This window comes from Rhinolophus ferrumequinum, chromosome 17 (assembly GCF_004115265.2).
Source record: "Rhinolophus ferrumequinum isolate MPI-CBG mRhiFer1 chromosome 17, mRhiFer1_v1.p, whole genome shotgun sequence".
In the NCBI taxonomy this organism is placed as follows: domain Eukaryota; kingdom Metazoa; phylum Chordata; class Mammalia; order Chiroptera; family Rhinolophidae; genus Rhinolophus; species Rhinolophus ferrumequinum.
This window is the reverse complement of record NC_046300.1, coordinates 49,394,115-50,547,547: the sequence shown is the minus strand read 5'-3', so window position 1 is coordinate 50,547,547 and position 1,153,433 is coordinate 49,394,115. Positions and strand designations below refer to the sequence as shown.

The window sequence follows — 1,153,433 nt, the reverse complement described above, 5'->3', positions numbered from 1 at the left end:
AGATCCATTCATGTTGTCGCAAATGGCATTATTTCATCTTTTCTTATGGCAGAATGGTGATGGAAGGAGAACTGACTCGGGGTGGCGAACACACAATGTGATACATGGATGATGGATTGCAGAATGGTGTACCTGAAACCTATATAACTTTACTAACAACTGTCACCCCACCCTGATAAACTTTAATTGAAAAAAAAAAAAAGGCATTTGCTTGATTTTTGAAGTGATAATAGAGCACTTCCTTTATCCCAGAGAGTGACAGCCAAGATCAAGGTCCGCACAAGGTGCTATGGAGACATCTGTGATAATGGTAAGGCTTTGGTGCTCACCCGCGCTAAAGATTCCGCGGGGAAGTAAATGCCTGTACAAGAAGCTCTAAACAGTAAGTATGATGTCCAGGGTCCTCCTGGTCATGCTGGTATGCCCTGTCCTATGTCCCCTTGGGATGTGAACAAGATTGTCCTCTTCCAGAGAGGGCATGGATGCTATATTTTCCTTCCCTTCTTCCACTGAATGTGAGTATGTTGATTTTGGGGTGGGAGGAAGATTTTGATATGCAGAATCCCACCACATCCTCAGTCAGAGAAACAGATGTACCATATGATTTTGAGTGTGGCACCCAGGATTTGGGTCTAGTTCAAGCACACAGCTCATAAAAGCCCAGACAGTAAAAAGTGAAAATGTAAAAGATAAAAGGGTTGCTTTCACATGCTATAAAATATTGTTTAAAATCATTCTTAACCGTAGTGTTCTAACCTTTACATTTTTCATTTTTATGCATGGAAAAAAGGACTGTGCAGTATATTAACCAAGCTTCAGGAAATGAACATCTTCTAGCCATTAAAAGCAGGTTCTACTAGTTCAGTAATGGCATCTGAATCCCTCTGTTGGAGATACTGGACTTGCCATCATATGTGGCAATGCATTTGTTTCCTTGTGCTCAGGCCCCTCTAATGCTTTAATGCCTATAAGCAAATCCTGTGGCAAAGAGTCATACTCCACTTGAAATTTCTGACAGAAAGACATTCAAGAGTTCTATAACTTTAGAGAGGTTTGCTGTAACCGATTTCAGACAGCGACAATTGTGGAGACCCCTTGAATATAATTGAGGTTAGACTTGAACCTCTAAACATTTAGCTAATGCTGTTTGCCAGGTATCATTTAAATTAGTAACAAAGTAATAATGTTTAAAAAATAATAGCTTACATGTATTACATATTTTCTAAGGGTTCAGCCCTGTGCTTTTTAGATCTTCCTAACATACCTAGGGTACTGATGGACAGTTCCATTTTATAGGTAAGTCTTAGAGGTGAGGATAAGTTGTCCAAGGTCAAACTATGACTGAATTTTATTCCAACTCTGTCTTGGCACAAAAGTCCAATTCTGTAATCACTTTCAATACACTGTATTTTGTCCACTTTTGGCCCCGAAGTTGGGGGACCACATGCTCCCTTGTAAGGCAGTATAGTCACAGTAAGTTGATTAATCTGCCCAGGTTTTAGTTTTCTCATTTGCAAAATGAGGAAACGGAGGTAAACACCTTCCAAGAGCACCTTTTTCTTCTGGCATTCATTCCTCTATTGAACAAATGTTTATTTGGATTTCTACTATAAGGAAAGTCTGAATGATCTAATCATAATAATTGGAATAATGAAGTGTGATCCCCTGAGTGTAAAGAGCTCACAATCTGATGGAAGAAAAAAATTCACCAACACATCCTGAGAATCCATGGTAGTCTGTTATAATAGGTGTGTGTGTACACATACATATGTATGTATATATATACACAGCCATGCATATACATACCTACCTACACACACACACACACACACACACACACACACACACACACACAGTAGTTTGACTAAGTTGACATAAATACAGTCAAAATGAGGAAACAGAGCAGAGGCAGGGACTTAGAAGTTGGTTCATTTCGCACAAGCCTGACAGTAAGCTGCGTGAGGAGAAGGGGTTGAGACTGTTTCGAGCCCCATGAATCTGGGCCTGGCAGGCCAGTATGAATTTGTCGAATGATTGCATGCATGAAAATGAGATGTAATCTGGGTTGTAAAGGATCAGTGGGGATTCATCAGGTGGAAAAGAGGGGATAGGAGGTTTTTTCCAGGCAGCAGAAACAGCATGTACGTAAGTAAGGAGCATATACAATTGCATGTTGGGTTGAGGAAGGCACTGGAAGCTTGGGCTCAGAAGGAGAGCAGCGGATAAGGTTACAAAAGGTGATTTTGGCCAGGTTCGTGGTGGATTGAAAGCCGGGGGTTTGAGTAATATGTGACGCTGCAGTTGTTTTTAGTGGGGGCTTTTGGCTTGAGGAGAACGTATGGTACTACTTGTTTAGTAAACCTCTGCATGTCTTTCACAGCTTTTAGACCCCAAAAATGTAATACGATTACATAACAAATAAAAGGGTAACAATGGAAACTCCACTAGGAGAAGATATTACAGGTGGGCTTCCATTTTAAGGGGAACAAAACTGTTGCTAACCTAAATTAGAAAAGAATTAAGTATGATTGACATTAGGCAGATTTAACTTGAGCAGGGGAACCTGTTTGGATGCAGGAAGTCCTTTTGACTGTGAGGGTCTGTTGGTCTATGAGGAGAAATGAGAGTGAGAGTCAATGTGAAGTGTCCTTGGAAATGTGTTTTTTTGTTTGTTTGTTTTTTTGTTTTGTTTTTTCCCCTGCACATTAAGAGGTAGGATTCCATTTCCATACTCCTTGAATCTGGACTGACCTTATGACCTGTCCTGGAATAGAAGTGATGGAGTGACGATTCTGAGCCTAGGCTTCAGAAGGCCTTGCTTGCTTACATTCACTCTCTTGTAATACCACAAGGTGAATAAACCTGGGCTGGCTTTATGGTTGTCACACCAAACTGAAACCCAGCCAAGCTCTAGACATGTCACTGAGGCCATTCTAGTGCAGATGAGCCAGCCCCCAGATGACTCAGCTGTTGACACATGAGCAAGCTTAGCTGGGCCTAGACTAGTTCAGCAGAACTGTTCAGGCAACTAGAAGACTCATGAACAAGAACAGGTGCTAGCTGGTTTGAGGCAAGAACAAGGCAGCGAGGGAGGGAGGGAAGACAAATGTGGTAGGAAGTGGTGATGATGCGTTACCTCCCATCTAGCTCTTACTGTAGGACGAGTTAGGTCCTGGGCTACCCGCTTTACATACCTTATTTTACTTAGTAGTTCTTGGTTACCTCAAATTGACTCATAAATACATCAAGTCTCTCTGAAAAGGAAAGTTTGATTCCAAAGCTTTTAACTTGATTTGCCACGCTGCATGCCAGAAGGATTTTATACAAAGGTTTTGGAATCAGACAAATCTGGGTTTCAATTCCTAATTTACCTCTTACCATCTGCGTGACCTTGGGTAACACATTTAACACAAACCCCAATGCCAATTTCTGCATCTGAAAAAGGGTTAAATGATACCTCTGTCTCAGAATACTATTCAGCCATTAACAAAGAATGAACTCTTGCCATTTTCTACAACATGGATGGATCTGGAGGGCATTATGCTAAGTGAAATAAGTCAGACAGAGAAAAACAAATACTGTATCATCTCATTTATATATGGAATCTGAGAAAAACCCCAAACCCAAATTCTTAGAAAAAGAGGTCAGATTTATGGTTACCAGAGATGGAGTCAAGGGTTGGGGAATTGGCTGAAAGTGGTCAAAGGGTACAAACTTCCAGTGATAACTGGAATGTGTACAACTGGGGATGTAAATTACAACATGGTGGCTATGGTAACACTGATGTATGGTATATTTAAAAGATGCTAAGAGTATATCCTTAAAATTCTCATCACACAAAACAACAAAACCTTTTTTTTTTTTTAATCTATATGCGATGATAGATGCCAGCTAAACTTATTGTGGTAATAATTCGTAAGTCATTTCACTATACACTTTAAACTTATGCAGTGCTGTACATCAATGATCCTCTCAATAAAACTGAAATAAGAAATTAATATCTATAGCTCTTATTGTCGTGAGGGTTAAATGAGCTAACTTAATCTAAGTGCCCACATGAACCAACGCCCAAAAGTAACAGCTGCTCCGTCATTGCCACTTATGAACGTAAACAAGGTATAAACTGAGGAAAATACTTTTTCAGCAGACGTTCTCAACCGGTTCCAGTCTGTCCCCTGATGACCTTGTGCACGACCTTGTACATGGCGCATCTACTCCATGGGCATCCCAGGCTCCTGTTTATTTTCTTGTACCTCATTTTCTCTCAGTTAAGGAACATAGCTGAGAGTGAAAATGGCATCATAGGCACAGACTTCAAAGCACTCTCAGTTACAAAGAGTAAATGATTGCAAATTTGAATTACGTTTTATTACGGATTACGGCAGCAATCTGACATCGGTCAGGACCCAGTAGAATGCTGTATACCATGCCTCTGTAGGTGTAAGGAAGGTGCTGAGAGAACTCCCTCTCCCTCTCTGCTCTTTGGATTGGGAGCTTCCCTTGGGCACAGGCTATGCCAGATTCTTCTGTTCTTGGCATGTAGCTCGTTGTCTGGTGCATAAATAGTAATTGATAAATATTTGCTGAATGAACAATGGACTCCCCCACCCCAAGGGAGTGACAGAGTGAAGGTTTTCTCCCTTCAGGGAATCAGGGAGCCCCCTGGTATTCGAAGGGAGGAATTGGACAGACTGTCATGGTTTGAAGGGTAAACAGCAGGTTTCTGTCAGCAGTTTGACTGTCCTTCTGGCTTTATCAGCCCAATAAGAATGAAAGAAAGAGGCTTTGTTATCCAAGTGGACCATTACCAGTGGCTCAGTTCCCACTCTAAAGCGAGAAGGGGGGGTCAATGTTTCTTCAAGTTCCTGTCTAAAGTGTCTCTTGAATTTCAACTCCCAGAGTTTGTTTTCCTTATTGCAATGTCTCCTGGAGTAAAGAAGTGAGACAACAAGCATTAAATAAGTAAGTAGATAAAAACATAGAATATTAGGTGATGATGAATATGAGGCAAAACGTAAAGCAGGTAACAGGGATTAGGAATTTGAGGGGGAATGCAATTTTACATAAGCGGTTCAGACAAGGATTCATTAATAAGGTAACTTTGAGTAAAAAACTGAAGTGGGTGGGGGGTGAGCCAGGGGCTATCTAATGTTGTGTCCCAGGCAGAGGGAACAGCAAGTGCCATGGCCCTGAGATGGGAGCATGTTTAGCAAGGCTGAAGCTCATCAATGAGTCCCCTGTGGCTGGGTCAGTGTGAGCTGGTCAACAGCAGTAGGCAGTGATGGGTTGTCAGGTCACGGAGGGCCTGGTGGGCCGTGGAAGGATATCAGCTTCTGCTCTGCATGAGATGGGAGGGAATTGAGCAGAGGAGTGCTAAGTTTTGACTTGGGGTTTGGTGGACATTGAAGGACAGAGGTGAGAGTGGAGAGGCAGGAGGCCACCAGGTGAGGCATGGCGGTGACTTATAGGGTGGGAAGCAGTGGGATCCCAGATATACTCTGAAGGTAGAGCTGATAGCTTTGCTGGTAGCTCAGATGTGGGGCAAGATAGGGAACCCCTTAGAACGGAGTTCTCCCGCTCAGTGTTATTAGACCTGTTATATGTGGAGGGATGGTCACGATATCATCAGGGGTATAGATAGATGCCTACTCACCTTAATAAACCCTGGGGATTTGACTCAGTTTTTCTCTCGAAATCAATTCCATGTTTAGTACCATGTGTAGCTTCCATTGTATGTGCAGCATTCTACCAGCAAGTCACAGATGGTCAGCTGGAAAAGAACTTGGCGATCAAATAAGCCAGGGTGTCCCAAGGTGCCGGGGGAGGGGAGCTCCCTGGTACTTAGCCAAGAGATTTCAGGTGATACATAGCAATGGGTGTTTCCATATCACACTTGGAGAGAGCAATTTCTTTTTCAATCCTATGTTCATTATATATCAAGAAGCAACCTCAGCTTGGTGGTAAATTTTAAGTGCTTCTTGAACACTTCCTTATTTACCCTTTTAACCAAGAGCAATCAGGCCTTGGGCTCAGAGATGTAGCAGGCAACAGGATCTCAGTAAAATTTAACAACATGGTTTTGAATTTACTAAGTGTATTTATTATTTCCAAAGGCACATTTATTTGTGGACTCACATTTATTTATTTTTTGGGACTCACGTTAGTGTACTACACCAAATGACTCTAACATTTGATTTAAATAATTCCTAAAAGTGTTAGGATGATTGCAGATATTCTCTTGTGTGTTTGACTTAAAAAAAACAAAACACACAACTTATTGGTTTATACATTCATATGGAAAAGCACACATAAGTGTACAGCTTGATGATTTTCACAAAGTGAACATACATGTGTAATCACTGCTCAGATTAAGACAGTATTAAAAGTATCTCAGAAGTCCCCTTCTCTGTAACTCTTTCCTCCCCAAACTTCAACAAAGGAGATCACTATCTTGACTTCTAATACCTTAGATAAGCTTTGCTAGTTTTGAAATTTACTTAATTAAAATTATTAGGCATAAATTCTTTTGTGTTTGGCTTCTTTTGGCCATGTTATATTTCAATTTCATCTGTGTTGTTTATGTAACACAAATTCATTCTTCTTCATTGCCCTGTATTTATTATTTCATTGTTATTCCATAGTATTCCATAATATTCCATTATTCTATTAATATACCACAATTTATTTACCCATTCTATGGTGGATGGAATCTGTTTCCAGTTTTTGGTTAGTAGCTGTAGGTGACTATGAACACTCCTTTGCATAGCTATGCCTTTTTATTAAGTACCCAGTTTCCAGTCATTCCTGTAAGTGTAGTTATATCTCATAGTGGTTTGGATTTGCAGATTTGCATTTCTCTGGTGATTAATAGAATGGAGTACCCCTTTTTCTGTGTCATTTGGATACTCTCTTTCTGAAGTATCAGGTCAAGACTTTTGCCCATTTTTCCGTTGAAGAGTCAGTCATGTTTTTTAAACTTGAAGAGTTCTTTATATATTCTGTAGACCACGTTTTTAAAGGTAACTATGTTGTAAATACCTTCTTTCACTCTGTGGCTTGCTTTTTGATATGGTTGAATTTATAAATATTTTTCGTTATGTTTTCTTTTTTTGTCCTATGTAAGAAATCTTTGCCTAACCTAAGGTTATAAAGATGTCCTCTTATGTTAATTTCTAGAAAAAATTTGATCATTTTACCTTTTAAGTTCACGTCTATAATCTATCTGGAATTGATTTTAGCATATGGCATAAAGTAGGGGTCAGTGTTTGTTTTCCCATTGGATATATAATTGACTCAGCATCAATAATGGAAACAAAAAATTTTCTTTACTCTTTTGCAGTGTCATCTTTGTGTGAATCAAGTGCCTGCGTATTTCTAGGTTTGTTTCTGGGCTTTTCATTTTGTCTCTTTGGTCTTCTATCTAACCTTGAGCCAATACTGCATTTTCTTAATGAGTAATGATGCTGAACATATTTTCATGTACAATATTGGACATTTGTATATCTTTGAAGAAATGTCTATTCAAATTCTTTGCTCAGTTTTTAATTAGGTTATTTTTCTTTTTATTGTTAAGTTGTAAGAGTCCTTTATATACTCTGGGTACTACCGTTTTTCCCCCAAAATAAGACCTAGCCGGACAATCAGCTCTAATGCATCTTTTGGAGCAAAAATTAATATACGACCTGGTTATATTATATTGTATCATATTATATGACACGGTCTTATTTTACTATAAGAAAAATAAGTAAAATATTATTATAGTAAAATAAGACCGGGTCTTATATTAATTTTTGCTCCAAAAGACGCATTAGAGCTGATTGTCTGGCTAGGTCTTATTTTTGGGGAACACGGTCCAACATAATGACTCTATATTTGTATATATTGCAAAATGATTGCCTCAATAAGTCTACTTAACATCTATCACCATAATAGTTAAAAGTTTTTTTTTCTTGTGATGAGAACTTTTAAGATCTACTCAGCAACTTTCAAATGTGCAATAGAGTATTATTAACGACAGTTACCATGCTGTACATTATATCCCCAGGACTAATTTATCTTACAAGTTTGTACACTTTAACCCTCTTCACCCATTTTGCCCGCCCCACCCATCCCCAGTCACTGGCCAGCACCAATCTGTTCTCTGTATCTATGAGCATAGTTTTTATTTTTTTATTTTTAAATTTAAGATTCCACATATAAGTGAGGGCATATAGTGTTTCTCTTTCTCTGTCTGACTTATTTCACTTAGCATAATGCTTCAACGTTGTTGCAAATGGCAAGATTTTCTTCTTTTTTATGGCTGCATACTATTCCATTGTGTGTGTGCGTGTGTGTGTGTGTGTGCGTGTGTGTGTTTATGAATGACATATTTTCTTTATCCATTCATTCATTGATGGACATTTAGGTTGTTTTCATATATTGTCTATTTCTCTCCACATTGTTATGTCATTGTGGCACCTATTTTAGTTCCACATATATTTTACATGCCACAAAAAAGTATTAATATTTTGTGCAGTCAATATTTATTTGGTTTTATCCACATATTTGCACTTTCCATTGTCTTCATTCTTTTCTACATTTCTGTGCTTCCATTTCACCTCATTTTCTTCTGCCCTGAAGAATTTTCTTTAGTATTTCTTTAGTGCATTTCTGTTAAATATGAATTCTCTCAAGTTTTTTTTGTTTGGAAATGTTTTAATTTCATGTACACTTTGAAGACTCTTTTCACTGAGCATAGAATTCCAAGTTGACAGTTATTTGCTTTCAACTTTGAAGATGTCATTTCATTGTGCCATAGTTTCCATCATTTTTGTTTAAAAGTCAGTTTCCATAATTACAATTGCTCTTTTGAAGGTAATGTTTCTTTTCTGTGGCTGATTTCAAAATTTTTTGTCTTTGTTTTTAAGAAGTTTTAATATGATATGTCTAGTGGTGGTTTTCTTTATTCTGTTTGAAATTGCAAAGATTTTTAAATATTTAGCTCAATGATTTTTGTAATTTTGGAAACATTTTAACTAATATCTATTCAAGTATCACATCTGCTCAATTCTCTCTTGCTTCTCTTTCACGATCTCCAGATGCATACCTGTTGGAAATTTTCACCAAACCCCACATACATCTTAAGCTCTTTTGTGCAATAACCATAATTTTTTTTGTTGTTTTTTTTTGCTTTTGTTTTTTATGCAGTCTGGATATTTTCTGATGACCTATATTCAAGTTTACAGATCCTCTTTTCTACGTTGTCTAATCTGCATAAACCCCATCTATTGTGTTATTTTTTTGTTACTGTATATTTCAATTCTAAAGTTTTATTTTTCATTTTGTAAAGATTATAGTTCTCATGAAATTCTCCATCTTGTCATCTACTTTCTTGAACTTATTTAATCATGGATATTTTGATGTCTGTGTCTGGTAATGCCAATACCTGACTCACATATAGGTCTGTTTTTTTCTTGGTTTTTGGTTATTTGGCTATGTCTCCTGACATGCTTGGTAATTTTGGGTAAATGTTGGACATACTGTATGACAAACCGTAAAGCCGATTTAAAGCTCTGGGTTATGTTGTCTTCTTCCAGAGAAAATTATTAATATTTATTTTATTATTTTATTTATTTATTTTTTGCTTCTGTCAGGTGTTTTGAGTACTGGTAAATCATTTTGTTTCATCTGAATTTTCTCTGGCCTGAAATGGGGTTTTAGTCTTTGTGAGGGTTAAGCTATTTTTGCTTCACTCTTACTTCTAATGTGTAGCCCTTTCATGATCTTACGTTGAAGCATGAAGTGTTTACCAGGATCTCTCTCTTTGGTGGGCCCTAACTTCAATTTTTGTTAGCCTGAGACTGACTTTTAAGCCTCTGGGTCCTATGCAGTTTACAAATCAGCAAGTGCCTGCAGGTAAACAGTGCTTTAAATACTGGACTCATTTCAATGTGATTTCCTTCTCTCTTGGCTCTTAGCTCTTGAGGTCCTAGCTGCCTTAGTATCTCCCCAATGTCTTCAAACAGGAGTCCTTTGTTTTTATTTTTAATTTTTTTATACTTTATCCAGATTTTAAAGTTGTTCTTGGCAAGGGGGTTGGTCTGAAGGAAGCTAGTCTGTCATGACTAAAAGCAGGAATCCGTTGGACTTACTTTTGTCATTGCCTTCTATTTTAAGACCAATGATTCTTGCTTTCCTTTTATATTAGTAAAATACTTTCTTTTCTCAGTAAATGTATTTACAGATGCTCCTTCGCTTACTATGAGATTATGTCCTGATAAACCCATCATAAATTGAAGACACCATAACTCAAAAATGCCTTTAGTATATACCTAACATACCAAACACGATGGCTTAGCCTAGCTGGTTTCTATTGAATTTGTATTGCTTTCATACCATTGTAAAGTTGAAAAATCATAAGCTGAACTGTCATAAATTGGGGACTGTCTGTGTTATGAGGAATGTAGAAGTTGTAGCAAAAGGCAACAAACAGTATAATAAACGCGTGTTTCCCGTCCCAGTGTATAACTATATTCAAATAAAGAAGAGTTGACTTAAATGAAAGTAGTAAGTAAATAGCAGTACAGATGGTGCTTGGAAATGGTACAAATAGTGGTGATGAGGTTCAACTCGTTATATATAGAGAGAAATAGAAACCCACAAAAGTCATCGTCTTGCCTAAAATTACACAGAATATACATGGAAGGGCTGATACCATGATTTAGGTCTCTTGGTTCCCAATTCAATCCTTTATCTGCTCTAGCACAGAGCTCTGTCAGTACAGGGAGCTCCCTGACTTGCTCTCAGATAGATTTATTTTCTCTAGTTTATTTTCCATTTTGTCCTGAATTCTTCCATGTATATCCTAAAACTGTTTTTATAATTGTCTTTTAGTTATTAGATTATAAAAATACAAAGAAAGTATGTCTAGGCCTTATCCACAAGTGTGTTTTTGTGTGTGCGTGCGTGCGTGCGTGCGTGTGTGTGTGTGTGTGTGTTTGTGTGCTTCAAATCCCCATCAGTTTTTACTAGTAGTTTCTATATAATGTTTGAGCCCGTGAGATTCAGGGTGATTGATCTTCTAAATGCTTGGCTCCTTTTAAAACTGCATGCAAAAGAATAACCAGTTCTGTGGAATTTAGTGTTACTAAATCTCCTCTCCATTTGTTTAATTGTATTATTTGCCTGGGGGATGCTGTTTAAATGTAGAGCCAAGTCAGCTGAATGAAATGCGATCCTGGTACAAGAAAATAATGATGTGTCTCTTTTGCTAAATAACAGCCTCCCCCCTCGTCTCCAGATGCTGGGAACCACACCCTCATTTTTTTGGGAGGCAAGTGAGGGTGGTACCCGGCTTGGTCTTGGCTGTCAAGTGCATGGGCCAGGGAGTGGGCAGACCAATGCGAGGGGAACTGGAGCTTGGATTTGTGGAGAGAGCAGACACCAAGGACACTGTGAGTAACTAGAGAGGCAGAGTGACTGGCCTTCTTTCTGCTCTTGGATTTAGGCCATGTCTCACCCCGTGCCTAACCAAGCAGCTAAAAACCAAAGCTATAGGTTAGCTACTCAGTTTTGAAAACTGTTAACTTTGAGCAGATCATCTGCTTCCTTCTTATCTTAAAAGATCACTTGGACTTAGTACTTAAAATTTCTAGATTATGTTCTTTGACATGTCATTATGCAACCCTCCACAAAATACCTCTTGTCCATTTGACCTTCCCTTTTGGGGCTCTCTGAGGTCAAATGAGAGCATGACGTGAAGCAAAGACCACTCTACTAGTATTTACTGAGTGTCCACTCTGTGTCAGGCAGTAGTCTATGCTCTGGAGTTGTGGCAGTGAACAAAACAATGAGGCCTGCCATTGTGGGGTCGATATGCAGGAAGGGGTGGGGTAAGAAAAGACAAATAAGTAAAATATGAGAATGGCATGATGAATGGAAAGTGTTATGGAAAAAAATAAAATGGGGAAGGGAGATAGGGAGGGTTGGGTGGGGGTAGGGCTGTTATATCAAATAGAGTGTTCAGGGAAGGTTTTCCTGAGGAGGTGAAGGGGATGAACCATGGTTTGGGGTATCTGGAGAGGTAATAAGTGCCTGCTAAGCTGGTGGTCTTGAATGCTAGTGGGTGTCAGCATTGTGGTAACATAATCTTCAGTGCCCTGCTCCCAGAGGTCTAAGTCAGGGCCTGGCAATGTGCCTTCCTAGAAAGCTCCCTACGCAATTCTGACCTGAGTGTCAAAACCCACTTTTTTTGTTGTTGTTGTTACTTTGAAAGCCTATAAAAGAATTATTCCAAGGGCAAGTGATTTTCACGTTTCAGAGAGAAAAGATTTTCCTGTGGACTGCCATCTTATTGGCAAGTGCAATTTCCAGTGCTTGAAGGGGGGAAATGGGCAACTAGGGAGTACTTGCTGTGTGCTGGATACAGTCCCCATTTGCTGTCTTCTTTGATCCTCCTGACAGTCTCTGGGGCTAAGTGTCACATCAGCGCAGTGAGGCCCAGAGAGGCCAGGAGACTCAATGCTTTGAAGGAACGGATACCATGCTCAGTGCTCACCCGCTTCCGAATGAGCTTTGCCTGGAGAAGCCAGTGTGCAGGCCCCCTTGGGCTCCTCCTGTGCCAGGCTCAGCACCTTCATCAATCCGACCCCAGGTTTTGTGGAGGAGAGCTGGACTCTCAGTGACTATTTTTTTCAATAAATGTTTCTTGGAATAATTCCTGGGTGTCAGGCATTTTGAAAAACTGCTGACTTTCTGAATGGAAAAGGACCTCAGAGATCTTGTAGCTGCCCAGGAGTAAGAAAAATGTATGTGTTTGCCACCGTCTTTTCCTCTTCCCTCTATGGCCATGGGAAGCATCAATAGATGATGGTGACATCCTTTTTCAAAGAACCCGGATGCAACCTTGGAACCCTCTTCAACTCAATATACTAGTTAATAGATATTGATTCATTGAATGTGGCTCACAAAGAAGAAACTTATTTGCCATCTGTTAATCTGCACAATTCCTTCTTTAACACATCAGAAAAGCCAGGCTCCGTGGGGTCATAGCTTATCGAAGACACACAGTTAGTAGCAAAGTTGGATCTCATACAAGACCTCTGCTTTTTCTTTTAAACTAGACACTTTAGTGGTTAGGAATCTCATTCCTCAAACTCAGGTATGTAAGATGTAAAGTGATAAACAACCATCAACACTTAATTTCTTAATCAAGCCATTTGATCCTGGTGGCAGTGACATAGCATCAGCTTCTGTCTTTGGAGCAGTCCCAAATTCTGGGAGACAGCAGAGGACCAAGGCATGGGCCATCCTATGGTCCCTCCTTGGTCATATCTCTCTGTGCTGGCATCTACTGCTGTTACCCACCTTCTGGTCTTCAGTCGTCACCCTTCCACTGGCATCCGGTGCCCAAGTCCATGTCCCTCATCTAATCTGATAATTGGTCTGGATCCCGAGAGCTTGCTGCTAAGTTATTCTCTATTGCCTTTTGTAAAGTCCCTTCATATCCAACTCTCTCTCCTTTAGCCACTGGCTCTGTGCCCTTGCTATTCTCCAAGGATGTGGGGTCTTTGTGCTGTTTTTGTGTCCTTCTTGGATGGAGGGTATTTGGTGAAGTTGTCTTAGGTTTGATTTTTCCAGCCCACCTTTTCTCTGTGTTCTGTCCTTTTTCTGGGTCTCTACTCAGCCTCTGAGGCCCCAGATCATCTATTCTCAGACCCTTTATGTCAGCCAGCGGATGCTGAGGTCTCTTCTCCTTCTGCTAGCTTTCGGCGTGGGAAGGGGTCGGAGCATTGCTGCTGAGTCCCCACTCTAGCAATGCACTTACATTCACTAAATCCAGGTTCAGGCTTGCCCCCATCCCCCGCATCCACCCGCTGGGCCTTAACTATGTCCCAGGAGGGAAACTTTGACAATACAGGTCCGTCACCTCTTCTCCCACATCCATGGTTATATGGGTGACTTTTCCTCTCTCATCTCCCCGCACTGGGGACAACTAAATGTTTCTAGAATTCAAAAGCCAGGGACAAGATTCTTGTTTCTTTCTTGGTTGATTTATCTTGTCCTGAGACTGTGAACTCAGGGAGGCCTTCCTTGAAGAAAACGCCATAGGGACAGTAGGAGAGGGAAGAAAAAGAACACACTATTTCAAAACATTATTCCATCACGTCAATTTGCCTCAGAGGTCTAGATTTCAAAACTTGCCTACTGACTTTAATCTTGAGGTTGCCAAATTACAGCTGGTGGGCCGAATCTGGCCTGCTGCCTGTTTTTGTATGGCCTGCAAACCAAGAATGGTCTTTATAGTGCAAATGGTTACATTTAAAATCTTTGTGAGGTAACATCTATTATCTTCTATTTGCTTCTTGGTCCATAAGTTCTAAAATAACCATTCTACAGCCTTCTCAGAAAAAGCCCACTGACCCTGGTGTAGAGCACTGGGTGGAAGTAGGGACATTTTCTCTCAACTCTCTGAGGCTACTGGAGGAATGGACTATTACTGGTTTGTCTTTGCTTATCCACATTCCAGCTCCTTTGAATAAAATATCATTGACCAGTTGGCCTCAATTCCAGGTCAGTTGAAAAGGATAAAACTTCAAAAAAGCTGGTGCGGGAGAATCTTCCTAATAAAAAATCCCCTGCGGCCTGACTGTTGCCCTGAGTTGTCCCCAGGAGCAGCCGTTCCCTCTTTGGGGAGCTGCTTTCCACTAGCAGTGACGTGTGGAAAATCTACTATGGATATGAAGTTTCCTGCCTGTAAGCTTGCATTTTGGCATTGTCCCATGGAATACATTGGGAAACAAATGTGATTCTCACAATATGGTTCACCCGACAGGAAAATATGTCATTTGAGTCAATGCATAATATATGTTGCTATACATTTTTAATAAAATGAACAAATTGTTTCTGAGTATTTGGAAGACTTAATTCTTCATTTGCTAGTTCATTTTGAAACCAGTACGGTTCTGTGTATTACTCTGTACAAAGATGTGAAATTAACCGTCATAATTTCTTCTGCGGTCTGAAAGTTGAACAAGTTAATGTTTCACCCAAATTAGCTTCTTTCCCTTCACATTTGCTCTATCATTAACCTTCACTATTTGAGCCTGCAATAAAAATTACATCATGATCAAATTCAAGGAAAGGTTTTGTGTAAGCCATGCCTAACGCAGATATTTATTACTGGGCTTGAGGGGCAGGAGTCAGATTTATTTGGATAATTTGTTCACAATTTATGCTGTGACTATTTTAGACTCTTGAACACACAAATGCATGCTCTCATGTCAACCCATTGCCATAGTGATGGGCACATCAACTACACCCTGAGAGCTGGGTTTTGCTGACATCTGTAAACCGAGACCTTTGAGCAAATCTTTTTGGCACGGCCAATCTTTGCTCTGAACTGGGAAAATTCATCTCCTTAGTTTTGGTTAGGCCACGGGCTATACCAATTTGATTATTTTGACTTGCTTTTTGTGGAGTCAGTAGTGATGATAACAATAAAGATTAAATTTAAAACACATATAATATATGTAAAGGTCAAGCCTTCATATGTATTTTCTCTCTTGATTCTTGGGCACCATGTGGTCTAAGAACATAACTAAGAAGATAAACACCATTTCTGTTTAAAAGAAGGGAATTCTGAGGCCCAGAGAAGGGAAATGGATCAGTGGGGGCCACACAGCTGGTGAGCAGCCTGTTCCTCTGTCTTTTAGCTTTAAGCCCCCTTTCTATAATATTTCCTCTGTTTGTTTGATGGTCAACATTTGAGGGGTCCAGATGATCCCCGTTGTGGTTAGATAGCCTGAGTGTGTTTAAAGGTACCCGAGAGAAGAATGTTTTTGGAGTTTAGAATGGGCTTAAGCATCTTTGGTTCTGAATTTAGAAGCAATTTTACTTTTTTTGAGGTTTTAGTCAAATTACTTGAGGCAAATAGAACTTCTTTGTTCAAAGGAAATAGATGTTTTTAAAAGTCTTATAAAATAGACCCATAATGCTTTTTGGGACTCAAATAACTCTGTCCCAAAACATTTAAATAAATTAAATGTAAGTGGATTAGAAACAGACAGATTGTCTTTCCATGAACTACACCCAGGCCAGACACAGAAGGAGAAGCATGCAGAGAAACGTGTTTTGGGTTTCCTTAGATTCTGGCACTCACAAAGCTTAGCCTCGCTTCTCTTTCTGATAATAAAATGGAGATGAAATCTGGTCTTTTTTCTGAGGCGATTGCTTTGTGCCTTTCCAACATGCTTCTCTTAATGTGACCGTGTTTAACCTTTACCATATTGAATGGTGTTATCCTTCCCTTAAACACGTAGGCATTTAATGAGGCATGGTGGGGTGATGGTGTTTGACTGGACCATGCCCATTATCTTTGACATGGAAACCTAAAGGATGTGCATGTAACATCAATTAACAGGGAAATGTTGGGGAGGTTTTGGCGGGTTCTAAGTATGGTGGCTAAGAGTCAGATGGGTGGGGGTTAATCCCAACCGTCCCGCTCCCCTGTTACATAAGTAAGCATGCAATCTTTTTCAACCTGTTTCCTCAGCTGTAAAATGAGAATAATCATAGACTCACCCATTGTTATGAAATGGGGCAATCTTTGTCAAGTGTGTATTTAGCTGCAGGTATAGCACTTAGTAGGTCCCAGATAGCTCTTCAGTGACTTCATTATGGTGGATGTTGATTACTTTACTTCTTTGACTCTGTGGCCCTTTTCTTTCCTAACAGCACCTGATTTTCCTTCAGGGAGCTCCTCTTCCCCTACCACATGGAGTCCTGCTGGGATTGTCAGTTAAGCTGACCTTTCCTCAACAGACAACGGAGTAGGCAGGTGCCCTTAGGTAGACCAGGAAATTGTCTCTTCTGGGATTTGAGACTGGAGCCTAGTCACTCAAGGACTGAAAGTGGCTGAGTCTTAAGTGGTTTCTGCTGCCTGGGTCCCGAAGAGGCCCCAATCCCTGGCCTAAGGCCTTGTTGGTCAGCTTTTCCTTAGATCCCATGAACCGATAAGTGTGTGTGTGTGTACAATTAAAGTTTAACAGTGCCGTTGTTACTCAAGGTCTGATTAACTGTATTGCTGTATATTTCTTAACTGATAAATTTCATCATCGTGTTTTTCAGTACATGCGTTCAGTAAAGAACTTATTTTTAGAATTATAAATGTGAAACATAGTTTAAGGGAAAACAATAAAAAAAGCACCATAAAAGGAAAGAAAAAAATCATCTATAATTTTTAACAGGGAGAAAACCCCTCTTAACATATTTATAAATATGAAGTTTGTGTATTTTTTTATATTTCTGTGGAATGATTTTTATGAACATCTACACATTTGAAGATGACGTCAGAGGGAACAATGTATGGGAAAGTATTTAGGGTCAGTGTAGGTGGTTATTTGTGGAAGTTTTGCGTGAGCCAGTGACAGAATTCTTATAAGAGACATTTATGTTGAACTTAAGTGTGGCTCTGATGGTCACGCAGGTCATTCCGTTGTCCTATCTGCCCAAGGGTTCCACTCCTTCAATTCACTGGCCAAGTGGTAATCTGGTTGGCCAGATCCAGTTCTTGGGAAGTCAAGGTGATCCATTCCCTTCTTTGAAAGGTCTCTCCACCAGATGAATAACTGGTAGCATATGCTGGTAGCATAGAGAGCGGATGGTCAGGGGGTCAGGTGCTGAACACACTGAAAGCCAGACAACAGTGATAGGTCACCTCCTCTTCACTGAACACTGGATATGTTTTCTATACAACGAGGCCATATTTGACCCTGGAATGAGGTCCCAAAGGAAGCAAATAAACCAAAAAAAAAAAAAAAAAAACAACAACAAAAAGTCTTCATTACCCTTGATTTTAGACAGATGACCATTTCTTTGGTAGAACATTGAATGAAGGCTTGTGTCTAGAGTCCAGTCTTTACGAAATATACATTCAAATTCCAGAATCATCCTCACTTTGATGATTTCTCCCCTCTCCTATATACCCTCTTGGTGGGCAACTGAGACCAGACGTGCACGTAGCAATCTCACACCTTTCGTCTTGCACTCACTCCAGGGCAGATACACACTGGCATGCCAGCAGAAACCATAAGGTAGCTTGCATTTATTTACTTATTTATTTATTTAAAAAGAAATGGTGAAAAAAAAAAAAACCACAACAACCAAAAAAGCATGTTCTTTTGGGCAATCATAGTTGGAGCCTCTGAAGCTGAGTGTTTATGTCTGCAACTCCCTTGCGCTAAGCTTGGAGTTGTGGAATTCTAAATTGAAACCACAGACTCAGAGCCATTAGCCTCGGGCGCGCTAACCATGACAAGGCAAGTATGCCGAGTGGTCCACACTGGTAGGCGTGCGTCTGCCTACAGAACTGACCATAGTGATAGCTGTCACTCAACCAGTACAGATTCCATCCCATCAATCTGTTAAGAGGGTTCTTCGGTTCCTGTGCACGATCTCAGGGCACATCTTTACAGAGAACATTAAACTCAGTTTTATCAGGTATCTGTGTGGTTGTACTTAAAAAGACAACTGTGTTCTAAAGGAAGCTTCTCTTCTTTATCTCTTGGACCATAGATTTAATATGCTTCCTGTGCAGCACTTGTAAAAGCAACGCATATTACGTTAGTGAAGTGGCCATTTACATTAGTCATTATTGCACTTGTTCATGCAGCCCTTTAATAGAAATTGTTTTAAAATTAGCCTCACTCTCTGTAATTTGAAGTATTTGCAAAGATAATTTTATCTTGCCGATAAAATTTATTGTGGTATCCTTAGCAATTATAAACTACGTGAAAAGCGTTCAGTGAGATACATCGACCATGACTTCTCAGGATGCAGTCTCAGCACACATTATAGAGAGGCTGGGAGTTTGCAATCTACTGTGGCACACTGATTGTAAGTGTCTTGGAGCCAGATCACCAGGGTTCTGATCCAGGCTCTGCTGCTTGTTCACGTTGTGGCCTCACACAAGTCATTTCATGTCTCTGAGCCTTGGTTTTCTCATGTATAAAGTGGGGTTAATAATGGGATAAACTCTGGAGTCTGTGGTGAAGATGAGATAAAATATTATGCAAAGGCCTTACATGCCATAATCACTCAAAAAATATTACCTGTTTATTACAGTCGGCATTGCTGTGGTGGTATCCTTCCTACAAACTAGGGAGGGTGTGGACTATACAATAGAAGCTGACTGCTCTGATCTTTTCAATTTGTGCAATAAGAAAATATTTCTTTTCCTAAATATCATCCTCTGGGCTCCAGAAACTCATTTTTTATCAACTTTATCAGTCAGTGATATACTTTCTGAGACCACCTTTATGTAAGGAACTGAGCTGGGCTCTGTGAGAGCATCGTGGGCCTTCAACACACTTCCAACCTAATTGGTGAGTATATGGCATGTCCTCTAGTATGTCCTGTTGTAGGCCAATGGCGCCAGTAGCCAGCGCTTGGCAGCCCAGAGGAGGGAGCCATGGCCAGGGCTGGAGAGGTCAGTGGAAACTGCTGAGAGAGGAATCTTGGTCTTGAAGGACGTTTAGATTTTAGGCAGGTGGGGAGGAATAATGAAGGCATTCCAGATGGGGAACTCTACCAGAGGGAGGGGAGCCCAGTCAAGGTTTGGGTGAAAGCAAGAAATAAACTTAATGGTAGAGGTAAGTGTGTTCCATGAGAATATATGGCTGCAGGCATGGGTAGATCTACCTCTAAAAATGCCCCGAGGATACAGTTTTTCTTCTCTCTTTATCTGGAAGGGAAGCATTGTCTTTATCCTTTCCGGCTTAGATGGTAACAACGCTGACCAAGGGCTGATTGCATCTTGCTGACTTTGATTGAATCTTGTGCTTATATGTGAGCCAATCACTTTGGCCAGGGGAGTGAGATATAATTGGCCACGTGTAAGATTACAGTTAGTTAACCTAAGCAGGGGTGGGGGATCCCCAAATGCAAAATGGAAATTGCTGCTGACAGTAGCCGAGTAACGCAGGATTCCCGTGGGGGGAAATGCTCTTCAGCAGAGGAGATGTTCTCATGTCTAGGTTTATTCTCTTGAATTTGATACCTGATTTACAACAACATGAAAATCGGGAAACTTGTTACTTACCTTGGAGATACTGAGTTTAATTCTTTGTACCCTTTTACATTAAAAAATGTGCAATTGGGAACACTTATCTTCATCAAAATGAATTCTACTGGATTTACTTCAGGGCAAACTGTGACCCCTTCATCCCCTACGAGTACTTTGCTTTTTATAATACAAGGGACAGGATATGACTGAATAGGCCATAATTGCTGCTTTAAAGGTTTTTTTAGGACTGCAGCTAACTTATTTTCTCTGATTCCCTTGGTTCTTTGAGTAATTTTGGAGTTGGTTCTCTATGTTTTGGTAGCACTCAGTTTCCTCAAAGTTGAGGAAGTAGAGTTAGGGGTTTCAGAAGGCAAGCACTAATGAAAATAAGTGGACTGCGTTTTAAAACCAGTATTTTTATACTAATGAGAATTCTCCTATTTCCTCCTCCTTGGAAAGTCTTCATCCAGTTTCGTATTGCATGGAAAGTTCTGACAACAACTCCATGCAAGATGGGTTGAGATTCCTCTTTTGGCCGAAGGTGTGATAACAATGCCAATGATGAATCTGGCTGAAGCAAAAACTATCATCTATTGAGCACGATGTGATAAGGGTTTTAGGTTTATTGTTTCATTTAATCATCACAATTACCCTGTTACGTGCAAGCCGTTATCTTAGTTTTACAGATGAGGCAATGAGACTTGGAAAGGCTAACTAATTTGTTCGAGATGACACCGTTATGAGATGGAGCCCACCTTCCAAATATACCTACCAACTTGAACCTGTGTCTTTGCAGATTCTATAAAACGCTGTTTGATGGTGACCGTTTTGATTAGCAGCAGTCTCACTTGCCAAAGTCACATTAATGTTATTCATCATGTGATTGTGAGCTAAGTATCCTGACACACAACATGGTAGTGTTGGGGCAGCAAACATGGTAACCCAGAGCCAGGCTCAACTTTTCTCCAAGTTTTCTGTACATGCTCGTTTTGTCCTGCACAGCCCGCTCTGCAGTTACCTTTTCCTACCATAGTGCCACTGTTGGAGATGAATCCTGCGTGGTCTGACTAAGATTCTCCCATGGCTGTGTGGTGCGCTTGCTTGTCTATAGACAGCTACAGTGGTGTCCTTGGCAGATGTTGCCTCAGCCTCAGGCTGAACTAAACCAGCCATCCTTGGGGTGTCTTAGGTAACAACCTAGTCCCAGTTCCTAGTAGCACAGTACTTGATCTTTCTTTCTGCCACTTGAGAATGAGAACCCAATTTTATGGTAGCTGGTGTGCTAAGATCACTAAATGAATCAATGAGTGGATACATTTTTCCTTACATGTAATAACCTCTTAGGGAGGCAGTAGATACAGTGGTGAAGAGTTGCAGTCCTGCTAACTTGGTTTAAATCTTGTCTTCCCTATTTATAGCATAAGTAATTTGGGGCACGTATTTAAATTTCTGAGCCCCAGGTTTCCTCGTTTGTAAATAGTAACTTTTTTTTTTCTCTTAATGAGTTGGTTCTGAGGCTTCACTAAGAAAATTTGCATATTAAGTTCTCAATAAATGATAACTATTATTAATCAGTCCATTTGTGCTCCAGGCTAGTGTTATACAGCCAGTTCTGCTTTGATGCTTGTTTTATAAATTCACATTTGTTCCAATGAGATTGATATATTAGGGGAAAATACAAGCATAACAAAAATTTTACGTTTGAGTTTGCTGAATTTTGTTCAGGACAATGTGTGAACTCTAGAAACGGCACCCAATGGAATGAAGACATGGAGGAATACACAAAATGCACACACCTCAAACACCCACCATCCACCTCAGGTCAGCAGGGATGTTATGAATCACACTTTCCACATGTGGAACTATAACTTTCTGTCCAATTTCAGATAACCTCCTTCCACCACTACGCAACAATATCTCACAAGCTGCAACCCTTCCCACACCCACTCCCACAAGCAAATATCAGGTCTTTTTCAAGGTAAACTGCCATATTTATGGTAATGCTATGTAGTTCTCAGCCATTTAACACATGTAAAACTGTGTTGCCATTTTTATGAGGTTTCTATCTTTTTAAAAAATGTGTCATTGGTGAAGATTTTCAGTGTTGTGCTCCAACACTTTCCCTTCCCCCACATATTCCATGGTTTTTATTGCATAATTTTGCATAGCGTGGCGATTTTTTGGAATGCATATTCCATGTAATAGCAGGACCAATGTACTGGCCATTTATCTGTAAAACAATGCCCTTGTTCTCAAAGGGGGGCTTGCAGTTATGTAGGGTGAATTGTGCCACTAAATTGTAATTTAGATCACTGGCACCCAATCCAAATGGTAATGGTTGAACGGCAGAATGGGTATGCCATGCTGATCATGGCTGGGGCTCTTGCCCACTGGAAGCTTCCTTGCTTTTTCAGAGAAGCTCAATGGAAGCCATGGTTGGCATAGCCTTGTATGTGCTGACCTTTCTTCACAGAAACTTGCCAGCACTTTCATTTCTCTTTCGTTTCTCCTGTGCTTGAATCCCCAAAGACATAGGCATGAGATACCATTTTTCTGCTTGAATTGGCAGCGACTTCTAGTAGTAAAGATGCCTTAAATTGGCATAGTGTTTTAAGATTCTTTTCAATGTACTTTTACAATTCATTAGTCTACTTGATTATTTTAAATATCGGGGGAAGTTGGTAAGACCGTCTTCTTTACATTACAGAACATCTAGTGTGGGAAGAGCACATAAGTATGGATGGCCATTTTCCATTTCACGCCATGGCAGATATTATTAGTCAATCCTACATTTGCAAGCTTACTGAGCTTACATTTTTCTAGAGACAGTGCTCCACGTAGCTCCTACCAATAGGTTGGTTATAGGAAATGGTATTTATTTACCTTCTAAGATCTAGATCGTTGAGCTTCCTAGGGCAGAATGGATCTCTAGCTTCCATCACAGTAGGCATGAACGAATGTTTAATGGGGTGGATTGAATGACTGAGGAAACAGCAATGCAGGTTGTGTGATGTCCTCATGGTGGAATGTCTATATTTAAGACACGCGTTAGGCAATGCAATGTTAAGAATGTGCTGTTAGCTGTAACACCCTCAGGCAGCCGATTCCCTAATCGGGAAGTCACACTCCAGGGGAAGCGAGCCAACATGCCGATGAGAAAGCCCTTTGACTCTCTTCAGCTCCTCTTTCTCTGTGCATCCCGTGGGCTCTGGGGATTTGCATATGGAATGCCAGAGATGGGTTTCCCTTAGTGAAATGAATGGCTTGTCCATTCATGAGGGGTGTTAGAAATGGGCTCTCACAGGTAAAACTAGTGTAGTCAATACATGTGGATTAGTTGAAATATACTAGGGACAACGTCCCATCTTCACATTAAACAGGTTGTAGAAACCTACCTGGACCCTGTTCACTGGGGCTGGACCCTGAGGCGTGACCCTAAGTGACACTGTGCTCAGTCACTGGTGCATGGATTTCTGTTTATCTGAGGCTGACTATATGGGTAACACAAACTTGACTCTAGACTATTGGGGCGTCTATATTGGAGCATCTAATATTTTGAGTCAACCTTTCATGCAAGCTACGGTCAGCATGCCCGAGAAGTCACAGAGCTGGGATCTCACCAACTTTATAGTATAGGCTGCGTCAACTGTTTTATGCAGCCTTGCCAATTAATGTTTGTTTATAAAAGGGCTTCCAGGGGGCCAGATTTAGGCTGAAATTTGTTTTCAGTTGGAAGGATGCGGGGTAGGGCTAATCCTCACATTTAATTAATGGCAGTTATCTACCCCCCAAAACCTAATACTTCAGTAGGAGTAGCTTATGTCAGTTCAGAACTCCAAAGTCACACAGAAAATTAGGTCAAATCTGGAACCACCATGCATATCAGTGCTTTTCCCTTAGAACTGTATGATTCTTTTGTTTGTTTTAGTTTCAGGTGTACAAAGCAATATAATAGTTATACATTCACACCCCTCACAAAGTGATAACTGCCCCCCCAATCTATTACCCCTCTGATATTATATGTAGCCGTTACAATACCTTTGACTATATTCCCTATGCTGTGATTTTTTTTTTTTTTTAGAGAGCCATTATGGAGGGTTGTGCAGGTGGTGCACTGTACAAGAATTCCCCTCGAAGGGACATCATTTATATCACAAATTGTATATTTATTATGTTCATTTTCTGGCAAATATCAATAGAGTGCTATGTTCTAAAAAAAAAAAAGTAGTGATTGTGTGATTATGACAACTTTTAAACAAGTGGAAGTAAAGAGTCTTGAGGGAAAGGTTGCCTTCTTTTAATGTTCGCTAGTGGAAAGCTAGTGGGTTAATTTCTTTTAGCATGTCAATTAGTCTTTCCCTCAGGTAAATCAGCAGGAGGGTTTGTATTCCCTCACACCTAGTGCCTAATAGGACTCCAAAATTTGTTGAGTGAAAGAGCAATTAAAAGAGATAGAAGTTTATGTTTCTAAACACTCCTAAACGGCTGCTCTGTATAAGCAAAGAACTAAGATACAGGAATGTAAAACTCTTGAGAGCTGGGGTACTAGGTTGCGAAGTTAGGAAAATAGGTGGAAAAAGAAGAGAAGAAAGCATGAAGCCCTTAACATGCTTGAAGCAAGAGGATCTTCGGACCCTCCAGCTTCTCTAGCTAAGGGGCCATCTCTCCATCCAGGTCACACTAAATCCCTTCACCACGTTCCCATCTTTCAATTTGTCACAATTGGAAGATATTGTGTCCATTTTTTCCTTTACTAGGATGTGCACTCCATGCGGACAGGGATTTTTAACTAATTTGCTCAGTGTTGTATCCATAGACCTAGAACAGTATCCAGCCTTGAATAAATATTTGTGAAATAAGTGAATGCATGCTGAAGATTAGTGAAAAGCACACAAAAGACTGGAGATTTGAAAAGGAATCTTCAGAAGATCCCATCTGCTATGGTCTAGTTTGTTCATTCTTTCTGTTTTTGACGCATAGTAGAGTGGCTTCTAGATTTTGACTTCTTTGAATGAAGACTCTTCGTGAATTTGTGCACAAACTTTTTGCGGACATGTTTTCATTTCTATCAGGTAATTGTCTAGAAGTTGAATTTCTGGGTCATCTGATAAATGAATGCTTACCTTTATAAGCAGCTACCACACTGTTTTCTAAAGTGGTTTCATCATTGTACATCACCACCAGCAGTTCCAGTTGCTCCACGTTTTTGCCAAGAGCGGGTATTGTCAATTTTTAAAATTTTAGCCATCCTGGAGTAGCTAGTGGTATCTCATTGTGGTTTTAATTTGAGTTTCTTTATTGATGAGGATATTGATTTATGTCTTAATTGGCCGTTTGTATATCTACTTATGTGAGTTGCGTGTTTACATTTTTTACCCATTTTTTTCTTACTGGATTATTCATCTTATTATTGAATGTTATGTGTTCTCTGTATGTTTTGGATACAAATATGTTGATAGATATACATGTTGTGAATATTTCTCACCAGTATGTGGTGTATCTTTTACTTTTCACTGATGACTTTAAAAGAGCAGATGTTTTTAATTTTTATGAGCTTCATTTTATCCATTTTCCCACGGTTCATACTTCTTTTATCCAATCAAGAAATCTTTACCTATCCCAAACTTGTAAAAATTGTTTCCTAACTTAAGTTTTATAGTGCTAGTTCTTACTTTTAGGTCTATGAGCCATTTTGAATTAATTTTTGTTTATAGTCTGATGTAGGGGTAGGTGCTCATTTCTTTAAATAAACATATCCCGTGATTTTAGCACCATTTCTTGGAAAGACCATCCTTTACGTACTCATTCTTTTGTCGTAAATCAATTGTCCATATGTGTCTATTTCTGTTCTATTTCCATGTCTATATTTATGACCTTATCACACTGTCTTGATTACTTTCCCTTACTAGTAAGTATTAAAATCGGGCAGTATAAGCTCTCCATATTTATTCCTCTTTATCAAAAATTGTTTGGGCTATTCTTTTAAGTTTTAGAATCAGCCTATCAATTTCTACAAAGAGCATACTGGAATTTAGATTGTGATGACCTTGAATCCATTAATCTATTTGAGGGAGAAATGACATCTTAACAATGTTAAAACTTTCAATCTGTGAACATGACATCTCTCTCTATTTAGTTAGGTATTTTTCAAATTTTTTGTGAGTTATATTTTTTTAGTTTTAAGTATGTCCGTTTTATTCACAGATGTTTTGTACTTTGTAAATGGGTGTATTTTTTTCTTTTACAAAAATAGCCCTTTTATTTTAGAATCGTTTTAGATTTACAGAAACATTGGGAGAATAGTACAAAGATCTCCTGTCCATCTCTTACCTAGTTTTCCCATGTATTACCATTTTACATGATCATTTATGTCTTTGTCACAACCAGAAAACCAGCACTGGTATCTACTATTAACAAAACTCCAGCTTTGTTTAGATGTCATCAGTTTTCCCACTAATGTCCTTTTTCAGTTCCAGGATCCCATCCAATATACCACGTTGCATTTAGTCATCCTGTCTCCTTAGTCTCCTTTGGTCTATGGCAGTTTCTCAGACTTTCCTTGTTGCTATGACCCTGACAATTTTGAGGAGTATTGGTCAGGCGTTTTATAGAATACCCTTCATTTGGGATTTGTTTGATGTTTTTTTTCCCTCATGATTGGACTTGAATTTGGGGTAGAAAAAGCACAAATGTAAAGTGTCAGTCTCGTTACATCAAACGCTCTTTTTTGATTTTGAGCTAGGAGAAGGTTGGACTGTAGTTTCAAATATTTTTGTTTTATCTCCAGCAGAGCCCTTGAATCCCATTTTCGTGTGTCTCCTGTATTGATGCTTTCTTGGCAAAATTGAGGGTGTGGAACAGGGGTAAGAATTGTTGGGATGAGTCATTTGTTTGTGCATTTGGATTCAGTCCTGCCGCTCCATGGTTTCCATCGAAGGTTCAGCTGGTTTTCTTCTTATCGGCCCAAAGGATCTCTGTTTATGGTTGAAGCCCACTCCTGTCCCCCTGTATCCAAACTGAAACTGAGGCTTCACTCACTTACTAAGGCCTCTTTTCTCTCTGTAATCCCGTTATTCAAGGCTTCTAACTGCTCTGGAGTATCTCCTTAGACTAGTATGATTTTTAAATTTGTCTGGTGTTTTCTTGTTGTTAACACAAGAGAAATGTTCCATCATATCTTTCTATACCCTAAACAGAACAAAAGTTCCATACGTTTGGGTATTTTCTTTACCTTGTTTATTCTTTATGTTTTTTGTCCTTTCCTTCCTTTGTTGGATTGCATGATTTCTTTGCAATTCTTCTTTTATCCCAACTAGTTTGCATGTTGTGTATTTCTCTTACATTTTTATAGAGTCAATAAAATATTTTTAACGTGGTTGCTTAACTTAAAAATGAAGTATATGTCATGTTTTAACACTCATCACCCCTCTTAATTATATATTATTGTAATCTCATGTTTTTGTCTCACCCCTTTTATCCTAAAAAATTAGTAATTATTATTTACACACCCAGTTCTTGCTTTAGATTTTTCCCAATTTGCTCACCATTGTTTCTCTCATCCCACTCTCTCATAGGAGGCTCAGATTCCTTCTCTCTGTGATCCACTCTTTGATAGTTCTTTCAGCAAGGGACTTTAAGTGGTGACTTCTTGCAGGCTGTGTGAAACTATATTTATTTTATTCTTTGCTCTCGCTCTTGAATGGTAATTTAACTGAGGGGAAAATTCTAGGCTTACTATTTATTTTCGTTCACTATTTTTGGTATATAATTCAATTTTCTCTGACTTATACTGTTGTTTCTGAGAAGTTTCCTGCCAGTTAAAGTGCCATCTCTTTGTTCCTAATATATAACCTTCTGCCTACCTGCTTTTAAGATGTTCTCATTGTCTTTGGTGTCCTATAGATTTAATGTGAAGTATCTAAAAGTAGATTAACTTTTATTTAAGTTTTAATGCTTATACTCGTGTAATATTACCATGTACTGTGGTTGCATAATTTATGAACTGAGCTCATGTCAATAGACATTTAGATGTTTCTACTCTTTTATCACATCAAAATTACACCAGTGAACATCCTGATGTAATATCCTTGTACCTGAATAAATGTCATATTGTTTTAGTCACCAAAGTTTTATGATGTATTTTAATATCTAGGAATTTAATACATCTCTGCTATAGCATTACTCTTCTTTTAAAAAATGTTTTTCTTGCAATTCTCATTGAGCATTCTTCAGATTAATTTTAGGACAATTTTGTCAAGCTCCAAAGTAATGAGATGGCATTTATTTTATAGGCTAGTTTTGAAGAAAAATGGTATAATATTATGTCTTCCTATCCAAGTGTTTCTATGGTATATCTCTTAATTTATTTATCTTTACTTTGTACCACAGTATAATTTCATAGTTTATTTTAGGTAGGTCCTGAATGTGTCTCATTTCTTTATTTGTAGGTATCTTGTATTTTTAAGGATTTTTTAATCTGATTTTTTGGGGTTTTTAAAAATAGATATTGCATAAAAATTTATTTATTCTTGTACATTTATTCAGTTCTCTCTCTGGCTCTGTTAGCTTTTTTTTTGTTGTTATTGTTTTGTTTTTAAATTGATTCTCTTGGATTTTCCAGGTTTAAAAAACAACATATAACTTGCAAAAAAAAAATAATAATAATCACTATACTATTCCTTTCTAATACTTTTACTTTTTAAACAACTTTATTAGTTTCAGGTATACAAAATAATGTATCAGTTAGACATACCGCTCACAAAGTGATAACTCTCCCCTCCCCCAATCTACTACCCCTCTGACATGGTGTACAGCTGTTACAGTTCCACTGACTCTATTACTTTTTATGTAATGTAAGGATAGTGATATCACTACTATTCTTTAACATTCTGTACTATCTAGCCAATATCCTTTTCTTAACTTCTTTGGGAATTACAACATTTATTCAAACGACACAGTACTGCTGGTTGATGTAAGACATTTAAAGCACACATTAAAAATATATCCTCCTTCTTTTTGGAGTCTGAAGTTGAAAAAAGACTATAATTTTATTAAAGACTCTTTTAATTGTAAAATATATTATAAATACAAAATTTGTAAAATGTGATAGCACAGTATAAAGGAGAATAATGACATGACCCCTAAATTCCAACTACCCACATTAATTAAAACACACACACACACACACACACACACACACACACACACACACACTTCCACTACCTTCCAAGCTTTTTTTTAATACTTTCCTGATTTCATCTCCCTCTACCTATGGTAACCAATATTCAGAATTTCTCATTTCCTTGCTTTTGTTTATGGTGTGTCACAATTTACAAATCCTTAAACAATAAATCCATTAATTTGCCTGAATTTGAGCTTCATGGAAATGGTTATGTTGCTTGCATTCTTTTGTTTGCTTTTACACTTATTGTTTTTTGAGATTCATCTAGTTTAGTCCTTGTAACTGTTACATTCTACTTTGCATTGTAGAAATGTACCACAATGTATCTATCTATTCTGCTGTGAATGGACATGTAGATTGTGTCCAGTTTTTCACTTTTATGAACAATCTTGCCATATCATTTTTGTATATGTTCCCTGGTACATATTTGTAAGAGTTTTTTGAGGGATCATTTCTTGCAAGACTTTTCCAACCAGTGATTAGAATTGCTGCGTCTTGGTGCTTGAGCATGGTGACTTTACTGAATAATGCCAAAATATTTTTCAAAGTGGCTGTTCCAACCCATATTCCATTAACAATGTAGTAAGAATCTCATAACTCCACATCCTTACCTCCATTTAGTACTGTCAGACTTTTAAATTATTCCCAGTCCATTCATACATTCAGGGACACCCACTTCATATCTTGGCTATTGTGAACAATGCTGCAATGAACATATGGATGAACATGTCCCCTCAAAGTAGCATTTTGAAAAAAAAAAAAAAAAGTAGCATTTTGGGCTTCCTTGGATAAATACCCAGAAGTGAGATTACTAAGTCCTTCTTTGTCTCTTTATATCATTTGTTTTAGAGCCTATTTTGTCTGGTATAAGTATTGCTACCCAGTTTATTTGTTTTTGTTTTTATTATTGTTTGTTTCCATTTTCGTGATATAACTTTTTCCATTCCTTTATTTTCAGTCTCTGTGTGTATTTTGATCTGAAGTGAGTCTCTTGTAAGGCAGCATATGTATGGGTCTTGTTTTCTTATCCATTCAGCCACCCTATGTCTTTTGATTGGAGCATTTAATCCATTTACATTTAAAATAATTGTTGATAGATATGTAGTTATTGCCAGTTTTTAATTCATGTTTTTGATCTTTTTTTTTTTTTTCCCATCTTAAACAAGTTCCTCTAAGATTTCTTGTAATACTGGTTTGGTGGTGATGAACTCCTGTAGCTTTTTCTTGTCTGGAAATCTTTTTGTCCTTCGATTCTCGATGATAGCTTTGCTGGGTAGAGTAATCTTGGTTGTAGGTCCTTAGTTTTCAACCATTTGAATATTTCCTGCCAATCCTGTCTGGCCTGCAAAGTTTCTGTTGAGAAATCAGCTGACAGTCTTATGGGAGCTCCCTTGTAGGTAACTAACTGCTTTTAAGATCCTTTCTTTGTCTTTAACCTTTGGCATTTTAATTATGATGTGTCTTGGTGTGGGCCTGTTTGGATTCATCATGTTTGGGACTCTGCAATTGCTGGTCTTGTATATCTATTTCCTTCACCAGATTAGGGAAGTTTTCCATCATCATTTCTTCAAATAGATTTTCAATTCCTTGCTCTCTCTCTCCTCCTTCTGGTACTCTTATGATGCAAATATTGGTACATTTGATGTTGTCCCAGAGGCTCCTTAAATTGTCCTCATTTTTCTGGATTATTTTTTTCTTTGCTGTTCTGTTTGCGTGTTTCTGCTACCTTATATTCTCAATTGCTGACTCGATCCTCTGTTTCATCTATCTACTGTTGTTTCCCTCTAATGTACTCTTCATTTCAGGTATTGTACTCTTCATTTCTGACAGTTTTTTTTTTTTTTTTATGTTTTCTATCTCCATCATTATGTTTCCTATCTCTTTGTTGAAGTTTTCCCTGAGATCATTTGCATCCTTGCAAGCAGTATTTTGAACTCTGTGTCTGGTAGATTGCCGGTCTCCGTTCTGTTTAGTCCTTTTTCTAGAGCTTTGTTCTGTTATTTTATTTGGAACATGTTTCTTTGTCTCCCTATTTTGGCAGCCTCCCTGTGTTTGTTTCTATATATATTAAGTAGGGTTGCTACATCTCCCAGTCTTAGTAGAGTGTTCTTATGTAGTAGGTGTCCTGTGAGGCCCATTGGTGCAGTCTTCCCGGTTACCAGAGCCAGTTGCTGCAGGTATGTCCCTAGTGTGGGTTGTGTTTGCTCTCCTGTTGTAGTTGAGCCTTGGTTGCTCTTGCACATCATTGTATTTGCACATTGTAATGCTGAGCTTAGGGCTGCTCAGCCAGAGGTCTGGGACATGCTGAAACCAGACGCTGCTTGTTTGGGTTTTTTGAACCTTTGAGAGACTTTAGGAAAGTCTGCAGCCTGAGCCAAGTCAGGTGGTTTGTATTAAAAAACCACTGGAAGCAGCTTGGGTGTACCCGAAAGTTGGGGGAGCGAGGTCTCAGAATCACCAGGGAGGGGCAAATGAACAGCTTTAGCCAGGTTGATGGAGCCTCAGATATGGCATCTGCCTGTGTCTGCATGCTGAGAAGGGGGAAGCTAAATGAGGAAACACCAGCTCCATTGTCCAGAAGAAATCTGCCCCTCCAGCCCTCATCCTGAGACCAGACAACTCAGTTCCTCCTTGTATGTCCCTGTCATTGCCTTTCAAGCTGCTGCCCCAGTGCTGGAGCTCAGAGTGAGTGAGTCCATCAGTGAGTAAGTCTGTGCACAGGCCCTCCAAGAGGAACACCTAGGAGTGCAGCCACCCTCCATTCCACTCCCACAATCTCTGCTGGTTTTCACAGAAATTATGGGGACTTTTCTCCCCAGCAGTGGAACCCTGGGCTGGGGAGTCTCGTGTTGTTCAGGGACCCCTAGCTCCTCCAAGGGGGTCCCTGCAGCTGAGATATACCTCCCATTTTTAATGGTCGCATGCGGGTGTGGGACCAGCCGTTTTGTGTCTCTGCCCCGCCTACCAGTCTCATGGTGGCTTCTTCTGTATGTCTTTAGTTGTAGGGCTTCAGTTCAGCTACATTTCAGGCAATTCTCAATAATGGTTGTTTTGAAATTGTAATTTTGATGTGATCGTGAGGTAAACAGCGTTTACCTCCTCTGCCATCTTGACTGGAAAAATCTCTGATTTCTATTATTGTTTTTCTTTGGCCCCTTGTTTGTTTGTTTTTTTCTCCCGAATATATGCAGTTTTTCTATTTATCTTTCCTACACACATATTTTTTCACTTAAGTGAATATTGGTCAGAGAATGTAACACAGATAAATGACATCAAGTTTCTGGACTTTCAGAGGCTAACTTTATGGCATAATACGTGGCCAGTTTTTGTGTTTGAAAGAAGTGTGTATTCTCCAATTGCTAGACTTAATAGTCTATGTAATCCATTAAATCAGGATTGGTAATTGTCTTTTTCAATTTTTAATGATTTCTTGGTCTATTTGGTCTGTCAATTATTGAGAGAGGTGTGTTAAAAGATTTCTATTATATTTGTGGATTTACCCAATTCTTGTAGGTCTGCTACTTTTAATTTTAATATATAGCATATGATTGAACTTTTTAAATTCTAGCTCCGACTGGCAGTTTTGTCTTTTATCTGTAGACATTAATCCGCTTACATTCATTTGTGAATGCTGATACATTTACATTTATTTCTTCTGTCTTGTTATGTGATTTGTGATTCTTCCTTCTCTTCTTTTGCCTTCTTTTGAATTTTGTTTTCTTTTTCCTTTTTCTCTGCTACTTCTTTGGTATATGTGTGTTCCATGCTTATTCTTTTAGTAGTTACACCAGCAGTTTTAATAAGCATACTTAGCTTAATTAAATCCAAATTTAATTAATATATTTCCCATCCTTTTGGAAAATCCACAGTTTAGGGTAATTTAACTCCCAGATTACCCTCCTTCCAACTACTATTATTCATTATTTTGTTTCAGCTGGAGTTCTTTTACTATTATAGACCAGTATTTTTGTTTCATTTTGTTTTAGCTATTATTTTTGCTTTGCCCCATTCCATTTAGTGTTATTTTTTATTATTACTTTATACAATCATTGGATTTGCCCACGTATTTATCAATGTCTTTGCTTATTCTTCCTACTTTCATTAGACTTACATCTTGAATAATGCTTTTTTTGCCTAACACATCCTTTAGAATTCAAATTTTAAGGACAATTTATAGCTTAGTATTTTGTGGATAAACACTATGGTTTTTTTTTTTGGTCTTCATTTTACCATTGTTATTGAAAGAGAGTTTCATAAGATATTGATCTCTAGATTGATAGTAACTTTTCTCAGCCCACTGAATGTATTCCACTCCTTTGAGCACTCTTGTGGGTGAGAAGTCAGCAGTTATTCTAAAAGCTATTTCTTTGTAGGTAATTTGTTTTATAATATCATTACCTGCTTTTAAGATTGTTATATTTTCTTTGCTTTTTGGCAAGAAATGATGCATCTATGGTAAATCCTAAATCTGAAAATTGGTAACATGAGCTCTTTGATAGTACTTCTCCCCTATTCTATCTTTATCACCTTCCAGAACTTGGATTACATTTGTGTTAAACTTTCTCTATAAGAAAATTCCATCTTCTATGTCTCTTAATTTCTTGTGCTTATTACTCATATTTTTATCTTTGGACTACATTAGGAATACTTTCCTGTCTTCCATTTTATTAATTGCCTCTTCAGCTCAAAGGCTCTGTTTCAAATGTGGCCACATATTGCAACCTTTAATTGTTGAGCAGTGTACCTCCATTGGTAGAAATAACAGGCTTTGGGCCAGCCCTGTGGCTCAGGTGGTTGGAGCACCGTGTTCCTAGCACCGGGGTCACCAGTTCGATTCCCACATGGGCCGGTGGACTGTGCCCTCTACAACTAAGATTGTGAACAATGGCTCTCCCTGGAGCTCGTCTGCTGTAAGCAGCCAGAGGTCAGCGTGGGCTGCCGAGGGCTGCTGTGTGCTGCCACAGGCTACTGTGTGCTGCCAGGAGTGGCCGGCAGCCAGCGTGAGTGGCCAGCAGCCATTGGGAGCGGCTGGCAGCCAGTGAGAGCTGCCGTGAGCTGCTGTGAGCGGCCGACTGACGACCGGCAACCGACTGCCTCAGCTGGGAGGAACACAAGGCTCATAATACCAGCGTGGGCCTGGGAGCTGTGTCCTACACAACTAGACTGAGAAACAGCAGCTTGAACCGGAGTGGGGGCTGGGAGGCAGAAGAAGGGGGAAAAAAAAGAAACAACAAAAAAATAAATCACAGGTCTTATCATAAAAAGCAATGTCATTCCCTAGAGGAAGATCAGGGCTTTCCAATTTTTGAGCTACAGACAATAGATTTACTGAGAGAAATACAGGCTCTGCTTGGCGATACAATTACATCCTCGATGGATCACATGCTGCGTCACTTCATGCTTTTCCTACTTTCTTAATAGCCAACTCTTTGGTAGGTAATGCCAAAAGCCCAACTGAGTTACCACCAATATATATATCTGTAACTGGCCACATAAGAGGATGAAATCAACAATTATAAGCTTCATGCTTGCAGCAAAGAACATAATTTTATCATAATACTGATAACAATTCCACACGCCACCCATTTTGACCACTAGAAAATTATTTTTCTCCCTGGGGAAAAGACAGGCTTGTCTGGTCCAGTAGGCATGCTAGACTTTATTCCTTCTTCCCATGCATCTTTGTCAGATGTTGGAGGACTTCTTCTTCAGGTTGCTCTCCTTGGCACAGTACCCTTTTGGTGTTAAAGGTTATTAATCTGAACCTACTCAAAGGAATGGTTTATGTACCATGAAATTTGTAAACCAAGTAGATTATCCTAAGGGATTTTCTGGTCTGTTTTATAACTGCCAAAAAGACACAAAGCAGGAATAAAGTTCTGTAGACCCTTGATCCATTTTTCTTCTTTTGCTCTGTTTGGTGGAACATTTGGTCTTTAACTAAAAAGGTGGCTTGGAGTAGACCTTCTGAAGCAACTATTGGAGACATCCATAGAGGACAACATTCTGAATTGTATATAACTTTGGAGGTCTTTAGAGAGGACGGTGCCCTGAGCAGGGGTTACTCAACAAGTCAGGGCCAGGCTTATCTCATCATGCCCAGTGAGCACTCCTGTTATGTGCTTGATTTTACTTTTATTTATTTATTTTTTATTTGGGAAGGGGAACAGGACTTTATTGGGGAACAGTATGTACTTCCAGGGCTTTTTTTTTTTCCAAGTCAAGTTGTTGTCATTTCAATCTTAGTTGTGGAAGGTGCCATTCAGCTTCAAGTTGTTGTCCTTTCAGTCTTAGTTGTGGAGGGCGCAGCCCAGCTCCAGGTCCAGTTGCCGTTGCTAGTTGCAGGGGGCGCAGCCCACCATCCCTTGTGGGAGTCGAACCGGCAACCTTGTGGTTGAGAGGACGCACTCCAACCAACAACTGAGCCATCTGGGAGGCAGCTCAGCTCAAGGTGCCATGTTCAATCTTACTTGCAGGGGGCAGAGACCACCATCCCTTGTAGGACTCGAGGAATTGAACTGGCAACCTTGTGGTTGAGAGCCCACTGACCCATGTGGGAATCGAACCGGCAGCTTTCGGAGTTAGGAGCACGGAGCTCTAACTGCCTGAGCCACCGCCGCCGGCCCTTGATTTTAGTTTTAAATGGTCACTGTGGTTTTTGGCTGGTATGATCCACTTTCTTTTCCCCATCACCCTCTCCAACAGCAGTGATACAGCCCTCACCAAATGTAGTATCATATTCCTGTGACCACAATGATTGTAAAGGCCCTATGATTCAGTCAGAAACATACTGAGACTCTTGTTGGGGATGTCAGAAAAGAGGCACATCTGCTTTCCTACTAGACTAGAATCTACAAGGATGTAGGCAGAAGTTGTAGTGGCCGTCTTGATACCATGATGGAGAAGTCATTGTGAGAATGGAGCCAACACAGAGGGAGTAGGGCCGATAAATTGAGATGCAAGAGATCCGGGTGTTACTTTCTGAGCACTTGGATCCAGCCATGCCTGAGGTCATTCCTCCTTTGGCCTTTTCTGTTTCATAACTCAATCAAACCATGACAGAGAGTCCCAGTATATTTTGATCAAGCCAGCCCTAGCTTCTAATCAAGGGACCGCATGACTCCAGTTATAGACATTTTGTCAGAGGTGCTATGATGGTTAATTTTATGTGTCAACCTCACTGGGATATAGGATGCCCAGATAGCTGGTAAAACTATATCTGCGTGTGTGTGAGGGTGTTTCGGGAAGAGAGTAACATTTGAATCAGTAGACTGAATAAAGATCACCTTCACCAATACAGGTGGGCATCATCCAGTTTATTGAGAGCCTGAGTAGAACAAAAAGGTAGAAGAAAGGCAAATTTCCTCTCTTAGTTTGAACTAGAAAACCCATTTTTTTCCCCTGCCCTTGGAGATCTGTGCTCCTGGTTTCCTGGCCTTCAGACTCACACTGGGATTGATACCATCAACCCCTGACTCTCGGACATTTGGTTTTGGACTGAATTACACCACCAGCTTTTCTGGTTCTCTAGCTGGCAGAAAGCAGATCCTGTGACTTCTCAGCCTCCATAACTATTTGAGCCTGTTCCTGTAATAAATCTCTGCTTATGTATTTATTACCTACCTATCATCTACCCAGCTATTATCTATCTATCTATCTATCTATCTATCTATCTATCTATCTATCTATCTATCTATGTATCTATCTATCTATCTATATATCTATCATCTATCTATCATCATCTCCTTTCAGTTCTGTTTCTTTAGAGAACCCTGATAATACAATTGCTTAATTTTTATTAATAATAGTATTAGCCTTAAATGATGTACAGATTTGGTAGGGCTCCTTAAACACTGTCCTGGTTGGGAGATGAACTTTTGGCCTATTTTGAGTGTATCATACGATTGTAAATTATTTGGAGAAAATGATTCAAACAAATAAAAAACAGAGTACATTATGAGTAGCAAGAGGCAGTTTATGTTCCCCTAGTTTTATTATTCTTGGTTGATATTAAAATGCTCTTCCTGGCAGAAAGTTAGGAGACTTTGGGGTGAGCGCAAGCTGTGATAACTCTATGGATCCACTCATCCCACAAAGACTCTAATTTGACCTTAAATAAGAGAAAGAGAAAGTTAGTAATTACTCAGAGGTTGTTCTTAACAAATAATATGGAGATGATATGGGTCTCAAAATTAATGGACAATGCCAAAGCTCAAGGAACAAAGTGGACATTTAATCGTCAACAGAACAACTATAAGCTGAGCCCAGCTAGTTTGCATAGGAGAGCTCTGGACCCATCCTGTAGATAGGATGGGAGTTTCTCTCTAATTCTCATATTCTCAACCTCAGCACTAATGACTTTTAAGATGGAGTAATTCTCTGTCCTGTGCATTGTAGGATGTTCAACACCATCCCTGACTTCTACTGACTAGATGACAGTGGTATCCCCTGCCTTAATTGTGATACTTAGCCAAGTGTCCCTGGAAGGTAAAATCCCAATTGAGAACTAACGCTCCACCCAGAGTTCTCCTGCCTTTATCCTGTATCTGAAGCTAGACTGCAAACGAGATCTGTACTGGTAACTATAGGTAGTCAGGCACAACCTGTGCTAAATATTTATAAAGAGACTGTGTCATGCATCGAAAAGAACATGGACTTGAGAAACAGTCAGAGCTAAGTTCAAATCCTAGACATTCCCAGATGGGACATGTGATACAGTTGCTTAATTTCATTGAGTTACAATTTCCTCAGGTATAAAATGGGAATAATAATTCCCTAATCAAAATGGTGACTTGGATTGAGGTGAGACTTGTTAAGTATTTGTATGCTAAGTGTTTAGATTTGTCAGTTGTCTGTGTGTGTGTGTGTGTGTGTGTGTACGTGTGTGTACATGTGTGTACACATGTTTATGTGAATGTTTCTGTGTGTTGTGCCCCTGGTGCCAACCTTGGTCCTGCATGATTTATCTCTTGATGGATCAAATGCCTCTCACTGGTTTGGTTAAAAAAAAAATCTATCTATTCTTAGTGCTGAAGAGAGGACCAGGGCATAAATTGAAGGACAGGAGGAATATTGCCATTAAAAGATTTTGTTTTCACAGCCTGATTTCTCCCTGGCTTTGGGCTGGTGCCAGTATGTATGGTTTATATTCTCCATAAAAAGACAAGTTGCCTGCTGATCACAGTTAGGACTGGTTGTACAAGTCACTTCACTGCAGTGAAGTCATAGAGTAAGGATAAAGTAATAAAATGGAGGATTTTATTCATCATATTTCCTGGGGAACTGCTCTTGAGAAAAACTTTCGAGGATGGGGGCACCTGCAGGTTCTGGGCAACAGTGTGTGTGTGTGTGTGTGTGTGTGTGTGTGTGTGTTGTTATATTGATATCAACTATAATGTTGGCAGCTGACAATTTTAGTGCCATTTATATGCTAAGAATGGCACAAAGGACTTTATAAGCTTTCGCCTGTTTAGTTCTCTCTGTAACTAGGTAAGCATTACCGCATTCATAGAGGAGGAAATGCAGGAGTTGGGAGTTTGCCCAAGTTCACGTAGGTAAGAAGTGGGGCTGATTTTCACATTGGCCCTCTGAGGCCAGAGGTCCAGCCCAGATCACTGACAGCTCCTGCCCCAGCCCCTCCTGACCTCACAGTCCTGTCTGGGCTCCCACTGAGTGCCTCACTTGGGAAGGAGGAGTGCACAGCCCTAGTTAGCCTCTCACTGGGAAGCACTAAATAGCCACCTCTGGGACTGGGCTTAGGCAGGCAGGCCAGCGACTTTGGCAAGAAAGGGACTGGGCTCTAGCCTCAAGATGCACCTTGAACCAGTGGAGGTTGTGCAGCTGCCTCTGACTTTCCTCACAGTAACCGATGACTGGTCCCTCCCTCCAAAATCCTTGGGATTTATTTTATGTTTTCCTCAAAGGCTCTAGAGTGAGCGTGACGTTGGCACATAAATCTCAAAGTAGGAGGGCTAGTGGGAGGACAAGTCAGAAAGGAGAAAGCCCAAACACACACGGGAAGGGCGGCCGATTCACATAACCCCCACTCTGGGGCCGTCGAAGGCCAAGGAGGCCACCCCCAGTGGCTGCTCCGCAGGCCCAGGACGCTAGGGTCAGCCGGTCTCTGGCCCTAACAGAGGCAGAATCTCCAGCTGTTGTTTGAAAAATGAAAGGAAGAAAAAAGTTCCTGTCAGGTATTGCTGCTGCTCACTCATCTGTCAGAGTCCTTTTGCACTGACTCAGTTTCCTAGACATTTATGGAACCCACGCCCAGCAGGGTGGTGTTCAGGCAAACTATGAGGCCCACACACCTCCCACCAGCACTACTCCTCAGCTTCTCGCTGCCAAGGTCTGACAGCTCTCCACTCTTCACCACCCGAAACACTTAAAACAAACACAAAAATGAAAGAAATTCAGTTGAACTGGTCTGTGTATAGATACAGCCCTGAACTGTCAACAAATACTGGTAGTTAGAAACAGAGTAAGTCATTCAGAAGTTCGAGAACTTGGGAAACAGTTTTCATGAACTGGTCGCAGGACCCCTAACTTTCTACATGGGACACTGTTTGCCTCCTTCAAATCAGAGTCCAGTATCTCATCGCCCGCGAGGCCCACCCTGAACACCCTGTTTACAATGGTAAAACTGAACCCTTGGTGGCTCTTAACCTTCTCTGTTTTTCCCCCGTGGTACCTGTCACCTTATAAGGCTCCACATAACTTATTGTTGTTTGTTTACTGTTGATTACCTGTCTTCTGTCTCTAGAATATAAGCTCCATGAGTCAGGGGCTTTATCTATTTTGTTTAATCATGTCTCTCAAATACCTGGACCAGTGCCTGACACATGGAAACCACTGAAAAATATTTACTGAATGTATGAAGAAATGAATGAGTGAACAAATAAGTGGGCAAACCATGCTTGCCAAAGGGTGTGGCTCAGAATGTAGAGTTCATGCTTAGCTTTTCCCTCTCTACCTGAAAAGTTTAGTTGGTGAAGAATTTTGAATAATCAAAGCGGGCAATTTTGGAACTGATATATCTGGAAGATGGTGAACATCCCAGGATGGGGACCTTCACATGGCAGGGAGAACGAAAAGAAAGTCCAGGCCCCAGATGCCCAGCTGCTCCCTCGGCCCTTTAAGGCCCTGTACACCTCTGTGATACCAAGACTTTTGTCACATTATCTGGTGCTTTCCCCAGTTCCGGAGGACAAATGGCAGCCCTGTATGTTTCCTCAACCAGGTCAAGGCAAGGTTGGCACAGTGGTGGGCCTGGAGAGTCTTTTCCTGAGATCCGTTACATTGCGTTGGAGGAATGCACAAGGATAGGTGTCGCTTTGAGTCTTATTCTCTTGGTTGTTAGTAGCCAAACATCCAACTCAGACCAATTTAAGCAAAAAAAAAAAAAAAAAAAAGGAAAAGTCTAGGAGTATCTGCCTTCAGGTACAATTGGATTCAGGGCCTTAAATGATAGATAGCACTAGGAAATACCTTCTTCCCTTCTCCCTGCTCTGCCTACTGAGATACTGGTTTCATTCGTAGTCTCCTCAGTGTTTGCCTGGCTACTCTAAGCTCCCATGATTATAACAAGCTGAGAGTGAGAACCAGCTTTACCACCAGCTCAACAAAAGCCCAAGAACATTGGCTCAGAGCGGCTTGACTTAGACAACTCCAGAACCAATCTCCGTGGCCAGGGGAATGGAATGAGCCAACTGGTTCTGCGCTCTACCCTGAATTCAGGGTTTGAGTCAGTGTCCCTGGCTGCCAATAAATTAGGAGTAGGAGAGAAGTGGGTCCTCAAATGAAAATGGTCATAAAAAGAAAGAATGTTATCATAAGAAGGAAGAGTGGATACTGGGACAGAAAAAAATAACAAATGACTATTACCACGGTGTAAAAGGAAACCCATTTAGAGCAGAGAAATAGAATGGGTCCACCTCAGAGACCAACTCCAGTTGAGTATCAGTGGCTCTCTGGAATGCCATGTTGAGAAATAATCTGAGACCGAGCCAAGGAAAAACAGTGTTGTGATTGATTAGAAATATCTGCTATGTGCTCAGAAAACAGTTGGGTGCCAGATATTTGTTCTCCATTATTTAGGCATTAGCCAGTGGAAATGATTACAAATGAAAGCACGCAGAGAATGACAATTATTCTAGGTTGTGGTCAGTTTTGAGACCCACCGTGAGTTTATTTATTAAAGCCCTTGTTTCTTTATTATTTACATACCAAGTCAGGACAAAAAGTAGGGTTCCAGTTAACAAGGCAACTCATTGCTGTCAATGTCAACCTGTGATGATGAAGCAAGGTGACTTTTAACCTTGCCTTTTTCATTGGTGACATTGCCAAAACTATCCTCTATGTGGCCCTGACCAGGACTTGCCAACTGGCTGTCAATAGTAACTTGTTTGTTCTTTTCCCCTCTTGCTCAACAAATCTTGACCCATCCCCTATTTGTGACAGGCACTATGCTAGGCACTATATAAACAGATCTGGACCCTGTCCTCACTGAGTTTATGGCCCACGTGGGGCAGTCCTGCTGTCTTCTACTTCCTTAAAATGTCTCTTTTTATTCCTGGTTTGTTATCTGCAAAGAAACCACGTTCTGGTATATTCCATCCCAACCCAATGAATATCACCATAGATTTTCTGCCTGGAAATGTCACTACTCCTAACCTTGGGAAAGAACATCATGTGACTGAGGCAAACCTGTTCTTCCCAGGATGCACAGGGCAGGTGTTCCAAGAAGGTGTTTTTCAGCAAAGCCACCATTGGGAAGCATAATGATAAAGCTGGCGTTTCACAGGCATGGATCTCACTTATCACAGCCAGCAATCCTAATGGACAGGACCTGTCTTGCCAATAAGAAAGCCAAGAATCAGGGAAGTTAAGTGATTTTCTAAACACCACCAGGTAACAATGGTGGAGCTGGGATTCAAATCTAAGTTTGCTCATTCTGAGGACTAGGTTCTTAACCACTAGGAATTACCATGCCATGAGCTCCTGGAAATAGAGGTGGTGTGGTCGGATTTTACACATGACTCCACTGAGCTTCAGGGAGGATGAACAGGCACCTAAGTGTAGAGTCATTAGTGATTTTATTTATGTGTTCCCTCCTTGTATTAGTCTGCTTAGGCTGCTGTCATAAAATAGCAGATTGGGTGGCTTAAACAACCTAAATTTATTTTCTCACAGTTCTAGAGACCAGAAGTCCATGGTCAAGGTGCTGGAAAATTTAGTACCTGGTGAGAGCTCTCTTCCTGGTTTGTAGACTGCTGCCTTCTGGCTGAGTCCTCACATGGCTTTTCTTCTACGCATGGAGAGAGAGAGAGAGAGAGAGAGAGAGAGAGAGAGAGAGAGAGAGAGAGAGAATGTGGTTGTGCTCTGCTGTCTCTTCTTATAAGGATACTAATCGAATCAGATAAAGGCTCTACCCTTATGACCTCATTTAAATTTAATTACATTCTTCGTGGTCCCATCTCCTAAGATGGCCACTGGGGGTTAGGGCTTCCACATATGAATTTTGGGGAACACAAATATTTAGCACGTGGCAGTCCTTTTCTTGGGATTAAAGTTATCTTACAGGTTATGGAGAGATTATTATGCATAACGGGTGTCTCCAGTGGTGGATGTTAACTTTGCCAATAGCCTTATAGAAGCTTAAGACATTTTATAGCATAAATCATTGATTGAGCATTAATGAATTATAGGGAGTTAAGAATGTAATGTTTGTATTTCCTTTAAGAGGATAGGACCCAAGTCGAGGTTTCATTTTTATGCCTTTCCCATTTCTCATGTTGGATACAATGCCCGGGAGTAATTATCATCCATGTATCACAAGGCCTTCTCTTCTTTTTAGTAAAGATAACTCCTGATAAGTTTAACAATCGAGATTTAATTTTTCATCTTTGTAAGAAGTTTTGTAAAAAATAACCAGATGAGAAATGCTCATGTTGTCATTTTCTGCTCTTTGCTTAAAGGATTCTCTTTCTGTGTCTGTCTCTGTCTCTCTGTCTCTGTCTCTCTCTCTCTCTCTCTCTCTCTCTCTCTCTGTTGTGTTTACAAAAGTGTGTCACTATATTTATGGGACACTTTTGGATTGAGCTAGGTTTTCGTAGGTTTAGCAGACTATTGGAAAGTTTTCCTTTACTAATTCCTCATATAGGTGTCCTTCTGCCAAGTGGATCGTTGTGGGTCTAAGGAATTAGGGGTGTAGTTATTTCCTTACTGAGTTTTATAATCTTTTCCCAGAGCTTCCCATCCAAGTACAACATCCATGGTTTTAACGGAGGCACAAGCTTACCTGGAGGTGCCTGAGCTGTTACGAATTGGCCAGAAATGGCCATGAGGAATCAGCCTAGTGGGTCTGTATCACAGGCATTTAGGAATTTGAGGATGAAATTAAAATTTTGTAAGCATTATATTTCAGAACTGAAAGAATGTAAAAGCCCTGTAGGAAAGAGATTCTCTGGTTCCCTCCCTGAGCAGGAATGTCTGGCAAAGAAGATTTTGTGATTTTGAAGGGGCCACCTGTAAATGTTTCCTCATAGCAGGGTTGAAGATCATTATCCTGATACATAGTCACAAGTCCTAAAGAAGATAATCCTTTTCTTCTGGGTGAGTCCATATTTCTCATACTTCTGATGCCTTGGTGTCATGAGGGGAGAGGCCATCTGATGGTGAAATTTCTTCGGGAGTGGGTCATCATGGGTCTAGATGCCACATGATTAATTTCCATTTGGCTTTACGGGGAAGAAGCAATGGCTGGAGAGGAATCTAGGAAGGACCCCTTGATTGGGTCCTGTTTCCAACCCTCACACGCACACTGCATAAAATGGAATAAAGAGGTGTGGCATGATTCCAAGTGATAAAAATCCAAGACAACTGAGCTAAGCAAATTGGGGCTTTATAACCGAAAGCTATGAAAGTAACCGAAAAGTTCAAGTTTGAGAGTCGTATTGCTTTAGAAGAACCTGGGCTAACATGCTCAAATAGAGTCACTGTGAATCTGTATTCTCTCTACCTCTTGGCTCTGCCTTCCTTAGTGTTCTTTGCATTCTCAGGTAAGCTCTTCCCACGAGGAAGTAAGATGGACATCAACCACTCTGGGTTTCATTCTACCAACTCAGCAACACCAACAGAAAACATAAATCTCCTTGCCCATAATCCCAGCAAAATTCTCAAGGCTTACTCTCATTAACTTCTTTCCATTTATGGAAGTAAGGGATGGAGTCAGCCTTATTTAATCTACAAACCCTGAAAGTAGGGAAAGGATAATTTCATAAATGGAAATTTGGGGTGTTGTACCCAGAAGAAGAGGGAAGAGGATGACATCCAAGTCAAATCAGTGGGAAAACATCGTAGGTTACGTGACTATTACCATCTTGGAGAAACAAGAAGACTGAAAGATTTTCTATTGTTTTATGATGTGCTGTCATTTATTGATTCATTCATCAACGTTACCAAATGCCCACCATGTAGGAGCACCAGGTTAAAAATCCAATGGTGGGAAAGAAAAACATGGTCCTTGTTTTCTCGAATATCCCAACCTTGCAGGGAAGACTGGAATATTGCCCATTATAATCAGTGTGTAATGTGGTGATGCGGGAAATACATGCTGCTAAGAAAGTACATGGGCCAGCACCCATCTCCGTTTTGGAGGGAATGATGATTTATTTGAGACCTGAAGGTTGGGCAGGGAATTGCCAAGTTCCATTGTGGCTGAGGTGTAGGTGGGAGGGTCAGGAAGGAGAAGAGCAGTTCCTAACAGAGGGAACAGAATGTGCAAAAGCCTGGAAGCTAGGAAATTAGGAGTATTGGATGTCTGGGGAACTGAAAGAAACTCAGTATGTTCTGAGACTAAAGACCTCTCTGTTTTTCCAGGGGAGCTCTGGGTCAATGGTGGGTGATACAAGGAGGAGAAAGACTGAAGAAATTCGTTTAACTCCTTAATCCATTGGTCTGTCTTGTTACCTTGTGATCTGAGACCTCTTCTTGTCATTGCAGAACCAGATAGTGTAGCTCTGAATTCAAAATAGGCACGCCATACTTAAATATTTACAGATATATCATGAAACAGAGGAAGACATTATTTTGTTATGTTTTACTGTATAAAAATGTTCCTGATAAGAGAATTGAAGATGTAAGTTAGTACATGGAGTGCAATCAGAGCTATGTTAAAATAATATGACAAAAGCAGTGTATGCATTGAAAAGGGAATGGAATACACCAATACGTTAATAACTGGGTGATGGGATTCAGAGTGTTAACTTTTCATTTTTCATTTGTATTTATTACCCACAGTTTCCATGGATAAACAGGTATAAACAGGGGGGAGAACTAAGATAAAAACTCCACCAGTTAACCACCAAATATTTATTCAATCATGCCTTACAGAAGACAAGCACAGAGCCCCTAGTCCTAAGAACTTGTCCTCTGGCCTCCTGGAGAGCATTTGTGATTTCCAAATGCAGTGTGAGAAAGGAGTGCTTCAGCACCGATGGGAAGCCAGGGGCAGCTAGGTCTGCAGGGGCTTTTCTCTGCAGCCACTGTATTTTGAGTCAATTCTTAGAAGAAATGAGGGGAATCCCCCCATCCCACCCAGAGACTGTGGGATGAAAGGAGCAAGATAGAGCATTCTCCAGAAGGACACATCTTGTTTCCCCCCCACGGATTTCTCCATGGGATTGTCCCTATTTCTTACTGGACTGGACCTGGGTAGACATGATAAGGTCGGAGGCAGTGGGACTGACCAGGAGCAAAGGGGTCCAAACGTTCATCTTCTCTGGCCTGGGAGCCTTAACACGGCTATTACAAAAATGTCATGGGCAAGTGACAAACACCAACCTCAGCAGATGAATGGAACACCTAAAACAGGACACCACAAAGGACTTTTAAGCAACCTCAAGATCTGAAGATTAAAATTGGTAAAATATTATATCTGGGGTAAAATGTGTGCGTCACAGGACAATTCCTTATCCTTAAATAGAATCTGCTCATTGATCAATAGAGTTCAAGTGTGGGGTTGAGGACGGTACAAAAAGTAAAGCTAAAGCACTCATTTGCTTAATTTAAATAATGCAGGTGTGTGAGGAAAAAGTCTGCGTTAGTCAATGAATGAGAAAGCAGAGCTTTACTTCCTAGGGTCAAACTGACGTGCATTAAAAAAGAAATCCTCCCTTGAGACCTCAGCAATTTTTATAATTGTAGTCCAAAAGCTAAATGTTTTAGTTGAGGGGGAAAAAAACTGAGTTGAGTTTTCCAGCTGCGTGTCTGCTCTGCTAGTCAAAGACAGTAGGAGAGGGGGCTGATAAAAGTACAAATGGGCAGTGTTATCTTTCAGGCCTGGGAAGCTACTAGTGGCTGGTTGAACGGTTCCATTTACGATGATCTATCTATAGCAGCATCAGAAAAAGGGCAGATTGTCAGTTTCCCTTCAGCACTCTTGCCCTGGGAGAGAAGGGAGTAAAAGGAACACATCTGAAATCAGGACCTGAACAACACTTGGGGGATGAGATTGGTTCATTTCACCATCTTTGAAATTGTCACCAGACATCCAAACATACGACACTGGAGATATAAAAAAAAAGGAGAAGCCGAAAGAATCAATTCCTGGATGTTGGCTAGCTCTTCCTTCATGGGGCTTGAGGTCACTAGCCAGTGCAACGTAAGAGTGTGATTGATGCCAATGGTATCATATATTATAATAATAAAAGATGTTACTGATACCATAAGAGCTATTTTTATCTTGTTCTTCCCTTATTTTTCATCTGTATCAGTGTGGTTTATGTAAACCTGACACATTTGTGTATGTGAAACAGATGCAGGGTAAAGCACAGTTGTGTCTATTTGAACCATATTTTTTTAATCATAGACATGATTTATGAAAATGTTCTTTGCGTATGAGTTTTTTCTTTCTCTCTCAAACAAAACACAGTAATTATAAATCTAACATTCAATTTTTCTGGTACTCAGAGAGCTAGAAGAAGTAAAGTTTTTACGTTGCTTTGCCTAATCTGTCTTCATTAGGTGTTGTAAGAAAAACAGTATGTGGCTTTTCTGCAGATGCAAATTAGAATTTTAGGAAAGAACTCCCTACTCAAATGCATGATATGGAAATGGTCCTTTCAACCACAAGGAGCCACATCCCCTGAAATACATACTCTCCTCCCCTATGGTCTCAGGCCCTGCTTTCTCTGTGGTCCCATAGTGAATGGCACAAAGAAAATTTGGGTCTTTCTCAACCTGCACCCTCAATGGAGTAACTCACAGAGTTACTCCCTGAGACAGATGGAATCCAAGTGTTTCTTATCACTGCAAATGGCCCACCCGTCAGATTTCTCAGACCTACAACCTGCCAGTCTTCTCTGTGACCCTCACATCCAATCCATGACCGTGGGTTGGATAGAGTTTGTTTCCTTAATGTTTTCAAAACCCATCTACTTCTCTACACTACACACCATCTCCCTCTTGGACAGAGAATTCTCCTCACCTAATCTCCTGAAACCTACTCTTACTCTTCTTAAGTCCCCTTTCTTCTGCACCCAGTACGACGTGATGGGGCAAGTGGAGGGAGCAGTTGCCAGACTTTGGACAAGACCTGTGGCTGTAGGAAAGGGCTACCCATATTTACTCATCATTCATTCATTCATTCTACTGAAGGAGTTGTGGCCTTCAGTAGAATGAATGAATGAATGATGAGTAAATATGTCAATGTCTCTCTCTCCTCTCCTGTTTCCATATCCTCCTGGCACCTTCCTCCGACTGAATCCAACTCGAATAGAGACAGCAGGAAGGACCAGGGGATGAACGTTGCAGAGGTCACCTTCCTCAGGTACAGAGCAGGGAGGAGAAGGGTGGTGCGAGCAGGTAGTTACACATGCAGCTCTCTGCTTGGAACCCTTCCAGTGGCGTCCCACTGTGTAGCCGTGACGCCTACTGTCCCATCTCAAATACTGAGATATCAAAGTATTAGAATTAAAGAAAAAAAATGTAGTTTTCTTACTTTTTCTCACTGCAGGAAGAAGTTGATGCCGAGACCTGCTTTTATGAGCAGATTTGCTGAGATTGGCACATTGTTCAAATGGATACTGTTAAATTCATATGATTTCAAGAGCTTATAGGTGGTCTCTGTAGTCCTGCTTATGTATCTACTTTCAGCTCACCCACATCACCTTCATTCCCAAAGGAACGATCCTGATTCTGAGTTCCTTTCCATCAACACAGCTGGCCTGTCACCAGGCTTCATGGAAAGGTCAACTAGTCTGTTCATCCAAACACGGTTAATAGTTGGTTCTAGCATCCCTCTCGCCAGGTGAATGTTTGCAATACTAATTCTAAATTTAATGTGTGCATTGACCTTGCAAAAGTGGAAAACACTTTAAAAAACACACTTTTGAAGAAAATAATGATCTCTGTTTCTGTCATTTATTTTATGCATTGGCTTTGTTCTTTTTCTCTTTTTACCTTTTTTCCCCCTGCCCTCTCATCTGGTCTTTCTCCTCCTTTCTTTTTTGTTCTTTTACATATTCTCCCCTCTTCTGGACTTTTTCATCTTTTACTAAGAATAATATCTTACTTTCCTTTTTAAAACGTACAATGAAAAAAATTACCCATAGTTCCAGCCCTTGAAATGAACTACTATTAGCACATGGCATCTCTGCTTCTAGTCTTTCTTCTACTGTCCATGAAAGAACGTCCAGCCTAAGAAAAAGTCTTGTATGAATTTTTTTGAGCCAAAATGACAATTGCTGGGAAGCAACATCTCAGCGGAATGAGAAAATGCTCCCAAGAATGGCAGTTTTATAGCTTATTAGAATCAAAAGAAGAGACGTGAGGAGGGTTACATGAAATCCATTGTTGGTAGATTAAGGGGGCTGGAGAAAGCAAAACGGGGAAGTCTCTGGGATTAGATAAAAAGTAAAATGGAGAGACACATACTTCTTTTACATTGGTTGGTACAGGGTAGTTAATAATGAACATTTACAGCAAGTAGAGATGGTATGTGGGCAACAAGATAACAATGAGGGGTTCTACTGTCTGGCGCTCTGGTGGGAGGTTGTGCCCTGAGGGGTCTGGGAAAGGACATTACTCGGATATTTCAAAGGTATATTATCTTAGATGCAAAAAGACACTAGACAGGCTCATGTAAGGTACAGATTGACCTTTGTCAAGAAAGCTACAGGCCTAGGATGTGACTACCCAGTATGACTCACTTTTAGTTAGGAATTTTTATGTTCAGACCATCCTATGTGGTTACTTTTAGTCCCTGAGTTTGTAAGGCCCACCATGCAGGCCTCCACTAAGCTTGTCAGATTTAATCTGTGACCCCTTTCCTATCCACACTACCATAGGATGTTATAAGAAAGCCATTTCTGTCTCATTTAGCAAAGAACTCAGTATTATTTAATACCTGTTATCTTGGAGCCACTGCATTTTAATATCATGTAATATGTTAAAACATTTACTTGACTATCTATGTGGCAGTGGGTAAGTGCAAATGGGATTTGCAAACTTTAACCCCTCATTGGGAGGTATAAAACGGTTAGATAATTGAAAAGCTGAATTGAAAAGTTGAAGAAGCTGAGAGGTGGAAATAGAAGAAAAATCCTTTGAAGAAAGTTGTGAGCAAGCTGTGATTCTCACCTTATCCTCAATCCCCACCCCACAGTAGGTGAGGGGTACTTCCTCTTAACCCAATGGCACATGACTGAGGTTTCAAGCTCACCCATCACCTGGAGACTTTTGGGACGTGGAAGCTTGGACAAAACGTGGCTGTGGTAGGCTGCTGCTCTGGTAGGTGCAGGGAAAGGAGTCTGTTCTGAGCACCTCACCCTCCCAGAATTTGTTTCCTTTGGACCAGATGCAGGGCATACAAGGAGGGCTCCAGTCTGCCAGGGATGTTGGGACTCCAACAGAGAGACTCTCTGCATGGGGTGAACCCCACCAGGGATCCAGAGAAAACTGTGGAGTAGCCAGTCTGAAACCCTCGCCTGTCTAAAGACCTGGAGAGGAGAGATCCCCAGTGACAGAAGAAAAGCCAAGCAAACCGATTCCCCCCGACAGGGCTAGCTTTAAACATCTGCCTTGGCCAGAGAAAACCATTGTGAGGTTATACTAGTGTTGAACCGGAAGGAACTTTCCTGCCTTTTACCTCCCCTTACTGCCCCCCAGGCCTGGAGAAGTCAGAAATCCAGTGACTGGGGGCAGGAAGATAGGAGCAGGATAGGGAAATAAAGGATCTGCAGGCTTCTTCCCCTATTAGAGGTCCCAACCCGAGGCAGCCTGAGCTGGGAGGGGTGAAGCTTTACCTTTGAGTGGGATTTTGACTATTATATGGAACTGTACAATATTTATCAAAATGATACAATTGCTGAAACTGTAAGTGACAAGAGGACATTTTGTGGTTTCAGGCAGACCAGAAATTTTATCTTAGATGCAAAAAGACACTAGGCAGGCTCACTTAAGGTAAAGATTGACCTTTGTCAAGAAAGCTACAGGCCTAGGATGTGACTACCCAGCATGACTCACTTTTAGTTAGGAATTTTTATGTTCAGACCATCCTAGACTTTTTCCAAGAGGTCGGAAAGAATTGGCCCTACAAAGTGGGTTTGAATCGGTAAATAGGGGAAAGAATAGAGTTGTGTGCTGGCATCTAATTGACCTGCAACTCTTTATGAATATACTAATTTGTATATTGATTACATGTGTACATGCCTTTAAAAAACTACAGAAATTACATATGAATTCACCACCCCCAAACAAAATTAAAGCGTTGTATTTAAGCCAAAGCCTCCTTTAATTCCTGTCCCCTTCTTCATCCCTGCCCTCACACCTGTGCTGTGAGGTTATACCTTAGATTCCTATAGGGCATTTAACTATGTAAACTTTCCTGTTTTCCCTTTTCTCCTATCTCATCATTTGATCCTTGTGGCAATTCCTTGTAGTTACTAGGAGCAAAGAGAAGTATGAACCCCATTTTACAGGGGAGAAGACTGAGGCTCGTGGATGTTATAGACATGTCCATGTGCTTACATCTGCTTAGTGGCATCGAGTGCTCTTGCCTCAGGCCATGTTGCAATCATGAGGATGGATTGTTTTTTAAAGCAGTACATCCCCCAAGGACGTCAAGATTTGTCTTCTCCTCTTTCCTCCCCTCCTCCCTATCCTTACCTTCTAGAAAGGAATCTTTGCTGGCGTCTTTGGTATGCTGACCCTCTCTGCTGCCCCTGCATGCCTTCCCTGTTAATGGAAGGGCTGGCATCCCTGCACCTTAGTCATGCCCAATTCATCTTAGTGGACCGGGTCAGCCAAGCCAACATTTACTCAGGCCCGAAGCCATTGGGCAGAGTCTTTTACAACGGCAACAGCAACAGCCAATAAGGAGACCTGTTTAGTACAAGTTCCTTGCCTTTTGGCATTGGTGCCTGAGGTCTTTGGGATGAGTCCATGGCATTCCTTTGCAAGGTACAGTGACCATCTCTTGGGCAGCTTGGGAATTCCACAATTCAAATTAAGCCACTTGGTGTCGTTTAATGTGGCACTTAAGGCTGAAGCCACCCTGGGCTTCTCTCAGGATTTGGATTCTTCACCTTGTAGCTCAGAGTGGGCAATTCCTCATTAAACAGCCCACTCCATGTGGCCCTTCAGAAGAGAGAGGCTATAAAATGCACACTGGGAGCATTCAGGGGGAATTTATTCAGGTTGTTACCTTCCTTTCTTGCCTTTTAAAATTCAACTCAAAATTCCAACCAGTTGAGGAACTATAGAATCCATAGTTAGGGTCGCTATAAAACATATCATCTAAACCAACTGTGTCATCTGGGATGTCTAGGGGAAAACCAGGACAGGGGTTACCCCTGCCCTGGTGTGCCAACCAGTCTACTCCTTGGCTGAATTCATTCACTGCTTCCACGTACCCAATTTATTAAAAAAATTTTTTTTTCTAATTTCCCCTTCACTGAATACCCAAGGTATTTAATTGATGGATTTGTGGTTGGGATATCCTAGGGCTATTAGAATACTATCGTCTTTATGAGTAAAGCTTTGGGGTCAGACCTGAGTCTGAATTCTGGGTTTACCGCTTTCTATGAGTGAAATCCTGGCCAGATATTAATTACTTTTTTCAGAATAGGCAAGGGAGTGTAATGGTAAAGAGAAGGGACTCTGGAAGCAGAATGGCTGGGTTGTGAGCCACTTACTAAATAAGTGATAGGCAAACTATTTAAATGGTGCTCCAGTTTTCCTATCTGTAAAATGGGGATAAAATAGCACTTAACTTCAGCAAAGTTGCAGAATACAAACACCAACACAACAAAATTCACTTGTGTTTTTATATATTAACAGTGAACGATCTGAAAAGAAAATTGAGAAAATAATTCATTTACAATAGCATAAAAATACTTAGAAATAAACTTTAGGAAGCCAAAGACTTATGTACTAAGAAGTCTAAAATGAAAGAAATTAAAGAAAACTCGAACACTTGGAAAGACATACTCTGTCATGGAGTAGAGGACTTCATATTGTTAAGATGTCAATACTGCCCAAAGTAATCTATAGATTCAATGAAATCCTTATCAAAATCTCAATTATGTTTTTTTGCAGAAGAGAAAAGTCCGTCTTAAAATTCATATAGACTCTCAAGGGATCCCCAAATAGTCAAACCAGTCTTGAAAAAGAAGAACAAAGTTAGAGGTGTCACACTTCCTGATTTCAAAACTTACCACAGAGCTATAGTAATCAAAGTAATGTGGTACTAGCATAGAGACCAATGAAATAGAATAGAGAGCCCTCAAATAAACCCTTGTATATATAGTCAAATGATTTTCAACAAAGTTCCCAAGATCATCCATTGAGGAAAGAACAGTTGTTTCAACAAAAGATGTCATGAAAACTGGGTCTCCACATGCAAAAAAAATGCAGCTGGACCTTTACCTTACACTATATACTAAAATTAACTCAAAATGGATCAAAGACCAAAATGTGAAAGCTAAAACTATAAAACTCTCAGTAGGAAACATAGAAGAAAAGCTTCATGACATTGAATTTGGCAATGACTTCTCGGATACGACACCTGAAACGCAGGCAACAGAAGAAAAAAATAGATACATTAAATTCCTTCACAATTAAAAGCTTTTGTGTATCAAAGGACTATTAGCAGAATGAAAGGCAGTCTATGGAATGGAAAAAATATTTGCAAATCATATATCTGATATGGAATTGATACCTATAATACATAAAGAACTCCTACAACTCAGTAACAGCAACAAAAAAACAACTAACCCAATTGAAAAATGGAGAAAAGCCTTGAATAGACTTTTCTCTAAAGAAGATATACATATAGCCAATATGCACACGAAAAGTGTGCATTTATTATCACTATTTATTAGGAAAATGGAAATTAAAACCACAATGAGATATCACTTCATACCCATTAGGATGGCTATTATTTAAAAAACAACGATAAAAATTCAGAAAGTAACAAGTATTATCAATGATGTGGAGAAACTGGAACCCTTGTGCATTGCTGATGGGAATGGAAAATGGTGCAGCTGCTGTGGAAAACAGTGTGGTGGTTCCTCAAAAAATTAAACATAGAACGACCAAATGATCCAGCAATTCCACTTCTGTGTATATATCCAAAAGAATGGGAAGCAGTGTCTCAAAGAGCTATTTGTATATCAATTTTCATAGCAGTATTGTTCACAACAGACAAAGGTGGTAATCACCCAAGTGTCCATCAACAAATGAATGGACACATACGATAGAATATTATTCAGCCTCAAAAAGGAATGAAATTATGCCATATGCTACAACATGGATAAACCTTGAAGACATTATACTAAGTAAAAAAAGCCAGGCATAAAAGGAGAATACTTACATGGTTACACCTATGTGAAGTACCTAGAGAAGTCAGATTTATAGGGACAGAAAATAGAATGGTAGTTGCCATGGACTGAGGGTGGGGGTGGAATAGGGAGTTATTGTTTCATGATTGTGAAATTCCAATTTGGGAAGATGAAATTAGTTCTGGAGGTGGATGGTGGTGATGGATTGCACATCAGTGTGAATGTACTTAATGCCACTGGACCGTATACTGAACAAGGGTTAAAATGGTCAATTTTATGTTATGTATATTTACTACAATAAAAGAAATCACACTTACACGTAGTGTTTTTAGGAGGATTAAGTTAATAGATCTAAAGGAAGTCTAAAGCAAACTTTTCCTGTAAAGGGCCAGAGAGTAAATATTGTCGATTCTGTAGAATAAATGGTCTCTGTAACAACTATTCAATTCTACTGTTTTAGCAGAAAAGCACTCATAGACAATACTTAGACAAATAGGCATGGCTGTGTTCCAAAAACACCTTTATTTATCAAAACAAGTGGTGGACCAGATTTGGTTTATGGGTAGAAGTTTGCTGACCCCTAAAGTCTATAGCCTTTAGAAGAATTCCTGGCACAGAATCAGTGCTACTTAAGTATTAGACATTATTGTTGCTATGACACAGGATTGCTGTAATTAAATAAAACCATGCACACAAGCACCTGGCATAGGTATGTATTATCTAATTTACAAGTATAGCTTTTAAATCAGGACATACATACTAGGGATAGTTCATGCCGGGTTTGAAACCTGAGATGCAAGTGAGCACCCAGATGTGGCCTAACAAAAATAAGGCAGGGCACGTGAGTTCTGAGTGAAGTGTGTGTGAAGTTCCCTTGGATGGAGTAGGTGCCCCACAGCTTTGATGGATCCTGCCTTTGAACCTGTGATGTTCTTTACATTGACTGCTGCTTCACCTCATTAATTAGTGATCCATTGGCGTCATCACTGGCTGCTGATGGGCCTTCGTGTTTTACCTGACACCTCTCCCACACGCACAAGGCCCAATGCACAGAAGATGTTGGAAACGTGTGTCAGAAGGTGAGCACATCAAAGTGACGGGTGGTTTATCCGTATCTTTGGTGTCCTCGCCGTGTTGACGTCCATATAAGTGACTGGGAGATAAAGTCTCTAGTGTCTTGGGTGCTCTTATGGCAAAAAGCAGCCATTGAAAGGATGTTCAGTGAACACGGCAAGGTGCTCAGTGAGGCAGAGCCCCTTGAGGCACTGAAGCAAACCCTCATGTCCACACTTCAAGTCTTAAATCTGACTTGGCGTGAATGAGTCTGAAGTCTCTGGGACACTCACATACTGCTCATCTTGCCAACATCTGGGGGGAACATCTTACTCTCTTTGTTCTCTTTCTCTCTGAACTCGGTTTGGTAGTAGTGTTGGCAGGGTCTTCTCATTAGGAGAATGTTAGTGTGTAGAATTCTCCAGTTGGCCCCAATTCTTGATGTGTGTCAAACACACCAAGAGACATTTCCCTTCTCTGCTGTCCAGGACCACTTGGGGCCATGCACACATAGTTTCTGCATGAACACAACACTCTCCAACAACAGATGACCCCCCGCCCCCAGTCATCCTTAGCACAGGCCTTTTTGTTCCTTTGTAAGGACACGTCCCTGGGAGGGAAGAGGAGCCTGGAAATGTCTGCTGACATTAATGGCCCTCGGTCTTGCAGGAGCTGGACTCGGGGCCTGCTAGGTAGCCACAGAATCCACAGTCTCCCAGGTAAACTGTGAAAGCAGAGGTATGAACACATCAGGCTGCTGACGAGACAGAATGTCAGCCTTCCCCGGGTGTCTGCAGCTCAACCCTGGGGTTTGTGATTATAGGCAGCTTCCCGGCCAGCCTGTGGTAAACATCAGATCTCTGCTCTACTCCGGGATCAAAAACAAGTCACGAGGAACAGTGCCTTTCCACTGGAGTCATCTTCTGCCTCATCCAAAACACTTCACATTCGGAAAAAGAAAACATACACTCCGCAGACCTCCCCCTGACCCCTGTCAAGATCCAAAAAGCAGAGGGAGAAAAGAATGGGGACTGTTTGGACACTGACATTTGACTAGATATCCTTTCAGGAGAGCTAAATCCCCCAGAGAGACAGCAGACACGAACACAGGTGCACACACGTTTACCTACCTGATAAAATCAGGAGTCGTTGCTTATTTCTCCTCATATTGTTTCCTAAACTTTCATCTCATGTGGGTCCCTAATGGGTCTTCTAGATGTCTCTTTGTATTGGGATTCAGTTGTGATTGGTTTTCATATACTGTTATTGATATTTTTTGTTTTTCTCTATTATTATTGATATTTTGGAGGAATTAACAATGATGGTTATCTTTAAAAGAAAAGTCACAAAGCAGGTGTTGATTCGTTAAGTCAGCCCACACAGTCTCCATTTCACTTTGGAGGTTCTGGAAGGTAGGAGCAGGAGGTAGAGAGGTACGTGAAGTTAAAAAAACAAAGGGTCCAAACAGCGTGGGTCCTACATTTCTTACATGTGAGCAAGAAGGGGGTTGTTGCCACTCTTAATGCTGTGTAGTACCAGACACTCGTTCTACAGTGGTGAGAAAGATGGTGGTGGTGGCAGTGGTGGTGGCGAAGGACCAGAGCTCAAAATGAAGTTCATTAACAGAGCTACTGCTAGTCTAAAAGCAATAAGGGCCCCCCTGCACTGCATTCAGGGACCTTCTGATTTCCTAAATCTCCGTTCCCTGCTGGTTCGTGCTCCTGATGTATTGATTAGGGCAAGACGCCTTTCATTTTTCCACCGGAAAGAAATATATAAGACAACATTTAACTACAAGTGGGGCAATGTGACTAAGAGAAGATTAATGCATATTTGCCGGATAGAGTATTTCCCCCCCAGTGTCTCTGACTAATGAAGAACACACCAAGCCCTGAAGGCAAAGGGAAGGGCATCCAAATGTTCAGGATTTTATCATCACCACTTGGACATTACTGATTTATCACACGTCCCTGGGACTGGTATTAAATGCTCACCTCTGAGCTGAGTGTTCCAAGGAATGTGGGCTCAAATACATGGGGGTCACTGTTCTCTGTTGGTCTTTTCTGGAGAGAGACTTTCATAATTAACTCGCATCAAGTCTGGGCTCTGAGGAACCATGGTGGGAGCACCCACAAAGCACAGGAGAATGGATGGGACTTGGACCACAGGATAGGAGGAACTGGCCCTCCAGTAAAGGTTTGGAGGTAGGCATGGGGAGGAGGTGCTTGGTGAGAGGAGATGAGTCCAGTGTGATTGGAGTGACAGATGGTAGGAGGGGCAAACAGAGCAGTGGGGCAAACATGGCAGGTTGGCGAGGTTGGATTTTATAGCCTTTGAAGTGAGGAGACTTAGAAAGTTCCTGAGCATGAGAATGATAAAATCATATGTGTTGGGAATGGAAACCAGTGTAGTGTGGAGGGTGAACTGGGAGAGGGAGAGAGTAGCTGTGGGCTGGACCTAGATGTGGTGTGCCTAGATGTTTTTTAGGCAAAAATGTGTTGACAGCATTGGAGGCAGGAATGGATTTCACAGCTCATGTGGATGGCGCGGGGGGTGGGGGGTGTTCATTATGGGGCAGGAGTTTTGGGTGTTGGTGGAGTACGAGTTGTTGATGATCCTGCCATAGTTGAAAGCCTCTAGTCATCCATCTTAGCCCATGATTTATGAGGAACAGCTCCTGAGGGCATCTGGAGTCCTACCAGGCCTTCCCCATAACCTCTCCCTGAAGGACGTGGGCAGCTGAGACATCTGAGGAATGAGGCAGGATTGCATAATTGGATTTTTCACTTGGGCCCAACCAAAGTCTGGTACTTTCTGTGGGAGGGCGGTACTGAAAGCTTTGGAGATCTACCTTCTAATTCCATCAAGGTAGAGATTTCTGAGCTATTATGGTTTATCCTTGGAATCCTGGGCCCTCCCAAAGGAGAACAGGCTGCTTTGGGAGCAATGTCCAGACCAAGGTGGGTTTTGATCAGTAATTGGCGAAGCTCCCCATTCACTGCATTACTGGACACTTCCTACATTGATAGCTGCTTCATAAACATAATTATCTTTAATCAATTATGCACTCTAACATTTTATCACCAATTTACTGGTGATGAAACTGAGCTTGGAGAGTTTCTAAAACTTCTATTTCCTTGTCTTACTTCCTAGTTTTAGTAAAAATAAGTCATTGGTATTCTATTCTGTTAGTATTTGCCATTCTGTTTGCCTCTTTTCATAAATGAGCTATGGTTTATGGGTTTTTTTTGTTTTTGTTTTGTTTTTTACTTCTCTCTCTGACAGCTTTTAGGACTTTGTCTTAGTATGAATCTTTTTTTTTTCATTCATTGCTTGGGGCACTTGGTCAATCCTTTCAATCTGGAAACTCATGTCATTCAATTCTGTTGACATCTCTTGTTTGCTTTAGTCAGATATCTTTTTCTCATGGTCCTGCAGGTTTATGGCACCTTATATCCTTGACTGCCATTTTGGAAGGGTTCATTGGGAAGGAGTACATGGAAATAAATGTATTGTGCTCTTGGGCCCTCATTTTTAATGGGATGCTTTGAGCTATTGTCAGTATTTTTCTAAAACTCTATCAGAAATTGTTGGTTGTCCAAGCTAATGCCAAATAGGCTCGTTAGAAATAATAGACTAATCAGAAAGCATCATCCAAGGCCTAGAATAACGCCTGAAACCTAGTAAGTGCTCAATTGGAGAATACATATTATACTTGATGCTGTTCTTTTATTGCTCTAATGATCTCTCTCTCCCTCTCTCTCTCTCTCTCTCTCTCTCTCTCTCTTCTCTCTCTCTTCTCTCTCTCATCTCTCTCTCTCTCTCTCCTCTCTCTCTCTCCCTCTCCTCCTCTCTCTCCTCTCTCTCTCTCTTTCTGTGTGTGTGTGTATGTTTAGGGCAGTAAGGAGTCTGGTGAGAAAACGTAGACTTACAATACAAGCAGACCTCAGTTCCAATCTTGACCCTACCATAAACCAAACAAGTCCTGTAACCATCCTGAGGTTCAACATTCTCCTCTACAAAGTGAGAATAATAATACTGTGTGCAGAATTGCTGTGAAGATTAGATAGATGATAATGAGAATTTTAATATTAATTAACACCTACTAGTTCTCTCATAGTGTCATGTGCTTGACGTGGATTTTGTTAATTATTTCATATGAACAGCACTATGAAGTGGATAATATTCACATCCATCTTATAGGTGAGGAAAGGAGACTTACAGAAGTTACTTACCTGAAGTCACTCACTTCAGAGTGGTGAAGGCAGGCAAGATTCATATCCAAATCTATGGCATTTATCACAGAGCCATATAAATGATGGCTGCTTTCATTGTGTTCAACAAAATTAGGAAATGATGTCCTTATTGATTAACAATATAGGGTGGGTTTTTTTGTTTTTGTTTTTCTGCTTTTTTTGGTAGACATAATATATAAAAACAGGAACAAATAGAGAAGGAGTAATAAAAAGGATCCATTGGTGGTGAAAAGTAGGTGGACTCTTGAAGAGGTTATGCATACAATGTCTTCTAGTAGTAACATTCTGTGATTCAGTGGTTGTTACACTCCCTAGCAGTTTTCAAATTGTGTAGAAACCCAACTCAAACTGGTTTAGGCCAAAAAGGAGAATTTACTGGCTCGTGTAACTGAAAAGTACAGGAGTTTCTAACTTCAGAACTTCAGGTATAGCGGGATCCAGGTTCTCAAAAGTGATCTTTAGGACTCAGGCTTTCTCTCAGCTATGCTTTGCTTTGTGTTGATTCCATCCTCAGACAAGATGGCTGTCCACAGTTTCAGGCTTATATCAACTCTTCTCGCAACTCCTGTGGAAAACATTCCCCTTTTCATCTATTCTCAGAAAAGTTTCCGAGTTGAATCTCTCATTGGCTCCGGTGATCTTACTCCTAGAGCCTCAGTTGGAAGTCTGCCCACATTAAATCACATAAAATTGAGAGAAAGCAAGGTGGTTTCCCTAAGAACAATGAAAGTGCTGCATCTAGAGATGGTAAAATGGATGGTGAGCAGTCAAAAAAAGAAAGATGTTCCCATATGGAGCTCTGGGGAATCCCTTGAAGGGCTCTGGGAGTTAGAGATGGGGGTTAGGGGCGTTGAAGCAGGATGGAGAGGACTCAGTGGGACCCAGACACCCAAGTTGAGAACTACTGACTTACACAACCCCAGGGGGGCACTATTTATGTTGTAGAGTCTGTGAATAGCACACTTGCCCAAGACCCATTTCAACTAGAGCAAGTCAGTCCTTTTCAGTTTTACGTGGGCCACCATGGGGGATTTTAGTTAAATAAAGGTTGAAAAACACTGTATTCACTTAAAGGGATTGAATGTGGGGGAGGCAGGGATCCTGGGAAGTTGGCAGTATGAGATCTGTGAGTAATAGAAGGAAGTATCCATCTTACATTCCAAGTAATGGGCAGAGGGTTTATAAAAGGAAAGATGGAGGTGCTGGGAGAGGGATAGGATTGGTGATAGAAGCTAGATAAAGTGGTGGGCTGGGTATAGGCTGTCCTAGAGTGCCAATCTTGGGTGTCACCAGCTGGCTCAGGTGTGAGTCCATGCCCAGGCATGGACTTCCTGCATGGCTCTGCAAACAACCCAGGATTGGTGACATCTGCATTAAATTGGGAAAGCCCTGTTTTAGGATCTTAGAGGAGTTAGGTGTCCCCTCACCATCCCAGGAAAAATAAAGAACAAAAGGATATCACTTGCAACAAAAATATCAAGGATGCTTTGGAGTCACCAGAAGGAATCAGGAAACCGATGTCCTGTCTTCCCTCTTTTCTGCCCCTTAATGAGCCTGTGAGTAGCTGTGGTGTCCTTGGCCCTGTGGTCAGCACTAAAGGGGAAGATATGAAACCCACATGAACGTTGCAACAGCTATGACCAGGGCACCCTCTGCAGAACTTGCTCTTGGTCCAGTGCTGTGCCAGTACATGTTTATCAACCAACTCTCTGGAGGCGGGACGGCAGGGTGGAGTTCTGCTTTGTAGCATTTGCTAATTTCTGTGGTGTAAATACTTCCACCATGACTGATTTCAGGCTACCAACATGACACCATTGGACACAGAGTTGGGAAGAGATGTGCAGTAGCATATCATCAATAACCACAAGAGTATAGATAATAGCAAAAGGTAATATAATACAATATTAGGAAGTGATGGATCTTGAGTATTTATTTTCTTTGTTTGTAAGGTAAGTTAAGTATAAATATATATAGTTTAATTTCTAGTAACAACTGTGTTTAACAACTGGGTCACAGAATTCCAGAAAAGTTAACCATTTGTTCTTGGGAGTCCTTCTGGCCTAACTCTAGCAGAAGACTGCCTTGTTCTATTCATTCTCCTAGGTCCCAGGGGTTCAGAGTTTTTCTCTCTCTTCTTTGAGAAGCCTCACCCCAAGGCAAATCCATTGCCTAGACTTGTTTATTGGTCAGTCTGTTGGATGTGTTTTCTGTGACTGAGACAGGAAGCCTGGCTGCTCATTTCCATCTCCTCAGGGTAGCCCAGAAAGGCATAGAGAATATTTGATGAATGGATAAGTGCGTGAGTGAGTGAGTGAGAGTGAGTGAGTGAGCAGCTACTGGGTATAAAGGGATTGTGGAGGCTACAGAGATAAATCCTATGTTCCCTGCTCCACATTTCCACCACTCGGGATGCCTCTTGGTTCTAGCACCATCCTTATGTGTGATCATCTGTTTAATGGCTGTTTGTGTGGCTGGATCATCCTTTCAAGAGGACAGGGACTATATCTGGCTTTTTACTGTTGTCAGCATAGTACCTGTCACATACTGTGTTTTCCCAAAAATAAGACCTAGCCGGACCATCAGCTCTAATGTGTCTTTTGGAGCAAAAATTAATATAAGCCCCGATCTTATTCTACTATAAGACTCGGTATAATACAATATAAGGTAATATAATACCAAGTCTTATATTAATTTTTGCTCCAAAAGACGCATTAGAGCTGATGGTCTGGCTAGGTCTTAGTTTTGGGGAAACACGGTAGTAAATATTCAATACTTGTTGATTTTGGCTGACTCTACAAAGCTAATAATAATTTTTTAAATTATGTAAAAATACACAAATTGCATATCAGAAAAATATTCTCACATTGCAGATAAGGGTTGGCCCTCTGACCAACCCTTAATCCCAAATAGTCCCCTTCTGGCAAAGTGAGCACAACACTCACTATGGTATGTACCGTTTTAGCTGGTTGGTTGTTTTCATTTACTTACAAATATGGCTATGGAAATATATGGTATTGTTTAGGGATTTGTGCCCTTCACCCAGTTTCCCTCAGCAATTGCGTTGTGTACAACTACACAACGATATCAAAACTGCGCAATTACATTGGTAAAAAGCTTATGCCATTTTATCACTGTGTAGATTTGTGTCCCCACCATCGCAATTAAGGTACAAAATGATTCCCTCAATAAATTATTCTGATTATTAATTCCACCAACTACCCTTTTGTACTCACCTCTTACGTCGTTCCTCTATTCCCTGACTCCTAACCACTAGTGTTTTCTCATCTCTGTAAGTCTGTCATTTTGAGGCTGTTATATAAGTGGCATCATATAGTATTTCACCCTTCGAGACTATGTTTTCTCACTCAACATAGTGCCTTTGAAATCGAGGTTTTTTTAAAATCGAGTTTTTGTTTGTTTGTTTGTTTGTTTATACATAAATGACATTGTGCTGCACACATGATTTTTAACTGGACTATGTGTCCCAGACCTTTCCTTTCAGATGTTCAGCTGTAGCTAAGTCGTTCTAACAGTCATAGGATAGTCTGTAGAATATCATACTTTCCTAATTCTGCTACTGATTTTTGGCTGTGAATTCTTTTCCCTCCTCTCAAGAGGCTGCTTACAGGATTGCTTTCCTAAACTCCTTCACACAGAGAATGAGTTGGAATTGGGAAAAGGGTGCCCCAAAAAGTCCACAGAGGGTCTTAAATCTTTAAGAAAGGCACATGAACAAGCTCTCAAATCTTTTTTGCGTAACTCCTTTGCTGGGATACCTCCTTGTCTTCCTACCTACAACCCAGAAGCATGAATGAAGCCAGCGGCTGGGCGAAAGGGGAGCACAATGAATGAATGTCTTTCCAATCACCCACTGTTATCAGCGGATAAATCCCATAGCAGTGATTTCTGCCCCTAGTACTCCCTAAACACATAAACACATCAAGGGACCTAAGAGCAGGTGACAAAATGCCATTCAGGCTTTTTTTTTTTTTTTTTGCCCTCTTTATAGATAATAAGACCACCTCCTGTGTGGTGAGTGGGTGGAAAGGTGTCCCACAAGCATGTAGTGGGGTACTGATTCTGAGGGGTCTGGGATAAGGTAACAGGGTGGAAGTGAGACTCTGGGAACCCTCCTGCGAGCCTCACTGAGCCAACACGAGTTATGAGGTCTCCGCTCTGTCCTGAGGGAACCCTATCATGGTTTCCAGGCCAGAAAGCTTTGGCAAGCCCCAAACCCCAAACTCCAGTACCCAGGCGAGCCTGATTTGTGAATACTCCAGGCCTGAGCCTCCCACAAATTCCTTCTCTGCCTCCCCACCCTTCTCTTGCCACGCTTTGAGGCTTTTGTACAAAATTTGGGGCCTGGTATCCATGTCTGGGAGGCTCAGAACTTTATTTAGAGTTTTCTTATTCTTTGGGAGAATAAAACAGGGCTCATTTTAATAGACTAAACCAGGAATCTAAACTGAAAGCAGAGGCCATGTAAACAAAACCCTTTTATGTGGTGCCTCCAAATGAGTTTACTTTAACAAAAACAGGACAAGTAAATAAGCGAGGTTTACAAATATAAACTGCAAAGTTGCTGAAGTGTGAGATAAATTGTCTAAGGCCCTTCTGTTTAAATTCTATGGCCTGGCATTTCTCCTTTTGAGTTTCTATCAGACGGAATCTGGGGAGGAGAGAATGTTCCGTGCGAGAGAAAAGAATTTCCCAAAGTGGGGCCAACCAATGATCTGATTAGAGGACTTCCTGCAGAAGCCTGAGAGGGTCGGCCCCTCCTCCCTCCCAGGGTGCAGGGAGATGCCTAGCTGGTGATATCACCTGAATATCCCCACCCTGTGGAAGGGCCTCTTAGAAACAGCCTCTTCTGCCATCAAGACCCAAGAGAACAATGATGTGATGGGGGTGGGGGTGGGGTAGGGAGCTGACCTTTAGAGGGATGATGAAAAAAAGTCTATCAGATGTCATTGTTACTTGAGTGGAAATTTCCCTCCTTTATCCACCAAGAGGCATAGGGTGTGCCCAGCAGGTGGAATTCATTATGAAGACAACCGTCCTTGCCAGCGGGATTGGGGACCTGGCATTCAACCACTCTCCCAAGGAAAAAATCTAAACATGGCATGAGATTTCATCTGGGTGGTTCTGAGACAGTCAATTGGATCTGGAGGTGGGAGTAGGGGTCAAACCGGTACAAGTACTGCAGGAAAGAAGGCAGAGAACAGAGAAGGGGTGGTGGTAAGATGACCTGTGTGCCGCGGTGTGCTAGGAAATGTTTAACAACCAGCTCTTGGGGCTGTGGGTAGAGCCCTATTTGTCGTGTTTCTGGATTTTCATGGTGTAAATTCTTCCAGCAAGGGCAATTTCATGTTATCAACAAGAAGTCGCTTGGCTCACAATGTTCTTGAAAATGTAACGATTGGCTCTCCCTCACTGGTATGAGTTAGCGCCATCATACCACTACCTACGTGGTTAAGGAAGTGGGTCTTTAAAGGTTGAAGTAGGAAGTGATGGATGGAGAGTTATGTCTAAACCATTTTTCCAATATATATATATATGAAAAACCATATATATATGTGTGTGTGTGTATATATAGATATATACACACATATACATAAATACATAAAGCACTCTCTCTCTATATATATATACACATATATATATGCACACACACACACACACACACACACACACATATATATATATATACATGACTTAGAATATTTGTTTAATGTCTGTCTGCCCTTCTAGACTTGATGGCAGGACTGCATCTCTCTGTGTTACTGATGTATTCTAATATCTAACATAGTGCCTAACATATAAGAAGGTCTCAAAACATCTTTTGATTGGTCCAAAGGTCTGTTGTATACTGTAAAAGTGCTTACTATGTGCCAGGTAAGCCCTTGACAGGAAGTACTTAAGTTCATTTTCACAGCAGGCTTATCAAATTTTGATGGGTCTATCACATGTAGGGTTGACTACAAATAAGGTTGTCTAGGCTCTACCCCATATCTTGCCCAGGAATCTTCATTTAAACAAGCTTCCTAGATGGATTTTACACAAACTCAAATTTTAGAATCGCTTCCTGACAGGGTAGATCTTATTATTCCTATTTTATAGTTGAGGAAACTGAGGCTTGTGAGTTTCAGTAACTTCCCCAAGGTTGTACATTAAATAACTGGTGGGTCAAGGACACCAAGCTAGGTTTACCAGATGTCAAAACTAACCAGTAGGCTAGATGGGTTCCCATTGAAAAACATTGAATAACTGAATGACAGATCTCTCCATTGGTTGTTCACTGTGGGATTTAAGAAACAAGAGTAGAGGCAAGGGAAGCCACCAGAAATCAATTACACTAGTTTTGGAGTGAAGTAATGAGCCAGGTTTAGAGTAGAGATAGCGGACATGCAAAGTAAGAAAATGTCATAATGATTCAATGCTATGTATCAGGTACTACGTGAGTTTTACATCATAATCTCATTGAATGTGTATAACAACTCAACAAGAGAAATGTTGTCAACCATATTTTACAAAATGTGATTCAGAAAGAATAAGTCATTGAGTTTACCATTAGGAAGCAGAACAGCTAAAATTGGAACTCCAGTTTCTCTGACTTTATCCTCCTTGGTCCTGTTAAATTACGATTCAGACCTATGCACTGTGACTAAAGGGGATGGTAAACGCCACCCTGCAGGAGGGTGGAGGCAAGTCATGGGTAGTGGACTTCCTGCAAGTCCAGTGACAGGAGCTTTGGCAACGGTTGGAAGAAATGCAGTGGAGGACCAACACAGTTGCCACAACCACTGGAAAACACGAGTCTGTCTGTCTGGTTCCTGGAAAATGTCACTGTGTCTGAGGCGTCCCCAGCGTTTGTGTGGACACATGCTATCTGCTGGTGAAATGATTTTCTTATGGCTCTTCAGTACCCTAGATCTGCGTTTTATCTTATCTCCTGGCCATGTGTAGGTCAGCTGAAGCTGGGAGCATCTATTCTTAGAATTGAGGTAGTTTCCTTGGAGATAAAAGTCATCAGGGGTGATTAAAACTGCAGAATGAAAAGTAAGTGACTTCTGAAGAATGTTGTCGGTGTCACCTTTTCCTCCCTCTTCTTCTTCATCTTCCCCACTTACAATTTTGCATAGAGCTAATGACAAAGCTGTGAAAATAAAAGTCCTGCTGGCCAGCAGAGGAACATATTTGCATGGTGGGGAGGATGGAGTTGGAGAGTCTGCGTTCTTCCAAGAAGACAGCCGTCCTCAGAATCATCCTTCTTGAGTCCCAGGGTTTGGAATCAACATGACACAATATAATTAACAAGCAGATCCATGTCTGCTTTCCATAGAGGCTTTCTATAAAGAATGTCTGGGATTCTTTGGGTGGGAAGAAGATAGGACAGGAGGCTGAGGGTAAGGAGGAAGGGGCAACACCCAAATGACTCTTCCAAGGCCACGCTTTTTATTGGCCTGCTCCTGTGCTGTTCTTTCCTAAAGTGTAGGAGTGTGTGTGTTTGTGTGTGTGTGTATGTGTGTTTGTGTGTGTGTGTATGTGTGTGTGTGTGTGTGTGTGTGTGTGTGTGTTGGAGCGGGGGATGGCCAGTTTTCTTATATTACCATTGAGATTATAAATTGGTATAATCTCTCTGGAGGGCAGGTTGTTAAATGTCACATTCTTTGATGGTTGCCTACCATTGATTATTATAAACCACGAGGATTTTGGAGTGGTTTGTTACTGCAGCATAATTTAGTCCCATTATGACTGAAACCTTAGATAATGATTTACATTTAGGCACAAGGTATTTGTACCCTACAATAGAACCCTAAAATAGCAATGCAGCTCTAAAACAAGGAGCCAGCTTCACATTTATTGATATGTAAGGCTCTCCAAAATATATTTTCAAGTAAAAAACGCATGGTACCAAATAGCAGGCATGGCATGATCCCAGTTTGGTGAAGCTAGGTATGTAAACTGTAGGTGGCCATTGGCATCAAAACACTGGACCGCATAACTCCCCTTCCCCCCTGTGGCATCTCTAACAGGTGTTGTCTCTGTCTTTCCCCAGGCCCCTGGTTTTTAGGTGGACTGATTCTTGATTTTAGTTTCTCAGCCACTCTCATTTGTACAACACCATAAACACTCAGGAAGCCAAAGCCTATAAAATTCCGATCTTTACGCTTGCCTCGTGTCATACAACGTATGTGAAGTTCCCAATGCCATAAAGATCTCACCAGGTGCTGAGAGGTGTGGAAAGTGCTTTATGTTGATGCATTTGGGAGGACACCTCCCCCCAGCTCCCCAGGTGGCTTCTTTTCATCCTGCCATTCATCACTGTGTGTGGTTGCCTAGGATTTATGAAAAGACATATTCCATGTTTTACCACTTCATACAACTCTGTCTCACGTTGTACCCTAATACCACTACTGCCATTTAAAAAGTGAAAGCTGAACTCAATCTTTGGCACCCCCACCGCTCCTTAATGGTATTGATTGCTGGTGACTGGTGTGTGGCTTTACAGTGACTTTTCCAGCTCTTTGGGCATCATGTAGGCAACACGTGTGGTAGTTGATACCAGCGTTTGCTTGTGCAGCCAAGCATCTATTTATTAGTAAATAGGGGTCTTTCTAGCCTTAGGAAGACTTGAATTAACACTACTGTAATACGAAGACTGCTACTACTGTAATAGTAATCATTGTAGTTACTTGTCCTTTGTTGAACATTGACTGTGTTGGGCCCCACACTAAGCACTTCATGTGCGTTATCAAACTGAACACTCACCGTGTGAATACATATCTCTTTCAAGGAGTACAGTGATCATCTGCCCTCCACAGGTGAGGATGCTGAATATTAAGATGAGAAGTAAATGAGCTAGGCTCACTTACTTTGGAAGGGGTGATGCTTCCGAATATCGTGGGCTCCAGATCGTGACCTAGAATTTCTCCCTCTTGGTCCATGGTTCATTAATGGTGAGGGACATGCTTTCGGGCATCCCTCAGTCCCCACTGTGATATCCCGCTAAGTCAATAGTCCCTGGATCTGAGTCAGTAGAGGAAATGGGGAGAAGGGATCAAGAAATCTACCATCACATCATACACAAACCTCAGCATTGCTCTCTCTTGGTGCCTCCGGAAGTGAGGTTGAACAGAACCTGCCTGACTGCCTGTGAACCACCACTCCATTCAATCAATCAATCAATCAATCAATCCAGTACATCTTTAGCCCATTCCTAGCAGATATTACACATTATTACACAAGATGGCTTTCAAAAAGAATGCCCAGGGACCCATTCTTTCCCTCCAGCATAAATCCTTTCCTTCTTCCACATGCTATCAAAAGTGAAATGGGGGTAAAAGTGCCAATAACCTAACAGCCTTGCAGGCAATTGGTCTGTTTCTCTTTGGCCTAAAGTTTCTATCTCTCAAGAGCCAGTGTGGAAAGAATAGAGGAGACCATGGTTTTAGATAATTCCGCCTTCCCTCTAGCTTTGCAACGTCTTTTACGAGGACACTCATGCAGCCCCATTGGAACACCCCCAGTCTCTGTCCTACCAATGAAGTTAGAAAGGTAGTTTCCTTCTCATAGGACCAGGTCCAAACACCTTCGGATGGCTGGCAGCCTTTATAATCTGACCTGTTTTCAGCTCTCACCATTGCCACCACTTCATAACTATCTTCCTCTCTGTTAAACGTCTCTCAATTCCATCAACAAACCATATTTTGCCCAATTGCTGAGACTTCAGCTGTATAATTTCCCCTCCCCTCTTCCCATGGCACCTCCCCGTCCTCCCCTTCCCCCCACATACTGGATAAAATCAACTCATCCTTCAGGACCAAGAGGCATCACACTTCCCATGGGAAGCCTTGGCTGGCTACCACCCTCTCAAACGTCCTTGCCTGGAGCAAATACAACCTCATCCCATCTTCCCAATTCCTCTGTACCTTTTACAAAAATTACAGAGCTTATCACACTTTTTAGCTAGGTGACCCTTTTCTGATGATCTTTTCTATTCTTACAAGTCTATCTCTACATACTTGTTAGTGAAAGGAGTCTCTACCGGAGAGGAATTCTTTCCTACAACACCACTGGCTAGTTGACTACGTTGACTTTCCTATAAGGCCTCTGATGGAGGACAAACTGGTGGTTTCTATCGTAGGTGCGAACTGGATGGAGGAATATTTTTACATAAAGGTTTATTTGGTGCCAATTGATAGTGAGGTGGAGGGCATAACAGGATCCTGGGCTGTAACTTGCTTTTTCTGTTTTCCACCCCTTGAAATGTATGTGTGCTTCAATAAAGCTTTCCCTCTCACTTGTAAAGATAGAGAGATACCGATATATATATATATATATATATATATATATATATATATATATATATATATATATATATTTAGAGAGAGACAGAGACAGAGAGAGACAGAGAGAGAGAGAGAAGGGAGATTCCAGATTCCAGATTTACTTTATTTGTAGTGTGTCCCCAGCACCTTCAGTGACCAGCACGTGATAGACATATGTGCAGGAGGGAGGAGTTCACCTGCGCAGGTAAGTCAGCCATCCTCAATGTCCTAGGCAGACATTTCAGTTCTGTGGTCTTACCTCTGACGCTCCTTCCTCTGCAGGGAATATTTCTGCCCCTACCAGCCACTGCAGAAACTCATAAACTGGTTACCACTAGGCTCGTACTGTATTTGTCAATGCTGAGTTTTCCTCTCCATTCCTGCTAGTGGAAACTTTTGCTTTCCCCTGTCTCTCTATTCCCACACCAACTCTGCCCAGCGCCCACTCCCACCCCCACCCTCCCTCCTGGCTGCCTTTGTTCCTTTTATTTAAATGCATCACTTTTGGCAAAAGCAATACTCCTTCTGGCCATCCTCATGTTTCCATCGCTCTGAAGCTTGCCTTGCATATGTTACAGACACGGTGTCATCAAACACACCCCTGATCCCTGCCCCATTCTTTCATAAGCCCAGACCGCTGATGACCTGCTGGACCACCCCAGAACCCAGAACCCTCTTGGATGGTCTTGCCGTCGCTGTTCCCTTGAGAAGGATGACACAAAGAAGGCATTATGCCAGTCTTTGTCTGAGTAGGTCCCTCCCACCGTATTGCTGCTGTTGCCATAAGGACCAGCTAAGAAATGTTTATATTAATTCAAATGCTCATTGGGGGTGGGGGTGCAAAACCAAACAACACAGGCTGTGGAAAAGTTGCAGGTGTGCTGCAAGAAGAGGATTAACTGCTGTGTACAGCCTTGTTTCCCTGGCGACCACATGTGCTGCTCTCCTTAGAAACGCCTGGGTTTGGTTTGATTTGCTGTGCTGGGTTTGTCAGAGTGTGGGCCACTCCTGGATAGGTCACTGTGGTGAGTGACCATGGCTCTGTCTGGTGTCTGTCTTTGGCCTCTGTTTCTCTCTCTCTCTCTCTCTCTCTCTCTCTCTCTCTCTCTCTCTCTCTCTCTCTCTCTCTCTCCCCCTCTCTCTCTCTCTCTCTCTCTCTCTCATTTTTAAGGACAGTTTCAGCCTCTTAGGGGAGACATAAAGTACCCTATACAATGAGGAAGCTGCCTATGGAAAGAGCCTGCTGGGTATTCCGTGCTGCACCAGAGAATTAATTGAGTCCAAGTGGGCAAATATTTGAGCTCAATTATGGGCTGAGGCGTTTTGGCAGAGTAATGTGGACAGCTCACAGGATTCTCTTCAGTTGGTGCATGACAGATAGAGTGTTGTCATCCAGGAGCTGGGGCCATCTCTGGGAAGATCTGCTCCCTCCTTAGGCTGCTCTACCCAAGGCCCACACCAAGGTTTGGTCCCTGCGGAGTGATCCTGCATACTCTTCCTACTGAGGAGCATTCAGTCTCATTTGTGAGACTTTGTCCTGTCTGCTCGTCTTGGGTATAGCCAGTCTGGGTCACTCAATAAGCCCCTTAACAACATGGTGTGTGAGTGTGCCTGGGTGTTTGCATGTCCACGTGTTCACCGTGTGACTGACGTGCTTTGGCTTGAACAACTCTGCAATGTGACAAGGATTACTCTAGCCAGGTATAAACATTTGTCCGTGGCCAAGCCTATACAATGTTTCTTCTTTAAACTGGGATGTTCACTCCCAACTTGGTGAGACTTGGAAAAGAGCCCCAGTGTTCCAAGGGCAAGGGTGAGGGTCTCCGGGTCCTGTCTCCTCCTCCTCCAGAGAGAGACCTTACCATGACAACTTCAGCCCTCCAACCTCTTGTGGAGGGGGCTTCAAAGGGGCTGCCGCCTGGGGGGTCTCTTCACTCATCCTGAAGTGTCCATGTGCTAGAGCCTGCGGTCTTGGTTTCTGGGGGCTGAGTGGTGGTGGATGCTCCCGCACAATGGCCCCCAATTCTACCCCAGAAAGGAGCAGAGCAAAGGCAGCCTCTCCACAGGAAGATGAAAGCCCACTCCCCTGTCACCCCGACTGCAACTTCTGCCTTCCCACAGTGGTCGCATGCTGGAGGCTCAGTTCTTTGATGAAGCCAATGGCACAAAGAACATTGTACAGGGCTCACAGAGGCAGATTTAGGGCCAAGACACCTCTAGCCTCAGAGCCTGGGAATAAGAAAGTGCCGGAAACTGGGAAGGACCTTTCAGGAGCTTGCCTTTCTAAGAATAATTCCTAAGGACCACAGAAAACATTTGGGCCTCTCTTCCTGAGAAAGAAAGCTGTGTTATTTCATCCACACTATGATGGATTGTGCCCTTAGCAGTTGTAGGGGAATATAAGAGGAGCAGGGTTAACCTTCGGCGGCGTCCCCGCTGGGTCCCCTATCCTGGTCTCAATCTCCTGCTCCCTGAAAAAAAAAAAACTCTGTTGAATTCCAGACCTTAGTTCTGAGCAGTCTGTGATTTCTGCCTTCATCTGTACGGACTTCCCTTACAACTTCCCTCCTGACTTCTATTGTGGAAGCTGGGTCTCTGGAGGAGACAGGAGGAAACAGCCTGTGTTTACCCTCATCACCTCCAGGTAAACAGACATTAGCATTGTTGTATGTAAGGGGTCCTTGCAGTATTTTCTAAAGGTAGGTCTCCTCCGTCACCCCTTCTGGTAGGGCTAATGTTTTTGTTTTGTTTTAATGATCCTGCTGATCTCAATCTCCTGAATTCTTAGGAGCCACTAACCTCCCCTTGTTCCAACCAACTCAGTCTACTTCCTCGATGGAAGAGTACATTTAAAAATCACCCAAGTAACTTTTGAAATGCTGCTGTGGGTGACCCCACTGTCTAGGCCTACGGCTAGTTAGGAAAAGCACTCTCTTACCCTCCAGCAGCATCCACAAGTGGGAGCCCACCCCTCACCCCCCATTTAGTTCCTCTGTGCTTTGTTACTGGCACCTGCATCCTCGTTCCCCACACTGAAATGCCGACAACAGTGTCTGTGTTTAGCCTTTCCAGTAGAATGCCGTTTGCCCAATCAGACGGGCCCTGGTTAGGAAAAGGGGTTTTTCTCAGCGCTCAGACCCAGTCTCCAGGACTCTGCATTGGGTTTGGAGACCACAGATTCCAGAGAGTGAGGTTGATTCTCCTTGCTTTGCTCTCTGTGGTTATAAGTATACCTGCCCCACTTTCCATCCTTGTACCTGTCTTTCACTCTCAATTCCATTATTGTCTTCATAGTCTCATTAGTATCTTAAATGATCATTTTCATTAATTTGTGATCTTGTTTATTGTTCTTTATTTTACTTCTTCCCTCACTATGCTGGGAGCTCCATGAGAAACTTTTACCTCATCTGTCTTTCTTTTTTTGCTATTTTGTTATATAGAACTGGGCACGATGCATGGCAGGCCCTCATTAATTTTGAATGAGTAAATGAATGAAGCAAGAAAGCAAGCAGGATTAGAAATCTATGAATTCCCTGGCAAATGCCATGATTAATAGCTTCACTAATATCCCAATAACCATTTCCTACAGGAATTTTGTACAAACAGCATCTCAGAATGAGCTGAGAATACCAGCTCATTCTGAATACCAGAGTATTTTCAGATCGATATAACAACTTTACCCTAACACAAAGAACAATGCATCAGAAGCACACCAGGTGTGATTGAAGGGATACCAAGAATTGTATCTGACCCTCAGGAGACCTCCCAACCTTTCTGGAAAGGGGAACAACTTTCAACTCAGAGTGAGAGAATCCTTATCAAGGAAGAAACTTAAACTTGAATTTCCACTGAGGGATAAGAAATGGAGAGCAGTGTGGAGAGTGGGATGTCTTGGAGACCCAGATTTTCAGAGCCCTGAATGGAAGAAGAGAAGGCAGTGTGTTACAAGGTGGAGGCTGAAAGGCTACTTCCAGTGCGGGGGTCTGTCCCAGTACTATGCAGCCTGTGTGACAGAAATGTCCCTTGTATTAGCTTGCTGATTAAAGTCTAAAGTCACATTCCAGGCCAGCACGAGGCCCAGAATCAGACTCTGGCTTGGGTCCAGAAGCCAGTTAGGGTGTAGGGTCCGACTATGAGACATGGGGTAAAGAGGAACCTTGGACATTGGCCTGGAGAACCAAAGAGATGGTGTTGGGATAAATTTCAGGGATGGGTGACGGCATAGGAATGACCTAGACATACAAGGGTCAGCTGTGGAGGTGTGGGCTCCACGCTGAGAGATGGAGCCCAGGGGGTGGGGAAGGCAGTGAGGAGGTGCTCCCTGAGGCCTTGCATGGAGGGGTCAGTTTATGGGGCGCCTGTGGCTTCCCCTGTGGGTGGAGAGGGAGCTGTTAAAGGCACTGAGCTGATCTGCACAAATAAAGATTTCTTTCTGAGGCTCCTTGTGTGTTCTTCCTCCCCAGCAAGACCACCTCCCCTGGTGAACCTCCTCCTTGACCCATGGTGACCAGTGCATAGTTCTGAGTACACAAAGCACTTGGTGTAGAGGTGGACACCCCACAGGCGCTGGGGTCCTTCTTCCCAGATTTCTCCTTAGCTTCAGGGGACACCCTGGGACACTTTTCCAGGAGCTGAGACAAGTCACCTGAAAGCATTTAGCTGAGCACAGTGGTTGTGAAGAACTCGGGGGCGGTTTGAGCATTCAAAGGGAGATATGTTTGCTAGTGTATGCAGCCCCAAGATCCACGTTTTACAAGAGAGCTGGGCAGTGCCGAGAGGGGCCTCCGTGCTTTTCATATTTCGCCTCTCCCACACTTGAGGCCTGGTGGGCGGCTTTCACTTTAAACTTAGAAAACATTCCAGCCCTTGCCCGTTAGTGTGACTCCTGATACGCCTCATAAACTATTCATAAAACAAAACGATTCCAGCCTGAGTTGCTTCTCCGTCTTCCTCCTCCTCAAGGTTTATTTTCCCCAGCCTGTTCTGCCCCCTCCACCTTCCTGGTTAACCCTTGGGGGCCTCACTTAACGAGGCATTGCAGCCTTGCGTGGATAATGTGGACACAGCTCCACACGTCCTCACGTGAAACCCTAGACCTTCTCTCTACCTCAATCCCCCATGTGTGATCCTTGTCCTTCTAGACAACCATGGGCTATTCCCTTTCCTCCTGTTCTTCAGCATCAAGGACATTTAAAATGCTTTCCAGCAAGGTTGTCCCTCTTCTGTGTCCCCTTGCCCCAAGTACCTAGGTCCTCAGGAGGCCTGAGAAGACAGTTGGCTGTGTTGTCGTAGGTTCTTCCTTTGCCCACAGACACAGGGTGTCACTTTTAGCGAAAGGTCACCGGTGGTTACTCATGGGACTAGAAATGAAGAATGAAGTTGGTGCAGTCCCCATTTTTACCAACCATGAGTTTGATGAACGGGAGGTTTTGCTGTAAACCTGGGTTCAAAGCTTGGCTTGGTCATTGTCTTGCTAGAAGACCTCTCTAAGCCTTAGCGTCCCATCTATTCATTCAGCCAATAATTAATGAGCACCTACTAGTATGTGCCAGGCCCTGTTTTTGGCCCTGAGGACTCAGAGGTGATTAAGCTGATGAATTTCTGTCCTCATGGAGCTGACATCCGAAATGAACTAGGAACAACAGGATAACCTACTGCACGGGGGGTAAGTGTAAATTTCCCCTAGGTTGAGCCACATGAAATTACAATTTTTAAGGTCAAAACTGTAGAGTAGTGATCATTTCATATAAATCAAACCAACAGCAAAGTGCCTAGTACACAGTGGGTTCTCAATGAAGAGGTAGGAAATGCCCATCTTCTTACAAAGGGTTTATGTACTCCTCAACAAGAAAGAAACTGTCTTCCAAAAGTCTAGTTCATTTAGTGAAAAATGCAGTTGAAATCAGGTATTATTTACAGCTCATGTTTTTTTATTAAGTGTTACGAGCCCATGAAGTCTCGAGAAGCAGCTGACAGGAAGTAGCTTGTTGAGTTTTACCCTGCGTTTTAATGCTCCCGTCCGCCAGACCGTATGACCAATATTTCAAAATATGCTGATCCTTTTCTTGAGTAGATCATCAGGGCTTAAAACAGACTTTGCATTATTCAAAGCATCCATAGGGGAAGAGTGGGTGAGAAGGAAGACCCTCTGTTAAACATTTATGTCTCATCGCTGAAGGGCAAGCGTAACCCATCTTGACTAAAACCTCTCCAAAAGGTTGAAATAAATTTCATACAATGAATCTCTTTTTTGCCGTCCAGAAAATATACAAAAGCAGGTGTCTAGACTTCCTGGTGTGTGTGGAAAAAAAACAAACAAAGAAACAAAAAAACCCAAAGCCTCCGTTTTTAATGTTTGCTTGTTTTCAGGTGCAGTTGGGGTTGTTAAGAAAACATTGATGCAGCTTCCCAGGGATTCCCGAGTTGCTGAGGCATTTGGCTTTTCAGGACTTGAAGGCAGTCACCAACTGCTACTCCTATGAGTTTGAGAGCATGGGGCCCTGCAGCCAGAAGACCCGACTTTGAATCTTGACTTGTACTTTCTAGGAGTGTAATCGTGAGCAAGTTCTTTTTTATCTCTAAGCCCCAGTTTCTTCATTTGTAAATTGAAAATAATGGGGTTGCCTACTGCTGGAATAGTTTTGGAGAACCAGAGGGAGAGTGCTTATAAAGCATTTATTAAAGTGTTGGGCATATACTTATTGTTATTGCTAATACTGATAATCAATTATTGTTATTGCGAATACTGATAATATGATCAGTGTTATTGTTACTGCTAATAATGATAATATGATCAGTGATACCAGTGTTATTATTTGGGGGACGTTGTCAGTATCTGTACTCTCATCAAGACTCAAAGGCGTGCAATTCCTTTGTGATGATTCTTCTGTTTTGCCCAGGTTCATTTTCTGCCCTTCTCTGTTCAGCTCCACCCCCTCGGATTGGGTTACCCAAACTTCCCTTACTTCTGGGCTCCAGTTGACTTAGGACAGTGAGATACACCATGGTATGAAACATAAAACCAAAAGACTGTAAACATTCTTAGGTGGGACTAGATTTGGTTAGAACAACATCTTGTGCCGGAGACTTCCGTTACATGGCTTAGATGACTTTCAATATAGTCCCTCTAGCTTATGTATATGCAGAAGACACAAGTAGGGGAAATCACTTAATATAAAACAAACAAACAAACAAACAAATTCAACCTTCTACCTGCCTTCTTGAGAGATGACCATTGCTTACTATGGGGTCTTGCAAGCAACAATAATTATTTTTAAAGCAATTGCTTGGCTATTTTTTGGGCATCTCTTTCATGTTGGACTTTTTTTTTTTTTTTTTAAACCCACACTTCGAATCAACAGAAATGGCAAGGTTTTTCTTAAGAACCAAGAACATCTTTTGTTGGAAAAAATGTTTTCTGGATATGTTAAAGTACTTCAGAGTGTCCTTTCTTTTGATTGGCACAAACTAGAGATTGGGTTGCTTATGTGGCCCTTTGGCCTCCTGTGAAATTAAGAGGCCCATCTTAGAACCTTGACTGTCCTCTCTCCTTTTACTCCAGCCTCTCCTCTATTACACCCTTGAAGTTTACTGCTGCCACACCTCCCAGAGGCATCTGCTTTAGCACTCCCATCACTGGAAAAGATCAGGCAGACACCTCTCTCAGAGTTTCAGTTTCTGTAGGCATCAGAGCTGTCCTAAAGAACTTATCCTGCTGGTTCCCTCTCCTGCCTGGACCTCCTAGATCCAACCAGAACCAGGAAGCATTTAAGACCTGTTTGTCAGTGAAGGGAAACCCATGTGGTAGGAATAACTAGACTTCCATATCTGCCTAGGATATTTCCAGAAAGTTCCTTGTTGCTCACTGGCCAAGGGAAGTTCTGAATCTTGGAGAGTTCAGAGTGTTGTGACCAGGAGAATTTTGTTCTCCATACAGAATGCTTCTGAGTTATGACTTATGCTGTTTATGAAAGTTGGTAATATCTAAGGTCATCCACCCACTAGATCTGAAGAGTCTGCTTAACAGGCAGTGAGAAATTCCTAATGGAGTCAGAATAATTTATTCTTTTATCATAAAAAATTTATTAATCACCTTCTCCTGCACTGGATATATGATAACAAACAAAGTGGATACAATTTCTACTTTTAAAGAGTTTAGATATTAGAGCTGTGCTATCTAATACAGTAGCCACTAACCACAGGTGGCTATTTAAATTTAAACTAACCCAAATTAAATAAAATTTAAAATTGTGTTCCTCAGTCACACCAGCTCTACTTCAAGTACTCAGTAGGCACGGGTACTAGTGCCTACCACTTGGACAATGCAAAAATAGAATATTTTCGTCATTGTAAAAGTATTTTTGGACAGTGCTCGTTTGGAGAAGTATACAGATCAGTAAAAACCAGTTAATAAAAAGTATATTAAATGCTATAATGAGAAAAATACTGGCAGCTGTGGGAGCCCACAGGGGGCACTATAATTTTTAGAATCCTTGGTTGTAAATGATGGAAAACCAACTATCAGTTATTTATTGACACAATAATGTTGTGTAACAAACCACCCCAAAATTCAATGAATTAAAACAATAAGTATTTCTTTAGCTCACAAGTCTATGGATCAGAAATGTATACTGGGCTTAACTGGTAGTTCTTCTGGTTTTGGATGACTCACTTCCTTGTGTTGTGGTCAGGTGGCTATTGGTTAGGGCACGTTGACAACCAGGCCATGTATATCTCATTTTCCAGCAGGGTAGCTTGGGGGTGTTCTTATGGCAATAACAGAAATGTAAGAGTGAGCAAATTTCACCATGTGAGCACATTTAAAACCTCCGTTTGTGCCTGCTAACCTTTCAATGGCTAGGGCAAGTGACGAGACCTGCTCAGATTCAAGGGGTAGGGAAATGGACTGTGCCTCTTAGTTAGAGAAATTGCAAAGTCACGTGGCAAAGTCATGCATATGAAAAGGAGAATTAGAGATAGTGATGGATTAATCTACCATGCCTCTTCAAACTGGCTTAATTTTAGAAGGTCATTTATTGGCTTATAGAATTCAGAAGACTAAGCATAGTCTAGCTTCAGTCACGAGTGGATATAGGTGCTCAAAGTGGTGAATAATCTATCATAATCCCTCAGCTATGCTTACCACTGTGTTGTTTCTTTCTTAGCTAATCTTTCCCTGGGTAATACCAAAGGTGATTCCAAACAGGTCTAGACTTACCCCATCAGACTTCACAATCCAGCATAAACAGTTCTGGCATTGATCTCATTGGGCTGTCTTGGGTCATGTGCCCAACTATGAACCAATCACTGCACCCTGGGAAACTGAATGCTTTTACTGGCCAGATAAGTGCAGATCCATGGAGCCTGAGAAGGGAAGAGATAGATGGAGACCAGAAGAAAGATGGTTTCCTCAAGGATAACAGGCATACTCTTCCCACAAAAAGGGGACTACATGTCAGGAATGGAAATAATAAATGTCTGCTATAGGCAGACTTTGGGAGGAGGTGATGTGTGTGTTCCATGCCAAGGTGCAAATGAGGAAATACAGAACTGAGAGCCAGCACAGGACGCTGGAAGGTTTTAAAGAAGTTTCAGTCTGCAGTAGAGTGGTATATTCATGGTAAACTAAAGTGAAGAAAGGAGTGGAATGAAGGGAAGGAGAAGAAAAGACAAATAGAAAGTAGTATGAGAGAATGAGGGTGAAGAGAAAAATGGTGAAGAAAGAAAGCAGGGGAGAGAAATAAAAGAAACAGATAGATAGATAGATAGATAGATAGATAGATAGATAGATAGATAGATAGATAGATAGATAGAGACAGAGAGCAACAGAGAGAGAACAGGCTCTGAATTGTTTGTCCTGATATTTCAGTTCTGATTTTCTGGATTCTCCAATCCATGACTGTTCTCACACTCTTGCAAATCTTTCTGTCAGTTTCCTCAACCCTAAAGTAGGCACTAAAATACCTGTCCTGTCTGTTACATACCACTGCCGTTTCAAAGGATCTAAAAGATCCCAAAGCCCTGTAAAACATTATACAAGCATGATTGTTAGTAGGGCAAGAAGGCTTTCAAATAAGACCCCACAGATAGCACTGCACCACCAACCCCTTAGAGTCCATCTCTGGACCGACTCTTGGAAGACATTGAAAATAGGCTCAAAATATCAGTTAGAATCAAAGGTCAGACAAAGAGCTTCCCAGACAAGAAAAGCTGAAAAAGTTCATAACCGCCAATCAGTATTACAAGAAATGTTAGAGAGACTTCTTTAAAAGAAGATAAAAAATATGAATAATAAAATGGCAATAACTATATATCTATCAACAATTACTGTAGATGTTAGTGAATTAAATGCTCCAATCAAAAGATAGGGTAGCTGAATAAATAAGAAAATAAGACCCTTACAAATGCTACCTACAAGAGACTCACTTCAGATCTAAAGACACACAGAGACTGAAAATAAAGGATGGAAAAAGATTTTTCATGAAAATGGAAATGAAAAAAAAAAAAGGAAAACTTGGGGTAACAATACTTATTCCAGACAAAACAGACTTTAAAACAAAGGTGATAAGAAGAGACAATGAAGGACCCAGTAATACCAGTTCTGGGTATTTATCCAAAGAAACACAAAACACTACGTTGAGGGGACGTGTACATCCATATGTTCATTGCAGCATTATTTATAATAGCCAAGATATGGGTGTCCATCAGTGGATGAACGGATAAAGGAGAGGTAGTACATATATGCAATGGGATATTGCTCAGCCATAAAAGGAATGAAATTTTGCCATCTGCATAACATGGATGGATCTAGAGGTTATTGTGCTGAATGGAGTAAGTCAGACAGAAAAGACAAATGCCATATAATTTCGCTTATATGTGGAATCTAAAGAACAGAACAAACAAACAAAACAGAAATAAACTCATAGACACAGAGAACATTTTGATGGTTGCCAGATGGGAGGGGTTGGGGGGTGTGTGTGAAAAGGGGAAGGGATTAAGAAGTACAAATCGGTACTTATAAAATAGTCATGGGGATATAAATTATAAGCATAGGGAATACAGTCAATAACATTGTAATAACTGTATGATGTCAGATGGGTACTAGATCTATCAGGGTGATCATTTTGTAAGTTATATAAATGCCTAAACACTACGTTGCATGCCTAAACTAGTACAATATTGTATGTCAACTATAATTGAAAAAAATATTAAAAAAAAGAAAATAGACTTTAACATATCATCATTCCAAATTTTTCCCACTCCTTAGCAGTAAATAAAGCTCCAGTCATGGGCCAAAAGGTATAGCTCCATGAATTTTTACTTATGTGAATGTATAAATTGTTTATGCCTGTATGTTACCAACCAGAACAAGATACAGAACATTTCCAGCACCTTGGATGGTTTCATTGGGCCCATTACCAGTCAATACTCTTCCTAGTAACCACTCTTCTGGCTTCTATCACCATTGATTAGCTTTGCTTGATCTTGAACTTCACACAAATGGAGTAATACAGTATGTACTCTTTTATGTCTGGCTTTTGCTCAATATAATGACTTTGAAATTTATTCATGTTATTGTGTATACCAGTAATTTGGTTTCCCTACTGCTGTGTAGTATTCTATTGTATAAATGTATAACAATTTATCTATTCATTTGCCTGTTTATGAACATTTAGGTTGTTTCCAGTTTGGGGCAATTTTCAATAAAGCAGCTGTGAACGTTCTTGTACATGTCCTTTGGTGGACGTGTTTCTATTTCTCTTGGATAAATACCTAGAAGAAGAATTGTTGAGTTATAGGTTAGATTTAGATTTAGTAGGAATTACTAAATATTGTTTTCTAAAATAGTTGTATTAATTTATGTTTTCATCAGGGTTCTGGCCAGTAGTCCCATTGCCACACCTGTCACCTGGTTCCAAGCCTGATTTACTTTCTCTCTCATACTCCATGCTCATCTTCTCAGAAGAGAGATCTGGGTCCTGGCATGTTCTGGAATCTAGAAAAGGCCACCATGCCAACCCTTTATCACAAGCTGGTTTGAACCTAAAGGCAGTTTCTTTCTCCTCCCCTACTGCCTATCGTGCAGCCGGTCTTCTTAAAAGACTGTATGGTGAAACAAACATATCTGGCCACAGACTGGACCACTGGTATATCCCTACTGCGTGTTTGTTGACTTCCTAGTGTCTCAGACACCACCATATGTGCCCCATCATCGGAACCGCCATTCAGAACTTCGCTTAAATGTCACCTCTTTGAATAGCCTTCACTTCACCCTCATAGTTCAATTCTTTCACCTCTCCTTATTTTTGTCACAACTTGAAATAATATATACAGAGGGTGCCAAAAAAATGTATACACATTTTAAGAAAGGAAAATTGTATTAAAATTGTAATACTCAATATATACCGATAACAAAAGATGAATCTAAATCACGTTTGACTTCTACAATTACAAGAGGTGCTCAAAGTGGTTACCGCCAGCGTCCAGACACTTCTGATTACGGCGAACTACTGCTTGAACAACGTTGACCAAAGTGTCCTTTGTATACATTTTTTGGCGCCCCGGTATATATAAATTTGTCTAGTTATTTATTTTATGCCTTTCCTTCTCCTCCTGCCTGCCCCTCAACAAACTACAAAGTGCCTGGGCAGAAACATCATCTTTCTATCTTAAATGTCTAAAGCAGTATCCTGAAATACTTGTAAAAATGCTTAATATATATTTATTGAATGTTCGATTGGATTGTTTAGATTTTCTCTAAACCTGTCGTGTAAAACCAAGATCTTTCCATCAGCATTTATTATATGCTAGCTACTATCTGTTTACTATATGCTGCATACTAAGCCAGTGTAGATAAATTTGGTTATCTGATTTGTGTTTCATCATAACTGTATGAAGGTAGGAATTATTATGATTTACATTTTATAGTTGAGGAAAATGAGGCACAGGGAAGCTCAGTGATGTGGTGGCAGCCACGAAGCTTAGTCCAGTAGCAGAGGCGGGGCTTTAACCCAGGCCCGTCCACTCCACACCCACGTGCACTTTGGTGTGTGTTCCTAAAAGCTCTTGTTATTATGAGCCAAACATGGCCAGTTGAATACCAACGGCAGTTCCCATTGCACGGCGTGTGGCCCACTATCTTTCCTGATAGGTGGGCAGAAGAGGGTTAAAGAGGAGTTCTTATTTATGGTCGTTCTATGAATTTCCTGTGAGAGGCCACAAACACAGGAATAGAATATTAAAAAGAGCAAAGGCAAGGACACTAAGTAGGCCAACTGAAGGACTTTGGGGATCTGCACAAGTACCACTTGAAGAGAGAACCCTGGGAGGAGCTGAGGAACTTGGGCTTGACTTTGCCCCTTTTTTCCTGTGACCTTGGGCCAGATTCCGCACACATCTAAGCTTCAATTTCTTCATGTACACAATGCAATATAATAATCCCTGGTATATACTAATCACTCATAATAATAGTGGTCCTTATTTTCAATGTTAATACATTAATTTAGTTATTGGTATTTTTAATATGATAGCTACCAATACTAATACGGTGCACTGAATAAGAGACACAATTAAACTCCCATCTCCGCTCTAGGACTGCACTGCAAACACTTACCGTCTCCAATCCTCAGTGACTTTGTCTGAAATCTGGGCTAATCTGTACCTGCTGTGTATGGCAAACTTGCAGGACTCAGTGTTAGAAGGAGCTGAAGGTGTTTAGATGAGGTTGATACACGTGGAAAAGTTTGTCTTCTTAGCTGTAGTTGATGTGAAAGAAGGTAGTAAGCAAGGGAGGGCAGGGTCTAGAAGTCCCTTGCCCTCACAGACATGCCCTCCGCTGCTTTGAGACCTCTCAAGAGCTGTCGCCGTTAAAGGAGTGCAGGTAATGGTGCTCCGTGTCAGGGAGCATCGTGGGAGGGGAGAGTGGCTTTCACTTTGTGGTTGTCAGTAGAACCAGCTGGTTCTGCTGGCTGTAGATTATCTTTGTTTGGGCAGGTCCAGTCTGGTTTGACAAGGCAAACTACAGGTGAGCTTTTGGACAAATTCTGAAAGAGCCTCTCGTTGGGAAGATGCCATGGAATACAGCCGGCACCGATGGTGCAGGACTTTTCTTTAATGTCTAGTGTACCTCATGCTCAAAATAATAATTGAAATATATGCTGTTTATTACATTCACATATGTTTGTAATCAAGGTACAACTCTAGCGGATGAGAAGCAAAAAGCTATAATTTGCTGCTTAGCTTCATAGTTGTCGTACATTCATTTAAATAGCTTTATTTATCTTCTTCTCCATAAAGAACCTTCCATATTGCAAATTTATTGAATGGCTAATGGCCTAAAAGTATGGGGTTCATTATAGAGCGATGTATTTATTGCAGTGTTAATTAAATAAAAGCATTGTAATCTTTCCAAATTGAACAATTATGTTCATTTAAACATTTTAAACAGAAAAATCTTTTATACGCTAATTGAGTTGCATAATGAAAAGCATGTGTAATGGAAATTTAAACAAAACAAATACTGAAATAATTTGAACAATTTTTTTTTTTAACAATATAAAATGTCTACCTCCATCTTTATTAGAGATATACTAACGGCCAGCTTGCTTTCAGAACTGGTGACCTCTGCGCAGAGTGTATGGTTTCAGAGCCCACTGGCCACCCTCACATACCATCTGGCCAACCCTTAGACATCAGAGTTCTGGTTGGCTACCAGCCGCAGCCTCTGACACTCTGGCTGTTAGCCTGCATCCTGACAGGCTGGCTTGAGGCCTGTAGGCCAAGCTGACAGCCTTTTCTGCAGAGTCTGATGAATGGTTTCTGGCAACAGACAGCTATGTTCTGACTGCCTGTGAGAGCAGTACCTCATCTAAAACATGTATACTGTCTCTCCCAGCTTGCCTGAGGTCGGGGCTTCAGAAGTGCCTTCTGCTGCTGATTGTTTTACACCCAAAAGGGGTCTTTATTTGCTCTTGGAATTCCCATTCCCTCCCCATCTCTGTCAGGCTGTAAGGGGTTGGTGACAAAAAAGGTGCCATCGTCAGCATGAACGGGATTAGCTTTATTGGTGCACTCCAGTAAAGATTTTTCGCTGCCTGTATTTTGTGGCTCTATCCCATGCTTCAGTTATTTAGGGCTAAATCTTAATGTTACATTGAGACGGTAGGAAGGGGTGTGGAGAGAGAAAAACAGGCACATTTTTCAACTAGATGCTCATTTCCTGGTCCCACAGAGGATTTATGTGGGATCCTTGGTTTGCCCATGTCTCATTCTCCAATTCTCCACTTTTGAAATGGTCTTTACTTTAGCTAGACTCTATTAACGCCGTCTTGGAGACATGGCAAAATGTAGGAGAGTTGCTTCCATTTTCTGACACCTAGAGTTTGCTTGGATTATCAAGAGGCTTAAGGATAAGTCACTGTATTAAAACCTTCAATTACCGAGAGGTAGCAACAGTAAGTTGCTTTGGAAGCAAATTCCTGCTTGTCTTATCCTTAGGATGAAGTTTTAGAAACATGAGTATCTAATAATAATCCCCATACTGACTAAATATATTAATAAAAAAGGCTTATGGCAGCCTAAATGAAAAATGTATATACTCTGATTAGGCTTGTAACTCAGGCGCATTTTTCCTCTGACCCATTCATGAAAACTTGCCCAAAATGTCACTCATGCTGAAGGGATTTAAGTGGATCCCAAAAGAATGGAGAAAAATTCATAAGGTCAATTCATTATGCCCAAGGTGATGGTGGTAAGGTTAATTGAAGACAGGTGAATACTCAACATGGAAGACATATCTCTGGCTCCGTCAAAACTTGGTGAAGAGAGTCTCAAGCCTGGACTGTGTTCCTTAAGAGAGTCTCGTCATTGGCCTTGACTTTACAGATGGAAAGAAAGAGGCCATTCAAAGAAAAGCCATGTTAGTATGCCCCCTTATTTTCCCTTCCCAGCTAAGGCTCCAACTTCTAGTATAATCTTGGGGAATGGAGTGGGGTCTGTGCCATTGATTGGTGGGGGCATCGACACTTTAAAACAAGGTTCTACCCCTTGACTACCTTCTCTATGCCTCTCACAAACCACCTGCTGGTGCTTCAAGCTCACTTTTCACTTAACTTCTTTTCATGTATTTTGGCCATAGTCCTAACAATCATTGAAAGGCGCCATTTTGCAGAAGGTGATAGAGAACCAGCTACAGGTTGAGATGGTTTAGAGAGAAGGTCTGGAGATGTTGACTAGGGATCTGACTCATATTTTATTCCCAGTGTCATCACCATTTAGCTATGAGGTTATGCCTGGAATTTGCAGAGAAAGTTCTCAGGGCCTTGAGGAGTAAAACTAATAATAATAATAATAATAATAATAACAACAACAACAACTTACCTAAGATCGGGGAGCTTCTAAATGGCAGAACTGGGGTTTGTGTTTAGGTAGTTTAGATTCAGAGTTTACACTCTTAACTACTATTATATACTAGTTCTGTGGGTTCTTTGAACACAAACTCTGTTTTGAAGTTATTATTATTGATGAGGCTACTGATGATATGAACAGCTCCTTATAGACCTACACACTGTATCATACTCTATAAATTCTGACACACATTATTTCCGAACAATCCAGGAAGGTTGATATTTGTGCCACTATTTAATGAAGGGGCACACTGAGGTAGTTACTGAATTTATTCCCAGGTCATATAACCAATAAATGGTAGATTCAAGTCTAGGCCTGAGATTCATAATATTTATAACACTCTCCCCAAACACGCCAACCTCGACTTCTTACCTTTAAAGGGGAGAATTGACTGATTTAGGAAAAATGAAATCCCCACTGGGATAGTTCATTGGTCACAGCTACACAAAGGGTGGTCTCTTTCATGGGTACCCGGACCATTTGTTTTCAGGATTTCCAGAGCTGGGGCACCCCTCTATTGACATGACTAACTGGAACATGACCATATTATTTTGAGGAACAATATGTATGCTTATTCCTTATAATTATAGTCATGTTTAGTGGGCAATGCACTGTTCGACCAGCTTTGGGATAGAGTTAAAAACACTGCCTTGTAGGGTTAAGAATACCCGTCACTCATTTGCTCAGTCACTCAACATGTTTATTGAGCTTTTACTAAGTTCTAGGCACTGTTCAAGGTGCTGCTGACACCATGGAGAACAAGATAGGAAAAAATAGCAGCTGGCCTCTTGGAGCTCACATTCCAGTTGGAGGGACAGATTCTAAACTAACCAGTATAGATAAGGGCCATAAAGAAAATTAAAGCAAAAGGAATAATAGCCCACCTCCAGTGAAACCCCTCCAGCATCGATACCTTTCCCCTCATTCACATTCAACATTTCCATCTTGAAAATAGGAGTAGTAACCCCTGCTTAGTTTTAGTGTTGTGTGTGGTCTTTGTGCCAGGCAGCAGGCTGGCTGTTGGGAACAAAACCAACAAGATCCTGTGTACCTGGACATACAGCTTTGAGTGGAAATAATAATAAACGAGTAGAGAGAAAATAATTATAGCGTGTGTTAAATCTATGGAATTTGGGGTTCATCAACTTTTTTTTTTTATATAAGGGGTAGTATTTCTGGCTTTGAAGGCCATGTAGTCTCTGTCACAACTACTCAGCTCTACCATTGCCGTGTGAAAGCAGCCACAGACTGTGTGTAAACGAATGGGCATGGCTGTGTTCCGATCAAATTTATTTACACAAGCAGGTGGACTACCAGATTTGACCCTCAGGCCATAACTTGATGACTCTGCTCTAGAAGATAACAAGATGGGAACTACTCAAGAGATTCTCAGGGAAGTGTTCCTTGTGGGGCTTGACTTTTAAATGTCGAGCTAAGAGAAGAGAACTTAGTTATGGGAAGGAGCGTTCCAGGCAGAGAAACGGCAAACACAAGGCACAGAATGGGTAGAGAAGAAGGTCTCAGACGTGGTTGAAGGCTGAATGACAGGTATACCAGAGCTGTGAGGAGAGGAGAGGTATGACGTAGGCTGAAGAGATATGCAAGCACCCAAGCATAGGGAGGGAGGCTTGCAGGCCCTACATCAGAGATAGAGGTCTCTCATCTGTCTACTTAGATTGGAAGATGGGATATGAGCCTCTCCTTCTAGAACAAGGATCCCACTCAACCCAAAGAAGCCAATTTATCTATTTGTGCTTGGAGGGAACTTTTTTTTTTTTTTTTTTTGAGAGAGTGATGATGGGAAGAATATGCCGAGGGTCAACTTCATGAAAATGATTTCACCCATAAATCCTTGCAAAACCCCAATCAGTATTTTGGCCCAGTTTCCTTTCAACGATGGTTGTTATTTAGAGCTGATAATTGCACACAGCTATTATTATCCAGGATGGGGAAAACTCAGCGGTTCACAAGTTCAGCTCAGATAAGCACTTTAATATTTGGTTGCTTAACCTTCCCTCGTGAGCCAACATGATACTTCTACCTTCCCATCTTCCCTAGAGGCCAAGTCCTGAGCAGCAAATCCCCCAGCCTCTAGCCATTTATGTGGCTATTCTCGTTCCACTGTAAAACTGCAGTATGTTTTCCAATGCATTGTGTACCTTGCGTGTTTCTCTACGAGCCCACATGGTTTGGTTCTCCCCCTGCCACCTTTACACATAAACCCCTCCCTCTGAGCTTGCTCCTCGGCAGGTAGCTTCGTACTGTGGGGACTTATTTCTAATCACTGAATCCCTGAGAAGGAAGTGGTCAGAGCCATACAAGAGGTTTCAGAGCTTCTGAGAACTTTATTTTCTCCCTGGGCAGCACGGAGATCTGCTTTCCTGCCCTTTATGGGATTTCAGGGGATAGTAAAGACGTACTCAGCAAACAGTTTTCAACCTCACGTGTCCCATGTTTGTGACATCTGTCTTCTGTTGCCTGGGTATATTTTTCCTGGATTGGATGAAATTTTGAACAAAGACTCCTGCTTTTATTTCCGGAAATTTTGTGCGTCATTGTAAATCATATGTAATTATGTGCATAAGAACAAAAAAAAGAAATATTTGGGTTGGACTCTGAAGCTTTGATTTGGCTACTTTAGCCAGTTAAGTCCAATTGAATGGAGTCATTTTCAATATCCCCCTAAAGGTAGTTAAGTAATAGTAATGGGGTTTTCCCAAGGGGATTGACTGAGCGAGTTAGGTTCATTAAGGCAACAAACCAATTATCTGTAGAGAATGGATTGGTCCATTACAACATGGTGCAAAAAAACCTCATCTTTGATAAAACAGCAGAAGTAGCTGCTGCTGGCATGTGCGTGTTTGTGTGTGTGTGTGTGTGTGTGTGTGTGTATGTGAGTGTGAGTGTGTGTGTTTGTGTGTAGGATATTTTCATTTGAGTCAGCTTTTAAATTGTTTGTAAGGAGACACCCCACAAAATAGGCTGTGATATTGAGGGGCAGCTAGATTCAGGCTGGCAGAAGGGCATGTGCCCAGAAGGCACAGCCCCTCACTTGCAGAAGTTGATTTTCTGCTAGTGACAAGACTAGTTATCAGCTCAATGCACTTGTCTGCAGTGGTTTAAACCATCTCAGTGTATGTGGAATCAGAGCATATAAAGAACATTTCTTTCTGAAGCACCTCTTGGTTTGGAGTATGGGTTACTAGCCATATGAACTGATTTTGGCTAATTGGAGCCTTGCGGAACTTATTAGGAGGCAAATGGGAAGCTCATAGAGAGAGGAATGAGAACATAGAATGGTGAGCAGGTGTCAAGGGCTGGTGGAAGGGTCAGGACAATGGGAACAGAAAGGGAAGCAAAGCCACAGCCAGGTCTGTCTGATCAAATGAGTTGCTATTTGGGGGCCTGACCTCCTGCCCTTGAGTTCTGAGACCAAGGTTCAAAGTCCTGGGAGAGAGTTTGTCCTGTTTATGCTGAATCTATGAAAGATGAGTCTGACTCTAGCCCTTTGACTTCCATGGAGGAAAGTGGTACTGGAATTATACTCCCTCCGAGGCAAAATGGAGCCATAGGTGGAAGTTACTTCCTGGTATGATATTAGGGTAATTAGGAAATTAGTAAATTAAGGGGGAGAAAATAGGCAGTGAGCAAGCAGGCAGAGAGAGAGAGAGAGAGAGAGAGAGAGAGAGAGAGAGAGAGAAGAGGGAACTTTTGTGTGGTCTTTTCAGAGAAAAGTTCATAGGCAGATGTCTTGACTCAACACCTGCCATGTTTACCAGGACAGATTCCAAATCCTAAATTTCGAAATTCCTAAATTTCGTTGTCATTCAGTGGTTTTCTATTTTACCTTTCTGATAGTGGCAGTTGGGATTGGGGACTTGGAAGGAGAGACTGGGGAATACAGACAAGAATGGTTTGGTAACATTAAACCCTCAGGAGGCAATACATTTCATGCTAATATAACTAGTGTTTTCACATTTGATTCATTTTTTTTTTCATGGCTCTCTCTGGTCCACACACATCAATGAAATCACTCATTCATTCACTTACGATTTTATTTTCTATGAAAAATTTATTGAACACTGACTTTGTAAAAGGCAACCCTTAAATCTTGAAAAAGGGGTCACTAAGGATCTATGACCTCACCTCCTAGACAGGACGTCAGACCTCTAATCACCTATTATAAAAGGCAGAATGGAAGAAATGACAAAAGGACAGGAGTAAGAAGGAGAGATCATACCCAGTTAGAGAGAACAAAGGAAGACTGCCCAGAGGAGGTAGGATTTGCACCAGACTTTGGAGGATTAATATTATGTACCCTTAAAGCTAGGGAGACTCAGAGGTAATGCCTATACTGCAGTGATGGAGACGTAATCATGTATAGGTGTGTGTGCATATGTAGGTCCATCTCTATGGCTTCACATGTGCACTCAGAGAGGGGGATAGTCAACTTTCAACTGGTACAGCAAGGCACTCTGGGCACTGACCAATTAGAACTTTCACTGACCAGCTGAGCCCACCAACGTGTAATTAAGCACCAGCCTTACCTATGATATCAGTGAAATCCCTTTTGTACATGTTTAACTTCGTCAAATGAACCAGGTCCACTCAGATCAATTTTGGGCATCATTCCCTTCAGTTGGGTTATGCCTTAGGAGGGCATACGTTGGGAATTAGGAATCTGATGTTTTCTTATTCTGTTCTGTTTTCTGAGTGTATCTACTAGTATGAGCATCTGCCTATGTTGAGGGAAGTTCTGCTATTTACAAATCTATATTGTTTGAAGAACATGACCCTTAAATTCAGACCAACTACTTCCTGCGGTGCTGCCCTGATGATAAAGAAGCCTCTTTCCATACCAGTGGACAGATTGGCTGTGTTGCCCTCACTAACAGTATTCTACTCCACGCATAGTTCCAGGGATGAACAGGGAGAGGTCAATTCTTGTCAAGTTGTGCCTTGCTGACTTTGGAAACAAACGCCCTTGTCGTGAGCTTTATTGGGCACAGTCTGATACAGGCATGTAGGTAGCATAACAAAAGGCACAGATATATACCCAGGAGCAGTCCCCACCTAACGTCCTCCAGTGGACAGCAGCCATTGGTTGTGAGCCATTCTGGACTTTCTGGCTACAGCTGAGTGGAATCACATGGCATTTCCCTTTTTTTCTTTGCTCTTTACCCTTTGGAACCATCCCTTCACCTCCACCTATACCCTCCTCCTTATGTGACCCCACAACACCTTGCTATGTTGGTGGTGAACAAAGAGAAGAAATTGACCTGTGGCTTTCCTTCATGGCTGAGTCCACAGCAGCCTCTGCCGGTCCTCACTCTACACCTTACAGCTTCTCAAACTCTATGTCACATCAACTGAATGGGATCTTCTGGACTGCGTATTCACATAAGTAAAATAAAGAAAAATGTCGGTGAAGACCCTATGTATATCTATATCTATATATCTATATCTATATCTATATCATCTATCTATGTATATATAAATTATATATGTTCATTTATTTATAAGTGTGTGTATTTTTTTTTTTCTCATTGCTAAATGGAGTCAGGTGGTCAGAGCTTGGACCGATAGCTGGGATCTGAATCCTGGTCTAATCTTTAGTGGCTGTGATAATGAGCCAAAAAAAAAAAAATACAAATATGCCAAAAACAAACAAACAAACCTCTCTATGTCTCAGGATCCTCAGTGGTGGGAAGTATGAAATAATACCACTAACCGAATAGGATTTTTGTGAGGATTAAAGAAGTCAATGCATATGAAGTGTTTGGTACAAAATCAGTGCTCATAGTCAGCTCTTATTTTTATTATTTTAAGTGAGGACGGCGGTCATTGCCAATGATAGAGAAATAAGGGAGTTACTTGTCCCAGAGATTTGGGGTAGCATGTTTCTAGTGTTACCATGGCAAGGAGCATTTCACCCCCCAAGGAGCCACACTGAATTTTCTCACGTGGAGACCTCATTTAACATGGAGGTGAGGTGCTAGCACCCTCCATCCATTATGCCTGGTGGGAACACAGACTGGGAACATAAACAATTCTGGCCACTTCTTCCTGGGAAAACGTGTTTCATACTCTGCCCACTCAGCCTACCAAACAAGGCATAGTGTAACCTTAACGACAATTCTACCTGGGAAGGTGATGCTAGGGATCCAGAGTCAGGGTAGAGGGAGTAGAGAAAGTAAGACCTTCTGGACTAGTTGGCAGTGGTCATATCTGGGTTCTCAGGCCTGGCCAGAGACTCTGGCGGACTCAGATGACTGTAATTTGGATCAAGTGAGAAACTGTAGGTGAAAGGGCAAAGTGAAGCGCTGGGAGTTGTGTAAGCAATTATTGTAAAGAGCAATGATATAAGCAAGGATCGCAGAGCTGAGGATGGTAACCTGACTAAATTACCCTGTAGAGCGGCTGGGAACGGGCATTAGCTGATCCATGAATTCACCGATACTGTAAGCAATTATTTGTATGTGTGGGTTGTATAGCTCAAAAAGGGTTAAGATCCATTGTTATAAAGAACTGTGCACATTTAAGGTAGGGCTGTCTTTTAAGGCATGCTTTTAAAACAGTGCAGAGAATAGATTTTTGTTTGTTTTTAAATTATAAAATAACCTTGGACAATTCTCACTAAGCAGTGGAGTTTTAATCAAAACTTTAGCTAAAAGGTAATACAAGAAAAGATGTATACATTCTAGAAAGTAAATAGAACATCATCCCAATGTTGTTCAGGCTATCACACACCGCTCTCCAATCTCGGTGTAAGATACTGTGTTTTTCTAGAATAGAGGAAAAAAAATGTTGTATCAGTTCCTGTGTTGCAATTCCTTCTGGAATCCATTTTAAGAGACAAGCATTTATCTTATTGAACTATTAACACCATTTATCTCCAATTTATAAAATGTCTTCCTTTATCTACCTCCCTTCAACAGTCATAGTTATCACTCCCACAAACACATACATATCACTTATACAAAAATGTCTGGGAGTTATAGGATTTTTTATCTGAGGGCTTTCCTCATTGCTTGTTAAGCATTTCTTACTATCTAGTTATTATATTTAGTGTTCATCTTAGATGACAGACAGATCACTAAAATTTTAGTAATTGCCTATGAAAGAAAAGATCAGAAATCATTAGGAGGTTTCAAATTTCGTTTGTATCCAGCTAATTGAGTGAAATCTGCAGAAACAGGGACTAATTGTCTGTCCTTTGCCCCTCGGTGTGAACACAGATCTGGTTTCCAAAGGGAAAATTCTTGCATCAGAAATCAGTCAATGGTTTAATAAATATTTGATTCAGAAGCTCAGTTTGAACCTCAAGGGATCCAGTGTACAGAATAATTTGGATTTCTTCAATCTGCCTCTAGGTCATCCCAGGGACAAGTTGTGTCCCTCCCAGGGCGGCTGGCCACCAGGCTTTCCAAGCGTAGCTCTCATTTCTCTTTGTGAAAAATCTGGCTTGACTGTGTTTTCCAAACAGAATTCCCTTTCTGAAATGCAAATTCACACTCTTATTTCAAATCCAGGTGAAGACTCAGCACATCAATTCGCTTGTTTCAAGGCCAGGCATAGAGTAGCGACCTATCAAGTGATGACATTTTTTAGATGTATTGGGTCCTGAAAAGGTGTTTGAAACAAGAATCAAATTAAAAACTGAGTGGTTACATATGTGTAACTGACTCTGTTGCAAGCCATTGAAATGGAATGTATTGAGGCCGCCATTTGCTTCAGTTCCAGAGAACCTTTCTCTGCAAGCTTGACTGGAGGTGGGGCCATTTTCTTGGCTGTTTGGCTATGGTGTTGCCTGTTCTGTTTGACTTGGGGGCGTGGCTCGCCTTGGGATCCCAGTCCAGGGTTCCCATTTGTGAGAAACATGATCGCAGAGGTAATTATTTGATTGCTGAAATATTGCTTCTCAAACATGAACCCTCTCTCTTTTTTCCAAGGTCTGTATCTATTTTATCTAAACCTGCAGTAGTCATAACAGCCCCTCTCTTTTCTAAGGGAGAAAAGAGCTATCAGTTTTTCTCAGGCTTGAGCATTCTCCCACCTGTCCTCAATTTAATGCACAAATGAAAGCACATAAATCTTTGTGACATTTTGGCATAAAGCACCTACTTCAGATGACTCCTTTAGGAAACCCTGAACCCAGGTGTTTGGTTTTTGCATAAACTTTGCAAAATGAGAATTGTAACGCGACTGTGTGTACACACACATACATACACAAGCACCTCCCCCAAAAGGTGGTTGCACATGAAATGTGGAGAGCCGAAGGGATGTGGGTGGGGGTAGGGGAATAACATGTGTGCAAACTTAATATATCTTTTCCTCACCTTAAGTTGGACCCAGACAGTTAAATTATAATTACAGCCCCATCTGGAGGGGGAAAAGTACAGTCCTCCAGTGCTTCAAGCCTTTCAGCCATGGGTACTTTGTCAGGTAAAATAAACACACGTCCCATTTTCAGCCTGGGGTCAAACTCAACAAAAGCCATGAAAGATGGAACACTCATCAAGAACCAGATTGTGACATGGTCAGAATGACAGCACCAACAGGAAGAAGGAATAAAATGGTTGGTTGTTTCTTTCAAGCCAGAGGGTTCAGGAAGGCTGCTCAAGGCTAACCTCAAAAGGATATAAATCCTCAGCAAAACTCATGGTAGATTGGTGCTACTGCCAAGTCTAGTGGGTGGAATGGGACAGAGTCCTTCCCTGGCCGGACAAATTGGTCCCAAGAAGTGCAATGACCCAAGTGGGTCCATGGCTGACCTTGGAGTGTTTTAATTGGATCATCGCTGGTCACAAAATGGTGAGGCTGTAAAACCTCGCCAGAAACACTTGGTGACCGTGTCCCTTGGTGACCGTGTCCCTGCCCTGGGAAAGAAGCCAGTCTTGTTTTCTAAGAGAATGAAGGTGATGCAGGGAGGAGAGAGACAGAGAGAGGGTCCTAGGTGTATCTGAGTCCCTGATTGCATTCATCCTTAAGGCCAACTCATGCTACCATTTCCACTATTTCCACAGACCAGCAAATTCTCTTTTTTTCCCTATTCTAGCTCTAAGTTTCTGTTACTTGCTATCAAAATGGCTCAGTCTGATACATCAATCATAAAATGAAATTTATGAAAAGATTCCTTATGTTGGATCTAATAGTATCGATGTTAACAATAATAATTGCTACCATTTATTGAGGACTCACCATGAGCCAAGTCCTATCCTAAGAAGGAGAGATGACTGGGTGGTGAACATACAATGTGATATATGCATGATGTATTACAGAATTGTACACTTGAAACCTATTGTACACTTGTAACTTTACTAACCATTGTCACCCCAATAAACTTTAATTAAAAAAAAAAGTTATCCATATTCCTTCATTTAATCTTCACAACCCCGTGAAATAAAAGCAATTATTGTTCCTGTTTTACAGATAAGGATATTGAGGAACAAAAAGGTTGAGAGACTTGCCCAAGTTCTCCCTGCTAACCAGAGGAGGAGGTGAACCCCAAACCCAGGCACCAGAGCCCAGGCTTTTACCCACCCGCTATTCTACCTGTATGTAAGTCATGATGGTGGATAGCCATCACTCCCACCAACTTGCAATGCTAAGTATTCTTTAGTAAGGAGTAGAGTTAAAGCCAACGTATCCAGAGATCAACTCTACAAACAATTTTGTCTACGTCAGAGCCAGAACAGAGTGACAAGTACTGATCTCCTACCAATAGTTAGAGAGACTTCAAATTATTGTAGATTTCCATTTCCCCATCATTTTTTCCTTCTCTTTCCCTTGACAACTCTGTCTTAGGGGATGTGAGCACAAAGTGTCATATGTGTTGCAAGAAGAGGATGAATGAATGAATGAATGAATGAATGAATGAATGAATGAATGAATGAATCTGATAACCCTTATATCATCAGTGGTTCTCTCAGTAGTCCTCGGATTTGAGGGGGCATCAGGAACACCTGGAGAAGCTTGTTAAAACCGGGACTGCTGTGTTTATGATTTGGTTTCTGATTTAATGAGACTGAGCTGAGTTAGGGAACTCAGAAATGCATTTCTAAGAGAACTTGCATTTCTGACAAGTTCCTAGGCAATGCTCATGTTGCTGGTCTGGCACCACACTTTGAGAACCATTGCCCTTTGGCAACTGCAGCTGGCTGGTTTGTAAGCACGTGTGACACATCCAGTCAATTCAGGAAAATAAATCAGCCAATTTGATTGTTCAGGTACATTGCAGACAGTTTAGCCTATCGGGCCTGTGTTCCAAAATGGCCAAATCAAGGTGAGCATATTTCAGGGGTACTGAGATGTATAAAATGGCACACAAATATATTTTAAAATTTTATAAGCAAGAAAATATTAAACTATCTTTTTATTAACAGTTTATTATATCAAAATAACTTGAAGCAGTGCATTCCTATTTGTTGTTGAACAAAACTACCGCTCTTCATCTCTATATGATTGGTGCCAAGTGGTCACAAGTCTTGTATCGTATCTGAGTACTTCTCAGTGCAGGACTGTGTGCCCGCTTTCACCTGAAACTCGTCACAAGCATACAGTGGGGTATGATCTCACCATTACCATCCTGTAGGTTAGTAGAGATTTGTCATGCAAATGAGTTTGGGTGAGCTAGGCCAATATCATTTTACTCTCTTCATTTTAATTGCTTTCTTTAAAGAGACCAAAAGACGGACTTGACCCAGAAAGAGGAATTGTGAGTAATTTTGTCCTTGGGACACAAATAAATTCTTTGGGGATATCAGGCAAACATTAGACACCTACCTACTTTTGAATGCAACCTTCCAGTTTGAAAAATTGTCTTTCCTGAAATCTTTCTCTAAGCCAGCAAATATGTCACAGATGTACTTACAAGTTACTCTAACTGAACAAAATAGACATGAAGCAAAGGAATATCTTGTCTTTTTTCAAGAAATCATCTTTTATTATTATTATTTTTAAATTAAATTTATTGTGGTGACAGTTAATAATATCGTATAAGTTTCTAATGTACGATTCTATAATACATCATCAGGATACTACATTTTGTGTTTATCATCCATAGTCCAGTCTCCCTCTGTCACCATATATTTTGTCCCCCTTTACCCTCTTATTATTTGTTGGTGCAAGAGATTGGCCTGTAGTTTCTTTTCTTGTAATGATTTTGTCATGTTTTGGTGTCAGGGTTATGCCGACCTCATAAAATGAATTTTAAAATATTTCCTTTCTTTCTTTCCCTTCCTTCCTTCCTTCCTTCCTTCCTTCCTTCCTTCCTTCCTTCCTTCCTTCCTTCCTTCCTTCCTTCCTTCCTTCCTTCCTTCCTTCCTACCTTCTTTGGTTTCAGGTGTACAAAGCAACATAATAGTTAGATAGTTACACCCCTCACAAAGTGATAACCTTCCTTCCCCAAGCTACTACCCCTCTGACATATTATGTACCTGTTACAATACCATTGACTATCTTCCTTATGCTATACTCCACCTCCCATGACTATATATATATATATATATATTTTTTTTTTTCTTTCTTGTATTTGACAGCTTCAGTTGAACAGCACTTTTGTCAGGCATCTACAGTCTATGAAGAGATCTACCTGATAAGACCAATACCCATCTGGCACCTTACATAATCTTTCCAACATTGTTGATTATATTCCCCAGTCTGTATTTCATATCCCCATGACTATATTGTGTCTACAAATTTGCACTTTCTAATCCCTTCACCTTCTCCCCCATCCTCTCCCCATTCCCATCTAGGAACCAATGTTTTTTTTCTTCCATATCTCTGAGTCTATTTCTGTTTTGTTTGCTCATTTATCCTGTTCTTTAGATTCCACATATAAGTGAGATCATATGGTATTTGTCTTTCTCAGTCTGACTTATTTCACTTAGCATAATATTCTCAAGTCCCATCCATGTTGTTGCAAATGGTAAGATTTCATTCATTAAAAATACTCCCTTTCTTTAAATCTGAAAGAGTTTATATAAAATTGCTATTATTTCTGCTTAAATGTTTGGAAAACTGCACCCATGAAACCATCTGAACCTGGAGTTTTCTTTGTGGGAAGGTTTTTAGTTAAAGATTCAATTTCTTTAACAGATTTCTTGTTTCTTCTTGATTGAGTTTTAACAAGTTGAGTTTTACGAGGGATTTATCCATTTCATCGAACTTGTTTAATTTAATGCCATAAAGTTATTCAACACAACACATCATGATTCTTTTAATGTCTATGGGATCTGCAATGATGTGGCCTTTTAAAATCCTCATATTGGTAATTTGTGTTCTCTCTCTGCCTGCGCCCCCTTTTTTTTCTTGATCAGTTTTGCTTAGGGTTTATTTATCAATTTATCCATTTTTTTCAAAGAATCAACTTTTGGCTTTGATAGGTTTCCCCATTATACATCTATTGTCTATTTCTTTGCTTTCTGCTCTAATCTGTATCATTTTCTTTCTTTTACTTTCCTTGAGTTTAATTTGCTAATATATTTGTTGAATCGAAGCATATATAATTTACTTTCACTCTTCTTTTCTATTATATGCATTTAGAGCTAAAAATTTGCCTTTAAAGACTGCTTGAGCTATATCCCACACATTATGATATGTCATTTTTTTAATTGCTTAGTTCAAAATAATTTCTAATTTCCACTTTAATTAGTTCTTCAACTCCCAGGTTATGTAGAAGTAGGTTGTTTAAGTTCCAAGTATTTGTAGATTTTCTAGTTATCTTTCTGTTATTGATTTCTAGTTTAATTCCACTGAGGTGAAAAACATACTCCTTTGAAATCTGTTGAGATTTGCTTTTTGCTCCAACATTGTGATCTATTTTAATAAATGCCTCGTATATATTTGTAATAGAATCTGTAATTATGGAGTATAGAATTCTAGATAAATTGAATTAGTCAAGTCAGTAAGAGATTACTTCTTGAGAGAAAAAAATGAAAACTTTTCCAAAGTTTAAGGGATAAGAAAACCACATTGACTGTAGGCTTACTCCTGGAATTTTAGCACTGAACCTCTCAGCAACAAATCATGGATCTTTGTCTCAGCATCTGATGGCTCGGCATCTCTGTCTGGATGTGTAAAGAGCATTTCAAATTAATATGCCCCAGAGGTCCTCCTGATTTCCCCTTTAGATTCCTATCTCCTCATCTATGCTACCAGTGCCCAGGGGGAAAACATTCGAAGTTGTCCCAATGTCTCTCTTTTCCTCCCACCCACATCTTCAACAGGAGGTTGTGTTCCCTCTACTTTAAAATCTGATTGCTTCTCACAGCCCCCTACTACTCGCTGGCCTAAGGCATCAAATTGCTTGTTCTTTCATGGGTACTACTGTAGTAACTTCCTAATGTGGTTCTCTGTTCTTTTTCTCTTTTTCCTCCATCTCCAGAACCTGCCATGTCCTGCAACAGGGCACACAGATTTTGTTTCTCCCATAACAACTAGAGTCAAAAAAGGAAATCAGATCAAATCAATTCCTTACTAGAAAATAAACAAATATATAAAATTCAAAGGCTTTCCCTCACATGTAGAATAAATAAAATTCTTACTATGGCCTACGAGGCCCTCTGTGATATGGCCCTGCCTCCCTCTTGAATCTCATTTCCCACCCCTCTCTTCCTCGTCCACTGCTCCAGCCACAGTGGCCCTCTCGCTACGCTTGGAAAATGTCTAGCTCATTTTCTCCTCAGAGGCCTGGTACTTGCTCTCCTCTCTGCCTAGAATACTCTTCCTTCAGCTCTTTACACTCACTCGTCCATTTATCTGTGTGTTGACTCACAGGTCAACCCCCTGTGTAATACCCTATCCTACCTCCACTGTGCTATTGCTTGGTCTCCACTTCTCCGGAGAAAAGTGTCTTCATAGCACTTATTGATACCTCAAATTATTCATAAAGTCAATTGTTAGCTGTGTTTATCTATCTTTTGCACTAGAATATACTATTCTATGAGGTGAGCATCGAATTGCTCTGGTTTATTGCTGAAACCTAACCATGTAAATCAGGGCCTGGCACCTAACAGACACTCAGTAGACAGCTATTGGTTAGATGAATGTGTAGATGGATGCATGAAGGATGTTTAACCGAAAAAAAAATAAGTGTTTTACATCCATTTATATGTAATGATTAAACTCATCTTCCTCTAGGTAGTACTGTGCCGTTCTCATTCTTATTAGAAGGTTGGTTTATGCTCTATGTAAGGTTAAACTTCTTAAAATAATCTGTGGATCCTAATGGCACTAATTTGGGTTGGAGTTGACACCAATTAGTTTGAGTTGGTTTTCTTTGAGTATACAGAAGCTTCACAGTTTCCAAAGACTGTGCACAGACAATCATTTCTGAAACAGAAGTGTACTCTGTGTGTGTGTGTGTGTGTGTGTGCGTGCGTGTGCCTAAAAGCAACTGTATCATATATACCTAATCCATGAGTGGACTGGACTGTGGGCATTAGTGTTGATGGATTAGGATTTAAATATAGGGGAGAGTGGAGGAAATTTTAACTTAGGTGCTAATTTTTTGTTTTTTAGGGGAAGTGCTTTTTCTTTCTGATTTTCTGTAGAACATGGGAAACTTTACTATCCGATCTCCACCACTAGCAGGATAGGCTAGGCGTTTCTAAATATCAGCATTGATAATTCTCACCATAACCCTACAAACCAAGGATGGCTATTGCTATTTTCCAAATGTGGAAATTGACACACAGAGACAACATTTGTGAGATGACGTGGCTGAGAAGTTACAAAACCAAGACTTTTCCTGTTGTCTCTCTGTCCCCCAAATTGGGGCTATTTCTGCTGCAACGTATGTTGCCTCTCTTTTCATGATGACTATGGAAAATAATTCAAAAAATAATATTTAGGAGTTAAGAGTAAAACCTTTTTGCAAATATACATGTACTTGAGTCTCGTGTAGTAACTTATCCATAGCTTTTTATTATAACCAGGCAGATGTAGATATTTTAGAATTTTCCTTACTTATATGTCCTTATGTCTTCTCCTTTTCTGTGTACCTCACTAAATTTCTGCCAGCCTGTGGAAGAAACAAGATGTTTCCAATGATTTTCAGCATTCCAATATGGTTGTGCAATGAACTGTTCCCGTCTGATTGTTTTTATGTCATTGTGTGATGTTGTTTCAGACCAAAAAGCCCTCTGGGGTCTTGTCAGATGTTAGTGACCCATATTATCATATAGTGTGTGCTTTTACTTAATCCAAGTATTTGTTCAAATGTCCCCTCCCTAGAGAAGCTTTCCTAAGGAGACTATCGTCAGTAACTTCCCCTCCATTTACTTTTCTTCATAGCTCCCAACGCTACCTGATCTTCTATTGTACTCTTTAAAACTACCTTTCTCTTCCACAAAAATAAAATAACCTCCCCAAGGACTGGGACTTGGTCTTATATCACTGTCTTTCCAGGGCTCAGGAACATAAGAAGACCCTGAGAGACTATTTATCAAATGAATAAATGATGCCTCTGCCTGCCGCCCAACACAAGGCTACACTGAGCCCCTTGTGGAAGTGGGGACTGGACATCCCTGGCTTCGGAGCATTGCACAGCTATATGCAATCACTTTGTGCAATACCTTTTTCTGTGGGCACTAATTGACATCAATCAGTCAAGCTGAGGTTCAGGTCTACTAATCTGACTTGCATTCTAAACATAGGTTGTCACCCGTGTCAGGGTAGGATAGGCTGATGATTCTCAAACTTTGTTTCTACCAATTGCTACTACGTGTTCAGTAGAGGGAGACTTAAGAAATACCTAAGAAATTCCCACCTCTAAGGTTATAATGGTGGTCTCTCAATGCAGAGGATGAAACGATAGACTTTTCTCAACTTCTGAGCCTTCTGTTCTTTCATAATTTTCTTTTAAAATCTGTGGTGCTACTACCTATTCCACTAATAGATTCAATAGTAGCCAATGAATTTGCTAGAAGAAGTCTGACATGACCAGGCACCTATATATTGACCCCGTGTTTCTCCTGAGAAGGCTTGTTCAGGCCCTGGGAAGGCAGCAGCGAATGAGATGAAGTCCCTGCCCTCATAGAGATTGTTTCAATCTCATTGGAGAGAAAGACGATTAAACAAAAACAAAACAGGACAAGATTTACGGTTGAGTTGTTAAATTACATATCAATAACATAGCCATAGTTTAAGTTATAAAAATTGTCCCTACCGTGTTTCCCCGAAAATAAGACCTAACCAGACAATCAGCTCTAATGTGTCTTTTGGAGCAAAAATTAATATAAGACCCGGTCTTACTTTATTATAAGACTCAGTCTTATATAATATAATATAATATAATATAATATAATATAATATAATACCAGATCTTATATTAATTTTGCTCCAAAAGATGCATGAGAGCTGATTGTCTGGCTAGGTCTTATTTTCAGGGAAACGCGGTAGGTCATGCACTGGAAAAAATGGTATCAGTGTTTCCTGGGGTACTCCAGAGAGAACATGACTTCCAGATGTTCTCTCTCTGAGTGTGTTGGGAAGCGCTCATGTTAGAAAAGGGGTACCCTGGGCCCTTGGCTCGGGTCTGAGCCTGGTGGTTGGGGTCCATGATGTCAACCCCGCTATGGGTATTTTAGCTACAAATTCCACCAACCCCCATTGCATGTATTTGTTTACTTAGCCTGTAATAAATAACTTCAAATACAGAGATTCCATCTGAACACAAACAGTCCCAGGCTTTAGAAAACTCTGCAGCAGAGCTCTGGGAGTGCATGTGTGTTTAGGGTAATCATCTCCAGGCAACACTGGTGGGTCCTAGAAATTGTCACTGCTGTCATCTTCCTATGAAATCCTTCATCCTTTTGAATGCTCATAAATGGGCATTTTCATGCAGAGTACATCATTTTGAATTGAATTTCAATAACTCCTCCAGTGGCCGCCTGCCAGCCTGACAATGTCTGTCCTTGTGAAACGAGCCTCAGTGAGTCTGTTTGGAAGCATGCTGGCTTTGGTTCCAGCAACAGACGAGGCTGAGTCCAGAAAATATTTTGTGATATTTATTTTCGTAGCATGAATAAGCAAAACATTCAAGAAAGTGCTGATGGGTCTCTAATTCTTCAACTCTGGCTTAGAAAATAGAAATTCAGATTCTCTCTTCCACCTCCCACCACCACCCCATTCTCCTTTTTTTTTCCAATGGGGGCTGATCTTGCTGGCTTTGGCAGGAGCAGGGATGTGTTGAAATGCTATAAATTACAGTTAATGTGATATGGTTCTGTTTATCCTTGTCCAACACTGTTGAACCTACCAATTTTTCCCTTCTTGGCTTCCTGTGAATTCAGGCAACCATGGAATAGCCAGTTGGAAAGCTGGACCCTTTTCTTTTTCAGTTAGAGTAAAAGACAAGCATAACTGATGAATGCTGGCCCCAAAGAAAAGGTTTTTTTCGCTTTGACAAGACGTCCAGAAAAAACCCAAGACACTGCCCTATGTACTTCTAAAGAAAAAAGATTATGTTCTTGGATATAAGGAATTGAAAGCACGATTCAATTTTCTAGAGGCGATTCATACCGATAAAGTTGAAGTGGAAAATGTCAATGACTTCATAACTACGAACTGAATACGACAGTGACAGGTGCCATATTTGAGTTTCTCACTCACAACTGGAAAGATCACCCCAAGCAGAGAGTCACTGGCAGGGTCTCATTGCCTTACATCTAACTCATTTGAAAGGGCTGTCCCTTGACGGGCACGCCTCTTGGCTGCTTTTGACTCGGTCACTCTGGCTATCGTGGTGCAAAATGGTCAGTGTGACTAAATTGTTCAACTGCCAATCACTAGGTTTGTTAGAGAGATGTGACAGTTATCATACGTTTAGCAAAAGTCAGAGAATTGGTAGAGTTTTGTTTTCCTGTAAATCGAAGTTTTGAGAATGGGCTTTATTAGGGCCATAGAGTTCTTTTGGGAGGAAGTGAGAAAAATTCACAGATGTGGTCAGAACGAATACTTATAAATAATTGGAAAAAAGGTTCAAATTGAGCATTTACATATCTGGTGTGCTTTAAATATCGCACAATCCAATTTAGGTTTGATTAAAGAAACAAAACAAATAGCAATGATTTTAAAGAACTGTGGGGGAGAAATTTAAGAAAAAGATCTATCGCACAGTTAATAATTGGCTTTAAAAATGTGTAAGGGGTGGTTAGGAAAATGCGATGTGAGCTTAAGAGTATGGTGAGCACTTCAGAGTTGTCTAAAACAGAGACAGATGACATGCTGTGTTTGTGGAGAGAGAAATGAGCCCTCCACAAACATCCCCCTACGCTACACGCAACTTTTCTGTGTACCCACTCAAATTCCTTACATTTGCCTGGCGCGTTACATATTTGTATATATTCATTTGACAAACAGAGAACTTACGATTTGCCAGAGACTTTTAAGCACTTGTAAATATCAACCCAGCTACAACCTCATGACTAGCCCATGACTTAGATGATCGTATTTTCTTTTCACACAGGGAAATAGAAGCACCTGCAGGTTAAATAGTTTCATTCATTCACTTAAGCTCTAATTGACTCGCTGCGCTCTTATGGAGCCCTTGCTAAGCACAGACGCTGTACAAGGGGCTGGAGACACAGCAGGACTGGGACCTAGTCCCAACCTCCAAGGCAGTTTCGGAATGGTAGAGAAGACAGACACCTAAATAAGATCTCGTAATAGAAAATGGTAAGTAGAGTGATAAAAAAAACTATGTATAGGGGCGGCCAGATGGCTCAGTTGGTTAGAGCGCGAGCTCTGAACAACAGGGTTGCCGGATTGATTCCCACATGGGCCAGTGAGCTGTGCCCTCTACAACTAGATTGAAGACAACGAGCTGCCGCTGAGTTGCTGGAGGGGTGGCCAGATGGCTCAGTTGGTTAGAGCACTGAGCTCTCAACCACAAGTTTGCCAGTTCAATTCCCGCATGGGATGGTGAGTGGCGCCCCCTGCAACTAAAGATTGAAAACAGCGACTGGACTTGGAGCTGAGCTGCGCCCTCCACAACTAGATTGAAGGACAACAACTTGACTTGGAGCTGATGGGCTCTGGAGAAACACACTGTTCCCCAATATTCCCCAATAAAAAAAATAAAAATCAGAAACAAAAAACTATGTATAAAAATCCCCCCCTCACACAGCAACACCTTAAAGAACCACCAGCATTGAGTGTGTTTTGCATGTGTTGTACTGTGCTCTGGCCATACCACGTATTATCTCATTTCACTCTGACACCAACCCTATGGGGTATTCGTTCTTTCCACGAATGACACCCACTGAGTGTCATTCCTAGGGGAGACACAGTACCCACTATTATGAGATTGGAGTCTAGTCAGGGAGATTGACATTCATCAAAAATATCACGAAATATAAATGAGATGGTACAACTGTGGTAAGTGCTACCAAAAAAAGTGACACGGAGCTAGAGGAGGGCACAGTGGGGGGATCTCAGCTCATTGGGAAGGTCAGAAGAGGCTTTTCTGAGGATGTAATCATATGAAGGATGAAGAGGGATTAAGCAAGTGAGCTGAGAAAAGCATTCCAGCAAAAGGGAGCAGGATGGTGTGTGGAGAATTGGATGAATTCACTGAAATCAAGTCAGGAGAATGCAGTGATATGAGCAAGGTGAGGTCAGACCCAGAAGGTCCTTGTAAGCTACGTGGGGAGGGAGGCCATCCTCACCATGGCACTGCGAAGCCACTGAAGTGTGTGGCAGTTGGTGGATAATGGTGCTGATTGGCATTTTTAAAGACGACTTTGGCTGTTGTAGAGAATGCATTATAATGGGCCCAAAGGTAGAAGTTGAGAGATTAGGTCTCTAGGGGAGAGAGATGCTAAAGTGCTGCCTACGAGATGGAGAGAAGCACAGAGATCTGAGAGATTCTTTGGGAGGTAAACCGACAGGATTGTGTGTGGTGAATATGGGAATGGTTCAAGGATGAGAACACAATGGCCATTTTACAGATGAGAACACAATGGCCAGAGAGACATTGATTAACCCTCCCTAGGACAGACAACTGGTAAGAGAATCCATCTTCACTGGAGCCCTTTGACTGCTGAACTCAAGCACTTTTACCCTCTGTTCTGTGAGAACAAAGAAGAGGGAACCAGGAACCTTGGCTGAGGAAGCTGTACAAAATTCTAAGAAGGAAAGAATATTTGAACTGGGCTTTGCAGAATGGGTGAGAGAAAGGAAATGGGGGCATTTTGGACAGAGGAAATTGTATAAAAACAAGCAAGATAAGGAAACTTTGAGGAAACAAAGAAACTCTATGCCTCAGTTGTGGTGCTACCGTGTTTCCCCAAAAATAAGACCTAGCCAGACCATCAGCTCTAATGCATCTTTTGGAGCAAAAAATAATATAAGAGCCGGGTCTTAATATTTAATTTATTATTAAAATATTAAATATTTTAATATAACAAAAATACCAGGTATAATATAATATAATATAATACCTGGTCTTATTTTAATATAATATAAGACTGGGTCTTATATAATATAATATAATACCTGGTCTTATATAATATAATCTAAGACCGGGTCTATAATAAAATATAATATAATATAATACTGGGTCTTATATTAATTTTTGCTCCAAAAGACGCTTTAGAGCTGATGGTCCTGCTAGGTCTTATTTTCGGGGAAACACAGTAGTTACAAGAGTTCATAGATTCATTCAAACTCACTTAAAATAGGTCAATTTTAATAAGTATACCAGGTGCCCAAATCTTGGTCTCTAATATCTTTGCCCACTAAAAGGAACCAGGAATTCTCAGAGAAATGGCTGTTTCTGGGGCTACACGCAGGTTTTTACAAGATGAACCAAGAACATTTCGTTGTACCAGAAAGTAAAGTGATTTAAAAAAAAAAAAAAAAAGAGACATATCACAAGGAAATAATAGCCAATCTGAAGGGGGTTTTCTAAACCAAAGTTAGAAAACTCTGGGAAAATGTGGGCACCCAAATAATTAAGGACAGTAATGAATTATAAACTACGAGAAAAACAGGAAACTGTGAGTTCATACTTACCATAAATGAATAGGAGGGGAGATCTTATCTACAAAAGAAGGCTGACTGTGGACTGACACATGTGGAGGGAGTGCTGGAGCTGAAAAATCATCATTTTGCATCCACCATAATAAACTTTTATTCATGCAATGATCATCAAAAGACACTAAGTCCATGGAGATATTTTAATGAGGAGCAGGATATTTGAATGGTTTCAGAGAATCTTCCCATAAATTGCTTATTGGTTGCAAGGGACAAAGCAGTAACTACACAGTGGAGAAACTGGATAACACTTTGGGTGCTTGGCGTCAGCATCACCAGTAGGGCAAATGGCCATCGTGGGTCTCCAGACGTCATATTCATATTTGTCGTTCCAGTTGTTGAATTGAAATAGGACTAAAGCACAGGATATCAAGTGCTAAGTCTCAGACAAAAAAGAGGGGAAAAAAAATGGCCAATGGATTTATAGAAAAGGATACTCCCCCTGACTAATAAATTGAAGAATGCAATTAAAGCAATGCAGTATTGATGTCCTCAAACTGACATTATTTAAATGATAAGTGATTTCGCAAGGGCAAGGGCATGGAGAGAAGTAGGAACATTCATACGGTTTGCATGAGGGTAACTTGCTAAATGTTTTTAGAAGTTAATTTAGTGGTATTTATCTATGTTAAATCCCCTTACCCTTAGACTGAGCGATCTCAGGTCTAGGACTTGATCCTACAATTGCCACTAATTATATACAGAAGAACATTTGTTCCAGTGCTGTTTGTGGTAGAAAGCAATTAGCAACTGTACCAGTTATCTATTGCTACATATCAAATTACCGCAAATTTAGCAGCTTAAAACAACACACATTTAGTATCTCAGTTTCTGTGGATCTGGAATCCAGGCACAGCTTAGCTGGGCTCTCTGCTTCACAGTCTCTCACAGGCTACAATTAAGGTGTTGGCCAGAACTGGAGACTCATCTGGGACTCCAATGGGGAAAGATCTGCTTCCAAACTGACATAGCTGTTGGCAGGATTTCGTTACTTGTGGGCTGTTGGCCAGAGGCTACCCTTAGTTCCTTGCTACACGGGCCCTTCTGTAAGCCAGCGAGAGACTCTGCTAGCAAGAGGCAAGTTACAATCTCTTGCCACCTAATTGCAGAAGTGCTATCTCATCACCTTCACTTTATTCTATTGATTGACTAGCCAGCCCACATTTAAAGGGAGGCAATTACACAGGAGCACGAATACCAGGAGGCAGGGATTAGTGGGGACCATCTTAGAGTCTGCCCACCACGATGACCCAAATATCCACCCAGAAGGACAAGGTTGAATAATTTACGGAAGCACTACACCATGGGAAACACTTCCATAGTTCACGAAGAATGGTGTCAATCAGTACCTCTGTGCACAGACTTGGAGAGATTTCCCAAACCTATTGTTAAATGAATAAAACGAACAAAACTATTTTGAAAACAAATGTGATGCCATTTTGTAAAAACAAAATATTTTTCCAAAACAAAACATATATATGCATTCAAATACAAAGGAAGAAGCTTGGGAGGAGACCCGTCCCATCCACCGACGGTGGTTACCACATACCCAAGAGATGTAGGTTCAGGGTGGAGGTGGGGAATAATGAGCAACTTTCATTATTGAAAGTCTTATAAAAGTCTTATAAAAGTCTTATAAAAGTCTTATAAAAAACTTGGTCTTTTATTTTTAAGTGGGAATATATTTATGGATTGTATATTTGTTTCTAAAAAAAAAAAAAAAACACGAAAGAAAGAAAACCTTCAAGTGGGAAACTGGGGCTTATGTCCAAGAGTGTTCACTTTTGAAAACATAGCATGCTACGCATAAACGTGTCCCAGCAGTGCCTTTTCAGTGTGCACATTCTAAAGGTCTGCTTGGTTTTCCATTCCAGCTTTTTCTCAGATGTTTGCGACTACGCTTGGAACAAGGAGGCTAATAAGAGCTCTGTTGTCCCAGCCCCAGGAGCTGTTCTGGAAATACACGAATGAGTAGGGCTGCAACGAGCTGGCAGCTGGATCCTATCGAACACTCTTCTTTCTCAGACACAAAGGAAGAACCACAGTAGCCACCCAGAGCGAAGCCTGGTGCTGCGGGGCACTTCTGGGAGGCCACAGGAAGGCATGTGGGACAAATAGTCCCTTTTGTGGTGTGTCTTTCTGTCAGATCCATGACCCACTTTATCATCAAAAGATGAGCCCTGGCTCCTGTGGTGGAGGCGCAGTTCAAGAGCCACTGCTTGTTGGTGACCTTGGGCCAGCTGCCTCATTCCTCTGTATCCGTGACCATTTAGAAAATGGTCACGGTGATATTATTCTATCAGAGGTTTGCTGTGAGGATTAAATGAGCTGATACGTCCGAGGCACTTGGCTTATTGCCCAGAACATATTAGGCATTCCAGGAAGGCTAGCATTTGCTGCTGTTGTTGATGTTATTTATTGTTATCAGCAAAAGTTGGCGTTCACTAAGTCCTTACCAGTTTCCTGATCCCAGCTCTCTGATAAGTGTTTTACACGCATTGTCTCATTGAATCTCCCCGACCTTCCAGAGTGGAACCTATTCTTAATCTCCCCATTTTATGAACAGGAACTCTGAGAGGTTAAGTTAGCTCCCTAAATTCATAGCCTGGGAAGTAATAGTGCTGAGATTTGAGCTCAGGTTTGTGTGTCTCTGAAGCGTCTGCTCTTAACAATAATACCCTGTTGCTTCCTGGGCATTACCCCACACTGTATTGCTCTCAGGCTGTGGGGAAAGCTCCATCAGCATTAGAAGATGTGAGAATGGACCAGAATACTTAGTAGAGGACGAGTTGGGAAGCTCTGCTATGAAGACACGACAGAAACACGAAGAGAAATGGATGAATGAATAGTTAGTGTGGGAAACTGTCTACAACTTCCTCAGAAACCAACCAATCAAGGAGATCTAAAAGTCAACAAAGATAAACTGGATTTGACTTACAAATTTAACATGCTTGATGTGTGTGTGTATAAAATCTTTGTACTCAACAGAGAACATCCATTCTTGTCACACGCATAGAGTATTTACAGAAATTGACCAAGATTTCCTTTTCATCTGGTGGTGGACTCAGAGACACTGCCACAAAACTACAAGACCTCAGGAAGAGCCATTCCCAAGAAACTTTCTAGATTGCCTATTGCACTCCATGTGAGCTTCCAGATATGTTCACACATTCACACATGTCTCATTTCATTTTAATGAATGATGGAAATACCATCCTCATTCTACTTGTGAGGCCACCAAGGATTGAGCAATAACCTACCAAAGGTACACCATTTGCAAATCATGGCGCTGAGAAAGTGACCATAAGGGGCTTCCTTTTTCTCAGGTCCAGCAGCATTTCTCTTCCAATGAGCTTTGCCTGCTCAGGAGTCAGAGGTTCAATGAGAGTTTTATGGAAAAACATTTCTTGAGTTAAGTTTTCTGGACACCCTTCTTTTCCTCAAACTTGTTCCTGAAAGAAAGCTTCAGACTAAGGCTGCAAGCCTGACAATCAAAAAGACAGACAATGACAAGCGTTGGTGAGGATATGCAGAAATTGAAATGCTTTTACATTGTTGGTGGAAATGTAAAATGGTTCAACTACTTTGAAAAATAGTTGGCCGTTCCTAAAAATGCTAAACATAGAGTTAGCATATGACCCAGAAATTTCACTCCTAGGTATTTAGCTAAGAGAAATAAAAACTTACATTCACACAAAAACTTGTTCACTGATGTTTACAACAGCATTACTTATAATAGTCAAAAAGTAGAAACAACCCAAGTGTCCATCAACTGATAAATGGATAAAAAAAAAAAAGCTATATCTATACAATGGATAAAAAACAATGAAGTACTGACACATGCTACAAAGTGGATGGACTAGAAATTATCATGTTAAGTAAAAGAAGCCAGTAACAAAAGGCCGCATAATATACAATTATATTTATATGAAATGTCCAGAATAGGCAAATCCACAGAGATTGAAAGTAGATTTGTGGTTGTCTAGGGTTTGTGTATGGGTGGGATGGGCATGACTGCTTATGAATACTGTGTATGGGGTTTCTTTGTGGGGTAATGGAAATCTTCTAAAATTAGATTATGATGATGGTGGATAACTGTGCACTAAAAACTACTGAATTGTTAACTTTAAAAGAGAAAATTTTATGGTATGTGAATTACATATCAATAAAACTGTTTTTTTAACAGGGGGAAAAAAAAACAGCCTGACTTGCCAAGATGTCCTGCTTTTGAAAATTGAATGTTCACCAACACCTGAAATTTGCTATTTCTTATTTGAAAATGTGCCGAACTGGGGGAGATACTTCCAGTAGAGAAATCAGGCATTTGAACTTTAAAGCTTGAGAACCTTTAAATATGCCTTAAAGAATGAAATAGGTTTGGGCATATGCAGGAAGGATATTCTAAATGAAAGGAGCAATGTGAGCCAAGCCTCAGAGGTGAAAAGGCAGGAACTTGAAAAAACATTGACCAATGTTGTTAGAATTACGCTGAGAAGACATACTGCATTTTTGAACCATACTTACAAATACTCACAGATACGAACAGCTTTTGGGTAACTTTTATATTGGAAGTCAAAGGGAAAAAAAAAACACCAAAAAACTTAAGTGAAGTTCACTTTATAAGAAATATTGGTAGGCAACCTTTATTATTTCAAGCTAATATATCAATAATGGCTTCCATTGAGAAATTCAACATGATCTGGGGTTGCTAGGAACAGTTTTTAAAACATTAACTGTGAAAAACCACTTCGTCCTAGCACATCTATTCTCGGTAATCAGCTCGTCTCGCTTTTTGGTTGCATGGCAGAGTCAGGGTGGTCCCCATGCAGGGCAAACTCAGGGTGAGACAATGGCATGGGGCATTGCTCATGGCACACATCTGTCCTCTCTGAGAAGAACCTTCGTGGGGCAGGTCGCCAGAGCGATGACTGTCTCAGAGCTTTCAGGGGAGATGATTCATCCCAAGCCCCAGGCATACCAGAAGTCCTTTTATAGATAGTAAACAGCTTTCTAGATCCTCTCCCTTCTACAGACATGTCTCAGCGAACTTAATATCCATTATGTCTGCTGCTTTTTGTTCTCTGCTCAAATGTCCTATGATTGTCCATGTTGATCCATTAAAGGCAGCAATAAGAATAGAATATCTCAAGTTCTCATTAAAGTTTTACGTCTATATAAGGCTGGAATAAAGCTTATTCCAGTCTTTATTCCTGCTCTTCCAGAGACTGAATTCACAGGGAGAACACGGATAAGCCATCCATTAAAATGAAATCAGTCGGTGACTGAAGAGATCATGGATGAGGATAAACCCCTGACTTGCAATCTCTGAGGCCTTGTACAAGCAGAAGAGCACATGGATGCTTCAGGCGCGTAGGCAAAGGTGGAGGGAGAGCAGTGAGATACGTAGACTGAGGCTGAGAACAAAAACTATGGCCTCACAATCAGTCCCCGTGGGAGCAGAGGTTTGGGTTCCTCTCTCCAGCAGAGAAGAAGTGATCTCGGCCATCTGAAGGCTGGCAGCAGAAGCTGCTTCAGGAAGAAGGCCCAGTGGAGAATTTGGGAAGAGGGAGTGAGATGCGATGTTTAGTAGAACTAGATGGACCCCCCCGGCAGCCTAAACTCTGCTCACGACACCATCAAGAGACGTATGGTATGTCTGTGTAGAGGGGACAACAGTGAGCCATATCCTTTTTATTGCCAAAGTTTCCTAAAAGTCACGATCTGGCCTGAAGTTCTGCCGCTGGTGCGGTATCTGTGACCGATATCACAACTGCCACCACAACCACTAACAGATAAAGTCCACTTAGGAGGGCTTACCTGAGCCAGGTGCTTTCCCCAAATCATTTCTGAATGTCCTCACAGCCACCAGGTGACACTGGCTGTAAAATCCCAATTCGTATTTAAGGAGCATGAGATGTGGTCCCCAGAGCCTTTGGGCTGCAGTTCACATCCGATGTTGCCAGACATCAAAGCCCTGCTCCATCCAGGGCACCAGGACACAGGACAAAAGGGTTTATTGCGTTCTTTGATGGAGGAGAAGTGAATAGGATCCTCAGTGAGGGAAGGGTTGAAGAGGGGGTACAGAGTCGGGAGACCGGTGAAAAAGCAATTTTGTTTGAGTCATTCTACGCTTCTGTTCCCGTCAGTCGGTGTGAGGGTTCCTTCCTAAGCAGTAGCTGAACTGCCCAGAGTGCAGGATAGGGAAAGAGGAAAGGGGAGGCGAGTGTTCCTCACTCACATCTCACAGGAGAAAAATACGGTTTTCTCCGACTCACACAGACAGGTTCCTGGGGCTATCTGGCGATGGGGCCTCCAGGCAGGCTGATTTGAAATGCTTCCAAACGGATATCATGCTTCAAAGCGTCAGCCCCTGTGGGCCAGAAGCTGAACCTGACTGTGGCAAGGGGACAAGAGGGCTGGAATTCAGGCTGCCCTCCCCTCTCCCAGGCCCGGGAGGGTTTGTTTAACCCCTCTGGGGTGCTGTGTGCCTTCCTTGTCGAGGTGGTTTGTGGCTTAGTGAAGCGATATTTATAGAGTGCTCTGTGATTCTTGGGCGAACATTCGTTTTATAAATGAATGATCAAATTTATTAGCAATGAGTAACTAACCCGTCTACATTTATTTTGTTGATAATACAAATTTACAAGGTTTTAATTGCCAGTTTTAAAACCCCAAAAACCCACACATAAATACATGGGTAATAAAATATCTTCTCACTGTGCCCTTGACTTCCGTAGTGACATTAGGGCTTAGGAGGAGGGTCTGAAGGAGGTTTCAGACGTAATCCCAAACCTTGCCTAAAAGGACTCAGGGCCAGAAACAGTCTAATTTAACCTGGCTGGTGGGGATTTCACGTGTTTAAACCAAAATGCTCCTACTGATAATAATTATTAATAGTTCTCTTTATCATGCTTATGAATGTGAATAATAATCTCCTTTGATTTCTGCTCTGATCTCCTATAATGCCCTATGTCCTCATTACTCTGAGTGTGGTCCCCAGATAGCAGCATTGGTACCACCTATAGCTTGTTAGGAGTGCAGGATCTCAGGTCTTCCAGACTTACTGAGTCTGAACCCAGCCCGCATCCTAACAAGGCCCCAGGCAATCTGTGTGCACATCACAGTTTGCAATCTGCTGCATTCGGAGGTAGTTGTAATCTCTCCCATTTCACAGTCAAAAGATTGAGCTTCAGAAAAGTTCAATACACTGTCCATGGTCCCAAGGTCAAGCTGGATTTGAATCCCGTCTGTTGCGGTCAAAGCTCTCAACCGTAAGCCAGATCTGCAGGTGTGCTGAGTCCACACGAGAGTCCAGAAGCACGGACTTGCAAGGACAGTGCTGACAGTCCTGGGCCCCCAAAGCAGTGACTTCACTGGGCTCTGGTCCATGGGTTGTATACTCAGCTGTTTGTACCTTCATCCTTTAGACCTAGTCTGGGGAAAACTTGTGATGGCCAATCTCTGCACACAGTCCATCTCAGAGAGACCAAGGGACAGCTTGAAATTATGACCAAGGGTGGTCTCATGTAACATTTTCCTTCAATAGCAGAAATGACTGTCAGTTGACTTATTGCTTAAGAAAAAATAACCTATTTTAGAACAGTGATATGAATCCCATAAAGTCAGAGAATGTCTGAGGTCAAAGTGAAGTGGTAAATTCATCATATTAATAGCAATTTAACAAATATTTAATGATTGTTTACAATGTGTAAACTATTACTAAGGCAATATCCTGAATGCTGAGAATAGAGCGGGGGTACAAAATTAAGTCCCTGACTATAAAGAGGAAGAAAGTTTTTTTTTTTTTTAATTAATTGGGGTGACAATTGTTAGTAAAATTACACAGATTTCAGGTGTACAATTCTGTAATACATCATTTTTAAATCCCATGTGTGTTCACCACCCGGAGTCAGTTCTCCTTCCACCACTATATATTTGATCCCCCTTACCCTCATCTCCCACCCCCCACACCCCTTACCCTCTGGTAACCACTAAACTATTGTCTGTGTCTATGAGATTTTGTTTCTTCATTTGTTTGTCTTGTTCTTTTGTTGTTTTTGATTTGTATACCACATATCAGTGAAATCATATGGTTCTCTGCTTTTTCTGTCTGACTTATTTCACTTAGCATTATACTCTCAAGATCCATCCATGTTGTCACAAATGTTCCTATATCATCTTTTCTTACCGCCCAATAGTATTCCATTGTGTATATATACCACAACTTCTTTATCCATTCATCTATAGAAGGACAGTTTGGTTGTTTCCATGTCTTAGTCACCATAAACAAAGCTGCAATGAACATTGGAGTGTTTTTATGTATAAATGTTTTCAGATTTTTGGGGTAGGTACCCAGGAGAGGGATTGCTGGGTCATATGGTAATTCTATTCGTAATTGTTTGAGGAACCTCCACACTGCCTTCCATAGCGGCTGCACCAGTCTGCATTCCCACCAACAGTGTATGAGGCTTCCTTTTTCTCCACAGCCTCTCCAACACTTGTTACTATTTGTCTTGTTGATGATAGCCATTCTGACTGGGGTGAGGTGATATCTCATTGTGGTTTTTATTTGCATTTCTCTGATGATTAGTGATGTTGAGCATTGTTTCATATGTCTATTTGCCATTTGTATGTGCTCTTTGGAGAAATGTCTCTTCAGGTCGTCTGCCCATTTTTCAATTGGGTTGTTTGTTTTTTTGTTGTTGAGTTTCATGAGTTCCTTGTATATTTTGGATATTAGCCCCTTATCGGAGGCACTGTTTGCAAAAATCTTCTCCCATTCAGTTGGTTGCCTCTTTATTTTGTCGATGGTTTCTTTTGCTGTGCAGAAGCTTTTAAGTTTCATATAGTCCCATTCGTTTATTTTAGCTTTTACTTCCCTTGCCTTTGGAGTCAAATTCATAAAATGCTCTTTGAACGCAAGGTCCATAAGTTTAGTACCTATGTTTTCTTCTATGCAGTTTATTGTGTCAGGTCTTATGCTTAAGTCTTTGATCCATTTTGAATTATTTTAGTACATGGTGACAATAGCAGTCCAGTTTCATTCTTTTGCATGTGGCTTTCCAATTCTCCCAGCACCATTTATTGAAGAGGCTGTCTTTTCTCCATTGTATGTTTTTTGCTTCTTTGTCAAAAATTATCTGTCCATATTTATGTGGTTTTATTTCTGGGTTCTCGATTCTATTCCATTGGTCTATGTGTCTGTTTTTCTGCCAATACCATGCTGTTTTGATTATTGTAGCTCTGTAGTACAAGCTAAAGTCAGGGAGTGTGATACCTCCAGTATTGTTCTTTTTTCTTAAGATTGCTTTGGCTGTTCGGGGTCTTTTGTGGTTCCATACAAATCTAATGATTTTTTTGTTCTATTTCTTTAAAAAATGCCATTGGGATTTTGATGGGGATTGCATTAAATCTGTATATTGCTTTGGGTAATATGGCCATTTTAACTATGTTGATTCTTCCAATCCATGAGCACGGAATATCTTTCCATTTCTTTGTGTCTTCTTCAATTTCTTTTAAAAATGTCTTATAGTTTTCAGCTTATAGGTCTTTCACATCCTTGGTTAAGTTTATTCCTAGGTATTTTATTCTTTTTGCTGCAATAGCAAAAGGAATTGTTTTTCGTATTTCTTTTTCTGAGATTTCATTGTTAGTGTATAGGAATGCAATGGACTTTTGTGTGTTGATTTTGTAGCCGGCAACTTTACTGTATTCGTTGATTGTTTCTGATAGCTTTTTGGTGGAATCTTTAGGGTTTTCTATATATAGCATCATGTCATCTGCAAAGAGTGACAATTTAACTTCATTCCCAATTTGGATGCCTTTTATTTCTTTCTCTTGCCTGATTGCTCTGGCGAGGACTAAGGAAGAAAGTTTAAGAAGTAAGAAGATTGAAGCCATTCCTGGGTCTCTCCACCAGACCCAACAGGAAGTCACACTGATTTTGTGCCTTAAATACTGAACTGAGCAATGCAAATGTCAGCTACAGCAGGATTCATTCAATTCACGCAAAGTATCAGAGCTTGCCATTTCCTTCTATTATGGTGGCCTTAACTTATTATGCCGTCACCCTGAATGCATCCACTTTATGTAAGACAAGAGCTCTCCATTTGTTGGACTGAGCATTTTTTATGTCAGTCAGGATCAGATTCTAAGCATCAAAAGAGAAAGAAGGGATATTGGGGTACAGGGAGCCTGCCCCACTGGGCATCTCCCTTACAAGGTACTCTTCAGTATTGTACTCGGCAACCCCCAGACTCAGTTTGCCTACCTGTCAAATGGGTAAGTAAATATCCTCTTTATTGATGCACAAAGGAGTGTGACTTGGGTGACCAGAAAATATGTGGATGTTCTAGGAAATAGGTTGGCCTGTATTCTTACACACAGAACTTTCCTTCCTGAACCCTCTGGAAAAACAGTTTTAAAACAACGCTCTCCTTTAGCACAGTTATTGAAATCATTCAGAGCGCCTTCTGAGACCAAGACCTTCTAAATTTATGACCTGTCATGTGCAAATTTCCTCTAGGGGCAAAGTCCCTCTGCAAGGAACACCCTTCACTGAGTGCCATTTTCAAAGAGTTCATGGGAGCTGGGGAAGAGAGACTCACTCTTCCAATGGAACCACAAACAATGTGACCTACGTGGGCCAAACCCCATCCAAACCTCTAGAAACTCCCCCCGGAGGCTCTCTGGGGAGGGGGACAGACAGACAAAGACCCTTTACAATTGTCCTTTGTTTCTAATTTTATTACAAATTACTTTAGGATTATTGAATGAATAGGCAATTAGGGATCTAGTTTCATCTTTCTGGGTGTCCCCTTGTTAGATTCCTGAAGCCTAAACGAAACACAGGCCACCCAATAAACAAAACTTGGATGCCTGGGTCAGTTTACCTGACTCAGTCCTTTCACGAATTGAAAACCATAATCATGGAGCAGCTACTAGTTTCAGTTGCTGGACTTGAAAATGGGCAAATCCAGTGGGATCCCTGCCCTCAAGGTATCTTGGATAAGACAAGTAATAGCAAATATCAAACTTAGACAGTGAGGACAGACAGTGTCCCCTGGTTCAAACATGGATATCTGGCCTGCCCTTGCATATGGGGACGGGAGGGTTGTTTTGCATGTACAAGGATTTCCTAGAAAAGGGAGTTCCCGGGACAAGGTAAATGCCACAAAAGCTGTTTATACATATGGTTTAGAATTTCTCACCGTCCAGAATAAAGAGATACTTTTTTTTGTATATGTTCTTATTTTTTCTCTAGTACTAAGACAAACATTGTCCCCACTCCCAATAGAGCTCATACCACAATAGGAAAGAGAAATGGCATAACCACAAAACAATTATGTAGTCATTACTAGGAAATGACCGTGATACTATTTTCATGGATGTTTCTTTCTTTCTTTTTTTTTTTTTTTTTTTACTGAAAGTTGCAACTTCCATGTTTGTAAAATCCCCAGGAAGTCCAAGTCTCCAGAGTAAGTGTAAGTTCAGAGGACAGGGGCGTCTGGTTGACAGAGAAGGAGGTGATTGACTGGGTGATTCAGGGGGACCTCTCAGAGAAGGTAGCAGTTTGGTTAGGACCTGAAGAGTCAGGTCTTAGTCATGAGGGTTGTGTGTAGCAGACTTACAGGTAGACAAAAAAACATGTGTGAAAGCCTTAAGTGGGGCCACGAGCTGAATGTTTCCCAAGAACTGAAAGAAGGTCAATGAAGCTGCAATTGCTTTGCAGTAATGGAGGAGAGAATGAGCGGACCTGATGGCGGAAAGAAAGGGAAGAGCTAGATCACACAGGTTTTGCAGTCCATCAGTGGTCCACTGATATGATCTGCTTTAAATTTGAATAGCAGCCCCCTAGCAGCTGTTTGGGTAACAGAGCTTAGGGGTTTGGGTTGGAAGCAAGGGAACACTTGAAAAGCTGTTGGAATAGTAGAGACCAAAGATGGTGAGGGTCCTTAATGATGGAGCTGAAGAGAAGCAATTCAACATTTGTTTTGGGCATTAGAGTTTCTGGAACTTGTTGGTTGATTAGATATTGGTAGATATTTTCCCCCAGGATGCTACTAGGTTTTTGGCTTGAGATCTTGAGAAGATGTGTGGATCAGTTTACTAAGATTGCAGGAGGACCTGGTTGGGTGGGGGTGGTGGGGGAAAGGCAAAGTGCTAACAGAGGGACAATCATCCTGAAGGTGCAGAAATTCAGAAAAGCTGCCCTGGCCAACTTATTACTGTAGCTCTGTTTTTGTTCACCAGGAAAAAGCCATTCTGAGTGATCATTGATGCTGGACATGAGTGAAGGTGAAGGAGTCATGGCATTTCTGCCTTAGATATAGGACAATGTCTAACTCGTAGGGCTTGGTCTGTTGGCAAATCTGTGTTGAAGCCCTTCTCTTGCTGGGCACTGTTCTAGACATGGTCAAGGAGTGTTAAATGGAGTTGACAAGAACCAATTACAATGTTTTCCTTTAAGTTTTAATGCAGGCATCATCAGTGAGGCCCAAAAGCATTTTGTTTGTCTTCGAGTGGTAAATGTGCACTATTCTTAGATGATGAGAAATGTCCAAGGTGGGAAAACTCAGGCTTACTTTAGAGTCTGTAGTTTTATACATGTGGCAATTTCCAGCTGAATGGGACAAACATGAACATTTGAAACAATGAGATACATATTCTATGCACAAGTCTTTTCCACCACTTTAATACTTGACTAAAAGGAGCCTTTATTTTTGCACTTTGAAGGTCTTAGCGGTGGACTGCTATGGGTAATATTCTTTTGATGGGAACAGGACCTTAACTCCAGAGCTCATTTCAAATAACATTGGGTCCAAGGCCAAGTGCCTTGTGTCATTGGCCGGTCAAACCATACTGAGAATGCCCATTACAAAAAGATCTTTATTGCATTTTATCTCTTTAAAGCAGCAACCCTTTTTGGCAGCTGGAGCTGCCTTCTCTGGATCTAGTTAGTGGCTATAAAGGAGGCTCAGGTTTCTGGCAGTCAATCAGAACACAGGTGGAGCCGGCCTGTAGACCCAACAGCCTCCTGGCCTAGGCTAAATGGGGATTTAGTGGACCTCCTTGGGATTTGTCAGGGAAAAAAAAAATCACGTTTCAAGTGGAAAGGGAGTAAATCTAGAATTCAGGAAGGGAGAGGCAGCTTATAATAATAGTCTCTTACCTCTGTACTGGGCTTTGCATTTCACAAATTATATACATTATTCTATTTGGTTCTCCCTCCAAAAAATCCTGTGAGTTATATATTGTTATCCTCATTTTACAGATTTGGAGAGCAAGGCTCACAAAGAGAAAGTGACCTAACCAAAGCCACAGACTAAGAAATAGGACTCAAATTCAGGTCTGACTTCACGTCTAACTATCAAGAGCAGGCTTTAAGGAAAGTGGAAAGGAACTAAAATTTGTCGCAGTTTACCTTGTGCTAGGCCAAGGGCAGTGCTGGAGCACAGGGAAGAATTCAATGCTGTTTACAACTTCATTTGTCATAGCCCATACTACTTGGGGCCCGAGGTTTAAAACAAACAAACAAATAAATAGAAGCCAATGTCACAGGGATCAAAATTGATACTGGAATTTCCATGTGTCCGCTATCATCTTTAGTGAAAATGTGAGAATGATTTAGAGCGGGGTCAGCAAACTACAGCCCACGGGCCAAATCTGGCTGTTTTTGTAAATCACAGTTTGTTGGAACACAGCCACGCCCATTCATGTGTGTGTGGTCCATGGCTGTGCTTTTGTGCTGCAATGACAGGACTGAGTCGTTGGGACAGAGATCCACACAGCCTAAAATGTTTACTATCTGGCCCTTCACAGAAAAAAAAAAAAAAATTTGCTGATCCCTGATTTAGAAAAATTTTCTCATCTTGATTAGAATCACGGACTCATTCCTGAAGGCCTTTTAAAATAGGAATTGCAGTAAGGGATAGATTCCAAACTTACTGCAAATAGAAATTTAGTATTTAAAGTACTTGGATGAGATCTCTGGGATGTCCTCTGAATGCGAAGTTAGTGATGTCTGAGACATGGCATATATGTGTTTGCGAGTAGTATACACGGGGATTTATTTACAAGCTATCTATTAGTGTCACCTGCCATGGATGGAAAAATGGAGCAAAGAGTTGTTACAGGCTGAATGTTTGTGTCCTCCCTCAAATTTATACGTTGAAACCTAATCCCCAATGTGATGGTATTTGGAGGTGGGGTCTTTGGGAGGTGACTAGGTCATAAGAGCGGAGGCCTCAGGATGGGATCAGTACCCTTATAAAGAGATCCCAGAGAGCTCCCCTACTTCCTTTGCCATGTCAGGACACAGAAAGAAGACAGCTGTTGACAAAATAGTCAATAAGTGTGTTCTCACCAGACACCAAATCTACCAGTACCTTGATCTTGGACTTGTAGCCTCCAGAGTGTGAGAAATAAATATTTGTTGTTGAAGTCACATAGTCTATGGGGTATTTTGTTATGGCAGTACAAATGGATTAAGACAGCGGTGTATTGTTCAGGGCTGGCTAACTGTATAGAAACAACCCTCATATCTTGGTGACTTACTTTTCTTTCTCATGTTACAGTTCAATGTGTGGGAAGCATCGTGCTCCAGACAGTCATGTAGGGACCCAGGTGCCTTCATTGGTGTGGCTCTACCATGTTCCAGAGCCTCATGGACCTCCATCGGGTCCTTTGCATGTAGCCAACAGGAGAAAGAGGAGCAAACATCGGGGAACAGAGCATGAGGTTTCAGGCGCTATTCCTGGAAGGGACAAACATCCCTTCTTCCCACATTCTGTGGGGGAATTTGTCATATGTCCTTATGCAAATTGAAAAATGCAGTTTACAAGCATGCTGAAGATGAAGGAAACAGGGCTACTGGTGAAAAACTAACCAGATTCTGCCTCACTGATCTGTGGGGATCAGATAAAATGTTTTACACGCCCCTTAGTTCCGGAGTCTCCTTCCTTCCTCCTCTCCTTCTCTTTTTCCTTCCTTCCTTCACTGTTGTCTTCTCTCCTTCCTTTCTTCCCTCCTTTTTTCCTTCCCTCCCTCATCCTTCCCTCCCTTCCTTCCTTAGTTGCTTATAATCTGATATGTTTAGCCTGGTCCTTGGTCATGATAACTACAAAAGAAACATTAAAAACGAGTCACTGTCCTCTGATCTGTGTTTTTAATTTTACCTAAATTAATAGAGGAAAAATTAGAAACAAATAAATGCAAGAATCCTATCCCCATCACAGCAACAGTGATGCAAGCAGGAGCTTGGACACCAGGCTCCAGAACAGAATGGATTGGTAACATTTGGCTTACGTATGTGTGAGTTTAAAGTGGCATTTAATTAAAAAGTTGCAAGCTTGTGAAACAAAAGGTTTTGTTTGGCTCTCCCTTCTATGATCCCAGTTTCTAGGAAACAATAACTTGTGATTTATGGGTTCCCTTTTCACAGAAGTATGGAAGTTATATGTAGCTCATGTTCAAAAGAGAAAAAAAAATCCTGATGGTAACTCATTATCTGTCTGGCTAACAAAGGACAAAGGACAAATCTTGGAACATCTTTCTTTGCCATTTCATATTTATGACACATCCTGTTGGTGAAATGAATTCTCAAGGCAAGCTCTGGAGTTTATTATTTTTCGTCTTCTCAGGCTTCATGACTGCATCATGTTTTTAAAAATGCCAGGCCAGATGGAAGCTTTCTTCTTTTGGGGCTAGGAGTGGAAGAGAGACTTATGAAGCCATGGAAGATGAATCCTACCACACGCAGCCCACTTCTTAGAGGAACATGGGTATGTCTCTTCACAGTTCATGCCTTGCCTTATTGGGGTTTATTCTAAGGAATGTTCCGATTGGAAGTATAGATTGTTGTAGAGGTACTCGGAGCTCCTCTTAGAGTCCCTTTTTACCCCTTTACGGACATTTTACCATCTGATATTATGTGGGTCAGTGTGTATGATCTGTTTGTCTGTCTCCTTCAATGAACCTGTGAACTCAGAGAGGACAGGAGCCTTGTAGGGATTGTCCAGCGCTGCCTCCCCAGTGCCTGAAACAGGACTTGGCACATCACCTGCACTATGTAATATTAAGAGAGAGAAAGGAGGAATGAACGAGTCAATGAGTGCATAGCTGTAGGGACTAGATGACAGGCACGATTATCTCCCCACACTGCTGAGTCTGGAGGAGAAGAGGAACGCACCCGAAGACTTCGTGCCTATCCTTACCTGAGAGCACCCACCTCCCATTGGTCGGGATCTGTGGATTTGTCTTCATTAATCACTGAAAAATTCCCACCAGAATTTTAGTGACAAAATGGTGTTCCTCTGACTGAAACGCTGATGAGGGGAGGCGTCAATAAGTTTCTCATTTGTCCCTCAGGGAGAAAGTGCAGTGATTGTCTGTTTAAAGGCTTTACTTACTACAGTCCAACTCTAATCTAAGGAAATTGAGTCTCTGTCTTGGCGGGCTGTAGGGAAGGAACTGTTTTCAGAAAAACATTAGTTTTTCAAGATGTCACTTATGAGATTCCCTTCTGAAGATGTAGGAACCAAATCAGTAAGATGCCTGAGAACGAACATTTCACAACAGTCCGGGCGGCTTCTAAGGTTATTAATCGACCCTGGCATTGGGTCCCTGGGAAGGACTTCATCCTGTTCCTGTGAATTGATGAGCCTCTGCTTAGCCAACCCGTCCTCATTCCTAGAGGCCGTGAGATGTGGGTTATCAGCACAGTCCCTGGCAGGAATCACAGCTTCATGGTGGGAATCACCACTTAACACATACCAGCTATTGGACTTTGGGCAGCATTCTTTCCTTTTTTTAAATTAAAATTTATTGGGCTGACATTGGTTAGTAAAATTACATAGGATTCAAGTGTACAATTCTGTATTACATCATCTACATATCACATTGTGTGTTCTCCACCCAGAGTCAGTTCTCCTTCCATCACCATATATTTGACCCCATTTACCCTCATCTATCACCTCCCTCCCGCTGGGCAGGATGCTTAACCTTTGATGTCAGTTTTCTCATATAGAAAATGAAGACAATGGTGCCGTGAGCCTTGCAGATTGCTGAGAGAATTAGATAAGATAGTGCTTTCTGAAGGGTTCAGTATAACAGGCAGCACGTAATAGAAACTTCGCCCGTGTGATTTACTATTGCCATATTTATTGCTTTTCCAGCTCCATAAGGAATCCCAAGGATTGACGACCATTTTACAGAATATTATAGAAGTTGAAGTATCACATTGTAGGTTGAACTAGACAAACTAGAGTATCTTCAGCTGATAGAGTCTATGTCTCTTTGATTTTCTGCTCCACACTAGACAAGATTTTACTAAAAATTATGCAACATTAAAATCGCTTTTCCTAGCACTCCTGACCAGTCATGGCCTATTACATCTATTACACCTAACAGTATCGCTGTCAATCTCAGCAATTAGAGGGTTACCATGGGCTAAGAAGGACAACAGATCTACTGCACAGCAGCGGATGGCCTGAGTCCGATGCACAGAGCAGACATTACTAATCAATCAGGACTCTTTCTGTCAGTCACGTAATTGAGCACATCGCTCCAAACTGTCTCAGTTCTCTCAGTTGATTAGATAATGACACATATTTTCTTCCTAACTGAAGGAGGCCATGACAAGTACAAGCTCCGGTTCTGGTTGAACCATTAACCAGCTGTATGGCATTTAACTTTGCTTTTCTATATTATAAAGCTTGTATTTTATTAAAGCTCCAATAAACATTTCTTCATCTTCACACATCTATTGGGGGATTGACATGAGAAAAAAAGTCGAAGTTTTGTAGCAGCTTAACTCACATGGAAGGGCCTTTTCAGCACTAGAGAGAATTAGCACAAAATTCCATTTCGTGCTGTGTGGTGTGCCTGTTCCTAGAACCCTCAAGACAATTGTGACTTCTGAGGGGGTCTCTTGTTCTCTTAGTCACATTTGTCTTAAAACTGCTGCTTCTTAATGTAAGTTATTTCATGTACATTGGCCCCTGTGGTATACACTGACCTGGCTAAGGGTCTTTCCTAGCCTTTTTGCTAGATTTACACCCTCTTCCCACAACACACACCCTCTACAGGGGCTTTGTGAATATGGTAAGTTTGGGCAGATGGAGCTGGGTTTGCCATTGGCCAAAGCTGTTATACAAATCCATTTAGCTACTTATCACTTAGGTATTTTTTTCTCTCTTCCTCCTCCCCCTTCTTCTGCTTCTTTGTGAAGCTCACTGCACGACCTGTCAGAGTTCTCTGGCCCCCCGCACATATTCTCAGTGTCTTATCTTCTCCCCATTTCTTTCTCAGACACAACAACAAAAGTTAGAATCTTTCCATTTGAAATTCAGCCCTAATTCAGATCTGCCCCCTTTTCTCCAGCTTCTGATTTAGGCCTTATCTTCTTATATCCAAGTGGTGCCTTATTGTGCCTTAGTAGTGACAGTCCCTTCCCTAAGAAGAATTTTGGTAACAGTTATTAAAAATTATGTATACGTGTACTGGTGCGTACCGACACTTGGCTTCCTAATAACCTCTCTGTTCTTCCACTCTATCTCATTAATAAGAATGCTGATTTTTGGTTGGCTCATTAGTACCTGGTTGACAAAACTGCTTCCTCTAGTTTGTCTTGTAGCAATAGGCAGTGAAGTGAGTAAATTTGGATATAGGCTGAAGTATTGTGTGGGATTTGTGGGAAGTCTCCCAAAAAGAGAGAGCAGGTCTCTTATTCCTTCTTTCAGTCTGCTATCTGGAATGCTAACGAGATGGCTACAACTCCAGCAGCCATTTTGCACCATGAAGACCGGGGCCCACCCCAGGGCGGGTGAAACAGAGTGTCTGAAGACTTCGTCAAGCTTCCAATTTGTTCTCCGTTTGAAAATAAAACTTCTATCTTGTTTAAGCTCCTTTTATTTAGGCGTATTATATCAGAATACAATGCATTATTTTCAAAGCTTTCATCCTTATGCGTCTCTCAAACTTTACTCTAAACGCCTATGAGATGCATCCCCTGCACCCGCAATACACACATTCTTTTTTGTTTTTATGGTTGAATGGGGGCAGCTCTATCCTCACAGACAGGTGGATTAGATATGAGCCCTTTGCTTTCAAATGGTAGAACAGAGGTGCTCTGATGGGATACAGGAACGTGGGTGCTGTTGAGAATCTTCTGCCCTGAGCTAAACCTCTGACCCAGGCCAAGGAGGTTCAGATGGCTTCCAGGAGACAGCAGGCAGGACATTCCAACACTAATGTCAGCCTTAGAAAGAAGACAAATGAATGTGGTACTGAGGAAGGCAATGAACCCCGTTATTCCCATGATGGGTTCCTGGGGAAGCCACAGACAATTTTGTGGTTCAAATGACAGACGTCACCCAAAAGTTGAGGAGTTCACATCAACTGAAGTGCACATTTAAGAATAATCAAAACATAAAACAGATGTCAATATCAAAATATTGAGTGTGTAGTCCCAAAATTAAAGTCAAACATGAAAAATAAGTTGAACCAAAGCACACATTCTTTTCTTTTTCAAATATTTTACTGCTTTTCCAAATAAGAAGAGGTTAGGAAAATCTAAGAAATTGCCAGTATTGTGGTGAATTTACCACCACCTGGAGCTATATAAGAGTTTGCTGTAGGCTCTTTCATCTCAATTATTGAAACTCTGACCATTTAATGCCTCACAAGAGCGGTAGTTAAATGATTCTTGTATTCATCTTTGGGTGATGGAGTCTCAGTAGACTTCTGGATTTGCTAAATCTAGACATGCAATTTTGTGTGAGAGTCATTGTGTATTTACATGGACGGGAATATTGCTCTTGTTTTCAATCGGGTAAACAATGATAATATATGATCACAATGGGAAATACCCACTGCAATCTGCACAGATGTCAATTCTACCCTTATTTTCTGGCACCACTGGAATGCCAAGTGCACCATGCCCTCAACCACAAATGATTTCTATACCACTCAGAAAATAATACTCTTCCTGAGTAAAAGAGTGCATTTTAAAACTTTCAAACGGTACAAAGAGGACTTTAGAAGAAAGTAGAAATTACCCTAAATCCTTTTAAATACAGATAACCGTGGTTCATACATGGCACTCAGGTATGTTACTCACTAGTGTTGGCTTATGCTTTTGTTGTAATCTCTGTGAAGGTGGGAACTTTTTCTGTCTTACTCACTGCATCTTCTCACAATGCCTAGATGGGTGTCTGGCACATAGTAGGTATTCAAAATATTTCTTTTTGAATTTATGCTTTCACATTTGCATGCTTCTTTTCTTGCTTAACATATTGTAGACATCTTTTCAAGTTCATAAATGTAAATCGACAACATGATTTTTAAATGGCACACACTTTATTGGATATTAAATATGAAGTCTCGCTGTATGTGACACACATGTGCACGTGTGTGTCTGATTATCTTCTTAGAACGCATCCTTGTGAGGGAAGTTATTTGGTCAAAGGCTATACACATTCAAAAGTCTCGCAAATATTACCAAACTGCCCTCCAGAAAGTACATATGGATTTTCACTCATCAATTCAGAAGGCTCATTGATCCTGCATCCTCTTCTAACCTGGATAGTGACATAGCTTTGCCAATCTCATGGCTAAAAATGTTATTCAATGTTGGTTTGATTTGTATTAATGTAATTATTTGTGACCATGAACATCTTTCTACAAACTTATTGGTTCTTTATTGGCTAAACTTGTGTTCAGTTCCTGTATTTCTCATTCCTAATTTTGACTCGTGAGCTGTCTCTCTTATGGTCATTGTTTAGACTAACTACTGATTCATCTGTTTTACTGGGTTTTCCAAGTATTAGTTCTTGGATTTAGCACGTCCCTCTTTTTTTCTTTTTTCTTTTTCTGTTTTCTACTATATCAATCTCTATTTTACCATTATGAATTCCTCCCTTCTACTTCCTTATTTACTTTTTAGTGTTTTTTCCTATCTTTTTGAGGAAATACTCATCTTACTATCTACTATGCTTTCATTTTAATAACAAATGAATCTTTACCTCATTAGTTTTTGCAATATCCTAGAGAATTTCGGGTGAAATGTTCTTAGTTTGCTTTCCATATGTTTTGCATTTGTCTTTTTGATGTTCTCTATCACATTCGAGATGTTATGGAGGTTTTCTTTTTTTTTTTTTAATTTTCATTTGTTGGTCAGGAGGTTTGTTGTTGGTAGTGCTTGTTCTTTTATATATTTTGTGTTGTTGCATGTGATTAAAGAGTACAGACTGTACTATTTTTACTTTTTGGAATTTTTTAAAAAGTCATTTGGAACATTTTTGAAAATGCTTCTTGAGTTCACTACTATGTATTCTTGGACATAAAATAGATACTTATCTAACTGATTATATGATTTAAAGCCACTGCTATTGATTTGTGTTCTGCTTGACCTGATGTGTATAGAGAAGTGTATAAAGTCACTATCCCTAGGAAGTTTCTTGAAGTTTCTCCTTGCGTCTCCAGCAATTTTTATTTTGTACATTTTGATGTGTTTGCAGTGATTCTTTTGGCTTCTATATTTTGATAGATGGTCTACCTTGTGCCTCTTCATGGCCTCTCTGGAGATAAAAAGTATGTGATGGCTAATTTTATGATAGGGTCATCCTTCTATACAGACGAGGAAACTGAGAACCAGAAGTTCAAGTAACTGGTACTAGTGCGAGTGAATGGACAAGAGCCCACGGCCTTAACCGGATGCTATTGTTTTTTTCCACTATTTAATTCTATGAAAAATCTACCTGGTCCTTTTCTGTTATTAAGTGACTTTCCTATTCCACATAGATGCTTGAGGAACTCTCTCTTGATCATTTAAGTACAATCATTTTACTGAATTTTTTCTCAGCATTGGTTGATATCTATCAATTTTTTCAGGATCGGTGAGCCTTTTAGTGCATAGGCCCAGGTCTTCCTCATCTGCATATTTGTTTTATTTTAATAAACATCTTACTTTTATTTATGATTACCAATTATCCACTTGTCAGATATAAAAATGTATATAGTAAATTATTATAACATATACTTAACATACAGAATATTTATATTTATATTGTCTTTCCATCCGTATCTACCATTCTTCCTTTTAACATTTTAAATTTATTTGTCATTATATGCTACATTTCATGTATTTTCCAAATACTGTTTTCTGTAGGTGTGATTCTGCTCCTTCTCTGATGGATGCTGTTTTATGTCCTATAGAAGCATTCATTTCTTCCTCAGTTTCTTTCCTAAGCTCTGCTAAATCCTTATTCATCATATCATTATATTTTCTTACCATGTTTTGCCCATTTATTTCATCCACGTGCTTCAAAATTGATTTGAAAACTCAATACAGTTGTCATTTCTTTGGTTTTCATTTGAAATTTTTCTAAAATGCAACTCTTCCCTCTTCCTCTTCCCTTTCTCTGTCCACCCTTCTCTCACTCTTTATGCTGGATCCCTTTCCTTTGGTGGGGAAAAGGGTCTGGGGGACAGAATTTTCATGTAGAGACGTGCCAATTTTTCTTTTTTTTTCTTTCATTCTTTTTCCTATTATTTTTTTTTTCTTGTTTATTTTTGAAATTGTGGTTAGTCTGTCTTTCTGTTTGTCAGAAAAATTAAGGTTTACCTCAGAGGTATGCACTCTTTTCTTATAGCATGAGATTTGGGGTTAGAAGTTGATAATCTCTCAGCTTCCCAAGAAAGTCAGTCACTGTGAGGGGTGATGTGGATTCCATCCCAAAGGGTGGGTATCCTTCAGATTTCAAGGTTTGCCATCTGTCGTGTGAGCAGACTCCTTTACAGAGTTAGAGTTTCAGAGAAACCATGTAGCTAGCAGGCATTTGATTCAGGGTGGTTATTAGCATTTTCCTCCTTTCAATCTACCTCTTTTGCTGCCAGACCTTCGTTGCAACACTTGCTGTTAGGATATCATTGCTTACTTGGCTTCTGCCACCTGCTAGACTAGAGAAAACTATTACTAAATTTACCTACTTCTCCAACTCCACCCATGTGGCCTTCGGATATTATCTATGGGGTGAAGAAAGATGGCTCTAGAAGGCACATTGAGGAGCTTACCCCAGGGTGTCCCCATGTCCCCAGTCCCAATGTCTAGTCTAAGACATTGGTGGGTATTTTTTGAGAATTTCCTTGCTTGTTTTCAACCACTCTGTTCATCCTTTCTGTTTTGGTTTCCAGAATCTTCTTTACCTTAGGTCCCAATAGTTTCATACCTAAATGACATTTCTGGGTATTTAAACTATCACATTGGGACCATGTCTACTAACAATATCAATAATAATTTCTTTGTTATTTTCACTTCTTTTGATTAAGTTTTGTTCAGCTTAGAAAGGGGAAGTTTTATAACCTCCTAGGCTTCCTATACCTCTGCACCCATCTTTTTCAGAACCTTCCTCTCCCTCTATAATGTTGAACTGTGTCAGCTTTTGAAGACATTTACCCTCCTCTGCCTTGTATTTGAGTCATGTGTGTATGTGACCAGTGTTGCTCAAATCGACAGTACTTAAGGACGATTTGCTTTTTCAGTTTCCAATCCATGATAGACCCTTACCTTTATAAATATAATAAACATTGAATTTTTACAAATGAATTAAAAGTAAGACATAAAATGCAAATTTGAATTGTTATTAGATTCACCAGATATAACATGACTTCGTATAAAAGTTCCTAAATACTTTCTCTCAATTTCCCTTCTTAGTCATCATCATGGGTCACAAACAACCCATGGGCCAGGCACAGTCCATGGGGCCCCCTTTGAGTAGCTTCACTGTAAGCACCTCAAGGGTCACGGTCTGGCTAACCTGTGTGTCCTCTTCAGTACCCACCTACCACTATGCCCACAAAATATATACAGAAAAATAACTGTTGAGTATATGAGTAGGACAATAATCCTCCAAGTAGCAATAATAATTAATAATACTCTTGAGGTCCAAACTCTTAAGTTTATTCATGACCTTCACAACTTCCTTTTGCATTGAAAAGATGCAGGTGCTATTATTTGGATTTACAGCCAAGGCCCAGAGAAGAATGGGTCGACACACAGGAGGCCTTTTTATCCATGCTGTTTTATTTGACCCAAGGTATTTTTCCTCATATGCTATTTCATGTCTCTATAGGGAGTACAAAGCATGGTGTGAGAGACGAGGCAGGATATTAACCGGACCAAGGCCTGGTCCAGGTGTAAGCGTTCTGTCTTCTGTCCGTCACTTTATTTATCATCCTTCTCTTGAGGACTTTGTGAGGACCCTCCGAATCCCAGTCACACAAATGGACTCTCTGCTTGAGGAGCCTGTTATGATGAAATGCTTATTGGCAGTAATACTGTCCCTGAACTAAGAAATAACGATCAAGCCGATGCATTTTGGTGTATTCCTCTCCAGGGCACTGGTTTCCCAATTTGGAGAGAGTTGCTGCGGAACTGGGCTTATTTAGGATGGTCGCTGAGCTGAGAGTCAAACATCATCAGTAGGGAAACCACAATGAATAGGATGAAAGGAAGGGGCCTCACTTCCTGGTCAAATGGAGCCTGGCTCTAGCACCAAGTGTCAGTGCTTGGCAGAGAACTGAGCTGCCGTTGGAGACATACAGGAATGGATAAGCAGGAGCCTGCTCTTAACTGGATGGGAAGAAACACACAAAGAAAGTTTTCCATAAGGCAAAGCAGCCTGTGTACAGGCTGTCCCAGACCTGTACCTAAAGAGCTAGGGCGAGGCGGAAGAAGGAAAGAGTAATGTTTCAGGGCAAAGGGTCATTTCCCAGAGTATTGAAATATACTATCACTTAATACTGTAGGTGTCTATTCTAAATATTTTATCTGTTGACTTCCCTTGACTGTTTTCCATCCTTCCTTTGCCATCCCAGGTGGTAATCTCATTTTGCATTTTTCTCATATTTCTCATGGTTATATTTATAGCTTCTTTGTCTATGAAGTTGTCTACTGCTGACTTTCGATCAGAGTTGTTGCTAGTGTATGTGAAATGCATGGAAGAGTATCTGGCAAACTGTAGGCATTCGACCTATAGTTCACCCGTGTTTCTAGCTTTCTGGATTCCACTGTCTGGGGAAAGACTGTCGGCCGGTTATAAAGACTGTAAAACATCATGTTGAGCTCCTGTTAAGACAAAGATGAAAAAGTGAAGCCCTAAGCAGGCAAAGGGATGACCGAACCCAAGGTTAAAAAGTGACCAAATTGTGCAGAAACAGAACAGAAGGGCTGAATTGTTGACAGTGCAAAAAAATATTGTTATGGTTTTTCTTTTCTTTGAGATAGAAAGGGACTTTACCTCATGAGAAGCTTCAGGTGACTCTTTTCTAAAACTCTATAACCTGGAATATTATTTGATAATATTTGTTGATTTAATGGATGAACCTGAAGAAGTTGTTTTCATGTATGTCAACATTGCCCCCAGGGACATTGGGTCTGTTGGACTCAATGAGCTTGGATAGTTTAGAATGATTTGGTGAGCAAGCACTAGGCGTAGGGAAAAGTAACCAATCTGAAGTCTTTTGAAAGCACGAGTAGATTGGAGACCATTAGTGTAACTTGAACTATATTTTAGATGCAGTTTCAACACTAGATTTGATTTCATGGTTGAACATGAGAGTTACCACTCTCCAGACCAGTGGCTCTCAACTGGGGGAAATTTTACTCCCCGGGATCATTTAGTGATGCCTGGAGACATTTTGGTTGGGAGGAGAAGGGTGATGCTACCGGGATCTAGTGGGTAGAGGCCAGGAATACTGCCCAATATCCTACAATGCACAGGACTGTCCCCATGACAAAGCGTTATCTGGCCGTTTGAGCAAACCTGCTCTGACAGATTTCCTAACTTAAAAGGCAACAACTAGCGTAGTTCTTCCTAAAGGCTGAAAGAAAACTTGATAATTATCAGCTCAGAGATCCTTTGGACTCAATTTCCCAGGTGCTCAGATGACCTCTGGGCCTTTGAAATACACTTGCAGATGTGCTGGCCCCTGATCGTAAGTCCCTCCTCCATATACAAAGCAGGCTCAGGCCAAGTTCTTTATGTTCTTTGCCCTAGTGTTGCTAACTGTTTAGATATTGCCAAGCCTTGGGCATTGTCACAATGTAAAGCACTTGAGATTAGTGCAGTAATGAAGGCTGTGATCCGATTGGTCTCTCGGGGGTTGTGGAGGCAACACGGGGGCAGTGAAAGGGCTGTAGGTACATTGTATTAGGAGCTACAACAGAGCTAGCAAAACAAGGCTTTTAACACTCACTGTAGCTGTTCTGAGCAATGCCAAAGATGCCCCCAAGATGTATTTCAACGTGTTTGCTTATGTGTCAGTTGCATAGCACTTGGATGATACAAAGTCACCCCCCAGGAAGGATATACTCTTCAGTTCACATCCCGATCTGTGAGAGGTACTGAACCTTTTAGCAGTACAGTTCGGTAAACACTGATGGGGTTTCCACCATATTGCAAGAATTCAGATCCACCCAAATGGCAGAACAAAGCATGGCAGCATGCAGAATGTACAGGAGGTGAACTCAGCTCAGCCTGGGGCAGCAGAAGGAGGTGAAGAAGAGTTGCCTGTAAACAACCTGAGGAGACTCAAGGGATGAAAGGAGGGAAAGCTTACAGTGGTGATAGAGCCCAGGAGCCATTAGAGAGAAGGTATCTTGCCATTGACAGTGAAGGGTGAAAAGCCCCCATTGGCTCTGTTCTTCCTTTTGGCTTCTTGTGTGTTTCTTCCTTTCTTCCTTCCCTTCCTCCCTCCCTTTTGCTTCACCTTCTCATCTCCTTTCTTTTTTTTTGGCTACCATTTCTCAGAATTACAAGAGATGTTTGCCCTGAGCAAGCCCTATGCCTCCTCTTTTCTAATTCTCAGTAATGAGAATGCTGTGGACTTAAATCCTAGATCATCAAACTTACAACACCTGTAAAATAAAAACTCAAGCCAGTGAAATAATTATCAACTAAACAAAGCAGCTGCTCCAGTGGGAACTTTGTAATTGAGAAGAGAAAAAAGACACATGCATTAATATTATCAACATTATAACATGAAGTGCCTATCATGGACCAGGCCCTAAAAGAGACATTATTTATAGACATTATCTTTAATTGTCACACCACTCTTCAAGATGAGCCTGATTATTTCCATTTTCATGATGAGTTACTGAGGCTAAAAGATTGGGATAAGAAAGAACTAAAGAGACATTGGCCCTGAAATATATGGAATAGAATATTTGATTGGTAGTAGAAATCTTTTTTTTAGATAAAAATTTTAATATACTTATTTGAAGCTTTGAGGGTGATTGTCATAAAGAGAAAATTTGTATCATATTAAAATATACTTGCAACCCCATAAATCATATATTTTGCATGTAAAACTTGGTATATCTCATCCATCTTAATGCTTTAAAAACTACATTGTAGTCCATGAGTCCATGAGGAGACAGGAGATAAGAAAGAGTCATAAAACAAAAGATCTAAAGATCGCAGTAGCCATGGCAGATGGATGAATTTCTTCCTGTGGAATTTTCCAGTATAACCAAGTGATCTTGGGTCCCATAGCCAGTGCTTGCCCTTGAAATTGGACTTCAAGGAGTTGGAAACTTCTTACATGGTCTCTACCTATTGTTATTGATTCTTATTATTAATTGTTGTTAACAATTTGATGGGTGTTATTTAACTTTCTGAGACTTATTTCCTTATTTAAAAGAAATGTAGATTAACACATTAACGACCTTGTAGATTCATCATGAAGACTGGATATAAATGGACATAAAAATGTTTAGTTAGCACAGTGTCCAGCAGAGTAAGGGCTCAGTAAATGTAGGTATTATTACTGAAGTTTGCCTATCTATGGCTCACTAAGCCAAGAGAAATATGTATCTTGTCTCTCCGTGCAGTGGATTCTTTCATTTCTTTCAGAAAGGTAAAGTCATAAAATTCCAAGTTATGCTTAGCTATAGATTTGAAATTGCCCCCTCAACAAATTCAAATCAATTCCTAATATTTTTACAAACGCAATTATTCCAATAACTAAGAGCAATGCCAGGCTTTCTGCAGCTCTCCTCAAACTTACTTATCACGCCTCCTGTCACTCCCACAGGTTTGCTGTGGTTTTCTGAGCACTCAGGTAGAAAAGTGTTCTACCAAATGAAGTTGTATGCAGAGGGCTAGTATATAACATAGATCAATGCAGATCTGCTCTCTTTGAAATGAGGTGAGTGCCTGCTCCTACTCCGTCCCTATTTTGATATATTTGTCTCTGCATTCCAGGGGAACCCTGAGATGTTTCCAAAGGAACTTGAGGATTTCAGTGAATGGACCTTAAGAACCACTCATTCTTATGAATGAGAGAACAGTATCCCCTTCTCAGGAGGCCTTGGAAACAGTCCTGGCTTAGCTGGGAGAGGGAAGAGGAAGTAGAGAAGGATGGAATCGGTGAGCTCCTCCTAGTACCCACACAAAATGCGTGAGATCAAGTTCCCTGGCCTGGATCTGGCTCTACAGGACTCCACACATTTATATGGAGCCAGGGCATGTATTTCAGTCATCCATATGTCTCCAAATATTTTGATGCTTTGATAATTTAACATCACCCCAATGGTCCAGCCCTACAACCTTCCCTACCAAATACAGAGCACATTCTCCATCACCATATCTTTGTACTCGAGTTTTCTTTGAATAATGTCCACCCTTCCATTTCTGCCTGGATCTCTGACTCACCCGTCCTCCAAAGCCTTCTTTATGAGACCGTCTCCAATTCCTGGGGCCAGAATTCGTCTGTGTTTGTTCATTTTTGCCTCCCTTGCATTATTCTATCTCCCTGAAATTCCCGTTTTGCCTGGGGCAGTAATTTGCACAGATCAGACAGGGGAACTTCTCGCTGAATCAAACTAAATGGATGCTGTGTGGGTGAAGTTTTGGGTCAGCTGCCTGCGTTTTTCCCTTGGCATTGCTTCATTAGCAGTTCCTGCAAAGTCAAACGAGGGAAGGATCATTTCCAAAGAAAAGGGCAACCTTTTCATTTCTAATTTCCTTCCTTTTGGGTGTCAAATGGAAACCAGGCAAGATACAATCATTCAATTTAGTTCTTTAACGGCCCTACTTTTCATCTTGATCCTGAACTTCAGGTACAGTCTGTAAAATTTCTTTTTTGAGTGAGGCCATTTTCATCTCAGTTCTCAGTGATTGTAATGAACTATTGACCATCTGTTTGTTCTTTGAAAGTCAAACTAGCTGGTTTGGGTGACTCTTATCTATTCATAATCCAGCAGCGTTGTTTAAACCTGATATTTCCTGTGGAAATACTTTATTTTGGCTATTTCAGCACCTCTTGCCTGAGATTACAGAACTGTTGTTTTAATCAAGGGCAGGCTCATAGGAACTATTTTAGTGGATAAATTATATATCTACAAACATTTATTGAGAAATACATTGCATACAATGCAGAGTGTTAAGATAACTACAAAGATAAATACCATATACTACGGAGGGAGACAGAACCCCTGTCCGCAAGTAGCTAATCAAGCACAAGTCAAGAAATGCTGACACATGACTAAATAGAAACATTCTTCGGTTGTTTATATCCCACTTTGGGTTAGGAATTCATGGCATGTTACAAAGAAACATACAATACTGGAAAAGAAAAAAGCATGAGTAAGAAATATCAAGGAAATGGAAAACAAGGTCAACTAGAGCCAAAATTGATGCCAGTTCACAGAATATACCCCCTGGAAACTGGAGGAAAGCAAGGGCCATTTCCAATGTGTGCTCAAAGATAGCCTCAGTGAATGGCACGGTACCTGGCACATAATAGGAATTCAAAACCAAAGGATGCACTGAGACCTCTATAAACTACATCAAACCAACATTTAGAGAATCTAAAAATTTGAGGACACTTTCTCTGGACCAGACTATATTAAAAAGTTGGAAGCTAGAGACCCTGATGCCATATCTTTCCATCTGGGATGACTGTGTTTGTGTGAAGAAAGGAGCTGAAGGAGATATGTATTGCAGTCTTATTGCACTAGTCTAGTGGCTGTAACTTTTCTAAAGAATTTTTCTTGAATTGCATCTCTGTTACATTTTATTTTGATAGGAGTATTCCTCCCCATGTTTATGGTTTTCATCTTTCCAGCTGGAGGCATGTAGAGAGCAGGAAACACATATTCTTCATCTTTGCAAAGTTCCCTGTTTGTTGAGCATATAACATAATACGTTGGATGTAGGAGGCACTTAATCATGACTTTTAATTTTGTTTTATTTTATTGGATGTCAACAATAGCTAACTCAGTGAGAGATAAGATTCTGTTGTGCAAACATTGGTGATGTGCTATAAAGCCATGTTTACATATTGACAGCATATAGGGTTCAGAAGGCCAGTATGAAGAAAAGATAGGTTAATGTGTGTGTCTGATCATTCCATCAACGAGGTTTCATTCTTCGGAAAAATGATTCTAGACTTTTGTGATACCAAATTTGGAGTGTGGGTAGAGGGAATTAGGGAAAGGGGATGTGATGTAAAAGGCAATGGAATGTTGGATGCTGTTTTTGATGGAGAATATGAATGGAAAGAGAGAGAGGGAGAAGCTTTGAAGCAGCCATTGTGGTAAAAAAAAGAATAGAATAAGCAGGATAATTTTTAAACTAATAGTATGGATTCTAAATTAGATCTTTAAAAAATGTTCTTTAAGAGAGACAAGGAAGGTTAGATATATGATTTAAAATTTGTTATTAATTTTGGCTTCTGTAGCATGTTTGCTTGAATAAGAAATCACACTAGGACTGGATCACATGTTACCGAGGAAGTATTCAGGTTACAAAAAGTGATGCAGTTTTACTTCAAACACATACTCTTGGTTACACCAGTCATAATTACTCACTTTATGAGTTAGGAAGTTATGTAACCAGGGAGGCATACAATACAGCAAAACTCTTCACTCTTTTCTTTAATTTTTTAAAAAAGTAACTTAAAATGGCCATATTACCCAAAGCAATATACAGATTTAATGCAATCCCCATCAAAATCCCAATGGCATTTTTTAAAGAAATAGAACAAAAAATCATCAGATTTATTTGGAATCATAAAAGACCCCAAATAGCCAAAGCAATCTTAAGAAAAAAGAACAATACTGGAGGTATCACACTACAGGGCCACAATAATCAAAACAGCATGGTATTGGCAGAAAAACAGACACATAGACCAATGGAATAGAATTGAGAACCCAGAAATAAAACCACATAAATATGGACAGATAATTTTTGACAAAGAAGCTAAAAACATACAATGGAGGAAAGATGGCCTCTTCAATAAATGGTGCTGGGAGAATTGGAAAGCCACGTGCAAAAGAATGAAACTAGACTGCTATCTGTCACCATGTACCAAAATTAATTCAACATGGATCAAAGACTTAAGCATAAGACCTGATACAATAAACTGCATAGAAGAAAACATAGGTACTAAACTTATGGACCTTGGGTTCAAAGAGCATTTTATGAATTTGACTCCAAAGGCAATGGAAGTAAAAGCTAAAATAAACAAATGGGACTATATGAAACTTAAAAGCTTCTACACAGCAAAAGAAACCATCGACAAAATAAAGAGGCAACCAACTGAATGGGAGAAGATTTTTGCAAACAGTGCCTCCGATAAGGGGCTAATATCCAAAATATACAAGGAACCCATGAAACTCAACAACAAAAAAACAAACAACCCAATTGAAAAACGCGCAGAGGACCTGAAGAGACATTTCTCCAAAGAGGACATACAAATGGCAAATAGACATATGAAAAAATGCTCAACATCACTAATCATCAGAGAAATGCAAATAAAAACCACAATGAGATATCACCTCACCCCAGTCAGAATGGCTATCATCAACAAGACAATTAGTAATAAGCGCTACAGAGGCTGTGGAGTAAAAGGAACCCTCATACACTGTTGGTGGGAATGCAGATTGGTGCAGCCGTTATGGAAGGCAGTGTGGAGGTTCCTCAAAAAATTACGAATAGAATTACCATATGACCCAGCAATCCCTCTCCTGGGTATCTACCCAAAAAATCTGAAAACATCTACACATAAAGCCATGTGTGTCCCAATGTTCATTGCAGCTTTGTTTACGGTGGCCAAGACATGGAAACAACCAAACTGTCCTTCGATAGATGAATGGATAAAGAAGTTGTGGTATACATACACAATGGAATATTATTTGGCGGTAAGAAAAGATGATATAGGAACATTTGTGACAACATGGATGGATCTTGAGAGTATGATGCTAAGCGAAATAAGTCAGACAGAAAAAGCAGAGAACCATATGATTTCACTGATATGTGCTATACAAACCAAAAACAACAAAAGAACAAGACAAACAAATGAGAAACAAGAACTCATAGACACAGACGATAGTTTAGTGGTTACCAGAGGGTAAGGGGGTGGGGGTGGGAGATGAGGGTAAGGGGGATCAAATATATGGTGATGGAAAGAGAACTGACTCCGGGTAGTGAACACACAATGGGATTTAAAAATGATGTAATACAGAATTGTACACCTGAAATCTATGTAATTTTACTAACAATTGTCACCCAATAAATAATAAAAAAAAGTAACTTGAAAGCTTACAAAGTAATAAATTTCATTAGTCAATTTGAAGAGCAATAAGATAATATTTTTACCTAGCAAATTTGCAAATATTTTGGAAAATTTTGCCACATCTAAAGTGAATTCTGTTATAAGTTTTTAATAACCAAGCCCCAACTCCCCCAAGTTAAAAATTCATGCATTACTTGTGGGATTACAAATTGAACCTGAGTTCCTGAAAAATTACATGGCAATGCATATCAAGAGCCTTAAAACTATTTGTACCATTTGGTGAAATAATTATCCTAAAGCAATACTCAAAATGGAGTCAGAATAGGGATATGATATACCCATTAAAATCAGGTTTTAATGATTATGCAAAAAAGTAAATATCTATCTATCATCTATCTATTTATCTATCTATCATCTATCTATATAATGACTTCAATTTAATAAAAATACGTAGAGTTGACCCTTGAACAACACAGGTTTGAACTGCGTAGGTCCACTTATACAAGGATTTTTTTTTTCAGTAAACACCTGCACTGTTTTTGATCCACAGTTAGGAATCCCCAGATGAGGAGAGTCAACTGTATGCTTTGATCCATACCATTTTATATACAGGACTTGAGCTTCCGTGTATTTTGGTATTGACTGCGGGTCCTGGAAACAATCCCCCGTGGATGCCGAGGGATAACTAAGATGTTGGGGAGTCAAAAGTTACATGGGGATTTTTGACTGCACAGGGCAGGGGTGCACCTAACCCCGATGTCATTCAATGGTCAACTGTATAGTCGTACAGTCACATAGACAAAAGTTTGGAAGGAAGGGCTTCAAAAGTCAGGTTGTATTGGACTGTTAGAATTATGGATGAGGTTTTTTTTCTTTTCTTTTTTTTCTGCTTTTAAAAATAAAATTTGTATAGGTGGGTATGGCTTTTAATGTGACAAAAATAAACATTTGGTGGTGGTGGGGACTAGTTTGTAACCTAAGCAAGTCTCATTTACTTTGCCTAACAAAGGATTCTGTTAAATTTCCTACCAAAAATACTTGATAAGCAGACCTATCAAATAGATTTGTCACTGTTTCTTCAAAGGAGGATATCCTGTCTCACATTCATCCTTAGCCCAAAATAGCTCATTTGATTTTATCAGTCCTCAGCAAAACCCTTTTGTGAAATAATTTTTGCATTTTTGAACTCCATCGCTATAGGGCAAGATTCAGTACTTAATGGAAATCATCACACCATTAGAACTAGAGCTCATCTAACATGCTGGCTTTGAGGAGCCCCAAGCCTGACGTGCAGTGGTCACCTACAGCGTGTTCACTTGATCTGACGGCACTGGAGAGGATCGCAGAGGTGGGAACAAGACAAGAAATCATGATGTGCCCATAGCGGCCCTGGGATGGAAGGCTAGGAGAAAAGATGTGAGGACCTGAGTGGCAAAAGCAGGTGCAAAGATGAGTCTCCAATCGATGTCCATGGATGAGATATTGTCCTAAAAAATTAACTAATTATCAGCACCGAAATACCTCTCCTTGTTGCAAGACATGACCAGATCAGCCTCCTTCTCCTTGGCATCTGCTGTCTGAAAAATCCCTTGCAGATCTGTTTCTCATTAACTGTCTAACTCCTCTCCCACCTTATCTAAAATCTTATCTGCATTCGCTCTTCTGTGCCTCTTTATTTTGCTTTCTTTCTGTTGCTGGCATTCAAATCAAATTGCATTTGTTCATCATTAAAGACCCTTTTATCACTAGACTTCTCGGGAAGTTCTGACAGTTGGTGTTTATTCCCCTGACAAGTACGTTCTGAGGATGAATCGGATGTGGCTTGTCAGGCACTTTGAAGACAAATCTCCTGGCAGCGAGTGAGTTGCTATGAATCGTGTCCCGGCTTTGTTTCAGGACCCAAGTGTGATTCTGAGACAGGTAATGAAATGAGGAGCCATTTTATTTTTCACGTCTATTGGCAGGAGTAATAACAGTAAACACACCATGGGGATGCCTTTAGAAGTACAAGAGCTACAGGGATTCAGGCAATGATGTGCATTAAGAGAGACTTGTGAGATGCTGGGATAAAATACAGATGCTGAAATAAAACCTTTCCACCGAAATGGTAGAGGAAAAGCTTCCTTAGATTCCTTAATGAGTCATTTCTTGGGTTCATCTACAGTCTGCTTTTCACCCATTCACCAGGAAGTGTAACATGATAGGTGAGGATACAAACTTCCTGTTAGAAGAAAAATAACTTCTGGGGAATCCAATGCACAGCATTGTGATTATGGTTAACAACAATGTATCATATATGCTTGAAGGTGGTAAAGAGAGTACATCTGAGATCTTCTCACCACAAAAAGGAACGGTAATTATGTGACGTGATGGAGGAGTTAGCTAACACTAAGGTGGTAATCATTTTGCAATATGTATATAAGTATATCAAATCAATGCATTGTCCATCTTAAACTTACTCAATGTTACATGTCAATTATTATCTCAAAAAGCTGGAAAAAAATTGAAAGTAAAGAAGATGAAATTCAATGTTGCATGGCCTTTATCTAGCGAGGAGAGTCAGAGAGGGCAAGTGACAATCTCATGAACAGCCCAAAAAATATGAATAAAAAAACAAACCCAACGTTTAGAGATAAAAAAGCATTGAACCTTTTTATTATAGAAATTCCTAAATTTCAGACATCTTTCAGGTGTTTCTGAAATTGACAGTCCCTCTAGACTCCCTTTGGTTTGGCCCCTGGTGAACACACACCATCATGTATGTTTGTGGCCCAACTGTGGAAGCTCAGTGATACTGGTACTGTGCCCACCTCTACTCACTACTCCAGCTTTATCCAGAGAGACCAGCCCAGGGGCACATCGTGCCAGCTATACCATATCTTATTCATTCACTCAGCAGTCATTCATTCATTTGCTTGCTTGTTTAGGGTGGGAGTCCAGGGATGAGAGGTATCACCTTATTCGTGATTATTTTTCAAACTGTACCCATGCTGTGGATTTGGGCCAGGTAAGTATGTGATTTGGGTTCTCTCATGAGCTCGCTTTCCTGTCAGTGTTACTCAAACATAGTCAGTAACTGTGGCTGTTACCACAAGTGATAGCATCCCCCCACTCACATACTAGTGCAGAACCTTCCTCTGGCTTCAGTGCATCCTGGTCAACGGCGGCTTGTTAGACATGGTCTGTAATGAGGCCCAAGGATCTGGACTGGAACAAGAGTCCCAGGTGGTTTAGAAGCAGGCAGGCCCTTTAATTCATTCCAATATTGGCATAGTGATTAGGAAAGTGTTTTTAAAGTGAAAATAAGGGGCGGGGCAGGGGGAGGACTCAAGTTTTCCACTCTTCTCACTGTTTATTCTGAGAGCATTTCTCACACCAGGTCTTCAGCGTCTTTGTTCTAGTCATCCCTCAGGGCCATTTTTCTACAACCGCCATGCTCCTCAACCCCCAGGAATAACTCGCCATCTGTCCTTCCATCTGCATGTGGGCATTTCTTAACATGGACTTTGCCCTGCATTTCCTTTCTATGATGACCATAATACTTGAGATTTCTTTTATTAAATGTGAGATAACAGGATCACAGAGATCTGAATTCAAAACCCAGCTCTTTTATTTTCTAGCCATGTGACCCGGACAAGCGACAGAACTGCTTTCAGCCTCCTCTGTAAAACGAAGGTGACAGCGTTATTTACCTCATAGAGTTGTGGTGAAACATAAAAGAGTTAGAGCACGCTAATATGTGTTGAATGAGTAAAAGTTTAGCCCAGGGAAGACTCCCTGGGCTAACTAATACTAACTAATCATTGTCAATATTCTTGTTGTTGAATTCAGTAGGCATGTGTGCAACTTTTACTATGCTTATTATTGCTTTTCATTTTCTTCCCAGACAGAAGTGTTTTTAACTTACATTAATGTTTCCTCTTTGCCTTAATGACTCCCTTTTGGATCATTGTAAGTTGTTTCCATCGTCTCTTATAGCTTTTCCTTCAAACTACTTTGCTAGTATTTTTGCCTTTTCTCCCCCCTCTTCCAATTCAGCATATCCCAATTCTTGCCACAGGTGCTGGAAAGAGAACAGCACACTTTAGTAAGCAAGCGACTGTGACATGTGCAAGGTCCATGCTTTCCTTTCAATTAAAAGGCACTCAACTAGGGCCTCTTTCTAATCGGGAGGTAAATCAGCTATATTTCTGGGTGAGAAACAATCAGTTCCACTTACATTTTAGTTGCATTTTTACTCCCCCAGGTTCATATATGTTGTCTGCCACTTTCTTTTTTGTTATCTTGTGCTTATGTCATTTCCCCCCCTTTCTCCCCTTTACCTTCTCTATTGATTTAAATTAAGCTTGGTTGGTATTTCTTTGAAAAGAAAACACAAGCTTGCTGGGTTGGGAGGTTTTTCCAAGGCCTCGCTGCTCTAGTAAAATCCTATATACATAGGTCCTGCAAACTAACATTATTTTTGCTGTACAAACACCACATGCATGTTCTAAGACATGAGCCCTCTGTGCAAGATCCTTTCACACATGCAAAAACAGCTGACATGTCAGCACTTCCATAGAGTGAAAACAAAAGGATCCTGGTTCAGAACGGTCAGGGCTGTTCTACTGGGGTTGGTGCATGTCTTACCTTGAACTTCATCCCCAGCATGAGTGATGTGATGGTGGGTATTCCAATTTTATACTTTGTTATACATAGTCTGTTCCCAAAGATATGCCTCTAATTTTGAATTCCTCCAATGGAACCAGTGTTAGTTTTCTACTGATGATATTGAAATGATAATACCACAAATTTAATGGCTTAAAATAACACACATCTATTGTCTCACAGTTTCTGTGTGTCAGTTCAGGCAAGACTTAGCTGGATCCTTTGCCTAGAGTCTCACAAGACTTCAAAGTATTGGCTGGGGCTGTGGTCTCATCTGGGACTCGACTGGGTAAGGACTCAGCGTAGGCTCACTTAGGTTGTTGGCAGAATTCAGATCCTTGCTATTGTAGGACTGAGGGCTTTTTTTGCTGGCTATCAGCCAAGATATCATCAACCCCTAAAGGCTGCCAGCAGTGCCTTACTGAATGGGGTTCCACAATTTGACCTCTTTCTCATAGCTACATAACTAGCAAGGGAGGGAGGGAGAGGGAGAAGGGGAGAATGAGCAGGGGAGGTGTCTTAGGGACCAAAGGTAGGTTCGTTTTCTCCAATATCAGGCTCTGAACCAGGAAGAACTTTGAGGATTTAACCCGTACTGTCCAATGTGAATTATCTGCTTTACAGATTAAAAGACAAGAATGTCTGGCTTACAGTGCTTTTGTGATAACTAAATCCATAAGGTAGCTAAAAGTCCTTTGTAAACTACATAATAAATATATCTTAATGATGTAAGTTATTTCCATGCTTAGAGACCCAAGGGAACAAAGTGTATCCCATTTTTTAAGATTTCTATGTAAAGGAAGGAATATTTTAAATTTTGTAAAAATATAGCAACTCAACTCATTCTCTTTGAAAATGAGTCAAATATTCTAGAGAAAGTTACAGTTCTCTTGACGACCACTCTAATCCCAGCCCTTCTGCCGAAGTGAACATTGCATTCAGTGAATTATGTGTTTTTTTAACCTTTTAACATTTTAAACATTTATTTACAGATTACTACACATGTACTTAAGAAATATTTCTAAAGCTAGCTTAGAAAAGTAAACTAGATCAATCCTTGGATATGTTTTCCCATGCTTTCTATTATTGAAGTGTGTCTGAGTTAATTAATTTAATTAATTAAGCTTTAAATTAATCTTAGTTTTCTTTGTGCTAATGTAGAATGCTTTTTCCACTAATAAAATATTAATTGAAAAATCCTTGTGAAGTTTTGAAGTTCTATCCTAAGGAAATGGGGGATTGGGATCAAAATGTACACATTTCCAGTTATAAAATAAATAAGTCCTGGGGATGCAATGTCCAGCATGGTGACTATAGCTAATAATACCGTACTACACATTTGAAAGTTGCTAAGACAGTACATCTTAGAAGTCCTCAACACAAGATAAAAAAAAAAAATTGTAACTATGTTAACTAGAGTTACTGTGATGATTATTTCACTATATATACAAATATCAAATCATTATGTTGTATGTTTAAAATTAACATAAACTTCAAGTACACATAATACTACCACTACCACCACCACCACCACCACCACCACCACCACCACCACCACCACCGCATGGATGGAAAGAAAAACCCAGAGCTAGGGGAGTGTTCCATCTTGCACAAGGTGGGAGCAGCTGTGGGAGATCACAGAAGAGGCAAACAAGACAGGCAGCCTCATCTGTCTTCTGATTGCTGCACCAGAGTTTCTCAGTGGTGTGAAAAAACCCATGGCCTCTGTTCTCCCAAAGAGCACAAAGTTAACATGCCATCCAGAACGTTATTCCCCATATCAAACCAGCCCCTTTTAAAGGCCTGAAGAAGGTAAATTTAAATGTCAAAGAAATCCCCCACAAAAAAACAAACCTAGCATAACGTTACATGTCAATTATACCTCAATAAAAAGAAAAAAGAAAAGGATATGTATAAAGTAAAAAAAAATACTAATGTAACAATCCCTGTGAATTTCTGGGGATTTATCCTGATGAAATAACCACGAAAGCAGCAATAATTTCTGTAAAAAAAAAAAAATCTATCACAGCATTGTTTATAATGATGAAAGATTGGAGCGATGCAAATGTTTAACAAAGAAATTAATCATTAAATAATCACAATTATATATCTTCACACCCATGTTCATTGCAGCATTATTCACAATATCCAAGATATGGATACAACCTAAATGTCCTTCAACAGATGAATGGATAAAGAAAATGTGGTATTTATATAATGTCATACAATTCAGCCATTAAAAAAAGAAGGAAATTCTATTTGTGACAACATGGATGAATCTGGAGGGCATTATGCTAAATGAAATAAGACAGAAGGAGAAAGACAAATACTATATAGTATCACTTATATGTGGAAGTAAAAAAAAAAAGCCAATTTCATAGAAACAGAGGATAGAATGGTGGTTGCGGTGGGTGGGGTGGTTATAGCGTGATGTAGATAAAAGGGCAAGAATTTTCAGTTATAAGAATATGTTCCGAGGATCTAATGTTCCGCACGGTGATAATAGTTTATAATACGGTATTGTATAGGTATATGAAAGTTGCTGAGAGTAGATTTAAGCATCCTCAGACACACACAAAGAATTACCTATTTATGTGAGCTGGTGGATGTGGTAATTATCTTGGTAATTATTCTACAACGTATACATATATCAAATCATCACATTGTACATTTTAAATATATACAATTATATTTGTCCATTATTCCTCAATAAAGTGAAAAAAGTAATTACATAACAACATGAGTGGAACATTATAAAGTTACCAAAACTGGCATCTACAAAATTTGTTTTAACATATGGGCTGTATCCATAATATAATGTCAAATTTTGAAAGGAGCCTCTACAATTTAAATGCTGTCTGAGCGAGCCCATCAAAGTGCGTTTCAGCAGAGAGAAAATAAAACTAGATGATCATATGTTTGAGAACTAACAGTGGGTATAGAGATGGGGGGTGGTAGACTATGGAAGATTTTTGTTTTCATTTTTACAAATGTTTTCATTTTCCAAATGTTTCTATTAAGTGAAAAAGCTTGCATTTTGGCTTAACATTTTAATCAAAGTAATAGATAAATGTATTTTTAAAAGTCAAATAGCATCACAACACCTTAGGATGAAAATAGCAGTCCTCTTCAGCTTCTCATCTCATCCCTGAATCCTGCTCACAGAAAAACCGTTTCTTCTGGTTTCTAAATAACATAAATATATGCTATTCCTTTTTTTTTTTTTTTTTGCAGTTTTAGCTATTCTTGATTGAATTTCTAGAATAGATGAAGAGTTAGTTCTCCTTCCCCCTTCTCCCCACGCTATGCATAGGTCTCTTTTCTCCAACTTCCCAATATTCTAATATAATAATGCATAATTAAATACGTTTTATTATTGTCCTTGAAAGTGCTGTTTACTGATAACATATATAGTGTTCTATGATTATATTTTTTCTATAGAACTCTTGGTTTTTGTTGGAATTGATAATTGCCCTCACTTTTTTCCTCTTTTATTTTCTATCTACATAGCAGTCATTCATCTGCAAATTCTCCGAGAGAGTTATTTACCTTCTCTCACCATTCACATCAGCAATGCTAGAGACCAGTGCCGTTCCGACCCCTGATCTTTTATACAGACTCATTTTTATGACACAGGCTTTTAGGATGTTGTCTTTATTGTGGTATCATGAAACTTCATGATAATGTACCTAGTTGTGACTCATTTTGTATTCATTTTGCTGGACACTAGATCCCTTTTAATCTGAAAACTCATCATACAGATCTAAGAAATTTTTCTTATTATCGGTTTGAAAAAAATTTACCCTTTCAGTTCTCTCATCAACAGTCCTTTACATCTTATTGTTTAGTTCGTTGGTTTGACTTAGCTTTGTTTTTACTCTTACAGAAATGTTACAGTGAACAACCTTGGGCATATTTCCTTGTGCTCACTTGTAAATTTTCCTGTACAGTAAATATTACACGGTAAATACTGAGAAGCAAAGTAGAATTTCTACATCATAGGATATGCATATTTTTAAAGTTCATGCAAAAAAAAAATGCATGCTTCCAATATTGAAAAAAAGTCTTCAATATAATTGGATAATTTTGTTCACTGCTTAATCACAATATTTCTGTAACCCAGAGTCACATTTGCTTTTTATAATGCTCACAACTTCATTTTGACACTCTCCCCACTCCAGGTTCTGACTCTCTCTTCTATGGAGGAAAGAGCAGGCATAACTAGTTCATTATCCTAGCTCCGCCCACCACTCCCAGGCTGCAAGACATCAGCAAGACCCTCTGTGAACTTCAGTTTCCTTATCTGTGAAATGGGAATAATACCTACTTCCCAGTGCTATTAAAGGATTCAATGAGATGCTTTTAGCACGGTGCCTAGCACACAAAAGATATTTAAAAATATCAACTCCTTCTCCTTTATTATCTATTCTATGCTTTTGGAGTTAATGGCATTGTCTAGGTGGTCAGAGATGCAACTTAAATCCACACCACAACTGTAACTAGGATGTACAATGATCCTGACCAGACCTAAATCTACTTGTTGAAATCTAGATATTCCTTGAAGGTCCTCTAGGATCTATTCCAAGCCCCATCCCAGGAAACAGAGGCTGGAACAATCCCTTTACTGTAGGCACCCCACTCTGCATGTCCTAGCAACCCTGGTGGGGGTGGGAGAGTAGGGGGTGGTTGGGATTTTTCCCCTTCTACCCTGATGGAGCTCTGTATATTTTAGATCCATAACAGGGATCCATGGGAAGGGAGAATGGTTTCTAGTCCATTAATTCCTTGTCCTGTCTCCTTAGCCAATCCATTTTTATGAAGCTTCATGGCATAAAGTGACAATGAGCTAAATCATTATTGTTTATTTGATTATATCACAACTCAGATAACAATTATTTCCTGAGCACATGATATTTTGAGCCTTGCTTTGTAAAGGTTAAGTTCCCTTACTTCCTTTTTCTTCCAACCATCCTTTCTTCCTTTACTCCGTTACGACGGTCGGCGTCTTCTTCCTGTCAGGGTCCGTCCGTCACTTAATTACTCCTCCGGACTTGCTCCTGTACTAATTCCTGCCGTATGAACTTTCCCCTTCGCGTCCCTCCTTCCTTCCTTCCTTCCTTCCTCCCCTCCTCCTTCCTTCCTCCTTTCCTCCTTTCTTCCTTCCTCCTTCCTCCTTCCTTCCTTCCCCTTCCTCCTTTCCTCCGTTCTTTCTTCCTTCCTTCCTTTCCTTCCTTCCTTCCTTCCCTCCTTTCCTTCCGTTTATTCCTTACTTCCTTCCTTTTCCCTTTCCTTCCTTCCTTCCTTCCTTCCTTCCTTCCTTCCTTCCTTCCTCTCTCTATGGATAGTAAAATGGCATGCAGCTCTTGGTTTTTGCCTCTAGCTCTCTGTCCCACACCACTGCAGGGGGACAAAAAGTTGGGGGGAGAGTATGGCTGGAATCTTACCTGTTTAACTGCTCACATCTACACATATTTTCCCTTCGACCCTTGAACACTCCAGAATGCTCTTATGACGTCTGGCAAAGAAACCAGGTCCTCAGCCCCATGTTACAATTTCCATTAGTGAGCACCACTTCTCATGCTGAGGGGTCCTATCTGACACGAACAGACCAAACCAGAGCAGTTCCTGTAGAAGTTCTAGGCAAAGTCACAGGTCAGGATACATGGTGAGGACGGGTGCATAGTGACAATCGTATTGTGCATACTGACTTGACCGTATTATGTATTATTCTGTATTCCAGAATGTCTGTGTGTTTATCTGTGTTTCTTGGCCTAACAAACCCAGTGGTATAACCTTACAATTTCTACTGAGTATTTCAGAAAATGATTGAAAAACAACTTAGCAAATGAAGCCGAGTCCCAATTTAATGAACTGAAAGATCTGGTCTCCATAATTCATCACGTGGGAAAAACTTACTGAGTACCTACTATGTGTCAGGCATTGCATGTGGGGTTGGGAGCACCCGGTCCATGGTACATACCTCTTCCTGACTCTCTTTCTCAAATCCCACAGTCATGCCTATTTCTACCACTATGATAAAGATTTAAATTCTAGTTTAAGAAATATAAAAGTTATCATTTATTGAGCATTTATAATATACCAGGCACTATGCCAATTAGTTTGCTACTTAACATTCATTACTTCATTTAATCCTCAGATTAAATGAAACCCCTTGAGATAGGTGCTTTCATTATTTCCACTGTAACCGATGCAGAAACTGGGCTGTAGAGAGGTTAAGTAACCTGCCGACAAACAGGTAAGAAGTAGTGACACCAGGATGAGATCCAGCAAATCTGTCTTTAGTTTATGTCTATAGCGACCATCGGACTCCTGCCTCAAACACCCAACATCAGGGATCCTATTTTCCTTCAACACTGAAATTATAAGAATCCTGCTCAATCTTCGGGATTCTCAATTTTTTCCAGGTTCTTCTTGAGAGAGACATTTCTCGCAGAATGCCTATTTACCTCTTTCATGTAGTAACCAGCTGTGCCTGTTGCCTCTCCTGTCCCACCTACAGCCGGCCCCCCAATATGAACCCAGGCCCCTCTCTCACTTCCCTGAAGCCCAGCTAAAACCATGGATTTAACGGGAGATTACTAAAGCCTTTGGAAAACAGAAAGGGATTAAAATGCACATAGCAGAACCCCTCCACAGACTCCCCACAGCACCTCCTTCCTTGACCTCCAACAATCCGCCATACTGAAGGGGCCAGCTCATCCCAGGCCTCTGCCCTGGGCCCCCATTCTGCTAAAACCTATAGCAAACAAGCCAACCACAGAAATCTTCCCCTAAAAGGAAGCATAATCTGCATCTACGTCTCCATCCCCAAAGAAGGTTTTACACTATCGTGCAGAGCCTGTGGTCTGCAAACATCCCACATACAAAAGGGTCTCAGTTGCTTTTTGCAGAATCCAAATGCCCTTTCAACAATTGTCCATGGCCCGACCCCCACCCTCCCCCAGCAGCTGCCCACAAACTAAGATGAATTTAAGCAGCTGTCCCTAGACTCACAAGGACCCGGCAGGAAGCTCTAAAAAGGCCATTTTCCCCCCATTTCTAGCCAGAGCTTTCACAAACAAAACAAACAAACAAACAAATCAGGACTCAGTTTCATTCAGGATGCCCAGTTTTATATTCATGAAGTATTGTCAGTTCTGAAAACCATTTCCAATCTGTTATCTCCTTGTACCTGGGAGATGCGTTACCACGCTTGGGGACAACATTCTGAATCTTCTCATGTCCCTACACCACATTGAAACTAAGTTCAGAGGAAGGCATGGGCCTGCCTGCGTTTGCCTGTTTTCCTCGTCTTTTTCCCTGGGTCCTTTTCCTGTCCTTGAGTTACCTTCTCTTCGCTAAGGCAGGGTATTTGACTGGGTTTTGGTAACTCATAGGAATCTTATTTTTAAAAACCATGATGGCTCTTTTTATTGGATTTCCAGGACCTGATGAACATTCTTTTGCTAAGAAGCTTCTTGACCACAACTGGTGCTGGGCAGGTGCGCAGTTTTAAACAATGAACTTGCAGTTCAAAATGGGCTTAAACCAAATCCCACACAAGCAGGCATAGTTTTACACATTGAGATCATTCTGCTGTTCGTCCTCTCTGCTGTGTGTAGACCCAAAAGGCATTTAGAACCTCAAACCTGGGTGTTTCCTTAAACCACTCTCATACACTGGGATCACACATAAAAATCACTCGGGTTCCTCTTCATCTTTCACCTTGCTTCCAAGGTAAAGAGGGGGATAAAAGGTGTGTTTGTGGGTGGGGGTTGGGGGGAGGGTGTGGGCTGACAAATCATTACTAATTCATTGATCTGTTTCAAGGCAAGTAGTCGGAAAGGCCAGGCTCATCTTATTGCCACGTGCGGGCAAGAATTAAATCTGAAGCCTAATATTAACTCTGATAAAGTGACACTTAGGAGCCCATCTGTTCATGAGGAAAGACATGGTGGAGATGTATTTATGCACCCCAAAAGGTGAATAAATTCTCTTAAGCCAAAAGGAATAAAAAGTATGTTTTAAAGATCTCATCCCCTCCCCCTATTTTACATGCGTCTAGCCTTTTAAAAAAATCACCGAAACAAAACAGAACAAAACTTAGCAATAGTTCACTTGATATACTTGATAGTCCTGGATCTATTTATCTATGGGATAGTTAAAAGACAAGGCCAAGTTTTGCCTGATTATTCATATAAAGGCTGTTGTTTATATTATCTTCATTATGAATCCAATTCTAATGCACTTGTCCATCTCCCAGAGCCTGTCACATTGTCTAACAGCCTTTGATAGTCCCAGGTCATAGGGCACCTCATTTCCAATCTTTGCATTATCCTCCCGTGGCATAGGAAAGACAGCTGTAGTCTTTAGGAATTACCAAACTAATAGAAACAGCTCCCAAAGTGTGTGTGTGTGAGTGTGTGTGTATACGCGCATGTGTATGAATGAAAAGGATTCTCTTCATCCAATAGCATAACATCTTGGTTTAACGTTACCCGTGTAGGAAAACAGGAAAGAAATTAATGGATGAATTTATTATCACAGCTATTATCAAGTAACCACAAACCCAGGTCTGGTTTCATGACCAGCACTAAATCTATACTTGGCAGGGTTTCATCACCAATGGGAAATCTGACAAGCAGGCAGAGAAACCAATAGGATTTTAAAATGTTTTTTGAATTACCCTTTTAATATTCAAAAACCAGTTTATCTAAAACATAGCAAATCTTACATTTTGTGCAAACTTGTTCTCATGACTTCTTTCCCTACACGTGGTAAATTAGAAAAGCGTGCTCTAAAGTTGCTGACCTTTAATAAAGAAAAATAATCGGGGGATAGGAATGAGGGATCTTTTGCAAATCCATTCCTGGGTTTCTTCTGGCCTGAAATGCAAATGAGAGGCTCTCACATTTAGATGCAATTGTATGTGCGGGCCCCTAATCAAGAAAATAAATCAAAGAAGGAAGTCTTATATCTATGTAGAGAGAGGCTTGAATTAACATAAAGTTATATTGATTAGAAAAGGAAAACACATTTTTCCTATTTTCTATATTTTTTCAGCCAGTGAAGTCTGGCCGAAATATCTCCTTACACATTAAGTGAATCCAATGGGGACTTAGTCTGGCTGGAATGCTTGATGGAGTTTTGATAATGAAACCATTGCTGTGGCGGCATTTTATAATTTCATGTTGAGTCTTCAAACTTACAGCAAGCTAAATCACCTAAAAACATGACTGCTGTGCTAGTAAAACTCAATGACCAAAGGGCCCCCAAGAGGACTCCGAGCTTAAAATTTGCAGGATACATTTGCATTAGTTGTTTATTTGAGTTTCATGTCAACTCTCTGATGTAGATGATGCGGAATTGTTCTCCATGTTTTACAAGGGCGGAAACTGGCTGACAGAGGGCGAGTGGCTTGCTCCAGACCAACTCTCCCCGTGGTGACAGAATCACAGTTAGAACCGTGGTCTCTCATCACGGATGTTTCAAACACACAGAGAAGGTCTTTGCAATCCAGCCAGAAGGAACAACCCTCTGTGTAATTCATTTTCGTCACCCCAGCTTTTAGTCTGGGATAGGAGCTCAGAAAACAGTTGCACAGTAAATGAAAGCACCGACAAATTGCAAAGAAGAGAACAGAGCAGTGATGGCCACCGCATGCTCCATGCCTAGGCCTCCCCTCCATCCACCGCAGTGGACCCCATCGTCACTTACTTGGCTGGTTTCAGGAAAGCATGACCAGCCTCGTGTGCTGCAGACTTTGTTGTAAGACACAGGCCTACTGTTTCTAAATGGTTTCCACGGAGTCCAGTTCTCAGGCTTCAGGTGCCTGCTCACTCATGTGTGCTCTATGGGAACCCACGGTGACTGGACTAAGCTGGAGCTGTAATACTCATTAGCAGTTACTTCCACAGCATTCGCATTCAGCCAAACAGAAGTGCTAAAACACATTTGCACCTCAGTGACTATGGGTCCATCAGTTAAACGTCAACAGGAAGTATCAGACAGGGATTAACATATAATTCAAACTGCAACCAGAAACAGCACTCAGATTTCCTGAGACCTCAAGATGGGAGAGACAATAGCGATGCCCTGTTCTTATTTATTGCTCAACAAAATGTACAGATGGGATCCCATTTCTTGAAAGGGTCATAGGTCCAGCCCACACTCTGGAAACTGAACTTGTGTGCAGTAGATCCTGCATGTAGCTGGAATTTTCATTATTGATAGAGTTCACGTGGCAGGATGGACGTTCGAGGCTCTTTACCCGCCGCTGATTCCATTTTCGTTAGTATATTGCTAACCGTATTACCTCAGGGTAATGCTATATATTAGGTAATGAACCATAAGATAAAAGTGGGTTGTACAAATAAAGAAAAGTAGTCTGGGATGAACTATTATACATTTAAATACGAACTGAAACAATCGATTCCTTTTTTTAACCTCTAGACCATAGTCAAATGTTTTTGTTTAAGTGCCTTGTAACACAGATTATTTTAAATAACCTTGTCCTTGCTCAGTAGTCTAAAGCTTTGGCTGTATGTACCACCCAGGCACACTTATGCCCCAAATTCCAGCATGAGCTAAGAATATTATATTATAACTCACATATAAACCTCTCCCTTGCCCACCATTACAATTTTAAGTCCCAGGCTAAGACTGGGTCTCCAGTTGAGTACAAATTTCAGTGGGATTTGGAAAAATCCTTTAAATAGATTTTTATTGGTTTTTAAGAACAGGGTTATTTTGTGCTAATAATGGGCATACATTAGGCTTTAGATAATTGCTTTATGTAACTTAGAGTTTTGGCTTTCAGCTAAATAAACACTCTATGTGTTCACAGGTGTATTGTCCTCAAGGGCACTCCGCTTTTAAGGGTGGCAGCTGTTGCCAAGGTGTTGCTGATACAGTTCTGCATATAATTTATTGGAAACAGGTGCTGGCTCATGATGAAGATAGACAGGAAACTAAAGCAGACAACATGTTTAACCACCATTTAAAAAGTTCAGGTTCAGAGAGACAATGTGTCTGAGATGTCTGGGGGATGTTGCCAGCATCCCAGCACAAGTTTAAAAGCTCCTGCAGATCAGCATAAGGAAGAAATTGTACACGAATTTCAAGCAGCCCAGCCTAATGAGTGCCTGATGCTATGCTGCCAGATTTAATTGATTGCATGAAAAAAAATTGTAGTTTGTGGAAGGCTAGCAAAAAATTATAAAATACTTTCCCGAGCTAATTGTTAAAAATTACTTTCAAATGAGGTAATAACTGTTAGTTTTCAATTATCTGGACAGTGGATTAGCCTATTCTGTGTGTTCTTTCTGCTTAGAGTATTTGCTTTGGATGCTATCTGTGGATCCCTCAACGGTGGGAAGAGCGCAGGATGAGTGTCCACAGGACACCGTGCAGGGTGAGACAGGAGACAGGATCTGGTAACATGAGGACTGGATGTTCACCCTCTCCCTTTGGATATTACTCTCTAGGAAGCCATCAGCAGGTTTGGGGACGGCTATCAAGTTCAGTGTCTTGTAGCTCCATGGAGGAGCAGAAATGGCCTAGAGTCTCGGCACTGCAGGAGGGCTTTGCCACAGTAAAAGAAGAGGAGACATAGCAACTCATGCTCTGTGAGCCATTGCCCCGTAAGAGGCACTTGTGTATTTTCCCCACTAATCTCCAGTCTAATCGGTATGCCACATGATACACATGTCCATAGCTATGAATACTAAATTATAGCTGAAAAAGAAGTTGTTAAGAGTGCGTGCACAGTTTTTCAACCTCAAAAACCTAAATATCTTGGCCATTTACATGTTCAAAAAATACCCACAGGCATTAGACCATATTATGGACTAATGGCCTGCCAGATTTCATTTTTTGGAAAAAAAAAAATCTATGTTTGAGTTACAACACATGAATGTAAAAAAAAGCAACTGAAACAACAAAATTTGGTTAAAAACGTTTTTTGACCCCCAGGCTCAGACCCTGTATGTCAAAAATGTTGGCAAAACTCTATACCAACACCAGCGGGCATGCACAGTTTAATATCTGCTTTATGTGAAAAATCACTGACAATTTAATGCTTGCATTAATTTGAAAGAATTTTATGCAGTAGGTAGAAACCTTTTCATTACCATTCCTAATCTCTACCAGCCGTCTTGCTCCCTTCTCAGAGACAAAGTGACTGACAGGGCTGAAAAAACCAAATCTGCTGAAGTGCCCCTGCAGCTGCTTTTATCACCTTCCCAAAAACCCCATCCCGACTGAAATGCAGGAATTCAGTTTGCATGCTTCTCAGAGCCTTCAACGGAGGTTTAGCATAGGAAAGCAAATAGCTGATGTAAAAATAAACCTTTTATTTAAAAAAAAAAAACTTTATAAGGCCCCTTTATTTAGAGGGAGAGTCACTCAAATAAATACACCTTAACAAACTTATATAATGAATAATAATATATACTGTAGCAAGTGATGAAATGGAATCCCACAAAACAAGTGCTGAAATCTGATGATTGATTATCAAACCTATAGGATAAATAAACCTTCTCCAATTAATAGCTAGTCTTGGGGATGAGTTTCTATAGAAATGCCCCACAAGAAAAAGCACCAGTCACAGAGGTCCAGGGAGAGTCAAATTCGGAAGTGAGCAGGACTGGGCTTACACATAGCACTCTTTCCAGTGTAGTTACCAGCTTGAAAGTCGTAGTGAGATGAGTCCAACCCACCGATGGAGAAATATGCTTTCTCCATCTGAGCTAATGAATTATCCGGGCCATTTGGGACCCACGTGCCTAAGTATGAGAAGAAGCTATTTTTAATTTATTAAAAAGGGAATTGAGAACTAACTGGGTTTCCCTGAATGTGCTGCTTGCCAACAAAGCAATGAAAGCACCCATTCAGAGATTTTCATTCTCTAGCTTTGGTTTTCTAGCTTTGCATCCTTATTCTTCTCTCTTAGTCGATGTGGATAGCCCAGTCAAAAGCTTCTTATTGATTTTGGAAGGGAGCTGACTTCATGTCTGTAACCAGCCATGCTCTGATGTGTCAGCAGCAGACTTATGGGGAATAACATCTAATGAGAAATCCCAGATGGCCAGCTGCATGACTACAACTCTCCTTCCACATCATTCAGCAGGGTCTTCATTTGGAAGCAATGGAAGAAACGCCTATCCAGGGGTCCCATGAAAGCTGCTTTGTGACTGTGCTTTATCCCTGATCTTGAAATAGAGAACTTCCCACTGAAGAAACCATAATGTTAGGCAAATACTATGGACATCAGGGAGAATAAACCTTATACATCTGTTGGTCCATCTGACCGACCATCCATCCATCCATGCATCCATCCATCCTTCCTTCCATCCATCCATCCTTCCAATCTAATTGTGTCCGGTCTGCTTGGTTTCTTCTTATGAGGACATCACTAAGTCTATTCTCTTCTCGGGTGGTATATTAAATGTCTTTTCTATTTTGATGCTTTGACATCTTAGAGCTTTGTTGACACTGGAAGAGACTGCCCTCCCAGGGTTAGGTAATTCCTAGATATAGCAAACAACTCACCAGGTAGCGTACCTTTAATGCCCTAGAACCCAGCAAAATTATTAAAACCAGCCAATCCCAAGCCTGTTTAGCCTGCTTAGCCTGCTTTGCCTATTCTCACAAGAACACCCATAAAGTTTCTGGCCCACATTTTGCCCCTCACTCCTTCTGCCTCCTGACTCACCCTGGTGCTTTCCTATGTGGTCCTGCATGATGTGGCATGTCCCCTCCTTGGGAACTGTGAGTAACAAACTGTCTTTTCAATGGCAGTTGCTTCCTGATCTGTTGGTCTCCTCATACCTGAATATTAATAAAACCTTCAAACAGGTGGAATAAATAAATATACCTTCCTTCAGAGCCTCAACGCAGTTCTGGCAGAATGGAAGTAGCCGTGAGATCACAGGGCAAGGAACCTAGTCCTGACTACACCATATGCATAAATGAGTGGTTTTGGCTAAGCTGTTTGACCGTGCAGTTTCCACTTCCACCAACATGGACAATTTCCATTTTGCTAGAATTTTATAGAGGTCATATAGATTTATAAATGAAAGCCCAAGCATGTGATATGTAGGAACAGAGTTGAATCTGGTAAGTATCCCTTAAGTACTTTGTCCTTCCTTGCTCAAGTTGTATAACCCCACCTTAGAACACTCTTCCTGTGCAGGGTCTGCATTTTGATGGTGGGGACCACAGGGAAGCTGATTTTCATGCTCTCCGTGAGTTAGAGAGTAAAGGGTAGTGGTAGAGAGCCCTGAATGTGGAGTCAGATTTCTTGGGATGACTGCACCACTCACTGACTGTGTGGCCATAGGAAAGGTACTATTCTTCTCTGTGCCTTGGTTTCCTGATCTGTAAAACAAAGATAATTTCCCACTTCGTAGGGCTGTTTTGAAGATAAGTGAGTAACACGTAAAAAGTAGTGAATGCAAGCCAGGGAGAATAGGAGCAGGTAACCAGTAGTAACACTATTAAAGGTCGAAGTGCTAGCAGACTTCTCATAACTATAAACCTCAAAGCACCATCGCAATACCCTCCTTCTGTTGCCAAGGTGCCGTTTCTCTGGTCAATTGCCTCCCAGAGAGTGGGGCTGCCATGTCCACCGACTATCTCTGACTTAGACATGACACGTCTCTCAGCTAAATTTCAAACAAGAACTCACATATTAGGTGTTGAGAGAACTTCAAACCTAACCAATTTTACTGTTAGGAATGAGATTTGTAAAGCCCGTACCAAGTCCTGCAGGTGTATGAGATGACTACACTGGAACATCTGGATGGGATGTAAGCAACCTTATATTTGATCTGATTTCAACTGAGGTCACTTTGGGCCGCCAGACTTAATTGTCCTTCCATTTGATCGGAAACATGCAATTATGAGAGCTGGGCTTCTTCTCGCTTGCTTACTCCTTAATTCTCTCTCCCCCCCGCTTTCTCTTCCCCCCCAAGAAACTTTCTCTTGGTGGATGTTTTTAAAGTATTCTGGGCAATAAATAGTTCTCATAAATACTAGACTAATAACCAACAGATAAATGATTGGAACATGTAAATGCTGACGTCACAGAAGTACATGAACTTCAGAATCAATCTGACCTGCATTTGAATTTAAACTCCAGTACTTGTGCTTGACACTTGCCTTCCCTGAGCCTTGGTCACTCGTCAATAGAATGAGAGTGACAAACTGAGCTCACAGGGTTAGAAAGCCTGGCTGCATGACAGCTAATACTTACAGAGAATGTATCACTAGCCAGACACTGTATGAATTCATTTCAGCCGAAGCAACAATCCTACGAGGTGGTTATCATTGTTATCACAGTTTATAAATGAAGACCCTGAGGCACAGAGAGGGAAGGGGGTGGGAGGAACTGGAGCCAGGATTTGAACCCAGGAAGCCTGGTCCAGAGACTGTGTCCTTAACTACTCAACTCTGTGGTCTCCTAACAAGTTCTCCTCAGAGTGGTCAACACACATTTTTCTTGATTTCAGGTTGCTTTGGGGCCTCTGGGACAAGGAGTGTCAAGAACTCTCCCATCTTATCCAATCATTTTTCTCTTACAGCTCCACTGCCCACCCACCCTCACTGCCAAGCTCCTTCTATCACCAGCTCATATCTCTGAAAACACAACACTCCCTCTACTTCCAAATTCAGTCTTCAGGAGCTGGTAGAAATGGGGGAGTTCGAAAGGCCAGGGAGGGGGCTGAGCTGCCTAGAGAAGGGGCCCAGGGAAACTTGGAAGCAAGGCCGGAATGAGTCAATCAGTCAGCAAGTATTTATTTAGTGCTAGGCAGCTTGGGGGATACAGAGAAATTATAAGACGCCATCCGGTCCCTGGCCGGATTTCTGGCTGGGTTCCCTACATAAGAACCAGGTCCGGATTTGGGGCCTGCCCAGCCTGTGGAAGGCTGCCATGGCCTGAGAGACCGGCTGCCCGGAGGAGCAGCAATGGGTGCTGGATAAGAACAGGAGCTGAGAACAGACGGGCCAAGTCCCTTTCCCAGCAGTGCTGCACACCATGAGCGAGTCATGTCACTGTCTGGGCCTCAGTTTCCACAAATGTAAAATGGGAATAGTCTCCATCCTTGCCCAGTCAAAGTACAGAGACGTTGGTACATAGAAAGTGTTTAGCCCAGTTTGGAGCACATAGTATGTGCAACGAATGGGGGTTCTGATCAGGAGGCATGTCCTGCACTAGGCAGGAAAAAGAGGTATGCTCTGGAAGCCCTTGCGTTGGAATCTGACCTGCATTTCAATTTAAACTCTAGTATTTGTGCTTGACACGTGCCTTCTCTGAGCCTTGTGACAGCCTCGTGACAGTCATTGCTGTGGCAGCTGCTCAGCCCAAGTGTACCTGAGAGAGCTTCTCTTACATTTTGCCGTGGGGCTCCTCTGACAAGGTGGGGGTAGTAGGAGAATTCCTGCAAGCACCATTTGTGGCCCTGAGAGTGGGAGAGAGTTAACACCTCTCCGAGGATTCTTGACCAGCACAGGACAGACCTGGTGGAGAAATACTTGGCACTTCTGTCCTTCAGGTGGACAATTCTGAGGTGATTCTACATGGTTCCTCCAAAGGTCTGGCTAGATGGGATCACGCCCCACTGTGGCGGCCAGCTTAAACATCCCCTCAGATTTGCTTTCCCTCTACTCATGTTGCACTCTCCCCACTCCTCCTTGCTATCTCCAGGAACACTCCAGAATGAACCACCTTTTCTCAGACTCTGATTTGTTTGGGAGGAAGATGCAAAGACAGAGTACAGCGTTATGGCTAAGAGTTGCATCAGACTTGGGTTGGAACCCTGGCTCTCTCTGGCAATGGCTGTGTCAAGGAAACCAAATGTCTCTGATCCTGTGTTTCATCATCAGTAAAATGGGGAAATGTAGGGTACTGGTCTCGTGCAGTTGTTTTAAAGATTGGAGGAAATAATGCATAGAAAGCGCTTAGCCTGTGTTGGGTGCAGAGAGCTGGTTTCTCCAAAAGCAGAACTTGAGACCAAGATTCGTGGGAAAGTGATTTATTGGGAGGCAATTCCAGGAAAAGCCAGAAGAGCAGGAAGGGAAGGAAGCTAAGCAAGGATATCAAGCCAAGTCACACCAAGGGTAATTTTGGCTGAATTTCCCGAGGCGCTCTGGAGACAACGTGGACGTTCCTCCGAGGAAAGCAGCATCTCAGTGCAGTCAGGCCAGTGCAGACTATAGCAGGCTGAGGGCAGCTGCCAACAAAGAGACTCAGGTGCACATAAGAAGCAGTGTGCAAGGAAGCGATAAAGGAGGAAATAGTGGGACCCAAGGAAATATGGCAGGCACTGACCACGCAGCCACAGTATACTAATGGTGGTGGTGTTATAGTTACTATAATTTAGTTCGTTCAAAAAAGCCTTCTGGGATAATAGAAAAGCCAGGGTTTAGAGCCTGCAAAGCAACAGTGTCCCCCAGTCCCTCAAGCTTTTCCTTCCTGGACCTCACCTTCACTAAAGTTTGTTCACGCAGTGATAGCCTCTCCTGTGAAATACCAGCCCCCTGCTGTGGGCCTCCTGCCATTTGTCAACCGTGGCTCAGGATTTCTCATTTCCCAAGGCCCTCAGGAGGGATTCCCCGAGGATAGAAGCAGTTATACTTTCTCTCTCTCTCTGAAGCTTCACACACTCAAGATTCTCTGGTGGAGACTGGACTTGGGCGGGGTGTGTGTGTGGTGTGGTGTGTGTGTGTGTGACAAGAGGTGCAGTGGGGAGACCCGGTTGGAGTTGGAGTCTTCCAGGAGAGATGTGATGGCAGTCTCAATACAAGCAGCAACGGGAAGAAGAGTCAAGTGGGAGGGTTTGCAAGGTATTCCTCAATTGGTTGGCTATGAGGAGATGAGGCACACAGGAGACACAGAGGGGGCTTGCTGTCTATGTTTTCCACTTGGGCAAATGAACAGATGGTGGTGACATTCACGGGGAAGGGAATCAGAGGAGAAGCAGGTTGAGTGATGAAAGACAAGACCAGTTTGGAGCCCCTTTCCTTTGAAATGTATGAGGGACAGGCAAATACAACTGTTGTTCGACAGATGGTTCTGTGGGTCTGCAGCTCAGGGAAGGCAACTCAGTGAAGCTACAGATAGTAGGAGTTCTACCAAAAAGAGGCTAAGCTAGGACCTACCATCATGGATGAGCAGACTGGGCTGTGTCCTGGCCCACAGTGGGACCTGGGGGATGAGCATATCTACAAGACCCCATTGACTTGCCCGTCCAATGTGGAGGGCATGGACTTGCTCTCACATCACTCCCTTCAATGTCCTTCCACCATCTTCATGCTTCTGGCAACGGAGTTTTAAAAAAATATTGTTGACAAGGCATCCCTTTGGGAAAATGTGCTCAGGGCAGGGGGAGATACTGCTCTTCCTGCTTCCCAACTTTGCCCACCCAGTTTTGCCCCTGACACTTCTGGGGAGAATGGTCCTTCTTGGGTCTCTCTGGCAGAGAGCTCAGGTCCTGCTTTGCTCCCACACCTTCACATAGTAGTGAACTACTTCAAATTCCTTAGGATCTTCCTCACTCTCAAGACCTGGTTAACTTCTATGCTCATAGAGTACTATGACTTAAAATCATTCATCTCAGCTCCTATTATACTTTCCTTCATCTCATTATTTGGCCACCTTACTCATTACATTTCAGTGGCTGCTTCTACTTGTCACCATATTCCTAAGGTCTTGCATGGTGCTTTCTGACATAATAGAAATTCAATAAATATTTATTGAACGAATGAGTCCCCTCCTACTTCCTTCCCTACTTTTGATAACTTTGGTAACAAACTGGGAATAAGGATTCTCAACGATATAAACCATTCTACTTCTATGTTATTCTAATTAAAATCATACCAGAAGCATCCACAGCTTCTTGCCCCAGTTTCTCTGTTTGGTGGTATGTGCTATGGTATTCTTGGTTTCCACTGTGTTTGCAGTTTCCTGTTTGGCCCGTCTACCTCTCTCCAGGTTGCCTGATGGAGCCTATAGTCTTTTTTCAGTAGCTTTGGACATAGATGACCGAAGCCTATCCCCTGCTCAGCTGTCAGAGCCTGAGGAAATTTTAATTACAGAAAACATAGACATTACAGAAGACGTTTCCAAGCTTTTTAGATTGTAGGTCTCAACTGGAAATTTTCAAAAAGGTTGGCCATGTGGTGTATTCTGTATTACAGAATCCAGGCCCAACCTCTGCTCATGCTCCCAGTGTCTGCTCTACCAAAAAAAAAATAAAAAATAATAAAAAGTTCAGGACATTTTCACCCCAAAATGTCTGGAACCCTCATGGTAAACCTTCTCAAAATGTTCATGTTTATGCCAAAATTCAACATGCAAACCTTTTCCTTTATTCTCCTCTTTGAACACTTGTGTGGGAATAAGATCTTACGCTCTCTGAAGATTCCTTGAGGCCTTGGCCCGCCTCCTGTCAGGTGGTAATCACTACTTTAAAACATTGAGATTAGTGCAGTAAAAAAGATTTATTAATATTAATTCATTTTATAGCAGGTTATAATGTGAGCTGGAGAACAAACAGAGTATGGTTTCATTCCAATGCTTTACTGCAAACAAGAATGGGGTTGCATGTTGTGGAAAATATTAGTTGGAGATGCTGCTTTGAAAACCAATTTGTTTAGAAAGCTTTGGCTATAACTTGCCAGACACCCTAAAATTGTGGATAGTCTGTTCTGGAGAGTAAGAATCATGAGTTTTATAGCTGTCATGTTTTTCATAATCGGCAGCATTATCTAAAGAATTTTCAAAAATAATATTTTTAAAATGCAAACCACAAACCGCTAGCTAAAGTGCCTGGTATTAAGAAGGATGCGTCCTTCTCAAACTTTCTAGAGCTAGCTGTGATTTAAAAGGCTGAGTTGCCTTGCTGGCTAGTCATTTCTCCACAAGCCCAGTATGGTCTCCACCTTCATCCTTTCCCTGAAACAGTGCTTTCAGAAGTGACTGGAGTGTCAAATTCAACGGCCTCGCCTCATCATTCTTGCAGAAGTGAACATCCTTGACCCTTTCTTCCCTGACTTGCTTCCTTTGGCGTCAGCAAGGAAAATTCTGAAAGGCTGTGAAACCATAATTAAGATGACAGACTCTGGGTTTGGTCAGGTTATCAGGGTTCCAATCCCAGCGCTGCCCTTCACTAGCTGTGTGACTTTACTCAATATGTAAAGTGAAAGTAACAATACTACTCAAGAAGAATCAAAGATTCAATGTATATGAAGTACTTGGAACAGTGCCTGATACATAGTAATTGCTTAATTAACACTCTCATTTTTAAATTAGTAACATTACAGCATGGAGAGTAAGCCTGAACCTTACCTGGTAATTTTGTCTATGGTGCATTATTGAGGGAAAATCTTCCATTTTGATACCAGAGCTATCAATTTATCTCTTTAGGGTTTATGTTTTTGAGTCTTGATTTAAAAATCTTCTCCTATCCTAAGGTCATAAAGATATTGTCTACATCTTCATTAATTTTAAACCTTTAATTTTCACATTTAGTTCTTAGTCTATATAAGGCTTATTTTTATTTGGTGTGAGGTAGCAATTTCATTTTAATTTTCCATATACTGAGACTATCTACCCTTACCTTTCTCCCACTGATTCTTTTTTAAAGTATAGTTGACATACAATATATTAGTTTCAGGTGTACAACATAGTGATTCGACATTTCTATTCCTTATGATGTGATCACCACAATAAGTCTGGTAACCATCTGTCACCATAGAAAGTTATTACGATTTTCCCTATGCTGCACATTACATCCCATGACTTTTTTTTTTTTTTTTTTTAATAACTGAAGGTTTGTACCTCTTATTCCCCTTCACCTTTTTCACCCATCCCCCTTCCCTCTCCCCTCTGGCAACCATCAGTTTGCTCTCTGTATCTATGAGTCTGTTTCTGTTTTGTTTTATTTGCTTTTTTTTTTTTTAGATTTCACATATAAGTGAAATCATACGGTATTTGTCTTTCTCTGTCTGACTTATTTTACTTACCATAATACCTCCTAGGTCCATCCATGTAACTAATTAAAAAAGATATATGCATCCCTATGTTCACTGCAGCATATTTACAATGGCCAAGATACGGGAGCAACCTAGGTGCTCATCAATAGATAAATGGACAAAGAAGAAGTGGTATGTCTGTATGATAGAATATTAGTCGGCCATACAAAAGAATGGAATCTCTTCCACTGATTTGGGATGCCATCTCCATAACGTGCCAAGTTCCCAGAAGCACCAGGAGTTGAAGTTGCTCTAATCTGCTCTCTTGGACTACTGGCTTGCTCCTATTTTATTGCCATACTGTCTTAATTAGTAATTGCTTTTTAATATGTCTTAATACCTGACAAGAAGAATCTCCTTCTTCTCCTTTTCAAAATATTCTTTGCCATCCATGAAACTTTATTCATCCATACATAGTTTAGAATACATTTCCCCCCCAAAAAAGCTTAAATTTTTTACTGAAATTGCATTAATTTTCAGCTTAATTCAGGGTGTATTGATTGATATCATTTAAATGTTAAATTACTCCAACCTTGGGTGGAATGTTTATGCAGGTCTTCTTTCATGTCCTAGAATAAAATGTAATTTTTTCCCATAAACATCCTGTGTAGTCTTTATTAAATTAGCTGATAGATAATTCACAGTTTCAGTCATCATTGTAAATTTTCTTACTTTCTAATAGAAATTTGCTTTAGTAGGTGCACACTATTGGTTTTTATAACTTAATTTTGTTTTTGGCAAACTTGCTGAACTCCCTCACAAATTCTAATTGTTTTCTCCTGATTCTCATGAGTGTCTATGTAATGGAAATTTTGTCTTGTCCTTTCCAATCCAATATTTTGGTTATTCATTTTTATCATTTTACTGCTTTTCCAAATATTTGGAATAGCAATTGCTATATTGGTAAGTTTTGTTTTGTTTCTGAAATGATTATAAAATTTCTTTATGAAAATTATGTTTTCAATGTATTTGGGTAGATAAACTTTATCAGATTATTCTTAGTTTTCTAAGATGTTTTTCATAAGTGAAAAGAAAAAATCCTACATTTGTAATCTAAGATTTTTTTTTCCAGAAAAGAATGTTGAACTTGATCATTTGCTTTCTTTATTTTTATTGTGAACATGCAGTCTTTTAGTCTATTTTTAATGTGAATTATATTGCTAGTTTTTCTTATATTGAATCATCTTTGAATCATTTTAATATACATTTGGGGATAAATAGGTAATATTTTATTTAAGATTGTTAATCTAAATTCAGAAGTTGACTTATATATTTTGGACTCAAACTCTTTTCATCTGGTTTAGCTATTAAAATTATACTAGACTCATGAAATAAGCTGCCCAGACTTCCCTCATTTTCACCTTTCTAGGACAACATGTACAAGACAGGAATTGTATATTCCTTACCTTATCTGTGAAATATTCGGTGCCAGTCATTTAATTTCATATTGACCTCTTTCTTATTTCTTTGGATTTGTTCTTTTTCTACCAATTGTAGATGACCACTTAACGTATTTATTTTTCAAATTTCTTTATTTTCAGAATGTATTCATTGAACTCTAGGAACTGAGCTAGCTACATCCAGCAAAGGCTGACATGCACTGCTTTCATTGTCATTAAGCTGTAAAATTTTCCCTCTTGTTTTCTATTCTACCCTGATGGTAGATTTTTTTGTTTTATTTTTGTTCTTAGTTTATAGACACATAGATTTTTATTTTTAAATAATTCAATTTTATTAACTTTAAATTTTATTACATTGTAATTAGAGAACAGTGTCTGATATTGAGCCTTAGAAATATATTTATAGTTATTTTTGTTTCTAGTACATGATTTCTTTTTATGACTGATCTATTTATTCTAGAAAGATGTTTCTATACTATGTCTGGGTGCAAATTTTTTATAAATTAGTATGCATAATTTCTTAATTATTTTATTAATGCTTTCTATATTCTAGTTTATTTTTATTGCCTTTAGTACTTCAATTTCTGAGAGCAGTGTTTTAAATTTTTCATAGGTTTTTACTTCTCTCTCATTTATGTCATCAGTTGCTTTTGTATTTTGCTCTTACTATGATTGTTTCTGGATATATATATATATATGAACATATATATGAGTATATCCAGAAGCAATTTATATATATTCACAGAATCTGAATGGAACATCTCTCTTTATTTGCTATGATTTTTAAAAAATCTTATGTATATTAAATTTCCTTTTGATTCTTACTAGTGTAGTACTTTTATTTTCTGTCCTTTATTTTCCTTGATTCTCTGCCTTTTTATATGAAGTGTGTCTTTTTCAAACACTGTATAGCTGGGTCGCATTTTCCTTTTGTTTTAATTCAAGTTGAGAGTCTCTGTATTTTGTTCACTGTATATTTTATCCATTTATATTTATTGTAATGTTGAATACATTATGACATTTTTGCCATTTACCATTATAATTTTTTATTTAACATTTTTTATTTTTACTTTTAAGATCTCTCTCTACTATTCATTAGACAGTTTGTTTTAAAAGTTACTAATTCTATTTTTATTTTTCTATTGGTTAATTCCAAACTTTTTAGGACTCATACTTTATTATTTTTTAAACAATGCTTGTATCTTATCAATATTTATATATCCTCCTTTACAAGTGGCTAGTCCCCTGTCACCTACTTTGGTCTCTCTCAATTCCTATTTTTATATCATCCCTGTAGAAATCTGCAACTGAACTATTTAATTAATTTTGAGTTTATAGGATACAATGTTTCCTTTAAACTCATCTAAGTCCACAGAAGAAAATATCTTTCTCGTTAAACATCCTTTACAATTTAATTACATATTACATCTGGTGAATAAATTTATGAAAATGAAGTAAGAAAATTCATATAAATTGTTTAAAACAGCTCCTGGATTCCACTAAGTATTCTCACAACTGCTTAATAGTAATAAGCAACTTGTATAATGTTTAAAAATATATAATGACAGAGCTCAAAGGTTCCTTAGGCAACAAACAGTAGAGATATTTCTAACCTGATGATCTTCTCAGATCCTACAAAATTATGTGTAAAACTATATGTACAAGTATGTGTTACGCCTTTGAGTATACAAGCACATTTTCTGAGGATCATATCTTTCATAATATTCTCTATGGGTTTCATAACTCAAAGAAAGATTTTAGTTGAACCCACACATTCTCATTTTTAAAATTCCAAACTGAGAACAAAAAAAGAGAAAGCAGTTTGTCTAAGATGTCACAGTGAATTGTTGAAAGAGCATAGAAGTAAACATTGCTAGATGTTTAGTCCAGGAGAACAGTCACTGTCTGGCCATTTCAAAGTCGAATCTAAAGAACCTACTACTGAGTTGGCACAGAGTAGGCACTCAATGCATACTGGTTGAAGGAAAGTATATTTAAATGAAAATGTAGTTCCAGAATTAGGATGTGGCTGATCTAATTAGTTTCCAAGATGCAATGTACATGTCAGCACTGAAAACTGCCCATTTTTATTTGGCATCAATAGTTGCCAATATGGAGATGAGAGAGATTCTAATATTATCTCACAAGTATTAAAGCAGCCATGTAAAAATTGCATCAAAGAGGAATTACAAGAATTCTTGAAATAGAGAACATTTTTTAAGAACATAAACTTAAAAAAATAAAATGAAAAGTCTCAGCAAAGAAATAGAAAGTCTCAAAAAATAAATGAAAGATATAAAGAACTAAAAAAATACAATAACTGAAATTAAAACAAAACAAAAAAACCTAAAAAAATTAAATAGATGGTCCCAGTATCAGAATAGAGGGCACAGAGGAAAGAATCAGCAAACTTGATGATAGAACAATAGAAAATATACAATCTGGGCAATAGAGAGAAAATAGACTTAAAACAAATAAACAGACCCACAGGAACCTGTGGTAGTGTAACAAAAGATCTAACATTTATGACATCAGAGGAGAAGAGGGAAGACTCAAAGAAATAATGACTGATAATATCCGAAATTTGGCCGAAGACATAAGCCTACAGATTCAGAAACTGAGGGAATCTCAAAGAGAATAAACCCAAAGAAGTCCACAGAAAGACACATCAAACTTCTGAAAACTAAAATAAAGAAAATATTGTGAAAGCAGCAAAAAAGAAACAACACATTATCTATAGCAGGAAAATGATTCAAATGACAGCAAATTTCTCATCAGAAACAATGAAGGCTATAAGGAAGGAGCACAACATTTTTCAAGTGTTAAAAGAAAAGAATTGTCAACCTGGAGTTCTGCATGCAGCAAAAATACTCTTTAAAGAATAAACAGGAAATCATGACATTTTCATATGAAGGGCAGATAAGAGAATTTCTCACAAGAAGATCTACCTTAAAGAATGATTAAAGTAAATTGTCTTAAAAGAAAGAAAATTATAAAAGAAGAAAACTTAAAACAGAGAGAAAGAAGAAAAAACTACAGAATAAGTAAAAATGTGGGTAAATGCAATTCACTTTTCCCTCTCCTCTTGGATTTATGAATTATGTTTGGTAGTAGAAGAAAAAATTCTATCTCTATCTGATTTGGTTCTAAATGTACATATAAGAAATATTTAAAACAACTATGTTATATTAAGACAATTATAAACAGGGGAGGAAAAAAGGAGTGAAGTTTCTGCATTTCACTAGAACTGGTAAAATGTCAACACTTGCAGAGTCTAATAAGTTGTGTGTGTGTGTGTGTGTGTGTGTGTGTGTTTAATCTCAAGAAACCGTTAAAATGTTATATAATACAAAAATATATACTTAAAAACACTGTAGATAAACTAAAATCAGATTCTAAAAAATGTTCAAGTATCTGACAGGAACACATAAAAATGAAAACAGAAATGAAAAACAGAAAGTAAAGAAAACACAAAAAATAAAATGGCAGACTTAAACTCTAAAATAACAATAATTACATTAAATATAAGTGGTCCATAAGCAGTATTAAAACACAGAGATTTTCAGAGTGGCTTAAAAAATATGACCCAATTATATACTGGCTACACTTCAAACTCACTTCAAACATAATGTTATATGTAGGTTGGAATTAAAAGGATGAAAATTTTATATCATGAGAATATCACAAGAAGCATATTAATATTGGATATTAACTTATATTACTGACATATTAGCAATATATTAATATTGGATAAAGGAACATTACATAATGATTAAAGGACTGATCCACCAAGAAGATATAGGGATTCTAAACATGCATGCACCAAACAATAGACCTGCAATATGTGAGCAAAAGAAAAAAAATATAAAACTGAAAGGAGAAATAGTAAAATCTACAGTTATAGTTGGAGGCATCAACATTCATCTCTCAGCAATTAATTGGACACTAGACCAAAAAATCAACAACATCTTATTAGATGAAATAATAAGATCTAATCTACATTTATAGAACACTCCACCCATAAACAGCAGAATACACATTCTTCTCAGGTACCCAGGGTACATGTACCAAGATACACCACATTCAGGGGTATAAAAAAGCTTCAACAAATTTAAAAGCATTGAAATCATGCATAATTTATTCTCTGGCCACAATGGAATAAAAATAAAAATCAGTAACAGAAAGATAGCAGGAAAATCTCCAAACACTTGGAAAGTAAACAATATGCTTTTAAATAATCCATCAGTCAAAAATAAATCTCATGGAAAATTAAAACAAAACAAAATTTGTGTTATACAGCTAAAGCAGTGCTTCAAGACAAATTTATAGCACAAATTGTTTACTTTAGGAAAAAAAGGGAAAGTCTCAAATCAATAATCTCACTTCCTACCTCAATAACCTAGGAAAAGAAGAACAAAATAAACACAAAGAAAGCAGGAAGATAGAAATAATATAGATAAGAGGAGAAATCTATGAACTAAAAAAAAAAAAAAACACTGACAAAAGAAATCAAAAACTGAAATAAATATTCATGGATTGGAAGACTCAAAGTGGTAGAAATGTCAATTTTCTCTAAATTTATGTACAGGTTTAATGCATTTACTATCAAAATCTCAATAAGATTTTTTATAGATATAGACAAGATGACCCTAACATTTACATGGAAAGGCCAGTTGCTTAACTAGCCAAAATAATTTTGAATAAGAATAAAATGGGAGGAATCATGCTACCCAAATTCAGGACTTATTATACAGGTACAATAATCAACACTGTGTAGTATTGGTGGAGAGACAGACACATAGATCAATGGAACAGAACAGAGAACCCAGAAATAGACTCACATAAATACAGCTAATTGATTTTTGAGAAAGGTGCAAAGAGAATTTAATGATGGAGGGATAGTCTTTTCAACAAATTGTACCGGAACAATTGAACATCCATAGGCCAAAAAACAAAAAGCCTTGAATGATACATTGGGCTTCATCAAAATTAAAAACTTTCTTTCTGCAAGTTACCCTCTTAGGAGGATGAAAAGAGAAACTACAGACTTGGAGAAAATATTTGCAATTCACATATTCAACATAGGACTAGTATTTAGAATATATTAAAAACACTCAAATAACAAACAATCCAATTAGAAAATGGGCAAAAATATGTTGTTAAACAGGATGGACAGAGGCACTTAAACACATGAAAAGATGTTCAACATCATTAGTCATCAATAAAACAGTATGACACACCTATCAGAATTAGTAAAATAAAAAATAATAACAGCACCAAATGTTTCTGAGGATGTAGAAAAATTAGATCATCCATCCATTGCTAGTGGGAATGTAAACTGGTGCAGTCACTTTGAAACAGTTTGGCAATTTCTTAAAAAAACAAACATGCAACTGCCATCAACCCAGCAATTGCACTCCTGGGCTTTTTTTATCCCAGGAAAATCAAAACTTATGTTAACATAAAAACCTGTGCATCAGTGTTCATAGTGGCTTTATTCGTAATAGCCCCCAGCTGGAAATGACCCAGATGTCCCAATGGAATAAACAAATTGTGGTATGCCCATACCATAATACAAGGAATGCACTACTGACACACACTATAACTGGAATGGATCGCCAGACGTGAAAAAAGCCTATCTCAAAAGGTTACATACTACGTAGTTCCATTTGTATAACATTCTTGAAGTAACAAAATTATAGAAACTGAGAATAGTTTAGTGGTTGCCAGAGATTAAGGAAGGGGTAGGGGACAGCAAAAAAAGGTGGGTGTGGCTAGAAAAAGGCAACAAGAGTGATCCTTGCAGTAATGTAAATGTGCTACATCTTGATCTTCATTTTCAATACCCTGGTTATACCTGGTTATACTATTGCACTATAATTTTGCAGGATGTTACCATTGGGGGAAACCAGGGAAAGGGTACAAGGAATCTCTTTGTATTATTTCTTGCAACTATATATGAATGTACAATTATTTTGAAATAAAAGTTAAAAACAACCACAAATGTAACAACAGCCATTTCTCACCAAATAGAATTTAACTAAATTATGTTTGGCTTTGTTTAACCAAATAATTTACCTGAACTTAATTGGTTAGTTAAACCACCTAGTTTCACCCAGGCTTGCTCTGTTTCCCACCCATTGCTTTCAGGAAATAGGCACCTTCACCCTCTCCTGCCCAGCAGTCTTGGTCAGACTTCCTGGTAAAGTTCTTAGAGTCTTATTCCCGTAGTCATTTAGCACTTTTCCATAATGACTCAGTCTTACCCATTTAAATTAAGGTAATTAAGGAAACAAACACAATTCAATTTCATCAATTTGAAATGGTGAAGCAGTCATACCATCCTCAATGAGGTGAAACACAAGAAACAGAGAAGAAATACTAGTTTAACCAACCAGGGAAATGAAAGACCAGTCAAATAAGAGAAAATGCAAAAACAGTAATAATTCATTAAAAACTGTGGTTTGGTGAAATGTCGCCGTTCTTCACAAGAGTGAAGAACGTTCAGGAACATTTGTACAAAACGGCTATTTGTAACTGCAAGAAGTGGACTGCATACAACATGCTGTATCTTCCTTGGGTCCCCAGCCTGCCTGCCTCCTGAATTTAGCCTTGTCATAGAGCCATGGATTTCATCCACTTCTTGATTGTTTCAAACTCATTTTGTTGTAAGACTCATTTTATGCAGGGTTTTTATTGAAATTTTGCTCCTAGGCAACTGGCCATTTATTAGGTCACTGACATCCCTGAGTTTCCTCCCTTTACATATATGATCACATAGCTGCTCTGGCATGAAAACAATTGGCTGTGAGGTCTGGTGGGCAGGTTTTCTCAACTACCGCACGGCATGTTGGGTACATGCGAGTAAACGCTAGCTTTGACGGGCTAGGAGGATCAGCGCAAGAATTTCAATTTATTCATACGTTGCTATTTATAATTAACATTTTGTTTATAAAACTAAATAGGTTCTTCAAAGCACCTACCTTTCACCCCAGTCCATTAATAGAGACTTAATTATTTAAATTTGTCTAACGTTTGATATTTAATTGTGAAGAGGAACTTATATATATTACATACTAATATATATATAATTTATTTGATATTATTATGCATTGACCGAATACCTATATTTTCTTATAAAGCCAAACTGAGGTATAACTTATAATAAATGCTGTACCATGACCTTGTTATCAGCATAATTTGTCTTTATTGTTAGAAAACCTTATATGTCACAAGACGTATGTAACAAAGGGAGGGAGAGAAGATTTATATGCCCTCCAACAAATCAAACTCACATCATTTCTTGGAGGCCCCTTGACCTCTGCAGACTCATATGGTATCTATCTGTCCCCTGTCCACCAGCCATGTGGTCACTGGCTGTGCGCGGGGTCTACACTTGGGGTGGATATTGATTAATGAAGAGTTGACTCAGGTTCCATGTGTGACCTGACTGACACTGAGCCGTGGGGTCTCTGAAACTGTTGAGACGCAGTAGGGGTGTTAGTGGGTGTGGAGAGAAGCAGCCATCAGTTCTGAGAAGTTTTCTGTCTCTATCGTGGGAGCTGTTATTCCCACTGGGCAGATTGTATTTTCTGGAGGGTATGGCTTCATGGAGATAAGATGATTCCGGAAAGCTGCTGATTCTGTGAAGCTTGCTGAATTGTTTTAGGGAATAAGGAATAAATCCAAGGCCAAGGTAGCTGAGGAGAGTCCTTTCTCCACACCGCCTCTAGAACCCAGCACCACTGGGTCACCCCAGGGAGTGATGACAGAGGGGACATCAGCGATAGCCTCCCTGGCCTGGACCCTGATAATAAGGGGCACACTTGGCAGTGACAATAAACGAGAGGAAAGCATGGCGGACAGTACTTGACAGAGATCCCTCCTGGAGATGGTGTCAGACAGATGATTTTGTGAACACATGAGAGACAGAAGTTGGTGAAACTTGGAAAAAAATTTCAGGGTACTTTGGAGGCGCAGAACTGGAAGACAGCCATCACGCCACTTGGAGTCAGGATCGTAGTCACTTGGGAGTTAAACACAAATATGACCCCATTTTATCATTGCTGGTTGATGAGCCTTGATAATTTGGTATACGACTACATTTGGTTTATTATTTTTCAGTAGCTACAGTATTTCCAGAAGTTTTTAAGCAATAAGTCCAACCCTTGCAAAAGCCTTGCGGGGCAGATATTCTCCCCATTTTACATAGAGGACTTTCGAAGCTCAGTGCGTTTCAGTGGTTTGCACGAGGTTCCGCTAACTGGTTAATTGGCAGGTCTGTCCATTTTCAAAGGCTAGGCTGCATTTCTTCACCAGCTCTACACCAGATTTCCATCTCCAGGCTTGATTCCAAAGAACACAGGAATCCTGAGGATTGATGGGGATACCACACCTTAAATCCCACTTTGAAGTTCACCGGAGGGATGGCTTTGAATCAGGCTGGCCAGTCTTCATACCTCATCCTTCAGGGATGAGGGAAGGAGCATTTCCACGGAGTGGGGCGGGAGGAGTCTTCTAAGGGTGGTGATGTTGTGGGTGGACAAACCCACACTTGTCCACTGTATGTTCCTACTTGAGGAGAAGGGGCGTATACACTGGGGGTGAGAAGATCATGGGGGTGAGAAAGATTGCATTGTGCCCAATCAGAAGCTTCTGGAGGGTTGCCTGTCAAGTGATTCATTGTAGTTATCTCCAGAGTATGAGCCCCTGAGATGGAGGTCATCACCTCCTTGAGAGGAACAGATAACAAACTTGTTTCTCCCCAGACCTGACACCTGAAACTAATCTTAACTGACCACCCCTTCCTTCCCTTGACCTGGAAAACCGTCCTCATTGGTGGATATTGGGATTGCCAATTCCAAGGGCACTGTTTCTAATTTGCCTTGTCAGGTCAACCCAGACCAACTTCTTTGTGAAAGAGCTGCTTAGAACATTGATTTCTTCAAACAGTTTCATAGCAAGCATTGGCCATTCCCTTCAAAGAATGACATAATCACAGAAAAGAAGTCAGAGAATGGGAAATCGACATCATTTTTACTCCTTGTGTTGCAGGCAGTAAGAGATAGAGATTAGGCAGGGGTGACATGCAGGGTGTATCGCCAGCAGAGAAGTGGCAAAATTCATTTAGCTTGAAACAAACGGTTACCATTTATAATTAAACTTTCAAAGGGTTGTCCGCTGATTGAAAAACATTATCCACTGCTCTTGTTTCCAGTTGTATTTAGAGCTGATTGGCTAATTTAGGGGCAATCTGCCTTTGATATTTGAGTCCATCGTTCACTTTAACTTGAAACAGACATGCTGGGAGGAGGAAGTTGGGCTGGTGATGTGCTAATTCTTGTTTGTGATTTACCCCCGAGGAACTGTAAGAAACCTGCAACTTATTGTACATTATGAACTGAAACTGGAGACAGCCACATCTGGTTTGTTGGATACCTCTCCTCCCCTTTTAAAAAATAAAGCAGCAACCAAAAATGCTTAGGCTAGATAGTTTGATTATAATGGTTAATTTATCAGGGATAAAAGATTGGAGGCTAAGGTACCCCAGAGAGAGAAGCTGAGGATATTTGCAAGAAGGGTTATAAGCATCAGTAAGTAAATGGAAATTTAAAATATGGAAATTTAAAGTTCATATATAAATATATATATAGGAATATATACAAATATATATAGGAATATATATAAATATATATAGGAATATATATATGTGTGTGAATTTCTCAGAAAAATTATGCACTGAAATAAAACTTTTAAAAGGCTTTCATGTTTTGCACTTGAAAGGCCAAGAGACTCTGAACTGCTGTCGGATGTGCTTTTGGTACAGTTTTGGTCTCTAATGGGACCCCAGGGTCCTGAGGGAGAAGCAGGGGTTCTGGGTAAGAAGTGATCCGCTTGCTACCATGTTTCCCCGAAAATAAGACCTAGCCAGACAATAAGCTCTGATGCGTTTTTTGGAGCAAAAATTAATATAAGACTCTGTCTTATATTATGTTAGATAAGACCAGGTCTTACATTATAGTAAAATAAGAACAGGTCTTATCTTAATTTTTGCTGCAAAAGATTCATTAGAGCTGATGGTCCGGCTAAGTCTTATTTTCGGGGAAACACGGTAAGGGCCGCGTTATAATATCCATGGACCCCTTTCCCTGCTAAAAATAGTAAAAATTGCATTTTTGACTATATTGGTATAAAACAAATATATCAATATTATATATGAAAACATTTTAATGAATTCAGTAATCAAAATACATAATATTTTAAGGCAGTATTTTTTATTCTATTTTTTTCACTCAATTACTTTTTATTTCTCCTGTTTTTTTACACTCCTTGTTTTCCTGTTATACATGTATTTATCTCTTATCATAGTATTTTCCTGTGTCTCTTATTCTTAGAAGTACTGTTACCTTAGAGCAGGGGTGTCAAAACTGCGGCCTGCAGGCCGACTGCGGCCCGCAATCCATTTTTAATTGGCCCGCAGCAAATTCCAAAAATATATTTAGGTTTACTTAAATAAACCAGGTGAGGCAATACGTACTTCACCGCGAGTGAGTGGCCCGGCTGTTTGTGTATTTTACCGCATCTGGCCCTTGGTGAAAAACGTTGAAAAAGGTTTTAGAGCATATACAAGAACAAATTAGAGCATATACAAGAACAAATTAGAAATACAAAAAAGAAAACATTTTCTGCAAAATGATTTTTCGCGCATAGGACGTTATATTGTGTTACTGTGCCTGCTAAAGGGAAATATGGTCACCAGATAATAAGAATGAGAAACAAGAACTTTTTATCTCCCCTTTCTCTGCCATTTACGTTGATCAATTCACCTTAGATTACTTGCTATATGTAAAGGATCGTGTCATGGCAGATAAAACCTATTATTTCAGAGTTTGAAAGCACATGCCATTCTACATTCTAAGTTGGTGGAAAAGTAATTGCAGTTTAAACGGTTAAAAAAATTTGCAAAAAATGCAATAACCTTTGCACTAACCTAACAATAGCACAGACAGGCCTACTTTTCCACTAGTAGGTATCTGAGAAAACCTTTCAATTTCATAACAGCAGACTTAATAAAATGTGTAACTACCCTGTCCATTTCAGACCACACAGTTCATAACGTACATGTGGCCAGCTGTTTTGTTTTAAGTTACTTCCAGTGCCTTTTGGAAATAGGGATGTCAATTAAATAAGTCACCAAATAAACAAAGCGAGATGGTCAGTTTTTTGTTTTGTTTTGTTTTGTTTGTTTGTTGTTTTTTTTTTTAGATCAGTACAGTACTGCCAGCAAAGATGGAGAGTTGTAGATGTAAGGATCAGGGTCAGGAACATTCTGGATCATCTTTCAGGTTGGCAGAGAGAAAAGCCCAGTTCTGCCACACTCCATAAGGGCAATATTATTTAAAGAATCAAGATTAATGCCAAAACATCCATGATGAACAAAACACCAACATTTTAAATAAAGACGGGATCAGCTATATGCTGAAGCTTTTTGAAGCCCCAAGTTGCATATTTGGGACTCTTGGAACATAGATGAGTCACCAGAGAGGCTGGTGGTGCAGAGGGAAAAGTCTGAGTTCTGAGGAGTGAGAAACTTGAGTTCTGGGTCCTAGTCCTGCCTCTTTCTTCCCCGCTCAGAAGTGTTGGGTATGATCCAATCTTTTTCTGCCTCATTAACAGGATATTTCTAAGCAGTGATGGAGGAAAATATTCTTACCACTGGCAGAGCGTAAAAGTTGATTGTAGGTGGTCTGCAGATTACTATTTGTTTATTTTATTTTATCGTTTTTCATTTATTTTCATGTATATTTGGTTTCATGTATATTAGAAAATCTGAAACTGGCACAGTAATACCATGGTTTTGCAGATATTCTTGTTGAGGTGAAGAGTAAGTAAAAAAAGAAAACAAAAGGTGGATTGAAGTAATTTACAAATCAATATCTATTAACGAAATAGCTGTCAGAAACTCTCAAAGTGTTCTAGTGATGAACCAACGGAGACATGACAATGATTGAGGCAGGTTCTAGCAGTCACACTGCTGGCTTCCTGTCCCAGCTTCCCTCTCTCAAACTGCGTGGCCTCCAGCATCTTACTTAGCCTGGGTAAGCTCAGTGTGCTCAGATGTCAAAGGAGTTCCTAAATGATTGTACCCACTCCATGGAGCTGTAAAGATGAAATGAGATCATCTCAAGGATGTGGCCCAGATCTGGCACAAATTCAGAGCACAACCCACGTGAGTTCTGTTTAATTATTATCGCACTAGCGTATGTATTATTTGATTTTGCTACAGAGAAGATGCTTTGCTGTTACAGGGAGAAATAGCAATAAAGCTATTTTAACCCCATTTTGTACCACTGAAAACTGAATTGCGTAAACGATAAGCCAAGGCACTGGGAAAGATTAGAAAGAACATGGGCTTTGGAATCAGAAATAATTTGGTCTTGGCTCTGCCATTTGTCAGTGCAGTGTGTGTCCTTAGATGAGACAGATAACATGTAGCTGCTGTGACTCATTTGGAATTAAGCAGCTTACCAGTGCCTAAAAGAACGCTGTGAATATCGCTGAGGGAAAATAAGTTCACTTCACCTGGTTGGGTTTGGCAAATGCAATTTCCCTCCTTTCTCAGCCCTTCCCTCCCCGACCTTCCCCTCCTCCACCCTTCTCGCCTTCCTCCTCCTCTCCCTTCCCATTTCTTTTCCCTTCCCTTCCCTTCCCTTCCCTTCCCTTCCCTTCCCTTCCCTTCCCTTCCCTTCCTTTCCTTTCCTTTCTTTTCCTTTCCCTTCTTTTTCTTCTTTAGGTTTTTTCTTTCCATAACATTCTCCAGTTTCCTATCTTAGCCACCTCAATATCTTGCCTGCTCTGTTTTTTCCACTTGCCTTTGAGATGTTCCTTTGACTTTAATTAAACTCAAGAGCCTGGAAAATGTATTCAGTCCTGTCTTTAAAAAAAAATAGACAATTATAATTTCCAGGCCATTTGTTTTCAGCTCCTAGACTCTTTTTAAGCTTTCAGTGACTATAACCTCTTATTTCATAAACTTTTTTTTTTCTCCCTGTAGTCAACCAACTTGGCCTCAAGTCAATTATGCATTGATTTTTTCCCTCAATGCTAGCTATAAAGAGGCTGACCAGAATGTAAAGGATCTAGCAGCAATCAAAATAAATGGCCCCACAAAACTCTGTCCTTCTGAAAATGATTTTTCATTTAAGAGATGCTTTTGACTCTCGTCCAGACCAAAACAAAGCAAGGTCAAATTTTTTTGAGAATTACAATGTAGTGAAGCCCGGAATTTGTCGGGAAAATCTTTCATGATGAGATTTCCAGTTCATATTTCCAGGTGTGGAAAGTGTTTTCCCAGAAGTTTAATGACAGAGCCAACTGGGTAGGTGCTTTCCTGATTCAAACAGGTAAATAGATTTGTGGTCTTCCATCACACATGGGTTTTATTGATTCTACTGTTGTTAGTGACATGGGATTAAGAAGATGTTGAAATGAACTCACCATGCTCATGTCCTAGAGAGAAAATCCATGACTCACATGAATGAGTCTTAGTGAATATGCTTGGCTATAGGATTGTATATCTCCTGGGAACTTCGGAGCTTGGAAAAGAAGCTATGCCTAAAGAATGGGGCAAAGCTGTTTATGAAAACTCCAGCCATGATTTAGGAGCATATGAGAAGATGGTGAGGAAATAATGAGAAACCAAACAGAATTTCAAAGGAAAGAACATTTTCTGAGCTTCCACTCTGTGCCGAGCACTTTACAGACAGCATCTCATTTCATTGTCTTAAGATGTTGCCCAGGAAGGTATTGTCTCGGAGCCACCCCGAGCACAACCGCCACCCATTCCACAGCTGAGGGAAGCTATATACATTTGGTAGGTGGTGATGGCTGGAATTGAGATCAGGGTCTGAAACTTAATAATGTGTGCCTTTCTACCATCTCTTGCTGTACATATTGAAAAAAATCATAATTTTTTTTTCATTATTGGGGATTTTTTTTTATGGCTACAAGAAATGAAAACAAGAAAAATAAGAACTTGTAATTCTATAAAATATTCTAACCATAATTTGGATAGAAGTACGTCATCATGGTCAAAAGAAGAAGCTGTAGACTAACCCACACCTTGGTTCCATTACTGGGTGTGTTCTTTGGAGCTCTGTGACCTTGGGTAAGACAGGTGACCCTCGTGAAGCTGTTTCCTCAGATGTGAAAGGAAGTGCTAAGGATACCAACCTCACAGGCATTATTTAACAACACCTTATGGTTGTCAAGAACACAGGCTTTGGAGTGAGACAGCACCAGGTCTGAATTTCACATCTCCCACCTAATTGCTGTTTGTTCCTAGGCAGGTCATTTAACCTTTGATTCTAAATTTTCCTGGTCAGTAAAATGTAGATAATCCAAATTCCATTGTTTACAATGCCGTTAGGGTTGATGTAAAGATAAAATGAACTTCATTAAATGATGAGCCCAGTTCCTCGTAGATAATGAGTGCTCAGTAAATGGACACTAATATTATTCTGAGTTTAAATAAAGATTGCTTGCATAGTGTTAGTGTGGGGACAGAGCCAGGAGTACAGTTTCCAGGCTCTCAGCCGCACATGGAAAGGTGCTCATTCAGGTGATAAATGGCCATCAACTATGATTAGATGGCCATCAACTTTGGCTAGTTGGCCGTCAGCTGTAACCAGTGAGCCATTGGCTACTAATATAACTGCCGTGGCTACGCTAGCAGCAAATGGGGGGCTAGCAAGAAGGTGGTGACTGAGCTAGCAAGCGGCGGAGTGCGGGTCGTGGATTGCAGAGAAGTGGACAACAGGTTGCGGATAGTGTGGCTCCTGCTTCCTGTGTCTCCAACCCAGCCACCAGTGAGAACATAGTGGTATGTCTCGCCTATCTATGGCTCCATGGGTGTTCCTTTTTGGCCTCACCATGTCCTGCATTCTTATGTGGGGAGCAGGAGCTGAGACCCTGCATGACACCCAGCATGACAATAAGAAACCCAAATCCTAAGACACAGCGACATATATTGGTATTTAGCTGAACATTCTATGATTCTGGGGAATGAGGAAGCAAAGCATACAGTAGAAAATCCCATTTTCTGAGATTTTCTTTTGTGATCCTTTTGGCTTCAAACAAGATATTTTCCAACTCTTCTACTCAGTCTTAGAAGTAGAAGCCATTTATATGAGGCCTCTCAGAAAACTGATGTCATTATTTAAAAGGAAAATATTAGCATTTTGTTGGAAGCTCCTTCCAACAGGAGTTGGAAGCCCATGCGGGATGACAGGAAAACCCCGGGGGCAGGTGGGGGGTGGGGGTACAGGGATGGCTGAAGGGCACGCCCACAGGGAGGAGCCTGCTATCAGCAGTGTGCTCTGGGCACCATACATTGTCCCTCCACCCTTCTGAGCGCAACAGTCCCTGCAAAAGCCTTCAGTGCAACATCTTAATCATGGCATTCCTTCATATCACTCTAAATGAAAATAAACCGGGGGAATTATAAAAAATTTCAATATCACATATGTTGTGTCTAATTTAGAATTCACTATAGACTAAAATCAGTTTACAAAAATACTGTCTGGGTGCCAGGTACTTTCAATGAGATTCCCAATGTGCAAGAAAAACACAATAAACATGTTTTCTATTTGAATGCCAAACTTGAAGAGATTACCTTATTAAAAATCCAAATTCCCTTGTTTATATAAATGCCAACTGTTTATAAAATATCATAGTTCATAAATATTGTTTCCTCTTAGATCATCTCCTGTTTGGCCTATGCCTTCAACATGGTACCAGGAGAAATGTCAGAACTTGCAAAAACACTTTGAATATGAGAATAAAATGTGGGTATTTTTTTTAAATCAATGTATAAACTCCTGAGAACAATGGAGACAAGCCAAAGAAATGGACTTGTTTGTTTAGGAGCTTCCAATGAACAGAAAAATCTTCCAGAGGGGCTCCCAGCTAGGTGAAAAATGGTTGAAAATGGAACCAAAATTTAATTGCTTCTCCAGGAGCCAAGCCAGGCCTGGAGGATAGATGGGAGACAGTCTTTGAATCAGAGTATCTATACCGAAGGACCCTCAAGATGTGTGTGTGGTCTAGTGTGATCCCCTCCCCTCCTGGAATGTGTTTCTACTTCCTGTGTCTCCTGGCCCCTTCCCCCGACTCTAAAGCACCTGTGGGGTGTGGAAGTTTTGGCCCCAAGAAGGAAATTGCGTAAGAATATGGTCATTCTGGGCTTGTCTCATTAACAACCTAACAGTTAAGCCTGATCCTGTCTGCCAGTGTGGAAGGACATTTTGGGGGCACTTTGAACACCATGCGAATCAGTGGTTTTCAAAGTGTGGCCCCTGGACCAGCATGTATATCATCCGGACATGTGTTAGAAATGCAAATTCTCAGACCTACGGAATCCTACTCTCTTAGGTAGCTGTCTTCCCCCTGGAATCTGTGCTGCAATAAGCCCTCCAGGTCATGCTGACGCACACAGAAATTTAAGAACCTGGTTCACTGGGTAACCAAGACTGTTCCTGCCGGATCCTATGCTTCCATTTACTGAGTGCTTACTACCCTTTATATATGGCATTTTATTTAATTCTTCCTGCAAATTTTGTGGTCAGTACTAGTATTTTTCTATAGACAAATGAGGAAATGGACATTCACAGAGATTAAAGAGATGACTCAAAGTCATTCAGCTAAGTGGGAGGATCAAGGTTTAAATCCACATCTATCTCACAGCGCTCGTTACATTCATTAGGATCCTCCACACTGGAACTCCTGTCCCCCTGGAAATACCTGCCTTGTAAAAGGGAACTGCAAGAATACAGTAAGACCTGCCATAGACCATAGATTATGGACTTGGAGGAAATTTTAGAATTCACCCTTGTACTTATGTATAAATTCTCGGCAGCAGTATTCCCCAAGTGTGTTCATGGACCACTAGTTTCACAGAATATTAACAGCCAGTTACATACACATAGAGTTCCAGGGCCAGATAGGTTTGGGAAATGGTGCTTTAAATTTTGCTAAATGAGTTTTTTAGCAGCAGGACTTCTCAGTGCTATTAATAAATACGGTCAGGCACGCGGTCACTCTCTAAGCATCCAGTGTATGTGGCATGTCTTGTTTAGTTAACTACACAACTGTTTCTCACAAAGCATTTCTTGGATCAAAAGGCCACAGAGCAAGATTTTGGAAGGCCTGCTTGGGAATTCTCTATGTTGAGTAGAAACCTCCTCCTCAATAGCTTCCTGCCATTGCTACTTATTCTTTCTTTGGCAAGACTGAGGGACTCTAGTCCTGCCTTCATATCCAAGCTTTTTGAAGATATAAAGAGAAGGACCATATTCCCTACTAAGACTTGTTTTTCCAGGTTTCAATTCCCAGGCCTTCCAGCCATTCTTCAGTGGCCCTATTGCCATCCCCTTTGGGCTGGACTATCGCAGTAACCTCATAGCTGACCTTTCCTTTTCTGATCTTGTGCCTCTTCTAATCCCCACAGCAGCCAAAGCAGAAATACAGAAGGATCCTACCCTGTCCCTGCTTAAAACCTGTCAACAGCTCTTCACTGAACTTGGATTAAAATCCAGCTCCCTAAAATGACCTAAATTCCTCCTCCCTACCTGAAAGTTTAACGACGCCTTTCCTCCATGAAGCTCTATGTACGCTAGCCTTTCAGTTCCTCAGAAGGCTCTTTCTCACCTCCACGTCTTTGTCCTTGCTGTTCCCGCTGTCTGGAAGGCTCCCCCATCATTGTTAAGAGGCTGCCTGCCACTGACCTCTTAGGTTTCAGTTTAAACGTCACTTTTGCAGAGACCTTCCCAGAGGAGCAATCTAACTTCAGGGTCCTGTTACACTCCACCCCATCACTTCGTCTTTTCCCCTCATGGCGCAGCCCATGCTTCCTAATTCTATATTTGTGTCATCATTGGTTTACTGCCTGTATCCCCTGCTCAAAAGTAACAATCTTGCATATCCAATAAAGATCACAATGCCTGGCATATGGTTGGCTCTGAAGAGTTGGTCTACACATGTTGGTCTCCAGACCCCTCACATCCTCTCCCTCCCCGTGTTCAGATGTTGGTGTGCTCTGCCTGGGCTAAGTTAAGTCAAACTATCACCTCCCATTCCCTGGATATCGTACCTCAGTTCATGTAACCAAAGACCAAGTTAGGTTTTCCAGTGGCGCCTCCTACCTTGGACTCACATTAGACTTCCAGTAAGTCTTCAAACACACCCAGATTTCCCATGTTCTCTTATGTAGTATGACTTGCCCAGGCTAAACATATGCTATATAAACCCCCAGGCCTCAGCACGGATCCTTCATCACAATATGTGTCATCTACTTCTCTCTTTTTCAAGCATGAAGTCATGTCTCTTGCTTATCAGAGCCACTGATAACTTGCAGAGAGCTCGGTTGAGGAGTGAGGACTAGGTCCTTGAATTGGACCCTCAGAGGCCTCCCACTAGGTTGGCACCATCCTTTGGTGATAATTCCTCTTTCAGGTGAGGACTAATGGTGGTGTTTCAGATGTCGCATCACCCCGTGAGAGGAGTTATCTGAGTAGGCCATCTCCATAGACTGACATCCATGGTAACCACGACATCCATGATAGTTTGAACAGAGAAAAACCATACCTCCATTCTCATTGGCACTTTTATTCTACCCATTTGGGGTTACATATATCTTCCTTTCTTTTGCCTATCTTGGCACATATCCTCATCTCCATGTTCTGGACCTTTCTAAGCTAAGTGGATATGCCTCTTCTTCCACAAAGTCATTTTTTAATTTAAAATGCTCTCTGAATTCCCCTTCAGTGTTTCCCATAGGGACTGAATTAAGCAGAAGAGGAGGAAATAATGATTAAGATCATGGTCTTTAGATCCAGACAGAAGTGGATTAGAATTCTGGCTTCATCCATCATGAGATGTGACCTCAAGCGTTATTCAACCTCTGTACCAGCCTCAGGATCCTCACATACAAAATGGACAGTTCGAATGCACCTTTCAGAAATGGGGAGAGGATCTAATTGGCACTGTGCTTGGCAGGCTAAAAGGGGGCTGGGGTTTATTTGTTGTTTGTTTCTTGTTTGTTGTCTGTCTCTGTTATGTCTTTCTTCCGAAGCTAGCTTCTCTCAGAGAGGAGTGAGCAGACATTTCTGTGGAGGTCTCGATAGTAAATATTTGAGGCCTTATGGGCCGTGCAGTTTCTGTTGAAACTACTCAATACTGCCATTTAGTGTGAAGACATCTGAAGACAACACATAAACAAGTGGGCATGTCTGTGTTTCAATAAAACTTTATTCATAAAAGTGGGTTGTTGCCTGCAGGCTTGTCACACTCTGTCTTCGGACTTCACTTTTAGTAGCCTAATTGATTGCTTTTGCAAATTCAACTCCTGGTTTCCATGCCACTTACTTTTGGTCTGAAAGAGAGACAGCAACCTATGTAATTATGATCAAGTAATTTTTAGTTTTACTTGATGAATCTCTGTAATATTTGTGGGAAACCCTGCAGATAGTACAGAAAGAATGATCCCAGTCAGCCAAGAAAATAATCCCTTCTTGAAAAATGTCATGGAAGTGACAAAGCCAGTTTGGGGAAGGAAGACAGTAACTTGTCCAGTCAGCTGAAACGCAGCAAATTCCAAATTAGAAGAGTTTATGACAAGTAGCAGTTTGTGAAAAAGAATCAAATGTAGCTTGCTGGGTTTTTTGACTCACTCTGAATTCTATTCATTTACTAGGATTACATGTGGCTGCTTGTAGCTGAAATCTGACTTTAGTGGCTGAATCAAATACAGATATAATGGATGCAGCAGCCGGGGAGGTGGGGTGGTCAAGATTTCAAAGATCTTGGCTCTTCCTAGCTTCCTGTCCTGTGATCCTTAGAAATGTGATTCTTAACTTCATAGTCACAAGATTGCTGCTATGCCTCCAGGCACCAACTGCAAATTTCAGGCTTGAAAAAGGAGAGGCTGGAAGCAAAAGCACTGACAGAGTTGTCTGTCCCAGGAGTCTTATGTGTGTGGTTACACTTAGCTGCAAGGGAGTCTGGAGAAGTGGGTGTTTTTAACTGGATACGCTGATACATCAAACAAATCTGGGATTCTCTTGGTGAGGGGAAAAAGGAGAGTGGATTTGAGGAAGGTAACAGCAATGTCTGCCGCATTCTCCAAACTGGCAAGTCTGTGCTGTATCCTGGCTAAGAGGAGGGCTCTCAAATCAGCTTGACTCAGCCAGGTTTCCTCATTTATAAAGGGGAATCACAGTATCTCTCTCATAGGATTGTTCATAGAATTAGATACAATAATCCATGTAAAGTGCCAACTATTATTACCATTACTGCTACCACTCCCCCTCCCCCGCCACCTTCTTGGAAATTGCCTTTTTCTTTAAATTGTCTGATTCTGTAGCAGCACACCTGTGAACTTACCTAAGAAGGAGATAGTATTAGTACCACCTAACCTCTTACCAGTCATTCCTTTCAATATAAAACAATAGGCAATGCTTGAAGGCATTGAATAATTCTGTTTGCAAGAGTCTCAAAGGGACACTTGAAGTAGGTTCTGAAAAATGAGTAAGAATTTGCCGGGCAGAAAAGAGGGAACCAGAAAGGGTATTCTAGGAAAGGGGGGCAGCATGTGCAAAAGCATGGCGTCAAAAAAGAGCATTACATCACCTAGTGGCAACCGCTTCCAACTGCAGAGGGCTAGTGGACTTTTCCCAAGGGTCCCAAATGCATGACTGCGGGTTATTAGGAAATTACAGCATTGCCACTACCAAAGATGACCTCTATGTGAAAGGTTTATGTTTGTCAAATAAAGACAACCAGAAACTTGAGGCTATCTGTCCAGAAGATTTTAGATCACATTTTACTCTGTACTTGCCGTTCCTGTCCTGGAGTCAGTAGTTTTCGTTCACTATCCCGTTACACCATTCTGATAACTTCATGAAGTAAGTGTTATAATCCGCATTTCATGTGTGAGCAAACTGGAGTTCAGGCAGGTTAAACCATTGCTCAAGTTCACTCTAGCAAGAGCATTTGAACCTATGCCAGTTCTCGCAACTGCGAATCTGTCATCTCTCTCCAGGCAAGCCACCTACCCGCTCTGTCATCGTTTTTACATCACCGTTATGCAGGAGAGGGTAGCAAGTGTTCTCAAGGCTTAGAATTTTAGGGCTAGAAGAGCCTAGAGCTGCGCTGTGCCTAGCGTGCTAGTTAGGCACGTGTGCGTTCTGAGTACTTGAACGTGGCAGCATGGCTAGTGCAACTGATGAACTGAATGTGAATTTTATTTACTCTTAGTTAATTTTAGTTTAAAAACTGATACTCAGTTCAGATATTGGAAATCTTTTAAGTATGTTTGGAATAACTTGGATATGGGAATCTGCTTTTCACCCATACATATTGTGAAATCTAATTGCGGATCAAATATGAGTGATGAAAACTTAGCATCTGAAATGAGATGTGCTGTAAGGATAACACCCCGCCTGGATTTCGAAGATGTAGTACAAAAGCAATAATGTATAGTATGTCATTAATACATTTTTATGTTGATTCCAGGTTGAGATAATATTTTGGCTATATTAGGTTAAATGGAATATCTTATTAAAATTAATTTCATCGGTTTCTTTTTTATTTTTTAAAACGTGACTACCAGAAAATTTTAAATTGCTTGTGTAACTCACATTAGATTTCTGTTGAGAAGTGCTGTTGTAGAGAAAACATCTCACTTCCCAAGTGAGGAAATTGGCTTCTCTGTCTCAAAGAGAACTTGACTACTGCACAGGAACAGATCCCATTCACGCCTTTGTCTCAAACGGCACAACCTTGGGAAGTCACCATGCTTTCAGGGATCCATTTCTAAAAGCCTGGATGGAAATTTTGTCACACTCCAAGTGTCTATGACCCCATGAAAATCTTCAGATAGGTTAACCATCATAGGTCTACATTAAGAGGAAAATTGGAGATTTAAGATGTGATATCGAAAACTGATAATAAGTTATGCTTTTAGTAGTTTATAGACTTGATTCAAAAAGTAAATAAATTAATAATTATCCTTATTGGATAAAGTACAAGTGTACGTGTGGAGATACATATATATATGTGTGTGTATATATATGTGTATATATATATATACACACATATATATACATACATATATGTATATATGTATGTATATATATATATATAAAATGTATGCACATTTTAAGAAAGGAAAATACTGTATTAAAATTGTAATACTCAATAGAGACCAATAACAAAAGATGAAAATAAGTCGCGTTTGACTTCTGCAATGACACATTGCTACCGTAATTCAATTCAATTTCAAAAAGTAATACATAGATAACATCTCTTAAAATGTGTATATATTTTGTTGGCACCCTCGGTATACATACATACACATGCATGCATACATGCATACATACGTACACCCATATATATATTGCGTATACATATATATACAAGGTACTATTCGTATCTCCATATTTTAGACAAGAAAACTGATTAAATAGCTGCCCATGGTCCCTTAGCTAGTACGGGGTAGAGCGGAGACTCAGGCCATAGTCCGTTTGATCCTAAAGTCTGCACTCAGACCCACCGCCATGTAACATCAGCACCCAGAGACCCTACAGAGCAATTTCCTTCAACATGCCCTTCCCTTTCGGCAATCAGCTGTACACCCACAGACCATAACTGGGTCTGTGCTGAAATGACAAGAAAACCTGGGTGTCCTGAACGCTGCACAACAAGGTTCAGGGAACTTGGAAGTGGGAGGTTTGAATTAGCCTCCCAGACCAAAGGGAGTGCCGCCCATTTGTTAATTTGATTTTGTTTAGGTTACTGAGCCATGATTCATCCTTAATTGCATTGTTTCGAATGACTAAATAGTCTAAGTATTAACCAACTGCTAAGTGGTTGCCCAGCCTTAGTTTAACTAGGACACGTTCAGCTTCGGAGTCATTACAATCAAAACACTGTTGGCCCTCTGCTGGGTATTAGGTTGTCTGCCCACTGAGTGATGGTTCTGGTGCCTGGGGTGGCAGAGCTCCAGCAAATGTCGCTGTTTCGTGGGTGGGATTTGGGCCCCAGTCCCTTCATTTAAGGTTGAAAATTCCCATAGACGGAATGCCAGACGACAGACTAAGCTGATTCAACAGATAGATCTTCCTTCTGACTGTGGACCTTTGGAACATTCTTCCTTTGAAACAGAAATGTTTTGAAACATGATAAAGCACATTTAGACTTCCAGATTAAAGGTTTTCTTCTCAGAGCATGTTCTACTGGGCCTCAGATTCCTTCTTTACCAAATGGGGATAAGACATCGGCTCTACCTTTTACTCCACTAAGTATTTGAACAGAGAAAATGAAATGATCTCTTATAACGGACTTGGGACATATTTTTCAAACAGCTTATCAAAATGTAAAAGATTATTGGTGGAATATTAGTCTCTTCCAGTACATTTGTGGGTGTCATTAGTGTTTGAACATGAAGCATACCTATGTTTAATTCCATATCACACTTGCAGCCCCACAGTTAATACTAATAATTTCAAAATATTGCAGCCACTTGTGAAAGACTGAGGAACTGAGAAAAGATGGGAAGTTGGGCTCCACTGATGGTCAAGTTTCCAGAAACAAGGGTGAAAGGTGAAAGATTTTATCATGAGAATGATAGTGCCAGGTCAACGGGCAAGTTGGTTTGAGGGTATGGCACACTCCAAATCCTGTTTGATGCTTCTCACACTTCAGCACACACAAAACCCACCTAGAGAATTTATTAAAACACAGATTCCTGGGCTCAAAGCCCAGTTCAGGGGGTCTGGGGTAGGTGGGGCTAGAGACAGTCAATTTCTAACCCAGTCTTGTGGTAGCTGAGGTTGCCAGTCCATAGTCCATACTTTGGACAGGACTGACCTAGGTGAATCCTGCAGATGACCACAGCTACTAGGACCATTCTAACCAGCCTCAGACCCTTTGCAGACCTGGACAGCTGGCTAATGTCCCCAAGGAACTCCCTTATCCCAGAAATAGCCAGCCCCAAATTCTCCCTTTCCATTCATCCTGAGTGCAATGGCTCCTTGGGTGATCTCCCTGTCTCAGAATGCGCTTGCAACCACACATAAATTTACTTAAAAATAAGCACAGGCGCAAACATGCAAGAATCTGCTTAACATGAAGACTGACAGATTTTAGAATAATGTCCTTGTCCTTACAAACACCCCCATCCCAGGACGGACTGTAGAAGGCTTAGAAAGCAAAGCATGGCTGGATATTCACATCTGTGAGAGGGAAAGGGAGAAAGCCTCAGTCACTCTATCCCTCCTCTCAATCCTTTGCCAGCTCATTGTGACGGGGGATCTGTGAAAGGAGCCCCTTCGACTACTTCCACATACTGAGCTCCTTAATCAGGCTGGAGAGCTGCAGACACAGGAACATTCTTTAAGGAAGAACATCTGGACAGGGCAAGAAAGGGATTGACCGCAAGTACTGGTGGCCTGCTCCAGCTGTCTCCTAGGAATGGACATGTTCCCTTCAGGAGCGTTTGAGTAATGCAAGCATGCTGTACAATGTTTTCCTTTGAATTTGAATATAGGTAAAATGTCCTTAATTTAAGTCAACAAAAAGAAGACCCGCCACAAGGCACTATGACAATGAAAATTGATGAGGAATACAGTAAGTAGGAGAGAGACATTTGTAGTAAATGGCTACAACGTTAGGGACATCGGCTTCACGGTTGGTGAAGCATTTGGCTACGGGCTGTTTTAATCCCACATAGTGATAATATGCATATCTAAGTCCACTGACTCTCAGGATTAGCACAGTATCGTATTAACATAATACAGCATTAGCCTAATTTAATAAGGAAGTATTAACTCACGGGATTCCTTTCATGATGAGGTATTATTTCTATAGCCATTTAGTATTTTATTGGTCTGAGACAATGCAGTGCCAATTTGCTTCACTCACAAAATACACCCTAATAAACGTGGACTTCTTTGTTCTAGCTGTGGTTTCAGGACAGCCGTTGGACAGACAGAATAAAGTCTGGTCCTCCACAGATCAAACATCTGTGTCTGCATCACCATCACAGGCTCTTTGGTATGGCTGATGGTCTGTTTGCATACCTTTCTCTCTTGCCCAAGGGTAGTCAGATGGGATAGTTAAGGTCCTCCCACCTCCCAGATTCTAGGATTGAAAACAGCCATAACATGCGAACTGTATCCCAAGACTGGAGATGAGGTCACCCTTTCGGGCTCCTAGGAATCCCTGTGGAACTGGGCTTGCGTCTCACTTAAATGGAAAAGTACAAGCACAAAAGTACAAAAGAAAAATGTCGGCCAGGGTCAAGTCAATGTCAAGGCCCTAGAAAAATGCTGAAGGTCAGCACGGTTTTCCCAGAAGTTGGGTGACCCATTTCCCCAGAGTAAGGCGCCTGCTCTCCTGCCCACTACCTAAACACAGGGAGTCTAAGACTCAGAGAGAGGCCATGCTGGCTTTGAACATGAGAGATGGCTGTCACTGCAAGCCCTGCCTCCGGTTGGCTTCACCTCCCACAGGGACTCCTGCATGTGTTCTCCTTCCAGGTCCCTGATTCTGACCTTGGTCAAATTCTCATTAAGTCTTGCCTGCAATTTTGAAGTAACCTTTCAATTGGATGTCTTTGCCTCCAGTGTTTTATCTTCCGATCCAGCTCCTACTCTGTTACACAATAATCATTTAATAATACAGTTCTGAATAAGATTCTCCTCTGCTCCAATGCTTCCCATGGCTCCCCATTTCCTGTAAAACAAAATCCAAACCTTTCTGGTTTCTTAAGGTCCTGGCTACATAGTCCATCCTCCTCCACCTCCTAGTTCCTTCCAAGACTCACATATTTTCTTCTTCTGCCTGAGCAAATCCAGAGAGCTCCAAAAGTACAATGACTTTCCCCATCTCTGGGCCTCTGCTCATCTTGGTTCTTACTGCCACAAATACTGTCCCTTGTGCCTTTTTGATCACCATTCAAACTTCAAAGCCAAGTTCAGATTCCCTTCTTTCCAGAATATTTTCCCCATGCCACCCATTGAGAATTAGTCACTTTAGGGCACTTACATTTGGTCTCCTATTCTATTTATTGATGTGTCTGTCTGGCATCCCCAATAGACTATGCAATCTAAAGAAAAAGGCCCAATCTTTACCAGTTCTCAGTGAACCTGGCACATAAAATGCTCGTAGTAAATCTATGGGGCCACAAACATCGGTTCCTATTCCATAGAAATTATCCACATATGCCTGTCCAATCTTTGCCTGTGTAGATTTCAGTCAGTTCCCATGTTCTTCTGGACATCATCCGTGTTGAGTATTGAGATCATTAATGTAGTATCTGATGACTTTCTAGGTGTTCAACCATTGTTAGGCAGAATTGCTGAGACGATGAGAGGAAAATTTCTTTCTGTGTAGAAGATACACAGAAAGAAATTTTGGATAAATTCTGTTTAATATGAGATTGGCTTTGTGGCCACCCTGTATCATTATTTAGTATCACAATGTTGACCTTTGACCTTACATGAAATATGAGTAATGTGGTAAATACCGAAAACCTGGTTAATACCCAACGAGGCCACTTCAGTCTGAATCACAACTCTGCCAATACTTTCTAGCTGTGTGACCCTGGCTAATTTACCTTACCTCTATGAGTCTGTTTCCTCACTTTTAACATGGAACTGTAACAGTACCTCTTTCAAAGGCTTTTCTGAGGAAGAAGTGACATAGTGTGTGCATAAAACACAGAAGAGCACTTGGTAACTAATTGATGCTCAATAAAAGCTAGCTGCTCTTGCTGTTATTACTTATTATGGCAATTATTATTACTAATACTTTCCCTTCCTAAATTGCCACTCCATATATGCATGATTAGCTTAGCATGGATGGTTACAATAATCAACTACAAAGTGTTCAAATAAATGATCCCTGAATAGCTTCATACTGGCCATTTGCTAAATATCATGTCAATTTATAGTCTCTCTATAGTCTGTAGTCTTTTATACCTTTACATCTTTGAAAAATCATAAGTTGTTTTCAAATGAAGTTTTGCCTATAGAGATTCATGAAAAGTTTGAGGGGATTTTCCAGTCAAGATGGTGGAGTCGGTAAATGCTGTGCTTACCTTCTCTCATGATCACATCAAAATGTGATCTAAACTACAAAACAACCATCATTGAAAATCACCTGAAATCTTGCTGAAGAAGTCCTACATCTGCAGACACACAGAAGAAGCCACGTTGAGATTGGTTTCACCTGAAATTACTCCCTCACTAAAGCCCTTGCTTAAGACGCTTCATTTCAGGCTCCACTTATGAGGGATCCAACTTAAAGCAAACTACAGCGCTGAATAAATCAGAAGCAGTCTCTATCCACCGTCTGGGAGTTTGTTGTGGTGAAAGATACTGACAAACAGAAAGCAACACTCCCGCAAGCTACCTCAGTCAGTGGGCCTTACAGAGGCACACCTGTGGCAATAGAAGAGAGACCAAACAGGAGCATCTGGCAGCAGTGGCCTCACAGAAGTAATGAGCTTCTCATCACCAGAGATACTCAAGCAGAGGCTGCACTGCCACATCTGCTAAGATGACTTGTACAGTTTCTACCAACCAATAGTATAAGAGCGGGGAGATCCAAGGTGATGGAGTAGATAAACACTCTGCCTGCATTCTTCCATGAACACATTAAAATTACAACTAAGTCGTAGAACAATCAACCTGGAGAACCATCTGAAGTCTAGCCGAACAGAAGTCCTACAACTGAAAATATAAAGAAGAAGCCACCTCAAGACTGGTAGGAGGGGCAGAGAGGTGGTATGGGCTCCACACCTTCATGTGGGTGGAATCAAGAGGGATATTTCGTCTGCCTTGGTTCTCCCCAAGGAGCAAGAGACCCCCATACCATGCTCCCCAGCCCGGAGTACTGATGCCAAGAAGTGGAGCCCACATCTGGCTGTGGAAAACAGTGAGGATTCCGACCCGACCATCTGGGTGGGATGGAAAGCTGCGGCAAAACCCAGATGTCCTCTTAAACAGCCGGCGCACAGACTCACTCGTTCACAAGCACTCACCTTGGGCTCCAGCGGAGGGAAGGTGACTCAGGTGGCCTCGGCGACACACGGGGGTGCAGACGAAGGTGTGTGGCTTTGAGGGGAAGACTGGAGGACAGTTGCATTTTCCCAGTGAGGGGTTTACCTTCCCGCAGCCAGCAGATAGACGCCATCTTTCCTGTGTTGGGCCCACCCCCTCCGGCCAAATCTGAATCTGATTGGTCTGTTGAGCTCCACTGCTCCGCCCTGCTGACTCACTGGGAACCTGCTGCTGGAGGTACTTTCTCCACAAGCAGCCAGCCCCGCCCCGCATTGCACTCTTTCTTGGAAAACTATCAGAGTCCCTCAAGCCCCAGGGGAGCAGCAACTGGCTTCAGTGGGCCCTGAGACTCACTTCAGATTAAAAGATACACTCAGATAGAAAGTAAAGGAATGGAAAAAGATATTTCATGAAAGTGGAAATATAAAAAACCAAAAAAATCCGGGTAGCAATACTTATACCAGACAAAATAGGCTTTAAAACAAAGGCTATAAGAAGAGACAATGAAGGACTCAGTAATCCCACTTCAGGGTATTTATCTGAAGAAACCCAAAAAGCTACTTTGAGGGGATGTGAGCCTCCATATGTTCATTGCAGCATTGTTTACAACGGCCAAGATGTGGAGGCAGCCTGGGTGTCTGTCGATGGAAGAATGAATAAAGAGTAGGTGGTACATATATACAATGGAATATTGCTCGGCAAGGGAAGGACATGGGTTCTTGTCCTCTATGGCGGCATGGATGGACCTGGAAGATGCTGTGCTGAGTGGAGAATATCAGACAGAGAAAGACAGATGCAATGTGATCTTGCTTACATGTGGAATCTAAAGAACAAAATAAACAAAATAGAAACAAACTCGTAGATACAGAAAACATTTTGGTTGCCAGATGGGAGGGGGTTTGGGTGAAAAAATGGGAAGGGATTAAGAAGTACAAATTGGTTGTTACAAAGTAGTGATGGGGATGTAGAGTATAGCATAAGGAATATAGTAATATTGTAATAACTATATATGGTATCAGATGGGTACTAGATTTGTTGGGGTGATAGATGAGAGAGGATCGGGAGACAGGGTGAAAAAGATGATAGGATTAAAACGTACAAATTAGTAGCTACAAAATAGTCATGGGGATGTAAAGTAAGGCTTAGGGAATATAGTCAATATTATTGGGATAGCGTGGTAGGTGTCAGATGGTGGTTGGACTTATGGTGATCACTTCTTTAGGTGTATAAGTGTTGAATAACTCTGGTATACACCTGAAACTAATATATATTGTATGTTAGCTATATTTTTAATAAAAATCTTAAAAATAATAATAACAAACAAATGTTTGGGCTAGAGGGATGTTAGCAACTCTCAGTAAGGGCGAGCCGTTTTACTGGACCTGCATCCCTCTCTACACCTAAAGCAGACACTGATAATCAGTAATTGTGCCCTTTCCAATGACCCGAGATGCAACTTTCCACACCTTCCAACCCAGCTTAGGCTGTAGTCACTGATCATTGAGAGCTGACATCTACTGGGGGTGCCAACAAAATGTACATATTTTAAGAGACGTTATCTATGTGTTATTCATCAAAGTTGAATTGAATTCGGTAGCAGTGTGTAGTATGATGTTGTCTCAAAAGATGGAGTTAATCAAATGAATGCTGGTGTCATTCATTGTATTACAATTAAAAAAAAATTTTTAATTGGGGAAAAGTATGTTTTTCTAGGGCCCATCAGCTCCAAGTTGTTGTCCTTCAATCTAGTTGTGGAGGGCGCAGCTCAGCTCCAAGTCCAGTTGCTGGTTTCAATCTTAGTTGCGGGGGCGCCGCCCACCATCCCATGTGGGAATTGAACCGGCAACCTTGTTGTTAAGAGCTGAGCCTCCGGCTGCCCCTCATTGTATTACAATTTTAATAGCGTTTCTTTCCTTTCTTAAAAAGTGTACACATTTTTTTGGCACCATCTGTATTTTCCATCCCCTATCTCGTCCTCAGCCCTCATTTTCTAATTTTCTTCCCCCTCTTCCTTATGGTTGGCATTGCACAGAACTTCTCCCGGAAGCCCTTGGGAAGGCCCATGCTATAATAGTTGAAGTGTTTGCTGTTCTTTTAGAAGTCTTCAGTAACTAGATAGGTCACAGTTTGGACAGAAGTCTGACATTCTTATCTATTGGGATGATCCACTGGGCTCTCTTTAACTCAAAGAAAACTCAGCTCGAAATCTAGTTCAGCTGATTATTTGCATTAATGAGGCTAAGCAGAGATGGTCTGGGCTCGTTTTCAACTTTATGAGATTGACTTCAACCCATAAGTGCCACTTTAACTCTTAAAACACTAGACAGAAGGCAGCAGAGATGTTTTCTCCTTAGATATGAAACCAACAGGTTTCTAATAAAGAAGGAAACCAAGTTTGGAAGAATATTTGAAAAAAAATGTTGCTTATCTTTTTTGGGAAAATTCTATCGCCGTGTATGGGAAAACCCAGTGCTGTGAAGGAGTCACTGATACGTCCAAGGTACGCTCACCCTCAGGGCCATGGGGAGGGTTGGCATACTCACTGGCCTGTGATCTCTGAAAATGTCCACAAAGTCAAGCTCTTTCAGGTAACCTGACATGATCAAGGCCAAAAAGAGATACGACCCCAAATAGGGATTTCTAAACACTTCCTGTGGTACCAGGAACATGAGTCTAGAAAATGGTTTCCCTTTGCTTCGGCAAACTTAACAACAATGAATCATATTCTGACTGCACTCTGTAAATAAATGCCAACATTCACATTTATCGAACCACTCAGAGCCAGAGGAGGCTGTCAGTGCTGGCGTTATGGCAATGATTTGCCCCAGAGGAATCCCCAGCCACAGAAAGTCTGCATCCACTCGTGGATGCGTGTGCAATTGACAGTCACTTTCAGGATTTCCAGAAGAGGACAAAGAAATATAATAATAACACCGCTACAATCTTACTTCCCACTGAGGTGAGGATCTGACTTCCTCTACAGGTACCCTGCTTGGCTCCTGCCCTCCCCTTCCCCTGACTAATGCCTGCTCCCCTCTTAAGAGTCATTGCACTTCTTACTATCTCCAAGTCACCTCCTCTGTTACCTCTTGCCTCTCAAATCTGGTGAGTGAGCTCTCTCCATTTTTATACTTCCCCCTTATTTCCAAACTCCCTTGCAACACACTGCTCTCCTTAAAACACACCGGTCCTACTGACTGTTGTCACTCCATCACCAATACATTGCTGGAACATTGTAATTGTTCGATAAATACTTGTTGGGTGAATGATTTGAATGTAGCTATTTAGAGAAAACTTTAACTTTGGGGAGAAACATTGGTTGAGCTGCAGATCACTGAACTATCAGTCAACTCCATCCCCCTACAAAAGAAAGAGTACAACACAGAATAAAATAACAACATAGACATTCTTCTTAACATGTAGTCCCTTTGGAACTTTATAAAATGAATTTTATTTTTATCACCTGTGGTCAGAATTATCCTTTAATCGTATGCAGTTGGTCAAGTCTTCTGTACCAGGTTGTGCATTCCTCAATGACAGGGACTAGATATGTTATTTCACCCACAGCACCCTCTGAAGTAGAATTACTATATGTCTTCTTGCTAGAGAACTCTTGCCTCTGTCTCTCTCCCTCTTTGTACAAAGTTCACAGTTAAAAAGCAAATAAAATGTGAGCATTCCATTCTTTGGCTGGATCCATTGACTACATGGTGCCAGGTAAAGGGATTGGTGGTTTTTCAGATTGGTTTTGTTTTTTGTTCTCTGAATTTAGCATCATGTAAAGGCAAAGCATAGCCTAAAGGTGTACTTAAAATGCCGTTCTGTTCTTGAGCTTACTCAGACAGGCAATAGAAAATGGCATCCTGATAATTAATGCCCTTAAAGAAACTCAGCACAGGCTACCAACTGTAAACAATAAGTTATTAGTCAGGGAACATACTTGTAACATGAGCATGGAAATTCCCAGGAATATTTAGAGGGCAGGAAAGGGAAGATGCAAGATTATCAGGATCATTTTATTATCATTTTTGCTTGATCGTTTTATACATAAGCCAACTATTTGTCACCATCATCCCAAGCTCTTCTGCTAGCTTGGATTCCTCTTAATTCATTTATAAAACAAAAGTGTTGACTGCAACCTTTAAAATAAGTCCACATCTTTGTTTAATTATAGATTCTATATAAACTGTTTTAGCGTTAATGAAGGTATATAAAGAAAGAATAAAGAAAAGACGATTATCTTATTAAAATGCCAACTAAAACCAAGCAACCCTATTTTAAATGTACATTTATATCATGGAAGAGACTGGGTTAAAAATGCCCAAAGTCACAAAACTTTTTAAGATGATGCCAGGACACTGCAAAAAAGACAAAACTGGTTGAACATAAGATATGAGTGGTTGAAATATGGTTTAATTTTTTTCCTTCTAACTCTTTTTCCCCCTTTTGGAAACTGATAAAAGATTCTGTGTTTTTTTTTTTTTTTTTTTTTTTTTAAAGAGTTGATCTCATTTTTAGTTTGTTTTCTAAAAGTAGAGATGTCTTTACATGTGTTTAAAAGTATGTCTGTCAAACCTTTGGAGGACTTTTCAGAAGGAAGAAACCTACAATGCATATCTTACCAAATTGTTTGGGGATTTTCCACTTTTATGTGTTTGGGCATTTTTCCCTCTTAAACATCAAAACCTAATAATCGTGGCGGAAGGTTAAATATTTTCCATACTTGGTTTCTGAAATTTGTTCCTTACAAAGAGCATATGGGGGAAGAAAATTTACACAGCCAATCTATTACTGACGGTTAGCGCTGGGGTGAAGCAGTAAGATCTGGGAGTGGGGGCAGTGAAGGTGGGTTCTCACTACCTTTCCATTTTATTTACAATAAAAATGTACTCATGTGCCACTTGCATAATTTTTACAGCTACTTAAGAAAAAAAAGAAACTACATTTAGATAAAAAGTATCTATTTGGATAATTTAAAAAGTTACATGGTATCCCTGCTTTAAACATTGTACATAGGATTCCAGTAAGAAAAGGGTAGGGGCAAATTACGATCTGCTCTGCTGGTAGCATTCCCCCTCTGCAGCATTTCTGTACAGAAAGATTGAATAACAGAATGGGGAGAAGGAGGCAGAACGAAGAATCTGATATCCAGAATGAAGTTTTCTATTGAGAAAGGCTTTAGGAATTAACACTTTAAGTTATATCAAGATCACGTTGAATTCATTTTCCTTAATGCTGGTTTGCTTTAACTCAATATCCTTTAAAAAAAAAACAAAACAAAACAACACTATGCCTTCATGACATCATCAGTCCACTTCTTGGGGCTTCAAAATAGAACCTTAAAGTTTACATGTAACAATTAAATCTAAGAGAGCACCTTATTTAAATTCCCGACTCTCTTAGGGGCTAGGAATGAAATGTAATGCTAATTTAGTATAATAATTTGTTCTCTTTCCACCCAAACACACAATCACGGCTTGTGAAAGCCTCATCAACCTCCCCCGCGGCCTTACTTTTTTCATCAGGATGTGATGGAATTAAAAGCTGATTTGAAGAGCAAAGTCCAGTTGCATCCCAGATCCGGGTCTCCAAACATCCAGTGTCATGGGACATTTCATGACCATGGCACACCTATCATCTTATTTTCCAAAAATGGATATTGGCGTTAAACGGGGGTGGAGCTTTCTGTTCTGCCAGGATTTAAAACTATGTATACATAAAGCAAACAGCTGGTACAAGTCCTGTGTGTGTGTGTGTGTGTGTGCGTGTGTGTGCGCACGCGCGCATGTGTGATGGAGAAAGAGCTGGATCAAATGAATAGTTTCCTGTTCATAGCAGGACATAAGTTTCATTCCACAAAAGGAAATATAATTGATTCTGCTTCCATCAGCACATCAAGAGGATGGCCGGTAACTCACTTCCTCCTGGCCTGGACTAGGGGGATGGCAAGGCTCAGAGGAAGTGACCTGGGATAGGCCCTGGCTGGCCTGGGAAAGCACACACCCAAACAGCCCCTTGCCTCTCCTGGTCCCCCTGGAGTCTGTCGACATTTGAGTCCTGTCCTTTTTCCACTCTTGGGAGGACACACGATGTCCCTGCAGGTCCGGCAGTCTGGGTTTGATTAAATAATTATAAACTCCCAGCAGCAGATCTATCATTTATGTTCTGGAACATGCCAGCCTGTGCCTTTTGTGGCCATGCCAGCCAGTCATCAAGCCTCTCTCGTTATTGTCTATGAGAACACAGTGGTTCAATGTTTGTGCTAGTTCCTGGATTTTGGTGATAGAACGTAGCCCAGCAGTACGTGGCTGGTGCCAACCTCGTTACAGAAGTTCACAGCAAATCCTTTCTAAATTTATTCAGCCCACCACTCTGACACTGAAATTGCCTTTGATGAGCTTATGATCGGAGGCTTCTATTTTCCACTTCTAACTCTGGGTGATTACATATTCTAACAGCAAAGACGTCAAGTCCTGCTGTCCGTACATGAAGCATGGTGCGCTGGGGACTGGCTGGTTGGGGGAGGTAGGGGACCAGAAGGGTGCTCGAGCTGACGGTTCAGCCCACACAAAGAAAGCACAGAGGCCACCCCTTTCATCTGCTTAGTTAACATGTTAAAAATTTTCCACTTCCTCCACCGCTAAAGCTCAAAATAAAATTGTTAAAATAAAGCAAGAATATTTCAAGTAATATGTTATCTCCTACAAAAGCACAAAGGGAGGTGGAGGACACCACCTCATTGAGTTCAAGGAACATTTAAAGAGATATTTTTGGTTCTTGCCTTAATTGAGCCACAAGTGATCTCTAAATTGTCCCCGTTTAAAGAACCCATTATCAGCCATAACTTGGAAAATAACTGAAATGCCTGAATGGGAAGTCTCTACTTTTTGTGTATATGAATACTCTTGCTGACAGTAATTTACATGGTCAGGATTACCTTTCTGTTCCACTAATGATAACATAAGAAGAAGCTGGTAGAAATTATGATGTATAAAAATGTAGCTATGAAACACAAGCTTTGTTTTGGAAAGAGAAAGATGGGCCTTCTTTTATTTTGCATAGTTCCGTACAAAAGACTTCAGAAAAATATGAGTACACGTGGCTTACGTGTGTTTTCATTTTTGAAAAGTGATCAAAGTCACTCATCTATTGAAAGGAGTACAATGAAATGAGATAATAAAGATTAGTGAAAAGAAACTATATAAACTGAAGGGTACCAGACTCACAAAATAAAATTCATCAGTCACTTATTTTTCATCACTGTTTTTTATTTGCCTTTACATGTACTGAAATGCCATGGACTTGAATTAGTATGTGGATGAAATGTGAATCTTGAAAGAAGAATTACTTTATACAAAGGTAGAGTCGACTGAATGGTGTGTTTTGTTTTTACTGCTTCCTTTAAAAGGATGATTAAAATGTTTCCATTTAATGGAGAAAATGTAATATTCTATCATCACAGGAAAGGCTTCAGATATTATATTTTATTTTTAAGAGAATGGGTTTTAGAAAAATAAATACTAATGCAGGTTATTTAAATGTGTATAATTTGCCATCATTTTTCAAAATGAAAAAAAGTCCTGTTTAAAAAGATAGTTATTATTATTTTGTTTTTAAGATTTGAGATATAACTTCTGTCATTGGTATAATTTCTAGTGATATCACATTCACCCCAACACTACTCAAATAATGCTTTAGCTTTAATCTTTTTGAAAATGAGTCCGTTATTCTTTTCAATGAACTTATACTTCAAAAATAAATCGTTTCCAAATATCTCAACTTAAAACTATGTTATTATTCTACTGAGGCAAACTCAAGTTGGAGAAAATTCATAATAAAGACATTCGGGTATGAAATACGTAGTAATATATAATGACAGGTTCTTTGGGTGCATGTTTCTGGGGGTGGGGGAGGAAAATGGCTAGGAAAAAGCGAAACCTTTTAACAGACTAGCAGTCAAGAGATAGAAATACGATTTTGTTCTTCCTTAGCTTTATGTAGGAGTCCTTCCTTATGTTTGTAAACATAGAAAAGACAAAGAACTTTTAAAAGAGAATAAATTTTGCAAATGTAGAACTTTTAGGCATCTGTAAAAAAAAGCTGGTTTTTAGTGCTTCTGACTATCGTGCTTAAATAGAAATGCAGCCATGTGGGGGACTGTTTTTAGTTAAGGATTTTGGATGTGCTGATCAAGTGAAGAAGTAATCGGTAACTGGCCACTAGGGGGCCTACCCATTGGTCCTTTTATAAAACAGGGAACGTTAATAATAAACAAACTGCAAAGATGTACCCCAATATTTTCTATAATACATAGAAATGGCTGGTTGGGAAGTATTAAAACTGCCATCATCTGGTTATTCAGATAATATGAAACTATTGATTGAATTTTCCCCTTCACTGAACATAACTTTTAAAAAAAAATTAATTGCTGTTATTTTTGGTTTTGGTTTTTCTTTTTTTAGCTCAATTAATGGTTGTTGTATCTGCTTTTTATGTAATCTTATTTTGTTTGTTGATTTGCCCCAAAGTTCAAAGTTAGTTTAATATAATATAATTTAATTTAATATATAGTTTAATATAATTTAATTTAATATAATCCAACCAGTGCATTGATTCAGTTTAGAGGAAGAACCTGGGTCTGTTTACTCAGATGAACCTAACCAGATGTGCACGCTGGTCTGAGCCCATGTTCATTTCTTTCCACAACTCTCCACAATGTGCTTGCTGAAGCCAGCGAGGCCAGGGTGTAAGGTTCATTTGGCAAGCCTCTGTTGAGCACTTATTACGTCCTTATTATTGTGTACTATTAGGTGTTGTACTTGGTGCTGGGCTACAGCTGGAAACTAATGTGGTTTAGCTGCCCTTGAAGAGACAGCAAGAAACACATATGCCTTTAAAAGTAGGAAATCCTGAGAGGCAGAAAAAAGTGCTTTCAGAAACAATAAAATAAGGTACGAGGTGAGGGAGTCTGGGGGTGCTGTGCAGTTTTGAGGAGATTCCATTTGGTACAAGGGAGGAGGCCATGGGAGACTGGAGACCAGCAGGTGGGGTGGAGGATTTAACCTCAGGAGACCTGGGGTCAGGTCCTGCCTCCCTGGCTCATCACCAGCTGAGCCTGAGCTTGGGGAGGTCATGGACGTGCTCAGATTTCTCTGTCTCACCTGGATGTTAATGGTGCTGGCTCCTCCTCTCTTACCAGATTTGGAGAGAGTCAGATGAAGTGATTTATTTGAGGATGCTTTATAAAGGGACTTCAAAAGTTATTATGTGATTCGTCCAAACAATCAATGGTTTTTATTGAGTGAATACTCAATGAGAATGCTTGCATGGACAGGAGGGTTTTTTTGTCCCTAAGTTTTAAAATATTTAATGACTTATTAGCATGAAAAATGTTCCAATACATTAAGTTCAGAAGGTTTTTGCATGAAGTATCCTTTTTTTTTTTGTAATATGGATACATATATGCATAACAGGTCAGCAAGATATAACCCAAGGCTAACATTCCTGGTTAAATTATGAGTATTTTAATTTTTTCCTTTCTGCTTTCTGTACTTTCTGATTTTCTACAGTGACCCTGAAATGTTTTACAGTAAAATATTATGTTAATCAAGAAAAATAATAGAGAAAAAGAGATAATGATAAGCTAGGTGGAAAATTCCATTTTTAAGATGAAAATTTTCCTTGTAAATATTTTGTTAAACATTCATGTGAGGAGACTTTCATCAAATATTCAGATAATTTAGAAAATCCCCACAAAAAAGAATTAGTATCAAAATATTTTTAAAATTTAAATTGAATTTTCCCTTTATAACCTAAATATCTCTTTTACCTGTCTATTCACCCCCAAAGGGAAATCTATCAAAATAATGAAAGATATTTTCCTTGTAAATATTAATATATATCTCTTTATTGACTTCCATGTTAAAACACATTTCTGAAGGATTTGTTTTTAAATGGATAGTTCTTCTGAATGGCTTCTGCTTCCAGTTTGGGGCACATGAGGGTGACTTCGGCTAACTTATATCACCTTCCAGAGTACATTTGAACAGCACGCAGTATTTGAAATATGCTCCCAGTATTACCCATTCCACGTTGCTCTGATTTCGTTTTAAGGGGCGTTTTGTGGGTTTCCACCTTGCTTTCATAAGCTGTGTAACTTTGATCTATTTCTTTTCTCTATCTGAATTCCCTTGGTCACTTGAAATTTGTTTGACCTTCTACACTTTTGCTTATTTTCAAGAACACAAGTACTGAATTAATCAAGTTTGCTTGTTACAAATACAAACATGTCAAATAATGTCCAATCCCTTCTCTCCATTTTACCCTCTTCCTAGAGGTCACCACTGTTGCCAGCATGTTGCATGGCGTTTCTGTTGCTGTTTTTCTATGCATTTGCATTCAGAGATACATGCCGAAGGAAATGAACAGTTTGCCAGTTGTTTTCTCTTTCAAACAATGTGATACCATATTGTAAGGGTTGTTCCACACTTTTCCCCCCTCAAGATTCTATCTTACAGATCTGTGTAAGGATACATAGATTGCCATCATTTAAAAATATTCCTGTGTTTTAAAGACTAAATCCTTAGCCCTCTTTGGGTATCTCATGTTTGTAAGGAACTTATCTATCAGGTGATCAAAACATGCAACTTCAAAACAGTTTAGAATACGTTGGACCTCTGCTTTGTGCAGATGGTGAGAGGTACAGGGTATTACCCCTGCCCTTGAGGGGAATATAAGGTATTACTTAAAAGGGGAAAGGAAATAATAAACCCCAGGACCACTAACTCTTCTGCCATATCATACGTTTAATAGTAGAGAAATAAGCAAATCCACTCAAGAACAAAATAATTTAAACTTTAGGCTCAAAGACCTGGAAGATGAAAGGAACCTCAAGAGGTCACCTACATCTATCCTCTACTTTTAGACACTTAATTAGGATGGAAAATTAAGCCTGGGTGTGGGAGTGGTAAATGAACACCCAATGGAAACTAAACGAGACTAATATGTGGCCACAGACTCTGTTGTTCTGTTGCTCCCATTTCTTTCTTCTGCAGCTGTTTGGTATTTTGAGTTTTCTCCATAGCTTAAAGTAAGGAAAAGTCCTATTTTCGAATGAAAGACATGGTCAGTTTACCAATCCATAACAGGGAGGTGGACCTCGACTTTGTGGACATACCTAAGAGGTAGAAACTTCCTCACCGAGAGGGCAGGCTGGGCGAATGTTTGCACAGTCCTGAGACCTGCCTCCCTAGTGATGGAGCTAGAAGTTACCACAGTGTTAGAGATCTCGAGGGGGCGCTCCCACTCATCCCTTCACCGCAGTCTTTCCTTTATCCAGGTGCTCACGTTTCTCACAATACTGGGCTTGGGTTTCTAAGAGCCATCAAAAGTTACCCGACTTTGTGGGTATGTTCAATGTTCTCCTAAATTGGTTTGGTAAAGTAGGAAATAGGGTGCATGTTGTGCTCCAGGTGAGGTAGAAAATTAAGAGTAGAACTAAACTCCACCAAGTCAGCTGTAAACAGCCCTACCGTGTTCAGTCTGGCTCTAACGTCCCAAGATCCCCATGGGCAGACAGGGGGTGCCTGGATGACAGGTACCGGTCACGTGGAGCTTCCAAAAATTCTTCAACTCTGTCCAACACACACTGAGCTTTAACAGAATGATCATTGGAATTAAGGAGAAAGTTTTCCCCCTGAGACAATGAAAGTAATGTTTTAATAGATTGAACTATCAAAGATGTAAAAAATACAAATATTTCCTAATATATGGATCCAAAACACCTGAAGTACACAGCTTAAGAAGGACTTCTATTTTTTTTTAATTAAGCATATTTTAGATACAAGAAGATGAGCTTTTTTGTTATTTGTTTTCTATTTTTTTTTTTTTTTTTTGAAACATATCTTAGGCACCAATTATCGACATCACAGAAAGATCTCCCATGGGCTGCTTTAAAATACAATACCCCACTCACACATTTACATTTTCGTTCAAATTTTTAAAATGTTACATTTTGGGGTGGTTTTTCAAACAAATTGTAGTTAGGAACTTTGAATCATAAAATAGTAGAGCTTCATGTCATGTAGCTCCATTCTTGAAGGTTATGTCACAGAGACACAACAGGACATCTTAATAGTGCTGGGAATTTAAGATACATTGTTAAAACACATGCCAGCTAATAAAAATAGAGTAGAATCCATCTCTGGCTGAGAAAATTATCTGTTAATTCATTTTTGTTTTGTCTTAATTTGGACTTTTCTAAAAGCAAGTAATATTTTTGAATCAATGCAATACAATTTTTATGTGTAGTTATATTTTCCTCCTACAACACAGACATAGGAAATACTAATAAAAACCGTTCTTTGGGAGTTCACTGGAGCTCTCTTGCTGTACATGACCCTTACTTCTGAATGGAAAAGTTACGTAGATCTATTCCAGCTCTCAGACTATTCATATATAATATGTCATATCAAAATCAGTTATTCTGATTTACTCACAATAGTATATTTTAATTTATGAGCACATGATATTTATCAATTAGTTATATGCAAATAGGGTATCACTGAAATTTTACTCAAGGGGAAAACAATTCTCCCAGCCAGAAAACTTATACCAAAATCGTGTCTGCTAAATTTGTTGCAAAATATGGCTATGCTTTTGACATCAACCAAAAAAAGTCACAGATATACAAAGACGCCAGTTTGAATTTTCAGCATCTCTTGCTTTCTCACAAAGAATTTGTTACTTAGGAAATATAGTTTTGAAACAATGTAGAGTTTAATTTGAAGCAATTGAAAGTTTAATCTGTATCACTTGTAGGGGTAGGGAGGTAAGAGATGAATTTACTCCCTAAAATGCAAAACAGCTTCCTTTACTTTGGGCTCAGCTTAAGTCCCTCGAGTAGTGATCCACCGTTTGGGGACACACTTTTGCTCACACAAGCCACACACTTCATGAACTGTACATACTCCTCAGAGCTTTAGTTTTCCACACTTGAATGTCAACCCTTTGGAGATTCTTCTGTTACAGAGAAAGCCTGAGAGACCCTGTCCAGCAAAGGTGGGCTGGAGACCAAGTGTTGAGCCACAGCCCATGTCCTTCAGGGAGAGGGGCTAATGCAGGACTTTGAAGGCTGGGGAGAATAGAGTCTGGAAAATGCTTTGGAAAACAGCAAAGCAGTCTGCAAAGATTTTATTTTTATGTGTCTTTACAGAAAGCCAAATATTAGGATGTAATCTGACATTTCGATCTAATTCTGTTGGTAAACTCCAGATTTGGGAACATGCATCCTACAGTGGCAGTGTCGTTGGGAGCTGGCTTATAGAGAAGCGGTACTTGCTTAGAAGAAAATGAACTGTCAAAACAATTTGCTGTACGTTCACACTGTGGATTTCCACGAGAACGTAGTGGTAAGATTTTCTAGGTAAAAGGGTAAAAGAATAAATGGCAGACCAAGCTAAGTTTCCACTTTTTATCTACCACTGATGAGCTGTGTGACCTTGGACAAGTGAGCTAACCTCTCTGGTTCTGTTTTCTCATCTGCAAAATAGTGCAAATATTAATAATGAGGGTTCCATTCATGAAGGGTTTAATACATGCCAGGCATTGTTCTAGTAACTCAGTCCTCACAGAAAGTTTGGAGTTTAATATCGTTACTATCTTCTTTGTCCAGTGGAGGAAACAGGTTTGGATGAATTAAGGGACTCCAGCTCATACAGCTAGAAACTGCAGGATCAACCTTCAGGTCAAGCTGCCAAAGTCCAGAGAAAGTGCTCTGACCCACAGCGCCATGAGAGGCAGGTGAGCTTCAGCTGAGGACAGCCCTGGGTCCCCATTAGCCCTCCCCACCCCGTCACTTACAAGCCCTGCCACCTTGCTGAGGTGTGGAGCCTTTCTCTGCCTTACATTTTCCACATGTAAACACAGGATAATAATGGGATCTGCTTAACGACATTGTTGTAAAGATTAAATGTTTGTTAAAAACTCAGAACAGTGCTTGCTCGTTAAGGACTAGATAAGTACTTAAGTGCTATTATTATTATATTAGAACTCATATTCTTCAATAATATGAATTGGAGCAAGGATTAATTAATACATATAAATTACATGCCTGTATGTAATAATTACCCAGTAAATGATTCCTTCAGGAGATTTTTGTGCCAAGTGTACGCCATGATTTAGGTGCTGGAGAGACGCAGGCCACAGGGTGTGGGCACCTGCCACAGAGCTCACAGTTGAGTGGGGGCAAAGAGGAACGGTTTTAGTTTCCTTACCTCAGGGTATCGGAAAGTTGCCTCTCAGCAGCTGACTACACATGATTCTCAGCTTCCTGTAATAATGGCTCGTGTAATGGGGTAAATGGATTGAACAGCGTGCATGGACCCATCGCTGCCCCAGCCCAGTGGAGACAGTCCTATGGCGGACACTCTGTTTCTGCCCCTTGAGCTCCCTCTGTCAGAGTTCAGAGTGACTTAAAGCGTGGGAGAGGCTGAGTCAGTCTCCGTAATAAAATACTCAGTGTAGAGGGAGGAGGAGGAATGAGCGGTGCCATCCTCAGAGCACAGATAAGAGTGTGTGCACGTTGGATGTGTATGTCGTGTCCACTGGTATGTGTGTATTTTGTGAGCGTGTTTTCTGTGTGTGTGTGTGTGTGTGTGTTGGGGGCTGGGGTGGTTCCAGTGTAGCTGCAAGGTCTGAGGAAGGTAGAAGACAAGAAATGGGATTGCAGCAAGTATTGAAAGGACTCGTCTCTTCTTTCTTGTTTCTGAAAGACAGGAGTAAAGAGACCCCATTCCATTTTATTACTTTTGACTCATTAATTGTGTTTGTGCAAGCCATACTCCTTAGAGACCAAACGACCATGTGGTCTTATGGGGTCTGGAGCACCTATTGGCCAGAAGCTTTGCTAGGCCCATTTGTTCAATAAGGGCTGTCAGTTCCTGCCTGTCTTTGGCCATGCACCTGCGGCAAATGATGTCTCAGCTCTGGCCTGGACTCGGGGGAGCCATAGTCAGCAGCCAGCCGGACTGACCAGGGATGGAGGGGCAAAGCAGGTAGACGAGAGCTCAGAGGTCAAAAGAGTTTTCCCTGGAAGTCAGGCATGCTCCGCCACTGTCCTACAAGACTGCAGCAGGTTCACCCCCTGCTTGTGGTTCTTCTACGTGTACAGCAAGGAGAGGTGAGGCTGCTTCCATCGGCCCTTTCCAATGGAGGCATCCCTTGGAATTGAAGCAGGCTGGCTCTGTGTGACCAGATGGGGTTGTGAGGGATGGCATTTTGGAGGGGAGGGGTAGAGGGTTAGCAAGGGAGAATGAGAGACTAAAGCAAAGACAGGAGCCAGCCTGACTGGGCTGCCTGGTCCAGAGGAAGCAAGGACACGCAGGGGAGGAAGAATGAAGGGCTTTGGCTGACCTTCCCCACACCATGAAGACTCAGGTACATTCTGTCTCTGAGCACCAACTTTGCTACATGGTTTTGATTTTCCAAAGAGTTTTACTGGAACTCCAGCTCCTTGAGGGTTCCTGGGGTGTGTGGGTGGGCAGCGGGATGGTTGGAGCAGATTCCTGACCCTGTCCATTTGGGAAATGCATCAACAGATCCTTTGCAGGGGGATTCTCTGAGCCTTCTGAGCAGGTCTCAGGAGGGGGCTCTTAGACTGGCATCATTTTCCAGTCTTGGACCACAGTGGCCTCTCTAACATATGGTCACAACTACTGACATCACATGCAGGACAAACTGCACAAACACTAACCTGCCGAGGTTTCCCAGACTGCCCTGGTACGAGTCATACAAAGGCTTATTGAAAGCACTGATTCCTGGCTCCAGCCTAGACCTACTGAACCAGGAATTGTAGGGGAGAGGTCTGGAAATTTGAATTTCTAAACAAGCACCATGGGTAATTTTTATCAGTAAAGCCTGAGACAATCATGTGCATATTTACAGAATTACAGTTGTTCCCTATGCTATGTAGAAGAAACCAGCTGTCTTTCCTGTTCAGTGCACCAGCTATCTGTGGTGACTAAAGTTGGGGATGAGAGAGGAGGGCTCTGTCCCTGAAGTTGGTATGTGCAACATCTAAGCCCTTCCCCCTCCACACTCCCAACTTAGCAGCGTCAAAACCCTGTGTCTTTGAGGCCACAATGAGTTTAGGCAGAGTAAAACTACACTGCAGACACGGCCCCAGAACAGAAGCTTCCTAGGCAGGCTGCCTCATTCACCCTTCCTCACAGTTCTCACATTTCTCCGTGGGACACTTACCGGCTGCTTCTGGGTTCCTTACCATTTTGAACTCCTGAGGCTGGCATCTTAAATATGATTTCTCAAAGCACTCCCTCTCCTGAGATCAAATTTCCTAACAGAACGTATCAGCACCCTGGCAGGGGCTGCAAAGCAAAGTTAAACCTCTCCCACGGTGCAAAGGGCGGTGCCCTGCGTGAGGCTCAGGTCATCCCTGCAGCTGACTGTCAGGCGCTGCTACTGTGCCATCTTTGACCACCTGGGACAGTGTGGCCCTAACTCAGAGCTTACCATACAAGTTTCTACTGAGAACCTGTGAATCCTTTTTTTATTTCTAATTAGAAAATTAGAAATACGGCTGTACGGTTTTATTAGTTTTCTATTGCTGTGTAACAATATCATCAGAAACTTAGCTGCTGAAAACAGCACACGTTTATCATCTTACAATTTCTGTGGGTCAGAATTCCAGGCAGGGCTCAGCGGGGTCCTCCACTTAAGGTCTCACAGGACTGGACTCACAGTGTTGGCTGGGGCTCTCATCTCGTTTGAGGCTTGACTGGGAAGAATCTGTATCTGTTTCCTAGCTCATCCAGAGTGGGGACAGAATTTAGTGTCTTATGGTCATAGGACTGAGGCCTTATGTTTTTGCATGGCTGTTTACAGAGGCCACCTGTTTCTTGGCATGTAGGGTCTGCCAACATGACCACCTGCCACCTCGGAGACATTCGGGGAGAGAGTGCAGCAAGATGGATGCTACAATCTGATGTTACGTAACCATATACAGGGAATTACATGTATCCCATCACCTTTGTCATAGTCTATTGGTTAAAAGCATGTCATAGGCCTTGCCCACACTCAAGGTCATGAACACCAGGAGATAAGGCTCCTGGGGTTTTCCTAAGGAATTTGTCTACCATAGTAGTGGTCACCAATGGAAGAGTCAGCTCAACCCGAAAACAATACCTTTTCTCTAAGGACTGGGTCAGTCTGGGCAGCTATAGGTGTGCTGCGGGACCCCATACTCTGATCAGTCATCTGATGTGCAGGTAGAGATCCAGCCCAAAGTGAAGCGATCATATTCTTCCTTCCAGGATTTTGGCTTTGGGCTCTACTGAGAGCCAGTTAGTCTGGACTATTTCCTTTCAAGGAGAAGAGAACAATGAGTTGTTGGGCAATTTTTTCCAACACATGAATGTGGGAGAGAATGAAGTTGGAGCAAAGAAGAATGAAGTTGATCCATAGGAAAAAAAAAGGACATTAGACATGAAGAAAAAATGTGTCTGGGTTTCCAAAAGCTATCCAGTTCCTGATTCTAGTTTTTCATGTAGCCCAATGATTTTTGAGATTCAGAGCTTTCCTATATTCTGTCAGTAAATTCTCTATTTTGCTTATGCTTACTCAAGTTGGCTCCTGTTACCTGTGAAGGTCAAGAACTGTGACTAAGTTGAAATGTCAGAGTGGGCCTTGTTTATTCTTTACTCATAACCTATCCATCACCTATCTACCTACCAAGTACTAAAACATGTTTCTTTACTCCTTATCATACACTGTCATCCTTATCGTGCACTTAGCATCCACGCACTGTCATGGGTGCTGGAGTACAAGAGTAAATAAGACTCAGAGTTCCCATGCTCACCACTCATAATCCATAGAGGCACCGGTGTGTAAGCAGAGTTACAGGTGGGAGGTGCTGAGGCGTACCAAAAGGGAGCATTCACCTGAGTCTGGGGAAGAGATCTTCCAGGAGTGCTTCCTGGAGGAGGTGACTAAGCTATGATTCAAGAGATGAAGAAGAACTAACCAATTGCAGGGGAGAGGAGAGATGATTGTTCCAGACAGGGGAAACAGCATGTTCAGAGGGTACAGGAGCATGACAAGTCTGAGAATCAGAGAGCCAAGTATAGGTGAAGAGATATTTTATGGAAGTGGTGAGGAAGCTCACATTTTACATGCCTGTTCCTCAAAACGATTACCTCTTTGAAGATAGGGACCGTGTTTTTCAAATTGTTATTGTGAACACCTAGCTTGGCACTTAGGGATTTACTAATTAAAAATTGTGTCTAGGCATTTCATTTATATAAATTAAAATAACTCTTTTCGGTTTAGAGGGCCAGGACTTTTGACAAATGCATACAGCCATATACCCATCACCACTACGAAGACAAAATTTCACTCTAAAACTTCCCTCATGCTGCCATTTTGTAGTCGAGCCCTCTCCCCACTCCTTGCTCTTGCTGGTATTTTATATATGCAGTATTTCGTTTAATCGTCGCATCCACCTACCTGATATAGGTAGTATTGTCTCTTTGAAAGATGAGGAAACCGAGGCTCAGTGGATTTTTCTTCCTTCTTTCCCTGGCTTCATTCTGGAAATTGAATGACTGGTGTTTGTGTGTGAAGATAAGAGATCCCATTCTCTCAGGTTGCCAGGTAAGACACTCAGATGTCTCAGGTCACGCACAGGAAAAGATCAAGTCAGTTCAGAAAATCACGCCTTGTTTCCCCAGACTTGGGCTTTGTGCTGAAAGGATATAGGAGCAGAAAACCAGCATTATCTCTGGGTCAGGTCTGCCTTTCCTGGCCTTTTGCTGTAGGGCTAAAGGCACACATTTTACAGAGCCAATAAAATGCACCTTTTCAAGAAATGTTACGACAGCTGGCTTCCAGATCCTCTGATTGTTATGTCTTTTTCAAGCAGTATCATTAATTATTTTTAATCATCTCTTGATTTTTACCAAGAAGGCCATTATTTTTACAGGCAGTTCACTGATAAATTGGGGAGTGTTTTCATGTTGTTTTTTTCCTGTGGTGTGGTGTAACTTTCTTTGTCATCAATACATACGTCAAATCAGGCTAACCAGAGTATTTCCCCAGCCACAGCATATGGTTGGGTCATACAAACAGCCATCGTAAATCCTCCTTGACAATGGCCCAAAATGATATCGTGACCTGGTCCCCTTGGAATCCAGATTTATGAAGATCTGAATGTGAGAACTGAGTGTTAGGAGCATGGGTTTTTTAAAATGTGCCACGTGAGTACATCTGTCTCTTTACATGGCTACTTGCCTCCATATGTGGCAAGTGAATGAAAAATATGTGCAGAGGTATTTGAAAAATTCTTGAGGTGCCTCAATAAGCTTGCCTAGATCCCTGTGCAGAGTAAGCACCCAATAAATATTCATCAAGTGAGTGGATGAATGGATGGATAAATGAAGTGGAACTTGAGTGAGTTATAAAGTCATCTCATTTTTCTAGAAAGCAGCTCATACTGGGAAGGCATACTTGGTTGCCTTTCCAACACTGTTCTCCCTTTTCTACTTGTGAATGCACACCCAATTTTGTTCAGGAAGCCTTTCTATCCCCAGGGGTAGAATCTTACTCTGAGCCAATCAGAGCATGGCATTTTTCACGGAGATTGTGATTTGTCAGGGAATAGGCATGTGACCTTTTTTGGCCCAATTAGGATAAAGGGGATGACTAAGTTTATGGCATGGGGAGAAGTTTTCCATTTCGTCAGATGGAAATGGGGAAGGTAGAATGTTATTGCAGTTGATGCTCTAGAGTTTTCCCTTCCATGCCCACAAGATTCTGCCTGGGCTGCCCTACTTACATTATGACTTTGAGGGGAACCAGCTTTGGGTTGAGGCCAGTACTATACAGAACAGAGGGTGGAAGAATCTCATGCTCGATGACATAGTTGAGCTCCTGGACCTTCCTGGAGAACACCCAGATTCTGGACCACCTGTTATTTGAAAGAATAATTTCCTTCTGATTTCAGTCACCTTGAGTTGGGATTTCTGCTGCTCTTCCCTGAAAATGAGAAACTAAAGTAAAAGCTTGAAGTTGAGAAGGAAATAAGAAAGAAGAATGTTGGTTATTTAGTGTTGCTTCAATAAGTAATAACACCACCTCTGCATGTAGTGCACACACAAAACTCACTTAGATCCTGTCTCTCATTGCCGGTACCCAGGGGGCATAAGTGTTGTTATGCTGGTTTTACCCACTTCCTTCAGGTAAGACTTGCCCTTCTGGAAAAGAAGTCCTCCTGCTTGTCCAGTTGGGGCGATTGAAGATTTTTTCCCCTTACTGGTTTTGCATGGTTCCTTTGCAACACAGAGAAAAAGATGACTGCCATCACATACTCTACAACCCTTTCATCTTTACAGCCATTCATACGATTTTCCCTCTGGCTAGTACACAAAATTTAGAAAACAGTATAGCAAGTATCCCTTCTGCAGTTACTACAAGCAAGATGCCATGCAACTTATACAATAAATGTATTTCTTGCCTACAAATATCTTATCCTCTGGTTGGGTAGCATTTTAGACCGTGAATGGGGGACTTGAATTAATAGAAATAGAAAACTGTGTTACCCATTAACAATAGTATGTCACTAATTCTTGGGTGAGAGAAAAATAACAGTAACTCTCAAATCTAAATCCTTTTTGTCTCTTTCCCCACCATCATCTTGTGCCTGGAGAGCTGCAGTGGTTTCCAGATCTGCTTCTATCCTGTGTATTGTCTGATCAATTTTCCATGCTGAAGCTAGAGAGATCTTATGGAGAAGAAACAGAGACCATGTCATACCTCTGTTCTTCCTTCAGTTTCTACAAGACCCCGCATAGGCTGCCTCTCCGACCTCTGCAGCCTGGGCTCATATCGTGCCCCATTCGATTCTTTGTTTTTTTCCCTCTGGGGGATTTCTCAGTCCCACTCAGCAAAGACCTTTGAATATCCTATTTCCTATGCCTTCCCTCTCCTCTTCAACCAGTCAACACCTACTCTTTTTCCTTCCAATGTCAGCTCAAGCGTCCTGTCCCCAGAAAAGTCTTTTCTGACCTCCCCTACTGGGACAGAACATACCACAGGCTGTCGTAGCACCAGGAATCTTTCCTCTGGACTCATCTCCATCGAAGTTCTATAGTTTTTGTCATCATTTTAAACATCGCTTGCATCCTCCACACGCCTCTAGATGGGCAGGCATTTTATCTGTCTTTTCTCACCATTGGCTCTGCAGAGCTTGAAAAGTGTTTGGTGTGTGACAGATGCTCAATAAATATTTACTGAAGAAAGAATGAGTGTAAAAATGCAATCCACACTCACTTTGATCTAGGCACCATGCCATGAACCTAACCACCTTGTCATTTACTCCTCAAAACCACCCTATGAGAGAAGCTCTATTATTGTCCCATTGTATAGTTGAGTACACTGAGGCTTAGAGAGAGATAAAATAACATGCCCAAGGTCACATGTAGGTGACAATAGGGATTCCAACTAGACCCGTGACTTCAGAAACTGAACTCTTAACCACGGACCTCCACCACGTGTCACAGGTGAAAGAAAATTCTGAAAGTTCAGAAAAAGAAGAAGCTTGTGAGTGAAGGAGTTCTGGCTCATCTCATAAGACAAGATGGCTTTGGCCAGAGAGGTAATAAGTAAGAGGGTAGAAACGTATGGACACTGTGAATATAAAGGCACCTCTGAGTAAGGCTCCCCTCTGGGTACACGAAGTAATAAAAAAACAGACCATCCTCCCTGCAGATACAGCCCTACATTAGGACATGCAGCGTGATGAGCCAAACACTGGCTCAATTTCAAGTCCTACTTATCCCCTCACCTGGGCACTTTTTTTGCAGTGCACAAAGCATACAGCTGTATGCAGCACCCTGCAGAAATGGAGATTTACAGGCAAAAAAGCAAGAGGCGAAAAAATTCATTTGGCTAGAATAGATGCCTTTTGAAGAAAAGATAAAAATCAAACATTTGTGCTGTCTAATACAGTAGCCACGAACCATATGCAACTATTTAAATGTAAACGAATTGAAATTAAATAAAATTTAAAATCCTGTTCCTCAGTCACACTACCCACACTTCAAGGGGTTTAATGGCTACGTGTCGCCAGTGGCTACCACATTGGGCAGCCCAGATAGAGAACATTTTCATTATTGCAAAATTCAATTGCATAGCACTGGTCTAGAAAGCAAGCTGGAGCCATAGATTGTAAAAAGGAGCTCAGCCTTTATGCCATAGGCCATGGGGAGTGACAAAAGGGCTGTAAGTGGGGAAGCAATGGTGCTAGGAAGCGTAATAATTATTTATTGAGGGGTTCGGATGTGCCAGGTAGTGTTCCAAGTACCTCGCAAGCATGATCTCATTGGATCTTTATGAGCCTACAAGGCACATATTATTATTGTCCCTATTTTATAGGTGAGAAAATTGAGGCCCAGTGAAATTAAATAACCCTTCTAACTCCAAGAAGCTCTACTTTATATCATGCTCTTACTCGGTATCCAAATTAGTCCGATGATGGGAGTGGAAGATTGAACAAAGAAGAGGCTGAGGTCAGGGAGGCCAGTTCAGCAGCCCCAGAAGTATTCTAGGCATGAGATGATAATGGTTTCATGGGGTGTCACACGCCTCCTTTGTAGAAAACATGAGATGTTCCTGGTTCTTTGTTCCCAGGCTATAGTTTTCTATAGTCTCCCTCTCCTCCTCCCTAAACAGGAATTGAAATGGGCTACATTTTCTTTGGAACCATCTTTGCTTGTCTTTTTGCTCCTTGTGATGGTGCTTCCAGAGAAAATTGTGTTTGCATTAGGTTTTAACCTAATAAATTTTTATCCCTGGGAGGACGTCTCCCGCCTCATCCTGCTGCTGTGCCTACCCCTAGAGATCCCACGGCAGCTGGAGAGCTTGTGTGGGCCCCGCCACATGCTAACCCCAGAAACCCCATCTGGCATGTGGCATGTGGCAAAAGTCTTCCCTCTTCTCCCAGTTTCCCCAGTAAGTGGAAATGCACCAGTGGCTCCGCCTTCCTGCGGGGATGTGGGGTCTTTTTGCTTCTTTGGGGTTAAAGGTAAGCGTTCACACGGGGTGATTCTCTCTTCATTGTATGCGCCAGCACTCCAGAGTTTGTGAATGTTTCAGCTTTAGGTAAGGCCTGTCAAGCGATGGAGATAGATTGGCCTTCCCTTGGTCTTGTAAAGGAGCTGGTTTCCAGTATTTGGTTTCATGGATTATGGACTAGCAGACCCCCATTAACCCCATGGAGGAACTCTGTGAGAGAAACCGCTGGATACTGATCTATGTGTGACAGCTGGGGAAACTGAGGCATAGGAGGAGGGAGAGAATTTCATATGCATCAGAATTAAAGAACTAGAAAGAAAGCCATGGCATCCAGGTTGCCTGGTCATGCTTTAACCGCAACCCATACTTGCCTATTTAGTTACAACAAACACAAAAAAGATAAACATAGATGTAAGTTAGTCTAAACACCAAATTTTAGAAGTTTTCCCTCTGATGTCTAGTCAGCTATCCTGACCTTTATTGGAGGATAAACCGACAGCTGTGGACAATTATTTACTGTAAGTCAGAGACTGAAGAGCTTGGATAATGAAGTGAATGCAGCATTAGAAGGAGAGCAATGTGCTTGGTACCAGAAAGTTACCCTTATAAGTCAATTCTTAAATTCCAAAGATTGAGGCACCAAGTTCACAACAGAAGAGGTGCTCAGAAAGCCCAGGAGGTGTGGAGCAGTCAGCTTTGCTCATAGATGAGGGATGTTACAAAAATGCACCGCCACACCTGGACTTTCCTCAGCCTGGAATGGTCCAGGAAGATGCTCCATGCAGATGATACTGAGATGACATGTCCCTTGCTGTCCATAAAAGTGATGTACAGCTGGCTGTGGAGAAACCCAACCATCTCGGCTACTCAATAAGAAACAGATTTGGATTCCCTCACTCTGGCTGTCAGATTTTATAGTCACCCGATGGTCTCTGGCAGTGTGGCCTCTCAGCAAGAAGCTGCTGAAGGGGCGCTCAGAAACATTTGGCAGTCAAGAGAAGGACAAAAAAAAAAAAAAAAAATCTTTGCATAATTCAGGGGTGAGTTCAAAGCCAATAACATTTATACTCCATGCCAAGAAAGAATTTTAAAGCCAGTGAGGTGCCTCTAAGCTAATAAGGTGTTATTACCTTTAAGCGTATCCCTTTTGCCCTTTGATAATAAGCACTGTTTTAAAGCATTTGAAAATTCCATCCACAATTTAAAACAGGATATGTCACCTCTGCACTTTGAACTTTCAAGAGAAAAACAAGCCTTGCTTGAAGTTGATACACAGTTATGGGCAGGTAATGTCTCTCTCCTCCCACCTCTTTCTCTGTCTCTCTGTCTCTCTGTCTCTCTGTCTCTCTCTCTCTCTCTCTTTCTCTGTCTCTCTCTCTGTCTCTCTGTCTCTCTCTCTGTCTCTCTCTCTCTCTCTCTCACACACACACACACACACACACACACTTCTCCCTAACCTGTGCTATAATATAATGGAATCCGGCCACCCTGAGTGTGACGAGAGCAATGAGGCTAGTGACCAGCCCACAGCACAGGGAAAAATTTGCTGTAAATACTCACATCTTTTGAACGGAGTTCAGCCCCATGATGCCATTCAGAGCAAGCCCTCGGCCTGAAGGAAGAGAAGCTGAGCAGTCTGTGTTCTAGAATTTGAGAACTCACTTTCTCCCAAATTTAATTCTGAGTCTGAATTTGAAAACAATTGTAGTTTGTACATTATAAATGACAACAAGTAGAGAATGTCACCATTGTTCTTGGCAAAGGAATTGAGCATAATAGAGACAGTATAAGATCAAAACATGCCCTAAGAGCAGCGTCCAATGCTTGCTCTGCTATTCACTGTGTTACCTTGGGCCCGTCACTTAATTTAGGTCGTTGGTGAATCCTTACATGTCACTTAGAATCGTGACTTAGAACTGGAAGCAACCTTGGAGACCATCTTGTTCGATCAGTATCCCATTAGTCTTACCCATGATGAAGCAGTTAGTTAGAAGACTCCAGAATTCCCAATTCTCAGCCCTTCATTATTTCCATCAGAGTAGATCACAACAGGAGGGCTACTAAATCTTTTGCCAAATATACCAGCCCAAATTAGATAATATCTGAAAGTCAGTGATATTTTGAGGGTGGACAATAAAGCTTAAAACTATGGCGCTTAGGAGGCTAATTGACAGCTAAGAAACTGCTTCTTATCTGTCTCCCTCCTTCCAGGACTCAGTCTCCTTGTTTCTGGATTGAGCAGTATCATGCTACATTCCCTTGATTTCTGTATAAAGCATGATGTTTACCATGGAACACAAGGTTCTTTTCCAACTGTCCTACCCTATTCATCCAGCCTCAACTTTCACCCCACATATACTCTCTGTCTGGCCACAATGACCACCTCCTGTCACCTAAAATGTCACATAAATTCATCACCCCAGGCTATTCATGGTATTCACTATGCTTGCAATGTTCTTCCCCCTTTTCTACCTGGCAGATCCCTACTCATTATTCAAGATCAAGGCCAATGTTAACTCTTTTATAAGGCTTTCCCAGACATTATCACTAATTCTAATAATAGGAAAGTTGAGTACCTTCCTAATGTTGAGCACTGTGCTGAATGCTTTTAATGATTATCTCATTTCATTCACGAATCTTCACTACAAGTCTCTGAAGTATATACAATTATGATGCCCATTTTGAGAGAGAAAAACAAGTCTTACCAGAGTAAAAGAACTTGTCCAAGGTCACAGAGCTCATTACTGGTAGAGTGAGTTTCAAGTCCAGAATTGCCTGACTCTATAAGCAAGTTCTTCCCCATCTGTCTATCTGTCCACCTGACTCTCCCAATGAACTTTACTTACACTTTGGTTACATCATTTTCCCAGTTTAACTTTACGTCTTTTTCTTCCCTTCTAGAGCAAAAGTCAGGTTGTGTGTTATTCTGTTTTATATGTTTCTAATATTTAGCTCACTGCTTGGCCCACAATAGATGCTTAACATAAACGTGTATAAATGTGTTGAATGGAGAAATGGATAGATGGTTGCATGAATGGATGAAGGGAAGGAAGGAATCAAGGAACAAATATTCAGCTACCTCTAGGTGCATATTCTAAACAAGCTAACCTCTTCCAAGTACACCAGACATTGTTTTCCATAAAGAAGAATGTTAATGCTGCCTGGAAAATGTACCTAGATATTCAATGCATATTTCGTATTGACCCTGGACCTTATTAATGGCAGGAAATTCAAAGAAAAGTCAAGTCTACATTGCGTACACCTATGGCCACAGAAGAGGAGATTTAAAATGTTGGCCAAAGTAGAAAACATCTGGACCAAGTCACAGCTTTGAAGAATAAACATACATGTTCTCTGAGCTCAGTCCTTTTTGCTTAAAAAAAAAAAAATCCTTTATGTGCTCATCACTTGAGTACCACCATGCCTTTCGATATGTCCTCCAAGGAAGAATTCTCAACCGCTGACTTCAAATAGGTAAGCTTGCAGCTGCTACAATTCAAATGTTTAGACAACACCAACTAGCTTTTATTAGGGAGTGCATAAAAGATCTAGAGAAAATGAGAAAAGATCTTAGCCTCAGACAAAAATATGTAAGGCTCCAAACAGACATGTCAGGGGAGGTTCAGAAGTCGGTACCCGTGGCTCAGTGTTCAAATGGGCCTGGCCAGAAGGCAAGCCTCCCCTCAAAGCATCTGAGCCAGTGTGGTTATCATTCCATGTTTTCAAAGCCTGTAGAATGCAACAGGAGAGGCAAACGTGAGTTTCCAGGGAGGGACAGAGGTAGAATCAGAGTTCTAGGTGACAGGTTAAAAACAATCTCTTGCTCTGAAAGGCCTAACTGCTTTGAAGGAGCATAACATTTGGCACCTCTGTGGGATGGCACTGTCCAGCTATGTAGTCATTGCAGGTCAGTTTGTGATGGGAAAGCATCCCAGGACCCCACCTTGGTGTGCTCTTAATGTGGGAAGGCTGACTGCTCACCTGATTGTGGGAAGGCTGACTGCTCATCTATCTTGGACCCCAAAGATGTAAGTTCAGACCAAATTCTACAAAGAATTCAATTACTTAGACTTGGTATCCCCTCTAGATATCGTGTTTCCCTGAAAATAAGACCTAGCCGGACAACCAGCTCTAATGCGTCTTTCGGAGCAAAAATTAATATAAGACCCGGTCTTGTTTTACTATAAGACCCGGTCCTATATAACATTATATAAGACCGGGTCTTTGAAACTGGACAAAATCAAGGTAGAAAACAGCTTCAGGCATCCACCCAAAGTAAGGGCATATGCTTAAAACTAAAGCAAAGTCTTTGCTGAGATACTGTGTTTCCCCAAAAATAAGACCTAGATGGACAATCAGCTCTAATCTGTCTTTTGGAGCAAAAATTAAAATAAGACTGGTTCTTGTTTTACTATAATATGAGACCAGGTCTAAAATTAATTTTTGCTCCAAAAAGACACATTAGAGCTGATTGTCCGTCTAGGTCTTATTTTTGGGGAAACACGGTATCTCAGCAAACACTTTGCTTTAGTTCTAAGCATATGCCGTTACTTTGGGTGGATGCCTGAAAGTGTTTTCTATCTTGATTTTGTCCAGTTTCATTTTGGAAGAAGAGGCTTTTATAAATTAGTTTAATGTCCTGTACATATAACCACATCCTAACTATTAGAAATAATAATTGCTTTTTTTAATGAAAAAGACAGATATTGAATTTTTTAGAAGATGAATGTGACCTGTGTCCTGAGACCAACAGTAATGAATTAAGAGAAGAGTTATGTCAACATGAGAATGGAAGACTCCTGGGTAGGACTGAGGTTGAAGACACCATCTTATATCAAGATACAGTGAATCTGGAAAACAAACAAAGGGTATTTGTTGCTGGAGTATAAATGTTCTGTTCACTCAGGAACCAAGACCACTTCAAAGACCATTTGTTGGCTTGGCGAGAAGCTGTTGCCAAGGTGAAGAGTCCCTATGTCCCAACTGCCCATAAAAATGTCTTCAAATAGCAGGAAGGAGCTGTACAAAATGGCTGGAGTAGCCAGAGGAGGGAGTAGAGACTCAGGAAGTGGATGTGTCTCCCTGAGTAGCACTGATTGAGCCAGGAAGGTTTCCACATGCTGACTGGCCAAGACAAACACAGTCCGACACTGACAGGGAGGCGGCCATTGGGGAACAGCTGAACCACCACAGTCATGCACTCTCTCGAAAGACTGTCACCGCATAAGCGAAACCAGGCCTGTGGTTTCCTGTCATCCTCTCTGGGACACAGCTCAGGCTTGCAATGACTCATGGCCAATGATGTGCCAAGATTTCACGTCCCATCTCCCGTGAAGCCCAACCTGCGCAGAGCAAGGGCCATTCCCACCGCTTCCGCCTCCTGAGGAGCTTTAATGAGGGGATTAACGGTGGCCAGGATGTGAGTGGACATCCTCACAGGAGCAGCCCGGCTGTAACACTGGCCATGCACAGGCACGCAAGGACGAAGCGGGGGGTCAGTAAGTATCAGCTGTGCTGAGCCAAGGCTGCTGTGACTTAGCTTTGCTGGTTGTGTGGAGAGGAGGAAAAGAAACGAACATTTATTAAGTCAGGCCTCCAGAGAGATGGTGCGGTTTGGTGGTTAAGCGCGTGGGCGTCAGATTGCATCTGGCTTCCGAACTTACTAGCTGAGTGATCCTGGGAAGTTGCTTAGCCTTCTGAACCTCCATGGTCTCATCCAGAAAAAAAAAGGAGTAATAGTAGTATTTACTTCATCAGATGGTTCTGAAGATCAAAGGGAGATTATAAATGTAATGTTTGGTAAATGCTAGCTTTTCTCACTGTTCTTACTGCCACTGATACTTGTTTGGTTGGTAATGGAACTGAAGAAAAGAAGGAATTACTTCAGAAGGAATCCATATGCGTTCTTGAATAAAATGCTTTATGGAAGTTGAACCCTGGAGAAGTGGGAAGAGAGTCTACACCCAAGTTCAGGGTGTGTTCTGTGGACAATTAAGCCTAGGGACACTTTGGGATCTGTATGTACTTCCGGAGTAGATTGATCAGAGTGACCATCTCACTTTCCACCTGGCACCGTCATTAATAACCCAAATCCCAATCACATATGGGCCTGCTAGTCAATCCCAGCAAACACATATCGAAGGCTTACCACACGCCGGGCACTGTGGGAAGCACTGGTGTGGGTTCCAGTGCTGAGACAAACTACATGCAGAATGCCTGGGGGAGAGATTGATTCTGAGGGGAGACACCTGTGAAGTCTTCTTGGGAAGGTGTATATTCTGAGATTGGGTCGGAAAGGTTAATATGATGGGGAAGCAAACAGTGTAGATAAAGGGATCACCTTTTGCAAAAGCAGTAGTCTACAGTGCAAGGAAGGGATAAACTTGAAAATAAATTGGGAAGGTGGGAAAAGGCCACATTTTGTGGAGTTTTGACTATCAGGCTGAAAGACATGGATTCTGTTATTTATTCTGGGAAGCAATACGCAATAGGAACAAAAGCTCAGCCATTGATACCGAAATGAATTTGAGTCACGGCTCTTCCTCACGTGCATGGTGTGACCATGGAAAAACACTTCACCTCTGGACTTCAGTCTCCCCGCTGTAAAGCAGGGGTGACAGCAGTGGCGCACGCATAGGGTTGAGGATTTATGTAGGGTGCTCAGCACAACACCTCAACACAGTATACTTTTATTAAAAAATTGGCTGTTGGCTATCTATCACTGTTAGCAATCGAGAAGCTATTACAACACTATTTATTGAGGAGACCATCTTTACCCCATTGTATACTCTTGCCTCCTTTGTTATAGATTAATTGGCCATATACACATGGGTTTATTTCTGGGCTCTCTGTTCTTTTTCATTCATCTCTGTGTCTGATTTTATGAGAGTACTATGCTGTTTTGATTATTATGACCTAGTAGTAGAGTTTGATATCACGTAGTGTGATACCTCCCACTTTGTTCTTAATCAAGATTGCTGTGGCTATACGGGGTCTTTTATGGTTCCATATAAATTTTAGGATCATTTGTTCTAGCTCTGTTGAAAATGCCATTGGTATTTGGATAGGAATTGCATTGAATCTATTGATTGCTTTTAAACTAACGCAATCTGGAATGTCAAGTGTAATTGAAAAAAAATTTTTAAGCTATTATAAAAGCTTAACAAGGACAGTGGAAAACAAAAGGAAGGAATGTATGTACATTTCAGAGGCAGATGGAAAGGTTAACAGCCTATTGGGTGTGAGAAGTGAGAGAGGAGGAGTCAATGACGTCTCAAGGATTCAGGCCCAAGAAATGAGGAGTTTAAAATGGTGTTACCAAGGTAGGATCATGGAAAATGATCTGTTTTGGGTATAGTGAATCAAAAGGGGCTGGAAAACTCCTTTAGGTTGGTCTTTTCTGTAGAAATTTTAAATTCAAAAGTCTGAATTTCAGTAGAAGTGCTATCACAAAAGACTTAGACCGGGGATTGTGCATGTAGAAGTAAAAGTCAAGACTTTGGAATAATGAGATGGTCCTGTAAAGATCTTTAAGAGCAATAAACCTGCTGGAAAATAGACATTCTGAAAATGTGTATTTATAAGAGAGGATAAAGTAAGGGAAATAGAAGAAGAACTAAGCAGTTATTATGTTCCAGACACTGAGTGATGGGGCTTTCAAAAACGCTGCAGTAATCAGCTCTGCAGATGGAGAGTGTTCACGAGCATCTCAGGAGAGAATAGGGGAAATGCCAGTCTGTAAGGCATCGAGGAAAAATTAAAAGGGGAATATGGGTGTGTTTCATTTGTACAGTAGTTCAGAAGTTAAAGAAACATGACAGAGAGTGGGAAGGAGGTTAAAATCAGTCTAGCACATGGCAGGAGTAAGTAGCCACTTGAACAGATTTGTAAATAGAGGAAATGACCATTTGAGAAAATCTGTAGATGCACATGAAGAAAGAGGTTTTCGATGAGCTAAGAAGAAGCAGGGAAGTGTGTGAATTAAAGACTCAGGAGGGATGTTAGTTTTCGAGTAAACCAGGGCCACAGCTTACATGGATTCCAGCGCAAGGAAGAAAGACTGTGTTTTAAGGCAAAGAAAAATTGTATTTGGGTAGTTGGTTGATTGCAGTTTGGTGTTCCTTTCATTGTAATTTTTACTTTAATAATTTAATGTAAATAGTAAATTGTAAATTTTACTTTAATAATTTAATGAACTTCCATAAGCTATTAAAAAAAAAAAAAAAACAACGTGGGATGGGATTTTATTTCCTTAATTCTCTTGAGAGGCTGAGTCGGGGAGCAGGAATGAACAAGAGTTGATTTGAAGTCGTCAGAAGTCCAGGCTAAGAACCACATAAAATCTCAATAATCTGGTCACAAAAGGAGAATGCTCAGCAAGAGGAGGGACTGGGATTCAAATGAGAAAATATGTGTGTGACTTTGCAAAATTGATCTGTAATTAACTAGAGTCGATTATTTTTCTTTATCATACTTATGACATTTTGTTCCTGAAGCTGTTTTTGGAACTTGGTTCATGACTTAAAGAGAAAATGATGTCTGGGGCATGAGCAAATGGAAAGTTTGTCCTGTGCTTTATTTGTGCCGTTAGTAATGTGTGATGTAGAAGAAAGCAAGGCATATCTGGAAGTCAGTCCTTGTCAAGTACTCAGAAAAATGTGCCACCATAACACTGGGGGGACTTCATGGATTTTCCACTAAGGAAGGCCCCTTCTCCTCTAACTTTTTTTCCAGTGATGTCTCCAACATGGTTTTGAGTGACTCAAGCTTTGGAACTCATACCACTTCCCTTGTTATACACGTTTGCCATTTCCCAGATTTCATCATTAGGGCATTTCTTGAAATTCTGCCGAATGTGTTCCTTTTTTTCTGATTTCACAAAGGATTCTGTTTCAAGCCTCAGATGTCAAATGGGGACCCCAACTGTGAACAGTAGGGAATTTGACTGTGACATCAGAGTTTCCAATGGGAACCCAACTTTCCACCCTGATATCCAATTCCCTCCTTGGTTCAGGATTTAAGAATAATACACAAAAAACTTTGTAAATTATATAAATGTCTAACCACTATGCTATACACCTGAAACTAATATAAAATAATATTGAATGTCAAGTGTAATTGAAAATAAATAAATAAATAAATAAATAAATAAATAAATAAATAAATCCTGTGTTTTTTTTAAAAAAAATACAGTCTTCCAGACCTCACCAGTTTGCCACTGGTGAAGCCCATAGCAGCAGGGCCCCAGCTTGCCTTTGACGTTGACAGCCTATAGGGACTGTCAGCTAAGAACTGCCTTGGAAACTCATCATCTTTCCAAGACCCTGTTTTTAAGCAGATTAAAATGCTTTCCCCGTACTGGTGAAAGCCAGAGGTCCAGGTCAAGGTGAATGAGTGTGGGATTCTGAAGGAAGCTGGCAGAACTTCAAAGAAGGATTGGGTGGGACCTGAGTCCTTTCTTTGAAAACCCTTTTCCATTGTTTCCCAGGCTTTTTCAGTCTGACACATCAATGACTTTGCCTTTCTGTTCTCACCCTAGTTTCTACAACACCTGTTCAGTTGTCCATTAATTCAGTCATCTGATGCTGAGATTTTTTAGATGTTTGCATGTTCTAAAAGCCAATGAACATACAAACATACTGATCTATGCATGTGAAAAATGTCCATATTCATGCATACTTACCAACCAACAATCTTATCATAAGCCTTGAACTCATAATTCAACTTTCTCTTTATTCTGAAAGTACTTTGCTGTATCCCCCCACAACACTTAATACATAATTGGGTCTCCCACCCCAGACTACACACGCCCTGAGGACAGCAATTGTGTCCTCCTATTCATCTTTGTGCCCTTTCTCAGGCCTCGCACAGAACCTGTTGCACTTGAAATATTTGTTAAATGGCTAGTGATCCCTACAGGCTGTCTTAACCTTCCTCTTAATTTTAGCAAGTTATCTATTTATACCACAGCAAGTCCTTTCTGGAACTGAATTATTATTCTTGATAGGCCAGGAAAATATATATATATATAGTTGAGGTCATTGCTTCATAACTTAGATCAATATGGAAGCAATCAGGAACTGTGGACACAATAAATATAATAATACGAGTAATTATCACCATCATGAGTCACATTCATTGAATATTTACTATGTGTCACACATGTGTAATGTGTGCTCTGTCATATGTTATCTCATTTGGCTCTTAAGGTTGGACTGTCCTCGGCTCAGCCATGGTCTTCAGGTCTTCTCTATCTACACTACCCTTGGGGAGCCCACATGTCAGTTATATGCCACCGACTGCCAACTTCTCCTGACCTGACTTCTTTCCCAAATTCCAAATTCGTATGTCCACTGCCTGTATTTGGATATCTAATAGACATCACAAATTCAACATGTCCAAAACTCACTCCTGATCTCTCTGAAAAAGCTGTTCTACCTTCTGCCTTCCCCCGTCGGTGGCAACTGCAACCTTCTCGTCGCTCAGGCCAAAGTGCTTGGAGTCATCTAAATTCTACTCTTTCTCTCATGTCCCACATCTAATGCATTGGAAGGGAAATCCTACTGTCTCTATCTTTAAAATATTCAAAATTCAGCCATTTTTCATCACTTCCTCTGCTAGTCTTCCAGTCTAAGCCATGACCACCTCTTTCTTAGTTAGAGGTCTAGCCTACTAATAGAATGTTATGCTTCTACCCTTGTGTCCTATGGTCCGGTACCAACAAAGCAACCAAAGTACACATTTTGTCAGATCTTGATCATCCAGTGTTCCCCAGCTTCACTCAAAGGAAAAGCCAGAGTCTTCCCAAGGTCTTGGATGACTTGGGGTCCATTTGTTCTTTGACCTCATGTCCTAATACATCCTCCATTGTTCTCTTGACTCCTGCCATGTTTTATTCCTCGCTCTTCCGCAAACATGCCAAGCAGGCAGGCTCCCATGGTTGGGTCTTTGCTCTGCCTGCAGTGCTCTTCCCGTAGGTACTGCTGAGCTAATTCTTCATGCGTTTCACTTCTAAATGAGGTTTACCCAAACCACCATATTAATGCTATCATTTGCTCACCACCCAACACTCCCAATTCCCCTCACTTTTTCTTTATTCCACAGTGTTTATCACCTTTTAATATACTATATATAAGGTTGTTTGTATGTTGTGTCATTTGGTTCTCTTTCTTTCCCTTGTATAACACAAGCTAAGTGAGGGTACAATTTTAGTCTCTTGTTTGCAAGTGTCTGACTCACATAGTAGGCACTCAGTGTTGAACAAATGAGTGAGAAGTAATAGATGCTCTTGGAATTCAAATGAAATAATATATGTGTATGACTTTTCTTACTTATAACACTCAGGGTCCTTGCCTCAGAGCTCAAAGTGGCCTTAATGTCCAAGTATACCCCTTGTGCTCCATTTCAGACTCAAAAGCCCTACACCACCACCCCCAGTCCTCTAAATCCCTTTCCTACAGCCAGAATCTTTGCCTTGAGAAACCACTTTTGTCTGCAGAGAGTGGCAAGGCACCCTTCCATCTGCTTGAGACCAAATCCAATTAAGGATGGGAGACTTCTTTGTCAAATAGCTGCTTGATAAGTGGAAACTAGTAAGCTCTTACCCACACGGACAGCACTCCTGAAAAACTATTTCTTGAAGACAGAATTACAACCTATCACAATTCCTGGCAAGTGGTTATCCTTTCCTGCCTCTGATGCTCACCAAGGAGAATGCTGGGAGCTGGGAGTGTGCTTTCAAATACACAAGGGCAATGATGGAAAAAGAATGCTTACTTTTGGAAAACAAAAAGGAGTGTTTTCCATTCAGGGGAGAGGAACTATCTCCTGTTTTAGTAACTGCAGTTTCATTAATTGGTTACAGTCTAGAATTACAGTCTAGATTAAGTTATACCAACTCAACTCAAAGACTTTAAGGTCATTGAAGGTGAGAATTTTCTGGCAAGCTGTCCCGTAGCATCAGCAGACACTTAGCAGTCCAAGGTCAAGATGAGGAAGTGCCAAGCCACAGGGAGAAAACTTCTATAGCATCTTCTTTTTCTTCTTTTATTTAATAGACCTGAGCTTTGGGTGTTATCATCCCAATATCTTTCCTGAGTTTTGATAAAAGAGACTTGCTTAGGCTCGGTGAAGCATTCGTAGGGAGAAATCACATAGAATCCCAAGGAGAGTTGTCCTGATCCTTGACATCTCTACCAGAAACACACAAGAGGAAGTAATCAATAGTGACTTTATGGATCAACAGGCCCTACACGGAGCTTTCTTTCCTCAAGAAACACACCTCAACGTCGTTACTTTCTAGTTTTTCATACCCATTCATGATGTGCTCTCCCCAGCAGGCCCAGAGGAATGGTTAAGCATTGATTCCATTAAATCGTTTCTACCTACAGTCAGTTGTTCACTGCAATCCTGCTATTATTTGATATGCGTCCCCATTTTTGGGGGCATACATAGAGTACTGTCAATAAAGTCTTTGTAAAGAATCCTGTCTCTCCCTTGGCCTTCTTCTCTTTATTATCATCTCATTTTTATTATTTTTGGAGAGTGAGAAGTGTTTGAGCAAGGGGTAGCATGAGGGTGTCCCATATTATCTATCTACCTGCTTTCTCTCTGTCTTTATGGCACCCTTTAATTTCAGGTGTTTGCCCTCTCCATACCCACTCTCTCCTCCTTTTTATCTATTCTCCATACAATAACCAGAGTGATATTGTAAAGGCTCAGATATGCTCATGTCCCCCCCATTGCTTAAAACCTTTCAAAGATTCCCAGTACTCTGACCCTCAAGTGGCCTCTGTGCTCCTGGGCCTTCAAGTTCCTCGTCTCATTTTACACTCCTCTGACACATATTTTCACCACTTTAGCCACCTTCATCTTTCAATTCATGAAGAATCTAGGCTCTGTGCCCCAAAAGGCCTTTACCAAGCTATCTTCCTGCCTACGATTTTCCTTTCTGCTTCCATCCTCCGCATCTGCCTCCATTCCTAGTTAACTCATTGTGAGATTTCAGCCAAAGCATCATTTTCTCAGGGAATTCCTTTACCCACTGAAATCCTCTCTCTCTAACCCTGGCCATGTAAGTGTCCTGCTTTGGTACTGTCATGCCACCATGTGCCAAGCCTTTATAGCACTGCTCTCCTGTTTATCTTGGTTATCTAGTTTTCACAGTAGACATGGAGCTCCAACAGAAGTGCTTTTCCCACTATTGTATCCTCCGCACCCAGTATGTTCCCAAGAATAGTACGTGCTTAACAAATAGCTATTGAGTAAATGAATTAGTAAATGAGTAAGTGAATAAAAGAAATATCTCATTAAGGTATTTCTTACTTCATAATTGAGGTAAAATATGATTAGGTCAACTTGCGAAAGAGAAAATGGTCTACTAATGTATTAGTCAGGGTAGGTTATCACAGTAACAAAACAACCGCAACATTTCATGGCTCAAACACAAAGGTTTTGTTGGGTATATGAAATGGTCTAGCAAGGCAGTTTCTTACATGTGCTTACTCCATGATCCAGGAATTGCACTCTTGAGCATTTATCCAAGAGAAATTAAAACTTATTCAAACAAAAACTTATACACAAATATTCATAGCAGCTTTATTCATAATGGCCTAAACTGAAAACAACTCTAATGTCTTTCAACTGGTGAATGGTTAAACAAACTGGTCCGTCCATACCATGGAAAACCACTCAGCAATAAAAAAGAATGAACTATTGATACTCACAACAGCTTGATACTCACAACAGATCTCCGGAGAATCATGACGAGTGAAAAAAAGCCAATCTCAAAAAAGGTTATATACTTGGTTGCACAACATTGTGAATGTAATTAATGCCACTGAATTGTACACTTAAAAATGGTTAACATGGCAAATTTTATGTTATATTGTATAATTCCATTTACATATTCTTGAAATGTAAAATTTGTAGATATGGAGAACACATTAGTGGTTGCCAGGGGTTAGGAAGAAGGAAGAAGAGACGGAGGTGGCTGTGGCTATAAAAGAGTAGCACCAGGGATTCTTGTGATGGAACTGGTGTGTATTTTGACTGTGGTGGTGACCATACAAATCACACATGTGACAGTATTTCATAGAACTAAATACACACAAGCACACCCACAAAGGAGTGCGTGTAAAATCGGTAAAATTTGAATCCAATCAGTGGATTTTATCAATGTCTTTTTTTCTGGTTGTGGTATTGTATTACAGTTATGTAAGATGTTACCATTGGAGGAAATTGAATGGAGGGTATGTGGAATCTCTTTGTATTATTTCTTACAACTGCATGTGAATATACAATTATCTCACAATAAAAAGTTAAACAACAACACCAACAAAGGGTTATTTCTCACTCGTGCCACATGTCTTACTTGGTACAGCTGGGGATTCTAGTCCATGTGGTGGCACAGGCTATTAGAGCCTCCACCGTCTGGGATCTCATCAGTCACCTCCTCAAGGGAAGGGGACATAGCAAGCTACTCCCTGGCTCTTAAAGGCTTCCACCTGGAAGCGACACACTCATGTTTCATTGGCCAAAGCCAGTTCCTGTGGCTCTCCTAATTTCTAGGAAGTAGGGAATTTCAGTCCTGCCATATGTCTGGAAAGAGGAGAATCAAAATATTAGTGACAACGCTAATGATCATAACTGTTGTATAAGATTATATAAATGGTTAAAATATTGATAAAGCATTTTTGCATTTATCTCATCATGTGACCAATGAAACAAGTGACTTCTACTTAATGATAAATCAAATATAGGGAAACACGAATATGAATATTATACTTGTCACTGTGGACAAAACTGTATTGTGCCTGAGTTTACTTTTTAGAAAAAGTGGAAGCTTTCTGAAAAAACAAAATGAAATGCTAAAATATAAGTGCACTCATGTAACAAAGAACATTTCTCCTTAGCATTTGCTCTTACTTCCAAATGTATGTGGAAAAGAACTTCCCACTAAATTTTCATGGAAGTGGTGCTTGTAAATGACTTTCAGCTTTTCAATCTGAAGGCACAAATGGCAAGTTTAAAATATAATTCAGGTATGTATAAAAGTTTCTACATGTTAAGGGAGGACATGTGTAGGGCATCCGAAAGGGTGGGCATGGGTGGATGAGACTGAGATTTCAAAAGACATAAGTGAGGGACAAACACCAGAAGGGCCAGGAATTTGCTAAGAAAAGAAACATGGTACCATTAACTGGCAAACACCCAGATTGCTCCTGAAACGACCAACTGAATATTGTAGTTGTTAAAGGTTAAATCAGGTATTTTGCTATTTGGAAGTATGTCTAAAATATGGTCTTTGACTTGTACTTTATCAGAAGACAATTATATTGATCAACTTTGTCAGAAGACAATTAGATTGATCAGCTAATTAGGAATGGGGTCAAAGGGAAACCAATTTTTTTCTTTTTTTTTTTTTTAGCATCCATTACATGGGGTCACTGCAGAATGCTCTTGCACCATCAGTAGCACCCTAATTTACAAGTGCATGAAGAGGTAGAAAAGTGAAGTCGTGCATCTAGAGCTGCTATTTGCACCTAGGACTGCGTGACGGCAGAGTCTGGTTCTTTCTGGTGGACCATGCTATACCCCTCATTTATCATCAGTTCCCTTGGGGCAGGACTATGAACAAGAGCCTTAGGACTCTGCTGAGTCTCCTTTTCCAGACTCTGTTCAACTGCTTCTTTCCATGACCTCTAAGCTCCAGCCAGAGGACACCTCTCACAAATGCAACCTTCAAAGTCCAACCTCTGTGTCTTTGCTAATATTATTCCTCCTGCCCTATCTTCCTTATGTACCACAAATCTTACCTATTCTGCAGTTATTAGCTCATGTGCTGCATCCTTCAAATCTTCCTACATCATTGCCTTTAAATCTTTCAGATACAAGGCAAAAAAGGAATGAATGAATGGACAAATGGCACTTTCCCCTAAAAGTAATTCTTCATCCTTTCTTTCTGTCCATAGCATTTGCTGTTTTATATTCTATTGGAGGTTAGCAGCTACTTCAGTTCACGTTAGAAAACATTAATTGACTTCTTCCTATTGCAAAGCTCAGTGCCAAGTAGGGTAAGGAATACAACAGTGAGTGAGACTCAGCCTAGACCCTGCCCTTTAGGTGTCTCAATGTCACACAAGTAACAGAAACATTTTGTGAAATGAACTTGGATGCACTTGTGTGCCCCTGCCAGACACTCAACAACTTGAAGGCGGAAGTACATTTTCAGAGAGAGAGCGATGTGACTTCATGCCTTTTCTAAGAGTGTCTGACTCACATCAACATCCCTCATCAAGAGCAAGCCCAGTTCAGAATGACCCTATTCCTAGCCAGGCTCCGGGACGAATGGCCTCATTGCCCAGGATTGCAAATAGCCTATTGCGGCTTCAGCTGGTCCGAAATGATAAGGTTAGAAAACCAAACAATATCATCCTGAGTGTTCATAAAAATAAGCAGAAATTAGAGAAGCCTTAGCATTCTTAAGAGTTATTATTTATTATTATAACCTTGCTCATTTCAAGAGTGATCCCAGAACATTTTTTAAAAATTATAATAAAATAAGATGGCAACATAATACTACTATTTAAAACAAAATCACAGATTAATACCAGAAAACTCCAGACTATTCCATTTAACTTCATGTAGGGGAGTCTTTGAAATTAGGTTAAGTGACTCCAGCCTTTTTATTTATAGAAACAACTGGGATGTTGGTCTGAGAAGTGAGATATCCAAGTTTTCAAATAAACTCAAGTCACAGAGAATTGTAAATAATGAAGAACCATGTGGATGAAAATAAATCTTTTAAATACCCTGTCTAATTGATAGGAAAAGCATTCCATATTAGATAAAACCCAATAAAATGAGTTAAAGACAGGATGTAAAAATTATATATATATACACAAAATCCCAAAACCTGCACCACCATTCTGTATCCTGAAGGGGGGAGAAATAAATGAGAAAAAAAAAGTTGCATTTCTATAATTGAAAAAATGAACAAGAGCCTTAGGACTCTGCTGAGTCTCCTTTTCCAGACTCTGTTCAACTGCTTCTTTCCAATGAACAAGAGCCTTAGGACTCTGCTGAGTCTCCTTTTCCAGACTCTGTTCAACTGCTTCTTTCCAATGAACAAGAGCCTTAGGACTCTGCTGAGCCTAAATATCCCTTCCACGCCCGCCCTAAGAGGAACCATAGAAAAGAAGCAAAGAGAACAGCCGGGCTGAGTGCCCAGCTAGCCAGGAATGTTCCTTTGTTTGAATGAGCAAAAGGCGCCCCCTCAGGGTGGATACGGCACTTTGAACACAGGGTTTGGCATCGAAGAGCCTATATGCTGAAAAAAATGGTGCCTTGGCCCCCCCAGGGAAGACAGTCTCCTCCACGGTTAGGGTCAGTAGAGTCAGTAAAATAGAGAGGGGATTTTTTACACAGTTGAGGATGTTGGTTTAATAACTCTAGCCTCCACCACCAGTGTAGGAAGAAAGGAGAAAGACTAATACTGTCTGCATTGCAATTGCCTTCTCTTACTCTCTGCACGTGCCATTATCGTGATTCCTAATATCGTTCTGAGAATCATTTATTCTTGTTAATAATTGCAGAAACAACCATTTGGAATCTTTGCAGCTTTGGCAAAGGCAGTCAAGGAAACAGACATCGTATTTAATTCTCTTTTGAGAGTAAGTGGAAGGTGCTTAATCACCTTCATGAACCCGTAACTCCTCTCTCGTATCAGAGATTCCACTCAGGAGGCCCTGTATCTTCTTACAGCTGACAGGCTACAAATCCTGCCCTGGACTGCCCTACTGCTGCCTTTGAGAAATAGCACCAGCAACTTGTGTACGCCATGTTTCCAAACGTTGGGTTCTATTTATGGAACCCATCCGGAACAGTTCCTCCTGATTTCAGAAAATCTTTCCTGTATCAGAACATAAGCACCCCTCTTGGGGTCAAATGATCTGATTCCCATAGGTGTGAGCAATGCAAAGAGAAGCCCATTTGCTTCTCCAGGGTTTTGGTCTTGATGACCAAGAGAAATTTTGAGAAATCACTATGTAGAAAGTAGTGGATTGGGCATTTAAGAACTATCTCTTGTAATGCTCAGAACAATCCTCTGAGATAGTTAATACCCTAATTTTATAAGTAGAAGAATAACCTTAGAGTGATTATTTGTCCAGGGCTCTATTTCTCCTAAGCACACAAGAATTCTAGTCAGCTTGACTCTAGAAAATTTGTAATTATCAACTACCTCCCAGGTTAACCATCAGCCACAAAAAGCAGAGGATGGCAGGATCCCTCTTCTATCACGCCCTTCTCTCCAGTGAGCCCTCTGGCTCCCATAAGTCAAAAGAGAGCACTCTCTAATTTTTCACAGAAATGAAACAAACAATCCTGAAATTTGCATGGACCCACAAAAAAAATAAACAAAAATAAAACAAACAAACAAACAAAAAACAAAAAATAAAAAACTGATTAGTCAAAGCAATCTGGAGAAAGAAAAACAAAACCAGAGGCATCTCACTTCCTGGTTTCAAACTATACTATGAAGCTATAGTAATTAAAATAGTATGGTATTGGCATAAAAAGAGACACACAGATTAAAGGAACAGAATAGAAAGCCCCAAAATAAACACACACATATATGGTCAGTTAATTTATGACAAATGAGCCAAGAAGATATTATACAATAGGGGAAGGACAGTCTCTTCAATAAATAGTTCTGGGAAAACTGAACAACCACATACAAAAGAATGAAACTGGACCCCTATCTTAACCAATACACAAAAGTCAGCTTAAAATGTGTTAAAGACTTGAATGTAAGGTCAGCAACCATAAAACTCTTAGAAAAAAACATAGGGGGTAAACTCCTTGTCATCTATGTTGGTGATGATTTTTTTGGATCTGACACCAAAAGCAAGGGCAAGAAAAGGAAAAATGATTAAGTAGAACTACATCAAACTAAAAAGCCTCTGTACAGCAAAGGAAACCATCAACAGAAAAAGACAACCTACAGAATGGAAGAAAATATTTGAAAATCATATATCTGATTGATAAGGAGTTAATATCCAAAATATATAAAGCACTTATACAACTCAATAGCAAAACAAAACTAAAAACAAACCAAAACAAAAAAATGAACTCATTAAAAAATGGGCAGAGGAGACGTTTTTCCAAAGAAGACATCTAAATGGCTAATAGGTACATGAAAAGTGCTCAACATCACTAATTATCAGGGAAATGCAACCCCAAACCACGATAAGATATCACCTCGTATCTGTTAGAATGACAGATATATATTCCATATATATGGAATAACAAGTGTTGGCAAGGATGTGGAGAAAAGGAAACCCTTGTGCACTGTTGGTAGGGATGTAAATTGGTGCAGCCACTGTGGAAAATAGTATGGAGGTTCCTCAAAAAATTAAAAATAGAACTACCATATTATCAAGTAATTCCACTTCTGGGTATTTATCCAAAGGAACAGAAACCATTAACTAAAAAAAGATTATCTTCACCCCCATGTTCACTGCATCATTATTTATAATAGCTAAGATATGGAAACAACCTAAGTGTCCATTGATGGGTGAATGAATCAAGAAAATGTAGTTTATATACAACAACATATTATTCAGTCATAAAAAAGAAGGAAATCCCGCCATTTGTGACAACATGGATGGAATTTGAGGGCATTACACTAAGTGAAATAAGTCAGACAAAGAAACACAAATGCTGTGTGATATGACTTACATGTGGAATCTATTAATAAAACAAAACAAAACAAAAATGCAAAGATGCAGAGAAGAGATCGGTGGTTCCCAGAGGCTGCGTATGGGGGGTAGACAAAATGGGTGAAGATGGTCAAAAGGTACAAACTTCCAATTATAAGATAAATAAGTCGTGGGGATATAATGTAAAGCATAGTAACTGTAGTTAGCAGTACTGTTTTGTATATTTAAAAGTTGCTAAGAGGTAGATCGCAAAAGTTCTTATCACAAGAAAAAAATTTGTAACTGTGAGGTGATGGATGTTAACCTATTTTGGTCATCATTTTATAATATATACATATACTAAATCATCATGTTGTACACCTACAACTAACACAATGTTACATGTCAACTATATCTCAACTAAAAAATATCACTCTCTCCAGTAAAACCGGGATCAATAATATTGGTTGAGCCCATTGACTTGATATTTTACTCTTTCAGATCTGAGCCATAACCCACTTCTCGGTGCATGCTCTGGAGGCATTTCAGGAAGTAAGAGAGGATTCTCAGAGCAATTGCAATCAACCCAACATAGATTGTTGAACAAATGTAGGACCTGGAAATTCTAGTTTATTTGCTTCCCCTCTTCTGTTACTTAGGAACAACACCAGAGATTAAATATGACTGTACTAAGGAAAAGTGGTCCCTGGCACCATTTTCTCTCAGACACATCAGGGTAAGTTTCTATTGCATCCTCATTTGAGCTAATCTCACAGGGGACAATTGGTGGTGGGGGCAGGGGATGATCCTGCTTGCTGAGTGTCACAGCCCTCCCAGAGGCCAGCAATGCTTGGGTCCTTGTGGGAAATTCAAGTGTTTGCAATTCCAGCTGTGCAATGGATGTTATTGTCACTTTGTCTTTCACTGATGTGAGATAGCTGAGAAAATGCTACACTTGTCATCCTTCCTTTCAAGGGGAAAAAAATGTCTCCATTACAAGGCTATCTATAGTTTGCCAATGTTTTCTCAAGGAAGGGAAAAGAGGACACGTTGAAAGACATGGCTGCCTGTGGACACTGCTGAGTAAATTTCGGCCAGTTTAGCATAGTCATGAAGCTCCAAAAATATATTTTTTTTTCCTGGTTCAAGGGAGAAGGAAACAGTTCTACCACTCTACTAAAGATGTGCTGGACTCGACAAAGAGGAAACCTACTCTTGCTGCTTTGCTTTCAAGTGTTTCCATTGGCCCAAATATCTGGGTGATTACAAGTAATTTGCTTCAATTTAATTTATTTCATTCAAATTCATGGAAAAAATGCCTGTCATAGGCAATGGGAAATAATTAAGACATTATACTAGTGTTGGGTGTTCAGAAAGCAAAGACTCATTAACTTACACGTCAATGTTGAGTTACAGTGTTGTTGAACTCACAAGTATGACAGAAATTCTAGGAATGAGATGACCACATGAGTCCCTGTGATACCCCACTCTTTTAAGTTCCTTGCCTTTCTGCTCCGGTCTTCATCTTCTCTAGTACTCTGCTGCTATCTCTTGAATGAATTGATTTTGCCAACTTCGAGGATCCTCCTTATTAATCTATTCAATATGTGCATTCCCTTTGGAAGAAATACAGTAGTCTTGTGTGCGTTTCCTATCTGCTCCTAATTTCCTATTCTGTGAATTATGTCATCTAGTTTTTGTGCTGTTGCCAGTGGGAAAAGGCTGTCTAGATCAATTTGGTCAGACTGCCTCATACTCCTAGAAATACCAATTAGATCACCACAAAGTTGACTCACTCCTAGGAAGACCAACCCCAATTTCCTGTACTATTCCTCGTTGTTTAAACGTTTAGCCTTAGAAAGGCTCTTAGATAAGTCATTTGACTCACAATGCTTCTTTGAAGATCTAATACCACAGTAGGTCAGATTTGTACACATCTTGCAAACTCAACAGAAATAAGCTGAGATACTAACTCTAGCAAGAGATCTCTTCTGATTATGGAGGGTGGGTGTTGAACCAGGAGGTAAAGATTTTGATTTTCACACTTCTGAATTTCATCAGAGCAGCTTCAGATGAGGTGGAAAATGTTTGTGATGTACAGGCTTATTAGATTAGAAAGTAAAGGGTAATATAATGCCTACATCTATCTACACAGCAGTGAAGAGTAAAAAGAGCTTCATGTCAAATTACCTGGATAATGTTTCTATTATTTAGCGTGATGTCCACGGGCAAAGCACAAAATTTGATCATTTTGAGAAGTATTTTAATTCAATTTTGTCCTCTTGGCAGAGTCCAGGTAAGAGGACAGAAGATTGATTCATCCAAATCTCCCTCCAACCCCAACATCCTAGGAGGTCACACCTATAATCTAGTCACACCATCCAGAAGAAACTCGGAATACACAAGTAAGTAACATGAAATGTTCAAACACACTTTGTAGATGAAAAGTATTTTCTGTTTTGTGATACCTTACAGATATCAGGTTCGCTTTTAAAAGATTGGTGTCTTAGAACATTTTCTACATCAGCACATATACGTTTTCCTCCTTTATTTTAATAAAAGATCTATCTCCTTTTTCCCCAGTATCAGGGAGAATTGTTCCAATTTTTCACCATTTACTATGATGCTTCCCATAGGTTTTTGCAGACTTTTTTATTCAATTAAGGAAGTTTCTTCTGTTCTTATTTTGCAAAAAGGTTTTAGCAGGATAGGTGTTAAACTTTATAAAATGTTTTTTCATGCTTCTATTGAGTTGATTAAATCAATTCTTTGTTTTCTGTTTATGTGCTGAATTACATTGATTAATTATGTGCTGAATTACATTAAAACACTCTTGCATATGTGGAAAAATTCTTCTCAGAAATACTATATTATCCTTTATCCTTTTCATACACTACTGGATTTTATTTGTTAATATTTTGTAATATTTTTTACATTTATATTCATGAGAAAGTCTGTTTTCTAATTATTTCTTGGAAATCCTTGGGTTTTGGAATCAATTTATGCTGGCCTAATAAACAGAATTACACAGGATTCCTTTTTTTTCTATTTTCTAGAAGCATCTGCACAAGATTGGTTTACCTTTTGCTTTTGAAATTTTTGGAAAAAGTCACCAATAATGTCATCTGTGCCTGGAGTTTTGTTAGTGGGAAAGTTTAAATAATGAATTCAATTTCTTTAATAGATAGCAAACCATTCAGATTTTTGTTCCTTCCTTTTGTCAGCTTCCATAATTTGTATATTTCATGGAATTTGTTCATTTCATCCAAATTTCCAAATCTATTGGCCTAAAGGTGTTTGTTCTATCACATTCTTTTCTTTTTAATGTCTGTAGAATGTGTAGTGATGTCCCCTCTTTCCTATTAATTTCTCTTTTCCTTTTTTCTTTCTTCTTTCTTTTTCAAAAATTATTGTTAGTGTAGGTTTATCAACTTTATTACTCTTCTCAAGGAATTATTTTAGGATTTATTTATTTCTTCTATTATACTTATGTTTTCTATTTCACCGATTTATTGTATAGCTTGTAAAGGAATTTTTACCGGTTTTCTTTAAGCACAGAGAAATAAAAATTAAATAATTCAATAAAAGAATATACAAAATTTTTATACTGAGGCAGACCTTGTCAAATTTTAAGATAAGGTGATATATGCATATTTTTCAAAGTAGTACAAAAAAAATACAAACTGAAAAATGAAAGCTTCTTTCCCACACTCACCCAAATGCTTCTCTCCAAATATAAACGTATTTTTTCCAATTTCCTGTGATTCTATTCAGAAATATAAAAATATTCTACATTTATCTGCTTAACTCTATCTAGATATCTTTTATAATTTTTTTTAATTAACAGGATTGTACTCAGCACAATATATTTTACTCTATTCACTTAATAACGTATCTTAGACATCTTTTTTAAAAAGTACATATATATTTTCATTGTTCTCTTTGGAAGTTGTATGGCATTCCATTATGAAACTCTACTAATTTTCACTAAATATGTATTAATTTTTGAATCATTTTCAAAGTATTGCATGCACATGGCTGAAGTGCAAAAAAAAAATTATAGAAGGACTCATAAAAAAAATTAATGTTTCCCTACTTCTCCATACCTCCCCAATTCCAATCCTTAGATCAAATACTTTTAATCCTTTTAGCAATTTCTTCTCTATAATTCTAAATTATATAATAACTTAACTATTCCTTGATGTTTCAACTTTGGATATTTCTCTTGAATTCCTGACCTTAATTTGCAATTTGGTGGATCATAAGAGTAATGCAGAATAATGAGAACAATAATATCAGAAGTATTTAATATCGTGAAAAAGAAATTCTTGGTCCCTGCCTGTGGTAGGCAGAATAATGGTCCCCCAAAGATGCCCACATCCTAATCCGTGGATCCTGTGAAAATGTTACTTAAGATGGCAAAAAGGACTTTGCACATATGATTAAGGTTCCATAACCTTAATAAGATATGGAAATTATCCTGACTTCTCTAGGTCGGCTCAATCTAATCACACGAGTCCTCAAAAGTGTAGCTCCTTTCCCACTTTCAGATGGAGAGATGAAACATGAGAAGGACTCAACTTGCTGTTGCTGGCATTGAAATGGAGGAAGGAGGCTATGAACCAATGAATTGGGAAGTCTTTGGAAGCTGAGACTGGCCCTCCACTTATAGCTAGCAACTGGCCGTGCAATCTCAAGGAATTGAATCCTGCCAACAACCCAAATAAGCAAGGCCCAGACTCTTCCCTAGAGCTTCCAGAAAGTGAGGCAGCCCTGCCTGTATCTTGATATTAGCCTGGTGAGACCCATACCAGGCTTCTGACCTACAGGCCTGTAAGATAATAAGATCTGTGTTGTCTTAAGCCACTAAGTTTGTGGTAATTTGTTACAACAGCAATATAAAACTAATAAAGCACCCTCGCGTAGCTTACAGTCCAAAGGTGAAACAAAAAACTAAATTGGAAGTAACAATACAGTGAGGTATATTTTATGGGGTGTGGATGATGTGGCCCTGGCTGCACATTCAGAAAGACCCTCTAACCTAAAATTGATTTTGTTGAAAATGATGGTCATTTGTACAGTAAATGATGTACAGTAAATGATGGTCATTTGTACAGATATGGTCATTGTATAGTAAGTCCTCATTGAATATTGTAGATAGGTTCTGGACTCCAAGCAAAATGATGTATAATGAAACCAATTTTACTATAGGTTAATTGATATAAACAAAACTTAAGTTCCTAGGGCATCTCATCAACATTATAACGAAAGGACGTTGAACGAAACAATGTTTTTTGAAGACCTGCTGTGGTATGAGTACATCTGTGTGTATTAAATAAATGATTTGTTAAATGTAAACATTTAAATAATACAGTTGTGTTCCCCCTTTGAAGCATTTGTTTTGATATATTGCACATCTCAAAGAAAGAGGTCTGAGCCTCTCTCCTTAGCTCTTGGTGTTGAAAAGAAAGTGTGCCTCCTATGTAAGTTGAAGTGAATGGGGATGAGACATGTGAAAGGAGGCAGGGTTGAGCAGAGCCGGGTGGAGGTGAGACGGTGTGTTCCACAAGGAACGAACGACATGTGCAAAGGCCAATAGTAAAGTATAAATCATGGGCACAGAGGACCTGAGGGGAGACCAGAGCATCTGGGCCAGTGGGGGGCAACCGTGGCACTGGGGAAGCAGGTAGGGCATGTTGGTTCCTACCTACGGGCTATGCTTGGAGTTTGAACCTCACCCTAAGGGCAATGGAAAGCCATGGAAGGTTTAAGTAGTGAGCGGAGGGGAGGGCTGTGTAATGGGAGCCACATACTTGTTTCCTCTCTGGCATGATTCCCTGGTTGTAATACAATGTTCCTATTACGGTAGCTGCCCGTTTCCTCTGTGCATCTTGACCCTCTCCTGGGAAATGCTCTTATTTTTTTTTCCATTTTCTTTTTGACTCGTTATTTTAAATATTTTCAAAATATTTCGTTATTTTAAACAGAAAGAAGAGCACGATATCATTAACATCCACAAACCCATATCCTATATTTAACAATGTTAACATTTTGCCATTTCGAGTCATCTATTTTTTCTTTTTCCTGATGTTGGAGTAAATTACAGACAAGAAGACATTTTATCCTAAAATAGTTCAGTAAGAATCCCAAAGAAGGATATTATTCTACATAACCGCACATCAGTATCGTCCCTAACAGAATTAGGCCTATTATCATCTTAGCTTAGGCAATATTCCCACTTCCCTCATTGTCCCCAAATGTCTTTTACAACTATTTTGTTCAGTCTAAGATCAAAAGTCACGGATTTTATTAGATTATTATTTCTCTTGAGTCTCTTTTAATCAGAACCGTTAGGCACCACCACCCTTCCTTTATTTTCCCAAGACATTTAAACTTGTTAAAGAGATCAAGCCACTTGTCCTGTGGAATGTCCACTTTCTGGATTTGTTTAATGTTCTTCATAGTATTGATAAATTTGTTCCTCTGTCCCCTCTTCCCTGTAACCTGGTTTTAGAATCCTTTAGCACTTTCACCCTGAATACGTCTCCAGGGATGTGAGGTACTTCTCACTGCCTTCCGTCAGGGGCACGTCATGTCTGGTGGCCCCACCATGACATATGTCAAGGTCAATCTCTACTTAAGGCAATGACAGTGATGCGTTTTACATTTACGACCTGCAAATATCTGGAGGCTAACACATTGGCACCATGTGTATATCTACTTTTCCACCAACAGTGTGCCTAAAGATTTTTGTACCCATTCTTCATTTTTTTTGAAAAGGTTATTCCATAGGGGTTGCAAAACGGTCATATGTTTTTCGATCCAGAGATGAGCTAAACCATGACAGTGATCAAATTCTTTTGTTTGGAGGGTCACCTAATGTGGAAAACCTCAAGTGTCCCTCGTTTTCTTTTCCTACAGTTCTGCCTCTCTGGGTGTTGTCTGGAAGAGGCACGTTCAAGGTTGTCAGGCCTCATGTCCCTCCCTGCAGCCCAGGCGTACACATACACATACCTAGCCAACAACTAAGATTGGTTTTCAATGATTGACAGAATTACAGCCAGACAGCCAACTTCTAAGAGCAGAAGGTGTTCGAGGCAGCAGGAAGCACGAGGCCTGCACAGGACCTTCTCTTGCATGCACGGCTCTGTCACGAGGGCAGTCAATTACCCATCTCCTGTTTTTTTCTTTTTTTTTTTTTATGGGGTCACCCAGCCGAGGAGGAACCGTGGGCAGGAGGTTCATTCAGCCTTAAGGTTATAGCAAGAAAAGAGATCTTAATTTTCATTCCAGAGATTTATCATGACCACTAGAAATATTTCCAATGAAAGGCAAAGGAAGCTGAATTGACATGGTTTCTCATCCAATCAATGTCCCTGACTTCTCCTCCCTGACACAAGCACTTGGCAGAGCCACCCAGCACTTTTCTTGTGAATGGAGACTCTGTTAATTAAATACCACTGGCTTCCGGGAGACATTTTCTAGGCAATTATTGATTCTAATTCAACCTGGTGGAAACGTTCCCCACATTCTTGGGAGACCTCCCTGAGACAGCGACCTTTCCCCCAATCTTTTTTTGCTTTTACTATTTTTTTAACCTTCCTCGTGCATTTGGAAATGATACAATCCTCTAATAAAACCAAAATGAAAATAACTGGGCTCCTCAGTGTATTCAAGTATTCGTTCATTTCCAAAAGTGGAGGCATTTTATCCTTTGGGCCGCTTTTATCCCCTTTGTAAATTTAGATTGTATACCTATTGGCTGTTATTTTCTCCAGTTTCCCAACCACTAAACAGTTATAAATACAGGGATGCAGCTCAGGGGCCTTTCATGTGGCTCTTTTCTCTGGAAAACCACCGGTTTGGCATCCATTGGCTCCGCATGTTGGTCTAATATTCTGTCTGCTAAGGTAGCACTGCGGTTTAGCAAAGGGAAGGGGAAAATATACAGGGGAAGTGGAATGCCACACTATGGTGTAAAAGACTTGTTTTGAAAATCATTAAAGATACATCAAGGTTCACGAGGTCTTTGATTTCAGAACCAGGCACCAGGGGTCAGATGGCTGAAAACCCCTGCATATCGTCAGCACCATTTTGTGGGTCTTTGCACTTGTGCGTTTTCCTGGGGAGAAGGGTCATGACTTTCACCAGATCCTGCGAGTGGTTCATGTTCCAACTCACTCATGATTTTCGGTGCTCAGGAAGATACAGAAAAACGTATTGTATAGAAAGAAACTAAAAAACAAAATACACCTTATCGTATGACCTCCTCGGACAACAGCCCTGGTTCAGCCTGCTGTCCTCGTGTATAGAATGATAGCTCCTTTCAACTTTCAAAAGAGTCCTCCCTTGGATGAGCTCCCCATTTATAACCCTGGTTCCCAGTCTGTTGGCCTAATCTTACTCCCCTCTGCAATTCGGCGACACCACCCTTTTCCTAGTTCATCTCTTAATGGGACTTTCAACTAACCCCAGATCACGTCTTCTTGGCTCGTGGTCTGGCTAACTGTCTGGGAAATGGTAGTAGTGCTCCAGACTATTAGATCATAAAACCCCGCAGGGTAAGTCGGGCACAGGACCTGGCACACAGACAGGGCTATGGGAGGATGGTTCAGTAATGCTGTCCTGCCCAGAAACCGCCTCAGGAGGGTGCGAGTCAGACCTGTCGTGGGGCAGGTGGGGGGGGCACGAGAGGGGAGGGAAGGGGGAGAACAGGGAATGAGGACTCAGGTCAGGCCTCCTATTCACAAAGGATAACACTTCCAAACCAAATATAACCTTCTGGGCAGGGAGGGGGATGCAGGAGACTATATGAAAAGTTCTTAGGTACCATGACACTTTTATTTTTCAATGTTTTAAACATATAAGGAATCTGAAAAAATGCAAACATCCCAGGTCACTCTCAATCTCTGGAAAGCCCTAGACCCAAGATAGCTATTCACTCATTCAAGAAATATTAGTACGCACCTATGGTGAGCTGCACTCTGGGAACTCATTGTGGAGCAGAGCAGATGTGGGTCCTGCCCTCCCCAAACTCCCAGCTTATACTTGTGTGGGGTGTACAGAGGTTTTAGAGATGCTGCCAGATGCCAAACCTCTAGGACATTGTATGCATTTAATAAATCATCGTTATTAATATTATCCATCTCCGAATTTAGCACAGATGTTATCCATCTCTGAATTTCTCTTTACTTTGAATAAACAGGTTAATATTGTTTCTTTTTTTATATCCAGAAAATAATTGATATTTGATTGCTGGTGCCCTACTTATAAAATGAGAACCATCGGAGAATTACAAAGAATTGGTATTGCTAGAATGATACATTTAATAGGCTCGTTTCTATTCTCTGAATATTTAGACAGACAAATTAGGAATTAAGAAACTTATTTTAATTGAGATCTATATATATCTCCAAAAAATCAAATACAAATGTGCATGTACATGTGCAAACACACACACACACACATACACACACACACAAAATAGAAAATAAGACAGACACCCACACATCTTTTTCATTAGAAATATTGACAACAGAGGCTGGTTTCTCTTAGAGAATGTTACAATTACTTAAAGAGCTTGACAATTACTATCATCATATAAAATACTTCAAGGATTTTCGCTTGATTTTCTTGGTGCGTAGTAACTGTGGCTGCTTAATTAACCCTTACCTTTAACACCAGAAGTGTCACTTTGAAAGAGGGATGGAAAGGGGTTTTGAAAACATTATTCTCTGCAATTTATCTTTCTCTTTGGAAATAGTCACTTCAATAATAAACCCTGTCTGAAATGCGTTGCCTGCACTTGGTGAAAGCACTTTGGGAGGTCACGGATTTCACAACTCTAGTCTCTGCACACTGCAAGATCCTTCCTAGTCCGGTGTGATAAATCAACTTAATGTCTCCAATTACAGCTCGGGAATACGAGAGACAATTGGTTCAGAAGGAGCTGGCCCCTTTGCAAATTACGACCTTTTTATTTATTGTATATATCATGCTTGCCTTTTAGGCATTTTTATTTGAGGTGTCTGTAATTAATGATATGGTTCATTAGTTGGAGAACAGCTCACGCAGCTTGGCAGCACAGTAGTTCACAGCACTGTGGGACTTAACTAATTCCACATGGCTTCAAATATTTCCCTAATAGGGCCTTAGCAGGAATATTTTGAAGTGTACATAGCAAATGACATATTTCCAACCAAGAGTCCACAGTGGAGGTGTGGTATGCTGGATGGTGTTGTTTTTAGCGGATACCTAATTAATATCACCAGCTGCTTTTATTACTCCCCCGCTTTGACATCTATCAAACTCAGGTAATGGCATTTTAGGTTATTGATTAGAATGTTTTGGGGCTTGAGCTACTGAGAGTACACTGAACACCTGCAGCAGTGTGAGAGAGTTAAGTACATTGTTTTCCTTTGTATTAAACGCAAAGGACAGCCCAACCAGAAGGAGGAAAAGCCTTACGGGGCCCCATACTGTGAGGGGTGCACTGTTCTCAACGGACGCCAGCTCTGGCTACACATGTCAATCACCTGCAGAGCACTCAAAAACTCTGACCCTATTACAGAGATCAATTTAGTTTGTAGGGCCCAGGCATAAGTATTTTTTAAAAATTTCCCCAGGGTTAAGAGCCTCAGATATATTTTCAGGCCTGAGCCATCTTTTTAAAGCATTAGTTGGATTAAGCCTTGGTGGCTTCCCACTGTGTTCACGTGTCACATAAGCCTCTTGTGCCCTTGCATCCCTTCATGACCCAGCCCAGGACCTCATCTTCTATCACACCCACTCCCCACTCCCCTGGATGTACCTTTTACGCTGTTATTTCAACTCACAGAACTCTCATCTGCCCCAGGCCTCTGCGCACACTGTTCCCTTGTCTCAGGAGCACATTCACCACCATTTTGCCAGACTCGTTCGTGTTCATTGTTCAGGTTCCAGCTTAAATATCACCTAGCAAGGACATCTGTTCCTCCCAAATTAGAGTACATATGTCCCTGTGACTCTCCCAGCAGCCTGACTTTCCTTCTTCTCATTTCATACCACTTGCACTCGAGCATCTGTTTGTGTAACTCTTTGTACTACATCATCTCTCTTTCAAGAATATAGACTCGCCCGGGACTGGGCCTGCCTGGCTCACTGCTGTATCCCTCTAATCAGGACTTCATGTGACAAAGAGGAGATGCTGACAGAATGAATGAATGCCTAGATGAATGGCTGACATGTCACAAAATGACATAGGATTCAGAGAAATTGAACCTATCCTATGGAAAAACTTACAAGATATGACAATTAAGTCGCGAACTCATCCTAGAAAAAGTGCTACATACCTCACTGCTGAATATCACTACGGTCACCCTCGAAGTACTCCCCTTGGGAAGCTATGCACTGACGCCAGTGCCTTGTCTACCCTTCAAAGCAATTTTGGAACTCTTTTTCTGGAATGGCCGTCAGAGCTATCATCATATTACCCTTGATGTCCTAAATGACATCAAAATGTCTTCCTTTCAATATTGCCTTTATCTTCGGGTAAAGAAAGAAGTCATTGGGGGCCAGATCAGATGAGTAGGGAGGGTGTTCCAATACAGTTATTTGTTTACTGACTAAAAACTCCCTCACAGACAGTGCCATGTGAGCTGGTGCGTTGTCGTGATGCAAGAGCTCCTTCAGGACCATTTTTGCACACACCTTTCTCATGCCAAGATTTTCAGATAAGATTTTCCTGTTTCCACTATCAATGTTTACTTGGTCGGCTATGCTTCTCACAGTCATCTGACAATTTTGACGCACAATTCCACGAAATTTTGCAATGTTTTCATCAGTTCTGCTCGTTACTGGCTGCCCTGACCTCTCTTCATCAGTGACGCATTCTCTCCCCTCAGAAAAATGTTTAATCCATTTGTACACTGCTGTTTTCTTTATGGCATTATCCCCCATAAACTTGGACTAACATGTCTCTGATTTCACTTCCACTCTTGCTTAATTTAACAAGAAATTTAATGTTTGTGCATTGCTTTAATTCAAACTCAGACATTCTCGTGACAGCACACAAAAACACGCAACAACAATAACGAACGCCACTCAGCAAGACACCGCCACATGTCGACATGAACACAGCTGTGAGACACTGAAAGGTTATGAAACCTTACCGAGTTATTTGTACAGTGCTGCCAATGTAAGCGCATGGTGGCCAGTTTGCGAACATAATTGTCAGACCTTCGTACAAACTTACCATGAATAGTAGTCATATAGATTAAATGGTGACTCATTTAGAAACAATATGCTTTTATAGAGTAAGATTTACTCTCGGAAAGCTGAATGGAAGGAAAGTGCTGTTTAGAAATTTATCAAATTTTAACATCTCTGAGTTAAGAAATTTTAATACAGCTATTAGTGTCTCAGCATTTCAAATATGAGAAATAGAAAAGTAAAGGTTTGTGAAAATTTGTTTTCACTGTATTTATCCTCCAGAAATCTCACAAGTCATAAAACATGTAATATTAAGTTAAAGCATCTATTTGAGTAGTTCATGTCTCTCTTTGTGATATTTCTGATCATTTTAATTTCACCTCTAACAGTCCTTTATCCTCCAATGGGAATATAATGATAAAGAACCAAGAAGGTGAATGAAGGATTAAGGGTTAATTTAATACAAAAATAAAATAACTCTGAGGTTTGGGCACTTCCCTGGGAAGATGATAGAGATATAGAAATAGATACAGATGTAGTATTTAAATAATAAATGCTTGCACTTAGTTACAGTAAGATATGATAGCTGTATCCTTCATCTGAATTCTGGAGAAGATTGCCTAACTTTGCAAGAAGTGCCATGGATCCGGAAGGGAAAAACTAGTGTTCTAGCCTTGGATCTGCCATAACAGCTCTGTGACCTTGGACACACAGCAGAGTGAAGGCGGTGGAGATAGTAACATTCAAATCCATACCTGCCTCACATGTTTTTTGTTAATCTTTGAGATAATTGGTCTATCAGGAGGAAAGACAAAATCTCATCAATTCTTCTTCTAGTATTCATCAAGAATGGACTAGGGATGGAGGAGAAGAGGGAAGCAATTGCCCTAGCACCTGGAATCCTCAAAGTGTTAAGTTTAGCCCATGGTTACGATGAATTCAAGTCTCCCGTCTGCTAAGACCAACTAGGGACAAGCCTTCAAGGAAAAGTCCTCCTATGTCACTTGATGACAAAATGTTTTCAAGAGCTACTCCCACCTTTGATCTCTGCCCCCAAAGAACCCAAAGGAAACTCTGGAATTATTTCACTGAATTGCAAACTGAACATTTCCCAGGTCACAGATTGTCCATTTGAGTGTCATGCTTCACCCATGTGTTTTGGCCAAATGTAATGTACCTTCTAAAATTTTGGAAAACTAAAATGATTGATATCAGCTTTTCCAATGGTTTCAAACTTGATTCCTTATTATTACAGTTATTTAGATAATTTTCTTGATCTCCACAAAAAAGTGTGAAAAGCAGATGTAATTTTCCCTCCAACTTATGTTTGGGGAAATTGAAATCTCAGTTCCCTCTAGGAAAGTCAGCTTTTCTAAAGGACTCCTCTTCATGCTCACCAATGATTCTCCTTTTCAGACCTTTTTTTTTTTTCTTTATTGGCATAAATCACTATGTGTGATTGTTGTATTAGTTTCCTTACTTTTTCGTCCATATCCCATCTGGACCTGTGTTGTCCAATCGGGCAACCACCAGACACATGTGGCTATTGAGCACTTGAAATGGGGCTGGTCCAAATCTGGATATGCTATTAATGTAGAACGCACACTGGATTTTAAAGAAGTGCTCGCAAAATATACCTAATTAAAATTTTCTTAGAGTGCCATAATATTTTAGGCATATGGGGTAAATAAAAGATACTATTGCAATGAATTTCATCTATTTCTTTTTTTTTAATGTGGCTATCAGAAAATTTTAAATTGCATACGAGGCTAGTATTTGTGGCCTGCTGTACAGCGCTGGTCTAGAGGGTATGGTCTTCAGGCTCAGGGACAAGTTCTGTCTTATTTACACCCATTCTTGCGCATCAGTTCTTGCACACTTGTTGTACACCGGTTCTAAGTACAGGGCCTGATGCACGTTTGATGTCCCTACACCCCCAAAACAAAAACACTGGTGATTGAATGAATGAAGCAACAACCACATCCAAAGCTTTGTAGGAATTCCCATTATGAATTCAAATCTAAAAGCTGCAAGCTGTTAAGTAAACTCGTTAACTAAAAAGCTTTAAACCATTGATTTTAGAACTTGTTTGGGGTGCATCTGTCAGATCACCACTTGTTTGAGGCCTCTTTTATGGCACCTCAGAGCATCCATGGTGATACTCAGAGAACACAGCCAGAAAAATGGCTTTCAGCCTCCCTTTGTACATCTCGATGTGTTTCTGAGAGGACCCAAAGCAGACTGAAAAAGATAAGCCTTTCTCTATAGATGGACTATAGTCTTGTAATCTTGATATGTTATTATAAGGTCACTATCACAAACTACTAGCCAGATGACCTAATTCTTTTACTCATTGTTAATCCCTCTGGCTTTAGACCTTGGCAAGTCCCTGACCCTTGATGTGCCCAAAATTTCCTCCTCCATAAACAACACACAACAATATTTGAGCTGGGTCCTTTATTGGGTTGTTGTAAAGCTCTAGTGAAATGTTAACCAGTATAAAGATTTTTTTTTAGAATAAACAACATGTCTTACATAGTAATGAAAAAGGAAAATAAATAAATACGAGTACCTTCGTCAGTAGTAAATCCCAATCATTCTGCATACACAGAGGATATTCAGAAACTTTTTCTGAGGGCTAAAAACAAAACTTGTTTCTTGAAGGGAATCTCACCCCCTGCAATTCCTTCCCATATGTTTCCAAGAAAATGATGTCTTTGAAGGTAATAAAGAAATTGTCGGGAATGCTCAGCGCACAGTGGATGGACACCAGCTGGCAGAGGAGCTAGCTGGTGTTGCTGTGGGTGAGATGGGAAGAACCGGTTCCAGCCCCTTCACCAAACTGACCACCCTGCCGGGGAAGCCATCCCAGCGATTTGGAAGGTGAGTTCCTTACCTTCAGCTTACTCTATATATCTTAAATGTAATCCAGCAATGTTTAACAAACAAGACTGTTCATTGCCCTGGTTTGTTCTTTGTAATTCATTTTAGACACAAATCGACAACATGAATTTGTGAGAGACTATTGGGTATAATTTTAAGTACCCAGATTTTTCAAACAAAATTGCCAACATAAAGATTGGTGTGCTTTGCCTATGTGTACATGTTAAATCTGGCAATAGATGCTATGCTGTTTCCAAGATCTTCAACATGTGTGGCAACATTTCAGTCTCAACACCAAATAAAAAATCAGACAGAGGGAATAGATAAATATATATGTAAATTCTTTCCATAATGCAGATATTTTCTGGCTCAAAGTATTGTTTGTTAATGAGGATCTAACTTTCCTAGGTGTTCTATTAGAGAAAACGCTTCATTTGTATCCCTATACCTTTGAGGACATTTTTGCTGCCCATCCCCAGGTAGTGTGCAGTCCTAAGTCTACCTGAATAGTCCAGGAAGAGTAAGAATTATTTTTCCTAAGAATCTGTGACTCTGTTAGAAGGGTAAGCTAGACACTAGCCCTTTGTGGATTTCAGATATTTTGGCTGATTTGTTTGTTCTGGTATAATTCCACCTAAAGCTCTTGAATAATGAGCAAAGTTACGTTTGTCAATTGATGATATTGGAATAGCATTGATGCTATGTTCAAATATCTCAGTCTTTGTCTAAGACAACTAAAACATCTAACGATAACTGTTTCAAGGGTTTAAGGTTCTTCCTGGACCCTTTTCTTCAGCAAAGTTATTTAAGAAAATCTAAATGACTCTAAAATAATTGAGATGATTGAAAGGGTCCCTTTCAAATTAGATGAGCAGGCATCTGGATTAGACTTGGGATTCTCCAACCCTCAGTGGCAAAGAGATGGTGAATGAACATTTTATAATGCAAACATTGTTGCTTACCAAGGGGTATGTCAATAATTTGCACTAGACAAATACAATCAGAGTGAATGTTTGGGGGTGATATAAAGGTCAAATAAACTGATTTCAGATCTTTGGTCCTTTATTTCTACAATTGCCTCATTTCTTATATAAGTGTAAGATGACTTAGTATATATTTAGTGCATGGATACATATAAATGCATTACCCTTCCTCAGAGCTAGTACCCCGACTACAGTACAACACTGAACTCAAGCTAGATATTCACTGTTTTCTAGTCACATCTTCAGCAAGTGGCAAGTGGACTTTGGTCTTCTCCAACTGTGAAGAAATGAGTATCCCTAAATCCAGTCTTTTCTTCTAAGCAGCTGGTTCAACCATTAGCTGTCATGTAATATTTACTTTCCAGATTTGAAATCTAGGTTGTCTCTGACTCGTGTCCTTAGCACAGTAAATAAGGTTATTTTCTCACATCCCCCCGTTTTTGTGATGTCCCCTGATCTGGACCTCAGTAATGTTCTCTATTTCAGGTTTCCCTTCGGCTTATTTCATGACCATTCTGGGGCTGCTTCTTCAGGCATTGTTAGTGGCAATTAACCGCCACAGTCCCCTGTGCCATTTTTGACCCATTGGCCCAAACTGAGTCTCTCATTAATTCTGGGCCCTCTCTTTTCAGAGAACAGTGCTGCCTCCATTGTCTCTCTGGGCATGGCTTTATAAACTTGTGAGAAAGCTAGTTCTGTCTTAATCTTTATTCTGGAGGCTTTTTCTTTGGCTGATGGTAATCTATGATGAATATCTTGCTTTTGCTGAAGGAAGCTGGCTTCTGGGCATGGAACATTTATCTCTGTTTCAAGGTTTCACACCCCTTTGCAGTAGTCTTTTCCAACTGAATTGGCAATGTTCTTATCGTCAATGAAAACAATAAAGATTAATCATTGGTCCCTTCATGGTCTTTGGTAGATCATTAATCAACAGGGCTTCTGCATTGTGCGGCGTTATTGGCCCCAACCTGCCTATTTCCATGGGGCAGATCAATCATTACTGCTTGCGGAGAGTACACTCACTCTTCCCCAACAACGAGACTCACATACAGCCATCTGCCCTGGCTCTCACTCTAATCTGAGCAGTTTCTTTCATAGGCACTTTGACTTGCTACCTGCTATAGAAAGAGCGTGCTTTAGGGATGAATTAATGAGACATTGTCAGTGGTGTCTGGCACATGCTGAGCTACTCTGGATCTGATTAGGGTATGTGTCACCTACGCTTACGCTTTAAGTCTTCTTAACTTTTAGACCAATTCTATTATTTCCAATAATCAGAGTAGAACGAGCTCCTTTTAAGGGAGGGCTTGTGACTTGCCCTTTCTGCGTGTACGTAGTGCTACACTCACCTTTCCGTTTGTGTATCACAACAGTCCTGTGAGGGGTGTGTACTGCTGTGGTGCCCATTTTGCAGATTAGAAAGTCAAAGTAATGAAGCAGTAAAGTCATTTGATCAAGACCACAGAATTAGTAGTGATGTATTTAGATGTGGTTGAAACAACAGCAAGTCACAAGACATTACAACTGAACCTGGACCTCCCCTGGATTAACCTGTATGATTAAGGCAGTCTTACTGTTCTCATACATTCCTGACATCTCTGTCCTCCTTCCTTTCTGTAGGAGAGTAAGGAGCCTCGATCACTGTCACCCTTCTCAGCTAAAGATATTAAGCCAGTTGACTCTGAGCCATCTGCTCACAAAATTTTGTCCATTGCATTGGGCAGAGAGAATTTACACCCAACTGTTTCTCAGGACACTGAATTTCATAGATGGTAATGAACCTTAGGGCAGCTTTGTTCCAGTCATTCACATACAGTTAACTTTTGAAATGGGCACTGGCCCCCGAGTGCCGAAAAGTCAGGAAGATGCTTGTGTGGGTTTCTTTAACCCTTTGCCACTAATAAAAATTTTCATCTGTGATCAGTTTAATATTGTATTTTTTTCTTTTCTTGTCTTTCTTTCTTTCTTTCTTTTTTTTTTTTTTTAAAGTAAAACTGGTAATAAAAAAGCTGAAATGTCATCCGGCCAATAAACTCTTTGGCCAGTCTTCAAAATCACCCAATAAGTTAAGGAAACAGTTAATGTATTAAACAGAGTGTAGGAAGTGGACATAAATTAACTAAGCTTCTGTATATTGTTTTAACTTTAAACGATATTTTGAAGGCTGTAAGCACCCAGGAAAGAAAATAGCCTAGCGAGATCCATTCCCCTTCACCAGCTCTCAGACACCCCGTATCCCAGGAGAACTTAATTAAGGTCTCTTATGTTACTTTCACATTTGCCACCTCCACACTGACTCTGTTCAAAGAAGTTCTGCCCCAATGATGGGTCAAGGCATGAGCGAGCATAAATTACCTGGTAAGCCAGCAGCTCCCGGTCAGAATGGCGGACCTCAGACCAGGCATGCCTTTCACCCCTGAGAATCCCAGGGGGACCCAGAGCCTCTCCTGCCTCTGGTCCAGGAACTAAAGCCCAGGACTGAAGCAAAGGAGAGCATGAGAAAGGATGTGCACAGCTGGGAGCCTGTGGGTCCGGTGGTCACTTTCGGTACGTGGCCCAGGGCACATGCTTAGGGAGAAGGGAGACACCTTTCGGATGATAGGCCATGAAAGTTGGGGACGATACTCTGTGGAAAGACAAAGTTGTCCTGCCTTGTGCAACGATCTCAGATATGCTGAAACTCCCTTAGAAAACTGGCTGGAGGCTACTACTGAGGCTTGCTTTTTTCATTTACTATATACTTATTTCACAAATAATACATGTTCCTTGTTGAAACACTAAAAAATTCAAATGAGCAAAAATGAAGTACATAAATACTACCTGAAGTCTTGCCCACCTTCCTGTTCCACTGAGATGACCTCTGTCAGCATTTTGCTGAATGCCTTTCATGTTTTTTTTGCTTTTAAATGGGGAGGAAATACATACACTTTCACTCCTTCTTCACACACAAATGGAATCAAATGTTTTAAATGTTTTTCTCTTAATATAGCTTAAAACATCTTTCTATGTCAATTAGTATGACTTGCTTCTAATTTCGGTCAAAACGAGATTGGGATGAACAGGCCTCTCCTTACCATTTGTGAATCTGGAACCTGTTCCACCCAAGAGAACACATGAAGGCTGACATAGCATGTGTCTAAATATTTTAAAGTTGTGAAGCCAGCCTACAAGCTGTTATATGAAAAATATTTTATCCTCCAATCTTGATAAACGTGATTTTATAAGAACCTGACTGGTCAAGTTCAAATGTAGACTGTTCAGACCCCTTGGGTTCCATGCTGGAACACAGCAATGCCAGGTGAGCAGGCCCCTGGCCTTTGTACCCTCCAACCAGTCCCAGCGAATCCTGTACAATATGGGGTCTCATGTTCAAATTTTGTCTACACTGCCTGAAAAGAGCCAGCCCTTAGGTCTAGGGATGAGCCCACTGGTGGCCCAGTCTCCCTTTGGGAGGTGGACCTGGGAGCTCAGGGCCTTTCCCAGGTCCTGTGCACCTGAGGTGTGGTCTCGAGGAGGGGGCACAGGGTGGACACGCTCCCTCAGTGCGGGTCTAGCTCATCCTGAAAGGAAAGGCAAGGCTGGCTGGAGTGGGCCAGAGGAATCCCCTAAAGTCTGAGGCTCATGGAGGGTGGTACTGGTGACTGGCATCATTGCACTGATATTTATATACTTCTCCAATGATTTCCACAGGTTAGAAGTGCATTAGCTGAATCAAAAAGTAAGGCGTTTGTCGTGACATTCCTGAAACCTGGCTCTACCTCACAATCCCACCAATAGTACAGGAAAGTGCCTCTAAGTACAGGCCATGAGCACATCGACCTTGAGTAATGTAATTCTTTTCCATTACTACCAATTTGATTGATAAGCACGACATATTACTGATTCAACTCACATCTTGTTACTTAATATGAGATGAATCCATTGTCACATCAGTATTTCAACTTCCGTGAATTAACTAATCACATCTTTTGTCTTTGTATTGGATGGTTTCATTTGTTCTATTTGGGCTCTCGATACATTGAAGATATTAGCCCTTTGGCATACCCATGAACAAACTATTCTTGAGCTAGGTAAATTATGTTTGCTCTTACTCTCCTTTTCTGGATCTATTACCTCTCAAAGATGAGTTCCAAAAATGGACCATTTTTAGAAATCAATAATTCTGGACTCCATGACCTGGTTATGTAGGTCAATTCAACTTAACAAATATCTGTTCATTACTTGTATGTGCTTGGCAGAGTGACAGACAGAATTCTACAATTGTATTAAAAATTATATAGGCTCAATATTAAAACAAAATGGAGTTACTATTATAGGAACATGAGAACACCTTGGAATTTACCACCATCCCCTGCTTATCACTAAGGAGATGATGTCCTCTTAGAGGCAGAGGGTTGCGTGCCTAAATGTATGGACGTATGAATTACAGATAAGTATAATTCTTGTTTGGTACCCAAAGCCATGTGTGCTGTATTTTCTTGGGGTCTATACAATTTTCAAGGATAATTTCAATTACATGCAATTTTCAACTTAAACAATGAAGTTAGCCCTGTAATAATGTGACATCATTGTACACCAATTACTTTTAGAAAAGCAATAAAATAATAATAATAGGCACAATGTCAACACATTGGAGGACATGGAAGAGGGACACAATGATTCTTATTGATGGACCCCCATGAGAAGCCCCCATGAGAAGCACTATCTTGAGAGAAAGGTATTTGGTGAGTTAGAAATACTGAATGTTTATTAAATATAGCTGTGATGCCGTTCCCTGTGCTAAGTGAATTGTATTATCTCATTTAATCCTTGAGACACTCCTGTTATGAGATGCGTGCCTTTAAATAATTGTATTATCCCCATTCTACAGATAAGGAAATGGGCAATGACAGATTAAGTAAGCTGTAAGAGGTGGCATAGACAGTAAGACAGTGGATTTGTTCCACTGGGCTTTGGAGCCTGCTTTCTTATCTGCTACTCTGATCTCTACTGCCTCCCATGATAGCCTCTGACATTCTGGGCAACCTCGCTACCCGGAAGCAAGGTGTAGAGATGGGGCGATACAAAGTATATTTGTGAAATGGACCTGTAAATCTAGAAACGGATGAAAGGATGATAAACACCTGGAATTGTGCTGCTACAGCCCTTTCCAGGGCACATGGTGCTCCGTCCTTCTGAAAATGCATTCACCATAGACTCCGTCTCAAAACCTCCCTCCATGTTGTCAGTGCCAATCAGGAGAAGTCATGCTATTCTTGGGCTACAACCAAAGTTCTTTACCTGAGTCCAAGGATTATCTGGGTCCAAGTTTAGAGAATATGGTTAAGAGTGTACACTTATACAAACGTGTTTATTCTCTGAGAAGACAGTCCATAGCTTTCAGCAGATTCTCAGTAGAATCTATGTCCCAGGATAGATTGTAAACCACTGGTGAGGATTGAAGAAATTTTGGGGTATATCAAGAGATCGCTATAACCAAAATTGGGGAATAAACTCTGGGGTCTTTAGTTCATCAAATATTTATTGAGTTTATGCCATATGCTGATCTTCGTGTCGGGGGCTGGTGGTACAAAGAGTTGGAAGCCAATTGAGTAGGGAAAAAAATGGGGGGTGCTAAGAATTTGGGGCTTTATTCATATGCAAAGAAGAAGAATGGTTTTGTTGTGTGATGTTATGATGTTGTGTGGTGTTGTAATTTTATGTTGTATGGTCTTCATCTGCTTCTGCCTCATAGGAGAGAGCTGGTAATCAGCCATTCCCATAAAGCCATCACCCGAAAGTTCAGGGTGTATGTTTTGATTCCTTTTTGGGACATGGCAGGGGTTACTTTGAACAGGATAAGGAACCATGCCACACTGAACTTAAGTCAGGGTTATGGAGGCTGAGAACTCTCTATCTTCTGAACCAGAATGGTCTCTCACTATTTGCATGCATGCATTTGAACACATGTTCATTCGGGTTTATGAGAGAGAATGAAGGCAAAGTTATCTGAAAACATTAATAAATCTACTGTTGTCTAACCCCCTCATTACTCACACTGGGAAACTGAGAGGAGAAAAGGGAAGAGAAGGGCCATGTGGTAAGTCAACATTAGGGCTGAGACTACAATCCAGATCCCATGTTCCCATCCCAGGGTCCAAATAATAAGAATTCTGTTTACAATTTATGAAGTATGTTCATATCCTTAGTATCCATTAATCCAGATGCTGTTTTCTTACAAAGCCCTATGGATCAGTCCCTCCAAACCACAAGCTAATGGAATTGCCCCCTTGTCCATAGGTGTGGATCTCTGTGGCTTCAAACTGGGCTTTGTGTGCCTTTGAGGTACAGAAGTACATCTCTTGGAGTGTGTATGCGCAGGGAGTTTTAGAACAATCTGTTTCCATAGCCTCTACTATACTCACGGCTAAAGCTGATTTAGTTGATAATATGCCAACAGTCGAGATAGGTCTTAGTTTGTTTGAATTCCCCCAGCAGCATGCACAGTAACAAAGATTCTAGTGCAAAGAGTTAATTTGGAAGGTGAACCCAGGAAATACCTGTAGGGGAGTGAGGATCGGAGATGGGGAAGGAAAGGCAGCCTATGAAGAGTGTGTCGTCCAGCCTTAATCCTGCTGGGGGATCTCTGGGAGCCAGGGTAGCACATGATGGAGATGGGGACTGTATGGATGGAGCAGGCTTCCTGTTCCAGAGAAAGCTCTCAGGTGAAGACATGGAGCATCAGTAGTTCCCAGAAAAGCATCATACCAGTTCACTTTCCCACCTGCCCTTTTACAATCACTCTTTTGCTCCATTACAAAAGAAGGGCCTCTCTCTCACCCACCCAGTTTTTACTGTGGTCCTCTGCCCAAGGTGTACAATGTCCCCGCATGCCAAACAAAGGGACAACTTAAAGGGCTCAAACGTTGTGTCCACAAAGCCTTCCTTCCTGAATGCACTGTAAACCTACCCCTATTCATTTCATTAAGAGATGTATTACCGATAGAATTGTACATTTTCTTTCATAAGATTTCATCGAAATGCATAATATGTTTATATTTTCATTATGTATTAGTACTACATAATGACAACTCAACCCAGAATAATTTTTTTATTTATAAATTTAAGGTCACAGGAGATTCTAAATTCTAATTTATATGCATATTTATGTCACAGAGTATTATGATAGGTAATCGTTAAGGGATTTTCAATCATAGAAACGTATTACACTGATATAAAATTCTATAGGAAAAGTGAATGGAATACCATTTCAAGGAAAAATGTGTAATTTCTCAAAGAACTTGTTCATTTATATTTTAAACGGTGGGTTTCAAGGCACCAATGCATTTATATTCCATTGGGTGTATTTTAAAATGGTAAAATATTTCTATAATAAAATTTCAATAGTTCCAATATGCTGCAACTATTTAAACATGTTGAGAACTGTTAGTTGTGAAATAAAAAGATGAAAGATCATACGTAAGTTTTCAAAGCTCTTTTAGGGAGGGGCATAGGAGCAAGGAAGTTGAGAAATGACCTGATCTTGGCTACTTTTCGCCTTCTTTGTCTCCATTTAGGCTAGTGGTTCCCACCTATCCCATACTGGTGGCATATTTGTAACCTTTGTATGGTGAAATGCAATGCATACAGAACAGTGTATAAGTGATTTATCACTAAGTGAAATTACAGGTAACCATCGCCACATCAAGACACAGAACATTCCAAGCCGCAGAGGCCCACCCCATGCCTGAGGAGACCCCGAGCTTGATCTTTAAGGAAATCATTTCCTTGCCTTCCTTTATGGTTTTGTCAGTTAAGCATGCATTCCTAAACATTACAGTTTCGCCTGTTTTTTTCTCCCTGTGCTTTATATAAGCAGATCCATATAGCACATATCCTTTAGGATCTAGCGTTTTTCACTCGACAGTGTGGGTTATTCATCCATGTTGATTCATTTTTGTTGATATATTTAATTCATTATCATAGCCCTACGCCAAGTATTCCATTTTATGAATATACCGCCATTTATGTATCCATCTTAATGCCGATAGACTTTTGGGGTTGTTTGTATCTCTGGAGTTATGTGAATGACACTTACATGAGCTTTCCCGTGCTCACACTTCTGTTGAGGATATGCCTAGGGCTGGAATTAGGGGGTCATATGGTAAGGATAAGTTCAGGTTCAGTAATCAATGCCAAGATGTTGTTAAAAAAATTTGCATTATTTTTTACTCCCATTGGCTGCACCTGAGAATTCCCATTAGTTCTCACTGATTCTGATACTTCCTATTATTATACAATTTCTTCATTTTAGCCCTTCTGATGGATGTGTCATGGCATCTTCTTGTATTTTTAAATTACAGTTCCTTGTTTATGAGAAAAGTTGAGCACCTCTTTGTATGTTTGACCTTTTGGATATCCTCTTTGATGAAGCGGAGCTTCTTGGCCATTTTTCTGTTTGGCGATCTTATTTATTTTAAGATTTCTTTCTATATTCTCAATGCAAACTTTGTCAATTATATGTTGTCAATGTCTTCTGTTTTTTATGCTAAATTTTCATTCTTGTAAGGGTGTATTTTGGTGGAGTGCAGAAATGTTAGTTGTCAGATTAAAAAGGTAAAAGAGCATATATTAAGTTTTCAAAGTTCTTTTAGGGAGGGGTATAGGAGCAAGAAAATTTAGAAATGATCTGATCTCAAATAGTTGTTGCCTTCTTTGTTTTTAGGGTTAGCTTTTTGTGGCCTGTTTAAATAACCACTCCCTACTCCATGGTTATGAAGATATTCTCCTATATTGGTTCTAGAAGCTTTATTGTTTTACTTCTACAATCTACCTAAAATTGATTTTTGTGTATGGTGATAAAGGAGTAAAGTCTTTTCTTTAACATGGAAAGCAAATCGATCCAGCAGAACTTATTGAAACTGTCCTTTCTCCACTGATTTGTAGAGTAAGTTTGTCCTAAATCAACTGTCCACATATGTGGAGGTCTGTTTCTGGCCTCTTTTTTCTGCTCCAGTGGTCTATTTGGCTGTTCTTGTGTCATTACCACCCCATCTAATGAACCACAAATTTAATGTTGTAGAGCTAGTCTTCCCACTACTTTCTTCTTCATTAGGATGGTCTTAGCTTTTCTCCTTTGTTGCTTCCACAGAAATTTCAGAATTAACTCGTCAATATCCAGAAAAATGGCTGGGATTTTGACAGAGTTGAATTGACTATATAGATTAGAGTGAACCTCTGTAAAGACTAAGCCTTGAGCTCTATAAAACATCTGCCTTCCTCCAGTTATTTAGACCTCCTTTAACTTCAGTAAGGTTTTATGATTTTCGATGTGAATGTCTTGCACATTGTTTGAGCTGCCCCCAGGTAGTGGATGCTTCTCAATGCAATTATCAGTGGTAAAATTTTTAATTATTTTTGTAAAGTTTTAAATTATTTTTTCAGTATTTCCATAATTTTAGATAAGAACAACAACATATTTCTTTCATATTATCCTTGTATCTAGTAAGCTTGATAAATTATTTCTAATGGTTTGTAGATTCTTTTGGATTCTACAAATATATATTTATTTCATCTGGAAATAATAATAGCTTTTTTTCTTTCACTTGTTATACATACTAATTATTGATCTTGCCTCTTTGTACGAACCAGGATGTGCAGGATAACGTAGAACAAAGTGGTACAAATGGGCATCACTGTCTTTTTCCCCATCACATAAGAACAGCTTTTAACATTTCACTATTGATGACAACATATCTTACATGCCTTTGGAGATACTTTTATTAGATGACAGAAGTTCCATCCTATTTAAAGCTTGTTAAGAGTTTTTAATCATAAAAGGGTGTTAAATTTTACTAAACACTTTTCCCACGTATATTGAGATGCTCATGTGCCCCCATTTATTCTATTAACATAGTGATTTACACTGACCGGTTTTCAAGTGTTAAAACAACCTTGAACTCCTGGAACAAACCCAATTTGGTTGTGATGTGTTATGCTTTCCGTAATCAGTAGATCTGGTTTGCTGATATTTTGCTTAGGATTTTTGCATCTATGTTCATGAGAGAGGCTGACCTATAATTTTCCTTTCTGTAATGTCCTTGTTAGGTGTCGATATCAGGTTATTCTGGCTTCATTAAATGGGTTACAAAGCATTTCCTGTTTCTATTCTCCCTAAGAGTTTGCATTCCATTTTTCTGTCCCTTTGGGTGTCATTCTGGTTTTCTCACGGGGCCTGTCTTCCACCTTACTTTTCAGTTGTGTTGAATATGCTATTAAACTGTTCATTTCAATTACTCTGTGATTCAATTTTAGTTTCTATTTACTTGCTTTCTTAGTTTCCTATTGACATTTTCAGTATTATCTTTTTGAACCATAGCATATCGTTGAGGATCCCATTATCTAATACTCTTTGGATTTATTTCTACTATCTGTTATTTCTGTTAGGTTTTGATTCCATTGTCCTGTCTCCTTGCCGGGGAAGGAGAATCAGACCAAGGCACAAGACCAGCCCAGACTGATGATGTGGAAAAATAGACTCCACTGCTTGATGGGAGGAGCAACAGTCACATGACAAAGGACAAGGATCAGAACAGGGACAATCCATCTGCATTTCAATGGATTAATTTCTAATTCCTAAAATAGTGGGAATTAATCATGCTTGCCTTTCAATTTCTACTCATCTTAGAACGGAGTCACATTTTCCTTTTATCCACTCTCATACCACCACTTCTTCCTCCTTTGTAACACTTATCCCTATAATAAATTTTAGATTTATATGGGAGTTTCATTGATTAGTATGCATCTTTAGCACCCCCTTATCCATTAATAGCATTTTTAATAAGTCACAAAGTATAAAACGGCAGCAACTGGACTATGATACCTACTCTGTATCCCCTTCTAAGTCAGTGCATAACATGTGTGAGGTGCATAATAAATATCAATGGAGTGAAAAATAAAAATAGAAATTGGAGAGCTGACCATGTGAGAAAAGTACCACTATGTATTCCCATTTTTCAGACGACAAAATTTAGGCCAAGGGAGATTACAGAGCTGGTTAGTGACAGCTCTGCAATCTGTCTCATTATAAAATCCGGCTGTTGGCCACTGCACATGCTGCCACACCTCCCGGTTTACGTACTTTGAAACAGGAAAGCCCCGCAGTCCAGAGCAGGCATTTTCACATAAGGCTCATTTGTGGATTAGAATTGGTTTTTTATGAAAGATAAGAGATTTGAACTGCTGCTGGCCTAACAATCATTACACAAGCCATTTAAATGCTTCTTCTTCTTCTTTTTTTTTAAGTATGTAATACCAACTGAGAGATAAACCAGATTTATTACCTTGGTGGCACAGGGGGCAGAAAATGGCCAATTTGTCATCTCTTTCTTGTTTTTGACTCACCAATGATTTCATGTGGCAGAGGCAGTTTACATTCAGAAATTTCCCTTTCACACCTGTCAGATCAGTTTCTCGGGATCATTAATCCCTAAGACTCAGGGCAGGCACAGAGCTGGCTGCTCACTCAGTTTGTTCTCAGGATAAAGTCAGTGCGGGACAAGGTGAAGATGGCCACAGTGTGGTTTAGTCGGCCAGTCTGACAGAACAGCTGCCCAGCCCAGGCTCGATACTACAAAAACTGACAGAACCAAGCTCGATACTACAAAGTCCTATTATGGAAAGCAGCCTTGACTGAAATAGTCTTTCACTGAGGTTTGGCTTTGGAGTCAAAAGACCAAGTGTGAGTTTTAACTATGTCTTTTACCAGCTGGGAGACCTTGTGGAAAGTTACTTAATCTCTCTGAACTTCCATTTTGTCATTTGTAATATGGGATGGGTGATACCTAATCCATCAGCCTCTGAGGGTTAATTTAGAGAATCATAAAATATTAAGGTTCTTCGTCTAAAGGAGTGTTGTTTTAGCCTGACCGGCATAATTCCCTCTTCTCCAGGGAACAGTGCACCACATTTCCTCTGGAGAAACACTATTCCTTGACAATCGATCTATGGGTTTCAGGTTGGCTTCCATTCATGGCTCCAGGGATAGAAGATATAATTCAGGCCTGGCCAACGAGGAAATTCTATCACCCTGACCACACTCCAAAGTGATTGCTTCATAGACAAGCATGTGACCAAATGTAATCAGAGTGAACCCAGGACTTGAACCCAAAAGGGTGTAGGTGGGGAGTTGCTTTCTATTATCTTGCCATCACGTGGAGCCTGGGCATGAGTCCAGAAGAGATGACAGAGAACCTGCAGATGAGTGCCAGGTCTTACTGACATCATTTAAGTTCCTGGATTAAGCCACACCTGAAGGCTGTGTACCTGGACTTTTTTTTATTATTTAATTCAATGAATATCCTTTGTCAATCAAAAGTGCTAGTTGAACTTTTTAAAAGAAACCTCTTTATATTATTCCCCCATTTCACAGATGAGAAAACGAAGGTTCAAAGATGAGTCATAGTCACATGTCTCTAAGCACATGTGAAATGTAAACTGCCTGCATAAAAATGGAGCTTGTCATTGCCAGGCCCTCTTCTCTGTACTTTTCCTCACTCTTGTCCCCCTGCTATGTTTTTCTTCTCCCTTCGTTCCACCAAAGGAAACCCATCCAATGTTCCTAGTTCAGCTCCTGTCCTCTCAGGATGTCCTCACTACTTTGCCTTTTGTATGTCTCATGCAGATCAGCCTGTCTCACAAATGCACAGCTTTCTCTCAGACCTGTTCCTCTTTTGAAGTCTTGATGCCTTGAGAAGATTGCCTGAGTTCCTCAGATGTATCAGAGTGATCTAAACACCATAATTCTCAGCTCCTCATGTTCACATTAGGTTCCTTTCTTGCTGATAGATTAAAACGTACTTGTCACTAATTTAAAATGATTTTTAGCAAAAAAGTGTTGATTAAAAGTTAATTTGTGAAGAGCACAACATCTTAGTATAGTAGGAAGGTATATTCAGTCTGGTCTTTTTCCCATTGTTGTCATGAGTTTTTCTATTTCTGCTGCCAGAAAAAGAGAAGCTTGGTCTCTGTCTTGCCTTTTTTTTGACTAATAATGCTATGGAATTTCAAAGTAGCTTGCCAGTTTTGCGTTTTAAAAAATACTAATGGCAAAAATGATCTAGGTAAATTGAACTATAAAAAGAAACTACAAAAAAATGGAAGAAATAAAGGTGACCCTCTAACTTCAGGATGGAAGAGGCTTTCCTCACCCTAGGGACAACTACAGAAACCAAAAAGAAATGTAGAATTTTAAAGAGATATGTATGTATACTAGGGACATTAAAAAAAAAAAAAAAAGAACACTATAAGCAGAAGTAAATGACAATGACAAATGTATGTGATAGGTGGAGATTATAACTTGCCAACAAATTCTTTAACCAATAGAAAGTGAACAAAGGACTTGAAACACAATTTTACAATAAAGGGGGGCTATTGATGGCCAATTCGCAGAGTCAAAACACATACATTTACACATGGACTCAGAGAAGCCAATTAGAAAAACATATGTAGTCATTTTTTGCTTCTAAAATTGAGAAAAAAATATGTTAAAATGATATCTCTGTGGATCAAAATACAAAGGAGTGAGCTCCCAAATATGTCCCCTGTACAAACAGCAGAGGGTGATTTAACAGGAAAAGTCAAATGAGAAACGTGCATTGCCTTTGATCCTTTAATGTAGGAATTTATCCTGAGAAAATAATCAGAAAAGATTCCTTTATAGAGATGTTGATTTTTATCTCAGCCCTTTATAATACTGACATAGTGGGGCGGACAGGTGGCTCAGTTGCTTAGAGCGCGAGTTCTGGGCAATGGGGTTGTTGGTTCGATTCCCACGTGGGCCAATGAGCTGCACCCTCCGCAACTAGAATGAAGTCAATGAGCTGCCTCTCAGCTCCCACGTGGCCAGATGGCTCAGTTGGTTGGAGTATGGGCTCTCAACCACAAGGTTGCCGGTTTGACTCCTTGACTCCCACAAGGGATGGTGGGCTGCGCCCCCTGCAACTAACAGCGGCAACTGGACCTGGAGCTGAGCTGTGCCCTCCACTACTAAGACTGAAAGGACAACAACTTGACTTAGAAAAGTCCCGGAAGTACATACTGTTCCCCAATAAAGTCCTGTTCCCCTTCCCCAATAATAATAATAATAATAAAACCCTGATATATTGAAAATAACTTAAAAATCCACCAACTGCACACTGGTTAAGTTATGATAAGTGGTACACTCCCATGATAGATACGATTATCGAAGGTGATGAAATAAATCTGTATGCACTGATTGAGACATATGTTGACAATATATCGATGAGTTAAAAAAAAGAAAACGAAAGCCACAAAATCTGCAGGATCTCATTTTTCTTTTTAAGTGCTTGTATTAAATACATGGAGAATAATGGGAACATATATAACAAGGTGATAATAGTATTGATTTCTGGCTTGAAAGATCATGGGTGAATTTTCTTATTTTTGCTTTTCTGTATTTTCCAAATTCTGTAATAAACATGTTACTTTTAAAATTAGAAATATTTTTAAATGTAAGCAGCATGCCTTTACACTTATTTCCACCAGTGTATCTGATACCTGGATCTGATACATGGCATCCAATAGGATTTATATACCAGTGAGCTTGCATCATATGCCATCGTATGGACCACTTGGGCCACCTCTGTTTCACCAGGATTGCTATTTTCTGGTATAAAGAGAGATTTGCTTAGTACCTACTCCATTCATCCACCAACTGGGCACAAGCACCATAAACATTGTCATTTCCCAAATGGAAGAAGGTATGGCTTTGAAGAGCGGCGCCTTTAATCAGACGAAACATCTCACTTTTCCCTAGTCATTAAACGGACTTCAGAGACAAAGGCCCAAGGCCCTCCATCTGTTCAGTTTGTATAAAGACAGTCAACTGATGCTGAACACTGGGGATACCGAGTGTTTATATTAGAAGTAATGAACTGAAAGCAGGGCATCTAATCCTTTCCCTAGCCAGGAGGTACTTCCAACATTTTAAAAGTCTTTTTAAAAGAGTAATAGAACTTTATAAGCATATTGGTCCTTTCATCTCCCAGAAAGTATACTCAAGGCATAATTCAGACCTTTGCATTAGATCATATTAAGCCTAATTTGGTTGTTCAGCTCAACAAAGAGCCTGGGGATCTTTAGGAAGTTGTAAGAGTAATAGAAGCTAAAGAACCTGACTTTTTAAACAAACATGCATCTTTCCCATATGATAATGACTGTGTTGAATGTACTGCCGGGGGGTCTTGCCAACATATTGGAGGTTGGGTAATTCCAGCAACAAAGGATGTAGGGGGAAGAGTGCACTCAGTGGGTGTCTCCCCTGGATTTCCATTTTACTAGGAGAACTCTTCTTCCTCCTTTTAAGTTTCTGGACAATGGCCACGCTCATGAGCTTTTGGTGAGCTAGGTGTATATGGTAACCAATGGCCCCAAATTTCCCAACTGGCTTGCTCCAGGGACCTGATATTTGATTCTTAAACCAAGATGATTTTCATCATTTTGTTTTTCACCCACATCTGAGATCTCAGATAATAAGTCATGATTCGATTCTTTCAAAGAAAAATTTGATGCACAAACATCACCAGCAGGTAAATCACTTGTGGCAGGCTAGATTGGGCATAGGTTCTAGAAGGAGGCCTGGGTTCAAATCCCAGCACTCTCATTACCTAGCTGTGTGTTCTGGAACAAGTCACTTAGCCTCTCTGAGCTTCAATTTCCTAATCTCTGAGGAGAGGGGGATGGTACTACTTGCCCAGCCTACCTCACAGAGCGGGAAGAAATGAGATCATGAATGTGGAAACACTTTGCAAACTACAAAAAACTACATATTCTGACTATCGTGCCAAGTTTTGTTGTCTTGCCAGCTCCTTATGCAGTCAAGTATCAAGTATCAGAGACTGGAAGAGTAACCATGAATTAGTCACAGAGATGCTCAGAGCTGAGGCCGAGAGCCCTCGAGAAGTGTCTCTGAGTATACTGTAAACCAAAGTCCCACCTGCTGTTCAGAGTCATCAGTCACCTTCCCAATAGTTATCTCCTAGGATGATGTGCCTTGTTTGATGACTAAGAGTTTTGTTGCAGTGAGTATTGCTCAAGTTCACAAAAGCTGGCTGCTCTGCTGGGACAGGGAAATCTTTACAGAGAGATTCCGTTGGCTAATGGGTTCTTCTGAAGGGGACTTGGCCAGCAGCCACCCTCATCCACCTCCCCTCCCAGGCTGACTCTGTGTCTATTAGCATGAAAAATGGGGAATTGATTGGACTTATATCATCCATAAGCTAGCTTAGCTGAATGGAGATCATTTGTCTAGTGCATATATTCCCAAATCCAAGGGAGGCCCGCCATTCTCTTTTCCAGTGAGGTCATCCTCCCTGTCTGCAGCTTTGACATCTAGCTAACCAGGACTCTCACCACAGGCTGCATGTTAACAGATAAAACGGCCTTTCATCCAGGAGTGACGGGCCAGCTTTGGGGATTTTCTTTCCCTCTTCTCTGTTCTGTTCTCTTATGCTATGATCTCTGCTTCAGCTGGGTCGATAAGACCCTTAAGCCTCAAGCAGAGGCACTTCTCTTGGCCCTGAAATGTTGCTCCCCGTGCCGGCCAGGGAACACATTTTCCTTTATAACTCATTTTGAAGCTTTGTTTCTCATGTGGCGTGGCTCACAGAAAACTTTTCTTTCATTGACGGGGATCCTTGTGACTCTCAAATGAAAACATAGGATTTGATCAAAAGGGATCGTCAGCCATGGAACCTCTGGTGGTACTGTATTAAGAAAAACCACATACGCCTGAACTAAGACAGAAAAGCTCATTATGTCGGGAACCTGAAAAGTGCCACGTTGATCTCATTGCTCTAGGTCCCCTGTTGGAAGAGAGATGCATTATCTTTCAACAATGTGCGGAATAATGCTGACGCCTGCTTGTAACCTTCACAATATCCCTACCCACTGGACACGCTCAGTCCCGCTTTTCAGATGAGGAACTTAAAGCCCAGAGAACTTAAGCAGCTTGTTTAAGGACACACACCCAGCTCATACTCCTTGCACTGCTCTCAAATGTCATCGGGTTATTCATTTATTCACTTAGTTCACACCCACTGAGCAATATATGCTGGGCACACTTCCTCGTCCTGGGAGTTTAGTGCTGAACAAAAGGACCAGATTCCTGCAGAATTGAACACGCAAAAGACACACACAGAAAATTTCATATGTTGGTAAGCACTTCAAAGCCCTGACAATGAGGTTATGGGATAGAAAAGAATGGTGGGGAGGATTGGCTCCTTCTGCCAGGGTGGTCAAAGCCACTTTGGAAGGAGAACGTAGATCTGAGACTGAAAGGTAAGTCAGCTATGCCACCTTCTGCTGAAAGAACCCAGCAAGTGCAGAGGATCTGAGGATGGGACAGGAACAGAAAGAAGGTCTTTGGGCTGGCAATGGAGAACAGGGTCAGGTGGGAAGAGATGTACTTGAAAAGGCAAGCAGGACCTGATCATGCTCTTGCAGTATACAATCAGGTGCTTGCATTTTATTCTGTGTGGATGGGATATCATCTCATGGTTTTTGGTAGGGGACTTATCTCCTGTTCTAAAGACATCACCCTGATCTCTTCAAAAGATAATGGCTCTAAGCTGGGTGAGAATGGCGTCCTTATTTTGGGGCTGCCTACAGAGAAACACCAGCATGCCAATATGATGAAGAAGGCATCCACACAGAGGAGTGGCATGGTGAGATGTTAAAGTCTGGGCTGGGTGAGGAGGGTATCCACCTGGAAGGGTAGCCTGATTTGCATGGTCAGAGTGAGCAGGCCTTCTCATGGGTTAGCTTGATGCAGGCTGTCAGAGCCCAGATGGGGTTAGGCAGTGGTGGTGATGACAGATTGATTACATACAGAGAATAGATCAAATAAATAAATATATTGGGATAATATCTGCCAAAGGGAGTTACATAGAAGGGGAGAAAACTCTAGTTTTCTAGAACCATGAACCCTGAGGTAGTGAATTGAAACTGGAGCTATTGGAGGTGTGGACTCAGATTTCAATATATATATATATATATATATAGAGAGAGAGAGAGAGAGAGAGATAGATAGATAGATGGATAGATAGATAGATAGATAGATAGATATGGAAGTAAATATAGATGTGTATATGTTTATATATGCATATGTATATTTATGCGTGTGTATATATTATGCATGTGTTCATGCTGTGTATATATTATGCATGTGTTCATGCTGTGTATATATTATGCATGTGTTCATGCATAATACATATGTATTACACATGTGTATGCATATATGTGAATGCTCATGCATGTGTGGACATAGTATACACATGTGTGTACATATGTTTGTATGCATGTATGTGTCTATAAATACATTTATATGCATACATTTCTTCCCTAGCTCTGCCTACTGACAAGACTTGGTAACAACACGACCCCAGTGAGCACACTTAGCACTTGGATCTTGGCTTCTACATACCATTCTCCTCTGAAAGGAATATGGCTCCTTGAAGAAATGACTGATTCCTGGGATAGGGCCAAGAAAGTACAAGGTGAACCTGGAACATCTTATTATGCCAAAAGGTAAGTGCTTAAAGAATGATGGGAAAGGCGAGACGGACACTGGAGACAGCTTGAACTGGCCAATCTGAGGTTGATTACATATCAAAATAAATAAAGATAACTTATTATAATCCATTGTATTAAATAAGAGACTGCTAATCTACGCTGATAAAGATAAATGAATAAGTTGAAAGTTTGATGAGAAATAAGCTGCATACATAGTTTCAATATACCACCTCACAATATACCACCTCACAATACACCACCTCACAATACACCACCTCACAATATACCACCTCGCAATATACCACCTCACAATACACCACCTCACAATACACCACCTCACAATACACCACCTCACAATATACCACCTCACAATACACCACCTCACAATACACCACCTCACAATATACCACCTCGCAATATACCACCTCACAATACACCACCTCACAATATACCACCTCACAATACACCACCTCACAATATACCACCTCGCAATATACCACCTCACAATACACCACCTCACAATACACCACCTCACAATATACCACCTCACAATATACCACCTCACAATACACCACCTCACAATACACCACCTCACAATATACCACCTCACAATATACCACCTCACAATACACCACCTCACAATACACCACCTCACAATATACCACCTCACAATACACCACCTCACAATACACCACCTCACAATATACCACCTCACAATACACCACCTCACAATATACCACCTCACAATACACCACCTCACAATACACCACCTCACAATACACCACCTCACAATACACCACCTCACAATACACCACCTCACAATACACCACCTCACAATACACCACCTCACAATACACCACCTCACAATACACCACCTCACAATATACCACCTCACAATATACCACCTCACAATATACCACCTCACAATACACCACCTCACAATACACCACCTCACAATACACCACCTCACAATACACCACCTCACAATACACCACCTCACAATATACCACCTCACAATATACCACCTCACAATATACCACCTCACAATATACCACCTCACAATATACCACCTCACAATATACCACCTCACAATATACCACCTCACAATATACCACCTCACAATATACCACCTCACAATATACCACGTTACAAAAAATGGAAAATTGTTATTTTACAGTTTCTACCTTAAGCATTTATTCAAAATGAACATTATCAATAATTGGACAAACTGAAATTGTGTGCCACCTGATAGGATGCAACGAGAATGCAGCATCGCTTCTCTGATACTCGTGCCAAAGGTGCGAAAAATCAAATCATGACCTGAATCTGATTTTGAGGGAACAGCAGACAAACCCAAATTAAGGGCATTCTTCAGGACAACTGGCTGCCAATCTGGAAAAGCAGCAGAGTCATGGAACTTAAGGAAAGACTGAGCAACTGTTCCAGACTAAAGGAAAGACTGAGCAACTGTTCCAGACTAAAGGAAAGACTGAGCAACTGTTCCAGACTAAAGGAAAGACTGAGCAACTGTTCCAGACTAAAGGAAAGACTGAGCAACTGTTCCAGACTAAAGGAAAGACTGAGCAACTGTTCCAGACTAAAGGAAAGACTGAGCAACTGTTCCAGACTAAAGGAAAGACTGAGCAACTGTTCCAGACTAAAGAAACAGTTAACTCTAATGTGTGATTCTGAAATGGATCTGTTTTTCATAAGTGATATTACAGTGACTATTGGTAAAACTTAAATGGGATTTGAGAATTCGCTGATGGTGGTGTTTCCTCGTTAACCTCCCGATTTTGATGGTTTCACTGTGGTTTTGTAGAGAACATCCTTAATCCTAGGACACTACAGAGTGATGGGACATCTGGTTGGCAACTTACTCTCAAATGGTTCAGGGAAACGTTTCTTTGTACCCTACTCACAACGTTTCTATAAGTTGTGTTTGTTACAAAACATTTTTAAAGTAAGGAAAAACTCTGTCACTGCACAAGTACAAATGTTTTTCCTTTCTTTAAAAAAAATTTGAAACAATCACAACTTACAGAAGAGTGGCAAGTGAAATACAAAAATCCTTTTAAGGTATATAAATGTTGAATCACTAGATTGTATACCTGAAACTAATATAATATTGTATGTCAAATACTATACTTCATAAAAACAAAAAAATTCTGAATGTTAAATCAACCTAAGTTGACACCATTTCTAACCAGCACAGAGAAATTCCACATATGATCAACGTAAGAAGTTTTAAGGTATAAACACTACATCCTAGGTCTAAGGGCAAAAACTAAACAGATTCACCTACTAAAGCTTTAAAACCAAGCCACCAAAACCACAAGGTGATCTACTGGTAATTTAAATGCATGGTACACTAAAACTTAACACTATTCAGAGAAAGATAACAAAATCTAGGACATCTGCAATGTACCATCCACAACATCCAGTGTACAAAAATTACTAAACCTGTGAAGAAATAGTAAGATGTGACCAGTCAAGATGAAGATCGATCACTAAAAACAGACCAAGATATGGCCCAGATGTTACAATTAGTAGATAAATGTATATATACATATATATGTATATATATGTATATGTATTATATATTACATATCATATATATGTTAATGAGCCTAAAGCAATGTATATAGTGGACAAAGAAATAGGGGAATTTTTGCATAAATATAGAAACTATATAAAAGAAGTTCAAGAAATGGAAAAATCCAAAGGATAGCTTCAGGCAAGGTTTAATCCAGGATCTCCCTTGCTCTATACCATGTTTCCCCAAAAATAAGACCTAGCCGGACAATCAGCTTTAATGTGACTTTTGGAGCAAAAATTAATATAAGACCTAGTCTTATTTTACTATAATATAAGACCTAATATAATATAATATAATATAATATAATATAATATAATACCCAGTCTTATTTTACTATAATATAAGACCCAGTCTTATATTAATTTTTGCTCCAAAAGACACATGAGAGCTGATTATCTGGCTGGGTCTTATTTTCGGGGAAACACGGGATTATCATAGCCTCACAGTGGCCCTCCTAGCCATTCTAGGGAGTTAATTTATGTCTACAGAAATTCCTATCCTTACACCATCAAGTCCAAAGGGATAGAAAATGTCTATGTGTAGTTCTTGCTCATCCTAGATGTCACTCTCTTAGATGGGATCACATGCTTCCCCTGAAGTCAATCTTTGGTACAGTCATTGATGGGGAGGAAAATTGGTGGTTTACACCAATCAAGGCCTGTTCCTAGAGCTTGGAGTTGAGTCAACTGCCCATAAATTACCTAGATGACAATGGGCAAGAAGTGATTTTTCAAGGAGAAATAAGGATATTGTTTTATTAGAACAAAGGTGAATGAACACTGGGTAAAAGATAAACACACGTGTATGTTACATTAGGATAGATAGAGACACTACTCTCAAGGAGTGTATTGCATTAAAAAATGCTTTGATGAAAAAGGGCACAGACTGTATGCAGCATGTTAATAGCTATATCTCTGCCACCTAGAGTGATACTGGCACATAGAAAGATTTCAATAAAAATTATGGAAAAAATTAGAAAACTAGGACTGTACAAAAAATTTAATATAAAAACATGTGTTCATAATCCCATAGTCCAACGATGATCACTCTTAAAATGTTGGAATCATTCCTTCCTGTTTTCTTCCTATGTAATGATGCATACAGTTATTCATATTTGGCAAAACAATGTTTACTTGGATTTTACCTTTTTTTTTATTTTTCTACTTAATATTGCATCATATACATATTAAAAGTCATGAAAATCACTTAAAAACACAATTTTAACAACTGTTTAACATGCAATCATAAGGATTCAGTATAATTTATTCAAATAGTACCTGATTAAGAGATATTTAGTTTGTTTCTACTTTTTCACTATCACAAATTATGGTACAAAGAACATATACATACAAAGTATGTATATGTCTTTAAGAAATTGCGAGCTATAGGTATGCTTTTTTGTGATCACTCACAGTCTTTTCCCTATATTGCATTCTTAAGTTTTGCTGCTTGATTTATTGTGCTGCTGAGGATGATAGAAAAAATTGGGAAAAGTGAAATGAGCTGAATTATTTTTTTAATTTAACTTTTGTAAGATTAACTTAAAAAGAAAAGACAAGAGGCCACTCAAAGAGAAAATGGGGAGGTTGGGAGGAGCAGGCTGAAGAATGGAGATGTTTTGGAGAAGGAGATTTAAGTGTGAGCACCTATGGTGATGCATGGGACTTTAGAAGATGGATGCTTAAAGAGGATTCTTCACTTCACTGTGTATTGCATAGATTAATTTCCCCCTTTGCTATTTCTCTAAGAGTCTTCATAAAAGCATCATGCTATAATTCAGTTTTTGGAGTTGGATTTATTTTTCTTTTAGAGGTCTGAATTTGACAGGAGATGAGAAAAGCACTCTCCTTGTTCTACCTTTTCCAGTTAGCTATTCGTAGAAAAAGCTGCAGGAAGTAGAATTATTGAGTCAGAAAGTATGCACTTTTAAAAGGCTACTGTGACATCTGGAAAGGGTAGAAATATATACTTCACTAGTAGAGAATGAAAATGTGTTGTGTGCTCTTTTGATAGATGCTCTTAACATTTTGGGAAAGCTAAAGTTCATGTGAATGTCTTTCCAGGTATTTTAGTATGGAGGATGGCTTTTATTGACAGATGGCAAATTCTAAAGTGGGGCATTATGTGTTTCTTGATGGTCTTGCCCATCCTGGTTTGGGCCAAGACCAAGAAGGAAGGTCAAGAACATATGATAGCTTCCATAGTTGAGCTGAGCCTGGACTGCACTGCTTATACACTTGGATTCAACTATTTTTGTTTTCTGGGGACATTCTGGATGGTTATCCTGAGAAGAACCACATTAAACCACCATTGGGGAGATTTTTCTCAAGAATACAATGTGGATGTGTTCTACCAGCTATTCCCACACTAAGGACAGAGGAGGAGGGCTTTGGGGAAAGAGTCCACCTGCTCTTCCAAGAGCCCAGGAACGCCTTATTCTGAGTGTGCTGATGTTGAGAAATACAGCGCATCCTCTGAAACAAAGAACCACAGAGCCACACTGAGAATTCACCTTGACTTGTTTTACTGTCATTTCCAGTGCCTGAGCTTTGGGAATCCTAACAATTCGCAACATGTCAATGAGACCCACATATCCTCCTGTTTTTGGAAAAGGCCAAGCAAGACAGTGTGTTCCATTTTGCCGCCTAGGACATCTGAGTCATTAAACCTTTCTCTAAAGTAAAACCCCAACTAGGAATCTATGCCCCCTTCTAATCTAAAACAGCTGCGCCCCAAGGTTTCCATCTTGAGACAAAATGCTTTGGTGCTCTTGGAGTTCTTAGCCAGGACTATTCTTCCTAAGACTGCTTCTGAGTCTTGCTTACCGCTAAGTGCTTCTTGTAAAATATGGTAAATGTAGGGCCTCAGAAATGCTTTCTTTAGGGGAGGGAAGAAGAAAGCGTTGTGTGAGATAGACAGCTGAGCACACATAATGATTGCCATATGTCAAAGGATTTTGAGCCTTTAAAATGGACTTGGGCAATACTTTGCTAAGTGTTCCCATAAAACAACTGCTTTTATAGGTTTCTGAGGTCTTAGCAATGGAAAACATGGATTCCTGATATTTCTGTATCTTGTTTAGTTTTACCATTCTTTTGTTCCAAGGACTTGGGGACTATCTCCCTTTGGCACCAACCAGAATCTGATCTATTTCATCCAATATGGCCCATGAGTTACAATGAAGCATTTTTCTCATGATATTCCCCATTTTATTTAGCCTTTTAAAAGCTGGGAAAATTGCCCTTTAAGTAAACCTGAGAGCCCTTGGAGCAGAAGTTTATGAAAATCAAGACCAAATGAACCGTTTATCTGGCTTCCCGTGTCCCTCTTCAACTTCAGTGGGAAGATGAGGTGATTAATTTGATAATGAGGCAAAAAATAGGTGGGAGGAGCATATATAAATTAATAACTTCCTTTGTATATAATCGCTAATGCTGAAAAATTCCCTGTGAAGGCCTCCTCACAATCTAAAATGTCTCTGTTGGCTTCAGCATCTTAGAAAGAAGCAAAGATTCTTTCAATGGCCCCAAGGGAGAGGTTTGATTAAACTTTTCAAATCGGAGAAATGGAGTGCTCTGTCCCCAAACTCTCCCCATATACTTCTTTGCAAATTGAAAACTGCAGCTTTCTACCTAACAAAGACTAAGGCTTTGTGTGTGTAAAGGAAAATTCAACAAAGTCCTTGTTCTCCGGAACTTGTTCTGGTTTCAGAGACAGAAATAAGAGAGGAAACAAATAAGATGGCTATTTACTTTATTACGCGCTTTTGAGGAGATAAACGGGAGGGTGAGCAAAAGGGTGATTCAAGGGAAAGTTTCCTCTTGAGGTGGAGAGATCAGCAGAGGTCTCTCCAAGAAGCTGATATTGTACTGACACCTGAAAGACAAGTTAACTATGGCAAGGACATTCTAGATAGATGGAACAAAAGGACAGGAGTCCAGAGGCTACAAAGGGCTTGGCAAGGAACAAAGAATGCTGGTGTGGCTAGAGCAGAGTGAGCAAGGGGGGGAGCATGAAATGAGGATGAATATGCAGAATGGTGGGGCTGCTGGCGACACCCTGCTGGGCCTTGCTGGCCCTACAAACGAATTTGCATTTCAGCAAACTCTAGATAATATTAGAGCCTTCATGGTAACCTGAGTCTAGAATGGATCTTTGTGCCCAGGATTTGGACAGCCATGTGCCAACAAAGGAAATCTGCATCATGAGAGGGGCCAAAATTATGAGTTTGGATAAGGAAGTAAAGCATAGCACAAAAAACACCATTTAAAATTGTCCCGTCTCACATAGCCTTATGTCATATCAGATTCTGTCCCAACCTCTCTAGCCAATATCTTTGTTGGTCTGTCTCGTGTTGATTGTGCAATGTAAATATTAGACAACACAAAGCAAATACAAGACAAATTGATTGCAAAATGAAACTGCAAACTTTGCAAATGATGCAAAATTTCTTGGAGTTCTTGAAAGTTGAAGAATCAAATTAGCCATACCCAAAGACATGGACCAAGGAGGATTGGGCAGAGTTAAACCAAAAGAGAAAACCAACCACATTGAGGATATAATTGGAGCTTTAAAAGAGAATGATATGAATATCAAAGATTAAGAGAGACCCATGGGAAATGTGACATCCTTGAATAATTTTGAAAGAGAAAGAGAGAGAAAAGACAGTTTATAATAATGTTGCAGAAGTTCAAGGCAAGTTGAATTTTGCTATTTATACAACTTTGTCAGAACAACTGGAAAAAAACAAAAACAATTCATACTGAATTTCTCCTAAGAGGGCAGAATTTTAATTTATCCCTGTACTCTGATCTATTTTGTTAAATATTAACTAAAATGAGCTTATTTTCATAATTGCTAGCTTTGTTTTTGAGTTAAAACCCCAATTAACAGCTTTTTACAGTTTATTTTGAAAACGTAGGCCCTTTTTTTGATGGATTCATGTTAAGTAGCATTTGTCCAGCACCCATTATCTTCAGATAATGAAGACCTACTGTGCACACAGTTAGGAATCTGCTGCCTGTACTTAGTAAGGTGGCAGCTCTGAGTCACTCACTAGTGCCCAAGTACCTTGAATTACTTCTTGAAGAGAGAGATGACTCTCCTGAGTATTCATACTCTCCCCTGATCCTTCACCATGTATGAGGTGCCGTCTGGGAAAGGAAGAAAGCTAAGTCTAAGACCCACTGGCTTCAACCAAGTGAGTTAATCGGCCATAGTCCAGCCAGCAAAGGAAGACACATCTCCCCAAGGAGAAATAGTTCTGCTTAGCAAGAGCTTTCAGAAACTACATTTAAATTTTCTTTGTCCCAGGAATTTTCAGATGTCTGGATAACAGTGTAAAGACTTCCCAGATGGAAGATGTACTCTCTTCAGGAATTACAAATATGAAATAAGTACTGGAAATTCCTTCCCACACTGCCTTTGAGAATGTCTGTCTGTGGACACCTCTTCAGAAACTTCCTGAGTCAGAGCCAAGAGCTTAGGACATGGTGTCCAAGAGACCTGGGACTGTATCCAGGCTTCTCTACTTCCTTAATCTGTGATCTTGGACAACAGACTTACCCCTTCATTTAGCTCAGCTATGAAGCTGGGCATAGTAATACTAACTCCCTTATAAGGCAGTTGTGAGAAGTAAGGCAGACACTGCATAGAAAGTGTTTAGCACTCTGCCAGGTCAGGAGTAAGCTATAATATAATGTTTTCTACTAGTAGTACAGCAACAATACCTGACAAGAAGTTACACCTGACAATTCTACACTCTGTATCACATTTTGAAAAATGAAGATATAAAACAACTGCAAGGATTTTGTGGTCACAGTAGTTTCTTCTCAGCTCACATTGCAGATCATGGAATGCATTGTGCACCGAAGCAAAACATTTCAATTTGATTGCATAGGTTAGAAAAGCCTTGGAAAAGTTTTAATTAATGGTATAAAAGAACTAATTATAATAATAATAATATTAGCTAACATTTACTGAATGCTTATTATATATACCCGGCACTGTTTATACCACTTTTCATATAATAATTTATTTAATCCTCACATAATCCTAAGAAGTGGGGACTCTTATCATTCCCCATTTTACAGATTTTGGAACAGAGGTTAAATGGAAGAGCCAGGATTTGGACGAAGGAAATACGGTATCAGAACCAGTGTTTGTATCCACTAGTGTGTAGTGTCGTATAGGTGTGTCATCATTCTATTAGCTTTAAAAGGGTTGGATTGGAGGTAAGGGCATGGATGAGGCTGTTGAAATAGTCCAGAATAGACATGATGAAAACATGACCGAGGCTTTGATAGAGGATGTAGCAGGATTTCAGAGACCTGGATGCAGGCAGAAATGAAACATTACTTGGTTTTTGACAGAACCTGAGGTGGGTGATGAGAAGAAGATTTAAAAAGTTAGTTCCTGCTTTGGTTGACCAGTTGACTGAATTGAAAAGATTTATTAAGAAGTAGATCTGGGATAGGGGAAAAGAGAATACAAAGTTCAGTTTTGGACATAAGAGATCTAAAATCTTTGGAAACATCCACACGGAAAAAAATGTGAGAAAATTTTGTAAGCCAGATAAATGCCAAGAATTCTAGGGAGAAAGCAACATAGTTTACCATTTAAAAAAAAAAAAAAGACAACTCACAGAATTTGAGAAAATATTTGCAAACTATATATCTCAGAAGGGACTTGTATCCAGGTTATATAAAGTACTGCTACAGCTCAACAGTAAAAAGACAAATAGCCCCATTTAAAAAAAAAATGGCAAAGGATCTAAATAGACATTTCTCCAAAGAAAACATACAAATGTACAATAAACACATGAAAAGATGTTCAACATCATTAGCCATTAGGGAAATGCAAATCAAAACCACAATGAGATACTACTTCACACCCACCAGGATGGCTATAATAAAAAGAACAGATAGTAACAAGTATTGGCAGGGATATGGAAAAATTGAAAGACTCATAGCAATGGATACACCGAGTTCTACCCTATATTTCTTCCAGATGACTTCCTTAAAAGACTCAAGCTATCTATGATTCCAGAAAAATTTCCAATTCTCATAAGTGCTAGTAACCCACAAGCAAATGAGTCAAATTAATTTTAAACTGGCAATTTCAAATATTTACAAAGTCTGTCTAATTCCCATCATGTTTAAAAGTGGTGTTCTGAAGGACTTGCTGAGTCATGATTGCACAATGGATCCAAGTGGTAGGTTACTGGTAACTGGAAAGGACTCAACTCAAAGTAATCAAAACCCAGGATCATATGAGTTGGCAAAGGTTGCACTTAATTCTGGTCGGTTTAAAAGTTTTCTTCTAAAGTCCTTGTCCTTTCAAAAACAGCACGTTTCACCTTCCCCACACCAAGCTCTTTTTCTATCATCATCAGATCTTAGAATAACTTCATTCTTTCTAAAACCAAAAAGCCATCCTAGTTCCAAACTACGAATCATTAGGAAAGGTTCCATGGCGCTTGTCAGACCTCGTGCCACATTCTTTCACTGAAATGGGTTTCATACGCTTCCATGGGGCAATGGTCTGCATCCACTTAAGATGCTTACCATGTAGTTGGGAATTTTTATGTGAGATTTGGAAAGGGAGCAATGTGAGGTTCAGTCAGGGTCCGCTCTGCTCGCACTGTGTCTGCGGGCAGCCCGGATGGAAAGCACAACGCCCGGCTCTCGTATGAATCCTGGGAAGATAGGGTGAGTCCGAGCATGACTATAAGCTAAGGTCTTTGAGCTTTATTGGATGGACGTAAGGGAGCCCCTTAAGGTTTTTATACAGAAAAATGAGATAATCCAAGATGATTATTAGTAAAATTATTTTGATTGTATAAGATCTGTACCATGACTTTGAATACTGAATAATATTAGTAAGTGCTTCCTGTGTGCCAGGCACCACCTTTACACTTGACCTACAGGAAAGCATCTACTCCCTACAATTGTCCTGGAAGGACAATTGCCCTTCCCTGTTTCCAGATAAGAAGACAACATTTCAGATAGGTTAAGGAATTGACCCAAAGCTACTCGGTTTACTCAGTAAACTACAAATCCAGGACTCAACTTCTTATCTTATCTAATTCAAAGATTTACTCTGCACATCCTTCCTACTCCAAAGGATGGTGCTGAGGCAGCAGGGCTGGAAGGCGGTCCCTTCAGGGAAGGGTGACAAAGGCTTGAAGCAGACAGAGATGGGGGGGAGGCACGGGAAGGGCCAGATGTGGGAGACGCAGCAGGAGAGGGATGCATGGGACGAGGTGATTGACTGAAGGGGCCTTGAGATCTTTCACTCTGTTCCAACCACTGTGTGAGCAATGGGATGACACAGAATCAAGGGTCTCCCCTCCTCTCAAAGGATTTCCTCTCTGGTCCTAGGATAAAAGCCATACAGTCAGACATCAGGGCTGAGTTTGCTGCACGGTGGGCACAAACAACTGGAAAAGATGATAAAAGCTGGAAGGATATGTCAGATTGCCTCCTGTCGACTCGGTGTAGGGTGTGGGTAAGATGGAGTGTTTTGAAACCAGACCAACTGCTTCACACCCTGCCCTTGTCACTACAGTGACCATTGCGAACAAAGTGCTTAGTGACATGCTGAGTACATTATAAGCACATAACAAATGGTGCTTCCTGTTTTCTTTTTGCTTCTGTCACTATTATTTCTTTCAGGACTGGACAGGTTTGCTTTTCTTTGCTTTAATCCAGAGCTGTCTTTCCAAACTTTTAGCATCACTGGAAAATAAACCCCACTAAGAAAGAGCTTTCATTTTAGACAAAACCTTGGAGATTTGGGGAAGGCATTTTAGATGATTCCTTCTTCTGAGCCCCAATGGTGTGGGGTTCACCTCCACTATCTATGGATGGGTTAAAACAGGATGCAAAGAGAATTTCCAAGAAAGGAAGAAACAGGCCATGTACAGAACAAAATAGCCAGGTCTCGTGTAGATGAAACATGGGATAGAGGCAACCTGCACAAGCATCTCATCCATTCTCATGCACTGGTCAGTAGAACAGAGTGGACAGTGTTGAGGCTACCAAGATGTAGACCTTAGCCACCTGACTTCACCTAAGGCATGTGGACTTAGTATTCTCTTCTGTAAAATGGGAATAAAACTAACCTCATAGGGGCCTATTGAGGTTAAATTAAATGTTGGTATGGTGCCTGGAATATAATGAGTGTGTAAAAATGGCAGCTACTGAGGGGGATCCAAGAGGGCAGAGTAGAGAAATTCTGTGCTTGCCTCTTTCCATGATCACATTAAAATTACAACTAAATTATAGAACAATCATCCTGGAGAACACTCTGAAATCTACCTGAACAGAAGTCCTATAACTAAGGATATAATAAAGCCACATCGGGACTGGCAGAAGGGGCAGAGATGTGAAAAGGGCCGGCCACACGTCTGTGTGGGGCAGTTGAGAATCAGGAGGAATATCTCAGCTAATGAGGTCCACCCCCCAAGAGGAGGGAGGCACCCCAGTCCCACACTGGGCTCCCTGGCCTGAAGTACCAGTGCTAGGAAGAGGAGTTCCCAAAGCTGCAGTCCCAGGAGCTCCTCTTAAAGGGACTGCACACACACTTACCCGCTGACAGACTTTGCTTCCTCTGAGCTCCAGCTCTGGGGCAGTACCTCAAAAGGTGTCAGCGACATAGGAAGCGGGAGGAACTAAATTGTCTCTCTTCAGGGTAAGGGCTAGAGGGGCAGCTTTCTTCCAGATGGAGGAGCTAGTGGAACCCTTGTTACTGGGTTGAGCCCCCCCCTCACCCCCCAGTGTGCAAACACAGGTGGCCACCATATCTGAGTCTCCATCAACCTGACTAATACCACTCATTCTCCCCGGGACCCTGTCCTGCCCAATTTACAAGGCACATCTAAGCTGTTTCCAGTGGCTTTTCTGCATAAACAGCCTGACTTGGCTCATGCTAAAGACTTTCCTAAAATCTCTCAAAGGTTCACAAATCCCAAGCAAGCAGCATCTGGCTTTGGCATGTCCCGTACCTCTGGCTGAGAAGCCTCAAGCCCAGCACTAGTGACAGCCGGCCTTGGTCTGTGGCTTGGCCTCTCAAGGCACTTCCAAGCCCAGTGTGGGTGACAGCCATCTGCAGATTGGCTCTTTCCATGATCATTGGCTCATGCCAGGTGGCTGGGGGCAAGGTACAGGGTGCAGCTGAACTTGGCTTGCAGTGGGGCCCCTCTTAGGAGGCCAGGCCTGGAACTCCTGATGGCCAGCTTTGGACCCAGCCAGAGCAACACCCAGCCACCTCCAGGGAAGACATACCCAAAAGGCAGATTGGGGAGGCGCCAGAGCCCTGCTAAAGTGAATCCTGATCTGTAAGGTCAGCCCCTGCACCACAACTCCTCCACTGTAGTCATAGCCAGTCCTCACAACCAATCAGCCCAAGGATGAGTCCCTTCTATTGATGTGCAAACAGCAATCAAAGTTCAATTGCAAAAGAAGGGCACACACAAGAAACACATCTGGAGCACCCACCTCAGGTGACGAGGGAGATTGCGCCAGTAAGCTCCATAACATACTTATTACATAAGGCCACTCTACTAAGACTGGGAGACATAGCAGCCCTACCTAATACATACAAAACAAAACAAAACAAAACAAGGCAGCCAAAATGGGGAAAAAAGAAACATGTCCCAAATAAAAGAACAGAACAAAACTCCAGAAAAACAACTAAATAAAATGGAGATAAGCAATCTACCAAATGCAGAGTTCGAAACACTGGTTATAAGGATGCTCAATGATCTCAGGGAGAACTTCAACAAAGAGATAGGACACATAAACATGGAGATAGAAAACATGAAAAAGAACCAGTTAGAAATAAAGAATACAATAACTGAAATGAGGAATACATTAGAGGGAAGATACAGCAGAGAACTGAATCAATGATTTGGAAGATAAGGTAGCAGAAAACACCCAAACGGAAGAGCAAAAAGAAAAAAAATTCAAACAAATGAGGATAGTTTAAGGGGCCTCCGGACAACATCAAGAGTACCAACAGCTGCATGGTAAGGGTACCAGAAGGAGAAGAGAGAGAATACGGAATTGAAAATCTATTTGAAGAAATAATGACAGAAAACTTCCCTCACCTGATGAAAGAAATAGATATACAAGCCCAGGAAGCACAGAGAGCCCCAAATAAATTTAACATATCATTGTTAGCATCTGGGCAAACCACATGTGAGGTGATCACCAACTTGACCCTTCTAGATCACCACTGGCTTGTCAACAGACACTAGCATCCACTTGGAAATCCAACCAAACCATATTGCCCAAAGTAGCTATGGCCAGAAAACCCCTTTCTCATTCCAGCCAAGACAGGTGGAAAGGACCAATGTAGCCCAAACCAGATCCTGTCTCACCTGTGTAGCCTCCACAATAGAAAAAGCATCCCACACTGAAAAATCATTGCAGCTTCCCAAATCTTTATACGACCCACTCTGATTGTGTTGCCTCAGGCGAGCCCTTTTTTAGATTACAGAATTCAGTGCCCCACTCAGTGCCCCATCCAGCTGTATCCAGTTAGTAAACTTTGTAAGCCAGTAGAGGCCTCCTCATGAATTACCCACCTTCCAAATAGGAAAACTACAGAATGTACACATCCTCGTGACAGGAGGGCTGGAACTTCATTTGGCATTAAAAAGATAAAACTCTAGGAGATCCAAGATGGTTCAGTAGATAAACACTGATTAGAGGGAATCAACAGTAGGACACATAAAATTACAACTAAATTATAGAACAATCAATCTGGGGAGCCATCTGAAGTCTGGCTGAACAGAAGTTTTATAACTAAGCATATAAAAACGAAGTCACAAGAGACTGGTCGGAGGGGGTTGAGACACAGAACCGTCCCCAAACCTCGGTGTGATCTCTCGGCCATGGAGATTCCCCATGAAGGAGGAGCGAGAGACCCCCGCCCCACACCAACCTCCCTAGTCCAGAGTACTGGTGTCAGGAAGAGTAGCTTCCACAATACTTGGCTGTGAAAAACAGTGGGGATTCCAACCATCTGGGTGGGATAGAAAGCAGCAGGAGACCCAGATGTCCTCTTAAACAGTCCGCACACAGACTCTCTCACTCATAAGTACTCACCTTGGGCTCCAGCAGAGGGACAGTAACTTGGGGCGGCGTCAGAGGCATACGGGTGGCAGACTGAGGTGTGTAGCTGTGAAGCAACGGTTGGAGGACAGTCACCATTTTCCCTGTGTGGAGTCCTTCTCCTGTGCAGCCGGCAGGTGGGTGCCATTTTTAATATGTTGAGCCCTCCCCTATAGGCCAAATCTTAATTTGATTGGCCTGGTGAGCTCCACTGCTCCACTCTGCTGATTCACTGAGACTCCTCCCCACCCAACTTGCCCAACACCAGAGGCACTTTCTCTGAGCAGCCAGCCCTGCCCACATTGCACTGTTTCTTGAACAACTATTAGAGTCTGGCAGGCTCCAGGCACGCAGCAACTGGCCTCTGTATGCTCTGAGACTTTTGCTGAGTAGCTCCAGGCTCAGGACTGGCACCAAACAGTCTACATTAACCTGCTGACCACAACTCTTCCCACTGCAGTTACTCCCTGAGACCCTGCCTTCCCCAACTTGCGCACTGCACAAGGCTTTATTGGGGCTGAAACTTAAGGGAGCCGGCAGGTGGCAGCAGGGTGTCCTGGCGTTTTGTGGAGCTACCCCAGGCCCACTACAGGTGGCAGTCCTCAGTGTGGCCTCTCCCACATGCCTCCAGGGTTTGCACAGGGAGCAAACAACTGTAATCACTTCGTAGCTCCTATCAGGTAGTTCCCAGTGGGTCATGGCAGTGGCTAACCTGGGCCTGCACAGGAGCCCCTCTGAAGAGGCCCCAGAACCAACATACTTGGATGTTGGCTTCAGATCACAGCAGAGCACCTCCCAATTACTACCACAAGTGGCACAATTTGAAAGACACACCCGGACGGAAAGTAAAGGGATGGAAAAATATATTTTACGAAAATGGAAACGAAAAAAATTTAAAAAGGCTGGGTAGCAATACTTATACCAGATAAAATAAACTTTAAAACAAAGGCTGGAACAAGAGACAAAGAAAGACCTGGTAATCTCACTTCAAGGTATTTATCTTAAGAAACCCAAATGCTACTTTGAGGGGACATGTGCATCCATATGTTCATTGCAGCATTGTTTACAATGGCCAAGGTGTGGAAGTAGCCTGGGTGTCTGTTGATGGAAGAGGGGATAACGAGGAAGTGGTACATATATACAGTGGAATATGTATATGTGGAAGGGCATGGGTTCTTGCCATCTGCAGTGGCATGGATGGCCCTGGAGGGTACTGTGCTGTGTGGAGTGTAAGACAGAGAAAGATGCAATGTGATTTCGCTTATATGTGGAATCCAAAGAACAAAATAAACAAACAAAACAGAAACAAGCTCTTAGATACAGAGAACATATTGACGATTGCCAGATGGGATGGGGTTGGGGGTGATGAAAAAGGGGAAGGGATTAAGAAGTACCAATTGGTTGTTACGCAGTAATCATGGGGATGTAGCATATAGCATAAGAAATACAGTCAACAATATTATAATAACAATGTATGGTGTCAGGTGGGTACTAGATTTGTTGGGGTGACAGATGGGAAGGCGTTGGGGAGCAGGGTGGAAAAATGAAGGGATTAAGAAGTACAAATTATAGTTACAAAATAGTCATGGGGATGTAAAGTGCAGCATAGGGAACATAGTCAATACCATGGTAATAACTACGTATGGTGCCAGGCAGGTACTAGACTAGTCAGGGGGATCACCTCTTAAATTATGTAAGTGTCTAACCACTGTGCTGTCCACCTGAAATTAATGTAAAATAGTATTAAATGCCAATTGTAATTGAAAAAGTTGAAAAGGCGGCGGGGGGAATGTTAGAGAGAATAATAAGTCTAAATTTCTAGGTATGAAACAAATAAATCATGGGGACGTAATGTACAACCTAGGGAATACAGTCAATAATATTGTGATGGTATGGTGACAATTGGTTGCTGGACTTATCATGGTGATAACTTCTTTAGGTATATAAATGTTGAATAACTATGCTGTATCCCTGAAACTAATATAATGTTTGTCTGTTATTAATAAAATTTTAATAAAAATCTTAAAAATATAAAACAGTAGTAATGCTGGTGCCAGCATTACAGACAATATAATGCAATATGGCCTCATGAAATTGCTACTTACTGAGTCTCTGTGATAGCACGTGGAGAGGAAAGGAAGTGACATGGTAAAAGTTGACATGGTGGCAAAGTAAACAGAACATACACTGGGGTCCATTAAGGTGGCATTAAATTCTGGCTTTCTGCATCATTGCCTGTATGCCTTGGCCAAGTAGTGTAATCTCTCCGAACCTTAGACTTGTAATTTGCAATGTGTGCCTTCTCACAGCGTGTGCCAAAATTAGTGTAAGGAGTGATTTGAAATAATTATTGTGAAGTGCTTTCCACAGTCATCATTCAATAAATGCACCCGTCTCTACCCCAAGCTTATTGCTACAGCTTGGAGATTATGCGGTAGCTGAATAACCGAACAGCACATTTGGGGACAATATAGAATTACATAGAAATACAAGGACAATGTGATTATCATTTAGTAGTCTTGATGCTACGGTCAGTGGTGAGATGTCGTGCCATGGTGACAATATCTTCTTAAAAACATGGCACTGAAATATTTACCTCTCATCAATCGTTTCTTCTTAACCATTTGGAGCTAGGATAATTACAGTACGATGTTGTTTGGCACACAATTTGGTGGTAGGATTTTCGTTAAGATACTTGGCAGCCTAACATACCGGGACACACAATATTATAGTTTAGAGCCACACAGCATGGCGCAGGCTGAGGGAAGTAACTGAAGACAACCAATGCTGGCAGCGGCAATGTGATTTTGTGCTTTGCTTTATTACATGTAATTGTGGGAACAGAAATGACAATATACGGTGCGGAGCTGCATTATGTCAGCCTAGACCCTTCACCTTACAATCTGAGTAGCAGTAATGCTAGCACACTATAGTTATACGCTTTCTATTTTCAGTGACATGACTATAAAGACATTAGATTATATGAGGGTACCTACAGTGTTTGAAATAGTGTTAGTTTGTATTATGTTAAAGTAAAAATTGGGCAGTCACATTTATACTGTAGTAGCTCCAATATCAATAGGGCTGACACTCTGCCAGGATACCCGTGTATTGCTAATTCCTCATATTAATAAACCACCCCCCACAATACGATTTATCAAAGCCTTCTGTTTAAGAGGTTCTATGCAGAGAACTTCGCCTCATCATTTCATACACCTGCTATTATTCCCATTTCACTGATGAGGAAACTGAGACTCAACAAGCAAGTTACCTGAAGGTGCTATAGACAGTAAGAGGCGGGGCCTTACTCCACACATTTTACCCTTAACCATTACAATACTATGTACCATGGATCAATAGGGACCAGTGCAACATGCCGTGGTTCTGCACTGCAGCAGAACCTGGTCCCCTCAATTAGGGAGTAAGTCAGGATGGCAGTATTTCTAGTTCAGGATACTATAATTCAGCAGCATTTGACACATTAAAGGTGATATCCAATAGTAGATTTTAATGATATATTTGTTAAGTAGGATTAGAAACAGCTTATTATAACACTGTGGCTACATATTTACTGCATTCAAAATACAGTACTTTCTACTCATGTGTGCAATAAAGGTAATGCAGGATGTTTCAAACCAGGAGTCAGGAAAGTTACTTTCCTTCCTGTGCCCATGTTGCTTCATCCCTAAAATGGAGACAGTAATTGCATCTGCTCCCTCAGTCTGTTGTAAAGATCACATGGGTTAATCAAACCAGTAAGCATTTTGAATGGCACGAGGTGAAGAGTCAGATCTCAGTAAATGTTCATTGCAAGTTTGTGATTGTTGGTGGTGGTTTGATTTTTATTACATGCCAGACACTGCTCTAGGAGCTGGAGACAAAGCCACAAACAATATCAGAGAGATCTTTGCCCTCGTGGAGCTACAATACAGGAGGAGAAAATGAACATAAATTATTCCAGATACAGGCTTAAAGAAAAAATAAAAGCCGGGTAGTACAACTGTGGGAGAAGGGCTGCTTTCCCAGGGTGTCTTTGAGGAAGGGATATTTGAGCTCAGCACGAAAGGTAAGAAGGAACAGCTTCATAAAAACCAGCATCTGGAAGCTTCCAGATAGAGGGCACAGGTATAGGAAAAGTCCTGGGTTTTCAAAGACATAGGCTGGCTGGCAGAATTCAGTGAGTATGGGACAGAGTAGCTAGCACGAGGAAGGGCCAGCAATGGAGACAGAGCCCGGGCTGAGACCCTGTATGGCCCACAGGTGCCCAAACTTGCCTTCATGTTACCATCATGGGGAGTGTTTGAAGAATATGAATGCCTGGGTCCTGCCCTGAAAAGCCAAGAGTTTTGCAAGTTCCCCAGGTGACTCTAATGCACAGAAGAGTTTGAGAACCACTACTGGACTTGAAGAGGGGGTCTGTATATTCTCAAATTGCAGTGGGCAAAGGTATGATCCGATATTTGTTTTAGAAAAATTGCTCTAGCTGCTGTGTGGAGAATGGACCCTAGAGTAGGGATTGGGGGTGGGGGGTGGCACAGTGCAGAGAGCAGAGGAGAGGAGACCGATGAGGACGCAGTGTGAGGGAACTGGTAATGACTTGAAAGAAGACGGTAGCAGTGAAGGGATGGGGAGAAGTGGAGGGCGGAGCTCATGAAACTCTGAGGGGGAAAACACAGACAAGGGGGGCTCCAAGGTTTTGGTGGGAGGAGCTGAGGCAGTCGGGAGGAAAGAGTATGGTAGACAGGGATCAAGATATCTGCTTTGGACACATTAAGTTGGAGAAAACTATTAGATATCCAAGTAGATAAATGGAGTGGCCAGTTGGCTGAAGTCGTTTGAGGGAACAGAATCTGAGGTGCTAGGTGGGAGGGTCATTCACATGAAGGTGACATCTGACAGTGCCATTGGGTCAACAGTACGATTCAACTATGCTTGCTGTCCTGACGTCACAAAACAATGCACTAAAAATGATGCCACTCCACTGTTTAGAATGAGGGAGGGAGGGAAATTATAAATATTTCTAGTGCACATATTTTCCGTATTCACATAAAATTATGGGCATTACAATGTAATATACTTGACCTATTGTTGCCAGTTCTGTAGAATTTCAATGGAGAATGGCAGGTCCTGTGAGGTTATTTTTGTAAAAACATGACATGATTGTTTTGTGTAAATATAACGCATTTTGATATTTGTGTGAGCAACAAATGAAATCACTTGTTTACTTAGTGCACAGAAGTGAACAATACCACTGACTACAATCGTCACAACTCTACAGTCCCCGTGTTGTTAAAATTTTGACAGCTTGGCAGCTGATAATATTGTTACATTGTTAAAAACACTGGAGACATAGTAATTTAAAGAAGTACAACATTGTAGTATTGTTATTCCTATAAATACTGCAATCACTTTGGTATAAAGTAGTACGATAACATCAGTTTTTGTAAAATATCAACAGCATAATGTGGCTTTTTTTAAAAAAGAGGTTAAGTGGTATTCTCCATATGGCTTTTAGATGTCTGCTCTACAAAGCAAAGCATTCTCGATTTTACCTAGGCACGGAAACTCTTCTACTTTATTTGGTAACCATGATACAATGGAATCTATTTTCTCTGGTTCAGGATCCAGTGTTTTAGGAAGGCTTACAGGTCTGCGTAGTGTCACATCTTGTAATATTTGAGATCTAATTTCATCTCTTGTTTATGGGGAAAGCCAGAAGCCAAATGCTCCAGTAATAAGTTTGAGAGCCATTTGTAGTCATTGTTCTTTTCCTTCTTCAAGTCTTCTCACAATGAATTCCTAGGATTTATGACTTCTTTATTTCTGTTGCCAAATAGTTCAAACCTTGAATATTATGGGAGCGTGTGTTCTCATCCATATTATGATTTCTATTGAAGTTTAGTTCAATAAAATTCAAGATTCTCTGTAATAAATTCTTCCCATGTAGATGATATTTTTATTTCCTTCTGTAAATATTTTTATAACTGAGAGTGGAGCATCAAAACAATTGTTAAATATTTGTCTAGAATCTGCTTTAGAGCAAAGTCGCTGCCAACAACCATCCTTTCCTAGTGTCTGGAATGGGTAACATTTTCATGCACTTTTCAGTCTGTACCTTCAGCAATGAAGTGCCAATAAAACCCAAACAAGGAGATTATGATTTTAATATACTTTATTTAAAAAGTACACAGTTTTAAATTTGTTTCGGTGGGTATCAAGCAGAAGGGACACTGCCCACTTGCAGTCTCGTTTCTGATGATGGGTGGTTATCATGTAGCAAACTCACATTTACATGACCGGCAAAGTAAAAAGGTAACATTATTGTCAACATATCTTTAAGAGTTTATATCACGCACAGTTTAAATTCATGAGATGCTGATGTTTGGACTATATTTCATGTCTCCTATGTCGCACCATATTTGTGTTCACAGTTTATCCATAATTTAGCATGCCAAGAGAACATTTCTGTCCGTGTCACCTCGAGAAGAGCATCAAAAGCAGAGGGAACAGGATAAGGACCATCTTGGCCTGGAGACTCGGCGCACCCCCACATTCCCTTGCATTCTCCTACAGGGAAAGGCAGGGTTGGTTAGAGCTGAGATGGATGTCAAGGTGCCTTAAACTTTCTGAGGTATCTTGTGTGCCCAGGCCTGCCCCTGCTCTTCAATTGTATGAACAAAGTATTTTGGAACCTAGATAATTCCGGGACATGGAAATGTCTAACTTTCATCAAGTTAGTGATGAGAATCTCTGGTTTCAGTTGCTAGCATAATATATTCAGAATTACTCTTTGCATACTATTAGGTAGAAGATTCAAGAGGTGAGGGACTATTGGTGGAGATGTCCATTGTGATTGTATTGTAAAAGGAAAATATTGGACTTCTAGTATTTTCCTGTCAGAATGTACGTAAAATATCACATTTAAGGAGCCTGATCATTTCAGAGACTTGGCTATGAAAGTTTTTGTGTTTCTTCTTTCTTTTCAGTTTGGAAGGAGGGCTGTTTTACAAACATGAAATCATATTATTTATTACTTTCTGCAGCACGCTTTTTATCTATTGACTGATGGAAGTTTCTCCAACTCCGTTATTCTAGCTCTGTTTCATTCAGCTATTTTCTTATTGATGGGCATTCATTTTCTCATCTGTTCTTTATTGCTACAAAGAATGCTGAATGTAGCTCCTCAGCAGACAATGATATTTGCCCCCACCTCTGCCCATGGTAAAGACACCCAGGAGTGGGGCTACAGACTGAAGGGGCAGTTTTGTCTTAGATGGCTATAACTAGATAGTTCATTGTTACCTGTATATTCTGATCACCCCAAGGCTTGTATCTTTCATGTTCTTGGTTTATTTTTATATGTAGTAACTTGACTTATTAGTTTAAAAAGCTCTTTATAATTTGATTTATAAATATTTTTTTCAAGTTTTATAAATTGGCTATTGACTTTAAGTTATTTATTTTTTTTTTATAGAAAAGTTATAATTTTTGCATAGCTAAATAAATCTGTTTTTCTTCCATAGCTTTCCGGTCTGGGATAGAAAGTTCTCTCCAATTCCTATCATATATTGTAAGACTGTTATTTTACTGTTTAAGTCTAATCTATATTCTTCCGTTTGACTTGAACCTTTGTCATATGTAAGAGTTTCTATTCTGTTCCACTGACCTCATCTTACAAGGTCTAGAAACTTACAGAAAAAATGCTAATTTTTAAAATGTTTTTCTTGTATCAAGTTACCAAAGCAAATTGTCTTATTAATTCTAGAAGATTTCTGCTCTAGTGACATTGTCTAAGTACACAGTTCTGGTTTTAAAAGAAGTGATTTAAGTGTTTGGGGGACTGTTGTTTGTGTTTGCATTTCACATAGAGCTTTTATTAGGGGTGATCAATGAATTTTATCAAAGTCCTTTTCAGCATATATTTGGATAATACATTGCTGTTGAATTCCCCTTTGAATAAAGAAGCGAACATTCTTAGTAAGTTCCACGTTCTTATTGGTGCTATACTTACTTGAAAATCTTTTCTAAGACTTGGATAGTTTAAATAACATCAAAATCACTTGCTATTTAAAGATGACTCATCTGAGTCTGGTGGCATTTTTAAAAAACTGATACCTTCCCAGTTTCCCTGCAGTAATTGGTCTAGGCAAGCTTACTATTCTTCAGGGTGGGTGTGGAGTTAATTTTTAAAGCTTTTGTTTTCGCTATACTCAAAATTTTTTTTGCCCATGGTACTGCAGAAGGTATTCTCTCATAATTCATCTAAGTCTGTAGTCAGCTCACCTTTCTCACGACTAAACTGAATTTTCCTCTGATCGTCGCTTTTAGTGTAAATGCACTGCCTTTATAGTTGTGACTTCATGTGGTTATGGGGTTTAGAGTCTTACCATTCCACCTTCAAAAACTGTGACCCTTTATCTGATATTGATATTGCTACTTTTGCTGTACGTGAATTTCTTGTAAATGAAAGGCTATCTAAAAGTAAGCAGGGGAAAATAATTTTAGCCATAATTTGAAATAAATAAACCAAGAAGAGCAGAGCCAGTTTGTGTGTAATAAATGGAAAGTGATAAAATGACAGCACATCCACAGTAGGGAAGAAAGCAAAGAGGTTTTAAAATATATAGATAGATAAAATAATAAAAGACGATTAGCACAGATGAAATAAGAAGGCATTGAGGGGCTGAAAGTAGGGTACCATGAACCTTCCCGTATATTCTTCTTTGATTTGCCTGAAAGGGATTGTTTTTTCATGAGTAAATTTACTAGTTATAGTTCTTTGACCATGGTGAGATTCTCATGGCAAATCAGATGGGAAAAGGAGAAAAGGAAAGGTTTTCTGACTTACCTCAGGATGAAAGCCATGGCAAGATTCGGGACGCCTTCTGATCTTCTGGGCCTTTAAACGTTCACACTTAAGAGATTCGTTATGTTGACTGTAGTTAAGGCATATTTCCAAAATGTTACTTTCCCTCACTCTGCATTTCAGAGGTCAAAACTTGGTACGAAACTCCCTTACCAACGTCTGTCTCTCCGGCAGTGGAAATGATGTCATTTTCCCCTCCCTAATATTTCTCCCCTTACTGTTGACCCCCCTTGCTGGCTTCAGCCATAGTGGCTGGACCTACGCACAAAAGGATATACCTGATTTCAATGGGTGCCATCGTGATTGGGGCCACGGACTCACAGAGGCAGCTGCTGTCCACCACCACCATGAAGAGATTGCTGCTTGGGATTTGCTGGATGACAAAGGACCTGTTAGAACAAGAGGCCCAGTCACAGTGAGTGACCATTTACCATTCCTCAAGTAAAAAGCCGTTTGGAAAACTTTTTCCCCGGGGAGTAACTACTGTAGTAACTGGAAAGCAAGTTTCAGAGACCGCTTTACTATTAAAGTTGCCTCCTTCCACGAGGCTCTTCACTTTAAAATACCAAGCTTCTCTAAGAAGACCATAGCTTATAACCTATAACTATAGCCATATACAGCCCACAAAACTCACCTTGGGAAAGCTAGACTTTTATAGGTATAAAACAGTAGAGTCAAATTTGACTACATCACCTCAATTTCCAAGGTCTAAAAGGGATGACTTTTCCAAGCTCATTCCTTCCTAAAAACATCATCAAAAGTTGCATTTGATGTTCCTCTCCAAGTGGATGTTTCTCTCTTCCTTGCCTCAAAGGTAGACTGATGTTGTGTCATATTGAAGAGAAAAGAGGAAGTGAACTTCCTAAACTGTTCCCTGTACCGCTCTTCACAGTGTCTGCCCTGAATACAGGTACAATGTTTTGATGAAATTGACGTTAGTCCTTTATGAAGTTCCACTCTTCTAAGAGTACAACTTCTGCTGGTATAAGGCTGGATGGCAGCTCCGACATTACATCCTTAGCACAGCTAGTTCAACTGAAGTAAGCTTAATGACATCTGCTTCTTACAGGACCCAACACAGTGAAATGACAAAGTAACACCACCATAAAAAATACTCCTTTAACAAGAAGCGCCACTGATTCGTTCGAGGAAAAACTAGAGACCAAAATCTCATATTCTTCCAGAGCCAGCAGATTAGCTAACTATTTAGCCCCAGGCCTAGAACCCCTGTCACATAACTTTTCATGATATTTCATTTAATTCAATTTAGTTGGATGTAAGAGACTATAACCTAACAAAATGTTCACTTTCTCCATAAATTTTATCATTATTCATCTTTCTCTCAACAAATTTGTTCTATTCTCTAGAGTGTATCACCATGCTTTACTAAAATCATCCACTGAAGAAGAATCCTGCTTTGTGAGAAATTACACAGAAAGGGAAAGGAGCCCCCTTTTAATTTTACCTGTTACTACCTCATATGTTGAATTATATAAGAGTGCCTCTGAGATTACAACACAACTGGCTTCCTTTTTACAAATGTCCAGTGCCTGTTCATCTAATATCCTATGGCTACATGTTTTTTTGTTTGTTTGTTTGTTTTCTTTTTGCCTATAACAGGGAACAGGGCATGTCACTGCTCAACAATGTTTCCCCTGTGCCTAAACTATTACCCACACTCTAGGAAACTTGTTCTCTGCCCTTCCCATCCTTCTTCAAAACTATCCTTGGCTTGAGGAAAAAATTCAAACTTGCTGTCTCAACAAAACTTTAAAAATCTCTGCTTTACCTTTCCCTTTTAACAATAGGTGTTCATCGGAGAATCAATGATTTCCATGTTGGAGGCAAGTTAACAGAGTCTCAGAGAAATGCAAAACCAAGATCACACAACTTTAAAGAACAAATGGTTGACTTGAAAGTTAAGCCAAATGAATCTACCAGATAAACAGTAAAGGAGAAAGAGATTAAAATATGAAATAGAAACTCCAATGGGGGAGAATATTTTCTGATTAAAATAAAATTCTTTTTTTTCTCATTAAAAGGGTCCTTGAAGCATGAATGAAACTTCAGATCATGAAAGATATAGATAGACCAATCCTAAAAATCTTCTGGAAACGAATTACTTAAAGAGGAATGAGAATGATACAACTTCTCAATGGGAGTGCTTAAAAAGAAGAAAACAGAGCAACATATTTAAAGTTTTAAGGCAATGGAAGAAAGGAAGAAGTATGTGAGGTCCACAGGAAAATTGATTCTAAGTAACTGTAGATAATGATAGAAAATTATGTTTTCAATTTTAAGGATAATTACTTTTTAAAAAAATCCATGAAAAATGAAAACCTGATCAATCCAAGATAGCACGGTAAATAACACACACACACACACACACACAGAGGGAGAGAGAGAGAGAAAGAGGAAGAAGGAAAAGGAGAGAGAGAGGGAGAGAGAGAGAGAGAAAGCCTAAAATTATTACCAATAACAATAAATGTGAGGTGATTAGATCATATGCTAAAAGGCAGAGACGCTTAAATTTGGTTTATAAAAATATCAGTATTATATTTGCAACAGACACTCCTCAAACACACTGACATGGAAAAGATGTCAGGATGAGAGATGTCAGATGACAGGAAACGATGTACCAGGAAAATGCTAACAACAAAAGAGTGGAACAGAAACAGGTTAACATTATTATGGGAATATTCAAAGTGAAAATCATTAAATATAATGAGTTCATACTGCAAATAGTATAATGCAAATAATTTTTCATATTAAAAATAGTATAATAGTATAAAAAGGAATGACATGAACTTTTGTGATCATAGTGTACAAATTGATAGAAATATTGAAGTGATTGATGAATGCGTGATCCATTAAAATATAGAGCAAAAGTTCTTCAGATTGAAACCATGTAGAATGCAAGTTATACTATTTTTGAACACAGAGAACTACAACACGTTCCAAAGAACAGAAAGCATCAATTATATCTTCTTTACAGTAGGGTACAGTTAGAAATTAAGGGCAAAAAAATATAAACAGTGGAAATCAAAGATTAAAAACATATTTAATTAATCCTTGAGAATTTGAGAACAGCCCAGACTCAGATCCGTGCAGTATGATCTTAAATATTTTTATTGGAAAAAGAAAAAAAAAAAAAAAAACGTTTGCAAATAAATGAACTAAAATTTTGAATTGAGAAGCTGGAAAAATAAGAACATAAAGCTGCACCAGTGCCCTATACTTGGTCTTCCCTCTGGTACACTGAGCTGTACAAAGCCCAGCTCTCACGCTTCTGCAAGGATGTCACCGATGGAAGAGACGAGAGGTGATTACTGCACAAATAGTCTATTAGCCATTCCCTTCAGTTTACAAACATGCTGTCATATCTCCCATCTCAGGAAAAACAAACCTTTCCCTTAACCTTATCTCCAGCTACTGCCCTGTTTCTCTGTCTTCCTTTATAATACAACTCCTTACAAGAATTATCCACAATCTGTCTGTTTACTTTCTCACTTCTCTCCTTCTTTCACAAATCGACTCTAATGAGGCTGGAGTCCCGACCACGTCACAGAATCAGTCTTTGTCAAGGACACCACCTTTCTTCTCAGTCTCCTTTGCCTCTGTTTCCTCCTTACCTACTCACTGTCTGCCCCTCACAACAGACTGTGGTTTCCACGGGAGGGAGGCTGCCTCTATCTGCCCATGGTTATCTGTTATCTCCAGCACTTAAGAGTTGTGCCTGGGACACAGCAGATTCTCAGTAAATATTTATAGAATCAACGACAGGATTACTTCACGAAGATAAAAGCAGACGAATAAAATGGAAATAAAAACGTGAAGATAACTTAAAGAACCAATCTCTGGTGGTTTAAAAAAACATCGGCATAAATCAACTTTTGACATTCCTGGTCAAAAAAGAAGTCACAAAGTCACATTAAAACTCAAAAGATATGGAGACATTGAAAATATTTTAAGTGACTATTATGTATATTATTGTAAACAATTCAAAAACTTGGAGCAAACACACCTTTGGAGACAAAGTATAAATTATCAGCATTTGGCCATGCTATAAAAAAACAGAAGCAGACCAAATGCCATGAAAAAAAACCTGAAATGCTCATTGAGAATCTACACCCAAGTGAATACTACCAAATCACCCAAGGAACAGATACCACTGTGTTCATAGAAAACCCACTGACCAACTATTAGAACTAATAAAAGAAGTCAGCAAGCTGACCAGTTACGTAATCAGCATATAAAACCACAGTTTCCCTGACACTAGCAATAACCAATGAAAAAATATTTATGAAATAAAGGACCATTGATAGTATCTACTAAAAGACATTTATTTATGAAGAAAATGACCAAAATTTACTGAACAGAAAAAGACAAACTACAGATTGGAGGGGAGTACAATGGTTGTGGAAAGGAACACATATATTAAAGATGCAATTTCTCCTTCAGTTAATCTTTTAATTCAAAGCAATCTCAATCAAAATCCCAATAGGATTTTTAATGGAATTTGAGGTGATGACCCTAAGATTCCCTCAGAGGAGTAAATGTAAAGAATAGTATGGACAATTGCATAAAGTTGGGTTTTATAAAAAGGGGATGAAGGAAAGTTGGTTGCCTTAACCAATGTCAAAATCCATGAGAAAATTTACAGAAAAAAAACACAGGGGAACAATTGATATATATGTACATATGTACGCGTGTGCGTCTGTGTATATGTCTACATAAGTGTTTAATTTCACTGAAAATTAGAGAAATATAAATTAAAATGAAAATAATGAAATGAACTGTTCACCAGCACACTGGCAAAAATTTAAATCTGTGGTAATAGCAAATGGTGGAAAGTCTAAAGAAGTGAATATTATTCTACACTGCTTGTGGGAAAGTGAGCTTTTATAACCATTTGTTGTTATTACGATTGATACTATCTTTTTCAGTAGTTTTATTTCTCAGTAAGAGAAACTCTTAGTCAGGATCCCAAGATGTCATGTAGAAAGATGCTCTTGGTAGCACGGTTCATTGAGAAAAGAGAAAAATGAAACCCACCTGAATGTCCATCAATAGAGGAATGACTAAATATGTAATAGTATGTGCTTCTTAGGTTTACTTGGCACCAGATGAAAGGAGATCTCTACTTACTCTCATGAAAGCCTATCCAAAACAAAGTAAGTGGTAAAATAATGTTGCAAAACTATACATAAAGTATGAATGTTTAAGAATATGAGTATTTAATTCTGCTACAGAGAACAAGGAAAATAAATGGGATGGATAAGACTTATCAGATATATTCGAAATAGCTAGCAAATCAGTAAGCATTTCATGGTTCCTGTTAGACATAGAAAGAATAAATGGACTAAAATAGTAGAACATACGTGAATTGAACACAAATATAAAAGAACAGAACATATGAAGTACCTTCCCATAGCTAAGAAGCAATTGAAAGGCCAAGTTAAATTAAATATTTATAAAGCACAGACATGTCATCTCCAGACTGATAGCTCTCACCTATGTCATTGTTCAATCCACTCATTGGCAACTCCTATTCTCAGCCAGAGACACACAGGTACAATTCATGGGTGCTCAGCAGGTTAGAGGCAAGCTACAAACTGGCGCTCGCACCTCTCCAATGTAACAAGTCTGTATCGCCTCCACGTACCTTCTGTCTGCTGAGCCCACATCCCCACCCTCGGGTCTGATCCTTCTACCACGTCATCAGTGGGAGAGAGAGCAAGAGAGGAAGGGAGAAGAGGACTGGAGGGCACTGGAGGGGGAACGAAAAGACTGCTGAAACACTTGTCAAGGGAGGCTGGAACTTAATCTGTCATGTTGAAGTTCTTTGTAAGGCAAAAGTGCTCATGTATTCTTAAAACATTTGTAAAACGGAATCTGGGCTAGGGCAAAGAGTATTGATTATCTCATTTTAGATAGAGAAAACTGGGACTCAGAGAGGATAAATAAACTCAGATAGAAGCTATATGAATAAGACATAATTGTGCCCATTTTAGAGACAGGTAAACAAGAGGCTAAGTAACTTCCTAGAGTAAGAGGGGCGGAGCTCAAGCCTCCAGAGCCCAGGCTATTGTGGGAGCAGACCTCCTATACTGGAATTCCTAGCACTCAAGCTCCCTGAGGGCAGATCCAGAGTCATTACTCCATGCATACTCCATGCTTAATGACAAGTGCAAAATATTACTGTTTTTCACACGTGCACCCTCTTAGCGGAAGGCTCCCTAAGCGTTCTCACTAACGCACCACAGCAGACTTCTCTTTTTTCCCCCTCAAATCCTAGGAGATGAAAAGCCCTGCCTGCAGCGATACTGAAAGGAAGGAAAACAACCCCCTACAAAGGATTTGCCAGCGGAAAGATTAACTGCTTTTCCATATTTTAAAGACTTACTGTCTGCTTATTAACATGGTGCTTCGGAGGGGTCTGGGCAATGTTAGCTGTACATTTATGTGCACAACGTGTATTTATGGCCCAGGGTGCAGGGTTGAACTTCATAAAACACACCTCCATCCAGCTGGGCCCAGCAGCCAGACTGACATCACCGTGCAGAGGAACCATGGCCTGGTGGGTTTGCCTGGGGGCCCAACACCGCAAGAGGCAAATGCCTCAACAGAGAATCCCAGCAGTCATTCCTAAGCAGGGATAGGTCAAAATGCGTGAAATAAATTAGGTCCTCGAGGGAAAGAGAGAAGGGAAGAGGGAAGCGGTTTTGATGTGTCCATTGCCGGAACTGAAATAACCCAGTCCTCTCTTTTTCATTCACTACAGACTGAGAAAGACTGGAGAGAAAAAAATGATGGCATTTCAAGACAGCCTCCCCTGCTGAGAGAATACTTGCCGCACGCTATCTACCAAGAGGGGCTTTGCCGACCAGATGAGGAAAGCAACTGTGCTGCCTCCCTAGCGCTCCCCCTGAACAGATATGCGTCATGGCAAGGACCCAGGGATAAGATTCCCAGAGGACCCCAGGATGCACATTTGGAGAACGTGGCTGGCTTGCCTTTATTAATTGGGTACAAAACTGTGATTGAAAAATAACTGGGGCAGTAACAGCAGAATCTTCAAACATTTTGAAGTCTGTCGCTCTTTAGATTTTTCACCACTTATAAATTTTCCAGATTTTATCCAAAGGTGAAATAAAAGACAATGAGTAAGTCACAGGGAATTGATTTGAATTTGGCACCGATCCTGTTCTATCTTATACAATTCTCCAGGGGGGTGGGGTGGGGGAGCTGGGTGTGTCGTGGTGACTCGCCAACAGGATCCTATTCTCTCTGAAGACGGGGAGATGCCTGTCCTCCTGCGTGTACCCCAAAATGCCCCACACTGACCCAGGCCCATAAGTTGTGCAGAGCAAACATTTTGGTGACCGGATGTTTAAATTCAAACTAGAAGTTATATATTGAAGGTGTGTTGCAGCATAACTCTATAGCCATGCTACCGACCCGCATGGGGCAGTAAGAGGGGAACACCAGAACCGACTCAGGCTCAGTCCGAACAACGTCAATGAATGAATAGCAGGGCCTCACGTGTTCACCCCAAAAGTGATAGGCCTGGGAAATTTCACAGGTGAATCATGTTAGCATGCCAAGGCACATGTACTTCTGAAATCTTTAAACTGTTCCAGAGCACAGGGAAAGAAGAAAACTATTTCCCATTTCCTTTATGAAGGACCCTGATATGAAACCTGACCAAGATTATATTTCTTAAAAAGCTACGGAATATCTCTTTTAATGAATATTGAGGCAAAGATCCTAAATGAAATGCAGCAATTAGACTTCAATAGGATATTGAAATAGTAATAAAGCATGCCCCAATGAGGACTAACCTAGGGATTCAAATGAACAAGCTTATTGAGTCACCTTAGTAGAAATAGAAACGTGAAATGATTCTTTTTTTTTTTTTAAGTCTCTGTTTTCTACCCTACTATGTTGAATTCCTGCTTTTTCATCTTTAAATGATATCTTCTGTAGATTGCATAACTTACTGACAACTTTAGTTCATAAAATTAGTCAAGTCTAGTTTAATACTCCACTTTCATTATCTAATTCAAATCTTTACACTTACTGTTCTTCCGTCAAGCTTCTACGTTCTTGCTTCTTCAGAAGTTTGTGGTAGGGGAAACGGGGCAGTAAAGAGGCAGAATTTTCTACTTACCAGGCCATGGTGCAATTCTCTCACCATGGCTCGATCGACCTTTGGTGCCATTCGTATGGCCCAGCATCCAAATGGTTTTCTTGTAAGGTTATCATGGATTCTTCAGAGGACGGAGAGCTTTTCAACATGGCCCCAACTTGACCCCCATGCAGTTACTGTACAACTCCTTGCCCTTGGTGTGGACCTCACCTGGAGAGCAGCCCTCCTGTGAGCTTTAAGCAATATGATAGCTATCTTCCATACTGGCCCCCTGACCTTGAGAAACAGGCACATTTTCTGGCCCAGCCACAGGCCATTTCACTGCCGCCCCTTCTCTAAACCTTGCCCTCTTCCTTCAGGTCCCTTCCGCTGCTCAATAGGCACAAGCATGTATCAGTATGTCTGCCACCTAGCAGGTATTTAACCAGTGCTGGACTTCCCTTCTTTCAAGCAACCCAAAATATAGAAAAAAGTCTCTAAGAGCATCCCTCCACTGCCCTTCTGGCTCCCAGCAGGAAAAAGCACCCCTGGAGGGGAAAACCTCTTTCTATGAACCTTGATCTCTTTTTTGTTAGGCCTCTTACCAGTCTTCACATGGCAGACAAAAGGTGGGCCAGCTGTCTACCTTCAAATAAGCGTGGGGGTGGGCATTGGTGAGGAGGATTTCCACATCTAAATCAGTACCATTTAAAGGCTGTTGTCTTTAGAACCTGTGGTGTTTAGTGTCATTTTGTCTTCACCTCAATCTGGGGCTACAAGGAAACCCCTACGTGACATTCTGTCCGCGTATTCCCAGTAAATCTATTTATGTAAGACACCCTATAAAGAGTTGGGAAAGAGCCGGTGCTATGGGATCTGTTCAATAGGTGCCTGAAAGACATTTGATAAAAATCCCATACCGGAAAACAATGCTGTAGGGAACAGAAATAGGCACTGGATTGTGGACCAAATTTAGCATCATGCCTCAGGATAAAACCCTCAGAATTAATTAGAGTCAGAAGAAGTGGAGGCTCACTCCCCCCTCTATTATTCATTATTGTTCTAAAACTGCCAGCTCATGCAATTAAACCAGAGAAAAGAGGGATGATTCAATGTTGAAACAAAGGAAGAATTCACAGGTACCTAAAACTTGCCCCTGCCCCAATCCCAATAATTATTTCCTGTTTCCTAGTATCTCCTAATGGTGCCACCATCTATTGAGTCACACAAGCCAGAGATCTTGAAGTAATTATTCACATGTTCCTCTTTGAACATCACCATGTGCTGATTTGACCATCTCCTTACGACCTCTCCCGTCTACCCTTCCATCTCTCATCCCTCAGGGCCAGCTTTATGGGCAAGGGACTAATGCAGTCACACCGGAAGCTACACTCCAAAGGGCTTCTCATGTGGCATTTACTGCTCTGCAGGCAGGGTAGGCTTGACAGTTTTAATTTTAACTTTGAATTTGTGTTTTACAAGTGAAGTCCAAGGGACAAGGGAGAATTCATGGGGAGTGGGATGGGGAGTAGGGAGGGAGGGGAAGTAGGAGGTTCTTAGGTGCCTGGCTCCTGCCCCAGCCCAGCCTCCAGCCCTGGCAGAGGCCTAGGTGCAAGCATGGGAGCAGCATGGCAGCAGCTGGCAGCATCGCAGCACATTCAGCCTGTGACTTGACAGGGGTGATGCTCTCATTCACTCCCGATCCAGGTACCAAGTGTGCCCTGATGCTAACATAGAAATCCTTTGTTGATTGGCCATCCACCATGAGTGGGGGTGGTGAGCCTGTGGGAAGGGAAGATTGAGTCCTCTTCTCCAGAGAGGACATGGCACCTCAGTCCAGTGACTAGTGGAAGAGAGAACCCAGCAGCCACTGGGCTGGCTGCACACCCCACTGAGTAATAGGCGTAGGACCCGGGGGTGCCTGTGAAGGCCTGCATTTAACCCAATGAGGGTCTCTGTGTCTAAGTAATGGAGCACAATATTAAATAGAAATGCATTTCTTATGACAGGTCAAGAGAGACCACAGAGAGAAGGCAAATGTTTCATCTTTTAGTACCTTTAGTGATACCTTTTTCCTGCTTTTTGAGCAAGCATCCCACATTTTCATTTTGCACTAGGCCTGCCAATTATGTAAGTGGCCCTGCCAACCTGCATCATTCTTTGCAAACTTTCCACCTGGTTTCCCTGCCACAGCGCACTCTCTATTCCTGAAGTGGTCCTTCCGAAGTGCAAGGCTGATCACTCCATACCCCCTTTACACCTTTCCATGGGCTCCTTAACATCTGCACAGGGATCTGAACCTTAGTGAAGCGAAGAAGGCCCTGTATGATCCAGCTGGCTCTCTTTCCACCCTGATGCATTCAACTTTACAACCCCTAAGCCACCTCCCTTCCCAACAAACAGGCATGCTGACCTACTGTGGGCCCGTGAATGCATTGTGCTGCTTCTCCTTCAGTGCTCAACCAACACGGAGCTCTATTTCTTAGTCTGGGCTGCTCAGGGGAATCACCGAGGAGCTTTTTCTTTCATTTTGTTTCAACTTATGTGCTTGGGCCACACTTGTAATAAATTACATTAGACTCCATGGACGTAGGGCCAAGGCTTCTGTATTCTTTTAAGCTACTCACGTTGACTCCAATGTGCTGCCATGGCCTACTGGTCTAGAGCAGCCCTCCTCAGACTTAACATGCTCACAAATGACCTGAGGATCTTGTAGAAACGCAGATCGTTCACTGGGTCTAGGGCGAGGCGCAGTGATTCTGCCTTTCTCACCTGCTCCCAGATAACGCTGATACTGCTGGTTCAGCGACCAGCAAGGCTCTGCGTGTTGCGGCTACCTCTTTCCAAACCCTTGGAGAACCCCAATTCAGTTCTGAGAGACATATGTTACTTTCTCCGTGAAATACTCCCTCACATACGGAGGAAGCATTCTGCCCTGGCGTGTTGTAGGTACGTGTGTCACCCATGTAAAATACACACACCTCTCAGCGCATGTGGAATGAGATGCTCACGGTTTTTACCACCTTGTACTGCACATCAGCGAAGGATGGAAGGATGGACACCACCAACCCACTAGGCTGCATCAGGAATGCTCTGAAAACTAAGCTATGGAACGGGTAGGAAATTCTCTGGTGGTAACCCCGGGGAACACATGGAACAATTATCCTCTAAAGCAGGAGAAACAAGATTCAACAGAGGCCCCTCTGGATGTCAGGTAGGAGGCACAGGTCACACACATTTAGAAACCATGAACAAAACAAAGAAGAAAAGAAAACAAACATACAATGGTGTCCCAGTAGGAGCTCAAATCAAAAGTCATGAGGGCAGATGCCTCAAATTTCAGGAGTTGATTGGCCACCAAGGTGCTGCTTCCCCATGGGCCCCTGATATAGCTTATTCTAAGGCTGCTGGTGGTAGAGACTGATTTATTCAACAATACAATACTGTGAGGAAGCCAGTTGAGGTCTTCTCTGCTTCCCTTCCTCCTTTCTTGTTCCCTTCCTCTCTCCCTCCCTCTCTCTCTCCTCCCCCATCCCTCCTGTCTCTTTCTAGATAAGCAGACAGAGAACTATTTAATTTTTAAATTTGAGTCATTTTGTCTTCTACTAGATTTCTGAGATCAAAGCACAGACCTTTATTATATATATATATATATATATATATATATATATATATATATATATATGCATCAGCTCAAAACTAAAGCTATTGAATAATAATGGAAAAAGAGTGAAAGATAATTCAAAGTAGCAGAAGCTCCCTGGCCAATGAATTGTACAGAACATAAATAGTGCGAGGTTTAAGCAGCCAAGAATTCTTTATTCTGACAGCTCTTCAAGATGGAAACCTATTTGCTTCTGGTTGATTTCAGAAAAAAAGAGGAGCCTGCCCTCTATAGCAGTTTTCTTTGATATCCAATCTCCCTTCTTTGGTACCAATATCCTACTCTTCGTTCAAGAATCTACCCTTCCTCCAGGCAGCCTGGTGCTTCTAAATACCTAGCCCTGTGCAGTTATGTTACCCGGACCTAAGTGATTGGTACAATTCCTTCCCCTAAAGAAAGCAGCTGGTTCAGAGATGAGCATTGCACCGAAGTTATTCCAACCAGACTGAAACCCAGAACTCTTATCTCTACCCCCAACACACAAGAACAAGGAAGCTTTTAGCCTTAAGACCCACTGACAACTTTCCTGTGCTGATGAATGGAAATGCCTACTGGAAAACGCCAATAGAAAACTTAGGTCTTGGTCCTAACCTTTGGGAAAGTAGAAGAAACTGTACCTGCAGCTTGCAGCTCATCTTTTCATTTTTATTGTTTAAGCTTGCTTGATTTTAGCCGTTATTTATAATGAAATGACACTAGGTGATGCTCTCTTAGATTCCTTATGAAGGCCATCACGCTACCTGATCAAATTGCAGTTGGAAAACTTAGGCTTTCGGGACCTGAGCCCTAGAAGCCATGGCTCCTAGGTGTACCTTGGATGGCCCCCCAGGAACCGGACTGCTGCAGGCCTCTGTTGCTCCACTTCACTAGGTAGGAAATGTGCCATGTTTCCACAGTGAAGAAGTGAGATTAAATGGGACGAACATATTGTCTTTGTTATACTTATTTATTCAAAAATATATACAATGGACACATTATGAAGTTCCATTTGTGAGTTGTTGATGGGTAGAACACACAAAAAGCTCAAATGATGCTTTACCTGCAGGCCACAGTGTCCTGGGGGTGGGATTTATTATATTGTAGACAGAAAGGGTAAAAAAAGAGCCATAATAATGACTCCCACCCATCCTCAGCCCCACCAAGGATTTACTGAGGTTTATGATGCTGATCCATAGCTTGAAAAAAATTTGGCAGGAAGTTCTTTGGCATATTAGCCCAAGGCAGGTGGTAAGGAATGGTATTTTGTGTTTGAAATTTGGGGGGTGGGGAGAGTCCCACAGAATAAAAAGCAATAGGGACCTAGTTTTCCTTCTCATCTCAGAAGAAGAAAAATCTCAAAAGAGCTGACAGCAAAAGATATTTTCAAAACTTGGCTATTATTTTAGCTTTTCAAAGGTTTTTTCTTTTTGGTAGTAGTGTCTTCGGTAAAGCCTCTTCATTATGACATGAACCATTTTCATCTAAGCCCTTAAGAAAAGTAAGGAATTTGTTAAATATTTTCACTGGAACTATTAGTGTCTTTTCTTATAAATAATGGGAATAAGAGCTAACATTTATGGAGTGTTTACTTAGTGCCAAGCACTTTTCTAAGCAGTTCCCCTTTAATCTTCACACCAACTCAAAGAACTATCATCTTCATTGTACAGATGAAAACACTCAAGCTTTGAGAAGTTAAACAACTTTTCCAAATCCTAAAACTCATCAAGTATCAAAGTATCAGAACTCTACACAACGAGGCTTATTTGATTCTAAGCCTTTGTTTTAACCACTAAGCGATAGCTAATCACCACCATCGTCCCCATCACCATCCCTATCGTAACAGTCATCACCATCCACTACTTACATTTACCACATGCAGTCATTGTACAAAGGTGGTTTTTACCTCAAACTGACTCGTTTCACAACAACTATAGGAGGCACGTAATACCATTCCTAAGTTATAAAAGAAATACTCAAGACATAGGGAGCTTAAACACTTTGGTCCCATCTTGACTTAAGATAGCATATGTAATAGAGATCAGGACCCTAGCCCGAATTTACGCTGTCAGACTTTACAGCCTGCTATCTTATCCATTAAACAATAAAATCTCATGTGGAAAAGCGTTTGGGCAGTACTAATGCAACAATTCACTGATAAACTGTGACCAAAGAATCTGTCCCTAGATTGAAGGTGGCAAGCTGACATTGCCTGGGACTCAGTTACAATCTCCCACTTTCTAGTGTTACATTGTCTTCCACAATCCCCGTGTGAATTGTCAGGTTCATTTATCGAAATAGAACAGCATCATAACAAACCATTAGGAGGCCTGAACAGACCTCAAAGTAGAAAGAATTCACTAGGGGATTAAAAATCTAATTTTAAATGATCTGGCAAAGTCAGATTCTGACCGTCAATAACTGCTTGCTAAAAGAGTGCACATCTTGCATTACATGAAAAAAGCATTTTGCCTGGCCTACTATGTGAAGGGCAAGAAAACAATTAGGCTAAGTATGAGGCCAGTTTTGCATAGGAAAAAAGAATGGAAGGGAAGATAGAGCCATTTAAATACTTCTACTTATCCCGCATTTTACAGATGAGGAAACTAGGTAACTTGCCCAAAATTTTTAAGTGAATGAGATCTGGAGTGGGGATTCAAATACAGGCCAACTGGCTTTAGAGTGTAAGCATGTAACTTCGCTGTTTCAGTCCTGAGATTACAGGTTATTTTTACTTTTTTCTTTATACACTTCTGTATTGTTAAATTTTCTGCAGTAACTAAGAATTACATTTAATAAGGACAAAGAACCATGTAATACTAACTTTCTACTCTTTAGACAATAGACGTACAGATTTATAAAACAAAGTCTCAGGGATCATCATTTTGCTCGACAGTCTCAGTTGCTAACTACCAGAAAAACTAAAATCAGAGTGAAAATTGTTAAATGAAGAAACAAGGAAGTATCTGTTGTCGTCTTCCATGTGTTCAGTTTGACTGCATGTGCTTGAAACCCACAAAGGAACCCTCTCTGAGCCTTTCTATAATATCAGCCTGGTCTACAGTTGAAACTCAATACATTTTCACGGATTGAATTAAGGAAGGAATGCATCCGTGCCTTTTGACTTTAAACTTTCTGAATAATATATCTTGTAGCTTTGAATCAGCCTCCTTAGGAGAAAGTCAGAAAAATCATGTAGTTTGCTATATTTTGGGATCTTATTTCTAAAACCAATGCTGCTAATAATTCCCACCACTATTAAATAGTCTCTTATCATAAAACAGCTTGATTACTCATTTTGAAGAGTATATGTACTGAGGTGGAGACCTATAGCCATAGGGAAATTTGAAGAGAGACAAAGGTATTACAGTGTATCAAAGACAATGTTGTAAATTACTCTTCACACAGATTTTTGTGATGATTGATAATATACTCCAATACAGAAACAAAAGTCTCCTAGAACAAAACTCAGAACTCTTCTCCCATATTCACACAGAGAATATTGATATGGAGTTCAGGGAGGAATAAAAGAAAAGAGGTGGATGATAACAGGAGTATTAAAAGTGGTTCAAAATGGAATGGAGTGAAGCTCCCAGTGTGAAATTAACAGGCAAACCACCTTGGGAATTATCCCGTTCCCTATCTCAGTCTTAGTTTTACTTTCTCAAAAGTGATTTCTAAGGTCCTTTCCCAATCTAACATTCTGAAATACTTGGCTTTCACATCATTGTTTCCTCCTTGCACAAACCTCTTAAATTTCTCCGTGCTAAGATAACAGACTTCAATTAGTTGTTACTATCATCCTCTCTTTCCTTTAGATTCCTCCACTGTCAACCCTAAAAAGAATCGTTTTTTTTTTTTTTATAAAAAAGAGGTACTTAGACTTAAAAAGTTAAAGTTCAAAAATTCTGAATGTTAAAGAATACCTATCTTTCTCAAACCATTCCCAAAAACTGAAGACAAAGGAATGTTTGCAAAAAACATTCTATGAAGCCAACATTACCCTGATACCAAAACCAGACAAAGACACTATAAAGAAAATTACAGGCCAATATCCCTGATAACCATAGATGCAAAAATTATCAACAAAATATTAGCAAATCAAATTCAACCACACGTTAAAAGGATTATACACTATGCTCAAGTGGGATTAATTCCATGGATTCAAGGATGGTTCAATATCTGCAAACCAATCAATGTAAAATACAACATTAACAAAACGTACAATTATATGCTTATCTCAACAGACATAGAATAAGCATTTGACAAAATACAACATCCATTTATAATTTAAAAACCCTCAACAACGTGGGTATAGAGGGAACACATCTCAGCATAATAAAGGCCATAATGACAAACTCACAGCTAGCATCATACTCAACAGTGAAAAACTAAAAGCTTTCCCCCTAAGATGAAGAACAAAAATTCAGGAACAAGACAAGGTTGCTCCCTCCCACCACTTTTATTTAACATAGTATTGGAAGTTTTAACCACAGCAATCAAATAAGAAAAAGAAATTAAAAGAATCCATATTGGAAAGTAAGAGGTAAAACTGTCACTATTTGCATGTGATATAATACTGTCTATAGAAAATCCTAAAGATTCCACCAAAAAACAAAAACAAAAAAACCTATTAGAACTAATAATTTAATTCAGTAAAGCTGCATGATCCAAAATCAATATACAGAAATCAGTGGTATTTCTACACACTAATAATGAATTATCAGAAGGAAAAATCAAGAAAACAATCTCATTTAATTACATTAAAAAGAATAATTTACCCAAGAATAAATTTAACTGGGAGACAAAAGACCCGTACTTTGAAAAGTATAAGATATGGATGAAATAAATTGAACACAACACAAGTAAATGGAAAAATATACCATCTTCATGGATTAGAATTAATATTGTTAAAATGTCCATGTTACCCAAATCAATCTACAGATTCAATGCAATCCTTATCGAAATACCAGTGGTATTTTTCACAGAAATTGAACAAATAATCCTAAAATTTATATGGAACCACAAAAGACTCAAGTAGCCAAAGCAATCTTGAGAAAGATAAACAAAGCTGGAAGTATCTTGATCCCTGATTTCAAACTATACTACAATGCTATAGTACTGGCGATAAACAGACTGGCACATAAACAGACACATAGATCAATGGAACAGAATAGAGAACCCAGAAATAAACCCATGCTGACTGATATGGTCAATTAATCTATGGCAAAGAAGACAGGAATATACGATGGGGCTGAGGGTAAGACAGTCTCTTCAATAAATGGTATTAAGAAAACTGGACAGATATGTGCAAAAAAAAAAAACACTAAGCTGGACAACTTTCTTACACCATATACAAAAACTAACTCAAAATGGATTAAAGACTTAAATGGAAGACCTGAAACCATAAAACTTATAGAAGAAAACATAGGCAGTAACTCTTTGACATCAGTCTTAGCAATATTTTTCTGAATATGTCTCCTCAGGCAAGGACAATAAAAGCAAAATAAACAAATGGGACTATATCAAACTAAAAAGCTTTTGTACAGTGAAAGAAAAAAATCAACAAAAACAGAAAAGATAACCTCCTTATTAGGAGAAGATATTTGCAAATGAGATATCCAATAAGGGGTAAATATCCAAAATATATAAAGAACTCATATAACTCAAAAGCAAAAAAAACAAATAAACCAAAATTATCCGATTAAAAAATGTGCAGAGGATCTGAGCAGACATTTCTCCAAAAAAGACATACAGATGGCCAATAGACATATGAAAAGATGCTCAACACCACTAATCATCAGAAAAATACAAGTCAAGACAGCAATGAGATATCGTCTCTCACCTGTCAGAATGACTATATCAAAAATCAACAAATAACAAGTATTGGTGAGGATGTGGAGAAAAGGGAACCCATGTGCACCGTTGCTGGGATTGCATATTTTAGCCACTATGGAAAACAGTAAGGAGCTTCCTCAAAAAATTAAAAATAGAACTACCCCACAACCCAGCAATTCCACTTCTGGGTATTTATCAGAAGAAAATTAAAACACTAATTTGAAAAGATATATGAACCTCTACGTTCACTGCAGCATAATTTACAATAGCCAAGATATGGAAGCAACCTAGATGAACCTAGATGGTCATCGCTAGATGAATGAATAAATAAGATGTGATATATATATATATATACATATATATATTTCCATTATCTATCTATCTATCTATCTATCTATCTATAGATAGATAGATAATAGAATATCTAGATAGATAGATAATGGAATATTACTCAGCCATAAACACAAAATCTTACCATTTGCAACAACATAGAGGGTATTATGCTAAGTGAAATAAGTCAGACAAAGACAAATATTGTATAATTTCATTTATATGGGAGGTAAAAAATAAAACACAAACGAACAAGTAAAACAAAAAAAGACTCAAGATATATAGAACTAACTGAAGGTTGCCAGAGTGGAGGGATGTGGGTGAATGGGTGAAAAAGGTGAAGAGGAGTAAGAGGTACAAACCTCCAGTTACTGCAAAACAAACAAAAGAACGAAAACAAAACAAAACAAAAAAAACCCCAGTAAGTCACAGGTATGTAGTGTACAGCACAGACAACACAGTCAATATTATCATATTAACTTTGTATGGTGAGAGACGATTACTAAACTATTGTGGTGATCACATAATAAAAAATATAAATGTCAAATCTATATGTGGTAACCCTAAAACTAACATTATATGTCAACTATGCTGTATAAAAAAAAAACATTCTGAATGTTAAATGAATCTAGGTTGACACCTGTATACCATTTCTAACTAGTAAAGAGAAATTCTATACATGATCAAGGTAAGAAGTTTTAAGGTATAAATACTATATCCCAGGTCTAGGGGCAAAAATAAAACACACTCACCTACTAAAACCTTAAAACCAAGCCATCAAAAGAGCAAGGTGATCTACTGGTAATTTAAATGCACGATACATTGAAAACTTAAAATTTTTCAGAGGAAGATAAAATCCATGGTATCTACAATGTACTATTCATAATTTCCCGTGTACCAAAATTATTATATATGTGAAAAAATAGTAAAATGTGACCAGTCAAGATGAAAATCAGTCACTAAAAACAGACCAACATATGGCCCAGATGTTAGAATTAGTAGATAAGTATGTGAGGATATATATATTTTTTCATCTTGGCTGGTCACATTTTACTATTTTTTCGCATGTATAATAATTTTGGTACACTGGAAATTATGGATAGCACATTGTAGATACCCTGGATTTTCATATATGTATATATGAAATGAGCCTAAAGCCATGTATACATTGGATAAAGAAACAGGGGAGTTTCAGCAGAAATATGGAAATTATGTAAAAAAAAGCAAATGCAAATCCCAAAACAGAAAGAATAACATATCTGAAATCTAAAATTCATTGAATGGCATTAAAAGTAGATTGTACAGAATAGAAGAAAAGACCAGTAAACTCGAAGCCAACTCACTAGCAATTATTCAAATTGGAAAACAGAAAGACAAAAGATGAACAAAACTTCAACAGGCAATGACACAGTATCAAGCAGTAACAAACATGTGTTTGGAATCCCAGAGTTCAGTAAAGAGAGACTGGGCCAGAAAATATATAGAAGAAATATTGATTGGCCTAAAATGGGAGAAAGAAATTGGGAATACATTATCATAAAATATGTATATTATACAACAAACAATGTATGACTATTTGAAAGTAAACCATTAGTAATTAAAGATGTATGTTGTAAACCTTAGTACCACCATTTAAAAAAGTGTTTAAAGAGGTATAAATCATAAGCCATTAGCAGAAAATAAATGGAATCATAAGAGAATATAAAAAGGTAGTAGAAAAAGAGGAAAAAGGAAACAAAGAATAATTCAGATGGAAAACAACCAGGAAGATGGTTGATTTTAAGCCAAACATATCAACAGATACTTTAAAAATAAATGGCCTAACATACCAATTATGAGATAGAGATTAACATCCTGGATAAAAAAGTAGGATCCAACTATATCCTGTCTATAAGAAACCCTCCAATTATAAACACATAGATAAGTTCAACGTAAAAAGACTAAAAGAAATACACCACGAAAATACTAAACAAAAGGAAGCTGCGATGACTACATTAACATCAGACAAAGTATACTTCAGAACAAGGAATACTATAAGTATAAAGAAGGATATCACAAAATGATAAAGGAGTCAATTTACCCAAAAGTCATAACAATCCTAAATGTGTATGTACCTAACAACCAAATATCAAAATAAAAGTAGCAAAAATTAATAAACACTGAAACAACAACAACAAAATAAGGCAAATCCACTATTACAGGTTAAGACTGCAACAGTCTTCTTTTGGTCATCAATAGGATAAGTAGCATAAGAAGACAGAAAATCGTGAAGGATGCAGAAACACTTTACCTAACTGACATGTTTAGAACACTCCAGTCAACACAGCACAATATATATTTTTTTTCAAGTGCATGTGGAACATTCAGCAAATTAGATCTGGTTATGGGTCAAAAAGCAACTCTTAGCAAATTAAAAAAAATTAAAATTATACAGCGAATGTTTCTAAACCATAATGAAATTAAACCCCAAACCAATTAACAAATATTTCTGGAAAATCCCTAAATATTTGAAATTGAACAACCCTAAGGTCAAAGAGGGAATTGCAGGAGAAATGAGAAAATATTTTGAAAATATTTAATGAAAAATAAAATACACAACACAAATAAAAAATGGTGGGAAGCAGTTAAAGAAGTGCTTCCAGAAAGATTTCTAGTATTAAATGCTTATATTATAAAAGAAAAAGAAAGGTCTCAAATCAAAATTCATTTTGCATCATAAGAAACTAGGAAAAAAAGAAAAAAATTCAAAGCAAGGAATACAAAGAAAGCAATACAGCTAAGAGGAGAACAATAAATATGAGAACAAAAATCAAATGAAACTAAAAGCTGATTCTTTAAAATGATCAACAAAACTAATAAACCTCTTTTTTTCTATTACCAAGTTAAGAAGAGAGAAGACACAAACTAATAAAACTATCATTAATGAAAAAGGGACTGTCACTATAGCTCATATAGATATGAAAAGGATAATAAGGGAATACAAAAAACCAACAATGTGTCTATAAATCTGACAACTCAGATGAACTAGACAAATTCCTTGAAAGACACGATCTACCAAAAACCTCTCAAGAAGAAACAGAAGTTTTTCAACAGTCCTATATTGATTAAAGTTACTAAATTAGTAATTAAAATTTTTCCCATAAAGAAATCTTCAGGCCCAGAAGTCCACCAGGGAATTCTATGAAACATTTAAGGAAGAAGTCATAGATTCTACAGAAAATCTTTTAGAATATAAAAGAGGAGAGAACATTTCACATGTCTTTTTAGAAGGCCAGATTATCCTGATACCCAATCAAGACACAGTACTACAAGAAAAGAACATTACACATCAATAGACCATATTAACATAGAGCAAACATGCCTCAACATATTAGCAATTTGAATCCAGCAATATATGAAAAGAATAATATATCTTGACCACATAAGTTCTACCCCAGGAATGCAAGACTGGTTCAACATTTAAAAACCGATGTAATACACTATATTAAAAGACTAGGGTACCTAAAACCACTAATAGCTAATACTAGACTTAATAATAAAATTCTAAATGCTTTCCCTCCATGACTGGGAACGTGACAAGGTTGTCTGCTCATACTCTCCTATTAAACATCACCTTGGAGGTCCTAGTCACTACAAAAAGGCAAGAAAAGAAATAAAAGTCATGCAGCATGGAAAAGAATAAATATAACTGTCCCTAAACACATATGACATAAGTTGTCTATATAGCAGATCCTAAAAAGCTACAGAAAAGTAAGCATGATTAATAAGCTTAGGAAGGTGGTAGAATACAAGATCAACATGGAAAAATCAATAATATTCATATATAGTAGCAATGAACAACTGGCAATTAAAATGAAAAAGTATTTAATATATCATCAAAGGAACAGCAAAAACTTAAGCATAACTCCAACAAAACATTTAAAAAATCTGAAAGCTGAAAACGGTAAAACACGGATGAAATAAATCAAAGAAGACCAAAACCACTGGAGTGGTATACCATGTTTATACACTGGAAGACTAAGCAGTGTTATGATGTCAATTTTCCCCAAGCTGAGCTATATAGTCAACACAATTTCAAACAAAATCCCAGCAGAATTTTTTAAAAAGTTGACAATTTCATTCCAAAATTTACATGGAAAGGTAAATGAACTAGAATAGATAAAGGCATTTGGAGAAAGTGGAGGAATAAAAAAAAAGGTTTAGAGATTCTTGTTTCCTGATTTCCAGACTTAATAGAATGCTATAACAATCAAGATGGCTTGATATCAGAGAAGAGAAACCCATGTAGATCAACTGAATAAAATAGAGTCCAGATATAGACACATACATGTGTGGTTGTTTGATTTTCAACAAAGGTATAAAAACAATTCAGTGGAGAAAGAACAAGTTTTTCAACAAATGGTAATGGAATAAATGAATATCTACATGCAAAAAAAGAAAACAATCTGAATTTGTACTTCACACCATGTACAAAAAATAATTCAAAATTGATGACAGATCTAAATGAAAAGTTAAGAGTATAAACTTTTTAGAAGAAAGTATAAGAGAAAACTTTTGTGACCTTGGGTTAGGCCAAGATTTCTGAGATATGAAACAAAAGCACAATCCACTAAAAATATTGGTTAATGGGATTTCGACAAAATTAACTGAGTTCTGCTCTGTGAAAGACACTGTTAAGAGAAAAAAAAGACAAGTCACACTCTTGAAGAAAATATTTTCAAATCACATATTTCCACGTATCTAGAATACACAAAAAATTATCAACACTCAAAACACTCATTTAGAAAACCCCAATGTAAAAAAGCTGGGCAACATGTAACAAACAACCTGATTTAAAATGGATAGAGGAACGGAATAGATAGTTTTCTAAAGAAGACATACAGATGGCTCACAGGTCCTCAACATCACTAATCTTCAGGAAAATGCAGAAAGAATATAGAGCATTCTCTAGAACAAAGAACCTCCCAGGTAAAAGCAATGTGTGCAATTCATTTGGTTCTGCTTCATACAAACCAAAAATAAAAAGACACTTTGAAACAATGGGGGAATTCTGGATATAGACAGGGCATAATATTTAGGAGTTATGGTTAACATATGATAATGGCATTGTGATTAAGCTTTTTAAGTCCTTATCTGTAAGAGATACACTATAAAGTATTTACAGATGGAAAAAGCTATGCTGTCAGGGATTTACTTTAAAATGTTCTAGCAAAATAATAACAGTAGTACTACTAATGATTTTAATAATCATACGGCGAATGTACATGAGGTTAAAATGAGATGGGATCGGTAAAATGCTGGTAATTGGTGAAGCTGTGTCATAGGGACACATGGGTCCACTATACTGTTCTTCTCAATTTTATGTTTATTGCATTATCATAAACAAGTTTACAAATTAATCTTTTCCAATGACCATTAAAAGGTAAAAAAAAAAAAAAAAAATGTGTCAAGTTTTTTTCTTAACTCTGACACTTTTTACATCTTTCCCTTAAGTTAATTTCCAAACTATCACTTGTGAGAGATAAAAGAATACCACAGTAATACAGGCTAGGACATTTTCTGAAGATAAACATTATTGAGAAGGTCCTGACCATGGGACTCTTTATTCTTTGGATACTAAGGACAGAGAAATGAATGCTTATGCCTCTTTTAGGTCTCCCTATGGTTCTATTTTCAAGAAATGTATTTTGGGAAGGTGCCAGTAGAATCTTTCAGGGTAGCCAACATGTCGTTCCTTTCTCTTCTTTTAATTGAACGGGCAAGGATTTAGCCTCTATTTCACACACCCAGTCAGACATCTGACAACTTCCTTTCTCTATGGCACATGGCTCTCTAGTCTAGACCATCCAACTAAACTTCCTAGCTAAATAAATGTACCTGCAGGTTAATATTTACCTATTTGGCATTATGTCTTAGCGTTACATATCTTAGCATTATGTCCAAAGCATTTAATCTCTTATAACTATCTTAATAGTCATGACTGATTTCTATCTCATTCAATCTGTAATGGAAATCATTAGCTTAATAGAGTGGTTCTCAAGATGGGTTTTATAAAAGTATTCTGCCAAATATTGATGCCTGTTTGGTGAATTCCTGGTTAGAAACAGCTCAGTGGGTATGTTTACTATAGGACTTCCCAGAACCTTTAACAGGCTATAATGAATTCTAACTTTCTAAGAGGAAAAAGGAATAAATTCGTTTTAATCTAGGCATATACTACATTGCATATCTTTGGATATTCTCATACACATATACAGCATGTGATTTCATGCCTGTAGATGTATATTCATATTTTATTTTGAATTTTTTATTGAATTTTATACAGCATTTTATTGAATTTTTTTGATGAAGAGTCACATGTGCATATACAGCATTTCATCTTATACCTGTGAATACATCTTCCTACAGCAGCACTTCTCAAACCCACCGGACAAATATGGCCTCAAGACACCCAGGCTATGTCTCCAGCATAAAAATTTTAGGATGAAAAAAGGTAACTGGTATATTCACCTTAATAACTTAAGGGGACAAAAGATAAAAGGTTTAAAAGAAAAGGGACACACTCATGACCTTAGTTGGTACGGACTTTACTATGGTTCTTCCAGGTACTATGACCAAATTTTCCAACCTTAACGGAATTTGGTTGCTTGAGGTTTTCAAGTCCACTTGGACAAAATAGCCCAACTTTTAGAAGCAATTACTTTTTCACTGATGTTAGTGAGAAGAAAGGAGAGTCTTAGAAAATAGGCAAAATAAGCTGTTTTGGGGATGAAATGACTTTTCAGGAGCGTCATACAACTCGATTACAAGATCAAGGGCAAGAGCCCAATTTATCTGATTTTTAATCCCTGGTGTTTACCACAGTGTATGTCACCACAGGTGTGCACAGTGAACAAATTAGTTCATAAGTAGATGCATTTAAAAATATATATTTACTTTGATCTAAAAACAGCAGGGATGTACCTTATAGTATTTTGCTTTAAAACAATGTTAAATACTAGGGAAAAAAAAAGACTACTTCAGAGGGGAAAAGTGGCATGACAGAAGACAATTTAGAAAAAGAAATAAAACATATACTGAAATGAGAGGGGAAATGTCTGCCATGATGTACTAAACAGTTAATTTGTCTCATCCTTCAAACATCACTGTACGGTAATCTGGAGGAATTCCTTCCTGTTTCCTTTCTTCCCTTTCTAAATTGAAGGTGATACCTGACATCCTGTATCACCTGGCTTTGTTCTATAGTGGGGCACATCCCTCGCAGAGAGGGATTACCTGCTTTCTCCAAGATCCTGGGACACAAGTTCTGAAATTCTTCCTCCTCAATTTGCCAGTGATGTCTGGGCGGATTCTGTTCAGGTTTTCCTGAAGCTCTGATTCACAACTCATTTATGATTATTCATCCCTTTTTCACTGTCACTCATTTCCCACAAACTCAACTTTACACCCTGGGTCGGTGATCTATCTCTGAGCCCAGCTGCATTATAACAACACCTCCTATCCTGTTTCCCTGAAAATAAGACTAGCAGACAATCAGCTCGAAAGTGTCTTTTGGAGCAAAAATTAATATAAGACCCAGTCTTATTTTACTATAATATAAGACCGGGTCTAATATAATATAATATAATATAGTATAATATAACATACATAACACCAGGTCTTATAATAATTTTTGTTCCAAAAGATGCATTAGAGCTGATTGTCTGGCTAGGTCTTATTTTTGGGGAAACATGGTAGTTGTGGTCCTGAACACACATTGGTGGGACCTCATTACGAACAACTTCTGAATCTTTGAGGAGGCTACGGTGCAGATGAAACTTTTGGCATTACTTTACCCTTGGTTTCTTCTTCTTTTTTTTGTTTTTCTGAGTTATTTCTGGCTTCTTCTTAGTTTATGCCAATAAGAAAGAAAGTGAGAGAATCAAGCTTTTGGCAAAGAATTGCAGGAAAGTACTGTCATGTCCTATTGTATTATATCCTAGGAGATCCTGCAGAAGTCTTCCAGCCTGGCTGTACATCAGAAACACCTGGGGGATCTGGCCAAAAATACAGATTCCCAGACTCACCCCCTGGAAACTGGGAAGCAGTAGGTTCAGGGGGAGGCCCAGGAACCTACATTTCCATAATCGCCTGGGATGATTCTAATGAGTCCCCTCCTGTGTTAGAGACCTACTGATAAATGTTCTGAAAGAAAAGTAATGTAGAAAAATGACATCATTTTAAAAAGCGGGGAAAAAAAAATTCTTGGCTCATGGTGACCATCTAAAAAATGAATCATAAGGGATGCTCTAATAACATAAGATGGGAGATAATCACAATATGGCTGGCTAGCCTATTATATGGTTTACTGTCTAAGCCAAATGGTCTAATGAAACTGTCCACAGGTACAGGTGCCCTCAGAAGAAGAGGTGCCCCCAGAAGAAGAGCCATCATTTTGACCTTGTCCAATTTTACTTTTAAAAACAAGTGGAGACCACGGTTCAGGAAACACCTGATGGATTGATGTTGTATGTACAACAGGAAATTTAAGTGGAGAATTCAAGCTCATATGCATTCAAGACCTTTCTCTTAATTCATCTCCATCACTAGGCCAACGTATGTTAGCCTCTAGCCTCGTCCATGTGTGAATTACTAGATGCTTATCTGAATTCACCGCTTCACATAACATGTAGAGACATAGCATTTCTAGAATTATCCTAAATGCCCAGACCATTCAACTCTTCTTTCTCTAGCCTGCACAGTTTCCAAAGACAGAAAACAAGATTGTACAGTATCTGTTTTGCCTCTGTTCTTAAAAACCAATTCAGTTTTCAGAGCTTGATAGGCATGCATTTGAAGCCAGAGTTCTTTACAATGCAGAAATGACATAAGAATAGATGAATAGGCCAGCCAGGAAATGGCTGGAATCAATAGCATTAGCATAATTCATTTGAGAGATTTACCATAGACTAACATAAGCATTGTGGAACACACAGGCCTGCTCAGAGAACTGTGTGACTTTTTATCAACCTTGAGCACTTTATCCTGTTTTAATCAAGGTTCATTAATCTCAACAATTTTTCATGTTGCTTTAATTTTCCTGATTACTTGTACTTATAGCCATGCTCACACATTCAAAAAGTGTTTCTGAAGCTCATTTTTCTATAACCCCTCAACAAGCCTGTGTAATGTCATTTTACTGTTGCTTATTATTAAGTTGAAATAATTAACTTGGCACCCTGCTAGAAGTCAATACCTTTTTTAAAAACTGGGCTTAAAAAAAGAAAATGTAAGGAAGTTTATAAATAATTACTAACAAAAGCTTTAAATGTATAAACCTGTCTATCACTACTGTATTTTTTGTTTTTCTTATGTCTTAGGCTAAATTACAAACAGAAGTCTCCTATCTCCTTAACATGAGAAATAAAAATTTACATCACTTACCGTTCCACTCTCAGTTGGCACCATATTTTCCTGGAGAAGTCTTTTGGAAAATAACTTCTTATTATCTGTTCCTTATAAAAGTTATATCTTATCCACCCCACCGCCCCAATAAGCAAGAGAAAAAGGAATCAAAATAAACATTTATATCTATATTATGTAACTACCATCATCAAGATTTATCTTAACAAAGAATGATTCCCAACTTCTAGGAATTAATACTAAAAATATCACTACATAGTTTGAGGAGTAAAGAGATTCATCTATGATGGCATCGCTTACATAGCAAATATTACAAACAGGTTAAATGGGCTGGTTAAAGAAACTAGCGTATCTGCATACTGTGTGGTAATTTTTCAAAATTATGTTGCAGAAATATTTAAGGGCAATGAACTACGCTATGACATTTCAAGTACAAAAAGCCATGCTATAAAACAATATTTATCCCCATAAAAAAAAAAAAAAACCTTACAGAAAACAGGAATGAGAGCAAACACACTAAATTTTATCAGTAGTTTTACTCCTCGATGATGAGACTGTAGGTAGTTCTCTACCATTTTCATAACAGCCATGTATTACTTTTGTAATGAAAAAATTGTTATGATGTGCAATGTTTTTGATGCAATAAGTAGGACAAATAGTTAATATTCTTACTATAGAAAGTCAATATAAAAAAAAGAGACTAACAACATAAGACTAACAACTTAAGAGAAAAATGGAGGTAAGGACATAATTAGAGAGTACACAAAAAGAGAAATATAACACATATAAAACATATTCAACCTCAGTCATTAAAAGAAAAATTAAGATAACAATGATATTCTATTTTTCATCTGTCAGATTGGCAAAGGGCAAAACATTTTGATAACACACTGTGTCGGTAACATATTCTCATAAATTGGTAGGAGGGCAAATTGGTTTAATATCCCCAAAGTGCATATTTGCAGGATCTATCTAAATTACAAACATGCATATCCTTTGACCCATCAATTCTAGCAATTTATCATACGGATAAATTACATATTACACAGGATATTCCTTTCTATTTTGTTTCAAGTAGCCAACATTTTGAAACAACCCAAAAGTCCAATTTGGTGAAATGAAAACATCTTCCAAAATGGAATCTCAGGTAACGATCAAAAAAAAAAAAAAAGACAAATCTACATAATGATGTGAAGATAGTTTTGGATGTATCAAGTGAAAAAAAAATGAAGTACAGTGTATATAGTATGTTATCATTCCTGTAAAAAAAAAATGAGTGGTGAAACCTTCAATATACTTGTATGTGTACATTTGCATCAGGCCTCCCTAGGACCTGGAAATAATGGTTGTCTCTCTAGAGAAGTTGCAGGGGGTTACGGGTAGGGGAAAATTTAATTCTCATTACATATTCTTATGTACTACACAGTCAAATTGCTTGCCATGTTTGTGTATCACACTTTGTATATTTATTTATGTATTTAGTCAGTCAGTTAACAATTATTTTAGAAGTATCAGCTATGAAGAAGAAGCAATGATGCAGAGAAAGATCCCTGAATAGTGGGGCTGTCCATTGGGCTTTGGGTTTGGCATCAGCTGCTCCATTCCTTCGGGACTTCAGGTAAGCCCCCTCCCTTCTCTGGACCACCTTCTCTTTTCCTAAGGAAAATCACAAAGTTCTCTTTTGGCTCTTGGGAATCTGAGCTTCTAGTTGTTTTCAAAACAGATACTTGTTTTCAAATATCACACTAAATAGCAGGTGTCTCAGATACTAGAATTACACCCCACCACCCCTCCCCTGTTGCTCACGCTTTACAAGGTTATTATTCTCTTGGGAAACTTTGCCTCAATCAACAATTTTCTGACCATGATTTTATACAGGAGGTCCTAGGTTAAGCGCTAGGAATATAGGAATTAAACAGCACAGGTCCCCATCTACAATGAATTCGATATAAGACCTTCCAGCCATTGAGTGCCAACTAAATGCTAGATGCTGGAAGAAACCTTTTGTATAATTGTACCTCGTGATGTGTACATCAACCTAACCCCTACGGGCACTATTAGCATCATCTTCATTTTACAGACAAGCAGTGGGCAACTAAAAGGAGTAAGTCACTTGCTGGCAAATATCACCCAGTGAAGAAGTAATGGCACTGAGAACTCAAACCCAAGCTTGTGCAACACCAAAGCCAGAATCACTTTTTACCACTTGCTAGCCTATTTCACCTGATTTGGTAAGGGAGGAAGAGAACTAAAGAGATGCTTAGACAGTTATGTGGTAAGTGCTATGAGAGAATCCCCAAGCAGGTCTGATGTAGATCTGCGGGAAATGTATGGCTCTTGTCAAATTGGATGTTTGTAGATTTCTTCCCAGAGGTCAAGTCGATGGTGGAATTGTCAGTTTCCAAAGCAAACCCTGATTGTGAGATGAACTCATTCTGACATGTGGCTACATAGGTGACTTGGTACCGTGACAGAGAGGCATTTAACTGGATGCCATAGGAATTCTGTATCAGGCTTTGGAATCAGGCAGACCTTGATCCCACTCAGCTCTATAACACTGGTCAGGAGACTTCAATTCTTTGAGCCTTAGATTCCTACTTGGTGAAATGCACACGAAATGGAAAACTGGAAAGACACATAAATATGGAAATGGACATGATGTTCCTGGCAAAAATTAGGCATTCAATAAACAATAATCACATATGAATTCTCATCTAAGCTTGGATTTACCAAAATAATCTAACATTGCCAGGGCAATCTACTTCAGTAGAAATGGAATCATTCATGAAATATATAATTTGTTTTCTAAAAGTCAGTGTAGCAGTTTTTGTTTGAGAAGCATCTGATAAAATGACTCTCGCCTGAGAATTTCTCCCACATCCTTCCGACTTTGATCGTCTACACCTCTAATTATTGTGGATCATGAGTGATTCTGATCCTCTTTTTGTACCCTCTCCACCTATTTTTCTTCCAAATGCACAAAGAACCTTGGTCATTAGCCAGGGGCTGATGCGTCTATTGAGGTCCTTGGCCTACATCTTCCTAGGCACGAAAATCATATTGAGATTAATGCCTGCTTCTACCCTAGGTTGCCAAGGGGTCTTCTTGTAAAAATCATGAGTTATCCTAAAAAGGTGGGAGTGCAGGTCACCTGAAGAAAAAGAGAAATTCCAAGTCCCAAAGAAAAGCTGATCATTAAAACATGACTTTGCTTCTTGAGTATACAAAATATGCCATGAAAAAGTGGTTTGTGTCTAGAAATTTTAAGTCTATATTCAATATACTGCATTTCAAGCAGCATTTCTACTTTGATCCTTTGAGCTCCTTTAATACATCAGATGGGTTTTTAATACCCATAGGAATATATAAAGTCTTTCCAAGTTAAACAAATGGAGGGCAAGCTGGAGAGTTAATAAACACACATCTATAGGGTTTTGGCAACTCGCTAAGCCACTTCAGGTGCAGCACTGGGCAGCCCAAGGGAGGAGCACAGACTGCTCTTTGAGGTAGGGATGGTGGGCGTCACAGCACAAACAGCCATTGGGATGGAGACAATACACCGCAGAAATGCAGCTTGCAAAACGTCAATAGTGTGGATACAGCTCTGCACTCCTCCATTCCACATGCAAATAAACATTCTAAAAATATTCCTTGGCTCTGCTGGTCTCCTACCCTCCAGCATGGAAGAGGAAAGCCTCACTCTGTCGAGAGCCCGGCCAGACTTACATGTGCTCCCACCCTGCTTTCCCACACATTAAGAAATGTACAAATGGGAAATTGTTTGTGAGACTAATTCATGTCAGGTAGAGACCTGCCTAGTCATTATAGACATACGCCCCTCTCATTTTGCATCATGGACTTGTGAGGGAAAACAGTAATTTACAACATTTCCTGTACTAAAACCTCTCCAAACACTGCTTATCAAAGGGCAAGTAAAGATAGCAACACTTACACAACAACGGCCATTCTATCTGGAACCTCAAAGTTGTAATCATCATTGCGTCTGGAAATAAGGGCACTTTTTTTCCTGTGAGCATCTGAGAAAGAGAATCAGTGAAGTCCTGTCTCCAGGAAAGGGCTTCACTGAGTTGCGAGTCAGAAGAATTGGTAGAAAAATCAAAAGTTTTTCATCTCAATTATTCTAGTGCTTTTGGACTGTTTTCATCTTTTGACACTATTTCAACAATTCAAAATAAAACTCCCAAGATAAGCATTTACCTTCCCCTGCCCTTTTTAAAAGTTTAAAGCCAAATGTTTTAGCAATGTACAACACTAACAAGACTCTTCATTGTAAAAGTTAGTATTGAGTTATTCAGACCTGATCCCAGACCCATAACATAAAAACGTAGACTGGATGAGTGACATGTCTTCAACATTGCATGGCAAATCATGGACAGCTTTTAGATTAGATAGAGTCATATTTTAAATCTTCTGTCATGGAAAGAAACCACCCTTAGGATCCAGAAGTTACTCGTATCATCTTCTGAGATGCAGAACAGGAAGCAAAAATACACAGGGTGAAGGAGGCTGTTTCCTGTACCGTGGCATGGGCGTGACACTGTGAAAGTCAAAGTGACACGAACTATTTTGATTTGGATGATCCATAGCACGTTAGCAGCCAACATAGCAAGGTATAAGTGGTTAAATGACACCAATGGAAAACCTGGAGGAGAATAAATGGACAGCCCTCAATGTCCAACGGGAAGAATTTGAACCTTGGTGTTAATCTCACTGCAGAATGGAAAGTTGCGTTGTTTAGAAGTGAACTAAACCCATTGGAAAGGGCCAATGATGATTTCATGGGAAACTGAATAACATTTATTTACATGTTTCAAACAAGATTGAGTACAGTAGTTTGGCAAGAGTCTATAGAGCAGGAGATACAAAAATATTTCAACAAATTAGTGTATGCTTGCAAATTAAGTGGTTAAAACCTGTTCTATTTTAACGCCTACAAATTATATTGTTCGTGACACTAATGTACTCCCACTGGCAAAGTCTGTGTCTAATTTGTGCCATGAAATATCTGATCACTATTGAGTATGTATAGTCCCTAATTTAGAATTTCAAATTTTTTACGGACCAAGAGCTCAAATAGATCCAGGAAGTGGTAAAAATCCAAGATCTACTTTATCTAGGACAGTTTCATTGGAGCAAAAACCTCACAAACTACTTTTCCCGACTGATAATATTAGTTGCACCTTCTAGGCTAAGAAATCCAGAAGAGGCGACTGACTGGAATTCTGTGGTTTTCCTATATCCGTGTCAACACAGACAGGTCTGTGCATTGTGCTCTATAAAAATATTTGGGAAGCATTTACGCTGTGCTGGGCACTGTGCTAAGTAGGAGGATTATACATTTTTTTAACCCACATATAGATCGTATGAAGCAGGGATTATGCCCCTTGTGGAGATAAGCAGACTGAAACCCAGAATGTTTAGATAACTGGTTAAAATCTTTGCTCTGTTAAGTGTGGCAGCCCACACTGTAGTCCAGTCCCAGAGCCCATTCTCTTAGCCATTATTTAGGGAAGACACCATGTCCTCATTATTCAATGGGTCCATTTTACAGGTCATTTCCAGAAGGCCCTGTTGATAAGAACACCTGCAGGACATTTGCTGAGAATAGTCTGAAGATTTGTGGTAAATGGCCCACCCAGTGTGAGACCTCAACAGGAAATTGGAGTAGTTTGTAGGAAAATGGAATCCCTGAACTATGGTTCTCTGAACTGTAGCCCACGAAACATGTCAACACAGCTTCGAGACCAATTACTTTCTTTCAGCTTAGTAGATAAATGAAAGGCGCGTGGGGAAAAGTGATGAGAGAAGAAAAGTGTAGCCACAGCTTTGGGGGCTTCCAGAAAGATGAGCAAAACTTGTGTTCAGATCCCAAAGCGAAACTGATGGCAACATAATTTTTATGAAAAGTGATGAGTGATAGTACTAAAAAGAGACACACTCAAAAAAAATATATATCTGATTTGCCTTAAAAATTAATACCTTGCCAGCATTGAAATGTGACAAGATTTTTAAAGCTCTAGCATTGCAAATGTTACATATTTAATTTTATTTTTGATTAAATTACTTTTCTTAACTGGCTATAAGTATTTAAGTTAGCAATTGATTTTCATTCCAAGGAAACCTTTGTGGATTCTTTTCTCAGCGAAGGTTGAAGGGGTATCTAGAAGAAAAGCAATGTATTGGAAAATAGTAAAACATTACATTCTTTTTAGATATCCAATTTTGTTAAACTTGTTGACAGTCACAAATGCCCAGAAAATATGGGCTGAGTTGTTTTTGATTGCTGTTTGAGTAACAGATTAATTTAATAATCAGTGGGATATTGAATGACGAAAATTATTGGTTAAAGCAGCCAAACCACCAACCCTAATGACATTCTTATGTAAATTCATATTTTCTTTTAGGCTCCTGCATTCTTAATAAACCCTATATTTTTGAAAATTCTCTTTAAAACATTGCATACTGTCTCTCTGTTATAATATATCTGTCTATCATATAGACAGATAAATGTCCACTTTTGGAGTCGCCAATTTATATGTTTCTATTTAGAGTAACTGAGTCACCTCGTGATGTATTTTCCACATAAACCCATCAAGTCATTTTGGAAATAGGACACAGAAAGGGAGTTGGGGGCAGCCAGTCTTCAAAGATCGTTGGAGACCAAGAAGACTTTTACTATTCAGCTAGAAGCACCTGAGATGGTTCCCTGAGTTATAGCAATGTGTTTAGGCACCAAGGTCATGTGATTTCTTCTAGGTGATGGGAAGACTGATAATGGCAGGCTGAGAGCACACTGCAACATGAAGCATGTCCCCGTGGGATTCTTAGGGATTGTTGCTCTATGGTTTGCCATTACTTGTGGAGGGAAGTAATCGCTGCCTTGAGAATGGTTTGTAATGGACATAGTTTTGTATGTTCCATTGTGGGAGGCGAGATGTTTTTCTTTGAAAAAGATCTTAGTGCGTAATTTCTGAAATACTGTAATTTTCACCAAACTCAGTTTCCAACTCACTTCTAGCCAAATGCTGTAGAGTTGTGTTATTTTTGAATGGCACTGCCCCTGACCTGAAGTTACCTACAAAACTGATCAAAAATTAGTAATTGTCTTAGAGAACTAGTCCTGCAAAATCTCATTCTTTCCAGGCAAAGATTTACAAATTTCTACACGAATTAGCTGTAAAGCAGACCATGCAAATTTGGCTTCCTGGTTGCCACCAAATGTGTTGGCCATTATACTGAAAGATCTCCTGGCCATCAAGAAGGGAAAGATGACAAAAGTCAGTATTATTTTTCTCCTTAACATAGTGCATTCTAAGAATACAAAGATCATATGAAATGCAAAATGTTATCTTCACAAATGTTTTGGTAAATACTCAGATATATTTTCTAATAAATTTTACTTCATAAAATGGAGCAATGCAAGACAGAAAGACAAGAATAAAAGGGTTCACTCCTTCTCAAGCTCCCAAAGTGACTATTTTTATGAGCCTATTTTTATGTGACAGGAGCATGATACCATAATTTTATAACAAAGATTTTTGGATTCGAGGAAAAAAAAAAGTTGTGAATTGATTTCTCATTCAACTAGTGACCCAAACTGATCTATCAATTTCTAATCCTCAAAAGATAACCTTTCTGTTGTTCCCACTGGTGTCCTTCAACTTCCTTATGAAATCATTTGACTTCAGTATCTGAAGTCCTTCAAAGGACTAGTTCTCTTTGACAGGATTAAAGGGGCAGCACAATTTGGTCCTTTTTCATTCCTTGTCTTCTCTCTCTTCTCTCCTCAGCCCCAACTCTGTGTTCCAGCTTCCCTGAACTTCTAAGAATTTGTTGAACAAACCACAATTTCTCTTTTCTACATAAGGCTCTTCCGTCTGCCTGGATACTCTCACCTGCTAACTCCTCTGTGTGTTGGTGGTCTTACATTAGACGTCACTTCCAGGAGGCCTTTCCTGACCAACCCAAGGCTTCCTTCTATCTCCCATGTAACCCTCTCTAACCATGGAGTGTTGATATTGCCTGGTTACTTGTCTGTAAACTCCATGAGGATAGGGATCATCTGTGACTCATTTATCACTGTTTCCCCACAGGGCAGCCCAGTAACCTGGATATAACAGACAATCAAGAAATGTTCACTGACGTCCTTAGCTATCTTTAATTTTTTCCCTAAGGCCCTATTTTGTTATCCAAGTGAATTCCTTAGAAACTTCCCTCAAAGTCAGTCATACGTCTGTCCTCATATCTTATGAACCAAATCGCCATCTCACAAGTTGACATTAGAAACAAGTAAAAGCAATCAATGATGTGAGAAATTAATAGAGTGGTTATCTTATGGTAAGTGGGGGTTGTAATTAGAAGGGGGCTGGTGGGGAGCTCCCGGGGGGGCTTGCAATGTTCTTTCAGTTCTTAACCTGAGTGCTATTTATATAAATGTGTCCATGTTGGGAAAACTCATCAAGCTGCAAACATACAATTTGTACATTTTTCTCTATGTGCTATACGTCAATAAAAAGCTTATGAAAAAAGAAAGGAAAAGCACAAGTCCTTTTTCCTCTCCCCATTCTGATCCCTGAGCCTTTATGGTTTTGCTTCTGTAGAGTATGACTGAGCTGCTGGGTGGTGGTCTTGAAATAAAGCTTTGAAAGGAAAATCCTTCAAAGCCTGCGATCTTTCCACTGCTGCCAGCACATTGTATAAGGTCTTACTCAACTTCTCGACCTCCTGTGAGTCTTCAACCCAGCATGGAATTCAAGATTTGAAACAGACTAGTCATGGTGGGTGTAAACACCTTCAAATCAACTTCGTATCTTCTTTATCCTTGGATTTCCGAGGACCAGCAGTTTCTGGGCCATAGCAGGCATGCAGTAACCTCTCACTGAATGTAAGGGGGTTTTCTCTTTAGTTTGAAATCGTTAGGTTGCTTATTTTAATCAAACTGCATTCATGTCATTGGTTTCTAATTATGATTCAATAAGGGAACATATTACTTGCCCTAGCAATCATCTGTCTTGGTTCTATTTGTTTTCTCATTTAAAATGGAAATAAGAAATCTAACTTACTCCACCAAATACAATCGCCTGTCATTCTCTAAAAGATACTGGCCACCTCATGGCGTTTGTAGTTATGATGATTCGGGATATAATATCCCTCTGGTCAAAAACGTTTGCAATCATTATGGAATCAGTAGAGTCTACTTCACAGAGTCATGAACTGTTAACAATCCTTAAGTCATACATGAACTTTGATCATCTGAGATATATACATATATATGTGTATATATATATATGTGTGTATATCTATATCTATATATCTATCTATATCTATCTATCTATCTATCTATCTATCTATCCATATATATATATATATATGTTGTACCTTTTGCCACAGGGAATTCTAAAGCAGTGAAGTGATGTTAGACTTACGGAAAGGAAAATTCACATTTCAACAGAATGGTTTATGGCTAAGTTTGTGTGGTATTACGCTTGTATTAAATGCAGCCATTGACTGAGTACTTACTCTGTTCTAGGCATTATGCTAAATTCACAACATAAATTTTCCCACTTCATTCTTACAACAAACCTATGATATGCCTACTATCATTATTCCCCAAATTACCCAGGAAGAAGCTGAGTTTCAGAGTGTGTTGGTGCTTGCTCATAGTTACACAGTTAGCAACTGCTGGAGTGAGAACTCACACCCTGAACTCTCTGATTCCACAGCTCCTGCACTAAACCACAACCCTTCACTGCTTTCTTGTGGTTGCTCTCAAAAGTCTTCTGTCAGAATAGTAAAATATAACATGGCAGATTGGGCGAGTATGGAAGCCATTCTGCTTAAACACTCAGACATGCTGGAAATGAAACAGTAAAACAAAACAAGCATGTTTAAACACACACACACACACAAACTTACAAGAAAAGATACCAAATGCCAACTTGTACATTTATAACTAAGTGTAAAAAGCTGATAATCTGGGACTCTGAAATCAAACTTTCAGCCTAAACTACATGCTGCTTAGAAAAAATATTTACTATAATTATATGGTACAGAAACTCCTGAATACAAAAAAATTACATAACAATTATTCCCAGACATTCAGTACCAATAGGATATATCATTGAAGCCCAAATGTAAACCTGTTGTGAAGAGAAACTCAAGCTCTATTCTGCTCTCAGAAAAATAATAATTAATGGTAAACATCAGTTTATAGTAAAAAATGACAAAACACATGAGCAAATTATCTACCATGACAGAAAGCAGACACAAGAAAGAAGAGGATCAGTACTCTCAAAATTTAAACTACTAAAACAATCTTAAAAGGCCTTTATAACTAGCTGTAGGAAACTTAAGAATGAGGCTTTCTATAAAAGAATACACAGATTTTTAAAAGAAGCAAATAAACCTTCCAGAAATAAAAAGACATCCATATTAAAAACTCAATGGATTCTTTAAGCTGCAGCAGACTAGACACAATCAAAAAGAAATTAATGAACTCTAGTATAAGCTGAAGGAAATTATCCAGAATAAAGTATATAAACAAACAGAAATAAATTTATATCTAGACATACTGCAGTGAAACTTCAGAAAATTAAAGAAAGAGTAAACAGTTTACAAGCCATCAGAGAAGGAGGAAAAGACAGACTATTTACAAAGGTGCAAAACTAAAAGCCAGAAGACAATGGAATAGTATCTTTAAAAGATTTTGATTTACATAGTATGGAGTTAAATTATTCCTGCAGAGTACATTTTAAAAATGTGTTTTAGACAAAGAATGAGAGAATTTACAACTCCCAGATCATTCTTGAAACAACTTCCAAAGTACTATAAAACAAAAAAGCAATGGTTTATAAAAAAGCAATGGTGAGTAAACAAATTGGTAAACATTTCATTTATGATAGGCAGAAACAACAGTAATACAGTATTTAGTGGGTTTAAAAGCACAAAAGAACTAAAATGTTAGAAAATATCACATGAAAGAAATGGGAGGTAATCTAAATTGGAGGGTTGTAAGTTTTTTGTCCTGGAGGAGAGAAGAGATCCTGACCAATTAAAATATGTCAAAAAAGTTAAGGCTAACTACTAAAAGAAAAGACTATACTTCACAAACTAGTAAGGAAAAAAAGGAATAGAGAAAACTCAATAAATCCAATAGAAGGCAGGCAGGCAGGCAGGAAGGAAGGAAGAAAGAAAGAAAAAAAAGGAGAATAGAGCCCACATAAAACGACAATAGAAATAAATCCAAACTTTTTGGTAACCACAAAATTTTAAAAGATTAAATATAGTAATAATAGAGATATTTCAAATCAAGTTATATTCTATTTTTAAGGTAGAATCCTAACACAAAATGATTTAAAAAAATTGAAAATGGAGGAAAGGAGGGAAATATTAGAAAGTGAAAATATTAGAAAGCCTAGAAAGTGTTACCAAAAGAACTACTGTACCTATGTTATTTGCAAACAAAATAGATATTAAAGCATAAAGCACTTTCATTAAAGAAGGTTATTACATAGTGATAAAGGAATGGTTTATTAGAAAGCTATTATCAATCCCAAACAGAGATGTCCATGGTAATAACGCTTCAAAATATAAAAAGCAAAATGCATTGAATGACATGAAGGAGTTGAAAAATCCCTAAGCTTAGTAAGAGGTTAAATGCCATTTAAAATAGACCCCATCCCTAAAAAAAAGAAAATTTTGAAACACAATTCACACACTTGAACCAACAAATACATACTAATATATTAACCCCTGTACCCAGTTATTAGAGAACGAAACTGCAGTTGCTTTCAAAAATACACAGACAAGTACTAGAATACAAAGTAAGTCTCCACACATACTAAAAAATATATGTTATGCAGACCACAATGTCATGTAATTAGAGATCCATAAACATAAAAAAATAGTCTCAAAATCCACATATTAAAAAATCTTAAAATACTATTTTAAAATTTACACATAAAAATTTGTGAAAATTAGAAAATTGTTAGAGCTACATAATAATGAAAGCCCTATGTATTAAATTTATGGTGATCAACTGGAATGCAGAAAAAATTACATAAATATATAAACTATATTATACATGAGTGGAGCTGAAAAAGCTGAGTGGTCAACAAAAAATGTTAGGAAAAAAACAACAACAGAAAACCCCCTAAAACGTAGAAGAAATGTAATAAATACAGATAAGAAGCAAAATAAATGAAATAGAAAATCAAAGAAACAACAGAGAATCAGAAAAACTAAAGGATAATTCTTTGAAAAGAAAAAGAAAACAAATATATCTCTGCTAGTGTGGAGAGGGAAGGAGGAAAAAAACATGGGAGGGAGGGAGGAAGAGAAAGAAGGAAGAGAGAAGAAGAAGAAGAAGGAGAAGAAGAAGGAGGAGGAAGAGGAGGAGAAAAAGGAGAAAGGGAGGGAAAGATTGATTTAAAAGGGGGCAAAATCACAAATATGACAGCATTTCTAATCAAAAAAGAACACTATTAACAAATGCATGTAACAAAGTTGAAAAGTGAGATGAAGTAGACAATTTTCTAAGATATATAATCACCAAAATCAATTCCAAACCCCCCCCCCAGAAATTCCAAAGAGATATGTAACCACTAAAGAAAGTAATTTGGTAGTTGAAAATTTACTCACACAAAAACAAAGAAATAAAAACCTATCAGTTACTGATAGCATTATGGGTAAGTTTTACTAAATCTACAAGAAACAGTTAAGTTGTTGTTATATACAGTTATTACGGAAAGAGGAAAAACTCTCCAAGTAATTTTGTGACAATAAAATCACCTTAATAGCAAAACCAAATGACAGTACAAGAAAGAAGTATAGCTCACTCCCCTTTTTGAGCACAGATGCAAAAGTTCACAATATAATGTGAGCACATGAATCCTGAAATATGGTTTTTCATAATAATGACCGTCAATATCCATCCTGGGAAAGCAAGTATGTTTTCACAATAGACAACCCATCTACTACTAAAGATATTTATATTAATACTATATGTATTTCATGATTCTATGAGATCAATTTAAACTCATAGAAAAATCAATTTAACTCAACATATTAACATTAAAATTATTTTAGGAATGAATATAGAAAATGTCTTTTATAAAATTCAACATCCATTCAAATTTCAAACAATAACAACAGCAGCAAACACTCTTAAAGAGATTTTCTTTGACTTAATAAATGGTTAACTATCAAAGACCTCTAGTAATTTGGGACATGGATAATAGTTAAGGCTGCACAACACTGTGATTGTACTTAATGCCCCTGAATTGTACACTTACAAATAGTTACAATGGTAAATTTTTTATTATATTTTACTACAATTTAAAAAACCCTACAACAAACATCATACTTAACATGGAATTATTAGAAGCAATTCCTTTAAATTAGGAACAAGACACAGCTGCCTACTCTCACTGCTTCTATTCAACTATGTATCCGAAGTCCAGTGCAATAAAACACAAAACAATAGTTAAGAATGGAGATCAGAAAGGAAACTTTTTACAAGTGATATTACTATCTACACAAAAAGCCCCAGAGAATCTACACAGAAACTATGAGATCTAAAAGAACATTTCTTGGATATAAGGTACTCAATGTACAGAAATCAGTGATGTTCTCATATGCTAGCAATTACCAATTAGAAAATATAGTTTTAAATATATGCCACTAATGATAGCAAGAAAAACTATAAGCTGTCTAGTTATAAATCTAACAGAAAATTATAAAACTGTATTGAAAGGCATAGAAAAAGATATATGCAAATAAATAGATCCAGGTAGTTTATCAGGGAAAAGGTTTCATATCAAAGATAGCAATTACCTTCAAATTAATACATAACATAACTTATAGCAATTTTAATGAAAACCCTAGATCATGGGAACTAATAAGCTGATTCCAAAATTAATATGAAAGAGGAAAGAAGAAAGAAACACCAAGACAACTTAGAAGAAGAATAAGGAAAGGATATTTGTTCTCCTAAATATAGTCCTATTATAAAGCTATAATAATTAAAGAGGCATGATGTTAACATAAGTACACTGACAAACCATAAAACCTGGAAGCAGATCTGCATATAGATGGGAACTCAGCCTATGGCACATGTGTTGTAATAAATATATTGGAAAATAAAGACTAGTCAATAAAAAGTGCTGGTTAAAAGGCCGACTATATGGAGAAGGACCAAATTAGACCCTACCTCATGCCACACACACAAACAAATTCCAGAAGTATTAAAGTCTTAAATCTGAAAGGCAAGCCTTTAAAGCACTCAGAATAAAAATATATGGGAATATCATTATGACATTAGGGCAGAGACTAATTTCTTAAACAAAGAACGAAATGCATAAATCATAGAAGAAAAGAAGAAGAAATTAGACAACATTAAAATAAAAGCTAAAGAAAATTTCCGTGCATCTAAGGACATATATAAATGTGAAGAGACAGAAAGTCACATATGCAAAGTTATGCGACTGCAAAGAAATCGCACCCAAAAAACAGAAAGAACAGCCAAATCAGTCCAAATAGATCCACCACCCAACAGAAAACTGCCAACAGGAATGAAAAGGTCAGGAAATCCAAACAAACAAACAAACAAAAATTAAAAAAGAGATCCATCCTCATTAGTAATCAGGAAAATGCATATTAAACCACCAAGAAACGTTTCTAATATATTAGATTTCAGTGAATACTGAAGCTTTGGTGCCTTCAGTAAAGATAAGGACTTTCCGAGAACAGAGAGCTAAAATTGCCATCAGTTGAGGAAACGCCAATTAAGACTATTTCCAACCACCAACAAACAGGACTAAAAATTTCCTATATTCAAGGATGCATTCTTACGCATTTTGAATGCTTCCCAAACTCTAAATGATCCAACAAAGCCAAGTGTTTTTCTTCGGAGCTGGTGGAAATACTTCCTCACACAAGAGGGCAGCCATGCTTCCATCTCTCAGAATGTAATCCCGTGCATGCCAGTGGCATTGGCCCATCTGGGAAAGCTCTACACTGAGGAGGAAGGTGGGGGCCTTACTTGGAGCAGTCTTCACAAGCAATGTTCCCTGAGGTTTCCTTGATGGTGCGCTCAGAGACAAATGCTGGATATTCAGTATCGCAAGGTTCCAGGGTCTGTTTCAATTTCTGGGCTGTAGGGATAAGAAAAAAAAAAAAAAAAAGAAGAAAAAGAAAACGTAAGGCACAGGCTTTATTGTGACTGGCAGCCCATCCCATAGTAACTCAGAACACAGTTCCGCTCCTCGTGCTCTGTGATTTTTCTAGGCACAGCATAATGCATTATTTTCTAATTAGTCAATGATTTCATCTGCCAAGCAACTCTATAAGCTATAATTCCTCAAGCAGTTGTGTTGGCTTGATCAGCTATCATTTATGCATCATAAGAATTCTCCTTTCTGGGACATCAGTCATCGGGTCTCTGACCTCAGACTTACTTGAACTTAGCAACAAACACATATGTATATCTAAATAAATGTATAAAATATAAGTTACACCATATTATTTAGGGTGAGACAAAGGTCATGATACAATTGCATGGCTTTATTACAGAAACGAAATTGAAATATGGACTAGTAAAATACGTCATGTCTTTGAACCATAGCCATGAGCCTTATCCTACTATTATGAAGTTCCTTGTCCAGTAATACAGCACTAAATAACCCTGGTATGTAACTGAGTACATAGTAGGCACTTGGGAAAGGCTTGTGGTTGATTAAATTATTTAAACAAGTTATGCCCAGTGGGCAACTTCCAAAACCTCTCTAAGTCTCAATTTTTTAAATTTGTAAGTTGGAGATAATATAGTTCTTCTGTCAGAGTTGATGGAAGGGTGAACAGTAAAGAACCAATATATGATGAGTACTTAGCACAGTGCCTGGAACATGAGTGCTAAGTGTCTAATAATAATAGTAATACTACTAAACAATAACTGAAACAATGCTAGCATTCTAATGAAGCCATTGAGACTTGAAAATGTGAGGATGACAGATGCCACAGCACAGTGGCACAGTGGTTAAGGGTGAAGGCTCTGAAGCCAGAGAAGCTTGGAGTACGCTTCCCTGCTCCATTGCTTCCAACTAATCCTCAGTATTCTCATCTGTAGGAGATGCTACTGGTACAGGTATCTTCACTTGGAGGTCTACTTCTTCACATTTTCCCAGTAGAATGCTCACAGCTTTCCAAACTCTGCACAACGTTTCTGGCTGATGTTCATATAAACTATAAACATATATTTCTAAATATGTATTACCTACCCTAAAGGTCATATGCACACAGATAATTTATAACTGCACAACTCGATAGGATTTTAACAAAATGATGTGTGGACAAAGTCTCATGTTATACTCGAAATGCAGTTGGTTGGATGTCAGCACCACGGGTACATGCTTTGTGGCCTGTGCATCTGGAAGCCCACTGGCATTAAGGGAGCCGTCACAGGGTTACCGAAAGCAAAACAACTGTTTGGTAACAATCAGATAACCATTGCGTAATCAGGAAACCATGCTCTAATAAGCATTTATGTCATAATGTGATTGTTTTTTATAATATAGGCTTTTCCCTGAGCTTTAATTATTTTGAGGAAATTAATTCAGTGTTTGGGATTGAAGTGCAGTACATTGTAATTTTTCCTATTTAAAACAAAAGGAAGTAGACTTTTAATCAGTTTTTTTTTTTTTTTTTTTTTTTTTTTAATGCAGAACATGTGATTTTCAGGAACCGGTCACTGACACAAACAGGAGGTCCCCATGCTAATTCACACGGTTTTTCTAAGGAATCAATGAACTAAAGCATCATAGCTCTCAACAGAGTGACACACACGCACACTTTCACACACACGCATGCACACACACAATCTTCATGAAATGCTAGCTGTTCTAGTGTTACCATCCACATGCCAGGAGTTGGGCTAATTGTGTACTAGTTAAGAGCTGAACTTGGGGGGTTGTGCATTTGCTCCTGCTGTGTGATCGCAGATGAGTTTTTAATCTCTCTACACCTTGTGTAGAGAGTGTCTTCACGTGCAAAATGGGAATAACAGTACCAACTTCACAAGGTCGTCTGAGGATCAAATGACTTGATATGTGAAAGGGCTGACACATTGTGAGTGCTATTTGAAGGCCTGCGCTTATTGCCACCATGACTGCTACTGCGCATGTCATTTCACCGAAGCCTCAGACTGTTGGCCTTGCCAAACCATGTCTTTTTGGTTAGAAAAGGCACGCCAATGGATGCCTCCCTGACTCCTGACTCCACTGATGGTACGACGCTGATAGCTGTCAGGCTCCCCAAGGGCCACGTCCCAGACCCTGTCTGTCCCCTTATGCCCTGCAGTGCTAACTCAGAGGAAGCACACGTCTGCTGAATAAATGAGTACTTCTCCTGAACGGTGCTTTTCAAGCAAATCAAATGGACAAAGGAAATGTGAGACTCTCAGTCCGTGATGACAAACTGCCTGCCTTCAGGTGGAGGGTGAGGTGAGTCTAGGTGGCCCAAGCCCCACAAACAACACAGAGAGGCCTCGGTGGGAATACAATTCTCTTCCCAGTTCTTTTCCAATGTCTCTGATTTTGTCAGGATGACCCCTTTGCTTTAGGCTAGGGAGTTTTTAATCGTCTTTCTTTCATTTGCTCTTCTATTTTTTTTTAACCTCGGGAGGCTAAACATAAAGTTGGGAAGCTTCCTTTTATTTAATTGTCAAAAAGTGAGTCGGATGAAACGAAATAAAGATTAAATAAATAGCATAGATTATAAGTGAATACGGCACAAGCATGCAGATAGCCCAATGATGGAAACAGCTAAATTTGTTAAGAAATTATTATGTACCAATGATGTTCTGCTTTACATGAATTAATTTATTTAACAGTAAGACAGAAAAACAAAAACTATGAGGTAGAAACAATTGTTACCCCTGTTTTGCAGATTAGTGAATGGAGGAAAGGACTGAGTAAATTGCCCCAATTTATCCAGTTGAATATGTGGCAGAGCCAAAATTTGAACTTGGGCTGTCTGGCTCCAGCACAGATATATTTAACTGCTCTGTGAAGTTTGGCCAATGAACGAAAGGAAGAAAGGTCTTTAGGGCAGGCTGAGATAGGCAGCATACGTGATTTAAACAAGCCCGATAATTGCACCATTTCTAATTCTAATTATCTGGGCCCAGTTACCATGGAATGAGTCCAACAAATTCAATGGCAAGACTCATTTGGCTCTGATCCTTTCTGGAGATGAAATTTTTCACAGATATCTGTACCACTGGCATCTCCTACAGATGAGAATACTGAGGATTAGTTGGAAGCAATGGAGCAGGGACGCGTCCTCCAAGCTTCTCTGGCTTCAGAGCCTTCACCCTTAACCACTGTGCCACTGTGCTGTGGCATCTGTCATCCTCACATTTTCAAGTCTCAATGGCTTCATTAGAATGCTCACATTGTTTCAATTATTGTTATTATTATTATTATTATTATTATTAGACACTTAGCACTCATGTTCCAGGCACTGTGCTAAGTACTCATCATACATTGTTTCTTTGCTGTTCACCCCTCCATCAACTCTGGCAGAAGGACTATATTATCCCCAACTTATAAATTAACTTCCCCCCCTTTGACAATTGAAAGCTACCCATACTGATGTGGTGAGAAACTGTTGAGTCTATTTGCAACATGACTATAGATTGGCTAGAGGTTGTTTGATGTGCTTTTGGGGAAACACATGAATTATCATATAAAACCATGGCCACATTTAATCTAAATAACATGGTTTATTATGAAGACCTTTCTTTGTCTGGAATATTACGGAAAACACCACCTATATTTGCCAGTCAGTACTATCTAGCCTTGGAATTTCAAACCGATGACTAAGGCTACCAGCGATCCAATGGTACCGTTTTAACTCTTAGGCATTTAAAATTCACTATCTGACATAGGTCACGGAGCTCAATGAGGCTGATTCTTTCCTTTTCCAGAAAGGAAAACTGGGGTTCAGAAAGCAGACGTAGCCTGCCTTGAGTCCCACAGAGAGAGACTACTCACCTCAATCATAACTGACTTAAACAGCAAAACCATCACAGCCACCACCATCCCAACCAACACTCACTATGCGCTTACTATGTGCCAGACAGCACGCGAGGCCCTTTGATGGATAGAATCTTTGCCATCACATAGTGAGCAAGGCCCTGCTGCTATCATGTTTCACAGATGAAGAAACTGAAGCTCAGAAAAATGAAGATGCTTGCCCAAAGTCACACTGCTGTTAAGTGGTGGGGCCCGGATACATACCCAGGTGGTGACATCCTGGAGCCTATGCTCTTTGTCATCACACTGTTTTCCCTTCCGCCCCAGTTACACTGGGTGCAAAGCTGAAGCCACCGTGACCTATCACTCACTCACTCACAATGAAGCACCCACACAATTGAATATCTTTAATTTTCCCTTAGCAACAAATGTCCCTGATGAGAATAACTGACTTGGGTTCACAGTAATTATGTGCAGACAATGGGGAATGAATAGAGTTGCCATTTGAAAAGCTTTCCTCTTCTTTTGTCTCTGTGAATGCACCCCCATTCATAACCGGGTGCCAGCAAGCTCCATTCTCTTTGTGCAACTTCGCCAAAATGATACCTTTGTGATAATCAAGCAGAAATGGGCTTCCACAGTCCCCTTCATTAAGGAAATGAAGCAGATAAACAGTGTAATTATGGATTCCATTTTTAGCTAAACAAAGATGTATGTCTCAGCTCAGGGTCTGTATCTCGTGAGGGAATGGTAAATTTAGAATGAAGAAACCTGGCAAGTCAATATAGTTACGGTGCTTGAAACTTTTCTCTCCTCACACTGGGTTTAAGATTTACGTTTACATTTAACAAAGACATTCAGGTGACAGCAGCCCCACAGATGAGTTTATTCACTCTCATTTGATTCACTTTCTTCATCTATTAAAGGGAAAAAGTCATAGCTGTGCCTAGCAGAGGGCTTTAGGCCTGAATGTGACATTCTCGGGCAACAGCCTGCCCAACGTGGGGGCTCCCAGAAGGCTAGTTGCCTCTCTCCCCACTGTCTCGTTGAGGTGGCGGGTCTTGGTTTAGGTCTGAGCCCATTATCTATCTGTCTGACTTAGGAGCTTCACAGAAAGGTTCAGTGACAAATCCTAGCAGTCCCCACCTGTCAGATATGTTGAAGGAATCTGAAGGTAATCTGGTGCCAGCACTCTGGAAATGGAAAAGCACTATATGTTGACACACTGCATATCAATGATATAATTATTTGACAAAGTTTTTCTATAGTCTGTGGGGAAAAGGTCTCACGATGTGGCAATGGCATGAGACAACTTGGATTTTTTCAAGAATCTTTTTACAAAGCTTTCAAAAACAGAAACAGAGAACTGAGGCATCACATTATTCCTCGAAGCTAAAATTTTGTCCACTGTTGGTCTGGTGGACAGGGAAGAGGGAGAGAGGGGATGTGAAATTTCAGAATGGGGAACTTCGCAAGTTTCTGTAACCATCAATGAGTGCAGAGACCATAACCTCCTTCCTTATTCGTCATCGCCTACCCCATACTCCTTGGTTGACACCAGGGTTTCTCAACAGTGGCTCTACAGTAGTGCCCCCATACCCATGGTTTTGCTTTCTGTGGTTTCAGTCATCCGCAGTCAATCATGGTCCAAAAATACTAAATAGAAAATTCCAGAAATAAGCAATTCGTAAGTTTCAAATGGTAGGTAGTATGATGAAATCTCATGCCCTCCGATTTCACCTTGCCTGAGACAGGAATCATCCCTTTGTCTGGTGTACCTATGCTGTAAACACTACCTGCCTGTTAGTCATTTAGTGGCCATCTCGGTTTTCAGAGAGAGAGAGACCACAGTCACACATATTTTATTACAGTATGTTGTAATAATTGTACGTTTTATTATTCATTATTGTTGTTAATTTCTCAATGTGCATAAATTATAAATTTAGGTATGTATGTATAGGAAAAAATATAATATATGTAAATGTGGTTTGGAACTATCCACGGTTTCAGGCATTCACTGGTGTCTTGGACCATATTCATGGCAGATAACAGGCGACTACACTATTGACATTTTTTTTTTCTATTGATTTTCTGAGTCTGATAATTCCTTGTTGTCAGGGCTGTGTGTCGTAGGATGTTTAGCAGTATCCCTAACTAGATGTTAGGAGTGCCTCCCTCCCCAGGTGTAACTCACAAAAATGTCTCCATATGTTGCAACGACCAGTGGAAGGCAAAACCACCCCCAGGTTGAAAGCTACTGGTTTAGGCAAAGGTCACAGGTACTCAACAGAGACTTAAAAACTAGCTGTCACATCTAAAGGACCAGAACAAGGGTGTGGGCAGGTGCCTGTGTTGGCAGATCACGGGGAAGGTGAGCGGGCCCAGGTGAGAATGTGGGAAGTGGGAACGAAGACTGGCATGAAGAAGGAGGGCATCCTCAGACTCACCGTCACAGCCCTTCGGCCAGGGAGGGGCAGGCTCACTGGTGTGAAGAGGAATGCCCAAAAGTAAAGCACTGAAGACAACCAGCCTGCTGCCCTCAGCACTGAGCACACTCCTAACAGCCAAGTGCCTTCCGGAAAATACGGCCACCACCCAAACACAAGCACCACCCACCAGGTGTAGAGTCCTTGAGCTGCATATGTCTTGCCCAGGACTTTGCATGCACTGTGGAATTCATTTCCCACCACTGCATTATGTTATAAGCTGACCAGCGAGGAAGGCAAAGCCCAGAGAGACCACATGATTTGCCCAGAACATCACAACTAGCAAGAGGCTGCCTGACCCCAAAGATATAGCTCATTTCTAGGTGAAACAGCCACTCTAGCCTCCCAGAGCTCAACGTACAATGCAGAAGGTGGAGTGGCTTGTCCCCCGGCATGCTGCAGAGAGAGCAGCCATTTAACCAACTTGCAATACATTCTCTTAGCCTCTATTAACCTTCTTTCTTCCTTTTATCTCTTTGAATCTCATTTATCTTTTCTTAAACCCCTAATAGGAAAATTGTAGAAAAGCTGGTCAAAAGAAAATTAAAAAAAAACAAACAAACAAAAACCCACAAGTACCCGTTTAGTAGGTTCCTTCTCATCTCTTTTTCAAATCATGTGCAATTTTAAACAACAGCAGGTTCATGCCACAGGTAAAATTTTCTTTGGGGTGCATGATAGTCTTTGCTTCCTAATTTACATGTTGGTCTCTGCTCGCTGACTTCCCATTGGCTATCCTGACTGCTGATACTATTTAATTCTACACACTCCTCCCCCAACATTGAATGCTTTTGGAGGGTACGTCCAGTTTTGTATATTGTTTTTTCTTGTTGTATTACTTCATTTCATGAGCACTTTTGATCTTGATAAAAAGTCTTCAGAAACAGAATCTTTTAAAAAGTTTTCTATGCCCTTCTATGGATGGGCTGTCATTTATTTTTAAATGTCCATGTTGTGCATCATTTAAAGGTTTGCCAGTATCTGCGATCCTTAAGTCTCAGGTGACGGTCACCCTGTCACAGAATCCCTGTTCCCATCTCAGTTAATTTCCTTAAGCTCTATTTCTAAAAGTGGGATTGTGGGCATTCACTGTCACTCAAAGGTGCTACCAACCCAAGAGGAAGAGGCAAGGGTCAGCCCCTGCCTGGAGGGTCACCAGGATAGTGTGTGCGTGTGGATGAAAGCAGAGCATCTGGTTCCTGCCCCATGGGGCTGCCAGCCTCCCAGGATCGAGCCGACCTCAGACACACGTGGATCACTTTCATTGTTATCAGAGGCTGCTCCATGCTGGTGTACGCATGCGTAGAACTCTCTGCATGTGTTACTCCATCTCATATTCCAACTAACAAGAAATGAATGAGTTCCTGCAGTTAGGCAAAATGGGTCTAGTTGTAAGTTGCACAGCTATGATGCCAGTGACGCTAACGATCACGCCTGGCAAAAGAAAGCTGTGTTAGGGCATTTAGTAAGCAAAGGTGGCTCACCCGCTATGCACTGAAGAGCAGGTCGGTGTGACGGGATAACACTGGTGAAGACACAGCTCCTGCCACCAAGAAATTCTAGCTCGGTGTGAATCAAACAAACGGAGTCAATAATGCTGAGGAATAATGGCTGGGAAATGGGTGAGTTGACTGGGACAGAAGCAAGACAGATACGTTGCTAATGCTTCCTGGGAGAACTGAGGGAATTCTCAGTGACTGGGGTCTTAAGGGAAGAGAGAGCAATGTCCTGCTGAAATACAGAGGGTGACCAAAACATGTATCCACATTTGAAGAAAGGAGAAAACTGTATTAAAATTGTAATACTAATATATATATACCGATAACAAAAGATGAATCCAAGTTATATGTAGACATTTTTGGGGGGCACCCCCAGTATATCCAGCACCTGGGAGAATGCTGATATATTACTAAACTACCTCTTTTTAAATGGCGGATAATTAAAAATCATCATCGTGGGAGCGGTCTGCTTGTGCCTGACATCCCGGGTACAAAAAAAAAAAAAAGAAAGAAAAAAATCAACATGAAAAAATGCACAAAGGAAAGAAAAAGCAGAGTGTATCTGAGAAACAGCAAGTGACTTAACAGGCGGGGGTGCCAGCTGGGAGACAAGCCTCATTAAAGAGCATTATTTGTAGGGCATGGGGACTCGAATATTCATCACGATTGAGGTCAATGCTGTCATCACCACTATCATGAATTAATTACAGCCACCACTTTCTGAGAGCTTACTGTATTCCAGTCACTGTGCTCAGCATGGAACACAATTTATCTCATTACACACACACACAAATGATGGGAGATAAATATTATTTATTATTTTGCTCTTTGGCTTCCTGTGGGGAAACTGAGCCTCGTCCAGATCAACTAACTTGCCACAGACCAATCTTGGAGCCAGGATTCAAATTCGTACCGATCTAACCCCACATGTCATGCTTCGAAGCTTCTACTCATTACTTGCTCAACTCATTGAAGATTTTTGTGCAGGAAAAGTAATATGATCAGATTTATGTTTTGTGAGAGTGATTGTCAAAAAGAAACAAAAACAACAGCACAGTTATCTCTTCCTTCAGGCTGAAAACAGCAGAGTGTCTGTCTCCCTTAGAGTTTGGCAGTGCCCGCAAGCTTTTTGGAGACTTCACCTGTGCAATGTATGACTGGAAAGCCTTAGTTAAGGAAACAGGTCAAAGTGTATATTCAACACGGGCTGAATGAAGCCTGGGGAATTTTTGTCAGACTGGATGGTGCTGCACCTAGCACAAAGAATGCCTTTTGAGACAGAGCTAAAAAATCATCACTTTGTCCTGGGTAGTTTTATACGAGCACATCCCTGATGAAAAGTAGCTAGTGAACCCAGGGTTTATTGCTCTGAGCTTAGAAACAGAAATCCGTTGCTGCTTACCTTTAGCTGTCATATCTGAGTGCCACCAGCTGCAGAGGTTAAATTCCACTAGGAACCTGAACAGGTGATGGAAAAGCCCAAAGTTACTTGTTCATCCACACCCTGAATAGAACAGTGACATCTTGTTATTCAGCAACGCTCACTTCGTTTGAAAGAATAACATCAGAATCTGGAGATATTAACACAGTTGGTCCCGGTATCATTGAATTTTCACCGGGCTTTATCTTATGTGTGATAGAGTATTTTATCACCAATGCCAACCAAATCCTGAAATCAGGTTTACCTGATAGACTCAAGGACACTGCTGAGAAATATTCCGCTTTATAGGCAAAAATAGTTTCTAGTTAGAGTCTGAATCCATAGTAAAAGGTCAACTTCTAAAGGGCTTCCTCTGCCTTGGTTCAGAAATACAAATAGACTATTCTTTACTAGACTATGATCTGCAATAATAAAGGATGCTTTCACACCTTATACTGCAATGCAAACTTGTTTAGCCGTGTGTGATGGTGTGTGTATGTGGTGGCAGGGGGGCAGATGGGACAAACTTCTCTTTATAAAGTTATGCCACAATGCAAATTTAAAAAATTAAACTTTCTCGATTGCTCACTAAGAATGCAAAAATAATATAAACCATCCTCCAAATAAATGGAGTCATACCAACATTCAGCCATTTTCTTTTTTCCAGGGACATGGCTATCTATAGCAACTAACTCTCAATGAAAATCCCACTATTACCTGTTACTGTATTTTTTTGTTTCTTATGTATATGCAGAACTTAACTCCCCACTTGAATTTATAACCTTGCTAAATGTTAAAGCAATAGAAAGGCAATGTTCATCAATGTCTGTCCGTCAAACACTTTCTCCCTTAAACCCACAGAATTGGAACCTTAATGGGGAAAATAAGAAGAAGAGAATTTGGTGCAGCTTGAATGACCTGGTTTCTATGCCTGTCCATTTCTCCCTTTTGTGTGACATAGTGTTTCTGTAATGTGTCATCTGGAAGTCAAGCCTTTCATCTTTGTGCCATTTCAAGTCTGACCTAAGTCACAGACGCATCCAGCTCCCTCCGAACAGGACCGAAAGTTGACAGGGTAAACAATTAAATCACACCTGAGAAAAGCCCCCAGCCCTGGCCCATGACTACGCAATCCCCACTTCTATCCGTGGCAAGACATCCAAAGTAGCGCAGTGGACAGCCCTGGCAATTTGTTCTTTTGACCACAGGCCACCCAGGCTGCATTAAAAACAGCCAGACATCTATGTTAAATTTAACAGTAACCACAATACATAAATTTGGTTTGTGTATTGCAAGCTGTTAGTCTGCTAAACAATTACATAAGGGCAAAAGCAGTGACCATGAATAACTTAATAAAAGATAATTTTTTGGTCTCAGCATTCAATATGCTGAGATTTTCAATGAGGTTATCTCGGAGTATTATGACTCTAATGGTTATTGAAAGCATAAAGCAGAGACTCCCAATGCACTTAATCATACAAAAGAAAAGCGATAATATTTTCAAAAAAAAAAAATGTAGCAGTTGTACTTACAAGACAAATTCTGTCATTATCCATTTGACTGCAGCAAGGAAGGCATTATAAGGCTGAAAAGAAAAATTTAGTTTATTAAAAAAAGGATCAGACACAAAATGGAGTTTAACTTAAGGCTTTACATAAAGACAATGTTATTCTTTTAGAGAGATTGATATCATGTTAAAAAAAACAGTGAAGCTCTAGCTAAAAGATGAAAATGGCTGGATACTGTATCCCAAAACTAACATTTTAAAACTTTGAACTCCCCTGTAGTGAGATGTGATTTACAAGTAAAATAAACACGATCTAATACAGGGGTTATCTCTGGGAAGAAAAAGGAAGTTCACCAAAGGATGCTTAAACCTTTACCCTCTAGGGGCTAATATTTCACAGCCTAATGTTGAGGGGCTGGAATCATATAACTAATTTCAAATGGTAATTTACAAGGCTGCCCCTCAGAAAGGTGATTCCCTGTTCTCCATCACTGTGTGTCATTCATTGAAATAAGCAAGAATTGCATATACTTGATTTTAATGCCTTCCATGAATTATGTATGATGCAAGCTGCCTTTTCTCACACTTCCATATTTGGACTTGAAAAAATGATAACCATATAAACATGTGATTTTATCCTTGCAAAAAATCCCCTTCGCTCTATAAAAGAAGGCATTGACAGCCTAATCTTTATTTCAGAATATTTTAATTAAGAAAAGGAGTTGGATTGTTTACTCTGTGATATTTCCTATGTGGATAATTCAATTTCCTGGATTCTGGAAAATACCAAGTCTTCCCCTCAGTTAGTTCTTTGTACTTAGGTAGGCCAGATATGTAAGTGGTGGGCAGATTTGAGAGACAGGCAATGACATTGGCAAAGCCCAGGCTCCAGATGGCAGGTTCAGAAAAATCTCAGAACCTTTTCTGGTTGTGTTTAGGTACCAGAGGACTGAAATGCCTAATCCTGGTTTCTTAAGTGATGGCTGCTTAATTTTACCTTCTTAGCATTTTGATGATAAGGACTAGAACTAGGATTGGGGGAGGGGGGACATCCAATTCTCAATAAAACAAGAATCAATTTATACACCCCTAACTATTCTTGAAACATCCCTATTTCAAGCCAGAAAGTAAACTGAACGACAAATATCAACTGGAATTACTCTCAGTCCACCCAGATTTCAGACTGGATGTCTTGCTCTCATTTGACTGAGTGTATCACCATCATTTCCTGAATCACAGAGCCCTCCGGATTAGGGTCAGATAAAGACATGAACTATTAACTATTTCCTATAATCAAATGCAAGCTTGTAGGCCTGTGGTTTTGACATTTTGAATCGTAGGGCATGAAAAATAATCATCTTTCTTTCAAATGACCCAGATGGTCAGACCATGGGACAGTTTGTGTCTTTGTAACTGCTGGGAAGGGTAGTGACATTTCAGGGGTTCTTGGTAGTGTGAACCTGAGGGAGGAAAGAAGAATAAAGGGATTATGGAGGTGGGGAAGGGCAGGGGCTGGGGCAGCTCGCCCTGAGGCCAGAGGGAAGGGCACTCAAGCATTTCCTGCCAGACACTGGCTCAATGTATGGATAAACAAAGGGATTATGTAAATACAGGATTAAAAAATTTAAATGCACATTATCATTCAGAAGAATAAAGCCATTGAGCTTTTAAGCCTAAATGATGAAAACATATCTTGGGAACATTTTAAGTCTGGAAATATTCATGCTAAGGTTTGGAAAATTGAGTTTGGAAAGACAGGTTGATTTCCACTAAAAAACAGTGGTTTTCAAAATGTCCAATTCTTAGTTCCTAGTTGCTTTGTAAATATTTTCTAGCTCTGACTCATTTCTTGTTCCTTGAGTGTAGGAGAACTGTGCTAAATATTTGGTTTTTAAATAATCCCCTTGCAAGATTGTACATCCGCAAATGAGAAGGTGTGTGTATTTTACAACCAAAATGACTCTCAAGTTTTGTGTTTCAAACCAAATTTTAGGTTAATTTTTAGAATTTACAAAATAATAACATGTAAGGGTTATATTTATACACATTATGTCGGACTATATTGAAGTATCTATATCTATTTTTTTGTGTGTATGTATGTTTTCAAATTATTGGTGGTCAAACTTACATTGCTTACACATTGTAAATTCTATTTTTAAACTGGGAGTAAATGATAGTAGTTAATTTCCAGCAGTCTGAAAAGCCATTTTCTAATGCTACAATAGCTGTGTCGACCGATTCTCATCTGTGACACCAGCCATGGAAGCAGCTCCAGGGAAAATGATGTTGAAACTCACTCAGCAACAGCCTGATGAAGGTCGAGAATCTATGATCAAAATGTGGATTTCTTCATGGGCTAACAGCTCTATTACAAACCAAAAGGACGATTTCTGTGGGACCAAACCAAATTGTCTTTTATATAAGACTAAGAGAATCCACAAAACTTGCCCCTTTATCTGTCCATCAAAAGGGGGCTGCTGTATTCATCCATCAAAGACTTTAGATCTGTTCGTCATTCACATAATTGCTGAATTTGGGTTTAGACAGAAGTGACTTTTCTTAACCAGTCAAATCAGGAAATACTTTTAAACATTCATGGTTTTGAAAAAGATAACTGGATTGCCCCAGAGGAAAAGATATGCTCACACAGAGACAGATGGAAAGGTGCAGCCGGTTTCCGAGTGACTGCACTGTACTTACGTCAAGTAGCCCACGGGCACCATCGCTGCTCTCCTTGTTGGCTCTACACATGGCTTGATAGTCATAAAGGGTAATTCTGTAGGGAAGAACGGAAAGGAGCTTCACTAAAGGGGCAAACACAGGAACCAAATGATGCCGTGGACCAACCAGCAAGGTCAACAGTCACTAACACTACCATCCAGTGCAGCAGTGACAAACACAAATATATGCCGACCCAACGGGGATGGCAAAAAGGTAAAGGGGACCAAAGTTTTGCCACCCTCAAAATGTGCCTTTTGGGATATTGATTTGAAGCTGGTTATTAAGAAGCACAAGACTCAGAAAGAACCTTTGACCCCTCCCCCTTCCTGTCTAATGGAATTCAGATTGAAAGGCCTGCTTTAGGAGGGGCCTTTTAGCATATTTACCTTAGCCTATTTGAATTAAGCATAACAGATAGGAAGGATCCACCAAACATTTGTTCTACAGGGAAGACCCCCATTAGTCCTGGTCTACCTAGCAGGAATTTGTTTGCCAACTGTTCCCTCATTCTCCTCTCCCTACCTCCCTAGTGAACTACCTACTTCCCCCTGGAAGTCCTAGACCTCTGCCCCTTCTCCTGTCTGGAATGGCATGGAAACCTCAACTGCCCTATGCATTTCAGGTCAAGTTCTTAGGTCCTCCTGGATGCACATTCATAGAATAAACTTTGGACGTTTTCTCCTGTTAATCTGTCTCTGTTAATTTGATTATTAGCCTAGCTAGAAGAACTTAGAAGGTGGGAGGAAAGTTGTATTTTTTTCAGCCCCTACACCAGGAACATGGCCAAGTCCTGTCCTGGAGACACAGTCATGTTGCACTTGTGTAAACTCAGAAGAAGCTCAAAACGGTCCTGTCTTGATTAGCGAGATACTGAGTAGCCTTTCAGAGACAACAGACCAAAACCACAAGTCACGCAGCTGTGTAGGCACAGAGACGAGACCTTTGACCTCCAGCTGCACCGGGAACCAAAGTCTTCCCCACCCTTTCCCCAAGCAACCAAAGGACGGGGACATCACCGCAACATGAACAGCAGCACCCTTTGAGAAGCAGAGGGTCCGTTGTCCAGGAAGACCCTGTGCTACGGTAACAATTTTTTTTAGCATAAATGGCCAAGCTCCAAGTTCCTCCAATTAAAACTGGCCCTGCCAGCACTTCCACATACCTGTTTCCCCTGTACCTTTAAGAACCTGCTCCATCTCCTGCATCAGGCAGTTGGACTTCTGAGCTTTAGCTTCCCGTTCTCCTGGGGGAGCCATTCATAATAAAATAGCCAATCTTTCTCCACTGCAATACTCAGTGTTTAGTGTTTGGCTCTGCTAGCACCAGGTAGACAAACTCTTTCTGGTTTGTAACACTTGAAGAATAAACGAACAATGGTATTGGGGAGGAGAGGAGGAGAACCCCCCCCCCCCCAAAATTGATGAAATAATCATTTTGGTTTGACAGGAATGATTTGCATGAACCAGGATACTCTACAGCAGGGGTGTCCAAACTTTTTTCAATGGTTTTCACCAAGGGCCAGATGCGGTAAAATACACAAAGAGCCAGGCCACTCACTCGAGGTGAAGTACGTATTGCCTCACCTGGTTTATTTAAGTAAACTAAATATATTTTTGGAACCTGCTGCGGGCCAATAAAAAATGGATTGGCCCGCGGGCCGCAGTTTGGACACCCCTGCTCTAGAGGGACTATGCTGTTCTGAACTGGATTCTGGGGTCTGGCTGGAAGCCACCTCGGCCATGTCTCCAAGGTCACACAGAGCTGGGAAGGGCCATTTCAGATTAAGGAATGGCGGGATTCTGTCTCTCACAAGCACTAGGAGACATGCCTGGCCCAAGATCAGCCCAGCACTTTGGCAACTTGTTGGAAACCAGCTGGCTCATTGGTTCAATTCCCACTCCCAGTCCCACCACCACCATACTGAGTGTATTCTTACTTTTGAAAACAGTGCCGTTTATGAAACAAGAAAATGTGCATTTTTTTCTCCATTGGTGATAAGAGTATAGCTTTTCTCCCAATTGTGACGTTTATTCAGTTGCAGAGAAGTTCTACTTTATCATTGCTCCAGATATTTCAGTTTCCCATCAACCATTTTACAAAGTAGAGGAGAATGGCAGTTTCTGGGAGCAAGTTAACAGCTTTTAGATGGAGCAAACACCTTATTCCAAAGGCGACATCTGTTACATTCTTCCCCCCAGCTCCCCTTCCCACTGTCTGGGCACCCCAAAGGACAGACACTTAAAGTCCAGCCTGAGTTACATAACAGCTGCCAGATGACATGTCAACACTGCAATACTACATGAACTTCCACATGACTGGAAAGAATTCTCCCCGCAGGAATTCCTTTCTAGAACAATACAACGCTTAATGTGGAGCATACTTAATGCTGTGCTGGAAATGGACGACCAGCCAAGTATCTGGGTCGGGGAAGTCCCCGAACACCCTTCTCACAGAAATCACTGACAGAGTCCTGATAGTAACCCAGCCACAGAGTCACCTGCAGACCACAATTGGTGTCTGCCTGGCCCAAGCCCGCCAGTCTGCAAACACATCTATGGGATTTCCACGGGGGGCCCTGGAAAGGCTTTCCAGGATTTGGCAAGAATTATTGTTGGCTTCGTCCTTTTCCTACTGCCCGACTCTGTCTCTATAGCTGAAACTTGGGCCAGAGCCGGGGTGAGAGGCACACGGGTTGAGTGGAACATGCGTGTGCGTGGGGTCTTGTACATGTGGATACAGCCTGCCTTGGTTTCAAAGGTTGGTTCTGCCATTTATCCAGGGTGAACTCTTGAGCAGGCGGCTTTCCCTCTTCTGAGTCTCCCTTTTCTCACTTGTAAAGTGACTCACAGAGATGTTCTGAGGTTTAAATGATTAGGTATGTAAAAGTGTGCGGACATACTACGACAGAAAGCCTAATTTTGTTCTTTGTTAGAGTCTGGGCTCTTAAAGCTACACTGTTCCCAAAGGCTCAAATGACGAACGGCTGCATGACCTAATAGTTAGAAGGCCAGCTTTGAAGTCTGTGACTCCTGAGCATATATCCTTACTCATCAACTTATTACAATTTTTTTAACCTTCTTGGTACCTCAGTTCCCTTATCTGTAAAATGGTGAGAGTAATGGCTACCTTACAGGGGAATTGTGAGGATTAACTGAGATTACACATGTGTTGCATTTAGCACAGGGCACGAGACAGAGGAAGCATTCAACAGAAGGCGGAGCTGCAGCTGCTGTTGTAAGTTATTAGTACGGTTTTCATTGCCATTATTAATTAATGGGGGTGCTGTTCAATGTAATAGGAATTGACTCAGAGTTTACCCGGCTGGTTGGAGGATGGACAGGCCTCTTGGTTTTCTTCGCTCACTGACACATATGATGAACTGTAAAATTCACACATTACTGCAGTATACTCATAAGGCACCTTCAGAAGCTGTGCTGGGGTTATCAAGAGACGATGCAGGGAATTCTGTCCCTGGGCTTCTTAGCTGAGGACCATGATAACAACAACTGATGTCTATCGAACTCTATTCGGCAACCATGAGCAAGGTACTCTTCTAAACGTGTCCCTACAAGATAGTTCTAATCATCCCCATCTTACAGAGAGGCAAGGCAAGTCTCAGCCAGTCTAAACAAGGTACCCAACTCCACATACCTAACAAGTGGCAGAACCAGAATGAGAAGGGGGCCAAGCTGTTTCTGCCTCACTGTATCTTCTGCTCAGCCGCAGTCTGACAGATAGAATTCAGCCCTGTGCCTCATCCTAGAGTCCGGGTAGAATGTCCCAGGAAAGGTTGCCCAAGATAAGGTCTCAGAACCAATGTCCAGAATCAACTTGCAACCCAAGCTGAGGGGCCAGGCTGGACCAGCTGGCTGGGCTAGTGAGAGCCTCTTGCCATCTGACAGTCAGATGGCAGGAAGCTCAGGATTCTCCTGGGATCACTTTCAAAGGCTGTAGTTTACATGTTGGGGCCAAACTCAATTGCTCTGCGGCAGCCTCCAGGCCAGGGTTCCTGCCTTTCATTTTACCTGGAAGCTCTCCTGATACCATGGTTGCTACGGAGGTTACAAAACAAGTCTGCCCTGTCTTCTCCACACTTAGACAGCTTTAACTAGATGTTGCAGAAAGAGAGACTTCCAGATTATTCCCCTTTTTGAAGAGCTTTTGTTACTGTTTTAAACAACTCCATTTTGTGGCTACCTGCATCCTGTTTGGCTGACTATAGTTAAAGAACATGATAATTGCCTGCTTTCATTCGGCTCTAAAATAAGCCCCGCGCATCGGGCGCAGCCCAGGATTGGTGCTGTGCTGCTGCCCTCAGCAGGGGGAGTTCCTTCTTATACAGATAATACGCCTTCATCCCCATGACATCACCACCGGGCAGCTTCAACCCCTGGACCTTATCATCAGCATCTCTGTGCTCCCTAGACAGGTCTCTTTGAAACTTTGACAGAAGGCAGATATGGTCTCTGAAGAAGCAGCTCAAAGCGGTACATACAAAGCCTGGACAACCCTACACGCTCCTGGACCTGGCAGAGCCTGAGACGACAGGCCCATCGCATCAGGGCTTGTTGAAAGCCATTTTGCTGATTCTGTTCTTTTCCAACTCAACAAAAATCACAACCCACAAAAACATTTCTTCTAAGAATTAGAAGGTTGAATTTCAAAGGCATGAGCTCAGCTTCTTTAGGCTTGTTAGTAACTATGGCAACCAGCATTTATCAAACATCTACTCTGTGCCTGTGAGGCCAGGTACCTTACCTGTAATAACTCAGTGAGTTAAGTCACTTTGGCTAAACAGTATGCCTAAAAACCAAACCTGACACCGCTTAATGATCAAAAATATAGCCCTAAAAGCCGGACAGGGAGGCATCTGACATAGAGGCCCATTGTGGGACACATTTAAGCCATTTTAAATCTACAGTTATGAAAAGCAAAGTGACTCATGAGGGTAGCATGTAAAAATATGTATTCTTTGTTGATCTGTAAAATGTGTTGTCTGGGGCAGCTTTCAACTTGCAAGTGATAGGCTACGGGGCAGGAACAGAGGGTATTCTCAACAGAGCAGCTGTGGCCATGGGAAGCCTGACTCATTTTTGACCTCTCAGAAAGCCGGGGAAGTGGAAAGCTCAGTCTTTTGATGTGAGTGCTAATAGAAGATCCAAAAGATACTCTGCCATCTCTCCTTTTTGCGTTGGTCGCCACAGCAACTTCTTACAGAAAATGCACTGCTCTGGAAGATGAGAGCAGTACATCGAACGCAGCAGAGATGTAAGTTTACACAACCCTGGCCTTGCTGCCTTTGAATGCACTGATAGGAAATCACTAGAACAAATCTAGTTTGAGCACCCATCATTAGCAGAGAATAAGCGTCATGTGGCTGCACTGGCCCGGAGCCCAGCACCCAGGATATTGGGGCCACTCAGGGTGCAGTGTGGCACCAGAGAGAGACAGGAGCTGTGAGAAAAGCCTCACTTATTCTATAGATGAAGCAGGTCTGTGAGCACCAAAAGCTTTTCATCGACAGGTGCTGATAATATTAAAAGAAAGAAAAAAGGTTTCAGATAGTAATCACATCGGCACCTCACCCAGGTAATAAAAGCAGTAACAGGAAGAAATAATCAGTTACTTTGTGCCAGCGGTGTAGGCATTACCTCTGATGCCAGGGGCATGGTTATATCTGAAGGCTCAGACAGTGAGCCTGCTCTAGGGTTCTTACAGCACTAAGTGAGGGGCTGGGATTTCAGTCTAGGTCCTGCCTTCTGTAAAGCTGTGCATTTCAATACTTCCAAAGCATGGATTCCCCCTGGATATCCTGCTCCTTCGGGGGCTCTTGGGGATAGGTCTCAGCAGAAGAATCTGGAAACTGGGATATAAGCTCACTCTCAAATGCTAAGGCCACTTGTGAGTATACAGTTGGGCATTTGTTTAAAATAGCAATTCTCACTCCTGCCTGCCCTTTAGAATCATAACCTGGGGGACTTCAAAAATTGTACATACATGTTGATGCCTGGACATCATTCCTCCCCCCAAGATTTCATTGGTCAGGGGAGCAGGTATCAGTTATTATTATTATTTTTTAATAGTTCTGATATCCAGCCAGGGTTGAGAGCCATGAATTTCAGAAGGTGATGCGCTCCACTTGCCAATTATATCTTGTGTGTTTTTGTTTTCTCCCCTCTCAAGTTGACTGTAAGTGCCTTACGGAGAGGAACCGAGACTCAAACAAACCAGTACATCGTCCCAGGGCTGAGGACCAGTCCGGACACGTGTAGGAGTGTGTTATGGGCGGAAGTGTGTCCCTGCCAATGCCCATGTTGAAGCTCTTACCCCCAGTACCTCAGAAGGTGACTGTATTTGGAGGTGGGGCCTTTAAAGAGGGGATTACGTTAAAACGAGGCCCATAGGGTGGGCTCCAATCCAATATGACTGGAATCCTTGCAAAAAGAGAAAATGTGGACAGAAAGGCCATCTGCAGGTCAAAGACAGGGGCCTCAGGAGAAACCAAATGCTGGATTTCTGGAAGGCACCTGGATGCTGGACTTCTAGACTCCAGAACTGTGAGAAAATAAATTTCTACTTAAGCCACTCGGTCTGCGGTACTTTGTTACGGCAGCGCCAGCAGACTAAGACAGAGCGCTCGCTCCACTCACCAGCCAGGTGGGTGCCATCTACAAACCTCAAGGATGAACAGAGTTTCTAACTTCCCTGGAGGGCAGCAGCGATTTGCTATGAGTGCTCCAGCGCTGAGAAGAGAAAGTCCTCTGCTAGAACACGGCGCTGGAGAGCCTAAGAAGCTTCCAACATCAGAATCACCTGTGTCCCGTCTCTGAGCAGAGCATTGCTCTCCCAGCCACGTCAGCTTCAATTTTGGGTCAAAGGAGAACATGGATGCCCGGGGGCACACCTAGCTGGCCGCTTCTTTGCCCACTCACCTGCCCCTTCCACCAATGTTAGCTGTACTCGTTCAACTGAAGGGGAAAATGGAATCAGGATTAAGCCCCCATAGAAAAGATTAAATTTCTCTTGCTTCTTTGTTTGAGTAAGAAGTAGAAGGAAACGGCTGAATTCCACTTAAGCAATGAGTCGATGCAAAACCCATTTGAGGCCAACAATGTGCGTGCTCGGGGAGCTTCTTTGCACTCTGCCAACGTCATGAAGCCACGTGTACATTTCACAGCCACTGCACCACGGCAATGCCTGGGCTGCCCTTAGCACAGTGTGGGGCCCGTAACCGAGGCTCACGGCTTCCGTACCTAGGAGGCTGGTGTTGCTGTTGTCACCGAGTCCAACCCAACAGGTGTTCCTGCTTTCATTGTCTAGGGGCAGGCATCATGGTCAGCCCAGTTAGATGGTGGCTCTGACCATCTGTGTCCAGGATTACTCGGGACAGATGGGATGTGGGGAGACCTAGGAGGTGTGAACACAGCCTTATCCTTGGAAGATTTTCAGAGAGGATATCACAGGAAGCCAGGTGCACTGTGGAAAGGACTTGTGTGGTCTGAAGCAAATGGGGGAACACTGGATGTGGCAGAGACTATCAGAGTTTCCCAATATCCATTCTCTTCTTCTGCCAAGCGGGACCCTGGCTTCTCAATATGCATGCTTCCCAGGTTCCTTTGTAGCTATGTGAGGCCATGTGATTAAGCAGAAGTATTGCATGGGAGTAAATCCTTTCATAAATAAAGCTTTAATTAATTAATAAAATACACTTATTACAAAATGTTAATAAAGAATTGTAATTGGCCTTTTGGGCCTCCCTGAAACCTCCTTCTGCCAACATTGATTGCAGATGCGAGGGCTGGATCTCAGGAGCTATATTGGACCATGAAGTAACCTTGAATTTAATAGCCAACTTGGAGGAAGGTAGATAAAAACAGACATGATCATACATCCAAAAAGATGTGGCCATGCATTCCTTCATGTAAAAGAGAAAAAAGACGCTTATATTCTTTAACCCCTTGTTATTTTGTGATCTCCTATTATTTCTAGTAGGACCAGCTAGTAGTTGATACGTTGGACTCCACATTTGATTGAGAAACTTTCTTTCACTATCTCTTGAAGCAAAACAAGCATGGATGTAAACAAACATCTCTGCAGAAAAGGCTTTAATTGGTGCCAACTCTGGGAAAAGATGAGTGGTGATTAACAGACCATGGTGTGGAAGCGAGAATCCACGACACATGAGTTCAAACTTCATCTTCCTCACTCACTGCTGTGGTGAACTTGGACAAGTTACAAAAATGCTTGGAGCCTCTACTTCCAGTTCCACTTTTGTCAACTGGAAAGAGTGACAGTGGTTTCTTCCTGGAGCTGTACGGGGACTAATTAAGGTAAAGTACGTGAACCGCTTGGAATACTGGCTTGCCTGTAGTTAGTATTCAGTAAAGCAGGCATGCTGTAATTATGAGGAAGATGCTTTTGTTGTAATCGGGCATCCTCAGGCAGCACTTTTAGAATTTTAAAGAGCGGTCCATTGGAATCTCCACGTCTCTGCACTCCAGAAAGTTTGGCCCAGAAACCCAGTTGTCCGAGCCAATCTGTCTTCTTGTTCCCTTCAACGCCACCTTTGACAAAGCATACTTCTGTGGACATGGTCCGGTCAACAGGAAGCCAAGAAGCCATTACATTCATTACATGAGTTGTTGAGTATTAGACATCAGTGGGGCAGTCGGCATTAAAGGAGAGCAGACATCCAAACATAACAGACCTCTCTTTTAACACTCTCTAGACTGCAAGGCCGGGGCATTCACTGAAATGTAATGTGATTACCCAGGACAGGGAAAGCTCCCAGTCACCCACCGTCGTGCCAGGGCAGTTCCATCATATAGAAACAAGGGTAGACAGGGTCCAACTCTTGATTTCTACCTGATGTGTCACCTTTTTTTCAGAAAGGCAATTAAAATAGCAGAAGGAGCCACCACAGGCAATTCCACACAAGTCAACTATGCTAATAAATGTATGTGTATGGGCCGAGGTGAGGGAGACATTCCCCAGGGCCCGAGGGAAAATACGAATGGTCTTGGAGAGGTGAGAGCTCAGGCATGTTGCACCAATGACAAAACAAAGGATACAGAACCAAACAGAAAAGGGGCACGGCCAAGAGAGATAGGAACTATCAGTAGCTCCCAAAACCAAAACAAATTATTAGCAAGCGGTCCGTTTCTCTGTAAGCCAAAGGCCAGGTGTGCCCAATTGGTCTTTCCTTCCTCAAGCTTAATTAGATACACAAAGAACAAGGGAAGACCCCTTGGCAGAAACCACAAGAATGTTTGCTAAAAGCATGCGTTATTCCATTTAGCCCTCACTTGCAGGTCGATGAATACTTTTTTCATTTCTACTTTGCTGCAGAGAAAATGGAAATTTAGTGAGTTACAGTTGCCAAAGTTCATTCAGGCAGCTCCGAAGTGGGCAGCATCTCGACAGGTATCCAGGTACTTTCAACTTCGTATTTCTTGACGTTGGCTATAATGAGAATCACGTGGATGTTTTGAAAAAGCATCAATGCCTGGGCTTCACCCCCGAAAGAATTGAATGTGAATCTCTTGGGGCGCATAGGTGTCTGAAAATCTTCCCAGGAGATACTAACAGACGCCAGGCCCATAGGCCCACCCCCAAGGTTGTGCTGTGGAGGTAACTGCTATGCAGTAACCACATGTTGGGGGACATTAGTAGTGACTAAAAAAAAAAAAAATGTAAAAAAAAGATCTCAGACTTTTGGAGCTCTGATCCAAGAACTAATCTTATGTCCTTTTTGCAATAGCTTTGTAATTTGCAAAGCATTTTCACATCTTGTTTTAGTTGATTCTCACAAAATGCCCCTGAGCTCTGCATTTTGGTGATGAAGAAACTAAAGCTCGAACCCAAAAGCATCTATCTGTCCAAGGCCGCACGGTGGTGATTCTGGTGCTCAGCCTGAATCTTCTTATTTCAAGGCCAATGTGTCAGAGGCCCTCTCAGGGACCTACCGTACCTAAATACTCGCCTATGACTGGCTATATATAATTTTTCACTTCTCCCTGCATATTCGACATTGAAATTGCATCACTGGAGGCAGAGAAAAGGGGGAAATAAATGAATCCAATAAAAATAGTTTTAAATGAGATTTTCTCTCGCTAGTTGTAAGAAGGGCAAAGTCACTGCTAATGACAGCAAAGGGTGTCACTCACAGCGTGTGAATTTTGGGAGATGTGACAGTAAGGCTCCTTCTATACATGAACATGGGTGAAAAGAAAAAACAGCTAAAATCAAAAACCCTACATGAGTCACAACTCAGGGAGTCCACTTACTTTCCATGACAGGAATGAAGAAGCATTTGAAGCTCTCCGTTTGAAACCCAAAAAGCTGACCAGGCATTTGGTAACTTAGGAGAAAACACGTGAAGCCTGGGAATGTGACTTGGTTCAACGATTTATCAACTTCAGCTAAAAGCAATCGGGGTGATCTTATCACTCAGTGGCCTCCCATCCTGAAAGCTCTGCTTGCCCAGATAAGACATCGCTGAGGCGTCTTCCTTAGCTGCCCTTCACTTCTCAGACAGAACTGAAGGAACCTCCAGGGACTGCACAGTGCTATTGTACAGAGAACTAGGTCAAGGGCAGAAACCAGAAAATTCTCTCTGTGCTCAGACTGCAGGATGTTTGAACTCAGCTCTGTTGCATAGAGACTTAGGGCAAGTTCTGAACCTTTCCCAGCCTCATCATTGCCATCCATAAAATGGGTATACTCATACCCAGGCCTGGCTTCATGGGCACATGGCCTGTGTAATTGTACAGAAGCCTGCACTTAGAAGGGCCCCATGCTTGGTTTAACGCTCTGCTGCTGCTGTCTTGGAATTCTTGATACTATTTGAACAAGGGGCCCCCTATGTTCATTTTGCTCTGTCCTCTGCAGAATGTGCAGCTGGTCCTGTTTATATCTGTCTCACAGAGTTGTTGGAAAGGATTTCAAGAGGTCAGGTCTCAGGTGCCACCCAGGCCTGGTGTGTGGAAGGGGCTCTGGGTAGGTAGCCACAGTGATCGTTATTTTCCCACTGCTGAAGTGACCAGTGTGTTACTTGGCCCCTGGATGCTATGTCGTATGCAAGCTGGGTGGACAGAGTCAAGTCAGAGACTCAGCTAAAGTGACAAAGTGGGACCACTCTGTCTCTTAGATGGTTTGCACACGCTGCTGCAGAGCCTTCTCAAAGCTCCCTCAAGGTGGTGATGTGTTCACACCCGTCAGTGACTCTCCTTCCTTCTACATGGCCTTGCAGACGCAGAAGTGGATGTTCTTTCCCTCTGATGGCACTACTGAGTGGAATGGCCGTCAGGTCACCAGGAAACAATCCAGGAAAGAGTCTGCTACCACACAGACAAGCATCAGAGAGAGAGAGAGTGAGAGAGGCAGCAAATATACACCAGGAGAGGGAGAAAAGAGGAAGGTGGATCAAGGAACGCAATGTTCTCCTCTTTGAACTCTGTCTTTCTGGAGAAGATGATTTGTAGGGCTCTTGTACACGAAACTCATTTCTTTAGGGCTGGGTGTAAGCAGATCAAGTAAAAAGACCTTTGTGCTACTTGGGCATTGATCAAGATGCTGAGATGAAATGTCTTCTCAGTGAACCGTTCTCAAGCTTTACCTGGGCCCAGCCATGTCCCCAGAGCGACTCAGCCTCTGTGTGTCCTGTGTGACACGGCACAAGATTTCTGTCCCAGAGCGTTGTCAGTTACTTCTGGCTGCATCCTGTCAGTGCTTCTTCAGGACAGATCTTCTCTTCATGAAAAGACTGTCAACCTAATGCTGTGAGTAAGCATGGCACGCTGGAAAGGACAAGGGCGTGCAGGTCTGATTTCAATGAGGACGGCAGGACCCCGCTAGGAGACCCCGTCATCAGGTGTCCTGGAAAGTCTGTTGTGAAATGTGTGAGTGCTGAAGAAGCCTGGTGCCAAGCCGAAAGCAAAGCCAAGGCTGAGCAAGGCTCTACAACAACAAAAGTCACAGCAGCAGCTAGCAATTATTGAGTCCTTAATATATGCCAGGCGCTGTGTAAGAACTTTATGCTTATTATTATCTCATTAACTCTGACAGCAATCCATGGAAGCAATTATCATCATCTTCCTTTGCCCTGTAAGGAAACCAAAGCTTGCAGAGGTAACTTAACTTATTCTAAGTCATGCAGCTAGGAAATGTCAGAGCTTGGATTTGAACCCAATCCATCGGACTCCAAAACCCAAACTCTCCTTGCTCTTCTTAGCCCCAGGAAGGGGCCCCTTCAAAGAGGCCCAGGAGGTGTGTCTATTAACTCCCACATGACAGCAGTTGTTGTTCAAATGGAGAAAAGTCCCCAGCTCTTCCCTCTTCTCAAATGTGTTAGCTACTCTCATAGTGAAAGAAAGTTCTAGATTCATGCCAACCATACTTTACCCACATTAAGGAGAAGACTAGGAATTTAAAATTCCACTACAACCTTTTTTTCCCCCTCCCAACAAACTATTAAAAGAAATATCCAAGAGGGAAAAGGGGGGAAAAAAAAGATTTTGTTCAAGAAGTTGAAAAATATGCTTTCAAATGAGAAACATGTGTGTGATTATTCCTCATCTTTTGTCTCCCCCCACTACCAAGTTGAAAACAAGCTAACATGATACAAATGTACACATCCACATAAAGATATGAAAAACCAGTGGTGCCCTGGATGGCAGACAATCCAGAAGCTACCCTGGAAAGCTTTAAGAAGTTCAAGAAAACTCCGTAGCAACCCAAGTCCAGCTCCAAGCAGAGTTTTCAAGCATGTGTACGACTCCTGGCAAAAAAAGTTAAAAACCGTACTTGAATTTTAAAAAGGGAATTGAGCAGGAGTGAACAATCTGCTACAGGGCAGGCCTGAAAGCACGTGTGTTAGAGATTGCAGGAGTGCTGGAGTTATGCCATTTTTTTTAAAAAAAAATATCATTTCTTGTTTTCCCTCCTTCTGGCACAAACAAGCTATGGAATCTCAAAAATTGGGTCATCATTTTTGAATTCCCTGCTTTCAGCACAGTGCTCAGTTGGTCTTGTTGACTGGCTTAAAAGTCTGATTTCCTGAGCTAACACTTCCTGGCCATTCAGCTGCAGGAGAATAATAAATGGGGAGACTGGCTTTCCCACTGGCAGCCAATGTACAATGGTTCTCACAGGCGAGCTGGGGTCCATCCTTGTATTTCCTGCTATTATGTATTTAACAGCATCCAATATGCCCATGAAAGCAACACTTCAAAGGCTGCCATTTCCTGGGAGGCCAAGAGAAGGGAGACAAGTTGACTCCCAGAAGACATCCCTGCCGTCCTCATCTCATGGGGTGATGGCTTTTCCCATAGGCAGTCGTGCTCTCAAGAGCATGGCTGGCCTTCCTGGGGAGGGACACTATAAGGAAAATGTCCTCCACAAGTTTTACTTAGGATCAGTGAGAGCTCTCAGGACCCAGCTGAGCAGTACACGCCACCAGTGGAATTTGGCACCATCTGGGTTTTCTTCTAGCAGCAGATGTAAACTTACCTCCATCTGGGAGCAGGTGTTGAGACCTTTCACTTGATTTTCTAAAATTATATCAACAAGTCTCTAAATATCACTTTCCATCCCCGAATCCCAGATTTCTAGCAAGCTTCCCTGGTTTGTCAATGTGAGACAAAATACACACTCCTTCTTTCTGACCAAGTGAAAACGTTTCCTCCTCTTTTGCACTCACTTGCTCAGACTGATATATAATAATTGTGTCCCAGTGCAGGCTCCGCTGTTGGCCTCCAATAAACTCTATGCTGGGTGAACAGGAAACTCATTGTGAGCTGTGTTTCTAAGACTCTTAACACTCATGCAAGAGGCATCAAATTTCAGCGAGATCTTCTGGAGCATGAACACAAGTACAAACCAGCCACGGGGTCAAGTCTGGGCTTGCTTTATTTGACCTTGGTTTGTTTTATTTTATTTAGGCAAACTTTCTCGGGGGGCGCAGGGGACCATAAAATCCTTACCTTTTAAAGGAGCCCATTGTTAACAATTTGTTCATCACAGCTCCTTCGACCTCACCAAAAAAGTCTCCAGTCTGCGAGGAAGAAAAGAAGACCCATGAGGAAGTGTAGATAAATAATGTGCCCAAATACCAGAGAAGAAAAAGAAAAACGGACATAGTCTGTCCTGGAGCTGACAGGAGCAAAGGCAGGTTTTCAGGACTACTGTTACATACTATAAGTGGAAAAGGTCTTAATAGTCATGGGATAACAGAGCAAACTAGGAAGCAGAGGTGGATGTCCCACAGTGCATGGCAGGGGTGGGAGGGAGGGGATTTGCATGTGTCACGTGCTGAGAGCTGGAATTAAAACACCACACACACACACACACACACACACACACACACCACTACCCTTGGACGGAGTAAGCATTAATCTGCACTCAGTCCCTCGTGATTAAAACTACTTCATACAGACAGAAACAGGCTGTGAAAGGGCTTCCTAAGTAGTAATAAAAAAGAATTGTTTATAATTCCTGGATGACCTGTTTAGGGAAATATAGCAGTCCTCTTCATCGGCCCTATAAATTTCTTACAGTTGAGAAAACGTCCTTTTTCAGGATCACTTTCTGAGGAACACTCCCGTTTTGTCCACAGGCAGTTACTATGACGACCAGGAGGAAGCCAGTCTGGCTGCTGGAGGAGACAGCGTGGCCAGTCAGGGTTCCAGTGGCCCACTCTGACTCTGGGGCTGTCCTCCAGGCCTGTGAGGACCAGCAGTCCCTCTTCATCACCAGGATGATGCTTTTGCTAGTCTAGTTCATGGTGCTGGCCGAGATTGGTAAACTGAATGGTGGAAAAAGGATGAACATCCTCGAGCTTTGCTCCAGGCTCCCAGAACCACTATGAGCAGCATCTCGTTGGGGAGGGTGTATGCGGTACGGGAGAACAGAGTGGGGGCAAAGCCTCCGTCTGCCAACACCCTGGAACGGGCCAGTGTAGACCAGTACAGAACCCCTCTCTCTACTGAGGCTGTTCTGAGGTTTTGTAGCTTATGTGTGGGTGGGTAGAAGAAAATTCTCTAAAAGCCTGAATTAACACATTCCATACCGAATCCCGATTCCATTACAAACGAGTGACCTCAACCACGCTCCTTGGAGTTTTAGGGCAGAAAGACCTACATGGACTTTGCCAAAAAGTCAAGAAATAGAGGTGGAAGTAGGAGGAAAGATGGCACTGACCCTATTTCACTCCAGGGGCACTAAAACCTCTGGGAAAGTCTGTGGGCATGTGCTTTCCCACCAAGAAGGACATTGGTATTTCATGTGTGTAAATATACCTGTGTCAGTGGAACTGGTTGTTAGATGAAGAAGAATTACCCTAACTGGGGTGCAGGAGATCAGACATCAAACAGGCCCAGGCAGAGCAGGCCGGCGGGTTCCCTGGGCAGCGCGCTAGGCGTATTCCACAGAGAGACAGCAGGGGACAGAGGCCACGTGCAGTGGCCATGGCTTCATCAGAGCCGCTGTTGCTGTGCTCCGTGTTGTTGGCTAGTCCAGCACTCACCACCGAACCACATGCGCCACGCCCTTTCTCCCCCAGGATCAGGTTCCTCTCTCTGCCTCTCACCGTTATGGCAGGAGGACTGAGTTCCTCCTCACAGGTGACTAATTTGAGTTCTTGCTCTATCAATGACTCTTCTTTTTTTTTTTTAAAAAAAAAAGCGGTAATGTTGGTTAACAACCTCATCTGTTTGAGGTGCACAACATTATAATCTAAATCTGCATATCCTATAGTGTGCTCGTCACTGAAAGGTCTAGGTTCCATCTGTCACCGTACATTGACTATCTCAGTGTTTTTCCTCCCAGCCAAACGGGCATATGACCATAGGCCTATGGACTTGCTACTGCCTCAGAGTCTGGCCTCGTTTCATGGGCTTATTCCCCATGTTCTACTAGTAACTCTCCAATGTCCACTGATGTTCAGTAGCTGAGGACATGGGGTGTCAGCAATTTGAGTCTCAAGCGTATGAGTTTTTTCACCCACCAAAGGCACACTTAAAAATCCCACAACAATCTTCTGGATAAGAGAGGAAACGAGCACAGTTCCACATGTTACCTGGGGCCAGTGCTTGTAAATGAAGGAGCATTAAGCTCTGACCCTCTGGAGCCACAGCAAGGACAATTAACTAATTTATGAAGCATCAATGGGCCTATTGTACTGCTGACCACTAAAGAATTTTAAATGGTTTAAATGGGACTGCGTTATAAAATGTTAGTATCCTCAAATACCAGAGTTAGGAGGAGGTTGACGTAGTCAGCCATCCTCCTTTTACAGAGCCTCCAGATGGCCCGGACAGGGTAAGTGAAGTACACAAGATCCCAACACCAGTTAAAAGGAAGCGAGCTCGGCCAGAAACCCTCTCCCTTCTCCTCTATACTAATACCACACTGTTAAGCACGCCTGTATTTTACCTTCTTTTAATATGCTACTTTAATTTATAATTGCCAAAAAAAAAAAAACGAAAAAAAAACACACACACAAAGGTTTAAAGGAGAAACCCATGTTTCTCTATTAAAATACTATTGATTTTAACTTATTTATAATTTCTAAATACAGTGGAGATTTCTGTGCTCGGCCCTATAGCTTGTTTTTCTTCCATCTCTTTCCCTCCTGCCCCCACAAGTCTCAGTCAAATGAAGGACATTCTTTGTCTGTCTATGGATCCCTGTCCTTCAGTGTTGAGAGCCCAAGTTAATCTTTGAACTCAGGTAACTGATTTTCAAAAAGCAAAAACCATAAAGAATAATTATGTTGGATATATATCTGTGTCTGTGTACATAAAAATTATATATATATGCGTGTATATATATATACACATATATATATACACACACACATATATATGAAGATAAATTATCAAAAGGAGGAAAACTCCTTAAAATTGCCCAAACTCTTTAAGGCACCTCTACCCTTGAGGCAAAGAGATTTATAAATTGAACATTTTATGAGTGAGAGAGCAGACCCTGAGCTCTACAGGACCCCCCCGCCCCCCACTAGGAGGTAAAAACTCTTTGGGGCCTGCTGAGAAGTAGGCTCTGACATTCTTAGAAGGATGGAAATACGGTTTTATAATCTCCTGCTATTACCTCTTAAATATCAATCATTGTCTCAAAGTTTTAACACCATAATTTGTTTTCCTTGACCCAAGCACGTTGTGAATGCCTTACTCTGAGTTGGGAGAAATTTCACACTCACCTGTGTGTAGTCTTCAGACACCAGAATAAATCCATTATTGTCTATGAGGTAACAGTTCACAGTCTAGAAAATAAAAATACCCCAGGTTCAACTCTGTATCCTCAGACTGCTTTTACACAAAATGACGTACTTCCAACCCGAGCGCAACCTATTTTAGGTTGTTTTTGGGGAATTGGAAATGCCTCTGGCTGTAGGAGGTAATGCCAGGGTGAAGCTAACCCCACTGTTAACGTGTGCAGAACTCACCAACAAAAGTAAAACACCAAGCAAGCCTGAACACCCCAGATTAGGATAAGAAAGACTATACATTAAAACAATCATTAAGTACAGTTTGTCTTCGTTTTATTTTCTTTATATGACCTGAATAATATTCCCCAGGAACACAGCGTTCAGAGGCCCCGAGCCCATATTCGTAGCAGTTGAAGTGCAGGCTGTTTGGAAAGCAAAACGCCAGTACAGTGTCATTACTCTAATGATGTATCAATGAAAACACCGCGACAGCTCAGAAGACCATCAGGGGACCAGGTAATATTTTTTAATTTGTTCATAGACTTAGGCGGTAGGGGGAGGGTTAAGGGGCCGACTTCTGTTAAAGGGGCCCCTCAGGCCTCCTAAAGGTTTTCAAACTGTGTTTTTAATTGGGAGCTGGATTTGGAGGCAGGGCTGTTAGCTTTTGGTAGCTCAGACTTATAAATTGTGGAAAGCAAGGTAACCCCAAACCTCTGCTTCCCCCACACTACTTTAATCTCAAGTGAATGATTTGCTACAGGCTAAGTTTTAATTACAGTGCTGTGGAGTTTAAACTTAAGGTTTAATTCCGTCCTTGATGTAACTCAGTTTCTATTTATTGCAGCTTTACATACCAACTGCAACATTTAATTTGTAACATATCTTTACCCTGAGCTAAACTCCCCCTCGCTCCAGGTCACCACAGGGCTGGTGTTTTCTGGGACATTTACCTATCCACGGAGTTGGTTTTAGTCAGGCATAAAAAGTACAGCATTGAGTTGATCAGAAAGATTCATCTTTATTACTACGCAGTGGTGGCGGATCAGCAGAAAATGAAAAACCCTGCTAGTGACTTTTATAAAAGATTTGGCTGCTTTGATGAGCAATGGGATGTCTCTCAGTTATTCAAGACGGCCAGATCAATGACTTGGGTAACTTGGTCACACTCTTGCTACCTGAAGAAGCTCTTAGCTGCATGGATACTGCTTTGGCCCTGGTGGGAATTCTGACAAACTCCATTCTCCGTTTTTTGGAGATAGCATTATGGAAGGAATCTCATAGAGCTGTGCTGTCCAATATGGCAACCAAGAACTACATGCCAACTTAAATTCAAGATTAAGTTAATTAAAATTAAAATTAAAAATCCAGTTCCTCCGTTGCACGAGTCACATTTCAAGTGTTTCACAGTAGCTGTAGCTAATGATTATACTTTTGGACATTTCCATCCCTGTAGAAAGTTCTTTCAGACAGCAGTGGGTTTGTTTTGTTTTGTTTGTTTTTTTTTTTTTAGATTAGTACTCCAATGAGTTTTAACCCGGTTTACATTGGGTCATATTAGATCAATCCATATCGTCGTTTATTTGAATGTCATGATCCTCATTTTCCAGGTCTAGACACTGAAGGATACTCAATTCAATCAGGGAATACATGTTGAGTATGGGAATGGCCTCTATACTCAGATATTGACTCGCTAAATCCTCCCAGGTGTGTAGAGAATCAAAAGTCATCATAACCCACCCCTCATTATAAAATTGGTTCCCACTCAAACATCCCTAGCCAATAAATAGTACTCTTTATATTAGACCTATATCTTTGGTCAGTATCTCTGTTTGTCTAATATTATAAACATTGGACAATACAAGGCAGGTGCAAAGGAAATAGATTATAAAGTCAATTGAAAATCTTGTGAAAGAGGCAAGATTTCATGAAGTCCAAGAGAGTGAGGTTGGAGATCAGCTCTGATCACAGAGGTAGCCATTGGCACATTAGGATCTGTCAGATGTAACACATGAAGAAAGAAAAGAAAAAAATCACCACAGATAATATGAAAGAGGCTTCCAAAGAGAATGAGTTCAAAAGCAAGGGACTAAGAGAAGCTCCTGGGATAAAGTGATCAAACTGTACCATATTTGACTCTACTGTGATCATTCTGAGAATTCTGAGTAAAGAATTCTATATCATTTATAATTTTATAATTTTATCAGAAACATTATATAATTGACCCTTGAACAACCTGGGTTTGAACTGTGCTGGTGCACTTATATGTGGATTTTTTTCCAATAAACACTGTAAATGTATTTTTCTTCCTTATGATTTTCTCACACTGTCTTTGCTCTACCTTACTTTATTGTAAGACTACAGTATATAATACATATAACATAGAAAATACGTGTTAATCGACAGTTTATGTCAGCAGTAAGGCTTTCCCTCAACAGTAGGCTGGCTATTAGCTAAGTTTCTAGAAAGTCAAACGTTTACACACAGATTTTCAACTGTGTGTGGGGTCGGAGCCTCCAACCTCTGTGTCGTTCAAGGGTCAACTATCCTTTCAACTCCCAAACCCCACTAAACTTATTTCTTTGTTTGTAGAATTAGAGTACAACTGCAATTATAACCTAAGTTTCTTCAATGAAATACATGTATTTTCACAAGTTCCACTTCATTTAGAGACAACGCTTCAATGAAATGTTTCATTATGTGCTGCAAACAAGGACCTCTGTGCTCCTTATACGGACGAGCAGTGGGTGGAACGGAGGGCGGCTGGCCACTACTTGCCTGTCAGGTACCTGCCCTTGCTCCCCGCTCTCTTCTGGTGTGGAAGGAACAGAGGTGAGAGTTCAAGAGCAGGAGGTAAGGCTGTTTTAACTCAGAACTTGGAAAACCAAGCTGTAGGAATAGGAAGATGACAAGTTGGGAGAACACCAGTGGAAAACGATAACACCAAGAAGTTTTTCTTAAAACATGTGATCCTTTCTAATAATATGATGACTGAATAGGCTGAATAAAGCAATAATACTACCAAGAAGAAGACAAAAGAAGAAGAATGGCGGCTACAGGAGGACATCAGCTCATGCAGTTCTTACTTTTCACAACATCAAGTAGGGATTATCCACTTGGACAGAGGAGAAAACTGAGGCCAGAGAGGTTACCTTCCCCAAGGTCACACAGTGAAGCAAGTAGACAGGAGCCCAGTGCTATGGGACCCCAAAGCTCACGGCTTCCATGGGCCAAGTCATGTTCTCAGCAAAGACAACAGGACACAGTTACAGTCCTGGGGGTCCTGCTGGCTCCTGGAAGGCTTTTCCTGTTCGAGAAAAGTCATCCCTTAACATACATAGAGCTAAGGACATATCTCATCTGCCACATGTCACCAAAGGAAACATGACAAATGACAGAAAAACCTGCCAGACCCGTTAAGACACCTAGTGTCTGGAGTGTCATTATTATGGCTGAAAACAAGTAAGTAAAACCAACAAAAACCAACTGGTGTTTGGGGTCATTTGGTAAAGTGGTATCAACCCCAATTTGAGGTCTCTGGACTCCCCAATTGCATTATTTTTCAATTAATATCTGAAACCAAGAGACTTAGTCAGATACAGCTGAGGGGGATTTTCTGTACGTCCCCATCCCTTGCTAAGGAACAATCTATGGAAGAAAAAAAACACAGAAAAAAACATTATAAGCTACCATCTAAAAATCCACTTGATGATCCACTCATTTTGGTCTGATTGTTCTACATCCTACCAGCTGGTGTCGGGAAGAGGAACAGGAGGGCTGCCCAAGGTTGCTGGAGGTCTGCACGCATGAGCTTCCCTTTGCTCCAAAGGTGCCTCACCTTTGCTCCAGCACAGTGGGCCTGCTCTCCCGGGTCAGGACTGGGGAATAGCATTTACTTCATCTGCACTGAGTACCGATTGGCATTTACTTCTTGGACCAAGCTTCCCTTTAACATTTTTTTTTTTGTTTTTAATTTACTTTTTCTTCCTTACATTAGGATTCCATGGAAGGACCTTGGTGGCAGAGAAGATGCCGTACTGTATTTATTGATGAGTAAGTTTGAATTTCAAGGTTACACAGATAATCCAAAGATCTGGGCACACTATTGAGCAAAAAACAGATACTGCCAACATTATAATTTGCAAATCACTGAGAAAATCACAAGTCAAAAGCGAGGATGCTGTGTCATTGAAGTGGACCTGGATCGCTGACTCTGAAAGATGGTATTAAGGTTTCAGAGGCAATGCTGTTGTGTTAGGTAAATTTAGTCACCACGATGACTTCCTGAACAGACCTCCCTGCCAACAACTGCTTGGATTAAATTATTATTGGGACGTGCAGTGGAGTGGAGTAAGCCCGCTGGAATTAGGGGAGCAGAGCACTGGATTATGGAAAAATCAGGACAGAATTAGCCAGATTCCTGTCTGACCAATTGTTTTCTCTAGTCTCTTTACTAAAAATAATATTCAGTTGCCCTCTCCACTCCCCCTCCAGTAAAAGGAAACGAAGGAGATATTTTCTTAGCTTTCCCTCACTATACTACTTTTCCTCCATTATTAAGCCAAAACTCTGAGAAGGTGTCTGCCCATCACCCTGTTCCAAGAGTAGACTGACAGGCTAGAGAAATGGAGCCCTACGTTTTCACAGCTGTTGGAGACACTGACTCCACAGCCACCTTTGACAAAACATCTAGGGATGTGGTTGTCTGAAAAATGCAGAGATAAAGACAGAGAGGGAGAAAGGCAGAGAGAAGTTGGTTTTTGTTGTTGTTGTTTTTTTTAAAGACATCTTTCTTCAACTATTTGATGATGCAGTATTGCTCAGAAGAGTCCGATTCCAGGTCACAAAGGCAGAACAGGCAGAAGTCAAGGTGAAAGCCCAAAACCAGGCCATGGAAATTGGGCAGTCAGACAGTAAGGAAGGGTACCTGGAGGTGAGAAACAGAGCACCAAGCTTGTGTTCTCTGGAAGAAGGTATTAGCCCCGAGGAGGCTAAGATACTAGCTTGAGAATCAGAGACTCTGATATTTGCTATCAGTGTGACTTTGCACAAAGTCTGTTAACACTCTGAGTCTCAGTTTTCTTATCTGAAAGATGGAGATAGCAATAATTATTTCATGAGGTTGTTGAGAAGATTAAGTGGGAGGGTGAGTGCAAAGTGCTGAGCACAGTGTGAAGTGCGTAGCGGAGAGTAAGCCCTCAGAGAAACTGTGCTGACATCCTGTCAGCAAATGATGTTTATTGGTCACCTACTATGTGCCAGCTTTATAAGCATCCTAATGTTACACATTTAGAGTTTCTCAGAGAGGGAAGTTGTTCCACAATTCATAGCAAAAGGTTGTGGAGGCAGATTGGTTGCCTGTTGTTTTCATGTGTGAGGAGAAAGAGAGAGGAGAGAGAAGGGAGAAGGGGGATGGCTGGGTTCTTACACCTGACGGTGGGGCTTGAGTCTCTGCATCTCAGGCACACAAGGTGCCACTTCTTGCTACCTTTTCTCCAAGTCTCACAACCAGACCCCTAATAAAATGATTGTGGAACAGCTTGGCCCTTACTTCACGTCACTTGGTGTATCTTTTCATCGTAGGTCAACCATCATGCCAAAATTCTCTCTTCTTAAAAATAATTTTATTTTCCAATGAGAGTCGACATACAATATTATATTAGTTTCAGGTGTACAACAGGGTGACTAGACAGTTATAGAACTTATGAAGTGATCACCCGATAAGTCTAGCACCCATCTGATAACTATACATAGTTATTACAATACCATTGACTATAACCCCTGTGCTGTCCTTTACATCCCAGTGACTGTTTTAGAACTGCCAAGTTGTACTTCTTAGTCCCATGACCTTTGTGACCCATCCTCCCAACCAACCCTCCTATCTGGCAACTATCAATTCATTCTCTGTATCTACGAATTGTTTCTATTTTGATTGTTGGTTTATCAAAATGCAAAGAGGTCACTTTGGACAGAAGTACCGAGTAGGAGTCACCTGTGCCCTTGCCCTCAATAGCTATTCCAATGACCCTCCAGCCCCCACTGGCTGGGCTGGGTGATTCCAGAGATGGAGGCACCTGGCTACCTGAGTTAGCCCTTCCTACAGCCTGTCATACTTCAAGGCAGCATTTCAGATTCCACAGGAAACGCCCAAAAGGCCTTACAAGTCTAATCACTACCAGTAGTCTCTAGTCCTTTGGAATCAGAGAAGATGGCAATTGAATTTGAATATGAAAATCTCTGCCCATTCCCTGCCCCCACATGTCCTCCAAAGGCCTCAGTAGCTGAGAACCTTCTTATTGTCCACTCTTTTTGCAGAATGTTGTGTCCTCATCAGAAGATGGTGGCTGTGGAAAAGTCATTGGGAGGAGAGAATGAGAGGTTGAGGAGACAATGGTTCCCATGGATCAGACTGACACCAGAGGTGGGCACGGCCTTCTTTCTTCCCTTCCTTCTGAATGCCACCCAGGTGTCCATAGACCACAATAAACCTTTGCTACGGCAGTCCCTTGCCTGTGGTAATCGACGCCTGTAAAGCAGTTATGCTCTGGGCATTGTCTTCAATGTCATGCCCTTCTTTATCTTCAGTGACTTAAATGTTACTCCTCAGAGAAGCCTTCCCTGAGCACCCCCTATTAATTCAATTCATAGCACTTACTACGGTTGATAATCACACACGGCATCCCCCCTACTAACCACTTAGCTCCTGGAGCACAAGGAGCCATTTCTGACTCTGCTGCCCATTGGCTCCCCAAGGGGCAAGAGGTAGCAGGCACATGAGAAAGGCTCAGTAAACATGTCTTGAAGGAATGAATGAGTATATGAAGTACTGCCTCTACACTCTGCAGTTCACGCTCACCCTGGGTGGACTGGAGCTCCTTGAAAATCTTGTCGCTGCCTGGGCCAACCAAAGATGCATATCTACAAGATGGGAAGACATCTGGACAGACAGACTCCACCCACCAGCCCAGGGAACTCCAGCCAATGTCCAAGGAGTCCACTGGTGGGTGAGACAAGGGGGCCAGAGTGGATCCAAGGCAAAGCGTGTCTGATAAATCTGAGGGAGTTGGGCCAGGTCTTCCGTGCAGAGAAGGCATAAGCATGTGAAATTAATGAGCCCCCACACCTGTTTTTAATGGGGACCTGATCACTTGAGGGCAGTTGGGGGAGAAGAGGGACACAGTCTCAAAGGCTTAATTAAAAGTTATGAAAGTAGAATGACACATGGAGAAAGTCTGCCGAGAGGTTGGAAAGGGGCCTCAGTGGGATGGCAGGGATGGCTTTTCCATCTAAAACAATGTCAACTGGTTGCCTGAAGCCCAAACTGAAGAGTCAAAACGGGAAATGGGTGGCAGTTACGAAGTGTAAAATGAGAACAGCTGAGTATCAGGTCAAGTTCGGCAATCAGAGCAGATGCGATGCTTAACTTTCAAAGCATGTGAACCTTTAAAAACGACATTTGAATGGAGGTTTATCCCAATAGCTGCTGAAGACAATCATTAGTAGTGAGGACGACATCTTACCTTGTACTTATAACATCCAGGGGAAATGGACAATTGCCTGAAGTGCACATTGCTGTTTGAGGGTTCCGATTTAGGAGAACCACTATGCTAAGGGAAGAAAATTTCAGCAGACATTTTTGGTTTATAGCTAACATTTATCAAGTGCTTGGCAATTGCCAGGAGCTATGCCGTGCATTTTTCATATATCATCCCATTCATTCCTCATGATTACTCTGGGAGGTGGCTATTTCTATCTCCATTGTAGTGCTGAGGAAACTGAGACACAGAGAGGCTCAGAAACTTGCCCAAGGTCACATAGCCTATTACTGTCAGAGTCACGCTGCGAAGTAATCTTAGCTCCATAGCCTGCACATGTAACTACCTCTGAAATCAGTCATTGAACAACAAGCGCATATTAGATGTTTCTAAGTGGGAATTCATTCCCACTTTTAAAAAATATGCAAATTTTAATTGTGAATTTGATGACTATTCTAGTTGTCATTTGCCTTTGTTTTTGTATGTCAGGATCCACAGGGGCAGAGTGGGTTGTAGGAAGATTATTGCTTTATTCATCAAACTGTTTAACCAACTATCCATCTGCCATCCAACCTACCGATAGCGAACCAATCAAGCAACCAACCAACTAGCAACCCACCCAATAAACCAGCCAACGAATTAACCAACCAATCAACCAACTATCCAAACCACATCTATTGCACCAGTCAACCACCATCCAGTCAGTCACCCAACTACCCAACCAAGTATCCTCAGTTCTGTTACCATAAATTGGGATTAGTAATTGTACCTTCACTGTACAAGTGAAGGGATCAATCAATATTATTATTGATCTGTGTTGTCTTGAGCTGAGTACTTCCATATGACAATAATGTCGCAAAGGCAGAGGACAGGTTTGAAGCTACTTGTCTATTCTACAGATGGCATCCCCAAACTTACTGAAAGGGTGTTGGTCATAAAACATCAGGCGATGCTCCTTCCCAAAAGAAAATTATTTTTGATCTGACAGTCAGAAAAAGTGGGGCTTCTGCTGAAAAGCTGATTGACTGGCTTTTACTTTTTGGATAGTGACTCATATAACAATTATGGTGTTTTTTTTTTTTTTAAACTGGCTGCCAGATCTTTGGGGACTGTGCATTGTAGCTTCCAACTTCTTCCCTTTAATACTTCTCTACTTATTTTGCCATTGCCTACTTTTCTGAAATATACTTCTACACTATGTTTTCTGTGTTGAAATTATGTTTGGCTAGGATTTCTTAAACCCCTGTGGTAACCAGAAGAAATATAAATAAATGATTATTTATAAGTTCCAGTGTACTCATTCACTAATGTTTAGCTAACACAGAGAGAGAAAGGCCACTGGAGCCAAAGTAAAAGACCACTACACATCTGCTTGCTCTAAAACATAGGGCAGAGGGTGTGTAAAGACGAAAGCTGTAAAAACGTAAGTATGATGGGCAGACTTATGGCAGGGGTACGTTTTTGTCTTCCATTGCTCATGTGTGGGATTCAAATTCCTCCTCCCAAAGGAGTAAGAGAGAGATAAAGAGAAAGAAGAAGGGAGGGAAGGGGAGCTGTACGAGAGAAACTTGTTCCAATTTTCAACTCGTAGCTCGTCAACTCATTTCGTACATGACATTAAGCAAATCATTGAATTTCTCGGATCCTTAATTTCCCCCTCTGCAAAACAGGAGAACCATTCCTACCCATTTCTCTAGGTTGTTATGAGAATAAGAAGATAACACATGGGGGGGAAAGCTTTGAGCATTGTAACGTGAGCATCAAATGGCAGTAATTTGTATTTTTCTCTTTAAAATGCCAAAATTCCAACAGTGCTGTCCATGGGACATTAAAAGCACATTTCTCCAGCTCTCATAAATTACCTGATTGGAAGGAGAAGGGGGGAAAAAAAAAAAGAAAGAAACAAAGCAAATATTCTTGGGTTTTGGGAGATTGGTCCAGAGCAATCTGTCAGACCTGGCTCTGTTTATGGCCGCATTCCCTCTGTGAAAAAGTATCCTCTGTCACCTCACCTTGGCCAAGAGGCCTTCTTACCTCATCATCGCAGCTGATGGAGCATTTGCCATCCAGAGAGGCACACTGTGGGTGGGGGGAAAGCAGGGAGAAACGTGTTATTTGGACATCCCAGTGTCTGCTAGGCTGCCACTTAGTTACTCAAGGAAAAGCTAGCAGAGTCCTTGCCTGTTATGTAAATCCCAAATTTCATCCAAAGGGAATGATCCAAGGTGAGTCTCACCTGCCCTCTCTAGGATTAATACAAATTCCAAATAGTAATATCATAGACAAATTGGGGCTGGCGGACCTCTTTTTCATTTGCATTCATGTTGTTTGCAATATTGATATCTTTTTAAGATCTCATTTTTTTTAAGGTCTCAAGAAATACAATTCTGTAATTATTTTTCAATTAATTCATCGCCAGTAACTTTTCAAAAAATAAACTCCTCGCTGTGTTCTTATAGTTTCCTAAAGTATCTTCATTTAAGAAATGATATTATCATCCAGACATTTAGCACGGAAGCAACAAATGTGTTGTCATTTCTGCTGAATTACTGAACAAATACCACTGCAACTACTTAGTACAGACAGCATAGTACTAGGGAAGAATGCTCCAGATTCTCCAAGGCAAAGAAGCCCTCTGGCCTAAGAAGGCAGATGCAGGCAGAGCCAGCTCTAGTTATGCAAAGGCCTTCAAAAGTGCGATAAGGAGATTCACAAATAAAGAACCAGGCAGCAGAAGACGAGAAGAAAGTCACTATGAAAATTCACAAAAGTCTCCAGCATTCAAAAGGAAAATGCATCCCCTGGAAAGCCACTATGTTGATCTCACAATTAGAACTGTTTACAGGAGCAAATCTCCTGCTCTCCCAGCATGTGATGTCTAACATGCTGACAGCCCTTTATTTTGCAGTGAAATGAAAGGTAACCTGAGCAGCCGGCAGTTCATTTTACAAACATTCATCGGAAATCTGGCACTTGTAGGCTCCGGGTACCCAAATGTGAACACCTGTATAATAACAGTGCTGCTGATGCTTCAGTGTGCTGATTATAACTTACCTGTCTGCTGGCAGTCCAGAACTTCCTTTGGAAAAATTCAAGTTTCATCTGAATGCCTACAGCTGGGAGACATTATAAATAAAACAAAGCATTAGAGATCCCTTACACATTTTTTTTAAGGTTATCACTGAAAATTATCTGTCACGGCAAGAAGCTGATATAAGCTGATATCAGATAAGAACATGTAAAAACTAAATTTACAGTGACGCATACAACTGAGACATTTTATCTTTCAGGTAAGGAATTCTCACAAGTACCTGTACTCACGGAACTCGACATAGAGCAAAACAAGCACAGTGCAGACAGTTCTTTAGAGACATATTACTGGGGTATTTCTAAAAGTCATACACTTGTGGCTCCCTCCCACCCCCGACACAAGCTAAAAAGAGGAATAGAAAACAGATATTCAGAAGATCACTGTTTCTTCAGAATTCCTGTTTTAGAAACTTGCATTTCTATAACACATTATACATGTGTTTGTGAGATATGAAATTTGAAAAGCGCTTGTCCTGAGGCTGGTATTTGGAAGTGAGTCACTTTGCTGTGATGTGACTTAGTTTTACTGGCCCCCAGGATTCACATCTCAATGAGCTTCTCTCCCCAGGAACTCTGAGGGAATTATACAATTCTGTTTGCGAAAAGCTCCCTAAAGCAACAGTGAATGCTAGTTCTAGTGAAAGAATCGTACAGAAAGGGGAGAAGTTAAGAAAGTGACTTGAACTTTGGGACGTGGAATTTGGTAGAACCTCAGAACTGTGACAATATGTCTCTCCGTGAAGCCAAGACAACATAAACAACTATTAAAACCGATGCAAAAGTGCTCGAGTCAGGGCTGAAAACTTGTCAGACGGAGAGAAAACTTTAGAGGAGTTTGAAAGAATGAGACTCTGTGCTGGAAATACTGGACTCCCTGTGGGATACCATTTACCCTGGGGCAGTTTTGCAAACTCCAGTCCTCTGCACACATCCTCCCCAAGTTTTGCCATATCTATATACCACCAGTATTGTTATTTATCTTTCCATGTTTTTTTTTCTTTTAAGTATCTAAAGTAACTTCGACTTAAGTAATACAATCTATCAAAAGAAATACACAATTACAAAAATCATGTTCACTTGATACTCTTAAAATCTTGCATGCCACCATGTTGGACTCCCCAATTGGGTAATCACTGCTGTGTTGGCTACAGGGACTTGAAGATTCATGATGGTCCTGGGCTGTTACCTGTATAACTATCCAGCATGTTCCTATCTCCTAAAGAATTGTTAAAGCAAGGCCTGAGAGTCAAGGCTGACTGGGGTCTATATATTTGCAGAGACTCATCCTCTATCTTTGCACTTAGAGTGTCAGACTCTAGGAAAGGACTAGCGCTCCGCATGGCTGCTGTTTGCAGAATGGGAAGTCTCTGAGATGAGCTATTTCTGCACTCTGGCCCCATGCTGCTTAGCCCTAAGCATCCTCCGCCCTCTGGACCACAAGCTCCCCAAAGGCAGAGACCTGTTCTTGCCGCCCACTGGATCCCTGCACCCAGCAAGGTGTGAAGCACACAGATGACCCATCTGTAAACGCGAGCTTTCTAAAAAACCTTTCAGTTGACGTTAGAGTCAGTAGTCAGAGAGAGAGAGATGGAGCAGTAACATGAACATGGATTATAATCTCACCCAGATTAAGGTTTTTCAGTGGCAGTTCTCAACACATTAGAACAACCTGGAGACGTTTAAGGGAAAGCACCCTGCGCTGCTCTCCACCTCCACACCACAACCAGTTAAATCAGAATTTCTGGGAGTGGCATCTAGGAAAGGGGTGTTTAAGAAAAGCACCCCAGATGACCCAAATGAGCAGCCAGAGGCCAGCACGGCTGTGCTATAGGCCTTAGTGAACTGGTCACCCAGGACCTACCACGATGTGGACCACTTTATCAGATGAAAACATGAGATCTTCTTCCCAGCCCCGGAGAAAATATCAGAGAATACCCAAAGGAAGCTGATTTCAGAGCCCGAGGGCTGTTTACTGCATTTTCAGGTGAATCTTGTCGTCCAAAATGCCTGACAGGCGTCATCCCTGCTGGGATGAGCCAATCAAGGAAGCTGTGAACCAGGGTGAAGGCCGGGTTTTCTCAGATCCCGCAGCAGGCAGCGCTAAGAGCCGGCCCTGTGCTTTCAAGAAGGGGCTTGTATCTCTGGTTCTACCAAAGATGGGGAGGGCAGAAGAAAACTGGCTCCAGAGCTGAGGGCCTCAAAACCGTCTTGAAATCCAACCATCGGTGTCTCAGAGGAGAGTGGTAACTGAGTTTCTGCCTCTTTCTCCGTACATCTCTCTCTGCAGCTCCCGTCCTGCATCAGGCTCCAGGCTGGCAGACAGAGAGTATTTCTGAGGCTGTCTCAGGGCCAAGGCCAGCAGCCATGGCAGGCTTTGAGATTCTACTGGATAAAAGCAGAGGGATCTCTGAAAGAGTCACCCCGTGGTGACGGTTCTGTGGTGTTTCTAGCCCTAGCAGCCCAGAGCAGCCCCTGGCCCATCGATCATCTGCTGACTTTCTCCATCAGCGACCCGTGCCCTTTCTGGTACCCCTCCCCTTCTGCGATGGAGCCCTGTTTTCACCTCCCTAATGAAGCTGGTTGCTCCCTCCTGGGTGTTTATCCATCTCACATACTTGCAGCCTGCTATCATCTGCCCCTTTCAGTCTGTACCCCAGCTCCTCAGAGCGCTTTAATCTTTCCTCATGACTCAGTCCCTCCGTCCCATTAATCACGCGGCTGCTTCTCTCTGATCTCATTCCAACAGGCTGCATCCTCTCCCTGGTCCTGATGCCCTAAACTAGACACTGCTTCCCTCTCTCCACACCCACTCTTTTGTCTGGGCCATGGGGTTGATGCCAGAGGGCTCGCACACCGTCCTGACTGCAGTGGGTCCTCTCAGTTTTGCCCTGGCCTTGTTTTTGCTTGCTGACCCCCATACCCGCTCCAGGAATTCTGGCCCCTGGCTTTCCACAGCATGTCTGGGTTTGTAGTATTTTCACCTACAAGTTAATATACTTCTTTATGCTTAAGAAATTCACAAGCCAATTGGTGTGTCAACTTCAGGACTATCTGTTCAGTGGCCTTCTCCCAGCCTAGCTCCAAGCTGGGTCCTAAGAGGAATGAGAGCAGACGCTCTCTCCTTTCCAGGTGGGAAGCAGCCACATGGTAAAGAGGACATCAGAGGCATAAACAGAGAAGCGTGGAACACAGAGGGTGGGGTGGCCTTAGCCTGGAGCAATTGGTGAGAGCTTAGTGAAAAGTAAGGCATGGAAATCTGACCCGTAGGAAAAGTAAGAACAGAAGAAAAGGTATTCCAAGTGCAGAAACAGCACAGGCAAATGATGAGAACTTTTTGAAGACCATTGTGTCTTCTGAGGCTTAAAAGAATGGAAATGGGGGATGTGCAGGCTGAGGTCAAATGGCAAAGGGTCTTGAATGTCAGGCCAAGGCATCTGAAGACTATCCTGGAGGCCAGGGGTTGGCTCAAGTGCCAAATCCAGGTTCTTTTTGTAAATGGAGTTTTATTGAAACACAGCCACACTTGTTTGTTTGCACACTGTCTATGGTAAAAAGGCAGAGCTGAGTAGTTGCAACAGAGACTGAATGCCCCGCAAAGCCTAAAATACGTACTACTTGGCCCTTTACAAAAAAAGTTTGCTGACTCTTGCCGTAGGGCCTGAGGAACCATTTACAATCTTTAAGTAGAGATGTAACAGGACCTCAGATCTATATTTTAGAAAGTCCATGATGAAAGCCTTGAAGAAGAAGTACTAGAGAAATGACAGGGACAGTGGGTGACGAGGACAATGAAATGAGTTTTTGGCAGCCACAGCCACTTGGGACATTTGGCTAATTAGCTCTTAATCATGAAAATGATGTAAAGTGAAAAAAAAAAAAGCCAGAATAAAAATTCCCCCCACAAACAAACAAAAATGCTTAAGAATATCCAGACCAGCTCTATTCAGAAAAACAAATATGAGCTTCCACAAACAGAAATTTATCTTCCTTTCAGGATTTTCCATTGTTTTGTCCCATATGTTATTTTTTTCCTTTTTTTTTCAACTTTTATCAGAAAACATCATTATTTCAGCAAGTCCCACTCTCTTCCCCCTCTCCCAACATATTCCAAATGGAACCTGAGGTATTTGTCATGCCCGTCTAGTTTGTTCTTTCAATAACATTTCAAGCCATAACAGTATGTTCTGATTCAAGTCAATCTTGCTAATTTAATAAGGAAAACAAGGACAGAAAATACTTTAGTGAAACCCAAGTCCCAAAGAGAATGCAGAAAATAAAAACACCATTCCTGGGTTTGAAATTTTTTAGACAGTCCAGAAAATCATCAACATACTTCTCCTGGAGTTGGTGGTGTGAGTTACTTCCATTTCACTAGGAATACTCCCAGGCTCCCTGCTAGGAACCTTCCCCACAAGGATAGAGACAGAGTCCCTTTTCCATAATGGCATCTGGTGGCATCTTAACTCACCTCCCAGGAGCAGAACAGACCCTTGAGATCCTTCCCAATGTGCCAACACATATTGTGTGGGCCCCTTTGACCCCAAGACACTGCAGTGGTCTTTGGAAACCAGCAAAACAGCAGAATCACTGTTATGAAAATTACCATCCCAAAGATCCCCAGAGCCTTTTACGTGAAATACGCAGGCATCTGGAACACTGACATCTCCTTCGGTTATTGAGGCTACTGTTCCTGTAACTCACTCCAACACTCTAAAAGGGCCTGAGTACAGATTTTCAGCACAGCAATACAGACCACAGACTTTTCATTAACTACGTAACTTCCAGACTCCCTCTTTCCCCAACTTTCTAACTTCCTTCCTACCTATTACTTATTTCCCCTTCTTTCCCCCCATGTTTATCAGAAACCTGGTATGTGCTCGGTGGCGAGTGTGCTGAGATAAAACTATGAAGGATGCAATAGCCAGGGCAGGGACCCGGGGAGGGCAGTCAAATCACTAAAGACAGGATGGCACTTCCGCATTCCCAGAGCTGATGGAGACTAGCACACGGCATCATCCAAGCACCAAAACAAACAGGCCATTTCATTCGCAGAATGGCAATGCTGAGTGTACCTGAATCGAGACACACAGCCGACCTCAAACGCTCCTGTCCTGTGATGTCCAAATTGATGGCCACTAGCTATATGTGGCTGCATAAATTAAAATTAAATGAAATGAATAATTTAGTTCCCGAGTTGCAGTAGTCACATTGTAAGTGTTCAATAGCCACACAGGGTTAGCGGCTACTCCCCTGCACCAGGCAGCTCTAGAACATTTTCACTGCAGCAGAGAATTCTATTGCACAGTGATCGGTGACAACAGGAGAAATCACAAAGACGTGGACAAAGACGTGGTGAAGGTCAAGTTCTCCACAGACCTGTCCTTGCCACCCACTCCCTGGAGGTGGAAGAAACAGAGATAACTTAGGTATGAGGATTTAGATCAGCTAGAACTGCCAGGGTGAGAAGACCTGGATTTGTGAGGGGAAGTTGGTAATTAGTTTGCGAGAAACCCGAAGAAATCAATGCAATATGCTCAATGTGGCTACCACCCCCAAGATTTATTTATTTTGCTTTAGAAAATTTGAGAATACAAATTACATTTCCAGTGCTATTATATTCAAATGCATTCAAGATGAAATCATGCATGCATCTCATATCGGTTAATAGACGTACATTCAAGTGTAATCAGAGACTCACCAAAGAACAATGTTACATGTAAAATTAGAAATAAAATAACTTTTTTCATATTGTATTCACTTAGCAATCATTTTCCGTGGACTTGGCCTCCAGTTCCAACATACCCCTAGCAGCACAAATCCCGTTTGTAAAATAGCGCTCACCACGCCTGGCACGCAAGCGTATACAAACACCCCTGCTCCCATTTGTCCAGTCCTCCTGCCGCACAGTATGTTCACATACACATGGAGAGCTCATGCAGGAGACAGAAAAACAATCCTGCCGCCAGCAACGAATCATGGCCAGGAATTTTTGTTTTGTTTTACCAGGAGAACTAGTTGTGAACCCAGTTTCTAAGACTACAGTTTCATCATCTTGGGTACATCACTTTACCTATCTGTCTCTACAGAGTCACACTGGCTTCAGCTTATGAGCCGAACTGTTGTGGGATGGGGATAATTGACACAAAAGAAAATGATGTGTATTAGAACACTCAAAAGGCTTGTCGGTGTTGCCAGAATCATGTTATAAATCACTCCTAGAGTTTTTATCCTTTATTCTTGTATTTCACCACCAAGTATAGCTTTCTTGCCGATACATTGAGACTGAACAGAAAATTCCTCCATGATAAATTCATACTGTCCACTGTTAGCAATGTCCTTTAGGGTGTAATCTTGATGGGTAAACACTCTAAAAAGTTAGTGTACTGAAGAAGGAAAAAAGATGATATAGTAACGGCAACATGAAGCGGAAAACGGATGATGGTTATCTTTCCAGCTGGGCAAGCTTTTGAGAATGGATTTTGTTCGCCTTCCAGGATTAATGAAAGATGTGCTCCCCTCTTCAAACCCTGTCCCTCACCCCTTCTGAAACTGTGATCATTTATGCATATTCAGGACAAGGCTAGACGGGTCAGCGTTGAGAATCCAGAGGGTTACTGTTCAGATACTGGTACTGACAACAACGTGTGCTCATCAGCCAGGCTACCTGGACACACAGCTTCTCAGCTGAGGGGCCACTGCTGGCAGCGAGTGGACAATTATTTCATTCTAGTGCACAGGCAGAGAAACAGACCCCAGAGCTGCCCTGAGCTGGCTTGGTTCACAAACAGGAGTGTTTTCTTCTAATAGATTCCCACCCATGGTGAAGGATATAGTAAAAAACTGTACCTTTATTAGAGGAAATAAAACTATAATAAGTTCATAAATAAAATACCAGTTAAGGATTTCCTATGTATTTCATCAGTGGAATAATTTTTCTTCAAACCCAAATTCTACAAATAAATGCTGGCCATGCATTATCTCGTGCAGAAAACAAGCCCCTCACTGGTCATATTTCTCAAGCAGGGTCGTGGCTGTTTTTAAAGGGCTGGGATAATAATCTGCCACCCCGTCCTCAGACCCGCTTTGACAGTCAAGTCCCTGAATTTCCACTCCTTTGTGCATGATGGCATGGAATGGTGGAGGTGACAGTAACAAGGCCTGGCATATTTAGATTCCAACTTGCCTTAATTAACGGTCAACTCTAATAGCTGCTAGCCAAGCCACATTTGTTTAAATGTTTCTTCTGTTTGTTTTCAAAACAGTTAATTGCAAGTAGAACTAACAATGCAGCTGAATGTCACTTTTTTGGAATATTTCACGATTAACTGGGGGTTTGGAAGAAGGCCACTATTCTGGAGTGTTGAGGAGGAGAACTCTAACCTTCCTTCCATCAAATACGAGCCCATTCCAGAGGTCTGCTAATGTGCAGGATAAATGACTTACCACATGAATAACAATTTAAAATTGTAATGTGAATTATGACATAGCTCATCTGTTAAATATTTCATGTGAAGATTTTAATGAATTGCATGATGGAATGTTGGACAAAAAAGACAACTGAAATCCTGGGACTAATTTGGGCGAAACTGAGAACAGAGTATCCTTGCGAAGATGAGGGGAAAGAAAAGGCAGCTGCACTCACGTCCCCCTGGGTGTCAGACTGGCAAGTCCAAAGGCTTTCTTATAAGATTATAGGGGAGGGAGAATGATCAGCAACAGCCTTTTGAAAATTATTTAGATCAAAGCAATATTCATTTATTATAATCCTGGTAAAGCCCGCACATTAATCTCCAAGGTATGGTATTATTTCAAAAATTCGGGGAAAAAATACATTCTCACAGCAGCAGACTCACCTCCTATTTCAGCCTATGCCAAGCGAAGAAATACAATTATAAAAGGGGAGGAGGTATTTTAAATACAGCCCCCTAACTGATTGCATACTTCATTTCTGAAGTGTTCCCTGTGGTACGGGGGCGGCGGCGGGGGGAGGCAGTAATCTTTCTTATACATGCTTTTAAGTCACAAAGAGCTACATGATACATGTCCGTGGTGAGAGAGAGGGAGGAGAAGCAGGACTCCTTATCACTCAATTGACAACGCGATAGCAGAAGATTTTCTTTGAAGACGCATAGCTGTGGAAGCCCATTTTAATCTAAAACCTTCCCCACCCACCGTCTGGAGCTGGCTTCTGGGAATGTGTGTCGGAAGGCCTGATCCATTTGCCTACACATTTCTTTCATAATCACTTTGTTTTTGTCCTGTCAGAGTTTCTTGGGAGCGGTCACCTTTGGTAATATATAATAAATGACAATTATGCACGTTTCCTCCATTTGGGTTCTAATTATTTGACAGAATCAACGTTGAAACGAGTTAGCAAGACTGTGGAATGGAATAATAATTTTCTTTTCACCCCCGAGCTAATCTGGAAGCATTTTTCCAGACTACATCTGAAGAAACATATATTCCCTCAGCTTTCTGAGGCCAGTGGAGCTGGCATCGAAAAGTTTTTGTCAGATCATTTTATGCTCAAAAAACTCTTCAAATAATATTATTTCAATAAAGTTTTCAAGCCAATACATTTTTAGAGTCAATTCCCATCCTTTCAACCTTTCAGAATAAAACATTTAAGCCTCAGGCTTCGTTGTATTTTAATCAGGGTTACACAAATCAATGTCCATTAAGAAACTATAAGCTTGCAAATTATAGCTCCCCAGTTAATAATTTCTTATTAGGTCACCACCTAATAACAGTTACCAAAGAGATTATAACAAAATCAAGAGTCAGATTTCCAAACATTTCAAAACCCATTAACAGAATAGTCATATATATTTGCCAAGCACCTCTGAGCTGGATGTTTGTGACAATATTTAGTGCCAAGGAGCACTAAAATAGTCATGTGGGTGACTCACGGAGCTGGAAGGATGTGTCCAGCTCCTCTGATTCTGCAGCTCACGTTCCAGGGCACAGAGAAGCAAAGGGACTTATCCAAGCACACTCAGCTCATTTGAGGGAGCCTGAGTCAATTCCAGAGCTCCCAAACTCAGATTCCTCCAGCCCTGGGTGGGAACTGGCATGACTGGGAGCTCACCTTGTCTGTGCTGGTGTAAAGGGAGCAGCTCAGCTCAGCTCAGCTGATGCCCTGTGGGAACATGGTCTGGATACTGTAAGTTATTCTGATGTTGCAGGAGGAGCTCAAAATGTTGATTCAACATGTAGACAATTCACTGAAAAATTCACAGCACTCCGATAGGGTTACCAGACAAAGTACTTCTAATTTGCTAAACCTGGCAACCCTACAGTGAGGGTCACGTGGCAGGGCATACCCCGGACAATGACCTCTGTTGCATGCTTTGCCCTGAGAGCACTGAAATAGCTTGTCTTCTATAAATATCAGGACTGGGAACCAAGGCTGCCTCCAGCTACGTGAGCTTACTATTTGTTTCAGAAAATTCTTACCTAGAGGGAAAAAACTATAAAGGAGTAAAAACACTTCGTGATTTACTTGAGAAAATCCTCTCAAATCAATTTATCTGAACAACAGACTGCTTAGGACAACAGATGGCCCACCTGGGAAAACTGCTCACTTTTCAAACAACTATTGATTTGTTAAGACTAGCCAATCACATCTTCCCACGGAGACACCTGCCCAGAACCCGGAAACCTTGCGCTACCTGCCTGACCTTCTAAGGACACGACTAAGACGCTGGGAATGTGCTGTTCTCCCTCACGGACTGTGCTTGCTCTACGGAGTATTCTGTGATCTTCTTGTCCACAGTCAAACCTACTTTAGTTTTCTTCAGAGCCTTTATCAATATTGGGCATTCAATTACATTATGTGTTAATGATTATGTGTCATTCTCACCTGACTAGAGGTAAGGTCCTTGAGAGCAGGGGCTGTTTGTCTGTATATGTAGTTTCTACACCTAGAAAAGTGCCCAGCTCAGGCAGGGACTTGTGACTACATGTCGAATGCATGACTGAGGCTGTGCTGATGGGGATATCAGCTATTCTCAAACAGCTTTCTCTCTCAACAGACCTACCTTCGCCATCCAGGTGGCATGGGCTCTGTCCTGAGGGAAATGGAGAGCCACAGAAAGATTCTCAGCAAGGAATGGATGTGAGAAGTGAGCAGATCTGTGCCGGTAAAGGTGGTGGGCTGCATGCTTTATGTGTGTGTGGGGAGGTGGGGGGCCGTTAGGAGTTGGGAGAATTTGTACAACCAGGTAGTTGCTGACGGACTTCGGCTGCTCAAGGGCCCGGAGATGGGCTGGAGAGGCGTGGGAGTCCTCTAACCCCTCCGCACTGAGGAAAGCCTGGAAGGAACCCTGAATTTTGCCATGGTGTCAGTCTCATCTACACTTTGCCAGACACTGCCCCTTGCCCCACTTCAAGGCTTTGTTTCAGGTTGGTAAATTCCAACAGGTTTTGATTTTTCTTGTGAATCAAACACGTTTCCCTGCTCACTAGCTACATCTCAGAATTACTTAAGACCTATGACATGGTAAAAATTATTTTATAAAGTGAGTCACGGGCATTTTATCACATAATAATGACAGTAGCATTGATATTGACATTGACTAATAAACGGGGGTTTATTAAACCCCGACTATGTGCCAGGTACCTGCTAGATGCTTTATAACGCACCCTCCCTCACGATACCACGCAAGGTATGTCGTACTCCCAGCCACACTTTAGACACGAGAAGACCAAGGATCAGAGGAGTAAGTGACAGGCCTCAAGTCTCCCTACCAGGAAGTGATCTTCACCCTCATTTTCACCTCATAGAGAGAAGTCAGAGGTTTCCACAACTGTGAGTTCCAGCAAGCTCGTCATGTTTTTCCTGTGACATAAAATGCAGACTGGCGGTTTCAGGATACATTACACATCATTCTGTATTTAAACAACCCAGAATATTCGCACCGATTATAAGAATATTCAAATTGGTTCTATCTTTTCCAGACACCAATGACTAATTAGTTTAGGCGATTGGGGCATTACCTTAAGATGACTCTGAGAACACGTTGCTTCTCTGGAGGTAGAGTTAGGGAAGTATTCAATAAAGAAGCAGGGCAGGTAGGAGGAGTAGGAATTCATGAGGACCTCGTGACCAGGTGAAGAGGGAGGATGAAGAGAGCATGTGAGGCCACCTGCAAAATCCCATGCTGCGAACGAGCTTGGAGAGTCTGAGAACGGCAAGACCACCACCTGCACGGCTGATGCAAGTAAAGAAGCTGCACTTCCCTAGTTTCTGTAAGACAACGGCCAGGACCTAATGAGGAGGTTTAAACAAAAACTGGTGACCATTCTTGGGATAGCTCGTCACTAACAGAATTTCCCTTTTGATGGTGGGTCAACAAGACCATCATTCCCAACCTCTAGCCAGAGTCTCCATTTCAAGTGACCATAGGAAGGACAGACAAGAGAAACTGGCCAGGGCAGGCCATGTGCCTGGGAGTGTGCTCACGCAGCGGGGCAGCCTGCGAGGGCCAGTCCAGCATGCTATCGGGCCTGGTTCCCTCTGGCCATCTACAGATCCACTCAAAGTCAAACACCTGGGTGGCAGATGTGTCCGGCCCAAGCAGACCTGGCCCAAGGCAGATCCTCCCAGAACAGCTGCACATGAGGTGATTATGAGCTGGAAGGGAGAAGTGAATGGGGAAGCATTAATGAGAGGGGTAGACCGCCTTTTGGAATAAGGAAGCCCGTTTTTTCCTCCAACCTCTTGGAATCTCAGGAGCTGGGAATATTTGGGAATCAGGCTTGGAGTGAAGGATACCAGTTTTGTCCCCCAATTTAATCAGGCAGATGCTGAGGATGGAAAAGCCGTCTTTCGTTATTAAGTGATTGCTCCCAAACACATGCTTGGCGACAGCCGAGTCTCTCATCTGGCTTCCTGAACGGGCTTTCCGAACAGGCTGCCCTGGTCAGATCTCTGTGCATCGTGAGGGTGGGCAGTGGGAGCGGGGCTGGCAGTGTCCACACCCAAGAGCCCTCGGTGTAGACAGAGGCCTTCGTGGTGAGCCAGGTGGCCTGGCCTCAATACCCTCAGCTCAGACCTTTATCCTTCCACAAAGGCTCCTGGGTGCCCAGCAGGCTTTCAATAAAAACTGAATGAATGAATGAACAAGCAAATGCACCGTATCCCAGGCACTCGGCAGTTAATCAGTTGCCTCTCATGCTTTTCTTTGAGGGATAACAGTTTGAAACACAGTTGTTACCAACAGTCTTCCCAGAGTTTCCTGGCACCCCCTGGCTCCTGTCCATTCCCTCAGCTAAAGCATTCCATGCTGAGGGCCTCAGGGAAGGGAGGGCACAGAGGAACTCAGAGAACAAAGGAGTAAATTCTGGATTTTTGTGTCTCAAGAGCTGAGGCCCCAGGAGTCAGGGCTGAAGGGATGACTGGAGAACTGCCTGGGCCAGTTCCTGCCCTCCTCACCTGGCCTCCAGCCACGTAAAATGACCACACAGGAGAGGTGATTTGACTGGGAAAAGAAGAGAATCTGAGGAAAAGACCTGCAGGTGTCTACCTTCTGCTCCCACCCGGGGTCTAAACCCAAGGTCAAAGTGGATGGTGTGGGGGTCTCCCAGGGCTGAGGGGAGTACTCTCCAACACACACTCCTCTTTCCAGCAGGCCTGAGAAGTAGCAGGACACGGGAGCTTGGCTTCTTCCAGCCCTGCTACTGCTGGGAACAGACCGCTTGGCCCAGGCCACAGACAGACACCCCAGCGAAAGCTCGCTGCAGGCTTGTCAGTGAGGTCCAGAGACCTGCCCACTGACCTATACATGGACTGACGACAGAGGACCAGAGGGGACTGGCTGACTCAGGAAATGTCTGCACGATTAGATGATTAAATGCCTGCACGATTAAATGATTCAATGCCTCCTTCCACCCTTCAGCCTCACGTGGGCTCTGGGGAAAGGGAAGAAAGAGACAGTACATTCACCGAAAGTTCTCTCCCACCAGGATGATCGCGGCTTCTGATATAAATTAATTCTAGTTCAGATAAAGCTACATTGATGACCCACTTGAAATGTGTGGACTGAAATTAGTAGCGCTGTCTCAGTGGTGACCCAAGAATAGAAACAACGGAGCATTTAACAAAAGTGGTGACCTCAGGAGTCCAATCAGAAGCCATATCCTAGGCCTTTCCCCACATCCACTCAAGGCCAGCCCTGGACAGAACCCAGGGTCGTGAGCACTGAGAGGCATCGCTCTCCTCATACAGTGATTCAAACAGCCTGCCCAGTCCTCTGCCTGCAACGGCCGTATGTGCAGGGCTCTGAGGCAGCTGGAGCGTCCCAGCGGCTTTCTCCATAGGCAATGCGGAGCAATGGATGCAAAAGCTTTATCATTAACTTCTCCCCTGCTCGGTGGAAACTGGGCCTTCAACATGGGCAAAAGTCTCCAAATGGAAAGAATTATGGGGGGTCCTCTGCGGCCCCCCTGTCATGACCAGTGCCGCTTCTCTACCCATCACGTGTGCTGGGGCCTCAGCAGTGGCCCCTGATCTTGGCCCAGCGCTGCACGAGGGGTGGGGAATTTCATGAGGCTTCACCTCCATAGGTAGGGAGCCTCAGCAGTGTTTTGAGGCCCCACAATTATAGTAATTTCTTAGTTGCCATCTGTATCTCTTTCCATATACTTATGTCCAGATTGAAAACTGTCACACAAACTTGGGTCTGGGTCCTGCCTGTCTCATGTATGGACAGTGCGGCCTTCCAGTCCGTTTCCTCCTCTGCACAATGGAACAGGAATCAGGCATACCTCAGAGGGTGGCTGCGTTAAGACTCATTAGCTTCAAGGAGCGAATGCGTGTTGTGAGCCTAGCACAACGGCAAGCATGTAGTGAACATTCAATAAATGTCACATGTCTACACACACAGGGACAGCTATGCACATAAAATATGTGCCATATTTAATATATCTATTTCCCTGTAGCTGAGTCTCCGCACAGTTTTTCCAAGTCTGATGCACTCTGTGTCACTCGCCAATCTGTCTGCTAAGTAGCCGAGGTTCCTCTATCAGAGAGAGGCCTCAGATTAACTGCATTTGCTGGCTAGCCCTCTTATAGATTCCATGTTACCTGCAGGAACACTGCGCTTCAACCACTGTGGAACGGTTCATCTTTTTTGCTGCACCTGGTGTAATTGCAACTACCCACCACATTTCCGACTCTGCTGAGAGCTTGCAAAATCTGAAGCTTTTGTAAAATCCTCACAGGTCGATATTTTCATTGTCACCTCTGTTTTACAGCTGAGGACATGGAGGTTTCTGAGTGGCCCAGCAGGAGGATTCAGGATAGAACTTTCCAATTTGGAAGGTAGGAGGGACTCTAGGGAAATGAGGATTTGAACCCAGACCTTTCTGACTTCAAAGTACAAGTTGCAAAACAAATATCTACCGTGTTTCCCCAAGAATAAGACCTACCTGGACCATCAGCTCTAATGTCTCTTTCGGAGCAAAAATTAATATAAGACCTAGTCTTATTTTACTATAATATAAGACTGGGTCTTATTATATTAATTTTTGCTCCAAAAGACGCATTAGAGCTGATTGTCCAGCTAGGTCTTATTTTCGGAGAAACAGGCTAAAATGAATGATCTAAAGAGAGTCACCTAAAATCACTGAAAAGGAACATGTATTTAATGAGCCTATCCCTGTAAAAAGACTAATATGAGATTGATAAATCCACATGTTTTCTCACAAACTTTGCTTTATGTGTGCATTTTCATTTCCAACGTCTGTGAACTGATCAGTTTCCCGGAGGCCAACAAGAGCTCCTCCTAAGATGCTCATGGCACCTTTCAAAGCCTCCAGCCTTCATGCTCGCTGCCTCTCTCTGAAGACAGAACACAGGAGGGGAGGCTCCTGGGAAACAAGGCACTGCCCAGAGGAAACCGTCGATTGTGGGGAGTCCTGCAGAGTAGAGAGATCCTTTGTCTCTAAGGAGGCAGGTGACATAGAGAAGACATGGTCCAGGGCACAGAGGGCTGCAGGAGTTGGTCCCAGACAGGACATGTAGGGCACAGCCTGGGCCAGGCACCCAGCTAGCATTATCCCACTTTAACCTTTCAGCAACCTTAGGGAACAAGATGTTCTCACCATTTAAAAGATAAGACGCAGGCCGTTAAGTGACTTCACTAGGGCCACATGGCTGCCAGAACTTGGTGGAACGGGAATTTCAGACCACAGACTGACTCAGAAGCCCCCTGCCCTTTTCACCAGTGGTCCTCAACGGGGCTGCATCGCCCCTTAGGGGGCTGTTTTGGAAGTCTGTGGTTTGTCGCAATAACTGGAAGGCCGATAACTCATGGGACAGCCCCCAACAAAGAACGGTTCCATGCCCTCAGTGCCAAGTGCTCGCCCAGTACTGAAGTGCTTGGAAAGAATGATCCGTATCTAGGGCTTCAACGGAACTCTGTTTAAATCTAAATACAAAGTATGCCTTGCACACGGAATTTTCAAGAACTGGAACTACAGCCTTGTGAAAGAGAGAGAGGAGTACATTTTGTTTTGCCTGCAACTTGACTATTTCAGAGAATTCCATCACCAAGGAGACATGGTTTGTGGTTGAGATGTCCACACAGCAGCGTTTATGGAGATTTCATGCAAGCTTCTGGCTAGTTCCTTTTGTTTCCTCTTGTAGTTGTGTCCAAGCATTTACACACTAAAAATATATATTATCCTATGATAAACTACTCTCCTTTTATTTCTTGATATTATAGTCTATAGATTTTTTTTTTTTTGGCAGCATGCAGAGAAACAGGTTATAATTTCTATGTATTTCATTTTGGGATGGTAAAGGGGATGTTATGAATTATTATAAACAAGGGGTCCTGGGTGGGACAGGAATGAGAACTGTCCTGGCTTCAGTTTCTCTTCTGCCCCTGAGTCTGGTGGTTATTCTCTCTTTTCTCCAACACCCTCCCCCCCACGTCCGATTTTGTCTGTGGCTCCCCTGCTCTCATCTTGCCTTGAAAACATAGCTTTGGCTGAGCCAAACCTCACATGTCGCCGTGGCTTCCTCTGTGCTTCGCTTCCCGTTTGTTTTGGCTTCGATCAAGGTGTAAGATATTGGTATCTGAGGCGCAGCTTAACTGATGGATTTCCCATCTCAGAGGCGAGCAGTAAAGGAGCAGTTCCCTCTGTGCTGAGAGAATTGAAGTCCACTACGAGGAAATCCTTCTCTTGTGGCTATACTGCTAGAGCCTGGAGCTGGGCAAGTCAGCTCTGCTGTTGGTGTATTTTCTTTTATCAAACAGCATTGTCTTTGAATTCCAGGCAAGCTGTGAAAGGGAATGTGGGGCCTTGCAAACGGCTTTTCCTTGCACAAAGCATCTTAATTATAATTATTGTCAGCACTTATGTCATTGCCTTGGGAGATGAAGAGGGAAGCAGGGAATACTATGCAATTTCACAGCACACACCAGTTCCCTACAATGAGGAGGGGGATTGCAGAGAGTCAAAGAGCTAGGAACAGAGCCCCCAGTCGATTAAAAGGGGCCTTTGTAGTGGCTGCATCTGTACATTAAAATAAATCTCTCCTAGCACTAAAATAACATCTACATTCATTTGGGCCAGTGCCACATTCAGCATTTAAGAAATTTGACAAAACGTTGCTTGAGCATGTTGAAGTTTGCCAGCTCACAACAAAACAAGAAAGCTACCTCGGCCGCATGGAAATACTTCTCCCTGTTCCCTACTTTCACTTATGACTCCCATTTTCCGGCTGCACTTAAAAGAAAAAGACTGCCCTTTTTTCAGGTGCCAACCACTTAACATGGCCCTGAAATGGGCAGCAAATTGCCGCAGGAGGTGGTAAACTTCAAGAGGAATCTTTTTCTTTTCCCCTAAAGGAAACTGCTAGAGACGCGGCGTGCCTGATAAAGCCTTTAATAGCTAGAGAAACATTATTTGGGGTGGCCCTCAGGTAGACTAGACATGAATAATGCCTCGTAAAAATAATTACTTCTACCCAGAGCACCAGATGAGTTCGGTGGGGGTCCTGCTTCCAAGAGAACTGCAGGCAAAAGAAATCTTCCATCTTAGGCTCCAACAGGATGTACCTGTCTGTGGCAGAGACAGTGGTCACTTCGGTGGCGTGTGCCCCTTCAAAACCAGTTTTGAATTTTTCGGAGATGCTAACCAACAATGTTGCGAGACTTTTCAGGCTGCTTTCTGCTGCGTTACAACACAATTAGGCCTGAAATAACTAACCAATCCACTTGTTGAGAATGTTGTAATGGACCCCGAGCCCAACGCAGTCCATTTGGCTGTGGCATAGGTGGGTAGATTTGCAGTGTAGGAATCACGTGATTGCAGGAATCACGGCAGAGAGGGCCATCAAACCCAACCTATTAATTGCACAAATCAGTAACAAGAAGCTCAAAGAAGTTAGCAATTTGACTGAGATGATTCAGACATGACCTAGACTAATTCTAATTCCAGCTGTGCTGGAATAACAGATAGCTGTGGCTATTGCCAGCTGGGCATGCGTGCCTTCTTTGTTGGGAAGCAGAGCCCCACCCCCCTTGCCCACACCCACACCATTTCCTTTAGGGAACTGTCCTGCCTGCAGTTTCAATCTGTGTGGGTTGTGTACGGTTTGCCCCCTATGCAGTAGGCACCGGAATGCATCCTCCCCTCCTCTGCCATAGTGACGGGCACCTACCCGAGCTTTGCCAAAGCCTTAGGACTTTGAACTGAAACTTTCAGGAAATAAGAGGATTCTTTCCATTGAGTTTGCCAAGTTGGGCAGATGAGTGCTGGGGGCACTGCTTGTGAATAGGGCTGACAGAGCTGACACAAGACAAGTAAAACAGGAGGCTAAGAACCCTGGTGATTTCAACCGAGCAGTGGATCAACTGTACCTGCAGCTTTGGACTTTTTACAAAACAATGAATTGCCACCCTCCTCAACCATCCAGATAATTAACTTCCTTTCATTTGCTTATTTTGCTTAAGCCACACTGAATTTGTTTTTTGTTGCTTGCAAGGGATGGCATCCTGACAATGGTAGTCTAGGTTGGTGGCTCCTGCCAATAGCAGAAGGGCAACTTAGCTTCATGAACAGAGATCCATCATACAAGCCCCTCCATGCACACAGCCAAATATGATAGCTGATGACAGCACTGGCATGGAAGGCAAGTCTGTGGCATGCATCCTCACCTTCCTGACTTCATGTCAAGCAACACTAATGAAACCTGGTGCTCCTTGCTAGGGAGCCTCACCCAGTGCAGCTCCCCAGGCAACCCTGGCCACACGGCCGTCGTTCAGTGGTGCCAGGTCAGCATGACCACCCCGGTGCTCATGGTAGACTCTTCATAGGAAACATGGTGCCTTTTCCCAGACCAGCTGAACACACACAGGCCCTTGAATTGCTCTCAGGAACCACACTGTGGAGAATGAAGAAGGCAACCATGTGCACCTCCATGAATGGCCTGGTCACTAACCTTTCAGGACTATTTCATTTCTTCCCATTGACGATTATCAAGAATTTTGCAGTTTTTACTGAGGCAGCATATGATTTGATCCAGTGAGAAAACAGCTCAGCTTGATGGACTCTCAGTATCAAGAATTTTGCAGTTTTTACTGAGGCAGCATATGAGTTGATCCAGTGAGAAAACAGCTCAGCTTGATGGACTCTCAGGAGTTTACCTCGAGCGGACCTTAGACTCACACCATATCTAAACTTTCCCAGGAAATATGTTTCCAATCTCACCTCCAAGACAACCAGGGGAAGTGGGGGTGGGCTGGGGCACATAGGGTGCCACTGTAGCTTGAGGTCATAAGAAGTTCCAGGGTACTGGTGGGTGGTATTCAGCTGGACATCACCAACTCCTCGTTGGGTGGCCTGTCCTTCATTGAAGAAAAGAAGCTAGGGCTGCATTTCCCAGAATCCCCAACCGCCACATGTGGTTTTCGGTTAGAGTTAGCCAGTGAGAGAGCTAGTGCTAGATTGACAGGGAAGAGACAGAGGCATGTTGCTCTGGAGGCAGTTGCAGGTAGATGTGTTGGCAGAAGTGAAGTCGGAAGCAGCTTGCAAGCGAGTGATTGAGAACCATCTGCATGGATGCTTCCCGACCCACATTCTCCACCTTTCCGTCATTATAAAAGCCTCTGGTTCCTGCCAAGTCCTTAATGCCTAGAGTAGCTTCTGTTCCTAGGATCAAGACCTGACTGATAGGCTCAGCATCTCCTGTTTTCATGGGGTACAGCCAGAGCAAAGGTTCCCTTGGCACAATGCTAGGTCTCCACCATCTCTGCACTGTAAGTAGGGTCCTTCCCCAGGGCACCAGGCCATTGGGCGAGGGTACCTAGCACTCAGGATGCTGTGGATCCATGCTGCTATCCCACAGACACTTTATATCTTGCAGGTCTTTGGCGAAATGCCTCAGTGATTCATTCAAAGTCCTACCCTGCATTGGTAGCCTATCCTGACTCTGGGACTCCTTTCCTTTCTCTCTGTCCAACATGTCCTAGCTACAACTTTTTGTCCCCCTTGTTTCCTGTATTTTTTAGGTTTGTCTTAGCACTGCTTGAAAGATTATTCCACCCTTTTTCTGTTCCTTAGTCTATTGAAAAACTCAAATGGCAGCATAGAGTAATGAATGGTTGGCTCTGGATTAGAATCCAGGCTTAATCTCCCTCCGCTTGGTTGTAAACGCTAGGTGATAAGTTAGATCTAACACAGTGTCTGGCATATAGTGAGAGCTCAATAATTGTTAACATTGGTATTATAATATTCCCCTAGAGTGGAATATCACTCTCCTTAGAGAGTTCCAGAGAGGATTAATGATGACCCTTCTGCCAGTTGGAGTTGGCAATTTACTGTCCCCTCCCCAGCAACAGGTGCTCAGATCCATAAAGTCCCCTTGGAACTATCTTAGTACCTCACCCTTCTCTTTCTCTCTCTCTCTCTCTCTCTCTCTCTCTCTCTCTCTCTCTCTCTCTCTCTCACTGTTCCTATAACAAAACATTGAAACCCTCCTTGAATAACTGTTGCTTAGATCAGGCAATAGCCAAGAGCTGCAGGTTCTCTCCAGGTAACTCGAATCCTCTTTAATGCACTATGATAAAAGGCAGATTAATTGTTCACAATGCCTAACTATTTATTTATTTATTTATTTTTTTATCAAAAGAGTATTACGATTACAGTTAAAGCTCATTCACACTTGAGCTCTGTGCCTTAAAAGTAATCTCATTTGGGGACTTACTGGTCCCAGAATTTTTCCTTTTTTCTTCATAAACTGCATTTGCTTCCAAGGTCACATTTCTTAACTTTTATCTTTTCCTTTGTTTCACATGTTTAAGAAAGGGTTGGAGTCTTTTCATTCAATGGAGAAGAGCAAAGCACTGCATTTTTCTAGCGTTGGGCAGACTACTTGCTCCTCATAGGTTTGGAGCTGGTCCCCATGCAGTTTACCTAGCCGCCGTTGTTACCTGGTGTTCTGGAAAAAGGCATTGGTGCAGGCGGACCTCCATTTCCTCTTTGTTAAATGAAACGCTTAATTATGCTTGTCCGTTGGAAGGGTTATTTCTAAGAGGCTTCATCTTCTCTCCTGCTGTTAATGCTTCCTCACATTGCCTCCACCTTCCACGTACCTCCTCTTGCTCCACCTCTCTTTATTCGACAGATGCTGACTATCTTCTGTGTCATGAGACACAGTGAAAGATATGATGGGCACAGCCCAGGGATTCTCTGGGCTTAAAATCTCTTAAGGTGCACAGATATTACGCAACCAGTGACCATTGTGAGTGTTGTGAAAGCCAGGTACAGGATGATATGGGAGGATAAAAGGGTGCCCAACCAGGCCCTGGGGGTCATGGGAGAAATGATAGTTGAGGCTAAGACCACGAGCCAGAAGTCTGAAGAACTGAGAGGCTTTTGGTACATGTACATCAATGTGTATTGCTTTTTATATGTTTAGAAGCTCCCACTTCTATTTATGGTACCTTAGAATCAAGGGAACGCAATAATGACGCAGAGCACAAATTTTCCTGCTGTTTGGAAATAGCTGGGTGAATGGGAATGGTGAAGACCTCTGTGAGGAGAAGGAGCTGGAACAGTGGAGAAAGCCCCTCTCTCATTCCAACAAGGAGGACCACCCATCATCTAAAGGGTACCCTGGCCCTCCCCCAGCTTGGCTGCACTGCCTATTGACTGCCCAGCGGGAGTCACTTCTGTACATGCTGCAAACCCTGCCTGGTCTCTGTCTGTCTCCCCACATCCTCATAATGTACCAGGACATCTCTAATCTTGAGTAAAGGAAAGGGTGGCTCTAGACATCTAATAGAGTACTGATAGGAAAGCATTTCACACCTACATTTGTGGGGAAGAGAATGACCAAACTGGACAAGCTTGAGATTCCATTGGGCTAGGCTAAGAGTTAGTGACACTAACGTTTGGAGATGTTAAATTACTTGCCCAGGTCACAGTGCTAATAAATGGGAGAGCATGGACTCTAGGCCTCTTCAAAGACTCTGTTCTTTATGACTATATGCCTGTAAAACACTGCCCTTGCTCTGCTGACGTTCACAGGCTCCTGGGAGAAAGACAGATACATGCCTGGACTGGGTACAGGAAAGCAGGGTCAAATAAGAGGTGGCATCAGGGGACAGGGACAGCTGGCCTCACTGGGCCACTTTTAAGGCCAAGATGTTATAGAATATTGCTTAGAGAGCCAGATTTCCTGGCAATTCTAATCACTGCCACAGTTGGCTAGAAAGCACAGATTAGCAGTTACCAACACATATATTCTGCTGTACATGGCTACAAATACCTTTTTTTTTTTTTTTTTTTTTATGTTCCTGAAAACTGCTAATGTCCAGATGAAGGAGGGGTGAGGAGCTGAACTGGGAAAATGAAAACCTGCATGCTCTTTGATGAGACTCCCTAGTCTCCCTTCCCCTGTCCAGCTCCTAGGCTGGCAACCAGGCTTATATCCCCCAAGCAAGCTTTAGAGTTATTAACATCCCTCCCACCCCAAATAGGCTGGGTCTCCATTGATTCACCCAATAATAAAGCCCATTTGTGGGGAAATTTTCAATCAGCATTTTAGTGCCTCATTCTTAAATAAGAACTAAGGCTACACATACATGTGGAGAGCCTTTGACATGACAAAGGACAAAAACAAACAGAAAAATAAATGAATTACAGTTAACAGCACAGACAGTAAGAAAAAACAGTCGATATATTCAGAGAGATCAAAGGAGATATTGTGTCCTTGTAACAAGAACAAGCTGTTGTAAAAAAGAACTCTTGAAAATTTAAAAGAATAGAGTCAAAATAAACAAATAAATTTAACAGTAGAAACAAGTTGGAAAAAGAAAATCTTCCAGAAAATGGAATAAAAAGACTTGGAAAAATAACATAAGAAAATTTCCTAGAACTGAAGGATATGTATTTCTAAATTAAAGCAGCTTGCAAAATGCCCAGCACAATTAATGAAGGGGACCCACGGCATCGAGGAATTTCAGGACACTAGAGCCAAGGAGTACACTCTGAAAGTTTCTGTGATGGAGTTTTGGCAAACGTGGTCATATCAAAGGATCTGGAATTAGAAGGGTATCAGATTCTTTAACAATAATAGTGGAATTCAAAAGAAAATGGAGCAACACCTTACAATTCTGAGGGATAATGATCACCAGTCCAGAATTCTATACCCAGCTAAATGATCAGCATGTGTAGGAGTGGAATGAAGACATTCTCAGAGGTACAAGGACTGAAGGAATGTTATCTCCCTTTCTTAACCACTGGTGAATGTTTGTGAGCAAAATGGGTAATTAAGTCAGGAAAAAGGAAGACAGGGCCTAGGGGAAAGAGGGCTAAAACAGAGGAAAGTGATGTGAAGGGATGTCTTAGGAGTCCAGCTAACCAACAGGCCTGTAGAGCAACTGTCCAGATAGAAAAGGATTACAGAATGTGCATGGAGCAAAGTCTCTCCAGAGAATGATAAAATAGGCAAAAATACTGACTACTTAGAAAACAGTACTAATGGGCATTTGAGATACCTGATGAAACACAAGGGGGAAAATAGTAATGGGTAAAAGGTAAACTAAACAAATGAAAGGACGGGAATTTTTCAGTCCAGGGAAAAATATCACACAAAAAAAAACATACAATAGCACTCTATTTAACATAGTAGGGAACATATATAGATGGTCTTAACAATATAATCACTGTGTAATTAATCAAAAACTCATAGGTATATAGCTGTGTTGGTGAAATAGGGAGAGGACTTGGAGGGCTGCTGTAAAAAGTCCAAAGCACCCACCTATTAAAATAAGTAAATAAGTCATGCCTGAAAATAAATAAAACATAGTAATCTCAACTTGCTAATGAGAAACAGAGATGCTAAGAAAGGTGGAAGCTGTTGTCTGAAGTGGGACTAGGGTTTGAGAGCAGAGTGGGAGTGGTGGGTAGGAACCTGCTTTTTATCTTTGTAAGCTTTTTTGCTATAAAACCAAGTTAACTAGAAATAGAAAGTGAAGCATTAAAGGGGAACAAATAACCAGCAGATTCAATCAAGCTCCTGGCACCAGACCCTGGCCCGCACCTACTTCTCACCTTGCCTATTTGTCTCTGTGCCCAAATCAGAAGGTGGGCACACCTGGAAGGTGCAGCCACTCTGGGAGGTGGATGGGAGAACTTAGGGAGAAGTCAGTTCCTGCTGACTTCTTGGGTTAGGGTTGGAATCATTGTGTTCTGTCTGACACTCCTTAGCATTTGTCTATCCAGAAGGTGAACCTCAGGCATGCTATGGCCCCATACATCAGGGAGGGACCAAGGAGATATGAGATGTGCAGACCCATCTGTGCAGGGGTGCATTTGTGAGTCACTGAGCTGTCACAGAAGTCTTTCTACAGATGCTTTGGGATACCATGGCTAAGGTACCAGTGATTGCCAGGCTCTTGCTAACAATCACGCAGTAAACCCTATTTGAAGTTCGTACATGACTGGGGACACATTTTTTTGCAGTAAGGAAACTGATCCCACAAATGCTACCTGTGATCTTCTCAGGGTGGAACATAATTCCAAATAAATCAAGTAGGTTTGCTGAAAGACAGCTGTCTTTGCCATTCCACCAGGCTAAAGTTTATCCCATGGTGACCAGTTTCCATTTTTACTACAGTCCAGACAGGTGCAGACTGAGCTGTGGAACTGCACAGTGGGGAGGCCAGACCTTGAAGCTTCTGCCCAGGGTCCCAGGGACACTCACCCCAGCTCTTGGCTTAGTGCCCTTTCCGCTAGAGGTCAAAGGCATCCATTTGAAACTGCATAGCTAGAATTCTACCAAAATCCCATTAGCAGGAAGAAATTATTACCTTAATAAAATTTAATCTTGTAATGTCCCACAAACCATTAAATATTATGGGTTATTTTCTCTTGTCACACAAGACAATGAAAACAATATGGGATGTTGTTTGGGGAGCAATGATACATACTGAAAACTCCAAATGTCACTGAGACTTTATTTACTGCTCACCCACATAATCCCAGCATTATGGAAATGATGAACAATGAATGGAGGGGGGGAAAAAAAACAACAGACAAAACTGGAGTCTTAAAGCTCTACTCCTGTGCCAGTAAGTAGTTTGAAAATAGTGTTCGTCAGGATCCATATGTTTTCTGCATGTGGAAGAGTACTTTTACACAGGGGGGCTTACTTCATAACTGAGATTCTTTTTCATTTAATTCAGTCATATTAGATTATGGGGTTGATTATGATCATATCCACAAATCAGTATTTTAACAGAGTTTCCATGGAAACACTATATGCCCCTGTTTTTTAACTTTTTGGACAAGGCTTTGCCTGTTTAACAACTTGAACAAGTTTGACGAGGACAACATGTTTTGTTTAAGTTACATTAACTGGGGCCAATATTTCCTAATTGCATTACCAGGAGAAACATTCACAGCATTGCTTGTACCATGGAAAACCTCCCCGAGCCCAGCGTTCGATTGGCTTTAATCTCTGGAGCACAGGAAACATCCCAGGATTGCCTTGTCTTATCAAGTTTTAAATGTGTTAACTGGTTTTACATCTATGAAATAACCTCCCTTATTAAATGACAAAGTTAGTCTTATTAAGAGGATCGGCTTTTATGGCTATATCCATTTATTTCTTCAAAGGCAGACACACAGATACCTTTTACTCCCTTGCTAGAGAACTGAACTCATTGTGCACAAACACATATCCTTTTATGTACATTCCATCCCCAAAGGAATCCCTCCCCCAAAATGGTGAAACAATTAAAATCAAGCGCAACAATATTAAGCACAGAATAAATGCAAAAGTGGCGTCCAGGAAACATTCTTGTTTTTCATACAACATTTTTTTTTGTATTCACACCCACACAACCAGAGACTTCCAACAGTCCACAGTTGGGGAGTAGCCTGTAGCAAAGTTTTGGAAAATGCTGCACTTGAAAAAAAAGAGTTGGGGGGGGAGGGGGGTGAAAAAGGCAGAGAGAAGGGGGTTTTAGGGACTGAAGTCAGAGTTCACCCTGACACCATATAAAACATATGGCCCGAAGCTCTGTGAGATGTCTGCGTCTGAAATGCTGGTGGAGCTTAATAAAATATCAGTGAGGAATAGTTTAATTTTACAGCATTAGGCACCGAGGCAGTAATTCGAGTGGGGTGAGCTGTATTTTAATACATCAAAGTATACTATACTACAGGGAAGCTGAATATATTTTTAAAAGACATACATTCCCTATTCGAAATTACTTGACTCAAAAACTTCCCTTTCTGAAGGAGGATACATAGCAGGCAGTCAGTCTCCCATGAGCTACCCGTCTTACTTTTTAAACTGTGGACATATCTCAAAAGCTAGCTGATCTGTTTGCAGGCCAATGTCTTTTATTCGGGGCGTGAAGTTGCGGACGGAGACTAGAAACCAACATGGTGAGTTATGTGGTTCTTTCCTGACTACGGAAGTCCAGCTGTCTAGTGGGATGGCCATCAGGTCGGTTCTACCCTCTCCCTCTTCTACCCTCTTTTTGGGCTACTTAGCGGTTCAGATCTGAGTTTGGCACCCTCTCCTCTGCATTAGGACCTAGAATTCCTCAGTGTGAAGGGAGCAGTGATTTCACTTCTATTTTCTTGCAGGGCATGCTCTGTCAGGAGTCTGGAGATTCTAAAGCAAGCGTGGCCAAGGGGCTTTGTTCGGATGGCTGTCCAAGCACTCCACCAGGCAGAGGGGCAGGAGCAGGTCCACGAAATGCTTTGCTTCTCCTGCTACCGGTCTAGAGATCAAAGGGAGCTCTCCTCTTCCTGCCCAGCTCTGAAGAGACAGCAGGCCTGCAGGGGCAGCTTCTAAACAGGGAGCAACCATGACAAATGTGTCCGAGATCTGACTGATAGCATCGTTCTGGGGGTGGACCAGATTAGTGCTAACTCCACGCACAAAGTGCCCTGCTTCCCTCACTGCCGGCCCCAGAACCCCTTCCCTAGCTGTAGCCACAGCAAGCAGTGTCGGGCTCCTCTTCTCCCGGTAGCCCTTGGCCTGGAGAGCCAAGGGACAGTGACGATGTAGAAGGGCAGAGGTCCCATGGGTAGGGGTGGGAGTCATTTCTATCCCAACTGTTTTTCCTGGGCTAAGTCTCTTTTAAGGCCCTTCCTTTGCTTTTCATCTGATGAAAGGGGAGGGGCTGGGAAACAAGATAAAAGAACATAGTAGGTGAAAGGCTTTGAAATCAGGCGGACACAGGTTCAAGTCCTAGCTCTACTAGTTACAAACTCATCTCTGGCAAGTGACTCATTCTTGCCAAGCAGATGTGAACTAACAGTTCTATGCCTGGGATGGCAGAAGAATTCAGGACTGTTTCCAGGTAAAGCACCCTGTGTGTGAGATTTTCTGCGTGTTTTGTGAGTTTCAGATGTTTGGATTCAGCCCTAGGAATTTAGGGACTTACTGTGTTAGAGCAATTGGATTTCTAGACAGAGGAGCTAAACAGAGAACAAACTGCCAATTAATAGTGCCAGGTCACCCCAAATGTGGTGGAAGCATGGAGAAATAAACGGGGGCCTAGATTCACAGTTTCCTCTTTGTTCCAGTTTATGGTCCAACATTTGTTACCCTTTCAGACTGACTTCTTCTGGACCGAACACTTCAGTTTCTTAAGCCAGTGGACATGCTTTGCTGGGAGAGTTTCAGAGACATAAGCTACATGAGGTTCCCGGCTGACCCACTGCTCCCAGCAAGCCCTGGAGCTCTAATCACAGGAGCTCTACCTGGGGATCACCCCTGTGCCCAAAGTCAGAAACTTGAGATGCCTGTGCCATCCTCCAACTTGTCTGGAATCATATTTCTAGGGCAAGCCATGGGTTTCTTGTGCAAATGCACAGACCACAGCTTAACTCCTTCAACACTTAACTCCTAAAATTGTGTATCTCATTTTTGAAGGCCATTAAAACAACAACAACAACATAAGTAACAACCCCGAAGAATTAACTTATTTTTATCATTGTGGAAAAATTACCATGTTCACGAGGACAAGAAGAAAACATCAAGTTTGCATCAAGATGCAGAAGTTGGGGGGACAGGTGGGGCTCAGTAGCTTTCTAGCACATAATTCAAATTCTCCCCTCAGCAACATGGCACTTAGCTTTGTAGTCCAGATTTATGACTCAGATTTGCAGAGGACAGGCATCTACTTCAGGAACAGAAACTCAGATGATGTTAGCGTGATGTCTGCTGTTGTCTGCCTCACGCACTGGGCTGGACCAGATTCTGAGGCCACGCTGGGCTCTGTGGGCTGCTGGGTGGGGCTGTCTTGGTCTACAAAGTAGGTAATCTTGGTGCCCAAGCACTCTGCCGTCCCTGGCCTGCTGTGGATCGTATCCACAGTAACACGTATGTGGACATGCAGGAGGGAAAGTTCTGTTCCACCACCCTCGCCTCCAAGCACCAGGAGGGCTGGCTCTTCCTAAACTGCACTTGACTGGCACACCTGTGTGGGGAGGATGACAGCTCCACTCTGACACCCCTCAGGCAGGTGTGGAGTGAACTTGCTCACCACCGTGAACTGTAAGCAAATGCCCAGGATTTGATAAATGTGTACTGAGATTTTGTAATGCTTGCAAAATTGCAATTCTCTCTACATCTGTATGGAGGACAGCGAGATGCATCGCTCTAGGTATGGTGAGATGGTGGAGCTGCCAAAGGACACCACCTGGGAAGTGTCAACACCTCCCAAAGTATATTACAGGGTGCGGTGCAGCATTCTAATCCTGACCCCAACACCAGACAGCAGTATTCTTGCAGAGGTGTGTGTGTGTGTGTGTGTGTGTGTGTGTGTGTGTGAGTGAGAGAGAGAGATTTTCAATAATAGTAATACAGTTATAGTGGAAGATAGGGGTGGGGGACTTAACAACCAGCTTCTTCACCTCTTCTCCAGCATCTTCTCACCTGAGCGCCCCCCTCAGCCTCTGTGCTATAGTCACACTGGGCTTCCAGTAGTTCCTAGGGCACAGTGGCATCTCTCCAGCTTCTCAGCCTTACACAAGCCATGTCTTTACCCAGAATGATCCTTGTCCCTTCCCCTCCCTGTAGTAAATTCTAGCCCATCCTTCCATTGCAGCCTGGTTATAACATCCATAGGGATGGCTGCCCCAGCCTCCCAAGTCAGATTCCCTAACTGGATCCTCTTACGGAACCAGGAACCTCATCTTCTTAGCACTTTTCACAGCTGTAGTTTTCATACATTTGTGTGGCTGTATCACGAATGTCTATTTCCTCGCTAGATCCTAGGGGCCATTTGGATTGTAGGGCCATCCATTTTGCTGTTTCTTAGTTTCATGTCCATAGCAGTCCCAAACACAGAGCTTAACAGTTAAGGAACACAGTAGATGCCTCCTTAATAAGAAAAGTAACACTGATTTTCAGAGATGAGATGAGTTGGGGTCAAGAATGAGAGTCCCTCTAATATATCTTATTTTTATATAAGGGTGTTTTCACCTTCAGGAGAAATTTAAAACACCAATAAGTAGAGACACGCCAGTCGCTAAGAAGTAAACACCTACATTGCCTATTTTCAGGAATGTCTCAGTGGATTTAACAATCGTAGCTCTTCACACACAGCAGCAGCGCACAGCTGCATTTCCAAATGTCTTCATGGCAAGAGCAACGCGGGGCCATGGGTAGAAACTTATAAACATCAGCTGTAGCAGTGGAGAGCAGTACACTGAGTTTATTTTCTCCTCGGCCCTCATTAGAATCACAAATGAAATGTTGACAACACATGAAGGAGCCTGCTTGTTGAACACAAATGTTTCCACTCCTATCAACCTCGAAACTCTGATAGTCATGCTTCATGATGAAAGCTAAACAGCCCTGGGGAGGTGACTACATGTTTTCTCTAATTACGCAAGGATGGGGAAAAGGGCCCCTACCAACGAGGGACTGACTAGAGGAAAGCTGGGTAGGTAAACCTTTAAAAATAACAGCACAAGCATAGTAGGTGGCCCAATATGGGATTCTTGGACTAACGGATGAGAACATTACTCATCCTTTGTACCAAAATGGGAAGTTTTGCCCATTATAAACCAGGATGGAGGCTGCATCAAAGTCAACGCAGGACTTTAATTTGCTAACAAAAGTCCCACATGAAGGTTGCAGTCACATGACACCAACAGCCAACCTTTTTTTGTGTGTGGGACTATTTTGATGACAAGCAGAGATATGTAGAGCACAAATTCACTTAGATTGCAGCTGATTCTAGGCAAATACACATTCACACACATGCTTTATAATCCAAAAAGATGGGGAACTCTGTCACACAAGCAAAATGCTCCTTTGCATTTAAGTCACTGGTTTTGTGCCAACCCAGATTAGTGCAAATAGATACAGCCGAAATGCCTAGTTGATACAGACACAATAATAGAGAAGATACTAACTAATGTATGTTGGCATGTGCAGAAGCATTTTTTGCTAAGATTCTTACATAAAAGTATTATTTAACTCTCCCTGAAAATCTGCCAGTTTTGCCAGGGTTCTTTTGTACAGATGATTAAATTGAAGATCAGAGAGGTTAAGTAACTTATTCAAGGTGATACAGCCAGTAAATGATGGAGGCAGCATTTGAACCTAGATTGTTTCATTCCAGTTTCCATGCTTTTATAACAGGAACACTGGTCTAAGATGAAATGGTGAGACAGATGAACGCTGCAATAACAGAAAGGATTCCTACAGTTCAGGGTCTGTAATTGGTGGGTTACGATGTAAGTCCTGCTTGAGACAATTGTGTTTTCCAGAACGTTTTCAAGCTACATGTATCAAAGAGCTAATATAGTGCAAACTTTAAAGAGAAAAAGGCACAACACAGATTTATTATTGCATCACAATACACATACACTAAGCTATAACTTGAAAATATGAAAACCACATTGTCATTTATTTCAGAAACTGAACTATCACGATATTATAGAAGTACAAAAGCAAATAAAGATTCACCAAGAAGAACCGCACAAAACATTCATTTCATGTGTAACATGAGTAAACAATCAAACATAAATTTGATTCCAATTTATATTTTTGGGGCAGGGACAAAAGTAGTCAATCAAAAGATCTAAGTAGAATGAGTCAGGGTGAGTTGGCCAGGCTTCCTATGCTGCCATGTTTCTTGATCTTTCTGTTTCTTTCATTAGCTTTATATCAACCGGCATCTGTCTATGTTTACTCTACCAGCTGCATGAGCTCACTAATTACCTTTAATCAGACTTATCTGAAATGCATCTTCATCTTCACATACATCCTGTATGCAGACAGACTGAGTGCTGAAAGGCTGAGGTTGGGAAGACATTGGAATGGGAAGTCTGTACTTCCTCTAACCTTGACAGTGCACAGTGGATGGACCAAAAAAAAAAATAAATAAATAAAAAAGCATCTAGGTCTGCCTTTGCTACCAACCCAAGGACTTCTGAGACTTGGTTTCAGAGCATTGGACAGTGTCAGTATCCAACAAAGTCATATGTAATCTTTTCACGGGTAACAGATTCAAGGGGATGAGATGATCAGCATAGAATCTGATGTAATAAATAACGATTCCTAAATAGCACCCTACAAACTGGTTAAGCTCTTTGAAGGCCAAGGGCCAGCAGGCTATGTCTTTTCTAGTTCCCCAGCACCTCGCTCAGATCTGGGCTCCATGGACAAGTGGTCACTGAAAAGCAGTCTCAGAAATTTTGGCCACTGTCTTCCTTAGTTTTAGGAGGCTTGGAGGCCCATATTTCATATGCACGACTCCACTAGTTTTATCAGATATCTGAAGGCCAGGTGAAGGGAGTTTAAACTCCACAGATAGTCCGATTAAGTAAACTGCTTGACTGTAGGTAGTCCTTGAATCTCACTTTTCACCTTAGCAAAAAGGCAAGCAAGAATGAGGAGGTGCACATATCCTTTCCACCTTCTCATTAGAGAAACCATATGGCAGTCTTGATTCGCCATTGAATGCCTCAAAAGGAAACCACGTTCTAATCTTCTGAGTTAGTTAAAGCTCCCATACAATTATATTTGTAGCTTACTGTCAAAAAGAATGGATTATATTTTAAAAAAAGACCTTAAGACATAAAATCCATAAAACGATAGGTTCCCTGAATATTGTACCTAACAATCCATGTGTTTGCAATAAATATGCTGGAGATCTTGGGCAAGTTACTTAACTTTTCTATGCCTCAGTTTTGTCATTCATTCATTCATTCAGCATTTATTTAATGAACCTACTATGTGGTATTGTACAAACTATAGGAAGAAGTATAAGAAACCATCTTAAGCGTATAGACTAGTGAGTTGTCGTCACCTTTAAGCGAGATATTGCAGATAAAATGTGGAGGCAGAGACAGCTAATGCCCTCCAACATGTATGATTCCTCATTCCTCTTTTTTCAAGACACATACCTAGACTACGTTTCCCAGCCTCCCTTGTTGTTAGATATGATCATGTGATTTCGCTCTGGTCAATGAAATGTAAACAGAAGTGACAAGTACCACGCCTGATCCCATTTTCTTCACCCATCAGTCAGCTGATGGAGAGGGTTCTGAGAACTAAGAGGAGGGCATACTGAGAAGAGAAGGAGCCTGAGTCCCTCAATAACTGCATGGAGACTGGCCTCCTGTCAAATTGAACTGGACTGTGCTAAGAACAATAAATAAGCTGTTGTGGTGGTAAGCCACTGAGATTTTGTTACAGCAGTTCCATGACTTTAACTAATACAAATTCTTAGCAAGCACTACATAAACATGACTGACATTTTAAAATATAATCCTAATTCTCTTGCTGTTTTATAAGATGAAAGATAAAAGAAAAGGAAGGTGGAAGGAAGGAAATAATACTGAGGCCCTTTAAATAGCTCTGCATAAATTTTATAACTGGGTGCCATCTAGTCATCCACAATTCCTAAGAAAATGTTTTCCAAATGCCATATTTTCTCCACAGTCAAATAAAATTTCTGAGTGGATCTGTGGTCCTGAGGGCTTACTTCCTCCTGTCTTGGGCCGCAGCTGTCACTCGGCTTGGCCGCCTCCCTTGCATCAAATCACCACACTACCTGCTTTGGATGGGGACCCACTGGCAGGAAGGAAGCACTTTGCCATGATTTTACCAAAGCCGATGTTAAAACTGGGAGAAATGCTTATATGCATGATATAGTTTGGTCACATGCGGAGATCATTTGGCAGAGAAAGATAGATGTCACCTTTGGGGCTACTCCTTGTGGAGTAAGAGAAGGTGAACTCTAGGAAGCTCCATTTACACGTATAACTCAGCTAGTCACTGGAAAATAAGCCATCTCAAATATTCCGAGAAATAAAATGCACCTCTATTTGCTACTTCACCAAGCTATTTTGTATTTTTAAAATTATAGATGTAGTAACACATGTTGGTTATAGCACGTTGAACATACAGCGGTATAAACAGAAACATTTCATTTTCCTTTCTTCTTCTTAAATTATCCCTGCCTCTGGGTAATCAGGATATTTCATCTTCAGACAAATCAAGGTACATTTTCAGGGTGACCCCTCCACTTTTTTTTTTTTTTTGCAACAGAAATGGGATTACACAATGGGTGTTCCTATTCACATTGCTTTATTTGACCTAACAATTTATTATGGGTATCCTCCCAGGTGAGTGTATTTAACTCTAACATATTCTTTTAAACTAGCTGTATAACACTACCTGGGAGAAAAAGGATTTGAAGACATCATCAATTTTAAGAATGAATAATTGTTGATTTTTTTCTGGGGGTGGGGGGAGAGGAAATGTTAACTAGACCAATTTATATTAGGAAACATTCTGACTTAACATGGACACACGTGCATAGGAATATACAGAATCTAGAAAAGTCTTGAAATCTGAGGGTCATGGTAACCACAAACTCGGAGAGTGTGTCTGAAGCAAGTTTCTGTGTGGGAAACGGGACTCTTTGACCAGGTCTAGGTACCAGGCGCCCCTCACGGTGGAGTCTGCCCCTCTAGGGAGTGGCTTGGCCTGACCTGATATTTGGCATCTTTCCTTGGTCACTTTTTTGCATGCAGAGTTGACTTGCCACTTCTGGGATCTGGTTCCTCAGGGGAGGGAGGGAGAGAAGGCACTGCAGGCATTAGCATGTGGATCACGAACCCTCCCTTTGTTCTCTGGGCTCAGGTCAGATGGAATAAATCAGCCTTCGCAGGCAAAGTCCTTCGATGTTCAAGTGTGCACTGCGCATCTTTTAATCACCGGTTAGTCAGCAGGGACAAAAGAGAACCAAAGCACCCCTTTGAGCAGTAAGTCACGGCTCCCAGGAACCCACTGCTGCGGGGGTTCTCTGTGCGTTCCCAGGGCATTCACATTTGAAGCCGGAGCAGCCGACCCCGACTCTTTGAGGTCCAAGAATACACACTGCTAATAGGAAATGCCATTTTTGATCACTTTCTTTTCCAGGTCTCTACCAGACCCGTGCTGTGCACTTAACACATATCACTGATCCTTCGTGTATCCAATGAGGTAGGTATTGTCTGCATTCTACAGATGAGGAAGTGGAGGCTCAGAGAGATTCTGGGGTTTGCCTAAGACCACACAGCTTTAGGGTGTAAGCAGCATGAACGAGTGCTTCTTCATTTAGCCACCCAGCCTGGCCTTGCAGGTTTCCTGGCAGGTGTCCTGGCCTCTTACACCAGCTGTGCTGTCAATGGATTCATCTTTTTCAGGCCTCTGAGTCCACAAGATGTGGACCCTAGTTGGGCCATGCAGGACACAGCTAAATAGCTCGCTGTAACCCAAAGAGACACTCAAATTCTTTGTTTGTCCAAGGACTCCGAAAGTCTGTAAACACAGGGCCTTTTAAGTTCACTCAGGTGTTCCGACCAGAACGGCAAGATTTTACACATAAGAGGGCCCGAAATTCATCCAAACCCAGCTCTCTCATTTGAGAGATGAGGAGACAGGGTGGTGGGTGCGCCCAGCTGGGTGGTGGAATTTGGGGGTGGGTAATAGGTGATGGAAGTGGAAGAGAGACAACAGTGGCTATGGAATGGGCCAGAGCAGGGTTTGCACACTACGGCCTGTGGGTCGATCCAGTCCTCTCCACTTGCTTTTATTAATGTGGTTTTACTGGAGCACAGGCTCGCCCTGTTTTGATGGATTGTCTATGGCTGGCTTTGTGCTGTTTCAGAAGTTGAGTTGTTGTGACAGAGACAGTATAGCCCTCAAGGTCTAAAATATTTACCACTTGGCCCTTTACAAAAAAATGTTTGCCGATCCCTGGGAAAAACAGAGGCACACAAGTCCATGTGAGTTATTGTAACTTCCCGGTTCTTAGAGCAAGCTTTAGGTTCATAGGTGTCTGTTATATTATGACGAGTAAATGGCTGAAGGATTCACATGGGCCATGGTAGTCATGTGTCATCAAGGAAGGATTACTATTAAATTCTCTGCACTGAAAATAGACAGGATGGTGGGAGGGAAGGGAGGAAGGGTGGAACCATTTTGCCCTTTTTAGGATTTAAACGGCCCTTGGTCGCCTCCACCTGACTTTCCCCCACTGTATCCCCCATGCTCAAAGAATGCTGGAGAGAGGACAAAAGATGGCAGGCTGAGAAGCAGGTTTTTCAGGAAGGGGGCAGGATGAGAACAGTGGGTCCTCTGAGACATGAAGGGGCTTGGCCAAAAGAGAAGAGGGATCCCAGAGAGCAGGGCAGTAAGGATAGTCACAATCTGCTTTTTCATCTTCATTCACAAGGGGCCTCTTCCCTTGGTACCTGAGGGGACAGGCTTCCTGGTCTTTCATCAGGACCTCCCTCCACCTGTCAAGTCAAGGTTGCCCTTTGAAAGCTAGCAGCACAAAGTCCTGGAAGACATTCTCATGGGTGACGGTTAACATATGGGATCTGACAACTAAGTTCGCGAACTCATCCTAGAAAAAGGGCTACATACCTCATTGCTGAATATCACTACAGTCACCTCCGAAGTACTCCCCTTGGGAAGCTGTGCACAGATGCCAGCACCTAGTCCACTCTTCAAAGCAATTTTGGAACTCTTTTTCTGGAATGGCCATCAGAGTTGTCATCGTATGACACTTGATGTCCTGAATGTCATCAAAATGTCTTCCTTTTAATATTTCTTTTATCTTCAGCTACAGAAATAAGTCATTGGGGGCCAGATCAGGTGAGTAGGGAGGGTGTTCCAATACAGTTATTTGTTTACTGGCTCAAAACTCCCTCACAGACAGTGCCGTGTGAGCTGGTGTATTGTCGTAATACAACAGTCATGTATCGTTGGTGAAAAGTTCAGTCATCTTACTTTTTCATGCAGCCTTTTCAGCACTTCCAAATAGCAAAGTTGGTTAACTGTTTGTCCAGTTGGTACAAATTCATAATGAATAATCTCTCTGATCTCAAAAAAGATTAGCAATATCGTTGCAACAAGTTCGCGAACTTAATTGTCAGACCTCGTATATTAAGGCCATGGCATGCATTGTTTAATCTCGGGAACAATCTTGTGAAGCAAGGACTACCCTGATCCCCATGTTAGAGCTGATGCCAGGAAGCTCCCAGTGGGCAAGTCATTTGTCCAGAGACATTGAGCTGGTAAAGGGTGAAGACAAATTCCAATCCCCACTCCTCTGATTCCAAATCCCACACTCAGCTGCTCTGTTGTACCATCTGGGGCCAGGGAGTCCACTTCATGCTGGTTCAGGAAAAGCACATGTTTTGTCACCTTTATATGTAGTCACCATGGGCACACAGGACGTTCTAGTATGTTGAAGGGCAGCTTCAGGCACTGACACATCACCTTAGCAGATGGCAGAAGATTTGCACATGTAAAGAAATGTTCCAGTCCCTGGGGAAAAGTTCCCAACAGCTTCAGTTAGGGAACAGTTACAGTTCATCGATGCCTGACGCTCACAGGGGCAGCTTCATTGTTTTATACGTGAAAAATCAGGGCAACGATGAAAGATTGAGAAGTATTTCCAAAGTCATGTGAACCGAAAGGTCAATGCAAAGGGGGTGGGGGTGGCGTGGGAGGAGGAGGTAAGGAGAAAGCAAAGACGCAGCGGAGAAGTATTTGTGGCACCAGGGAGAAGAGGCTGTGATGTCCACTAAAGGAAACCATGGCTATGAATTTCAGGGCATCAAGACCCTGTCAACACAGCTAATCCCCACGGATGTTGGCTGAATAAGACTTCGATGACCAAACAAGTGCGCTGTGGAAACCGTGTCAGCCTCCAGCAGGCCAATTTGTCCTCATATTACACACTCTGCTGGCTCTGTCACTAGACCCCCAGATCGAGGATCCACAGTGAGCAGCCCCCAACCCGACAAGGGTTGACACAGCATGGTTAATAAGTCAACAGAATTCAGAAACCATGACCGGATTAAGAAGGCAGTTTTATTTTGGTGCCCTGGACTTCAAGCAGATTAAATAATCAAAAAGGCTGAGCCACCGGGGTCATGTCTGAATGCTACAGCTGTTCACCGAGGTTTGACAAACATTCTTTCTGTGGCTGGTCGCCTGAATGGGAAAGGCAGGGATGATCTCGGGGAGGTCAACACTTTCAGAAAGAAGAGGGGCACAATCAAAAGACCCTCGAAGGGAAAACAATCTCAGCCAGATGGAGACAGGGGAAGGACGGCTTAAATAAGTGGTCTCCTGAAAGCAAAATTGTTTTCTGTATGGAAGAAAAGCACAAGCAAGATTCAGAAGTGAATGAAAAGCTGGATTCCAAGTTTGCCATGCCCTCGGCTTGTTGATCTGCAAATTCATAAAGGTGGGCTACGGGTTCAACGAGGAAGCCTGTGGAGACTCAGTCATGAAAGGTGAGCCGTGATAAATCCCCTTGTGCCTTAGAAAAGTTCCGTGAGAGAGGAATGGGATTCCCCTCAAAAGATGTCTGTGGGAAACTTATTTTCAAGGTGTCTTTTTCAAAAGACCAAACAGATACAGAAAATGTCTCTGATGAGAGGATTTATGTTTGTGCAATGTTGGGTCAGAGGAAGGGTGTGGGCACAGAGGTACCCAGCCATGATCAGATATGCAGTTAGCATGTCATGGGCCATTTCATAGAAAATACTGTGGTTCAGGTTGGAGTTCATCTATCATCCGCTTTGGAGGAGGTGGAAATGGGACAAAAGAAAGAATGAACAAACTGGCTGCAATCTCAGAAAGACAAGCCTTTCCTTAATAGATTCGTGGGTTCTGGGGAAAACATGTTCTCTCATTTAAGATTTGATTTCCTACAACTAGTTAACGCTTGACACCCACAGCTATAGTGCAGGGTGTCGACTCATCTCTGATGGGTAGACATTTGGCTTTGAAAGGAGTTATTTATGTTACTTGCAAACTTATAGACAGCAAAACAAGGATTTCACTCTTTTATATTTTGGAAGAGGAAAGGCGACTGCATCCCGTGAGCTAAACTAAACTGATGAGAACGTCCTTCAGCAGGCCCTCCAAACATCTTCCCTATTGCCCCAAAGCACCGATCACACCAGTAGAGAATTCAAGGAAGAGGCTCCAGTGTATTTGACAGCCACATTTTCCCTAGTTAAGGCCGAAAACAAACAAACAGACAAACACAAAAGTCTCTTTCAAGACCATTTTTATGAGTAGATAATTATCTTGAGTTTCAAATATTATTGTGTGGCCTTGTGAATTCCTCTACCAATTTAACCAAATATCCTTGACAGATGTTTGCCATATTTTGAAATTCAGTCTCAGGAAAAAAGGAGGGAGTTTCATAGCTACTGTGGAGAATGATCTAGCAGAATCTAAGAAAACTCAGCCTCCACCCTGAACACTGTGAGGGGCTCCCGGGAGGCTACAGACCCTCTTCCGTATTTCCACATGGCCAAGGCGTGCTATGCAAGGACGCTCTTGGTAGTATCATTTGTAACAAAGAAAAACTTCACCAACTCAAATGCTCATCAGTAACGGAGCGCCTAAGTAATAAATGGCATGGTCTCACCATGGAATATTCTAAGCATTAAAAGGAATAAATTAGTCCTCTGTATATGAACATGGACAGATTCATTGTGAAGGAATAAGCTGCAGAATGAAACATGCTGATGATTATATTTATGTAGGTTTTTTTTTAAAAAAAAAACCAGTATATTGTGTGTGTGTGTGTGTGTGTGTGTGTGTGTGTGTACGCACATGTGTGTAAAAGTGTTTGACAGGCAGTAAAGCACAGTCGGTAAGAACTCTGACAGACTCTGGAAGCAGACTGCCTGGGTTAAAATCATGACTCTACTAGTTTACTATACATGTGACCTTGGGCAAGTGATTTGAAGTTATTCTCTGTATCTCAGTTTCCTCACCTTCAAAATGGGGCTAATGGTAGAACCAGATTTACAAGGTTATAAGGAGTAAATTAATTCAAATACGTATATAAAGCAGTTAGAATAGTGCCTGGCTGAAAATACATGCTATTTGGTTATTTGCTATTGTTGTTATTAAGACTGTTTTTTAAAAAGCCTAGTGGAATACATTAGTAATGGTGGGAGTGAAGGGGCTTCTTGTAGGAAAACATGACTTGGGTGCTAATCAAGGGAGTTTAACTGTATCAGTGATGCATTGTTTCTTTGAGTTAGAAGAAAAAAGAGAAGAAAGAAGCATGACCACTCATGAATGATTGACAGAACTGTGTAATAGGAACCTGGGTGTTTATTATATTATTCTTATTCTGTTAATGTATTTTTACAGAATTCTTGAATGAAAAAGGGGACAATCATGATTCATGGAATTATTAACACCTGCAAAGATGGGCATCGATATATAGGAATGCTTTGAACCTGCCCTATCTAATATGGTACCCACTGGCACCATGTGCTATTTAAATGCATTAAAATTAAGTGCAAATAAAAATTCAGTTCCTTGGCTACAGTAATCATATTTCAGATCTCCGCAGCCACATGTAGCTAATGGCTACTGCTTTGGACAGCAGATATCAAACGTTTCCATCACCACAGGAAGTTTTGTTGGACAGTGCTGAGCTGGAGCATACTTTTCAGAAAAGTGAATATCTGAACTTCCTGTCACTTTTCCACACTTCTGGCCCCAGATAATTCTACAACGGGCGTGTGCCCCAGAAAGATTTTTTTTATCTTTCTATTTGATATCCTTAAGTCTTCCATCTTCTGGTTTCTGAGCTACTGAGGAAGTATCTTTTCCAAGGCCTCTGGCAATAGTTACCACAGAGTTTGCAATAGTTTTTGAAACTGGGGATGTACTCAGTCCAGGCCTACTCTGTAAAAGACGGTGAATGACAGAACCTCTGTTTCAGGTTGTGGAAGGTGGCTGGCACAGAATCACAGTACCTATGAATTCAAAGGGGGAACAAATGGTGGTGCCACTTACAAACCAGTTCCTATCCCAGTTTCTTTCTGTTTGTTATAGGTGAATTGCTCCTGCTTTCAAGTGTGATTTTCGTGCTCCAGGTGGTGTGCGCATGCCCAGAGAAGTGTCGCTGTCACTCATCCTCAAGTTCTGTAGACTGCAGCCAGCAGGGTCTGGCTGAAATTCCTTCCGATTTGCCTCCTCAGACTCTAACACTGCATTTACAAGACAACCAAATACACCAGCTTCCCGCTTTTGCATTTAGGTCAGTGCCACAGCTCACATCCTTGAACTTGTGCAACAATTCTCTTTCGAATCTGGCCCCTGGAGCTTTCCATGGACTTCAGCACTTGCAGGTCTTAAACCTAACCCAGAACTCCCTTCATTCCCTGGAAAGCAGACTTTTCCACTCCCTTCCACACCTGAGGGAGCTTGATTTGTCATCAAACAACATAAGCCACCTTCCCATATCCCTGGGTCAGCGTTGGGAGAACCTAACCACATTTGCAGTCCAACAAAACCAGCTTCAACAGCTCGATCGAGCGCTCCTAGAATCCATGCCCAGTGTGAAGCTTTTATTTCTCAAGGAGAACCTCTGGAAATGCAATTGCCACTTGCTCAGTCTGAAACTCTGGCTGGAGAAATTTATCTATAAAGGTCAGTAACGTCTATTTAGAAATCCCTATCTGTGTGTTACGAGCCTAGGATGAACTTCAGCTGTTCTCTGCATTAGAAGGAACGCTGAGGAGTGTGCAAGGGACCAGTGTAAGCTTTTCTCACGTTGATGCCATTTCACGGTATTGCAAAAGAGGCAAGTGAGTCATTAAAGGGTATTTAAAGTCACCTACAAATATGATTCATGGAGATAACATTCCACTTTTTGGTGAACGACAACATTAAGTTATGTATCTGGAAACTATATGCCTTTAAGAAGGATGGAAATTCTATTGCTGCCTGAATGACCACTCAACTCCAAAGTGGCATCAAATTCTATTTTCAAGTATGATCCAACTGGGGCATAGTATCTCCCCCTGGGATATTTTCCCTTCTTTGTCTGCTTCTACCCATTTGACAGCTATAAATTTTCTTTAAAATTATCCCTTTAGCTTTGGCAAATACCATTTATTGAAATTGGATGCAACAGGGCCACCTCTCTAAACTTACTTTTTCTTTAACCAGATGTCAAAAGCAAGCGATCCTAACACATGAAAGATGAAGGGCTCTGGAAATCACCCAGGGGTCAGCAAACTACAGCCGGAGGGCCAAATCCAGCCCACCTCCTGTTTTGGTACAGAAAGTTTAATTGGGACACATCCACGCCCGTTATTATTTAGTGTCCATGGCTGTTTTGCAGAATAAGGGCAAAACTGAAGAATTTTGACAGAGACTGTATGGCAAAGCTTAAAATATTTGTTATCTGGCCGTTTACAGAAAAGTTATCCAACCCCTTCTAACTCAATGCTAGCCTGTTATCAAAGGGAAACTGAGGCCCAGAATAATTCAGTAACTTGCCCTGGATGACAGGGTGGAAGCACAGATGAGAAAAGAACGAATGCTTTTGCGTGTTGGCCCTACGTTCTTTTCTCTACATCACAGTGCTTCCTTCCTCCTAACTTTCAAGCATCACTCATTCATTCCTATATTTGAGTGCCCCTTATGTGCCAGGCACCTTTCTAGGCACTGAGAAACGGTCACTGAACAAAAGATCTCTATTAACATGGAGGTTACATTCTGATAGTAGACACAGATGTTAAATAAAGTAACAAATATGTTCAGAAAGCTGTTCATACTAGGGAAACGATGAGGCAGCGTAAGGGGAGAGAAAGTGAGAGGGTGGGGGTTCCATTTTAGATAGGAAGAAGGTGACATGGGTGAACAGGACCTGAGCAGTAAGGAGGAATGAACCATAATTAGGGGAAAGGACGGCAGATGCAAAGGGCCTGGCAGGGGAATAAGCTTGCCTTGACAAAAGAGTACCTACAGCGGAGAAAAGGAGTGAGAGAGCAGAGAGAAGGCAACACACGCGTTCAGGGGCCAAGTCATGTAGGAACATGCAGAAGAGGCTGAGTGAGACATTTGGATTTTATTTTAGGTGAAATGGAAATCTCTTGAATTTTAATCAGGGGAACAATATGATCTAATTACATTTGTAAAGGTCACTCTGGTGACTCTGAGGAGAGCTGACCAAAGGCTGCAAAAGAAGAAGCTGGGGGACGAGAAAGTGTTTTGAGTCACCCAGGGAGGAGACAGTGGTGGCCCAAACCAAGGTGGTGAGAAGTGATCAATGTTGGGAGATATTTGGAATATTGAACTGATAGAAATTGCTAATGGGTTGGAGTGTGAAATGAAGAAAAGAGAGTAATTATGGGAAATTCATTTTTTTTTTTTTTGTCCTGCAGGAGTAACCAGATGAATGATGCCGGTATCTAATAAGTGGTAGACTGGGGAATGGGGGAAATGGGTGTGAGGAAGGTGGCAAATCAAGCATTCAGTTTGGGGCATGTCATGTTTGAGATGCCCGTTACATACCAAGGGAAGCTGTTGAATTTGTGGTCGTATATTTGAGGCTATAACTCAGGAAGATAGGAGAGCTACCGTGTTTCCCCGAGAATAAGACCTAGCTGGACCATCAACTCTAATGCATCTTTTAGAGCAAAAATTAATATAAGACCCGGTCTTATTTTAATATAATATAAGACCCGGTCTTATATAAAATAATATAACATAATACAGGGTCTTTATATAATATAATATAATATAATATAATATAATATAATATAATATAATATAATACCAGGTCTTATATTAATTTTTGCTCAAAAGATGCATTAGAGCTGATGGTCTGGCTAGGTCTTATTTTTGGGGAAACACGGAACAGGCATGAATTAGGGAATCAGCAGAGTCTGGATGGTTGCAGCAGTTACACAGAAGGAAGCAGGTTAGAGTACAACACGAGTTCAAATATGCAATATTGAATGAGAATGCCTCTCAACAATTTCATAGCAAATAGCTTATCACTAATTAGATGATCTTCAAGTTGACTTATAGTAGGGGTCATAGTATCTGGCAAACATATTTCTTATAGGAGGCTGTAAATAAAAGTGTTTACATCTAGAGTTGAAGTGGCATTAACTATTGTGTTCTGAACCAAGTGGTAAGCATCATAATAAAGATAGTTTTCATCAAAGAAGAACATTCCTTGGCAAAAAATAGTTCCCAGGTCCGGGACACTAGAAGCAACATGAGATGGAATGAAGTTCCCTCTACCCTGCCACAAAGTCGCTGTAATCTTTGGGCAGATTAGTGCCCCTCACCAGCTCTCCATGTCACAAGGTGGAAACTGACAGTGTTAAGCCAGAGAGTTCCTGACGTCCATTCTGGTCCTCAGATTCCATGACACAGTTCAACACTCCCTCATTGCAGAGCTGCCCAGCACAGAAAACAGCCTTTCTGGGGAGGAAGGTAAAATTGATTCGGCATAATAAGACCTGGGTGTCCCGAAATAACTAGAAAAAAAAATCAAAATACACACCAATTGAGGAGACGATCTGACTACTGATGTGTTGAATATAGGTAAAATAAGGGAGTAGATATTGGTCAAGACCTCATTTACAAAAAGATACATAAATAAATATGAACACTAATGGTATTAGTCAGGATAGGGTGATTGATATAACAACCATTTCAGTGATGTACACAGTAAAAGTCTGTTGCTCACTCAGGTCGGAGTCCAGGGGAAGTGGGGGTGGGGCTCGGTTCCATGTGGTCATTCAGAGAAGTAAGCCCCTTCTAGCTTTTGACATTGCCAACTTTACCCTGTGGCCTCTAAGGCTACCGTCCAATGGGAACGAAGTGTTTGAAGGATTAAGGAGGGGTTTTTGTAGCCTGGAAGTTGCATTCATTGGTTCCACTGGCCAGAAGTCAGTCATGTGGCCCCAACCTGACCACAAAGTGTAGGGACATTTCATCTTCCTGTCCTCCCAAGAGCCAAAAAAACACACTCTGATGAATACTTAATAATATCTGTCTCCTCCACAAAAACATGTGCATAGATTTTATAATTAGTATTCCTCTTTCTCCATTTGTAAGTAAACAAATCATCTTTATGCTAATAGCTAACTGTATTAAACATTTATTCTGGGTAGGTATTGTGCTTTATCCAGTTGAATCCTCAGAGTAATCTTAGGAGGGGAATTTCATTATTTTCCCCTCTCTCACTTTCCAGACAAAAAAGTAGAGGCACAGGATGGTGAAGTAACTTGCTTAGGTTTACACAGCTAAGTAATGGTCAGATCAAGCTCCAATTTCTTCCAAGATAGTGGTTAAGAGCTACTAGTAGCCAGATGGGGGATAATGAATGCCTGGCAAGTTGGAGCTTCTTCCATTGTCAGCTTCCATGAATCTAGAAGGGAGTAGGACCCTCAAGGTGTCATCAGCAGACTTTCCTCCACGGGTGGAAGGGTGGGAGGTGAACCCTGGCTGAGGACACAGCTGCACATGGAGCTCTTGGTGGCCACAACCCCACCCTTCAGCCATGTCTCAGGTTCTAGCCTGTGTATCTTCTTACCTCTGGGCCCAAAGGCTGTGTCCCTCACCCTAACATTGAGCAGCAAGAAGTGTGGAACTGGAGAAAGACATCGTCTAAGCCTGGAGCGACTGGGTGAGCCACCTCAGTCTAGCTGTAAGCCAGCTGACGGAACTGATAGAACTGCTGGCCCCATGGCAGGGGGTTTTCTTCCCCTGGTATATGTCTAGTGCTTGTTTGCTGGGTGTGCACCGTCACTTCCTCTCAAAGCCCCACACTTCATTTCTATCTCTCTGGCCTTCTGCCTTATAACAAACTCCCAAGCAGAGGCACAAAATGGTCCACGAGGCAGGAACCCTCCATCACCATGCAGCCTGAGGGTGCCTTGGGCTCATGGAGCAGCCACCCTGCACCCCTGGCCGCCTGCACATCAGCTCAGGAAAGGAGGAAATTCCTCTTTTACACCTTTTTGCTTTAAAGTTGCGACTTTTGACTCTGGGGATCCCTGAAGAAGCTAGGAGGGACCCAAGAGTCTCTAACAGTAGGCGAATCTGCTAGAAAAAAAGTGGCAGGAAAAAAAGGTGTGGGTTGAATTTTGCCATAGCCACTAACTCTGATATGACCTGGGCTACTGTAACTCTTGCACTGCAAACTGGCTCCAGCTACTAACAGAGCCGTGTAGGACTCGGCTCACAAACCTCAGATAGGATATGTGTGAAGGCAATCCCCAAACTCTGAAGTGCTATGCAACAGAAGGTTATAATTACATTGAAATGATGGTTTCCCACATGTGACTTTCTGGTATAATTTCATAATTGACCTACGGTGAGTACAAAGAATCTCCAATCTAACTTGGCTAAGAGTGGTGCCGGGTTTCATAGCCATCCTTGGGGAGGAGTTCATGGCAGCTGGAGGGAACTGACACAGGTCATAGGGGTGGGGTTCTGCCCAGGCAAAGGGCTTTAGTGAGGATCATTGTGTTCACTCTGCTTACCTCAGGACTCTCCTAAGAGGAGGAAGTAGAGACAGGCAGCGAGTGTTGTGGGAAAAACTGGGATCAAGGGGGAGAACTGGGTTTGGGTGTTGTTCTGTCCACTCATGACCTGGATGACCTTGGACAAGAATTACCCATTACAGCGGAGTTGTGAGGACTTACCTAACCGTGCTTTATATACATATTATCAAGTTGGATACAAATTTGATGTTTTTATGGCAACATTAGTCAGAGAATTCTATTTGCCTGAGGTCACATAGTAAGTTGGTGGTCAGATTTGGCCAGAATGGAATCTGTTAGTCCAGTGCCCTTTCTAGAAAAGAATTCCTAGGCACCCCAATCCTCCCCATAGTCTACATACTCGAGGAAATCAGTTGCTTTAAAGAGAATGGAAACTGGGTCTAATAACCCATTGGAAAGTTTGGTACTGGAAGTACTAACTGTTCCAAAGCCTGAGGAGATGCGTTAATTGTACGTAATCCCGTGCATTTCAGTAAATGTTACTGCCAAATCTTCAGATACATAGAACACCCAAAGACCATGACCTCTCCATTTGGCATCATGAAGACTGTTGTTAAACACAGAGCCTTTGTAATTAACATATAACATCACGACAAAGCACATTTGTCTGTTTCTGTATGTATGTATTTTAGATTTCCGATGGGAATTTGGTACAAGAGGTTTATCTGTGTGGAGCGGCTCATTAGGGGCATGAGTGGCAGGAATGCGTCGGCCACAGTGTCCCTTCTCATCAGCTTTTGCTGTGCTTTCCCCTCGGCATTTGTAAGGTAAAGGTGACTTGGCTTCGCATTCTTGGTCATACATAATTGCCAATTTAGTATGTGGCATTTTTAGCATTTGGCCAATTTAGGAATCCTAAAATCATAAAATATGGTTGTCAAGTTCTTTGACTCCAGGAGGGTAAAAAAAAAAAAAAAGGTATTTTATAAATTCCATCTGCCTAAGTTTTTACAGGCTGAAGATTTTGGAATTCAGTTGTATCAGGGTCTGTTATCATCCTTTTGCTTTTGTTTTTTAAAGGGGGAATAATGGACAGTGTCATCTGTGCCTCACCGGACACCTGGAAGGGAAAGGACCTCCTTAAAATCCCTCTTGAGCTGTACCAGCCCTGCCCTTTCCCGTTTCCAGGTCTGCAGGCCTCACAGCTGCAGCCGCTGGGTTCTGCCCACTGGGCTGTCCCAAGCCCTCCTGAGAGCGACAGTGCAGGGGAACCAGACCACGCAGAGTATGAGCTCAAACCCAAGCCCAGGCCAGCCAATCTGCGTCACGCCATGGCCACCGTCATCATTACCGGGGTTGTGTGTGGGATTGTGTTTCTCATGATGTTGGTAGCCACCATCTATGGCTGCACCTACGCAGCCATTGCAGCCCAATACCATGGGGGCCCCTTGGCTCAAACCGAGGAGCCTACGAAGACAGAAGGAAAAGAGCTGCTTGACAGCTCACCAGCCTGACAGCTTCCGACTCAAGCAGGAATAATCACTTTAGAGCAGAAGGAGGTGTCTGAGCAGGGCTGCCGTGTTCACTGTGACTGCCTCAGTTTGCTTTTTCCAGAAGAAAAAAATTAAAAGGATGTATCCATAAAAAAAAAGAAAGAAAGAAAGAAAGAAACAAAGAAAAATACTCCTGGGAAGAAATGTATGTTGAGATTTTAAAAATACCACAGGTGAAAGGGAGATGCTACTTGTGCTCTGTACCTGAGAAGTGATTAGAATTATTCTCTGTGGGAGAAGGTCATACACAGAGAAAGGGGATACCGTCTCTTTAAGGTACTCTTCCCTGCATGAAGTTGCTTTTACAGAGCACAGAAATCAAACAGGTGTGCCAGTCAGCATTCCTGGGAGCTTTATGGTCCACTGGAAAACTGTCCAATTTCGACTGCCTGGGAAGAAGCTGGTGATCTTATCCAAGCGGCACTGACTACATCTATAATTCAGTTCATGTTAGATCGGTGATAATTTTAGACGTTGTGTATGTTATATATTTAATGGGAGTGTCTGTTGGTTGAGAATTTCATAGCTTGCCACAATAGTCAGATTATGTTTAATGTTTTTAAATCATAAAACCATTTGGGGCTTTCTAGGCCATGAAGGAAGAGTAGGGTTCCCTGACTGGAGAATGGGACTCAGGCCCAGGGTCTGAGGAAGTTTTTGATGCAAGGGTAAATAACATATACACAAATACAAAGAGGATGGGGAGCCAGAATTTGGGGCATTTATTACTGAAAGGCCATATCTACTAGGCGACTGGAACCTTCCATTTATAAGTCTCACAGCAGGAATGAATTGAGGGTGGGCTGAGAGCAAAATAATGGCTTGTGTGTATCTGTATCTACACATACATAGTGCACAGAGTGTACAGACTTGTACAACCACACCCACACATAAACAAACTCGGAGCAATCAGTTTACCCACTAATGAAATGCAGCCGTGGCAGGGTGGAAGCCAGCAGCTGTTGACCACCACCCAGCTTGTCTACTCAACACTCTGGGATAGGAAGTAAGAAGGAAGTCTGAAGAGAGTGGGAATTATCTCGAGACTCAAGATATGTGGCAGCCGGCATCCCGAACATTATTTAGCCCGTGGTTTTAAAAAGTCAGGTGTGGCTTGCTTTACGCCACAGACGTGGTCCTGAGGAGTTGCATGCAAAGTGAATTTTTTAAAATTGAATCATCATTTTAATGCAGTAGGGGAGCTCACTATTTAAAGGAACCTTTCATGGAATCTTTCTGTAATGACAATAATTGGCTCCAGATTTATGCATTTTGTAAATTGGCATTTTCTCATGCTAGGTTTTCTTAAAGTGGAATCTATCTGCTCTCTCTCTCATGATGCCCCATCTCATACTTAGTCACCTGTTAGTATTAAATGACTTTACATAGAAGAGTTAAGGACAAGTCAAGAGCAGACAATGGCAAATGTAGGGCAAGCTGCTCCTCCAGAGGCTTTGAAAGACATTGCTAATCAATCCCAGAACTTTTCCCAGCTGAGCCTGGATGGACCACAGATGCCTTAAGACAGCACTGCAGGCAACCAGAACTAATCAACTGGAGTGGGTTCAAAGGATAAAACACATTTGCCATTCAGGGCACTGGCTCTGCATTCACTCCCTCAGGCCATGTAAAAACTGGTTTGAATCCTAAATCAGTAGTCCCTTCCCTAACCTGGAACAGGAATGAGAAGTCTACTCGCCCAGCAGTGTAAAGGGCCCAAGGGGAAAAGACCGATGAACCTAACACAGCCTACCCTGCAGGACACACCGGCGTGCCCCTAAGGATCACAGAGGCCATCTACCCCTGCCCACAGTGCTTCACAACTAGTGTGGGCCCCCCACATACCCGCAAGCTAATGATGGACCATCTTTTTGGAGCAGCAATTTGGCTAAATGATTTTTCTGGGGGAAAAGCATAAACTTTGATGTTAATGTTTTCTGCATATTAAAACAAACCTGGATATATTAAAGAGTAGATTGAAAAATGAGCGTGGATGTTAAGATCAAAAAGAGACCCCAGAGAAAGCCAGCTGTTGCATCAGCTCCATCCCCAGTCCTGGTGCGTCTTTTCTGGTCTGATTCGTGTGCCACAGTAGTGGGCAAGGCTGAGCAACTGGTCTAAGGATGTACTGAAACAAATCTTTCTTTCCCTTGCCCTGGCCAAGCAAGCAATATGAGAAAGGAAATTTAGAAGATCCCTTTATATGCCGTCTCCATTTCACCAAATGTTTCTGGAGCTTGCGCTATGTACCAGGCATAGTGAGAGGTGTTCTCGTGAGCATTTGTCATGTAGGCCTGGCAACCACCCCGTGAGATACTTGAACAGATATTACATAAGCTGATAACTACTGAGGCCAATAAGCGTGCTTCCTGTCACTGTGATTTGAGACAGCCAGTGCACAGTGCTCTGCCAGAGGTTTGGTGACATTGCAGGTCAACCCCATCCCCCTGCCCGCAGTGATTACATGAGAAAGCATCCAATATACCACAGAAAACCCTGAACGTGGCTAGAACCCTCACTTGTCAACACCCACGTCCTGTTAGATTTCTAAGTACAGATGATAACTCAGGCAAACAGATTCCTGCTTTATAAGTAGTCTTTAAGGAAAATGATTAAAACAGTGCATACGTATATTCAGATTTCTATCTTTTGCCTACAATCACCACAAACAGCAGTTGGCAATGAAAATAATTACTTACCCTGAAATGTCAACAGCTTCTCAGCACAGAAAAATATAAATCAAATTGTTTAGATTAACAAATGCAGACTTATCATTTGTTAATATGAGAAATGAAATGTTTTAACTGTAAAAAACATCGCAGATGAAAGACCCAATTTGCAGGGTATTCTGCGAGAACCACAAATTATCTTTCACAACCACTACAGCTCATGAGGGGTAATTTGCAAACGCCTCACAGATTAGTTTCAGCTGTTTATTACTGCTGTCATATTCATAGATTCCCCTTATAAAAATGCCCTTCCATCACAGAGCATTGCTGAGGGTACACTGTGAACAAACATCATGTTGACTATTGATTGTTTCTGAGAAAACCGTCTACAATATAGTATTTTTTCCCCATCATATTTAGTGGGACGGTATGATGACAGTCTGGTGACTTTTGCTTTGCCAGAGATCACAGATTCACAACAGCAGGCCCCCACGGATTCTGTAGCTGTTCTGACTTCAGGCCTATATGGACGCATTATGAAGAATGCACCCTGTCACCGAGACTGTGGAGAAAGAAGACCTAGTGTCACCTCTACCCCTGACGAACTTTTAAAATTAAAGCAAATATCTCTGACCCCGCGGGAAGAATCTCGTGTTTATGATGATAACATGCCAGTGGACACCTGGGTGTTTTATTTTCCCTTACAAAAATGAAAAACTGAAAACTGATTCACACTGTTTCCTCCCAAAGGTTCATGAAAATCAAACCTCATTACTCGAGTTAACCAAGTTGCCCCAAGAAATAAGACACTTCTGTCTTAGATCCTAAATAACAAAGGAAGTGGCTAAATCAATTTCTAAAATGATATATCTATAGCCCACGTTAATATAACTGCACAACTTTTAGAAACCTTTCTGTGGCAGATCAGGAAATAAATGTTTGCAGTTTGATCAAACCCACCAGGGTGTCCATTGTTAAATACTATTAGTCAGAAACCTACCAGCAAATGATATCCCACCCCCACAAGGCATCATTAGGCTGTGAATGATATGTGCAACTTCAGGGAACTATCCTGTTTTCCTTTTTGATGAAAATGCTTTATGATAATTATTTTTTATGCTCAAATTGCAATGAGGTCTCAAAGAAACCCCCATCCCATTCAGAGAAGCAGCTTCATAATCTACTAGTCTCCTCTCAGATGCTAGACTGGACTAGCCACCTACTTTTCACTCCGATGACACTAAATATTCATTTGGGTGAATAGGATGTCCCCTAGTTACAAAGGTCCATCAAAGAGACCCTGGAAAAGAACCAGAGGGTTGGGAGGTAGGAAGGTCCTTGGAGAGCATTTAGTCTAGGCCTGGCAAATTTCAGGATAGCTGTGACTAGCCTCCCTGCCCACTTCAGACACTGCTAATAGATGAGGACGAACTTATCTACTGAGCCCAGCTAAGGCCACAGACTCCTTGTAAATCTGTTTCCTCGGTACTCGCTACTGACCAACTGGAGTTGACATCTGAGATTAAACCTATTTGTTACCCTGATATAGTTTCATGTCCTTATTTTACAAATGGGAAATGGAAGCATAGAAAAGGAAAGGGACTTTTCCAAAGTCATACAGATAATTAATTGCAGGCATGATAAATGCAGTAGCAGGAGCATGTGGTTAGCATGGATGATACAATCCAGCCCCACCATTCTGCATTCATTCTGTGTGAACTACAACATGAAGACTATGACATTATTACAGTAATAGTGTGGATAAAGACAACTAGAGTACACCACCATAACATTTACTGAGCACTCAATTTTGTGCCAATTGTTTTCCAAGCATAATATATTCGTTTTCCCTAAGCCTCGTACTGGCCAAAACATTTGGGCTTATTATGGCCACATTACAGATGAAAACACAGGATGATCGGGTTTGAGTCATTTGTTGAAGGTCACACCACTAGTAAGAAGTGGAGTAGGAATTTGGATGCAAGTCTCTCCAAGGCCAAAACCTGGTCACATTTTGGGATATGAAAGGTCTGAAGAAGTCAGAGTTGGGATCCCCTTCTGGCACTGCCAGCACTTGCTTTAAAATATGGCAGACAAAGAAATCCAACCACCAACCAGTATGTCCCTGTAAAAGCTGTTCCCACCAACACCCAGGAAGCCAGCTGAAAAAGCCAAGGCAAAATGGGAAAATTAAGATTTTTCTATCACCCAAGACTATGCTAGGCTGGAAAAGATGTTCTTGGATGCAAGGGGAAGAAACTCCACTGCACTCTCTTGTAGCTATATGAGAAAAATGATAAATTAGATGCTGGCCAAGTCATAGTATTTGCCATTGAAATACTTATGAGTACAATGAGGTTCCTAGAAATTAGGAATACTGGTCAATGATATCCAAGTCTCAAGGAGGAATGCCCACTACCAAAAGTAAAATGAGACCTTCAGACAGATGAGAGTCTGAAGGAAGAGATTAATAGTCTACACTACTCATCCTTATGCTGCTATTCCTTTCTCTGAGAGAGTGGGCTTCAAAAACCAGAGGGAAACCACTCTCTCCTATATGTAGAGCATCTGAGGACTCCTACAGCACCTGCTATCAAGACCACTTGCTATCTTCGTCCACTAGAGATGAAGAATCTCTACAATGTAGCATATAACAGAATGATCAAAGGGAGGGAGGACAATAAGATATGTACACTCCAGGGACCATAGTTTTTATCTACTATTTCTTACAAGGAATGAAAACTACAGACTACTTTGGTTTATATAGGCTAAGCAGTCAGATCACCAAGCAGCAGGAGGTGGCATCCCTTACCAATCCTGCAATGCCACACTAAATGGAAGATATCTAGACACTGGACCTTTGTCTAGGGGCTGTGTGTAACAACTAGCCTTTCATATTAGTCTCCAAGTAGTACTCTAAAGTCAACAATAATGGACACTCAAGGGAGAGTGATTTATCCTGTTCATTGGTGAATACCCCATACTTTAATGATGATTAAAATTACGAAAGATACCTAACTTGGAGCCTATTAAAAGATACTTAGGACAAAAAGGAAGAAAGGAAACACTGCCCTCAAGATGCAGAAGAAGTATGAAAAATCTATTTTAAAACATATCCCAATACAACTTTTAAAGTTTCTGAGTGGATTTGGTGCATATTATATCCACTCACATTCCCTTGGCCAAATCATGTCATATGACTAAGTTCAGAGTTAATGAGGCACAGAAGCATACAACTCCAGCAGGAAACACTGCAAGTGACATGGCAATGGGCAAGGACGTGCCGTCTCCTTACAGGGAAGAAAGGAGTAAATAATTGCAAGCAATCAGAACATAATAATAAAATAAAATAATGGCTAGTAATAGTAAATCATAAGCAAATATGTAAGTGACAAATGAATAAAATATACCACAGTCATCATGAGAGGTACAAAAGAAACACAGCAACTATTGAATTAGTGATATAGAATACATCATATGGAATACTCCCAGATTATAGAAGGGGGAAAAAAGATGAAAACAATAGAAGATGATTGCAACAAAGGAGCAAGAGTGAAGAATCAATATGTAGATAACTGGCTTTCTCCATAAACAGATTAGAATATATCAAACAGAAGGAAAAAAACAATCTGCCAAGGTATTTTCCTGAGTTACAGAAAAACTCAAGTTATATAGATCAAGAAAGGCTTACCATAAAACAGATTAATGGAAAAAAAAATCAAAAGTTAGTCTAGGTTAGTGTGTGGCACATATAAGTCTCAATTAGTTTAAATCAGAGAAAAATAAATTAACAAATAGCTTTAGGTAAAATTTTCAAATTTAAAGAAGAAATTAAAAAAAAAAAATTAAACCTAGAAACCAAACAAATAAAGACAAAACTTAACAAGGAACCAAACTGAGATTGCAACGTTCAGACATGCAAGGACTCACGGAGCACAATAACTTCAGGAAAAAACTATCTATCTCAAGATACACTTTAATTGATTAGGAATGAATTATAAAAAGCTAGAGGAAAGGCAGGTGAGAAGGACTTAAAAATGTGTAAGTCATGCCATTAAAGTGACAGCAATAAGCACTAAAATCAGTAAAAGTTAGAGTTAAATCTCAGTGGTTTGCTAATATGGCTACAAAACAATACAAAGTCAATAATTTAACAAATTTCTAAGCACCAACCGCATGCATGCCAGGCAATTTTCTAAGTATAAGAAATGAAGGAGAGAACAAAAAAATATAAAGTATATGCCCCATGGAACTTAACATCTAGCGGAGGCAGAAGATAAACAAATTAAAAATATATTAGGTGGGAAAAAAGCAGGTGTGAGTGAAAGAGACTGCTGGGGATTTCTTTTTTTATATATGACGATCGGAAAAGCCCTTTCTGAGAAAATATTTGAGCAGAGACCAGAGGGAAATAATGGAACTAGTGATGAAGATATCTGGAGAAAAATTTTCCCAGGGAGAAGGCGTAGCAGATGCAAAAGCCTTGAGATAGGAGCAATGTTAGTATATTTGAAGAGCAACAAAGAGGCGGTGTGGCTATGTTCGAGGGGACAAAGGCAGAAGAAGAAGGAGATGAAGTAAGAGGGGAACTAGGGGTCAAATCAGGTAGGACCTTCTGGGTTGTGGCAGGAAGCTTTTAAGATTATGCTCAATGATTCCCACTTCCTGGTACTCATGCCCTTGTTTAATCAGCTCTCCTTTTTATGTTATTTTATTTTTTTCCCAAAGAAATATGAATGATGTGTCATTTCTGGGTAGAAGCATTTAAATGCTAGAATAAGGAGCCTGGAGTGTTGGGTTAATACCTGTAGGTATAAGATAGCTGTCCTTGAGAGTCACCTGTACTGATAAGTGTACTTTTTGAAAGCAAGAGACAAGCTTTTGTTGGGTTAAGTTGCTGAGCTCTTGGGGATTTTTGTTGCTGTAGGCTAACTTATGCTATCCTGACTAATACACCATCTAGCGCACTTGAGGGAAAAATGCCTCTAATAATAAATATATTTTAGTGGCCCAAATTATTGACAAATATTTTGTTATCAAAATTAAAATAAAAAACCTCTATTGAAAAAGAATCTATTATTGTCCCAGTAATTTAGTGTCAAAATCTTAGAATTATCTGTGATTCTTCAATCTTGATATTCATATTTAAAGACTGGCTAAGTTCTACTGATGTCAGAAGTGGAGAGTGGAAAGGCTGGAAAACAAGCCTGTGGCTCATATTCCTGTTTTCTAAGTTGCTAACAAATGTTTTGGGGTAAGAGAGTTAATATCTATGAGTCTCTGTGTTTCTACTTTTTGTTAATGAAAGTTGGGCTATGATATTAAAATTAATTTTCAGCTCCCATATTCTATGGTTTTTTGATATGTTTCTCAAATGAGAGTTTTGTTTTGTTTGGTTGTGCAATCACCTCTCCCTGAGGGTGGGCTGGATTCAGTGCCTTGCTCCTGACAAAAACAGAATATGGCAAAAGTGACAGGATAGCACTTCTAAGATTACATTACCAAAAACCCTGGCTTCCACCTTACTCACTCTCTTGATTGTTCTGATGGAAGTCAACTAACACATTGTGAACTGCCCAGTGGAAACATCCACGTGGCAAAGAAGTGAGGGAGGCCTCTGGCCAACAACTGGGTAGGAACTAAGTCCAACAACCCAGGAGCACAGAATCTTGCTGATCTCATGAATGAATGTGGAAGTATTTTCTCTGCTTGTTGAGCCTTCAGATGAGACCATAGCTATCAACAACATTTTCACTGCAGCTTCATGAGAGACCCTGGGCCACAGGACACAGCTTCACTGATCTCATGCTTCACCCAGATTCCCGCCTCACAGAAATTGTGAGATAGTAAATGTTTGTAGATTTAAGCTGCTGAGGTTTGGAATGATTTGTTCTGCAGCAATAGATAACTAAAAATGGACCATTGTGAAAATGAACTGTGGCTTTTAACTCTGGGTAAATTGGGAAGTCAATAGAGTTTTGAATAGAGGAGAGACATGATATCCCATACCTTTTAATATGATTGTTGTGTGTCCTATGAAGAATAGATTGAGGGGGCCAGAGGTGAAAGAAAGCAGGGGAACCAGGATGGAAAGCCATGACAACAATCCAGGGAAGAGATGGGAGTGACCTGACCCAGTGGGGTAGCACTGGAGGTACTGAGAAGTGGTCAGATTCTGCACATCATTTGAAGAAAGAACCAACAGGATTTATAGATACATTGGTTGTGGGTAGGAGCAAAAGGGAGGAGTCAAGAGTGACTTCAAGATCCGGATTCAAACAAAGAGTAAAAAAAAAAATGTGTTTTTGAGACAATGAGGAATTTGAACACTGACTAGGTCATAGGTAATTAGGAATTCTTATTTTTAGGTGTGGCAATGGCATTGTTATATTAAAATACAAAGAAGTCCTTATCTTTTAAAGATATATACTGAAATATTTACGGAGGAAATGATTTAATGACCAAGATTTGACTTAAAGTAATATGGGTGGGGTGGAAGTGTCCTGGGGTGTTGAAAGGCCATGGGGCTGATAGCTCCTGGGATTAGGTAAAGACATATGGCGTTTCTTTTTATATTTCTGTTTACTTTTGAGTATATTCAATATTATACAAATAAATGTTTTCAAAATGACTCCAAAGTTTGTGGACTTGTGAATTACTAGATAAGTAGAATGATCTAGATCAGCAAGGCTGCAGAGAAAGAGTGGAGGGTGAAGATGTGAATGGAACTGGGACTTGAACTTGGAATCTACTGCATTTGATTGTCCTATTTGAGGAGGAGTGGAGCCTTGGAGTGGTCAAGGAAGAGTCAAGTGAGAGAGACGTAGGAGAGGTAAGCAGCGAAGTAGGTGAACAGGCAAGTAAAGAGATACTTCAAGGAGAATGTGATCAACATGACCAGTGCTGCTGATGGACCAAGAAAAATGAACATTTCAGGCAGATGGGTGGCTTAGTTGGTTAGAGCGCGAGCTCTGGGCAATGGCGCTAACGGTTCGATTCCCACATGGGCCAGCGAGCTGTGCCCTCTGCAACTAGAATGAAGTCAATGAGCTGCCGCTCAGCTCCCGGCAGATGGCTCAGTTGGTTGGAGCGCAGGCTCTCAACCACAAGGTTGCCGGTTCGACTCCTCGACTCCCTCAAGGGATGGTGGGCTACGCCCCCTGCAACTAAGATTGAAAGGAGAACAACTTGACTTGGAAAAGTCCTGGAAGTACACACAGTTCCCCAGTAAAGTCCTGTTCCCCTTCCTCAATTTAAAAAACAAGAAATCTTAAAAAAAAAAAAAAAAAGTAAAATGAACATTTGAAGTTCAACTTTGGATTTGGTAATGTGGAAGTTATTGGTGACATGGATGAGAAATGTTTCACTGCGGGTGAAACCTGATTGGAATGGCTTCCAGAGAGAATGGGAGACAGGAAGTGGGAAAGGTATACAGCATAAAAGAGTGAGAAATGCATAACACAAATAAAATCACATAACAACAAAAATTATTGTAGCTTAAAAACCTGAATATATCAGCAGAATTCTGGAAGATGGTAGAAGAAGGCTAGTCAAGAAAAAGCATATAAAATGACCATGAACTACATTTTCACTTGGAAATTTCTTTTCATTTTCAAAGACAATTGTACACTGTCATCTGCCTGAGCCTGGTTACATATAATTTGGCCTTGAAGTAGGAATGACATTCAGACACTAATCCTGACCTCGCGCAGATCTTTTCTATTCTATGTAGTATAGAACCGAGGAGTTCTTGGGGAGTACAAACATTGGGAGGCTACGGGAATAAAAAGCCTTTGATCAGCACTGTCCCTTTCCCACCACAGACTGGCCAAAGCATTTTCCATGAGCAAGGAAGTCCAGGGACACACTGCCAAAGCTTATGCTCCCGCTACAGACTCTGCTCATGCCCGTCCCTTCTTCCCAGGGGGGAGAAATGCACACCAGCTCACTTATCCTTTGCGGTCCCTTCACTTAGCATGAGTCATATATATTCCTGTCTTAACGGAGATCAAAATCCCAACAAGGTCATGAAGAGATTTGCCTGGATAAAGTCAGCTAAATAAATCCCCAAATCTCTCATGAGCCATGAAAAAAAAAAAAAAATCTGAGAAACTGTTTTCCACCAAAGCATGTGAGAGCATTTCCAACGTTCTACCAAGTATTATGCTGATTACGTCGTTCAGAGGTTTATAAACCAGAGCGAAGATTAAGTAAATCACTGTCTTGACAATGAGAGCAAGCATTTTTAGAAAGCTTAGGATCTCTGGTTGGGATTTCTGTGTAACCACATATACAAAGACATTAGGTGCAACTGATGGGCACAGTCTGATACATGGAGTTCTGTCTTCAGCATCTCCTAATATAGACTCTGATTGAAATATCCACTTCACTTTTATAAGATAGAAGGATGGTGAAAGAAGTGAGGGAACAAGTCAGTGTTTTATTTATTTTTTTAATGGACTGTGATGTAGTTTCATCTAAAGCAGGGGTTGGCAAACTATTTTCTGCAAAGGGCTAGGTACTGCATATTTTTACCTGTGTAGTCCTCTATCCAACTCCCCAGCTCTGCCATTTTAGCAAGATGCCATACACAATATTGGCATCGCTATATTTCAATAAAACATTATTTACAAAAAGATGGTAGCTATTTGACAAGGTACTTATCTTCAAAATACATAAAGAACCCTTCTGTCTCAACAATAAAGAGGCAAATAACCTAATTTTAATACAGGCAAAGGATCTACATAGATATTTCTCCAAACAAAGATATGCAAGTGGTCAATAAGCGCATGCAAATATGCTCAGCATAATTAGTCATTAGGGAAATGCAGATCACTTCACATCCACTAGGATGGCTAAAATAAAAAAAGACAGATAATAGTACGTGTTGGTGAAGATGGGGAAAAACTGAGACTGTCATAGGCTGCTGATTGTACAATGGTACGGCCACTTTGGAAAACAGCTTGGCAGTTCTTCAAAATATCAAACATAGAGTTACCACATGACGCAACAATTTCACTCATAGGTCTCTACCCAAGAGAAATGAAAACATATATTCACACAGAAACTTGTACATAAATGTTTATATCAACATTATTAATAACAGCTAAAAAGTGGGAACAATCCAGATGTCCATGAAATAAAAGGCTAAAACAATTGTGTGTGTGTGTGTGTGTGTGTGTGTGTGTATATATGGAAATCTAATTTGTCAATAAAAAAGTATTAACACATGCTACAACATGGATGGACCTCAAAAACATAAGCTAAATGACAAGCCAATCAGAAAAGGCCACATATTGTGTGATTGCATTTATATTTCGTGTCCTGAATAGGCAAATCCATAGAGACAGAAAGTGGATTAGTGGTTTCCCGGGGCGAGGGTAGTAAGTGGGACATTAAGAATGAAAGTGTGGGTATATGGGGGGTTCTTTTTGGAATGTTGAAATTGTTCTAAAATTATATTGTGGTCATGGTTACATAACTTCGTCAATATACTAAAACCCAATGAACTGCAGACTTTTTCTTTCATGTTTTCGAATTTATTTAAAGAATACAAAAAAGTGCATCTGAATGATTAAAAAAAAACACACCAAAATTTGTTTTTAATTCATCATATGCTCCCGCACCAGGCCATATGCGGTCTAAAAGATGGCTCAAAGATATGTGCTGACTTCTGGACAAACTGTTTAATATTACTGAATTTGATACAAGAATATGTGAAGTTTCTATTTCTCGAGTGGTGATGGGCACCTCATAACTGCTTGCTCAGAACCACTCACACACCGTTTTCTCTCCCTCTCCCCCACACTCTTGCCTCAATGACACATAACACAAACTTGGGAGACATGAACTGTATACTTTAAACGAGTAAATCTTATAGTATGTGAAATATATCTTAAGAGAACTGTAAATAAACAAAACAAGACAAAATAGGTGGTAGCCTAGATTTGGTCCAGTGGGCTGTAGTTTGTCAACCTCTGTTTTAAGGCATAGGTACATAAAAGTGTGAGTTTCAAAGTTTTACTACGAAACATGCCAAGGTATTATAATGACATTTCCTATGCAAGTTTTCACAGAGAACAGCACATGGCAATAAGTGTGGGCTAGTGAGTGGTGGTGGATGGAACAGTCATTCTTAACAATACAACCACACCAATAATAATTCAGCAGCTAATCATTACTCAGCTATAAGCATTTACCTAGTACTTTATATATATAACAACATTGTATATTATATGAGTTGTGATAAAAAATATGGTGAATGTTTAAATAAAATAAAAATTATTACAGTAAAAGACACATTGCCATTAATCCCCCTCAAAATACTCCCCCTCGTTTCAAACACACTTATCCCACCGTTCTTGCCACTTTCTGAAGCAGTTCTGGAAGTCCTCTTTCATGAGTGTCTTTAATTGCACTGTCATGGCTGCCTCCATGTCTTGAATCAATTCAAAATCTTTACCTTTCATGGTCATTTTGACGCTGGGGAAGAGTCAGAAGTCATACGGTGCCAGATCCGGTGAGTAAGATGGATGAGGACACACTGTAATGTTTTTATTTGACAGAAATTGCCATATCAAAAACGATGTGTGACATGGAGCCTTTCTTTTTTGATCACAAAATATGGTGAATGCTACTGCCGAGTGCCATCCAACAAAAGACAGGGATCCTTCAATATGGGAAACAGTGTGTCTAACCTTAGTAACAGTGTGTGACTAGTTTCAACTTGTTCAGTGCAGTCAGTCAGGTGTGAGTTGAGAGAAAGTGTGTTTTAATATGTGCCGTAAATCATCCTCCATCATGACAACGCTCCATGTCATACATCACTTTGGTATATGGCAATTTCTGTCAAATCGAAACATTACGGTGTGTCCTCATCTACCTTATTTGCCGGATCTGGCACCTTGGGACTTCTGGCTCTTTCCCAAAGTCAAAATGATTCAGGACATCGAGGCAGCCATGACAGTGCTACTAAAGACACTCACGAAAGAGGACTTCCAGAACTGCTTCAGAATGTGGCAAGAACGATGGGATAAGTGTGTTCGATGCAAGGGGCAGTATTTTGAGGGGGATTAATGGCAATGTGTCTTTTACTGTAATAATTTTTTTTATTTAAACATTCACTATATTGTTTGATAATACCTTGCACATTAATTTATTTCTCTTACAGGAACCAAAGGGGCACCCTAAAGCCAGACAATCTGAGTGTAATAAATATTACACTATCAATTAACGATGAAACAAACATCCATCTCTTAAAAGCTAGGCTGTTAGAAATCCAACCAATCAACCTCATTTTACAAACATGAAAACTCTGGTTCAGAGCAGGAGCAGAGAATGGCTCTGTGCTCATTCCTAAATCCTTGGTTCACATAAGCTTTAATGTTCAAATCTCACCATGATCTTCAAAAAAAGGGGCCTTAAATTGCTGATACAGAAAATGCAAGCCAGGTATGAGGACGTTGTTACCCTAAAATTCGGCTGCTGATTTTTAGGGTGCGGGATGTCTTGGGGCTTTTGACTAAGGTTTATAAAAGGACAGTGACTCTTGGAAGTGAGTGTCCTGGAGAGTTAGCACAGAGGATCCAGTTTCTCAAAATTCTAGGCTATTTTTATTCCTAGAGCGGTAATCTTCACCATGACCTTGTCACTGGCTATTGTGGTATGCAGAACAGCTGTTCTACATGGCAAACTCTAACTCCAATTCTGTTGCAGACTTAAAATACAGTGTGATCAGTAGCTCCTCACTAATCCACTTCTATAAAGTGTGTTGTTGTCAGTCCTGCTGGCTTAGCTCTCCTTTTGCTCCTGCATTGCACCCATTTTTCAGATTACAGAAACAAATGCCAAACACATAAGAAGCCACTAATAAGACATATTGCAGAGGATATAAAGCATGAGTACTTTTAGGGCACAATAATGTTATATAATTTTAAAGTTATGGATATGCTGCATTTCCCTATATTTGTAATTCTCTGTTCTGTTGTAAAGGCCTTTAATAGTTAAATAAATAAATAAATACGTGAATAAATGTATAAAATATGAAAGTTGGTAAAAAACAAAAAAAAGCTGCACCTCAGGGGACATTTTGAGCAAAGGTTTGCCTTGGGCTCCCCTCCTCCCCCCGAGTAATGCGTCATGTGGTCACCTGCCCGTTAGTCCTGCTTTTAGATCATCTAAATACACCTGAACCTGAGAGACTCATTCATTCTCAGAGTACCCACCTGGAACATGGCCACAACATGTATGAGGGGTCTCGTTCAAGATTCTTGGAGAAGTCCATTCCCTTTGCCTGGAATGCTCTTCCCCCCGGTCTTTCCATAATGGCTGCCTCTCATCATTCAGGACTGTGCTCATGTCACCTCCTTCGGGAGGCCTTCCCTAAGGCCCTGCACCCCCAATCTGGAGAGGCATTGCCCCCACCACACACCCATATACACGTACGTAGGAACATGAGCATGCATCCCTGCCTTTACACTGCCAGCCGCAATTCATCTCTTTATCCTGATGTGTTTTCTACAGAGCATCTGCCACTACTGGAAATTCCTGCTTCTCTCCCTTCCTTCAATCATGCCATATTTGACTGTTGTCTTTTATCTCCCACACAAATGGAAGCTCTCCTTTGGCAGCAACATGGTGTCGCGGTGTTCTCAGGGAGCATTGCAGCATTTGGATGGAATGAGTCTTTATGGGGCAGCTGTCACCCCAGCTTCTGGGTGTAGGATACCAATAGGGCCCTCTCATTGAATAACAAATAATTCCTCCCCATTCTATAATGCCCACTGGGGTACTTGTTCACAACTGTACCTCCAGCACTAGGTATACAGCAGGTGCTAGATATATGTTTATTGAATGATTTTATTTAAAAAAGAAGAAATGAAACAAGATCTGTCTGTATATGAGCCTATAAGGGAAAACACTGAATTTGACAGAGCCAAGAGCTGGGTTTGCCTGTCAGTTTAATCCAGCATTTCTCAATCTTGCCCCTATTGACATTTTGGACGAGATAATTCTTTGTTGTGGGGCTGTTTGTGCCTGGCAGAATGTTTGCCAGCATTCCTAACATCTACCCACTAGATGCCAGTAGCATCCGTCCTAACCAGTTGTGACACTCAAACAAGTTTCTAGATGTTGTCAAATGTTTCTTGGGTGGCAAAACTGACCTCGGTCGAGAACTACTGGTTTAATCAATATGTGTTAATTTCTTCCAAGAAAAAATCACTTCCTTTACTCAGATCTAACAAACTGGAGGTTTATTCATGCAGACTGGATACAGACACCCTGACATACTAGTCAACCCCTATATACCAAATATGTGAAATGCCACCAAAGGAATGGTGTCAAACTGAATGTTTGCCCGTGCCATTTTACCAATGTTATTCATCCAATTCTAATAAAGGGTCCATGTTAAATAGTACTCTCAGTTTAAATAGCACATCGCTGACAATAACTAATGGTCAACGACGTTAATCAATCTCTTTCCTACTTAGCTGGTTAAAATGAAATCTTTTGTCCTATCATCAAACCTTTCTCTTCATCACACTGCCTTGAATTATGCAAATGAGACTACATAACCCACATTTTAAAAATTCATTCCAAGAAATGAATCTATTGTGGTCTGTATTCCTTGCAAAGGAACAGACCAGCAGATTAGAGCACCCCCGCGCCCAAATTTACTAAAAGTCATTGAATTTTGTACTTAAAATAGGTGAATTTTTGGTATGTAAATCAGACCTCAATGAGTCTGTTAAAAAAGAGTTTCTGTAAGAAACTGATGCCTAACGGACACATAGACCAATGGAACAGAATAGCGGATCAGAAATAAACCCACGTCTGTATGGTCAATTAATCTATGACAAAGGAGGCAAGAACATACAATGGGGTAAAGAATGTCTCTTCAATAAATGACATTGGGAAAACTCGACAGATACATGCCAAAAAATGAAACTAGACCACTTTCTTATACCATATACAAGAATTAACTCAAAATGCACTAAAAACTTAAATGTAAGACCCCAAACCAAAAAACTCCTAGAAGAAAACCTGGGCAATAAACTCTCTGACATTGCTCTTAGTAATATTTTTTATGGATATGTCTCCTTGGGCAAGAGAAACAAAAGAAAAAATAAACAAGTGGACAACATCAAACTAAAAAGTTTTTGTACAGCAAAGGAAACCATCAAAAAACCAAAAAGATAACCTACTGAATTGGAGAAGATATTCACCAATGATATATCTGATAAGGGGTTAATATCCAAAATGTATACGGAACTCATACAACTCAACACCAAAAGACAGACAGTATAATTAAAAAATGAGCAGAGGGCCTGAATAGACATTTCTCCAAAGAGGACATGACGGCCAAAGAGGACAGATGGCCAACAGACATATAAAATGATGTTCAATGTCACTAATCATCAGAGAAACGCAAATTAAAACCATCATGAGATATCACCTCACACCTGACCAAATGGCTATCATTAAAAAAGTCAACAAACAACAAGTATTGGCAAGGATGTGGAGAAAAGGGAACCTTGTGCACTGTTGGTGGGATTACAAACTGGTACATCCACTGTGGGAAACTGAATGGAGTTTTCTCAAAAAAAAAAAAATGTATAGAACTATCCTATGATCCTGCAACACCACTTCTGGATATTTTTCTGAAGAAATCCTACACACTAATTAGAAAAGATATATGCATCCCTATACTCATTGTAGCATTATTTATAACAGCCAAGATATGGAAGCAACTTAAGTGTCCATCGATAGACACTTGGATAAAGAAGAGGTGGTACATACATGCAATGGACTATTATTCGTCCATAAAAAAGAATGAAATCTCACCATTTGTGACAACAAGGATGGACCCAGAGGGTATTAGGCAAAGTGAAATACGTCAGACAGAGAAAGACCAATACCATGTGATTTTAGTTATATGTGGAATTTAAAAAACAAAATACGCAAACAAAACAGCAACAAACTCATAGATACAGAGCACAAACTGATGGTTGCCAGGTGGGAGGAGGGTTGAAGGAATGGATGAAAAAGATGAAGAGATTAAGAAGTACAAATTGGCAGCTGCAAAATACTTGCAGGGATGTCAAGTACAGCACAGGGAATATAGTCAATAATATGGGTACTAGATGGGCACTAGACTGACCGGGGAATCACTTCATAAGTTACATAAATGTCTCACCACTATGCTGTACACCTGAAACTAATATAATATTGAATGTCAACTGTAATTGAAAAAAATAGAAATTTAAACAAAAGAAACTAATGCCTCATGTCTATAATCTATATCTTTCTGTTGCTGATCAAATTCGCTATTCTAAGCATGACGTTTTATGCTTGGACCTCAGAAAAGACATCTGCTGATGCAGAGATAACCACTGGGCCAACACAGTTGCCATGAGGATGGGACACTAAACAGTTTTGTAGTCCTTAAAATATCCATATTGTTCTGTATCATATTACTATGGTGTGGAGTGGGGTTTTATCTGCTGAGTGCCTCTCTCAGCGTTTTAGTCAAGTACTGTGTTCCCATGGTCTGGACAGTACATTTTGTAAGCTGAAGTACCCACATATAGCAGGTGAAAATGAATCCCGTATTCCTTGAGTCATTTACTCAGTCAATACTTTTGACAAATTCATCACATGGCAGCCCTTGTACTTGGCACTGGGAATAAAAAGATAACTGGGACAGTCCTTACCTTGGAAATGTGTAATATTTATTTAAGAAATCAAAATGGAACATTGTAAGGATTGATTTTTAGATTCTGAAATGTTAAAATGTACATTTTTAAGTAAATAAAATAATTCAGAATGTATCATCTATTATTTTAAAATTCCAGAAATCTGGACTTCTTCACAAAAACTGAGGTGAGGTATTTTCTATTTGTCAGAGGAACAAATCTAAAAGGAGAACAGGGAGGTCAGGCAAACCCTCCAACGCGGACAGGGGTCCCCTGCAGAGTTTCGCCTTCTAACTTGGCTCCCTTCCTCCCCCTGTACATTGCTTTTCTTCTCTAGGTCATTTCCCTCGGGGCATGGTGGAAGCAGTGCCGATGACTACTGGTCCCTAGGGCCCTGTCTCCCCATCGAGAGGAAGGTGGAGAATTAATGCCATTATTTAGACAATTTATGGAACGCAAGTCAATAATAATTAAGGACCAAACAGGTTTCTACAAGTTCAATTCAATTTACAGAATTCTTAGAGGACCGATCCACCATGCTTCAGGCACTCCTCAGGGTTATGCCGTGAGGGACAGAAGATGAAAAGAACAAAGTCTTTGACGTCTAGGACCTCTTTTCAATTTACTTGCCCTGTATAGACGTGGCTTTCAAAGTAACTGCTATTTGCAGTCTCAGGGGCAATTATAGGGCCTGGTTATGATTCATTTATATCTAGAGTGCCTGGTCAAAGCAAGACGTGAGGAAATATTTATTGAATAAATGAGTGAATGAATAGATATGCTGCCACCTTGAAGATAAAAATGGGTTATTGCAAATTCTAGCTTTTTTATACTTCTTCATAATCAGGTATTTTCTTGTTTGTTTTCTCATGTTATCCCCGAGTCAACCAAGAGTAAGGTGAGAGAGAGAATGATCCCAATCTTATTTTAGATTGACCTTCAGAGACCCAAGACCACACATTTAACAAGCTATAGAGTCAGTGACAAATCTATGTGGACTTTACCGTCCAAGGTTTGCATTTCTAATCACAACAGAAAAATGGATAAGGGGCCTGACACACACAGAAGATTCCAGGGCTCTGGAGAGACTTGGTAGGTCAAAGAGAAAATCCTACCACTTCTTTCTTTGCAGTGGGAAAGCAATTAAGAAAATTCAGCACACGAGTGGCAGCTGGAGAGTTGGCAGGTTCCTCAAGAGAAGGGCTGTAAGCAAAGTCATAGGCCGAGAAGATGGATGGGGCCCATTTATGCACCGAGGCTGACACATAAATGGAATCTTGCCCAGTTTGACTGCCCTTTCTTCAAAGATGGCATTGACAGATGGTATCTAAATGTTTTTGTTTAAAAAAGAAAGCAAGAAAAAAGAAAGTAGAGAATAATACTAATAATAAAAACAAAACAAAACAAAACAAGAAACTCTTTCTACTCCAAACAGACACATGTCGCCAATGAACATGAGAATACCAGATCAGGTCTGGGAGAAGTGCGGGCCTCTCAAAGTAGTCCTTGATAATTATTTGCAAAGTTGTACACCTTTCCTTTCATATAAATTTCAATTTAACACAAGGATTTCATTGAAACCCCAAATGACTGCCAATTGGCTATCTCCCATCTGCGGTGGAAGGCACACTGGTGGGGGACATGCCTGCTCACATATTCCATCTTCACCTGCCAAAACAAGGCTTCTTCCCCAATTAAAATGGCCTTTTAAAAAATTTTAGAATGGTAAACAATGTCTACTTAATTTGAGGAAAATACACAGAAGAAAGTTATGGAACGCTCTCATACAGAGTCAGTGAAATTTGGGGGAAGTAGTGAAGACGCTGCTCAGCTTTCAGAGACAGAAAGGTCCTTCTGAGGTCATTCCCTTAGCGGTGCTGCATCTAGGGCAGCCTTCGAGATCAAACCGAGCAAATCTATTTAATCTTACATCTACCGAACACACTATAAAAAGGAAGGCTCATAATCACCAGTGTTACAAGGTAAGAACTAAATACAACTCCTCAGATAACCTTGCTTCTTTACCATGCTCTGTCGTTACCTTCTCAACATGGGGACCAGTTGACACATACTATGGAGCAATAAACAAGAGCATGTCTCTTCCACCATCTCAAGGTGGGCCAAACCTGCCTGGGGTCTCTGGCTAACTGTGGAACGCCATAGTAGATCAAGAAACCATCTGGAAAATTCCCATTCTTCTCCAGACTGGATTCGCAGTGCCCAGGCTGAGCCCACGTTTCACCCATACTCAGTCCCAAAGACATTTATTAAATCCGAGGCATCTGGAAATATTTGAGCATCGTCTGTAAAACGTGGACATAGTGGCTTGGATGACCACTGTCATCTTAGGGTCAGCACAGAGCATCCTTTGTGATGACGGAATGAGAAACCCAAGGAAAAGATTTTAAAAAGAAATTTCAAACAGACAGACAGCTTCGTCCAATCACGTCTTTGGCAGCTGCTGCATGTGGTACCAGCTCCAGAGAGATAACATGCTCCAGAACTAGCTGGCTGGTTCAGCCTGGAGGTAACCACATCTGACCTCCTTTAAGCACAATAAATCTTCCCGAGTTAAATAATGATCCTGTCTCCTACTTTCCTCAAGGAGCATGAGACACTGAGTGACAAAATTTAAAGACAACAGCCGTCAATCCTCAGAATCCTTATCTCTGAGCTGATTAGTTACAGGTCTGCCTAGTTCACGATGAGCTACAGGTCAGATACATAAGATTGTCTTCCTTGCCATACCCAATAACCCAGAAATAACCAGGGCACTGTCCCCAAATCTTTCAAACTCTGCTAATACAGTTATGATGCATAGGCTAAGTCGGAAATAAGGTGGAGAAGCAAAACCCAGTGTTTCCTAGCCAAACAACCACTTCAAACATGTCTGCTCTATTTGTATTCCTTCCCACAAACATTTGAGAAGACACAGAAGTTGATGTTCAAAGTCACCCTCCAGAACAACTTCTTGAGGGAGGCTGCTCCAAAACCAAACGACTCCCTTTGGTAAATCTAGCCAATATCAGGATGGTGCTTGGAAGGTCTCACCCATCCATCAACCAATGGATTCAACAATTATTTATCAGAAACAGGTGATGTGCCAGATACTCTTTCAGGCTCCATTTTTTTTCTCAGCAGATCCCCTCCAAAGAGAGCCTGCGGCAGTTTCCAGCCTTTAGGCCAAATACCACCAATGAAAGCTCCAAGCCAGCCACAGACACACTGACACTCCTGAGACTGAGAGATATGGAAAAGCCAGAAACAAGGTTTCTTTGACAATTCAAGACTCTCAATTGTAAAATGTTTTGGTTTTCTCCTTGTCCCAACCCGGCACCTGCAGATACATTTAACTCTAATTCCTCAGGGGGATTAGGGTGATGAAAATCTCAGGCTCTCTGGAGAAGGGCACATTACAGCTTGAGCTTGCCTACAAACAAACCCACAATTTCCTTGTAGACCCACTGTTATCCTAATGATGTGAAAGTGGGAGGCCATGCTTACTTTAAATGAGCATGCTACCTACTGTCGAGAAATACTCTTCTGCACACACCAACCATTTCTTCCTGGCTCAGAGTTGAAGAACAAAAGTCCTGGGAAAAATTTCTATTTTCATATCAAATACAACCAGCTGTCAGACCCTGGGATTGGAGGAGATGACACCAAGTCGAGGAGGGAGTAATTAAATTGCTTTTTCCTTCCAAAACCAACTTTCCGGCATACAGAAGTAGTTGACTGGCCACATAAGTGGATGCCATGCTTGCTTTATATTCATCGATTGAAATCCATTGTTTACCTGCCACCACGGGAGATTTCCGTTCATCCAGGAGCTGGATGGAAGTACTCGCTGTCACCACATTGCTTTTGTTGACTGTTCCTGTAAGAAGAAAAACGAAAAATGGAGATAGTTACAGTGCACATGTTCAGAGAGTAGTCATCTTGGCTCAGTAACCAATTCTGCAGATGGGACTGGGGATCACTGCCCCAGAACCCAGGGTTGGCCTACTCTGTTAGGCCACAGGTGCTGGGTAGCCAGTCCGCTACCCAGGTGAAGGAAGCAATGAACCAAGTTATGACCACCTACACTGGGAAACGTCCAGCCTGTTCTCATCAAAATTATTGACCACCATGGCGGGACCACATTTTTTTTCTAATTTGTGGTTACTAATTGCAGTGTTTACTTGTGTCAGTAATCATATTTATATTGCCTTTCTAAATATAGCTATGGGAGAGTTACATGAGAAAAAAGTTTTGAAATTATTTTACAATGCGTTGAGAACCTCAGCTCTGATTTGTTGGTTAAAACTTACTGACTTATAAAATTCTAGTCCCAGCCCAGTTTTTCTTAGCAAATCATTCTGAACAGGAATAGAGCGGGAATGCAATCCTTACTCCAAACTCTTGTTAAGGTGGTAACAATGTGGCACTAATATTAAGAGATTTTCAATTACTAACAGTGGTTCCAATACCCATGAATTAAAAGATGCTGAGCACAAATTCCTAACGCCCACAGTTAATCACTGTTACCCTAGTGCCTAACCTTATAAAAGGTGTTCAACGAATGTAAATTAAATGGAATCGATTGAATTGAGAAGCAGGGAGAAGGCAAACCTGAATTTGAATACACTTATGACCAAACCAATTAAGAATTTCCTTCTGGCCCAAGTCTAAACAGTAATGAAAACCAGCTTGTTTTCCAGTGTGTACAGGTATGCAACACACAGTAGAAAAAATGAGAGCACTCCACCACAACACTTGTACTTGGTGAGTTTTAAACATTTTTCCCTGAATCTAAAGGGGCCAAGAAATCTCTTCAGATATTATGTCATCCATAACTTTACCATGAAAAGGTCAATTCCTTTTCATTATGTGATTTCACTGAAAGTTCAATGAACACTCCACATGCCAAAAACCAATTAGGCAACAGCCTTAATTAATCAGAATTTGTTTCTTCCAGACATAATTCTTTGTAGGAAAAACCATGAATAAGAAAACAAATGGACGTGAAGGCCATCTCACACACACACACACACACACACACACCACACACACACACACACACACACACACACACACCACATTTAGGGATGCTTACATCTCCCACAGCTCCTTCTCCCTGTCCACTTTTGGGCAAACACCTCTCTGTCACAAAGGATAACTTAATGATTCTAATCCAGATATAACAAAAAGTTCTTTTTTTTTTCCTTTAGAGAACCATGAAACAGAAAGCATCATGAGATTGCATGATAAAAGAAGACATTATTACTGATAAGTTTGCAGCAGAATGAGAAAGTCCAGTTGATATTTTCAGCATAAACTGTGATAAGCATAATAAAAAGAATGATTTCTGGTCACCTGGAAATTTATGTCTGAAAAACATACACGTATGGGTGCGGGTACGCACAAGCCTGTCAGCAGAAGAACACAGACTCAAGAATCTCACTCCTAAAAGGAACCTAATTGATAATCTTGTCAAAAATCTTACCTAGCAAGAGAATTTCTACTATAGCATTTGCCTTTTCTGAATATCTTCATTAATGAGGGGTCCTCTTCTTAATGAGTCCATTCAACTAACTATTAAACAATTCTTGCCAACATGTCTTGTGCAGATTTCGAAGGCACTTTTTATGAAGGTGTTTTTCATTCATGGACATGAGCAAGTGCCAAGACTCCGGGAAGGGGCTTTGACACCAAGCACTAGGGAACCTCCATTCGGGTTGACTTAGGAATGCTTGTAAGAGGTTAATACTAAAGGCTCTGATATAAAACGTAAGTATAGACTGAACTGTGCCGAACATTCCAGATTTACAGAATTAGGTTTTACTGCTTTCTGAAATTTCTGCAGTGCACAGTGCAGAGCCATACACAGAATGAACACCAACAATACTGGATGCATGAGACAAGAAAAAGCAAGGACAATTAAAAGCATTTGTAGTTTGACTTGCTTCTCAAACTGATTGAAATAAAACAGTATGCAGTATTTTTTTGGAGGGAGGCAACCTTATTTGTTTTTTATAATATCATAAAATCTTAGGACTGGAAAAAGTATGGGCTACATGCTCCCCATTGGTTACCTGCCTTCCATCAGGATAGCACAAGGCTCTACAATTCTGAGTCCTTACTCCTGCATGTTGATTTTTAAAGCAGTTCAGTTCGGATGCAGAATTGGGGACTCCAAGTGATGTGATTTGCTGCAGGTTCTGAAATAGGATGTATGCCTGCCTGAACTTTCTCTAAGTAGAGCCATGACAACATTTTCAAAAATCTGAGAAATTTGTATTCAAATTCCACATGGGACACAATTAACAGTCCTGCTCTCTGAAATGCTCTTTGCACAATCTGGTTAAAGCAAAATCTTCATTCTCTTCGGGGTTGTTACACTTAGGGACTAGGTCACTGGTTCAGCACTGGGCCGATATTCAGTATTGGCTCCTGAGGCTGCCGTAACTCTCTGCAGCATCTGGGCAGCTCCCCATACTCTGCACGCAATGCCCAGGCCAGTAGGGCAGACGACAGCCCTGCCTCCAACGGGACACCCACCTGTGCTGAAGGGGATCGAGTAGACGAAGCTCCTGGGATCTGCTCAGCGGCTCTTCGGTACCAGAGAGGGAAATGGTCTGCGTTAAAAATATTCTCCTTGTCTCCAGCTCTCAGGAAGTCCCTTGAATGGAAAGGAATAAAGCATGGCACCAGTCCGCAAGGAAAAGACAGACACGGGTGCATCGCAACTGCCCTTGTTGCATAAAAATAGTGTTGGCCTTTAGAGCAAGAAAAAAAAAAAAAGCTTCCAGAAATCATATCAGAAGACCCAAAGGCATAGTCAGAAAGCTTTGCCTTGCCTTAAAATCCACACATGGACACATATCATTGGAAAGATCAACTACTTATGCAGATTTAGTCTTAGCAAGGGGTAAAGGAGGTAAAGTGGGCCATGTGGGGATGTGGGCTTCCCTTCTCTCTCTCGCTCTCCCTACTCTCCAGCCCAGCAGGACTGCTCTGGGTTTCCTCAGTAAAGCCCCCGGGCCCCCTGCCTTGCTGCCTGCTGCCACAGCGCTTTTCTCTATCCAGAAGGCTGCATGCACTGTGCCCCGCATCTGTTCCTGTCAAAATCACACTATTTTAAGGTGTGCCTCAAAAACCACCTACCATATTCATCCAGAGACACACGCAGGTTCTGGCCCCCGCTGGGGGCCCACAGCCTCGGTCACTCTCACAACCTTCCTTTTCCTTGTCCTTATTGGCACAATTGTCATGCCTCCATCCCAAGTCTCCCAAGATCACTGAGGAAAGGAGGCTTTGTCACCTTTTTGCATCTTCCACAGAACCTTAAACATACCGAAGCCCCAGTAAGTGCCTGACTTATCTCCCGACTCATTGTTTTCCTCTCCAGCATCTGAGTGCTTTGTCTGGCTGATATGGTACAAACTCAGGGTTGTAAATGACTGTCTGGTTAGCCCACAGTCTGCAGAGATCTTTCAGGAAGGGAGATCAATCAGGGGACAGGTATATGCGGAAAAGGCCACTAATTGAACCAGAAATGGCACTATTTCAATCCAGCAGTTTGCAGCATGGAGTTGGTTCATGGCGAGAAATACTCAGATATTCTATATGGTTTTTATATGCCAAATTATAACTAGTTGGTTATTAGAAACTACTTGAACTTGGCATCCAGTTCAGGAAAGTATAGTTTTAGGATATGGTCAACCAGTGATCCCTTGATAGCTTCCAAAGATGCAGGGCTCACTACTTTGAGAAGAAGCCTATGCTGTCAGAGGTTACCCTCAAAGTCTTAGACAGGACTGAAATATGCCTCCCCGTAACTTGCCCTAGCATGTCCTAAGTACTCTCCGAGGGCAGAGGCCTTATTTTTCTTGACATTCCCAGGGCCTAATATTCATGAGGCACCCAGTGTATGCTTAATGATCACAGAATAAATCAAACCTCATATCCAGATAAGAGCTCCTCAAGTATTAAACACAATTGGCCATGTCTTTTCTAAATAATCTTTCTCAATTCTTCCAGAAGCCCTCCTCAGTATGGCCACCAGCCTGTGTAAAGGGCTCTACTTTGTTCACATCCCTATGATAATTTGTGCTACTGCACCTGAGCATAGCAGACCGAAAATGGTCGGAGCTTCCTGCTTACATTTGTTTACTGACTCTCACCAACAGGACAATACTCCAGAAATTAAAATCTTATTTTGTTTTTAAGTTGGCAAAAGCACGCTGCTCTCACTCAGAAAACCAACTTGGGAGGCTCGGACCAGACTGAGGAGGTACAGACCTCCCTGTGCCACTCAGAATGCTGCACGTTTGGAGTTCCAGGATCGACGGCACAGACCAGCTCCCCTTGGCCCTGCTATATTCAGCAGTAATGTGTCCCCATCCTAAAATCATCAGGTTGCACGAATATTGAACTGTGAGCTTTTTCATTGTTTTCTTTAGGCCTGAGATTCTTCAGAAACCTGACTTGGACAGGTGTGTGACGGAGACTGTTGCCCAGACGTAGGTGGGATGAAACTGCTGCTGCCTCCCACACTCCGCCACGGGCACAGACATGACATGTTCACTCATGCACTTCTGTTCAGTGGCGAGATATGTATAACCGTATGGAGGAGGTGACCTTTTCATGCAGCAGTTAATGGTGCTTTAGACGGCCCTTTTCCAGTCACGGTAGGTGGGATGATAGCTTGGTTAGAGGTGTGAGGTGGTTCTGGCTTAGACTGATGGAGACATCCATGCTTTGGGGATGGCAGGCAATAGTTCTGGAACACTGCACATCTGGCTGGCTACTGCCTGCTGCCTCGGACCAGACCGGGCTGGCACCCAGGCCAGGAAGCAGGAGCCCGCAGCTCCTGATCTCTATTAGCTCTGTATGAATGCGAATGGGCCCATGACAATGACCAAGTAGTGATTCAGAAGGAACCAGGAAGAAGAGACCTGATTCTACAGAATCTCTGAAAATGTTCTTCAGGAAAATAGATCCTTCTTCTGTGTACTAGGGGCTGTTCTGGTGTTGTGTAAGACAGGTCTAGGTTTTAGGCAGAGCTGAATGACCTTGTGTGAGTTACTGGGGTCAGTTGCTGAGTTTCTAAGCCCCTTTTGCTCATCTACAAAATGAGAATAACAATAATATGACACTTACCAGGATACGATCAGAATTATACAGCACCATAGGTAAAGGGTCACGTAAACTGAAAATGGCTCGAACAAACACATGGGAATCTTAAAGGCCAGCAGTTTCTTTCATTATCTGCGGTTCAAATGGGAGCTGTGAAGGGCTCACCCCTTCCACTTAGGACTGTGGCGGGGAGAGGCTGACATCGCTGAATGTGTCTGTACGACACGTGATCCAAGAGGCCACACCGAAGGCTCAGGATAGATTAATATTGGGGATGATGACAGGTTACAGAGGCCACAAACTACAATTGAAATAGCTCCAGCAGCAGGTGGTGGGGATAGGAAATGGAATCCCAGTACAGGAGGCTGATGATAGTACAAGTTAGTTCCGGGGGGTGGGGGGACTTGTGTTACACAGTACTCCCTCAGCACTGAACTCTTCCGTGTATGCCTTCTTAAAAAAAAAAAAAAAAAAAAAGAAATTCTAAATGCTTTCTAATCATGGCTAAATAGAGTATATCCAAGTAGTTGGGTCCTCAATGGATATCATTTTCATTGGAGGGGGTAAGACGTCTAAGACCCTAAGACCATAAGACCACAGAACCCAAGTTGCCTCCAGGGACTGAGCAGTGCCTTTAAAGGGCATCTGGGTACTGGACTCGGTGACTGGGCTGTGCCCACTGTCCCTCTGGGTCTCTCTGGAAACACAAAGAAGCATTGTCAAACCCACATGACACCAGGACGGCCCACTCCTGAGTGTGTGGCTAAGCAGGCCCTCAGGCTCAGTGAAGAGGCACAGAGGTTTATCAAAACATGCACAAACAAATAAACAACAGACTTGAAACACTGATTCTTGGACAAGCAGGAATTCCTCAGCAGAGCTGTACAACAGCTGAACTCCCTGAAGCCATTTGTGGGGGGATGTGCTGTCCCCCCCTCTGGCGGCTCCCCCAGCAGCCGCCACCATCTCCAGAGTTCTGAAATGACTCACTCAAGAGGGTGGTAGGGGACCTCTGGGACAGTGGCCAGAAGGCAGCAAGCCTGAAGAACAAAGGGTTGTGGAAGGGCCAACAGGCAGGTGAACAACACACTACGGCCTCTGGGGTAGAACGGAGAGGACAGTGTCACCAGGCCTGGGGGGGGGGGCCTGAATTTTGTTTCTGCCAGTGGTGGAAGGAATCAAGAAATGAAATAAGGTTTCCTTTGAACCTCCCCTCTCAGGGTCTCACAGGGCCCCACAGAGAACCCTCCTACTCACTGGTTGGTGAGCTGCTCAGCCCCCAAACAAACAGGTTGATTCTCGAGAGGCCGGTACGAGTGCCAAGGAAGGCAACTTCCCCACCCTTGTCAGAATTCCTGAAACAGAGCAGCAGACATCAGGGGGATTCTTCCAGACAGGAAGCAGTAATGGCTTCTGTATTTTAAGGCTCATGGAATGTTTTACAAAATAGCAGTTTTGAAAACCTGAAAATTTAAAAGAACTGATAGAAACACAACACACACACCACACACAACACACACACACCCACACACACACACCACACACACAACACACACACCCCCCCCCCCAACACAAGAATACCAACTCTTGTCACTTATAAAAGTTTTTATCGTAATTCTTGCAAGAAAAGTTCAGAACTCCACGACAACAAAAGCACCATGAGAAAATGCACCTCTTATGCTGAATAAACACACCTTTATCTCAAGTTACCGGGTACAAGTTCAGAGAGAGAATGAGAATGAATTAAGGAAAGGAAGAAAATCCTTACAGCTAGCCTAGCATTTTGCATTCATGCTACAAAGTCTACTTGGTCCTGAGACCATTTGTGGAATCTGGCATGTCTAGGACTTGAATTCTTCACCATTTGGGGGGCACCAACTTATACCTTCAGTCAGAACATAGGCCTTATCCTCACCACCAACCCCAAAGAGATGAGTAAAGAAACGACTTCTTCAAACAGGCCTGCAGAATGCCACGCATAGAAACCCCGAGAATGGCCTGAGCAAAGAAAAGTCATTTCAACATTCACTAAAGATGTTTTTTTTTCAACTGTCAAGGCAAATTTTGTATGTTTGAGCATGTTCTTCAGGATAGTCACAATGCCTCCTTCTTTAAAAAAAAAAAAAAAGGAAGTGGTTTTTCTCAACAAATCCATAATTTATTCTACAAGTGGGAAGAGCACACTGATTCTTGAGTTCGTCTCCTTGCCCCAGATCCTAGTAGCAATTTGATTCGAAGCATTATCGATGTCATCTGCAATGTAAGCTCATTTGGTTACTTGATCTTTGATGGTAGTCGAAGTGGTCAGTACTACCGTTAAGTATTTAAGGGGTGAATAAAAACCAACACTATGCATTTGTTTCTGCTTGTGGCCTACACCAAATTGGAAAGCCAGGCTGCCCAATCAGTTACAGATGTGGACTAGAAAGCAAGCTACCATTTTGGAAATCTATAGCATGTGTTAGGAGTGAATCAGCAATCTTTGTACAGGATTTTGAGTTTCGTAGGAGCCTGAAAGAAACATTTCCATATCCACCAGGGATTGCAATCACAGGAAAGGATCTGACAACTTCCCAACATCCCAGGGAATAAGATCCATGTCCGTAAGCAGTCCAAACACACTCCACATATAACGAGAATGGCAGTCTCTCTTTGGCACTTCGGGCTCATGTATTAAACTATCTACCTAGCATCTCCACCTGGGAGACTTAGAGTCACTTCAAGTTTAACATGTCTAGAAAAGAACTTTTGGCCATGTCCGGTCCCAAACCTGCTCTTCTTTCATTGCCTCCTGTCCTGGGAAACGGTACCACTATCTACCCAGCTATTCATATCCTAAACCAGAGACTGATCCGTGACACTTCAGCTGCCCTCCCCTCGCACAGCAAACCCGTCATCCAGTCCTGGGGTCTTACTTTTGAGGCGTGCCACAAGTGTATCTCCTCTCCGTGCCCACTGCCAATGCCCCTGTGTAAGGGTCACAGCCCTGGAACGCGTGTAGGAGCCTTTACCCCCATACATTCTATTCTCCAGAGCAGTAAAAGGAGCTTCTTTAAAAATACACATTCAATCATGTCCTTTTAAAAACCCTTCAATGATTTCCAACACTCTGAGGATAAAATCCAGACTCTTACCTTGACTCCCAAGGTCCTGCCCCTGCGCTGACCCCCCTGCAACCTCCTCTCCTGGATATCGCATACCCCTACCCTCTATCTTTCAGCTCTGTTGGCCTTCTCTAAATTCCTCAAATGTGTCAAATCCCTTCTCCACTCAGGGCCTTTGCACCTTCTGTTCCGTTTCCCTGGAACTTCCCCGACCCTTAAGCCAGTTCCTGCTCAGAAAAACCTTCCCTGTCTTCCATCTCCCCTCTAGGTCTATGTCTTTACTTTTCCTTCAAAGCAGTTATCACAATTCTTAATAAGAGAAAGCACACTATATACCACAGATACCATGATGGCAAGGATCATGTTGAATTGAATCACCTTTCATTTCACCAACACCGAGCCCAGTGCCTGGCACATAACAAACATTACAATCACTATTTGATGAGCGAACGAATGGACGGAAATGAGAACAGAATGAAGAACAGATAAGATAGAAGAGAATATACAGCAGGGAAGGTACAAGAAGGAAATTTAGTAAAGAAGAGAAAAAGAGAGAGAACTGAATAACGTAAGAAGTGGCAAGATGCCAGGAATCCTTTTGCTTCTCATTTTTAATCTAATAAAAATAAAACAATACTAATAAGCTGCTGGAGCAGGTCTCATCCTGGTCTTTGACAACACCCTTCTCACTCCCCTCCCTCCACATCCTCCACTGCAGAAACAAAACCACAGGGTTATAGCTGACACCCTCATGAAATAGAGCTCTCACTTCCCGGTCCTCCTCACAGCCTCACCTGGCCCAGATCCCAAGTTCCCTCCAGACTGTGAAGGAGCGGGAGCCATGGCAGGGCAGGAAGCAAAACGCTCCTTCCGCCTCCCTCTCTCTCGGAAGTGTCACCCTACCTCAGCATACCAAATTTCATGTAATGTTAAAACTCAAACAAATTATATGTCAAACCCAGTAGCTTGCCATCCAAACCCGAGCTGCTAATCTGCTCTAGCTCTTGTGGTTTGGAGCTTTGAAGAAAATTAAAGAACTTTAACACCAGGCACCTAAAACAGTTTAGTTCTTTAAACTATAACCATATTTCGGACTGTTTGTGGGGAAATGGCCATGAAAGGGGGACACGTGCAAACCACTTACTCAGATTTGTTGAGGGCAAGGCTGGTCCAATAGGCTTCAATGGGTGCGCTCACCACGGCATCAAAAAGGACTTCCTGGATCAGTTCTTATCACCTGTTGGGAGGGACACACTTGAGAAGATAGCTTTGGCCGGGCCCCAAACAAGGGCACGACAGGCACACCCTGGCTCGTTTTGCAGTGTCCTGCAGGCGACTTCCCACATGGGGTGTTCATTGCTTTACGCATTAACCTCCCACCAGCCGAAAATCTGAAACAGCTCTGACAACCTGATATGCCCGCAATACAGGAGCCCCAAAGCGCTTGGATGAGATGATAGTAAGTGGGGAGTCTTGGGTATTTCACACTTTACTTTTCTGCTTTCGCTCCCCATCAAGTAGTTCACGCCGTAGCCCTCAGGCCAACTCTGGGATGCGGAGACCAAAAGGCAGTACTCTCAAGAACTTGGCTCCTCTCGTCCCCCATTTCTGTCCTCTATCCAAACCTGCGAGGCTTTGGGGCCCTGATTTTCAGCGGTTGTAAGAAGGGAAAGAGGACATGATAATTACGTAGCTCCTGGGTCTCTTATTTTGTGATTCTGCCCATTTAAGACATTTCCCCCCTTCATTTCAGAAGGGGGAATGAGTCCCTACGCAAAGGGGCTCTTGGTACCAGCTCTGTGGAAGCGGCTAAGGCATCGGGGGGTACCAGGAGTCTAGCAGGGGCATCGTAGAGCTCCCCAATCTCCCCCCAAAGGGGGCAACTAATTATCACACACACAGCAGGTCTGTCCTCACTTCGCCTAGGGCCCAAGTAGACAGTGGAGCTCTGTTATAAAAGTAAAAAACTGAAAAACAACTCACCACCAAAAAGATAATGGATAAACTGAAATACAGTCGTGTGATGGAATGCTACGTAGCAATTCAAACGAATGCATTAGCGCTAAATCGTCATCACAAATACACATCAGCAATGTAATAAGTGAAACGTAAGTTGTAGAACCAACACATATATTATACCATATCTAATATATAGTACACTATATATGTGTGTGTGTGCGTATATATATATATATATATAAATTTTATAGAAAATAATATACAAATATATTTTGTATATAATAATATACACAATAATGAAATAATCATATATATTGTTTACGGGTGCCCATGTATGTAGTAATAGTATACACGGATGGGTACAAATACAGGACGGTCATTCTCTGGGAGGAAAATAGGACTGGGCAGGAGCACTCAGGGACTTCAACATCATCTGTCATGTTTCAGTCCTTAATAAGCACCTGTAGCAAGTATGGAAAATATTAAGACTTGATAAAGCTTGGGTGGTACATCTAAATGCTTTTCACATAGTCTTCTTATACTTTTGTTTTCTAAATATGTCATTAAAAAGGTCAAAGGAAATTTAAAAATTGGGCTTATACGATGACCATCTGATCTTTTCTCTACCAGAGCATATCCCGAAAAATGGATCGACTCCATGAAGATGTGGTCAGGAGCCGAATAACCTCCTCCTACGTCTGCCAGGGTTGCTGTGGTTATTCTAGAAGGTAACGTATGGGAAGAACACTTCACATCACCTAATTAGTGGTATCTGTGAGGGGTACGGGCAGGGGCCATGCCCATCTTTGGTGAGTCTCTCCCTGCCCCATCTGTAGCTACCGCTGCTAATTATGCCAGTGCAGGGTCTGACCTTGCACTTGGTGAGCGTCAGGTCTGCTGCTGCTCTTCCAGCCCCTCTGCACCAGCCACCCGACATTTCTGACTCATTGAGCTCCCTCAGGGGGCAGTTGGAGGGAGGAGAGGCAGCAGATCATACCCACAAGAGGCAACGTGTCACAGTGGTGATCCCACCCTGGAGAGAACCAGAAGACCTTGATCATGGCCTTGAATGAGACAAGTCCTACTCCCAGCTCCCATTTACCATTTGTGAAATGAGGGGGCTGGATGAGCAGATGCGTACTGTCCCTTCCCAGGTGTAACATTTTCATCCTTTTCAAGTATTTGACTAAACGGTTCAGTAGGGGGCATAAATGCAATGCATAGGGTTAAACCAGGATTTGGTATTCTGCATGATTTTCTGTAACCCACATTCTTTCTCCTGTTCCTACAGGAGGCAGACATTTGGCTGGATGTACTATGATGCACAGTCTCTGGCAAAGCAAATCTTCCCTTGACACTGAGGCATAGGATGGCTTTGCGTTCGCTCCCCACGCCCGCCACATGCACACAACGCACAGGTGGAAGCACACTCACATTGGAGCAGAGGTTCTCTGCCTTTGAGGTACAGCTTAATAGCTTCTAACTGAGACAGATGGCGGTGCTCTGGGTGTAGGTCAGTGTTGCAGTAGGACCTGAGAACATGACATGGCCCAAAACAAGAGCATGTAAATATGCACAGCATCGTCTGCCAACTTGAAATCAAAGAGGGCACGAAATGCCAGCACTGAGGACTACTTAATTCTTACCATTCGTCTGCCAAGGACACATCAGGGTGTTCTAAGTCGTGCAGGCCTGGAGGTCACAAAGAAGACGTTCGTAAGTGCCACCTGTGTGGGGCACAGACACCCCCCCACACACACACACACCCTCCATCCTCTCGTGTGCTTCAAATGTTCTAGGTCAGGGCCATGGGGCGGCGAAGGGTAGACATCATCCCCAAAGATATCTGCCTGGGAAAAGGGACTCTGCACAAAGGAAACACGTTCTCCTCCCAGGCAGAACTCTCTCCCCACTTCCACCTCACTCAGCCCCCACTGCCACCTTTCCTGGCTGTGTATCCCAGGAAAGCCTTCACTCCCTGTAGAGAAATGACACAGCAGTGAGTCGTGGGAGAGAAGCCTAGCATGGGGGTGGAAACACTGATGTTGGAGCTCCTTGCAGCCTAAGCTGGGAACTGGGCTAGGCCACCTACTCCTGTGTGATGTTAGCCGGTTCCTTTACATTTCTAAACGTCAGTCTCTTCATGTGCAAAGCAGGAATAATGGTCAGTTAGTCCCTAACTGATGTGTGGTTGTGAGGGTGAAATTATAGGTTGAATGATATGAAACTGCTAATACTCAACTGTTTTGACCAGCAAAAATTGCTAGTAGTCACAGAATCCTAAGTAAAAACACATCATCAGTCTGGAAAGGTAGCTGGGAGAACAGGGGCCTTCAGGGAATTTGGGAGTTTTCCTAGACTGCCTGAGACCACCCCGACTCTGTGAAATCACTCTTTCCTTGTGTCTTCATTCTGATGGGTCATCAGCAGACATACAGTTCTGAGTGATGACCTCAGGGCCTCCAGTGATGCTTATAGCCTGTTTTAGGATGTCAGAGTTTCCCAAATGACCAAAAATATCTCACTGCACTCAGGGTTCTAGTTTCCTTCTCAAATACAAATGTATGAAATATAGCAAAATAACTGACCTAGCATCACACACTCCTGCTGGAGTTCACAGGAAGTAGGAGATAAATTAGATAGAATATCATCATATATTATCCAATTGGCCATCTCCTGGCTCCGACACCTACTGGTTGAATGATCTTGAGAATGTCACTTAAACTCCTTGAGTTATATTCACCAGGAGATGCAGGTACTAATGCCTAACTCACAGACTCCATGAGAGGATTCAATGGGGTCGTGATTAGTCCCTAGGACAATCCCTGCCTCCATCAGTCCTCTTTTCTTCCCCTCCCTCTCCCTTCAGTTCATTTATTTACTGAGCATCAACTCAGCCCTATTGTACAAAGTATTATCCCAGGCCCTGTGAATATAGCAGTGAATGAAATAAAAACCATTTCTCTCATGGTGTTTACTTTTTAGTGGCAGGAAAGAGATCTAAGTAAACAAATTAAAATGCGTAGCTTATCAGTCAGTGGTGAGGGCTATGAAGGAAAAGAGAGAATTGAGCAAGGATAGGGAATGCCAAGAGATGGGAAGGGCTGAGAAAGAAAGTTTCAATTTTAGCCATGGAAGTCAGGGAAAGCTTCCCTGAGAAAGTGACTTTGAAGCAAAACCCTGGAGGTGAGGGAGAGAGTCATGTAAGTAAGTGGGGAGAGTGCTCATGGCAGAAGGAATTGCAGGTGCAAAGGCCCTCCCGCGGGGTCTTATCTTCCTGGAATACTGGATTAAGGATGTCAATTGTATCGGTTTTTCTAGTTTCTGTTCTCATCAACTCTCATCCACAAAGCCCTCTCTGGCTATATTTCAGAGGACCTATAGATGATACCATGACAGAAAGATCTTTCTCATGGCTTCCTCACTGAGTTCCTAGGGCACCAAAGAAACTTAATTGTTCGCTATCTCTCTCACCTCTTATTTTGGTCCTCCTAACAAAATCACACCTCCTGATGCTTGATACCATGGACAAAAATGACATAAGCTCTACTTTATTCCACAATTACTGTGTCCTACATATAAAACATGCAGATAAAGTGCCAAGGAGATTCAGAAGAGGATGACTTCAGCAGGCACAACTACAGCCCGTCCCTTCACCCTCAGTAGCGACTCCTTACACTCTGAGGAAAATCTACCTGCTCACCATCTTTGTCATAGCTGGCACTGGCAAAGCCTATTGAAAATGCCTGCGTTCTGTGGGGCAGCATTCCTTACGGAAGGTCCTACAGCAGCGTGGTTGCCATTCCCCAGGTACTCCGTCTTTCTCCAGGAGCAGAACAGAACAATCATGCCTTGGCTCTTCCTGATGACAAGACCCTCTCCTAGTTCGCCCAAGGGGAAGCAGCTTTCTCAGGCTCTGTTACTCAGCAAAGTTGGCAGGATTAGAAGCCTTCTTATTTATAGAGGACCAACAGAGAGAGGAAGATCTGACCTCATTTGTGTGGATAACCAGACACTCTCCCCCTTGCTGAGAATTCATACTAATTTCTTGCATGGTGGTTATGGTTAGCTCTGAAATTCTCTCTATGTGACCTCTCAGCCTAACAGCTGTGGAACATACAGGGAGAAGATAGTGACTAAAGAAATGATCCAAAAGACAATGAAAATAACTTGCAGGCCCATGCCTTGAGGATTGACGGAGGGAATAGACACGAGAGGTAAATAATCCATTAATAATCTCGCCTCCTATTGTTCTAACCGTGGGCTATTTCCTCAGCTGACCTCAGATGGCTTAGACGTAAATGTTTTGCCTTCATAGGCAGTGATATCCAAAGCTAAACATGGCTCAGAGAGCCAGAAAATTCTAGAATTAAAAAAAGAAAAATTAAATACTCAACACATCTTGCCAAAGTCACAAAGTTGCCTGTTTTCTCTTGCATGTCTCTGGGAAGAGAGGCCACACAAGTGATTAGCTCTGCAGTGGGCACACTCTGGGTTCTGCCCCTGTCACAACAACCCCCTTCACTCTCACTCCTATTCCTTAAGATCGCACAATCTCCTGGTAGACAAAAGCTAACACCTGTGAAACAATGCGTGGAGAGTCAGCTGTACACCAGAAAGCTGTCTATGGAACTTGGCACCTCAGAGACAACCAATCCCATTCTTCATTCTCTGCTACATCTGAGCCACAAGGTGGTCCAGCTTCTGAAAGTTCCCATTCACTTATAACCCATTAAAACCTGACTTGTAACTGACCTTCCTGCTCTTGGTCATACTCCCTGAGGACACCCAGAAAGAACACTGGTCTGGTCCAACTCCTCTGTGGAGATACAAAATTCAACACCCAGACTGGGCAAGGGATATACTCGAGGTCACTCGGGAGTAAAGCCCTTCAGAGGCCAGCCCCATGTGAGCTGGTGATACTGAGGTAGGTAACTTCTCTGAGCTACTGGGTTGTTGGGAGATAGAAAGGACAGGAAGGGTGTGACAGCAATTCTAAAGTTTAAAAGACTATCCCAACTGCTACCGTTTACTGGGAGTTTGCAGTGCACTGATGCTTTATGAAGACAAGAGGGTCTGGGATTCGCAAGGTGCTATGTACCCCTCTGACCCATGGAAATCATCTGATTGATCCTATTTCCCTTTGGACCCCGGCTGCCATGAAACACAAGTGAAATTGTGGCTCAACTATGGAGGAGGCTAAGCCTTGCGTATTTTTGTTTTCATTTTTTTCCTTTGGCTTGAGGTTATACACAAATTCGTATTTCTCCTGGTGCGGATTTGTACGGACGAGAAGAATATAGTCAGTGGATGATTCCTATGAGTGGACTCAACAACTCTGTGAATTCAAGCAGAATGTAAATAAATGGAATCACAAGGAAGGCCACCACCTGTCAGAGCTCCCACCATTCTGAATCAGTCTAGGAAAGTGAGATAGCGTCACGTGGGCCATCAGTCGAGTCAAATGCCCAGGGATTGGACAGAGGGCTGGGCAGATGGGTAAGTTCTCCCTTTAACCCAGGGGTGGGCTCCGGGGCTTTCTTCCCACACTAACAGTAAGACTGATCAAGGCAGCGTCTTACCTTCTTCGATGGTTACATTCCCTCGGAAGAAATATTTCCCATGGCCTCTGGAGAGCGCCACACCTAAACTGTGCAGAGAAACAAAGCAGACCTTGAAATTCATGGCATTGACTGGAATAGACTTGTGGGCTAACTTTATTTTCCATTTTCACATTTCCATTTCATATTCTGTAAACAATTTTTCCAACAGTTTATTTTGAAAACCCCACTGATTATAGTTGGTGTTGGTTCTTCTTAGGTTCAATCAGCTGCTTCAAAGTAATTTTTCTGATTGGAAGTGCCAGAAACAATTGGCTGCGCTCATGTGTTTTTAAAGAGGTGTGGCAAACTGCTCAGCCCTCCAGCCAGTCCTCTCTTAGACACCCTCAAAGGGGTCACTTGCCCTGCTCTTCACTACCACCTTACGCACCCCTGCCCTACACTCAACCACAGATGGGTCTTTCCAGACCTTAAGAGTTTGGGACCAGGGCAAATTAATCCTTTCTCAAGGACAAAAAGGAAAACTTCTATCACCACTTAAATGTGGCCACATTATTGCGCTGTGGGCTTCTTGCTCAACCCTCTCCCTAATCTAAATAGATTTTTCACACTCACTGGCTTGCTTTAAGCTCCTTTCTGTTTCTGCCGAAAGTAAGAGAATATGTTTTGAAAACACAGTCTCTACACTTGGCAAACCTACGCAGTGGTCATGTATTCCCTGGATTGCTCTGGTTCCGAATGTAATCCAGCCATGACCCCTGGTAGTATCTGACAACAATACCATAATTTATTTTTCAGATTAATCTATCGTTGGTAAATTCTTTTCTCTCCTTGGCTCTGTGAGGCAGCAGCTCAGGAACATGAAGCAGCCCCAGTGAAATAACTTTTTACAAAAGGTGTTCTATACAACACTAAGCTAACAGTCGTGGGAGACTTTAGAATGCCACACACGTATCTGTAAGCAGGCGATGAGGCAAAGCCATTTTTCAGGACTGTTACAAAGAGAAATAACAGGATTCAAAGGTAGACAAGCACAGAAGGACAGTTCAGGGAAATTAAAATGGAAGCACAACATGGAGGAATGGATATGCTACTCCCAAATTTGAAGAATTATTATTATTATATATTTTTTTTGGTCATGGAAATAAAAGGTGAAATGGTATTCACTAGGCAGCAAGTTAGATGGTTAAGGACCCTGATAACCCTCTGAACTTGTCTTTCCACCCTTAGTTGGAACCCCAAAGCTTATTTGCTTGATAATGAGATGCAAAGCCATGACAAATTGAGTGAGTTCTCCTAGGTGAGCCTGAACCATCTTCCCCCTCTGGAAAACAAAAACAAAAGCAGCCTGGGAAAAGCCCCTTCCTCACTCTTTCCAGCCTTTTGGCAGGGTGTTTGGTTATCTTCAGATGATGAGCTCTGAGAGTGTCAGCAGGTTTTGTACAAACACAACTGATGGGTCTGATGGAATGTCCATGTATTATGGTCAGCTCTACCTGAAAGGAGTACCCTTGATGTCTGTATAATAGTAGTCATTTGTCATCACCAAAACCCGTTTCTAGATTGAAAAAAAAAAAGTCGTAGAGAAAAGAAAACATGGTTAGTCTGCTAGGTGAAGTTTTCAGAAATAAATAAAAATAAATGGACACACTATGATTAGGTTAACTACATGAATCTTGTTTGAGATAAGTAAAGACAAGAGAAAAATGATCTCAGCGAAAGATATTTATTCCAGATAGAGCTTTCAAAGCTAATTTTTCACAGCGGTTTGTTTTAAATTAAGCGGCAAGAATGTTTGAGAAAAATGTACCCCTTTGTCCACTGTCTTCTTCACCTCCATGGAAAACTTCCCAGTCTTTCGATTCACCATGGCGTTTCTTAACTAAAAGGATAAAAGAAAATGGTGTTAGTTCTTCCTCAGGTTACCATGTCATCTGGACACCTTGCATCCTCCAGCTCGGGAGCACATTTGATGGCTTGTATAAAGAGAGGTACGATGGCACTGGGCTGTTTCTCATTGAACCTCGGGTCCTTTTGCAGTAAGTCTGCACATTACATTCAGAACTCTAAAACAGGGCTTCTGAAGAGTAAACAACCAACGGCTGTTGTACAGGGGAGAGAGGCTAAGTACAATAAATAAATGACTTTCAACTTCAATTTGGGGTGCTCGTGTAAACCTCAGGGCAACAACGACAAAAAAGCCTGTGCAATGCTGATGAATCCTGAGAGGCAGAGAACCAACCCCCAGAAACCCTTGAACACACGCAAGAAGCAAGAATGTCTCTGGGGACAAGTGAACATTTTCAAAAAGGGTATTGGTTTGTCACGGAGAAATCATTTCTCAAAACTTAACCAAGTTAAAGATGTTTTCCTAGATAGTAGTTGAAAAACAAAACAAAACCCAAAAGCCAGCCACTTGGAAGACAGGGATATGACGAATATAGTATGAATAGTATGATTCGACTTCAAACGCTCTCTGAGAAATCAGGGCCAGTTAATGGCCTTGCGCACGCCGAAGGGCAGTGAACAGGGCGACCCTCTATCTGATTTTTGGAGGTCCCATTTGGAACACTGAGCCTGGCTCCCTCCCCCTCCCCCTGGCTGACCTCTTCTAATTATGTGTGGCCCTTCCCTGAGTTCAGAGAAGGACAGCAGACACAGTGATGAAAGATGTGCCGTCATGGGCACCAATGGGAGACGACAGGGAAGGTCATTTAATGGAATAGGAGCAAATGCTGACATGCCACAGCCTGTCGGGAAAGGCACTTTCCCAGTCCCGGCCCTTTTTATTTTTTTATTTTTTTTTTATTCTTTCCCTTCTTTCTTCTATCAGGAGCTTGAATAAGATCTGTCCGATAGAAAACTGCAACGCTTGCAAGTAACCTAAATTTGATTCGGGGTTGTCTAGATTTGCGTTCACGTTCCCATCTTCTGTGTGAGAGAGTAAAAGCATAATTTTTAGCTGGAGGCATGTATAAAATAAAACATATATTTTACTCTAGATATTTTTTAACAACACATAATGGGCATTTCTGGAAATATTTTCCCATTTTAACTTTTGTGGTTTTGGATGAGGAGAGCTGGTCCTAATTACGTCTACTTTCTAACTTTTAAGAACGGCTCGATTTATCTTGAACATGGTTTTCATTTTTCCTCTTTCTCGTGCCTGCCTAAAGCCATTTGGGACCTTCCCCCGTCACATACCCCAGGCAAGTCAGAGACTGGGTAAGCTCTCCCTGCCTCCGTGCTACCCCACCCCCAACTCCCGGTAGCACAGAACCAGCAGCGTGGGGGGATTCAAGGCCAGGGTCACCGATGCTTTCTAGAGGCAGATGCTTTCATGATTTATGTAGTCTCTCTCTTTTCTTCAATAGTAATGAAAATAGGCCACACCTATTGAACATCTACTTGTGAGGCAGGATAGCACTGCAGTTAAGAAATGGACTGGGGAGCCAAAGCTTTATGATATTGGACAAATCACCTACCCTCTCTGTGCCTCGGTGTCCTTCACTGCAAAATGGAACGAGTGACAGCAGCTATCTCACAGAGCTGTGGTGAGGATTGGGGGAGTTGATGTTTACTAGAGTGCCTGGTATCCCTTAAGCATTTGACAGATGTTAGCTACCCTCCACCATCATCATCATCATCGTCATCCTCACTTTTCTTTACTGTCAGACCTCTCCCAATAGCTTCATGAATCAGGATTCAAACTTGAGCTGGTTTGACACAGATGACCATGCTCTAAAACAATGTTTTTCAAACTGTTTTAACTGCGAGCCACGTAAGAAACACATCTTCTCTGATGATGCCCTCTGACATCTGCTATTGTAATAGATTTCATTGCTTTTAATTGCTGCTCATGAACAACTAAATGGATTTTGTGACTCTCCCCCAACTCCCCATGTTGAAAACTACTGCTTTTAACCACCTTTGGGTTAGTACAGACTGAAAAAGAGGCAGCCCAAGGTAAAGAGAAATAATCCAGGATATCAAGGCTCAAGTTTCAACTTTTACCAATGACACATACCACTGTCCTGTGACCTCTCTGTGGCTCAATTGCTTCATCTTTCACTCATTCTGTCAAAACTGTTCATGACTGAGGACTTCCAGACCCCCGTCAGGTATGGTATAAACTGTGTTTCTTAGGAGGCTTGGATAATACTGATAGATACTGAGCTCTTACTATGTGCCAGGCGCAGGTTTGAAAATGCTCAAAGTCATCTCCTAAGGTACCATTATTATCCCTGTTTTATAGGTGGGGAAACTGAGGCACAAAGTTAAGCCACTTGCCAAGGTCACACAGGCTCTCTGCCTTGAGCCCATGCTGTTACTTCTAAATCAGGAGAGAATGCATTTGGACAAATTTAAAGCATTAAAATAAAAATTGTGTAGTATGAATATGAAAATTATACTGTTATTTCTGGATTTTTTTTTTTTTAATCAACGAAAAAGTTTTAAACATTGACCACGCAGTAGTCGGAGGTGTTAGTGTCCCAGCAGGCTCTCTCACAGGCTATAGGTCCCGTGGTCTGGGATTGATGGGAAGGTGGTTTTCTGTCCTCACTGACAGAGTCTGGATGGCATGTGGGTTGGTGCTTTTTCAATAGACTGGCAAGTGAGAATACAGCCCTGTGAAGCTGGAGCCGTCCAGCAATGTTACTTTTCCATCTGAGGAGAGTGAAGCTTGAGAAGGGAGGGCAACGTGCCCCAAATCCTATGGTAAGTCAGTGGCACCACCAGTCCCGGGGTCTAGGTTCCAAGATGGTACCTGGAGCAGGAGCGAGAGTGGTGGAGAGTACCGTGCTGTCCGCCCAGGCCGCGGCAGGAAAGGTGTGGCTGACGGTGCTGCTCAGAGCTGTGAGAACATCGCTGGAATGTGCCACTGCGTCAGTTATAGCAACTGAAGAAATGAAAATGGCCTGGCAGAGGAAAATCTCCAAACAGTGTGGGTGTGCTCAGATGTGAGAATATTATATAGTTGTCAAAAAGTCACATGTGCAGATGTTCCACTTAACACACAGTCAAAGCAAAACAAATTAAAGTATCGATGGTATATCTTTGTTTCCCCTATCAGATATCAAACATCTGTCAGTGTGTTAATGCAGCAGACATTAAAGCAGCTTTCACCACAATGTGGTCGGTAAAAGAAAGGTCAAACCTCTCCAGGCCTCGCACAGCAATCTGGAGACTGGGATCAGGCTCCCCGTCTCCTCCCTCTGGCCCTGCATGATTCAGGTCAGACTTGCTTCCCCAGACCCCACAGTGAGTCTGTCTTCTGCATCTCCTCCCTGAAGCTGAATCAGTTTCCCTGACCATTCAAAGCACCCTCTGTACTAACCACCATTACAGCTGGTGGCCATGCTTCTGGTTCCACTGGGAACCTGCAGCTCTTCTCTTATGTTAGAGTTCCTTAAGGAAGCTTTCCCCAGAGATTCATCGATCACTGAATGTTGTGTTTATAATTACATAATGGTAGCTTGTTCTCCTAATGGTGGTTCAGCATCCACATCAGAACATGAACCTCACCTTCCCAAGGGGAAAGGTGGCACGCAATTCCAAGCCCCCCGTCACATGCAATCCTGGCGAAGCCACCAGATGAAAGGGGAAGGGAGAAGCACTGGAAAAACAGGTCTGCTATTCCCAAAGCAGCTTCCAACCAGAATATGAAAAGAGACTCGGCACCAAACAGCTACACAACAAAATCCTCTCTCTCTTTCCTTCAATTTAGGGTTTCAGGGGGCAGGTGGGCTGTGCTTGGTTTGGGGACTCCAGGGCTCCAGCATGAGATGCCGAGCTACTGGAACGGGTGTAAAGAAGAATGAACGAAATGGCCAAAAGTCTCAGAAGTACGCCTTAGGAGAAGAGGTTTATAGGGCTCTGGGAAGAAATGACTCAGAGGAATCTTTCCGTCAGAGTCATCCCAGGTAAGAAGAGAGCGAGTTGACCGGAGGGCAGGAGGGAAATAGGCTGACACCGTAACACGAGGATTTCAGTCGCACTGGAGGCAGAACCTGAAGGAGCTGTGTTCACAACACCATGTGGCAAGCATTGTTGAGCAGCTACGCGCCAGGCACAACCCATCCTTCCTGTACCCCTCAGGGAAGGATAACATACACGTGAGATAACATAACATACACACGAGGTACTGACAGAGAGTCTTCACGGACTTTTGGGCCCAGGGGCTCTGAGGTACACCAACGTGGTCAAGAGCTCTGGGGCCAGACTGCCTGGGTTGGAATCTACGCTCAGTGCTCTTGTATCATTTCAGCAATTCTCTGCCTCAGTTACCCAGCGTATAAAATGAGAACAGCAACAACACCAACTTCACTGGACTGTTGCGAGGAATAAACAAGTTTGTCCATAGAGATAGCACTTAGAATAAGTAGGAAGAATTCGATATGTGGTAATTATTTATATTAGCTTTTTTCTGTCTGTAGAAATAATCGTGCTCATGGTGGTAAGTTTGGAGATGACTGAAAGATAACAGAAATAAGATAAAAATTATCCGTAATTCCTTCAGCCATCTTTGGGAATTTATAACCAAAGGATAAACACCATTTTACAGATTTTTTTTTTTGTTTTCCTTCTAAGAGGTGATCAACACCAGTGAGTCAGACTGGGCTTTGCATGTTTCAGGGGCCCTTCCTGGCTCGTGGGTCCTCCCCAAATCTGTCCTACTCATTGTATTGTTGACATGACGTCTAACTCATCCTAGAGCCAGGAAGTCCCACCCATTCTCTTCTAAATGATTTCCAATTTTTTTTATTTTTTCTTATTTTAATTTTAACCAGTCTATTTTTCATGTGTATTAATAGTATGTGACTTCACTTCTTTTTCGGAAGTGCACAGGGTCTAGGTTATAAATATCGTCATTATTCAACAAAAGCTTTGTTGCCAAGGGAGGTGGGGTGCTCCTTCCGAGAGGGTCTCTGCAGCTAGGCAAACTCATGCTGATTCTTCCTCAATGGCTTTTGCCTGGCTGGTCTTTCCCAGATCTTGATCTAAAGCCTACACCCTCTGCTACTTACACACAAGCCCCAATGGCGGACATACGGACATATGGGATCTTGTGTAGACTTCACAAAGATGCTTTGCCTAGATTTCAGATTTCTCCAATCAATGGAGTGCGAATCCCCAGGAGAGAAATGGTGACTTAGGTTTTCCCAATCAAACATGCGCATCCTGAAGGAATTCACATTTCAAGTGGGTCATGCTTGCAAGGTGACAAGAGGATCAAACCAAAGAGACAACCCCAGACTGACTCGTGCGGAACAAGAGCATGGGACTTGCTGGAGATGTGGGAACCCCACAGGTAGACGGCAGACCCCAATCCTCAGAGTCAGATGAAGGGGAGGAACACGCCCAAAGCTGGGAATCTGAGGCTGTACAGCTCCGGCGAGAAAGGAAGAAACGGCAAGGATGCAAACAGCATTTTCCAAACCATTCTTAGTACAAGGAGCTATGACGTCATTAAAAATGAACTGGGGCACAGGTGATGACTAGAGTGAGCCATGCAGTAAATCTCTTCAAATAACAGGCAAAGCAGAAGTGAGTGTCAGCTGAGTGTTAACCAGCAGAGGGAGGGTTTCCTGGACGTGGGGACTCGGAAGTAAGAACGGGCATAATCAAGTGTGCCTTCCATGTTAATTAAAGTGGGGAAGATGAGGGAGGGTGACGTATGTTGACAAGGTACACGCCTTCTGGGGAAGAAAACAAAAAGGCTCGGGTAAGTCAAAATAAAGCAACAGATGAAGATGGAAGAGAAAGGAAGACAATGGCATCCACCCTTCAAAGATACACGACAGTGTGGCAACATTCATTAATGAGAAAATCACCTCAGGACTGACGATGCTGAGAATAACGCTACCGATGGCTGCCACTCACAGAATGCTCACCATGTCCGCACAACACTGGAAACACTTTTATATCCTTCAATATATGAACACATCTAATATTCAAAACAGCCCGATGAGGTAGATGCTATTTATCATCCTACTCGTTGCAGCAAAAAACCCAAACAAACAAACAAACAAACAAAACTGAGGCACAGACAGGTTAATCGCTTGCCCAAGACCAACAGCCAGCAAACAGCAGATTTGAACCCAGGAAGACTAATTGCTGAGTTGTGATCCTCACAACGGGGCTAGTCTGCTTCTTGGGATGAGCAGGTTGGAAAGGGAGGATGTATACATTACAGGTAGCATGATCGAAAGAATCTGGCATGAATCCTGACAATATTTAAAGGACAAGAAAATATAAAACTCTATCAGGCCATTAAGCTGACATGCTGTCAGGCCACTGGCATGTGGGCCGAAAAGTGCAGACGAGGAAGTAGCTTTGTCAAACAGAGAAGTTATTTTGTCTGAATTGGGGTTTTAAAAGACAGTACAGATGAAGAAGGAAGTAGGTTAAATTTCTGAAAGAGATAGGACGTCTGCATTTTTTAGGTGAGGAAGAAAATCAGAGATTTACACTTGCTGAGATGTCCAGCGAGAAGAGGATGTGAGGAAAATAAAAGCTACAGTGAGAGAAGTATAAAGCTGGCCATGTTTCTGGAAGGCATGAGAACCCAGCCTGGGACTTCAAATGGTTCCCGTCAACATCTCTTTGGAAAGCAGGACAGACAGAGGGATGGAAACAAAGCTGACTTGAGTATGAAACTTAAGAAGGGACCCTGGACAAATCAGGGAGGATGCAGGTAGAAGACAGGGCTTTGTCAATGCAGAGAAAGTGAAAAGCAAGGATCCAGACAGAAACACCTGGGTCGTTAGAATTTAAATAAGGATCGTCCGCCTGGATTCACACAAAGGTAGTGAAGGGACCCAAATTTTGCCACCCTGAAGCTGCCTTTTGGGATATTGATTTTAAATTGTTTATTAAGAAACAAGACTCAGAAAGAACCTCTGACCCTCCCCTCTTCCTGTCCGAGAGATTCAGACAGAGAAACCTGCTTCAGGAAGGGAGCCTGGGCTTAATCACCTTAAGAATCGTCACCCTCGCAATAGTCAGGAAGATTCCAAGCCTCTTAGCTAGATAACCCTGTGTCCCATCGTTTCCGAGCTGCCCAGCAAGAATTTTCCTGCCACGTGAGGTCTGCTCTTCCTCAACTACCTGTAAATCGCCCATTCTTGCGTCTGAAATCTCAGACCCCCATTCTCCCTCTTTTCTCCGTTGTCCAAAATGTTTCATATACCCAATGTTGCCTGGCTGTCGTCGGAATTGTCATGCTTACTTGTATGTGAATTCTCCATGCGCATGACTAAAACTTTGATGTTTCTCCTGTTAATCTGTCTCTGTCCATTTGATTATTAGCCCAGCCAGAAGAACTTAGAAGGTGGGAGGAAAAGTTTTAATATAGACATAGATATATATTTTTAGCTCCCAGAGCAACCATGTCTCACAAATCTGATTTAATGAGGAAGTATCAAGATGACTGACGGGAGTAAGTTGTGAGCATAGGAAAGTTTTTGAAACAGTACCAGAGGTTGAATCTGTGTGGGGAATAAGCAAGTGTGCCGTTGCAGTGTGGCTGCTGAAGGGGGAAAGGCGGTCACTGCCCACGAGAAGGGGTGGCCCACCAAGCAGTCCTGGCTGCCCTTCAGATCCTGGCTGCCCTTCAGATCCTGGCTGCCCTTCAGATCCTGGCTGCCCTTCAAAACATGAGTTCTGCCCATGAAATTCTGATAGGGGACTTCTGGCCCTGACTTCGCACAGGGCAGATCCACAGCCAGACTCCCCTGATAGTAGCAGGTCCCATCCACTAAAGAAGAGTCTGTATTAATGAGCTGCCGAAGGGACCAGAGCCCACCATGGATGGTTTCTGCAGACTGTGCAAAGCAGGCGGCGGGGTGGCTGTTTGCAACTGGTCTGACCAGCAGGAGAGTATAAAACTCCAAACTCAGTAAAAGGGCCCATTGTCTGCAAGTCCTCTGGTGGCCAGGTGTCGCTCTGGTGGGCCTCTCAGTCTGCTCCTGGGGCAGCCTCCAGGTACAGAAGTGGGTACAGTGGAGCTCCCTCCTCACCAGGCTAGAAAACAAATCACTTACCACATCATCTCGGTCTTCCCATTCCACCTCGGAGAGGTCAACGCTGCTATAGTTAGGTTTCCTTCGCTTTTTTCCTTCTTCGTACTAGCAGTGGGAAGAGACAGAACACACACACACACAAAATATTTCAATGAGATCACCAGCCGGGGCAACTTTTAAACACTCAAGTCTTGTTTTGAGGACAGAGACTATGAATGGAGGGATACCAGTGAGACACCCAGTTGGACGACAGTCCTAGGGGTTTTAATGGCAGGGATGCTGAGGCCAGATGCCTGTAAACATTTGCTCTGAGCTGGGAGAATATACGAGTCAACTCTTGGATTGATATGAATTCACCTAGTGGACTCCTTGGCTCTAAACACACCAGATGCAAAGCAGAGATTTTCTTCTCCTTGGATGGTATGTGTGTGGGTTGGGGGAGAGCCTTTTCCTCTACTCCAAAGCTTTAAAAACCACCCCTTCATAACACAGGAAAGAGCGTCTTACATATGTTTACCAAATACCTAGCGGTATTGCTCTGTGTTTTATAGTTCTCCCACCCCTACCTCCTGTCTCAAATATACTCCATACTCCTTGGCTAGGCAACAAAAAGCACTGATCTCTGCAGTTGGGTTCAACATCTTGGTAACAGTTTGCAGACACACACTCCCTCCTACCTGCCGTCACACTGGCCACAGCAGCCTTGAGCTAAGCACGGCTGCTTCATCCAGAGTAGGTGTGAGTGCTGAGAATCACTGTCACATTTAATGGTCATGAGGCCATTTCTCTGGGAGAGCTGACGAGTGCAGTAATAACTGTGGATGTCATTTTAGTTTTTTCCCCCCTAAATCACTGGTGTTAGTCACCCTGTAAGCCTACCATTTTATCAACTGGACATTCATGTGTCCGGACGTTCCTGTGTCTTGGGGCCTTTCCTGTTGGCAGTCGGGGTGTTTATAATGTAGGAAAGTCTGCCCTCTACTGCAGGCTAAGGAAAAGCAACCCTTTTACAAGTTCCTAAGCTATGGCTAAAGGCACATGGTGGAGGGGGGGCGTATATATATATGTATATGCACACACACACACACACACACACACTCACCGGGGGTGCCAAAAAATGTATACACATGACTTACATTCATCTTTTCTTATTGATATATATATTGAGTATTACAATTTTAATATAATTTTTTCCTTTCTTAAAATGTGTACACATTTTTTGGCACCCTTTGTGAATATATCTGTGTGTGTGTGTGTGTGTGTGTGTGTGTATAGTCTTTTTCTTTTTCACTTTTGTCTCTGAATTGATCATCTTTTGATTGAATTAGTAAGGCTCTATGTGAGATACAGTGTCCCTCTAAGTGTTTCAAGATCTCAAAACCACAGGTTACCATTTTGGACACTACTTGGCTACTATGGAAACAGGTGCTGAAGGCACACCAGACATGAAGGAGAAAATTCCTGCCAATAGGTTGACCCAAACAGGTCTACACTGGCCCCCAGTGAAATCTAGGGGACAGAGACCAGACAGTGAGTCACTATGGGGCCACACAGAGCCAGGGGGTGTTTCCTGCTCTCTTTTTTTTCTGCATTTCGACTGCATGTCAGGAACCCCGAGACATCTCTGGATTCTTCCCACCCCCAACACCCGGAAAAGACTCCTCGCCTCTAAGGAGCAGTGGGCCCTGACCACCCCTGGTCAACTGCCCTCCCACTCCTTTCTCTCAGGATTCCAATGAACAGACGTTCACGGTCAGTTTTATGACATCAGATCCACTCCAGATGAAGAGGAAGGGAAGTGGTTCCCTCAGAAGCTGTTCTAAATGATAGCAGATTCTCAGTTGGATCCTGTTATGGAAAGTTCATGTATGCATGCAAGTGCTGGTCCTCATGAGAGTCTCACAGTGAGGCGGCGTGATGGGGGAGGGGCACATCATGTTCAGACTCCTCCCGGGGAGGCGCTAGAGTCGGACATTCTTGGGTCATTGTTACCTGTGCTAATGGCTCCCAAACCCCATTTCAGTAAGAATGACGACTGAGAGCCGCTAGGCACCCCAGGAGCTCCTACGGGCCAGCTTCTGACTGAACTTGCACAAGTTCTCAGGTAGCCTGATGCTATGTCTAAACTGTCTTTTTGGTGAAAGTTCTTCCTTTGGTGGCTTCAAAATGCTCCTTCATTCCTTTATTCAACCTTCGTTTCCTGGACACCTAGTAAGTTTAAGGTACTAAGGCTAAACAGTCAATTAAACAGTGTTTCATTCTTTCCCAAGGACTTGTGTGCAGTTTATCACCTTTACTTCTGCCTCCGCAAGGTCAATTTACCTCCCGTCATGCATACGGGAAGATGGGCTCCAACAAGATAAATAACAAATTCAATAACAAGATTGATAAGATCATATAGCCAGTATAGGGAAGAACACCCTGGCCTACCTCAGCCCTGACCAACTTTTCATGGCTATATTTCAACCACTGTTAAAGATTTAAAAAAAAAAAGAAAAGAAAAAAACCCAAGTTCCAGAGTACCAAATGTTCCTTGATCCTTGTAACACTTTTGTAATACTTTTGTATGAAAAAGTGTCCACCTGTCTTTGGTAGAAGAGGAGAGCATAGAGATTCTGCCACTTTCTGGAGGCGTGTGAGTGAACAAGGCGCCAAGCTACTCTAAGCTTCCTTTCTCTCATTTGCAAAACGGGAAAATCAAGAGCACCTCCACAGCCAAGATAGGTTGAGAGGATTAAATAGATACTGTGTGTAAAGTGACAAACACATTTCCAGGCACGAAATAAACCCCTACTATGTAGCGAGCATGATTCCTGAGAGCTGCAACCTTCTTGGGGAACACACAGGCTCACGGTATACAACTAGTTGATGTCTCATTTCCATGAAACGAAGGGGACCCACTCAGTAAGTTTGCAGGTCACTTCTGCAAACCGTAGGAAGGCAAGCGATGTTTGTTGAAGAGAATGGTGTCAGACAATCACAAATATATGTCTTCTCTCGGTGTGTAACTTACATACCAAGAGTGGTGTACTCAGCACCAACTTGGGACTCAAGGCATTCTTGGCAGCAAAACTTATGCATGTGCTAAAGAACCCAAGTCCTTTTAGATGGCATCTGGCAAAAGTGGAATTGCAGTGAACCCTTGACTTCTGACCATTCCCGAAGGTCTTTCTTGGTTTTTTTTTTTTTTCTTTTTGTAACCACTCAAGAAATGCAGTATATTATACTACTGGTATTCAAGAAACTTGGAGAGATTGGAGAGTGAGGGAAAGTAAGATTTCCCAGCATACTAATCAATAAGCCAGCATATTCCAGCAAGTCTCTATAATTTAGTCTCATTGAAAGAAACAGACAGGACTGGGGATATTCCCTCTGGAACTGCATTTTAGGAATGCCACATCCCTAATGTCTGCTTCACCAGGTACGTGAAGCAGGTCTAAAACACTTTCCATTTGGGTCTTTATTAATGGGTTAGCGCCTTTAGAAGATAAACAGTAAATGTAGCAGAGTGATTAATTTGGGTGAGAAGAGGAAGTCGGTGGGCTGTTGCATGTATAATACAGGTTGAGGGTGATGAGTAAACTCTAGCATAATGACCCCAAATCCACCTTTATCTTTTCCTCCAGTAAGAAATTTATTAAATGGCTAGAGATCAGACCTTCTTTAGGAAGACACCTGTGCTGTGAATTGCCACCACCCAATTCCCCACATTTTCCACGGTAATCATTTTTGTTTTCCTACAGGGAACCCCGTGGACCCCGCTCTCAATATAGTTAGTGAAGGTTTATAGGTAGGAACATGTCCTGAGCATATGAAGACCCAGATTACCTCCAGGATACAGTGGAGGTCTAGTTCAGGTCTTAGTCCAGGTCTAGGGACATAACTCAGGCAAACCCAAATGAGACTCCGCCTGGAATGTTTTCCTGGATTTATCTAGAAAAAGGGGTTCTTCATCGATTGGCATCAGTAAGGAGGTAGGATGTGAACTTGAACTCTTCATGGCTACCTCTGCCAAAACTTGGAGAAGGCCTTTGTGAGAATGAAGCCAGTGCAAAGAAAACGCAGAACGGCTATGAAAGGAGTCCTGAAAACGTGGTGTGCCCTCCCGAACCAAGCAGCGCCTGCAATCCCTGTACTTCTGGATGTTTCATGTACCAATGCATTCTCTCCACATGACCCCCTTTCCCTTTGGAAAGATTCTTTTGAAAGGCTGGCTGGACTTCAAGCATAAGTAGTCAACAGAGTTCCAACTTGTATATATTTAGCGCCTTTATTAGTATTTTTTCAATAGACTACTTTAAAGGTACATTTTAAGTGAAATGTTCGCAAACTTTGGTACTTTTATGATTATTTATGAACATGTGATTTGCAAAATATCTCACTGTTAGTTAAGATAAATTACTGGGTTTAAGCACGGCTTATCCCCTGTACATGTTTTGCCCCCCGAGAGGACACATGTGTGGCCAGAGTGAGAGTGACAGAAAAAGAACTAACCCTCGAGTCTCTGAATCACAGGCCAGTTTTCCCCCATCCCATGGGATTTGGCCTGGGACAAATCCCAGGTCCACTAGCCTACACTCCCTCTTCCCCTGCGTGAGGCTCTTGTTACTGGGGCTGAAGCATCGTATATGGCATTTGTTAGTGTATCTGTAATCTGTAACTTCCTTTGAAAATGTGATTAACGAATTGCAAACGGTTTCCAAAGGTTTATAAACAGATACTTTGAGAGCCACAGGTAGGTCTGTAGTTTTTGGTGCCTGTTTTATGAAAAAAATATGTGAGGGAGAATTTAATAAGGAAAGATATTCTGTGCTATGAAATACTTTGAGGTGGAGTTTTAAATAAAGGCCAGATGTGGCGAACACACAAACCAGCCTGTGGCCTAGAAGGATGGGACAAGAGGGTATCCATCTGAGGAGTAAGCTGCAACCATCCAGGCGCATGCCTAAGTGCCAGAACCTTCCCTGCAATGCTTACTTGTCTGGCTGTGAGCACCCTTTCGTGTTCCATGCAGACTGACATTGGAAGTGTAATGGGATGGCCTAAGGTAATGGCCATGTGAGGGTTGGTTAGAAAAAACCCTAAAATGGCTTTGATTTTTCTGTGTTCTTTTGGGTAGGCACCACAGGAAATCAGCTACACACATCCATGTAGCCTCTGCAAAGCAAATATTGTGTGTGTTAATAATTGATAAACTGTACGTGCCGCTCCATGCTGCCAACAGGAAGGAAGGAGATGGGGGTGGGAGGCCCACCACTGGAGAGGAGGGAGCCTCGCCCAAAGCTAATGCCATCTGCAAAAGGGGTGTGGCCCAGGGCCAGGAGCCAGCCGTCGTCTGGGCAGATGTCTCTCTCCCAGGGCAGCCACAGTCCTCAGCTGGGAAACACCTTGGCCACATCCCATGAGGTTCTGGCCTCATCTTGTCTCAGAGGCCGAAGTGGCCGTTTCAGGAGGAGAACAGGAGGCACGTCTTCTTTCCTCCACACACAACAGAAAAGGCCCTAATGGCCACTGGGCACTTCATCCTTTCACTCCTTCATCCCCCCATTCCCTTACTTGCTCATTTGTTTACTCCCATCCCCCAAAATACTGTTGGACACTGACTATGAGCCTTGGAGACATGGAGAAGCTAGTTGAAGACGATGGTTCTCAAGTTGAAGATGACGCTTCACCACCGTGAATCTGGTCAGTGAGGAGAGCGGTTAAAAGCCAGGGCCCCAGAGTCAGGCTCACACGCTAATCAGGTTTCCACCGATAGGCTGCGTGCTCCCCTGGGGCTAGCGTGCACTTACTCGTCTATCGGATGAAGGTAACAGGTTTCAGCGCACAGGGCTGCGTGAGAAACAAACGGATACAAGTGTGACTGAGCACAGACTGCCCATGTCCTATCACACAGGGCTGAGACCACGGCCACTGGCCCACACTGACGGCTGATGCTGTCTGTCACTGACTTAGGAGACGCGGCAGCCCCAGCCTCATGCACTCATCCCTAGAGTACATTCACAGGATAAAATGGGTCTTAACAGCACAGTGGTCTGTGAGTTTTATTCCTTTAAAGGGGCAGCTCAACCCGATTTGGTGGCCAGTTCTTGTCAATGTCAAAGAGAAGATTCTCAGATAAGGATGGGGTTTCCTGGCCAGGGGGCCAGGCAGGCCTGTGACAGAATGATGGTCTCTTCCCTTTGAATTTACAAATTAGCACTCGTGACTGTCACCGCATGTCCAGCCTCAGAGGAGGGGGCCGTAGGGAAAGGGGCTCCCAGTGGCAGTATCAGCCACAACTCTCCTGGCTACAGTGTGAACAATCTGAACGTTTGCTGGTTTTTACGTTTTTTGTTTGTTTGTTTGTTTTCCTGATGGACCATGTAACAACTGCTCGTTGTAGAAAATTTGGGAAATATTGAAAAGTGCAAAAAAAAAAAAAATTGCAGTCACTACTACAATGCAGGGATCATCACTCGATACTCAATATTCTACCTTTCCCAAGGGGTAAGTACTTTGAGCAGTTACTGTTTTCAGTTTTCTACGTTCATTATTTCTCTAACAAGGAATTTATAAAATGTAGCGACCAATCTGTTTTGCTGTGTAAGTCACAGCCTTTAGCATACACACATACACACCTACACACACACACACACACACACACACACACACAAGCAGAGGTTTCCTGCTGGCCAGCTTCCCCCTCGCCTCTGTCACTTTCATGAAGAGTGTTTCTTGTGCCAGGCACTGTGCCAAGCATTGTACGTATCTCATCTAATTCTCACAACTCCAAGGGAAGGATCATCGCTTTCCAGGGAAAACGCAAAACCCAGGGATCACTTGGTGACAGGCTAATAAGCAGTGGAATCACGTTCAAAACCAACTCTGCCTGGTTTCTGAGCCTCCGGTCCTCACCGCCTTCTGCACTGCCATCCTTGCTGTGGTCTCCTTACTAAACGCAGGGCCTCAGCCCAGCTGGGATGGCATATAGCGGGCATGTCACTGGTTTCAGAACCCCTCTGGAAGTCATATCCCACCAGCTATTCGTGTCTCTGTTAACAACAGACTCATTTGGGCGGCCCTGAAACTGGCCTTGGTGGCCAAGGGTGCAAGGCTCAGTTTCAGATTTAAGAACAACTACAATATACTGAGTATCATGCCACACACCCAAGGTACAATGTGTATTACCCCGTAACCACTATCCAGTTCAGGGCCTCAGAGGAGCCTTGTAGGACCTGGTGATGCCGCTGCAGCTGTGATCCCCGTGGGCGTGGTGCTGGCCTCTGTGTGCGTGACCCCATGACAGACTTTTCTAGAGAAGATACGTGACGGGATGACCCAGACATCACGCCGAGAGACAAATTCTGATGAGTCTGTTCATCAGACGGGAGATGAAATCCTTCATGTTCACGGGAAGATGAAAAGCCCAGATACACCGGAGGGAAACAGGGCCGTGAGGGTGTGTCCAAAAGCAGCCGGAAGGTGGGAGAGAGGCAACAGGGCATGTTGAGACAACAAGCCTTTTCCTTTTTCTAAAAGGTACCATGCTCTTATTAATTAATGTTTTTAAGTGTCTCAAAGATGAAAAGTCCTACGTGCTCTCTTAGTGTGATTACAAAATCCTTTTGATCACTGTAAAACTAAAACAGCTTTGGTATTTTTTAAAGAGACATCAATTAACAGGCCGCTTTGAAAACCCAAGTGGCCTTTATCTTAATCAGTGTCCTCTGAGTCTCCGTGAGTCACACACACTGTGTGTGGGGAGGAGGTGGCCCAGCCCTGCCACCATTTTTGTAGGTCAAACATGGCTTACTACACAGTGGCTGGATTAAAATTCCCATTCTCAAAAAGTCAAGCTGTCCTATAATAGCAAGCTAGTCATGAAAATAAAAATCGTGTTGAGTGATTGGGGTGGGAGGAACTTTTTGTGCCAGCAAAAGGGCAGGGAACAGGGGATTCTGATGCAAGGGAGGACAGTGGCCTCTGCCTGCCGGCTGACTCAGGTAAAGGGGGGATGCTAAGAAAAGACCTCCTCTCAGCAGAGAAAAAACAAGTACACGGATACTTCGTGCAAAATCAAGATGCAAGTGGGCACCTGGGAGAAAGCTACTCTGGTAAATTAGAACACTTTGAGACAAACTCCTCTCCGAAGTTTCCTGAGCAAAGGTCAGATACAAGACAGCCTTCAGAATGAATTTCAAATAGCGTTACACTGAGTTCTTGAGCACAGACATGTTCCATATTCCGATAATATTCTATATTTCATATAAAGATTTCCAATACCACGGAGTTGTTAGGAGATTATATTGAGGGTAAAAAGAGGACCTCTATAATTTGAGAGTATGTCACATTTGACAAGCAACTTTTATTTTTTTTGGTTTTGCATTCATAGATCTTAAGGTGGCATTATTCCTTTGAGAGATTAACTATTTATCACAAGACCCTTGGGTATGTGGAAGCTGTCAGACCATTTTGAACAAGAGCTAGAACCGGTCAGTTTAGCAACTGCCAAGAGAATGCATTTCCTTATTCACTCAAGGGAAATCAGAAAATAGCATCAATCAACACTGGCACACACCTTTTTAGCCTCTGAATGATGCCGTGGAGTGAATCCCGCAGTCAGTAGCGTTCCTAATGCCTCCCCCCAGTCTCATCACTGAGAAAAGGAGTCCAGTCTGACTAGCTCCGCTTAGAGGGATGGCAGTCAACACCGAGAGATCTCTCAACTTCAAGATTTTTGTGCTAAATGACATGAAGGGAAGGAAGAGGACCGTGCATTTGCAAGCGAAGTACGAGGAAACAGAAATTCAAAAAAGAGGGAAACGAATCCTTACTTCAGAGCCAGCTGCCATGACCCTCGACGCTGCTTTATGCCTGTAACAGTATCAGCCCGTGTCAGACTGCTGCGCCTTCATCAACTGTGCATGTGTGTGTCCGTGTGTGTCATTTTATTTAGGGAGCTGCTTAACATGATACGATAACATTATTTTGTTTCTCTTTTCCTGCTTACATTTTTATAGATAATCGTGAAGGAGAGGGAGACACAAAGGGCTCCATCTTTATGGCCGTGTCGTCTCTGAGTTTCTCTGATCCTTCCAGCTAAAGTCTCTCTCCCTTCTCTTCTGGGTGGCCCTTGTTCTGTACCTCCCTGAGGACGCAACTTTGCAGCATAAACGTGCATGTGGCCATGTTTTCAACCAGACTGCTCTCTGCCCTAGTTATGCCTTGACGACCAAACTCAACAGGTTCTCACCCTTCATTGGTCCATCCAGACCACTGGACTGGCAACTGAGGAAAATGTTCAGTTTTGATTTTTTTTTTTTTTTTGGCGAGTGATCCTCAATTCTGCTGATGTGTCTTTTAAAAAGTGTTTCTGGATGCATGCTGGTCTGACTAAGGCCAAGAGATTTCTGATGTCATTCATGACTCATAGGAAAGCCAATGGCACCCTGGTGAGGCTGACTGAGTCCTCTGGATCTTACATTTGTCTGTGACAACAGGCATGTGGCAGAGGCTGAAACAGGCAAGTGTAATCAGAGAAAGAGGCCAGTGGGCCCGGCAAAGCAGGCAGGGCTCAGCAACAACCACATCCATTGTTTCTAACTAAGTGTCTCTTATAATCGAATCACATCTCTCTGTCCCTCTTGCCACCAACTTATCGTCAGCCACCATGATACCTGTCCCCTTGATGAGGGTGAGTGTTTCTAATCACCCTGCCTGGACCCCACCCCTCCAATTTGTTCTCTAGGACCCAGCCAGGCAGATTTTTCTGCTCCCCAAATCAGGTCATACCACTGGTCTGGAGTGCTCATGGCTCCTCATGTCTTATAGGATGATGGCCAACATTCCAGAATGCCACAAGTTCCCATCACTCTGACTCTGCTGGCTGTTCTGGCCTCTCTCTCTCACCACTTCCTGCTCTCAAAATACTCCCCAGCAAGGCTGAACCAGCTGTGAAAAATGTTATTATCATTCCTGCCTTCAGGCCACTGCACACACCACTCCACCTGTTTCCAACATTCTGCACCCCAACTCAAAGTCAAGTGGCCCCTTAGGGCTCAGCGGAGTCAGCTGCTCTGGAAGTCCTCACTGGCCCGTCCTTCCTGCACTCTCCTCAGTCTCCCATGGAAGCTCTATCTCCACACCCATCACACTGGACTGCCAATGAGTTGCTTACTTGCCTGTCTCCCTGACTGGGTCCCAAGCATCTTTGGAAAAAAGGCTATTTCTTGTTCAGCATCAAACTTACACTGCCTAGGAGAGGGCCTGGCAAAGAGTGGGTTCTCCATGAATACTTGATGAACGAGTGAACAGAGTAAATGAACAAATTAGGATGTGTATTCACTTAATGAACACATGGATAACACGTACTACGTGCCTGGTCCGTTCTAGGCATTTTGTGAACATACAATGAGTTCATACTCATTGAATCCTCAGAACAAGTCCAGGCAGTAGGCATTCTTTCTGTCCTCATCTTCTAGTGAAGGAAACTGAGTCCAGGGAGGTTGAGTAACTTGTCCAAGGTGACACAGTGGCAGAGCTGAGGTTGACCCCAGACATCTGGCCTCAGAGACTGCTCTGCTCCGTGGAGGAATGTGTACCAGTGGACCTGAGGTTGCTGCCTGGTGCCTGCCTGCGATGTGTCCTGCCAGGGAACAGAACAGGGATGATGGCAAAGTGACCTGCGGTCATGATCAACCACCTGCTCCCTGTAAATCCGCATGGAGCAGAGCTGAGCTCCAAATTACCTCTCAAAGGAGTGTGTGTGTGCGCGCGCGTGTGTGTGTGTGTGTGACTTATATCTGTATTTGAGCCTGGATGAAACAGGTTTCATTTAAGGAGTGGCCAACTCATATTACTCTCAAACCTGCTGCAGTACCAGGAGTCAGATAAATGCTTTCCCCCTCTCGGTTACTCCCAAATCCTCTTCCTGGAGTGAGGTGAGAAACTCAGACTTTGGGGGAGAAGTTGGCATTTAGGAGAACTAGAATATCTTAACTGATTCTAAGACACAGATTACAGTTCTGAAATCCCTCCCCGTCTTCACCGGGGAGATGCAATAATACTACGTGATGCCGGTCAGCTTCTGAATATCCCAGATAAACCCTCTACCTGATTTTTCTCCTCTTTCATCCGTTCAGCCTTCCCATTCCCAAGAAACTGAGCTGAGCTCACTGGGCAATCCCTTCCGCTTGGACACATGTCTGCCAAGCAGAGACCCTGCCTTGAGCGTTCCTCAGCATAGGGGTCTTTGGGCTCTTTACATGGAGTAACTGAGTGTGTGCATGTGCACACACGTGTGTCTGTCTTCCTTCTAGATGACAATCTAGATTTGTCTCTTGTCAAGTCTGGCTTCAGCTCTGTCTAGGTCTCTGTCTGTTGGACTTTGGTTTCATAGTCACTGGGTCCAAGTGGGAGAAGTCCCTGTGGCTCTGGTCAATGTCCCCTTGACTTGGTCTTCGGGAGATCCCCATCCTTTCAGGAAGCAACAGATTTCAAACCTGAACCCAGAGCTCCTGGGTTGAGGAATTTTGGTCTTGGCCAGCTGATGCACTCAAGTGTTCAATCCTGACAAATCCTCAGCCACAGACCAAAGAAATAGCAGCTATCATGTTATCTACCTGGTACGTATATATGTGTGTGTGTGGCGGGGGAGGGAGGCTGTCAGTAGGGCAAGGGCAGGGGTAGACCCTGCCCCAAGGAGAAAGGGGCAAGTGAGACTGCGATCCTCCAAGCAAAACCCTGCCTGGCTTAATGGAACTACTTTCTTGAGTCAAAATCCTAAATGTATTTAATGTTTCCCTGGCCCTGCAAACATCCATGGAGAATGTGGAAATGGCACCTGGGAGGTAGGTTCACAAACATACGTGCCTGTGGCAGAATTATGAAAGTTGAGTGAAGAGCTAATGGTTCCGGCACCTTCTCAATAAAGTGTAATGGTCAGTTCAGGGTGTGATGGGAATTAAACGATTGTCCCCAAAAGCCCATGGTCTCAACCTTTTTATTTGCATTCTTTGGGTCTTATCATTTAGGATTATGTAAAAATGACAGCTGCTTATAATTATTTGGAGGTTGGAGCTGCAATAATTAAAAACAGCTGCCTTTATCTTACCGCTACCAGACTTAACCCCGCGAAGTTGGGTCTACTGAACTTCAAAGAAGGAAGCAAGAAATAAAAGAAAACGCCACACATTACTAACAAATTTCTAGTGATTCATTTAAATGTATAACCAGTTATTCCAACAGCCTTCAAACCTTTAATTATCTTTTAAATATATATAATTTGGGCTTGCTAATTAGACAGCAATTTAATGCTCTCATGGGGATTCAGATGCACTGTCTTTCTGAAATGTACACTCCAGGAGGAATAATCATTGGCATTCAAAGGATTGAATTCTCCAGTTATTCAAATGAGTGTGAGCATCTCCACTGTGGAAATGATCTGAACGTTCTGCTGTCAGCCCCAGCTGTAGGTTTGGATGGGCTCCTCCACAGACGGAGGGTAAGGCTTGGTTCTCTCCGAGTCCACGTCCAACCCTCTGGAGGGAAACAAGTCAGAGCCTGGGGGAAGCCTAACATCACTCAAGCAGCTCAGTCAAGTCTCCTCTTAGATGCAGATGGCTCTGCTTTCCTTTTTGAAGGAGGGATAAACTTTCCCGGAATTTATAGTTAGGAAAGCTTTCATGTTCCCTTCCCAGGAGTTCTCCATGCTGGTAGGCCCGCTATCGTCTGGACAGTTAACGTTTTAGTTAATAACTCTCTCCCCACCACAGGCTGCTTGCAGAGGGAGGAGGTGAAGATTTCACTCTGCCTTGAGCTTCTACTTCCTGTGTAGTCCTACCCCCGTTGAGATGGGCCTTTAAATTATATAAAGATGTGCATCACATGGAGAAAAGCAATTGATCAATTAGATGACACTGGGCAATGATAGAAGGCAGCTCTCCCATCTCAGTCTCCCAACGTGGCTAGGGTTTGCATTCCTGAGCCGGGGCTAGTAGCTAGCAGCTGAGGCTCATTTTCCCCCGAGGGGAAGGAGGTGCAGACAAATCTATAGGAATTTTTAAGAGATCATTATTCAACACATTGCATGTAATTACATTTTGATGAGCTTTTTATTGCTAATTCATCATCCGAGATGGGGCACTCTAGATATGAAATTAATCTAGTAAAACAAAGGTCAGAGTGTGTCCAGTGAAAAGAAAAGCTTTGTCCGCATCCAATCCTTTTCCAAAACAATAAAGCAGCAGAGTATCCTCTCTCTAACCCAAATTTCCTTAAAGCGCCTTCCCGATTACTAACAGCACAAAGCCACGGCTTCCTGGTACTTCTAAGTGGAAGTGTGGATGCCCCCAGCCGGCTGATGTGAGGGGAGAACGTGCAGGGGTCTGAAGTAGAGGGAAAATGCGCCTGTGCCATCACGGCATCAATGCAAAAGTCTGTGTGGCTACACAGAGAACTGTAGTTGAAGCGTTAGAGAAAACCAAATTTTGCAAAGAAAGAATCAGTCCAATGAGTATCTTGGCATGAGTTCTTTCTGAAGCAGACCCAAAGACCAGGATTCAAGGGTCAGGTTTTTACTTGAAATGGGTTCCCAGCAAATGCCTGTAGGGACATGGTGAAATGACTCAGAGACAGGGAAAGGCAGACAGCCAACACAAGGTGCATCATGGAGCATGTCAGCACTGGGCAATGGGAGCTGAATCCCACTGGGGGCTCTGGGAGCAGGATGGGGCCTGGAGATACCCCACCTGTGAGGTAGGGGGCTCCCCAGTCTTTGGTGGAGGGGTGCTACTCCTGGCCCATCTGGCCTGCTGCATGCCTGAGAAGAGTGGACTCCAGAAGCCAGAGAACATCTTCACCCAGGAGCTGGCAGCTGCAAGCCAGGCTGGCATGTGTGGAAACGGTGAGGGCTGAGGGGACATAGGCAGGCATTCCCAGCAACTGATTTGGTAAGCATGTTCCCAAACAGGAATTGATCAATAAAACCTCCAGTCACTCTTCCTTGCCTTTTGGAAGTCTGTCCTAAATCTACCAATAGATTGCAGACATGACATGACTATCCTCACACCTTAGGGGCTGAGCATACACTGTGCCCTTTGCCTGAACCAGTCGCCACATCTTGGCACAGGGATTTCCCCGAGGGCTTCAGGGCTCAGCTTAACATGGCATCCCTAAGAACCCCTAAGAAGGGTTCTCCCTGACCATCCAACGAAGCGGGGTGCCTCTCCCCACTTTTTTTCCTCAGATCCTTGTTTTCTTTGGAGAGAGTTTATCCAAAATGTGTAGAATTTTTTGTTTGTTTACTTATGAGCTTTTAAAAACATCACTTCTCCGTGAGATTGCAAACACCAAATGAAGGGGGAATTATGTCCGTCTTGTTTTATCACTAGATCCCAGCATCTAACAGAGTGCTTAGCACTTGAGAGGTGTTCAATAAATACATGCCAGATGAGGGAAGGAACAGTGGGAGGGAAGGAGAGAGGGAGGGAGAAAGGCGGGAGGGAGGCTCCAGAAGCACCAGAATGCGCAAGTTACAGTTACCTACCCAGGTGTCTGAAAGCCCCTTGGCTGCTCCCAACTGTGCTGGACTGGATTACAAACTGTGACCTAAAGCTTACAGGCTGCAAACCAGCTCCCTGCAGCCTTGCCTAGCTACCTCCTCCACAGCTAGACACCAAGTCCTTTTATAAATTCTACTACTTGTCAGCATTTGCACCCTGGTGCCTAATAATATACTGTGTCATTGTGTGATCAATCTCTTCTATGTGGATCTTCTCTTCTCTTTATTTATTATTCCATTTCCTCTGCTAGGTACCTTACCAAGCCCTGGATATACAGGGTAGACAAAACACAATCTGTTCAGTGTCTTCAGGTTGCTTGCAGTGCAGTGAGAGGGCACATGTGTCAAAATATTTCTACAGGGTAGTGCGGAGCCCAAATTCTAAGGCCTGAGCAAGGAGTCCGGTGGGGTCTCTGAAGACAGAGACCTCTTTGCGTATAGGGGTGGGGTGGGGTGGAGAGGAAAGTTTTGTGGGGAGGGAGGGAAGAGGTACAGACTGTGAGCTCCCTTAGAGCAGAGGTCATAGCTACACCCAACAGTGGTTCACAGACCTGGGGAGCTCATGGGCGTATCAGTCAGGCTGCTCTGGTTGCAAGCAACAGATACCAGTTCTTAATAATCACTTGAGCAAAAGGGTAATTTGCTAGAAGTATAGATTAATAAAGGAACTGATAGAGCATCTTTTCCTCCTGCCCCGCCTTGCCTTTCCTTTCCTTTCCTTTCTTTTCCTTTCTTTCCCCTTACCTCCTTCCCTCCTACCTTCCTTCCTTCCTTCCTTCCTCCCTCCCTCCTTCCTTCCTTCCCTCCTTCTTTTCCCCCTCCTTCCCTCCCTCCCTGTCTTCTTCTTGTCTTCCTTCCTCCCTTCCTTCCTCTCTTGCTTCCCTTTTCTTTTCATTCTTCCTCTTTCCTTCCATTCTTCCTTCTTTCCCCTCCTTCCTTCTTGGCAGAGTACGGACTTAAGAAAAACCAACCTTCCCTCTACTCTGACGTTTGTATCAGTCAGGGCCCCTGCAGGAAGCACATGGCATAGTCAAGCTGGCTAATTAAGGAAAGTTTAATAAAGAGGCTATTGTAACGCTGTGGGTAGGGTGTAGAAAACGACAAAAAATGGTGCAGTACCCTGAAGCTACAAGCAGTGGGGACCTTTTCTCCCACTCTGCATGAAGGGACAAAGGAAGGAGCAATTACGGGAGGCCACAGAGGGAAAGCCACGCAGTGAGGGGGGCTTCGTGGCTTTAGCTTACGTGCAGCCCGTCCCGGAGGATACAGGGCTGAGTCTACACGGACCCCATTCTCCTCTCTTCCTTTCTTGTGGGCACCGCCCAGAGCAGAGGAGACACTGCTGTGTCCACACAGGTGTGCGTGTGTGGCCGCGAGCAGAGGGAAGGGGAGAGCTATCTGCAGTAGCAAGGGGAGGCTCTCGGGCTCAACTTTCATTTTTTCAAAGAATCTCATAACACAGCTTCGGAATTAAGAAAAGTTCTTTCAATTGAATAGATATTATTTTGTGAAAAATGACATTGTCCGTAGTCATTTTTTTTTTCTTTTTTCTGAAGACTGACTGCAATTTACCTTCTGACTGACAGCCCTTGGGCTAGGCATCAAGTTATCCCCTCTGAGATAAGCACGAACATGCAGGATGCTTTGAGGACAGAAGGAGGCAAAACACCTAAGGTGCTCAGCATAGAGCCTGGCCATTAACACCCTTTGCGACAGTTGCATTGTTCCTGTTAGTCCTCTACTGCTAAACCCCATATGCCCTAAGTGTCTAAGCACATACACAGCCACAGAACTCGGGGACCAAGAGGCTGTTGAGTTCTTGAGATTCACAGAATAGAGTGTAGCTCTCAACAAACAGAAACCCAGGCACCCCACTAACTTGCCTAATCCCCAGACTCAGGAGGTGTAAGTGTTCCCAGCTCAGGGCTGCATTGGTTCCATTGAAGTGTCCAGGTCGGGGCAGTTCAAACAGGGCCCTCAACAATTTCATCAAGAGGAAAGCATGCGGGGCTCTGTTTTCTCTTTTGCCAAATGATGTATTTCAAAAGGAACAGGCTCACTACGTGGGGGTCACACAGTCTTGTTTATTTTTTCTCAGAGAACACACTCCTCTGAGCAGATACATTTACTAAGCATCCGTTAATTCTTTCTCTTAAGCGGGATAGATTCAGACCAGGCCTAAGTTGGAGTCGTCTGGGCTCTGTTCAGAGAATGTGTGCTGGCAGGGACGGCATCTTTGGGACCTGGCACACGGCGGTGCCCGGGCGCCACCTACTGGGGAGTCTCCTTCAGTTCAGCAACAGCCTGGGCAGAAGGAGGGCCAAGAAGCTGAGGATTCTAGCATTTGGGAGCCACAGAAAGGTTTGCAAATAACGCTAGTTCCCCACCCTACACACCCTGACAGACTAGGGCAGCAGAATGCATCGTTCTGAGACCAGAGAGAAAACTCATGTCTGGTCTGGCCCGAGACAGCGGTCCTGGAGAGAGTGGGGGGCCCCTGCTAAGTGGGAAGAAATGTCCCCCCGAGTGGACTGTGAACGCAGCTGGCATGCATGCTACCTTTTCTGGGAAGCCCCCTGCATTACAAGGCACCTTCCTGGAAAAAAAGCAGACACTTCCCCTGTAAGCGCATAGATCTTCTTGGTCCCTCTGGCCCTCGGGGAGTGAGCTACTTGTGGGCAGAGACATCCTTCTACCTCTACTTCTATGTCTCCATTAGTTTGCACAGTGCTTGACTCAAGGAACACCTGATAAATGCTTGCAGACAAGCAGGAGGGCAGAGGAATGGCAGAAAATAGGTGGTATTGCTCAATCACGTGTGCTTCCATTTCTGCCCCTGACATAGGAAGGACTCAGTAAATGTTTCACGAGGGAATGTGTGGCCCCTGCACTTCTCATTTATTGTAAGAAATTGGTACCTAGACATTCAGTCATCAGCATCCATCAAACATCATCAAAATCATTCAATAAATATTTACTGACTACATCCTCCATGCAGCAGCAAACTCCCAGGAATTCACCAGGGACAGTAGGGGAGAGGATGAACAGAGACATTTCCCAAGAGTGCTATGGGAACCAAGGGAACTAAAGCAGGGGTTGTCATGGGGAGTGACAGAAGAGGAGAGTGGCTCCTTTGGCCAGGGAGCAGGCATACCTCTCTACGGGGGCGACACCTGAGATGAGACATGGGGGATGAGAACACGCCAGTTGTGGGTGTATCTGACCTGAGATTCCAGGTAGAGCGATGAGCAGGCACAAAGATTTAAAGCAGGAAGTTTTCCGAGAAACCAGCAAGACGACCTGCATGTGGCTGGAGCACAGGGGAGCATGGGCTGCCACACAAGCTCAGGCCGGGCAGGGAGGCGGCGACAGATGTAGCAGGGACCGGGCTTATGGCCAGGAGTTTGGGGTTTTCTCTCTATGCAAAGGGAAGCCACGCCATCTGACTGATATCTGTGAAAGCTCCCCTACCCCCCGGCTGCTGAATGAATCGTGCTGGGGTGGGGGGCAAAAACAGGTGCCCAGAGAGGAGCTGAGAGGGAGCTGAAGTCATCCAGGAGAGACAATACGGTGGCCCTAACCGGGGGTAGTGACAGGGAGAGGCAGATGGGCTTGGGGAGCGTTTTGGAGCCAGATGCAATGGGACATGAGGGTGGATGGTGTGGGGGAGGGGCCCAGGAAAAGCCACACCCACACCTGTTGAACTAACAAGAACCCTTAGCATTTGCATTGAGCAGTTGTGGATGGGAAAAAGAAATGGAGGAAAATTAACGGAGGCATTGTTGGTCCAAAAAAGAAAAACTATTAGAAAAACAAAAAAGAAAACTATTAGATGTGTGGGAGAACTTACATAATGGAGGATCTGCATAATGAGATAAAAATCACACTTAAACTTCCCATCAAAATTTTTTACAACCATCCAGTCTCCTCACATTGCCTGAGCCAAATCACTTGGACTTGGACGAGGATTCTAATAGTGCTGCTACCATTCAAGCTCCTATTTAAACTGATATTTGATACGCACCGTCTACTTAGCATTCCACATATATTTACATGTATCCATAGGCATATCCACTTAATTCCATATGAGAGGACTATGGTATAAGAATATTTATTAGCATGTCCACACGTCAATCCGTGTGTTCATTGACATTCTGCAAGAGTCCTTCTGTGACCCACGTGTAATAGCAAAAAGGCCTGGATAAATGACCTGCCTGGCCATACCTAAGAACAAAACAGCAGAATCAACGTTCACAGTGGGACAGGGACAGTCAGAGAGTGACAGAAGTAAAAGGCTGTTGACATCAGACAGAGTTCAGGCTGTGGAGAGCTAGTGGCTGGGACAACAGCAAAGTTGGATTCTAGAGGGAGTCGGAAGATTCTGCAATAGGTTAGGAAGATGCCACAGTGATTGCAGAGTTTGAGCTGGTTAAAGAGTTAACCCGAGTTTTACAGAACAACAGAAATGGTTTGGGTGTCTGAATATTTTGCTTTACATAAGCTGACAGCTCAGGCTCACCCCATGTGGCTAACGCTTCCTGCCCACTGGCTCATGCTGCACAGTTTGGTTCGGGACTGAACCCACACTGCTGAAACAGGCAGAGACATGTGGCCAAACCAGGGACATCATCTGCTCTGGCCATCGACTTGCTGCCCTGCATTCTGGACAGTTCCCCGCTTTCACTCTCTGAGAGGCCACAGCCTGCGAGGGAGGGGCCCAGGCCACAACAGAGGAGGCTAAGAAGCCACCAACTCTTTGCAGTGACTTCCAGGATGGAAAAGTGATGAGTGGTGGTAGTGGTGAAGTTTGTTGTCATGCACTTTAAGGAAAGAGGAGGTCCTACGATCAGTCCCATTTATCTAGAAGGGTCCACCATGTCTGGTCTCACTCTAGATACCTGTGCTATCACGTGGGGCTCGTCAGCACCTGAAATGTCGCTCGTCAGAACAGAAATGGGCTGTGTGTGTAAAATACATACCAGATTTCAAAGATAAGTATGTAAAGAATGTACAATATCACGTTAATAATTTTTATATTATTGTATATTAAAGCAATGTGATTGTGGATTTACTGTGTTCAATAAAATATATTCTTAAACTTAATTCCATCCATTTCTTTTTTGCTTTTTTTGGATGTGGCTACTAGAAAAATTGTAAATTACACAGGCAGCTCGTGTTTGTGGCTCACATGATATGCTTACTGGACCGTGCCCGTCTAGACAGATTCTAACTATAATCATCCCGTGATGACTCTGTTACTTATCCATGTGGCTGTAGAGACCAGGCCTCATGGTCAGTCCCACCCTCCAACCACTCTGCCTCCTATCTTCTGAAGAACCAACCAGCGTAGCAGAGTGAATTTCACACGTCTCAACTGATCTGGGTTAAGGCTCCAGGTTCTGGCACTTTCTAGTCCCCTCACCACCTTATCAATTGGTGCCTCAACTTCCTGTATGGAGCCTGGGGATATCTGCCTTCCTCGCAGAGAACCCCAGGACTTCAGCCTGGCACTCACAGTTGGCTACAATCAGACTCCAGGTGCCTACTAGACCCATCTTCCACCCAGGCCTGCCCTTACACACACCCTTCCCTTGAGCCTCTGGGCTTTCCACTGCACCTATATCCTAGGCTTGCTATTAAATGAGTTAACGATTAAAAGCTTTAACACATGTAAAACACTTCAAACAGTGCCTGTCACATAAAAAGGAATCGACAAATGTTTTTTTTTTTTTTAAAAAAAACACATACTAAGGCCAACAATAACAATCATACAAAAATGCATCTTCCTGAGTAGTGTCTACAGTTACTCACACTCCTTAAATATTAAATCTTATGCATCACATTAGACGTTGAGTTCTCTGAGGTGGGGCCCATCTCTGTACCGGCTCCAAGCAGCTTGCTCAGGCCTAGAACACAGTGGACACTCAGCAAATGCTGAAGGAATGAATGAAGGTTTCTCCCCGTTATCCCCAGCTCCTATCTCATCTACCACCACATCCAGCGGCCCAAGGGACTGGCAAATTTTCGTCCAGAATAGAAACCCACCAGCATCCTCCCCCATCTCCTGGGCTTGCAGACACAGAATGAACAGCCTTTGGCAGGTGTCACCATGGGCTTTGTGGGAACAAGTGCTAGGTTTTGCCTGCCTCAGACTCTTCTGTGGAGCCCTGCCTGCCCTGTGGCTGCTGGATGGAGGCCTTCTTCATGTTGTCTTGGTGATCTGACCAGGCCCACATTCCAGGCCCCCTTGGGGGAAGGAAGTCAACTCAAATATCCCTTTCTTCTAACATGGAAGGGGAGATGAATCACCAAAATATATATATTAAAAAATAAATAAAACAAAACTCTGATCATGCTAAAGATGGTGACTTCCCTCCATGCCCTATTGGGCAAAATGAAAAGAGAGATATTCAGGGCTCCACATTTTAAGAAAGATTCATAAAGCTCTCAAAAACATGGGAAGAATCAAGTGGAAAACAAATCAATCTAGACAGGAACTCTACGTAACTATACTTTGAAATAGTTTTAACCTGAATGTTAAAGAGTGGTAGAGACCAAGGGAAAAACTCCAGACATTTAATAACCACGCAAAAAATATTCTTCAGGGTCTAACTTGAATCCCACTTGCTGAGCTGCCATCCTGTTCCCCACCCAGAGAATAGGTACTGGCCCCCATCCATGAGACGGGGGCCCCTGGCCCCCTGGAAGATAGCTACATGCAGCTCCAGCCTAACATAGGACGCAGCACACCAGGCACCGGGTACATGTTTGTTGGGTCAATGTCACTTAGTGTACCGGAAGTCAAGCTGGTGGCAAGGATAGACTGGTTGAGAAACAATTGGAGAAAGAGTAAGGGTAGCCCGATTATCAACAGAAAAGAATCCCTGTAGCAGTTCTGCCAATTAAACCAAAGCGAGTCTGCTGAGTAAGGCCCCTACATCTGAGCTGTTTTTGGAGACATTTCATGATTCACACCCAAGTCATACAAGATTAAAGGAAATACTGGATAAAATCAAGCCAAACATTAAGTTCAGGGGGAAGATTTTATTGGACAAATTAGAAAAATATTGGTATTGTGCTTCAGAGAAACCCACCTCTTTCCTCTGGCTGCAGGGGCAGAAAAAATCTCGGTGGCAGACGGGGAGGGAATATGAGTTGTTTTAAGTGAGCTTGATCCATCCTCTCTCACTGGCCACAACCCCATACTCACACCCAACGTGCTAATCTGGTGGCCTTGGCCAAAACCAAGGGGAACATGCATTTATAATAAGGATTTGATTATGTGGCTGGGCTTGGGAGAAGGCGAGTCAGGTTTGAATGAGGATTCCCTGCCCGAATCCTCTGCAAGCCAAGGAAGCTGCTGGCAGCTGGTTGTCCTTAGCCACGCATGAGGGTTCTGACCAGGCTGGATCACGTCCGGTGCAGATATGTTTCCGGGGGAGGCTCCCAAATCACATTATCCCGAAGGACCCAAGGTAAGTGAACATGAAAACATTAGCTTTGGAGAGTCCTTCGTTCATTCATCTCTGGGGTCCCTACTATGTGCCGGGTGGACTGGTGATGAGGGAGAAGAAGGGAGAAAGCTTTCTGCTTTTGTCATTCAGGTGAACAAATGTACATGCCAGAGCCTGGAGTAGTCTATCCATGAAGATTGGCTCTTAACTAATATTCTTCAGTTACTGCAGCTTCTAGTATTATGCTTATTGCTGCCTTAAAAACAAACAACAAAACTTTGGTTTCCTCACATGGTAGAGCTCACATAGAAATTTACAGTACAGTTGTCTAACTGTCTTCTAGACCAGAGTTGGCCAAGAAAACTGATAATGTGTGTGTGTGTGAGAGAAAGAAAAAGAGAGAGAGAGGCACAGACAGGTTGAGCCAAGGTTTCACAGACTAAGTTGATGGAAGACTGAAATTAGCATTGCATGAGTCCGGGGACTCTGTATCTGTTCACTTCTGTATGTGTGTGTGTGTACAATCCCTCATCAATGTTTATTATAATAACCTGAACAAAGTGAATAATCAAGAAGTGTTCTTTAGCTCCTCCCTAAGCATCCACCACCACATCCTCCCAACCTTTATAGCAGCTGAGCTGAGATCAATAGAACTAATACAACACAAACGGTGCTGGGCTAACCACCACTGTCTGCACCATGTCCTGGGGCCTGCTTTGTCACACAAGGCTCTTTGGTGGCATTATCCCATTTACTCTGACAACCAAGCCGTGATTTATACACTATAGTTATGGCAGGACTACAAGGGAAAATGATGCTTAGAGAGGCTGTGTGACTTGCCCAAAATCACACAGTTCGGATGTGGCAGAACTAGGAGTCAACCTGTGTGTTGCTGAAGTTGAGTTCCTTCCACTTCACTGCTGTCTTTTTCCCAGAAGGAAAACATAAAACTCAAGGCACAGTCAACGTCCGCTTACTGATAACATTCAGATGGGTTAGTTCATGAAATCCTCCATGGCGGGCATCGCTCCAAACCTCTTCTAAAGATTGTGCGGCCTTAGGGTCAGAGACAGATAATTGGCCTGGCCATTCCTTCTGCTCTTATCACAGATCAACTGCAAAACGGTTCATACGGTTTGAGTTCCCACAGGTGAGATATAGAGCATTTGCTTGGGCCATTCCCTTTATGGGAACTTGACCTTGGCTACCACTTTTGGTGAAATCATTCAGTGCAATGATTCAACAGTGAGAAGAACAGAAATTACACGTCGTTGTGAATATTTCCACTGGTAGGAGATGATCGTGTGGACTGGTTGGGCTACTTTTCTAAGAGCCTTTCGGCGGCCCGCTCAGTGGCTATAGCTCTGGAAAGTGCATCAGATAGACTGTTCGCAAACAGATCATTTGCTGCACGAGCAGGAGATGTAAAAAAGCAGAAAGCCGTTGTGAGCTGAGTGTGCAAGGGGAGCAGCTCATTCCCACTGCAGCACAGAGAGGGAAAGTACCTTGGTGACTTCTGACATCTGCTTCCATTTCATTCCTTCTTTAAAGGCTGATAAATGGGAAGCTAATTCACTCACTGGCAGAAGATCCACGTTTGATTGTTTCATTTACCCTGTTCCACTCCAACTTGGAATCAATAAGCACTAGGAGCCCAGACTCAGCCACACCAAACACAGAACTCCTACCACTCCCAACAGACAACCCCTACTGGGTGGCTTAGAAATGGGTCAGACGCCAAGCTTTTAGACTTATATATGTTTTTAGACTTAAATGTCCTTACAAAGTCAGTAGCTTTTTTCAGTCAGACTTTTCAATAATTCTGAGTTACATTTGGAATTAGCCAGCTAGTTAACCCAATCCTTTTCTGATTAAAAATAAAAAAAAAAAAGATTGTTGAAATCAAATATTACCATAATTCCCATCTTAAAATGTGCATATGGGATCCACATGATGTGGCCATGACTCCATTAATACCAGGGCGATTAGAGCAAAGTTGGATGATGATGGAGCTCAAACATGAACTTTTCTAAACAATGATTCAAGCGAGAAGCAAACTGGTTCCCACAATGCTTCTCCCATAAACATTTGCATAGCAGGCACTGCCTCTATTTTCTAATCTCGATGAAAGAGAAAAAGGCATCTGGGTGGATGAGTATGTGTGAATATGTATGTGTGTGTGAGGATTGCTACAAGAAACAACCTATACATTCTTAACTTTCCAAAGCAGAATTTACTGTACTACTCTTTATACCTTTGTATCTGTTTTCAAATGATCTAAATACACACACACACCGAAAGCGACCCAAACCCATGGCAGTCACTGCCGATGCCCTTCCAGCATCCACAGGAGATACTCAGTGGACCAGGGCCTCCTATCCGACAAGCCTGGCTGCCCTTCAGTGTTCTCCTCAACACAGGGCTCTAGACAGCCTCTCCCCAAAGATGGAGCTGGACAACGATATCATGAGCTGTTCTAGGTTGGGCCTAACCTCACACACTTCAGAGAAAGTGCAAATGATGCTGAAAGAAAATGGTTGACACATCAGGTCTCCAAACAATGCTACGGCATATGGCTTAGGCAGGAAACGGAGAAAATCTCAACCATTTCAATGAAACCAAAAAGGTACTGTTGAATCCCTTCAACGCAGGAGGCACTGGCAATGTAATTTGGGGGCAAATACCATTGTAGTGAATTTCCAGGGATCCTGGGTCTAATTTGTTGTATCAAATGTGACCTGCAATAACTCAGTCTCAGGTTGGAGTGAGAGAGACCATTTGTCATACAAAGGTACCCATTATTATATGTTTCAAACTGTTTAGAGTTAAAAAAAAAATCCATATACTGGCAGATGTAAAATAAACAAACACATGCATATAACTAAATATGACTTTATATACAAAAGCAAGATAGTAAATATATTTATCCAATGTTATTTATGTATTATGTGTCAAAATACTAGTTATAAACTGTTAACAACCTTTAGGAGACAATATTATGAATTGAGCTTTTAAGGTAAAAACTGCTACAAAGTATCGCCACTGAAGAACTGAAGAAAATATCCTAAAATCATAAAAGGAGAAACACAGAAATAAGCATTCCTCTTACCAGTGGTCTGAGTTCTGGATGCGTCAGGATATATCCATTATTTGTGATTGCAAAGGCATAACCGTGAATCCCTAACTGTAAGAGGAAGTGAGAAAGAAACCTTCATTAGCTTGCTCCCTGGTGAATTCACAAGGCATAAAGCAGCCCGACATTTAGTAATTTACAGCTTAAACTTGGCATTCATAACCCTTATCAGCACAATATTTCATTAAAATGAATGCAAGGCGCTGATCCTTGACATTTGGTGGAAATGAAGACCTGTCACAGTATAAGCTCAGCAAATAGCACAATTTAAAATGTCACATCCCTATGTTGGCATCCAAAGGCCTTACTTTGATTTATTTAAAACAAAAACAATTACATTAAAAAAAAAGGAAAACAAAAAGAAAATGGCTAATGTTTCTGGAACGACGCTGTGTCCAAGTGAACAGAATTTTATCAACCTCAGTGTCTTCTATCTGTGATAAGGAAAGACGGGGGCCTGACTCTGACTCACATCCAGGCTTCCTATAATTCCACACCCATAGGGGCCATCTCAAACCTGCACTCTCCCAGGCAGTCATTTTTCATAATTCTTCAAGGATAAGAGTGTCCCTCCCCCCCAGCCTACGGAGGAGCCTGCCAACCCCTTTTATATCCTTTCCTCTTTAAATTGTGAGGCTGCCAAGCTTTTCCATGCATGCTTCCATCGACACAAAGCCTGGGTAATTTTCGATGCAGAACCTCACTTAATTTATGTTTTCTGACTAAATGGGACTATGGGAAATACTTTGAGAGCAATGAAATGTTTTATTAGCTTTAAAAAGTATGTAATCAAATTTAACACTGCACTTATTTAAATAATAATCCCAGCTTTTTGACAATATTTCTATTACACAGTTGACTGCACCCATTGGCTACAATAAATTTACCTACAAATCATTCATGTATTAAAATGGCCTGTGGCATAAAACTCATACTGATCTCTCCCTCTCTGAAGAAAGAAAATGTAACCCACTTTTGCCAGAGCAGTGAAAGGGGAGAAGAAAAAAAAAATCCTCTATTTTTTTCTGACAAGTTATTTCATAGTTCTGAGCCTTCACTGTTACTTTTCTTTAAAATTCTCTGCCACTCACATTCTCGACTATGATACTATTACATGATCCAGACAACAGAGTTTACAAACCAAGAATGACCCTGTCTGCTTCTTAGCTTAACGAATGTAACACTGACAATTAAAAGTTTCCCTTGCATTACACAAAGCAAATATGCACATGGTAGTCAAGGGCAACCGATGTTTTCTCCTGGAGTTACCTTGCACAGCAAGTTTTAATAAGATTCTACTTGACTCCAATGATAAAAGTGTATTTCGTTATGCTGTGAAAGATAAACCAGAGATTTCCTATCCTTTGAGATGTATATCGTCTCTTTCATCCTGTCTCTTGGAAAAATGTCAGACACAGCAAACACTGCATTACTTACCACTACTGTGTTCCTGTCTAATACAAACTGGAGGGGTCAAAAAGGACTCGGAGAGCCTGACTTTCTCCATTCAAGGCAAAAGTGGTATTTGATTGGAAATTCGAACTCAAAATGAGACCAAATGATATTTTACAGTCCGCTAATACCGTCCGTGCCTTCTAATGAAGGTTACTTCAGTTCTTGGTTTGCTTATGGGGAAGTAAGACTTCAAAGAAGGTAGGGTTCCTTGCATATGCTCCCTTAATGCCCTTTACTTTTCCTGTATAGCGTTTATCAAAACGATAATAATCAATTATTTGTGAGTTAGATTATAATAAGTAATCAAGGAATCCGTCAAAGCCTTTGATTATTTAAAGCCTGTCTCCCCATGAGAATATAAGTTCCACGATGACCAAGGTCATGCCATGTGGTTAAAAACATGTGGCCGGGTGGTTGGGATGGAGGAAAGAGGATGGGGGAAAGGAAAAAGAGGAAAAGGAGGAAGCAGGGAAACAATAAAGGACATTGAATTGAATGCAGATCCTCCAAGCCTAACCCGAACTCTGCTTCGTCCCCTGGAAACGAGGAGGCTAAGCTGACCTGCCCACCAATGTCCTATGCTTATTGTTTAAATGCCATTTCCACTTCCTTGTTGCTCCTTTATGCCTCAGCCTACTAGGATCTCCCTTTGCTGTCCCCTCCCCACGCCCACCTGCCAAGATGCCACCAGAACACCTTTCTCTACAGTTGAATCACCAAACCCTATGGAAAGCTCTCTCTTGCATCTTCCCGGTTGAACTAGCCAACTGCACCCTCTTCCTTTACACTCTTCATTCCCTCAGCTTCCAGACTCCGTACGCCTGCGTTTGCTCCTTTTCATAGGATTCTCATAGGAGCGTTGTCTCCCCCAGTAAGTTTCAGCAACCACGTGGATGCTGTTGATCTCCAGCTCTGTGGTCCAGCCGTGGCCTCGCGCCTCGGTGGCAGATCCACGTATCCAACTGCATGTCAGTCATCTCCACCTGGGGATCTCTCAGGCTGTTGGACTCACCTGGTCCATCATGGCAGCTCTTCCCTCAGCACTGCTCTTTCTGCTCTTCTCTCTCTGTCAGGGGCACTACCACCTGCCCACACTCCCAAGTTAGATAGGACAGTGTCATCCTTAGACTTGTTTCTTTCTTTCATCCCCAACTTCTTCATCCAAGTAATCACTAATTTTTCTTCCAGAAGTTACTCAGATTCAACTTTGCTTCCCTGCCATCCGTGAAGATTTAATGTAATAGATTTCCACAGTGGTGCTGCCTGCTCTTCCTGCCTCAAAGGTTGGCCCCATCGAACTCATCTTCCAGACTGATCAAAGTCAAAGATACCTCTGGCTCTGTTGCCCCCCTGCGTAAAACCCACTAAAGACCTCTTTCACGTGTAAGATAAAAATCCACGGACCTGTCCATCAGGTGTCCCTGGGGTCTGGCTCCTACGTGGGTACCCAGTCCTACCTCCTTCCCCTCATTGCCTCTCAGGGAACATGGCGGCAACAACAACCCCCCTGCAGTTTTCTCTCCTACCAAGACCTTCACTCACACAGCACTCGCGGCCTAGAGCACCGCTCCTTCCCATCTCCCCCTAGCTAATTCTCATCCATGCTGTAAGCTCAGCCTCAGGTTCATCACCTACAAAAAGGTTCTCCTGATCCTCCCATTGTTTCTTCCTTTGCAGACCGTGTTTCCATAAAACTCCAAGATTTCTCCCACGACTACCTTCACTGTTATGCATGAAAACGCTACACGTGACTTTCCCACCTCTCAGCTCAGCTGGCTGTCTTTCCTTCCCTTGCCTCATTCTAGATAAGGCAGTACCTCCCCCATCAGAATGGGCTTTGTGGGGAAGGAGCCATTTTACTGATCTTTGTCTTCTACGCCCTAAGCTTACTGTCTGGCACATGGCAGGGGCTGCGGTTAAGGTTTGTGTTTATTCAAGACATTCTTCCCTTTACCCAATATTATTTAATTCATCTTTAAAGTCTGAACTATAGTAAGTATCAAAAATGAGCCAAAAAGGAGAAGCTGATTTGCTATGGCAGGTGCATAGCCAGTTCTTCTCAAGCTATATCTGAGAAAGTCTTCCTGATGTTCAGAAACTATCTGGTTAAAATCCTTCCCGGGAGAACAATCTGAGAAAATGACATCAGAATTTTTTGTTGTTTGGTTGGTGACATATGGATATAACTTAATGTAGATGTAAGAAGAGAAAGTCTGAGCAAATCTCAAAACACACTCGGTGGATGAATCTCTCAGAAAACCAAAAGCTCCTAATATGACAATGTCCAACATTTGCTTTTGGCCACAAATCAATATCCTGATGAAATCTCTAATTTTTATTTCATCTGAAATAGAACCAGTCTTCCTGTCCATTCTAATGTGCCGTTCCGTGGAGTAATAGAGAACAGATCGGACACGAGGCGTTCCAGCACTTGGGGCTGCCAGAGGCCTTCATCCCGAAGCATGGTCTCCCGGAGACCAGCAGTCTTGTGGTCCAACAGCTGGGAAGGAGGTGCTTCCCTTCCAAGTGCAGGGGCTTTGGGCTAATGAAGTGAACCCAATTATAAAATGGCTTGTTACCTTAACAGAGGCCATGGTGTCTGGAAATTATTGCTGGGGTGTCTGGAATTCTTAATAAAAATTACAGGAAGTCTGATTGCTTATGGGAAAAATCTATGAAGCTAAGGGAAAAGAAAGAATTCTATCTTCTGGGAAAACCCCAAGAGCCAAGAGCTGACTCATCTTTACAAGGTGTTAATCAGGAGGGAAAGGTGTGATCCCCACTCTCCTCCCTGGAGCTCTCCTCTCCTGGATGAGAGGGGCCTGTCCCGCTATGGCTGTCCCTGGCTGACACGCACACCTTTTCCCAAGGCGTGTTATGGGAACCAGAGGAGGACTGACTGGGGTTTACGTATGTTCTATCTGTGTCTCCGGTTCCCGGCCCGACCCTTGGGAAAGCATAAAACAGAAGTGCCTGTATTTCAGGCATTGCTGCTTAAATTTCTGTAGTTGCTCTTCCTCTATTTTCTTGTTACACTGTGTTTCACTCATCTTTCACTAGATGAGTTACATTGAGAAAGTTATTTCAAGTTTCCTCAACTAAAAACGGGGCCAAGCTGTACCTACTTCATGGGAGCACAATAAGGATTCCAAGGGAATCGTGCATATAAAGCACTTTTACCATACCAGACACATAGTAAAAAGTTCAATACATGTTTTCTTGTTTTATTTTATTTGAACTCTTACTGTTATTGTTAATATTCTAACTATTATTTCAACTATGATTATGATTATGATTACCATTGTCATTTATTGTTCCTAATGGTTTTAGGGTAATAAATAGCAGCTAAAATCACGGCTTGCTAGCTGTGAGACTTGGTGAGATAGTTAAACTATCTGTTTCTCAGTTTCTGTAGCTGTAAAATGGGTATAATGGCAGTGTCTACCTATTATTAAACACAGCACTGCCATAAAGAGCTGAGCTTGTGAGGTAGAGGAAGCTTTGAGAGATAGATCCACAGGGTAATTGGTATCAGTGTCATATTATGTTCATACTTTCTTGATTTATTGGGCATATATCAAGTAGTGACATTGTACTTAGGTTTCTTCATCTTCTCACATTAAATAAGAGGCTTAAGAATTGTTTGGAATCATTGTGTAAGTGTAAGACACTCTTCCTTAGACAGTGAGCCTGCAATTCTGGGCATGTAGTTCTGGGGATTTGAATGAAATGAAGTGCACCTTCTTTAGGGAGCTCACCTCTCTCCTTCAGCCCTGTGCTTTCAGTCTCGGGGCAGCTATACCATTTCCAGCACTTGATAATGTGGGTTTGGATCAACCAGATGTCCTATCGGGCCTCTGGAAACTTAACCCCAACTGTGAAAGCCTTCGAGGTGGAAGAGGCTGGATGTCAGGGCCCTGGGTGGCAGTAGGAAGAAGGCCTTTCTCACCTCAACAAACCCGAACAAGAGAGTTTTTGCTAAGGAGGCCACCTTTTATGAGCCTGGACACCTGATTTTAACTTAGAGTTCATTTTTTTCTTTTCTTTCTTATGAAGGTGATTTTTGGACCAGACAGGAAGCAGTGGGTAAAGTCAAACCCTCTGGGGACTCTGAGAAGCCTGGGCTGCCAGGTGGGGGTGCAGCACGGGCGTACAGATGCTGGTGATGACACTGATGCCCAGACCGGAGGGGAGCCCCAGAAGGCAGGGGTACCCACCACCTCAGGATGAACAACCCCCATGGTCCTCACTCTGCAGCCCTCCATCATCTTCTCCTGGACTGTTCTGATTTCTCAGGAAAAATAGAGTGTAGAGCAAGATAATTTTAGGTGGCATATGGGCCTGGTATTAAACTTACTCTTAGTTACTGAGAGTCAGCCCTTTTAAAATGTCTTCTACCCTTCCAATTCTATCAAAAAGAAAGTTTCCATTTAATATACAGCTTTAACAGTCAACTTTACTACTACCTTAAAGAGAACAGACTCAAATTCAGAAACTTAGATTACAAAGCAATCATTTAATGCTATTAGTTTTATGATTTTTTTTTTTACAATTGCATCTTTTATAATGGCAAATCACACTGGTTTTTCTTTTTAAATGGTGCTATGGTGCTTCCTATTAAAATCTATTGAAGTGAAGAAAGTTTTGAGCTGATTTACAAATGAAATATTAAGTAAATAATGATACAGATGGTATATGAACACGGCAACAAATCACGCAGTGGTGTGTGAGTGGCTTACGTCTGTTACAAGCACGTGGGTCTAGGACTCATATGGACCTGGCTCAAAGTACACTCAGCACTTCCTATGCATGTGGCCCTGAGCTCTGTGAACACACTCCCTATGAACTTGAGTTTCCTTATGCATAGAATAAGTACAACAGCACTGCACTGCTCTGACAAAGCTCTGTTAACACGAAGTGGGAGATGCATTCTGCACGGCGTCAAGTACTCGGCCAATGTTATCTGCTAATAGTGTACCACGAAGCACCCTGTCTTGTGCCGCAAAATGGTGCTTTTTTTAAACAGCCATTTTCTGCGCCTCTCATTTTGCATCCAACCCCCTGTGGGGTGACCTGATCACTTTGGCTGCAGCCATCCGTTCAGCTGACTTGCTTGGACAAGAGTTTGCTGTGATGCCTGGTGACTGGCTAATCCACTCCCTTGTTCTTATTCCAACACTCTGTCAAAAGGTACGCCTATCCCTGTCATCCAACTTAAGAGTCCTGCCTAATGCACATGACCCTGTATCATAAGCCTTTCCCTAGGCGTGTCAAAAGTCTTAGAAAACCCCAGTTTTACTTTTTTAATTAGTTTCAGGTGTACAAAGCAACATAATAGTTATATCCCCCCATAAGTGATAGTCCCTCCATCTGAAAAACCCCATTTTTAAAGACGGCAGAGAATCCCAGCATGCACTCGCCTAGTCATTCAGTTAACCCATCATTCTTTTGGACATTCTAGGTTAGCAAAGGCCCAGTGGCTATGAAGCCCACAGGTACCTGAACCCAGGATGGTAAAGGTTCAGCATCCCACGCGGAGGAGGGCTGTGGGTACCAGGAGGCTGGAGGTCACGATGAATGCCCTGTACGCTGTTCTAAACTCCCAAAGCAGTGGCCTACCAAGGCCTGCCCTATCTTCTTTGTTCCAAAATTTCCTACTTCACCCCTTCAATTAGGTTCAAAGTTAAAAAGACAAACCAAAAAACAGAACAAAACAAAAAACAAAACAAAACAAAAAAACCTTATAATTCTCTTAGTTCTATGGATTTTAATTTAGCATTAAGTGAGAAATATTAATTTATACCTCATCACCTTTCAAGATAGAGGGAATACTTATTCAATAGAGTCAGAGGCCATTTTTCTTTGTGCCTCATTGAGTTTCTGTTAAGAGGTAACAGATGTTAGAGGGTCCACAGACTGGGGTGAGTCAGGAGACCATCAGAGAAGTTAGACCTGCGTAGACCTGTATAGACCTACTTAGATCTTCACAGACTGTTACTGTTTTTTTGTTTGTTTGCTTTTTCAAAGCATGCAAGAAAGAGAGTAGAAGGATAGAACGGCCTCTTTACTTTGTGTTTTTATCATTTCTATGGCAGGTTGTAATGTCCAAGATAATTTATCTTGGACATTTGGCCCTTGACTATTAAATAAGTGATGCAGTACCTTGTATTTGGGGATGGTCTTCAGAAGCTCTTTCACTGGGACATCTGTGCCAACCACGCCCAGAAGAATGCCCTTTGATCTCTGTTGCAAACAAACATTAAACAAAACAATAGTAAGTTAATTGGGTAGAAAAAAATAGAACCTTGTGAGAAGCCACATACCACAGATCACTGTCTGATGCCTTCTCCAAACGAACAGAGGTTGAGGATTAACCCAGATCTCCTAGAGGAAGCTTCTGTTACTCCCACCCCCCCCAAAAAAATGTATTACTAGACAAGAATGGCAGCTTCTCAGGCCAAACATTAACAACTACAATCTAAACACACCCATACCAAGAAGCTAGTTTTCTTCTGTCTGCTGAAAATAAAGAATGGATGTGCAGAAGCACTAAAGTTTCAGCAGCTAAGGACTGCGATCATTAATCAGTTTCTCTTATGGAAGCTTTCTACAGGAAAGACTTATAGTGTGTTAACTGCTTTCTCAATTTACACTGCCATCTGGTGCCCAGGAGAGAGAGACTAAATAGTCAGAGAAAGAAGAAAATAACCCTAACAGTTTTAGCAGTCAGTTGAAACCAAGAACTAAGGTGAAGGAAGAGGCCTCTAGCGTCCCAGTTTCCAAGGTCAACGTGATGTGCTGAAACTGTCCGATATTAGAAATGCCTTCCAGAAGAATATATTTGCTACTATTCGCTATCATTCATTGTTTCACCCACATTCAAGTCCACCCAGAACCTCACAATGTGACCGTGTCTGCAAAAAGCATCATTGCAGGTGTAATTAGTTAAGGATCTCGAGCTCTGAAATCATCCTGGATTTAGGATGGGCCCTATATCCAATGACTGGTGTCCTTATAAGAAGAGGAGAGGATAGAGACACATGAGAGAAAAAGGTCATGGGAAGACTGAGGCCAAGATTGGAGTTGTGCTGCCAGAAGCCAAGGGAAGTCTGGGGCCACGGAAGAGGCAGAGAAGGATTCTTCCCTAGAGCCTTCAGAGGAAGCATGGCCCTGCCAACACCTTGATTTTGGACTTCCAGCCTCCAGAATTGTAAGAACAAACTTCTATTGTTTTAAGCCACCCTGTTTGTGGCACTTTGTTGCCACAGCCCTAGGAAGCTAACACAAAGCTGTTAACTATAAATCATAGAACAGCTGTCCACCATAATCCAGCAGGATTCTCTCTGCGGTTTTCCTTCCTCTGGTTATTAAACCCTTCAATTTTGGAAAAGTGATGCACGTTGTAAAAACGATGCCTGCTTGCGTTCCTCTCATCTGTGCTTGATTTCATGATTCTAACAGAAGGACGAGACACGAGGAGAAATTATATACCTTCTATCCTTAAAATAAATAAATAAAGGTCACCATCACTTGAGTCAGAGGGGGTCTCAGAAAACCACCCTCCTAAAGCATCGAGCAGGAAGCACAGCCACTGTACTCACGGTTTCGTTCTGCTTACTAAACACGGGCATGGCGACAGTGGTCATCAGGACAAGACCCTGATCATCGGCGAGCTGGATGGAGAGAGAAAAGCCAGTTACCTGAGAATGATCTAGAAACCACAGGGCGGGAGGCCATCCTCCCTGTCTTACCCTTTCCTCACCAGGGATCATTGGCAATGGACCAGTGCCCACTAGAGCCTTTGGCTCGAGAAAGTGTAATGTCCCTTTACCCTAATCGGAAGGTGAGGATCCCAGCCCCTGGCTGGGGAAACAAAGTCAGTCGCCATCAGTCACTCCAACTGATGTGGTCACTACATTCAGCCATATTGGTTCCAATAAAGCCTTGTTGGATCTTACTTAATTCATTTTATTTTATTAACGTAGATTAATTTTATATTTTTACTCTGCAGACATTTATGTTCAATATGTGCAATGTTAATGCTTCTCCTTAATCTGAAAATTAAGGATCAGAAAGCATGAGTGTAAGGAGTCTTATGAGTGGTCCCTGCTGAAAACAATGGAATCTGGAAACATTTATTCTCCTCAATGTAGTTGAGTCAAGACTTTTTTGGACCTCTACTGATCTTTGCATGCCAGTCCCAGATGAAAAACAAACAACACAGAAATACAAAAATAACTTGATCATCCAATCCCTAAAATCACTGCTCAGAAACTAAACATTTCTCATGGAAGAACAACCCTTGATATATTGCACACAAAACACTTCTGTAACCATATGAGTTGCATACAAATGCATCGAGACCCACCATCTTATCTGCTTTTCACACAGCGTTGGGAGACAGACAAGGACCCCTACTCCACCTCAATAACAAATGAGGAAACAGACTTCTACACCACAGCAGGCTTTGGTCCAAGCCAAACCTGGTTCTAATTCTCAGCTTTGAATGTTTGTTATCTGTGTGAGCTAAGCCTCCATGTTCTCAGATAACATAATCCCAGTGATTCCCCAGCATTGTTGCCATGATGATAGAAGGTGAAACTGTCCATCATGGTACCTGGCATAAGAAGGTGCTCAAAGGATGCTAGTTTCCTTTCCCTGCCTTCAAGGTCACATGGCTAGTCAAGAGCAGAGTCCAAAATGAAAGCAAGGCATGTAGCACTGCTGTTAGGAACCCATATTGGCATGGCAAGTCTGGTGGGAGAGGGATACGTGCTGTTTACATAGCCCACTGAAGCCTCACGGGAAGCAATTTGTGAAGGAGAATCCACTGTCTTCAGTCTAGAGAGTTTTCTGATGTTTAGGTACTTCTCCATAGCTTTAATTCCACAGCAAAATCAGGCGCTGCTCCCTCAGTCTTCTTGAGTAGAAGCATTATAAAGAGAAGACCCTAAAATCTAGAACCCCCATGGACTGAAGTCCCCAGGGATGGGCTGGCCTCTCGAGGCAAGGTTACTAAACTCAGTCCATCATCCACCATTCTTGTTCTTCCAGTAGATTCTTCGAGCTACTGGTTCTCACTACTCATAATGTAGTACGTAGAACAGTAGCACTTGAGTGCATTAGAAATGTATAATCCCAAGCCCCACTCTAGGCCCTCTGAGTCAAATCTTTATTTTAATAATTAGTATGCATATTAAAACTTGAGAAGCACCATTGTAGCATAATCCTTGCCACCCTCAATCATCAGAATACCTAAAGGGAAGCTTGTCGTAGTTGGGGAAAACGTATAACAGGAATAGAGGAGCCATGTTTTTATTAGTTTTACATCCACATCAAGATGGGCCTACATTCCCCCATGATAAATATGCGAGACGAGGCAAAAACCTCATGGTCCCTCAAGAACTGAGGATTCATGGTGTGATGGTTAATTTTATGTGTCAACTTGGCCTGGCATGGTGCCGATCTGTTTTGTCAAACACCAGTCTGAATGTTAATGGAGATTCTCTCATGAGTTTCTAGATGTGATTAACATTTAAATCAGTAGATACTGATAAAGCAGATTACCCTTCTTGTCCTCTCCACAATGTGAGTATGTCTTATTCAGTCAGTTCAAGGTCTTAAGAGAAAACACAGATGCCCTAAGAAAGAAGGAATTCTGCTTCCAGACTGCCTCCAGACTCAAGACTGCAACCTCAACTTTTCCTGGATTTCCAGCCTGCCCTACAGATTTCAGACATGTCAGCCCCCATGATTCTGTGAGGTAATTCCTTAAAATCTCTCTCTCTCAATAAACATGCAAAGAAAATGATATAGAAAAAATATACACATATATGTCTCCTATTGTTCTATTTCTCTGGAGAACCCTTACTAATACATGTGGCAATTACGTAATTTATTATTTGGGGCAGCCTAATTTGGATGGTAGACTAAGTAAAAAAACAAAACTTTATCAGAATATTAATAATTAAATAAAATTAACTACGAGATGATGCTGATAGTCATTATTGCCAACCAGTGTGTGAAAACATGGTTCCAACATCTTGCTAAAATACATAAAGTACAATATGGCTCCCACTGAGGGTATGCAAGGTCATTTTCAAAGGCAGAACAAACCCACAGTAAACATTTCTCTCAGAATCAGAAGTGTTCCCACATTCTGACTCTTTATGTAATCCTTACTGCTATGAAGAAAACTGATTTGAATCGATCCAGAACCCTGGGCAACTTCCACTTTGCAACTCAAATCAAAATTTCAAGCAATGCCAACAAGTATCATGAATGAAATCAAAACACATGATTGACAATAAGAACTGTAGCTTTTTTCTTATAACCAGTAAAAGTAAATTACAAATCATTGGTCATTAATCTGGCACAAACATAAGATCATGAGAAGCTCACTTCCAAATATTAAGCCAGAATATAGTGACAACTCCATTCAGGGGCTAATTCCAAATGTAATTACTGCATTGTGACCTAAAAAAAAAAAAATCCCCATAATATTACATTTGTACTGAAACCATTCATGTGTAACCAGCCCCAGGTAAACAGAGGAAATGCAGTGAGCTCAGTCTAGCTACTTTGCTATGAGCTCACCTGCTCTCCTGGGGGCATTTTTGGGCCAGATTTGGACTGGCTTGGCCGGAACCCTAATCTGTACCTGCCTGATGTATAAGCTTACCCGCATGGCCACGAGGGCTGGCAGGAGCCTGGAAATAGCACTTGCACAACATAAAGATGCCCTTCTGTACCCACCAGCTCCATCTTTCCCAGTCTCCTCAGGTCTGGGTTCTGTGAACCTTAAACACTTCATGGAGAACGAACATCAATTTGAAAGTTAATTTGCACTGTAAGTACTTTATGATCGAAAGGCATTTTGTACTCCTGCCATAGGAAAGAGCAGCCAGTGGCAAAAGTTTTTTTTTTTTCAGACCACCAAGCAGAAGTTATGCAGTCAACCACAGCCAGACACACACTGTCCCCAAACACTAGGGGGTCCCTGCTTTTCTGTGGCCCCTTAACCTGTAGCAGCTGCTGAGGCAAGAGCTGCTTATGATTCATACATGTTGCTTCCAAGAAAAACGCAGACGTAGAGTCAACAGTCATTTTCTAAAGGGTAGAAATGGGAGGGCGGGGATCACCATGGTCCATCTGGGCAAAATCCCATTAACTTAAGTCCAAGTAGGAATCCTAAAATGAACTGCCATTCAGTTACACTTGCCCAGGCTTTGAACAGGCCTCCAAAATGCGTGGTTGTGGTGCTCTGCTGTATAATACGTGTATATTATGCCATTTCCTTCATTTCCGATGCTACATAATGGGGACCATTCTGGTATCAAAGGAAATGATGAATAATAATACCGAACACCTGGTTTATAAAACAGAAACTTGCTCAACAGATTGACTGCTTCCTGTTGGCTTCCCAAGTTAATCATACATGTGCGTTCATATGAATATGCATTTAGATTCATGTGTGAGGTACACACCGTGAGGCCAAGCCTCTACTTCTAATGCTCGATTAGTTGCCCACTGATGACACTAGTTGGCAATGCAGACGGCTTTCAGGTGTGGCCCCAGATAGGGTGACAGCACATTTGTGGGGTTTGCTGCTGGCCTCGTCATTATTATTCATTGATTCCTTTGATAAACATTCTTTGAGCATCAGCTGTGTGCCAAGTTCCATGCCATGTTCTGGAAGACAACTAGCAATCAGACATAGGTCTTACCCCAAGGAACCCCGAGTCCTTCAGGGAAGACAGAAAAGCTAATGAGGCGGATGCAGAGGGCTGGCTGGGGTGGGCACACTGGCTCCCATTACAGAGGCGCTATCTTCTTCAGGACTAGCTTGAACCAAAGTAAAACAATCCTGTATTTACTGATATCTGTCAGAGGTTACGCGACAGATTCAGAATTCTTTCTGGAAGTCAGCTTATCGACATCAGGCATAAGTTCCCTGCTGCATTGCCGTCTCATCCACATGTTTTATACTTAAGAATAGTTATGAACGGTACCATGCAGGGAAACGGTTTTAAACATTGCCCTGCATCTTTCTTCTCTTCTTTTGCAAATAGCACCCCCTTCTTTTAGGGAAATCCTCTTCAACCCTTCCACACACAAGTTCTCTTGGCAGCTAAACTCTTCCATCCTGCATATGGTTGGGCATTAAACCCAGGTTGAGCCAACCAGAGCACGACACACACACACACACACACGCATGCATCCTGCCCAGACCATACTGATTAATTTATTAATTAGCCAGGTAATTCAAGATAGGCTACCTGGGTTTTTTCCTTTTTTCCTACCTGTAGCAAATAGGGAAAACTCTCTCTTCTCTTTTGTGTACAATCTAAGGAATGTAAGCCTGACAACCCTGTCCCCTCCCCACAGAGCAGCAACTGGGAAAATAAATAAAGCCAACCAAGAGATAGGAGGAAAGGGGTGTGTGTGTGTGTGTGTGTGATGAAGGAGAAGGAGAGGGAGGGGCGGAGAGGGAGAAGAAGGAAGAGAAATAGGGAGGGAGGGTACCAGTCCCTAGATACCTTTGCCCCTAAGATCACCTCTACCCATGTTTTTTCCCTATTATTGAGTTATTTGAGGCAGTAAGTGATTTTTCGTTTTCCCCAAATGAGCATGGATTGGATTTGCAACTCTTACAACAGAAGAGTCCTGATTTGTACAAGTGTCAGTATCAGCCATAAGGACCTAGGTAGCTCTAGATATCCCTGGAGAGGGCCCCAAGTGCCACATACCTCCCACACAGGGGGGCACAGCCGAGGCCAGAAAGGCCAAAGGGAAAATGGCCCCAACATTCCTAAGGTGAGTGGTTGTGTGTCCTTCCCACCAGGCAAGAAATTTAGGTACCCCCCAAAGTACCCAAATACTACATGGCACTAGATAGTAATTTGGGGCAATGGCGACTCTTTAGGATTGCATGAAAAACCACTGTCATTAGAACTTTGTGTAAAACCTTCATAACAAATATAAGTTTCTCTTCTTTGAAAAAAGAGCCTGAGCTAGAAGTCACAGAACCAGTCTTCTTTGGACTGCACCAGGAAGAGATGTACGAAAACGCGGAAAAGAGGACAGGAAGGCAGACGGGTTGCAAGCACTGCCAGTATCCCAGCAGGCCCCGCTAGACTGGGGCTAGTTGTGGCTACAGTGCTGCTACCTTTGACGGGCACCTGCTATGATAGCTTCTTCCCATCTCCATTAGAGGGGGCTTGCCAGAGCCAGTGGCAGGATCCTCTGTTTCTCCTGCCGCTGGAGGATCCTGCGGGTGAGGGCCCAACCCCAGAGAAAGGAGGCAAGCTGGATGCCAGACCCTGAGCAGATATTTGAGTTAAGGGCAGCATATCTGGCACCCCAATTGAGGGCTAGCAGGTGGTTTTCAGCAGACCTTCCTGCCAGATCTGCTTAGCCCTGGAGGCTTGGGCTCCAAGAGAAGGTTGGGCATAAATGGGGAACTCAGCTCAGGAAGAGAGAGGTTCTAAGCCAAGAACAAAGGCCAGTTCATTAACTCTCCTCAAATATCAGGTTTCTTCTCTACTTTGCTTCTCTTATGTTTGCTTTTCTTTTCTTATTAAAGTTGATCAACATATTGACTACTTAAACAGAGGACATCATATAAATGTATAACATAATAAATATTTATGTCTGTATATTTGTGTATATATTATATACAATTTGCGAGCACACAGCTGTATTTCTGCTGGGTCTTCCTTCTAACACCTGGTGTGAACACCAACTTGCACTCCATGAAAAGAGATTGCCACCTTCTAGTGGCAGTTGGGGTAAATTGCAGGCATAAGGTCCTGGGAGATAAGCCATTTTGAGAGTATAGCCTTCCAAATAAAAATGTATTTAAACGGCAGCCAGTGTCACTTAATTCCCCTCCAGTGGAAGCAAAGACAGGCCGTTCAACTGTTGGTTCTGTCAATAACCTTTGCTTTGATAGGAAAAGTATAGTACAATGAGGTGGGAAAACACATCTGAGAACATTTTTAAATAGCAGATGGAACATTTTGAAAGAAGTACCATTGATTCTTTAAGGTATGTAGGATCTGGGAATGTGAGAGGGGAATGCAGGAAAAGAGACATTCTTTTTTCTTGCACTTTCTCAAATGTAGCTTGAACAGAAGGGAACTAACCCCTTGGCATTCTCTCCTTTCTCCATGAGCTTAAGTCTACCAATGGCCTGGGAATCCCCAGAGGCCATTCTCTGGGTATCACATGCCAAGGAGCAGTGGGAACAGAATGGAAACAGATGGCACCCAGGTCTTCCAGTTTTCACACTCCATGGCAAGGAGACAGCTGATAGTAGAAGGTCATGACAATAACACTGTACAAATTAGTTGGTAAAAGCATCAGGGCAAAAAGGATGGACACATAGATCTGGGAAAGGTGACACGAGCAGAATACGTGGCTATGCAGAGACCCTCCTCCAAAAAATCCCTGGGCCTTCCCTCCTATTCCTAGAGCAAAAAAGTCTTCTGTACCTACCCCTTTCAATGACCAATTCCTTCCCCTCCCCCATATCTTCCACTTCTTCTACCATTGCAATATCCCTTATCCTCAATACTGGAAAGAGATATCAGGAAAAAATAATCTAGTAAGAACCAGACTCGATCTGTCTTAACTTTTTGGACTGGGTGTATGCAGAAGGACCTTTTCTCTGGAGACACCCTGGTGGAGATATAGACACTCTTCAGGAACTAACACAGGTGAAACCCACTGAAATGTGGAAAGTAAATCCTATTGGTGCATTTGATGCCTGAACGGGAGCACGGCATTAGCACCATTGTCTATTTGGCTAATGTTAACATTATCTGACTCCGTGAATTTTACTCTCATTTAGATTTTTAAAGCTGTTCGTGCTAATCATGACATTTGCTGGCTGTTTCAATAGTGGTCAGTTTTAAACAAGAGGCTTTACACATGTATGCATATATAAAAGTGAGAAAGGAAAGAAAGAATAACTTACTTCAATGATAAAATCAAAAGACTTATAAATCACCATTGGCTGATGTGTGTGTGTGTGTGTGTGTGTGTGTGTGTGTGTGTGTGTATCTCATTGTTTTTATTTATCTGTTTTCTGTATGGTTGAAGTTTCTAATAATAAGAACATTCCTGTAAATTCTCATCTACAGAAAGCATTTTATCAATAAAACCACCAACAGTATACGCTTGCAATAAATACTAATGCCTAAAAATAAATAATGATTGTAATTCTTTTTTAAAAGTCCCTTTTTGCATAAAGATCAAGATAGTCCTTTAAGTGAACTATTTTAACACTTTTAGATAAAAATGCTATCACAATAAAGTTTTTATATTCTTAGTTAAATGGATTATATTTGATTATCAATATTTTGGATGTTATTTATAGCAAGAGGTTTAGAAAAAGCAGGCATTATTATTTTTAATTGAAGAGCTGGTTCTTTCAATGTAAGCAATATGAATTGTCTGTCTTTTATAATACTACTCAGATGAACTGTTTCTCTTAAAAGCCAGACAAATTACAAACAACAATCATTATTTAGATTCCCATTTTGCACTGGCATTTTCCAACATTTTTTGCAAGATGCCTGAATCCTACGTAATATTAAGCATTAACAAAGTAGTGAATAAGAATGAAAATATGAAAAAAATAAACTTTCCAAATGACATTTCCCCTTGTTTTGCCTTTGATTGTCTTGGTAAATTGTAGTCACTGGGTCCTAGAGTATAATACATAAATGGCATTTTCTTTTAGCGAAGACATTTGCTTTTCTTATTAAATCACTATTCCTTGCACCTGAGATTTGGATGAACTAAGTTGTGGAATTTGTTTTTAATCTTCTCCTTTTCCTTTTTAACAACCTGAAGACAACGTTGTGGATGATGATAACACAATAATGTTGGAACATCTGTATGAGAATCTCAAAACAACTTTCTTCTAATAAATTTGTTATTATTTAGGAAAATGTTTACGTTGTTGCCTTTCCCCCAGTATTTCTAAGATGTCAGTCATTAAGCAGGGAAATATGCTTTGTGAGTAAACATCTAGAAAGAGGAGGACGCTGTCTTTGACTAAGGACACATGGGCAAGAAAATATTGCAGATTAAAACATCTGAAAGCTGTCTTAGGAAACTTCTTTGTTTGTGTATTAGGGTAAAACATGCTTATTTCAAGAATTCTCTGAAATAATGAAAATGAGAATTATCCTGGGGCCTTAGGTTTTGGCCAATATTCACAATGAGCTATGACACATCACTGACCTCCCCCCCCCCCCCCCGGCCCCGTCATGGCCGAACATTTATATTTTCACAGACGTGGTTTAGCCACCTCTCAAATCGATGCCTGAAAACACAGCCAACTGTCGGAGCTTCGGGGCCCTGAGACAAAGCCTTCCCCTTGTTTAAAGACCCCCTGAAATGCCGCTTCCTCCATAAAACCTTCCCTAATGAAGTGGAAATTGGAACCAGATGTTCTTCAAGTTCACTACAAAGATAATCATATTTACTCTACAACCTAAGATACCATCGAGGACCAAAATCTGTGCAAACTCTTAATACAGCAGAGTCACTAAACATTGTGGCTGGAGGAAAAGCTGGGGATTCTGTAGAGCCTGTGGACTCCAGAGGCAGAAGCTGGGAAGGAATGCCTCCTCTTTTTATCCATAGCATTTATGATAGAGCTGGTACGTAAGAAGTGCTCAGCAAATAATCCTGGAATGAATTTATCCAATTCCATCCTTTTATTGATTTTACAAATGAGGTCCAGAGAGGAAAAGGGGTCACAGAGAGCTGCTGCCAGAATTCAGACACTAAGGTTAGCGCTGTCCCTTTTCTGGTATGTGGCGTCTACTTGCTCCTTCGTCAAGTATCTGTGTGTACTGTGCCTGTGCCAATGCGGTCAGACTTCGACGGGAAAAAGGTTCTGAGAAGCTGGTGCCCACGTGCTGCTGTTGCCAATTGGGGCAGAAGATTCATGCTGTCCAGCTGATGTCACAGAGGTAAAGGGAAAGGACTTCTTTTTTTTTTTTTTTTTTTTAACAGCTTGGTTGAATGCTGTGACTTCCTTGGAAAGCGGTATAGAGAGGAGAAATGAACTACAGAACCAAATAGACCTGAATTCACATCCCAGAGCAACTTATTCAAACTTCTTTAGTCATTTTTATCTATCCATCCTTCTATTCATCCATCCTTCCATCCATCCACCCACCCATCCATCCATCCATCCATCCATCCATCCATCCATCCATCCATCCATCCACATCTATTCCCAAACATGGCTTGCTATTACTAAACATTGCATTAAATGTTTTATATTTATATAGTATTATTTAACCCTGACACAGACCATGCAAAGTGTGTATGTCCATCTTACAATGTGAAGCAATTAAAGATAAAGGGGCAAAGTAGCTTTGCCCCTGGTCCCAGAAGGCAGCAGGGGATGTGAGCCTTGGCCCACCTGATCCGAGAGCCCCTGTCCTAATCATGCTGTCGTCAACGTCCCACTTTGTGGGCAAGACAAATGCCATGTTTTGCCGTAAGGAGCTTTGAGTGTGATGAAAGAAGCAACCAAGCAAATTACCCCTCAAACAGGAATATCCCCCGGAGTTCTTGGGAGGATTAACAAGAATTATAGATGTGAAACACCTAGTACAGTGCCTGTCACACCCGGCAATTATGATTGATCTCATAAGGACCATTCTAGGCTTGGGGAGAGAAGTTCATCAGCTTCTTTGAAATCTGCCCACTGCTCTACCAAACTATAACTTCACCCATTTCTCCATTCAAATTATATCAGAAACATAGAAAAATATTTCTCATTTATCCCAGGAGAGGACATCACGGTTTTAAGTAGTTAAATGATGTGCTTTAGGAAACAGCTGGGGTGGTGGTGGTAATTGTAACTGTCAGTGTTAAAGGAGGTTGGGAAGGATGCACATTGGGAAGGACATTGTTGGGGAGGAAGGGGGTCGAGGAAGAAGGGACAGATGCTTCGGAAGCACCCAGTTTCCAAATCATCTAATGTGTCCCAGGCCTGGGCAAACACGGTTGGGTGAAATCCAAGTGAACTGGGCTCATGATTCAGCAAGTGGTTTAATTCCATGAGTCATTTCTGGAAAAAGAAAATCCATACTGTGGCATTGGTCCTTTGCCTGACATCTTTCTACCTCATGAAACTAGATTGGGTTTTTTCAAAAATCCTTCTAGTTAATTTGAAGGGATAAACATCTAACTTTCCATTTTTGGACTTTTTAGTAGCATTGCTATTCACAATTGCTCAACGGCTCTAATTTACCTCAGAGGGTCATTTCAGTTGAATCCTTTGGCATGGGATGTCTGGGAGCTCGCATAGAGCCATTTCTCCAATTCTCATGGAACCGGGCTACATTTGAGTTTGCAATGAATATATATCCATTAATTGGAGGTCTGACTAGCTAATCGTGTGACTGGAAAAAGGATCAGGCACTGAACTAGACCAACACATATGTGATGAGTTGAGTAAGAAACACTGAAAAGGAATTTGCTTCATTAAAATAACCAATTTTCCAATTTTAACATGCAGAAAAAATATAGGTAGACAAATTCTGCAGACAAAAATTAGAGTTGTTTGTATTTAAAAAAAAATATGTCAAAAAAAAAAGTAAGGAAAGGAAAGGCTATGCCTGAGTGCATGGTGCATGTGTGTGTTTTCTCTTGAGTAACTCATGGTGCTTACTTACTCTGTGTGCCACTCAGCAATTCCCCTTCTGTGAGGACCTACAAAAGCAGATTAAAGTCACTGGTGGTGGTTTGACATTGACGTGATATAGGCTTGGACTCAGACTTCATTTTCACATAGATTTGGTTTTCAAATTAGTCACAGAATTGTGTCGATTTTGATTAGCCCTGTGTTGGAAGGGTGCTCTTCACTGTTCTCTCTCTTCCTCTCTCCTGTGCACTAATGGAACTATAATAATTAAATTTAAAAAATACACATTTATGACTGAGGTCCACACATTGTGGGTTGCCTAATTCTTTACTTCATTAAGGTATGCTTTGCAGTTGTCCTTTAAATAATGCTCTCTTCCAGGATCTTGACCAATAAAGTCTAGATTCATATACTACTTTTTCTGGAAACATATCTAGTGCGTTATACGATAGATATAGGCATTTTAAACCCATCAATAAATACAGAGGAGACCCAAAAAATGGCAATCCAACGCTTTGAGTTCAAGATCATCGTTGGGTCAATAAGAACGACCTACAGATCGCATCTAGAAGCAAAGGAATGGAAACACTGGGAGTCTTGTGCTGTTTTCTTCAAGCCCCTCGGCTTAACGTGGGCTATGCTGACAGTAACATCATAGTACCCCAGTCATTTGGAGTGTTTGAAATAACTTCTCTCAATCCTCTGCTTTCCTTTCCTTCTAAAAGGAAAACGGATACACACACACACACACACATATTTGTTTGGGAATGTAAGAACAATTGTAATAAAAATGATTTTTAAAATTCCATTGCTTTTTATTCAGATATTTCTTTGACTTTCAAAAGAAAAGGCAGTTTTATTTTAGCAATGTTAAGAATAGAGTTTGCATTGTTTTAACGCCTCCAGAAAGTCCTATTTTATAGTTGTGTTTAATTTAAATAAGTAATAGAAAACATTCAAACAAATGAAAATCTTTGAAAGAAGACTTTGAATTCCTAAGACACTAAAAATTAAGTCTGGGACTAGAAATCTTTGAGATAGTAGGGATTTTGAAATCAATTCTTGGTTTCTGTCTTTACTAGTATCTAGTCCTTTTTTTTTTTTTTTTTTTTTTAAGAATACCAGATTATATCAGTGTTTTGAAGCCATTTCTGCTGTATTTTTATCAAATGTGTTTCTATTAAACAAGGTGTAATGCAATTAGCATTATCAGTAGTATTAATACCCCTGCCATGCCCTCTAGCTGAGCACGTGGTATAGATGGGCCCTGGCAAGCACGGCTCATGAACTTCTCAGGAGAGTGCTGAAAGGAGGATGTTTTTATCCCATTATGACAATGAGAAAACCAAGGCTAAGGATGATAGCGTCCTAGGCCCAAGCTTACCAGGGAGAGCTGGCAGGGCTGGATCTCACCTCCACCTCTACTCAACCCTGAAGTTGGCCTTCAGACTGCTGGGCTGTCCTGACTCTGGCCCGAGAGTGGAACGACTCCATTCTGTCATATGCGCACAGCACCAAGGGCTTTGCTGGGCAGTCACAGCTCCCTCCAAATAGCAACTTGGGCAAATGCCATTTTCACCAGCTCCACTTTTCTCATTTTGAAGCCAAGGCCACCCTCCTTCCTTCCTTCCAGCCACCCTCCAATGAGGTATGAGTAAGACAGGCAACACCTCCAATGGAGGTGCGGTTGCGTTGGTGACCCCCAGAGTGTAAGCATGCACCTACCATTTCCATGGGTTTCCCAGACTTGGATCAATGTTGCTCTAAGTATCTGGCATGGACTGAGCCTTCGACTAAATAGAGACCAAAAATGACCTCTCTTTCTGGTAGGAAAGAAAGTTTTGATAAACAAAGGTACTTTTATAATCGGTACCATGTGAGACACCCCGTCCTTTAGATACCATCATCCTTATGACGAGAGCTGTCTGTACCAAGAAACAATGTAATTGGATGTATGTTTTCACAACTGAGGTTGGTTTCCCACTTGTTTGTTTGTTTATGTGGAAACAACTGTTTCAGCAAACAACTGTTAGGCTAACCCTTGTTAGTCTATCCATTCAATGTATTCGTGAGTAATACATTTAGTTCATTATTATTATAAACATAATTATAACAATAATATATGCTAATTGTACAGGATAAGAAAAGTACAGAACTGCACTAAGAAGAAAACAAAATAAATACTTGTTCTTCTACCATTAAGGAGTAGCTACTGTTAAACAGGTCTATGCATTTCTTTCCAGTATTGTTTTATGTATCTGTTTGTGTATTTACTTACACACACACACACTCACACACACACACACACATACACACGAAGCATATAGTACATGAAATGTTATATTCTGATTTTAAAACTACTCTATTTTCTTATATTATTAAATCTCCTTTTGGCCCATAATTTTGTAATTGCTTCCTAATATTCTGCCTTTTGGAACTTCAGTAACTTGGGCAACCACTTTCCTACTGCTAAATATTTTGGCTCTTCTTTCCCTCATTATAAACAAAATTGCAAGTCACTGGCCAATTTAGGCTAGATTCTCCAAAAGTGGATAATGAGGTCAAAGCATACACATGTGAAAGTTCCTGATAGGTACTAGCAATATTTTCTTGAAGGCTGTGTCAATTTTCATTCTTCGTCGTGTACAAGCTAAATAAACAAACAGACTTATTTTCTCATAATGAACTTGAATCCTTGCTATTTCCCTTATTATGAAATAGAACCTAAATGCTACAAAAGGTCAGATATATGTGACAACGTGGTAAAACATGAATATTTTTCATATATACAGGTAGACAAACATTATGAGACTGTTTAAAATTCAAAGTATTTCTTTTAAGTAAGCAATGCAAACAGCATCCCTGGTGAACCATCAGCCCCCATGGGGCTTCAGCTGGAGCCCCTGTGTACTGCTCTGCTGGCCAGCCCACCATCAGAAAGCCATATACTTTGAATCTGAGCGTCTTGCACTTATGTATTTATGTTCTCAAACACAGAGTTGGACAGGGCCACGGGAGAGGGGTTGGCCAAGGCTCACATGGGTATGACACATGCAAAAGTTCACCTCCTACCGCAGCAGCCGAGCAGCTTGTCTGGAGCGCCATGGACACACTCATACAGAATTACAGTGGAGAACACAATATTCGGTTCTGTGATCATCATTATGGTTGAGCAATATACTGTAACTCCGATTTCCAGAGTCCAACACACTGGCCACTGGAAGAACTCAAGTGACAAGACTCGCTCTAGTTTCTATTTCCCTTGCCTTTTTCACAAAATAGATCTACAAAATTAAGCTGTAGCCCACCATGCTGCTATCATCTTTCAGATTCTGAGTAGAGTCAATCTTAACAGCCCCAGCTTGAGAATGCATATGAAAGATGCCTATATAGGTTCCTACAAAACAGGAAATGATAAGGAGGAAAACAGGGTTATCAAAACAAGACATCATAGTTTGCACACAAAGCAAGTAAAGGTTAAAAACAAATGAGTCATAAACCAGAACCAAATGGAAATAGTTATCACCCCGGTTTTGCACTTCATTTACATTGATTTAGCTGGTTATGTAACTGTAATGAAACACTAAAATCACTAGACCTACAGTTCTATGAAAATAGCAGCTTCGCAAGCTTTCAATTTTCTATTTTCAATGACAGTTAATTCAACATTTCAAAGTGTACAAGTTAAATGAGACAAAGAATGATAAATAATGCTCCACAATTGCTGAAATCTGATTACAGTGGGATAAGAGCAGGCCAAATTCTACTTACACAAGTTTGGAGAGAGAGAGAGAGAGAAGAGAAAATAAAAGGGGAAGAAAAACTTAAATAAGTGCTTCCAGTTATTCTTCCATTAATAGATATAACACAAACAAGGAAACAAAGAAAATGCAAATGGTTCAGGATCCCATTTTACACTTAGGGGTGGAAATTAGCAAAACAGTTCCATCTTGAAAAAAAAAACGACAACAACAAAAATCGACTTCCATTTAAAAAGCTAATTTATGCACTCCTGAGTCCTCATACAAGTTAAGCAGCACAGAATATCACAGCAGGCATAGAACAACAGATCTTGAACCCTGCTGTGTTTGTTCAAGAAGGCAAGTTAAGCTATTCCTAACAGGAAACAAAAACAGGCAGTCAAGCTATTAAACAGGGATCCTTTTGCCACACCGTGCAGCCCTGAATGCATCAATTGCTGTTCCAAACAGGATTAGAGATGTGGTTTTCTTTAACTATGGTTTTGAGAAAAATGTGTATGCCTGCTCAGAATTCTCAGGCTGATATTAACTAATACAATACAAGCAAGACATAAAGCACTTTTAAAAACTCTAAGAAACTGTCTTTGACAAACTCCAAAGTTGTGTGAAGGCGGCATAAAACGAAGGCAAGGGGGTACCAGTGTGTGGAAAAGTTAACCCACATACACGGCTAAATTTGGAATTCTCCAGAGTATCCCTGCCTTTTAAGTACTCAAGGCCCCGTTCCACAGTAAGTTAACCACACAGTAAACAACTGGTGATTAGTTCCTACGGACAGAACCTACTTAAGTGACTAGGCACCTTGAAAAATGGACCACTTTTTTTTTTTTTTTTTTTGTTTTTTGCCGTGTATGAGTAGCAAATATGCATTTGCAAATGGCTTTGGGTAATTCTGCTACGTTATCATAATAAAATGGGATCTCCCAGATATTTCTGTAGAAATCAAGATGTACCATGTAAGGAAACAAAGGGAAATCTTTCTCACACGTGGACCTCGTTTCATTGTTGAATTCAAGGAGAATCAGTCCAATGGAGAAAGTGGTTCAATTCCCACCAAAAAGAACAGAACTGTGATGGCTTGAATGCATCTGGTCAATTGCTACATGGTTTTTAACCAAGACTTCAGGACACTGCCTATGTCTTTGGTAAAAATATTTAATGTTGATTAGGTGTATCACCAGTCAGTATTACAATCTTATACCAAGGGTTGAAATTTATAGTCTAGAAATTACCTTAGCAGTGCTTAAGAATCACCGGAAAAAGCAAAACAGAACACTTGTTTTTCAAACCATTGTTCTAGAAAATAGTCACAAAGGATTAGGAGATAAGTTATGTTAAGACTGTCGAAATACTAGAATCATGGAAACCTTAGCGTATAGACAGCAATCATTAATGAGTGCTACACATGAGAGGGACACTTTTCGCTGTAGATCAGTGGAGAGATTAAAATAAGCATGTTTACAGAGACATAACTATTTAAAATATTTATAGAGAAAACAGTTGCAGATGATACAAAGAGAGATTCCAACAAAAACACAGCACGGATGCAGACACCATATGGTCCAATGTATGCGCTCATGACCTCATGTGAAAAGCAGACTAAAGACGTAACAGCTGGAGATGCATACCTTTTACCCTCCGAACAACAAACTCTTGGGCTTGGAAGGGGCTCATTATAATCATGTCCATGGATGGGTGAAATCTACGGGCAATGTCAAAGACTTTGGGAAGAAATCTCTCAAACAATTGTCCCTGGAAGACTTTGCTTTGTTGGGATGTCAAGCCCAATCTGCATTTCTTCTGACTCTGCGTAAAAGGAGCAGTCAGGTAATGCACAGAGTTTCCAGTGAAATAGGAGGAGCGCCCCACACCTCCTGGGCTCTCTTTTTCATGTCCTGATTATTCACTGGGCTTGAGTCAGAACCACAAACCACTGCAGAGGTCCCAGACCACCACATCACGTATGATTGTTCCCTTGATCTCTAGAGCATCAGAATCCAAGACAAGCAAATGGTCACAGGGACTCTAAATTGGGCGAGTGTCCAGCGTGTCAGGCTCCGTGCTGGGCACAAGTAAGAGAAAGAACTCTCCTAAGAAAAAAGGAAGATTAACCTTTCATTCTTGTTAAAGAAACAAGAATCCCAAGGCTTAGAGAGGTTAAGTAACTTGCTCCCGGTCACAAATGGCTGGAGGTGGGACGACAGCCCACCACATTGCTCTGCCCACCAAGCGGCAAGACAGCACATCTGAGGAGACTTGCTGCTTGTAAAGACCTCCTCCTTCTAGTAAAGGACTCTGCAAGTGCCACTGAGGTGACACTGGGGAGAGGAAGGGAAAGAGTGTGAGGGGCAGGGATGCTCATACACCACCCGCTGACAGCGGCAGCTCCGAGGGAGGCTGCCTTTCATCTGCAGTGTGCTTCTTCTGCTCACCTGCTCTCACCTTCCAGCCCAGATACCTGAGGTTTATATTTCAACTGCTTCTCCAGAGAGCCGAATTGTCCAGAAAGTACCCCCAAGGAGTTCGGAAACCATTTCCTGCAGGGCTCTTAATAATTTTTAAGGTACAGGAAGTACCTTTTTCTATTTTAATAGAAAGAAGACAACTTGTAGCCATGGTGTGAGGACCAGGAGGCAAAGCAATGTCTTATTATATAGGGCGGCAGAAAAAGGCCTTGGGCCGGTCCACTGTCTTTTGGCGAAGGGGAAGCCATTGGGGAATGCTCCTCGATTCTGAATTTTCTATGATCACAATACCATGCTTCACTTGGCAGGGCACGTGATATGAGTCAATATCTAATGACAGAAGGAAAGCGTGCAGTGGGTTAAGTGCTAGTGAAGAATCACACGTTCCAGCAGCGTTTGTTCTTACCATATTCTGCGCTGGTTTGTTCTGAACTTTGTTTTAAAATTCCATGCTGATGGCCCCTAAATTCATGAGGAATCTTCTATAACAAAATGCCTTTGAATATGGATCAGTGGAAATTTGATGAATAAATGCCAGTAAGTTGAGGTTGGTTCGTTTTTAGGCACTGAATTTGTTAAGTCTCTTTACAAAGAAATTTCAAATGTGGGCAATTAAGTAAGCATGACCTATCAAAGATGCTGAGTCTTCCAGATAATCTGGAATTCTGATCATATGTTTACCCTGGAAGCTGTTGCTCTACTCAAATACTTTAACTTTAAATGAAGTGTTCAGTCCTTTTGTGATGGCACTGAAGTGTAATCAAACATTTCCACAAGCCAAGTCACACACTAGCACGGCTCTCTTTGTTTAAATATCTCAAATATATTTGAGTAATTGTGTAATGATTTCTAGGCCTCTGGTTGTCCATATGGTCTGAACAGACTGTCTTTTGTAGAGCAACTGTGCTATGTCTCTCAACGAGGAGAAACCAAATGATCTCTGCTCCAAACCGGAGCATTTGGGAGGTACTGCTTAAATTTCAGAGTGGCTCCCTACGTCAACTCCTGAAACAAAACCAACCCACATCTGACCCCCAGAAATCATCATCTTCTGGAAATCTTGCTTGTGTTTGTGAAATATACAAGAACAATGCAGCAGGCATCACGTGACATGTTTTCTGCCATAACTGTCCTTAGGATACAATGACATGCCATGGAGACGATACAGCAAAGCCAGCACTGCAACCACATGGAATCTTTCTGGACAGAGAACATTCTAGATGGTGAACCAGATCATCTCAGACAGACATGAGGACCAGTGAAAGGGTCTGGCCATTGGTAAGAACTCTGCTCTGATGCACTCCGGGTGGTATGAATGATGAGGCAAGAGAAGGAGCTGCTGATTTTGTAAATAATGAAACCCAAGGGCACTTTTCAGAGATTTGGCTAAACTTGGTTGATGGACCTTACTAATTCGTCACATTATCTGTCTTCCTAGGAAAGTATCCCAGGGGAAGACCTGGAATGCTACGTCTGAAGGAATGTGCCAAACTTACTCTTGACCTATTGTTTGAGAATTCTCAGCGAAATGGTTGGGCATAGATTCACCCCCAAACCACTGGCCACTACAGGATCCTTTGGTGGGATTAGCTTGGCAGGAGACAGTGGACAACTGCCTCTGTTGGCCTTTCTGTTCTTGTCCAACTTCTGAAGTTGTAAGAGGAAAACCATTTCACTGGTCAGGAGCAGTGCTTAGTGCACAAGACCATGAAGACATGCACGACGGGGGATGGCGGGGATGTGATGGAGAAGAGTTTACCTTTTGTGCCTGAGGGAGCTGAAAAGTAAGGGGAAAACAAAACAAAAGAAAAAAGAAAGAAAAATGCCATCATTACATAAGAAGGTAAGATTACCTGTAAAACTTCATTCAGCTGCCATTGGAAAATGGAAATACCAATAACGAGAGAAAAAGAGGAAAATAAAACCAAAGCCAGGTCATTTCCCAAAACAAAGCTTTAGTGTTGATGATTTCACCTGCTATTTGAATCTGTAGTATCAACAGCTAATCTGTGAGCACATGTTTTGGGAATCACCATGCCCAGGCAGTTTGATAACCTCCTAAAAGCTGGACCTGAGGTTCTTCTGCCCAGCGGCCCAAAGCACACACTTCCCAGAGCTGATCCCGTCTTCCTGTATGCCAACAGTTCCCACTGGAGGCGTCTGGAGTTGTCAAAACTGGGGGGATAGGAAGGAACAAGTGCTACTGGCCTCTGGCAGTTAGAGACCAGAGATGCTGCTAAATTGCTTACAATACACAGGACAGCCCCCACAACAAAGACCTCTCTGGCCCAAATGCCGATTACATCAAAGTTGAGAAACCCTGCTGTACATAAAGGTAAGACCATTAGAAGTAGCTTATGCTCTTAAAGTCAATTTTTCTTGCTTTGTAGCACATTAACTGTTTCCTTTATTGGTGGTTAAGGAAGCATGCTGAAGATTTTGTGCATTTGAAGTAAGCTAATATTCTAAGAACAACAAAAAGGCAGTCAGTTACTCCATAAAATAAGACATAATAGCTTTCCCAATGGCACAGGCAAGGAACGGAAGTCATAGATATGTGGAAAAGATGAACATTTATGAGACACATTTGTCTATTTTTCTATATGGAGACAATTAGGTGGTGGTTTAATGCCACAGTATTTGTGACTGCCATTATAGATAGTATGCAGTGTTTTAATAAACATCTTTCTAATCTGGAGTGGAATTACTATTATCCACATATTAAATACCAAATCTAGGAATTACATCATTTTCAAGACATACTTCTTGTCATACAGATGAACATTTATTGAGTGTGAACTTGTCATCAGGCACTGTGTTACGCCCTTTATTTATATTATGAAACAAAATCATAGCAACCCAGTACTAGGTACCCTTATTACCCCCATTTTACAGATGAAAAATAAAATGGAAATTTAAGGTGAAGTAATTGTACAATGTCCCATAGACACATTGGAAAGCTGGGTTGCCTGACTTTAGAATATACAAATTCAGTTCAACCCCCACACTCTTAAAAGCCACAAACACTTGGAAATTGTGACTGCAGACTTCCTGTTTCTTTCCAGTTTATAACATCAGAAATACTAGAAGATGCAAGACAACTGAACCAGACGTCCAAGGTCCCCATTCGAATCTTCTGCCTTTGCCATTCTTTTTTTCACCCTGGGTGGTATGCTCTCTCTCTATATGCCCTAAGACCAAGCCTGTCTTGAAACTATTCTAAGCCTCTGCCCATGTGGATGGAGCCCAGCAAAGGGCAGAAGGGATTAATCCACACCAACAAAATGTCTTGGATCTCAGAGACTTCTCCAGAATGGTCTAAAGAATTTTCATGAAGGGCAGATCCCAGCCTCTCCAACACTCACTTTTTTAAGCAATTTTATCCTGAAAGATCTACCAATTTAAGAAGACAGTAATACAAGCATGTTTTTCTGATTCTTTCCTCCTGGTTATGGCTGCCACTATTCAAAAAGGAAGTTCACAAGTTCCTCCAGGGCTTCTCAAGAGTTCAGAAAAAAATGTATCAAGAGGTGAGAAATTGAGCCTAAAATGAGGAATCACTTAAAGAAAAGTCTCTTAAATATTAAACATCTTTTCACACAACGGAAAAGAAACCTTGGGGATGTGAACATTAAGGGATAATGATAAATGTATGTTTCCTTAGGAAAGCATTTGTGTTGAATCACAGCTTATGTCATATGAAATGCACGGGGGGTGGGGGGTGAGAATTATAAATGTTTGATGAACCATAAAATAAATACCAAAGTTAAGTCCTGCACACACTGCCGGACTTGACAGGTTTCTTTGAAAGAAGAGCTGCCCTTTCTCTCTCTCTCTTTCTCTCTCTCTCTCGAAGTTTTATCTTAGCTGAGCAGAAAACACTACTTTTTAAGTCACCCATTTAAGCACATGAGAAGAAATCCTGGGAAGCAAAATGAGACACTAGGCTTTGTGGTGATGTCTTCAGTTTAAAACTGCCCTCAAACTCTCCGCAAAACATATATTTTCCTCAAGAAATAACTCATGAGAACAAAGAGCAACTTTCCTATCGGAGCTTTAAAATACCATAAATTACAGCTTGCAATGCCCTAAACAGGTCGGACCTCTGAGCAGCAGCCTCAGAATAGAACATAACAAATGTAGGTGCTACTGCTTGGGGGTTGGCTCTCTGGAGGACACACCACCCACCTGGCATCCCCAAACAGTGCGCAGAGCCCTGAGCAGGGAGCCAGACCAGCCGGACACTGGTCTACCCCGGTGTCTGGCTGCAGTCTTGAGGCCCATGCCTTCCAGCCTTTGGCCAGGGTGCTTGTCTGTAAAAAGGGATGGCGGAGGGAGGACTGGAGAATGGGCCAGATCTTGGGCGGCCAATAGGTTTTGCCTTGAGAGCCAAGTCTGACTGATTAGTAATGGCTGTCTGGAGGGCCATGTTGAGAAGGGTTCTGCAGTTATGTCTGAGTTGTGTTGGAAAGAATGTAATAGCCAATTAGCAATGTCTGTTGTGGGCCAAAAAAATAAGGAATAGCAAAACATATTCCTGGCCATGATGAGCTCTAAAGGTCTTACTGTACTTTTTCTTTGCAGTTCTGAGCACATATATGGTTTTTCTGTGATTTGTTTGTTGAGTGTCTCTCCTCTACTAGGTCGCAGGCTCCATTAGGGCATGAGGGTATCTGCCCTGGATGTAAGTCTCTATGAAGTTCTCCAAGCTGTGCCTGTGATTGGTGCTCACCTTGTTAAAGAAGGTATCTTATTAGTAGGGTATATGTAGGGTGAATGCCAGGGAAAGATAATGGGGCACTTGCCTTGAATTCACTTCCTTGTACCCACACACATACCAAGTTGATAACCAAAGCTGATGGCTTTCAGGAGAAAAATAACTCTCTCTGCCAGAAGGATAGATATGAAACCCTTGGATTCTCATGTGCCTGGCACAGGTTTCTGTATATGTGCTGACTGTCTTCCTGACCCATGGATGTGCATAAAACCAGCCTGGGAACTTCCCTTCATCACGGGGCCAGAGCTGAGGCAACTTCTCTTCTGCAAAGGACTTTTCTTCTTCAAAGCCACTTTGTCATGCATTGTCAACCAGGCTCTGGGTCTGTTTTCTCACTCTCTACATCAAGGTCTCCACAGCCAGCTTCAGGATCTTTGTAGGACAAATATCCCCAGATTGGATGATTCTATAACCAACGGTACACATCTTCTTGTCACTTTTTAAAAGGAGGGGCAAAGAAAGAAAGAAGTTATGGTATGCTGTGTGCGTGCACATTCCTAGAGAAAAGCTAGTTGCAGGATGCATTCATGTGATACTTCATATTCGAACATAGAAAGATGGAGAATTTGTCATTCAAGATAGAGTGGAGGAGAGGAAAGGAATAAAGATGAAGGTGGCAGTAATAATAGGAACAGCTCCCCTTTAGTGAACATTCTCGATGGACCAGGTTTGGCTAAATGCTTCACCATCTTGAGCAATGCTGCTTCTCACAGAGGAACCCTGGGTTAGATACAGTATCCTTCTCAGTTTCTAGATGAGGAAATAGATAATGCACTTGACCCGTGAACAACATAGGTTTGAACTGCATGGGTCCACTTAATGTGGATGTGTTTTTAATAACTACTGTAAATGTGTTTTTTCTTCCTATGATTTTTACTAACATTTTCTTTTCTCTAGCGTTCTTTATTGTAAGAATACAAGATATAATAAATATAACATACAAAATATGTGTTACTTGATGTTTTCTGCTATTGGTAAAGCTTCTGGTCAATAGTAAGCTAAAAAGTTATATGGGGAGTTTTGACCGTGTGGGGGGCAGGGGAGGTTGGTGCCCCAGCCCCCTGCACTGTTCAAGGGTCAACTGTATTTAGAATAGCTAAATACAGGGGGGTGGTAGATGAGGGTAAAGGGGATCAAATATATGGTAATGGAAAGAGAACTGACGCTGGGTGGTGAACACACAATGGGATTTATATAGATGATATATTACAGAATTGTACACCTAAAATCTATGTAACTTTATTAACATTTGTCATCCCAATAAGCTTGAATTAAAAAAAAAATAGCTAAGTACAAGATCATCTAGCCAAGAAATGCTTGCGCTGAGGGTCAAAGTCAAGTCTCTCTGCAGCCCCACCTTTGCTTTAAACGTCAGGCTCAAGGGGCTGCTTCTCATGAAGATGAAGGGTGATATTGCCCACCTATTCTCCTGCAGGACTTGGGGCCTGTCGGACCATTTCATCTGGGCTTCTCCCATATGAGAAAGTGGCAATGAGAAACCCTGGTACTACCCTTTATGGGAGAGTCTGGATAGAAGACAGAGAATGCAGCCTACCATGTTTCTCAGCATGTGATGTGATATATGGTGTAGCCTAAATGTTTACCATACCCTCTCCTGTCACAGACATTGACATCTGTTCTTTCTTCCTCCTGGAACCCTCACTCTACACCTCCTCCCCTGCTGAGCTAACACCTCTGCTTCTTTGATCAGTTGTCACTCTCAGAGAAGGCTTATCTGACTCCCGTATCACATGCCTTCCTCACATGCCCTCATGCCACCACACACCTCCATTTCATAGCATAGCTACTGCCAGTTGCAGTAGCTGCTATTTTGCCCTTTTCTATCAGTAACAGAAACCCAACTTTTAGAGTTTAGGGTTTAGCTAAGCCAGGCTCAGCTAATGGACCTTATTGGAACTTGGTATGGCTAAGTGATTCAGTTGTGGCCTATCCGTGGATGTGGCTTTTCCAGATAGTGTCCTTAAAAGGACTCCCTTCATCCTGCTGCCAGGAATGTTGATATGATGGCTGGTGCTCTAGTAGTTATTCTGGACGATGAAGTTATTTTGAGGATGGAAAGCATACACTAGGACGTTGAGGACAGTAGCAATGACAGGCAATCACGACAGCCAGCGCATGCTATCCCCCATTCCAAGGCTTTTACCTATATTAGGTTACTGAAACCTCACAAACACCTTATTAGGCAAGTTCTATTATTACCCCAGTTTTGCAGATGATAAAACTACAGGGTCACACAGCCAGAGAGCAGCAAAGAGGGGATTTGAGAAGGGAGGCTAGTGAAAAGGCTATTAAATAATTTAGAGGAGAGATGGTGTAGAAATGGATCAAGATGCTGGTGGTGAAGGTGGCAGGAGGTGCCACCTAGATCTATTGGCGAGCAGAGATGACAGACTGGATGATAATATGAGAAGAGAGACATCAACGGTGTGTCCAAGGTTTTTGGCCCAGGTACATGCGAAAATGGAACAGCCATTTTCTGAGAAGAGCAAAACTATGGGAGAAGCGTATCTGAGGGAAAATATCAGGAGTTCAGTTTTGTCTAAAACTGACAATTTTAGGACGTCCACTGGCCTTGCAGGCAGAGGTGTACGGTAGGTGGCATGGCCACTGTCCATATGGAGACAAGGTCACCTAAGGGAGTGGAGTGAGTGCAGGTAGAGGAGAGTTCACATCTGGGGACTGAGTCATGGGGTGGGGGTGGGGTCCCACCAGTTCGAGACTACTTGCTGCGGTGGGCTAGGAGAGGGGCCGTGAGGCACCGTGGGCAAACAGAAAGAGATACAGGTGAGTTCTGAGTCCCTGAGGCTAAATAAAGGTGTCTCAAAATGAGACAGTGTGTCCAGCGAGGGAAGGGAGTGTTTTTGTTTTAACTTCCCTCATTTGCTTCGTTTCAATGTCACAGTTCCACGGAGAGTCACGGGGACAACTGAGTGGACATCCATTGCTCTTGCTCAACAAAGTTCCAAAACTCGTTGGACTTTTTCAAAAATAAAACTCCAATTAAAGATCTATTGATCAAAACAACACATTTCACTATAAAATATATAAAGACCAAATGGGAAACAAAGTGTTTTCCTGCCAACTGTGTAAAACAAAAAACGCCTGGCCTACATATGTTTATTCCATTTGTAAAACTGGCCCTTTGCCTCAGGCCTTATGAATGAGCGATAGATCCCTGTTCGCTGCAAAGGTTCCTTGTGTTTATTTTTTTCTTGTTCATGTTTGCATTTATAATCTTCCATTCTTCCTCATTAAGCAAAGGGGGATAAAGAACCCACTCTTCTATATATCAGAGGAAGTTCTGTTAATTGGCTTAAACTCCAAAACCTATGCCAAGGAGGGGAAGATCTCTGGTGAGTTAAGATTTGGTGGTGCAGGTTCTGTCCCACATCCATCCACTTCTGCCACCCCCCACCCCCGGGCGAGCCATCATTGTTACTCATCTGTCTCCTCACTTATATTCCACCCCCAATCCTTTCTCTACACTGCATCCAGAATGATCTAACAGTGGAAGCCTGGTACTTTGCCAGCCCTGTTGTCCAAACCTTCCTTGCTAACCTCAAAGCCTTTGTGGGGCTTTCTGTGATTGGCTGATGCTCTGCCCTCCTGCCCATGTCAATTTCCTGACGCCCTCCCACAGCCCCAACACCTCACTGATCCCAACACATCTGTCAGATTTCAGCTCTGATGGCACCTCCTCTGACGGGAGCCCTTGTCTTAACTCAAGTGTCTTTCTATGACATCATCTTGTTTATTCCTGTTTCAGGATTTATTACATTCTGTAATCTTCTTGTTTATTTTTTTATTACCTCTCCAGCTAAGAACTCAAGCTACATCCGGGGGCCACATCTATCTTCTTCATTGTTTATCACTATGGACTACACATGTACTGTAAGAATTTAGTACATATTTGTTGAAGGGGTAGGGGAAAGAGAAGGGAAGGGAAGAGAAAGGAAGGAGGAAGGAAGAAGGAAGGAAAGAGGAAGAAGGAGGGAGAGAAAAAGAAAAGAAAGTTAAAAATAGAAGAAAAAAGGAAGAAAGGAAAAAGAAGGAGGGAGGAAGAAAAGGATGGAAAAGGGAAGAAGGAAAGGGAGCAGAAATGAAGGAAGGAGGGAGGGCCTTGGAGTTCAGTAGATCAGGTATCTAATTCTACCCCTACCACTTACCAGTTGTGAAGACTTGGGCAACAATATATCATCTTTGAATTTCTCATCTCTACAGTGGTAGCAATAACACCATTTCATTGGATTAAGGTGAGGATCTAATGAGATAAATACATGTTGAGAACCTACTAAAGCCTCTGACAAGTAATGGTTGCTGTTTATACCTCCTGACCTTGAAACCTCTAATTTTCAGGGTTGGTCCCAAGCTCATGGTGTGTGAGAGTTTAACTAATACCTCATGGTCCACAGAGAAGCCCGTGGGCCTGGGCTCACGAGCCCCCTCAATGGGCCGTCACTCCTTCACAGTGGCTTACATAAAGAAGTGGTAAGGACTGAATAAGGCGCTTTAGACAGCGTGTAACTCTGACAGCGGACATGTGTCTCTTTGTTCTCATCGTAATGCCTTTCTTTCATAGCAGTCCCCATGCTCTGGGTAAGGAAGGCTCTGCTCCAAGGAAGGTTCAAGCTCCACAATGTGGACCAGACCTAAGCCAATCAACTCATCACCCTTTCCTGGCCATAGCAATTAGCTCAGAGTAGACATGTGATCTAACCTAATCTAATAAGGACTTCTATAGAAGTAATCAAAAATTACCTCCCTCTCACGCTTTCTCTCCTCTTCCAACTAGAGCCTGCACTGCTGGGGACAGATTATCAATTGGGGTCTGAGAGTGAAGCCAATATCATGGAAGGCGGGGCAGTCAGATGGAAAAAACTCAGCGCCAATGATATCATTTGAGCTCCACATGCATCCATGGGACTTCGCTTCTAGTGGCTTCCAGCTTAGTACGAGCCATGGAGGCATCCTGAAAACACTGAGTTTTCCCCCATTATTTCCATAGATACCTGCAGCTGGCCATCTCTAGTACATGCCATGGCTGCTCACAATTAAATTTTACTCATACAAATCAAGGGATTCATCAAAATATTTCCATACTGTTTGCTCAGCTTCAAAATTACTCAGGAGTAATTTCCTCAAAAGATTTCCAATGCAATGTGTGAAATTTCCTTACAACCACACAGGGCGTCATATTTCTCAAAAGTCTGGAAGCCATTTTGGTCTTTATGATAATATTAGGTAAGTCATGAGACAAAAGGGTATCTCTTTGTGCCATTCTCTTTGTCCTTAGAATCTCCTTCTCCCCTGGCCTTAGCATGCGGGTCAGTTTACTTTCTTTACTCCATACTCCTTCTCTTTCTTCTTAAATGTTGGAACTCTGCTGCTTATTCTATAATCCCTAATTGAGGCGACTGCCCCAAGTCTCATGGCTTCAATCACTTCTTTGTTATGGCAGTGCTGATGAAGGAGGAAAGAATGGAAGTTGTCTAGAGATAGAAAACCTTGCGGAGTGGAAGGAAAGAACAAAAACGAGGTCAATTAAAAAAATACATATATAACTCACTTTTCTACTTCAAAATTATTCAAATCCCCATTCCAGTTTTTGCTTAATATCCTATAAATCCTTCAAACCTTGTTAGAAAGACACATGGGGAGAAAGACACATGGGGAGAACGGTGTCTTCCATATTGTCTTGCTATTATCAGCTTGGGTGTTATCTTACCTGACCATATGCAATTTATTAGTGATTGCTCAACACCTAGTTTGGTGTACAGATGGAACTTTATTTTTTCCAACAGTATGTTTAAAAGCAAGAAAAATATGGCCAGAAACACTCTTCTTTGCAACACATATACTTTTTAAAGTGTTTCTTAAAAAAAAAAAAAATCTCACAAGCAATACGTTTTCCTTGTAGAAAATTAGATATAAGATATAGGCAAAAGGAGACATTTAAAGCCACCTATGATGCTAATATCCATTGTTGATCTCAGTCAACAGGATGTTAAACAACTGCACAATATTCAATTATTTGAAGGTATACTAAATTACTTATTGAATTCCTTATTATTAGCTGAGTTATATTCACCTTGTCACTAACACAAATGACAGTGTAATTAACATCCTTATAGTGTAAATATCCCTGTAATAATAAACATCGCTGTAGTGAAATTGTTCATACACATTCTCAACTTCTCAAGAAGCTGAATTATTAGTTAAAGAGCACTGTATATTTCAATCCAAATGTTCTCAAGAAAAGTTGTCCTAATTTACCCTCTGACTAGGATTCTCTCTTTCTAATGTTCATTTCAGCACCCCTAAGCCAACACTATGTATTATCAACTCAAAAACTTCCCAGTAATTTTTAAAAATAGATTAGATGGATGGGTTTTTCCTGCGGTCCAAATAAGTTAAAGACAAAGAGAATATTCAAATTCAAAATTCCTGAATGGCCAAAGGTCAGATTTTTCAAACTTCACTTCGGATGAAAAAATCTGATGTTTTTGTTGTAGCAGTAGAGCCATGCCTAGATGAAAGGCAAGCCTGCATAAATTCTTCACTTGATGGCAGACATTTTTTGGGACGCTGGAAATGTGGATTATTAATGGGCAGACCAGAACAATTCTCACATTACATATAGCTAAGGACTATCGGCTCGGGCAAAACTCCAGACATTTTGCTCATTATAATGTTCTGAAAATTCTCACAATAAGAAGTCATTTCTCATCAGGCTTGAACTCCGCATGGTATTGTAAAAATAAGTTTCCAATTAAAATTGTCATTCTTCAGCCTTATTTTGGGTGGTAATCTTGTTGATAAATTGTCTGGACTTCTGGCAGTGTTGGGGAGCCTGTGGTCCTGCCAGTTCCCTATGAGAACACAGGTTGGTAGAAGCAGAGGAAATTTGGCGAAGTCCAGATAAAACCACCACCATGATGCATTCGTATTTCCTGCTTGGGAACCACATTGGTCCACATGGCAATCCAGGGATCAGTTTAGATTAAGGAAAGTCTGATAGGGAAGGAAGTTCTTTTCTGCAGGATTCATTTTGGAAATATCTGAGCAGGATGCAAATCCACTCAGACCTTCTCCTGAACTCCCACCCGACCAGTGTCACTTTTCAACTTTGTGACTACTTCCAGTTGGATGTTCTAAGCTTCTGGTTTTAATTAAAACTTAATTTGCAAAAAATGTTTCATAATTTATGCATGTCATGTAATTCCTCTGAGACTATGAACCTGGAGCCAACTCAGGGCTATATAAGGAAACACTGTAGTGAGAAGGTTGAGGGAGGAAAGGGAAGTAGGAAGAAAAGTACCAACAGAGGTGTAACAGAGGAAGGTATTGATACTTTCCTTCCGCCTCTCACCACCTGGATCTGCAGCCACCTGGGAGAGACATGGGCCTTGATGTCTGAAAGCAGAGAGCACATATGACATTGCATAGACTCAGAGAACCAGAAGAATCAGCAATGAGCAGAGTGGCCTTCCAAGGAAGGCCTTATGAGGGGAGACAGTGAGCAAAGATCTTGAAACCCTCCCAAACAGATGAATTGGTTCCCACCCTCCCCACAAAAGGAGGCAAAGAAAACCCTCAAAGGAGGGGCACGGATTGGTGGGAACTCTCTCTTTGGAGAGAAGCTCTGGTGGGTGCCACTGTTTCTTTCTTTCTTTTGTTGTGCTCTTTTCCCATGTGGCTGGCTTGGTGCAGGTGGGCACTGAATCTATCCCTTTCCATTAACCTGGCTAACATCATTCACCCTGCCCTGCCATTCCTCTTGAGATCCAGCCAGCCCTGCCCAATCCACTTGTCCTGGTCAGAATCTCTTCCAAGCAGCTCCAGAACCACCACACGCAGTGACCAGCCTCAATTCCCATCGAAGGTTTTCCCAAGTGGGTCCAAGCCATGCAAAAGCAGCAGCTGGCCTTGGCTTACATCACAGTCTTCCCCAAGCAACCCCAAGCCCAGCATAAGCCTCGACTCACATTGAAGCTCTTACCAAGTGGCCCCAAGGCCCCAAAGGGCAGCCTTCCTTGGCTCACACCGTAACCTTTCCAAAGCAGCCCAAGCCTGGCACAAGCAGCAGCCAGCAGTGGCTCATACCAGAGGCCCTCCTAAGAGGCTCAAGACCTGACACACCTGGCAGCCAGCCTTGACCTGCACCAGAGCCACACCTCCAACAACCAACACACCTGACAGACAGCCTCAGTGGTACCAGAGCTCCTCTAAAGCAGCTCCTACTCCAGGGGGCAAGCCCTCAAACACCAGGTTGTCAAAAGTAATCATGGCTGGTCCTTGCATCCAGTCCACCTGAGGGTCAACCCCATCCACCATGATTGCAGTGGGCATGCCCAAGGTGACTGCAGCTCTACTACAATAGGAGGACATATGCAATCACACCGGGGACATCCCTGGAGCACTTGGCTCTGATGAGTGGGGGGGTTGTGGCACTGAAACTCACAAGATACCTTCTACAAAAGGCCATTTTTTTCAAGACCGGCAAACGCAGTGGACCTACCTAACACATACAAACAAACATAGAGAGACAACCAAAATGAGATAAAGGAATATGTTCCAAATAAAAGGTCAGGACAAAACCCCAGAAAAATAACTAAACAAAATGGAGATAATCGATCTATCAGATAAAGAGTTCAAAGCAATGGTTATAAAAATGTTCAATGAACTCAGGAGAAGAATGAATGAACTTAGTGAGAACTTCAACAAAGAGGCAGAAAATACAGAAAAGGACCAAAAAGAACTGAAGAATACAATAGCTGAAATGAAAAAAAAAAATGCATTAGAGGAAATCAACAACAGATTAGATGATGCATAAGAATGGATCAGCAATCTGGTAGACAAAGTAGTAGAAATCACCCCATCAGAACAGCAAAAAATAAATAAATAAATAAAAATAGTCTAAGGGACCTCTGGAACATTCAAGCATACCAACATTCTCTATAGGGGTCCCAGAATGAGAAGAGAGAGAGAAAGGGACAGAAAACCTATTTGAAGAAATAATGGTTGAAAAATTCTCTAACCAGGTGAAGGAAACATACATCTAAGTCAGGGAAGCACAGTGAGTTGCAAACAAGATGAACCCAAAGAGGCCACACTAAGATACAATGTAATTAAAATCCCCAAAGTTAAAGATAAAGAAAGAATCTTAAAAGCAGCAAGAGAAAAGTAGCTTGTTACACACAAGAGAACCCCAATAAAGCTATCAGATGTTGTTTCAGCAGAAACTTTGCACGCCATAAGGGAATGCCACAATATATTCAAAATAATAAAAAGATAAAACCTACAACCAAGAATACTCTAACTAGCAGGGTTGTCATTCAGAATTTAAGGAATAGTTTCCCAAAAAAGTAATAGCTAAGAAGTTCATCATTACTAAAGCAGCACTACAAGAAATGTTAAAAGGACTTCTTTACACAAAAAGGGAAAAGGCAAAACTAAAATTAATAAAGTGTAGGGAAAAAACAATCTCATTGACAAACGCAAACATTTTGTAAAAATAGTGGCTCAACCAATTAAAAAGCTAGTATTAAGGTTAAAAGACAAAAGAAGTAAGACAATGTGTAACTACAATCATAAATTAAAGGATACACACACACAGAAGATGTAAAATATGAGGTCAAAAATGTAAATGTGAGTAAAAAAAATTAATGGTTTTGAAATGCGTTCAAATTAAGCAATAATCAACTTAAAATAGGCTGTTATATATGAATCTCATGGTAGCCACAAACCAAAAACCTATAATATGTATACAAAAACAGAAAGAAATCCAGACATATCACTAAAGAAAGTCATCAATATATAACAGCATAGAATAACAGAAGAAGAAAGGAACAGAGAAGACCTATACAAACAACCAGAAAACAATTTACAAAATGGCAAAAGTACATACCTATCTATAATTACTTTAAATGTAAATGGACTAAAGACTCCAATCAAAATACATAGGGTGGCTGGATGCAAGAAAACAAGACTCATATGCCTGCTGTCTACAAGACACTCATTCTGATTGAAAGACACACAGAGACTGAAAGTGAAGGTATGGAAAAAGATATTTCATGCACATTGAAACAAAAGGAAAGCTGGGGTATAAATACTTTTATCAGGAAAAACAGACTTTAAAACGAAGACCATAATAGAAGGACATAACATAAAGATAAAGAGATCAATCCAACAAGAGGATATAACACTTATAAACACACCCAACATAGAAGCACTTAAAAACATAAAGCAAATATTAACTGACAAAAAGGGAGACACTGATAATACAAACAATAATCGTAGGGGACTTTAACACCGCACTTACATCAATGGATAAATGATCTAGACAGAAAATCAACAAGGAAACAGTGACTTTAAACAAAACAAAAAATGAACTTAATAGATATTTTTAGAACATTCCAACCAAAACCAGCATAATACATATTCTTATCAACTGCACATGAAACATGTTCTAGGATATACTTAATGTTAGTCCATAAAACAAGTCCCAATAAATTTAAGAAGATTGAAATCATATCAAACATCTTTTTCAATTACAACAGTATGATATTAGAAATCAAATACAATGAGAAAGCTGGAAAAAAGCACAAACACATAGAGCCTGAACAACATGCTATTAAACAATAAGTGGGATAATGAAGAAATCAAAGGGGAAAATACCTTAAGACAAATGAAAATGGAAATACAATGATCCAAAATATATGGGACACAGGAAGAGCAGTCCTAAGAGGGAAATTCATAGTGATTCAAGGCTTACATCAAGAAACAAGAAAAATCTCAAACAAACATTCTAACCTTACATGTAAAGAAACTAGGAAAATAACAATAAACAAAGCACAAAATTAGCAGAAGGAAGGAAATAATAGAGATCAGAGTGGAAAAAAATATTATATAGAGACTAAAAAACAATAGAAAAGATCAATGAGACCAAAAGTTGATTCTATGAAATGATAAACAAAATTGAAAACCAGACTCATCAAAAAAAAAAGAGAACCCAAATAAATATAATCAGAAATGAAACAGAAGTGACAACAGACACCAGAGAAATACAAAGAATCATAAGTGAATACCACAAACAACAATATGCCAACAAATAGGACAACCAGAGAAATGGATAAATTCATAAAAGCATACAATCTTCCTAGACTGAATCAGGAAGAAAAAGAAATCAGACCAATTACTAGTAAGAAAACTGAATCAGTAATCAAAAACTACCAACAAACAAAAGTCCAGGACCAGACAGTTTAAAAGGTGAATTCTATCAAATATTTAAAGAAGAATTAATGCTATTTCAGAAAAACTATTCCAAAGAATTGAAAAGTTGGGAATACTTCTAAATTCATTCTATGAAGCCAGCATTACCCTGTTACCAAAACCAGACAGAAAGAAAATTACAGACCAATACCTCTGATGAATATAGGTGCAAAAATTCTCAGCAAAGTATTAGCAAACTGAATTCAACTATACATTAAAAGGATCATACAACATGATCAAGTAGGATTTATCACAGTTATGCAAGTATGGTTCAAGATAGGCAAACAATAAATGTGATACACTACATCAGCAAAACAAAGGATAAAAATCAAATGACCACCTTAATATAGACAGAAAAAGCATCTGACAAAATACAGCATCCATTTATATTAAACCCCTCAAGAAAGTGGGAATAGATGGAATTTATCTCAACATAATAAAGGCCACATATGACAAACCCACAGCTAGCATCATACACAATGGTGAAAAGCTAAAAGCGTTCCCTTAATACCAGGATTAAGAAAAATATGCCCACTCTCACCAGTTTTATCCAGCATAGGTATTGGAAGTCCTAGCCACAGCAATCAAACAAGAAAAAGAAATAAAAGGCATCAAAATTGGAAAGGAAGAGGTAAAACTGTCACTATTCACAGATGACACTATAGTATATAGAGAAATACCTAAAGACTCCACAAAAAAAGTATTAGAGTAAATGAATTCAGGAAAGTTGCAGTTTACAAAATTAATATACAGAAATCAGTGGCATTTCCATACACTAATAATGAATTATCAGAAAGAGAAATTCAGGGAACCAGCTCATTTACAATTACATCAATCAATCAATCAATCAAAATGCCTAGGAATAAATTTAACCAAGGAGATAAAAGAGCTGTACTCTGAAAACTATAACACATTGACGAAAGTAATCAAAGAATACACAAATAAATGGAAGGATATACCATGCTCATGGATTGCAAGAATAATACCATTAAAAGGTCTATACTACCCAAAGAAATATACAGATTCAATGCAAGTCCTATAAAAATAGCAATGATATTTTTCACAGAACTGGAACATATAATTCTAAAAGTTATATAGAACCACAAAAGACTCCAAATAGCCAAAGCATTCTTGATAAAGAAGAAAAAGTTGGAGATATCACACTGCCTGATTTCAAACTATACTACAAAGCTATAGTAATCAAAACAGCTTACTGGCACAAAAACAGACACATAGATCAATGGAACAGAATAGAAAGCCCAGAAATTAACCCACATTTACATGGTCAATTAATCCATGACAAAGTATGCAGGAATATATAATGGGGAAAAGATAGTCTCTTCAACAAACAGTGTTAGGAGAAATGGATAGATACATGCAAAAAAAGAAAGACTGGATCAGTTTTTTACACCATCCATGGATTAAAGACTTAAATGTAAGACCTGAAACCATAAATCTCGAAGAAGAAAACATAGGCAGTAAACTCTCTGAAACTAGTCTTAGGAATATTTTTCTGGATATGTCTCTTCAGGCAAGGATAACAAAAGGAAAAAAAAATAAGCAAATGAACTATATCAAACTAAAAAGCACTTGCACAGCAAAGGAAACCATCAACAAAACAAAAAGACAACCAACTAAATGGGAGAAAATATTTGCAAATGATACATTCCAGAAGGGGTTAATAGCCAAAATATATTAAAAAAGAAAAAACAAAACAAAACAAAACAAAAAAACTCATAAAACTTAAAACCAAAAAAAAAAAAAATCAAATTAAAAAAGGGCAGAAGACCTGAACAGTCATTTCTCCAAAGAAAACATACAGATGGCCAACAGACATATGAAAAGATGGTCAAGATCACTAATCACCAGGAAATGCAAATCAAAATCACAATGAGATATCACCTCACATTTGTCATAATGGGTATTATAAAAGTCAACAAAAAGCAAGTGTTCATGAGGATGTGGAGAAAAAGGGAACCCTCCTGCACTGTTGATAGGATTGTAAATTGGTACAGCCACTATGGAAGACAGTATAGACATGCCTCAAAAATTAAAAACGTAACTATCATACGATCCAGCATTTCCACATCTGGGTATTTATTAGAAGAAAACGAAAACACTAATTTCAAAAGAAATATGCATCTCATGTTCATTACAGTATTATTTACAATAGCCAAAATATGGCAACAGCCTAGGTGTCTATTGATAGATGAATGGATACACGCATCTATACTCCCTCACCACACACATGCAATGGAATATTACTCAGTCATAAAATAAAATGAAATCTTGCCGTATGCGATAACATGTATGAACCAAGAGGGTATTGTGCTAAGTGAAATAAGTCAAACAAAGACAAATATCCTATGATTTCAGGAGTTATATATGGAATCTAACTAGAACAAAACAAATGAACAAATAAAACAAACAGAAACAGACTCATGATACAGAGAACAAAGGGATGGTTGCCAGAAGTGGGGTAGGGGAGTATGTGAAAAAGGAGAAGAGGAATAAGAGTTGTAAACTGGAACAAACATCCAGTTTACAAAAAATAATAATAATAATAAGCCATGCATATGTAATGTACAGCATAGGAAAAATAGTCAATATTATCATAATAACTTTTTTTGGTGACATATGGTTACTAGACTTACTGTGGTGATCACATGGTAAGGAATATAAATGTTGAATCACTATGTTGTACACCTGAAACTAATATAATATTGTATGTCAATTTTACTTTGGAAAAAAAAAAACCCTCAGAGAAAAACTAATGAAAACTCAAGAGTTTGCAATGAAACCATTACTTCACTCAACAGATGTCTTCAAGAGAGAATTTTCAGGGATCTGCCAAACTGTTGAATCACAGAGAAATCTGTGTAACAACTTAACTAGAAATATTGTGTACCCAAGAAAGAGGACTAGAAAGACCCTCCCCTCAACATACATCCTTTGTTAATTGTAAAATGAATGAATCTCCAGTCACCTTTCATATCTACGGTAGAAGGAGTATAGAGACAGTATATGACATAGTACAAAAAATCAAAGGGGCCAGAAATAAAGGTAAACATGGATTCTTCACACTCACAAAGAATGGGCCAGAAGGTCAGTGCTATATTTTTCAGTGGCCAATCTGGTAAGTTCACATTTCATTGACAGATTATCTCTATTTCTAACTCTATATCTATAACTCAAAGTTACAATTTGGCCCTTCCATTTTCTGTCTCTTATGAAAAACTTAATAATCTATTAAGTAAGAGCAAAAGACTATGCAGTTCTTTCATCCATTAAGCCTGTATCTCCATGAGTGAATGCATTATACAGTCAACGGTAAAGGTGTGAGCTGGGGGTAACAGACAATTCTCTGTAGATATTCTCAATTAGGGGATCCTTCAGGAAACTCCCAGCTCTGTGATTCTAGTCTGTGATGAGTCCATGATTCTAGTCTATGAGAAATTCTTTCTATGAAAAATCTATGAACATTTCCTTCTCTTACATATTGTTTTCACCTGGGCCCATCAGTAAATATATTTTATATTTACCTGAACAGAGAAAATGCCGTCAAAGCTATGTGTTGAATGATATTAGTTCTCTTTTTGCATCTAAGCACTGTTCAAGTCAAGACTGAATCCTATTTACTAACAATGAGAGCTTGTACAGTCAGTGCTTACTGTATGTCAGGCCAGGAGCTAAGGCATCTGGATGCATCCTCATGAGAAATTCTCATGACAATTCGAGGGGTCAAATACAATCACCTACATTATAAAAATGGGAAAACTGAGACTGACCCAAAACCCTGTTTTTTTGACCCAACAGGATAAACAAGTAAAATAATTCAATTGGTCTTTTCCTAAAAACTCAGAATAATATTCATGGATAATGAAGTGAACACGAAGTAAAAATAAAAATGAAATGGTCTGCTTGCCAGTAGAGTAGGAGAGGGTTTTGTCCTCCACTCAAGTCTACTGACACACTGAATTCCATACTACTTCAGACTTATTTTGGTCATGTCTAGAAAAGAAGAAGTCTATTAATATGCTGGGACTGCTGATCTCTCAAACTACATTTTAAACCCCAACCCCCAAATCTGGCGTTTGGCAATTTTTAAAACACATTTTGCCAAACACATGTTCCTATAATTTTGAAGTCCATGTGTATTTCCATTGGAATTTTTCTTATGGTTTTGATTAGCTTACAATTAAATCATAAAACAGAGTAACTCTTGTCTAATATCTTTATTTCCTAGTGACTTTTTTGTCATTTTATAGGACCTTTTTTCTCTTAAGTTAAGAAAGTCAGGCCTTATCAGTGACACTTGGCCCACATCTCTAAGAGGCCAATAGGCTTCTGAAATTCACACTTAAGAACTAGAGGAATCCAAATGCCAAGACCTGAGCTACAAAATGCTGTCATTTATATTGAGTAGATAAGTTAGGTACCATGGTTAAGAAACTTAAAAAAAAGAAAAAAAAAAGGAAGTATAAAAAAGGAGGGCTATCACACAACTAAAATGACTTAGTATAGTATCATATTCAAATACAAATTATCTCAATGTCATATCCAATAAATTGCCATTGTCTTAAAAAAGTTTTGTAAAAAGATAAGCATTATTCTCTGGTAAAAATTAATTCAAACACAGTATGTTTTTAAATCTTGAATACGAATGAACAAATTAATGTAATGCAACAATCTAGAAGATAAAATAATCATTGTCATCTTTTATTTTTAAATTTTTACTGTGGTCACATGGAATTAAGTACTATTGGATTAGCCCTCCTGACACAAACAGCTAGAAAACTGGACACAATGCAAAAAAAATAATAATAATAATAAAGTGTCCTTTGATATTGGTCAACAATCAGCACAGACTTTGCTTGTGAAAGAAGGCAAAAAAGTGAGGTGAGACTCATGATCACTTCAATACTCTATGTGGCGGTGTTTATAAGACCCCAGAGCAAGGCAGGTGAACCCAAGCAAGGGCTGGTAGTTGTGCTGAACTGAGGAGGAATGAATCAGAGTTGAAGGCTGTGGTGGCTATAATTTGTAATGGAGAACACCAGAAAGAGAAAACTATACAGAGGAAGAGCTCCAGAAATCTAGGGAGCGGTCCTCTTGAATCTTTAATTTAATACTAAAATGTGCATGTATAAGGTGAGACTCCATGAGGCTGGGCAAAGCACAGTTACAGAAGGGAGAGGAGGGGAACTGTAATGAAGCTGTAAGTGAAAAAAATATATATTGGACCTCAAACATGGTTGGGAATTTATAAGTTCCAAGCAGCCACTATAGAATACCGTGTTAAACACCTGGGACACTCAATAAGAACCCCCGAAAGTCTGTGGCTCGAATTAGAAATAAACTAACCCTAGAGTGAAAGATGCACCATACCTGCCTAACCAAAGCTTAAGATCAAAAATGTAAAGGTCCAATCTGATACATAAGTAAATTAACCGACAACCAGAGCAGAACTCAATACTTGTTAAAGGAAGACAACAAAATCCAGACACTCAAAAACATAATGCCCGCTATCATGATGTCATGATGTTCAACAGCTAATAAAAATTACTAGACATAGAAAAAGAAAAATGTGACTCATGAGAGAAAAAAAAAAAGTTAATCAGTAGAAATATACCCAGGAAAGATATAATTGGAAAACATGGACTTCGAATCGGCTATTACAAATATAATCAAGAACATAAAGGAAAACTGAACATTATGAAGGGAGAAATAAAATCTAAAAACAATGCCAAAAAACACTAAAAACCAAAACTAAATAGGACTCAGATTTGAAAAATACAATACTTAAAATAAAAAAAGTCACCAGATGGGCTTAACAGCAAATTAGACATTTCAGAGGAAAAGATCAGTGATCCTGAAAGCAAAGAAATTAAAATAATTGAAACTGAAACAAAGCAAGAGAGAAAAAAGGAAGGTTAAAGAACAACATTATAATAAAATTTCTGAAAACCAACTATAACAACAAAATCTTAAAAGCAACCGAAGTAAAGCACATAGGTATAGAGAATCAAAAGTAATTATCATTAACTTCTCATTAGAAACAACGCAAACCAGATGATGATAGAACATTTACTTTAAAGTACTGCAAGAAAAAAATGTAAACTTAAAATTCTATATCCAGTGAAAATATCTCACCAAAAGGTGGTGAAATAAAATGTTTTCAGACCAAAAAAAAAAAAAAAAAAAAAAAAGAATTCACTGCTAGCAGAGTTACACTTTAGAAAAGGTTAAGGTAAGTTCTTCAGGCCAAAGGAAAATGATTCCAGATGGAAGCTTCAATCTATACAAAAGAATAAATAGTATCAGAAATGGAAAAAAAAAATTGGGTAAATAATGAAATTTTTCCCCTCACTTTTTAATTAACTGTTTTAAGCAAAATAAAAACAGTGCATTGTGTTGGGTTTATAATATATGTAGGAGTAAAAAGTATAATAATAATTTCGGAGAGGATGGGTGGGGCATGGCATACACGATTGTTAAGTTCCTTCCATTATAAGGAAGGTAGACTGTGAGAAGTTGAAGATGCCAATTATTACAACAGAACAACTACTCAAAAGACACTACTACCATGTTTCCCCCAAAAAAAGATCTAGCTGGACCATCAGCTCTAATGCATCTTTTGGAGCAAAAATTAATATAAGACCCGGTCTTATTTTACTATAATATAAGACCAGGTCTTATATAATATAATATAATATAATATAATATAATATAATATAATATAATATAATAAAATCCTGGGTCTTATATTAATTTTTGCTCCAAAACACACATTAGAACTGATTGTCTGGCTAGGTCTTAATTTTGGGGAAACAGGGTAAAAAGTATAGCTAATAGGCCAATAGTGATGATAAAATGGAATTTAGAACACTCAATTCAAAAGGAGGACAAAAAAGAAGAAAAATAAAAGAATGTATATATGTATATATATATTACAAATATATATAAATACATATACTTATCTATGATGAGTATATACTATGATGAGATATATTATCTAAGCAAAAAAATCAACAGATGAGATAGATATTTATAACAATATGGTAGACTTAAAACCCAACAATAAAGGTAATTACATTAAAGGTAAATGGATTAAATGCACCAATTAAAAAGAGATTGTCAAGTTGCATAAAAAAGATGCAACTATATTTTGCTATAAAGGTATGCTTTAAATAAAAAAGATATGTAAGTTAAAGGTAAAAGTATGAAAAATATATACCACAAAACAATAGTCAGAAGAAAGTTGGAGTGGTTATATTTATATCCAACTAAATGACTTCAGGACAAGGAATACTATGAGAGATAAACAAAAATATTTTACAATAATAAAATGGCCTATTAATCACAAAGATATAGTATATGCTACTGATAATAGAGCTTCAAAATATATGACACAAAAATTGACAGAGTCAAAAAATGAAATAGATGAGTTTAGAATTTTCTTTGGTGATTTCAACAGTCCTCTCTCGGTAATTGATGAAACAACTAAACAGAAAATCAGTAACATAGAAAAGACTTGAACAATACTAGCAACCAATTTCATCCAATTGATAGTTCTAGAACAATATGCACAATAATTACAGAATATATATTCTTTTCCAGTGCCTATGAAATATGCACCAAGAAAGACCATATGCTGGGACATAAAACAAGTGTCAAGAAAAAAAATTATTGACATCATAGGATATATTCTCTGAACACAAGAGAATCAAATTAGAACTCAGTAACAATAATATGCTTACTAATGTGAAGGTATTTGAAAAATAACACACTTCTAAATAACCCATAAGTCATAAAATCCATAAGTCACAAGCGACATCAGAAAATATTTTGAACTGAATGAAAATGAAAACATAGTATATCAAAAGTTGTGAGATGCAGCTAAAATAGTTCTCAGAAAGAAACATATAGCTTTAAATGCTTATAATGAAAAAGGAGAAAGGTTTAATATCAATTGTAAAAGCTTCATCTAAAGAAGCTAGAAAAAAAGACCAAATTAAACACCAAATAATCAGAGAAAAAAACAAACAAAACTAAAAAATAAGAGCAAAATCAAGCAACAGAAAATTAACAAAAGAGTGAAACTGATGCAACCAAAGGCTACTTCGTTGAAAATATATTAAAGAATTGAAAAACAGATAGCTACACTGATAACAAATTGCTAATATCAGCAATGAAAGAGGGGATATCAACATAGATCCTAAGTACACTAAAAGGGTAAGAGAACATCATGAACATCCTTATGCCAATAAATTCAGCAACTTAAATGAAATGGACAAATTCCTTAAAACACAAATGAGGAAAATTGCTCTAAGAAATACAAAATCTAAAAAGCCCTACATCTATAAAAGAAAATGAATGTGGAATTAAAATCGTCCCCCTAAGAAAGCTCTAGGCCCAAATGGTTTCATTAGTGAATTCTAACAATATTTAAGGAGAAATACATCAAAGTTACACAAACTTTTTCATAAGATAAAGATGGAAATATTTCTCAACACATTGTATTAATTTACAATGATCAAAACTTGACAAATTACAAGAAAAAACAAACTACAGACTGAAATCCCTTGTGAACATAGAAACACAAATCCTTAATAAAATGTTAGCAAACGAACTCTAGTGATATATAAAAAGAAAAAAAAATCATGACCAAGTAGTGTTTATCACATGAATGCAAAGTTATTACAATATTTTTATAACTGATATCCATTGATATAATGTATCACATATGGAAGATTGCATTTTCCAGGGTGAGCCATACCAACATCTCCATGCCATGCTCTATTTACAATGTAATGTTGTCATTCCTCCTATAAAGTATTGGGATCTATGTTTCCACCCACTGAAATCAGGAGGATCTTTGTGATTGCCTCAGTCTAGAGATTATGGGGGAGATGTCAGCATGTAACTTCCAGGGATAGGTTATAAACGTCATGTACTTCTGCCTTGCTGTGTGGAAGCTCAAATTGGCTCTTACAAAGCAACCACATGGAGGGGTGATATACGTGTGGCCAGCATGGGTATCCTGCTGATAGCTCACCTGATGCTGCACCTTAGTCAACAGCCAGTAGTAACCACCCAACATGTGAATAATGACGCCTCCCGGTGATGTTAGTCCCCAGCAATCAATGCACCCTGACCTTTGAGTGTCCTCAGCTAAGTTCCCAGACGTCTTGGAGTAAACGTTAGCTATCCTTCATGTTTCCTGTCCAGATTCCTGCCACAGCATTTGTGAGCATCTGAAAATGGTTGCTTCACAACACTATGTTTTGGGGTGTTCATTAAGCAGCAATAGTAACAGAAGGTTGATATCGTGAAACTGTACCTCTTGAGAGTGACTTGAATAAATTAGTGTGGGTGGCAAATGGCAAAGCTAAGGTATCAACTTAGCTTTCTCGGTGAAGTCACTGCATTATACTGACCTAGACAAAAAGGTTCCTGAGTGTGGCACCACCTCATTTTGTAGGGTTTTAGCTCAGGGCTGTAAGAGGCTTTGGCTCCATCATCATCAAGATTGTGATCTGGTCCCCTAACTCTGCTTCTCTCAGGAAGACACCTGAGGTCAGGGTTTGGTATGCATGGGTCACACCACCCAAACGACCTCAATAGTAAACCTTAAGCAAAGATATATCGCCAATGTCTTCATTTGCAAAGCTCAAGTAGCTCAATCAGCCATGAATTCTGGGCATTTATACAAAAGTTGGTTGAAACATGAGCTTAAGGAACGCTTGCCAAACAGCTGCAAAGAGCATAGGAAGTAGAGGAATAAAACCTGTTACACTCTTGGCTCCCACTTCAATGTAGCACAGGAGATATGGGGTGGCCGGGGGGATGGTGGTGAACCAACAAATCTTTACGATAACAGGACAAAAATAATTGATTCATTTCCTTCCTAGAAAGATGACTGAACTCAGGATTGTTGAAATAGGTTGGCATTTTCTATTTTCTATCACCTTCTTCTGTGTTTCCCCCACATGTACCTGTCCTTTTTTCCCTTTATACAAACATTAGTTGATTCTCCACAGAGGTACAAGTCCTCTATCACTAGGCTTGAACAAAATGTCCACAGATAACAGAAGAAAAATAATAGGATTTGCTTAGACTCACAGGTTGTTAGAACTGTAAGGGAGGTGGAGACAATGGCTTCATTTTGCCAAAACAGAATATGTCCCTTCCTTTGATAACAGCACTTTGTTTTGTCTGTGAGACAAAACCTATCTCCTACTCTCAGGTCTTGTGGTTGGACTGGGACTGACTCCACCCTCCCCCAAATCCAAGCGTGACATGTGACCCATGCCTGGCCAATCAGAACCCTCCATCCTATTGACCACTGTGATTGGTTCAGGCAGAGATAAGCTCCTGGCTGAAGCCATGACAGTCAGCACCAGGGCCTTAGCTAGTACCATAAGGAGTGTGGGGGCAAAGGGCCGCACTAATAGGATGTAAACCTGGTGGCTTACAGGTTGTTGGTGACTTTCTCGACACAGCAAGAGAACAAGAATCGCACCTGATAATAAAGCTAAACAGAATAAAATAGAGCCAAGAGATGGCAAGAGGCAGATTCTCAACAACCTTTGAGCACCTAAATCCAGCCATGCCTGAAGAGATAGACACTCTGACACTTTAGTTTTATGATTCAATAGATTCTCCTTAATCACACAAGTCTGGCTGAGCTGGATTTCCTTTACAGCCAGAGACCTGATTCACTAAGACATTTTATCAACTCTATACCATGGTTCATGAAATCTGCTCTGTGGGACCCTAAATTCTGTGAACCTCAGAGAGACTGAGCAATAGGGGCCCAATTTAACCAGAGCTGCTCTTTATTTTATAGATGACTGTTATGATTTCATTTGAATAAAAGAGCTTTGCTAATTAAGGAAAAAAAAAGACAGCTATTTAGTTCCACGTCTTATTTTAGAGGTCCAGAAAATCTGAGGGGCTTTCACAAAGTAAGCTCCTGACAGGAGTATACCTGGTCTCTACTGCTCCACCTGCACGCTTCCTAATACCGCCTAGAGTCATGTCTGCCAACGCTGCTCATACCAGCTTTGGGTCTGGTTTCTGGGACGGAAGTGGGTCTGTGGCTTCTAGGCACTTCATCCCAACATGTAAGAGGGTCAAACATGAACCTTGGCGTTGAGTGCATGCTCCGGGAAAATGCTCCAGGTGTCACTCTTCCCAGAGTGCACCATGGACCATACACATTCAGGGAAGCGGTCAGTAAGTCAGACAGTCTCATCCTGAAATCATGGTAGGCTTCCGTGAAAGAGCCTCTTTAACCACTGTGAATGGTGCCACTGACAAAAGCACCAAGCAGGTCCAATGGTTTTGTATTTTTCAAGATCCCAGTAAGGGAGAGCTTCGATTGGAGCCATCTTTGACTCCACTGGACTCGTGAGGAAGTCCCGCATATTTGTCAGGGAGCAAACTAATTTCTGTACCCACTGCCGGTCAGAGTAAAGGGTAGAATTCTTTTCAGTATTCTGAAATACTGGTTTGGTTTTTGAGAAGGCTTTTGGGATCTATCATCTTTAAAATTTTCTTTTAAAAAGCAACATCGGGTCATTTTTGAGACAAGGTAATTAAGTTACATCTGTCTCAATGTGGCCGTCCTCTATTTTGAAGTCGAATAAAAAAAGAGAGAATCCACACTGGCAATAATGTCCTTTTAATTGAATAAGCCAACCGTTTTCTCATTCTAATGAGCATAAACTGTTTACAGAAAAGATTTTATTTAAATTACCCAGAATGATTACTTTAAATGCACAGTTTGGTTAAAAGCTATAGTCATAAATAATTAATTTTTCTTTTAAAAGAATTATGCAAATGTAAGCCATGAGCTAAAAATGGAAAGTGTCTAATCACATGTGAATTGAGCTAGCATTTCACTTCTTTGCGACTTGTCTCCATGTTTCTGTTATTGCACCTGCTCTGCATACAAACAATGCCTGCCCTCACTCACCATGGTCCAGGGTAGTTCTTACACCCTTTGCCAACTCTTTAGATTCCTACTGAATATTGAGTGAGGCCAAGAAATGGGTATAAACAGCTTGGTGTCATGCCATGCTCCTGTAAACATCAGCAAATTCTTAGTGAAGGAGGGAAGACAACACCAACCGATGAGGACATGTTTCCTAAGCATCTGTCCTGTGCAGGCATTCTGCTGAGTAATAAACTCCTCTCTAGGAACGTCACAGACTATCTATAACAGAAGGTCAATTAAAAGTACAAGGATCAAGACAAGACAGTAAAATCTGCAAGGGCTCAGAGGCATTGGCTGGTAAGCAATGTACGGTGAGGGGGACCACGGAAGCCAGGATTCTGAGCTTTGGGTCAGACAATCTGAGATTCTACAATCCCTTTTCCCTAGTCTGGCACTGCCTAGCAACAGAGACACCACTGAGCCTAGTCAAGAAAGAAACGGCCTTTCTAGATGGTTGGCTGCTGCCACAGGACTGCCCAACACACCAAGCAGTGCCAGCTCCATGTTGCACTAGGAGCGCAGCAGCAGGAAGATCCGGCTCCAGAGGCGGGAGCGCCAATGGATGTGAAGGGTGAGTTCTAAGTGCTGAGAGACTGAGATGTGTCCCGTTGCTATTCTAGCTGCCAGAGTTCTGGTTTACAGGAAGGGAGGTGCCAGGGGCTTCAGTAACTGAGGAAGACAGAAGTGGATTCTGGAGGGCAGGAGGGGAAGGGGACATAGCAAAAGCTCTGAATGGCATGGTCAGGCATAAGGAATTTCCAGCCCCCACAGACTATGCCTGTAGAGTTTCATTTGGCCATCGGGTGTTTTTAAAGTTTTTGAAATGAATACCTTGAGATGGTGTGTGTGTGCGATAAGTCATCACTCCAATCCCTGTTTTCTTATACCCAGAGTTCTACACACACTCCCTTCACCAGCCTGGTCCCTGGGAACATTCACTCTTGCGCTCTCTGACGTGCATGATAAACAACACGTATTAATAGATGATAAATTGTTGGTTTGTAGTAGTGGCAGGCAACCGTGCTTCAGGGGCTGCCTCTAAACCAGAAGGTGAGAGGGGAGAAGGCCCATCCCGGGGAGAGGACACTGCATCAGTAATCCCTGCAGAATCCGCGGGGCAGAATCTGTCATTATCCCCCTTTGATATATGATGACACTACAGGCACAGAAGGGCTAAGCAAACAGTCCCAGATGACACATCTGCTAAGTGGCAGAGCCTCAGAACCCAGGCCCTCTGGCTCCAGGGCTGTTTTCTTAGCCAGCATGGTACTCCCCTGCCACCTCCATAAGTGACACAAATACCTTATTAAAAAGAAAAGAGAAAACAGTCCTCATTCTATGAGAAGTTTGCTAGGTCCTTTCTCCAAAATCTCCACATTGCAATTCTTTGGGAAAACAAAGGGGGCGTAGTTAAACACAGAGGGGTCAGTGCTGCTGCCCGCCAGGCCTGTTTGCTTTCTCTCGCTCAGCCTCACTGGCAGAGCTCTCAAGCCCCAGCTCACGTTCACTTTAGATGTGACTCAAACTGGTCTCACTGAAAACGGCCATAATTCACTTTGCTTTAGAGGAGCTTTAGAGAAAGCTCTAGCAGCTCATACAGCTAGAACTAAATAGCTAGAACTAAATAGCAGTTTAATGAGTAATGAGTAAATGAATCAGAGGCACAGATTAAATTTCCATCCAAATAACCACAGGCTTCTCAATTAAGGGTGAGGGAGAAAGCACACTTGGCAAAACAGTTTGGTTTGGCCATAGCCACACGGATTTTCCCAGCCAACTTACTGAATATGTCAGTGCACACAGATCTGAGAGGAGTTGGGCCTTGGATGTGTTCACAAACCTTACTCAGAACCAAGCGCGGGCTGGTAACTTTACAGGGCCAGCCTTGGTTATCCGAATGGCAAGTCAGCATCGGGTCACTCAATATTTACGCAGAAAGCAGCCCAGAGGTGTTCAGGACGAGGGCAAGTGCATCGATGCTCAGATAATTCACCGGTTTCATTTTAAAACATTTACCTCCCAGTGCAGAAAGGACAGTTGTTGTTCTTAAAACCAATACCTCTAAAGGATATTTGGGAAAGTTATTCAACCTTTCAATGTTTCGGTTTCATCATCTGCAAATGGAGAAAATGGTAGCACCTATCTTGTAAGATTTATATATTTATGCTTTGACATATTTAATTTTATAATTAAACGTGATAGTAATGCGCCATTATTTAGAGATAATTTGACATACAGTTATGTGTCAAGCTCTTTGAACTGTGCCTGGACAAGAGTGAGTATTCAATAAATGTGGATGCAATTTTCACTATTTTGGGTTGCTCAATCAGTATTGCAGGGACCTAGGAAATGGTATGTTTTTTTTCACTTAAGAAAATTTAGTAAATGTCTCTTACATACCAGATACTGAGAATCGATGGAGAAACCTTTTAGAAGTAAATATCTGGGAATATTTACTTGGGGCAAATTCAGTCCCCTGAGCCATTACTGCCGTGGCTATCATAACGTGAATTTTTTAAACTCCACATTATCAACACCTTAATTTTTTGCCATACATTACAGCTCACATAGCGTCTGGCCTATGAAATAGGGAAACTGAGGCCCAGAAAAGCAAAGTGATTTATGTAAGGGCACACGGCCAGTAAGAAGTGGAGCCAAGACTTGAACTTCAGGTTTCAAACTCCAAGTTCAGTGATTCTTTTTCCAGTGTCCATTCAATGCTCAAGAGCCTCAGACATTCTGGGGGGTAGTCACTGACAGCATAGAGTTCAGAGGGAAAAAGGTCAGTTCCTTGGTATCCCCAGGCTTCCCCCTCAGCTTCCTTGGGAGAATTTCAAAAGTGATTTTTTGAGACACCTCTGAGAATTCCTCCAATGGACATTAAGAGGAAGGCAATCACTGCAGAGATATCAGGAGAGTTGAGGGCACTGAGGTGTCGGGGTACCCTGACAGATCCCCCCCCACACTTAGACACTGAGTAGTGGGACTTTCCTGAACAATCAGGCAAGGGGTATTCGGGCAAAGCCTGTAGGGGGAGTCAGCCAAGCACTGTCACCTCAACAGACTGAGAAGCGGCAGACAATGATTCAGTACGTTGAGGAACAACGTTCTTCCGGATCACGAATGCCCAATACTGGTGCAAAAATAAGAGGATTTTCAAAGCCCTTATGACCCACAGCTATGTCATGATTGACACATGAGATGTGATGGTTAAAAAATTAAAGGCTACATGGAGTCACAGAATACAGTAGGATTCCCATTAAGAAAGACATTCATGGCACTTGCAGTAACAGTGTTGGGGACAGAGAAATTTACAATGGTTGTCATCAGAAGCCAACATTAAGAAGTAGGGAAGTGCTAAAGAGAAAGAAGACTATAAGTAGCTACCTTCCAGTTACATAGACATAAACCATTTGTGCTTCTGGTCCATATACTTCAGAGAAAATTAACGATTCATGGTGATTTAGATTTAAAAAAAACCCCTGTGTCCTAAGTTAATGGTAGGGGCGCCACAGATTTTATGGAGCAATGGATTTGGACTGATAAGGTGGTGCAATCCAAGAGGTTCAGGTCATAGTGTTTCCTTGATAGCCTGTCACCTATAACTAACTCAGATGAGCTACTTCAGAATTTAGTTGCACAATTGTCATTAAATGCGTTGTGACTTTTGTAAACACACTCAAATACAAGTATGTGTGTGCATGAAACACCCACAAGAAAAGAAACGCTCTGAAACATGTGGCAATGGTAAAATTTGGTTGTTTTCATATTCCTCTTTGGTAACTGAAATTAATGAATAAAACCCACAGCGTTCTTTCAAATAACGATGGCTTCCACATCTCCATATTGGAAAATTTAAAAATCTAACATAATAAAAGATAACAAGCATAGGTCATACACTCACGAAGTCATTCACTTAATGACACAATGAACATTCATATGCATATTGGGTACGCTGGCCACGTGCAAATATAAATAAGACACATGCTCTTGGAGGTGCCACTGTATCTGTCCCCAGTTTTAATGTTCCATATGTAAAATCTGTTGTGATTTTTTTTTTTAACTACGAATGGATTAGAAGGGTGTGAAATTGCAAAATTGCAAACTATTCACTGGAATACAACTGAGTGATAAACATCACATTCACTTTTTTTTTTCCCTTTTAAACCTATAATAATGTAGTTCTTGGCTAATTATTTATCCACAAACTATCTATTAAGCATCAACCCCTGGGCTGGGGAAGACTAGTGGACATGAGACTTGGTTACCACTCCGTACTGTGATGCTACAAACTGGAGACCTAGATGTAAACTAAAGGTAACAATACTGTATAACTGGGCCATGAAGCTAGAGCAGGGAAGGGAGGAGTACGTAATAGAGACTTGAAGAATGAATAAGTCTTAGGCAAGTAGATTCAACGACACTGAGAATCAAATCATGTTCCCCCAAGTGGAGATGATTTTACCTGGAGGGGATCAGAGCATGTCACTCCAAAATATGTCACTTTGGCATAAGGATTGTTTTGAGCTGAAAGCAAATGAGAAACCGTACACTCAGGAAAAGCTCTCTACCCTCCCCCACCCTTTTCAGGCTAAAGGCTGGGTATAAGTTTCCCTTTTGAAGATTTCCCCCTTCCTTCTCCCATGCCAGGAATAGGACATGTCTCTTAATCATGGGAAATACTCTTATCACCCTGGATCCTGCAGGGGATTGAGTCTATATAATAAACCTTACTAAAATAGCACTTATCTTCCATTCGTTTCCCCCATATATTTACGTCATCCTGTCTGGGGAGTACCTCAACACCCCCCATAGACACCCCCCCATACCCTTCCCAAGGGGGTAAAGATGTAGAAAATTGGAACTTTCCCAGGTTTCCCTCCAACACCCTTCTTCTGGTGCCTTCGAGAAAATGTGGTAAACTTCTATAAGAGGCAGGGGGTTGCACTGTAGTGAAGAAAACAACATGATATTAAGTAAGAGCTATCCCTGTCCTTGAAAAGACCTCGAGTCACTTTGTCCATCTGGAGTCAGGCACCTCCCCCAAACCCCCGTCCCCCTGCTGAGCCTGCTGTCCCCTCTGTTGTCTCAGGAGACAAACCTGTTTTTGCATTTGTCCTATTTTCTCATACAGAGCAAATTCATTCTGCCTCCTCTTTCATTCCAGGCACTGCCCTGAGGCCATATTTTCACATCCGAGCGGCCCCATGTCTTTACTGAGGAACTCTGATTCGGAGGTGAACACTGGCAGTGATAGGGTATGGAGGGAAGAGGGTAAATTTGATAATTTATTCTTAAAAAGGAAAAGCAGCTAAAAGTTGATTATTTGGGGGAAGAAAAAGCAGTAAAAGTTCAATAAAGAAAGGGCTGATGACGTCACTCCTTCCCCTCCAAAGCAATGTTTGAGCAGCGGTTCAACCTGGAGGCAAGTTTCTGAGACACCATCTCAGCTCCAAGGTTAGCTGGAAGGTCACTGGGAAGGCCTTGAACGTGAGCACAGACCCCTGCTGCTCTGTGCAATGTAGGGCTCCCGGACTGGTGACCTTCCTTTCCTAGGTTCAAACACCCCACTGCAGCCTGCCTTCAGAACACTTTGACTTGTTCAGTTGTGTACTTAAAGTTCTGATCTACTTACTCACTGCTTGACTCGCCTGACTACCCATCAAGGTTGCCAGACTTTTCTGTTCAAAGTCATTACCAATGCCCCCAAGAAGTCTGATTCAGGACGCTCAATATCCTGGAAGACAGAAGCTGTGTGTATCAGGAATAGCATATCCCGACTCTGACATAGTGACAGCGATGGAGTTATATAAATTACAGGATGTGATTACAGTGTTTGCTGTGATAACACCATCGTTTTGTGATGTATAACACATTCGAAATGCAAATTCCAGGATATTTAAAAGTCCATGAAATAGATAGAATTGTTTTGACTCAAGATTTCAGTCCAGGAATGCTGTGGCTTCTTGTATAAGTGTGATGAGCAGAGTTTTCCTTCTATCATTTAATATAGCACAGAGAACTCTCCATATGAGAGATCCATGTTGCAAAATTTACGGTTTCCTATCTTGGGTTGTCAACACTATGGGGAACATGATTCAGGACAAGTCAAGCTCCTGAGTCTTCACAGCTCAAAGCAGGCACCATGAGTTTTTCAAAATTCAGTAGAAGCAGTATAACTCAGGCATGTGGGAACCCAAGGACACTTCTAATCACACAGCAGGCATTTGAAAGACTTTGGCACTCCACAAAGCAAGCTGGGGGGCTTGATCCTCCTCAGAGCTAAGGCACATATGTCAGACCTACCCAAGGGCAACATTGCATCAGAGGACAGACCTCACACCAGGCAGGCAACCTAGGTTTGGATCCTATTTGTTCCACTAAGTGTCCCATCTCCTTGGGCAAATTCCTCTATTTCCCTATGACTCAGCTTCCTCTGGAAATGGAGACAGTAGGACCTACCTGGCAGGGAGGCGGAGGCACTGAGCACAGGGCCTGGGTGCATTTAACTGCCCCGTACTGCTGGCTCTAGCATCCCAATCATTCTTACTGCGATGCTCAAATGAGGCCTGGCCTGCAGCATCTTTGGGAAGATGCTTCTGAAAATCACCATTCGTTCTCATAGCCCAGCTTTCCCTCACAAGCTTCTTGGTTCACACCTGCTGGCCACTGCACTAGATTAGCGGGGGCAAAGCAGATTCCAGCACTGATTACTTCTTACTCTAGTTGTTTCTAAATGATACGGCCAGAAAGACTTCTGAGAGAAGCAGGGGCAATGATATAAGTAGACTGTTTTTTTTTTTTTTTCTTTTTCATTCCCAAGCATGGAATGGAGCTTCTAGGCAGGACAAGCTGGACACACCACTCAGGGTAGGGTGCACAGCTTCAACGACTGCCGTGACTTGGGGATACCTTCCTGCTGGGAAGGAGAATACACGTACCAGCCTCTTTATCCCCTTTCTTCTGAGACTGTAAGAATTTAGCAAGTACAAAAAAAAAAAAAAAAAAAAAAAGGAAGGCGTCATTAATTCCACAAGGCTCTATGCATAGAACAATAAGTAATAATGTTATTCTGGATTTGTAGATAATAATGATTAGCATTTATAGAGGACTACGTGCCTAGCATGGTGCTAATTACCTTTTTAAATATTCACAACTCTATGAGATCAGCAATATCATTAGTACCATTTTGCAAAGAATAAACCTTGATTGTATCTATTATATAATGCTGTGCTGTGGCACGTAATTTACAGTAGCACACTTCATAAATGTTGTCACAGGAATGTGTGTGCTCATTTTCACTGTATCTCAGAAGCAGTCAATTGATCTAATCAGGGATATACATTACTAATATTTAAGTAATAGGTGTGATGTGCTACAACGATTTATCTCTGACCAACACAAGAGGTTTTGGCAATTACCATAACGGACATTAGAAATGATTTTGTATTGGTCAATCGGAGGTGTCTACTCTGTGTGGACTGGTCCGACGAATTGCAGAGTCCCTTCCTGCCTTTCCCTGTGTGAAGCCACAAAAAGACTTGGGGAGCTCAGTGGCCCCTATCTTTAGGAATAGTGTCCCAGGCCTGAATGTCAAACAACCTTGTCTTCAGCTGCTGACTCAGGCTTCTCAGTCACCTGACTCCAAGTAGAATGTCAACTGACTCCTGTAAACAATGCCTTTGTTCTGATACAAGATGTCATCAGAACCACTGAAATGATAGAGAGCTGGGGCTTCCTTGAGCTTTCACAACAGTTAGTTGGCTTTTGTGAATGCTGGTAATAAATATTTGTATTGTATGGCAGACTTTGTCTGAGATTTTGTTTTCACCGTAGCCTGGTAACAAGATTCTGAGGGAGAGAATGTAAAGCCTTCACTACTCAAAGCTGGAGGCTACCATGAACTAGCAAAACTAATCTAATAATTTAAAATTACCTAACTGGTTTGGATTGTTCATTATAGGGACTCAAACTGTATTTCCTAAAAATGAAAGCTATGACACCTTTGTGCCCAGGATAGGGACCGACCTTCAGCTTGGTAGGGTCTAATTAATGAACTAGGTACCTGTTCCTCTGGTTTCACAAGTGTCCCCAGAACAATGATGGCCAAAGAGTAAACCCTCATGTGTGCTGACAGCTAGAGAGAGAGGCAATCCAGCTGGATAAGTAGGCCATGAAGTCCATACACTCGGTCTCCTACTTCAGTCCGAGGTTGGATTATCATCGCAAGAGAAATGGGAAATGGACAAACTTGATCTGGATTCCATGAAGTCTGGGGAAATCAACAGACCTTACAAAAATGTATGGTTCTGCCAACCCAGCAAAGGGCTGCTGTGAACCTATGTACTGTGGCCAAGACACAGCCCTCCATGTGTTTCTGCATTCCCAGCCGCCGATTTTCTTTTCCAAGTTTGTTCTTGCCTTGCATTCAGTTGTACTTGGTTGAAAATCTGTTCTTAATAATATTAATAGTTAAAAATTAAGATTATTTTAACCTTTAAATAACTTACGTTTAACAAAACCACATTATTTTCTAAGTAAAAAGATCCACACATTTTAATAACAAAAGAGAGTCAGTAATCTCACTCTAAAAGGAGAGCTTTTTCAATACAATACAGTTTTGTTACATATGTATTGTCATGCAGTGATCAATATTTCTTAACTTGAGAATTCCATGCTTTTACATAACAGTAAACTAAATAAGAAGCAGATTGTCTAAGGCTAGGATGGTCAACAGCTGCCAAAAACCTATGATTTCCCTCCACCCCTCCCGTATTCCCTTAGTATTCTGTTGCAAAAATTATATTGAAACAATAACTCATTAAGGATTTCTCAGTATCTTCTTCAGAAAACACACTACCATTCTATCCTATCAGACTTTCTGGGAATTTTCCTTTCCAGTCTGGCCCAGAGTAATTAACTTGGCTTGAATAAGGACGGTAATTAAAAGCAGACAGCATTTGTATTTTGATGAGAATTGAGTGCTAATGCTAAAAAAGCTCCATGGACCTGAATATTTTTCCTGGCCTCTCCCAATATCAAGTTTCTTTGGAGTCCACCTAAATTATGATGATGCCCTACCAAAAAATCGCATTCCACTCTTCATCCATAAACCGTATCTTTAGCAAGAAAACCACTGTTAGGAACTTTTCCATCAGACCTAAGTAATGCAGTATAAACAATGTGCCTTAAGCAATCAACCCTTTGCCCAACGTACTGCTTTTAACAACATGCACAGAAAGGGAGGATTGCAGAACTCTGGTTCACCCCCGAAAGTTCCCTGTTCTTCCATCTAAAATCAGCAACTCTCCCTGAGTAGATGAAGTTGGCATTCATCAAAACCAGTTGCTTCAGACCTGAACTTGACCATTCAGATAGATTTTTCAAAAGGAAGGACACATGTGACATTTGCATTTTGGGGAAAATATTTTAAACTCCATCTTGGCACCACCATCCACTTTGTAGTCAATATTCTTAATGATTTTTTCCCTAATTCTTGGTGCCTCATTGTATCTTTTCAGGAGAAGTATAGCGCTGACTGGGAACAACACACCAGTGAATAGTAAAAGTAAATTGGTGGTATGACTAAGAACAAGCCACTTAGCCTGTCGGTGTAGCTACTGACTGTGTAGTACTATGAGTCAGGCACAGTACTGGGTCGTAGGGATCCAATACACACTTGCCCCAATCATTCCATTATTTTTCGGAAGACAGACAAAAAAGAATTTTTCAAGAGAAAAAAAAAAAAATCAAAGGACTTCACTTGAAATAATTACAAATGAAGAAAAGGGATAGGGATCTGAGGTGGAAAGTCAATGGGTGCATGAGGAATAATATTCCAGCTGCAACTTGGAGAATGGGAAAGAGTCTCTCCTTCCGGACAGGAGCAGAGTGGAAGCACCATGTTTCCGTTCAGAAGGAGAAGCATGTTCCAAAGCCTGGAGGAGGGAGAAAGTTTGGGGATGCTAAAGCACCGCAAAGGGAACCAGCATGGCTGATGTTTCGAGAGTGAGGGGAGAGTGGCCACTGACGCTGGGGCTCTGTTGACCAAGGTAAGACACTTGGAGACAATATATAGGGAAGCACACTGAAAGCCAGGAAATGAAAAACAAACGTAAGCAGTTATTTTTAAAGATTCTGCGAATGCCCAGTGTATACCCAAGAATCAGATACGATTCCGACAGCGTCAATACCATTTACAAAATTCTTGTCTTTTAACAGTAGGTAAGTTTTGTAGCATGAAATTGTATATGGCAAAAGCACCATCAATTTTATCTTAATCAGGATATAGCAGATATTAAACCCTGTTTGCCATTCGTGGTCTTCCTGAGACTGAGTGTTCACGCACCAACTGCTCCACTGCCCTTTGGAGAGCTTTGGCCGGCACCATACCCTGCTCGCTGCGCCATGTGTCATGGGGGGCGGACTGCGGGGTCTCTGCTCCCGCTCCCCATATAAGAACGCAGGACATGGTGAGGCCAAAAAGGAACACCCACGGAGCCATAGGTAGCGGAGTCATACCACTATAGTCTCACTGGAGGCTGGATTCACATGATGTGCGACCTGCTGTCTGCTTTTCTGCCTGCCAACCGACTGACTCACTAACTGCGATCCGAACTTGCTAGCTCAGCCACCATCTTCTTGCTAGGCCCCATTTTCTGCTAGCGTAGCCATGGCAGTTATATTAGTGGCCAATGGCTCACTGGTTACAGCTGACTGCCAACTAGCCACTATTATTATTAATATTGGCCTTAATAGTTCACCCAATGAATAATTCTTGAACCCAGCACCGCTGGGATTGGGGGGACATTTGTTGGAGCAATTGGGGCTAAAAGGAAGCCATGAGCCTAGGGCTCAGAGAAAAAGAAAGAGGACATATTCCTGAGAGTTAATATTAGAGCCCAGCTGGAAATACAACTTACAGAAGCCTTAGATAGAAAAAAGTCTAGAAATGCCAACTCCTTCAGACTCCAGCCATTTCCTCCTACCCATACTTTTTTCTTACATAATCTATTATCCACAGGCAATAGATTATTATCCTAGCTCCTCAAAGCATGCACACATGAATTCAGACCCCTTTGATGTAAGTGGCAAATGCTTCCTTGGATTGGCGGTGGCGGTTGCCTGTGTGACGTGGTCAAGATGAATCCACTGACCATGCGTATAACAAAGAGGGCCTTAAGCAAGTTTGCAGCAGACTCACTGACATGTTGGAGATGGTGCCATTCTCTCCTGACGTCTACGAAACATAGATACTTTGAGATGCTCTCTAACCTTGAGATGTCTCATCTATGAGCTTCCTACAGCCCAGTATTGCTATGTGGCCACCCCTGAACTCAGGAGCAGAGTGAACATGACATCGTGCCTCTCCACAAAGAGTTTATAGTTCAGTTGGATAAAAAATATGGAATTTTTTTATGTAGGACAAAAAGTTCCAGGATGGTGCTAAATGCTTTGGAAGCATATCATGAGGGCCCCACTCTAGATCGGGGGTGTGGGGGTGGATCAGAGGGGATCAGGCAGGGCTTCCCAGAGGAGACGGTGATGAAACTGAGCACAAGGGATAATAAGCCCTGAGGCTTCCAGATGGGTAGGAGGAAGCGGCTGGTTCTTGCAGAGAGAACACGTGCAGTGGTTAGGTACTGGAGAATATCAGGGGTCGTTCTTGAGACTGGATCTGTGTGTAGGGGAAGGCTGGGGGGTCGCACTGAACGGGGAAAGGCAAGACTGAGGGTAAACAGGGATCAGGTTACCAAGTGATTCAAATGCTTAAACTTTAGGTTCCCCGGGAAGATTTCGAGCCAGTAGTGATCCTACCTGCATTTTCAGATCCTCTGACTTATTGGTTGACAATGAAAATAGCTCAACCATTTGTGAAACCCTTTCAAACTGGGCCTTGAAATGCTTCACAAAGCAGACAGAAAGTCATCTAATTTGGTCTCATGATGGCCTTGTCCTTGTGAGGTGTGAGGGCAGTCCTGCCCCTGGGTCCCTTCTACTGGACCAACTGAGGACCACACAGTGCATTTGACACCCGTCTTCCTCAAAGGAAGGATTCTTCCCATGCAAAGAAATGCTCTTTAAGAGGGAGCAAAGGGAAAGAGAAAAAGGCTGGGATGGTACTCACCTCTTGCTTCATCTCAGCCCCCCCTTTAATTTGATCACTTCAGAAGAGAAATCAATGACTAGAGTGTTGAATAGTTGTTTCCATCAATTGGCAAATATGTTGATGTTTCAGATTTTTTCATTAAACATACTGGAAATTGATCCGAAAATACGTTCCTTTTGCCTGAATAAACTATTGTCTTTGCTTGTTGTTTCTGTGTTCCGAACAAAAGAGAATTTCCCCCATGGAACTGGCACTGGGCATCGTCAGCAGAATAAGGCTGAAGGAGATTCCGGACTCCTGTATCTCTCTCAGAAGCAGGTGTGAAAGGCCATAAAGGAATAATCTTTTAAGAGCAAGAGGAGGCATAGGAGTGGTCCTCTGCCATTTTTAAATAGAAGCAGCATAAGAGCACAAGTCAGGTGAAATATTCTTACCTACGGTATCTTTAAGCCATAGCTGCACAAACAGACAACACATTTATCATTGGCACAGTAATCCTTATGGAATAAGAGCAAAGGAATTAAATCTTTTACGTGGAAGAAGTTCTTTCTATCACAAGAGAAGAGCAACTAGCATCTGATATCAAACCACAGCCTGGTTCTCTGGGATTATTTTAATTATTCTTCATGTTGATAATAAGAGGAATGTGATCATTTTAGTTTAAACCATGTCAAAGCATGAGAATCAGCTCTGAGAATCTAAATTGCCTAAATATCTGGGCTGTGGAAGTGGAAAAAGCAGTACAAAGTTGGTTGTGATGTCCAAAATACCTCGCTCAGCTCTCAGAAAGCACAAGAGAGAGGGGTTCCTACCACCCATGAGGCAGGATGTTGGGTGGAGGAAAGGCAGGGTCAAAGACATGGGAGGCAGGGAGAGGATTGGGGGGACACTTGTTGGAGCAATTGGGGCTAAAAGGAAGCCATGAGCCTGGGGCTCAGAGAAGAAAAAAGAGGACATATTCCTGAGAGTTAATATTAGAGCCCAGCTGGAGATACAACTTACAGTAGCCTTAGATAGAAAAAAGTCTAGAAATGCCAACTCCTTCAGACTCCAGCCATTTCCTCCTACCCATACTTTTTTCTTACATAATCTATTATCCACAGCCCTGGCTGATCTGCTTTTATCATATGACCTGTGTCACATGACCCTTCCCCAGCCATAGCTGATTGGTTAAGGGGCAGGCATCTGACCTCAATGGAAGGAACCATGGGCTAGAGCAAGTTCTGTAATTTGCTCAGACATGAACCCAGATACACAAACACTGAGTTAATCTCTACTTGGTTTGAACTGGGATGTCGTATAAAGTAGAGTTGGAGGGGACCATGTTTCATCCATGAGTGAGGGGAGACAAGAGAACTAGTTCACAGAGAATATGAAAAATACAGCTGACATGTGAGGTGGCAAACACAGGCAAAAGGCCGCGTGGCTCCGCAAAGAAAGAACAAAGGAAGCGATTGTTTGCTCAAGATGATTTCCTATTCTCTTGATGATTCTTGCCTCTGCTGAGGCTGCTCCTATATCCATCTAATAAGTTTCCCCTAGCGTGAGTGGGTTCTCTGCCTAGAGCCAATGTTTTCTAAGAAGTGATTAAAGTATGGTGAGTCAACTTTTGATTATCTGCAGTAAAGAAGAGAAATAAGGCAGAAATATTATGAAATATTAGTAGCATCATTATAAGAACCCTTCCAGTTTGGTTTTCTAAGACAACCACAGACACAGCCTGCCCGTCCCCATAACCATCTCTTCTAACTAGACCCAGACTCAGGGCACAACAGATATCTACAGCAGAAAATCCCACTTTGCCCTTCTCAGAGGTTGGCTCAATGATTACTCAGGATCCTACCCAGGTTCTGCAATGCCAGGAAGGAGCACAAAACAGTGCTTCAGATTCTCCCTTATGCTCTGTACTTTCACCCCGATATCTACCAGAGCAGCTCGGCCTCTGTACATTTTATACATGAAGGGTCCATGGAAACATTTGACTAGATAAAGAGCGCCATTGGTTAAAAAATGGTACCAAAATGAGTACCATACTGATGGGATACATGATCTTTGGCTTGGATTATTTTGAGTTCTGCAAACAAGTGCTACGGAGGACTTTGTCACTTCTCAGCCCTCCCAGTATCCATTTTCTTTGAGACTGGTTTCTTCCCCACTCTGTGAGAATCGGGATATCAATTAGTAGCTCCATCTAACTTCTCAGTGTGGGGTTCTGACCCAAACAGGCCTATCATAGCCTTGACATAGATATCATAACAGTAAAGGAGAAATCAAGGACCACAAAGATAATGAAATCTAATGGATGGTAGAGGCCATCGTTACTACCCTGTAGAGAGAAACTGCCTGGGAATTAACTTAGTAAGAATCAAGGGATAAGTCTAAATAACATGGAATTGAACCCTAAATCTAATCATGCCTCAAGACAAAACTATATAGATGTCTTGGTTCCAACTTGGTTCCAAGAGTCAACAAATTCCTTTTTGATCTTGGCTAGAGTTGGGTGCTGTCACTTACTAACAAAGAATGCTGAATAATCTATCATGCTAAATGATTATTTAGACTTAATGGTCTTATCCATTTCTATAAGGTCTTAAATCTATTTCTAGAGGCTTTCCTTTCATTACAGACAATGGTAAATTATTATGCCACAATAGCAGAAACAATAATAAATCTAAAAATCTGAAAAAAACCACGTGAAATCTAACTTTCATTTTTAGCCTTCAGCTTTTCTACTAGTTGACTGTCATCCATACAGAGTGTTAATATATCTTCCCTGAAGATAATAATTTTATACTTTTGATTCATAGTTTTGTAACACTAACTCAAAGAAAAGAAGGTTAAGCTTAGGGAAGAAAAAAAAGAAACAGAAATCTAGACTCAAAGGGAGGAAAAAAAATATTTAGGTGAATATAAATGGCACCAGCAAGCAAGAATGCACTCATTTTTTAACATCACCATCTCGTGGCAAAATAAAATTTAAAAAAATAATAATTATAATTATAATAGTAATCTGTTTCAATGGAAATCAAGTACTATAATATTTATAGTCTGAGCCAGAGTTAAAATGACTGCAGGGCCAGAAGTGAAGTGTCACAGCATGCTCCACATGTTTTTAACACGGTTTCTAAAGGCTCTGGAGGCTATTAAATTTAATGAACCCATCTGCTATGAAATAGAGGTCCCATCGTAATCAGTTTCCTCCATGCCATGTAATGCAGATGGCATTCTCAGTTCCGCAACCCAGCAGGATGGTTTATGTTTCTCTTTATGTGTGTCTTTTTGTTTTGACGATTTGAACTTCTTTGATATGCAGCGGTGTCTTGGGAAAATACTGTAAATTCGGTTTCCAAGCCCCAACAACTTCCTTATGATGGCTTGGACCCCCTGAGTAATTGCTTCTAGGCAGTAAGATGTTATAGCTTAAAGCAATCACCCAAATGACTCCTAAATGGCCTAGGTGCCATTCCTAGATGGGAAACTGAAACGAATGTGTAATTTATCAAATGCAAAGCATTTTCTCCAAGTTGGACTTAGTGGGAGGTAAGGATGAGGGACACAGGTCCAATTTGCAAATGCAACAAAATGGGTTTGAAAGTTCCTACAAATTGCAGACTGAAGAGCATTACCAGCAAAGGGAGGGCCAGGAGGCCTTGGTAATGAATTCTCATTATTTTAAATGGTCACATTCCCACTGATTCTAAAAGATTTTTTTGCTTCCCTTCTGTGTGTCAGTGTGGTCTATGCAAACTCCCCTGGAGGGGTCGATCAGGATGGGGGTGCTTCCTCAGTTTAATGCAGGCTCTGCCCTGCACAGCAAGTTGGGTAGCATTCCCCAGATGATTAGGATCCAACTGGAAAGCACCAGCCTTTTGCTTACAAAATGGAACAAATTCCATTGTGAAAGATTTTTCGCTCTGCACCTAAGAGATAATGACTGTACATGACTAGTTTTCAGATAAGAAGCCCATGAATTTCAGAATTTTGGTGTTTGCTGTTTTATCAATTAATACATGAGATCTTATTTGATTAAACATAATTAACGTTGTTAACATTAATTCATTTATTTGGGCTTCACTAGGAAAGCAAATTGAATAGAACAGCCAGGCAGGAGACAGAATATTTAATCAGACTGGTAGTAACAGGCAGGGAGGATGGGCCCTGAAAGCAAAGTTTTGCCAGTCTCCATTCTACAACACCAGGCTTGGTTAAGTGGAATCCTTGACTCTCATGTGTAAGAATCTAAACTCAGCTTATGCTCACACACTTTTATCTTGAGCTTGCTCAGACCCAGAACCGTAGGAATCAATGCATAATTAATAAAAAGGGAAAGCGCTGTACTTGCAGGTTACCTTAAGCTATTCATTTAAGTATTAAATCAATTACATAATTATATTTGTTGCTGCTGGGTTTTAAGCCATAGTAACTGATGAGTCAAGTAAACAGAAATCCTTTCGCCTTAACCACCAGATAATTAAGGAGAAAGAAGGCTTTTAAGGCCATATTAAGCAAACTTGTAGGATCAAGTGTCCAAATTTCCTAGATAATCAACGAATACCTATTTTCTTAGTATTTTATAGAAATGACGTAAGTCAGCAGGGTCAGAAGGTACCTGATTCCTAAAGAAATCAAAGCCAATTTCCGACTGCAATGTCACAAAGAGAACCAGGCCCCTTGAGACATCAGTGGTGAGCAGACATGGCTACCCTGAGACTTTCTCTCGACAGTTTGCAGGAGGAGGCACTGGTTGTATTTCTCGATGGCATTCTCTTTCCGTCTGAGACCACAGAAGGACAGAGGCTGCTGTAGAGCGCAGGATTCTAAAATGGCTCCCGAGATTTCTGCCTCCACAAGTACATGTCCCTTAAAATCCCCTCCCTTGGAGTATGAATATGATGGGATATCACTCCCATGATTAGAGACTATCATTCAACTTTAAGTTAATTAAAAGAGAGATTACCCTGGGTGGGCCTGACCTACTCAAAGAAGCCTTTGAAAGGAGGTGAAGCATCAGAGAGGTGAACTCTTGCTGGCCTGGAAGAAAGCAAACAGCATCGTATGAACTGCCTATAGTGGCCATGTGAGAAAGAATTGTGGGTGATAAGAGCTGAGAACAATCGCCAGTGGATGACAAGCAAGAAAACAGGAACCTCGGTCTAACAACTGCAAGGGACTGAATTCTGCCAATAATCTGAATGAGCTTGGGAGAGGCCCGTAAACTGCAGATGAGAACTGTAGTGCAGCCAACACTTAATTGCAGCCTTGTAAAACCCTCAGCTGAGGGTCCAGCTAGCTTGTACCTGGACTCCTGACCCATGGGAACCATACATTTGTGTTGTTTTAAGCAGATAAGTTTTTGGTCATCCGTTTCGTGGAAATAGAAAATGATTACGGGTGTCCCGGTGATGCTGACCCATGTCATAAAGAGTGTTGGCAGTTCTAGCTGGGAATAGCAACTGCCCTCACACCAGTTGGTGGCCTTCTTCTCTGTGTCTGGGGAGGTCATTCTCCTTCATGGAGCACAGGGCTCCCGCAGGCTACCAAGTGACTATAAGACAAAAACCAGAAACTAACCTGGCCACCAGATTTACTGCATCAACCTAGGATGAAACAAATCAAGGTAAACTATAAGAAAGAAAGAAAGAAAGAGAGAGAATGAGAGAGACAGAGAGAGAGAGAGACAGAGAGAGAGAGAGAGACAGAGAGAGAGAGAGAATGAGAGAGAGACAGAGAGAGACAGAGAGAGAGAGGAAGAAGGGAGGGAGGGAGGAAGGAAGGAAGGAAGGAAGAAAGACTAAGTGTCAATTTCCTTGAATGAAGGAAAGACTTTTCCTCCCTAGTCTTTTATGACGGCTTTGCCCACGCTTAACACATTGGAATTTTTTTTAGCAACTTTCTTTACAGGCTTTCCAAGGCATTCCTTTACATAGTCACAGAAGTAACAACTTTCTTTTCCCACTCATAATTCATTAGTTGAAATAATCTTTAACTAATTTATACAATTATGATAAAATTACAACTGGCATCAATAGATTGGGGAATGAAGAGGACTGGTTTCTAGTAAGCTTGCAACTCAACTGGGGGAACAGTTGTGCGTATGATTCTTGTGCCAACATGGCCTTCCAGACCAAACGTCCAGTGTGCTGTTCCAGAGCAGAGAGAGGGCACTGAGTCCATTAAGTGCAGTCAGGTAAGAGGGCTCCTACTATGTTTCCCTGTCCTTGGGCAAGGCAGCCATTTTTGCACCTCAGTAAGGCTGGGAGGGACCCTCCTTGGCTGGTACCTGCAGCACAGCAAGCAGTGTTCCTTAGGGACACGGACCCTACGCACCAACACCAGACATTAGTGCCTGGCCCACAACACGTAACTGCAGCAAAAGTAATTCCAAAGGATTAAAGTGTATCTGTAGGGGAACAGTGCTTTCAAAGTACTCATCATTCTTCAGTCTCAAATTCTATTATCAGAATGGTACAAGTCATACTTAGTTACCATGAAGTTTCTTTGAGACCCAGCTCCCAATGCTAAGTGCTTCTGAGTTTGGTTTTTAATCATTGCAAGCTCAATTGGGACTGCCCTTGAGGTGTCGGGACAGTCATGAGCTTGCAATCATCTTCTGGGTGGTTCCAAATTTGGTGGGTTCATCTTAGAATTTAGACTCTGCAGCAGTTTGGTATACAAATCCTAGTTTGATTCCCCCTAAATGACAGGGTGGTTTTTTTTGTTTGTTTGTTTTGTTTTTTGTTTTTTGTCTTGGCAGAATCCAGGCCCAGATAAGGAGTTTGAAGAGACCGTTGCTTCCTGGCCCAAGAAGCACATATTAGAACAGCAGATGCCCTCTCCTCACTGACCTGGCCCCCAAAAGAGGAAGAGATTCTCCAGTGTCCTTACTGGCCCAACAGGTTTCTCAATACCACTAAGATGAGAAGGAACCCTCCAAACATTCTACTAGGGGATTTATTTATCAGGGCTATTTGCACAGCTACAACAGAAGCTAGGAAAGCACAGAGGTGACGCTGAGCTATCATTTCAGCAACAGGCATATTGGGGCGGAGGGAGAGGGGGGAGTGTTAGTTTTACGCATGTCAAAGCGTTCTTGGTGAGGTGGAATCAATGAGCTGTTATCTTGGTATATACCATTTTACTCAGTAACGAGCCATTTAAAACATCATTGTATTTTAAGGTAAGTAAAGGTGCTTATGGCACAGAATGAGGATTTCATGTAAATACTTAAGACAAAGCACAAGGCTTTGAAGACATTTCCATTGCAACTGCTCATCTAGGGTTGCCCCCAGACCATTTACTTTGCCTTTCTTGTCAGAAGTTCTTTCAGGGAAAAGCTAGAGTAGCAATGGGTTCTCCCTCCCTCTTATTGCCCTCCATATATAAACATAAATATAAATATGGATGTATATAATTAGTAAATCTGAAACAATTGATTTAAGTGATTAACATTATTTAAAGCCAGACATCATATCAATGCAAGCTTTATCCTCGGCCTCACCATGACCTCTAGGTTGCATATGCCCAGCCAGAATATTCTATCCTGTGATATGTTCTTTTCTGAAAGTGGTGCCATGTTCATTTTCTTCTCATTGGTGACACTGCGTTTTCTGATGACTCACCAAGATTTTTGTCTGGATTGATCCCATTATAGATACTCTTTTCACCCCTCTCACAACTTGTCAAAAATCTCTGAGAAAGCTCTTTGAGACCATGAAAATTCTTTGCTCAAAATTTCCCCCTAGATTTCTCCTAGGGCCGGGGTACCCCTTCTTGTCCGGTTCATATTCCCACAGTCCCACTGTGTACCTGAAGGCTGAGAAGGGGCAGGCTGCTGTGATGGCCCCCAAGATGGGTTCCCCTATGTTGTTCCTGCCCTGTGTTTGCTTGTAGCTGCCAGAAATGCAGCAAGAATGAGAGATCTCATGGAGAGAAAAGCTGGCCCACAGCAGCCATTGAGATCACTCTGGAGAACAGCTATGTCTGGGTTACAGTGATTAATGTGATGTTAATCCCAACAAAAACGATGGGAGAGAGGCCCTGTGGGAACATTTAAAATCAATTAATGAAAAACGCCACTCCCATCAGACTCATTATCACTATGAAAAATCACCCTGAAAATACACAAGAAACCAGGCCATTCACTGAGCCATTGTTTGACGACTGGCAAAGCTCCTCTTTTAAAACGAGTTCAGTACCAGAATCTTTTGCTTGGAATTCAGCTGTAGAATGAGCCATGGCCAGAGTTCTCACAGAGATGCGGTGTCGATATGACCACCATATTCTCACTTGTCTATGGGAAGAAAATGCAGCTGTGGCCTCTAGCGTGACTCCTGTTTGAGTTACACTCGAGCTCCAGTCACCTTCCCGAGTTGAAACCTAAAGATTCATCCCCAGGACTGGGTCTCTCAGATGGCGAGGACTGAATCTAATATGCTTAGAATCACTGCTACAGTGACAGAATTTGTACACATGTGGGAAGGAAAAAAACAAGGAACTAAAGAAGATGCAATCAAAAACGTGAGTTTTCTGTCCTGACCAGACACTTTCCAGAAGTGCCGGTGACAGTCTCCATTAGGATTTTTCACCAACCTTGTTTGCCAAGGGGACCAGTGCAAACTCTACAACAAGGGAAAATGTCATTGAACCCCATTATTGAGGAAGAGTGACACAATTGCTGTCTTCTGGAATCACCACAGGAAAACGCTCCCATCCCAGGAGGAGCCCTTGGGCTGTCCCCCAGGGGCCCCGTGAACTCACGGTGCTGTCGATGTAAGCTTCGGTCCACACGACGTCATGCTCCTGGTCAATCACTTTGGGCCGGCTGAGCACGTGGAGGTATTCCATGACATTTTCCTGCACATCAGCCAAGGTGGAGATCTGGGTGAAAAATCCTGCCAAGGGAGACCCCAGTTTAGTAACAGACAGGGGTGGGAGGGCGGGCACGCACATACCATGCCTTCTTGGTCTCCAGTTAATTTCTTTTTTTCTTTTCCTTTTTAAACAGTATTCTCCTCTCTGCGATCACCCACTTCATGAGAATGTGTTCATGTTAGAAAAAATAGTCAAACAAAAGGAATAAAATAAGATCAGACATAAAGCCACCTCCCAGATGAAGCCCCTGTTAACCCTTTAGATAATGTCTTCCCAGACATATGTAACATACATACATACATACATACATACACACATACGTACATACACCTTCCTGGCAGAAATGGGAGTCCTCTCAACATGCCATTTTATAACCTTTTATTTTTCACTTTAGTGACTCTATTTCCAATGGGAAAACTGTAAACCCCAAAATTGAAAGTCTATTCCATTTTTGTCATATAACAGCAATAGTCATAGTCATGATAAATTTTTGAGTGCTCCCTAAGGGCCATGGAATTTGCTGAACACTTGATAAGCTTTGTCTCATGTATTCTTGACAACATGAGGAAGTGGGGATAACTATATCCATTTTAAAGAGAAGATGACTGAGCCAGACTGAGAATATGTGTTTCACCCATGTTCTCATAGGATCAAGCAGCAAATACAGAAGGTGAACCAGGCTTGAGTCTCTTAATCTCATCTTTGTGCTGTTACAAAATTTTGCCCTTTGTGTGTTTGACGCTGAAATGCTAGCTCATGGCCTTCTGTGGTTACCAGACCTGCCTCTTGAATATGCTGGGTTAGACATGGTTTCTAAGCAACAGAAAAATTCTAATCATGCTATTGTCTTGTGAATGGGGATGCCATTTTGATCTCGAGTTCAGGGCGTAGCTATACTCCTCTTCCACTTGGGGTCCCGTTGGTGTTGCTGTGGGTTAAGAGACGTTAGAAAGGATGAATTGGGCACAGGTCTGGATCCTCAGGAGGGTACCCTTCATTTAAACATTTATGGAAGGCTTTCTTGGTGCCCAGCAGTGGAGAAGCAGAGATTAACAAGATGAGCAGGACCCCTGTCTTCTAGGGCCTGGAAGGGCTGAGTGAACAAGTACAAAACAGCACAATCGACTTGACCCTACAGTGCACAGCCAGGCCAGCCAATGACTGGGCTACCCTGAGAAAGGGTCAGTACCACTGAACGCTAAAGGATGAGGAACAGTGAGCTAGAGGAAGAGGGCTTAAAGAGTGTGTCCAGCAAAGCAAGGAATGTAAATAAAGGCCCAAGGTCAGAGTCAGGTCCTTTCTAGGAACTGGTAATAGCTCAGAATGGTTGGGATAAAGGGCTGGGGGAGAGAGAATACAAGTAAGGTACTACTAGATCAGAGGAAAGGAGCAGGGTGATGGCACATAGGACCGTGGGAAGGAGTTTCGACTTTATCCTACAGGCAGATAGTCATGAAAGAATTTTAAGCAGGATGGACAGGTACGTTTCCTCTCCATGTCTTTAAATAAGGACCCTGATAACTAGTCTCATGCCAGCTCCATTGCCAACAATTCAGAGAGGGTATGTATGCCTCTGAAGCCAGATCTGCCACAGCACTTGCTACGGTGTTTATACAATCTCTTAGTGTCTAAAACGGGGCTCAGGGTAAGGAAATGCCAGACTTCCTGTTGTCCAGAAAGGACTGGGACCCTCCCAGGGCATTTCCAAACAAAGACCAGCTGGTTTGAATTTGGTAGGCCAACTCCAAACCAGGTTGGGACCATGTGGCTTCTGGCTTCCTGATGACAGTTCTGTACATGCTAATTAACATGTACTGTCACCCCTGCCCACCCCAACCCGGCCAGCCAGGGCCAGAGCCTCGCCCATCCGAGGGGACTGGGGCCCCAAAGGAGCAGGCTCTGGCACCTGTTTGAGCATGCAGCCCTGGAGTGGGCTCATGTGCACCGTGGATCTCCCTCAGAGGTCAGGTGTCACAGTCAGGGAGACCCTCTGGGACGCTGCTGTCACAAGACTTCCAGGTGGCCCCTCTTGGAGGCATGGTGGGAAAGAAGTTTTAAAGAGGGTCACTGGATGAAAAGGGGCATCCATAGTGATCTCTCTAAGCAAGGTGGATGCAATCAGTGTTTGAATAAGAAAGGAAACATTTCATCTTCTCTTTAGTACGCAAAGCTAGTAGGGCTCAGAGGGAAAGGTCTTAGAAAGACAAGCATGACAAAGAGAACAAGCTGAGAGGTATTGCCATAGTGGTAAGAGGAGGAGAGAGCTCAATGATTCTGGAACATCAGGGTACATGGGTGAGTGATTCTCAGTGTAAAACAATTCCCATTTGGGGTTCCTGTGCCCAATGTGCAATAAAGACAACATCTCTTAGGAGGAGTTCTTCTTGGCTGTCTACATTTTCTTTCTAATTCTCAAAGCCAACAGCAAAAATCCTTGGTTTGGGGTTTCTCAAATAGGGCCAAGAGAAGAAAGGGAATGAACGTAGGGAGGAGGATGGGGGAGACAGGTCATTAGCATAGAGGGGAGTAGAAAGGAAAAACCACCACACATTTGGACAGGGATTGAGCTGAGATCATCCTCACTTGGCCTTGCATATCACATTCAAAATTCTGAAAATACAAAAAGCTGGCTTCTCCCCAGAGCCACAGACCCATAGCCAACTATACACCTGACACCTCCACAGGATGACTAACAGGATTCTCAGACTGAACTCATTGAAAGCCAACTCCTGATTTCCCTCACCAAACTCATTCCTCCCCCATGTGTCTTTCCCATCTCAGCAAATGGCGCCACTCCCTGACTTAGGCCCCAAACCTGAGAACTATCCTTGATAGCCATCGTTTCCTCCCCCACTGCGTAGCTAATGCACCGCCATCTTCTTCTGGCCCTATCTCTAAAATCTATCTAAACTCCACTTCCTTATCTCTCCTGCTCCCAGCCCACTCCAGACTCCACTGTCTCTCCCCAAGTATAGCAACAGCCTCCCGCCAGGTCCGCCTCCTCATCATTTCAGCTCCTTACAGCAGCCAGAGGGATTGGCTTAAAGTGTAAAGCAGATCATCATGTCCCTGCATACGATCCCCAAACAGATTCTATTTAGAGTGAGAATAAAATCCACGGGTCTTACCCTGACCTCCAAGACTCTCCTTCAGTTGCCCCCAGCACTTACCTGAATGACCTCACCCCCTTTTGTTTTCTTACCATTGCTCTCATTGTTTCAGCTCCCTGGCCTTTCTCTTCCTCTCATGTGCCAAGGTCATTCCCCTCTCAGGCTTTTGCCCTTGCTGTATGTACCCTCTGCCTGGCACACCTTTTATCTAGCTTCTCTATGGCTGGTGCTTGTTTATCACTCAGGATTCAGCTGTCTGAACTTATTTCATCTTACTTCACCCCACCTTCACTTTCTTCAGAAGATCAATCAAGTGCTGAATTCTGAGTTACTAGTTTACTATGTTCTCTTTCATCGGAATATTAGTTCCACAAAATGTTACATAAAGCTGGAGCCAGTCTTGTCTGGAGTGGTATTCTCAGAGCTGGGAGCATGGCTTTGTGGGAGCCATTTGTAATGCAGGGACACTCACTGAGGTCCCACTGTGAGTCACCTTGCCCCTGGGTGCTCATTGTACAGGGACGAAACAGAACACAGAGAGGTCAGTGATTTGTCCCAGATCGATTTGAATCCAGGTTCATCTGATTCTAAAATCTTTGCTCTTGACCACTGAAGACACTGCCTCTTCCTGTTTTAGAAAAGGACAGGATGGGATGCTCAGGAGTCCTGGTCGGGAAAGATTGAGGATGGGATGGGGGCATGTATGGTTCTCTTCCGAGGGTCCTGAAAACTGCTCAATAATTAGTACCAAAGACCCACTCAAAACCCAGGCCACAGTTCTAACTTATATTTCAATATATAGACCAGGGATACAGACGTATAAAAGGTAAGAAAAGCTAAAATTATAAAAATAATATTAATAATGTATATTGTAAAGCTTAATGCAATTTTAATTCATCTAACCCCAATCCATTAAAACCTCAAACCTTTCTGAAAGACTCTTCTGTTTTTAAATGTTTTCATCTAAGTTTTAGTTAACAAATGTACCTTTTGATGGATAACAGGAAGTCGCGGAGGGCTGGACGCTTTGGCTGTAACCATAGACACTTCCCTCGTTTTCCCTCTGCTTTCTCTGAGCTGCCCCTTCCCTCCTCCCCACCCCTTTTGAAATTTCTTTTAAATTCTAGCTCTTGAATGTTTATTCTCTTCTTTAATGTGCCTTTTTGGACTTCATATATCATGTAAGAAAACCGAATCAGCGATCATTCGGTAATTACCAAGGAGTAATTAATGTGAAATTAACCACCTATTACAAATGGTCTTCTCATTTTTCTAAGTAACATCGATTTATTTACCTTCTTCCCTTGCAGGGTCTCCTGTGAACTCTGGGTTACAAACTACTCAGTGCGATAAAGGACATGCAGCCTGGTACTTTGTATTTCTGAGATTCTACCACCCTTACTTCGAGATTTCTTGAGTCCCTGGTCTAAAAGGGGCCTTTGCATGAAGTGCCCCATCAGCACGTCTTTCCATTCTCCACCTTGTGAAGATGCCAGAGCCGAGGGCCCCTGCGTTTGCTCCTCCATGGGAGACCCTGGCTGGGTCCTCATTCTGCCTTTGGTGTGAGTGGTTCTACTCCCTTTGAGTCTTGACAAACACCCTTTTCCCCTCCAAACAAGATAAGCTGAAAACAAAGCCAGTGATCAGATTTCAGTCTTCTCGGGGTAATGGGTTGGGCAGGAACGTCAATGGTGTGGCCTCGTTTGTATTCCCGTCTGGATGACAGTGTTCTGGAAAGACCCTGACAATATTCTCTTTCATCTTCCTCCCCCATCAACATCACAGACTATTGAAAAACCACTTACTTCTGTAGAAAAATGTATAACGTATAAACAACTTTCTATCTGCACATCTCCTTGGACATTCACTAAGGTCTGTTGGGCCCTGAGAGCCAAAGGCACATGTCCGATGAGCCAACCAACCAGGAGAGAATGACCATGAAGGCAGGGAGCCGCACAGCCTTGGTGGACATGTGCCCACCTGGAGAATAAGGCTCTCAAGTATGAAGCCATCTGAATAATCAGCCAGACTCTCAAATTTAGGAACAAACTTTTTCCTTTGTGTAACTGGGGGCTGGAAGTTAGGGGAATTGGAGAGATATTGGTCAAAGGGTACAAAAAATTACACAAAGGTATCTGAATAACTTTCATTTTTGCCTTCTTCCACGTGTTCCAAAATACGAAGAGTTTTAAATGCCACTTTCCCCCTACCCTCACCTACAACCATTCTGGCCTCATAAATTTGAATCTATCTTTTAGTAGACAAGACACTTGAAAAGGTAGAGTGAGGGTAAGAATTTTTTGATGGGAAAAAGGCTTTGGGTCTGAACTTCTGGGGAGGGCTCAGGCCACTAGTTCTCTTTCAAAAAAGGAGAGAATAACCGTTAACCTATCAAAGAGGGACAAGTGAGCAGACAAACAAGAGAGACTCATGTGGAGTTTCCATTCGAACTTAACGATGACTGATTGGTTGAGAACCCAAATAGGGAGGCCCTTCTTTATTTGCACAGCTGGAAAACACTCTATTCACCGTGATTTCTGAAGGAGAATCAGGCAGTACTTCTTTAACATCTTGGCACACAGAACATTAGAGGTCATCACGGCATTATGGCATATCTGGACTAGTCAGCCCCTCTTTTCAGTTTTCCCAGTTCACTTATTTATCCAACCGTGTGAATGCAGAACTTTATATTCCACAAGCCATTGTACAGTGGCAATGATTGTTCTAATGTATTTAAAATGGTTTGCTGCTTTGCCTCATTAGGGCTGGTTCCCTCAAGATAAGACTTAGTTATGCATAAAATGAAACAAACCAAGGAGCTCCAGGCCTCTCTAGATTTTGCTAGTCGATTGGAGGAGGCAGAGAACAACCATTTCCCAGGGACAGTGTCTGAGGTCCACTGGCTGAGAACCATCTCCATGGCTACCAGACTTCCAAGCAAAAAGTTCTGTACCAACAGAGGGTCCTCGACCACTGACCAGGGGAGAGGTGCTGGCCTGACGATTCCTGCTCCTCCCCAGGGTCACTCTGGCCAAGCTTGGCCAGTCAGCCAACAGGCTTCTCCTTGGGCTCCCCTGGGCAATCCTTGGGTATGCTCTGGCCTCTCAATGCTAATGCTTCATTTCACCAAAGAACTTGTCTGAGTCAGGACGAAAATATGTAAGGGGGCCCCTCTGGACCTCATGTCACTTGAGATGAAAAATGTTATGCTGCCTCCATACTATAACAATCTGAGACTATAAACAATGATTTAATTAATGACCATAGTAGAATACTTGCTCACTGATGTTACGTGGTCTAAAACCCCATAACTGACGCAACGTGAAGCCAGTGTTTATATGGGCACAGATGACTGGAACCTAGCGTTTTTATGGCAACTGCTACTTTGAAGGGTGGTAAACAATGACATTTTATCCCCAAGGCCCTTTACAGTGCAGAAGGTGAAACTATGGAGAGGGACTGGCTCTGGCAGGGACGGAAACAACTGGATTCAGACAGGAAGAGAAGGAGAATTGCTGTGGAATCCAACAGCCTGGCCAGCTAAGCAGCTACTATTACCTTCTTGGATTTTCCAAGTTGCTGTACTCAGAACTTTTAAATCTAGAGGGTTGTATTCTATAGCCAGGCCCTGAAGTACTCTGAATTGACTAAACTATCTTCAAAAGGATGCTTCAAAGATTCTTATAAACAATGACTAAAACTAAATTATGGTGTAATATTAGTTGATTAAGACAAGACTTCAATTTGAGTAATTTTCATCAGCTGGACACAGACAGTGGTAAAAACAATAACCCGTGACTAAATGCATACTAGCTGATGGGAAGAACTACAATCTGATGTGGCAGGAATAACAGCAAAATTTTTCAAAAATGGACAGGAACTCTTTTTTTTTTCCCCCAAGACCACAGGATAAAGAAAAAAAAAAAGGGAAAAGTATAGTTCACTCAAGATTTTTAAATGTCAACAACGTCCCCCAAATTTTTTCATAATGGCCTCTTTACCCAGAGGACATCAGGGATGCACTCAGCCTCCATTGCCTCATGCCTCCATTCCTCCTACATTCCCCCTGAAACGAAGCCAAAGGCATGACTCTGAAACAATCAGAATCACTGATACCTTTGAGGCACGAAAGCCAATAAACCACAATAATTGTAGGATGTGTTATTTTAGAACTTCAAGGAAATGTAAAAAACTCTATGCAGCTCTCCACTTTTTAGATGAGGAAATTGAGACTTGCTTAAAAGACTGTTCCAAGTAGAAACAGATCATTAAAGGCAATGCTAAGTAAAGGAAAACCTAAGCAGAGGTTTATTTGCCTGGTTATACATGTACTCACTGAGAACGTCCCACACCCAACCCACACACAATGCTTAGCCCGTCTAAGCACACATAGTTTTTTCTCCATAGGCTTACCTCTGCCATACCAAATTTGGCAAGGGAGAGACCTGGCCCAAGCTGGGTGCCATAATTTATTTCAGGGAGGAAGGTGGGGGACTTGAAATCAGAACTTAAGAGTTGCTGATCAGTCTCAAATGGAGAAGATATAATCTTTTTTTCTAATACCATTCCTTGCCCACAATATGTGTTGTGTAGGTAGACGGGTGTACATGGTATGGGGTGACCCTTTCTGGATGTGCACACTCCATAGCAGAGAAAGTCTATCTGCAGAGGAGAAGAATGCCATGGAGTGTATAAAGAAACCAAGAAGGGAAAGAAAAACAAAAACACAGCTCCCTGGTCCCTCATGAGACACGAGCTTCCCCTCCCACTGTGGAAGCTGAGTCACTCCCCTCTCACTCCAAAACATTCCTCTTTTTAATTTCAGGGAGCAACACTGGTTGCTTGCAACTAAAATAACTTTGTCTTAAGTCACTAAAACTAGATCTGAGACTTCCAAAGCCTTCATTGTGTCCCCTTGCCTCCACTAATGTACAAACACTTCCACTTTTATAAAGGATGGCTTAGGAGACAATATAAAAATAGACCACTGAAATCCATCAATACCAATGTATGAGCAACAAGAAAGATCTTTCTTTATTAGTATTTGCAGTCAGGTTACTCATTTTTTGAGCATCAAAGGATCACTCTGAGTAAGGTAGGAGGAGGCTGGGGTCTGTCAGTGCTCAGAGTCACAGCCTGCCCTCACAGAGCGTGTAGCCTCAGAAGGGAGATAAGTCATGTCTGCAGGTCAATAAACACCAGGAAATAATATCGGGCAATTATGCGCCAGGCACTGAGCTACCAGCTTTACTTGCACAGCCTCATTTCATGCCCACAGTATCTGTATGGGGCAGGTATCATTCCCCCTGTTCTGTAGGTGACATAACTCAGACCCAGACAGGTTGGGTAACTTTCACATGGTTGGTAGATGATGGAGGCTGGATTTGGACTCAAGGAGTCTGGACTTTACTACCTATTTGCCTCCTGTGCTTTGCCTTATGGGTTGATCTAGGATGAAAAGAAGCTTTTCATAGACTGGAAGGCCCTGTTCCTTGTCTCCCTGTACCTTGCCCCAAAGCATTACTTCTTACACACAACAGGGGACCATCCATCAATTAACTTGTGAATATAGAAAACCCAACAATCATCGAGCTCTTACTATGTACCAGCATTGAACCAGGCACCTAACATGCATCATTTCACTAATCCTTATATTTAATAAGAGTCACAGGAAGAACTATTATCACCATTTCCAAGATTAGAACATTTTAAGGCAGGTTAGAGTTAACTGACTTAATTAGTTGTACAAGCTAAGTCACGCTATGGGAACTTATCAAACCAAAAATCTCAGTGGCTTAACACAAAGGTTTATCACACATACTATATATCCAGTGTGGGCTGGTAGATGGCAGGGGACAGGATAAGTGGAAAGGCATCTGGTCCATGTGGTCACTCAGGGACCCAGGCTAATGAAGTTTGCTCTATTTCATGACTATCCCATCATGCAGCTTCAGAGTTTATAAGAGCAGAAGAGAGTATAGACACCACCACACCAGCTCTTAAATACTTTAACCCAGAAATGGCCCAGGTTGGTTTTGCTTACAGCCTATTGGCCAGAACCAGTGTTGAGGCCCCTTGGGAATGGTGAATGAGCACATGGATATTTGGTGCACAGTAAATTCTCCCAATGTCACGCAGCTACTAAGCAGTAGAGTGGAAAGCCTTCACCACTCCATTTGACGATGTCCTCCAAATTTATAAACATATTTTGGAAGAAGCTGTTAGAAGCCTATCAATAATCATTCAGAAACACCCAGGCCTTATCTTAGAATTCCCAGTCTTCTAGAACTCTCTACTTTCTCATGACTATCTCAATTTCTGCATCTCCAAGGAGAAGTTATTCAGATTCAAGCACATTCGTGAGACCTACCTTTGTTGGCACAGGCCATCCACTTGAGATTGTCTGCAAAAGCCGCCTCTCGTCCAATGAGGTACGTAAAGATGCGAACCTGAGCGGAAGACAAACACACGGATCAATGGTGTTCACTTTTCTCTGTCCTGCACAGACCACATGCATGGCTCACACACATGTGCTTTACCTCTTTAATGCTCCATGCTTCCCATCTGTAGGAACATATTTAAAACATTTGAAGTACAGTCAGCTAGAAATATATTCAAAACCGGGGCCTTTGATCTTTTCAACCATATGGCACTGGTGGTCGTTGTTTTTCGGTGTGGAACTTGTGACAGAGGAGAAAAAGTTGCAATGGGAGGCTGGCAGCATCACGGGCCGGGGTTTGTTGCACACATATGGACAAGGATCATCCAGGCCTGGACCAAATCCGCAACCATTTTCCTCATCCGCACAGGAAATGCAGAGTGTGCACTTCTTGGGAATAAAAACGCCACTGAAAGACCCTTAACATTTCCCCCCAATGGTGAGGACAGGCTGCAGACACTCTTTTGCCATCTGTGGTGTCTGGTGTGATTTTAGGAGGTAATTAACTGGGACAAGAGGTACAGCCTGTAGCCAGGAGACCAATGGAGACACTCTCAAGCCTTCCTAAGTTTTTGGCTCCCATAGAGCAGAGAACACATGTAAAACCTTGGCTGTTTTGTTTGCTATTGCTTTCTCAACTGTCTCTCATGAGGCCAGAACACTTTGTTTGTTTATTTTTTATTAAAGTATAGTTGACATGCAACATATATTATTTTCAGGTGTACAACATAGTGATTTGACATTTATATTCCTTATGATGTGATCACCCCAGTAAGTCCAGTAACCATCTGTCACTGTACGGTTATTACTATAATACCAAATATTTTCCCTATGCTGTATATTACATCCCCATTATTTCTTCTGAAACTGGAGGTTTGTACCTCTTATTCCCTTCATCCTTTTCACCCATCCCCTTACTCCTTTCCTTTCTGGCAACCATCAGTTTGTGCTCGGCATCTATGAGTCTGTTTCTGTTTGTTTTGTTTGTTTTGTTTTTTAGATTCCACAGGGGAAATCATACAGTATCTGGAGAGGATGTGGAGAAAAGGGAACCCTCGTGCACTGTTGGTGGGATTGTAAATTGGTGCAGCCACTATAGAAAAATAGTATAGAGATTCCTCAAAAAATTAAAAATAGAACTACCATACAACCCAGAAATTCCACTTCTGGGTATCTATCTAAAGAAAACAAAAGCACTAATTCCAAAAGACATATGCACCCTAATGCTCACTGCAGCATTATTTACCACAGCCAAGCTATGGAAGCAATGTAGACGGCCATCGATAGATGAATGAATAAATAAGATGTGATATATATATATCACATATATATATACATATTTTTTAATATATATATGTAAAACTCAGCCATAAAAAAGAATGAAATCTTGCCATAACACCAGGGACGGACCTATTAATAGAAGGTATTATGGTATCATGCTAAGTGAAATTGTCAAACAGAATTCTTTGAAGTAAACCGAAACCCACCTCCCAAAGTAGTACTTGAGAGTTAGATGGAAGAAAGATGGGAATGAAAAGGGCTAAGACCCATTCGTTCAAATTTAAAATGGTATGTGGGTCAATACTGCACAGTCCAAATAAAACTCTACTGGCAGACCAAGGACAGTCCTTTGGTCACCTCTTGGAGACTGAGTTCAACGAAGACATGGTAGTAGACGAACAAAGCTTGACATGTGGAACCAAAGCTTTACCAGCTGATATTCCCTCAACAACTCCAGACCGGGTAAGGTACCCCTACTGCTCCTCCAGAGCCTTTATTACGATTGTACTTTCCGAGCATCTTGTGTGGTTACGTCTGGGACAATGATCTCCACTAGACTATGTACTTGATGAGGGAAAAGAAAGGCACCGTCTCTTTCCCCTGGCTGTGACCTGATGGCGCACAGTATTTGGAACATTACAACTCAATACATCAGTGGGTAAAAATATGTGAGTGCTCACAGCTGACTGGAAAAATGACGATTTTCTTTTAATGATGAATATCCTCTTATCTAGGAATTATAACTTGAAGACTTGTTTTTAGGCGATGGCTTATTTCCAACTACAGAGATGTTTAAATACACATTATCATGATGTAGCCTTAGTCTGTCCTCAGCTGTGTTCAGTAAGGCAGCCATTTCCCCCATCACAGCACCTGCAAGAGGGCTTCCTGGGTGGATGACAGGCAGAGATGCCTTTGCCTCTTTTCACTCCCTTAGCTTTTTTCCACATCATTCCCACTGGAGTCACATTGGGAGGAAGGCTTTTTTTTTTTTTTTTAACTGGGAGATTCTGGCTTGTCTTGGGAGATGGGGGGAGAAAGGGAAGATTCAGTCTCATACAGCCAAAGGTGGTTCCCCTTTACGCCCCTACAGAGAGCTGCCCTTCTTCACTTTTCCTGCCTCACCTCTGCTGGCATATAGCTGCTAATGTCTGATTTGGGGGAAACTGAGGCCCAGTGAAGTAAAGTGATTTGCTTAGTTTCATCAAATCCTGATCTAATCAGAGTGGTCTTCTGAGACTTCAGGATAACACTGGGGGTTCCTCTTCACCTCCTGGAGATGCTGGTTCCGTGAACGCAGAAAACTCCAACCAGCGCCAAGGCCCAGAGCCAGCACCCACAGCAGCCAGAACTGGAATCTAGTCTCTTGAGACCAGACCTGTGATTTTTTTTTTTTCATAACGTGTTGCCTTTCCTTTCAAATTTAAAGGCAACACTAGACTGATCCAAACTTGCATCCCCCTGGCTCTTAACCAAGCAGAAAGCACAATAGATAATTTTTAGGGACTGAAGCTATGAGTCCATCTTTGTAGGCAAAGAAGAAAAGACTGACACAGACCAACCCATTTGTTTTTGAGTAAAGGTACCTGTGTGCACCAAACCTCCTCTGCTGTCCAGATCCAGAACCAGAGGATGCCCTGAGCGCTCTCGGAGACATAGTTAAAACTCCAGAACAACGCTGTGAATCACTGGCAAAGCTGCTCTAATTCCTGATTTTAAAAGATGGCAACCCATTTGGAAAACCAGTAGAATTGTGCCAAACTTCAGACCAGACATGATTACTCAAGAATAATCGTGCTAACAATCACAATAATGAAAACCAGCACTACAACCCCCGCCACCACCACATACACACACACACACTGTGGCCTATATGGCCAGTATCCTCCCCTGGGTCAGGCAGGTGCTAAGGGATTTACAGCATTACACTTGTTTTGGTGGCTTGTATTTATCTTATTACTTAAGAGAGAAAATACGAATGTTTAATATTTCCATTCACGTGCAGTCCTTGCCTTGAATGAGGGCCTGGCGTCCTTATCTGAGTAGAAATGGCATGGAAGTGCCTTGTTGTATCTCTGCCTATAAAGTAAACATAATCAAATGATACTGGGTTCTCGCCCTGGATTTCTCACAATAACGCCTTTCAATTGGCAATGAAAGAAAAGGGATTTTACCCCAAAATAAATATTTTGGAGAGAAATTTAACAATATCTATAGCATTTTATAATTGGAAGTGTTTTCAGAACCAGTCATTCCACCTCTTGGCATTCATCTTATAGCCAGGATAACAAATAAAATGCCTATGGGGACCAAGCTCGTAACAAAGATGACAGGAAGTGGTAGGAGGATGAAGAAGTGTAGAGTGCATATCTTCTTAAAGCCCTGTAATTTACTTTTGCACATTTTCACAAATACACAAAAGTGATAAAAGTACAAGGATGTTCACATTCATTATTTGTAATGGACTTAAACGCTGGTAAATCCTAAGTGTCTCTTGATAGCTGATTGGCTAAAAAAATCTTATAGTTCATTTATACAGTGGAATACCACACAGTTATGTACTACTGTAGAAAGACATTCATTTAAACTGGTAAGGGGAAAAAAGCAAGTGGTGGGATACTGTGTAGTACAGAATCGTGTTTTTTTCTGAAAAGGGACTTGCTCTTTTTACTTCAGAAATTTCAATTTCATTCGAATGCTTTTTCAAATAAACAAGTGCTGCTTTAATTATTAAAGATCACTTTGAATGAAAGAAAAGGAATGACTGCTACTTCTTAAACCATTCGGTAAGGACAGAGGGAGAATAAACATAGCAGTGAAAATCAAACAGAAGAGATGACATGTGGAAATTGAGTCCGGCTCAGCATCGTTCAGGTGGACTGCTTTAGTCCACTGCTCAATGAACTGAGTGCAAATCTCTCTGAGCAACACTGCCAACTGCTCATTGGCGTCACTAACAGATCATGGAACCTGACGGACTTTATTGCCAGTGGCTGGACATTTCTTCCCTAAGAAGTGCCATCAAACAAACTTTTGCAAGTCCGCCTTAGAGCCAACTCCTTTTCTGACATGCCAAGGCGCCTCGGCAGAGGCAGCCTGGGGGAGGACCTGACAGCCAGGTGCAGGACACTAAATATCATGTGCGGGAAGGAGTCATGGCCCAGGTCAGACCATCACAGGCATCAGGACACACCAGTTCCCCAGAAAGGCCGGCCTTTATGCTCATCCTGCAGGCATGAAGGCACCACTTGCATTAACGCAGCACAAAGTTGGTGGAAAAAAGTCTTCACCAACCTATTAGTAGTTCGTTTTGATCCCCCGCTTAAGTTCGGATGGTTTTTAAATGTTCTACAAACCCAAGGAAGCTTAATAAAATGTTAAGATGTGGACATTCCAAAGTTCAAAGTCGCTTAATTTAATCGACTTAGTATAAAATTTCCCAAGTGAAACAAACAAAAAACTCAATCCAGTTTCTCCAAAAAACAGATTCATGCCTCTTACTCATATAGATAGATGCAATTCCCATGAAAAACAGCGGGGCATCAGTCCTCCACACCTTTGGTGAGCGTAGGTAGTTTGCATTTACAAAGATAATGACTCAAATTCTCCCCCATCTGCAGCCATTAAAATAGAGGAAAAGAAGTAGCTGCTAGTAGGGCAATAAGGGGATGATGCAGAGCCAGGACACAGGCTGCTGCCGCTTCCACAGGTCCCAACAGTAATAAATGGAAGGTCACCAATACCCAGGCTTTGGAGACAGTCCAAGAGTAGCAGCTCACCATCCATCTGCCACAAGCAACTTCTGAGCACTTACTATGTGCCAGGACCATTCCTGGGAATACGATTACAATGAATAAACAAAACACATTCTCGGTCCTCAAGGAGTTTACATTTTCATGAGTGTAAAACAGATAATACATGTCAAATTCACATATAATGTTTATGTATTTGTTGGATTAAATGCTTATGGAGAAAATAAAACGGGGTAAGGTAATGGTGAGTAATGGGGGTTGCTGTTTTAGAAAGGAAGGGAGGGAAGGTCTCCCTGATAAGGTGATACCTGAGCAGGGATCTGGACAAAATGGGGATGGGGGAGGGGAACAAGACACACGGCTATTGGGGAAGAATGTTCCAGATAAAGGGATCAGAAGGTACAAAGTCCTTGAGATAGGGCTGCTTAGGGATAATAAAGAGACCAGTGGGATGGAGTGGAATCTACTAGAAGGGGTTTTAGGCGATGGCTTAGATCGACCACAGGTGCTGAATCACAGGAGAATTTGGGGGCCATTTAGAGAGCGGGACTTTTCATTTTTGCAGTGAGAAGAGAAGCCACAGGGGGCACTGAATAGAAGCCTGACATGAGACACATATAATATTGTAAACGGTCATTCTGTCTGCCATGCTCAACCAGGCTGCCCATTTGATTTCCCTGTGATGATCTTATCATTCTGAATGCCCAGGTCCCATCGAAGAACAATTAAATCAGAAACTCTGGAAGCAGGGTCCAATTTTTAATCTCCTTATGGAGGTTGCAATGTGCAGCCAAGTTTGAGAACCACAGTCATAGGGAGATAAAGATAGAAACAGAGATACTAAGTAGGAGGCCACCGAAACGTTCCAGGTGAGAGATGACAGGCTCTGGCCAGGATGCTGAGAGTTGTCAGACTTCTCTGGGCATCGGATTCACTAGGAGTTTTTGAACTGCCTGTTAGAGGTGGAGTCCCCAGCACCGATCCTCCAGAGATTCAGATTAAGTTGGTCCAGGGACCTAGATTTTTTAAGAGCATCCATGATGGGTCTGATACAAGTGCTCTGAAGTCAATACTTAAAAAAACAAAAATACCGCCGAGAAGATGTGGCCTGAACAAAGAGAAGTGGGGCTGGGAATTCCTTATTTCCCCGAAAATAAGACCTAACCAGAAAATAAACTCCGTACGTCCTTAATCTGTATCTTCACAAAAGATATTTTTAACCAGCTTCTGTTATTATTTGCTCATTCCTAGGACTGCAAATGCAGGGGAACATTTCTGAATAAAATCTTAATCTCTAAGCAGAAGATGAGGGTTAGAACTTGATTATTCACAAAAGTGATTCATAAATCACTGCCAATCTGTGTCTTCATGAAAATGCTGCAAGAGCAGAGGTGGACTCAGGGAGGGTTGACACCAGTGGAAACAGTTATATCGAGCACGCTGCTTCAATCTAGAAGCTATCATGCTCATAATAAAAGAAGAAACATCCTTATCCAAAGGGACGAGAAAGGCAAGTAAGGTAACGCTGTCCTGTGCAGCGATAAAGAGGGAAAAATGAATTAAATTACAAAAGTAATAAAATTTCAACAAATGAATACCATAGATCATTATGAAAAATGAACTGTCAGTTTGGGGATGCTCTAAGAGTCTGTATAATCTCCTTCCTCTCAAGCACAGTCCCTAATACTTCATGTGTGATATTGAAAATATTCCAAATGAGGGGAAAAAAAAATCACCATTTGTAATTTCTGGCCAGGGTGATGGAAGTCCAGTTTTATGGTCATGTTTTTTTGTCAAAGTGAAGGAGATGGGTGTCTGTGGGTCACCCAGAGACTGTGACCTGGGTTAGCACAGTGGACCAGAGGGGGTTACACACCACTTAAAGTAGCAATAAAAAGCCAAGCTGCAAACTTTCTGGGGGGGTGGAGGAGGGTAAACTTCATTCAGGGAGCAGAACCAGTGCACTAACTGTATCTCTTTATTTTCTGTATTTCTGGTGCTCTGATATCTGGAGCCTTGCTGCCCTGGAGGGACCGTCTGTCCCAGAGTTAGCCAATTCCTGGAGATAGTATACAACTCGCCTCCAAGTGCACCTTTGATATACAAACCAACCACTCCAGAGCCCAAGTCTCCAACCACCTCCTTCTAGCAAGTGCTCACACCCTTGGCCACTATCCACCTGCCCTAATCACCCCGGGGCCTCGTACCCGACAAGGAGGGACAGCACCCCCCTACACCCAGAGCCACTGTAATGCTTCAGTCGTAAACCTGCCTTTCCTGCTTTGCCTCTTTCTTCTCATGAAAACCACCAAGGTCTTCAGTCCACTGCCTGCCCCACCCCTGTGCCCACTCATCTTGCCTTGCTGCTCCCGCGTGACCCTTCATGCTATGGCATGCCTCTTGCTTCTACAGGACTATGAGTCTAATAAACTTCCTCCTTCATGACAGTCATTTCCATGTCTGTGTGCTTTACCATATCTGATGAAAACAAATCCTCAGTATCTTTAAAACAGCTGGGAATCAGAAGACTTGGGTTCCACTTACTGGCGTGGTGACCTGAGTAAGTCAGTTAAACCCTATGCTGTCTACCTATAACATGTGGATCGTCCCGCAACCCTGTTCACTGTGATTGATAGCAAATGAGATAATAAATGAAAAGACAGGTCAGCAGCAATGGATTCCAGGAAGCTAGGGCTGTATTCCACTGGTGTTTCAGATCATTTTTCTTCAGTAGAACTAAACAAGGTCAGCCGAGGAAGGCCAAATTTCTTATCCATAGATGTGCCTCTCATGCTGCCCAGAAGTTTGGTTGGAGAAGAAATTGACACTGGTGAGAGAAGAAGAGATTTTGTATTGTTCCCCTCCCAGGGGAGGGTTTTGCCAGTCATCACTGATATTTGTCGTTACCAGGAATAATACGATTGGCAGTTCCTAACACAGTTAGAGTAATATTAGAGGTATAACAATAACAACCTCTATTAACCTTTGGAGAAAAATAAAATCCACAAGAATTCAGCAAGGGCTATGGACTTTTGCCCTACCAGAAAATGCCCAAGGCTGTGTACATTTGCAATTTCCAACAAAATGCATGAGGTTTGGGGCATTTCCTCCACAAAAACCCACACCTGGATTCTCTAGGAACCTCTGGGTCCCAGGTTAAGAACCTCTGTCTTATATTCTTCTTGTATTCTACACTATAAATTCCTAAAACAACAAATTGTGTTCTTTGGACAATCAAGATGGGCTCTCTTATCTGAAGTGCTTGACAAATGGAGAGAGAAGTTCATACGTCTACTCGCGTGGCCATTTGCTGATTTACTGTGTACCAGATATTGGCATCCACGATCAGCTCCAGAAAAGTCACATTGGGAATGAGTCCTCAACATGGAGGAACAAGGTGGACACATCAGGAGCCCTGAGACTAAATGGGCATCACTGTGGTTCTTATGACATCACATCATGAAGCCTTTGAATGACTACATTTAAAGGAGCAGGAATGGAATGGACAGACAGACAGGACCCCACTTCATTCATTTTTGAATCCATAGAATCCAACACAATGCTTGGCACAGAGCCAATACCCAAAACACTGTTGGCAATACCATACAAATACCCCCTATGCCGATACTAGAGCTCTTGAAACCAACTCATCTCCAAGCTTCATGCTGCTGGCCATCACACAAGCCATGGATTCCTATGGCTGGGAGACCCCTCCCTGTGACCCTTGCCCTCCCAGCCTGAAGAGATCAAGTGGTGACAGTTACTTCTTCAAAGAGCCATGAACAGAAGACACCAAAAACAAAAAGACAAACTCACATGTGTAAAGCTGTTAAATTAAGCAAAATAGATCAGAAAATCTCTAATGTAAAAGGGAAAGGGATTGTCATAAAAATCGAAATGGTGAGTTATGCTCATGAAACATCATGGGATCGCGTCACTCCCGAGCTTAATAACTTCCAATGCTGTCCCACTGCATTTGGGATATATTCCAAACTTGTAATCACAGCGAACATGCCCTGGAAGATCTGGAAACTCTTTCTGGCTTTAGGGTCTTTGCATCCACCTTTGTCACTTCTGGAATGTTCCTCACTTCCCACTGTGCATGGCTAACTCCCTTTCACCCTAGTTATCCTCCTTCCCATCACCTCACTTGTCTTCTTCATGACCCTTGGTACATTTTTCAGTTATCTTCATGATTTGTTTGTTTACTTGCATTATGTCTATTTTTCTCTCTAAGCAGAAACGTAGATGGGGGAAGCAACTATGCCTAATTCAGTGTCCAGCATGTAGTAGGTTCTTACTAAATATCAGTTTCTCACTTTCTCTCCATTTCTTTTCATACATTTTGGGAGTCAAAAGAAGTCAACACAGGACATACTTGAATTTATCAGAATTAAAGCTCTTTCCTTCATTACCCACGCCACTGTAAATAACTTTCCTATTTTTCTAGACTGCTATGCTATCTATCAATCAGCTGAAGTTGCATTTTCTCTCTGCTCACTTCCCTTGATTTCTTTTTACACTGAAGCTCAGTGATAAAATAGGAAGAAATGGAGAGGTGCTTTGTAGTCTCATCTCAGGGGCAGAAAATGGTGTCTTATTTCAGGCGTCGCACAGGGTGATGATCAGTTTTACGTCTTTTCCTAGGTGCTACCCCTTGATTCTAGATGGAAGCCATGCCAAGATGGAAGACAACTATATTTTAAATAACTGCCTGCTTCAGCGATTACCTCGTAGGGGAAATACTACATCTTAAAAGAACGGTGTGCCAATTGCTATTCCAAGCACCTTCCCATGAAGTCTGTCCTTTCCCCTCACGCTTTGTGACAGTTTGGACAGGTGGCATCATTTCATGGAATGGAGAGACGACTGGATATACAGGTAGCCAGAATGCAGAGGATACAAGACAGAGTTGAGAACTGGACACACCTAGTTTTAGAATCTGGGTCTTCCCACATGAGCTGGGAGGCCTTGGGTGAATTAGTTGACTTTTTTGAACCCCATTTTCTTCATTTGTAAGGTATCATGGCTAACATACTAGTACCCACACGGCAGGATTGCTGATAAATGGAACGAATAACTAAAATGGTAGGGGTTGGGGGGTGGGGTCATGCTGCAAAAAAGTGTGTGTGTGTGTGTGTGTGTGTGTGTGAATTCATTCTAAGGGGAAACCCCCATTAGTTCTCTTGTCTGGACCCTAAATAGAAAATGTATGGGAAAAAGCCCAAGGGTACAAAGCTTGAAGACATACTAGGCCTGCCTTTTTCTGGACCTTAGAAAAAAGTTCCTTTTCCTTAAGTTCCTCCATCCCTGATTTTGCCTCCCTCCACTACTAGATTGGTGAGACCCCAAGGGTGCAGATCGGGATGCAGACCCAAGGCCCACTCGGCCTTGGGCACAAATGTGCTGCTCGTGTGTTCTCACTGGGATATGGGGTCAAAGCTCCACTGTAAGAAGCAGCATGCATTTGGAGAGAGCACCCCCTCCGCACACCATCCTGCTGGATCTGCACCACGGCCGAGAATAGGTCTAGGATTTAGGATACTGGAATTCTGCCCAAATCATTCTCAAACATATTAAAACCAAGCAGCTTGTGAACTCTAAACTAGCACAGTTGCTTTCTCCCAAGGTTCCTGTCACTTCTATTTTCCCAACCAATCCTCTCTGTCACTAAGAATTAGTCCAAAATAGCAGTTTCCACTGTCACCTCTCCTACTGCCTTCTGGGGCTTACTTGTCAGTAAGAAAGTCAAGGACTCATCAGACAATGGCAAGGATATTGTTGAGGACAGTGTTCATTCCATTTACCTGTGATTCTCCAGGAGGCAGAGAGGCAGGAGCATGATTCCGGGGTGCGGGGCAGGGCTCGTGTATCAGAATCACCTGTGGGGTTTCGGCCATCTATAGATTCTCATACTGGACACCAAGCCCGACCCCTCCAGGGGTTCCAGTGTTCCCAAGATCTGCCACTCCCACTACTGGAGCATGTCCCCTGGATGAAGACCAGTATTTTGGCATCAATGAGTAGTAGCCTCAGATGGATGAGGCGGGAAAGGGAGTGAAAGCTCTGGAGGAATCTGGGGGACCATTATCTTCTTTTTGAGGAACTCCAGGGGAAAATTAGTCTTTTCTTCAATTTTAATTTTATCCTAAGCAATTTTTATGTTTTAATCTTACAGACTGTGAATCTTGCAGCTCTCTTGGGTTCCCTCTTCACATTGGCTGTCCTCAAGCAGTGGGCTCACACACCTCAGAGACTGGGTGCTTTTTGGCTCCGGTTTTATACCCCTGCGTTTGGTGTCCCCTCTCCTTTCTTCTGACCTCCAATTTATGTTAGTATGTTTTCGGTTTTCCCTCCACCCAGTCTCCTACCCACTCTTCCATCCATCAGGTATGAACTGGGTACCCACTAGATACTAAATCTCTTGCTTAATGCTAGAGACAGAGTGGAGAGGAAAAACCCATATAGTCTCTACCCTCATTGAAGTTGTTAAGTGTTGGAAACACTTTTTATAGACTAAGGAAGGCAAAAAGATATGATGAAGTAAGAGGACATGGGGAGGACACGAGCTGTCGCCGTTATTTACTACTCCTGACTCCTCACAAGTCGCTGGTTGGACATCTCCCTCAATTTTTATACTATCACTGTCCTAACTTTGTGACCTACGCCAGGGACACAGGCTGGTTTTCTCTCTTCGGGTAAGGAGGCTGTGGTAGAACCCTAAAAAGGATCATCTCCTTCCAGAACTGCTTCGTTCTTGCACTATCCCCCCAAACAGCTTAGCTTCCTTGAATAGGACACATGCCATCTTGAGCTCTGGCTCAAACTCCAGTTGTTGAGGAGCAACTTGGGTTTTTGTTTTTGTCTTCAATCTGTAATGTATTGTGTTATGGTGCATTATACAAAGAAAGGTATACTTGTTTATTATTTTAATAGCCAAAATATGTCTTTTTTATAAACACTGAATATTCTTTCAAGCTTTAGTGAGATATAATCAACCGCGTTTCCCCGAAAATAAGACCAGGTCTTATATTAATTTTTGCTCCAAAAGATGCATTAGGGCTTATGTTCAGGGGGTATCATCCTGAAAAATCATGCTATGGCTTATTTTCTGGTTAGGTCTTATTTTTAGGGAAACACGGTATAACACTATAAGTTTAAAGTCTACAGTGTGATAATTTGATACACAGATACACTGCAAAATGATCACCACCATAAGGTTAGTTAACACATCCATCACCTCACGTACTACTGTATCTTTCCTTCAGTAGTGAGGACATTTAAGATTTACTCTTAGCAATTCTCAAGTATATAATACAATATTGTTAACTATAGTCACCAAGCTGTATATTAATTACGGAATTTTTTTCTTGTGATGAGAACTTTTAGGATCTAATCTCTTAGCAGCTTTCAAATATGCAATACAGTGATATTAGCTATAGTCGCCATGGCGCACATTACATTCCCGTGGTTTATTTATTTTATAACTGAAAGTTTGTACCTCTGACTCCCTCACCCAACTCATTCTTTTCAACTCCCTCCCCCTGTCTCTGGCAACCACATACGTATGAGCACTAACCTGTATATTGGATCTCCAGAATTTATTCATTTTACATACACACACAGGCACACACATACAACAACAACAACAAATCCATTCACTTGTTGATGGACACTTAGGTTGTTTCCATGCCTTGGCTATTGTGAATAATTCTGCAATGAATACGGGGCACAGATATCTCCATGAGATGCTGATTTCATTTCCTTTGGATACATACCCAGAAGTGGGATTGTTGGATCATATGGTAGTTTATTTTTATTTTTAATTTTTTGAAGACTCGCCATACTGTTTTCCATTGTGGTTGTACCGATTTACATTCCCACCAACAGTGCACAAGAGTTCCTTTTTCTCCATATCCTCTCCAGGACTTGTTATCTCTTATCTTTTGGATAATAGCCATTCTAACAGGTGTGAGGTGGTATCTCATTGTGGTTTTGATTTGCATTTCCCTGATGATTAGTGACAGTTGAGCATCTTTTCATATGTCTATTGGCCATATCTGTACGTCTTCTTTGGAGAAATGTCTGTTCAGGTCCTCTGCCCCATTTTAATTGGGCTATTAGTCTTTTTGCTACTGAGTTATATGCTTCCTTGTATATTTGGGAAAGTAATCCCTTATTTGATACAAGGTTTGCAAATATTTTCTCCTATTCTATAGGTTACCTCTTCATTTTGTTAATTGTTTCATTTGCTGTACAGGAGATTTTTAGTTTGATGTAGTCCCACTTGTTTATTTCTGCTTTTGTTGCTTCTGCCTTTTAGTGTCATATCTAAGACCAATGTCAAGGAGATTTTTGCCTATGTTTTCTCCTAGTTTTACAGTTTCAGGTTTTACAGTTAAGTTTTTAATCCAATTCAAGTTAGTTTTTGTAAGTGGGGTCCAATTTCATTATTTTACATATGGATATCCAGTTTTCACAACTCCATTTATTGAAAAGACATTCCTTTCCTCATTCAGTATTCTTGGCTCCCTTGTCAAATATTAGTTGACCATATATGGGATGTTTTCTGGGCTCTTGATTTTGTTTCATTAGTCTGTTTTTATGACAGTACCATACTTCTTTTTAAATTAAAGTTTATTGGGATGACAATGGTTAGTAAAGTTACATAGGTTTCAGGTGTACAAGTCTGTAATACATCATCTGTATATCACATTGTGTGTTCTTCATCCACAGTCAGTTCTCCTTCCATCACCATATATTTGATCCCATTTACCCTCATCTAGTCCCATACTGTTTTCATTACTATAGCTTTGTAGTATAATTTGAAATCAATCAGTGGGATGTCTTCACCTTTGCTCTTCTTTCTCAAGATTGCTTTGGCTATTCTGGGTTTTGTTGTTTCGTAAGAATTTTAGAATTGTTTTTTTCTATTCCTGTGAAAAATGCTACTGGAATTTTGATAGGTGTTACATTAAATATGGAGATTGCTTTCAGTAGTATGGAACTTTTAACAATATTAATTTATCCCGTTCATGAACACAAGACATCTTTGCATTTATTTCTGTTTTCTTCAATTTCTTTCATCAATGTCTTATAGTTTTCAGTATACACATCTTTCACCTTTTTGGTTAAATTTATTACTAAGTATTTTACTGTTTTTATGCTTTGTAAATGGAATGGTTTTCTTTATTTCTTTTTCAGATAGATTGCTGCTAGTGTATACAAGGGCAACTGATTTTTTTTTATGTTGATCATGTGCCCTACAACTTGACTGAATTCATTTTATTACTTCTAACAATTTTTTTGGAGGAGTGCTTAGGGTTTTCTGTATATACTATCATCTCATCTGCAAACAGAGACCATTTTACACCATTCTTTTGTATTTGGAGAATACGTATTTGTTTGTTCGTTTGTTTGTTTATAACCTAATTGCTCTGGCCAGGACTTCAGGTACTATGGTGAAGAGGAGTGGTAAGGAAGGGCGCCCTTGTGCTATTTCTGATTTTAGAGAAAAAGCTTTCAGTCTTTCACCGTTGACTATAATGTTAGCTTTCGGTTTTCATATATGGCCAATATTATGTCAAGGTATGTTCCTTCTATATCCAATTAATTGAGAGCTTTTATCATTAAAGGGTTTTGGATTTTGTCAAATGCCTGTAATTGTAAAGTCATCATATTATTTCTCTTAGCTTGGTCCACTGGTAAGAGGAACATTAGAGGCCAAAAAATCCTTTCTACTCCTTTTCCCAAATTCTTTGTTCTTGGATATAAATGCTCATTCTTTTTTCCCCTACATCTTTCATGTAAGAGAAAACAACTGAAAGTTAAGTAGTATTGGTCATGCAAATAAGTTGGTGAAAAAAAGCATTTGACAGACAAGCACTGAGGAAGGTGAGGTCACACAGGAAAATAGATCATCCCTGTCCCCAAGGAGCTTTCATGCAGTATAAAAGTTATAAACCCATAAGGAGATTTATATGGAATGCAAAGGAATGATGGAAAACTGCTCTGGGAGGCAGCAGAAACATGTGATGAAATATAAACCAAGAAAAGCAATGTATTTGAACAGAAAAATAACATACACAAACTAAAATAAGGTTGGCAGTCCTGAGAGCTACAACCTCTTTTGTTTCCTCACCCTGGTGGTTTTGTTTATTTGTTATTTGTTGTTCTTTGCAGGTCAGGATGTTTTTCATGGGGATCAAGGAAAGAGACAGTTAGACGCTGTGTGCTGGAACTCAGTTGGCTTTTTCAAAGTACGTTTCTCCCAGGTGGGAGCCTCAAGACTCGTCAAAGCTGATGGCTCTGTTGGCTGCAGTTAGTTCCACAGTCTTGCATCTTAAACATCAGTTTCTGAGAGATTGGAGGTTTTCCTGGAAGAGTAAGTTTGTCTTGAGGACACAAGACAACACTGGACAGAGGGGTCAGAGTGTCTACTGCAGCCTGGAAACCCCCTCTTTCAGAGCACTGGGTGACTTTTAATGACAGTGTTAAAAGTAATCCTAATTTAAAACGTGGAATGGAGACATAAATAACTTATTTTGGAGCTTCTTGCTAAATACAATTCCTGTGATTTTCATCACCTCTAGCAATAACTTGGTGAACGCCAGCAATGGCCTCTCACCTGCGTCACCAGCCAGGCCTCTTCTCAGATCTCTTCCATTGCTATCCAGTCATAGAGACAGCTTTTTACAATAGGAATCAGACAGTATTGCTCCTTTGCTCAAAGTTCTGCAGGAGCCTTCCTTTTAATTTAGGGTAAGAATGAAAAGCCTCCCATTCTCTGCCCCCCGCCCTGTTCTGATATCCCACCTCAGGTTGACCCCCCGACACCTCTGCCAAATTCCTATCCACCCATCCACCCCCATTCCTCTAGGTTGGTCTTCTTCCAATTCTTAGATCACCTGAAGTTCTTTCCTGTCACAGGGACTTTGTATATGCTACTCTCTCTGCACTGAAACAACTTAGCTGGCTATCTCCTCTCCAACCTGTAAGTCTCCTCATAAAACTTTCTACCTCTGAAAGTCCCTCCCTCCTCATGGTATTTTAAATAAGTCTCCCTTTTATTCTGTCTCAGACCCTATTGATTTTCTACATAACACTTGGTGCAACTTACAGTTGTTTTATTGTCTGTCACCTGGCTATATTCTGTTACACACACACACACACACACACACACACACACACACACACACAGAGTGTAAGCTTCATGATGGAGATACAATATCAATTTTGTTCATTGTTGTTTTCCCAACCCCTAATCCAGCACCTGACCCATAGCAGCTGCCCAAAAATATCTGTTAGATAAACGAGTTAATATGGCCATCACTCAGTCATAGGGTTACCGGGAGATGAAGCTGACTCAATGGCACATGACACATAATGGTTATTGCAGGAAATTAAAAGGTATAAACACAGGCTAAGTGGAGATAATCCATCATCATATGTGGAGTAGGAACAGGCTAAGAAAAACAGAGGGATTAAATGAGTGCGAAAGCATAAAATTAAGGAGGTTGAGCGTTGTACCGCATATGGTAGGATTGCAATCAGGTGGCCACTATCATTGGTCTCATTTCACAGATGAGCAAACTGAGGCTGAGAAATGGTAGGAACCTGTCCTAGGTCACACAGCAGGTAAGTGGCAGCTATTGGACCCTTTTAAGTTAAGGCGTGTAGAACTCCAAAGATCGTTTTCTTAATCACAGCACTATGACATGAGAACACAGTGATAAGGAAAAGGACCCAAACTAGCAGGCCACAGAAAATACTCATGGCAACAAACACAAACAAAAACACGGAAGAAAATGTTCAATGTCACTTTTAAGCACAAAAACAAATATGGATTACAATAAAAATAAGAGCTTTGGAGTAATTTTGTTTGTTTTTTTGCTATCAAATTGAAAATAACTGGTTAATAAAATGAGAGTGTTGGGAAATAACCTTTCTGCTGGTGTGAATATAAACGAGCATAAGCATTCTGACAATAACTTGGTTATACTTTCAAATGTTTAAAATGTGCATAACCTGTGACAGCAATTCTACTTCTAGGAAATCACTTCTGGGATTTTTTTTTTTTTTTTTTTTACCAAGTGGAAATTTTTATTTTGTTAAAATGTACAAATGAATTAATAATATAACAGGCCACAGTCTAAGGTTTCTAAACATTTATTCATTGATGATTTCCATAACATGCTGTTGTCTTTCATAGTTCAGAGAAAGTTCACATGGCTGATGCTCTGTGAAAGCCCAATTAGCCTTCCTTCCTAACCACCAAATTAATTTGTCTTTTCAGAAGTCTTGCCAGATGTTTTTTTGCTTGCCTTTCCATGTTGCCCAAGGAAACCATCATACAGTGAAATAAAGATTTAACATAAAGGATATAGGTTGCAGCACTGTTCATAATAGAGAAAATTATATCTTGAAGGTACCCACAGAAGGGAATTATAGTGCATTCACTCATGAACTTTCAGGAAGTCATCACAAATAATGCTAAAGCTAATCACTTAATGAATTGAAAAGATATCACTAAATAAACAAAATAGGCTCCAAAACACCATGGACATCCTTATCAATCCATAAAAAATATAAATATACATGCACAGAAAAATAATGGAAAGATATATGCGGAAAAGTGTTTAATGCCATAATCTCTGGTGGTTGAATAACAGGTGATACTTATTTCTTTCCTGTTATCTGCTTTTTTTGGTACAAATATTATTCAGTGAACATGTATAATTATATTATTATTATAAGAAAATTTTTTCAGGAAAAGACAGTAAGAAATTTCCATTCAATTCCATTCAATAGATATTTATAGAGCATCTATGTGACAAGCTCTGTGCAAGGCTCTATGGTACAATGTTGATCCGATACCTAACTCCATGCAGGTAGGAAATACACAGTTTAGGCTTAAGCATTATAGAGATTCTATGCTATTGAACCGGTCTCATGGGGGTGTTTCACTGAAAACTAGAAGCAGCACCATTCCACGGGACATAAAAAATGGAAGTTACATTAAGGATTACCCAGAGCTGTTAAGAATAGGCAAGTTCTGATTCCCTTGCATGTTTGCAGCTGAAAGTTTATTTCTGAGGGTATTCAACCATCATTTTATTTCATGCTTCTCCTCTTTGGAAAAACGCCTGACCTGAAAGATGTCTCCAGCCCAAGGTAACATGTCAATGCTAAGAGTGAATGTGGGTACCTGAGACATTACAGCAGAGCCTCCCAGAGGACACCTCTGAAGTCCCACCATCCACATTTATTGTCTTAAGGTAACTAGAAAACATAATCTAGAGTCCCAAAAAGGGATGGGAGGATCCACCAAATTCTATGACTATAGAAGACTGCCCAAGAGGTAGGTCTGCCATTAAGAAATCAGAAAATGAGTAAATGCTCTTGCAGTGCAGCTTTGCAGCTGACTATGGTTAATGCAGTATACTTTGATTTTCTTCAGAAGTGGAAGAACAGAGAAGAAGTGCTGGAGTGCTACTTGTCTGTCTCCACACTAAGGGAGAGAAGGGCTGGAGGTAGTGGCTTACCAGTTTTAACTGGAGCTTTGCAGCCCCGGGCCTGAGGCCGGCCTCCTGCTCCAGCATATAATGAGTTTGGCAATCTCTGATGGTCTTTTCTGAATGCTAATCCCCAACACAGAACTTCTGTAATGCATGATATAATTTAATACACCTGGCAGACTCACCACCAGTTCATTCTTTTGTTATGTAATAGCCCAAAGTGAAGTCGAGGGTGGTTAATGCTCTGAAAACTAGCTATTATCCCCAATAACAGGCGATTTTCAAAGGATTATTGCCGTCAGAAACCATTTTGCAATAACTGGCAAATGGAAGCCAATGTAGCACAGTAAGATGGTCTTTGGGAGTTGCCATTTATTTTGTACAGATCTGCAAAGATGCTTCAAGCATCCCCCAAAGGAAACAACTGGAGTAGTGATGGAGTTTCCGGGGCCACATCACTAGAGTAGTTAGAAGGATGTAAACCTTAAAGTTACTCTTCGGAATCTCTCTATTTTTGTAAGACTTTTCATCTTTCCCCCTCATCGTTGCCCTTTTAGAATATTCTGGACTCCTAAAAGCTTACTTCTGGGTAAGTTACAGAAATCCTGGGAGCTTTCTGTGAACTAATTTCACTCTGAAGATGTGTAACCTTTGTGTCAGATTGAGAAGGGGAGATCAGTCATGGAGCTGATTCGGAGGGATTTATTTCTGATATGCACATCCTGACTTAACTGAATCTCACTTTAGGAAGATAATTTCGGTTGGGTTATGACAAGAGAAGAATGACTGACTGTCCTCAGTGTGCAGGAGTTTGGCTATCAGTCTATAGCCGTGTCAGACTTTTATTCAACACAATGCCACCCTGTTACCAAGCAAGTTCTGCCTCGTGGGGGAAGATTTCCTTTCAGGTAGCAGTTTTGTTAAGACATATGAGTCCTCTCTTAAAAGAAAGGCCTATGAATAATATATCTCCTTAGGATAGTTCCCCTAAAACACATTCATATCCTCCAAACTCAAAATCCAAATTCTGCAACATCAAGAAGGTAGTTTTTTTTTTTTATGTCACTGCTATGATAAAAATCATCGAGTTCTTTGTACTTTACGCAGATTGCATAAATCCCAGCTGTTTGAACTGGGGAAACGTGTTCAGTGATGAAATTAAATTGACATCATCTTCCTTTATCTTGACAGTTCAGACGACTGGAGGCAATTGCTGCTCTGGCTGTCAGGTTAGGAGAGTCAGTAGCACAATTATTATACTGCCTAAAGTTTATCTTTGATTAAAAATTAAATTTAACTTCCCTTTATCATTTTCCATAGCCCAACAACATGCATGTGTTCTCTAAGTTAAATCAAAATGGACTAAATATTTAATAACCTATTCTAATTAGCTACAACTGTTACCTAATTTCTCTATGTAAATGAACGTGAAAGGGCCCAGGAGGCCCAACGTTAACCTTCATCCACTCGTTACAGGAGAGAAATTACAGGCTCTAATTAGATGCTTCAAATTGCAAAGAAATAGAATTTTCATAACTAGCTTATTAAAATCCCAGGGCCCCTTTGGGACAGGGCAAATTGCTTCTACTCTGATCTGCTTATCCTTGTACAACACCATACAGAAGACTCGTGTTGTCTGCCTTACACAGCTCATATTTCTCCCAAATTAATGAGTACTCAAATTATTCCAGCTGCCCTCTTGGCACAAGGAAAAATTGAAAATCTATGACTGCCAAGTGACGTGGATAACTCAGCTGCTAAATAAAATATGCTTAAGGGGACACAGCTGCTGGGGTGCCTATTTACATTAAAATTACTAAATCCATGAACACAGAACAAATGTCCCAAGACAGCTAAACAGTGTTCAACACTTGGGTTAACCCTTTTATTAGTCCAGGGCCCTCAAGATGCAAGTATCCCACATAGTGGGGCAGAAACATGGAGTTTTTAATCAAATACCCTTATCCCCACAAAATAAACCCCTAAGTATTACGGTGGGAGAAACAGTGGGGATAGCCCCTAGTGAGTCCCTACTCTTGAAAGTTCTTACTTCCATTGACTGGCTTTACATCCGTTCATGTCTTCATATAAGCCAATGAAAGCTTTCATTCTCACTAAAATTAAGTGTAGATCTTAGATTTACTAACTTTTGACATTTCATAAATCTTTAACAAAATTGTCTTCTGTGCTCTGACCGCTTAATTGTTTAAAGAGTCTAATAAAGCTCAAATGACCAAGATATGGAAGTCTTAGGAAATTATTCCCCAAAGGTCAGCAATGAATGGTATCTCAAATAGAAGTACTCAGCCTTTCAGTGGAACTTATTAAGGAGGTCTCTGGTTAACCAATTCAGACGGCGAGAATAAGAGAGCATGAGAGAACAATAAAGAACAAGAACAAAGTATGGGGGGAAATGGTCCAAATATATATTTGCAGAGGGTGCCAAAAATGTATACACATTTTAAGAAAGGAAAACTGTATTAAAATTGTGATACTCAATATATACTGATAACAAAATATGACTACAAGTCACATTTGACTTCTGCAATTACGAGAGGCGCTCAAAGTGGTTACCATCAGCATCTAGACACTTCTGATTACGGCAAACTACTGCTTGAGCAACATTGACCAAAGTGTCCGCTTGTATACATTTTTTGGCACCCCCAATATATATCTATATCTATCTCTCTATATATATTCATACATATATATTCATTCAGCACACATTAATATAAAATTAATGAGCTTCCATTACTATCACAAAATTTCAGACACTAAGGGATTTTGTTCAACCGTCTCCAAAATCCCTAATCTTTGATAATGTCAATGACCTCATCCAGAAAAAATTCTTAACCTGGAGTTCAAAAGTTAAACTCCCATCCAGATCTATGTCTCAACCACACACAAACATTCAAGCAACGAAATACTCCTCAAAGTCAGTCTTGGGTTATCAAAGAATGTATCAGCAAAGACCATCTTCTCTCATTGGATTTGTAAGTAGTTTTTTGTTGTTTTTTGGGTTGTGTGGCTAATTACAAAAGTATGTTCTGTTTGCCGACCTCAACATTCTGCCTGGCACACTTTGCATTGTCCAAATCATGTAAAATTATAGAGTGATGTCATCAAATAGATCAGGCTCAGGGAAAACAGATGAAGATTCTATAAACACGTTTCACCCTTAAATACATAGCCTAAGCAGGATACTTCCTCTCTCTGTGAGAGACAAATGGCAACGGATAAGATTTAAAAAACAGAATGGGCCATGTCAACATTAACCCACAAACATTTGAATATGATTAAAGAAGCACAGACATAAATGAAGATAAGAGGGAAAATATTGCTCTAAGAAATAAAATAAAGGCCTCGACACTGAAGGAGACCAATACAAAGTCAGTTTCAATTATACAGTGATGCTTTTGCTCCACGCCTTTGCCATACATACTTTGCTTGTACTGAAAGATTTGCTTAAATACGTGTTATCTCCACAGAAGGCATTACCTACCTTTGAATAGCCCTGCCTCATTGAGAACCTGAGGGCTCAGACATTTTTAACACATAGTCACAGAGTCCTGGATCCTGCTGAAAATCAAACATTTTGGAGATGTGAGCTTTGTAGTTATTTCCCTAGGATGCGTGTCAAAAGACAGGATTCTTACAAAACCTTCACTGTCACATTTGTCATGACACTTCTGACTCTTCTAGGGCCACTACAAGCTGTGGACATATTCTGGATAAAATGCAAAATCAGCACACACAATGTGATCTTAAAGAAAGATCAGACAATGGAAATGACCGTGACCTGGAAAAGCATATTTACAATTCATCTTGCCTTTGACACCTTACATATAAACAAAAGTGGTCCTCAACAACTCTGAGGTTACATAGAGTCTTCAAAATAGCTCTGATATATGGGGTCAGGTGAACCTGTTAAATGAGAAAGATAGAATCAAGTGACAATTATCCAGGCTGATAACAGGAACAGTGCCATGGGTAGTATAAAACATCATAGGCTCTCAGTGTCTATTTCAGAGGAAAGAATACCTTTCCTAATTATCTAAGAGGAACTTTAGTCTGGGAATGTGAAAGAAAAGTACACAAAGGTGGTATACAACGTGTGATCAAAAAATATGGTGAATACTGCTGGAGAGTGCCATCCAACGGAAAGACAGGAATCTTCAATACAGGGAATAGTGCCTCAAACCTTAGTAGCAGTGTGTGACAAGTTTCAACTTGTTCGGTGCAGTCAGTCAGGTGTGAGCTATGGTTGAGAGAAGGTGTGTTTTAAAGTGTGCCGTAAATCATCCTCCATCATGACAACGCTCCGTGTCACACATCGCTTCTGGTACGGAAATTTCTGTCTAATAAAAATATTACAGTGTGTCCTCATCCACTTTATTCACTGGATCTGACACCATGCAACTTCTAGCTGTTCCCCGAAGTCAATACGACCATGAAAGGTAAATGTTTTGAATCAGTTCAGGACATGGAGGCAGCCATGAGAGCGCAACTAAAGACACTCAGGAAAGAGGACTTCCAGAATTGCTTCAGAAAGTGGCAGGAATGATGGGATAAGTGTGTTCAAAGTGAGGGAAGTATTTTGAGGGGGATTAACGGCAACGTGTCTTTTACTGTAATACATTTTTATATTTAAATATTCACTGTATTTTTGATCACACCTCGTATGTTTATGTGTATATGTGCAGTCATTTAGACATATAACTACATAAAATCACAAGACAGATTGACATGCAATCACTGACTGACTTCAGATTCTTTTATTTTATTTTTGCCATGTTGACTCTTTTACGATAATAGTCAACCTAGTTCTGTAAGGTAGATTGAATGAACTGACCGTCTTTAAAACACAGTTTCCTACCTTTTGATATAATGACACTGTTATTTGATCTCTTGACAGTTTCAATTTAGGAAAACAAACCAAAAGATGTGTTTAAAGAGAATATAAATTAATTTTGTTTCAATAATACAGCAATACTTGCTGAAAAGTGTGACGATGCATAGTTAAGAGTCAAAGTCACCGTGGTAAATTAAATATTCTGTTTCAATCTGATATATTCCCTTGAGGAGTCAAAACACTCAAAATTGACCATTTCTATTGGATATTATTTCATATGCACATGTGCTAGCTAGCTTTTTAAAAATAGGAACTTGACCAATGGAAGCAGAAGTAAGGCCTAACAAACTATTTGTCTCTATGTCCATAGAGACTCATCTTAACTCAAAATTTCACAAACATGTCATAATAAAATTCTAAAAACGAAAGAAAAAATCTTAATGTCAGCTAAAGGAAAAAAGACTGTACTCTCTAAGGAGTAATAATAAGACTGACAACTATCTTTTCAATAAAAACTATAAAAGCCAGAGGCAACAGAACACCTTGTGTTCTGGGCTGAAAACACTGAAAAAGGGCTGAAAGAACCAAAGTTTTGAATTAGAATTCTATACTTTGTAAAAATATCTTTTAAAATGAAAGAAATACTAAAAATTTCAGACAAATTTGTTATCAGCAGAATTCAAAGAAATACTTTAGGCAGAAGGTCCTATCTTTTTACTTTCAGATCTTGTGAGTACAATAACTGTAACTGTAAATAATACTATCTTTTAATAGATGTAATAATAAAAGGACTGATTTAACAGGAAAACATAACAACCCTAAATTGGTATACTGGTAACAGTACAGATAAAATAATACATAAGACAAAAACTGACTGAAATAAAAAGAGATAGAAATATAACACTGTAGTGGGGGATTTTTAACACAACTCTCTGTAACCGACAGAAATAAGCAAACAGTAATCAGTAACGACATAGAAGATCTGAATATTACAATTAGTCAATTTGACCTAATTGACACATATAAAACAGTATATTCGTCAACTGCAGAATACATTTTGTTTACAAGTACTGAAGGATCATTAACCAAAACCCATCAACGTTTGTCTATAAAGCAAGTCTAAATGTATTTGAAAGGGTAGAAATCACACAGAAGCTATTCACTATTTTATGGAATAAGTTAAAAATCGTAAAACATTAACTGGAAAATTTGGAACCCAAACTGCTTCAAAATTAAATAATAAACTTTAAATAATCCATGGGACAAAGAAGAGCTCACAAATGAAAATTAGAAAATAGTTTGAATTAAATGGTAATGAAAATATGATATCAAAAAGCATGTGGGATATCACTAAAGCAACTAGAAGGAAACTGATAGCTCTAAATGCATATAATACAAAAGAAGACTGAAAATCAATGATCTAATTTTCCATTTTAACAAACTATAAAAATGTCAAATTTAACTCAAGGAAATTGTAAGGAAGGAGATAAAAAAATAAGAACAGAAATCAATGACAGCGAAAACAGATGTACAATGCCAAAAGTTGCTTCTTGAAAATCCAACAAAATTGATCAATCCTTAAAAAGATAGATTGAGGAAAAATGAGTGAAAACACAAGTTAACCATAGTAGACACGGAAAAGAGAAAGTCCTCCAGATCTTCTATATATTAAAAAGAAAACGAAGGGAATTTATAAATAATTTTAGGCCTGTAAGTATGAGAATTTGAGGGAAATGAACACATTCCTTGAAAAGCATAATTTACCAAATCTGATTCAAGAAGGAATTTTAAAATCAGAAAAGCCTACCTCTATTAAACTGATTGACTCTGTAAGGAAAAGTCTTCCCTCAAAATAAAACTACAGTCCCTGGAAGGATTTATGTAAGATTGTTCTTCCTTCCAAAGAACAGCAACAGAAGAACCATTGCCCAATTTAATTTGAGGCTAGCATATTCTAATCAAAAACCTGAAAAAGGGATTACAAAAGAGAAAAATTTCAAACTGATACCTTCCCTGAACATAAATACAAAGATCTTTAAAATTGCAGCAAATCAGTGTCAGTGAAATGTAACAGTTTAATATATTATGACAAAATAGGTTTTATGCCATAAACCCAGTTAGTTTGACTTTTGAAAATGAAACAATACAATTCATGGCATTAAAACGAAAAATATGGTAATCTCAGTAGATGCAGGGGAAGCACTTGATAAAATTCAACACCCATTCAACTAAATTCTTACCAAGCTAAAAACAAGCTCTTCCTTAACCTTAAAATGAATAAGTACAAAACCAACAGCAACATAATATTTAATGGTTAAATCATTAACAATGTTCACTCTGAGCTCATGGATAAAAATATCTACTAATCTTTATCTTTGCAATATTTGTATGGAAATGCAAAAGACCAATAAGAACAAAGATCATTTTGAAGAACCAAAATAACAGCAGAGAACTTACGCTACCAGATATCAAAACTTATAAAGCTCAAATAATTGAAACAGAGGATTTAGTATAAGCATAGACAAATAGGCCAATAGCATAAAACCAGAGTACCTAGAAAAAAAACATACATATTTTTTTTTAAAGTTCTACTATTATACAATAAGGGAAGGGTGGTTTCTTTCATAAATGGTGCTGGATCAACTGACAATCCATGTGGAAAAAAATAAACCTTAATTAAGTTCAGATGGATCTTGATAATAAAGTTTAATAATGAAGCTTCATAATGAAGCTTCTAAAAAATAACATGGAGAATTTGGGTGGGGAAATATGTTTTAAATAGTGCATAGAAAGTGTTATCCGTAAAGGAAAAGATCGATAACACTGAACTTTAGCAAAACTAGAAAACTTCTGTTTGTCAAAGATAGCATTTAAGAGAGACAAAGGAAGCCACAGAATGGGAGAAGATATTTGCAGTATATATATCCAATAAAGAACTAGTATCTAGAATATATAAAAAAATATTACACATTAATAAAAAAAAAGACTGATAATTTTTATGGGCAAAAAAACCTTGAATGGACACTTTATAAAAGAGGATATCCAAATAGCCAATAAACACATATAGCCAATAAGCATATGAAAACCTGATCAACATTAGTCATCATGGAAAGACAAATTAAAATGACACTTAGATACTAAAACACACACACACACACACACACACACATTCCAGAATGGCTAAAATTAAAAAAAAAAAAAAGAATATCAAGTATTGGTGGAGAGGACTAGAACTCCTATTGCTGCAATCACTTTGGAAAACTCTTCGGTGGTCTCTACTAATGACAATCATATGCATAACTTACAGGTCGATTATTCTACTCCTAGTTATACCCTCAACAGAAATGCATACACAAGGGTGCAATAAAAGTAATGTAGAATAATTTTTCTAGCAGCATAATTTGAAATAGCCAAAGTTGGAAATAATCTGTGTCCATCTAAGTAGAAAAGATCAATAAATTATGATACATCCATACGACAGAGCACAATGTGGCAGCGATAAGAACAAAGCAAACCTCGCTGGCACACACAACAACCTGAATGAATCTCACAGACATAATATGGCGCAAAAGAAGCCAAACACAGAAGAAGAGTATACACCCAATCGTTCCATTTATATAAAGTTCAGTCACGGGTGAAACTAATCCATGGTGATAGAAGTCAGAAAAGTAATTATGTGTGGGGACATCATGACTGGAAAGAGGTATGATGAGGGAGGTTTGGGGGGTACTGGTAGGTTCTGGTTAATGTATACGGTTCACATGTGAGGCGTCACTTGTTAAAAAATCATAGATCTATACACAAGGTTTTTGTACCTTCTCACATGTTATTTTTGAAACCTTCCATATATAAGGTCTAAAAAGTTAACTGACTATGCTTACCTAAGATTGTATCATTATAAGTTGAGAGAAGGGTACAAAGGAACACTCTACACTATGTATTTCTTGCGAGTCTAAAATTAACTTCAAAATGATTTTTTTTAAGGCTTTTTGGTAACCCTGTGCTACCATCATCCTCATGAAGATAAGCATAAATGAGTCAGAGCTGAGGAGCTGGCCTAGTGAGGGAAGAATCTATGCTTGCAATATCTTTGCCCAAAACATGAATATGCCAGGGAACCTGGAAAAGTGGGACAGAATCACAGTGGCCCTAGGTGAAACTCACTGACCTTACCATCTTCTACTTTCCAAACATGGCCATTGCTCTTACATTAGAAATCTAAAGAATCCTGGGGTGCATCAAGCCTATGTGGGAATCCTGAGTGTGGCTAAGAGGCAGATTTAAAAGGTGGATTCTACGGCTTGTCCACTGGGTAAGCCGTCCGTTAAGACAGCTCACACGGAAAGAGGCCACAGCCTCAGAGCACAGCACCGCCCCCCGCCACCCCGGAGTTGGTACGACGTGCTCAATAAATGAAAGAACTTCAGCTTTGATGACTTTCCTTTTGGACTGTATTCTTGAATAAATTAATGCCATTGCTAATCTCACACAGATGAACAAAGGCTGTCTGAAAACAATAGCACTCTTGTTTCCAGGCCCGGTGACATTAAAATACCATCTTGTCTTTCATCATCTTTGTCTTTATCTTCAGTTATTCCTGCTATGGTATGAACACAGCCCAAGACAAGATATTAACTCCCGCTGAGTTCAGATCCTGCAATACATTTCTTTCTAATCAAGAAGCTGCAGCTTTCTGCTGTCTGTCCCTTGGCCCAATTGTCATAATCCACTTCAACCAACAAACCCAGCCTCCTCCCCACAAGGAAGATTCAAAAACCATCATCACATATGTAAAATTTGAACAATGGCTATGTTCATTCTCCAGACCACATTTTCATCTCGTAATTACATATGATGCAATCTGGGGAGGGAATTTTAATGGAATAAACATTTACTCTAAGATTTAACTCCACTAGAATAGGATTTTGAAGATAACACTCAGAATCCTGCTAGTTTGGCCCCAGGCTAGCAGCACGATGGCTCTCAACTTCATTGTCAGTGAGGTCCTTAGTGCATACAAAAGATCCCAAAGCCATCCCCACCCAGCACTTACTGCCAGGCCCTCCCTGTGCCAAGCACTTGGACTGTGTTAACTCAACTAGTCCTCATCTCATGTTCAGGTAAGTACTGTTTTTGTCTAAATCAGACAAATGAGGAAACTAAGGCTTACGGTCACCCAACTAGGGACGGGAAGGGGAAGGGAGGGGAGAAAGGATAGGGGAAGGGAGGAGAGGAGACAGGAGGGGATGACAGGAGAGGGGAGGTCAGGACAGGAGAGGAGAGGAGAGGGAAGGAGGGGAGAAGTCTAACTCTAGAGTCCTCTATCTTAACTGCACCCTGGACTCCTGCTCCTTCCGGGGTAATGTGATTCCAGACAGAGTGCCTCTTCACCTTTCTAATAGTCACTTTTCTATGAGGATAATGTTATCTGTTTGGATCTTGCCCAGTTTGTTTCATTCTTGTTATGCATAAAATTGGTCTTGCACAAACCACATGTTTTCTATGATGAACCACATAATTCCACAGGGATTTCAGACCTTGGGCTTTGGCTTCAAAAAGCAAAGTGCAGGACCCAAAGAGAATAAAATTGACTTTTATTCTTAGCTATATATTTTATCATCACTTCTAGCAGTAAGCAAGGTAGCATCAGATTCTTCCTCAAGACAGAACCACCAGTAGCTTGCCCCTCTGCAAAACAATTTCATTAAATGGTATGACATAATGGGGTCACGTCTGACATTTATTGAGCATCTACTTATGTGACTGGCAGTGTTCTAAGTCATTTTAGGAGTCATCTTATTTAACCATCACAACATCGCTATGGGGTAATGTGGTAGGCAGAATAACGCTGTCCTCCTACCCTGACATGATGTCTACATTCTAATCCCTGGAATTTGTGACGATGTAATGTTACATGACAAAGGGGTGTTAAAGTTGCAGATGGAACTAAGATGGCTAGTCTGCTGACCTTAAAATAGAGAGATTGTTCTGAATTATCCCACTGGGCCAACACAGTCACTAGGGTCCTTTAAAGTAGAAGAGGGTGTCAGAGAGCTGTGATGTGAGAAAGACTCAACAGGCCACTACTGGCTTTGCAGTTGGAAGGGGGCCATGAGCCAAGTAATGTGGGCAGCCTCTAGAAACTGAAAAAGACAAGAAAACTCATTATCTCCTAGGATCTTCAGAAAGGAGTACAGCCCTGCTGACACTTTTAATATAATCCAATAAGACCCATGTCAGATTTCTGACCTACGAACTGTTAAGTTAATAAATTTGATTTGTTTTAAGCCACTATATTGGTGGTAATTTGCCACAACAGAAAAAGGAAACTAATACAGATAGATTTTATTATGATGTGGATCTCTGTTTTCCAGATGAAGAAACCAGCACCGAGAGTTTTAGAATCGTATCTGTGGTTAGCCACCTAGTAAGTAATAGCATCAGAATTTGAACTGGCCTGGCCAGAGCCCGCACTCTTACTATATGCCTTCCCACCAAGGAAACTCCTCGTACTATCAAAATTGTCCCTATTATTTCTTTCATTACAACAGAGGCTTTGTTTAACAAGTTTAATATTCATTATGTAGCATTAGAAAGATAAGGAAGAAGGAAACAACTTTTATGTAGTTTTTCAATACACAAGTGCTTCACCCTCTTAGTGTTTTATTCTTTTTGATGCTATTGTATATGAAATTGCTTATTTTTAAAATTATTTATTTACTTTTTGGCTACAGCTATATAGTTGTGGGAAAAAAATGAGATTGTTTTCCTAATTTTCTTTTTCAAATAGTTCATTGCTAACGTATAGAAACACAACTGATTTTTAAATATTGATTCTGTATCCTGCAACTTTATTAAATTTGTTTATTAGTTCTAACAAGGTTTTATTTATTCATTTTTTAATTTTTAAAAATCTTTTTGAGTCTTTAGGGTTTTCTACATATAAGATCATGTCATCTGGAAGCAGAGATATTTTTACTTTTTCTTTTCTGATTTGAATGCCTTTTCTTTCTTTTTCTTACCTAATTGCTCGGGCTAGGACTTCCAGTATTATGTTGCATAGAACTGGTGGGAATATGCATCCTTGCCTTGTTTCTGATCTTAGAGAAAAGAGCTTTCAATTTTTCACCATTGTGTATAATGTTAGCTATGGGTTTGTCATATATGACCTTGATTATGCTATGTTCCTTCTATACCCAATTGGTTGACAGTATCATGATAAGGTGGTGAATTTTAACAATGCCTTTTCTGTATCTATTGAGATGATCATGTGATTTTTATCCTTCATTCTGTTAAATCAAATATCACATTGATTTGCATATGTTGAACCATCCTTGCATACCAGGGATAAGTCTTATTTGATCATAGTGTACGATTTTTTTAATGTGCTTTTGAATTTGCTTTGCTAGTATTTTATTGAAGATTTTTCATGTATTCATCAGGGATATTGGTCTGCAGCTTTCTTTCTTTACAGAGTCTTTGGTTTTGGTATCAGAGTACTGCTGGCCTCATAAAATTAGTTTGGAAGTGTATCTTTCCATTCAAAGTTTCGGAAGTTTGAGAAGAATCGATGCTAATTTTTTTCTTTAAATATCTGATAGAATTCATTAGTGAAGCCACCTGGTCTTGAGCTTTCCTTTTGTTGGGAGGTTTTTGATTGCTGATTCATTCTCCCTACTAGTTATGGGTCTGTTCAGACTTTTTATTCATGATTCAGTCTTCGTAGGTTGTATGTTTCTAGGAATTTATTCATTTCTTCTAGGTTATACAGTTTGATGGTGTATAATTGTTCATAGTAATCTCTTATAATCTCTTTGGCATCAGTTGTAAAGTCTCCTCTTTCATTTCTGGCTTTATTTATCTTCTTTCTTTTTTGTTAGTCTAACTAAAAGTCAATTTTATTTATGTGTTCCAAAAACCAATTCCCAGTTTCATTGATTTTTTTTCATTGATTTTTTTTTTCTCTATTTATTTTATTTCTGCTCTAATCTTTATTTGCTTTCTTCTACTAACTTTGGGCTTACTTTGTTCTCTTGTTCTAGTTCTTTGAGGTATAAAGTTAGGTTATTTATTTGATACCTTGCTTCTTTTTTTAGTGTAGGTGTTTATCACTATAAACTTCCCTCTTAATACTGCTTTTGCTGCAACCCATGAGTTTTGACATGTTGTATTTTCATTTTCATTTGTCTCTAGATGTTTTCTAATTTCCATTTTGATTTTTTCTTTGACCCACTGGTTGTTCAAAAGAGTGCTGTTTAGTTTCCACATAGTTGTGAATTTTCCAGTTTTCCTTCTGCTATTGATTTCTAGTTTCATTTATTGTGGTTGGAAAGATATTTGGTATGATTTCAACCTTCTTAAATTTATTAAGACTTGTTTGGTGATTAGGCATTTGCTCTCTCCTGCAAAATGTTCTATTTGTTCTTGAGAAGAATATTATATTCTGCTAATGCAGCTACATTTAATATTCTAATTACTGGTTAAAAATCACTTCTACAGAGAGATCCTCCTGGAGTCTCTAATCTAAATGAGTTCTTCTACTTAAATCAAGATGCTCTCCAATCCCATTTTCTCTTTCTGGGCCCTCAGGAGAACTGTGTTTCCCAGTCTCACTTGTAGTCAAGTTAGGTCCACGTGGCTAGATTCTGGCCAATGGAATATGAGCAGAAATGATATAACCACTTCCTAGCTGGCCAAAAGCATGCCTGTATAATACTCCTCAATCTTTCTCTCCCTTCTATTACAATTATGGAGACCACTTTTAAAGTTGGTGGTACCAATAATGGAAAGAGTCTAGACAGTCACATTACAAGAGAACTAGCTAACCTGCATCGTACTGGAAAGCGAGAAGAAATAAGCCTTTGTTTTCACTAAGCCATTTAAATTTATTATTTATTGTATTGCAACACAACCCAGCCTAACCTTATTAATATTTATTATCTCTCATCGAGACATTTAGTTTTCCTTCATCAGGCTTACCACAATTTACTATGAAATACATAATTTGGAGTTTGCTTGTTTATTTCCTGACTCCTCAGTAACCACTGCTTACCTGTGATATCCATTGGCTGGATAGTTCAGTGCCAGGTACACAACATTTGCACAATAAATATTTGTTCAATGCATAAATAAATGGGTGGTTAGCAAATAAATGAAACCACTCTGTGATTTTTGTCTCCCACATCTCTGCCTTATTTCCCCCCCGTGAAAACCAAAGGCATAGTTTCTTGTTGAAAGACAGCACCTCTACAGGGTGCTAGGTATTAAACTTTTTTTTTTTTTAAAGATTTAAAAAGCAGTCTGCAACTGTTGAGGACAGGTGTGGAGTCAGATTTTAGGGTTATAAATAGATGTAAATAATAGTCATTTAAAATTGGTCCCATCTCATCATACCGGAATTAGTGGAAAACCAAAAGAAAACAATGTATCTTTTCAATTGATCGGGTTACAGAAAAAGAGGAAATCTTAAGACCCAAGATTGAGAAGCCAAACTGGGCTAGTGGAAAATAAACGAGTAACTGGAAACCTATGTAAGCTTGTTAGGATCTCACTTCTTCACCAGGAACTCAGGTGCTGGAGGAAATTCTAGGGTCTCCAGGGATCTAGGCATTTAAATTATGGCTTAATTTACAAATGTGCATTTAAAAGCATTCTTCTCTAAAAGATTTAGTTATCTGTCTCTTTTCCAAATAGCCCCAGCCCTCTACCTCTTGTATACTTGGGGCCAAGGCTGGGGCATTTAGTTTTCATGAGTCTCTGCTCAAGCAACATATATCGATTATAAACAACCCAAAATCCAGTTTGGCAGGAATCCCAAGGTCTCCAATCAAAAGGACCTTATTCAATTCCATCCTTTTGAACAAGAGTTTATTTGGGTTATTTTCTGTTACTTTGTCTTTGGTAGCTCCACAGAGTAAGCTGGCTGTTAATCTAAACCTCAAAACTTACCTCACTGAATTGAAATTTCTATTTTTTATTATAACATGCAGGCAAAACAGTGGTAGCCTGCTATCACATTAGGTAATACCTTTGTAAATATAATGTGATACCATCCAGCTACTTCTCATTCTCAGAGATTATAGATCAGTAAATTCAAATGGATTTTTCAGTTGCAAACCCAGAAAAGTTTCACTTGATGGTTTTATAAGTTCTTCACCAGAGTTGAGGCAAGGGATATAAGGCCTCTGGGCTCCTTAAATTATGTCTCCCACATCTCTAACTTTTGGCTTCAAATAAACAATTACCCTTTCTTAGGCCATAACCTTGTCCGTTGTTCAACATGGGCAGTACTTCAAAGCTTTAAACAATGCATATCTATAGCCTCTCTGTGGATACAGATGGACCTGAAGTCACACACCCAAGTCATGATTATTATATCTGAGATCCGACTCCAACGGGAAAAAGGGAATGAAAACAGGATTAGGAAGAGCCTTTCCATAAGATGAATGGTTGCTCTGATTGACAAATAAAATATTCTACTCACTGTTCTCACTTCCCTGCTGAAGTAGACAAGAATATAAACTCAGGCAGCAGTGTCCCCCAGAATTTCCTCCTCACTCCAGCTACCCCACGCAGTGAAATTCCGGGATGAGCAGACCATGAGAATTCAATAGGTCAGCAAGAATCCTAAGGAGCTCTGCCCTTACTCAAAGCCTTTTGCATAATATAACTTCCTGGTAAGCCTTGGAGACATTAGCCACACTGTGGTACTAAGACTGCAAAGAAAATTCCACAGATGAAAGACAGAGGCAGGGATCTTTATCAGCCAACAAAACCAATGTCATTCTTAATCCATAACCCAGAGTCTTTTTCCCATTCAAACCTTAGGTTGCTCTGTGAACCCTTTTCATGTATCAGGACAAGGGTGAAGATATCTCCTGCATTGAGATACTGGATTGATGGCATAATGACCCAGGGTGGACCAATTTATCTGACCTTCATCTAGAAAGTAAAAGGCAATAGGCACATCCGAAAACTGTAGTAAACAAACTTAAATATAATAGGTGGGAAGCACACATTACAAGATTCAAATCAAATCTCTCCTCTGACCTCCAAAATGCCAAGAATGTCTCCCTTAGAACTGGTCTGGACTGTGGCCAATTAGGTCTGAATTCATTACATATGTTTTGGGGGATGGGGTTTTTGCCTGGACTCAGTCTAATGAATTGTTGGAGCTTCATGGAAATGCTCTAACGATAAGAATTTTCAGAAAGTCGCTGGCTCTTGCCTTCTTTCACTTGTGTCCCCTTAATTCACCTTCTATGCATTACTTATATTAAGGACTTTGTAAAGGAGGCCTTTGTAAGGGAAATAACTGGGGCAACAGTGCAGCAGAGCATGAAATCCCAATCTGGATGGTTGGCTGCTTCGTAAAATGTGACCAAGAATGGAGAAGCCAAAAACAGAGGTAGGGAACAGAGTGATGGAGCTCACAGTAGCTGATGGAAAGCTTCCCAACCATATCATGACAGTTGGCCTGAGCAGGACTCTGAATAAAGTCCATTATGTTGCCCACAGAGCACGGGATTCTGGCACAGTCATTGCAGACATGTTTCCTTCTGTGAGCTTTAAAATTTATCAAAGCCTTCTTCCACTGCTCCTCATCCTGGGAGTGAGAGTCTAAAGCTGGAGAGCACCAGTTCCCACAGTGCCCTTGGCAATCAGTTACAAGCTCATTTTGAAGGGAACCAAAGATGTAGCCCTTCGGGAAAAGGTACAATGTCTCCAGAGGCATCGTTGCTCAAGGGTGTCCAGTCTCAATGGCAACACGCTATGGGTCATGGGTGACTAATAGCTAATGGCAGTCCAAGCATCAGATTCTGAGAATAGATACCATTTTAAACAAATACAGATTTTAATCGAACTGTTAAAAATATCATCCCATACACTTGCATTTCAAGGACGTTCCTGAATGGAAGGGAAAGAAGCAACTGATGCATAACTCTAGGCAAGCACTGGCTTCTGTCAAATGTGGCAAGATCATACATTACTTATTTCATGGTTGAAGATGTTGATGAGAACTGCCACTCCTTTGAGGAGAAAATGTCCTATTGTGGGTGAAGCACCCTATGTCAGCCTTCTGTTGAAATGTCGACCCCAGCAACACAGCCAGTACATGGCTTTACCCGAACTCCCTTTTAGCTGAAGAAAATGGAGGAAGCTCTCTCTTTGTGTTAAAAGACAGCTTTACTTGGCTGCAATAAACAAATGCATCGTTTGTTCTTGATGGGCATCCTACGAGTCAAAGAAATACAGGATCCAGGGAAGAATTGAACTTAAACGTGGAAAGGAGGCTCTAATTGATTTGATTTATAGTGTGTGAACAGGATGGTGCTTTCAACATATGAATGAGCTAGTGATGTTATCTCCAAAGAAGCAGAGAAACCCAAACCGATCAGTTTATCCTTTTATGACAATTATGTGATGAGATAAGGGGACGTGGTCATCACCTCCTCACCACTTCATTAAGGATGAGCTTCAGTATCACTGAAGTGCTCATTTAGGAAGATGTTCATTTTCAGGTTTGAGCAAGACAATAGTCTTCAAACACAAATCCTCATACCAGATTATAAACCCATTGAGTTAGGATCAGCATATTATTTAAAGCAACTTACATACTTCTAACTAGGAAGATGCCCTATTATTTTATAATTATAGCTGATAATCCAAACTGGGTTAATTTGAAGGATTTAGCTACAGAAACATTATTTGGGAGGTTCAGACTATTGAATTAAACAACTACGATCCTGTGCTAAAAACACTCATTAAAAATATTGTTCATCAACGGCAAGAGAGGCTGTTGATAGTTGAGAATCTGTCTGACGCTCTGGAGTTTGCTAGTTTTTCGACTGTGGAGTCATCCACTTACTCAAAACAAATAAACATGAACAAGACAAACAAACAAAAACTCACAGACAAAGACAACAGTTTAGTGGTTACCAGAGGGAAAGAGAGTAGGGGGGAGGTAGAAAAAGGTAAAAGGGGTCAAATATATGGTGACAGAAGGAGACATGATTTGGGTGGTGAACATATAATGCAATATACAGCTGATATATTATAGAACTGTACACTTGAAACCTATCTGATTTTATTAACCAATGTCACTCCAATAAATTTCATAAAAATGAAAATAAAAACAATTCACAACAAACAAAAAACACAATAACAACGAAAAACTTTTAAGAACCAACTACAGTGCTAGCCATGTCACCAAGGGCTAGGGGACAACAGGCTGAAAAAAATCAAGTTTTTGTTCTCAAGTTACCTTACAGCTCTAGTTCAATAATATAATTCCAAAGACTCTGATACAAACACTAAAACTTGGCAACACCAAGAGCTAACTCTGTCTGGGGACAGAAATAATGTGACCCCTGGAGGAGGAGAAAGGAAGTGAAGACTGCAAAGAAGGCCAAAGAATTGAAATACATATGACAAAATGTGAACATTTGCTAATGCCAGATCGTGGGTATTTGGTATATTTGAAATACTTTGCAAATTAAAAACAGTGACTCAGTTTCTTGGAGACAGAGCCACCTTCAGAATTAAACAGGTAGGACGACCTGTGCAGGTGATGGTGCAGAGGTGGCACCAGCTACACCTGCAGGGTCTGTGGGACCCTGTGCCCAGCAGAGCACGGGGAGCCCAAATGTCTGTTGCTTTGACTTCAGTTCACTCTCTACTCTCTACAAGGATGCTTCCCTTGGAAAAAAATCTCTTACTTGGTTCAAGGAGATAAAAGTTCCTGAGGTATGTGTTGGAGGGGACTGCCATGCACGTCAACAACAATTGGACCTGAGTCATTTCTTTCTAAAAGTATTAAGAGATTTTAACCAATGGGAAGGGAGTCCCACATCTGGGCCCTTCCCTTACATTAGGTGAGTTACATTTGTGTCTCTTGGCCTAAACACGTCATGATAAAGGGATTCCACCCCAGGACAACTGTGTGCTGTTTCTGATATCACCTCAACATCTGGGTGATCAAGAAGACTGTTCTTTATGACATCAAAAAAGAAAATTACTAGCTCACCAAATTTTTATCAAGACACAGAGCCCACAGAGATCACTGAGCCTGCAGCCAGCAACATGGGGGGAAGGCGAAAACCCATTTGCCAGGTATCAAAAATTAGAACAAAATTAAGAAATGGAAACTATTTATGGACTGGAGCTCCTGCAGCCCCCCCCACCCCACCCCAATAGAAGATTTTAGCTGTCAGTTAAAAATGTTTAAGGAACATACTTGGACTGCAGCATTTCTAATGCGGCTGTCACACTACATTTAATGCAGAAAAGATGTATTTTTAAATGATCCGGTTACTCCGAGGGCTTTGGCTTATAAAAGCCTTTTTTATTGAGATTCTAAATTCCAGTCTGAATAACCTTTCAATTTGTTCCAGTAATTTTTTCCCCTCCTGCATTTGCATTGGCAATACAGCTGGAGTCATTTCAAAGACTGGGCTCTGAGCACGGGGCCTTTTGTACCAAGCCTCCCCCTTCAGCATGGACTGTGGGTGCCAGATTTGACATTTCTATGAAGCTGTTTGCACAAGAAAACCACTTGCCTTTCAAAAAGCAAGATTAAAGTGGGTTTAGGAAAAGAAAGAGAGCATGTAGGATTTTTCATCACTCTTATGATTACCTGGGGCTTGAGGTAGGGGTTTGGACTACGAATTAAGTCACTTCAAAATTCCTTGAGTAGCTCGAGTGCTGCAAACAAACGGGGCTCTTGGTTAATATCTCTGTGTGCATCCCAAAGCCCATGTTTCACTATCTAACTATCACTTCCCTCTGGGCTCTACTGTGAGCAATGTGACTTGAACGTCTTCCAAACTGGAGTGGGGGTGACACTCATGACAAAACTTCCGTGCAAAGATACGAACGATGTGTAAACTCCACTGGTTTTAATGGACATCTACCTAAATATTGAAAAGAAAAAGAACCCACTGCAAAGATGGGAAAACTGTGCACTGATTCTAGAAAATTCCAGTCAAAACTTGGTAAGAGGATAGCAAATGTTGATTAAATCCATGCGATATGCCCAGCACTGAGCTATATGCTTTCAAAAATATTTTTGTCCAAAACAAAACATCTCAGTAACAGGCCACCACTCCAATCATGGAGACATTAGATATTTTGAAGAAAGTTTAATACTACCCCCAAATCTAGAAACTACTTTTACACTTAATTTGTTGGAGTAGAATTAGGCCTATAAATTCTTAAACGTAAATTCTAGCCCCAAATGGCTAAAATGAAACTTGTGTAGGTTACTTTGAATAGTGCCAATTTCATGACATCTTGTCTAACCTAAAACTTTTCAATGACCTTTCTTTCATAGGGAATGAATGTTCATGACATGTATTTACATCTTTTAAGCCCATCTTGTGAACAAGAGCTCGGTATACTGGGTATAAAGAGAATGGGGAAAAGAACTCACTAAAATTCCTGCAATTTCTTGCAAACAGCTGGTAGGCATCTTTCACATAATAGGACTCATTTAATTTTCATTAAGATCACTAGTTTTCAGAATCCTGATGACACACACAACCAGTTTCTCATACACACTTTGTTCCCGATCCACTTTTGAACATAAGATAACCCTTTTTTTCTTTCTTTTTTTTTTTTTTTTTGGTGGACTGCATGCATTGTTGTTTGTAGAGATAAAGACAATTTATAGGAACAGAGATGATTTTTAAAGCTTAGAAGAAAATTTTAGCTTTGCCAAATTGGTTTCTTTCAGAAATCAGACATACTTAGGCACTATGAAAAGAAGCTAACTTGTTTCATCCACTGTGGCTTCAGTTCCATTGACATTACGAACAGAGAATTCTGCTGCCTCTGCTTTTGGAAGAGACAACTCACTCATACTTTTTGAGAATGTGCTGTGACTTTGGGCAACGAAGTGCAAGGGCGAGGGATTAGTGCTCTGGAGTCCAGAGGACTGGCGTTAGGTCCATGTTCCTGCCCTGACCAGTTCTGAGACCTGGAACATGTGACTTTCCAACCCTGTGAAACAGGGGACTGACAGCACCTACCTCAGTGAGTTACTATAATAATTACATGAGACAACTCATAGAAAGCACATTGCATGGAGCCCAACACGTAGTACAGTCAGTTAATTAAAAATGGAATCCTTTTATAGTATAACTACCATCTTTCTACCAACTGGTTATCCAATGTCTCATAAATTATAAAACCCTAAAGGTATAACCATGTATGTCAGAAAACAAACAAACAAAAAAAAACTCAGCATCTTGACTGTTATTTATCTGAGCTATTCTGTGGAGCCATGCTGGCCAACAGAACTTTCTACAAGGATGACAATATTATATATCCATGCTAATATGGTTGTCGGGAGCTAAATGTAACTACCTATGGAACACTTGAAATGTGGCTAGTGTGATGAAGGAACTACATTTTAAATCAAATTTTTAACTAACTTAAATGTCAATTTCAGTAGTTTTACGTGGCTAACGGCCACCATATTGAACAGCACAGTCAGCCCTGGAGTGAGAGAAAATCAGCTAAAGAGCATAAATAGACAAGGAAATGCATACTGGTGGGAAAAGGCCCATTTGGTTTTAATGATCACTTAGTGCTCCCCCAGCAAACATTTAAGGAGTCACATGGGGTTAGACATGTGAGGGTGAGCGGGGAGTCAGACTGCCCTGAGTTCAGATTCTGGACGCACCATTTACGAGTTGTGTGAGTTGGGGTGAATCTATTAGCTTCTCTAAACCTCGATTGTTCCTGGCTGTGATTAAGTGGTGCAGGTAGATAATTCAGGCTCGGAATGGGCTCTGTTACCTAAGGAAACCATCAATGACAACCTCGTGTGTGCCTGTGTCACACACAGGTTATAAACACACAAACACCCACACAATTTAACATCATGGTTAACATGCTGATTTGGGTTGGCATAATTTTTGGTCATTCACTCAACAAGGGTCTAAATTGTCTGATAAGCACTGTGGCTGTGTGGTGAGACTTACAGGGATAGAGGAAAAGCTAAACTCACATTACTTAACACACGCTAAGTACTTTCCTTAAGCACCTCATTTAGTCTCATGGCAGCTCAGGATGGATTCAATATTGCAGTCTTCATTGCTTGTGCCCTATAAACTGAGGCACAGAGTACTTAAATTGCTCACTCAAAGGCACACAGCAAAGCAGGAATGCAAATCCAGTTTAATAAAGTCTCAATTCAAAATACACTGCTGAGAATTATAACAATAAATGGAGTATGCCCTTGTAATAAAATGCTACCAGGCTAATAGGGAAAGTAAGACAAACACAAGACAAAGTAAAAAGTGTTGTCACAGGGGAGAGGGGAAGAGGCCACAAGGAAATGCTGGCTTCTAGGCAATTTGGATGTGGAACAAGTGGCTAAATGAACAAGCCCGTTGTTTTCCAAAGGAGGGGGCAACTCTGGTTCCCAAAAACAAGACTGGGACCCTCTTTACCCCATTAAAGGAAGAGCTCCAACACATATCTGCACACCTCGGCCCCTTTCTCCCTGGCTCCTCCAGAACTCTGCCAGCCATCCCCCTCCTTCTGGTTCTCTCCCGCTGCTGCTTTTCCCAAGCATCCTAGCACTGTCTGGCTCTATCAGAGACAGGCTGGCATGGGGTCAAAAGAAAGGAAAAACATTTTTTTAAAACTGGAAAACAGATGCTACCAGTTACCTATGACTTGAGTTATTTTTCACACGCTTGGGTTTTGTCATGTCTTGATAACTTTGTCTTATTTTCATCTTAAGTCTTTTGGGCAAGTTCAGCAGCTTCTATGTGTCTAATGAAGCACACCGTCAACATTCAGTAACCACTGAATAATAACAGTAATTGCAGCCTTCTTACCTAAATGCCTCCTATGGTTTCAATAATCTGTGATTCTCGTCTAAAACCCTTGCTGAGCTGCCTGCATTTACCTAGTTGTTAGTGACTTGTACAAGCTCTCACTCTCTCTCCCATATCTCCTTATATTTGTAGAAATGGTTATATTTGGGAGAAAACACACAGAAGAAGAATACATGCAGGCCATTGCCCATGTATCAATTTATAAAATGAATCAGAGAGACGAAAAGTGTTAGGCAAATGTATTTATTATTTCTATGTTGTTAACATTTTCTCCAGTCACATTGCATCTCCTTCCCCAAATGTTCTAATCATGTTTTATTCTGACTGTAAGAATTCTGCTTACTTGAATGTTTTCATCTCTTCAAACACGACTGCAAGCAGGAGGCAGAGATTCTGTTTTAATCCTTTGCTTGCCCTCCTGAATGTCAAGTATTTGTGTTCAGCATTTTCAAAATCAATAGGGACCAAGAACATATCAAAATGAATATCAGATAGTTCAGAGCGGAATATTAAACATGTCTTATGTTTTTCTAAGGCAACTTAGAAAAACAACTCAGGACCGTCAACAAAGCAAGTGGAAAGTTTATGCAAACAGACAACTCGTGCTGTATTCCATTTCCCTTTGTCTGGAAGCCAGTTCTCTTGACAGAGTTCAAAGGAAAAGAGAATTGTGACTCATCTTGTAAAGAAACACCCGCCCTGTATGTCAGTAAGTTAACCTCCCCCCGGATTGCGACGTCCAAACTTACTCCCCCTAATTTGCTATTCAAATTCCTGAGACTACTCCGTGGTTACAAATCTGCTATTGTTGGTATTAATTCTACATCCACAGGCAGTTTCCTGGGAAGCACCCCGAGTAATCAACTGTCGCTGTGATCTGACAATAGCTTGAAATATTGTTATTTGGCTTGCTCGAAGCTGATTGTTTTAAGTGCAGGTAAGGAGAGAGCAGCAGCAATGACAGCAGAGAGCTCAGAAAGGGGCAATACACATTATTTTGTTTGTGGAAAGTGTTAAGATAACATCTCGTGCATAATTTAAAAAAAGAAGAATGAATGATAGGCCAACAACGCAGAGCGCCATGATCACTGGTGAAATGAGACTCTAGGAAAAAAAAAAAAAAAAGTCTGGCTAAGGGAAAAATAAATTAACTACTCCATCTTAAAAATACTTAGCAAGTATTCTTCTTTCTTCCCTCCCTGACCCCTTTCTCAGGAGCGGCTTTGGTATCCATTAAATGGGTGATTTGAATTCATGGAAGGTAGTTAGGAAAAGGACTAGAAGTATCTAGCCTACAGCTACTCTTGCTCCAACTTCATCTCTCTGGAATGCATGAAAAATAAGTTAAGTATGTATACTGCTCCACTCTCTTCCAGGCCATAGGGATGGGGGCACCTTGCAGCCAGGGGGAGGGAAATTACAGGAAAGAGGAGAGGCCGGGAAAGGGTAATGAACACGTGTGACTGTGAGCAAGGTTTCCATACAGACGGCCAAGGAGGGATTTTCCTCCACAAACTCAGAATCTTTACTTGTCCCTTGAAACTGCGGGGATTAGGAGCTGCTCATGCTACTGCTACCAAAAGTCCACCTTCCAACAGAAGACTGTTCTTCTCAGTCCTGCTTTGAGGAAATTGAACTGCGGTGGTTAAGAGCCTTCCTGGAAGCACACAGATTTCTTGTTCCTCTTTGAGTCTCGGGTGGGAATTCAAAGAAGATGCCAAGGGATTAGGCTCCCACAGGAGGTGCCTCTGTCACTTGCTCAAATCAGAGGCCCTCTCTCCTGGGAGGCTGTCTCTTGCCCCACGTGGCCTAAGCCCAGTCCAGATGGAATACGTGAAAGCAACTGCACTGGCCAGTAAAGCTCACCGTGTGCTTACAAAGTCACTGTGCTCAAAAATCGGTCCCCTGATTATTCCACGGACCTCGAAATGTGGAAAGGAAGTGTGAAAGAAGAGCCACGTGACCTCACAAGCACCATGCCTCCCAGCAATTCTCCTGCCTCGTGGTCTGATTTTCCCCAAACCCTCATTACCTTTCCACCTTCCCTAAGAGGTCTTTCGGAAGAGGAAAGACCACACACACACACACACACACGCACACACGTGCTTCAGAGTGAGACAGACCTGAGTCTGAAGGGCTGGTGGGGTGACCCTAGAGGAGGGGTGCGATTCTGTCCTTACCCGCATATTCCTTACGTGGGCAATGATGAGAGATGAAAACCATCTTCTCTCTGAAGCTGGCTTCGCTGAGCCCACAGCGGCAGCCTGGGCGGGGGCGGCTACTGGGGCTCTGTCGGCAAATGAAGGGGGTTTCCTAAAGTATTGAGTCTCAAACTATGGATAGACTCACTTGGATGCCTGTTAAAATGCAGATACTTGGGACAGACCCGTGACTGAGTTAGAAATTTGGGGAGGAGGCCAGGAATCAGACATTTTTAGAGAGCTCCAGCAGACTCCAAAGCTAGGAGCCCTCAAATCACGGACTTAGAAACACTGCTTCTCCCCACTGAAGCCCCAAGCAGAAGAACTCTGGACACTCTTGGAGCTGTAGAAAACAAGCTGAGAGACAGTAGAAAATAAGAAAGGATGATTTTTAACATGATATTGCTGGCTAATTTAAGAGACCACATCCATTTGAGCATCCTTTTAATGTCATCTGGAGAGGTCAGTGGGCAGAGAATCGGGGTCTTTCATGAAGTAGAACCACACGAAGAAGGGTTTGCCAAGTCATGTGGTGACGGTAGGTACATGTGCACCCATTGGCCGGATAAATTCTACCAGAGAAACAAAACCCTCTCCGAAGGAAAGAGCCTACGACGAGGAAAAGCAAACAATTGGAATTAGAAAATCAGCTGATGAAGGAAGGTAAATGCATTTCTGTACTTTGCAGATAGCATCGCACCTCAGAGGCATCTGCAAATAGTTTCTTAATATCAGTGTAGCAGCAAGTAGACTCCTCCCTGCCATGCAGAACACCAGTGCTCCTGGAACAAGGATCTTCTCACCAACCATCTCGAGATGAACTGTGAAGGCTGCAGGAGTCCACCCCAATCTGCTGACCTGGGGAAGTGCTCACCCAAAGAACAGATAACACCAGTAATTATTTGTCAAGTTACAGCTGTCAGCTGCTGTAATTAAGGCTACCAGAAGATGTTTATCTGATTATAATTACGGAGTTACCGGAAGCCAGAAGCAGAGATTTGAGAAGAAGTGAATCCCAAAGCAGTAGAGGAGTCAAGCCAGAGAGAAAAATAACAAGTAGGAACACACCCGCTCCTTGACCTTAGCCATGCCTCCCACCTCTTTCCCAGCCCCTCAGATGATACTGGGGAGAGAAGTAAAGAGAGAAAGGAGAAAGAGAGGCGGAACGAAGAGAGAATAAAAAAAGCAAAGTCCTTTTCAGAAACATTAGCCAAAGCAGAGCCGGAAAGAAAATGATTGATCATCTGACTTCACAACATTTTTAATTGTTGACATGGCAATTGCCACCAAGAAAATGAGAAGGTAAACAAAAAAGAGAAGTATATTTGTGGAGGATGACAAAAGTTAGTATCCTTATGCAAAAAGAAATCAACAAAGATTGATATAAATCAATAAGGAAAAAGACGAAGTCCTTAATTTACAACAAAAGGAGGCAAAGAGTTTGGTAAATCATTCACAGAGAAGGAAACAAAAATGATTGTATAAAATCATATTAGTGATTAAAGAATTAGAAATTAAGAGGAGGTTCCACTTACTCTGCAATCGGATTGGCTAAGGTATTTTACATTATTTTAAAAAATAGCTTTATTAAGGTATAATTAATTAATATAGAAAGAACTGCACATAGTTCATGTGTACAATTTGATGAGCTTGGACATGTGAGAACTCCCATGATACCATCACCACAATCAAGGTAATAAACAAATCCAACAGCTAAGGTTTTTCTCAAAGTTCACCTCTCGCAACAGCTGGTGAGTAGAGGGAAGATGACACTGGTGCACTGTAAGTGGAGATGTGTGTTGGTAGGACTGGCCCCGAGGCCATTTGGAAAGAGGTAACCGTAGCTTTAAAATGCTCCACTTTGGAACCAGTCATTGAACTTCTATGTATCCTAGAAACAACTCATGATATGCACAAGATTTTGATTTTTAAAAAAGCAAAGAAAAGAAGGGAAATCCTACACACAAATACCACTCCTCACTGAAATTATGTGTTTGTAAAGTATTTCATGACATGACAAAGTGGCAATGATGTAATAGAAAGGAAGGAGTGATCAAAATACAAAATTATATAGCATGATCCTCATTTTTTGAAAACCATACATATATAGAAAAAAAGGCTAGGAAAACTACGTCAGCATTTTAGCTGTGTGTTCTCTAGGAGACACATTGATAGGAAGATCTTATTTTTCTCCCTATATTTTTTCCAACACTTCTTAAAACAAAACATATATATGTATCTCAAAGGTGTAAAAATACACTACGAAAAAGGAAGTAGAATTAGTAGAGAAACAGGCAGAGGAGTGGGTAGGCAGGATGAAGCCTCTCAAAAGAAGGGAGAAACAGCCAACAGAACTGCTAGTTCTTTCTCAAAGTACAATAGCTCCTTGAGTCCGTGATTTTTGGTGTTTGGAGTGTGTTGATCCGAAAGCATCCCCCAGCTGTCTTGCCACAGGATCTGAGTGGCAGGCCAACTGGATCCTCTCATTAACCAGCCCCAAGATCACCAATGCCATCAGGCAAAGCAGCCAATCTATGAGAACACGTCTTCACCAGTCCAAGGGAAACGAGGAAAGTAACACGAGGAAAACAGAGTTTTCCATAAAGTTCAGTGTCTTTCATTCAAGGATTGTCTTTTATTTTAAGATTACATCCTGCCTACATTTCAGTGTTAAAATGTTCACTCTTCTCTGACATGATAAATAATAGACAATCGTCGTTCTGTTTTGTTTATCTTAATATCCTGACCAAGCAAAATAAAAGTCTGCCAACCCATGCTACTGTACACATTTTTTTCTTTTCTTTTGACATTTTACTGGTCTGTGAAATCTAGATATATGGTAGCCAATTTTCCAATCTGTAAGTCCTTATTCAAAAGAGTTGGCAATTTCATTTGTGGGAGCGAAACCTCAATGGCTTTTTCCTTCAGGCTCTTGCTGGGTAAATTTTCAGCAGAGGATGATAGATAACTGTGTTCAAGTTAGACAGGTTTGGCCAGGCACACACATCTGTAGAATAAAAGTAACTCTTTCCAAAAAGGCTGCTAGAGACACGCAAATCTGCCTGCAGAATGAAAGAAACAGGTAACTGGGCTGCAGCCCATCCTGGCTGTTGGTGAGTTAAAACAGGTAACTGGGCTGGAGTCCATCTTGCTTGTTGATGGGTTGTATTCAAAGAGCTGAGGCCTGGTAGTTGCTAAGAAATTTCGGTAGAATCCAGAGCTGAAATGGAAACTCAGTTTTAACTACTATCTGGAGAGTCATCTGTCTCTGACCAGAGAAGAAAGGAAGCAGGGGGCCTGGGAACCCGCAGCTCAGCACTCAGGCCGGCTTCCGGCACAGCTGTCTACGCTCCCTGCTACCTCCGAAGGCACAGCGCCCGACTGTGCGGGGGACCAGGAAAAGGGGGTGTGTGAGGTGGCACTGTCCTGAAAGGCTCTCCTCACTAGGCGAGCTTGGTTTCAAAGGAATTCTTCGAGGGGGAGAGGGAAAAAGAAATCTGACCACAGGATCAATAGAAATTCATATGCCTCGTTTAACTAGTTATCAGCTGTTTGTGATGCCTGGCACAGTGGCAACTTGTGGGCTATCCACAGGGTCAAAAAGAAAAGATACACAAAGACTGGTGGAGACCTCCAGTACATTCTTACCCAAGAATCAGATCTTGAGGCTTACAGAAAAACAACAGAGAAACCCTGCGCACGTGAACATCTTACTAAGCACATATTAAATAAGTTAGAAACTACATTCCACAGCAAAAGCAGCAATAGGCCCTAGAGCTGGACCCCTTCCATGCCTCCGGGATCTGAAGGAATTCAGCATTTGCTCATTTTCATGTTAATAAACTAAGGACTTTGAGCTAGAGATTACTATAATTACTTTTCTTTCTAAGCTGTCTGCTGGGAATACACTTCCAGCACCTTCCTTTGGCATTCTGATAACCTCTTCCCAGTGAGGCAAGCTACATATGGCCAGGCTTCCATCACACAGCCCTCTCTCTTCCCTTTCTCACTGCACTGAACGCTGCCACCATGTGTGACTGGAAGCTACTCACGTGAACCCTGCAATATGTTCCTTTGCTGATTATGCACATTGTACTATGGGTACGGCGTCCTAGAGCGTCAGGAATTCACCCAGTAGCATAGTGAGCCGCTGCTGCCCAAACCTGGACAGGATATCCTGGGCAGGAGGCAGGAAAGTCTGCCCTGTGTGGGACCACACATTTAGCCAAGGGGGAAGCGATTTCTGTGGTCTGACATATAGTCATTAATATTTCAAAGACATGTAGAACTCCATGATGCAGCTTCATTTTTCTTTCATTCAAGGGTTGGCCATTACAGGGCAGGAAAGGGCTTTGGACTGTTGGAATGCATCTCTCTTTTCTTAAGAACTGATGGAGCCCTACCCATTAGAACAGAGGGCTGAAATATTTGTCGAGTCATCTTTAAACATGTGAAAAAAAACAGAGAAAAGCTTAATTGAGAAACTTTATGTTTCTTGCCATTTGTAGGACACTCAATACCATAAAATGTAATTAATCATAGGGTAAGAAGGAGGGATACTTGAGTGGGTCTTCACGGCATTACCCCCTAACAGGTAACGTTCTCTGGCGGACTAGCCTAAATCCTTGCAGGACCAGCTTAGAGGTTTTCCCTCTTATTCTAGACACAGTGGAAATGAAAAAGCAAAACAATTAAGTGACACGGAATCTAGTCATCATGCCCTGATGAATAAATTATACCTATGAAGTCACATTTTACTAATTTTCGATATCATTTCAAATGATCATATTTCTTTCTCAATCAGATCCAATTCTGTTATCAAATCATACGCTGCCTGCAAAAAAAAGGATAATTGGTCTCATTAACTGTCCATATAACAATGACGATTCAATACTGATAACACGAGCCAGATAACGTACTCCAGGCAACGTGTGAAAAAATGGGCTGTTGACACAAGTGAGATGATAAAAGTGATGATGATGATGATGATGGTGGTGGTGGTGGTGGTGGTGGTAACAATGATCCAACAAACACATACTGAACATTTCGTATAGACGGAGCTCTGTTCTGAGCACTTAGGATTCATCGCTGAACAAGCTATAAAGAGCCCCATCCCTGCGGTGCTAATGTTCTATAGGAGAGGTACAAACAACAAACCCCACAGATAAGGGAAAAAACTGAATAGTGTGTGAGAAAATAAGTAACAACTATGGAGGAGGGGGAAACAAAGCAAATTAAGTCAGGAGGGTAGTGGATGGGGGGAGGGCGTTGTCACTGTGCGAGGGATATAAAGGATAAATGTCTAACTATTACATTGTTCTGTGCACCTGAAACTAATAAAAAGGAAGAAAAGAGGCACTGGGAGTTATCAAACCACAGTCAGTGGGGAGATGCAACTTTAAATAGGGTGGTCACGGTTGGCATTACGGAGAAAGGGAGTTCTGGGCAAAGACTTACAGGAGGTAAGAAAGCCACTCAGACATCTGGAGGTAAAGTGTCTCAGGCAGAGGGAACAGGCAGTGCAAAGGCCCTGAGTAGGAAAGTACTGGCTTGTCTCAGAGTAGCAAGGAGGCCAGCCAGGCTGGAGACACAGAAATGGAGAGAAGAATGGGAGGAGGAGAAGTCAGAGAGATGCCAGGTGGGTAGGGAGAGCGGGGCAAGTAGAGATGAGGCTTCCTTATAAGAAATCGGCTTCTACTCTGAGAAAATGGGAACCACCCGAGGACTGTGAGCAGAGGAGAAACACGAACGGACATAGGATCACTCTGGCTGCGGGGCTGAGAACAGATTACGTAGGGAGGGGTGCCAAGGAGGCAAGAAGACCAGTTGGGTGGCTCCTGGAGTAGGCCAGGTGAGTGGACCAGGGTGTTGGCAGTGGGGCAGGGTATATGTGTCGGAATCTGGGGATATGTGAAGTAGAGCCCACAGGAGTTACTGATTGGCTGGATGGGGGTGTGTGGGAAAGAGGCATCAGGGATGACTCCAAGCTTCTGGCCTGTACAACTAGGACAGTGTTACCATGAAACACAAGGCGGGGGGCGCGGTCGATGAGAGGAGAGCAGGTTGGGAGGTAGATGAGGAGCTGACCTTTGGACAGGAGAAGTCTGAGATGCCCACTGGACAACCAGGTGGAGGTGTGGAGCCACGGCTGGATGTACAGGTCTGAGCCTTAGAAGAGACGTACACCCTGGAGATATACACTTGGCAGTTGTCAACAGGTATATGGAATTGAAAGAAATGAGCCCAGATAAGATCACCACCCAAGGGAGTGATTGTACATAGAGAAGAAAGCAGCACCAAGCATTGCACACGGAACATTTAAGGTCAAAGATATGAAAGGGAACCGGGAAAAGAGACTGAGGAGGAAAGGCTGGTGAGAGGAGGAAAGAGCCAAGTAAAGACAATACTTCATGGAGGGGGAGAGATCAACTTGCTGCTGCTAGTGAAGCAAGAGAAAGACTGCAAGATTTAACAACCGTCACAATAATTATCAGCATTAGTAAGAGCAGATATGACTTTTGAAACTCTTTCTGTGTCAAGAACTCTGTCAAGTACTTTATGCATATTAGATCATTCAATCAACCATAGAGCGCATTTCACTGTCACCATAATGCAGATTGAAACCTGACGTCTGGAGATGTGTGTGCAGCCAAGGGAGAGAAAACAGATACAAATATAAACCTCACTGAATCCAAAGTGGGTGCTTGTAACAGCTGTGCAACCTGCCTTTCTCCTTCTTCCCTTCTTCCTGTCCTTCCTGGATATTCAGAGGAAAGAAAACAGAAGGGAAGAAGGAAAGGAGAAAGTGAAAAAGGTAACAAATGAAACATGAGTTATGGAGAACAGGGAGGAAAGGAGGAAATAAATGAAGGGCTCTTTATAGATACAAATGGCTTCTATTTGGGCTAACCTCAGCAGGTAATTTAGAAGACACAGGGTATTAATAATGAATACTCGACCAATTAACAATAGAAAGTAAGGAAAAAGAGCTCCATGCTTTTGGGAACAGACAGCCATATCTGCCATTAATAAAGGATGTATCTGCTAATCCCTTTCTTCCATTTTTAAAGGCCAGTGTGAATCTTACAAACAATAAGAAAATACGACACATAAGAAGTTGCTTATATAACAAGAAAGAAAATAAAACATATCATCAAGTAAGAGCATTCTGGTTAATGGCAATGAAAAGACCAAAAATTCCAAGTTTTTCTTATTAAAAAAGAAATCCATTGGGCAAGATCTTGAGACAGAGGGTGCCTGTGGGGCATTTGAATACAGAAGAACCATTCTCACTAGTCGAGTTTTCTAGTGATTGTGTGTATCTAATATCGTGTGATTTCTCTTGTAAAGCCCTGCACTAAATATCCATTCAGCCGGGTATGGGAGAGACTCACAACCTTTAGAAAACCAAGTTGCTTTGTCAAAATGATTCCGACAATGACTCCTGCAAGCACATGCCTTTCTGTATAGTGTCGTGTCTCCAACATCTAATAACCGTTAAATTATTATTTATTGAAGAAGCCGAACCCAAGTGATTCCTTTTGGTTTAGGTACTTCATTCCAAAACTTTTGGATATATTAACCAGCTAGTTTTAAGATGATCAATTTCCTGTTTTCCCTTCTATATACCAGAATTTTTATTTCCTTAAAAAAAGAAAAAATGTGGAGATTGTTTTCCCAAGAAAAAGAAAAGTCCCATTTGAATACCAGAATATATTGAGTGCTTCTTGGCACTCAGATAAGCCATTTATAAAGACCATAGATCAGAGGTGCCATAACTTTCTTGATTATCAATAACCCCAGACCACAATACCTAATTGTCCTGCTTATTAAGTAGTTATGTCCTAACAACTTCATAGGCATTTGAAAAAAATAATAACATTTTATATCATTCTTAAATCACCATATTTATACCTGATGGATCAGGCATAAATTCTCAAGCCTTGAAATCAGACTGGATACTAACACCCTCATTTCCTGTCCCACATGATTTTCACATGGTACTTGCTGGTTTGATCACAGCAACTGCCAAAAACACCCGTCCTCACAAAATGTGACACTACTGAAAGAGAAGTAGCATGATCCACTGAGGCTATAGTTGATGCAACATCAGTGCTGAGTGTTTCCGTGCTTCTCTTGGAATTTTAAAATATTCTGCAGAGCTCCTGGGATTCTTCTGCCATGCCCTCGGGTGCCTTGGTGCACAATTTGGGAAGCATAGCCATGAAGTAAGCTTAAATTTCAAACGTGTCTGAAACCCACAGTGAAAACTAGGAAGACATTTAAACTTAAACCCAGTAATTGAAACTTTCTTCTACCCACTGTTGGTTAATAGATCCAATCTTAATATTACTTTAACACTTGACCACGGCTCTTGAGATTGGAAGGTAACTTAATATCTCTGTGTACAGTGTCTAAAGTACTTGGTCTGAATCACCTGCAGTTTTATGACAAGTGTTAGAGCACTAATGAAGAGTTAGCCTAGGGTAAACAAACTTCTTCTGTAAATGTTTTGGGCCATATGGTCTCTGTTGGAGCTACTCAACTCAGCTGCTTAATGAAAAGGCAGCTAGAGATGATATGTAAGTGAATGAGTGTGGCTGTGTTCCAATAAAACTTTATTTATAAGAACATGTGGCGGGCCAGATTTGGCCCATAGGTTGTATTTTGGCAAACTCTGGTCTAGCTAAATATGGAGATTGCTCTATTTCCTGATTTGAATTAATACAGTCCTCTTATGAGAAACAGGACAATTCAAAACACCCTAGTAAAAACCATTTCTGTAATTGCCAGGTGATTCAGCAAGGGCTTGTTGATCACTGTTTGAGGTAGGTGATGGAGACATTAGGGCACTCCTTGCTAGGGAGCATCCCACAGACAAAGAGGATATACAGATATAAATTAATAATTATAGCATGAAAGCACAGAAGAAAGTGTGATTTTCACCTCATGAGATCGAAAAGGAATCAGGTGACAGAAACTGAAAAAACTCCACAAAACACAAAATGATCCATCCGGGGTGACCTTTATTAACAAGAAGTCTTTCTGCAATTGTTGGCAGTAATAGCTAGCCACCAACAGTTATTATGTAGTTATTATGAGTCAGCTATCATGCTAAGCACTTTATAAGTATTGTATTATTTTCCCAGAGGAGAAACAGAGGTTAAGGTTATACTGCAAGTCAATAGCAGCAGCAGGATTTGAACCCAGGTTTTCCTTTTCTAGAATCTGGCTTTTAATCACTGCACTAAATAGCTTCTAGAAAAAGGAAGAAAATGAGCATTTAGAATACAGAAGGAAATGTAGGAAACAGCTTCTAGAAATCAGAAGGAAAATAATTAGATCGACTGATTCATTCCAGGGGTTGGCAAACTATGGTTCATGAGTCAAATCTGGCCCACTGCCTGTTTTTGCAAATAAAGTTTTATTGGAACACAGTCATGCCCATGTGTGAACATACTGTCTTTGGCTGCTTTCATGCTACAATAGTAGAGCTGAGTAACTGTCACAGAGACCATAATAGCCTGTAAAACATAAAACATTTACTATCAGGCACTTTGCAGAAAAACTTTGAGCACCCCGACTCACTCATTCAGTTCACGGTGTTTTTATTTATTTGCTCATTTTCTTCTTCTTCTTTTTTTTAATTCAATTCAAGGTGTTTTTGTTTATTTGTTTTTTTTCATTTTTTTTTACCCTTTCTCATGTTTCAGAGCCAGTCTACAACCTCTCGGCCTCACAGTGGCTGTCCCTCTGCACTGTCCACTGCTGAGCAGTCCTCTGAGACAGCCCATAGGCCCTTGCTCTCTGGAACATTGTCATTTTCCATATTTGGCTCAGCTGCCAATATGCATGCAGGAGTTGATAGAACGTAAGGTGACATTTAATCAAAGTCAGGGCTTTCCAGTCTTGCTGAATTTGAAGGTAAACAGATGTCTCTGCAGATTCCTATACTCCAAGCGTGTGGGACACATGCATCAAGCAAACAGGAAGGATTGAAGGATGAGGCAACTTTGCAGACCCTACTCTTATCTGGCTGATAGTCTCACCATTTGGCCAATACTCACCTTTATCAGACTGGACCCCCTGGGCTGCCCTCACCATTTCTGTGATCGGCTGAGAGCTTCTCAGTGCAGAGCAGATTTTTTTTTTTGAACATGACAAACATTTAATAATGGTTTTTCAATTTTGCATGTTGTCTCCTGGGCCTCAAAAGAAATGAGGGAGGTAAGAGTATCTCCTACCATTTTATCAGGTATCTACAGTATCTGCTCAAACCACAAAATACATCAAGGGAAAACAAGACAGAATGAGCCCCATGAAGAAATTGCTAAGCAAATGTTAGCTCTGTTGGCAAGGCCCCCTCCTGGGCAGGCAAAAAGGAGAAGATATGCAGCTGGCAAAGCAGGTGACTTCAGTCAATGTGTTTGATCTGGGATGACGTCAAGGCTTCGTCGTGTCTAAGATAAAGATGGTGTTTGTTGTGGATTGAATTCTGTCGCCTAAAAAGGTATGCTGAAGTCCTAATCACTGGTACCTGTGATTGTGGCCTTAGTTGGAAAAGGGGTCTTTGCAGATGTAATCAAGTTAAGATGAGGTGATACTGGATTAAAGTCACCCCTAATCCAATGACCGCTGTCCTTACAACAAGAGGGAAATAACAAGAGGCATGGAACAGAGTCTTCTCTAGAGCCTGTAGCGGGAGCATCCTCCTGACGACATTTGATTTATGAATCTCTGTTGCTTTAGATCACTTCGTTTGAAGTATTTTGTTACAGCTGCCTAAGAAACAAATAGTGTCGATGGTGGTGGTGGACTTAGAATTGGGAGAAGAGGAAGACTAGTAGCGAGAATTGAGGAATAGCTTTCCATGTCCCAAGTGTTGTGCTAGACATGTGTTGTATGCATTCATTTAATCCCCACCATCTTTGAGACAAGTCTTGGTTATCCATGTTAAAGCTGAAGACACTCCCCTTGGAGAGCTTGTCCAGTCTCAGGGAGCTTGTCCCGTCTCGGGGCACCTGAGTAGCAAGGTCTGGATTTTAATGTGGATCCCTGGGTTCCAAACCCATGCTCGGAACCACTTCATACTGTTGCCCATGTCCACATGGGAAGTTTTAGCCCGTGTGTGTGTGTGTGTGTGTGTGTGTGTGTGTGTGTGTGTGTGGTTACATTTCAGGACCTAGCATGCTGGTCCACACAGAGAAGCTGGCTCCAAGAGCCCTCACCCACAGGAACAGAGGGCTAGGAACTCCTACTTGTGGGCAGCTGCCATCTCACACAAATTCTCTCCCAGCAACTTTAGGTGGGAGAAGCTGGTGGCACGTATGAAATTCATGTAGAAATCTAATATGGAATGTTCCATTTCAGAAATGAACTTCCGGTTCTCTTTCCTTTTTATTCCCGTCACTGAGAAACATTTTAGAGGGAGGGCAAAGGAAGAGGATACAATCTATATTGGTTTGTTTCTAAGAACCTTTATCTAGTTGCCTTTGCCAGATAACTGGGATTCAATTTTTGCTTTTCATATTTTCACTGCATTGACATACAATGTAATCAACTCAGAAACTAAAATGAATAGCTCAGCGGCAAAGATGTCACCTTGGAAGGGCTGTGTAGGAGGCAGTGGATATTGGGATGGCGAGAGCACATTCCCAAGCTGGATCCCCCCAAGCAGTGTACAACCAACGGGTGACCCTGGCTCCTCCCGAAGCTGCTGCTCTAGAACCGCTGTGGATAGCCTTGTCAGAAGAAAATAAATCTGCATTTTTCATGTGGCCAGACATGTTTATGAAAAGGGGTATGTTTAAAGACCATCATCCTGAGAGCGTGAACAACATTTGCTTTTTGAACTTAAAATTCTGTAATTCTATTCCTTACTGATTTCCTTCTCAATGTTTTAACAATATAAAACAAGAACTTATGGTCCACACACATACTAATTACACTTCTCCATTTTCTTCTCACCTTTCTATTGAAATACTTTCATTATCATTGCATTACTAGGGTTTTGGGGTGTGTGTGTGTGTGTGTGTGTGTGTGTGTGTGTCGGTACCCAGTGGGGGTGTTTTGTTTTGTTTTATATAAATGAGACACAAAAGGGAGGTAACCCCACATAGTAGAACCATAAAACTTTGCAATCATGCCAACATAGATTCAAATGCTCTACATTAGTTCTGTACCTTTGGGCAAGTCACTTATTTCCTCTGAGCCCAACTTGTTCGCAAATTAAAAGCTTGGAGCATATAGACATTTCAGTGTGAATTCATGTTCTCCTGCTCATGCCACCTGCCGCCTTCTTCTATGTTGCCTCTGTTTAGTATTTCCACCGTCCTTTTGATCCGCACACATGATGACGTGGTGTCACAGACTTACGAGACTCAGTCAGGAGAAGCTAGGGCTCTCGTCTGTTTGTTTCTCTCTCACACCTAGATAGTCTTACATATGAGAATAGAAAGGGAACACTTCACAAATAGGAACTTCCTATGGCTGGAAGGTGTTGGATGGGAAATGCCATTAGATAATAATTGAACAAACGAAAAAGATATGTTCTCTCTCTCGACAGCAGAGCTCTCCCACCAAGCAACACTCCATGGCCCATGTCATCTACAAGTCCTGGGGATGCTGTCCCTCGCCTAGCACTGTGCCTAGAACTCAGGAAGTAAGTGCTCACTAAAACACCTGGGAGTAACAGACCCAGAGGGAGGGCTCTCTCACCACTACCTCCTGTTGATTATAATTCCATTAAAAAAAATTAACAAAATGGCTATGATGCCCCAAACCTCCCAAGCATTCAAAGGTCTTAATTGCAACTAGAAGTATTTGCTTGGTGGAAGTCATTGTGGTTTAAGAGGTTACAAATCATTGCAAAAACCACAATGACTTGTGCACTAACATAACAAATGTTCTTCTCCGTAGAAGATGGCATAATGTGATGCTCCCTGAGGACCACCTCTGTCGGGTCAATTCTTGCCATTCAAGGAGAAACCGATCAAAAGTGAATCCAGCATCTCACGATCCTGCCACTAAATTCACAGACGCCATTTCTCCCCTTTCACATATTTTAATTACAGTAGCATATGGAGACACAGATCAGGGAAACCCTGAAGATACTAAGACAGTAGAATAAGTTTCCTCAGACAAGACCCAGACTGGGGGAAAGGGGCAAGCTGAAGAAGCTTAAGCACATTTTTACTATCTGAAAGCTACATATAAATTCAATAAAAACTCCATTCATCAGCACAGCCTCAGAAACTTGCAAACATATAAACACACCCGGAAAAATTAAAAACATCTGTGCAGCCAACAGAACAAAACCTTAAAATAAAAAGGAAACGTTGTTGAGCTGGGCAAGATTATCAGCTTCTCCTTTTCCACAATTATGTAAAGGCATATCTTTGGAAGTATCTATACATTTGATCCAGGGACATAGTTGGTGAATTTTTTCCCTGGTAAACAATTTTTTCACCTCTAAATGAATTTGGAGGCTATTTTACAATTTCAGCCTCCCCTCAGCACGTCCTACAACCCACCCTTACAAAAGTGATTTGCATAAGAAAAGTATCTTTATTCCTACATGAAAGATGAAGAACTGAAATGTCTCTTTCTACTGGTATCAGTGTTCATGAAGTCTCCGTTTTAGAATTTAAATTAACAGCAACAAAAAAATTTACTCAGATTTATCGCACTGGTTCAGGGTCAGACAGGCAATAAAAGATTGGATTTTACATTTTCAAAGTTTCAAAATTTGAATTAATTTGTAAATTTGGCAATTGCCAAAAAGGGAATTTTATTCACTGTAGGAAATATGTAGGTTTGCCATTTTACTTAAAAATAAGAAATGGTTTCTCCTTTGAATCCAATTCTTCTTGATGCTGACCAGGTCTTTCATCTGTTGACCTTGGACCCAAAGTGAAGCATATTTTCAAGGAATAGCCTGCATGGTCGCCTGCATCCATTTTCTTAAGTCAGCCATTACCAGTGACTCAGGGATTTCTGAGTGGGGACTTGAAGGACAAATAGGGTCTGACAGAGAGCTAAGGAGTCATCCTAGGCAGAGGCTGTGATGTTGAGCACATACAGGGAGGCAAACCACATTTTGGGAAAGCACGAGGGACTTGACCATGGCTTAGACCCATTGCTGCTCCAGCTGCCTTGGAGATTGATGCACAGAGAGAGGTTCCTCATTCTGGATTTGGAGTCCTCAGTCTCTGCCTCAATACTCCCTGAACTTCTTCCTGCCTCCACCTCTCTCCCTGGCATTGACCTAAGGCAGTATAAGGAAAGCACTTTGAGAAGACCTAGGAAGAGTCGAGCCTCTTTGGCTATATTAATACCAAGGAATATGACGAAAGCAGGAAGATGCTGAGAATCTTGGCAGCCTTGACGGTCTGATCATTTTGCAGTTGTTACATTATGGGGTTCAAAGGGCACCAAGTCCCCTCCACCTCTACTGTGGCGCCTAAGGGAGCCTTAGGGAGGCTGAGAAGAAAGATCAATGGGATTCCAGCAGAAGAGAACCCTAGAGAAAGAGGGATTTGGTTCCCAAAGAGCATGAGGGTGTTTGCTCTCTACAGAGCATGGCCAACAGTTCAGCCTTGAGCCTTTTTACCCATGGTCTGGACTCTGTGTGTTCTTGGCTGACCAAATGTAAGGTTACTTGTGCCACTATCCACTAAAAAGAGGCATACGCCTGAATTTTGAATACTTTAAACATAAGTATTCCTTGGGCTTCCAATACAGCCCCGTACTTGAGCTGCCATCATATATTTTCCCCATCTGATCAGAAAGCCAGTGTTTCTTTGCCTGTAATTCTCCGTAAACTGCAGAAAACATCATTTATATTTTTAAACATGAGGAAAAGGCAAATTTCCCTAAACACAGAAATTTTTATGCAGTTAATTAACTTGTTTATCTTTTTTTTTTTTTTTTTTTTTTTTTTTGCTGTTTACTGTCCTCATGTGTGACTGAATTTCTGGGATTTCCCAGATGTCCCTCCTTTCCTATTAAATTCTCTCTCTCTCTTGAATTCTTCAGTTTGCAGTCTCCCTTCTTGCCACCTTATTCTACATGGATAGCAAACTTGAAAACCACACAGGCAACGAATCTTAAAGCAGAGGCACTTCTACTCCAGCCATGGCCACAGCACTTCACTCCTGTCACCCTCTAGCCAAACTAGAAATACCTGTGTAAAATGTTAGACAGCAGACCCATCCTAGGCTTCCCTCCCACCCCTCCTTCCCCAGTCATCTTAGCCCCTTTTCTCAGATCCTTCAGTTCAGATTATTATATTCAACAAGGAGTTGGTCCATCTACAGCTACCTCCATTTACTTCTTGTGTGTTTCAAATAATTGGCACTTTGGACTTTTGTTTTGTGAATTTTTCACCTCTTGCTTCATTTCTTATTACAAATGTATCGCTCAAGATTCTAAAGGTAACTCAACTTTCCCTTCTAAGTACCGTAGTCCTTTGCCCTTCCTGTATCTCTGTTGAAGATCTATTTTTTAAGCCTAAAATTCTCCTCTTGTCCCCCTCCTCTCATGTCTTAATCAATCAAACTCCACGCCTATGGCCACTCACATGATTCCAATATTCTCCTGGGTTCAGGGATTTGACTATTTTCCCACCCAAATAGTGAATCAACTGGGATAAGAATAATAATATTTCATAATAATAAAACATGATTTATAACATATTCCTGAGACAGAAGAGTAAAAGAGAAAGTCCTTTGGCTTCAAAAGACAATTCTTCAAATACCACTGAATTGTTTCAAACCATTACTAATTGAATTGTCATCTAGTCACTCTATGCAATTCATGATTCACACATTGCTCTTGAAGATATTTTAATCTTGACACCTATTTGAAGGGAATTTACATCTATTTGTCTTGAAATAGAGGCCAATTCTTTTTATTGATGATTACTATTTATAAGCTCAGGTGATGAGAGCAATTGTTTTCCTTCGTTCAAATATCAAATTAATCTTTCCATTTACAGTTCTTGGCCTTGAGAAAAGAAAACTTGGAAGACATCGCATATGCTCAGGTCTGTCTTTCCTTTTTATTTTTCGTTCTCCTATAGAACAACCCAAATTAGGCTTCCTTGCATAAAATAAGCCTGCTGAGTTTACCTTCTAGTAAGTGGCTATAAGGCTCAAAGTACCAAATACTGGTACTATTTCCTATTCAAGAACATGCAATATTATAATGGTTTTAAGTTTAACTTGTAAAGTTATATATTTTGAGGTACAAATAAGAAAACACAATTTTTAACGCAAATTAGATACATTTTGTTCCTGGGACAACATCTATTTAATTGCAGGGCTACACTCAAGGTCACGTATATATCTACTCCTTTCTAATTCTCAAGTACCACACATCATTTCAGTTTAAAAAGGAAAAAAAAGAAAAAAAACGGCATAGCTGACTACCAGCTCCCTAAACATACTGAACCAGAACTAATGCAGTACGGATGTCGGACGGCTTACTTGGTGCCCAAAATAATTCCTCTACCTCAGCCATTTTAGAGGTCAAAGTGAAATGCAAGGGATGTGGCCCTAAAAATCTCAGTTCTGGCCAATCTACCGTGTTTCCCCGAAAATAAGACCTAGCCGGACAATCAGCTCTAATGCATCTTTTAGAACAAAAATTAATATAAGACCCAGTTTTATATCATATTATGTTAGATAAGACCCGGTCTTATATCATAGTAAAATAAGACCGGGTCTTATGTTAATTTTTGCTACAAAACACACATAAAGCTGATTGTCCGGCTAAGTCTTATTTTCAGGGAAACAGGGTATCTTCCCCCCACCTATAACAGCAATTCCAGATGAAGTTTATTTTTCGTTTTAATGAACCCATTCTGCCCTCTCGTTGGCAGGCAGCTGGCAGTGCTTCTCTGCCCTTTGCCTACCAGAATGGCAGGTGTACTCCTTGGAGAAAGCGGACTGGGTCTCTGTTCCTTGCGATTCCTGCCAGCCCACAGGAAGAACAATCCTTATGGCCTCGATATCAAAACAAAGCAGAAGGTTGTTTTTCCAAATTCCACCCAGCTGGCTCATTTGTCTGAACCCTTATGTCCTGCAAACAGCCCAGCACGTAGGGCCCATGGACACCTGTGTTCACTGCTCCACAACATACACCCTGTGGCGGGAGGGACTGAACAACCCACCTGTGCCCAGGTACAGAGTCAGCATCTATCAAAGTCCTACCAAGACTCAGGCACAAGCTGGCAATGAAACCAATGCATCCAGTCCAACATCCATTCACCATTCCTTCGATCAGCTCTGTTATGTGTAAAGAGCATGGTTTCTTTAACAGATGGAGTATGTGATTTACGTTCCAGCATCGAGATATCCCACAGGCTGTTGGGAAGAAGTGAAGAAAGGGACTAACATTTCCTGAGCAGCCGCTATAAGTCAAGCACTGGGTCAGGGCTATTACATGTGCTAACACACAATTCCCACAGCCACGCTGCATGATCCATGTAGGGGAGATCCTCACCATGTAGGTGAGGAACCGAAAGCTCAGGGAATTAAGGGATGGGCAGCTGTTTGTTCCACTGGGATTCAAACCCAGTGCTTCCAGAAGCATGTTCCAGCAAAGGATACTTCTGCAGAATAGCAATAGGGGCTCTATGGAAGAATAAATGGTCCAAAGTCTAACATATAACCACGGGAGTAGACGGTTGAAATGGGTAGAGGACATCACCGTTGGGAGGGATGGTGTTAAGGAAATCCGAAACTGGGATATTGGATGATCTATCTGTGTGGTTGTTAGTGTCACCGAGAATGACTGCAGGAAGATGGTGGAGAGAGAGGCAGCCAGCCCGATGCTAACTCCTGAGTGATCGGGAGATCAGGACGACAGCACAAGGGAACACGTGGATGGTCTAGCCTGAGAGAAGGCCACTGTCATTGTCAATACTTAATTATTGTCCGTACCGTGGTGTTATCTCCCAAATCTCCATTTTCTGCATTCAATTCTCAGACCACCAGCTCACATCCCTCTACCGTCTATCACTGCCTCTTATCTTCATTGCCTTCCTTACCCACTTTAGATGCCAAGACTCATTCCCTTTGAACCCAGTTTGAATTCCATTCATTCTCCTTCCACCTCACTTGTAGCCGCCACCCCTGATTAGATACAACTTTCTACCTCCTCTATGACTATACCCAAGCAGCTAATCCAGCTGCAGAAAAACTACAACTGTGTTGACCAGTCCCACTTTAAATTTATAATTAAAAACCTCAAGTGGGCCCTCCCACTGCTGGGCATCCTGCTACTTTTCCCTTGGTCTATTCTCTGTCCAACTTTCCTGAGACAACAATGCACCCATTTCTTTCCTCAAACCTCCATCTTCCTTCCCCTTCTTACTCCCCACCTCCAACATTCCTCTCCCTCCTTTTCCTCACTCCCTCATGAATAAATGAATGGAAGGGGCCTGTGCTCTGTGTGATCCCTTTGGGGAAATAATATTCTGTGTCTTCAGCAGAAGAAAGAAACATTGGGGACCGCGTCTATAAATCAAGCATGGAGCATGTTCTAAGTGTTTGCTTGCTAAAAGAGACCGATTACCTAAAGTTACCGGATAGCGTTATTGCTACCAAAAACTAGTTTTAACAACCTCAGGGATGACACGAAAGAGAAAGTTATTTATTAATGACACATGAGAAATCAACAAAAACCTTTAGACTTCCAGTGCCATCGGGCTGCTTCCCTTGCTAATCGGTACCTGTCATGGAAGACACAGATGCTGGCCTGGGCGAGTGTAAAGACAGCCAGGGCTCTCCCTGGTATCTCAGGCAGGCTGCCGAAGCCACCGGAGTCTAAGGCAGAGAGGAGAGAGTAGAATGCTCCCACCCCACAGGTCCTCAGTGCAGACCAGCCCTGAGCAAGTTCCAATATCGAGAAGGAAGTATTTTAGCTAAAGAGTGAGCCAAACCCATCAGAATGACTGGCAACTAAAACTGAGATTTAGAATGAAGGGTTTCTAAACATTAAGGATTAGTGTTTCACCAATGACCTTTGATATTTCTCAGAGTTGTTCCAAGCAATGAAGAATCATCTTTTAAATGTACATTTTTGATAAGATGTGAGAAGTTCATGGTGGGGAGAGGCAGCCATTAAATTATCTGAGTTTTTAAGACTTAACAGATTTCAACACTGGAGAGAAAAATGAAATGACCCTTGGGGATAACCTAATTTCTCAAAGTCCGTTCTGGGAAACACTGGTCTCACAAGTTGCTACTGTTATAAAAACAATGTGTTCATGGTCAGTTTTGTTTGGGAAGAATGTCCTCTCTTGGAGTTTCCAAGCACACTAAAGGTTCTGAGAAGTCCTGCATTAAAGAACTCTGTCGTAACTCGTTAAATTATACATAGCATTTCCAAAACCTACTCAGAGACCATTTCTTCCACCCCCCAATGCCTTCTAACATTCAACTAAGCACCTCCAAGAAATTGATCTGGCCCAACCTTCCCATTTTGTAGATTTTAAAAAGTAATAGATTCTAAGAGAGGTGGATTTAACCCAGATTACACAGCTATTTGGGGCAGCAGTGAAATGTGAAAAAGAGAGCAAAGTCATGGTGGGTCATCACACCTGATTCTACCTCCAAAGGCAAATACCCCTAATTGATTCTCCCACTGAGCCATGTACAGTCTCAGAATCTGGCTTAACACACGCAGCCCATCAACAGAAGCTGGCATGTGAAATGAAATCCACTTGCCATCTGTAAATTAGCATCCAGGTCTTTGGACTCTGGGTTCCCAAAGTGACAATGTCACCATCGTCATCATCATCACAGCTGTCATCTATTGAGTGTTTATTTTGTGCCAGCCACCACGCCGTGGGTTTTTAAGCAGTCTCTGCTTTAATCCTCGCAAGAACCCTAAGAGAGCGTTAACAAGGCGATCCCCATTCACACACAGGAGAGCCGAGGCACAGAGGCCTTATATATCCTGCACAAGGTCACCCAGTTTGAAAGTGGCTTAGCTGGCAACCTGGCTATGCCAAGCATGTGCCCCCAGGATATGTCCTTAGTCCTGACCAAGCCATAAATGTGATGCTGAGATAGGCCTGGGAAAGTACAGACTATTGCCAACGAACCCTTTTGATCTTTAATTTTTCTTTGAGAAACGATCCCCTAAGATGAGGCTAGAGTATCCATCAGCAGATTTTAGAGAAGAGAAATGTGATATATGAACAAGTGCTGGGGTCTGCCCAAGATCTCAGAGGAAGAAAAAGGCCTTGGTGGGGTGAGAACATGGCACTGGGGGTGGGGCATTGAACCCAGCCCCTTTGGCTGTTTTCTCAGCTTGGCCCCGTCCCCTGGGACACGCAGAATCTCCAGCTCTCTCTCTCTCTCTAGACCCTCTTACCAAGAAATGCAAAGTGATCCACCTGATTAAGAAACTCCAACCAATAAAAGAATTGCTTGCTCCAATAGCAAAGGTGCTAATTATCTGCTAGGGCTCAGCCAGTTTCAAATGGAAACCTTAAAAAAATGCAGCTGTGCGTGTTCAACATCCTGCACCAAATGAGGTCTCCTGACACACACTCAGCCCCAGAATGAAGGCCCAGACAGAACAGGTGCCTCATTTGATGCTGGGATCTTGATAACGCAGGATGATGAGAGAACTTGCAGTTTACCTGGAGAATCCCTTTGAAGGGTAGATTCTTTGTTTCCTTTGGCAGAGCACACTGGGTCAAGGAATTCACGTGCCTTTGTGACCGGATCAAGTCTCACTAAGCTTCCCATTACAGCAGGGCAGACAGGGGCAGACCCACTGGTGGTCAGTCACTGACTCCTACAGGATCTGACTTTCTCCCTGAGTCTTGGGGTGCTGGGCCTTGGCAACCTCTCCATCTGCAAGCGGCACTTGGCTTCCAGTCTACATTTCCAGGGCTTCTTCAGCTAGGGAGTGACTCTGCTTCCTCCTTCCCTCCCTCCCTCCACAGACTGTTGCGTAATTCTGCTGGGAGAGAGGCCAAAATATCCTGGTGCCTGCCCCAGAGCAGCTGCATTTCCGCAGAGTCCGTGAACCTCACCTGGCCATCTGCTGGGGAAAACACTGCAAGGAAGGTGCTATGTAAATATGAGAGTAGCTGAGACTGATGGAGGAGCTCTGTTCTCCTTGTCACTTTTGATAAATCGAATACTCCCTTGCTTCTCCTCTGCCTTCCCAGCAGCAAAGTGATTACTGAAGAAGCACCAGGAAAGCCTTCATGGAATAGAAATAGGTGCGGCCGGATAGATTCCGCCCTCCAAGGGCTCCCACAAGCCTCTCTGTAAACAGAAACGAGCAGCCCAGGCACCTCCGAAGTGTCTCCACAGCCCTGCAAAGTGCAGGACCAGCGAGGGTGGAGGAACAAGAAAAGACAAGATGGCTTCCTTGATTTAACCAGATGTAAATATTTCTCCAATGAAATGAGAACCCAGTTACCAGGTACAAAGGAAATGATCAATACTTGTTTACTTCTAAAATGGGTGATGGGGTCCCTTGTGAAAATGCATAAACATCAAAAACAAATTCCTCAGTTATTTCTAGGCACTGTTTTTAATATGATTCATCCCCCTCTCTCCCCCTCCCCCACTTTTTAACATCTGGTAAACCTCCACTGGAGACAAGTTGATTTCCTAGCCAGAATAATGCATTTCTGTCCATCACAACATAATTAATAATAATTTCCATATTTACTTGGCTTTCATCACATATCTCTTTGCACTGGTGAGGGAAGGCAGAGAGAGCAGGTAATCCCCCTCGATCTGCTTGGCAACCATCCCCAGTTAGCTAAGAGTGCACCTTATTAAGATAATGGAACGTAAATCAAAGTGAATAGGTCCACACGCCATGCTGAGGGTCTGTGTCCACTTGCACTGCTTGCCAGACAGCAAACAGGTCTGCAAATTAAACGTGAAAAATCAGTGAAGACAAGAGGCCCATCACAGGACTGGAGAACCCTGACAGTTCAGCTAATGCCTATAATCACCGTGATAAAGGCTTCTAAATGGCTTCATTCCACCTTGTCACTCAAAACCTTAGCTGCCACCCCTCACTCCTGCTACCTGCAGTGACCTTTGTCATGCTCCAGAAAACAGCTCCCACCCCGTGTTCTCTCTTACAGATTGGCCAGATGGGGCGGTTTTGCTCCATTATTTGCGCCTGTAAAGGGAAAATGCCAACAGAAAGATTCATTATGGTCCAGCCCATCTCCACAAAGCTTCTCTGATTTATTAGGGCATAAACTGCTGTACGGGCTATAATGAGACATAAATGTTCTGGAAGGCCTATGAACTCCACAAGGAAACGCCTTGCCATCACACTTCTGTGCACCTAATTTATTAACAGCTTGTGCTGGCACAGCCTGGAAAATCCTGCCAACTGCACAGTCTGCAGCAGTCACCTTTGGGGTGGGCAAAGGAGAGAGGGAAAAATGTGTCCAACGTAGACAAATGACAGAAAACTTATGGGCACGTTGTACAAAATGGTGAAGTTGTGCATTTTCTCCTTGAGCTCCTCAGCAGATATTTGGCCAAGCTTGCCATGTGGGAGAGCAAGGTTTCCTCAAAGAAGTGAGGGCAAGATCACTCTGGACGTGTTGTTATTTCAGGGTTTTCTTGGCCCTGATGGAACACAGGGGAAAACCTTTATATTTATTTCAGAGGATACCCAACCACTGCCTCCACTATCATCTGCAGGATGCTTTCTCCAAGGCAGCGTTCGCCCCAGCTTATTACAGCACGTTTTGCAAGATGATTAGCAGTTTTGCTCTCTACACATCACCCTTTCAGTTCTAAATATAGAACAAAAAATTAACAACAGACCAGCCCATTTTTATACTTCCTTTTTATACAACCAACTTTTTCTTAGATCATAATATGCATGTCTCTTTAATTCAAGTTTGGTTGCATGTGCCAAACTTTATGAAAAGAGTAAGATTAAGTAGTGAGCTGCCAAGAAAATATATAACATACTGACTTAATATTAGGTATTAGGCATTTTATACTCGTGCACTAATGAAAGGACATCATCTTTTGTCTCTGAACATTAATTTACAAAATACTTCTTGAGCATATACCAAGTCCTGGAGATCCAATAGAAACAGACATGGCCCCAATCCAGGGCAGATTACATGATTTGCGGGGCCCAGTGCAAAATAAAATTGTGGGGCCTATTGTTCAAAAAAGTATTAAGGATTTCAAGATGGCAAGAGAGCAGAGCATGAAGCCAAACACGGAGCCCTTCTAACACGGGGCCCCGAGCAATGGCATGGTGGCACGTCCATGGAGACGGCCTGGCACTGCCCTGGGGAACATCTAGCTGTTTAAAGGAGCCAAACAATAAGACAATGCCGCTGATGAGAATGTAAGAAACGCAGTCGGTAATGCTCAGAGGAAAGGAATACTGTCCCTGGAAAAGCAGGACAAAGGAATACGCAACCTAGGCTGGGGCCTAGGGGACAGGAAAGATGCCTGAGTTGAAATCTGAAAGGCGTGTGTGTTGTTGAGTAATGAACAAGAGCATCACCAGGGATAAAGCGGCATGTACCAGTGCCCCCAGGGGAGGGAGAACAGTGCCTTAGCACAGGAAAGCCCAGGTTTGAGGTGAAGTCAGAGCGAGCCTAGATGCCAGACCTCAGTGGGGCATTGCAGGCCGCAGGCGATTGCGGCCTTCAAGGAGTGTTGACAGCAAACACAGATAGACTGGTTCTCTATCAACTGTATAGCTCCTCTTCTAAGGTCCTTGTCCCCTGCACCGACTGACTGATGACGGAAGTAACTAACCGATTTACCACCAGAGCAGTCCATGCAGGTGTGGTGAAAACATTTACTTTTATGACACCAGAAGGAACAGAATGATTTTGTTTTTAATTTAAAAGACAAAAAACTCTCCTTGCTGCAAAGCCAGGAGTGTGCTCACAGTGCATTTGTACACCTGAGGAATACGCCTGTGTAAACTGAGATTTGTTGCTATAATTAAACACAGTAAAAGGCCTAGAGTGCCTCCTTGAAAATGGCAGAGCAACCCACCCATTAACTTCCCCGTTCTCCATGCCCAGAGTGTCAGTCCAATCATCCTGAAAGCACCCCTGCTGGCAGATCCCAGCCTCCTGGACTCTGCCAGGCTGTTCACACGTGATTAAATATTATTGTGCAGAGGAAGAATGCAGGCTAGGGTCCTTTGTCTCTCAGCCACATGCTAATGACTCAGCATGGAAAAAAAGTAGGAATTCAAGGCACTGTATGTTTGATTGACCTACTTTTTAAAAAATTAGGCCTAATTGGTTATTAATATTTAAAACATTCTCTCCCACACTCAGGGAATTTGCTTTTTTGGTCTTGAATCATGAGGCCTACTGATGATATTTGTTCCTAAAATAGAAGTTTTCCTTAAACACTGTATAATAAGTAGTTATAAATAGTCCTTTGAATTTTTGAATAAGAAAATGCTTTTTTCATGCCAAATCTGCTTTTTTTTTTTTTTTTTTTTGCCATCTCAACTTGATATAGAACTCAAATTTTAAAATGCCTATTTTGACTCTCAGTACATGGTCCAAATATTTATCACAAATTTTCAACAAACTAGACTGTGTCTCTTCTTACAACTTAATAGAACGTGATCGGTTGATAACAGGCAACGCATCAGTTTTCAGGGTTCAACACTGGCACTGATTGAAAGGAGGGATGCTGCTTTTTGAAAGAACAGAAATAAAATGAAACCATGTTCGTCCAACCAATACAAGCACATGTGTCCCCTCCAAGTGGCATTTGGCCTCATCAATTTTGCTTCCTTCCAGCCACTGCCTTAGCAGATTGTTACTGATTATGTATCTTATTAGCAGAAAACAAACCTGACGCACAGATGTCCCATTCTTAGTCTTACAAACCACTACGTATCTCTCACTTTTTTAAGGCATCTTCAATCCTTAGGTTCTAGGACTCCAACAATATGTTCAAACAACTAGTTCAAGGAAGGGTCTTTTTCATGGAAGCATCTTCTGAATGGATCCAATTCAGAAGGTTTTAGAACACTGTGCATGCAGTAATTGTGCTGTGCCCGCCAGAATATAGGTAAGTGACTAACACAAGGGGACCTGATCTTTGGGAATTTAAGCCAGAGTAAGTGGCTTCTGCTAAAAACAGGAACGAACTAACCCTTTGGTCAACAGAGTTCACAAATGACTCTTCTGATGGAAGGAAAATCCAAACCTAGAGCCAGAGACCTGTCTACAGATGTTCCACTGGAATTCAGCCACCAACCACATGGGCAGGTTCTTGTAAGGATTCCGCTGCCACCGGTGCTGGGCCAGACGGAAGGTGTTCCATGCCACAAAGCATTTCTAACTGTGCTGGGGATAGTGTAAGGCTAGGTTCCCCTCACAGTACCAGGTAATCCCTCAGTCACTTTGCATCATGGGCCATAAAACAAGACTTACCTTTTCTCTTAGGAAAACCTGGTTTAACATCTTTCCAGGACTTCTTCTCTATATGTTATTTCAAGGGACAAATTTGAAGAGGAGGCGGCTTCACAGCAAACAGTAAAAAAGCCTTTGGTGCCTGTGGCCATCGGAAGAGATTCATGATGGCTAAAATGGGAGGAGGAAAGCCTGTGGGCTTCTCTGCATTTTCTCTAGGGCTGTGCTAGTAATAGGGTTGAATGGACGCCCTCTTCATCCTGGGCACCTTTATTATTAAATGTAGACATTGAAATACTTCATAAGTGTCATGTTGAATGGCTCCTTCCTGGCTTGGGTTCCACTCACTAATGTGACATGGAACAATCTGTTTTTCAGGATAATTTAAGCAGAGCTTTATTCTTCGTTTGGTTACGAATGCCTTGTTACACAGAATAAATTTTTATTTCATATTTTATGCTATTGGAATGAAAGGCTATCTGTGAGTTTGTCTCAGAGACATTTCTTCTATTTTCCTGCAAGTCAACTTTCCCTACATCATTGCTGTGACGTTTCAGAGCTGGCTATTGAGACATTGAAAGAATTTTCAGTTTCCTTTTTGCAAATAAGGAATTATTAGAAAAATGATTCCTTCTTTCTCCTCGTATCTTTCTCTGACAATCAAATACACAATAATATATCCAAGGGTAGATTTTTCTGAGTTAGTCTCTTCCATCTATATCCCTTCCTGATTAAATATGCAGCCATCCGTTTAAGTACACATCTGCACTCTCATCCAGCCATCCACTTACTTATCTACCCGTCCATCCATCCATCTACTCACCCACTAACCACCCACCCACCCAACTATCCAACTGTTTAAGCAGTAATGTCACAGATAATGAAATTCTGGGTCAAAGAACTCATTCCCTTTGGCCTTGTCATAATTCTCTTTCTATTTCTGACAGGCTTTGTGTGTGTGTGTGTGTGTGTGTGTGTGTGAGAGAGAGAGAGAGAGAGAGAGAGTGTGTGTGTGTGTTATAAGCCTTAATAATGCATTTGTGGTAGAATCTTGGAATTAGCATAGCTACTTTACATATGGCCATTTGCAAGTATATGGAGCTAACTGATTTTTCTTAGAGGGAATAAAAAAGTAGTATATCATAACTTTGTATTTCATTTCCAAGTTCTGTGGCTGTAAATAAAGCTTTGTTCGTTGAGCTTGAAGGCGAACCCCATAGGACTAGGAGCTCAGCGCGAAGAGACAGACGGCTTGCCAGAGAGATGAATGCATTTCATTATCTTGAGCTTATTCCATAGGCATAATTAGAACTCTTTTGAGAAGTCAACTAATTATGTAATATCCAGCAAAATATGTGAGGATTTCATTCTGGCATTAAGTAGAATCTATCAAGCTCTGTTCTAATTTACGATTTCCTATTAGAAGGGGGAGCAAACAGGACCAGTCATTCCCACAGCAATGGTTTCTGATTAGTACCACCGGATAATATAAAGGCAGAGTATATATCTTCCCCTTGGGCCATCGCTGGAGAAAAGGCAGCTTAGATCAGCCCTATATATTATTAGATGTCCCCGTTGTCCTACAGAAACACAGCTGCAGGTATATTACTTCTGGCTGGGACAACGGTAATGGGAGGGATCAGCAGAGACATCAGATGAACAACCTTTACTAGCAGGCTCGCTTTTTCCTTTCTATGCATAGCCTGTATGGAGCAGGGCGGCATGGTCCCAGCCTCGAGGTTCCAGCTGAAACCTCAGTATGGTCCAGCCCCCAGCCCACAGTACCTCCATCTCCGGCCATTTCTGCTGCCCTAGCTTTCACTCTGACAAGACACTTCAGCAACCTCGCTGGCCTTATGGAGAATGCACCAGCCTATGGACCCTCCTTCTCTGTCATTTTTCATCATTGGGGGCGGGGGGCGGGGGGTCTCACCTCCTAGTCCAGGGCCAGGCAATGGCTTTGACACTTCCCCCCACACCCCCAGAAAGTACGGTGAGGAAAATAACATTGCATAACTCTTTATTTAAGCTGCATTCCTGAGAATGTCTCAAGTTTGTCTATAAAGAAAGGCAAAAATGGAATAACGATGACATTTTTTTTTCAACAAGAGGAAAATGAGAAGCACAACCGGGCAGTCTCATTTGCAGGTAACTTACAAAACGAATTTGACTTTCCCTTCCAAAGCCCAAGTTATTCCTGGATAAATTAGCTTCAGAGGATGCTTAAAAAACAATGGTGGGGGAAATAAGCAATCTAAATGCTATGTGGCTGCCAAGCAGCCAAAAGTGGTTCAACAGATTTTTGAAAATTTTGAATGACAGAATATTTTCAAAGGTGTAGCTATGGCTTTGCAAGCTCAGAAAGGCCGAGTTGGGTCTTTAGGCTCCGAAGGAACCACAGAGAAAAGGGATGGCAGACATGTGGCACAGGGACCACCACTGGCTTCTTATGCAAGGAAGACAAGGTTCCCTGGTCACAGCCCTATCCCTTTCCAGCCAGATGCGCTCTTGCAACACTTCCCAAGGTAGCCCTGCAGAGAGCCACCTCCGTCGGCCCAGAACTGGCCCTCGAGATAAAACCTCCTTGCCATCTTGGATTCGGCACAGACAGCTGGAGTTAATGAAAGAGTTAATGCGATTTTCCACTCTCCCCACTTGCTTTGAGGGACTCTGGTGAGAACCGGCCTGATCAAATCACCTTTAGGGAATGGAAAAATCTAACTCACCACACATGAAGGCAAGCACAGAAAGGAATGCTGGAGATGAACCAAGGACAGGCTGAACAGAACTGCACCATCAGGCCGCAAGAAAGGAAAACACAGACTCGAGGAGAAAAAAAAGGTGGCGGCGAAGCAGCCATCTTCCTAACTCTGTAGAGACGACCCTGTCTCTCACATGTCCAAATCCCCGTCCTTGGGGTGCGGGAGCCGAGGCCTGGTGTGCACATGGCAAGGAAGGGGCTCAGCCCCCATTCCCTTATGCATCTCACAGATGTGTCAGCTGGTATGAGTTAGCCAGGCAGTGACCACATTTTGGGGAGAAATCACCCATTGATTTATCACAGGGGGCATAAATCATAAATGCATTTAGTTGTCTTCATCGCCTTTCTTGTCATCCTGCCCCTCTGAAGTGAAATTAAGAGGCAGATGTATTATCTGGGATCAATTCCAGATCCCATTTGTGTTTTAAAAAAAGAAATCCAGGAAGGATTTCACACAGCCCTTCTGTCACAGGTTGATCAAAGTCTCAGGGTCTTGAAGGCCAAGGCACCGCACAGGTAATGCCGAGAAGCCTGGTGATGAGGGCTGCAGACCTCAGCCCACACGAGCCCCTCGGCCCAGATGGGGCTGAGGGCAACAGGAGTTCTGCACTGTCCCTAAGAAAAGCCAACCCCCTCTTGGGCTCACAGACACCAAGGGCACAGCCTCCCCCAGTGAGCTGGGCAGGTCATCGAGGCAATGGGAGCACAGGTGGTGGGTGGTCAGCCATGGCTGCAAATTTTAAAATTAAGTCAATGAAAAAACTGGTCACAGCAAGGACAGAGAGGGATCCTTCCGGAAAGGTCTGGAGGAGTCCTCTCAAATGCTATTGCATTCTCAGGTCTCGGGTTTCATCTAGGCCTTTTTAGGGATCCTGCCTCATTCACTCCATTCTCCTTCCTCAAGAATATTGCCCCGTTTACCTCACTGGTTCCATGGACCACAAGGTAGTACTCTATGCCTTTTTTCATGGTTTTTGCAAGAAAAGTAGGAAGGAGTTTCGAGATCACAGCCTGAGACCAAGTTGGACATCAAACTGAGCTTCTCTGTCCTTCAAAATAAGACTCTCTGACTCTGGGTTACTCCTCGGAGTTGTCCTAAATCGACACTGAGAAAATTGTTCTTTCCTGTCTCTTCTATGTACTCTGACACATCGCACCAAGCATCTCTGCCACGTGTGCTCCAGGAGAGGAGAAAGCACAGCGAACTCCTCACCTTGGGGCACGAGGTAGGATCAGCACCAGTGCTTGCTGGCCTGAGGCGAGGGAGCAGACAGGAGGAGGTGAAGGCCTTTGGAGGATGAGGGACAGAGGGCCACCAGCAGCGCCCAAAGGAACTTGTGGTTGGCCCTGTCCAAGAGGATTCCTGCATCCTTCACATCTCTCTGAGTCAGGCACGTTGCGTGTAACCCCTGCTGGGGGGCGTGCGCAGTATTCAGTCTCTCAGGACTGGGCTGGCTCCCTTGAGACTTCTCTTTGTTGTGGTCCACGGGCCTCACATCCCAGGGATCACAGGTAAGCCATGTGAGTGCAACGTCAAGCCTCACGCCTGATAGTCATTCCAGGCCTGCTAGCACATGGTCTGTGTTGAGTCTGCAGTTTCTCTCTCTCTCTCTCTCTCTCTGTCTTGCTCATATTAAGCAGCTACTCCATGCCAATATCCCAAGTGCTAGATATATACTGATGACCAAGAGAGACATGGCGTCCACCCTCAAGGAGTTTATAATGTGCAAAGACTTAATAATCAAGTAAACCCCAAAATGAATACATAATTTAACTATAATTGATGGTGTCAGGAAGGAAAATAGCAGGTAGTACGAAAGCCTATAGCAGGAAGGGAAGTGGCGGTCAAGGAATGCATCACGGAAAAAGTAGTTATATTTTTTTAATGTGTGTGTGTGTGTGTGTGTGTGTGTGTGTAAACACACAGCTCAAGTCAGAACTTCAAACTGTAAGATGGCTGTGTGTGCCATATGCCTGTTCCTCTAAGAATTTCTTGAAGGCCTGGAGAGACCCTATGTCAGATTTTTAACACGCCCAGGGCATCTATAGCAGCAATGAGGGTATTTTTAAGTGTCTGCCTAGAAGAGACAGAAGCAGAGAGACCCACTCCCCAGAACTGGTACCTCATCCCTCTCTCCTGATGTTAGGAAGCCAGTGGTCGATCCTGAGCCTAATACAACTGTTGCTGGATTTTTTTTTGTTTAATTGAAATTTATTGGGGTGACAATGGTTAGTAAAATTACCTAGGTTTCAAGTGTACCATTCTGTAATACCTCTCACTGATATGTGGGATGTAAAATTGGATTTTCTTTTTTGAAGGCGGTCTAGAATGTTTTTTTTTGTGTTTTTTTTTTAATGAGAAGAGTTCATAATCGGCCATTTCCTAAGCTATGGAAAGGATCAATACTTTTAGAAAGGTTAAGATAATTATTCTGTGAGGAGAAAATAAATTTCTGTAAGTATCTCTGGCTCACACAGACAGCCTTCTGTTTTGAGTCTGAACTGCAACAGTCTTCTTTGAAAATCTAAAACTAACACTTTTTATCTCTGTTCCATCGAGGCACAGAAACAAATCACGTGAAAGCAAAATTAAAATGATCCAAATCTTAAAAGCCCTAAAGTTTTCATGAGTTCTGAGGGTCAGATTTATAGAACCAAGGCTTAGGTGTGCCAAATACTCAGGCTTCTGACCCAAACGGCACCAGACACTTGCCTCCACCCAGGTCAACTGTCTCCAAATCACAGGACACCTTGGAAACTGGTCCCAGGAGGCATGTGGCATTTAGCGAATCCTCCCTGTACACCTCACTTTCAGTTTGTGTCCCAGCGCGGATTTCCACAGGGGCCCCTGAGCTGTCCAGTAAGGCCTGCCAGGCAACGGGCTTCCTGCCGGATGGTTAACAAGCACCTCATCCGTGTCTCCCCCAAAGAGGCCCCATTAGTCACCATCATCGGCTCTTCAATATTTGAGATAGGAATCCCCAAGGAGTGAAGAGGACAGGACCAAATCTTTATTACGTTATGGAACAGCAAGCAATGAACCAATGTCAACTGGAACGTGGAGATCTTGGGAGGGAGTAGAAAGGCTCTTGTGGGAGGCGGCTCCACGCTGACAGAAGGGTCTGAAGTGCTGGGCTGCAGTGACGGATCATGTTCACTAAGCCCCATAAATCTCCTCCCTTCGTATGTTTTATAGAAATGATTAAGGCAAAGGTAGTCGGGCGGGTGACAGGTCTATGGCCAACAGCATTTGGCATTGGGAGCCTCCAGTTTTATCCCCAGATGTTTGAGGAGGTAATACAGAGGTCAGGCTATGGAGAATACCGGATTTCCCAAAATCAATTGGAAGAAAGAGCTTCACTGATGAGAGGTAAAGGTGATTTCTCCACCAACAAAGTTAGCTAAAAAAGCAAAGGGCTCCTCTGTGATGAGGACCTAGCATTGTGAAATACGAGTGAAGTACCAGGAGGTACAAAGCTCAGGGTCTGGTTTTGGGTTGGGGATCCTTCTTGTTGGACTGTTGGGATCAAGTTCAAAGGGTAGGTCATTCCTCTGTGTCTATAGCACTGAAAACAAGGCTGTTAGGGATTCACAGAGGGCATGGAAAGTTTGCCTTGTTTTATCTACTTGTTCTTCCCTCCCTTCCACAAATGTTTACTGAGCACCTACTATGCACCCAGCACCGTGTCAGGTACTAAGCTTTGCAGAGAACTAAACAGAAAGTGATCTTAGGTCTACTGGAGAAGATAAACATTGCAGAGATAATGACACCTGTCATCAACCAGCATTGCATTAAGTGCTACTGAGACATTCCAGGTGCTGGGAATTCCACTCCCTAGAGCCCGTTCTTCAGGTCCCTGGGCCCTCTCTGCCTTCCAAAGGAAGCTTGACAGGGAAGCCCTAGGCAGGCTCTATCTCCTCCAGGGCCTCAGACCAGGGAGGGGCGCTGGGGAGCAAGTTAAAGCTAGGGCTTTGTGATCAAGTTACTTAGCTTGCTCTCAAGTTGTTTTGCTCACTGATACAAGGGACGTACCGTAAATGTCTACAACCATAAAAGCGCTGTGAGAATCACACAAGATGGTACTTACACCATGCTCAGCCAAGTGCTGGGTAGCATTCACTCCTTCCTTCAGGGAAGGCTCCCTGAGCCCACGCTGTGTATTGGGCACTTGGGGGACACTGATGGACAAAGCAGACACAGCACCCTGCTCTCATAGCGTCATGTTTCCAACAAATGGGACAAGCACAATTTACTTCCTTGCTCTGTCCATCTCATATGTTCCAAGATGAAGAATGCTATCACTAGAAGGAAAGCAGTAACTAAGCTTGCTGGCGGTCATGTCAGGGGTAGCTTTGAATGAGGTCGTGAGGGTAGATCTCAGTGAAAAGGGAGGATCTGAGGAAGCACATGAAGGCAGTGAGGCGTGAGGCAGTGTAGAAATCAGAGGCAATGTGCGCCACGCAGAGGGAACAGGAACTGGCTCCAAAGGTGCCGTGCACCCAGCATGCCTGAGAGCAGTGGGCTATGCAGATAGCACGAGGGGAGAGCAGTGGAGAACAGGACGGAACAGACACCTATCCGGCCATGCCCTGTGGGCCTCTCTCGGGATTTCGGCCTAAACTCAGCACAGAGTGGGAGACAGTGGAGGTTTGGAGGTTCACCGGCGTAATTTACCTTTAGTTTCCAAAGTGCCTGGCTGCGGTGTGGTGAACAAGCTGCGGAGTGCCTATTTCTGATGAAACAGATGTGAGAACTGAGAAGAAATGTGATTTGATTGCAATTGATGTGCAGGTATAAGAGTGGCAGGGCTGGCGAAGCGCAGCCGGCTTCCAGTCCTATAGGCCACTGGGTCCCGGCACACTGGGTACCTTTCCCAACAGCAGGAGGTGTTGTGCCCTCTCCACCATCCTGTTAAGTCCCCCTTCCTGCTCATCCTACAAAGGAAATGCAGGACAGTGGTCAACGGCTCCCCGGGGGAGAGGGTGAGCCTCCTGGCAGTTTCCGGCTAACAGAGGCACAGACCCCTGGTGGAAGAGCCACCCATGTACTTGGCCAGCCCAGTTCACAGCCAATTCACAAACCGGTTGTTGTGAGGCTTTCCATCAAATCACCTACAGGGGGAGTTTTACGAAGGAAGCAAATGAGGTGAGGAGAGAATATGAGGCTGCTTAAGAGAAAACAAAACAAAAACAAACTCATAGATACAGACAACAGACTGGTGGTTACCAGAGGGCAGGGGAGGGGGAAATGGGTAAATGGGGTCAAATGTATGGTGACAGATTAAAAACTAGACTTTAGGTGGAGAACACAGAGTATGCAGGTATGGAAGTCTAATGTCGCACACCTGAAACTTGCATAATGTTATTAACCAGTTACCTCAATACATAATAAAAAGTAAAAACCAAAATACGTAAATAAACAAAGCTAACATGATATTCACACAAAGAAGAGAAAAACTAGAACTGAGCAGTTGCACACCCACTCCACCAGCCACACGGCTTCCCAAGCCCACTGGGCCCAGTCATGTCCTCTTCTGTTTCACACGGCAGGCTGCCCAAGGACCTTGGGTGGATGCACCCGCGGTGCCTGGCCCAGGACCCTGCAGACCACGATCCCGCCATCACTAACACGCCTGAAGCACTTGCTGCCCCCAAGGACTTGCAGGACGCTGGCACTGTCCATCCAGCCCTCACAGCAACCACTGAAAGGTTTGATCCCTGTCCCTACACTCCATTTTCCAGGTGAGGACACTGAGGACAAGAAGATTCAATCACAGGCCCAAAGCCACCCAGCTCAGAAAGGTAACGGCTGCACACCCGCCCAGGCGTCTGAGCTATGCCCACAACTCTAGAAAAGGAACCCCTAATATAAAAGCAACACTACTTCTCAAATCTCCTTTGCACGTTTCACTGATACGGAAAGGCTGCTCCTCTGGATTGAGGAACATTAGCTTTTATCTATCGTTAATTAATGATAGTGAGGGGTTAAATAGATCTCAGAATATTGTGATAGGTGCCAGAAGTTCAGGTAAACAGGACAACACATGCATATATGTAAAAGGCCTGGAAAAGTTTTTAAAATGCAGCTGAACACTGAAATCTTCTTGTAAGTCAACCAAGACACCACAGAAGCTTAATCCATATTCAGGAATAAAAGAGTACTTTCTACACCATCTTGAATTCATCTAGTACAACTACACCGGAACTGTAACAGTGAAATGAAACCAATGTGAGTGGCTGGCACTCACGGTGACAATGCTGATGATAACAGCATTGTGTCCCCACCCACTCTGTGCCCAGCACTGATCTTGGTGGCATCACTTGTTTAATTCTAAAGAACACTGCAAGGAGTGTATAATTAGCCTCATTTTACAAATGGGGGGAAGCAGATTTGTCAGCATCCAGATGCCACCCTCTTTCCATTAGGCACCACTGCTTCCCTACCCCCACCTACTCCCCGAGAGCCCTAGTCAATAGTCCAAGAGAAATAAAAACCCAGGAAATAAGAACTTGCCGTGTCATTAGCCTGCAAATAATGCTGAACTTATTCAGCAAGCTTCTAGCTATTACTGGGTGTGCCACTTACTAAGCTAACGTGCCTCAACACCACATCCACTGGGCTTTGTGAGGCCGGCTGGGGCTCTGCTAACCACATTCCTGCTTCGTCGGCGGTTTCTGGCAAGGCTCTGCCAAAAGGGTCATTAGGGGGAGGCAACCAGGATGGAGAAAGGGGAAGGGACTCGCTCCCTTCTGTTTGCTGCCTGGTGGCTTCTTGTTCTCGGTGCCATCGCTCCAGCAAGGCTTCTTCACTCTGGCCAGGATGGTTCATTCCAGTAGCAGTGAATGAATCCAGTTTGTAGTTTTTCCAACATTCATAGAAGCAGTTTCAACCCCTGCAGAGACCCCAACACCTCATCCTCAAAAGCCTGGGTCCTAGTCCTGCAGGACCCTCCTCTGGGCTAAGAGATCCCAACACCTTTCAGCCAGGGTGCCTTCCACCGAGGTCTGGGTCCCAGCTCTCCTCTCAGCTTCTAAGTTTTAATGACCTCTTCTCTTCCCTGCCCCTTTCATGCTCTCCCCCACGAGCCGTAGGGGTGGCCACTGTTGCCTGCAGTTGCTACTTCCATGGTACCCTGGACTTCTCTTTTTGCCCTTTCTGGTTAACAATTCTTCACATTAAATTCTCTTCTCTCATTAAAATAACTGCTTGGTTTCTGCCCCCTGAGTGGACCCTACCTGATCCACTGGGGCCAGAACTTTCCCCAGTGGCATTTCTCAGAGTGCTTTAGCTGGGGTAGTGTTCACCCACTGAGCCGTGGAGAGGGCACTCAGCTCCTCATCACTCACAAAGTGCGCTCTATGAGCTGCCTGTCAATATGCCAATTCCAGGGCCACACCTGCAGAGAACAGAACTCAGGACACATTTTGTTACACGTCCCCCTCACCCTCAAACCTTCAAGGCACAGGTGTGGAGACAGTCTGCCGTGGCGAAGGATCAAAGCCCCCACCTTCATAACTGTGGGCTCTGGGCAAGTGACTTCATCTCCCTGAGCCTAATTTCCTTCCCATTTAAGAAGAGAATGACAATAGGCGTGTTTACCCCTAGGGAGGAGCTAAGAACCAAATGACAGAAAGCAGGTAAAATGTCTGACTCTGCGCCTAGCACGGGGGTGGGAGGACTTCTCTGTGGAGTGGCTTTGGATATTCATTTACTGGAGGACAGTGGGGGCCACTAGGGAATGCACACTGTCCCCTCTATCTGTTTTCTGAAGATAGGGGTGTTTGGATGAAGCCAAGGCCCCAACCCCAAGCCCACTGAGGAGAAACAGCACTCGGGCAGCAGGCAAGGGCCCACGAGGCTGTCTCGAGCCCCTGACATGAAGTGATATTTCAATGGCTGGCAGCAGCCATGCATCAGTAGGCCCCGTTCCTGACTTTGTCTCGTCATGTTCTCACCCGAGTGACAAGATGTCTAATACCAGCAGAAGTAATTAAAAATAAACTGGGAGACAGCGAACCATTTCAGCTCTGCCTTCAGCAGCGAGGAGGGCCCGTGTGAGCTCTCACCACGGTGACTGAAAATGCCTTTTCCTGTCATACCGTTGACTGACCACGAGAAATGAATGTTCCTGCTATTTCCCTAAGACAGCTTTAGGATTTATCGCCCTGGAAAAATTACAGCAACAACACAAACTCGCCCAAAACTTTCAGACCAAAATGTGACTTCAGTCGGGAGGGAGAGAAAGGAGGGAGGGAGAGAGGGGACAGAGAAATGTAAGACCCAACTAAGCCCTGAATTAAAATAGGACCATCTTGGAAGAGGAGGAAAAGGAGAAGGAGAAGGAGGAGAAGGAGGAAGAGGAGGAGGAGGCGGAGGAGGAGGAGGAGGAGGAGGAGGAGGAGGAGGACCCATTCCCCAGTCCCCCACCCAACTGAAATCAATACTGAGGAGAACCAATACCCAGACTGCACCCATCCACAGTCCAGCTCCACGCCTCGTGGACTGCTTCCTCACACAGCAGTCAGAGAGAACTTGGGAAAACAATCAGCTCACGTCTCTCTATTCAAGAGCCTCCCACAGCTCCCCACTACCCTTGGATCACAATCCTAACTCCTGACTATGCCCACCAAACGCCAGGGGAGCTAGCCCCTGCCTCTCCTGCCAGCCGCCCCTGTAACGATGCCCGTTCTGCAAGCAGGTTCCAGTGCTGCTCTTCATTTAGCTCTTCACACACACAGCCAACTTCTCTTCCTCTGGGCCTTGAAAACTCCGTTTCCTCTGCCCTTCCCCCAGCGCCTTTCACTGACATGTGCTCTCTTCAGAGAGGCTTCGCTTGGCCACCCCATTCTCTGCGTCTGGCCCTGCTTGTCTCCTTCAGGAGATTTCTCATGCTTTCTAATGAATTGTTCTTTTCACTTGTTATCTGTGATCTGTTTTCTGCTCTCTGGGAGCTCCTTGGAGCTGCCATGTCAGCCCATCCTCCTGAGTTCTGGTACAGTGACCTGGGACAGAGTGTGGGCCTCAGTAAAACTCTGTTGAATGAATTACCCTCCATATGGCTACTCCCTTCCATTTACTTCCCCTGCCAACAGCCCCTGCCAGCCTCAAGCCCCCATGTCAACCTGCTTCTATGGAATGAGGAACAGACAGAGCCAGAGTGGAGGTGTTGGGGGAGGGGTTGCATTTTGAGACCCCTCGGCCTCCTCTACGGGCAGTATGACCTTATCTCCTTCCCCCGTGGCATGTGGTATTGGGTAAGTCCCTTCTCCTCTCAACTGGCTCAAAGGAAGGCAAAGGAAATGCTTTATAAATTCATTTGAAAGTCAGAGAAGGCAACAGTGTAGTTTAGGAAAAAAGAAAGAAGACAAAAATTCCTTCCAAATTGCTTAAGATTCTTTAAGGGTTGGGTTCTTAAGAGAATAAACGCTAACTCTGCTCAGAAATTCTGCTCCCCTGAGAGGCCCATACCCCACGGAAAGAGGAATTCCTGAGCTTTTGCAAAGCAAAAAAAAACGCCCCAGAGCTCCCCCGGCAGAGCTGAGTCTTTCGGCACCTCTGAGACCTCTAGGACCTGGCGGGTTTAAGGCTTTAGTTCGCAAATTCTGCCAAGGGAGGGAGGCCTGGGGCAAAACCCCCAAGAGCGCCCCTTTTTGGAGATGCAGGTGACATGAGCTCAAAAGACAGTGATTTCCAGCAGTGTTTACAAAAGTGCTCCAAAGCCAGGCCCCCAAACCATTCTGTGATCAAGGACTTCTCTGTCCCCATGAAGAGCTACTTTTGTCCTACCCCTCCTGTCATCCCTACCAGGCTAATGAGGAGCCTCCCAGGACCCTGAGCCCTGGTTGGTTCTTGAAGGGCTGTGCCTTGCTTTTGTTCTAGAGATAACTGATAACAAAACACAGAGCACACATAACTGAAATAGCATTCACCTTAGAGGTCCTCCTGTCGCCCTAGAAGAAGGAAATCCCTTAGTTACACCCAGACAGCCCCTTCTTGAGGCTGGCAATTTGCTCCCCTCTTCCTCTCTGCCTGCAGTCCTGATGGGTTCTGAGGTGCCCAAATGTCTGACATTCTGCAGACCCTCGAGCACTTTGGGGTGGGAAGGCCAAGGAAACAAACTTATTGTCTGGGTGACAATGTATGCAGTATGACAGCTCTTTCTCAGACCTAACATCATTTTATTTTGCTTTTACCCTCAAGATGTCTACATGCTGGTTAAGGGTACAGCCTCAGCATTCGAGACTGGGTTGTCATTTCAGTTCCACCAAATGCTAGTTATGAAACCCTGAATCAGTTATGTAACCGCTTGCTGCCTCAGTTTCCTCATTTGTGAAAAGGAGGTAATAACAGTACCTGCTTCAAGGGGTTTCTGTGCGAATTAAAGACACATGATGCATTTAGAAAAGTGCCTGACACTCGGCACTCAATAAGAATAGCTCTTCTTAGTTTTGTTTTATATATGTAACTATAGGAAACCAGTTTAAAGCATTCTCTCGTTGAGGGAGATTATGGTTTAGGGAAATATACTGAGCAATTCTAGTTTTACCTGTATTTCTTACCACCAGGAAAGGGCAGTAGTACAGGAACATCTAACAGGTACAGAAGGATTATTGTCTAATACAAAGCAAAATAAGAGTTATGAACCCAAAACTAGGTCAATTCTGGCCCCACTGTGACGGGAGTTCCCCGGGTTCCACTGTATTTGGATTCAGGGTTTCCTGGGACTTGAAAATGAGGAAATCTGATTCTCTCCATGGTATTCCCTCTGTTACTCCAGTGACCTCTGCCATGGGCCCATGTCACCACAAAAGAGGGTTCCAGGGTCAGGTAGGGCTAACATTTATGATAATCCAACAGCTAACATTTATGATAAGCCAACATTCCAGGCACTGGGTGCAGCAACCCTCGTCACTATGTACTGTATCGCAACCCTGAGGGCAGCACTGAAGGAAAAGGGGGAGGACAGAAAAGGCGCATGACAGAAAAGCAAAAGGGGGGCTCCATATGTTGAGGAAAAGACATCCTACAGCATAAAGAGAAGTATTTGCCATCAAGTCTCCTACCCCTTCCACCATTTATCATGTGGCTAGTATAGTTTATTCAAGTAGAAAAAGCAATGGAAGGATAGGAAGAAACTACTACTACCATCTTGAATTCAGCCAATATATACAATTCCAAGGGCATCTCAATGACTTTCAACAATACACTGGTTGGTTCCTTTAGATTGGGGCTTGGCCAATATATTTTTAAAGGTCCAAATAGTAACTATTTCAGGCTGTGGACCACATGGTCTCTGTCACAACTATTCAGCAGGAGACAACATACGTAGAAACAAATGGGGATGGCTGTGTTGCAATAATAGTTTATTTATGGACAGTAAAGTTTGAAATTTATATAATTTTTATGAGTCGTGAAATATACTTTCTTATTTTTTTATTTTTTTTATTTTTGACCATTTAAAAGTGTGAAAAATAATTCGTACCTTAGGCCATACAAAGTAGGCAATGAGCCAGATTTGGTCCATGGGCTGTAATTTTCTAACCCCTTCTTTAAATCACTAACTTACCATTTCATACTTATCCTCTCTGCCTCATGCATCCGGGGAAGGAATGATAAATAATTCCATGACCTTTTTTTTTTTTTTTTTTTTTTTTTTTTTTTTTTTTTTCAGTTCACTTGGAAGAGCAACTGCATAGATGACAGGTATGACCATTTTTCTAATTTAAATGTAGGCAGCTTTATTTCTTGAGCAGATCCTGGAATGAGTCCCTTTCGTGTTGAGAAGTTCATGTTTTATTCCAAGTGTGCAAGAGCTGCTGTTAAGCCACAAACCAATGGATATTAGGCAAAAGTAAATAGCATCCAATAAATGAATAAATAGCTCATTTCTGCTCTCAGAAATAAAATACTGGTAAGGGACACACTGCATTGGCAATCAAGATGCTGACTTTGTAGACTCATTAATGCATTCCTTCTTCCAACTCATTCTAAAATGATTTCTTAAGCAGTTGCCTTGAGCAAAGCCCTGGGTAGGTGGTAGACAGCTTTGAAAAATGACACCCCCGAATGCTCCCCTGGCCTTCTCCCTACTTCCACCTCCTTTCCTTTTCTGGGAACCCAGCTGCCATACTGTGAGGACGTCCTGGTTACTGTGCTGAGGAGAGAGGACTCACATCATGGCCCTGGACAATGAGACGCCACATGGAGAAAGAGGCCATGGCAAGGAGAACCAAGGCAGCCCGGCCAAGCTCCTGGCTGCATGCAGCTTCATTAGAGCCCCCACCTGACACCATGTGGAGCAGAATCACCACCAGGTGAAACCACAGAATTGCAAGAAATAGTTGTTATTTTAAGCTACTATGTTTGCGAATGTTTTATAGTTCTACTACGATAAGGGATTGTCTTTCCTTTCTCCCTTCCTCTTGCTTCTATTAGTTTTCTATTGCTGTATAACAAGTTACCACAAATATAGTGGCTTAAATCAACACACATTTGTTATCTCACAGTTTCTTTGGGTCCAGAGTCTGGGCACAGCTTAGCTGGGTGTTCTGTTCATGGTCTCACAAAGCTGCAGTCAAGGTGCTAACTGAGCTGTGTTTGTATCTGGAGGCCTGACTAGGGAAGAATCTACCTCCAAGCTCATTCGGATTGTTGGGAGGATGCGATTCCTTGTGGCTATAAGATTGAGGGCCCAGCTTTTTGCTGACAGTTGGCTGGAGGATGCCATCAGGTCCTAGAGGTGCCCTTAGGTCTGTCACCTGGGCTTCTCCAAAAAGCGGCTTAGTTCATCAAACTGGCAAGGAGAGTCACTCTGCCCTCAGGGAGTGTCCCATCCCCCTTTTAAAGGTTTTCTATTAAATAAGGCCCACCAGTGATAAAAAATACCTTTCGATTATCTCAAAATCAACAATTTGAGACCTTGATTGCATCTGCAAAATACCCTCACCTTTGCCATATTCTATTGGTTAGCAGCAAACCACAGGTCTCACCCATACTCCCGGTGAGGAGATTATACAGCGTGCAAAAACCAGGGGGCAGAAATCACGGCACTACCCTAGGGTGTTTATGACATGCCTCTCTGCAGGGCTGGGATAAGGTGCATGGTGGTAGGACTATTCAGACATACAGAATCTGCTCTGAAGGACTCACCAATCCAATGAAGATGAGAGAGAGGCTCAGAAGTAATCATAGTACTAGACATGAAGCTATGTTTGCCTAATAACAGTTCTGAGGGAGTTTGAAGTCTAGGGCACAGACCAAGACAAGATGGCCTGGAGGAAAAGAGGAAAGCTGAGGGCAGACCCGAGAGAAAGGAACAAATCCCCAGAGGCTGAGTAACAGAGGCCATGCCTGTGAAATAGCAAGTACCTGTTAGTCCAGAACTTCATACTAGGCGCATGGAAAGCATATGAGTGAAGTGGGCTTAGAGGAAATGACAGAGTAGTGAAAGTCATGGCCAAAGAGAGCATGCGTTTGCCCTCTGAGGAAGCAGCCATTTTTTAGCTCTAGCCACTTTTTGTCATATGAGAATGTTGGCTCCAAAGTGCCAAGAGTATCTTTTTTTTTTTTTTTAATTTAAATTTATTGGGGTGACAATTGTTATTAAAATTACAAGAGTATCTTTTTATGAGAAAAAACTAAAACTTTCAAATTTTAAATACAATAACCAGATTTTTGAATGATCAGTAATTGGCAATATTTTAAACAAAGTATGGGCCAAGAAACATACCTGTGCACTAGATTTGACTGAAGGACTAGGTCCTTGTAAAGGTTAACAGTGGGAAACAAAAGTGGCAGAGCCCATGGAGTCACCAACCTTATTCCTTGGACTACGTCTTATGGTAGTAGCTCCCCAGCTGTGATTTCCCCACCAGTAGCAACTGCAACACCTGGGAACTTGTTAGAAATGCACATTCTCAGGCCCCACCCGCTCCACTGAATCAGAAACACTGGGGATGGGGTAAGCAATGATTGTTGAAACAAGCCCTCCAGGTGATTCTGATGATTACTCAAGTTTGAGAAAGACTGTCTGATGGGAATCAGATTCCAGCCTTCCGATCATTTTTCCCTCTCCTGAATCCATTTCCTATTTCTATAATCTAAAAGATCACCAACTTACAGTGTGACACAACCCTCTACTAAATATCTAATGTTCAAAATAATGGAGAAAGATGGCTGCTTAGGCACTGCCCATCATATCCCTTTAACACGGGGCTAAATCCCACTGAGGTTTTGTGCACATTCATTAACCTGCACCTTCACAGAGAAATCATCAAGAGGAGAAAGCATGTACATATGCATATGTCTGTCATGGAACTCTCCAGAATGGTGCAGAAAGGAAAGGGATCTTGCTATTAACTTTTAATCATAAAGAAAGACCCTCTTGCTCCAGAAAGAAAATCTGCTTCTGCTTGATAATACTTTATAAGAAGATGAAACTGTTCTGTGCAACGTTGAAATTTCTAGGATACTGGTTCCAATTAATCCAAGGAAGCACCTGGCCTAAAGTCAATATTGTTTCTTTGGAAAGATATGTTGAAATTTGTGTTTTGTCTGAAGAATTATGACTTTGCAGCCCTCACCCAATGCCTCTCTCTGCAAAAAGGCCAGAATGTTTAAATACGAATATTCCTGGGCAAGTGCTATCCATCAAGAATCACCGGGCGGGAGGGATTCATGGGATTCTGCGCACTCATATGATAACACACTTGGGGTTAATGGAGCTGCTTATTAAAAGTCTGGTTCACTTCCTGCATTTATTTAAGATGGTCCTAAATAATTCAAAATATCCTTCAACATGCCGTGAAATGTCAGGGCATCTGTAAACATTCTAGTTGACTAAAATGCCCATGAACTTACCCACGTTTATTAGTACTGTGACCTCCCTCCCAGGGCTGTGCACTAGGTACCGGCCAAGTCCCCAGCCCTGCACTAGATGCTGCGGGCACGCACGTCTTCCAGCGTGTTCCTCCCTTCACATCAGACACATTTACCAGGAATTTACTCTGGCCTCCACCTGTCCCTGGAAATCATCACCCGAAATACTGCTTCAAAAATTACAGTCAGTGCTTACTGTGGGAGTTGCATTCAGCCAAATTTATTCCTAGATATCCCTTAGGCAGGTGCCATGTCAAAGTCCCACATTCTCCTTAGTAAGCCCAGCACAGCTAGCTTTTCCTCCAGCCTCAGAAATGATGGCTGTTTCTAAGGTTGAACACGAGGGGAAGGAGTCGGTGTCCATTGGGGGACCATGTCATACAAAATGTACGTATCTTTAAAAACCAGACTCAGATCTGGTGAGGTGAGATGCCTATGCTATCAGAGACACGTGGGGACCAAGATCGTCCAAGGGAATATGAAACAACATCTCATGTCCCCTCAAGGGTATATGCTCTCTGGATACAGCGGAGAGCACAGTTGTCATTTGTCTTCTGTTTCTTTTTGCCAAATGTATATGGTTAGTTAAAATCCCCAGAAATTAAATATACAAAATAGAAAAAGCAGGATGGTCTTGTTCTGGATGGTCTCACACACCTACAGAGACCGTTCGAGTGATGTCATTGGCACGTGGGATAGGAAAGCACCTTTGTGGTACCCCCAGCTTCATACCCTCACTGACTGAACTCTTTTTCCTGCCAAAATTCCACCATTGAGGTAACACAGTGATCCACAACTGCCCGTCTGCTGGTCGGTGTCCACTTGAGGAACTTATTAAAAACATGAATTACTGGGCCCCATCCTCAGAGACTCTGAAGCTATAGGTATAGAGCAGGGTCCAAGTATCCATATTTAAAAGGTCACCCCGGGGAGTTCAGAATGGCTCACAGCTGGAGGAACCTCTGAATTAAGGCACTCAAAAGGTATCAACAATATTAATATCCGCCTTTGACACCCTAACACACAGGTTAATCAGATAAATAAATGTCAACTTGGAAAGCAGAGAAGAAATCAGCATAGACAATAAGCTTTGACAAGGGTGTGAACAGCACTGGCGGAATAGAACAAGCTTCTGGGTGGTAATGAGGGCTCAGGGAGGAACTACAGAAACATAAACCATGAAGGAGATGGCTGCAGGGCCACCACGGCTGACTTCACCATGCTATAGAGGCTGGGCCCACCAAGTAACTCTGGCTCCATGGAAAACAGAAACAAAGACACGCGTTGCTCAAAGCAGACAAAGCACTCTTCACAGTGAGTCTTTTCCCTGAACATGTTGAACATGTCTTTACGGGCTTCTTCTCTCCTCCAAAAATGTTTTCCTTTGAGAACAAAGAAAGCCATACTATTCGGCTTTGGTGAACCAAACAACACAAGGATGAGAAACGATAGGTCATGGTGAGGTTAAATCCACGTGGGCTGTCATTTGAGGACAATCATCCAAGGACAGCACCGCATGGCGGGCATCAGCGTGGCTTACCTTTCGATCTGGCCAATTGTATTTGGCGAAGATGGTATCATAGGTGTCCACGGCCCCATCGGTGATGAGCATGATGGCCTGGCTGCAGATGCTTCCTTGTCCCGTATGGTTGAACTGTGGAAAGAAAGAAGTTCAAAACAAACACACGTCAAAGAGTGCTGATTATCCATGAGACTTCAGAGGCATAAGGTCCTGGGTGTAGGAAGCCTCTCCAAAGGAGAGCTCATCATCGGCACGACCAAACCAGAACCTACACGATAAGCCTTTCCCCACACATGAATCACCAAATTTACACTGACAACTTGGAATGCAATACAGACCACAGAAGGGATTTCTGAAAAACACACACCGGGTGGGAAGTGAGATTCTCAGGCACATAACCTCTCTTACCGTCAAGTGTGGACAGCACTTCAGAATACAAGCCCAAAGGAGTTGGCACGACAAACTTTTAGGAACACATTATACAGGCAGCAGAATAGGTGCCAGGCAACGTCTCGTTCAAAATCTAAATGAGTCTGGTTTGGCTGGGGCTAATGGGTCCAAGCTGTACCATGTAACAAAATCAAGGGGGTTTCAGCCATACAGAGAAGAAAGTCAAGAACATGACAATTCAGATTAGAACCTTAAAGCACTCTTTGTGGGGGGTTGGTTTTAAATGTATATTTGTTAGTGTGTAACATTATATATTAGTTTATATATGTTAGCATGTACAGTATGGTGAAGTTTCAAAATGATACCCTCCGGTGTATAAAACCCTACATTTCTTCAACTTTCAGTTTTACATAACATTTTTAAAAACCCCAGCCCTTGTGAGTGGCAGCCAAGGTGACCAGACTGCACTTGCCAGAGCTTCGTGTCCTTCCCTTAATTCAGGAATGAAGAATTCCCTTAATGAATGCTAGTAATGCTACACTTCAAAGCAACCCCACGTCCTTTCAAAACCCTACAACTACATGATAATGGCAAAGCACGGAAGCATGCAAAAAATCTTTAACCTTCATAAGTGAGACTCCCTCCATTATAATCTGTGAAGCGTATTCATTTATTCTAAGCGCCCACACATTGATGGCAATGTAATGTACACAAATTTCTTCCCTCGTGTAGTTCATAGTCTATTTGGAGAGACATATAAAGCAAAGTAAATAAGTAAAGGATGTTGTATGTTATGTTTGATAATAGTGATGCTAAAGGGGAAAAAAAGAAAGCAGAGAAAGGGACTAAGAAACGGGGAGGGGGCAGCTTTAGAAAAAGCAGTCAGGGACTGCCTCACTGAGAAGGTGGTATTTGGGTAATACTCGAAGGAGGTGAGCATCTCGGGGAAGGACAGCCCAGAGAGGGCAAACAAAACAGTACGAAAGGGGCACGGAGTGGGAATGTGGCAGCATGGTCACACTGTTGACCATGAAACTGGGGAAGGATGGAAGTGCTTCTGGATTTGCTGTGGTGTCCTGATGAACCAGAGAGCTCATAGAACATTCGAGTTGATGTTTAGTCCTAGTCTCTATGCACAGAATTCTGATGCAGAGTTTGAAGGTGTCATAACATGAGGGAAGACTATAACTGGATGTATGGATGTATGGAATGGATGGATGGATGGATGGATGGAATGCCTTGTGGCCATATTGGGACAGATCAAAGTCAACTCAAAACATTCAAGGGTACCATGGTATAGTGGAAGCACTCAATCCTATCCCATCACCACAAACTGCGTGGTGCCTGAGGTAAGTTCTCTTTTCAGTGTCCTTTTCTTCATTTATAAGATGGGAATACCATGCTTACATGGTTGTTATAACAAAGGTTAAATGTTCATCATATGCTGGGCTACAAGTATACACTTAATCTTTACTCGCCTCTGAAGCAGGTACTCTCATTACTCCCATTTTACAGGTGGGAACACTGAGGCACAGGGAGATTAGCTAAGTTGCCCAAGGTCACCAGCTGCTATCTATCATAGTTGGAATTTGAACTCAGGACGTCCAGCTCCAGAATCTACTCTCAGTCTCAGCGCAATCTACTGCGCTCCCTATAAGGAGATGAAGGTCCTCGAGCAGACAGTGATATGTGGTATGTTTTCACAAATGTTCATTTCCTTCTCCTTCCTCTTCCTCTCTCTAATCTTTCCAGTGTTCCATGGTCACTTGGCAGACACCAGGGACACCACTGTGAGAGTAAATGAGGGTTTCTTAAATTTTGTGCCCTAAGCACTTCCCTCCCTTCAGTCCTGGTGCTGACAGCCATTCTTGCAACTCAGACTGGGCAGGTGTCCTTCAATTAATGAACACAGATGGCCCATGACACACTACAAACCTTTCCACATAACTATTATTCTACTGTCTTTATCGATATGATTTACTATTCCAGAAAAACTCTTGCTGAGGAAGATAAAAATTGCAAATAAGTTTATTGCTTATTCTAGGAACGTCCTGAAAAACCCATTAACTCTTAAGTAGAAAGAATCAAAGGGCAATTAATATCCTCAAAATTCTTTGAACCCATGATCTCAAAATCTTCCCCTAGCTGCATCCATCAATCCTACACTGTAATATTAGGATCCTTTCCCGATCTTAACCAGGCCTCTTCCCTCTAATCCACCCTGAAAGACCGACCTTCAACTAGACATCACAATCCCAATAAATGACTTTCCCCTTTCCACGCTGACACACTACTAAGATTCTATCATCATAATGCATTTTCTTCCCTTTTGCTGTAAGAAAAAGCAGCCTTGTAGCCTTGTCTTATCAACAGGCTGTTCTGGAGATATTTTGGGGAGCCTGCATTCGACAAAACCTTCCCAGTCGCTGAATAAACCCAGCAATGGGCCACTGAATAAAGGTGATCTATGCTTCAGGTCCCAGAGACTGCAGAAGGTGAAAAACTCAGGACACAGTGAGAGAGAGAGAGAGAGAGAGAGAGAGAGAGAGAGAGAGAGAGAGAGAGAGAGAGAGAGAGAGGGAATGTGTTTGTGTATTTGAGAAATAACTTTTTATTTCACAAAACTCAGTTGCATGAGTTCATGCAACTCATTTGAAAACATCCCAGAGAAACTCTCTCTAACAAACGGCAAGAAAGAGGGGGAAATGAAGATATCTGAATAACGCAGACTGGGAAAAAGGGGCTGCCTAGAGCTGTTTATTTAAAAACATCACTTTCCTCCCTGGCTAAATCCTTGGGATTCTCTGCAGCAATCTGCAGTTGGAGAATTTTGAAGAATGCAATTAAATTCAAATGCTTTGATGAGTAATATCTCTTCTCTTCATATTTGTCTAGAACTTTTTTATTGAATGGCAAGAGTGATGAAAGTGTTTTCCATAATAATAACAATGACAAGAGCCTGATGATGAACTGCAATTAGCTCAGTGATTCATCAGTTAGCAGCAACAATTTCAATGCATCCTGACATTTAAAGCATTTGGTTGTGATTAACAGTCTTTGAAATGTCACCGAATTTTATTTAATTGGCTAAGAAAAATTTTTAAAAGGTAATCACTGCAAAGATCATATTCATCGCCAAAAAAGATAATTGCAGTTGTCACATGACAAGGTAGACGCTAACTACTGTAGCAAGCTGGCTCTGTGTTCTTACAGAGTCTAATGAATGCAGCCGAGATCAATAGCCAGAAGGGTCTCAGAAGTCTATTTGAATGCTCCTTTCAAAGTTGTTTGGACAATAACGGCAAGCCTTTAAGTCATCTGAGCAAATACTGAAGCTGAAATGCAGGTAATGGCAAAACGGAATTAACTTCATTTACTTATAGTAACCTCTAAACCATTCTAAGTTCCAGCCACAATCAGAATTTCAAGTGTGTGTGTGTGTGTGTGTGTGTGTGAGAGAGAGAGAGAGAGAGAGAGAGAGAGAGAGAGAGAGAGAGAGAGAGAGAGAGAGAGAGAGAGAGAGAGACATTGTATATTTGAGAAATAACTTTTTTTCCGCATTGGCTTACAAAGGCAGGAAGAGAACTCTATCACTGAAAGGTCATATTGGTGAAGTGGAAAATAGCTAAAGCTTCATTTTCATGGGAGATTAACCATCTCTGGGTTGTTTCAAACTGTTTGGCTATTTACAAGCCCAATGGCAAGAGATGGGATGGAAATGTTTCTCTCCTTGGGATAAATGTGCACAAAAAAATAGGGTGTCGACTATGAACAATCTCAAGCAGGGACATTTTGTCACATTTTTTGATCCTTCCGTTTCTGGCTTTCCAGAATTTATATTCTGCCCATAACATTTTCTGATTGGCTAAGCCCCAGAGGTGTTTTTACAGGTGAAGGCAGAGCAGGTAGGTAATATGGAGGGTTTCCCGGGTTCAAAACTATGGCTCTCACTAGGATTAAAGGAAGAAAATACACCATGTGTTGGTGATTCTCTGGATATTCGGGGTGTTGGGAGAGTAATCTGGCCTCTTAGAGTAGGGCATAGATATGATCCCTGAAGCTGTGCTCTTTGAACTGTGTCTTTTACATGATTCAAATCCTGAGGTTATGACATGGTATAAAGCGTTCCTGGGTCAGTGAGTTGAGGATGGGTATAAACGCATTCTGAAAGGGTTGTTCCCGCAGGGCTTCCAGGGCTTTACTATGTACAAGGGCGTCATGCGTCTTCCCACCTGACCGCAGCACCTACGTGGGAGTCGCGTGGCAAACCAGCATTCAAATGGACATGCAATGGGAAACACTGGCGTAGGGGTACCTGAAAACAAAATTGATAAGTGGAAGGGATGGGGAGAGAAAAGATACATGGCAAGGAAAAGAAGAGAGAAGAAGACAAGGGAAGCAGCTGTCCCTGAGGCTTTGGGCAGGGAGTAGGATAAAAGCATCTAGAGTAGGAGCTGCTCCCAGAAACCACAGGCAGCCTCACAAGAGGTGAGCCGCCTGGTGTTTCCTTGGTCACAGAGATGGCACTTCCCATCCAGCCCGGCACTGCTGAGAGGGGGCTGGCACCCTTCACCATGCTGAGTTCTCAGTCCCACTCTACCAGGTGACAGACTTCATTGTGACTGTGATGTGACAGCTCTTCAGGGACCCACACTTGGCTTATTGCTCTGCTGTCACTCTTTTAAAATTCTTAGTAACTTTCAAGCCAGGAGCCTGCCTTTTCCTTTTGCACTGAGCCTCACAAATTATGTGGCCAATTCTGGGTCTATTCCTACCCTCATTTTACAGAAGAGGAAAATAAAGGTAAAACTGAGCATAGTTCTCTCAAGGCCACAGATAGAATCCAGCTTCTCAGCCCAGCCTGCCTGACGCCAGGGACCACAGACTTAACCCCACGGCGAACGTCTTCCAACTGTCACTCCTTCACCAGCTCTGCCAAGGAGTGGGGAAACAGAAATTCACTGCAGGCAGATTTCCAGACAAGGGACTCCCCAGCTCAGAGTAGCCTCCCCCTACTCTAGACACTATCGGCTTTTGAGATAAAAAGAGCCAATTTTCCAGTTGGGAAAAGCCCTCTCAGTATCGTCCCTTAGAAAGAGCCTGCTGAGACACAGAGCTTGGCGCCTCCAAGCCCTGAGGAGGCACCTATCCAGGGTTTGATCAGAATTCGAAGGTCTAGTTGGCCCTTTGCTTAGGCCAGCTAAGTTTATAAATTATTAATAAGCTGTTAACAGGAACGTGCTGTCCTAGACACTGAGGCTTACATGAAAGTTAATTACCTGTAGCCGACAGCCCCTTGGAGTGCGGTGAGAGGGAACGGCCCCAGGTTTATATTGAGGAAGCTGGTGTGGCACCTTCCCTCCCTTTGTTTCTCTGCTTTGCCATTATGGCACTGACTCAGGGCTGAGACCTAAGTAGCCTTCTGGGTACCAACAGATTTTCTCGGTAAAAGAGAGACTAGAATCAGGTCCTACCCTTAGCTTGAGAGGCCAATGGCGCTGAGTAAGAACAACTCGCGTTTTGGAGTCAGGATAACTGACCACCACCGATGACCCGTGCCATGTTGGGGAATGCTCCCCTGCAAACTGACAGCAGCCTGTACCGCAGAGCCGCCTGGGGACTCAGTGCAGTGAGGCTTCTGCACATCCATCGAGCTGGGCTCCCAGCTCCTGCGACACCTCAGCGTAGTGATTGCTCCCTTTAGTGCCTGTTTGCTCTCAGCCTCAATCCCATGCCTTCTCCCTACAGACCACATTTCCCAGGCTCCCCCACAGTTTTGATAAGGTTCCCGTGAAGGAGAACACTGGAGGACACAAGCGAGAAGCCAAGGTATTTCTCCATTTCTCTCTGCTTTAGGGGTGTGGGTCTTTTCTGGCAAGGGCTGCATCTCCTCCACAGTGCTGGCTTCCATGGGAACAGGCCCTGCCCTCCATGATCCCAGCTCTTGCTGGGCAGGCCCCTCCCTGGTTCTGTTCCCATCTGGATGGCCACAGTGAGGAGGCTCTGATGGAGTCCCTCCGTCCTGCCACAGACAGGAGCTGCCTCCAGCCAGCACTAACCTGTGGATCGTTTCATTCCCTTTTTGGCTTTTCAGCTTTCCATCCCCTGTGCAACCAATTCCCTGAATTAAACTCCTGCTGTTTGAAATACCTCGAGTGGTTTCTATTGCTCTGCTCCTTAACATCGTAACTGCTGGCCCAAGCCACCATTATAATTGAATGGCCTTCCTGATACTGTCCCTGTCCTTCTACAGTTGCTTCTAAATACAGCAGCCAGCCAAATGCTGCTAAAACCCAACTTGCATCATGTCATTCTCTGCTCAGACTCTAGTGACTTTCCAACCAGCACAGAGCGAGAGCCGAAGTCCTCACTAGAGTCTCTCTGGCTCCCCATGAGCCAGCGCCTGCTACCGCCATGATCTCATTCCCGAGCACTCTCTCTCTTCCCCACTTTGCTCCTGGCAGACTGGGCTCCTTGCTGTACTGTACATATGCCAAACATCCCTGCCTCAGGGCCTTTGCATTTGTTGTTCCTCTTTCTGGAAATTCTCCCTCAAGATATACACATAGCTGCTCCCTCACTTCCTTTAAGTCTCTACTCCAACATCACCTCATCAGAGATTTTCCCTGGGTTGCTGTATAAAGCAACAAGTCCTTCCATGCTGAAACAATGGTGCTATTGTTCTCCATCAGACTACTCACTTCATCTGTCTCTTCTCATTAGAATGGGGCTCAGCAAACTTCTGTAAAAGGCCACATAGTAAATATTTTAAGTTTTATAGGCCATGTGGTCTCCACTGCAACTAATCAACCCTGCCAGTGCAGTGAAAAGCAGCCATGGACAACACATACTCAGGTGGGCATGGCTACATTCCAATAAACATTTACAAAAACAGGATGCAGGCTGGGTTTGGCTCACGGGCCATAATTTGCTGACCTTTGCACTAGAACGCAAGGTCCTGTAAGGCAAACACTTTGCCTATTCTATTCTCTGGTGTACCCCAGTGCCTGACATTAAAAAGCACACAACATATACTAGCTAATTAAATGATACAGAACCTGCATTGATAAAGTTAGTCATGATTTTTCCTGCTACCCTCCCAGAGTAACAAGAACACAAAAGCACATGTTACTCTAAGCTTAACATAACTGGATTCAAGGGGAAGAATCACCAGGCTAGGACTCCCCAACGTACTTCATGGGATGTCAACCGGTACTACTTGAGACATGCATTTCTGTTCAAAGTGTGAGGAACAGGAGGTTAAAAGCAGTCGTTCCTGCAGTACTTATTGGACACTTGAATATGCTACTGCGTGTTGTGAATTTCCAAGGGGCCGAAAGAGAGGGAAAGATAGGAATAGCACTCTCCAAACATACGCACAGAGAAACCCTTCACCCTTGCAACGTCGTCACATTCAGGGATTCAGTGTGACACCCAATGAGAAATGGATCTACTCTATGAAGACACTGAGAGTTTCTTCAGTGAAAACAAATCTGTAGTAGAAGGTATCCGAGTATTAAGATGCTGATGGCCCCAGAGTCCATGAGCATGGCAGACGAGTCCCCTGACCAGGCTGCACCATCAAGGTGCCCAGCGGGGGGCTGGTCTCACCTCACTGGCTGGACCCGGTGCCCCAGATGTTGTAAATGGCCAGCTTCACCCTGCCATCCCGTGCTTGTGGATACTGCTCAGTGACCGCCAAGGCTAATAATAACACTACTCAGCAACTAGAAAAATAACCCTATCTATTCTGCTGGACCTGAGAAAGGCAAATCAAAGAGGGGCTTACATCGCTGAGAATGTTGAAGGCCTCGTTCAGAGCTATATCCAGCATTCCGATTCCTTTGGCAAAAAGTTTGTCCAGGTGTTCCCTGAAGTGCTGAAACAACAAAGCAGATAATCCATTAGCATCTGTCCTGTTACTATGTGAAATGCCAACCTTGAATGAACAGGTGTATGCTAGCAGAAGGCCAATGAACCTAAGACCCAAATGGTCATAATTTGTTTTTTCCTTCAAAATTTAAAATGAAGGACTTATTCAATGTAAAATTTACCTTCCATATGCATTTCTTTTAGCTTTGATTAGATTGTAGGAAAAAATTGTTGAATTCTGGTGAAAAGCACAGAATTCATCTAAAAATCTCTGCTTTCTTTTCCAGTTTCATCTCCCATGACTCTCTCCCCTTCTATTATATATTTTCCCATTTCTTGATTGCTTTTAGGACTCAGTGCATGCTCCCCTTTCTGCAAACCCACTCTCCATCCATTCTCTGGTTCCCCTGCCAGGCTCCCTCCCACCTATTTTGGGGACTCAGTTTGAACATCATCCCCTTCCTGCCCGAAAAGCCTTCCCAGACCCCCTGCCCCAGAGACTGGCTTAGAATGCTTCCTTGCGACCCTCTGCTACATCCCATGCTCAGATCACCTTGTACTTAGCACTCCAGGCATGTTATCTGCCTGATTAGATTCTGTCCCTACTCAAGACTGTGACATCTTAAGACAGGGTATGTCTGGTTGCCCACTCTGTCTGTCTCCCATGACTACCACATATCTGATATACAGAAGGTGCTCAGATATCCAAAGAGCAAAGATAAAAACTAGATCACAACATAACAATTGTGATTATACAAATGAGACACAGGAATGAGAGAGATGGAAGCGAGTCTCTTCAGAAGTAGTCTAAGGCCCAGAAGCCCCCATCTGATGGAGAGTAAAGGGGACAAAAGAAAGTACCCATGGAACCCCACACATTTCTGCTCCCAACAAGGGGGCAAGAGCAGGTCCAGGTACATGCCCAGGGATGTGTGAGTGTATGCAGTGTCCACTGACCCAAAGCCCATGTCCACAGTGACACAGCTGCCTGGCATTATTTTCCAATTGATCTATTCCAAAACCACTTCTTTTCTATGGAAATGCCCTATTCTCTCCCCAAGGCATCCCTACCCATGTTTGCTGGGTTAACGGGAGGAGGAATCACCAGGAGAGAGAGCAGCAGGAAGAGTGGGCTCACTCATCAGCGAGAGGGCCGGTGATTTCCTGGCCTGGGAGTGGCTTTCTTTCTCTTACAATGCTCTGGGAACCAACAATGCCCCAAGCATGCCATCATCGTTTAGATGATGCATCTGGTTGTAGACTCAGAACAGAGCATCAAGACCGATCCTAGGGCATGACTGATGGTCCTAAGCTATGGCTTTGCCTGGGCCCCCTCAGGAGGCATCGGCAGCTGCTGGTCATGGGGGTGGGCTGCAGGCTTGCTGGTAAACTGGACTGGAGTTTGGGGGGACTCCTCACAGTGCTTCAGCTTTAATGACACCCAGGCCTAACAGGAGTCAAGGCTGGAGTTGATCTGACACATTGGGAATAATATACAGGAATATTCATCCCTCATAGTAACCGCAGCCTGGTGTGCACCACAGCAGCCACAGTTATCAAAGCCAGCTATACAGCAGGTATCTAACAAATACCAGGCCAGTAAGTCCTCCAACAGCCCTGTGAGGTTCCATCATCCCACCTTTCAGAGGGGGAGACTGAGGCTCAGCACTGTGTCCACACACCTCCCAACTGCCTGGACCAGGGCCCATCCCAGCTCAGCTCCACCCACTCTAATGCCCTCCTTCTTTCCATAATACACCTGCTTTTATTGGGGGGGAGGTGGGGAGAATACCTTGTATGCCAGGCACTAGCCATGAGCTTGACATATACCTGGCCAGGCTGGTCTATGTCCTAAGAAACGCTTTTTCTTAATTTCTGTGCTGGGCTGTGGCTGAGGCTACAGGCGACTGTCAATTGCTCGAGCGATGGAGGAGAGGAATGCTAAAGGTCAGGGAAGCAAGCAAACCATGGGGCCAGGAACGAAACCTTGTGCTTCTCTGTTCTTCCTGCCTGACGCCCAAGGCCCAGCAGGATACTAAGCACAGGGCGGGTCCTCCATGAGCACTTGGTGAGCAAATCCAGGCAGTTAACTGAATGTGAGGAAGCCAGGTGTCCCGGCTGTGGGTGGGCCGGAGGAGATCAGGACAGATCAGTCTGCCTTCACCAAGGACAACTTCCCTGGGAAACCTGACTGTGGATGAGTGTTGACCACCGAGAAGACTTAGATCAGCCAGTGGCACCCCACACATCCTACAGGACACAGGCCATGATGAAACACCCATCACACAGCTTGCAGAGAGGCTGATCTTTAACCAGCCCCAGGCTCACATGGCAGTGATCAGACCCTGCCTTGACAAGTTCATTCTATTCATCTGATGTCATTTCTGTCAACTGCATTTAATTGTGTCAGTCACACAAGTTTACACAGTATTTTTTTTTAAGAACACAGCAACCCCATTTAATTTTTCTTTTAATCCATGTGTAGCTGCGTGTCACGTGGAGAAAGGCCCTTCAGGCAATGGTTGCTTTTATTGTTGGGCATTTAAGAGTAAAATGTAACAACATGTCATAGACTTCCCCTCGATTCACTCGTATAACAAGGTCAGTGGTGATTCTGTTTTTTTCCTGGTACAAATCTGGTCCATATATTACACGGAAAAAATATTTCCTCAGGTTAAGAGTTTCCAAATGATATCACAGATGAAGAACTCTTTCTCTGTTTCTTTCTCTCCAGTCTCCCTCGTGCCCAAACTCCCTTTTCTCCTACTCCCTAACTTGGTCTTCCAGGCAGCACTTAACTCTCAGCCCAACTCTCTTACCCAAAACCGGATCTTGCCATCCAGGGAACCACCTCCCATGATGTGACTTCTACTAAGAACTGCTTTGTTCATTACGGTAGCCACGAGCAACATGTAACTCTTTACATTAAATTTAATTAAAATTACCTCAAATGAAAAACTCGTTCCTCAGTCTCACTAGTCACATTTCAAGTGCTCAGTAGCCGCGTATGGCTAGTGGCTGCTGCGCTGGACAGTGGAGATTAAAGAGCATCTCCAGCATTGCAGAAATTTCTGTTGGACAGTGCTGACCTGGAGACGTGAGGGCTCAACTGGACCTTCCTCCTCACCAAGCCACTGACCAACGGTCAGTCCGAGGAAACTCTAAGGCTTGTTATACCCAGTGGATACATGTGATTTTTGCTTGTCCAACATCCAGTCCTCTTCTGATTTCCCTTCTGTCTCATTGCCCAGAATTTATATGATTTGGGGAAGGCTAACCTCTTTCTCCCTCCTTCCCAGATCAAGGGGTAGGCCCGTTCATCAGGCCTGTCCAATCTGTGAATTCCATACCATTGGCCACAGTCAGCCATGGGCACATGAGCCAACCCCTGAGCTTCTGCTGAAATGTGGGGAAGAAGACTCTCTCTCCACCGAGATTACTGAGAGGTCAGGAAGGAAGCTTGGTGCTATTACGCAGGAAGAGCTCACCTGAATAAAGGTAATAGCCAAGCAGAAAAAAGCCCACAATGGAAGGGACAAGACAGAATCATGACAACATGATTTGAGCCTCTGAATCCAGCCATATTTAGCTTTTTGAGGCAAGTGGGCCAATAAATTTGCTTCTTTGGCTGACCAAGTTTAGCTGGATTTGGACCACTTAATGGAAAGGACCTTGATGACCATGACCATCACAATGACCCTGGCTGAGACAATACCTTCCCCAAACGCCCCCTGCATTACAATGATCCTCCCAATCTCAGGTATGCTCTCACGCTCCTCCCCTTCCTGCCCGCCGTCATTGCACTGCCTGGTTTTCACACACTGTAGGAAATGCCCATGGCAAGGTGCTTCCTACCCAGTACGCTGCAGGGGCATATGGATTTAACAGCAGTGCTTTCACCACCATGGCACCGTCTCCCGCTGAAGAGGAATCCTAACTGTGTGCACTCCAAGGGCGGTGTCTGGAAGGAACGAAGGAAGGCGCCTGGCTGACTGTGCCACAGCCTCCTCACTAACACAGATTTCGTTTTCTCGACTCCCAGTCGGACCTGTTCTCAGATTCAAAAATTGTTATATTTAATGCAATCATATTATAACCATTGTGTGTAAGCAATTGGTATATAGACCCCATGGACTCTGGGAGAAAAAAACTGAACTAGGATTCAGGAGATTGAATTCTAGTTCTGCTTACACCGTTTACCAACTATGAAACCCTGAAGGCAAGTAGCTTTGGCTTCCAGGCCTGTTTTGCCCCCCCTGTAAAATGGGAATGGGAAAGCTCCTGCAGAGGGATGGAACAGAGAGGGCGCTGGTGTCTCAGAGCAGCAGGCAGAATGGGTGGTCTGAGTTCCAAGTACTGACCTCCCACTCACCCTCTCTGTCAGTCCGGGTAAGAGACTTCCTTCATTTGTGCCCTCATTTTCCTCCTAATGCAAGGGGGATTGAACTGACCTCTCACTGATATTACAGGAAAAAAGAAATCATCTGAAAGAACCATGATGGCAGGAAAATGTGAGACTATTTTAATTTCATATTCACTAAAACAAGTATTAAAAAAAAAATCCTACAAAATTATACATCAAACATCTCCTATGCCAACTTCCTTATTTGCAACTTTACAATCTAATACACCTTGAAAAATGACTTATTTTGCCCTTCAAGGTCCAGGTTTTATTAAATGGAGAGAGGCACGTGGTTGATTTCACTGACACCAAGACCTGCGTGTCTTCCAGAGTAAGCTACAGAGAGCAAAAGATTGCCCAAGCCAGGAAGACACTCCTCAACAACTGTGTGCCAGAAGGTGGCCCGTTTTCATTATTTTTCTAAATTAAAATAAACAATTTATTGGAAGTGGTGACAGTTCCATTTTATTATTAAACTTCAATAAAGGAGGAGGAGGGTGGCTTTTTATCTTTGCTTCAGGCACTCATGAAGCATATGCGGCTGCCCGGGAAAAGGCCTTGCTTCCAAAGCAATTAAGGCCGCTTAATGCCTGGGGAGATGAACCAACACACGCACCACGGCTTCCTGTGCCCCAGTGCCAGCAGGCACAGTGAGTCCGCTTATCTCTGTGAAACACTCACAACATCCAGGCCAGCAGAGGGTCCCGGTGAAATAACCCTCTCCCTCCACCAGCATTTGATTTAGTTGAATCAATAGTGATAACTCGCTCTGCGATAATAGCAATCATGTTTGTTTCCTGTCTATATAATTATAATGAATGTATGAGTCCTCCCCAGTAAGAGCCGGGGATTAATACGAAAGCAGACATCAGGACACAAACCCATCCCCCATCCACATAGCCCCTGAGAACTGGGGGGCCTTGCTGGGGGCCCATCTGCGGGGGAAGGCTAACGGCCACTTTCTCAGTGATGCCCATCAAGTCATTCCAGTTCAGCAGATCTGCATTTTGTGCTTACTGGATGTAGACGATGGTCACTGCAGCACCCCAGCCTCAGGAAGGCTTTCAGAAACTGCCACCCCCAAGTCCTGCAACGGCAGCCAACGCTGTCTGAATGACAGCTGTATGCCAGGCACTGTGTGCTTTTCATGCAATATCTCACTTGATCCTCCTCTAACACCCCTCAAAAACAGGTACTATTATATAAAGTTCCTGTTTTATGTAAAGCAAATGGAGACTCAGAACGGTGCAATAGCTGTCCACGCTGGCAGAGCAAGTAGGAGGAAGGTGGGTTCCGAAGTGCTGAGCTCCATTTCTGAACCCCTATGCAGCACAGCCCCTCCCAACACCCAGGGCACAGCTCGCAGCATTTCTGGTAAAGTACAGCAGACAGGGGCACAGAATCTGGGGGCCACGTGCAAAGCCACGATCCCACTCAGGGCTGGCTTCACGGGCGTGTGACCTATGCAGCTGCACAGGGGCCCACGACCAGAAGGTCCCCATGCTTCCTTTAATGGTTTACTGTCACTGTCTTGAAATTCTTAACACTTTAGCTTTTGAATTTGTGATTTCTAAATGAAGTCCATTAGAACAAGAGCACGTGCGGGAACAAAGGCGATAAGGGAGGGAGGCACGTCCCCTGATCCTATTCGGGTGTTTATCAGTGCAGGCATTCATAAGACGTGTCTGACTTTATGAGGTCACTTTGCACTGTGGCTGTCAGGTCACAAACTAAAATTAAGGAGCAAAGGTCAGAATACCCTATAGAGGCTCTCCAATTTTCAGCTCTGTCAGTAGCAGACGTGGGACCACTTGTCTTGTCCTAAAACAGGGATATTGCTCACAGCAGTTAAGCCAGCCTGAATAGACGAGCAATGTCCCACTGATCATGTCCACTTCATTCTGATGTCAAACTCCGCATTGAAACTTCCAAATAAGCCTTCACAAGTCTCTGTGAGAGGTCCCATTGCCCCTGAGTGCCAAACCCAAACTGTAGGGGCTCATTTATCGGAGACTCAGAGGGCATCCACACCTAGCCTCTGATCTGACTGGGATACCAGGCCAGAGGATGATTTAATATAAACATGGACTCTTTCTCCTGGCATCCCCTTCCCGACCCCAACTCTGGGAGGACTCCCCCGGGCTCCAGTTCAGTCTGAGAAATCTGCTGGCTGAATTTTACTGCATCTTTTGGGCATATACAATAGGGACCCAGGGCAATGCCCAGTCAATGCATTTTATAGGAAAGACACAAATCTTGTGACATTGCTTCTTCAAAGCCTGGCCTCTAGTTAATAAGACTCTCATTTGTTTCCAGTGGGGAAAGTAGGCAGGGACATGGTGTTTCTCAAACATAAAAACAGAATGGCCCAAGAAAGCTGGTATGAAAGAGTCAGGCCCAGATGTTTGCAATTTGGGAGAGAAAGTACAGACCCTGATAGAACCTTGTCTGAGCCAGTCCCCGTTTCTCCTTAATGCTGTCTATAACAAATTGAAGTGTCTGAAGCTAGCAGCTGTTTAATGCTAATGCCAAATTAGAGACATGATAGATCTCCTGGATGCGAACACTGAATGTTATTTCATACCAGGTAGTCAGATTAGCTACAACCTCATTGCGCTGGCAAGAACACTAATTATGCCATGTAAGATGATGGTGATGAGTCCGGAATTGGAGATTCTCTGCAATCAGGAAATAGCTAACGTGGAACGGGCACCTCTGCCAAAGTGGTCCATGGTGGGCAAAGCTGGGTCCAGGAGGTCTCACTGCCATCTCGAATTAGCCCATTGTCCTCCTCACTGGGTGTCTGAGGAGCCAGCTCTGTGAACCTGTGAGATACCGAGGAAAGCCACGGCCCAGAAATGTCTGCTTTGTGTCTTGGCTCAGTGCGAGCGCGTGTGTGTAAATAGCAGGCCTCACCCTTCATGTCTTTCTGACATTTCTGAAGGTCCAAGTTCTCTTTTATAAACTTTATGAAAACCTTGATTTGATTCAATTTTATTTCTTGGAGGAAGAATGCTTTCATCAGCTGTGGTATACGCGAGCAGTCAGGAGTCACAGTTTCAGTTAATTCTAAACATGGTGCCAAGCTCTGTAGAAGTTTCGACTTCGAAGAGATGTGTATTTATAATCAGATCCAGGGAGAATGGAATGCAGACGCAACCCTGGGGATGCCGCGGGCTTGTCTTCACCAAACCACCCCTTCACAGTCGGGCTGACAGCCCTTTGCACCCAAATGCAAAGCTACAGCCCAGCGTGGAAGGTGCTAGGTGCTAAGGGCATGCCTTTGGAGCAGGGGCCCTACACTTGCCCATTCAGTGGCGGAAACATTCATTTCCAGGACAGCTTGGCAAGGACGTGTGGCCCATGCTAAATTAGAACTTTTTTCTGTATGATCACTTGGAAGATTCGGATTATTTTCAATTACGATATACTTGTTTCAATGATCTCTGTATTTTGCCAAATTAATTACATATGGGTATTGAACTTAATTGTCTAAATTTCTTCTGACCTCATTCAAGTCTGTAAATAAGCAAATACCCTGTATGACACTGTGATTTCTTTTTTTTTTCTTTTTTAGGGCTATATCAACATTTATTTGACCAATCATCTACTGATGAAAATTTAGGTTTTCAGTGTCTTGTTTTTTCCAGACATTTCTACAGTGAACATCTTTGTACACCCATCAGGGTGTCACAGCGCATATGTATAGTAATGTCAGTACAATGACTTCATAGCAGGGAAATTATTGGGCCAATAACCTCTTCATTTATACCATGCAGAGTTGCTGTGAGAATTTAACGAGACAATTCAAAGTCCAGCATATGGTAACCACTCAGTAAAGGTTAGGTCTTATTAGTAGGGCACCAAAAGCACTGTATTTTGAGCCTATGAAAGTGTCCAAATAGAAATTCTAAAATCAAAAACCAAAACAGCTACTGTCTCGCCTCCCCAACACACACATACAGCTCTACATATAGCAAAAGGAGAGCTATTGGTTCCTAAGGAAAGACTGGGAATGCAGGCAGGGACCAGGGACTCAAAAATGCTCTCAGGGGCTGGGTCTCCCTGTGTCCAGCTCCTGGTTCTCTGTGTCTTTCATTCCACCCGTAGGCTCTTAACCACACAGCGGCCTACATCGCTGGTCGTACATGGTCCTGGCCTAGTCTGCCCAGTGGTCAGAGCTGGGGTTGCCAGACAAAATACAGGACACTTAATTCACTTTGAATTGCAGATAAAAAACAAATAATATAATAAAAGTTTATTATCTGAAATTCAGAGTTAATTGGGTATCCTGTTTGTTTGTTTGTTTTGCTAAATTTGGCAACTCTACACCAGACCAATGCCAACAATATGTCTATCCGAAAAGTTCCCAGAAACGTTCTGATTTGCCCAGCTGAGGTTATGCGTCTGGGCCTGAACTAGCCAGGTGGCCAAAGAAGGGGGTCCTTAACTTACCCAGTCTAGGTCATTCAGCCTAGAGGTACCCATTTCTGAACTTGAGGTCAACAGCAAGAACTGGGGAAAATCCCACCTAACCTTCACCAAATGAATCCGCTAAGGACAGAGGGATTTCATTGGCATGAAGAGGGCGGGGGATGCTGGAAAGATAAAAACTATGAAACAGTCAACTTACAAGCAGCTTGTGGAAGAGCTGCAGCCTTTCACTGGCTTAGGTCACATTCTCAGAGAAATGACGCGGCCAGGGCAGCAAAGACAAACACACACACACACACACACACACACACACACACACACACACACACACACTTTTCCACAAGGAGCCAGCGCTTTACTTTGCAGCATGTCGAGCGGGGGACACATGTAATAAGGAGATAAGAAACAAATGGCAGCTTTTCCCAGGAAAAAAATCACAATATGATCTAAAATGTTAGAGAAAAGTGTGTCTAGAAAATAGGTGGTCCTGGGGAGGGTCTGAGGCCTAGCAGAAAGAGAGTGACTGAAGCAAAAGAGAAGCTGATACTGCTGACAACTAGTATTTATTGGGTGCTGTCTCCACACCAGCTGTGGCCTGAGCACTCATGAGTAGAGTTTCCTTCAAGCTTAACAACAATGGACGAGATATGGCACCCTCATTACCTTCATTTTATAAATGAAGAAATAGATTCAGAGGATTCACATCACTTGACAAGATCTCACAGCTAATAAATGGCAGAGCTGGGACTTAAATCCAAGTATTTCTTTCTCTAAAATATATACTTGCCCCTCCCCCATCAAAAAAGTTTGTTATACAAAATGTCCGTATCAACTGCTGGCAAATCTTGTTTTACCGATATCCCACCACCACCTACTTCTGTCTCCCCCGTGATAGCCAGCTCCCAAGATGGCCTCTAATGGTCCTTACCATCTGATATTCGCAGCCTCGGGTAGGGCCCTCCCACACTGTGCCAGGGTTGGGCTCTGTGACCAACAAAAGACATAGAAGTGATGGTATGCCACTTGCAAGATTAGGAGGTAAATGACTATGGTTTCCATCATGGCTGCTTTCCTGATCGCTGTTGGATAACTCAGTCTATGGGAAGCCAACTTTTTGGTTGGGAACCGTCCTCTGCAGGAGCCCATGCAGTGAGAAACTGAAGCTTCTAACCGACAGGTATCAAGGAACTGAGATCTCTTGCCAACAGCCACATAAATGAGATCAGCAGCAGGTCTTCCATCATAGTCAATGGATCAGAAGACTGCAGACCTCAGCTACATACTCAGTGAAACCTCATGAAAGACCCTAAGACAGAACCACCCAGCTAAGCCACTCGGGAATTCCTGACCCTCGGAAACTCTGTGAGACGATCAACGTCTGTCCTTAGAAGCTATCAAATTTGGGGGAAATTTGTTCCACAACGATAGATAATTAATACATCTTCATCCACATTTGTTTTGAAGCACACCCCAGACATCATATTATTTCATCAGTGAACATGACCATATAATGTCTCTGAAAGATAAAGACTTTTACAAACAAATGCACAATATATATTTTATATTGTGTCAATCAATCACACAGCTTGAATCAGGATCCAAATAAGGTTCATACATTGTGATTGGTTGAAGATTCTCTTAAGTCTCTCATTCTAGAGTTCCCTCTCTATTATTTTATTTATAATCTGTTGCTGAAGAAACAAATGTCTTTGTGATTAAGTGCCCAGAATCTGAATTTTGCTGACGGCATTCCTGAGGTGATACATAACATGTTCCTCTGTCCCGTGTTTTAGTAAATAGATCAGAATTGGGCCTGATAATAACGAGGTTTCACTACTTATGCATGACTGTATGTACCTAGGTATGTATGTATGTATGTAGGCAGGTATATATTTGGCATTTACTCCATTTACGGTGCTATTACTTCTTTCAGACAAATGTCTGGTCGTCTCCTTGTGATCCCGGCAGCCATCGATGCTCAATGCCTAGGTTCATTAGCTCACTAAAAGTGACATATTAATTCTATCAGCCCTCTTTATTCGACGAAAAATTTCTAGAAATAGGAGCTTCCCCTCTTACACTATTTAGTTATCTGAGGAACCATTTGTAGAGGAAAGTTGAATAAGTGCTTGTTGTTCTTTGTCTATTTACTAGTTTTCAAGATAAAGATTGGTCCAAAGGTAACTAATGACCTTTTTTTTTTTTGTATCATCATGCTCTTATGGTATTTCTGCTTCACTTGTTTAGTGTCAGCATGGATTATAGCACATATTTTGTGTTTCAATCTGTTGATAGTTTTTTTTTGAAGGGTATGTTCAATTCAACCCATGTTTGGATAGTGGGAGCCTCTTCTCTTCAGGTTTGTACCCACATCCTTTTATAGTAAGTAGTGAATAGCTTCCAGCTGTCACAACAGACAAGATATGCTGTATTCATCTTGTTCATTTTCTGCCCCGACCTAGAATCGGGCATTTCTCCAAGAGCCCAGTGAAACCCCCATTATTAAACAGTCCCAATGTAGAGCCTCTGTGTTTTCCTTGGGTACATATCTGGGAAATGAGGGGGAAGGACAAGCAGAAGAAAGAATACAATGAGGCCGATGGAAGGGGCAGAGAAGTAAACGGGAGTCTGAGCAGCTCCTCAAGAGCGTTAAACGTGGTGCGAATCATTCCATTTCTGTGATGGGCTGACAGGGAAATAAGGTCGGGAAATACTGCTAGACACAGGTCAGGAATTTATTCCAATAACAGGAAACATGGTAAAGGAAAGAAAGGTTGGAGTTAGACGAAGAGTTTGATGAAAGAGGCAGGAGTTGTGTACTTGACTAAGTCAGGCTCTATGCTTGCTTAGGACCATAATGAGAATTCAAATTCCATCAGTCAGGAGGGGAATGGGCCTCCAAGGGCACCCCATCTGTGTTGTATGCAGTGAAGTCTGACTGTCTGAACCCCACAGCTTCCCCCATCATGGTCTCTTCTTTGCTCTTCCCATGGTACACATTTTATCCCGATCTTCTTAGCCTGCTGGCTCGTCTTCATTCATTACGTCACCAAATATTGATTAAGAATCAATCAAATGTCAGGTACTATACCTGATCAACTGAGAAAAACCAGGTCTGGTCTCTGCCCACAGAGTTCATATGCCAACAGGCAGAGACAGACCACAATCAACAAGCACACAGATACATCCAAGAGTACCCAGTGCCGGCAAGGAAAGGCTCACGGTACTTTGGTAGCATACAACCAAGGCCCTGGGCGAGGGCCCAGAGATGAAATAGGCAATGGCAAGAGCACAGGGCCATGAGAGTGATAGGTAGAGAAACAGCACATGCCAAGGCCCTGTGGCAGGAGGAAACAGAGCACACGAAAATTACTCTGGTCACTGATAACAGAGCACAGAGGGGGAAGGGACATGGTGGACCACGGACCTGGAGAGCCAGGAAGGAACCAAACCTGGCAGGAACTTGGAGGCCACATTCAGGGCTTGTGTTCAATAAAAGAATTAGCTAGAATGATTGTTTAAAAAACCAAGGAGACTCAGAGCTAAGATGGAATAACAGGTAGTGAGGCTCTTACACGGGACAGAAAACCCTTCTCCAAATCAGCAGCAGGTGGGCCAGGCACCTCACAGAACAGGGTGACAGAAGCCTGGGGCCATTCCCACACTATAAAAGGAAACAGCAACAACCAACCAGAAATGAACTGATAGGTTTTCAATCACAGGACATGAAATCAACAGACAGCTTTATAGACAACACGCTCCCAGGCCAGGAAAATTAAGATTCAGTCACTGGTGAGGTGAACACAACTGCAGAAGAAAGAGAAGAAAGCTCCCCAATGGTGTAGGTGCCTGACCACTGCAGTGCACACCCGAAGCTGAAGCTGAATAATAATGAATGTCAGCTATAATTTATATACACACACACACACACACACACATACACATATATATATATACGTATATATATATGTGTATATATATGTGTGTGTGTGTATATACACATATATATATGTGTGTGTATATATACAGTCACAGGAAGTGGAGTACAGCATAGGGAATAGAGTCAGTGGAAATGTAACGGCTGTGTCCGATGTCAGAGGGGTAGTAGACTGAGGGAGGGGAGATTATCACTTTGTGAGGGATATAAATGTCTAACTATTACATTGTTTTGTACACCTGAAACTAATTAAAAAAGAAAAGAAATCTCCCCAAGAAGTAATTTTATGAATTAAAAAAAAATAATAATTCACTGTCATTATAAGAATAAAGATAAACCTCTTTTAAATACCCAAGTTGTTTGTCTGAAGGAAAATGCTTCCTTACAAATGTGCAGTATGCCTGACAGGGAAAAATGCAAATCAATAAACAAATGTGTATTATAAGAGGTCCTTTGGCTCAAAGTCACAGATCAACTAAATACCAACTGTGCTAAGTTCTGCTCCTTCGATCCACTGTCTGTGGATGGTCTCATGATGTTTCTCAGGGGTGTCCACCTGTGCAGGCTCCCCAGGCTGCTCTTCTTCATGTCCAGCCGTGGCACAGTCTATACTCCCAGTGCTTCACCCACACCACTCCCCTCGTCTCCCAGCTGCAGGGAATGCAGGGGCCTCTCTTCAGCACGCAGACCACCCGCCTGAAGGCAGAAACTGCTGTCCAGTCCTATCTGCTGCTGTGGTCCAGGCATCTCAGCTGGCTCAGAAATGAGGTGCTCACTGGTCATCAGCCACGAGACATCCTCGACTCAGTAGCTGGCCTTTTCCGTTTGTTAGGGAACCTTCCCAGAGCCCTGGAGGTTATCTGCTTCTCAGCCTGGCAAGCAGTAGATGTCATGAGTCTAATTAACATATCTCTACTCACCTCCATTTGAAATTAAAGGAACTTGAGAAAGATCATTATTTGCATCATGCAGAGAAAAAAATAGCAAATTATGCGAATCACCTGACATCTGGATAGTGATCCTCCCAAAACTAATAAAGGCAGGAGCTGGAGTAGGTCCATGACATGGGATTCTAGCCCTCCCTGAGCCCCCGACATCACCTTCACAAAGGCCATTGGGCATTTGCCTCTGTGACTCAGGCTCGTCAGGCCGCTCTGATTTCAGGTGGGCTACAATAATGAGCCACCAGGACAATGATTCATGTGACGACAATACAGGGTGAGTCCACAACAGCGTTTTCTGAATAAATCTGGAGGCAAAGGGCCTTACAGCTGACCTAAGTCAAAGGTGCGCTGACCAGGAAATACCTGGCCATTAAAGAAAAAGAGATTCTCCTCCAACAGGGGCGCTTTACCCAAACCACTTTCTCAGTTACACTGGGTGTCAGTGGGCCCTGCTTCACTCCCTGTGGGTCCCTGAGAAGAGCAGAGGAAGGGCAAGGGGGCCAAGCCTGGGGTGAGACAATGAAGGTACAGCACACTTTCCCCATGACAGGGAAGCTGTGGGTTTCAGTCAGACTTCGCTTCGTACAACACAGATGGGGGTTGGATAGAACAGATGCCCTTGGAGGCCCATTCCCCTCCTGGCTGATGGAATTTGAATTCTCATTATGGTCCTAAGCAAGCATAGAGACTGACAGTAATGTGCTCCTTTCTGGATTCATTTATTTAAGAAAATGCCACATGACTTTGGAATTCTACAACAGGCACCAAAGTTCTTCTTTTTAATCTTCTCCCTCTGCATCCTGCCAAAATCTGAATGGCATTTTCAAGGAAGCACCATGTATAAAATACTGCCTTCCCTGAGACGGTAATTCTTGACCAAGTTTGCAGGCATTCTTCTGTGTATTCCACTCCTTCTTGGTACCAAGTTAGAGAAGAGACTGGGCACCCATGTGCCCTAGGCCTCATCATTCCATGTTCCTATGGAACATAATTCCAAACTAGGAACATCACTCCATGTTCCTAGTTTCATTTGAGCACAAGAGCAGACATACTAAATTAACAAAATGGCCCCTTCTGGTCAGTATTTTAGAAGAAAAACGACTTCACTGCGGAATGATTCAAGTCTAAGCATCATCCTGAGGACCTTGGGAACAAGGACAAAAGACCGCCTGGCCGAAGGGATGCTGTCTGTGAGGGTCATTGTGGCAGGTCTGAATCCATGAAGTGGACCAGAAAATGACACGCAGAGAATTTAGAGAGTCATGTAAAAGCTGTTTAGCAACGATCTGTCAAACAACTTCCTGAAACAAATACAATCCTAGAAATGGTCAACAATTAGAAATGTCACATGCCTCACAACCCCGCTCACGTCTATGCAATCCCCACTCATGGAACACCAGGCCCAACGTACTATTCTAACATGCACTTCAATCTAGCATGACTGTGTTACACTTTACCCAGGCCCAGTCATGACTTGGAGGGGAAACTCTCAAAGGTTATTGCTGCAGGAGACTTGGCTGAGCCCCTGGATCAGGAACCCAGACACAACCCTCACCTACACAGTCTTCCCTGGGTTCTAGGATGAGCCTGGGACATGCATCCTGATCACATACCTGCAAGGAGAACAATGCTATCTTTTGGTGAAGAAGAAACTATGAAAGACAGACATTAGAGGTGTTTGGAAAAAATCCCAAATACGAGCCCTTGAAAACTCAGGAAGAAAGGAGCCAGACAGAGTCATACGTATCGAGTTTCTCAAATGCGGTGAATGCCCCTGATCAGAGGGAATCTTGAGGTGGATAGGGAATAGAAATAAGCCTTTTACAGTATTATATGTGACTCTGCTATGTGTTACTGACTGAAAGCTGCTACTCTAAAGAATGTAAGATTAAAATGAGCAGCTTGTACTGAAAAACAAAAATAAAAAAACAACAAAGGAAAATGTAGGGTATTCATTACAATAGTTGCCAAGTACTTCTAACAACAACTTGTATTATAAGTTAAATTGTGTCCCCCCCAAAACAAACAGTGCAGTCCTAACCTTATTTGGAAATATGGACATTGTAGGTGTAATTAGTTAAGATGAGGTCATTAGGATCGGCCCCCTAATCCAGCACAACTGGTATGCTTATTAGAAACACAGGCACACACAGGGAGAAGTTCTCCACGTGAAGACAGAGGCAGAGATTGCGGTGATGCAGCTACAGGCCAAGGATGCCACGGGCGGCCAGTAACTGCTAGAAACTAGGACACACACGGAAAGAACTTCCCCTACAGGCTTCAGAGGAAGCGTGGCTCTGCTGACACCTCGATTTGGGGCTTCTAGCCTCCAGAACTGTGAGACAATACACTCCTGTTGTTTGAAGCTGGTTTGTGGTGGTTTGCTAGTGCGGCCCTAGCAAACTAACACAAGAGCATTTCCCCAATCGCCACCTATTAAACTTACTTCATTAAATGGTGTGCCCAGAAAAAGATAGGGAATGCTGCAAAACGAAATCGTCTAACTCTTCTGAAGAGTCACAATGCATGTGATCATGTTAGAAGGAAGGCTCTGAGAAGTCCTGCAAACAAGAAGCTTATTTAAGTTTGTCAAGTCTCTCCTCCCTGCTCCTCATCAGGACATTTACTAATATTAACATCTTGTCAAGGACTATTGTTTCCTCAAATACATATTTGAGAAACACTGGCTTGGACAATAAAAAAGAAACAGGGAGAAGCATGGTAAGACTTGCTCTTTTTAAGAAAACTGATTGGCTGCTAGATTTCCACAGCCACTCTTGTCACTTGATATGCAAGAAACAGTACGTTTGTTTCTAACACTTTCAGATCCTATATGAATTATCATCTATTTTGTTTGCTAGAGCTATGTGCTATTGTGATTTATAATAAGAAATATATATTTGGTCTTTGTCCATCCTCATTTCTGGCACAAATCTCCTAAAACCCTTGGAATGTCCAGAGTGGTGAGAGCTGTAAAGTCAAAGGAGTCTTTTTGTTGTTTATAACAAGCCCCTTTCAACCACACCTGAATTTATGTTAATGAGGTGAATTTTGGAAAGCCCCAAAGGATGCTGGCTGGTTGCCAGGGAAACCAGCCTTGATTAGCGGGTTGGAAGTTTCAGCACTACCCCCACCCCCAGACCTCCTAGGAAGGCCTGAAGATGGTGTTCAATCACCAGTGGCCAATGATTTAATCAATGATATCTATGTAATGAATCCTCCATAGAAACACAAAAGGACAAGGTATGGAGAACTTCCAAATTGGTGAGCACATGGAGGCGCTGGGAAAATGGTGTGCCCAGAGAATTGTATCTCTGAGTTCTGTAAGTCACTCTTGGAAATTAATCAAATCTCAGGAGGCGATCGTGGAAACCTCCGATTTACACCCAATCCGTCGGAAGCATAGGTGACAACCTGGACTTGAAATTGGGATCTGAAGCGGGAAAGGGCAGGCTTATAGGTCCTGTGGGATCGGACGCTGTCTGTAGGTAGATAGTATCGGGATTGTTACGTTTGTGGGACACAGAGTCAGTGACAGCTGAGAAATGGAGAATTTCTTGGTGGTGCTGGAAAAACGTATGTAGGAAGCTGCCATAAAATACTACACTCTGGATGGCTTCAATAAGAAAAAAATATTTTCTCAGAGTTGTGGAGGCTGGAAGTCCAAGATCAATGTGTGAGTAGGGTTGATTTCTCCTTAGGCCACACATTAGTTTGCACAGGGCCACCTGCTCACTCTGTGCCCTCACAGGGTTTTTTTCCTCTGGGCATGTACTTTCCTGGTGTCTCTTCTTATAAGGACAGCCTTCATACTGGATTATGGCCCCTCCCTTATGGCCTCATTTAACCTTAGTTACCTCTTTAAAGGCCCCAACTCCAAATACAGCCACACTGAGAGTTAGGGCTTCAACATATGGATTTGGGGGAGGACACAATTCAATCCATGCCTTTTCAATGGCTCAGTCAGGGGACATAGGTCCCTGTTTTGCTGGTAAGAAAACAGACCAGAAAGGTTAAGGAAGTTGCCCAAAGTCACCAGAAAGTATCAGAGCCCAGATCACAACTCAACAGCCTCAAAGTCCAGGGTTCCTTGCACCTCTTCACAGTGCTTGGTCCCCTACTCCCAGCAAGCTGCTTCCCTGGCCAGAGAGTCTCATAATACATGTCTGCCCTAGACTATGCATTCCTGTTACCTTGTTGTGAGAAGAAATTTGAGCCATGACACTTTTAAATATGCCAGAGCCATGTTCATTGCAGCAAGCCATAACCTTCAGAGATACCATGGAGACCCCAGGCAGGTGTGGCCTACACTGGTGTTTGTCTTGGAAAGCTTGGTAAAGGAGGAAGAACCTTGTAATGATTAAATGCACAGATTCTGGGGCCTGACCACAGGTGTTCAAATCCTAGCCCTGTTATTCTGTCGTGAATAGGATGTTGGTAAAGCCTCCTCACCAACAAAATGGGGAAAATAGAAGACATCAGACAGGGCTGTTGGGAAGGTCAGATGAGATTATGGATGTATAGTACTTAGCAAATGGCCTGAAACTAGTGAATACTGAGAAATTGTTTGCTGCTATTTAGGGAATCTTTTAACCCCTTTTAAGTGATTGCAGACTCACAGAGAAGTTGCAAACTTAACAACAGAGAGTTCTGAAACCCTTCACTCAGTGATAATAGCTTTACTCTAGTACAATTATCAAAACCAGGAACTTGACCGTGGAAGAATACTATTAATTAAACGCCAGGCCTTATTTGGATTTTACCAGGTTTTACACACATAATTTCACTGATGTATGGCTTTATGGCATCTTATCACACGAATAGACCGATGTAGCCATCACCATGATCAGGATACTGAACTGCTCTGTCACCACAAAGAAACTCCCTGGAAGACCCATATATGTCGTGTTATTATTGGGATTTTAAACCACTGGGGGCATGTACTAGGGGACATCTGAGGGGACAACTATGATGCTGGGAGTCAGAACAAAAACAGCCGCATGCCAGGAACCCCTCTGCAGTCAGAACCTGCCGTACTGTGCACAGTGATGAGTTTGGAGGCATCCGCAGGAGCCCGGGAGGAAGAAATCCATGAGGAAGTGAACTTGCCCAGCAAAGGCGGAAAAAGCATGTTCTCCTTTGGCATGGCCCCAGTTACTCTGCCTGGGAATTTCTCCAATATTGTTTAATCTCAGTGGCAGTAGAAAAACACTATTTTAGTCACAACCTTAAAATTGGGGTTTTATCCACTTTGCTCCTCTGGTTCCAAGGACTACGCATGGGAAAGATTTTTAACTTCACTTCCAAGGCAAACTAAAAACGCTCTCTCCACAAACGCATACAAGGGAGTGGAGGTCTGAATAGTATCACAGCAGAGTGTTGGCAAGCATGAAGCAGATATCCACACTGGGGACCGGGAGGCAGGAGCGTTTGTTTAAAAAGGATGCAGAAATCATGCAGTCGTGTTTATTTCAGCCTTTTATATTCAGCGGTGATGCAAAGAGGGATTGCAGAGGGGGCGAGCAGCAGGGGATGTGTCTTGTTCTTGTCCCCGACACAGGGATGCAGTCCCCCCATTTGTGCTGCACGGAGCTGTGTCTGCAGGACCACAGCACCCCAAATGCAGGCAGTGGTGAGCGAGGGGAGCCTCTGTGAATGTGACTCCATGTGCCTCAGAGTCCTGGAGCTCAGTGAGGCTTCCTGTATCGATACTCCAACCTCCTCGTACCGAGACTAACTCCTGCAGCCACTTCTCCCCAAAGTGTAAAATAAGAAGCTCACAGGAGAAATGCACTGGTTGTTGTGATGTGACCAGTGAATGGAAAAATATATAAAAAGGAAAGAAAGTCTGCTTTTCATGGTCGAGTGAGAAGAGCAACTGATTCTAAACAACACGGAAAACCTTCTCCTCCTAATTTTTTGCTATTGTTCTGCCTTAATGTCCAGACAAGGAGATCTAGTTAACCTAGGCTGGAGAAAATAATCCGACTCTGTTTTCATTTCATAATTAAAGTGCACTTTTATCTGCCAGCAAAGGACACTCTGTTTTAATGTAAAGACAAAAGTCACTTAAGTGAGTTGGAATGAAATTTCACAAATTCATATGAAATAAGTTCTCCTCTAGTTTGTACATGATACACAGCTATCAATCAGGTTTCACCTGCATTTAATGCCAATTCACTTAGCTGAGTGCCGGGCACTGGAATTCACAACATTGCTCAATTAAAGGGTTATTAGCACACGCTTTCTTGGGATCTTTACATATATTACATCTATTACCGATGCTGGGAGAACTAGACACGGTCGCTGGCTTCGTAGGGCTTATGTATGTCTGTATTTGAAGGGGTGTCAAGAGAGAGACAAGACAATAAACAAAGTTTTAAAAATGTTAAAGATAAAATAATTTGTGATAAGAGTTCTGGAGGGTGTGTCTGGTGAGAAAAAGAGTGAACTAGAGAACACGGGCTACCTTGAGTTGGATGAGCAGAGATGTCTCCCTAAAGAACAGAGGGAGTACTCCGGACAGAGCAGAGCAAGTCCTAGGGCTGAAAGAAGACCACAGTGTGTCTGAAAGGCAGCCCACGTCCCTCTAGTACGAGCACCAGAGGCTGGTACTGAGTGAGGTTAAAGGGTGAGTCCACACTGGGACAAAAGCTTGCAGATTCTTATGACTGTCACAGGAGGGTGGGCTTTTTAACCAGTGTGGTGGGTTGAATTGTGTCCCTCAAAAAAGATATGTTGACACCCTAATCCCCAGAATCTTCCAACGTGACTTTATTTGCAAGTGTTATTTCAGATGGAATTAGTTAAGATGAGGGCACACTGGAGAAGGGTGGACCCCTAATCCAAGATGACTGGTGCCCTTATGCTATAGACTGAATGTCTGTGTCTCCTCAAAGTTCATATGCTGAGATCAAATCCCCATGTGATGATATTTGGAGGTGGGGCCTTTGGAAGTGTTTAGGTTATGAGGGCAGAGTCTTATAGAGGAGGCTCCAGAGGGCTCCCTGACCCCTTCCCCACAAGACGGCCATCTACGAACCAGGAAGTGGGCTCTCACCAGACACCAAATCTACTGACACCTTGATCTTGGACTTCTCAACCTCCAGATCTGTGAGAAATGAATGTTTGCTGCTGAAGTCCCCTAGTCTGTGCTAGTTTTGTTATAACAACCTGAATGTAGTAAGGTACCTTATAAAAAAATGCCATCCGAGGACAGAAAGACGGGGAGAACACCACGTGAAGACAGACTGAAATGATGCAGCTACAAGCCAAGGAATGCTGAAGACTGTCAGCAAACCACCAAAAAGAGGAAGATGCCAGGACAGATTCCCCTGCAGATTTCAGGGGGAGCATGGCCCTGCCAACACTTTGATTTGTCAGACTCCTCACCTCCATCACTCTTGAGACAACAAATTCCTACTGTTTTAAGCCATCCATTTGGAGGTACTTTAACTTTATGAAGGAGAGCAAGAGACCATGATTTATCAATATATGGTCCTGCCCACATTTCAAACTAAGGTCCTATAGAAACTCAACCAAGTAAAACATATCCTTAATATTTTCCTCTCTCAGACAACATCATGACTCCATGATAGACCTTCAAATTCACATCTCTTTAGTTCTGGATGAATAATATGAGTCTTCCTTTTCTGGGACTCCCCTTGTTCTCAAAAATGGATCTCTGAATCTCTTAAAACATAGTAACTTCCTGAAGTTTATTTACCTGTGAATGTAAGGCCCTTCCTTCTCTGCAGATCTTAAGCAATTCCTTGGGGGGAGTGGGAAATCTTGGCTCATATTCACGTATAAAGAAAAACTTGTAAAATGATATGTCACAATCTGGGGCGGGGGGGAGGGGTGGTCTGGGCCTCTGGTTAGTGGTCCTCTCATTTCTTCCTACATATGGATCTTTAGCAAATTTCTCAAGTCATTTTTTAAAACTCCAAGCCAGTGACCCTTTCCCCACAACACTGATAATCAGTTTTCTATAAACCTACAGAGAGTTTCAAAAGTTGTTACAAGCTCATTACAAATGAACCCAGTCGTCCTAATGTACAGTACTGCAGTTAAGACCTAAAGCAGATTGAGAATTTTATTTTAACTATTTCAGTAGATAAAAATGAGCCTTATTTTGACTTAGTTGGATAAAATTTAAATGTTGTTAAATGCATCATACATGTTTCTGAAATCCCTTTCATAAACCAAATTTAGTTACAATCACGGCAACAGATATTTCAGTGTTGGAAGCGGTCTCTTATGTTCACCCATGAATAGGAAAATCACCTGCTAGTGAAATCACCACCATCTTGTATTTACTTATAACTAGGTATACCCAGAAATAAATTACAAAAGTAGTGATTTACATTAGTATAGTTCTTTACAGTTTATAATGACCTTGCACAGATCTGGTCCCTTCAAGTTCCCTCAGTGACCGTTTCTGTTCCTCAAAGAACCATGCCCTCATCTTTATTCACTTGTTTCAATACTCTTCTCCTTCCATTATTTTCCTCCTCCTTTCATTTATTATTTACATAGAGAGAGTCATATAACTTCTGAAATCCAAGTTCTTTTCTTTCCTCTTTCCAGGAGAATTTTGGGGGTGATATACTCTATCCTGATTGGCCCTTGGAATTACCCAGGCCTCCTAATGTGGACACTGTGGAACAACTGAAAACACTATATGCCGAAGCTTTCTGGGGAAGGAACAGGAGGGTCCCCACTCAAAGGTAACCAGGCTAATCTATGTTGACATTCATCTGTATGTGGTCATACAGAGTCCTGTATGTATAGTGTACATTCACATAGTATGTAGATACTCTGTAGTCTATATTCATATAGTATATATGAAGAGTCAACCTTACCAGGGCATGGGCACTCCCATATATTACCATGACAACAAGCACAATCCCCATGAACGGTACATAATCTCCTTCTGCCATTGTCCACATTCGATCCACCAGTAGGTCCTGCCAAGTCTACTTCCAGAAGATGCTCCACACCCATTCACACTTCACCACCTTCCAGAGCTTGTAGCGTCAGAGAAGGACCCTCCTTTGTGATCATCTGCTTCTATTCTGACCTGACGTGGCCATCCTTCTCATAGCACTCTAAGGGAGTTAAAACACTGTACGTCACATCACGCCACTCCCCTATATAATATATACCAATGGCTTCCAGAAACTTTTTCTATGGAATGGGAACTCCTCAGAACGGCCACGACGTGGCCTGGGCCCCTCTCTGACAACACCAGCAGGACGCAACCTTCTCTCATGCAGGTCTCCTTTCAATGGCAGCACCTCAGAGAGGCCCTTCCTGACTGCCAACCTATCCATCCCCACCAAGTTACTCTCTGCCACCTTATTCTGTTGTATTCTTTTACAGCACTTAGCTCTTTCCTGCCACGTTTGTTTGATTCATTCAGTAGGTATTTATTAGTACCTGTTATGAGCCAGATCCTCGTGGAGCTCATATTCCACTGTACGAAGTAGAAAATAAATGACTGAGTACAAGACAGAATTCATGGTGATAAGTGCTTTGCACGAGTATAACATAGAGGGTAACAAGGCTGCAGTTTTAAACAGGAAGGTCAGGAAGGTGGCTCTAGGAGGCGGCATTTGAGTAGAGACCTGAGGTGGTGAGGGAGCTCGTCACGTGGCCACCTGGGAAGATCCCTCCAAGCATAAGAAACACAAGTGCCCAGACCCGAGCGTGGCAAGTCTTATGGGCCCAAGGAACAGGCTGGAGGCCAGCATGGCTGGAACTGGGTGAGTGGCAGGTAATGGAAAGATGAGGTCTGAGAGATAAGGGGTGACCAGTAATGCAGCCCTCACTGGCTTTATTCTAAGACCCTGAGCCACTGTAGGATGTTGAATACAGAAGAGGTATGATCTGACTTCTATGTTAAAAAGATAAAGCATCACTCTGCCCTGAGTGGGTGCAGGGCAGAGGAGCTAGGGCTGCTGGGAGGAGCTAGGGGTGGAGAAGGGTGGAGGCAGGGAGACCAGTTAGGAGACTGTTGGTCACAGTTCAGGGAACAGGACAGTGGTTCAGCCTAGGGTGGGAATGGGGGATCATGGTCAGGTTCCGGGTCTTTGAAGACAGAGGTGACAGGACTTCCTGGAAGCATCTTCTCTAGGGAAGGTGAAGGGACAAAGATAACACCAGGTTTGGTGGCCTGAATCTTGGAAATCTGGGACCACCATTTGCTGAGATAAGGAAGACTGAGGGAAGAGTAGTGTTAGAAGGTAAAACCAAAAGTCTGATTTTAGATGCAGGAAACTTGAGACTCCTGGTTGACATTCCACAGAGCCCTGGTGAAGTTAGGAAGTGCTGAGATCCCGGATGGAGATGTGACCACTGGTCGTATTGGGGTCTAACGTCTGAGTCTGATCATCGCTTTGGTTATTATCTGTCTCACACCAGAGCTAACACCTGCGTAGGAGAAAGGACTCCATCAGTCTTGCTCACATTACATGCCTAACGCCTCAATGGTGCCTAGCCCAAGGCAGACACTCAAATATTTGTTGAGTCGATACACAAACTAATACATATAAAAAGCCTTACATGTGTGCAAACGTTAAATATTATTTGACCCAATTTCAATTCTATAAATTTATTCTAAGGAATTAATCAAGCAAAGGCTCAAATATTTATATACAGATGCTCATGCCAGCATTGTTTATAATAGCAAAAGAAAGAAAAAAGAAAAGCAAACTGTATTTTCAACAGTAAGGGGGTTGGAATGCCGCACACCCATCTAAAATATTGCAGAAGAATATTTCAGGGCCTGGAAGGGTAATGACAACTTACTGTTAACTTTAAAAGACACTTAGAGAACTCATAATCTGCCTTTTTTTAAAGCACATGTATCTGATATGATATAGCCTTCAGAACAAACACAAAAATATTACACTTGTTCTTTTTGATAACGGGATTATAATGTGGCTTTAAATGTTATCTTCCTGTTGCTTATCCATATTCTTATCTTGTACAATAAGAAATGATTAAAAAAAAAGTTTTTAAAAAAATACGCGAAAGCATCATTACACAGACAAAGCCTCCCCACTGGGAATGAGCCCCTCTTCTCAGCATGTCTGCATTTGTGAAATAATTCCATGTTTTGGAATCTTAGCCTTAAAGCCACCTAACAACCTGCCGCCAATACCAGTTGCTCTATATGACAGACTGACAGGCTATCAAGTACTCATTGGGTGGCAGACCCTGGAGCAGTGGGGCTGGGGGAAGAAACAATGGCCCTTGCCTTAAAGGGAGCCAGAAAGCCCTCCGATGACATCTCAGAGGGGCAGGCCCTTGAAAGAAAGGAAGAGAGACTGGAGAGATGGGTTGGAGAGAGCCCGGCAGGTAGGAGGAATTCTTGGAAAATAAGAGCTGAAAACCATTGGGGGGACCCATGAGTCCTGGAGCCTTATTTGGGAGGGGGCCATCACAGCACTTCTTCCTCTCCGGTGGAGCCAGCATAGGAGCTCTGGCAGGGAGGGCGGCAGGGCCAGCGCTGTCTCTGAGCCCAGCTCCCTAATTGATTCTGCCTGTGCTGCAAATGCAACGGAGTTGCCACTTAAGGCAGAGCTGATTGAAGCTCGCCCGCATCTCGGGTTATTTCTTCTTTCCACACGTTTGTTGATAGTGACACCAAACAGAGGGGGACCACCCACAAAAACCTTCAACTTCAGACAAGGGGAATGTCTAAACAACAGCAGACACTGCACTGCTTCAACTCCAGTTTGAAATTCCAGGTTATGGGGCTGGTGTTTTTTAAAGGGTCCCGATCCAGGTCCCTTCTGAGGTGTGAGTAAAGAAGAGTTGCCTCCTCTAGTGGTCAGACAAACTTTCACATCATCACAAGTGAAGTGGAAACCAATTTAAGAGCGGTTAAAAAGAAAATAATAAAGACAGAATGCTAAGTCTCAGTCTACCTACCTCAAAAACCCTTGTAATAATTCAGGATTCTTATTATTATTCCTTACCTATTCTTTTGCAGGCATCATGTAAACAGGTGGAAAAGAGGAAATACTTATTCTTAGAGCTAGCAAATTGGAGATCAATTCCAGGGTTGGCTTCACACAGGAACCCGTGTTTAGAAGGGCCCAGTACTTGGTTTAATGCTCTTCTGTCACCATCTTGAAATTCTTAATTTTTAAACCAAGGTCCCTGCATTTTCATTCTGCACTAGGCCTGCAAATTTTGCAGCCAGTGCTGATGGAGGGTGTGGCTTGCACCCTGGCATTGCATGAGAAGACTATCAGCACTCACGGACTCTTTCGTCATTACATAAATGTCTATCCGTGTTCATCAATGTCTGCTTTTATTTCCCAGTGCCCTGAAAGGCTAAAATAAGAACACAGCATGTCTTCCTTAACTGGGAACTGCACATAGAGTCCTTCACAACTATTAGTTTGATGTGCTAGCTATTAAAATTAAGTGCTGTCAAACATCAGGAAAACATGAAATGATTTAGAAGGCAACTCCTAACAGTGAAAACATTTAACATTGTAAATCTATAAATGGGCTATACATTTACATCGGGCTCCCAAGACTTGGTAATGAGAGATCAGGAGGTACATGCTCATTAAGCTTCCTCATTCAAACAAATCCAGGCAGAATTGGTAGTTTCTGTAGGGTGACTAGAGCCTACATTTGGGATTATACTAGGCCCCAATGGCGTTTAACAGTAGGTTCATGGGCTGACTACAACAGAATTTCCTGGAAACTTGTTTAAAAACATCCTGGGTTCCAGGCTGAGAGGTTCTGATCTGGCACATTTCAGGTGGGCTCAGGAATCTACTTTTTTAAATGTTATCCAGGGGATTCTTAAGCCCAGATGCCAAATTTTGGCCATCTACCACCTCGATGACCGGAACGGGAATTTAGAAAATACTCAGGTCAAAATCCTTTTAGTCAAATATGACCAATCTCAACTAGCATGATGTGTCCACGATGAAAATGTGGTGAGAGTGTCGTCTTGCCTAGCTACTCTGGATGACACCACTGCAAGTCTTTGGGCATATGATCTGAGCATCACCAAAATAATAGTAACATTTGATGATCAACTCAAATGAGTCAGAAGCGAAGAAACCTATGGGCAGAGAGATCAAGTACAGCATCCCATCCCGGGAGGGTCGTGACAGGGAGCGCTCCAGGCCACAGTCCTGGACTGCTCCTTCTAAGACCCGCAGCTTCCACACACAGCTCATTAGATGTACACACAATGAAATCATGGCGTAGGAGACTCATACATACAGCTGGTGAGAAAGGAAAGCCAAAATCAAGTACAGCAGGAGGCTCCATTTACGAGCAGCTCCCTGGGTGTCTCACAGCACACTACATTATCTCGGTTACTTGGCAGCCTGCAGTTCCCAAAACCAGTCCTTGAGGAAAAGCCAGGCATGTAGCTTCTGACTCCCCACCCCCCAGTGGAATGATCATGAGAAATCATCTCCAATCAGGACACAGTGATTTGTGCAAGATGCTCTCCTGGAAGACTCAGCTAGCTGTTACACGAGGTCAATCCAACTCGATCCAGCATGAGCTCGCTGCAAATACCCAAGAAAGCTGCTAGACGTAAGGCAAATCCTTTAAGTATTACCCATACAAGAACATCTTCTCTCTAAAGATAAGAAAGAGGCAGGGACACAAGTGAAAATACCTTCTGCTTTGTGCTGCAAAGATATTTAATAAAGAGGAAACTGCTCCCGAATTAGCAACAGGACCCAAATAATGACTAATGGGAGCTCAAAGGGCTTAGGTGGAAGGGAGTAAGGCTGCAGGAAGTTCCTTCCATTGTTTTTCAGGTCTTCTACCCAAGGGTGCCATTTGATCTCATCCCCCAGGGAAGTGACAGGCTGCATCACACACTGCATGAGGATGCAGACCTGGCAAGCTTTGAATTAAACAACAGCTCCTTCCTGGGAAATGCCTTCAGCACCAAGCCCTGATCTTAAAGTGTTTCAAGTAACCAAATGACTCTAAACTTGGGGGCTGTGTGCAGCCCATGCCAGCTGGCTTACACTGCCAGAGCTCTTGGTTGGCAAAGCAAAGGTCCTCTGAGGCAGAGACCCTGGCAGCTGCCTCACCTCCCAGGTTCTGCCCCTGGGGCCAGTTAATGCTGCCATGACCTGGCATCCAGACCCAGACCTAAGAAACAAGCACAGGGTAAAGTAACGTGGCATTAAAACCTTCAGTGATTTCTCATAGCTCACCTTAACCAGGTTTGGTAAAAGCAATTGGTTTCGTCCCTCAGAAATAATTGAAGTTAGAGGGCAGATCACAGGGCCACTTTCCCATACTGAAGGGGTAATCTGCATATGAAAGCCCACTGTTATGGCTGCCAGGTTTGTTTTTTTATTGTTTTATTGATTAGTTACTTTACTTGTGGGCTCCTGTACAATTAATAGTGATATTAATACAATTAATAGTGATAGTAATTGAAACCTTAATATAACCAATTGGAGCACCCGGGCTAATGGGTTACACCTGAGGTCACCTCGAATGAACAGGGGTGGCCATAGCAAAATCTAAGAGAAACACTGAACTGTCAGGGTGCACTCACATGAAACTGCTAACATTTTACCACGTTTTGATCGACAAACAGCAGTTTAATGTCGTTCCTCCTAAATAGCTTTTTTTTCCAAACAAGTCACTCTGGATTCATCCAATATAAAAATATGAGATCTATGAGATCGCATGGCGTGATTTCCTCTCCCACAGAGCTGGTGATGACCAAATGAAAGGAGAGAGATGAGGCTCGAGAAAGTAAGGAGTCAGTGACCAAGCGTGAGGGAGGTGTGATGGTGTCCCTGATATCTTGGTCACACTGGCAATGCTCTCTCATCTGCTATAAATAGAAGAGCCAAGGTGACTGCACCTGCTGGGCCATTCAAGACGATGGGATTTTAAAATGCAAACTCTTCAGGTGTACGGCACAGTGATCAGGCATCTAGAGCATCCCTGAAGTGGTCTCCCTAATAAGACAAGTGTCACCTGAAGCTGAAGCTGAATAATTGTCAACAAATGTCAACTATAATTTAATATATATAAATATGTGTATATATATATACACACACACATACACATAGTCACAAGATGCAAAGTACAGCATAAGGAATAGAGACAGTGGAAATGTAATGGTTGTATGCGATGTCAGAGGGGTAGTAGATTGGGGGAGGGAGTTATCACTGTGTGAGGGATATAAATGATAAATGTCCAACTATTACAGTGTTTTATACACATGAAGCTAAAAAAAAAAATGCAACTTCTTGCTAGTTGCACTTTCTTTTGCATCTTCCCAGCAGTGGCCCCTGTCATAAAAATAATATGGGTTTGAATGTAAGGCAGGAGTTTCTTGTGGACATTAGATGCTGCCCAAAACCCCTGAGTCTCACAACTGTAGTCCCAACGGTATTATTCTCACAAGTGTCTGGAGCGGCCTATACGGGGAGCTAGCTGCCCTGGGTCATTCAGTCACAGCTGACTCAGGAATTGTTCTGTTTACTGATGGCCAAGGACATACGTGTGCATTCAAGGGCTGACCTATTTCTGTGCCACATTCTAAGGTCAAAGTCCCATTAACGGCTAAATATTTGTGAAATCACACACCGCACATTGTAGTTCCGTGGTTTGGGTGTTTCCATTAAAAATATCTAAAAGTGGATACGCTGGTGGTAATGCAAGCACATGAGAACTCGATGCAGAAGGGCTCGTCTCTCTGGCGGAAATGCTCTGGGAAGTGGCCTGTTCTGAAAACTGCAGTCTATCCTTTATATTATCTTTCTATATGTTAACCATTTGGGGCCGAACCACTTCTTACGAAAGCATTAACAATCATTAGTGCGTAAGGAAGTAATTAACCACTCCCATTTGTTAAGATGCTGAGCATTGTGCAAATACTCTACAGCTCTCATGCCAGCACATCTTCCCCGAGCCCTGTGTGATAGTCTGGGAAGGGTCCTATTGCTCCTCATTCTATGGCTGGGAAGAGACAGGCCAGCTTGCAGACGTGAGGGGACACACACACTGCCCCACAGCTAGTCACCACCTCTAAAATTACTCATCTCCTCCATCCAAAGTAAAGACTACTGAACAGAATTTAAATTCAAATTGCCGTGCTGAACAGTAACTCTAATGAATATATGTATGTTGCTGTAACTTTTATCAAAATCCTAGACACCCCAGCTGTAGCCTGAGTACTCCTGGCTGTTTGATCTAAATGGTTTTTGGTCTCTCCCCCACCCCCAAACACCAGGCTATCAGCTTTCATTTTTCAGCTGTCAGTTTGCCTACCTCTAGCTTTTCCGTTTACTCTCAAGACCTGAGACACCATTTTAAACAACAGCAGGATGAGAAAACTAATATCCCTTTCTCCATTCACTCACCTACTTAGTCAATATGATCTGAGCACCCCTGATGGCTTAGGGCTCCTTCTAGGAGCTGCAACAGAAATAAACTGCAAAGTATTTGTATCTACAGACAGGACTTTCAGGTGTGGTGAAGGGGGGTGAGGGGCAGACAAATGAACAAGTAAATAAAAAGACAGAAGTATCTGTCACCAGGCTTCACAAGAGTCAGAGCAGGGTGACATAGAGGAGGGGGTGTGGGAAAGTGAGCTTGGGGCTGAGACCTAAAAAAAGGAGTATTTCTCCTTCTTTCTGGCAGAAGAGTTGCAGTGAAGCCCTAAGCTGGGGATGGGCATGGAGTAAAGCAGGATGTCAAAGAAACTGACAGGAGGCTCTGCATGCCCAGAACAGAAGGAGAGCACACACCGGCAGGCAGGGCAATATCTCCCAAGGTCTCGCACCCACTGGAAAGGAGGTCAGATTTCATTCTAGGTGGAATAGGAGATCTTGGGAGGGTTTTGATCCGAGACTGACTTGATTTGATGTGCTCCTTCCTTCCTTCATTTAATCTTCTTTACGGACAGTCTGGTTCCATGCTGGAGGATGTGGGAATGGTGGTGAATATAACATCGTCCAGGACACCAAGGCCAGTGGGGAAGACAGAGGGAAACCAGGTCACCACGTGGCCTCCTGGGGAAATTGCAGTGGGTACTGAGTCCTTAGGTTGGAAGGAAAAGTGTTCTATAGAGAATGTGTTTTTATCTGAGATCAGAGGATGAAAAAGAATTAACTGTTGCAAAGAAGGTGTGGGAGAATAGGAAGGAAAGAGGTAGGATGCTCCTGACAGTTAAACAGAGCTTATGGAAAGACCTGGTTTTCAGAGGGTGAATGGTGACTTCAAGAATAGAGGTATTTCAATATGGCTGGATTAAGAAGAAAGAGGGAAGGAAGAAGGGAGGGAAAAAAAGTTGGTGGAAAGGAGGGATTGGGAAATGCCGTAATGGCAAGAGATGATAAACAGGAGGTACACATGGAAGACTTGACACTAAGGGGCCTAAAAAAATTCAATCTTCCGAGTGGGGACACTTCTGACAGTGAAAGGTAGCACTCTTACAAATTAGAACTGGACAGCAGACACATATGGGGACTGCCCCACTGGGTCGACAGGGATGTGTCCCCTCTCTAGCCATTAATAGGGAGTTTGCCCGATCCAAAGAGCAATGGGGAGGTTATAAAGGAATGTAAGCCAGGAGCTCTGAGGTTCCCCCAGCCCCTGGGCCTCTGGCACAGAATCACATCCGTTTTAGGTCAGGACTGTAGGCAGCGAACTCTGCAAGGAGGCCACCACAGGGCAAGATGATAAGGACCGGAACTGGGAACTGGGGAGGGGCAGCTGGAGCAGAGATGGGGGAGAGATTGGAGACCACTGAGGAGGAAGAATGAGTGGGACTTGAGACTGAGGGAGGCACGCGGGATGGCTTGCGGAGTTATGTTTGTCTTGGGCATCTGGATACATGGTGGAACCATTCCTGGGATAGGAAGTGCTGAAAGAGAACGATGTCGTTAGACAGTTCTTCTTGTCCCACCCAATCATTTTTCCTTTATTGTTGCCTAATAATCAAATTGGTTAAAATCGTGTGACAAGTAAGAGTAAACAGTCTCTAAGTGAGAGTAAATAGCTTTGCTCACCTACTCTAACCTAAACAGTGAAAGAATCTGTGAGCTCTGGGTAAATGAGGTGTGAACATTTATGATAAAGCAGCCAAGAGTATGTGGGAACATAACTACCCACGGGGGTCTAAGGATTTGATCAGCTTTTTATCAATGCTACCCCAGAGCTCTATAGAACTTGAGACATCATGACCACGAACCAGGGGAGAAGCTTCTAGAAGAGGGTCGTCTGTGTGTTTGATGGGATGCTGAGGTGAAACATGGGCAAGATGCCACTTGGACCCAAACAGCTGTCACAGGGAAAATCAGGGCATGGTCACTGACAGCATGGAGATTAGAGGATGAATTTACAAAAGGCAATCCCCATGGTGTTCCCTGGCTGGGAACTGGGGGAAATGGCAGGAGCACAATCACCAGGACACTGTCAAGCAATAACAGGAAAGCAGTTATCTTGAATAGTCACCTCCTTAGCTGAGTGGTAGAACCAAGAGGAACACACACACACACACACCCCCCTTACAGCGGAACTGCCATGCGCAGTCACAGAGATGTCCCAGATAAAGAACTCAACAAATTCCCACTTGGGTAGAGATAAATGATGAATGAATTTGGATTATCATTGAATTCACACTTCATACAAGCAAGCGGCTCAGCCCTTTCTACTAAGGTAGGCAACCCAGCTCCGTAAGGATAGCTTATCACATCACATTCAATGGTGCTCCTTTAAAATTTAAATCTGAATTAGGCTTAGCTCTACACAGCAAGACTTTAGAAGAAGGAAGTAGTGTTGAACCATATCAGAAAGGTAAGCCTACCTGCTCAGGTAGTGAGGATAGTGGAAGGATAGGATCGGGAACATAAGATACGTATCAGTGACGTGATTGTGTGTGCCTGTGCAAGTCATTTAAGCAAGCTCTGTCTGACTCTCCATCTATTATTCTCCTGTTCAATCAGCTGACCTTATACATCCGGGACTAGGACTCCTGAGGTATAAGTTAAGAAGAATAATGGTAATAATCATGAGAATCAAATTAGAAGTATTTTCTAAATTGGAAGGCACTATATTATTGATGTTATTATTTCTAATATCTACCTCTATTTACAATATATATCCATGTCTTCTTGCCTTCACGTTAAATGTAGACAAATTGAGAAATCAGAAATCAGTTACCTGGCAAGTCTATCCAAGGTTGAAGGCAGCCCAAGGTAGAAATCCAGCCTAAACCCTCATTTACCGAAAGAGTTAAAATGAGAAGCGTGAAAGAATATTAGCCAATCTACTCTAGCTCTCAGCCACCGATTTCCATGGGGCCCTTTCAGAAAGATTTTAACCTTAGTGTAACGTAAGTTCTTTGTTTAATAACAGACTGCTCTTCTTAGTCTTGTCCAAAGTCTAGACGGGGGCCATAGGGGCCTGCACCAATTTTTGTAAATACATTTTTATTGGAACACAGCCGTGCCCACTTGTTTCTGTATTGCCTATGGCTGCTTTCATGTCACAATGGCAACGTTGAGTAGATAAAGCAGAGACCACGTGGCCCACAAAGCTTAATGCTTACTACATTGTTCTTAATAAAAAACAGTTTGTTGGACCCCTGATCTGGACTCATACAAGAAATTCACCATCAGCACAGTATACGGAAGTGAAGATTAACAAGAACGTTTTTATACTACATTAATGGTTATAACCCAAACTGCATCGGGAAATCCTAGCTAATCTAGATAGTTCCCCACTAATGGCTTGACTATTTTCACAAGTGAATTTTATCAAATTAATATACATATATAACAAAATATAAAAAGGGAAATAATTGAGCATAGTTTCCGGGATAAAGCACCCATGGAAACAGTCCCATCATTTTTGTAACTTTATCTCTACAAAACTGCTGTACAAGGAATTAGGAAACATTTGTTTTATGAATCATTTGAGTCACTGTAAAGTAGCAGTATTTTAACTCATTTAAGCCAGAGGGTGATATGGATTTAAAATACGACTATATCCCTTGTCCTTGATAAGCAGAAATCAATCTACTTGCCAAGGGAAAAAACCTATCTGGAAATTAGCAGGAAGGACGTCCTCATAATCATAGGAAAACAATTGGGTTAGTATTTCCAGACTGACTCTAATAGTCAAAAACAAAAAAAGTTTGTATTAATTTCCAGAATAGGAAACTGATAATAAAAATATTTTACTTTTGACTGCAAAAATATTTGGGGCTCAGCGTGAAGACATTTGCTATTCAACAGGTTTCAGCTATATACTATGAGTAAGCTCTAAAAATCTGCTGTACAACATAGCACTTATAGTTCCCAATACTGTACTGAATACTCAACAATTTGTGAAATGAATAGATCTCATGTTAAATGTTCTTAGTACATTTTTTTAAAAAGAGAGAAACGTATGCAACGTACTTCCTGAATGCCTCTCCTGCTTCCCTCCCTCCCTTCTTCACCTTTCCTCCCTCTTGCCTTCCCTTTCCTTTCCTCCTTCTCTCCTTTATTTCTTTCTATCTTTAAGCAATATAGAGACTGCAAAGTATACTATTCTTGAAGTTACTTTTTTCGCACCTAATTGTACACCATGGTTACTCTTTCATGGTAATATATACATAGGGTGCCAAAAAAAATGTACCCACATTTTAAGAAAGGAAAACACTGTATTAAAATTGTAATACCCAATAAATACCGACAACAGAAGATGAATACAAATCCTGTGTATACATTTTTTTGGCTCCTCTGGTATATAAGTCTACCTTATTCCTATTTAGAGCTGCATTGAGTTAAGTTATATTGGATTGAGAAGAATTTGTGTACATTTAAATTGCTCACAATTTTTTTCTATGTAAGTCAGTTTTAATGTACTCATGACATTTAAAAAGCAATGCAATTCTTACTACCCCTTATGAGTTTTGAATTGAATAAACGTGGGTCAGTGTTATTCTCTGCAAACTTTATCTCCTTTGGCTTTGGGGAGGCAACATTCCTTGATCTGCACAAGGGCTACTTTCTGCGTACAGTGCATAACACGCCCCTCACCCCACATCATTGGCAAACTTCGCCTTGGATGCCCGTAAAGCCATGAGAGGTGGGGAGTATTAGAATCCAACGGTGCCTCCTTTGACAAAGCTTGGGCTGGAAGAAACAGTCTAGGGGAAATCCAACAACTCTGATGCATACTTTGGTGAATTCATGGACATTCAGGGAGCCCCTGGGAAAATATCAAAGCTACCAAGGAAGAGGAGAGGTACATGGGTTTCTAAGATCGGTTGATTCTGCAACAAATATTCACAAATGAATCTCAGAGCCATGAAATCCAGTGGATTTTAGAACATTTTCATTACAAAACCAGAAAAAAACCAAATTACTCTCCTTCCTCCCTTGCCCCAGAAAGACCACAGGAGGTTCATTTTAAGGTCTGATGAATGGTTCAGAAGGTCTGAAGTAGATTACGATGCTAGTTTATTCATTTAAATTCTATATTTGAGCTCCAGGCTCACTCAATTTGTCATGGTTTCTTTTTCCTTAAAGAAAAAAAAGTGAGTTATTTGGTGCATAAAGCAGCAAAACAAAATTCTCTCCAGACAGTAAACAATACTTTTAAGACAAAAACAAAAACTTAGAACCTCAACATCGCTTGCTCAGGGATGATGTGTCATGTGCTATTTTCAGCAAAATCACAGGAAATCTGTGAACCAGGACAATTTAGTTTGACCAAGGCCAGTATTTTTACCCTAATGCTTTCTTCTATTTCAAGACTCATTGAGATTATCTCACTTTTCTTTAGCATTTTTAAAATAAATTTTATCAAATACTGTTTTCATTAAAATTATCTACTTCTGATCTTTTTAAGCTACAGTCTGTGAAACCAGAGTTAGCTGTCATTGGACTACAGGTACATGACGTAATGATCCCAGATGTCACCTACTGCAAGTCCTTTCATACCCTTTCATTAACAGGAAGTAATATTACAGTGGTCACTAGGGAAACCATCAGAAGATGGAAAAGTATAGGTAGAAAAGAATCTCACTTATTTGTCGTCATGAGAACTTGTCACTATACACATGGATATTTTAAGTGAAAAATGAAACATCCCAAAGGATTCAGCCCACTCTAGTCAGAATTATGAACTCAGCGGATGGAAGACTAGTACCAATGTGCACAGTGCCAGTTCTACACAGGTTTATAAAGAAGGTCAGAGTCTTCTGTCCCCTTTTCACACAGAACATGAGAAAATGGCTTCCAAGCTGCCGTTCAACACATTTGGCCTGAACTAAACAGGCTAGTGAGGATTGCCAACCCTGGAATCAGATCATTTCATCCACGATCTAATTCAGATTGTCCTGATTATATTTAAAACATAATGAGTTTTATGCTTTTGCTTTCAGTGTTTTATGGATATTCTATTGACACGAACAAAAATTTTTTTTCAACCAGAATTCTCTTCCAGGTGGCTCATTCATTCATCTGACTATCCATCCATCCATCCATCCATCCATCCATCCATCCATCTATCCATCCATCCATCATTCTTAATGCTTCTACTGAGTATCTATCTTATAGGTCATGGCCTAGTTGTCCTGTCTTTTCCTCCTGGGTAACCAAGCAGGTCTGTATAACACAGGCCTGCCTCTAAGCTATAGTTGCAAACACCTGGACCAGGCTGGCTGGCTGCCTCCCCACCCACGGAAGATGCACTTATGGATCCAGAATGGGCATCTGACCTAGCAGAATCAATCAGAGTCCAGAGAAGACACATAGGAGAGGTAGCTGGACAGAAAATGGACGACTCCTGACATTACATTTAGGCCCTGGGTGCAGTCTTTTCCATCCTAGGATGCTGTAATTAGGTGGGCAGACATAAATTCCCGTTTTGCTTTTCATGCATTTGCTAGTCTCTGTCACATGCCACTAAGTGAGTGCTGAATGTACATGGCCTAACATCATTTGTTGATAAAAATGGAAATTGATTCAAATTAGTCAAAGGAGCTCACCTTTGTTTTAAAATGTCCCAAAATTGCAATGAAAAATAAATGCTTTGTCCTCTGAGGTTTTCTCCAAATAAAAAGGTAAGAACACTGCAACTTCAATCAACGTTATTTTACATATATATCCTGTTTCCCCGAAAATAAGACCTAACCGGAAAATAAGCCCTAGCAGGATTTTTCAGGATGACATCCCCTGAGCATAAGCCCTAATGCATCTTTTGGAGCAACAATTAATATAAGATCCGGTCTTATTTTTGGGGAAACACGGTAATTAAAGCAACTTTACATACATTGTTCAACTGTTCACACTAGTTTGACAAAGCCCCATTTTTAAGAGTTCCTCATATACTTCAGATTATTTTAAACTAACCTTTTCATTTTGAGATCATTATAGATCCACACGCAGTTGTCAGAAATAACACAGAAAGATGCCATATACCCTTTACCCAGTATTCTCTAATAACATGTTGCAAAACCATAGTCAAATACCACAACCAGGTGTTGACATTGATACAATTGAGATACAGACCAGCCCCATCACCACAGGAACGCTCTCAGGCTGCCCTTTTATAGCCACTGATCTTTCCCCACTTCCACCTCTAACTCCTGGCAACCTAGTCTGGTCTCCATTTCCATAATTGTGTCATTTCAAGCATGGTACATGCAAGGAATCATGCCGTATATATTATTTAGGGATTGACATTTTTTTCCCCTCTTTAAATTCCTCAAAGATTTAAAGATTCATCTAAGTTACTGGGTGTATTAATAGTTTTTTTTCAATGATAAGTAGTATTCCATGGTACATGTATACCACAGTTTGTTCAACCATTCACCTACTGAAGGATGTATAGGTTGTTTCCAGTTTGGGGCTATTATGAATAAAGCTGCAACGAATATTGGTGTACAGGTTTTTGTGTAAATATAAGTTTTCATTTCGCTGAGAGAAATAAATGCCCAAGAGTGCAAATGGGGGGTCATACCGTAATTGCCAATGCCCTGAGTGGTGGTATCGTCTTACATCCCACCAGCGGCGGGTGGTATCAGTGAGCGCAACTCTCCACATGCTCATCAGCATTTAGTGCTTTTCATTCTCTTAACTCTTTTATTCTAGCCATTCTGATAGGTGTGCAGTGATATCTCATTGTGGTTTTAGTTAGCATTTCTCTAACTGCCAGTGATGTTGAGTATCTTTTCATGTACTTATCTGTCATTTGTATATCCTTTCAGTACAATGCCTCTTCATGTCTTCTGCCCATTCTCTTAATTGGACTGTTTGTTTTCACAGTTGAGTTTTGAAAGTTATTTCTAAATTATCTGTATACTCGTTCTTTATTAGCTTTGTGGTTTACAAATATATTCTTCCAATCTATAATATTGGGAGAAGATGTTTTATAGCTTGGGAGAAGACATTTGCCAACCACATATCTTTTCATCCTTTCAGCAGGCAGGGTCTTTCATATAGCAAAAGTGTTTTTTGTTTTTTTTTTCCCCCTAATTTTGAGGAGATTCAGTATATTAAATTTTCCTTTGATGGCTCGTGGTGTCAAGCTTAAGAACCCTTTGTCTAACCATAGATTCTGAAGATTTTTCTCCTACTTTTTTTTTTTTCAGAGAGTGTTATAGTTGTACATTTCAGATTTAAGTGTGATCCATTTGAGTTAAGTTTTGTTTAAGTTGTGAGGTGTGGGTCAAAGTTGAGGTGTTTTGGGTTTTTTCTGCCCTGCCCTTGAGTTTGTTGTTGTTTGTGCTTATGGGTGTTCAATTGCTTTGGCATCATTTGTTGAAAAGGATATCTTTCCTTCATTGAATTGTTTTTGTATCTTTGTTAAAAGTCAGTTGGACATATTTGTATGGGTATATTTCTGAATTCTCTCTTCTATTCCATTGATCTATATTCTATTATACTTCTCCATCAGTACCACACTGTCTTGATTACTAGCCCTTAACATTGGGTAGATTGAGTCCTCCTATTTATTCTTTTTCAAGATTGTTTTACTATTCTAGGTCCTATGCCTTTCTATGTAAAATTTAGAATGTCCTTGTGTATGTCTATAAAAACCTTGTTGGGATTGATAGCAATTCCATTCAATTTACCGATCAATTTGAAGAGAACTGACATCTTTACTATTTTGAGTCTTCCCGTCAATGAACTTGGTAAGTCCCTCCATTTATTTAGGCCTTCTTTGGTTTCTTTCATCAGCATTTTCTAATTGACAGCATCCAGAGCCTGTACATGTTTCACTAAGTTTATTTCTTTGGAGCAATTGTAAATGGTATTGTTTTTTATATGTAAGCTTCCATATGTTCATTGTTAGTATACAGAAATGCGATTGGTTCTTGTGTGTTTATCTTGTATATGTGACTTTGTTGAACTCATTTATTAGCTAGGAGTTTTTTGGGCTTTGCATTTTTGGTATATTCTTTGGGATTTTCTATATATACAATCGTGCCATCTAAAAACAGGGATAGTTTAGTTTCTTCCTGCCTGACCTGTATGCCTTTCATTTACTTTCCTAATTTTATCACACTGGCTAGAACTTACCACACTCTGTTAAATAAGAACAGTGAATGTGGACAACCTTGTCTCTTCTTAAGAGGAAAAGGTTTGATTTTATAGTAGGTGGTTTTCATCAACCTGAGGAAGATACCTCCATTCCTGTTTTGCTGAGATTTATTTTTTATTTCAACTGTGAATGTATGTTGGATTTTATCAAATGCTTTTTCTGAGTTAATTGATATAAGCATATGATGTTTCATCTTTTGCCTGTTGGAATGGTGAATTACATGGGTTGATTTGACAGTGATGTCCACCCAGCCTTACATATCTGGAATAAATCCTACTTGGTAATGGTGTATAATTATATCAAAATACTCAAAAAAATTTTAGCACATCAAATATATATATATATATATATATGTGTATATATATATACATATATATACATATATATATATACATATATATATATGTATATATATATGCTGTAAGTCCATGAGGGATATTGGTCTGTAGTTTCCTTCTATACTTTGGTTTATCAGGGAACTATTAGCCTCATAAAATGAGTTGAGGGGATTTCCTTCCTCTTCTATTTATAGAAGAGATTCTGTAAAATTGGTGTTAATTCTTCTTCAAATTCTTGGTAGAATTATTCAGTGAAACCATCTGGGACCCAAGATTTCTTTTTCCCTTTTTTGGAACTTCAAATTATGAATTCAATTTCTTTAATATTTATAGGACTATTCAGGTTATCTATTTCATCTTGGTTGGATTTCCATAACTTATAGTTTTTGAGGATCTGGTCTGTTTCTTCTAAGTTCTCAAATTCAGGAGTGTAAGGTTGTTTGTAATATTATCTTATTATTCTTTTAATAACTGCAGTAGCTGTAGTGATAATCCTGTTTCACTCCTGATATTGGTGACTTGTGACTTCTCTCCTTTTATTTTCATCAATCGTGGTAGAGATTTATCAGTTTTATCGATTCCTTTTTTTTTTCTTTTGAAGGACCAGCTTTTGGTGTCATTGACTTTTCCCTACTGTTAACCTGCTCCAATTTAATTAATTTTTGTTTTTTATTACTTCTTTCCATCTGTTTGCTTTGGATTTATTTTGCTCTCCTTTTTCTAGTTTCTCGTGGTAGAAAGTTCGCTTATTAATTTGAAAATTTACTTGTCAATTTCATCTTTTTAAGGTAAGCCTTTGTCTGTAACTTTCCCTCTAAAAACTGTAACAGCTTTGTCTCACATATGTTATCTTTTCATTGTCATTTAGTGTTATATTTTTTAAATTTCCTTCAATTACCTCCTCTTTGACCCATGGATTATTTAGTAGTGTACTTCATTTCTAAGTGTTTGGAAATTTTTCTATCTTCTTTCTATTATTGATTTCTACTCTGATTCCATTATTATCAGAAAATATACTCTACATGATATGATTTCAACTTTTTTATAGTTGTTGAGGTTTTTCTGATGACCCAGAATACGTTTTATCTTGGTTACTGTTCCACGGGTACTTGAAAAGAACATGTATGCTGCTGTTGTTGGGTATTCTATGAATGTTATTTGATCTATTTGGTTCATGATGTTGTTCACTTCTTCTATGTCCCTGCCTACTTTCAGGTTAGTAGCCTATCAATTAAAGACTATGAAGCACACAAGTTCCCAACTACAACTATAGTTTTTTCTATTTCTGCTCACAGCTGTATTAATTTTTTTAAATTTATTTTTCAATTATAGTTGACATACGATACTATATTAGTTTCAGGTGTACAACATAGTGATTAGACATTTATATAACTTATGAAATAATCACCCCAATAAATACACTACCCATCTGACACCATACACGGCTATTACAATATTATTGACTATATCCCCTATGCTTTACGTTACCTCCCTGTGACTGTTTTTATAACTGGCAATTTGTACTTCTTAATCCCTTTCACCTTTTCACTCATTCCCCCAACCGTTCTCCCATCTGGCAACCATCAATTTGTTCTCTGTGTCTACGAGTTTTCTATTTTGTTCATTTGTTTTCTTTTTTAGATTCCACATATAGTGAAATCATATGGTATTTGCTTTCTCTGTCTTATTTCACTTAGCATAATACCCTCTAGGTCCATCCATATTGTCTCAAATGGCAAGATTTCATTCCTTTATATGGCTGAGTAATACTCTATGGTATATATGTACCACATCTTTGTAATCCATTCATTTATTGATGGACACTTAGCCAATGACATACCCAATAAAGTGTTAATACCCAAAATACGCATATATAAGGAACTCATACAACTTAACGTCCCCCAGAAGCAATATGATTGAAAAATGGGCAGAGAACCTAACTGGACATTTCTTCAAAGGGGACATACAGATGGCCAATAGACATATGAAAAAATGCTAAACATCACTGATCACCAGCTCCGTAATTTTTGTTTCATGTGTTTCGAAGCTCTGTAGTTTGGTCCAAACACATTTACGATGCTTGTATCTTCCTGGAGGATTGATCCTCTTATCATTCCATATTTTTCCTGATTGTCTCTAATAATTTTTCTTTGCTCTGAAGATGACTACCTGGAATTAATACAGCCACTCCTATTTTTGTACTTAATGTTTGCATTGTATATCCTTTCCTATCCTTTTACATTCAAAATACCTACGTCATTGTATTTCAAGTGAATTTCTTGTAGTCAGCATATGGTTGGATCATTTTTTTTAATTCACTAGGCTAGTCTCTATTTTTTAATTGGTGTGTCTTAGACCATTTATGTATAAGATATTTAGTGATAAGTTAGGGCTTAAGTCTGCCAATGTATGTCTTTTTCCTGTTCATTCCTGTTTCTCATTCCTGTTCTCTTTTCTCAAATTGCTGTGAGTCACTTTTTAAGTATACCTCTTTTTATTGTTTTCTTTATAGTTGCTCTAGTCATTATAAATATGTAACATCACAGTCTACTGATATCAGCATTTCCACTTCCAGTGAAATGAAAAAATTACTTTTAATTAGGTCCCTTTACTCTCCATACTTTTTAAAGGTAATTGTCTTAAGTATTTCCCCAACAAACATTGGATACCACGTCAACTGATGCTATAATTTTTGCTTTAACTATCAAATATGATTTAAGAATCTCCTGAAAATTAGCATACCCTATTATATTTACTCCTACTTTTACTCATTCCAATATTCTTTCCTTTCTGAAGTTTCATGTCTTTTTCTGTTATTTCCTTTCTGTTTGGAGAACTTGTCTAGCATTCTTTAAGGGTAGATTTCCTGGTAACAAATTTCATAGTTTTCATTCATCTGAGAATTTCTTTATTTCCTCATCATTCATGAAAGATATTTTCACTGAATATAGACTTCTGGGTTGACAGTTCTTTTCTTTCAGTACTTGAAAAATGCTATGCCACTTCCTTCTGGTCTCCATGATTTCACATGAGGAATTCCCTATCATTCAAATGAATAATTTAAGTAATATGCCCTTTCTCTCTGGCTGCTATCAAGTCTTTTATTCCCGGTTTAATTATATTTAATTATGATGTGTCTTGCATGGATGTACCTTTTTGGAATTTGCTCAGCCTCTTGAATATACATGTTTATGCCTTTCACTAATTTGGGGATGTTTTCAGCCAATACATCTTCAGATATCTATCTAGTCTCACTCTCTTCTCTTCTCTCCTCTCCTGGGACTTTCATGACATGAACGCTAGCTCTTTTGTTTTTGTTCCACATGTCCCTGGGATTCTTTTCATTTTGTTCCAGTCCATTTTCTCTCTGTTGTTCAGATTGGGTAGTTTCTATTGATCTGTCCTGACATTCACTGATTTTATCGCTGTTGCACTCTACTATTGAGCTAATCCAGGGAGTTTTCTATTTTGCTAACTGTATTTTTCAGTTCTATAATTTCCACTTGGCTCTGTTTTATAACTTCTTTTTCTTTGCTGAGATTTGCTATTTTTGCATTTGCTTCAAGAGAATTCCTAATTGCTTGTTGGAAACATTTAACAATTTCAGCATCTGATTCATGTCAATATTGGTTTCTGTTGATTGTCTTTTTTCACTCATGCTGTGATTTTCCTGGTTTTAGGGATAACAAGAATTTTTTTTATTGCATTCTGGGCATTTTGGATTGTATATTATGAGACTTTGAGCCCTATTTAATCTTTTTTTCCTTGGTAGTCAGTCTCTCCATTGAAGTGTAGCACAAGGGTCAAGTGGGTGTGGGTAGGATGCAAAATTAAGTTCCTGTTCGGCCCCACTGAAACTGTCTATGGTTGTCTCATTGGCACAGGAAAGGTATTATCTCAAAGGTTTTCTTTTTAGGCCACCCTTTTCCTAGTCTTTTAGCTAGAGGAAACAGGCTCTTCTTGTTTTTTTTGTTTGTTTGTTTGTGTTTTTTTTGTTTTTGTTTTTTTTTAATCTGTGCCTTTTGTTGGTTCAGTTGGAAGGCATCTGGATTGTTCTATTCAGGACATATGGGAATCAATAAATAAATCCAGGGAACTCACCTCCATGTCTTTAGTCTAGGCAGTTCACTTTCTTTCCACCTTGTAGAGTCTTCCTATACTTACTTATTGGTTTATGCAGAGGGATTTTTAGTTCTAAGGGGGAAAGTCTAATTGAAATGTAGCTACTCCATACTGCCAGAATCAGAGTTTGGATTAATTTTTATGTTTTTAAAAATATTCCAGTCTTCAATACCCATAAATTCAAAGGCACTTTTAAATAAATTCTTAGCCCACCTTCTCTAACAATTTTTTCATTCATAAGACTTTGTATCTCCAAACATCAAACTTCCCCTTGATCATTTCTGAAGTTACCTAAAGGAAGGCCTTGATCATTTTAAGCATCTTTTCTATTTAATATAAGCACAACCACTGGACACCTATTTGAGGCTTGAAAGATATTCCAATGCTACTATACTGAGAACGGGATGGAATCCAGACCCAGGCAATGCCCAAACAAAGGGAAAGTCCCTAAAGAAACTTCCCGGTAAGTTTATGTCATTTTTTCCTACCTTAGCCTAGAAAATGTTCATAAACAAACACTCTCTGGATACACTTGTTCTTTGAAGGACAATGTACCTGTTTCTCTCTCCTAAAAACGCTTCTTATGGTGTTTCTTCCCCGCAAATTGAAGCTTGGATATTAACTCTGCTATAATTTTTCCTTCTCACTCGGTTTCCCAGTTGTAATTAATTTTTTTCAATCCTCTGTTGTTCACTCTCTCAGCGATGCCCAAACCAAGTGCTTCTACCACATGCATCTCACATAGCACCAATGCCACTCCCTGCCCATTTGGGCCAGTGGTTCTCCCAAGTAAGCATAGTATCACACAGAGGCCTACCTTGGCCGCTGTCCTCGGCCACCTCACGAGGGCTGCTCTCCAAGGGAGGAGCATTATTTTATTGTCCCACATAGCATGTACAACAAAACAATGGGAGTAATGGCAGCTCTGTGTCCCAGGGGTGTGACATTGTTGCACTCACAGCTATGCTTTCAGCCTGAATTGTCACCGGGCTCTGTAGCAGTGATGTTGGTAGTTGTGGTGGTTGTTCTGACAAATTTAAAGATAGCCAAAGGGACACAAGATTTATTTTCTAGAAATCTATTGTGGGTATTTTCCTAGAATGCTCACACTGGAAGGAAAACTTCCACCCCATTTCTTAAGGCCCTCCTGTATCCTATCTTCCTTTTGTTCTACAATATTTATGGACCAGGCAACGCTGGGAGCATTGAAGATACAGCGGAGAGCCGACATTGTTCCTATCCTTATAAAGCTTACCTTCTGACCTGGGAGACAAGTTACCCCAATAGCTACCCCAACAAGTATTTAATCAATTGTATTAAATGCAATAATAATATAACAAGTGGCTTCAATTTTCTTTAAGATCTCAGCAAGTCATATTTTTTCAGTGGTGTCAACACAGGTGTCAAGCAAAAAAGAGGATGTGCGTAGAGCAAGAAAAAAGAAAAAAGGAAATGCAATTGTTTTAGAATTCGCAAGCATTTGAACTCAATGTCATTATTTTACTGTCATGATTTCATTTGTACCTTTTCCTAAATGTTCTCCATGCTGGGTTCTGAGGCCCTCAATGAAAGAGCAGTACATCTGATGAGCTTCTAAAAACCAGGCATGAATTATTATAAGCGATTCCCCATGAGGGAGGCAGGAGGTACCCGGACCCCCGACGCGCCCACCCAGCAGCGGGCCCTACCTCCTTATTTGTCCTGTCGGCTTGCACCAGCGTTCCGTTCAGGCAAGGTTCCACGTAGTGAAGCTCTTCGTTATACTGCGAAGGGAAGAAAGAGCCAAGAAGAAACAGTTAAGCATTGGAAGAGTACTACATAATTTAAGGACACACACACACAAACAAAATAGCAGTGTGATCACAGGCTCAATTCACTCACATAAGCTGACTTTCTCAACTGGTGCCCCTATAGAAAATCACGCTTAAGTGTCCAAGACAGACTTCATTCTTTTCTTGTTTGAAGAAACTTCTAGAGCACATGTTGGTGTAGGGCAGTGTTCAGATTGTGCCCAGTTACATGACAATCCTTCAGGGGTGGCTCCAAACACTGGGGCCCCCTGGGTATGACTGACAGCACATAGCCCAGGTGGGATCTAGAGAGCATCCCACCCCTGGGCAGATAGAGCGCTAGCACCTGTCTTTGGCTTCACAGAGCCAAGGGAATCACATGCGGGTCACGTGTGCGGGTCACACGTGTGTGAGGACAGACTGGAGGAGTGCCCTTGATGTCCCCCAGTTCCCCCAGGAGGTTGTGTGGGTTTGGGCAGGACGTTCCTCATGCACAGTGAGACCACCTTCCACAAAGGCCAGTGCCGGCCTTCCAATCATTTTTAAGCCCAGAATACCCAGAATAAGACCATTCGTTTTTATCCAAAGCCCACAAGTAGGGTGTGGAAATGTGAGTGTTCTTATCTCCACTTCTCACTTCAAACACGATTCTCTGCACTGTAGCTAGGCTGGTCCTTTCAAAATATAAATCTGATGATGTCACCTCTTGTCACGCCCATTCACTGCTCCCCATTACTCCTCCGAGGAATCTTCCCGGGGGTCTACAACGCTCTGGCCACTTGGCATCTGTTGACCGCTGTAGAATCTTCACTCGTTAGTCCTCCCCATGAAGTCAGCACCAGCCAGCCCTATTCCCTTCCTGTCCTTCCCTGCAGCCTTGCAGCACTGGGCCCTCGGCCTCGAGCCCTCACTCCGGCGTCTCCCCGCTGACCCCTGGCCATCCTCTGCGTCATCTCATTCCTGCGTCCTCTGGGAAACAGCCCCTGGTGCAGGTGAGGCTCCTCTCACGCTTATTCCCAAATTCTACTGATCTGGGGCCTGGATCCCTCACCCCAGGGTGAGGCAACATTGTTACAGCCCATGTCGGGTCAGGTGTATGCCACGTGACAAGCCCAGGGCTGGGCCCATGAGAAGTGCCCGAGAACAGTTTGGTCAATGAGAGTGTCATGGCATTTCCACTTCATTGATCAAAGGCCCAGCCCGTATCTCCAGAGGGAAGGAACCGGAACTCTCTCTCACAGGCCCAGATCTCGCACGAAGTCCGGCTAAGGAGTTTGGACTTCAAGTCTGCGGCACCAAGGAGCATGGAGGGCTGTGAGCAGCGGAGTGAATGCAATAGAGATGAGCTTGCGACAACTGCTTAGACACACCGCAGGGAGAGACTGAACAGGAGCAGACCTGCAGCTGCTGCAACAGCGACTAAGACGCAGCAGGTTTCACACGCCGAGATGCTTGTAAGCAAATCCTAGTATCAGCAGTTGACTGTAATTGAGAACTTCCTTCATCTAGACATAGGCTGGACTTCATCCACAGACTAGTTCAGCCTCACGTGCGAAGTGCTTCCAATTACTCTCCCTTTACAGATGGGGAAACCGAGGTAGAGCAAGGATGATCAACTTGCCCAAAGTTACCAGGGAGTACATAAGGGGAGGCGTCCAGATTCAAACCCAGGCAGTCTAACTTCATAATTATTGGTCTCAGGACGTCAAGACCCAATTTCTCCTCTTTGGCCCCCAGGTCTCTGCTTCCCATCAGTCTGACTTTTGCTCCTTCTGTAACCTCCGTTCTTAGTCTAGTCATATAAAGGCATTTGAAAAAGTATAGTTCAATGGTCTTAGAGCTTAAATCTCCTCTGATGAGGCATGGAGAAAAAATACATTTGTGTAATTCTCAAATTTAGGCCATTGACACATGGGAGTGCAACTTTTCATCAACAAATGGAACATCATCTCAGGATCCAGAGAGCAAATGCAATCCAAGCTGAAGAACAGCTTCTCCGAAGTTCTTAGTTTATATTGGTCTGACACTGGAAGTTCCTGGAAAAGTAAAAAAAAAAAAAAAAAAAAAAGCCCAGCCATTCCGCTCTCCTACCGCCCCTGTTGACTGATTTGGTCCAGGGTAACAATATATCCATTCTTAAAGCCTGAAGCATAATCAGGCTTAGCCCATCACAGCTACCCGGCCACCCTCTGCTGGACACATGCTTCCATAGCTTGTCTTAGCAGCTAGTGGTGGTGAAGTGACTTAGTCTCCGCCAATAAAACATAAAGGGTAGTTTTCTGGGCAGTTTCAATGATTTTCTTTTTCTTTTCGTTAAAGGAAAACTTCTACATCTACTGCTTTCCTTCTCACTTGGGATGCAATTATGCAGTTACGACAGTCATTTGCAACCATGAGGTGACAAGATTAAAAATGGAGAGCAAAGTTCAAGGAAGACAGAGCAGGGAGATGGAGCCGGAGAGGGTTCCCGATGACCCTGTGGAACCACTGACCCAAAACTGCAGCTGCCCTCCTGCAGGCTTCTTCCATGAGACTATGAGATGCGGATATGCTGAAGCCACCTTTATTCAATTGTTCCATAACTTGCCACCCAAAACTTTCCAAGTCCATTTTCCAGGTAAATTTACAAACGTCATCTGCATTCGGCCTAATACACACTCTCAAAATTGATTTTTGGGGTTGGACAGTCTGAGCTGGGAGTCAGGATACAGGTCCAAGTGTGCCACGTACTCACTGTGTGGCCTTGGGGAAGTCACTAAACCTCTCTGATCCCAGGTTGTTATGTATAGGAAGGTGCTAATTCATCTTGGGTTTACTCTCCAGGTCTCCCTGTGAAGACCCAGTGGGACAATAGACTTGAAACTGCTTTGCTAATGAAAAGGCCTGTGCATGTGGGGGGGGGGGGGAAGGGGGTTGCAGAGGGGACTTTAAAGTAAAGAAGACCAAGAAGTTCTTGCCCTCATCAGGGAGGAACATGTGCAGTAATCAAAACCATGCTCGCCGTCACTGTGTGAGCCGGGGCCACAGTGGAGGGATCTGCTCTTCTGAACCCCCGCCAGCTTGTTAGTGGCATCATCCAAGCTTGCAGTTGACTAATTTCTCTTGACTGCATCAGGATAAAGCTATGCTGAGCAATCTGGTCTGTATCACCAAAGGGAGCTGGGTTCAGCCGTCTGTGTGAGGGAATGGTGCACGCCAGGCAGCTGTGCCAAGGAGGCCCAGTGACTGTGCACGCTCACCACGCTACCCACAGCCCCTCCCGAGGGGGGTACCAAGGGCACCCTGCATGTGAAAATGCTTCTCGGCTCCCAACAGCTCCCCATTTGGAAACCTTGCCGTTCTGCATTTTTATGGATGTTCCCTGGATTTCTACTTTGTGAAACTGTAATGTGGGATGGCCAAATCAATTTACAACTGGAGATCTGGTCACCTAAGCCCTTAGAAAGTGTTCTCCTTCATCCTCACTTAAACAATCAGATATCAACAGTCTAAGAAAGAAAAGGATACGATGTGCATTATCACTAACCAGATGAAATTTTCTTCTGCCATTTGCTTTTGCTCCTTCCTGCTACCAGGATTGAACCCTAAAGAGGAACTCCACCAAAGTGGTAGGTTGTTCTTGCAAATTTCTGGGAAATGGGAAGAATCTCTTAGCAGAACAGGAGAGGGCCCAGGCAGCCCACCAACCACATGGTAAGGATATGGACAAAGAATTTTCACCCCTTAAGGAGCTTAGAAATGGCCATATAGACACAGGACCCATTGGTTTCCTTCTACCCTTCCCTTTCCTGGCTCTTCTCCTCTAATTCACAGAAGGGTAGAGCAGTAGAGCTAAAGCCTGAAGCAGACCGGCTGGCTCTACCACAAACTAGCTGGGTGAACTTGTCCAAGGCATTTCAGCTTTTTGAGTCTTACTGTTTATACTGGGTATTATCACTGTACCTCCTTCCTGATCTCACAGTGAGGACAGAATGAGATAATTTAGTCAAGAGCCAAGACAGAACCTGGCATGTAAGAAAGAGAAAGAAAGCAGCTAGTGCACGTGCACACGAAAGAAAGAAAATACATACATGAGTGTGATGAGTGCTACACTGAGACAGACTGACGGGTATACTCTCCACCTGGAGCTCGTACTAGCTAAGTAGGAAGGGGGTGCAGGTGATGGCAATGATCTCCCCTTTGGAACAGTGCTCACATGCCCCTGACCTCCTCCAGAGAGCACAGACTCTGCATTTGCTGGAGAGAAGGGCTTCACCAGGAGACACAAGTGACTGCCTAAAAACCTGAGAAGGAAACCACCATGGTGAAGGGACATACACTGTCCCACTCCGTGCCACACTCTGAACCCTCTCAGTGACTGGGATCTTTGGCAAACTGGGAGCTGAGACAGTGCAGCCAGCTTACTGCCAAATCCCCTCCCAGGAAGGCATCTGCCAGGGAACCCTTTGTGCCTGTGTTTGCTCACTGAATATTAACTAAGCACCTGCTATATGCCAGGGACATCAAATACTGGCTAAATGTGCACATGATCGTCATTGTGGAGTGATCATGAACCACTTTTTCTTGCTTTCATTAGTAAAAGAATATGTTCATTGTATCTGAACATAATGTCTGCTTCTCCTTTTCATGATAAAAAGTGCTTATCTGCGATGCTGTACTGGTCCATCCAAAACCAAAAACAGGCCTGAGATAAACCCATGATCTTCATCACGGGAACTGACCCTCCCTCTCCAACCACCAAACTCTACTCCCTGCAGCAAGGGACACATCACTACCCTCCTTTTCCTTCTTTTTGCCCCATCTCTGTAGGCATTCCCTCTCTTTCCCATTTTAAAGATACAGCAAAATCCTCAATGGGAATTTTAATGAAGATCTAAAATAGGAAAGGTGAGTTTTAAGTTTCACTAAATGAATGGCTAGAGGGATCTAACAGCAAAGAACAAACAGCTGGACTCGCCCACCAAGAATCATGCGCCCTTCAGCATTGGTGTGGAATCATGCATGTCACACACTGGCTCATGCAAATCACAGCCCAGGGGCCAGAGAGCAGAGGACGGCTGACTCTGGGTTCTGGATGATACTGAAAACTGAACCCTGCTTAGTATCAGAAGCTGGATTTGATCGAAGAAAGCAATGGAACTTTCAGGCCTAACAGAAGATCTTTAGTTGCCTTTAAAAGAGAGTGAGGGAAGACCTAACTAAGAAGGGAGAGACTTTAGGACAACATGTCAACACATCGCCCTGGAGCTGGGACTCCTTCCACGTCCTCCACTGCCTCCAGATGAAGTCCCAGTCCCTCTGTGTGGCTGACCAGACGTGTTTGACCTGACCCGACCCTCTCAATCCAATCCCATTCTATTCACCAATACCCCCATCCACCTATTCTACCTCTTACATACACCCCAATTCCAATATGTCCAGGTATGAACTCCTGTCAGTCAATCCAACCAGGCCAGCATTTCCTGGGGATAGGAGAGGAGTTACTACAACCCGCAAACAGCACTTTTCTCTGTAATTCTCCTTCCTCCTGCCCTATCTCACTGCACATATCTGACCAATGCCCACCTATCTTAAAGGTTCACGTAGTCATCACTCAGCCAAGAAGCCATCACTGAGTCCCCAGTGGGTTACATGCCCCATCTCTGTGCTCTCCCGGCCTCCCTCGCTGCCCTTCTCCAAGACAGCACTAGCCACACCCCATTGGGAGCAGCTGCTTCCTGTTTGCTCCCACACCCAGCTCTCACACACAGGAAACATCGATGTCCTCAAGGGAAGAGGACTTGCTTTCCTTATTTACAAAGACAGCCCCAGGACTTACTCAGCACTCAACAGTATTTGCTGAATGAATAAATCATCAGAACAAGAAACGAAAAAGCAAAATTGGAGAGAAGTTTACTGATAGAAAAGAAGAACAAAGCCTAGAAAAAAAGTTGATACAGAGACAAAAAAAAAAAAGAAGAGAGAATCTCTACTGCTTCCAAAAAACAGATAAACAAAAAGTAAAGGAAGTAAGTGGGTATATTTTAGAGAATCCTACATTCCACAGAACCCCACAGAATTAGAATGTTGGCATGCCATACAATGCAAGAAAACTAATGTAGAATTACTGGAATGCCATTAAATACTTTTATGGTTTTATTGGTGCACTTTTGATTAAATAACCTTTCAAAAGAAAATATGTAGGGATTATGCAGTGAAGCAGATGAACCCACAATATTTTCACCAACACAAGGAATCCCAGAGATCTTTTGCATTATAAAAGCTTCTTGTGTAATTTGAAACACGACTGGACATAATTAGTAGTACAGAACAAATGAGCACTGAAAGAAAATACCATTCTCATACTTTTAATACGGAATCGATTACTTTAAAAAGCAAATCCACAGCAGGCAAAGCACTGGAGAAACGGTTTTAAAGCAAATTCTGCAAATTAAAACCAGGGCACCAGAAAGTTCTGGGTTGAACTAACAAATGATGCTCTTCTCTATTCAACTCTGCACAAGCGCGGCTGCAGGAGGCATTTAAATTGATTTAACAATATCAGCCCAGTTAATACTGTATTCATTTAATGCATAGCTCTTGACTTCTGTAAAATCATTTTTCAAATTTCAGCATCAGACAGGACAGAATTAGCACCCTCATTTTTATGATAATATTGTTAATTTAATGCATGGCTTGAAGTTAGACTTCAAAGTGAATCAGAAAAATATGCCTTCACTCTCTCCTCAGAGACATCTCTCTTCATGCACCAGTGGTTTGACCTTAAAATTTAGCGTCCAATACGCAGTCACTCTCATATTTCAACTATCCTTTTATAATTCAATCATTTAGTTCATCAGTCTTAGATAGATTTTGTAATACCCTGCCCATGAAAGCTAAAACAATTTTTAACATTACCTTTTCATGTTTATTCTCTGTAAAGACCTTCATTGGAAGATTTCAATATAATACATAAGCTGCATTTAGCAACGAACTTAATACAAAGATGCAAAAATGACTGGAATAGCCAAGGAAAGCCTTTTCCACTATTTAAATCTCCCTCTTCCCTTCCCAATTATGGCACTGAAAATCAAATGGCAATGATGAATCACATGTGTACAAGCAAAAACCTACAATGCACGAGGGCTTCCAACACTGAAAATAAAGACTGCATTCTATACTTTCTCTCTAAAACACTGAAACGTCTCCTTAAACATCTACCCAGCAAGCAAGAGAAAGCTAACAGTGTAATGAAGGGTGAAATGATAATGTCCTCTCCCGTGCACGGAAGCCAGCCCACAAGAACAATGTACTCAGACTGCCAAGGCATTGTAGATGGAGTTTCAAATATTCCAGCCCCTTGCATTTAGAATAGCCTGCAGTGGGGGTGCCCCTCTAGACAGAGGGTAGTGACCATTCTAAAGAAACTAAAGACAAACTTACACCATATTCCTGGAGCAACTTTGCCACTGTGAAAACAGGAGGTGATGGAGAAAACCAAAACAAAACAGCGCCACACTTTGGAAAGGCAAAATTGGTGAAATACACTTAGGATTGGGAGAGAGAATTAAAGGGAAGAAGGCAAATGAAGATTTGCCAATTACAAATCTCCCATTTAGGAACTCAAAATGTTGGTGTTATGGACTCAATGTTTGTGGCCCCCCTAAATTCCCAGGTTGAAGACGACCCACCAAAGTGGTGGTACTTGGAGATGGGGCTTTGGGATGTAACCAGGGTTGGATGAGGTCATGCGGGTGGGGTCCTCGTGATAGGATCACGCCCTTATAAGAGGAGACCTGAGAGAGCTTGCTCACTCTGTTTCTCTCTCTGTGAGCACATACAAGGAAAAGGCCACATGAGCACACAGAGAGAATGAGGCTGTCTGCAAGCCAGAAAAGGAATCCTCACCAGAACCCAAACCCTTCCTGACCTTGATCTTGGACTTTCCAGCCTCTTGAACTGAAAGAAAAATAAATTTCTGTTGTTAAAGCTACCCAGTCTATGGTATTTCATGACAGAAGACGGAGCTAATACAGTCTCTAAGTGCGTAAACATTATAACCTACTTAGCAGACATTCCGATAATACCTATGTGCATGTCCTTCAGTACAGCAATTTCTCTTCTAGATTTTATTCAATAGAAGCACACCCAACCCTACAAAAATATGTGCACGCGTCCATTCACTGCAGCATTCTTGTGTAGAAAAGAGATGAGTACAGCATAATGTCCAGCAAAAAGAACAGGTTAAAAAATTAACGTCAACCATAGGTGACAGAATACACTGCTCGTCAAATACACGTGATTACAATGTGAGTATAAGAGCAAGTTGCTGAATATTCTCTAAAATATGATTCGATTTTTGTGGGAAAATTATGTACGTTCCTATACATAGAAAAATTCGGAAGAATATGTGCCAAATGAAAAGGGAATGGGAACATTTCCGAATTGTTTAAATTTTTACATATGTTGCCTATATTAAAAACAATCAACATGTAAAAGTCACTGTTAATTAGTGGTTCCTTTTATGACCTCGGGTTTTTTATATAAATCCACTAACATATTTGATCCATTTCCTTACCCACTAGGGGAACAGAATTCACGATATTAATATAGAGGCTTCAAAAAAAAATGTTCAGAGTATCTTTCTAGTTATTGAAATAATAATGCATATAATCTTAAAGCTGATCATTTATGTTGAAAACTAACAAACAGATGTACAATGAGAGTTAATGGGAATTCTAATGGGTTTCTTTATATAGCGGGACAATTTGGGGTAAAAAAATTTTTCCTTGATGTTCTATACTAACTGGCATGTCTACTTTTAATTATCTTAAGCACCCTCTCTTCATTATTGAGTTGACACCGTTTGTATATCTTAATGAACTTAGAGATTATTTCAATCGATTTCTTTTGTTAACAGAACAATAAATCCTGACTGATAAAGGATTCGGGATGTAATTAGTTAGCTCTTCTTATTATGCAAATTTCTGATATGTCTGTAATGAGTAATTAAAGATTAATAAGAAAGATAGTCTCAAATTAGTTGCTTTTAATCTGTAAATGCTGTAGGATCCGTGGGGATCAGACCACATTTGCATATTCACAGTGAGACTGGGAACTAGAGTAACTTCTCTTGATTTGGAAACCCAAAGTTCTAACTGAGTGTCTCCTTGGAAAGAACTGTCCCCTTGGCCATAGAGTTTCACAGTAAGATGGTTGAGCGGTTCAACTTACATTCCCTTCACTTCAGCTAAGGAAGCCAGAGGAGGTAAAGCCAGACAGTTTCTGAGTCCCCACTGTGCCACTTTTTCTGGCTATGTGACCTTAAGCGAGTTGTTTCTACAGTTTGGTGCCCGTGTCTCCATGGCACTTAGCACAGAGTTGGGAGAAGATCCAATGAGAGAATCCACATAGGACATTTAGCAAGGGGCTTGCACACAGTGGGCACTCTATGGAAGGCAGCTGCTCACATCATCCATTCAACACGTATTTAAACTCCTACTATGTGCCAGGCACTGAAGATAGTTCCATAAATGAATGAGACTAACCCTAGCTCCCGTGGAATTTATGATTCTTTCTTTTCCCTTTCTTCTTTAGGGCTTTTCAAAATATGAAGCTAAAATCATCATGCCCTGTGGTTGTGTCCTTTTGCTCAGAGTTTCATCAGAAGCACATGTAGGCAGGACACTAACTCAAGAAAACCCAATGTCATTTAAACGTCCCTGCCCTCCGCCTAGCAAATAAAAGTGGGTGTCATGCCCATGCAGAAGGCTGTCCAGAAATGGGGTCCTTGATGACACATTCTGCTCAGGGGCTCAAGGAAGCCAGGAGGCCACAGCAACAGCGTTCTTAGAGCACACCCACACCACTCTTCAAATAGATCCCCTTCTTCCATACGCTACCGCTGGCCATGCCTCTTGTGCACTGGCTCAGCTAATCCTGGCAGCAACCCTGTGGGCGATGTGATTATACAAGCTTCCAGCTGGCGGGCTAATGATCAGACTCAAGTGCTTTGCCCCAAGACTGCAGCTGTATATGGCAGAACTAGGATTCAAAACCTACGTCCCAACTCCAAAGCCCAACTCACCACGCTGCCTCCCCTGCCTATTTGCTGCCACACCAGGTCCCCCATCCAGGTGAGCTGACAAAGCACAGGTGACCCCATGCACTGGGCTAAGTACTCAAGGAAACAAGGCTCACGGTGGCTATGATCTTTGAGAAAAGAGTGGGAGGAACGCAGGGGACGTGATGAGAATCATACCAGAGAAGTGGGGAGAAGAGGAAAGAGAACTGGAGACAGAAAGCTGAATCAGTACTCATTCCAGAGAGGCTGTTACTGCCCAGGCTTGGTTTCTGGATCTCCCACTTCCCAGGTCCGTGACCTCAGGCAAGTTACAAACACTCCTAGGATCTCAGCAGCTTCGTTGGGGAAAATGCGAGAACCACCCCTACCACCTAGAGTTTGTGTGAGGAACAAAGATAATGCAAATATGAAGAGTAAACTAAATGGCACACAGGAGGCACTTAATAAATGCCGCTTTGGTTTCTGAAGCCGAGATAGTGTGCTCTGAGTCTTCAACTGTTCTCCACATTTTAGTCATTTGATCATTATCATTATCATTACTATCAAGATAAAGTTAATTTCCACATGAGAAAATCTAGCAATTTGATGAAAGTGTTCCTAGGCCCGATTCCTAAGTTCTGAAAAGGCTGCCTCCCCAGGAAAACCAAATCTGCTGCTACTCTTCCGGGGGACAGAAGCTGCCTGCATGGCCGGTAGAGGAAATATGCTCAACTGCACTACAAGTTCCCAAAGCCCCTTGCTTATCAGGATCCAGTGAACTCACAGAGGACTCACTGGGCCTCTGAGGCTGTGTACACAAAAGCAGTCACAGTGCAACCATTACTGCTAACAGATCCGAGGCACCCCAAGTGCACAGAAAGCCCCAAACAGCCACACTCACAGCAATTATGTTGAAGAAGTCATCATCCCCCAGCGTGTCCAAAATAGATGAGACCGTTTGCTTGGCGATAGTCAGACGGAGACCCTTCATGCTGCCACTGACGTCAACTAAAATGACCACGTCTTTCGGAGAAGTCGCTGCCTGGATGTACCTAGACCAGCGGAAAATGAAGTAGAAATGAATCCTGAACCTCCCTCCCTGCAAGGTTTCTCTTTAAAAAAAATAACTGAGCCGTGTTGACCATTTCCTACCATTTTCGGTTCCTGCAGTCAAAGGCGATGACTCCATTCTCATCTGGTTCCCATTTAATCCCTAGAAGAAAAATGGAGTTGTAAGAAACCCCGAAACTTCAAATATTTATTCATAGCATTTCAAGGCTGCTCTGCTTTGCTGATTTAACGGACAGGGTGAAAAATCACATGCAAAGACCAACCCTGGAGCTCCTCACATGCTCCATCACATGTAGGGCCATACGACGACAGCAAAACGCCCTGAGCTCACGTGCTCCAAGACCTGCTGGAGAAGGGTGACGTGTTTGCGACGCACTGTCCATTAAGAAAGGACACGAGTCCAGTCCCTTCCCATGGCAATAATAAAGTTAGCCAAGGTCTCTTCTCACTGTCCCTCAAGTCATTAGACCGAGTGGTGTCATTCATAGATCTCCGGGCAGAGTTGGGCCCCATCCCCGGACCTGGGCAAGGTAATCTCTATTGCGTAGTGGGTAGAAAGCATTTGATATGTTTCTATCTCAGAATATGCACAGGTGTGTTCCCTCCTCACTCCGGTTTTGAAAATCAGGAATTTGGGCCTGGCTTTCCACAATGAAATGAAATGAAATTCCCCTAATTATACTATACAATGAAGTTGGAATTTCAGGCTTTGAAGAGCCTGAAACACTGGAGAGTTTTCCCGGTGTGCAAAATGGGACTCAACACCCTTAGTCACATGGTTTGCAGACAGGTTGGGAAATGTCCCAGGTGTACGGTCTATATTTACAACTTAGTTTTTAAAAATAAAATTTCATTTAAAAAGAAAAGTGTTTGCTGCCTAAAAGTAAGATAGGAAATCATTGTTTTCAACCATCAGTGCTGCTTAGGGATGGAGGATTTGAAACATAGACTTTGGAGTTAAGAAAATTAGGAAAGAAAAATTACGGCTCAGGAGAAAATGATGGCTCGGAATATAGCACTGAGAGTCTCCATTCCAATTAATAACGGCCAGCTTTCTGGACCACACTGCGCTAATAATTGGCAAATGCTTAAGATAACATCCCCAAATTGTTACACAGAGACCTGTGAGATGGCAGTTTGTAACTCAAAGAACCATGTTGTTCTGTCCCCCTTATATCTACATTTCCCACCTGCAAATGTGCCTAAGTTAAAGAGTTCCCTGTAACAAATCAGAAAAAAAGAAGCATGAGAAGCCATTGCCAATGGAAGGTCATTAGGAACAAAGATAAAACAAAACGGACATGATATTGTACACTAAGGGACAAAGACACAATTTGTTTGAAACACATTTGACACTGCTTTGCAGAGAGCCAATATAGCTGGGATCACACAGTTTTGACACATAATGCAATTACATCCATGGCGAGGCTAGGGGATGTTCCAATTTATAATTCTACAAAGAATTGCTTTGAGTTCAATACTGTGTTTCCTCAAAAATAAGACCAGGTCTTATATTAATTTTTGCTCCAAAAGACGCATTAGGGCTTATGTTCAGGGGATGTCCTCCTGAGAAAACATGAGAGGGCTTATTTTCCGGTTGGGTCTTATTTTCAGGGAAACATGGTATAAAGATATTTTTTTTTAAATGTTTTGACTCATGGTAGGCATTAATGGATGTTTTTGAGTTGAATGATGGAAAGTGTTCTTAGACCAGGAGCACATGTGGCCATCCTCCACTCCGCCGCCCACTCTGCCGTCTGTATGCGCCACTGGGAGGAGAAAATGTACAGTTCTCTTTTACTGCCCCAGCATTCAGGCCAAGGCCTGAGGGAAAGGAGTTAATGACAGTCCATGCTCTCCTTTTGGACTGAGATCATTTCCATGTAAATGGGCTTGTAACTCCTTCCCAGTGCTGCTGAAACAGTGCTTTTTGAAAAGCTGATATGACATAGTCCGCTGGGTCAACCTGTAAGGGGTACAATTCCAGAGAGAAACTGGATCAAATGGGATGACCCCAGACCCTTTTGTCTCTGAATCACAATGTTCATGAGACGCCAAGCACTCTGCCAGTTGATGGACCCACAGCCGTGACTGAGAAAGATGGGCCTAGCCTCCGCCCCCGACCTCAGGAAGCCTCACATCCAGCAGACAGGCCGACACTAGGTAAGAAATCACAAGAACCAGAGATGTCAGGAAGAAGTAGCTCAGACTATGTTAGTGTATGAAGGTGATTCTAATTCCTAATGTGAACAAGACATCTTCTTTGAGCTGAGAGCAGAATGATGGTGTATTAGTTTTCTAATATAGAGAGAGTCCCACAACCTGGGTGGCTTAACAGAAATGATTCTCTCATAGTTTTGGAGGATAGATGTCCAAAATTAAGGTGCTGACAGGGCCATGCTCCCTCTGAAGGCTCTCGGGAAGAATTCTTCCTTGCTTCTTCTTAGCTTCTGGTGGCTGCCAGAAATCCTTGGTATTCCTTGAATTGTGGCTACACCTCTCCAATCTCTTCCTCCATCTTCACATGGCTATCTTCCCTCTATGTCCCTGTGTCGTCTCCTCTTATAAAGGCCACCAGTCATCTTGGATTTAGGTCCCATCCTAATCCAGTATGATCTCACCCCGTCTTACCTAATTACATCTACAAAGACCTGATTTTCCAAGTGGAAATCGGGTCTTTGTAGATGTAATTAGGTAAGACGGGGTGAGATCATTCTGTCACATTCTGGGGCTCCAAGCGGACATGAATTTCGGGTGGAAACACTATTTAACTATTAGGATTAACTATTTAATCCTACCTGTGGGTAGGATTTGTAGAACATGTGAGGGTGGCCACAGGGTGAAAAATACCCCAGGCAGAGAGAACAATGTTTGCAAAGCTCCCGAGGCTGAGAAGAGTGCAAGTTCAAGGAACAGAAGGAATGCCGGTGTGGCCAAGCACAGAGAACGGCTGTGCCACAGGAAAGGATGACGGCAGGAACCTCGAGGCCCAGGCCCTCCCAGTCAGGACATTAATATTATCTAAGACCACGTACAACTTCATGATCCCCTTCAGCACATGCAAAGGAACAGTAGAGCCATATAACACTGTCCGAAAATCAAGCCACACACTGCCAGTATAATTCCACGTGGCAAAAGGATTTAAGACTGTCCAAAAAAGCTAAGAAAAACTACAACAAATAGCACGGTAAAAATTCAAGTATCTTTTTGGCCTCGGAATTTCTTTCTGGTTGACACTCATCTCCGCTTTTCATAACCTCCACCTCTAACAAAGGGTGTCTTGGTCCACTGCTTCTCTTCTCTCTTCAGTGCCAAATCTTTTTCATAAAACTTCCCTGGCACTGCCAATGACATCCAAGCTATTTCCATAACCCACCACCTGAACCAACACTAAATATCCCATTGCAACCTGGGATTTCTCTTCCCTATCTCAGAGTAAAAAGTCCAGATAGATGCGGAGAGAAAGGAAGGAAAATCAAGAGGTACCAGATGCAGGTTTATCCCTAACTGGATAAGTTCTGCCCAATTCCTTCCTCAACAAATTGTTTTTCACTTGGCCGAAAATCTAAAGTTTGAAGAACTTTAAACTTTAACAAGATTTTAAATCTCTTCCAATATAACTTTCGCTCTAAAACAGCTGATCTATAATGAAATGCCAACTTCTAATGTGAGTTGAGCTGCCGTCCAATTGGGCCTAAGGTATCTTCTGCTACATTGGCTGTGCATGTCTCCAGAAAACAAACAAACAAAAACTCCTTCATTCAACCAATGCCATTTCCCTTAACAATCTCTTGAGCAATCCTTCACCATGACAAATGAGTACGTAACAAAAGAATTGCTATGAAGATTATGAACTGCGACTTCCCATGATCATTCATCGGGGTGGCCCTGTTGAGCTGTCAAGAAGAGAACTCCAATATGAACCACACGTTATCCATTGCTAAACCTGAGCTTGGTGAGGAAGATGGGCAAGAGAACAAACACAAAGCAATGCTGTGCACAGAACCGACACTTGATATACGAGTATGACTAGCCAACAGCTTGCCTGAGTCCACATTTGCAGATTTACTTAGCCATCTGTTCCCCTCCTCGTGACTATACTGTGCCCCAGCTTTCACTTTCATATGGCACAGAAATCATGACAGAAGGTTAAGAAAATAAATTCCCTTTGTGATCATCAAGCCTTCTACTGGAACAAGCTCCCTGAGATGTGGCTCTGGGATGGTGAGAATCTGATGTTGGAGAAATGACTGAGCCTCTTACAAGCATCATACATAAATTTAATTAGTGTCCTATATTTGATTAGATATTGATCTCTCCATGCTGTACGGCCAGTTTTCTCTCCATATAGTTAAGGACTGTTAAATACAGGGAACTGTCAGCCAGCCATATCATTTTGGATAAAGGTAAGAATTGGCCAAAACAGGAAGGATGGCTCAGCTCTGGTGACCCTATCCAGGTAGAAACTGGGACAGACACAGGATTTTAAAATCATGAACTGGACGAGGCTCCCAGGTAAAAGGCTCACTGTGCAGGTATGAGTCTGCCTTCTGGGAGATGGTGAGCCTGGAGAACCCTACTAACCATAATGAGCCATCACTATGCAAATGGTAAACAGAGGGGACCTCCAGTGTCCAGGGCTTGGTGGATATTGGGATCGAACGGGTGAGAGCTTAGAAGGACTCAGAGAAGAGGAAGCGATGGGGAAAAGAAAGGGACCATGACTCTCTACTGTATCTATGCCAGTTCCCTGCTTTTTCACTTAGACCGACTGGACTGCAGCCAGTAACCCAGAGAGACAGTAGCTCGATCGTTTCTGAGGAGTGAAGGCTGCTACTACCAGTGTGATGGGGGACACCAGGTCTGGTGGACTCTGATCCACTGAGTGATACATCCATGTAACAATACACACTGAGTACCGACTGTGTGCTATTCTTGGTGCTGGTGACAGAGTGATGGACAAAACAAATGTGCCTGTCCTCCTGAAGGCCGATATCCTAGTAAAAGAGGCAGGGATTGCAAGCCTGAATGGCTCAGGATTGTAGGCCAGCGTTTATATTTTATAGGGTAAGAAGCATCATGAGAACGAAGGAAGAAAGGTAGCTGAAGAATTAACACCATCACCAACTCCCTTTTACCCTGTTGGTGTGACTTAAGGTAGGCAGTTGATCTGTAGGCCTCTGTTTATTTATTTGTAAAAAGAGGATTATAGCAGCTCCAGCTCATAGAATCATTGTGAGGATCAAATCAGACAATGCTTATATAAGCACCCAGCAGAGCTCTCCATAAACAGGGGCCATTGTCACTATCACGAGTATGAATGTTAATATTCACAGCACCCCAAAATGCTCCCAAGGGTGAAACTGAAATTAGCAGAGCTTCGATAAGCCCTGAGTAACCAGTGCTGCAGAGCCCAAAGGCCCTTTAATAGCATTTTATTCTGTTGCTGTTGTTTGGAAGGGCCTATCGGAAGTTCTCTGCTGAGGGAGACCTTTTGCAATGCAGGCACTAAAAGACAAGACCAGTAGGACCTTGGAAGACTGGGCATCGGGCTACAGAAAAGTCTTCCTACAGAATTATACTGTTCATCATAGTGGATACTAGCCCCCTGTGGCTATTTGATTTTAAATTTAAATTAATTAAAGGTAAATAAAATTCAAATTTTAGTTCCTCAGTCTCACTAGGCACATTTCCAGTGCTCAATAGCCACATGGGGTCAGTGGCTACCATCTTAGACATTATAGATACAGAACATTTCCATCATCGCAGAAAGTTCTTTAGCTGGCACAACGAAAGTGCAGACGCATGCCCACAAGACCTAAGTTGAACTTGTGGAGGCCTATGTAAATCTTTACAGAAATGGACATCACAGGTATGCTACTGGGGTAATGCTGACTACAAGTCTCCTTCCAGTAAGAACTTCTTCCCACCTCCAGAAGTTGGGATCGGCGCCCCTTTAATGTGATTTCCCCAGCATCTTCTATTTCCCCCACTTTAGCAAGAAACTCACTGTACCATGCTGACTTGTTCATCTGCCTTTCTTCCCATAATGGCCACGGTCCCTTCCTTTGGGTATCCACTTAAGGTAAGGCTGCAGTAATCCTGACTAACCCCCATGGTTCCAGATGACTGGCCTTACGCGCTGTCCTAGTCCCCCTGGCTATAGCATGTGGGCACGTGACCCAGACCAGACTAATCCTTGGAATTCCATTCAAACTATTGAAACAGATGCTCTCTCGTCCCATGGAACCATAACTAAAAAAGAATTCTGCAAGCCCACAGCCATGTTCCCCATCACGAGGCAATAGCCTGCCGGTGAAATAGGTCAGCATAGAGGAAGGTAGAAATGAGAGATGAAAGGAAAGATTCAAAATCCAAATGACATCGCTGAGTCCTGGAATCCAGCTGTGTCTCAAAACAGCCCATTCCCTGGATTTCAAGTTACATGAGGCAATAGTGTGTTTCTTGCTGGATCTAGTTGTAACTGGGTTTCTGTCGCTTGCCACCAAAGTCCCTGATGCACGCATTTCCCCACAAGAAGGAGCTTCACAGGGGCAGAGAGCTTCTATGTCAAGTTCATTTTATCCTCATGGCCTCACATGGGGCTTAGAACAAAGCAAGAACTCAAGACAGACGTTTGTAAGAATAAAGAAACATCCCTTTTGCTTAAGATCATGCGTACTTATCATGGATTTATACTATTATACCACTCTAAACATGGAAATATGCAACCTGAAAAGCAACCCATCCTGGCGGAAGATGCCCACGGATCACTTTTCCAGCAATCATGTTGTGTCCAGGAGACAAGAGATGTGCTCCTGTTCAGAACTAAGCACTGACTGACCATATGACATTTATCAGGGCATGAAACACCTTTGGAAGAATGCGATTTATGGCTATATTAACATAGAAAAAAAATGAAGAAATTTTACAAAGTCAAAATTCTGCCACAGTGTCATTAAAAAACTGTAATCATTTCTGAGTCAACTGACTGATGAAAACTTTGCACATAATCCCCTTTATTACACAAACCCTTTCTGAGGATTCCCTTTTGTTATGGACTGAGTGTTTGTGTCTTCTGTCCCCCGAATTCCTATGTAGAAGCCCCAACGCCCCATATGATGGTATTAAGCAGTGTGGTCCTTGGCAGTTAATTAGGTTTAAATGAGGACATGGGATAGAGCCCCCTTGGTGGGATTTGTGCCCTTCTAGGAAGAGTAAGAAATACAAGAGCTTGCTCTCTCTACCATGTGAGGGCTCAGGAACAAGGCGGCCATCTGCAAGCCAGAAAGATGGGTCTCACCAAGAACCGAATCTGGTGGCATCCTGATCTTAGACTTCCCAGCCTCCAGAAGGATGAGAAGTAAATGTCTGTTGTTTAAACCACTCAGTCTATGATTATGCTATGGCAGCCTGAGATGACCGGTACACCTTCATTTTAAAATTTCCTCTTGACCACCGTTTTAGGACTTCCTGCTGGTGGAGACAACAGGTGACCTGTGGTTTCTTATCTGCTCCACCTTCATCTAAATGCCACATGGTAAGATGCAAGACGTCTTTGTGGCTTCCTCAGTGGATCAGCCACCCACCATGCTCTCATTTCAGCCACATCTGCGTTACATTTACTCTCTGTTTTGTGGATCAAAGCAGATTGCAATTTGGTGACATTGGAACTGTAATAGGCCACTGTTTATTATAACATTATCTTTAATAAGATGCTTATTGTTTAAATTTCTGGGAGCTCCAGGAGGAACCATGCATGCCCGGCTGAACACAGCTCTTGGGAAATGTTGACTAATCTGGCGAAGCAGATTGGGCCAGCGAATCTCAGGGGACAGATGCTGTGTGCAGGGCAAACGTCTCTTCCAGGCAGAGGCTGGCAGTCTCTGGGCCTCAAAGTGGGAAGACATCAGGTGCCTAATGTTACTTAATGAAAACATAAAAGACTCCACTTAATTGTTCCAAGATTGTGCAGGGTGTTTTTTATTTTCTCCTTTTTTTTTTAGGGTGAGCTTGTTAATTTCTACAGCTGTGTTGCTGGCACAATTGCAGCCTCGAGTCTTGTTTTCACAACTTACAAGCAAAATTAAAACTTCCCTTTTTAATTAAAATTCAAACCAAGCCATAATGAAATTCCTATTGCAAAGTAGAGGCCTGGGAGGGCCCCAGAAGAAACACCTGTTCCATAGGCACGATGGCCCAACTCTGGCAAATACACTCATTTGAAGAGGCTGCCTGTGGCTCTTAAGGATGGGGTGCTGACCTCAGTGGTGCTTTGGCCATTTCAACCTCTTCTTCCAAGGGCACTCAGCTCTGGGGTGGGGACACCCAAGGGCAGATGTTCCATTTCTTCTACCTGTTGGTCAGAATTTAACTCTGCCCAATTATGACTTGCTTCATTCCCTGATTACAATAACAGTAACAGTAATAATAATAGTAGTAATAGTAACAAAAGCAAACTCTTGTCCAGAAAGATTCAATATGGTATGTTTCACACTCCAATTCCCCACTTTTGGTGGCAGCTCTATGAATTACTCTATTGAAAAACATGCTAAAACCACATCTAGGCTCAAATGCCGTGTGTGTGGGTGTGTGCGTGCACATGTGCACACGCATGCAAATGCCACACTGCCACCCATCTTGCCCCCTGACTTAACAGTTTTTTCTTTAATTGAAGACATGACAATACTGTATTAGTTTCAAGTACACAACAGAGTGATTCAACATTGAAATACCTTACAAATGATCACCACAGTAAGCAGTAACCGCCGGTCACCGTACAAAGTTATTATGGTACTACTAACTCTATCCGCAGTGCTGCCCACTACATTCCCATGGCTTAGTTATTAAATAACTGGAAGTTTGAGCTGCGGAATCCCCTTCTCCTCTTTTGCCCGTGACCCCGCCCCTTCTGACAACCATCAGTTTGATGTCTGTGTCTATAAGCCCGTTTCTGTTTCATTTTGTTTGTTCATTTCTTTTGCTGTTTAGAAACTTTCATTTTCTCCTAAGGGAAGGGAGAAAAAATTTAACCCTGAACCCTAAAGGAAAATAGTACAGGATCATTAATCTGAATCATGGTCCTTCATGCAGGATACTCACCTGGATACTGCCTGAAAAAGCCCTTTGCACTTCCAAAGTATTGCCAAATGAGAGATGGGTCACGGTCAAAGTTATCTACAAAAACTTTGTTTAGAGATTCGGACCAATAAACCCCGTTGACAATCGCTGGGTCTGAAACAAAAGAGAGAGAAGAGGGCTGTTACAAACCAAAGTGAGATAACAACTGGCTGGCATCCCACATAGCTGGCAGTTATCGGCACGAGGCCTATCTTGCAAGAAGCTGTGAAGAAAGATGCAGCCCCCGAAATGCTTAGCTCTTGGGACTTCCATACATTAAGGCTTCCCCATCCTCCCTGAGCCCTTCAAGCCACCCAGGAACCTCTGCGGATGGCTCCTTACTTGAAAGGCCCATCCCTTTATTTTTAGCTTTCAATCTTGCATAGCCCATAGTTCTTGAGAAAGCAAAGAGAGACCATCTTAGCGTTGTTTTCCCTTTCCCTCTCCTGAGGCAGAACTCAGCATTAAAAACAGGAACAATATGTTTTCTCTCACTGCAATTACCTCAGCCAACTAGCTTGTTCCAACTTTCTCCACCTCAGACTTAGAAGTTTGCTTAAAAAAAAGACATAAAAGTAAGTAAATTAGAATTATGTAACTAAATCTCTCTACTTCTTTCGTTCAGCAGAATGTGGGCTCCGTGAGGGAAGAAACCGTCATGTGTTGGTCTTCTGCTGTACTCATTTGACCAGCATGTGGCAGAAACTCCAAAAACTGATGGATTGATGATGAGATGTATGGATGAATGGATGGATAGATAGTTAAAACGGAAGGTTTTTCTCCAGATTCTAGACAAACATCTACCCTTCTGCCCTGCTGTCCCATGAGCCACTCTCTTTTCCTCCCCCTTGACAGCCCGAAGATAACCCCATCTTCTGTCCATAGATGTAGATTAAGGGCACAGACACAGAGGGACAATAAACAAGTATGTCTCACATACTGGCGGAAGCAGGGCTCTGTGGTCACTGAGGATGCCCCGTGACGGTCCACTTTTTGTTTTGGTTTTTAACCTCTGAAGCTCCTGTTTCAAAATGATGCCACATCAAGCAACATTCTGCTCTAAGAGGAGAAATAATTGTCTGGTATGATGAGGCTAAGAACAACAACAGGATGAGCATGTATGTAATTAGGCAGAGTTGGAGGAGAAACCCGAGTCCTCCCCGTGGCGCACTTACTGTGCTTATCTTCTTTCCTGTCGCCTCACCACAGCCCTCCGAGGCAGGTTGCCTTGTTACCCTCCATGCTACACAAGTGGACAGTAAGTCCCAGAAACTGAGTCTCAGTCCCAGGACTGAGTCCCTTTCCTAGAAGCTCCCCACTAGAAAAGGACAGAGCCCCCGATCTGTGTTTTCCTTATTTGTAAAATGGGGTCATAGTGTCCACCTGAAAAGGCTGTTTGGAAGGTTAAACAAGTTGACAGAAAGGGTCTAATGGTAAAAGGCATTCACAAAGCCATCAGTGGAGCTATTCCACTGGCCTGGAGTTCCTGCGCCCTCACCAGAGCTCCTGGGGTACTCTGAGCTAGAGCAATCCCACTGCAATGTCCTTACTACAAAGATTCCTCCACACTACACAGCTACGGGCATGAGGAGAGATTGGGTCACACCGGTCCTCAAGCCTCACAGCAAGCCAATGAGCAAAATCATGCAAGAAATGTATACATCCATTAGGTACACTGACAGGGAAATTCATTCTTGGGCCCCATCCCTTTTCCACACTGTCTGGCCTTTGCCAGCTGGCTGTCCCCAAGATGTTCATCTGGAGAGATCTGAGGCAGGGCCCACACAATGGCGCCTGAGCCAGTGGGCAGACATGGCATCTTGTCTTACTGTCTCATCTCCGGCTGCCTTATTTTTCCAGAACACTTACTCAGATTCAATAGGCAACTGGGATTCTGACTCTCATCTCAAGGGTAAATCCTCCAACTCTTGTGAACAATAATAATCACATCATAACCTGGGAGAGTGAAAATGACCAATTCAACCTTTTACCGCAAAGCAATTTTGAGAAAGACTTTATCTTTACAATCCTGGAAAATGGAGTCCTTTATTGTTCCTGTCTAAGCTTGACAATAATTACTGACTCACTTTCTCCTTCAAAAGCCTCTTACATTAATCCACAAAGATGCAAATACAATAGTGACACTGAAAAAATCTATGGTTCTTGCCTCCTCCATCAATGGCCTCAACTATGTCATGTAAAAATCTTCCACAATTAGAAGCAAAAATTCCATTTCACTAGGTCACTGTCTCAACATGTGAAGGAGTCAAACAGTTTCCAGTTAGACCATGATTTTTGTTGAGTGTGGTTTTTCTGGGGGCAGTAAAAGGCTGCCCGTGCCTCAAGGCTGTACTGGAAATCTGCAGTTATCTCCTCGAGAACTGTGAGCACATTCAGAAATGCAAAAAGAATTGTGTGGGCTGAGGATCATTTCACCGGCTTCATTTGGGCATCAAATCTTGCTCTGAACTTATGCCTCTTCAAGAAAAGGGGGCTTCAATTCTCCACGGGCACGGTGAACGAGAGACGTAAAATCACTAAGACATGATGTAGCTAAAATGGGGGCTGTGTCGCACACACCCATTTGATCAAATATTTGAAATAACACTTCTGTTGACTTGTAAAATAATCACAGTGGATTGACTGCACAAGCTTGCTTAGCAAGCAAGTTAATACAAGGGAAAATCTTGAATTGCCGTCCATTGTTACTGTCATCGAAGAGATGAAAAGAAAACAAACAACCGAAAATACCCCACACCCCAAAACAGAAACATCGTGACATTATTAAGTGTCATGTTCATCTAAATGTTTAAGTTTAGGTTAAAAAAAAAAAAAGACCTGTTAAAAATAATTTTCCCGATATCACTGTCAGAGAGTGGAAGTGAAGTAGCCCAAAGGGCCAGTGCTTCCCATTGCACCCCATATTCCCAGGTCCCCAGCCCCTTCTACCATCTACTGAGGAGGTGAACGTACATTGGGGTATGGACCAGAACCCCAACCTGATGCCCCCTCTGTGGTTGCTGAGCAGATTTGCTTTCTTATGGTCACTTGTGGAAATGACAGCATCCTCCTAAGTAGCAGGCTTACTTTCTCCCTTGTTTGTGTTTTGTTTCAAAATTTGTTTAAAAGCCCCACTTGCTTCATTTAGGATTCTCCAAGAGTCTTAGATTAAGCTCAGCTTTGGCTTCTACCTTCACCCTAATCTTCTTAGATATTTAAAGTACTGTATTAGCTTCCTGTGGCTGCTATAACAAAATACCACCAACTTGGTGGCTTAAAACAACAGATTTATTCCAGAGGCCGGAAGTCCAAAGTTAAAATGTCGGCAGGATTGGTTCCTTCTGGAGGCCCTGAGGAAGAATCTGCCCCATGCTTCTCTCCTAGCTTCTGGTGGTCGCCGGCAGTTCTTGATGCTTCTTGCCTTGCAGATGCATCATTCCCATTTCTGCCTCCACCTTCACATGTCCTTTCTCCTCTGTGTGCCTCTGTGTCAAATCTCCCTCTCCATTTCTTTGAAGAAGCCAGTCATTGGATTTAAGGTCCATGCTAAAATCAAGACGATCTCTCTCAAAATCTTTAACTTAATTCAATCTGCAAAGATCCCATTTCCAAAATAGGTCACATTTGCAGGATGTAGTAGAGGACAACATTCGACGCTGTACATGTACTTGTACTTTCTACATAATATGTCCATGTTTCATGGTTTGTACGTATTCTTTTTAAAATCTGAGTTTAATACATGCAGGCTTTTTGCCTGTGAAGGCTGTTTAAAGCCCTTCTCCCTTTTCTTCTTTATGGGCACAACTCAGATTTTTACGTCTGCATTAGAATTTTATGAGCTTACCATTCTTCCTGACCTCTGTCAATGGGTCCTACCTGTACTGCATCAAGTTGGATTAAAATCATTTTGCTTAATGTCTAGTGTATGTGTCAATGCTCAGCTTTCTGTGCTCAATAAAGTGAACTCCACATAACACTGTCATTTTCTCCAATGTTCCTGTCCAGTCCACATCAACTTATTATTCATGTTGGTCAATATGAAGTCCAGGAATAGCAGTTCTGCTTCCTGCTTCCTCTACCTTCTGAGAGATTAAATTACCTCCGAGGCCAGTCGAAAATGTATCAGATGTTCAGCTCTTAGCGAAACAGACGACTAGCAGATGTTTAGAGAGTAGGAGTCCCACACCACCTTTGTGACCAATTTGCAATTTGTATCAGAAAAAGATCTCACACATCCCTGATCTGTCTTTGTAACGTATCATATAACCCATCGAAAAATCACCTTTGTAGTTTCCTTCTTTTATTTCCACCCAAATAACTGCTCTCACCTGTGCTTTCCCCGCAGGTTGGCACTTTGCTACACGGGGGTCACCTGGTGTTACAGATGGCTAACATTCTCTCTGCACACTCCCTCTTACACATACTCACATCACACAACTTTCCCTTTTAGTTCTGCATTTTTGAATGAGTAGCCCCTCCTGTCATCATATTTCTGTCACCAATTCCATCCTCTTGAGTCCTGCCTGAGACCAGGAGTCCCTTGGGTTCAAGCAAATTAATGGACGCAAGCACTTAGCACAGCAATCGGCACATACGAAATGCTCCCAAAATAGTGGCCATGCAGTAGTAAATGAATAAACAGGTCCCGAGAACTCCCAACTTTCATCCCTGTTCTCTCCAGCAGGTGTCACTGAGCGGCACCCTCACGTTGCCACGAATGAGTCTGGAAGTCAGGCTTTGGAGTTCTGGGCTTGAGACCGCATTCGGCGCTTGTTAGCTAATAGCGTTGGACTTGTGACTTAACTTCCCTGAGGCCAGTGGCCTCAGCTACAGACGGAGATAGAAGAGCCTACCCTCAACGGCTGCTGAGAGAAGGCACGTAAGCTGCTCAGCAGCGGGAGAGGTCTATACCCATCAGCGGTACCTCACTAATAGCATGAAGTTCTGTGGTGAGCCCCCAACCCCCGAACCAGAGCAGTCCAGCCGTCTTAACACTCTCCAGGTGAGACTCTACCTAAGTCTCTTCCTCCCTTCCTCACATTACCAGGGCAAGTCACTCTCGATAAGTCTTTCATTCATTTGTCCATTCAATGAATATTACTGAGCACCTACTATATGAGGCATCAGCAGTGAACCAACAGACCATGACGCTGACGTTTCAGTCTGAGCAGGGGAGACAATGGACAAATAAATGAGAATTCCAAATGGAAATGGGTGTGACAAAGACAATAAAAAGGGATGGCAGGCTTGAGAGTCAGCTTGTTTGGAAAGGGTGAAGGGGAGTAACTCAAACTGGGTGGTCGAAGATGACCTGTTTGAGGAAAGAGGTGAATGCTAAGTAGGCAACAGCCCCAAAATGTCTGGGCAAACAAGAACATTCTGGGCAGGAGCAACAGCAAGTTCAAAATCCCTGAGCTGAGAAGAAACCAGTGTCTTGAGGAACAGCAAGTCAAAGAGCGTTGCTGGGACCTTGTAGACAAGAGGGAGAGGTACAAGCTGGCGCTGGAGAGGTGGGCAGCCCTGGTGATGATTTTAGCAGATCAGCAGTTTCCTGACAAGCATACGTTTTCTAAGAGACACAATCTGTGTTCCAGGAGCGCCAAGGCCCATCATGCTTTTATTCGTGGCTCCAAAATCAAGTTTCTTTTCTTCTGACATCTACAGGGAACATAGCCTGCTTCCTCTTTCCAGGACACACCCGTCAAGCAATCAGGAGCGTCATGCCTTAATACTTGAGTTTCTTCTCTGGACCTCAAAGTCATCTGATACGCAGTCCATCTTTTTTCTCAGTATTATTTACTCTCCAGTGAATTAGCAACACTGTATTAGTTTAAACTTGCCATTTTCTCCCAAAAACTATGAATCCATTTCTAGAGAATCTGAGTGTACTTGGGCAATGATAGCCTAATAGAGAATCATAAACTACTGTTACCCCAAAACCGTTGTTTGAAGGGAAAGGACTCAAAGGGAAAGGAGTTCAGGTTCAACCGGGCTTTTAAAGTGTGGTCTTTGTAAAGAAGGTGTTTGCTGCCTCGAACAAGGCTGGAGAAAGGATCTCTGGCTTTCCTAAAGGTCTTTGAAGGTCTGTGTCTCCTGAATGTGAAATTAGACGGAGCACCGGGAGAGGGCTTGAGTCTATACAGGAGTTTTCCTCAGTGCTGCATGTTGGACTAGATTCAAGAGGAGAATGGCTGAATAGTTTTCATGTCTCCCATTTCAGCAAGTAAATGACATCTCTCCCATTCATTCCAAATAGATTATAGATTAAATAATGAATAGTTTCAATGCTAATTATGAAGCACTTATATGTATTGGAAAATAGCCCTTAATGTGTGTTGAATTATAAAGTAGGTTTATTTGCCAAACATTTACCCTTCCTCTAAACTTAGTGATGTGCTAGATATTAAATGCAGGTTTTACATTTAATTCACAAAGCTGGAGCCAATTTCTGGCAGCCCTGGGACGGGATGGGAGGGATGAGGGGAACTCATGGCCCAGTGTTGAACCACTCTTGATGGCAGTTGGGAAGCAAAATGAATGGTAAACACTCACACCTACCAGTCTGGCAAATTCTAGAGGGTGCTCTAGACTCTCAGCTGGATGCCTCAGCGTGCTGGACCACAGGGTTAATTCCCAAGTGAGATTGCACGTCAATGATTAAACCTGTTATTTTGTTTGTTTTATTTTGTTTTATTTTTTTATGCCTTAAAGATATGATCTTTAAAGAGTCCTCCTCCCTTAACATATTTTAAATTTGGTGGAGAAACTTGCATTTGTTTCCCTCCTTGTCACTCCCTATTCTCCCGGAATAAACCATTCCCAAGTCTCTGTCAGAGATATTAAAAAGGAGACGATCATGTAACAGGAATGAAAATGACGATGATAATGATGACGACGACGACGACGACGACAGCAGCAGAGGTTGCCATTCTGGGACATTTACATTGTGCCACGCACTACGCAGGACCCTTTCCAGGCAGTTACAACTACTCCTCCCAGCCCCATTTTACAGATGAGAACACTGATCCTCAGAGTACTGAAGTCTGTTGCCAAGTACCTCACCCTGCCTGAGGCAGAGATTATCTAAGTTCCTGTCCAAGTTATTCGATGGAAGAAGTCTTGAACAGAGGCCTTGGATTCTATTTACTGCCTACCAGACAGTTAGGAAGGGGTAGATGATTGGGATACCACTAACGGTACAGTCTAGACACCAGGTAACAGGTGGCTCAAAGCAGGCTGTCTGCCCCAGAGAGCAACAAATAAACTGGGTGGTCCCTGCGGGAGGGGCTGAGATTAGGTTTTGTGGGGCCCTGACATGGTAGATCTGCACCCAATGCTGGGACGTGTGTGTGAGTTGAACGGGACGTGGTGGATGAAGACAGGATAGTGCTGGGGACCAATGCTGAGCCCCTCTGCAAGAGCCCCCTAACACATCCCCCTTGGGATCTCTGCTGCAAAATGGCCAGTGAGATTGTTTTGTCACCAGCAGCATTTAGATTTGGGATCTGCTTGCAGAGAGGACATGACAAGGCCTAAAATGTTAGATACAAACTCTAGAGTAAAGATACGCACATCTCAAAGCACTTCTGATTCTGAAATGGCATTTGATAAACTGCAGTTAAGCGGGTATTCTCTACTGTAAACCACCTCTTTCGATATGTGCTATTTCCCTACTGGGTCTACCTGCAGGTATCGAACAAAAAGCTGAAGAACCAGAACCTACCTCCTTCCCGAGGTTTTGCTCCAGTTAGAAAGGGAATAAGATTCACCTTGGACAGGTGTAGAGATGGGGTGACACAGAATAACCCTTTTCCCACCAGCAAGTACTACCATGTTTCCCCGAAAATAGGACCTAGCCGCAATCGGCTCTAATGTGTCTTTTGGAGTAAAAATTAATATAAGATGCGGTCTTATTTTACTATAATATAAGACCGAGTCTTAATATAATATAATATAATATAATATAATATAATATAATATAATATAACATAATATAATACCGGGTCTTATATTAATTTTTGCTCCAAAAGACGCGTTAGAGCTGATTGTCTGGCTAGGTCTTATTTTCAGGGAAACACGGTAGAACATCAGCCTTGCAAGCCCCCTGCAGTGGTTCCCTGGAGCTCAGTGTCCGGCTCTCAGATCTGTGCTAATCAGGCAGACTGCCCACCCTGCTCCAGAAGCGTCCGTAGTCCCTGCTAACCCACCACGCAGAGATTCAGCAGCACTGCCTGGCCACCCAAGCCTCTCTAACCTGGCCCAGGATCCCTTTTCAAATCCTCTTCCTTCCCTTCCAGCTGCCAACACACACTCACATAGGCACCCTGCCCAGTCTCACGGAGGCTTTGCCTTTCTTCTAATTGTTTTACTTATTGTAGCTGTTACTACTACCGTTGGACAACCCACTTAAAGGGTGTAAATCATGCCATAGTTTCTAATATCCCCAGGAGCACTTAGCACCTGTACTGGATGCAGCACGCATTTACTCATTCACTTAGAAGGTACTCGTTCTGTGCTCACTGGGTTGCCAGGCACTGAGATGGGATTTGAAGATAAAGCAGTGGGCATAACCAGGTACGGTCTTTCACCCAGTGGAGCACACAGTCCACGAGAGGAGCAGAGAACCCAATAATTATCGAATCACGTATAAAATTACAGCTGTAATTAGCACAAGAAGGGTCAGAACGTGATGCTGGGAAACATATTCTTGGAGAAGGTCATCCTACCAGCACTGATCAGCTGGAACCTTCAGAATGAAGAGGCATTAAGGGGGTGGGGGAGGGGGAAGAATGTTCCTGGCAGAGTCAACTGCAACTTTAGACACTGGTAATCCAGAGACCAAAAAGGAAGCTGAGGTGTCTGTGTGTGTGTGTGTGTCGGGGGGCATGGCGGGGGTGGGGAGGCACCTAGGAAAGCGTTGAAGACCCCAGTCCACAGGCTGTCCTCAATCTCAATAGCAATGAAGCCCCCTGGAGGGTTGGAAGAGGGGGTGGGTACACACTGATGTCATTTGGAGAGCAATCGAGCCAAAGCAGGCAGACTCCTGCAGCTGCTCTACGGGAACATAATGGTGCTGACACTGGGGCAGCAGAGTGAGAGAAGCCAGTGGCATCGAGAGAGGACGTGCTCAGCAAATACGTGCTGGCCCAGGTTGTGCACTCTGAAGGCAGGCATCTATGCCCGGGCTAGAAGTTCTCCTTTGCATTGCCCAGGCATCCCAGCAAGGAGTCCCAAACAGCAGGAAGCCTGGAGGGCAGTGCTCCAGAGCAGTGCACCCTGGGGGGGTGCACTCACAGGTACCTGGCGTGCTCCTTAGATCACATCCAAATGTAAAACAGCGACTGATGGCAGCTGGATTATCCAAACAGCTGGACTGTCCAAGATTTGCTGACTAACACCCATTTCTCTGTAGGAACAATCCGCAGAATGGACATCCCTCCCAGCCATTCTTGCAGCGGGCATCTACTTGACAGAACTTATTCATTCGCAGCAGGAAAGAATAGAAGTGAGAAGAAAAAGAAATCCTTGACCACCCACTTTTGGGTGTTGGACCCTTTCAGCGATGCTCTCTTGCTGGGCGCTGCCATGTGCCACATGGTACCCGCTGCCCCATGGCCCTCATTCTCCATCACGCTCACTGCTCCTGGGAAGGCTCACTATTTCTCCAGGATGAGGGGACTGAGATCTGGCAAGGGGAAGACACAGAACCAGTGAGACATAGGCTGTCCTTTACCCGAGGTGTCCCTTGGAGGATGGCTGTGCAGGGGATGTGGGTCACGATGGGATGGGGGTAGGGTGGGCTGGGGCTCAGAGCCCCGATCCCTGGGCCTCCATCCCAAACACGCTCTCCCTCAAAGGAAAGCCAAACAAACTCTTACTCATTCGGTCAAAAAGCACCTGAAAATATCTACGTTAGCTGAAGCCTTGTCCTATGTTCCATGGGGAAGGAGGGAGAGGGGGGACACAAAGAAGCAATTCTAGAGAAAATGGATGTATGACAAGTCACATACAATAAAGAACAACACCCAGTTAGAGAATACAGAGCTGTCATCATTCAGTAAGAACCCATTCCTGATACTCACTCAGAAAGTCTCCTCTCATTTCAACTGTTCAGAAGAGAGAAAGAAATTTAAACGGTCCTTTCTTCCATCTTCCGGACAGGCCTGGCTCCCAGTAAAATATGATTTTGTGAGCCTGCCATCTGTGCTGATGCTATCAGCTTTTTATTGATATTTAATATAAACACAGCCCCGAGGCTAGCAGGTACCTTGACAGGGTCTGAAATATAATTGCCAGGGAACTGTACAAATGCGTGTAGCAATTAAGGAGCTGTCAGGGATATTGCTGGTGCGAAGACACAGCGCTTGGGGCTGGACAAAGGAAGACCGGCTAAGCAGGGAGGTGAGGGAACCCAGGGCTGCGAGCAGGAAACAGGGCAGCAGACTCACACATCACAAGTGCTGTGGGCTCAGAAATCCCATGCAGTGAGATAAGTGAACTAAGGATTTTCAAAAAGGGAAACGGAGCCAAGTTTGACTATGCTGTTTGCTTTCAACACCTAAAGGCTGAGAGCTGTCTCTCCTGCCACTGCTCTGAGATACATATTGTAGAGACAACTTGCAGCCTTGAGTCTGGCTTTCCAGAGAAGACTGGGTGAGGGGACATGAGGGCGGAATGGAAAGGGGGCACGGAAAGGAATTTGTATTCTGCACTGCTTTTAACAGCTGGCACAGTGATACCAGCCTGAAAAACTGGCTTATGGGTGAGAAAGATAGGGGAAATGGGGATGAAAGGGGAGTTCTGAGGTGAGAAGAAGGGAAGATGCACCAGCTGGAGGGCAAGGTCCAACAGGAGGGTGAGCCTGTGGAGGACCAAAGAATGCCTCTGTGCCGACTTCTCGTTGTAAGTCCTATGCTGTTACTGAGTTAACAGGCGGTGCCGTGGTGGTGGGGAGGGGGCGGCCATGGTGATGGGGGTGTCGACACAATCTCCTCCCTGCACCCGGATCTCTTGTCTTCTCTGAGATGCCCTGGAAGCTTGGTTTTGGTGACTGGAAGAGGTGGGGTGAGAAAGGGAGTGTTACCTAATGAATGGCTGGGGTTTGGGGATCAGAATGACACGTCTAGTGAGACTAAAAAGCACCATACTTGGCTTCTCAATTCCTATGAGGGCAGCACCCTTTTTCAAATGGAATGCTGCTGCCTGAGATCAGGGATACCAATAGCCAACAGCGTAGTTAGCATAGAGAAATCTTGATTTCCTCTTTCTTGAAGGAAAGGAATGGATGGAAAGAGGCTTATGCTCTGCCCTCACCCCTCCAAACACACACACACACACACACACACACACACACACACACACACACACACTCCACAGCCCATCCTAGGTAAGTGCTTTCAAGTAGCACACAAAGAAACCTTTCGAGTCTTTCTTAGTTATGTATTTCATGATGTTAGAGAAATTTTAACCAACACACCCATGGATACTCAGATTATTGTGCAGAATGATGCTAAATTTGTTTAGGTAAAAAATGAGTCCATTAATTGAAAGAAAAGCATTAAGTAATTACACAGGTGTTGAGCAGAAACAGATGAGGTCATAAGTGTGGCCCATGAGTGACAGGCTGGGGAAATGCAGCTCCAATGGCTCAACGCGGCGACGCTCATCACGAGCTCCCACAGTCTCCCTCCCAGGTAACTCACACCAAAACCCTAACAGCGTCTAGACCAGTGTGTGGGATGGCAGGTGACATATGAACATATTCCTTGTACAACGAAAACCGCGTATTTTCCTTCAATAAAATCCTCTATGCCTTCCTGCTCTGAAACTGACAAACTCCTCGAGGCATTCAACCCCAAGGATATGAAAGTGTAGATGTGGTCACCCAGCAAAGGGCATTTCTAGTTCTACAACCCTAGGAGCATGTAAACAGAAGTCAGAAGTATGACTGAGAAAGTACAGAAAGATACTCTAAGTAGCAGACGATGTTCTCTGCAAGTAAACAGCAGGGAAGATCCGCCCTCTCACAGACCTCCGGGGAGGAAGCCAATTTCGTACTGAGGTGGTTTTGATGGATATGGCACCAAAGGGACGGGTTTCACATGGCGAGAACACTATAAGGATTCGCTTTTGATGCCCAATTTCATGTGAATATCTACAGGTCGTAAACCCTCTGGATTGTATCACTGGATGTTCAAACTGCTCCCAAAGAGCATGATACACACTAGGAATAATGCCAGCTTCTAATAATATTGGCCAAGAACTAGTAACAAGGAGGCTCCAGCCATCTTTCCACCAGACCTCACTCACCCTATGAATTCTTTTATCAACTATTTATTTGGCTTGTTGAACAATAGCAGTTGGGCCAAATTAATTGAGACCAAATGATGGTGTTCAGTAGCTAGTGCACCCTAATTCCTGAGTGGCAGGGACCAGTGCTCAAAGATCCCTCCTCTTGTCACATAATGGCTCATGAAAAATCAAAGGGGATAGGTTCAAGTCTATGAAATGATTTATAACTAGGGTGCCCGTACAATTGATCACCTGAACTGGATCACCTGCGGGGGTGTCTTTTCATCACTCTATAGGGACAACCACTGTAAAGTGGGTCTTCCCTCAGCAAACCAGAATGGATGGGCACCCCATTTATAACTCACCCCATTCCACAGGGCATAGAACTGATAGATTGTGTGGTGTGCGTGTGCATGTGTGTGTGTGTGTGCATAAAATTGTTAATCTCTGATGTGATCATGACGTGTAGTAGGTTGGTTAACCAAAAAGGATTAGAACACGGAGTCCTTTTTAAAATAATACACCACATGCCTTCTTTTAACACTTAGCCAATTATTACCTTTGAACACTTAGGACCATGGCCTTTTGAGTATTGTGCTAGTTGTGGGCATTCAGCATGCTCTAGACACCAGAAATAGAAAACATTAATTAATCCACTAAATTGCTTAACTGGAAGCTACTTAAGAGTTTCTACTGTAATGATGTCAATGCAACCTCGATTCTTCAAGTTGTGGATCTGTCCAGTTTAGGGAACCAAACACCATACTCAAAATACCTTAAAAAATATTGGACCCCAGAACGAAGAAGATGAGGGGTAAGAATGGCTTAAAAGATAGATTGCTCCATAGATTACCAGTGATTTCACCAAGGCCCTGGCTTCCATCTTTATTTCTAGTGTGTATCCTACTGGGCTGGCTCCATCCTCAGACCCTTCTTGTCACATATCCTGGCCTTTCACGTTACAGCCCTCACCCCAGCATCTGTAGCCTTTCCCCTTACAGGGCCACAAAGTAGAAACAGCACTTACAGTCATCAAATCTTATGTCCTTCTCAGGGTTAGAATGAGAATCTCATGTCCACACCTCTCAGGGTAAGAATGAGATCTTCAAATATGTCCTTACTTTTCATTGACTTTGACCATCTCTGAACTAGTCAGCATGGGAGAGAAATGGGGCACGCCGATCAATTGGCTTCAACCTGTTAAGCCCTGAATTCTAAAGAATCAGGGTGCCACTAGGGGGAAGAGGAGGTAAAGTGCCAAACCATAAACATCTCCAAGTTTCCAATATGGTCACAAACACCCGAAGAGTCACCTCAGAGGTCACAAAACCCTTATGACTCAGGATTTTACCAAGCACTAATTCAGTTAAAGAATTTAAATTTGGCAGAATCATTCCCCAAGTGAAGCATTTCCATACCATACTGCTGTACAAGAAAGCTGTTAAACATCTATTTGTCATTGCATGACAGCTAGAAGGAACTTTATCAAGAAAGGTTTGATGTAAAAGACAGATCACTGGGGATGCAAAGAAAAAACCTCAAAGAAGAGAGAAAGATGTGCTTCATGGGGAAATAATTCTGCAAGTCCAGCAGATTACATGCTACAAATGACAATGGAAAAGAAAAAAAAAAGTTATTGCTACTAAAATAAAACCAACCAGGACATACATATTTAATAGGAACTGTACGAAGAGAGAAGAAGCCAACTGCTACAGAAATGATGTATAACGAGGACTGGCCTTCAGAAATGGAAGTGGATCTCCAAAAACATTCAAGGACAGAGCTATTTACAAATTTTAGCTGGATTTGCTTAAATAAGGGAATGCTTTTAAGTCAAGGTTTCAGAAATCTTTTCTTAAAAATGTCAGTAGTCTAAACGTTATTATTTTCATATTTGTAGAATAAACGTATTCAGAAAGATCTAGCAATAAAGATGGTAAAACTTTTATATTATGATGGTGGTTTGATTAAATAGTTTGGAACATATTTTGAACTGCCAGGAGTACAGAGTACATCAAAACTCCAGTAACATTTTAGAGACCTAACACATCTGATAAACTAATTTTATGACAGTGGCTAACTAGAAATAAGACAAGCCATCTTATGCAGCTAGTTTCCAATTAAACTTTTTTATTTAATCTGCCATGATTTCATTCATTGGTCTGTTTGAATATTTTTAATAGTTTGCTTCTATTTTGTATGTGAATTAAAGGTCATGTAAATTTAAAGTTGCTGCTATTTCGATAGCATTTATATGATCAGAATATAATGAACTTATAAGAACTGGAAGATACATTACTCACGGAATGTCCCAAAGCAAGGACCATCCATGATGCCAAGTCATAGTTAACAAGGTCAAAATAATGAAGGCTAGCACGGTCACCGTGAGGTCAGGAGATGGGCAGACTCAACCATAACAAGACCGAAAGATGCCAAGAGAAAATAATAAGCTTGTTTCAAAACAATAGTCTATCATAAAAGGTACTATTTAAGAGAGAAGATATAACTTAGAATAGATATTTAATTTTTAGTTGATCAATATTTGTTCTCTAAGACATATTATGTACTTACCATGTATATATGGAGATCTTATCTCTCACAATTGAATTAGGCATATGCATGGTTAATTAGCATATGGAATCAGTATGAATTCATACCAGAAGGTCAATCCAATCCTCCTGATTAATGTAAAGTCTATTTAAGAAGGAAAGGAAAGGAAAGAAGGACAAGAAAACATGGGCCCTTTCGTCTTGAAAGTAGCTGACTACAGCGCAATGAGGGGTACAAAAAAATTAATAACGTTCTGGGTTCTTAACTTTCTCCAGACATTGTCTTTAAAACAAGAAACAAAGTTCAAATGCTTAAAATCTCTCCAAAACTATTAGCAAAAACAATATGGAAATATATAACAGATGCACAAAGGCATCTTGGGATGAATATATTAAGGCCCCACAACTGCACATTCTAAAATTTATTGAATTGAGCCAAAGAGAAATATAAGAAAGACCTTTTGAAAAACAAAATGCAAGTTTCAAAAAACAACAACAAAAATCTTGAGGTCTTGAGCCAAGAACTAACCCTCAGATGGCTACTTTAGATGCTGACTAGACCACCAAAACAGGTCATGCTGTCACACTGGCTACCTCTGAGAGCAGTGACAGGGCTCCAGCCTCAGCCCTATGTGGTAAGAGAGTAGAATAATAAATGTATTCTGCAAAAAGTTTCCACTTGGGGCTTTTTATCTTAAATCAAACATAGAGCTCTATTTCACGGGGAGAGTGGAAATCCCTCTCTTAAAATAGTTTTATTTTTTCCCTTAAAAAAATAACGTCATGTAATTAACAAAAATATCCTCAAAATTTGAAAAATTAAATAATCAAAAAAAACTTAAAATCACCCGAATCCCATCAATAACTACTGCTAACATCCTGATGTAAAACCGTCTCTTCCCTTCTCCGTCTATGGTAAGACATTTTGTTTGTACTAAAATGGAATTGTGCTGTATGTACTTCTTTATAACCTAAACCCCCGTTTGGTTCCATTTACCAATTTCCCAAGCCACATACATCTCCCTCATCTGTAATAGCAGTAGAACATTTATTTCCAGTGGGGAGAAGTAAAGGAGCTCATTTTCATGAGCGGCATCTTTTGTACCAGGGATTTAGTTTAAAGTAAATAGATACAATTTCCTTACAAGTGTAAAAAGAAAAATGTTGGTGAACTGAGAAATAATGTGTGTGTCTTCACTCTAGAAATGTACACAAGCCAGCTCACTAGTTTTAACATGTCCAACCTCTTTCTTGCTCACCTTTCCCCTATAAAACAAACAGTATCACTATTTTAAGTTTTCATTATGAAATACTTTCAGACTTTAAAACACTTGCAAAAATTGTAAAAAAAAAAAAAAAAAATTATACGCCCTTCACCTGGCTTCCCCAAATGTTAACCTCTTATTTAACCACAGTCCAATAAACAAAACCACAACCCTAATGTTGATACAATACTAGCATCTAATCTATAGATCTCATTTAAATTTCATCAACTACCCAACCAGTGTCCTTTGGGCCTAATCCAGGGTCACACATGACATTAGTTGTCCTATCTCTTTAGTCTCCTCTAATTCAGGGCAGTTCCTCAGTCTTCCTTGGCCTTTCAGGATGTTGATGCTCTCCACTTCCCCATGCAGTCCTGTATGAAGGTGACAAACTTGTCTAACAGGACTCAAAAGAGCTCTGGTGAGTATGTTAAGTTCCTAGGGCTGCCATAACAAACGACAACCAACCGGGGGGCTTCAAACAACAGAATTCTATTCTTCCACAGTTCCTGAGGCCAGAAGTCTGACATCAAGGCGTCAGCAGTGCTGGTTCCTTCTGGAGGCTCTGAGGGACAAAGTGTCCCAATGCTCTCTTCTACATTCTGGTGGTTGCGGGCGGTCCTTGGCATTCCTTGGCTTGTCTACACATAACTCCAATCTCTACCTCTATGTAAGTGGCTTTCCTTTCTGAGTGTCCCTGTGGCCTCCCCCTATTCTTATAAAGATACCTGTCGTTGTATTTAGGGCTCACCCTAAAATCTAGGACGATCTCATCTTGATATCCTTAACTAATTACATCTGCAAAGACTCTAGTTACAAAAAAAAGGTCATTCGCTATCTGAGATTCCACATGCACATCCATTTTGGAAGGGAACATCATTCAACCCACTATGATGTCCTTCAATCAGGTTGTTTTAAAATGTGTGTTTTTTGGACAATAAACATTATTGTTACTGAGTCCTGTTAGATGGTTTCTCATATTGCCTTAATATGAGACAGTCTGAGCAGGTGAGAAGGATTATTGTATTTGTTAAATTAGGATCAAACAAACTCAAAACACCCATGGTATCTCGGGGGAAGCTAATGGGAAATTGTATTTAGTTTTACATTTTATATTTCAATTCTAGATACAACTCAGCATCAGCTTCACAGTTCACTGCTGTTTCTTACTCTAGGTGAAAATGTAGCTGGGCTGGACAGGACATGCCTGGGTGTGAAATGACAGCGAACGAGGCGGGCACAGCCACAGCCCTGGGCATGGGTCAGAGAAAAGGAGTGAGTGGCCTCCACCACAGACCTCTGCACTAAGGGGGATGTCACAGCAGCTACTGATCCAGGCCAGGAAAACGGCTGAGGTGCTGTGTCAGTCATCAGCCTGTTGACTAGCGGGAGAATGTAAACACTTTTGCCCAGGAAGGCATCGGGCGTTTGCAGCTGCTTCTGAATTGGATATTCTTGTAAGAAGTCATTATTTCCAAGAACCACCAAGACGCCACCTCTGCCTCGCAGGCCAGGTGAAAAGGATAATTGGGACAATGATCGTGTTCAACAGCCTGGCTGCTACTCGATTAGAGAAGGAGATGAGGCTAGCTCGGCAGGATTTGTTCTCTGCAGAAATCCACGATGGGAGAGACAGCAGCTTGCCCTTTCCAAGAGGACTGCAAATTGAGTTGGTGGTAATTTCACTACTAGCCACAGGATTTCCGGGTTGAGTGAAACGAACGGTGGTTAATCTCTTCCAGCACAGCAGCAGAGCCCACTCCACGGCAGGCTCTCCTACCTGGTCCTGAGACGCCCAGCCACAAACCGGATGACTCTGAGATTGCTCTCCAACACATTCATCAGCCTCACAGTGTAACACGTCTTTCTTCGCAATTTTCTTTAATCGAGCAGACGAGACCCCTCATGCTCACAGTTTGTGAGCTGCCTGGCCCAGCCTCAAGTTTACCCATTTCGAAAAGATAAAGCTTTGAAAAGAGCGATAAATATTCAAAGCACGCACACATAGTTAACCTATGTAAGCACCATCGTGCATGTGTGTCCAGACGGATGTTAATTTGGATTAAAATGTCTTTGGTCTGGGAAGGCAGCGCAGAGGAAGGCAAAGAAACCCAAGTCTTCAGATGGAAGTAGGTGCACACCATACGAATGCCCTAGTAGCAGAAGAAATCATTCACACGCACTTGCATTTCTCTCTCTCTCTCTCTCTCTCTCTCTCTCCCTTTTCATACACACAGTCAAACTACAAGAGAAGATAAACAATATTGATGGTCCTGGAAAAGGCACCATAACCTGTCCCCTAAGTGTTATTTGAATAGGAATTAACACAAGAAAAGAGAAAAAGGGGCTCGATTTCAAAAACACATCTCCCTAAAAATAACGACACATATGCAGCACTTGCACTTTTCGTGCTTTGGCTCACCGTATCCTTTATAACACAGGTCCCCTATGCACACTTACAAATGGAGGTCGGGGCAATAGAGAGCATAGGTCACTTCCACAAGGCGCCACCTTTAAAAAGGTAGCAGAACCTGAACATAGTGAACAGGTATTGAGCACTCGGATATACCAGGAATTATTCTAAGACACCCACGTATAGTAATAACACATTTGATTCTCAAAACAACTCTGGGGTAGGGATGAATGTAATCCCCATTTTACAGATGGGGAAACAGCTTAAACTGCGGAGTGAGGTGTCCAAGGTCACATGGTCAGTAGCACAGCCACTAGGTAGGTCTCTTTGACCACATTTTATCAACAGAAACCAATGCAAAGAGAGAATAAGTACACTATCATGTCACATTGCCAAACATTCAAACTAAAAACAAATTCATAGATTCAGAATGTGGACCCCTCAGGGCAAACAAAAGCGCCAGCCTTAGGAGAGCTGGGCCTGGGATCTCACATACACACGCGGGTAGAACCCGATGGGGACCCTGAGAATTCCGTGCATCTTTGTACGATGGCCGAGGAGAAGGAAGACAGAGCAGTATGGGATGGCCCCAAATAACTCAGACACTGGCTCAGTCTGTGAGGGTGAGGGCGGTCTGCCCTGCAGGGAGCGGCAAAGAAGAACCTTGGCATCCTCTCGCCCTGTTCTCCTGAATCCTCAAGTCCCCTCTGCATCGTCAGAGGGGGATTCCAGCTCACGAGGCCAGGGAAAGAGGCCAGCACGCTGTCTTTCCTCAACTGTGAGAGGCTGTCCGAAAGCAGAGTCCTCCACTGACGACAGAGGACTCCTTGCCGGGTGGCTGAGAGGAAGGGGAAGGACGAGGCATTGAGAAAGAAGATGCTGAGTGTCCTGGATGTACGAGTACACGTGGTATAGCGGTACTTCATTCATTCATCGATGAGTTGGGGTTAGTGTCCATCCATATCATCTAAGTGAACGAGTGTTGCTCTTACTCAAGCATCTCCGGGTACTGAAGGGCAGCCCGCAGTGAGGACAATGGCAGTGCCAGCAGATCTTTAAATAACCTGGAAGGCCCAGGGAAGGGACGTGACTTGTCCAAAGCCAGTTGTCAGCAGGTTTAAGACCAGATCACCTCCTGGGGTCTACTCCCCAAGTGGACACAGGGTGGTCATGTAGCTGGGCTGGATGGGACATGTCTGGGTGTGAAACGACAATGATCGAGGAGGGCACGGCCACAGCCCTGGGCATGGGTCATAGCAAAGGAGTGAGTGGCCTCCACCACAGACCTCGCGCTAACGGGGATGTCACAGCAGTGACTGACCCAGGCCAGGAAAACGGCTGTGGTGCTGCCTCCCAGCTCCGGTCTGTCACCCCTGCAATCAGCAGCCAGCATTTTCCAAATGCTCTCTGTCACAATCTGCTCTGGCGTTTCCTCACCATGGGGAGTGGGGACCTCGCCTCAAACAGCCGGAGTTCAAATTCCCACTTGACTGGCCGAGTGCCCTTGTACCTGTTCATACCTGTAGGAACACCTGAGTCCCTGCACCACAGGTACCCCATGTCTTCTCCCCACTGTGGTCGTGAGCACGGGGGGTGGGGGGAGGGCTGCCTGAGGAGAGCACTCAGCACAGGGCCGATGACAGGCTGTCACGTAACTGCTGCTTTTATTTTCTAACTTGTGAGGCGAGCTTCAGACGTGACCTACACGCCTTGTGGGGATAACTGCCGCCCATTTATCTTCCTAGTGGGAGATTCAAGCTGAGGACAGAGCTGGTTTCCCGTGACCGGGTTATGGAGGAGACTTGGGAAAGAGCGAAGATGCTGAGTGGGGATGGGTGGAGCTTTGTTGCGTGGCATGGGCTGTAATCTTCCCTGTGACAAGTCAGTAAAGGCCTGCTCTCAGAGGAGCTCTTACCTGAATTGTGAGGAAGCCCTGACTTGGCCTCCAGGTGGGCAGAGCACGTCCTAAGGAGCCTGGCCATGTGAGCTGTTACTGATGTTGCCACATGTTGCCTGCCCTCTTAGAACGATCAAGAAGGTGACAATTAACCCAGGAGCCAGACCAGTGTGGTGTCAGGCATGCAAATTCTCAAAAAGCCTCTGTGGAAAGAGTCACTCCACATGACTACATGCTCTACACCATGTTTGAGATTCTAGAACCAAGGCTGGCAAAAGGGCTTGGGGAGGGAGTAGGCGGGAAGCCAAAGGATCCATTTGCTGAGTGCTTACACATGATGGTAAGTGCTTTCAATACATTATCACGAAGCACCTGCCTCATTTGGATTTCTGCATTTATGTGTGTGTTGACTTGTTTATTTGCCATCTCCCTCTGAGGCTGGAAACTCCATGAGAGCAGAGAAGCATGGTCTTTATACTTTCCATTGTATGCGGAGACTGCGTATACATCCAGACAAAGCAGGGCAAAGCCAAGGCCTGAATGATTTACGAAACCTTAGATTCGGACAGTATATTACTCACCTAGACAGAGAGAGGAAGCCACAGTGCCAGTCAGCTCCTGAGGTCCTTGTCCCACATGACAAAAGGAGTGACATGAAACCAAAGGGGCCATATGACCCCTTTGGGACAAGCTGTGGGACACTCTGTTGCCAAGGAGCCACATCTAGATTGCAGCTAAGCAGTTTTATGTCCTGCAGCTCCATTCTGAGGGGTGCAGGGCAGAGGGCCTCACTCCTCATCAGAACCCAGGAGGAGATGACATGGGAACTGTCTCATGACTATCTCCCAGCAGCTCCGTACGAGCCGTCCATCCTCTCCTGTCCAGGAGGATCCCAGGCGTCCAGCCCAGACTCAGCTTTATTTTGGCTCAAGCCTTTACCTAAGCAGTCGACCTGGATCCAAGCAAAGTCTCCAGGGCATCCTGGTGGAAACTGGTCCCAGCAAGTGCATGATACACAGTAAGTATTCAATAAATGGTTGTTAAATACTCGTAAGTGGCTCCTACGAAGTGGTGCTATTAACAGCCCCGTTTACAGAGGGCAGGTGAGGGATGGGGTAGGGGTGCAGTAATCCCCCTAGGGTCACACAGCTTGGGAATGAGAATGAGCAAAGAGTTAACCACGCCCTCCGCACGCTTCCGGCCCACCACACGCTGTGCTCTGCTCTGGAACCCTACTCACTCCCACGGCCCATCCAGAAACTCTTCAGTAGGTGCTGACTCACACACTAGCATCCCCGTCCCTCCATGTCCCTGTTCCTCCTCCCTCCCTCCCTCCATCCTTCCCTCCCTTTCTCTCTCTTTCCCTCCATCTCTCTCTCTCTCTGACTCAATTCCTTCATCTGTAAAACAAGGATAACAATTCTTAGCTGATAGAACTGGGGGAAGATTATGGCTATTATCGAGTCATATCATTTATTGAACTTTTATTAATACATGCCAGTCTCTTCAGGGCCTAGCTGTATAGCTCCCTCACTGAGACATGGTGGTGACAGCCCCATTTCACCGGTGAGTGAGGTTGAGACTTCTCCAGAGTTAACACAGCACTGGGCACTTGTGAACACTCAATGCATGGCAGCTGCTCTTGTAATAGTACCACTACTGCTGCTACTACTACTAGTACTAGTACTACTTAGAACAGAATAGGCTTCAGCTCTTCTGTTAGAGTGAGAGAAAAGACAATGAGAGAAAAAGAGACAGAGGAGAGCTGGGAAGACCGTTTTCACGCATGTCCGAGGTCCTCATCTGGTCCTGTTCTCAGTCGTCATTGCTCCTCCAGCACATGGCGTCGTGTGCTGGCTGAGGGCCAGACTGTACACCAGCCACCCACCTAACTTGGCTCCCAGGGCAGCAGCAAAGTGAGTCATGGAAACACGAGTGCATGGGGACATTTGGTCACCCTGGGAAGAACACACTCGTTCATGACTGGTCTGCTGGCATGGCTGCTTACTGGAGGAGTTCCAATCAGGAGAGCTCGGAAGATCCCCAGTGGGGTGGCTCCAAACTGTCCTCGAGATTGTTCTGCTCACTCTCTGCATATCTCAGTTCATTCACAGATGAAAAGTGGTCCAGCTGAATCAAATAAATGTCTAAGCACGCTTACAAGATCTTAAAAAAATATGTTCAGTGTAGAAAATCCAGAAAGTACAGAGAGGGACAAAGAAAACAATACAGGCACCCAAGATCCACTGGGAATGCCCACCTCGTCTACCACCCCCAACCCTACTGCCGAAAACGTGCCATGACTGCGTGCCACATGCCAACCTCAGCTTGGTCATTTCCTACCAGGATTAGAGGGAGAGGCTGAAAACTGGACGTTTTTAATAACTTTTTTTCTGCTCTAGGGTAATTCAAGTGGAAAGCCCACATTTCTAGATGGAATACATAAAGCACACCCTCAGACACTCATGTGTAAACAGCTCTTAGCAATGCCATTGCCGAGAGATTCTCTAGAAGTTGAAACTTTAAATTTTCCAACAAATAACCTTTCAGTCCCTTTTATTTCGGCCGTTCTACCTGGTGGCCATTTCATCTGTTCTCTAGACAAGAATGAGTTCAGAGGTGACACTGACAAATTGGCCAGCAGAGGTCTGGTCACACCAGACATTATTCAGCATCCTGACAGGTGACCTGTCTACCTGAAAGCTTCTACTTTTAGCTCAGCAGTGAGGCCTGATATGAATCCTAGCTCGAGCATGGTCACCAGCTCAGACACAGCCTGCCGTCATATATTCTTTCAACACACATTCAGCCATACAAAGTGATACCTCAATAATTATTCATAATTGGAGCTATCAATATTCCTGTTACCCAACAACCATTATCGGAAACGTAAGTCAAGGAAGAATATGACAGCTTTTAGCATCAACATAAAACAAAAGGAGGCAGCAGGGACAGAGAATAGAAACAGAAGTCATGTTTTAACCTGAATCCTCACAAAGCCCCAAATTAAATATTAACATTGTTATAATGAAAACTTACGTTTTTATAGAATAGAATTTTAAAGTTTTGAATCCAGAAAGTAAAAGAAAGTGGGGGTTATAATATAGATGAGGACTAAATATTTGTTTATTCATTTAAGTATTTCTTAGAACTTGCTTTATGGGAGGCACTATATGAAAGCAGTGATTGTCAAATTTTAAAATGCATCAGAGTCAGTTAGCGAACCTGTAAAACACAGATTGCTGCTGCCCACCCCCACCTATCCCGGAGGACCTGATTCAATAGATCTGGGGAAGGACACACGGATTTCCCTTTCTAACAAGTTCCCGGATGATGCTGATGCTGCCACAGGATGATAACCACTGTTCCAGGCTATGAAAACAAAACGGAGAACAAACCACAGCCCTCTTTCCCTGGAGCATACATTCTGTTAGAGTGATAACAATTAAGTATAAAATAATTTCATTAGTGGCAAACACACCACTTCTACCATGAAAAATAAAGTAAAAAAAAAAAAAGAATCAGGGACGATAGAGGAGGTAAGGATCATTTTAAAAAAGATGGTCAGAGAAGGCATCTCGGAGGAAGTGACATTCAAACACACGAAGTGAATGAGTGAAGAGAGAGATAGCCATGTAAAATCAGAGCAGAAGGCATCCCAGACAAAGGAGCATCTCATGAGAAGAACCCGAGTGCCCTTGAACACCGAAACCAGTCTAAACAGAGCAGAGGGATCATGGGAGGGGAAGTCTGAGTAGGAAGGAGGAAGGATTAGATTGATACAATTTTGTATGGGGAAGTGAAGAGTGGAGAAATTGTGTGATCTGGTTCATGTTTTAAAAAGAACCCCCTGGCTATCATGAGGTGTGGAGACAAAGATGGAAGCAAAAAGACCCAAGTTAGGAGGCAATTAGAGAAGACAGCAGCTTGGACTACCAGCTTTGCTGGTTACCAGCAGATCCGGCAGGGAGGCATGAAAAGGGAGGTGGTCCAGCAGGGGACGCAGACAGGCACCTGTGGTACAGGATGTCGATGGGGGGGACGGGGGGAAGGGCTGCAGGACGACCACAGTGTTTCGTCTTGTTTTTATTGGAGGCGGGGGCAGCAGGTGGAAATAAAACATTTATTTGAAAATATTCTCAAGCCTACAAAAAAGTTGCAAGACTTAAAATAGTATAAATGACACCTGTAAAGCCTTCTAGATTCGTCCACTTTTAAAATTTTATCCCATTTGCTTTAACATTTGCACACGCTGCACACACACTCACACACACGCACACACACATACTTTTCCTTTCCAAACCACTTGAGAACAAGCCACACACACCATGGCCCTTCCTCCTACATTCCTCAGAAGCACAGCATTTCAACCTGTATGTTCAGTTGTACGTATGCACCATCTCTTTTGAGTCATCACCCCGAGTTCAGCAGAAACGCATCAGCCCATGATCCGACCTAGCTAGGAACCAGAACAATCGGAAGAATGAGAGAATGTCAGTAAGCCCTGGGATGCACGATTCCACCAGCAAGTTGTACAAGCGCGCCAAGAAGATCAACAGGATGTGGGAGGCTTCAGGAACATGGCAGAGCCCAGAATGAGGCTCGGTGGCCTTGCAAGTGGACAGGATTTAGATAGACAGGATTCGACTAGGGGAGGGCAGTCTGCATGGCACGTGAGGAGAAAATGAGAATGGAATACACGGTGACAGACAGAAGGCCGCCCTGTACTGGCAGGCACTTGACGGCAGGGGTAGAAAACGAGGTCAGATGGGCACATCAGAGAACAGGCATGGACAGCCAGCCCGAGGACAGACTGAGAAAGGGGACAGCTCTGGGTCTGCTAGTTCCAGGCACTGATTACCTGCGGAGGGATTTTAAGTTTGGAACAGGAAGCTTGACTTAACAAGCACAGTGACAAACTGACCAAAATTCCCTCTTCTACATTTGCCAATGTTGCAAATTTCTAATATTACCTCCTCTGCCTCAAAGTCCTCTCGGTCAGGGTCCCACCCAAGCAACTCATGTTTCTCAGTGACTAGCCGATCCTTCCGCCTTTGAATGATGACACTGACGTTCCCAACTTGGACGTCACAGAAATGCACTTAACTTTGCTTCTCTCGAAGTCTGAAGCCCAGCTAGCAATGCCGTCCTCCTCTGAATGACATTTCCAGAGCCCGACTCTCAATTCCATCCTCAGAGACGAGCTGATTCACTGCAAGCTGATAAATGCAGGCAGTAATCCAAAGTTCTGCTTGCACAGGGGAGAAATATATTGAGGGTGTAGAGACAGCTCAGAACAAGATTGAAATGTGATGAACCACGGACATTTCTTTTTTATTAAGTAGGGTTTTTCACTGTGCCACTTAAAGAGAGTTATGACTACCCTTCCATCATACACCCCTACCAAACTCATCCAAGATGTGGCGGGGCCACGAGTTCCTGTAATTCTGAAGCGCTGGAACTCCCAGGCCACGGTGATCCCCAGTGGGTGTACACAGATGACCATTCACAACCAGAAGGTACATAAAACTCCTCCTTCAGAATGCAGAAATCGGAATCAGACCAACTGCTGGAGCATGGCAGCTGTTCCCACAGATTCTGCTCATCGATCCTCGACCAGAACACGAGGCAGAGCAAGCAACATCTTGAAAGCCATGGCAGCTGCCAGCCTATGTTTCTGCAGGCTCTTAAAGGGCTTTAATTTGGGTGTCCTGGAGTCTGTGTCACTTGAACCAAAAGTGGATCTATCTCCTTTGGACACCACATGGGAGGAAGGTACCCTCGGGTTTGTTAAGGACGCCTGTGCTGAGGCAGGTGGTGGTGTGTGTGTCTGGAGGACGGACCCCAACAGGACACATCTTTTCTTAGTTCAGCCAACACAGCGCAATCTCCCAGGTGTCTATTTTCTACAAAGGATGTCACATTTCAGGCAATACTGCATATGGTTAAGTGTATCAGGGGCTGGCTGTGTGATGCTGGGCAAGTTACTCTGGGTCTCTGCACTCCACCCTTCATCTATAAAACGATGATCTATAAAACAGAACTGACCTTCACAGCATTCCAGGGGAGATTAAAGGAGATGTGCATTTAAAAGGCTTAGCCTGGAGCATAATAAATTCTTCAAAAATGTTAATATAACATTAGTTGAGTTCAACTTTCCTATCTTACTTTGAAGACACATGAGGCCTGTTCTGGAGTATTCCTGTGAGGAGGTAAGGAAGGGAAGCAAGGATTTCCCTGGGGTTGCTTCTGTTTTACATTATACATGTGTGCTCAGTGCCTTTCAGAGTAGCAAGAAACACGCTTTTCTTATTCCCTTCCAAGTTAATTACACATATGGAACATTAGCCCTTTCCAGAGTCAAGGGGGTCATCAAACCACCTGCATCCTCATTCAAACAGCAACTGCAGAGCACCCACCAGGTATGGGGCCGCAGCACTAAGCCTGCGGAAGGGGTGGTGGAGCAGCCCCAAAGGTGACAACACACGGCACAGTGTCAACAAAACCAGGGCACTGGAGGTAGCACAGGAGGGACACCTAGGCTCATCTGTGCAATCGGGAGGGTCTTCTAGAAGGAAGCAACCAAAGAACTGAGATGTGCTAAGATGCTCCAGGGAGTGAACCCTCAGCCAAAGATCTTCTCGTTCTCAAGCCTTTGACCTGAGTGCTGTCAGACCTTCCCTGTAGGCTGCTTGGAATCTAGGACCTCACCTAAGGTGGAAGTGCAGGGTCTATACCCAGCTCCAGAGGGGCTCTGGCAGCTGGCTGCCTCTATTTCCAACACAGACATTCTCACAGCCACAGATGCTGTCCACCGGCCCACCCAAATATAAGACCCGTGTATCCCTGACAGCCACTTAAAAACCTAAAATAGCCAAAGTAAAGCAATTTAAAAATTTTACCAGTGAATATCTCAAAGTGGGTAAGAAAGAACAAAAATAAGGTTTACCAAAAAAGTAAGAGTTACAAAACAAATAAGAATATGGCCCCTTTTTTTCCCTTTAAGCTCAAAATTTACCAATTCAAAGAAATATTAATAATAGTTTTATTATTATACAATAGATATACCATTATATATTACAATATTTTTATTTCTTCTATGTATGTGCTTTGTTGTGTTTCTCATTTAATCCTCACAACAACCCTTTGGGTTAGGAACCATTCTCATCGCCATTTTATAAATCAAGAAACTAATCTATAAGGAACCCTCTGCCCATGGTTTCAAAGTGTTAAACGTCAGGGCTGTGACTCATACCCAAAACCTGTGCTCCCAGTCATATTGCACTAATAACCCTCACGCTGGCTGCACACCCAAACCTCCTGGGTTTTCCCAAGCCCTATCCACATCGCTTTCTGATTTTCCAGAGGGGAAATTAGAAACTGGGTGTTTTAGAAGTACCCTGAGAAGTTCCGCTGTGAGCACAACACACGAGGAGCTCCTCAGACATGCTCCACAGTTAAACTGGCACGAATTATTTTTAAAACAATCAGTTAAAGTTTCCAGAAATGATCCTAAAGGCATACAGCAAATGAAGAAACATTTATTCAAGAAAATTTACTAAAATTCAGTAAGAAAAACAAAAATTGACTGTATCTGAACCATGACCTTCTTGCTCTCGCTCCCTTCCCAGCTCAGCAAGACAGAAACTCACTCCAGACGGGTAAAGCCAAGAACATAAGGCTGTCTCTCTCCCAAATTTGCGGTTGCGGGGCATTCAGTCTGAGAGGGTAAGACATCAGCATTTCTCATCCTGCTACCAGCTACCTGTCACTGAGGCTAAGTTCTAAGTAAGTGCAGCTGTGAGGTGAGGGCTCCCCCCTTCCACGCAGCCTACATTCCCACGATGGAGGATCTACCTTGGGCACAGCAGGCTGAGAAGACTAGGGGTTTGATTGCCCTTGACCAGACTTTTAAGGTGAAGAAGGTTCCATGCTAGGAGAGGCAAGCTGAAAAGACTTGAGGTTACTGCTCCCGCTATCCAGTGAGCATTTAGCTCCTAAAGCATAGGTGTCACTCAGAGAGAATAGTGCCATCGTCCCACCACCATTCCCAAAGTCATCACTCAGAGATTTTGCCAAGAGAACTAATTTCATGTACAACTGAGTGTGGAAAAGTTCAAGCCTAAGGGCTCAGCAGAATATAGCATAGTCCTGCCGCCTTTTATCTGTGGGGATATGTTCCAAGACGCCCAGTGTATGCCTAAAATCACGGATAGTACCGAACCCTATGTATGCTATGTTTTTTTTTTATAAATATGTAGCTATAATGAAGTTTAACTTATAAATTAGGAACAATAGAGACTAAGAACAATAACTAATAATAAAATAGTATAATTATAACAATATATTATAATAAAAGTTACGTGAGTGTGGTTTCTCTCTCTCAAAATGACCTATTGTACTGTACTCACCATTCTTCTTGTGATGACATGAAGAATCATGTCAATGCCTACATGATGAGATGAAGTGAGGTGGATGACATAGGCATTGTGACATGGCATTTGGCTATTGTAAGGGTTATTTGAACATAAGCACTGCAATGCTATGACAATTGATCTGATAACTGAGACAGCTACTAAGTGACTAATGTGTGAATAGCATATACAGACAGCATGGATATACCAGACAAAGGGATGATTCACGTCCTAGGTGGGATGGAGCAGGACAGCATGAAATTTCATCATGCTACTCAGAATGGCGCACAATTTAAAACTTATGAATTGTTTATGTCTGAAATTTTCAATTTGATATTTTCAGATTGTTGTTGCCTGTGGGTAACTGAAACCGTGAAAAGCAAAACCACAGATAAGGGAGACTACTATACATTCTCCTCCATACACATGGAAAATTCTTCAGGATAAAACATTGGCTAGGCAACAAAAATATATCTCATTGAATTTTTAAAAGGGTAGATGTAATAAAGAGTAGATTTTCTGACCACAATGGAATAAATTAGAAATCAATAACAGAAATAAATTTAGGAAATTAATAAATATATGGAAATTAAGAAGCACACTCCTAAATAACAAATGGATCAAGGAATGAATCAAAAGGGAAATTAGAAAATCCTTTGCTATGAAGAAAAATATACAACCGACCAAAACTTATGGGGTGCAACCAAATCAGTGCTTAGAGAGAAATGTATAGCTACAGTATCTTATGTTAAGAAAGAAGATCTCAAATCAATAAGCTAAACTTCCACTCTAAAACAATGTAAAAAGAAAAGCAAACTAAACCTAAAGCGAGCAGAAAGAAAAAAAATAATAAAGATTGGAATGAAAATCAATGAAATAGAGAATAGAAAAATAGTTAAGAAAAGGAATGAAACAAAAATCTTATTTTTTGAAAAGATCAGCAAACTTGATAAATCTTTATCTAGATTGAACAAGAAAAAGAGAAAAATTCAAATAACTAAAATCAGAAATGAAAGAGGGGGCATTACTACCAACTTTATAGAAATAAAAATAATTAGAAATTAATACTATGAACAATTATACATCAATAAAATAAATAAGTTAGATGAAGTAAAGAGATTCCTAATAAGATATAAACTACTGAAACTGACTCAGGAAGAAATGACCTGAAAAGATGTATGACAGGCAGAGACTGAATTATTAATTTAAAAAATACTCCCTAAAGAAAAGCCATAGCCAAGATAGTTTCATTTGTAAATCCTACTAAACATTTAAATAGCATTTTTTCACATATTCTTCCAAAAGAATAGAAGAGGAGGGACCACTTCCCAACACGTTTTATGATAACATACACTACCCTGTCAAAGACATCATAAATAAAGAATACTATAGAACAATATCTTTTATGAATGTGGATTCAAAAATCCAATACTAGCAAACCAAATCAAGCAACACATAAAAAGGACTATATACTATGACTAAGTGCAATTTATCTCAGGAATGCAAGGTTGGTTTAATATCTTAAAATCAATAAAAGTAATGTACCATATAATTATAATAAAAAACAAAAGTCATATGATCATCTCAATTGATACAGAAAAGTCATTTGACAAAATTGAACTCTTTCATGATTAAAAACACCAAATAAACTAGAAATAGAAGAGAATTCCTCAATCTCATAAAGGGCATCTATAAAAAAACATACAGCTAACATCATAGTTGATAAAATACTGGATGATTTCCCTTAACTTTAAGAACAAGACAAAGAATGTCTGCTCTCACTACGTTTATTCAACATTATACTGAAGGTTCTTGCCAGGATGATTAGGCAGATAGATGAGAGAGGGAGAGAGGGAGAGAGGGAGAGAGGGAGAGAAGGAGAGAAGGAGAGAAGGAGAGAGAGAGAGAGAGAGAGAGAGAGAGAGAGAGAGAGAGAGAGAGAGAGAGAATCCATATTGGAAAGGACAAAGTAAAATTATCTTTTCACTGATGACATGAGATTATACACAGAAGATCCTAAGATATTCACTAAAAACCTATTAGATTTAATAAACAAGTTCAGCAATGCTGCAGAATTTAAGATCAATATATAAAAATCAATTGTATTTCTAGATACTTGCAATAAACAACCCCAAAAAAAATGAATTACAAAAACAATTTCATTTACAATAGCATCAGAAAGAATAAATACCTTGGAATAAATTTAACAAAGAAATGGAATCCAGAATAGCCAAAACAATCTTGAGAAAGAACTTAGTTGGAGGTTCACGCTTGCCAATTTCAAAATTTAATACAAACCAATAGTATTCATGACTAGAATAAGGATAGACATACAGATCAATGGAATAGAGAAGTGAGAGCCAAAAAATAAACTGGTGCATCTATGGTGAACTGGTTTTCCACAAGGGGTGCCATGACCATTCAATGGAAGAAAGAATAGTCTTTTCAACAAATAGTGCTAGGACAACTGGATAGCCACACCCAAAAGAATGAAGTTGGAATCTTACCTTACACCATATAATATGAACTAAAACTGGATCAAAAACCTCAACTTAAGAGCGAAAATTATAAAACTTTTAGGAAAAAACATAAGGCTAATCTTCATCATCTGAGATTTAGCAATGAATCCTTAGCGACTACACAAAAGCATAAGCAACAAAATAAATATAGACAAATTGCTCTTCATCAAAATTGAAAACCTTTGTGCTTCAAAGAACACCATCAAAAGTGAAAAGACAACCCACAGAACGAGAGAACATATTTACAAATCATATATGATAAGCAAATCATGTATCTTATACCTAGACTATATAAAGAACTCTTACAATTCAATAATAAAACCACAAATAACCCAATTAAAATAGAAAAAAAATTCTAAATAGATATTTTTCTGAAGAAGATATATAAATAGCCAGTAAGCATGTGCTTGAAATCATCAGTTGTCAGGGAAATGTACATCAAAACTACAATGAATATCATTTCTCATAAACTAGAATGGCTATAACCCAAAACCAGATAATAACAAACATTAGCAAGAATGTGGAGAAATCAGAACCCTCATATATTGCTGGTGGGAATGGAAGAACGGTGCAACCAGTTTGGAAAACAATCTGGTCATCTCTCAAACGGTTAAACATAGAATTACCTTATGATCCACCAATTCCAGTCCTAGGTATATACCCATGAGAAATCAAAATATATGTCCACACAAAAACGTGTATATGAGTATTTATAGCAGTATTATTTGTAATAGCCAAAAGTTAAAAACAACCTACATATTCATCAGCCGCTGAATGGATAAACAAAATGTAGCATAGGCCTGCAATGAAATATTATTCAGCCATAAAAAGGAATGAATACGATACATGCTACAACATGGATGGATCTTGAAAACATGCTACGTGAAATAATCCAGTCATAGAGGACCACACATTATATGATTACATTTATATGAAATGTCCAGAAAAGTTAAATCTATAGAGACAGAAAGTGTATTAGTGTTTGCTTAGGGCTGGGAGGAATGAAGGAGACAGGTGGGTGATCCCCAAAGGGTATAGGGTTTCTTCCTGAGGTGATAAAAATGTTCTAAAATTGATGTGGTGATGGTTACACAAATCTGTGAACATAGCAAAAACCATGGAATTGTACATTTACGGGAAATTGTATGATATGTGAATTATATCTCACTAAAGCTGTTCTGTTTTGTTTTTTGTTTTTTTCAAAAAGCAGCTTGGAATGCTGGGATCATTAGACGGAGATAACCATTGCCTCCCCCTCTGCCGCCTGGAGTCTCCCCAGGTTCTATCTCTGCAGCAAGTCCAGTTCCTGTATACCTTCATGATGCTGGCTTTGGACTGAGTCAGTTCTGGACTTTGTGAACTGCTGTGTTTGGGCCAAACACACTGACACATGATCTGTGTGAAGCCCCAGCCTCATCTGCTTCTAAGATTTAAGCAGCTTCTGGGCCTGGACACTGACCTCTCAGCCCTCAGGATGGAAGAGGTGCCGCTGACAAAGAGTTATCTCTACTTGGTTGTCTGTGTTACCATATGAGTGGTGCTGGGCAGACTGCACTGAGGCACTTGTGAAATACCAGCTGCCGCACATGTAATGAACTTCGGTCTTTCTAAGTATCTATGGGGAGGGTTACTGGAGCTAGTAAGGACTTCACTTTTCCTGGGAAACCAGCTTCCTCACAACTAGCCATTTCAACTTCCACAGTATTGCAACCCCCCCCCTTCTAGTATTTTTAACTCAGACACACCAACACATAATAGATGTGCTCAAACTCCTTGCTTTCCTTCTTGGGTGGTGATATCCTGGCCCCAATTGTCCCCACCCCACCACAAACCCCAGTGGCCTTGATTTAAGCCACTCAGTGACAGTTATGGTTGTGCTTCTCACCCACCAGGTTAATAATCAGTCCCCATTTAAAATCAGACCTTGGTCTCCATCCTTTGTCAACAGCATATTTGACTTAGATTTCTGTCAGTTGAGCTAATATAAACATCCCTCAGAGACAGAGTACTTCTCAAACAATTCCTCCTAAGTTGGCCATCCATCAGACAGAAGTATATGCCTGTAAAGGAAGATAAGGCCCTTTCTGGCACAACCCAAAAGTGTCCTATGTGTTTCCTAAGACTAAGCTATTGATTAAGAGGGGTTGCCTGAACTGGGACGAGCATATTATCTTTGCTGTCATATTGTCTGACCAGGGGGCAAAGCTCAGAGCAGACTCCCTACTCTACTGTTCAAAGGTCTGACTTCAATTCAAATTCACACCGGTGTGGGTCTACTGGTCTCTAGTTTCTGATCCCATGAAGAGGACCGTCGCTGCTTTTCAGATGCTGGTGTGTATGACCAAGAGCATGGTGACATCCTGGAGGATGGAAGGGAGTGTCCACGGGACTGCATCTGGGCTGAAGGTGGTCCAGGCCCATTACATCTCTTCACCAGTGCTCCTTCCTTGGCAAGAGTCACTGCTATGAATACCAGGAAACGGACCTCTAACTCATAAACAGGTCCCTGAGCAGTACCTTTCTTTAGGACAAACTTGGTGAGTGTGGAACAGCTGATCTTCATAACAGACACACTGCAGATATGTGTTGGCATTTCATTTCTCACCACCTGTCACCTGATGGAAGACAGCACGTGGAGGCTTCTCTCTGCAGTTACACGTGGAGCCCATTCATCACCACGCAGCACAATGGGCCCCCCACACCCAGGAATGTTCATTAGTTTTCTACCTTCACACTCCAAGTCTTTTTTAAGCTCAAGGTGACAATGTACTTGTTAATTCCTAACATTAGCTAATAAATGTCATTTTCAAATATTTTATGTGACTCTGAATTTGAAGGATGAAGATGGCTTTTCCTGTGTAAGTAAAAAATAATCACCAAACTCCAGGTCCTGCCTCCTTTTTATCATTTCTCCCTAGTGAAACTTGGGAGAAAAAAACGGGGTAAAAAGTGACAAAAGATATTTCATATCTTGACAGTTGAAACAACTTCTAGTCATATCTTCTTCAGCGGACACCTCAGAATGAGCTACGGGGGAAGGAAATCTAAAACTCTAGAGTGAAATGTGTCAGGATAAGCAGAGAACATTTCTGGAGTCGGATTATCAACAATACCAGCCATAAAAATAACTAGCCTGGTGGCTGAGGCTGAGAGAAGCAAGCCTGGCATAAACCTTCTCTCTCTCCTTCTCCCTCCACCCTCTCTCTACCATTCCTCTCCATTCCTCTCAGGTAGTTTCTCCCCAGCATACTATGAAACTGACTAACTCTCAGAGATTCAGGAACGTGTCCAGTCTGACAGCCAGTGGAGGAGCGGGGACTGGACCCCAAGCCTGTGCTCCTAACCACCCAGATATCTGCAGCAGGCAACCACCCAGATTAGTGCTGGCTCTACACCTGCTAGTGAAAGATTCCACTACCACCCCAACCCTCCCGTTTAAAATAAAGAAATCTCTGCAGACCAGGGTACTCCCGAAAAGATTCCATCCAGGACAACAATGGGAGCCCACTGTGCTTCCTTAGAAGGATGCCAGGAAGATCCACTCCGAGAATGAGAACCCCAGGGCAACCAAGGGCTACACAACTGGCATGCAGGCGGCTATCCTGGTCCTCTGCTAAGATGCCCAGGGAGACCCTAGACTCGTTCCTCAACTGAGTGGGGTCCTAGCCCACTGGCTATGAGAAAGCCCTGAGGCCTCTGAGGCCAGCTTCCAGGGTGTGTGGACTCAGCAGGGGGACAGAGCAGCAGGGACACAGGACCAAGGCCAGACAGTCAAGTGGTGCATCAGGAGAGAATAGGCAAAGGGCCTGGACTCCCTGCGAGACTCTCAGTATTGCCATTCAGAGAAGCTTTAGAGCCCCTAGGGGTGAACAGAAGTCACACATTTACCCACTGCTGAGGTCACTGCCGTGAGCCATGCTACATTATAGCCAAGGGAATGCAGTGCTGCTACGCCTGGCAGCACCATGCAGTGTGTGCCAGGTGCTGACCACCTACACTGGGCGCTGGTAGCCTCAGCTCAGCCGCAGGGCTCAGCTTTAGCTGTGGGAAGAGACTGGCGTGGACAAGGGGTCCTGGGAGGGGCCCTGGAGCAGTGGATGTTCACCAACTACACCCAATGTTTCCGCATTCAGGCCACCAACCAGCCAAGCTGATGTTTCCTGGCGGGAGGTCAGCCCGAGCTGCAGGAACTCTCCTTACTGATCAAGGGGACCAGGCTGACCCAAGAAATCCTTTCCTCATATTCAGTGAGGAGCAAACTGGCTTCATCCAGGCTCCTCTCTTGGTTGTTCCCTAAAGCCTGGCAGGTAAGACAACTGACTCTGGAGTCAGGCAGGACTGGATCTGAATTCAGATTTGGACAAGTAACTTAGCCTCCCTGAGCTTCAATCTTCTCATCTATAAATGGTCGACCAAGAACATTAGTGGCTAATGTGTTCTGAGCCTACTGATATGCTGAAGTCTGTCTGTGTGTCTGTCTCTCATCTCTCTCTCTCTCATCTAGTCCTCACGAAAACTTCATGTGTTAAGGTGGGTATAATTATTCTCCTCTAAGGCCCAGAGTGGTTAAATATTTTCTCTGAAATCACAGCGCAGCGGAAGAGGGGAGCCTGGATTCTAACTCGGGCTGTTTGGCTTCGGAGCCCATCCACTGACCCACGGACCACCCAACCGATGACCTCCTGCTCCTGTGGGTGCTGCGGGCATCATGCAGCACCTGCCACAGTCAGCAAACATGCATGGCTGCTGGCCTAGTTAGCTACTGTGATCCCTTCAGCGACAGGCGTGGCTCAGTGGATCTTATGTTGATACCTGCTGGGTTTTTCTCTCAAAAAGAGTGAACAGGATGAAGCTTCTCTGTGAATTAAATGGTGGTTTTTACACATAAAACTGACAGTTCTATTCTTCAGTATCTTTCTTTTCATTCAACACAGTAGCCCCAAACTACTTAAAAACCAGTGCCATTGGGCGTATTCGACTATCACTCAGCCACTTGCTAGACTATTCACAAAAGAGAGGGTTGAGCAAGAAGGACAAAAGAAGACGAGACCATTTGGCCCACTTTCAGTACACCTGCCTCAAATCTGCTTTGAAAGAAAGAGTTAACTGGCAAATAAGAAAAGAATAAAACATTATAAATTGATTCAGTTGAGACATGCAGATATTCTGTAAAAGGAGATAATCCATTGCTAACGAGAGAAGGCTGGGGAAGAATCCTGAGCTAGGTGCTGCCAATGGACTGGAGAAAACGAAGGAGATAACAGAGTATGACAACCTGTCCCTGAAATCCAAGAGAGCGTTCCAGGAACACTATAAAACCTTATGGAGCATTTATCTTCTAAGCACCCTTTAAAGTCTGGTTTGTGAAAAAGTAAACCAGCAGCAACTAATTCTGTGCACATCTTAGGAACGTGTGACCAGCTCTACCCTTTTCTCAGAGCTCCGCTCGGCCAAGAAAATGTTACCCTGTGACAGGCCGGCAGAGTCTGCCTGAAAGTCTAAGAGGCCTGGCTGAACCTCTCCGCCACTCTATCTCTGAGAACAGGGAGGTCCAAGGTCAGCACTTAGGAACTTGTCAAGACTAGCTGAAACCAGTCAAAACCAAGATGACTGTCTAAATGACCTCCAAAAAATTTTAAAGCTCATTATAATATAATCTCCATGCTAAATAATACACCTACTAGTGCCATGACAATTGACAACTGCCATGACAACGGTGGAAAAGAACACAAAGGAACAAAAAGAGGGTGTAATCCTGATGAGAGAGAGAGAGAGAGAGAGATGCCCCTTTCCCAGAAAAACCCGTGAATATTCATTCCTCTTATCTATTTCCTTAAACCTCCCTTTCATTTCACTATCCTATTTTAGCCACCTTTCGACCACTAAGGGATGAGAAGCTGATTTGAGAGCTGTGCTCCAGCTTCTCCATCCTCTGGCCCTAGAATGAAAGCTTGTACTGCTAACACTCACTTATGGTCTCATAATTGGCTTAGGGACAGCGAATGGGACAAGAACGCAGCTTGGGGTCCTCCCAAAGGGCATTTTGCCCCTTTGTAACAGAAACTTCCCCACTGTCTCCCTAATGCTAGCCCATTACAGGCCTACCGACTGGTCCTGAGCCTGTGCCCCAAAAGACTCCCTGTCACCGTCTCTTCACCTGGGTTCCCGAGGCTCGTGGTCCTGCTATTTCCCTCCTCCACTCTGATTTGACAGCAGTGAACCCCCCACATAAAACCAACCCCAGAAAAGTCTCTAAAGGATGCAGATGGTTGGACCATTCCTCCCAGCACCCAGCCCTGGGCTTTAAATAAAGTAAACCCGAGAGAAGGTGTGCCCAAGTGGATTCAGCTCCAGAGGCTCTGCTTCAAAGCTCTAGCGAGAAACTACAGATTTGGAGCTGGGAGACTTTTAACTCCAGTCTTGTGTCCCGCCAGGTAGAGTTATATGCCTTCAGTCTTTCTGGATTAATCCACCTGCCAAAAGAGAAAGGCACAGTGTGTTCTGTCTACCTGAGTATGGAGATAGACAAACACGCACCTAGGTGAGCATGACACAGGGAGCAGCAGTTGTTGAGGTAGAAACCACCCCAGAGTTGTTCTACTGGCATGAAGTGAGAGGTTGGGGGAAAGGATAAGATCAGAAATGTACAAAAATAACTTATTCTCCCACTTCAGAATGGAGAGAGACTACAAAATGGAGGCCGTTTGGAGATTATAAAATGGAGCTGCCCATATTGAACAGAGAATGATGTTTTGAAAGATAAATAACGTAATCAAAGTGATTTTTACTAGAAACCCACCCAAAATATCAGAAGCATGAACTTTTGCGTGTCACAGCATTCACAAGCAGGCATTTGGAGGAACTGGTGGTGTGAGCAGAGAATACACCTGAGAGTGGGTGTGGTCCCCACAGCCTACCTGTGCTGTCGGGCATTCTTTAGATAGTGAAGATGCAACATCTGGCCCCAGTACCAAGTGACTCATGTCACCAATGCTGGTCAGGCTTGAGGAGGGGGCCTGGGAGCAGGTTAAGCAGCGAGGCCTGGCTGGGGTACTTCAGCCCTGGGCAACTCCTGCACCTTTACAGGGACCATTGAGGCCCAGGGGCATCAAAAGGCCCTCTTTCAAGCAACCTGTGACAATGCCAACGAGAACACAAAACAGGACTGCACGGCCACCTGCCTTTGGCTTCAGACCAGAAAACCACACTTCTAATCCTGGTTTTCAGCCTGACCCTTGGAAACACTGATATATTTTATTCCAAGTGAAGAACGTTCTTCATATTTGACGCAGGGCATCCCCATGTCTGTGACACCCATCAGTGGCTGATGGGAGTTTTATGGAATCACTTTAGAGGGAAACAATTCCTCCTTTCCCACGCCAACATTATTTGTATGAAAATAACGCCTGCCACCATAAGGATACAATATGACACTAAATACAACCTCCAGCAAAGTCAGTGTCTGTGCATAAGTTTACTCGAGGGTCCTCCTGCCTCAAACAAAACCACTGTCACCATGGCAACCACAAGCCAAAAGGACTATCAACTGGGAAGCCACTAACAATTGACAGGCAGGTGTGTGTCCTTTTGTCAGATAGCTGCGTACCTGAAAATGACTTGTTAGATGACTGGCTTTTGCAGATCAAATACTCTTGTTCCTTTGTTTTTAATTCCTAAAAAAGCAACACATGTTCATGGTAAAACACTTAAATTGAACAGAGGGTGGAAAGTGGGAAGTAAGTACTTTAATTTCCTGTATATCCTTCCAGAAATGTTTTGCATATACAACCACTTATGAATATCCTCTAAATACACACACACATGCGTTGTGCTATCCATTTTCTTCTACATCTTGGCCACTTATTGCTGTACAGTTGAGCCTTTTCACCTGAGCACACAGAGATCCAGCTCATAAAGTCTTCCAGTCCCAGGGAACGCCCATGCCTTCTGTGATGCTAGTGGCTGTTCCATGATAAAAGGACACCATCATCAAGTACGTTTCAGGAAAGCTGACTCATACAATTACATGGATTTCTCTATGATAGAAACTCATATTCCTTGAGTATCTCATATACACAGTGGACCGATAGAGGCCGATTTTATGTGGCATGTCCCTCCCTTATTTCACCCCAAAACATTTTTTCAAGGATGACTTACTAACATCTTGTGCAATGTGATCTCTCTTCCCGCAATACTCCCCATCTCCCATGCTGCCTCAGTCCTTGGCTAAATTATTTCCTACGCATCCTTCAGACCTCAGCCAAGCTCATCTTCCTCAGGAACATGTCCTCCGACCGTGGCCATCCGCCACGCCTCACCCAGGCTGAGTTCTGGGACACACTCTTGCCCAACCACCACCCTCTCCTCCACTGCATTCCCTCAGATTGCAGCAAATGCTCAGTGGTGTGATTCCTCTCTGCTGCCTCCCGCCGGCCTGTAAGCTGATCCATCACCACACCTTCTTATGCTCGTGCCTACTGCTGGCACACAACAGGTGCTCTGTGAATATCTATTAAGTCAATATAAGACGATGGTGTCCCCAGAACCCAGCTCTGTGCATGTCTCTCCAGTTGCTACAGTGAAGGAATTCACTTCTAAACACACCACAGAGAACTTTCTGGTGAGGCGAAGCGCCGTTTTGCGTTGTGCCTCATTACCTCCTTACACACTTGCCTCATATGCATTTTGGTCTGGCAGGTTTGCAGGATTAAATGTGGAACCTTCTTGTCTCAGACAGAAATATCTCCAATGTGTGAGCAGTTGGTACCCACTGACATTCTGATACAGAATTTGCTTTATATTTTTAGAGAATTTCTGCTCCAACATTTATTTTGCTCAGGGAAAGAAATTGGAGTGTTTATGTAAAATAAGACTAGTTTTCATTTATGATGGGTTTTCACATTCTGAGAAGAGCACAATTTGACAAAAATGGGGTCTTCCACTTACCACACATGTGAAGTGTGCATGTAAACAGGCATGACACAGCCAACGGAACACTGGGGCATAGCCACAGGGTGCTAGGGATGGTGGCATGTAGGACACAGTATAAAGAGGTGGTTCTGAAGTCAATGTGTCCGGCTCATGTGCTTACTCACCCATTTTCCTAGCTGTGTCATCCTGAGCAAGTCTCTAAGCCTCAGTTTTCTCACTGTAAAATGGGAATAATAATTGTTCCTACTCCACTGACTTGCAGGTCGGATTGTATCGTATTAGACCATGCTTGTGCATGCCTGACAATAAACACCACATAAATGTTATCCAAAGGAAGAAAACTTATAGAGGGAGACATCAGCAGACTAATGCACAGGGGAACACCTCCAAGGACAATGGATTGTGTGTTCTGAACAGAAGATTCCATCAGCTGGGAGCTGGAAAGAGAGGAGAGAGTGAGACAAGGGAAAAGGAAGATTTCCTTCATGCATCTGCCAAGACTAGTACCACCAAACAGCTGAGGGACCCCAGGTCCTCCGGAGAGCCCTGGGTTGCAGATGAAAGGAAAGCAAAGAGCGTTATTTGAAGCCCGATAGCATTTCATTGACACCACCACCAAGGTTCTTGCAGCCATGTGGCCCCAGCAGTGGGACTTGAACACAAAGGGGCTCCCTACGTCTGAGCATGATGAGCAAAGGGAAGGCAGGGGAGGAGGTCCATCAGCTTCAGACATTCGCAAGCAACTGGCTCCACACATTTCCTGTTCATTGAATTTCCAGTGGTGAAAGAGGTTCCAAGGTGCAGGAGAAAAATAAATGCCATCTGGTTCAGGGTCATAGATATTCGTAGGCATCAGCCATGGCCCTATCGGCTTTTCAGTATTGTCTTTGTTATAATAACACTAACAAGAGTGATTCTTAGTAAGCATTTACCACCTGCTAACCACAGTGCTAAAGGCTTAACATTACTGTTTCATTTAATCCTCATAAACCCCCATGAGATAGATGTTATCACGATGCTTACTTTACAGATAAGCAATCAGCTTAGCCTAAACCCTTGTGGCAACTAGCATACATCACACTTACTCCTAGACCACATACCCTTGAATAAGACCCACGGCTGACTCAGTGTATCCCAGGGAGGGCTGCTGAGGAGGCCTGGGCCCAACTACAGGTCTATTTGCATGCCTCCCCTGTTCTTCCAAAATCCTGGAGGCCCAGTCTGCATTTCCTCAGCAAAGCCACCCCTTTCTCACTCAGCTGGTTGAGTCAGTCCGGGACAGTGGCTGTTATCCTATTCACCCCACTGAAACACACTGGACTGTCAGCCCAGGCTGCACCACTCGCTGCTCTCATTTCCAGAGTGCTGAAGATGGCTCCATCCTTCCCCCTCATAAGCAAAGCACGGATCAGAAAATTTATGCTAAGTGTGATATTATCGTAGGAATGACGTTGAGCTACCCCTAAGTCATTAACAAAATGTAAATTACCTACAAATTCTACTCTCTACTATTAATGTAACATTTCACAAATATAGAGACACCAGGTTACAAAAAAAGGTTAACAATCTTTGCTTTTTTTTCCTTTTGTAGAGTGAGCTGTTTATTTCACACAGATCTTTTTCATTCATATATATATACTATATAGTATATATAGCATATATATAGTATATACTATATATAGTATATAGTATATATATTATATATAGTGTATACTGTATATAGTATATAGTATATATATACATATATATGTATATGAGTATATATATTATATATTTATATATATTATATATATACTATACATGTATGTATTTTATTAGTTCTTGCTCTTACATTGTCCTTTACTGCTTTACTGCCCTAGCCCCTCCTTTTAGAATTCCCTAACCTAGATTCAGCTCCTATCCTACTGCAAGCCTCCACCTTGATTTCTATTATTCTGGAAAAAAATCAGAGAGAGATTAAAAAATACAAACAAATTAATAGACCTGAATGTGGTATTATGTCATTAGGAATACATCTAAAACTATTGTCTTCAAAAGCAAACAAACAAAAAAGTCAAATCCAAATACAAGTAGAACTGACAGACCAACAAGCAGAAGGAAACAATGATCCATTTGTAATGGCCTGCAGTCATGTAGGAATTAGGTAGTAATGCAGTAATGCAGGATTTAGGTAATAATGTAGTAATGGAGAACTCAGGTAGTAATATGTAGTATGGAGGATTCAGGTAGTAATTTCTAATGCAGGATTCAGGCAGTAACGCAGTAATGGAGGATTCGGTAGTAATGTAGTAATGCAGGAGCCAGGTGGTAATGTAGGATTCAGATGGTAACGTAGTAGTGTAGGATTCTGTTAGTACTATAGGGATGTAGGATCCAGGTGGTAAGATAGTAGCACAGGATTCAGGTAGTAACGTAGTAATGCAGGTTTCAGGTAGTAACATACCAGTATGTAATACAGTTCAACAAACATCTTGGAAGAGTTTTTCTATCCCAGCCATTCTGCTAGGTTCCCAAAGGGATGAAAATATCACAGCCCATGACTTCAATGAAAGCGAGCCCAGTGAAAAAGAAACCACTACACTGTTGGAACATAAATGAGGGGGCTGGTGACTGACTGTTCTGGAGAGGACGGCTGAGACCACAGGGAAAGACAAGGCAGCCGTGAAGCTGGGATCCCAGGAAAGGACGAGTCTGGCCAGGGCGGTGGGCAGAGCAGGCTGGAGGGCAGACCTAGGAAGGCCATTCTGGGAGCTGGAGTCCTGGCATCTAACATGACAGGGAGAGGAGGAGATGGCTGGCTAGTGAAAGAGGGCAGTGAACCAGCATCAATTTGAGAGAGTGTTTACACCTCACCCTACAAACAAAACTGATGGGAAGGACGGGTTTGGGGAAGGGCTACATCAGGAACCCATCTGGGGAGCGGGGAGCGGGAAATTGGTTCGGCGTGAGGAGACTGTATATAAACCAAGTGCCTCCAATGTGCAGGCACCTTTATCTCCTCAAAGGCTCACAATGACACGTCACACTGTACTGATGGGGAAACTGAGGCTCAGACAGTGGAATGCTCTTCCCCACTTTACCAAGCTGGTACTCAGAATTGTGATACATGTCCAGGCCTGCTGCACTCCAAAGACTCGCTGTTGACTCTGGAAAGCACCCAGAAATAGGCCAGGATGAAGACGATGGGGGCCACATGGGTCAGTGTCAGGGTGAAAAGGGACCAGAGCAACAGCTAAGTGTTTCAGAGAACCTTAGGCGGGAGGTGTCAACTCCTTTCCCACTTGCCTTTCAGGAAACCGTCCACTAGCACCTAAAGCCATGCATTTGCATTTCACCCCATTTGACATGGTGACCAGACTGTAGAACAAAGGCTATGGAAGGTTTTGCCTTGGAATTCTTTCCCAGTAAGTTGTGGAGGACGGTGGTCCCTACTGCTGCCTATACACATGGGGTAGTAGTAAATGAGAAAATGCAGCTAAGGTGCTACGTGTAGAGCATGGCAGCATGGCTCTTGATAAGTAAGCAACTTATCCATTCATTCATTCATTCATTCATTCAAGAAATGAAGCTCTGGGCTAAGCATAAGCCCAAGCACAGGGTTAAGGGATCGCATAACAGCCTCCTCCCGCTAATACTAATTCTGAGAAATATCGACACAAACCTACGCACACACACACACATATGCAGCTGTGCAGACCTCTCTTGGTGTCATGTACATGCATGCATTGGTGTGCTCTCACACACACACACACACACACACACACAATCAGAAGTGTAAGGAAATGCCAAAAGAACTTGAACTTGGCTACTCCAATTTAGTCCAATTTTGAATTTTAAGACAGGGATAGTTATTCTGTGACACAAAAATTAACTTCCAAACTACAAGAGAAAAACTGTGAGCACTTTGGGACGACTGTGGAGACACTCCAGTGGCACACCTTGCGTGTGTCGTGCCAAACACTCTGGTCCTGCAGTGATCACACTAATGGAACAGGGTTGGGAAACTTCACCTGGCGCTGGTGGGAATGGTAGGTGCGAGAGGGCCATGCGCCGATGGTGCTGGTGGTGGTGCTGGGGGTGACGGGGGCACAGGGGGGACCCTGGTGACTTTCTCCCAGGCCAAGGCCACGTGTCCAGGCCTGATTCTCTGATCTGGACCCGATTCCCACATACAACCACAGCACTGTCATATTCAGTTAGTGTGGGGGGACTGACAGGAACAACGCAAGATCCGAGCCGACTCCAAAGGCTTCAGTTCAGAATTCCAAGGAGAAAGCAAACCATTGAGAGTCTTAATTTGTATTTGATATCCTGGGGTATCTCAGTCCTCTCTCTCCCTCTCTCTCTCTCTCTCTCTCTCTCTCTCTCTCTCTCTCTCTCTCTCTCTCACACACACACACACACACACACACACACACAATCAGAAGTGTAAAGGAAATGCCAAAAGAACTTGAACTTGGCTATTCCAATTTAGTCCAATTTTGAATTTTAAGACAGGGATAGTTATTCTGTGACACAAAAATTAACTTCCAAACTACAAGAGAAAAACTGTGAGCACTTTGGGACGACTGTGGAGACACTCCAGTGGCACACCTTGCATGTGTCATGCCAAACACTCTGGTCCTGCAGTGATCACACTAATGGAACAGGGTTGGGAAACTTCACCTGGCGCTGGTGGGAACGGTAGGTGCGAGAGGGCCATGCGCCGATGGTGCTGGTGGTGGTGCTGGGGGTGACGGGGGCACAGGGGGGACCCTGGTGACTTTCTCCCAGGCCAAGGCCACGTGTCCAGGCCTGATTCTCTGATCTGGACCCGATTCCCACATACAACCACAGCACCGTCATATTCAGTTAGTGTGGGGGGACTGACAGGAACAACGCAAGATCCGAGCCGACTCCAAAGGCTTCAGTTCAGAATTCCAAGGAGAAAGCAAACCATTGAGAGTCTTAATTTGTATTTGATATCCTGGGGTATCTCAGTTCCTCTCTCTCCCTCTCTCTCTCTCTCTCTCTCTCTCTCTCTCTCTCTCTCTCTCTCTCACACACACACACACACACACACACACACACACACACAGGGAAGAGAAACAACTTTCAAACACAGCATTTTGAAAGGTTCATGAGCCTTCTTGCACATCAAATGGCTCTTAGAAAACATTTTAATGATTTCCGTGTAAACAAATCAGAAACATATGGATTAAATTTCCCTTAAAATATACACATGTAATTAAGGGGAAAAGTGCTTGGCAAAACGCATTTTGCATTTTATCAAACCCAACATTTGAAAAATAGGTTGAGACATCTGACAAATCTAAACCCAGCTATCCTGCCCATCCCGATGGCAGCACACATACTCTGCGCCTATGCAGGGGCCCACGTCCACCTCACCAGACCTCTGCCCTTCCCTGGGCTTTTTAGAGGAACCTACTGGATTGTAGGAGACAGAATGATTCCTTGGGCTCTGCAAGAATGGTTATCCGTCTCCCTTTTCCTGGACCTGTTTTCAAATTCCAAGGCTTGGGCCCCCGGGCCCAAGAGCTCTCACCTTAGCCGTCCAACAGGCCATGCCCCATTCCTCTCACCTGTGTTTTCTCCACACTGGGTCCTGGATTCCTTTTCTCCCTTCTTCCTTTTCTCCCTTCAGTGTGGGTGGGACCAGTGTTCCAACACAGACCTGTTCCCAGCTAAGCAGCTAACCGCACTGTACCTGTCCGCAGTTTCCACGATCTCCTCATAACTCTCACAGCCTCTCACCACCGGGCCAGCCTCCCAGGTCCCATCGCTACCTTTCTGACTCCCACAGAGGGGTGGCTGCTGCTGCTGCTTCTACTGGGGGCCAGCCCTCCGCAGCCCACTCCACAGCCATCCAGACTGCATGCTTCCTCACTCTTATCCCAGCCCCACACTCTTCCACCTTGACACCTGCAAAAGGTTTGGTGCTCCTGTGAACACACTTCACTACCAACCAGCCCTTGCCTGACTAAACTCCTTCCTATCCTTCTCCTCTCAGAAAGACCTTTTTTGATGCCCAGGACCAGGTCAGGTCCCTGTTACGTGCTCTTTAGTACCACACCCTGTCATTTGTAACTCTTGTCACTCTGATCATACTTGTTCAGCACCCATCTTCCCCCACTGCTCAGGGAACAGGGCCCACGTCTGTCTGACTCATGGTCATATCTCTAGAGCGTGGCACAGTCAACATTTGATGAATGAATGGATGAAAAAATGAAGGAACACATGGATGAGATATTCTTTTAGTGAGACAATATTTTCTTGTTCTCCCTATTTCCCCCTTTCTGTCCCAAGCAGATAATCAAAGCCTTTGTAATCCTTGCTTCCAGGATGTTTTCAGGCTGACATGTAAAAGCTACATAAATCAGAAGCTCCCCAGCTCATGTGGCAACCTCAGCTCAGTGAAGTTATTGAGGTGGGTGTCACGGAGTGCAGAGGAGAGAGGGCCACAGGTCAGCGAGAGAAATCAGACTCTGGATACTGGTCTGGGGTCTTCCTACGATGGGATCTTGTCCCTACCACCTGGCAGAACCAGGAAAGTTAGAGCTTCAGGAGGAAGTCTCGCGACGGACCTCATGTGGTAGAACCCAACGCCTGCGGTTCTCAGCCTGCTCAGAAATTCCCATACCCCAAGGAGACCTGAAAGCAATTGAGTCCCAGACACCAGAGGATCCTGAGGGACCAGACTCCTATTCTCTCAAAGCTCACGCCCAGAGAGGCAGCAGAATCAGCTGGACTTGTCATCAGGAAACCAAGGTCAACTTTGGCACAGACCTTCCTACCTGTATGACCTGGAGTAAGTCATTTGGCCCCCCTGACCTTTAGTTTCTTTGACTGAAAAAGGGAGATGAGAACACTGCCTGACCACTCTCATGGGGCTGCAGAAGGAATAAGATGAGGACAAGTTGTAAAACGATATAAAAGATTAAACCAATTAACTTCCAAAATTTGCATTTTGCTCTATGCAGCCTAACACGTCTGAAAAGAAAGCTACTATCTGCCCCTTTTCTGCTTGGATCTAACATAGTCACAGGCTACGGGCTCCTTTTCCTCTCCTCTCCCTCCACCTCACCTCCCAGCCAAATTATAGAATTTTTGTTTAATGTTGTCCACGGGCACATTTGTAAGCCATCACCTTTTTTATTGCAGTTTGTCAACTGCCTTCCTCTGTCTCTGCAACGTCGTGGTTACTGTACAGGGATCGGGAGGAGGAAGATGATCTTGAGGGGGAAAACCCTCAAGATCAGTGGCCCAAAATCCAAAACAACACAGAGCCCATCTGTGTTCGTCAGCAGCCACGTGAGAAGATATAAGCAGAGGATTATAGCCCAAACCCTGATCTATTTCCAGTTCTTGGGTTTCAAGCACGTTGAAACAAAAATATTTGGGAGACAAATTATTTCCTTTTCCTTTATAGGTGCCTTGAAAACAATGGCTCACAGCCCAACAGCCCAGGCACTGAGGTGGTATGTGATCTAGAGAGACACGATGAATGAAAACGCTGGGTTCTAGTCCTGCTTCTACCACCTGTTGTCACTTGCTCTGAGTACAGGTTCTCCCTGTCTTAACTATAACTGCCTGTGAGACTCAAACAAATGAACGTGGTCACTGATAACAGCAGAATATGTCGGCATTTGTCAAGTCCCAGGCTCCCTGAGAAGCCACATGACTTACCAGTGCTATCTGACTGCAACCACATGTCGTGGGTCTTATTTCCTCTCCTGCAGGAAAAAAGCTAATGCCAGTGGGCCACCACTGCACCCTAGCCCACACGAGCACTATTCCTGCAGTGCTCATGGTAAGCCCATGAGGTCAGAAGTGTGCTTGTCTCCATTTTACAGCCCAGGATGCTGAGAATTGGAGGGGAAGAGGAAGCTGACCACACGCCTGTACTGGGTGGCGCAGTAGGCCAGGCGTCCTTCTCGGTGTTTCATCTGCACCACAGCCCCGAGGCAGGTCACGTGATTATCATCTCCAGTTCGTGGATGTGGACAGGATGCGCAAGCATTTTATGCAGTTACAGATGCGCAGGTGAGCACAAGCCATGGAGGCGGGGTCGTCACCAGGCTGGCTCTGGGCGTGGCTCTGGCCCTTGGCCACCCTCCCTCGCCACCATTTCCCAAACATTACTTACTCGCCAGCTTTCTTGGGGAGTTTGTGAGCCACCCAATGTCCTTCCAAAGTATTTCTTTCCATTGAAATCAGCACAGTATGTTTCTGCTGCTTGCAAACACCATAGTAACACTACGGCCCTGGTTATTTCTCACAGCCCAGGACGCACAGACACTGGTGCGTCCCAGCTCATCCCACATCTGTGGAAAACCCATGAAGAGCCTGGCAAAGAGCGGGCACCAGGCTGGATCAGCAGGGTCCCTGCCCTCCGAGAACACCAAGCAGGGAAGGAAAAAAATGCATGCCATGCGCTTCTGAGACAAAGCGATGATAGAACAAAGGAATAAATCACAGTCACTTACATAACAAAAGACTGAAGGAATTGAAGAGGTTGTATTGAGATGGTTCTTAAGAAGGAGCATTTGGATAAACAGGAAAACAGGAGGCAGGGACAATAGGAATGGAGGGAAACGAGAGATAATGGAGGAAAGAGAAAGGTGTACTCAGTGAACAGAATGGGGGCTCAGTGGACAGAATGGGGGCTCAGTGGACAGAATGGACAGAAGGGACAAGCAAGAATGAAGGGGTAGGTTGAGAATAGAACATTCTTCTTTCACATACACACGTACACAGATATATATATGCATAATATATACTATGTGTGTAGGTATACATGGGCATATGTGTACATATAATGTGTGTGTGTGTGTGCATTTTGTACCGCTTCAGCCAGAAAGTCCTTAACAAAGAGTTCAGCTTTATCTGAATCCACTGTCAGACGATCACTAGTTCTCACAAAAGCATCCACCCCAAGCTTGACTCAGAGGAAATGGAGTGGGTCACGGCTCCGAAGGCATGAGCAGCTAGTCTTCAAAGAAGTCCCACTGACAGTACGACTCTCGGCTGGGGAAGCCAGAGCTTCCTCTCCTCACATATCCACTGAAGGATGTTCGGGAAGAAGCTGCTGCTTCGGGCGCCAGGAGGCCCCTAAGACACATGGCTAAAGATTCCGGGAACATGGCCCTTTGAATTCTTACGGGCCATCGGGCAGCTTGCACACGGTAACAACCCTGACCCTGAAGTGTCTCTCAGTGACGTGGGGAAAGGCACCTCAAGCACACAGGTTAAGTGCTGGCCTGGTGGAGCAGCCTGGTTGCAAGGCCCGGCCAAGGAGGCAGAAAGCAGATTGCAGAAAACAGGTCGATTTTCCCAGTTTCATCTATGACTAGACTTTAGACCCAAGAGCACCGCTCACAGCAGCTCCAAAGCAAGTCTCAGATCACTCCGCCATGTACCGGGGCGTGGGGGGAGGCGGCCCAAGCTGCCAGGAGACCATGACCCTGTGTTGGTTTCCTTTGCTGGGGGTGAGATGTCTAACTGAGGAACATTACCGCCAGTGACCAAGCTCTGAGCATGTGTTTTAAGTCCATGTCATCAACAACTAGATCTGAGCTGGAGGGCCCTCTAAACATAAAATGCATTTCTGCAGCTTGAAAAGAAAAAAGACTGTTTGGGGCTGGTTTGAATTAGGTAGAATGGAGACAGGAATTTTCCTGAAGTCCCCGCCCCTTTCCCTTGGGCAGCTACTCACTGCCTCGCAGAGATAAGACTGGGAGCCTGACTGACCTTGGCCCATGACGCTGCAGCCTGGCCAGGGGGTGACTGAGTCCGGGTAGGAGCAGTAGGCAGACCGCAAGAGGACTGCCAGGAATGACTTTCCATATCATCACCTACCTCCCACGGCTCAAGCCACTTGACTTGTCGTTTAGGATTCTGCCTAGCGAGGCTCGCAGCCACACACCGGTAGCCTGAGTGATCAGTGGCAGTCCCGTATGTGTGGCACAAAGCACAATTATGCCTTCAAGCTCAGGTGCAATTAAATCTCTATAATGGTGCTAATGGCTCAAGCAACCTTGAAGTAGCTGCCATATTTTTAAAAAATCATTCTGAGTTGTTTTATATCTGAAATTGTGCTGTAAAATCTCGTTAATTTTTCATCTTCAGTTGAGAACGCATTTAATGCTGAGAGGATGGCTTCCTTCCAGCCACACTGTACAAAAGCGGATTTCCTTCACCAGCTGACAAGCCTGCCCTGGAGAACTAAACTCCGCCGGACAAAGCTGAACTCAGCCCTCTGAGGCTCAAGTTCCCAGGGATTTGCCTCCTACGGAAGAGGCCAAAGAGAAGATTAGGTCACAGGATACAGCACAGTCCAGAGCCCACTAGGGGCCATTCAGACTGACATCACTGTCTTCAAGAGGGAGAGAGAACAAAGACAAATGTGTGGCTGCCCACGTGAGCGAGTGGTCGGGTCCCCCTCCTTGGCACTCCCCCTGCCCCTGACTTTCCATAAAGGTGACCAGTCACTTATGATCTTTCTACCTGTCTGCTCCCCAAATAAACTGCAAACCCCTCAGGGGAGGGGCTGTGTCTGGTTCACCACCCGGTCCCTGACAACCATCAGAACAATGAATGAGTGGGGCACGGCCTCCCCTAAATTAAGGATAGGTAATAGGTAAAGAAAGAAAGGAAGATAGTAGGTATCCAACCACAAAAACAGGCATGAGAAGCATGTTTCAGAGACCTGTGAGTTGCATGTTCTTCAATCATTGACCAACCTCTGTAAACAGTGAACTAGAACAACTTAGAAATGCAATTTATATTCACGTTCTATCCCAGTGATAACAATGACAGCATATGGCTGACAGCTTTCTGCCAGCAACTGTGTGCTAAGACTGCACACAAGTCATTTGACATCCTCACTATAACCCTCTGAGAGAGGAGGTTATATCCTTATCTCTATTTTCTAAAGAAGGAAACGGAGGCTGAGGGACACAAAGTTACTGGCTGAGGATCACAGGGCCAGCAAGGGGAAGAGTAGGAGACCTTCTCTTGACACTGCGCTCTAGTATCTGATACTGAAACTGGGTAGGTGGTGGAAACGGGACCCTGATATTTTTGAAACTTCAATGGTAGACAATAGGGCAGATTTTTACTTTGGAGGTACCATCGCTTCCTGAATTATTTTTTCGGGGAGGATGGCTCTTTATTTAGGAACCTCTCAGGTATGACAAAGCAGAGCAAAATCCTACTCAACGATGGTGACAACAACGAGGGTAACGTCGCTAACTTAAACTCTTTCTACACATCATCTGTTTAGTCCCCACAATCACCAATGTGGTAGACACATTATTATCCACATCCTACAGATGAGGAAACTGAGATCTGAAGAAAGGCGGTGGTGCGCCGAAGGGCACAGCAAGTAAGAGGTGGAACCATGGGTCTAATCAGAGTCCGACTGACGCCAAAGCCCAGTGTTTGGCCATTAAAGTCCCAACTCAAAGGGGCAGGTAGGAATATTTTGGGGGCGGGGGTAAAAAAACAACTCTAGAATCTATGTGAAGACTGAATTTAAGGCACACAAGCCTGAAAACGCGGATCCCCATTAAGGTCCTTGTTGCTTTGTACTCTAAGAAAAACCACAATTGATTGTATTGTAACTCCAGAAGCTCCCAAATACTTAAATACCATTACACAGAATTGAGGAAGGAGAGAGAGAGAGAGAGAGAGAGAGAGAGAGAGAGAGAGAGAGAGAGAGAGAGAGAGAGACTCTACACCAGGGGTCAGTAAATGACCTCCTACAGGTCAAATCTGACCATCTGTTTTTGTAGATAAAAAGTTTTACTGGAACACAGCCAACAGCCATATCCGCTGACTTCCATATTGTCTATGGCTGCTTTTGTGCCAAAACAGCGGAACTGAGCAGCTGCGACAGAGGCTGTATGGTCTGCAAAGCCTGAGATACTTACTATCTGGCCCTTTACAGAAAAAAAGTTTGCCAACCCCTGTACTACACATTAGAGAGCTTCATGGAAACAGCAAGCCAGAGTCTCCAGGCAGAACAGGCGCACACTTCCCCTGTCCAGCTTATGCTGATACACCCAGCTTGTAATTGTGTTTTCCAAAACAATGCACTATCCTAAACCAGCCAGCCGTACCCCCACACCCTCTTCTCTCCTCTCTCCCAAAGGAGCAGCACTATGAATCTTACCTTTGTTGTACATGTTCGTTGGCACCTGGACGTCACTCAGACTGATATTCACAGGCAAGTTATTGAAATGGTCATTTGGAGCTAAGATGAATTCCTTCCCCAGCTCCAAAAAATTCCCGTCTTTGTCCCTTTCATTTATCAGCACAGCATTGAAGTATTCATACTGAAAGAGAAAGTCAAAAACATTCCATGAGGCTCAGAGCAGAGGGCTGGGAACTCCAACAGACCTGGGCCTAGGCTGCAGGTCGTCTTCTACACTGCGAAGCCTACTCTGGTCACGTAACCCCTTTCAGCCTTTCGTATCGTCAGGTGTGATAGCACTATATAAATACTTCCCAATGTCATTACACACTCTGGGAAAACATAAATTGGAGGAGCTGCACAGGACTTCATTATGTGAACACAGAGAAAACTGCCTTAAAAATATTTTAATTCTTTAAATTGTGAAGACAGACCTGTCTTTGTGCAGCCTCCACTTAAGTTGGAGAACACTGGAACACATCAAAAAATAACAAGTAACTATAGAGAGCCATACTTGCTATGGAACAATAGTAAAACAGGTGATGGGGGAAATAGCAGTGGAAGGGCTGTGTTTTTATACATGAGGCTCGGGGAAGGTCTCGCTGCTCTGGTGACACAGAATGAATGAAAGGAGGAAGGGAACTATGTGGACATGTGGGGGGAAACATCCCAGACAGAGGGGACAGCAAGGGCAAAGGGCCTCGGATGGGAGTGTGTTGGCATGTTTTACAAATGGCTGTTTCCTCCTCATCATCACCATCTAAAGTACACAATGCTTACTTTGTTCCAGAAATTATTCCACATGCTTTTCATGTGTTAACTCTCCTTTCATGTACTGATTCTTAGAACAACTCAGTGGAAAAGGTTTGAGGAGTATTTCCACTTCACAAATGAGGAAACTGAGGTATAGAGCACTTAGGCACACTGTCATCTCAACAGGCTTTTTCTAGGAATTGCCAAGTTAATTTTAAGTTTTACACAGAAATGAAAGGGATCTAGAATATTGAAAACAATTTTTAAAAAAGAACGGAGTCCAAGGACTCATATTTCCGGATTTTAAGTCTTACCATAAACCTAATTAATCAAAACAGTGTGGTATTGGCATTAGAATAGACAAACAGATCAATGGAACAGAAACAGAGAGAGTCTAGAAATAAAGCCACACATATATAGTAAATTGATTTTCAATAAAGGTGCCTAGATAATTCAATGGGGAAAGTAATTTCAATAAACTGTTCTGGAACAAATGATTAGTCATATGAAAACAACATCCTCAACCACTAATTCACAATATAGACATATTAATTCAAGATGGATGACAGACTTAAATGTAAAAGCTAAATCTATCATTCTTTTAAAAAATGATGAATATCTTTTGGCCTTCAGATAGGCAATGATTTCTTGGGACAGAGAAAGCACATACAATTTTAAAAATTGGTAATTTCGACTTTATGAAAATTCAAATTATCTGATCATCAAATTCACTATTATTAAAACAATTAGGAAAGCAATTGTTGAGGAAAAAGTATTTATAATACACATCTGACAAATGACTTGTAGCCAGAATATGTAAAGAACTCTTATAACTCCACTTAAAACATTAATGAAAATACAGGAAAAGATCTGACCAGATACCTTACAAAGGAAGGTATAGGAATGGTCGATATGCAAACCAAAAAGTGTTCAACATCATTAGGGAAGGGAAGAGCATAACAGAACTCCAACCAGACGCAATTTTATACCCACTAGAATAGCTGACATTAAAATTTCTGAAAATACTAAATGTTGGCAAGAATGTGGAGTAACCAGAAATCCCATACATTGCTCTTGGAAACATGAAATGTTACGAACACCTTGAAAATTCATTTTGTAGTTTCTTGTACAGTTAAACACATATGTACCTTATGACCTAGTAATTTCATTCATAGGTATTTATTGAAGAGGACTTAAAGCATATAGCCATAAAAACATTTGTATAAATGGCCATGGAAGACAATAGCCAAAACTAGAAACAACCCAAATGTCTGTTAATAGGTGAAAGAATAAACATATCTGTGATACATTCATACAATGGATTACTACTCAGGAACAAATTACTGACACATTCAAAATATGGATGGATCTCAAAAACATTTTGAAAAAAGAAGCCAGAATCAAGAGTACATATGTGTGATCCCATTTATACGAAGTTGTATAACAGGCAAAATGATTCCATAGTGACAGCTAGCAGGGGGTTGCTTCTGGGAGGGAAGGTGGGGATCCACTGGAAAGAGACATAAGAGAACATCCTGGGTGGCTAGAACAACCTGGGTCTTGATGGGGTGTGTATTACTCCGGTGTATTCATTTGTCAGTACTCATTGAATTGTACGTTAAAGAACTATATTTTACTATATATGCCTCAATAAGAAAATTAATCACAAAAGACTTTTTCCACTTTTTAAAAAATTACTAATTCCAAAACTTTATAGAAACAAACTCGATTTAACAAATTCCACTCCCAGCCATTTTTTTGAAGCATACTTTACTGTGATATGACACCCAGAAACAAAAAAATCATAGCAAGGGCTTACTGAACTCAAGGGGTTCACCGCTTGCGGTGTCCCATTCAAGAAGGAGACATGGTTGTCTTAGGTAGTTTTATTTCCTAGCAGCAAGTAAAGGACACAGGGGATTCACATTCAAAGCTCTGTGACCCCCAAGGGAGGGTTAGCCATTGCTTCTATACACTATTTGGTTAAGTACGTGTTGATTTTTTTCTTTGCTCTTGGTTAACACTTATGGTTTGGGTTCCTGACAAGCTCAGCCTGTTTACAGCTACGTCTGCAAAATACTGTGCTACATTTTAAGATTTAGCATGAACAGTCCTTAGTTAAGAACCACCCAGACCTGCATACCCTTGTCCTAACAAACGGAGCACCTTACCAAGCAGCAACCCTGTAACTGGCCCATGAACTGTCCACGCAAAGGGGGAGTCCCCTTCTTCGGAAGGGATCTGCTTTCTAAGGAACACAGACGTGCGGCTTCCTCCCACAGCACCATTTTGAGTAAGGTCTGAATCTTCCACAGACTCACATGTTTCCCAGAATATTATCAACACTTTTAAAAACTCAAGCCTTCAATGCCATTATTTTATTATAACGATGGTAAATGAACAAAACTAAGCCTCGGCCTGCTTGGTAAAGGCCAATACAATCATAGTTCAGGCACAGGTTCTTTGGAGGCAGCTTCCAAACTGCTGTTTAGTTGAAAAATCTGTACAGCCCAGAATGTAAATGAAGGGAGGATGGAAACAGGCGAGCAGGCTTTTGTTCAACGGAGTTCATCATTTACGACCACGGGTGACTGTGTGTGCCGCTTCTCCTCCCAAATCCATTTGTCCATTCCATATTGATTTTGAAGGGCTGACTCAGTGCAAACAAGAAGGATCGTTCCTTAGTCTTTGGAATTCATTGCTATAATGATGAGGCTTGGTGGCTTTGCCCACACGTTCAGGGAGAAGGTATGGTTAGCTCAAGTCACCTTATGATTTCTGAATCCCTGTCACCCATGGAGTCCAAGTAAATTAATGATGTCGTGAGTACATGTGATAACCTACTAAGTGTGATGGGGCACAAAGGAAACTAACCCAGGGGACAGGCGGTGGCATATAAAAGTGGTGTCTGGGCTGGTCACCAGAACCTGACCTGAACCTGGCACTGGCTCAGAAGGAGGAAGTCCAACGAGTATGTGTCTGTAACTGATTCAGGAGGGCAGGGATAGACACAGTTTTTCTGTAGAGTCAGGTACTAAATATTCTAGGCTTTATGAGCTCTAGACGCTTGTCTGCAATGCCTGTTGTTCCAGCAGGACAGTGGCTACACACACAATATAACCCAACAGGCCTGGCTGTGTGCCAAACTTTACCAAAATTTACAAAATTACAGAAGAGATTTGGTCTGTAGGCTGTAGTTTGCCATGCCCTGCAGTAGTCTGTTAGGAGAGTTTCAAGAGACAGAAAGAAAAAAAGGAATCTTTTTTGGTTGGAAGGAATCAAGCATTTCTTTAACTGAAAACTTTTTGAGCATAAGATTGAAAGAAACGAACTAAGTTGAAGGACTGATGTAACCCAACTTTAAGACTTATTATAAAGCTACAGTAATAAAGGCATTGTGGTATTGGCGAAAGAATAGACAAATAGATCAATGAAACAGAATGGAGATCCCAGAAATAACCTCCCATAAATACAGTCAACTGATCTTTGACAAAGGAGAATAGATAGTCTCTTCAACAAATGGTGCTGGGACAACTGAACATCCACATGCAAAAAGAAAAAAAAAAATCTAAACACAGACCTTAAACCCTTCCCAAAAACTTAACTCAAAATTGATCACAGGTCTAAATATAAAATGAAAACCACAAATCTCTCAAAAGATAACATGGGAGGAAACATAGATGACCTTGGGTATGGTGCTGCCTTTTTAGATACAACACTAAAGATGCAATCCATGAAAGAAATACTTAATACACTGGACTTCATTCAAATAGACAAGTTCAGCTCTATGAAAGACGATGTCAATAGAATTAGAAGCCAAGCTACAGACTGGGAGGAAATATTTGTAAAAGACACACTTGATAAAGAACTGTTATCTTAAATATACAAAGAATTCTCAAACCTAAACAATAAGGAAACACAACTCAATCAAAAAACGGGCCAAAGATCTTAAAAGACCCTTCGTCAAAGAAGATATAAAGATGGCAAATAAGCATATAAAAAGGTGTTCCACATCACACATCATCAGGGAAATGTGAATTAAAATAACAGCGAGATACCACTACACACCTGTTAGAATGGCCCAAATCCAAAACACTGACAGCCCCAAAGGCTGGCGAGAAAGTGGAACAACAAGAACTCTTACATTGTTGGTGGGAATGCAAAATGGCACAGCCACTTTAGAAGACAGTTTGGCAGCTTCTTGCAAAAGTAAACATACTCTTACCATATGGTCCAGCAATCATGCATACTCCTTGGCATTTACACAAAAGAGCTGAAAACATGTCCACACGAAAACCTGCACACAGATGTCTACAGAAGCTTTATTTGTAATTGACAAAACTTGGAACTAACCAAGATGTCCTTCAGAGGGTGAATGGACAAATAAATCATGGTACATCCAGACAATGAACTATTTAGCACTAAAAAGAAATGAGCTATCAAGCATGAAAAACATGGAGGAACCTAAATGCATATTACTAAGTGACAGACACCAGTCTGAGAAGGCTACATACTGAATGATCCCAACTCTGTAACCTTCTGGAAAAGGCAAAACTGTGGAGACAATACAAGATTAGTGGTCACCAGGGGTGTGATAGGGGAGAGGGATGAATAGGCAGAGCACAGAGATTTTCAGGGCAGTAAAAATAGTCTGTAAGATATTAGGTTGATGCAAAAGTAATTACGGTTTAAAAGGTTAAAAAAAAAAAATTTGCCAAAACCGCAATTACTTTTGCACCAACCTAATACAATGATAAATATGTGTCATTATACATTTGTCCAAACCCATAGAATGTACAACAGCAAGAGTGAACCCTAAGCTAAACTACGGACTCTGGGTGATTAGGTGTCAGATATAGGTTCACCCTTGGTAACAAACGTACCACTCTGACGAGTGACGTTAGAATGAGGAAGCAGCAGGTAGCTCTCTCTGTACCTTCCTCTCCATTGTTTTTAAGCCTAAAACTGCTCTAAATAATAGTCTTTAAAAAAATGTTTTGGAGCAGCATCTCCTAGCTACATGAGGCATATGTACTACTTACCAGTGTTACACTAATGTGCACATTCCAAAACAAATTACAACGATTATATTAAAAATAAGTGATGTATTCCCACTGGGCATCCCAAGGGCTTGCATTGTGCCCGCCTGGCTGCACCACGTCTCTGCAGAGTCCCAAAGCAGCATTTCCAAAATACGATGTGTGTGACACAAAGCCATTCCATGGGACAAGTGTGCAGAGTCATTTGTTAAATGTGTGCCAGGGCAAACAAAGGTTTGGCAATATAAGGGGAGCTGGGGTTTACAGCAAGGCAAAGAGGTTTCTTCATTCCGGGGCTTCTCAGGTCCTTTAACTCACTCTGAGAATATACTGTGCTAACTTTGAATGCCTGGGGGAGCGGTGTTGAATGCAACACTCCTCTAATACACTGATCGTGTAGGCGTCCTCCTCGGCATGGACAGTGGGGTCACAAGTGCTTGTGCCATGGTTTTATCAATGGGCAGCTCCCCATGAGACGAGTTCACCAACTGTAGGAATTGTGTCCCTGTTAGGCGCTTTTGTGTCCTCAGCCCATAGCACTTGTCAGTTGGCCAACTGTCCATCTGGTCATCTGGTCTCCCTCACAGGCCACGTGGTACCAGGGTATGTTCTCAGCAGGTTAAGGACATCATGCTGTAAGCCGTGTCTCCTGTGGCCAGGGAAGGGAAGTTGTACAAGGCCAAGGTCATGTTGCTGCCTCTGTCACAAATTCAGAGAGAAGAGTGTGTCCAGAGCAATGGGGTAAAGGTGACTCCAGAAGTGGCCAGCATTGCTGGTCTGCACCCATCGTCCTAAGATGAAGGGGACAGTGCAGGAGCTGTGATATCCCCACAACCTGCAGCTTCCCCAAGGGCTGCCTGGGCATCACCCTGCAGGTAGAGTCCCTCTCCTTCAATGCCATGGTCACATACATGGCAGTTTTCAGTTCTGATAGAGCTGCCACCCGGGAAAATAATTCACTCTCCACCCCTCCACCAACTATAGAATCCAACAGGTCAGGACTTCTCTCACCAGCAGAGTCAGGCGTCGGATTCAAGAGGAAATATCACCAGAGAGCAAAACCGGTTCAGTTTGTGCGCCCTTTCTGATTAGTGGATGGTGACTGGCGCTATGTGTTGAGAAGGAATCTATGCTCTCCTCTAACGGTGGCCCCGCCTCTCCCACACCACCTGCATCTTTGAAAACCCCTCACTCTTTTTTTGGGAGTTGATGCACTTCCTAGAAAGAGCAAGATAGTACATATTTTAGGTTTTGCAGGCCAGACAGTCTCTTATCCAATTCTGTTAGTTAAGCAAAAATAGCCAAATGCAGGATGTCAACAAATGGGTGTGGCTGAGTTCCAATAAAACTTTATTTACAAAACGGCACTTTCAAGATCTACAGCCTGCAAGCCATCGCTTCCTGAATCCTGCCCTAGTTCCGTAGTTCCTTACTCTTTCCAGGTGAGAGGCACCTAATCTCCTAAATGAAGGTGTCTTACTGCAGTGCTTTCTCAACTCCCGCTGGGGAGCTTTTCAACATCCGGGTGCCCAGGCCAAATCTCAGGACGATTAAATCCAAATCCCAAGATGGTATTTTTTCAGCTTCCCCCGGGTGACTCTAGGGTGTCACCCAGGCTGAGATGGCGTTTCCTAGGGTGACTCCTGCCTTCCCTTCTGGCGAGGTAAGCTGCATAACAGAACCACAACTGCAGAGGGCCTGCTTCACAGGCTGCAAGTATCTGCTCCACTCATTTTGGCTTTAATTAGATCCTGCCTGGAAAGTTCTCCAATTGTTTCTTCTCTGTGTGTGCTGTGGGGCAACCAACTGTAAAGTCCCTGGGAGGTGGCCCTGTGCTGTGCTCCAATCCTCTCCTACTCACCACTGACCCCAAGGATAAGAACTCCAACCCCCAAAACCCAGCCTGCACAAAGCCAGTCCCCACTCAGTCAATCGCCAGGTTAGTCAGGATGCGCCAGAAACACAGAACCAAGGGTAGAGAAGGAGGAAGGGAGGGAGAGAACGAGAGAGAGGGAGAAATGGATTAAATGAATTGGCTCATTTGGTTGTGGGAACTGGCAACTCCAAAATCTGTAGAGTGAGCTGAAAGGCTGCATATTCAGGTAAGAGTTGATGCAGGAATCTTGAGTCCAAATTGCACAGGGCAGGCCAGGCAGTCTGGAAACAGGCAGGGTCTTCATGATGCAATCCTGAGGTAGAATGGTTTCTTGCTCAGGAAAACTGTCTTTGCTCTTAAAGCCTTAAGCTGTCTGGGTGAGGCACCACCCTCACCATGGAGGGTGATCTGCTTCACTGTGGTTGTAAATGTTAATCACATCTGAAGAAAAGCTTCACAGCAACATAGAAACCTGTTTGACCAAACGAACAAGTGGGTACCACAGCCTAAAATTAACCATCACCACGGTCCCCCTCAATGGACTGTGGCAGCAGTTTGTCAGCTGGACTCCCAGCTGTCTCCTTGTTTCCTGCCATCCATCCAGGCAGCAGCCAGAGTGATTATTTAGAAATGTGAATTGGACTGTTACTGTCCAGTGGGTTCCTGCCACCGTCAGAATAAACCCTTCCCCAGGCTTTGAAAGGCTCTCCGGTCCAGCTGCTACCCACCTTGCCCACTTGGTCTCCTCCACGGACCAGCCTGTCACCCCACTCCAGCCTAGCTGCCAACTTGCTACTGTTTAAACACATTTGTTTCCACTTCAGGCCTTAGCCCAGGGCACTAACCCTTACAGGCAGGCCGAACCAGTGCCCTGGGATTGCCTCAGGCAGCCGTACCCCTCGGTCTATGTAACAAACCCTGCTGCTGGCTAAGCCCACTTGAGTGGGTTTCTGTTACTTGCAGAACTTGCAGTGGGTTTAGTTACTTCCTAACTAGTACACTCTTCGCATCCTGATAATGCAAAACCTCCAGGATCCCATCGGGAAGACTTGCTCTCAGCACCTCCAGGTGCCACGTGGAGGTGTCCCTCTCGCCTCGGGGTGTTATCCTCGTGTTCATCCCCCACCTGGCCCTGTTACTGGCTTCGGTATCTACCCAACCCCAGTCCTGTTGGCCCAATTGCCACCCATCTTTCTCTGTCTGATCTTTAAGTGCCTCAATTTCCTCCCCTGTAAAGTGAAGCAATTATGAACTCCTTCGTACCTGCATGTGAAGTCAGGTAAGAACTGAAAGGGCAGCTGGGGTTAAGTGCTCAACCCCAACCCCAAGGCCCAGGGCTCCCCCACGTCCCCGAAAGCCTTTCTCCTTCCCAGTTACCCCGTCTCCTCTGACCTCTTCTCCCAACTCAGGAAATCAGTGGGTTCTTTGGCCCTTTTCTTCACAGTATTTGCTCCCCTGGAAGTCCTTGCAGGGTTCCTATTGGGTGGTGAGTCCCCTAAGGGCAGGCAGGAGGGCAGGCAGGCAGGCACCCATCCGTCCCTGGGTTTCAGAAGCATCTGTTCTTGCCAGAGACACTAAGCCTTTCCCACCTCCACCTCCCATACCAAACAGTGACTGGGTCCTTGGCAGGTGGCGGGGTGAAAACAATACCCCTCTTCTGGACCGCTCAGATAAACATTTCTACAATCCATCACCAGCTGGGAAGAGCCTCCCTACTCCCTGCCCGGAAGTTAGTTCCAAGCCAGGGGGGGACATCTGGGTGGGTCTCCTGATTCCTTCCCTCCCTCTGCCTGCGTTTCCCCCTGTATTCCATTCATGAAGCAAGAAACCAGCCAAATGTGGCTAGAAGGGGAGGGGCTTTGGGGCCTGATGCCCAGGGTTGAAGCAGCGCTTGCTTCCTAAGGGCTTTCCAACATCTCTGCTACTACTCGGTTTCTTTCTCTGTGAAAAGGGAATGGTGACGCCTACCTCCTCAGGTCTCAGGATTGAATGGGAGAAAATGTACAAAAGCAATGGGCGCAGTGCCCAGAGCAGGCTCTTAATAGGTTTTGGTTCTCTCCTCTTTTCCTTATTATTTTCCTCTTCTGTGCTCTGGGAGAATGGCCAGCTTTTTACAACTTAGATTAAAAAATAAAAATTAGTAGGAATATTAGCTCCAAATGAGCCAAGCAAATACCAAATTCCCAGTGCATGGGGAGGTGACATATATTCCTACTCGTCCATGCCTCTCTCCGAAGGACTAGGGCTGTCTGGTTACTACTCAATAATCTCATTTTCTCTTCATATGTGAAAATTGATTTTTTAACGATCTGTTCCAGAATATTTCTAGCTATTAATGTTACATTAACTCATTTATAATTCCCCAAGTGCCACAGTTCCTTTAAAAAAAAAAGCAGATAATGAATATCCCTCTCCCAGCCATCTGGAATGTCTAGCCTCTGAGAATACTCAAATATGAGTATTAATGGCCTACTTAACAAGCTACTTATGCGAGCCATGGACTGCAGCTTTCTGCAAGTCGGTCTCGGTGGCCACTTGGCATTTAATTCGAAGAGCCTTGGAATGGAACATCTAACTGCAGCATGTTGGGTTCAAATCCCCGCTCTGCTGCTTAGCCATAGTCTCTCTGTCACCTCACCCATACAATGGGATTACAGCCATTCACACTACAGTGGCGTCATTGCGGGGAAGAAATGCATCAAGGATAAAAAGCCCTCGGTTCACTGCCTGACTCAGTCTTAGGTTGAAGTGTATAGTCCTGCTTTTTGTGGTAGGTCGTAAATGGCTGTCTATTGGTAATGTCATACAGTTCCACCGAACAGGTGATGGGCCAACAGTAGTAGTCACTATTGTGGTGTCGCTGACTGGCAGACCAGGGCAGAGGGAAACGTCTGAAAAGCCACGGCGAGACCACTCCCGTCTCCCACTCACGGGTGATGGGTTTCCCCTCAGCACCCACCCACGCTGCCTATCCCCCACTCTCATCTCCGAGGGCAGTGTGAGCTTCCTGAAAGGCCGAGCTGACTGGGCCATGAGCCTGCACGCAATCCCCCAGGGACTTCGCACTGTTCTTAGGACAAAGGACACATTTCTTACCATGGCAGACAAGAACCCGCAGCTCTGGCCCAGGCCTCCTGGCTGGCACACCTAGCACCACACAGCCTCCTTCCTTGTGCCTCCGTCAGTCCCTCCACTGCTCCAGGATCCCAGGTCCACGTGGCCTCTGCCCGTGCTGCCCGCCCACCCCTGCTGAGAACACTTTCTCCAGCTGACACTTTCATGAGGCCCATTCCTCCTTAGATCCAGTTCAATTAGCACACCCTCGGGGCAGCCGCGTCTGATCTCCCTGACAGGGGACATCCCTATTGGGTGCCCTTGGAGTCTCACAGGCCTCTCATGCATAGGACTTATCCCAGGGGACATAGCACACTTATCTGAGTGATTATTTGGTTGAAATGGCCTCTACTCTACCGTGTGAGATATATTCATATGTTTGCAGGGACCATTGCTGTTTCTTCTTGTGCCTTGGTAATCCAAGCATCTAATACGATACCTGGCACCCTGAGATTACTGAAGGGATATGGAGGGAGGGAGTATCGTACCACAGCAGTGCCCTCCGGTGGTCCCCAAGACATAACAGGAGCCAGAGGAGCGGAGGGCACAACAGGGAGCCAAGCTCTGCCCTAGGGAGACGGGGTGGGGGGCCTGTTAAGGGGCCCACATAGGGTCTGAGGGCCCAGGCTCCCTTGGGGCTTGTCTGGTTGACTGCTCAGTCTAACACTATGGCAGGGGACCTCTCCGGGCAGCTGAGAACCCCTCTGTGGGCTCTGTCAGGGCCCAATGAACCCTGGCAAAGTAACATCAGACTAATGGACATCCCAGCCTGGCTGGGCCTTCCATCAGTTTTTTCATTCATCAAATGGCTATAAAGGTCCTCTATGTGCTGCTTCTACCCTAGCACCCTCCCCTTCCCAGCAGCCAGAATGATTCTTTAAATAAATCTGTCACTACTTCACTGAAGCAACGGCTTCCCAGTAAGTAGAATACAACCCAAGGTCGTATTCTTCATCTAACTCTTTCCAGCTTCTTCAACTCAATCAGACACACGGGCCATCTTTGGAACGACAATAGGCCAAGCCCACTTCCATCTCAGGGGCTCTGCATTTATTGTTCACCCTGCCTGGGATGCTATGTCCCTTCACCTTTGCATGGCTGGCTTTAGGTCTTAGTGTAAATGTTGGCTTCACAGCACGGTCTTCCCTAAACACCCCCGACTGTATGTGTCTAGTCACTGCCAAGCCTAATGCAACAGAACTTTGTGCAATGACAGACAAGTTCCACATCTGTACTAATACACTAGCTCCCAGCCACTTGTGTTTACTGGGCACATGAAATGTCACAGGTGAGACTAAAGAACTGACTTTTTCATTCGATTTTATTTAAATGCATTTTAATTTTAAATAGCCACACACAGCTAGCAGTTACCAAATTGAACAGGCCCACTACCCTGTTCTATTTTCTTTTTGGCATTCAATGTCTGAAGTTTTTTTATTTGTTCATAAGTTTATGTGCATCTCCTCCCCTGAGAAACTTGAACTCCATAGGTAACGAGGACTTTTTCTGTTTTGTTCACAGCTGGAGCCCCAGTACCTACAACAGTGCTTGGCTATTGGGAAGCACTCAAGTGCTTTAAATAGGTCGATGTGTGTCACAAAAAGATGTTGATACAATTATCCTCATAACATCCACCCAAGAGGGGGGATTTTCACCCCAGGATTTGTGCCTCAAACAATCGTGAGATGTGGCACACTTGTTACTGCTGATGGTGGAAGTACATTTGCAAAGGACTGCCTTTCCTAGTTAGTTAGAGTAGATTTAAGGTTATCTGAATAATAAGCTCATGCTCAATCATCTGTATCCAGATTGATTTTCTTGAGTGGGAGGGAGAGGAAGCCACTACCAGCTGGATGAGGAGAAAATCTGCATATGGGAGTGTGTCACACATCTCAGTGTCATCTGTCACTTCTACTTGGGTAGGAAAAAAATGTCAAATGTGGTGAATAAGAGTGCTTTGCTCTGCTTGGCATTTCTTCTCCCTTATTTCAGGAATGGAACCCCAAATCTCTGACAGAGGGGGAGGTATCAATCAAGGGGGCGCTGTCAGCCACACTCCAGCACCTGATCCAGCTGGCGAGGCAGAGTCTTTTTTCAGGCAATGCCACGAATGCTGGGAGACTGAGGTTCCCGCATCCTTTCTCAAGGGTCACAAGTTACAATGTTGCTGCTTTTGGCTGCCAGTGGCCAGCTTGCCCCCCACACCCATCACTCTTCTGAGAACAAATCCACACAGAAACAGAGCCAACAGCTGGCAAGGAGAGAGCCAAGTTTGAGCAAGTGATTCTGTTCAAATCCTTGACTCCAGTCATGCTTACAGGCAGAGTTGTACCTTAGAATACCCAGATAAGTGTGTCCAAAAAATGCCCTTTTTGTTTTGGATTCTGATCTGACTTGGGTTGCTAGAGCCCTAACCGAGTTCAGAAACACTGTCATCACCACTTGCAATAAGATCGGCTTCCCTGAACCACAGTTTTCTTCACATGCGAAAGAGGGACAAAAATATCCACGTGTGTTAGTTGTTTTTTTTCCAGAAGTGATAAAATTTACCCTAAGATATGAGAGTGTTTGATGGAATTCAGAGAACTAATACAGCCAGGCCCCAGGAAAGGCCTGGAACCAGAATCAAGACAATGTCAGGGTCCAAGTTCTCTTACTTCTCCTCTCTGCTCCTGTCTAGATGTCTGCACCAGTCTCCTCTCTACAGACTGGCTTTCTTGGCCCATTGGTTCACACAGTACAGCGCAACACCCACAGCTTCTCCATGTTTACACCTTTCTATTCAGTGGTTAGCGCAGGATACACTGAAATTGTTTATCCAATTCCCAGATCCTAGGAGAGGGAATCTAATTTGTCCACCATGTGTCAAAAGACCACCCATGAGCCAATCAATTGGAACAGGGCAGGTGACAGGGTGATGGAGCCAAGTTTTACAAACCTGGTTCTTGGGACCCATCCTCATGAATAAAGGGGCTGTTTCAGTGGGCGGGGGAGGCATCACTGTTACCTGGCAGGGACCTCAAAAGGTGCCTATACTACACTACAGAGGGTTTTCATAAAAACTAACTGGGCTAACATACTGTGTATGAAATCATTGTTGGGATTAAGTCACTTGTTACATGGCTTATGCTCAAGAACTATAAATGGAATCTGAACACGTGGCCTTTCGGTCCAAATCAGAAAACCAGCTTACAAGACTAACCATCCAATAATGAACTCCTTTAGTGTCCAAAAACTAGACTTCCTTGGTTCAAGTGAAAAAATTTTGAATCCATAACTGAGTAGTAAAATGTGAAAGAATAAGACTCAGTTAGGTTACTTGGGTTTTAGAGCGTAATTCTTTATGCTTGACCATACGATGCCTCCTGACTCTAAGGCAAATCCATATTTTTGGTGCTGCATATTAATAGTATTAAACTATATTTAAAATTATCGACCTAAGTTGTTCTTCTTCAAAGGAACTCTCACAACTCCCCATAGACGAAAAACAGCTTCTTCGCAATGCCCAGCTGCAGTAAGAGAGCAAATTACCCCCTCTCGTTTCCACGTCATAACTTTGTTATTCCCACTTAGAATAGTTAAGAAGCAATTAAGAGATAAACACAGAATATGTGGCCTCATTATCGTGATTATTCCTGCAATTTAGAATGTTCTAGTACCTTAATATTGCAGTGGTCCAGTTGCTCGGGTGATTTACTTCTGAATTTCTCACAGGATGTTAATTAGGCGAAGAGGCATCCAAGGCCACAACAGACACAAAGAGGTGACATCCACCTCTAGTTACCAAGGTAAAAGATAATGCTAATGTCTTTTCCATCACTACCTAGCATCTTAAAACGCAGACCTGCTTCTCTAATAAAGAAAAAAAAAATGTGATAACAAATGTAGTTACCACTAGTATGCCTAACGTGCAGAGCTGGATTTCCCAAAGCCTAAGCATATACTTGGGGTGGAGAAGATCGTGGGAGAAGACAGGGTGGAGAATGGAATGGGGAGGAAATGTAAGATTTTCTAGACATATCTAGAATACGTAGGGATTTTGCAAAATCTAGAAAAAAACTGTTATTTCATTTTCAGCACAGTAAGTTCTGTGTCATTTCAAAAAGTGCCAGAATTATTTATTTATTTATTTTAAGGAGGGCGCAGCTCACAGTGGCCCATGCAGGAATCCAACCGGCAACCTTGGTGCTACCAGCACCATGCTCTAACCAACTGAGCTAACCAGCCACCCCGCCAGAATTATTTAAAATTCTGTTGAAGGTGATGTACCCAGGTACTATAGTATTTCTTTGCTTAGGACCCTTTAAGATCTTACTCGGACTCTCCTACCCATCTTACCCCATGAGGAAACTGCAGCTCAGCAGGATTAAGTAATTGTCTGAAGATCCCACAGCTAGAAGGTGGCAGAATCCACCTGGAAATCTCATGTGACTAACTTCATCACCTACTCCATTTTTTGGTTGCTCGGGGCTGCTTTTCAAAATTGCAGCTTCACAAGACATCATGGAAACAGTCATCTACTACAGTACACCAATATCACACATTATCTTGTATTTACTGAATGTTCTGAATATGTTTGAGTAAAATGACCTATTATCTGAATTATAGCAAGTTGTGGAAATGAGATGTCGTGAGTCAGGAACACAAAAACTAGAAATTAAATAAAATAGCATTCCTGAAGGATTCTGCAACAACTTCTCAGGAATAAGATGGAAGATTGTTAGGCTATCATCTTTTTCTCATTCAGCCCTCCCTATTTATTTTTGTGTTATTGTTTTAACCTCATATGACCATAAATAAGTGGGATAAAAAAATTAAACATCAAATGAAAAATAATACAAGACGGTAAATCCATTTAGTGCCCTGACACCTCATTTGAGATAATGCTCTGGAGAAAATGGATCAACTCTTCCATGCTGACAATACAGATCAGGAACTACTCTATGGCAAGAGCAAACGACTTCAATTTTGTCTTGTCAATGGAGGTTAACCTTCTATGTAACCTTAACAAGCTCTGTTCCCATCATGCACACTGTGAAAGCTCTGAAACACTTCCACCTAATCAACTGCAAGATGCTATTTGCTTTAGAGGCCTTTAGGATCAGAAAATAGAATTTTTCAGGCCCCATGTGTCAGGACCTTGGAAAAAAAAATCATTGTGTGGCATAGCAGAGAAATCTAGACGTAAACCAGCAACAAGCTCTTAAAGCTGTCAGTGACGCAAATACACACACACACACACACACACACACACACAAAAACCACCTTTTAAAGTTAATATTCCTCATGATTCCCAATCCCTCTATCAATTTAAAATGGCACTAGCACTCTAACTGCTAGGCTGTTTCCAGGAGTCATGATTCATTCATTCATTTTCTCAGGTCACATTTGCTGGCACCTATGATGTGTCAGGGTGGGCAGAGCAGTCATGCTCACTGAGCATCCCATGTAATTTCAGTATTTCCCAGCTTCCCTTGTAGTTGGGGTGGGACATTTAACCGGTTTGGTCAACGTGCAGTGAGCAAATGTGCTGTGTCACTTTCTATCTAAAGCATCTGGGAGTGGGACTGTGAGTATCCCACACTGTCTGTCCCCCTTTGTAGCAATTCCAGAAGCTACATATTCCAGATGACAGAATGGCAGGTGCCTGGGTCCCTGAGTTGCCCACTGGAAGAGAAGGTGCCAGGAAAACCTCTGGACTTACAGTGTCATTTACATAAGCAAGAAATAAACTTCTATGTGTTACTCCCCTTGATGTTTCAGGTTGTTATACTGACTCATGCAGTTGGACACTGGGGTAGGCGAGGGGAAAAAAAAGAAAAGAAAAAAATATATAAATCCCTACCCTAATTTATTCAAATCAAAGAAAACTGAAAATAAACATATAAACTATGGGCACTTGTCTTTCATAAAAATGTTTTCTTAGATGAGTTTAAACCACCTCAATTCACATCCATGTCTCCCTGCTCACCAGTAATGAAGGCATTCTATTTGGTTGAAAGCCTTCCATTAGTTTAAAAGCTCCAATTGTTGAACCATCCACATCAATAAACGTGTAATAAAGGACAGAATAACTAAGTGTTATGTAAGCAGAAACTATAGCCATATTAACATTCATGAGTCTACCCACCACAGTTCCATTCAGAGTCATTTAGAAACATAAATACAATAATAAAATTTCAACTCATAAAGAACACAAATGAGCTCCAGTTCCCCTCCCCATCCCCCTTCAATGACAACTAAGTCTGGAGTATCAGTTTCTTTTATGACATCTCAGTTCCGCCCTAATTATTATGGAAAGAAACACTATTAAAGAGTTAGCAAATACAGCAAATGCAATTTGTTGGGAATTATACTTGTAACTTACATACCTATGGATACATATTTCTCCCAAATGTTACCTTTAAAGGTGAAAATATATTTATCAGCTAATGCGCCCCAAAGAAACATAAATATTTGGCTGTTCGAAAAGAAAAACTCATTTCAGAAATCCCCTTGTGCATTATTTAGCATCATCTAATGAAAATTTTGTATAAACCAATAGAGTCAATCTAGTATCATTGTGTGAGTATGTTTATACCCCTAAAGATCCACTTATATAAACAAACACAGGCTTCTCTTAACCCCTCAAAGCATAACTTTCCTCTCTTCAGAAAGCTACACATTAATTCAAATGTATTCACTTCATAAGGTCTAGGCAAATGGAATTCAGACAAACTCATCTAGCAATAGAGTTGCCTGTAGTCGGGGGTGGAATAAAATGAGAACGTCTATTAGCTTTTCAACCGCTCTGGAGAATGAATGCTATGTACGCTTTGGGGAAAAACACGTAAGGCTGGGCTTGCGAGAACAAGTAGCTGTGGAAGACCTGAGCACAGTTACCACACATTTCACATGCTTGGGCTATTTTGAAGTCTTTGATCTCGCCTGAAGAAGCCAAGGAAGCCAGGTCACCTAGAAGCCACCTCAGATTCCAGGGCCATTGTGGAATATTAGCCACAGGTTTTCCAGGGGGTGGGAATGGAGATCACACAACTTAGCCATCTGCTTGAGGTTTCCGAGAAATCCTGCAGGCATCCGAGGAACACTGAAAGCACAATTCCACTTTGGATGTACAAATGAAACACCAGAGCGGAATGAAGGTTTAGGGGGGAGCTGGTGATTGTCCCAAAGCTTTGAAAGACAAAATACATGTGTGGCTTCTCATCAAATGTCTTTCTTATTTCATCACCCAAATGCGGCCCAGCCAGAGGCCACGTTTTCATGTCTGACTTCTACGTTCCCCTTCTTATAAGCAATAGCAGAAGTGCTGTCCACCTCCAGGGAACTTGGATTCCCGGAGGCCATCAGGAAATGAGCCTCTCCAGATCTTGCTGCTTCTCTCAGACAGAGGCAAAGCCACACACAGGATTAGAAAATGTCCCAGGACCCAGGGATTCCTGTGGTCATCACGGGAGGGGTGATCTCTCAGGCCTGAGTCAGAAGGCTGGGATTGTCAGCTCTGGATTATTTTTACACCTGGACAAGTCTTCAACTTTCTGAGCCTCTGTCTCCCCCTCTATAAAAAAGACATTTCTATCAGATGACCCAAGGGGTTCCCTCCCAGGTTCCACACACTTCAGATTCTGGAGTTTGTTCCCAGGCCTTTCAGACCTGTAACACCATCTATCACCCTGGTATATGGAAACACAAGTCCACATTTTCCACCTAAATTGCCCCAAACGGAAAAGACATTAAAACATCCTTGGAAATCAGGAGGAAGACAAAACTGACCAGCCACAATCATTAAATTCTTGAAAGTTCTATGTTAAGCTTAAAATTTTCATGCACATTTCATATTCTATAACTCGCGTTTACAACCCTGGTCCTACATTTTTTCTTATTAGAAGACCTCACTTCTGCAACCGAAACATGAACTACCCAGGAAGTGAAAACAGCATCCGTGGTGGGCCAGGTAGTACAATACAATGAGGAAGCATAGTGAAGTAATCCAAAAAGTAGAGACACTTTTGAATGTGGATGCAGGTTCATTGGCTACAAATCCACACGGGGCTCTACAGCAAGCAACAAAAATCTCAGCAAAAACATTTTATCTTCAGACCCCTGAGAAGAGGCGTGATGAGCACTCTCAGTGTGTTTGTTTCAGGAGGGGTGCTTTTATGATCCATTTAGGGGTCAGGGAGAAGTTTCAAACCCTATGATAGACTCTACTTGTGTGAGCCTGTGTAAGGGAAGTTTGGGGATGAGCAGTTTCCCGTGATTTTCATATTGTGACAAACGATTGAGAGAAGGAGAAAATTCTCCTGGATTTTCATAAAATTAACCCAAAAGGAAAAGACAGCCTGCTAAAAAGAGATGGAATTCCCAGTTTCTAAAGATGGTATAATGTTCGATTGAATAAATAACTATAAAAAGCTTGACTAGCAGCTGCCCGCTGAACATGTATTACTATAAGATCTTAAAATACATAGCTCAATTGTTTGCTTTCAAATGTTTGTCCCCATATGTAATAACACTGCCCAATGTCTTCTTCTAATGAAACTTGAGTAAAATAATGCCTATCAATGACAGTTCTGTGCTTGCAGGACATGCCGGCTAATATGAAGCCTTTTCTCCTATTGAGTTCTGATGTCTCCAAGAAAGGAGAGAGAAAAAGTGGAGCCACCACATGCCTCAGGACTGTCATCATTTTCATGGAACAATCCAAAATGGGGAAATACGGGCGAACTGAGGCAGGCAACACAGGCAGAGAGCAGGTTCCAGAAAGTTCTCTAATTAAGCTGCCTGCTAAAAACCAGACTCCAGGTTTTCTTGTGTCATGATCATTTTTTTCTGTGCTATTTCACCTGGGTTTTGCTCATTAATAATTTTATTATGCTGTTATTTTAAAATTTAAACATACTCCTTTTAAAAAGGTAACTTTGTATCACTAGTATAACTGGGAAAACTTGTATCATGAGCCATAAAGTAGAAAGAAGCCATAAAAATACAATAAAAGCAAGCGGTGGCATTAAATTCTAGTTAACTGTAGCTGCTGGTTTTCTCTTGGTTAAAAATGGAGGTAATCAAGAATTAGAAAGATGTTGAACATTTATTAACACTCAATTGAGACTTTATCCCTGAGGTTGTCAAAGGGATTCATTGAAGAGGAATAACTCTGTCATCATTGGTTCAATGTCCCTCTCTATGAAAGCCCCACCCACTTCTCTCAGGTGCCACCCATGAAGTGATCATGCAAAGGGACACTGGGGACGAAGGCTGTGTTATGAGACAGAAAACCCACTGAGGAGTCTGAACTTCAGCAAGGGGCAGATATGAAGTATAGATATCTGCAGGGAATCTGTGGAGACCAGATTGGAAGAGAGACCAGCAGAAGACAAGCTAGGAGACAGAGGCAGAAAGCCGGGCAACAGACAATGATGGCTTCAACGAGATTGTGGCCGTGGGGTGCAGAGAAATGGACAGGTGAGAGAGACATGGTAGGGATGTGTAGTTTCACCAAAGTTGGTGACTGATTAATGTGGGGAGCATGGGACGTGCTCAAGGATGACTCTCAGATTCCCGGTTTGTGTAAATGAATGGACGGTGGAGCTGCTCTCAGGGAGAGGAAACACATGAAGAGAAGCAGGTTGGGGTGGGGGAAAGGACGGCTGTTCACTTTTAAACGTGCTGTAATGAGAGACATCTGGCATGGTGGGTAAACACGTGGGCCCTAGAGTCGGGTTGCATGGTTTCAAATCCCTGCTCCGCCACATACTACATATTCTTGTAATGACCTTGGTCAAGCTACTCTTCCATTTTATGCCTCAGTTTCCCAATCGCAAAAAAAAAAAAAAAATGACGATAGTTTTTTTCCTCCCAGGGTAAGGTCCTCTATCCGGGCACCTATCTAATCACTTTACATGTATCCAGTACCCCACGAGTATTAGCTGTCCAGCATCATTCCCAGAAACACAGTTTATCCTGATAATATCTGCTGGTTAACAACCACGCCCAGAGTGACCAATAGGAACCCTGGGCTGCTCTCTGCTGACCTTCCCCACAGGCTCAGCCTCCCCTCTGCATTCCTGGATGAGGGCATCCAGCCACTAAATCGCCATTGAGGGGAAGCAGAGCTTGCCACCCCCAAATATACGTTGAGGGATATTATTAAGCTGGTTATTTTTAAGAAAAGACTCAAGAAAAACCTTTGATCTTTCCTCTAAGTGCCCAAAATAATTTAGATAGAGGACCTGCTCCAGGAAGGGAAATATCATCATAGAGAACTATAGTTTAGTATGAACCAGTGTGTGATTGGGAAGAACCTAGCAAGGTCCATTTGTTCAGCGTCCTCTCTGTGTCCCATTGTTAGAACTGGTCCAGCAAACATTTATTTACCAGACATTTGCTTTTCCATTTCCATGTGAATTGCCTTCCTGACCTCTGAAGCGCCAACCTCCTCCATTCTCCTTAGCTCAAAATGGCATACAAGCCTTAACTGCCCCCTGGTAACTGCCTTGGGCCCTATATTCTCAGGAAGTGCCACTCCCCCAGCCCCACAAGTACATATGGAATCAATTTGGTCATTTTCTTCTGTTAATCTGTGTCATGGTTATGTGATTATTAGTCCAACCAGAAGAACTTAGAAGGATAGAAGGAACATTATTTTTCTTCCTCCCCACCCCACCATTCTATCTACCGCTTCTTTACAGCCAGACTAGAGAGGGGTGTCCAGGTGCCTATCTACCACCCACTTAAGTCTTCAAGAATAAAAAGCAAAGGAGTTATTGACGCTTTAAAAATTTATGAAACGGCCTTCAAATCTAGGCAAAGGATTTAGTTATAAACTAAAAAGCTGTTTTTCAGTGATTTGCTTCACAAAGCAGAATTGAACCGGAGACAGAGTTAGAAGCAGAAACTAATAGTTGATCTTGGTGGGCCTGGTGCGTCAGCAGCTCCCCCAGGATCCTAAGATGAACCCAAAGAAAGTGATGAAATCTCCCAACCTTCTTGGCTTTCTTAAAAGGATATGTCTTCATTTGTTTTAAATGAATACATTTCTGTACCAAACTCCAAAAGCAAACCAAAGCAAAAAAGCCCTTTAGTCCTGTTTTTCCCCTTGCTCCAGCAGAGACTTTTCATGCCACTTGCAGTTTCTCTGAAGGAGGTAATTCAATTATTTTATTCTCTAAAAAGCTGAATCACAGGCGAGCCTTGGAGGTAATCTACCTCCGATTAAATCAGAGCTCTGGGGCTCGTGGGGCGTGTGTTCTTTCCTTTGCAACTGACAAAAGGGACAACTGTAGTGGCAGTGAATCCAGGAGAAAAGCTGGGTGCTAGGAGAGGAGCACATACCAACCCTTTGATCCCAGGCTCCATTGAGGCAGGCTCCATCTCCCGAGTTACTTCATTCATTCCCAACAGTGACCGGCTGTTCAGGGTAACAATTTATTTAGATTTCTCTTTAATTAGCTCTCCTGAGAGTCTGTGCTCAGAGTTGGAGTGAAAAGATTGATGCCAACGTCTTCTGTGTAGAGTGAGTTTGCAAATAAAAAGACCAGTGGTCATAAAATATTTCCCAGACTCCACTAATACCACCACTGGATTACAAAGGCATCCTGTGGGTTACGTTCCCTAGTCCCTTAAAGCTTCAATTAAAGGATAGAGAAACTCAGCATCTAAAGGGATGTATGCAGTAGACAGTGTTCACTCTAGAACTCAACCTCACTTGGGCAATGAAATAATTCAATTCCAACTTAAATTATTCTAAGTGCATTGAATCCCAGTGACCTAGACCACCTCCTTCTTGTATCTGCCCCCAACAATTTCATTTCCCCCATTCCCTTTCTTCCTTCTCTTATCTCTCTCTCTCTCTCTCTCTCTCTCTCTCTCTCTCTCTCTCTCTCTCTCTCTCTCTCTCTCTCTCCTGCTTCCTTCTTTTATGAATCTCCTTTAATTACAGCCAACCTTTGCTACGTACTTGCATGCCAGATGCTAAGTGCTTTTGTGCCTGAGTCGACATAATCATCCAAGGATAAGAGGTATTGTCTTAGTCCCTGTGGATTGCTATAACAAAATACCTTATATAAGACTGGGTGACTCATAAACAATAGAAACTTATTTCTCATGGTTCTCAGTCTGGGAAGTCCAAGGTCAAGGCACTGGCAGATTCCGTGTCTGGTGAGAACCCACTTCCTAGGTGACTATCTTTCTCCTGAAAACTCACATGGTGGAAGGGGTGAGGAAGCCCTCTGGGGTGTCTTTATAAGGGCACTAATTCTATTCATGAGGGCTCCAACCTCGTCACCTAATTATCTCCTAACATCCTCACCTCCAAATAGCATCACATTGGGGATTAGGTTTCAACATACAAGTTTTGCTTGAGGGGACACAAATATTCAGTCCATATCAGAATTATTTTTATTATTATTACTATTATTATTATCTCTATTGTACAGAAAAGGACACCAGCGATTGAGAGATAAAGCAACTTGCCCAAAGTCTTACAACAACCTTGCCCAGATCTCAGTCAAGCTAAGACGTAAAGCCCAATATGGCTAACTGCATAACTATCACTCCTCACCGACTAAGCTTCTCTCTCTCCTTCACTTCCTCCTTCTCCTCTTTCACAAGCCCAAGTGGGTTCAGGCAGCATTGATGTATTTCCAAGACTTCCCAGGTTCACAGTTCACAGCACAGAAAGGAGCCCAAATGGCTTGTCAAGGGTAGCCCACAGAGTTGGTGCCTTTTGCCAGTTTCAATTGGCTAAACCCCCATTCAGACGCCATTTGGTGCTCTGCTTTGAACTTATTTTCCTGGAGACAGATCAACTGAGGCAGTGGTCTATCTCGTTTTGCCAGCCAAGACTCCTATTGTTGTTTATTTGATACAGGGGAAAAACCCGCCCTGGACCCTTCACTCTTTAACAACACAGGAAAAATAGTCACTTTTCAATTTGAAAGTTAATTGAAGTTGATTTTTAAGTACTGAAAACTTCATGGTGCTTCCAGCAAATAGGCTACAAGCCCCGGGATGACAAAATCCACCAGGACTCTCTAAACTTTTCTTTTTAGATGACCCTTGATTCTCAACCCAAAGATAACACCACAAAATGTTGAAGCAAAGCTTTCAACAGTGGATTGCCTACAAAAATCCCAACTAACTGTCCCAACATTTTGAAGGGCATCCACTTTTCTAGCTACACTTATAATTATAGTATTGGGCAACTAATGAAACTCAATACATTCAGAAATCACAACATTATAATGAGGTGGTTCACTTTTTACAACTATTTTATATCGATTGTACTAACCTTCTTCTTTTAAACTTTTCCACATGTTTAAATCCATTTTCTTAAAAAAAAAAAAAAAGTTAACTTTTTTACCCAAGACCCCAAAAGAAATAAACACTATATATGAATAACACTTGTAATGTTACTGAGCAGTGCCAGCCATTGAGGGGAAAAAGTTGGCCCAGATCAGCAGATTTCTCTTCCTTCTAAAAATAAAAAAGGCAACAACATCAGCATAATTTACTGGTTTCTTTCTTTCTTTTTTTTTCTCTGTTAGGTTGTGGTTTTCTTAGTCACAACAATGGGCAGTATAATCAGAGTAATACTGACATCATATTGAAGGAGTCCTGCAATTATAACAGGTAAAACTTAATCAACTTGATATTTTAATTTCTTTTTCTATTCGCTCCTTGATTCAGTACCAAAAATAAGTAAATAAGTTTATACAAACAACACCTAGTGTGGTAATCAGAATTCTAAAGATGGCCCATCAGAAATTCCTGTCCCCTGATGATTCAAACATTAATCTGGGAGTATTTTGCCAATGGAATCTCAATTGAAATCTCAAGTCAGCTGACCTTAAAATAATGAGATTTGGGCATGACTCCATCAGGCAAGGTCTTTAAAAGCAGAGAACTTTTGCCAGCTGTTAGCAGAAGGAGAAATCAGACAGATTCAAAGCACAAGAAGGATTCAGCATGCCCTTGGTGGTTTTAAAGATGGAGGGGCCGTATGTAAAGGCTTTCAAAGGGCAGCTTCTAGTTGCTGAGAGAAGCCCCCAGCTTACAGCCAGCTAGGCAGTCAGGACCCTAGTCCTACAACCACATAAATTTTAATTCTCCCAACAACTTGAATGAGTTTGTAAAAGGATTCTTCCCAGAACCTCTAGATGAGAACCCAGTCGAGCCAACACCTGGATTTCAGTTCTGAGACTCAAAAAACCAACCAAGCCTACCCAGACTTCTGACCTAAAGAACTGTGAGGTAATAAATCAGTATTGTTTTAAGAGCTGTGGCAATGCGTTATGCACCCAGAGAAAAGTAATGCACTTACTATGTGCATGGCTCTGTGCCAGAAGGTTCTCAGATGAAGTGTACAGATTTTGATGTCATCAGTATGGGAGAGTTTTCCTCCCAGAACACAAGCTAAGAGGATCCCTGCCTTCTTTTCTACAAGTCCAAAGAGCTGTGTGGCACAAAGTACTTTAGTGAAATGTCATGAAAAAGACCAGAAGCAAATGTACACTAGGAAGGGGTTCATTCAGATGACAAATAGCCGATCAAAAGCCTTCTAGGACTCAGCAGATTAGAGGATAACAGCGTCCTGAAAAAGTGACTGTTCATTGAAAAACCAGGATTAGTCAGTCAGTAGGCTAAGAATTAACCTTACAGAGATATTTTGAGGATTAAATGAAAATAAATAAATATGGGTCAGTTATTAGAGGCAGAATTCCTGAGTCTAAATGGCTTAAACAAATAGGGAAGTGTATTTTGTGACATAACAGGAAGCCCCAAGTTAGGGCAGACTAAAGGCGATCCAGTCGACAATGGCTTTGAAGACCCAGATTTTTCCCGCCTCTCTGCTCTGCCAGTCTGTGATCAATTTGTTCTCTAGTTGGTAGTAAGATGGCTACAGCTGCTTTGGCGTTTGAATTCAAAAACAATGCTGTCCAGAGAAAGAAGAGTAGGGTCAAGGGAGGCTCTCTATCAGATTTCTCCTCAAGTTTCATTGGCCAGAGTTTCGTCCCACATCCAAGTCTGAACCAATCCTGGGCAAAGGAAATAGAGGAATGATAAGCTTCCCTCCAAAGGAAGAGTCTTGGAAAAACATATAGGGCTTTCTGGAGAGGGAATAAATTCCTGAATAAAATCAGCATCCCATTAGCATGGAAGAGATGGGTAAGGATGCTGGGTGTGCAACCAAGAGTATCATGTAGAAGCTCATAGCACAGGGCTGGCACAAAGTACAGTTGTCCCTTGGTATCCACTGGGGACTGGTTCCAGGACCCCCATGGATACCCAAATCTGCAGATGTTTAAGGCCCCTAATTGGCCCTCTGTATCCACGGGTTCTGCATCTGCAGATTCAAACACAACTGAAAATGGTTGGTTGAATCTTTGGATGCAGAAGCTCAGAATCTTCAGATCCAGAAGGCCAACTGTATGCACTCAAATTTTGCCTGTAACATTCATTATTTAAGCCTTATCTCACTTAATCCTCACAATGATTCTATAGAACTGTTGTTGTCATTCTTATTATTAAAAACATTACAGATAAATAAAACATGGTTCAAAGAGAAGGAGTTATCCAGTTAAGGAACTCTCCTAACATGTACTCGCAGAACCAGGATTCGGATCCAGGTCCAACTGACGCTAACTGATTCAGAAAAAGCATTTGCTCTGCTGGAAAAGTCTAGCTCCAAGAGTCTACTGTAAATTTTTCTAGCCTCTTTCAGTCAGGCTGAGTGACAATGACATACATTTGGATGAGAATTAGGACACTGTGTGGACAGGACACTGGTGAGACCCCACAGCACACACCCAGCCTTTGGAGAAGAGAGCACTGGAACAGACTGAAAGAGGAAAATACAATCTCTGAGGGCACAGTTCACTCCCAAGAGGAACCCTGGGGCTTCTTCAGGCTGCTGCCTTGATCCTACTTTGTCCTTGTAAATTAGGAGATGCAAAGGTCCACAATGCCTCATGTTTTGTTCCGACCACCAATGTTCCAGTGGTGCTTCAAAGCATTATTACAGCTGAAACTATGAACGGAAGCAAAAAGACTTTTTCCTTCAAATGCTTGTGTCTTATCTTAGAGAAAGACAGTGCTAGACTTTCTCTTAACAAGTTCCACCAATTTCCTTTCTGGTTTGTATTAAAAAGGATGGATTCTTACCACATTCTTGGTTTTGATATCTGTTGAGGACACATTTTAAATTAATAATTTCTGGAGATGGGGTCATATACATATCTCCTTGGAATGGCATGCTGTGATAGGAATGCAGCAGTTGCAAGTGACAGAAAAGAAAAAGGAAGAAAGGAAGGAAGGAAGAAAGGAAGGAAGGAAGGAAGGAAGGAAGGAAGGAAGGAAGGAAGGAAGGAAGGAAGGAAGGAGGAAGGAAGGAGAAAGAAAGGAAAGAAAGGAAAGAAAGGAAAGAAAGAAAGAAAGAAAGAAAGAAAGAAAGAAAGAAAGAAAGAAAGGAAGACAAAAAGAAAAAAGAAAAGCCCCACTGGTTTGAGTAAAGAACAAGAAGGCACTGGTCCATGTCACTGAGGTGTCTGGGAGGACATCTGACCCTGAGGCACAGCTGGATATGACACAGCCTCCAATAACGTTGTCTGGATTCTGTCTCGCCCAGCCTCTAGCTCTACTTTTTTCTGTGCAGGCTTATCTCAGACAGGCTTTCTCCACAGAATAGCAGGATAGGTCTCACAGCCCTAGGCTTAAACTTTCGTGGTAGAAGATAGCATGTCTTCCCCAACAGCTCCAGCAAAACCCCAGGGCTGGGCTCTGATTGGCTCTAATGAGAGTTACGTGTCCACCCTTAAATCAATCTCTGTAGCCAGGAAAATGTCATGCTTTGACTGAGTTGGGGAGCAGTGGGTCCCCAAGGAAAATCAGGGGGATATTACTAAAAGAGGGAGGAGGAATGGATAGTGGGCAGGCAAACCACAAACGTCCACCATGTGGCCTGATGCTTACGCCCTCGATAAGACAGCTTCCTTCGTACAGTGACAGCCTTCCTTCTTTATCATATCACTGCTGGCCTGGATGGTGACCCAAACATCCATCACCTGGCATGAAGCCACACATAGCAAATAGTGAAAAAGGGACAATTCCCTTTGCACCAATCATTAGGACTAGTTTGAAAGATTTTATCTTCTTATCAGATTCTTATCAGGTTGACTCCTACAAAACCCTATGAAACGGACACTTTTCATAGGTTAAAAAACCTATCAAATATCAGCAATTTCGTATGGTTTCTCCTAAAATGATGAGTGGATTCTGTCTCACTTCACCAAGCCCATCCATACTAATAAAAGCTAATATTTATTTAGAACGTGTACCACACCTTTCACTCTAGCCCTAAAAGTTTAATACGGAGTACTTTAATAGATTACCTTAAAAAAAAAAAAAGCCCTCTAGGCAAAGCTATAATAACAGAAAGCAAATCGACAGCTGCCTGCAGCGAGGGACGGGGGTAAGGAGACTGATTATAAAGGGGTACAAGAGAACTTTGGGGGTGAAGGAAATGCTCTGTATAATGCTTGTGGTGGTGGCTACACAACTAAATGCATTTGTCAAAAGTCATCAAATTGTACACTTAAAATTGCTGGATTTTACTACATGTAAATTATACGTCAACACAGCTGACCTTCCAAAAAGTTAAATTAAAAAAAAAAAAAACACGTTATGACGTAGTATTTGATTGATGAAGACACTAAAGCTACACATATAACTGTGTGTGGCGAGATTCATGGCCGAGATAGAACTGAAGAGCACTTCCAGACCGACTAGTTCAAACCCCTTCATGTACTGACCGAGATGGACATCTATCTGTGCTGGCCTCTCTGGCAGGCTCTCCCCTTTCTCATGGTAATGGGCGCCTGACTCTGTGATCGCAGCCCATGTAGTTTGGGGAGCACTGACTGCATCTCTGGAGCCAGGAGTGAACTCACAATAAGCCACTCAGCAAAGTCCATCTCCCCAGTATGTGAAGTAGGTACTTTGTATGGTTGGAGCTAATAAAAATAAGGCTTAGGAGTTTTGTGCAAGTATTACTAGAAGAAATACCATTTTCTATGGTGTCTAAGCAGTTGGGGAGCCGGCGGGGCCAACTGCGTGGACATAATTAACCTGAGAGTGAAGACAATAGAGAGGAATAAGGCAGTGAGAGAGCAGGAGTATCCATGTCCTGAAGACAATGAGTTCCTGGGTCAGCCATCCCTGAGATACTATGAACTACCCATGACAATATTAGTTACAAGAGCCAAACAGGCTCATGGTGCCCAAGCCAGCTGGATTTGTGTTTTCTGTCATTTGCAACCCAAAAGGTGCTGTTTGTATAAATATGGAAACTGGAAGCTCTGAGGATAGTGCTGTGAGTTGAATTTTGTCCCCCAAGAGGTATGCTGAGGTTCTAACCTGAGGTACCTGTGAACGTGGCCTTATTTGGAAATAGGGCCTTTGCAGATATGAGAAGTTAAGATGAGGTCACACTAGATTAGGATGGGCCCTAAGTCCAACATGACCCGTGTCCTTATAAGAGGAGGAAGAGACACAGAGACATGGACCAACACGGCGGGAAGATGGCCATGAGGCTGGAATTGGAACAATGCAGCTGCAAGCCAAGGTCAAGAATTGCCTGCAACCACCAGAAGCTAGAAGAGGCAGGAAGAACTCTTCCCGAGAGCCTTCAGAGGGAGCATGGCCCTGCTAACATCTTGATTTCAGACGTCTAGCCTCCAGAGCCATGAGATAATAAGTTCCTATTGTTTGAAGCCATCAGTCGGTGGTACTTTGTGACAGCAGCCCTAAAAACTAACACAGATTTTGGTACCAGGAAGTGGAGTGCTGCTGTAACAAATATCTAAAAATGTGGAAGTGCCTTTGGAATCGGGTAAGGAGTTGAGGCTAGAAGAACTTTGAGGTGCGTAATAGAAAAAGCTCAGGTTGCCTTGAGCAGACTGTTGGTAGAAATAAAGACATTAAAAGCAATACCAGTGAGGGCTCAGGAAGAAGAGAGGAGAACTGGAGATAAAGAGCCTATCATCTTAGAGACTACATATAGCATGAACAGACTGTTGCTAGAAATACGGATGTTAAAGATACTTCCGGTGAGACCTTAAAAGGAAATTATAAACACACTATGGACACTGGAGGAAAAGCTATCCTTGTTAGAAAGTGGCAGAAAACTTGGTTAAGTTATATTTGACCTTTGAGTGGAAAGTAGAATTTGTGATGATGAAATTGGATATTTAGCGGAGAAAACATCAGAGCAATGTGTGGAAAGTATGGCCTGGTTTCTCCTTGCTGCTTATAGTAAAATTTGAGAGGGAAGAGATAAATCGAGGAAACTGTTAAACAAAAAGGAACCAGCACTTGATGATTTGGAAAATTTTTAGACTATTCAGATAAGGAAGATTAGAGATTAGTCCCCCTGTGACTCATGGATCCAGTCAACCATCTAAGCAAAAGCCAGGAACAAAGACGGGATTATACAGAAAGACTCTGCGGGGAACCCTTCTATACTGTCATGGATCCCCATGACATTCAAGGAAGGTTAAACGTTTTTTAAGACTTTTACAAGCAGAAACACTGTCAGCCTGGACTGAAAGACAGAGATGGGGTGAAATAAAGGAAGAATGACTTTGAGGGCAGAGCTACAGATTCAGAGGTGAAAGAAGATGGGACTGAAAGGGTGGGCTTGCCACGTGGTACCCAGAGGGTGGAGCCTTAAGTCACAGAGCGTTATTCGCAGGCTCTGAAACCTACTAGGACTTGCCCTGCTGGGTTGCAAACTTGCTTACAACTCCTGACCCCTTTATTCCTTCCAATTTCTCCCATTTGGAATGGGAACATCTGTCCTATTCCTGCTCCACCACTGTACTTTGGGAAGTGGATAATTTGTTTCACAGGTCCATAGATGGAGAGAAATTTTGCCCAGGATGGATTATACTTGGAATCTCACCCATGGTAAGCCATATTTAGGCCAGGAGCAGAAACCTTATCTTAAAAACCATCTTGTCTTGATCCTGTCTTGCTTAATCTTCTAGGGGTCTGTAATCAGCAAGCCTGGGTGTGGAGCTGGAGGGCCTGCTTGGGCCCTGAAACCCTTTGTCAATGAAAACCTCCTGAAGCACTGAAGGGGGAACAGCCTCGTTCACCCCCTCCTACAAAGCTCCACACCCCTCTTTGCTCGGGGAGGTTATGATCTTTTCCCTCTGCTCTCACCTGACCTCCCACAACTCAAACATGCCCAATAAATTCTGATAGACCGATTTTGGTCTCCCTCCACTCATTCTTCCAGCTGTGCCTAACAACCCATACCTGATTTAGATGATTTAGAAGATAAGATTTGAGACTTTTTGAGTTGATTATATTTAGATAACTTATTTTGATTTAGAGTTGATGCTGGAATGGGTTAAGAGTTGAGGAATGATGGGTTGGAGTTAAATGTATTTTGCACATGGGAAGACCCTAATTTTTTTTTTGGGGGGGTGGGAGAGAATTGATAAGAGGGCAGACCGTTGTGGGGTGAACTGCATCCCTTCAAAAGGTATGTTGAAGTCCTAACGCCAGATACCTGAGAACGTGATTTCTATCTTCCAGAATCATGAGATAATAAATTCTTGTTGTTTAAGCCAGTTTGCAGTACTTTGTGATGGCACTCCTAGGAAATTAATATAGATTAAGACTTGCCCAGCTCCCCAGAGCCAATCAGTGGCACAACTATGAACTGTGAACTTAATTTATATCTTGAGTTAGCTTACAAAGGAAAAAAACCAGAAATTACTAAGTAAGTATTTTAATAACTATTTCTTTCAAAAACAACCAGTTGTTCCAATTATTGAATTTATAGATGAAATGTCCAAGAGAGAGAATACACTCGAGTTTGTATGTGTATATTTATGTAGATACAGAATGACATAAAATTGGCACTGAATTTACTTTCCTTCACATAAAGAAAAGCACACTTGAAACAAAACATAAAGCAACAAATCAGCAAATCTCTTTCCTTGAAACATGAACATACTATGTTCTTTAAATGGAGTGAATTTGACTTGCCCTATATATTCAGCAATTCCTAGAGACAAATTCCTATATTTAGTCAATTGTTCAATATTAGCCAACAGGAAAAATTATTTTCCTTTTATACTGTTTATATCGCAAGAAGCCAGAACTCTCTTTCCTTTGTGTCCTACAGGCCACTCGATAAGAAGGATTCACTAAGTGTCATTAATAACAGACTCTTGAATCTACTCCTCTGCTCCATGATATTCCAACACCGCATGCAGAACTCAAGGATTTAAAAATATAATTCACCTAATTAAAAGCTAGTTTGCCTTTTTTTGTAATGTTATTATAAATTTTTATTAGTGTCAGTTGTACATGGGACTATGAAATACAGTATGGGGACTATAGACATTACAATGAATTTTAAATGCCATACTTAAGGTTGGAGAAATCTGTGGCAACCCCAAGCTCCAACAACTCATCATGGGCCAATGAAGAGGAAGCAAAGCCATCAGAAGGAACACAGGTTCCTTAAGAGCAGTGGCAATCAGAAGCCACTGATGCCCAGAATTGCTTTTACATGGCTCTAGTGTTTGTAAATCCAAATAAATTCCCCTTCAAGTTAATCTTGAAAGCAGTATAGATTGTTTTTTCTTGTTTTTCATTGAAGCACTGATTGAGTGACATTGACCGGTCTAAAATAAATAAATATAAGATCAAGTCTCATATGGTTCCAAAGTACTCATTACTGAATTCATCTAGTCAAATTTGGATGTGAATAGACACAAAATAACTGAAGACGAAGCATCTCTGCAGAGAACATAGACGATCCCCTGACAACTAGAAGAACACGGCTCACCTTGAAGTTAGAAAACTAAGACACTCTACTGATGAAATAATGAAGAAGTGAAGCACCTGTCACAAGGCCTGAGTTCGGGACAATAGAAAAAGCTGAGTCTGTCTGGTTCACAAACACACTAGATGTCTAAGGTGTTTTGATACACAATTCGGTGGTGACCAAAGTGGTGAAGACAGATCACACTGGTGGGAACATGAGGATGGCTCACTCATTTTTCCACTTCTTAGTTCACTGGCACTTTTCTATAAAGAACAAAAAAGTGTGGGCCTTTTAGTAGCCCTTGTCCTAGCTTTTGTTTCAGTCTCCAGTTTTCTGAAGGTCAACTAGAGACCTGGTGGGCACATAACTTATCTGAGCATGAAGACAACACACAGGAAGAGGAAAAGGAGGAACAGCAAAGTGTGCAGGTTCTGATGACACTGTTCAAATCCCTGGATAGAACAGAGTCTAGATTACAGGTCTAGAGGAGAAGCCTCCTCCTTTGCCAGGGGAGCGGCTCATGACCTAGACCTCAGCGATCAGCTTAGAGCTGAGCATGTGACTTAGGCTAAATTTGCCAGGTCAATTGGAGGCCATCATCCTGAGTTCTGAGACCTCTGTGTTGAGCTTTCAGATGTAGAGTCTTCTTTCCCACTGGGGTTGGGCCTGGGAGGAGGTGGGGCTGGCCCTATGATACCCAGCCTGCTTAAGAACAGACTCGCCCAGGAAGACGGGGCTTAAACATAAAGACACGGAAGCAGGAGTCAGATGTTCTTTTGACATCATCTGAGCCCCTGTCTTCATCCTTGCTTAAAGCCAGAGCACCGCTGAACATTTTTTGTAAAATTTCTTCTCATTGGGTTGAGTTTTCTGTCACAAGCAAAACAGATATCATCAATAGACAAGGCCTTTTCTACTGTTAAATTCCATATGAGCTGGTTCTTTCTGGAATCTTCTCCCAGAGGTATTATTAAAGGCCTTGAGTCCGTTACCAACTACTCCAAGGCCAAGATTAGAATTATCCAGCCTGGAAGGACCAGAAATGCCATCTAAAATAGCTCAAAGGTTAGTTCACAGTAACACGTGTCATCATAACAAAGACGACTCCTCACAGCTTTCTTTCTTTCACCATCTCCAAAGCATCATTTTCAAAAGAATAGGGAAGTCGGGCTCTCTGGCCTGATGCATAACTGTGACTTAACAGGAACCAAGCAGTGTCTTGCCTGAGTGTCAGCAGGAGCAGCAGATGGGTGCCCTCCTGTCATCGTTCAAGGCCCAGCAAGAATACAAACAAACAAAAGCTCTATACAACTCCCAGGCCACAGAGGGCCCGCCACACCACATGAGATGGAGAGTCTTCATTTCTGTGGTCTGGCTTATAAGCCCTGTGTATACTCCATTTGACTGACATGAATACAAAACACTGGAAATAGTTCATTTTCTGGAAACTTCCTCTCACAGCCATTTGAGGCCCTCAGACTTGAATTAGTACCCTTCCTAAAATAGGCTTTGAAACTACTGATGTTCTCTTCTGACAACTTCCTTTACCAGGATGTATCTTTTATTTTCTCTTTCCTATTTTCCCAATTTTAATCGTCTTGGCAAAGAACTCTTCATTAATATTTTCACCCAGCATAATACAATTTTTCAGATTGTTTTCCTCTAGGATAATTTTTAAGAAAAACAAAAACCCGCAGCTGCCATTCATGTTGTGGTTTTAATCTATTTTGAATTGGAACAGATTAGCACTCAGAAAAGTTGTGTAACACTGATCAAAAAAAAGGAGTTCAGAACGTCTGGTTCGCAACATTTGAAAACAAGGACAGTCTTGCTGGCTGAAAAAAAAAGTGTCTACTGTGTAATTAACCGAGATGTCAGCCCGGGACTAAAAGAATGTTCCTCCTTGGGTCTCTTCCTCCCAGATCCCACCTTGAAGAATCTGGAATGTGGAAGAAGCCTTATCTGTGGACCGGACAGTTCAGAGAGACTCATTCTGGGACTCTCCATTCCAGGGAGTCAGTGGTGCAGAGAACCCTCGTAAGGGGTTGGGGAGGGAATGCTAGGGCAGACATGTCAGATCCCACACACTGCAGGCGCCCAGCATGCACAATAGAGTGAAGAAATCACCCTGAGCCTGGATTCTGAGGTGGCTTAGACCTCACTGTCACAACACTTCCTTACATGTCATCATTTAGGATTACCATCGTGAGGCCTACACCACAAACAAGAGTTGATCAAAGAGAAGGAGTACTCCTTAAGGAGAAAACAAAACAGAAGGACACCCCAAAAAGGGACAAGGACAAAGATGAACATCCATTCATTCTGGGCGGTAATCTTGGTGTTTAGTATATTACTCATTGTCCTTTTCTGAAAGGTTTGAAAGATCAGGCAACAGCACAGTGTGAAAGAGCCCTGTCTCGTGAGCTCAGACACCTGGCTTCTCCCTTTCCTCTCCCCCTGGCCACCTGTTATGCTTTTCCTAAGTCAGGTCCATCTCGAGGCCTCACTCTTCCCATCTGTGCAACGAGAGGTCTATCCTCTCTCTACGCTCTATGGATTTATCCCCCATGAATGTTCTTGACCAAATTGGCCAAAGTTTGGAAACTGAGAATCTAAATAGGGAAGGGCATTGATTCTGATCGTGTGTGGATGTCAAAAGAAGAGAGACAATTAGGAGGCATGGAAAGTGTCAAACTTGAAGCATCTTGTAAAACTGCAGATCGGGCAAAAACATCTTCCAGCAAGACACAAAAATGTCTCCTATTAGGAACACAGGTGGATGAACCCCAGTGCTGAGGAAATTACACAATCAATGTGAGCAGTCCAAACCTGCTCTCAGGATTCTCATTGCCAGAGCTGCTTCTATCAACCTACTTCAGCCATTCATTCAGGCCGCTCAGGGCACACCGCCGGTCACCAACGTGCTAGGGCAGGCTGTATGACAGACACTGGAGCCACAACAAAAAACAGGGCAGCTCCTGCCTTCAGGGAGCTCTGAGACAAGCAGGCCTTACAGACACACCTAACCTACAAAACAAGGGAGTGGCTGAAGTCATCTCCCACAGACAGCACTACGAGGCCCCACCTACTCTCCGGCTATTTTAGTTGCATCCTTTGTGTTTTTCTGAATACCAAAACAGGACGTGTTGCTAACTAAAAACTTACATATGACAGAAATGAGACATGAAAACTGGGAGTGTCCCAACACTCCCCTCTCTGAGATAATTGCTGGCGATAACGAGGTGCTCCACTCTCCACTTCCTCCCCCAGTCATAGATGAATGTGCATGTATTTTTAGATGTAGATGTAGATATACAGTCGATGCATGCATATCTATAAAATGTCTATAGCTATGGATATGAATATATTTTATGCATTCAGTCTGCAAGCGTTTTTTTTTTTTTTTTTGGAGGGGTTTTTTGGCCTCAAATAGTGAAGTCTGCACAACGTTTTAAATTTCAATTTGTTGCCAACATTTTTAAAATCTAATGGATGGTTCACTTCAAAATATGGACTTCCAGCTCCGATAGCAGTGGACCTCACATTTGCACCTGGCAGTAATGGCCATAGAGCCGAGCAGCGGTGGCCCACCTGAGACGGGGCGTGTGTTTGTCCCAGTCCCTTCCCCTGCCCGTATGGCCCTGATCTGAGGCTGCACGTCACTACCATTTGTCATCTGCCACCTGGCTGACTCCACTCCGATCTGCTCCGTGCCTGGCCCAGGTGGGTTCCGCAGGCTGCACCCTTTGGCACATTTGGTTCGCACCCATTCATAGTAGGCAGGGGCTCACTCTGTTCAGGGTGAGGCGAGGGATGAGGAGAGGATGATTGCATGGAGAATGCGGAATTTGGGCTGCACTTGGAGAGGTAGATTTCTCCCTCAAGAAAGAGATTCTTAATCTCTAAAGCAATAGTAAAAGGAGTTCAGTTATTTCTAATACGGAAATCCTAAAAGCAGTACTCACTGAGCAATGAGCTAAGTTCTAAGGGAGAATTCATTAGCCCCTATGGCCATGTTATTCAGAATTATTAGCTCTGAGTGCCTCAAAATCCAGGCCAACCATGAATTTGAAACCAACAAAATCAAGAGCTTCATGCTGTTGGCAGCTCTGAGTGCCCCCCTGGAGAGGAGAGGTTAGTAGCTCTACAGGGTGGGCAGTAATTCACGTTACTTGGTCTCCTTGATGTGTTTCCCATCTCAGGAGGTAGTATCCATGGACAAAATGAGACAGAAACTTCATGGAAAAGAACAGGCTAGTTTATGTAAAGGTCCATTGCATCAGCCAGGGTTCTTTGGTTTCAAAAAACACTCACCGTAGCAATTTAAATCAAATGGGAATGTTTTGAAAGCCTACAAGGACTTCACAGAATCAACAAGACTGGAAAACAAAACTTCAGAGAGAAGGGACAAGGGCCACCATGGGTTTCCAAGTGGCAAGAATTATTCCATAGCACAGTCAGGAAACCACCAAAGAAAGAGTACTGGGGACTTTCTGCTCCCAGTGAAGTCCTGGGAGAAGCTGACAGGCCAGGTCTGAGCCAGGGGCTTCCCTCTGCTTAGGGGAAAGCTGGGCACCTTGGTTAATATTTTCAGCCATGGACATTCATTGAGGAAGCATCCAAAAGAAGATGGGAATAGGTGATAAGGGTGAAAACAGTGTGTCAAATTCATTGTCTTTGTGACACTGAAGGAGGCCAGCTCTCCGTTCTTTCCTTGCATTGCAGGGATACATGGGACATCATCTGGTGGCTTCAAGTCCACTGCCAATATTGAACACCATGAAGAGGAAGACAGAAGTCAGGCAAAGAGAACTGGAGGACAAAGAACCAAATCCTCAGCTTGCTCTCCTCAACAACAACACAAAAGACGCAGCATGTTTCGCAACAGAACTCTATAAAGTCAAAATGACTGTGTGGCCACTTTGATCTGTGACCCCTGACTCAGATCAAAGGAGGAAACCGTGAACGTCGGTCTCCTTCCCAAGCTCTTCTATCTGCCTGTATTAAAGACAAGACACAACAAGACAGACACGAAGGCTGAACACGTGACTGACCCTGTGAGGAGTGGACGCCAAATCCCCGCAGGCCAGCTGCAGCTGGAGAGCAGAGCGCGGGGCCAGGCGGTCTGCCGACCTGTCTCTGTTCCTCCTGGAAACACTGGCCAGGCACGTAGGTGAGGGGGAGGATGAAAGCATCCCCCATGCAGGAGGTCCTTCCCCTCCCATCCTCCTAATTCTCCCCAGTGAAGAAGCCTGAAAGAATGAACAGTCCTAGACAGGGATGCCTTGTATAGCGATCAATATACAAAAACTGGAGTCTTCCCGTCAAGAGTTTTGCAACAAATTGACCACAACCGAAGACATTGCCTAGGGGGAACTGTGTTTCCTTACCATGCCTTCCCGCCTGCCTCCCCACCACACACAGACACACGTACACGTAGACGACAAAACTAAACCATTCGGGGAAAGGCAGACAGCTAGTGGTATGGAAGGATTCCTGGTCTAGCCTGAATTCCCTAGAGACCGGTTCTGGCTTATAAAGCTGCCCCTTCTCCCCCTGACTCCCTGACTGTATGTAGACTCTTTCACCAATACAATATGAGAAGTGCTTATTTTCAAGGTGCTTTTCGTCATCAGTAGTTTCCCGTTGCTTCTTTCCCCATTGACTTTCATTTAGCACCTCTGTGTGCCAGGGCATATATTGTGTCTTCCATACAGCCCTTCCCTATATATAGGTAGGTATTAATAGCCGTTTCAACAGACAAGACAGGCTCAGGGAGATGTGGATCACAGTCTAGTTCCCAAGCAGCTAGCAAGTAGTGGAATGGTTCCACATCCACCAAGAGCCCCAGCTCTTTCCCCACTGGGTCTCTGACCTCCATCTCAGCAGCAACTCACAAAGCAGGTGGCCACCAGTAAGACGGGAACCCTGCTTCTCAGAGGATCTGGCCCAGTGTTGCATATACAGTAGGCCACCGTTCTGTTCATGTATATTGAATGGACATACAGAAGGCTGATTGAATTAATGAATACATTAAATGGATTAATGCATGAATGAAATGCTGACTTGGGGAGCCACTGAATTAAGCTGTCTCAACTAAGTAGCCTGAATTTTATCACTGTTCAGATAAAGATGTGACGCTGCTATTGAATCTCAGCCCACTGACGACACATTCAACTGCAAGGAAGGGAAAAGCCATCGAATAACAGCTTAAACTAAGAGCTCACTTAATAACGATGTCCAGAAGTAGGTAGTGCAGGGCAGGTGTCTGTTCCAAGACGCCACCGAGGTACCAGCTTTTCCCATCGTGCTAGTCCACCATCCTTACTTAGCCTGTGGCTTTCATTATCATGGTGGCAGAATGGCTGCTGCATCTTCAGGTGTAGCATAGCATCTGTGTGCCAGGTAGGAAAAAGGCAGAAGGGGAAAATCCTTCTCTTTACAAATCTTCATGTTTTTAAGTGATGGGAGAAATCTCCTCTAGGAGTGTCTGCCAATATCCCGTTGGCCAGAACTGGGTCACACAGGCATTCATAGATGGAAGGGAGGTTGAAAGATCACGGAGACGAAGACAAGGGACAACGGGGCGGGGGGGGCGGGGGACAGGGGGGTGGGACAGGCTCTGTGAGTCATCTTATAAAGTCTACCATGATGGGTTCATTACTGAAGTCCGTATCAATAATTTAAGCACACTCAAGCAAAGGGAAAAGTTCTTTGTGGTTTTCTTTGTTCAAGAGCCAGTATAAAACCATGCATAATTAGAGACTTGAAAGTAAAAGTTTGTGTCATCACAATGCCAATCAAATATATCATCCTTCATAATTTATTCACTCCATGGGCCCTTGATGGGTCAATTTTTTTTTTCAATGAATGATATCTGACATATAAAAGGCACTTAGAAATGTTTATTGAGTTAAACCAGATCATGTTTGTCTAATAGTGAAGGAAAGCATCTCCTGAGTGCTGAGTGCACTGGATTCAAAACAAACCGAAGACAGCATTCCCACTTTTAAGGAGTTTGCAACGCAGCAAGGGGGCTCAGGAAAACCAGTGCCAACTACAGAACAGTTACCCGCTAAACTGTGTTAGAGACAGAGGCAGCTTGAAAACAGAAAGGAGGAGCGTGGCTCAGGTAGGCTTCTTGGGGAGGGTGGAGCTTCATCTGGGCCTTAAAGGAAAACACCTACTGCTCTGACATCCCTCCTAACAGAACTGTCAGCACCGAGAGAAAGGCTTAGCGCTGGCTGCGTTTCATACCCATCCTTCAAGGTAGGTATAACCCCTCCCACTCCAAACGCTTCAACCCAGATCTGCCTCGGCTGAGCTGGATCTCTGTAACTGGAGAGGAGGAAGGTAAGGGGCACCCCAGACAAGGCACAAAGCGGAAGCACAGGTCCAGAGTGTAGGTAATAAAATGATGGACCACAAGCCAGCCCTGCTGGGTGCTAGAATGGTCCACAGTGGAGGAAAGACGAGGCTGGCCAGATAAGATACGGTCAGAGAACCATTAGAATGCAAGAGAAGCTCTGGACTTAGAGTACCAGAAAGATCCTAGATAATTACATGTGACAGCGACATGATGTAAATGTCACACTGGAAAAGCACAGCAGACAGCTGCGAGGCAGGGATGAGGGGAAGGGGCAGATTGGAAGGAAGGAAAGCAGCGCGACTCGGCTCCGCCCTTCCCGATGGGCCAGGAGAACTTGGTATCCCACGTAGGGGAGTTATGTCTCCCAGGACAAGGGCAGACTTACTGAGGGAGTTTGCCAGCCACCAGCCTTCTCTGCGACTGCCTCCCCTAAGGCGTGCTTTAGGACGCGACCCTGTCACCTGGCCATGGCTTTGAACCACATTTGTCTAATAATGAAGGAAAACATTTCCTGAGTGCTGGGTGCATGATAAAAACAGACACAGGTTCTCCCCCCTAGGCATCTGGGATTGGGACTCAAACCCTCTAGTCCATGAACTGCCAGCACTGGCCTCAGAAAGAAACATAAATTCAGGGCTGGGGCCCACATTCCTGGCAAAGCAGCGAAACCAGGTCTGAAAGAGACCAAAAGAAAAGCAAGCAGATGCCAGTGGATGGGAGAAGCAGCCTTGGTTGCTAAGACCTCTTTTCTGCCCCAGGCCCTCAGTGAGGCCTGGTTATTCTGCTTCCCTAGGGTTCCATAAGATTTATATCCTGATTTAAAAAACTAAATCTCCTTTAGGCAGGCTAGCTTGAGTGGGTTTCTTTCATTTGCAAGCAAAGTAACCCCACTGGCGACAAAGATATTTCAAAATAAGACACAAGAAGGGCTGGCTAGTGGTGACTCCAGGCTGCCAGTTGTGATGTGCAGCAGGTGGAAAGTGGACAAAACCAACTGCCATAGGTTCAATGTGTGTGTGTTGTGGGGGGAGGGGCACTGGGGAGAGTAATGAGGCTGCTTTTATAACTGTGGAACTTGAGACAATGGCGAGGTTTCTCACCCATGGCAGGTGGAAACATGGAGCCAGCCAGCCAGCGTGACCAACCCAGATCTGGTCAACGACTGGGTCCTGGTATTCCCATGTATCTTCTGCAAAGTTCTAGAACAGGTACAGAACATATGCTTACTCATTCATGCCAATATTTAATTCTTAGCAGAAGCTACCAGAAAACTAAAACAAAATGTATGTTTTACCAAAGTGAAAATAACAGATTCATCTTTTTGGTGTTATATAAAGCTTAGACCAAGCACGTCATTCGTAAGGATGATCACCAATCTATTAGTGCCTCCCTTAATGATGGTTAAATTACCCCTTTAGTGGATAATTAATGCATTTAATGTCTCTCACTATTATGATTACTTTTATGCAAATTTAGAATGATAATAGCTGACAAACACAATACTCCCTTTATCATAATTTAGCCATCTCAATGCCCTTGATACAAAAAAAAACAGGTCACCTGAAATACTTTTAATGATAATTCAATGCAGTCTTTCCTTTAAGCAAAAAAATATGCATTAATTATACTTTGATTTCTCGAGGACGTTTTCCATCTCCCGGGGAGTTGCTCTGACAATCTGCAACAAGAGGTCATCCTAATTTCTCAAAGCGACATTTTTTCAGGAAGATTTTAAGCACTGAAAATTGTTTGTAAAAGTCTTCATGTCCCTTATTTGGGAGCTGATAAAGGGAAATCAACCATCTTAAGGCATATCATGAAACACAAATTAGTAACTAAACCCTCTGCACGCCAGCTTCCAAATTATTTTACGATCATATTCAGGAATTAAACCACAAGGAAGTTAAACAAATAGATTTACTTAGAAACCAACAGATTGTCCTCATGCAAAGAGCATTGTAGTAATAAAGCAGTGACTCTGTTCCCCTCCTTCTCGTGGAGTTCACAAAGACCGTCACATCCTCAGACAAATTTTCATTAGCCATTTAAACATCACTAATTCATTACAATTGCATCCGTCTCTAATATTTTCCCTAATACAACCCCTACAGGACACACACACACACACACACACACACACACACTGTATACATCTATATCCATGCATCCTCCCCCACCTCACCAGTGAGGGTCCAGCATCCACACTGTCCGTCCACTCCTGGCCAATGAGTGACAGTGTATCAACCTGCAAATACTCTCAGGCATGGAGCATCTGTCTCCCTTGCTACCTAAGAGCAGTGCTGACACCTCTGGCCACCACTCACTTGGCTTCCTGACTATGTTTAACCATCTTGGCTGACCAGAGAGGCGCACAGGTTATGTCCATCCATGCTGTAAGGAAACAAGAAACCAAAGAAAGGAACAAGTTTTCTAGGGGCTCCAGGAATCCTCAAGGAAATGGAACTGTAGCTAATCATGAACTCTTGGATATAATGAAAAGATTTCTTTTTTTCTTTTCTTTTCTTTTTTTATAGAAAAAAAATCCATTTATTGAAACTAAAACTAATAATAATAATAATAATCTCACCCAAAGATTTCTTGACCCTCCTTGTGGTCTTGGAGGAGTGACCAGAAATGTCTATCTGAACTCCTTGGCTAAAGACCTACCATGATGCACTAGCACATCTGATTCTCACAGAGCTTGCATTTCCAGGAAAGCTATCCCCTGCTAAATGGAATCTGTAAGAATCTGACTTAGCATATGGGCCAGAATGAGCCAAGGAAACAATACAGGGGAAAATACCCAAGGGGTTTTATTTCACTTCGAAACATTCAAAAAGAAACAAACACACACACGTGTACTCAAGCAGCCTCCAACAAGCATGTCCATTATGAAATGCTTATAGCAACTAATCCGGAAAAATGTGTTGAAAAATATCTCTCAGTAAAGAAACAGAAAAACAAAGCAGTGCATTCACATCAAACACAGTAGTTATGAGAAATTGTAATAAAAACATATTGAATATAGAAAATGTGCAGAATGCCATGTAGAATATAGAAGCATGTATGTAAAATCCTCATGAGCCAACACTCTGCATTTTGTAAGATACATACATATACTGGTATGCAACCATGTTTTAAAAAAAAATGTTAGGAAGGAGAATTACCAGATTGAAACAGTGGTTGTAGGCATTACAACACAGAAGCATAATTTATCAGTCTACTAGTAGAGCTGTTTCTAGTGAAGTGTTACATCTAGGAGCCTTTAACCAATTAGCCTTTAGGTATAATTGTCTCAATTGTTCCCTCTATATACATCGAGCAACACATTAGGTTTTATCATTTTTGCTTCAACCATAAAACATGGTTTAAGAAATACATGAGAAGTATGGTCTATCATATTCATTTGCCCTTATTTTTACCCATCCTGATGTTCTTCTTTCCTTTCTGAAGTTCCAAGCCTCCTTCTGCTATCATTTCCTTTCTGTTTAGACAGCTTCTTTCAGCCATTCTTTAAAGGTAGATCTGACAGCAACAAATGCTCTTAGTATTCCTTAATCTGACAACTTCATTTTTCCCTTTATTCTTGAGGGATATGTTTGTTGCAATTAATAGTCCTTTTCTTTATTATATCACTTCCTCTGGCCTCCATGGTTTCAGATGATAAAATCTGCAGTAATTCAAATAGGTGTCCCCCTATAAATGATGCGTCAATTTTTCTTTGCCTTAGTTTTCAAAAGTTTAATTCTGATATATTGTCATGTGAATTTCTTTCAGTGTACCTTATTTGGGGTTCGCCCAGCTTCAGCTTCTTGGATCTTCAGGTCTGTATGTCTTTCACGAAATTTAGGTAGCAGTCAGCCATTACTTCTTTGAATGCTTTTTCAGTCTCAATTTCCCCTCTCCTTCTCAATCTCTGATGTTATGAATGTTAGTTCTTTTTTAATTATTATTATTATTATTGTCCTGTAGACTCATCCACCCCAGGCTCAGTTCTTCTTTTTCCCCCAACTTATTTTTCTTTTTTTCAGCCTGGGTAAACTCTACGATAGTTTCTATTGATGTGCTGTCAAGTTCACTGATTCTATCCTCTGTCATCTCCACTCTACTACTTAGCCTGTCCAGCAAGGTTTGTTTTTTCCTTGTGTGTGTGTGTGTGTGTGTGTGTGTGTGTGTGTGAGAGAGAGAGAGAGAGAGAGAGAGAGAGAATGAGAGAGAGAGATTGTAGTTTTCAGTTCTATAACTTCCATTTGGTTCTTTTTTTTTATAACTTTTATTTCTTGGTTGAGATTTTTGAATTTTCGTTTGTTTCATAAACACAATAGCTTATTGAAGGATTTTTATGACGGCTTCTTTAAAATCCTCTACAATAATTCCAACAACCAATTCCTTCTGGATTCATGTTGTCTTTTCTCATTCAAGTTGTTCTTTTTCTTGGTTCTTTGTACGATGAGTGACTTTTCAATTGTATCTTGAACATTTAGATATTATGGGACCCTGGATCCTATCCAATCTTCTCATTCAGCAGCCTTTCCCCTGTGCAGATCTAGAAAAAGGGCTGGATGAGTGTGTGTGCAGCTTCTCACTGGGCCCTGTCATCACCACCTCAACAAAAGCGGCGCACTGAGTCACGTTAGCTTATTGCATGCGGGGGGGGGGCAGTTCAGCTCGCCCCTGTGCCCTGCCCCTCTCCCCTCTTCTCATTAAAGTAGGGCTCTAACTCACATTACCTGTTGGCTCTAAGAAGGCTAGTAAGCTCCACTCCTTATTGGACTCCACTGCCGCTGGAGAAGTGAGGGATAGAAAAGGTGACAGACTACTTTGTTGCTGTGGAACAAACACAGAAGCTCAGCTCCCCAATGGGACCTAGTAACCCGGAGGGAGAGAGGAACAGTGCACTCACTAGCCAGCCTCCCACCACTCATTCAGCTTCACGGACGCCAGGTGGAGGTCACAGTTTAGCATGGCACTGGGTCCTACTCACATGAAGCTGGGGACACTGCAATACCGACAGCCTCACCTCACACCACTTTGATCAGTGTCACTAATGCTACATGGGACCCACCGGCACTGCTGGGGGTGGGCGTGGGCCAAAAACAGAGGACCAACTATCTTCTCTTTACACCATCTCATTAAGTGTCGTGGCTGCTGCTGGGGTGCGGAGTGTGGAACTTAAGCTTTCCACTGGCGTGGGGAAAAAAAAATGCCAATGAACCTCAACTTGCCTCATTCAGTCTTATTGGTACTGGGTGGGGATGGGGGTCAGCGTACTCTGGACCCCCACTGTCAGTGTTCAGCAGGGGAACAGGAGCCCTGCCTGTGTCCATGGAAGCGAGGGAAGATCAGATTCCCACTCAGCCACACAAACACTACCCAGTGGGAGAGGCTGACACTCCCTGACTGCCTCCGTCAGGCAGCGAATGGGAGACTAGTCCTTGCTCAGGTCTGCCAACACCACCAGGTGGGGGAAATCAAAGCTCTGCTGCTTGATTCTGCTGTTTGGGAACATTGGGTGGAAGATCAGTTCTCTGCTTGGCCCTGCTAAAACCATAGGGAGGAGGGGGATTATTTTTTCCATTGGTGTTTGGCTGGTGTAAAGTGAACATTGCTAAAAAGGTTTTTGCTGTTAGCCCATCCTTTTCCCAGTCTTCTGTTTAGAAGGAACAGGCTTTTCTTGCAGTCTGTGCTCATTAGAGGTCCAAGTGGGAGGCTTCTGGAGTGCTCTGTTCATGATGTATGAGAAGTAATAAGGCAACCCAGGGGACCCACAGCCATGTGGTTCCTCACGTCTGAAGGTCCGTAGGCAGTCCATCTTCTGCCTTCTACCTTTCCAAGTCTTCCTATGCTCATTTTTAATGTAATGTCTAGAGTTTTTAGTTGTAAGAGGGAGGACCTGGGTGTAATGAGGCTACTCTATCTTTGCTGGAACTGGATGGATCACTAATGTTCTAATGATTCTTAAGTAGATCAGGCATTCATTTGTATTATTCCAATTTTAATTTTACGAAAGCTTAAGAATATTCAGTCAAAGGAAAACTAACTCCTGGCAGAAATATCAGAAAAATGACAACTCTACCATTTCCAAAATATATTCATTTATTTCATTTACTGAGCATCTACTAAGTTGCAGGCACTGGCTAGTCCCTGGAGTTATAACAACAAAGAAGATTATCGGACACTGTCTCCATTCTCATGGAGTTTACAACTAGAAAGAGAGACAGGCATTGAACAAGTACATAAATACCCAGCTACTCACAACTTTGATAAGCAACAGTCATTGTCCTAATGAGGTCTATTCATTTCTCCTCCTCCCAATGTTTAATGTCACATTAGCTCAACATAGGATCATTTTGTTATCCATTTCACAAGTGGATTTGTGTTCATTTTTTTGCTGTGAATCAAAACATCAGCTCATAATATTCTGGTTAAAAAGTGTTAGCCTACCCAAATTAAAACCTTTTGATTTCTTTTTTTATATATATAAAAGAATTCCACCACTTAATTATTTTGGCCCAAGCAAAAGGCATGGTGAAAAAGGCTATGACATCAAGCAAGACCTAGTAATCCTTAGTCTTCATCTGTGACTGGAAATCAGAAGATACAATGCAGACAACATATTAGGGGAACTTCCCAAAATGTCAACCTTTACTCCATTTACTCATTTTACTCATTTTATATTTTAATTAAAATAAATTGAATCCAGGCAGGCTTTCTTAAAATTAATGCCTGAAGTAATTTAGAAAAAAACCCACAAAAAAACCATAATAAACAGCAGCAGCAATATGAGTATGCCGAAAGCTTCACATTCCTAATCTATTTGTAATGTTTCGATAAAACCTTAACAGAATCCTAACCAAGCCTGGGTGGGAAGAAACACTAAAAATGGGCCCACTGGCACTGAACACTTCAAGAAAGGGATTTCAATGCTTTTGTTTTCAGTGGGAAACTCACAGATAGTTAGAAAAGAGCATGTTTTTACTTCCTCCTTCTTTAAAATGATTTGCAATATTTTGGAGAATGATATATTCTAGAATTCACTTGGTTACAGAAATGCATCTGCATTTTTTGCTCAAGTCGTATTTTGATATCAGCATCTGAAAACATCAAGTGAACTGAGAGAGCTAAAACAAGAACGTCTTTTATTTATCCCCAACAAGGAAGAGCTTCTTTATTTATTTTATGATAATAAAACTAATATAATTTCATTTTAAAAATTAGAAGAGACTGAAGTATCAAAAATTTTAAATAGCTATAATTCCACTGTTGTACTGATATATATAGTCTTTCAGATGTATATCTATGAACAGATTAATAAAAACGGGACCACAATAGTACAGAGCGTTTTGCGGTTACTATTTCATTTTGTTTTGCCTGAAAATGCAACATGGCCATCTTCCACATTAATGAACAAAGACCCTCATCATGGTTTTTATGGCTATAATTCATCTAAGGAGTCTCCTATGGAAGTACATTTGGTTTGAACAACCAATTTTACCAATACATTTATATATAGTATATATTACATACAATATGTATGTTATGTATATTATGTATGTTATGTATATATGTATGTTATGTATATTATGTATACTATATATAATATATATTACATACATCATTTTATATATAATATATATGTATATATCAATACATTACATATATGTATATATACATACATATATATAAAATTTCATGAAATATTTCTCAGACAAATTTTCACGATAATCAGATAAGTGTAGAGAAACAGAGTCTTCACTAACAGAGTCTTCATTGATTGAAAGCATTCACTCTAATATGAAAGTGCTTGTCTTGTTGAAGGTCATAGGGTGGGAGGAAACTCAAGGGTCCAGCTGCTCCTAGAACTTACTGCAAGGGAGACCCGGGGCATATCTGTGGGAGCCAGAATACCTAAGACCCATCAAGAAACCATGTTTAGGATTAGGCCAACTTCTAAGTATGCTGAGTTGGAAGAGGAGCTTTAATCAAAAATGGCTACTTGGTGGTGTGAATTCCAAGTGTTGGCTCTGGGGACAAAGTTATAAATTACAAAAGTCAAACAATTCAGTGGGGATTTTAATAATATATGCACAAATAATTCTAAACGAGCGCAACAACTCAATCAAAGCTGTATTATTCATCCAACCCAGTACTTTAAACACTTAGAAGGATAGGGAAAATAACAGTAATTTTTTCTGAAAGTGAAAAATAGCAACACTGCATCTTGGTAAATCTGCAGAGAATAATTTGTATTGAAAGGGACACCCAACAAATAACAAATTCATATATACAAGCTCATTGTAAAACTTGCTTGGGGCTAGGAAATGTTTTCACATTTTCCCACAATTGACACAGGAAGTTGTTGTATAGCAAGGACATAATTAGTATTAAATATGATTAATTCTTACTGTGGAGAAACTCAGGAAGTGTTTTGTGTTTTGATACTGCATTGTGGCTTCTTTTTCCCCTATCTCCATCCACAGCGCAGTCAAGTAGACATTTTTAGGACATTCATTCCCAGAATTCTAAACAGCATGTCAGATTATAATCAGGGAACTTGGGCCTTTTTCTTCCAGTGACTGGGAAATCTAACTCTCTTGTGATTACATCATTCCTATTTCATGGATGTTAAATTTTCTGCAATATAATGAAATCCATAGAAGACTATTTAAAATTAACTCAAGCAAATGCTTCATTCCACCATCCAAGAAAAATCCACGGCAAAAACAACTACTTTACATTTTAGAGGGCTTCAAAGCTGGAGACCAAGGTAGGCATAGGAGTTGAGCAGTAGAGTTTGGCAAAGTGCCATTCACGATACAGTTGTCCACCACGGCATAAGCCCCAGGAAATCTATTAGTCCCTTCCCATTCTTACTGAAATGTCAGCTACAGCTGAGAAGCATTAAGACCACTCTTACAGAAGGTACTACAACATGGGGGGAAGACAGGATTTAGGCCAAATTCCCAATCTAATTTAGGGCTCTAACATACCCTCTCCAACCAGGTGGTTTGCTGTTTAAAAGGAGGAGACTTCTCTCCTCTTTAATTAGAAAAAAAAAAAAAAAAAGGAAAAAAAGGAAAAACTGCTTGCCATTATAATACTTACAAGAGAACTTTCCATGGGTCTCAGGCTTTTCTGAAAATTAGTTTTATGATTTTTTTGGTTGATTAAAGCTAACCTTACTCCCTTTAAACATTCCTTTTTTAAATTTAAGGCTCCTATCCCATATTAGCCATGCTCTGGGGGGAAAATGTAGCTCGTTAGGAGTGGAAATCTATAGCAGCTGCCAGTCTTTCTGTTTTTGTTGTTGTTGCCCAGCCTAGAACTTACTCTGTATACCACAGGGACTGGCTTCACATCCTCCACATTCAACCCTCCTACCGTCCTCCAAGAGCGGCCCTCCAGCTCGAGTCTGTAAACCAGAAAGGCTGACCAGGGATTTACCTTCCTCAGACTACAACGGGCACCTGATCCCTCCTATCGTCAGAGGCAAATCCTCCTGCTAAAGATATTTTCCTTCCCAATGTAAATCAAGCATAGATCTGTAAAAGGAACATCAACTTCACTGGGTATAGGAAATCTCCAGTAACTAGATAAGTTATGTTAATACACACTAACCAAATTCATCAAGGAAATGAAGTCTGACGAGTTTCACGAAAATTTGAAAAAAGCAACATACACAAAGGGCAAGATGGTTTAAATATGACCCTCGCGTATCCTCCTCAACTTGTTGTTTGCTAATTTAGAAAGGTAGAAAAGAGATCACTTAAAAGAGGAAGAAGGCCCGTTTGGATGAACACAAAGAAGATATTACAAAGTAAAAGGTTAAAAAAAAGAAAAGGAAAGGAAAAGAAAGAAAGAGAAAAAAGAAATACTTGGGAGTTCCACATTTTTAACTCTGGCTTGACATTGTTAAAGACTTGAAATGGACTTGCATTTGCACTGCTGTGAATCACCAGCGACATCTAGTGGATGGAAATGTTATGGTGTCTGGCTGCAGCTCAAATTCAAATCAGATCTGGGACCTCAGTGCCTTGCCCTATCTTAACATATTTTTTTGTTTGCAGAAAAAACATAGGTAACCTTCATTTACTTTAATTCAATAAGTCTGTCTGAGTTTAGTCTGAAGACATGAACATGGGAGAAACTCTTAAGTTGCTTCGTCAACCTGGCAAGGATCACGCGTATGAAGAACCTGAGAAAATCTAACAGTTGGACATGCTGAGACCTGGGTTTTATAAAGCTGCATTGTTGCTCAGATTGATTTAATTCAAGTGAAGAAGAAAGGGCTGTACGGTAAACAAACACTGAAGTAGTAATTATGTGACTATGGCCAATGCTATTTCACCCCTGTCAAGCACATTATGCTTCAGACATTTTTCAAAATGACTTGACATTTTTTCTGCGTGACATGTTTTGGGTTTGATACAGTGAAAACAGCTGGTTGCCTCCTGCTGCCTGGAAAATCCAGCAGTGGAGAAGTAACATTGAAGTCTCTTTACTTTCCTGCAGGATCTCTTTAAAAACCTGCAAAAAGAGCTCACGGCTGTCACATGCTGGTCGGAGGGTATGGTGGGTAAGGTGGCAGGATAGGCTCTGAGGTCCTGGCCCTGACTCCTCATTGCCTACCCCGCCCTCCAGGTCCTAGCTGTCTGACCTTGGGGATGTTATTAACCTGTCAATCCTCTCCTGTGATGTGGCAACGCTCCACCCACCTCCCAGGGTTGTGCGGGCATGTTAAGTAATCGGTGTAGTACCCGAGGTCGATAACCTGGAGTTATGATTACTAGACTATAAGCTCCAGGCTGGCACGGTGGAGCACATCTCATGTGTTTATAACTACAGATAGGGTCGCCCGGAGAAATAAAAATACAGGACGCCCAGTTACATTTAAATTTCAAATTTAACTAGGTGTCCTATGTTTTATCTGGCAATCCTACCATTTGCCTAGGGGAGTCCTGCTTTACAACTGTTGCCCAAGAGTAATTCTTAATAGATCCTCTTTCACTTTTAAAAGTATCTCGATTTGAAGATAACTACTTTGGGACCCCCTAATTCCAAGCCCACACCAAGCATAACGCCATGCATGTAAGAGGATAGTAAACAAAGCATATCTTAGCCAAATGAACAGCTATTCTCTGCATGGATGATCTAGGGAACGCACATGTGCCCCGGATGTTTGCTCATTTAAAAACTGCTCTCTGCTACACACTTCGAAAAATCTGTTTTATGAAAAATTTCATTAGTCAACAGATATGTATTGACAATCCACACATGCAGGACTTTCTGGCACTCCACAATGCCCAGTGACGGGGCAGAAAGCATTTCCAGTTCATCTGGGCTGTGAGCAGCATAAGCTGTAATAAAGAAAGACTCAGTTCTGAATTCTGATAACACATTCCAAAGCAAAGAAAATGGGACAAAAGGACATAAAGAAAGGGAGAGGGAGGGAAGAAGGGAGGAAGGAGGGAAAGATAAAGAATGAAGGGGGAAAGAGAGAGAAGAGGAAAGGAAAAAAATCAAGAGTAAGAGAAGACAAAAGTAAAGACAGTACATGCAGACCTGTGAATAGGGAGCTACATGGCATGATCTATTTGAATCAAAAAGGATTTTCTGATTGAACAGAATGGAAAGAAATCAAAGGACAAGGATTTGCAAACAGACATCACTGCCAACTGTGGTTCCAAACTATTTTGTAAAATGGAAAAAAAAAATCAAAGAATGCATTTTTATACAAACAGAACTATTAGGAATGCAGATGTGACAGTTGACAAATTCAGTTGTTCCTCAGGGAAAGACACAGCATCTACCCTCTGCTGCACATACATTTCACTCCTCAACTGACTTCACTTCTGCACACTGATTGGGGCTGGTATTTGTGATGGGCTAATGGCAGAGCCAATCAGGAATGTTGAAACACTATCATTAATATCACCGGGAAAAATAGCTCAGCAAGGATGTGCATCATAATTAATGTCACTGAAGAAAATGTTTTCAATATTCAAAATATTTAAGGGAAGCATTGGTGGTACATTTAACATGAGAAACAAAGGTACTGTGTAAGTGATTCCAAAATATCCTAACCCATTAAAAGGAGTGGGAAGGTAAATATTATGACAGACACTGTAAAGTGCAGTTTATAACACAAATGGAAAGCTGAAAAAGATCAAAATAATTTGGAGCTATAAAAATTACTGCTAGTTCACAGCATTCTTGAAAAATAAGTATATTTTCAATGAGTTTTGTGCTTGACGTAAACTTTGCAAACACCCTGTATCTTGCGAATATAAATACAAATGTGTGTACCAACTAGTGTATCTGTGATACAGACATGCCCCAGTCTCTTCTCTTGCCCACTATAAGCCAGAAATACACATCTGTGTGAAAAGTTATCCAGGATACACACCTGGGTTAGTCTTACACTGACCTGTCTAACCAGAAGGAACAACTCATTTAAACCAACCAACCTCCCATGCACCCTGAGGTGGCTGATGTCTCCAAGGCTAGGATTATGCTGACCTTCACTGCTCTGGTGAAACCTGGGCTACCAATGAGCCCATGTGCCCATCTCCAGTCTAGGTCCATGGAAGGCCAGCAAGATCACTCATTGAACCAGGTCTCCCAAAGGCTGTGCTCTCTGGCGGTTAACAAGGCAAAGCTGTAACATGCTCAAGGGCTGGCGACTGGCCCCTCCCCCATCCTCAGTGCCTGACCGAGGCCTGATGCCTCAGAGTTGCTCACATGTCAATGCTTGTTCACTGAAACCACAGAAAATACTGACCTTCCTCTCCCCACCCCACAAATGATAGTGTGCATTGATTTATCTACATTTCGGAGGAAAACCCAAGCCCACTTTGCCTTGACCATATCTGGTATTCCCAGAGCTGTGCAGATAGGGCAGAGCTGGAGATGGGAGAGTGGATGACAGGGATACTAGTGGAAAATTCCAGAGAAAGCGCAGCATAGTGATATGGTGCTTAAGCAACTCTGAGCCTGGTGCCTTAAATCCCTTTCTCATAATCCTTAACCGGTGGCTCAGAGGCGTAAAGTCCCTTGCCTAAGCACTTGCCCACCTATTAAATGCCCACACTGAGCTTTGAAATTAGATCTTTCTGGCATGTAAATCTATGATCCTTCATCAGCTGAGGATGCCTCAAGAAGAACTAGCTGTAGGTACATCTCTTTTCTTTCTGCATCCCCGAGACCAGCGCTGTGAACAAGACAGAGGGGATGCAGAGATGCTGGGATGTGGGGATGTGTGAGGTATGGAGGATGCAGGGATGTGGGGGTGTGTGAGGTATGGAGGATGCAGAGATGCTGGGATGTGGGGATGTGTGAGGTATGGAGGATGCAGGGATGTGGGGGTGTGTGAGGTATGGAGGATGCAGGGATGTGGGGATGTGTGAGGTATGGAGGATGCAGGGATGTGGGGGTGTGTGAGGTATGGAGGACGCAGGGATGCAGGGAGAATATGGAAATGGTAAGCAGAGGCAGTGTGAGGACAGCCAAGTCCAATGGCCTACCACAGACCAGGAGTTGCTGGGGAAGTGGTGGAGGCTGCCTCTTGGCTACTTGATCCATTACCCAGAATGCAGAGCCCTCCCAAGATCCTGGCTCCGTCTGCAGCTCGGGATCGGACTGACATGGAAAACAGAGTTATTCAGCAGAAGGATGAAAGCCTCGTCATCTTCAGCAGCCAGGTAGTCAAGCCTTCCTTCACAGAGGTACTGACCCATCAGGAGCTCTAGTCCCCCAGGATGCATTCAGGCACAAAGGGAAGAAGCAGCTTTTGCCCTCGGAGCAAAAACCCAGATTACCTAGCCTCCTTTGAGAAACATGAAAGTCCATCGTGTCATAAAGAGCTCCTTTTGTTGCTTCAACACCAGAGCTGTCTGCTTCTCAAGGAGCCACAAGCCACAGGTTTCCCTCCAACGTGGCTACAGGGTTCTCATTAGCTCCCCTCACCACCTGGCCAAGGGTAGTCCCCATAAGTCGCTCTAACCATGACCGAATACATACTTTGCAGGTTCCCGTGCAAAAGGAAAACGCAGGGCCTCTCGTGTTCAATCATTATTAAGAATTTCAAGACGGAAACAGCAGAGCGTTAAACCAAGCGTGGGCCCTTCTGAGTGTGGGGCCTTGCGTGTCCACACAGGCTGCAGGCCCCCGAAGCTGTCCGAGGTTCTACTGTCCCAGGCAGGTCAGAGAAAAGCGTCAGGCTGGGAGTGTGGGAAGCCCTCTCTCACACAGGCTAAGGGACTTTCGGCTCAGGACGGTCAAGCAGAGGCTTAGGTTAACCCAGCGCCTGTGTATGGGGTCCGCTCTCCAGACTCGGAAGCCGGGGACACCTCCGATTGAAAGGCAAATGATGATAACCTATCAGCAGTTACACGCTTGTGGCCACAGTCAACAGAACACTGCACACACAAGCTCTCCAAGCTCAATACAAAGTCAACACACTATTCAGTGCCGGCTCCATGGGAGGCTCTGTGCGGGGCGAGGAAGCAGGGGGGAGCGAGACACACAGTCTCACGTGATCTTCACCAGCGCCCCTCAGGGAGGTGGCATCCTGACGCCTAATGAGAGAGTGAAAAGAAGTGGGTGCAAGCACTCTGCTGTTGCTGGCTCTGATCTCTGCCTTCCCTCTCTGGCTACTGCAAGGCATGTAGCAGACACTAATGGATGTTTACCCACTAATTAATTCCTTCACTTTCTCTTTAAAAAAAAACTTATAAAAATTCGATTGTGATTATCCCAAATAATTTCCTTATAAAAAAGTCTAATAAGCATCGCAGATAAAACTCCCCTTTAACCACGTCTCTGTCCAGATGCTACAAACAGATCGTTCCCACTGTAATAACAAAGACATATAGACACTCAGTACTTATAGGATCATTTTCCCTTTTAACCTAAATTATGTGACATTGTGCAAATAATTCTAAACCCGGCCTTGGATTTTTAAAGTTAACAATACCTGTTCTGGGCACTGCCCTTGCCATTACCTGGATGTGCTTAATTCCTTTCAGCTATGACCTAGAACCCCATTCCATGGATATGCCACAGTCTCTCATCAGCCTTTCCCGGATAGGTAGATATTCAGGCAGTTTGTGGATCTTTGCTGAATCCAGCCACGCTGCCTTCGCGTGCACGTGTGCTCGTGTTTCTGTAAGCAGATGCAAGATGGGGAACTGCCGTTGCACAGGCCCGGTGCACGTGCAGGTGTACAAGCCCCTGTGGTGTGGCTGCACCATCGGAGACCCATTTCCCCAGGTCTTACCCACATTTGATATCACCAACGTCGTCGTCATCATCATCATCATGTTGCCAACTGATTGGTAAAAATGGTATTTCCCTGCTTTAATTTACTTTTCCTTGATTACTAGTGAGATTGAGCATCTTCTCTTCGTCCATGAAATTCTACTCCTGTCAACTGACTGTTCATATCTTTTGCCCATTTTTCTCCTGCTTCTTTGCAGTAGATTGATATGGAGGAGTTTTTATAGAGATATTCTTGTGATTAAGGTGGAAGCGTTCTGTCTCTATCCCAGTCCTTTGTTTGTTGCCTGTATGGCAAACATTTTTTTAAATCTTTCAACGTTAGAAATCTTCCCTTCAGAAGTCTCTAGCACCAGAGACTGGTACAAACCCAGGAAAGGTTACCAACATTACTGCAGTCGGGGTCTATAGTACACAAACTGCAATTTGCTGTTTCCTTTTGGAAAATCTTCAGTGTGCCAGCACAATGGATGCCGAAAACCACCCTGAGGGACGCTGCTCAGGGACCAGCACCACCCCGGGGCGTTTCTGACAGTAATCATTCCCAGGTTCAATTAACTGCTTTACAAAAGCAGGGCTCGGTCTCTCTCTCACCAGTGAACCCTGACATGCAGACACTACAATTAGGAGCAAAGAATAAATTAAAAGCACGACCTCTCCGTAGCGTAGAATAACGAGTACAGGGGCAGGACTGATCGTATTTTTAAAAATGATGTGTGAATTATAAAAATAAAGACAATGGACAAAACTGAAAGGTGATTCATAAGGTTCTCAGTGAGGCAGACCACCCACCAGCTGTTGAAAACACGGCTAAGAAATATCTCGCAACCCAGTGTCCCTTGAATATCTTTTCTTCCATGAGCTTCTGAAATTCAGTCCCCTAAATATCTCACCATCCTGAGATGGGAAGTGGCCCATGGTGATACCCTGCTCAGTGGCTTGAATCTCCTCTTCTCGTATGTATTCATTAACCCCTCTCTCCAGCACGCCTTGGTTCACAACCCTTAACATGATGGCCATACAGCAGGAAATAGTTACCTCTCCCAGAAAAGCACATACACTAACAACAGCTCCCCAGCCTCCCACACCCCCACTCCCGTAGGGTCCAGGTGAACTTCTCAAGTCCACAGCTGGTTTCTGCCACTTTGGAAAAATATACATCAATAACTGGAATCCCATCCAGACACTTCCGAGGGACCCCTAAGACCCGCCTGGCTCAAGAGCAGCGTCACCTGCTCTGTCTTTTTTCCTATTAAACTTAAAGATCGTAGAAAAAAGGCAGAGGAAGGAAACAAAGAGAGCACCGTGTGTCTGGCTCACTGTATCAGGCTCCTCCAGTTGTTGCTGGCTCCCTGCCTGCTGTCTCGAGTCTCAGGGGAAATAGTCTAGAATCTTTTCCTTTGCAGGTAGATCCAAGGAAATAATGAATGAATCAATCACTGACTACTCAGAGCCGTTGGTAGATAGATACTGCAGATTACAGATGTTCCCACAAACCACCACAAGCTCACTGCCTGAACATCATGCCGATGGTGCCTCTTGCTTCATCTGAGAGCAGAGCCTCCCCCACCCCGAAAGAGTGTCATGTGGAATGTAGTAAAGGGTGACTTCAGGAAATATAGGGACCATAGCATCAAATACTGCAGGATACAATGCTGTAAGCCCAGTGGAGTAGGAAATACAACCGCTACCTGACTCAACCAAATTCAACCTGTACCTTTGATAGTCTGTCTGCTTTCCAAATTCATCACAACTTCCAATCACCCATCAATACCGGATCAAAGAAAGACCTGTAAAATAAGTATTCATAAACAAAGCCTGCTTTCTGGAAAGTCTATTTAAGCACTGTTCACAGAATCAGAACCAGTTAATTTCTGATCCTGGATCTGTCATGTCCTCCATGTGACGTGGGTAATTTATGTAACTTTTTTGAATGTCAGTTTTATCCTTCGTGGAGCGAGGGCAATAATAACACGTATCTTCCCCCACCAGATTGGTACGAGTATTACATGCCAAAGTCAGAGTTCTCAAAATGCTACCTCACCTGACAGTCTAAAGTTTAAAACATACCTTGTAGTTCTGAGGCCAGATCCTGTAACTGCTCTCAAACAATGACCGGAGATTGGATTGGACCTGGCTGGGATGCACCTCAGATTCAAGGTCAAAACCTGCCGTTGGGGTTGGGACATATGAGACCTGTAAAGTACAACTGAGATATCTCCAAACCAAAGAGAATTTTGCTGATTTAAACCTAATAGTCAATGTTGTCTTTGAAAGTTGAATGAATAAAACCCTAGACTCCAGACGTCTGTCTTGCTAAGACATTTCTAAGAGCGTGGTGGTGCTCCTGGAAATTTATGTGGAAGTGCATATTCCCAGAACCACCTGTCCTATAGTTCAATGTCACTTTTAATTCAGAAGATCCCGGAAAAAAATGGCACACAGCGTTAAAAAAGAAGTATAGACTATAATAAATGGCTGGTATTTAATAATGAAGACAAAATGCTTAAGGCGATAATGAGAGAGATTTCCTTTAACACTGCTAATAAAATTGGAATAGAAATATAAAATATGACCTAGTAGCAGTTTCTCGTTTGTGTTTCTCTTCAGGCACAAAGGAACCTGTTTAAAATAATAACAAAAGCAAACTAAACAATTAGCTAGCCTACTGCTCCCAAACCGGCTGACCACTGTTCCAGGTCTTCTGTCTCTCTCTACCTACTTAGTTAGATAGGAACCTCTCACTGTCTGCCACACACACCCAGGAGGGTACAGCTGTCGCTTGAGTTCGGCCCCTCTGTGGGCTCGAAACACCCAATCCTGTATCCCACCTGTATCCCAAGGAGACTTGAAATGGCTCAGATTCTGCACCTGGGCAGCCCTCTTGCTGGGAAGTTACTATCAATTCTGCAAGCAGCATCTTATTTTTTCTCTTTGGCAAATGATGCTTTTCACCTCCTTCCTCATGGGTATCTAACTCTGAGATGACTCTTCATTTTCTTCCGTCAGTCACTCAGTCCTTCACATAGTTATTGAGTGCCAGCTGTGTGCCTGAGTCCCAGTTACAACACTGGAAAACATACATGGTCCCTGCCTCACAGCTCACAGTTCTTGAAAAAGGTAGAGACTAAATATGCAATTATAAATGTAATTAGTCTCTTTGTGCTTCAAGAGTATTGGTCAAAATAATGATCCCAATAATAATAATGGTTACCCTGAACTGGAATCACCTTTTGCACCAGACAGTGTGCTAAGTACTTCATGTAGATAAACAAGCCCATGGAAGGCTGACACCCTTACAAGAGAGCATCATCCTGCAAATTATACAGAGGAAGAAAAGGAGGCTCCAACGTGCTAAGAAATTTGGCCCTGGTCTGACCAGTAATTAGAAAACAGAGCCAGGATTCATATCTCTGTTTTTCTGTCTTCAGAAGACATTCTCTCAACAGCTAGTATCTACCTCACCCAGAATGTCAATGAGCAAACATAATCAGACATAACAAATCCTCTTTTATTTCCTTGTAATCAAAGAGGTATTTTGACCAGACAAGAACTGTTTGTGGCCCATCATTCTCCTGACATGGGTTTCAGAAAATATTACTATTAAACTATAATTCCGTCTCCTTTCCCTCTCCAGTTTAATCAGAACAACCTCTACAATTCAGCCAATCTCACATAGAACAAAATAACAAAAGACTTTAACCCTCCCCCCAAAAAAAAATTTTTTTTCATGGTGGTTGTAATATTCTCAGCCACCTGAAACCTTTTAGGAAGAAGTTATAAATACAGTCAGATGCATGACATAATCACTTCCAAATAAGTCAAAGCAAAGGTTTAATTTGGTTCTGAATTTCTTTAACTATACAGAAAACTATGGCTTGGTGTAAATCAAGTAATTTCAGTTCCAGCGTTAAGTTCTTAAAATCACACACACACACACACACACACACACACACACACACAATGTCCTTCTATATTATTCAGAAGAACCCCTTTAAATCGAAAATAACAAAATTATTTACAGGAGGGTCTGTGAATGATCCAATCAACCGATCTTTCCTTGAAATTTCCTCTTCGCAGTGTTAAAGTAGAAAGTTTAGGTCTATTTGAAGGGAGAAAAAAATAGAGAGAGGATTTTGTCCTCAGAGATATTTCCCATAGGACAAGAGTATGTCTGTAAAAGTTGCTGGATTTCCTAAAAGAATTAGTGCATCCCTTATGGAAAATAACTGCTCTCCTTTCCATGTAAAAAATCACAATCTCAGAAACTTAGGTAGTTTTAGATCAAGAAGGAAAATCAAATGAGGAGTCCCACCCCCTCATTTACCTGAGAAAACATGAAATCTGAAAGGAAACATGACTTCCACAAGTCTGCACAGATAATTAGCAAAACTTCAAAGCTCTTGGCTATTAGTGTAATACTCCAAGGAAGAAAATTACTTTTTTCCCACCATTAGTGACCACCAGTTTGAGAAAGGGCATTTTTTAAGGTTGCTTATTTATTTTGATGTTGTTTTATTTTGCTAAGAACAAGTGAAATGCAAATTTAGGATTTTCCATGAGGCGCTGACAGTTATGGCTTTTATAGCTATTCTAAGGAGATGATATTAGAAGTTTGCTTTCTGCTAGACACAAAGATTCAGATATGACTTCAAATCACACCCATGTTTGCTGTCAAATACCCATTCTTAGAGGCTAATTGTGTATATCTCCAAATTCCTATTTGTGTTGTAAGAGGCTACCCTTGCCACAAACACATTATCTATAGCTCTGATTATCAGAGCTGGGAAGGTAGGTAGGAATCTGCCCAAGAGGGCAAATCCGAGTTGCAAGAGCATGTTTCCTTTCTAATTTCTCTCCTTTCTAATTTTAAAGATGTTTTCTCTATAAGCACTTTTCTGTTTAATAAAATAATTTGACAGCTATTCATTTAATATATTGATTAAATATAATTAATCAATTATCTTGTTCATAATTAATTAGTATATTCATATATTTGTCACTGTATATTAAATGGCAGAAAAACATCACTTGAATGAGGAAAATTAACATATTCATGAATTTATTACAAGTAACAACAAAAGCCAACTCTATCACCAAAAAGTTGCCATTAGTATAGAGAAAGATATTTGAATACTACAGCAATAATTGAATCATTTTCTGGTCAAACATCAGTATTTGTTTTAAGAAAGAATAACTTCTTCTAATTGAAATACACAGATGACAACTTCATGAATTACTAACAACGCACAACTATGGTGATCACCAGTCAGCTGTGGATTTTAGTAATTGTATTGCCATTACAAGTTTCAATTAATTCTAACAAATATCTGTGGACTTCTGACTAGATGTCAGGTGCCCACTCTCATGGAGCTTACATTTTGTTGGAGAAGACAAAAAATAAACAAAGAAATCTTACTTGGGAGCTCAAAAAACAGAGGGAGACAGGAGCATAGCAGGCACAAAGGAAGGAGCTGGAGGTGGCTGATAATCTATGTGCAATCTTGGGCAAGTTATGTGGTGCTCTGTGAGGTACATGGGGAGTTCAGATTTTACTCTAAGTGTGAGCAAAGCATAAGCGCAGGCACATAAGTAACTTGAACCTATTTGTGTTACTGTGTAGAGAAGATGATCCAATTGTCAAATGAGGGAATGTCTCACTTCTATACGTTTCTAATAATATCATCAAACTGATGTTTAATCATTTTTACCAAATCATTCTATTTTATTAAGATTTTTTTTTCTCTTTTTTTTTTAATTTCATAGATATCTGGGTCAGAATTTACTATTCTAGAAAATTTCCTTTGGAAGTATTTGATAGACCATGGTAAGTTTCATCTTAAATTTATTTCCTTGTAATATTTTGTCCATGCAAATTAAAGTCAGTGTCGCAACCTGTAGTTTGGTAAGGCAACATAACTTATTGGTCTTTGGAGTTAGACAAACTTGGTTGTGAATTCTGACACATCCACCCACTGTTGTAAACCCTGGGCTCATCACGTGACCTCTCAATCTTCAGTTTCTCCATGTGTAAAACAGAGATAACAGTATCCATCCCCCAGGATTGTGGGGAGGAGAATAAATGAAATAATGCCTGTGAAGCACTTAAACCACCGTCTGCACTTAATACAGTTATGGTAATGGCACCTACTACTCTTATCATTGTTACCTTAATCTATTAGTATTGATTAGCCAACAAAGAGAAATTTCCTGAAATTGTTAGTCATGAAAGAATTTTTAAATGAAAGAATTAGGATTACCGTATCAAAGGTGTGTGCTTGGATCTATGTATATATTATGAAAATATGCATCAAAAACTAACCTGAAAGTAGAAAAGGTGAGAAATAATTCATCTATGTACATATCAGGTGCTTTATTAACAAGCTTAAATGAGATTAGGAAATTTCTGTTGAGTTGTGTACTTTCTGGATTGCCATCGGATTCAAGTTTTACTTTAAGAATTCAACAGCAGTTGGCAAATCCCTATACCACAAGATCCTTGGTGAAAAATCAGCAACCTAAGGGCATTTTCCATAACTGCCAAAAAATTTGATGCAGAAAGATCCCAAGGCAATGACCTCTGCAGTCAGCCATCTTAATGCAAGACACTAAGGTTTCCGGAAATGTACTATGGGACTTCAAATATTATGATTAACAGAACCACTAAGTGTTTATCTCATGAATGTAGATCTGTAAACAGGGCACTGGTGTCCCCAGATGCCCCCTTTCCAACCTGGCTGATGTCTGATACATCAGAATCACACTGTGTATTAAAAAAAATAATAAATAATAAAACTGAACTTTAAAAGTATTCGTTAATTGGAATATGTAATAAAGTTTGAATTTGTGCTTTTTATTGTGTTTAAAATATATATTTGAAACAAATGTGTTTTAAACAAATATTTATTTAAAATAAATATTCCCAGCTTGGAGAAAGCCCAATTAAGAAAAATCCAAGAGTTAAAAGAATCACATAAGAAGTGATGACTTTTTAGTAGGAAAGAAAGTACTTTCTAAAGCAATAATTCAGAATTCAATAACCTTTATTGTCTACAAATTGAGGTACATATGGTCATGGTAGAAAAAAGAACATTGTAGCTAAAAGACTAGGACAACGAGGCAAACACATAGGGGTTTTTACTAGGTTGTTCATTTTTATGAAATTAGAGATAAAAGACCAAGAGTTTCTAAACTCAACCTGTTTAAAAAGATGGTTTTTATAAAGACTCTCTAAAAAGAGGGTCGTTAATGTGGAAATGTTGTATAGGCAAATAAAAGATAATTTTGGAAGGACAAAGAATGCCATTATTTCCTTATGGATTATAAAGTAAAATGACTATTCAAACAAAACCAAATCAATTATCATTGCTATAAAGGTGCACTTTTGTCTTTAAATTTGTTGATATTAATATCTTTATCTGGATTTATAACAGGGGATGGTACCAATATAATTAAGAAATGATAAACTTTAGAGAAACAATGTTTACTTTACATTTCAAGATTCTTTATTTTTTATTTAATTTTATTATTATTTCCAAGTGTATAAAACAACACAACAATTAGACATTTATTCCCCTCACAAAACGATAACGCCCCCCCAAAGTCTACCACGCCTCTGACATCATACATAGCTATTACAATACCATTGACTATAGTCTAGTTTTTTAAGAAATGCATCTTTCTCTTTCTAGAAGATGGTCTTGTATGTTTCTTTTGGAACACATGAGTCAATATTGTACTCACAGCTTACATGATGTTAAAATGCAAAAGATCAAATCACTGGAGGCTACCCTGTTATGTATAGTTTATAATTCTCTTCATTTGTTTAATAACAATTTAATTGATTCAATAAATTTGGTATTTTTAGAATACCTACTACATGGACGAAACTATACTAAATTACAATGAAGAAATTTATAAAAGTCAGTCAGACATACTCACAATGTCAATCATATAACAAAAAATAACTAGACGTGAAGCAAGAAATGAATTTTTAAAAAGTGACTTCAAAAAAAAAAGTTAACAAAAACAGAAATGACCCAGATGTTGGAATTAGCAAAGAAGGAATTTAAAATAGCTATTATAGATATGTTTGAGAACTTTAAACATGAATATAACTGGTGCATAGATGAGGAATTTCAGCAGGAAATGGAAAATATAAAATTTTTAATGAAAATTCTGGAACTGAAAGTACAATATATGAAATAAAATATTTACCAGATATGTTTAAATAGCAATTTGCAAACTAGAGAAGAAAAGAGTTAGTGAACTTGGAGACAAATTAATAGAACACAGATTGGAAACAAAAACAAATACAAAAAGAGCCACAATGACCTGTGGGACAATATTTAGCAATATAACATAGATGTGATTTAAGTTCCACAAGGAAATGTAAAGAGAAGCAGGCACGTAAATTTTGAGGAAATAATCATTAAATTTTTTTCAAATATGGTGAAAATATTCAAGAACCTTGGCAAGCTCCAAAGCAGAATCAATACAAAGAAAATCACATGTAGGAATATCCTTAACATATCACACTGTATAATATACTGAAAATCAAAGATAAGGAGAAAATTCTTGAAAGCAGTAAAGAAAAATGACTCACTGTATTCAGAGGAACAGAGATAAGAATGATGGTTGGCATTTCATCAGAAGCATTAAAGATCAGAAGAGAATGGGATTACATCTTCAAAGTGCTAACAGAAAAAATAAACTGTCAAGTAAAAATTCTATATCCAGCAAAATTATCCTTCAACAATGAGGGCGGAATAAAGATATTTTTTAGATAAACAGAAGTTGAGAGAAGCTGTTGCTACCAGACTTGCAATGCAAAAATACTAAGAGAAGTGCTTCAGGTTGAAGAAAAGATAACAGATGGAAATTCTAATCTATAGGAAGGAATTAAAGAATGCCAGAAATAGTAAATGTGTCGGTAAATATATTACTATTTTTTTCCTATTTATTTATTTATTGTATAATATGACTGTTTAAAGCAAAAAATTAAACAAAATAAAAATAACATTTTATTATGGTGTTTATAACACATAGAGGTAAAATACATGACAATGCCACAAAAAGGATGGTGGTAGGTAGAAACATACTGTTGCAAAGTGCTTGTTTCAGGTGAAGTAGTATTTTACAGTAAATTAAGGCTAGAGACACTGTACACTTATATTAAAGATGCTTACTATAATCAAAGCAGCAACTAAAAAAAAAAAGTGTTTAAAAAGGTAGATTAGAACTTTCCTGGAAAATACGAGTCACCTCGAAGTTTGTGGAAGTCCCACAAACTAAAACAAAGCCTAACGTATACTGAGCTCTGAATAAATGTTAAATTAAGCAATAGACACTTCCGTAATAAAATTAAGAGGATCGGAAGTGATAAGCATCATAAAAGTGGCAAAATAAAATATCATTCGAGTTCAGAGGTGAGAAAGATTATTAGGTAGAAAGCAGATAAAATAATTTTAATTTTGTACTTGTGGAAAATAAAAATCTTATGGGTTCTCTGTGTTGGGGGAGATTTCTTCTAACTGTGGTAGGTGAACCTAGAATCTCCACTTAATCAAGATATAGTCCTTGGGGATTTACTCCAAGGTCCCTTGAACTCCCAGACTAGGCGAGGTCTCCTGTGTGCCCTGTGATAATACCCTGTGTTTCTCTTTCATGTCATTTACCATGAAAATTTAAGAATTATGTCATCATGTCTTTAACATGTGTCTCTCCCATGATATGGTGAGCTCTGTGAGAACACAGACAGCATCGGCCGAGCTCCCGATCATATCCATAGGGCAGTGCTGACACACAGGAGGTCACTGACGACAATTTGTTGAATGAATCACAGCACATGAGAGATGGGCGAGATCTTAGAACTCATCTAGATATTATAAGTATGTCATTTTACGAGTGAGCAAAGAATCCATAGCAACAGATCTTTGAGCATGTAAATGGTCCAATTGGGACTGGAACTATTCGAAACTAAATTTCCAGATCTCTAGGCCAAAGCTCTCTCTGTTGGATCAAAATGAGGCTCCACCCTTTGCCCCATCTTCTACATTGGTATGAACAACAGTCTGGGTCGGGAGCATGATATCTGACCACCAAACAACTGATGAACACAAACCTCAAAGTCATGACATTGGTCTTATGAAAAGTTACAATGTTGTGGCCAAATTAACAAAAATGACAGTGTGTGTGCATAGGATGTGTGTGTCTGAAAAAGGTCAACTGAAAAATGACTTTGATTTTAAAATGCTCACACTTTAAGTTTCCTCAGAAACAGTCTACACATCAATCTTGTGAATAAATGACAAGTCCTAAGGAAGAACATCTAAGGTAAGACCTTGAAATGCAGCAGACTAACTGTGACCCCCTGCCAAGCTGATAAAAGAAAAAAACAAAAACAATAGGCATATTCTCATAAATTAGATTACAAAAAGAGACACTTATTGGAATGCAGAGTGTGACAATTTCCTTTTCTTTTCATTTCTTACTGCTATAGATGTGACCCCGCTCTTGCATGTTTACTGCACGAAGTCAGTTAACTATCGCTATGAAAACCACCATTTCTGATTCTGAGATCTGAGCCTTCTCTGCTCCACCAGCACCTCCCTCTGAAAGGAGCTCAACACATCCCTCAGTCAGAGGACCAGAATGGATTAGGGCTTGACAGGAATGCATGCAACCCCCCAGCCCCCCCAGGACAGTCCTTTCCTCCACTCAGGAAGTACCTCTACTAAACCAGTGCTTTGCTCTTGTTCACCACAGTTTTTCCCTGGGGCAAAGGTTCACTTGCCCGCCGGGGGCACCATCAGGAAAAGGACAGCATTGCTTGCTGCTTGCTGCTCCATTGCCTTTTCCTTCTCCCAGTGGATAGTGTCAGAAGTTCTAAGGCAGCCGCTGGGGCTCCTGAGCTCCTGTCTCTGCCTCCCCTGGGTCTCCCTCACCACAAACCTCCCACTGCAACAGGCAGTGGCCAGGAGGGAGAGAGGAAGTTGATCCAACACAGATCATAAATCATCCCGACCCGAGATTTCCCATCAGCGGCCTCTGCATCATTTCCATTCCAAATCCTTCATTCCAACTCTGAAATCAGGCCACTGTGCTTGCAGGATAGGCAACAGCAGCTTACGGCAGCTTGGTGATGACCGGGAGGGGCTATTCAGGACACCCCACGTCCCCCCTGCTCCTTCCCACTCTCACATGTTCGTTATCCCTCTAAATGTCACCGGGCTTTCTTTTTTTCCTATCACTTACAAAACAACAAAGAAAAACAATATTATAGAAAACTTTGTAATGGAAAAGACTTCTTGTAGGATACACAATTCAAAACCACAATTCCTTTTTTTCCCCCACTGCGCACCAGCTTTGTGCAATTGGCACTTATTTGGGACAGATTTCAAAGAAAATGTTTTTACAGTTCAAAGATAAGCAGGTTTCTAGTCAACTCTTAAAAAGATTTTTTTCTTCTTCTTCATTGACAGTGGAAAAAACTCAAAAAGTAAGAGTGGGAAGACATTCTCCCTGAGCCACACTACATGTGTAGACCTAGTTTTCTGGAAATTAAACAGTAGATAGGATAATCAGGGCTTAGAGTCCACCCCCAACACCCTGTCCCCGCCCCAAATTAGGTTTTGTCATCAAAATAATGAGGGTGAAACACTAAAATAATCATGTGTGATAATAAAGACACAGTGTTTTGGGGGGTTTTTTTTAAGCTGTTTTTGTTATAATATGAATCTCATATGGGCTTCACATTAAAAACCTACGTTAATTCAAAGCATAAAATAAAAAAGGGAAGATGTCATGTTAACAAGGCCTCTGTGTACATCAACTACAACTGAAAATGACCCAAATGGATATATCAGGGAATAGAGAACAAAATGAGGAGAAGGCCATTCTAGAATCCACGGGCCATCATAAAGGGGGACAGGCCAGCGGGCTGAACTGCCACCAGGGTCCACGAGGACGCTTTCAAGCCAACTCTGGGGTCTGTGGGGGACGCTGTGTTGGGCGGTCTCACACATGCTACCCTTCAAAGGCTGGATTTTGCCTCTTGCCTAATATAGCTTTTGTTAGGAACTAATAATCTCCTGCCATATGTAAGGAACTTACAGAAGGGGCTGCCGACTTCAAGGCCATAAGCCCCTGGGGGAAGAGTTAAACCTCTGGAGAGACCATAAGAGGAAATTTTAATGGAAACTAAAATTCTGACAATGGAGGCATGACTTTCTTTTGGTAATTTTTGATGATTCTACCAATGAAAAATCAAATCCTTCCCCTTTAAAGCACACGAGTGTGAATGGTGCAATAACACAAAGACTCCAAGCTAAAGTAACAGGGCAGATACATCCTGTTTTTTCTTTTTGAGGGAGGCTAAGCCTATATAACTTGAAGCTACACCGTTTAAGAAATTTCACAAAAACACTATATATATATATATGTGTGTGTGTGTGTGTGTGTATATATATATATGTGTGTGTGTGTATATATATATATAAACACACACATATATATGTATATATAAATATACACACACTTATATATGTATAATATATATACATATATACACATATATACACATACACTGTGTGTGTGTGTGTATGTGTGTATATATATATATGTACACTTTTTTTTTCCTTGTAGGAAAATAGACTCCCAGCTCCCTCTGCTCTTCCTGAGCTAACAGTGCGGGGCCCTCCTCAGCATTATTTCACGGTGAGCAGATGGTAGTCTGAAATTTTTTTGATAAAAACAATCCACTGGCAGGGGTTGCCAAGAGGTCAGTGGAACCCAGATTAACAATTGATCAGCTCTAATGGACCATCATAGCAATCAACTCAGAGCCGGTACACAGACCTGCTACCCCAGGAATAGCAATGGGCTGACACCCAAGCTATTAACAGACTTACGCTTAATAGCATGGATGCTTTGCAGCTTCAAAGCCTTCACCTGAGCAGACATGCAGTTTTCAATACACATCCATTCTCTCAAAGGCCCCCTCTTACAGGTTTCCACAAAAGAGCACTCGGTTTACTCTGACGCAGAGAAGATTTCACCGAGGTCTGAGGGCCAGGTAGTGAAAGACACTCTGCAATATTGACTGATTATTTAAACATCTACTCATGTGTTCCTACCACAGCTGTAGCCTCTGCTATTTCTCATGTACTCATACAGAACACACGACTGGGAAGGAAAAAACTGGGCTCCACTTCTTTGTTCACAAGAGGACAAAAGCTATAATACTGCGGAGACTCATTTTCTCCCTCTCCATTTTTTTTCAAGAGGCTGATGCTGCACTCGTGTTTACAGCACCACATTTGACGAGGAATCAGTTGTGCTACACCAGGATTTTTATTGTAAAGCTTTGATAATGGGAAAGAAGTCAGAACACTCTTGAAAGATAACAATAGCTCCAGACAGACAAAAAAAGAGCAGCTCGAGGTCAGTTGAGCTAAACCACAGATCATTTTTCCTCTGTTGAAGAATAAAAACCCCGTAAAGTCAATTAAATCATTCCTTCTCTTGCCCACCTACTTTTATTAGACAACCGTTCTAAGAATAAAATTAACTATATGAGCCATAAACACCACATTTTCCCAAACAGTCCTGACTTCCAAGAATCTTTTTGGCTCTCCTGCAAATTCACTCCTTCCTATTGGACCAATGGATTCAAACAGACTCCAATTCAAACAGAATTCCATCTGTCTGGTCCAGAAAAACCCACGATCAAGGACATTCTCTTACAGAAACACAATACAAGGGGCAAAATCAGAAAATTCCACATTGATGCAATATTATTATCTAAGTGGACAGTCCATATTCAAATCTCTGTTTCTGGTTCAGAATCCAATTTAGGATCACACGTTGCATTTAGTTGTCATGTGTCTTTAACGTCCTTTAGTCTGGAACAAGTCCTCATTGTTTCTTTGTCTTCCTTGACCTTGACATTTTTCAAGAGTCCAGCCAGTTTCTTTGTGGACTGTTCCTCAATCCAGATTTCGCTGATGTTTGATTACAATTAAACTCGGGTTATACATTTCAGACACACTGTGAACGAATTCTATATAAGTGATGTTGTAGTCTTTCTGGTCGTCACATTGACTTTGTTTCATCACTGATGATATTAACTTTGATTACCTAAGATGTCTGCAATTTTTCTCCACAATAAAGTTCTATTTTCCCCTTTTAATTAATAAGTAAACTAATAAGTAATTTGTGGGTAGATGCTTCAAGACTGTCAACGTCCTGTTCTTCATCAAACTCACTTGCTAGTTTTACACCCATGGAAGACGCTTGTCTGAATCAGTTACCATAATTTTCTAACTACATCGTTTCTTCTATAGTAGTTGACATTCAACTGTAGGAACTTTCCCTTCTCGTTTATTTATGTATTTATGTATTTATCTGTTTATTTATTGTCAGAGCGGACTCTTGGATTCTTATTTTATTCAACGTTATAATCTAATTTAAGTTGATTTCAGTGGAGTTTCTGTCATACAGTACCAGAATATTCCTGAAAAGGCTTCAGGAAATCCTGAGGCGAGGGAGACAGTTTCCCTTGGCAATGAACTCAAGAGGTCCTCCCAATCTTCACATTTACAAAGGTGCTTCCTGATGCCTCATTAAATCCCTCTGGCCCACTCTAGACAGTGCAAACCCTCTGAAAAGGAGGCACAGTAAAGTCAAGTGTGACCAGTAAATGGTCCCTGGATCTTCCTGGAGCCACACCATGGTTGTGGCTATAGGAAGACAAGGTGCTTCTCAATAGATCCAGCTGACTCCTGTGCTCCTTCTCTTTCTGCTCTGCTCAAAGAGCTGGGCTGGCCTCCTCATTCACCTCCCAGTGGTACCAACAGTCCCCCGAACGGCTCCACCTTCCCTTGGAACCTCTTGTGCTTGCTACATTCCTGGCTCTATTTGCTTCATATTTTGGGTATTATGCCTGAAATGGAACCCAGGTGGTAGGCTTGATATTTTCTACTTCCCCTCTGGACCCATTCTTTTATTTTTTTCCTAAGTCTTTTTAATTTTATTTTTTTATATTAGTTTCAGGTCTACAAAATGACATAATGATGAGACATTTATACTACTCACAAACTGATAACTGCCCTCCAAGTCTACTACCCCTCTGACATCACATACAGCTGTTACGATAAAGCTGCTGATTATATTCCCTATGCTGTACTTTACATCCTGTGACCATGTATACACACACATACATATTTAATTAGTTGACATTCCGTATTATTCTACTTCAGTTTCAGGTGTACAGCGCAGTGGTCAGGCATCTATATAATCTATGAAGTGATCCCCCCAATGAGTCCAGTACCCATCTGGAACCCTACATAGTCTTTACAACATTATTGATTATATTCCCCATAATGTATTTTACATCCCCGTGACTATTTTGTAAGTACCAATTTGTACTTTCTAATCCCTTCAAAAAATATGGAACGCTTCACAAACGTGAGTGTCATCCTTGCGCAGGGTCCGTGCTAATCTTCTCTGCATCATACCAATTTTAGTATGTGTGCTGCCATGGCCGAGCCCTCCAGGCCCATTATTCACCTTTCTCCACCCAGTGCGATGTCTCAGGAAGCTGAATCAAATCAACTACACCAACAGCTGGATTCAGCCAAAGGTGGGTACCAGAAAGAGATCAAAGGCCAGAGATAGTTATTAGGGTACCTTCCCCTGAAATTCCACCCCTGCCAGCTCAGCATGGGTGACTGCACCCCTCTGTCAAGTGCCCTTTCCATAGAGCTACTACCCCTGGCTTCTGAAGATCGCTTCCTCACCTCGCTCCTTCCGGTTAGGAGGTGGGCTTGCCCTGGGGTGCAACACGCCTGCTTATTGGTTGCTCTTACCATACGGTTTTTAAATATTCCATGTGTTACGCTTTCCTCAATTATCCCATTTGATTGTTCATTCTTTTATCCAGAAGGCAAAAAATATAGATGGGAATGATGACAAGAGGTACATCCATGGGACGGAGCCACAGGCTATCTTAGGTATCACCATCTTTTTTTGTGTGTGTGCTTGAAGATTTATGGCTGTCTTTATCTTTTCCATGTAAATGAAAAATGTGACCACATGCCATTAAAAAAGCTATATTCTATCAAAGCACTGCTGTGAGGCAAGCCACAGAACTCAACATGACAATACAGTCGGGACCCAGAGGAACTTCTAAATATTATTCAGTTCACTTGTTGCCTTTTACTATGCTTTCTATGTATAAGACAACATCAAAAGGCTTCTCAACCAGACACAGGTGTGCCACAATTACATACGGGATCCAGTGAAAGAAATTTATTAAGTAGATGTTCAAACCCCACATCTGTGAATGATTTAATTTTTAAATATAATTAACAGTCAATTCAACATTAGACCCATCACAACATTGCTTTCAATGACTTAAAATACAGCCAGAGATGTGTCTATATCCTGCTATCTGTCTTATCAATTTACCATTCAGAGTTCTGATAATTACTGACACTTGACTGAATAACTCCCCCAGGATTGGGGAGGAGTTCATCAAAATCTGGTTACATGCATGTGAGCATGTGTGATCAGCCACTGTAAGTGTCGTGGTGGAAAATGGTTGAGGATTGCTATCCCGCCTTATCAAAAAGCAGGCACATTTATTTCACCACTGTAGCCCCTCCTGAAAAGCTTTTCTTTCTCAACCCCTAAAGCCCGGTCGGTATTCCTGGTATACCTAGCATTTCTCCTTTGGCAGCAAACACAGGAAACAACTGAACTCAAATGGTAATCAGTTACCTGCAAGTCGGCATCGAATTCATGTTTCAGGTGTGCTTCTTCTGCAGCCTCCACAAGACGCTGAAAATATAGAAAGCGACATGAAGGATTACAAGTGTGGTCTGCACCCCATTTCAACAACGTGAAAAGACTGAGGTTTCTCCATTGCCCCAAAATGACAGATTATATCATGGCATGTTCACTGTGAGTCGTGCCTTTGCTCCCATAAAAATGAAAATAATAACATCAATGTCAAAATCCAGTTTATGCCTTCATCATTCCACAAAAAAAACATTCTTCCAAAAAGCATTTATTGTTATGTGTGTATAAAGCATACATGTTCTATACCCATTTTTGTAACAATTTAAAGACACTGACCCTTGAGGTCCTATATGGATTCCAAAACCTACCTAGAAAAATGCATTCCTTAGGTAGAGAAGGCCCTTCGTCAAGATTTATTGAATTGAATTGAGTCCAACTTTAAGTGGGCTAACTTTTTTCCCCAGTGGTTTGGAAAACACTACTTATTTTAATTCCCTCAATCATTCAAGGTCAATTCTTTCTGTAACCAGTTCTAGTATGTAATTATCAGGTGACAGTTATTTGAATTTTATGGTACATCAATGTCATTTTGAAAATCTGCCTCCCAATAAGAAAATCACTGAAATTAATCAATAAGCAGTACTCATAAATACACAACTGCTATTCTTATTAGCCAACTAAATCCAACCAATTCATACTCTTATGAAAAATACTTCATGAAGTCCCATTTAATAATTATTCAATCACCAAAGTCATTTTTATCATTACTTCCCACCATGAAATATAGGCTAGGAGATTTTGCAGAAAACTCCTTTAGTTAAATAATATTTCACTGAATTTTCATAGAACTAAGAGCAAAACCTTTAGACGTAAGTAAAAATTTGAACCATTTCTATTTTTCCATTGTTAATCTTGCAGCCTCCGCTGCCTTTACCTTGCTTTTCCTTGGAATACAGACTTGAGTTTAATAGGCCTTGTTTCAAAAAATTACGACATTAGTATTAATCTCCAAATGATCACAAATCCACAGACAAATGTTCCATGAATAATTATTAAATTAGACATAAAAATGAAAAGGCTGAAACATATTTAAATAACTTTAGGCTCCAGTATAGAGCACTGAAGCCCTCTCTCTCCATAGGCCATACAATGAAAGAGAGAGGCCAGCCAGAGACAGTGCTATACAAAGACAGGAACCTGAAAGGGGTCAGATTGGTCAGGAAGGGACTTCTCCTGCTCTGGTCAATCAAAGAACAGACTCCAGGAAATATTACAGGGCCGGAGGCAGAAGACCTAGTTCTAATTCTAGCCTTGATGCAACCCCTTACAATTGTGAGATCTTGGGCAAGTCCCTTCCTTTCTGGGCCTAGTTTCCTCATCCCAGACACATGATAAAGTGACCCCAGAACAGTGGTTCTCAAAAGTGTGCCCTCCCCCTCACCGGAGCATCAGCAGTTTCACCTGAAAATTTGTTAGAAATGCATATTCTCAGGCCCCATCCCCGTCCTACACAATCAAAACCTCTGGGGTGGGCCCAGCAATCTGTTTGAACATGCTCTCTAGAGGATCCTGATGCCACTGAGGTTTGAGGACCAATGGCTAAAACCACCACTTACCCCAGACCGCATCCCTGACGCCTGGAGTAATGAGCTCCATCCACCCTCCAAGGTATTTCAACTCTCATGTATCTTTTCCAAACCTGTGTACGTATGTATTTTCACGATGAGACATATGAAATACTTTACAGAAGAGAGGCATAAAACGGAGAGGATGAGAAATAGAGAAAGAAAAATAAAGAGAGACAGCATCTATGTAAATTGTTGGCCCCAAGCTTTCACTGGGTCAGCTTTCAATGGATCGTGGTCTTCTTGGAAACAAGCCAGTCCATGAAGCCTGTCAGCCTCCAGGGAGCACATGATACAATTTGCAAACATATTGCTGTGGACCCTAACAGACGACTGACAGGCAGGGGTACAAGAGATCTACGTATTTGTGAAAGTTTATTCTCTTAATCTTTTTGTAACAGACTTAGAATGTCTATGCATGTATAACAAAATCAGTTACATATTGAGCTTTATAGAGTGCACATAAATATTACACATGTCTGAATATTTACATTATCGAAAAATGTCATGCATTTGATTATGTATTTACTTAAACACATAGAAGTTGCTTTTTCATGGTGTCTAAGCATTCTGAGAATCCAGAGAATAAATGTCAATGAAATACATAAATGATCAAAAGAACAAAATAAAATTTCACAATAACCAGGACAGATAATACTAGAAAAAGTGAAGAATTGTAAATGTACAAAAACAAAAAAGCAGTGTAGGACCAACAAATAAGAGAACAAGATGGAAATGATAGGCATACTGAAACTATTATGAAAGAGCGCAGCATGAAATGCATTTCATATATATCATTTTATTTACATTTGTGTGTATGTATGTATATGTCTATCGTACATACCATATAACATTCAAATATAACACAACATGAAATATATTTCAACCACAAATACTGTAATACAACACATGGAGTACCAGAAGGTAACACACTAGAAACAATTCAGTAAAATTGCACTAATTACTGAGATTAGCCAGAATATCGTTCTCTGTGTGGAGCAGTGAGTACCTGAAAATTTGAACCAGTTTTTATGTTGATTTTCAGGTTAAATTTGCTGTATGATTTTTTTAACTTAATTTATCTTACACATTTCTTGTTTCCACGAAGATACCATCCCATCATAGTCACCACTAAGCTTTAGGAAATATGATTCAGCAAAAGATAGTCAACTGTTAGCTACATAATAGTTGCCTCATGTAAAACAAATGAATACTTTGGAACAGGGTTTTTTGAAAGGATATGCTCTTTGTGCAGTCAACCATGGGGTTATCCCAACATGCTCTCTGATGCCATGAGAGACAGGCCTACATTTTATGGGATAATTCAGGGGGAAAACCCCCAAGAATAGGCTCAGCTGTTATACACTACAGTAATGAATAGCAGTACCTCAAGAACTACGTGCCTTTTAGAAAGAACAAAGGATAGATGATCTTTCCTCTGAAACACTCTTATAACGATAAACGGGTTAAAAGAAATAGTATCTAAGAAGAAAATCATGTGCTATAAATCTGCCTAAAACAGAGTCCTGGGGACAGAAGTTTCCACGGTTAATAAAACAAAAATAAATTGAATCATCATTTAAAAAAGCGAGACCACTCAACTTCCAACTCTTATGTTTGTTTGCCAGTAGAAAACAACCTAGAATGTCTCTTTCCTACACAAATATCCTTATTATCTAATTCAAATTAAGTGTGTTTTAAAAATAAGTTTGATTATCACTTGTAGGTAAGAAAACTAAATTTAAATGTGCTAATATTTTAGTTATATAAGGAACTGCCACTGAACCTGAGGAAAACTGCTATTTTATTGTACCTATTAAAAAGGCAGTATGTTTTTAATAAGTTGATTTTCTCTTGTATGAATTCCCCTTTTGGATCTGCCAATGAAATTATAAAATTGTGACTGCGATTTTTAATTAAAACTGAGCACTGGAAATAAAAATGGCTTTGAAGACTAGTATTCAAAACTGAGCTTTGAGGTAAGAAAAAACAGTTTTGTCCACCGGTTTCCCCTCCCCATTTAACGCCAAAATATTTCTTTACTCAACAAAAATGACAACAGTATACTGGAATATACATCTTGGAATTGGAACAAAGCACCTGAAAGCTCAAAAGCTGTAATTCATGAGTTGATGTACATTTCATTGACTTTTATATTTCTAAGTAACTCCTCCTCTTTGAAATAAATACAAACAAAAGCTATCTCCGTAGATAAGAAATGCTAGAAGCCATGGGCCATGGATAGTATTTATAGCTGAAGTGAAGGCAAAACTGCCAAGGGGGAGACAAGGATATTAAAACACTGCATTTAATATCACATCTCATTTCTTGTCACAATGACCCCACATTTTCCCTACTACCCTGCAGAATGCACAGTCTCCCATCTCCTCCCCCAAAACACTTAAATCACCACTAGGGTTAAAGACATCGTAGAGGTCAAACTTTCTGTCATGGTCCAGAAGGGAGAAAATAGGACACCAAGTCAAACTAAAAATTGAACCAGAAGAAGAAAATGATTTTTTGTTCTATTTGTATTTCATCTTTTTGTTCCTGGTCATTTTGGCTTAACAGAAGAAAAGATAGAAAGAAATGTACAGTGAGAGGTGGGGAAGGTAATGGAAAATGTGATTACACAACCAAAATAACTTACTACTGGACTCCTGCTGATTATGTCAGAATGAACAAATTGTGTACAAATGGAAAAAAATTTAAATAAAAATCCCTAAAATTCGGGGGACAGGGGAGCGGACAATTATGGACTAAAAGTCTTAAAGCAAAACAAATATAAAAACTATATGGAGTAGCGAAGAAAAAAGTTGTTTCTATTTCTCATGATAAAACTAAAAAGTGCTGGCTTGTAAAACTGTCATAATGGGATATTGGAAGACTTCAAAGCACTTAATATCGTTTAGTGGTTTTCATTTAATGTTTTGCAACAACATTTAATACTCATACCAGGGTTTTTACTGCCTTTTTTTCTGGAATGAATACATAATTCTTTCTCAAAGAATGTTTAAGCTCAACTCAGGGGATTCAAAAAAAAAAATTTATAATCATTATCATGGATTTAGCTGCATTGATAATTAACTTGGAGCTAGTTTTTGAATTGCCATTAATACCAGAGTTGGAGATCATATGAGTCTTCCTTCAAATCAAAAGAGCCAAATGCATAGAAAAACAACCACAGGCGTTATCAGGAAGTAATAATTACCACCACAACCATACCCAGTGTGCATGCATCATTCATCTTTTCCTTACACTAGGTTTAGTGGCTTTTGTTTTAAAAACTACAATTTGATGGAGTAAAAGTTACACCTTTCGCCAACCAGCATGTACTTTGGGTTAAAGATATCCTAGCATCGTGTTTCATGGCAGTGCTTGAACTCTGCATGCTGAACTCTACACAGGTGAGAACAGAGGAAACCCAAATCCTCTCTATAGTCACAGATTTCAAACTCATGTGATCCCAGAAACAAAATGAAAAATCTCTAGCTTCACTAAATGCCATCAGCACATCAAAAGATGTCTCCAGAAATCTGGACAAAATGAGACTGATTTGTTCCCAGGACTAATTTCAAACACTCTTCTTGTTTGAATGGTCAGAAAAAAACAAAACAACAACAACCAAAAAAAAAAAAACCCACCATTAAGTTAAAAAATCAAAGAGTAAATGTTCAAATTTACATTTTCATTCCTTCTGTCATTGAAATCCCTTCCTTTCTGTCCTCTGGATAGAGTTTCTATCACTCTGTAATAGTGTAGATTAATCTTTGGTGCTTTTTTAGCTAGAGTTATCAGTTGATTATTTCCCAAAGTGTGGGACTCATAGCACCAGTGAGCCATGAAACAACATGAGGTGGTTTACAGAAGGTGAGGGACACACGAAAGGAAAATAGCTGTTTCGACATAAAGGGATAAGTGACAAAGAATGCTAACAGTGGTCCAGGAAGCTTCCGAGAAGTGACATTTACGCTGAGCCCTACAAGAGAACAGGAGGTTTTTCAGAAGAAGGAAAGGAGCTAAAAGTGTGTTCCAGCCTATGGAAACATTGCAAACAAAGTTTGGGAGGCAAGAAAAAGTTCTGGAAACAGCTGGATCTCAAAGACCTACACAGAGGCCCTCTCATGGACGAGGTAACCATCAGGCAATAAACCAGAGCAAAAGGAATAACCTAGAGAGATGGACACAATTAGACAAGAAAAACTCCAAGACATTTTTTCCCTTCCATCCTGAAATGCTAAAACTGCAGTCATATCTGAGAGCTTAGTAATATTCAGTAATCCTTATTGATACAAATGTTTTTACTTTTCAGTTCCAATAGAAATGGCATAAATAACTCACCAACTATCAAGATGATTGTTCTTTAGAGAAAAAAAAAACCAACTTCTAAGGAGCCTTCATTATTTCTTTGTTCCTTGAGAAGAAATAAGCTTTGTAGCACATGAATGACCATTTTGTATAAAATGACCTTCTGCCTGAAAGCTGCAAAGATTGCTTCGGCTTTAAAAACAGCAAACATCTCAAAGTGGATTCTAAAAACTAATCTATAAAATTTCCAGAGAAAGCAGGTAACAGAACAATAGAGCAAACACATCTTGTGTGTATGCGAGGAGCTCTCTTCCCTCTTTCTGTCTGCTTCAGATTGCATGAGGTTATCCCAGTCTTTTAGGACAAAATAAGCCTGGAGTTTACATCAGAAGACAGGACCACAATCAATAACCAACTATCGTTTCCACAGGAGAGACCTGTTATCAATTTCAGGCTGATTAAATTAATACCTGTTATCAACGTGAATGGCCTATTTCCAAATGAAAGCCATCTAATCTAGTCTTACATCTAAGGCTACCATTGCCAATGTGCAACATTTGCAGAGCTACTGAAGATGGAAGCAACCAAACATTGCTCAAAGGGATGCTCATGGCCCAAGGCAGCTGGGGAGGAGATAGGAAGAGAAGTCAACCTTATCTTTCAGCCCGAGTAATTTGTCCAAGTGATTCAGCATTTTAAAGAACGGTCTTCTGATTATGTAACCCTCCTGGGAGTGGTTTAGAGTTGATTATCAAAATCAAGGCCATTTAACCATAAACCTTGTAAAGTTTCCTCAGGACCCTTCAGTTCTGAGATGTCTGAACTAATTCCTTTGTGGGCAATAGAACTGTCAAGAACTTCCCAAGAGGGTAGTCAGGATGGACAAGACTATGAATATGACATTATGTCAGTTTGAGGATAAATATTTGTTTTACACACTGGAAATCATCTATCACTGAGGGCTCTGACAGTGGTGAATAAAATTCTGTTCTAACCTTTACTTACATCCTCTCCAGGACCTACGCAGAGATTTTTGACTGGAACCCACAATAGGCAGAGTTTTGAAGGTATTGTCCATTTAGCTATGGAAGATGAGAACATCTGCCTAAAATAAGATAGATAAGATAAGGCACAGCCAAGTGAAGAAGATGAGCATGTTGGTGAGATAGTCTGTCCTACAGAGAGCTTCCATTTCTGGTGGCAACAAGTTCCCATCACTTTTGTTCAGTTTAGTTTGACAAGTATTTTTGGAGAACCTACTAAGTAACCAGAACAGCAACAGGAACTAAGGGGGACACCAAGACTCATCATGGAGTCTTGGCTCTCAAGCAGCTTTTGGTATTTTAAGCACTATGGTCCCGGTGAATCAGAACAGTCTCAGAGCCCAAGGACAAGGGTTGGAATCAGGTCATCCTACTCACCAGCTGCTTGACTCTGGGAAAATTTTACCTTCCCTGAATCTCGATTTTCTTATCGGATGAACTGAAAAAATATCATCGTTAGTCTACACCTATGTGTGTGAATTTCATGAGAATGTACACACAAAACATTTCCTAAAGGGTTCCACACAAGTGTAAGATATTATTGTGACAGAGCAGGGGAAGAGATGAGATTTTCCAGCATAAACAGCTTGATTGGAACAAGGAAACTTCACAGAGTCTGTGCCTGCCACAGTTGGCTGTCATATGGGGAGCACTTGGAACAACTCGAGTTCACAGTTACATGGAGGTTATGTGAAAGTGAATTCTGCTGCCAAGGAAAGGCCTCCACACCTTGTGTTCTCAAACACGGGGCTATGCACCTGCTCCTTAAGGACTGGTGTGCAGAATCCACCACTCTCTTTCAGCTTCAGCAGCAAAATCTGTGATCACTGAGGCTGAAAATGGAATGAGGCAAGGGCCTTTATCGAAAGGTTTGACTGATGTCCTCAGAATGGCACAATCACAGAAATTAAGCTGTTTGCCAAAGCCAGCTCCTTTGATGAATGGCACTGTGAGACATGGAACAGGACAGAGTGTGGCAGGATGGCAAGTGTGGCAGGCAGTTCCCAGCCCTGGGGCCCCAACCATGGCCAGCAAAGGAAAACTACCTTTCTCCTTGAACTTGGAAAAATGTGGAACAATTCCCATGTTCACTCACACTTTATCTACTCAAAACGGATTTTTATGTAAATTTGATACAGGAAAAAAATCTATTTCAATTTCCGTTATATGCTTTCCTTCTATGCATCCATCCAGATGTTTACCAGGTAACTTCAGGTTGGGAGAGAACCACCATGTTGGTCCAGAGAGCAAGCTCTGGAGTCAGACAGCCTGACTTGGAATCTTGGCTCCAGCTACTTAATGAGAATACTCTGGGCAAAAGTTCTTAAAACATAGTAAATGTCCATCAATGTTAGCTCTTCTGACTGTCAATGAAAATGACAATGGCAGGTACGTGAGAAGCATCATGCTAGAGGCTCAGGCCATGAAGCTCACCTATACTCTCAAAGCTCAGTTGGGAGGAGAAGCAAGAAATAAGACAATGTGGCCTGGGCTATCACAGGAGGTGGTATAAGGTGATAACAGTGAACAGTTAGTGGGTTTCCCGCTTCCTATGGTAGTGCCAAACTGTTCTAAGTGCTTCAGTCAATTAATCCAGTTAAATACTCACCACCATTCTGTACAGGAAAGCACAGATAGCATCCCAACTTGACACATGGGGAAACCAAAGAGCAGGGAGGTTCAAGTGTTATGAAAACTCAAGGAAAGGAGCAGATAACCCTGTCAGGGCCCGGGGCCCCAGTGTGGGGACGGTCTCACAACTGACGTGACAGTGAGCCTGAGTTAAAGGATGAGTGGGGGTCAGCCAAGTGGCCAAGCAAAATGATAGCAGAACAAACATCAAAGGCTCCAGGTAGAAGTCTCATGTGTCTACAGAGTAGCAGGTGGTTTGGGATGGGGAAGGTCAGCGGTGTTGGGGGCAAAGGTGCTAAAAGGGGGGCCAGTGAGGTTCAGATGAGCAAGGGCCAGGAACAAGGCGAAGGGAGACCACGTCCTGTGCACAGTGGGGATGGGAGCTGAAGTCTGATGGGCATAAAAGTGACATGATCAGTTCTGAAACTTCAGTCATCTTTAAATTAATCTGGTAGCAGTGTTAAAAAATAAATACAAAGAGATAAACCTGAAACAAAGAGAGGCTGGAGCAGGGAAACCACTCGCTTGAATGCCCCTCATTCCACAAATCTCCGAATCCGTCAGTGAGTCCTACAGGCAATCCCTCCAGAAATGCCCCATGTTTTTCCACCTGTATCATCACCTTGCCTGTTCCCTGTTACAACCCTAAGCAGAGCCACAGCTTTCTCCCCGCGGAATCCCCACACTCCAACAGGTCTTCAGCTTCCGCTCCATGCCCTACAGTCCATTCTCTACACAACTGCCATAAGGAGCCTTTCAAGAATAATTCTGACGTTGTTTGCCTTTTGAGACCCTCCAGTGACTTCCCGTCAATGGTGACCATGACACACATGTCCCGTGATCCGGCCCTGCACCCTCAGCTCATCCCCTCCCCTACAGGCAGCAGACTCCCGGACATCTTTCTGGTCCCAGACCACCATGTACTTGTCTCTTCCACTCCTACTGTTTTCTTGGCCTAGAATGTTCTTTTCCCAGATCCTCAGATGTTTGCCCCACCCCTTATCATTCATTCTGCTGCTTAAATGACTCCTCCTTTAAGATTCAATCCCCATGCCACCTCCAATAAAACAGCAACTTGCTTCACGCTAAAATAGTACCAAGAACACGACCGATGCTCCAAATGTTAACGGTATCGTGTGTGTTCCAGGGACTGTGTTTGGTTGGGAATATAAATGTTATAAGATGCATCTCCTTCCTTTGAGGATGTTACAGTCTAGGGAGGGAAATCAACCAACAGAACCACAACTCAATGTGATAAAAGTCCCAAGAGGAGGAAGCAAGGGATACTACGGACGCGCACTGACGGGTCAACTAGACCTGGCTTACGGGGGCACATGGAGGCGTCTCATCGATGTTGACACCTGAATGACATGAGCTAGCCCAGAAAACTGAGGAAGAACATTCCAGGATAAGGAAACTGCAAGTGAAAGGCCCAAAGGCAAAAGAGAACATGATACAGCCAGGCAATTACAGGTAGTTTCGTGCATCGCGTAGGGGTGGGAAATAAGGAGGCTGGAGAGTTTTAAGCAGTTAAATATTATTAAAGTTATCTAGACTTTTAAAATTGTCAAAAGGTAATCTAAGGCAATAAAGAGAAAGACTGCAGAGAAGGCATGCTAAAGCTCTTTAGGAAAGAGAACCTGCAAGACTCAGAGGCCAACAGGACTTAGAAAATGAGGGTGAAAGTGGAGTAAAGGTAATTAGCTCTGGTGCTATTAACCACTACCCAGTAGTGCCCCCAGGAGATATCCAAGGATGGTGAGAGGCAGCTGGAGCTCAGGAGGAACATCTGAGAAAATAAAGGTAGGCAGGTGCTGCAAAATATCACCGTAAGACCCAGTAATACAATGACAGCCAATCCGGTGATTAAGGGTATGCGTTGGATGGTGCCTGTTGATTTTCAGCACCATGTAAGCTGCCCTTCTACAGCACGAGCTGGAAGCCTACATGCTACATGTTCTAGAGCTCTCTGCCAGCATGGCTTCATGTTAGATTTGTGAGCGATCTGCAAGGCAAGAAGAGGAGACGCCAACATTCTCCAGCTGAAGCTTGGCCAAGTATGTGGGCATTTGCAGATGACAGGTGTCTTGTGCCAGAGTCCTCCAGATGCCCTCGTGAGAATTACCCACTGTGCCTGCAGACAGCTGAGGCCACTGGTGGTGACTCCCTGTGACCTGGGCACTTCCTGAATCTATAAACTTGGGCAGCATCTTCCCTGGGCCTCATGTTCCCAGTTCTCCCAACTATCAAATGAGCTTTAAATTCCCGATATTAAATCCCTGCCCACTTGGAACACCCAAAAGGTGTTTTGCTTTTCTGATCAAACCTGACGGGGTGAGCCAAAGGGTGACTGTGTAATACCAGGTCAGAGCAGAAGTAGGGACAGGGCCAAAGTGCAGACAGCAGAGAAGTGGAAGTGACGGAAGTTTGGAAAAAGAAGTCTGGCCTCCTAAACCAAAAAACTTAGAAAAAAGGAAGGAGGAAGGTCAGGTGGTGGAAGGAGGAGGAAGGAGAGATTTGGGCCATAACAGGAAGGAAATGCAGAGTGAAGGAAGGCTTTAACATGCTCACATTAACAAAGCAGTAAGAAGAACTGTGCTAGGAAGCTCGCTGTAGGCCCAGCTCAGGATAGCTCTAGGATCCTTCCCAGGGGCCTGAAAGCCATTGGGTCCAGGTCTCCAATTCAAGGACCTCAAACTTAGACTTCCCACATTACCTCCTAAAGCGATTACAGGTAAAGTCCTATAGAAACCATAGCACTGGAAGGGGAAGTCATTTAAACGTGCATCCCTTTCCTGGACCTCACGCCTATGGTTAATTATCATTTTTCTTTACTGTATCCTTAATTTGCCCGGGAAGAGCTCAATTATATTGTATAGGCACTCTTTACAAAAACAAACAAATAAATATACAAAAATAAACAGTAATTTGTTAAATGTAAATATTTAAAATGTACCACAATTTTCAATGTTTTGTCATTTCTTAATTTTATAACATACTGAGGGCCTTGAAAAACAGAAAAGCCAAATGGCCTGGGCCTGGGTCTTCAGTTTTGAAGGGCCTGCAAAATAGGACCAAGCAGGCTTTTTATTGCTATCAGCTAAAAGCAACCACATGTATTTTGTGTCAAGCTTATTTCAGATGAAATCAAGAATGAATAATGAAAAATAAGACTGTTTCCAGGATCTTGTCCCCAAGCCTTTTATACAAGTCCCTTGCTTCAATGGCCTCCGAAAAGGCCCTCCCCTCCACAATGGAGAAATAAAATCCTGAAGCCAACACTCTGAACTTTGCTGATCTTTTCAAGAAAATGACTGCTTCAACTCAAAATGCAGGGTGGCAAGAGAACCTGCCCTGCTGACGTGATGCTCTGTGCGTGAGCTTTTGAATCCATAGGTTGCTGGGTAAACCAAGAGGCGGGTTCTGAAGTGTGTTATTACACTCACTTTTGGTTATTTTTCCCTTCTATTTCTCTTACTATGAAATGGACACACAGATGTTCCTTTTGCATGCAAGAAATGACATTTTCACCCTCTGGAACCAGACATAACATTTCTACATTTCCAAGGATGAGAACCTAGCTTAAAGGATAAAGCATCTCTAGCTCTTTTAATGCCCAGATAATGAACTGAAGTTACATATGAGGTTTGCATTTTGATTGAAAGTTATTCATATGCTTTACTCTCTCAGCTTCAACTCTATTTCTCTTCTGTCAACTCTTAATTATAACTTTATTTCAAAATGACAATGAAATAAGTAGATGTATGAACAAATGCTAGTGGTAAAAGAATTGAGGATTTTTTTTTTAATGAAGCACTGAATCCATTTTACATCAAAGTAAACTAGAGCAAAAACTTCACTTCCCTCAGGTGTCTATGTAATGGCTCATTTGTACGCCATGCCGGCTCCTAACATTCATCATTTTTCACACACCCCCCTCCACGTCACCCATGCCCTGCTGTCTGAACTCCTGTAACTTTCCGACGCTCTTACCGGACCAAACAAAATTGAGTCTTCATTTCAGCACAATGCACTGACACTCCATGTTCCCTTTTCTGTGAACACTTACCCTCTTCTTTTGCTATGAAACGGACACACAGAGAAGCAACAAATTCAACCAAATAAAATTTCCACTGCATGAATCAAAAGCAGGTAAATAAATATCAGTAACTCTACATCGTTTGAGCAAATTCATAAAATATATTTGGACTCTCGTGGTTTTTAAATTCCCTTACATTTCTGAAGGAGCACAATGATTGTGAGCAAATGAAGAGTCCTAGCAAGATATAGAAGACGGGAGTGAACATGATCAAGGTCCTTCTCTATGTCAGGCACTTTACCAATGTTTGTCCACTTCAGCCACACAATATGCCCTAGAGAGTTACCACATCCCCATTGCACAGATAAGAAACAGTCTCAAAGGGACACAGCGGCTGGGTTATGGAGCTAAGAATGGAACTCAAGGCACTCTCACTTGATTCAACTGTCATGAAGACTCAGCCCGTAGATGCCATAATGGACGCCCACGGGAGTGACACAGGACCTTCGAAACACGGCCATTAGCAGCTGCCTCAAATGATCCTTAAGAAAAGATATTTAAATCCAACATGCAAATAAATTGAGGCCATGACCTCTTGATTGAAGCCTGTCGTGAGCACTGTGCTTTCAAACCAGGTGTAAATCAAGGGGCAAAAGGGCTAGCTTGGAGGAAACTACACATTCTCATATCTTTTGCCCTGTGTCAGAAAGCACGCTTGCCATCTATTCACCCACCAAGAGAAAAGCAGACTGATGTTCTGCTCACAGCTTTCTTCCTGTCCTAAAAACATGGATGAAAATCTATCTTTGAAGAAAAAAGAAAACAATCTGAAAGCGGATGATTGTCTAATATCTCTCATGCCAAGTGGTCCTCCCTTTCAGGCCGGGAGACCACTTAGAGAACTTCCTGTCTCCATCTCCATGGCGACAGGAAGTTGGCACAAGAGTCAAGACCAAGCATTTCCTTTCTGATGCGCTGGGAGAGGTGGCAGCCTTATGTATTCTGATAGCAGCTCCTCAGCGGCCTCCTTTGAGGTCAAGTACAGCTCAGTCTCCACAGGGCACTGAGCAGAATCAGTTCAGTAGTGACGTACACATCAGCAGGGATACAGACAGCAAACAAGGAAGCAAGTGTATTAGATCACATCAGGTAAGAGTAAGTACCACGAAGATGATCATACAAGGAGACATGGTAGAGAGAGACAGGACACGCATACTTGGGTGGTCAGGAAAGGAATCCCTGCAAAGTCAATACCTGAATAAGAAGAAGAAGCCCAGGAGGGAGGAAGAGCTACCTGGAGGAAGAGCTTTCTGGGAAGAAGAGCAAGCAAAGGTCCTGAGATACTGGCTATTAAAACTGAACACGGGCCCACCAAAGGACCAGGCCGGGTATGTTCTGCTAGTTTAGGATTATTTGGATTTTAGAAACATAAAATGATACATACTCATGTATCACCTATTTGTTACAAATCATCCCCAGTGAGGGCTAGGGCAGCACCCCGTAATCAAATATTAATATTTCTGTAGTAAGACATAATTATTCACACTTAGAATAAAAATTATGCATATTCACATGTCAGTTCAGGTCGGGTTTTTCACCAAAGGAGTTATGAAAAGATTTTCAATGTTCAGAGCTTTCTAGATTTCAAAATTACAAAGTGGGCTTGTGAACCTACTGGGACTTGAAAAAAAATCAAATTGATAGAAGATTCTCAATCTTATGTTTGTTAGCAACAAAGTTTTTTCAGCCCTTTGGCTCAGCCACCACCTGGGCCAACAAATCATAAAATGAATGAGTAAGGACAGATCCAATAACCAGCAATGGGAGGATGGATCTTACGGAAGTGATGAAAATGCACACAGAATGTCATGTGCATAATCAGCACATTACGGTGACACACGCACAACTTGGTAACTCTACTAAAACCATTGAATTATACACCTAAAATGGTGAAGTGTATTGGATATTACAGCGCCATAAAGTGGTTAGAACAAACATCAACGGGAGAAACTCAGAAATGTGAATTAATGTACCAGTTTTCAAATGCAGAAATCTGCTTATGAATAATGTGATCATAGTTTCTCACAGTAAAAGTATTCCTAGTATTGTAAAATGATACAGCCACTTTGGAAAACAGTCTGGCAGGTCCTCAAAACATTCAACAGAGACTTAACATGCGACCTAGGAATTTCACTGGGTCACAAGAAAAATTATACACAAGAAAAATGAAAACCTATGACCGCACAAAACCTTATAAATGCTTGTAGCTGTGTTATTCATAATAGCCCAAACGTAGAAACAATCCAAATGCCATCAACTGATGAATGAATAAACAACACGTGATATATTCATGCAGTAGAACATTATTTGGCAATAAAAAGGAATGAAATACTGACACATGCTACACCATGGATGAAACTTGCGAATATCACACTAAGTGAAAGGTGTCAGGCACAAAAGACCACATATTGTATGATTTTTGTGTATGTGAAATGTCCAGAAGAGGCAAATAGAAACAGAAAGTAGATGAGAGGGTGTCTAGGGCTGGAGAGAATGGTGAGATTAAGGGCTGATGTCTAAAGGCATTGTGTTTCTTTTTGGGGTGATGAAAATATTCTAACATTAATTGTGGCTATGGTTGTACAACTGTAAATATACTAAAAAAACATTGAATTGTATACTTTAAATGGGTAAATGATATGGAACGTGAATTATATTTCAATAAAACTGTTACCAAAAACCAGATCTTCAGTATATTAGGATGAAAGTAAATATGTACTGTTGTCCCATGCTCCCCCAAGCACACGATGACTCGTTGGAGCCTGCCAACTTAGCACGTGCAACCTGTATTCATAGAATGCGACTTGGTGACCGCCAGTCACCATCAAAAGAGGGAAACTGCTCATCTGCCAACTGTGAGACTGGTCGAATCTGTGCAGAAATTTAAATCTGCTTTAAAGCATTACTTATTTACTTGGTTCTTAATTAGGATCTTTTTTGCACCTTCAGCACAACAGCCCATTCCATATTAACTAGCGGAATTGCTGTTACTTACAAGAACTGTGATTAGAAAAACTAAAAACACTAAATAAATATTATTGAGATAAGTGTAAGTTAAATATCTTAAAATGATTCCTAGAATGTGTTATACTGTGAATTTTCAATTGGTACAGTCTAAGAATTATGACTCTGATGGCATCTAGACTAATTCTAGGTCTAAGAGCTAACATACAAATAATGCTAATTAAAAACTTTCTCACTTCTTGGAAAGTAAACACCAAATGGAGGAAAAGATCATAGATTTGCCTCATTTTGGAAGGCTTATAACAATTTATTACTATTTATTTACACTCCACCACATTCCAAAAAGATTTGCCCATTGCTTGCACGCTACATCAAGAAAAAAACAAACAAAAAAACCCTCAATTATTAAATTAATTAAGAACATCTGATCTTAAGGGGCATGAAACCAATTAGCCAACAAATATTTATTAAGCATCCACTATACACAAAGAATGTCGCCTGGCACTGAAGGGAGCAACAAAATACTTTGACAGTCTCTGCCCTCTAGGAATTTGTAGTCACATCTAGAAATAATAAATTACTCTCCCCGATGCCGTTCGCCAGATTTCAAATAAGGGGTCTAGTTAATAAGAGGTGTAAGAGCCGAATGAAGGAGTGACGACTTCCCACACAGAGTCTAGGAAGAAAGAAGAGATGAATTTTAAACTAACTGTAAAAGGTGCCCAGAACATAGGTAGGTCCAGGGGAAAGAGGCCGATAGCTCGGGTGGAAAAGGTCAAGGTGTACTTTGGGAACAAAGGGCCCCAAGTCCAGGCAGAGAGCTAGTCTAGGTAAGGCCAGACAGCAGAACTGGGACCAGATAGGGTAAGCATAAGGACTGAACTTCATTCTAAATGATCTCAAAGAGGAAGCGACCCAGGGCAGTGAGAGCCTGGGGTCCACAGAGGATGGTGGCGGGACAGAAGAGATGCTGAGAAAGCACAGGCCTTGACGTGTCCCTCCGCCAGCTGCTTGGAGCAGTGTGTACATCACCGAACACCATGCAAAAGGCTCCCCCACATAGCCACGGCTCCCTGTCACTGTCACGTCTAATCACACTCACCAAAAATAAACTTAATCCTATTCTATACTGCTATTAATATCAAAACACCTCTATGTCATTCAATTATTTTACAAGTTTCTTAAAGAACAATGTTCCTTTGTAAAGTCTCAGGCCTGGGGGGGCGGGGGAAGAAAATCCTTTCGGTGACCTGCCATAGCCCTGAGATATTGATATGTTATATGTATACATCTCTGTGATTACTTCTATGATGGTAATTAAGCTTTCACCGTTTGGGAAGAAATGTAAGCCGGTTGATGAACACAGCAGAAAGGGTAGGTTAAAAGGGAACTACAAAATGGCTATCATCAATAAATCAACAAACAACAAGTGCTGGCACGGATGTGGAGAAAAGGGAACGCTTGTGCACTGTTGGTGGGATTGCAGATTGGTGCAGCCACTATGGAAAACAGTATGGAGGTATCTCAAAAATCTGAAAATGGAACTACCCTATGATCCAGTAATTCCACTCCTAGGTATCTATCCAGAGAAATCCAAAACTCCAATTCAAAAATCTTTATGCACTCCTATGTTTATTGCAGCACTATACACAATAGCTAAGACATGGAAACAACCAAAATGCCCATCGGTAGATGACTGGATTAAGAAACTGTGGTACATTTATACAATGGAGTATTACGCAGCCATAAAGAAGAAAGAAATCTTACCATTTGCAACAACAACATGGATGGACCTAGAGAACATTACGTTAAGTGAAATAAGTCAGACAGAGAAAGATAAGTATCACATGATCTCACTTATATGCGGAATCTAAAGAAAAGAATAAGTGAATGAACTAATCAGAAACAGTTTTGGAGACAGAGGAAAAACTGAGGGTTGCTAGATGGGCGGGAGGGGTGGGGGGTCGGGGGGGAGGGTGAGGGGATTGGAGGGCAGTCGGTGACCACAGGATGGCCGCGGGGTTTTGAAAATTAATCTGGGGAATGTAATTTAGTGGTTACCAGAGGGTAAGAGGGGTGGGGGGTGGGAGATGAGAGTAAGGGGGATCAAATATATGGTGATGGAAGGAGAACTGACTCTGGGTGGTGAACACACAATGAGATTTATAGATGATGTAATACAGAATTGTACACCTGAAATCTATGTAATTTTACTAACAATTGTCACCCCAATAAATTAAAAAAAAAAGGGAACCACACCTCCAAATATTAGCTTGCTTCAGGAGACATAGTTCATTATTAAACTGATTATGTCATTATTTGCTGGTTATGTGTCGGTTTGGTCACATTTGCTGATTATGTCATATTTGCCGGTTATGAAAATGAAATTTTATGTGAACCAGAGGAGATCAGTGACTTAACGTGGGTTTTCTCTCCATCTCTGTCTCTCTCCCTTTGTCTCTCTCTCTCTCTCTCAGAAGAAGGTGAGTTCAACCATTATTTATTAACCAAAGATTAATAAGACACAACCCTTCTTCTTGAAGATTGTACAAAATAATAAAAAAGACAGATATGTATCCAAATAACTACTATTTGAGATGATGAGTATTATAGATAACTCAGAATTGGTAACTTTACATAAGCATTAAAATGATAACTGTTAATAAGTCAAAACAAGCATATCAACTTGTGCCTATATATTCTAACAAAATCTTGCTTCTTATATAATTTCCCTCATTTACCACCATGTCTTTAAGACAAAGCACTGAACTTACACCGTATAATAAATCATAGCTTTTAATTTTCAGGTACTCAATGAAAACCATCAATAGTGCAGCCTGCTTTGCTGATAACTAATAAGCAACAGCCAGACAGTAGATGGTGAATCATAGGACGGATCAATATCAGAGGTCAAGGTGCGTAGGCATCTAAACCATGCAGACGGTAGGAAACGTTTTACAAGGTCAGGAACAAGGAGAGAGCAAAAAAGTGTCCCAAAGTCCAAAGGGACCAGTAGGAGCACCCAGGACACTCAGGGAAAACATGATGCTGGAGCAAGATCCTGGCCCAATTAAGGTCAATCTATGTGGGAAGACAAGTTGGCGTGGTTTATTTAAAAAGGGACTCCTGCAAAACTCGGATGAGCTCTTCTGGGCACTGAGTTAGGGGGCAGAGTGTGTGGTCCGGGCTTTTTCAAGCCTATACTTCTCTCTTGCCTTAATCCCCTGGAACGGTGTTTTTACCATTCTCAGATGGGTTCCATTCCCTCGGACCCCTGCACTCCCTTTAACTAGGGACATTTGATAGCTGCTTCTTGTGATTATGTGATGGACTGTCAGAAGTAGACTCATCAACTTCCCTTTCTCTAAAGGCTGGCTCTCACGGAAGCCACTCAGGGCTGGAAATAACATCTCTGGGGACAATAAAGTGGGAGCACCTCAAACAAGATAGGGACACTTGAGTACTGATAGCCAGAGAATCCCAGTATCCACAGCAGGTTGGGAGCAGAGCTGACATCCACAGGAGTTGTCCACCCATTGGTAATTTAATTGTTTTTAAAGAAATGTCTTCCTTGTTGGAGGATCAAGTAAGTGAGTCCATTGAATAAAATTTAGTGGGTGGTGGGGGGAGAACAACTCTAAGCAATCTGACTGGACAGCTGTTGGAGTAGAAAATTATCAGAAAAGTAAGTTGGTACTAAGAGAATTAGACTTGGCAGTTTATCAAATGTGAATAAGGGAGGATGGATGAATTCTAAGTCAATAACCATTTTATCATTCCTAACAACTTGCACCTGGCAGGTGCCTGGATGCCAGCCAAGGCATTTACTTGCAAAATACGTTTGCTTTGTCTCCTGCTTTCTTTGCTCTTGCTTTGTATTTGTAGTACCCTTCTGTTTTTGAGGTTGCTTTTCTTTTTACCAGCATTGTAGCCTCTTGTAAGAATCTTAACCATAATTGCAAAGATCATTTGAGACAATACAAATATGTATAGAGTTAAACAAGCAGCTGCTTTTTTCTCATCAAGAGACATCTGGAAAAAGAAGGAAAGTTAAGAAAAGCCGAGTCCAAATCCAGGAACCATGTCTACTGAATATTTAAGCCGGTGGTTTCCAAGGTGAAACGCATAGGCCCTTCTCAAAGATTTCTCTCCTAGTTTTTCAGTTGTATCAAAAAGCCTTACTCTACTTTATGGGCAAAGTGCCTAAATCGTTTCAAAAAATAATCTAGTACATATGTGGAGCTGGCATATCTCCTGTGAATCCAATTTAAGCTCCTAATCTTTGCATCCTAATGGGTTTATACATTTTTCTGACGAGGGGGAAAAATGTATTTTACGTTTGCTTTCCAAGTTTCAGAGAAAACTATTTTCTAGCCTCAAGGTTATTAATCCTCAAAAGGAAAGCCCAACTCTTCCTTCATTTTGAGAAGTTATCTAGATAAAGTGCAGAGCAGCGGGGAAAGTGAGTCCTGTGCCATAATCACTGTGCATCACGTGTTATCCAAACCAACAGCAAGCAGGTGTGTGTTTTCCACATGCGATGCTCTGGCTAAACTCCTCTCATCCCTAACCAGGAGCTCCTACTCCTCCTTCAACACCCTCATCAAATCTCCTCTGTTCTGTGAAATCTTTGTTGAACACTCCACAGCAGAATAAATGGCTCTTACTCTGGGGTCCCAGAATCCTTTCACTGGACTATCTGACAAATCTGTACGGAGCTTCATCTGTACTGTATCGTGGACGTCAGCCACAGAACTGGCCCTCCCCCCCTTGTATCCCTGGGTACCTAGGACTTACCCACAGCTGTATGCTCAGGGTGTAGGTGAGCATTCTGTGATGGTGCTCCGTCAGTGTCAGTTCAACAGTGAATAACCCTTCCCATCTTTCCCTGGCCCACCCCTCTTCTATTACTGTGAACTCTGGGATAATAGATGGCCCATTCACCTGGGTTCTTCCAACTTCTGGCACATAGTAATTACTCAGTCATGTATGAGTGAATGAAGGAAGGAAGGAATGAAAACACATAAAAGCAAACAGTCTCCACCAAGCATTCAACACATTTGTTGAATTATTGGTTCCCTCTTCAGAACTTCTTTATCTGCTTATCCCTCCTTGTCATCTATATTTTCTGCCTTGTATTCTATAGATTTATAGATTTTATCTCCTGGAATAGAAAGCCCCTAAGGTCTAGAGCTTGCTCGATTGCTCAGTGCCCATACTGGAGCATATTAAGCCCAGAAGTCATTCAGATGTCAGATGACTAAATAAGTATATGAGGTCACAGGATATCTGAGGTGGCCCCACTGCACTCAAGGAAGAAAGTCCAACTCGTGAGCCACATTAAGGATTCAACATCATAAATTGGTGAGTTGAGTTCAGGTTTCAGAAACACAAGTGTCACTATCTCCAGACCACAAATCTCAGTGACTGCTGCCAACCATGTCATTTCCTCCATTTCTCTCCTATCAGACAGAAAAGACACAAAATTTGTCTCCAACCTACTATAGAAAATAAAGGGAAATGCATGAGATTGTATATATTAAGAAATCCAAGTTTCTCTGACAAGAGGAGTTCAATATATTATTAGTCAAATATAATGCTTAGAAAAGCTAAATATGATTATTTACTTGATGGTTATTCACTGCTGTCAAAAACGCAACTTTTCATTCACCACCTTCCTCATTCCGCTTCCTCGCACTTATTTTTAGTTGAGAACAAAGGCAGTCTATGAATTACAATCCATATTGTAATAGACAGCTGAAGAGAGTCACTGTAATCAAGCAAAAAATAATCAATATTGGAAAACAATCGTCTCACTCCAAAAGTCTAAAATTGTTATCTAATTGGCTTTTTTCCATTTACCATCCTTTTTTATTCACAACTTTTTTTTTAGACTGAAGAAGTAACATGACCTACATGTGTTAAGAGGAAAGGAAATCATTTAAGTAGCAGTAAATGAGATACGATTATCACAATTTAATATAAAATTGCCGTCCATCATTTAAACAATTTGATCTGTGTCAGGAACAGGAAATTTCCATAGACATTCTTAAAGACTACAAACATTTTTCAAGCTATCAAATTAAGAGACACAGAAATAATTAGATGTTGCCCAAGGTCTTTCAATTCTGAAGGGAGAGATTTTTCAGGAAGATAAAATTGTGTGTCACTGTTGTTTTAATATTTGGTCTTAATGAAAACAGGGCCATGTTTCAGACAATGATTGAGTTACAAAGTGTCAAAAAGGTCTTCACTAATTATTTTTTTAGGTAGCTAATCAACATTTCCTACATGCAGAGAATGTTAATGTGCCCTCTTGAGGTCTACACATGGCTCGATTTCAAAGGCATCCTGCAGTATGTGCCCAGCCCATCCTCCCCCTCTCTGAGACCTAAGGGGGCCCAGCTACCATATTGTACTAATCAACCTTTCCTCGAGCAGGAATATGTGACTGAACTGGGCTCCTCAGGTACTCTTCCCTAAGAATTTGGAATTGGCGGCTGGGACTTGCATCAGTCTCTATGTGACATTAGAAGTAAGACATGTGAACTTGGAAAAGGGGTTCGAGCCACGGTCAACCAGAGTGCCCAGAAACCCAGAGAAAGCCAGGGTGCTGAGAGGAGAATGCAGGGGGAGGTGCAGAAGCAGAGGTGAAAGGCTGAGGGTGGCTCCTCAGCCCCTGGTCACTGCCTGACCCCAACCTCTCTCTATCCATCACACACCTCTGTTGCTTCACCATCAAATCCTCACGTTTACCAGCACTGTTTCCTGTGGGTGTTGGCGCCTTGTCACCAAAAGAACCTTGAGACAACCTTTACAACCAACCCTGACTACTTGGAAAGCCAGCAAGACAGCTTCTCCATAAACTTTAAAAAACAACGACACAGCAATGACCATCAGGGGCTTCTGAATACTCTGATTCAAAAGGCACCCCCAAATCCTTGGAAATTCAGTTCGAGCATTTTCAGGCTTCACTTAGCAAGAAACACTGTATAAGAGCAGCTGGCAAGAAAGAGCGGTCAGAGAGCTCAGCCATTATTTTAACACAGGAAGCCAACGTGTCTCATCCCTAGGTAGATTCTATTCTCAGCTCTGGAGCGAGAGGCATTGGGACCCCATTCTAGACAGCAGGGCCGACAAAATGCCCTCCACACCAGGACTCCTCACCCTGTATTTAAGTGGTCAAAGGGCCTAATTCCTTTTTGTTTTGGTTTGGTTTGGGTTTTACCCTGTTGTGTGTGCATTTTCCAATCCACCAGTCCAATAACTTTTATAAAACAAAAAAGTATAGTGTGCTTCATGTCACAGCAATGGCATGTTGTTATAAATATCGGAACACTTGTTCTCAATTTCTATTCTTATCTCATGGCAATAAGAAGCAGTTCACGAACCAACACCAGCCTGTGAGTCACACTTTGAGGAGCTCCGGTCTACCCTGCAGCAATCGCCCTCCAGGACTGTTCAGTTGTCCCCACCCAACGCTTTCCTGAAGACACTGTGACAGCCCCCGGTAAATGGGGATGTAGGGCAGAATTCTACGACGGTTCCCCAAGATCCTAATTCTCTAGTCAGTAATATCCCTTTCCCTCGAGTGCAGACAGGGCTTGTGAATATGAAGGGGTAATCACTCCCTCAAGTAGGTTATGTTCTATAAGCAGAAAGGGGTGAGAGGCTTCACTGCTGGCGTTGAAGAAGCTGCCTTACTGTGAGAAAGCCACATGGCCAGGACCTGAGAGTGGCCTGTAGAAGCTGAGAACAACCACTAACCAACAGCCAGCAAGAAAATAGGGACCTCAGTCCTAGCACCACAAGGGACTGAGTTCTGTCAACAAGGTGAATGAGGCTGGAAGAGAAGCTGAGCCTCAAACGAAACTGCAGCCCCCGCCCACACTTTGGTTTCAGCCCAGTTAGCCTGAGCAGACAACCCAGCTGTGTTGTGCCGGGACCTCTGACCTACGGATAATAATAATCAACAGGTGCTGCTTTTCTTATGCAGCAATAGAAAACTAATACAGTGGTATATTACTAATTGTAGGGTTGTTACAAGGATTAAAAATCATTTATGGGAAGTGCTGAGCGTGTCGTAACTGTTCAGCTCACAGTAGCTGTTAGGCCCATGTTGATGACTAGTTTTCCTCATGCATGTAGGCCTACGAGCAATGAGTAAAGTATATGTACGTACAAGCATACACGTTCACATACATGAAATCCTAACAGAGTTCATAATCTTCCCACAGAGGACAGTCTGCCTATCATTTTGAAAAACTACACCTTACATCCCTTAGATCCCTCTCATATCTCTCTCTTTTGATCATTGTCATATGCCTGTGAAGCGAATACTATCATTTCCATTTCACCAGGGAAGACTCTGTGGCTCAGACTGACACAGCCAGTTGGCTCCTAGCAGAACCAGATAACAAGCCTTAGTCTATTTAAAATCTACAGCAGCCTTACTTTTAAATGTAAAGATGTCCTGGGCTGCCATAAGCTGCCTCCAACAGTTTCAAAAAATAAATTTTCATCATAGATGTCATTGATTATAATGTAGGTCTCCGTCCATCCTGAAATCGCAGGGTAAACCATATTTTCTGGTTCTCAAATGAAAATAAAAGAAATAAAGTGGATATTCCCATAAGTAAAATCCAAGAAGTTAAGTCAGGCCTAAAATCATCCTTCTTAGATGTTGCCTTTTGCAATGAGAATTAAAACCCAGACTGCCCACGCTGGGGATGTGAAGACGCACAGCGCATGGCTCAGACCTGCTCTGTTGGACCGGCGCATGATATTTAGAGCTTCTAGCCAGGTATGCAGTGTTTTCAATTTACTTCACAGGTTCCACATCAACTTTCGCACTTCATTTACAACCACCTATTTTATAAGCTGTGGAATTCTTTGCCAGTACTTAATTTTCTGTAAAAACAAATATTCAAATCATGATTGGATGTGAACATTTTCACTGGCATGTTTCACAGCTAAGAAACATTACCTTTTTATATTTTGTGTGCAGCTATCTGAAAGTATGGGATTCTTTTAAATACTTGCTAACACGTATAAAGTGACAAATATTAGCAATTCTTGTAGAATTGTTTTTACTACCTTTTGTAGACTCTCAAATACATCAGCACCAGTGAAACAATACATTTTCAAATTTTTTGGATAGCTTACGCATGAGACAAAATAAAATAAAATAAAATAAAAACATATACTGGGTGTTAGGCAGCCCAGGCCTTGAATGGACCACATAAATCTGGAATTGAATGGCTCCACTCTACCTTTTGGGGCAACCACATACTTTATCATCACAAGACTTTACATTATAAATGGTGTATAAATATATGTGCCCCAAGAAATATGTGTAGAAAGTTGCTCTCCAAGGGAGAGAGCAACAACGTCTGCCAGTATCAACAGTATGTAGAGGAAACTGGGCTCAGAGGAACCAGAAACTGCAGCTGGATTCCTATGGGGTTGTGACATAGCCTGAGGTTGTGCCAAGGGTAATGATGGATAGCTTACAGGGATTAAAATCGGAGGACACAAGTGGCCTCCCGATCCCCCGCAGGCTGGGTCCCACCAAGGGAGGGATAACAGCCCACCAGAGACGAAGGCAGGTCTTTAGTTTTCTTGGACCTTCGGAGCTAAAAAGGTCCATGATGATCCCAGGCTCTACCTCTTTCATTAAACATTCAAGTTAGAGCTGACTCCTAGAATTTGGTATTTGAGATTTTGTCTGTATATACATTTTTCTTCATCTGTTTGAAGAAACTGGAACAAAAAAAACCCAGGTAATTCTCTTACATTTGCTAATCCAATCAGGGGTCAGCAAAAGTTTCTATAAAGAGGCAAATGGTAAATATTTTTGGCTTTGCAGGCCACATGGTCTCTGCCTCAACTACCCAACTCTGTTGTTCTAGTGCAAAGACAACATGTGAAGGAGTGGGTGTGGCTGTGTTCCAATAAAACTTTATTCATAAAACCCAGATTTGGCCCATGGGCTCTCATTTGCTGACTCCTCAGTCTCTGATAACATAACTACAACCTCATAACTTTTGCATTGACGTAGCCCCTGGTTCTCCAATGGTGTTCTAACAGATGTCCTTCTTTCCACTCCATCCTCCACCTGCCACCAGATGTCTACAGCAGAGATCTAAGCACATCCCTCTCCTGTCAAACTTTAGGTGCCTCCGTAGCCTGGAGCAGTACCCCAAATCTATACCAGGCATTCTCTGGTATTAGTCCAGATAATCATGGGTGAGTTACACACAAAATGGTACTATCTTCAATATCATGTGTTTGAGAAATGCCAGCTTCAGCTTTGACAGAGTGATCGATTCCTTTACCACAGACCATGTGCGCTCCACACACTAATAGGCATCACGCAGCTATAAAGGAGCAAGAATCATTTCTGAACCATGTCTGACCGTGGAGCCCTTCATTTCCACAGAATACCACTCAGGACTTGTGTCTGGGGGATACACCTTAGGAAATACACCCACATGACTATAATCTAGCCCTCAGTTCCCATTCAGCATCTGCCAGGACCCTCCCAGAATATCCTCTACCCCACTCACTTGAGCTGTGGATCCTGTCACACTGCAACACACGCCACAACACAACCCGTGCCTGACAAATTCTATGCTGCAGGGACCAGCTCAATGTTTAAGCAGCCTCTCCCATGAAGTTTATCTCCCAGACTTTATGCCCAGAGAATATCTGAAATAATAACTCAATTATCCAGTGTTGGATTTATTCCTAACCTGATGGTGAGCAACATAATCCTGGAGGAAGTGATACTTCCCACTTGAACTCATGACCCTGAAGACTAATTGGAGAAGAGACTTTGAATCGTTCCCTATTAGTCTCCCGAATCTGATACAGTACATTGAGTGTATGAAAGGTGATTTCCTCAATAATGCATATGTGATGAATATACTAAATATATTCCCTCATTTCTTCCTTCACCCCATGTTATTTACTGGGGACTCCTCAGACAACAGACAGGGATGGTGGAGGGAAGGAGAGGAGGAAATTATCCTAAAACATGTCCAACAAATACCAAGTACAAACTATTAAAATTAATGATCGTATTTGCTTCCCAGACTTTCCCCATTACCTTTTGCCTTTCAATAACTGAATATTGGTCTTCTAGTTTGCTTCTGGTTGATACCCAATTTGCCGTGTTGTTGATTCATAGGTAATTTCACACTCTAACTACCAGAATAGGAATTACTGTACGCCAGTGCTGGAGGGAAAAACATGATCATTTTTCAGATAAGGAAACCACGGGCCAGCAGGGAGGTGTCTTGTCCCCGCAGCTCTCCCACGTTTGCTTCACATCTCAGGAGATTGTTCAAGGGCCATGAGATGCCCCTCTTATCTTTCCACAGGCTTCTGATTTTAAGTATCCTCAGGCTTTATCATCCTAATTTTACAGATGCTGAAACCAGGGCCAGGAGAAATTGATTGGCCTGTCCAAGTGAGTCACTTAAACACTGAATGTTAATGCCAAAATATCACAATCGGTCCTGCTTGCAGTTGTGGCCGCAAACGGAGAACATTTCCTTTACTTAAATGAAACCACATAGTCTTCTTTACAAAGAAACAAGGTAATGAATTCTGGATTCAGATATAAATAATGTTTTTTTAATAAATTCAATGGCAAAAAAGATATCAACCCTCTCCTTGCCATCCTTTATGTTTCTACAACATTTTATTTAAAAAAAAATAGATTTTATATTTCAGAGCAGCTTTAGGTTTACAGTAAAATTAATAGGAAAGTACAGAGAACTCCCAAAGACCACCTCACCCCCCACATTCAATTTCCCCTATTACTACCGTCTTGCATTAGTAAGCTAACATATATTACAACTGATGAGCCAATACATTATTAACTAACGTTCATAGTTTACATCAGGGTTCATTCTTTGGGTCGTACATTCTGTGGGTTTTGACACATATATAATGACATGCATCCATCATTACCGTGTCACACAGACAGTTTAACTGACCTAAAAACTCCCTGTATTCCACCTATTCATACCTCCCTTTCTCCAAACCGCTAGTAACCACTGATCATTTTACTATCTCTATAGTTTTGCTTTTGCCAGAATGTCATATAGCTGGAATTAGGCAATATGTATGTAGCCTTTCATACTGAGGTTTCTGAATCAAGAGTATGTGTCATTTCGGAAAGTGTTTTTGACAAACACTAAGGCTGCAGGAATGCTCTTTTTTCACTTATCAATATGCATTTAAAGTGCCTCCATGACTTTTCATAGCTTGATGGTTTTTGTTTTATCACTAAATAATATTCCATTGTCTGGACATACCACAGTTTTTCCATTCACCTATTAAAGGACATCTTGATTGCTTCCAAGTTTGGGCAATTATGAATAAAGCTTCTGTAAACATTCATGTGCAGGTTTTTGTGAAGACATAAGTTTTCAACTTATTTGAGTAAATACCAAGACGCACAATCCCTTGATTGTATGGTCAGAGTATGTTTAGTTTTGTAAGAAAAGACCAAACTGTCTTCCGAAGTGGCTGCACCATTTTGTGTTCCCCCCAGCAGTAAACCGGAGTTCCTGAAGCTCCCCATGCTCACCCTCATTTGATGTTGAGCCTGTTACATTTTTATAAATGATGTGCATGTGATCGCCTCACTTTACAACAGCTTTCACGGGCTCTACTGTTGTATTCCCAGGGTCAGGATCTGATGTTCTATATACCTGAATCCATATAATAATGATTTGTTTATTCCAGGGTTCTAAAGGGCTAATTGTACCCACTGACCACATCTCATTCAATTAATACATATTCATTAAGCGTCCCCTATGCACTGTGCAACATGGGGGCACTGAGGGCAGAGTAGTTAACAAAACATATGGTTCCTGCACTCACAGAGGTCACGGCATAGCGCAGACCGGAGAGTCAACTCCCACGGTCCGTCACATCAAGAGAAATCAAGGGTAAGGGAGGGCATGTGGTCACCTCTCCTGATGAGTCCTCAATCATGGCACCCCACAAGGAGGGGATCCTCTAGGATGACAAAACAAAGCACCTAAACTTCTCAAAACTGTGTCTTAGTAAAGTTGCCAGAAGAATTTGCTCTCCCAGAAAACCCAGGGAGAAAAGTGACACAGAGGGAAAATAAATAAGTGTGGGTAGAGGTTTCTGAATCAAGAGTATGTATCATTTCTGAAAGTGTTTTTGACAAACACGAAGGCTGCAGGAATGTTCTTTTTCTTTTATTAATACCACTGTTATGGACTTTATAGGTTCATATGGCCCATTTTCAATAAATTACACTAACAAAAATTATTTAATATTTTGGCGGGATATTCATTAGCATGTAATACTGAACACTCCTTCTATTTTAAGGTTACCATCCCACCTAGCTTCTATTCTTAAAGACTACTCATCGACTCTCCTGTGCTGGTAGCACCTCTGGGCCAGTCCGCATTATTTATAAAGGGTTTCACAGGAACAGAAACGTAGTGCCTAAGAGTGGCTGCCAAGACGTAAGTCCCCACGCTGTGTCAAGGTTAGACCTCGATGCCAATAAAGATTCATTAGGTACAAAAAACTGAATCAGCAGTGTCTTTGCAGTGACCTGAGCCCTCATGTTGGCGCAAAGCTCTAGAAGTTCTCAGCAAAGAAGAAAAATGAGACTAAAAGATAATTCACATACAGCATGACAAAGATAAAGAACAGCAGCCCTCACAAACAGGGATGACCAAAAAGGAACATTAAAATGACTTTAGAACCACCACCCCATGAGCTCATCTGAGGTTCCCTCCACGAGCTCTCTCTCTCTCTCGGGAATGACAGCCTACAATGCATTGACCATGGCCTTGCACAGAGCTGTCCAGATTGCATTCTGGTTGCTGCCCTCCATGTCTGGACATTGGGGAACAGTTATCCCAGAGCATTTCAGGAGGGGCCTCTGCTATTTGTAAGCAAATCAAACCAGGATCCAGACAATCCTTGGGAACCTCCAGATATCTGACTGACCAAGAACTGAGCAATTCCAAACTTCAGAGCAATTAAGGAGAGCAGAGCAGTGAACAGCGTAGCTATATGTGCACTTGTACAATGGAGTTTCCAGTATACCTACAGTGCATGAGGTGAAAGGTGTGTAAATCCAACGGGGCTCTTTTTCTCTCTGCCACATCTGTAGACTCTCCCCACTAACACGACTTACTATACCACCTAAATGTCAGTCCTTCCAAGCTTCCCCCTCCAGCCTGGATTCTTACCCTAGGCTTAAACCTTATAGTGCTAGTGGTGTTTTTAACATCTCCACTGACATGTCTGATAAACATCTCAAATTTAAGATGGCCAAAGTGGAAGTGAAGGCTGTAAAGTTAAATCTAGGAGTTATATGTTTCTCTTCTTCCCTCAACCCCTCCGGCACATACTGCCCTCTGGCCAACCTATGAGCAATTCCTGATGACTCTAACGTCAAACGTACCTTGACCGGAACTCTCTCCATCTCTACTGATACCCGATTTCTAGATTTCTTCATTGATGAATGTAAGAGCCGCCTAGCTGCCCTGTGTTTCCAGTCTTACCCCCTACACACTAGCCTCCACATAGCAGCTGGAATAACCTGAACATAAATCAGATCACATCTCTTACTGCTTGAAACCCTTCACTGGCCTCCAGTTGTACTTCAAGTAAAATCTATACTCCCAGCCCAAGCCTGCAAAGCTGTGTATAACCCAACCCCTGTCCATCGCTTCAATTTCGTACTTCTGGTCATGCAGATCCCACTGTCACACTGTCACATTTGTAGAGAGACTGACCCTTATCCCCAATCTAAAGAGATCACAATCCAATCACTCTCTCATACTGTGTTATTTTCATTCTCTGAAGTATACTTATCACTATTTTTCACACACACACACACACACACACACACACTTATAAAGTTTGTGTACAACAGTATCTCCACTACCCAGAAGTATACCCAGGACAGAAGAGGTCCTCAATAAACACTCAGGAAATATTTTATTGAAGAAATAGAAACTGATAAGCCATCACTCAGGTAAATCCAATATAGTCATCTTCCTCTCTAGTGTTGCAAATGATTTTTGTTTTTGTTATTGCTATTGAGTAAAAGATGGAGTAACCGGCTTACATTTATGGACCATGGTGTACAAAAGATGTGTATTAATGTCATTAAATATGAGAATCCCACTCAAAGTCAAGGAAAGGCATGTGAGAACCAAGTAGCCCGAGGGGTCCAGCAGACACGTCTTAGATCTCACATTCTAGCCTCTGAGAAGAATGACAAGTGAAATTAAATTTAATATTTAAATAGTTTTGCCCTTTTTTTCCCTGTTGGATGATTTTGCATGAGTTAAACTGTCTTTGCTGAGAATTAAAAGCATAGACAGAAAACCCTGAATGCACAATAGAGAGACTCAAAGACACTCAGGAGGGGCTCACAGATGGAAACCGCTGGAATCCCATTAAACTTGCAGCTCACTACAGCACTGTTTGTCATATTTTTATTATACTTGCAATTTTTTTCGTTTTTGGTTTTAGGCCTTAAAAAAAAAAGGTTCATACTTTAGAAGCTTTAAAGTAATGGAAACACTAGTCGTTGTTGACTTTTGTCCATGCCTCAAATTCAATTTAAAGAGATATCATCGGGGGGCTAAAAGGCCCTGTACTGCACTTAAAACAATAGTAAACGGGATCCCGTCTCCGTAATTCCCTGTGTGAGTGTGTTTGTGGCAGACTTATAAAGTGCACACCGATGCCAGTAATTCTAAGGAGAAAAATTCCTCCACTTCCAACACGCAATCCAAAGCAAACACTGCACAGCACGTATGGGTAAGTGTTGAGGGGCTGGAAGGCTGAGATTTATGTGCAAAGATGAAAAGACCCTGAGTGTGTATAGCTTGGCGAAAGAGACATGATAACTGCCCTTAAATATGTGACAAAGTAAACACCAAAGGGGAACAAAAATAATGGCCAAAGCTACACAAAGGAGGCAATTAGCGGTAATGGGAATCTTGGGCAAACACGATAAAAAGCCGTCCTGGCAGGAGGACTTTCTAGATGGAAGGATAGTTTTCTGGGACCAAGTACTACCCGCGGGGGTGTCTCCTGAGGCTCCCCACCTTGCCTGCCGCAAGGCTGGCTGGCCTTTCAGACCGGGTCATGATGGCAGTAAGCCCGAATCTGCGGGGAGGTGGCTTGGCCAGTCACTCGGGCATCTCATCCCCCACTCCACTGCCCTCCCTGAAGCCTGCCCGGGGGGGAGTGGAAGGTTTCCAAGGGGTCACTTCAGGTTCTGGGGTTGAGACTGGTGTTTTCATACATTACTCTGGTCCACTGCGTTACTGGTTCCCTTGTACGCACCAAAAAGCCCTGCCATTTATGACACCTTTGCTTAGAGCTGTGCTTCCCAAACTTGACTGATGATCAAAATCACCGTGAAGTGGCAACAGATGGTAAATTTATAAAAGTACCATCCAGGACCTCCCCACCCCCACACCTGCTGAACCAGGGCCATATGTCACTGGGACAGGGCAGAGGTGGGATTCAAACCTGCGTCAGTCTGGCTCCAAGACTGCACTCAGCTGCTAGTCACGGGCCTTAAAGAGATGGCTACCTTTCCCAACAATTTCAAATTTCAATCTACGTTTCTTTCCGAGTTACACAGGAATTCTGCTGCCCTCATTGTCCTGCTATTTCTGACTTTGAGAAAGCAGCTGTATCAGTAAGTTAACCTCTTGACTTAAGTGAGGTGACTAGAAAACCACCAGATTTATTGGCCAGAACTCAGGGATTTACTACCACAGTTATATCCCCCAAGCGTCTAGAAGTGACTGTTTCTAACTTTGATGGATATTTCCTTAGAATAAAGTACCACTGCATCCCTACCTATTCACATCTGAAAGTGAATATTTTGGGGGTGTATGGTAATTTCTGAAGTAAGCCTAAGTTGCTGGGTAGCCTTCAGAGTGGACTCCACTGTTGCCCAAGAGACCAGGAGGTGCCTAATGTGATTGGGAGGAGATTCTAAACATCTTAGTGGTTACTGCTTTCTTGTTTGTGATCTTTCCACACATTGGCTTATGGGTTGGTGACCCCATGAATTACAATCGACTTTCCCCAGGTTTATGTCTATGATTGGCATACACCAATTTATTCAGATTCAAATCACTTTACAGGTATTTACTGAATATCTTGCAGGAGTAATACTACTACTACTACGAGGAGTAGTAACAATAGCACAAACCACCCTCTTTAATTATACTGGACCCTGGGACTCTATCTTCACAATAATCCTCTGAAGTAGGTGCTACTATAACCTCTTTCTATAAATGGCTCAATAGTGCCTCATGGATATGAAGCAGCTTGCATGGTGAGGGGCAAAGAGGCAGCCAGACTAGAAATCAATTGTACATGCCATTCTCTCGCCCTTATGCTATGTGACCTTCTATCAAGCAAAGTGCAAGGGGATTATAAGAACAAAGGAGAATGCCCAACTCGTAAAGCACCTGTCATCAACTGGGAAATAAGAACAGCACGTGTATCCACGCATCAATGCACTACAGGCCGTCAAAAGCAAAGCACCAAGAGCCATGAGGACCGGGAGGAAGGAGACTTGCTGCCAGCTCTGAGAGAAGTGCAGCAAAGGGGGAATCAGACTTTGAAGAAGAGGGATCTGACATGAGTGAAGGTGAATCAGATGAGTAGCTTGGAAGCACGCTACGGGAAGCCAGGAGGGAGCTGAGCAAGGGATCACATCACGGGGATGTGCTTTAGAAAAGTTACCTGGCAGCAGTGCACAGACTTGAGAATGGATGGGTAGGCAGGGGACCAGCATTCAATTTCCAAGAACTCTTACTCTTACTTCACAAAAAGTAACGTGCTTGGCAGTGACGGTGAGTCTAAAAAGGAGGCCACCACCTGGCTTGCTGAAAGAGTTTCTCACCTTGGAACACAAGGTGGAACCACACAAACTGTTGAGATGAATCACTCTTTAAAGTTATTACATCCGAACTACCCCTGGTTACCTAGAACATTCAAACATGGAGATAAAGCTGAGAACTAAAGAGTTATACAAAGCAAGGAATATAAACATGCAAAAGTCTTTTGAATCTTAGTTTCAACACCATTCTAACAAAATTGAAAACAGTAGCCAGCAGCAGCAACAAACCACCAATGGCTACCTGACAAGAAAAAAAGGAGATAGAAAATATTTAGAATCAAACTCAGGAACTCAAAATCCATGGCAGTCTGGTCACATTTGACCCAGAAGCAAACAACCTCTGTATGTTTTACTAAATGATTGTGTCACAAGTAATGGCTGTTGAAAGTCATTGATGAGTCCACAGGGAAATATTAAATTATGATACCATTCAAATAGGCACACAGGTAAAGAATACATTCAAAGCACAGGTCCCACAAAATTCATGACATTTTACAATACCCAATGCTTTGAGTATCTAGAAAGCTGTCTCCCACAGAACATTTACCTGGAAGGTGAACAAGAGGATACCGTATGACTAGGTTGATAATAGATATTTTGAGCCGGTCATGCTGAAACTTCTAGATGTTTCTGACTGTTCAGTAAAGCATGCATGAAATGTGAAAGTGTAAATTATTTTACTGTTAGCTTAGAAGAATCTAAAATACTCTACCACTTTGCAGTAGAGTCCCTCTGGTCAATTATATTGACTCCACCCACATCCAGACCTTAAGCTCAATGAGGTAAACGCCAGGTTTATCTTGTTCATTTTTCTATCTCTAGCTCCAGGCCTGGCACAGTACTTGAAGTATAACAGATGCTTAATAAAGGTCAGAGTAATAAAAAATAGAGAAATTATAAGCATCAATCAGGAAAATACTACACTTATCTGAAATAGCCATCTAAACAAATAAAATAATTAACATTAAACTGAGCAACTGAAAACCCATTTGGTATTTCTACAAAGCATGCAGCCATTTGAACACCTTAAATTGTATTCTATACAAAGGAAGGGGGGAGGGTGGTCTACTTCCCATCCAAAGATCTGTTTATCCCCTCAAAATACAAGTTGGATTGGACAGGAAGGGCGAAGGCAACACTACCCATTGGGCAGATCAGCTAAGTCCACCCCAATGAGCAGCCAGAGCTGAAGGTAAAACTGAATTCAGCTCTTTTGGTTATAAAATGTCAAAAGATGTACAAACAGCCAAAATACAGCACAACTACATGGGCAACATCTGAACCAAAGGTCTCTCTGTCCAAGGAACGTATTAAAGAAAACTTGCATCATGGCAGCCAGCACGTACAGACACGTCGCAGAAGACAAGCCCCTGTTCTGGACAACGGGGTAAAGAACAGAGGTCTCTGATGCTCAGATACAAGGAGTGTTGGGGTTGAAAGCTGAGGTGAGAATTTGAAGAAGTCATGTTGGACAGAGTGGGCCATCCACCCTAACAAAGAAGAGACTCTGGGATGGAGCCCACTATCCCCTAACAAAGCCGAGCTATGGGCCGCTAGGATAGACGCCCGGGTAGTATGATTTTTCAGGAAACTTTGTGGACGAAAGAGGCTTTGACCTAATTAAAAAAGAAAAAAGAAGCTCACTGGTGATTTTAAAGATAAGGGAGCGAATAATGAAAAGTGAGACAGACAAAAATTAAAGGAGCATAGTGAAATAAAGATAAACACAGCAATGTTCTGAACAGATAAGAAACAAACAGCTTGGCTCAGTCAGGGGAGCCGTTAAGAGCTATTGGGAGGAAGAGTGACAGATGGAGCTGGAACTGCTGATGGGCTCCATGAAGTCTTTGCTTCAGAATTCCTAAAAGGAGCCTCCTCTTAGGAGTGTCTCCTAATGAGACATTCCTAATGAGAAAGTGCAACGTTCAGAACGAATGGTTGCAGGAGGCCAGGCTGGGACAGATTCGATCTACAGGCCCAGTGGGCTTGGGGTGTGTGGGCACTTCACTTCCTACTTTGCCTCCTGCCAATCTCCTAAGTCCCTCTTCTTGGGTTCTGCAGTGTGATTGTGGAGCTGAGAGCTGCAACTGGGAGAACAGCTCAGAAACTCAGCACCCTGCTCCCTGAAATGCCTCTTGTTTTTGCCCCCCTCACCACCATCCTCATCGCTACCCCAGACCCATTTTCTCTCTCCTTCCCTGGGACAGAGCTAGGAGCCTCTTACTGCCTATGCAGGGTGCTAATCGAAAAAGCCACAGTTGCAATTAGGTACGTTTCGAACAAAAGAATCTTTTTTCTTGACAGAAAAAAAAAGATGAAAAATTAATTTTAATGTCATTTGCAATAATCCACAAAATGAGAGAAACAAGTCATGGGTAGAGAAATAACAGCGTTTCTTCTGAGAACAAGAGACTCCTGATAATGTGCATTGAATTTCCATTTAAAAGGAAATAGATGTCTCTGTGAGTTCATAGTATCAAGTATTTTCTAACCAAAACATAATATTGTAGATATCAGAGCACTGGCAATTAAATTACTAGAAAATTACCCATTTTGACTTGCATATGGAGATTCTATAAATTAAAAAAATATTTTATCTTGCAGTTAAGATGTTTCAATGAACAGCCAAAATGCCAGCCAATGCCAGCCAATGAAATTTAAAAAAAAAATCTTCAAAATGTATCAATATGTGCTCAGGCTGAGAACAAAGAGGACTAAATTCCAAACAGGACAATAATTGGCTATGTTGAACCCATTCACAGAGCAAGAAAGGGTCTGTGGTTAAAGAACTGGATTATAGTCAAGATGTGGAAGTTTATTCCTGGCTGGCACACTGGGTATTCTTGATCAAGCTTTGTGCTGTAATCAACTCATCAATCCAATGAACCCAAGAGCAGAACAATCAAGGAATTTTCTTTCAAGAAATATTAACTTCTTTGTATTAACATATGAGGATCAAATTAATGCAAGATATGACTTTTGTATATGGGCCTGCTTTGAAAAGCATATAGCCCTATATAATTACATTTATTAAATAAACACTTATTAAGTGCCTACAGTGTACCAGGCCCTGTGAGAGGTTCCTGTGGTCTGCAGGCACAGTAGTCCCCAAGTAAGAAGGCACAGTTCTACCTGGGATGGGACAGAGGAAAGCCTGGAGTTATCTTACCACATCCATAGGGTCATCTGGTAAATGGACCCCAAAAGAGTCTTCTATGAAGGAGCCAGTGATAAAAAAAAAATTTAGCCAAAACAAGTTATTTCTGATCCGGACTCAGCATAATCTAATTGTTTATTGTGTTCCCTCAAACTTCTGGTACACATACTGTATTAAGGGTATTTACTGATAAAGGCATCTATTAAATATGATAGAAACACAAGAAACAAATAACTCTGAAGCATGTTCCTCACTTATATCATCTAAAGAACTTATTAATAAGGCAGAATAAAGATCTCCATTTCAGAGATCCAAGATGGCAGAGTAGGTAAACTCTGTGCCTGCTTCCTTCCATGAACTCATTAAAATTACAATTATATTATATAACAATAAACCTAGAGAACCAGCTTAAGTCTAGATGAACAGAAATTTTGTAACTAAGGATATAAATAAGAAGCCACATCAAGACTGGTAGGAGCGGCGGAGAGGGAAAATGGGCTGTCCCCAAACCTCCGTGTGGCAGTTGAGAATTAGGAGGGATATCTTGGCCACAGAAGTTCCCCCCTGGAGAAGTGAGGGACCACAGTCCTACACCAGGCTCCCAAGCCCGGAGTATGGATGCCAGGAATAGGAGCTCCCAGAACAGCTGGCTGTGAAAAACAGTGGGGATTCTGACCATCCAGGTGGGATGGAGGATGCAGGAAACCCAGACATCCTCTTAAAGAGCCTGTGCACAGACTCACTCGCTTGCAGGCATTATCCTGAGCTCTGGTGGAGGGACGGTAACTTGGGGAGCATCAAAGGCATATAGGGAGCAGAGGTGTGTGGCTTCAGGGCAAGGGCTGGAGGACTGTCACCATTTTCCCTCTGTGGGGTCGTCTTTCTATGCAGCTGTCAGGCAGACACCATCTTTCCTGTGTTGAGACCTTTCCAACAGGGCCAAATCTAAATCTTATCAGTCTGAGAGCTCTGCTGGGACCCCACCCTACCCAACACCCCCAATGCTGAAGGCACTTTCTTGGCAAGCAGCTGGCCCTGCCCATATTGCACTTTTTCTTGGAAAACTATCAAAGTCTGTGGGCCGCAAACTGGCAGCAACTGGCCTTGGTGTGCTCTGAAACTTTTGCTGAGTAGCTCCAGGCTGAGCACTGGCACAAAATCAGAATCTACATTAACCTGAGACTCTGCCTTACCCAACTAGTGTACCACACGAGACTTTATCAGTGGCTGAACTTTAAGAGAGCTGGCAGGTGGCAGCAGGCCTCGGGTTGTCTTGTTTCTTTGTGGAGCTACCCCACGCCCAGTACTGGTGACAGACATCCTCACTGTACAGTGTGGCCTCTCCCACAGGCCTCCAGGTTAGCACATGCAGCAAACAACCATGGATCACTTTGTAACTCCTACTAGGTAGTCCCCAGATAGTCAAAGCAGGGGGTGACCCGGGCTTGCACAAGAGGCCCCAGAAGCAACATACTTGGAGGTGGGCTTCAGATCACAGCACAACACTACCCAATTAGCCCCAAAAGCAGTACACACAAAAGGCAGTCTCAATAGGCATCAGAGCCCACTGGGGCGAATCCTACTCAGTGGGGTAAGGGTCCCACACAGCAGCCTGTAACCTGTGGACATGGCCAAACCCCACAGCCAATCAGCCTGAGGGTCAATCCCATCCACCGATGTGCCAAGATCAATCAAGATCAATCAAGGCTCAAATATAACAGGAAGGTACACACAACCCATACAAGGGACATGCCTGGAGCACCCAGAACAGGTGACCAGGAGACTGTGCCAGGGCACCTACTACATAAGGCCACTGGTCAAGACTGGGAGACATAGCAGATCTACCTAATACATAGAAACAAACACAAAGAGATGGCCAAAATGAGGAAACAAAGAAATACATCCCAAATGAAAGAACAGGATAAAACTCCAGAAAAAGAATTAAACAAAATTGAGACAAGCAACCTACCAGAGACAGAGTTCAAAACAATGGTTGTAAGGATGCTTGGGGAACTTAGTGAGAACTTCAACACTGAGATAGCAGCATAAAAAAAAGGACACAGAAACCATAAAAAAGAACAAGCCAGAAGTGAAGAATAAAATAACTGAAATGAAGAATGCACTAGAAGGAAGCACCAGCAGACTAGATGAAGCAGAGGATCTAATCAGCAATTTGGAAGACAAGGTATCATAAAACATCCAATCAGAACAGAAAAAAAGAAGAAGAAATCCAAAAAAAATAGGGATAGTTTGAGAAATCTCTGGGACAACATCAAGCATAACAACATGCAAATCATATGGGTATCAGAAGAAGAGAGAAAGCAAGAGATAAAGAAATAATGATTGAAAACCTCCCTCGCATGGAAAAGAAAATAGACATACAAGTCCAAAAAGTGCAGAGGCTCACAAACAAGACAAACCCAAAAAGGTCCACACCAAGACACAATATAATTAAAATGGCAAAGATTAAAGACAACAAGAGAGTCCTAAAAGCAGTGACAGAAAGGCAATTAGTAATTTATAAGGGAGCTCCCATAAGATTGCCAGCTGATTTCTCAACAGAAACTTTGCAGGCCAGAAGGGACTGGCAGAAAATATTCAACATGATGAAATGCAAAGACCTACAACCAAGAGTACTCTACCCAGCAAGACTATCAATTAAAATTGAAGGACAGATAAAGATCTTCCCTGACAAGAAAAAGCTAAAAGAGTTCATCACCACCAAACAGTGTTAGAAGAAATGTTAGAGGGCCTTCTTTAAAATGGAAAATAAAATCAAAATTATGAATAAAATGGCAATAGCTACATATCTTTCAACAATTACTTTCAATGTAAATGGATTCAAAACTCCAATCAGAAGATATAGGAGGACAGAATGGATAAGAAAACAAAACCCTTACATAAGCTGCCTACAAGAGACTCACTTCAGATTGAAAGACACACATAGACTGAAAGTAAAGGGATGGAAAAAAGTTACTTCATGAAAACGGAAATGATAAACAACAAAAAATTCTGGGTAGCAATACTTATACCAGATAAAATAGACTTTAAAACAAAGGTTATAACAACAAAGAAGGACGCAAGAATCCCCCTTCTGGGCATTTATCTGAAAAAACCCAAAATGCTACTTTGAGGGGACGAATGCATCCATATGTTCATTGCAGCATTGTTTACAATGGCCAAGATGTGGAGGAAGTCTGGGTGTCCGTCAATGGATGAATGGATAAAGATGGTATATATATATATATGTGTGTGTGTGTGTGTGTGTGTATACACACACACACACACACACACACACACACACAATGGAATATTGCTCAGCCTTGGAAGGGAATGGATTTGTGCCATCTCCAGCAGCATGGTTGGAGCTGGAAGGTATTGTGCTGTGTCAGACACAGAAAGACAGATGCAATATGATTTCACTTATATGTGGAATCTAAACAAATAAAGTCATAGATATAGAAAACATTTTGATGGTTGCCAGATGGGAGGGGTTTGGGGATGTGGGTGAAAAAATGGTGAAGGGATTAAGAAATATAAATTTGTTGTTACACAGTAGTCATAGAGATGTAGGGTATAGCATAAGGAATACAGTCAATAATATAAAAACTATGTATGGGTACTAGATTTATTGGGGTGACAGATGGGAAGGAGTTAGGGGGAAGGGTGAAAAGGGGGAAGGGATTAAGAAGTACAAATTGGTAATTACAAAATATTCATGGGTATGTAAAGTAAAGCATAGGGAATATAGTCAATAATATGGTAATAACTATGTGTGGTGCCAGGTGGGTACTAGTCAGGAGGACCATTTCTTAAATTATATAAATGTCTAACCACTATGTTGTACACCTGAATTTAATATAAAATAATATTGAATGTCAACTGTAACAGAAAAATTTTTAAAGGGTAAAAAAGGTGAGGGGGAATAAGAGGTCTAAATTTCCAGGTACTAAACAAATAAGTCACGGGGATGTAATATACAGCATAGGGAATATAGTCAATAATATTGTGATAGCGTGGTACAGTGTCAGATGATTGCTGGACTTATCACGGGGATCACTTCTTTAGGTATATAAATGTTAATTAATTATGATGTACACCTGAAACTAATATATTATATGTTACCTGTATTTTAATAAAAACCTTTTTTCTAAATCCCCATTTCAGCTAGTCTTCCAAATAAAATGGAGTATGATAACCCTCAAAAGAGCACTTAAATCACTCCATCCAGTTTCCACACTAGCAGAACAGTGCACTGGTGAAGAAAGGGAGCTGTGGAGTTGGGCAGATGGGGGTTTAATCTCCACTTTGCCATTTGTGGGCTCAGCTACGGGTCTCTCGGCCTCTTCTTCTTTACGTAAGGCTGCATCTGCCTTTCTTGTGGGCATGAGTTGTCAACGTGGGTGTGCACATAAGAAGTGTGGCACAGGACTCATGTGTGGTCAAAGCTCCATCGACATTCAACATGACCGCAGGCATGAGTGATACATCTGGCTTTTCATTTTCTCTGTCACATTCGTGGCTCCAAAGTCAGCCAGCTGGCAAATCTCTACCCCATGAAAAATGCACATGAAGAAATTGTACACTTAAAAATGGTTAAATAGTAAATTTGTTATGTATATTCAATCACATTTTTGTTTTTTAAATATAGGAAAAGGAAAAAGTATGGAGACAGTAAAAAGATCACTGGTTGCCAGAAGCATGACAGATTTTTACAGCAGTGAAGGTGTTTTGTACAACTCTGAAATGGTGAATACGTGACATTCTACATTTGTGAAAACCCATAGAACTGTATGTTATAGAATGAATGTTTGTGTCTTTGCAAAATTTCTATGTTTAAATCGAATCCCCAACATGATGATATTTGGAGGTGGGGCTTTGCGGAAGGAACAGGTCATGAGGGTGGGACCCTCAGTCATGGGATTAGTGCCCTTGTAAGAAGAGGCCCCAGAGAACTAGCTTGCTCTCTTTCTGCCCTGTGGGGATACAAGGAAATGTAGGCTGTCTGCAACACCGGAGAAGGCTCTCACCGGGACCCAACCCTGCTGGCATCATGATCTCAGACACCCGGCCTCCAGAACTGTGACAAATAAACTTTGGTTGTGTATAAGCCTCTTAGTCTACAGTACCTTGTTACCTCAGCCCCAACTGATTGAGACACTGAATAACACAAAAAGTGAAGCTTCATGTAAACTATGGACTTTAGTTAATAATAAAATATCAATATGTATTCATCCATTTTCACAAATGCACCACACTAATGCAAGATGTTAATAAAAGGAGAAACTACGTGGGATCGGGGAGGGAAGAGGTATATGGAAACAGTGTACTTTCTGCTCCATTTCTCTGTGAATCTAAAACTGCTCTAAAAATAAAGTTTATCAATTTATAAGCTGCATGAGGAGAGTAACAGGCAACAATTATGCTACGTCAAACCAATTCACAGAGATCCCACGTACAATTAACATCTAAATATTGTGAACAGGAAAGAGAAAACTATTGCAAGGGCCATTGGGTATTCTGAAGGAGAAATCAATTTCATACCACGCTCCCTGATGCAGGCTATTCTTACAGCCCAGAAGGATCTCTTCAGACTAATCCTCCCTGGCACTGAGCTCAACCAGACCCTGGGTTTGATGTGGTGTATGGAAGTAGGGAGGAGCCTCCTCTGTGCTGTCATCTCTCTCCACTGCCATGTGATGCATGATTATCTCACGAAGTAACACTTACTGATGGGTTGCTATAAATCAGGCCTAAACTAACAATACCCCAACCCGGAGGCAGGGTCATCCAACCTCTCGAGCCAGGATACGGCTTCCCCCTCCTCCAGGATGGCAGCCTGTTTCTAACCCTCTTTCTTACCCCCAGCGCGCAACAAGGTCTAAGGCAAGAGATACACTCAGTCCAGAGATATGGGGGCAGCATCCTACAAATCTTGGCATGTCATGATACAAGTGGGATCTTTCCAGCCCCTTACCGTTCTTTAAATTGAAAACATCTGTAACAGACACCTGGTTTCCTGAAAAGCTGTGATTCAAACACTAAACATGCAATTTTGCAGAAAAAGAAAAGCAACAAGAGAGACCCAGTAACTAATCATGTTCTAAGGTAGGAAAGGCCTGGAACCCTCCGTGGCCAGAGAGCCAGGCCAGTGGGATGACATAAGACTTAACGTGCTTTGAGGAGTGACAGTGGATAGTCACTAGACACCCTATTTAATAACACTGAACCTCAGAGAGAGAACAGTATTTCTTTTCCAGGTCTCCTTCAAGCCTCCTGATTGAAGACAAGGAGAAGGAAAGTCTCAGCCCAGCGTCTGGTTCTCTAACACCTTTTAGAGCTGGACTCATCTCCCCTCTCACCACACGCCTCTGGCTTAAAGCCCTGCAGGCCTCAGCAATGAGCTAGAACTGAGGAAGCCTGTCTGGGGTTCACTCGACTTCCTTAAGTATCTTTTATGGCCAGCTGGTTTTCCTTCAACACTAGTGATTTAAAGGCTGTTTTTACAATAAATTTAAGGAGAAAGGAAGTCAATGTAAAGAAAAACATCCTGTGAGACATTTCTATAGGTGCTACTCGGATTAGGCAAAAATTATGAAGGCAAAACAGAAGTAGCTGGAGTTTGGGTTATTCCAACTCCCTTATTTCACTGTTGGGGAAACTAAGATCCCCAGAGGAGGAGCAATTTATATAAAAGTCACAGAAATAATAAGCAGCCGAGCTGGAACCCAAACCAGGTCCTGTGACTCCATCCAAAGAGAAGTTCCCTGCAGAATAGAAACCTTCTGATCAGATGGCCTATTAGGCAGAAAAGGGTAGTACAGGGATAAATGACTTCACGTTGCCAAAATGCAATTTGCTCTTGTTTATGGTTCCCAGCATGCCAAGGGCAACGATGGAAAGGAATGGACAGTCTTTTCCGCCTTCCCTCTCTCACTCCCTCCCTCCGTCAGTCACCAAACATTTGGGGAGCCAAGCACTGCGGTGGGGAGACACCCAACAAATAAAGATGAAGTGGCTCAGCTCTGAAGGAGCTCAGAATGTAATCAGAGGTCCAGACCCCAGGCAATGAAGCACGCCCCGCGGTGATGCCAGGAAGATGGGCCCACAGCGCTCCGGGAAACAGAGAGGAGAGAGAGAGAGACCGCACGAGCCTAATTCAGCAATACAGCTTACTAAATGCTTGTTCCTCACTAATTACAAGTGAAATGGAACACTCTACTATTATTGCCTCTCCTAATTATCTGTGACATGGTATGCCTGGCCTGTTCCAGCAAGATAAATCCTAAAGAAATTCCTTCAGACTGCCTGAATTTTTTAAAATACGTATTCTTATCAGCAAAAAAGTGAGCATACGCCTGCAAATAGGGACATGTATATACACGTCACATACATATCAGTGTTGTGTCCATTCTCTAAATGTACTATTGCTCTACTACGTACATTATAATACCTACACAAAATAGGCACTTTAAAGGAGATATTTTGATATTTTCTACCCACATGGCAGAGCAGCAGCCCATGCAACCCGCGTTAGAAATTACTGCTCTGGCTCAAGGCTTCTCAGCATGAGATCCCAAGACGGCAGGGGCTGCACTCTGTGCGGGGCTCGGGCGTGGAGAGCGGCAGCGAGGACTGTAAAAGTCCAGCTCCCAGGCCTCCTCTAAGCTAACTGAACAAACACTCCATGTGGGGCCCAGGAATCTGCATGGAACAAACTTCTCAGGTGAGCCTTAAATTCCCTGATGGTCCACAAGCGCTTCTCTGCATGAAATACATTTTCCCAGGAGGAAACAAAAGTTTAGGAACTTCTTGAATGCAATCAATCTGTTTCAAGTGCTCACTATCCAACAACTGTCATCCTGAACAACAGGGAAAGTAAACTGAGGTGATGTGTCAGTGGCATCTGTCCCCACTCAGCTACACAGGGAGGACCTGCACGGACCCCAAGGTCCTCGGCTCTGAGAAGGCTGCCTGCCAAGCCCCAGACAACAAGAGCACCCCAGCCTGGTGGCTCCCCTTTGAGGCGGCTCAGGCTTTGGTGGGCACCTTGGCTGGTCGCCAATTATCCATCTCGTCAACTTCAAACCTGTCCTGGTCAGCCACCTCAGACACTCTCTTCATTGATGCCAGTTTTACCTCCTGGGTTCCAGGAGGCATTTTCTAAGTTTAAACTGGTCAGTAACTTGTTCAACGCTGTTCTTATCAATGATTTGTCATCTAATCTACTAGTTTAGAGGGAGCGCAAGGCTCCAGGTTCTGAAGTGTCAGTTTCCCACAGGAAGATGTTCTGCCCCTGTCACTGGTCACTGGTTTCCCTCCCACCCACCCTGCCAGTCCCACATCCCAGAATGCTCCCAGCCAGGTTACCGAGCACCTCTGCGCAGAGACCTCTCCTGACGCACAGCCCAGCATCAACCACCATCTCCTGTGTGCTTCAACAGAAGCGCGTGTCTTTGTGATAGTACTCAGACCCATCACCTCACGGGACAGCTTCCTGCACAGATTCCTACCACTGCCTCCAGATATAAGCTTCTCCGATCCTGACACAGCCTTACTCATCTTTAAATCCCTCTAATGACGATCATTTACACATAAGCATGGTTCAATAAATGTTCAATGGATAAACAGCCTGTGCTACTCTGTTCTAAACATCCTTAATACATGTTTAGGTGACACAGGATAACGTTATATGACTGCTCTAGTATTTTGGCACATTATTAAAATAAGTATTATATAGATCTCTATGGGCTCAAGTCCAAGCTCAACCACTTGCCAGCTAGCTGTGTGATCTTTGGCAAGCAATTCACAGCTTTGTGAGTCCGTTTCCTCCTCTACAAAACAGGGAAATAGTACTACCTACCCCTTTTTACGGTTTTGATAGTTAAATAAGTTTATATATGTAATAGGATTTGAATCATGCCTGGCCATGGCAAACACTCAATAAATGTTATTTATTATTCTTTTAATTTAACAATTATTGACTATTATTATTGACTCAGACATTATGCCACATATTTAGACCAAAAAAAAAAAAAAGGCCTCACTCTAGTTTGGAAGACAGAGGGAATACAGTTAATTACATCCACTATGCAAGTGTCATACCAGGAGCAAAGCCAATGTAAAGATGTGAAATCAACCAATCAGCAGACGGATGAATGAAGAGTTCTCAGTGCCTGGTGGCAGTCAATTGCTGGAGACACTCCTAACAGTTCCAGCCTCTCAGGGCTTTGAGTTCCTAGAGCACAGGATGCTGATGATAATAATACTGGTCCCCCTTTACCAGGCTTCCCCTATGTCACATCATCCCACCTGTGTGTACAAGATGTTAAGGTGAACCAACCGCCTCAGTTCCTACAGGTCAGAGGGAAGGCTGGGTGCCACCACCCTGAATTTATCTCTACATTGCACCTCGAGGTCTCATCTCTCCGCAAAGCCTCTTGCTAAATCTCCACCAAACTACCGAGCTGGGAGCAGATGGGCGCTAGAGATAGCTCTGACTCGGGCACTAGGTCAGGGATCTACCTGGGGCTCTAGGATGGGGCTGCTGGACCAACCACTGGTGGAGTCTGGGTGCTGGGAACTGTGGAGGGTAACGAGAACATACACGGAAGGAGCTGGAACAAATTCAGTCTTCTTCACTGGACCTCTTTAGTAGTAAGGAAAGGACGTCTAACTCAAAGGTGCTACACAACACAGGGAATGTATTAGCCCGAGTGACTGAAGGGATGCTATCTTAGGAGAATGACCGGGGAAAGTCTCTTTGAGAATTGCCATTTGAACAGAGACCAGAATGAAGTGCCAGGTAAGGCCATGTGGCTGTCTATGGGAAGAGCAGACCCAGTGAAGGGAACAATAGGCACGAGGGCTCAGAGGTGGGGCGTGAAGCACAGTGAGTGAAGAAGAAAATGGTGAGAAGTGAGGTCAGGGCACTGATGTGGCCAAAGCACCTCAGACTTTTACGTCGGGGTGAGGACCGCAACCTACCGAATACACACACCTCGGCCATATGCTCATTGCTGGGATGTGCTCCATCCAAACCTCATGGAAGGGGTCAGGAAGGGCAGGTTCCCACAGAAAATCAAGAACTACAGTACCAGGAAGTGGAGTAATTGGTGTTGCACAGAAAAAAGGATTAGGAAAAACAGCACCACATCCATTACCAGAAAAACAGAAATCCAAAAGCCAACCGCAGTTGGAACAAGCTCCACTTTCCCAATCACATTACATTTTACAATCATTGCACAGTGTGGTGATGATTTGAGGGTCTCTGAATCATAGCACTAACACAGCCCTCTCTCTGTATAATGCAAATCTGAATGAACCAACTCAGATGTCCAAAACGGAACATGAACGCGTGCGCGCACACGAGTCTGACAAAAACAACTTGGTGAAACATGAAGACCACACTGTGATTCTTTCACAGCTTTGTTCATTACTGCTTATAATTACTTTGCTACTCCCTTCTAAAGGACTGGAAGCAACACGTATTTATGTCTGTTTCAGTTTGGGCAATGTTTAGTAGATGATTTAGGTTTTACACTAGAGATTGGAAATAAAAATGTGATTTTGTGTGTGTGTGATCTGAGTCAGAGGCGCCAAACAGTAGGTCCGTAAGAGTCCCGTTAGTTTGGTGTTCACACTGTAGCCAGGATTTATGCAAATGTTAAACAAGTTCTGAGGCCGAGGTGGCCTGTGCAGAGGACCCTCGTGGAGATGAGGGTCAGGGGGACTCCTAACTTTCACAAAGCTTCAATCAGTCACAGCCTCGTGGTCCATCCTAAAAGCAGAGGAATAGCTATTCATTCATTCAAAGTAGCCTCGATTCCAACTATGAAGAGCTCACAGTTCTGCCAGGTATTAAAGAGAAGGATACCAAGCCTGTTCTAGGGAATATAGCCCAGGTGGGCACCAAAGAAGGAGGTGGCAGAGTCTCAGAGACATCTATCCATGTTCAGACGAAGTATCCCATGGTAAAAGCACAGGATGGTTTAAGGTTGGGTGTTTTTTTTTGTTTGTTTGCTTGTTTGTTTGTTTATGAGAAGTCTATAAGACATATTTAGTCACAAGTGACAGATATATAGCAAACTGACTCAACTAAAGAAGGGGGCCAAGTAATCGGCCCATAAAAGTAAACATCTAGACTGAGGCTAGCTACATCCGCAGCTAGAGTCAGTGCCGAAGCCGATCACCGTGTACCTGCACACCCGCACGTGTGAGCCGCACACGTGGCCTGTATCAGTGGTGGGCTTTGTTCTCTGGCAGCCCGCCCCTCTTGGGGCTAAAGGAATATAGCTGAGGCAGCCCCATGTCATACCTAGCAGCTCAGCCACCCTGGTGAAAAGAGAGTACCTTTGTTTTCATCTTTCCCAAACAAGTCTCCAGTGGGGCTTTCTTTGGCCTGACCCAGGTCAAGTGCCCATCCTGCAACAAATGACTAAGTCAGAGAGAGGAAGTACACAGACTGTCTAGGCCTGAGCCATGTGTCACCCATAACCCCCCCACCCCCACCCATAGAGTAGAACGAGGAAAGAAAGTCAAGGAACAGCTGCCTGAGCAAGGGGGATGGCTACTTGGAAGACAGAACACAGCAGACATCCATGCCAGCAGGGTCAGGTGTCCTCTGAGCTCAAATCTGTCCTCTGAAAAACACCTCTACAGTCTCATTAAATAAACACATGTAAAATTCATAATTAATTTTCAATAAATATTTACAGGTCATTGCAAATTATATTCTCTAAAGCCACAGAAAATTAGGGTTTGGCGATTAAATTTCATATTACTTTCCACCCTGCAATTATCAGGAGCTGGTGGTGTCATTAGTAGTTTTTATTCTACCCACTAGAGTGCATCTTGCAACTCACTGGCAAAGAACAGTGTCATTGCCTAATACTTTCAAAGGCTATTAGTTAATGAGGATTTATTTAAATTGCTTGAGTTTCTAATACTTTTGTAGGGAAAATATTCTGATCTGATCTGCACATCAAAAAACATCGATTCCTCATTCAACAAATACTTTCTGGGTATCTGTGCTACAGAAGGTACTGTCCTAGGTGAACAAATCCTCCTCAGGGAGCTTCAATTCTAGCAGGGGAAGAAATAAAAGCCAGCTACATAAAAAGGTAATCTGAGATACCGATGTGTTCCGCGAGAAAAGGCATAAACAAGGCAATGTGAGAGAAAATGACAAGGCTGTGGGTGGTAGGAAAAGGGGAGGGAGGATGGAATTTGGGGGTAGGGAGGAAAGGGTCCTGTCTTGGGCAATGTGGCCAAACAAGGCTGCCTTAAGGAGAATCTGAGCTGAACCTTGATTAACAAAGAGGAACCAAATTCTGGCAAAGGAAATTCCACTCAGAGAGAACACCACACACAAGAGCAGTGCAGAGAGAAGGGGCGTGGCACGTTCAAGGAACAAGCAGGAGGTTCATGCGGGAACTCGGCAGGAGGGGGGCCTGGGAGAGGCGCGCAGGGCCCAGATCGGGCAATGGCCTTGCCAGTGGGTTTCAGTTTCATTGTAAATGAAATGAGAAATAATGGAGGGTGATGTGCTGTCTGCAATAACAAAATGAACCTGCAGTGTTAACACAGTTGCCTTTATGTATAAATTCTAAAGGCTGCAAAATAATCCCAAGGTTAATGAAAATCATGAAGGGATGGGGATGCCAGAATATCTGTGGTGATGCTACTAATTGCTGCTGCTGCTGCTGCGAGACAACAATAACAAGCAGGAACACTCATTAGGCACTTACTGTGGGACCAGAATTGGGACATGTTTCACGGACCCCCAAGGGGGAGGTAAGTCACTGGTCTCAGTTACAGTTAATGACCCTGAGGCTCAGAGAGGGAAATCACCTTCCCTAAGTCACAGAGCTGTCAAGAGGCAGAGTCAGGATTTGAACCAGGAGTCAGGAAGCTCCAAAATCCATCTTTTTCACTACTGAGTCAAGTGGCCCATTATTTATTGATACACACACACACACACACACACACACACACGGGTGGGGTTGGGGTCGGGGGAGAAGATATAGAAAGAAGAAAAACATCACTGGGAGTTGTCTTCCAGTCCAGTTTACCATTTTTCCCTGCGGGAACAGACGCATGCTCACAACCTGCTTGGTTCATAAAAGAAAAAGAGAGTGCACACCTTGCATTGGTCTCGAGTTCATATTTTCCTTTCCGGTCCATGGTAAACAAGTTACTGTGTTTTATTCCTACTAACCCATCACCCAAGCCAGAGGAGAAAAAATTGTTCCCAAATGTTTTCTGCACAGCCTTTGTGCATTGGTGATTGCTGTCATTTAACCTCTATAATAAAACAGAATCATCACTGGATGACAATTTATAGCACCGTTTCAGGACTGTTTACTTCGTCCATCATGTTCCATTGTGATTACGATTTACTGGTGTTGTCTGCCCTGGCGGAGCACCCGCACAGCTCTGCCCACAGCCATCAGGCCAGACAAGGCACTCACTTCAGGCACCCAAAGGCTCTGGATGTAAGAGCTGGACTACATCTTAATGACCAGGAAGGGTTCCACGTCTTGATCCACTCGTGTGGACAATGAAATAAACTATAAAGCATTCTGGGTGATATCAGCTGTCCGACATAGTCGTGCATCTTCCTGGTAAATCATTTTGGAAACCCTCCCACGGAGGCCCGGTGCTATGCAATCACCCACTACAGACATGGAGCGTAACGACGCTATGTGGAAGGAGGTCATCTGCCTGGCCAGGTCACAGGGCTGCGGTGGAGGGAAGAGCCCTGGGGTAACGCCGAAAAACTGTGAATGACACAGAAGGAGAGGAAGAGGTAAAATGACAAGACACGGGGCTTCAGAGGCACCAAATCAAGTGTCAGGAGTGGCAGAGTGCTGCAGCAACAAATCTTCCTCTACCCAGAAAGGCCCAACCTCATGTTCCCAACAGGGCCTTCGACTGCGGTGGGATGACTCTGTTTTCAGCGAACGTCGAGATGGCAGAACTCGAGCGAGGCAGGTATGAACCAGGGAGCTAAAGGAGGACGCATTTTAAAGGAATTCTTCAGCTAAAGTCAATGACAGACATGGCCTTCGGAGCCACACTGCGTCGCTGACTGTTCCACCATGTTTTCAACCTCCATGACCCAGGACCTGCCTCTGTTTGCTCATCTGTAAAAAAGGGGTGATAATACTACCGACCTCTAAGGTTGCTGGAACTTCATACATGTGCATGACCCCATTATCATTTGCTGCCTCAGCCCCCCATCCTGCACGGGCATCTCCATCTATATCTCACTGTGTGTGTACCTACCCCTCAGACAGAAGGTTGAGTTATTCATATTCAGCATACCATCATCACTGGTCCACGCGAGGCCCCCCTCTTGATTTCTAGTTTCCCCTTCTGCCCTGACCTACACTCTACTTCCTCTAATTCCACACCCCCACTGGCACCCACTCTAATGAATTTGACAGACCCTCACTGTGCCTGAGTTTATGTAAAATGCATGCTGTTTTATATGTTTTTAAATTGCGTAGATGTTGTTTTGCTATAAATCTGATTCTATTTCATATTCATTGTTTCACTCGAGATCAGCGTGGGTTGTTTTGTGGACATCTAGTTTGCTGCTTTTTATGATCACACCCAGCACATTTGACCTGTCCCCTTCCCAAATGACGGGATCCTAGAGTTTCCAACTGGCCCCCAAAACCATGCTGCAACTGTCCACCTCATCTCACCTTAATTTATTACATTTCTTTAAATCAACTCACATAACTTATATAAATTTGCTTTAAAAGGCAGTTACATGTGTTCAAATATAGATTAAATACACACCATATAAATGTTAAAATTGTCAGGCAGCGATGCCCCTGTGACCTCTGGGCTTCCCCACACCCTAAAAGGCTGGCCTAGTGCTGCCCCTCTGGACACTGGCTGAAAGGCTGGGGCTGATGAGTTCAGGTCATCAGTCTAGTTTTCTTTCTCGAAATGTTCTCTGTAATGGGCAGCTCTGCCTCTCCTCAGACAAGCAAGGGCGATGAGAGAATCAAGTAAAGCCCTGGGGCAGCGTCCTCAGGCCTCGGGGAAAACACTGCAACGCCAGGCCCATTCCCGCGGCCTTTCCTCCCCTGAGGAGCTGCAGATGGCCCGCTGTCCATTTCAGGGACCCTGTCTGGCTGACCACTCCTGAGGAAGTGGGCCTGGGCAGGGCAGGAGGCTGCACAGCTGACAGAAGACAGAGTAGAGGAGCTCTCCACAATCCACTGGTGACTGCCCAGCAAACAAAAGCCACCTGGATTCTGAGGAGGGAGAATTTCTCCTAAGCTACCTGCCTGAAATAGAAGCGCTAGTCAAAGAAGTCCATTTTCGAAACTTCCTAAAATGTGACCACTAAGTATTCTGTCACACTCATGCTTTCTGTCTGACCATGTTTCCCCGAAAATAAGACCTAGCCGTACAATCAGCTCTAATGCATCTTTTGGAGCAAAAATTAATATAAGACCCGGCATTATATTATATTATATTTCATTATATTATATTGCATTATATTATATTACATTATATTATATAGTCAGTCTTATATAATAGTAAAATAAGACTGGGTCTTACATTAATTTTTGCTCCAAAAGACGCATTAGAGCTGATTTGTACGGCTAGGTCTTATTTTCGGGGAAACACGGGATTACATTAACAAATAGAGCTAAATAATAATAGCAACCAATAATGAAGGCACTGGGCTAAAATACTGATTTTCTCATTTGACCCTCCAAATAACTCCATTACATGGGTATTTTAATCCCCATTTTATAGATAAGGAAACTAAGGTTTAGGGAGCCTATGTAAACAGGGCCAGATTATTCAGCTATTAAGCAACTGAGATAGGGTTTGAACTGAGGGAGTTCCATACCAGAACCAGAGACTATTTCTATCAAGCTGCTAGTATAACATGCATATTTATGTATGCAAATAAAAATAAATTACCATTTGCAAAATATTCACTATGTCTGACACCAGGATTAATGCCGAATCCATGTTTTTCATTTGATCCTCACATCAGTTCTGAGGTCAGCTATATGACCATCTCCAATCCAAAAAGGAAGAGACCTGGGCTCAGGGCGCCAGCCTCAAATCCAGCACTACCTGTAGTGTAAGAGTCACAATGCCTGTCATGTGTTCCCATGTCCATTTCACAGATGGGAAGACGGAGTCTTAGCGGAAGGTCTCACACTCAGTAAATGATGGCTAACCCATGGTGTTCAAGGCTCCAAAGCCTAGGTAAGTATACTACCTACCAAAAAGGAATGAACCAATTTCCAGAGAGCTAACTGGATATCAAGTGCATCGAAACTCTACAGGCCAAACAGATGGTGTGGACCAAGGCCTTGTACTTCCCCTGATACAAGAGAAGGTAATTCTCAGGGCTGGTCTTCAATTGCTGGGGCCACTGAGACAAAGGGAACATGCTTCCAGAAGCCATTGCTGAAAGCAAGCAGATCATATGCTGCCTCCTTAAAACTGCCTCCCGGGAGTGAGACCCAATGGGAGGCAAGCTTGGAGAATTAACGGGTGACTGTCCCTCTTGGGCTAGCCCCTAGAAGGTGTCCCACCCACTTACTGCCCAGTGGTGGATCAGACTCCCCAAAATAGGACAATCCAGAACTAATCCACCTGTAAAGGCAGCTGAAAAGAAAAAAGCAGTGCTTTTTGCTTCCATGGAGAACAGACCTCATGGTGTCTCCCAGCACAACAGAGGCTGCAGCACTTCAAAGCCCCCTCCTTTGGAGTGTTCCCTGGGGGCCTTCACACACCTGGGGCTGTACAAAGGATCTGTTCTCTCTAACCACCAAAGTGCGCTCAGCGGGAGGAGGGACTGGCGACAAAGGAGCCAAACCTCACACTGTGATTTGAAGGAGCCACCTCACAGCACTGCTGCTGATTGGAGACAGCAAAATGCATTTTGGAGGGAAGGGATGGGTGAATATGAATCAAATACGCAGAGAAAAGTGGGGAACATGGCAGCATTGCCCTCGGCACAATGGGAAAGGGGGCCAGCCAGTGAGCTGTGCAGAGACAGAAACTCACTGCCCTGCTGGTTCCTGCATCCTTTGGTGTGACACCAAACTTTCGAGTGAACACCTACTGCCCGCCCAGCCAGGAGTGCAAGATGCTGGGATTAACACTAGGAGCAAAATGGACACAACCACCACCCTGGTGGGTGGCGAGGGAAGCATTCCAATAACCACACAAATCGGACCCCCTTCACCCCCCTGCACCAGGCCCCCGGGCACCACCCTCACCTCCCAGACCTCAGACAGCCCCCTTGTCTTGCTTTCTCCATTCTAATCCCAACCCCCACTCCATCCTCCTTTCAATTCCTTCAACTCGCCCCACCTGCTCTCTCTCCAGCTTCAGACATGCTGTTCCTTCTGCCTGCAGCCCCTTCTTTGCCATCCGCTGGGTTCTGGGGTACGTTCCTCATCACTCAGTTCCCCAGTGGGCACCACCTGAGCAGCCAGGACCTCCCACCTCTAAGACTTCCCCACTCCCCTGACTTCGACTCAGTAGTTGTCTCCTCCAACAGGCTGTAAACTCCCTGGGGGAGGGAGCCTGCATTTCTTCCTGTGGCTGTCAATCTAGTTCCGACAGTGTCCAACGCCGAGATCCCAGGCTGTCCATTTCATGGGATACAGCTCACAGTCCACAAGACAGATAGGACGGTAAAAGCAGCCACAGCCAAGGACAGACCAGGCAGGTGGGGTAAGTGCTCATACCCCCACACACAGGCCTTATAGGGAGGAAGGCAGGAAGAGAAGACAAATAAATCACACCCCTACTCTCACGCTTTTATTTTCTCCTTCTTGAAATGGGAGGAATTCTCAAAGAAATGAGAACTTTGTCCCACTCCCAACAGGCATTCGTTCACCCTGTCCAACTTCCTGCTGAAATAACCAGATAAATGAGAGAACTTGAACTTGATTTATAAGGACTGTGACCCCACCTTCGGATTGTTTCCGAGCAGCAGGAAGTGAGTGATGTGTACACGTCCCATAGGCACACTGGATGAGAACGGAGGCCCCTACGTGAGGAGGGTACGGACGCGGCCCAGCAGCCCTGGAGCACCCTCTCCAAGGGCTCACTCAGGCCATGGGAAGTCACCCACTTCTCTCAGGCTCCCTTTCAAACGGACTCCAACTCAGAGGCTCTCCTAGGGTAGAATCCAAGGGCTGGAATCAGACAGGCCTGGATTAGAAACCCAGCTCTACCACTTAGCAGCTGCGTGCTTATGGACAAGTAAGCTAGAAGCTGGAAACCAATCTCTAAAATTAGACAAAAGTGCCTACCTGTGGTGCTCCCTGGAGGACGCGATGAGATAAGTCAATGCTGGTCAGACTTGGTTGCACATTCGAACCTCCCAGGAGGTTTTGAAAAATCCCCATGCCGAGGCCACGCCCAGACCAGGTCAATTAGAACCCCTGTGGGAGGGGCTGGGCTTATGTAGATTTTAAGCTTCCAGGTGATTCCAACATGTAGCCAAGTTTGAGAACGAGTGAGCTAATTCCTTTCAACAAGGAGCGTGATCTCTTGAGGAGAACCATCTCGGCTTCACCTGAAAGCTCATTGGAAATGCAGCCTCTCAAACTACTGAAATGGAATCTTCACTCTAACAATATTCCTGGGCTGTTCTGACAAACTTTATACTCTGAAAAGTGCTAAGATGATACACCTTAAGTGCTTAGCCAGGTTCCTGGGCTCTGGCCGCCACTGTTTATGGGCTCTTAGTAAAACCTGAGGAGAGGCACTACAACAAAAGGGTTGAGAGAAGGCTGCCTGGGTTGAAATCTCAACTCCCTAATACCAGTAATAAGAAACTGGGCCTCAGTTGCTTCACCTGTAACATGGGTTGATGACTGATAAAAACTCTACCCAACTCAGACAGGGGTTGTGAATATTAAATCAGACAACATAGCGTATTTAATACATTCTTGTCAGAGTCAGCATGACAGTGATGTTCTGATTACAGCTATAATGATCCAGCCTCTTCAGATGATAGCACTGGGGAGATTAAATGTCGGGGTTGAAAGGAACTCACCTTAAATTGCAAAGGTATTTTTCAACAAATGACACTGGGACAATTGATATCCATATGCAAAGAAGGAAGTTGGAACCTTACCTCACACCATATACAAAAATTAATTCAAAAGGATCAAAGACCTAAATACAAGGGCTAAAACTAAAATTCTTAGAAAATAACGTAGGCACACACCTTCATGACCTTGGATTAGACAATGATTTCTTAGATATGACACCAAAAATACAAGCAACAAAAAGTAAAAATAGATAAACTAGACTTTGTCAAAATAAAAACTTTTGTGCTACAAAGGATATCATCAAGGAAGTGAAAAGACAACCCTTATCATGGGAGAAAATATTTGCAAATCATATATCTTATAAGGGACTAGTATCTAGAATATACAAAGAATTCTTACAATATAATAATTAAAAGACAACACAATTTAAAAATGGGCAAAGGATCTGAACAGGCATTTTTTCAAGGAAGATCTATAAATAAGGACAATAAGCACATGAAAAGATGCTTAACATCATTAGTCATCATTAGTCAGTCAGTCAAAACCACAATGAAACATCACTTCACACTCAGTAGGATGGCTGCATCGGAAAAACAGATATCCTGCATCAGAAAGACAGAAAGACAAGTGTTGGCAAAGATATGGAGCAGTCAGAACTCGCACACATCGCTGGTGGGGATGTAAACTGGTATGGCCACTTTTAAAAACAGTCTGGCATTTCTTCAATAAGTTCAACATAGAATTTGCATGTCACCCGGCAACTCCATTCCTAAACATACCCAAGAAACATGAAAACATGTCCACACAAAAACTAGTGAACAAATGTTAACAGCAGCATTAGTCATTACAGCCAAAAAAAATGAAAGCAACCTAAATGACTATCAACTGATGAATGGATAAATAAAATGTGGTCTATCCATATAATAGAATGTTATCTGACCATAACAAAGAATAAAGTATTAATACATGTTACAAAACAGATAAACCTTGAAAACATCATGCTCGGTGAAAGAAATCAGTCACAAAGACCACACACTGTTATGATTCCATATGTATGAAATGTCCTGAATAGGTAAATCTTTGGAAACAAAGTAGAATAGGGTTAGCCTATTCTCCGTGGCGGAAGAAGATTTTGGAGGGAATGGGGAGTGACTGCTGATGGATACAGGTGTTTTTCTCCTTGGGTTGATGGACATCTACAGTTGATTGGGGTGATGGATGTATAATTCTGTGTGTATACTAAGAAACACTGAATTATACACTTTAAATGAGTAAATTATACCGTATGTATTTTATATCTCACTAAAACTACTAAACAATTGCAAAGGTAACTGGGTGCTATGTTTCCAATATTAGGCTGATGATTAGATATCTGTTTTTTAAATGCAAACAACACAGTTAATAAGACAAGTTACACCCATGAGAAACATCAGAGAGGAAATGTGAGAATCTAATTTAAAATCATTGACTATGCAAATGTAAAATTTCAAAATATGTAAATGTACCACACTGCGATAAAAAGGAAGGATGTATGGGGCTAATTTCTTCCTGTTAATGCTGCTAAAATCACTCCTTTATTGTCCTGTTCCTGCCATGGTGAGCTTTTGATGTTGTTGTTGATGAAGGCTTAGTGCTCTTTTTTCTTGAATGCAATTTGATGAATTATTTTTTTCAGTAAGGTGCCTGCACAGAGAGATAAGTGCCACATATTCAAATGTCACCACTTTGAGCATTTGTCATCCCCTTCTCCTCGTGAGATAGTGTCTCAGTCATCGTTCTAGTAGGAAAATGTGTTTTGGGGGAGGGGTTGAGAGAGAGGGTATCACTTGATTTGAGTTTCCTGATTCTGTGCATGAAACCAGATCAGTCATTATTTACATAGATCAGGTCTTCTTAGAGTTTGGAAAAAATACACAACAAATAGGACTTCTCATGGGTAAGAGCCTTAAAACAAGGGCTAAAATCCTAAAATGTTAAAGGTAAAGAAAATCTCAGAAACAGTTCCATATGGTGGCTCTGAGAGAGAGACGGGGGGGGGCGGGGGGGGCAGAGAGAGATCCCCTGCCCCCTTATCTGGTGTCCTGTGAATGATCTTCCCCGACCTCCAACCAAGAACTATTTTAATCCAACCTCAGAAAGGCTGTAACATTTAAATGAGGTACTGTATGGAAAGCAAAGCATTGCGGCGTGGCAGGTGAGAAACACCAAAACTGTGATGATGATGATGAAACAATGGCATGACCCCAGCTTACTTTCTGTAGAGTGAACTTTAAAAGCTGTGAGTGACCTGCCTATGAGCTTCCCAACTTCAAACCCTCAGTTACTCTGTTATGTCCCCTAAAAGAGGTGGTGGCCCTCATCTGACTAATCCAGGGGTTGCAAACCCCATGCTCTTTGGGGCCAGAGGGGTAAAATAAACAACTGGGCATCGGCATGGAAATCAGCAAACTGGGCAGTTCATGCTGAGTGCTGCCATGTGGGAATGGGGGCCTAGGCCTCTCAATTTTTCAAGCTTTAAATCTGGATATTTTTATATCACTTCATATTTTTCTATGTGAGTTCACTTTTTTTCTCGAAGCCCATACAAATCCAGTAAAACCTGTCTGTGTCCAGGATGCGCCCAGGGGCCACAGGTTTACAGCTGTGATACAGATGCTTTATTCTGATTTCCCCATCTCCACTGAAACATCTCTACTGAAAATTCCTAAGAGTGTGAACAGCAAGACGTCCTCCTGTGCTCACAGGAGAGCTGAACACACCTCTGGAGTAAATCATCTCCACCATGTCTGGCCTCAGAGGTCACCTCTGATTTCCTGATGAGAACCGTACTGTCCCCAGACTATGGTCACAGAGACTGCAACGACAGGCTCCCAGCACAGCCAGGGAGGGGGTGCACTAAACCCTTTGGGGGAAGTCCTCACAGAGACAGGCTGCCCGGCTCAACAAGCATCTGAACAGAGGCCACCATGTAGCTTGCCAAACAGCTGCCTGCAAGCCTCGCTCCCCTGCAAGCCTGGCCGTGCTCCTGCCTGGGGCTGCGTCCACGGCCACTTCCATGCCCCCTGTCTGATCACCTTAGTGAAAGCGCTGAGGGCCAGTACCTTCGCCTGGGCTGAAGTTCTTACAGAGACACCTGCTTGAGGGAGGGAGTCTCCTCCTCACTGACGGTGTTGGGATATTTATAAGCAACTCCCCACTGTGACCAAGATGAGGGTCAACTTTTCTAACGGCCACCACGGGCTTCTAGGGGCCGCTGGAGAAGTTCCTCTCTATGAAACCTATCAGTGATGAGATGCACAGGGATCACATTGAGGGAGGCTTTCTAAATATATTCCCAAGGGTATTATTTTCCTCCCTAACTGACATGCAGAAAATCAGTTAAAAAGCACACAAGAAAAAAAAAAAGTCCACATTTGCCCCTTAGAGTACAAAGCGTTATATGTTGTCTGTTCATGCAGCCAGTACAGCTTGGGATGTGCAATCAACGATATCCTAGCTGATTTTTCACAAAGACTCTGATTACTCGAAAGGGCTGCCATCCCTCCGCTGAATGCAGTGTAAATTAAATGCCAATGAATCCCTAACTACCTTTTCATTTTCCCCTCATAACCCAATTTAGAAAATGTAAATAATCTCCCTGTGTTTGCAAGACCAGCTGTTCCTTACCTCCATATAGAAAACTGAGCAAAGACCAAATAAAAAAAAAAAAAAACGGATGCCACTAACAATCTTTGGTTAAACATACTAACTATGCATTCAAAATATTTCTGAAAACCTTTATTTTGTTGCCAGTAATTTATACAATTATAGCCAGTGGTCTTTTATTATTGTTATTATTATTATTATTATTATTATTATGGTTTTATTCCGTCATTTGGATCTATTGATGGTGACACTTCAGTGATTCACCATAATTTCTTCCCACCCATAGGCCTTATAAGATTTCTTTTGCCTCACTTGCATATAAATTAGGTGGCATTGTTATCTACCTGGTCCGACATGCTGAAATAAGCATGTAATGCTCTGAAAAATCAGAACAGGAACCAGCACCTTGTGGCAACACTACTGCACTGAGCTACCCCCGTCCCTTCCAACCCACCTACTTTGGTTCAGACGGTGTCCTGCAGATCTTCCTCCTACAAAAGACACGTCACTCTTCTAGTTCTAGCAGCTGAGGCCCTCAGACCACTTCAGGGTGAGCCCGGTGTCTCTGCATGGGCTGCCTGATGGAGCGTAATTGCTATTTGGGCTAAAGGCAGGGTCCTACGGGAGCTTGTGGCCATGAGACTCTCTTCTGCAGGCTGTTTGGTCCATGCACTCAGTCTTGACCAGAGCAATAGGAAATCTTTCAACACTGGCTTTTTTTTTAAAAGAAAAGAAAAATAGGCAATAAAAATGAAAAATACAATTTTAAATGACATTTTACTCTGAATGCAAAAGCAATGTTTTTTTCTTTTTTTCTTTCCTCATCATTGTGTAACAGAAACTAAATCCAAATTTCACTTGTGAGACAGAGGAGAAATGGATCATTTGGTGAGAAACAGGCAGCAGGACAGGTGCAAACACACAGGAAATGTTTGGGACCCCACGTCCTGGTGGACTATATGGTCTTTCCAAGCCTGGGGCATTTACCCCCAGGACAGCATCATTACCAGTGTAGCAAGTTCATTCACGGACACTCACCATACACCCTACCTGGTCCTGGGGATACAATGGAAGCATGACTGTCATGGTCCCTGCCCTCGTGACATTGGGGTTCTAGGGCAGTCTGGCAATTTATAAGTCAACACTGAGATAAACAGAATAAATACAACTTCTTTCAAGAGGAGTATAAAGGGAATAAGCAGGATGTCATGATAGACAATGCTGGGAGGGGTGAGGCAGGGCTCTAGATGAGTGTCCTGACCCAGCCAGGCTATAGCAGGGACAACACCAATCAGCCAATCAGCCTGAGGGTCAATCCCACCCACTAATGTGCCAATAGAAATCCAGGCTCAACTACAACACAACCCACACAAGGGACACTCCTGGAGCACCTAGAAGAGGTAACCAGGGAGACTATGCCAGGGCCCCACAGGGCACCTATACACCAGACTGGGAGACATAGCAGATCGACCTAAAACATAGAAACAAACACAGAGAGGTGGCCAAAATGAGGAAACAAAGAAATACATCCCAAATGAAAGTCCTGAAAAAGAACTACACGAAATGGAGATAAGCAACCTACCAGAGACAGAGCTCAAAACAATGGTTGTAAGGATGCTCAAGGAACATAGTGAGAACTTCCACAAAGAGATAGCAAGCATAAAAATGATACAGAAACCATAAAAAGAACCAGTCAAAAGTGAAGAATACAGTAATTGAAACAAAACATACACTAGAAGGAATCACCAGGAGACTAGATGAAGCAGAGGATCAAATCAGTGATTCGGAAGACGAAGTAGCAGAAAACACCCAATTAGAAAAGATAAAAGATGAAAGAATCCAAAAAATTAGGGATAGTTTAAGAGACCTCTGGGACAACATCAAGTATAACAACATTCACATCGTATGGGTACCAGAAGGAGAAAAGAGAAAGCAAAGGATTGAGAACCTATTTGAAGAAAGAATGACTGAAAACTTTCCTCACCTGGAGAAGGAAATAAACATTCAAGTCCAAGAAATGCAGAGAGTCCCAAATAAGATGAACCCAAACAGGCCCATACCTAGACACATTATAATTAAAATGGCAAATGTTAAAGACAAAGCGAGTCCTAACAGCAGAACAGAAAGGCAATAGTAACTTCCAAGGGAGACCCCATAAGATTGTCAGCTGAATTATCAACAGAAACTTTGCAGGCTAGAAGGGATCGATACAAAATATTCAAAGTGATGAAAAGCAAGGACCTACAACCAAGGGTACACTACCCAGCAAGGATATCATTAAAAAAATCGAAGGAAAGATAAATAGCTTCCCAGACAAGCAGAAGCTAAAGGAGTTCATCACCACCAAACCAGTATTACAAGGAATGTTACGGGACCTTCTTTAAGATAAAAAAAAATAAAACATTAAAATTATGAACAAAATGGTAATAGTTACATATCTATCAACAATTACTTTCAATGTAAGTGGATTAAATGTTCCAATCAAAAGATGTAGGGTGGCTGAATGGATAAAAAACAAGACCCTTACATATGCTGCCTATAAGACACTCACTTCAGATTGAAAGATACATACAGACTGAAAATAAAGGGAAGGAAAAAGTTACTTCATGAAAACAGAAATGAAAAAAACAAAAAGAAAAAAACACTAGGGTAGCAATACTTATACCAAACAAAATAGACTTAAAAACAAGGCTATAACAGACAAAGAAAGACCCAGTAATCACCCTTCTGGGTATTTATCCGAAGAAACTCAAAGCACTACTTTGATGGGTTGAGTGCATCCATATGTTCATTGCAGCATTGTTTACAATGGCCAAGATGTGGAGGCAGCCTGGGTGCCCATCGATAGAAGAATGGATAAAGAGGAGGTAGCATATATATATAATGGACTACTGCTCGGCCATGGAGGGGAATGGGTTCTTGCCATCTGCAGTAGCAGGGAAGGTATTGTGCTGAGTGGAGTGTTGGACAGAGAAGGACAAATGCATTGTGATTTAGTTTATACGTGGAATCTAAAGAAAAAAATAAGCAAAAAGAACAAAAACAAACTCATAGATACAGAAAACATTTTGATGGTTGCTAGGTGGAAGGGGAATGGGGAGTGTGGGCGAAAAAAGGGGAAGGGATTAAGAAGTACAAATTGGTTATTAGGAAGTAGTCATGGGGATGTAGGGGGTAGCATAAGGAATATAGTCAATAATATTGTAATAACTGCGTATGGTGTCAGAGAGGTACTAGGTTCATTGGGGTGATAGATGGGAGGAATTTGGGGCCAGGGTGAAAAGGGTGAAGAGATTAAGAGGTACAAATTGGTAGTTACAAAATAGTCATGGGGATGTAAAGTAAAGCATAGGGAATATAGTCAATAATATAGTAGTAACTATGTGTAGTGCCAGGTGGGTACTAGACTAGTCAGGGGATCACTTCTTAAATTATATAAATGTCTAACCACTAAGCTGTACACCTGAAATTAATAGAAAATAATACTGAATGTCAATTGTAATTGAAAAATTTAAAAAGGAGGGGAACAAGTGAAAGGGAATAAGAGGTTCAAATTTCCAGGTATAAAAAACTTATGGGGATGTAACGTACAGCATAGAGAATATAGTCAATACTATTGTGATTGCGTGGTACAGGGTCAGCTGGTTGCTGGACTTATCATGGTGACCAGTTCTTTAAGTATGTAAATGTAGAATAACTATGCTTTACCCCTGAAACCAATATAATATTGTATGTTAGCTGCATTTTTAAAAGATCTTTTAAAAAGAGGTTTAAAAGCAAAAGGTATTGAAAAATGTTGTGCCTTTTAATACTTCTTGGTGTTATGATCTCTACTTTCTCCTTTATCATTTCCTTCATTCTTTCTTTCTATTACAATAAACATGTACAATCAGTAAAAACAAAACAAAAAGCATACGAAAACAAACATGATTGAGATGAGTTACATAGAAAACCCCACTAAATCTTCCATAAAGCTCTGAAAATGAAGGGCTTTTAGTCAAATACTTGGGAATGGGACAAAAACCCATGAAGTTGGGGAAGGTTTGGTGCAGTGGTTCTACCAAGAAAGAAGAACTTTCTATAGGTCAACATCCCCAAAATAATCAGGAAAGCTGGGATATAGTGCACCAAGCCAACCCTACTGCCAGGCGTGAGGCTGATGGAATAGGAAGGAGCCTGAGAAGACAGGAGATAAAAAAGCACATCCAACATCTCCTGCGGTTCTCCCTTCTTCCCCTAACAGGAAGCTCATCTCCCTCAGGAGGCAGGCGAGTTGCTCACTCTCAGTGCGGATGGGAGAGCAGCCTCTGGGCCTCTCAGGTTGATACCATCCAAAGTATGTTAACGGAAACCCTAACCCCATTTGGGCTGAAGTCCACGAAGACCACACAGTTCCATGTGGTTTTACCATCAACCATTAACCAAGAATGGTTCGCTGACCTCATCAGAATTGGTGAATCCAGATCGTTGCGCTTTTTTTGTTTCTTCTGGTTTGAGGTTTCTGCTCTAAATTTTCTTACATATGTGTATGAGATTTAGCAATCCAGTTTGCCAAATAAAAGAAAGAGAGAGGGGCGGGGGAGGGAAGAAGGGAGGGAGACAAAAAGCAAATAAGCCGCAAGATACAGCGACATAAAAAATAATCGTCTCTTCCTTGTTCATTTGTGACTTAAAAAACATTTTTTTTTTCTGAAACAGATTTACTCCTCTTTCAAGGAACAAGTTTTGAAATTTTGAGATGAGATCAGATATGAACAGAAGGCAGAAAAATCTTTTAGATATGTCCAGCCCCCTCTATTGGCTGAGAAGAAAAGGCCATCCTAACAATATTAGATCAACTCAGCTCCTAAGAGCCCTACAGCTCATTTTGGACTTAATATCTAAAAAGCCCTTATGATCTAAGAATAATTTTATATGGGGAGAATGAATTCTGTCTTAAGAACCTTGACTTAATTTAGACATTTATAAACAAAATGATTGATTTCATTTCCAACTTAATGGATGTCCGTCTGAAAGTACGCCTCACCAATAATTTTCACCATGCTTACAGATATATAAATATATGCATGGTTTTTAAACCAGAAGTATTCGTATAGTCCTGTAGACATCAATCCTTCGATAGCATATATTCTTTGGTACAGAGCATGCTCTCCTCGGGTGCACCCTGATTTTCATGCCTCAGTGTATATATATTTGCATAAAAACATAGATGTGTTTTATAGTCATACATACATAGATATGCACCAGTCGAAAAACAGCTAGAGAAAGTCGCTTTAATAGTACCCTCTAGCTTTTTGGAAGATTGGTGTAAATCTCTTCTGCAGGGGGAAAAAAATCCATCTCCCTGAGAAGGTAAATGTTTATTACATGCAAATACTGATATTCGTTACCTAGGAAAAAACGTCTTGCTGCACGTGAAATTTCTCGATAAAAAGCTTTCAAGTCCCGGGTTCCTCCAGATAAACCCCTATCGGTGAACTGATGCGTGAATGCACTGAAATTGAATTACTGTACAACAGCAATTACTTTCCGTGGTACCGCTATAATGGGAATCAACTCTGCAATGAACAGCAGGTTGCTATAGGAAGGGGAGACTTCATAGACAATCTAGTCTCTTTCAGCTTTTCCCAAGAGCAAGCATGTTTATTTTTAAGCAAAACATTCTTTTTTGAGTGCCCGATTTATCATTTTATCAATGTAAATCGAAAATAAATGAAAGAGGATTAAGTTTATTTACAGGTATGAGCTTCAGAGGGCTTTCAAAATTTATTCAGTATCTTTCCAAAGGTTTGAAAACAACACACTCTTCGCTTAGTGAGTGTAGCTACAACTTGTTTTTTATATCTGTTCATTATGTCTCTTTGTTGTCCCCATTGAAGTTCATTCTTTTAGACACTTAAAATTAACTGTTTTGGGGAGGAAATGAATGTGAACAGCAAATAAAATACTTAATATTTTGGCTGATATGCTACTAAAATAGATACCATCTCTCTTTGTGAAATGTGTTTCAATTTGTGGAGGCCAGACCTCTGTAGAGCCCAGTAGTGAAAGCCGTGTGGGTCAGTGCCTGGCCCTGAAACCACAACCAACTGGGAAGACATAAAGATGTTACAATTCTGGCCCAAATCAGTAGGATAAAGGCAGTGGCCGCCCCTGAGCCACACCACACAATCAAAGGCCATCACCCCCTGCAGAACCCACCTTTACAAAGCCCTTCTGGAGAATCCTAGTATAAATTTATAAATTCTCCAAAGCCCCTTTTCTTGTCATTTCCTGGTTTATCTACTTTTTTCAGGTTGTGCTGCTCATCTCAAGCATATGGACCTTTCTGAAGTCACGGGATCATTACCTCCCCGTGGCTGTGCTGGAATCTGTCCTAAAAGTACATCCCTATAATCAGAGAGGCCCATGGTTACTCAGCTCCTTGCTACAGATTCTCCTCCGACTGCACGCTTCGCGGTGCCTGCCTGGAGGTCCCTGGAGCTTCAGATGATCCTTCCAGCTGTGTGATGGTTTGTGCTACTCGGAGTGGAGGCTCAGATTTTAAAGACAAAGGAAAGGCTGGGCAGCCTGTCCATATAACCCAACCCATGGGATGCACATGCTTTCCTGTCCCCTCCCCTCAAATCAGAGAAAAGGGTTTGTCACCATCGGCAAGCCAGAGGAAAGGGGAGCTGGGTCAAATATGCCTCCCACCAATAGTTCAGAGGAGCTCTGTGACACAGTCGAGCACTTCCAGGTCATTTAGGAATGGCCCAACAGGAGTCTGCAGCAGGCAGAGGACTCAACGCACATCACTTCCTCCATGTCCAGCGTGCGAAATATCTCCCTTAAACGGTAATGAATTGAAAGCAAAGTGATTCCATTTCTTGTCCATTCATATGACTTACGACTTGATAAACCACTCAGCAACATTAACCGAGGGCTTGGTCACATGAATATGCTTGAACAAGAAAGTTGGGAGATAATGCTTTGGGCAGAATCATACACAAAAGCGGCATCACTACCTCAAACCCGATTTGGCTTCAGGATAAAACAACTTACATCAAGCCTCCCCGTGGATTGGAAAAAAAAAAAAAGATTTAAAGCACCAATGGCATTAAAACGTGCTAGAAAATATTAGTTAAGAAATGCTACCATAACGATGGCACCATTATGTTAATGGTAATTATTGAAGCTAAGGTTATTTGTAATTCGCTGGCCTGAAAAAAAATGAAAGCTACATATAGTCCATTACCAACCAGATGACAGAGGTTATGTAATGGGCAGGCCACTTTAGGTTTCACATTTACTTCAGACATCTGACGGGGAGAAAATAGGACTTTCTGTGATAGGATAATTGCATAGTGGAGAGTAATTCAAATAGGGGACGAATATGATAAAATCACTCTGATTCAACTAATCACTGGGGAAAGTGATGGGGTAAAATGATGAAATCAAGCCAGAAGAGACAGAAAAAGATCAACACGGTTTAACAGCCAAGGGATTGGCAGGCATGTTAAAGGACTGGGTTGCTCCAGTTTTTCCCCCTGGCACTAACTGAAGCTAACTAATGGTGTTAGTATGCTCCTAGTTTTCTAAATTGCTACTGCCAGTCTCATAAATACTTTACATACATGAAAGGAAGTTTTATTAATCAGCATTGTTTGTTTTTGCACCATCCATAAGCACTTGGTACTGAATCAATTATTGGCAGGAAGACACTCGGGGAGGCGCTAGAACCTCTGATCTGACTCAGAATTGCTGGAGGTGTGCGTGGCGGCTTGGAAATGGAGGATTGTTAGGGCTGGTGCATCGTGGTGATGGAGCGCATTCTAAAATCCATTCTTTTCCTGGGCCATTTGAGCGGGGGTGGGGGATTCGCTGCTTGGTGGGTGGCACGGGACAGAGAGGGCCTTGGTGCAGTGAGGTGCCTCCTAGGGCAACACCACAAATAAGGACTCTACTGCCAACACACAGGAAAATTTGGATTTGACGTCTTTGATCTCCAAATGCTCACAAATCCCACAGGCAAATAGCAACCCTTCCTATTCAAGAAGTAAGGTGTCATTAAAGGATGGAAAACAGTCACGCCCACTGCTCTCGGGCCTCAACATATACCAACACCCAGCGGCCTCTCTGTGGCCACCTCATCTCACGCCAAATGCCATATGGCAAATGACTGCTGCCCACAGAGCCGCTCGGCTGACAACGGAGCCCAGGCCAATCTCAACAACAAAACTGTCTCAAGACCAAACCTCAACTTGACATATAAGCCTTCTTTCTTGTTTAAAGATTGGGAGCGGTGGAGAGCCACGTATCACTGGACTGGTTAACCTAGAGTTTGTAGCATCAAGTGTGCTTGCAAAGGATTTTGTACATCTATTTTAAATACATGAAATACACATTTCTGAGAATCCTGGATAGCTTTACTCTGGGAATATTTCAATGCAAACAGAGCAATTTTTTTTTTTCCTTTACAAAGGAACCACACCAACCATATCAGTCTTTTTTTTTTTTTTTCCAACTTCACTAATTTCAAGCAAAAGGGTTTCAAAATTTGGTTCCCTCCTGTCCTCACCCAGGGCCTTCCTGAAGCTTGAAGATTCAAGATTCCTTCACTATTAAATGCTCACAGGCTGGAAGGTCACTTAACCAGCAGTAACGGCAAACATTTGCCAAATGTTGACTGTTTGCCAGGCACTGTGCTAAACACTTTACACAGATACACACAGAGGCAGTACCATTCTACCACCTGGGTGCGAAAGAAACCACCGAGCCTGCCCATGGGACCTGAGCAAATGACTTTGCCCTGCCAAGCCCCTTTGCTCATTTCTAAAACAATGGTGGTGACAGTGTCTCACTCCCAGGGTTGACTGGAGAATGAAATGAGAGGACACATGTAACGTGCTTAGCACAGGGTCTGGTGCCCACTGAGATCAGTAAACTTAAGTACAGGTTTAGTAAATCACTGAGCCCTCCCACCATCTCCAGGGAGGTAAGGGAGGAAAAGTGGTCGGCGGGGTTACTTAGCTTTTCTCATCAGCCTCTCCCACCTTGGGGCAGAACTGAGATGAGCCCTCGGCTGCGCTGCCACATGAGCCCCCTCGTCCAGCCCCCGGTGCTGGCGGGGCCTCCCTGTTCGCGTGCCACACACGAGGGCTTCCTTGTCTGTCAGTCACAGAGGCAGAAGCTCAGGACACTTATGTCTCTCTCTCTCTCTCTCTCTCTCTCTCTCTACTCTAAAATTCTGTGATTCACAAGGAAATAAGTTAAAACAACTATTTCCTCCCTCTCAGATCGACAATGTCATTACTAGTATTTAAAACAGACTAAAACATTTTTTTTTTTGGTAAGGATTCAGGAAAAGGGGCACTCACATTCCACTCCTGCTGAAGGGGCTGCTATTGGCCTAGCCTTATCTGGACAGAAAGGTTTCCATATGCAAAGAGCCTTGAAGATTGGTTCAGAGCCTCTGAACTGTCTTCCCGTTCCGGAATTCGTCTGAAGGAAATGGGTGCAGGATGCTGAGAGCATGGAAGCGATGAGGATTGTGCCCTCCGGGGTCTCCGTGTGCCTAGAGCCAACCTCTCAATCCCCATGTGACCTCGGAAAGTGACTTACCTTCTGCCTCAGTCTCCTTTTTTGTCAAATGGGGGAAATGATAGTAACCTCCATCACGGGGCTGCTAGGCTGCTGTTAGGATAAGTGAGTGTGTGGAAGATCCTTAGAGGAGCACCCAGTGTAGGAAGTGCTGAGTCACTCACTTGATCTATTGTTAATATACAAGAGATTCACTGCAGAATTGTTTATATCAAAGCTTGCAAACCATTTAAATATACAGATACAGAGGAGCAAACGGATCAGTTATGACACACCCACAGATTGCAATATTATGCAGCCACTTAAGAAAATCACAAAATACAGTGATGCAAGAAAAGGCTCATATTATAATGATACAAAGAAGTAAAAAGAAGCTGGATAAGAAACACAATTGCAAACTAAACACACACACACCCATATACATGCATAGAAATGCAAAGAAAAAAGGAAGGAAGGAAACACACAGGAACACAAGCTGTGGTTTCTTGCTGGGTGTTGGGACTTCAGGTGATTTTTTTCCCCTCTGTTTGACAATTTTTCGATATATTCTTAAAGTTCCACCAAAGGGGTGTGCATTTTATAAATAAAAAATGATAACTATGGTGGACTTTTTTTTTTTTAATTTCAGGTTTCTGACGTTTTTTTTTTAATTTCCATGCTGCCTATACAGAATACCACTTGCTTCAAAGTAGGGACATAATCAGAGGCTCCCATGCAGCTCCCAGGGCTGGATCTCAGTGCAATACTTCTGTGGCAGATAAAAGTATTTTTTCTTCCAAGACATTTCAGAGTTTCCACCAAAAATGTCTCAACTTTTTTAAGTTAATAATCATAGTACCGTGTTTCCCCGAAAATAATACCGGGTCTTAAATTAATTTTGGCTCCAAAATATGCAGTAGGGCTTAGGTTCAAGAGATGTTATCCTGAAAAATCATGCAAGGGCTTATTTTCTGGTTAGGTCTTATTTTCGGGGAAATACAGTAGCAGCAGAAGTTACCATTTACTGAGCACCGTTTATGTGCCAGGGTCTGTGCTAAGTGGCTCAAAATCATAACTTTGCTTAATCTTCACACTTCCTGTGTGTTTTATCCCCTTGCAGATGAGGAAATTGAGGCTGCTTTACCAGAGGCCAAAGCTGAGGAAGTGACAAAGGCAGGCACTGAACCTGCTCAAACTCATGTTCTCACCTACTAAATTACAATCCTTCCTTCCCTGAATCAAAATAGTACAAAAGTGTTTTAGAGACAAGCAAATGTATGGGATCATCAGGTCTAAAACAAAAATAACCTGTGGAAATCTGATTTGGCCAATGAAGTGTAAGAGAAGCTAAAGTAAGAAATGGTCTTTTGTAACAAAGTGATTTTGGAGAAAATTATTAAAATCGAAAAGGAAGCAAATTATACATTAGAAATAATGAACTCTGCCGATTGTAATTATTTCCCATAATCCTGTGCCAATATGGCATTAGTGTAAGATACTGCACCATCCAAAAGCCCTAAAGCAAGAACAGAAGATGCCCTCTTTAGCTGGCTATAAGGAACAAAGTCAGGAACCACTTTGGAAATCCAAAATGATATAACTGTGCACCGTCGCTCCATGTATTCTACTGTTAATAGGAAATTTCAGGAAGTTCTTACCAGTCAAGACAAACATTATAATTACAGTGATATTCCAATAGCGATCAAGAGAACTTCTGACTTCATCTTGACTTATTTAACTCCATTGAGATTTTCAATTCCACATTTTGGCAAGCATTGCTTAAATTTTTTACAGTTGCTTAGCAGAACCACAATGTACCTTTGAAGGATTTTTGGCAATTAGGGAATGCATCACACAGTCATAAGCCATCCTCTCTGGCTGTTTAATTAGTGCTACTTCTGCTGAAGGCATAAAATTATAAGACAAAAACTGGCATCTGAACCATATATGGAAAGGGCAATTGGATCCCTAGTAACTACTTTTCCTGGTTAACTAGACTTAAGAAAAGAACATGTGTATATAACAGCAGAGTCAGCTTTGACCTTGGAGAGTTGGTCCCTGAAATTGCCTTTGGGTCTTAGGACAATACAGAGCAGAAAGCAGAGGCACTTACCCTTACTGCTTCAGACTTTTTGTGAAACATCTCTTCCATGTTCTTTGCCAGTTTTTTCACCAGTTGGAGGCCATCGATTTCTTCTATGGCGACATCTTTCTCATATTCTTTGTATTTCTGTAAGGAGGGAGGCAACAATAAAGGCACGTGATTCCACAAAACACCACACAAAGGATGTCACAGCACATCTACCTACAAGGAGTAAGTAAAAAAAAAAGTCACAATAGGACTGTCTGTTGGATTTGGGGAGAATGGACTGCACTTCAAAATCATTAAACCAACTAGGGAGAAATGTGAAAATTAGCTCTGACTCTCTTGGAAACTTAACTGGCACCCAGGAAAAGAATAAACTCTAAAGCACATAAACTCTTTATCAGTCGTCCTCTTCACTTCTTGAAATCAACACTCTGTACTTCCAATGTGACCACAGTCAGCCATTCTCCTGGAGGGCTGCCCCAGATTTATTAGCAGCCAGGAAAATGACTATTCCAGATGTGTCGCAAAATAAAAATGAAGAAATTGAACTTTTGTGGATTTTGGGGTTTTTTTTCTTCCCTTGAACATCACTGACTTAATTTTTTCATGGTCAAAGACTGGGACTTAGGGGAAAACAGTTTCAAGGCTATGACTCTAAAGTATAACTATAGCAGGAGTCAGCAATCTATAACCCCTGGGCCAAATCCAATCCGTCACCTATTTTTATAAATAAAGTATTATTGGGACAAAACCGTACCCATTTGTTTACATACTCGATCAAGTTAGTAGTCACAACACAGACCAGATGACCCACAAAATCTAAAAGACTTATTCTGATCATTTACAGAAAAAGCTTGCCAACTCCTAAACTGGAGTAGGATTTAAAGAAAGTTAACATGGCAGAGCATTTTACAAACATTTTATAATGATAGAGCCCTTGGGTTCTAGTAGTTTGGGTTTTAGTAGTTTGACTCAATTATTAAGGACTTCTTACGAGCTCATAGAAAGGAACATGTATAATAAGTACAAAAACCAAAAAAAAGAAAAACAATACTTCACATAATATTTCATAGTAATTGGTTAGTCTGTTCATAAGGGACTGATTTGACCCATAGTTTACCCAAATTCTCAAAAACAATTTTTCATTTAAAAACTATCACATACCCTGGTCATTTATCTGTTTAAACCAGCAGTTCTCAAAGTGGTCCAAGAACTCCTGCAAGGTCCCTAAGACCCTTTCAGGAAGCCATGAAGTCCTCCCTTTTTGTAACAGCATATCTATGTGAAGCCGTTTTTTTTTCATAGAGTTTAACAAATCACAGCCGATTTAAGACAGAGGCACATATGAGAAGCACCTATCTTCTCTTACACCAAACATTAAAAAGATTTGCAAAAATGGAAAACAAATGCCGCTCCTCTAATGAACTCTTTCTCTTTTGACAAAGGGAGTTATTTTTCATAAAATGATATTTATGTTAACATATAAGGAGTTTTTATGTTTTGAATTAATTTTTAAATGTCTTGGTTTTAATTTCTAATATGGCAAATATCAATAAACATAATCCACATAAACAGAAGGTCTTAGGGATCCTCGATATTTTGTAAGAGTGTAAAGGGGTCCTGAGTCCAAAAAGTTTGGCTTCCCTGAAGATTTAATTTTGGTCCCACTGGAAAGAAATATTGTTTATTAATAAAAACCTTCCAAATGGAGTTTCAAATACTTCTAATGTCACCAGGAACCCATTCATGTAGCTATCAAAAGGCTGGGGAACCGGAAATATTGAGGGCTTTATATTTCCTCTATTTATGGAGAAAACCTGAGTCACTTGCTAATCCCTCACCCCAGGCTTCTACTTGGGTAAAACAAAGGGCGCCACATCTTATTTTGGCCTTAGTGACCTTGAGAATCATTTTTGAAGTGGAAAATATAAAAACATTTTAACAGCAGAATCATGTATGAGATATAAATTTATATTTTCTCCCCATTCCTCTTCCTATACCTTTAAAAATGTAAAGTGGAAGGAGGCTCAGTCATTTCTTGACCCAAAGAAGGGGGAACGCGTGTGTGTTGTGTGTGTCTGTGTGTCTGTGTGTGTGTGTGTGTGTGTGTGTGTGTGTGTGACAAAATGTTTCCCTTTCTAGCTTAGATTCCCACGGGGTATCTGAAAGGAAAAGATTAGAATTTGAGGACAGAGGGAGTGACTAAGGAAACAAACGTAAAGAGAGTATTCCTCTGATCCCTAAAACTAAAATTAAATCCCTAGCGTTTGGGGGCATCTGGCCACACAGTCCCCAGGGCCCATCACCAGACACTGGCAGAGCAGGAGGTGGGAAGGGCAGGAAGGGGTACTGGGGCCCCTGACATGAACATGAGGCCCAAGGACTTGGCACTTCTCAGAATTAAGGCGATCCTAAAGAAATAAACAAAGTGCTATTCTGGACAACCTGAGTCTGCACCAAGAGACACATCTGCTACATTATTTATAAGATGCCTGAGCTGCTCTGTGTGGTCCTATAATGGACCATGAGTTGTAAGTGACATGTTTCTCCCTGCGCCCTGAAAACATTCATAAAAATCTTACATGTTTGTCTTGACAGTCTCTCTCTTACATCTCACCTGGAAAACCAGTATTCCTTCTTCTAGCCTTCCCCTTATCCTCAACAAGGGTGTTCTGATTCTCCAAGACAAGGATGCTACACCTTCTCTTCGAGCCCCCAGAGTTTATCTCTCCTGGCATTGTCACTTGCATGGTCCTGGTCCTACGGTTACCCACTGGCCCACAGCACACACTCACAAGACTTTTCCAGGCGAAGCTTGTTGCAGAACAATTGCGATGTTACAATACAAGGAACATGCAAGTAATGCAGCTGCATTGTCCTATGGTTCTGTAAGGGTGACCTCCCCACCCCTTGGGAGGTTGACTGGATTGGCCTGGGATGTGGGAATCCAGCCAGCCCAAGCCTGGCTCAAGCTAACAGCGTCCTCTGCTGTATGAATAAAACTTCAATGACAATCACTGGAAACTTTCCCTAAGTTCAAATACAAGCCAATGTCTTTGGAGCCAAAAATCCTGGGGGTTCTCTGCTGCCTGCCAGATGTGCTCCAAAAGCCAACAGCTGAGGCCAGCTTATAGCCAAGGCTGATTCACCATCAAAAATACAAAGTTCAAAAAGTGAGTAAAACAAAACAAAACGAATGTCAGTCTAATATTTACAGAGTCAGTGAAATCAATCTCTGTCTTAAGTAATTCTGTTACTAAAGGTAATTTAGAGGCTTCAGATAAAGAAAAATAAAATGGATTTCACTTAGACTTTACTTGAATCGTTTGGTTTTTATATAGGGGCCATTATTCTGGCTATATCTGTTACTTGCATGTGTTCCTCTCCCAATAGACTTCTAAAAGGGAATCAATTTATTTAATCCTCACCATCTCCCAAGGTGTCAATAACATCTTACTTCATCTTCTCTTCTTCTGAGTCTGCTCTGTGAAAAGGAGCCACTGACTTTCTGGAGGGTTCGGTCTCCCAGGACTATTTGTACCTGGTGAACTAGCTTACCAATCTCAACGTGAAGCTCTCTGCCAAGCCAAGGATTCCAGATCTGGGACAAACAAAGCAGTTCACTGGTTCCATTCCTCTGCCAGCCTAAGTCTTCTCCCTTCAAGACATGTGACAACGGGTCCTCTTGGCCAATGAGCCAAGCCAGACTACTTTCTCACCACCCTGGGGAAGTCATCCCATAAGCAAAAAGCACTCTGCTTTGCAAAATGTGTTAATGCCTGTTGGAATCAGGTCAGAACCACGGAATGCCTCACTCTTACCAGGAAACGTTACACTTTGCGGGAATCAAAGGATTTTGAAGAACAGAGAGATTAACCCAGTGATAGCCGTTAATCAACCTCAAGCCTTTCGCAGCTTAGAATGGTGATGCACATAAACCCTTTAAAACTGTGCCTATAGTATGACACCAAGCAATGTGACCTCCAGTACAACTGAATTCCACACCGGCATCCCCAATTGTGTAAAAGAATGTGGGAAGTGTGCCCACAGCACGGTATGAACAGTAATCGGTGACATTTTATTTTCAATTACTAATCTGCACCCACACACACACATACACATAAGCACATACACAAACACACTGCTAGAAGAACACGAGAAGTGTGGAAAGCTGGTTGTGCAATTAGAAATGGTTATTTTATTTTATTTTTTTTTTTTGCTTACCTGTATTTTCTAATTTTTATAATAAGCATACTATTTTGGAGATTAGCAAATGTAACAGTTGTGGTTATATGTAGACTAACATATGAGCACCTAGTAAACAGATTTCTTTACGGGAACATGGTCCCAATTAGAATCTGAAATTAAGCGGCACGTCTTCATTAGCAGAGCCTAAGGAAGTCAGTACAATGCGTCTTCTGTGAAGCCCGGGCCCAGCGCGGTGCCGGAAGCTTTTCACATATTAATTCGTCTAATTCTCACAGCTACTCTGAGAGGTTGGCATTATGCCTATGTTGCAGATGGTGAACTGAGGCACAGAGACGTTTAGTCAATTGCTGGAAATCAAATGGATAGAGAGTGAGTTTTAAACCCAGCCAGGTCTAACTTCTAGTCGCTTGGTCATTTGAACTTGGGGGGTAAAGTACTGACTAAATATTTGCAAGCCTTTTTCAGGGGGACCATTTCACTGCCAATAATAGCCTGTTTCATTGATTTTTCTAGGCAACAGTGGCTTGGACTCACCAAGAGAGTCAAATACCAAAAGCTGGAGACATGGTTAGTTCACAAGGGCTGCAGCTCCTCACAAGGCTGCCAAGTGAGCAAAAGCCACGAAGCCAGGGCACACCAGATGTGATCCAGGAATGGATTCGGTCCCTCCACAGGGTCACAGAGGGCGCGCGAGAAGCCTGGTCTCAAAGGAGCAAGGGCAGCTCCTGACAATAAAACTACTTGGAGGTGGCCCTGGAGCCTTAATTATAAATCACTGGTTGTGTTTGGGTGACAACTCATCTTTTGTTCTCCAAGGTACCAACAAGCACTGGAGGCAAAGCCCCCAAGCCCCTCTTCCCCCAGCCTCCCACACGGCTGTACAGGCAATGGTGCTTTGTCTTCTGTAGCTTCAAAGACTCTGCGGGCAATTATGTTATGTAAAAATAGTCGATCTTCAACTGGGAAGAGGAGTTAGGAAAGTATCAACAGGTCCCTGCAAACACATATGAGGAAGGAAGGAGAGGGGAAGAAGAACATGGAAGAGACATTGTGCCGCCTGATTACAGATTCAGGCCAGTCTGGATTGGAATCCTGTCTCCAGTACTCCATTTATTTGTTCCGCTAGCATCTACTTCGTGTCTCTGGTACAACAGGCAGGGTACTAGACACCAAGCACAGTGATAAGTAAAGCAAAATGGAAAAAGCTGGCAGTCAGATGGTCCGGAGTGTTCTGATGAGTAAACAGGCAAAGATACCGCACAGTGGTAGGTTGTACCGCCTGGTGGGAGTGGTCAAGGCAGTGACTCCCATTTGGCTGGACCTTTACAGGATGATTAGGCTGGGAAGATGGGAGACACCATAGGGGATGAGCAAGCCAGGCAAGGGAGAGGCAGTTATGGAGGTCCAGGGACAAGAAGCTATCTGGGGCTAAAGGGACTACCCCCTACACTATTTCATTGGCACATGGATGGCCACAGTGGGGGACTCTGGTGAGAGATGAGGTCAAAGCAGTCAGCAAGGCGAGGCCATCAAGCGTATGTTCTAGGATTAAGAGTCTGGACCTTATCCTGATTTGGGTAGGAGGCTGGGGCATGGACACAGGCAACAGCCAGAGCCACTGAAGGGTCTTTAGATGATCAGATGTGTCCTTTGAAAAACTAGTGTGCAGAACGGGTAGGAGGGCGTAAAGCTGGGTGGAGACAAGGAGCTGGAGACTGAAGCAGCCAGAACTTAGAAGACAGCAATGGGGAGAAGCCAAAGAGTCAGAGGAGCGAGAGGCGGGCTCTCTAGGAGCCACGCAGACGTCAATGGTCAGACGCAGCAGCCCTTTGGGAGGGTGGGTCGTGTCACTTTAAGGAAATCACTTAACCTCCTGGGTCTCGGTGTCTAGTTCAGAATGCCAGGGGTAATGACGTCCACCTTCCAGGGCTGCTTTGGAGGGTCCTGGGAGGACATCGGTAAAAGTCCCCTGCACAGCACCTGCATGGAACGGGCCACTCCAAATTCTTGTACTCCCCTGATTTTCCCACTTGGCATTTCTGCTACAGAGGATTCTAGTAAATGTATTTTCATGCTAATGTCTTTCTGAATGGAAGCCCTTAATGTAAGAGACAAACTCCAACTGGGTGGCTGATGATGCCCACGCTCTTCACTCTGCTACCCCTGTCCCCTGCCCACCCCCCTATCCTCTGCCCACCCCGTCTCCTGACCCTCCCTTCACCCCACGGCCTGTGGCTTTAGCCAAGAACAGGGCCAAGGCAGATCACAGCCCTTCACAAAAGTGCCTCTCAGTATTCACGACACAGAAGGCAGGCAAGCCTGAGCAACTTTTTATTCCCTCTGTCTCAGGAGAACATCTGAAGCTTCCATTCCTTCTGTTAGCAGAATCAGCATTTGGCAAGAAATCTTGTGATGAGCCAAGAACATTTATCATTTGCGAAGGGAGACACAGAAATGCATTATTTCTGCAGCATCTATTTTGCCAGATCATTTCACACAAACACCAGGAAGAGAAAAGCACTACTTCACTGTCAGAACACTTAATGTTGTTCATACATTGGGGTCATTTTTCTCCTACGTGATAACTACATAGCTAGGAGTGAGTCGCCTGGAACAGCCCCCAGAGAGGGGCTCCAGTCAGGAGACTTCTGACCAACCATAATTAATTGGGATGAAAGCCAAACATGAAAGAGGGGCTCTGAGTACACTCAACACCAACAAAAACAAATGCCCTCCGTAGAGAACGGATGCAGGGATTACCATTAGCCAAAGAGCTGGTGCATCTGAACGTGGTCTCTTGGCCAAATTTTCCATCAAAAACTGAAATTACATCCCACAGTCAGCATCATTAAATTACTATATGAGGAGTGACCAAAGCCCTAAGGAAGGAGATAGCAAAGCAAGGACCTGTCCATCTCCAAGTGAGAATCCCGGGGGTTTGCCTCAGAGCTCACAACCTGAGAGAAACTGGCTGCTTCTCCATCCCTGCCCTCAGCCTCCGGCACTTCCCTTGGAACTCCTGACCTAGATCCCTAATCAAACCTGTTACTGGGAAAGCACCCTGGAGACAAGCTAAGCCCAGAACCCTTACAGGTGGCTTGTTATATAAGAGCAGGAGATGCCTCCTGTTCTTAACTTAAGGTTCAATTTTCAGTCTTGTTCTCATTCCTGCAAGCTCTAAAATAGCCACAGGGCAAAAGTTCATTAAACCAATCATTTAAATAAGGATCACACCAACACACAAAAAAGGAACCTAACTGAAATCACTTCTACTTTCTTCATGCAACAAATATGTACAAATCACCTGCCGTGTGCCAGATGGGTAGGGGGATGGAGGGACTACTGGCAAATACACATGTTCCCTTGGGGTATAAAGAAGCTAATTTTGCATTCATTTTACTAAAAATCAGTAATAAATAAGTTGGAGCAGAGCTGCGTGGATCACTTTAATTTAAACTTGAGGACTGAAAACCCACACAGCCCTCCTGTGTATGTCTCCACCCGAGGTCACACCTGTCTGCAGTGCAGGTAAATCATTTCTGCCAGAGGTGGAAGGGTGTTCTTTCCACTGGGGTGTAACAGTCTATAAAGCACAGACATATTTTCTCCCCGAAGAGGGAGGGGTTAATACCAGGTATTGTGGGCAACCCAACACTTGTGTAAACACTGAAAAGTTGGCCTGGACCAGGAAGGAATCACAGTCAACAGGTAGGAAGACGGTCCCAGGGAGGGATGTAAAACAATGAATGTGCCAAGGCTCCTAGAAAAGGGAGTGGCTGTGAAGCACATGCAATTCCCTGCCTCCTGGGCAATGAAGCCGATGAAGCACCCGATTCACGTAATGAGACAGTCATGCGCCATCACAAGGAAGTGGCTGAGAAGCAGAGGCAGGACATCTCTGACCAAGGCCTGAAGCACAGTGGGACTAGAAGGAGGTGGGGGACGGAGGGAGTGGGGGGCAGTCTCTTTAGACTGCCTGTGAGCCCCTTCGGCGTGCATGCACATGGAAGCATGTACGTCTCTCGAGCATGGACAGTGATGCACTCCCTATTCTGTCTTCTGTTACTCCTGGCAAAGAGGGCTGACCACGATGGGATGGGTGGGAAAGGATCCACATGGAGTTTGCTGGAATGCTATTGATTTGGGGCCTGGTAGCAGCATCCTTCTTGGCTTAGAATCACTGGTCGGGGTTAAAGTCAGAGGAAGATCAACAATGTGTATCCCACTTTCTGGGCAATTTGGCGTGGTGCTAAGACCAGGGACTCTTCAGCCAGATGTACTAAGTTCAAGTCCTAGCGTCACCACTTACGAGAGATGCAACAAGTCGCCTAGACTCCATCAGCTTCCTTTCCTTCATCAGTAAAGTGGATGATACCAGACCTCATATTGTTGTTGGGATGATAAAGGAGGCCAAGTTCCTAGCCAACTGCCGGACACCACATACTGAAAAATGGCAAAGGGCGGTAATAAATTCTGACATACGAGGTCTGACAATTAAGTTCGTGAACTTGATGCCACGATGCTGCTAACCTTTTTTGATATCAGAGGGATTATTCATTATGAATTTGTTCCAACTGGACAAACAGTAACCAAGTTTAACTATCTGGAAGTGCTGAAAAGGCTGCTTGAAAAAGTTAGACGACCTGAACTTTTCGCCAACAATTCATCGTTCTTGCATCACGACAACGCACCAGCTCACATGGCACTCTCTGAGCCAGTAAACAAATAACTGTATTGGAACACCCTCCCTACTCACCTGATCTGGCCCCCACTGACTTCTTTCTTTACCCGAAGATAAAGGAAATATTGAAAGGAAAACATTTTGATGACATTCAGGACATCAAGTGTAGTACGACAACAGCTCTGACGGCCATTCCAGAAAAAGAGTTCCAGAGTTGCTTGGAAAGGTGGACTAGGCACTGGCGTCGGTGCATAGCTTCCCAAGGGGAGTCCTTCGAAGGTGACCGTGGTGATATTCAGGAATGAGGTATGGAGCACTTTTTCTAGGATGAGTTCACGAACTTAATTGTCTAATCTCATATGTTCTATATCTTCTGAAAAAGGTTGTTATTTTGTCTCAACAAGAAGAAACTCTGAACCAACCTAGTTCACAGCCTCACAGATGAACCAGCTCTGAATGCTGCTCTGGGCAATGGCAGTTTCCAAATATACTCACAAGGCACCTAAGAGTCTTCTTTGAGGATGGCTCCCTTCTGGCAGAAATTGGATGCTAGAAGCCTGTATTTGTGTGTGTGTGGGGGGGGGGGAGGCAGAGGGCGGAAGGGAGTGACAGTTTTTAGATATGTTACTAAAGATGTTGCCATAAAAACAAATCATCTACAATTTTTGGATTCTCTCCTTATAGACAGTGTCATTTTCTTATTATGACATAAATGTACTTAGTATTCCTCTCGACTCTATTGCATACATAAGTGTCACTTCAAAATACAACACTCCAAAGCAATTATGTTTCCAAGTAAATATATTTCTAAATCCTTGAAGCTGATGTTAGGAACGCTTCTTCTTAACCATAACAACAAACCTAACTAAATTCACGGAACTCTAGGTCACAGAATATTTTTGTTTGAAAATGGAAAAGGCCGTTTTGTACAAATAATTCTGTTTCACACAGGTATTCTGATCAAGTGTCTCCAAGGTCAAAAAAAAAAAAGAAAAAAGAAAGAAACAACCCACCCACTTTTAATACTGTGCTCCTCCAGATCTAGTTAAGTTCGAAGAAAATCCTTGAAGAAGGCAGTTTTTCCCTATCAAAGCCATCAGAACAAGAGACAATTTGCGTAAGAAGAAGAGAGCTTGTTTAGAATTGACAGAAGAGAGAGGAGAACAGGGTATTCAACCCAAAGAACGGAGAGGAGGCAGAGAGCAGCTGGGCTCCCACTTGTGAAAGGCTGTGGCAAATGGAGACCACTCCAGGATATCGGACTATGTCCTGTATGCAGCTCTTACTCTGTGGGGTGAGAAGCATGGCTGCGGACTGCTACAGAGAGCAGCAATTACTAAGAAGTTCCAGGGACAGGGGAAGAAGTGGTGTGGCCTAAATGACTTCTCAGGGTGCCTTCTGGTACTCACCTCAAGGGAGCCCCGTCACAAGAATTAGCAGGGTCCCTGGAGCCCTTGTTCTCTTTGGCGTGTCCTCCTAAGTCACAGAGTTCCAGAGAGACTGCTTTTCAGAGCAGCTGGCTCAGCAATGGGTGGTCTCTGATAGGTTTCTACTACTTCCTGATTGTCAGGTTCTGAATTAAAAGATGAATATCTCTCCTCTCCCTGTTTCATTGTATACACTCCTTTTTTTTAAAAAAAAAAATCTTGGTAAGTATCATAAGCTTTTACTTTTCACCGCAGTCAATTGGACAACTGCCACAGAAAATTTTCGTTCTGTGATGATAAAATTAAGTGTGAATGTTGCATTAGATCCCTGTTTTATATAAGGGAAATTAAGTCAGAAATTAAGCTACTAACCAGCTTTTGACACAACCATCCTTGCCCTAGCATGGCGGCATAACATACTGCTTTAAAACTGTGAAATTCATCTGTCTACTGAACAAAATCAAATGGTCTCAGTGATTATTAAAAAATCCAATTCCTGGGTAATTTCTAGATTACTGCCTGGGGGATCTGAAGCTCTGAAATTCAAATATTGATGCTATATATACACCCTCTCAAAACTAAAAGCCAAAATAATGATTACAGGTCCATGTGTGTTAGAGAAGAAAAATCTCAGCGTATGCATTTATGAGTGTGTTTTATGTACACTAACCAATTTAACTACAGCCAAACTGCAAATAATAAAACATTACTTGACAAAGCCTGCATTACTTGATATAGATTATTTTCTACAGGCCACTTTTTTCAAACACATTTTTCTGATATTTCAATGTAAAATAATTCATCTGTCTTGCTCCCTAAGGATCAGACAGGATAGAATAACAACAACAATAAATTATTAATAATAGAACCAGCATTTATTGAACACTTACGTTGGGTCAGATAGATATTATTTCCTCCCATTTTACAGGTTAGGGAACTGAAACACAGAGAGATTAGGTAACTTATCCAAGGTTATACCACCATTAAGTGGTAGTATTAGTTAGGAGGACACAAGCTAATGTAATACAAATATCCCAAAATCTAAGTGGCTTCACTCTACAGAAGTTCATTTCTTGTTCATGTAACCATCCCATGAAGAGGATCCATCAGACAGCCTTCCACACTGGGGAAGGGACCCAGTGATTCAGGGACCCAGGATTCTCCGCTTGTGTGTCTCTGCTCTCCCCTCAAGCTTTGGAGTCTTCTGCATTCAGCCAGCAGATGGGGGAAGAGGAAGTGCAGATGGGGAAAGAGGAAGTGCAGATGGGGGAAGAGGAAGTGCAGATGGGGGAGAGGAAGTGCAGATGGGGAAAGAGGAAGTGCAGATGGGGAAAGAGGAAGTGCAGATGGGGGAAGAGGAAGTGCAGATGGGGGAGAGGAAGTGCAGATGGGGGAAGAGGAAGTGCAGATGGGGGAGAGGAAGTGCAGATGGGGGAGAGGAAGTGCAGATGGGGGAAGAAGAAGTGCAGATGGGGAAAGAGGAAGTGCAGATGGGGGAAGAGGAAGTGCAGATGGGGGAGAGGAAGTGCAGATGGGGGAAGAGGAAGTGCAGATGGGGGAGAGGAAGTGCAGATGGGGGAGAGGAAGTGCAGATGGGGGAAGAGGAAGTGCAGATGGGGGAAGAGGAAGTGCAGATGGGGGAGAGGAAGTGCAGATGGGGGAGAGGAAGTGCAGATGGGGGAGAGGAAGTGCAGATGGGGGATAGGAAGTGCAGATGGGGGAAGAGGAAGTGCAGATGGGGGAAGAGGAAGTGCAGATGGGGGGAGAAGAAGTGGAGAAACTGCTTCTTGAACTCCTTCAAGTGGAAGTGACACGCATCAGCCCTGCTCACATTCCACTGGCAGTAACTGGCCGCATGGCCCAACCCAGTGTAAGAGAGCCGGGGAAACGGAACCTGTGGCTGGAAAGCCATACCCAGGATCTATGTCAACACTACGGAAATAGATGCTTACATTGTCAGGGGTCTGTTAGCTGTCTGTGCTGCTGTCACAGAATCAGGAATTGAACCCAGGAGGCATAGCTCCAGAGTTCATGCTCTTAAATGCCACACTTTAGTATAAAAGATTAATAAACTGTAGATAGATGAAACCTCAGATTAAGACTTGGCTAGGAACCATCTGCAAGATGGATACTTTAGAACTGGCACAACCGAGTCACAGTCTACAGAAAGGATAATAAGACCCAATCACTTGTATGTGTAATTATGGTCAGGCTCAGATGTTAAAAACCAAGTTACTGCAACGCAGAAAGGAATACATTATAAACAATTCTTAGACCTTTTGTCCGATTTCCTTAATACCAGCTCAAATAAAACTGCTATTTGATTAACATCAATGACCTTCTCTAGCATGCAATATTAGTTGCCTAGGCCCCAGAAAAGTTAATTGGCTTAACTAAAGTCTTTTTAATTCTATATCCAAGATGTTCTGGACATCGAAGGCAATCAATGAATAAGTCTGCAAGATGCATAACAAACTTAGAGCTAATACTATTTGCAGCTGTTCAAGTGGTTTCTATGCTCTCAGAGACAAACACTGGAATGAGTGTTAGGACAATGCATCTGAATGAATCTTTAACTCCATCAACTCCAAAGTGAACACAGAGACACCAATTTATGGCACTGCCAGACCCTAGCTTATTGTTGGGAGAATGTAGAGAAGCATGATGACATCATGCTTAATAGTTATGAACCCGCCCACCCTCCTGTGCAAAGGAAGAGCTGAAGACTGAGCGAGTCTCCCTTCTCGTGTTGGAAAGCTTCCTTTGCAAGAGGTTGGGAAGATTCTGTTCTCTACTGCTGATATCAGAAGGAGGCGAAGGAAAGTTATCCACGATATCAGCATCCTTCATGGAAACATCAACTTGCCTCACATTTGCTCACAGGTGCTCTAGGAGTCTGCAGCCAACGGCCCCTCCCATTTTACCTGTCCTAAACAGTACCCAAAAGTGCAGGCGCTACAGCCGAGGCAACCCTCTGCTGAGATGCAAAGCATAATCTGAGCCTTCTATGAATTTCAATGTCACCAACTTCAGAATCTAATGATTTTTTTACATACTTCACCAAGCCTGGCACACTAGACTTCTTTCTAGCCAATATCTTTAAAATCAGTGTTAGAATCCGAAAAGAATTTAGAAATCATCTATTTCAGAAGCCACAAACTCAAATGCCTGCAGAGACCAGACAGGTCATACCAGGTGAGGGAATCGAGCCAGTCTGGCGCTTGTGTCAAATAGCAGCACTTCTGTCCCATCTAAAATGGTGGCCACTTTTGGGCATCTGCTGATCTTCGTGAGTGAGGTGCATATTGTAGTTACCCAATCCTCCATGTGTTAAGAGAAGCCAGAAAACTATGTTTTTATGTGACATCTCCCATTGAGTCCCTTTCTTTGAACTCTCCGGGGCCCAAATACAAAATGTCAGCACACATCTTTCTCCTCATTTGTCTTCGCATGAGGAGACCGAGACAGAATGCCAAGGGCTCGTGTCTCCCACAGGCAGTGATGTGCGGGACAGTGTGTGGACTGCTCCTGGGCATCGATCACTAACCCTTGAACCAGCACTGACTGCTTCTATCTCCATCATAACGTGAGTCTGAGGCACCAACAGGACAGCAGCCAGCTCTGGCCAGTAAGGGGCAGTGCCCACCTGGCTCACCAGGGGCCCCGCCCAGGAGGACAGTTCCAGGGCCCTCCTCACCATTCATGCTCCTTGGCTATGCAGGGGCTCAGAACCAGAAGCTGCCTCCCCTAGAGACTGCCGTGTATGACCGAAAGCACTTGGTTCCTCATGCATTGGGGGTGCTAGGCCTAGAAACAGGATGCTGAAGTTGAAAACTCTGAGTAGATTGAGAATCCCACATACTACTCTTGAAATTGGGTTTTTCCTATGGTGGTTTGAAGACTCTTATAGTCCTAGGAAATGTTATCTAATATCTCGGTCTCTGTCACACACACACACACACACACACGCACGCACACGCGCACACACACACACACACACACACACACATAAAATCACTATGATACCAGTACTTTTTCTCTTAAAATGTATTTAGGAAATTACTCAACATATCCATCTTATTATAATTATCATGCTAAGATACCACTTTAAGATGTGAATTTGGGGGAGTTCAGGAGAGAGGATGTTCTGGCATTTCGTGAAGTCCTTGGACCTTCTCAGAATGACATTTTACATGCAAAAAAGTAAACACATAGGAAGGAAACCAACTACATTGAAATTCAGTTTTCAAATGTCTAAAACATACATTGGTACTGTAGTAATGTAGGTGTTTCTTCACCAGTGCGTTAAATAACAAGATCTAGTGGTTAGTATTAGCTGCCATAATCTCGGAGTCGAGGATGAGCGCCAACACCAAGGAGGTATCTGCATTGACTAAGACATGATATGAAAATACCCTTGATTTCTGCTGGTGACAAAGTCACAGGCACTGCTATGTGTTGTTACCTACGTGTAAGATAAAGTAATAAATTTCAGTTAGAGGTGAGTGAAAACAGAAGATGTCGTTTTCTTCCCACCTTGGTTCATAGCCCCCTGAATTCTCACCAAGGCTGGGAACACAGGCTAAGCACCCCTATGTACTACCCAGGAACAGCAAGAGGTCCCAGAAAAGACCACCTGATGTGTGAATAGTAACAGCGATCTGCCCCCACTCACACGCAGCGTCTGGATGTTCAATACCTGTTGATGGTTGCTGGTTGGCATCACATGTACTGTCTGATCATTAGCATACATTTCCAATCCAATTTAAGGTTTCTGTATGTTAAACATACGATACATCAAATTATGGACATTTTCTGCGGTAATCAATTTTGGCAGATGGCTTTGCTGTCTATGTTATGTGTAGATTACAGCTCATGAGTTCTCTGTCAATAAGTAATAATTTCTCAAATGGATCATGGAAGGGTAAACACTAAAATGGAAACAATATCTCAAGCCAGTGTCTTAGAGCAGAAATAATGGGAACTACAATTCCTTCCCTATATAATATTGGGTTATTAGAATTCTACACAAAGAGCATACATTCATGTATTATTTGTGTGATTAAAAATATATAAACACAAATTCAAAGAAATTTAGTAATCACTGATATAAAAATATAATAAATGTCTCATAATGTGCAAAGAAGAATGTGACTGACTCAAAAGGTTTACACTTGAGAAATGAATTAAACAGCCTATTCAACAAGACTGGCTGTCGTCTACAGCTACTAGATGACTGTGTCAAAAAAATATTTCACCCAATGTACATACGACTGTATACTATCACAGAAGTCTATTCCTGAAAGAACACTAAGTGAAGTACATTATGTTTATAATTAAAGCCATGTCAAAGCACAAAGCAAAAGACCCTGAGGGGAACAACAAAATTCTGACCATGGCTGGGTTTTGGTGGCAAACTTTTAGACGAATTTTTTCAGTTTTCTGAATTGTTTTGTTTTATGATATTGCTTTTCAAATGGGAAAAATAAAGTCTAAGATGGAGAAAAACAGAAATGTAAGAGTGGGATTCAAATCCAGACAGGCCAGCTCCGGAGCCCATGTTCTGAGCTCCCCGATAACTCTTCTAAAATAGGTGACGGTCAAATGAGACTTTTTACTTATTACTAAAGCAAAATGTTCTCACTACAAGAGGAAAAATCAGAAGGTGGATATAAGCAAATAGAAGAAAACAAGAACCCTTAATCCCGTTTCCCCAAAATACGATGGGTTAGCCTTTGATTTATATTTTTACAGATTTTGTTTATCTTTTCAGTATATGATTATACGTGTATTTGTTTCTTTACAATCAAAACAAGGTCATCCTATATATGCCAATGGGCTATATTTTCAAATTATTTCCCCAAGAAGTTTAAATACAAAACAGTTCATCTTTCAGACCACCAAAATAATGAAGGTGAATATTCAAGGGTCCAAAAACCCCAGGGCTCTGACACCAATGGCCTGGCACCCTTGGGACAGCCATAGTCAAGACAATAAAACACAGGCTTCTCATGAAAAAGAGGGGCAATGCATTAAAAGCAGTGGTTCTTACCCAGGGACCACCATTTTGTCCCCCAGGGACATCTGGCAGCATCTGGAGACATTTTTGTTTTGCACAATGGCGGTGGGAGAGGAGGAGGGAATGCCACTGGCATCTGGTGGGTGCATGCTAGGGATGCTGCTAAACATCCCACAAAGCACAGGCTAGTCTCTCACAACAAAGAATTACCCAGTCGAGTATGTCAAGGTGCCGAGGTTGCAAACGCCCAGGTAAGAGAATCATTTTCAACACCGAATGCACATAACACAAATCCTAATGGCCACCAAGCCCAAACTCCCTCCAAAGCCTGAACTTCTGTTCAAGGCAGCTTGGACAAGGGGCTCTGGACAATTCCAGGGAGAGCCTCCTGCAGCCCCACTGCTGGGCAGCACTGAGCAACAGACTTTCTCAACTGGAACACACTCTGCCTCCCTGTAATATCTGCCCTTAGAACCAAGTTATGCAGCCTAGTTGTACAGACCGAGTCTCATCCTGCCTTGAAATATTTTAAGAGAGAGATGGAAAAGGCCATCTGGCATAGGTTAAGAGCATGGAATGCCTGGATGGGAATCCCGACTCCACCACTTACTCTCCATTTACTCTCCACGGATTCTTGGAGAAGGTGTCACAGACATCCTTGGCCTCAGTTTCCTCATCTGAAAAATGGGGGTAATAATAACAACGAACTCATGGGATTGCTGTGAAGATGACATGAGTTTCTACATACAATTGCTTAAAGCAGTGCTTGGCACCATCTGCCACCTTTTGTTTCAGGCTAAATATATCCCCATGGGCCCTCAGGAGACATGGATTCTTGACCCCTCTCCTAGCCTGTCTGCCCTCTCCAAACATTCCTGTTTGTCTCTGTTCCTCTTCAAACCCAGAGCCTCCATCTTCCAACCACACCCCTGGGTTTGTTCTGACCACTGCAGGGCCCGGTGCAGCTCTGGTGTCTCTGCACTCTCCATCAGCATCCGACACTGCACCCTGGAAAGAATTGGGTCTGGGACAGCTGCTGAACCCACAGATGGGCCCATATGGGCCCAGAGCAGGCACACCAAAAAACAGATGAGCTACATGGGACAAAGATTCAAGGAACCTCCAGAGACTAATAATTTTTTGGTCAAGGCTTCTTGGAAGAAACTGTCCTTTACATGAGTTTTTAGAGTGAAGCCCTACAAATGGTGGAAAAAAGAAGAGTTCCTGGATTCCTGGAATAGAGAACATGAAGTCACTGATGAGGCTGACAGTAGATGAGCTTACTTTTCACCCAAAGTCAATCATCTAATCAATCATGATAGGACCTAACAATATCAGAGCACTTCCGATGAACTAGTTGAGTATTTCATGCATCATTGCCTTCTCATAACAACTCTAGAGATGCGTGCTACTATTAACAAGCAAGAAAGCTGAGGCCCCAGGAGCTAACACCCTGGGTATGGGTATCATAATTTGAAAGCTCAGAAGGGCCACCAAACTGCAGACTCCAACAACACATTTCATAGCACAGTGCATATATGCGTATGTGAACACACTCTCCCATGAAAATTAGGCTTTTGGAGATGACCCCAGTGAGAGATTTCATACATGAAATTCTTCGGTACAATGAGGAACTTTCCTCAATCCATTTCTTCTAAGGAAACAAACCAACAGTATCCATTAGGAAATCAAGTATAATTAGACGAAAACTATTTCAACCAGGTCATGACATTGTCAAGACAGACTATAGAATCAAGTCAACTACAGGTTGTCTTACTCAATGAATATTATGAAACATTATCTATCAGATACAAGGCTAAGTGATGGGACTGCTCCAGACATTAAACACAATAGATTCTCCCCCTCTCAAAGAGCTTAGAGTCTATTGAGAAGATATTAACCAAATAAAAGCAAACAACACACGTCATTATACACTGACAAGTAGCACCCAAGTGCTATGCCTCCAACAAGGGAGACCCAAATTAGATTGAGAGAAAAGGCCTCTCTGAGGAATTGCTGTTACTACAGAGACTGAAAGGGCGAGTTGAGAGGAGACAGGGAGACTGAAGGGAAGAGACTAGTAGGCAAAGGGAATGCCCGCACCCTAAGCTAGGCGGACTGTGGAATAAAGAGAGCACTGAAAATGAATGAGGTTACTCACAGTAACAGAGGGCAGAGGCAAAAGGATGAGGTGAGAGCAGGGGAGAGGGAAAATGAGTCCTAGAACCAAGCCCAAGTACACACCTCTCTGTACAATTGGATGGAGGAAGAGAGAAGTGGATGAAAGAGGAGTAGACAGACAGGAGAGGGTGAGGTCATGGAGATCAGGTACAAAAGGCCAATCCAGCCTGTAGGTCATGGTGACAGGGGCATAGTCTCCTCCTATGTAATTAGACTTTGTGAAAGGCCATCTCATTTTGAGTACTGAAAACTATTAAAAGGTCCTGGTAGGTGGGGGAATATGTATATGGATGAAGAGCTCATGCTCAGCAGCCATGGTGCTTTGGGCACAAATTAAACTCAAGATCGAGAATGAGAAGGTACACCAACTGCTGTTTCCATTCCGTGCTTGGGGTCCTTCAGAATTTTTCCATGGAAACTTTAGTAATGTTCTGAGAAACACATTCTGCTAGAAAAAAATTGCTTTCCAAATGCCGGAAAGACGGCATTCTCTCCACAAACCAAAGTTGTTTTTAAAACCGACTCCTGAGCTCTATCAACCACTTGCAGATCTCAATTCCTTAGCTCTCACAGAGGGATTTAACTCCCCAGAGGCTGAACATCCATGTTACTGCACCTGAGAGATGCTGGAATTGTTCTCAGCAGAGAAACTGTAAGAAGCCTTGGCTGAAAGACTTTACCAGGAAGAGGAGAGAGTGTTGAACACAGCTTTGGTATAAAACTGAATACAATGCTAAGAGTGTTCAGTAAATCCAAGCTTGGTGAATTTAGGCCTAAAATCAAAAAAGTGACAAAGTGAGATAGGAACTGTTAATGTTGCCTATTTGTTCCACAAGGGTTTATAGTTCGATTTTAAGAAAGTCTTTTCTTTTCTTCCCTTAAATTACATATTCTATAATCTATGCTAAATCTGCATAAGGAATCTTAAACAATGGTCAGGTGGGAGGCATATGTCTGCCTGAGTCATGACTCATCTTTTCCGAACATGGGATGATCCAAAAGCAATATAGCTCCAAGGGAATTATCATCCTTCTCTACCCTCCTCCCGAAAATGTGTGTGTTGATGTATGCACATGTGCATGCTGTGTTTCATGAGGTACAGTGGGATAAATTTGGGGAACAAAGAAAACTAGAACAAGCACAGGAAATTAAGGATTATTTCAGTTGGGAGAATAACCAAGTTTTGTTTGGAAAACCCTAACTAATAAATGCAGTACTTCTGCAATTTTCATAATATTAAACAATTCCTATTAAAATTATATCTATATAATCCTGTATAATTATTATATCTGTAATTATAATCTGTGTATTGGTTAAATATGATTTCTTTTCCCTTTTCCTATCTTTGGATATAAATAATTACATCTTAATATAAAGAGACCCATTACCCAATGGATCGTCAAATGTAAGAATTATTGGTAACCCTTGTACCCAGAAAGCAGCATAGTCAAAAGCCAAATATATAACCAGACACCAATTTCCTATATTAATAGAAAAAAAGAAGCAAGAATAAAAAATAATAGTGGGGGATTGAAATTAAGTCGGGGGGCAACACACATGGTCACTTCTTCCTTCTAACAACCTCCACCCACCCCCTTTCCATTCTACAGCAGAGCCTATATCCTAAAGACGAAAAAGCTATAGATCATCAGAAAATCAATAATCCTTTGTGAATTAATGAGTCAAACAACCCAACCCAACATTCTCTGGAAGGGTCAGATACAGAAATCTAGACAAGGGCCATTTCAGAGAGTGGGCCATGTGACAGGGATTTGGGCCATGTGACAGGGATTGCCCCTGGCATTTTCTACATCAAGTCCATCACTTGGCAACAGGACATCACATCCTATAATACTTCCATCATGTAAACTGCCATGTCCTGCTGTCAACAGACAAGATGAGTCCCAGGACACTCCTCTGAAACCAACAGAAATGCATTCATGGAATTCAGGTGAAGTTCACGGAGGTAGAGATGGAATGAACAAAAATCTAATACAAGGCTCTTATTAAAAGAACATCCCCTGATTAAAAAGTGATTTTTAGCTTCTACTCCACATTATTCTTATTAAGTGTGAAACTAACTCCTCTGATTAGAGGGAAAACTCTTTGAATTACTAAAATAGAAAAAAAATGCATCTGAGACATACAGAGACAAATGCTAAGAGTAAAAGAGATCTGGAAGCCTTTTTTATAGTATCTACACCATTCCATGTTCATCAGCCATAAGATTTTCACAGGGAGCATAGCTTCACTAGGGAAAAATCAGCAAAAAAACACAGGTTTCAATTACCAAATATTTATCTTCCAAATAAATCTTGTGTCTTCTAACCCTTACAGAAAATCGATTTGTTAATTCACTTCTGTTTCATTCTATAATGTCTCCTTTTGTTAATCCTCTTTCCCTAGGGGACTCCTTTCAAATCCTGTCACTTATCCTTTACTGAAAAGGTTCCCTTTTCTGAATTCAAGGTGAATTGTACTTAATAAACGAGCCCTAAATTTATCTGCCTTCTCTTGCATTCATTTTGTGTTCCACGGTCTCTCTCATTAATTGAATGCTTTTTTAGCTGTTCCATTTCCTTGTTATTACCATGCTTCCTTTAATCCATTCATTTTTCATTAAACATAGTGGGGGAGGGGGTCTACATAAGGTTAACCAAAAAAAAGGAAAGCAAAAGGAAAAAATTGGAATATCAACCAAAAACAGAAAGTGAAACAATTTTAAAAGGATGATGTACGTGTTAGTTAAAGAAGCTCTCAAATGTAAGGCACTGGGGCAAACACTCTCCTTGCAAAAATAACTGAGGATACTTATCCTACAGCCCCCCGGACCAGGAGTGTGATGTGTGGCCCTGTACCCTCCTCCTCTACACCTTTATAATGTTTTGGTTAGCCTATAAAGCGCTGATTAATACATACATACCGTGTTTCCCCGAAAATAAGACCTAGCCAGACAATCAGCTCTAATGCATCTTTTGGAGCAAAAATTAGTATAAGACCTGGTCTTATATTATAGCAAAATAAGACCGGACCTGATATTAATTTTGCTCCAAAAGATGCATTAGAGCTGATTGTCCGGTCAGGTCTTATTTTCAGGGAAACACAGTGTGTCTGTCTGTGTGTGTGTGTGTGTGTGTGTGTGTGTGTGTGTGTACACATACACATACACATATGGAACCACATATCTGAAGGTCAGTAGCATGCATTTCATGATTTCTCATCACAAACTAAGTTTTCCCAACAACCAAGTGAAATATCCAAAGCTACATGTCACAAATGAAGACTCAGAAATTAGCAAAGGCTACTAACTGGCCCACGTTTCCTCCCCAAAATGGCAGAGTCTAGGTCCACACCTAGACAGAGGACTTCAAAACAAACCCATATTCTTGCCTTCTTATTCCCAAGGGATCAATCTGTAAGTTAAGTCAATTCATTGCAAAATGGTAACACCTCTCCGTCTGTCTGTTTTATGAGTCCACATTCATATATCAGAGTTTGGGAAGCAAAGTACTTCTGCATTGTTCAAAAATTATTACATATGACCCAAGCACATGCCCTGTGTAAATGCTATAAAGGACTCAGGAAATGATAAATACCAAGTTGAGAAAAGTGAAGGCAGGTCAAATGATCCTGCCCTCATTGTCTTTGTACATCTGTTGTTTTTTCTCTTGAAAGTCTCGCCTTCCCTTTATTTGTCCCACCCCTCCTTCTCCCTAGGTAACTCCTATTCCTTCATCAATACCCTGATCAAGGGTCATTGCCTGTAGGAAGCCCATTCATCCCCCAAGCAAAGACTTTGGTCTACCTCACAAGTATTTACTCTTTGGCTCATTGACCTACCCTCCCAGGGTTGATATCACAGCACCTGACATATTTGAAAATGTATATGAATATCATGAGGAGTTTGATTAAAATGAGGATTCTGATTCAGATCTGGGGTACGGCTGGCGATTCTGCATTTCTAACAAGTGCCAGGTGATGCGAATGCTATTGCTCCATGGACCGTAATCTGAGTTCTAAAAGAAAGAGACTCTGGGTTTTGCCTCCACATTCTAATAATGGGGCAGCAGGAAGGCAGGGTGAGAAGGCAGACTTGCTGAGGAAATAATGGGTAATATTTCCCACCTCGGTAGGTCAGGAATGTTGTTTAGTGGTGCTGCCACTTGGTCAGCTTTGTTTTTTCTTTTAACATTCAACATGAATACAAAAAGCACCCTGATTTGTGAAGATGCACTAAGATGCCTCAGTTTAACTTCAAAGTGATTTCCTACTATGTTCAGGAGACTTGAAAGAAAACACCATCTTTAGCATCTCAGGGAGCTCAGAAGTTAAAAACAATAGGTGAGGAGGATTTCCAGTCAAGATGACAGAGTACATAAATGCTGTGCTTACCTCCTCTCATGACTACATCAAAATTACAACTAAAATACAGAACAATCATCATTGACAATCACCTGAAGTCTAGCTGAACCGAAGCCCTACAAGTAAGGACATACAGAAGAAACCATTGCAAGACTAGTAGGAGGGGAAGAAATGCAGAACGGGCTGGTCCCACACTTGTGAAGAACCATTAAAAATCTGGAGGGCTATCTCGGCTGCAGTGGTGTCCCAGGCCCACATCAACCTCCTTAGCTCAGGGTTCCAGTGCCAGAGAGAGAAGTCCCCATAACTTCTGACTGTGAAAACCAGAGGAGATTGTGGCCAAGTGAGACTACGGTGGCTGCAGTCCCAGATAGTCCTCTTAAAAGGCCTGTGCATGGACTTAAATCACTGATGAAGTCACTCGCCCTAAGTTTCAGCACTAGGGCAGCAGCACTAAAGCCGCCAAGGACATATGGGGAAGAACTGAGTTGTCTGGCTTAAGGGCGAGGACTGGAGTGGCAGCTTTCTCCTGATAGAAGTCACTGTTCCTTTGTTGAGCCCTCCCCACTTCTGGCATGCAAACACAGGTGGCCACCGTCTCTGAGTCTCCATCAACCTGGCTAACACACCCAACTTTCAGGCACACCCAAGCAGCATCTAATGCCTTTTCCATACAAACAGCCTGTCTTGGCTCATGCTGCAGACTTTCCTAAAATCTCTCAAAGGTTCACAAAACCCAAACAAGCAGCATCTGGCTTCTGCATGTCCCATACCACTTTGTGAGCTGCCCTAAGCCTGGCACTAGCCACAGCCAGTCTCGGTTCATGGCTGGGTTTCTTGAGGGGCTCCCAAGCCCGTCACAAGTGGTAGCCATCTGAGGGTTGCTTTGTGGCTCATACCAGGTGGCTCTGGGCAGGGCACAGGCTGTGGCTGAACTTGGCCTGCAGTGAGGCCCCTCCCAGAAGGCCCTGAGAACAGGCACAACTGGAAGCCAGTTTCAGACCAAACCAGAGCATCATCCGCCACCTCTAAGGATGGCAAGCCCAAAGGGCAGACTGGGCAGGACCAGAGCCCTGCTAAAGTGAATTCCTGTGTAGGGTCAGCCCCTGCACAACAGCTCCTCTACTGTAATCATGGCCAGTCCTCACAAGCAATCAGCCCGAGGATGAATCCTGCCTATTGACATGCAAACACCAACCAAGGCTCAACTACAACAGAAGGGAACATGCAACCCACACAAGGGACACACCTGGAGCACTTGGCTCAGGTGACCAAGAAAACTATACCACTGGGCCCCACAGGATGCCTGCTACATAAGACCACTCTACTAAGACCGGGAGGCATAGCAGCCCTACCTAACACATAGAAACAAACATAGGGAGGCAGCCAAAATGGGGAGACAAAAAATCATGTCCTAAATAACAAACAAACAAACAAACAAACAAAACACCAAACCTCCAGAAAAAGAACTAAACAAAATGGAGACAAGCAATCTACCAGATGCAGAGTTCAAAACACTGGTTATAAGGATGCTCAGTGATCTCAGGGAGAACATCAACAAACAGATAGAAAACGTAAAAATGGAGATAGAAAACATAACAAAGAACCAGTCAAAAATAAAGAATACATAACTGAAATGAAGAGCACATTAGAGGGAATCAACAGATTAGATGAAGCAGAGGATCGAATCAATGATTTAGAAGGTAGCAGAAAACAAACAGAACAGCATAAAGAAACTATAATCCAAAAATAAAAATAAAAATGAGGACAGTATAATGGGCCTCTTAGACAATATCAAGCATACCAGCAGTCACATCACAGTGGTATCATAGAAGGAGAAGAGAAAGAATAAGGAATTGAAAACCTATTCGAAAAAATAATAACGGAAAACTTCCCTAAACTGGTGAAGGAAATAAACATACAAGCCCAGGAAACACAGAAAGGCCCAAACAAGATGAACCCAAAGAGGCCCACACCAAGAAACATCCCAATTAAAATGCCAAAGGTTAAAGACAAAGAAACAATCTTAAAAGCAGCAAGAGAAAAGCAGTTAGTTACCTATAAGGGAGCTCCCATAAGATTGTCAGCAGATTTCTCAACAGAAATTTTGCAGACCAGAAGGAATTGACAGGAAATATTCAAAGTGATGAAAAAAGCAAAGAACTACAACCAAGACTACTCTACTCAGCAAGGCTATCATTTAGAATCAAAGGGCAGATAAAGAGATTCCCAGCCAAGAAAAAGCTAAAGGGGTTCATCACCACCAAACTAGTATTACAATGACTCTTAGAGGGACTTCTTTATGAAAAAGAAAGAAAGGAAAGAAGGAAGGAACGAACGAAGGAAGGAAAGGAGGAAAGAAAGATATACGAATAATAAAATAATACACATCTATCAACAATTACTTTAAATGTAACTAGATTAAAAGCTCCAATAGGGTACCTGAATGGATAAGAAAACACGACTCTTACATAGTCTGCCTACAGGAAACTCACTTCAGATTGAAAGACACACACAGACTGTGTGAGTCTTGTAAAGGGATGGAAAGAGATATTTCATGAAAATGGAAACAAACAAAAAGCTGGGGTACCAATACTTACCAGATAAAATAGAGTTTAAAACAAAGGATATAAGAAGAGGCAAAGAAAGACCCAGTAATCCCACTTCTGGGTATTTATCCAAAGAAACACAAAACTCTACTTTGAGGAGATGAGTGCATCCATATGTTCTTTGTAGCATTTTTTACAATGGCCAAGATGTGGAGGCAGCATGGTGTCTACTGATTGATGAATGGATAAAGAGGAGGTGGTATATATATACAATGGAATATTGCTCAGTCATGGATGGAATGGGTTCTTGACATCTTCATCAGCATGGATAGACCTGGAGGGTATCGTGCTGAGTAGTGTATGTCAGACAGAGAAAGACATGCAATGTGATTTCACTTGTACGTGTAATCTAAAGAACAAAATGAACAAACAAGCAAAACAGAAACAAACTCAGATACAGAGAACACTTTGATGGTTGCCAGATGTGAGGAGGTTTGAAGGGGTGGGTGAAAAGGGGAAAGGGATTATGAAGCACAAATTGGTTGTTACAAAGTAGTCATGTGGATGTAGGGTATAGCATAAGGAATATAATCGATAATATTGTAATAACTATGTATGGTGTCAGATGGGCACTAGATTTATCAGGGTGATAGATGGGAGGCGGGTTGGAGGGCAGGGAGAAAAAGGCGAAGGGATTAAGATGTACAAATTGGTAGTTACAAAATAGTCATGGGGATGTAAAGTAAAGCATAGGGAATATAGTCAATAATATGGAAATAACTATGTATAATGCCAGATGGGTACTAGACTAGTCAGGGGGAGACCACTTTTTAAATTATATAAATGTCCACTATGTTGTACACCTGAAATTAATATAAAATAATATTGAATAGCAACTGTAATTGAAAATTTCAAAAAAGGGCGAAAAAGATTAAAGAGAAAAAGAGGTTTAAATTTCCAAGTATAAAACAAATAAGTCACGGGGATGTAACATACAGCACAAGGAATATAGTCAATAATATTGTGATAACGTGGTACAGTATCAGATGGTTACTGGACTTATCATGGTGATAACTTCTTTAGGTATATAAATGTAGAATAACTACGCTGCACACATGAAACTAATATAATATTTTATGTTAGCTATATTTTAACAAAAATCTTTTAAAAATTTAAAAAATGAAAAAAAAAATTTTAAATGAGAAAACAGGATAATTCTGAGAAAATAAATTAGCTTGTCAATGTACTCTAATTTCTGACTCCACCATGCCCATTCCCTTTCCCTCCCTAGGGACTGGGTTATGAAACAACAATAGTGTATCCGTCTTAAAGCCTCTGCTAGGATTCTTCCTCAGAGACTAATAATAATAATAATAATAATAATAATAATAATAATAATAATAACCACAGCAGCTGCAGCAGCCCGGAGCTTAACTCAGCACTCATGCTGTCCCATGCACTGTTCTAAGGGTTTCACATAAAAAGTAAGCAGTTTAATTTAATACCACAACCACCCTGCAAAGTTGCTACTATACAAAGAACAACCTGGGGCTATAAGGAATGCCATGGTTTGCCCAAGGTCTCAGAGCTGGTTCACAGCGGGGCAGGCATCGAACCCAAGCTGTCTGACTCCCAAGTGTGAGATACGCTGCCAAGGTCATTTCATCGTAGAATGAAGGAAAAGGTCACCCTAGAGACAAATTCTGAGAACCGGATCATAAACTTTAGATATGAAGTAGGGGAGGTATTCCCTGGGGTGTGCACAAAGGTGCCCCTGACCTCAAAAGTTGCTGAATTCAGCTGAGACACACGCCCAGCTCTGCCCAAGTTGGCTTCATCAGGGATGGATCATCAGGGCATCCACTGATCTGCCGTTTTACTCATTTGCTTCTTACTTTGTATGGAACACATTGCTCTCCTTTTTCCCCACAATACAATTTGTCTCTCTCTCACTTGGCTTTTTAGTTAAAAACAAGAGAGATGAAGCTTGAAACCTAATTAAGGAAATGGCCCGTGTACAAAGAAAACAGCCAGGGATCATTATTCAAACAGCAGCCTCTCTTTTTATTTTTGAGGGAAAGCTAATGACTGCTCTGCAGCCCAGTGGCCTCTATATCATATCGCGTACACATCCCGTTACTAGAGGATAATGCCAGCAATTGGAAAACACACTGAATAAAAGCATGCATGGATCCCTCTTCTCACTTAAACGTTGTTTTGATCATTTGAAATAAAGACAAATGTTATCCTGGGAAATGCAAAGTTCCCTGTAGCCAAACCCATCCATTTTATGTTAGTAAGATTCCCTCTCCAGTAGAGCTGGGTCTGGGTGATGGGGGCCAAGGGCAAGAAAACAGAAAGCAACAAGACTGAGTGTACCTTCCTGTGAAACTGCTGTTCTGGGGTGGCTGGGAAGGGAGAGAAAGACAATGAGGGAAAGGAAGAAAGCAAAAGAAATACTCTGGAAAACTCCTCGTTGTATCTCCCCGCCCCCCGCCCTGGGCCCCCGGATTTTGATGAAATGTGTTCACTTCTAACCATTCCAACTGCCAAGTCTAATTCACACCCATCTCTCTACCTCAGGACCTCAAGCCCCTTCCCAACATCCTCCCATCCTTGCCCCATCCAGTCGTCTCTCCATACGGCCCCTGCGATGTGCATGCTAGAATGCATGCCCTTCTGAGGCTGGACGAAGGCAGATGCAGCCCACAGGACTTACTCCACCTGAAACCCGTCAACCTTTCCCTCATCCATCATCACACCTCTTGTACTCCACACATACTTGTACTCCAGCCACATGGAACGCCGTCCTCTTCCATCCAAGCCCAGTAATTCCTTGAACCTAAGAAGGGAGGTCCCACAGAGTTCACTACATCTGGACCACTCTCCATGCTCCACACTCGCCCATCACCTGCCTGTCTCCTACAAGGCAGGTATACTCTGGGGCACCTCTTCCTTTACAAGGCCTCCTTGCATCTCCAAACAGACGAAGCCTCCACTGTGACCTTAGAACCCTGGGAACCCCAATTATTCCCATCATAGCCCTCGCCACCCTTCCAGGGTTTTTGGCTATTATTAATAAATGTGCCATGACCATTCAGGCACAGGTATTTATGTGAACGTTAAGTTTTCATTTCTCTTTATAAATGCCTAGGAGTGCAATAGGTAGGTCATATGGTATGTGTTTGCTTAACTTATAAGAAACTGTCAAACTGTTTTCCAAAGTGGTTGTACCATTTCACAATCCCACTAGCAATGTACGACAGGCCCATTTGCTCTGCATCCTTACCAACATTCGTCATTGCCAGGTTGTGTTCTGGGTTTTGAGGGAGGGAGAGAATATTACCCATCCTCATAGGTGTGTAGTAATCTCTCACTGTATTATTATTTTTTTATTAGTTTCAGGTATACAAAACAATGTAATAGTTAGACATCTATCACTTATACCCCTCACAAAGTTAAAACCTCCCTCCCCCAATCTACTACCCCTCTGACATCGCATACAGCCGTTACATTTCCACTGTCTCTATTCCTAATGCTGTACTCCACTTCTTGTGAATATAAATATATATATTAAATTATAGTTGACATTCATTATTGTTCAGCTTCAGCTTCAGGTGCATAGCATAGTAGTGATCAGGCATGTACATCATCCCTGAAGTGGTCTCCCTAATAAAACACATAGAGTTTCCAGGTGGAAATTCCCGCCCGTTCTCAGGAATTTTTTTCGCTTTCCTGTTCCCGAATCCAGAGACATAAACTGTTTTCTGTTTTCCATGATGAATCGTTTCCACAAAGTGACGTCCGACACTACCAACCACCTGGGTTCAAGGAGCCGATTTTCCCTATTTCCTGACCAACTTTTCTCGGGATTCGGGAACAGAAAAGTGAAAAGAATTCCTGAGAATGGGTGGGAATTCCCACCTGGAAACCCTTAAGACAAGTGTCCACCGGATACCATACAAAATCTTTACAACATTATTGGCTACACTCCCCAAACTGACTTCTGTATCCCTGTGGCTCACTGTATTATTAACTTGCATTCCTCTAACGACTAACAATGTTAAGCACCTTTTCATATGCTTCTTTACCACCCATATATCTTTGGTGAGATGTCTGTTCAAATCTTGCCCAATTTAATTCGGCTGCTTGTTTTCTCATTCTTGAGTTTTGAGAGCTCTTTATATATTTTAGACACAAGTCTTTTGTTATGTGCATGAATTGCAAATAGTTTTCTCCTAGTCTGTGGTTTGCCCTTTCACTATTTTAATAATGTCTTTCACAAAGAAAAATTTTTAATTTTGATGAATTCCAATTTGTTCTTTTATTTTAGTGAACCGTGTTTGGGATGTCATGTCTAAGACCGTTGTGTCTAATCCATAGTCACAAAGATTTTTTCCTATGTTTACTTTTGGAAGTCTTATAGTTTTACAATTTACTCTGAGTTCTATGATTCATTTTCATTTAATTTTTCTAAAAGATGTGAAGGTCAAAGTTCATTTACTTTTGTTCCAAGCCTCATTTGTTACAAATTAATGCTTGTTTTGGGAGAGTGTGCTTTTAAAAAATTTAATGTTAACACATTAATAATATCAGCAGCTAATTTTATGTAACAAAATTCTTTTTTTAATTAAATTTATTGGGGTGACAATGGTTAGTCATATTACATAGGTTTCAAGTGTACAATTCTAAAATACATCATCTATATATCATATTGTGTATTCACCACCCAGAGTCAGTTCTCCTTCTATCACCATATATTTGACCCCTTTACCCTTTTCTACCTCCCCCGAGCCCCCTTTCCCCTTACCCTCTGATAACCGCTAAACTTTTGTCTGTGTCTATGAGTTTTTGTTTCTTTGTTTGTCTTGTTCCTTTATTGCCTTCAGTTTTATATCCCACATATGCGTGAAGTCATATGGTTCTCGACTATTTCAGTCTGACAAAATTCTTGTAATTGCCAATAAAATACACATATTATGTAAAGTGAGAGAATGTGGAACAAAAATCTGTCTTGGAAAACTCAAGGATCCTCTCATACTCATCTTGTTTAAGAAGAGGACTTTATAAGTTATTTTTTGCATTTATGGTAAAATATCATAACATAAAATGTATCATTTTAGCCATTTTTAAGTACACCATTCAGTGACATTAAATACATTCACAAAGTTGTGCAACCATCACCACTATCTAGAACATTTTTTCATCCCAAACTGAAACTCCATATCCATGAAACAGTAAAGCCCCATTCTCATCTCCCCCAGCCCCTGATAACCTCTATTCTACTTTCTTTCTCTATGAATTTGCTTATTCTGGGTACTTCAGATAAGTGGATTCATGCAATATTTCTCCTTCTGTGTCTAGTTGATTTCACTTAACATAATGTTTTCAAGGTTCATCCATGTGGTGGCATTATCAGAATTTTGTTCCTTTTTAAGGCTGAATAATATTCCATTGAATGTACTTTACCACATTTTGTTTATCTAGTCATCTGTAGATGAACAACTGAGTTTCTTGATCTTTTGGCTATTGTAAATATTGTTACTATGAACCCCAGTGTGCAAGTGTCTGAGTCCCTTCATTTAGTTATTTTGGGTATATTCCTAGGAGTAGAATCATTGGGTTATATGATAAAGCTATGTTCAACTTTTTAAGGAATTGCCAAACCATTTCCCACAGCAACTGCAACATTTTACATACCCGCCAGCAATGTGTGAGGGTTCTGATTTTCCCACATCCTTGCCAACACTTATTATCCGACATTTTGGTTCTAGTCATCCTAGTGGGTATGAAGTGGTACCTGTGGTTTTCATTTATATTTCCCTGATGATTAATGATTTCAAGCATATATTCATGTAATACTTTCATGTATTTATTGGCCATTTGTATATCTTCTTTGGAGAAATGTCTATTCAGAACCTTTGTCTTTTTTTATTTGGGTTATTTGTCTTTATATTATTGAGTTGTAAGAGGCCTTTACATATTATAGATACAAGTCCTTTCTAAGACACATGATTTGCAAGTATTTTCTCTTATTTGATGGGCTGTCTTTTCACTTTTTTGATGCCATCCTTTGAAGCACAAAAGGTTTTAATGTTTATGAATTCCAATTTATGTATCTTTTTTTTATTGTAGTGCTCATGCTTTTGGTGTTATATCTAAGAATCCATTTCCAAATTTGAGGTTATAAAGATTTAGCCCTAAAAAAAAATGAATTAGCCCTATATTTTCATCTAAAAGTTTTTTGTTTTTGCCCTTACCTTTAGGTCTTTAATCCACTGTGAGTTAGTGTTTGTATTTGGAGGGAGGTAAGGGCCCAACTTCATTCTCCTGAATGTGGCTGTCCAGTTGTCCCAGCTTTGCTTGTTTGAAAAGACTATTCTTTCTCCATTGCTTGGTCTTAGCACCCTTACTGTAAATCAATTGATGATATATGTGAGGTTTTTTGTGGGTTTTTTTTCTCGCCTCTCTATTGAACTAATGCTTTTTTTAAAGTTTATTTATGGATTTATTTTTGGTCAATAATCACTCTATTAATACACATATGTTTATCTTCCTTCCCAGATTGTGTTATGTTCCACAATTTCTAACACAGTGTCCTGCACATAACATGAATTCACTCAATACTTGAGTAAATGAATAAAAATGTGAATGAATGAATGAATCAATAATGTAAATACTCCTTCCCTAGACATTTTTATGAATCTGTCCAGCACACTCACTCTCTAGGGTAACCGTCTCCACCAAACATCCCCTCCCTGCTCCAGGGACAGATCATAATTTGGGTTTTAGGAAATGTCAGAAATGTACCACTAAGCCATATCAGGTAAACCATATACACTGCAAATAAAAGTTATAAAAAACCAATTGCTCCAGCCAGGTTCTGTTCATGCCAGCGGGGACAGGCACACTTTTTTTTCAGTCTGAGGTAATTAACGTTTAGCTTTTCTTTTAAAAGATTACAGATTCAGATCACGTGTGACATAAAACATCAATGGCTAAAATGACAAGAGGTTCTGATGAACTGTTTAAGCTTTCAGAAACAAGAAGGAAAGTCAAAAGAAAAAAGACGATATGTTTCAAGAAAAAGGAGCCTTCAGGGTTATTTTTAAGGGACAAAATTCAGACAGTGTTTACATATGGACATGTCATTTTTACTGCCTGTCTGAAATAAAGGATATTAATCATTCCTATAAGTGCTTTTTAAATTTGTGTGCTGATGGTGAGGGCAATGACTTTTTTTTTTCTTTATTAAACAAATAATGCATGTTCATGGCAGGTAATGTAGGAAATTGACATAAGCAAAATATAAATAAGGATCATTCATAACTTACAAGCTACTTATACACAATTTGTATTTTGGCACATGGCCTGCCAGAATGTTTTCTACCCTTTTGAGTATGTAGGTATGTATTTTATTCACATACTCCTTTATGACCTACTTTTTCCACATATCAAAAACATTATTAATGTCAAATATATTCAACCCCGTCATTGTTATCGCTGTATAGCATTCCAGGATATTGAAGGACCTTTATGTGATTAACCAATCACTTATTTGGGAACATCCTTTACTTGTATCAATAATGCTGCCATGAACATCCTCCTCTAATTCTGATTTTAGAAAAATTACTGAGGCAGGCAATCTGATGACTATTTTTACTAAGACCCTCTGGTATTGAAAGATTTCTTGCAACTAAATTGCTTTTTTACAATTTATTCGCACACTGAAGTTCACCAAGACAGAGAGGTTTACTACTCAGAATATACTCGTATTAGATAGCCTTACAATGAAGACATTTTAATAAAAATTTTTCCTTAAGTCTTTACAACATTATTGATTATATTCCCCAAACTGTCTTTCATGTCCCCGTGGCAATATTGTGGCTACTAATTTGTACTTTCTAATCCCTCACCTTCTCCCCCATCCCCACCCCCTCCCATCTAGCAGCCATCAGTTTGTTCTCTATATCTCTGAGTCTGTTTCTGTTTAGTTTGCTCATTTATTGTTGTAAAGATTTTTGTATTTGTCTTACCAGGGAGACCACTTCATGGACTGTGTATATAGATGCCTGACCACTGCACTGTACACCTGAAGCTGAAGCTGAATAATAGTGAATGTCAACTATATAATCATATATATATAAATATATATGTATGTATATATTTATATATATATATATTGTCACGGGATGTGGAGTATAGCATAGTAAATAGAGTCAATGGAACTATAACAACTATATAGTCTATGTCAGAGGGGTAGTAAATTGGGGGTGAGGGCTAATCACTTTGTGAGGGGTATAAATGTCTAACTATTACATTGTTTTGTACACCTGAAACTAATAAAAATAAGTAAAGAAATAAACACTCTCATGTATTATTGCTGGGAGTGTAAATTGCTGTATTTTTAAAAATTTTCCTTAAGTAGATTTATTTTGAAATAATTCTAATTGACAGAAAAGTAACAAAAGAAGCAGAGCTCGCACATGCCCTTCACTCAGTGTGCCCTAATGTAACATTATACCTAACTGTGGCACATTTGTCAAAACTAAAACATTAACGTTGGTACAAAACCCAATAAACTTTTTAATGATATAAAAGGAAAAAAGAGAAAAGGTTTTCATACAGCTGATAACTATGTAAGTACACGTCTCAGGATGATAGTAAAAAACCCAGCAGTCTTTTCCCTTGGGGATAGGATAGGTCTATACATGGAAACCTCTCCAGCGTTAGAAGATCAGAAACAACGCTGTTATGATCAGCTTTCACACTGTACAATGGGAGTGCGATTCACCCATGGTTTATCCCAACTCTTGGAACTACTCATCTGCACAACTCATCTGCTTCCTGATAACATTGATTGAATCATATCCCCAGAGCATCCCTCTGTACGACGAAAGCCAGGCGCAGAGAATGAACCACTAAAGCAATTTCTTTCCCTTGCTATGAACACCTCCTAAAGAACTTTACCTACCCTTATTCTTAAGTATCTAAACTCAAGACTTTATCCATTAAGAATCTTGTTCCAACATTTAACCTTCAGATCAAATAACCCAGAAACTCAAACTTCACATCACGTTCTGTGACCAAAAACACTGCCTAGCATCATGGGCTACCAGCGGAGGGAACACTCTGAAAGTCTCTCTCTCCCTATACAGAGGGAGGATTCTGACCCCGTAAAGGGGAGGGATTTATTCCAGGGCGGTCAATAGCTTGATATTCCTGCAAGGATTAGAACCCAGAACTTGGGAAAGTTAGACTGGCCTCTTTTCCACTACACGATACTGCCTTCCCTACTAATTCTCTCTTTGGACAAGACTTCTTCTCACAGAAATTCTGCAATTTGTATATTATAACTAGAATCACATTTTTAAGTCCTGTTAGCTCAAAGCCCAAATCAATCTTTTTTTTTTTTTAAGGTAAAAATTAGTCTCATGTAAAGCCATATCCTTCAGCACAAAACTGCTTCATCACAAGGTAAATTTGCCCTCAGCAAAAGTCCTATTTCTCACGTACATTTCTCCTTGTTTGATAACAGATTTTAATCGACAAGCACAAACAATGCTAACTACCATGATATGATTTGTGATCCAGCTAATAATGACCATATTTGACTGCAAAAAAGAAAAAAGAAAAAGAAATCCAACCGGAAGGTTCTCATCTTAGAATGCTAATTCCTAGAGAAAGAGATGACACTTATACGCTCACCTTGCAACCTGTTTTCTTTTACATAACACTTATTGCAATTTGTAATGTTTACACATTGTCTGTTGAAAGCCGTTTAACTCATCACACTGTAAGCTCATGAACGTATAAATGACAGCTGCCTCCTCAGAGCCCAGTGCATAGATTGGTGACATCACATGGAGAAGAGCACGCATCCCTCGACAGTCACTTCTGTTCCTACATCACTTCCGATGTCTAGAAATGTACACGCTGTTGACATGAAGATGCCTCAGTTTCCATGGCTCAGAGGCACACATGCCCATTTACCGTGAGAGTGTTAGAACACCAGAATGAACCACACAGGAGCCCTGCGGCTCTGTGTTAACACATCATCTGTTCTTCCCATGTAATGTTTGTTACTTAACCAGAGGGGCTATTAGCATGTCAACCTAGTCTTATAAGGTGGCATAAGTCGCTTATTTTTACTCAATTCCAAAGTCTACTTCTCTATACCTTTGTTCGTTTATTATAAAACTAATACATGCTCATTGAAAAAATGACAGGTAATCAAAATAAAAAAATCTGGTGATAATTCCACCAACCTGCCACCCCCCACCAAGAAAAAAAAAAGAAAAAACTTAATATTTTGATGTGTGTCCTTCATTTTTTCTCTATGTTGAATATATATTTTGACAAATTGAAATTGTACCATATATGCCATTTTATGAGGTATATTTTAAGTATAATGTGATGAAAAGCTTTCTATGTCAATAAATACTTTTGCAGTCACCATTGCTGGTGTTAGTCATACATTGATTTGCTGTCACCACTGAAAGAATAAACGCTTTTTAATATTATAAATGCTGAGAGAGACAGAGAGAGAGAGAGAGAAGAAAGAAGGAAAAAAGAAAGAAAACTAGTTTACTTTAACGTGGAAGCAAGCCTCCACTTTGTCCTATTCGGTGAGCAGTGCTAACACAGGACAGGACATGGTAGCAATCCTGTGTCATAAGGTCACATAGGGCCCACTGGGATTGCACATCTTCCAGAGGTGTATATCTATTCCTAACTGCTGGAAAATCCTATTGATTCAGATTCTCCTCGCTTCCTGGTCCGCTGCACTAACACAGAGTTTAAGCTCCTGATTTGGAGCTTTAATTCTATACAACAAAATATAATTTATTTTTCCCTGCAAGAATCTGCAGAGGAGGGAAGACATCAATAAAACATAAACGCACCAGTTGGACATTCTGTGGGTTCTGAGGTGTACGCGGCTAACGTGTGACCACCATGGGCACTCATCTGTTTGTGCAGTTCTCGCTCAGCAGTTTAAGGAATGAAGAATCACCTCATTACAGAGCTGCCATGTTTGAGTGAGCTCTGGGGTCTGGGGTCTGCCTTCCCTCCTCAGAACCTGGTCCCTGCCCTTCCACTATGGCCCGTCATGACATGGGGGACAGAGAGGGGTAGGTTTGCCGCGCCTCCCTACACATCACCCAGTTGGTCTAACACTTAGGTACTCGTGTGATCTCTGGCTGCCTGGATGCACAATGGGAAAGATTAGGAGTCACAAAATGTGTGGAACCTGCACAAAAAGAGTGATGCCTTCCTACTTTAGAAATCATGAAACATTCCTGCTGGCTCAAAGCCAGGGGGAGAGGGCACTGTTCTTGATGTTGTTTTATCCTGCACTGCTTTTCCCACACCTAATTGAGATGGGTGAATTGTCTGCATGCACTCCCAGACATCCTGCAGTCCCCCATGGTGCTATCTTCCTCCTCTCGACTCCAAGGCTTCTAGGTGCCACGGTCTCATCCAGCACTAACTCACACATGTGTAAGTGCGCCAGCCGCTAGGGTGGCTGCTGGAGATAGAGAAATGAATGCGATATTCACAATCCCTGTCCTCTGGAGCTCACAACCTCACCAAGGAGGAAAAATAAGAGAACTCAACACCACGATAAGGGAAGAATGGGATATGCAGACCATATCTGGGAGTGGCACCCGGTCCAGACATGAGAGTCACAAAGGGCTATCCAGAGGAACGCTGCCTAAGCTGAGATCCAAAGGGTAAGTAAGAGCTGGTTAAGAAAGATGAGGATGAGAGGGAATGAGAGAATGATGCGGAGGGAACAGCAATGCAAAGGTGAACAGACAAGAGACTGAAGAGCAGAAGACAGAAAACATGCTGGGAAGGGTGTTACCACTGAGCTCAAGGGGGAAAGTGTCAGCACGGCCCCAAGAGGAGGCATGGCCCAGACCTGACTTATAATCAGGCTTTGGTTTCCATGCCACCTCTCTGAGGCCTGCCCTGACCACCGCCACCCCACCCCAGCCCCCGCCTTCTCTCTCCTCAGGACAGTGTTCGTGGACTTCATCGCACTTCACATTTGCATTTACCCATTTACTTGTGTCCTCTCTGCACTGGATCAGCACTTCCACAAAAGCAAGAACTTTTCGTGTGTTTCTCCCCACTGTACACCAGCACCAAACCTGGGTCCCGAGAGGCCCGGTGCTCAACAAATCCACGTTAAATGAACAAACGAGTCATCTTTCTTGGTTTCATTTATCCATAGTTGCTGTGTCAAAGAAATGGCTGTTAGAATTCTCTACAGGTGGAGCTAACCTTGGATTGCCTCTACTACTGGAAACTCAGGCTGGAAAATGTAATTTGGGGAACCTTCGTTTCAGGCTGTAGAAAAGCAACACTAAACAAATGACTTGGGTCATATCCTGATCACGACCACTTCCAGTCGTTGAGGCAGCTGCTCAAAGCACAAGCCCCCAAGCCAGGTTCTCAGTCCTGGGTGGGAGGGCAGAGGCCGCTCCCTGTATAAGATGCGCGGACTCAGTTTCGGTTCTCAGGACGAACCCAGAGTTCCGCTCAGGCCTACAGGTGTAGTGACACTCACACTACATAGAGCTCTCCAGCAGCAAAGACAGCAGGCTGAGGAAGGGAAGTTCTAGAAAACCAAACCTCCTCTTGCCTCATACAGACAAGGCCCCTCCGTGAAAGCCCCCACTTGCAAGGTACAAGCTATGTGCAGTCTCGGCACGGTCAAGGTCACCTGCAGGCAGGGCACCCCACCGGGGAAAGGGAGAGCGAGCTTGTCAGGATTCCAATATGTAATAAATCCACTATCCCTGGGGAAATTATTCAACTCTACTTAGACATGCATAATAGTTGGGCCATCCTGTTTGGTCCACCCTCGGGCACACGCAGCCAAGGTCATAACTACCTGCCCGGAACTGTGGCTGAGAGGTGCCACTGAAATCACTTGTGATGTTTCAATTTCTTAGTCAGAATCTGTACTTCACCCTTGCCTTGCACTTGTGCATTCCCCTCGTGTAACTGGGAATTAAATGAGTCATCAAAGTGACACAGCCAATCTCTTCATCGCTGGGCCTCGCAAGGGAGGGGTGAAGCTTTGGGGAATGTGGAAACAAGTTCATTTATATCAGTGAAGTAGATATCTTCGAGGATCCGTGGACATTAAAGAATGCTAATTTGATTCTATCGGCTCTGTGGCTGGCCTGTCGATACCAGCATGTTTTCAAGAGGTAAGAAGAGTGCAGAAGTTTTTAAAAATGGTAGCGGCAGAGTCCTGCAGGGTGGCTTTGATGCAAAGGACAGGATGCTGGAGGACGTTTCCCAGGGAGACTCACTGGGTCTTTAAGTGCTACCCCCAAGCCATGGAGCAGAGCGCAAGCAATACAGCATCCGGAAAAGAATGGTGCCCCAAATTGGAAAACTGGAGCTATACAGAAACAGGTGGCTGGCCAGCTTTGGCCTGAGGGCAGCGGTACATTAGCCCTGGAGTACATAAATTATCGTAGTACATGGTCATGAGAGAGAAATTGGCTGAGAGACAGGGTTAAAGACACAATGGTTGGGCAGGCAGAAAACACAGAGTTTGAACCTTTACCTCAACCTGACAGATACATAGGAAAACATCTTCCATATCCTCTTTCCCCATCTCTTGCATTCTCTCTCCCCCGACGCCTTTCAGTCTTGTTTCTACCTCTCTCCCGCCCCACTCTGCCCCTGCCACAGAACACCAAACTCCCAGCTACACGGTCAGCGTGGCCTTCCTTAGCCATCGCATCCTCTTGTATTTTCTTATCAAACTGCTTTTCCTTTTCTCTCAGGTCATTTTCATATTTCGGATGGGCCCCTGATGGCCATTCCAGTCTACAGCAAGAGGTCAGACAAGGACGCCTTAACCTGGGGACTGCGGGAGCAGCAGCACATGGGGTGTACATGGAGGCAGCTAACGCATTCTTGCAGGTGGGGGTTCTCACTCAGCGCTTCAGGATGTCCGGAAGAGAATCAGACCTTGATTTTCACTGACATCTCACCAAAATTTAGCATTCCCTTGAATTTTGAATAACAAATAGTCGTGTTAGAAGAAACTGAGATTTTTATCACCAATAGAAATCACGTATTTTCCTACCACAGATTAGTTGTTGACAGTATCTCAAAATAGCATTTACTTTCATCTCTATTTTGAAATTAAACCTGCTGTTGGATCTTGATATTTAAGGTGTTAATAAATAAGCACATATATTACTATATCATACATTTGGGGGGCGGGTATTTTGATAACTGTATTTCATTATAATTGGGCTTCCTTATAATTCTATGCATTTCATTTTATGAATTTGAAAGTTTTTTGTTTTGTTTTGTTTTGTTTTCCCTAAGAAAGAGTGTTAGACTGTCAAAGTGATTGATGGCTTAAGAGAAGTTAAGAACCGCCTGCCTGGGAGAGGGTCCATGAGATGAGACTTGAAGGACTGAGAATTATCCAGCAAAGGCACAGAGGTGGGGACGGGGCAGCAGCCACTAAGAAGAGGGCACATGCTATGAAAGCCCAAATGGTCACAGCTAAGCAGGTTTCCAAGTGCCGGCCTCAGGTGCAAAATGCACCATGTGACTCAGCCGTGGAGGGCAGAGATATGAAGGTCATCAGACAGGGCTCTGCCCAAGATGCCACACAGCCCAGTGCAGCACAGACAGCAGGCTCAGAAATAAGCCTGTCTGGGGGCGGGAGGCAGCTTCCGGGAGGGCTCCCAATCCTGCTTTCTGGTATTGGTGCCTTCGTGGAATCCCTTCCTAGGAATGGGTTTGCAGCTGGTGACTTCTTTCTAATGAACAGAATGTACAAAAAGTAATGTGATGCCACTTTCAAAATTAGCTGATTAAAAGACTCTGGCTCCTCTTTTGCTTGCCTCGCTTGCTCTCTCCCGTGCCTGTGAGGCTCACGTGGTAAACACCTGAGGGACGCCTCCAGCTAACAACCAGCAAGGAACTGAGCTCCTCAGCCCAACGAGCACGCCAGTGAGCTTGGGGCAGATCTCCCCAGGGTTGAGCCTTCAGACAAGACTGACATCTGGCTGACACTTGGATGGCATCCTGTAAGAGACCCTCAGGCAGAGGACTCAGGTAGCTGATTCCTGACCCACCGAGATGGTGAGGTAACAACCATTTGTTGTTGTAAACCACTACGTTGGGGGTAACCTGTTAGATGATGGCCCAGAGCACACCGTGATGAGAAGGAGAACCAACATTCTAGGGGCGCTGAGGGAGCGGTCCTCTCCTGGCCGGGAGGATGTCTGAGGAGCCTTGCACTTGAAGTGAGCCTCAAAAACAAGGAAATCACAAAGTCATCAGAGTTTTTAAAAAAGAGCAAAAATGAAGTCAAAAGAAAATAAATAAAAATGGTTATAGCCAGGTGATAAAGTTATGAGTTTCTGCTTTCTTCCTTATTCTTTTCTACAATTCTTAGATGTTTCTATATAGACAGAAGCGATTCTATAAATATAGAAATATATATTTCTATATTTCCCATAATTTTTACATTTTATACTAGCTTTATGCAAGATGATTTTAAAGAACGGGGAAGATTTAGACTTAGATGTCTAAATAAGAGAAAGTCCTTTCCAGTAGACTAAATGACATAAAGAGGAACATGGAAGGTACAGAAAGTGATTTAATTTATCTGGATGATTGGTAGGTTAAAGAAAGTACTAGGAAATAAATCAGGGAAGTTAGAATGCGATCGGGGGTGGAGGGGTGTGTGAGAGAGAGAGAGGGAGAGGGAGAGAGAGCGCGCTAGAGAGAGAGAGAAGGGAAAACCAAGACAGAGACAGGGAAAGCGAGAAAGAGGGAAAGAAAACTCTCTTTTTCAGCTTCTAAACAGTTGAGAAAGGAAAAAGAGCCCAGCAGACAAGAGGAATGAGATGGATCCAGCCCCTTCTTTCCAACCAGTAAGCACAGCTGGATGAGAGGAAAGAACAAACCTGAGACCTTCACAAATTCCACAGCATTTCCTCACCAAAGGATAGGCTTGCGGTGGGCATGTGGAACCACAAAAATTTGCTTTTCCTTCTCAAGTGACAGGTTTACAATGAGCAAGATAGGATAAGAGCTGGAAATATGATGTAGCAGCCAGGAGGAGAGGCTGGCTCTCCTCGTAGCCACAGAAGGACCCAGAACAAGGGAGTCCAAGGGTCGGCTTTGGACACTCTCACACGGAGAACTTGGGATAAACTAAACCTGGGAAGAATGGGGTCAGAGGCAGGCAGAGCCACGTCTGCCCACTCACCCTGCTCACCATGCTCCCCAGTGCCCTTGGTGAGAGCCAGTCTTCCCAGACTTGAAATGCTGGCAAGTTCCCAGGGCAAGCCGAGCAGTGTCCCTAAGGAGAATCTGTGGGAAGAAGCCCGAGTCCTCACCAGTCCATGTTGGCCAAGTGAGACATGGAGGATGGGAACAAAAGAAGCCCCAGATACGTTTAGGGAACCTGCACCTTCTGCTCCCACAACAGTGTAGGAGCCGGCCTATGACCAGTACTTTTTTTTTTAATTCAAGTTTATTGGGGTGACAGTTGTTAGTAAAGTTACATAGATTTCAGGTGGACAATTCTGTAATACATCATCTATAAATCCCATCGTGTGTTCACCTCCCAGAGTCAGTTCTCCTTCCATCACCATATATTTGATCCCCCTTACCCTCATCTCCCACCCCCCACCCCCTTACCCTCTGGTAACCACTAAACTATTATCTGTGTCTATGAGTTTTTGTTTCTCATTTGTTTGTCTTGTTCTTTTGTTGTTTTTGGTTTATATACAACCTGAAGAGACGTTTCTCCAAAGAGGACATACAAATGGCAAACAGACATATGAAAAAATGCTCAACATCACTAATCATCAGAGAAATGCAAATAAAAACCACAATGAGATATCATCTCACCCCAGTCAGAATGGCTATCATCAACAAGACAAAGAGTAACACGTGTTGGAGAGGCTGTGGAGTAAAAGGAACACTCATACATTGTTGGTGGGAATGCAGACTGGTGCAGCCGCTATCGGAGGCAGTGTGGAGGTTCCTCAGAAAATTAAGAATAGAATTACCACACGACCCAGCAATCCCTCTCCTGGGTATCTACCCAAAAAATCTGAAAACATTTATCCATAAAGACACGTGTGCTCCAATGTTCATTGCAGCTTTATTTATGGTGGCCAAGACATGGAAACAACCAAAATGTCCTTCGACAGATGAATGGATAAAGAAGTTGTGGTATATATACACAATGGAATACTATTCAACAGTAAGAAAAGATTAAATAAGACCATTTGTGACAACATGGATGGATCTTGAGATTATAATGCTAAGTGAAATAAGTCAGACAGAAAAAGCAGAGAACCATATGATTTCACAGTACTTTTTTTTAATTAGGAAAAAAAACAGCTTATTTCTCTAACTCACAGTTCTAGGGGCATTTATGTTAAGTCACACATAATTTGAGAAATACCAGAAATCTTCTTAATTTCAGTGACCATCTTTACCACCACCAGGGATCTCATTGCCAGGTATTGCAGGTATATCAGTCATGAAATCCCCAGTAATCAAGATTCAAATAACCACACATCTCTTGCATAAAGACTGCCTCTGAACTGGGTCTCAATCAAAAGGTAACACTGTCTAAATCACCAGCATCTGCCTGATTTTTTCCAGCATACTCAGACTCTTAGAGAATGTCATGAGCCTCAAAATCTGCTTGGCATAAAGTACTGAGCACCCTCATTGTCAAAAAAGGGGGCAAAAGACACACATGTGTTGTAGAGGTGGGCTGAAGAGCACAGAAAACCCCAGCACCTCCCCCAGCACAGAAAAAAGGCACAGGAAGAATACGAAGCTTCCCTCACTGGCTGACAGCAGCTTGCACAGAGCACAGAGCTGGCAACCTGCTCAAGACTTACAGGAAAGAAGAGAAAATGTAGAATCACCTCAAAAAGAGTCAACAACTCTGGCAGCTGCTGGTAATGCTCATCTGACATCAACATGTCACACACACATCTTCTAAGCTTCCCTCTGGATGGGTGGGGCATTGTGCCCAGCCCCGGCCAAAGGATATGGGAAGGCAGGGGTCACATCCAGACCAACATATTTAAGAGCCACCCAGTGACCTTCCAGCTCTGTGTTCTCTGCCTGAGGAACTAGAGGCTTCATGCTGAAACCAGATGGAAACAGCTAGTTCCTTGATCACTGTATGGTTGAAAGGTGCCCAGGCTAATTGCCTACGCCATGGAAGACTTTGCCTGAGTCAGAAAATGACTTAAGGGTTACTGTGTTTTGGGGGTTAATTTGTTAACGTAGTCTCTCCTTGACAAAATCAACAACTAGGAGCAAGGCTGTCTCCACAGATGCCATCACAGACAGGTGACAGCAAAGCAGCCCCTCCACCTGCATGACTGGGCTGTACATGGACCCATGGAACTTGGAACAACCCCAGGGAGAGCCAGAGGGAGTACTGTGAATTGATTGGGATTTCATTTCAACAACTTGGCAGAACAGGGGCTCAAACTAGAAATGAAGTTCAATTAGAGAGAAAGAAAGTGACTTGTTCTGAACACCTCAATTTGTGGAAACGGAACCCGCTCCCCAGATGTCTGTATGACAAGTGAAGCAAAGGCCAACTGGCTCTTCTCTGGCTGTCTGCAATTTGGCCGAGGGAGTCGATAATTTCTCATTTCAGAGAATTATCACATTTCAGGATGAAATGGGACCTCCAAGTGCTGGGATGACACACAGGTTTCATCTCCAGTGCCAACTCCAGTGGATTGTGGGTGACTTCCTGGAGGGCCATGTCAAAGGGATTCTAGGACTGCGTCCAGGCTCAGTGGGGAAGAGGTGGATGGCTGATTACAGAGGTCTGCCAGAGGAAGGCAGAATGAGCAGGAGAATGGCAGGGGCAGGGGAGAAAAATGGGGAAAAAAAAAAAAAAAAGCTGACCCTGACCCTAAAAGCCCATCTATCTCATTTTACAGATGATGAAATCAAGTTCCAGAAAACATGCCCGAAGCTCTCCAGACACATGGTCCTAGAAACGAGACTTGAACTCCCATCTCTCAAGCCCCATTTATTAGTGTTCTATTACCACCAGCTGTGGTTTAGAAATAATTACTTCTAAAAATGCAAATGAGATGCAGCCCTCCTGCTTTTCTCCAGGGTTTCTTGGTAGCTCACTTTTCCTGATTTTATATAAAAACAATGCATACAACTAAATCTTCTCTTAAAAGCAGAACATTTTCTCTGACAAAAGGGAAAGCCAGAGTAATAGGAAGCTTGAGAGAGCCTCAATGTGCTATTTGCTGTCTCGGAAGAGGGAGAGGCTACATGAGAAGCATTGAGGGCAGCCTAGGATGCTGAGAAACGGCCTGAACTGAGAGCCAGGAAAGAAACAGACACCTGAGTCCTACAACTGCGAGGAACAGATTCCAGCTGACAAGCTGACTGAGCATGCAAGAGCCTTCTTCCCCTGAAACCCCAGATTGTAGCCTAACCAGGATGGTACCTTGATTTTGGCAGAGCGCCGATTTCACCAAGCCCCCCTGCACTGCTGAGATATAGAACCGTGCGATAATGAATGGAAGTTGTTTTAAGCTGCTAAGTTTCTGGTAAACTGTTATGCAGGAAGAGAAGCCAATACAGCTGGCAGTTGAGTGGCGCCTCCTGTGGATGGCTGGCAAGGCCACATTTGAGGAACGGGGACTGTCAACATCTTAAGTGGTGGCAATGGTGGAAAGCAACTTCTGTACTAAATTCAAGAAAAGTGTCAGGGCACTGGCTGGACCAGGTCAATTAATTCCTGTAACACTCAACATACAGTATTTCTATATTTTGTATTTAAATAAAGTAAGGATTGTATGGTAATGACACAAAAAACAATCTTCAAAGTGGAGGCCGAACAAAACAGAGAAAAGAAACTATTTTTCTCATTCATATTTGCAAATTCAGCACATAGGTAATTTTGCTAAAGGCTGCTTTAACAATTAAATCCGCAGTTCACTTGAGGAGAATGCTAAATGCAGAGAGAATAAGGCAATTTCAAAAACACTTTTAAGCTCAAGCATCACAAGGTCTGAATTAAAAGGTGCCCACATACGATTTTTGCCCACCCTCACACTCAGACCAGCTGCTTCCGGTTCTGGTATAACAAGCCAAGAAAAACTTGTATGTGTCTCTTCTCCAGGGCTAAAATACGATCGACACTAATATTATTATTACTAAATAATAACAATGCAGCAGATACTATGTACTGAGGTCTTCCCTCATGGGCCGGGAACTTTTCTAAGTATCTGACATAGTGTTAAGTCTCTTTCATCAAATCAAATTCAAGAAACAAAAAATAAATGGTTTCAGAGCCACTGCCTCCAAGGTTACAGTTTCCAAGTGCTTTGTTTCTTCCTGTCTCCTATTACATAATGGTTAGAATAGAAAGAGAGCCCTGGATTCAAGTCCCAACTTTGCCCCTCACCATCTAGCTGAGGGACCTTGGGCAAGTTCTTTTTCCCCTCTTCAAACCTCAGTGTTATCATCTCTAAAATGTTGACAATAATTGCCCTTCATTCACAATTTGCCATTGTGAGGGCAAAGTGAGATCAGGCACACATCTCAGGTCAATAGCTAGCAGGAGGTCACAGCTCAATAATGGCAGCCATTGGCCATGCTACCAGCAGAGGTAGAATGTCCTCTGAATGGCCATCCATATAAAGATGGCCCCACCTAGAACAAACAAGCAGTATTTCTTACACATGGGCAGCAGCTTCTTTCTCATTACAAATTTGTCATATGAGCTTTTTCTTTAAACCTTTAAAATTTCTTTCCAAGTCCCCATGCCACAGCTCGGAATATTAATATTTCCCAACTGCCAAAGCTAGCACACTATTCTGACTCTGAATATAAACACATACCAAGCCTAGGTTTCAGACCATTAACTTCTTTTCCCTTTTCTTCTTTTTATTTTATCATTTCTAACTTGGAGCAAGCAAAGAGATTTCTATTTTAAACATTATGAAAAATACCCCCAAAACATCCCTTGCCTCCCAGGCTGAAACCTTTATGTGCCATTAGATTAAGCCCCCAAATTGTTTTATGAATGAATTGCAAACCCCTGAAAATCACATATGTTTAGGATGGAAAAAATAACTCAGAGCACCAGGCTCTGGAATAATCACTTGGAATACCCTGCCCCATTGCCACCAAGCACTACTGGTACCTCAGCTTCTATATCCCATTTAGGACATACTTTCTCAGGTTTAAGAAAAGCTTCAAGCAGCCTGGGATTTGGTGTTCATTTCCCTGAACATCAGCCTTAGTGCGACAAAAACATCAAACAATTTCAGACTCACATCCAACTTTGGGCTCCTGAAAAAGTAACTAAAATCCATTCCATTCAGAAAGGATAACTTTAATTCTGTTTTTAAAAATAAAGTAGTGGGTATCTACTGCCTGCTGACCATGTTTCTGAGCTCTCATCTCAGAGACAGGAAGACAAGGTCCACCCTGCATCTCCAATGGAACTCATGACCTCCCTAAAAACACCTATTTAAAGTGGACTGAGAATCCCAGAACGGGAGGTTCTAGGTTGTCATAGCCTACTTTGCAACTCCAAATTCACTGTCATTAAAGAGTATTTGTGAGGGGTTATTTCAAAAAGGTGAGTACACATTTCATACTGAAGATATCACTTTACAAGACCCAAGCCTTAAACGGTAAAAATACACAACTGAGTCTGAATGTATGCCAGTTACACTCCACACTCCTGCTATTGCACTGTCACACTTGGAACGTCTGAAAACCACCTGCAATCTTTGTTGTTGTTTTTCCAATACACTCACGTTTTCTTCTTACTGCCTACTTTAGGCTCATCCTTAAGCCCAAATGGCAGTGACGTCACGAGTGTACTGGTTATATTTCTCCCCATTCCGCATTACAATAAATACAAACTACTGAAATGTAAAACATCTGTAGTCTCTGCTCAGAGCAAAGGTAAGATGAAGCGTATACAGGATTAAACCATTTAAATGTGCCCAAGTTTCTGCTGATTGGGTCACTTAGTGCCACTAAAATGAGAGGGGAGTAAACTTATCACAGACTCATGGTAACTGAGAGCTAGCAGGAGGCCTGGTCAGGCTGGATGTCATCCCATGTCATCACCTTACCCTTCTGCCAGTAGTGGCTTCTTCCCAAATTGGAATCTAAGGCAACAAAGGGCATACACTAACTCTGCCAGTGTCACTCCCTCCAGCCTATTGTAAGGAACAATTCTGTTCCTTAAGCATGCACTGACTAGGCAGCTACTACAATCATTATTCAGTCACCCATTCATTCATTCAGCAAAAAACATAATTACATGAGAGGTCTTTGTGTGAGACTGAAGACCCTAATGGCAGTGAACTGGACAAAATACCCTCTGATGTGCACAAGTAAGACATTTTTGGGGGCCCTCGGTGTTTGTATTCCTGTAGAGATGTCCCACTTTGAGCCAGCAACGTAACAACAGACCCCTCTGTTCTCTGCAACTATAATCCAACACCGTTAGCCAGAAGGCAAAGTTAACTTCAGTCAACCTTAAACTCTAAAATCCAAAGCATGTGAATTCAGGAAATTGGTGCTCTTGGGAAAGTTTAGCAGATCCTTAATGTCCTATCTCATCTTTTTCAACCTTATTTTCCATTTCAGTTATCTGGAATAATAGGAAAAAAAAATCAGTAAATTTACTACTGACAGCAGCTAGCAGACTATCCAATTCCAATTAGAAGAAATACTATGGAGATCTCATGTTCCAACATCTCTCATGTTAGTTTCACTCATCATAGAGAAGGCTAAAGGATTTTTCACGTCTATAAGGCTCAAGCCAAACTGGTCCATTTTCTGTGTTTGGCAACAACCAAAATTTTCCAAGAGCCACTGATTTAAGTCCCAATTCTCTAGACCTAAGAACTTTTTCCACTGCTTTTAAATATGATTATATATAAAGAAAAATTGGCCCATGTTTTTCTAATTCCTATGTCCTTCATTCATCAAATGCTTTCTCTGAGAGCTATTTGATATCTAAGAAGCCTTCTGAGTATTTTTAAGTCTTTAAATTTCCCCGCCTCTTTGAACTAGGAAGCTGCATTTTTTGCTAACAGCAAACTAAACTTGAACCTCAAAAGGCTTTAGGTCAGTTTGAAATTTAAACCTCCTCAAAATACAAGTGGGTTCTATCCCAAGAGACAAAATATGCTTTCTTCTTTTAAATATAATTTTTAATTTCCCCCTCATATGCAAACCAAAATAAGAAAGATGTTATTTAAAAGGACAATGTGTCTCTAAAAATGTGGTCTTTAAGCAATGAAAGAAACTTTGGTAGTTTTCTGTCCAACAGACTAAAAAGTAGAAGGTCGTAATTCAATTTACCTAAGTCTTCCCCAAATAAATAGATAGGTAGGTAGGTAAATAAATAAGTAAATAAGTAAATAAATAAATCAAGAGTCATGTACCTCTCACAGCAGCTGGTACAAATCCACCAGACACAATGAGCCCATTACAAACTAAAATACTGGATGAAAACTCTGGTCAACATCTCCTACGGTCTCCCCTTCCACTTCATTGTATATAGTAAAAAAAAGCAACAACAAAAAACAAACAAACAAACAAAGAGAGAGAAAACATGAAACATTAAACCTTTTCCACTCTGAAGCTGACAGATTATTCTAGGTCCAAATAAAGAGAGAAAGATGAGCACGCCCCCTTCCTCTGAGCCTTCAGGACAATTAACGCATCTTAGAGTTCCAAGGCAATTCGTTTGTATTTCTGTCTGTCCTTAACTGGTCTGCTGACTGTCAAAGAAAAAACTCACAGGCACTGTGATTACCCTTCATCATCACACGAGGCACAGTGAATATAAGAGAACCTCCACACAAGAGCAGAAACATCCACACACAGAAGTGATAGGAGGACAGGAAATAGGAGCAGTTTCCCCAAAACGCCTGGGATGCAATCTTTGTAATCAGTCAGGGATACCACCCACCACATCTGGGTGGGCACCAGAGCTGATTAGCACCACAGCTAATTATGATTGAGCTGGATGAATAGCAAATCTGTCATATTGTGGCTGGGCAGCCACTGGGGATAAAACACCAGGGTGCAGGACACGCTGTCGGGTCGCTTCCTTTTGCCTGTACAGGCATGGAAGGCAGTCATGTCACTACAGAAAGGCTAATCTTCTCTAAATATGCTGATGGACCCACGTTAATAACACAGCTTAACAAACGTCACTAACATGCAAGAAAATGAAACATAACAAAACACAGGGCTCGGACCACATTACATAACCCCAGAGGGGACAAGGTTCCCACTCTACCCAGTACAGACATCACGCATGCCTCACGTAGATGGTCACTCGGCACCACCCTAGCTCACTGGGAGCTTCGGGAGGTACGGATGTACGTACGTCTCTTTGCTGTGTTGCTGGGGACTCACACAGAACCGGACATGCTGAAGGTGCTCAATAGGTGTTAGCTGAATCAATGACCTGACACACCCCCAAACCACCCACGGGCCCCTCTGTGAGTCATATACCACCCTGTTACACACTGTTTCCTTAGTTGTATTGAGCATCTAAATTCCCAGAAACCATAGGTGCTCAAGAACCAAGAATTATCGGGCTCTGGCTTTGCACTATATGGCTTCAAATCTTGGCATCACTTCCTAGTTGTGTGACCTTGGGAAATTACCTTAGTTCTCCATGCCTCAACTTCCCTCTCCTGTAAAAATGATGATTAAAAGCACCACTTAGCCCACTGAGGTGCTCTCGTGATTAAATCAGATAATCCATGTGAGAGACTTAGAACTGTCTGGCAAACATTAAGCACTCAATACATGCAAACTCAGTAATTAAAATTAATCAACTTCATTTCCAGGCATTAACATGAACTAATATAAAAATATACTACAGAATGAAAAAAAGCAAGTTGCACAATGATATACGAGCTCTGACAATTACGTTCAGGAACTCATCCTAGAAAAAGTGCTACGTACCTCATTGCTGAATATCACTATGGTCACCTTTGAAGTACTCCCCTTGGGAAGCTACACACCCACGCCAGCGCCTAGTCCATCCTTCAAAACAATTTTGGAACTCTTTTCCTGGAATGGCCATCAGAGCTATCGTCGTATTACCCTGGATGTCCTGTCATCAAAATATCTTCCTGTCAATATTTCCTTTATCTTTCGGTAAAAAATGAAATCATTGGGAGCCAGATCAGATGAGTAGGGAGGGTGTTCCAAAACAGGTTTTTGTTTAGTTTTACTGGCTTAAAACTCCCTCACAGACAGTGCCGTGTGAGCTGGTGCGTTGTCGTGATGCAAGAGCCATGAACTGTTGGCGAAAAGTGCAGGTCATTTTCATTTGACTTTTTCACACAGCCTTTTCAGCACTTTCAAATAGTAAACATGGTTAACTATTGTCCAGTTGGTACAAATTCATAATGAATAATCCCTCTGATATCAAAGGAGGTTAGCAACATCATTTTGACTCTTGATTTTGACTGACAGAACTTTTTTGGTCCTGGAGAATTGGCTGCCTTCCATTGTGCACTTTAACGCTTTGTTTCAGAGTCGTATTGGTACACCTATGTTTCATCACCAGTGATAACACGACCCAAAACATCGTCTTGCCTCTCCAAAAGGTCTTGGCAAACTTCGACTCTCCTTTGCTTTTGTGTATCGGTGAGCTCCCTCGGGACCATTTTTGCACACACCTTTCTCATGCCAAGATTTTCAGTTAAGATTTTCCTGTTTCTCTGTTGACGTTTACTTGGTCTGCTATGATTCTCACAGTCAAGCCGACAATTTTGACACACAAATTGACACCTTTTTGCAATGTTTTCACCAGTTCTACTAGTTACTGGCTGCCCTGACCTCTAAGTGACATGTTCTCTCCCCTCAGAAAAATGTTTAATCCATTTGTACACTGCCATTTTCTTTATGGCATTATCCCCATAAACTTGGACTAATGTGTCCCTGATTTCACTTCCACTCTTGCCAAGTTTAACAAGGAATTTCATGTTTGTTCATTGCTCTAATTCAAGCTCAGACATTCTTGCGACAGCACACCAAAACATGCAACAACAATAATGAACGCCATTTAGCAAGACACCGCCACACGTCAACACGAACACAGCTGTGAGACACTGATATACCAAGGTTATGAAACCTTACTGAGCTATTTGTACAGTGCTGCCAATGTAAGCGCACGTTGGCACGTTCACAAACTTAATTGTCAGACCTTGTATGTAGAGTATGCATTAGAAAGATAGTAGTAGCTTTCTCTGCAGGTAAACACACACGTATGTACAAGTATAACTAAAATTCTCTGCAAAGCCATACTATAAATCTATGGTTACCCAGGATTGGGGGAGTCTAATGGAGCTTAAGTTTTATCTGTAATGTTTTAATTAGAATGCAAGTGGACTCTTGAATTATTTTCTTAAATTATCATTAAAAACTTAAAACAAACTTTTAAAATGTATACCAAAAAATAAAAACAAAAGTGAGACAAGGAAAATTGTTTCCACTGACAGAGCGAGGGAGCTCTCCCTGTAGTTGCTGGAGGAGGGAGCTGTAATCACGTGGTTAATGGCTTCTCCTTGGCTGGATCACAATCTCTGCCTGACCAGGATCTCACCTGCCTCATCTTCACTCTTGCATCCCCAGCACCAATCACGGCGCTAGGCACACAGTGGGTGCTCAGCACAGAGCAAGACACCAAATGAATGGCAAGCAAATGAAACAAAATTCAAAATGCTTTAAGCAATTTGATAAGGTTTCATTTTTCAACATCTGCTTTGAAAGCCTAAGCACATTTAATTATTTAACTTTCAAACTATGAGGAAAGAATTTTGATCAGTTGGGAGTTTAGCCAGTGCATTTAAATCACAGATATTTGGAGAACTCTCTCTGCCAAAATAATGCTCCTTTTATTATGACCCCCCACCCCCATCTCACATCATGACCTTGGAGGCACAATAAATAGCTTTCCTTCCCCATCCTACCACCGCCTGAGATTGTGATACGACATGCAGACGTGGTCTACAGAGCCTTGCAGGCCAAAGCAAGCACGTCAGCAAAACTACCCATCATTGCTATAGATTTATGTCAGTCCAGCAATTATACAGCCTGTCACGGGTTCTGGGAACATGCTAAAGTGAAATATAAAAGAACTCCTTAGAGAGCAGCAGCAAAAAATCGAAACTCTGGCTCCCTCCCCCCAACCACCTCTCCTCTTCCACTGAGGTCACAGCCCCTTGTGGGGCTGCAAAAAGCCACCCACCTCAGCTGGCCTATAAGGGTGGCTCATATTCAAGCATCACAGAGAGACTTGGGCAATTCCTCTGAGGGAAGCACAGGACATTCAAACTTTCCAGCATGTTGCCCCTTGAAGCACATTTGTATATTTTGGACCATGTCCCTGACTCTTCCCCTCCATAAAGCTGGGGTGATGTGGGCTAGAATCTAAGACCCTGTGTCACTAAACACACAACACCATGGATCTTTCGGAACTGAGGTTGCTCATGCTAAAGGTGAAAAAGACTTTACATTTCTTTCAGTCCCTGCAAAAAAACAGGTGAACAAGGAATTTTCAAATGCTCTCCTAGCCATGAGGAAACACAAATTAGCTCACAGGGAGTTCTGTGGTCACAAAATCATGTATCCAGACCAGGCAGAGTAAGGGGTTCAGCCAGGAACGTCCTTCTGCCCAGCCTCATCACTAGCCCCAAGGCCTTGAGCACCCACTATGTGACAAGCCGTCTGCAGGCTCGAAGGGTTCAGCAGTGAACACCGCAGTCCTGCAACCATGCTTAACGGTCCAGCAGGGGAAGGAGACAGTACACATATGCAGGTGGCCATTGCATGGGTTTGAGCATGGGTTTGAACTGCGTAGGTCCTCTTACACATGGATTTTTTTTCAATAAATATACAGTGGGTCCTCAGTACCCTGGTTTTGTATCTGCAGATTCAGCCAACCATGGATCAAAACAGTATTGTCAATCCACGGTTGGGAATCCGCAGATGTGGAGGTCCAACTGTTTTCATTTTTCTACACCACTCTGTATAAGGGACTTGAGCATCCACGGATTTTGGTATCCGCGGGGTGGTCCCAGAACCAATCCCCCATGAATACTGAGGGACAACTGTAGTTAAATGTTGGGGAGTCAAAACTTATGCAGATTCTCGACTGCCTTGGAGTCGGTGCCCCTAATCCTCGTGTTGTTCAAGGGTCAACTGTAATCACAAAATCAGTGAATCACGATGGTAGTAAGTGCCAGGAAGGAATCTCAGTGCCACAAACTGAAACCAGACTTCAGGTGGGGACAAAATATGGGCTTTACTAGTGTTGGCTCCTCAGGTTTTGGATTAAATGAGATCATTAAAGCATCCAGCTGAATGCGGAGTCTCAAACTTCAGTATCCTACCGTATTCCACCTCCCCCTTTATATCAGAGACGTGGGGAGAAAGAGAGAACATGCAGGAAATGAATTCAAATTTCCGGCAAAGCTATTATGGAGAAAAGGAGTCAGGGTCACATGATATGGGGCAAAGGATGTTACATCATCTCATCAGTGCAGGCTCCTCTACGGAGATGACATCTGAGCTGAGACCTGCGTGATATACCAGCTGAGCAAAGGAAAGTAGGGGAAGTGTATTCAAGACAGAGGAAACGTGAGCGTGAAGGTCCTCAGCAGAAAGAGGTGGGTTTATTTAAGGAAGAAAAAGAAGGCCAGCATGGCCAAAGCCTTGCTGAACACTGGGGAGAAGGAATAGGAGACCTAAAAGGCAAGGGACACAACCTGAGGCCTTGTAAGCCAACGTGGGAATTTGAGGCACTCAATTCTAGGGGCCTAGTCCCCAGAGGGAAAAAACAAACAAATAGATGAATACAGGAAGCTCCAAAGAGTGGCATCTCAGCATGGATACAATAAATGTAGTTTCTGTTAGAAAGCAGACAATTTGTCACGTTCAGGTTCCATATAAGGAATGGGTTAAGTATTATAATAACTAACTGGCTGACTCATCGTTTATGAATATCAAACGATACTGGGTTCAACTCTTGGAAGGAGTTAAGTCTAAAGATCTTGGACTTCCAAGGAGGAGGAAGCATATTTATTCACGACTCCTCTGCCCATGCATTACTAAATCTTAGCAGAGCAGCTGGTCCATAATCACAACTGAAAATTCCTGAGCATCGCAAAAGCTGAGTGGCTAGGACGCAGTGCTTTGCTTAAGCAGCTGCAAATTTTATCTCTTCTCAGAAGTCCCTATTTTGCAACTACATAAACGTATTGGCAGGCTTCTGTTTTAACTAAATGGACTTTTAATTGTGTGTGTTTCCTTCACAGAAAGCCTTTATGACATATATTCACGATGCTGTCATCGTAAAAGTTAAGAGGACTCTTTCATTCACAGTGAGTGCTTCCAGAGGCGACAGCACGGTTTCAGCTCAGCATTTCCCTTCTGGAAGAGTTCTTTCAATCCCACTGCCCAGTAAGAGCATGTCTACCTGGCTTTCCAGACCATGGAAATGAAATCTCACCAATTTGGCTTAATTAAGTGGAAGTATATTGTCATGCAGAGTGTCATGTGGGGTCTCTGGTCCCGCTTTCCGCACAAGAACTCAGGAAATGGCGAGGCCAAAAAGGAACACCCACGGAGCCATAGATTGGGAGTTCATACTACTATAGTCTCGCTGGCAGCTGGGTTGGAGACACAGGAAGCAGGAGCCACATGATGCGCAATCCGCCATCTGCTTCTCTACCTACCTACCTACCTATCTACCTACCAACCAACCAACCAACCAACCAACCTTGCTAGCTGCAGTCCGCGCTTGCTAGCTTAGCCACGGCAGTTATATTAGTGGCAAATGGCTAACCGGTAACAGCTGATGGGCAACTAGTCACAGCTGATGACCATTTACTACCCAAGTGAGCACCTTTCCACGTGAGGCTGAGAGCCTGGAAACTGCTCTCTGTGACTCTGGCACCACACATATTTTGATTTTTTTGTTTTTAGGAGCTTTTTTTTTCCCATTAAATTTGTATACTAGGTTAAACAAGGCAACTGAAAACATCCAGAACTCACAACTGTATCTACATCTGCTTGTGTTTGTTTCTCTCTCCATCACAGCTCTTAGCTCTGCTTGACTTCCTTCCATACAAGCAGGTCGTTCCAGTGGCCTGTTCAGTCCGTGTCACCATGCCAAACTCTCTTCCTATCAGCTTAGCCACACTGGTAGGAAAAAGTCCAGGAAGGCTGAGTCACAAGCCCTTTTAGGGGCAATTCCTGCATCCAGGGTGATCTGGGACCTCTGTGTGCTGAGCCTGAACGTCAGTCCTCCCACCTTGTTGCTAGAATTTACAGGGCACCAGCATCAAAAAGAAAGAGGCCATGATCCCCCAAAGAAACCCAAAACTGGGAGCTAGGAAAGCCTGATGAGCAGGTGAATACTTTAGCCCCTTCAGTCCGCTGTAGTGGGAGTTAACGAGGTCACAGGCTGATCTGATCACACGCACGGAGTGATGTGCAATCCTCCTCCCTAAGCAGCAGCCGTCTGGGGCTCGTCAGTTCCCTGAGTTCCGCTTTCGTAGGTTATTTATTATTAATCACTCCTGGTCCCCTCAGGTGTTAAGAAAGTGTTCAATCAATACTTTCAAACACTTACATGACTGAGCAGAAATGGAATCACTTACCTCTGAAGCCATTTCCAACATCTCAGTTGGGTATTTCATACTGGCTCTTTCCCCTGCACTGACTGCCGATGGCATAAAATCCCCTCCTTCCAAAGTGTAAAAGGAAAGCTCTGCTACTAGAACGTCTCCAAGACAAATCAAGTTTAATGGTGAAAGTGGCTTCAGGCCTGTGAGCTGGGTTGAAGTCAAACCTACCTTACTTATCCTTTCTTGGCCTTCGTTCTCCAACATCAGACAGAGTTGCCACCTTCTGTCATGCGCCATCCCTCACCCTTGGATATTATCTCACATATTTGAGTGCACAGTTATTGTCTGTCTCCTTAAACTTCCCACGAAACTGCAAGCTTCAGAGGCCCAGGAAGTCATTTACGTGGGTAGCCCCAGGGCCTAAATAATATTTACACACAACAGGTGTTCAATAAATATTGGCTGGTTATAGGATTAGTTGTTCATAGAATCCCCTTTTGCACCAATCCATTCCCATAGGATCCAAACTGGAATGCTATCGTAAGTAACTATTAAATTAAAAGCACTGCCACGCCTACAAATACGAGCTTCTGACTCACCCCCAGAATCTAAGAGTCCCACCTCCCGTAGGAAATCCATCTGCCCATGGTTGCAAAAAGCCCTTGAGGCCATGACGGTTACTGTACTTTGATGCCCCTCCATTTCTATAGCTCTTTTACCTTCCGGCACCCACTATGAACTTGTGTACTTGATTTTCTGCTAAAGATATTAGCAGAAACCCTCCTCTCAAGTTCTACTGAGATCTTGATTTTATGCAACCTAGTGGTTAGTTGGTGGATGAGGAATGAATGACCAGCCACTGCTGGTACTGTCCCCATTTTCCAATGTACTCAGTTGTCCTTGGTTTCCTACCTGAAATGCCCTAGTCATTTCTCCATTTACGGGCCCCCGAAAGCAAGTGTGTTCAGAAGACTCTCAGCAAAATGAGCACGCTTCTTGAATTAGCCTATTGCCACCATGGAAGACCACTGGACCCACTGTCATTTAATTATGTTCTTACATTCTCTGAAATGAGTTTGAAGTTGTCTTGCTTTCATGTTGTCCAACAAACCCCCTCTTTTTATGAACAAGCTTTTCAAAAAAGAAATGTACTCTAGCTGCAATCAACCTTTCTAGGAAGAAACCATTCTCTCTGACACGACAAAACCCACTAAAAAAAACCAACAACAACAACAGCAGGAACAGCAGCTGTACAACACTGCTGACACCTAAAAGAGTAGGAAAAAAATAGCTGGTGGAGGAAAAACTAAGTCCATAAACATTGCAGGGAGGTAAGGCTCCCCCAGCTCTCAAGCTACGTGTGGCAACCAATTACTCTCTCAAAAGAAGAATGCAGGTCTTACACGAAGTGGAACAATTAATTTCACGCTTGTCATCCTGGCCTCAATAGTAAGTTGATTTGAATCAGATATTTGTGGTGCATTACAGCTTGCACAGGACAGTTCTGGTGCCTCCTGAGCTGACGGACTGCCTTGATGGCTACCATTGTAAAATGATCCATCAATAAGAGTGATTATGGTATTGATCAAAGTGGTTGGCTGCTTCAGATTGGAATCAATTCTCAGGAGTTGCTGGGAACAGAAATGTCTAATGGACTATTCCATCACTAGTCACTGCAGCAACTAAAACAGCTAATATTCTGGAAAGTTCTTAATAATTACTCATTGAATCTGCATTTCTGCTTCGCTGGTCATAACTAGACCCTAATGGCTGTAGCCTGAAAGTCAGTCCAAGTGGATGAAGAGAGGGCCAACAGCAGATTTTTAAGTGTCGGCATCGGCCAAGAAAAGTAGAACAGGTAATGTGGAAAACTACCTTCAATAATTTTATTGTGTTCTAATTACAGAAGTTTATGGTTTTTCTCTGAGTGAAAAAGTGCACTGGGAAGAAAACAGCTTATTTTATAGATGCTGTTCTTACAATGACAAGAGAAGAAAATTCTGTTTTGCAACGTTGATGGCATCAGTGACAGAGAGCACAATGTCATCAGCGTGAAACGCTCAAGTATGTGTCACTCACCACATTCTAGCCCCTGAGGGAAAATGTGGACACTCTAGGAAACAGCATAAACGTGGGGATAGCAACAGTAGCCCACACACCTATACACCTACTTTCTCTGATTGATTATCAGCGGCTCTGCCACATCCAGGGCAGCCCCTGCATGGAATAAGAAGGCACCAGAAGCTGCCACACTCCTTGTCAGAGGGTCCCTTGCTCAGCACTGTCAGAGAAAGGGTAGCTGTTCAGCTTTGAGGACTTCCTCTTCTGGTCTTCTGCTTCCAGTCCTGGCAAAACCTAGCACAGCACTTCCCAGCACACAATGCCCACCTCCTAACTGATAGGATTACAGGTCCAAGAGAAAAACTGTTGCCAACCTCAGGCTTGGGGCTTGGGATAGTTCTCACTGAGCCCTAGGACAGCTCTTGGAAGGGGAAATGGAAAGGCAGGAAGGAAGCAGTGGATTGTTAGATAAAGAACCACCACTTAATCCATTTCCTATCTGGAAATGGAAAAGGACCCTGGAGAGATCGGACAATCCCTGACAAAGCCAAACCTGTCGTCTGATGAGAGACCAGCCCTCCTCAGAGAAGTGCTTCTCAAGTGGTCTCTGACAGCCTCAACGTCATCCCACAAAAGGGAAACGTCCATATTTAGGACTCAGGACTCAACTTAGACAACCTTTCAGGGTGTATTCATAGTAAATAAGACCTCACAAAGCCTACTTTTTGACCCTAAATTTGACAATGACATCCTATTTCCAACTATGCTTTTGCATTTCCATATTTTTCATTAAGTATTTCATTGCTCACCCCAGCTCTGACATCTGTAACAGATGTACAACTTTGGGTACGTTATTTGACCTCTCTGCCTCTGCATCTCCATGTCTACCCCTGTAACGGAGAATGAAATGATTAATTCTGAGGGCAGAGTGTTCAGAAAAGTCTTTACTGAAAGACGCTGGAGATGACCTCAGGGATCCCCAAAGTACCTGGCAGTGAAGGTAGGGAAGGGCTGTCAGGCAGAATAAACAAGGCAAGTAAAGCCTAGAACGGCAAACACAGGGCCGACCAGTGCTGTCTGGAGCACCGGAGTGCTGGGGTAGAAACTACCCAAGTCAGGTGGGAAGCAGACACAGAAGGACCGGGAAGACAGAGCTCCAAAGATTATACTTTTGTTAGAGGCAGTGAGGGCTGCCCTGGGCTTCTAAGCTAAGGGGTGAGCTGATAGAAACACTGTTTCAGAAAAGGTAACCCCCCAATCATTGTGCAAGATGGACTGAAGTAAAAAGGGAAAAGGAGAATGAAGACCAGGTAGGAGATTGCTGCCATCATTCAGAGGAGAGATGATAAAACACCAAATTCTTCCAAAATAAATCTTCTGTAATTGGGACATTATTTCAAAGAGTAAGTTGATTAATACGCGTGCGGACATTTGCCAATGCATGTCCTTGTGTTGCATTTCATTTTGTTATTTGCAAGAGCGGAGGCAGCATTATTAGGAATTTACAGGATCATTAGTTGTCCACCTCTTATATATCAAAGCTCTATAAGACGCCTGACTGAATTCCGAGTTCAGTTTGGAAAGCTTCAAGATAACAACAATATATTTATTTAAAAGCTTAGAAGGTTTTAACGCCAGAATGACTCTTAACTCTCCTTTGCACTATAAACATTACCATTAAATCAAACAGGATTCCATTTTTAAAAGGGGAAAATCCGGTTTAGACCGTTTTTAACCGGAGAGAAAAATGTGTGCAATAGAAACAAATAGCCATTCCACAAGGGGAAAGTTACAGATGTTTGTCTTCCCTCAGCAACCGAATATTAATTTCACTGATGGCGAGATTAAGGAAGCAGACAATAGTCAACTGAGATTACACCAGTGCTTTTATCTGAAATTGGCAGCACCTTTGAGCTGGGACTGGAGAACAGGAAAATGTCCTATTAATACTTTGCACAATAGATTGGCTGATAAACTCTCCACTTTGCAGATAAGCACTGTGTTGGTACCAGAAACTGCATCGACTCCCTTAGAGCATGCAAGCCGCTGCGTATAGGATTCTCCCATATCTTTCTTCCTGATTCCTATATATTTCTGAGTAAGGAGATTTTTACTTTAACTCAAATCAATTAGTAACAATAGTAATGAAAACAATAATACTAATTGCAATTACATAGCACTTATTACATGCTAGGCTCTGTTCTTAACGTTTAGCATTTAATCGTTACAACAACCCTGCAAATTAGGTACTATTATCATCTCCATTTTCATACTGGGGAACTGAAGCTCAGAGAGGTTAAGTAATTTGCCCAAGTCCTTATCTTCTCTCATTAACACACACAGGCACCTACCTGTAACCACAGAGAATCTAACAGAAGACTGCACTCAGTGGATACATCATTGCACTCCTACAGAGTAAATACAGTGTGTTGTTCCAAAAGTCAACAACACTTTATTAGAAGCTACTTGACAGTTCTCACCAAGCCCTAGGACAGCTCTTGGAAGGGCTGGAAGCAATGGATTGTTAGATAAAGAACCACCACTTAATCCATTTCCAATCTGGAAATGGAAAAGGACCCTCAAGATATCGGACAATCCCTGACAAAGCCAAACCTGTCACCTGATGAAAGAGCAGCCCTCCTCAGAGAAGTGCTTCTCAAGTGGTCTCTGACAGCCTCAACGTCATCCCAGAAAATGGAAACATCCGTATTTCCAAGTCCAGCTCAGACCTAGCCCAGTGACTCATGGTGAAGAAACAGGACACTGCATTTTAAACAAGATCCCTGTGTGATTTTATGCAGATTCCTGGTTTAAAAACTGAAGTTATCCTGATCTTGTTACCCAAGGGGTCCCCTAAAAGTCATGCACACATACACATGCTCAGAACTACTTCCTCCAAATCAAAGTGTGTGTGTGAGATGGGAATAGAGAGACCCCCTCACAATGTCTCATTCACAAAAGAATTCACAAGTCTGGTTGAGCTGAGCAAAGAAACACTTCAACAACACAGCCCTGATACAGTATTTCACAGCGTCATACCAACACGAAGGTACTCTGGGCAGCAGAGCTGGAGAGCACGGGTCAAAGTCGGGGCAGTTTTGAATTTTCACCATTAAAGGTTCAATTTCAGAGCAGCGGGTAAACAAGATGGGCACAGAATGATTCAGTGAGAATATTAACTCAAATCCCAGCCTTAAAAGACCAGCCAAAACCACAGGGTCATAGAAAAAGCCAAAGTCGTTTTACTTTAGGATGGCCTGCAAAGTCTCAGGAAGTGCGGCCCAGAAATGATTTCAAGTGGGAGCCATGAAGCCTCGAAGCTAAGATCCACTGTGTTTACTTGGAATCTAGTCCTCCGACTGGCTCTGATTTCCCTGATTCCCCCAGATTTCTCCTCCAACTCCCCTCTCATGGAGCCCTCTGTCCATGGCGGGCTCTAAGACGGTCAGAACACAGAATAACTTAATCATACTGTAGACATAGGTACAGTAGTAACTCAGGAAGCATCACTCAGAAACCTGGCACAGACGAGCCGGGTGGGGGTCACAGACACGGGGACAGATGGCGAATGCCTAGTCCAGGCAGAGAACAGAACAAAAAGCAGAGAAAGGCAGTTCTGAGTCCCAGGTTCGGCACCCTGCACGGAAGACACCACAGAGAGGTGAGTGATGACAAAAGTCCTGGCATAGAATGCACAGAAACTGCTAGAGACAAAAAAGTCTAATTTTAAGACACTGTAGCCAAGTCCTCGTAACATAGTCACTGGCCAGTTAAGTCTTTATAGAAGCCCCTAAAACACTTCTAAAATAAAGAAAAGAAATAGTTAAAAAAAAAGAAAATCTCGTGTACAGGAGAGAGCCGAGACACTGGCCCACTACCCTGGGCCACAGAAATAAGACAACCCCTTGCTCACAACGATTCCATACTATCACATTTCTGTAATAGGAACGCTGATGTTATCTACTGGTAAGTCTATGTATATCCACAGTATGATTAAGTTATTCTCAAATAAATTTTAGTGTGAAATCCAGTACAAGAAACTCAACTTAAATCTAGGGGTAGTGGTCCAACATCTATTCACCAGACCATCCTCTAAGAAAGCAGAGGTTTTTCCTGTAAGGATCTGCTTGTCCTTTAGCAAAACTTATAAAGGGAATTAAAAAAAAATAAATAAATAGAGATTTTGGTCCCAAAAAAGCAGCTCTGTGAAAACAGAAATAGGTACCACTAGGATCCAGGCACTTTACATAGATGCATCATGGGATTCCAATTAAAAAGGATTTCTGGAGAGATTACTGAATGAATAAAATATTTCAAAAGCTGCTAATAGACAGTGCATAAATACTGGAAGCAAGCAGAGTTCAACAGGAAAACCAGTAAAACATCAGGGCTTCTCTATAACCCAGCGGGTCCTCAAATTTCACACCATTGTTCTGCCCTGTGAGTGAAATCATTTTATGACAATATCATTTTGATATTTTTCTAACTAGCCCCTTGGAGCCAGGTCACTTATTATGAATTCCGCTCTATGTCAGTGCCACATTTACGAGTATGTTCTAAAGGAACAATATTCATTCAGATTCAAGAGAAAAGATACAGACTTCAAGAGCCAGAGCAGACGTAAGACAAACATTGTTCAGGGAAGCAATAAAGCCTCTCCAGTTCTGAAATTGTTGGAAGAGCTGAATGAGATGTGATCAGTATAGAGGGGAAGGTTCCAAGAGCCATTTCTGACCAAAATCGGTTGACATTTGAGATTTCCACTCATTTGTACTACAATGCCACGGTCTGCAGATTCTAAATAAACTGTGGCAGATGGCAGTAATATAGCTTCCACAAAGAATCCTGGATTTGTCACCTTATTCCATCCTAAATAATCTACGTTTTCAAATTAAATTGGTTATACAGATATACTTGTTTTCTCTTAACCTCAAAATACAAAAATACTGCCTTTCATAAGAGTTAGAGATGCCCTGCAACTGGGTTTTAGAGGCTGACTCTCCTTCTTTCCATCTCTTACAACATGACTTGAGTCTCACTCCCTTTCTTCTCTTGCAGAAGCCTCTTCACTGATGTCCCCGTTTTCCTCCTGCCCCCCAAATCCATCCCATCTCCCCTTTCAAAACCCAGCAGCAGGATCAGTGCCATGAATGTCCCAAACCTGGCTGGATTTCCTCCTGGGCACACATTTCCCCGCCTCTGTACCTGATCTGGCCCTCCCTCAATTTCCTACCTAACCCCTTACCACGCCCCCAGATTCTCCAAGGAGCATCTGTCTCCTAAGTCAGACTGTACCTCACAATCTGCAAGCTGGTGCTGCCTTGGGGTCTTTGCACCAGCTGTTTCTTCTACCGAAATGCTCTTTGCTCAGATTTTTCTTTACTCCTTCTTGTCGGCAGATCTCAGATTGCACGTTACCTTCACTGCAGATTAAATGGTACCTTCCCTAAATGCGCAGACCGAATCACTGCCTCCTGTTTAGCATATCACCGATTTCCCTCCTAGATCTTACCAGGGTCTGATGTTTTCTTGCTCACTTGTTTCTTGCCCTCCCCCTACTAGACTGTAAGCCCCCTAGGAGTAACACCCTTACCACCTGTGTAAATACAATGAATCTATAGTTCTCTGTTTGTCACTTATCAACCACACATTACTGCCCACAAAACAGGATTCTGCCTAATTCCAGTATGTATATTAAAACAAAATAAACCCGTCATAAAAATCAAGTAAGAAGAAAAGTGATGGTGACACTAAATGGACTAGTAGACTCTTGTTGAGCGTGGCTGTTTCCTATCACACTTCAGACTTTACAAGCATTGTACCCCAAGAACACATAATGGTTACCAGAAAAGCAGGCTTCTCTAAGGAAGCCTATTAGATGCATTTGCCCACTGCATTTTCAGAGAAGTCCTGACTATTCCCACACTAAATGAGAGCTCAGGGCACTGACTCCATGGTATCAAAGCTCCATAATATGATTTTTTCAAGTAACAAAAAGGCAATTAAAGAGTTGTCTGTATCTATTTGTGGACTACTTTTATATTATTAAGAGACAAAGGAAGAATGATCCCACTCACACCAAAAAACCCCCACGGAGTTTTAGCACAGAGTTGAACCCTTGTGTGTTAGGGTTCTCCAGAAAAACAGAACTATAATATAATATTATATATATATATATATACACATTCTCAGACATGAGATCCTAATATTGAATTTCAAATTCTTTTCGTTTCAGGTAATTTTCCTTGAATTATAAGTTTAGTGTTGTGTTCCATGCTTTAGTTTACTTTTTCAGGGGCTCCTATTAGTTATATGTTAGCTCTCCTTTGCTTATCTTCAGTGTTTGTCCCTTTCTCTTGAATTCTTTTTGTTTCTTCCTATTAAAAATGTTCCTAATTTTTACCTTCTCTTTCTTTTAAAGCATTATCTGTTGTGTTTATTTGTTCTTATGTTCCTTCTAGTTTAATCTTTATTTCTAAAATAGTTTTCTTTTGCTTCCAATACTTTCTGTCACTACATTTCTTATAGAGTTTTCTATTTTGATTCATGTTGTTCTCTTATACTTTTGATCACTTTCTTAACGAATTTTAACTCATTTTGACAATAGTAGGTTATATTTTCAATCTGTTTTGTGGGCACATCTATTTGGTGTGTTATATGTAGAGATGTTGCTCTGCTCTTTATTCTTTCTATCTTATTTAGTCTTTGTATGAGATTTTGCCTCCATCTTTTTCTGTGGCTTGTATTTATATGAAATTAATTTTCCTAAACTTTTAGGAGGAAGCATGGTCCACAGGAGCTTTTCTAGCTTCAGAGCTCCCTCTTCTGTTGTTTTCATGTAGTGTCAAAAAAATATGTTGAGTGCTTTCTGAGACATCCTGGCTCTATTCCTACCCACATGTCCTCTTCTATTACCAAAACTTAAAGAGGAAGAAAAATCTCTGTGATCCTCTGGGCAAAGCAAACAGTGACATATAAGGGAAAAAAATGTTACAATCAGACTTTGAAAGTAACGATTTTAGCAAAAGAAAATAGAGTAACATATTTAAAATATTCAAGGAAATAAAATATGAACCAGGGACTTTATATTCAGAAAAACTACTTCCAAGTATAAAGGGCATATGCAACATATATTAACTCAGGGAGTATGGTTCCCTTGAGTCATTTCTGAGGAATACCGAACAGAATAAGCTTGAGACCATCAAAATGGCTAAAGAGCAGAGATAAGGACTGGTAGTGAAAATTAAATATAAGATGCTTGGAAAATTAAGACCAAATAAGGGTTAAATGGAAGAGTATAGTATGTAATGTTGTATGCTTTCAAAAATGTAGATACAAAAAAACTATTTTTTAAAACACATAGAATGGGGAAAAATGCAAAAATATGTTAAGTATTTTAGGGGTTTTTGTTTGTTTTTTAATTAAAGTTTATTGGGGTGACAATTGTTAGCAAAGTTACATAGATTTCAGGTCTACAATTCTGTAATACATTATCTATATATCACGTTGTGTGTTTACCACCCAGAGTCAGTTCTCTTTCCATCACCATATATTGGATCATTTTAAGTATTTTGAGTAATAATATTCATGGTGAAATACTGTTCTGAGATGTTTTATGTATAATATGAGGTCAAACAAATAAATTGTCATGAGTTATGAGATATTCTAGTTCTATCATTCTTATATCTTTAGAACCAACTTTCTAGGTTCTAAGGAACTTGGTTCTAAGATAGGAGATACAGATATAATACATAAAAGGTTAAAAACTCTATGGTCTTGTATTTGAACTGGAAGTATTAGTATGAAGTCATAAATTAATAAAGTACACACCCACATTCATATCTATACCCTGGCCAGCTTCCAGCTTTGTCCCTTAAAAAGACCTAGAAACAATGACTAACCAAGTAACACTGAGCATTTACAGCTCCCAGATTGTGGCCTTGATAAACTATTTCTCACTGAAAGAAAGCAGAATATCTCAGAGAAATGGCTGATTCCAGGTTTGAGGCAGGAAATGTACACGATAAGCCTGAAGAATCTTGTCATTCCATGTAGCAGAAAAGACTCCAAGGGCCATAAAAATGGAGCCAACTTAAAGAGGCTCTTCCAGGGCAAAGATGAGAGCTTCAGTAAAGATGATAACTGCGATTGATTAAAACCTATAAAATATGTTTAAATCCATTTGTTCATAAAGATACAGGGAAAAAAAAAAGAATCCTCAGTGGGTACCTTCAAAGGATGACGGGGGAAGATTACCTGCCTTGAAGCTGGTGAACAAAGGCAAACAGAGATTTATCTTGCTTGTCTTTTATGAACTATACTGAATGAGAAACCAAAGAGGAGACGAGGAGAACACTTCTTTATGGAGCTACTCTAGCTAATAAAGGAAAATTAAATGATACAATCGGAGTATCACTGCTTTGGAATCCTAGCGAATTAATGAATGTAGGCACTGAGCCCTCAAGCTGTCAACAACACAGAGGGCAGCAGGTGCCATGTGACGCCTGGTGAGCGAACACTCTGCCACTACCCAGAGTCCTGCCAAGGAATGAACCTGAATTTGGTCAAGCCTGTGGATTGCAGCTGCCAATTAATTTACAGGAAATACCGAGGGCAGAAGAATAGGATAAACTCCACCGTGACCGAGCAAACAGCAAAATGTAAACTGTGGGAAACTCTATAAGTTAAATGGTCTGACTTTTCACAGGTCAATTTTAAGGGCGAAGAGAAACCTGCAGACTGAAAAAGGGCATAATACATATCAAACATATCAAGGAAGAAATGGCTGAGACTAAACTGTAATGTTTGGGATACACATATGAGTGGACAAACTACAAAGAAATGCAAGAACAAAATTAAAGTGAGAGAGAGAGAGAGAGAGAGAGAGAGAGAGAGAGAGAGAGCGCTTACGGTCTGACAGGTGAGAGGAAGACAAATAAAACTAAATTTTAAAACCCATAAAAAATCCCGTGTTGAAATTATCAGGTGACAATGACAATAGAGAAGCAAATCCCAAACTAATCATGACCATTTGCTCTTTCAAAAGGATTCATTCTTGTATTACATTCCATTTGGTGAACAGACAAGGGGGTGAGGGCACTGGTGACATAATGTTTAGATGAGCCTATTTTTCATCAGCAGCATTCACTCATGATGGCCCTGGTGAGGGGCTGGGAGAGAGCAGTGTGGACAAAGGCAGGCTTTCTGAATAGAAGCTGTTTCTCCAGCTCTGCATTCCACTACCAACCGCATTACATAGAGGGTCCAAATTTGGCTGATGAAACCCATGTCCAAGGCCGAGGTGCTTGAAAGACCGTTGCCAAATCAACGCAGTGGGAGACAATCCAATATACCAGGTTTGGGATGAAGGATGAGAGGGCAGGCCCAGCCTCAGGCTAACGGCCCTAGTCTTCAGATATGACCCAAGCTCAGAGCCAGGACTCTACTTTCTCTGTTCAGCACACGTTACCTTTTGATGGTTCCAGCCAGGGAGTCCCCAAGGGAATAAGTATTCATAGACACACACACAAACACATATAAACACACACTCACCCATTCACAACCATGAGAAAAACAAACAAAAACCCTGTGTTCTTCGATAATCCAGTTACTTGTAGACTATGACCACATATGTAATTTATTGTCCAGATGAAGACGCTGTTGAACATGAAAAGGAATGACATTAACAATTATGCAAGATAACTGGTATTAACTGGCACTGTCCTGGGTGAACGAGGACAAAAGATTACCTTAGGTATGTCCCACCCAACACATTTTAAACTGCTCAGAAGTCACCTAAATCCTTGCAAAATTCTTGTTTTGGCCTCCACACAAAAGGTGATTACCAGACTCTCAATGGATCCCCAAGGGAAGGAACAAGATGATTTGGGGAGGTACCTTGGCAAACATGTACTGTTTATTAGTCAAACATCTAAAATGGGGATTGAATAATGTATAGACAGCACATTATACATGATTCCATATACCAATGGAATTATACAATGAAATTCCATATACCAATGGAAATATACAATGAAATTAAAGACTTTCAGCATGTTTGTTGATTGAAATTAAAAATGACTGGTAAACGCCTCTACAGACAGTATCAGTAATGACACACACACAGAGACTGTAAATGTCAGACGCAGATGCCTACTTTTGAAAATTACGGGCATATCCAAGTGATGCTTCTTTTTTTCCTTCAGCCAATCAATCGGTCAACAAATCTTTGCTGAGCCCTCACTGTGAACAGAGCATTCTGGGGCCACACTGGTCACTGTGCTCCCACTCAGGGAACTCACCAGCCGGTGAGTCTTTGGCACAAATGTGATTTTTAAAGCTAATGAAGCATTTGATAGTTTCATTAAATAACAATGAATGTATACTGTGTTTCACAGTTGACAGTTTGAACATATTCAATCTCATTCAACTAATAGCTGTCAGTTTCCTTTAAAGTTGAAGAGGAAACATTCTTCTTTAAGATCACCTCCAAGGCCAGCTGTTTCTGGCTCACCAGCTGCTCTCCCCAGGTGACAGGTTCCAGTCATTTCCCACCCCCTGCCCAGATCAGTGTCGCTCATCTGAAGCTTTGGGGGCCACTTCTCTCAGCAGCTGAGTGCTTTCCCTGCTTGGACTCCATGGTTTCTCCACTTCCTCCCAAAGCGACCTAGGTTGAGAAGGATGGAGGGGCACTATGAGACTCTGGGAAGAAGTGCTGTCATGAATTAGTTAGGGTGTTCTCCAGCAGAGAATGGGGCAGGACTGTCACCTGAATCTACAGAGGGGAAGCAGGCGCTCAGAGGTTCATCCACACGGTGTGTCTAAGACACGTCATGCGCTCGATGTGCATTTTCCAGTGGACCACTGCGGGCTGACTCTATGTTATATATGACACACAGGTTACAGCATGAAGGCTAAGCTCTGTGATCTCAGGGGAAAAACAAAACAAAACAGAATGAGTCAAAACTGGAACGGTACAATTTAGAAAGAGTCTCTAGATACATTCTAATTTCAGTGTCTTTATGACATCAGTGAGGAATACAGGGCAGATATTATTATCCGTACTTAGAGCAAAGGAAAATAACACTTGGAGGAATTAGTGACTTGTCCAAAGCCACACTTCCAAAATGTCACAAAGCTTAGTCAGAGCTCAAGAACTTTCCACTCGGCTGTTTTAAGTGGAAACTGTAGTCTGGAACCTGGTAATCAGAATGTTGTGATTCTGAAGGTCCCTTCAGAAGGTCCCTCCCCCCACCCCACCCCGCCAGGGGTGCTTTATGTATGTGTGGGAGGGGATGTTTGTTTTTGTTTGTTTTCCCCCTTTTGATTCTAATTAACTAATCATTTTCAGTCAGAACTATCGAATGCTTCATTGGCCTTAAGAACAAGTATAAGGAAGAAAACACTGTTATTTGCGCTGCATGTAAAAGACATCCTGTTCCTCCTGTGATATGAACAATCACCAAGGCTTCAGTTTTTGTCTTAATCCCATACATGCTGCCCCAGCTGTGTCAACGACTTGGCTTCAAGAACAGGAAAGAAATAAAAAGCTAAGGACAAAAAAAAAAAGGAGGGTGGGGGAAGGAAAGCAAAAAAAAGAGTGCTGAAAATAATCTGGAATGATGGGAACTTACAGTAAAAGACTAAACACTGAAGAGAGTCAAGAGCACCCATTCCCTTCTCGGCCAGGTTCATTGGGCATCACCCAGCATTTGCCAAACACGGACGGCCCCCTCAGTCTCGGGCCTTCCCACACTATGTACCCCTTGACCTTCCTGGGGAGTAAACCCACGCTCTCCACAGCCTTGGATTTCCAGGACTCCAGGAATGAAGGGAAAAGCACTGTTGAGCTAGAGCATAAAAGAACTGGAGGCAGAGGGCACAATCCTGGAGGAGGTCTGGAATTGGGGGCACTGGTTTAGGCTCTGAACGTGGGGTTCCGGCCGACTGCTGAAGCTGACTGCAGTTCACCTGGAACTCAAGCTCCTCAGGTACCTCTGTTGTTAGGAAGAGTATTTTCCACAGAGCACTTCCAAATTTGGAAAATTGGCACAAGGTGCTTTATTGTCAATTATCTTCCAAACTCCCTCCTTGCGCCAGTACCAACCAAACAAAATCAACCACCTCCATCATTAAACACCATGTTCCAGGCCCCCTGTTAAAGGTTTTACATGTTTTCTCTCATTTGATCCTCACAGCAACTCTGTTTCATAAGTACTCTTACCATTCTATTTTAGATGGGGAAACTGAGGCTTAGGAAGTTGACATAACTTGCCCAAGGTCACACAGGAAGCAAGTTAGGAACTACCAACCACCTACCACCACCACCACACTCAGCATTCGAAGCTGGGAACATGTGTCTCCAGAGGCCAAGCTTGTAACCACTGCCCCATCCTGACGCCCTCTGCCCCAGGAGCTTCCTAATGTTTCCAGCCCACCACCCACTCTGCCACCTGCCACCTCCGAAACAGCCACATGAGCAGCATGCCATGCGCACAGCAGCCTCCAGTGTCTCGCGTGCACTGTGAGTTGGGCGAACCTGACTTGGTCTCCACGAGTCCCGTTTGCTCAGACTGTTCTGCAGGCCTCGCCTTCATCTCAAAGTTGCCCAGAAGGCCGTTTGTGATTTACATGCCTTCTTAGACTGTGGACCCTGCAGCTGGGTGGCTGGGGGGTTCAACCCTGGCTCTACCACTTAGCAGCTGTGTGGCCGTGGGCAACACACTTAGCCTCACTGGGCTACTTTTTCTCATCTCTAACATAGATACTCATGATAGTGGACGTGGTGTGCTATGAGAATTATATAAAGTTCAGCTCATGAAGTGCTTACAATAGTACCTGGCAAGAAGGAGGACCCAGTCACGGTCACCTAGACAACAGCACTGAGATTTGCTGGATCGATGTTTAGATTTCTCCTAGCCCCTGAATGTCTGGCAGCCAATAAAAGCAACGATACAGAGTGATCCCAAGGGGCTGGCTCTTAGCTCCATGCCCAAGAAGACTCATGTGCCACTGGATTCAGGTTCCATTTTGAGGTCACCCGAAAGAAACGAGAAGTGGACAAAAGAATAAAGACTTAAGTCTTTATTTTTAGACAGTTTTTTCCCCCAGGAAGTTGGATGATAACAGCTGGCGTGGGTCCCAAGGTAATTTTTTCTTTGTACCAAGATATTTCCAGGAATGACAGAAAAAGTTTCTGAGAGAAAAGTCAGCCTTTACTCTTCTGTGGCGGCTCCAAGTATCTCTTTACAAAACCCACCGAAGAGTACAATTAAGAGTCTGAAATCAATGTAGAGAATCACGTCATGAACCATAACACAGGTAAGTCAAATTCTTCTTTCTACTACTTCCTTTCTGGGCTTCACTTACTAGAGGGAAATGCCTCTCTCAGCTGCTGATCCATATTCCTTTTAGTTCACCTAATTAGCATTCTGAGGGGATGCCTCTCAGGAGGAAAATCACCCTGCAACTTCTGTCGTCCTGATTATGCTGAAGCAGCAGAGGGTTTTCAGTAACCGTCTTTGACAAGCATTACTATATCTGGTAATTACTGTTCTCTTGGGTAGGTTGGAACAAAACAGACTGGCTTTTCATTGCTGATCTTTCAGCCTAAGTTGCTGGACTTCTGACCTGCAACAACCAAACAACAGAATCTGTCAGCCACCCTTTGTGGCCCCTGTCTGGGTTAGTTTTCACTTAAAAGAAAAAAAAAATCCACCTAATATGACCATCACCAGTCAATTCTTTTCTCATATCTTGATGGGTTGAATATTCCGTCTTACCAATTCCCTCTTGCTCAGAGAGCCTCCATAACTTCTTGGACCACTACAGATAGTCCTGGGTAGTTTGTCGGAAATGTCAAAAGGATAGTTTATATTTTAAAAATTAGAAATTAAGTTCTTTAACTATATAATTCTGTTTTCTATTCTGTAAACTTTATTCCTGGCCCCAAATAAGATTCCACAGGTGTTGTTTACAGTGATTCTTACAGCAGCTAATGTTTAGTGAGACTTTACCAAGTGTGTAGCACAGCGTAACGCACTTGGATTTTAAGTGCCATCTGGTTTTGTTCTTGTAGAAACCAGGTTGGCAGTTAATAGAGTTGTATTATATTTTCACTACCCTATTTTAATGATGAATAAAGTGAGAATTAGATACTCAAATAACCTGCCCTAAGTCCCACATAAGTGTGACTTGACGCTCTGATGTTTACACACAACATGCTACTACCTCCTATGCCATTATTCTGAGCCCGGCTCAGCTGTTTTGTTTTTCAGGAAGTGAAGTTATGATTCTGAGCCACAGCAGCTAGTAGAACTACATTTGTCTTTCCCAAACCTCTTCAGGATACAGTGATCTTCCTATAACACAGCCCTTTGGGCTTGGACTCCTCATTTAGTAATCGGAGTCACAAGAGACAGAATAATCCTTTTCAAATACAGTTACTAAAACCCAGGGCTCCGTCAGCATTCTTTGATCCTTGCACTGGCAATGAACTCTGTCAATGAGTTTACGTCTTGTCTGTCCATCGGAATTACGAAATCTTCAAAGGCTAGAAGAGTTAGGCTTATTTCTCTACACCCTTCCCTTCGGACGGTGGTTACCCCATAAATACCTACTAACTGATTTATTTCCACATTTAACTAATACAATAACTGCATTCTTGCTTATAGGGCTGCAAGCAAAGCATCTCAAAAACGTCAACCCCTACTTTTTCCTATTCTTCAAGAGCCTGGGAAAGGTCTTAACCACACTCCCAGCCAAGTCCCATCCCAGAGCTAGGACTTAGCTGTCTCAATAGTTACTGTCCAGTACTGCCGGTACTTCAGCCACTGGGCCAGATACTCACTCATTTTTAGATATCAAATAATAATATTTTGACAAGCATTGGGGAGAATAACTGACGATGAATTTGTGAGTATCACATCCCCAATATGTTTCCCTTTGACAACAACAAACACATCTGTTGGTTTAGTTGTTGCTAATAAATAAAATACTCAAAATAATCTAAAGACTTTAAATGAGTTTATTAGTGCTTTGGCTTACATTTTTGGTAAACATCACTTTGGAGGCATAAAAATATTACTTTCCTTGAACCACAGGGAGAAAAAGTCAGTCGGAATCACTGTACCATGTTCCCATTGGTCCCATCATGGACAGTTTAGGCCACAGTAGGGAGGTAACTGTCTCATATTTTGGGGCCTTCTTTTGAGCACCTCTTGCAAAACCTCATTTTTCTTTTATCCTTAAATTGGGAATATACTTTAGGGCTTTTCCTTCTCAGGAAAAGCATGATATATTTGCTTGATTGTATCCACTTCTCTACCAGGTACTGTCACATATAAAAACTCACACCATAAAAACTAGAGATACTCTTTTTGAGATGTACTATTTTCTCCCCAATAGTAAGATCTATGATAATAGAAAGACGATATCTTAGCAATCGTTTGAGGTGATTTTCTTTTTTTCTATTACAATAAGTCCACATAGTGGCATGGCCGTAAGAAAGCAATTAAAAGACCCGAATTGGATCTTTGTTTCAGCATAATCATTTGAGGTGATGTGCTATACCTCTGGGTTCAGCAGCAATTTACTTCTGCCTCCTTAAAACGCACAGGTGACTGACAACCGACAAGTGTCAACACAGACAATTATGTGACTAAAATAAAACCCAAAGTTCTACAGAGGTTCAATCATGTTATTTTTTTTTAATTACAATCATATATATTGGGGGGGGGATTTAATAACATACAAATTATGCTACAGATGACTTGTGGAAATAAGAAAGACAAATCTGATGAGTACAAAAAAATTGGAAAACAGTATGGAATGGTGTCTTTCAAGTGTGCACTTTCAAACACTCCCTCAGCATCAGTCTGGAGACCCTCTGCAAAAGGCAGTTTTCATGGGGTTTTGGAGATAAGCCATACCACTCTCAGAGACTCACAGTGTACATCAGGAAAATCAAGGCTCTGAAAATTCCTGTATTAAGAAAAACCTGCTTAACTTGGCTTAACTCTATTTCCTAAACCTATTTACACATGAAGCCAATTTTTTTCCTACTTAACATCTATTAAAACTTGTTGAACTCATGGAGCTTTGGGGAAATCCTGCAGTAGAAAGAGGAAAACACTGCGAAATGTAGCCAGGGGAAAATTGAGCCAAAGCTGGCATGCTTTGCTGCATGCAACACATGCTGACAGCAGACACACTCAGGTTTTCAATTGAGGTAAAAGATATTGATGTAATAATTCCTAAGAGGCAGGAAAAAGGCAATTAAAAAGTTGAGTCCATTAAATAAAGTCTTGGTAGGTCAGCTCGAATTCCTCTACATAAAAGTCAAGGAAAGCTTGGGTCAAGATTTAACTTTACCATGAAAATACATCCAAATGCTTTTGACCTACATTTTATTTGTACAATTTAGATAAAGCCAAACTATACTGATACTTAGGGTTTCAGGGAATATAGAATACTAACTTCTTAGATAAACAGCAACAGGGCCTCCCCTTGGTAGATGCTGATAGATTTGGGAAGTAAACTGAGTGCTTTTACCCTCCTTTCTGAACCTCTTCTCTCCAAGCCTCTGCCCCATATGATCCAAGGTTGTCGTGCTCTGTTTCCCCTGCACGGCGCAACTTGTGAGCCCTTTTACGCCAGATGTGTTATTCCTCCTGGGTACATGAGCAGCTTGAAAGAGGCATGATAATGTGTAACACAAATTATTTAACACAAGCCATTCTTCCAGGGGGAAACAGAGGTGTTAACAGATTCTTTGTAGGGGAAGGACTGCCTCCTATGCTTGAAATCAAATCCAAGTAACCACTGGCATCATCTACTGCCATTAAGCAGAATCATTAGAGCGGTGTTAACGGAATGGATTTTACAAGTGAAAAAAAAGAGACGTTATCATTAGCATCAACAGCAGCTGCCATTTAAGGAAGGGCTAATGAGTACCACCTACTGTGCTAAGTGCTTTACATATATTATCACTTTCATTTTATCCTTGAAACCGTCAGTGATACGGTGTTACTGTGATACTCCTGTGATCGAGGAGGAAACCGAGGTTCAGAGTGTAAAACCGCCTGTGCAAAAATCTGTTACTTATCATGCCACATGTCTGAATTTGAACCCAGGACACTTTGGCTTGGCTGCTATGTTGTACAACAGGCTTGGTTTGGCTTGCTTTGAACAATGGTATTTCAAATGAGCTTTGCATTAGTTTAAGAGTTCCCCAGTTGGCCCACGCACGAAGTTTCCACATCCCTGACAGTCAACTTCTATGCAGAGAATCTGTATTTTTTGCGGTAAGGTTTTTAAGCCACCAACTCAACTTTCATCCACAGAACACATACAAGCATATTGACTTGGCATCCTACTGTTCAGTCAAAAGGGACAATAATCCAGAGTTTAGCTCAGTAGGTATTTTTAAATAAACTTTTTGTCTTAGAATAGTTTTAGGTTTACAGAACAATCGCAAAGATAGTACAGTTTCCTCTATTGTTATCCTCTTACATTCGCATGAGATCTTTGTCTACACTAAGGAACCAATATTGATACATTATTATTATCAACTAAAAATCTATATCTTAGTCAGGTTTCCTTAGTCTTTACCTAATGTGATTTTCCTCTTCTTGTATCTCATTTAGGATATCACATCACATTTACTCATCATGTCTCCTCAGGGTCTTCTTGGTTGTGGTTTCTCTTAGACTTTCCTTCTTGGTTTCTCTTAGACTTTCCTTGTTTTCATGATCTTGGCAGTTTTGAGAAGTAGTAGTCAGCTATTTCATAGAATGTTCTTTAAGTGGGATTTTTCTGATGTTTTTCTCATGACTAGAATGGAGTTGATGGGTTCTGAGGAGGAAGTGCCTTTTATATCACATCATATCATAGAAATATGTGCCATTATCATCACATCATGTGACTTCCCACTGTAGACGTCAACCTTTATCGCTTGGCTGAGGTTGTGGCTGTTAACCTTCTCCACTGGAATATTATTACTTCTTTTCTCCCTTTCCATACTGTACTCTTTGGAAGGAAGTTGACAGCCAACAGGTGAGGCATGGGAGTTATGTTCCACTTCCTCGAGGTGTAGTAACTACATACATTATATCGAATTCTTCCACATGCAAGATTTGTCTACACTCTCCCCATTTCTACATATCATGGATATTTGTGCTTTGAGTTACAATCCAATACTACTTTATTTTGTTATTAAAAGTATTCCACTTTGGCCATTGGGAGCTCTTTCACTTGACTCCAGTGTCTCTACAGAAAAAAATTCACCATTGTGTTTTTATTTGTTTTGTGAGTACTTGTTTATTACTTTCTGATACTACAAATGCTCCAGGATCATCTTATAAATTATCTGCCCCAGCCCTAGAAGCTGCTATTTCTCTAGGGAGCCCTGGTTCCTTTTATTGGGAAACGGTATTAGAAACCAAGATCTGGGAAAGTAGGTATTTTTCTAAATGTTCATGAAAACCTGCTTAGTTTCATTTATAGCAATAGTCAACCCATCCTTCGTCTTCTAAATAGAATCAGTTCCTGTGTAATTCAGGCATACAAGACAACTGAAAGCAAAGTGTGTGAAGATCAAAGAGAAAATGTAAGTCCTCCATGCCTCATGATTCCCAGCTTCCCTCTGACCTGCGAAGGGATCCAGATTTCGTGCTTACAGACAACTCCTCCTTAGGTTAGATTGTCAAGAAGTCCACTATGTCCAGATTGCTCATTTTCCCAACGCTATATGAATTTTGTACTGAACAGCAAACATTTCTACACTCTTTCATAAAATGTAGAGCAAAGAGCCATGTCTTGCTTTACTTGTGCTGTGTCATTGGATGTGTTTCTGAGGGAGAAGGCTACAGAGGCCAAAAAGACAAGGCAGTCTCTTTAGAAATGTACACTCAAAGCACACCCATCCATGGCGTCTCTGTGCCTTTGGATCAGCTGTTCCTGTGGCCTGCGTGGCCTTTCCCCACTCCCTGTGTTGTGGGGGGCTCACCCTGGCCTAAGCAATAAGCTCTTATGTATGGTCCACAGCCTATGGATGACTTTCCTGTGGCTTCCAGCTAACAGCTCCATCTACCATTCCTTTATTCCACACTGTGGCAGGCTAGTCCAGGCCCTGGGACCTGGGATACAAGAGTGAATGCTAACAGACTAAGGTCCTGTTCTCACAGACTTAATATTCCAGGGGAGTAAGAGAGGGGCAGAAGAATGTCAGGTGGTGGCAAGTGCTAAGAAGAAAAGGAGAGTGAATGTGGAAGAGATACCTAGTCTCTAGTCAATGGCCACCTTATCGGACGGGCCTTCCCAAACACACTCCCACCACTTCCCTCTCCTTAGCCTACTATATTTGTCTTTCTAGTACCATCAGAGCATCCACCATGTTGAGTATAACTCTTTGTCTGTCATTGTGTCTCCCCCAGTAGAGTGACAACGCCTTGGGAGCAGGGGTGGGTTACATTTATGTTGTAAGCAGAGAGTTTTGCAGAGATCCAGCACCCAGTGAGGACCAGTCAAACTCCAAGGCAACTGACTGATATGAGGCTGTGCAAACAATAGGGGCCTGGACCACAACATGGCTTTGTATCCTAATTATACAATATGAAACATAGTCCGTGTACTATCATAAATGAAAATGTCCATGTCTATATCTGCATTTCAAGGAATAAGCTATTCAGTATTAGGAAAAGACTTACGAAGAGCCACAGGGGGCAAAATCCAAACAACTAATGTGAAAGGAACAGACCTTGAAAGCATGGTGGGGTGGGGTATTATGTTGAATGTGGAGCTGGAGGTCAGAGATGATCTGAATATGATATATCTAAAAAGGAAGTTCATTTGGTCAAAACAAAGACAAAACATCTTCATGCAATTCACCACTGTGACATGTTTCCTTTTGGGCTTAAAAACATGCCTCATAGTATTATTATGAGAATTCAGAAAGATGACGTGCAGAAGAGTCTTAGCCCATGACCCAGCTCCTAGTAATTTTACAATGAGTGGTATTAATATGAGAACAGTGACAGCTAAATACATCCTACGACTCAACTCGCTAAACTCTTGTGGGCATTAACTCATCTAATGCTCTCAGTAACCCTATGAACCAGGGCTATCATCACCAACCTAGAGCTGAAAACTCAAGCTCCAAGAGATTCAATAACTTTTCTGAGAGCATGAAGCCAGCAAATGGTTAATCCAAGATTGGAACCCTCAAAATGTTTGACTCTATAGCTGACCCTTTGTTTCAGACAGACACACACAGCACACTTGTACATCACATATGTATATAGATGGTACACACACACACACGTCTTGTAGTTCTCATAAAACATGTCTGTGGTGGACAATGAAGCAGTGGACCCACAAGTTGGGCTGGCACCAAGGCATGCCACATGGGAATAAGCAACCCTATGTGTACTAAGGGCAAGAGTCACAACCAGTGCAACAGCTTGGGCACCGCTACCTGAGTTCCTGTGAAATGCCCTCCCACCCCATCCCAGGACCACCATTTCTATTCATCATGCAGGTAACTGACATGAGGCACCTGCTTGTCTCCATGGAATGGAATATAATAAATATGTCTTTACAACCTTGAAACCTATAACCTTGACCTTGAGAAAACCGTGTACGACTAACTATAATGCCTGTGCAAACCATTCATTCTTTCATTCCACAAATTTATGGAACCACTAGTATATGTCAGGTACTTTATTACACACTGGAAATATACAGTGAATCTGGACAAAAATCCCTTTCAGCTTCAAGACAGCATTATAGCAGCCTCTAAAAACATTCTTAGAACACAATTACACATTAATTACACGTATATGGGAACCCCTTGCTCACAAGGCTGGCCTGCTTTGCTAGCAGATGCTCACAGAGTATTTGATGAATCAATCAACATAGTTAGAAACATACTGCTTTAGATTTTTCAAGGAACTCTAACAATCGTTTCTAAGGGTTCCTCACATTTACCCTAAAAGGTAGAAACAAGTAACACTGCCCCTACCTTACAGATGGTGGATCTCTGGTTGCATGTGGTTAGCTGTCAGAGTAAGGACCAGAAGGTACGCTTTCGAATTCCTGCTTAAGAATCTCTTATCCCCAAGCGAGGTAGAGCATTTTTTATTTCAGTAAACAGAAACCCTTATAAATACCCAGATGTGTGACACCTATCACATTTGAGCCACCGATTTTCTAGAGACCTAAGCCCCCTACCAAGAGCTCACCCCTTGTCGTCTCCATGTGACAGACCCCAGAGACATTGCATGGAAACACTGAGCACCGAGCCCTGGCTGATATGTTGGCAGAGCGGATATTTTTTGTAAACCACGGGCTATAGACAACACTCAGGCAGACTAGAAATGAAGTCTGTCCAAGTCACCATGTGTCCCCATCACTATCATGTTTACCAGAGCTGGATATCTTTTGGCAACAGATTCAATTTATGCAATTAAAAAGAAGCTTGGAAATTTTAGATCATTTAATTAAACTTTCTGAATTTTGTCCTATTAAGCAGCAGAGAAAATGTTTACAACTCAATTGAATGAATTAGCATTTATAATTTTTCCTTTTGCAAAGAGATTTATCTACATCTATATAAAATAGTGTTGAAATAAAAATGTCAAATCTAGATTCTTTGGCAAGATAGAAGGAATTTTATAAGATTGTGGAGGTGACATGTGGCCTAAATAACCTCTCTCACAAATTTATTACATGTCTTGAGCTGTAAGTATAACATGTTTAATGAAGCTAAACATTGGCAGCCTGCCTCCCACAGAGTCTGGAAGAGTTTGCCTTTAAAATCTCCTGCGTCTAACTGTGGCTCAGAAACTATGTACATGCTAAGATTAGCTTTTCATTCATAGATCATAGAATACACTCTTCAAAATTATCTACAAAAATTATTATGCCTTTTCAGAAATTAATGATCCTTACAATCTACCAATTTCAACATGTGTTCGCTTAGATAATTCTTATGAGATTTGGGAGACATTGTCTGGAATATGAGTAAGGTAAGTCAGTGTCTCAGTGGTTTTCGGCTACTGTGATAAAATCCACCAGGAACTGGGGGGCATAAACAACAGATACTTATTTCTCACAATTCTGGGAGGCTGAGGAAGTCCAGACCAAAGTGCCAGCATATGGCACTTTGAGAGCCTTCTCCCTACTTTGCAGAGAACTGTCTTCTTGCTGTATCCTCGGCTGGGGTGCAGGAGGGGTAAGGGCCACACTACTCCGGCCTCTTTGTATAAGGGCACTAATCTCATCATAAAGACCTCGCCCACATGACCTCATCTAAACCTAATTACCTCCCTGAGGCTCCGTCTCCAAATACTATCACATTGGGGGGTAGGAATTTGACATATCAATTTTGGGGGGACATAAACATTGAGCCCATAGCAGTCAGGAAGGAGAATTTTACAAACTCTTGGAGCTTCATCTTTTGGGGAGCCCAAAGAAGAGTCTAGAAAATATTCCACTGGCAAGAATGGGGAAAAAATAAATCTGGTATAATTTCCCTACAATAAAATAATGCTACATTTTAAATTTATGTCTGTTTTTTAGGATCAGAAACTGGGAACACTAATAATTCAAAAATGCATTAAACCACGGGACAAAAGAAACAATTAAGACTTTTCATAGTTAGGCCTATCATGAGTAGGTCTGATACTTACTTCTGTATGTATGTATGTATGTATTTTTGCTTAAAATTAAACTTAGTTTTGGCAAAATTTTCAACTTGCACAGTACTTTGCCATGGTTGATGCTTCTTTTACCCTGGGTTATTTAGAATCATCATATGTTGAAGTGAGAAAGAACAGACAGAAATTACATCAAGATGAGAAAAGGAGGAAAGTTTCTGTAATCTGCAGCCACCCAAATGATTAAAATTTTCCTGTCTATTGAAATGAGTGAGGGAGACGTCATCAAAATGGCGGTGTGAGGGGAGCCTCTGTAAATCTCCCCTGGAATTTATAACAAATCGAACAACTATAACTCCACAAAGGACTCCCTGTACAGCAGACAGGCAAGACGAACAGACCCACTACTGAATTCACCTAAAGGTGGGCGAATCACTTGAGCGGGGGAGGAGGGAAGGGAGAAGTGCGGAGAGAGAGCCACGCGGGTGGGCGCAGGATGCAGACCTAGCTCAGTGCTCCAAGCTCGATGCATCCCGGAACTACCACAGCTGCGGGAGAGGAAAGAACTCGGACTGCTAGGGCTCCACTTATGGCCCACAGGGCTGAGGGTGCAGCATATAACACGGCTGAACCCAACGCTCACGGCAGAGACCTCGGAGCAAAGACTGAGGGAAGAAGGCCGAAAACGGTGGTTTAAGCCCTCACTGCCGAGCAGAGAACAGAAAACTTGGGCCCTGAGACTAGCCACCCCTTCCCTACCCTCCCAGAGCTCACCCTGCCCCCAGCTGCCTGGTGCAAGAAGCACAAGAGTAGCGGTGTCAGATCAAAAGAACAGAATATTTGCTGTCCTAAGAACGGTGGACCGCAGACACAGATTCACAGCCCAACTAGTTCCAGCAAAGGAGACGGAGCGGTGGAAGCAGGACTAGCTGTGTCGGTGGTCGCTGCCATTGCTCTGGGCCGCCTCTCACAACTCACCCAGCCCCTGTCTCCACCTATCTGGGTGGATCCCTGCATGAGTAAAGAGAGCTGCTAAAACACAAGGGCTCTGAATCTGGTGCAGGAAGAGCATTGGAACTTGAAAAGTTCTCTGCATACCCACATGGACACGGCACCCTGTGACCCGGGCGAACTGTCAACAGAGGAGAAGCCCGTCTCCCAGGGAATCTCCCATTGTGTGAGAAGCTGGAATAGTGCAGACAAAACATAGCACTACCATGTCAGAGAGGAAAAAAGGCTGCAGTCGGAGAGAAAATAAAACATTCTACCAACAAGTACTGGAAAACAAAAGAAAGACCTCTTCCTATCAACCTATTGCAGAAGCCACTCCTGTAGATGTCTAGGAAGATAAATAATAAATCAGTAATTGCCATGAATAACCAAGGCAACAAGACAGCTCAGAAAGAAAGTGAAAAGTCTCCAGAAAAGGCACTTAAAGATAAGGAAATATGTGACTTAGGTCACAGAGAATTTAAGATTGCAGTTCTGAAAAAACTCAATGAGATGCAAGAAAACACAGAAAGGCAGTTTCATGAACTAAGAAATACAATCAAAGAACAACATGAACATTTTATAAAAGAGATTGAAATTTTAAAAAAGAACCAAATAGAATTTCTGGAGATTAAGAACTCAATAGAAGAAATTAAGACTGAAATAGCCAGCTTAGGTAGTAGAGTTGACCAGATAAAGGAAAGAATCAGCGACATCGAAGATAGAACCTGGAAATGACATGGATGGAAGAAGAAAGAGACTTGAGACTTAAAAGAAATGAAAGAACTCTACAAGAACTTTCTGACTCCATCAGAAAGAGCAATATAAAAATAATGGGCATACCAGGAGGAGAAGAAAGAGAGAAGGGAACAGAGAATATATTCAAACAAATCGTCGATGAGAACTTCCCAAACTTGTGGACAGAACTGGATCCTCGAATCCAAGAAGCAAAGAGAATACCTAATTACCTCAATCCCTACAGGCCTTCACCAAGGCACAGTGTATTGAAGCTGTCTAAAATCAACGACAAAGAAAGAATCCTCAAGGCAGCCAGGGAAACGAAGACAGTAACCTACAAAGGAAAGCCCATGAGATTATCATCAGATTTTTCAGCAGAAACTCGACTAGCCAGGAGGGAGTGGAACCAAATATTCAAACTATTGAAAGAGAGAAATTATGAGCCAAGAATAAAATATCCAGCAAAGATATCCTTTAGATATGAAGGAGGAATAAAGACCTTTCCAGACATACAGAAGCTGAGGGAATTTTCTAATACATGACCTGCACTACAAGAAATACTAAAGGAGGCTATTCGACCACCATCAACAGGGACAATTTGTGGCAACCAAAACATAAAAAGGGGGAGAGTAAAGACCTGAACCGGAATATGGGAATGGAGACAGTAAGCGTGCTGAAGAAAATGGAATACTCTAAATATCAAACTTTCTTTTACATAAACTTAAGGGTAACCACTCAAAAAAAATCCAGAACTGAAATATATACTGTAATAAAAGAAGAAACAGAGGGAAACATCAGAGAATACCACCACACAGAAATAATAGACAACAACAAAAAAAGCAAAGAAACAATGGAGACACAGCCTTACTAGAAAACTAAAGAGAGAATGACAGGAAATCCTTACATATCAATAATCACCCTAAATGTAAATGGACTGAACTCACCAATAAAAAGGCACAGAGTAGCAGATTGAATCAGAAAACTAAAACCAACCATATGCTGTCTCCAAGAGACACATCTCAGCTACAAGGACAAGCATAGACTCGAAGTGAAAGGGTGGAAATTGACACTCCAAGCAAATGCTATCCAGAGAAAATCAGGTGTAGCCATACTGATATCAAATGAAACAGATTTCAGGGTGAAAAAGGTAACAAGAGACAAAGATGGACATTTCATAATGGTAAAGGGGACTATACAACAAGAAGATATAATACTCATCAATATTTATGCCCCCAATCAGGGAGCACCAAAATATACCAAGCAACTAGTAACAGAACTAAAGGGAGAAATTGACCAAAACACAATTATAGTAGGGGACTTAAATACATCATTTACAGCTATGGATAGATCATCCAAACAGAAAATAAATCACAAAATAGCAGCCCTAAATGACACATTAGATGAAATGGACATAATTGACATATATAGAGCACTTCATCCTAAAACATCACCATACATTTTTTTCTAGTGTACATGGAACATTCTCAAGGATAGACCATATATTGGGACATAAAATCAGCCTCAGCAAATTTAAGAAGATTGAAATCATACCAAGCATATTCTCTGATCACAAGGCTTTGAAATTGGATATCAACTGCAAAAAGAAAGCAGGAAAAAACACAAATACATGGAGATTAAACAACATACTTATACAGAACGACTGGGTCAAAGAAGAAAGCAGAGGAGAGATCTAAAGATACATAGAAACAAATGACAATGAAAATACATCCTACCAAACTTTTGGGGATGCAGCGAAAGCAGTTTTAAGAGGGAAATTTATATCATTACAGGCCTATCTCAAGAAACAAGAAAAATCCCAAATAAATAACCTCATGTTACACCTTAAAGAACTAGAATAAGAAGAACAAATGAAACCCAAGGTCAGCAGAAGAAAGGAAATAACAAAAATCAGAGCAGAACTAAATGAAAAAGAGAACAAAAAAAAACAATAGAAAAGATTAATGTGACAAAGAGCTTGTTCTTTGAAAAGATTAACAAAATTGACAAACCCTTGGCTAGACTCATTAAGATAAAAAGAGAGAAGACACTAATTAACAAAATCAGAAATGAAAAAGGGGAAGTTATCACAGACACCACAGAAATACAAAGGATCATCCAAGAATACTATGAAGGACTATATGCCACCAAATTCAATAACCTAGAAAAAATGGACAAGTTCTTAGAAATATATAGCCTTCCTAGGCTGAAACATCAAGAACTGGAAAATCTAAACAGACCGATCACCAGTAACACAATTGAATCAGTCATCCAAAACCTTCCCAAAAGCAAAAGTCCTGGACCAGATGGATTCACTAGTGAATTCTACCAAACCTTCAAAGCGGATCTAATACCAATCCTGCTCAAACTCTTCCAAAAAATTGAAGAGATAGTACTCCACAACTCATTTTATAAAGCCAACATTACCCTGATACCGAAACTTGGTAAGGACAACACAAAAAAAGAAAACTACAGACCAATATCTCTGATGAATACAGATGCAAAAATCCTAAACAAAATTCTAGCAAATCGAATGCAACAATGCATTAAAAAGATTATTCATCATGCCCAAGTGGGATTTATCCCTGGGGCACAAGGATGATTCAACATCTGCAAATCCATCAATGTGATACATCACATAAACAAAATAAAGGACAGAAATCATGTGATTATATTAATTGATGCAGAAAAAAGCATTTCACAAGATACAACATCCATTTATGATTAAAACACTTAATAAAATAGGTAGAGAAGGAACATATCTTAACATAATAAAGGCCATATATGACAAGCCCTCAGCTAATCTCATAATTAATGGTGAAAAACTGAAGCCCTTTGCTCTACGTTCAGGAACACGACAGGGCTGTCCCCTATCACCTCTGATTTTCAACATAGTGTTGGAAGTCCTTGCCAGAGCAATTAGGCAAGAGAAAGAAATAAAAGGCATCCAAATTGGGAATGAAGTTAAATTGTCACTCTTTGCAGATGACATGATGCTATATATATAGAAAACCCTAAAGATTCCACCAAAAAGCTATTAGAAACAATCAACGAATACAGTAAAGTTGCCGGCTACAAAATCAACATACAAAAGTCCACTGCATTCCTATATACTAACAATGAAATCTCAGAAAAAGAAATACAAAAAACATTTCCTTTTGCAATTGCAGCAAAAAGAATAAAATACCTAGGAATAAACTTAACCAAGGATGTGAAAGACCTATATGCTGAAAACTATAAGACATTTTTTAAAGAAATTGAAGAAGACACAAAGAAATGGAAAGACATTCCGTGCTCATGGATTGGAAGAATCAACATAGTTAAAATGGCTATATTACCCAAAACAATATACAGATTTAATGCAATCCCCATCAAAATCCCAATGGCATTTTTTAAAGAAATATAACAAAAAAAATCATCAGATTTATTTGGAACTACAAAACACCCCGACTAGCCAAAGCAATCTTTAGAAAAAAGAACAATACTGGAGGTATCACACTCCCTGACTTTAGCTTGTACTACAGGGCTACAATAATCAAAACAGCATGGTATTGGCAGAAAAACAGACACGTAGACCAATGGAATAGAATTGAGAACCCAGAAATAAAACCACATAAATATGGACAGATAATTTTTGACAAAGAAGCAAAAAACATACAATGGAGAAAAGACAGCCTCTTCAATAAATGGTGCTGGGAGAATTGGATAGCCATGTGCAAAAGAATGAAACTGGACTGCTATCTGTCACCATGTACCAAAATTAATTCAAAATGGATCAAAGACTTAAGCATAAGACCTGACACAATAAACTGCATAGAAAAAAACATAGGTATTAAACTTATGGACCTTGGGTGCAAAGAGCATTTTATGAATTTGACTCCAAAGGCAAGGAAAGCAAAAGCTAAAATAAATGAATGGGACTATATGAAACTTAAAAGCTTCTGCACAGCAAAAGAAACCATCGACAAAATAAAGAGACAACCAACTGAATGGGAGAAGATTTTTGCAAACAGTGCCTAATAAGGGGCTAATATCCAAAATATACAAGGAACTCGTGCAACTCAACAACAAAAACAAACAAACAACCCAATTGAAAAATGGGCAGACGACCTGAAGAGACATTTCTCCAAAGAGGACATACAAATGGCAAATAGACATATGTAAAAGTGCTCAACATCACTAATCATCAGAGAAATGCAAATAAAAACCACAATGAGATATCACCTCACCCCAGTCAGAATGGCTATCATCAACAAGACACATAGTAACAAGTGTTGGAGAGGCTGTGGAGAAAAAGGAACCCTCATACACTGTTGGTGGGAATGCAACTGGTGCAGCCACTATGGAAGGCAGTGTAGAGGTTCCTCAGAAAATTATGAACAGAATTACCATATGACCCAGCAATTCTTCTCCTGGGTATCTACCCAAAAAATCTGAAAACATTTATCCATAGACACGTGTGCTCCAATGTTCATTGCAGCTTTATTTACGGTGGCCAAGACATGGAAACAACCAAAATTTCCTTCGATAGATGAATAGATAAAGAAGTTGTCGTGTATATATACACAATGGAATACCATTCAGCGGTAAGAAACGATGAAATAGGACCATTTGTGACAACATGGATGGATCTTGAGAGTATAAAGCTAAGCAAAATAAGTCAGACAGAAAAAGCAGAGAACCATATGATTTCACTGATATGTGGTATATAAACCAAAAACAACAAAAGAACAAGGCAAAAAAAATGAGAAAAAAGAGCTCAAAGACACAGACAATAGTTTAGTGGTTACCAGAAAGTAAGGGGGGTGGGAGGTGGGAGATGAGGGTAAGAGGGATCAAATATATGGTGATGGAAGGAGAACTGACTCTGGGTGGTGAACACACAATGGGATTTATAGATGATTTAATACAGAGTTGTACACCTGAAATCTATGTAATTTTACTAACAATTGTCACCCCAATAAACTTTAAAAAAGAATAATAAAGAAATACTGAAGGAGGCTAAAATAAATGGGACAGGCTGCAAAAAAAAAAAAAAGAAAGAAAGAAATGAGTGCTCTGAACAAGATATAATAAAATGGATCCCAAAACAGTAAATTTGGTACATTATATGAAAAGCTTGCCAAGGCAACTGATACTCAGGGGGAAAATTGGGATTTTTATAACCAGGTAACTGCCACGTGAGCAAAACAGCATAAGAAGGAAAAAAGCAGAAATGAATCTAGCAAACTCCACAAAGTTTTCAGATTTCCTTACTTTATCAATAATTTTCAAATCCTACATAGAAATCACTAGTCCGTCAGGCCTTACACAGATCAGGTAAAACAGAATCACGTATCATGAGACAGAAGACCTAAACCAGCAAGAGAATCAAGTCTCCCCACGCTGGAGAGCAGCAGCATTGCTGGTCTAAGAAATGTCTGATTCATCCCTGATGCTTGAACACAGCACATAGGAAGCTCTGACACAGTGGGAGCACTCAGGGCCTTGGAGGTGCCCGAGATACATGCATCAGGTGCAACTGGCCTCCAAACGATCCCTGGGTCTTGTATGAAAACACATGTGAGCTGTAGTGGAGCAGAGAGCAGCAGGGTGCTGTCACTATATCCACAAACTCCTGGCATGTCAGAAACCCATAGGTGAAAATCCAAATTGAAAATGCAAACTCCACTCGTCACAACATAGGCAATAACGCCACACCTCCATCCATCGTCTGTGAAATGGTGATTCTGTCACCTCTCAGTTAACACTGTGAGGACATTATCTGGTCACCACAGTAAACAACTTAGTAAAGACTGGAAGGGACCTGCTGAGCAATAATAAAGTTGAATATAAATAGGTGACATGGTCCTTGTTCTCAGATTTGTGACTTCAAGGTCTGAATTTCATGTGTGAAATAAAAGGACTGGAAATAAAACCCTAGAGTCCCTATGAACTCGCTAAAGAATCACTGCTAGACTGTGGCCACTTCCTCAAAGACAGGGCCCATGTTCCCATGAAAGAGTCTGCCAGAGTCAATAAGTATCGTTCAATCTTTTTAACACCATTTAGTGGTATCCTGGGCTCGGTGATTATATACATTATGTCTAATTTCCAGTGCAAGCCAAGTATTATTCTCATTGCACAGGTGATAAACTCGAAACTCAAAGAGATCAGATCTCTCCATAAAATCACACCCAGTTAAGTGGCAGAGCTAGATTTTGAACTCAGGTTTCTGCCACCCCATCCTGCTAAGGAGACCAAACTGGAGATCTATTAAAGCTCAAGATTTAGACCTTTGAACAGGTCTCCGTTTTCTAATCTATAAAAATCAGGAGAATGGGCCAAATCTCTTTGCACCCTGGAAGTGCTGACAATCTATTATTCTAGCGTTCCTGGTATCTGAGCTAAAAGGTAGAAATTTGGTCTTGGCAAAGGTCACATGACATCCTCTAATCACATAAAAAGAGGAGCCACCGAGAGTTCCTACAACAAAGATGGACCAAGAGCATGCAAGTCAGTTTCACTTCATCCAAGCTTTGCTGGCTCAGGAAAACAACTTCTCTCAAGACTGGCGAAAGGGAGTAGGGGAGATGACCAAAAGAGTCCTGGCCAATAGCTGAATTGTTGTGCTTTGCTTTGTCCTCTTGCAAAACTCCAGCCTCCAGCCTCAATAATGCATGCACAGGACAAACTCAAACCCATGTAGCAAAGGCTTAGAGAACTTAACTGACATTTGAACTACCCATAAAAGTTTAAGAATGACCCCTAAACTAAGCTTCAGAATGATCCCTAAACTAAGTAAAGAATACATCAGCATTCCATAGATTAGAAGGCTGGACAAAGATGTGAAACACCATCTTAATGGAGACAGAATTTACAGTCTGAATCTAATTAGACTGATTACCTGATAAAACAAACAAACAAAAATCAACATTTTCCAGAGGATTCTAACTAGACCAAGAGTTGACACAAGATAACATTCAGAATCTTCAGGATATAATCCAAAATTACTTGAGGAAAAATTCAATTAACAGATGCTCACCCCAAGGTGCTCCAGATGTGGGAACTATCAAGCAGAGATTTTAATAGAGCTATTAAAACTATAGCTCATACCAAAAAAAAGGAACTAACAAAACAATACTCATAGAAACAGAGATCAAACTGATAGTTGCCGGCGGGGCTGGGGGATGGGTGAAAAAGATGAAGGGGAATATAGTTTCTAATAATGTGATAAGTTTGCACAATAACAGGTGATTGCTAGACCTAGGGAGGTGCTCACATTGTAAGGTATATAAATGTTGAGTCACTATGTTGTACACCTGAAACTAATATAACATTGTATACCAACTATACTTAAATTTAAAAAAAAAAATTACTATAGTCTGTGAGATAAAGGAATACACAGTTGAAATAAATGAAAAAATAAGAACACTCAGCAGAGATATACAAACCACAATAAAGAATCAAATGAAAATTTTAAAACTTAAAAACACAATGAAGCAGAAGTTGAATGATATTGAATGTCAACTATAATTAAATATATATAGAGAGAGTCACAGAATGTGAAATACAGCATAGGAAATATAGTCAATGAAATTGTAACAGCTAGATACGATGTCAGACAGGTAGTAGATTGTCGAGGTTACCAGTTTGTGAGGGGTGTAAATGTCTAACTAGGACATTGTTTTGTACACCTGAAACCACCACCACCACCACCAACAACAACAAAAAACCACAACATCGTAAATAAAAAACTCAACTTAAATGGGCTCAATAACAGAAGGAAGATGCAAAGGAAAGAAAAAGTGAACTTGGCAGAGAGAGCAGTAGAAATCATCTACTCTGAAATAGAGAGAGAAAAGAGGTCAGGAAAAAAAAATAAACAGAATTTCAAGACACTTTGGGACAACATCGAAAAGCCACTGGAGTCCAGACAAGCTAGGAGGAAGAGATTTGGGCAGGAAAATATATTGAAAAAATAATAGCCAAATTCATAGACTCAAGAAGCTCAGCAATTAAGAAACAGGGTTAACTCAAAGAAACCACATCTAGACACAACATAATCAAATGGCTGAAAACAAAATATAAAGAAAAATATCTCAAAAGCAGCTAGAGAAAAATGATACATTACATAAAAGGAAGCAATGATTTGTATCACCACAAATTTCTCATCAGATTCACCGAGTTTCTTATCAGAAACTATGGAAACCAAAAGACAGTAGAAAAACATATTTTAAATGCTGAAAGGAAAGAACTGTCACCCCAGAATACTATGTCCAGTGAAATACCCTTCAAGGAGAAAGGCAAAATTAAGACATTCATAGATAAAAGAAAAATGAAGAGAATTTTTCACCAGCAGAACTGCTCTATAAGAAATGATAAAGAAAGTTCTTCAAGCCAAAGGTAAATGTTAATAGAGGGAAACTTAGATCTTCAAGCATGACAGAAGAATAATAGAAATGGTAAAAAGCTGGTCAAATAATAGACTGCCTTTTCTTCTAAGTACTCTAAAATACGTATGACTGTTTAAAGCATTGTCTCTTTGGGTTTCCAATGCATGTCAATGTAACTCATACAACAAACATAACATAAAGATCAGGAGGTAAAGGGACGAATGTGATTGCAAGATTTCTACGTTTTACATGGAATGTCATTCACTCTAAGGAGACTGTGAAAGGTGGTTGCTCTCAGAACTACAAAATGCATAAATCAGTGAATAAATGAATCAATAAGAAAAAATTTCTTTGAGAATTATAAATTGTTGACTGTCAATAGCATATTTTTACAAAAAATTTGCTAGAAAAATATCACAAATATATGAAACTAGTTATAATATGTTAATTTAATAATTAATACCGGGAGTGCCAAGAAAATGTATACAAGTGGACACGTTGGTCACCGTTGCTCAAGCAGTAGTTCACCGTAATCAGAAGTGTCTGGATGCTGATGGTAACCACTCTTGTAATTGCAGAAGCCAAACGTGACTTGTATTCATCTTTTGTTACTGGTATATATTTAGTATTACAATTTAAATACAGTTTTCCTTTCTTAAAATGTGTATACATTTTTTTGGCACCCTCTGTATATTTCAGTGGATTTCAATTTAGATAAACTCTCATATAGGTGTAAGGTTTCACCTTTCAAACAACCCCAAATAATTCTCATTAAAACTTAAACTATCAAGTTAGAAGCTCAAAATTACAACTGTACCTCAGGAAAATATTCAACTGTGAAACACGTTGATTTAATCAACTTTAAATACATAGAGGAGACTAAATTATAGTCATTAAAAAAATACTGGTTGTCCAAAATGGACACTAAATAATTAACGGAATTTTGGGTCATGGCTGTAAGGTTCTCAAGATCCTACCCTTTCACCTCGAACATTTTAATATCCTAGACCATGTGCTGCATGAAGGCAGGCACTCATTCATTTTGATTTCTATATCCCCATTACCCAGCAAAATGCCTGCCACATGGTAGCCATTAATACCTACAAGATGAATTAAAGACTACTTCCCAGGGTGAGAATGAAATGAAGAAATGCACTTTAAAGTGCATCGTCTGGTACCTGACATGGAGCAGATGGAATACATGTTAGCTGGTGAATAGCAAAGTCTTTCTCACCTCCAGCCTCTCCCTGTCTCCACTCTCACCTAAAGTTTCTTTTATGCAAGGCCAGCTCGTGTGGAGTTGCTGAGCCTCCAAGCCTCTCAGCCTGGAGAACGCTGAAGTCCAAACCCACATGCTGGAACCCTGGGCCTTGTTCTCAAACAAAACAGCGCTTTGGGAGCCAGTCGTCACATCTGAGGGTGGTTTGATTTTTCTAAGCTAATCATCTGCCATTCTTTTAGGCTACATGAGTATCAGAGCTTTTGTAAATTTAGCAATATTTTGGTCAATCCTCATTTTTTAAAAATGTATTTAAAAATGTCCTCTATAAAGGGAGTGTTAGGTCATAATTACATGCCTAATTAATGAAGCTTTACCGAAAACCTGATAAGAGTGATTATGTCCCAAACATGACTGCAATTTGTGTGATGAAAATACTATTCCTATCACAGCAGACTGACTCCAAACAAAGTTAGAGGAAACATCCATAGCAGTCACCAAGAAACAACCAAATATTGACATAAAACTGTAACTTTTTAATATTTTAGATAGCCTTTGTATGGAAGTTCTTGATCAAAAAGTTGCTTGAAGAACCATACAAGACCCAGAATAGCCATAGCAATTTTGAAAAAAAAGAACAAAATTGGAGGTATCATGCTACCTGATATCAAACTCTACTATAAGTCTACAGTAATCAAAACAGGATGGTACTGGCATAAAAACAGACACACAGATCCATGGAACAGAATAGAGAGTTCAGAAACAAACCCACACTTACATGGTCATTTAATCTATAACAAAGAAGACAAAAACATAAAGTGGGGTAAGAAAAAGTCTATTTAATAAATGGTGCTGGAAAAACTGGACAGATACATGCAAAAAAATGAAACTGGACCACCTTCTCCTGCCATATACAAGAACAAATTCAGAATGGATTAGAGACTTAAATGTAAGACCTGAAACTATAAAACTCCTAAAAGAAAATATAGGCAGTAAACTCTCTGACATTGTTCTTAGTGATATTTTTTCTGATCTATTTCCTTGGGCAAGGGAAACAAAAGAAAAAATAAACACATAGCACTACATCAAACTAAAAGTTTTTGCACAGCAAAGGAAACCATTAACAAAATGAAAAGACAGCTTACTGAATGGGAGAAGATATTTGCCAATGATACATCTGATATGGGGTTAATATCCAAAATGTATAAAGAACGCATATACTCAACACCAAAAAAAACTAAACAATCCAATTAAAAAATGAGCAGAGGTCTTGAAAAGACATTTCTCAAAAGAAGACATACAGATGGCAAATAGATATATGAAAAGATGCTCAATATCACTAATCATTAGAGAAACGCAAATTAAAACCACAATGAGACTTCGCCTCCCACCTGTCAGGATGGCTATCATCAATAAATCAACAAACAAGTGTTGGTTAGGATGTGGAGAAAAGGCAACACTCGCGCACTGTTGGTGGGATTCCAGATTGGTGCAGCCACTATGGAAAACAGTATGAAGGTTCCTCAACCAATTAAAAATAAAACTACCTTATGACCCAGCAATTCCACTTCTGGATATTTATCCAAGGAAACCCAAAACACTAATGCAAAAGGAGATATGCACCCCTGTATTCATTGCGGCACTATTTAAATTAGCCATGATATGGAGGCAACCTAACTGTCCACCAACAGATGATTGTTTAAAGAAGAAGCAGTACATATATACAATGAAATATTACTCAGCCATAAAAAGAATAAAATCTTACCATTTGCAACAACATGGATGGACCTAGAGCACATTATTTTAACTGAAATTAGTCAGACTGAGATAGACAAATACCATATGATCTCACTTATACGTGGAATCTAAAGAACAAAATAAATGAATAAATGAAACAGAAACAGACTCATAGATACAGAGAACAAATGGTTGCCAGAGGGGAGGGGAATTGAGGAGCTGGGTGAAAAAGGTGAAGGAATTAAGAAATACAAATTAGTAGTTACAAAACAGTCACAGGGATACAAAGTACAGTATGGAGAATATAGTTGATAATATTGCAACAACTATGTACAGTGCCAGGCGGGTACTAGACTAGTCAAGGGGATCACTGCATAAATTATAGAAATGTCTAACCACTGTGCTGTACACCTGAAATTAATACAAAATAATATAGAATGCCAACTGTAACTTAAATAAATAAATAAATAATTTAAAAGATAAATAAAATAAACAACATATCCAAAAAAGTTGCTTGAAATTCCATTAGAAAAGAGAATAGCAAACACAATTTTCGAAATTCAAAAGGCACATTTGGCATGACAAAATGCCAAGTGCAAACACAGGCCTGAGGTTTGTTAGAATATTTACTCTACAAGAATCTTTCAGTTGGTAAGGAAAGATAGTTCTATTTAGCAGAATCCTTAATTAATTTCCACCACCTTGTCAGCATGCTTCACGCTATGCCGTATTCTACCAGGCTCTGGGGAGCACTCCGGAGCGTAATCACCCAGCTTTCTGTGGGCCTGCATACTTCTATCAAAGTTGAAACACTGGGAGGGATACGCATGGTCCCCTAACCATGGAACACACAGGAAATAAGCCCAAGGTGCTTCGGAAGGGAAGAGGTGATTTGGTTAAAGCCAGCAAACATTTACTGTTTTCCTTACGCACGAAAAGGAGGATTGTAATGCCAGCTAGGAATGAGCAGAAATCCCCCAGATTCCTTTGAAGGAAGGAAACCCCAAAAGACACATGGTTTCTTACCCAAACTAGAGGTCAGACAGGTGTCAACAATGATCTGTTGATCTGCAGACCAAGGTCTCCATAATGCTTCCTAGACTTCCGTATCCATCTCCCCAAATGTGAGATGATAATCCACAGCAAAAATGGACAGTGTATTCCAGAACAGGCATCTCAGCCCAAATGGAACAAGTGGAAGGAAGTCAGTGATGTGCTGGTAAATGTCTAACACCCAGCTATCCAGGACAAAGAACAGGGGGAAGAGAGGTGGGAAGCCCTGAACTGTAACATTTGCTGATTTCCATGGTATAAATACTCTTTCCTGGCCAATTTCAAGCTATCAATATAAAGTCACTGGACATGAAATTGGAAAGAGATAAGCACAATTAGCTCTTGAGAGCTGGTATCAGAGAGCTCCAGCACAAACTGGAATGGTAAGAGGGAGGCAAAAACATGAGTTTTTCATACGCAGGGCATAGAGATCTATAAGTAAATACTGGTTACTGACTGAATGGAATGGTTTATAATGGCCTCTCAAAAATGTCTACATCCTAATCCCCAGAACCTGCGATTATGTTCCCTTATGTGGAAAGAGAGACTTGCAAATGTGATTAAGTTAAGGATTTTGAGACGAGATTATCCTGGGTTATCTGGATAGACCCAATGTAGTCATAAAGGTCCCTATAAGGGAGAGAGGGAGATGACAGCCAGAGAAAGAGATGTGCCACTGGAAGCAGAGGGCGGACTATGCCATGGGAGAGAGCCTTGAGCCAAGAACAGCCTCTGGAAGCTGGAAAAGGCAAGGAACGGATTCTCCCTCAGAGCCTCCAGCAGAAACACAGCTCTGTAAACACCTTGATTTTAGCCCTGTACAATCTATTTTGGACTTCTGACCTCTAGAACTGTAAAATAATAAATTAGTATTGCTTTAAGCAACTAGGTTTGCGGTCATTTGTTACAGCAGCAATGAGAAACTAATACACTGACTAAAAGCCCAGTCACTCTTAAAAATGAGGGTGGAGATTCATATGCTAACCTCTGGGACAAATAAAAACCATTAAGACACAATAGAGCCCTTCACCTCACCCTAGGGTCAAATCAGACCTGCAGACTCAACATTTGAGCCAGTTTTCAACACCAGGAAATTTCATGTTTAAAAAAAAAAAGAAAAAATCAGATTTTTTTTTTCAGGCTTGTTTTGGGAAAACTAGGACATCTGACCCCACTGGCCCCACATCTCATGGGGGAATATCAACTAAGTGGACGTGCAGCTGCTCAGAGCATGCGCCAGTCCAGGATGCCAAGCTCTCTCTGCCCACCGCCCTCACCTACATGATGACCTGTCTGGCCCCTGGACTTCTTGGAGTGGGAGATCCTGCTCTAAACTGAGCTTAGCTAGAGAGTAAAGGGGAGGGAGGCGTTAGTCCCACATAGCAGGAGGGTGGTCTCTCTCATCGCCCTCACCTTCCTACCCTCCCCTTCCATCAGCACCCACCATGCTGGAGGTTTGAGAGGTCCAGAGAACAAAGGAAATGACACACCCCTCCATCCTTTCCTGTCTCCCTAAGGCCTAGTTTCCTGTGGCTGCCATAACAAATGTCCACAGATTAGTGGCTTCAAACAACAGAAATGTATTCTCTCACAGTTCTGGAGGCCGGAAGTCTGAAATCAAGATGTCAGCAGGGCCACATTCCCTCCAAAGGCTCTTGGGAAAAAGCCTTTCCTCACCTCTTCCAGCTTCTGGTGGGCTGGTGGTATTCCTCGACATTCCCTGGCGCTGTCTTCACCGCCTCTTCTCCTCCGAGTGTCTGTAAACTCCCTTTGTCTCTCTTTTGTAAAGACACTTGTGATGCCACTTAGGGCCACCCAAAAAATACCAGGGCCATCTCCTCATCTCAAAACCCTTACCTACACTGGCAAAGACCCTTTTTCTAAATAAGGCAACATCTACAAATTCCAGGGATGATGATTTGGCATTTTCAGGTGGCTATTATTCAAGTTACTTCAGTGTCCATCAGCTCCCTAGCCCTGGGCAAGGTGTGGGGCAGCGAGACAGAAGCAGGATAAGGGACCCAGCCACTGCTGAGGCTACTGGAGTGAGGGGTTGGGGGTGCCGAGAAGCCAGGCTCTCTGTACCTGAGACCCACCTACCCTCTTAGTCACTGCCCTGCTGAGCAATCATCTGGTTGCCTCCCCATCGCACCACAAATAAAACCCTACATCCCTCTGAGGCCACAGGGCGGCCCTCTCCCCCAGCCTCACCCCCTCCAGCCAGATGGCCTCCTTTCACTCCCTGCAAATTGGGCTCCTACTTCTCTCCAGCCCAGACAGGACCTCCTCTCCTCAGGAAGGCCTTCCCCACACGTCTACCCAACAGTCATCACTCTCATCTTTTCTTTCTGGCACTTGTCACGACCTGGGATTACTCACCTTGCTCTCGTTTGTCTCCCTCCACCAAACTCCAGAAACCAGGGACCCTCGCTGGCCTTGTTCCCACAGCACCCTCCAAGCCCACCAGGGCGGTGCTCAAAATAATCACAGCTAAATGAATGGTTCCCCCATTTCGCACCACTATGATGATTTCAAGTCCCGTCTGGGTACTGCTGTCTTCCACCTGGGCTTATTTTTGACAAACACAAAACAGTTAATACATTTTTCCTGGGTTTCCTTCAAATGTGCTCAGTTAAATCACTGATGTTAAAAAGCTTTTCTAACCAGACAATTATGTTGTGTTGCCTTCCAGCTGGAGTGCAAGAAGCCATTATGTTTTCTTTGAAATGCTTTTTCCTTACCTAATTAGTTTAAAATGTTGACATTAATCCAGAAGTGCGATTGTAAGCGCAGGCACTTTGGTGCTCACAGCGCACCCCACACACTTGGGGGAACAACTGGATCACCTGTCCCTGCAAACTTTAAAGGAAAGTAGGGTCTTTCAATAATTGTATAAATATTAGCTTTTATTTCACATTATGTAACGTTCATGTATATTTGGAATATTTAAACATCATTTAAACACGCGTTTTTAAAAATCATTGAAATGCAAAGAAATGTATCATTACATTAAGACTGACATTAAAAAGCCTGTTAGCTTGGAATGGAAAGATCCCAACTTTAAAAGCTTCTGTAGTTGTAAAATATCTTCTGCAAAGGGTGTGTGTCAGGCTTCTCAAACTATGCCACCACCCATCACCCCGAAAGTAAAAGAAGAAAAGGAAAGAGAATATGTGTGGACACATAGGATATGAGTGCCAGTTCTCAAAGGCGTCCATCACCCAAAAAAGGGGAGGCCCATCTAATTTGGGGAACCAGCACAGGACTAGTTTTATTCAACAATGTAAGGAAATTAAAGAGGAAATACACACACACACACACACACCTACCTTCTATTATGATCATTTCATAAAGGATATTTTCAATGCAAAAAGAAGAGCAAGCTCAGAATAAAAAAGCTTAGCCCTTTAATGGAATAGGTTTACATGTATGACTGCCGCTCTGAATTATCCTTATTTCTCTTTGGTCAACTGAGACCAGAGGAAATCAATTTCACACCCACAGGCACGGGGCTGTGGACCTGACTTTGGAAATTACATGAAAGGCTGAGTGACAGATGAAAAAGTAAAGAACGTGTTGCCCCACCTCCCACCCTCACCAGCTTGATTCCCTTGGAAAGAGGGAAGTCCCTCCAGGCAAGGCATGGGAAACCCAGCAAACTAAGACAAGATAAACCTTGCCTTCTAAAATCCAAAGGTCAAGTCTATGTGCACCTAAGAGTATTTGAAGGGAGATGAGGTGGAGCAGAACCTTTCGCTCCCCCATCAACCCAGGGCCTCTGGGCTCCGTGGCTGCTCTGAGGAGCTGCCATCAGCTCGGAGAGAAGGAGGCACATGCACCATGCATGTGAGGGGCCTGGACCAGCTCACAGCCATATCTCAGCTGACGTTCAGCACAGGATCCTCACATCTGAGGATCCCTCCTCCAGGGCACTTTATGGACTGACTATCTGTTCCCAGGAGGCTTGTTGGAGAAAACTCCAGCCAAACGTCAGAGGGTTGGTGTCAGCATCTGAGCACCAAAAGATGAGAACCGCGGTGACGACTTCTCACTCGGTCATTAATACTGGCAGTTAGGTATTACAAGACAAAAACACAAGCGTTGCCATGTTGGTCTAGTATTGTGACCTCTAGGCACTGACACAGGACACAGACCTATCAGGGCTGCTTCCTTCTGACTATGCTGGGACAGCTTTTTCACACCCTGGGATGTTGAACGGCCACTTAACTGTGAGCTATTCAGAACAGAAGCGTCAACCACACTCTTCAGCTCCTATGCAGACACGTTGTGTATTGTGCGGTTCCACACATGACCAGCAGTAGAGAGTACTGGTTCATCAATGATGAGAGTCACAGCAGATGAAATCCATTCACTTCTCCAACTCACCTTTAGTGACAGCCCACTGGGTGCTGACCAGGTCCTGCCCTCCAGCTCCAGGCTGTGTCCCTTAGAGACAGGAGAGGATGGACCCACTTGTCTCTCATGGTGGTTGTGATGTAAAGATGTATTTTACAGCTCCTCTGTGTGTTTACTAGTCAAAAGAAAGGCACTTGGAAATAATTGCAATAGACGAAATGTTAATGCTAGATGCCTAAAGCATGGTAAGTGACAGGTGTAACAGACTGATTAATTAAGCCAGAGTTTTCTGGAATATGAGAATATCCCCAGAAGAATTTTTAAATGGCAGTTGCATTCTTACCAGAGACATCTAGTCTTTATGAGTAGCCATGAGATGCTCCAAGGCCCCACACCAATAAGGCTTGAACTCCAGGGCCCAAAGGATCTCAGCAAATGCATTTGTCCCAGCATTTCCACTTGAAATACTCAGGCTCAGAGCACCCCAGCATCGCAGGGTTAACCCAGTGGTGGACCAGCCATTCATCTGACTCTTGGGGCCCCTGTTCTTCTGGCATTTTGCTAATGAATGTGCTCCATCAACAGTGGGTGCTAGAGAAGCACACAAGGTCAGAGGCATCAAAGGCTTAAGCTTTCTCTCCTCCCTACCACACCCATCAATTCAAGTGAACACGAAGATAAATATTAATAAATCTCCCCATTTGGTTCTATTTTTACTTCTCCCCTAATGGCTTCTGCCATATCACATGTCCCCATATCCATCTTCCCCAATTAGCAGTGATCTCAAAGAATTCCTTAATTCAGCCTGCATTCTCTGAGTAGTGCAAGGAGAAACGTTCTCCAGGTGAGGGCCACCAACAGAGAAGGAATGCTGTTATCTTCCACAAGCAGTCTGATGGAGATGTCCATTAACGAACAATAAACTGTGACCCAGGGAAAACATGAGGGAGCAATTACTCCTATAGTATCAGTGTTCCTCTGGGGCTAGGGCACTTGGGGGGGTGTTGTTAATGGCCCAAACCCACGCTGGTAGATAGCTACATTAACATTATAGAAATATACTAATTAATACAGCCAGAGAGAGCCTGAAGAAAAGAGGCTTTATTATTTCTGCTTAAACTATCCCATTAACAACCTTTCAAAAGGGTGAAAAATAAGGTTTTCAGGAAGCAAATGACCTGAGCATTTTCCTAAGCGAAGGAAATGTGGCCCAGCCATTTGTGGAAACCTTTGTTAGCTCTGGGTCCTCTTCCCCACCACTGAAGCAGGTCATCGGGAGACTTCATAAGGAACAATTGACAGTGGATAATTCTGACCTTGGGTCATCAATTCAGGAGCTCACATTATACACACAGATTAAAGGCTATTTGTGAGGAACCAGGACACTCTAAGAGCCAACATATAAGGAGGGGTATTAAAGAGCCCTGGAGGGTCTGCTGATCCCAGACACTGAACAAACTGCATCACACCTCAGCTCATTAATCCAAATAGAATATCCCATAAGGAGGGGTTATCATCACCCCCATTTCACAGACGAGGAAACTTAAGGCTAATGCCAGAGATTCAGCACTCTGTTCCCTCCACACCTGTCTGAGTATAGCATACTCTGAAATCTAAGTTAGTGCATCATGACTACAGGCAAGGATCTTTTTTCCCATTCCTTGAGCCTTAAAAAGTAAGGCCTCAAAGTGTCTGGGAGATGCCTTGGCAAGAAAGAGGTGGGTGAAGTCAAGATTTCTGTAATGTTCCCTACAATCGTCCTAGTGTATGGGTTCAGAACAAGCCACCCCCAAAATGTGCCTCTGTGGTGTGTGGATTACTTTGCTCTGAAGGCAATCACGACCCTGCAGGCTCAAGAGAAACTTTTACTTCTCCCTTTAAGAATTTAAATTTAGGACCTTGCCCATAATAAGAGTTACTACCAGAAATAACTTTTTATGACCTAGCTACAGGGCAGGGCAAACTTCTAACTACTGGAGGTTTGTTCTTATCATCCTGCGAATTTCCCTCCTCCCCTCTGAAACCTCAGGCCTCTTACCTCATCCTCATCTCAGAATGTCATATAACCTCATTTGTCCTTTCTGTCTCTGAACTTCTCATATATGTGGGGTCTCTAACTCTCTCATGTGTGTGGGGCTCCTGTAGGTACATACGTAATTAAATTTAGCTATATTCTCTTGTTAATCTTTCTCATGTTGATTTAATTTTTAGATCAGCTGAAAGAACGTAAAAGGGTAGAGGAAAAACTTTTCCCCTCCCTGGCACTAGCTAAATAAATTCATCTGGATTCAGTGGTGCCTTTGCTTCACTGTGCATCTCGGCCTCCATTTGTTTTAACAAATCTAAAACCTAAATACCGAAATTTTTTAAAAAAATAGAAAAAGAATAAAATAATTTGTATCATATATTATTTTTTATTTTAAAAAGTTAAGTCTCTTTAAATAACAGGTTCCCTTTCATTAATTATGCATTAATTCATAAATGACTATCTTCTGTGGTAAAGAAGCTAATGACAGAAAATTAATACTAAAGAATTGAGTCACTGTCAACTAAGACAGCAATTAAGAACACCTAAACAGTCAGAGGGAAGTTTTTATCTTGTAAAGAATAAATGGGGCTGAGTTTTGCATGCAAAGGTAAGGAATACATGTAGTACAGAGCGGATTCTGGTGTCTTCCAGGAGTAAGGTTCCCAGGTGCTGGTAACCTGCTCTTCTGGGAGGATGCATAACAGAGAAGCTAGCAGTCCATCGAGCACAAGAGGATTCAGGAAATCCCTCTTTCTCAAAATTGCACCCTTTTTTATCTATCAGGTAGGAAAAAGTCCAAAAGTTCACTAGCATTCCATTGCGGCAAGACTGTGGCAAAACATATTACTCATGGCTGGTGTGGAGTATAAATTCATACAGCCCCTCTATGGGTTAAGTTAGCAAAATCTATCAACATTATCAACACGATCAGTCTTTATCTTTACATTTCACTTCTAGGGACTTGTTCTGAAATAAAGGTACCCACATGTGAAATGATGTCTGTGCGAGGTATTCATGGTGGCATAACAGCAAAAGATAGTTCTCTCAAAGGGATGTGGTTAAAATTATAATGACCCATTCATAAAAGGCCTTACTGTACAGCTGTAAAGAAAACCCGGGAAGTGTCTGTGCTGTAACATGGGGAGACTTCCAAAATGGATAAAAGCAGGGCATATAGCGATATATATAATGTGCTATCACCTACATTAAAAAGAGGAAACAAGAATACAGAGGGCGCCAAAAAAATGCATACATTTTAAAAAAGGAAAAAACTGCATTAAAATCATAATACTCAAGATGTACTGATAACACAAGCTGAATACAAGTCATGTGTATACATTTTTGGCACCCCCAGCATATATTTGTAATGACCTGTATATGCATAAACATATATCTAGAAGGATAAATAAACTAATATCAGTTATTTCCTGTTTGGGTGATGAACAGGAACCAGGCAAATGGAAAATAAAAGTGAGAGAGAAAATGTTTCTGTATTCCTTTTCATACTTCTTCGATGCTTAAGTATAGTGCCTATTTTAAACATTAAATAATATTCAGTGACCGCCCCATCATTACGTATCTAGTTCTATTAACATATCCCTCCCTTAAATCATCAGTACCCAGTCCCCCTTCTCAGGGTGCAGCTTCAGTCATTTACACACTAGCAAGAACTCCTGGAATTCACTACCTCTCTCCTCTGTCTGACGCCTCAGCACAGGTCGGAGGGCAGAAGGGTAAACCTGGGTGGGGGACACTTCAGGGGGCAGGCAGGCCTAAGAGAAGGACACATAATGAGAACAACGGACAGCAGAAGGCCCTGGAGACAGACGCTTGAGGAGTCTACGAAGTCCTCCCCAGAGGCTTGTGTGCATTACTGTAAATCCCACATGACCTCACGTCACGAGATGCTGAGCTGCATCTCATAAAGTCTTTTCACGCCCGTCACCCCATTTACTCTTTTAATGCCCAATCCATGTCTGAGAGATGAAGACACTTGTTCTATAGGAAGGCCAATGTCCTTACCAAGTTGACATATAACCCCAGATTAAAAACACAGATCTTTCTTCTTAGGTCAGTGTGAGCTATCTTACACCATGAGATATATATTTTTGCATACTAATATATACAGATTTTCAAAATATGTTTGTTGATTTTCCTATAAAGAAATTACACTAGGCAGTCTTATTACCTAAAAAACAACAGCGATTTAGTTAAGCTTACAGGATAATTGTTTTGTTTTTTTTAATGCTACCGCATTGTTCAAAGAACTTAGAAGTTATTTCTCAATACCTACTTTTACACGATGAAAAGTCAAGGGCTGACAAGCTGGGTCACAGATGCTACCCCTGGACGAGTGCGTCCCCATCCACACCACCTCTCTATCCACAGGTACTCCTAATCTTCCTTCCCTCTCCACTTCTTGTTTCCATATACAATAAACTTAGTGTTTTTCTTATTTATTATACTTATGTTTCTTCTGTCCTCACCTCACTAGAATATAAACCCCACCAGGCCAAGGATCTTCTTCTCTCCTGTTCACTGATGGATCCTAAGGACCTAGAGCAGTGCGTGCTGCATGGTACATGCTCAGTAAATACATGCTACATACATCTCAAATTCAATGATCAAAAATCCACATAGAGCAAAAGAGATACATGCCCAACACTCACCTCTCAAGGAATTTTGATTTTTTGAACAAACTCCTTAAATATTTGAAAAGTGATGGAGGCAAGAAGAGCACAGAAAACTTACACAGTAAAATAATAAAAAGTTTAAAATCAAAGATATTTAGGGGGAGCTAATATATCTTTGGATTATTCTCTGGAAGCGTATATGAAGGTTCTGTTCCATTTGTACAATCCAAGGGTCTTGCATCCAGGTTTTAAGAAATCTTTGTTCTTGGAGCAGACGAGTCGAGAGATTCCACCATAAATGACTAAAGCTCCTGTCTTTCTTTCATCAGATTTAAAAGCTTTTCACATTATGCTTTCTTTAAATAAAGTTGTAAAGGAGAACAGAATACTGAAAATGTAATTTAATGGGTGAACACAATACTGAAAATGTAATTTAATGGGTGAACTCCTTCCAGCCTCACTTAGTACAGAATGGATACAGGAATAATTACTTTTGACCTCTATTTTCATTAGTTAAAAGTTCTGTAGAAAGTTCTCTTATATCCCTTGAGACACAGCCCCAGCCAGAGCTTTAGTCTGCGGCAAGATCACCAGGTACAAACAAAGGGACAGGAAGGTACGGAATGATGGACAACTGACCTTATTAAAGAACTTTTCTAAGGACCAAAATTATCTCCCAGTCTTACTTAGTTACATCCTTGGGGGTCTCCAGGTATTCCTGCATATCCTGAAATCCTCTAAAAATTGGGTAAGCCCTCGGTTCAAGATGGTAAATCAAGCACACACCAAATATATTGGAATAATTGGAAATTTTTTTAATTACCACCCACACAGTGATGTTCTAAAACAAGGGAAGGAAACCTGTGTAGACCAGAACTGGCTACGCCTGCCCAAAATGAAAGAGAAGAGCCCACTGGAGGGTCCCAAATTGCCACTCACCACCAAGAGCACACTGGTGAGTGACAAGGCTACACTGGGACTAGGACCAGATATTCTCTTACCTGGTGAAAGTGGGGGTGAGGAGAGACGGAGGTGCCACCCTGGTTGGGACTGGAAGCTATCCAGGGCCAAGGTAAAGCTATTCAGAGACCAACACCTCCCACACAACAGGAGGCTTCCCAAATCAGTTAGTGGGCTTGCTGGGGACCCAGCTCTCCCTGGGAGTTCCCTGTGGCAGAGCAACATCTTGAAGGGCAGGCAGTTGGTAGACAAGATCAACCAAGTAAAGAAGCTCCAGAACACGCTAACTACTCAAACTCGGGAAAAAAGTAAAAGAGATGAATCACCAAATTGAGTCAATAATACTGAGTTACCCCAACTTGAAAAGGGGCTATAAATCACTGGGCTCAACTGACAGGGGATATGAGAAGCAGGACTGACACCTAGGCAGTCACTCAGCCAGTTGGGCTGTAGATCACTTTTCAGTATAATGGATAAGTGTCGTGAGAACAGGTGCACCTGGGGAAGATAATCCAAAGTAATCTTATGGAAATGCTTTCCGTCAAGTGGCTCCATCTCAGGGCTCCCGTGATGAAGTTACAGGGAGAAGAGATGTGTCAGTTTCCTCTCATGCCATTAGCACTCCCCTCACTAGTGACCATGCTCCATGGCCCACTCTCCACCTGATGCAATGGAGCCTGGTCTCTGACATTCCTCAGGTAACTCAGACAAATGCAAGTTTCTCCTCTCTGCTGGCCTGGAAGACTGCCACCAGAAATCTTACACCAACTTCCATTCATCCAGGAAGGTTAGCAGGGAGAGAAATACATTGCTCCAAACCTCAGACAGAATATGGAGAACAGCATAAGAATGGGTCCAAGAGAGATTTTAAACATGGTTATAAATTTCCTCACAATGCTCTTTAAATGATAAAAAATGCAAATAGAGGACCACTCAGGATACAGTGGTACCAGAGCATGGGAAAGCTCAACTCTCCCACTTGCTAGCTGTGCGAACTTGGCAAATGGCAATATCTCTGAGCTTCACTTCCCTGGTGAGGATAGAGACCTTAGAACACATCCCCCAGGATTAGTGAGGTAGTGAACATAAATGGTTTAATATGGTGACACACAATGAGAGCTCAGCACACAATAGCTCTTGTGGCAAACATTGCCTAGGGGCTCACCGAGCCCTTTGTTCTCCCTGGGCACTCAAGAAGACTACATTTCCCAGCTTCCCTTGCACTGAAGTTGGCACCATGTGACTGGATTATGGCCAGTGAATGGGAGCAGAAGTGATGTACTTCCCCTTCTAGTCCACTCCTTAAAACATGCTCTTCTCCCGTGTCTAGTCACTGTTTGTCTATAGCTGTCTGGTGGAGTGAGTCCTGCCAAAGGCTCTAGTAGTCCCTAGGAAGCAGTGGAGCCTCCAGATGAGAAAAGCCCAGGTCTTCGAGTCACTCCTTGGAAGAGAATTGCATCAGACTATCACAAATAAGCAATAAGTTTGTATTATCTTACGCTTCTAAAATTCTGGGGTTACTTGTTTCAGAAGCCAGGGTCAATTCCCCTGACTAATTCAGCTATTACATGGATCTTCAATTATCAGAAACAACCAAACCCCCATACGTAACTAGTACAGGTGGGTGTATAGCTTAGCGTTAGGTTTGCTCTCTCAATGCTGCTAATGGCAGAGCTTCACTGTTTTGTTTTCAAGGCCAATCAGTATACCTCAGGAGAATAATTATGAGAAAGAGAAGAATCATCAAAATTTGGAAATGCCAGTAGTAATGAGACGTTCCTCCCAGGACATAAAGTCTCTAATACTCTTCCAAACATGGTCTCAATACAGTTTTCCTCTTCCCTGCGATAAACTTATAACGACCTTGAGCTCAGCTCAAAATTTCCACCTCAGTTAAACCTCCTTGATCTCACCTCCCAGCACGCAGGGAAAGCTTCCTCTTCTCAATGCCCTAGAGCACTCAGAACACTGTCATTGTCCTGAGTTTCAATCCCTCTTTACTCCCCAAATTAATATATGCTGGCAGTAAAACAATTCAAACACGAAAATGCAAAAGAAGAAATTGCAACAGCTCCTCTTTCCCAATGGCATACCCCAGAGGCATCCACAACTAAGATAGTGCATCAACTTCGAACGTTTTTTTATCTGTAAATAATTATAGATTCTATTTATTCTTATAAAGGTAATACATGCACATGACATAGGGTTATCTGATTAAGCAACAGGGTATACCAGTTATCTAATTACATTTGAATTTCAGATAAACAACCAATAAACTTTTACAATAAGCCCATCCCAAATATTACATAGATGTACTTTGACTTTAAAATATTCATTGTTTATCTGAAATTCAAATTGAATTGAACATCCTGTATTTTATATGAGAACCCTAAAATAACAATGTTGACTGTTTAACAAAAGACGATATCCCCTGCCCCATCCTCCTTAGCTCCCTTTCTGTCCCCTATCCCATTCTCTGCCCCATTCCAGGGCCAGAGACAAACACGTTCAACTCTTAGCTCTTGATGTTGGTATTTGCCTTCATGTTGCTAAAAATCAAGAAGTAGCAATACAGGCATATTATCAAGTATAGACAGAATCAATGTCCTTTTGTAAGTGAGGAGTTGGTTCTCACCACAATATCCTGCTTTCTCTCCCTCCATCTTCCCAACAGAGTTATAATTTTCAAAACAGTCAATGATGTAAAAATTGACCATGAACACACTGTTCACTGAAAACAAAGGACTACGCCATTATCATCACATTTCCTCTCTTGCAGAACTTTGGTTTTCCTCATGTTAATAGCTGCCTTATGTTTTCATTTGCTGATGGTTTATGCGATCACAACAGATGATCTACCAGCCCCATTTCCTTTTTTCCTGGAGACCTTACTCTGGTTCCCTCCTCCCTCCTGCTCCAGCCAAACATGGAGTCTCCGGCCCAGCTTTCATGCTGGGGCTTCCTGCAGCCTACAATGGATTATCTGTGTCCCAGATCGAATACCCTCTGCCTGATGAAGAAGAAAAAGAGGGAGCCTTATGCTCCTGTCAGTTCTGACTATTATTACTCTGCCCTCCCTGACTGAGAGTTTGTCAGAGCACAGAATTCTATATTGGAAGTCATATTCCCATCCAGATTGTCTCCTAGCTGCCACTGTTACTGTTGAGAACTTTGATGCCAACCAGATTCCTTATTCTTTTTCTGCAAGCTTTAGGGTTATCTTTCTATCCCTGGTGTTCCAAATCTCCTTCCGCTGTGCCTGGGTCTGGGCTCCCCACCACTTGCCATCCCTCATTTTGCTAGGTGAGACTTTTCCATCTTGAGAGTCCTGTCTTCAGTTTGAGAATACCATCTTTTATAAGTGTGATAATCTCCTCACCTCTCTTCTTTTCATTTTGGAGCTTTGACTAGTCAGATATTATGCCACCTAGACCAATCTCTTGGCTTTCTGTTCTTTATTACCTGATTCTATGTCTTTACTTACTGAACACAAATGCTAGAGCTGGTTTCTCCATCAGATATTTTGTTCCATCAGTCTATGATTCTTGAGCCAATGCTCACTCCTTTTGTTCCAATATTATAGCAATATTCTTCAGTATCCAGTAAGTCAAGCTTCCCTATTATTGTTTTCATTGTTCAAAATTTCTTTCATTATTCTTAAGTGCTTTTCAAATAAGTATATGATAATTATATGTGTAAATTAAAATTTCTGGTAGCTACATTAAAAAGTAAAAAGCAGCAGATAAAATTAATTTCAATATTTGGTTTACTCCAAAATTTTATCATTTCAACTTGTAATCAAGGTTTTTAAATTATGAGATATTTGACATTCTTTTTCTTGTACTTGGTTTTCAAAATCCAATGTCTATTTCACATTAACACCACATCTCAGTTAATACCAGCCATTTTTCAAGTACTCAATAGCTATTAAGTGTCCCAATGGCTATCAAATTAGCACAATTCTAAGTAAACCACAGAATCATTTAACAAGTTCCTGTACCACAAAATATAATAATTTTGAACTATACGTAAAGAACACTATTTTCACCTCAAAATCTTAAAATCTCAACAAAAACAAACAAGCAAACACACAAAAAAAAACCCTTATTTTCTTAAGCACTTGCCTAAAATGTTTTGGGAAAATGGGGGAACATCAGAAAAATCTATGGGTCAATATAATCTCATGGCTATTCAACTCTAAGTAATTAAATGATATGAAACATATTATCCTAAAACAGTTCTCCCAGTAGCATTGCCCCTACTCTGACAATTATGGCAGCAATAGATACTGAAATAAGAAAATCACAAGTATATGCTAGAAACCTTTTACATTTTATTTTACCTTGATGCTTTCCTCCCAGCTGGATATCTGCCACTAAAGCTAGAGAGAAAATTGACATCACAGAGTAAAATCAGCTCACCATTCGATATTAGGAGACCTTCCATGTATTTTATTTGGTGGTAAATTTTCAACTTCACAAGTACCTTTCTTATGTCTTTGATATTACTTTTCTCCTAGTGAGTGTAATAAGTTGAGCGGCTATAGCAATAGAAACTTAACACAAAGCATTTTGTTCTAAGTTACTGAAAACTAGAAATTTTTTTCTGCTCTGGAATGAAGAGCTGCCCAATGGAAGGCCTAGATGCAACCTGAAATGCTTAGAGATGTGAACACAAGGCCTGGGGCAGCGCCTTATGGTATGACAAGTCCAAGGATGGGAGCTGGGAGAAGTGAGCTGCAGGATGGACTTCCCACCCCCAGTTATGTGACCCAGGGCAAACCTTCCCTCCCTGGGTCTCAGCTACATCAGCTACAAAACAAGAGGTTGGGTCTGAGTGGCATTTCCCAAACTTTAGCTATTCATGTGCCAAGGTCATCATATATGCTCCATCCACACATGTTCTAGATCATGGACTGGCAAATATTTTCCTGTGAAGGGCCAGAGAATAAGTGTTTTCAACTTTGTAGGTCAGGCAATTTCCGTCGCAACTACTCAACTGTGCCATTCTCGCATGAATGCAGCCATAAGCAATATGTAAACAAAGGAGAAAGACTGTATTCCAATAAAACTTTATTTACAAAAAAACTGGCAGTGGGCCAAATTTAACCCTCAGGTCATAGTTTCCTATACTGTTATTTGTTTAATATTTTTATTTTAAAATTGATTCACTTTCTTCATTAACATCACTAGCATAAGTGGAATAGCAGTATCACTTGCCATAAAATAGCGGACATTCAGAAAAACAAACATATAATAATTTTTTTAACTACTGCATGCCACCTCAATTACCTTGTACGCTGCACTTTGAGAAATGCTGCTTTTAAAGACCATTATCAGCCCCTGAAGAACTAAGTTTCTCTGATATTCTCCTTTAAGATTCTTTCATCTAAAAAAGAGAGGGAACAAGAAAGAGTCCTTCTCTTTTAGAGACGCACACTGAAATACTGAGAGACTGATGATATGACGCATGAGAATTGCTTCAAAATAAACCAGGGGGCAGGGAGGGCAATATCGGGGGTACAGATAAAACCACATTTGGCCAAGAGTGGATAATTGTTGAATTTGGATGATTTCATGATTCTGTGTTTTTAAAGATGTCCATTAAAAAAAAAGTTTGTTTATCTTTTAAAAAGAGAATATCATATAGGGAATAAAACCCGTAGCCTACGGAGCAGGAGGATCAAGGCGAGGTGAAGAAGGAAAATAAGAAGACCAGAAATGAGGGCTTAAAAAGGAAGGGGTGGGGAGGGGACAAATAGTAGAGGGCCGGTAATAAGAGAAATGGAATATGTTTCATAAAGCCTTCTATTCCAAAGCAAATGTAAGAAGCCAGGCACTCAGGAGCTCATGGCAGTAGCCGTCACTCAAGCACATGAAAATCAGCCGAAGAACGAACAAAGGCTTTGGTGAATGACCCATCCAACCAGACCTGTGCACTTCCGGGAGGCCTCCCTAAGCCTGGGGCTGAGGATGATGCCACCGGACTGACCCAGAGAGCCAGTCACCACCCAGGCTGATGGGCCAAACCACAGCCTTGAACTAACAGATACCAAACCTTGAATTCCACTGTGCTTCCAGCTGAGAGTCTTCCTTTTAAATAATTGCACGTAAGGCTCAGTGCCAGAACAGGGAAACAAAGCCACTTCAATGTGTTAGAAACAGGCAAGTTTAATTTCATTGTCCAAACATACTGGAACTGAAGCATAAAAAGTGAGCAAACGGTGTAAATTAGCAAATAGAGCCCCACGGAGAGGCTGGTCCGGCAGTACTGCCTGGAGGGAGCCCGGCCAGCAGCCTCCAGCTGGTTTACAGAAATGCCATGGGAAGCCAGAGACTATGGACTCACACCAGGCTGCTGGCCCTTCTGGTTCACATGAAGAGGGTTCAAGACGCATTAAAATGCCCTTAGAAAGGCTAAGCCAAGCAACAGGAGGCAGGCCTTTCCAGCAGCGGTGGGTTCACTGCATCAGATCTCTTACGGTCAGATTGGCAGAGCCAGGAGGAGCCTATTAAGATGGGAACTCTTTTAGGTACTACAAAGACAAAGAAACACAAAGACAGTAGTCCACCTCCTTCCTTGTCACACACAGGTAAAGAACAAAAACAGCCTTTTAGCTCTTTTAGGTTAAAAAAAGAAAAGTCTGATAAGAAAGAAGCACCAATTTAGCTTCTGACGTCTCTGTTTCCTTGAAACTCACACACGCTGTTCTGACTTTCATCATGAGGCTATCCAAAGACACACACGATATCACTTTACTAATCAAAGACCAAGACCAAAATTCCTCACCTCATAGAGAAAGCGCTTCCTAAGTGACTCTTTAACACTCAAAGACTAGAAACTTTTAACTTCAGGTTGGAAATAGTGAGGAAATGGGATCGGAGAAATAATGGCCCATCAAAGAATGTGCAAAGAACTGAGCAGTAGAGAGAATATGGAAGGAATGGGCTCAGTGACACACACCTGCTCAGCTCTGTCCTCACATGGCCCGCACCCGCTTGCAGGACAGCTCCTCCCAGCAGCCTGCAGATCAAAGATGCTCACACAGAAGCTGTTCAGAAACTGAGATCCTAACCAAGTGTACGATGTCATGGTGATGGCTTACCTCAAAAACTCGACATAGAGCTCAAGGAAGGAATTGTGTCTGTGAGCTCATCCTTGATTCCCCCAAGAGATCAGTATAAGACTAGAGGGGGGGAAAAAACTGTACCAGAAAAAAAAAAAAAAAAAAAAAAAAAAACTTCTGATAAGTTTTGATATGGGAAAATGCTGAAGGTGGCTCCACACGGGAGTCAGGCATTACATATTCTCCTGGGAACTGAGACGGGGTGAGGACATGCTGTAGATATCAACACCTACCTAGAGATACAGAAATAACCTATAAGAGACCAGAAGACGGGGCCAAAATGAAGACATTTCCTGCCATCCCCAAGTCCAGCTTCTCTAGGACTTGACTCAGGCCCACCCAACACACATCCAATAACACTTTTTAACAGATCCGCTTTTCTACCTGAAGAATCCGTGCATGGAGATGAGGAAACCTGGGCTAGAATTGACTTTAAAACATGGCCCTTCGTATAATAAATTTTAAAATTGTTTACTAACAAGTCCTGCAATGGCTTTTATACAAACATTAGTCGGGGGAAGTGAAACACGTTTTACATTGGATCTCATAAATAATGCAAAAGGTCTAATTTACCATAATCACGTCTGGCATTTATCTTCAGCGGATGACGTACTGGGCACATGCGTTATTTTATATCGAAACAATTGCAGGCAGCAGGACTGCATCTGTGTTTGGAATTCAGTAAATCCTGATGCCCCTTCAGCTTGTGAGCAAAAACTGCCATCTCTGAAACACATTCACCTAGGCAAAGGCTGGAAATGTCAGTATTTTCCATGGGAAATTAAGTGGGAAATTACCGAAAATGCAATTTAAATGAGGATTTTTTTTCTGACACATAAATATTCATAACTTGCAAACTGACAAAGCCCTGCAGATACCATAGGAACCACTTTATAAGAAGAGCTGATTCTTCCAGATTCCGTTTGTCAGTGACAAGATAATTTTCATAGCAACAAATTAACATCTCAAAGAGAACTGGGAGGGCTCTGATGTGTGGGCAGGAGGCAAGCTAAGGTCTTACAAAGGCTTTCCAGACTCAAGTTTTGTTTTAACAACTTTCCTATGAGGATCCATCCATGAGGTGCTCCTCCTGAGAATTCACTGCCCTCCCACCCCTTAAGGGGCCTGATTTTGTAGCGTGGTGGTTCTTAATCTGATGAGACCAAACAGCACCTTTTTAAACAGTCGTTTGGTGATGTCTCCTTTACGACCGTGAAATGAAACTCAGATAATAGAACATTAAAAAAGAAAAAAATCAGTAGTATGCCTGACGTATAATATAAAAGAGAAAAACAGGCATGTGGTTTACAATAAAATAATATACATTGCAGGTGATAAACACTAAGGCACAACTACACTAGCAAACAAACAGTTGAATGCTTGTGCCGCTGCCCAGAATCGCCCAAAGTTCAACAGCTACAAATGCAAGTGGACCAGGCGTGTCCTTTTTTCAATTATAGCTGACAATCAATATTATATTAGTTCCAGGTGTACAACATAGTGATTCAACATTTATATAATTTACGAAGTGATCACTCCAGTAAGTCTCGAACCCACCTGGCACCACACCTAGTTATGAAAACATTACCGACTACATTCCCTGTGCTGTACTTGACGTCGCCGTGACCGTCAGTCTTAATGGCTATTAATACTGTGCTCCGTGATGTGACTCCTCCAAAACAATGAATAACTCTTGATGATTTACGGTGGTCAGGCGCCAGGAAAATTCAGTGTTTACTAAAACAATGAAATTTTAAAAATAATAATGTGTGTGTTTAAATTAGATTCTAAAAAAACTCACCATGATCGTGTTTTTCACCTGCTCGGATGTCCAGCAGAGCAGCTGCTGCGCATGAGACGTGGGACAGTGACTCCAATAGGGGATCACCTTTACCCTGAAGAAAGCCCATCATCCCTGAGCTCTACACTCTGAATGCCAACAGTGTCCCGCAATCATTGTGACGCTGTGACAATCCAAGCCAGTGCTGCAAACGTCCACGAAAAGGTGGCCTCCACCCACCCTGCCGAGACCTGGACGACCTGGGCTCCTTCCTGGGGCAAGTAACTCAGCCTCCCAATGCCACACTTTCCACATCTAGGAAAGTGGGGCAATCACTGTACTGACCTCACAGGGCTATGAAGGGCAAATGGCTCAATATTTGTAACAGTTTCCACCAGCACATGATAAACCTTCAGTGAATACTGGATATTTTTCTGATTAAGTGATGAACTCTGTTATTGCATCTTTGCGTCAGTCTCTCTTAGAGCTAAATCTTAAAACACAAAAGTCAGATGAAAGGGGAAGCAGAGGCAGGGGACAGAGTGGGTGGCCTAACAAAGACACAGTGGCAGAAATAAGCCAGGCTGAGGACGCATGTTAAGGAACCTGGAGGCAGCCCTTTCCGAGGACACCCGTGATGTGGGCCCTGTCCATGTGGTAATCAAGTAGAAAGGCAGGGAAAGGTCAGAGGAATATTCCAGACAAAGTGTTGGAAGAGAGGCAGGAGAGAGAATTGGTGTGGGTTTCTGACTTTGGCAATAGGGAGGTGGTCCCACCAACAGGTCCCTGCTTCTCAATTGTGAATTTAATAATAGCTCCCATAAATTGTGAGCTAACTATGGTCAGACACTGAGCTCTCAAGATCTCAGCGAGGTAAGTACTCTTCTCTCATCTTACATAAGAGGAAACCAAGGCATGAAAAGCAATGACTTGCCCATGGTCACGTGGTCTGTATATGGGGGAATCCGAATTTGAACCCAGGTCTCTCAGGCCAGCCATGGGGCTGATGTTCCCAGCCACACACTCTAAATCAGCCCTGAAGGAGAACATTCTCCCTACGACAAGCTCTTCCAGGTTGGTGGTTCCTCCCGAGTGCACATAGTGCAGTGGTTATGGGTGGCAGCTCTAGAGCCAGGCCGTCCAGGTTAGATGGTCACATACTGGTCCCCAAACCTCAGGCAAGTGACTCAGTTTCCTCATCTGGAAATGGGAATAATCATAGTACCAGACTAACAGGGCTGTTACGAAGATCAAATAAGATCATGCTTGAAATTCTTAACGACAGTGCCTAGCAGTTGGGGTTCAAATGTTTATTATCATAATGTGATCTGATGTCACCATCAGAGACAGAGGAGAAAACCTAGTTAATTGCAGAAAAACTGGACGCGGGAAGAGGTGTTGGCAACAGTATGCCACTTGCCAGAAGGCGTGCGCGTCTGCCTGCTTTCTCCCACCGTGTAAATGGACACAGCACACTCCCACCCAAAACAGCCTCTTGTCTCACAGCCACGGGTGCTGGAGACACGGGACGTGAAGGCTGAAACCAGCCTCCCCGACTTAACACGTGACCAGGGAGCAACACTTCACCCCCTGTGCCTCATGCCCTCACCTATAAAATGGGTTCAATAATAACGGCTCCTTCCTCAGAGGGAGTTGTTGTGGGGATTAAACGTGAATTGTTAGCTCAAAGCTGGCCAAGGTTACGTGCTGAATAAACGTTAACTATGATCATAAACAGCCTCCTCCTCAGTCACAGGGGGAAGGACATTTGAAGGACAGTCTACGCAGTCCAATAGGGCGGCAACTAATATTGTTCCACTGCCCGTCATTCCTCGATGCCTCCTCCCCACGGTGGCTCTTCCACAGCGACCGGACTCTCTTTGAAGGGTCAGCAGTTCTGCTGCCTCCATCACACCTGCTCAATTAAAAGTCACTTTCGGTGTGCACTTGCCACACCTCTACTCCCACCGGAGTTACATGGAGGTCCCCAGAGAACAATCCATAGTTAGCATGGTGTGTATGCATACACACACACACACACACACACACACACACACACACACACTGGATGTGGGGAAAAGCATGTGGGGAGCTAAGGCAGCTCCTGTGTCTTGTGCTCATTCCTCACTTTACTGGGGAAGAAACACACTCAGAGAACAGTCATTTGTCCAAGACCCTACAGTGGTGGCAGTGCTGGGACCTGAGGATCTGAACTCGAAAGCATATGCTGACTGTGGACTCCTGCATCCTGCTTTAGGTCCCCGGTTTATAAACACCCCAAGAGTCTGTCTGAGCATTGCTGCAGTTTCCATGTTTTTACCAGAGATTAATGGGCGTATCACGCTAGCCCTGTCTCAATCAAAAGTTGTCCCGGACATATTGCATAGGGAAACTCAAGTGCCAATGCCCCATTTGCAGAAGGAAAAGTAAGCACTGTTTGTAACAGCAAGCATTTCCCCTTTAGCATAAACTCACCATGGTGATATATTTTTGTCAAAATACATCATTTGTGTTAAAAAGAAAAGTCTTCCCCTCCACCCCCAAGCAGGATTTAGAAGAACTTTCTGGAAGGGAGAGGATAAAGGGCCACCCACTCTTGAATCACTTGGCACTGCTGACAGGAATGAAAAATCACTGCATCCCAGGTTCTGTTATTATCCAAGTACCAGACTTATCATAGGTCCCACATTTACTTATTTGGGACCTCACCCAGGTCCCAAATAAATCCAAACCTCTTCCAAACAAACCCCCTCCAGGTGGCTGCATTCTAGGACTCTCTACTTCCAAATTCAGGGTAGAAACAGCAGATTAGGTATTATTGCATAATAACGTCAGCAGCAACAGCAGCTAATGTGTATGGAACCCTTCATTGCTGGCTCTGTGCTCCACATACATTCGCTCTTAGTCTTCACAACAGCTCTATGGAGATAGGTATCATTATCCGTCATTATCCCCAAATGTCAGAAGACGGAGGCCCAGAAAAATTATATAACTCCCCCCCAGCTGCAAGGCCCTGACACCCAAACCCAGCTCTTCAGAGCCCAACTGTCCACCTGGGGGCGAATCCACCATCACCCCCTACACACACCCCACGAGCAGACAGCATGGCAAGTTCAGTCAGCTCCATGTGGAAACACAGACTACACACAGCACGTCTCCTTCCAAGGAGCTCCCTGGACACTGGATTACAAAGTCCACTTAACAGTCTGGATGGCTCAGTGTGGCTATAAACAAATATACGAAACTGAACAGTATGATGCTGATGTCGCTGTGGATGATGTTAAAAAAAAAAGGGGGAAGACATTAGAACATTAAATATGGCCAGAAGGCAGAAAAATACTCATTTTAAAATCATTAATCTGATGTGATCTCTCATTATAAAAAGACACTGAAGATTGCATGTTTGTCCCCTATACTGTCCCTGCTCACTGAAGCTGCTCAAGTTCGCTTCTCTGTTAGTGGATGGAAACGGCTGCTCTCTAAGCTTCAGGATTCTGCTCTATTCCTGCTGAGCAGGATGTGTTCTGGCTCCATATTAGTTCTTCATGAGTGTCTTTGAGCGGGGTCACCATTAACTAATTAAGACAAACCCAACTCAATGAAGAGAACGTTTCCTTCAGCTCCCACCGACCTTGATCAAGCAGCAATCCACAATCAGATACCACAGCAGGCTCTGATAATGTCCCCCTCGGTGCCAGGGACAGTCTGTGGAGGTTTTTCTTTTCTTTCACTTTAGACAGAGATCCCCATTTTATAGGGAAGAAAACTGAGGCCCAAGTAGGGTAAGTGTTCTGCCCAAGATCATCTGACTACCAGTGGCAGGGTCAGGATTCAAATCCAGCTCTACAGATCCCAACCCTGTGTTCTGGCCACTGGACCGTAACACCTCTGCAGTTGCCACATATGGTCTAAGATGTTTCTAGAATATGTCCCTATATAATCTTACAAGGGGAGTCAGATGAAGAGATTTGTTTTCCCCAGAAGCCAGATGTGAAGGAAAGACGAGAAAGCACACCAGGAGGGTCACTTTGAGGTTCATGTTCAAAAGCTTCTATACACAGGAATTCTGATAGGGACATGCTTAAGAGATTTAAGCGGGAGCTGAAAATCACAGGTTACAATCATGGGAGGTTTTCAATCTCTGGATTTTGGAAGGAGGAAAGTGGTGTGTGTGCTGGTGGCAGGGAGGGAGAGGCATCACTCATCTAGAACATAACCTTGTAACTGCCAGCAGTAGGTTGTAAACCTTGTATTTTTCCATTACCTTTCTGCCTTCTGTTCAGGGAAGACGTTGTAAGAAACATTTGCCCTTTCTTTCTGGGTAGCTCACCTTACTTGCTGTTAACACTTTGTAACAACCGCACCTCCAGTCAGGAATACTGGGGGAAGCATTTATGAGGATGGATTATTACATGTGAAGATTAACTCTAGTGAGTTTGTTCTGAAACACTCACGTGCAATTTTTTAAAAGAGAGACAAGCCCTTTCAGATCAGAGACATCACACACAGGATCAGTGGGCTTGGTTCCTGGAAAGTCTCTTCTTCATCTTTCTAGCTATGACGATACAAACAAATAGGACTCTCTACTGGGTCTCTTTGAGGAACCAACTCTACATACAAAGGATTCCCAGTCAACAGCCTGGCCAAGTGGGAATGGAAAAATCAGGATTTATGACCATGAAATCCAAGAATTCCTCCAACAAATTTGAGCCCTCATTTCCAAAGTAAACATAAAGGGGTTACTTTAGCTAGTGCTTCCAATAAATATACAGAGTCCTGCCAGAGACTCAGACACCTCCGCTTCACTTCTGGCTGAGGCTGGATGCACTGAGGGAAGGGTGGAGAAAATTCTATCAACTTGTCAAAGTCAGTCAAAGACCGAGTCCATTATCCTGAGTTGCTGGGGGACAAACGCTACAAATGATATTGCGAGGCTTGCCAAGTACTAAATGAGTAATGCTCTATATTCTACAGAATTTGGCAGCTAATATCACCACTAATGTCACTCCACTGATAAACAGAAAAAAAAGAAAAGAAACAGGCATTTTGGAAATTTGGGATCTGTGGGTCTATTAGGGAAGGGGCCATGTGTTCATTACCTATGACTTGGAAAAGGCACAGAATGTCCTCGTATATAAAGAAACTGTAAAACTATAACCTTGGGCCAACTGTCTGGCAGAAAACACAGCACGCATGGCCTTTCATTTGCTTCCGGAGCTGGAGAAGCCTGTGTTCTGATCCCAACTCCAAGTGGTCCACACCAAGGGAATGTGGACTCCGAGACACTTGGCCTCCAGCAGAGGGGTATCATAGTCTAACCTATGATGGCTCATCAAGCACGGCTTGGGTGCAGTCCTGAGGGCATGAGGAACACAGGCTGCAAACAATGCCATTCCTTACTACTTTCAACACCGAGAGAATTTACCAGGTGCTGGAGCTGGACAAGCTGCTGCCGTTGTCCTTGGTGCTGAATCATCACTGCTCTTCTCAGCAGGGTTGTCCCTGCAGGATAATTCCTGCACAGCCTCTCCTGCTACTCACACATTTGTTTGTTTGCTTGCTTGCTTGTTTGTTTGTTTGTAAATTCATCTTTTATATTTGATAAAAGTAAGTGTAACAATGGAAAAGATGGAACAGGCAACATGACCTACGTTTAGCAATCTATATGATGAGTTCCATGGACATATGTTCCATAACTATAATAAGTGTTCTTCCAAGTGGCTGGTTAGGGAAGCACAACCCCTTGGTATTCCCCTGATGTTGTATCTGTGGACCTAAAGTTATGTGGGAATTCTACTTTCTTTGTGAGGGACTCCTCGCACCCTGCCCTTCTATATGGTGAACACCAAATCATCCTTAAACCCCAAGTCAGTCATGACCTTACTTGGGAAGCCCTTCCTGACTGCCTGGTGCCCATTCAAGACAGACCAGTGATGCCTTCCTCCACACCCTTACAGTACATTATACATACCATTATTGGCCAGTCCTGCAGTCCTGGGTTTGCGTGTTCACTTTCTTTATACATATAGGAGTTCCTTGAAGAAAGTGCCTGTATTTTAATGAGCTTCAGAACACAAACGTGGTGTCCAATTATTTCAATTGTCAAGGCTTTAAAATCTCTGCAGTTTCCTTCTACCCAGTTCCTAAAATCCAAGTGAGAGACAAGCATGGTGGTATTTAATATTCAACTCAGTATACGGAGCTTTATTTGCTAACTTCGAAGACAACCAAGGAGGCCAATCAATCACTCCTGTCACAGACAGAGTCATCAGGAGGCTAAAGGCCAAGAAGTCAAGTGATTCTCCCAAGGTCACCCATTCATCAGCAATGGCATCAAGTTAAAACCTGCTCTGCCTGCCAGAACTCTGAAAGTCACCCTGGAGTGCTCCCAGGGACAGCAGCAGAAGAGGGGAAAATTGCTGAGAGATTAGAGGATTCCCAGCAGAGGACTCTGGGATAGTCACAGTGTTTTTCTAGATGAATGCAGTTCAGACATTAGGGGACATCAGGCCACCATTTCCTTTCCTTCCTCGCCAGGCCAGCTCAGTATCATGGTGAGACTTGGAGGTCAGTGGAGCTTCCCATCAGGGGGGCAAGTGAGAGCAAATCTGGGCTTCAGAGAAAGATGAGCCAGCTGTTGAATTAGCACTTGGGTTGGACCTGAGGTTTTAAATGCTCATTCCCTTTTAATTCACCTACTTTATTTTAATATTAACTCACTTAAATTTTTTTCAGAAGGCATAAGGAAGAAGAGATATCATAAATCAAGATACACTGGAGAGCACATTAAAAATGCAGTTCTATTATCTTAAAACTAGAGATGTAATTAGAGCAGTCATGTAATATGAAGAGAAATTACCAGAAAAAATATTTTAAAGGCCTGGTTGAAAAGAAAAAATATGGTCTATATCATTTAATCTCTGATACATGGAGAAAGAAGGAGAAAAATACGCCTTCAGATCTTTCAAATACTTCCCCATTGTCCCCTAAATTATCATTTTCACTCGGCTTTTCTGTTCCACATGCATAATTTACCACAGTGCACAGTAGCCTCATTTCTTCCTTTCTTCGTCAGAGAAGGAAGATGTGGAATTCATCTCCAGATTTATCCAAATGATCCGTGTCTTTGGGGATACTTGAAATTTTTATTTGGAAAGAGAATTTCCTCCTCCTGTGCTATTCACTCTAAGAGTTCAGCCAAAGAAAACAAAAACAAAACACTGTATTAAGTTATCACAACATCATATCCATCCAACAAGCTCAGAGCGAGTGCCTGTTGTGTGCCTGGTACACCTTCCTAGTTGTCAGAGCTAAAGATACACACTAGCAATAAGGTCTCTGCCCTAAGAGCTCCCAGTTGGGGCCGGGGCAGGGAAGGATGACAGCACAGTTGCTTAGAGGTATACAGGCCATTAAGAGCTAGAGGAGGACAGGAGAGCAGGATCTCAAGCTGTTTCAGGAGTCCAAGAAGGCCTCTAGGAGACGGGATGCTTGAGCCAAGTTCGGAAGACTGAGTAGAAGTTACTGAATCAAGACATGCTTTACAGTCAGAGGGAATAGCACGGAACACAAAGCAGAGTGATCTGGAGACCAGGGATCTAACACAGGATGGGCGAACTATAACCCACAGGCCAAATCCAGCCTGCCCCGTTTCTGTAAAGTTTCACTGGAACACAACCATGTGTTCTGTCTCTGTCTGCTTTCATGCTACAGTGGCCGAGCCCAGTAGTTGCAAAAGAACATATGGCCTGCAAAGCCCAAAATATCTGGCCCTTTAAAGAAAAAGTTTGTAGATCCCTGGTCTAAAGGATTTGGCTTTGAATCTGTGGATCAATATGTTCATAAATAAATATAATTTAACCTTTAGATATTGTGTGACTGACCTCTAAATATCTGAAACCCCATTTCTAGAAGTGCCCTTCAGGCAAATTAAAATTTGGAGTGCTAAATAAGGCTGGGAAATGCCAGGCCAAATTAAACAGATATCTGTCTCAGGACTTCTCAGAGCCGCCTTTTATAGCAATACACAATTGCCAAGAAAAAAAAAAATTGAGAAAGAATTTCCCAGAGTTATTTGTTCAAAAGATTTTTTGTGAAGAAGTTCTCTTCACAGGAAAACAATTTAATTCTAACCTAAATATTTCTTTTTGTATCCTAAAGAGCCTACATGTCCTGACAAAGTAGAGCTTGGAAACCTATGGACTCTGTGAACACTTCAGAAGAACTACAATCTAAAAAACACAAGAATCACAACTTCGTGGTACTGAAATAGGTTTTTCATTACCTCACCTTCCAAACCAGTGGGTTCATTACTGCCTTGTCAACAAAAGAATCCCAACATTTATGAATAGAACCTACTAGAAATATAGGCAAAATCCACGTGCTTCTAAGGCAGCAGGGCCTCTGTCTCAGGCCCATGGGGCAGTCACGTAAGGGCAGTTAGGGCTCTTCTGCCTACATCACTGGTACCTTAAAAGTCATTCTCCTCAGTGGAACTGGTAATGGTTTGGATTCTTGCCTCAGAATGTTGCTCACAGAGACAAACACTGCAGCGTTCTGCTAGCAGCTCTGGAAATCCCAGTTCTGTAGAAAACCTCCCTTCATGTTCACCCACATTCACTACTCTAAATCAAAGGAAAAATAGAAGTTTAAGCCAAGAAGGGATGAGAACATGCATCATGGTTAGGAGAGGAGCTCTCTCCCTCAAAATGGATTCAATTTCATCAGATTTAATAATAAGCCATGTAAGGCAAAAAGCACTGACACACATGATGGCTCTTTTCACGTAGGGATCAGCCATAAGAGCAAGGGAAAGATGGGGCAGGCGAGGGGACAGCTCTCGGGGCACAAATGTCCTGTTCTACTACCGCTGGTGCTGGGCACAGCCTGGGTTCACACACAGACAGGGACTCCAAGCTCGTGAACTTGGACAAGTGACCTCATTTCTCTGCCTCTCCAACTGAAGAGGAAGGTTCACAGACCTTAGCACAGAGCCCAGCACGCAGTGAATAATCACAGAAGTAGTTGGTATTCCCTTCAATGGGTGATGAATGTCCTGGGGAGGCAGCAAAGACCAAGGCAGCACCTGCCCTCAAGGGTTTGTCAGCTGGGTGGCAAATGTTCAGACAAAACTTTCCAGGGCTCTGGCCTTCCCCAACCACCCTGAATCTCTGATCCCTCCATTTCCCCAGGTCTGTAAGAGCTTTTGCTTCCCGTAGTCAAAGAGACTGACGACGACATGTTCTTGTGTTCATGAAACATACGCCGCCTTCGAACTTGACCTCTAATGGTTGAGTCTCATTTAAGAAGACGATCACAAATGCACAGGGAAAGATGCCCTGGAATAAGCACATGACTCTACAGTCAAGGCAATTCCACGTTCTCTAAATTGAAAAGAAGTAGGTCCGAGACGAGAGCAATGTTCCCATCAGTCACTGCTGAAGTCTCTGTTGAAGAGCCATTTATTTTGTGGTTCCTCATAAACTCAAGCAAATGCGAACCTAGACACTGAGAGAACGTAATACACTAAGGTATTAAAAAAGAATTATGGGCTTCCCGAAAGAAAAGTTCTAGAGAGGCAAAGGGCACATTGGCAAGCGGCTGCCCCCACTCCCATATAGACCAGGATGCAAAATCCAGACCTGTCCCTGCCCAGCCATTTGACCCTCAATAGGTCACCTCACTTTTGTGGGCTCACGGCTCCTCTCAGCCAAATGAGGGTATGGGTCGTCATGAACTCCACAACTACCCAGCAAGCTCAGCTGACACTCTGTACTATAAACCAGAAATGGGTACAAATACTATGGAATTATGGGGTCTCCCGGCATCTCCGTCAGTATATTTATTTTTGAATAGCCAAAACAAAACAAAACAAAACCAAAAAAAGAATTTTTTAGCCCTGATTCTGCCAAACTCTCACTTTCTCACTCACCGGCAACGGTGGTGGCTTTTATTCCAATTTTGTTGGGGTCCAAGAAATTGTATTTCACAGTGTGGAAAAAAAAAAAATGTTCTTTGCGGGGACAAGGTCAGCTTCAGGGGGAAGAAATAGGAAAGCTTTGTCTCTGAGTATTTCTCGTGAGAATATGTAGATTATATCTTTTAAATGGGGATGAATTGTGATTTAAAGAAATGTCATAATATGCTGTGAAATAAACTCAGAAATAGGTTTCTATCCAATTCCTGACAGATTAGTTCCTCTGTTTGTTAACTGAATTTGTGCCTCAGCTTCTATTTACTGCTCTGATTGTTATTTTCAAATGTTATTTGAGCTACATGATGCTTCCAGGATTTATTTTCTGTCCTGTGCCACGATAAGCATTTCCTGCCGTCCCAAAGGAAATCGACAGGGAGGAAGTGATCACCAAGGGACCACTTTCCCAATAGTCATCCACAGCCTGTGTAGAGCACTCTCCTACAGCAAAGTGAAACTCAACCAGAATTAATTGTTAAAGTTATCTAATGGTGGCCACTCTGAATCAAATGAGGCAGTAACATGCATTTCAGACTTCTGTCTCTGGATTTCCCAAGGCACCATCAAATTTCTCCATAGTTACCACCAACGTCCTCTCTCCCTCTGTCCAATAAGAAGAAATGCGTTTATTTATGCCAATGACAAGCAGACTCCTAACATCTGATTTTATTACACTATCTCATTGCAGAAAGCTGTTACCTCTCCTTTACACTCACAATAAAGGGTGACAATATTTATCAAAAAACTCATTATTATGTGAGACAAAAAGCTAAAATTGGATTTTCAAAATAAAAATAGCAATCAAGTAAAATCTCATTTAAAGCAAATAGACTTTTTCACTCTGACGGGATTATTGAATGCTGATGAGTTCTCCGCAGTGAGTGCTGGAAAAGGTTGTACTGCTAAGTAGTCCACCCCAAACATCCTCAGTTTTCATCAGTCCTGGCACAGACAACAAAAGAATTTGCATTAAAGTTATTTTAAAACTTCAGCTTTGGGCAAAATACAACCTAACTTTGATAAATATTATTGCCTGTAAATACACTTCCAGAAGTGTGTATTTATCAACATTTCAAGCCCACCAGCTTATTCAAGGTACCAAAACCAGCTTCCAAATTTAGGTATTTGCTTCAAACCACTAAAAATACCATTTTAAAAATAGCTCATGTATTGTGATAGCTTAGAATGTGCCAGACTTTGGCCAGGACATTCATGCTTACATTTCCCATCACAATCAGCTGTCAGGGACTCCATCACAAGAGCACTAGGAAAGAAGACAGAATCAACTCCAAAGCCCGTGTCAATAAAATGCACATGGGACTTGGGCCAGCTCACAAGAATTGTTTAAAGGGCAAATGAGACAGTTGATGGCAAAGCACTTGAAAAACATTTTGAAGTATAGGTGATGGGTTCAAATCCTACCCCTGTCCCATCAGCTGGAGCAAGTCACACGACTCTCTGAGCTCATGGAATAAAGTATTCTTTATTTGATGGAGGTTTAGATTAGGACAGATTTTAATAGGAGCATACATTTTAAAACCCAATAATTTATTTAGAATTAATTGAAATAGCAATGTCTCTTTCTGTTGGTCTGCCTAACCTTAACTGTTATTTAAATTCAGGGTTATTTGTAACTTTTTAAAAAAGTCTAATTGTAAACAGCCCCTGTGCTTAATACAAAGTTAACCATCAGATGGCATAATTCATCCCTGGGGAAGTTTATTTGCTTTTACGATCCCTCGTGGTAGCTGTTACTGCTAAATATGAATATCTTGATTAATAGCAGCAACATAATTGGTGTCCAATATCTGTTCATCACCACAGCTCAATTTCTTTATAAAATACCTCCTTATATAATAAATAAGACTTTCATGTTCTATCTGACAGCTTGGTTAAGAACCCTACGATCAAACCCTTTTACACTGTAAGTAAAGAATGACTATTGTAAGTATCAGCTGTTCTGCTGTTTCCGCTCAGGCTAGAACCATCCAATTGTCACAGAGAAGAGGGACAACTCCAGCCATACCTGGTTGGGGGACAGGGACCCTAGAAAGCCTTTGTTATTCATCACTACCGAGTCAACCAGATGGTTGGCTAGCTCAGAGACCCTACTCAGAGTTAACACGTACTGGGTACCCTCCTTCTGCAGATGTTTGCTGAGCACCTGGTGGATGTCAGAGGAGAAGATGCAGCCCCTCCCCTTAAGGGCCTCCGAGGCTGGGAGGTCAGGCAAACGAGCACAGGCTTAGTGCATGCAATACGCCCAACTCTAGGATTACTGACCTAGCACATCTCAGGACACCAATCAGCAGGGGATCAGCCAAACCTGCTGAGGAAGGAGACAGATGGTTCTTGGAAGACACTAAAGTTAAGGACACAGGACCTGGGCCTTGAAAGAAAACAAGATAATAACTATACAGAGAGCTACTCCGCATGACACGGGGAGAGAGCAGTTGCTGGCAGGTAGAAGGCCTGGGCCCTAATCCCAGTTCTATGGCCGGGTCTCCTTGGACTGAGGGAAACCTGGGTGGAACTTCAGCGTCAGCAGTGAGCTCGTGTATCTCACTGGCTGTGGGTGTGAGCTTTGTAGTTCACAGAGCTGGGCTGACTCCAGTCACGAAACCTCAGTTTCTCTACATGTGAAATGTAGATGGTAACACATTCACGTGCAAGACAGACCTCTGTGGCATGCCCACTCAGGGTCATGAGCTCTAAGTGAGTTTGCCTGGCACAAAGCAAGTGTACAGCAAACCAGCCTGTGTGTGGTCTCACCTGGTCAACTGAGCTTCACTCACTCCACCCACCTCCTGACACTGCATCGAGCAAGGGTCTCAGAGATGTACAGTCAGTATGTCAAGCTAAGGTTGTTCTTCATGTTACATCCACCTTTCTGGAAGACTTTCCTTTCCCCATTAAGATGGAATGAAAAAAGCAAAGAAAATAAAATATTAGTTAAAATGTATAATGAAAAAAAAAGGAAAAAAGACTCTCAGAAACTAAAGGTAAGAAAATCCAGGGCACAGATAGATATAGCCCTGGCCATAAAAGGGGTGTGACCTGAAGACCCAACTGAAGGATTCTGGACCTCAGCAAAATTCCACTAAGGTGTGGCTCCTCCTCATCAGGCAGGAGGTGGAGGTGTGGGGGGCTCAGCCAAGCACCCTGGAGAATCAAGACCTACTTGTGTCAGAGAGAAGAACGGGGAACAGTTAGGCCAAGAGCAGCTGCAGGATCCCCACAGAAGGGGTCTCTGTGGGGAGCAAGAGAGCAAGGTTGCCTGAAGTCCGGCTTTCCAGATCTTTCTGCACATCAATAATCCACATGCAACTAGTGAGATGCTGACAAAAGAGACAAGTGGTCAAGTTCCCAGTTTCTGCTGAACAGTTTAATCTTCAGTGGATTCATGGCTGTTTCTCATTCCCATTTTTTTCTTCTTTCAAAACTGAAAAGGTGCTGGACCTCTGATGAAGGTCAAATGACCTTCCCAGGATGAGCTATGTATAGCCTCTCAGGGGAGAGCTTCAAGCCACTGCTTTCTACCTTCTCTCCCCAAAAGGGTTGACAGTGCAGGCAGAGACGGAACAGGCACTGCCATCTTGAATCAGTATGCACGCTGAAGTTTAAGAAACACGCCTGCTATACAAATGAACCTCCAAGACTGTCACCTAAAGTACCTTCCGAACAAAGAACCTAGAGATTCTGGAAACCAAGCCCTCCCTGGACAGCCCAACCCTTACAGTCTCAGACTCTGCCGTTCTGTAGCCCAGAACAAAAAGCCCTGTACCCAAAAGCGGAAGCCCACTCAAACATCCTATCTCATCCCTATTTATTTTAAAACTGCTTCCTTCAAAGAGCATCATTTTTTATTATGACATTATAGATTATTTCTGTTCATCACATCAATTAATCGGCTCCTGACTGTTGAAAATGCAGACTGATTGGACTTAAGTAAAAACATACAGCCAATTTCATAATTTCCAGGCAAACAACCAAGACAGCCCTCAGAAACAGCAAAGCACAGTTTGTAACAATGCCACTCAACCCTGCCTTTTTGTTCCTGTGTCTGCTTACTAAAGCAGACAGAAAATGTAAGAGCTTCTGCCAGTGTGTGGACTCAGGGAGGCTGAACTCCTGGCAGACAAAAGCCAGCTTCTCTCTTCCTGTCCACCTTGGGAGACCAGAGATACCGAAATGGCCAGGCAATCAATACTTGATTGTCTCAACTGCTTTAGAAACAATTCTAAAACAGAGGCAGGGGTAAGTATCCATGGAGGCTCAAGCTGTCTTTGAAGCCGATTCTAGAAGACAAAGAGAAGTGTGGAAAACAGTAGAGCCTCTCGTCTTAGGGGGAAGGCCACTTTCTAAGTATTAACCCCTGGTTTTCCTGCAAGCACCAGCATCACAGAGGGCTCATGACCAAACTGTAACCTCCAGAGAAGGGTCTGGATCACAGTACACATGGCAGCTCACTTTTATAATCCTTTTTACCTTGTCTTCCCCAGTTTTGCTTCCATCTCTATGGAAACTGGAATGGGAATCAGGAGCCAGCCCTGAAAATGATAGTCAGAAACTATCTCCTAATTCTATTTCCATGGAAACAGATGACAGATCAGTGGAAATAAGGTAATATTGTTAAATAAGATAATCCTTTTAAAAAAGAAATTCTCCTTCCCTGATTTTCCACCAATTTCACAGAGCTAAAATTTGAGAATATATACATTGCTCGTGAGCTCCAAAAGCAGCAACATTCTCTGCAGGTTAAAGATAAAAGTTGGGGACAGAGAAGCAAGAATCCAACCACACAGGAAACCAGGGAAATTAAGGAAACATCATCTCAACAGCAATCACAAGAGGCTGAAGTAGAATATTCTGCACTCGTCACACAGCTTTGTCTCGGGCCCTTCATCAGCTTCTGCAATAGCACTGTCACCATGTTATGATGGTTTTAACGAAAGAAAGTAAAAATGTTTCCTAAAAACTAAACTCTCGTGGAAACTTTACAATGGGAAGGATCAAGTATGGGGACAGGATTATTCTCCGCAGCCATGAATTCGCCAAAGCTAACTATCCCATAAAAAAGCCCAAAGAGCCTCCAGTGCTCAGCAGAATTGAAAAACACCTCCTGAAAGGGCAGCAACCTGGTGGTGAAGTGTGACTGCTCCACCTACCATTTCTGTTACGAGGAGTGAAACCAAGAAAATGGAAGATGTCCTGCCAAATCCTCCCTGCGAAATGACTGGGTCCAATACCCAAAATAGTGAGCCACAGACAAAGAATTTGAATTTGCAGGCTGAAAATGTAACACATCACAGCATTTCAGGTCGGAAATAGACAGGACTCATGGGAACTGGCATATTCAGATAGATGGTATTTCTTCTGAAGTAGATGGAAAGAGATTCATGCTGTGGAGCAGATAACACGGCTTCATCCACCTTTTCCTTGTTATCATGGTAACAGCCCCTGCTTATGGGGCACTGGCTTTCTGGCAGGCATATGCTAGACAGCTGACATGCCTGTGCTACATGCCCCTCTCAGGGAGATACTGCAGAGAAGGGGCCTGAGGTTCGGGGTCACTCAGCCAGGGAGCTGGGGCTGCACTGGAAACTCAGGCCCTTTGACTTCTGGCTCCAAGTTTTCTAAACCCACTAGAGGCTGCCCCAAATAGACACTTAAAACCCCTGCAACCAGAGAAGAAAGCATAACCTCTAGGGAGCAGGCTATGCAAAAGTCCATGCAAATGAGTGACGGGCTATTTGTTGCCATAGGAAGCACTGAGTAAATGGTTTTTGGATGAAATGCATCCAAAAGTAAAAATGCATTGGGAAGAAGGAATAAAAAAATCAAGAGGGAAAATGGAGAAACAAAGCATACATTCTCATATTTTAAAAATATACAAAACCAACGTTTAAAAAACAATAAACAACGACGAACAAGGGAAGGCTTAAAATCACCTTGTGATAAAAGAATACAAAGTAGTTTTGGAAGCGGATATAAATATGTCAAAAGAAAATGTTCTTGTATTTGATAACAGAGTTGACAATGACATCGCAAAGCTATACAAGCTAATGATACCACAATACACAGACTCAAGCCATGTGGGAAACAGATTTTAAGGCTGAATCAAAGAAAAAACCTCAGGTGTGTGTGCCATTATGTTTCCAGCACAAGCTGCAGTATGAGCATAACTGAATTAAAACACAAAATGCACAAATTGGACACCATCATTAGCCCTTCAAAAGAAATCAGAAAATAAGATAATAGCAAGGAATTGCTGTGACACAAAGAAAAAAATCTTCAAGAGTGTGAACAGAAACATATTCTGAAAGCAGCATTAGTCGGTGCATTCATGGCTGTGGTCCAGGGAAACTGTTTCTTCCTTAAACACATAAAAAGAAAATTTGAAACTAAGCAAACCATTTGGAGAAACAGAATATTTGAACAAGAGCAGCAGAAAAACTCATAATCTGGTGGGATGTATGTAGTTAAGGCAGTCAAACCCCGAACCCAATGGAACACAACAAAGCATCTAAGAGGATATTCTCTAATGCCTGGTACAAATATTTAGAGAACAGGGCCCCCTTTCACTTCAAAAGCCTTTTAAAAGCAATGAAATATTAGCTACAATAAACGTAGCACAGAATGTGCATTTGAAAACAGCAAAAAAGTTCAAGTTGTTGAACTTATTTGTACTCGCAAGGAAGAGGTCAATGTCCTATGAATACAGGACATAGAGGCAAATCCAAGTCTGAGGATAGAAATGGGCTTGCCTGACTCCAAAGCCCAGGTCCCAGAGACAGAACAGGAATTGCGCAACAAAACAAAACAAACAAACAAAAAATACCACTAACTAAGAAGCAAGTGGAGCAGAGGAAAAAAAAGGGAAACAGTACCTCCCGAACCAACCCCATCACCACTACTACCAAACTTCTGTCTGCTCCTTTAAGAAAAACCTGAGATGTTTTTTCTCAGAATAAATTAAAGTTAATCAGTTTACTTCTGCTTTTTTGGTTTTTTGGTATGTTTTTTTTTATTTTGATTTAATTTATTTTAATGGTTGCCTTCTTTTAAAGCAATATTCCTGGATTTCCATTTGTGGCAGTTACATGTTTTCCATTTTATTTTATTTTTTTACTTAGTTTCAGGTGTACAAAACAATGTAATAGTTAGGCATTTATCATTTATATCCCTCACAAAGTGATAACCCCATCCTCCAATCTACTACCCATCTGACATCGCATACATCAGTTCAGTTCCATTATTGCCCCTATTCCAGGAAATCACTTTATGCACAGTTAAGATGGGTGGCAGAAGATTCCCAACCCACTTCAAAAGTCATAACCACAGAAGAATGATTTGCCATCAAATCATTCAAAACTCCCTGCCTACCCTCCCCAGCAAAGGCATATTCTCCTTTTGCATGTCTTTAAGCCAGACTATAGCGGGTATCTGGATGAGTGGTAGACTTCTAGCACAAACACCTTTGAAAGCAGGGGACCTATTAAGTGGGCAGCATTTTCCAGATCCTAGAGCAGGTCTGCAAACTATAGCCAAGGGCCAAGTCCAGCCACTGCTGTCTTAGTAATAAAGATGTATCGGAACACAGCCATGCCATTCCTTTAGGTATTGTTTAAGGCTGCTTCACACTGCAATAGAGTTGCAAAGCCTAAAATATTTACTATTTGGCCCTTTAAACTTTGCTGATTCCTAGAGCAAAGCAAACTTTAGTCTTCAAGTATCAAACTCAGCCCAGAGCTTGTTTACAGAATCAAATTCCATCCAAATTCCTAGACCCTCCCCGAGATCTTCTGACTCAGTGGGTCTGAAGAGAGGCCCAGAAATCTGCATTTTAACAAGCTCGAAGAGGGTTGCAAACCACATTCTAAGAAACTCTATGTAAAACAGCAACTGCAGACATCATCAAAATGGCGGCATGAGGTGAGATACTGTAAATCTCCTCTGGAATTTACACTAATCGAAAAACTATAACTCCCCAAAGGACTCCCTTTTAGCAGATAGGCAAGACGAAGAGGCCCACTACTGAATTCACCTAAAGGTGGGCGAATCGTGCGAGCGGGGAAGGAAGGAAGGGAGAAGTGCAGAGACGGAGCCACGCGGACGCAGGACGAAGCCCTAGCTCAGTGCTCCGAGCGCGCTGCATCCCAGAACTACCGCAGCTGCACGAGAGGGAAGAACTTGGACTGCTAGGGCTCCGCTTATGACCCACAGGGCTGAGGGGGCAGCATATAACAGAGCTGAACCCAACACTCACGGCAGAGACCTCAGAGAAAAGACTGAGGGAAGAAGGCTGAAAACGGTGGTTTAAACCCTCACTGCTGAGCAGAGAGCGGAAGCCTTAGGCACTGAGACAAGCCGCCCCCTCCCTACCCTCCCAGAGCTCGCCCCACCACCATCTGCCTGGTGCTAGAAGCAGAACAGTAGCAGTGTCAGATCAAAAGAACAAAATATTCGCTGTTCTGAGAACTGTGGACCACAGACACAGATTCGCAGCCCAACTAGTTCTGGCAAAGGGGAGGGAGCTGTGGAAGCAGGACAGGCTGTGGTGGTGGTCGCCGCCATTGTTCTGGGCCACCTCTCACAACTCACCCCGCCCCTGGCCCCACCTATCTGAGTGGATCCCTGCAGGAGTAAACAGAACTGCTGAAATATACGGGCTCTGAATCTGGTGCAGTAAGAGCTTTGGAACTTCAACAGCTCTCCCCATACCCACACGCACACTGCACCCTGTGACCCGGGCGAACTATAAACAGAGGAGAAGCCCGTCTCCCAGGGAATCCCCCCATTGTATGAGAAGCTGGAATAGTGCAGACGAAACATAGCACTACGGTGTCACAGAGGAAAAAAGGCTGCAGTCGGAGAGAAAATAAAACATTCTACAAACAAGTACTGGAAAACAAAAGAAAGACCTCTTCCTATCAACCTGTTGCAGAAGCCACTCCCGTAGATGTCTAGGAAGACAAATAATAAATCAGTAATTGCCATGAATAACCAAGGCAACAAGACAGCTCAGAAAGAAAGTGAAAAGTATCCAGAAAAGGAACTTAAAGATATGGAAATATGTGACTAAAATGGCAGAGAATTCAAGATTGCAGTTCTGAAAAAACTCAATGAGATGCAAGAAAACAGAGAAAGGCAGTTTAATGAACTCAGAAACACAATCAAAGAACAACATGAGCATTTTACGAAACAGATTGAAATTTTAAAAAAGAACCAATTAGAATTTCTGGAGATTAAGAACTCAATAGAAGAAATTAAGACTGAAATAGCCAGCTTAGGTAGTAGAGTTGACCAGATGGAGGAAAGAATCAGTGACATCGAAGATAGAAACCTGGAAATGACATGGATGGAAGAAGAAAGAGACTTGAGACTTAAAAGAAATGAAAGAACCCTACAAGAACTTTCTGACTCCATCAGAAAGAGCAATATAAAAATAATGGGCATACCAGGAGGAGAAGAAAGACAGAAGGGAACAGAGAATATATTCAAACAAATCGTCAATGAAAACTTCCCAAACTTGTGGATAGAACTGGATCCTCGAATCCAAGAAGCAAATAGAACACCTAATTACCTCAATCCCTACAGGTCTTCTCCAAGGCACATTGTACTGAAGCTCTCTAAAATCAATGACAAAGAAAGAATATTCAAGGCAGCCAGGGAAAAGAAGACGGTAACTTACAAAGGAAAGCCCATGAGATTATCATGAGATTTTTCAGCAGAAACTCTACTAGCCAGGAGGGAGTGGAACCAAATATTCAAACTATTGAAAGAGAGAAATTATGAGCCAAGAATAATATATCCAGCAAAGATATCCTTTAGATATGAAGGAGGAATAAAAACCTTTCCAGACATACAGAAGCTGAGGGAATTTTCTAATACATGACCTGCACTACAAGAAATACTAAAGGAGTCTATTCGACCACCATCAACAGGGACAATTTGTGGCAACCAAAACATAAAAGGGGGGAGAGTAAAGGCTTGAACCGGAATATGGGAATGGAGAAAGTAAGCATGCTGAAGAAAATGGAATACTCTAAATATCAAACTTTCTTTTACATAAACTTAAGGGTAACCACTCAAAAAAAATCCAGAACTGAAATATATACTGTAATAAAAGAAGAAACAGAGGGAAACATCAGAGAATACCACCACACAGAAATAATAGACAACAACAAAAAGGCAAAGAAACAATGGAGACACAGCCTTCCAGAAAACTAAAGATAGAATGACAGGAAATCCTCACATATCAATAATCACTCTAAATGTAAATGGACTGAACTTACCAATTAAAAGGCACAGAGTAGCAGATTGGATCAAAAAACTAACCCCAGGGGGTGGCCCGGTGGCTCAGGCGGTTGGAGCTCCATGCTCCTGACTCCGAAGGCTGCTGGTTCGATTCCCACATGGGCCAGTGGGCTCTCAACCACAAGGCTGCCAGTTCGATTCCTCGACTTCTGCAAGGTATGGTGGGCAGCACCCCTGTAACTAAGGTTGAACACGGCACCTTGACCTGAGCTGCCACTGAGCTCCGGGATGGCTCAGTTGGTTGGAGCACGTCCTCTCAACCACAGGTTGCCGGTTCGACTCCCGCAAGGGATGGTGGGCTGTGCCCCCTGCAACTAGCAACAGCAACTGGACCTGGAGCTGAGCTGCGCCCTCCACAACTAAGACTGAAAGGACAACAACTTGAAGCTGAACGGCACCCTCCACAACTAAGATTGAAAGGACAACAACTTGACTTGAAAAAAAAAAAAAAGTCCTGGAATTACACACTGTTCCCCAATAAATTCCTGTTCCCCTTCCCCAATAAAATCTTTAAAAAAAACAAAAAAACTAAAATCAACCATATGCTGTCTCCAAGAGACACATCTCAGCTACAAGGACAAGCATAGACTCAAAGTGAAAGGGTGGAAATTGACACTCCAAGCAAATGCTATCCACAGAAAATCAGATGTAGCCATACTGATATCAGATGAAACAGACTTCAGGGTGAAAAAGGTAACAAGAGACAAAGATGGACATTTCATAATGGTAAAGGGGACTATACAACAAGAAGACACAACAGTCATCAATATTTATGCCCCTAATCAGGGAGCACCGAAATATACCAAGCAACTAGTAACAGAACTAAAGGGAGAAATTGACCAAAACACAATTATAGTAGGGGACTTAAATACATCATTTACAGCTATGGATAGATCATCCAAACAGAAAATAAATCACAAAATAGCAGCCCTAAATGACACATTAGATGAAATGGACATAATTGACATATATAGAGCACTTCATCCTAAAACATCACCATACATTTTTTTCTAGTGTACATGGAACATTCTCAAGGATAGACCACATATTGGGACATAAAATCAGCCTCAGCAAATTTAAGAAGATTGAAATCATACCAAGCATATTCTCTGATCACAAGGCTTTGAAATTGGATATCAACTGCAAAAAGAAAGCAGGAAAAAACACAAATACATGGAGATTAAACAACATACTTGTACAGAACGACTGGGTCAAAGAAGAAATACGAGGAGAGATCAAAAGATACATAGAAACAAATGACAATGAAAATACATCCTACCAAACTTTTGGGGATGCAGCGAAAGCAGTTTTAAGAGGGAAATTTATATCATTACAGGCCTATCTCAAGAAACAAGAAAAATCCCAAATAAATAACCTCATGTTACACCTTAAAGAACTAGAAAAAGAAGAACAAATGAAACCCAAGGTCAGTAAAAGAAAGGAAATAGCAAAAATCAGAGCAGAACTCAATGAAATAGAGAACAAAAAGACAATAGAAAAAAATAATGTGACAAAGAGCTGGTTCTTGGAAAAGATTAACAAAATTGACAAACCCTTGGCTAGACTCATTAAGATAAAAAGAGAGAAGACACTAATTAACAAAATCAGAAATGAAAAAGGGGAAGTTATCACAGACACCACAGAAATACAAAGGATCATCCAAGAATACTATGAAGGACTATATGCCACCAAATTCAATTACCTAGAAGGAATGGACAAGTTCAAAGAAACATATAGCCTTCCTAGGCTGAACCATGAAGAACTGGAAAATCTAAACAGACCGATCACCAGTAACACAATTGAATCAGTCATCCAAAACCTTCCCAAAAGCAAAAGTCCTGGACCAGATGGCTTCACTAGTGAATTCTACCAAACCTTCAAAGAGGATCTAATACCAATCCTGCTCAAACTCTTCCAAAAAACTGAAGAAGAGACAGTACTCCCTAACTCATTTTATGAGGCCAACATTACCCTGATACCAAAACCTGGTAAGGACAACACAAAAAAAGAAAACTACAGACCAATATCTCTGATGAATACAGATGCAAAAATCCTAAACAAAATTATACCAAATCGAACACAACAATGCATTAAAAAGATTATTCATCACGACCAAGTGGGGTTCATCCCTGGGGCACAAGGATGGTTCAACATCCGCAAATCCATCAATGTGATACATCACATAAACAAAATAAAGGACAAAAATCATATGATTATATCAATTGATGAAGAAAAAGAATTTGACAAGATACAACATCCATTTATGATTAAAACACTTAATAAAATAGGTATAGAAGGAAAATACCTTAACATAACAAAGGCCATACATGACAAACCCCCATAATTAATGGTGAAAAACTGAAGCCCTTTGCTCTATGTTCAGGAACACGACAGGGCTGTCCCTTATCACCTCTGCTTTTCAACATAGTGTTGGAAGTCCTTGCCAGAGCAATCAGGCAAGAAAAAGAAATAAAAGGCATCCAAATTGGGAATGAAGAAGTTAAACTGTCACTCTTTGCAGATGACATGATGCTATATATAGAAAACCCTAAAGACTCCACCAAAAAGCTATTAGAAACAATCAACGAATACAGTCAAGTTGCCGGCTACAAAATCAACATACAAAAGTCCACTGCAGCTGCTCTGAAAAGCCATCTTTGCATTGTTCCCGTGTCTGGCTCCCCACTCGCCGCAACCACCTCCGCCGCGCGCCTCTTCCGCCGCCGCGGACTCCGGCAGCTTTTTCGCTAGAGTCTTCGAACTCTCGTTTTCTTTCTAATCCGCTGCTTAGGATCACCGGCGTGCCCCACCATGTCAGACGCGGCCGTGGACACCAGCTCCGAGATCACCACCAAGGACTTAAAGGAGAAGAAGGAAGTTGTGGAGGAGGCAGAAAATGGAAGAGACGCACCTGCTAACGGGAACGCTAATGAGGAAAATGGGGAGCAGGAGGCTGACAATGAGGTAGATGAAGAAGAGGAAGAAGGAGGAGAGGAGGAGGAGGAGGAGGAGGAAGGTGATGGTGAGGAAGAGGATGAAGATGAGGAGGCTGAGGCAACTACGGGCAAGCGGGCAGCTGAAGATGATGAGGATGACGATGTTGACACCAAGAAGCAGAAGACTGATGAAGATGACTAGACAGCAAAAAAGGAAAAGTTAAACTTAAAAATAAAAAAAGGCCGCCGTGACCTATTCACCTTCCACTTCCCGTCTCAGAATCTAAACGTGGTCACCTTCGAGTAGAGAGTCCCGCCCACCTGCCCGCCCACCACGGGCAGTGCCACCCGCAGATAACGACACGCTCTCCACCACCCAACCAAAACCACAACGTGAATTTGCAACAGGGGAGGAAAAAAGAACCAAAACTTCCAAGGCCCTGCTTTTTTTCTTAAAAGTACTTTAAAAAGGAAAATTTGTTTGTATTTTTTATTTACATTTTATATTTTTGTACATATTGTTAGGGGTCAGCCATTTTTAATGATCTCGTGATGACCAAACCAGCCTTTGGAGCGTTCTCTGTCCTACTTCTGACTTTACTTGTGGTGTGACCATGTTCATTATAATCTCAAAGGAGAAAAAAAACCTTGTAAAAAAAGCAAAAACAACAACAAAAAAACAATCTTATTCCGAGCATTCCAGTAACTTTTTTTGTGTATGTACTTAGCTGTACTATAAGTAGTTGGTTTGTATGAGATGGTTAAAAAGGCCAAAGATAAAAGGTTTCTTTTTTCCTTTTTTTTGTCTATGAAGTTGCTGTTTATTTTTTTTGGCCTGTTTGATGTATGTGTGAAACAATGTTGTCCAACAATAAACCGGAATTTAAAAAAAAAAAAAAAAAAAATCCACTGCATTCCTATATACTAACAATGAAATCTCAGTAAAAGAAATACAAAAAACAATTTCTTTTGCAATTGCAGCAAAAAGAATAAAATACCTAGGAATAAACTTAACCAAGGATGTGACAGACCTATATGCTGAAAACTATAAGACATTTTTTAAAGAAATTGAAGACACAAAGAAATGGAAAGACATTCCGTGCTCATGGATTGGAAGAACCAACATAGTTAAAATGGCCATATGACCCAAAGCAATATATAGATTTAATGCAATCCCCATCAAAATCCCAATGGCATTTTTTAAAGAAATAGGACAAAAAATCATCAGATTTGTTTGGAACCACAAAAGACCCTGAACAGCCAAAGCAATCTTAAGAAAAAAGAACAATACTGGAGCTATCACACTCCCTGACTTTAGCTTGTACACAGGCCTACAATAATCAAAATGGCATGGTATTGGCAGAAAAACAGACACATAGACCAATGGAATAGAATTGAGAACACAGAAATAAATCCACATAAATATGGACAGATAATTTTTGACAAAGAAGCAAAAAACATACAATGGAGAAAAGACAGCCTCTTCAATAAATGGTGCTGGGAGAACTGGATAGCCACGTGCTAAAGAATGAAACTGGACTGCTATCTGTCACCATGTACCAAAATTAATTCAAAATGGATCAAAGACTTAAACATAAGACCTGACACAATAAACTGCATAGAAGAAAACATAGGTACTAAACTTATGGACTTTGGGTTCAAAGAGCGTTTTATAAATTTGACTCCAAAGGCAAGGGAACTAAAAGCTAAAATAAACAAATGGGACTATATGAAACTTAAAAGCTTCTGCACAGCAAAGGAAACCATCAACAAAATAAAGAGGCAACCAACTGAATGGGAGAAGATTTTTTGCAAACAGTGCCTCCGATAAGGGGCTAATATCCAAAATATACAAGGAACTCATGAAACTCAAGAAAAAAAAACAAATAACCCAATTGAAAAATGGGCAGACGACCTGAAGAGACATTTCTCCAAAGAGGACATACAAATGGCAAATAGACATATGAAAAAATGCTCATCACTAATCATCAGAGAAATGCAAATAAAAACCATAATGAGATATCACCTCACCCCAGTCAGAATGGCTATCATCAACAAGACAAATAGTAACAAGTGTTGGAGAGGCTGTAGAGAAAAAGGAACCCTCATACACTGTTGGTAGGAATGCAGACTGGTGCAGCCACTATGGAAGGCAGCGTGGAGGTTCCCCAGAAAATTACGAATAGAATTACCATATGACCCAGCAATCCCTCTCCTGGGTATCTACCCAAAAAATCTGAAAACACTTATCCATAAAGACACGTGTGCTCCAATGTTCATTGCAGCTTTGTTTACGGTGGCCAAGACATGGAAACAACCAAAATGTCCTTCGATAGATGAATGGATAAAGAAGTTGTGGTATATATACACAATGGAATACTATTCGGCGGTAAGAAAACATAAAACAGAACCATTTGTGACAACATGGGTGGATCTTGAGAGTATAATGCTAAGCAAAATAAGTCAGACAAAAAAAGCAGAGAACCATATGATTTCACTGATATGTGGTATATAAAACTGAAAACAACAAAAGAACAAGACAAACAAATGAAGAAGCAAAAACTCATAGACACAGACAATAGTTTAGTGGTTACCAGAGGGTAAGGGGGGTGGGGGGTGGAGATGAGGGTAAGGGGGATCAAATATATGGTGATGGAAGGAGAACTGACTCCGGGTGGTGAACACACAATGGGATTTATAGATGATGTAATACAGAGTTGTGCACCTGAAATCTATGTAATTTTACTAACAATTGTCACCCCAATAAATTAAAAAAAAATTTATAAACGTAAAAAAAAAAGAAACTCTATAGGTTTAAGAGATGTCTTTAAAAATATAAACTTAAGGAGCAAATAATCATAATATTAGAAGATTACTTTCCTTTTTAAAGTAAGGAAAGACTCAAAACATGAGCTTGCTCAGCTCTTTCCAAATGAAAATTTTCTAGGGCTGGAAAGTGCGAAGGCCAAAAAACACCTGTTCAATCTTTTAGGCTTACCTGTGCTTTGCAAAGAGTAATCGTTTCCACTAAAGTTTGCTCAACCATGCTCTCTAATTATTAGTGAGGAACTGCTCTCAGGCAAGGAGACTGTTTTCGTTTCCATAACAACTTGGTTCAGACTTTGGTTCAAAAAACACACTTGTAAAAAGAGGTGAGCAGCCAGCCTGAGTCTGAGTGTGTCAGCCAGAAAAAATAGCTTTGCGGTAACTCACAACCCTCCACAGTACATTAGTAACCCTTCTGAAAAACCTTTTAATCCCAAGATTGAATTATTCCTAAATTTTCTTGTGATGGGCTATTTTAATACTAATTGTTGCCTGAATCATGGATCAGACTAATAATATAAGGCAATAATGTGCAATTTAGGATAGAAAATGATGTAATTTTTCCCCAAAGGACAAAGAGGGGAGAACCCAAAGATGTTCAAAGGATGTTTAGTACAAAAAGAGTTCCAGGGTCAAATAAATTAGAGAAATCCTGGTTAAACAAATTAAACATCTTTCTCCACTGAGACTTCACAGAGCTTTTACTTTGCTAATGTGCTTTTTTATCTCTCCCAGATTAGAGGGGTGGTTTCACTTCCAATCATAAGCTCCTTAAACCATAGAATTGTTATCTTTGCATGGATCCCTAACTGCCCCAGGCCCAAGTAATCTGGTCCTACTCTTCCCAGGACTTTCCCTATAAGAACTGGGACAGTCCCAGGCAAACCAGGACAGTCGGCCACCCCACTGGACCCTCAGCACATGGACAGACTTTCCTTAGAACACCTGACTCCTGTACTGAAGTTGGTTGAGTGTTTGTCTTCCTGGTAGAGGGCAGGCACCGGACTCGCTCTCCTGTGGTAACCCCAACATCTACTAAAATGCTAAACACAAGAAGCATGCTCAATAGGTGTGTCTTGAATAAATGAATTAATGAAATAGAAAGTAGAAGATCCTTTTAAACCAGCCCCACTCCTCCTATTCAGTCAATCTTACTAAGTTGAACCACATGAAGTCACTGTTTCTGTAGGTCAAAAATGGTCAAATGTCAAGAATTTCATGTTTCAACCTAATTTACACATTTTTATTCTAGAACTGAGGTTTGAATATGCAAAATGTATCATCTAAAGTTGGTAGCCACCTTCTCCCTGTAGTCAGCATTAGGTACTGAGCCCATCATACATGCCAAAAAGCCTTGCCCCACTGGGTCTACGTCAGCCCAGCCTACATTTAAAGGGTCATTCAGACAATGAGACCACCCTTTAACGTACAAAGTATGGAGGTGGGAGCTTCATTTTTAGAGTCCAAAGGGAAAACACCACAATTCTGCCCCATCTGAGCAGCATGTAGCAGTGCTGTGTGTAGGACCAGAGCTTGCCAAGGACTACAAGTCAAAGAGGCTCAGTAGAAAACAAGCACACAGGGCCCGATATGAATAATATGTTCTCTGCCAAATCAAACGAACACCTTTCGACATGGGTTTATATTGGCAGCCCAGGGAGAGTAAACAGCATCGCAGCACTTGGAAGGGAAACGAGGGGGTGCTGGATGCCTGAAGAGAGGCACTGGGAGGGCAGAAGTGCAGGGCAAACATTGCTGAAGATCCATTCCTTAGCTGTGCAAAGGCATGTGTGCGCTGGGAATGTTTGATGGACTGGTGGTGCTTTTTCGGAAAAGAGGCCTTTCATGAAAGCAAGAGAGCCTTCTCTCTGGCCATTTAGAAGATACAACCAGAGGTCAGGAGAAGAGGAAAGACAGGGCACAATCTTCTTTGGACTCTGGCTGAGGGAAGGAAGACAACCAAAGGCAGACAGAAATGAATGCTAGAGAGGCAAACAGACAAGAAGAGGAAGAAGAACAGATGAGAGAGGGAGATGGACGGAAAGAGAGGAGGAGCATGTGGACAGATGCTTAGGGAGAGACACTACCACGGATTTCAGCCTAGACTAATTCAAAGTTCAATGGAAAGACGCACCCTGGAAGTCACATGACGTATCTTTAATAGCCAGCGGTCATTGACCATCCGGCTAAATATTCAGAATGGAAGAGAAAGAGCTCTGCTCCTCAAACTCTGGTGGGAGACTTCCATGTTTTAAGCTTTTAAGCTGTTTTGTGAGTCCCACCTTACTGAATCATTTGTGCTTCCAAGTGTCAAGAGACATCTGCGTTTCTTTAATTAACCTTCATTTTGGATGATCATTTCTTCATTAGTTTTGGACATAAAACATTCATGCATGGGACATGGACGTTTGTAAACAACCTGCCCTTCCTCTGGGATAATAATTCTGAATCAGTCAGAATGACCTCTGACAGCTCCGAGTGCATCCAGGCATGAACAGTACCGCCACCAGGGGTCAGCCCTGCCCCCAAGAAATGGCAACTACCAAGTGTAGGGCCTGCCAGGATGTCCCCAAGAGCCTCAGAGCATTTGATTTCAGAAAGCACCAAAACTCTTCCTTGGGCTCCTCTCACAGTAACTTGTCAAGATCACTTTGGCACAGCAAACTAACTGATTTCTCATGACAAATATCGAAGTGTACGTTACAACACTGTTAGAGAATTCAGAAAAACTCTCATCGATAACTTCACTGATCATTTAACTATTCCTAAGAAATACTTACAATCTTTAAGAAGTAAATGAAAGGCTCAGAAACAGGTCCACAAAAATGCCTGAAATAGACAATCCTCAAAGTTCCAGACTGTAAGGTCCTTTAGGAACTTTTGATCCCCATGCCTTCCTCCTCCTCCCAACCACACTGTCAGGTCACCTGTCCAGTCTTTCCATCAATACATAAGGTCTCCAATTACTCAGACTAAGGTTTTTACAAAACTTACTCCAGCTATAATTTTTTTTTTTTTTTGGTTGAAAATATCTGACAAAGCCTAGAGAAAAACTGAAATCTACTGACATGGCAAAATTAACAAAATCTACTCATTTCTCCAGCTACGTTAAAGATTGACAAAAAATTAGATTTCTTAAATAGAATAGAAGCTTTAAAATGTACACTTGCTGGACTTCACATAAAAAGGTTTTACTGAGCAAAATTGATTCCAATAGAAAAAAGGTTTACTCACTGATCTGCCTGCCCTTGGGTGATATTGCTGAACCAGAGGAGAAAGGGAGGGAGAAACGAAGAGAGGGAGGAAAGGAAAAAAGGGAAAGAGGGAGGGAAGGATATTTCTTGACTCTCCTAGAGCAAAATTATCAATATAGAAAAGTTCCACAGCAATCTGAGGTTCCAAACTGTGCCACAGATACCCCCAAATCTGGGCATTAAAACTTGTCTGAATAAGGAATATTTTTATCACGTACATTGTTTAATTTTTATCGTGCTTTGAATTTTATTCATAAGCTATTTTGTACTAAGAAATCAGCAAACTTCTTCTCCTAACGTGTCTGATGTGGAAAACTACCTGAAGGGCAAATTATCTCAGTCCCCTTTTCACTGGGTCTCTGGACAAAGCTTGCTGCTGGGCTGGGTTATTTCCAGGCTACTTTCTCCTTCACTCTTAACCTGGATAGCTCATTCTCATCATTCAGATCTTGGCTGAAATGTCACTTCCTCAGAGATTATACTTAAATTATATTAAAAATGTCATATAATTCATGTGGCCACATTATATAAAAAATGTCCCCCCGCCCACCCACCACCACCATCACCACTACACACACACACATAGACACACACACACACACACACACACACACACATACACATACACACACTCCTCTATCACTGTTCTGTTTCTCCCACTAGACTATAATTTCCATGAAGGCAAGTGTCAGCTCCTAGTAGAATTACAATAATAAACTGCGTAATAAATGCATAAAAGAGAATCAGAGATGATGGCCCACTGAGCACAGTGTAACTCGGTTCCTTTCCAAGGACCATGAGGCATTATTTTCAGTCTTTGGAGTCTACAAAAAAGCTCTATATCCTCAAAATAAATCACCTTTACTTGAGCTAGGCATGTCTCTTTGCTACCCAGACAGCACTGCCCACTCCTTCGTCAGGCTGTTATTTTCTTTACAGGTTCTGGTTCAGACACTATTTTTCAGCCTTGATACGTTTGCTGAAACTGGAATTACTGTGTTTTTGTGCATTTTGCTTTGTAGCTTTTCAGTTTTGTGTTTTTAAGACCAATGACAATCTGGGGCTCTCTTTCCACAATACACTCAACGGCACACAATCAGTCTCCTACAATAAGCAGCATCCCCTCTGCCAGTTTGAAGCGTATTCCTGGTCATATTCCTGACCATCCTGAACTGTCCGTTTCCATCGCAGTCCTGGGCATGAGGCAATACATAGCAACACTAGGAGGGAATTTCAGGCCAGTGCCCAGAAGAATTTCCTGGCAGCACAGTGAGAGTTCAGAATAGAACCCTTGGGATGAAGTGTTTACATCAGATTTCCTGGCAGTGAACATTAAAATAGGTAAGACCCCCAAAGTCTGCTCCGCTGAGCCTCTGGAAGTCCTAGAGCACTGGCCCAGGCCACCTGAACGGGGTCTCCCTTTCTTCTCTAATTTGCATCAATTTGTGAACTCATTTGCATAAGCAAACTCCAGAGAGTCAACCATCCTGCCCCAAAAGTACAGCCTTGGCCAGATGCTCCACGTCGGCCACAGTAACACTGGCAGGAGTGCTGAGAAGGCTGTGGACTTTGGCAAATATGCCTGGAATCTCATTTGGGTTGTAAATAGAATTAAGCCCGGCTTCATGCAATGGTGCCTTGGCACCCACAGCATCATGGGAGGTGAGCATCCTTGCATTCCAAATCTGGGGTCTCCATTTAAAACTGCAAACAACTCCCACCCCAAATCACCCTAACATATGCAACACTACCTCTAGATTGTTCACTCATCTTCACATTTTAAAAGACAAGCACCCCAATCAGAGAGAAAATTCAAATGCTATTTTTGCATGAATTAACAAAACAAAACCTACTGGCCATTATGCAAATGTGAAATGTCAGCACATGTGAACATAAGTTACATACTCATTCATTCCACAAGCATTTCTGTGGAATCTACCGTGTCCCAGATTCTGTGCAGGAGGTTCCCCCACTGACCTCATTTTCACAGCTTGCTTTAACTCTTCCCCTTCTCAAGATCTATTCCTTCAATCTAATCTTAAGGAGTCAAATATACCAGTCCCGTGTTGGCTTTATTGAAAGGCTCAGTAACAAGCAAAATACACGAAAGGAAAGAAATGTACATAAAAAATAAGAAAAGAAATGAGTGAAGAAAAGGGCTTAGGGCAAAAATGAAAAGAGAGTGAATTGAAGAAGAGGGTTCTAGGAAAAAAGAAAGACAAAGGAGAGGCTGCCATTTATCGAGGGAAAAGTGAAAGCACCGAAGAATCCATAAACCCAGCACCCATCCTCTAACTAGGTGAGACTTGAGCAAATCACCCAGAAGCTAAAAGAAGCCCTTTAAGAGCCTCTGTTCCAATTCCACCCAGACTGTCTCACCCCAACTTGAAGCCTCCTAACATTCACAACCAAATGGGCTTCCATTCCAGCTTCTGCCTGAGCCTCTCTAGTGAGAGCACCTCACTCTCCCACCAGGCAACTTTGTCCATTTCATTGACACTGGGCATCCATGCTCTCCCCACCTCTACCACCAAATGAAGGTAGTGAACAAGATGAGCTCAAGGCCCCAATCCCCTGCCTCCCACACTCTCTGATTCTAAAAGTTAGCTCCACACTTACTCAATAACCCACAGATTTGAAATGGTCCTCCTTAATCTCACCAAGATACCACTAGAATACGCCATCTTGAATGCACTCTCTCCCAAGTTTCAGCTGGCATTGTGCATCTCCATAGACTGTGCTGTATGACAACAACTGGCACAGACGTGTAAGGAACCCACTGGGGATGCCATGTCTCAATGAGAGAAAGGCAGAAGTCTGGGGATAAATAATCAGAGTCGAAGGGTATTGTGTCCAATCTGACTGTCAGTACATACCAACGCCTTAGCAGGTTTAAGGGAATTACACATTTTTCCATTTGACAACATTCTACTGTGGGCATACTATGTGCCTGATTTGGGGATATTTAAACACCTTTGGAGAGCTCACAATCTAGTGGGAAACATAGCTGTCTCGATAACTCAAAGGGATGATGGGACAACTGAGAAAACAAGACCGAGGGAATGAAGTGCAAGACAAAAACCAGGAGATAACTGTGTGCCTGGAAATTCTCATTCTACATAGGGAGTGAGACAAACTTCCCTCTAGATCCAAAGACTGAATCACAATCCTTTTCCTCAAAACAATCCTGACTTTTTTTTTTTAATTTAAGAAAACTGTAATCCAGGCAATATTATAATTCATAAAATCTTCCTCCAAATGTTAACTTTCATCAGGATATCTTTGATAGGAGAAACGACCTAAAATCTATCATTAGCAAATGTAAATAAAGATGTCAGACTTTTTCAGACTATTAAGTCAGCAATCGGCATCTCTCTGCACTAAGGAATTGCACAGAAAACTATCACAGAAAGTCTCATAAGAACTAATGAAAAATGTTCCCAAAGGTTCACAAAATCATCTGATAAATGCAACAAACCCTTTAAAATTCATCTTCTATAAATTAAGCACCACAGAGGCAGAAGCATCACTAACAGCTTTTTAAGTAAGATGTTTGTGGTTAAAGGTACCAAGGAAGAAAAGAAAATCTTCCCCGAAATTACCAAATTTAAGTAATTTAATTAGATGAACATCCAGGGATAAAATAAAAATAAAAGGGGGCAACAAACTCCCCTATCTAGAAGTTAATGACACTCTCTGTATTCTTCCACCACATATTCAACTAACAAGGAGCTCTGGACAGGCGGGTAATTTTCTTTTCTATTCACAGAATTCAAGGTGAGTTGCTAATAACTTACAATAAGTTGCTTGCTTAAGATTAATGGTATTCAGGAAGGAGCATTATAATTTAGGCTTGTCAACCTCCAGAGAACAAATGGGCAAAGGGACATGATGGACTCAGGCTGCCAATGGTCCTCAATGCACCAGCTGGAAAAGAAAAGTCCACCAAGGTCAAATTTTCAGCCTTGGACTTCCTCTGAAATGCTAAGACAGTCTGAAAGGAAATGCAACCAACTCCCCTTGGATCCATGCTGTGAATTTCAAGGCTTTGAACAAAGCCCCTGCCCATCTCAGTGATTCTTGGCAAACAAGGTGACAAGGATTTCGGGAGCTCAGCTATGATCACTGCATGCCTGGAATCCTCTCTTAGCAGCACACTCAAGGCACCTCTGTCTGCAGATCCTTTTTCGGGGTTGCACACTTCAAGTAAGACCACTGGGAGTCAAATGTATTTTCAGTGGTCACTTGGTTGCCTCTCCACCTTCCTGGGAGGGCATCATATATCAATTGTCAAGAATGGGGACAAAGAGGGATCCTTAGGACAAAATCAGGTTTGTGTTTTTATTTGTTGGAAACCCCTTCCTTCCTCCATATATGGGGGCCAAGAAGCTTGAGTCAGAGGAAATGAAGCTGCCTCAGAATCACAAGAGCAGAGAGCCCCCAAGGAACTGTTCCTTGTCTAACTGCCCTATTGGATACTCTGCCACTCGCAGAGGATGTCAGACAGGATGGAAGCTCAGAATGAGCTGTTTCAGTGGTTGTCAACAGGAACAGTACTATCACCAACTCTCGGGAACAGTTAGAAATATTTGGTAGGAGGTGCTGTTTGGGGTTGTAACATTGTGGGAGAGGCCAATGGCATTTAGTGTGGACACACAAAGAATTGTCCCTCACAACCAGAAATTGTCCCTCCCCAAATGCCATTTAGGTTTCTGTTAAAGAAGACTGATCTCATTCATCCATCTTGTTTGACAGGAAAGAAAAATGAGATTCAGAAAAGGACAGCATCTTGCTCTAGTTCACCCAGCGAATTAAGAAGCAGAGCTGGGACTGAAATCCAGGTTTCTGGCTTCTTCTCTCCATTCTGCCTCAAGGAAAGGTAGAAGCAGTGGTAACAGAAGTGATGGATATTATTTACTGAGCCCTTACCAAGGCCCTAGGTTTAGTGCTTTGCACTTTACTTCACTGAATCCACACAAGGACCCTCAGAAGAACCTAAGTCACAGAGAGGTTAACTAACTTGTGCAGGGCCGCACATCCTAGAAGTGGCAGGCCTGGGGCTCTCACTGAGAGCCCTGTCCTGCTCAGGAGATGGGCATCCCCATGTACACCATACAGAGGCATGGCGGGCAGGACGCACCAAACCTTTTCACAAAGTACCCACCTCCAGGGAATGCAGCAAGGACTAGAAGGTTATCATACCTTCCCTTCCAGAACTTTCAAGTGACCTAAAAATTGATTCCAGAGGAAAAAATCCTTCCAAGGCTTAGGAGCTATCTGGACAAAAGCCAGATGCATGGATCTGAAGGAAACTGCAAAGTCAAGAAGGCAAAATGACAAAGGTAATTCCAATTGAATCCCCAGAAGGAGGAGAAGGTGGGTAGAAAACCCATTTCAGGGTGAGCTCCAACTGCTTGCTCAATGCGTTAAACCCTTGCCATGACAGGGAACTGCTTGTTCCACATTTCAGTAGTGTAAGGAGTATTCTGAAGGTTGAAAATTGCATGTGGAATCAATATGCTTACCAGACAGACATGTGGAGCTCCTGGAAAGACAAAAAGAAGGAGGGCAGGATATAAGGTCCCATAGAAAAGGCAGGGGATACCTGGGCCTCAGCTGACTCCCCTAACACAGCAAATGTGACATGAAGCATACTGCTCACCTGAGATCTTTGCTGATGGTGCTTCCTCTGCCAGGAATATCCTATTCCTGTCTCCCCAGTGTCTCATTATCCAGCTAACTCCTACTTGATGTTTAATCTCAACAAAGGGGTCATCTCCTTCCCTGACCTCCTGATTTGTTTAGGCATTCCACTGGGTGCTACCACAGCCCTCTGCACTGACCTTCATCCAGCAGCCTACCACACTATACTGCAATTGACTGTTCACTAGTCTTTTCTTCAAGAAGACCACGTGGTCTGTATGGGAAGGGGCAAAGCACTACCTGCAGAAACTGACATTATGCCTGATAGGCTGGATGTATAGATGCATTGACACTCCTCATCCTACCAGTCTCTGTTCACCTGTCACCCTAGGGACCACAGTGCCATGGCTCTCTCCTACCTATCTCTCATTTCAGTGGCAGGGGGGATCTTATGAAAAAACAAATTAGAGACTTCTATACAAGATGGCAGAGTAGATAAATGCTGCAGTCACCTTCTCCCACAACTACATCAAAATTACAACTAAACTACAGAACCATCACTGAGAATCTCTTGAAGTCTAGCTGAACAGAAGTTCTATAAATAAGGATATACAGAAGCCACATAAAGACTGGTAGGAGGGGCTGGTCCCACACCCACACGTGGCAGTTTAAAATCAGGAGAGCTAGCGAGGCTACTGAGATCTGCGCTGAAGAGTGAAGGGTCTCCGCCCCACACCACGTTCCACAGCCCAGAGTTCCAGTGCCAGGAAGTGAAGTTCCCACGACTTATGGCTGTGAAAAACAGTGGGGATTACAGCTGAGGAAATTGTGGCTAAATGAGACACAGGGCTGCTGGAATCCCAGGTATTCCTCTTAATGGGCCCAAACACCGATTTACTCACTGATGGACTCACTCTGAGCTGCAGCACTGGGCCATCAGTTCAAACAGCACCAGGGACACGTGGGAAGGAACTGAGTTGTCCGGCTTCAGGATGAGGAGGGCTGGATGGGGCAGCTTTCTCCCAGACAAAAGTGCTGGCAGAAGCCATTGATCTTTTGTTCAGCCATCGCCCCACCCAGCCTGTACATGCAAGCAGGCTCCAACTCTGAGTCTCCATCAACCTGGCTAACACCATTCATCTCGTCCTGGTGATTTCCAGAGACCATGCCCCACACAACTTTTGGGCCCACCCAAGCCACTTCCAGTGGCTTTTCCATACAAAAAAGCTAACTTAGCTTGTGCTGCAGATTTTCCTAAAATTTCTCAAGGGTTGACAAACCCCAAACAAACAGCATCTGGCCTCAGAATACCCTGCACCTCTTGCTAAGCAGCTTCAAGCCAGCACCAGAAGCAGCTGGCCTCAGTTTGTTTCTTAACCTCTCCCAGTCACCTCCAAGTCCAGCAAAAATGGCAGCCATCTGCAGATCACTTGGTAGCTCATGCCAGGTGGCCCCAGGCAGGGTACAGGCAACAGTTGACCTTGGTCTGCATCAGATCTCTCCCACACACTCATAAGAGGCCCCAGAATGAACACACCCAGTGGCCAGCTTCAGACTACACCAGAGCACTACTCAATGACCTTCACAAACAACATACCGAAAGGACAGACTCAGCAGGCAGCAGAGCCCCACTAAATGAATCCTGCTTCATGGAGTTAACCCCTGCACAACAGTTTCTCCAATATAGTCACAGCCAACCTCATAGCCAATCAGCCTGAGGGTCAATCCTTCCCATTAATGTCCCAACAGCAATCAAGGCTCAACTACAACAGTAGGGCACACACAACCCTCACAAGGGACACACCTGGAGTACCGGCTCTAATGATCAGGGAGACTGCACCACTAATAGGGCCCGACAGGACATCTATTAGGAGGCCACTCACCAAGACTGGGAGACATAGCAGCTCTACCAAATACATAGAAACAAACATGGGGAGGCAGCCAAAATGGGGAGACAAAGAAACATGTCCCTAATGAAAGAACAGGACAAAATTCCAGAAAAAGAACTAAACAAAATGGAGACAAGCAATCTACCAGATGCAGAGTTCAAAACATTGGATAAAACAATGCTCAATTAATTTAGGGGAAGAATAGATGAACTCTGTGAAAACTTTAACACAGAGATAAGAAACATAAAAATGGAAATAGAAAACATTAAAAAAAAGTCAGAAATGAAGAATACAATAACTGAAAGGAAGACTACATTAGAGGGAATCGACAATAGATTAGATGAAGTAGAGGATCAAATCAGTGATTTGGAAGATATGGTAGCAGAAAACACCCAATCAGAACAGCAAAAAGAAAAAAGAATCTAAGGAAAAATGAGGATAGTTTAAGGGGCCTCTGGGACAACATCAAGTGTACCAACATTTGCATCACTGGGGTACCAGAAGGAGAAGAGAGGGAGCAAGGAATTGAAAATCTATTTAAAGAAATAGTGATGGAAAACTTCCCCAACCTGGTGAAAGAAATACTAGACATACAAGCCCAAGAAGCACAGAGAGTCCCAAACAAGGTGAACCCAAACAAGCCCACACCAAGACACATCATAATTCAAATGCCAAAGGTTAAAGATAAAGAAACAATCTTAAAAGCAGCAAGAGAAAAGCAGCTAGTTACCTACAAGGGAACTCCCATAAGACTGTCAGTTGATTTCCCAACAGAAACTTTGCAGGCCAGAAGGGATTGACAGGAAATATTGAAAGCGATGAAAAGCAAAGAACTACAACCAAGACTACTCTACCCAGCAAGGCTATCATTTAGAATCGTAGGACAGATAATGAGATTCTCAGACAAGAAAAAGCTAAAGGAATTCATCACTACCAAACCATTATTACAAGAAATGTTAAAGGGAGGGGAGAGGGGAGAAGGAGGAAGGGAACAAGAAGAAGAAGAATCAAAAATATAAATAATAAATGGCAATAACTACATACCTATCAACAATTACTTTAAATCTAAGTGGATTAAATGTTCCAATCAAAAGACATAGGTTGGCTGAATGGATAAGAAAATAAGACCCATATATATGCCACCTATAACAGACATATTTCAGATGGAAAGACACACAGAGATTGAAATTAAAGGGATGGAAAAAGCTTTCATGTAAATGGAAACATACAAATAAAAATATCTGAAGTAGCAATACTTATATCAGACAAATAGACTTTAAAACAAAGGCTATAACAAGAGACAAAAAGGACCCAGCAATTCCATTTCTGGGTATTTATCTGAAGAAACCCAAAACACTAATTCAAAAAGTCATATAGATCCCTATGTCCATTGTAGCATTATTTACAATAGCCAAGATGTGGAAGCAACCTAAATGACCATCGGTAGACAACTGCATAAAGAAGATGTGGTACTTATATACAATGACTATTACTCTGCCATAAAAAAGAATGAAATCTTAACCATTTGTGACACCGTGGATGGGCCTAGAGAGTATTATGCTAAGTGAGATTAAGTCAGACAAAGACAAATACCATATGATTTCACTTCTTGAAGAATCAAACAACAAAATAAAACAAACACAGTAACAAACTCATAGACACAGAGAACATTTTGATGGTTGCCAGATGGAAAGGGGGCTTGGGGAATGGGTGAAAAACGGGAAGGGATTAAGAAGTACAAATTGATAGTTATAAAATTATCACAGAGCTGTAAAGTACAGTATAGGGAATATAGTCAATAATGTTGTAATAACTGTATGGTGTCAGATGGGTACTAGACTTATAGGGGTGATCACTTCATAAGTTATATAAATGCCTAATCACTATGTTGTACACCTGAAACTAATACAATATTGTATGCATTCGTAAACTATAATTGAAAAATAAAAAATATTTTAAAAAGAATGAAAAAGCAAATTAGATGGAATTACCCACTCAAAAACCTCCAATGGCTCTCAGGTAGTGTGATGCTTGTTCATAACTGTTTTCTATCCCTCCCTCTGAGAGGATTGCCACTCCCACCCCACTGACATCAGGCTTGCCATATGACTTACTTTGGCCAATGAAATGTGAGAAGTAACATGCTCAGTTCAAAGATGATGTTTTATGAGGTATCATGGATTCCACCATAGCTCTTTCCTTCTGCCACCAGGACAGCACTGTCCCAGAGAAGGGTGCCACCCTCAGCTTAGATCCTGGGATAAAGAGGACATGGAGCAGAGCCATAGTCAGCCCATGAAGGTCAGGTAGCCATGTGGGTCTTAGGTGAATGTTAGAAAGGTGGACTGCAGCCATTCTTTAGAGCTTCCTTTAAGATTTTCCTTCATAGTACTAATCACAATTAGTCACTGAGATTCGGTTGCTATTGCAACATAACCCAGCAAAAGCTGACTGTTCTCACTGCACTCAGTACAAGTCCACAATTATCACCACAGCCTGGTCCTACAACATCTGACCCTTTATGGCTTCTCCAACCTCATTTTCAACTACTCTTCTCACTTGTTCTGTTCCAGCCGTACTGGCCTTCTGGCCATTTCTCAAACATGCCAACAATATTTCTGCCTCAGACCTTAGACCTCTTCCCTCTGCCTAAAATGTACCTAACCAGTGAGGTCTTCTCTAACAGCCCTATCTAAAACAGCACCTCCCATTGTTCCTTATCCTTTTACCCTGTTTAGTTTTCTTTGTATTACTTATCACTACAATGACATTACATTTTATATTAAGCTTAACTATTTCTTCTCAGTTTCTACCACCAGCAGGTAAGCTCACGGTCAGAGAGACATCCCTCTTATTTATCCCTGAATCCCCATAGCTTAGGACAGAACCTGGCACACTGCAGGTGCTCAATAGATATTTATGGAATAATTCAATGCCTGACTGCCATACCCACTAGATCATAAGCTCCATGGGCGTAGCACCTGGGACCCTCTGTGTCATACTCTGTCATCTTTCCAAAGATGGCCACAACAATATATCCCATCCTACATATTCTTTTTAAAACCTTACCACTTCTGCGTCTTAAATTTGGGTGGACCTTTACTGACTCAACCAATATCGCCTAAGTGATGCCAAGAGACTTTTCAGACGAGGTCTTGAAGCACCATTCACTTCTTCCTTGTTCTCTTGGAACTCAACTGTCACATTATGAGGAAGTCCAAGCCATCTGACACAGAGAGACTATATGGAGAGGCCACATGAGGGCTCCAGCTGAGGTCCCAGTATAATCACGGGAATGAAGCTGCCCCCAGCTGACTCCAACCCCCAGCCACCAAGTCATCCCCAGTCTTCTGGTTTTCCCAGATGAGATCCCAGCAGAAACAAGTTACTCTGCTGGGTTCAAATTCCCAACCCCAGAATCCATGAGTATGACAAAGTGGTTGTTTTTCACCACCAAGTTTTTGGGGGTGTTGTTACTCAGCGATAGTAACTGAAATATCTCTGTGCCAAGCACATGAACCAAACCCACTCAGTAAACATGTATGAGTGACAGACTGGCTCTGGCCCCATGTCCTTGCCTTCAGATTGAAGCTAATTCTGTCTTTTGCCTTGTCTCCAACTAGTTCTGGAGAAGAGCACGGCCCTTGATCAGAGCCCCTCTCATGGATTTCTGGGGCTCCATACCCGTTAGAAATAACCATGACCATGAATGTGACCCAGATTACGAGCCCATTAACCTCTAAACACATGGCTAGGATGGTATAAAAACACGTGGTGGCTGCTCCCCAAGGAGCAATCACCACTGTCTTAATGTCGGGAAATGATAAGACTCAGAAACCCTAATCAGACTGGCTCTGGTTCAGCCTTTGCTAATTTCCTCAAGGAGCCTCTTGTCAGAAACAGGCTGGCAACCTCAGAATGATGCTTTTCATACCATGATATTCTACAGGTGGTGAGGTTGCTGCCTCAAAAAGCAACAATCATTTCTCATATAATAAAAATGGAAGGAAAAGCACAAACGTTTAAACTGTGTTTTAAGGTCCTAGAGCTGAAACTTTGTCATCAGTAGCTCTTTTATTCCCTTTTAAGCCTCAATTTGACCAGCATATGTGACATTCAGTTACTAATCCATGTGCAAAAGAAAAGGTAGGTTAACCTGGAAGCACATGTTTTTTTGTCAAATTAACAAAAGATACTTTAACTTGAATTGGTTAAGACCACTGTCTCCTTTGCTCCAATTTTCCTTCTGTCACACTCCTCTTCCCCGCAGGTAGAACTGGTGTGGCCAGGGGCCTGTAGGGATGTAGTGAAGAAGAAGTTCAGTTGGAGAGCTATTCAGTTTGGGGGTGGAGGGCTATATGTACGTCTTATCTCCATGTATAGTCAATGCTGGTTAGTAATGCTGGCAGAGCTGGCATTCCCACAAAGCTTTGGGGCCTCTTAAGGGAATAATCTTAACACTGCATGATACTGTCTTTCATATGCTTATTGAGCCCTTAACTTAATAGCTGGGTGTCCATGCTCCAGCACTTGCCAGCATGTGGCATTTTCCCACTGGTACCCAGGCGCCCTTTCCTAGTCCCATTGCCCGGGTCTGCCCCACCTGCCCACTGCCCTCAGTCCACACTGGATTTGCCTGCTGGACCTCATCATTGCTCACACTCTTCCTTCAGCTGACATGGTCTCATCCAATCACATTCTTCAGGCCATTCCATTTCTTACTCTTGTGGCACAAAATACTGATCTCAGTAAAAAAATAGCATAAAACTTATACAATGCCTGAAAAATAAGGACACCAATGACAAACTGGTTAATGAGTATCTTCAAGTCAAACAACATTTAAGATTGATCACTACACAGAAAATTTTCAATGCCCTAAATTCTCACAGATCATAGATGAGAGAAATTTGATAGGTGTTTTCCCAAATTTCACAACAAGCCTAAAAATATATATCAATACCAGTAACAAGTAGTAACACTGAAAGAAACTTTTCTAAACCATCAATAACAGAAGTCAAATTTCCATCATCCACTCTGCAGCTATAGTTCTCACCCAGTCCTTGCACAAAATACTAATAATGCCTGGGTCCTAGCAATTCTAATTTAATTGGCCCACAGAACATCCTGGGCTTCAGGATTCTTAATAATTTCCAAATTATTCTATTGGGCGTCCCATGTGGAGAGCCACTGCCAAAAAAGAATGAATCATCTTTCTATTCTCTCCACATAAAACGGTATTACAAAATTATCATCATATGAAGAGCAGATCAACAATCATTCAGCCAAAAACTGTATGAAAGAAAAAAAATCTCTTTTTCATTATAATCATAGAGCATGTCAGGCAGTTAATTAAAATAAAAAATAATAATTTTATGTTATTTTCTAAATTTTGTAATATTTGTGGTATGTTACATAAATGATACTTTTAACTGTTAAACAATGTGCTGTGATTTCTTTTCTAGTCATAATTTTGTGTTTTTTCATAAAGCATACTCCCCAAATTGTATAAGCTTGAGTCTTCCCGAGAAGAGCAATTTTTTATGTGTTGGTTTTCAAAACAGGTAGATTCCATGAGCCAAGTAAAACAAAGAACTTGGTAACAAAATCAAACTAGTCCCAAGAGGATTACATATAGAATCAACATGTATCAACATCAAGCCCATAAGAATTTGATGATTCTGTTGCATTTGCCTTCACATCCAGTATAAGCCTGATGCTCTACATGGGACATATAAGTGAGAAACGTGTTAATTTTTTCTTTACTTACTCCTTCCTCTACTGCTGAATATATTACAACCATGCAGAATATTATTTTTAAGATTTTGAGGCTTAAACTTTTTTCATTTAAACTGCATCCCCTATTACATAATCATTAAAAGGGACTCTTATGAAGGGTCAATAATAACACTGTGAACAATATAACGTCCGTGAGAAAGGACATAAAATTGTACATACCAAATGACTGCAACCACGTTTTAAAGAATCTGCACTGAGTAAGGAGAAAGTCTAGGGAAAAAAATGGCTACATTTTAACAGCAGTGATGTTTGGGTATAAAGATACAGAATTTTTTTCTTTTCTTTCTATATTTCTCCATTTTCCAAACTTTCATGAATGATCTTGGACTAGTTTAATGGTGACTGAATCAGCCAGTATCCCAATAGGAAACAGATGACACAGGCAAACTAGGATAATTTGAGAGGATTTGGTCCAGAGGGATGACTTAAAACAAAGGGCTTGACAGAGTTTCTATCATCTGAAACACTGCAGCTGCTATGCAGGGTGATCCGACACAATCCTCAGCGGCTTCTCCCAGCCGTGACTCACATCACGTCCACTGATATTCCATTGGCCAAAACAAACGTATGTGGCCATACTTAGCGTCAACAGATGGGAGGTGAGATTTCACAGGAACCCAGGGGGAGGACGAATGGAGTACTTGGGGATGTCACTAGTGACCATCACAGAGGAAGGACCCAGACAGCCTATTTCTTTTGCATTTATGCAAATGATGAGACTGACACAAAGCTCCAAGCAGCACAAGTTCCAGAAGTGCTTGCTGGGTGAACAAATGACAATCATTCCCCACTGACAGAGTGCCCTCTCTCCACTACCTCAAATAACGTAAAAGTGAGCACAGCAGTGACACCATGTGGGACCTCAATTCCACCCTCGAAAGGAACAACAGAAAAACCACCACCAACTCTGGAAAACTGAGCACAGCCATATGATTCCAAGAAGCCAGTTCTGCATCTACACTCTTGTTATTCAAGTGATTAGGTTTTCTGTAAAAAGGAAAAGTCGGTTTATCCTGGAGAGAAGATACACCACAGGCTTCTGCCTGGGATGGGCTGGCTGCAGAAAGCCCACCACACACTGTTCTAAATGCCGAAGATGAACCCCTTTTTTCCTGGCAAGCAGTGAACTCCGGCATATTGTTCAAAGACAGAATCGATACTAAAAACATTTTCCAGTTGGTCTGGAACAAAATTCCCACGGAAGGCATCTGAAATAAATATAGCTCACAAAAGAACCTAAATAACAGGTATGGGGATCTTCGTGGCTGCACCCAGGGTGACCTCATGGCTGCCACTGGAAAATACACCCCCTACAGAGACCAAGTAAAAGGCCACAGAAATAGCCAGGGAGCCCTAATACCATCCCAGCCCCATGCCAAAGAATCACAAAACTCTAAGGAGCCTAACTGCAGGAACCAGAGATTACAGACAACACAGCAGCAGGGACAATCTTCAGAACTTCCAGGAACCAGAGCTGCTCTGCCTCCCACCCTGGGTGGCAATTTTCTTTTGAAATAATGCAGCTCCCTTTAGAATATGTTGCTTTCCCCCCGCCCCCCAAAGAACTTCTGAATGTAATGGTTATAAGACAGTTGATCACTGAAAAGAGCCCCTGTGCAGAGAATGCCTCCTTTTCCTTCTTTCCATTCCCTCCCAAGTCACCTTCATCATTCCTCACTTGAAGAAGAAATCCCTCCAGCACACGGCCTAGGGAGCTCTGCCGACTTACAAAGCACTCAGACTTTGGTGAGTTTGTTAGATATCTATTGCTGCATAACAAGTCACCCCAAAACCTAGTGGGTTAAAACAGTAATGATCACTTCTTATCCCTCATGGTTTCTGTGGGTCAAGAATTGGGGAAAGGCTCAGATGAGCAGTTCTCACATGGGGGGATGCCATGAGATCTCAGCTGCGGGGGCCATCCCTTCAAGGATACACAAGGTTAGTTATATAATCACTTTCAAAGTGACTCACTCAGCTGGCTAGCAAGTCAGTGTTGGCTCTAGGTCAAGGGCCTCAGCTCCTCTCCACATGGGCCCCTAATGGCATGGTGACTGGCTACACCAGAGCAAGGGATCCTAGAGACCAAGACAGACACTGAGCCTCGGAAGTTACACATCATCACACCTGCCAGGAAGGGCCAGCCCTGATTCAACGTGGGAAACACCAATATAAGAGCATGAAGACCAGGAGGCAATGGCGGCCATCTTGGAGTCTGGCTGCCAGGGAGTCAAAGAGACGCACAATGAGACACTGTGGGTGTAGCAGATGCAATTGGTGACCTTCCAGCTGGGCAGGAAGTTGTGAGGACTGATCACTCCCAGGAGCAGCCCTCAAACAATGCCAGTAGGCATCAGTATATACATGCCCCAGCTCCCTCACGCATTGAGTGGGATAAATCCACAGTGTGTGTACTACACTGGTTTCCAGAGTCCCTCAGCAAATGACACTCCAGTTGCTCACAATGGTGACTGGCTTGATAAAGCACCCTTTATTGTCTGCTTTTTCATCCCTTTCTCACTTCCCCACTGCCCTCCTAGTGTTTCCTGGGTTTACCTTATAAATAAGCTATTTGCAATCAAATCACTAACTCAGGGTGTGCCGCTACGACCCAGTCCAGTGCAACAAGGAAACTGAAAAGTTTCCAGAATTCATGAAGCTTTCTTTGAGCCAGGGAGACATAACATATGTACATAAGTCTGGCTGCAGAGCCTCAAAGAATAAGCTATACATAAAGATTAGCAAGTATTAAGAGAATACTATGTTTGGCAAACCTCAGCCAGATCACATGAAAAACAGAGGTTTAGCAGGGTAACAATAAAAGTGACATTCTATGTATTTTTAAACTACAGTAAATGAAAGTTCGGGAAGGTATCTATTTTCAAAACAGATAAAATTTGTTCACATTGAATATTTGCTCCAGGAAGCAGCCCTGCTCCTAAATGACCTTCCTCAACTGCCCAAGTCACAGCTCTGATGCTAGAACCTACTAACAACACAGGTTTCCTGCAGACCAGGCATGACAGATGACTCAACATTAAATAACATTCATCCATACCATGAGGAAGTTTCCTCTTTACAACCTCAGATCTCAGCTTTTAATTCTTTTGCCCATGATAAGGGGTAAAAAAAAAAAAGAAAGAAAGAAACCTCAATGTTATATTCAAGGTGATCTCTAACAAACTACCCACGTGTTCCTTTTTATTTCCCGAAGTCCCTTGCCACTGAACTGAGACCAATTGGTTCAGGCCAATGGATTTGAGCAGAAGTTATGTGTGCCTCTTCCAAGCCAAGGCAGGGAGAGCCAGGGTACGTCCTCACCCTCTCTTCCCCTTCACAGCAACCAGACAGGCCTGTGATGTGACGGTGGAGACGGCTTGGACATGGTCCGCAGCCCTGAATGGAAATTTAAGACAGACAGTGGCCTGAAGGGTCATCTGCCTTCAGCAGGCTCTGTGTGAGTCCCAGGTAGAGCTTTACTGGAGTTAGCCATGAGAATCCAAGGTGTACTTATTATTGCAACATAGCTCAGCATAGTCTGACCACTAAAATCACCTCGCCGAAGTCCCGTTCTAAAAAAGAGATCAGACCTCAAGCAAAGAGCCTTTGGCAGGCAAAAATATCCAGCTAGATGTAATACGATTGTTTTGTTTTCATAGCAGTTACGTCCATTATGGCAGGTGATAATAGTTTGTTATTTATTTATAGTAATTCTACAAGGTTTCCATCTAAATAATTTTATAGAAGTTAGAAAAAAAGTCAACTCATAGAAAGATAGTCAATATTAGCTAAAACCATGAAGGGAAAACCAAATGACTGAAACGTAGGGAACATGGATGGCACCGACCTCAGAGCGGGAGAAAAAGTTCACAGTCATAGGTTCTTTTGTCGACACAACTAAACTGTACATCTGCGACAAGATCATGGATTTTTATTAATGTGGCTGCACAACCTAACTGTACATTCTCTCAAAATCGGATTGGACAAAACCTTATTTGGTGGCTGGGCATTACAGGAGAGAATGGTTAACAAGCCGAGAGTGGGGATCAAAGCAGAGGTACCTGGAGGCTGAAGCCTGTCCTGGAGACAGGCGTTCTGGGAGAGAAAAAATTAGATAGGCATATTGAGGTTGCAGCTGGGAAAACAATCATAATTTGGGGTGAAGGCAGAGTAAGGGGCACTCCTGTCACAGAATAGACTGCTTCAGCAAATGTGCTAGCAAGTAGCACAAAGGTTAAAGACACAGGTTCCTGAGCCCACGGGCTCTGGATTCGAATCTCATTTTGTCACTTGATTTTAAGCAAGTTACTGAATCTTCCTGCACTTGGTTCTCATTCGTAAAACAGAAAGAATAAGAGTGCTTCCCTAGTCAGGTTATCGGCAACAGTACGTGAGTTATTGCACGCAAGTGCTTAGATTATGTACCGATACAGTCATATACTGATACAAATCTCAGTATCTTGTAGCTAAAAAGCGAGGACTGGGTCTAAAATTAAGTATTTGGTTGTTGTAGTCTACGACATTATTTAGTCTCTAATTCTTCATTGGCTGAATCACTCAAAATGGCAGCTCTGAAAGGGTTTAGACTGTGTTTCACTTTATCGTAAGGATTAGTCACCAGCCAAATACTAGCAGAAAAGGTTAAGTGTTGTTCTACAAAAGTTTTTTAGGCTGCAAGTAACAACCCAATAATAAGTAACAAAATTAATTTACTGGGTTGGAACTACCATTTTTTTAAAATAAATAGAATAAAAATAGTGCAATGGGCATATAAGAAAAAGTAATTGCTACACACACACACACACTCACACACACACCAGTTTTCCATGTAAATATATTTCTTATTGTGGGCCATAACAAAACTTTCAAAAAATGGACTGTATCCCCTTTAAGGTTTCTCTACATTAGTCATTATATATTTATTCCTTTAGTTAGCATCTATCCAACCAGGACCGCCGCCCCCAACTAAATTGCTTAAGGCCACGTTTGTCTTGTTCCTCATTCATTAACAACGGCACCATCACAGTGCCTGACACTCGGCAGATATTCAACAATATTGAATAAATGAGATTTAACTCATCCCACAAGCCCTTCAAACCTAGAGTCTACCCATTTCTCAGCATACTTATTTTGATTCCAAATACACACACACACACACACACACACACACACACACACACACAGGCATTTCCCCTTTCCTGTTTTCTTCCACTGTCTTGAATTCAGGTAAGCCACTGGCAATAATGTGTTGCTCTGGCAAGTGCAGTAGTTAGTGATATGTGAGCCTCACCTTCCCGGGGAGAACACTGTCCTCTGCTTATAGATGTGGACACTAAGGCCCAGAATAGTGACTAACCAGCACAAGGTCACAGAGCACTCATCATCTCTATAACCCTATACGCCCTGCCCTGAACAGGCTACGGGTACACAATACAGAGGAACCGCCTGTATTCTCCTCCAAAAGGAGCCTGGGCTCTCCGTGGACCTGTGGCCCACTTACATAATATAATGAGCCCATGAGGGACCTGAGTGCGATGAAGTTCTCCTAAGACCCTGAGTTCCAGGCGACATCACTTATGTCACCTATATGGGCCAACTTAGATAAAGCTCCTTCTCAGGGGACCTCTTTGCTTCCTGGCAGTTTGTGAAACAGGATGGGATGCTTCAGCAATCTACTCACAATAAATAAGCACCAACTCATACAACCACATTTTTTCTTTTCTCACACTTAGAGAGAAATTCTTCTAGTATTAAAAAGATCAATCACAGGCTACACTTAAAAATATCTATAAATGTCTCTTTAAAATAGTTTTCCCATGTGTTTTTGTTCTATAAACACTATTAAAAATTAAGAAGGAGAGACAGGACAATTACATTCCGTGGTATCATTTTACCTCTGCCTCTCTCCTCGCTGGGGCCTTGAGTGACTCACTTCTTTCTAGGTTTGTCATCTGCCAGCCCATAGTTCCCTAGGCCACACTGTGGACAGATGACCAACCTCTAAGAAACATTTATTTATTCCTTAAAAAATATTGAGGTACCTACTATGGGCTAGACCGTGTGAGACTGGGGTTCACATGCATTTAAATAAAACAGGTTTTGATAAGAAGCCAAATACTAATGGATTTTTTTAAGTGAGCACCATTTTAAAGTCCTATCAAATAAAAAATGCAGCTTTTAAAGAAACAGGCACAAGCTCAATGGCCAAAGCACCCCAGGTGTGACATTTAGCATAAACTCAGCCACAAAACAATGTCTCTCTCCTGAGATGAGAATGTTTCATTTAACGTCATTTCCTGTAAGTATGGAATATTAGCCACTACATGTTGGCGTCAGGCCACATGGGGAACAGAGTTGAAGCAGAGGGTCCCTGCACTCCAGGAGCTCAGTATCCTGAGAGAAATGCCAAGAGCATATATAACCAAATGCAAAGCAAACTTGAACCAACACTCTAGAGAGCCTGTGAGAATGGTGTAGACAAATCCTACAGAAGCACCGTAGTAATCTATTCACTCATCTATCCACACATCTGTCCTTCCAATCATCAGTCTGTCCATCCATTCATCCACCCAACCAATCCTCCATTCACCCATCCCTCCATCTATCCATCTACCCAATCATCCATCTATCCATCTATCTATTCAGTTCTTCACCCAACCATCCATTTATCCACCCCTCTATTCATCCCTGCCTTCCTTTTTCCCTCCCTCTCTCCATACACCCTTCCGTCCATCCATCTATCCATTTATCCATCCATCCATCCATCCATCCATCCATCCATCCATCCATCCATCCATCCATTCATCCAATCCATTCATTCATCCATGCATTCACCCATCCCTCTATTTCTCCCTCCCTCCATCCACTTATCCCTCCATCCATAACGTATTAAGTGCCAATTCTGCAGCTACTTCAACACCTATCTCCTTAGAATACTCCCCAATCCTGAATGAATTACAATTATCACTTTTTTTATTCGTCTATAATGCTTTTGTTTTAATATGACTCATATCTCTCCCTAATAAATGAGACCATAGCTCTACCTTATAGAGGAATTTAGTAATTACAATAATAGAAATGATGTTAACGTTTATTGAGAATTTACTACGTCCCAGATCATTTGGTGAACCCTCATAACAGCTCCCAAAGACACCAGAATCACCCCCAGCTTCGACCCTACAGGCACACTATGTTGAAGAAGCAAGACCAGAATGGGGTGCCCAGGCCTGTTCAGACCCTGCCCATGTTCACGGGAGAGGGAAGCGGGCTGAGAAAGGAGGCCTGGGTTTCATTCACTCCCAGTCTCCTGCCCCTGAATAAGACTATCCCATCTGCCTTTCATTTTCATTATATTTTTCCTTTAAAATCCTCAGAGCATTTCCCAAAAGCTTCCACCTTCGATAGCTTAAGTAGAAACTAAAAGAGAAAAACTAGAAAATGACAAATTTAGTTCCCAACAGGCAAGCTGCATCTTAACACCTTTTCATCCTTTAGTTTTGTTTTTTCTCCCCTGGGATTACCAAAAGTCCTTTTTTTCTTTTCCCCTACATAGAGAAGCAGACCCTCAAAACTTAACTTTTCCAGAGAAGGTCAAATCTGCTTCTGTTCTTTGTGTATTTGTATGTGTCTCCACACATGCATGAGAGAGAGGGAGAGATTGAGAGAGAGATACCTTCAGGAGAGGCCCTCTGTTACTAAAATAACATGAAGTGCATTACCCATTCATGAGCCAAACACAAATCAATGTCCCCTTACGGACTTCCGGTAAACCACAGAGCACCAGCAGGTCCACTAGGACGTCCGGTGGGCACCCACAACTGGACATGTCTGGAACTAAGCCTGTCATGCTCACCCTACAAACTACTCCTCTTCTTGTATTCCTCGTTTGACTCATGAGACGACCCAATCACTGAAGGCTCTGTCCTGGGCCTCTCTCTAGCCTTCCTCCAGCCACGTCCTTCTCAAAAGGGAAAAGGGTCTTTTAGCCCAAGGGGACATGCCCATCCTGCACCAATACTCTTCCTTCCTACACTTCCCCCTGGTACCTGGGATCCTGAAATTCCCTGTCCAAATGCCTACCCCAAGCCTGCTGCCAGTACCTGTGTGGGCCCCTTCCCAGGTGGTCCTCCTGGAGGAAGGCAACACTGCCAACATGTGCAGCCCTAGGCCCAGCACGGCCGACAGGTGGTTGGTTGAGGAAAGCGGTGTGAACGTAGCACAGATGTGTGGGCTGGGGAATCCACACACTGTGTGTGTAAAACCTCTCACGGTTCCAGTCAGTGACGGGGTGGGTGCAGAGAGAAAGCAGTCAGGCCACAGGCTGGGAGTCTCCATTTTTGCTCCATCCCTGAGCCCACAAATGTTAGAGACAGGCCTGAATTCTCCGTCCAAAATATCTCCTGGATACCCATTCTGCAGTTCTCATTACCCTGAGCTAAAACATCCATCACTAGACTTCCTGGCTCCTCCCAGGCTCCCCCATCTCTTCCTATGATCTGTACTGGTGAGTTGTCCGAAAGCACAAAACTAACCAGCTACTGCCCTCATCCTCCACCCAACCCATGGTTAAAGCCTCCTACTTGGCATGGAAGCAAGTCCACTTGTCCCCTGGCTCCTGCCCACCTCACCAGCTCCGTCTCCTTCTCCTCTGCATCCACATGCAGGGCTCAGACTACAGCAGACTCCGTGCCCTCCCCACCCCCTGCAAACATGGTAGTACCAGGTTGCCCCCAGCCTAGGTTACAATCTCTACTAGGCAAGCCCAGCCAAGTCCTGGTTGGTTCAACAGTCACCTCCTTCTGGAGGTTTCCTGCACCCCCGGGCCTCCCAGAAAGATTTAACCTGGTGGCTCCTCTCTCTGGGGCTGCCGTCTGTACTGGAGGCGTTTCTGAGTGTTGATTTTGTGTCTTGCCGTCCCACTGCACCGTGAGCCCCTGGTGTGGTCTCTGTCCTAACCCTGCGTGTGGCACATGGCAGGGCAGTGGCAATGGAGGAAACAACAGGTGGGGCTGACAGTCCCTGGCCACCTCAAGGATCACATCTGGATATCGTAGAAACCAGGCGTAGAAAAACCTTCCAATCCTAACTGTTCCTGAAACCTTTAGAAAAGCTCGCCTTGGCTCCCAAGCAGACTGCCAAGCGGGGTAATAAAAGCAAAGTCTACTATAGTGCCCACCACGTGCCAGGAGGTACCTATATTAACAATGTAATGCTCCCAAAACTCTTACAATTATCCCCTTTTATGGATGAGGAAACAGAGGCATCGAGAGATTATGTAAATTGCCCAAGATCACTCAGAGTATGAAAAAGTCAGGGTCTGACCCAGGCAGTTGGCCCCCAAGTTGTCTTTTCTACTATGCAACACCACTGATAGTAGCAGAGAAGGATAAAGCAAAAAACAAACAAACAAACAAAGGTATGTTTTGGTCCCTCTCTTACCAGAGCTTAGTGGGCGATTGTCTAAGCAAGGGCGCCCCTGATATGTTTCACCTGCTATCTCCACATAAACCAAATGCTGTTTTATTTTCTCTCTTTTTTTTTATTTTTTAATTTATTGGGGTGACAATTGTTAGTAAAATTACATAGATTTCAGGTGTGCAATTCTGTATCACATCATCCATAAATCACACTGTGTGTTCACCACCCAGAGTCAGCTCCCCTTCCATCACCATACATTTGATCCCCCTCACCCTCATCCCCCACCCCCCAACCCCCTTACCCTCTGGTAACCACCAAATTACGTTCCCCAGATTAATTTTCAAACCCGTGGCCATCCTGTGGTCACCGACTGCCCTCCAATCCCCTCACCCTCCCCCCCACCCCCTACCCCTCCCGCCCATCTAGCAACCCTCAGTTTTCCCTCATTGTCTCCAAAACTGTTTCTGATTAGTTCATTCACTTATTCTTTTCTTTAGAATCCACAAATAAGTGAGACAAATGCTGGTTTTTAAACACAGAAGAGTTAAGGGTTCCATTCTGCCAAGCACTATGGCAACTGCCTTAATACACTAGTTCCTGACTCCTAACACTGAGGCTACTCATGTCCCCATTTTACAGGTGGAGACACTAAGGCCCTGAAGAGTGAAGCCACATGCCCAAGTGACAGAGCCAGTAAACAACGCAGGGGGACTCACAGCTGTCCCCTCATCCCGGCTCTTACTCTGACATTTATTTTTGACCTTTACTGGTACCATAGTTGTGCACTGGTTCTCTTGGAAAAGTACAGATTTTGGATGCATAAAGGACTAATTAGAAATCAAATTATATTATTAGTGTCAGTCACTAAAAGGGGAAATTTCTCCTTCTTCCCTGAACCTGCAATGCAGGCAAGAAAAGGCCATGAGTGATGCAGAGACTCAGCCTTGGCCCTGGCTGCGACAGGCAGGGAAGGTCCAGCCCCAGCGGGAGGAGCCAGAGCAGCCCCGGGCTCTGTCCACCGCTACAAAGGAGCCCAGCTGCAGCCTCGGCATCTGACTCTTGCTGCCACCCTGTGACGAACTGCAGCAATCGCAGGCGGGGAACGTGGGGCCAATCAGAGGAGTCCAGGAGAGAGCGGCCCCCAACACTTATCCTTTCCCCCTCCACCGAGAATCCTTTAGGGTCTCCCGGAGAGACTTCCAGGTTCTGGCTGCTCAGAAAGACCCATGGGTGGGACATTACCTGGCCCCGGGGGAAGCATTCCAGCTGTGGGTGGGAAAGCCATGGGGCCAGCTGGGTGTGGGGGCCAAGAAAGACAAGGATGACAGGCCCCAGGGAAGCCCTCCCCTCCTTTGCTGGGGTACCCAGGCTCAAGTGCCCTCCAAGGAGCAATGTCTCAAGACTCCAGGGCAGGCTCTTGGGTGCAGAGCTAGATGCCATCACGGGGACCTTGGAGACAGGCATCCCAGAAGCTGCCCCCATCTTATGGGGGACTGGGGGCGGTGAAGAGGCTCCATCACCCTATTGGGGGAGGTGGTGGACACAGAGGACGCCACTCCTGCTGGGGCTGGACCTTTTTGGAAGCGGAGTTCTCCACACTCTTTCCTAAACATACTCTGCAATGTGGGCTTATTTTGCACAGTGAGATGAATCACTTTGTTTACTTTCTTTACTCTGTACTTACCAGAGGGGGGAGCCCAGAGCCCTCAAGGACAGAGAAAGACCTTGGGTGTAGACCCAGCATGGAATAGCAAGAGGCTGCAGTCAGACCTTTGAAGTCAGACAGATCCGAGTACAAATCTGCCCTGCAGGGTGTTCCCTGTGTGGCCTGGGCCAGCCAGCTGCCCTCCCTAAGCACAGCTCCTGGTCTGTGCCATGGGGATTATCACACCTGCTCCCTGGGCCCTCAGGAGGATTAAATGAGAACGTGTGAGTCCTTCTACGCAGTGGTGAGCAATTAATTACAGGCTCCGACATCATTTGCTGTTATCTTAATTCCTGCATCTCCTCAAATTCCTCACACTCCAGGTTCAAGCTAATGGAGTTACCCTCTTACCTCAGCCTCTCCAGAGTCACTGACTGACTGTAGGACCGTGAGTAAGCTACTTGGCTTCTCGTGCCTCAGTTGACCCATCTGTAATACAGGCAAAATAGGAGCACGGATATCTCAGAGGGAGGTGGGGAGGCGTCAATCAAACAATGTAAGTTCAGGGCAGACACACTGCTTGCCCAGAGGAAACTATCAATAAACGTGACTTCTGATGGAGGATGCTGCCCCCTCTGAAATGCCTGGTGCTGCACAGGGGAACAGGGAGGAGGATGCAAGCTGGGACCCCTCTGACAAAAGTGGGAAGAGAGCCCCAAGCCAGGCCTCCTCAAGCGCTCCTTGTCAGAATTCCTCTACAGGGAAAATGGGGCAAGGTCCGTGTCTGCTCCAAGGGGACTCCCACCGAGTTAACGACAGGGTTCTCGATTTGTTCTCAGCAGGAGAAAGGAGAACTGTCTCCCAGCTAAGCTATAAACTGTCTCAGCCGGATTTCCCTCAACAAGAGAAAAGAGATTTACTTAACACAAAAGAACAGCAGAACATCAGTGGGAAGAGATACTAGTCAAAAGCTGATCCTAGCGGCAAAGGGCATCCTTCACTTGGAGGGGACCAGTGGGTGGAAATCAAAGAAAGGGTCCGGTCTGGCTTTGCACAGTAGGTCTCCTGCTCTCTGATTTCTGCTGCACGATCTACGGCAGCAGTGTGAAAACCGACCAAGTACTCTGAATGGTGAGCCTTGCTGGGTCCAGCTTGCAGGTAAGGTGAGGGCTCTGACCATGTTTTGGGGCCACCTCCAAATCTCCCCACAGGGCAAAGTGGCCACACAAGTCTCTAAGCAGGGCTGCAGAGCTGGAGGACCACTATCAGGGTCTCAGGTCCCCAGGGCAGCTTCCAAAGCACCACCTTTAGTCACTTCATCCCCATAGCAACCCCATTCTGAGCAGGTGCAACCAGCATCTTATTTCTTGAGATAAGGGAAACAAGACTCAGAGACTTGGTGACAGATACCACCTTCTGTGGCTGTTCCTTGGGGCCCTGTTGGATGTATGGAGGGCACTGTGGTACATGTAGCTGACTCACTGAAGGGACTCTATCATCACCTGGCCACACCAGGCCATTCTTCTTCTCTCCACAGCCACATGGCAGCACACAACAGAAGCATGCACTAACCACTGTGTCCTCCAGCCTCACTCTCTCTGCCTCACAGAGAAGTCTAGTCTCTTCCCTCGTGTCCTATTGTTCTGTTCTGTCCAGACCTTCCCCAAAGAGCCCCTGGGACACTTAGTGGCAGAACCAGGCTCTGCTGTTTCCGATTACCCAGCATTCAGAAAGCACCTGGAATTGGGCCTCTTCTTTCTTATACATTTCAGTGGCATGAAATGGATAAGTGGACACTGCCGTGAAAGAAAAAATGCAATTCTTTCCAGTGTCTAGAGCCCGTGTTTTTCAAGCTAGTAGTAAACAGCTTCTAGTTTGGCACCCAGATTCCAGAAGTCCATGTATAAGCATTGTGGGTGCTTTTCTTATCAAAATACAGCCCTTGACATGTGCGCAGTGCAAGCGGCGTCTGTAAATATCGCCATTTACTCTTAAGTTTAGACTCCGCTACGTAAATGGCAACACACCGCGATATTTTATAATTAGTCGTCGTTAATTCCTATTATTACTGTTACCCGTTATTTATTTGACTGCTAAAACAACTGCATTTGGGAGACTAAGGAGGCAGCTTGCACTCCCCCAGGCAACACTTAGATCATGGTTTATCTTTTTAAAGCCTGTCTTCTAGGACTCTTCTGAGGACCCTGTACACTGATATAGGACGCCTGACACCCTAAGACCTCTCTCTAAACTACACAGAGTAGCTAAAACACACAACTGATCTCTAGAATATTTTAAAGCTCTGTTCATATGAGGAGTAGTAGCTTTTAAAGTGAAGTCAATTCCTATAGCCCTAAAGGCTGAATTGTAGAATAAATAGTAAGAAAAGAACTTTTGCCATTATCGAGCCTTTCCTGTGTGTTCAATGCTACATACTTGGCATATATTATTTCACTTACTCCTCATAACCACTCCATCAGTAGGTATTATTTTTCTCTTAGGAAACTACAACCCAGGATTAACTTGTTCAAGTCCACACGTCGACTAAGCTGCAGAACCAAGATTTGAACCGGGGTACGCCTGCGACACAGCCTCTCCTTAAGCCCCGTGTCAATTGTCTAGCACGTGGAAGGAAAGGTAAGTTTAGTCCAACCATTGCTGCCTGGTCTCCCAGGTAAGCCTATGCCACGGAATGGATCTGGATGCCATGGGGGAGAAACAACGAGGGCAAATGAGCACACGTGTCCCCGGCAGCAAGAAAGGAGAGCGCTAGCAAAGCTCCCAGGTTTTGGCACAGTGACTCGCCCTGTGAGGATGGCTCTGAGGGATATAACCAGGAATTCTGGAACATTCTCAGAGAGAGAGATGGTCACTGAAGCTTTGTTGACACTGGGGGAAAACCTGGGCATCGACGTTTGTATCCGACATTGAGGAAGGTGACATACGTTACAGCACATCCACACGGACAACAAATCATTCTGAAGAATACCAAATGATAAGGGGACATGTTCATGCCAGAAAGTTAGGGGGAAAAGGCGAAATAACTTTATGTCTACGGTCTGATTCCAATTTTAAGCAGCCTGAAAGAATTTTAATGTGGTTATTCTTGCATTGTAAGATTAGGAATAATTTTTTCCTTATTGTATCATTTAATACTTTCCAATTTTTCAAAGAATAGGGTGAATTTTTGTTTCATAGGAAAAAGAAATATTTTAAGTGGTCCCTGTCCAAATCCATTCTAAATGTCTTTGCATTATAAAATAGTTGGTACAATATGATCCCATTTATGTAAAATAACATATATACATAGTAAATATATATGTATAATATATACATAAATGTATTCAAAGGAAAACAGACTGAAGAAATCCACCAAAATATTACGTGATCAGGCCAGAATAGCAGTTGTTTTTATTTGCTTTTTATCTGTATTTCCAAAAATGTCCATATTAAAAGACACCACTTGGCAGATTAAAATGCTATAGTTTATCACAGCTGTTACTTCATCCAGCATCTATGCTTAAACACTGCAGTGAAAGGAAATTCTTGTCTCCGGCACCTTTGGAAGCCCGTGTGGTCACACACAGAATTTGTGCCTGTAACAGTGAACTCAGCATTTCTGCTGAGGAAAGTCACCTACCCCACCACTTGGGCCACTCTAGGGACTTCTTCAGTCCTGGGAAGCAAAGCAACTAGAGAAAAAGAATCTGGTCAGAGCCCAGCAGGGCTGCTGCATGACCAAGGCAGGCCTCAACCTCGCTCCCTCCTTCCTGTGATGGGAACAAATCCTGGAGCACAGAGATCGAGTCATGACCCCGCCTGTCGTGGTACCTGGAGGACTGGTGTTGGCGAGTAACTCCTGCATCACTCAGGGTGGCTGTACTTGTGCACATTCTCAGACAGGGATGTGTTGCACCCATCACTGACTAGCAGTCACTTCACATGCACAGCTTGACAAAGGAAGGAAGAGTGGAGCGGTGGTCACAGACGCTGGCATCACAATGCCTGAGCCGGAATCCTGGCTCTCTCACTTCCTCGCCACGGGACACTGGGAAAGTTAATCAACAGTCCCTATGCCTCAGTTTCATCATCAGTTAAATATGGATAATAACAGAGAAGCTTGCTCTCAGGGCTATGGCGAGGATTAAATGAGCTAACATGTATTAGGTGTTTTGAATGCCGTCTGGCCCGTAATAAAGGTTCAACGAGCACCAGTGTGTTGCTGTTCTCATCGTCGTCATCGTCGTTGCCATCATGGTCATCATCGTCATCCAGACAACAAAAATGAGAAAGACAGGATGGCTTCAAAAAGCTTGTGCGGCTGAGGGGAAGACCTAATGAGACTACCACGGTAATTAGAAACCAAGGTCAGCTATGAGGACCGTGAGGGAGGTACAAAAGGAAAAAGATGACAGAAATTGGACAAGGCTTCCCAAGGGCAACAGTACCTGAGGGCCCAGCACTGAGCACCAGCCTAGTAGAAGCTCCAAGCAGTTTGCTGAGAATTCGGCGTGAAGACTGAAAATTCTACAGCCATCGCTAGAGACGGGGGGGGGGGGGGGGGGGGGGGGGGGGGGCAGTTTAGGGCAGCGGACGCAAGAGAAGCAAAGGCTGAGAAGAAACTGTGAGTTTTGGGACCCAGAACTCATGCAAGGAGCTGAAGAATGGTCCCAGGTGGGGCAGCGAGGGTGGAGTTGGGCCACGATGAGTGAGGAAGCATCACAAAGGACCCAGGGTCTCTTCTTCCAGCTCTCTGTCACATTAATTCCTGCCATCCCCTGGGTCTCAGCTGAAGCTCATCACCTCTGCAAAGCCTCCTGTGACCCTGTGCCAGAGCAGGTCACCACAGGGAGACTTGCATAACTAAGTCTAATTCTTGGAGAAATGCCTGATTCTTGCTCTAGGTTGCAAACTCCATGAAGGTGTGGACTGTGTGTTATTTTGCTTGTCTGTGTACCCCAAAGCCAGCACAACACCTGAGACAGAGCAGCAAGATACAAAAATGTTTGTTGAATGATGAATGAATGAATGAGTGAATGAATGAATGAATGAATGAATGAATGATAAATGAAAGAAATTATCAAATTTACACTGTTTTCTCATGTTCCTGCCAGGGACCAGCCAACGTCTGAGGCAATGATATTCCCTCTGGAGATGTTCCCCACCTCCTTCCTCCACACAAAATGGAGAAATGTAAAAGAAATGTGTTATTGATATATTTTGACATCCTGGACTAAAACCTGCTACACAAGAAGCAAAGTATTAATAGCCATCATCTCTCAAGTCTATACTACACTATTCAAGGGCTTAATTCAAGGACTTTTTAGAAGAGAACAGAAAGTGCTCTTCTTCACACTTCAGCCCCTCTGCCACCCCTTGTCTTCCTGACTTAACCCATCAGTCTCACCCACAAAACAAACCTGAGAAAGAGGATAAACAGCGAGGCTCCTCAGCCCATTGCAATTGGAGTCTGCGGGGTTTTGCAGTGAGCCAGGAGGTTTAAATCACCATTGCAACGCACAAGAGAAAGATGACACATACACATGTCGCTTAGTGGGAAAAGCTCTCATTCACCAAGTCCCAGAAAAAGCACCTTGAACAGAGCCTTGATGGGGATGGGATATTTCAACATCCTGGTGGGACTTTGCAGTTAATTGAGAACATAAGAGCTTTTAGGGAGCTTTTTTCCAAAAGAAAGGGAACCAGTCTGTCATTCCACCCCAAAATGAAAATTGACCAAATCTTCAGTTTCCAAACAACCATAATGCTACATCTAACATGACCCACCTTCTCGGGATGCCATCCTGGAAAGTACACGCATGCACGCGTGAGGGACCTGGGAGCTCTGTGGAGTGCAGGCCCAGGGAGAAGCAGTGTCGGAGCCAGAGCCAGGATATGAACCCCGGACTCCCAGGCAGGAGCCTGCCCTCTCTAGCCTTGTGTCCCCCGGTCCAGCCACACACACACACACACACACACACACACACACACACTTCACTTTCAGATCACAGGGGACAGATGGTGTTCTTCCCAGGAACTTAGGTAACACCAAAGAGAGGAGCCAACAAGCCCCCATTAGCTGATGGTTGTGGCTGAGGACAGAGAAGAACTGGCGTGAATCTCTGTTTTGTCCTTTATGATCTGGCCGACTTCTCTTCGCCTCAGTTTTCTCAGCCTCTAAACTTCATTCATTGCTGCACTCACTCGTTCGTTTATGTCATGAACATTTACTGGCAGAGCCTATTACAGGAGCCAAAAACAAAGCAATGAGCAAGCGAAAGATCTTGCTCTGGGGAGCTGACATCTTCTGGATATGGCAATACCACTGAACCTGAAGGGTGGGTGTAGAACTCAACGATGGTAAGAATTAAGATGGTTGCTGCCATTCATTGAATTCCTATGACTGCCAGATACTGAGCTAAATTCCATATTCATGATCTAATTTCATCTTCACAACAGTCCAAAGAGATAGAGATCACTTAAGTAGGAGGAAAATGTTAAATAAGAAGCTAAGTAGCTCGTTATACCACTCAGAGGTGGAGCCAGGATTCGAACCCATGGCCAGTTTGCAGTGCCATGATCTTAACCCTCAGCTCCACTGCTTATATCTGGCCCAAGGAGCTAGTGTTCCTGGGGTGTGCAAGTCCCCTTTCCTGAGTTCCACCTCCCCCAAGAGACTTCAGCTCTTTCCTGGCTCCAGCCAGAAAAGAACACAGCACATTTGTTGAATGAATGCTGGCTTTTTTTTTTTAATTTGGCAGTTTAAAGCAATTAACATGATTTAGTCAGGGATGTTATTAAGTCAACATTCAAGGAAGGGTGGATCAGGGGAAATGAATATATCAGGTTATATAAATACCAATTTACTCGCTGTCTAAAATATCACAGAACTTCATCACATGTCAAATATTTTAGTCTCTTTTATTTTTGCCTTTTATATTCGAAGATGACTCCATTCCCTGACATAACTTAAGAACAAGCCTGTGGTACAAAGATTCCTGGGAAATAACATCAGCAAAAAATGTAAAGGGGAGCTTACCGAGATGGGATGTCACTTCTGCCTCCTCCAACAATGGTGCTATCCTGTTTTCTCTTGGCCATTTTGCTAAGTCCGCCTTGCCTCTCACAGTGTTTTCTCTATGTGAGTCATTGCCCCAACCAGATTCCTGAGGAAGGGCCCGTAGGATCTGCATTCCTCCCTCTACTCCCGGCACCTGGTTCCGGGAGCAGGTGCCAGGTGTAGACAGAGGCAGGGCAACAGATACTGGTAAGATGGATGGACACTGGCACTAAATGGAAAAAGTGCCACCCATCTCATAGTGGGACTGACGGGAAATGAGGCAGGATCTGCCGTCTTCTGGACCATGCTGGGTCTCAGCACTGAGGGACCTGGGAGTTCTGTGGAGTGCAGGCCCAGGGAGAAGCAGTGTCGGAGCCAGAGACAGGATGTGGACCCCGGACTCCCAGGCAGGAGCCTGCCCTCTCTAGCCTTGTGTCCCCCGGTCCAGCCATATCATGCCCAAACAACCAAAAAACAAAATAAAAACCAGGAAACCAAGTTCAGCAAACCCAGATCCAGATGTGGAAAAATACATTCTTGAGAGGAGGTGGGATAACCAAATTAATATTTAAAAAAACCAAATAGGAATATAACAGTCATATTCGCATCTGGGGGTGGTGTTCCTCCGTCTGGCTCTTCCATCACTAGCTTCGTCATCTTGGGCCCAGTTTTCCTCAAATGCAACACGAACATGGACTACTACTCCTGGGCTAGTTGTGAGGATTAAATGAAAGGATCTCTTCACGCACTCGCTCATTCACCAAACACTCATGAGGCATCTCTTCGGGCCAGGTCCTGGGCATGCCAATAAGAACCGAACCAGACATTGCTCCTGGCCTCAGAAAGATGACCCAGGTCAGAGAAGGAGAGGAGAAAACAAATAACTGCCCAGCAGGTACAATACCAAACACCAGACACAGTGGACGCACTAAGAGGAGGTGACCAACATAACATAGATGCAAAACCTCTCTGTAAATTCCATAAGTGCCAAATAAAATATCGGATGTTTTGAAGACCACTGCTCACCCTAGCTTCCCAAACTTCCCTTTTTCAGTCTCCTCCCTTTCTCTCATACTTCCTCCCACCGCTCCCCAGATTGCCTCTAACTGGGCTTTCCACATAGCGGCCAAGTGTTAACACTTGGGACCAACTCAGATGGCTGCTGTTGACAGAAAGAGGCAAATACAAACACAGGTAAGAGTACAGGGTCACAGTCAGACAGCCCTGAGTTCAAGACCCAATGTCACCATTTATTAGGTATGTGACTTTGGGTAAGTCACATCACCTCCCTGAACCTAAGTGTCCTCATCCACAAAATGGGACCATCAGGACACTTACTTCATGGGATTCTTGAAAAGGTGAAACAAAATTTATATAGAGAGCTTAGCATTGTGACCGGCTGATAACCGGTAGCTATCGCCATCGACCATTATTATTGGGGAAAACACAGCTTTAGTCTCAAAAATCAATGTTGCAGCTCCCAGAATAAAATTGAACTAACCTATAATCTACCCTAGTAACAGTTTAGAGCACTTTTTTTCTTAACACATTTACTACATTGTGAGATCAATTTACTGCTCAAAGCCAGCCTTCTAAAGAGAATAGAATAAGAATAGAACAGAATAGAACAGAACACAGTCGAATAGAACAGACCAGACTGCACTACAGAGAATAAGACTAAGTAATGCTTTATAAAACTTGTGTGTCACGTGGTAAGTTGTGTGCAATGGGTTGCAGTGAAGCATGTATTTTTTTACTGTGGGGTCATGGTCAAAACAGTTTGAAAACTGCTGACTTCAGAAAAATACAGTTTTGTGCCTAAAAGGCCCCCGGGGAGGTGGGGGGGGCACAATTCTTGTAGCAGGGAGATTAGGAGCAGCCTTTTATGGGAAGCAGACGGCATCTTTCATACCGATGTTCACCAAACGATTTTCTGCTAAAGAGTTGGTAACCATAGGTCCCTGTAACCTATTTGGTAAGAAGAAAAGCCATCGGTGACGGGTCAACAAATTCCTCTCCATCTCACAATTGGAGAATGACCACTTCAACTCTGCTCAGTGATTTCTAAATAAACTGCTTCAACAATCAGGCATGCTCCTGGGTACTTCTGACTTAAAAGATAAACTGCCTGACTTGTTCCAAAGTTCCCATTTTTATGGCAGAAGAAAAGCTCCATTTACACCATGCATATCGAGGAAGGCTGAACCCAGTGCCAGCTTCAGGCTGGGTCCACAGGCCCCACCACAACCTCTGGCCCAGGACAGCACAGACTTCACACACACACACATACTTAAGCAAACCACAGTAGGAAGATGTGCACACTTCCTCCCAGCAGAAAAGAGAGAGCATGATGGAGTCTCTTTAGGGGAAGCCAGCAACCTTCCCAGCGGTGAGATATCAGCAACATTTCTCAAAGCATGGTCCCTACACCACCAACGTCAGAATCACCAAAGAAGTTCGCTAAAATACAGGTTCCTGGGCTCTGGGCTAAGCTGACTGAGTCTGAATCTCTGGGAGTGGGGCCCCGGAATAATTCATTTTAATGAGCTCCACAAGTGATATTTCTGATGATAAAGTCTGACATTCTCTAGAGTCAGGGCTTGGCAGCCAGACCAGGCAACAAGCAGGGTGGGCAGTGTAGATGGTGAGAATGGCATGGGCCGAGGGAGAAGGGTGACACAGCCTGGTGTGGGGGGGGCTGTGAGCCATGTGTGGTCACTGAAGCATTCAGGGTGAGGGCTGAAAGGTGGCACCCACCACAGCTCTGCATGCCTCACTGAGTATTCAATGGGTGTCTGCTGAAGCAGGAAGGAAAGGAGGGAGGGAAGAAAACATTTTCAACATTAGGTTAAAAGCAAGTGTGTTCTTGTAAGCCTGTTACAACAGCTGAAGATTTTCCCAAATCATGCTATTCTGCCCCAAGTGAAGCATTTGGTCACTTGACGCTCTATTGTAAAAAAAGAGAAGGTCTGAGGCCTCGAGTTTCCAGATGGGTTTATCAGCACTGAATAAACGCTTGACTACCTGCTCTATCTCCTATTCGCTTCACTTATGCAGATCGTGCTAACGGGGGAATGTTCACTGACGACACACTGGGACACAATCTTTTGGCTGTTAAAAAAGATACATTGGGGAACATTTTCTCGAGGTGAAAGTCACTTCACTTCAAAGTGAAGTAATCTGAGGGAAGTCCGCAAAAACGCCCTTGTGCGAGGCGAGTAGAGTAAGTGTCCTGTGCAGTCCGGCAAGGCAGCTATGAAAGGCATGGGGCAGGGGGCAGAGGGACATGGGGCTAGAGGCTGCCTCTCTCTGTCCTCTAGAAGTCCTCTGCGTGACATGGTGCCTTCCATGCCTCTGCTTGCTCAATGCACAAGCCCAGGGCTGACATTCCTGATTTATTATGACACCTGGGCACTGCCACTGGGCCCCCGAGCACCCACAGGTAAAGGGTCTGGTTCTCCAGATCTGCTCCAGCTCAGAAGTCCTCTCATCCCCTTCTGAGTGAGCAGTCAGGCTCAGCAGGAAGGTAAAAGGCAGACATCAGATTCCGGTCGCTGCGCGACTACACGGTGAATTCTGAGTGTGAGATGACACGGGACGCTCCACACAGCAAAAATCATCCTGGGAGCCTCAGGGCCTCCAGAGCGCAATGTCCCAGGGAGGAGCTGGACTCAAGACTCCTCCGAAAGTCTCAAAACGCAATACCCTGCTGGGCCTGATACTGGGGGACATAGGGGCTGGAGCTAATAACCATATTTTGGCAAAACTGCCCCCAATTAAAGCCATGTAATTTAATTCCCACTTCCCAGCCAGCTGCTCCCCCCTCCTCTCGGAGGGGCTGCCGCAGACTTGCGGCACTTCCCAAGGCCAGGCCTGCCGAAGACAGACAGCGGGCAACTGCACCTGCAGGGTACAAATGCAAATAACCCCAACTCGATTTATGGCCTCTCACGAGGTTTCCTCCGACACAGAGGTGCTGGACCCAGCCATGTAGGGCGCAGCCGGGATGTCGTCCAGAAGTGGGCAGCTCCGCTCCGTGGATGCTGCAGGTACACACAGTGGACGAAGAATCAGCTCCAATTGCCTGCAGCGCACAGATGCAGAACCCCCGCTCCAGTGGTGTAAAAAATAAATAAATAAACAAACAAATATGAAATAAAAGGAAGCCGCACTGAGAAGGTGAAGTCATGCTTCGAAAACACCGTGTAACATCTTGATGCTGGCGGGGCCTCAGAGAAGGCCAGGTAACTAACTACCCCATGTGAAGGTGAAGGGGTAGAAATTAAAATCCCCATTTCTCCCGAACGTCACTGGCAATGCAGCGTTCGAGCGCTCCTCGGAATTAGCTGCAGCAGCCTCCTAATTGCCTTTGCCAAGTTGCCTCCCCAGGTTGATGGTGGCGGCTGCGCGGCCCCATCAGTCTCGCTTGGTGCTCCTCGTGCACCCGCCCGGCACTGCGGTGCTCCCGCCCGGCACTGCGGTGCTCCCGCGGCAGCTGCTCGGCTTGGCACTGCGGAAGCAACAGGACCTCTAAGGCTCCTGGGGAAACTCGGCCATGTGTACAGGGTGCTGACCAAGATGGGCTGGGGAGCTCCCAAGGGTAAGGAGGGGGTCGCAGGCTGGGGGAAGTGAGGACCAGCTGGCTCGGCTGTCTGGCAGTCCCTGCTGGCACCGAGAGGCGGTGGGCGAGGGACCTGCCCGCAGGGCTTCAGAGCTGGATGGCTGCAGAGGGGAGGCTGTCCCCGACTTCTTGCGGCACCCACGCCTAATACTAGGGACTCGTAAGGCCCAGCGTTGGGGAATAAATGAAGAAAGCGATGTGAAGGACCTAGCTCTTGGCCTGTGTTCAACAGCATTCTTACTCTCGTCACCAGTCTGTGAGCACCAGGAAAAGGGCTCAGCTAGGCCCTTCCTTTTCTTATCTGTTCATTCATGCATTCGGCAACAACCCTAAAGCCCACCCCAAAGACAGTTCTGTGCTAAGTGCCAAAGGGGGCCCTCTCCGAAAGAACACGCCTGCTCTCAGGGACTTTAAGGTCTAGTTTACCTGCCTCCTCGTCAACACACCCCACTGAAAGAGATAAGGGGTCCTCAGGATATCGCACATCCCCAGACCTGCCAAGGGCACCACCGGATCCGCCAGACTCATTCCAGGCAAGATAAAACTGACTCTAGTGGGTCCAAGAGCTATGCCCTTCAAGCTAGCTGACAATCATGCAGAAAAGCAGAACCGTGACTCCCCTAAGGGGAAAATAAAATAAGCACCATGAAACATCCAGGACAGAGACAAAAAAATGGGGATAACAAAGACAGAGGAACTAAAATGTACTGGGCACTTCCCGGATATCCAGTTCTGTGCTAAGACTGTTACATGCCAACATAGCTAATCCTCACCACAACCCCATTTTACAGATAAGGAGCCCGAGGCCTGGCTGAAGAAAGGCCAAGCTACAACTGAAAGCCACATCTGTCTTGACCCAAAGTCCCAGAGCCCAGCCTGGCTCTTCCACACAACCATTCACACATCATAACGGGGCATACACAAAGGGAACTTTAACCAAATTCAATGAGACTGTCAGAAAGGTTTCTTAAGAGTCAGACCTAATAAGGGGAGGACTAGCTGACCTGTAAAGGAACTCAAAAGACCAACAGCATCATTTTATTATAAAACAAGGGAGAACCATAAAAAGCTAGAGGACTTACTGGGCCCTTTCCTCAGTTCAGCTATTGCCCTTTTTAATTCTGTATTATGAAAACATATGGCAATGCACCCAAACAAGATTAAGTATTCCGCTGGGGAAAGGATTAAGGGCAGGAAGAAATTTCCCACAACCGCCCCAGTGAGCGGACACCAGGCTGTGACGAAAGCGCAGGAAAAATGCTGATGCTGGGAAATACCAAGAAGCCCTTGCTCAGACCCCACTGCACCCCCGGCACTTGACCAGGATTCATACCACCCAGGCTCCGTGCCGGCCTCTGCCACCTGGAGCTGTACAGCCTGGGCAGAGTCTCACTCTCTGTCTCAGTTTCTACACCTGTAAAATGGAGATGATGATAGAACCAAGCTCAGGAGTGGGTGTAAGGAATTAAATGAAATAATGCTAATAAAGCACCTGTATCATTATTAGGGTTACTGCCTAAGAAGCACTTATAGGGCTCAGTGATGGGCAGCTTTAGTGGAGGTGTCCAAATAAGGCCTCCAGATGGCCTGATAGCAACTCTCCCCCAAGTGGACACACTGCTGTGTTCAGCAGCCAACGTGCCCTGGTATGTGGGAGCAGCTCCTAGGGATTAACAATAACTAATAATAACAATGGCAACAGTAACAACAGCCCACCGCATCTAAACACTTCCTATGAGCTACTTACAGCGAAGCGTCCTGTGTGCGGCTTCTCACTCATACCTCTCAGCTCCACCCTAGAAGTCCGTACCATTGCGCCCATTTGACAGGTAAGAACACAGGTTCAGCGACCGACTTGTCAGGGTCAGAAGACTAGTCAGCGGAGCGGTAGCATCAGATTCCAAACCGGACTAGTCTGACTCATATCCAGACTCTCACCTCTATACTCTGCCTTCCCAAGACCAACCAACCCTCTTTAAAGATTTTTAAAATCAGTAATTCTCTATTTTCTTTCTAACTCTATATGGGCTCTTCCTATAATTCATAGGGCATTTGTTTCATGCAAAAAAAAAAAAAAAAAACTGAAAATCTTGCTGTTGAAGTAGAAAATCCAGCATGAGTCTGTAATTCTGAAATTCCTGTTCTGGGAAATATGTACGGTTGGGGGTTTTTTTGGAACAGGTTAGTGAGCTGTGAGCCCTTTCCTGAGAGGATTACACCTTATTTCAGGGTGACTAGATGACTTCTGATGTTCTGAAACACTCGAAGTCGGCCACAGACCGAGCTTTTAAAGTAGTTGCCAGTTTTTATTAACAAAGGGAAACAGCCGTGTATATTAAAACACGTTTGCACACCTTGTAATGAGTGTCTGATAGTGATCCCTTTAAAGTGTGCCCTGTGAGCCTGTGTGCAAAAGCGTAACATTCCGACAGAAGCCCAGGCCAGAACGGAGAGGAAAGAACAGTCAAACTTCAACATTACCATCCAAGACGCCAAACGACTATCATTTATGTCAGTGGGGCAAAAACCCTGCCCACTGAGCTGTTTGCACATGATGTGATCATGTTGTGCTAATAGAAATTTCACTGATGATGGAAACTGGTAGGAAGCTAAGAGTGAAGCTGTGTGTGACGACACGTGGCCAAAGACTACCCACCTCCAGTGGATTTATTGCCTCCCACACCTATTTTTCTTTTAACAATATTTTTCCGCCTCTGCCTCAGTGAAGCACAATGGAAAAAGCCATTATGGATGGCGCAGAGACAAAGAGCCAAATACCTGCCCGGTGTTTCTGACGCTCACCTTGCTTTGCAAATTACAGCACAATGTTATAGCAAGAACAAACTGGAATCCCGCAACTGCCCGCCTTCACTGTACAAGGGACAGGATGAGGAAAATGTGGGAAAGAAAGCAAAAGAAATTCATCTCCTCAGGGACATAATGAATGTTTTTGTTTGTCTAGTGCCCCTGTCACATGAAATGTGTGTGACATACATTGCCTTAATTTGATGAACTCATCACAGAATCAAAGTGACTAAAATTCCAGGTGTCTCTCTTTCTCTTCATTAATAATGAAACGGGACTCTATAAATGAGAGAGTGGCCAGAGATCTAAAACTCCCCATGTGCCACATATTTTAAACTACTTTATATGTGTTATATCATTTAATCTTCCCAAAGCCCGATGACACAGGGGCTTTCATTATTAGTTCTACTATGTCAATGAGCAAGGGACATAAAAGTGGTGTCCCAAACTCTTTGGCCCAAGTGGAACCACATTTACTTTCATTGCTGACTTCCTACTGACTTCCGGTGCTGATTATAATGGCTTTCTGCATAAATAATTTTTAAAAGTTACACAACTACAGTAGCATCCCCCTTCATGATTTCAAAGTGTTGGTGCCTCTGTTTACACAGAGAGGGTGGCAAGTATCACTTGTTCAGCATCTTTAAGGAGATCAGCAGAGGGCCGCAGATGCTCAAAGGCCAAAACACAACAGAACACGCCAAGGAAGCTCTGAAGAGGAGACAGGCAGAGCCAGCGGGAGGAGCCAAGGAACACGGGTGCCTGTCACTGTCTCCTGAGACTTGGTGACAGATGGCAGTCCCCATGCATTGTCGCACCTCCCTGCCCCCGGACTGGAGGGAAGACCACCCTGCCCCAGTGAGGTGCCTCATCCCCAGCTGGCCTCTAGCACTGCTCCCCAGGAAGTGGTTGGGAGAAGTCGGGAGTCTTCCAAAGCCTAGCAAGAAGACTTCTCACAGAAAATACTGCCTAGAACGCAGTCCAAGAGACCATTTGGATTCATATATGTCCACAGGGGCTTCTGGATGCACTCTTAGACCGAGGAAATTTGGGGGGCTCTGGGCTCTCATTCTGGGCAGTGCAGCAGACACAGTCATTCCTCAGCCTGGCGTACCGCCTACATAGCAGAGACAGCCAGGGTGGAGGTAACAAGACCTCGTGTGAGGAGTTCCTCTGGGGGTCTCCCCCACCCTCAGGGAGAAGGGAGCCAATCTCAAGGAGAAGAGTGAGCCTCTGGGCAGAGACTGTGTCCACTGCCACCTCCTCCCTGTTAAGTTGCAGGTGGGATCACCTTCCTACATGCCAGCACGCGGCCCTCACTCATCCCTTCATGCACTTGCTTGTTCACTCCGCCCACATGAATGTGCACAGGTACTCAAGGAAGGTTATCTGAGGAGTTGGTATCTGTGTCCTGCAAACAATCATGACATCAACAACCCTCTGGCAAGAAGCTCTTGCGTGTCCGGCACTGTGCTAGATGCTTTGCATATTTTATTTCATTTGATCCTCCCCACAGTTTGTAAGGTAGAAGGGATTGGTCTCCTGTCACATTTGAGAGTACAGGTTCAGAAATGTTAACCTACAAGGTGACCCTACTAGGAAATGGCAGATCTGGGACTCAAATCCAGGTTCTGACTTCAAGCCATGCCCTCTCAGCTGTTATCCTAGGCTTTAATGGTTTCTGAGGTAATTTCCCAGATGTTGTCTCATTTAATCCTCTCAAACACCCATGAGGTAAAACAACACAGGTATTATTCACTTTTTTTTTTTTTCCAAACAGGAACTGAGGTCAAAAAAGGTCACACAAAGATGAGAGACGATAGCATCGTAGCCAGGTGTGCAGACTCTGGAAGCTCCGCGTGGTCACCTTAGAGAGGCTGCTTAACTTCTGCAAGCCTCAGCTTCTAAATCCATAAAATGGGGTGACTGGTAGTCCCTGACTCATTAGGTTGCTCAGGAAATGTAATGGGATGACGTATGTAAAGTACTTCTCATAGTATCTGCAATGCAGAAACTTCTAGTGAATGCTACCTGTTTTTACAATTGATTAAGCAACTTGCCCAAGGCCACTCAGGAAAAGCTTACAGAAAAGATGAGACAGATGCCACCACTCGTAGGCCAGTGACCTTTTAACAACACTGCGTCTCCAAAGATGTGCGTCTCTGAAAATGCTCCAAGCTCTGGACCTATTACAATAAACAAAGATGGGCAAGGACGCCCCTAGACTGACTGTGGCCAGAACATTAAATTAGGCTGAGCGGATGACCAACCCGGCAGGGAAAAAAAGAAAGCCAAAATGAGGATGGCCTCCCCACAGAGGGGCTTTGCCCCCTGCCCAATGAGCTCTGTGCTTGTTTTAATGCTCTGCCATTATCATCTTGAAATTGTTCATCATTTTAACAAGAGGTCCCATATTTTCCCTTCACACTGGGCCCTGCAAATTATGTAGCTGGTCCTTGTCTCAGCAGATCCTCAGCTTCCAGCTGCCTGCAAAAATCTCAGATGTTGGACAAACCCATGCCTGGCGGACTGGGTCACTGGTTTTCTGTCCTAGCACCCGGGTTGCTCCTCAGGCCACTCTCTCTAGCAGCCCAAGAGGACGAGAACAGTCTCCCCTGTCAGCAGGCAGCATCTGGCACATTCTGTGATGAGCAGCATCCATTTTTATTGGCATACTCATGCACACATAAACTTAATAAGTATAACGGTAATGACATGTGCGAGCCCTGAATATCGACTGGCAGTCGCTTCTCCTAAAACAGATAACCAGCGGTCTTTTCTGTGAACCCACAGCCATTTGCAGCCCTGCCCGATTGGCCTGTCCAGATCATTTACATGGATAACAGCTCTTTTGACCCTGGGAGGGTCCTGTTTTCCAATAGCAGGAGCCAAGATAAACACTCTGAAGTTCACAAAGTGAAGAAATAGCCATCTATTTCTTGTCAGGCGATAATGCCCTCCTTTCCAATTTGGCCTTGAGATGCCCATTAATAGTTTGGCTTCTGAGTTATTTTCATGATCTTGATTTGGGGGTAAGCAGGAAGCTAAGCCACATATAAATTTAATACACCTTATAAATGTAATGCCTGATTTAAACTGCCTTGGAATGAGCATCCAGTGGGTATTGTCCAAAGCAAATGGAAACAGAAATGTTTAACATTTGTTGAAAACATACTTGACCTTTTTCAAAGTTGTATTTGTAAAATAACTTTCTTCTAGCTGCTCACACAGAAATCCTCTAAAACCCGTCAGCTATGCAGATGCCTACTCTGCCAAGGATGAGGGAGGTGTGGCCCAGGCAGAAGCCGTCACTGAGGGGTCCTGCCTTGTGGCTTTACATTTCAGAAACAACCACCTCCAGCGGCTGGTCCCTAAATACTCAAGAAGATCAAGGGACATCAAGTGCCCTCCCCTTCCTCTACATCATGCTCTCCCCTTGAAGGAGAAGCTAGGCTGATGAACATTCTATCAGTGTTGCCAGAGATGAGGAACTTTTCCTCTCATTGAATGATACACAAAAGCCTCACTGCAGTCACTGGAGATGAAACACAGGCCATAATGTCTCTTGTATAAAAATTACATTGAAAGGGAGGCGGATCTCATATGCTAATTCACAGGCTGGCATTTACAACATCTATTGCACTTTTTTCTCATTCTCATTCTCAGCCATCGCAAACCTCGAAGTCAAATCACAGTGTCCCAGGGAACACACAACCTGCTGAAAGTCTCTGACTGGAAGATGCTTCAGGTCTCAACTTGGGAGCTTATTTCAACAAGCACTACGGCTGCAAAAGACGAGGGGATCCCTGAAATAAATGCCGCTGAGGTGTGTACTTGGACAAAGGAAGAGCCCATTTGTGGGTATCTGGTGGTAAATCTGGATTGATGACAGACCTGCAGCAAAGGATCCTTCTGGGAACATGCGCTTCCTAAAGTAAGCCCATCACACCAAGTCATTCATTGATCAGCGTAAGTGGGAGCACTAAACAGCACGTGAGGATCAATCAATATCTGAAAAAGAGAAAAAGGCTAAACCCCCAAACTTGCAGTTGCATGAGCATGTGCTTCAAAGTGCAGGACAATGAAACACTTAGCAGGGCCCCAGATGCTGATACAAGCTATGCCTGTATCACGAACCGGACACCTTCATTGTGCTTGCCCGTGCCTGACAGATTTCGTGATTATTCGGTGGTTTGGTACTCATGTGTTGGACTAACAGCACACTGGTATTATAATAAATAAGATAAAATAAAAATAAGCCAGTTCGAGATCACAATAGTAATTGATCACAATAACCACACTGGAATAAAAATCTGAAGTTTGTCTCTGACAAAAAAACCGTGCTTATGTTTTCATTTCCCTTAATTCTGACTAGCAGCTGTAAATCTAAGCAACAGCGGCTGCAGCAGTTCTTGGTGAGAGAAAAAGCAAAGCAGAATATACCTGGCAGAAAAGAAATTTTGAGAAAAATGAACAAAAGCGGCTCAGACAAAACTGAGCAAAGCCATACAAAAAGAACTTTCTCTGGACAGCAAGGGACTATGTATGAGTTACAATGCAATTAGATATATGCGTGAGTAAGATGCACGAACTGAATGCTGACTGGTTACCCTGACCCGCTAATGCCCTGGTGATTGGGCTAATGAGACCAATAAACTACCCTGAAAGATTGAAAATGGTCATTTCCGAGATTTCGAGACTTTTAAAAATAACCTGCCACGGGAAAGTCCAGTAATTGAAGTGGGACTGTCACTGAAAGCATTGGCAGCATAGGTCGAATGCACTAATCTTGCAGGATGACAAATAACCGTGTTTATTCAACAAAAATGTTCAGCTAAGTAGCACCTCCCCCGTAAAAGCAATCTGTGGAGTGTCAGGCTTCCTAAGGGCAGCATAGCACTGCTACCCAATTCCTGACAAGTGCCTACTCCTATTTAATTATTCAAAAGTCCATCGATTCCCACATTGATAAAAGTCATAATTATCAAAATGGCTTAAAGAGCCAACCTTTTACTTTGCTGACTCTGTCCTGTGGAAAGAGACATCAAGTTATGTATTAAGGCTGCTCTCTCAATAACTAGTTGATAACACACAAAACCTGGTTGTGCATCCCAAGAAATGCTGCACGAGGCATCCAAAATAAATGTCAATTCTTTTCCAGCATTAATGGCAGAGACATACACTACCTGTATTTCTGCTGTGTATTTATCACCACCATTCTGGAAATCTAATTGGAACCTTTCATTCCCATGAACAAGTATGTATTCCCTGAATGCAGGACGAAATAGAATGAAAACCCCAGCTCCTATCCAATTGTCCCTAAGGAGGATGAAATGGCAATCACGCCAGTTTAATGCCTTTTATAGTGAATGTTAGGGGTGTGGAGCCCATGAATTTAAAAGCCTAGGTTACTCCACCTACTAGAATGCTTCTCGCTGAATCCCCAAATTAGAGGGGGTACTGAAGCTATGCCTCCCCAAAGAACCCAAACAAAGCACATTCTTTGGAGAAAATGAAGCAAGATAGAGGCAGCTGAATCCTGGCATGAATATGTCAAATAGGAAAGTTAATTAAAGGGTGAAGTGAATCGAATCCCCTGCAGTATCAGCAGTGAAGGAAGGCAGCATCCACGCACACAGCAGCTCATCAGCTCGCTCCTTCCGGGGCCCGTTATCCTACTACCACTGTAAAACCTCTCAAGATGAACTCCAGCTCAAACCTCCACGTCCACGGTCCTCCATTCTGTACTGACAACACCACAACTTTGCTAAAGCATGGAATACTGCATTTTATAAAAATCGAAAATATCCTCTTTTAAGGAACTATCAGGTTGCTATTCTGAGCTCAGCAAAGACAAGAAGGAAAAAAAATAGGGAAAGTCTGGCAGTGAATACTTAACATATTGTCATAAGCTAAAGTAGCAAAAGCCATGCTATTCAACATAGAAACAACTGATGCAATATTCTCCTTTCGGAAGCCACAACGATGAGGTACATTGTTTCATATTTGTATTTACGTTGATGAAGTGATAACACTGCTATCACCAAGTAAATTACCTAATAAAAACCTGTTACCAAAATGGCAGTTTTCCAAGTCTCCAAACACCTTAAAATAGATGGCCAATTATTATTTAACTTATATTCATAATAACTACTTTGTAAACTTTCTGCCTTGGTGCAAAAATTAAACTCCCATGCCAAAAATGAACATACTAACTACATCAATCGCAACATGAAGCGTCAATTAGAGAAAGTACATAGAGTACATAAAATTATACAGTGGTATACAATATACCTACTTAACTGAAATTCAAGTTTAAATGTCCATGCCTTGAAAGTATAATTACAGTCTATTATGCAACACAGTATTGTCACCTTTGAGTCCCCTTAATACAATGTTAACGCATTTTTAACCAAGTTTCTTAAGTTACTTTGAGAGTATCTTAATTGCTACAGATGAGATGGAAGGAGACATAGGGTTTTGACTTAGAGTAGTAATTTCTCATGCAAATGGCCAAAACCTCAAAAATAAATAAGAGAAAGGCAACCATCTCCTTGCTTTTCCAAAGGATGTTCTACCTCCCACACTCTGAGTACCTCACATCTTTGCTCATTCATCCTCTGAACTCTCTAAACCAATGTCCTTTGTTAATTTTTAAAATACAGTCATATTTGGGGGCAATAGACCAAGAGGGCCAAAAGATACTTGCAAAAAGGCTCCCCAAGTTGTCTGACACACCCTGCCCATCATTCATGGAAGTTCTTGCCTAGCAAGCGAAAGCCATGGGTTATCTCATGGTGGATGACTGCAATCCAAGTGCGAGAACAGATACCCACCCTGGACTTTAATGCCAAACAACAGCTCACCTTCCCCTCACATCAGATTACAAAATGCCAGGCAACAGCAAGAAATGGCAACAAAGCCATAAACAGCTGGAAATAATTACACAATTGTCAAGCTGCAAACATGACAAAAGCGAGGCTACGCTTGTGAATTCACTATCAGAAAGGATGCTGATGAGAAGGTAAGAAGCATTTTCGCTGTTTCCAATTTGCTATTATACAGCAGCCAATAATATGGTTGATGGGGCTTTGTGCAGTGTGTGAGTATGTGTATGTAGGTGTGTGTATATGTGCGTGTTAACTTCAGAGAGAAGGAAAAGCATATGTCATGTGCTCCTACAAAATATGAGTTAGAAGAGATGTAAGCACAACCAAGAAAACAGTCACAGGCTCTGAAGGGTTTCTTTCAGAGTTGCTATAACTAAACTACAACATGCAGATGAAAATATTTCTTTAAAGTTATACAAATATTCTCTTCTTTAAAGGCATAGGGAAAATACACAGGCAATGCGATAGTACAGAACTCTTCACATAAAACATCTGACATGTGGGCAAAATGCCAAAGCAGGGTATAGACTGCTCCAGATAAAAGAATACTCGTGAAAGAATCCATTCCTACCGTGTTTCCCCCGAAAATAAGACCTAGCTGGACCATCAGCTCTAATGCGTCTTTTGGAGCAGAAATTAATATAGATCCGGTCTCATTTTACTATAAGACTGAGTCATATAATATAATATATGTAATATAATATAATATGTTATAATGTAATGGAATATAAGACTTGGGTCTTATATTAATTTTGCTCCAAAAGATGCATTACAGCTGATGGTCCGGCTAGGTCTTATTTCTGGGGAAACATGGTATAAACTGAGAGGTGGGTCAGAGTATGGAAATCATCATCATCCATAAAGGCACATCGTAGCCTCAAGTATTTATCAACTGCCTATGATTCAATGAACTGCTTCCCCCAAATAACAGAGTTCAGCAAACAATCTCTGCACAGTTGCAAAGAATATGGTTACTGGCAATTTTAAACCAGAATAACTTCCGTCATTCTACTGTGGGCTGATGTTTTATTACGATATTTAAATTTCATGTGAGAAACTGTTTCATATAATGTCCCCAAAAATGCTACTCTCTGAAGCAGAATGCCATAAATAAAATACGTACTTGGTTACCAGGCAGCATGAATAACACATATGTTACATTGGCCCAAAAAGCACATTTAAAAATGCTTAAAAGTTAACAATTTAAGCTGTTTGTACCCATTGTCAGAGAATTATCTCCTAAAGGCCAATTGAATTTTCTATCTTTGAGAGAATACCTGGATCAATCCTGTTGATTTGTTAACTGAAATTCTTTTAACCCCTCTAATCTCTTCTCCCCAGCCCATTTCTTTTTTCTTTTCTTCTTGGAGAGGAGGGCAGAGGACCATATATCTCGTAATGTAATTTTAAGCATAATGATGCTTGTTTGAATTAAAATTGATGCCGTTTCTGATAAGAGCCTAATAATCAATTCTCCATTCTCATTACAGAATTATATGGACGCAGACCAATTTCTTAAGTTTGTGGACGACTCTCGTAGGTTATTACCCGGCGGTGCAGCTGAGTGGAAAGATAACCATATTCATTCTCCTTATCTGTAATGATGTAATGCATCCCAGCCCTGGGTCTTGATGATTGGGGAATAATGGAATTGTACAACTGCAGGGATGACAAACAATAGGGCAGCATCTTTCTGTGATACACTGAACCCCAGCCTCACGCAGGCAAGGTGAAAGACATCGTAAAATAGGCATTGATTCTGCCTCTTGGATGAAGTTTGCAGTTTTTGCCAGAGGAGCATCTGCTCTCACACTGAAACAGCTATACCGACACTGAGAGGAGAGCCGCACAGAAACACTCAGTTTTCAGAGCCCCAGCCAGGACAGTGCCATTGAGTATCCTGCTTTTCTTTGTGTTTAGAATCAAGTGTCATCTAAAAATAACCGGTTGGTCGGGAGAAGTCACTGCACAGTACATTGCCAAGAAACCGTGGGATCAGAGACACCTCTGATAACTAATGCTGCTGGGTGTTCACGTTTGTTTGGAAAACTAAATCTGCCTCCATTTTCTGTGCTGGAAAAGCCCTCGTCTCCTGCAACCACAGAAACCTTACCTTTTGCAGAAGCTGGGAGCCCGAGTACTTAGCAGCAATGGATTTTATCTCCCCACCAAAAGCCGAGGCCCAGAGCTTCACCCTACAGGGAGAAAGGGCACAAGAACAAATGTAACACCCGTGTCACAGCCAACACGCACGCACACGCACACATGGGCTGTGGCTGAAGAAGCCCGGCGATTAACATTGGATTTTTCAAAAAAGAAGAAGAAGAAAGAAAAAGCGCCTTGGTAGAAACTGCCAGCACCAAACTGCAGAGCACAGCGCGGGAGGGGGCCACAAGGGGAGGAGGTCACATAGTTCAAAATGCGTAAAGTCTCCTTAGGCTCACTATAAAGATCACTGGGTTTTATTTGAATAATTGCCTGGGAACTTACCCACCTCAAATGGGTATCACGGGGCAAATACTAGTCAGAAGAAATCCATCATCACCCCTCCCCAAAAAGAAGTGAGATGGCGAGATAGCAAAGAGGGGGTTAAACAAACGGCCCGTGGAAGTTGGATTCGGTAAACAGGCTTCAAAGTTGATGCTGTCACTTGACATGAGCCTCTCCAGGTCGCACTCGCCAACCCGAGAGGATACCACCGCAGCCTCACCGCCCCACTCAACCGCTGGAAGGCAGGTGCGAGGGGCGAGGCCGACGCCCGCGGCAAGTCCTGCCCAGCCGCACCTGCAGGCGCCCAAACTTGGGCACAATGGGTCGCGCGGGCGGCGGGATCCCCTCCCCGGGCAGCGCAGAAGCCAGCACTTACACGGAGAGTGGAATCTGCTGCTCCGAGCGCACCACGTCCCCCAGCGCGGCGCAGAGAAACGCGGTGGCGAGGAGCGCCGAGGCCCCCCGGGACGCGCGGCGCTGCGAGCCCTGCCGGGCCATGCTGGGCTCCCTCCGACGCGCCGGCCGCGGCGACAAGAGCGGCCGCCCGGAGCTGCAAGGAGCGGGCGGTGGGCGAGCGCGCTGGACTGCCTGCTCCGCGCCGCCCCGCCTGCCTCTCGTGCGCCGGGCTCACTTGGGGAGCAGAAAAAGGAGCGAGTGGGGTGGGGGGAAAGAGGGCGGAGAGGAGGGAGGGAAGAGAGGTGGAGAGGGAGGCAGGAGGGGGAGGAGGATTGAAGACGCGCCTCTCTCAGCGGCGGCCGCCCGGCCCCGCCTCGGCGGCCCCGGGGAGTCCGGCGGGCCGCGGCGGGAGGGCGGGAGGCGCCGCGCGGGCGGGGACTCGCAAACTCCAGTGTCCTTGGCCGGGGCGGAACGCGCCCTGCCCCGCCCGACCCACTGCGGCCGCCGAGTTCTTTACAACTCCGCAGTCAGCCACCGCGGGCGCGACTCTCCGGCTGGCCCCGGGCGGTCCCGCAGCCCCAGCGACCCGAGCCGGGGGTCGGGGTGGGGGTGGGGGCTCAGGGGGGAGGCCGAGGGCCGCGCGCGGCGCCCCGCACTTTGCCAGTGGCAGCCCCGAGCCTGCCTCGCACGCCCAGTCCGAGTCAGGGGCGGCGGGGTCAGGTTCTGCCGAGCCTAGAGGTGGCGCGACCCCCACCGCCGCCGCGCAATTTTCCAGTGGGAAGGGCGGGTGAAGAAGCAAAAGTCTCAGGAAGCCACGATCGCGGCGGCGGCGGCCGGGGTCGCACACGGGAGGAACGGGTGGGCTTGGGACCGGGGACTCAGCGGGTTCCGGCCCGGGCACCGCCGTGTGGCCGCCCGCAGCGGCTCCCAGGGCCGCTGCGTTTGACGGGAAGACGGGGAGGGCGGCGCTGCCGCGTTGGCGCGGGCGCACGAGAGCGGGGCTGCCCGCGCCTGCCCGCAGCGGGGCCGCCCTTGCGCTCCCGAACCGGGGCCAGGGCTTCCGAGCAGGTCTCGCTGGGACCCGCTGAGGCCCGGCAGCCGCGCAACTGCGGCGAGTGGCGGCGGCCGAGATGTCAGGGCTGGGCAGGGAAGCAAACGCAGCGCCAAGTCCTTGCCGACTGGCAGGCACACTACCTGGGTTTCGGGAATAAAAGACTCCTCTGAGACCCGGGGGTTACCCGCTCCCCACTCCAACCCCAGCCACCGGCGGAGGCGCATTCCAGTGGCCGGCTGAGGAAGAAGGGGCAAGGGGAAAGGAGTCGGGGTACCCTCGGGCGCCCTGAGAACTAGGTTACCCCGCGGCCTCGGTCGCCGCCGCCCCCTCCCTGGGACCCGGTTTCGATCCTCTGACCCCGGTGCGAGGTCTGGGGTGTCACTGGGAACTTTGTGGAGCCCTTGCGCCGACTGGTAGTGAAGACCTACACTAGTGAGGCTGAGTCATCCTCGATCGGCCGAGCGCAACTCAGTGACCCCGCCGAGCCGCGTGCTCTTGACGTCGTGGGGTCTCCCGGGGCGTCCGCCGCCCGGGTGCGCCTCATTTGCCTGCCTCCGCACCAAGAGCTTTGCGTTCTTCCCTGTCCTCGCCTTCTGCCTCAGCACCCTTAGCTTTCAGGGAAGTGTGTAAGGATGGGCTTCGGCTTCCGCAGAGTTGTGTCGGGTGAGGATCTAGGCCGCCTCTCCAGCCCAGCAGTTCCTGGAAAAAGTTACCCCAACAGATGCTGGGCTTGATCTCAGAGTTGGCTTCGCCGGTAGGACTGCCAAGGGGGCATTGGTGCTTTTTCCGAGTGCGGGAAAACCCCGGGCTCCTGGGGGCCGGTCGCGCTCCCACCTCTGGGCGCAGCACAGGGAACAGGCCCCACCGAGGAAGCGCCAGGTGCGTCCAGCCCACGGGCAGTGTCTCCAATCTCCACGGATGACTAACCGGTTATAATGAATTCTGCGCTTCTGTGCACGCCTCCCGTCTGTGGACGCAAGCTAGCAGTTCCAAACTGAGCCAAGGGCTGCCTGACCCCGGGGCAAGTGGTCAAGATGGCTTTGCTGCTCAAATTGGGGGCTGGGAGAAAATTAATTTTCCTGTCAGAACCCAGGAGCCTTTTTTCTAAATGAATGAGGGAGGGAGGGAGGGAAAGAAGGAAGGAGGGAAAGCATACTAGCCCTTATTAGTAAGGCTGCAATCCATTACCTATATGGTATCTACATGATAACAGCCTTTCATGCAGTCCCTCATTCATCCAGTGAGTAATTGTCAAGCATCTGTGTGATAGGATGGTAGGATGTGCTGGAGACCCAGTGGACAGTAAATCAGACACCTGCCTTCACAGAGTTAATGTACAAGCAAGGGAGACAGGATTTGCTCCAAAAGCCATGATGATAAATGCATAATTATAAACTTTGACAAGGGGTCAACTATAGTGTGTGTGACCAAAAAAAGTCCCTGTAGCATCCATCCTATTGTTATCCCTATTGACTGATGGGAAAATTGAGGCACAAAATAATATCACTTAACCACATTTAAACAACCATTTGACTGCTGGACTATATTGAGAGCCACTTGGGCATAAGGTCATGAGGAGTTTTTATGATGAAGTCATTATGCTCGGCCAGCCTGACACAGGTGATCTCCACAGGCATTTCCAGGCAACGAAAGAGTAATGAAGAGAGGAGCCCTGACACACGGCGTCACAGTCCCAGGAAAGTGGCATCTTGAGCATTTATAACTTACACGCAATCTGAAACAGAGCATTATGCACAATACATTTAAGATGGACCCCCACTAAACATTTTCTACTCTCTGAAAAATAAAAATAAAACGATCTAATAATAAATCCAGAACTCAAAGTGGCACAAAAAATTGGGGGTTTGTGTGGCTACATCAGGACAAGGGACGAGGAGCACCTTTCAGTGTGCCAAGTGCAACAGCAAGCATTGGGTCCTACTTGCCATTTTCACCCAAAAGCCTGTAATTCAATACCCAACTTTCAGGTGAAGCATTGAATGCAGCCAAATGAGCCTGCATACTCTGTCCAATCAGCTGAGGACATTGCACTTGTCCTGCAACAATGAGGGGCTGCTGGAGGGGTGCAAACGAAAGTGGAAAACATGATGACACCGAGGTGAATGTTTTACAAATGTTCACCAGGTCCTGGTCTATGGAATGGATTCCAGAGAAGAACCCACAGCAGCGATTCTCAGGCAGGAGAGGGCAGTGAACATTTGGGACTTTTTCTCTTCATCCCAATGGCTTGGAGTCCTACTGCCACTTAATGAATGGGGGCAGGACAGTCCCACAAAAGGAAAAATTGTCCTGTGTCCCACAGGACTTTCAAATGTCCCACTGCACATTCGGGTAAGAGGAGAACCTGCCTCTAATAATCTGAATCTAGAACTTAAAACCCATTTTATATATAACCACAAATGAGTGTTTGCATGGCTTTAATAAACACTGAATTTTCCAGGAATGCAACTACTGTGTAAATGAGGGACGGTTGTCTTCTATTTCGTTCAGAAACTTATCCAGGGGGTTGTTTGTTTTACCATTTTGGAAAATCACTTCTCCAATGGCAACTGTGCTTACGGGTCCTGGATCACCAACAGAGCACATCAGTATCATCCAAATATGGGGTGTGGTATCCAGTTAGTCTGCATACTATAAGCACACACGTCTAACGACTTCATTACATCTTGCAGTGTATCTTTCATGAGCATTCCACATAGTAAAATACCTCTTATTCCATTATAAATTACTTTCATTTTCTTTGATATTACCAAATAAAGCATATATATAGAGAGATATAGATATATATAAATATATAGATATATTCAATTCTGACTTTGAGTAGGTTATATCGTCTTAGAACTTCCTATCGGGATGGTATAGGGGGTGTTGGGTCTAACTGAGTAAGACCTACTACTCTAGATTAGAAAGAGAAACCAGCTAAACGGCTGTGATGTTGCTGGTAGGGGTACAAAATGGTTCACCCCAAAGAAGCAAAATGACAAGTGCTGTAACCTTTGACCCAGCAATTCCACTTTTGGGAATTTCTCTGACAGTTACTGAGTGACATACATACATGGTTATTCATTACTGCATTATCTCTAAGAACAGAAGACTGGAAACAGCCCAACTGGCTATCAGTGCATAATTGGTTAAAGAAACTGGTGCACCCTCACAATGGTGTGTTGTGCCACAATGTTAAAAATGAGGATACTTTCTACACATGGATGTGAAAAGATCTCTAGCGTAAATTAATTATCTTAAAAAAACAAGATACTTAACTGTATATGGCATGCAACCTTTGTGTAAGAAACGGGGAAATAAGAATACATATTTGTATTTGCTTTAAAGAAAAAAACAAGCAAGCTGCCCAAGAAACTACTACTAGTTATTACCTGTTAGGGAATTAGGAGGAACAGAGTAGATGGGGATGGGTTTGAAAGTGACATTTCACAATGTTTATCACGTTCAATCATTTTGGATTCTTTAGGCTTGTGAACATATTACTTATTTGAAACAACAGAATGCAAATGTTCATATATCTGTAACAGTTCAGATACGGGGGCCTGGGGTAGAGTGGAGAGTGTGGTCATTGGGATGAAATGTGAGAAACACTTAAAGTCCTCAATCCCTACAGAGGTGGTTCTCAAATCCCCAGAGGTTCTGATTCAGTAAGTTCAAGTTGGGGAAGGAGGTGGAGTGGGAACTGTATCCGTAATAAGCTCGTCAGAGGATTCTGATGCCAGTGGCCATGGATCCCTTTTGCAAGCACCAGGCTTCTCTCACTCAAAGTGGAGCGTTGAGCCTGGTGGCATTGTGGACTTTGGGGTCAAACAAACCTAAGTTCAGGTCATGGATCACCCTCACACTCACTGGGAAGTTGCCCAACCTTTCTGAGCCACCCTTTTCTCAGCTGCAAAAGATGTTAACAACAGAGCCATTTTCACACAGACATAAGGAGGACGAAATGGGGTGGTGTAGCTAAGTATTCAACAAACATTAGTTATTACGTTCATTCTGCAAACACAGAATTTCCACACGTGGGCTATCGCTCTGGTTCTCACTTTGCCTTGGAGTGCCAAAGTAGCAGAGCTCTTGGCTGAAGCCCAGCTTCCTGCTTGACAATCACCACACACACACACACACACACACACACACACACACACACTCACACGAACATGCACGCACACACGCACATACAGCACCCATCTTTCCATGCCCACCTTACTGCCTGACCCAGACCTCTATTATCTCCTCCGTAAAATCCTTTGACTTCCTCCTAATGAGACATCCTTTCTAATACATTTCTTCTTCCAACAATAGCCAGAGCCCTCTTTTTAAAAACAAAAATTAGGACATAAGAATTCCCCTGCTCAAAATCTTCCAGTCATTTCCATTTTAAATTAAAATTCAGACTCCTTACCAAGGCACCCAAGGCCCTTGATTGCCACCCTCCAGCCTCACCTCCCATCCCTCTCCCATTAGTAACTGTACTCCAGCCAGTCTCCTTGGAGTCCCCAAAACCCTAAATCTGTTCCCTCCTTGGCCCTTTGCATGTGTTGTGTTCTCTGACTGGATCATGCTTCCTCCAAATGGCCCCAAGGCTGTATCGCACTGTATTCAGGTCTCTGCTCAAACGTCCCCTCTGTGGGGAGAACTTTTCCCTGACCATCCCAGGTAAAAGAGAAACACATATGAGGTCTGACAATTACATTCACAAACTTGCCACCATGTACTTACATTGGCAGCACTGTACAAAGCGCTCGGTAAGGTTTCATAACCTTGGTATATGAGTGTCTCACAGCTGTGCTCGTGTCGACGTGGGATGGTGTCTTGCTGAGGGGCATTCATTATTGTTGTTGCATGTTTTTGTGTGCTGTCGCAAGAATGTCTGAGTTTGAATTAGAGCAATGAACAAACATGAAATTCCTTGTTAAACTTGGCAAGAGTGGAAGTGAAATCAGGGACACGTTAGTCCAAGTTTATGGGGATAATGCCATGAAGAAAACAGCAGTGTACAAATGGATTAAACGTTTTTCTGAGGGGAGAGAATGTGTCACTGATGAAGAGAGGTCAGGGCAGCTAACAATGAGCAGAACTGATGAAAACATTGCAAAAATTCATCAAATTGTGTGTCAAAACCATTGGCTGACTGTGAGAAGCATAGCAGACCAAGTAAACATCGATAGAGAAGCAGTTAGGAAAATCTTCACTGAAAATCTTGGCATGAGAAAGGTGTGTGCAAAAATGGTCCTGAAGGAGCTCACCGATGAACAAAAGCAAAGGAGAGTCGAAGTTTGCCAAGACCTTTTGGAGAGGCAAGATGATGTTTTGGGCCATGTTATCACTGGTGATGAAACATAGGTGTACCAATACAACCCTGAAACAAAGCGTCAAAGTGCACAATGGAAGTCAGACAATTCTCCATGACCAAAAAAGTTATGTCAGTCCAAATCAAGAGTCAAAACGATGTTGCTAACCTCTTTTGATATCAGAAGGATTATTCATTATGAATTTGTACTAACTGTACAAAGAGTAACCAAGTTTACTATTTGGAAGTGCTGAAAAGGCTGCGTGAAAAAGTTAGACGAAAACGACCTAAACTTTTTGCCAATAGTTCATGGCTCTTGCATCATGACAATGCACCAGCTCACACGGCACTGTCTGTGAGGGAGTTTTGAGCCAGTAAACAAATAACTGTATTGAAACATCCTCCCTACTCACCTTATCTTGCCCCCAATAATTTTTTTTTTACCCGAAGATACAGGAAATATTGAAAGGAAGATATTTTGATGACATTCAGGACATCAAGGGTAATACAATGACAGCTCTGATGGCTATTCCAGAAAAAGAATTCCAAAATTGCTTTGAAGGGTGGACTAGGTGCTGGCGTCAGGGCATAGCTTCCCAACGGGAGTGCTTCGAAGGTGACCATGGTGATATTCGGCAATGGTGTATGTAGTACTTATTCTAGGATGAGTTCACGAACTTAATTGTCAAATCTCGAACACTCACTCTCTCACACACACACATCTCTGTGCTCTCACCTGGCTTCATTTCTCTTCCTAGCAGTTATCACTACTGATAGAGTGATGTATTTGTTTACACTGTGTCTCCCCCATTGAATGAGATGTGCCCATCCTCTTCATCATTCTGACTATAAAGTCTTCAGCCAGGCCTTCGATACTATGGGGGCTCAATAAACATGGGCTGAATGACTAGAACAGAGGTCAGCTTGAAATTCCTTTCTGCGAAGGTCCCACCTATTTCCTTCTTCCTCAGGCTCTAGTACTATCCACCTCACCCAAGTTTCAGAGCCTCTATAAAAGCACTAGGTTTGCCAAGAAGGAAAGAATCAGGGAAGCTGTTTCTCTGAGGAGAATTCTCTGTAACATCTCGGTGGGAGAATGCTGGTTGGAGGAAGAAGAGAAGGCGAGACTAGGAAGATGTCTTGAAACTTTAAGAGCACTGTGAAAAAGCCATGCTGAATGCTGCTTTTTAAGCTATCAGAGGAAAGAAACTTACCGTACAACAGTGACAATATTTCTAGCCCTGCAATGGTGCTGAAGGGAACAGATACGTGTTAAGATGACCACTGTGACCACAGAAGAATATTCTTCTCTTGGACTGGTTTGGAAACGTTTGAAATGCAGCCCTTGAGAACGACAGCTCTGAAGCTAGTGTCAGGTTCACTATGCCGAATGCCTTGAATGGAGTCGGCATTAAGGCAGCTTCAGCTGAATTCAACCAAACTGGATGATCCTTTCAAACATTTCTAACTCTCCCACTGAATGGAAAAAAGAGGGCTCTTGAGTCTCCAACACAGAAAAAGGCAATGGGTGGGCACACGGGTACTTTGCATCATACGTGCCCCCGGTGCCTAAGGGCCCTTCCCCAGTCTGAGAAGATTGTCCTGGGCAGTGGCACAGGCCCATCCCAGAGCAAAGACCTGAAAGGACCAGCTGGCTATCGAGCAGCTCACCCAAGCCTATCGTGTTGCCCCGAAAATAAGACCAGGTCTTATATTCATTTTTGCTCCATTAGGGCTTATTTTCAGGGCATGTCTTATTTTTTCATGTACAACAATCTACAGTTCTTTAACTGCAGTCATGTCATCTTCTGGAACATTGTCATAACGTATTAAATGCGTCCGTCTGGCTGAGATCTTAACTGGGGCTTATTTTCGGGTAGGTCTTATTTTCAGGGAAATACGGTAGCACCTATCTGCCCACAGGTGTTAGAGCCAGCTTGTCCACTCCTCCGCAGGAGCAGAGACTGAGCTTGCAAGGCTCATGCTCCTCCAGCTCTCCCCTGCTAATCCCCACCTCCATGCATTCTGTCCTAGGGTAAGGCTAGTCTTTTGAAGAGATTCCTTTAAACCAACTTCTACCTTTGTCCCTGAAGAACAGTGACCTCCCATTCACACAGCTATACTGACATGCAAAATGACACAGCTTCTTAGCCACCATTCTCTGAGCAAGAGAAGAATGCTCGTGTGAAATGAGAAGCCCTTAAGAGAACAGTTGCAACATATGCCAAAGCTACTATTCTGGTTTTGTTTTACATTCAAAACATCAAGCCAAATAGAGAAAAAGAAGCAAGTGTTCGCGCATAGTACACCTTCTAATTATCTGAATCTAAAGTTGCCTGTTTTCATAGAGGGCAGACGCTTTCTGGAGGTTACGGATGTAAGATGTCTTTCCAGGATTGGATCCATTTCTTTGGGAGTATCTTAAGAAATGACAAGGTTTCTAATTGTCCGTCAAGTGAGAACTGGTTGAATTAATCAGTTTATCATATAATGGAATTTCATAAAGCCATTAAAAAGGATAAGGTGACTTCTATGAACGGAAGTGCCCACGCGGTAAGCTGTCCATAAATGAAAGTGTTAAATGGAACAAACTACAGGTTGCAGAATAATACGTATAAGTATAAACCGATTTCTGTTTTTTAAAAAAACATAGATATAGGTATAGATGTAAGTATAAGTATAGATATATCACAACCTATCTTCTGAGTGTGTAAGCATGGAATAAACTGGAAAATTACATGCTAAACTGTTAACACTGGTTACCTCTAGGATTCGAAAATTGAAGTGAAACGTTTTACTTTTTACTTTCAATGTTTCAGTATTGTTTGAATCTTTACAAAAAGAGTGGAGAGTAGAAGATGGCATGTCTGAAGGTATTAACACAGGAAGCATCCAAACAACACAGATGTTCCAAAAATAAGACTTGTGCGTGATCACCTGTGTTTAAAATCATGATAAGGTAGGAAAGGAAGACCCATCAATGTTCATGAATTAGCAGAGGGAGAAGAGGCTGCTTCTCAGAGCTGAGTCCTGTTGGGAGGAAGTGCTCCATGTCTTCTCAGTTGAGAAACATGGCCATATCAGCAGGCCCGAAGGGCAGCGTGGACCAGGCATTGCCCCTGCCCTCCTTACTGCGAATGCATTTGTGGCTTTCCCCTCACTGAGTTGTTTTCATTGATAACAATCATTTTTGAAATGCTGAATTACAAGTATGCAAATATCTACTACGTGTTAAAACATTTGTTTTAATGACCATGTTTTGGATACATAAGGTATTTAAATTCCAGGAATATCAATGATCAAAATAAGTGATTGTTTTCTGCTTTATTACTTTTATATTAAAGATAAATATAATATTTTAAATTTTGCATGAAATAATCAGGTTTCAAATATATATATGGTACACCCTCTGTTTGAAGCCAATTTTTTTTCTTTTTTTAATTTTATTAAATTTATTGGGGTGACATTGGTTAATAAAATTACATAGGTTTCAAGTATACGTTTCTGTAATACATCATCTGTATGTTGCATTGTGTGTTCACCACCCAGAGTCAAATCTCCTTCCATCATAAACTATTTGATCCCCTTTACCCTTTCCTACCTCTCCCCAACCCCTTTTCCTTCTGATGGTAACCACTACACTGTTGTCTGTGTCTGTGAGTTTTTGTTTCTTTGTTTGTTTATCTTGTTCATTTGTTGCTTTCAGTTTTACATCCCACATATGAGTGAAATCATATGGTTCTTGACTTTTACCGTCTGACTTATTTTGCTTAGCATGATATTCTCAAGATCCATCCGTGTTGTTGCAAATGACAGTATTTCATCTTCTGGCTGAATAATATCCCATTGTGTATATGTACCACACTTGAAGCCAATTTTTGAATGATCCACTCTCAACTTCTTATCCCAAGTCAGCTTCCCCAATGCCAGTCAGCAACCCCTCCCACTTATTCAACAAAGCTACACTTTTCGGAAAATAAACCAATTTCTAAATAAGATAAATAAAAATAATTTAGGTTAGTAAATGATCTATTTAAACACACACACACACACACACACACACACACACACACTCCAAAGGCAAATATAAGTGTGGATGAGATTAACTACTGTTTTAAATGCTCATTGTCAATAGTTCTCTGTTTGCCTCTCTCGGCATGGATTAGAGTTGGCAGTAAAAACGAGCATAACTTCCTACCTAGGAAAACAGGAAATCCTCAACCCATTTAGAGACTGTAAAAACTCCCTTCATTGATGACCACTTCATTCAATCGTGATTTTGCATCTACAAATTTCTTATTTCATGGCTTGTTGAGGAGTTGATCCCTCATCATACGACAGTTCCTAATTATTCAATTACTCTAAGTGGTTAAATAAACATGGTCAATTTTTCTATAGTAGCTCTTTAATAATCATATATTTAAGGAGAAACGCTTGAAGTTAAGAAGCATCACAAACTAATTTGCTTAATTAAAATCATTTGACAAAGTTGTTCTTTAGGACATAAATTAAAGGGACAATATCATTTAATCAAAATTTTGGAAACCCTTGTAAATTTTAATCTTAAGAATTTATCTTAGAGAAACAATCATGAGCACAAAAATATTTAGCTATGAAAACATTTATTATAGTGTTATCTAATAGAAAAAATAAGAAACTACTTAAATGCCTAAAAATAGGGTATTGATAAAATATTAATATATCAAGGCTGCTTCATATACTATTATTCTACTATTTAAAATGATGCTGATGGAACCTTAACTATAAAAAAAAATCACAGTGATCAAAAAAAAACAATTTATCTAATATATATTCATATAACAATCCAATGCTTTAGAAGAGTTATTACCAATGAAAACCTATAAACAAAAATCCCTTAAATATATTTATTGTCAGTGAGATTATTTTGGGTTTTCTCTCCCTCTTTTTTATTTAATTATTTCTTTAAAACGATAGAAGCAATGTGTGAACATAATTTTCAACCAGTACAGAAAAGTAGAAAATGAGATGTGAAGTCTCCCTTTTCTCCAAAGAAAATGACTTTTAACAATTTCTGTTTTTCAGTTATTTTTGCGATTATCATTATAACTCTAAATAGTATATTTATATTTCTCCCTTTCTATTTGGTTGGTCCTCGACTTAGCTATTTTTACAGTGCCCTTACCATGCGCAGGCATGGTTCTAAATGCTGAGGATGTGAGAATGTGTAAAGCAATCTGTGCTCTCATGGAGTTTTCTGTCCAATGGGTTTATTAACGTCACTCTCCAATGCGGCTTTACCCAGCATCCTTGGACATGCCACAGTGAAAGTGACTTTAAAATGTGTGCACTTACCCTCTCTTTTACACTCTCTCCACTTTGAATATGAATATTTGGCCAGTATATAACAATTTTTACATTGTCCAGGTTTGTAATGTTTACATTTTATTTTATATGTCATTCTTCCAGGCTTTATCTACAGATTAATTATAAAAATTGAGACCCAGTGTCAGACAGAAAAAGAAGAGAACCATATGATTTCACTGATATGTGGTATATAAACCAAAAACAACAAAAGAACAAGACAAACAAATGAGAAACAAGAACTCATAGACACAGACAATAGTTAAGTGGTTACCAGAGGGTGAGGAGGGTGGGGGGTAGGAGATGAGGGTAAGGGGGATCAAATATATGGTGATGGAAGGAGAACTGACTCTGGGGGGTGAACACACAATGGGATTTATAGATGATGTAATACAGAATTGTACACCTGAAACCTACGTAATTTTACTAACAATTGTCACCCCAATAAATTTATATATATATATATATATATATAAAATTAAATTAAATTGAAGTAAAAAAAAATTGAGACCCATCTATTTTCAATAATAGATGGTTATGTACCAATTATGATCAGTCTCTGTGAAACCATAAAGGATATCTGGACCTACAGAGACAACCAGACTTCTGGTATGAACATAGCTCTATCAATTCGGCCTTTTTCCTTTCTCAGAGAAATCGTTAAAAAGGAACAAAGATTTTTTTTTTTAATCCACAAATTTCATTTTCACCAAAACTTGAAGGCAGATATAGTCTGCAGACTACAAAACGCAAGTAAAGACTTCCCAAAGGAGCAGGTGATGCAGAAACTGAGCTGAGGATGGGAGGACAGAAGAGCAGAGAGAAGGGAGGGGACCAGCATTAGCAGATGCCAGAAATCACAACTGCTGAGACTTAAGGGCTCTTTCTAAATGCAGGTGCCCCATCCCTGTGGCAACAATGGATGGCAACTTAAGTTGAACAAAATTAGAGGCAGAAGCCCTCCAAGATCCAAGGTGGTTCCTTGAAAGAAAGGAGATGGTACTGCACATGGAATCACACAGCCATATTAAATTGAATAGTTTGTCATTATGACAGCAGAAACAGAGAAAGTCTTTGGGTTGTGAAGGAAGCCTACAAGGAAGGCTACCTCAGCTTATCCCCTGACCTCCTACCCATATACACATACTTGAAACTCCTGCAAATAGTTATTGATCTAGAAAATCAACTAATTCAATGAGTGAAAAGAAGAAAGAAGAAGAGGAAGGAGGGGGGATAAAGATGAGAAAAATGAGGAGGAAGAGGAGCAGGGGAGGTGAGGAAAGGGAAGAGAAGAAACAACTGGCCCAACATCAGTACAAAGAGTCTGTTCTTTAAAAAGAAGAAAAAGAAGAAGAAGGAGAAGGAGAAGGAGAAGGAGAAGAAGAAGAAGAAGAAGAAGAAGAAGAAGAAGAAGAAGAGGAAGAAGAATTCATCAAACAACACTTACAAGAGAAATGTTGCTATAGAGCAGACATATGAAAATTGTGGCTAAATATTTCATCATGAATTTTAAAAGCATAAGAAGCAATCCCTCTCAGTGATGGAGGATCACAACAAGAAATATAAGAACTTGGGGAAAAGATAATGAAGACAACAGGGGAAAAGATAATGAAGACAAAAGATAATGAAGACAGCAGAATTCAAGGGAGAATTAGATAAAAATGATAAAACCAACAAAGAAATACAGATAAAACTGAAAGGGACCTGAAGAAGAATATATACTGCAGAAAACAAAGTAAGGGACATAGAGGATAGAAATTATAAAAGAAAAATATGTAAATAAAGAGTTAAATGTTAGCTAGAAAATGAGATGTTGAAGACAGGCCAAGGTGATCCAACATATGCATGATTGTAGTCTTCAAATAAGAAACCAAGAGAATGAAAATAAAACAAATATTTAAAGATATAATTCAAGAAAATATCACACAAATATAAGAGAACTTGAATCTACATAGGGCATACTGTATATTAGAGAAAGTTTACCTGAAGGGTTAGCTTTGAGACATGTCCGGGAAAAGAAATTGGGTCTTAAAGATAAAGAAAGTATCTTTAGTTAAGGAAAGGATAGTTAAGGAAAATATCAAGCTGCTTATAAGGGGGTAAATCAGGCTGGCATCAGATGTCTCCAGAACAACATTCAAGGTCAAAATATAATGGAACAATTTCTATAATATTCTCAAGGAAAAGGTATGGGTCAAGTATTTTATATACAACCAAACTGACATTCTAGGGTAAATATTACCTACAAACAGTGGCGAACAAGGAAAATCTCAGAGAATGCTATATACATGATACTAGATAAACTTAAAAGGAGAAATTAATTATTAGAAACGTTATAACAAAGTTATAAAGAAAGCACACACACAAAACAAAAAAAAAACTACACATCAATCTCACATATGAATGGTGATTCAAATCTCCAAGTTACATATTAACAAACAGAATCCAGAACACATTAAAAGAATCACAAGACAAAGAAGCCAAGTATCTCCTCATCATTTACCATTATAGGTAAATTACTAGTCAATGTAATTTGATAACAGAAGGGGAAAAAAAGAAAATTAAAGTCATTAAAATTGGGAAGAGGAAGTAAAACTGTCAGAAGACAATCTAATTGTGCATCTGGAAAATTAAAGGGAATCAACTGAAAAACTAATTTCAGAATTCAAAAGATATTGGGGTAACAAATTTATTCATAGAAATTAATAGCCTTCATGTATATGTATATATACCACAGCTACTTAGAAGATATAATGGAAGAAAATATCCATATAGTCTAGCCACAAGAAAAATAAAATACCTCGGCACAAACTTTTTAAAAATGTGGAAGAAAAGTTTAAAACACCATTAAAGACAGAAAGAATTCTTGAATTAAAGGAAAGATGTATCATTATCTTAAGATATAAATGATATCATTTATCTCCAAATTTGTTTATATGTTTAGTATGACTTAGTAAAAATTATCAATAAGATTGTTTTAGAACATACCCTGACTCTAAAGTTCAAATGGAAAACAGTCAGGAAAATCCTGAAAAAGAAGTGTAATGAGGGAAGAGTAAGCCTACCAAATATTAAAATATATTATAAACCTCAAAAAGTAAACATTGTGATACTAGCAAATAAACAGATTGTTAGGCAAAAAAGAAGAAGAAGAAGAAGAGGAGGAAGAAGAAGAGGAAGGAGAAGGAGAAAGAAGGAGAAGGAGAAGAAGAAGAAGAAACACACAGCATAGAAAATCCTAAAACAAATCCAAATACCATCATACAGTTCTTTAATATAAATGAAGATCTCCATGAAAGGAGAAAATAAATATAGCTGGTGTTGAGACAGTTGGATATCTATCTGGAAAAAGTGAATTTGGGTTCATAGCACACATCAGGATAAATTTCATTTAGATCTAAGATTTAAATATAAATAAATAATTTCCTTTCCCTGATACACACACCCAAAATTTACTAGGAAAAAACCATGAGAGAATTCTTTTATAACTTGGAATAGGAAAGACCTACTATGACTCAAAATCCAGAAGGCATAAAAAAGTTACACTACATAAAAAGTCTAAATCACACAGAGTATGGTTAATAAAAAATATTTAAGAAAAGTCAAATAACAAATGACAGACTTCCACTTCTTGTTAGGATATAGTTAACTGCAAAATACCATCACTCTCACTTTATAAATGAGAACAAGTTGGATAACCTACAAAGTCCTTGACAGAGAGACAAGTACAGAAGAAATCCATCATAGATGGAAATAAAAGAGAAGCCAACTGAAGTTTTAATGGTTGCATAGGATTAGTATGATAGATTAGAATTCCAAGGACCCCAGTCACAGAGCAAGTCTTCACTCACCTGTTGACTCTTTCCCACAGTCTTCACTGAATGCATGGGAGTAGTGTACTGAAGGCTGGGGACAAGGCAAGGGTGCTGAGAAAGGTCCCCTCAAGGTCAACAGTGGCTTCCTCTAGTGCAAGGCAGGGACCTTCCCCAAGTACAAGGTAGCAGCCTGCCAAAGACAGAGGACAGAGCAAATAGGTCTGAGAAACACCTTTAAGGGACTCAGGCATTCACCATAAGAACTTCAGCTACTCTTGAAAGCTTAGGGTTAGGGTAGGAGATTTACGTAGCTGAGAGATGAAAGAAATACATAGGGAGCCTACGGACATAAAAAGAGTGATAAAGGGATATTTTGGACAACTTTATGCCACCAAACTCAACAATCTAAATGAAAGATTTAAATTCCTTGAAAAACACAACTTAACATAAAAATGACATAAGAAGAAATAGAAAATCTAAAAGCTCAGGATCTGTCAAATAAATTGAATTTTTAACAAAAACAGGTATGAAAAATTCTAAGTTCAGATTTCTTCACAGTAAATTCTATCAAACATTTAAAAAAGAAATAATTCCAGTCACAAACACTTTAAGAAAATAGATAAGGAAGGACAATCCCCACCTCATTTGATGAGACCAGCATATCCCTGATACAAAACCCTGACAAGGTCATTACAAAAAAGAAAATTAGGGATCAATATCTCTAATGAACATAAATGCAAAAATCTTTAACAAAATATCAGCAAGTTGAATACAGCAGTTATATAAAAAGGATAATTCATCATGACCAACAGGGTTTTAGTTTTCAAAAAATAACAAGAACACAAGTTGTTTCATCTTTTGAAAAAAATCAAACAATGTAATTCTCCACATTAACAGAATAGAATAAAGGAGAGGGAAAAAAAAGTGTGGATGTGTTAACAGATGCAAAATAAAATCAACAAAATTCAACACAAATTTAAGACTTTTTTAAAAGCTCAAAACCAGAAGTAGCAGGGAACTTCCTCAATCTGATAAAGACCATCTACCAAAAACAACTACAGATAACAAAACATATCAATGGTGAAATAACAAACACTTTCCCCCTACAACTGGGAATAAGGCAAGAATGTCTACTCTTACCATTTCTGTTTAACATTGTACTGGAATTCTTAACCAGTGCAACAAAGTAATAAAAATACTGGAAAGGAAAAAGTAAAATTTTCATGATTTGCATATGACATGGTTGTATACATAGAAAACCCTATAGAATCTAATATATATGTGATTAGAAAACCCTATAGAATCTAACATATGCATATATATAATAAAAACTACTAAAACTAATGAGTGAACTTAGAAAGGTCACAGAGACAAAGTAGATATATAAAAATTAACTGCATTTCTATATATTAGTAACAAACAAAAATACAATTTGAAAAATCACATAAATAGCTAGGAATAAATCTAAGAAAAGATATAAATCCTCTACTGAAAACAACAAAACATTCCTGTGAGAAATTAAAGAAGGCTTTAAAAATACAGTCAAACCATTAATATTATTAAGATATCCATTTTCCCAAAACTGATCTCTTTATTCAATGTTGGCCCAACCAAAATCTCAGAAGACATTTTTATGGAAGTTGAAAAGCTGATTCTAAAAATACAAACACAAAGAACCAAGAATAGACCAAATGATCTTGAAAAAGATGAACAAAGTTCAAGGACTTACATGATCCAACTTTAAAACTTATTATAAAGGTAGAGTATCAAGACAATATTGAATTGGTATAGGTATAGACATAAAGATAAATAGAATGAATAGAGAGCCCAAAAATAGACTCATAATGTCAATTGATTTTCAACAAAAATTCCAAGGTAATTCAATGGGGACAAGAATATCCTTTGGACAATTGGAATCCGTATAGCCAAAAAATAAACCTCAGCCCTTGTATTCCATGGTACACAAAAATAACTCAATGGATTATAGATATAAGTCTAAATGCTAAAACTACAGACTTCTAGAATAAAATATAAGAGAAAAACCTTTATCACCCCAGCATAGGCAAAGATTACTTTATGCATACAATAAACATGAACCCAAAAAGAAGAAAATGATAGCATAGAACTCATCAAAATTAAAATCACCTGCTCTTTGAAAGACACCTTAAAAATCAAAAGATAATATTTACCAAAAGACTTATATTTAGAATATATAAAGAATTTCTGGGCTGGCCGGTTGGCTCAGTTGGTTAGAGCAAGGTGCTCATAATACCAAGGTTGCCGGTACAATCCCCACGTGGGTCACTGTGAGCTGCGCCCTCCACAACTAGATTGAAACAACTACTTGACTTGCAGCTGGGTCCTGAAAAAACACGCTTTAAAAAAAAAATAGAATTTCTACAACTCAACATTAAGAAAATACACAATTTACAAATGAACAAAAGATTTGAACAGGCACTCACAAATGAAGATTTATAGATGGCAAAAAAACACATGAAATTATGCTTATCGTCATTATCAAAAGGGAAATACAAATTTCAAACCACAATGAGATTTCACTATGCACCCACTAGAATAGTTAAGATTTAAAAGCTAGACAATACTAACTGTTGCTGAGGTTGTGTAGCACCTGGAAGTCTCATATATTACTGATGTAAATGTAAGAGTACAATCATTTTGGAAAACCCTTGGGCAATTTCTTATATACATATACTTTCTCTATAATCCAGAATATCCTAGGTATTTACTCGAGAAAAATGAAAACACATGCCTACAAATTATACACGAATGTTCTTAGCCCCAAACTAAAAATAATCCAAGTGTCTGTTATCAGGTCATTGGATAAACAAATATAATGGAATACTACACAGCACTAAAAATGAATTACTGATACACGCAACAATCAACATGATGAACCTTATGCTTGATTGAAAGAAGCTGGGTACAAAAGAGTGTATACTGTAATGATTACAAAATATGTTAAGTTGAAAACAAACAAAAACTAATCTATGGTAACAAATAAAAAAATGCTTGCTCAGTTGGTAGGCATCAAACTACACAAAGGCACAAAGGCACTTTCTGGAGTGATACAAATGTTGCACATTTTGTTGTGGGTAGTGTTTGCACACTATTGCCAAAACTCATAAAACTGGGTACTTAAGATCTGTGCATTTTATTGTGTGTAAATTATGCCTCAATTAAAAAAAAAACTACACTATGCTTATTAGATTTCTCTGTAGCATATTGTTGGCCAGCAATAATACTGTTGTTTTCAAGAGATGCTGATGGACTACCTTGCATTGTGATAACTGCCTTTTTGTATTATACATATTTGTAACTATAAAATCTTCATAAATGCAATCAATTGCAATAATAAAGTTGTACAACACTTAAAAATGACAACTGGTAGATTGGAGATAATATTTTCAATTCATCTCTCAGACAAAGGGCTAATCACTCATATATAATAATTCTT

The 1,153,433-nt window shown here is 41.9% G+C and overlaps 3 protein-coding genes and 1 non-coding gene across 4 annotated transcripts; 2 read left to right on the top strand and 2 right to left on the bottom strand.

The window, feature by feature from the left end:
• Positions 1–293,254: 293,254 nt before the first annotated feature.
• Positions 293,255–1,134,691, bottom strand: CACNA2D3 (calcium voltage-gated channel auxiliary subunit alpha2delta 3). Its single transcript, XM_033132710.1, is given in 41 exon segments — positions 293,255–293,623; positions 295,905–295,987; positions 296,199–296,311; positions 338,325–338,436; positions 347,703–347,758; positions 349,253–349,305; positions 351,928–352,003; positions 365,931–366,001; positions 369,164–369,226; positions 378,739–378,783; positions 379,759–379,820; positions 448,808–448,888; positions 451,552–451,581; positions 451,584–451,672; positions 455,389–455,411; positions 455,414–455,486; positions 458,380–458,464; positions 458,541–458,545; positions 460,625–460,726; positions 460,841–460,886; positions 464,777–464,844; positions 466,252–466,313; positions 466,566–466,637; positions 474,802–474,885; positions 499,886–499,960; positions 507,527–507,607; positions 508,966–509,037; positions 528,029–528,046; positions 575,209–575,342; positions 584,803–584,881; positions 672,926–673,039; positions 681,087–681,176; positions 726,607–726,681; positions 737,652–737,802; positions 737,903–737,963; positions 746,924–747,055; positions 799,396–799,558; positions 871,470–871,529; positions 942,652–942,768; positions 1,133,663–1,133,744; positions 1,134,416–1,134,691. Coding segments are annotated over 41 exon segments (3,273 nt in total). The 5' UTR covers positions 1,134,538–1,134,691; the 3' UTR covers positions 293,255–293,530.
• LRTM1 (leucine rich repeats and transmembrane domains 1) lies at positions 416,793–430,838 on the top strand. Its single transcript, XM_033132708.1, has 3 exons — positions 416,793–417,096; positions 419,675–420,271; positions 426,175–430,838. The coding sequence occupies exons 1-3, from the start codon at positions 417,090–417,092 to the stop codon at positions 426,606–426,608; spliced, it is 1,038 nt and encodes a 345-aa protein (XP_032988599.1). The 5' UTR covers positions 416,793–417,089; the 3' UTR covers positions 426,609–430,838.
• Positions 870,132–870,239, bottom strand: LOC117037349 (U6 spliceosomal RNA). Its single transcript, XR_004425498.1, has one exon. It is a non-coding gene; the product is annotated as a U6 spliceosomal RNA (small nuclear RNA).
• LOC117037025 (prothymosin alpha) lies at positions 1,079,411–1,080,362 on the top strand. Its single transcript, XM_033132709.1, has one exon. The coding sequence runs from the start codon at positions 1,079,579–1,079,581 to the stop codon at positions 1,079,903–1,079,905; it is 327 nt and encodes a 108-aa protein (XP_032988600.1). The 5' UTR covers positions 1,079,411–1,079,578; the 3' UTR covers positions 1,079,906–1,080,362.
• Positions 1,134,692–1,153,433: the final 18,742 nt, after the last annotated feature.

Excerpts from the sequence above, each read along its gene's own strand:
- LRTM1 (XM_033132708.1), top strand. Across the intron at positions 420,272-426,174 it reads GGAGAAATTTATCTATAAAG|GGGGAATAATGGACAGTGTC; the intron begins GTCAGTAACGTC and ends TGTTTTTTAAAG.
- LOC117037025 (XM_033132709.1), top strand. The coding sequence starts at position 1,079,579 with ATGTCAGACGCGGCCGTGGACACCAGCTCCGAGATCACCACCAAGGAC.